The 1,153,433-nt window shown below is 44.1% G+C and overlaps 9 protein-coding genes and 4 non-coding genes across 25 annotated transcripts; 3 read left to right on the forward strand and 10 right to left on the reverse strand.

Moving 5' to 3' along the window:
• Positions 1 to 57,420: 57,420 nt before the first annotated feature.
• Alk (ALK receptor tyrosine kinase) lies at positions 57,421 to 779,646 on the forward strand. The gene is made up of 29 exons (XM_057785256.1): positions 57,421 to 59,026; positions 270,571 to 270,687; positions 291,546 to 291,710; positions 452,130 to 452,331; positions 595,315 to 595,442; positions 651,037 to 651,168; positions 657,929 to 658,060; positions 660,199 to 660,299; positions 679,116 to 679,285; positions 699,374 to 699,468; positions 699,636 to 699,764; positions 722,359 to 722,521; positions 733,049 to 733,199; positions 739,501 to 739,632; positions 740,324 to 740,468; positions 742,132 to 742,314; positions 743,534 to 743,632; positions 744,150 to 744,302; positions 745,743 to 745,847; positions 746,266 to 746,452; positions 748,053 to 748,143; positions 748,244 to 748,308; positions 750,083 to 750,212; positions 752,402 to 752,499; positions 757,346 to 757,438; positions 760,361 to 760,462; positions 771,783 to 771,917; positions 772,592 to 772,682; positions 776,883 to 779,646. Exons 1-29 carry the CDS (start codon positions 58,348 to 58,350, stop codon positions 777,576 to 777,578), a joined length of 4,869 nt encoding a protein of 1,622 aa, XP_057641239.1. The 5' UTR covers positions 57,421 to 58,347; the 3' UTR covers positions 777,579 to 779,646.
• Positions 779,647 to 786,120: 6,474 nt separating this feature from the next.
• Clip4 (CAP-Gly domain containing linker protein family member 4) lies at positions 786,121 to 850,680 on the reverse strand. Of its 10 annotated transcripts, none has more exons than XM_057770929.1 (16): positions 850,661 to 850,680; positions 842,746 to 842,893; positions 834,268 to 834,407; positions 831,875 to 831,968; positions 830,831 to 830,992; positions 828,325 to 828,443; positions 826,820 to 827,056; positions 822,126 to 822,261; positions 816,639 to 816,779; positions 813,358 to 813,447; positions 812,541 to 812,690; positions 809,796 to 809,930; positions 807,080 to 807,203; positions 803,595 to 803,659; positions 797,184 to 797,256; positions 786,121 to 788,205 (listed from the first exon to the last, which is right to left on the reverse strand). In XM_057770929.1, exons 2-16 carry the CDS (start codon positions 842,876 to 842,878, stop codon positions 787,884 to 787,886), a joined length of 2,121 nt encoding a protein of 706 aa, XP_057626912.1. In that variant the 5' UTR covers positions 842,879 to 842,893; positions 850,661 to 850,680; the 3' UTR covers positions 786,121 to 787,883. The 10 variants fall into 10 exon arrangements, with proteins under 10 accessions (XP_057626912.1, XP_057626895.1, XP_057626852.1 ...); XM_057770912.1 differs by lacking the exon at positions 850,661 to 850,680 and adding an exon at positions 850,542 to 850,631; XM_057770869.1 differs by lacking the exon at positions 850,661 to 850,680 and adding an exon at positions 850,232 to 850,466.
• A 32,693-nt stretch (positions 850,681 to 883,373) lies between these two features.
• Pcare (photoreceptor cilium actin regulator) lies at positions 883,374 to 891,621 on the forward strand. 3 transcript variants are annotated; one of them, XM_057789940.1, is made up of 3 exons: positions 883,374 to 885,324; positions 886,810 to 887,017; positions 891,429 to 891,621. In XM_057789940.1, the coding sequence occupies exons 1-3, from the start codon at positions 883,374 to 883,376 to the stop codon at positions 891,619 to 891,621; spliced, it is 2,352 nt and encodes a 783-aa protein (XP_057645923.1). The 3 variants fall into 3 exon arrangements, with proteins under 3 accessions (XP_057645923.1, XP_057645905.1, XP_057645914.1); XM_057789922.1 differs by having other exon boundaries at positions 883,374 to 887,017; XM_057789931.1 differs by having other exon boundaries at positions 883,374 to 887,017; positions 891,432 to 891,621.
• Positions 891,622 to 905,493: 13,872 nt separating this feature from the next.
• Positions 905,494 to 959,786, reverse strand: Togaram2 (TOG array regulator of axonemal microtubules 2). The gene is made up of 20 exons (XM_057780699.1): positions 959,723 to 959,786; positions 950,875 to 951,013; positions 949,400 to 949,513; positions 947,263 to 947,550; positions 945,976 to 946,187; positions 945,113 to 945,303; positions 940,591 to 940,637; positions 939,105 to 939,271; positions 936,750 to 936,900; positions 936,285 to 936,449; positions 932,907 to 933,060; positions 931,892 to 931,997; positions 930,462 to 930,697; positions 928,439 to 928,597; positions 924,360 to 924,477; positions 923,937 to 924,031; positions 922,201 to 922,342; positions 921,247 to 921,463; positions 912,977 to 913,063; positions 905,494 to 905,916 (listed from the first exon to the last, which is right to left on the reverse strand). The coding sequence occupies exons 2-20, from the start codon at positions 950,900 to 950,902 to the stop codon at positions 905,612 to 905,614; spliced, it is 2,982 nt and encodes a 993-aa protein (XP_057636682.1). The 5' UTR covers positions 950,903 to 951,013; positions 959,723 to 959,786; the 3' UTR covers positions 905,494 to 905,611.
• Positions 959,787 to 972,473: 12,687 nt separating this feature from the next.
• On the reverse strand, positions 972,474 to 973,182 carry LOC130881081 (60S ribosomal protein L13-like). Its single transcript, XM_057780313.1, has one exon. It carries the CDS (start codon positions 973,139 to 973,141, stop codon positions 972,506 to 972,508), a length of 636 nt encoding a protein of 211 aa, XP_057636296.1. The 5' UTR covers positions 973,142 to 973,182; the 3' UTR covers positions 972,474 to 972,505.
• A 5,922-nt stretch (positions 973,183 to 979,104) lies between these two features.
• Positions 979,105 to 1,020,352, reverse strand: Wdr43 (WD repeat domain 43). The gene is made up of 18 exons (XM_057778482.1): positions 1,020,105 to 1,020,352; positions 1,014,435 to 1,014,572; positions 1,011,340 to 1,011,461; positions 1,007,104 to 1,007,224; positions 1,004,880 to 1,005,016; positions 1,003,743 to 1,003,845; positions 1,001,205 to 1,001,269; positions 999,509 to 999,680; positions 998,087 to 998,173; positions 997,045 to 997,176; positions 995,841 to 995,972; positions 990,722 to 990,808; positions 989,483 to 989,514; positions 985,947 to 986,010; positions 984,150 to 984,263; positions 983,486 to 983,555; positions 980,704 to 980,753; positions 979,105 to 980,618 (listed from the first exon to the last, which is right to left on the reverse strand). The coding sequence occupies exons 1-18, from the start codon at positions 1,020,327 to 1,020,329 to the stop codon at positions 980,433 to 980,435; spliced, it is 2,037 nt and encodes a 678-aa protein (XP_057634465.1). The 5' UTR covers positions 1,020,330 to 1,020,352; the 3' UTR covers positions 979,105 to 980,432.
• LOC130889739 (small nucleolar RNA SNORD53/SNORD92) lies at positions 996,784 to 996,861 on the reverse strand. The gene has a single exon (XR_009058632.1). It is a non-coding gene; the product is annotated as a small nucleolar RNA SNORD53/SNORD92 (small nucleolar RNA).
• On the reverse strand, positions 997,485 to 997,562 carry LOC130889734 (small nucleolar RNA SNORD53/SNORD92). Its single transcript, XR_009058631.1, has one exon. It is a non-coding gene; the product is annotated as a small nucleolar RNA SNORD53/SNORD92 (small nucleolar RNA).
• LOC130889744 (small nucleolar RNA SNORD53/SNORD92) lies at positions 1,006,060 to 1,006,144 on the reverse strand. The gene has a single exon (XR_009058633.1). It is a non-coding gene; the product is annotated as a small nucleolar RNA SNORD53/SNORD92 (small nucleolar RNA).
• A 9,406-nt stretch (positions 1,020,353 to 1,029,758) lies between the features above and the next one.
• On the forward strand, positions 1,029,759 to 1,054,755 carry Trmt61b (tRNA methyltransferase 61B). The gene is given in 7 exon segments (XM_057785075.1): positions 1,029,759 to 1,029,869; positions 1,051,749 to 1,051,846; positions 1,051,848 to 1,052,200; positions 1,053,831 to 1,053,888; positions 1,053,890 to 1,054,073; positions 1,054,557 to 1,054,627; positions 1,054,710 to 1,054,755. Coding segments are annotated over 7 exon segments (921 nt in total).
• On the reverse strand, positions 1,051,041 to 1,051,112 carry Trnac-gca (transfer RNA cysteine (anticodon GCA)). The gene has a single exon. It is a non-coding gene; the product is annotated as a tRNA-Cys (tRNA).
• A 246-nt stretch (positions 1,054,756 to 1,055,001) lies between the features above and the next one.
• On the reverse strand, positions 1,055,002 to 1,081,633 carry Spdya (speedy/RINGO cell cycle regulator family member A). Of its 2 annotated transcripts, none has more exons than XM_057787041.1 (6): positions 1,081,402 to 1,081,633; positions 1,079,681 to 1,079,739; positions 1,076,176 to 1,076,261; positions 1,070,532 to 1,070,703; positions 1,063,965 to 1,064,262; positions 1,055,002 to 1,055,090 (listed from the first exon to the last, which is right to left on the reverse strand). In XM_057787041.1, the coding sequence occupies exons 1-6, from the start codon at positions 1,081,631 to 1,081,633 to the stop codon at positions 1,055,002 to 1,055,004; spliced, it is 936 nt and encodes a 311-aa protein (XP_057643024.1). The 2 variants fall into 2 exon arrangements, with proteins under 2 accessions (XP_057643024.1, XP_057643014.1); XM_057787031.1 differs by having other exon boundaries at positions 1,055,002 to 1,055,093.
• An 8,120-nt stretch (positions 1,081,634 to 1,089,753) lies between these two features.
• On the reverse strand, positions 1,089,754 to 1,123,617 carry Ppp1cb (protein phosphatase 1 catalytic subunit beta). The gene is made up of 9 exons (XM_057781518.1): positions 1,123,548 to 1,123,617; positions 1,123,262 to 1,123,395; positions 1,103,522 to 1,103,653; positions 1,100,656 to 1,100,886; positions 1,098,704 to 1,098,808; positions 1,096,616 to 1,096,687; positions 1,095,688 to 1,095,839; positions 1,093,925 to 1,094,059; positions 1,089,754 to 1,091,563 (listed from the first exon to the last, which is right to left on the reverse strand). The coding sequence occupies exons 2-9, from the start codon at positions 1,123,311 to 1,123,313 to the stop codon at positions 1,091,459 to 1,091,461; spliced, it is 984 nt and encodes a 327-aa protein (XP_057637501.1). The 5' UTR covers positions 1,123,314 to 1,123,395; positions 1,123,548 to 1,123,617; the 3' UTR covers positions 1,089,754 to 1,091,458.
• Between the last annotated feature and the right edge of the window lie 29,816 nt (positions 1,123,618 to 1,153,433).

Genomic DNA, 1,153,433 nt, shown 5'->3' on the forward strand with positions numbered 1-1,153,433 from the left:
TATATTTAAATGAATAACAATAACAAAGATATGTTAGGATAAATAGTAAGAAACATGGGAACCCCGTCTGAATGAAGCCATGAAACACACCTGGGAGATACAGGCTTGAGCAAAGAAAAGGGCATCCCTTGGCCTTCGAAGATTTCAATGTCATCAGTTTGCTGGTTCTGCTTAAGTTCATCTAGAAATTGAATGCAATCCCAGTGGAACCGATGCTATGCCTTTCATTCTGAAGCAAAACAAAATGATGCTAAAAGTTCATGTGGAAAATAGTCATGGAATGATAGAAAAGTAGCTCTCTGCGAGTAGGGCCAGGAGATGTTAAAGCACACTGAAAACTCCTGGCAATTAAAATAGTGCCGCACTCAGTCACAAACAGACAAAGTGCAAATAGAAGTTCAGAAAGCAAATCCACATGTGTAGCGTATGTCAAAGGAAACGTCTTTCATCATCAAGGAAAAGATAGATATTTGAATGATGTGAGAACAATCAGACAGCTGCATAAAGTGATAGAATTTGGTCTGTGTCAGTGATTCTTAAGCTGAGGTCTCCACGCCTGGCAGGCAGGGGAAGGGTCAAATGACTCTTTCAGAGAGGTCACCTAAGACCATCGAAAAACACAGAGATTTATGTTAGGATTCATAGCAGTAGCAAATTGCAGCTATGAAGTAGCAATGGAAATAATTTTATGCTGGGGGGGGGGGTCACACCACAACATGAGGAACTGTATTAAAGGGTCGCAGCATTAGGAAGGTTGAGAACCACTGCTCTCTGTGATCTGCAGAATAAACTCCAAGTACATCAGAGAGGGTAAATTTCTGGCTACAAGTTTTAAGAAGTTAAGATTTCCTCTTCCCCCAGCGTAAGTCTAAATCTGCACAACAGTCCTTTCAGGGCTCTGGAGATCAACCAGACACTGATGAAAAGGGAGGTCCTGGAAGGTAAAGTTGGGCATCTTTGAGTGCTCATACACAGACAAGTCAGGAGAGGAGGGGTGGGAGCCCAGGGAGTGTGGTGCTGGAGTCTGAGCTCAGCACAAGTCATCGGTTGACCACACTAAGTGTTGCAATTCCTAGAAAGCTAGATTTTTTTTAAGTGAAGGTAAAGATAAAACAGCCAAGTATAAAAACCAGTAGCCACTCGCCACAGTGTATGTCAGCAGTGGCATCTGAAGTTTAAGGTTAGTTAACTTGCCCCCTGCCACTCCTGGGAAATGCCAAGGGGAGGGAAGGGGAATTTGAATCCATGTCATAGTGAGTTGCCTGTAGTGTCCATTTCTAACCCAAAGCACAAGTCATTGGAAGAAAAGAAAACTCAGTGAACAACAGCTGGAAAGGGCGAGCCCTGGGGTGAGGGTAGCAAAGAGGGCAAACAGCACCTAGTACAAACGTGTTCCAAGATGTGTAGGAATGCCTAGTGAGCCAAAGGACAATGTTGTGGACAAACAGGAACTTGCCACAAGAGAAAGGGAAGCAGAATGAGTGAACTGAGTTTCTAGTATTGAAAATCTAGTGTCATCTCAGATGATTAGCAGTTGGTTCAATAGATTGAAGACAGCAGAAAATGTCTGCAGGTTCAGAGAGCTCCATAAGGATATAGCAAAGCCACTCCCGACACTGCAGTCATGAGTAAACCTCAAACAAACCCAAATGGAAAGGGGGGACCATGGGGAGAGCAGGAGACAGGAGGGAGAGGAAACTGGAATTGGTATATAAAATAAGATTGTTTAAAAAAAGGAATCAAAACCCACTATTTCAATAAAAATCGTGTGAGATATATGCCCTGTGTTCTTCCAAAATATCAATTTCCTGAGTGACAAAGATTGAAAAATGCTTTCAATTAAATGAGACCAAAGGAAAAACAACGTAATGTTATGTTGTCTCAGACTGGATGGATCCCTTTGTAAAGAAAAAGCAATTCCTATAAAAGACATCAGGACTGGGAGATAACCTATCACCATCATCATTTATGCCCCGGCAATGATTAAGCATGATTGGGCTGCCCGTTTATGGCGGGTCTCCAGTTGTCTCTATCCTGGGCAGTCCTCGATGCTCGTGTTACTGCCATACCCAAGGTTCCAGAGTCTTCCTTTCTGCTGTCTGTCCAGTGTTTTTTGGGTCTTCCTTTTTGCCTTATCCCGTGTACTCCTCCAAGCAGTGCTGTCTTCAGGTATCTGCCATCATTCATTCTAAAAACATGGCCAGAGTATCTCAAGCGCCGTTCCTGTATCCTGTAGTTTGCTTCCTTCTGTAGATGGAGGTGTTTCTTAATGTCATTGTTGCAAAGGCTATCTCTTTGTGTGTTGCCTCGAATCTTCCTGAGACACGCCATCTCAAACACATTCAGCCGCTGTTCTGAGGAGCTTTTCATCGTCCGGGTTTTGGAGTTGTAAAGAAGGAAGCTCAAGACAAGGGCTTTTTTGTTTTTGTTTGTTTGGTTGGTTTTGTTTGGCTTTTCGAGACAGCTTTTCTCAGTAGCTTAGGCAGGGCAATAGTGCAAACACAAGCAAGCACATGCAAACACACAATGAGTAAGCAAAATTTGTCAGGTCAACCTGTCAGCAGAACAAACGCATGGTAGTTAATGATGCAGACTCGTTCGTCCTGGTACCTCCACATAAGGGCTGGGCACTCAGGAGGTAGAACCAATAAAGGACCCTCTCTGACAGGTCCTTTTCTCCCGGAGACACTGTGTGAGTTTATGGCCTAACAATACAAACCATACAAACCACACAAACTATGGAAGTCCCTTTCTATAAGCAGCACACTACCTTTCCTTTCCCTTCTGTACTTGTCCTGGCATGGACTACCTCAAGGCCTGAGAGCAACCAATGCCTTTTGCCTGGGGCCACTCCCCGGGATCATCTGAAGGCTCTCTTGCTTTATGGGGAGTCCTGACCGCTCTTCTGAGTATGGATTCTGGACTTCTCCTAGTCTTTCTTCTCAACTAATCTGACTACATGACCACCTATTATAGAGCCATCAGGGTAGTGGCTGGTCTCTTAATTCACGAAAGGCTTTGGCTGTTTGGCTGTTTGGTTGAATCCCCTTTCCTTTTCAGGATTGGAACATTCTCTTCAGATGGCAGCTACTTCCACTAGCTTGACCCTGGAGCTGAGCATGGGGACCGAGATGCAGTTGCTGCCACTCTCCCCACGTCTTTTGGTAGCATTCTTCTTTGCGTCCCCCCTCACAGGCTCCTCCTGGGGCCCATCATGAATGGTGCCTTTTTCTCAGAGGGGACACTTTGACCTGATTTACCCTTGCCCCGCTATAAGCATTTAACTAGAACTTGAACCACAAGTGCTTCATTGGCCCCATTGGGACCTCTGAATAAGGCAGGAGTAACCCCAGAGGATTGGTTCCCAGTGTACTTTGGCAGATGGATGGCACTCATTATGCTCCCTTTGGCAAGCTTAAATATATACATGTAATTATTGACACCCATTCTTCTTTTGTGTATGCTTTGGCCTGAAGACCACACAAGTTATCAAGGCACTAAAGACAGCTATGTTGGCTATGGGGGTACCCTGGGCAATAAAAGCTGACAATGGTCCAACTTACACTTCTCAAACCTTTAAGAGTTAGAAAATCAAACACTCAACAGGGATTACCTATAATCCACAAGGCCAGGCTATTATGGAAAGAATAAACTGTTCCCTAAAAGGTCTTCTCAGAAAATAAAAAGGATCCTCACCAAGCCTTGGCGGAAGTCCTCTTTAAAAAAATAATTTCTTGGCCTTTGATGAGGAAGGCCTTAGCCCTGCTTATAAACACTGGGCTTCCCTCTCTAGGGAAGCTCCACTCCCATTAGTAAGATAGAGGGACCCCCTAACTAAGGTCTGACAACCACCCACCCCCTGTTAACAAGAGAACCAACCACAGAACCAAACCAAACCAAACCAATATGGGTGCTGAGTCGAGATATTCAGTCAGCCACAGACCAGGAAAACATCCCAGACGACTCCTTACTATGCTAATGCTACTACCCTACAAAAATTGAACTACCCATATTCTGGGGTCACTGTATTTCCCATATAAGTGTCATTTGTTGTTAGGGGAAAAAGGAATTTATTCATTTGGATGAGAGCACCGTGGGCTAATGATTCAATAAACCCTAACAAATTTTCCTAGAAAATTCCACTCAGGTCAATAGGCCCGCGTTTGGCAATTGGCCCCTCTGTGAAATATCATGCTTGCATAGACTTTAGACCCCTCCTATTCTTACAAGGAGGCAATTTCGATAACGAAACCTTTAAGGGCAAAAAATCATTTGAGGATTCTGTCCAAGTAACACTGAAAACAAATTTTGTTTTCAAAGGCACGCCCGTCTGCGTCAAGCCCTCTTCTTCCTTTCACTAACCCATGCTAGTACAGCAGATATAAACTGCACAGCCTCTGCACGCTGGGTGCCTGATGGAATCCTAAGGAAGCCGCTCTTGCAGTCCTGGTGTGTATTTCCGCATCCTTATGGGTGCCTGTTGCCAATGCTACCCATTCTCATAAGGTAGAGCTCATGAGTCCCACTAGAATAAAGAGAGACTTTGGAATAGCACAGCAGTCACTACCGCCACCTTGGTTGTGATAGCAGGAGGAGTAGTTGCTACAGCCTGTCTTATTCAAACAGGAGCCATGGCCAATGTCTTAACCACAGCCATAGAACGAACAATCAGCTGCAGCCCTCAGTACACAAGAGTTAATTAATGCTCACTTTCATATGGCAATTATAAGTTTACAGCAACAAATTGATTTATTAGATGAAAAAATACAAACCTTTCACTATTTGGTAAGGACCAGTTGTGATCCTCAATTTCAGTTTTTTTGCTTAAATCCATATAGAGTTTCTAATATGTCTTTGGCCAGATGGCAACTAAGAGATAGCTTATTGGGACCATGGAAGCAAGTTTGTTAATCCTATACAATTTATACTACATTTTTGGGCCAGTATGGGAGCACATGAAATCCCTGCTAGACTCCTCTAATGTTGCATGGTGTCTTACGGAAGGAGTGGTGGTGGCTCTAATAGTTCGCTTAAGTGTCTCCTACAGCTGTAGGCCCATATTTCATACAAAATATTTACACCCGGTTTCTCTGGCCATGCTTAATTTCCAAGGCAGCTGCAAACCTGCCAGTCAAGCTAGGCACCTAACAAAGATTCAGGATGTGTGGCTCCTTCTCTCTTGTTAATACATAGATCGCCTGGGGAGAGGTGTTGATTCCAAGCTGGTGACTTAAGTTGCAGGTGTTTTGGTAGCCCCACATCCCCCAGAAAGAGAATATTAGTGAATTTCCACCTTGGTTTACCTGGGGGATAAAAGGTGTTTAAATAATAAACATGGGTAAATCTTCAGGAATAGATGAAGCCTAAGATGCCCTTCTGATATTGCTGTGTGAACTGTGTCATTATTTTCTGAACCTCTCTACCAGTCCAGTGAGGGAAAAATAGTTTTTATGTTGGGGCTACAGACCCTGACATACAGCTAAGATCCTAACAACAGTGGGTGAATAAGGTAACACTCCAGGTGTTAATGGCTATGGAGCATGCTGAACCAAAACCTCAAAGGGAGGCAGTCCATGCTTGGCTAATGCAAATACAGGAGGCCATTTAAAGCCCTAGTTTTCCTAAAAGTTTCCCCTTGCTTCTGACTTCTTGGGACCTTTTGGGGAACCGACCCTTCAAGGATTGGTAGTCAAAGATGGGTAGAGCCTGTCTGGCATGCCTATGACAGGCACAGCCCAAAATGTTGGGGGAGAGGTGTCTGAGAGGTGGGGATATGAAAATCCATAAGTCCCACTAGGTTGCTCAATAAAAAAAAAAAATAAAAATAAAAAGGGTGAGATGAGGCAGAGCAATAGCTCAAGCACAAGCAAGCACATGCAAACTCACAATGAATAAACAAAATTGGCCAAGACAACCTGTCAGCAGACCAAAAGCATGGTAGCTAAGGATGCAGGCTCCTAGCCAATCACAACACACCAGCAGTGAGTGCCAGTTTCAAAAGGACCAACCAGAAACATTTCTGCAGCAACTTAATTTCCCTAACCCCATAAAAAAAAACCCAACCTGTTTATAATAAAGAGCTTCTGTCTTGGAATCTCCCAGAGTCTGTGCCATTGCCCATGTCTTCTCACCCCTTCCCCGCGCCCCCCCCCCCCCCACCACCCGGGGAAATGGGGACTGAACAACAGGCAGCAGCAACAAGCCTACAAAAACTACAAGTAGCTATGGAATCAGTCCTGTAACTCTCTCTCTGTAGACCAGGCAGGCCTCAAACTCATAGAGATCTGCCTGCCTCTTCCTCCCGAATGCTGGGGTTAAAGGCATACACTACCACTGCCTGGCAAGATAAGGGTCTCATATACTTGTAACTTTGTTGTCATTATGTTTCTTGCTGACCAAACCTTTCCTAGTGCCTGGAATGCAGGCCTCACTATCCCTATTTGTTTTCTGACATCTTAAATAATTCTCTCCTTTGAACTGAGGTTTTCTCCCAGATGGACAAAGTTGACTGTTTGCTGGAGGTTCTGCTTCTTTATTACTGTGTTAAAATCTTTGTGCGCCCTCCCCATGTGTTGTATCTCAGTCTTCTCAATGTTTGCTTTCCTACCAAGGTTCTCACTTACTTCCACCACTCTGTTTACCATGGTGTCAGGAGCCATTTCAGGCTTCTCCTTTCTCACGTCTCACAGGGCCTTGAGGTGAAAATCTTGAGACAGAAAAACTTAAAGCTAACTGAGACATTGTCTACTGACCTTAGAGATTCAAGCTCCAGATGGCACCTCAGAGTGTCTTCTTTGTCTGCTGCTTATCACTAACAGCAGGTGCTCTAGCCACTGACCTTGCAACTGCCCACTTTGCTGCCTAGCTACCGAGTCCCTCCTTTCCTTCCCCCTTCCCCCTTCCTCAGTTCCCCCCTGCCCGAGCTCCTCACTGAGGAGTATATAAGACATCAAACTTGCTTCAATAAACGGGATGCCTTGACAAGGAATACTGCTTGGCGTCCGTTTCTCTCCCCCCCATGTCTTTCAGATAGTGCCTCTTCAAGACCCTGGAGTAACTTAGGACCCGCTGGGCGGGTCACCATGGCCTTCAGCTCATTTGACTTTCAGTAAGTAGTGTTGTATTGTTGGCAAAACGCAAGTTATTGATCGCATACCACCTATCTGCACACCTGTCTTATTCTCCAGGGATGTTGCTATTATTAATGCAAAGGTATCTTTATAGGCATTTGCTAGTCTTCTTATGATTTTCTCTGGGTACTTGTAGAAAACTTCATTGTTTCCCAAAGTCCTTTCTTCCAAATGCTATCAAATTCCTTCCTGAAGTCAATGTAACAGATATAAGTCTTTCCCAAATTCTTTGTATTTTTCTGCCAGTTGCCTCAAAGTGAAGATCTAATCAATTGTGCTTCTGTTAGCTGTGACTCCACACTGGACCTCTGCTAAGATTTTTTTTTGTTCTGCCCTTGATCCTTTGCAGGACAATGGAGGAGAAGATATTGCTGCTATGGTACAACAAACCTGAGCAGTCCAGCTTGTCCTTCTCGTGTATGGGAATTCCATTCCGTGGGAATCACTTCATGTTACCATATCTCTGAAGAAGCCCCTCAGCCCCTGAGTCTATTGTAGTCACCTACAATGCCTCCACCATGATGTCATCCACTCCTGGGGCCTTCCTGTGTTTCACTCTCTTGATAGCTTCCTCTATCTCACTCCTGTCAATATTTAATATTTCCTCATTGTCTCTGGTGTTTGAGTGGCTGCTGAAGTGTTTCTCATTGTAGTCTATGCTGACAGCATTAGGGGCATTGTATAGGTGTCAAAGTTGGTCTTCGTCTTTGCTTTACTTCTCCTGGTTCTGTTAATAAATGACCTTGCCCATCTTCAATCACCCAAATCTGAGGAAAATATCTGGCAGTTTTCCATCTGATAGCTTCAGAGACAAATGTGTTTTATTATGGAGTCTAGTCTCTTCAACTTCTTTACATATACCTTGTGTGTACAGCTCTTTATCCCTTTTCACTGTTCTTTTGACATTCCTGCACAGATAGTAGTGGTGTTTTGCTGCTTGCAGATTGCCTCTTCATTTGCTCTTTAGCTTCCTTCTTCCTTCCACTAAGTTGATCATCTCTGCAGTAAGCTGTTCTATTGGTGCTGCCCTTTTTGCATAACCAAGTGTCTCCTTTGAAGCCTCCTGTGTAGCTCTTTTGATTTTCTCCCATTCGCTCTCTGTATTTGTAAAGCATGGTTTAATGATTTCCCTCATCTTTTTTCATCTCAGTACAGCTGGGTTCATCAGTTGTTTACAATTAATCTTCCCATTCATCTTGCATGATGTGCTTCACTAGGTTTCAGTTAAATGTTGGCCATAACAAGTTGGTGATGTGTCCCTAAGTCAGTCCTAGGAAATGATCGGCTGTTTTGGATGCTACCAGAATGTAGTCAGTTTGTATGTATGTGCGTTTGTCAGGGGATTCCCATGTCCAGCATCTTGATGTTTGTCCTGCTTGAATTTTGTTTGGATATTTATAAATCATTTGCATAGCAGAGGTCAAGCAATTGTTCCCCTTTATTGTTCCTTTGTCCAAATCCATATGTTCCCATGACACTATTCCATTCTTTCTCCGGATCCCACACTTGCATTGAAATCACCCATAACAATCAGTATATCATTCTTATGTACCCTACTGACCTCGTTCTGTAGATCTGTGCAGAAACTGTTGATAACATTCTCTTCTGCCTCCACTGTTGGCGCATATACCTGTATGATAGTTACTGGATGTGTCATTGTCTGAAATCTGACTCATATAACTTGGTCATTTACAAAATAACTTATAGTTAGACAAAAACATATTACTGCTGAATTTCTTGAATTTTAATTCTACTAGTTTTTTTTTATGAAAGGTCATCTCTGTTTTTAGGAAGGATATGTTGACAGATTAGAGGTAAAAGGACATAGTGTGTGTGTGTGTGTGTGTGTGTATTTGTATGTGGATGTGTATGCATGTGTGTGCATTTGTGTCTATGTGTGTGCATGTTTGCATGTGGGTATGCATCTTGTGTGAGTATGTGTGCATATTTGTGTGTGCATGTGTGTATGTGTTTGTGTGTACCAGTGATTTGGGGCTAGAGAGTTGGCTCAGTGGTTAACACATGCTGCTCTTTCAGAAGACTCTCAACACCTACAAGGTGGTGCACAACCATCCATTAACTCCAGTCCCAGAAGCTTTGATGGCCTCTTCTGGCCTCTGCAGGCACTGCTTTCACATGCTACACAATCATGCACACACATAAATTTAAAAAAAATTTAAAATGCTGTTAAGGTCTCTGCTATATTGTCTATGAATTAGATTGTTTCTTAGTAAGAACTAAGACATATATTGTACTTTCATGGATTCTGTATTTTAAGATTTTTTAAATGTTTTTAAAAATAATATTTTAACATAATATAATATATATGCATACATGGTTTATAACGGACTCTAGCACCTCATTCCTACTGCCCCCAATCTCACTTGAAACCTGTTCCCCAGAAGCAATTGCTTCAGACTTTTTCTGCCCCTTGCTTGCTGCTAAGCACCTGCTAAGCGGTACACCCACCGTTACCATGTTACCATTCTTAGCCAGGACGCAATCATCTGACTTCCTCTGATCACAGCTCCCTTCCTGCCCTCTCTTCTTTCTTCTAAAGAATGACATCACCACTTCCGAGTTCCTGGAGCTTTGAGGTTTTACTTAGCACTTTGTGTCTCGGGACAGCATGAAACTGGCACTCAAACTTCTGTCTCAAAGCAGCAAACACAAACCTCTTGACTCTCAAGTTGAGAAATGAGAGCATCAAACCAGTCCCTCCTCTCCCTTCCCCTCCCCTCCACTCCCCTCCCCTCCTCTCCTTCCCTTTCCCCTCCCCTCCTCTCCTTTCCTCAACTTCTTAGTTTCCATAAGCTGAACGTTTGTCCTGCTGAGGCTGGGGGATTTTACCTTTTATTTTGGATGACAGTTAAGTTTTTTGTTTGTTTGTTTGTTTGCTTGTTTTGATTCTAAAGTTGTTCTAAGTGTGGAACCAGCACAAAGATTTCATGTGATTGAGAGGAGGTGCTGTTTATTTTGCAGTCAATTAATCACGATGCTCCAATTGTATCCCCCCATGGTTGCAAAGTCTTTGTGTGCGCGCGCGTGCAACTCTTAAGAAAAACACCCAGGCTGGAGCCATGGTTCAGAGGAAAGGAGTGTTTGCTGTTTAAGTGTGAGGACCTAAGTTTGAATCCCAACAGTAATGTCAAACCAAACCAAAACAAACAAACAAACAAACAAAAAAACCACCACCACAACAAAAACCTAGTTGGGAGTGGCTGATCATGTCCCTAACCCCAGCACTGTTGGGAGAGGAGGCAGGATGGTCACAGGCTGCCAGTCTAGCTCCAGGCTCAAGGGAATAGGGAAGAGCGATAGGATCGAACACCTGATGTCCCTCTTTGGTCTCTGCATGTGTGCATAGGTGAACACACCTGCACACACATGTGCATATATTCCACACAGACTATGTACACACATGATCATACCAACATGATCATACCCATATTCATACACAAAGAAAAATCTTTAAATAGACAATTCTTTCTTAAACTTCACCAATTGTTAAAAAATAAGTCTCTCTCTCGCTCTCTCTTTTTTTTTTTTTTTGCAAATTCCACATTTTGAGGTCACCTTTCTTGTACCTGCCTTCTCCCTCAGCACTGTCTATAATCCAATTATGAATAGCTTCACATTTTTCTTGTTAATTGAAGAACCTGTTATCTTTTCTCTTCATTCCTTTTACCACTCAATCTCTTTATTGTTCAGAATCCATTTCGTTTCTTCCTCAAGGACGATGATCTCTTGTTCTTTTGTTGAACCAGCTGTTTCATACTTGAGAGCTTTTCTTTCTCCCTTGGGGTGCCCAAGCGCCTTCCTTTATTCACCCCCACACTTACCAAGCTTTTACCATTCTTCAAGTGTTTCCAACCCTGAGCCTCTCACCCTGTCCCTTCTTCAGTCCTTTCTCCCACTCCTGGGCTCCGCTTAGAGCCCTCTGAGCCGCTCTCCACTGCTGGCGAGGTCTACTTTGTGCTAGCATTCAAGGACTTTTTGATATCATTTCCTGCATCTTATACTTCCCTCTGTTTCCAGCTCCCATTTTGCAGAAATATATCCTAAAATAAATTTCCAAGACAGATACACGGAACCCAATTGGCTTTATCTGTATGAGAATCTTTCATTCTTTCTCTTTTGGTCAATCAGTTGCTTGGTTTTAGTTTGCTAATAGGCTTTCCTCAGCTGATCATAGTCTAGCCAACAGTTGCGGTGATGAGAAGGGATGGGGTCAACCTAAATTATATTTCTTGTGTAGGTGGTTCACACGTACCCATACCTGCCCAGTAATTTTGTTAGTTTCTATTTAGGTGTTATGACTCTAGATATGGGGATGTTTCTTTGTGCTCTTCAGCACCGTGTTTCTCTCTTAGGAACTCTTGCCGTTGAATACATACTTTGTTTAGCATCAGGGATCAAATCAGGATGATCAAATCCCTGTGCATGCTAGGTAAGGGCTCTACCATTGAGTTGTATACCCAGCCTGAATCTAGACTTTCTGGGTCACCTATTCTGTCTTTCTCTCACAGTGTGTATCTCCTTCCTTCTAATTCTGAACACAGTCCTTGTATTATTTTTATTTATTCATTAATTTTTGCCTTAGAGAAATTGCATTTTTAATATTCAGAAATCTATACTGTTGTCTGGTATTTAAAAAGTGGTAGCCTGTGTAAGCTATCATATCATCAGCAAATAGTGAGAGTGACTTCTTTTCCAATCTGTATCCCCTTGATCTCCTTTTGTTGTCTTATTGCTCTGGCTAGGACCTCAAGAACTATATTGACTAGATATGGAGAGAGTGGACAACCTTGTCTTGCTTCTGATTTCAGTGGGATAGCTGGGGGTTTCTCTCCATTTAGTTTGATGTTGGCTGTTGGCTTGCTGTATATTGCTTTTATTATGTTTAGGTATGTTCCTTGTATCCTTGATCTCTCGAAGACCTTTATCATGAAGGGATGTTGTATTTTGTTGAAAGCTTTTCGGCATCTAATGAGATGATCATGTGGTTTTTATTTTTCAGTTTGTTTATATGGTGGATTACATTGACAGATTTTCATATGTTGAACCATCCCTGAATCTCTGGGATGAATCTGACTTGATCATGGTGGATGATGGTCTGATGTGTTTGACTGAAGAATGGATAAGAAAAATGTGGTACATTTACACAATGTAGTACTACACAGCAGAAAAAAAAATAACAACATCTTGAATTTTGCAGGCAAATGGATGGAGTTAGAAAACATCATTTTGGGTGAGGTAACCCAGACACAGAAAGACAATTATCACATGTACTCACTCATAGGTGGTTTTTAAACATAAAGCAAAGAAAAGCAGCCCACAAATCACAATCCCAGAGAACTTAGACAACAATGAGGACCCTAAGAGAGCATACATAGATCTAATCTACATGGGAAGTAGAAAAAGACAAGTTCTCTTGAGTAAATTGGGAGCATGGGGACTTTGGGGGAGGGCTGAAGGAAGGAGGGGAGAGACAGGGAGGGGATTAGAGAAAAATGTAGAGCTCAATAAAAATCAATTTTAAAAAAGTGGCAGTCTGAGCCAGAAGTGATGTATTTGCTTATAATCTCAGCACTGCAGAGACTGGGGCAGGAGGGTTATGAATTAGAACCCTCTATGAGCTATATATTGGAAACCCTATCTCAAAAGCCAAACCAGCCCCATTCATACCAAAACAATACAAAATGGGCATCTGATATTTTTTAACTGCTGTTTTCTCTTTCTTTCTTTCTTTCTTTCTTTCTTTCTTTCTTTCTTTCTTTCTTCCTTCCTCCCTCCCTCCCTCCCTCCCTCCCTCCCTCCCTCCCTCCCTCCCTCTCTCTCTCTCTCTCTCTCTTTCTTTCTTTCTTTCTTTCTTTCTTTCTAATTCTGCCAGAGGCATATTTGTTTTGCCTATTTTGTTTTAAACCCTGTGTTGTTGCTGTTTTTTTGTTTTGTTTTGTTTTGTTTTGCTATACTTAGCTTGTTCTTTTCCTTTGTTTGTTTGATTCACTTTGATTTGTTTTGGTTCAGGTTAGGGAAAGACTGGTTAGAAGCTCTACATTTGACTGAGATTCTTGACTGTCAACTTTTCTTCAGACTTGAAGACCAGGAGTCCTTGTCCCAAGGGCTCCTCTAATGCCCTCATATAGAAGATTTTACCTGGGGAAACAAGTCATCACAATAAGGGGAGTAAGGGGAACACTCATCCATTGTTGGTGGGAATGCAAACTTGTGCAACCACTTTGGAAATCAGTGTGGCAGTTTCTCAGGAAACTGGGAGTCAACCTACCTCAAGATCCAGCAATTCCACTCTTGGGAATATACCCAAGAGATGCCCAATCATACTACAAAAGCATTTGTTCAACTATGTTCATAGCAGCACTATTTGTAATAGCCAGAACCTGGAAACAACCTAGGTGCCCCTCAATAGAAGATTGGATAAAGAAGGTGTGGCACATATACACTTTAGAGTTCTACTCAGTGGTGAAAAATAATGACATCTTGAATTTTGCATGCAAATGGACAGAAATAGAAAAGACTATCCTGAGTGAGATAACCCAGACCCAAAAAGAGGAATATGGTATATACTCACTCATAAGCCGATTCTAGCCATAAACAAAGGACATTGAGCCTATAGTTCGTGATCATAGAGAAGCTAAATAAGAAGGTGAACCCAAAGAAAAACATATTTATCTTCCTGGATATTGGAAGTAGACAAGATCGCCAGGCAAAAGTTGGGAGCACAGGAGTGGGGAGGTTTGGGGGAGAGAAAAGGGAGAGGGGGAGGATTGGGGAGAGCTTGGGGGAATGGGATGGTTGAGATGGAGGAAGGGTAGATATGGGAGCAGGGAAGAAGATATCTTAACTAAGGGAGCCATTTTAGGGTTGGTAAGAGACTTGGCTCTAGAGGGGTTCCCAGGTGTCCAAGGGGATTTCCCCAGCTAGGTCCTTGAGCAGCTGAGAGGGAGCCTGAACTGGCCTTATCCCATAGCCACACTGATGAATATCTTGCATATCACCATGGAACTTTCATCTGGAAATGGATGGAGATAGAGACAGAGACCCACATTGGAGCACTGAACTGAGCTCCCAAGTCCCAGATGAAGAGCAGAAGGAGGGAGAACATGAGCAAGAAAGTCAGGACTGCAAGGGGTGTGCCCACCCACTGAGACAGTGGGACTGATCTAATGGGAGCTCACCAAGGCCAGCTGGACTGGGACTGAACTAACATGTGATCAAACTGAACTCTGAATGTGGCTGACAATGAGGGCTGACTGAGAAGCCAATGATAAAGACACGGGGTTTTGATTCTACTGCATGTACTGGCTTTGTGGGAGCCTAGTCTGTTTGGATGCTCACCTTCCAAGACCTGGATAGAGGGGGGAGGGCCTTGGACTTCCCACAGGGCAGGGTACCCTGACTTCTCTTAGGACTGGAGAGGGAGGGGCAAGGAGAGTGGGGGCAGTGAAATGGTAATGGGGGGTGGGAGGAGGCGGAAATTTTTAATAAAAAAATTAAAAAAAAAAGAATGCTCTCATATAGAAGACTTTACTTGGGGAAACAAATCATCACAATAAAGACCCACATTGCACCTAGATATTTTTTATGTGCACATGTGTGCATTAATGTGCATGTAGTACAGGTACACATGTGTGTTGCGGGCTCATATAAACGTGTGTGCATGTGTGTATGTGGAGGCCAGAGGCCAACCTTGGATGGAAGTCATTCCTCAGGAATCATATGACTTGTTTATTTGTGACAGGGTCTCTCTCAATGACTTGGGACTCAGAAAATATATTTCGAGGCTTCTCAGTGAGCCGCAGGGACCCACCCGGCTCCTGCTTGGCATCACCATATCTGATGACTCAGTTTACGTCTCAGTTTCTCCTGCTTGCAAAGCAGGCGCTGTACCAGCTATGCAGTCACACAGATTGGCAGTTTGTTTTAATTCATTAGAAAAAGACCCCTTTTTCTCTGCCCGGGGCAAATGGCTAGGAACTGGCTAGTACCTATGAAGGTGGAGGTGCCGTAGGCACATCTTTGTTCCTTTCTCTGACTCTAGCTTCTGTTGTACCTGCCCCAGTCCCCAGTTCTGCCCGAGGACATGACTCTGTCCAGCAACCCAGCTGTTTCACCAGTTGTGTCTCAGTTCTTCCTCAACAACTTCCTTTTCTCTTTGCTAAGCTCTCAGATCTGCTAATGGCTGCCTCCGATTCTGTTTGATGTTTAATGAGGCCTTTTGAGGAATAAGCCATGCGCCTGTCCACTGTCTTTGGGAGCTAATTACAACTGTCTTGATAACAGGTGTGTGAGGTTATGCTCTCTGCCTCCAGGCCTTGCTCTCCTGTGTGCTCCTGGATAGAGCTCACTCATTCTTGTTTCAAATATAGAGGTGGCAGCTCTGCAAAGGCCCTTCAACACTCCATTGATATATTCTGTTTTCCTGCTTTCCAAGGAATAAACATTCTTGTTCCTGAATGGGGATTCTCCTTTCACCAAAGTCAATATTCATCATTTGATAGTCTTGGTTCCCTTGATCCTTCTCAACCCTGCCAAACCAAGATTTCATCATGTAGAGCAGTGATTCTCAACCTGTGCTTTGTGACCCCTTTGACAAACCTCTATCTCCAAAAATATTTATATTACGATTTATATTTATATTATGGTTATATTATAATTCATAGCAGTAGCAGAATTATACTTATGAAGTAGCAATGAAAATAATTTTATGGTTGGGGGTCACCACCACATGATTAAAGGGTTGCAGCATTAGGAAGATTGAGAACCACTGATGTAAATAATTTTGTTCTGAGCATTGTTATCACCAAGATTTGGCCTATCCTGTCCCCCCCCCATTAGAATTCTTGCCTTCCCCTCTTTTTCTCCCATTCCTGTGTATTATCTCTTTCAATAAGAACCAACCAAAGCTCTAAAGTCCCACTTGGACAGGTCATTAAAGTTCATACCTTGTTAGTGTTCTCCTATAGGAGTGTCTCCCCAGAACCGTACCTAGGGAGGGGTCCTTGCTGTAAATAAATATACCATATGGTACCTTGTGACTCCCTCCCCTTTCCCATCATATCTGACTAGATGAGGCTTGAACACAAACCAATAACATGGCAGCAGCCTGTAAAGATCCTATGCCTTGTTTTACCTATTTATTGGATATATTACTTTCAGTTGGACAATGAGCTGGGAGCTGAGAGACTGGGCAAATCAGGAATATACAGAGGAGAGCAAACACAGGGTCAGGCTACATCACATGCTTGGAAATAGAGTGGGTAGGTTTTAGACTCAGGGTAGTGTAATCCTGTTCTAAGGTCATGTGCTCTGTGAGCATGCTTGAGGATGCTGCTGCAAGCCCATGGGCTTTCTCTTCCCTTTAAACCCATAGAGTCCTTTGAATTACAGGCGCACCTTACAGTATGCAGCCCATATTGCCTGCAGACCTATTCCAGTACTCATATGGGACTAGAGGGTGATGGAGACCTCCTGTATCACGTGTCCTCTACAGTGCCTGGAGGGGGATGACACTTGTGAACTATTCAACCAACATTTGCTGAATCAGTGAAGGAAAATGATGGAGGATCAGTGGAGAAAAAGATAAATTAATTAAATGCATGTTAAGATTTCTAGATTCCACCAATCACATAGATCTATGAGTTCATTTAACAGGTGTGTTTGCTGTGCCTTAGGTCTTAGATATACAAAGAAAAATGAGAAAGAAACTACCTTGCTGCCTAAGAGATTCTAAATCAAACAGACAAAAAGGGACTCATGATCTCAGTTTCTGTCCTATGTTCAGTGGTTCACTGCACCATGATCATAGTTACGTTGAAGGTTCACTGAACCATGATCATAGTTACTGTTGTGTTCAATGGTTCACTGAGCCATGATCGCAGTTGCTGTTATGATCTAAGATTCACTGAGCCATGATCGCATTTATTGAGACCTCAGCCAGTTGGAGATTTTCTTCACTACCACTAGGGGAAAAGAAGAGGAGAACTACCCTACAAGAACTCTCCCTTAGGGAATCCTCTTTTATTGTTTCCTTCCCATCCCCCAACATAATATTTTTATTAATTATTTGGAACAGGATAGCAAATGCCAGCAGTATTATTCCTTTCAACTCCTGTGTCTTTAAACTTTCTGGATCTCTCCAGTGTTGGACACTTGACCAAGGTAACTGTCTTCCAGAATTGTACCCTGCTCAGACCTAAGACCAAAAAGGAGAAAACACAGAAATTGACCTAAGAAGATTATCCTGACTGTAACTGACACCCTAGGGTCTTTAGGAGAAAATACATTGCTTAATGGCCTTACAGTACTTGGCCCCAGCAGCTGGCTTTCATGCCAAAGAGACCTGGTTTTCCCATCTTGCACCTGGCCCTCAGACTGACTCCTCTGGTCCCCAGCTGCTGGGCCCAAAGGGAGGTGCAGACACAGGCTTCAACTTGCAGCTCCCCTGCCTTGCATTGAACCTGGGCTTTGCATCAGTTCTGACTTTAGGACCAAATAGTTACCATCCCCTCCTCTCCCCTCCCAAAAAACTCTGATCTTTCTGTTTTCGTTTTATTTTATACTTTAAAGTTCTGAGTATTCAGGATCTTCAAAAAGCCTAGGTAACACAAAACATTTGTCCACCATTATCTAAGCAGCTAGCTGGGTCTGGACAGAGAAGAATGGAGACAGATACAGCTGTACTAGGATCTCTGACTGCAGAGGCCTCTGGTACTAGCAGCCATCGTGCATGTAAACACAGCAGCCAGCCTTACAAGGCAGGAAGTGGGAATCTTCCAAAGCAGGAAGAGACTTGCCTGTCCCACGTGCCAGCCTCGAGGGTCCCGGGGTAGGGGGATGGAGAAGGTAGCCTTTACAGGGCAGGGCAGGAAGGGCAGAGCATAAATAAGCTCCCACATGGATAAGAGTACCTGGAATGGCACGTGCCTTTTTAGTAGCACCCCTGGTCAGAGAGAGCGCCTTGCTGGGAGGCTACTCCTGGGAGACACAAGTTGTTCATGCTCTTTCAGCTCAGGGCTCATATGACCCTCTCTGTGGAGATTATATTTGTGATCAGCTCAAACTTTTATGAGTTCTTTGAGCTAAAGAAGGCTCGTAGTGTATGGGTAGGGACAGGCTCACACTGGCCGTGGCCTTATTCCTCTCATTCTAATAGCTTAGGAACAAGAGGATCCACAGTGTGTGTGTGGAGGGGGGGGGGAGGGAGTCTGAGGACCTATGTCTGGGCTATGTCCCTGCTCAGGGCCTGTATGTGTTCACCCCTTGGATCCTGCATCTGGGGCCTGGAAAGGTCAGCCTGAGAAGCAGTAGAGTAGGGATGTAGGTGTGGAAACCGGGACTAGTACTTCCAATCCCTCTATTACTTCTGTCTGCACGAAGTTGGACAAGGAACTCTTTCTCTAAGCATCTATGGTCTGTGCAGTGGGACTATGCTGCCTGTCTGCCAGTCTGTGGATACTGAGATAACAGTTCGAAAACCCAAGATGCTGAAGAAGCAAGAGCTCCCTGCACAGTGGGTGCTATATGAGTTGAGGACTCTTGGTCTTCCCCTAGAACTAGGTTTAAGTAATTTCTCTGTCCTCAGTGGGTATAGACTCCCTCCTTCCTCTGTTTAAATGGTTCTTACTGATCCTGAAATACTCAGCTCAAATATTTTTCTTTCTGGAACATTCCCTGACCTCACTAGGTTGACCAGTGCCCCAGTCCCAGGCTTCCTAGTGTGCTTTAGGTTTCACATTATATTTCAAATTATTTGTTAATACATTTTTCTTTCTACAAGGTCATAAACCCCAAGGAGGGCAGGAGCTGTATTTTTTCTTTGTGTTCCAGCATCATTCATACTGCGCTACAGAAAAAGTCCCAGTGTTAATAGAGCTGAATTCAGGGTCCAAGCTTGTTTCTTTCTACAAGTTGGGGCAAATGCCCATGGTAGGGGACAGGAATGGTGGCATCAACTGTACCTTCAACACAGTAGGAATCTGAAGGGGGCAAGCTATTCTTGTATGGCTAGCTTGAGCTGGCAAGACCTTCAGAGTATTTGTAGATCTATGCCATTCAAAGGAAAAGAACAAAAGAGCACAAAGGATACCAGAATAGTAACGAATCCATTATCAATCTTTGCTGATTGGGCAGAAAGCCATTGCTTGATTGAGCAAGAAAGCAGACATGTATCTGATAGAGAAAGAATGAGCTCCACAGTGCTGTAGACCAGTTGAGTGCAGCATCTATTAGTGAGAGGCCGAAGGGGCGTGAGGTAAGAGATCCCAGTTTTGGTTTGTCATCCCAGTTCTACCAAATGGACACTCGGGTGACTCTTTAAAACCCCGGTTCCTAATTTAGGGCAATGGAAATAGTTAATTGTCTCAGCTGTGCTGTAGTTGTGAGAGGTGAACTCACGATCAGTGTAGAAGCCGTTCTTAGCGTGGTTGGGATATAGCTAAGTGCTCAGTAAATTGTAGCAAGTGTGTCCACTCTACTGGTTATTTTTCTCGTTGCTTGTGACAAGGCACAAGACAAAAGCAGCTGGAGGGAGGAAGAATTGTTGGGCTCACGGTTTAAGGAGGATGTCAGTCCATCATATTGGGGAAGGTATGTCAAAGGTCATGGTGGAGCGGGGCTGTGGCCAAGGTTCTTCACTTGGCAGTAGACCAGGAAGTGGACCTAGTGACTTATGTCTGCTAGCTAGGTCCCACCTCTTAAAGGCTCTACAGATTTAGAAATAACAACAATCAGCTGAAAAACAAGCAGTCAAAGCATGTACTTTAGGAAAAAATATTTGCATTAAAACATAGATACACCTTAGACCCTCCCTTTTTGTCTGAGCATGTAGGGCCTAAGTCTGGGATCTCAGAGAATGAGGAAGGGAGCTTAAGGAAGGGGATTCCTAAAATACCAGATGGCTATGGGCTAGAAAATGTCCACTTTGTTACCTTACGATTTTAAGGCTTGTCATCTGTGGTTCTAAAGGAGTTAGTCACACGGAAAGAAAACAAGAGCGGAAAACAGGATCCCGAAGTCAGGACTCCTGAGTTCTGACTTAAATCCCACCAGTTCTGGTTTTTCTTTTTTCTTTCTCTGACCCTAGGCAAGTTCCACAAGCTCTCTGGGACTCTGCTCACTCATCTGTCAAATAAAGGAATTGCTCTGCAGCTCCTTTTTAGCTACAACAATCATCGATTCTAATACCGGCCAAATTGAGTTGAAACTCTTTCCCTTCTCGTCTGCATTTGCTTGCTGCCCGGCCCAGTTGGCTGGGGGCGATACATTGATTAATAGGGCCAAGCAAACCTCACTAGATAGGCTTTTCCTAAAGAAAACTGATGGTTGAATAAGTACAAGTTACATGGAAGTTTAAATAGGGTTTAAGAACCCAGGGATTCTGTAGTGACGACAAGCTGAGGGTGGCCGTAAGAAATCTATAGTTCCCCCCCACCCCCCCCCCCCACCCCGCCAGAAGGCAGAGAGCATCACTGAGCCTGTGTGGCTATGGTCCTCTTCTAAATGTAAAAATGTAAATAGAGGTGGAGTAAAGACCTGGTCTCCATCTTGGCCAATAGGGAACCCAAAGTAAATCACTACTGTTGGGTACAAACAACCAAGAGCTGTCTGCTGGAGGAAGGTGGGGCTGTCTGCTGGGGGAGGGTGGGGCTGTCTGCTGGAGGAGGGTGGGGCTGTCTGTTGGGGGAGGGTGGGAATTGTCTGTTGGAGGAGGGTGGGGGCTGTCTGCTGGAGGAGGGTGGAGGTTGTCTGTTGGAGGAGGGTGGGGCTGTCTGCTGGAGGAGGGTGGGGCTGTCTGCTGGAGGAGGGTGGGGCTGTCTGCTGGAGGAGGGTGGAGGTTGTCTGTTGGAGGAGGGTGGGGCTGTCTGCTGGAGGAGGGTGGGGCTGTCTCCTGGAGGAGGGTGGGGCTGTCTGCTGGAGGAGGGTGGGCTCTCTGCTGGAGAAGGGTGGGGCTGTCTCCTGGAGGAGGGTATACAAAGCTTTGTATGGCATTCAGAGGGGACTAGGACCACCATGGCAGATCAGATTCCTGTGCAATGGAAGGAGAGCTGTCAGTAGCAGAAGTTGACGCTCTCTCTGAAGGAAAGGCTGGAGAGTCTTCACTTTGCCCGCCATCTAGTCCTGTAAATGACCTCTGCCACTGTAGCATGACAGTGTTCATAGATAGTCTTATAATTTGCATAGCCATGCACAGTAGGACATTTCCAAATGCGGGTGGTAGGCGAGACTGGACCACCATTTGTAGATACAGGGACTCTGTAAATTGATGTCTGTACCTCTTTCTTTCATCACCATCACAGGAAAGGCAGTATCTGAATAGAGAATCAAAGTCTCTTTCTCTATATATATCTTTATCTACCTATCTATATCTACCTATAGATAGATAGAGATATATTTTCCCCCTTTGAGGAATATAATTTGATTATATTCACCCCTCCACCATCCATCCCCTATTCCATATCCATCCAACTTTGTGTCCTCATTAAAAAGTGAAAACTAAACAAAACAAAAAAACCAAAGCAAAACATCTGGGCAATGGTGGCTAATGCCTTTAATCCCAGGACCAGGGCCAGAGGCAGGCAAATCTCTGAGATTGAGGCCATCCAGGTCTATAGAATGAGTTCTGGTCAGTCTGAGAACCCTGTCTGTCTTGAAAAACAAAAACAAACAAACAAAACAAAAGCCCATGTTGAAAGATCTCCTAAGAAAATTGGGAAAGGGAGGGAAGATGGAAGGGAAAGAGGAGGGAACAAGGGGAGAGGGGAGGAGAACCAGAGGGAACAGGATGGTTGAGATAGGGGAGGACAGAGACAGAGAGCCTTGGTCCTGCCTCAAAGCAATGTGCTAGATTTTGTTGACTCCCCAAGGGAAGCCTTACCCTCTTTGAAGAGTGGATGGGAGGTGGGAGGGGTGAAGGTGGAAGGAGCAGGAGGAGGGGAGAGAGTGGGAAATGGGTTTGGCATGTAAAATAAGAAAATATAGGGTTTTTTAAATAAATAAATTTAAAAAAACATGTCGAATTACTCTTGGGTATGGAGCTATCCACCATTACATGTTCACCCCATGAGGAACCGCACCCCTGGTAAAACCAACTCTGTCTTTCCCAGCAGCTATCAATTACCAATGGCTTCTCAGCTAGGAGTAGGTTCTCTTAGTGGTGCAATGTTGACTGAGTTTTCTGTCCTGCCCAGTTCCCGCAATCATTAAGTCCCAAAGAAATCACACAGAGGTCTACATTAGTTATAGACTGATTGGTCCACTAGCTCAGGCTTCTTATTAACTCTTACAACATATTAGCCCATTATTCTTATCTATGTTAGCCACATGGCTCAGTACCTTTTTCAGCGAGGTAGTCACATCTTGCTTCTTTTGTGGATGGATCAGGTTTGTCGTCCAAGCTTTCCTCTTCCCTGAATTATCCTGTTTTCATTGACCCGCCTCTACTTCCTGTGTGATTGTTCTGCCTATACTTCCTGCCTGGCTACTGACCAGTCAGCATTTATTTAAAATATAATTGACAGAATACAGACAACTGTCCCCCTGCAGTGCAAGATTCTGTATCTCTCTTCTGAGTAGGATCTCTTGTTAGCTGGTCTGGTGGGGCCCTTCAAATAGTGAATGCCGTAATACTACTAAAAAGTAAATCTAGGGAGAGGCCTTGGGGCCCCTACATGTCTACAGAGAACAAAAGTCTCATTAGGAGAAGCTGGAGCTCACAAAGCTTCTCAGTTAGCCTGGGCATGCGGCTGCCTCTTCTAACACCTTTCTACTCTGTGTCCCTCCTTCTGTGAGGGACACAGTTTTGGAGGATTTCCTGTTCTTACAGTTTGAAATATCTGAAAAGGGATCTCATGGAGATAGTTTAGCAGTGTAAGTTAGGGAGAGGTTTTTTTCTTATTTCTTTCAATGCTTTGGTTCCTTCTTAACCCTATTTTTCAACATGTGTGCACTTACACATGTGCAAACATGTATGTGAACACACAGAGTGGGAAAGAGAGAGGAGAGAGAGAGAAAGAAAGGTTATACACATACAAATACACATGTAAGTGTGTATGCACAAACATAATACAGATACAGACATACATAATACACATTTTCATGTGTATGTGTTGAATGTTGAACAGACATCTAATAATCCGAAAGTATTATTCAGTAGAGTACAATGTGGTCCATCAGTTCGCCTGTCTGTCTGTTCCTCTATCCCTCCCTCCGTTGCTCCCTCCCAGTGCTTCCTATTTGGTTCTCCAGAATACCATTGCTTTTTATTTAGTTTCTCCATTAATCTGTTCAGTCTTTCTTTTTTTTTTATTCTTTTTTAATTAAAATTTCCAACTGCTCCCCGTTTCCCATTTCCCTCCCCCTCCTCCCACACATTGCCCCCTCCCCCCACTTCACTCCCCCATCCCCACTCCTCTTCTCCTCCCCCCAGTCCATTCCCCCTCAACACAGCAAGGCCTGGAAAGCCGAGGAGAGATGTGGGGCTGCTGGAAGGAATGTCAAACATGCACACACTCGGCTGCTTTCAAGCAGCTCTAGGCTTCCAGGCACTGCCGCCTCTGGAATTTTAAGATGCTGGACTCCTCCTGGGGCTGCCGCCATCTCAATTCAGATCCTGCTGTGGGCCCTGGATAAAGTTCTCATAAAGCCAAGTTCCAGAGGATCCGGGCAAGATCTGGGTTCTTATCTGGCCATTCATTCTCTGTGGTCAGGAGCCCAGAGAGGCATCCTCATTGACTTGTGCTGAGTTCTCTTTCACTCTGTGCCATAGCCGACTGTAGGTCTCAGAGGCCTGGCCTGAGGCCCATTAATAGTTTTGCTGTATTAGCATCTGCTGTGTTTCAGGGTAGAAATATGAGGGAGTGAGAGTCAGAACATTTGTGTTCAAGTGGCCCTGACACCTAGGAAGTGCGGAGCCGTGGGCAAGTCTCGGTCTTAGGAGAACCAGGCTCTGTCTTTGTGACGTGTTCATTTTAAAGTAAAATAAAATGATGCTGTTCCAAGTACAGTTAGTTCTCATTCCTCATGGTAGCCGTGTTCTGTGCAGTTGTGAGAGCTATGTTAATAAATACTGAGACGCTGCTCCCCAAGGGAGCACAGGGTTCGGTTCCTGCAAGCCTTAGACCTTAGCAGTTTCTCCATTCTGTCAGTACATGCTGTGTATGCGTGTTTGTTTAGATCTGGTGTTTAGGGCAGGTTGTTGATTTGTTAACATCAAACTCACAGCTAACGGCGTGTAAGTCATGCTTGTGGCACCTCTCTGGCCCACAGTTTCTCTGTAAGGCAGGCCACGCCTTCTTGACTCACATCTCAACCCAGTGCAGGAGCTATTTCGAACAGTGGAATCACCAGCAAAGGCACAGAAATGTGAGAACCATGGCCCTGAGTAGACTGCCAAGAGGCCCTGGTGTGGGAGCTGAAACAGGCAGAACACACACATGCACACAGACCCCATTTTTGCTGTGTCTGTGAAGGACCCCAAAGCATTCATTGCAAGTTTGGATTTGGAGCTTAAATTTCAGAAATAGGAGAATATGCCAATACCAAACCTGTGAACGACAGGACAAGCTGTACTTCAGAGACCTCTTGAGAAGCTATGGCAAACAAAGCTCCAGTTCCTCCATCTTTTGTGTGCCTCTAAACCTGCCCCTAGCTGAACATTATGGCACAGGCCTGTAATTGCTGCTACCTGGGAGACTGAGGCAGGAGCACAAGGCCTGCTTACGCTTACAAAATACATCCAAGGCAGGCCTGGGCGACTTAGTGACACCCTGTCTCAAAATAAAAAGTAATAGAAGTTCTGAGGATATAACTTCGTGGTAGATCGCTTGCCTAGCGAGAGTGAGACCTACATTTAGTCCCAAGCATGGGTGGAGTGTGCGTAGATGCTTGCTTCCCATCCGTTCTTGTTACAGTTCTTGACACATGCCATTCCCTAGCTGATTCTGCTGCCTTTGGATAACAGATGCTGCTCTTGCCTCCACTCAATGCAGATGCTGAGCCTGCTGCTGAACTGCCCTTGTCACCCTCGCAGAGACAACCTGTCATTTTTCTCAAGGGATGCTGAGAAGTAGGTGTTATAGTCCATGCGTGTTACAAGCTGGGACAGTGGAGGCTGGGAAGCTTCTCAGCAACAGGAATTTGCTTCTCACAAGTGTTAGAAGCTGGGGTGTCTGAAGTCATCACTGGGGGGAGGGGATGTGTGATGTTGCTGTATTATAGTCAGCTTTCTACTGTCATATCATCCAGTGAAAGGTAGAGGACCCCCCCCCCCCCACCAAGCTGGTGTCACAGAGATGCTATTTTACCAGTGGGGGTCTGCATTCCCGTTCGGTCACTCTTCCAGAGGCTCCTTTCAGAATACCTATTGTGGGTGTCATGGCATGGGTGCATGGGTTCATGTGGGTCTGTGAGGACTCAGAGACACTTTGAGAATGAACTTAGCCTTACCAGCTGCAGGGGTCCTCAGCCTCTGTGAACTCAAGCATTTTCCCTTTGCCCATGATTTTTTTTTTTTATTTTTCCCTATATTTACACTTTAGCCAGTAGATTTCCATATTTCAAAACAACGTGAATGAAGCTTCCAAAAATGTGATGCCAAGTGCAAATACCCAATTCATGAGATACCATGGTTTTCTGGGGTGCCCCAACCAAGTTTTGCATAGGCTTTGTATCCATGGGAAACTCTCAGACAAGATTCACATAGGGCAACAAAAGGTATCTGTAAGAGAAAGGATGGATTAAGACTGGATACTAATTCTAGGCCAGGTATGGCCCAGTGGGGGTTTATGGCTAGCTTCGCTGTGAGGTGGGGGTTGCTTGCTAATCCTCTGGTTCTAGGTTGGCAGGAAATTGCTGTGGGAAGATGGTCTTGTACCCTGTAAAGATTCGTCACTTGTATTGTTTTAATTAAACACTGATTGGCCAGTAGCCAAGCAGGAAGTATAGGCGGGGTGACCAACAGGAGAATTCTGGGAAGAGGAAAGGCTCAGTCTACAGTCATCACCCAGCCACAGAGGAAGCAAGATGAGAATGTCTCACTGATAAAAGGTACCAAGCCACATGGCTAACACAGACAAGCATTACGGAGTACTGTAAGAAGTAAGAATTAGTTAATAAGAAGGCCTGAGCTACAAGGCCAACCAGTTTATAATTAATGTAGGCCTGTGTGTGTTTCTTTGGGACTGAACAGCTGCCGTACTGGGCAGGACAGAAACCTCTGTCAACAGGAATTTCTGCCACAAATTCTATTATTTTAGGGGTCAGGATTTCAATATAGAAGCTTGGTGAGTTACAGAGATCAGATCAGCATCCACGGGAAATGTTTCTGACAGTGTGTTTTTGCCTCAGAAGCAAAGGATTTGCTTTATAAAAAAAAATCATTTGCAACAGTTTTGAGTATGTTCATGTATGTGTGTCTGTGGGGTCATGCCCATGCGTGCATGTGCATGTGGGGGCCAGAGACCAATGATAGTGCTTTTTCTCTATCACTCTCCACCTTGGGTATGTATGTGTGTATACATGAATGTATGTATATATGCATGTATGTATATATGTATGTATTTACTTGAGATGGAGTCTGCTACTGAACCTGGCTAGATTACTGATTGGCTAGATTAGTTGGCTAGTGAGTTTCGGGGATACATCTGTTTGCCTCCCCCATTACAGAGACAATATATGTGGGTGCTAGGAATCCAAACTCAAGTCTTCATGTTTTCACACCAAACACTCAAGAATCATTTTAAAAAGTGAACCTAAGTCACGGGACAAACTGAAGAAACAGTTATTTTTGTTTTTTCCTTTTTTTCTATTTAAGACCTGCTTCTTTTGTTTTTCTTAGTAACCCCCAGTCCCTGGGTGAATGCTGTCAGTTATTAGAGTTTGAGAGAAGTTTTACATTTTTTCCCAGTTTTAAAAAGATTCAACATTTTGGGAATATTTGTTCCTATGCTATGGTTTCTAGTCTGGACCCATACTTTGGTTGAATTCAACCATTTAGAATGTTGAGGTTGGGGCATCCACCATCAAAATGACACTTGAAATCTGAGCCAACCCTGCTATGTTTGAGAATGTAGGCCCAGCATTCAACCCTGGTCACCCCAGGTCCAGACTGAATAATTTGGACGCAGAGGAACCAGTAAGTCCCATGAAGTTGTCTTCTGAGTAATTGCTGGGTTATCTAGATGTCCTTGATGGGTGTCAGGACCCATCTTGATCATGCTTGCTCCCTTTCTGGCCCATGTCATCCCAGACGCTCTGTGGTTCTGAGGCTCTTTTCCATATTTGCTTCATCTTCACCCCAGCTCACCTCCAGTTGTTCCTGGCTTCTTTTACTACACACACTGCCTTTCTTCCACCCCCAGCTGTCCCCAGAGGTGCCATCTAACTCCAAGAGAGAGAAATGGGAAGGTCATGGTGCTGAGAGGTAAGCAGATAAGAGTCCTGTCCCTGCTACTCATTGCCATCTACGCCGCCACATTTTTCTGTGCTCCGATCTCCCCATCTTCAGGAGGAAAGCTCTAGCTTGATTGCTCCAGGCTTTCCCAGTGCTCCAGTTCTGTGGTGCTATGACTCTTTGGACTATGACTTGGTGCACCTCATTTCTTTTCAGATGAATAGACTGCCTCTGCCTGGCTCTAGGCTCATGGGAAATCTGCTCTATACCTGCTCTGTTGAGAAAAGTTTAAGATGCACACTTCCCAAGGCTTGGTGAGAAAATACCCAGGCGAAAGCTGTCAACAAAAATGAAAGACCAAAGCAAGGATTGCACACAAGAGCTAGGATCTGCTTAAGAGCAATCTTGGATTCATTTGTGACTCACTTTTTGGAGAAGAGCCTCTCAGAGTATCAAGAAAAACTTCGCTATGTTGTTGTTGATGTTGATTGTTTTATTTAAAGACTCAGAAAGGCAACAGAAACAGCCAAATGCCCATGGACCACAGAAGAGAACATTTTTTGATGTGGAGCCATTTATAATTTGAAACGAACTGGAAACTGCAGAGATGGCGCAGCATTTAAGAGTGCTTACTGCTCTTTCAAAGGACCAGAGTTCAATTCCCAACACCCATGTCAGGTAGCTCATAACTGCCTGTCACTCTAGTCCCAAGAAATATGATACCCTGATCTGGCCTTTGACACATCTACATGCATTTACAGAGACACATATACATGGTACATATAATAAATGATTCTCATTTGGTGATAATATTATGGTGCTGATGACAATGTTTATGAAAGTGATGCTAACTGTGATGGCCATGGTGATGGTGATGATTGTAATTATGATGGCAATGATAATTGTGATAGTGGTGATTATAATAGTGATAGTGGTGATGGTAAGGGTGATGATGATAACAGTAGTCATTATACACAGAGAATATATTGTGAACAAAGTTTATGAACAGTATATAATATATACTATATGTACTATATTATTTATACAAATCACTTTGTATTATCCAAAGTTATACCAATAAATAAAAGCCATGCTATATAAGCCAAAAATATCAAATATGCTAAGGGACAATGGTAATGCATTTAATAATCACAGTTTTACTTGCGTCTCCGGCTCACATACTGCTCCTCATTTCTGACAGTCTTTACTGTGACTTGGGCAACAACCCACAGGTATTGAAAAGGTAGATGTAGCTCATGTTATAATGAAATTGGGACTTGTAAGGGTGAAGGCACAGATCATCAAATAACCAAGAAATAAACAACAATATTAACTCTGGAGGGATTGCACCTGGGCTTCTGGAGCGACAATCTCATTATTGCAATGTGTAGAACACAAAGAAAACAGGTTGCTTTCTCTTACATAGAAATGCGTCTGTTTACTTTCATGACCTTTGGCTATGTTAAAACTTAATTTGGAAATATTTAAGACTGTAAAACTTACCCCAAATACTTTGAATCGAAAGCTTGCTCAATTTCTCCTCCATGCCCCTGGACTCACTGTTTCCCCATTTCAGTCAGACTCTGCCCTGCCTCTCTAAAGCTCAGTCCCTGGGTCAGCTGGGGCAGGGCTGCTGCTCTCTGGCCCTCAGTGATGACTGTGTTTGCTGTTGAGTTGCTCTTTGAAACCAGTGACCTTTGAAATTCTAGGCTCGCTTAGTCTCCAGGCTGTGTTGCTGTGGCTACAGCCACCCCTGTGCAGAGCAGAGACATGGGCAGACCAAGTCTTGAAGAGGAGTCCAAGTCTTGGGTCCTTCCTCTCCTCTCTCTACATTATTTTCACTCCTCCTCCACCCCCAAGGTCAGCCAAGGGCTTGGAGGAGAATAAAGGTGAATCTCAATGTTCTTTTTTCCCTTCAGGTTTCCACACTTAGGGACTTTATGAACTCTTTCTTTTAATCTTCCTTTCCATTTCTGCCTTGTCTCAGCTTGCTACCACATGCCCATCTGAGGAGCTCCCTGCCTGTTTCATCTTCTAGGTCATTCAGAAGGTTGTTAATCATTTAGAAGGATGGGAGTTTTCTCTACCTGGAGAATGCTTTTTCCCGAACTCATTGAAAGTCTCTTTGATTTTCCCAAGAACTAAAAAAGTGATATCTAGACTAAGTGGGAGAATACTCTGTGTGAGTAACATATTTATAAGCTCTGGGTGTTGTGTCAAAATCTCCACATTGTGGGGAGGCCCGCTGGCTGCTCTCTGTTGACAGAGTAGGAGTCTGCCTGCATAGTGTTTTCAGGTTTGCTGTGGTTGGGGGAAGCCTCCCATCTCTTAAGAGAATGCCTTGCAGTTTTTTGGCTACAGATATGCAGGTTAGTGTCAAGTAACTCCCTGTTAATGTGATGAGGTGAGAACCTCTCTTACAATGGGCTCTTCCCAGGGTGGAGTTCAGCTGGGATTGTATTTGACTAGGGTAACAGTCTGGGATGAGATTTCCCAGATGTTGCAGATGTTGTTGCTATTGCAACCCTGCTGTTTTGCCTACTTTTTCACGCTGGCGCAGGTCCTTCTAGTCTCAAGGTAAGGTTTTCTGTGGGTAGAGGAGGCAAGCCAAAATGCTGAATAATTAGCATGCCCCAGAGGCTGGGCGCCCCCAGGAGGGCTGGGATTTGGCGGCCACATCCCCATGCTGTAGCTGCCTCCCCCATCAGCATTCTGGTTCTGATGTACTGTCTGCTTCCCAGACTTGCTCAGAGAGTAAACCACAGTTTCCCACGGTGGTAATTGACTTGATGACATGCAGTCACTGCTTCCTTTCCTTTCCTGTGTCACTTCCCATCCTCCCACTGATGCTTCCTAGAGATATCTCCCAAGCAACCTATTTGCAGTTTAATTCTTGTCTTGGGGCTGTTTGTGGAGAAACTCAAATGGAAATACCAGACAACAGCAAAAAGAAAAGGTGCAGTCTGTGGGGCCGGGAGGACCCAGGTTCACCCCTCTAGCTCCAGGGGGTGGAGTCCTGTTTTTAGAACCATGGCAAGGACTTAGAGGCAGTCAGTGGTTTACTAGGTAGAAGCGGGACTCTTGGGGCCTCTATTCTTCCTGAGAGGGCAGTTAATTGTTGCTGGGGGAAAGGAGAGACATTTTTCAGTGGTCAGCTAAAAATATCCCCCCCATCCTATTCTTGTAAGCATTCCTAATTAAATTAATTGACTCCCCATAAAACAAATTAACAAACAAAAGACATGAAAATAGAATGGGGGCTCTTTGAGAAGAAGAAGGGGTGAGTGGGAATAATAAGGGGACCAAAGAGATGATGAGGTTGATTGTGATTATTCACATGTGTGAACATACAATGAGACCTATTATTTATTATATAATTAATATATGCTAATTGCCTTAGTTTGGTTTTCTTTGCTGTGACAAAAATCCCCTGATAAAAGCAGCCTCGAGCAGAAAGTGTTTATCTGGCTCACACTTCCCAGACTCCACCCCTCGACTGTAGGAAAGGAAAGGCCATCAGAACTGGAAGCAGCAAGCCACACCACATCCTTAGTCAAGAGAAGAAAGCAGAGAACTAAGGCATGCATGCTTCATGGTGCTCAGCTCACTTTCTCTAATCTTCAACCATCAGATGCTTTGCCCAGGGAATTGTAATACCCACAGGGGGTTCGTTTTCCTACTTCAATTAATGTCACCCAAATAATGTTCATAGGACAACCCAGTGAGATTCCTCATTGAGACTCTCTTTCCAGATGATTCTAGATGGTGTCAAGTTGAAAATTAGAGCTATCACAATTAAAATAAAACTAAAAAAAGTAAAGTACTTTAAAAGATCATTGCAAGGTTGCAGCCCCCCTAAGAGTTGGGGTCAGACTTCAGGCAGGAAAGAGGGGAAAACTTCAAAAGCCAAGACAAAGGCCAGACCTTCCACCACAGATATTTCTTTTGCTAGAATTAACGGTATGCCCACCCCTGTCCCAGCTCTAATGGGGATTAAATGGTTCTAGCTGAGAAAACTTCTTTGCCAAACAAACTAGCTCCTAATATCCAAATAAAAAGGAAGACATATTAGGTAGGCAAATCTCAGTATTAGTCGCTGCCTCCAAATGTGTTATTACACTTGGCTGTTCATGGGTTTATTTGGTACGTGATGCTCAACATCTATCTGGCTGCTGGCAGGCAGCCAAGCATCACCTGGGAACTCACTAGAAATGGAGAATGTCAAGCTAACCCCAGACCTACTGAATTAGACTCTACTTTCCAGCAAGATCCCCTTGCCAGGTGGTCTGGACAGACAATTCGATTTGAGGAGCACTGCCTTCCACCACTTTCCATAATGTCAACGTGAACAAGGGAAACACCCGATTCTCAGGATCCTTCCCATGGTCTTTGAGAGCTATGTCGGTGGTAAATTTCTGCAGAGTGACTAAGTAGGTCATATCAGCTCAGGGTTCCTCTCTAGTCCCTCAAGATCAAAGTGACACCCATCCTCTCAACTAATGTCATTCGCATCTCTCTTTTATGTACCCCAGCCAGCTTTGAATGCAATTGTTCTCCCAAAGCAAAGAGAACTCATTCTTATTCCATCCTGTCCCAGTGCTTGGTGTAGCTGAGCTAAGTTAAACTTCCCTGCTCATCTCTACCCACTTTCGACTTTCTTCTTCCTTGACTATGCAAAACAAAGTCAGTGCCACAGCCTACGGGATCGTATTTCTGGAGTTTTCTAGCATCACTTTACTTATTTATTTTATATTTTTCATTTTTTTCCTAGCATTGTTTGAAATGGTTGTCACGATTTGAAAAGGTAGGAAAGGGTAGTGCTGACATCTAAATGTTTGCAGACAGCAGGTTTCCTTTTGAAAACAGAGAAGTGCACCGAGTACCCAGAAAAAGGGATGCTGCAATGCCTAAGTGAAGTGCTGGGGGTCTGGACCCTTGGTCACTTGTCCTCCTCTCCAGTCCCCTCTCAGCTCTTACAGCCCTTAAATGTGTTTTTACCGCAGTCCACGTGATGAGAAAGAAGTTCCCTGACCTGCCACTGACTCCTGTCAGTAGCTGATAGGAGTCAGAGGAGATTAAAAAATAAACTGGAGAAGAACAAAGCCAGTACAAAGCAATAAACTTGTATTTTTTGATCTGTTAAAGAAGAAAGCAAGCTCATCTAAGAGTCTATATATGCAAAAACAGTGCTGAGAGATCTTAAAATAACCCAGTGATTTTATTATGCTCTCTTTGACAAGAAGGTTCAAAGTGTTCAAGTAGTACAAATTCAGAAGCAACACACAACAAATTAAATGGTCTTAGAAAGGCATAATAGCACAGGGATATGAGGAATTAATATTGAATTTCAATCAGAAAATTATAGGTTCAAAATTATAGGCCACTGGTAGTCACAACACGCTATAGGGTTAACCAAATAATTGATAATAATAAAACTAAGTGAACTGCAGTTTGCATTTTAGAAAGGCAAAAGCCACAACTCCTAAGATCCTCACCAACTCATAGTAACTGCAATAATCTTGTTCTAATCAGCAATCTTTTGAAAGGCTAGAAAGATGGCCCAGTGGTTAAGAACCCTGGGTGCTCTTACAGAGGACCCAGGTTCGATTCCCAGCACTCACATGTTGGTTCACAACTGCCTGTAACTCCGCTCTAGGGGATCTGACAACCTCTTCTGGCTTCCATGGATACCAGGCATGTATGTGGCACACAAACATACATGCAGGCAAAACACCCATACACATTTAATAATGGTGATGGTGATGTTGCTAGTGCGGATGGTGCTGATGAAAGAATCCCGTGGAGGTCTGTGTGCATTCAAGAGCATCGCTCATCATAACGCTGAAGACCCGGTGACAGGATGCTTCTTTGTCCACGTTGCCTAAGTACGGATGTGTCAAGTTGCGCATGCACAGAAGGACTGCAGCAGGCACAGAAGATAACCCAACGTTCCTGTGGCTAAATGAGGCTCCACTTCCGATGCTCACCGTGGGCTATTTTTAGTGTGAGAATACCACACTGTAAGGAGGTGAGCAGCTCGCATTTGAGTTGTTACCGGGGAAACTACAATTCCCTTTTGGAGTTCTTAGTCTCATTAATAAAAGAATTTAGAAAGGGACTCGGAAGGAAGTTGGACGAGAGTTTTATTAGAGTCTTTGAGAAAAATCTAGGCTAGGTAAAACTGGCAGCTGCCACGAGGAGTCATGTTTCTTTAGGGAAAGAGTCATGTTTTTTTTTAAAGCTAGGCATGAGACGGAAAGACAGCTTATTAAGAAAGGAAAAAGTACTCTCAAGTATGGAAATGGGCTAGTGAGCTAGGACGAAGCCCCAGAGCACAGAGCTGTGCTGTTCATGTGTGATATTTTTATAGCCCCCACCCTCCCTCCCGTTTGTGTTTCTCAGGCTTTGTGTCACCCAATGCTTTGTTAGATGATGCCAGGGGCTTCGTCATATGACCTGAGAGGGGCTTCCACATACGACCTTCCTGGCCACCCTGACATAGTAATCACTGTGTAGCCCGATTCAGGTACCACATTCCTATCAACTGGATCCTGAATTACACCTCTCTTCCAACATTAATCCTATGTTCTGAGTTTGCCATTAGTTAGTAGGGGGGCTAGCTCAGGTCTGAGGTGTTGCTAAGTAGCCAAAAAGCCCAACTTGATGAAGGAAATCTAGTGCCCCTGTAAGACAGGAAGGCAGACCTTTTGATTTTTGCCAGGCGTTGGAAATCATGACTGTAGGGGCCACGGAGGCAGGCTGGAAAAAGCGCTCAGCCTTCCTCAGAGGACCTTCCTTCATTATGTCAGGCTGCTGGAGCCAGACGCGGAACTCACCAGGTGGGATCCCTCCGTGTGCCCGTGATCCCTCCTTGTGCCTGTGCTGGTGCGTCTGCTTCTCTGCAAACTTGCCTTGAGGTGATGTGACTTTAAGGCAAGAAACTGCAGTGGTGCCTAAGGTTCATTAGCTGAGTCTCTGCAGGCCCCAGGGTGGTGGCGGGGGCGGGGCAGTGGGACAGGTTCCTAGAGAATGTTACTTAACGAGCTGGCTGCTTCACTCTTTGTCCTAAGGGCCACTTTAAAAGCAGTTTGGTGTTTCTGCCTCTTCACACCATTCTTGGCTCCACTACAGGAGGCTGCCTGCAGATCTCCTGTGTTCCCGGACCGCTGTTCTAAGTGCCTTGCTTTGAGCAGTGAACGATGAGCAGTTTGTGACCAGGGGCATTGATTTGCGACCTTACTATGGGCTCTTGGGGAAGGTCTGCTCACATGGTTAGGTGTGTGGGTCAGCAGAGAGGAACTGGAAGCAGGGCAACTCTCTCTCACCAGAATAGGAACTAGTGAGCCGTGTAACCAGGGACAGAGAGGCTACCCGTTGGCCATTGTGCTACGCAGCTCAAGTGTGGTCTTGGCTTCCCAGGGTCTGTGGGCCTGGAGGCAGACTTGCCTCCTGTAAGGGATTCCAGCGCTGTCCTAGCACCGGCCTTCGTAGGTAGAAAGATCTTGTCATTATGGTCTCATGTCTTTTCCTTAGCAGACTCATCAGGGTGTGGAAGTTTCCAAAGTTCTCCTTCTAATTCCAGGCTTAACATGTACATAGTATCTACTTCCTTCAGAATATCTTCTATAATCTACTCAGAGATAGTCAGTGCTAGCCCCACTGTCAAAAACATGCATAGGTACCTTGAAGATTCCAGATAGACACAGTTTAGTAGTGTCTGTTCTCCTAGGCTGTTTGTACACGCACATTTAAGTAATCATAGGGTCAGCGTGGTGACTGATCAGTTGTTCAAGCCAACCCTGACCACCGGATTCTAAGCAATAAACTTCTGTCTTCCATTGGAGATGTCTGCATGGCCCGGAAAGTGCCTGGTGTGTCTTGAGAACTGATTGGGAGACCTGACCCAGCGTGGAAATGTGAATCTTAGCAATGTAAGTGTTGTAGTTCAATTAAAAGGCGTATTCCTCAAGGGAAGTTCTAGCGTCAGGCTCTAGTGGCAATGATAAGTGTCTTGGTGATTTTCTTATTATCAAAATAAAATACTCTGAAAAAAAGCAACTTAAGGAAGACAGAATTTATTTTGATTCATAGTTTGAAGATAAAGTCCAGGATGGTGGATGAGCTGAGCCAGCAGGAGCCTGGAGCGATTGCTCATGATGTATTCATGGTGAAGAGGCAGAGAACAAGGAAAGCTTGCTAGTCCCCAGTGCATTTTCTCCATGTTACAAAGTCCAGGGTCTACTGCTCAGTGTGGTCCATACTTTGTATGGATCTTCCTGTATTGATTGATCACCATTATCAAGATAGTCTTCTCACTAGCCCCTCTCTCAGGAGACTATAGATTCTGTCAGGTTGGCAGCGCTGATTATCACAATGAGGTATGAGGACCAATCTCATAAAGTCAGAATCAACACAGGATTTTACAGTGTCCTTTCTACGATGCCACTGTTTTGGAGGTGCAAGCCAGTGAAGAGCTGAGGAAGAAGGGCATTCTTGGTCGACCAGCAGCCCCTTCAGCAGAGTGCTCTTCCCAGACACTGCCCTGCATAAGCATCTTTGGGTCTCTGGTGCCAGCTATTCTAAAGCTCTAAGCCAGCATCATTACTGTTCTTATGCTCTCTGGGAAACCCTACTGTGAACTCTGGTTTTTACAGCCTTTGAGGTCAGTGGAGATGCTGTGTGTCAGGATGGAAAGTGTCCAAAGGGATGCTGAGCTAGGGCTCAGCTGTGCTCTGTGAATCAGAGAGTCAGAGACAGGCATGGACTTAGGGGACTCAGGGGAGGAACTACTCAGACACAGAAGCAGTAAGCAAACACCTCGCATCTGAAGGCGTTGGTAGATATTCTCTCCTCTCCCAAAATGGTTTTTGAAAACTGTCAGACCCTGTAGCCTTCTGTTGAAATTTATGTCCTTAAAAATCAAAAGCCTCCTTTAAAGAAAAATGTTTTTAAAAACCTAATGTTGCTGTGCCACCCGGGGCCGACAACCCTATCCTGAGCAGCAAACTCACGCCTTCAATTTGAAGTGTCCATATATTGTTGCCTGACAAGGGCAGGGCAAGGCATAAATACTGGTTGGGAGATCTGACCTCTTGATGGAAGCATGGAGCTGAGAAATGCAAAGTGTAGTTCAATTAAAAGGTTTATTTCCCAAGGCAAATTCCACTGCTGGTTTCAATGATAGGGTTTTCGACCCCTCCCACAAAACTGGAATGACACAAGACTTTTGCCACCCTCATCCCCTCACTGTGATCGTTTTGGGAGAAGCTGGCAAATGCACGTAATAAGAGATGATAATGAGGCACAGAAATCAGAGAGAAGAATTTTTTTTTTTTTCTGGTGATATAGTTATGGACTCGGGACATCCAAGGCGAGCCATGGTAAAACAGTTACAGCAATGAGAGTTTCCAAAAGTGAAGGCTGGATACAAAATTAATACAGGAAAAATCAATAGCACTCTGATATATAATATGAATAGCCCCTTATAAAATAAAATGTATTTGACAGGAAAAAAAATCTCATTTACAGTAGCAAAAGAAATAATATAAGCTTTCTAAGAAGTACTCAAGGTCTATATGAATAAATTATTAAATGTTACTTGAGAACATTGTTTTAAAAAAAGGCTTTCTGTGTTCTTAGGTAGAAAGACTCAGTGCTGTGAAGCGAACCAAGCTCTGTGTTAATTTGTACATTCCAAGTGATCTCAGTAAATGATTTGGTTGAACTAGTTGAGTCAGTTCTGAGATTCATATGACACAGTTAAAGGAGTGGAAATACACGGGTAAACTCTGGAAAGGACCACTGAGGAGAGAGCAGCCCTGCGCCAGTCTAGAGGTGCATGATCATCGCACATGGTGTGAGGCTGGGGGCGGGGCAGTGCAGAGCTATGCCGCCCAGTGTGGGAATCCAGAGGGAACGAATATGGAAAAAACTATTTTAAAAGAAATGTGCTGTTTCTTATTGGTGGGGAAATAGTTTTTGAGTTTGTATGGTTAGGCTGTGTTTGTGTGCGTGTGAGTAGGTGTATGTGTGCACATATGTATTTATATGTATATGCATGTGTGCGTGCATGCATGTTTATGTATGTATGTATGTATATGTATGTGTATGTGCATGTGTGCATATAGAGAATAGAAACTACAATGGGCTTTTATTTATGTCAGCATCCACCTTCTTTTTTGAGACAGCGTTTCTCATTTCTCCTGAACTTTGCTCTTTAGGCTACACTGTACGCTGGCTGGCAAAGAACCCTGTGGTATCATCCTGTCCCTCATCCTTCACAGGAGTTACAGATGCATGCAGCTGTGCCTAACTTTTACTTGGGTTGTGGGAATTTGAATTCAGGCCCTCAATGCTTGCAAAGCAAACACTTTACTCACTGAGACTTCTCCTCATCTCCCTGGGAGATAAATACATAGATAATAAATATAATATAATATTGTACTGGGGTAATGAGTCCCATTTGTGAATACAGTTTTTAAAAAGTTGAGACCATCTGTGGCAAGGCACACATAGAGTCTCTGCTACTCAGGAAGCTGAAGTGGGAGAAATTCAAGTTCAAGGTCAGCTTGAATAACATAGCCAAAATAGCAAGATATAAACTCAAATTCAAAATTAAAGTTAGATTACAGTTTAATTGTTTACCAGAAAAAAATCAGTGAATTAAAATTACAAAAAAACCCATGAAAATGCTAGAAGACAATTAGAATAAAATTTAAGATATCTTGTATTCATATCTATCTATCTATCTATCTATCTATCTATCTATCTATCTATCCATCCATCCATCCATCCATCCATCCATCCATCCATCCATCTATCTATCTATCTATCCATCCATCCATATCTATCTATCTATCTATCTATCTATCTATCTACCTACCTATCTATCTATCTATCTATCTATCTATCTATCTATCTATCTATCATCTATCTCAAAAGAAAATACTATTTATTTGAGTTACAAAAACTTTTACACAGTAAGATAAAGTAACCAAAAGTTAAGAGAAAAATGTGCTAATTTTCTTCCTTCCTTCTTTTTTTGTTTTTGTTTATTTTTTATTTGTTTTTTAATTTTTTTGAGTATTCAAGAAAAATCTGTATTTATAGGTCTCTTGTTTTATTCTTTTTTTGTTTGTAATATCAACTTACTTTATTTTTTTTTAATTTATTTATTAAAGATTTCTGCCTCCTCCCCTCCATCGCCTCCCATTTCCCTCCCCCTCCCCCGGTCAAGTCCCTCTCCCTTGTCAGCCCAAAGAGCAATCAGGGTTCCCTGCCCTGTGCGAAGACCAAGGACCACCCACCTCCATCCAGGTCTAGTAAGGTGAGCATCCAAACTGCCTAGGCTCCCACAAAGCCAGTACGTGCAGTAGGATCAAAAACCCATTGCCATTGTTCTTGAGTTCTCAGTAGTCCTCATTGTCCGCTATGTTCAGCGAGTCCGATTTTATCCCACACTTTTTCAGACCCAGGCCAGCTGGCCTTGGTGAGTTCCCAATAGAACATCCCCATTGTCTCAGTGTGTGGGTGCACCCCTCGCGGTCCTGAGTTTCTTGCTCGTGCTCTCTCTCCTTCTGCTCCTGATTTGGACCTTGAGATTTCATTCCGGTGCTCCAGTGTGGATCTCTGTCTCTGTCTCCTTTCATCGCCTGATGAAGGTTATTATTCAGGAGGATGCCTATATGTTTTTCTTTGGGTTCACCTTCTTATTTAGCGTCTCTAGGATCACGAATTATAGGCTCAATGTCCTTTATTTATGGCTAGAAACCAAATATGAGTGAGTACATCCCATGTTCCTCTTTTTGGGTCTGGCTTACCTCACTCAGGATAGTGTTTTCTATTTCCGTCCATTTGCATGCAAAATTCAGGAAGTCATTATTTTTTACTGCTGAGAAGTACTCTAATATGTATATATTCCATACTTTCTTCATCTATTCTTCCATTGAAGGGCATCTAGGTTGTTTCCAGGTTCTGGCTATTACAAACAATGCTGCTATGAACATAGTTGAGCATATACTTTTGTTTTATGATAGGGCATTTCTTGGGTATATTCCCAAGAGTGGTATTGCTGGGTCCAGGGGTAGGTTGATTCTGACTTTCCTGAGAAACTGCCACACTGCTTTCCAAAGTGGTTGCACAAGTTTGCATTCCCACCAGCAATGGATGAGTGTACCCCTTTCTCCACAACCTCTCCAGCAGAGGCTATCATTGGTGTTTTGTATTTTAGCCATTCTGACAGGTGTAAGATGGTATCTTAAAGTTGTCTTGATTTGCATTTCCCTAATCGCTAAGGAAGTTGAGCATGACCTTAAATGTCTTTTGGCCATTTGAACTTCTTCTGTTGAGAAATCTCTGTTCAGCTCAGTGCCCCATTTTTTAATTGGGTTGATTAGCCTTTTATGGTCTAGTTTTTTGAGTTCTTTATATATTTTGGAGATCAGACCTTTGTCAGTAGTGGGGTTGGTGAAGATCTTCTCCCAGTCAGTGGGTTGCATTTTTGTCTTAGTGACAGTGTCCTTTGCTTTACAGAAGCTTCTCAGTCTCAGGAGGTCCCATTTATTCAATGATGCCCTTAATGTCTGTGCTGCTGGGGTTACACGTAGGAAGTGTTCTCCTGTGCCCATGTGTTGTAGAGTACTTCCCACTTTCTCTTCTATCAGGTTCAGTGTGTTCGGATTGATATTGAGGTCTTTAATCCATTTGGACTTGAGTTTTGTGCATGGTGATAGATATGGATCTATTTTCATTCTTCTACAGATTGACATCCAGTTTTGCCAGCACAATTTGTTGAAGATGCTCTCTTTTTTCCATTGTATACTTTAAGGTCCTTTATCAAAATGCAGGTGTTCATAGGTTTGTGGGTTAAAGTCAGGGTCTTCTATTCGATTCCATTGGTCGAATTCTCTGTTTTTATGCCAATACCAAGCTGTTTTCAATATTGTAGCTCTGTAATAGAGTTTGAAGTCAGGGATGGTAATGCCTCCAGACACTCCTTTATTGTATAAGATTGTTTTGGCTATCCTGGGTTTTTTGTTTTTCCATATAAAGTTGATTATTGTCTTTTCCAGATCTGTGAAGAATTTTGATGGGATTTTGATGGGGATTGCGTTGAATCTATAGATTGCTTTTGATAGAATTGCCATTTTTACTATGTTGATCCTCCCAATCCAAGAGCAAGGGAGATCCTTCCATTTTCTAGTGTCCTCTTCGATTTCTTTCTTCAAAGACTTAAAGTTCTTGTCAAATAGCTCTTTCATTTCCTTGTTCAGAGTTACCCCAAGATATTTTATGCTATTTGTGGCTATCGTGAAAGGTGATGCTTCTCTGATTTCCCTCTCTGCTTCCTTATCCTTAGTGTATAGGAAGGCAACTGATTTTTTGGAGTTGATCTTGTATCCTGCCACATTACTAAAGGTGTTTATCAGCTGTAGGAGTTCTTTGGTAGAGTTTTTGGGGTCGTTTATGTATACTATCATATCATCTACAAGTAACGCAAGTTTAACTTCTTCCTTTCCAATTCGAATCCCCTTGATCCCCTTATGTTGTCTTATTGCTATTGCTAGAACTTCAAGCACTATATTGAAGAGGTATGGAGAGAGTGGACATCCTTGTCATGTTCCTGATTTTAGTGGGATGACTTTGAGTTTTTCTCCGTTTAATTTATTTATTTTTTTTTCCTTTTTTTTTCTTGCTGGTTTTTTTATTAATTAATTAATTTAATTATTAAAGATTTCTGCCTCTTCCCCGCCACCACCTCCCATTCCCTCCCCCTCCCCCAATCAAGTCTTCCTTCCTCCTCAGCCCAAAGAGCAAGCAGGTTTCTCTGCCCTGTGGGAGGTCCAAGGACCACCCACCTCCATCCAGGTCTATTAAGGTGAGCATCCAAACTACCTGGGCTCCCACAAAGCCATTACATGCAATAGGATCAAGAACCCATTGCCATTGTTCTTCATTTCTCAGTAGTCCTCATTGTCCATTATGTTCAGCGAGACCGGTTTTGTCCCATGCTTTTTCAGTCCCCGGCCAGCTGGCCTTGGTGAGTTCCCGATAGATCATCCCCATTGCCTCAGTGTGTGGGTGCACCCCTCGCAGTCCTGAGTTCCTTGCTCGTGCTCACTCTCCTTCTGCTCCTCCTTTGGATCGTGAGACTTCAGTCCAGTGCTCCAATGTTGGTCTCTGTCTCTGTCTTCTTTCATCGCCTGATGAAGGTTAATATTCAGGGGGATGCTTATATGTTTTTCTTTGGGTTCACCTTCTTATTTAGCTTCTCTAGAGTCACGAATTATAGTCTCAATGTCCTTTATTTATGGCTAGAAACCAAATATGAGTGAGTACATCCCATGTTCCTCTTTTTGGGTCTGGCTTACCTCACTCAGGATAGTGTTTTCAATTTCCGTCCATTTGTATGCAAAATTCAAGAAGTCATTGTTTTTTACTGCTGAGTAGTACTCTAATATGTATATATTCCATACTTTCTTCATCCATTCTTCCATTGAAGGACATCTAGGTTGTTTCCAGGTTCTGGCAATTACAAACAATGCTGCTATGAACATAGTTGAGCATATACTTTTGTTGTATGTTTGGGCATCTCTTGGGTATATTCCCAATAGTGGTATTGCTGGGTCAAGAGGTAGGTTGAACCCGACTTTCCTGAGAAACCGCCACACTGCTTTCCAAAGTGGTTGCACAAGTTTGCATTCCCACCAGCAATGGATGAGAGTGCCCCTTTCTCCACAACCTCTCCAGCAGAGGCTATCATTGGTGTTTTTGATTTTAGCCATTCTGACCGGTGTAAGATGGTATCTTAATGTTGTCTTGATTTGCATTTCCCTGATTGCTAAGGAAGTTGAGCATGATCTTAAGTGACTTTTGGCCATTTGAACCTCTTCTGTTGAAAAGTCTCTGTTCAGCTCAGTGCCCCATTTTATAATTGGATTGATTAACCTTTTACGGTCTAATTTCTTGAGTTCTTTGTATATTTTGGATATCAGACCTTTGTCAGTTGCGGGGTTGGTGAAGATCTTCTCCCAGTCAGTGGGTTGCCTTTCTGTCTTAGTGACAGTGTCCTTTGCTTTACAGAAGCTTCTCAGTCTCAGGAGGTCCCATTTATTCAATGATGTCCTTAGTGTTTGTGCTGCTGGGGTTATACGTAGGAAGTGTTCTCCTGTGCCCATGTGTTGTAAAGTACTTCCCACTTTCTCTTCTATCAGGTTCAGTGTGTTTGGACTGATATTGAGGTCTTTAATCCATTTGGACTTGAGTTTTGTGCATGGTGATAGATATGGATCTATTTTCATTCTTCTACAGATTGACTTCCAGTTTTGCCAGCACAATTTGTTGAAGATGCTCTCTTTTTTCCATTGTATACTTTTAGCTCCTTTATCGAAAATCAGGTGTTCATAGGTTTGTGGGCTAAAGTCAGGGTCTTCTATTCTATTCCATTGGTCGACTTCTCTGTTTTTATGCCAGTACCAAGCCGTTTTCAGTACTGTAGCTCTGTAATAGAGTTTGAAGTCAGGGATGGTAATGCCTCCAGACAATCCTTTATTGTATAAGATTGTTTTGGCTATCCTGGGTTTTTTGTTTTTCCATATAAAGTTGATTATTGTCTTCTCCAGATCTGTGAAGAATTTTGATGGGATTTTGATGGGGATTGCGTTGAATCTATAGATTGCTTTTGGTAGAATTGCCATTTTTACTATGTTGATCCTCCCGATCCAAGAGCAAGGGAGGTCCTTCCATTTTCTGGTGTCCTCTTCAATTTCTTTCTTCAAAAACTTAAAGTTCTTGCCAAATAGATCTTTCACTTCCTTGGTCAGAGTTACCCCAAGGTATTTTATGCTATTTGTGGCTATCGTGAAAGGTGATGCTTCTCTGATTTCCCTCTCTGCTTCCTTATCCTTAGTGTATAGGAAGGCAACTGATTTTTTGGAGTTGATTTTGTATCCTGCCACATTACCAAAGGTGTTTATCAGCTGTAGGAGTTCTTTGGTAGAGTTTTTGGGGTCGGTTATGTATACTATCATATCATCTGCAAATAATGAAAGCTTAACTTCTTCCTTTCCAATACGGATCCCCTTGATCCCCTTATGTTGTCTTATTGCTATTGCTAGAACTTCAAGCACTATATTGAAGAGGTATGGAGAGAGTGGACATCCTTGTCGTGTTCCTGATTTTAGTGGGATGGCTTTGAGTTTTTCTCCATTTAATTTAATGTTAGCTGTCGGCTTGCTGTAAATAGCTTTTATTATATTTAGGTATGCCCCTTGTATCCCTAATCTCTCCAAGACCTTTATCATAAAGGAGTGTTGAATTTTGTCGAATGCTTTTTCAGCATCTAATGAAATGATCATATGGTTTTTTTCTTTCAGTTTATTTATATGGTTGATTACATTGATAGATTTGCGTATGTTGAACCAGCCCTGCATCTCTGGAATGAAGCCTACTTGATCATAATGGATAACTTTTCTAATGTGTTCTTGGATTCGGTTTGCCAGTATTTTATTGAGAATTTTTGCGTCGATGTTCATGAGTGAGATAGGCCTGTAATTCTCTTTCTTGGTTGGGTCTTTGTGTGGTTTTGGTATCAGGGTAATTGTAACTTCATAAAAGGAATTTGGCAATGACTCTTCTGTTTCTATATTGTGAAATACATTAAGAAGTATAGGTATTAGCTCTTCTTGGAAGTTCTGGTAGAATTCTGAATTGAAACCATCTGGTCCTGGGCTTTTTTTGGAAGGGAGATTATTGATAACCATTTCTAATTCTTTGCGACTAACAGGTCTATTTAGATCGTTCACCTGGTCTTGGTTTAGCTTTGGTATATGGTACTTATCTAAAAAAATGTCCATTTCTTTTGCATTTTCCAGTTTTGTGGCATACAGGCTTTTGTAGTAAGATCTAATGATTCTCTGAATTTCCTCTGTGTCTGTGGTTATGTCCCCCTTTTCATTTCTGATCTTATTTATTTGTGTGTTCTCTCTCTGTCGTTTAATTAGCTTGGATAGGGGTTTGTCGATCTTGTTGATTTTCTCCAAGAACCAACTTTTTGTTTCATTGATTCTTTGGACTGTTTTCTGTGTTTCTATTTTGTTGATTTCTGCCCTCAGTTTGATTATTTCCAGTCTTCTACTCCTCCTGGGTGCGTCTGCTTCTTTTTTTTCTAGAGCTTTCAGGTGTGCTGTTAAGTCCCCAATGTATGCTTTCTCCGTTTTCTTTAAGTTGGCACTTAGTGCTATGAACTTTCCTCTTAGCACTGCTTTCATAGTGTCCCATAGGTTTGAGTATGTTGTCTCTTTATTTTCATTAAATTCAAGGAAGACTTTAATTTCTTTCTTAATTTCTTCCTTGACCCAGGTGTGGTTCAGTAGTTGACTGTTCAGTTTCCATGAGTTTGTCAGCTTTCTGGGGGTAGCATTGTTGGTGCCTTCTAACTTTAATCCATGGTGATCTGATAAGACCCAAGTGGACACTGATATTTTTTTGTATCTGTGGAGGTTTCCTTTGTTTCCGAGTATGTGGTCAATTTTCGAGAAGGTTCCATGAGCTGCAGAGAAGAAGGTGTATTCTTTCCTATTTGGGTGGAGTGTTCTATAGATGTCTGTTAAGTCCATTTGCTTCATTACCTCCAATAATTCTCTTAATTCTCTATTAGGTTTCTGTCTGATTGACCTGTCCATTGGTGAGAGAGGTGTGTTGAAGTTTCCTACTACTAGTGTGTGTGGTTTGATGTCTGCCTTGAGTTTTAGTAATATTTCTTTTACATAAGTGGGTGCTTTTATATTAGGGGCATAGATATTCAGGATTGAGACTTCATCCTGATGAATTGTTCCTGTTATGAGTATAAAGAGTCCATCTCGATCTCTTCTGATTGATTTTAGTTTGAAGTCCGTTTTGTTAGAAATTAGTATGGCCACACCTGCTTTTTTCTTAGGACCATTTGCTTGAAAAACCTTTTCCCAACCCTTTACTCTGAGTAGATGCCTGTCTTTGTGGTTGAGATGTGTTTCTTGCAAACAGCAGAATGTTGGATCCTGTTTTCGTATCCAATCTCTTAGCCTGTGCCTTTTTATAGGTGAATTGAGACCATTAATATTAAGTGATATTAATGACCAGTGGTTGTTTACTCCGGTTATTCCTATTGTTTTTGGTAGTAGAGTTTGTGTCTCTCTCTTCTTTGAGTCATGCTGGTGAAGGGTCGCTAGATGCCTGAGTTATTGTAGGCAGTGTTGGCTATGTTGGATTCCTTGGGTTGTGATTTTCCTTCTATTACTTTCTGTAAGGCTGTAGTTTTGGCTACGTATTGTTTAAATTTGTTCTTATCCTGGAATGTCTTGTTTTCTCCATTGATAGTGAATGATAGCTTGGCTGGGTATAGTAGTTTGGGTTTGCATCCATGGTCTCTTAGTTTCTGCAGTACCTCTATCCAGGACCTTCTGGCTTTTATGGTTTCCATAGAGAAGTCAGGTGTAAGTCTGGTCGGTTTACCTTTATAAGTTACTTGGCCTTTTTCCTTTGTAGCTCTTAATATTCTTTCTTTAATCTGTATATTTTGTGTTTTGATTATAATATGGCGAGGGGATTTTTTTTTATCCAGTCTGTTTGGTGTTCTGTATGCTTCTTGAATATTCAAAGGAATATCTTTCTTGATGTTGGGAAAGTTTTCTTCCATAATTTTGTTAAAAATATTTTCTGGGCCTTTGAGCTATGACTCTTCTCCTTCTTCTATCCCTATTATTCTTAGGTTTGGTCTTTTTATTGTATCCCATATTTCCTGAATGTTTTGTGATGAGAATTTGTTGGTTTTGGTGTTTTCTTTGATCAGTCAGTTTATTTTCTCTATGGTGTCTTCAGAATCTGAGATTCTTTCTTCTATCTCTTGTATTCTATTGATTATGCTTGTTTCTGTAGTCTCTGCTCATTGACCTAGATTTTCCATATCCAGCTGGTCCTCAGTTTGTGTTTTCTTCCTTGCTTCGATTTCAGTTTTCAATTCTTGAACTGTTTCCATTACCTGTTTGATCGTTTTTTCTTGGTTTCCCAGGGTATCATTTACGTATTTACTTGTTTCTTCAAACTTTTTGTTATACTTCTCATCCATTTCTATAAGGGCGTTTTTTTACATGTTGTTTAAGGGACTCTATTGCTTTTATAAAGTCAATTTTTCCACTTCTTCTGTGTTAGGGTGTTCAAGTCCTTCTGTTGTAAGATCATTGGGTTCTGGTGTTTTCATGTTGTTTTTCAGATTGTTGGGTGAATTCTTGCCTTGGCGCCTGCCCATTTCCTCCTATCAATGCTATATAATGTGTCTTTTAAAACAGGAACAGGTTTCCCTGCTGGCCAAGGGCCCTGCTTACAAAGTGCCCTTGCTCTGTTTCCTGGCTCCCGCTGTGGGCCAAGATCTCTCTCACCACTCAGAAGGGTCTTCAGGACCAGGACCAGGCTCCCCGTTTGCCAGGGACCTCGCCAACAAAATTCCTACCCCTCTGCAGGCCAGCCACCAAAACAGAGAAACTCTCGCTGCCCTCTGCCCCAAGCTCCCGACCCAGTGCCCAAACAGGCTATACTGGGTGATCCTGCGGGCCCCGCGGAAGGGAGGGGGAGTGAAGGAGGGCCCTGGGCGCAAGCTGGGATGTGCCAGCCCTCGCAGGCTAACGGGGTGGGGGGGAGTGTCAAGGGGGTCGGAGAATGTCCCCATTCCGTTTCCTGTGTCCTGCCGCGGGCCTAGAACACTCTCCCCACTCAGGAGGGTCTTCAGGGACAGGACCAAGCACCCGGTTCCCCCGAGGACCTCGCCAATAAAAGGCCTCCCACTCTGCAGGCCAGGCCCCAAAAAACCTACTTGATTTAATTGTAGTGGTGCGATCTGCTCTCAGTGTGGGCTTTACTGTTTCACGCCTGGACTATCCCGCATCTGCCGCGTCTGCCTGTTTTTTAATTTTTTAATTAATTATGTATACAGTATTCTGTCTACATGTGTGCTGCAGGCCAGAAGAGGGCACCAGATCTCATAACAGATGGTTGTGAGCCACCATTACTAAAAACTGAACTCAGGACCTCTGGAAGAGCAATCAGTGTTCTTAATCTCTGAGCCATCTCTCCAGCCCATGTTTTGTTTTTCAAGACAGGGTTTCTCTGTGTAGCTTTGGAGCCTGTCCTGGAACTGACTCTGTAGACCAGGCTGGCCTCAGACTCCCAGAGATCTGCCTACCTCTGCCTCCCAAGTAACCAATTTTCTTAATATATAAAGATCTTCATATATAAAGATCTCCCAGTAATCCAACAAACACAGATAAACAACAAGTGCACAAACAGAGACTTTCCAGGAAAGATGGCACAACTTCCAGAGCAGGAAGTCATTCGGCTTTACCGCAACAGGAGAGGAACGGGAAGCGCAGTGGGGTGGGAACTCTCAGTCTTCAGTGATCACACACTGTAATGGTAAAGATGTGAGGAAGTTACCCCTTCCAGCTGCACAGTTCTCATGTAATAACAACGACAGTAAAGAATTCAAAACACCTACTTTGTCAACAGGTGCTGGTTGAATACATGTGGAACAACTAAAAACTGAGATGCAATGCAGTTGCTTCAAAACACTCAGGATGTGTTGTGAGTCCTGAGATTAAGCAGTCACAAAGATGTGATGTCATGTTTAGAAAAGTGACAGGCATGCATAGTATACCACTTATTTGTGTGCCTATGTGTATGTGTGTGGGAGGGTCCCAGGCAATAAATCTCCAACATCATACCGTCAAAAAGCTCTTCTACTCTTAAAAGTTACCAAGATGGGAAGATTATCTTAGAAGGTTCTAGAAGATGCAAGTATGCACAAACATGCATTCCACTAGCTGTCAGGTTGATGATCCCACCAAATGGCATGTGGGTTCTGAAAAACTCCCCTGCGTATGCGAGAGAGAATAGACATGAAGGAGGTGAATGATATTTTGGCATTATTATTGAAATAATTTCGGCCTTTGTGGATTCCTTAAAAGGGTCACGAAGACCCCAGACTTCAGAAGTCTGCGGTCCACACACTGAGGACGTCCAACCTACACCTCAGTGATTATCTGTGCAGAGCAGAGTTCTGCATGAGCATTTCTGAATGGATAAGAATGATTGCCTCTGGGAAATTAAACTTGGAGAACCAGAGAACCCTGCTGAGAGGAAGATGTACTTTCCACTGTGGAACCTTTGGTAGTGTTTCAATTCTATGCCCACAATTGCATTCTTAAAGAATAAACACAGGGTTTCTTAAAAAAAAAAAATGAGTTGGAATGCAAACAGAAATTTATGGTTGAGAGATTAACCTGAGTCATGGACAAAGACTGATGTACACAGATATTTGTTGGAGCATTATATATAATCGCTAAGATTTGCAAACAACCCACGTGTTCCATAATAGAACTTGCTTAAACAAATGACAGTGCATCTATATGTTGTAATTCTATGGAGTCATTAAAAATCATAAATCTGTGGAATGTTCTGTGATACAGAAAAATGTTCACAATATAATGTTAAGTTTAAAAAATAGCATGGGACATAACTTTGCATGAGCCAAATAATACCAATTTAAAACAATACTGGAAGGATATATAGCAAAATTTTAAACCATTAGTTTTGGGTGGTGAGTGTGGGGGTTATTTATATAGCTCTTTAAATATATTTATGAATTTTTCAAATTTCTTGCAGTTAATATGTTTTTTTTTTTTTTTTTTTTTGGTTTTTCAAGACAGGGTTTCTCTGTGGTTTTGGAGCCTGTCCTGGAACTAGCTCTTGTAGACCAGGCTGGTCTCGAACTCACAGAGATCCGCCTGACTCTGCCTCCCGAGTGCTGGGATTAAAGGCGTGCGCCACCACCGCCCGGCTTTTGTATCACTTTTCTTATAACCAGAGTACAAATTCTTTAAAATACAAAGTTGAAAAGACTTCTTCCCAGGGCTTTTCTTCCCCATGAGCTTGGCAGATTTGGGAATGCATGTGATACCCATTGCAGTGGACTGGCCTGCAATGACTGGCTTGGAATAAGGGAGGCAGAGGAATACAGAGATTGAGAGGTGGTATAGCTAGTTAGTACAGAACAAACCCATCCGAAGTGATGGCGTGTAATGTAACAATAAGCATTGCTTGCCATCTTCCTGTTGTGTGAGTCAAGCATTTGGCCTGACTAGGCAGTTCTATCTCAGGGTCTCTTGTGGAGTTACTGATATCTGAAGGCTTGGCCAGGGCAATAAGATGCACTTCCCAGGATGCTGAGCACATGTCTGGTACGTTAGGGGTGACTGATGGCGAAGTTCTGGGCCTTCTAGAGGGCGTCTTGGACCTCTTTACTGCAAAGCAGGTGGCTTCTTTGGAGTAGGTGATCCAAGACAGTCACTCACACCAATCTCAGAAATCCTATTTCTGCCTTTTGTTTGGGTGACACTGGTTAGCCTTAGTCAATATGGGAAGGTGAGGTACAGTGTTGCAGAGGCCAGTGATTTTAGAGCTGGTTAAATGGCGGACATTTGCTTTTCAAAATAATGGGCAAGGCTAGTGTCTCTAGGGTCGGACATTCTGGATTAGTGGAAGGTTTGAGATTCTGCTTTGCTGGGTAGGGACTAGTTGGCAGGGCCATTCTGAAACTGCTAAGCTACCAGGAGACATTGCATGGGCCTGGGGACTTGGAAAGAGAAGGATGTACAAAGACAGTTTTTTATCCCCTACACAGGATAGCTCCAATGGGCAGATGGCCTAAGTACTGGCCACAGGTATTACAGTATTATAGCCCTGTATCCTGGACACCTTGTGTCAGCCCTGCTCTGACTTCATTACCTACACAGCGTAGAAATAGCTACACAGCACAAACACTGCAGCATCCTAACTAATTCTCCCAAATGCCTTCCTGTGTACTTCTTTATACACCGAAATCCTACTTGTATGCCCTCATTGGTGGTTCTATAAAGATGTCACTGTGGACATAGGTTTCCCCAGGTCTATGGAAGTCCACGTGAACTTAGAGGAGGGGTCACTGAAGTTCTGCCATTGCTGGGTGAACAGGACCAGCCCCAGATGCCATTGTGGACGGGTGCAGGCACTCACAAAATAATGTCGGTGAAGCCTACATTGAGAGTGAGTCAGGAAGGAGCAGTGAGAGGGAAAGGGCAAGGGTTCACTTGTTTTGGTTTGATTTGCCGAGGGGAAGGCCCATCTCAAGTTTGCTCAGAAAGTGAGGTGTTGGTTAAGAGATCACAGTCTGGTAGAAAGTATCAATCCTCCACACACGGGCACTCTGCTCTCACAGTCTGTGCGCTTCACAACTCAAAGATGGGAAAGATAATCTCTTTGATTCCCTCTGGACTGGGATCGGGTCCTGTTGTGAGTCTGCTCCGATCCATCATGATGGTGACCTGGGACTCCCACAGTAACTAGTGATTACCACCACCAGCTATGAACACAGTCAGAAAGGGAAAGGGAGGAAAAGATGAACCCTGATTCCATATTCCTAAAAGTGAAGACTAGGATTCTGTGTGTTCAGAGCATGGGGGTCAAGAAAACTGGTCAATGCACAATAGGTCTCAAGGGAAGAGTTATGCCTGGGGTAGGAGTCTCATAAGAGCAAAGGTAGGATATTTCCTTTTGAGAAATTTAGGAGCGAGAACATAGACACATCTTCTACTCTACCCCTGACAAAGAAATTTAGAATGAAGTTATGTCACTGTCACAGAGGCAAGACCAAATAGGATCCATTCATCATATTAAAAGTAGGATTCAGAGTGAGAAGGGGTTAGTAAGACAGCTGAGCATCTGATTGCATTTTTTCAAAGATCGGATTCCAAACCTGCTTTGGGACTAGTCAAAGACTGTCAATCATCCTGGGTCTGGATAAGAGAGCAAGGTAGGCGCAGAACAGATGTGAAATGATGGATCAGATCAGACTAGCTAGCAGGAACTTTATTTGATCGCTAGGATGGCTAGAGCAGGTCAATTGGATTTAGTTCATTGCTCAGAGATTGACTTGCTTACTGTCTGTCTGATCCATCATGTAGACACAGAAAGCTCCAGGGCTCCAAAGCCTTCTTGATGCCACTGAAAGTCACAGGCTGGGGCGGGCCCTCACCTTTCTTGTCTGGAAATCAGAGAGAAGTAAATAGAAGGGATGCTGTGTGTTGATTTGGGGGCCCTTTGAAAGACTCTCAAGAAGGTTAAGCAAATTACCCCCAAAGGTTTCTCTTTCATCTTCCTCAACCAAAACAGACATTTTGAGAAGGTGAGAACACATTAGGATAGGAGAAAGTGATAAGACCAGCACTCAGGAGTTACAATAATAGCGCACTCCCTTCTTCCCTAATGTATTGGTCTTCTGAGAAGCAGGGATTATTGAGAGAGGCACAGTGAATGCTGTTTGCTTTTATCTCGTTGTTTCCCTTCTCTTCTGTAGATGTGAGGCTGTTTGTAGTTTCCAAAGGAGTGCTATTGCTCTGGTGTTTGGAAAAGGCTTTCTCTGCTGTGTCATCTCTGGGTGCTATCTTGGGAGAGATGACACCACGGTGACGTGTGTAAGATGGCAAGCATGCTTGAGAAGCTGTACTTTGCCGTGGTGGCTGGGCTCTTAGATTGGCCGTGGATTCATAGTGAATTAATTAAGGGCACTTTTCTTCTCTGGATGGTTTGCCTTATGGACCCTTCCTAGTGTATATTAGCCTCTTTCATACAACCATCATATTTTACCATTCTCAGGGGCCAGGAAAGTTATTTGCTAGCTATTTCTGACTCTTGACAACACTGACCACCTTATATAGGTTAGGATTGTGTGTGTGTGTCTGTGTCTGTGTGTCTGTGTTTCATCTAGAGTTTATGAGTGGACAGGACATTTGCTATTTATGGGCTGTATAGTATCTGCTTGTTGGTGCACAGCCCTTCACAGCTTTGCAGTCATAGCTGCTCCATCAGCCTAGATCCCTAAGTGACTGGTGATCGGAGCCCAGAAGTGGAGGGCAGGGACTATGAGATGAACATGTTCCATTGCCTTTTTAGCTACTGAAATTTGGGTGTTTTGTAGGGGATGGTCAAAGCCCATAAAATTATTAAAAGTCGTCTCTGATGAAAAGATGATTCTCATCCCCGTAAGTCTATCTTTGAGTATTTTCCTCCAGTGCTTTTGGATTATTTGTGATGTTTGCTTAGTTGCAGCATAGGCACAGGGAGTTGAAATTTAATATCTGAATGGTCCCACAGCAGCAGGAATCTAGACTTGTGTGTGCTCATGTGTGCATCTGTATACAGAGGCTAGAAGTCAACATGGTGTCTCCCTCAATTACGTCCACTTTGTTTTGGGAGATGCAGTTTCTTATTAAATCTGGAGCTCACCAATTTGGCTAGAGTGGCTGGCCAGGAAGTTCTAGGCATCTTTCTATGTCCACTTCTAGGCGCTGGGATTAAAGGGGCGTGGCAGCTCACCTGTCGTCTGAGGTCCCTTTTGCTTGCATGACAAGCACTTTCCCTCAGTCATGTCCTCAGTCCCACAATCTGAACTTTATTTGCCAAAGTATCTTTCCTCTGAACATCACACCAAGACAAGCACATAGTAGGTACTTAATAAATATTGACTAATTTGGTACTAAAGGACTTTCCTTACCTCTTACCATAATATAGTTTATATGGCTGGCCAGCATTAGCAAGCTATAGAATTAGGCCTGAGGATTGCCTGTGGGCTACAACATACTTTCAGATAAATCTTTGTCTCCCACTCGCCTCTATTCTGTTTGTATTGACCTTGTTTCTAGTTCCTCTGAAAATGTAGTCCCCTCGCATCTGTCAGTTCTTGTCCCTGGTATAAGATGAGACCATTGGGTCACTTGAAGGCCCCCTCACAGGCTTCTCAACTGCTGTATTAAAGACTATGCCATTTTCTTTTCCTAATTTGCCAGAAGCCCGGCTAAATCAAGGCTTCTCAAGGTCCTTCAGCCTCTAAGAAGCAAAACTGTGTTTCCAGTCTTGTTTCCTACATGCAGATTGTTGCTTTGTTTGGACATAGCCTCAGGGTCCCGAGTCCTCCTTTTGAAAGTTTATTCTTTGACAAAATATGTATATAATAAATTTTGATCATATCCACTGAAGTTGCCCTTGCTTATCTCATCCCGTTCTCTCTGGACTCCTTCTTCCCAAGTCTCCCTCCAACTTTCATATCTTTCTTTAACGACTCCCCAACTCAACCACCTAGTGTCCCCTTGCAGCAATCAGATGTCAGCGTTCTTTATTGCCATGTTCTCTGAAACCCTCAAGGAAGTGGACCCTGGTTCACCCTTTCAGCTTTTATGTCTTTTATTTATTATATCCCAACCCTACTGGTCTTGTACTGCCTTTTGAATGTGCAAACACGTTCTAATCTCATAGACTTGCAGTGATATTCCTGAGACCATTCTTCTTTAGCATATTTTCAAGATCATTTCTCCCAACAAATGAGGACTTCCGAGTCATTTAGCTTTCTCAAAGACCACTCTAGCTAGTTGTCTAGATTATTGCAGTGTCCAAACCCACACCCCATTGCAAGGTTTTATTATATTCTCTTTCTGTCTCTCATTATCTTTGCACCATGGGAATGTGAGCATCTGGAGATGAAGGACTCAGTGTATCTTCTTCAAGGCGACACCCCACAATACCGCCAGCATCCTGTATACATTAGGTACTCAAGAAATGTTTATTGACTACATGGATGTCCAAGGTCTGTAGATCCCAATCAGATTTTATGGTTGTGAGATGTGCTTACTTTAAGTATACCACCTGTATTTAAAATGCTGCTGTTATTACCTCCTTCCTTATAGAGAATTCAAAGCTCACCTTGACTGAATTGTCCATCTTTGTATAGAAAAATTCCATGAAAAGGATGCTTTTTCTCCTTTAGTCACCAAAGTTGTCTGCAAGGTGACCACAGCAGCACTCCTTCCTCGATTGTCTCTTCAGATCCTCTACATCTGTGTCCGCCCTCTCTGTCATCCTCACCTCCCTGTGTCACTCCTACTTTGCCTTTTGGCTTCTTTATTTCCTCTGTCCACGCTAGTCCATCAGCACGTTCATCCACTTTACCCTCTGTGGTAAATTAAGACCCCAAACTGCCTGTTTGATATCTAGCTCAACTCAGGGGATAAATCTTGACACCTAAAGAGACTCAAAGAGGAGTCACTCTAATTCAGCTGCCATTTGCCCTCTGTAAATAGGGACCTATAACCCCTGCTCCCCATAGAATAGAGTTACTGGGAGTATCTTTTGAGCTTTGAGAATAAAATGTGGGTCTTGTGAATGCTGAGTATGGTCTATACTACGGAGCTGCACTCCCTACCCCATTACCATAAACATTAAATGAGGATTATTTTGAAAAATACTGGGGCCACACTATGTGCACAAGATATGTTGGCTTTCAGTGCTCATGCATTCCGGCTTTTTTTGTCTCTTCTTCCCCCACTTGTTCTAAATCCCACTTCCCTGTAAGTTTACTTTTCAGTGGTAATGAACAGAATAACGATGTCAAAATTATAGTTGCAGTCTTGATGAGAAGGCCTAATTTGTCTCAGTGGGATGTGTGATTTTTTTTTTTTTGGAGGAAAAGAACCACTCACTTAAATTCTAACTCTGTTACTTGCTGTTTGACCTTGGACAATTTATTTTGCCTCTCTGGACCTTTAATGGAAATAATAGTAATAATATCTATCTCCCCCTAAAAGGCTACTTGTGTGATGTGAGACACACAGGCACATGCATACTCACCTGTAAATGCAGATGCTCGGTGCCTGGTAGATTATCAACAGCCTTTCCGGACTCATTTGCAAAATTACCTAGCAAATAGGGAACGTTTTTGAGTTAGTCTAATTTAACCTACAGGGAAAGGCACTTGTCTCTCCTTGGGATACATGAGCGAATGTAATAAGGTTAAGAGTTAATTGAGACCCTAGTGTTCATGGGATACAAAAGCAATGTTCGGAACCATTGTCAGGGAGTTCAGGAAACCTTGAGGGCGCAACCTGGTTGAGTTTCAAGTCTCTGCAGCCCCCTAGTGGCTACTGATATCACAGGCCTGTTCAGAGTCCTTGACAAAAGAGCGAGTCAATTCGCCTCTGAACAAGAGTTCTATAGACAGGAAGGAGACGGAGTGGGGTGTGAAGGGGCTGGTGTTTTGACCCTTTTCAGGTTTCATATAGAAAGATATTCTTCTGAGGGTGCACACACCAGGAAAATCGATCTGAATCCGAACATACTAGGGAAATATTTAACTTCATACTCCTTCCTTTTTCTCCCTTCCCTTCCTCCCTCCCCAAGATAGGAACATCCTTTCTCCTCCTTGTGTCAAATAATTTTTGTCACTCAAACAATTAAGTCAGTACAGTTAAGAATTTCAAATGTACATGGAAGCTGGAAGCCCCTGTGAAGTAGTGGTGTTTGTTTTGTTTTGTTTTGTTTCTTTTCTTAGGTTTTCATTGGCTAATATGATAGCATAGTGCTAGAAAAGACTCCAGCCCATGGAAGAGCAGAGACTCCAGTTGGCAATTGTTTTACATGGGGCTGTGAGCAAGACATTGTGTCTCTAAGAGCTGAGTGAGGGAGGGTCCATGAAACAATGTACTCAGATATTGGGAGAGCTCGCCCAAGGAATGCCAGTCAACCTTGGAGAGAAGGGACTGCAAAAATTTGTGTGAACTAAAGATTGGTCTTATAGGAGCATTTGATGGATCTTCTCTTGAAACACAGCCATTGTCTGAAAGGAGAGGAGACTGGAGGGAGAACCCAAGCATTTTAAGTGAGTAAATAAAAGGCTTGGAATCTGTGCACAGCTGTCCCACACTTGCGTCTTTCACTGGGTCACACCCACATCCTCTGGCCTGCTATTCATGAAAGCATAGGACAGAGTAGCAGGCAAGAGGGCATGAGTATTGGCTTGGGAGTCTCTTGTCATCTATGACCCAGAATTGAAATAAAAAATATTGTCTTAGATGTGGTGGCTTACACTTGCAACCTCAACACTTGGGAGACTGAGACAGGACGATTGCCAAGAGTTTTCCGTCAGTCTAGGCAACGTAGTGAGTTCAAATCCAGTCTGGGCTACAGAAAATCTCTTATTTCAAAAAGCTAAAATAATGAATAAACAAAGGGTCGCACACTAGCGTGTTTGACTCAACAGTAGAACGTTTGCCTGTCTTGCAGAAAGCTCTAGGTTCCATCTCTGGCACCGCAAATTTATCCTGAAAACCTGTTCAGACACCTTTCTGAGAAAATGAAGTGGCTGACAGGTCTGAATGGCATTTGGTATGGCTGAAGAACAGCTCGGAGATTTCGGAGTATCAGACTCTCAGGAATGCTTTTAAACAACGTAAGTGTTGAGGCAGAAGGTTCCCTTTCACGGCCCCAAGTAAAGCTGCTCTTGGATATTGCAGGGTGACGCTATCCCTGCCCCCTCCTTTGCCTCCAGTTTTATTGCGGAATATGCTCTTCTGAAGTCGAACACGTTTAATCTGTTAAATGCATAATTAGAGAGAGAGCTTGGTTGCAAAAATCACTTCCAGTCTTCCCATTTGTCCAAAATACTCTCTTGCTCACACAGCGGAGAAATAGGGCAGACAATCCAGAGGAAGGACTCAGAACCAACAGCGGGAGGCGGGGCGGGTTTGGTGCTTTTCTCAATGAATACTGAGGCCTCTGCAGATTTGCATAGGAGCGGATCTCGCAGCACCATTGGTTGGCAGACCAGGGAGGGGGTGGGGCCGGCCTCTGTGGGCTGGGCTGCTGAGCGGAGTTCACTCAGGAGTCCCGCCCTCGCCGAGGCCCCGCCCCCTGTCGGCGCGCGCTCGCGGCTCTGCCAGCTGCAAGTGGCGGGCGCCCAGGCAGATGCGATCCAGCGGCTCTGGGGGCGGCAGCGGCAGCGGCAGCTGGCACCTCCCGCTGCTTCTGTCCAGGGGGTCTCAGGGCAGCGAGACTCCTTCCGGCCGCCCCCTGGCCAGTTAACAAAACCGCGGGCGCTGCTGGTAGGTGAGGAGGGGGGCTAGATTGTGGGCTCCCCTGCGCGAAACGCTTTCACTCCTTGGCTGTTGCCGGGGCTGCTCTGGTGCTTGGGAAGTGAACTCCCAGGAGCCAAGACGTTGGCGACAGCAAGGACGCTGCAAACTTACGGGGAGGGAGCCGGAGCCTCCTCTCCTCAACGCAGAGCTTGCGTTCACGCCCAGAAGTTCAGCGTGCAGGGTGATCCAAAGACTTCCTGCAGCGGAGGTCACTTGAGGGGGCGCTAGAAAGCAGCCCCCTCCGATGGTCCTTCCCTAGACCTTCCTAGGGAAGGAGAGCGGAGGAGGTGACAGGAGCGGAGGACGTGGGCAAGACAGTGACCAGCCCGGAGCCAGGGTTCTCAGCCTGGAAAGTTGCGGAAGATTGGAGGCTGCGAGGAGAGCTCCGGTCGCCGAGGGCTCCTAGAACGGTAACTAATTGCCTCCTCCCTTCAATGGTAGTAGTTTCTCTGGTCCCTGAGTGAAGGCCACTACAAACAGGGGCGCAGCACTCCGAGCAGCTGCGAAGAGGCTCAGGGTCCAGCTGTTGAGCCCAGGGTGTCTCATGGTCTCCGGACTCGCCCCTGACTTCCAGATCGGTTTTGCTGAGAACCCTTCTTGCCTGCTTACAGCTTGGAAAAGCAGAAGAATCGAGCTTATTCACAATCCCTGAGATCAAGAGGAAGGAACCTTTCAGGACTAAGGACTGTTTGGAACCCTTTCCTGTCTTGGAGAGAGTGAAGGGCGAGTGAGGCTGGACTAGCAAGGAAAGGGAGACTAATATAAACTCTAGTCCTCCAGCGGGATGGGAGCCCTTGGGCTCCTGTGGCTGTTGCTGCTGCTGCTTTCGGCAGCAGCCTTGGACTCGGGAGCTGCATCAGATCAGCAGGCGGGTTCCCCGGCCTCAGGGCCGCCTCTGCAGCCCCGGGAGCCACTCAGCTACTCGCGTCTGCAGAGGAAGAGTCTAGCGGTGGACTTCGTGGTGCCCTCTCTCTTCCGTGTCTATGCCCGAGACCTACTGCTGCCGCAGCCGCCGTCCCCCTCGGAACCCGGGGCTGGTGGGCTGGAGGCGCGGGGATCACTAGCTCTGGACTGTGCCCCTCTACTCAGGCTGCTGGGGCCACCGTCTGGGGTCTCCTGGGCAGAAATCAGTTCGCCTAGTCCCGAGGTGGGATCGACGCTGTCCAGGGTGCTGAAGGGAGGCTCTGTGCGCAAGCTCAGGCGAGCCAAACAGCTGGTGCTGGAGCTGGGCGAAGAGGCGATCCTTGAAGGCTGCATCGGACCGCCAGAGGAGGCCACGGCTGTGGGGATACTCCGGTTCAACCTCAGCGAACTGTTCAGCTGGTGGATTCGCCATGGAGAGGGGCGGCTGAGGATCCGCCTGATGCCCGAAAAGAAGGCATCGGAAGTGGGCAGGGAGGGAAGGCTATCCACCGCGATCCGAGCCTCCCAGCCCCGCCTTCTCTTCCAGATCTTCGGGACCGGTGAGCAGCTCCCACTAGAGTGTGTTGGGATTTGCATTTTTAGTTACACCAACTTGTAGCCACTATTAAAGAACCCTTGTGCTTCTTAGGCTTTTTTCATCATTCTTGAAACTATACCCACAGTTTCTCACTGTTTGTTTGAACATAGTCAATTCCCAATAGAGCCGTCTTCCCTCTTTAGTAACTAAGTTGGGAGAAAAGTTTCTCAGTGTTGGCAGAACGCCTTCCCCCGACTTACACATGATTTAGTTGTATCATAATTGGATGCCCTCCGTCCTGGGCTCTGAGAATGGCTGAAATGCCCCCCTCTCCCATAACTCCTAAACTCCTAGTTAGTGTGGGGCTTCAAACTATCTCCCTTTCTTTCAGACTCTTGTTCCTTTCATAGGCCACCACCTATTTGGGGAATTGCTAGAGTTTCCCAGAGAATATAGAATTCCTCTTTATATTGAGTCTCAGCCAACCACCTGGCCCTGGCCCTCCTCCCCAGTACTGGCTAGCCCAGAGGTTCCCTCTTCCTTAGTTATTCATTCTGGACTCCTGTCCCCACTCTGTTCTGCCCTCTCAGAATCTCACTCTTCCCAGATGTCCTGGAAAAGTCCCAGGGGAACCTGGGAACAAGGGGCAGGAGAGTTGTGAAGAAAGGGATGAAAACCGATAAGGTTGCCTTGATCTGGGGGAGAAGCAATAACTGTCGTCACTGCTGTCCTCCCCACTCCCTCCGTCTTCTCTGGGAGTCTCAGCCTGCATGGATGTAGCAGCTGCTCCTGATGATAGTCTCTGGCGGGCCAGTTTCCCTGCAGATCAGTCTGCTGGAGGCTCCTGGAATGAGGTTTCTGTTTCATTTACTCCCCCATTTCTTCCCACATTTATCAAGTTAAGGCTGTGTGTGCAAGCACTTCTAACTCTTCCACTAGTATTTTTTGAATGGCAAACCAGAGGTTTTGAATGAATGTTTCTCTCTTGAGACCATGGGGGAAGGACTTGTGAATGAATCGAATATACAATGTAAATGAATGAGAAAATCACAGAAAGAGAAATCGTGGTTTTTTAAAAAGAAGCCCACACTGATTCTATTGAGCAAAACTAGCTTCCTTTCTATCATTCTCACTCTCAGAAATAAATGAAGTTCTTATGCTCCACTGGTTACTAATGTTTAGTATTAATTGGATGGAAAGCATTGAACGGGGTTCATTGTAGATGTACAACTTCTCCCATGCTAACACACACGCACACCACGCCCACTTACACTCAGTACTCTCCTGCAGCAGAGCGTCCAAGAAGCTGAGGGTCCCCTGTCACTGCACAGAAACTGTACTGGCATGTGGTCCTCAAGGAAAACAGAGGGCGGATCTGCATTTCGGCACTGGCATTAGTGGCTTCGGCACCCCTTAAAACAACCCCTTATGATCAGGGCTGGGATTTGTATTGTGCCTGGTGAAAGGCAGGTTCTGATGAGCTTGGCAGGGCCTTCAGTGAAATGAGAGGAGAGAATGAAACTGTTGTCCCACTAAGGACACTTTTGTGAAGAACAGCTGGGCTTTAATGGCTTTGTGGCTTCTGTGGTTTATGTATGCAGCATTCTCTTTTAGTGTCCAACGCTTCTGTAACGGATGTAGAAATGACTCTCTGGGAAGACAATTTTCTCCCCCTTTCCTGTCTGAGATTGCTGGAGCTTCCTCATCACCTCTTGTGACGTGACCATACGCCCAGCAGTCTATCAACTGTTGTCACACGTTGACGACAGGCAAAAGGGGGTCGCTTTCCAGCCCTGAACCTGCCAACTTCAGACAGGCTGCAAAGAAACTGTCCGTGGATGTCTTGAGTCACATAATGCATCCAAAGAGCATCCTATTGTAGTCGAGCCCTATGTGAAATCAAACCATGCTCGGGGGAAGCTTCATGCAGAAGGAGTGTCTCTCAAGAGCTGCTCTGCTACTGGCTGCAGGGAAGCAGTGAGCATTCCAAGCCCTCCCTCTGGAGTGCAGTCCATTTGGCAGCGGGGCCAACACTTATGCATCATTTGACACATATAGAAGTGCTGGCTTCAGAAAGAGCCAGGATTCTGCCATTAAAAGACTAGAACTTTTGGCCAAGCATTTTTCGGCAGGATTGAGATCGAATGGTTATTGATGGGATCAAATAAGACACTAAGTGTAACTGGATGAGCTCCCTGTGACCTCCAGAGAGACAGACAGCTTATTCAAAAGCACTTCAGGCCTTGTGCTCACACTTGAACAGGATGGCCTCTCTTGTCTCTGAGGACATATACTATCTGCAGTTAGGCAGCTAGCCACGCAGGACTAGCCTCTTGCCTCACCTCGCAGCCTCCCCACACCCCCAGACACAGACTCCACTGCAGACCTTCCCGTGAGGTGGGCATATCCTCATGCAAACACCACATTCTGTGTTGGGGGCAGCACTCACCACTGTGGCCCTATTCATCATTTTGTGTGGAAATTCTGGTTTACATTCCGCTACTGGGGTTGATCTTTCTACTTCTCTTGTTGGATGGAATAGATGAGTTTATTATTTTTATATGGGCTCTTATTTATAGAATGGGACATTTACTCTTTTGTGACATAGGATCTTTGATTAAAGAGGGGCCTGTGGTCCTGCCTAGAGAGGAGCAATGGTGCTGATGGGTCTATGTGTGGGGGGATGTTGTTCTGTCACCCCTTGTTGTTAGCGTTCTGCAGGAACCCGCTTGTCATAGACTGAAGATAGTTTCCTAAACTTAAGCAGGACCATGTCTAGGGAGGTGATAAAATGGAAAAGAACCCAGTAAGGACAAAGCTAAACCATTCATTGTATTGCTTGTGGTTTGGGCTGCCTGAGAGGACAAAAGGATGTTTGAGAGTCTTTGTAATGAATGACATGATTGTGGTTTTTCTTTGTGGATTACTGTGAATTCATAAACGGGATCAATGCCTGAAGCAGTTTCTGGGAGAACGCATTCACAGAGGCAGTTGCTGGGATTCTGTGAATGGTGATGTACTATCCAGAACAGTCCAAAGCTCCCAAAGAGGTCTGCTTGGATGCTAGCACATTACCCACACAGCTCTGGCTTCCATCCTGGCTTGCAGGTGCTTTGAGATCAGCTTCTGTGATCTCAAAACAGAGCTGTAGAGAGTGTTGCGGGATAGAAGGGTCTGTTTACTAGACATTTCCCATACCCACTTCAGGAAAGGAGAGACACAGCCTGGGACATTACATGTACCACAGAGGAATGTGGGCAGTTTAGAGTAGATGCATGCAGTGCAGTACACATGACCCTTGATCTGTCTATCCATTCTCATTTCACTTCTGAAAGGGGCAGAGAGAGTAAAGGAAGATCGAGAGGAAATTGGAGCTCCCAGGAGGGATATCAGTTATTTGAGGTGAATTGGGAGAATTGGAACCAGTCCAAAGAAGAGCAGAGCACTGATTTAAGAGCCAAAGGGATGATTTATGATGAAAGATGAAAAGAATTAAATATATATGGCTAGGTTAAATGGCAATGAAGGGAAAGCCATGGTAACAATCTACAAATCTCTGAAGAGAGCGACTGTCAGTGAGGATCGGGAGTTATTTAGTGTAGCCTTTAGAAGTAATAGGATGGGCCTTCCAGAAGACAACTCTAGGTTATACATCTAGAAATCTTATTTTCTGAAATAGAGAGTCCTCTGACTGTGGAATGGAATCCCAAGGGAGCAAGGGGAGTCAGGTGAGATGTGGGCCAGACAAGCCACAACGTTTGTAATTAATAAGTTCTGATGTTGAGAAGCCACAGTGGGAAGGAGGGCCGGGTCAGTTGCAGGAATCATGATCTTTCCAGCTCTCTTTCCTGGGAGCTTTTTGAGTACTGGTGTTTCCAGGGGGAAAAGAATCACAAGAGTATCTTTAAAATTGGGAAACTTTTACAAGATTTGAGTAAATAAATCTTTTTTTCCTCAGTTCCCACATTAAAGCTTTTCTCTGGGGGATAGTCTGGTGGTGCACTGGGGGAAGGCCCATTCACCAGAGGATTAGGTGTCCAAGGCATATCCATAGGTGTATGTCAGCATGGGCTGAGTCATTGGAAAAGGTAGAAGGTGACCAGGGTTTTAAAAAAATGAGATCAGCTCTAGGTTGAGTAAACCTCTACTGGCTACTTCAAAATTCTTTAAGATGTTTCCAATGGATTAAAAACTATTTAATTTTTTGTGTGTGGATGTTTTACCTGCCTGTGTTGTCTGTTTACCATGTACACACAAGAGGCAAGGAAAGGAAGTCAGATTTCGTGGGGCTGGAGTTACAGACTGTTGTGAACTTGGCGCTGGGATTTGAACCCTGGTCCTCTGGAAGAGCTGCTGGTCTTGCAACCACTGAGCCATGTCTTCAAAATCAAGTGAATTTTTGAACAGTCTTCAAATTACAATGAGAGAGGGGTGGAGAGAGGGAGAGAGAATACTTAGGAGAGGTTCATATGCAGGAATCAGAGGGAATGCTATCTTTGATAGTGAACATGTTTAGACGGATGCTGGTCAGTTGAAGGGCGAGAGCGACTGACCTGCACATATAGGGAGAGAGTAAGAAATGCATTGGCAGAAATTCTTAGTGCTCTCCCACCTTTAAAGGTTGCTGACTGGTGACCTCATTTTATGGGAATTTGCCCAGCCTGGTAAAGGACGGTTCTCCTTCCATTATAACTGCTGTTAATATTCTCGTCTAGTTGTTTGAGACTTTACGACTCATAAATCACTTCAACAGTTATTATTATTTTTATTAATTGCACAGTAGGCAGGAAAAGTAACTGCTCTATTTTGTTAACGGACTGACTGGAATCCAGACGCTTGGTGACACACTTTCAAGGTCATGTAAGTACAAAGCCGTAGGCCTGGAAACTTGAGTCTACATGGTGAGAGGCTATGGGATCTTAGATACTGTACTAGGTGCTGACTAGAGCCACACTTTCCCAGTCTTCAAATCAAGACATCATCTCATGTCTAGTGCATGTTATAAACTAGGAAGACATGTAGAACAGTGCATTGTGCTTGTCCAAAGCCAGGCAGTAAATATTTGGTGGTCAATAGCCATTACTTGGAGACGTACCTGAAAATCTGAAACTCGCTTTCCTCATTCTAAAAGTGTGACACTGGCGATCGTTTCTATGTGATTCTAAAGGTAGGAGGTGACAATTCAGGGTATTACTCTAGAGATTAAATTGGATGATGCATGTGAGACCTTAGCCTCATGGCAGATGAGTTATAGAGTATTCCATCAATATGAGTCACAGTTTTCCTCACAGCGGCATCCCTCCAGCATCTGGTGATCTACTCTGAGGATCCGCATGCTTTGGTGCTTGTCTGAATGGTGCTACTTGGAGCCATGTAACCCCCATGTGTGGCCATGTGTGATGATCCTGATGACACTGTAGGTTCTCCTGCGATGAACTTCTGACTTCCCAGAGAGGCAAGAGACCAGAAAAGAGTGGCCATCATGGTAGCTTCTGTTGCCCCACCCAAACTCTGCCCCTTTAGAAGAGAAGAAAGATCAGGTTGGGGGTGCCCCTCGTTTTCAGCAACGTGTGTTCTGTAAGAGCTCCTTGGACCTTGGATTCAGTCCAAGCACATTCACAGCCTGATTATTTGTTCTACAGAAACATCTTGGCCTTAACTTTAAGAAAGCATGAGAGCACTCCTAGAAATGAGCGAGACCCGCGATCTCACAGAACAGCAGTTTCCTAGTGCAGATGTCCCTTAACTGAGAGTCACCTGTCCAGTTGGTGCCCTGACATGTCCAGAGGGGCGAAGGACCCCTGGTCTCAGGCATATCTCTTGTTCTCATTAGCTGGAGCTGTGCTCTTCTCGTCCATTGTCTGCCTCAGCTTTCGCACCCATGAGTGGGGAGGATGGGAAGAGATGTAAAGAACCAATTGGTTACTAGACCTGAGCACATCAAGAGCAGCTAAACCTTTGGGATCCCATGGGTGCCTATAACCCAGGGTTTCAGGTAAGCTTTCTTAGGTAAACAGCACAGCCTTTAAAAGTCTATTCAGTAGCTAGGTGACATCTGGTAGGTGATGGTTTTCATGGACCATGACTGAGTCATCACCTTAGAAGATACCCATGCCTATGATCTTTATTCCTGGCTGTAGCTAGAATATAACCAGCTGCCCAAAGCTTCCGTTGTCATGACTTTTCTGAGGACCACACCCTCAGACCATGCACTACAAGCTGCACTGAACCCCTCCCTTCCCTAAGTTGTTTTTGTTATGATGAGGAGGGTCACTAATACAGAAGAGGAACTGAAGTGAACTGCTGGCCTGGTGCTGAGACAATGAGGGGTGGGAAGAATCCCTCAGGAACTTTTTCGGTGAGCTGTATTTCTCAAAATCATTTTTCCCCCCTTCAGAAAATTTTGATGACTTTCCAGCTGACTGTTCTGAGCCTGGGTCCTCACCCAGGAAAATTCTGTCAGATTCACTGGGTGATATCATGTACATATTTTAGAAAGCCTGAGATTTCAGGACGGGACAGGAGGGCTCCCTTAGGACAGATCCACCCAAACACTTGTCTAATTAAGTCTTTGCCTTTGCTCCCTGCCTTCCTGGCTAAGCAACAGCCGGTCTATGGAGGTCGGTGGGAGAACCCCTTAGAGCAAAGGAAAGGCTAAAGGGGACGAGTGAAAATAGCGTGAGCGCAGAGGATACAGAACGTACGGGCAAGCTTAGGGGATTCAGGCAGTTAGCCAGAAAAAACTAGAAGGTAATTTAAGCCAACAACTCTTCTTTTCTTTCTTTCTTTTTTTTTTTAAACTGAGTTTTTCTTGGAACATGGGTTCATGAAGGTAGGCATAGACAAGGCTCTTTTGTAAACTTTTCCACATTATCAGCCTACATAATTAAAGATAGTGTTCTGTGATGGAGAGAACTCTCCAATAGAAGCCAGAGGACCTAGAGCCTGTTATGGTATTCATGAGTAATTAAATTCGAAGTCCTGTGCAATTTATTTAAGATTGCTGGTCCTTTAGGTCTTTAGGGAAGGTATCATGAGGTCTCCACTACCTCATGGGGTCATTATAAACATCAAATGTGATGTGTGAAACACTCCAGATTGGATCAAGAGACAATGAAAAAATGGGACTATCAGATTTTTTTTTAGGATTTATTTATGTATACAGTACTCTGCCTGCATGTATGGCTGTGTGCCAGAAGAGGGCACCAGATCTCATTACAGATTGTTGTTAGCCACCATGTTGTTGCTGGGAATTGAACTTAGCACCTCTGGAAGAGCAGCCAGTGCTCTTAACCTCTGAGCCACCTCTCCAGCCCCAGATGTTTTTAAATGCTAAGTTCCTACTTCCTCAACCATGGTTTTAACCAAGCCCCGACATTAGGAGCAGCAGTACAGGGTCTAAGATTTTGAGTCAGGTTTGGGTTTGGTCATCAGCATGCCATCCTCACATCCTTGCAGAGGTTCTGTGTCCCCTGCCCAGGGTTTCTCAGAACAGTGGCCCTGTACTGAAGTCCTTCCAAGTTCCAGACTTTATTGTGTGATAAGAGATGTAAGAGTCTTCCTTTAAATAATAGAGATTTTTTTTAAAGCACAGGGATGTGAAAAATATCTCTTGAGAGTATAAGCCTTGTGTAGTGATTGATAATCGGCATATGAATGAATCACTCCTCCTGATAAAGACAGAAAATCCCTGGCATCAAGAAAGTTCTCTAGGATCCTGTTTCAACCATACCCACTCTCCACCCAAAGTAAAGTTTTTTTCCTGATCCATGTCTTCAAATGGCTGTGACGATTCTTGAACTTTACACAGATGGTCTCATGCCACATATGATGGTTAGTGTTTAATGAACACTTCCAGACTCTAGAATCACCTGGGGGAGATGGTCCTCTTGGCATCCATGTGGGAAATTTTCTAGATTATATTAGTTGAACTGAGAGTCCCATCTTAACTATGGGTGGAACCAATGCCTGGGCATGGGATCTTGGACTGCACAAAACAGAGACAGTGAACTGAGCATGCCTTTGTCCATCTCTGCCTCTGCATTGTGGATGTGATGTGAACAGCTGCTTCAAATGCCTACCAGCCTGACTTCCTCATGATGGATGCACCACCAGTGTGGGCAAAACCAAACCATTCCTCAGCTACATTGCTGTTGTCAGGGCATTTTATCATAAGAGGCAAAAAATCTGAGATGCCTTTTGTCCTTTCTGTATCTGCCTTCTTTTACTGAATACGATTTTTCTAAGATTCACCCATATTGTTAAAAATGTTCTCCTCTGCTTTTCTTGGTTTGCATTTTGAGATGGAGTCTCACTGTATGTCAAGCTGGCCATAACTCACTATGTAGTCCAGGCCGACTTTTAACTTGTGATTTTCCTGCTTCAGCCTCCTGAGTGCTGTTGTCATGGAGATATGTTTCCACATCTGCTCACAATGTTCTTTCTTTCTTTCTTTCTTTCTTTCTTTCTTTCTTTCTTTCTTCCATCTTTCTTTCTTTCTGTTGTATTTCTATGAATGAAAATATTATTTATTTTTTCCCTTCCATGGTGTTGTCTCTGCAGGAGTCTCAGGTATCAAGTAATCTCTCACAAATAAAATGTAGACTATACCACAGGTCTGGGGTGGGAGATCTTCTTTATCACGTATTGGACCAATTCTATTTATTTTCCTCTCTGTATACTTTAGTCTTTTCTCTGTAAAGTGATAAAAATAATAGCTACTTCCAGGATTATTGTGAGAATTTTATAATGCACAGCTTATAGAAACGGTCCCCATGAAGAGTTATATCTCACAAATGTTAGTCCTTTCTTTGGCTCTTAATTGTGTTTCTTCCCTTCATGGCCATGCTCATTTCAAAGATGCTACCTGAAGTAGGGAAGCGATATCTTTAATGGGGAGGCTGTTAGCTCATAGAGGTAACCATTTCTATAAATAATTCCACTTATAAATAAAATAGCTTTCAATAAGATTCATATGCCTTATTTCACAAATGGTGCTGGCATAACTGGATATCAACATGTAGAAGAATGAAAATAGATCCATATCTATTACCACGCACAACCTCAAGTCCAAATGGATCAAAGACCTAAACATAAAGCCAGCCACCCTGAACCTCATAGAAGAGAAAGTGGGAGGTACACTTAAACGCATTGGCACAGGAGACCACTTGCTAAGTATAACTCCTCTAGCACAGACACTGAGAGAAACAATTAATAAATGGGACCTCCTGAAACTGAAAAGCTTCTGTAAAGCAAAGGGCATGGTCAACAAGACAAAAAGGCAGCCTACAAAATAGAAAAAGATCCTCACCAACCCCACATTGGACTAAGGGCTGATCTCCAAAATATACAAAGAACTCAAGAAATTGGTCATCAAAAGAACAAATAATCCAATAAAAAATGGGGTACAGACCTAAATAGAGTTCTCTCAAAATATTAATTTAAAATGGCTGAAAGACACTTAAGGAAATGTTCAACATCCTTTGCCATCAGAGAAATTCAAATCAAAACAACTCTTAGATTCCATCTTATACCTGTAAGAATGGCCAAGATCAAAAACACAGATGACAACTTATGCTGGAGAGGATGTAAGGTGGGAGTGCAAGGTGGTACAGCTACTTTGGAAACCAGTGTGGTTAATTCTCAGAAAATTAAGAAATAATCTACCTCATGACTGAGCAATACCACTTTTGGGTATATACCCAAAAGATGCTATGACATGTGCTCAGCTATGGTCATAGTAACATTGTTTGTCATAGCCAGCACCTGGAAACAACCTAAATGCCTCTCAACAAAGAATGGATAAAGAAGATGTGGTACATTTATACAATGGAGTACTACAGAGCAGAAAAAAAATAATGACATCTTGAAATTTGCAGGTAAATAGATGGAGCTAGAAAACATCATATTGAGTGAGGTAACCTAGACTCCAAAAGATAAATATAATAAATACTCACTCATAAGTGACTTTTAGACACAAAACAAAGAAAAAACAGCCTACAGTCCACAATCCCAGAGAACCTAGATAGCAAAGAGGACTCTAAGAGAGACTTACATGGATCTAATCTACATGGGAAGCAGAAAAAGACAAGATCTGATTAAATTGGAGGAGTGGGGATCATGGGAGAGGGTAGAAGGGAAATGGGGAGAAAGGGAGGGGAGTGGAGAAAAATGTATAGCACAAAAGAAAACCAAAAAAGATTTTTATGCTTAATTGGAACATTAACAAATAAAACAAACCATTTAGTCAGTATGTGATTTTGCAAATTCTTTGGTTTTATAGTCGATGAGACAGAAAACATTGGGTATAAATATGATCATATTTACAAGAGAAGACAAAGACCAAAATGGCTGAGAATGAGAGAAACATGAGTGAGAAAACTGAGAGAGGGGTGTGCAAGAGGCAAATCAGGAAAACAGGGGTCAGGAATCACTTTCTGGACACAAGGATGCCTGGACACAGGAAACGATCAAAGCGATGGCTGATGTAGAGTGGTGAGCAGAGCGGGGAGAAGGAACTTAGAGCTGTTTCTGTCCTGGAAGGATTCTGACCAGGTGTCAAGATCTGCACTCCAAATCGAGGGTGTAGAACATACCATGATGATTGTCTCTAGCTTTACTGAGGTGTAAGTCACAAATACAAATGTGCCTTTTTAACTGTGCAGTTGAATTTGTTTGAGAAACACACACGCGGAATTACCATCCTAATTAGGATCTATAACATTTTAATCCTTAAAGGTCTTGGTAGACCAGTTTTCAAAATAAAAAAAAAATTAATTATTTGAGAGTTTTATGGCATGCTAATTGATCCTATTCACCCTCAACTCCTTCCCTTAATTCCTTCCAGATTTACCCCACCCCCACCTCTGCGTTTGCAAATGGCCTTGCATTCTTTCTGCTCCAAGAAACTTCTGAATTGATTTCTGTCCTCAGTAGTTTAAGTGTATCCTAGAGGTTCCCATTTACAGCCTATATCTGTGGAGTTCATCATCTTTTACTTCAAAGATTTAGCTTATTATATGCCTTTTTTATGTGTTAGTGGCTTGTTTCTTTTCATTACTGAATAGTATTCCATTGTAAGAGCATACAGTGGCGGGTTTATCCCAGGAATCACTTGACAGACATCTCCTGTCTGGAGCTCTCATGAATACAACTATCATGAATATTTTATGTACAAGTGATTTTGTGGCTGTATGCTGTCACTTCTTTCCCATCTATTGCTGAGTTGTTGGAGCACATGGTAAATTTATGTTCATATGTTCAACTTTATAAAAACACATCTGCCAACTTGTTTTCAAAGTGGTTATATCACCATAGTGTCTCACCAGTATTGAATGTATTCCTGAGATTCAGAATGTTCTGCTGTTTGTTCTGAGACAGGTGTGGAACCTCAGCCCTTCTCTAAGAGCCTTTACTTTGAGTTTATCTGTAGAGTTGCCACTCGGAGGGACTGGAAGCAGAGGCCAGTTCATTCAGAATGACCAAGTTTACCATCATTCTCAAGATTTCTCCTTAAAGCCAGAGCCTTGCTTGTGTTGTGCTATAATAAAGGTTGCCTTTGGCCTTTGAAGAGAGGCAACAGTGATTTTCTCTGTTCTGCTTGGTGTGGAGGGGGCCCGTGGCTTGTTTCTATTGGAGTCTTAGCTTTTGAGAGCTCTGTGAGGCTGATCCTGTTGTAGGCTCATTATCATGAAATTGGAAGAAAAAGAAGAGAAGAGTGAGACAGAGAGAGAGAGAGAGAGAGAGAGAGAGAGAGAGAGAGAGAGAGAGGAGGAGGGGAGGGGAGAGGAGAAAAGAAAAGAAAAGAAAAGAAAAAAAGAAGAGAAGAGGGAGGAAGAAAGAGAAGAAGGGAAGGAGGGAGAGAGAAGAGAAAAGAGGGAGGGTGAAAGAGAGAAGGGAAAGGAGAGAGAAGGGAGGAATGGAGGAGGAAGGAAGGAAGGAAGGAAGGAAGGAAGGAAGGAAGGAAGGAAGGAAGGAAGGAAGGAAGGAAGGAAGGACAGGGAGGTTCCTCTTCACATTCTTGGATGACAAGTCCCATTTCTCTGATCTCCTGGACAGGGAGAGAGGGTCTCTGAGTGTTTTAGCCCTCTGATGTCACCACCCCCCTCTTCAGGGACTTGTCTTTGGATCACAGAGACAAGAGAAGAGAGATGAAAAGAACTTACCTCCAAGTATGTTGCCTGTCCAGAGCTTAACTTTCTTCTTCAGAATTCCTTGTTTTACTTACTTTTCAGAGCCCGGAATGGTTGCTTTTTATATGCTGTCCTGCAGTTTTAGGTTGTAAAAACCAGGATAAATACAGTTTAGTGGGTTTGTGCTACCTTGGCTGTGTATTGTTTTGCTGAGAACGTCTATCTGTGATGTTTTTTAATATTTAATGTGTGTTAGTCCTTGTTTAAATCTTCATGCTTTTGTTTTCTGAAAGTGTCTTTGATGTCCTTTCATTTCGGATGACCATCTTCACTGAGTATGTTCGGGCTGCGCACACGTCAACGTTGCTCTTCTATAGTTATTCTTTGTACATAGCTTCTGAGGAAAAGTCAGACTCTAGCCCATGTTTCCTGTGATGTCTCCTCACCCTTTGGTTCCCTTAGGATTTGTTTTTCATGACAGTATGTCAGCCATTTGCTTAGTAAGGTGGCTTGGTGATTTTACTGTTTGAGATTTATTGGGAGACTGGATTTGGAGGTTTATATTTTTCATTACATTGGGAAATCTTTTTGTAAGTACTGTGGAACATTCCAGCACTGCAATGTATTCTCAATCCCCTATTTATTATTGATTTTTAGTTTGAGATAGGGTCTATAAGTTATTAAGTTACCTTGAACTTTCTCTGTGTTCCAAGCAGTCTTTGGATTTGTGATCCGCCTGTCTCGGCCTCCTGAGTAGCTGGGATTATAAATGTGAAACACAGTTCCAAGTTCATATTTGAAACTTTTTCTAATATTTTTCCTGCTTCTACCTTTTAGAAATCCAATGATAATCCTACACACAATATATGTTGCTACATTATATAAAGAATCTAAGTATTTTTGGTGTTTTTTTTGTTGTTGTTGTTTGTTTGTTTTGGTTTGGTTTCTCAAGACAGGGTTTCTCTGTGTAACAGTCCTGGCTGTCCTGGAACTTGCTTTGTAGACTAGGCTGGCCTCAAATTCACTGAGATCCGCCTGCTTCAGCCTTCCAAGTGCTGGGGTTAAAGGCATATGCTACCACCGCATGGTTTATTTCCCCAGTCTTATTCTTCCCATGTCTGGTTAGCTTTTTTTGCATGTCTTAGGATTTATCCTCTGATGTTTGGGAATATTTGATCAGCTGATGAAGTTAATCCACTCAGTGCTTGAGACACTTACTTATTCCCAGCTCTAGATCTTACTTTGATTTTCATTTCTTCCCCCTTTATGCTCATGTTTTGCTATATTCTTGAGCATAGTTATTATAGTTATTTTGGAGTTCCTTGTCTTAATTATATCAACTCTACATCTCTATGTCCATTCATATTGATTCTCTTTCCTTTGGTTGTACATTCCATTTCCTGTCTTTATATCAGATAATTTTGTACTGGGTCTTGTTCATTGTGAATATTACACTGTTGAGTGTGGAGATTTTTCTGTTTTCATTTAAAGACCATTGAAGTGTTTTTGACAGTTTATTTTTTTGCCCGTCAATCTGATTCTAGCAAAGATGATCATCAAGCTTGACTTAAGCCTTTGTTTTATGGTTAATTTAGACCTAAAATTGATGCTTTGGAAGTCTTTAACAAATGCTCCAGGTGTGGTGAGGTCTGTGTGTTGGATATTGGGAACTCGGGCCTTTCCCAAGTGTTTTAATTAGGGTTGCTGTGCTGTGTCGAGACACCATGATCTGGCAACTCTTATCAAGGTAAAGATTTAATTGGGTCTGGCTTACAGGTTCAGCATGGCAGGTAGCGTGATAGCGAGCAGGCAGACATGGTGCTGGAGAAGGAGCTAAGAGTCCTACATCCGGATTAGCAGGCAACAGGGACAGAGAGCCACTGCGCCTGGCTTGAACTTCTGAAACCTCAAAACCCATTCGTAGGGTCACACTTCCTCCAAGAAGGCCACCCCTCCTAATCCTGTCAGATAGTGCCACTCCCTATGAGCTTATGTGAGCTATTTTGATTTAAACTACCACAGCAACTTTGTGTGAGCTGTGGTAGAAAGTGTCCTGCCTACAGTTCCCTGGAAGTAGGTTTACACCCTCCGTCCTTCCCTCCTTCCCCCCCCCTTCTTCCCTCCCTCTCTCCTTTCCTTCCTTCCTCCCACCTTTCCCTCCTCTCACCCTCCTTCCTTTCTCCTCCCCCACCCCATTCTCAATCAGTTGTTTTTTTGCTCACATTGTGGTAGCTCACCCGTAAATACATGCCTTCCTATTCAGCCAAAGACTCATGGGAACTCTTCTTATACAGTTTTATGGAAGAATCTCTTTCTCCTTTGTCCTTCTCCAGATTTTATGAATGTCTATAGCTTTTGGAATATTTCCTGAGAAAATACTTATTCATTAGTTATTCTGTTTAACTGAGCAATTACCAAGTTGCATGAAGAAAAATCTCTTCCTCCCTGGGGGATTTCACAAATGAACTGAGGAGAAAAGCAGACAAAGCATGCTCCTAAATACCCCTAACTAAAGGCATCTGCCTCTGGAAGGCCGAAGGAATGGTGAAGCTGCCTAGCATGCTTCAGTGGAGACCTGAAGGTTGGTTATTACTGGGGTGAAGGTCAGGGCTGTTCTGTACCTTCAGATACCAAAAAGCCCACTCTGCTAAAGGCAGATACACTCTACTTCCTCAGTGTGTGTTGAGAGGAGCTCTGTTCCTCTGAGACAGGAAATTATAGCCCTGTAATTTAATAAACAGTAAGCTGGTTGCCTTGGGGCAGGGAATCAGGTCAAAGGGTATCTGTCGAAAATGATGGATTTCTTTGGGGACTGAGACCGAAGTTGAATTTAAAAAAATACCCCTAAGAGTAGGTGATCTGAGAACAGTGTTGGAAGGAATGCAACATTTTACTTAAGAAAAGCTAAGCACTGGGCCTTGCAATATAGGGGCAATAGCAGAATATGATGTCTAGAAGAGGAATGGTTGACTGGACAGAGAAGAGAGAAGGGAGAAAGAGACATCCAGACAGCAGAGTCAGACAAACTGTGTGTGTGTGTGTGTGTCTAAGCAAATAGAACTATTCAGGGGCTGAGAAGTCTAAGGAATGTTGGGGGGTTCTGAGAACCTACTGTACCATTTTTATGAATTATATGTGGGGATGGCTTGTTTAGTCTATAATTTAGATTTGTTGTGGAAGAAATAAAAAAGTACTTAGGTCTGGAGTTGGGAAAGTTCATATCGATTGCAAGCTGAAGATCCCTCAGGAAACATATTTTCAGAGTGAGTCTCCTAATCACGGGGAGGGCTGGTGCTAGATTGGAACCCTGTGAAGCTGTTGTACTATCTCAGAAGTAAAAAAAAAAAAAAAAAAAAAATCACAGATGGGTTCGGCTATACTAACTACAGGAGAAACAGGAGGAAGGAATTCAAGCCTAAGATTTTCATATGGTTTCCCTGAAGTCTGCGACACTGGTGATGAAGACAATTAAAAAGAGGATGTGTCTCAGGGGTGCAGTGCTTGGCATGATTACAGTTTAGTGGGGCATCTGTCAAAGACGAGGTTTTCTGGAATGCACATGACTGTATGGGCCCGAGTTGAGACAGGGGGGAATGCAAGGTTTATATCGCTATAGTAGCGATTTACCTGAACTTGGTTGTTGAATTCTTGAAAGCAGATGGGTTTTCCAGAAGGAGGAAGAGGAGGAGGAGGAAAAGGGGAGGCAACAATTTGAGTTTTAGCAAAGTTCATAATTACGAAGTGGATCAGAATTAGTGCTGCCTCCTGCAAGAATATTCTTAAGACGGGAAAAGAGGCTCCCTTGGTCGGGTACAATGGAAAGGCCATTTTCTTGTACTGGTAGAGCTGTCTCTGCACACTAGGGTAGAGAGACATTTAGTCTCTGACATCTAGTCCTGAAGGCCGAGAAGAGAAAGATGCTGAAACAAATAGCTCATGGAGCCTAACTGTGAAAGGAAGAGGAAAGGGAAGAGAATGAAGGACCAGGTTGAAGTCTGTCGGAGTGAAGCAAAGATGTATTGCAGGCAGACAAAACTCATGCTGAAATCAGGGGGACAATGACTAAAAGGAAGGACTTCGGGTGTGAAAAAGTAAAAGGAAACTGAAGTAGCACAATCATTTAGCACGGCTATTGTAGAATTTTGTTGTTTGTTTTTGTTCAGTTAATATATAAAGTAATAGGCTTCATCATGGCACTCCATAATGCTACACACATGTGTCATTATACTTTGTTCTTCTTTTCTGTTCTTTTTTTGGGGGATGCATTGTCTTGCCAGGCAGCTCAAGTTAGCTTCAAGCTTGAGTTCGTTCTGCCTCATCCTCCTGAGTACTGGCTTTTCAGATATGTGCCACCATGCTTGGCTTGTTGAAAAATCTCACTGAGATCTTGGGTACCATTCCACCTAGATCCCTGTCTGTTTCTGGAGTCTTCCATCAAGATGAAATTCGTGCATCCCATTTATGAACTCTCCGGGGATGCAGGGCTCTCTGTTCCATGAGGTCCTGTGACTGCTGCACGGAGTAGCTGGGATGAAGTTTAGCGGCAGAATCCTACTCCTTTGTTGTTTTCCTTTTAAGCACAGCAGCCGACAGATTTCTTAGTTTAATCCTTACTGTCACACAGTAAGGTTGGCTTTAGTTTCTTGTCACTTCTGTTTCCTTACTTAAAGAAACTAAGGCTCACAGAAGTTCAGCAGCATGCCCCAGGTTACAGTGAGTGTAGAATGGAGTGTTTGACCTCAGCCTGTATAACACGTGTGATAAATACACATATTGCATACAATATAATAGCTACATATATGAACTCAACGTCATTGTTCTCACTTGTGGCTATAGGTCTACCCACAAATACTATCTTCTCTCCAATATAGGGCCCTTAGAATGTCTCAGATTAGTTATTCTTTATAATCCTGTTTTGACCTTGAGGGTAGGGATGTGTCTAACCATGGGCAGGAAAACTGCAGAGAAAAACACAGCAGTCTTCTCTGAGACGAGAAGCTGAGTGTGCAAAGAGCCATGTAGAAAGGAAGGGTGGGGGCCAGATGATTTGAGTCTGTTCCATGAGGTATGACCATAGGTCATGCTAAGTAGATCATGAAGCCATGCATATTCTTCCTTTCCATGGCTTCTGCCTTCCCTTCATGCTCCAACCTTCTGGTGCCCACACATCTGCTAGACAAACGCAGCCATTGGGAACAGCTCAGAAGTTTACTAAATATGCCTGCGTCATGGCGGGCAGAAGAGGTGAGAAATGTGTTGAAGAAAGATTTCCATCCCCATTCTCCCCTTCCTCCTTCCCTCTCCTCTTCCTTCTCCCCTACCCCTCTCATAGTATTATCCCCAGTGCTATAATTTGGAAAAGTATGGAAAGAAAAAAATGCCATGAAGCAGAAATGCAGATTTGCTACATCTGACCTTTCTTTTCCTCAGAACAATAAATGTCAAATAGCTAAAAATGACAGCTAGTGTGCTTGGACATTATTTATGTTCTTAAATATTTAGGCAAGAAACATAATTTTGACTTAAGGTTCATTTGCATGAGGATTCCGACCTCTGAGAATCATGAGCCTTTTTAAGGATCCATCACAAGCACTGATGTTTACATTGCAGAGAAACAGAAAATGGGAAATAGAAAACATGAAAAATCAGGACAGAATAGGAGTGGTAAATGATTCCTGGTAGGTAATGAGAACATTTGATAACATCAAGCAAGCATTTTGCAGCCCAAAATTGTGTTTGCATTTTTCATATCTGAGTAATGTGGTATGGTGGCATCCAGAGACAGGCTCACAATCAATATGTCTTCTCTTATGATTAAATATAAAAAATTTTAAGGTGTGTGTTTACTGTGTTTACTTATATTATCTATCCTCATTTCACTAAAGATGTCTTTTTGTTAAAAGAGAGGGAGAATTATTTTTTCTCCGGCTGCCTAAATCCTGATAGAAGTCTAATCCTTGAGCCCCGAGTGTAACGCTCTATTCAACCTCATATTTAATTACCATCAAAAGCAGCAGCATCCTCTGCAGTCCGTGAGGTGAAGTTTTGTGGGTTTTGAGGATTGTGAGCATGAGTTAACCCACATACTTCTGAAAGGAGACAGTATTGCTTTGTGTTTTAAAAGAACCTAGAGTTCTGGGCTGTGTACCTAGCTGCAGTCTACTGTGGGAAGCTCTTACTCTAGAAAGACAAGAACCTAGATAAGAATGAGATAAACTTAATAGTTTTGTTCCACACTTGGTGCGTGGTCAAAACACTGAACATACCACTCCGGGCTTTGTAGCCCCTAGTTGTTATTAGACACATTTCCTTGCTTTGTAGATTCCTTTCCATAAAATCTCCTAGGATCTCACTATCTTTACAATTAGAGTTTATCTCATAGAAAAGAAATAACAGACCCCTCCGGGACATATTTTTTCCATCAATAGCTTTTTGTTTTGCCAAAGAGCTAAAAGTTGTTTAAAAATCAGCTCTGTCCCATTGTCCATCACCTCAGGATTCCACAGGGAAGCAGCAGGTCCAGCTTTATTCACGTCAAACGAGCTGAAATTGTGAAGACAGTTTTCACCTCTGAAGGTAGTCCCCCTTTGTAGAAGAAAATGCTGCTTATTTCAATAATTAATTGTGAAGTCCTAGGCTCTGTAATTTGATTGACAGCAGTAAAAGGAAAGGGGCGTTTTGTGCTGGGAATGTCGGGATCTGGTTTCCCTCTGAAGATGTGTACGCTGTCCTGTTTGCGCCTCAGCAAATCACCTAAATGTCCCGAGTCTCGGCTTGTGTCTTATCAAGTAACTGAGTTCTAATATCTTCTCATTTTATATCAGTATTGTGCATCAGTATTCTGTGATTCTAACCTATTTCCTGGACAGATGCAATTGCATCCCCTGGAAGATACTGTCCCCTAAAATCAGGTGTAGAATCAATTAGAATTTCACAGATCAGTGGTGAGAGATGAGATCCTCCCCTGATTGTCATGTAATTGGTAAATAATAAGTAATGATAAGCACTCCTTACTTCTAATCCACATCACAGACTACGGCAAGAGGAAAGGTATTTAACACCGTACCTACCCCACAGGAGGTGTTTTTCCGGTTATATAGTAAACTAGTTCATGCTTCTGTGTTCTGATTTTCTATTCTAATATTTACAGCTTGTCAGATACTAGGTATGTGAACAGTGGTGACTGATCGACGAGTTATTGGTTAGTCAATAAGTAGCTATATGCTTATGTATATACGTGCAATTGTAAGTCTTCTTTATGGGGCTGAGGTTTCTTTCTACCTGTGTCAGGACCGAGGTTGGAAGTGTCTGCTTCATCCATCTCTGTGATGGATTCTAGAGGCACTCATGATTTGTTGACTCAATGAGAGAAAGGATAACAAATGAAAGAGGGGTGCAAACATGGTGTGTGCATGAGGCTGCTTGAACAACCCATGCCCCGGCGAACCCAGCATGTGTCTGACAAACTTCCTCGCTAACATCTTAATGGCTCATTGACTCCTTCCTTAGCTCCGCTTCTCCATTCGGCAAATAGCCTTCAAGACTTTCGGATATTCAGAACAGTGTCATCTTTCATAAAAATTGCATTTATTTTTATTTTATATATGTGTTTTGCCTGCCTATAGGTTTGTGCCTCACATGAGTGCAGTGCCCATGGAGGCCCAAAGAGGGAGTGGGAAGCTTGGGAACTGGAGTCACAGAGAGTCATAAGCTACCATGTGGGTGCTGGGAACAGAACACGAGTCTTCTGCAAGGGAACTTAACTCCACAAGTGCTCCTAACTGCTGAGATAGCCCTCCAGCCTGATGTTGAGAACTTTGTAAAGTTCTGTGTTAGCCAGTTTCATTGTAACAAGAACAGACACCAGAAGATCAACCTAAAGGAGGGAAGGTTTAAATTCATGTTTTCAGAAGTTTCCATCCCAGCCCTTGGCTCTGTTCATTCTGAGTGGATGGTGAGACAGGTCGTTATGGTGATGGAAGTGGCTCACATTGTGATTGTTGGGAAGCAGAAAGAGAGAGAGAGAAATGACAGAGAGAGAGAGAGAGAGACAGAGATGGAGAGAAATAGAGGGATAGAGACAGAGAGACAAAAGAGGGAGATGGAGAGAGAAACACATACACAGAGATAAAAAGAAAGGGGGAGGCCAGAGCAAGAAGAGGAGGAAGAGGAGCAGAAGACAGACCAGAAGCTAGTGTGAGGGTTAATCTTGATTGGCAACTTGATTGCACCTGGAATCAGCTAAGAGCCACGCCTGCAGGCAGGCCTATGAGTGAGGGCATTTCCAGGTAAGATGAGCTGAGGGCGTTGGGTAACCTAGTTCCCAGGAAACAGTTGTGCTTGCCTGCCTGCTTTTGCTTCTTGTTCAAACATGTGTCTGTCCCATTGTCACTGCCACTGCCATCCGTTGCTCATCATAAGAACTCAACTCCAGCTTTCCAGCAAGGACTTAAGAGTGGCATCTCTCTAGGAATTGCCCAGGCTTTCAGGGTATCCAGATCTGAAGGCCGAACAGCTAGAGAGTGAGTGCTCAGTCTGTCTGCATGCGGATAGGCACTATGGGATTACCTAGCCCCCATTATGCCAGCCACGCTCATAAATTCCCCTTTGTAATATATGTTCATTCTCCCGCTTATGCTTTCTGAAGAACCCTGACCAATACAACCAATATTATATCACGCCACCTTCAACAGTATGGGTTCAGTGGCTTATTTCCTACAGCCAGACCCCATCCCGTAAAGTGTTCGCCCCTCCCACAAACAGCACCAGAAACTGGAGGACAAGTGTTCAATACACAAGCCCGTGAGAGAGATTTTGCACTCATATCCTAAGAAGTCTGAAAGAGTAATAAACAACACACTGTGCTCCCTGACTTTAAAGAGCTCAGGGTCTAATAAAAACCACGGGAGTTGGAGTCAGAAGTTGGAGGCTCAATACTTGACACTACTCTTGGTTTCGCAATCTTCATTTCAGTTCTCCGAGTCCTCAGGAAGTGTAGGGATGTGGAAAGGTCTATTGGGAAGATCAGATAAGACTACGCTGAGAAATCAAAAGGTCACGAGCATTGCATAACTGTTTAATTAAAACTCATTCAACGTAGTGTAGACTTGGGGCTAAGTGTCTTGGGGCAAAGACTAGTATCTGGGGCAGAAGAGATTCCTGGAGGGAGCTGAGTCTGGTTCCGGGAAGATGGGTAGGATTTGAATGGTTGGGGTGCAAGAATAGGGTTCCTTCTTGGGGGCTATGGAGTGTGGAACAATGTGTATAGATAGGGAGCAGGCAGAGGATGTCAATTCAGGATGAGTGAATCACAGTCTTGTTAGAGTAACCGCAATGAGCTCCTGAACCCTCTGAGTGGGTGGAGATACTTCAGATGGACAGGGTGAGGTCAGGACCTTGGCTAGTAAGCAGGGGGCATTTAATCTCCTCAGAACAGGAAATAGGCAGCCTTTAGTGACCCAATGTGAGCAGCGTGTTAGGAAGATGGGACTGTAATGGTGTGTGGCTTGGATTAGTGTGGACCTACTAGGGTTGGGATGCTGTGTTTGAAGTGGGAAGACTTTTAAGGCAGTAGATTCGAATGGGTTGGGAGAGAAAGGGGGACTTCTAGGAACCCTTCATAGACCATGGTATCAGAGGCAGAAGAGGAAAAATTTAAGCGTTTCTAGAATTTTCTGCCATCAAGATTAGAAAGACAATGGGAAGGAGAATCTCAGGAGGAGAAAGGATTCGGGAGATGAGTTGAGCTGCCTTCCCAGCAGAGCAGTGAGATGGTAGCCCAGCTCCGGGCACCAGGTCTTGCTTAGAGACTGACTCTGGGAAGCGGAAGAAGTTGGTGAGGCCTGGAGACTTGGGAGTCAACACAAACTTCTCACAAATCACGCTCTTTACTTAGAACTTGATTTCGTACTTGTTAGAAGATGAGAGAAAATGAAAAGCTTGCTGAATTATGGATTACGCAACTGCTTTAAAGTAATTCTCTCTTCCCCTCCTCCACGTCTCCCTGGCGAGTGCTCCGTTCTTCCTTCTGATCTACTTCTTCCCCTCTTTGTAAATGGAGGGACACAATAACCTCTCTTTCTGTCAGATCAGAAGATTGGCAGCAAAGGGATCAGCAATGTTCACCAGAAGACGTGACAATCCCCTCTGCGTCCTCACCAGTGCAGTGTAGATCAGAGGCTGGGGCTTTCTCTGGAGAAAAGCAACCATTTATATTTATAGGAGGAAATGTTTAAAGAGCTAAATCCTCAGTTCCCTGGACAGCCCTGTTGTTTGATTTGCAGCTTTTCTTAAGCAAAGAACCGATTCCCAACAAGAGACGAGCTGCTTGGAAGATAATGTGATTAGATGAAGTAGGGCTTCCAAGCCTGGTAGACAGTGGGCTGGAGGCCAGGTCTCCTTCCCCTACCATGGTTCCAACCTTAGTCCAACCTTAGCCTGTGGCTTGATGAAAGTACTCAAAAATGGTGAATGAAGGGCTCAGAAGTTGAGTTTTCTTTGCTTCCCTCCTCTTTTCCCTCCCCTTCCAAAAGAAGGATTTTGTTTTTGCCTGTATTTACCTGGATTTCCTTAAACATTCATCAGTACTGGGAGCATCGGACTTGCCTTTAGATAAGACAATGTTGGGAGAAGAGGAAGAGCACAAGACGCTGATATTACCTCACACCTGTCTGTCCCACCGGGTCCTCAAACAGGCATTCTTGTGTAGCTTTCATAGCTGCAGGAGGCGGGCATTTCCATCTCTGTCACGCATACGAGGCTCTGAAGGGTGGAGAGACTTGCCGAGGTTGTGGGACCAGCAATTGGCTAAACCAGGATTGGTCCCAGGTTTCTGGTCCGAGGATGCCTTTCTTGTTCCAAACTTGTGTCGCCTTCTCGTTCTCATTAGAAGGGATTTTTTTCTTTTCTAAAAAGACACCCCTTCAGCACCACCTCCAAGGTGGGGTTGGGTGAGGGTCTAGTCATTTTCTATCTGTCTCCTTTCCCTCTGTCTCCCGTTCCCTTTGCCCCTCTGCTCTTTGCGGTGATCTCTCTTGCTTCTTGCCACCCTCTCCACACAAAATGATTCCTCTTCTCTAACGTCTCTCTGTCCTAAGGTGGGCAGAAGAGCATGAAGCAGTGAGCATTAAGTCTTTTCTCCATGTTCTGTGACCTTTCCACTGACTATCTGTGAGTCCCTGTTGAGGGCAGGAGGGCATACACTCCATTTTCACTGCACTCACTTCCAGTTTTCATTTTGGTTGTAGAAAGACAGTGGATGAAATTATTACCGCATGCAAATCTTAACAGTTGGTGTTAGCGTCAGGCATCCGCACTGGTCTGCCCTGGGGGGGGGGGGTTCTAACAGGATACATCCCCAGCTGTAGTCACTAGGAGTGCCTCCTGTGTACATTTTACTATGTTCCCCGCCCACCTCCCATCTCTCTCTCTTTTCTCTGTCTGTCTCTCTGTCTCTCTCTCTCTGCCTCTCGCTTCTCTTCTGCTGTCCTTGTCCCCAGAGGCAGGTCTCCTCCCTTCCCTTCTCTCTTTTTACGTACCCTTTCTCTGAATAAAACCCCCTCCACATGAACTCTGTTGCATGGAACTTTTCTCTAACATGCTGCTTTTTCTAAGTTACAGTAGGTGCTAGAAAAAAAAAATTATTTTTGGTGGCTACCTTGAAAGTTACTTCAAGTGAGAATAAAAGTGTTTCAGTTTTGCCTATTTAGACGCCATGGGCAAAAAGAAAAAAATCAGTAAGAAAAAGAACAGGGAGAGACCTTGCTCAGAGGTTAGCAGGTTCTTGGTATAAAAGGCAGGTGTGTCTTGCCGTGTGGACCTTGGTCCACTATGTGTTTATTGCTTCCCCTGTAGCTTTTATATGTCCAGGACTCCCTGATATGTGGCCATTTTCACTGACTTCCCTCAGGTGGCTCCTCATGAAGACTTTGCTCTCTTGACATTCGTCCCTTTATCTCCTCTAGAATATGAATGGAAAGCTGAGTCGGCTTCCCACAGGAAAGATGTGTCTATACTTTTCAAGGCTTGCTACTCTGGACAAGTCAGGGAATCTGCATGGCCGCGGGTCCTTCAACATCCTTCGGTTGGTTCAGCCTTCCAGAGGGATGTCGCTAATAGTGGTGATTTAGGCTAAAGAGAAAGCCAGCTGTGAAGATGAACTGAACTGATACACACGGAGCAGCCACTAACACTTGGCACATGGCTAAGCGCATCATTGATGTTATTGGATTTATGGTCGCTGTACCCAGCTCACTGCCTATCACAGAGCATTGGGCTGCATGAAACAGACCCAGTTGAAAGTAGGGATTCAGTAAGCAGTGTGCTGTTTCACCTCTGTGGTTGGAGGTCATGTGATCTTGTTCAGTAGCACATGACAAGTCTAAATACCTAGAGCCATGTGTTTCCCCACTCCCTCGGGGTGCTGGCTCCCCCAGGGCGACAGATAACTAACTGCAGAAACTTCAGTCACCTTTACCTTCTGCCACTAACAGAGTCTGAAAGGGAACAATTGTTTTTCCTGTGCCCCCTTTTTAAGAAAAAGGAAAACACCCCCCTCCCAGTGTATTTCCACTCATGGCCCCTTTGTTCAGTCTGCCTCACAGAAGGGTGACAAAATCGGTTCCTAGGAGAAATAATAGATTTTGCTCAGATTCAAAAGTGAGCATGCACCAGAATTGCCAAGAGGACTTGTTAAAACAAGACATGGCTGGGCTCCATCCCAGAGATCCCGATTCAGTAGGCCTGGGGTGGGGACTAGGGATTTGCAATTCTAACAAATTCCCTTCTGGGTTCGGGACCACACTTGAAAATATATTGGCTTAAACCTGTTAGTCCTAGGGCAGCTCAGGGATGCTCCAAGGCAGAACAGAGCAGACGGTGTACTGGCAAAAAGGGGGGATGAAGACGAAAGGTTCTATGCAGGGACTCTGGTCCCCCCTGGCTTGTACCTTCTTGCAGCTACCTCTTCATTGAATATGGTCCTAGTAAGAGTCTGGATTACAAATTTGTCAGAACTGGAAATAGAAGGAATTTCTTTATCCTTCTGGTACACACATTATGGACATTAAACATTTTGAGTAACTGACCATGAGGCGGTGGAGGTGGCTTCTTCCTGCCTTTATATCTCATTCTTCTCTCTTCCTCACCAGAAATGTCAGTGCCATCTGTAACATCTCGTCGTGTGTGTGTGTGTGTGTGTGTGTGTGTGTGTGTGTAGGTCAGAGGGCAACTTTGTGGAGTTGGTGTTTTCCTTTCTTCTTGGATTCTGAGGATTGAACTCAGGTCATCGGTCTTATATCACTGGGTAGCAAGCACCTTTACCTGCTGAGCCATTTCACCAGCCCCATGCAATGGGAATGCCCGGAGCTTCCCATCTGGAAGACATTCAGTATCTTGGGCAGAAGGTCCCCATGGCCTTTCTTCTGGAAGCTGAGCAGCCACAGCCTCAGCCATCAGAGAGCTTGGGGCTGTGGTTACTTCTAAATGAGCGCTCATTATTGATGCTAATTGAACTTGAAGTTAATGAAAAAGGATTATTTTACAGGGCTTAAGTCGAGGCCAAAATTGTTATTACAGGTTAATTATTCTCCTTAAAAGGGACCATTACAGCCATGATTGTTTTTTATCAGCATTTTCTCTGGTGCAGAAAGAGATTTCTTCGAAAGCAGATTCTTGATATAATTAGTCACCTCATCTAATTCTTAATCACCAATCATTTCTCTTCAGATTAAGGTTAATCAAAGGTGTATGGGTTGGATACTCTGCCTTAATTGCATTTGATCAGTTTCAAAGAAACTCTTCTCCTTTGGTCAGATGTGTGGTCTATCCCTGTTTCTAAATCTAAGATCTGGCAGAGACAGCATAATAGAGAAACCCAGTCCTCCTGGCAGCGGGAAATGAGGACCTCTGGGGAGTCCCTGAGACCGTGTGGTGGAAACCCCACAATGCAGAAAATGGGTCCTCTGTTCTCCTCAACATCCTTCCTTCTCAGCCCATTCTCTTTTCCCTTCTCTTCCTCTCCCTTTTCTCCTTTCCTAGCCTGTCTCCTTTTTCCCCATTCTTCAGTCTTATTATCTCTTAAGTTCTTAATTCTGCCTTCAGGTCAATCTTGGTTCATCATCTTCTTCCCCTTTCTCCCTCCATTTCTCTTGAGTACAAATTTGCATTCTTGACTGGATGGAAGTGTGTATGTGGGGGGTTGGCTTCCAGATGCTGCTCTGGGAAGTCAGCACAGACTGAGAGATAAGCACTCACTGCACGGGGGAAGGGAAGCAGGAGGGAAGAAGAGCCCTTGATTCCTGAGGAGAGCCTACAGAAGGACTGGCTCTTTCTCACAGAGAGAAAGAGATGGCTGTGGGAGTAGAACTGGGCTACCATACATATAGAATGAGGAGGTATTTAATCAGCAAATCCCAGGATGACCCGAAGGGGAAGTCTCTAAGCTTGAGTAATACACGCCTAACACAGTGGTGCTCCTGACTGGTACAGGAATCACCAAAGCAACATGCTAGAAACCCTCAGGAGGAAGCATGTTTTTAGAGGCCCTCAACCTTTCTTGCTACCTGTGCTGCCCACAATGATGGCCCCCATAGTTAGGAAGGACAGAACGAATGCACAGCTTACTTCCTTTTTCCAAACACTTCAAAAGTAAGCTTCATTGGTATGTGAATGTCTATCCTTTCTTTGTTTTGCATGCAGTGTGTATGTGTGTGTGTGTGTGTGTGTGTGTGTGTGAGAGAGAGAGAGAGAGAGAGAGAGAGAGAGAGAGAGAGAGAGAGAGAGAGGACAACCTTGAGTATTCTTCCTTAGGCATTGTCTACCTTCCTATACCTTATTTTATATTACTTTATTTTAAATAAAGTTTCAGTGGGCTAGAACTTAGCCAGTAGTCTAGGCTGACTGATGTTGAAACCCAAACATTCACCTGTCCCTGGCTTCCCAGTGCTGAGACAGCAACTCATACCATCATATATAGCTTCCCAGGGATTCTGGGTGCTGGGCTCGTGTCTACATGCCCAGAGAGCTCTTTTCCCAGTCCTCCTAACTCTGTAAAGGTCGCTAGTTCTCTGCCTGTGCTTATTTATGCTTGTTTCCCTTTGTCCAGAACATCCTCCAGGCTCCTCCTCCTTCTCCAGAGGTAGTTGCTATTGTTTATGGGTGTTCTCCCAAATATTTTCCGTGCTTTGGTGTAGGACTTGTAGAAAACTATTTATATGATACAACAATGACCACACATTGAATACCCACAGCTGGTTTTTATTCTTCACAGGATATCTTGGGGGTAAGCAAGTATGTTCCCAAGAGAGCATGCATATTAGCTTGGCAGGGCTAGCGTAATCAAATGTGACAGAATGTGTGGTGTAAGCACCAGATTCTTATTTTCTTATAACTCTCGATGCTAAGAAGCCAAGATCAACATGCTAGCAAGGTTTATTTCTTCTTAGACCTCTCTCCTTGCCTCACAGATGCCCACCTTACCATAACGTCCTCACATGGCCTTTGCTCCTCCCACGAGTATCGCCGGCATGTCTTATGAAGGCATGAATGCTACTGGGTTACTCATTTCACCTTAGTTATGACTCTAACAGTCTTATCTCCACATATGCTTCCGTGGAGGATTAGGGCTTACACTGATGTATTGGGGCAACACGATTCAGTCCATAATAACACCCAGTCTGTTCCCCTTCTGTGGTGTATGAAGAAGGCATTTCCTCTTTTCTATTTGGGGGTAAAGTTTCCTTTTGTTCCTTCTCTAACTTGAGGAGAGCTCTCTATACCTCATATTTATGTGACGTTCTAAACTCTCCTATGCTGCGTTTCCTATACCATGCCGAAACTCCTTTACAGACACCCATTTCCTCTTTCATGTTTCCAAAGACTGTAAGCCCCTGCCTGGGAGGAGCTTGTGACCTCATGCTTCATAAAAGCGTATAAAGACAGGTCTGGTGGCCCAAAAATGTAATCCCAGCTACTCAGATTGCAAGTTCAAGGGCTACAGAGTTTGAGGCCAGCCTGGACATTTTAGTACAACCCTGTCTCAAAATACAACATAAAAAGACAGCTGGAGTATAGATCCATAGCAGAAAGCTTGCCTGAGCCCAACATGCCTTGTCTGAACTCTCTGTGTCTACCAGTGTTTCCACTGCCACTCCCACTTTTCAGCTGCACAGAACCGTTTATGAACCCTGTAGGAATATTTAGTCCAGTATCTCTTACTTCAGGATACAGATACCCATGCTAGAACATTCTGGCACCAAAACAGATTATTCCAGATATTTATATAAGGCCAGAAAAAGATACAAAGCCCTAACCAGTACCAGCATCATTTTTCTGGTCCCCGAGAACCTGGGTCACCATGGCATCACTCCGGTGGTCTTCCCTTTCCAGAGCCCTGTTGGCCAAAAGAAAGCTGGCTTAGGAGAACTGATGGCTAGCTGATAAGCTGGTAATTGACCAGACTGAGGTTCACAATTAATTGGTGAATTCAGATGGTTAGGGCTGCCCTGAATTAAGCTACTAAAAAGACTATTAAAATGCAAATATTATGGAGAAAGAATAAAATAAGAAACTATAGTTAGTGAAGCAGTGTTCATTTACAAAGCCCATGGATTCTTTTCTACATTATTTAATCAGTTGTGCACTCTGTCTCTGAAGACATCAGTTTAGAGTACAGCCAGGCTGTGGTGTAGCTAGCTCACAGCCATACAAATATCCTAGAAGCTCCCTGCTCCTGCTTCCATTTTCCATTCTTGTCTCCGTGCCAAGCCATTCGGTCTTAATAACTTTCAATTCACAGCCCATTCCCTTTTAAAGGAACGCGTTGTCTTTTAACCCTTGTTCACTTCTGGAACCTTTCACCATGAAAAAAGATTTTCTAATGGAATCCCCATTCCCTCCAGAGTGGGCTGCCTTCTGATGTCACCCATCCTCAGTGCAAAATGCCAACGAGGGGGCCATCCCAAGAAATAATGTCTAGAGCCAATTAAGGCTTTAAATCATGTAGGAGAAATAGAATCAACCAGTGGCCCTGGCGTGTACTGCAGTAACTTCCATGCTGAAGTCTTGCCCATCCCAGGCATAAGTGCTACATTAAGTTTTAAGACCTGATCAAAAATGCTTTGTGCGTAGTGATGGCACCTGCTATTGAGACTAAACACAGGACAGGACATATCAAGATGTCACCATAGATGCAAATGATAGGGCATGTGTAGTTCCCATAGCTAAATAAATATATATTCTCTGTAGAGAGACATTAACACCCCCACAGTGCATTTGATAAAGATTGAAGAACTATAAGTAAATGGATCGTGTGTGTGTGTGTGTGTGTGTGTGAGAGAGAGAGAGAGAGAGAGAGAGAGAAAGAGAGAGAGAAAGAGAGAGAGAAAGAGAGAAAGAGAGACATCACTATTCCTCACAGATACTGACATTTTATCCCTAACGTAAAAGCAACATGTTTGAGAATTGAAAGGAAGTCTGGAGTTAAATAAAATACTACATTTCAAAAAGTGCTTGGAAGTAAGAATGCAACATTAATACCATCCTTTCACCACGATTTGTAAGTCTTATTTTTTCTGGAATAGAAGGAAAAAGCCCTGGCTCAGAAGTCATGCCCCTTGGCTTCTTACTCTTAGCTCTGTTATTGATATTTTAAAGAGAGAAACACTATCAGCAAGCTGAACTTTTGTTTAGCATATGTATATATATTCCCACCAACGACCCTTCGACGGGAGTAGTGTCGCTAGTTTATCATGTCACAGAGATTTGAGAAGTTATCACATGCCTAGGATCTTACTGCTCCAGATGGAGTTGGAACCTGTGCTCCAGACACAGAGACTCCGGGCCTCTGCTGATGGCCAGCATGCTGGTCAACAACAGCCATGAGCACAGCCACAGACACTCTGCCGTGAGCACCAGAGTGTGCACACCAGGACATCCGCATTGCTTTCCTAGATGCCCTGATCTTCTGTACTGTAAGAAAGGCATTCGGATCCTTGACATCACTTCCAGTTTGAAAATTTGTAATAATCTGAAATGTTTGCATCACCTTTTCCCCTCCTTTTTTTTTTTTTAAAATATTATTAGTCACATCCTTTTATTAGAGAACCGCAATGAGCCAGGTACTCTGCTTAGGGTTTTTATGGGATATTTGAATTTAGAATCCAGTTCAAGAGAGACTAAAAGATGGAAAGGAGGGGCAGAAGTTACTTTGGCTGAGGTTTTTCATCTTGTAACTGCTGAGCTGGGATTTGAATCCAGCTCTGCCAGCCTTGTGCTGTTTCTCATGTAGACAGCTCCTTCAGGTTCTGCTTGTGACATTTCAAAACTTCTGGTCATTTAAATCAGCTAAATTCTTATCATTACAGATGTCATGGAAAGAAACCTATGTTACTGGCTATGCTGAAGCCCATACGATCCTCTCTTTATAATAATCATGACTGCATGCGAGAGTATTCAGACCTGTAGAGATCATAATCCCTGGTGCTTGGTGTCTTTGAAGCAGAGGATGCATGTTGGAACCTTCCTAGCATTGAGAGTTAACATTTGCCACGGTGAAGTCATAGTAAATCTAACTCAGGAAGATGTTAGTGACAACAATAGCAGGCTCAAAAAGAGCTAATATTGAACTTTTTATAGTTTCCCAGGACTGTCTGCATCCCTATCTTCATTTGATAAGAAGGGAAGCATAACAGAGTGAGTTGGAAGCCTGCAAATATACAAAACGATACTGAGCCTGCGAGGAGATACTTGGAGCTGCAGGAACAAGGAGCAGGGTCACTGGTCGGGAGCAGACAGGCTTATCTTTAAAGACGTGATCAGGAAGGCAGCTGGGTGGTAGATAAATGTAAAAAGGCCCATGAAGCTGGGGATAAATGAAGCAGTATTTCTCTGAATGGAAAGTAGCTGAAATTCCAGGGCTGGGGGAGGAGGGTAAGGGTGGAAATATTCAGATGTTATGGCCTGAGAAAGATCTCCAAGGCTGTCAGTAGCAGGGACAACAGTGGCACATTAGGAGTGTTCCAGAATAGATGAGGCAGTAAATCAAGGATTGGGGGTTATGGTCGCTGGAAGGCACTGCTGTGCCCTAGAGGAAAATGGGCCAGAGGGGGTTGTAAAGCTTGGTCAGCTAGGCTCTGGGCACAATGAATTTGACTGTGTTACCTGTAGAATGGCTCAAAACTTTAACATACTCTTCAAAATGGGCTTGTGGGCCCTTACATCATTCACAAGTCATTCTTCCCACCCCTAAAAGCTCATTCCCAGCAAAAATAAAGCAAAATAAGAACCTATTTTTTGAGAGGTAAGAATGCATGCGAAGGAAGGCAGAGGCTACCTCTGATTTCGTCAATGTACACAGAGGCCACCTGGACTCAAGCGAGCCTGGATGCTGGCTGGCGGAAGTGGGCCAGTTCTAACTCTCACTTCCATCACCTGTCAATCATGTCATGAACCTGTAGTTCTTAGCTTCCAGGTTGGCTCAGCCTCAGTTCTGTCATCTGTAAGGCAGAGACAACAGTAGCCCAATAATTGCTTGTTGTCTAGATCAAGTCATCGGCAATAGTGAAACTTTTAGCACAGTCCGTGTAGGGCAAATTGTCAGGGCTGGTCATCCAGGAGCCACTGTTTGATAGCGAATGAGCGTGGCCCACAGTTTTCATATGGTGTTGTTGCTCAGACAGTCAAGCTCTTGGTGTTTATCAACAGTTTCATGTGTTAGCATTTATTTATGTTGCTGGTCGATGCTGTGGGAAGTTGCTATCTCATTCTGTGAATCAGAAGAATAACACTTATCTTTTTATTTTAATTGATGGATTGATTGATTTATACTGAGTTTTGTGTGTGCACAGATATGCCTGAGTGCTAGCACACCTGTCCCTGCATGCATGTGGAATTCAGAAGGCAACCTCTGCTGTTGGCCCTCACCTCCTACCTTATTTTGAGACAGGTCTCCATTGTTTTTCTATTGCATGTGCTATGCTAGCTGGATTGTGGAGTTCTGGAGATTCCACTGTCTCCATCTCGCATTTATCATAGACATGTTGGGCTTGCAAATGTGTGTACACTATTTGTCCAACTTTATGTGTGTTTTGGAGATGTGAATTTAGGTGCTCAGGCTTACATGGCAAGTACTTTTCTCCACTGAGCATCTCCATAGTCTTCCTAAGATTCAACATTGTCATGGCAAAAGAAAGCAGTGCACAGAAACCCAGAGGGTACATTGTCTCCTGTGCACACATTCCAGTGGAAAAAGTTGAGAGGCCAAGGCCACCATCAGAAAGACAGTGAATAGCATCCTCCTATGGGAGGTGTTTGGGGAAGAGACTGATTGTTTGCAGAGCAGTGAGAAAACCTACATTAAGAGATCCGTGTATGAACATGACTGTATGTAGATGATCAGGTAACAGGAACAGGTTAACTCTGATCAAACTGCTGTTTGCTGAAGTAATGAATGGGATCAGAGAACAAGCTGTTGATAAATCTTCTTGACCTTACCATGAAGAGAAGAGCAGGCTGTGCCTAGATGTTCCTACCCCTATGCTCTCAGGTTTAGTTCCACTTGAGCCTTTACCTATTGCTCGGTACCAGCCTCGGGTAACTTGGAGTCTGAACTGATGACAAGCCGGTGTCTCCCAATGCAGTTGGATGCAAGTGTTAACACTTGTTTCTCCAGTAGCGCCAGCATTCAGTACTTTCTTACAGTCCTTGCGGTTCTCCACAGAACCATAAGATGTTCTTTATGGGCCTTAGATTTGTCCATTTAAAAGTGAGATATGGTAGGGGCTCTCTAAGGCTATTTCTAGTTCCTGTGCTCTATAGCTGTAATGATGGGACTAGTGGATAGGAGGTGTGCCTGAAATACTCAGTCTGAAACTCACTAATGTACTTAAGTGTTAATCCCAACATTATATTCACTTAGGACTTATTACTCCTATTATTACAAATGGACAATTGCCATTCAACATCTTCTCCTGGTATTCTATTATCCCAGGGTACTCATTTCTCCTACCCTAATCCTTTTAAAATGTCTAATGTGAGGACGACAAGGCATGCTTAGAGTTTGCCTGGCTGGTTCTTCTTCACTTTCTTGAAGTAGATGAATCTTTACCCACCAAGGACAGACAAACGGCACGATATGACAGGTGCATGGAAGAAGATGTTGAAGGGTAAGAAGTCCTGTCTTCTAGTGCGCCGTGGTCTGGGAAGGCAGCTCGGTCTGTAAAGTGCTTGCTACTTAAGCTAGAGGACCCGAGTTCAGGTCCTGAGAGGCTGGTGTTGCAGTTCATGCTCCCATGCCAGCACTGGGGAGGCAGGAAGATCTATGGCACTCGCTGGCCTACTGGGTGAGCTCTAGGCCAGTGAGAGAGCCTCTCAAAAATGAAGGTAGAGGGTGTCTGAGGAATGACACTTGAGGTTGAGATCCAGCTCCTACACATACATGCATACATGTGTACCTACGTAAGCACACATTTATACATACATATGTATACATACATATGTACAAGGAAAGAAAGAAGGAAGAAAAGAAGGTAGGAAGGAAGAAAAGGAAGGAAAGAAGAAGAGAAAAGGAAGAAAAGAAGGAAGGAAGGACGGACAGATGGATGAACCTAGCTAGCTTGTAGAAATGCAGGTTTCTACCAGAGCATTTAGGAATCTAAGTGTTCAAGCTTGTTTGCCTAGGTTAAACCCGATTGCAAGACACAGTCCTCTTCTAACAACATAACAGCCTGACTACTTGGGACAGAAATACTTTCATAAACAGCTAGACCAGAATGCAATGGGGCAGAGGGCATAGCTCATGGGGTCTTAAGACGGGGAGCAGCTTGTCTCTTCTAATCGGTGCTCGGCTGTGAGTATGAATGGCCTGGAATTCCTTGTTTAGGAGAGCAGAAGCTTCTGGACGTACATTTCCCCCCAGCCTTTCTCTGTAACATATTGTAAGGATTCCCGCTGTCTTGTTTTATCAGCTTGTTTTCACAACACAGGCCGCAGGAGCCATTTGTTCTTTTCTTTTAACAAGCTGGGGCATGAAGCAGGCGAAAGGAAAGGACTCCTTGGTCTTCCAGGACTAGGCATGCTAAAGTCTTTTCTCTGCAGGGACCCCTCCCTACCTCCCCCACTGTCTTGGCCTTGCTTTTATTCTTTCTCTCTATTATCTCCTTCCAGTTTTTCTCTCTTCCCTCTGCAAAGAAGCCATTGTAAGGATCTGGAAACATTTTGTTCCTTTCAGGGCTTTAAAATGTTAATGAAGCAAAAAAGACAGAACTTTCAGAAAGGAGGCCACTAGACTCATTTTCTATGCAAAGTTATCTTTCGGTTCGAATTAGCCCCTGCCCATGGGTCTTCAGACTCTGCAGAGATGTGGATGTCCCCACCTTTGATTCCACTGCAACTGCTCACTTTTATTGGCTTGATGTATTGAGACTCCCCTTAGGGATTCCCTTGGCAGAGCATGTCAATCAAAACAGCTAGCATGACAATCTACTTTCATAGCAACAATGAGTTCGCCGAAGTCAGAAGTCCTGAATAACGCAGCAATGGCTGCCTCCTTCCTTTCTTCCCCACCCTTCCCTCCCTCTTTCACCCTTCCCCTTTCTTCTCTTTGGTTTGTTTTAAGGTAGGGTCTCATGCCATTCAGGTTGACCTCCTGATGCTCCAGCCTCCACTTCCTGAGTTCTGGCGTTCCAGGTGTGTGCTGTCATGCTTAGCGGAACGATTTTCTGATCATGAAGAAGCCTTCTTAGGAACTTGCTTTTAACACAGTATTTTTTTTAAGTGGTTTTTGAATGGAGGGTAAAAGACTTTAAAATTGTGGGGAAGAGGGAGCTCTTTTGGGGAAATTAATAGGAATTCACAGACACCTTAGGTTTGACTTCCGTGAAATTAGAGTGCATGCGAGCTAATTAGGCACACTGAAAGGAAGGCTTGATGATTTCACTCAGGCAAATTGCCATATAGATTTCAAGACCACTGCTACTCATGAGCCTCTGTGTTGGGAGGGTGGTTCAGAAGCTGAGTGGCAGTCTTTGAAGTTGGACACAGGGGGAAGCCTGCCCTCATTTTGTGTCTTGTGTCTTATGAGGATAGCCGTCTATGACACGTGATCAGAATTCTGGAACTGTCATGTTGCACCTAGGGACTTGTATCTCCTCAGCCCCTGCTCTGGATTGCATAGTTCCTCAAATCAGCAAATAAGTGTTCATAAGTAAAGTTGCATTAACACTGGTGCTTAGTTAAAACAAAAGACACCTTTTCTTTGTTTTTTTTTTTTGTTTTGTTTTTGTTACTAAATTGGACCATGTGCTCCATGTCCCCATGGAGCTTCATATGTAGGAACAACAATGATAGCTACCTTGTTTCACCAGAAACCAGGCATCAATATTCACTGGCTAGTCACTAGCTGAGTCACAGATCCTGCCTATATCCTTCTCACAACTGTTTTGGACTCAGTGTCTACCTGAAGCAGATATTGTGGGGGAACATACCCGGAAGACTTTCCGATTACCTGACCTGATGTCCTCATTTGCCAAAGGTTTCCCCCTGTAGCCATTTTAGACTCCCTTGTGAAAGCTAAACACAGAGAGTTGGTTTTCTTGAAATGAAGGTCTTTGAACACAGCAGCCCCTCCTGTAAGGACGAGAAAAGATGGGCTGACTCAACTTTAAATTAAACGGCTTCTAGAGAATAAGATAACCAACAGAAACACAGAGAGACAGGTTATTTATTTATTTATTATTTTGATACAATGGAAGATACAGTATGATAGCTCAGCAAAAACAAACCCTTCCTTATTCAAATGTAATTGATAAAATGGTGATGTTAACATTAGCATTATTTGGGAGCTGGCTGAGATGTAGAAACCCAGGCCCAACCTTGGATTTTTGGAACCAGGTCCTGTAGAGGGTCCCATGGTTGCTGTTTAGTAATACAGTCTCTACTTGATTTTGCTAGTCCTCTCATTGAGAGGCAATGAGCTCTCCATCATTTCTCCCCTGGAATCTACCTGAGTAGACTTGTGGCTATCTGACCCGTGGTGTGTGTGACACAGGTGAGCCCGAGTGACCTTGGACTCAGGCCAGGAAAGGCCGTGCGGCTTTCTCTCGGCTGCTTAAGATAATTGCTTCAGCGGAATTCAGCAGTCACGTGAGACATTTGAGTAGTCCCACTTGGGAAGACAGTTTCAGTTTGTAATCCCAGATAAGTCCTGACTTCTAGACTTCTTGGTAAGATGAGCAATCCGATGAGTGAAGCTGCCTCGTGACCCTGATGGATGCCACACGGAACAGAAGAACAGCATCACCAAGCCCTGCCTGGATTTTAGAACCACAAAAATGCATGAGAGAGAATTAAGCAGAGAAACATTGATCAGGAAGCAATATACCGGGTGAAGCTAAATGCCCAGGGAAGCCCTGGATGGAATAACAGTAGTGATCCGTGGAGGGGCGGGGGGCTGAGATGAGCACACTGGTTACCCCACCACAGTCCTCCTCCTGTCGTCATGACTGTGTCATCACAGGATGACTTCCGATGAGAATTTTGAAACTCCATTAAGCCCCGCCACACTCTGAACTCAGTGCCTTGTTGCGCTCCATCTTCTTGTGTTGTAAATGTGACACTGAGATCAAGGGCTGGTCTAAGATGGACCAGGTGGGAGCGAACTTGAGTCTTCTTTCGGTGGTAGGAGGCTGAGGTGTATGTGTCCTTAGACCTGACAAAGGTTGTTAATTAAAGACACCCTTTTCCTCCCTCCCCTCTGAGAGGACATGGGCATGGCTAGTGCTACCAGCCCGAATTTTCCCCCATGTCTACTTTTTGATCAAAGGGATGATAAAGACTAATTTACAGATGACTAAAGATGCTCAAGACATATGCTCTAGGTTGTCAAGCAATGGACTCAAGTATAGTTTTGGCCTAAACTAGAAATTCCATGTTGTTCTGAAAGGAGTGGGTGGTTCTGAGTCTGGACTTTACCCCTTTGAGCTCAGCTTCTCTGTTTTTGGGTTTTGGAAGAGAGATGGACTTCAGCTAAGCACCCCGTGAATCTGGCATCATGCTGGACATTCCTGTGTGGGGAATGCAGGGACAGACAAGTTGTGGTACCCTCCCTTAGGAGCTTGCTTTGATGTGTTTGTGAACATCACAAGGCAAGGGGCCAGGACTGGTCATTTGAGATGTCCAGGGAACTTCTCAGGAGGTGACTTAATGTGGTCATTGAACTGTCCAATAGGATTGAAGGCTCAGTAGTTAAGACCACTTGGTCTTGTAGCAGAAGAAATGGGTTTGTGTCCCTGTACCCTCATGCTGGCTCACAACTGTTTGCAACTCCTGTTCCAGAGGCTCCAAACACCTTTTTCTGATGTCAGTGGGTACCAGGTATGTGCATGGAGCACATACAGACACGCAGGCAAACACTCCTGCAAGTGAAATAAAAATAAATGAATATTAAGAAGAAAGTGAAAGAAGAGAAAGAAGACATTCGACAGACAGGTGAGGTGAAGACATTAAAAGGGAAAGCCTAGAGAGAGACCAGGCTGTGGGAGATTTCTAACTGGATGCTTGATTTCTTTGTTTGACCCGCTTCTACCTCTTTCCCTCCGTCCATTTCTTCCCCTTCTTCCTCTTTATCCCTAGATTCCTTCCTTTTCCTTTTTCTTACCTGTCTCCTCTCCTTTTGCAGCACCAGGAATCAGGGCTTCTACCTGTTGTTCAAGTTCTGTACCACTGAGCTATATCTCCTTGTCTTTTGAGATAGACTCTTACTGGACAACTCAGGCTGCTGTGGGATCTTCTTGCCTTATGCCCTGTATTACTAAGATCCAATGGTTTTGCCTATGCCCAGTGCTAGTCTTCTTGTTGCCATACTTTTGTATCTGACTCCCGCAGTTCCGGAAGGTGTTTTCCCGCAAGCCAAGGTTTGTCTCAAACTTATAATCTTTCACAGCCTCTTCCGCTTCATGAAAACTAAGACATGATTATGTCGTAGTTTCATGAAGAATCCCATTTTATGCCTCCACTAAGCTGCAAAAGGACTGGGGATCAGGATGTGTGGGTGTAGCAAAACATGGTGATCCTGTCTCCTAGGACTCCTGTGACGTCTGGGTTGAGGAAGAGAATCTCCATTGTTTCTCCAAATTGGTGGGAATAAAAATGACAGGAATTAGAGTTAAGACGAGGGGAAGTGAAACGCTGAGAGGGTGATAACTCATCACCTGGAGAAGGTGAAGGAGCTAGGGCTAAGGAATGGGGAAAGTTTCACAGAGACTTAAACAAAAGGTAGGACTTTCCCTCCCTCCCGCCCCCAACCTTGCCTTTGTGATCTCATCTGCTCTCCCAGTCCCAGCCTACTCTTTTGTAAACCACAGATCAGCCTGTGGAGAAGGAAGAAGGTGGTGAGAGCCTATTGTGTCTGGATGAGCAGAGAGAGAACTTCCTGTGGACCGCAAAGTGTGATGAGTCCCACAGTGTGCACCACGCCTATCGCTCCAAAGTCAGAAGAGTTCAGCCTCTCTGTCTTCCCTATTTCCTGTACGACATAGGACTCCTGCTCTTTGAAACCTGGTGAAAGCACCAACCCACCAATGCAAAAAAAGGAAGAGCGTAATTGATGATAATAGCCCGGTTTTAATTATAACGATTTAGCAAGTTAGCAGAACAATTCCAGTAACACAGTGTGGCACTGAATGGGGTGGGAGCAGCCTGCTGTTTCCTGGAGAATTTGCAGTGTGTCCCTGGAACTTTGCAAGACTCAGCTCCCTGAACTGGAAGCTTTGCAAGCAAGTGAGGGCTAAGAAGACTACATCCCCCTCTTCCAACAAGGGCTTTCTTCTTTGCTTTGCTCTGTATCATTTGTAGGTACCTCTCTCAGGAACCAGTAGATCCTGAGGCTACACTGTTAACTGTGGCCATTTATTCTCATGGGATGCCGGCAAGATCCAAGGCATGCTTGTTATCGCTTTAATATGAAATGACCACCTAGAGATGTATGTGTTCAATACTTGGTTTCTAGCTGGTGGCTCTGGTTTGGAAGGCTGTGGGACCTTTAGCAGGCAGAGTCTCATTGGAAGAAGTGGATCATTGACAGTAGGTTTCATAGCACAGCCCTGCTTCCTCTCTGTTCCCTGACTTCACAATGACCCAATGTAACAGAACAACCTAAAGATCTTCTCTGCTTTCCTTGCTATGATAGACTATAGCACCTTGAACTGTAAACCCAAATAATCCCTGTTTTTAAAACTTGTTTCGTGACATGTACAGCAACAAGAAAAAGAAACTAACATAGCTTGTGACAGGCCCCTTCGTGGAGCAATCTACCTGTCTTTGGCTCATCTCTCTGTTCAGGCCCTATCTGGAGTACTGCTAAATTAGCGGTGGAAGAGACTTTGTGAACTGAAAATTCAGACAATTTTCCAAACATTTTGAAGCCAGAAGAACTGTTCTCGCTGCAAGGGAAGAGTGAAAATAGTCACAAAGCCTTGTTTCCTCGTTTGCCCCAAATCATTGTTCCAGAGAACCTTTAGGGCCCCTTTAAAAGGCCGTTCATTACTCATTTTTGCTTTATGAGACAAGGGTCTCTCTGGCCTAAGCTGTCCTCAGAGTCATTGTGTAGCCAGGGTGACCTTGATTTGTTGAAAGTCCTGTCTCTCCTTCCCAAGTGCTAGGGTTATAAGCATGTACCACCATGACTGGTTTGTGTGGCTTCAGGGAATCAAACTCAGAACCTTGTGCGTGCTAGGAGAACATCCTATCAACCGAGCTCTCACCCCAATCATCTGAAGTTTTAATTGGGTGGAACACAGAGAAAATGCAGCCAATTAGATGTTATGGGAATTGAACTACTGTTCTTCCTTCCCATGCATGGGAACTCATAAGCCCACTTAGGCCATTCTTTCAACACTGAAACTCGAAATCTATCTGTAGACGTCTGGAGATCCACAAAGTAGGTGCTAGGCATGTCTTGGGATTGGGAAGAGCCAAGAAATTACAGGCTTTAGGCTCTGGTCTACAAGTAGAATCTTGCTGCCTGGGGGACCAGCCTCCAGGAGCACAGGGCTGGAAGGGAACCCACAGAGTATGCATCTGATGACCTTTTCATCTGAGGGGGTAAGGAAAAAACACCCCCACACTCTCTTGATGGTTTCCTTTCTCTGTATTTCTGGATAGAGATAAGAAAAGAGAATGTAGAACACAGAATAAAGATCTTTTCCTCCCATCTCTATCTTTATTTTTTCTTATTCTTTCTCTTTATTTTTCCTCTACAGTTCATATGCTCCAACAAAATCTTTTCGGCAATATAGAAATTACAATGTGGTTACATTCTATTTTTCAAGTAAATGATTACAGTGAATACAAGTAAAAAAAAACAGGTTTTTCATTTCCCTTCCATGATTTAACATTTTACATATTACAGGTGAAAAACAAATTATCCCCAAGAACCCACATATATTCATACCCAAGCAACTTGTTATGGATTAACAGAGTGTAAACAGGCAAGTTATTCTTCTCGGACATTTCTTTTACTGTCAGGCTGCATGGTGCGCTAACAAAGAAAGGACCAATCACTTTATTACTTATCTTGGAAGATAATCTTATAAGATATCTTAAAGGAATCACGGACCTGAATCACTCAGCTCCACTTTAAGTCTTTCGGGCACATATCACTCATCAGTAAATATATAAGGAAATTGAGGGCAGAAATGGGTTCAAGGAATAGATCATCTTTGACCACTAACCAGTCTTCACATGGAAAGTATTAGCTAGTAATAACTGGGCTGCTTTGTTTTCTGATCCCTAACCTCCTAACCTCAAAGTAATTATCAAAATATCTTAATCTAACCTGAGGTCACTCTAAGGCTTTGCTTGAACTATTATGCACTCCAATACCTGTGAATACATCTCCCAACATTAAGATGAAAAGAATTCGAGCCCACCTGGCTCCTGGAGCTCAATTTTTTTCTTAGTTATTAACCTAAACCTATATGACTTAGTCTATACGACTCCTCAATACAAACTTACGTGTTCTAGCTGTGTGACACTTCCTTGTTTTATTTTTTATCTTCTGCAGCCTCTGCTTTATCAGGGGCAGGGGCAACATTTTATCCTACCTTTACCTATGTTAATTTTTCCCACTAAACTAACCTCTATCATAATTCCTTAGTATATTTACTGAAAACCCTCAATCAACAAAATTCTACTTAAACTAACACTATTATTGTATAAAACATTGCTTCAGTTAAACAGTCCAGCATAGCAGGAAATCGTCTTCATAAGAATTCATAGGTTAAAAATGCCTACTAGGACGGGATATTTCCATGAGATGAACACACTACATTACAGGCAGTGGGGAATCTCCCCACACCCATCCACGCCATGCCAGATACCAGAGAAAGATGGCAGCAGCAGACATGAAGGCACAGAAGATACAAAAGACACTTTGGGGTCTGTGGTCTCAGGGCCTTGTCTACCCAACATTCACCCACCAGGGTTTTGTTTCCTAGTAGGGCCGATCCCCTAAAGTTGATTGCCATCTGCTGCTTCTCTGACATGGCCACCGGCAGTAGAGGGTTTATAGCTTTTGTCTACTTCTTAGCAGGGTCTGTGACCCATAATATTTAGGAATCACTGCCGGGATTACTCATGGCAATTACTCAGCAAGTCAGTGAGGGACTCTGGCTCCTCCCACCCTGGGCCAGCAGACTGACATTATCCTCTTGACTTCCCCTAAGCTTTTCCAGTGATTTCTACTTCACAGCTCATTCTGAAATGGGCACAGGCAGGTTCAAGATAGAAGCTGGCAGGAAGCAAGAGCACAGAGCAGGCAGGAGAGGAGTAGGTGGGTCCTTTTGCTATAGCCAGGAAATTTTCTCTGAGCGATGACTAAGTGGCCTTGTCATTAATGAGGCAGACTTCTCCCTAAAGATGGGCTGGCAGAGAAGATGGCATTTCCCTATTCTCTCTCTGACAAGACAGCAGCCCTGCGTAGATGTAGAAGAAATTTGCAAGATGGAGCTCTCAGATGTGCCTTAAACCTGCCCTGGGACACTGGCTGTCAGAGAAAACCATTTTGGGTGATAGAGTTGGATTAGCATCCAATGACAATGAAGTGATAACTCATCCCTTTGAACTACTTCAGATGGCCTTTCTTCTCTGTGACAGATCAGTCTACATGGCTTCAGTCTGACGTCCTAATGGGTTTTACAGGGAACTGGTTGCTTCTTGACACAGTAGAGAAAGTTTTCCCTAAAAGAATAACTCAGGTGTGGCAACCATCCTTCTTCTGACTCATAAGTAGGCTTGTTGTCTTTGTTTCAAAGAATGGTAACTCTGTGCTTTGTAGACAGTGGGGGGAAACAAGTACCCCATCCTTTGAGACAAGTCGGATGGACCATTCTCTGGAAGATGTCTCTTTGAGGGTTGCCAGGATGCAGGTGGAAGTGTGGGATTGGTTTGGGAGGGAGGAGGCATTAGAATAAGGACTTGAAACATTAGTTTAGAGCAGACTGCCAACTCATAGAGTGTCTTGCAGTCAAGGGTGAGATGAGGATTCCTCACAGAACTAAAGTCCTAGCCCAGCCAGGTTTGCAGGTGACACTCTGAGGCCAGCCCCACCTCAGTGGAGGAGCTGTGTGTTAGTACATGCTTGTTGTAAACGCCATAACTTGTTAGTGACAGGAATATTCCCTTAAACCATCTTGTCTAAAAAGGGGAACTTTTCCCTGTCAGATTATATCCAACCCAGGCTTGTGGATCAGAGGAGGGATTCTGTTCTCTGGATCAGGTCTGCATTTTTTGGCAACCTCAGATTGTTTGTGGTTCAGTCACCTATATGCTCCCAGCAAGAGAGAGCTCAATGTCCTGGTTCTAAGTTCATAGTGCCTGTGATTCTAGAGTTCATGGATGCTGGGTGGAGTAGTACCTGTGATTCTAGAGTTCAGGGATGCTGGGTGGAGTAGTACCTGTGATTCTAGAGTTCAAGCATGCTGGGTGGAGCAGTACCTGTGATTCTAGAGTTCAGGGATGCTGGGTGGAGTTGCCTTTCCTGAGGGCCTGCTTCCTGCCCAGTGGTGCTTCCTGCCATTGGCCTTGCTTCCTTTCTACTAGGTTCTGCCTGGCTTCTCCCCAGCCAGTCTGCTGTTCCTATGTGGCCTTTTGCTCTGGCCCATCTTCCTGCCCTGCTCTTCAGCCTCCTCACTACATCCTTGACCACTGGCCAGGGGTATTGCCTGATGTCACCTTCCACTTAAACCTGGTAGTCTTTTTTTTTTTTTTTTTTTTTTTTTTGGTTTTTCGAGACAGGGTTTCTCTGTGGTTTTGGAGCCTGTCCTGGAACTAGCTCTTGTAGACCAGGCTGGTCTCGAACTCACAGAGATCCGCCTGCCTCTGCCTCCCGAGTGCTGGGATTAAAGGCGTGCGCCACCATCGCCCGGCAACCTGGTAGTCTTGTACCTCACATGAACCTGCCATAGGGCTCCATAGTCACCTAGCTATGTATTCTGCTCTGCCTATGGCTGCTAAGCCAGCCAACCAAGCTCTCATCCTTTGAGGGTTTTTCTCTTTAATACCATGAAAATTGTGCTCCTTCATCACCGTGACTGGAAGCTCATTCAATTCATTGGAACTTTCCAGGCCTTGATAATGATCTGATCCCAATGTATTTTATCCGGTTTGTCTCCTACAGCTGGGGCATGGTTAGGAGAATGGTAGGCAACCACCGGGTCCACCATTTTCTGATATGGTGCCTGTATCTCTCTTCCGAGTCTGGGAAGGAACCCAGAACCCCACTGATACTATCAAAAGCAAAGCCAACTGCGGTTGTATTAGAAAAATGCCTAGAAGGACAGTTCAACATGTTTGCCTAGGATCAATGGTTAGCAAACAAAGCTAGGCTTGATGTTTATAGTTCGTAGAGTATTGAAGCTCAGACGAGCCATATGACCTCAGAGCCTCTGTGCCTTAATATATAAAGCAGAGAAATTTCAGTTTTCTAAGGTTAACCCATACAATGAACACTGTGCTTCCTGCAAGGCCTGGCTTGTCAGAGTTTCCACTGTTCTCACGAGTCTCCTGGGGACCTAATTCCCAAAGCCCCTGACTTCCTCCTTTGTCTTTTCTCCGATTTCTGTGCCTCGCCCTTCTCCACAGTGTATAGAATGCTGCAGCTCGGCACGGATATTTCTCAGAGGCAATCAAGTCCCTTTACAAATGGTAAACAGGTGGTCTCTTGGTAAACACAAAGCTGTGGGCTTGATTTATCCTGCAATCTAACAAAATCAAAGAGACAGCTTTTGATTCCGTACAATAGCAGCCGAACCTTTCTTGCTGAACAATGTTCTTCTCAGCGTGTGTCCCAAGTTGGGATGGATGGGATAATGGGCCTACAGATTCTAGTAAACAGGTGGGCCCCTAGCATTCTGTTCTAGTGGTCAGGTCTCTTTTGGATCAGGAAGGATCTAGAAGCCCAGGGGCTAGGCAGAAGGAAGAGGACCTTCCTTTCCAGTGCTCCTCTGGGGGTCTCATGTCAGCTAGTCATTCTATCGGGGAGACTACCCCCTGGATTCTCGTCTGAAAGTCACAGGCAGCCATATGGAACACCTCTCTTGCCTCGAGGCCTTGTTTATAAGCCAACGACAGAATAAAGTCAATATATACCTGAGAGTGGGAATCTACCTAATTTGCTCTTCATTCTGTGAAGTTGTCTACCTTGTGAGGCCTTGTGAATTCATCCCATAAACAGTGGACTGGCTTCCCCGGCTGAACGATCAAATGAACGGTTATGTATTCAATAGCTACGGTGTGCCAGGCATCGTTTGAAATGAAAGGGATAGAGCAGTGAACAAAACAGAAAAAAAATTTCGTGCTGTCGTGGCATTAACGTTCCTTAGGGAGTGCTAACAATAAGCCAAGAGGTTCATAGCAGGTGGTGATAAGCGTGGAGGGGCACGAAGCCTGGTGGAGGACAGCGGGTGAGAAGGGGGTACTTGTTTACAGAGGATGAGTAGGACAGGCTGTTGTGAAAAGCTGACTTCAGTGTAGGTAACAGGCATGGTGTAAGTGACAGAGCCATGCACATATGTAGAGGAAGAGAGCTTTAGATTAAGGCGTAGCAAGTACAAAGGGATTGATGCAGGAATCTATTTGGCCCACATCAACATTTGGCTTTACCTTATGGGCAGGATAAAAACACTGAGTATTTACTTCTGATCCTTAAATGTGAAGCCAGAGGAGCCAAAGGAGGCAGTGATCCTAAATAAAAGGTTTCTGTGAGCTTCATCTTACTTAAGATATAAAGGTGCCGGGTTAGATTAGTGCTAAGCTTTCTAACCTCAAGACCCCGAGTTTTACTAGGAGTGCCTGGAAAGTAGGTGGTACAGGAGAAGGTGGAATCAAGGGTCTGGGGAAGCTGGAAGCACAGACGAGAAAATCTTATACAAGAGGCGCAGCCTGAGAGCCAGTTGAAAGCAGAGGTGAGGTGTACTTCCGTTGAGTGCTCTGAAGGAAGACCTGGCCGCCTTTGTCACCATCACTATCATGTGTGTCGTCATTAGGTTAGTTCCTTGTCTTGTTGCTGTAACCAAGTCCTGGACAAGCAACCACTTAAGGGAAAATGATTTATTTTGGTTCACAGTTTGAAGGTATATAGTCCATCATGGTTTGAAGGTATATAGTCCATCATGGTTTGAAGGTATATTGTCCATCATGGTGGAGAAGGCTTAGCAGTATGGTTCCATAGTGGCAAGAGCCTGAAGTGACTTTTATATCTTCAAAGACAAGGAATCCAAGAGACTCAGGCTGGGCTATAACATATAAACCCTGCCTCTATGCCCTTGCTTCCTACCCTATTCCTGTCAGTTAGATCCCATTTAGAAATTTCTCTAACCTTTCAAAAGAGTGGTACCAGTTAGGAATCATGTGTTAGACATGAGACTGAGGGGTACATTTTACATTCAAACTGTAGCAGTCATCATCTCTGTCATCACCATGGTTACCATCATCCTCTTCATGTCCATCATGGGCACCACGACAGTCAGCACCATCGTTATCATTATCTTCATATCCATCACCACCACCATCATCATCAAATCATCACCACCACTTTTATGACCACCATCATCATCACCATGACATTTATCCCCACCACTGTTAGCACCAACATCATCACCTTTACTATCGTCACCATCTTTCCTGTCACCGTGGCCTTCATTACCATTGCTAGCATGTTGTACAAGTTGATCATGCTCTAGATGTTATTCTAAGCAGCATCTGTATTTATCTTCTTTAATACTGACTACAATATCAGAGTTCGGAACATTTTCAAGATTAGAAAATGAAGAATTAGAAAGGTAAAGTAACCCAAAGGCCATCTAGTGTATAAAGTCAAGGGAAAGATGTTGGAAAATATTATTTTCGGGCATGTTACTATTGTTTATGCTGCATTTGATTAACTGTGAAGCTGTGATTCTTTGCCTGTCTAAAACACCTGATGGTCCTAATAAAGAGATGAATGGCCAATAGCAAGGCAGGAACAAGGATAGGCAGGGCTGACAGGCAGAGAATAAAAAGAGAGGATGAAAAGCAACAAGGGAGCAAGGAGAGGAGGACGTCAGGGACCAACCACCCAGCTACACAGCAGCAAAGAAACATGTACAGAAATAGAGAAAGATAAAACCCAGAGGCAAAAAGTAGTTGAGTTAATTTAGGTTAAGAAAAGCTGGCAAAAGACAAATCAAGCTAAGGCCGAGCATTCATAACTAAGACTAGACTTCTGTCTATGATTTATTTGGGAGCAGAGTGGAGGGCCCTTCAAAAAGAGCCAAAAGAGTAAAAAGTTCACACAATAGAAGGGAAGGAAGAAAATAGCCTCAATAAGAAAACATTGTAGAGTGATGCAGAAGTCTGGAACGAGATCATCATGAGTGTGTGGAGCAAGCAGAGCCCCGAAGAGAACAATCAGGATGATATCAAGCACAAAACTGCCTTGCTCTTGAGCTGGGGTCAGCTATGCAGAGGGAAGCAAGCTGGTATGAAGTATGAAAAATAATGAGTTCTTGGTCCTCAGCCACCCCTGACAGGGCTGAGTGGAGACACCCTGTGGTTCCTATATCGGATGTAGCACCATACTGTGATAGGTCAGGAGCTGAGCCTGCAAGATGCTGGTAACCACCTTGGCAGCTGCCCAGGAGAGAGGATCGACAAGATTATCTTCAGTGTGTGCTACTTCCAACATGTCATTAACCTGTAGATTGGAAAGCCCACCCAGAAGGAGCTGGGGAGGGCAGGTGAACTATAAATAGGCAGTCAGGCATCATTCAAGATGTGTGATCCGTCCCACTTTGTAGCTTGCTTTCATACCACACGCTAGTTTGCTCTTCCAAGTCAGGAACCCAGGAATTGTCTAACCTCTTCTACCTTACCCTAAATATTCTATAATTCTTTTCTTCACTCCATCTCCTTCTTTCTGTGAAGCTTGCCTCTTTCTTCTTGTGTGCCTGGACCAAGACCAGGGAATAGTAGAATCTTATTTGTTCTTCTGTGGCATGCTCATTTCGTGTGTGTGTGCATGCATGTGCACATAGGTGCATATGGCATGAAGTGTGTGTAGAAGTCAGAGGACAGCATGGGTGTCAGTTCTCATCTCTTACCTCGTGTTTTGAGGAAGTGTCACGTTTGCTGAAATATATACCAGCCTAGCTGAGCAACAAGCTTTGGCGTGTGTCAAGAGCTGGGGAGCTCTTGTCTCTACTTCTCATCTTGCAGTAGGAGCATCAGGATTGTAGATCCATCAAGGTTTATGTATGTCTTGGGGACCTGAACTTAGGTCCTCACAGTATAGCCAAAGCATTTAACCCACATCTCTCCAGCACACTGAACATGCTTTAAAGTTTACCAGTGCTGTAGATGCACCGATATTTCATTCTTGTACATCCATGATCCTTGCTCTATGTCTATATCTCATTGTGTTTGTTCATTCATTAGTTGATGGATATCTAGGCTGTTTCCATCTTTTGTTTACTGAGAATAATTCTGCTTTGAACATTTGCACACATGTCCCTGAGTCATTTTTTCCAATTCTATCTCTACACTTATTATTTTAATTTCATTTTGTATCTGTGATAAATATCCTGACATAAAGCAATTTGAGGAGAAAGAATTTATTCTGCTTCTAACTCTGACTGACAACAGGCAAGGGCTTCTAAGGAGGTCCACCTCCCGGAGAGGAAGGTTGCGTTGAGTCCACAGGTGTTTGCTTCTACCAATGCTCCTCTAATGTCATTCACAGAGACACTTCTGACGTGGGAATTGTCTACACTTGAATGCAGAGCCTACTCTTTGTTTCTCTTAGGCTTTTTTTAAAAATATGATCTCATCTGCATCTCTCAGTTCACTCGTGGGAGAACATGTATCATGCATGCCTCTCTTTCTTCTCAGCAGGTTGAGGAATAATATTGGCTGTGCACAAAGTACTGGGAGAGTGTTTGCACAATATCAATAGCACGTCCTCTGAAGGCAGGCTGGTGGTGAGCCTCTTCTGCCCATGGCCTGGCAACTGCCTTAGGCAAGGGCTCTAGCAACATCCCAGACTTAAAACATCTGACTTTTTCTGTTGATTTTGGAATTGCTCTCAAGGGGAAGGGAAATGTCTGATCTGATGTGTCTGATATTTCACTTAGTCCCTTTGGGCTCAGCTTGTCATTGGTGAGGTTTATTTCAAGCGTGTCAGCCTTTGTCAAAGGAGCAGAGGATTTTCCGTACTGAGCTTAAGTTGACAGTTGTCAAGTGTTGCTTGGTTCTAGGTGATGGGGGAAGAGTGGGGACCAGTGAAGGAAACCACAGAGAAAGAAATAATTTTACGAGTGTCCAAAGTCAAAATGAAAATCATGTGAGGTATTTTTGTGTACTCAGATCCCTGTGCAGTGGAGATTCATGTCTGCTCACACCCCCTTTGGCTGGGATCAGTAGATGCAAGGTTTGGTGCTGGGTAAAGTGTTAGAGACATTATTAATATTACAGTAGAAATGATTGGTATTAGAGGGCTTGTTGCAAGACTGACCCTTTATGGAACTGGTACTTTTCCTTCTGCTCAGTGTGGGTCAGACCCAAAGGATGTATTCCACTGCAAACCAGACTCCCAAGATGCACAGGGAACCTCCTTTGCTACCCAGTGGCTGTTATTTCTGGGAGACACTGCATGACCCAAAGATACATTGAGGCCTAGAGGGGAGGTGATTGTTAGGGAGAGTCACTACTCTTTGCGTATTGAGAAAGCAATGGGTGCTTTTGCTGTGTGGGTGATGGGTCTCTATCATGGAGCACAGGAAGAGATGTCGGCTCCTTGCACCCCTCCTTAGTTCATCTGGAGTTCCCTGGGGATCACCTGATTCATCCATCTGGCTTCCTTTGAGACTCTGCGTTGAAACCGAGTCCTCGCCCTAGACCTTTATTTTAGGCTCCTTCTGGATTCTTTTTCTGGACTGATCTCTGCACCTTGATCTGCCTCACCGACTTTGGCTTCCCCTGTACCTTTTGCCTCTGACTTGCAATAAACATCCAAGCCCAGTGCTCATTTGGTGTCTTCCTTACCACCGAGGGTTTAATGTTTTGTACATCTACAGCTGCCAAGCACTGGGGGTTGGTTCCGCCTCAGCGTCTGCTGCTCCCAAGGCATGGGCTGACCTAGTGTGAGACACTGTCAGGATCCCAGCACCCATCTTCCCTCCTGTCACTCCCTCTACCCGCTCCACCTGTCATGCTGGCTCCAGGTACAATTTTTGAAGTGCGGCAGGGAAGAGGCAGCTGAAATCATGTCATCAGATTCTGGGCTTCTTATCATTAATCATGACAAATGATCCTTGGATCTCTTGCCTGTTTGAAATGGGAGCTCATAGCGCCAAACTGTCACTTTGATGAACCGTCAGTATCAGTGGCCAGAGCCGCAGTGCTGAGTGGCCAGCATGAGGGCCTTGATTCTTGAAGAGCATGTGGATTCAACAAGCGAAGGAGTCCATGTAATCTAAGCCACCAACAAAGAGGTCCTTGGGAATTCCCTGGGGCCCTTCCAAGGAGAGATGCTCTGTACCTCTTAAACTGCTTACTGAAGTGAGAACAAACCTATGTCAGAAAGGAAGAAGAACCATAAAGCAATGCGTGGCCATCAAAGGTCTTAGTAACTGGCTGGTCTGCCCACCTTTTCATCTGCAATTGAGGTCTGGAAAGGTTACAGGGTGGATTAGATGTCACTTTTCTCCACTGTGTCCTCTGCCCAGACCTACACTTGACAAATAAAAACGAAAAAGGCATCCACTCTTCTGAATTGAGGTGCGCTACAACCACGTTAGTTAGTCCTTGTCATTGCTCTGAGGTCTCTTTTCTGAAAACAATCAGAGCTTTGTCAAGAAGTGAGTAGGTGGGGAGAGTGAGATGGTGGTGTGTAGGTGGGCGAGCACATACAGCAAATCACACACAGCTTAATTAATGATGTTCAGTGTAGGAAGGAGGACAGGCTCAGGGCTTCTTTGACAGGAGGGCGAATCAGAAGCTACACCTCTCTACTGGGTGTGTTTGCTGCTCTTCAGCTCATTAAAACTAGTACTCGACTGCATGTTGATCCCTTTAAAATTTTTTTAAGTTTATTTTATTCATTCATCTGTGTGTGTATGTGTGTTGTATATATTGTATGTGTGTTGTGTATACAGCTACCATAGTATGTCTGTATATGTATAGATATCAGAAGACAACCTTCAGGAGTTGCTTGTCTTCTACCACATAGGTTCTGGGGGAGCGAATCTTGGTCATTTGGCTTGGCAACAAATGTCTTTACCCACTGAGCTCTGGTTTCTTCTTTTGTTTTCACAAGAGCCAAACAATAACAATAACAACAACAACACCCTAAGAAATGTATAAAGTAGAAATTCACTAGTAATTCCTGGAGATGTTTATGGTGCATTGTCTTGGATGTTTTTCTTTAAAGAAACATAAATATATTTGCATACATTTATTTACTTAAAATTTGACTACATTTTCCACATCATTAAGAACTCTTTGTAAACAAGACTTAAATAGATACATAATGTGTCGAAAATGAAGATAACATGATTTGTTCAAGTATTCCTCTAATGGTATGAATTTACTGTAAATGGTTTTCAAATACTTTTGTTTTTCATATTGCCAACTTACTTCATCAAAGGTGTGCAAAAGTAAATACTGCCAGCAGTGCGCGTGACTGTTTTGGCTAGCGCACGCCTTCGTTATCATTTGGCTATTATTACAGATGGAGATCATTATTACCTCATTAGTAATTGTAATTTGAAGCTCTCTGATAACTCACCGGCTGGATATTTACCATTCGGAAATTTCTCATTTAGAATTTTTCTGCTTGTGTCCGTTGCCCATTAGTCAATTGGGATCCTATTGTTTTTGGGTTGTGTGTTTGCTTTTTGCTATTTGCTCTTTGGTTATAATCTCTGTGGCAGATATTACTCCTCATTCATTGTCTTTTAATATTACTTATGATTGTCACACAACCCAATCTATTAATATTTCCTTTTGTAATCTTTTGCTTCTGAATATGCAAAATCTTTCCCTGCAAGAAACAAAATCTACTTTGAGCCCTGGTTCCCTCACTGTTTCGCTTCTCACATGCAGCTCTTTGAATCATACTGAACTTATTTAAGTGCTGAATCGAAATTCTCTTCGGAATAGTTAGCAGTTGTTACGATATCCACTTTAGGTAACCATGCCCTTCCTTACCACTATGTGAGACTTAAATATTACCTGAGTTTGTTTCTGTCTGTTCCATTTTGATGAGCTCCTTTGAGACTATTGGAGAGATAATAGTTAGGAACCCTATAGGTACCTATGGAAGATGGCTCATGAGACACATGGAAATCACAATAGCCCTTGATTATTAGCTGGGGCAATGACTACTGGTAGTCATTGCTCACGAAGTGGTTGTATAATAAACCACTTGAACTTAGAAGCACCAGGAAACATTCTGTTATACCTATGGACTATGTATATCAGAAGTTTGTTAAGTGCACAGTGAGCATGCTTTGTTTCTATTCTCCCACATTTCGGACTTCAGTTGGGAAGACTCAGTAGCTGAGGCGATTGATGGCTGAGAGTTGAACCACCTGCAGGTTCCTTGACTCTTGTTGGTTGATGAGAGTTGTCTGCCAGGACCTCAGCTGGAGCCAAAGAACAGAGTTCTTCTCTGTATTCCTTTGCCTGGGGGTTTCTTCACAATGAAATGTCCAGATGTCAAGAATAAATGTCTAAGGATCACCAGGGAGATGTTTTCCGTCCCGGCCTCAGGAGTTATGTAGGATCACTTTAGTCATAGGGACAAGTCTGACTACAGTTCAGCGTGAGGAAATACTGAACTCGCTGTTTGGTAGAAGGAACATCAAGGTTGCATTGGAGGGAGAAGGCATGGGATAGGAGATACTGTCATGGCTGTCTTTAGATCAAAGGTCCTCAGCCTGTGGATCACAACCCCTTTCACAGGGGTCAGATACCAGACATCCCACAGATCATATATTTACCTTACAGTTCATAACAGTAGCAAAATTACAGTTATGAAATGGCAACAGAAATTATTTTATGGTTTATTATTTTATCAGCACAACATGAGGAGCTTTATTAAAGGGTTGCATTGTTAGGAAGGTTGAGAACCTCTTCTTTAGGTGGAGGTATAATTTGTCTGAGTGGAGAACTCTGACAAGCAAGAGTAGGCTTAGACTATGTCCGCTTAGTGTTTTCTTCTTGCAGAGAGCCACGTGGCCCACTGTCTCAGTAACTTCAAATCTTTGCTTAACGTTACTTTCTCAGTGAGCTCTCATCCTTCTCCACTGTTCAAATTTGATGTTGTTCACATTCTGAAGCTCTATAAGCCTTCTTTGTTTCACCTTTTTTTAATAACTTTTATGTGGCATGCAGTATATCTGACATATCATATAGCTCACTATGTACGCATTGTATATTATTAATAACATGTATCTGTTTCTCCTCTGTAGAGTACAATCTCTACAAGGGAAGAATCTTGGGAGACTAGATCATTAGAACATCTTCAGGGACATGAAGATCAGGTTTAGGCCCTCTTGTTTTACATATGAGATGCTGGAGCGGTCCATAATAAAACATATCATCCAAAGTCATATAGCACCATGACTGCATCCAAGATACCCTAACTTGGAATCCAGGAAGCTGCATTTACAGACCTCCATTCCCTTCCCATGCAGCATTATGTTATTTTGTGGCTCTGGGCCACTTCTCAGACTCTTTTGTCTTTCCCTTTTCCCCAGATAAATAAATAAAAATCCCAAGTTGTGAGACACCCAAGAGCCCTCAAGCTGTCAAGGACAAAGCGACCTTATTGCAATTCATGAATCAGTTAAATAGCACGAATGCGACGACAAAATGGTCGAAGAACTCTCTGGGACAAGTGAACCTTGTAATTTGATCAAATTCTCGCCCAGAAACACCATTTCGACTATTTCCAATGCAGAAGTTACACAGTGAGCAAAAGGCTGTTTGATATGGTTCTTCCACTCCACCTCCCTCCGCTCCTGAGGAGGACATTTTGAGAGTCTCAAACTCTTCCTTTAAGGACCAAGCTTCCTTGAAGGGACATGCAGGCAGAGAAAAGAACTTTATTTTACCTTGTTTGAGATGCTCATTTGCACTCTGAGCCTTGACAAAATGGGGATTAGCTTTCTAGAAGATTCCCCTCAAACAGTGGTATGCTGTTGTGGAATGGGGAGTCTCGCAGAAGGTGGAGTGGGCTGGAGGCTTTCTTTATGGAAACCTATTAATCCTTCCACCACCCTGGAAGCTACTATCCAGTGCCAACCAGATCATAAATTTTATCCTTCAAATATTAAATATATTCTATGCATTTTAGCCAAAAGGTAGAGAGATAGGCTTGCCTATAGGTTCCTGAAAGGAGGAGCTGTGCATAGTTTGAATAGGCACCTTTGGGTTCTATGCACACTGCTGTCTGTCAGCCACTGATTAGTTTAGCACGGAGCCCTGAGGAGTCTTCAGAAGATACTTGCCTTGTCCCCTTGGCTCAAATAAGACTTTTGGAGTTTCCAGTGGTTGAATTGGACTCCACCTGGCTCATTTTCAACAGGCCTTTAAGGCTTTTCCCTTCAATCCTGTTCCTGTTTCAGTATTTTTCAAGGCCTTTAATCACCGAGTTCTTTTTATCTCCTAACTGTAATTCCTCCTCATGTAGCCTCTCTTCAGTCACAGCCAGGCCCCGGGAAATCTGCATATCATAGCAATCAGCCTGGGGCAGAGGGATAGAGCGCAGAAGTTTAGCCTGTAAATAGAAATGGAGTTTAAGCTCCTTATTACCATAGAAATTAAAAATTCTTCCACTCACAGGCAGGTTCGGTCCTTAGACAGGGTCCACTAAACCCGCTGGCTCCTAGTAGGCTGCGAGAGCTTTGTGCCTGCCGCACACTGAGTTGGCACCGTGCTCCGAGCAACCGTGGATGCTGCCAGCTCCTCCTGCTCCAGCCCCCAGTGTGTTGTGTATTGTGTTCTCCAGTGTTGCTGTGCAAACGCTCACAAGGCTCGCTGCCCATCCTTTCCCTCCGGTTTCCAGAGCCAATGGGAGTGAGTTTGGTGTCTGAAGCTATACTAGAGATGAGAAATGAGGAGGAGGAGGAAGAGGAGGAGGAGGAGGAGGAGGAGGAGGAGGAGGAGGAGGAGGAGGAGGAGGAGGAGGAGGAAGATCTTCTCTAGGGTTGGGGGAAGGATAAAAAGCCTCATCTTTCCTGAGAGGAAAGAGGAATCTTTTTCTGAACCAGACAGTCTGTCTGTCTGTCTGTCTTTCTCTGTGTGTATATGTGTGCTTGCACACACATGTGGAGTCCAGAGGTCAACAGCCTTGGCTGTCATCCCATCTTGGATTTTGAGACAGGGTTTCTCATTGCCCTGAGTCTTGCTGACTGGCTGGCTAGTCAGTGCCTGGGATTCACCTGTTTCTGCACTGGGACTGTAAGCGCCTCCTCCACGCTGGGCTCATTTACTTGGGTCCTGGGGATTGCATTCAGGTCCTCATTCTTGCATGGCAAACAGTGTATCCACAGAGCCATCTTCCCAGTCCATGTTTTTGTCTTTGTCCTGAAAGCAAAGATACTAACGTTGTGTTATTCCAGACATTAGAGACAGCCACTAGCTTAAACCATCTAAATGTCAAGTCCCTGCCATGTGTAAGGATGAATGCCGGAGACAAAGCTGAATAGGCAGAGACCCTAGGGCCCTACGAGAAACACTTTGAGCATCTGGGAAATGGGTTTCAGGTTCTGACTCTTGCCTGCAAAATAGTCTCAGGAATAGCAACAACATCAACAATACTACTAAGCCTATGAAGTAGTATATATAGAATCTTAGATGAAGTCCCACATCATCCAAATAAATTTATCCTTACAGTTTTCAAATTCTCAGACTAGACAGACTTTTTGTCAGCTTACCTATTCCTATACCACAAACCCAAGCTCTATACCTAGGTAGCAGGTAGAGAGAATCTAAGAGCAGATATCTGAGTAAATATGAGCCAATGGTTCTCTGCGATCTTGGGACAGAAGAAAATAGTGGGGGGTAGGAGAGGGTGAATATAAAAAGAGAGGGTGAATCCGTGAGTGTCTGGACATGCAGGTTTATATGGCTCTTAGGTACAGCTGAGTGTCAGAGGAAGCCAATCAAATAATGAGAAATTGACAAGGCAGCCTGCGAACACAGGAAGGCGATAGAGTCCTCGGGCTGCCAAGGCCCGAATCCTGTGTGCTGTGGATGTCTGGCTCATTGCCTGTTCTTATATTCTGTTAGGCAATGTGTATCTGAGAAAATCTTCCCTTTGGGCTGGAACTGGTGTGAATTGGATTCTAAACCAGTGTGACCAAACTCTCAGTAATACATTTCTTTTGTTCAGAGTGGGGCAGTAGACATCAGAATTAAATGATCCTGGTCTTCAAAGGTGCTTAGTAAGCTGTTAAAGTTTTATTTAAAACCTAGGACGATGATAATGGTGACAATGACCATGGTGATTTTAATTAATATAATTACACACCAGTAAGAAAGCTATATCATCTGGACGATATACGATGAGAATTTCCCAGTAGAGGCCAAATGATACTGAGCTTAGCTGGTGTCAGACGGAGGAGTCCAGGGTTTAGTGTTGATTTCCATCGCTTTAAGATGACCTAGCGCTAGCCTAGAAACTTGAGCTCAGGGAAGATTGAACCTGAGCAAAAAGATGTGCTGAGTTCCCTGTTTCCTCTTAACAGAACCCCATGAAGTATTTCCCTAGGTTTTACAAAACGGCTCTCTCCTTGGTCTTTGTCTCCTTCCTGCTCCTGCCAACCTCACCCTAATGCTGACACGGCTCCCTGAACCAGCTTTGGCCGCCTGCTCAGAGACAACAGGGGGCTAAAATAGAAAGTATATATGCCTGGAGCAGGTTGCCTTAGAGTGGCAAGGAGGTCCCGGCAATGTTGGAAAGATTTCATTGAACATGACCTCCCCACCTCCCCAGCTACCAGTTCTGTGGACTTAATTGTTGGCTGTAGAGTTCTGCCTTGGGCTGACAGGGACAAAGCCATTGAACTCTAGCTTTCGGTCAGAGTAAGGCTGAGACAACTTGGCTGACATCTCTGACACCTTTGATGGATGTCAGCCCTGCCTGATCTCTAGTGTCCTTCAGGGGAGATCCTGAAGGTGTTTGTCATCACTGTGTGACTGGCATGGTGAACTGCTATTTCTACACACATCTTCTATAGAAAAAACACTGCTCTTTCTTTAAGAGGACACAGCCACACAGGCTTACACCCTCTTGTCAATAGACACCCATCAATGGGGCCCTTTCAGTAATGGGCTGAGTGATCACTTTTTCCCTTCTTGTAGATGTAACCTTTCTTCCCTTTTCTTTGTGTTCTTTGCCTTCATCATTAAATGAGATAATAGAGTGGAGAAACACAAGGTGAATGCATGCACTTACCTGTTTATTCAATAAATGTGTACTGACTCTATGATAGGAACTGTAGCAGGATTTATCAACAAGATGGTAGAGGAGTAGCACCTGTGCTATGTGTACAACGGTGCTACACCTGTAGGTACAGCCTGCAATATGAGGACCTTTGCAAGGGCCTGGAGACTGACACACACACAAACACACAGAGTCAGAGACATGGGTCGTCCTTGATTTCCCCAAGAATGCCTCCTTTATTGCATTCCAGGGCAGCTTATATAGCGATCCTTAACTGATTCCAGCCAAACCCACCAGAAACCATGCCCCTGCCATCAGGAACTCCTGAGGGTCTCCTGCTCAGAGTATCTACAAACACAGGAAAACAAGCTGTTTTGCTCAGAGCAGCTGCAAGCAAAACAAGTTGTTTACAGGAAATCCAGGGTCTGGGAGTCCACAGTCCCCAGTGAAAGAAAAAGCTATGATGTCAAGTATAATGATGGTATGTATCACAGGGGTAGGAAGAGACAGACACACCGCTGCAGAAAAAGGACTTAACTATGTACTGAAGTGAATGCTGTAGAGGAAACAGACCAAGAACAGAGGAAGGGAATAAACAGGAAGTTCTCACTCAGAGAAAGCAAGGGGTTCTCTCTCACCAAGGCCCACACAGGGGGATCTGGGCCTTTCAGAGGCAGTCTAGGGCAAGGATATGGGAGCAGGTTAGACACTCCCTGTCAGTTACCATGATTGTAGTGCAGTAGACATGGGGATAGATATGGTGCATGTGTGGGTAGCCAGGGACAGAACAGACAAGTTGGACAGGCATGGGTTCGAATCCCAGCTCTTCTGTATGATCGTGTGAAAGCACTTCATTTCCTTTGTCTGTAAGTCTGGAAGTGGAATTGCTGGGTCATCCATGCACAGAGCTTTAGTATTTTGAGGAACGTCTCCATCTACTTGGTATAGCTGCTGAGCTAGCCTCTCTTCTCCTCCTCACTGACATCCTGTCTTTTCTCATTTCTGGAATAGCATTATGCTTCATTAAGTTTGCTGCTTCAGTATATGCTGAAGTTTGACCTAGCTGTTTCTCCATACATAATGAACTGTACTTAACTTGCTATGTCGGCTGCCGCCTAGTTTTGTAATAGGTAGTCCTGCTTCAGCCATCCACAGATGGCCATCTATTCAAACCCTGTTCAAATAAGGCAAACCCAAGTTGTAACCCATTAGCTACCTTTGTAGCTCACTTCCTGTTTCTGTCCATAAACATGATTCACCCATGTGGATGCCTCTGAATTGCTCTGTGTCTCTTCTTGGCTTGTAGACTCTCCAACTCTCAAAACTGTTCCTTGTCCAGTTCGATTATATTCAGTGCAATAGGTCTGAAGTTTTTCCCTTAACAGCAGCTAATCCTAAAAGGCAGGAGGTGATATTTCATTGTGACTTCATGAGCATTCCTTGGCGGTTAGTGATGTTGAGTGCTTTTTCTTATCCCCATGGCCATTTGCATGCTGCCTTTTGAGAAATGTCTCTTCAGGTCCTTTGCCCATTTTTAAATTGGGCCATTTATTTTCTTGCTATTAAGTTGGTCGACAGCCTTAGATATTTGCATATTAACTCATTATGGGACACATGGTTTATAACTATTTTCACAACTCTTCATTGTGTTTATGGTTTCCTTTGGCTGTCTGTCAACTTTGATTTTGGTACAATCTAATCTACTTTTTTATTTTTTGCTTTTGTTGCCTGTACTTTTGGGATCACATCCTAATACTCTTTCCTTAGACAAATGTCACAAACCTTTTTCCTTGGTGTTTTCTTCCACGAGTTTTATAGTTTCAGGTCTTAGGTTTAAGTCTTCAGTTCTATTTGAGTTGCTTTTGAGATGAAAGACGTAGGCGCAATTTTATTTTTCCCTAACCCCGTGGTTGTGATTGTACTTTTTCCCACTGTAGGTTCTCAGCTACAAATGTAGTTTTATTTCTGAGCTTTGTCTCTGCAGAGTTGGTCTGTGTGGTTTTGTGCCGTATCATGCTCTTCAGCCACTTGGAAGCACACGAGAGTGTGGAACAACTCGAAATGATCTTTTCTTTGGTTCTGACTCCCGCCTCAATCCATGCCCCCTCCTTTCATCCATGCATACATTCTTTCTAATGTCTTCTTTGCTCTTCATGTGGAACCGTAAGCCCTTAGCCTTTTCCCCTCAGAAACCCGCTCAGACACCAACTAGGAGTGAGTCTGCCAAATCGCTGCCTAGTGCTTACCTTTCCCAGGCTGCACACTGCATCTCTCAACTCTATGTTCACGTCATGGTTTGAATATGAAATATCTCCCAGAATTCCTCTGCTAAATGCCTGGTCTCTGGCAAGTGGCACTATTTTGGCAGGTGGAAATTTCCGGCCATGTGTCCTGTATGGAAGAAGCCCCTTGTGACCTTGAATGGCATAACCGGTCCTTCTACAGTCCCCGCCTTTGCCCCGCCCTCTTTTACTGCCACATTTCTGTTGCTCTAACACCGAGTGATAGGTCGGCCATGCAGTGGTCTAGAATCTCTCAAGCGGCGAGCCGAAAGGAACCTTCCCTTCATTAAGCTGCTCTCGCGCTATTTTGGTCACAGTTGTGGCCAATCAACTGTCTGTTCCTATTTGAGAAAGTACTCTGGGAACTCCCGCCCCGTCCACGTGACAAACCATCTTCTCCTGGCTCTAGGCTTCCTTTTCACTCAGGCTAGAAATCTGGGGTGCAGGATGACTTCTCTCACTTTCTTTCCCACATGCAGAAACTCCTGCTTTGGATTTGAAAAGGAATCATTTGTGTGCATGTGTATGTTGTGGTATGTGTGTGTATGTGGTGCATGCATCTGCATGACAGTGCACCTGTGTTCCCACTGAAGCACGCGTGTGGGGATCAGAGGGCAAGCTCTGAGTCCTCATCTTCCACCCTGTGGAGTAGGGTCTTTTGTTTGTCACTGTCTGTGTTGGGCTAACTGGCCCGCAAAGGTCTATGGATTCTCTGGTCTCTACCTCTCGTCTCCCGGTAGGAACACTGGGTTTGCAGAAGCCTGCTCCTGTGGCCAGTTTTACATGGGGTTTGAACTCCACTGCTCCTCACAGTTGTATGTCCAGTGGTTTTTCCCCTGAGCCAACTTCCCAGGTTCTACTTCTGTTTTGTAAATCCCTTTCTCTGAAATGAACCTGTCTCAGGTCCTTTCCTCCAGCCTGTGGTTTTGAGGGGATCTCATCATTGGACTTTCATGTCTGCCCTGATATGAAAGCATGTGAACTACCCTCAGAAGGTGACATTAAGGTATTTTAGTGTTACCTGAGAATGATCTGTTTTCCATTTCAGCCTCTAGTGAAGTCTTCATAGACATCGCTTAAGTCTGGTTCTCAACTGCAAGCTCGGGTTCATCTCCTGAGTCTTTTATTCTTTTTTTTTTTTTGTAAATTTCAATATATTTTTTTAAAAATTAATTAATTTTACATCTTGGTTGCAGTTTCCCCTTCCTCCTCTCCTCTCAGTCCCTCCCTCCCACCCCTTCTATTCCTATCCCCAATCCAATTCTCTGTTTAGGAAAGGGTGGGTCTACCATGAGTATCAACAAAACATGACGTGTAAGTTGCAGTAAGATTAAGCACCTCTCCATGTATTGAGGCTGGGCAAGGTGACCCTCTATGAGGGGAAGGGTACCAAAATCCAGTAGAAGAGTCAGAGAAAGCCCCTGCTCCCACGGTTAGGAGTTCCCACATGAGGGCCAAGCTACACAACTGTAACATATATGCAGAGTGTCTAGGTCAGTTGCATATGTATTTATTCTTCCATCTGTTCTAGTTTGGGTGGTTGTTGCTTCGTTTTGAGACAGTCCTCCACAGACACTGACTAAGTCCATGCTGGTCTTGAACTGTTTGTATAAATGAAGATGACTGTGAGCTTCTGCTTTCTTGTATCTACGTCCTGTGTGCAGAGACCACAGGTGAGCACTACCACACTGGTTCCCTAGGTTCCTTCAGGCCCACGCCAGATCTGATCACTTGCTGAACAAACAGTGTCTGAGCCTGACTTTCCACACGGTGTCATCCTGCCTATCTGCCATCTACATGGGGTGCTGTCCCCAGTACATTCCCCTTCCAGTGGAACAAATCTAATTTCTAACTGACTCCCCTCCTCGCATCCTTCCTCATCATCCATACTCAGATTTTAAATGAGATGAAGTAGCCATTTTCTGAGACTGTCAGAAAGTTCAACTGCATGGGGCCCATCCTCGCTTCAGCCTCCTGTTAGAGCATGAGATGTGCTTTGGGGTCTCAATTATCACCTCAAGGGATGCTCCTCATCCATAATTGCGTGCTGTTATCCATGAAACGCTACAGCACCTATGATTCCATTTATATAACATGAAAGATGACAAAATTATAGAGCTGAGAATAGATTAGTGGTTAGCGGGTGTTACAGATGGGGGTGGGAAGGAGGCAAGTGTCTTTGTTAAAGGGCAGCGTGTAGGTTCTTCGGGTGGCGGAAATGTGTGTCTTGGCTGCTGTGGAGGGTACAGAAAGGGATTCACAGGATAACACTGTACGCACTAAACACAAACACGCATGGACATAGAAGTACAACTAAAAGTAGGGGATTCTCAATAAGGTGGTTGGATTGTGTGCGTGCCAGTGTCCTGGCTGTGCTGTTTTAGTATAGTTATCTACGATGTTTCTGTGGGAAGGAAATGGGTAAGGGGGGGCATCATAGGATCTCTGGATTATTTCTTACAACCGCATAGGAAGCTACATTTGCTCAAGACAAAAGTTTAATTAGGAAAACGTTAACGCTGTCGTTCTAACATTTAGTGGTGGTTGTTGAGCTGAACCATTTCATCTTTCAGCCAATTAGTAGCAAGTATCATCAGTTAGTAGCAGTTATTAGACACTTATTATCCACACGGTAGATTTCATGGGAGTCCTGTTCACTTAATGACAGCATGTTCCCACTTAATTTCCAGAATGTACCCACGGCCTCAGCTTCTCCCATATTCCTTTCATGCTGTGGGCATGGTTCTGTGGGCATCAATTATGTACCCAGGGTACTCGAGTCTCTGGATTGAAGAATCTCAATCATTTTGATGGAGTTTTGGGATCCTGTGCTGTGTAAAGGGCTGGGTTCTTCCTGGTCCTTTGCCATGAACTTTTGCTTTCTAAAGCTCATGGGATAGAAACACACTCAACCATAGCCATCATACTTCAGCAAAACCAGAATGGGATCATTTGTTTGGTTTGTATCCCCATATTCCTTCCACTGAAAATTTCTCCCTTAAGTTTTTAATGTGCAAACACATGATATAGGAGTCCTCCAGGTCTGGTCTGAGAAAAAGTCCCAGGTGAGTTCTTTGGCTCTTGAGTGATAGCTCATCCCTGGATTCTGTAAGTGAGGAGCTTAACGGTCATCTCCTCACGGTATCAGCCACCTCCCCCTTTCAAGACCAGACACCGGATAGCCATTGCTCAGGGCCACATAGCTGGCAAGTCATGGAGCCAGAATTCAACCCCCAGATATTTCTGAGCTTGGAGGCATAAGTCTTAAGCGTGACTCAGTTCCCCATTTTTCTCCTTCCTCATTTGGAGAACTTCAACACATTAATCATGTAGTCACCTCACACCTCGGTTAAGAAGAGACGTTGTGTCAGTAAAGAGAATATGCATATTTCAGTTGGAAGGATCCACAGTACTGCTTACTCAATGTTTATGTAATTATCATGAATTTAAAATTAATGTCATCTGAATAAATGGGGTCATATATTAAAGAAACAAAACATGATCATTAGGGTACTTTGGAGCTTAAAAATTTGATGATTCTATATACATAGCCAACCACAGGGAAATAAACAGCTGAATAATTGAAGAAGACTAGATTCGATCAGGAATGTCCTCAGCACCCAAAAGCCAGACCTTCCTTAAGACAATAGAACCGTATCTCTATCTGTCCCATCTTCTCTGATCTTGTGGCTCTAACGCAAGAACCACATTCCTCCGTGTACACACGTCATGAAGGGAGATGTGGAGACAGCTGTCAGTATGTTGACTCTTACTCATTAATTTTTAGGAGCTCTTCTGTTAATTTTTCCTAAAGTTCAAGGGTGTAATCCTTGGATGCTGACCAATTAATTAAAGGTTATATATAGACCTGCTAATCAAAGTTCTCATCGTTACATTTCCATATCCCCAGGGTGGTGAGGCAGCCATCTTTTGATAGGAGGAAGAGAAGGACCCTCTGCCCCTGTCGTCCTCCACAAATGACCGCAGTGCTGCATAGACAGGGACACCCGTGCATTGGGGTGGCGGTGCTGAAAAACAGAACCAGCCTAGCCCAGGGTTCTTGCAGGCTCGGAGCCCACTCTCGTGACATGTTCTTTACCTATGGGTCTCTGTGTGTTCAGTTAAAGAAAGAAGAGAGTGTTTTCTTAGGGGGGGGGTTGGGAGATTAAATGAGACCATGGAAGCAAGAGACCAAGGTGCTTGCCCATTCCCTGATTAATTACCGAGTTCCTTTAAATGCCAGACTCAAACCCACACACCGGGAACACAATGGACTGTGCCGTTTACAGAGGAAACACGAAATACATCATTCCCGCTTACACAGAGTTCATGTTTAGTGGAGGAGGTAGATACTACATTATACATTTGTCAAGAGGATGAACCTTAAGGGGGGAAGAGGAGGATCGTTCTCACATTGAGTGCTTTTACCATAATAAAATGGACACACAGTACATTTAACCACAAGACATGTATTCGATCTTGATGTAGATATTAGAGAAGCATTTAGAATACCTTGTGGCATAGAGGTACTATGTAAATAATACATATATGAATAAAAAAGAATTCAAATGTTATTGGTTTATTTTAAGGAAATATCTGCAAGGTTTTGGAAGATTCAGTTGAGACATTTAACTTTAGGATTACCTTACTAAAGTTGGAAACTGCCAAAGATGTCTCACAGTATGTGAGCAGGAAAACAAATTATATTAATCCCCAAATGACGATGCACACAGAAATATTGTACAAGTAGCGTGCACAGTGGAGGCCTCTCTGGAGTGGCAATTAAATTGACCAGTGAGGAGTAAGAGAGACCCGTCCTGCACTGGGTAGAGAAGAGCAGGGTGTGGGCAGAAGAGGGTAAGGGCCGTGCAGAGGGGCTCAGCAATCTGAACAGTGAGCTCTAAGTGAGGAGAGACTGAGGGAGAATCGAGGAGTAGGAGCCAGGTATCTTACTTTGTGTCCCTAGGGCCGTGGGAAGGGGCACGATTGTATTCAAAGTTCAAGGGAAGCCTTCCGGGAGGATGAAGTGGGTGGGTGACATACGGAGACAGCGAAGGACCTGTAGAGGAATAGAGTGCAGGTGGGGCAGAGGGCAGAGGCGGGAAGAAGGGTTCTGGCGAGGGATGATGGGGCTATATGGCTGGCAGAAGTGAAGGGGGCCATGTTGAGTAGGTGAGACAGGCTGGCATGTATCCTTACAACCAGTATCACTTGCTTCCAGATGAGTAGCCGGGGAGAGAAGAGAAAAGCATTAAGGATGAAGCCTGTTTTTTTTTTTGGTTTGAGTAACAGGAAGGATCAACGTGTCATTTGCTAGGCTAGTTGGTGGAGCCAGGGTGCTTGGTGTGGGCGGAGGGAGCCAGGGAGAATGAATGGATGTGTGAGAGAGGAGGGGCCCAGGAAGCCAGTGTCACTGCAAGTGCTGTGGCCTTTTTCCTTTTGTGGAGGCATGTCCCTGCTGACGAGGACCCCACCCTCGTGACCTACCTCTCAAGACCTCACCTTGGGGTTTTAGCAGATAACTTTTTCAGGGGCACTGTCCATCCCCAGCAGCAGTCAGCTACACCCATTGGGTCAGGCACCCCCTGGAGCCATAAGCAGGTGATTGACTGAAGGGAATGTTTGTCAGGGAGGGTCTCAGAGATATTAGACTCCCTGCTGCCTGGGCTGCTCATCCAAGGCCAATCCCTGCCCCTGGGGTTGACAGTTCTGTGTAGGGACTTTCTCCACACCCCTGAACAGAGCAAGGGCAGCTGCCGTTGTCTGATAGCTGCCTGGTAAGGCACATCTTGGGTGATGATGATGTACAAACCTTCCTTCTGTCTTTGGAGCCTGGTGATGCTAAGAGGTCCTGGCATATTCCAGCTGAGAGAGAAGCTCTGGTCATGCTTCTATATAGCCCCCTCACACCTGCCAGATTAGGATCACCTGGGGAAGGCTGAGAACTGCAGACAGTTAAGCTTTTATGTGCTTTTATCAATCCTTGATAAACTAGCTACCTTAGCATACCACCTCCAGGGAACCTGGAGTTCGGCCTGATGCCATAGGCCATGGGGTAAATGCTGCAGACAGGCTACATTTCTCAGTCCTGGATGGCCTCCTAGGGGAACAGGAATGAAAAAAAATCAATGAGAGTTTCATTCTGTTCTCTCTCTTCCCCTGCAGGCAGATATGGCCAGGACACAGTAATAATAAAGTTCTCTTGTGTTGAAACACGCGAAGATGCGGGTCTCCCTTTCATAACCCTGCTTACTGCCCATCTGAGCTTACTCTACACGTTCCTGACCCAGTCGAATCCCAGAAGGACTGATAGCAGAACAGAAGCCTCTGTGCCTGCTCTGCCCCACACCTAGAGCTGTCTTAAAGCTCAAACAAGACAGCTGCAAAAGTACTTTGGTGACACTAAGTGGCATGGCATGAATAGAAGACATTTTCCTTCATGCATTTGGCCACATCCTTGCTCTCAGGAAGTTAGTCTGGTGAGGTTGATAGTAGGGGCCCCATGGTCTAGGTCATGGTTTTCAGCATGTTCCCTATGCCAGGAGCAACCAGTCAGAAACAAGATGGGAACAAAGCCTTTGACTTTCTGTCCTAGACCGGCTGAAGCCGAGAGCCTTAATGTTTTTGACACACACCCAAGTTTGAGGACCACTGGACTAGGCATTTAGGAAGATGCTTCTTAAAGAGATGGGTTGAATGGCCCCTGAGAAGTTGCCAGAATCAAGGTAGACAAAGCATGGAGGAGTGTGGGATTTGGAGTGCTATTCCAAAGGAAGATTCTGCCACCTGTGTGGGCTTCTGAGAAACTATACTGCCGCAGTGGCAGAGTGCTCGCTCGGCATGCACAGGGCTCAGTCTCCAGTGCCCACGGAAACAGTGGCTCAGCTGTGGTCAGAGCAAAGGGAGAGCAGGTGTAGGAACAGCCAGGTGTTGCGCCCTGTAAACCTGGGAAAGACTTGGGAGTTTATATTCAAGTCAATTGGAAGCCATTAGAGGGTTTTGATCATGGAAGGCCCTTTTCTGGTCCATAACATGCCACTGTAATTTTAAAACGTTCCCTTACAACCCAATAAAGGCAGTTAATTGTCTTAATTAGAGCTTACACTCTAATAAGGGGAGGAAAAGTCAGGATATAAGTGCCAGGCTAATCCAGGAATGCACGTTAAACACTCATGATGTGTTTGCTTCTCTGCTAGGCACAGAAGGATGGGAGGAGGGAGTCTCCTTCTTCTGAGGGGCTGAGCAATAAGACAAGCAGAAGGCACATGCAGGACCACCTGGGAGGGGCGGCAGATGTTTTCAAGGTGCGCGTCCAGTTGGAGGAGGACATGGTGAGGAAGAAAGCAGAAGCAGGGAATAGCCTGGACCTTTTCTGTATCCTAGGGGGATTAGGAAAGCAACCTTGCTGGGAACTGCAGTTCATTCTGGAAAGAACTGGAGTTACACTGGGCAGGCGGGTCAAGAGGAATTTGTCCAGCAAGGCCTCAGAAGAGGAGACCCCTGACCTGGATCCATAGGCTGCAGTTTATTTTGACTTAAATGAAGTCATCCTGGAGGTTCTGGGCAATGGCATTGCTAGAAGGGCACTAGCAGAGTACCAGTTCTGTAGTTACTACCGATGATTGTCCACTCTCCTGCTTAGACTCAGGGTTATCGCAAGAGGCAACTTTGCTCTTGGTTTTCCAGGCTTCTTGAATCATAATAATCATAGAAAAGAGTTCTCTCAGCTTGAACGTACAGTGCAAACTTTCCCCAAAACGAGTGTTACTGTGTGATGATGGTGAAGAAGCAGGATTTATCTGGCACCCAGTTCTCCCCCGGTCTCAGTCCTTCTGCCAAGAGAATCACCATGTGGCTTCTGATTCCATCCTTTTTGCGGTTTCTGGCTTGCCAACACTGTGTGTGTGAGGTCGATCGTGTCCGTGCCCACGGTTGGCACTTCTCCATTCTCACTGGTGTTAGTATCCCCTCCGTGAATGCACTGCGGTTCTTTATCTGTCCGATAGTCACTGGACAGCTTTGTGCAGCTTCTAGTCTGGGGCTATAATTTCATTCTGTTTTGACCTTTAACTCAGGACTTCCTTTTCAGTTTGCTCATACTCTCCTTACTATTGCTAAATTCACCCCTAAAATTAATTGTTCTATTGTGTGTACATTTGGCAAGAGAAACAAGTAGATAGTAATACTGAATTAAAGCAGTTAGAGGAAGCGGAGATGAATCAGTGAGAAAAGCACCTTGTGTGCATGAAGAGAGCCTGAGTTTGAATCTCCAGTATCTCCGTTAAAAAGTAGTTTATGGCAGTGCATGCCTGCAACCCCAGGATTGGGAGGCAGAGCAGGTGGATCTGGAGAGGGCTCTGGACAGCCCTCCTACCAGAAACAATGAACTTCAGATTGAGTGAAACTGTCTCAAGTCAATAATGGGGAGAGAAACAGGAAGACAATGAACATTTCCTCTGACCTCTTCATATGTACATTGACATGGATACACACACACACACACACACACACACACACACACACTCCTTCTCTTACACTGGAAATCCGAACAGATAAGATGGGAGGGCAATGCATATAGCAGAAAGGCCCCTTTCTCCTCCTCCTCCTGCCTTTTCTCCCTGTCGTTAATCCTGTCCCACCTCCCTTCTGAGAACCCAGACTAAGGGAGTCTACTGCAACCAGCTTCAGTTGCTGACAGCTAGGTACCAGCAAAACTCAGCAAAGTGGATTGCTCTCAACAGCCTACGGAGGGTGGAAATGAATCTTGCTCATTTTAATAAATGACTTGGTGTAGGCACTTGGTAAATGTTTCTTGAATGAACGAGTTTCAAATAAAATAAAGTTTACATGTTGCCTCTGAGTCTATGACACGTCAGGCAGGCCCTGAAAGCAGCGTGTTCTGAAGTCTGTCTGTGGAGGAGCTTTTGGAAAATGTTTGGTGGAGCGCTTCAGCATGAGCCTGGCATCTCGGTGATTTTCATATAACCTTGTTAGGTAACATCTCACTCATATGCAAATGGAGAAGGGATTGCCCAGCTGGACTGAGCAAGCATCCCAGGAAATCATGAGTTCTAGGATGATAGGGGACATCCAAATTGAGAAGTCAAGCTCTATTCCATGCTTGTAACAACCACAGGACTGGTGGCAAATGGGTGTGGTCACTAGGAAGTACGGTAGAGAAGCAGGCAGCTGTCTTCCTTCCTGATGAGGCCTGGTGAGAGAGGAGAGATGTCAGAGCTGAGGAAGGTGGGGCTTAGACAGGTGGAGAATGTAGGGTAGTCCTGCTAGGTGAGGCACAGCTGGAATCCCCTCCTCTCACCATCCTGGTGATGAGAATGCAATAGGGAGGCCTGAAGGCTCTCTGAGGAGAGGAAGGGGGGAGCCCTGGGAATGCAAGCTTTAAGGATCCTCCTGTGGCAGAGAAATCCACCCAGGGCTTCCGGAAAGCCATGCTACACACTCCAAGATCTCGGCCAGCTGAGCTGCCGCTGAACTTTCCAGCAGACTTAACCTGGACATTCATGTGAACTCAGCATCTCTCCCGAGACAGGGTCTTAATTTGGGCTACCGACGATGGTCCCTCAGGATAGGGCCCTGCGAGGACTTTCACCTAGACCCTTAGGGCAAGGCTGGCCCTTCTTCATTCTCTCAGCACCTCTTGCCGAGTGGAGCCCTAAGCAGCACATTCTTGAAAATGTCCTTTCGAAGACTGGAGAGCTTAAGCCGTGCTCCCCAACCCGGGTATCCCCGACAACATGTCCATTAACATTTATTGCGATTTTTAGCAGCTAGATATGAAAACGCCGCACAGAAATCACTGCAGGCTGGCAACCAGGCTTTGGCATTCTGCCGCAGCCTGGTGATTATCTTGAAGACATTACGGTTTGAAAGCCCACATCTGCACATATGTGTTTTATGTCTCCTGTTAAGCTTAGAACAGTGCCTTCAAGCTTGTTGTGAAAAGCCTTTCTGAGGAAGATGTTGACAGGAAGCAAGCGGGCTGCACTAGGCAGTCAGGTTCAGGGGTTGGGGTGTGGGGTGGGGATTAGAGATGGTTTAGAATCTCTGTAGTTTCTGCACTCACACCTCTCTGATAATCAAAAGGATGCCCCTGATTCCTGTTTCTCATCCCTGCCACCCTGGGGACCCAGTAACACTGCACATTGTGTAGCCTCCGCAGAAGCCTAGAGGGCGGGCTAGCTTGGTGCTTTTCAACCTCTCAGCTGATGAGCTGATCCTCTCTGTGGGAGCCGGGAGTCTGCCTCCCCAATAGGCAAGACAGCCCCCTTCCTTGGTCCTCTTATTTTCCTCATCCCCCTCCTTCATCCCTCTTCCTTCATTCTTTTTCATCTCCATCTGCCTCATTGTCCCCTTTTCCCACACCCCAGTCTCTGTAATTCATCTTTTCTCAACCTCATCCAACCCCTGCCTTACTTGTTCCCCACCCCATGTCTGTCAGTCTATCCATTGCGGTTTGAACTTTTGGTTCCCCCAGCTGGTAGTGCTGTTTGGGAGGGTGGTGACATATTTTGGAGAGGACCTTTGGTGGAGGAAGTACATCGCTCCAGGGGGTCTCGATGTATTTATAGGCTGGCCCATTTCCTGTCCCTTGTCTGCTCCATGACTGCAGACACAGTGTGAGCAGCTACCTCCAACTCCTTCTGGCTTTCTTCCCTGACAGGATGAACTATAGACCTTTTAAAATTAAGCCCCCATAAACCCTTTCTCCCTCAAGTTGCTTATTGTCAGGTGTTTGGTCATAACAATGAGACACAACAGTGGTCACCACATAACAAACGTGGCATGTTTGAGCCCAATTCCTGGCACAGGACACTAGGTAGAAGGTTGATTATAATGGATGGATACTATTCTTTGGCTGCACAGAAACATTTGCCTGCTTTTCTTTTTCCTTTTTTTTTTTTCAATCGGAGGCACTTGGAAATAGATTGTCATGTTCACCTTTCTGTCTTTTTCATTATTCCCTGAAAGTACAAACTCAATTTAGGCTTTCGTGAAAAATGAAGAGCATTAGCCCAACCTTTGAAAATTGCTTGGTCAGTACTTCCTGCTCGCCAGTACTTCACGGTGCTGTCATCACTGGGTAATTATAACATTAAGTATGTACCTGATCAGCAAGTTGCTTTTAATTAAAATCCTCTGTTGGTTTCCTAGCACCTCATGACTTCTGGAACACTTGTTCATCTCTTTGGGCTGCTGGAAAACATTCCAGAGTCACTGGGGAGCAGCCACCCAGAGGCCTGGTGTCAGGGTATCCCTGCCCATCATCTCCCCTAACCTCCTCAGTCGCATCTTGCCAACAGCGTCGTGAGCCCTTGTCACATCACCTCTAAAGGACGGGGCTGCCTGACACACAGATGACAAGGCATCCCATGCCCAAGTCTGAGACTAGAGAGCTTAGAGTCATGGGCTGAGTGTGTGTGGTCCAGGCCGTAAACACTAAATATAAAGCCCTGGAGAAGTCTTCTTTCATGAGGCAGATTTCACATGAGCCTGGAATGAGAAACTAGGTTTTGTCTTGTGCTAAGGGAGCTCTGGCATGAACCAGGTCGCACATGCTCTATCAGCGCTCTTAGGAGAGTCACGTGCCTCCAAATCTGCTCTGACGCTTTGTTACTGGGAAGTTCCCCTTGGCCAAAGACTTCTGAAAACCTTTGAAAAGTCTGAAAGAAGTTTCAACTATGATTAATTCTCCAAGGTTAAAAAAAAATGCCACGAAGGACTGGCGAACTCTAACAACAGTAGCAATTTCAATGATGTTCCAAGTTCATTTAGCATTGAAACTTTGTCTTCAGAACTCTGGTCAGCATGTTCCGGAAGCAACGTGATAAGGAACGCTCTTTGGGAGTACCCCGAGAAGAGCAAGCAGGTGCTTGGACACATGAAGGGCTCAGTTGCTTTAGGCTTGGATTTCCACTGGGGTGATATACCACTCGTGTCCTCTGTATTCATGCTGATGATCCCCTCCATGACCTAGGCCACACTGAGTGTCAACTAGCTGTACCTTTGTTGACTCTGATCCACTTTGCTTTGTCTTCCCTTTTCCTAGCAGGGCAAGTGAGCACCTGGAGAGAGGAGGCCCATAGACACGATTCATAACCCCACATGTGGCTAGAATGAGCTGCTTACAGGGCAGCACTGTGTGAACCCCCAGTGTGGATCTTTCTAAAGGATCAACAGCCCACATGGTGCCTTCCTAGGAGGTATAGTGTGTATGCTTAAAGGCAAGGGCAGGCTTTCCTTGGGAGAGCAGTGTGTGCTTGCACATGCGTGTGTGTGTGTGTGGTGTGTGTGTGTAAGGGAGAATGAGAGAGTATCAGGACAAGAGTGATGGGATTCTCAGCTCTAGTCTGCTGCTAGCAACATAAAGACATATTTTCTAACTTTGGGTTCTAATTTCTATGCTGGTGACAGTGAACTTAGTTGTCAATCACTTCAATAGTTCTAAATTTGTCTTAGACTCATGGTTTGGAGAGACAAAGGACCTTGGTGAGAAATCATCTTTCCCAGTAAGGACCAGGACAATGTTTTTTCTACTGGAAGATCTTGATTCCTTTGGGAATCTAGTGACCACTAAGGACCTACCCCAGGGGGAAAAGCAGAGATAGGTATTCAAGTAACATCCCATTCATGACATCAGTGGTTTCCAGGCCTTTCGGTCCCTGGTCTCTTCTAGACATAATATATTCAGTAACATTTCTTTGGATCTTACTTAACCCCCCTTTGTTCTCCCACCTCAAAATGACATGCCCAGCCTGGAATGACCAGCTCCCAGGCTCCTCCCTCTAGCCTGCCTGTCATTCCTCAGTCTTTCTGTCCCTGATTGCTGCCAATCAAGCTGGGCTGGGTTTCCCTAGAACATTCTTATATCTTTACCACACTCTTGCTTCCCTTGGGGCCTTTTTTAAATGCCATTCCCTCTGGCTTCCTCCCCTACATAGTATGCTTCATGAGGCCATGGAGTCCATCACTGGTACCAACAGATGTGCTTGGCACTCTCTAGGTGACCAGTGGTAACCATATGTGGTTTGAGTGATGATGTTTGGTCACAAGTACTCTATGTTTCTCACAACTGTCCCTTCTGGTCCCATGGCTTCTGTTGGATTTTGGTTTTGATTGGTGACAATTTATTGCTCATGTCTATTATACTGGTAAATTATGTCTGTGATACTGGCTTTATTCTTCCCTGAGTAAATCAGTGGCAACTTCAGTCTTCATGAAGCTGTTGACCAGGCCTCTCTGATGTAAATTCCTGTACTGAACCCATCCACTGTAGACTGGGACTGCATTTGGCCACCCTCGGCCTGTAGGGCTACATGATAGCTCTATCCATCAGCAACCATATTCATAATCTCATTTTCATTTCCTTCTGCCAATTTTTAGGCCCCACACAAGTTTAAGATGTTCAAGATATGGATACACTTAGACACATACCACTTTTATTTAAGCTTATGATTAAAATTTCATTGCAATGAAAGGATGCAAATTAGATACAGCTAAAGAAAAAGATAATGTGTCAACTGGGAGTGGTCCAAGCATGCAGCTTTGGAGTATTATAATATTAATGTGTATTAATTGTACATACTAGGATGTTAAAATGTGGCATATATGTACATAACATGCCTTTGCCATATCTACATGCCATTCACCCAATTTTACTTCCCAGTGGTACCCTAGTCCTGTTGTCTTTTGCTAGTAGTCTGTCTTCTAGGCAAGGCTCTCTTCCCTGTCCTTTCAATTTTAGTATTCAATAATTATTGTTCTGAGTCTGGTTTGTTTTGCTCAAAATGGTGACTTCTAGCTCCATCTATTTTCCCGCAGCTGCCATGATCTCATTCTTTTTCATGGCTGGAGAATATTCCGTTGGCACAGATCCATTTTCAGGTGAATGCAGATATTATTTTATTTCGTGTATGTGTGGATGCCTCCGTGAGTTTGCGTTCCACATATATACAGGTACTGGCGTAGGCCTGAAGAGGAGATCAGATTTCCTGAAGCTCGAGTTAAAGGTGGTTGTGAGCCACCATGCGAGCAGCAGGAGATTAACCCAGGGCCTTTGAAAGAGCAGTAAACTCTTAATCGCTAGCCCTCTTTATAGGCCCCCCCACTTTTGAAATGAAGTGTGTATGCGTGTGTGTGTATGTGTGTGTGTATGTGTTTAGTACATTGAGTATAAGCAGAATAAATTGATACTAATTTCATTTTACTCTATCTGGTAAAGAGAGGCACAAGGACCCCAACTGTGAGCTCCTTTTCCACCCCGCTCCACTCCCATTTGCCTCCTATTGAAGAACACCACCTCACAATATCACCATTATTTGAGTGTTAAGTCCAGACATCTTTCTCACACAGTTTCTCCATACCTGCTCACCCCGTTCTTGCCATGTGAGCACACAGCAGTGAGAAGCTAGGAGCCCTCCCTTCGTTGCTGCACCTTTAGTGCTGGAGCATTAGTCCGTTCTTCCGAGTCCCCCCCAGCATCCTGCGACTCAAACACCATTGAGCTCCTAATTCCCAAGAAGCAACTCACTTTGCACCTGCAACAGAAATATCTGGGTAGAAGCTGGCCTGAGGAGGGAAGTTCCTACAACCCCAGGATACCACCCAGTAGTTGAGATCAGCATGAACTCTGGGCAAGACTGCTTTGGCAAAGATGAACTCTGGTTGTTCATGGCTTCCTTGCGTTCTTCCTTTGTGATGTGGTAAGCTCCGGTGTGTGTTCCTTATTGTGGGGAGCACTATAGAGGATGATGGAATCAGCTGTTGCTTTGTTGCCATGGGCAGTGTTCAGACTTTCCCTCCTCCCTGTAATCACAACTAGTGCAGGAGACTCCTCCCATCAGCCTGTCTGTTACTATTCATTCTCTCTGTCCCTACTGGCTGCCAGTCTAGTGGGCTGTGCTTCCCTAAAACATCCCTATGCTCACCATGCTCGTGCACTTCTCGGGACCTCTTTCTACTGTTTCCTTTATTTGGAGAATGGAAACGTGTGTGGTGGGGGAGAAAGTCCATCATCATGTGAGAAAAGGAACAAAGAAAATGGATGTGATTGGGTGGTTTGGAGCCCCAGAATCCAGAGGATCTATAGATCATAACCGCACTTAGATGCACTGCCCAGCTTCTGACTTCCTGAGTTGTAATGCGACTTCCTGAGGAATCCTTCCAATAAGCCTCTCCTACTCAACACAAGTGAATCTCTGTATATCATACCCATAGTAACTTAGCTATGTTGCCTGTGGCATTTCAGATGCCTAACATCAGATACAAGTTGGATTTGTCTTGCTAACATCTGATGAAAATCACTGGAACAAAGAGAGGAGGAAAGAGGGAAAGGGAGAAGGAGGAGGGATTAAAAAAAAGAGGGATGGGTTGGGGAAGACACGACCTCTATGATTATGATTGACATCCTCTGTTCACCGTGCCTAGGGTTAGAGTAAGGGACAAGGTGAGTCAGTACCTGCATAGAAACAGTTACTGGCTGAGTTTTTCATGAAGAAAAACCAGACAAGCCTTTGATTCCGAGCAGAGTTTTGTTTGGGGATTAGCGTTGATGTGTATTTTTGGAAGCTAAGAAAATGGAAGTATATTTCCCCGCCAGCTCTGCCTGTTTGAATTTGGCAAACACAGACTTCCTCCCTCCCCTTTTGTGCTTCAGATGGCACTTGAAATGAGCAGCCTGTGTTGTTCAGTACAGCTCCCCAGAACTCCCTGAGCACAGACCCCAGCAGAGGCAAGCAGCCTGTTATTACCCAGAAGGCCAAGAGAGGGCTCCCAAGAACACTGAGCCAAATTAGGTGGAAGTCACCCCCAGGAGGTTCCGATGTACTGGTAGCCTCTTATATGGTTATTTCATATGCTGAAGGGTGGGGCTGGACTCAGAAGGAAAAGCACACAGAGGAGACCTGCCTTCTCCATGGGAGGAGACTTGGATTAGAATGACTTTAAAATTCCCGCTGCACCCAAGCCAGTATATGGGTCATTCTTCTGGAGTTAGCTGACAGGGCTTTCTAAAACACTTGCGTGGTGGATACGCTAGAGTCCTGACTGTGTTCACTATGGCGTCTTAGAAAAACAGTTATCTAATGTTTCCAGGAATCATTTTGCCTAGTTTCAAAAGTTCTAGAGTGAAGCTGGGTGGTGGTGGTGCATGTCTTTAACCCCAGCACTTGGGAGGCAGGTGGATCTCAATGAGTTTGAGGCCAGCCTGGTCTACAAAGCAAGGTCCGGGACAGCTAGGGCTGTTATACAAAGAAACCCTGTCTTGAAAAAACAAACAAACAAACAAACAAACAAACCAACAAAAATCTAGAGTGAGACTGGAGTCTTGAGTCTGGCTTTCTGCTTTGCTTTGTGAAAAGGTCGTCTGATTATTTGTGTGTGTGTGTGTGTGTGTAAAGGTCAAAGGACATCTTTGTAGAGTTAACGTCTATCCTTTTGCATTAGTGTGGGTTTCTCAAATAAATTTAGGTCATTGAGCTTGCATAGCAAGTGCCTTGATCTGTTGTGCCTTCTTGCCAGCCCCTCTAAGAGCTTCTAAGTTATAACCTTTTGTTACTACAATTTATTGTGATTAGATTCAGGCAAATGCATCTCGATTATCACTAAAGGAGTTAATCCCTATCCTGTGATACCAGCCTAACAAAATGATTCTGTTATTCTAGCAGTGGTGGGAAGGAGCATGCACTTGGATGACCAGTGAGTTAAGACAGAATGGAGGAGGTGAAAGGCAATGGTAGTCTGGATGGCAGGCAGATTATAAAAGCTTACTCTCACCCTCTGCATACCTACACTGCCCCGAGTCTCTGTTTCTATATAATGCCAGGATAACTCACATGACATTGCCTGCTCGGCTTTGTTCAGGTCAGCTAAGAGAATGCACTAGAAATGCTTTGCATACTCTGTGGTGTCCACCAATGTCCAGCTGTTAGTAGATGCAGTAACATAGTGGCCCACGCTCATTGGCATGATGCGTGTGGATGTCTTAATTTCCTTCTTTCCTGTACTTAAGATTCCACATAAACCACGTTGTTGGCCACCATTTCTCTTGAAATTCTTCAACAGCAAACAAGTTAGCAAAGAGATATAGACATGTTCCTGAGGCTTGGGTTTAGAATAGAGGACTGTCCAGGAGTCTGAGCGGGGTCAGGTGATGTGTCAGCAACCCTGCGATGATGTTTGCAGGAAGAACAAAGACTTCACATGATTCGTTCTGTCTGTGACTTGTTGCTGGAAGGTTTAGGAATACAAATTTCAGAACTGAGAGCAGAACCGGAGTCATACAATCAGGTTCAGTATTCAGGTCTTCAGGCACACGCTGACATGTACCTATTTGCCAAATGTGGTGTCAACTGCGAGGAGGCAATAAAAGATGTCTAAGACATTATTCCTCTCTTCAAGGAACACTAATATCTTGCCTGTTGTTTAGAAAACAGTTTAAAAGACAGGGACAGATAGATGCTGATTCTTTTGTTACATGTGATGTGTGTTGAGGAGACTGTGTAACACAGTGGTTAATAATAAAAGCCGTGCAGTCAGACAGCCCACCAGTCTAGCCCCAGATTGGCATTATCTTGAGCAAGGTTTTTTTTCTTTTCTTTTTTTTTTTTGCTTGTTTGCTTTTGTTTACCGAACCTTGGTTTCTTCTATCAATTTTGCCTACCTTGAAGAGTTGAAGAGCACTGTAAGGTTTAAATGAGCTCCTGGTGCCAGGTGTGTGTGTTCTGAACAGCATAAAGGAAAACTCAGAATTGTCTTTGCCATCATCATGGCTGAAGCACAGCACCAAGCCATGTTGTGTTTCACAGGGGAGGTGCCAGGAAGCTGGCAGTTCAGAAGGAGCATCCCCAAAAGGCTTTGTGGGCAAGGGTCCTTCAATCTCTTAAAGGCTAAGAGGATTTGCCATTGGCAGAGAAAATGAAAAAGGTCATTCAAGAGGGACACAGTGTGGAGGGGCACAGCAGAGGGAAGGGGCAAAGAATGTGGTGTGTTGGGAATGGCAAGACAGCCATTTTTGCTGTGAACAAAACGCTCACATTATGATCTACTTAATGTATTCATCTTGACTTGGAAATTTCCATAAAGATATCTTGCCATGTCTCTCTGTGTAGGAAAGTGACTCAATTATCCTAATGCATTTGCTGGGCTGAATTGGAAGGCAGTTATGTGGAATCTTGACAGTGGTAAAATTTGTTTTCTAGAGTTCTCAGCCACTTCTAACTGGTTTTCCATCTCACTGAGGTCTCCTACCCAACTCATACCCCGGGCACCCAGGATCTCTATACATGCAAAAAGACTTGTTCATTTTTTAAAAACTTTATAGCTAATGTTTTGATTAAAGAGAATTTAGGACACATGAGAAAATCTAGCTTCCATGAACTGCCGACCCCCCACCATGATATTTGCACCAGCCATCTCTCAAAAAACATAGTCTTAGAAAATGAATTTATGCTGCGGGAGGGGGGGAGTTTCCAATGTGATGTCATTTAAAACCCTCTATAGTTTTTCAGGTACAGGACTTCAAGATAACTAAATGGAGAGCTATAAGGAGAATTTTAGGCGTCAGCTGGCATAGACAGAAGTCATTTTGGGAGACAAGAGTGATGCCAGAGTGTCCTTAAAACACAGAAGTCTATCACACACAAGGTGCTGGGGTCTGGGTTTTTAAAATATTACTTTAAAAATATTTTTACTGAAAAATGGTTTTTAGTCCATGAAAAGCACTTTTTTGGGCGACTTAAACCTTGCAGTACCTGTATGACTCTCCTAGAGACAATATTTCTGATAGCACAGGAAAGTTCCTTGTGCCTTTTGTCTATCATGGGCTCTATGCAGACAACTGCGTTGTTACTTCTGCCATAGATTCCACATGCCTGTTCTAGAACTTTATTTAGTAGGGTACATAGCAGGGGCGATCCCTGTGTGGCTTCCTTCACTCACTGTGACATCTGGAAGGTTTATGTGTTATTCTATCCGTAGGTTCCTCCTGACTGCCGAGTAGTATGTCACTGCATGACTGACCAGTCCACATGTTGACACACTTATGCTACTTCTGCCGTGTGTCTATTAGGAACAGCACAGTTCTGAGTGTTCATGTATGTTTTTCTGTCTCGGTCGTCCCTAGTGACTGTATTCTGATGTGTCCTGGCAGAATTGTTGTTGTATTTCTCATGCTTAGTTCACGTTGAGCACCTTAGATCGGCACATTTGTATTTCTCATCAAATCTGGAGAAAGACCTCAATATTTCATCTTTACATATTCTTTGACTCAACTTTGCCTTTCTGTGGTTTGTGTGTGGTGCAGGAGAGTGAGCTCAGTGCCGTCCTTGGGCTAGGCAAACATGCTCCTAGTGAGCACATCCCTGGCCCAGTTGACTTTTTTTCTCTCTTTCTGTTAGTGTTCATGTGCATGATCCACTATTGAGTAGTCCTTTGCTATGGACCACCATAGCTCTGCACATGTTTAAGTCCCACACCTTCCAGCTCTAGCCTAGGTACTTCCAATCACCATTTCCGTGCTCACAGAACAATTTCCTCTACATGCTGCCCATTGTTAAATCCATTCAGGACGCTTTTATTCTAGACACTGGTTTCTTCTCCTCTGGAATTGCAGTTTTCTTCTTCCTTTTTCTATGCTCAGTCTTTATCTATCATGATTCCTCTTTTCTTTCTCATTAACTTCATATTTTCTTCAATATTTGAATATATTGTAATACTACCTAAAGTTGTTGGCTATTGGCTCTTTCTTTTTCATCATTTCTAGCTTGGTTCTGTTAGCTGACGTCCTCTGGTGATGGACCACATTTTCTTACTTCTTTGCCTATCTGACAATCTTAAAATTATGTGCTGGACACCACTGATGCTGCATTATTGCTTGTCTGTTTTGTTATCTTTCTTGGTAGATAGATGGATTTTGTTCTGAGAAGCAGTTCATATATTTGTGAATCAGTCTGACCCTTTGAGACTTATCTTTGAACTTCATTAGATATGGCCTAAGAAAGGGTAATTTGGGCTTTCTCCTGCTATAGACTTCCTGGGATTTGTACTACATCTATTAAGGACTCTCCACTGTAGTGGGGCAACACTGTTTCCCATGTAGTCAGCTGTATCATGAGATACAAGCTATAACATGTAGGTGAAGTTTTCTATCCCACCAACCAATTCCCAAATAACCAAACTGAGACTTATTATTAATCATAAATGCTTGGCTGATCGCTTAGGTTTATTATTAACTAGCTCTTACATCTTTGATTAACCCATATTTCTTACATATGCTCTACCATGTAGCAGTAACTTTTTCGAGTCAGTATGTTCATCTCCTGCTTCCTCTGCATTTGACAGGTGACTCCCCATGATTCTGTCTCTTAGTTTGGCTCTCCTACCTCATCTCCTCATGCCTAGCTATTGTCCAGCCATCTCTTTATTAACAATGAGAGTAACACATCTTCACAGCATGTAAAAGGATTATTCCACAGCAATAATAGACATAGAAACTGTTACCTTTCGTGTATATTTTCCCCACTACAAATGTTCATATTAAGGCAGAAATCTCCACATGTTGCAGCTGTTTTTGTATCTTGACCAAATAAAGTAAGCTGTAGATTCCTTTGGTGAATAGAGAAACCAAAGCATTGACTACAGGTTGCTCAGACTCTATTACAAACCCATGGTAAAACTGGTGTAACAGCTATGACCATCAGTTCCTGGCTCTCCAGACAACAGCATAGTCTCTAACAGGAAGCACCTGTGATCAGATTAGAGAAATAGGTTGAGGGACTGGAGAGATTGCTCAGTGGTTAAGAGCATTGGTTGATCTTGCAGAGGAGCTGGGTTTGGTTCCCAGAATCCACATGGCAGCTAACAATGGTCTGTAACTCCAGTTCTAGGGGACCTAATGCCCTCTTTTGACTTCCTTTACTGGACATATGTGCTGTTCTTATAGGCAAAACATTCATATAATAAACATGAATCTCAAAATCAAATAACTTGATGGTCAAGGAAAGCAGAGACGAGAGAGGATCCCAGGGATTTAGGCTTTGATTTGTCTTAGTTGTCACTAGTGGATTCTGTGCCCACCCAGGGATTAAGACAGGATCACAGTGCTTTCCGTGGCTGGATGGGCCCCCTACTAGTTGACAGCAGATGGAAGCCATTTCTAACTGTTGAGTTATGAACAGGAGAGCTGTGTGCCAATTCTGGAAACATATCCATTACTGGCAGGAATATTCCAGAGGCTTTATTTCACCTTGGCAACCATCAGTGTTGAAGATGGTGACTCTCAACCTGAGACTCTGGGTGTCTTAGATGAGCAGAGACCTCTTTTCTTTTTTCTTTTCTTTTCTTTTCTTTTCTTTTCTTTCTTTCTTTCTTTCTTTCTTTCTTTCTTTCTTTCTTTCTTCTTTCTTTCTTTCTTCTTTTCTTCTCTTTGTTTAAAAAAGAAAACAAACTATCTTTTTTTTTATTTTACCAATCCCAGTTCCTACTCCCTCCCCTCCTCTCATCTCTTCCACCTCCTCCCTCCTCCCGTCCACTCCTCACAGAAGGTAAGGCACATTGCTTTGAGGAAGAACCAAGGTCTTCCCTACTATATCTGGGTTGAGCAAAGTATCCACCCAAAGAGAGTGGGTTGCCAAAAAGCTAGTACAAGCAGTAGGGATAAATCCTGGTGCCACTGGCAGTGGCCCTGCAGTCTGCCCCAGCCATGCAAATTGTCAGCCACATTCAGAGGGTCTAGTTTGGTACTATGCCAATTCCTTCCCTATCTGGCTAGAGTTGGTGAGCTCCCATTAGCCCATGTATACTGTTTCAATGGGTATCCCCATCATAGTCTTGACCTCTTTGCTCATATTCTCACTCCTCTCACTCTTCAACTGGACTTTGGGAGCTCAGTCCAGTGTTCCACTGTGGGTCTCTGCCTCTGTTTCCATCAGTTGCTGGATGAAGGCTCCATGGTGACATGTAAGATATTCATCAATCTGACCCAGGGCAAGGCCAGTTCTGGCACCCTCTCCTCTATTGCTTAGTGTCTTAGCTGGAATCATCCTTGTGGATTCCTGAGAATTTCTCTAGTGCCAGGTTTCTTGCTAGCTCCATAATGGTTCTCTCAATCAAAATGTCTCTTTCCTTGCTCTCATCTCTGCCTTTCCTCCATCTCGACACTATCCCATTCCTTCAAGTTCTCCTCCCTTCTCTCCTTCTCCCTTCCTCTTTCCCTTCTGCCCTCACTTCTTCCCCCTGCCCCCATGCTCCCAATTTTCTCAGGAGATCTTGACTATTTCCCATTTGCAGGTGGATCTATATATGTTTTTCTTCAGGTTCACCTTGTCACTTAGCTTCTTTGGGGTCATGGACTATCGGTTAATTATCCTTTGCTTTATAGCTAGTATCCATTTATGAGTGAGTACATACCATGTTCACCTTTCTGGGTCTGGGTTACCTCACTTAGGATGTTTTTTTTTTCTAGTTCCATTCATTTGCATGCAAATTTCAAGATGTCATTATTTTTTTTTCTTCTGCTGAATAGTCCTCCATTGTGTAAATGTACCACATTTTCTTTATTTGTTCTTTGGTTGAGGAGCATCCAGGTTGTTTCAGGGTTCCGTTTATTACAAATAATGCTGCTATGAACATAGTCGAACAAATGCCCTTGTAGTATGATTGAGCATCCTTTGGGTATATGCCCAAGAATGGTATTGCTGGGTCCTGAGGTAGGTTGATTCCCAGTTTTCTGAGAAACCGCTATACTGATTTCCAGAGTGGTTGTACAAGTTTGCATTCTCACAAGCAATGGAGGAGTGTTCCCCTTACCCCACATCCTCTCCAGCATAAGCTATCATTGGTGCTTTTGACCTTAGTTATTCTGACTGGTGTAAGGTGGTATCTCAGAGTCGTTTTGATTTGCATTTCCCTGATGGCTAAGCATGTTGAACATTTCCTTACATGTCTTTGGACCACTTGGGATTCTTCTGTTGAGAATTCTCTGTTTAGTTCTGTACCCCATTTTTTAAATTGGATTATTTGGAATTTTCATGAAGAGACCTCTTTTCAAGCAATGGACGGGTAATAAGGAATAGCAACAAATCACCACTGTCTTTCAGTCCCACTGAGATTTGGAAGGAAGTTGTGTATATTCACAGCTTTGACTTAGTCTATCCCAAATGTGATACAGGCAATTATGATGAACGTTTTCTGTCTTCAGTTGGTTCCTCAGAAGCTGAGCCCGAGATGAGAATCAACGGACGTGTGAATTTGTTACAGAAATGTTCCCAGGGGAAATAGCTAACAGAGTGAAGAAGCAGAAGAAGAAAGGAAAGAAGTTGAATGAACACAGAATCTTAAGAAGACAGGATCTTGAGGAAGTCAGGCTGCAGCTTGCATTCCTTACACAGCAAGGGAACCCTTGGAGATGAGTTGTCCTTGGTGTGAACTCGATGCTGCAAATAGCTCACGGCAAGATCAGTGCAGCGGGGTGGTGCTGGGGAGAGGGCTCAGTATGTAAAGCACCAGCTGCACAAACAAGGACTGGAGGTCAGATCCCCAGCACCTGTGTAAGGGTGGCAGCATGCACATAATCTCAGGCTTGGGAGGAAGAGACGTGGGACCCACAGATAGCAAAATTTATAGATTGAGCAAGCTAACCAACTGGACTTGCCAAATCGGCAGCTTCTAGCTCAAGAGAGAAACCCTGTGTGTATAGGGTGCGGATTGATCAAAGAAGACACCAGCATAAATCTTTGGCTTCCCCACACAAACACACATGTGCATGTACATACACCTGTGTGCCCTCACACAGGCAAGTATGCATACACCCACACAATACACCACACATACACACACACACACACACACACACACACACACACACACACGAAAGGTGTAGTTATTGTCTTCACCAGCCAAGGTTAAGGAGGGAGGGTGTTGCACACAGAATGGAAAGGGTTAACCCTCCTCAGGGAAGCACTTGCATGGTCTACACTAGCAGAGAAGAAACAAAGGCTGCACTTTCTATGTAATGGGGAGACACACAGCTTCTCATCTTGTGTAAAGATACCACAGAGTGGAAGCATGGCAGTGTTGAGGATTCAAATACTAGTGGCTGCATGAGTCTACGCCAGCGTCGTGTCTCCCTGTACCGTTCTATCTTAACTGTCCATACAAGCTCTACAGACTGAATTTTACCCCCAAACATTTCCATTTTCTCCCACATGATTGGCCTCTGAATCAACTCAGAGCCAAAGAAAGCTTTAAAATTTACCTTTGGCTCTTGCTATTTATGATTTTGCTGGCAGCCAGCAACGTACTTAGACCTGTTTGCTATACTTTTGTATAGACACGGGTCAAAATTGCTGGTTTCCTTGTCACTGCTTGATTTACCCACTCACCAGCCAGCCTGAGTGATGGCTGCCTCTTGATTTGGTGAGATTGCCAGGCTTTGGGGAGCCCGTCTAATGGGGCTGAATGGTAACTGAATAACTTACGCTGCCTTTGTGTTCTTTTGAAAAGTGAGGCAAATGGAATTCCGCTTGCCACGGTGTGGAGGGAACTGGTGGCTCTCTTTGCTGCAGCCGATGGTCACGTTTGTGCTGAGGGAAGATGGGAAAGCTCTGAGCTTTGTGTGTCTTGCTTGAATATTGCTACAGGCCTTCAAAATGAGCGGCACTAAAGTGGTGTGGAAGGAGTTGCCAACGAGAAGCAGAGAGAGTCTCTTTCTCAGCTCCTCCTGTGCCCCGTTTCCTCAGGCTTACACACACCTTTGTTTTGTTGACTTCTCTGGATGAAGTATGTCCCATGGCTGTCTTATTCCTTCCTTGAGACTTTTAACTGATAGGATGTCTATTATATCGGCATTGTAGCTGATGCCTAAACAGACTTCCCCACTAGCTTTGGAAAATCTTTACTGTGCCCGCCCACCCTGTCTAGTTACCACATGTTAGCAGGGCCCTCATTCTGCACAACCACTTTCTCTAGAATGTTCTGCCTCCATCTCTGTTAACTCATTTCCGAAGATAACTTGTTCAGTCTGGTGAAAGAAATGGACAAGATTAGATACTCTGGCATTGTGTCAAGCTCACAAAACATGGCGAATTACTTGCCTCTCTTTTCTTTTCTGAGAGAGTAAGCCCCATGCAGGCAACAGAGCTGATGTGTGTTTGACTCTTCCAGGCAGGAAGCACCATTTTCAGATTGGTTCCCAGCAACACTGAATCATAAACCATGGCTTTTGTCCACATAGAGATGAACTGGCGGGGTATAGGACCTAATGGCCCTGGCTTCTGGAGTGGAGCAGTCCAGGTTTATATCTTAGGATGACTTTAATAATGCCTCCAACTTCTGTTTGACTTTGTACAGTTTGCAAAGTGTTTTGACATCCCTGTCCCAATTTTCTCTTCCCACCTACGTGTCCTAGTGACTTTTCAAGATTAAAGTGGGCTCACTAACTTTTGAGAGTGAGGGCTGGGTTGGGCTGAGAAGTATAGTAAGGACATCTATGGGGTCTCCGGGGACAAAGGCCTCAAACTACCTCCAGCTGGAACTGTGAAATAGGTTTCTAATTTTTCTGGAAAGCCAAGGTGTTGCAAGGAACCACTTGTTTTTCCCAGCCACCCAGAACCAGAATAATCACACAGAAACTTTGTTATTTAAATCACTGCTTGGCCCATTAGTTCTAGCTTCTTATTGGCTAACTCTTACATCTTAATTTAACCCATTTCTATTAATCTGTATATCACCATGAGGTCGTGTGTACCAGCAGAGTTTCAGCACATCTATCTCCAGTGGTGGTGGCTCCATGGCGTCCCCCTGACTCGGCCCTTCTTTCTCCCGGCATTCAGTCCAGTCCTCCCTGCGTATCTAAATTCTGCCCTATCAATAGGCCAAGGCAGTTTCTTTATTCATTAATGGTAGTCATGGCACACAGAGGGGACTCCCACATCACCAAGGCCATGTACTTTCTTTGCTGCTCGGAGGATGCATTGGAAACCTGGACTGTGAACCCAAGACTCTGGTTTACTAACCCTCTCATCTTGGCTTCATTCTGCGTCATTGTCAGGTTCTTCATTTATAAAATGAGGTTTAAACATCTAGAACAGCAGGCTGGGAGGAGAAAATGCACAGTCAGCTCAGTCTGACCTGAGTTCAGGTACCCAGCATGCACATAAAAAGCTAGGCATGGTGATGTGGACAGTAATCTTCCCACGGAGGAGGCAGAGACAGGAGGATATCTGTGGTTTGCTGCCACTGAGTCCCACAAATTGGCAAACTTTAGGCTTAGTGGGAGCCCCTGTCTCAAAAAGTTAAGGTGGAGAGCAATGGAAGATTATCCCAGACATTGCCCTTTGCCCTCCATGTGCACCTATGCACATAGGAATACACACACATAAAATCACCCCGAAACATGCAAGATGGCTGTAGCGATTAGATGAAGCAGTCACGTGAAGTACGTGCACAATTCCTGGCCCACAGTAAGTGCTTGATAGAAAGCAGCTGTTATTCTGTGGATGGCAGGATCGTTGAGAGTAGGGTTCCTTTATCATGTCCAATGTCGGGATCCTTTAGACAGTTCCGAATGCAGAAGATCAGTGACACTGACTTCTTCACCCCAACCAGTGCCAAGCCACATTGGGAAGCTTGGAAGCCCATTCTGTCTGGGGACTGAGCGTGTGGAGGCAGCCAGACTTCCTCTTTCCTCTTCTAGATCCAGGGCCAAGTGTCCATCCAATCTGCTACCTTATTCAGGTAGAGCCTTTTCTTACACAGTGTAGTGGAGGGTGATGGAAGGAGACATGGGCATCAGGATACAGGGTAGCACTGTCTTTCCATCCTTCTTGTAGTCAGATACCTGGGGATTCCGTGTCCCCCAGTCAACCTCCACCCTCACATACACCCACACTAATTTTCTCCTGGCCCTCTTTCTTCCTCTGTTCCCTGCCTCTGTTGAGCATGTTTTTCTGAGTGTCTCATGGCCAAATCAATTCTGGAACATCTTCTAGACCTGAGCTCAACTGCTCCTATCTCAGAAGAGAAAGCCGGCTGGGCGGTAGTGGCACACGCCTTTAATCCCAGCACTCGGGAGGCAGAGGCAGGCGGATCTCTGGGAGTTCGACGGGCCAGCCTGGTCTACAAGAGCTAGTTCCGAGACGGGCACTAAAACCACAGAGAAACCCTGTCTAAAAAAAAAAAAAAAAGAAGAGAAAGCCTCCCTAGTGCCCCAGATTCTCACACTTGCTCTCAGAGTAAAGCCACAGCTGTGCATTTATTTCTGTGCCGACTTGATTCAGTTTCTAGGCTTTGAGGTCCATGGGAGTGGGCACTGCCTCACTCAGAGCCAAACGTTTGTCAGATGCTCTTCAGGTGTTGCCAGACTGAATGGATAGACAAGGGCATGCGTGAATACTGTGAAGCAGGCGTAGTGGTCTGGGGGATGACAATGTGAAATGAGAAAGAAGAATTAGCTTCGTCCTGGCTCCAGGTAGCTGGACACAGAAACTCTTGATCTCTAGGAAAAACACCCCCAGAGTGTGAAGATGCAAACTGGAAAAAGTAGGTAGAGTAAGTGTGTGTGTCCTTGTTTGCACACATGAAAGTGACATATCCCACGCCGCTCCCAAATACAACCCAGCTCACGCTTCTCAGCTGCTGTTGCTTGCTTTGCCCTTGTGAGAGACTTAATTCTCTCTTCTCAGTTTACTTTGGTTCCATGGTTCTGACACACCAGACTGTTGTACAGCTGTGTAAGAGACTTCCTGTCCGGGGCCAATGTTACAGGACTCCTGCTCCCAGCTTTCTGAAGATATCACCTGCTTGCTCTATATTTTGCTTTCTGGACCGCCCACCCATTCCTTTTCTGCCTCTAGTCCTATGGAACTGGTGTCTAAGCATCCTGGATTCCAGTCCAGGCTCCTTACCACATTGAACAAGATGAGCTACAGAACCGTCTCTTGTTTGTGTGCCATCACTGAAAGGCAATGCAGAGAAGAAGGCCTCCCTCGCAGTGTGACAGTGAGTGCTGACTGCTCTCCTCTATGCAGGACGTCTTCCCTGTTGTTGGGGGTACATGGTACACTTGCTAAGCTCACTGTGATCTTGGAATGATGAGGTACCCAGATAGAGTATGTAAACTCCAACTTTGCTAACATTGCTAGAATTAAGCATGTAATGAAAATGGTTAGCCTACTCAGGAGATATTGGCCATTAACCCAGACAGATGTTCACAAATAATGCCTTTGCACTCACTGTATAATAATGAGTGCTATCAAATATAAATGACCTCATTTGTCCTCCTGGCATGTATGTCCCATAGAGAGTGACACATATGTATATCACCATTTAGCATCTGGGGAAACTATAACCCAGACAGGTGAGTGATTTTTATCCACTCCCAAGGTTAACTATTAAATATTGAACCTTGAGAAGGCCTTGTCTTCAGAGAACTTGTGCTATAAAAGCTCTAAGTTAGTTTGAGGGTAGGACTAAAAGCCAAAATTCCAGGACTGACCCGAGTCAGCAGTGGGTCAGAATGGCCCACAGCAACACACTGAAAGGGAGAGGAGCTGAGGAGCAACTAGATGCTTGACCCGTGGTCATTCCTGAGCAGGGAAGAAAACAGCTCTCAGTTTAATGTATGAATCTCCTGGGGGTCTGGTCCATATGCAGATTCAGTTTCAGAAGGCTGGTTTGAGGCCTGCGACTCTGAATCTCTATGGTGATGCTAATGCCACTGAGCACTAAGTCACTCAAGGCTTCAGGTGCTCTGGGATAAGACTGGAGAAGACCTTGAACCAACGTGGCTTTTCTGCCTGAAGTCTCCGTTGAAAGCCCCAGATCTTCTTCAGTGAGTTCTTCCTCCACAGAGTGCTAGCAAGAAATTCTCTTCTATGCCCAGGTTCTGGAAACTGACTAATCATTTTCTTTCTTTTTTCTTTTTGTTTTTTTTTTCTTTTGGTCTTAGTCCATGTTAGGTACTTTTTTGAAGATTGGGAAATTTTCTTTCCTCCAATGAGTAATTCCATCGAAAGGGAAGAGAACCCTTTGCTGCTGGTGTCTTTGTGAAGGATAAAGCATGTGTTTGTTCACAGTGTTGAAAGAAATGATTGAAAATAAGCTTCCCTGGAGATGTTTACAGCCAAGAGCTTCGCTAAAACATCCACTTCACAGTGAATAGAGGGGGTGATAGGCCACACAAACACTCTGTCTTCAGCGTGCCAGGGCCAGATCTACACTGAGCTTCTCGGCAGCTAGTGGCTCCATGCCACTTCAGTTTGCCAAGGGAGTGATGAAGGATGCCCAGCCTGGAGAGCAGAACCTTGGGAGAGACAGAAAATTATGGCATTGACTTAATGGAAATCTCATCTCTTCACCCAGAGCCTGAGAGCTCCGCTACTCCCATCATCCCAGAGCACTGGCTGAGATAATAGCTCCCGAAAGGAAACCAGAAGTCAAGCAGAAAGAGGCAGCCTCAGAGACGAGGACCACACCATCCATGTACTGTCCTTGGGACACTAGGCTTTAGTGAAGCTGCCACAGTACTGAGATTTTTGTAACACTATAACTGAGTATTGTTAAGATGGCTCCACTGTTCGCTGAGAATTATGTATTAGCTGTCATAGGTAAGAATTATCCTGGCTCTAGGGCTAATGCACTGATAGAAATGCGTGCCTATATTCTGGCCCTCTAGAAACCTGGGACAACTCTGAAGTCTATAAACTCGCTTGTTAATAGTCTCAGACTCCATGGAGTAAGACGCAGAGTAAGGCATGTTCTTATTCTCTTTACAACCACCTGGAATGCTTCCCACAGAGCTTCCTGTTTTTGGAAGAGACATTAGCATATATAAACTCAGGTTCAAGTCCCTGTGAACACAGCTACATCAGTCCAACCTCTTCCATCTTTCATCATACAAAGTGGTGGGAAGTTGTCTTGGGTTATGAAACCAGCTTCTTAGAAGAAATATTAAATTATCTCATGTAGGGCTTGAGTCTACCAATTAAATCCCTGACTTTGCCTTGAGCCCACAGGGCTCACTAAACAGATTGGATTGTGGAGGGGAAATAATAATCTGAAAATATCTTGTATACGTAGGCTTGACAAAGAACTCATCACTCTAGAACAGCATCTAAAATGAACATTTAGAGAGCAACGTGGCACCACCGTGAACTACAGAAAGCAAATGTGTTTCTTGTTGGCAGTGTTGGTTTGACCTTTGAAGGTCAGTGAAATTCAGACAAGGGACCACCAACTAAGAATCGTGAATAATTCCGTAGCCCCTCTGCAGCTTAATTGCTGGCATATAAAACAACCTTACAGGCCTTCTCATCCAGTCCTGATAGTTTAATTTTTCTAGGCTTGGCAAGCCATGCATGCAGTGCTGTCCCTGAGCTGTGTGCTGTTCTGAGACCATTACTTGATGTCTCTAAGCTGCTCTCGTTTCCCTCTAGCAATATTTACTCCGTAGAACATGTTAACATCATTACTGGATTGAGTCTGATTGCTTCCTTAGTCCCCTACGCTTGGATTTAGATTCATGCATTTAGAAACAATCTTTTGAAAGCAAATCTCTCCAAACGTTGCACCATTAACATGTTGGTTAAAGAGCTTCGCAGTTTGACATCTGACTAATACTAACATGGCAGGTATGTTGTGGAATCGTAGCCGTATACTTAGGTAAAAGCATTCCAAGTGCCAGTCCACTGTTCTGTTCCTCAAGGCAAAGAAAACACGTGCCACTCACTGCTTAGTCCTCGTAGACATTGCATGGGGTTCTCAAAGAGAGGTGGGAGACGCTGAGGCGAGTGAGGTCTGAGTGATTGCTCTAATTAGTCATGGAGGACAAGACAGACATTGCTCTGGCATTGGACTTTCTCTGGGGGAAGTGTAAGAATATTATTCCCTTCATTGCTTGCGCACCAGGAGCATTGACTGCTGCTTCAAGCACAGGAAGAGTTGCGTAAACATTTTAATATTGCATGAAGCTTGTATAAGACTGACTGAGTGTGTGAATGCTAAGCCTTGACGTATAAGGAGACAAAGTGAGAGAGCCGCGTGAAGGCCCAGGATCGTCTTTCTTGTTTATCAATTGGAGAGGTTGTCTGGAGAAAATCAGAGTATCTTGGTGACTCTCATTGTAGAATTTGTGTGTGTGTGTCATGGTGATATATCAAAGCTCATCATGTATCAAGCCTAAACACCAAAAAACTGCAGGCATATTTCTTGTTTTTAACTTGATCCCCTACACACACACACACACACACACACACGCTCAAGTCCTAAAACCATAGCTACTTCATTTTTATTTGCCTCTAAAAGTCTGAGATTTCTCTGTTGGATTTCTCTTACACCACAGGAAAGACCGACTTTGTTGCAGTTTCATAGTTACGGTCCCCATGTTCTTCCTACAGAGCTCTCAGTCTCCCTGGAGCCTCTGGGCAGATGACAGTAGGACAGGTAGCCACAGGTGAGCACTTCTCACCCAGAAGAGCCTCCTGGGCACAGTTATACAGAGGAAACATACCTTGTTTAGCATGCAGTGAGCCTCCAGACCTGGCCAGCAGTCCCTGGCCAGCCTCAGTGGTAATTCTACACACAGCCTCTGGAGCATCTTTTGCTCAACTTCTCTCTTCTAAATCCCATTTTCCAGGAAAAAAAACAATGCTCTGTTGTTCTAATTCTGACCTCTCAATATTTCCCAGATGCTTCTCATTTCTTCTTCTTTATCCTGATGAAGTTCATATCATGTCCTGTCTGGCCCACCACACAGACCTTCTATCTAGTTACTTCTATCTTCATCAGTCTGATACTTGGTATATAACAGTGATTCAAACAAATAAAAATATAATTATATCACAGCCATGCTTAAAGTTATTAGGTAAGTTCTTTAAGAACTTCTTTATATAGAAAACACTGTCTTTAGCCTGGAGTGCCAAGTCCTCCTGATCGGCTTTCTGTCTTCTCTCTGACTTCAGCTGCTATGTTCTCTGCCCAGTGAGCAATGGTTCAATGTTACCGACTCTTTTAACATTCTTTGAGTGTAGCAAGACCTCTTATTCCTCTGGATCTTCACGTACCCTTTATGATATTAATTACTTTTTTGTTTCTCTTCCTTGAGTGGGATTTCATTAGGGCAGGGTCTGAACCAAGTCCCTCTTGCTTTTTGTTCTGGCCCAGCTCCTAACAGAAAACCTGGGTAAATAAGAGATGATTCATATGTGATGACTGAATGATTGGACAGATGAAGACGTCAAAAGCCTTTTTCTATTATACATCAATCCATGTGGAATTAGTGAATCTAAGGATAGAGACCACAGTTAGGAGAGACCTCAGAATCTTTTGGAGGCGAAGAAACCCAATGTCTAATACTTCTCTTAAAGTCATCCAGCATCATAGGCATTCTCGAGACCAGAGCTAGAAGCCATCTCTCAAGTATGTATTCTAATAATTTCATTTCACTCGATTCTAATCTGTAAAGATGAGAGAAACCCTTTTGACATTTTCTAAGCGATTAACACATCAGAGACAAAAGGGTTTGCTTCAGGTTGGATTTTACAAACAGAGCAGACTGTAGAGAGCAGGAATGAACACTGCCTGGCTAGTGACACTACGGCCAAGCTATGATGGGTAACCCTTTGTCTTTTGATTGCACAGGAGGCAAGATGACCCTCCCAGCAGGGCAGACCGCAGCAGGCCATGCCGCGTTCATGCTTTGTCACTTTCCCCAGCTGAATGCTGCTCTCCTCTCTCTGCCCTTTGTCTAATTACCCCCACCGTTTTAGTGCTCTAGACTAGTTCTGAAAACTGCCAGGAGACAATAGGTAGCTGTTAATGATGAACCAAGTTGGGATCCATGACCTCTGGATTCCGGACTTCCTTTGGTAGGGGAGACTTTGAATAATCCTCCATTCTGTGCTCTTGCTTCTCCCTCTGCTGAAACAGGAGACCTCCTGAGCCTGAGAGCTGACTTGACTGGATTACTAGGGGAATGTGCATAAAATCCTTTGGGCTCCATCAGGAAAGGACCATGAAAATTCCAGCTATCACCGTTTTCTTTTCCTCGGCAGAAGGCCTGATTTCCGCTTTAGAAGCTGAGAAATGGGGCCCAGCAAAGCTTCCCGAGATCTTCTTAACTTCCAACAGACCCCATGGGCTATCAGGATGGCATGTGAGATGGCCACTTTGGAGTACTCACTGCTCCCCAAGCCCCCTCTCTTTTCTCGTCATCTGGGGGCATGACTGTGGGAAGGGCAGCTCAGACAAGACAGATTTCCCACGTAATTGTGGCTGACAGGAAGGAGATCAAGTTTCTCCTCCCTCCTCCCCAGGCCTGAGGACTGGGGACAGCAAAGGAAGGCTGGGACAATTCAATTTATGAAATGCGTTCCAGAGGTCTTCCAGTGAGTGCCAGGAAGATGTCAGGAGCCAAGCGGTCTGGAGTGACTGAGTATACCCCTGAACCCTACAGATGCACTTCTTCAGGACAGATGGGTAAGGGCTGGGGTAGGTAAGGCCACCTCCATTCTCACATTCATTTGCAGGGTTGATGAGCCCTCCCTGGACAGGAGAATTGAGCCTCAGGGATCTGAACTCACAGGGGAGCTGAGAACCTCCTGGTCTTAGGTTCAGACTCTCTTCTGTAAGTTTGACCTCCTACCTTAGAGAAATTTGCTAAGTTTATTGTCTCCAGAGTCAAACTACGAGGTCGATCCTCAGGAGAGAGGACGAGCAGGGCAAACCAAGCTAGAACCTGGATTAGGAAAGGTCTGTTCCTTGAGGCTCAGAGGGCAATCTCCATACCAACCTTTCCTTCGAGAATAGGGGGGTGGTGAGATGCGAACCCCATTCACCGTTTTCTTCCTCCACCAACGAGTGCAAGAACAGAATCTATGTTTCTGCCTTTCCCAAGTGTTCCCACTGTTGCTCGGTTTGATATCACTCTCTACCCACTTCTCTGCTGAGGCATTAAGCCAGGCACACAATCCCCCTGCCCCAGCACACCCCATAAAGCACTGGTATGCCACCTCTTTCTCCTCCACCACACATCCTCACTCCCTCAGCGCTCTTGTTCTCTGAGACAATGTCTGCCTTGCAGGTGAGTGTGCTGCAGTTAAAGGCTGTGTGGTGGTCCAAAAGAGTAGAACAGAGAGAAGGGGAAGGAGGAGAGCATTGTAGGAACAGCCCTAACTTTTGATTCCTCTTAGAAGTGCTGGTCAAGTCTTTCACATCATACCAATCTCTGTTATTCTAAAAGGAAGGTCTATTAAAGGACCCATCCATCCAAGGTCACAGAACCAGTTAGTGACAAAGCTAGGATCAAACTCAGCATTTTCAGGCTTTAAAGTCTGTGAAGATTTCACAGGTCCTTGTCATCTCTCATGGTCCAGGACTTGCTTCTTTCTCAGTTCAGTCCCCACAGTTGGGCTTCTCAGAAGAGAGGAAGTAAGAATTTCAAGGCTAATATGTGAGCTCTCTGCCGTTGCCAAACAAAATGCCTCGAATTTATATGGTTTAAAACTTAGAACTTTTCCCACCTCCCAGAGTGTTGGTGGGTAAGGTACCTGGGGGCAGCTTAGCGGGACAGCTTTTGTAAGGTCGTAGGCTTGCCCTTGGTCGGAATTATAGTCATTAAGATCCTGTTAGAGAGGGAGAAAATGCTTCCACTGTGACTCCTGCCCATGGCGTCAGTTCTGCAGTGTGAGCTGAGTTCAGGGCAGAGCAACTGTTCCTATCCTCAAGCCTTCTATTACCCAGTCCTGCAAGTGACACCCTGTCACAACCACTATATTCTAGTCATTAGGGGCCAGTCACAAAAATATTGATGACTTTCACAGAGAGAGGAATGAGTGCCTCCTTTTGGAGAGAGAGCTATGAAATTATTTGTAGACATTTAAAGAACCCCGTGTGTCCCAATATCCGAGATAGTCTACTCTTAAGGACAGAGGTTCTCCACTCCCATGCCTGGCCAGTGTGGGCTTTAGAATTGTCTATTGTCCACCTGTGTCAGGGACTAAGCCCAAGGAAGACTCTTTTATCTGGGCACCTTATTGGCTGTGAATGAAAGCAGGCAAAGAGTCGCTTCTGCAAATTTCTTCAGTGGATGACTGAGTGTGAGGAGTCTAGTTGCGGGAGCTAACACTCTTAGAAGTAAGCCCTTTTATCCATCAAAACACCACTGACAAAAAAAAATACTCAAATGTTCTGAGTGTTTTGTTTTAACCATTTTAGCTGTCTTGGCATACATTATTTCCAGTCCATTGGTAAGGTGCATTTGGTAGGTAGCTTTTCATAGCCATGGCCTTTCCCCTCTGGTCGACTTGGAGATGAGGTTAGGACTAAAATCCCCAGATAAAGAATCATTTCATCGGGCCCTGTGTCAGGCAGTAGGGATGATTTTTATTCACAGAAAGTCCAATGGAGGAAGTGGTGGTTCCTGGTCCAGATGAGGAGACTGAGTCAGGAAGAAGTTAGAGATGGATTCAACTTCAAACACGCAGCCAGATGCCAATGACTGTCTTGCTCATGCATAAGTCTTAATGACTTCATGCATTGCTCTGAATGGAAATAAGCAACATTTCTTGATTTGGGGGCGTGAATAAGAATCTTCTGGAATCTCAAGAACTTGTTAAGATGCCGGTTCTGAGTCAGAGGTACTGGGGTCTGAGAGTCTCTCCATCTTTCACACAGCTCCTAGATGCTGCTAACGGAGGATGCTACACTCAGACGGAGAAAATGCCCTTCACTCCCCGCACATTTCTCTTCCTGAGGGGGAGAACTTTCCACTCTGGCAGAACTTTAGAATCGTGCAGGGCTGACCACACCTCACACTCAGAGCTTTGGCTTCAATTGGGCCCCATTGCCTTTGCAGGGATTCAATGGTTTGCCAAACATCCCAGGTCTAATTCTCTGCAGGTAGGATATAAGAATAATAAAGCCCAAGGGCATGACTCTGCATAGCAGTAAGGCCTTCCCTGTAGTTCACCCTCTCTAGAATACCACAAGCTCCAGTGCCCACTCTAGATGCCAGGACACCCCTCTGCCCAGACTTACCAAACCCCGAATCTGCAGCTGGGCTGCTGACGGCATGGGGGACAGTAGCATTGCTTAAGCGACAGCATATTCTTCGAGCGCTAATGGACTGCCTTGCTTTGGGGGAACAGCAGGTGCTGAGGATTCAGGCTCCCAAGTGGGGCCCCTGTGGGAAACGTGCACTGATCTTGGCCAGTGTACATTGAACATGCAGTGCACGCGCAGCCCGGGCTTCCTCTAACGTCTCGTTTCGCATAACACTTTTTGTTTTCATTATGCCTAAATTTGGTCTGCCCAGAGAGTGTGATTAAAATGAAAACCTTGTTCTGATAGAGCTGGGTGCATGGAAGAGGAAATCTAAAAATAGGCTAAGGAAAGGAGAAAAAAAAAAACCTCTCAAGTAATATAATGACCAAGTTGGTTCAAACACATTCTTGCAGTCGTTTCTCTCCGAGAGACAAAACAGCAGAAGCATCCATGCAGGTGTTTGTATAATCCAGGTCACATCACAACTCCTCGTCTATTTTACAAATTCAAAAACCCTGAGGAAAAAAATGGAAGCAAACAGTAATAGGAGATAATAAAGGGAATAATAAGGCTGCCTCCCTGCCTCGCACAGAGGTGTCTGGTGAGCCAAGAAGGCACGTGCGATGTGCTTTGTTCTCTGTAGAGAAATGCTGAAGGACAAGAGATGAAATACCACCGCTGTATTACAAAAGCCCAACAAGGGCGGGCCGTCCACAATGTGGAATTTACTCTTTGCTTTCTCTGTAATCAGATAACCCCACCTGAAGGGCTCATCTCAAACTTAGAGGGTGTCCCTCCTCTAATCCCTCAACCTAACTGAAGTTCTCCAGATGAAAATTCGAGAATTCCCTCCAGTACCCATCAAGAGACTCTCTTCTCTGTATTATTTTAAGTTTTATTGGTTTTGTTTAGTGTGATATCTCCCCTGGCCTTGGGCAATGCCTAGGAGATGCAATGAATGAATGAATGAATGAATGAATGAATGAGAGTACCTCCGGAAGTCACAAATTCCTTGGGCTTCTGTTTCCAAACCAGTGAATCGTAGGGAAGAATTTGGGCAGATGGTCTCCATTTATTTATTTATTTATTTATTTATTTATTTATTTATTTATTGCGACAGAATAGCCAATAGAAATCTGGTTGGAGAAGACTTAGTTCATCATAGTAGCTAGGGGCAGCATGGCAGAAGAGATGGCTGGCAAGAATGTGTATCTGGGACAGCAGATTGGGAGGCAGAGAGCTTAGCCAGTAGGGGAGTCAGCCTGCATCCTACATCAGTCAGCTAGGCACCATGTAAAAAAGGTTGCACAACTGTGCAAGACAATGCCACCAGCTGAGCACTGTATGTAAAGATTCTAGTCCCTGGGAGACATTTCACAAGCAAATTCTAATGGTCTCTGACTGCCCTTTCTGTTTGTCCTCTCCGCCAGGGCAGTGTGTCTGTCTAGGCAGACAGTGGTAAAAGACATGGCCTTGCTTTGATACCCAGAGTTCCAGAGAGGAAGAAGCCCCCGGAAAATACATCCTCCTGGAGTTTTTTGTTGTTTGTTCTTCTGGCCTTGTCCCCTAATCACGCCCACGCAATGGGATTTAGAATTTGTCCTAGTTAAAAGTGAGACCCGGAAAAGCTGAGCTGTCCAGTTGAAGCAGAGAAATTACTGAAGTTATTAAGATTAGAATGTGGGTCATCCCCCCCCCCACAAGGGTGATATACCTCCTCTTTTAGAGGAGTCTTGGACTCCCACCGGAATGGAGTAGAGCAATGAGTGGCAGTGTCCTAACGTGTTTGGATGGGCATGTGTTAGGCCAACAACCTTCACCAAACTCTATGCCCTTGGGCAAGCTACGAAGTAAACTTCCATTGCTCCCGTCTTGTCCCCTGTAAAAGAGGGCTGATCATTTCTCTGCTTCCTAAGACGTGAGAGTGTAATGAGCTAATACACATAAAGTCCTTAAAACAGGGCCCAAAGCATGCGCTCAATAAATGTCAGCTCCTTATTACTCCCTCGCCTTCCTTCTCTTGCGTATTCCTGCCTCTAAGTCTGTACCTTTATTCATGAGCTTCCCCTTCTCTATTGAAATCGGATTCAGCTTTCAAGGTTCAGCCCCTCATAGACCATAGATCACAGCCTGTCAGGCGGGGAGGAGCCATATGGATAATTGAATCCGAGCCCCTAATTTTACAGATGAAAAGTCGGAGGCACAGAGAAGCACATTCAGTTGCTCAAGGTCACAGCGCTAGCTTGAGGCAGACCTGACCACAAACCCAAGATGCTCCACCCTGCCACCTGGACTCTCCTTCCGGCGCTGGGCAACCTCCATGTGAGGAGCCCCAACTGTCAGCTGCGCTGTCATCACCCTGGTACTTGTTCTCTAGGCAAAGCTTTTTATTAGGGTGTAGCTACTGATTCTTTTAGTATATTTTCTCACCAATAAACTAAATATAAAATAAAAATAAAGGCTTTCCATTCCCTTTGCTGGCTACGTTGTGTCATACAAAGTAGGCATTCACTGATGGCAATAATATGAATAATTGTGGTGGTAATTATATGAATAAAATCATTTCATTGAATCGTGAAGCAGGGGTTGCTTCATCACTTAGACAAGAGACCACGGTTTTAAGGAAGAGTTGCCCAGAGTTACTCAGCCAAGAGAGGAGGCATCTCTGCAAAGGCTCCAGCTAGTCCCCCTTGCTTGAATGAATGCACCTGTTAGGGACTGGTTCCCGAGGCTTTGTCTTATTTGCAGAACCAGAAGCCTTGGGCCATATGTTATGAGTTATTTTTGTTGTTGTTGGAATTTGGTTTCTGTAGTCCAGGCAAGCCCGAACTTTGTGATCCTCCTGCCTCAGCCTCCCGAGTGCTGGGATTGTAAGCATGTGCTGGCACACAACGCTGGAGTCTCAGGGTCTACAGCAATGACAGCAGATTCACAATATTTATTTGTCGGAGAAGTTATTCCCAGTTTTCCATGACGGCCTCCACCCACCCCTGAAGTGTTGATTCTGTCCCCACACACAGATGCCATTGGCCGTGTGCCCTCACACACTTGCTTTTCAGGCTGCTTTTCTTTCTTCCTTGTAAAATGCAGCTAGAGCTATATTTGCCTCCTTTGAAATGCCTGATGATGCTTTGAGAACAGCCTGGGAAAGTCTGCACTGTGGATGCTTTAAACTGGGCTGTCACCGTCGAGAGAAGTGTGGATGGGAGCTGCCTTGGGGCAGATGTTTCAGGATTACATCAGGAAGCAGAGGTTGGAGGGGATGTGGACAGGAAGTGGAAGGAGGCAACAGACTAACCTATTCCTGTTCCCTGTTTTCTTGATCTTTAATTACATCCTATTTCATGAATTAATGATGTCATTGCCGCCTTAATAAAATTCATTAAAGAAGTCAATTTCAGGCAGTCCTACGTGGCCTCTTTGGTGAAACTCACAAGAGGGATCTTTGTAACAGCAGAAGGCTTCCAAGGAGCGACCTTTTCCCTTTTGAGAGCTGGGGAGACTCAGAGCCCCGCCCTCACCTAGGCAGCCATCAACCAGACTTTCAACAGAACCATTCCAATTATGCATATTTGCCTTTATATAAACCAGGAAGCTTAGTGACTGTAAAGAAATGCCAGCTACAGGTTAAATCTTATCCAGACCTTAACTCCTATCCTCACAACCCTGCCATTTGGCTACTATCGTTCCAGTTGCACTGGGAAGATAATTCAGGCTAGGAAAGCCTACCCTAATGAATATCTCCGTTATTTAACTGCGGACGCAGCATTGAACTTAAAGCTGTGGTATGAATGTCTGAGGTCCTAGTCTCAGCTTATGGACCATTCTAGATTTTTGTGATTCTCTGCTAACAGCTCTCAACTGGACAAGAACTGGACCAGGTCCGTTCATTCATTTTGGATTAGAACAGGATGTCCCTCAACTTCGGACATTCTGAAAGTCTGCGGCTTAGCTCCCACTCTCCCGTCACTAATGTCTCCAGACTGGTGGGCTAACCAGTTCCTAGATACCTTTAAGGGGCGTTTCATGACCTGTGATTTTTACAGTCTTCCTACAGCATAAAAATCAGCTTCTTTCCAGATGGGGAAACTGAGGCTTGGAGAACTTCAGTAACTTGCTAAAGTTTGCAAAGCTAATAGACTAGACCCAGGATTTGGGCGCAGACATGTCTGACTCTTCCTCCTAAGGTGTGTGTGGGGTACCATCCTCAAGGGTGCTACTGGACCAGCCTGAAATCATAGCTCTACCATCTACAGTGCATTGTGACCTGGGAAAGCCACTTAACCTCACTGAGCCTCAGAGCCTCATCTATGAAATGGGCATCAGTAGTGGTCACTCTTGGTCATTTTATGTAGCTGTCTTACTGTGGCCCTGGAGTTAGCATACATAGATGGCTTAGAGCATTGCCTAGCACTCACTGATGTGTTAGCTGCTGTCATTTTCTTTTCTCAGAGCCCTTAGCCCAGTGACTCATAACCTGTGGGTCATGACCCCTTGTCTTGGTCAAATAGCCCTTTCATAGGGGTTGTATATCAGATATTCTGCATAACAGATATTTACAATACAATTCATAACAGTAGTAAAATTACAGTTATAAAAAACAGTTTCGTAAAAAACAGTTACGAAAACTATTTTATGGTTGTGGGATCACCACAACACAAGGAACTACATTAAAGAGTAACAGCGGTAGGAAATTTGAGAACCACTGCTTTAGCCCATATTCTTCTTCCCGGGGAGCTCGGTTACACATCTCTGTGTTCTTTGTAGCATTGGGGGGAATGTGCCCTGCTCTCTGGACAGAAATGGAGAAGGAGCATTTCTGCTGTTACTAAGCGATCATCAGCCTTCTCAAGGGTTCTTTCAGCCATGGGCTTAGTAGACTTTAACTCACTCCATTTCTATTAGTTGTGGCTGTGAACAGAAGCGTCCCTGGGAAGCTGCCTGCAGGATCGGCAGTGTGGAGGGATATTAGCTATGCAATTATAGAATAAAGGGCTCCACAAGGAGGAAATAGTAGTTTGCATGAGAGACTGGGAGCAGGCAGGTGTGTCAGCATTGGGTCTCGGCTGCGAACCACAATTGCTACAGAGGGACACAGAGAAAGGAGCCCCCTCATTATTTAGGGAACATATATGCATAATCCTGTAGGTTCTAGGAGATTTATTTTCTGCTTTTTCCCCATCTTGATAATTAATGCAGTAGACTCTCTTAAGGGGGAGGCATTGTCTCCTTGTTGTGGGTATGATAAGAATATGTATTCAGCCTTACGTCTGACAGGGTGATTTCCTTAGCCCTCTCTTCTGCCACCTCCACCCACTTCCTAATCCCCTTTAAGATTCTGTCTTTAGAGCACAGGGATTAGAGTCTGTCACTTCTGCTGCACCATTTGTGAGAACTCCGTGGTCATATGGAAACGGGTGAATGGTGTCTTCACCTAAATATAAGAAAGAACACATTGACGAGAGGAGACAGGGAGGTTAGAAGAGATACTGGGGTATCTCTTTTGATTTCTGGCATAGGACAGCCCTTAGCCCATTAAACACTGTCTGGTTTCTTGCCTGGCAGTGGAGATTCCATGACGGAGAAGGTAGTTTTCCAAGGGCAAGGCTCATGCATTGCACTCTGGGTGTGAAGACCCCTTTCAATTTTTCTCCACTAGGAGTTCCCTGCAAAATAGAAGCAATTAAAAACGCTTTAAACCCTGAATGAAGGTATAGATGTGCAGTGCCTGATCGAAATCACCTGTGTTTAGCAGGTTACCTCTTCTGTGGAGTTTCCATGATACCAGCTTTATTGATCAGTGTTACCCGTGGTTTCAGTGCAGACCATCCTCGTAGAGAAAATGCTCCACTACACTGCACACAAGTGTCTCGCCGAAGGGTTTCATTCATTAAAGAAGAAAGACCAGGCCAACCAGCTCTTTGCTTAAGGACATTTGCAGTCCTGTCAAGGAACGTGAAAGGTGACACCCTGCACTGTAACTCGAACTCTGTCTTTCCTGACTGATTGTGGCCTCCCTCGGGCCACAGATGTGCCTCACTCATCTTTGCCTCCCTTGCCAACAGGAGGACAGCATCCTCTTTAAATAACCCTTGTGTTCAGTCTTCAGTCCCATCCCATATAAAGGCGCTCATCAGGCTTTTGCTGGGATAGCTCACCTTGTCAGCAAGTCCTACTGACCATTCAAGCCAGGATTTGTTGACCTGCTGCCCTAGAAGTCAGTCCTGATCCCGAAAGAGTTCTTTTCTCCTGCCTTCATGCCATCACTTTTTGCGGCAAAGGCTTTGGCTTACAGCGGAAGTGGAACAAGGTGATTGTTGAATAAACAGGACTGGAGTTTTATCAGCATTTACTAGATAACAGGTCCCAGGAAGAAGGCATGGATCTGTTGCTCATTTTTTTACTATAAGATTTTAGGTCATCACCTCTCTTAAAGTGCATGTGTGTGCACATAAGATTGTGATTACAGATACAACGTGCAGCTCAGTCTTCCACGTGCTGTGTTATATGTATGGGATCAAGGCAGGAGATGCTGTGACAGGAAGACAACTTAAGATGGAGGTGTCCATGAAATAGCCAAGGGGTAGAGGTCTCCCAACTGATGACATTTTCCTACTCATGTGGCACCATCAGCCAGCCTATGACAGAGACAAATCAGGGGCTCTTCATCGTTCCCAGGGCTGCTGGTTTCTGGAGCCAAGCACTGCTGTGGCGTTGCTAATGCATTCATGTGTGCTTGGAAAGGCAGATGGAGTATAATCCGAAGATCCATCATTTAATTACAGGAATATATATAGAAGGAATATGTAAAACACCTAGGGTAAGTGGTGCATCCGAGCTATTCAGCGGCTGTTGGTAGCCTCATGCTTTGCCCCCAGATTGGTGTGCAGGCTTCGGCTCGAGAACCAGCTGTGCGCGCACCTCTTGGCAACTCGACTCAAAAGTTCAGTGGCTTTTTTATTAGCTGCTAGAAATTGTGATGGGACTGTTTGCACCACAGAAATGGACAGTGTGACAGATTGGAGCCGGCACACCCTGGCTTTTGCCCCGCTCTCCACACTTGGTTCTTGAGGGTTTGTCATCACACATCTGTCCTCGCTTCCTGCCCCTGTGGGCTGACGCTGTATGTACTTCTCTTTGTTACGTGTCGTGGCGACAGGCCCAGCATAGCCTAGGTACCTGCTTGAAGGAGATCTGGGGGAGGGTGGCCTGGGTTGAAGGACTGCATGTGGGCTCCAACAGCCTTCCAAGTCTCATGCCCTCTCTGTGCAGCACTTGCTTCTCTCCCCGTAAGTACCAAGAAGCATGAAGGAATTGATTTACCGCCTTCTAGAAACAGGGATTTACTGTGTCATCTTTCATATTTGCCTGTGTATTTTAGCCCTCCAGCATTCCTTAGCCTCGTATTTTCTTCATTTTCCCTTGGCTTTTACTCCATTTATAGTATAAGATTACCCCATTAGCATCACAGATCTGGGGATATTTGAATATGGAAGGACTTAGACATCATCTAGTACCCTGGAAGGGATATTGACTTTTTTTCTCTCTTGTGCCAGAGTGAGCCCACTGAAAGAGGCTGTCCTATGTTATGAATCTGCATCTCCATTTGAGCTTTGTGGGAAGAGAGAGGGGTTTTGTTTTTTATTACATCTGCCAAGGGCATAGACTTCAGGAGTGAGGACTGACTTTGTATATTCTGTGTATTTTCCATGACCTGGAATTCAGTCTACCTTATGGTGTAGGTAAGAATACTGAGTGTTGTGGAGATTACTTTACCTATGTAAAGATACGTTACTTTTGTTTATGTTGCAGAACGTTACTTTATGTGGAGGTGTGTTGTATTTGTTTCTGAGCCTTTATTAACAATGCACAGATAGGTTGCATGCGTTTATGCTGCATTTGTTTAATTGTGCACAGATGTGCTGCATTTGTTTCACATTGCCTGCTTAAAGCAACTGATTGGTCTAATAAAAATCTGAACTGCCAAGAGCTAGGCAGGAGAGGAATAGGTGGGGTTGGTGGGCAGAGATAGATAATAAGTAGGAGGAGAAATCGAGGCCCAAGAGGAAAGAGAAGGAAGAAAATGAGGGAGAAAGACGAGAACACACCTGAGTCCAGAAGCCAGGCAGCCACCAGCCAGACATGGAATAGATATACAGAAAGAAAGAAAGGTAAGCAGTACCAAAGCAAAATTTAATTAATTAATTAATTAATTTATTAAAGATTTCTGCCTCCTCCCCTCCACCACCTCCCATTTCCCTCCCCCTCCTCCAATCAAGTCCCTCTCCCTCATCAGCCCTAAGAGCAATCAGGGTTCCCTGCCCTGTGGGAAGTCCAAGGACCACCCACCTCCATCCACGTCTAGTGAGGTGAGCATCCAAACTGCCTAGACTCCCACAAAGCCAGTACGTGCAGTAGGATCAAAAGCCCATTGCCATTGTTTTTGAGTTCTCAGTAGTCCTCATTGTCCACTATGTTCGCGAGTCCGGTTTTATCCCATGCTCTTTCAGACCCAGGCCAGCTGGCCTTGGTGAGTTCCCGATAGAACATCCCCATTGTCTCAGTGTGTGGGTGCACCCCTCGCGGTCCTGAGTTCCTTGCTCGTGCTCTTTCTTCTTCTGCTCCTGATTTGGACCTTGAGATTTCAGTCCGGTGCTCCAATGTGGGTCTTTGTCTCTGTCTCCTTTCATCGCCTGATGAAGGTTAATATTCAGGAGGATGCCTATATGTTTTTCTTTGGGTTCACCTTCTTACTTAGCTTCTCTAGGATCACGAATTATAGGTTCAATGCCCTTTATTTTTGGCTAGAAACCAAATATGAGTGAGTACATCCCATGTTCCTCTTTTTGGGTCTGGCTTACCTCACTCAGGATAGTGTTTTCTATTTCCGTCCATTTGCCTGCAAAATTCAGGAAGTCATTGTTTTTTACTGCTGAGTAGTACTCTAATATGTATATATTCCACACTTTCTTCATCCATTCTTCCATTGAAGGGCATCTAGGTTGTTTCCAGGTTCTGGCTATTACAAACAATGCTGCTATGAACATAGTTGAGCATATACTTTTGTTGTATGATAGGGCATCTCTTGGGTATATTCCCAAGAGTGGTATTGCTGGGTCCAGGGGTAGGTTGATCCCGAATTTCCTGAGAAACCGCCACACTGTTTTCCAAAGTGGTTGCACAAGTTTGCATTCCCACCAGCCATGGATGAGTGTACCCCTTTCTCCACAACCTCTCTAGCAAAGGCTATCATTGGTGTTTTTTATTTTAGCCGTTCTGACAGGTGTAAGACGGTATCTCAAAGTTGTCTTGATTTGCATTTCCCTGATTGCTAAGGAGGTTGAGCATGACCTTAAGTGTCTTTTGGCCATTTGAACTTCTTCTGTTAAGAATTCTCTGTTCAGCTCAGTGCCCCATTTTATAATTAGGTTGGTTAGCCTTTTACGGTCTAGTTTCTTGAGTTCTTTATATATTTTGGAGATCAGACCTTTGTCAGTTGCGGGGTTGGTGAAGATCTTCTCCCAGTCAGTGGGTTGCCTTTTTGTCTTAGTGACAGTGTCCTTTGCTTTACAGAAGCTTCTCAGTCTCAGGATGTCCCATTTATTCAATGATGCCCTTAATGTCTGTGCTGCTGGGGTTGTACGTAGGAAGTGTTCTCCTGTGCCCATGTGTTGTAGAGTACTTCCCACTTTCTCTTCTATCAGGTTCAGTGTGTTCGGACTGATATTGAGGTCTTTAATCCATTTGGACTTGAGTTTTGTGCATGGTGATAGATATGGATCTATTTTCATTCTTCTACAGATTGACATCCAATTTTGCCAGCACAATTTGTTGAGGACGCTCTCTTTTTTCCATTGTATACTTTTAGCTCCTTTATCAAAAATCAGGTGTTCATAGGTTTGTGGGTTAAAGTCAGGGTCTTCTATTCGATTCCATTGGTCGACTTCTCTGTTTTTATGCCAATACCAAGCTGTTTTCAATACTGTAGCTCTGTAATAGAGTTTGAAGTCAGGGATGGTAATGCCTCCAGACGATCATTTATTGTATAAGATTGTTTTGGCTATCCTGGGTTTTTTGTTTTTCCATATAAAGTTGATTATTGTCTTCTCCAGATCTGTGAAGAATTTTGATGGGGATTGCATTGAATCTATAGATTCCAAAGCAAAATTTAAATAAAAAATAGATTAAAATAAGAGCCAAGCTAGGCCGAGCATTCATAACTAATAATAAGTCTCTGTGTCCCGATTTGGAAGCTGGTTGGGGTCAAAAAGAAAAAGCCCAGGACAACTGAGAATCTAAAGGACTCTACATCTTCTCAAGAGTTATACAATTTGTAAGTCACTAAATTGGAATCTGAACCCAATCTGACCACAATGCCTTACCCTAGACCTCATCTCTATGATGTGTTGTGCTTCCCCGAAGGAAAAAGAGGCACCAACACCATGGACCTTCACGTAAGTCAAAGATGGGAACAGAGAAGCAGAGAAAATAGAGTCGCTTTGGCTCAAGCTACTCTTGGCTTGGTCAGATGTGCTCGGTGCATGATATTTCTGTACCTTGGATTCCCCTCCTTGGTATGGACTCAGTGTGTGCTAGGTGAACAGGGCACTTCTGATATAAAGCAAACAGTTCTCGCATCACATCCTTTCAGAGACTCACATGCCCCCAAATCCTGAAAGCTCTGTCTGTGCCTGACTACCAGGACCAGGGAGCACCCTGGGGGAGGAACTATTAAATTGGGACTAATCCTTTTCTTTCAAGTAACAGATCAACCTCGTGTAACCCAATGTCTATGCCATTTTAAACTATGTCCGCAGTTGGTAATTTTGCTGTTTGTAGGAGGGATTTACCCCTTCCCAGTAAGCTCCAAAGGAGGAATCCAAGTGTGCCTTTTCCCTTTCCCCTGACCTCCCAAACAGCCATGCCTTCCCATTAACTCAGGCATGAGTGTCCCCCTTGGAATGTGCCAGGTAGGCACAGGAGATAGGAAGGATCTGGATTGTTGTGTGCATGGGGTAAGTCTTCTCATGCTTCTTCACTCTAGACCATGTGGTAGTCACCTTGAACAGGAAATACTACAGATAGAGAGTCTTAAATGAGCAATTTTCTTGTGATTGTGGAAACTCAGGATTCATGGCCCATAAACCATCAGAGTGGTTTCTGGTGTGTTCTTCCTGTTTGTAGATGGCCATTTTCATGGTGTCCTCATGTGCCATTCCTCTGGGAGATATTACATGGGTAAGGGAGAATGAGGGAGAGGAAAAGGAAGAGAGAGAGAGAGAGAGAGAGAGAGAGAGAGAGAGAGAGAGAGAGAGTTGGTTGTTTTTACTTTTTGCTCTTTTGGGGGAGCCCACCACCCAGCAAATAAGTACACAGAAACTGTCCTTTCTTATGAATGCTGGGTCTTCTTAGCATGGCTTATTTCTTGGCAGCTTTTCTTAAATTATCCCATCTATCTTTTGCTGCTGGGCTCTTACCTTTCTCTACACCTTCTTTTATGTCTTACTCTGTGGCTTGCTGTGTATCTGGGTGGCTGGCCCATGAAGTCCTCCTCTCCTTCTCCTTTCACTCCCTGATCTCTCTTTCCCGATTTCTCCTCCTGTTCTCTCTGCTTGCCAGCCCCACCCATCCTCTCCTGCCTAGCTATTGGCCGTTCAACTCTATTAGACCAATCAGGCCTGTTAGGCAGGCAAAGTAACACAGCTTCACAGAGTTAAACAAATGCAACATTAAAGAATGCAACATCCAGAGCATAAACAAATGGAACATGTCTTCAAGTAATATTCAACAACAGAAATATCTTTCTCCTCTTACAGTGTTCAAAGTCATAACTTCACTTTATCCTTCCATCCCCAAATATAGATGAGGAGATGAGGAGTAGGGCTTGCACCTACAGTTTGGTGGAGAACCATAATCCGTAATGTAAGCCTCAGAAGGTAGTCAGGGTGGGCATTGTGATTGCAGTAGTATTAACATAGGATCTGGGCCTCAGATAGCTCAGGAATTTACCCACTGTTACCATGCCAGTGAGTGTTGAAGATGGAAGAAAACAGAGTTTTTAGCTTCTGCCTCTTCTCATTGCTCTCCATGGTTCCAAGCTCAAATCTAACCAAGACAAAACAAAACAATGCCTCACCCCGAGTCTTTTCTCTACCTTATATCCTTGATAGCATTGGCAAAATGACTTCATGCCCAATGTTTTTTTAAAACATTGTACTTCAAAAGTGGAAAAACAACACAATGCAAGTTGCTTCTGTACTCAATGGTACAGGTTTGGTCACCAAGAAGTATTTGGAGGCACCTTTCTACCAATGTATGATCAATTCTTCAATAGATAGCAGCCATGTGCCCTTAAATTCAGTTCAGTTCTGATACTATCTGCTCAGAGACAGTAGGTAGTGTGCTTAAACCCACAGGGTTGCCCCAAGGCATACAGCAATACAAATAGTAGGTTGACAAACAGCAGTGTCATTTATAGCCACTTCTGACCAATTGGCTGTCAGTCAGGGTTTGACTCCTACACTTGCATGTCTCACAGGATTCAGAGAAGCACATTACTTTTATCGGCTGCTTATGATAAGGATATTACAAAAGACACTGGTGAAGAAATGGGAGGATGGGGTGTAGAATTTCACGCTCGACTGGGCTACTTTCTAGAAACCTCCCAGGAGCTCTCAGAGCCTTTTAGAGATTTTTATAGTGGCTTTATCACACCAACGTGACTGATTAAATCATTGGCCATTGATGTCTGATTCAACACCAGTCCCTGAAGAGCTTAACAAGGCTATGGATTTTCTACTCCTGACTTACTCATTACCGCTGAATGCAATGAGCTGAAGGTCCCAGCCCTCTAATCATGCCTTGGTCTTTCCTGTGACGAGACTCATCCCAAAGCTATCTAGGAGTTGCCGGCTCAAAGAACTCATTAATATCCAAAATATACTTACCACCTTAAAGATTCCAAAGATTTAGGAGTTTATTCCAAGAAACAGAATAAAGAACAAGCATGTATTTCACATTATCAAAGCCATCTCAAATATCCTCCTACAAAGAATAGTTTTGCTATCAATAACATTATGATTCTTCTTGTTAAATGTTATAATGTTCTTGGTATGTGTCTTGAACAGACATCAATAGATAACGTAGGGTGTCATTTATATTTTTGACACACCGGCTATAAATTGGGGTTCCTGCTACTCTCCTTGGATTTAACTCATATACTTGAATGCCTCATAGAATCAACTTTTTCACTTGGCATATAAAATAATAGATTTCATTATGGGATTTTCAAGCATAGATATTATTGTTCTTTGCTCATATTTATCCCCCAGCCTGCTCCCCATCCTTCTCCTTCTGGTCCGGCTAGCTTTCTTCTTCTGTGTTCCCAAGTAGATCTCTTCTGCCCATATGTATGAATAGATCTACATATATATATAAATTAAGTTTTTTTTAAAAATACTGTGTATGGATGTGTATCTCTTTGGGTATGTGTGCGTATGAGTAAGAGTACCTATAGAGGCCAAAAGAAGACACCAGATCTTCTGGTGGTTGTGCACTGCCTGGAATGGGTGCTGGGAGCTGGATTTGAAGCATCTTCACTAATGTATGTGCTCTTAACCACTGAACCATCTCTCCAGTCTCATGTATTTGGATGCATTTATAAAGTTAGAGCTGTAGGAGAAAAAAATATGATGTTTTTCATTTCTTATCCCTTTGTTTTTCTGATGTATCCTTTTAAACCCTTACCCTTAGTTCCCTACAGAAAAATTTACCCAAAAGTTCCACCATATTGCTAATACTGCTCTTAGTGTATTTTAAAATCTGTATGTATTCAGTAGGTTCCTTTGTGATAAATAATTTGGGTTGGGATGTGTTGAGTTCTTTATTTCTATGACCTATGAGGAGTCCAAAACCATGGATAAGTACAAGACCATGAAACCTAAATTGGTTATACACTGGATTGATCCTTTTCTTATGAGTGGGGCCTGTCTAGCAGGTGCATTGGTATTCTCTTCCCAAACCAGCTGGTCAAGGTTATTTGCCGTGTGCAATCTTCTGGCTTTACATATGTCTGTGGGAATTCACCATTGTTTGAATTCTGGGCAGAGCAGAAGGCATTACAAGGTCCTTACCAAGCCCCTCTCTCTCTCTCTCTCTCTCTCTCTCTCTATATATATATATATATATATATATATATATATATATATATATATATATGAAGATAGGAAGAGGGCCTCACTGGGGGCTTCTGATACTCTCCCAAAAGTGGAAGAGGCTGTTAGAAACCAACCCAACAGTCAAGTACATCAAGAAGAAGCCACACCCTCTGTTAAACCAAGTCCTCACCGAGAGAAGCGGACTATAAACAGAGTCAGGCAAAATTCAAGTTCACATCTAGCCCTGCTGGCTAGTCCTTCATTCTTTCCCATTCTCCTTTGTCCTAAAGAATTTTTAAATGACTTGCAGCATTGCCACTTGGTATTTGGGTGACATTCCAGAAACCTCTTACCTGATTTCTAACTCTGTATAATGTTCTCTTAATAGTCCTTGTCAAAAACCACAGCTCTCTCCTTAAAGGGAATAAAATAGTTTATTCTGGAACCAAATATGAGTGACCTTGGTCTGAAAACAGATTCAGATAACCTGAACTACTCTATTCTAACGTGGTGATATTTTAATAAAGCTATAAATCAAGACATTAAACTAGAGCTATTGGTAGGAACACCAGGCAGCTAGGTTGGAGAAACACAGGGAATAGCTAGCTTAGGCCTCTGATGTCATCTGATGACATTCTCAGCTTTTGGGTGAGAGGAAGCGTGAAGTCCGTGTGTATCCCAAGATGACTTAGCTAACGTCACAAGAATGTTAGGTCACACATAGAGGTAGGTGACAAATGGCTATTTATAGAGCCATAAATTTGGCTTCCAACCTGTAACATTTCAGATCCCTTCAATTAGTCAGCCTGCCTGCCTTGCAGAATATTTGACACAGGTGTGCCTGCTTTTATTTTTTAATTTCTCTGGACAATGCATTTCCCAACAGCCAATACGCAAGTCTGTTTGAAAAAAAATCTAACAAAATAATACATGGAAAATCTAAAGCCAGCATTTGCCACCTAGTAACTTCCCAATACTCAATATGCATAATTTTAAGATGGAAATGTAGCTGTAATCACAGACCTGTGTGAAAGAAATGGCTCTCACTCACATTCCTGCTCAAAATGGATGTGCTCTTGGCTAAAGTTGAGCTTCTGCATCAAGTTTACCGTTCCCTGGTGTCATCAAGAAAGGATTCATTATTTCATTGGTTTGGCGAAGCAATCCCTGGAAAGGCATTAGGATCTGGGAACAGCAGGTGATTATGGATGGGGCTAAATTGTTTACTTCATCAAAGTGTCTCTGGGCTTTATCATGCAGACCTGTCACAGGAAGCTGTACATAAAGATGAGTAATGGTCCCTTTAACTCAGGGATCTGAAAGGTCACTGGGGCCTTGGCAGACACATGAAGTTGTGTTTGCTACATCCATCAAGAAGCAATTGGGTGTGGACGTGATGCATGGCGGACAACTGAGGGTGGATGTTCACTGTGTGGTTTGTATTCTGGTCAGGCTGGGTGTTCAGTGGTGGGGCTGTGACCAACCTCCTGGAGCCAGGATCCTGTACTTACTTTGTAACTACTTACTCCTCCAAAGGGGCATTCAGACAGCGGGGCTGTGGAGAATGGAGTAGGGAGGGTGCTCAGTGGATGCACAGGTTCCTGATTCTTGGGTTAAGAAAGAGAGACCTGGGGCTGGGGAGATGAGTCAGTAGATAATGTGTTTGCCACACAAGTGTGCAGAAGTAACTGGCAGGTGGACATGGTTCCTAAGTGCACTGGGGGGCAGAGATAGGGAATCCCCAGAGCAACTTGAGGAACTGACGTGCCCAAATCAGGGAACTCTGTGTTCCAATGAGAGCCCCCTGCCTCAGAAAATAAGGTGGACAGTGACAAATTGGCTTATCAACCTGGTGTCTCCACACAAACACCCACAACTGTTCATCTGCACACACACACATATACATACATACACACACACATACACACACACACACACACACACACACACACATACTAAATGAGGAGAGACAAACTTTTCCTGAAACCCCTAGCAGTCAAAGCTTTATAAAAGCATGCGGTTAAGCCCATCTTCAGAGCACAGGCCTGTAATCCCAGCTTTTTGGGGGGACAGACAGGAGGACCCCTGCCTGGACTGCAGATTGAGGCAAGACCAGACTGTGAGAGACCCTGGGTCAAAATAAAGCTATATTTTATAAGGGCTGTGTGTGCAGCTCACTGGAAGAGTGCTTGCCTAGAAAGCATGAGTTCCTGGTGAGGTTCTGAGTTCAGTCCCAATACCATGGGTAAATGGGTGGATAAATGGATGGACTGGTGGGTGGTTAGTTGGATGGGTAAATGGGGGAGGGGTGGATGGATGAATGAGTGAATGAGTGGGTGGATGGGTGAGTGAATGGATGGGTGGATGGATGGGTGGATGGATGGGTGGATGGATAGGTAGATGGGTGAATGGATGGATGGGTGGGTGGGTGGATAGATGGGTGGAAGGGTGGGTGGGTGGAAGGGTGGGTGGGTGGATGGATGCACGATAAATAGAAAAAAAGAAAAAAGGAAATCATGTAGCTTCAAGTGCCAGTATTTTTTTTTGCCTAGATTATCATCCTCCAAAGGAAGATAATGGGCCGCTGCTGGCAGCCGATTTTCCGCTCTGGGCTGAACACCTGTTTTTCAAACTCCAGTCATATTTGTAGACACCTGCACCTGTGTGCTAGCCATGTCGGATACACTAAATGTTTTCTCTTTTCAAATGGTCCAATTTTTAATTTCTGTAAATGTGTAGACAAGAAGCCTTATACTATTATTGCTAATGAATATAGAACATTCCTGCAAGAACTGGTAACATGAACACCAGGCAATGCAATTAGGTTCTTGTCAGAGACTTTGGTATGAATTTTGGCAAGTTCCAAGAGGCACCGAAGATGTGCTGGCACTTAGTCGCAACTTTATGCTTACTAAGAATACAAAAGAGCTAAAAGATGTTTGAGAGAGGGTGGCTTCCTAATGCTGTGGTTTAATAGGATCCAAGAATTCATTCTCGTGTGGCACAGAGGGTGTTCTGGGCCATCTAAAATGAGATGTCCCACCATCATACAGGGTCTATATTTGAGGAGAAACGTCACTAGGGACTCTTTAGTTCCTGTTCAACTTCAATGTTTTATTCCCTCCATTCATTAACCCTAATGATCACCCAATTGATGACTTCTGTCCCCTCCCGCAATGCTGGGCGTGGAACTCAGAGCCCCAGGCATGCTAGGAAAACTCTCCCACTGAGCTGAACTCTCCGTCTTCCACTTCCACCTTTTGCGTTCTGGCCTGAGAGAAACGGGCGGCCATTGGACCTGCCTGTTCAGTACTTTACACTTCACAGAGCCTTCAGGTGCTACGTCAAAGCCGTTGACATTTTCTCTCAGAAAATGATTGGAGCCTGGGAGTCAGCGAAGGAAGTAACCCTCCGAGACTCCCTCTGCTCAGCCCGACTGGCTGGCATGGCTGGAGCCCTGGAGCTCATAGTCCTCCCCAGCGTAAGGCAATATCTCCCTCCCTTTCTTCCTGAGGCCGACTCCATTCCGATGAGAAATGCTTTTGAGACAGATGGAGAATCGATGGCACGAGGCTCACGCCGCTCTGGTTATCTTCCATTCTTTATCAGTGGAGCTCCCCTGGCTTCCCCAGATGAGAGTCTGGGGAGAGATTCATCTTCTCCCTTGTTTCTTATTAGAACACTGTTGTAGCCACAGGGACAAGAATGACAGATATTTCTAGACTGTCATGGGGGAGATAGAAAAAAAAAAAACATGAGCTCGTTTGAAGTATCTGACAACTTTCTGGAAAGACCCAAAGCACTGTTTGTGGGTTGAAAAAAAATAAAGTTTTAATTGTTATCTTCAATCTGCCTAGATTGTAATCCTTGCTGAAGATTGTTCCCAAGTGTGGTTTAAACGTACTTTTAATGCTCGATGCCGGAGATCTCTAATGAAAGAGGAAGTGTGTGCACGCATGTGCATTTGTTGTCCCCGGCAACCCTCTAACACAGACCAATGGTCTCTTCTCTAGCATTCCTGTTTATTCCTCTCCCCAGGACCTAATTTCAGACCATCTTCTGACACTCCAGGTTTTCCAGGATGCCCTAGAACTTGTGCCTCAGCCCCCTGCATGCTGAGATTATTGATGTGTCCCATAGTGCCCATGTATCTCCTTTCATGCTTCCTGTATCTTGGTGACTCGGAGACAGACCTATCAACGTTCAGATGTTCTTTACGCAGTGAGGACAGCCGCCGTGAATCAGCCACGTCCCCATCTGACATTCTTTGGAAAAATGTGTTACCTTCGGGGTGGTATATGCATGCATGCTTGTTAATGTATGTGCAGCTTTGTAAGAGATGCTTCTCCATGTGTGCAGTGTACATGCTTGTGGAGACAGAGGTGCATGCTGGGTATTTCCCTCTGTGTCCCCCACCCGGTGACATAAAGCCTTTGTATTAAATCTGGGGCTCACCCATTTGACTAACCTGGCTAGCTGACCAGCAAAGCCTAGGGTCTCACCTATCTCCCAAGACTGGAATTGGAAGTGTGAGCCATTCTCACTTGGTTTTATGGAGCTGCTGGTATCAAATTCCTAGCCTCCGACTTGCCTGGGAAGCACTTTCTTGGCTGAGCCTTGCCTTCTATACCTTTACTGTGTCACGAGTTCTTCAGCGCCCTCCTGGGTGGCTTCAAGTCCCTATTTCCTGTTTTGTTGCCTGGCAAATCTGGCACTCAGGAGGCACCTGGAAATACCCCAGTGTGCAGGTAGGGAATCTGGCCAGGAGAGGCCCTGGAAAGGAGAGTTTCAGCTGGACCTCAGCAAATGAATGCTCCAAATTGCCATCCACCACTTCATCTATGGTAAAATTGTATTTGCCTCCATAGTCTTACAGCTCCCCACCCCGTATATTCCAATAGCAGGTTTTATTACTAGTGCCCATTTTGTTGGAGGTTTCCCCAACTTTCCACTGCATCTCTTTTCAAAGCTAGTCTTTGTCCTTTGTTCTGTCATATAAAATACTGTTAGTTTTTTTCCCCCAAATGCTGTTAATAAGATGATCCCACATGAGGACCTGACTTTAAATCCCAGCAACTATTTTATAGAGTGTGTGTGGGGGGGGGGCGGTTATAGGGGGTGCGGTAGCAGGCGCTGTAACCCTAGCACTGAGGTGTGGAGACAGATGGATTTCTGGAGCTTGCTGGTCAGTGTAGCCAAACTGGCAAACTCCAGGCTCAGCTCTCTCCAGCCCTTTCTGTACTCTGAAACTCTTCCCAGAGCATCCAGGCTTCCCATATGGTATCACAGCTAGAAGATTAAAAAACAAAGATCACTAACGTGGTGGAAGTTTTATTTAAATGTCTGGACACAATAGGGCCCTTTGCTCATGCTTTCACTTCCTGCGGCCTTAGTTACCCACAGTCAGGACTGGAAACTGTGGTCCAGTGTATAAGATGGCCAGAGAAGGTAGCAGAGTAAGCGAGCATACTCATGCAATTTTAATTCTAGTGTATTGTTGTGTTGTTCTATTCAATTATTAGTGCCTCTTATTTGTGCCTAACTTATAAACTAAATTTTATCCTGGGTTTCTATGCATGATGGAAATGTGGTCCATTCATACTGCTGGTGACTCGGGTTATTCATTTCCTGGGTGTCTTGGACCAACCATATCCCTTTTGGATAAGTGGAGGCATGCGTTTGAACACTGTGGTAGTCACTCACCTATTGAAGCCTTGGTCCTCATCTTTACTTTTCAGGTACTGTTAGTGTGTGTTATGAGGGTGGTTGTACTCACACAGGCACATACGGACACCCGTCTGCTTCACATTCTCCCTGACTGACATTTTGTCCCACGTGCTGAGTTCCTTGCAGGTGTGGCCCTGCTATCTCCAGCTGGTATGTCTGTCTATGAAACCCAGGAATGGATACTCAGATCAGGGCATGACATAGATGAATAAGTGGACAAACATGGGAGACACTGGCATTCTGATATATACAAACACTGGGGACAGCAATACTGGTAAACAATGAACCCAGGGCCTTTGCCTTTTTATATAGTGCTCCTGTCTGTAGCCCTGGATGAAGGGGAAGGCTTTCTCACCTATTATTTCAGTGCCCCCACAATGTCTCTGTGTTTCTGGGGTGGTGGACACTGCTCTCATTCTGATTTTGTAGGTGATAGATCTAAAAACAGACAAGGTAAGCAGGTACTCCTGCTTAGAAGGTCAGAGGCTGGACTGCTGGGCCAGCACTGTACCCCTGATAGCAGCTTAAGCCTAACACCAATATTCCTTGGGAAAACAGGAGGCAGGAGAGACGCAGGCCTCTAGGTAAGAAAGCTACTTTTAGTAATAGGTACACTGGCTCTCTGAAATCCACTGCCATTCCCACTGAGTGTGGCCCAGCTTTCTAGCTTTGCTTACTCTTCATGGTCATGGCCATAGCTACACACAAAGGCAGGGTGTAAAAGTTCTTTATGACTGAACCAGTGCAAGGCTACATAAGGTTTCCAAGCTAATTCAAGCCCCTCATCCAGGCCCATCCATTTCTTGGGGATCCTTAGTCACAAGGACAATCAGGATGAGGACCATGAGAATGGCCCCGATTTCTAGCCGCCTTGACTAGCGCTTGTGTGTGGCCGGCTACAGCAGGCAGCCACTTCCCACTTTCTCGTGGAAATGGATCTTTAAATTGAGTAGTTAGTGCCCAGAGGATGAGGTTACTGTTAGGAAAAAATGTTCTCACTGCTGCCTCACAGATAGACGGGCATTTATATTCAGCAATGCAATAATGAGGAGGAAAATAGAGATTTCACTCTTCCTGGCTTGCCTCTTAGTATTGCCTAATTGTCTTGCAAAACACTTGACTTGGTGATTCTCCCTCAACTCCCCATCTAAGCATGCACATTATGATGGCTCGCAGCATACTATTTACCACAGATGTTTGGGGAAGGTGATTTGCTTTCTCAGTCTAAGTTGCTTTCTTCCTCCAAAACACCTCCTCCAAGGGATGCTCAAGTTTGGGGAACTGGAGAACTGTGAGGTTTGCTGGGCACAGACTTATCTTCTCCTCTTCCTCTCCCCTCCCCGACCCCCAAGCTTGGGATCCCATCATCTATCTGCATGGCTCTCTTTAATCTGCATTTCGCCTGTAGACAACCGAGACGGTGTTTATTCTACATGGATGAACCCACCCAGTGCAGTCAATTTATTTCCCTAGTAGAATAAGAAGACAGTTTCCGCATTATGGATCTGATCAAACATCAACAACCTGAATGGATGGTGCAGAAGGTGAGGGCCAGTGCCTTGACAGCATGATGTTAGTCTTCTCCCTTGACAGAGGTAGACACAGTAAAGAGTCTATATTCACTTCTCCACGCATTGACTGGGAAGAATAGCCCAAAATCAAGTACGGAATTGTGCAAACAGACAGTTGCTTTTTTAATGTTGGTCATTTAATTATTATAACCACCAGTTGAATCCTGGCAAACAAAGGCTGGCTTGACTATATTCGGCTTTTCAATAATGGCTCGTGGGAACTCATTTCTGGCTCATTCTCTGCCCAAAATCTGATGCCTAATGAGCGAAGTTGTTCAGAATCTCTTGTTAATGGAGTCCTGGCGATGACAGGTTTCTTTGGTCTGAATTACGTGGACAATTGCCCAAATTGCCACTTTGTTTTGCTGGCATGGTCGCAGCTTACTGAGACTGTGTCTCTCTGAGGTTGCTTTAAAAAAAGATTTGGCATTTAATAAAAGCTCTTAGTTTCTGGTGTAGCAGTTCAAGCCATTTGGATAATTAAGACAGAGTTCTTTTGAATGTATTTTAAGTATGTTTTAAAAGTTCTTTACAGTTCTAAAACCCATTTAGGTTATTCACACATGTACAGGAAAGAAAGAGATTGGATTTAAGTTGAGATGCATTGGGTTTAACAAGGAAGGATGGCTGTAACTATCTAAAGTGTGTTGGACATGTGTTCTTTGCTTTTTTGTCTTGGCGATTTCAACTTTTCAACATCCGCCCCCTTCTCAGCGTGGTAATTGCAAACCAACCACATTAGGCCCAGTTTATTTGACTTCTGGTTCCCAGTATAGACACTGGGGAATTGAGTAGCGATCCGAAAATACTGCCAAAGGGTGATGGACAAATGAAAATTCTCAGTTAGCTGTCCGTTTGATCATTAGCTTCTGACGTCAGCTCCTCTGTGTCTGTTCCCCACCACAACATACATCCTGCAGGGACCCCCTGGCATACATCATGCAGGGATTTACTGTCTATAATCAGCTCCCATGATTTCTACTCCTCTCATTTCAACTTGTACTTCATTGATCTTAAGTGGGTTACTATTTTTGGAGAGATGTGTGAGATTTTCGTGTGACTGAGCACAACATATTTAATCTTAATTAAGTTTGGTAGATTTTATTTTGTTTTGACATTTAAAGCAAGTCAACATTTGAACAGAACTATTTTCTTTGACAGGACAGTTTATCACCCCAAACTAAAGGTTGGCTTCATTTAGAGTCCATTTTCTTCCTCCTCTTCCCCCTCCTCCTCCTCCTTCTCCTCCTCCGCATCATCATCATCTGTACCCTTCCAAAAACTCAATGGATTAAGAAAGTGTTGGCGCCATCATTTATTTCCCGAATGAGTTTCTCCTGCATTTGCTCTGCCATGCTTTAGCTGAAAGAATCCTGACAGAGGAGACGAGTGACCTGGGATCCCATGGCTGACGCTTCAATAAATAATTGTGGTTTCTCAGCCTCAATTTCCTCAATATGCTATGATGGGTCACAGACGGATTTCTAGGGACTGTTTTTACCTTCCTTGGCTCGTGTGATTTTACCAAATGGAGAGATGTATTTCTTTCCTCTTTAAAAGAGGGAGGAAAGGGGAAGGTATATCAGGCAGGGAGGCAAGAAGGGAGGAGAAGAAAGCAAACACGGAGAGCAGAAGCCAGTTTCTGTTGAAGTGCTTGTAGTCTTCTTGGATTCTTGGAGGCTGAGGGTCACATGACAGCAGCACCAACACATACAGTGCCTAGCACTTGCAACATCTTTCGTCTTCGAGCTGGATTTATAATCATTAAAACTCAAGGGGAAAATTGAAGTATTGCTCAGTGTAGGTATCTGCTAGAATTCTCTCTCTCTCTCTCTCTCTCTCTCTCTCTCTCTCTCGTGTGTGTGTGTGTGTGTGTATCAACAAAACAGTCTCTGGGACTGAGCAATAGATAGCTGGTCATTGGGCTTCAAAAATTCTATGCATTTTTTCAAATTAGGTGCGGTGAAGGGGAGCCGCACACTAGGAAAGCAAATGGGTTATTGTTTTTCATGTTTTTTGACTTCTTTGCTTACTCTCAGGGGAAGGCATTTCTCACACCACCTGCTCTAGTTATTAAATACAGCTGGGGGTGTCCCCCTCCCTCTGTCAGTCAAGTCGGAGAGGAGTGTCCTTGATCTCCTCTGGGTTGAAGGTTGTACTACCTATATTTGATAGGCATGTTTGAGGAATACTTCAATTCCCATTCCTTCCCATGGAGGCAAAAGGTATGTGTGCCTTGAGGGTGACTTTTCCCACCCCCGCCATTGGTAGGCCCCGCATCCTGTACTTGGAGTGAACAGTGCACATAGAATCTGCCCTGCATCATGTACGTGGAGTGAACAGTGCACATAGATGCTGCCCCGCATCCTGTACGTGGAGTGAACAGTGCACATAGATGCTGCCCCGCATCCTGTACGTGGAGTGAACAGTGCACATAGATGCTGCCCCACATCCTGTACGTGGAGTGAACAGTGCACATAGATGCTGCCCCACATCCTGTACGTGGAGTGAACAGTGCGCATAGATGCTGCCCCGCTTCCTGTACATGGAGTGAACAGTGTACATAGATGCTGCCCCGCATCCTGTATGTGCAGTGAACAGTGCACATAGATGCTGCCCCGCATCCTGTACGTGGAGTGAACAGTGCACATAGATGCTGCCCCACATCCTGTACGTGGAGTGAACAGTGCACATAGATGCTGCCTCGCATCCTGTACGTGGAGTGAACAGTGCACATAGATGCTGCCCCACATCCTGTACGTGGAGTGAACAGTGCGCATAGATGCTGCCCCGCTTCCTGTACGTGGAGTGAACAGTGCACATAGATGCTGCCCCGCATCCTGTATGTGCAGTGAACAGTGCACATAGATGCTGCCCCGCATCCTGTATGTGCGGTGAACAGTGCACATAGATGCTGCCCCGCATCATGTATGTGGAGTGAACAGTGCACATAGATGCTATTCAGGAGATGAAACAGGACATGGCCTGCCTGGTGGCAAGGTTCTGTTTGTCACCACACCCTGGAGATGTAAATTGAGTAAGCCCAGACTTTTTCTAGCTCCCAAAATAAATTATCTTGCTTAGGACCTGGGGTTTGGTGCCCAGGAACTTGTGGATACACCCTTCTGCTCATGGTTCCTTTGAGGGTACACATCTGGGCAAAATATTTCTTTGGCCTCAAGCAAATGAGCCTGCTCTTACGTCAGGTGTGGGAAACTCTGAAAACCTTTGGGAGACCCGATTATTCTGGAGAAACTCCTTGTTGCCATCACCTCCACTGGAAGCTCACATGTGAGCCTTTATCCCAGTGATTTGGGAGAAGAGGGTGGTTGAGAGCAAGGAGTCTGTGGCTGCTGGCCAGTTGGTCCTAGCCAGACACTTGTTCCATAGCAACCTACTCTGTAGACAGCCAAACTCCTCTTCTGAGCTCACTTTAATGTAACCACTCTAGATTGTTTTTAAATATACAAAACTGGTGGGTGTTTTAGGTCCCTTTTTCTGTCTTCAGGGTGTTCAGACAATGACGAAGAAGATGCAGGCAAAAGGCTACTAAATGAGGGGTCTTTCCTTGATCCAGGGTGTTGGCAGCTCAGCCTATCTAAGTTCCTCCCAGCCCTGAGTATCCTGCCCTTTCTGCCACTCCCTTGGCTAAGTGGCTAAGTTCAGATCTCTGCAGTTGGACCTACCGTCATTCTGAGACGAGGGACGTACACAGTGGATCATGCACATCGCTTTGCCTGTTTGCCTCTCCTATTTGGAGGCAGGGGAGTCACCTGTTCTTTAATGCTACCACAGGGCATGGCACAGAGAAAATTCTGAGTTTTGTGATAAGGTAGGTGTGTGACATACTGGCCCCAGCCAAGATTGATGGCACCGTGCCGCTTATGGGTCTATTTTTGCATTTTTGATCAACCAAGTATGATTCATTGATGGAAGGATAATAGTGTTTCTCTTTTTCATTTTGAAGTCTTTCTGTGTTAGTACATTTAAATCAATTTCTCTATTACTTTTGATTTTCTAGTCAATTATTCCTTTTCTTAAATGAGAAACAGTAAGACTTTTAAAGGAGTGCAAGGATATTCTTCTCAACCCGTCTCTGCTCCGGTCCTTTTCTGAATCATCTCTATGACAAAGTTGCTTTCTGACAGAATCAGTTTTGGGCTTTTAAAAGTTCAACTAGACATTAATAAAGATATTTCCCATAGTCAAAAACGTAGAAATATTTTGAACCTACTTTGGGAAATTTTTGTTTGTTTTTTATGGACATGGTTTCAGACCTTCGGCATCATTGGATCGTCTCATATTGATGTCTTACAACATTTCTATACAGTAGGTGGACTTTCTGTTGGTTTTTCATCTTGCCATTCCCATTGCGAGCATGTTAAATGGGAATGCAGGAAGGGCCAATGAGTTCGTCAAGTTCTCATGGTGGTGAACATAGAGGAAGGTTATGGCACAGCCTGCTTAGTTCCTGCATTCAGCCGGCACAAGGGGTGGCCTCCTCATTCTCCACCTTTTAAAAATTCCAGAAAAATTCCCTAAAAAGGGGAGAATTCTTCCTGCTCCCGCTTTCTGTACACACACCTGCCTCCATAACAGGGACAGAGGCTTTCCTGCTTGAGTCTGGTCTGTAGGACAGAAGGAATTAATATTAGTTACTTTTCCTATTGCTGTGATAGCGTGCCCTGGCAAAAGCAACTTAAAGGAGAATGTACGTATGTATCTTGACTCATGGTTTGAGGTCATAGTTCATGGTGGTGTGATGGAGATGGGTCTTGTATTAATCTGTTGCTTTCATTGGTTAATTAATAAAGAAACTGCCTAGGTCCATTTATAAGCCAGCCCTTAGGTGGGTGGAGTAAACAGAGAATGCTGGGAGAAAGAAGCCAAGTCAAGGAGTCGCCATGATTCTCCCACTCCAGACAGACGCAGGTTAAGATCTTCCCTGGTAAGCCAGCTCATGGTGCTACATAGAATATTAGAAATGGGTTAGATCAATATGTAAGAGCTAGCCAATAAGAGGCTGGAAATAATGGGCCAGGCAGTGATTAAAAGAATACAGTTTCCATACAATTATTTCGGGGCATAAGCTAGCCATGCGGGCGGCCGGGTGCCGGGGACGCAGCCCTGCCGCTCGTATTACAACAGAGTGGCGCCCAGCGTGATAATGAACTCCACGTAAAACCTGAGAGGGCTTAAAAATGAGAGAGAGAGAATTTAAGACAGCTTTTTGCTGTTTCTGGGTTGCGTGCCGCAAAGAAATCGTCCTGACTCAGCAGCAGGAAAAAACTGGCTGTTTTAAAATGCCGGCTTTCTGGGCTGTGCCGCCATTGCGATCTCTGTCTGGCTCCTGCGGGAGACAGAGCTTTTAAACGGAGCATTTGGAGTAAAGTGCTACGATTTATTTGATGGCAACTAGACTCACTGTGTGCCTAAAAGGAAGTCATTTTGTGCTGCGGCTCAGAGGCACAAGCAGCTCCACCATGCTACTGGTGCAATGTGCAAGAATCAGAGGCACGAGCGGCTCCGCCATGTTGGATTGGGCGGGGCAAGCAAGCAGTACCTGTTTTTGACCTAGGAATGTCACAGCTTAGATTCTTAAGCGCTTAGCGATTTAAAAGCACAAAACAAAGTGCTCCTGGATAGTAAAAAAATTACAGATTCACAATAGAACTGATTCAGACACTGTTGGATGAATGTATGTAGGCTTGAGAGAGAGAAAAAAATATATATAAAGAATAAAGTTAATGTCTTAAAAAAAGGGTAAAGTCTTTAAAGAGACAGAGTACAGATAGTTATAGAGTAAAAGAAATAAAGAAAAATAAGCCACGTAAAAATGGAAAATTCACAGAGAGTCTGGATTCTTTGTATTATTGTGTTTTCTTTAAAATTTTTGACTGTGAAGGAGCTAAGTACAGAGAGACATTTCATTATATGGGCTGCCAGGCTAAACCAGAATGGATATAAGGGTATTATGATTTCAGAATATGGGTCTAAGGATATGATGCTTTGGAGAGGGTCTTCTTTTGTTTTCACAGAGGATGAGACTCTGTGGATTGCGTCTATCCCAACATGGTATGATAGACCACGCCCTCCTGAAAGGTTGCTGTGAACACCTTCAGAAAATTACTTCACTCAACTGCCGACTGAGATGACCCTGACACACAGGTTACACCATGAAAGATCTGAATACACCGCCCCCATTCAGCAAGAAGCAGTTTGGAGAGAAAAAACTGCGCCCATATTCCCAAATATGGTTTATAAATGTTCTTTTACATTTAAAGGGGGATATGATATAGATATGAATAATTTGCATTGGTGTGGATTTTAAGGTCAATTTTGTTATATGTATATGCATATTTCTAATCTTGATTAAGGTATTGTGATTGTATAGTTCATTTAAAAATGTAATGTATATAGGTTGTTAATGGATAATCATCAATAATTGTCAAGCTTTTAGTCATGTTTGTTAGATTTTCTAGATGTGCATAAATATATTTCAGCTAGATAGGCATTCTTCATATCTTTCAAAGACTGCAGAATATGGCATTTAATGTTTTAATAACTTAGGGCTTTTTATGAAAATGAGACACATCTGCTCCTGACAGCACCAATCTACTTCAAGAGGATAATGGGCATCGAAGAGGCTCCTTATGGAGTTTGGTAGACATTTGGGCAAGAAACTGCTCTTGCCTGGACTGTTGCATAAACTGGACACAAAGAACCCGCAGAGAGAGGACTGCTGAACTTGCCTAAAGGTGAGACGGTCTTTCGGGGTTCCTGACTCATAAAAGAGTCTGCGAGACATTCTGCAGGACACAGCAGATAGTGACTGAACTGTCTTTGGAATTTCCTGCTTCATGAAAATGTCTGCTGGATACTATGGGCCTGAAGGTTGAAGATGGATGCCCCAACAGTACAAAAGAACTTTGGGTGACTGTCCAGGCAGTGAGATGTCTCTGTCATTTCTAGAGTTTTGGATCTCTTGTTTACTTAGGTAATATTATATCCTTCTGGAGTCTTTGATGGAGTTGAAGAATGGATAGATAGTTATAGTTTTCCTTAGTTGTGATAAAATAGATATAAATATTATAACTGTAATTCTTGCTTGATAACTGTTTTGCTATATGTAATCCTACTATGTTAAAGTGAAAGTCTTTCTTTTTTGTTTAAACAGAAAAAGGGGAAATGATGGAGATGGGTCTTGTATTAATCTGTTGCTTTCATTGGTTAATTAATAAAGAAACTGCCTAGGTCCATTTATAAGCCAGCCCTTAGGTGGGTGGAGTAAACAGAGAATGCTGGGAGAAAGAAGCCAAGTCAAGGAGTCGCCATGATTCTCCCACTCCAGACAGACGCAGGTTAAGATCTTCCCTGGTAAGCCAGCTCATGGTGCTACATAGAATATTAGAAATGGGTTAGATCAATATGTAAGAGCTAGCCAATAAGAGGCTGGAAATAATGGGCCAGGCAGTGATTAAAAGAATACAGTTTCCATACAATTATTTCGGGGCATAAGCTAGCCATGCGGGCGGCCGGGTGCCGGGGACGCAGCCCTGCCGCTCGTATTACAACAGTGGTGGAGACATCACAGGCAGGCTAATGCAGCTGATCACACTACATTTGAAGCCAAGAAGCAGAAGGTGATGAATATTTTTGCTCATCTGTCTTTTCCTGTTTGGTTGCATCTGGTACCCAAACTCAGCAATTGGTATTTAGGGTGGGTCTTTCCTCCTTAGTGTTCCTAATCAAGATGACCCCTCACAGACTTGGTCGGAGGCTGACCTGATCAACACTATCACACCGCCATTTAATGCCACAAAGCACAGTGAATTCTAGATATGTAGCTATGGTCGCAGCTTATCAAACAGTCATCAAGCATCTTGCTTCTGGAGAGTGTCACCGTTCTTTATTTGGATATGGATTTATTACATTTATTTATTACACTTATGAGGGACAGCTGGACACCAGGAATAAGTGCTTTTGTAGATTTTATGGGGAAATCATAGTCTGTATATAGTCATGCCCCACTTAATGGTAGAGGCATAATTATAATTATGTCCATCATTTTACCAATACCTTCTGAGAAGGTTGACTATCATAGCATATACTTACACAAACTAAGATGGAAGCAATGCCACTAGTAAATACAGTCTTGAAACATCATTCTCATAACACATGTGGTTTGTTACTGACCAGTAGGATGGCTGTATTTTCTGTCTAGCACACGATCTTTCCTTGTCATGCATGGTCTTGAAATCCTAGCCAAAGACTGACATTCCAGCCCTCATTGAAACCACATATTTCCTACTCTAATAGAAAAGAAATCTCTCCCTTCAGTTTCCTTTTAATGGAATTTTGTGAATCATCTTGTCCCGTTGAGTGACTCTGTGGCCAGTGTACTTAGCTATGCCCCAAAACAAAAGGAGTTGGTGATGGTACCCATCTGACAGTGGAGCACCCTAACGCTTCCACACAAAAGGGAGGCTGCTGCCATGTAACTACCACATGATGGCAGTTGTATCACTTTTGAACTTTTGGGCTTCTGAGCCTATTTCCTGATTGGCTAATATGATATAGTCATGTGTGAGGAACCTGGCATGGACCTTATGATGCCACCAATGACCTGCTCCCCTGAAGATACTTGGCTGTAGTGCAATGCCTGCACTACGTGGTACATACTATGGTAAGATTCGCAAGTCGGGCAAGGGGCTGGAGTTGAAACACACACACAGGAGACATGGGTGCCAAGAATGCTCCAAGAATGCTCTCTTTATTGTAGTTCATGGCGGCTTATATAGGCTCTCCTTGACCAATAGCCACACCCTAACTCCCATCAGGAACTTCTGAGGGTCTCGTGCTCAGAGCAGCTGTGAGACAAGTTGTTTGCTCAGAGCAGCTGCAAGCACAGGAAAACAAGTTGCTTACTCCGGCAGGCAGGGGGTCATAGGAAATTCAGGGTCTGGGGGTCCACAGTCACCAATGCTTGGCCATCAGCCCTTCTGCAACTGTGCTGAGCTTTAAGTCAAACTTGCTCAATGACTGGGAAGGCCTGAAGCCCACAACAAGGGCTTTCTTTTCTGACCACTCCAGTTTCCCCCTGGTCCTTTCATGGTCAGGACAAAACTTCACTTGGCTTGGATTCTTGAGCCCATAATGAATAATATAGTGAATTAAAAAAAATTGGTTGTGGCGATTTGAAAGAGAATGGTTCCTATAAGCTTACATATTTGAATGTTTGGACTGCACTTAATAGCACTGTTTGGGAAGGATAAGGAAATGTGGCCTTGTCGGAGGAGATGTGTCATGTGGTGGGGGTGGCAGGCTCTGAGGTTTCAAAAGCTCATGCCAGGGCTCAGTGGCTCCCTTCTTGCTCCTGCCTGTAGATCAGGATGTATGTCCTCAGCTACTGTTCCAACACCATGCCTGCCTGCCTACTGCCACACTCCCCACCATGTCGACCATAAACTAACTCTCTGAAACTGTAAATGAGCCTCCAATTAAATGCTTTCTTATAACTTGCCCTTGTCATGACTCTTCACAGTCACTCAAACGTTGACGAAAGGGAAAAGATAGTCTTAGTTTTCTGTACTTAAAAAAAAATTTCAATTAACAAATATTTGTTGAGGGCCTACCTTGTGCAGGGATACAGAAGTGAGTACCATGGAGCCTCTGACTTAGGAGGACAGGAAGTCTAGTAGCATCGTTTTACAAATATTTGGAGAACACAGGCACACTAGGCACTGTTTGTGGCCTTTGAACTTTCTCGGCAAGTAAGAGTGGCATCTTTTCCTCACTTTGGGGAATTTAAAAACTCTAAGAGAGAGATGACTGAACAAGTAATAATACCGAAGATGTGATCTGATGGGGAATTTCACAGCCAGAGTGATGGTTCTTCTAAACAAGGGCGTAAGAGAAATCAAAGGCAAGAACTCAGGGGTAAAGATTAGAGGAGCGTTGAGAGTCTGAGACAACTTTAGGAGGAAAAACTTGGAAATATCTATGATCAGGAGCTTGGAGAAATATTTTTAATGGAGAAAATAGCAGGGACAAGGACAAAGAAGTGGGGGACAAAGAGTCCCCAAGAGCTACAACTACCTGATCTGGTTAAAAATGCCTGGGAGTGAGGTTATTCCAGGTAACAACAAACAAGCAGCTTGCGGATGTATTTTTCAAAGTCTTTTCCACAGTGATTCATTCTGAGGTTGTTAAGTTAGCATCACAGACTTCTATATGCATATTCTTTTGTGAGATTCTTTTTACTTTTAAAAATTATATGTGCGTGTGTTCCTGGGTGTGGGAACGTGCATGTAAGTTCAGCTGCCCTTAGGAGCCTGATGAGGGCCCCTGATGCCGCAGAGCTGGAATTACAGGCGGTCATGGGCTACTGGAAGTCAGTTCTGGAAGCAAACTCTTCAAGAACAGTATTCTTTGTGACTGAGCCATCTCTCCAGCCCTTCTGTTTGACTTTATAATTTTCTTCCTCCTCTTTCTTCTTCCTCTTCCTCCTCCCCTTCTTTCTCTTCCTCCTCCTCTCTCTCTCACCTCTCATAGATTTATGTACATCTTTTTATGTGTATACATATTTTGTTATTATTGTCAACAAGTCATTTGATCTAAGGTGTGGAGTGTATATCCTAAAACAAAGTAGGATTTTATTCATGTTTGATTCCCTACATTAAAATAACATGCCGAGGTGGCTCATCCACCACTCTGTTATGAAGCATTCTGCCCCACCCACAGAGTTTCCTTTAAGGAATGTCCTCCCCTACTGTCTCGTCTCCCATCTCCCCCTGAATCTTCCTGAGCCTTCAAGGGAGCAGCTGCTGAATAGTCAGGCTGCTTGGAGAAAAGAAACAAGTTTAAACAACTCCAAAGTCATTCGCAGTCTCTGCCGGGTTGAGGCAGAAATGGGGCCATGTGTGCTTTCTGCTCATACATAGCTCTGGACCTGAAAGAAAATATTCTCCCAGGCTCCGGAGAAAATGACATAAAATGAATCCATTCTCCTGTCAGAGATCGTAATGAAACTAGCGAGGAGGTACAAAATCAATTCATTCTTATTATAATTTTCAGATTGCCATCTTCCCGTTTGTTCGGATGCAGGTCTGATGGCTTAAATTGGTCTTTGGAATTTTTAAGGAGGTTTTTTAGCCCCTTAATATTGGCTTATCAGTTCCAGTAACTTCACCTCCCAGAGTGAAATTGGCCGCTAGCGCTCGGAGGAAATCCGTGCTGTATTTTCTGGTAAGTTCTGCAGCTCGTCACCCACTAGACTATAGTAAATGTGCTTCTGTCATTAGGGAGGCAGCTGCCAGACTAGATGTTTCCCACAGAAGCATTGGCCTTCCCCGGGCTCTTCCCCAGCAGAGTCTTTGTAAAGCATTTCCCTATTTTCATCCTGCATAATATACCTTAGATCTCCTGTTTTGAGAATGTCTTTCCAGTTGGCGGTTAGGGTAAAAGAGAAAATGCAGGCTTACAAATGGTTCTTTCATTTCCCCTACAAGGCCCTGTAAAGATTAAGAAAGAACAGGAAGAAAGGAGAGCGGAGTTTGACGACCATTGTCAACTTCCTTGCGTTTTTCTCGGGTTAACAAAGCAGCCTTTGGAATGTACATCTCTACACTTTGTATAAAGGGTAGCTGTGTTAGGGGCTAGGAAGATGGACCACTAGCGTAACAGCATGGGTCCGGGCAGGCCTGATAACTGGAGTTCAGATCTGGACCACATGTACAGAAAAAGACAAATCTAATCCTGTCTCTCTTATAGAGAAACAAGACGACTGTCTCCTACCTAGATCTCCCATGCCCTGACAGTCCTTCTAGGCCAGTTAGCCTGGAGCATGCAGCACAGAGGAAAGCAGCAAGAGAAATCCTGCCTCACGGAGGGGAAACGCAACCCCTGAACATTGTCCTTTGATGTCCACACGTGAGCACATCCATACTCTCTTGTCTCGCATGTCCACTCATGCACACACATGAAACACAGACACAGGTCTTGCATGTCCACATCATGTACACCCATGAAACACAGACACAGGCCAACAACAGTTTGCTCTTCTAGCTGTTAAGATGAGTCCAATTTTTAAAAAACCACTTAAAGAAAAATTATCCACAATTTTACCAACCAAAGGTAAGAGCTAATGATTTAGTGGTTTTGAAAAACCACTCTTTCCTTTGTGACTTGAAAACATAGTGTTAAGAATATATTCCACTCTGAAAATTTTTAAATGACCTTTTGATTTAATGCTGCATAAGCTTGAATAACCATCTTTGAAGGTTGTCAAACAGCCCCTAGATATGCCATGGCTTAGCATTTCTCACCCAGGAAGTCAGTATTTTGTTTGTTTGTTTGTTTGTTTGTTCTCCCTTTAAGGATTGTCAGAGAGAAAAAAAAAACCTTACACATATATAGCAGATCATTTTCCTAGTATGGAATTCAGTAAGTTAAATTACTAGGTCAAAAGGTAGGGACATTTTAAAGGCTACCTGTATTTTCCTTCAGAGATTTGAAAAACGAAAGACTCTCTCAGAACAATTTATATTCCCACTAGCTGTGTAGCAAAATGTTTATCTCACTGAACACTTGCCAGAACTAAATGTGTGTGTGTGTGTGTGTGTTTGATAGGTAAAGAGAAATATATTAGCTTACTTTAAATGGTTATTCTTTGCATGGTAGTGAGGCTGAATAATTTTCCATGTTTGGTAGTGTGTGTTGTGTGTATGAGTGTGTGTGTGTGTGCATATGTAAAATTTCAATTTATGTCCCCAGACATTTTTAACTGCTATTCTTAGTCTTTCCCTAAATTATTTGGGTTATATCAGAAGTAACAATTATCCTATTTATACTCTTCATTATGTTTGCAATCTGAAAAAAATTATACTTTCTGCTTTTTTTTACATTTTACATGGGCAAATTTTCTTCCCATTTCCCATTCTTATTGACTACTCTTCTAAAACTTTGCCTTTCCTAGAAACATATCTTACATTCCTACTGACGTTGATTGTGAATTTTTTTCTCTTTTAATTTTATTCCACTTGGTTTCCTTGTGGACTATAAGGATCCAGATGAATTTTTCCCCAAATAGTTAACCATTTATTCCAGCAATGACACTGACTAGTTCTATCTTCCCAATGAAACTGAGAGACTCCTTGTGTTGAATCCTAAATCCTTGCGTAGATTTACATAGACTTGTGTATGAGTTTCAAGAGTTCATATTCAATACCCACTGATATGTTTTGTGGTGACACCGCTTCTGGGAACTTAGACTTCATTGAACACATAGTGTATGATAAAGAAAGTGACCCTCTTTCATTTGCTTTGGGCTCAAATTATTTTTAACTCTCTGCTGTGGGTGAAAGAATGTGGGGAACGGTTATGGTTTATTTGGGCAGATTTGTTTATATCTACACACAAATGCAACATCCTTCAAGGACTCAACTTTTAAGCCTGTGTCATGGGCAGAATTCTATTCCTAAATACTAGCCTTTAGATCACTTGGTGGTTTTCAGTCATCCTTGGGTATTTGGTGACAACCTTGAAATAGAATGAGTCATATTTTTTAGAATTTCAGTTAAATACTGATCATTAATGACAAGGGCTTTTGGGAGACTATGTTTGTCCAACAAAATGTTAAAACAGCCATTGAATTTAAGTCAATGATGAATGGGCAGGTGGATGGACTGATGGATGAATGGATGAATGGATGGATGGATGGATGGATAAATGGATGGATGATTATTGCAGATTAAATACCATTGGAGCAAGAAAGCTGACCTCCCCAAACACAGTGGTGACTGTAGTTTGGAAATATCTTATATCAAGTCTGATAATATCCAAACACTGTACGGAGTAAAGAAACTGAATCCTCACTGGGCAATACAAGGTGGTTTATAAGAACTTCATACATATTATATAATACAGGAAAATGTATAAGGAAGATAGAGACTTGCCCAGAGGTCACAAAGGTAAGGGGCAGATTCAGATACAAGTTCATGTCTCTGGAGCTCTGGCCTTGGCTATCACTTCAGTTCTTGCGCGGGGGCAGCTCTGACGTGCAGGGTTTTAAAGGAAAGATCATTTCTACTGTTCCAGTGTCAGAAAGCACAGGCAAAAAGCCCTTCGGAGTGGAGTTCCATTAATGATTACCCTCGCAAAAGAAGTGTAAGGTCCACTTTCTCTTCTCTATTGCATGGAACGGGGAGGAGGACCCCGAAGTCTCCTGCCATAAAGACTGCTGGTGTGTGTTTCAGGATGACAGGGTTCCACCAGGATTAATGTTGTGGTTTTTTTCCTTTCCCAGTCCATGTCCATGATGATTGCACAGACATTCCTCTCCAAGACTTAACCTGGCGTCTAGTCTTAACAAGAGCGACCCTGCTTTAATCTACTCTCCACGATGCCACTCTCCGTCTAATTATGGCAGACACGGGGCTGTGAACTACGGTTTACTTTTCTTTACAAAAAAAAAATGACATTAACGTTGCTGTAATCATTCTTAGCTGCGTGGATTAGAGATTCCTTCCCCAGAGCCCCCAAACACTTTGCAAATATGATCTCATTAACCCACACACCAACCCTCTGTGGTAGGTCAGCAGTCTGGGCAGCATTTGGGAATTGAATTATGCAAAGAGGAAGTGGTCTTTTCAGAACAGCCTGCAAGCTGGGATGGGGTCAGGATTCACACGGAATCTTAGGGCTACACAGGGCTCTCTATATCACCTGGCCTGATGTTCTTATTAAACAAACAGGAAATTGAGGGGAGAGGCACACTAAACTCTGAAGTTCTCAGCCATGGATATGGATATATGTTTTTATTACCGGTGAAGTCTTAAAAAATACTATCATCTAGGTTTTGCCTCAGACCAATTTAATCAGAGTCCCTGGGTCCTATTATATCAATAGTTTTAAAGGCTTCTTAGGTGATTCTAATAAATAGCCAAGGTCAAATTTTGACTAGATCACAGCTGACCCAGGACAAGCAGCCTATGTATCTGCCTCAGTATAGGAGGATCTCTGTGGCTTCACATAGCTGTTCTCTACCTCGTAGAGTGGTTTGTGCCTCACGCTCTCTATGTCCTGTCCAGGTTGGCATTTTTCATACAGATATTGATTTGAGGTTATTTCTTCTCTTTGTATTTGATTTCACCAGCACAGGTATCATTAAAAAAAAAAAAAAAAAAAAAGGTCATTTGGCGAGTCACAAGCCAGTTGGAGTCAGTCTAATCAGTTGCTGGGCTGACTTAACCACTCCCAATGGAGTGGCCTCCCTGGTTGTTGAAGTGTGATCATTGCTTTTGTATAGGTTGCCTTCTTTATGTAGATTTGAGATAATATTTATGTTGTATCTTAAACCTGTGCTTAGAAGTATTAGCCATGTCAAAAAATAAGTGAAGTCATTTCCGCTATCATAAACTCGTGCCTAAGTATTAGCCATATCAAAGAATAAGTGAGATCATTTCCTCTGGCATTATAAGGATTACAGAATCAGGAGTTCGCCTTGGCATCCACGGCAGGTACTCCGTAAACGGCTGTACTCATGAAGCTCCGATCACCTTGGGAGGGTGCGACATCGCGGACAGTGTCAGTGGCCATGAATATGCATAGCCATAGATGAACAAAGCCACTGAGCTTTCTGTAGACTCTGGAAATCTTGACCTTAATGAAGGTGGGAGGAAGAAACAATCGCCTTGCTAACCCTCTCATTGTTAGATACAAAGAGGCACTAGAGGAAGTAAGATTGGCTGAGGGGAAACCTAACACAAGGAACATGTCTAAACTTGGCTGTTTTCCCCTCTGAGAAAGGAAACACATTTCAAGCTTTCTATCAGGTAGATCTATAATGGATTTAGCGGACCCTGTTTCTTAGCCCTCGAGGTCTTAAGCTCTAGACCTCTGGCTCTGTAATCTGCGCCGTTCCCATCTCCCAGCGCGAAGGGTCTGCTTCTTTTGCTTATTTTTGTTAGTCAGTCAGCATTACTGAGGTCCTCTAAGTAACTTGGGTTGACTTTGGATACCCATCCCCATATCTTTTGTTTGGGAGTTAGGCTTCTGTCTAGTTTCCTCTTTCCCTGTCTCCTGAGTCCCTGGGTTCCTGTACAACCATGGCATTCTTCTAGTGTTAGGAGTCCTGTTTCTGTTTCACATAAACCAGAAAGAAGTGAGAGGAAATGAAGAGACTGTCACTCCCAATCCCCAGAGTTAGCTGTTGGGAGTCTGTCCAGGCTGCACTAGGTAGACAGTAAGCCAGATTCCATCCATTGACGCGTATTGATTTGTGTGATGGACAAATCAACCCCTACTTCCTGCCTCCAATGGTATGTATCTTTTCTTTCTTTCTTTCTTTCTTTCTTTCTTTCTTTCTTTCTTTCTTTCTTTCTTTCTTTAAAGATTACTGCCTCCTCCCTGCCACCGCCTCCCATTTCCCTTCCCCTCCCCCGATCAAGTTCCCCTCCCTTGTCAGCCTGAAGAGCAATCAGGGTTCCCTGCCCTGTGGGAAGTCCAAGGACCACCCACCTCCATCCAGGTCTAGTAAGGTGAGTATCCAAACTGCCTAGGCTCCTACAAAGCCAGTATGTGCAGTAGGATCAAAAACCCATTGCCATTGTTCTTGAGTTCTCAGTAGTCCTCATTGTCCATTATGTTCAGCAAGTCCGGTTTTATCCCATGCTTTTTCAGACCCAGGCCAGCTGGCCTTGGTGAGTTCCTGATAGAACATCCCCATTGTCTCAGAGTGTGGGTGCACCCCTCACGGTCCTGAGTTCTTTGCTCGTGCTCTCTCTTCTTCTGCTCCTGATTTGGACCTTGAGATTTCAGTCTGGTGCTCCAATGTGGGTCTCTGTCTCTGTCTCCTTTCATCGCCTGATGAAGGTTAATATCCAGGAGGATAACTATATGTTTTTCTTTGGGTTCACCTTCTGATTTAGCTTCTCTAGGATCACGAATTATAGTCTCAATGTCCTTTATTTATGGCTAGAAACCAAATATGAGTGAGTACATCCCATGTTCCTCTTTTTGGGTCTGGCTTACCTCACTCAGGATAGTGTTTTCTATTTCCGTCCATTTGCCTGCAAAATTCAGGAAGTCATTGTTTTTTACTGCTGAGTAGTACTCTAATATGTATATATTCCATACTTTCTTCATCCATTCTTCCATTGAAGGGCATCTAGGTTGTTTCCAGGTTCTGGCTATTACAAACAATGCTGCTATGAACATAGTTGAGCATATACTTTTGTTGTATGATAGGGCATCTCTTGGGTATATTCCCAAGACCAGTGGAATTGAATAGAAGACCCTGACTTTAACCCACAAACCTATGAACACCTGACTTTTGATAAAGGAGCTAAAAGTATACAATGGAAAAAAGAAAGCATCTTCAACAAATTGTGCTGGCAAAACTGGCTGTCAATCTGTAGAAGAATGAAAATAGATCCATATCTATCACCATGCACAAAACTCAAGTCCAAATGGATTAAAGACCTCAATATCAGTCCGAACACACTGAACCTGATAGAAGAGAAAGTGGGAAGTATTCTACAACACATGGTCACAGGAGACCACTTCCTACGTGTAACCCCAGCAGCACAGACATTAAGGGCATCATTGAATAAATGGGACCTCCTGAGACTGAGAAGCTTCTGTAAAGCAAAGGACACTGTCACTAAGACAAAAAGGCAACCCACTGACTGGGAGAAGATCTTCACCAACCCCGCAACTGACAAAGGTCTGATCTCCAAAATATATAAAGAACTCAAGAAACTAGACCGTAAAAGGCTAATCAATCCAATTAAAAAATGGGGCACTGAACTGAACAGAGAATTCTCAACAGAAGTTCAAATGGCCAAAAGACATTTAAGGTCATGCTCAACTTCCTTAGCAATCAGGGAAATGCAAATTAAAACAACTTTGAGATACCATCTTACACCTGTCAGAATGGCTAAAATCAAAAACACCAATGATAGCCTTTGCTGGAGAGGTTGTGGAGGAAGGGGCACACTTATCCATTGCTAGTGGGAATGCAAACTTGTGCAACCACTTTGGAAAGCAGTGTGGCGGTTTCTCAGGAAATTTGGGATCAACCTACCCCTGGACCCGGTATGTATCCCTTCTTGTGGAGAAACCTATTACAGTAGGTATTGCTTCTAGATAGCCAGACCAGGACCCACCTTGGATGCACTCAGCATCACTTGAATCACATCCATGTGGATGGATGAGTTAAGACATCTCTGTTATCTGTCCCTAAATATAGAACTCAGGTTCAAGACCAGACAGAGAATGCAATCAGGCAGATCCCTATCACTGGGAATCGCTCCTCACTTTCAAGGGACCTTGTTGTCTTGTTAGAAGTCTGTGATGTCTGCAGCGAATAATGCTGTGTTTCCATTCCCACAGCTATTCTTGTATGCCTCACCTAACCATTATTTTCATACTGTGCACTTTCCCATGTACGTTGTGAGTATATGCATGTTTTTCTATGCACGTAGGTACACGTATGTGTGGATGCTTATGCACCTGTGTGTGCATGCGCACATGGAGGCGCAAGGTCAATGTTGGGAATTCTTCCTGGATGGCTTTTCTGCCTTATTCGTTGAGGTGTGATCCCTCAGTCAAACTCAGAGCTCCCTTGTATGGTGAGTCTTGTTTGCTAGCTTGTTCTGGGGATCCGCTGTCTCTATCTTCCAAGGTTGGACTTATGGGCAGGCCAGCAGCCCATCTGGCATTCGGGTGGCTTTCTGGTGATTAGAATTCTGTCCTTATGCTTACACAGCAAGTGTTTAACTGTGAGTCATTTCCCCAGCCCCGTACACCACACTTTCGATAGAGGCAGGAATTGTATATAGCTTTAATGAGGTGTATGATACGGAGGAGTGCCAGAGCTTCATTCGCAACTACGTCTCCATCCTTAGGGCTGAGACATGGTGTGTTATCAGGTTCCATCCACTTATCATCATTTCTTGCTCCTTGCTCCAAACACTCTTTAAACATTCTCTGTAACACACAGAGAGAACAGGTCCTACTATCCCTGACCTGTAGAACGTCCCTTTCCCATTATCTTACTGGCCAGTTCTTACTCGTCTTTCAAAACCCAGACTACACGTTAGCTCTTGTCTTGCCCTTAGTACTCTCTGTGAGCGTTTCTCCCACAGACCACCAGGCCTGCTTTGAGGAAAAAGGAAAGGGTGCACAGGCTTTTACACGCTTATGTTTATGAGTACAGAAGGTCTGCAGAAGGTGTTTTGGCTCGAGTATGTAAAGTTCAGTGCAGACGGGGCCTCTGCCCTCTTGTCCCCCTGTATAAATAAGTAGTTTGAGAATGGAGTCCTGATTATCTTTGTATCTGACTTGTATTTCACACAATAACTAGAACATGCACATGGTGCAAGCCATGTATTTTAAATGAATGAACCATCATTGGATGCATTCTTATGATGCCAACTTATCTAAAAATCTTATTTGCCTGAGTTGGATTGAGCCAGATACAGAGCATGGAGAAGAATGGGAATTATGAGCCCTTTTTCCCTGTTGAATAGGCTACCTTCCCATTTTAAAAGCTCCTAGGGAATCCGCAGGCTATTTGTCTGTGTAGAGTCAAGATGCATTTAATTGTTACCTGGGTTATGGACTCCTAACATGGAGACTGACCCATCTCTTCTGGGACTGTGGGTTTCTGCACTGTATACTCCGCTTTCCCAGCTTAGTGTGCACACACCATGCTTTTCTAAGTGTTTATAAAATGTATGACCCCAACACAGTGTCTGCATCACTCAGGGAAGTCCTTTCACACCGTGTCTTTCAACATATTTTGGTCTAGGAGAGGTTATTTGTTCAAGTGTCACTGTCCTGCCCTCGGCCTGCCCTCTAGAAAAGAATCTGGTTTCTATGTGGACACTTTAGTTAAATGGAACAAGCTGGTTTCCATTGTTGGAAATGGCCATTTGTGTTGGCTGTGAGTATGTTTAGGGTTAGAGAGGAATGCTTGTCCTTTTGGGGCTCTGTATGTGGTACAGATAATGTCAGGGAAAGAAATGAAAGATTGAATGGGAGATGGGGGGCGGGGAACTAACCTACCTAAAGAAAACGAATATGAAAAAGGAGTTCTCCAAGGGAAATACAAATTGGTGGCATTTATCATTTGAAAAAGTAGCATCAATCTTACCCAATCTCATTTCATTTCCATTGTGTGTGAGGGAAGGCACAAGTGAGAGGGGCAATGGAGAACAACTTCTCAAAGCTGCTTCATACAGGAACAGTGGATAAGAAAGACCTTTAATTTCAGCCTCGTGGATGGGGGAAGAAAATCTCTCAATTCTGAACCATTTTCTCATGAATGGATGAAATTCTGCATCTTTCCCCTGCTTTATCATATCGAGGGACTAGGAGACAGTTTTCAGAACCCACAGAGAATGTGCTGAGAAGCAGGCAAGGTGGCGCCCGGGGTGGGAGGCTGTGCTGATGGCTTCAGCTCTTAGAGAACTCATCTTCCCATGGCAGAATTGATTTCCAGCCGGGTCTGCTTTCTCTCTGGGTCACAGCCTTGAAGCCTGTCCAAATCTGGATGTTTTACTTCTTGTTTTACACATTTTCCAAAGTCACATGGGCCCCTACCTGTGTAACACTCCTCTTCTAATGCAAGGCGGTGTGAAAGGTCGCACACAAATGGAACTTTGTAAATCTAATCATCTCTCACATGTACTCCGGAGCTTTCTAGTTAACAGAAGCCGGCCGAGGCAGGGACAAAATGAAACCGACTCTGACAATCTCTCTTACATTCTAGTTTGTCTCCTCTGAAAAAGAATTTTTCTTTTAATCACCAATTTCCTTAAAGCTGACTTTTCTAAACAAAGTCCAGGTCCCGCAATTTGCCAGACAGCAGTACCCTCTGTCAGAATGCTCCTCCTTCTTCCCCCTCAGATCAGGAAGCACCTGCCTGTTACCTAACTCCTTGAACCTATATCAGACACAACTAGTCTGCTTGCAGAGCTAGGAGGGAGGCAGAGCAGGCATCATTGAGCTATGGGATTAATTCCTCGCCAAAGTCCACACCCAGCTCTCCTGGAACCTAAAAGTCTCTCCATGTTACCCTGCCCCACCCCCGTAGGATCCATCCTATAGCATACTGCTTCCTGGCAGTGATTTAGAGCCCTTCAGCTTGTGTGCCTGTGTCAGGAGCATGCTCATTGCTGTGGATGGATGGAGATGCTGTGCTCTTCTGAATGAATGCGTTATACAAAGCCCTGGATCTGTCACCATTGGGAGAAGGACTTAGGAAACTGAGTAACGTAGTGGAAAGGCTGCCTCAAGGTCTAATTTAGCTGATGGACTGAGCTTCTCTTCCCTAGCTGTAAAACAGGCATATTAAGAATGACCTCAGAAAGCTGTGAGTATTAAGAGAAGACGTATACACAGCATGATAGATACTGAATAAACAGAAATTATAGGTGTTATTCATTATAGTAGCCATGCAATTGTTTTCATCTCCACTATTATCCCTGCCCAACTTTTTCTGTTTGTGTGTGTGTATCTAAAAATACTCTCCCTCTCTTTCTGTTTGTGTGTGTGTGTTTATCTAAACACACACTTTCTTGCTCTCTCCCTCTCTCTCTCTGTGAGTATGTGTGTATGTGTAGGTATGTGTGTATGTGTATCTGTCTGTCTATATCACTCTGTCTCTCTCTCGACCACCCCACCCCAATACACAATTTAGGGCTAAAGTAGTTCTTGAAGCATCCCATATATAGACTCTGTTGGAGACGACGCTATCCTGAGCCCGACGGTGTTGACATCTAACACAGGCAGAACTAGACTGAAGAATCCTGGGGGACTCTGGTAGATGCTCTGTCTACCTTCTAGAATATGACTCTCTGCCCCTGGTTGTGACCACATGAGAGACATCTATCCCCAGGGAGCCTACTTAGGACAGAGTGCTGCAGTTCTCAGCCTCCCTAAAGGATTTGACTTTTCTTAAACCTCAGCAGCACTTTACCCTTCAAAGCTCCTCTCCAGGGGCAGCACAACTAAGATTTCCAATGACATTCTCTTATTTTTCTGTAATAGTTTGATATTTTTTTCCACTTTAAAAAAATTCTGTAGTTTCTCAGCACAGCTAGGACGGCATGAATGGACACGAGCGAGGCTTTGATCTCATTTGTGTGTGTGTGTGATTTCTCTGTAACAAATGGGCTTTTGTTGGGAGACAGGTTGACATCAGGCTTGCTTTTGGATGCTCTGTGGTGAGTTGGGAGCCAGCTGCAGCTATGTTCTCTTTTCTTAGTCCTATAGTAAAACTGTGACTTGACACATAATTGAGCATTGTTATGTAGGCCCTTTCAATATTCCAGGCATTGAAGAGAGAGAGAAAATTGTGTTCCATCCAGAAGAATAGCATCCAAACGAATGTCAGGTGACAATTTAGCAGAGTCGTGACTGATGTAATCCATCACAAAGGAGAGAAGAACTATTGATTATGATGCCCATAAAAGACAAGCACATCCTCCCGAAGAATGGCAGGAAGAAATAGGGAGCCTGCAATGGAGCCAGCTGCCTTTCAGGCACTGCTCTTGAGCGACAGGCAATGCCCAGCTCTGGCTCTGATTTCTTTGAATCAGTCTGGAAATGGTGTCCAGTACCTTGACCATCAAAAGCAGAAGGGATGTTATTTTGAGACCACCATTTTGAGTAATGTTAATGAATGACAGAGTGGCTCACCCAACAGGAAATCACCCGAGCCTGTGGTTGGAAGGTGGAGGGTGGAATGAGGACCAGGGAAGAGGAGCTCTTGTGTCTGTGGCATTGAAAGGGGGGGGTGATAGACAAGGTGCACAGGGCCTGACTCTGGGGGTCATCACATCGGAGCTTTTCAAATCAGTGGGGTCACCAGTTCAGTTCTAAACCAAACAGCTACAGACTCCCCCTGCCTAATGACTGATGGGAAATTAGTTCCCGCCTATCATTCGGCTCTTTGACAGTAGTTGTGACAATGAGATGTGTCTCCCTTACTATAAGATGGGCAGATATTAGGAATGGAGACAGGTGTGAAGCATGATTAATAAAAACTCAGAGAGAGAAAATGGGGATTCAACCTGGAGATCTGAAAAACAAAGCAGCCAGCCCCTGCTGCCTCTTACCTCGACCTCATTCTGACATGGTGATCTTGTCTCCAGGAATCTCAGAATGAGATGGAGAGCTGTTTCCTTCCATTTTATAATCCTCTCTAGGGCTGAGATTAAAGGCTTTCACCACCTGGTTTCTAAGGCAAACTAGTGTGACTACTGGGATTAAAGGTGTGGGTTACTGTGGCCTGGTCAGTAAGGCTGGATAGAGTGGCTGTTTTACTCTCTGAACTTCAGGGAAGCTTTATTTATTCAAATAAAAATGAAATGCCTCTGCACAGGTACATATGTAAGAGAGGATTCTGCTGGAATTGGGCTGGGACAATATGTCCTAAATGGCACACAGAGAAAAGGTATGGGGGTCATGGGAACCATGAGGGTCAAAGGAAGGGAACAGAAAAGAAAATTCTCTATTCCTCCAGTGCCTGGGAATCCCTGCCAGGGCTCTGGGGATCCTGGTGTTATCCAGGAGACAGACAAGCTTTTGGGAACCTTGGAGATGAAGTTGAGCTGAGTTTCATGAAGAAACTTCTCCCTGGTTCTTGAGGGCACAGTGCCCCTTTCTCTGACCCTCTCACAGCTCTCTGACTTGAGTCCTTGTCTAGTCTTGGAACAAGACGAGCTAGCTTGTGAGCTGACTTCCAAATTGTGTTTGAAGCATACCCTAAAACTCCTGAAAGGCTGGCGTTGCTCTTAGAATCAATGACGTTGTTTTTTCTTCTACTGTGGCCACTCATCCTCTGAGGCAAAGAACTAGAGAAGGATGTTGTTTCTAGGGTAAGGGGAAAGGTACAGGAGACGCAGCACATCTACTAACATCTATCAATCCTAGCATACTTCTGACTTTCTTTGTTTTTGACATTCACTCTTAGTTGAGCCTTAGAAGCCTCTAACCAGGTCATCTGGTCAACCACCCGTAGACCTAAGACTTCTTGGTAAGAAGAAAACTCACTGAAGGCAACTTCAAGGAACCAAACTCCCTAGGGATATATAGTCTGTGTAGTAGCATGGGAATAAGGACCAGAAACAGGAAAGAGCTCATGAAAAATGTGGCTAGAGCAATTTTCTTCCTTTGGTCCCACCGGTTATATCATTTGAAGACCAGGAGACATGAGAGTGTTGGACTTAATGATGATCTCAGATTTTACAGATTCACAATCTTTGGGTTGTCGATTGGGGGAATGAGAGAGAAAAGGGGCTCAGTGTAGCTCATCATCCATCGCAGTAGATAGGCAGCAACTTTCTATGTAGGGGATAGAACTTAATTTGCTTTGCATAGTGTAACGATCAGATATTGCTCTTCAGTTTGTCTACTTTTAATCCAGTGTGTCTAGAGGGTCAGTAAATGAGTGCTGGTGTGACTCTCTCCCCAGGGGTGGGAGCCTTGTATCTGGCACAGAAAAGTCTGCAGACAAGCAGCCTGCCGAAGCTACGAAGAATACTGGGAAAAGTCCAGGGAGTGGCTTCTATTTGTCTCAGGAATATACCCTCTGTACAGAAGTTTAGAAACTGAGGTATAGTGCATGGGGGGAGGGTAATGCTGGTAAGAAAGAGGATGGGATGGAAAATGAACCAACATGTTCTGCTGCTCCTGCTGCCTTGCCAGATGCTACAAGTCGCTCAGACTCAGAGTGAGTGAGCATGTTTTAGTGTGTGTGAGATCTCTACACTCTCCTTCTGAAATCCTTGGGGTGAGTAACTGAACCATCATTGGTCCTTTATCTCTAGTGCCAAGGAAGGCTTGTAGACAAGAAAGGCTTGCTCTAAGGACGGGTTAGAGGCAAGAGTGAAGCTCAGGTTAGTCGCTTCTTCTTTGATTAAGATATTTTGTTCCCTGGGCATATTTTAGGTCAGTTCCTACATAGTGTCTTCTTCAAGCTATACTTAAGCAACCAGGAAGTTATCTAAGAATGTTTCGCTGAGTAAGGGAGAAGCAGATCATAAAGTTGAGAACTCACACGGCCATGTGGTGAAAAGATCAGAGCTCAGTCAACTAAGAGGATGCTGGATATATTTGGAGACACATTGCCCACATCACCTTTAACTAACATGGACACTTCACTGTTGCATCGACTACCTAGCACCCCCTGTACCATCTGTTCAGTGGAGGGCGCTGCTCAGATCGCCCTCCCTCAGGAGTTTAGAGATTGCCTTTCCTGACCTAGCTTCATTTTGCACATTCCTGAGTTCATCTGGCCCCTGTCAGGTTGCAGTTAGGTCCGATCAATAGTCTTTTTAAAGAAGTTTTGCCTTTTGAACATCAGCCCTAAGCATTTTGCATTGCTTGCCTGCTTGAAAAGTTCAGTTTTGTTCTATGTTCGGTTCTAAAAATACCTCAGTGAGTGGGAAGCCATTGTAGTCTAAAGCCGATCTTCTAGGTGAGGGTCCCCCGGCTTGACAGGAAGCTCTTCAGGGTGAATTCTTCACACTTTCAGGAAACGGACTAAGTTGAGGGTAGAGGGGGAAATGAGCATTCTGTCACCAGATGCTCTCAGCTCCACAGAAGGCAGGAAGCACTGGCACTTGAGGCAGCAACCAAGATCCTGAGTGTTGTTGAATGTTCAAGTTGAAATGGCCTTGACGTGTTTAAAATTTTTTTTTTTTGTCTTTTCGAGACAAGTATGTGTAGACAGTATTGACTGCGAATCAATTGATAATCTTTGGTCTGTGTTTTTGAGGGTGCACAAAGTCGATATCCATTGTCTTCAGGGCCGTGGTACTTGATCCACAATGGATGCTGCTTATTTGGTTGTCAGCATTCTTAAGATCAAAACCCCCATAAATTCAGGATGTCCCAAAGTCCCATAAACTCAATATGACTTCTAGACATGAGTGAAATAATACACTTGTTCCCTTACTTAGAATTGTCCCAAAGTGCCTAGCAATGGTCTATACTGTTTCACAATGTCCTTGGAGAGCGAGCACACAAAGAGATACAGGCTGTTCAGGTACAAAGCTTTTTACACTCTGTTTATCTGATTCTTCTCTCTAATTAAAGCTACCTTCTACACTTGATTGGTTTTTAAAGCCTAATATTTGGCCATTAAACCTTCTTTATTCTAACAATCAGGTAGCACTTCCCTGAATGTTTTAGTACATGGTATGTTACCCACCCACAGAACCAAAAACAAGCTTCCTTAGGGAGCTGCTTCTCTGTGACCGGGATCTCTCAAAATCACCACCCAGCCTAGAAGTGGACACCTGTCATGTCAAAACAAGGGAAATTTTTGTCCTCAGGACTATTCTCCATACTCTCTCTTACCAACTGCTTAATCTTTTTTTTTTTTTTTTTTTTGCATTCTTCAGCTGACAGTGACAAAGATGGTTTATTGTACACGAGTTACAATTGGCCACAAGTGAGGACAGACCTAGTCCAGAATGCCATAGGTCCATGGCAAAGGGCCAGCGGGGCTGTTGTCCTGATGGCAGGCTGTTGAAATAAGAGCGGCAGTGCTGCGTCCCCAGCACCCGGCCGCCCACATGGCTAGCTTATGCCCCGAAATAATTACACGGAATCTGTATTCTTTTAAACACTGCCTGGCCCATTAGTTCCAGCCTCTTATTGGCTAGCTCTTACATATTGATCTAACCCATTTCTAATATTCTGTGTAGTACCACGAGCTGGCTTACCAGGAAAGATCTTAACCTGAGTCTGTCTGGAGTGGGAGAATCATGGCGACTCCCTTACTCGGCTTCTTTCTCCCAGCATTCTGTTCTGTTTACTCCACCCACCTAAGGGCTGGCCTATAAATGGGCCTAGGCAGTTTCTTTATTATTTAACCAATGACCTTCCTCCATCAGCAGGCCGTCTCTCGGTGGTCTCTGTGAGCAGGTGGCAAGGTCGCGGGTCCAGAGACTTCTGACTGCAGCTCAGGGCAACTTATACCAGCGTCCCGGCCTCCAGTGTCCCTTACTTCTGCTCCCTCAGCCTTCGTGGGTGGACAGGCTAGTTTACTTGGACCTCTGCCTCATCTTTTTTCTCTTGCACTTCAGTCTGCGCATTCTCTTCTTCCTCCACTTTGCTCTTATGGTGCAGGGGTGTCAAGGAAGATAGCGCTAAGGCTGAGAGAACCCAACTGTTTATTCTTTGACCAATTGCTAGGTACCTTGGTCCTTCTGTTCCTACTGTAGAGTCAACAGCAGCCCAGATAACCAATTCCTAATGGCCATCTTTTTTTTTTCACTTTCCCAAAAATAAAGGTGGTTAAGTCTTTCAAATGCCCTAAAAAAGGAGGAGGCCGAGCACATGGTGGCCACTTTTTCTAAGAGGATCGGCATGCTTGCCTCTTCCTTATCATCTGTTCCTACTTCAGCACACCTGTGCACACACATGCTCACGAGCGCGCAGGCATGTGAGTCTTAGCATCTCAGGAAACACACGGTGCCACCCCACTCTGCTGTCCTGTCCAATCTGCAGTGAGAAAGCCTCCATTGCTAGCATCTGGGCTGAAGTTTATTCCATGCCAACTGGCCCTTCCCAGCAGCCCAGTCTACCACACAGGCTATTCTTCCTTGCTTTGTGGGTGTTTTCAGTCTGTTATCCTCACGCATGAGGATAACACGTGAGGATAACCAACCACATCTGATTCACCCTGAGGTGACTAGCCCTGCCACCTGCCACCAAGAACTGCAGCACACATCCTAATGTGTTTGTTTGTTCTTTTATTTCCTGTGCCAAGAATGCAAATGATTTAAGAGGTTTCTTCTAGACTTTAACTCCTTTGCTGAAGACATCCTCTGGGAGATGACCGGAACTGTTGAAGATCTGCTATAATGATACCTCTTCCTGGGGCCAAGGGTCCTCCTGACACTTGAGTGTTTTCACACCAGTGTTTCACCAGGTGGAAGACTGAGTTGGTGGGTGGTGATGGTATAGAAGGCAAGGAGCCTCTAGGAATGATCTCGGAGGTGACTGTTCTGGAAACTTCTGGCCAAGCTGTTTCTAAGATGGGTGAGCTCATAGGGGTGGGATGCTGGATGAATGGATGTCTGCTCTCTCCTTAGTCACAGTATGGTTCAAGGGTCAGAGATCTGCATCATGTAGGAACTCATCTCAGACCTTAGCCTCCTCAAATGCTGAGTCAGAATCTACATTTTAACTATATCCTATTTGATTTATGGATGTGTTAAAGAAAAGACAGGCCATAAGTCTGTTATTTTGGCAATTATTCCTTGTGTTTCTGTTGTTGTGGCAAGATACCATGACCTAGACAATTTACAAAACAAAGTGTTTAATGGGGCTTATGGTTTAAGAGGGTTATAGTCCATTATGGTCGAGCAAAGCCATGATGTAGGAACAGCTGAGTGCTCACATCTTGATCCATAATCAGGAGGCTGAAAGAGCTAACTGTAAATGAAGCAGACCTTTTGAAACCTCAAATCCCACCCCAAATGACACACCTCCTCTAACAAGGCCACACCCCCTAATCCTTCTCAAAGAGCTCCACCACTGGGGACTAACTGTTGAAACATATGAACCTTTGGGGGCCATTCTCATTCAAATCACTACATGTAGGGAACTGAGAGAATGACCACTTAGCTAAGGTAAAGGAATCCAGTTGGCAGGAATTGGCACATGGGTTCCTGGCTGGAGTCTTTGGATAGCAGAAAGACCGAAATACCCAATAAGTGGAAAAACAATAGCCAGTTAGCAAGAGAGGGTACAGAGAGGAGGTCTCAAATAGACAAAGATTCCACCTACCTTGACATGCACTAATTTACTACACCCCTGCACTCTTGTGAGCTACCCACTACTAAGCTGGATGATGTTTCTGGTCACTAAGAAGTTAATTCTGTGGTCATTTCTATATGCTTGGTGTAATTAAACATTTAAAGAGTAAACTATAAAACAAGTACAAAAGTCTACTGACATTTGAATTCTCCCCCTGATGAATATTCTGATCTTGTTATGCTACAGCAAATACAAGTGTTGAATGAGGGATTTCCTGTGCTGGGGCTTTCCTTGGACATCAAGGAGACACATTTTTGAGAGTAGATCAAGGTAACCAAGGTTCCCTCCCTCTTGCAGGTACCATGGCCATCTCCCAGTTACAAACAAGTTATGGGCAGATTGGGACCAGAACCCTCTCTTTTTGGACCCTATTCAAGAAATGCTACTCATATCAATGCAGGGTCTTCCTCTGCGTAGCTGCTGCTCATGAAGATAGCCCTTGCTTTCAGATCTTGACCTAAGCAAAGGTCCATTTTTAAAAAATAATATTTTAAGTTAGGTTTTGAAATTTTTATTCATGTATGCACTTATCATGTTTGCCCCCACAAATTCTCTCCAAGATCTCCCAACACATCCCTTTAAAAATTTATGTTGTCTTGTTTAAATTTAAATTATTACCATTGTTTTAAACCCACTGAGTCTAACTAGTGCTGCACATATGCTTCTGGGTGTGGGGACCTTAAGTGGGGTATAGGTAACCTACAAAGGAGAACCCCACCTAAGAAAAGTGACTCTCCCTCATCAACTTCCAAAATTTCCAGGGCCGGAATCTTGATAGCCCCTCATTATTTTTTGTTTGCCTGTTTTGTTCTATGACAGGCTCTTACTATGTAACTCTGGCTTCCCTCAAACTCCTGTGTAGACCAGGCTGGCCTTGAACTCACAGACATCCACCTGCCTCTGCCTCCCAAGTGCTGCACCACTACGCCCGGCTTCATAATGGAACTTTTAATGGCTTGGCCTTGGAAATTCATGAGTGCAATAGTCATGCCATGTCCAGCAGATAGCATCACACAGCACACCTTCTTCTAGCTCAGTGGTTCTCAGCCTGTGGATTGTAAGCAAGGTTGAATGACCCTTTCACAGGGACACATACCAAATATCCTGCATATCAGCTCATAACAGTAGCAAATTACAGTTATGAAGAGCAAGGAAATAATTTTGTGGTTGGGGTCACCACAACATGAGGATCTGTACTAAAGGGTCACAGCACTGGGAAGGTTGAGAATCACTGCTCTAGGTCTTGCATCCTTTCTTTCCCAATGTCTCCTGAGCCTTGGGGGAGAAGGTTGATGAAGATGTCGTGTTTAGGTTGATCCCTCTCAGTTCTGATCACTTGGGACAGTTATGAGTCTGTGTGATCAATACCTAGTGCAGTAGGAAGTATCCCTGACCACGGTAGGAGGCAGCACAAATCTATGCTATAGATATTTAGAAGGCAGTTTGACAACATGACTATTTAGCAAATGAAAACAGTAGGTTCCCCCAGGACCTTCTTTGAGTCTGACTACAGTTTGGTCTCTAGGAACTGGTGACAAATAGACCTGACTCCAGTTTGATGAAGTCAGCCTACCAACTTTCTTGTTAAAGAATCAGAGAGGCCAACTGGTCCCCTGGCAGCATCCAGAAGGTCAGAGTGACTAAGACAGGAAAGGAGAAATAATCTCCCCATAGGCCATTCTCAACCTGCCACCTCCTGCTGTGTCCTGTGTAGCAGTAGGTCAGGATTGGGAATGTAAGAAATGAGCAAAGGGCTTAAGAAGCGTAGCTGGTTTTGACTTTCAAATCAATTTTTAATGAACATCTTTCTCATCCATGTTTAAAGAACTGGCTTAGTCATAACCAAGTGTTGCTGGCAGTGAGCCCTCTTTCCAGAAGCAGTCTCTCTTAAAATTCTATTGCCTTTTAAAAGCTTAGGTCCAGCTTTATGCTAGAGTTACAGCTGTCGTGTTCTCTGAGGAGGGTCTTAACGGCACAGGTGATCAACACATATCAGATTCAATGAAGGACTTCCAATGCCATCAATACTGCAATGGCTGCTGTGAAAGTGGAAAATAGAGAATGTCCCTTCAGCACTACCTTGTCAGTCTAGGAGATCCGAGAGTCCCCTGAGTGTCACAGATGAGTTTCAAGATGACCGAGAATTTGTAACATCCTATGATTCCAAGGCCCCTCCCCCTTTTGGCTGCAATTTTTTGTGGTTCTCTTAAAAGCAACATTTCTTTTGTTTGTGTATTTTTCTTTTCTTTTCTTTGTGTCTGTGCATGCATGTTTGTGCCAGTATATCGTGTGTGCATGCAGGTGTATACGAATGTGTATGTGTGCACGTGGGTAAATCAGACAGAAATCAACCTTGAATGTCTTTCTTCAGGCTCTATCTGCCTCGGTATTTTTGTTTTTGTTTGTTTTTCTTCTCGGTATTTTTGATACACAGTATTTATATCAACGGTTCTCAATCTTCCTAATGCTGTGGCCCTTTAATACAGTTCCTCATGTGGTGACCCCAACCATAAAGTTATTTCATTGCTGCGCTATAACTCTAATTTGCCACTGTTATGAGTTTTACTGTAAATATCTAATATGCAGGATATCTGATATGTGACCTCCAAAGGAGTCATGACCCACAGGGTGAGAACTGCAGATTTGTATTTTTATATGAGTTTTTAGCCTGCTTGTATGTATATGAACCATGTAGTGTACTTCATACCCACAGAGGCCAGAAGAGGGTACCAGATAATCTGAACCTAGAGTTGATAAAGACAATTGTTAGTTACCATGTGGGTTCTGGGAAAAGAGCCCAGCCCAGTTCTTCTGTGTGAGTGGCCTTAATTGCAGAACCATCCCCATACTTCTTTCTCACACTTTGTTCTTTTAGACAAGCTTTCATATTGCATAGGACTTGCCCAAGAGGCTAGGCTAGTTGGGTCCCTGTGTCTGTTTCCCCAGCACTGAGAGGAGCTCACTGCTGGGCTTGACTTTTATACACGGGTTCCAAGAGTTGAACTCAGGTCCTCATGCTTGCGTAGCAAGCACTTTGCCAACAGAACTCTCTCTACAGCTCAAGGCAAACTACAACATTTGCTCCTTTGACTATGCGTTAAGTGGTTCCTGCCCACCCTCAGTCTCCCTAAAGCAAGCACTTTACTCAACTTGCAGTATGCTTGCTGTGGGCTCTGAAGAGCTGCTATTACTGTCAGGTCTTGCAGATTAAGGAACCTTACCCAGCTGGTTAGTGGAGAATCAGAAAACCAAACCAGCAATTAAGCATAGTTTTGAAGGTGAACAGTTTTCTGTCTCTGAGGAGAAAGACTGAGATGTGACATCTCAGTTTTCCATGACATGGAGTCATTTAGCATGTGGTTCTCCTCCTGGTGGTACGGCTCTCTCCAATGCTTTTGCTCAGCAAACTTGTTTTCCTTCAGGCTAAGTGTTTAGGTCAGGGGTTCGGTTAATGATTACAAAGTCTTACAAGTTAGTGGTTTACCGCATGGTTTACTAAGAGTTAGTAAAGCCTTGTAACTACAAAGACTATTCAGTTCTTATAGAGTACCCAAATACAGTTTCTAGCACCTACATTGGGTACCTCACAGCTGCCTGTCATTCCAGCTCCAGGGCATCCAAGAGTTTCCCCAGGACCCTTCACTGAAGTGGAGGTAGGGCACCTTCACTCACGTGCCTACCCTCACACATTCTCATAATTTAAAAATAATAAGAACTAACAAAGGAGAAGATTCCTAAGTCTACAAAGTCCCGAGAGTTGGGAGTTTAAAAGCCTTCTTATCCAATTTCCCGTCTAACTAGGTTTTCCTTTTATAACTGTCCACAGAATTCCATTTCTTTTGGTTTTTCCTCTCATCAGCCACGCTTGTCTTGCCTACTTCGAATGATGAAATCAGAAAGGTTGAAAACAACATCAGGGAAACAAAAGGGGGTCGTCAGAGCAAGGGAAGAGGATCGGGGAAGGGGGAGGGAAGGACAATATGGGCAGAATGTGTTGTGTTCATGTGTGAGATGGTCACAGTGAAGCGCATTACACTGTATCACTAACGTTTCCTTAAATCTTATTTCATTTCTGCTTTCTTCCAAATCTGGTTTTCTTGTCTCCATCTTTTCTCTTTTTAGAATCTATTTGTCTGGTAGACAGGAGTTCTCAGGTTAATTACATCTAGAAATCTTTATTTCCCGGCTATAAAATGATTAGCTATATCATTTTAAATCAAATCATCCCCAAACTAGAATTTCACCCTCACCTTTTCAGCACATCTTTTGGTGAAGTTTGTTTCGGTTACCAGTTTTTCTAGGGAGTACAGTTATGCCATCCATTTTCCAAAAGAGACCATATGTACGTAACAGACCTCATTTCATTATGGGCTTCAGGTTCCATTCTTGTCCGGTTCATGGAGCAGCATCTTCTGCATTCTCTTAGAAGGAATTTTTCAGAGTCATGGCATATTCTATTTTTACGTCTTAGACCCACTTCTGAGTCCAAATGTCAGCACTTTGCGGGAAGAGTTCTAGGCTAGAAGCCGAAACAACGGAGGGCTTCCTGGTTTTGGTTCTTTCCTGGGACCTTGGTCAGATATTAACCTTTGGGAATCCTGGTTCAGCCCCAGGAAATTGAGCATCCTTCCTCTCTGCCCTTGACTCAAACAGGCACCATGTAGCAGAACATTTAGTGCACAGTGAGATAGTATAAGGATATACATATTACTAGAATGGTTATTAAACCTCAGACGTCCAAAACCTCAACCACACGGTTGATTTTTGTTTATCTCCCTATACAGATGGTCTGGGAGGAGTTGAAATAAAGTTGCCTCAGAGCCGAGCATTCCTGTCAGTCAGAAATGTGTCAGTCAGAGAGTTTCAAAGCAACAGGGGGTGGAGAGTGAGCTGACAATCATTTATACATGTTTAATGAACATTAATGAAGCATCCTGTTTGTAAATAGCACCAAAGATAGTACAATGTAAATCTTCCTGCTATTTCTGGATGCAGTTGACAGCATCCAGAGGTGAACTGTTCAACTACCACTGTTCCTGCCTCCAGTGGCTCTGAGCACTGACAGATGTCTTATTTGGATCTTTCAAACATGATATTCTCATTTGAAATAGCTCTTTATTGTATATTATCCAATTGAGTTACTTTTCTCAAGGTGTGTGTGTGTGTGTGTGTGTGTTTGTGTGTGTGATGGATGTGTGTTCACATGTGCAGACATGCTTGCTAGTAAGTGCACATGTGGAGGCCAGAGATTGATGTTGGATGTCGATAACTCTTTACCTTAATTCTTGAGTCAGAGCCTCTCACTGAGCTTGGGACTCACTGATTTGGTTAAACTTACTGACTAGCCAGATTGCCTCTGAGGTATGTGCTTTGGGATAATGATCTTGTACAATATAAATATTGGTCACTTTTATTGGTTTAATAAAAGGCTGATTGGCCAGTAGCCAGGCAGAAAGTAAAGGTGGGGTGGCCAGACTAGGAGAATTCTGGGAGGAGAAAAGGCAGAGACACAGTTTCCAGCCAGATACAGAGGAAACAAAATGAGAATGCCTTACTGAGAAAAGGTACCAAGCCATGTAGCTAAACATAGATAAGGATTATGGGTTGATTTAAGTTGTAAGAGCTAGTTAGTAATAAGCCTGAGCAGTAGGCCAAACAGTTTATAATTTATATAAGCCTCTGTGTGTTTATTTGAGACTGAATGACTGTGGGACCAGGTAGGACAGAAACTTATGTCCACAAGTATGTCTCTTTTTACCCCCAAGTGCAAGGGTTATGATTGCAGGCACATCAGTGCACCTGGCTGTCCTGTGGGTACTGGGGATCTGAACTCAGTCCTCATGCTTTATCCAGCAAGTACTTTACTCACTGAGCCTTCTCCCCAGTTCCACCCTCAAGTTTCTGTAAAGCTGGTGCCAGCTCAGTTCTAAGATGTCCTCAAGTAGTCCTCATGTGAAAGATGGTGCCAGAGGTCCACCCCTTCTCCATGCTCCCTTCATGATTCCAAATCAATCTCCTCTTTCATTTCCATGATGTTTTTTTTGAAATGAACAGAATTTCATGAGAAAATTCATCTAAAATGCTGATTGTGCTTACTGCAATAAAAAAAAAAAAATCCTGGCTGTCATTTCTATCATCCATCTCAGAGGATGGATGCATCCCCTGTATTTCTCTGAAAAACAGTCCGTTTCTCAGTTAATAATTCCTAATTTTATACTAAAGAAGGCTGTCATGATGGGAGTTCATGTGTTGTCCTCTGTGCTCAGCAGTCTGCTTGTGTCTAAGGGAAACTTACCAAAGATGCTAAATGTGATCTAAGAACTGAGCTTATCCTGAATGGGACAGACTTTCTAGCAGAAAATAAAGAGGGGTACATAGGAGTCACACCCCAGAACATGGGCCCATGGGATAAGATAATAAAGAAGGGTGCTTAGGAGTTACACCCTAGAACATGGGCCCCTAGGATAAGATAATAAAGAGGGGTGCTTAGGAGTCACAGCCCAGAACATGGGCCCCTGATATGTTGTTTTGGCCAATTTTGCTTGTAGTTGATACTTTTTCATTCCTCACTTTGAGCAATAGCTGTAGGTACCTTGCTGTGGTGATAAATGTCTAGCCTTGGTCTCTGAAAAGAAAAATGTAGCTATGTATTTACCACACATTATAAAAGACATACGCTATGCCATTCATAAGACTGCAAAATACTCCTGCCTTGAAATTTCGAATTGGTTCTTACGGAATGTTCTTGTTGGTTCTCACCAACTTTTATTTTCATTCATTGCTAACATATGGTTATAATTAGCAAACAAGTCTAGAACTAGCATCAGGGTTGGCTGATGTTTTTGTTTATATTCACAAGCAAGACAAAAGAGAAACAGCACGGATACATGCAGGGACTCCAGTGCACCACGAGCCCCGTTTCCCTGGAGGTCTGAGAAAGCAATGTTTCCCTTGAATTTACAAGCCCTCACCTTGTATGTTCCCAGCCCTCTGCCTTAGCATGAGAAGGGTGGAAGAGCATTAGTTCCCCCTGTGAGAGGAAAAGACAGAAAACTGAGACTCACTCCTTTTTTACCTGGACTATTCCATCTCAGTAGATAGCTGCCCATAGGTGGGCTTTTTGTTTTGTTTGTTTGTTTTTAGAGACAGAGTTTCTTTGCCTAACTGCCCTGGCTATTCTGGAACTCACTTTGAGACCAAGCTGGCCTTGAACTCACAGAAATCCACCTGCCTCTGCCTCCCAAGTGCTGGGATTCAAAGATACATGCCTCCACGCCCGGCCTATAGTTTTAAAAGGACCATAGATGCAAGAATTGTCACAAAAAGTAGTACTTCGCTGCCTTTGTTCTCCACTGCCTCTTACGTTGAATACAGAGTCCACTTCTAATTCTTCTAGTTAACTTTGGAGGCGCAGGTCTCCAGTTCTGTTGCTGTCTCTTGATGTAGGGCTTTAAACACCATCTGTGACTTCTATGGGAGTTTAAAGAGTAATTTCTCTCATGCTCCACCGCCGGCAACCTCACACACTTGCTAAGCCACACATATCTCTGCCCTCCTCTTTTTTAATAGAATTACAGTCTAATTTTGTTTAAATCAATATTCAGGGTTTATATTATACGGCAATGCAAATGAGATTCCTGGCTAAGCCTTCACAGTTTTCCCTCCATGCAAAATCTTTTATTTTCCCCAGAGATTTGGTTTGGTTTTGGTTTTGTTGTTGTTGTTTTATATTTACCTTGAGATTACATTACATCCTTTTGTTTTAGCTTAGTTTCCTCTGAACTTATCATTTCTGCCCCCAGCTCCCTGCCAGTGTTGGGGAGCTTCTCCCTGCCTATCAGAGGTCTCTGCTCTTTCCCTCTCGTCTCCTGTTCAAACTCTCTCCGGGGCCAGCTGCTTACTCTAGACTGACCAGTTACACTCTGGCGTGACCACGCCTTCAGCATCCGTCCAGGAAACCCATGGCTTACTTCTAGAAAGACTTCTCTTCTTGGTGCCCTTTAGACAGTGGAAAGCATATTCTCGGCTTTCCTAGAAAGGAGACAGGAGAGAAAACATCAGATGCCTTGCGTAGCAGCTCACATCATTATTTGGTCTTCCTGATAACACCATCAGCATCTTTGAATCTAGAACTCTAGGCTGGAGGTCATTTCAGGTTTTTGAGGGGTTTCCTCTGTGGTGTTCTGGCTTCTGGCATTGCTATTGAGAAGGTCAGTCCAGTTTCGCAGTCCTTGGAATTGGGTCTGTTTGTTTATTTGCTTGTTTATCTTTTGCACTGAGGCTTGAACCCAGAGGCTTGTACTTGCTAAAGACACTCTCTACCCAAGAATCACACCCCAAGCCCGGGAAGCTTGTCTGTGCCTTTGTTCCCTGTGTTTTAAAATTTCATCACACTGTACCTTCATTTCATTTCATTTATGTTGCTGTGTTGGATCTGCCTCTTCTGGAGAGGGATATGGGATTCACTATATAGCTTTGGCTGGCCTACATCTTATTATGTAGACTAGGCCAACCTTAAACTCTCAGCAACCCTTCTTCTCGTCTCTCCCTCCAAAGTACTAGGATTACAAGCCTGAGATGCTAAGCCTGGATGTATGGACTCTTGAATCTTGGGATTCCGGTCTTGTAGTTTAGAGATGTTTCCTGGAGTTATTTTGCTTCTTTCTCTCTCTGTGTGTGAGGGGGGAGCGATGGAGGGAGGGAGGGACAGAGGGAGGCTGAGTGAGGAAGGGGAGGAGGGAAAATTGAAGGGAGGGAGGAGAGAAGTAAGAAGGGAGGGGAGAAGGGAAAAAGGGAGGGAGGGAGAGAGATGTTCAATTTCTGAAACTCCTAGTTTTTTGTGCCATGCATCCTGAATCAGCTGTATGTTTTTCTTATCTTTTCTGGCCTGCTTTCTGTCTCTTTATCTTATACCCTCTGTTGACTTTCCCCAATTCCTATAATATTCTTAATTTCACCAGCCCTGTTTTGCTAACTTAATGTTCTTCTTCCTATTATCCAGGTCTTGTTTTCGTAAATGCAATGCATCTTCTTTTATGTCTCTCAGGATATTAAATATATTCTGAATATAAAATATTTCCCTCACATAATTCCTGTTAGGTTGCTTCTATCCTGTTGGTATGATTTGATTTTCATCTTTTCTGTTAGAGGTTTTCCTTGAATATCAGTGAACTATAGTGGTTTCTGTTAGTTAGATCATAAAGCTATTTGCAAGTTCTGAGTTTACCAATGGGGACAACCATATGTGGGCTTCACTGTAGGGTACGGTTGGGCTATTTTAGTGGAAAGCCTTAATAGTAGCATATTTTCCCTCCTCTGGAATGACCCAACTGCCCTAAACAGTTTTCCCAGCTTCCTACTCTTGGGGTGCAGGAATGGTGGCTGCATTTCAGAAATGCTATAGGGAAGGATGCCAGGTATGCTGGCATCGGGGATATAAATGTTCCCTCCTTCTCCCCACATGTGGTACATGCCCTCATCTTCTGACTGTGCCTGGCATCCAGACCAAGGCATCTCTACTTCTCCTGTTCCAGCAAGAAGACAAACCTCTTCTCTCCTGATAGAGGAGAAGAGGAGGTGCTTGGAGCCAGTACGTGTTGTATGAACTTGCTTAAGCCTTCTTGTCCTGGTTCGGTGCAGTCAATTCCTGGTCCATGCCAAAGGATCTTGGAAAATGGGGCTGCTTCTATTGATGGGGTGTGTAGCATTCTGAGATCAGTTAAATCAGTGGTTATTAATCTAGTCATTCATGACTGCCCAGTTTCCCAAGTGTGGCTGCTGCTGTCTGCTTCCTCATTCTCTTTGTCCTTGGGTGTTATCACCTCAACTCCTCCCATAGCATCTCAGTACACGCTTGTTTCATGGCAGCCCTTTTATGTGTTACAGTTCGTTGTAAATCTGTCTGATCTCTCTCCGGAGAGCGAGCTTCTCAGAAGAAATGCTTGCATCCCACAGAGTCAAGTGCCCCCAGTGTATCTCTGGGAGAGATTGCTCAAGTCTGTACTCTGAAGTTAGTCTGGTGGCCTGAAGGCCCACAGCTTGGCAGGAACTTGCCTGGAGGTTTCTAGTTTGTGCTGTCTCATGGGTCCATGCCCTCCGCATGCCAGGGAAAAGACTGCCAAAGGCCAGTTCAGTGGCCTGGGAAGGGATGGATTTGTGCCAAGGAACATTGGCTTACTGATAGGTTTCAGATATGCCATCAACAAGCTCATAGTTGGAACTGTAGGGCATCTAGTGCTGCTTATTTTGTTGTTGACTGCCTTGGGTAGGGTCCCCATTTTTTTTTGTGATAAAACATCATGACCAAAAGTAACTTGGGGTGGAAAGGATTTATTTTGCTTACATTTCCACATCACTGTTTATCATAATAGGAAGTCCAGGCAGGAACTCAATAGGGCTAGAACCCAGAGGCAGGAGCTAATGCAGAGGCCATGGAGGAGTGCTGCTTACTGGCTTGCTCCATATGGCTTGCTCAGACTGCTTTCTTATAGAACCCAGGATCATCAACCTAGGGATGGCACCACCCACAATGGGTTGGACCCTCAAACACCAAATCATTAGTTATGAAAAGTCCCGTAGGGTTGCTTACAGCCCAATCTCATGGAAGCATTTTTTCAATTGAGGTTTCCTTCTCTCAGATGACAGATGACTCTAGCTTGTGTCAAGTTGACATAAAACTAGCCAGCACATTGGCCTTTTTCTTTCTTTTTCTTTTTGAGACAGGATCGTGTGATCTTGACCTCTTAATTGTCAAGCCTGCACTTCCCAAGCGGGGGCTATGGTTGTGCACCACCATGCCCAGTTAGTTAGAACTTTTGATGCCTCAGTGGTTAAAAAAAGAAGTGATAGCTTTTATGACAAGCTTCCTTTACTCTTCCATTATTAGCAGAATGACGTGGAAGGAGAGGCAAGAAGGCCTAGAAGCACACATCCCTCCTTTCTGGAGCCTGGCTGGAAGAGGGAGGACCCGGGTGAGGACAAAGGGCAGGAAACTCCAGCTTTCTTCTGTACTGCTTTGTACTTCTTCATGTAAAATGCCATTTTCTGATTATAGAAGTCATACTGTTCTTGGGAAACTGAGAAATAAACAGATATATAAAGAAAGACAAAGTTGCTGATAGTCCCACCTTTAACTTGTTTGTTATTATGTATTTGTACATATCCACCCAGAACTAATTAATGACATTTGGATATGGTTAATCTATCCCTTCATATTCCTTAGATACTGGGTGACTTTACTGCTATTTTGTTAGTTCTTGCATATTTAAAATTTGAATTGATATTGAAAAACATCTTTATGTATCCATTTGATTGACCTTTTATTGTATCTTTCCCAATTGTGTTCCTTTGTTACTTTCGTTTGGAAATTTCTGGCACCCAGAGGTTAGTAAGTGTCTGTGTAGTCAAGGCCTCCATCTTCCTCTATAGCATTTTCTTGCTTCATTATAAGGAAATCTGAGTGGAGACAGAACATGAGCACAGCTATTTCTGGAAAGGCCTCAGCTCTTCTTGAAGTTGGCCCATGTCTAATTCTACAGCCCATATGCCATAGAACATAGGAAAGCTAGGACATCGAGTAAAGATAATGTTCTTTACAGCTCCCTGTTCCCCGACTCCCTTAGCTAAATGGGTACATTCTTCTCTTTGCAAACTCTCGGGAAGGATAGCTGACTTCATAGAAAGGAATGCCCATGGTTCTGCCAAAATCTGTGGTTATCAGATTTTTAACTATGAGAATTCTCTTCCAGCCTCTTGGAATACTCCAGCTTCATCCACTTTATTTAAAGTCCTACGACCGTTCCAAAACACTTGGCAAGACAAGAAATGGCAAAAAGCGCTCCAGACACCAGCTGACAACCGGGCAGTAACAAGTCGTTTCTCTCCCCTTGTAGCTACTTAATGAGTGATCATCATGGCTTCCCTCAGACTGGGGCAAGGAGACGAGCCGTGTTTCTCGGAGTTATGTCCTTTCATCTTGCCTGTTTGACATCCCTGTTGACAGGACATAAGATGTGGGGCCAGATGGCACTGAACGCACTCTACAGATGAATGGCAGGAGTCCAGGTGTGCTGATGGGGTGGGGAGGAGGTGGGGGGGAGCCTGTCCATTCCATCACTGGAGTATACCAGAAAGAACAGTTCCAGCTGGGGTCTGTCTCTTCCTGAGAGCCGGAGTGATTGATGCTCTGAACCGCTTCGGCAATGCCTGCTGCACGAAGGGCCCAGGAAAAATGAACGTGTGCATCCTTAATGACACCATTTTTAATTTGTTTATTAAGAGCCTGCGAAGAGAGCAAAGGTATGGTTTGTGTTGGAGAGAACACTGTGCTACAAGTCAGAGGACCTATATTCTTTTTTATATTTAATGTTTAGATAGTTTTAAAATTTGCATGCAAAGCAATGGGTTTCATTATGATATTTTCATATAGGCTTTGATCTTCCTGACTCACTTCTACTTCCCTCTTCTGACCTTCAGTCCCAATCCCGCAGTCTCTCCCCTACCCCGCCATAGCTCCCCTGCCACTTCCATGTCACAGATATTCTTTTATCGTGTTATAAATTCTCCTCCCTTAAGATCCCTCTCCCTCCACTGTCCTCTGTCTCGTTTCATGACTCATACTCCCTCCGCACACGTGTGCACATTACAATCTAGGTTCTGCACATGAGAAAAAAAAAACATGAGTTATTTGCTATTTATGGGTCTGGCTTATTTCACTTAATATAATAATTTCCAGTTCAGGCAATTTCCTGCAAATGTCATGATTTCAATTTTCCTTATGACTGAACAAAATTCCATTGTGTATATGTACCACATTTTCATTCTCCATTCATCTGCTGATGGCAAATAGTACAAAAATAAACATAGGTGTGCAAGCGTCTCTTAAGAGACTTATCTCTTAAGACTTAAGATGCTGTGGGTATATCCTGGAGTGTAGTATAGTTAGATCACACGCTATTGCTATTTTTAGCCCTTTGAAAAGCATTTGTACTGATTTCCATCATGGCTGCACCAGTTTACCATGTTCCCCCTTCCCTTCATGATCTTCAGCATTTCGTCGTGTTGATGGCAGTCATTCTAGCTAGGGTGAGACAGAATCTCAAAGTTGTTTTAATTTGCATCTGTCAAAGATTGCGAACACTTATTACAATATATTGGGAGCCCAGGGTTTGACTTGTCCATAGGTGACCAATCTTTTCAGTTTGTCTATGACTGATGAGTTTCCCCTTATGTTGGTGATGTCACTTGAAATCACCCCAGTTCTGAGCAAACTGAATGGTTTCCTTGTCTAGCTTTGTGACCTTAACTTTGCTGTTTATCACATTGGACACTCCTCACATGACATGTGTCCCACCCCAACCTCTCAAGAGTTGAAGTCAGAATCACCAATGAATTGGGAGGCAGGGCAAATTATAAGGTACATACATTATCAGACTGATCAAATTACTTGATCATCACCTTTAAGCCTGATCTTACTTCCTGATTCCTATAACAGGAATATCAGTGAATTCTGCATCAGACTCATGTGAGATTAATGTCAACTCCCGTACCGTGCCTAGGATGTCATGAGCTTTATTAAATGCCAGTTGTAATTCTCATGGTCATACTTGTAGAGAGAATGCTGTCTGAACCAGACACCGCTGATGTCGACACTGCCAGAAGTGTCACTGAATTTGGGGAGGTTAATTTTTCCCTCTTTGTGTTGAATTGCCTTTATGGAGAGGGCCAAGTGTTGTGTCCAAAAGCCAAGGTTTTCCACAGAGCTTCTACAAGAGCCCCCAGAAGGCTTCTAAAACCTCTTCCAAGGTAGGAACCACACATAGATGCAGCAAAATCTCTCCTTTCTTATAGAAATGGTTTCTGTTAGGAAAAGTTCTGTGAGCCATATTATAATAGAGTGTAGTTATTTCAGGGGAGGACAGATAGGGAAGAATATAACATATTCTATTCCATAGTTCTTCATGAAATACCAGCCTTGCTCCAGAATGCGTACTAGTGTCTCTGGACAGAAAAGGGAGGCAGATTCAACTCCTGACTGAAGAGTCAATATTCTGTTGATAGCTTTAGGTTACATATATTTGAGGTTGTGTGTGTGTGTGTATGTGTGTGTGTGCAATGTTGTAAGGCGCCAGCAATCGCTAAATCACTATTCACCCTATGTCTTGAGGAATAAGAAGGGGACAAGGGAGAGATCAGGAGATCAGAGACAACATTCAGAGGCATGACGAACAATCTGTATGGAGTCTATGAAATGATTCATAGTAGCTGAGGGAGAAGATGGATTTGTGTTGTGAAATCTTAAAAGCTATCTTTCAGGTTTGAAAGATTCTCAGCAGCCTGTGAGGTGCTGAGAATTCTGGGAAAGAGGTTGGGCTTTGTGGGTGGTCCAAGGGGATTCACTCTAGGTGCTTCAGTTTGAATCACTAATTTTTCTCAAAAGATTTGTCTGCAATTATGTACATCATAGAATTGTTTATGCTAGCAAAAATTAGAGGTAGCTGATAGGTTTGTATTGAGTCAATTATGCATTGATAGAATGGAATGCTATCTAGCTATTTAATGTTATATTTTTTGACATATATTCAGTGGCATGAAAAGATTTTGAAAAATGGGTTATAAAGCAAGATGTAACATTTTCACATTTCACTTAAAATTATATGTTTATTTCACGGTGGCGTGCTGAGCCAGCTCGCATGCTCTCACAAGAGTTAATTCATTAGTTTCTTTCCTAGTCCATGCTTAGTGTTAGCTTGTTGGTAGCTTGAAATCAGCCAAGTGGAAGTGTTTATCATGAAAATTGGCAAAACTATGAATCAAGACTTTAAAAAAAACATAGAACCTCTTATTAAATATCTACCAGAATACCACTGAGTATAAACAAATATATAGAGAGAAGCTTGGGCATCGTTGAGTGGTGAGATTAGAGTGGATTTCTCTGCGGTTTCATACTTTTGAGCCTTTGCAATTGGCTTGCATTGCTAAAGTAATTTTCACTTTAACCTAAAAAAAGAATATCACACTCTGTTGATAAGCGCACACCAAGGTTCCCAAGCAGCAAGATCTTGTGGGAACTTAGTCAGCAGCCCTGGGTGCAGCATAGAAGAGCATGAGATAGGGCACTGCTGAGGCGAGGGAGGGCTGGCAATTGCCGTAGATTTCTATAAGGGGCTTCCTTATGCACTTCAGAGACATGGCCAGCCGCACCCAGCTGAGAATTCCACAGAGGACGAACACTTTTACATATAGCCCAAAGACAAGCAGACATGGTTCATAAAACACGAGTGTCTATGGGTTTGAACGCCACCTCTGTTCTAGCCTGACATTTCAAACCCTATAGCAACTTCACTCGTGAAACAGATAACCCAAAGCAGAATAAGTCAACTTGAATTCATTTTCTTTGGAGGAATCTCTGCCCAACCTCCTGGGATAGATTAAGCCAATGACTGTACAAAATATATGAGGGGCACAGGCTTATTATTTTAATATCTGCAGTACCTTGTCCAGAACCTTGCCTAGAGCAAAAACTCCCCAGATGTTTTGTGAGTGGATAAATCAAGACTCTGAATGATTGGTAAATGTTTAAAAAATATTCCTGACTTGAGATGGTTCTTGATGTTTGGGGTGAACTGCACTCACTATGTCCACTCCAAAGTTGCAAGTGTGGTCTCTGAACTTGGGCTTGGAAAGGAATGAACCCAAGGGGTTCTTAGGAGACATGAGTTAAGGTGTCAGAGATCTCAGGGAGCTGAGACAAGCCAAGAGTAATGGAGCATTACATTCAAAGAAACAGCAGCCCAGGGGGCTGGAGGGATGGCTCAGCGGTTAAGAACTCTGCCTACTCTTCCAAAGGTTTTGAGTTCAATTCCCAGCAATCACATGGTGGCTCACAACCATCTGTAATGAGATCTGGTGCCCTCTTCTGGCCTGCAGGCATATATGTAGACAGAATACTGTACACATAATAAGTTAATAAATATTTTTTAAAAAGAAAGAAAGAAGAAAGAGAGAGAGAGAGAGAGAGAGAGAGAAAGAAAGAAAGAAAGAAAGAAAGAAAGAAAGAAAGAAAGAAAGAAAGAAAGAAAGAAAGAGCAGGCCAGCATTCTTAGACTGGCCGCCCAGCTTGCCACCTGTCAGGCTGGGCCAACTAGCCTCTGTGACACACGGATGTTCCTCAGCTCTCTAGACGTGGCCGAGCTTCCAACAGCCTATAAACATGGAGGCTGGTTTAATGGGGGGAATATTTAATTTCCTGATTCATGAAGCACTTGGTATTTTATTAACTGTTCTATTTTATTAGGTTCTTATTCAAAGCCTGAGTAAGGCCCTACCTTTGTGGCTCTCAACGCTTGGCTCTCCGTCCAATCAAAAAGATGCCCAGGGGCCACACAGTTGATGGAAAAGCTAATTCTCAAAGTGGGTAGGAGGAGAATGTTGGTATTAATGACTGTAAAATTACTATGTGGGTAACGTCTATGGGGTTCACTCTTTACCCAGACCCTGTGTATTATCCAATCCTCAAAGCGGTCCTGTACAAGAAATACCTTCAGAATGATGCAGGTGAAGAGGTCAAGGTTTAGTAAAGACGTGCAATACTGTCACACAGCTCAGAGTAGGGACACTGGACCCACAGCCAGGTCATTTCCTTCAGAGGAATTTCATTCATTCACCACTACAAGTTCTCACAGCTAGAGAGAGACTGGGAAGCCTTCAGCCTCCCCCAGCCCCCCTCCACTTCCTCTTCTGTTTTGCGGTTCAGAGGCACAGTGGGATATGTTTACGCTTCTGAGAGCTGATATATTTTAAGGGCTGACATCATCTCAGACCTAACTGAGTTTCAGTCAGTCCTTTATGATGGTTTCTTTTTTCTCTCCTGAAACAAAGGCCTGGCACAATGCTCTTCTCTCGTCAGATAGACTGAGGGTTACACATTGTCCCACAGTCTCTGTTCACACGGGTGACGGCAGCAAGCAAGACACTGCTCAGCTATTAAAATAACCTTCCCTCCATAATGGATTGGTTATTTCAGCAATGAGGCCCATTTGAAGGGAGATCATGAGATAATTGACTGTCAAACAGTTGAGCAATGTTAAGGTCAATTGTAGTGGAGGTCAATTCATTTGAACAATGGGCTTGCGTCTGACAGGCCTCATAATGTTGATAATAATAACTTGGGTTTAATGGAAGTGTTCAATGGTATTCGAGAAGAATGAACTATTAGACATTCAGATTAAGTATTGTCTAAACTCTGAAGGTTTTGGAGACAGTTTGGTCAAATACAAAATTCTCAGCTAGGGAAAACTGGCTCCAAAGAACAGCTGGATCTAATGTCAAAGGCAAATGATTTTCTTTCCCCTTTACCGATTGGCTTGGATTTACACTGTGCAAACCATGATTATTCCCCTACTCTGTATTTATAGCTTCTCATTTGCATTTTCCAGAATAATTAAGAATTTAACCTAGAATGGGCCATTTTTGAGTAGAGGTGAATGCTTTCTGATTTTTAAATGAACCATCTAAATTAGCTACTAAATATACTTTGTATTCTCCTTGCCTCCTGGGTAAAGTCCTTTGAAACTTCTGGACTCGTTACTGCAACCCAAAGGGAAAGATTCGCTCACCCCATCCTGAAATCTGCCTTTGTCTAGGAAGGTGACTCTCATCTCCAGGGGACCGCTCAGTTCATAGGATGACTGTGATCATCTACCTAAAGCTGAGTGGAGCCACAGGATGGTTTCTTTAAGGGGTGGGCACCAAAAGACTCCCCAGTGCTTTCCCAGCAAAGAGCAGGAGGCGGCAAAAAGCTCTCTAATTTTCCTTTAAACACCACTGAGAAACTTTCCCAATCTACTTAGCTTTGCTTGTAGGCCTGGCTCTCCCTGTGTGTCTTTTTCAAGAATTTTGCTCTAGGAAGGGGACAGCTCTGTGTACCCGGAGGTACTGATGCCCCTGAGTCCTGCTGAGAAGGGGAACAGTGAATCTTCAAGAATGCCTGCTTCCCCCAGACACAGCCGCTAAATTTCCAGTTGCCTCCATTTATTATATGATAAATAATATAATAAATGAGGCTTCCAAAGGCCAAGGACGATGGTTCTTCATCACCAAGTGGCTTCAGAAGCCAAACCCTTGACTTGCATCTCTCAGTCTGGCCTGTACCATCTATTTTCCTCTGCACATTGCTTCCTCCTGAATTTATAAGTGGAATTCCTCTTAAGACTTCAGTGAGAAAACCCCGTGCCTTCTCCTTTCTATTAGTGAGTAGGGGCTCCCCAAGGTCATGCTGGCCTCGGATTTACTCATTGGATCCTGCCTGCAACGTTACTACAACAAGGCTCTTATGGGAGGGGCCCATTGCAGCCCACATGGGCAGAACTGCAGAGGCAGAGGATTCATCAGAGCTTTCTGGAAATCATGCAGTTACAGGCAGTTGTTTATTTCCTTGAGGACATCACGAGGCTCTGGATAATGTGTGGAGGCAAACTGCCAGAAGTTCCTGCAGAATTCTGGTATGGAGGCCCCAGCGAGATGGCTCAGTTGGTGAAGTACTTGCTGTGCAAGCATGAGGACCTGAGTTTGACCCCTGCCCCCAGAGCCTGGGTAAAGAAGCTGGTCACAGCCACATTTGCCTGTTAATCCCAGGACCAGGGAGGAAGGAGCAGGAGGATCCCTGGACTTGTTGACTTGCCATTCTAGCCAAGTAGTTAAGCACTAGGTTCAGTAAGAGACACACTGATAAAAAATATTATGATCAACCATTGAAGAGGACATCTGATGTCACTCACTGGCCTCTACACACTTCATGCATGCGTACCCATGCCCGAGCTCGCTCTCTCTCCCCCTCCCTCTCTCTCTCTTTCCCTCCCTCCCTCCCTCCCTCCCTCCCTCCCTCCCTCCCTCCCTCCCTCCATTCATCCCTCCCTCCCTCCTCCCTCTCTCTCAACAAGAAAGTTCTAGGATACAGGCAGAGCACCCGGAAGTGTGTTGTGCTGAGGACAGCTCACCCAGCCTTCTGTAAGTTAGTGATCTCAACTGTCCAGAGAAAAATCATTAATGACCCCAATAGTAATGGCTGTTGTAGGAATGCCAACTGCCAGTCAAACAAGGCAGGCTATGCATCCATCAACACTGAGCTGGTTAGGTTTTGCCAAGTGGACACAAACCAAGACGTGTCTGGGAAGAAGGAATTTCAAATAAGCAATTTCCTCCATGAGATTGTCCTGCGTGCATGATTACAGGGTTATTTTCTTGATTGATGATTAGTGTGGGAGGGCCCAGCCCACTGTGGGTGGGGCCACCCCAGGACAGGTGTGGTAGCTATCAGAAAGCAAACTTTATTAAGCCATACAGAGCAAGCCAGGAACCGGCTTCTCTTCTTGGTTCCTGCCTCTCCTCCTACTTGACTTTTGCCCCTAGCTTCCCTCCATGGTAGACTGTGATGGAGACATGTCAGCCAATGAGTCCTTTGCTCCTCAAGCTGCTTGCTTTTGGGTCTCGATTTATCACAGTGACAGAGAACCAAAGTGGAGCGGTCACTCATTTGCATCAGCTCCTCAGTCAGTCCTAGAGAACAGAGGTTGGGGTTTTGTGGAATACAATGGGTCTGTTGTAATGTACCAGCGATCCCCAGGAAAGAGTGGGGCTTGGTGGGACTCTACTGGAAGAGCCTAGGTAAACAACAATGCATTTATTAAGCACTTGCTGAGTGCATCTTCTCACTTCATCCTTACCCAATAAGAATGTAAGTGCAGTGATAGTCCTCAGAAGAAAGCTGAAGCTCAGAGGACTAAACGTCTTGTCTGAGGCATCCCACATGATCAATGTTGGTACCAGGAGTGCTACTCAGGTCAGTGACTCTAGAGACAGGCTGGACATAGGAGAAGGGGCCTGGTGAGTGTGTGTGTGTGTGTGGTATGCTGAGGATGCTGAAAAGCAAAGGGGTTTGTCTAGTTCATCCTTTTACTTCAACTGTGCAATGTATATACTCTTGTGGCTATCTAGCACTCCACTTGGGGGAAATCCCCACATATGCTGTGTTTGCCATCACTTTCGCCTCTGTGATCAGGGGCGTTAGACAAGTTCTCAGTACAAATGGTAGCCGATCATTCCTATGTGGCCTTCTGAGTACCTAGAAGCTGATGGGAGTGAACATCATAGCCAGAGTAAAACGAGATCAAAGCGAGCTCCCCGGTGTCAGAAGAGGAAAGAAACCCCCACACGCTTAGTGAACATTGTCAGCAGACACATCCTGAAGACTCCGAAGTGGTTCTCCTTTAGAACTCCCGCTCTGAGGCTAGACAGAATGAGGCCAGCACCTCACCTGGCCTGGAAGCCAGAGCAACATGGGAGCGAAGGAAAATGCTTGTTCTTGGTCGCATGTGTTGAGACAGAAGCAAGCAAGCAAACAAACAAAAATATAACTTCACCTCCATGAGAATGATAGGCAGGGAGGATTAAAAAAAAATGCCTTTGTTTTGGCTTCAAACATGCTGTTGATAGCAGCTGTTACCAGTGTACAGTGTGTTTATTGTTGAGTAATTATGTTTTGCTTTCATATTGGCAAAGCTATTATTTGCACCCTTAGGAGCAGCGGACATCTTGTGTGCACAAGTGAATTAATGTGACAATGGCTTTCGACTCTGGAAGCAGTGACTTATTAATCTGCGGTGTTGTTAAATAAATATTCAGATGTGTGTTCCTCGTGGTGCCAATCACTAATGGGGTTTCTCCAGCTACAAACTCTATAGCACTGTGTAACCCAAAGGCAGGGGTAGGAGAAGGAGGGAGGGAGGAAAGGAAGGAGAGAGGGAGAAAGAGAGGACATCTCTCTTACGATTTTGAAACCTGTCCAAAAGCAGAAGAGTGTTTCTGATTTAAAACAGCCAGACACTGGAAAGGCCCCAGAGAGCTTGTCAAGGGGAAGATACCTGCACTGCATCCTGTCCCTAGAAGACTACAGAAAAATGACATTCCTGTCTCTGGACCCCAGGGTGCACGCGTGTGTGCGTGCATGCACACACCCCCACATGTGCACACCCGTGCATACCCCGGGGACCTTTTATTTTTCTAGAATTTCCTAAGCCCCGAGTGATGTCGCAGCTAATAGTACAGCTTGCCTGTTTGATTATTACTCACCATTTCCTTCACGCCAGGCACCGAACCGTTAGCTAAATCACCACCAAATTGGCTAAATGGAAAGGCAGACAGAAAACCCAAGTTAGGTGAAGGATGATGAATATTCTACAGGAACAGGAAGGCACAATAATGAAGAAAGAAGATCTAAGAGACTTGCACTCAAATGGGATAACTTCAGAAAAGAAGCGAGGCTGCTACTAAGTGGGAGGAGCCAGCTTAGACAGAGAAAAAGGGGATGGGAAATGAAAGAATTCCACTTTCTTGGCAGAGATTTTTTTAAAGCAAATTATTCTTGTGCCTTCATTACTTCTGTCTGTGCAAGGTAAAGTTCAGGGGGAGAAGGAAGGAAAAGAAGGGTGAGAGGGTTGTGGGCGAGAGAGAAGGGGAAGGAAGCAAGAAGAGAGAGAGATTCGGTTTTAATCCCTGAAGAAGTCAAAGTGTGGAACCAAGCATGTTAAATTGGTAGTGAGAGGCTTGCCCGTGAGAATCCTGATGGGCAACGTGAGAACAAGTGGAGAAAGGATTTTGCCTTTGATACTCGGGAAGACATGTCTGCAATGCCCAGAGAACAGGAAAGTTGAAGGCCTGACCAAGGTGGGAATTTAATTTGGCCAAAGCCTTTAATTAAGAAGAGAAGATGTAGAAAGAAGCAGTAAGGGGCTAGAAAGAATGTCATTCACTCAGGGAGGTAGGCGATGAAGAAGGCCAGAAGTTGGGCTGAGGGGTGGCCAAGGGAAGGAGCCTGGGAGAGCACTTTGGGTTTTGATTCAAACACTCGGAAGAGGAGGGAGCAGAAAGAAACACAGGGGGACTTGGTCTAGAAGGTTTAAATCCTGTTCATCTCTGGTACATTCTGTGAACATGGAAACCGGGTGATGGATTCACTATCCCAGCTGCAAGTCCAGCTCAGATCTGCAGAAAAGACTTGAATAGTGTCAGTCAGGAACCACAGTGGGAGAATTATGTAAAAGTGAAGAGATTCTGAAGCTAATGCGTGACTGTTCCTCTAGTCACTGTAGAGCTTAACATCATAGGCAACCCGTGCAGGCTTCTATATGACAGCATCCTGGTTCATAAGAATTTCCCTGGCTACACACACACATACAACTACAGCACAATCTGAACATGTATACTGTCCAGACACACAATACACACACTGCACAATACACACCATACACATATACACAGATACCACTCATGCACAACACATACACACACACACAGGATGCCCACATAACATTTTGTATATACCCTGTATCTCTGGTAACCTCTGTATAGGAAGGATGTAAAGGGCCAGGTCAGCGAGGGTGTGAGCTCTGGAATCTGACCCCAGGCCTTCACTCACATAGCTGAGTAGACAGCTAACTTTTCCATGCCTCAGCTTTGTCCCCTGCAGGACCAGCCTGTTGGTGTCTCCTGCAGCACCAAGAACAGTGTCCAGCATCTAGTAAGTGAGGAGTGGATGCTATATTTGCATGTTGGCATTTTCTGTCTCTAAGCTACGCCTTGGACTTTACCTCGTGTTGTGTTGCTACTGTCCACCTCTCCTGTTTCACTCCAGCCACAGAACCCTGCCTTACGAGTTTACCAACAGTTTACCCTTGTACCGTATCTTCTGCCTAGAAGCACTCTTTTTCCCAGGGTCCTGTGGTGTTTACTTCCCTTATGCAGACAAGGCTTGGCTCCATTGCTGTCTTTTGCAGAACCTCCTGGCCTGTTTTTTGTTGTTGCTTGTTTGTTTGTTTGTTTTTAAATCTTCTTCTTATGTTTCCCTTTGTCATAGAGCTTTCCCCTCTCAGTAATGTATGCTATGTGTTTAGCTCATGGTTTCCTTTCAAACCATGGAATGTCACTTTTCTAGGTGCCAATTATGTTCTTAGTCATAAAAGTAATGGCTAACATTGATGTAATAAAAAATGGATGGATGGATGGATGGATGGATGGATGGATGGATGGATGGATGATTGGAGTACTTGCCGAAGGCACATACTTCACAGTCAAGGAGGCTGTTGCAGAAACATCATATGTGATTGGAAGAGTTGCAGAGACAGTGGCTCACACCAGATAGGATCCTTGCTGCCTTTTGAGTGTCCCAGCTGAGCTGGAAGGACAGGTAGAACACAGACACTTAGGAATGGATTTTAAGTACAGAACCTGAAAAGGACAGTTAGGATAAGATCCCAGGAGCCTTGAAAGTATTTAGCAGGAAGGTCAAGGAAGACCGAGGACAGTCAAGCCATGAAGCAAGACCAACATTTAGTCAAATGAAAATGGAGCAGAAGAGCAGCGGAGTTGGGGTGAATGGCGTGCACCAAGCATGGAAGCAGGGTCAGTCCAGAGTGCTCTAGAAGCAGAGAGGAAGGAGTCCAGGAATCCTAAGAGGCTCATCTTAGGACCAGGGAAAGTTTTGTTTGATAGCTTGACATGCCTGCTAGCACAACTAATGCAGATTGGAATAACAGTCTTCTTGCATGAGCTTGTATGTATTGTTCTCAAGTACTGTAAGTATTGGTGGGGAGGGTGAGCTGAAAGGTTCATGGGTTAATCAGGATCAATGATGATATGGGGGGGGCACCACCTCCCTTCATTGCCCCCCTGTTCCTAATGGTCATAGCCCAGTTGGAGAACATAGAAGGAATAGCTATGGAAACACCTTTATTTACGTGTATTAGAACTCTGACAAATTGGCTACTACCTCTGCCCTTCTGTTTCCCTTCACACAGATTGGGGAAGGGGCTTTAAGAAGAACCTCATATAAATAAGACTAGATGAGAGAGAACACAGACTCTTATTTTTCCCTTGGCACATCGGAGATATCAGAAACCATCTTCTTCTTTCTCCTTTCTCTAACCCAGCCTTCTTTTACTTGACAGGATCTGTCCCGAGAAGGAGGGTTCAGTGCTGGTATTTCTCATTATGTCATTATGTGCTCATTTGAAATCCCACTTTTACTGAGAGTCTACAGCAATAGGTACTATGCTAGAATAGGTTCCTTCTCAAAGTACGTCTCAGGATGTTATTTTATTTTATTTACCACAAGGCTAAGGCCATATGGTGTGGGATCCGCCTCTGTATGCCCTGACTACCATTAATGAATAAAGAACCTGCTTTGGACCTGTTATTAGGGCAGAATTTGGGTAGGCAGGGAAAACTAAACAAAATTCTGGGAGAAAGAAGGGCAGAGTCAGGGAGAAGCCATGTAACCCCACCAAAGCCAGATGGAACCTTAGCTGGTATGCCACAGCTATGTGGTATTACACAGTTACTAGAAATGGGTTAAATTAACATGTAAGAGTTAGTCAATAAGAAGCTAGAGCTAATGGGCCAAGCATTGATTTAAATAATACAGTTTCTGTGTGGTTATTTTGGGGTTAAGTGGCTGGGACAAACTGGTGGCCTCTATACTATAGCCATATGCATGTACATATATGAGCTTGACAATGGAGCTTTTTGGCAAAGTCATTTTATGGTGTTATTTAGTTCTTGATATGGACAACTCACCTGCAGGTACTCAACTCTCGTGAGTGCAGAATAGAGGGCACACGGCATGAAGAGGGCTGGGTCCCTGAGGGAGCCAGGTACAGGTAACAAGCAGCATACAGCTTGTGGTGTTCGCCATAGGCTTCTAGGTAAAAGTCACCTCATTGTGGGAAGCTTCTAGACGCTGGATCTTCACTGCTCTGCATCATAAAATTGCCCTTTCCCGTATGCCTCTGGGGCTGAGTTCTTACAAAGGGGCTTCCTGTCCATACATGCATGCCAAAACCCCAGCATCTCCAGGGAGTATGCATTTCTATGCTACCTTTTAAATTGTGTATTTAAAAGTAATTATGTTTGAAGTTTGCAACCTCACTGAAAAAATTTCTTGGTGAGAAATATTAATACTAATAAGACAGAGCTGCCAACATGCTTGGGTTGGCAAAAATGTTTAGCCTAAAAGATCTTCCTGCCCGGACATATTTGGAGCACTGCTTTAGAAAATTTGGTATTTACTCCTCACTAAGGAAGAAACTGGGCCACAGAATTAGATGATATTGCGCCTAAAGTCAGTGCAAATGGAGAGAGGTGGCAACACAGGAGTTTCTGGATTCATTTATATGCAGCGGAGCCACCGTGGGATCTACCCTTGCCCTTCCCTCACGCACCTGAGTGAAGATGCAGTCAGAGAAGAAGGGATGCTGCTTCCCACGTGTTGCTCAACGTGTTCGTGCTCACCCTTGCACGGCGTGGATTTGAGGACCTGGTTGTCTTATCTGATAAGTCCATGTCTATGGGCTGACTGGCGACAGTCCATTCTAGTTCAAGGTACAAGAAAAGCACATTAGGAATCAACCCAGACATTTATTATCCCATGTGGTCTTTGGCATTGTTTATTATTGTCAATTATTGAAACAACTGCTGTGATAGATAATCACCCAAAGAGCTCTGTAGACCACCTTCGCTATGATGTGATTTACAGGTACAAGGCCGGCAGATCTTCGAAATCAGTTCTTTGGTGCTAAGCATCCCCTTTGACTGTCGTAGTCACTTATTATTTTTGAGTATCGTTTTTGTTTGTTTTGGTTCCAACACCAAGTGCTGTATGATGGATTGTAAGCGGTCTTGCCTTCCTTACGGATATGATATGGAAAGACATGCTGTAAAGCACTTTGAGAACACAGAAGCGATTTGGCCAAGTTCGGACTGTTTTCATGTTCGTGCCAAAGGGGACATTTCTACCTCTCTCTGCATGGGTAGCATCAGCGATATGACAAGAATTGTCAGAAACCAACCAGAAGAACTTCCCTGGAGTCCGTCAAGGGCACCCAGTTATGGTTCTGTCAAGCTTAAACCTTGGGAAGTTACAGGAAGAAATTGGAAATCGCCCTGGGTAATGGAGAGCCAAATTGGGCCTTAGAGTACGTAGCTGGGTGACTTATTTTTTAATGTTTCCAACATGAAAGAACACAATTGATTTTTTTTCCTCCTTAATCCCTCCAACTCCCTGGCTTTTATTGTTTCTAAAATAAGATAAACCAAGCAGATGTTATTTCAGCTCTGTAAACAATCTTTATTTTTCTGGCCGATAGGAATAGAAGTGGAGACGGAGACCAGGCTTAGGAGAGGGAAAAGCCAGGCAATCAAGGAAATCATTGATCTTAACTTAGCTGGCTCATTCCACCTCTGCAAATACTCACAGTGGTCGCAGGCCCCCTCCCCCATAACTCACCCGCGGGTCTCTGTCAATTCCTCATGAAAATAGAGAGCCTAGGGCCGAGAAATCTTCTAGTGCTCTGCTTCCTCTCCGGGATCAAAGCACACTTGTTATTTTGTAAGATTAGCGGCATCTCTGAAACGAATTCACTTTCTCAATTAAGGCAAATAATTGTTAAACGACTTTATTTTAATGCCTCGGTGCTGGGAACATTGGAGGGGTTTTAGTTTTACCGGACATGCTGACATTCTCAACCTGTTTTCTCTCTCCTCTGTGCGTGTCTGCCGTGGGCATAATAACCGTGTCAGTGGGCATCAAAGGCCTTTTCTGAGCTGGCAGACAATCAGCAGGATGTGGACAAGAGAAATGGCCTTCCCACCCCCAGCCCACCCTCTTTATCCGCATACTTTTACATGCAGGCATTTATGGAAAAGAATCATCAGTCTGGTTCAAGGGTCCCTGGTCTCGGGTAGACTATGGACATGGGGCCCTCACTGGGACTCTTCCTGAGCATCCTGTTGTGTCCTGTGTCAAGGAGATCCTGCAGCCCTGGGTCCACAGGAATGATCACCCCACCCCCTGCCATGCTCCAGCAGATCACAGATGGGGTGGATGTTGGGGTGAGCCAACCTATAAGCCTGGTTCTGGGCCTGGGTAGTTGCGGGGTTGGTCAGCCCACCAGCTCTCCCCTGTCTGCACCATCAGGGTGAGCTCTCCAGCAGAGCCCTGGCTAGTTCACTCCTTGCTGTGATGAGCAAAGGGCGGGGTCAGTTCTCTGGCTTTCAAGTCCTCAGGGGCAGTTCTCAGGCAACTACACCTTCAGAGCCATCTCTGCTATGCTGCCCAGGCGAGGGGCAGGGTCCACTCTCCTGAGTGCTGAAGCTGATGAGGGGCAGGGACAGCTCTTCTGCTCTTATGACCTCAGGTCCAGCTCTTCTGCCTGCCTCAGGCATTGATGGTGGTGGTGGGGCAACCCCACTCCTGCCCATGCCACCCTGTGACAGATGAGTAATCAGGACAGCTCCTACTGTGCTGTCCAGGCAAGGTCTGGTCTCCCAAATGTTGCAGTTGGTGGGGGGCAGGGACAGCTCTCATGGGTAGGAGAAATGGTCTTAACAAGACCTGAACAAGGGCTGAAGAAGACCAAGAGAGGAGAGATATATAGTCTTATTCCATTTGGCCTCAAGGGTTGGTGGCAGGGGTAGGTGTGTGACCTATACAGTAGCCATCTGACTCCTCTGTCAGGCCCTGGCAGACACTCAGCTAGTTGCGGCTGGCTGGAAGGTAGTCACCAAGCCAGCAAAGCTCCTGTCCCTTCTGCTTGTCCTGGGTTAAGGATCTCAACCTTGGGTGTGTCTCACAGCTCTCTGGGAGGTTGGCTCTAGAAGTCTTTTCTCTCCATTCTGCTCTCAGGGATATCCCTCAGTATTGGTGCAGTGGTAAAGGCTGAAGCCACTGAGCACAGAGAATTAAGGTCCTCAGGGACACCTTCCCAGATTAACAGTGGTTGCCCTTAGGTTCAAAGGATACTTCATTTCTCCAAATTCCAAGAAGCAGAAGGGACAATTGGCCACCTGTGGTGCCTATCAGCATATCAAAGCCCATGCTGACTTCCAGGCTCCCTCAGTTTCACAAGTACCTGTTACACAGAGTTCCTGCTAGCATCTTGGCTCTTCTTACCTCCCCTACTCTCCTCCCCTACCCTGAACTCCTTTCTGTTCACAGCCTCCTCCACCCCCCACCCCTCACCCCCATCCCTGCTCCTCCAGCTTCTCACTCTCCTTATAACCCTACTATATTGGCTGTTATCTTTTGGTCTCTCTCTCCCATCCCAGCCCTCTCTGCCTCCCCTCCCCTACTGCTAACTGACCATGGTCAGACTACTTCTTCTCCCTGCTCTGGACTTTTCCAGATGCCCCTGGCTATTCTCTTTCTTGTAGCTGTAGTAAAAAAAACTTTCCCTCAATTGTACCTGGAGTACTCATATCACCAGTTTATTCTGTGGCTTATGTTGTTACCATAGCTTTCAGAGCCCCTTAAAGCGGAGCTAACTATCTATACCACTCTAATCTAAAAAAAAGTAATGAGTATCCCATGGTTATTAAAATAAAATGACTGATGAAAATTAGCAAACTAGGGCTTATGTCCATTTTGGTCATCAAAGATTAGACCTGATAGTTGAGCGATAGAACTTCATATTTGAGCAGCAAAGTGTTTCAAATAAGCAAAACAGGAAGACACGGGTCACCCTCTCTGCCCCTGCCTTGCCCCCAAAAGCAATTATAGTTTCGGAATTGACCATAACAATTGGTGGAAAAACTTTAAATAGGTAGGAGCCTGGAGATTCTAAACTGTCCAGGGACTGATCACCTGGTGTGATCCAGTGACTCAGATGCCAGAAGGTTAAAGGAACAAAATGTACAGTCCTTATTAGGAATAGAGACACACCTGAGATGCACACACCTAGCTCTTCTCACCTCCTTCCCTCAATGCCCTCATGACCGCTGAGACCAAGGGAAGGATGAACCTAGGTGAAGCTACTCCTGGACCTCAGTGTCACAGCCTTCAGTATAGTATTAGCATTCTGCCGAGGCCTCCGTAGGTTCGCTGCTGTCTCTTTCCCCAGAAGCCCCTGAAGGTTATTCCTTACTTCCTTGCACTGGCTAAGGGCCGATTGAGCTCAGCTGGTTGGGATGCTGCCGGACCACGGAAGAGGTCAGGACCTTCTTTTCTTTGGGACTGAGAATGCAGGTGAAATCCTACCAAGTGTGCGAGTCGGTTTTTGTCAGCTTGACACAAACTAGTCCCCTGGAAAAGCAACCTCAACTGAGGAATTGCTTCCATCAGATTGACCTCTGGGATCTCTGTGAGGCATTTTATTAACACCAAACTGATGTAGGAGGGCCCAGCCCACTGTGAGCAGTGCTATTCCTGGGTTATGTAAAAAAGGTAGCTGAGCAAGCCAGGAGAAACAAGCCAGTAAGTAGCACTCCTTCACGATCTCTGCTTCAGTTCCTGCCTCCAGGTTCCTGTCTTGACTTCCCATTGTGGATGGTCTGGAACCTGTAAGCCCTGTAAGCCAAACAAACCTTTTCCTCTCAGGAAAGCTTTTGATCAGCGTTTTATCACAACAGAAAGCAAACTATCGCTCAGAGCTTCCCACCCAGCTCAGCTCTCCAGCAAAGTCTTTTATTGAATTAGAGGCTGAGGATTCCTGCAAGAAGGCACAGCCTGTTGCCTCCCCTCCCCCAAGGCCTGTTCTGTTAGCAATCTCAGGAGACTTTCAGGATCCGGGGGCTGTATTTACTTAACTCTATTATTTATTCTGCATCAAGGGGTCATTTTCATTGGTATGTTTGTTCTCCAAGGGGAATGCTTAGCACTAGGAGCTGATTTAAAAGAGCTGCCAGCTCTGGACCCCTAAGGCACATGATAATGGAGGTGGGCAGAATAGCTCCTCCGGCAACTCAACAATTCAAAATGATTACCTATCCATTCTCCAGAGGGTGTGGTAAAGTGTGTCCTTAAGATCAAGGTCAGCATCACTTGGAAACTTGATAGCAGAACAGAAACATTGGTCCTACCCCACCCACTGAATCCAACCCCACCCACTTGATCCCACCCTATCTGCTGGATTCCATCCCTCCCACTGGATCCTATCCCAATCACTGCATCTCACCCTTCCCACTGGATCCCACCCCTCCTACTGAATCGAACATCCTGGACATAGTGCTACCACTTTGTGCCTTAACATTTTGATGTGCCTCAAAGTCTGAGTCAGGGTCCTGGGTAGTCTGGAGGAAGGGATGCCAGGTGAGTTATTTCTGCCATATAGTGTTATGGGAAGTCCATCAGAGATGACCACTAAGGTACAGTTTATAGTCTAGTGGAAGTCTTTATTTCAGCCACTGGGACCACACACAGGTATTCAGCCAGATATCTGAGGACCTGGGTGTGGCTCCAAGTATCCAGAACACAGGGGTTTGGGGGAGGCAAAAGACACATCCTGGCAACTTGGTCAGCAGCTGCAGGAGGCTTCACACAACTAGTTTAACAGAAGCTAAGCTATCTAGGACATCCTGACCTTGGGTTCCTAGAATAGAGTTGGTTCATTTTCCATGGGATTCTCTACCAAGGAGATCAAATTCTAGTTAAACCTGATATGACTTCGGCAAGAACACAAGATGGAGGACCCTCTGCACTGTCTTACCCTGCCACATATCCCGCTGGTTCTCTGGGTGTGAGTCAAGTCATTGGCTCATTCTGTTCTCTGGGACATAGTTAATCCTAGAGACCAGTGGCTTAACTGAGCTTATTCTCCATTTGATGCAGATGACCATGAGGTTGAAGATGCAGGGTCCTTCATTAGCCCAGCTAGGGTAAGAATCAAGGGTCAGGTTAGTGCTTACAGGCGTTCAGCTATAGGAACCAGGTGAACGGAGCAGGATACCAATTCCCGATCTGCATCTTCTTTCCTTTTTTCTTTCTTTGAGGTTTCCTTTTCCCCTTTCCTGCTTTCTCTTCTCTCTTTCTCCCCACCTCCCTTCACTCATCATTTCTCACTACTTCCTCCTTTCCTTCCTCAAAGTAGTTGTCCAGGCATGCACTGCAGGGCAGTGGCAACCAGCTCTCCACCAGCTCCCCTCCTACCTTAGAGCAACAGGGCAGGACCCCCATCAGGGCAGGACCGAACTCCAGGAAGCCCACTGAAAGCCAGACTTGGCTCAGGCACTGGCCTACCACCTCTAAGCAGCCTCATTTCCTGTACATAGGAAATAGGAGGCCCCTGTGGGATGATGCAGAGCCCTGCACAGCCACCCAGAAGGCCCCTGCTTCTTGTAGCAGCTCTCTTGTTGATAAAACTGAACAGAGTCACACCAAAACAATAAACGGGTGTGTAACGGCTTTTTGCTCCTTCAACTCAGGTCATAAGCCTGGGACCATCCCAACAATCAAGGCTGAGATTGCCTATGGTGCTTGCTCCAACTCTTCCCGCCACTCTTACTTTGACCATATCCCCTTTGATGGATTTTTGTTGAGTCAAGGCCAATACATGTTCTCCTCTCTTCTCTATTATAGGCATATATGTGGAGGATAGATAACATGTGCACTGTATGTTATCATGTATGTTATCATATAGAATGGACGTGTCACTTTTCAGCGAGTTGGAGGAGGCACATTTAGTCAAACTGTTAGTTCAAGCAAGCCAGGTCATTTGAGGATGCGATGCAGGCACCTCATCCTTGGCAGGGCATGCATAAAATTGTAATCCCTGAAGCCCTTTTTCTAACCAGTCTTTTCCACAGCTCACTTTACTGACCTCCCTCCCTCCCCCCCCAGTCTATCCCCTAACCATATTGTCCTATCCCTAGAAGGTACCCAAGAGAGCAAAGGTCTACCCAACAGAGACGGTTTCCCGTTCCTCATTTTCCTGAATTCCCACGTCCAGGTTTGCATCTGATGGGAATGGTGTATCTTGGCTTAGTGGACTCTGCTCAGTCTCATTTTTAAGGGGTCTGAGGTCCAAGTGATAGTCCACCTGTCGTCATCCTCTGAGGTTAAGTGGCCCACGGTTGTGCCTGTTCATCATGCTTCCAAGCAGGTCCTTACACTGAATGCATTTGGAGATGTAGTTCATTCGCCCTACTCCTCCGTCACCCAGATGCTTGTTATAAAGGCAGACTACTAGCTACCAGCCCCTCCCCTAGACTTGATAAGAGTCTGCATTTCCGGCATAGTCCCAGGTGATTCATATCCACAGTCACACTGGGGAAGCAAGGCTTTGGACCATATGCCTGGAGCATCTGCTATGTGGGAGCAGTTGATTCACTGTTTAGACAACACAGTCTTAAGTGGAAAATGTCATTTTAGGATAGACCAAGGGCCCTGCAAAAGGTATTGATGTCTCCTGGGTCCTGACTCAGACACCCTGAAGCTCTCATGGGACATAATTCGCGTGTAATGAATGTCACTGCAAAACATTAGAGAGCTTGGTCCCCCATGCGTGTGTTAATTGAAGGGTACCATGCGGATCTTCATTGTGGGCCTTATGGACCTTTAAAAGGAGAAGTCCAGGGACAGAAGAAATGTCTCAGTCAGTAAAATGTTTGCTGTGCAAGCATGGAGACTGCCGTTAGATTCTTACTGGCCATGCACGGAACTGTGTTCAATTGTGCACACCTGTAATTCCAGTCCTTGGAGGTCCACATGTACATGTGCATACGTGAACACATGCCTCTCTCTCTCTCTCTCTCTCTCTCTCTCTCTCTCACACACACACACACACACACACACACACACACACAAATGGAAGGATGTCCTTGGACATTCTCATCTGTATTTCCTTTTATTTTCCCAAAGGAGACAGGCAGGCAGTCTAAGCAGTGTACAGATCTCGCTTACCACAGGAAACATACAGTTAAGATTCCCATTATCCATTCCTGTGTTGTTGGTTCAGCGTGGCTTTCCGGAGGGTCTGCTGAGAGTCCTTCACACGTTATCATGCGCGGATGGCAGCTAACCTTTTCATTGGGTCTTGCCCCTTTAGGATGAAAAGTTTACTGTTATGTCCTATGACACTCTGGTCTTACTTCAAAGGAACTCTCGGCAAAACTCAATGAAAAGAAACAGTGATGGGTCTGGGTTTTACGTAAAGAACTTCTGAATACCCTGCTTTGCTTCTGGTTTGTCTTCTGAGGAGAAAGCAATTGAGCTGAGGGGTCTCTGGGGTGCTTCCCATTGGTGGAAATTCTTTGCATTATTTGTTGAATGTCTGCTTTGTGCTGGGTTCCATGTAGGACATCGAGGAGGTAAGGAGTATCAAACAATACATCTTCTGATCTCCCAGGCTGAGGTAGGAGAGAGAAGCAGGGACTTCAGCTCTCTCCCTAGTTCCTTAAGATGGTCTTCTTTCCTGAAGTGTATAGCACCCTGATTTATCTGAGAGCATCAGCAATATACTGAACACTTCCATTTTGATTGGAGTGTGTATAAACTCATTCATTCAAGCATTTTTGGTTTGCCTTTTGAGACCGGATCTCTTGAAAACCAGGCTGGTCCCCATCTCCCTATGTAGTCTAGGGCTTTGAACGGCTGATCCTCCTGCCTCCGGCTCCCTCATGCTAGGACCACACTAACACATGCAGTTGCATTCATTCACACTTTGCCTGATTTATTCAACAAGTGATTTTAACGGCTAGTACCTATAGATAACTGTTCATTTGATTTTTTTGGTTCAAATATGGTAGCACTCTTTCTTAAGAGCACCTGTTTCAAAGATAAGTTCTAAAAAATTCCAACTAGTCAGAATATGTTGTGAATAGAGCACTGATTACAGGGAGGGAGGAGCTCTTTTCCTTCCAGGTTCCCACGGGAAGGTAGACAGAGGTCAGATTCATCCTAAACCAGGACGACTTTCCTATCAGCCATCACTGGGCACTCATGGACTAGAGCTACTTCTCTAGCAGCCACGGTGTTGTGGGAATTCATTCTTGCAATAGCTTTGGGGTACCAGCCTTAGGGCGTGGCCTTGTGTGCTACATCAGGACTGAGAAGCTGGAGAAGAAAGTGTGCTCAGTGTCTTGCTTGGGTGGTTGGAGACCAAGGGGCAGAGAAGCCATGAGGGATCAGCAGCGGCTTCAGCCACACTCTGCATCTGTGAGTTTGTCATTTCATTGCACCCTCTTAATAAATTATATATGTAGGTATATATAAGAGGGTCCAATGAAAAGATACACACACACACACACACATATTTGTATATATACACCTTTGTGAGTTCATGCATCACCACAGTATGTGAGAGTGTATAGGAAAGATCAACAGAGTATTGTTTAAAGGCTTTGCGAAGAGCTGTGGACTTGTTGCCTTCCCCTCTTTTCTTCCAACCTTGGGATACTGTAAGCAGGATAGGGCCATGAGAGATTCACCACAGGACCGGCAGTTTCTTCTGGGGTAAGGTCCACTTGGTTTATTCCCTCGTGCTTCTGCATAGACATTGGGGATAGAGATGCAAGTTAGAGTCTCGTTTTCTCTCCAGGAAAGAAGAAACCTGGGATGTAATTCTAACACAAGTGACTGATAAAAAACATGACGGCCCCAGACCATACTAAATATCTCAGAGCTAGCAATTGAAAAACTTGCAAGAACTTTCCCTCCTAAGTTGGCTTAAAGAGCCTACAGTGTGCAGGAGACAAATCCATATGTGCTTCCCAGGACCCTCTCCCTAGGTTGCGTGCATATATTACAACAGGTAGCAGTGGTTGATGCTGGGAGACACAAGAGCCAAGTACTACGTTAAATGTATTCTTGGAAGCTGGTAGCCCAGAAAAAATCAGATCAAATAATTTTATTTTAAGAAGGTCAAACGATGCTGGATCTCGATGCGCCACCCCTCTTCATAGTCTGATGATTTAAGATTCAAGGGGCTCATAAATGCTGCATCTCCAGCTGGGGTATCTGTCACCAGCAGACAGAGACCTGGTCTCTAACTTTATGCCAGGAAATTGTTGTCCGAGACTTGAGTATGCACTCCTTATTTTCAATAAGAATTCTTTAAACTTGATTTCTGTCTGACTTTTCAAATGAAAATGTCAAAGAAGCCTGTATTTGGAAGTGTTGTCTGTTAGCGAGGAGCGTGTGCTGGTGAGTCAAAGGGATCTCAGAAAGAGTCTTAACTCTGCATGCTGCTCTAGTTTCACTGTGTTGCTAGGATAAATGCCGTGACCAAAACCACTTAGTGAAGGGAAGGATTGATTTTGTCTTACTTACATGGTCCAGTCCATCACTGAACAAAGCTGGGGCAGACCCTTGAAGCAGAAACCACAGAGGAACGGTGCTTGCTGGCTTACTTGGTGGCCATCCATAGCTAAGTTTCTTATTCGGCCCAGGGCCACCTGCCTAGGGAATGGTACCAGAACCTAGTGGGCTGGGCCCTCCTACATCAATTAATAATAATAACACTCTCTCACAGACATGCTCCTACGTCACTCTGATCTGGGCAGTTCCTCAGTAGCGTCACCTCTTCAGGCAACTCTCTGCTGTGTCAGGTTGACAGAGCTAACTAGGGCACATACCTTTTGACATGTTCTTAAGTTAGCCAGAGTATGTGTCTAATCAGAATTTCAGTTTCCATGTTTATAACTGGCTGGGAAGCCACCAAGCCCACAGTCAGAACTTCATGGTGCTCACTGAAGTTCGTCTATGTGTGTGCCTGCGCCTTGGTTGGGACTTTTTATTGCTGTGATGCGGCACCATGACCACAGCAACTCTTATAAAGGAAACATTTAATTGAGGGTGGCTCGCTTATAGCTTCAGAGCTTCAGTCAGTTATATTCATAGCAGGTGGCATGGTAGGGTGCCGGCAGAGGTGGTGGTGGCGCTGAGAGCGTGACAGCTTGCAGGTGACATGAAAGCAACTGACTGTCACGCTGAGTGAAGCTTGAGAAAAAGACCTCACAGCTCATCCCCACAGTGACACACTTCCACAGAAGGTGTGGCCCAGATTAAAGGGGTGCCCTCCAGCCTCAAGGTCTGGGATTAAAGGCACGGGTCTCCAGCCTCCTCCAACAAGGCCACACTTCCAAATAGTGCTATTCCTTGTGATCTTATAGGGACTGGGTCCGTTCAAATTACCACAGCCTGCGAGTGTGAGCCCATGGTTCTAGAACCCTGAGGTCAAAAGCAAAAACTCTAAATAACCCTCAGTCCTGGACCATTTTCACTTTTATGTGCTGTGGGCTTTAATTCAAACCATGAATACTTATATACCACCTATTTTCTGTCAGACATTACAGCAGGGGTCAGACATTTGAGCATAAGCCTAAATACACAATTACAGGCTGAGGGAAACAACTTGAAGGGGGCAAACCCCAGGCAGGAACGGGAAGCCTACTGCGATAGGACATATAAGAACCTTTTCAGGGGTGAAGCTCAGCCTTGCCTAGACCATGAAAAAGACCTTGCCGGTTCTTCCTTTCACAGAAGGAGGCACAGTTTCAGAATGAATGGTCTTCTTCGGATGAGAGGCTCACATTTCTTCTCATCTACGAAGCAGAACTTAGCAGCTGACTAGGGAATGTTCCAAAGGTAGAGTGTCCAGGCATCTCCAACTACTAAAGAGATCAGCACTTTTGGGATGACGTGGTTCTTGCCCATCACGGAGGAAGCAGAACTTGTCACCAGAGAATAGTCTGAGAGCCACACCTGGGGCGGAGGGTGTTATTTTGTTACTTCCGAGTTGAGTGTGGTTAGTGGCATACTAGCTATTTTCCTGGGCTTTGGTTTCTTGGTAAAATGTGAACGTGGCTTGTGTAGTCAAGATTGAACTCAAAATGAGACAGTGCATAGAAGCATCAAGCGTATGCCTGTCAGGCACGAAGGGACAAGAAATGATGGAAACCTAGCCCCTGTTTTCTACCTCATGCCGAGTAAAAGAAATTCATGCCATAAGTGATGGGTTTTTTTTGTTTGTTTGTTTGTTTGTTTGTTTGTTTTTTATCATGCCTGAAAGCTGTTTAGTATGTCCTCCAACATAAAATCCAGCTTTTCTCTGCTGGATTGCAGGCTTGCCCGTGTGACTCCCTTCCAAGCACCCGGTCACAATGGACATGACGTGGAGTGGCTTCTGAGGCTATGTTGGAAATGGGGAAGCCTCTCTTGTCTCCCTTTCTGTATGCCCATTCTGGGAACCCAACCACCACGCTGTGACAGAGCCACCAGCAGGGTGAAAACACCACATACAGGCATTCCAACCACAGCCTCACCAGCCGTAAGCTGGCATCAACCGCCAAGCACAGACTGCAAGTACATTCAGTTGCCCACCAACCCCAGCCTGTGCAGCAGACCCCACATGGAGCAGGATGCGTTGTTCTTACCATGCTTTGCCAAGGCTGTTGAGTTGTGAGCCCAAAAGATGTGGTTATTGTCTTAAGCCCTAAATATCAGGGTGATTGGCTGCTTAGCAACAGATAACCAGAATGTGTCCTGCCTTGGTTTTACCCCCCCACCACCACCATAGTGTGTCTTCTGCCACCCTGGGCCCAGAGTGGCAGAGGTGTGAGGAAGGGCCCTGTAATGTGGTGGCATTTTCTTCTTCCAGCCTCATCTCGCAATGTGTTGGGCCTCAGATACTACATGTCCAGGTACCTGCTTGTCCCAAGACCATACAGGAGATGGATGTGCACATAGGAAGAATATTTCAGAAGTTTAGATTGTAAGTCTAATTTTTGCATACAACAGTATAGAAATCCAGTGTTCTCTGAAAGCCATCTTTGTGAATTTTTGATTAAAAAAGATTTGGCAGACAAGCTTTTGATTGGAGAGGGAGATTTTTTTTTTATTGCCTCGAGCCCTCCCTGTGAAGTATGAAATAGGCTTGGTTGGAGCCTCATGAGCCCGCCGTGATCTGTTTGTCTGGTAATTTTCATGGAGTCACCATTAGAACCTGTTCCCTTTGGAGGCCTAAAGTCCTGGGGTCCGTTTAACACCTGCAGTTTTCTCTGTGTTTAAACAAAGGCCGTCGTGCCGCAGGCTAGCTGAGCTGTAAGCCCCCATCTGTTGGGCAGTTTCTGGCGCAGTCTCTAAAGGGTTATATGTGTTTTATCATTTAAGTTTCTTCTGAAGAGGGATTTAAAATCAATTTAGAGGTCATGTTCAGGGACTTTGTCAAAACTGCAGGTTCCAAGTCAAACAGGAATTGGTCCTCAGGGGCTTGCTAATAACAAGTGGAAAGAGAAGCAGGCTGTCCCACAAATCCATGGTCTCAGCCCCTCCCCCTCCACCGAGGCATCGGCTTTTCTTTTGAAGTCTATGGCCTCCTTCATTTGTTCTTTAATTTCATATCACCAAGACGAGTCTCACTCTGTCTTATGTGCGTCATAGGCTTTCCTGGGGTGCACTTCTCTGATGAACAAAAGCCAGCCCCAGAGAGACTGTCCTGAAAAAAAACCTCATTTCCAAGTTCAACATCACACATTTAAATGAGACAGGACATTCTTCTCATTAAAGGAAACTTCTAGGCAAGCTACGGACTTTAGAAATCTCAGCTGGCTTATGGAATATCAATATGGAAAACTAGATTGTTTATTTCTCCACCCCTAGCCCTACCCATGGATAGGCAAATTATGAAATCTTGTGTCAGGAAAAGTTAATGCCAAGAGCCCAGCAAGAACACAGCCTGTTTTTCTTGGTCTGTTTAAGGCACCGAGATTGGATTAGATCGCTAGGATATTGTGTTTTCTCTCTTTTGACTGCCTGGAGCTCGGGCATTATTGTAACATTTGGCTGAGACGGTGCCAAAGTGCAAGGGACATTCGTGGTGATGAGTCATTAGCTGAAGGGCAGCCGGCTCATCCAGGACCCTTTTCGTCCGTGGTCTTTGCAGCTGTTCCCTTCGTGAGCTCTGCAATGGCGTGGGGAGACCTCGCTAAAGACTAATGTAGGTGTCTTAGAACAAAGGGAAAGGATGGGCTAAGGTCTCTGGGGAGGGATTCTCCATTAAGATTGCAAAACAAACCATCCCTGATCACCCTTTGAAATGGGGGAATGGTGAGGTTTGACGTGTCTGAAGCCTCCTTCTTGGAAGACCCCGGTCCCAGACTGTGGTAACTGACCTCTGTTGGCTGGAGAACCAGACTACTAGATCAGTATCTAGTACTGGGTCCTTAGGACCTAACATTTGGAACTAGGATGTGGGTAAAACCAAGAAGGGCTTTGATGATCAGGTTGTTTCTATGATAAATGTGGAGACGTGAGCCAGCAGCCGTAAGTGTTGCATTTACATAGCGTGTCATAGAGCTGGGGATGTCTGCCTCTTCTAATTCTATCTAGTTCAGGGTTCAGCCGAAATCAAAGAGCCTGGAAACTCAGGCTCCTGATCACAGTGGTGGCCAGAGGAGAGATTCTCACCCCTGGCTCCTGTCTTCTACAGGGAAAGCAAACAAAATGCTTGTCCTGTGGATATTTGTCAGTAATGCCACCTTCAGATTAAAGATGGCACCTGTCATAATGAACCTGGGCCCTGCGTTCTCACTTCAGCCATGGGCCAAACAAACCACCCTCTTTAGTTCATCCATAGCCATTCAGGCCCTGCCTTAGTTGAGGTGCAATGAAACCGAAGACCCTAGTATACACTGGAGGTTGTTGCTGAGTCCCAGGGGAGAGCCCTGTTCACCATTGCTGGTGTGAGTAGCTGATGTGCTCAGTGATATGGGAGGCAGACTTGAGGTTGTGTTGCTGAAGAGATTCCATGACAGAACCTCTAGCTACTCCAGAACTCAGGGTGAGTAATTCTCCCTCCCCACTGTCCCCCACACTCGTCCTACTCCAAACCTCATTGAGACCCCAGTCCTGTGGCTGCAGGCTTTGCCCGCTGTTCCTGCAGCTTGACTCCTATGTCATAGACTATCAGGACGATACCTCCCACTTGTCCCAGAAATGAAGAGACCTGTCTTGGCAGAGTCACCATAACTGATTCTCCTGAGAGAGGGCTGAGTTGCTCACTCTCGGCTTTCTGTTGCCAGCTGCACATCATAAGAAGCCATCGAGATGGGGCTGGCGAGATGACTCAGTGGTTAAGAGCACTGACTGCTCTTCCAAAGGTCCTGAGTTCAATTCCCAGCAACCACATGGTGGCTCACAACCATCTGTAATGAGATCTGGTGCCCTCTTCTGGCCTGCAGGCATACATGCAGGCAGAGTACTGAGAATACTGTATGCATAATAAATAAATAAATCTTTAAAAAAAGAAGCCTCGAGATTAGCTTTAACAAATAGTTCCACTTAAAAACAACATAGCCCAGACCCAGAAAGACAAATATTATATGTGCTCACTCTTAAGTGGTTTTTAAAAATAAAGCAAAGAAAACCAACCTACATTTCACAATCCCAGAGAACCTAGACAACAATGAGGACCCTAAGAGAGACATATATTGATCTAATCTACATGGGAAGTAGAAAAAGACAAGATCTGAGTAAATTGAGAGCACAGAGACCATGAGAGAGGATTGAAGGGGAGGGGAGAGGAAGAGGAGCATAGAAAAATGTATAGCTCAATAAAATCAATAAATGAAAAATTCTAACTAAAATAAAAAACTTCTAACAAAAGGTTGATAGTTTTTAAAAAAATCTGTACATAGTAATCTTAATTTGCTACAACATGTTTGTATGTAATTTTAAATCAACTCTTGTTTTAAAAAATATACCTCCTACTACTGAGAACTCATGAACAATGGCAATGGGTTTTTGATCCTATTGCACGTACTGGCTTTGTGGGAGCCCAGGTAGTTTGGATGCTCACCTTACTAGACCTGGATGGAGGTGGGTGGTCCTTGGACCTCCCACAGGGCAGGGAACCCTGATTGCTCTTTGGGGTGACAAGGGAGGAAGACTTGATTGGGAGAGGGGGAGGGAAATGGGAGGCGGTGGTGGGGAAGAGGCAGAAATCTTTAAGAAATAAATAAATAAATAAATAAATAAATAAATAAAATACCTCCTACAGCATAAAGAAACAAAAACAAAGTGGATCTAACCTTTCAGAGACATTTCGGTGAACACTGATTAGTTTCAGTGTACAGTTTATAGGAATTTATATTTTTAATTATTAAACTTGAATTTTTAAGAGCAGTTTTTGTCCTTAGCAAAATTGAGCAGTAGGTTTGAGGGTTTCCCATATATCCCCTTCCCTCAGACAAGCCCAGCCCCTCCTGATGCAGCAACTCACACCGAGTGGTGTGTTTGCTATAATTGATGAAGCATGTGGACAAATCATTGTCACCCAAAGTCACTGGTTTTTATGTTACTTCCCCTTTAGTGTACATTCTGTAGATTTGGGGAAATTTATGATGACATCTACACACTATTAGATTAGCAAACAGATTGTCTCTTTGCTAGAACTTCCCTGTCCTCCCCATCCATCCATCCCCACTCCCACTCCAGATCTTGGCAACTAGTGGTCTTTGCGGGAGCTTCAGAGCATTTTCTGTCCTGGAGTCCTGTGGCTGGAATCATGCAGACTGCGGTCTTTTTAGCATAGCGTGTCTCACTTAGCATCGTGCTCTGAAATTTTCTCCATGTCTTTTCCATGACTTGATGTTGCATATCAATGCTTAACAATATTTCATTCTCAAACTGAACCCCGATTCTAGAAATTTTTAATAAGCAAATGGACTTCTGATAATAGAACTTGTCTGCTTTACTTAGCACTTAATATTGGCACCATTCGTTATCATTTAGATCTAATATTTCCTCTCATTTTTAATTTGCTCACTTCAGTAGCCCCATGAAGCAGGTAAGAATTTCACGACTAAAAGATGAGAGAACACGAAGATAAAAACGACGTTGTCTTTCTGTCTATTTGCCTCTGTGTCTCTAACCATATGTCCCCTTGTGGACCTGGTGGTGCTTTGTCTGCCTTTCTGACTCATTCTCTCTTCCTCTTTCAGGCCTCCCGTCTTCTATCTTTTTCTTTCTTTTGTTTTTTTCTCATTGAATGATTATTTGCTCTCTGAACTAGTTGAAAAGAATTACCTTTTGTTAATTCATGAAGCCAGTAGCAGTCCTTTGTACCAGCGTGGCAGCACATGCTCAGGCAAACTGACCGTGCATAGTTGGAGAAATACAACTTCTTAATGTTAACACCAGAGACCCGAAGTGAGAGGCCAGCCTCTGACCTCCCATCAAAATGCAATAGCGCTTTGAAATTCTACTGAAATGGAGATGAATATGTATGGCATAGGCATTCAATAAATGTTTGTTGAGTTGAATGCAGTAAAAATGATAAAGGTGACATTACCGAATACATTTTTTAAAAAAAAAAAAATTCATTGCATGTGCTGGAAGGTGTTTTTGACATTTTGCCTACATCTTTAGCTGCAGCCCAGTGCCTGGCACCTCTGATAGAGTTCCTTATGCTACCGTGTTATGAATCACTAGCTGCAGCATTAGGACCCAAGCTTGCCTTCTATTATTTGATTCTAATGGGGAAGGGGGCTGTGAACTCACTTTTAGAACAGCCATTGGAATGCCTCTATTAGTTGCGATACACAGCTCGTGAAATTTTGAACAATCATATAAGGTGAAATCTTTCTCGTTACATTTTGTAACAGCTGAGAAAAGTGAGGCTCAAATATATAACCTACCCTGATTTTATACCTAGTAAGAAGTAGGATACTCATTGAAATCCAAGTTTATCAAAACTTATAAACCATGTAGGCACAACTTTCTACTCTTTTCTGCACACATGTGAAATTGTATTTTACAAGAATTGGTGGTTTGCCGTGTGTGTGTGTGTGTGAGTTCCTGTGTGTACAAATGCATACTCATATGTGTGCATGTGCATGTGGAAGCGAGGTGACAACCGTGGGTGCCACCCACTTTTATTGGGTAAGTGTGAGATGGGGTATGTCATTGGTCGAGAGCTTATGGAGTAGCCAGGCTGCCTGACCAGCGAGCACTGGGGAGTTGCTTGTCTCTGTCTCCTCCATGGGGGGGGAGGCGGTTACCAATGTAGTCACTACAACCATCTCTTCTGCATCATTTTGGTGATTGAACACAGGTCCTCCTGTTTGGAAGGTGAACACCTTTTTTACCAACTAAGCCATATTCCCAGTCCTGATTTGTTATTTGGTTATCAGTACTAAATATCCTTGAATGTTTTGCTTTAGGCTCCATTTTGAATCTTAAAACATTAGCTAGATTTCAGCATCTTGAGTAGCCCTGAGAATAAGTGACAGTTTAGGAGTCAGTTCCAAATAAGATGTTTGCACCACCTCCTCGAAGGCTTGGGAAACACTGCACAACTGGGGGTATGTAAGACTAAGACAATTAGATGAAGTGTTGTAAAATGCCATCCTGTCGACTCAGCATAACCTTCACAATCAGCAACTCACAGCAACCGTAGTTCCCTATCCTGGGCCTTCACAAGACTGGCCTTGTCAACAGTCAGATTCAGAAGGGACTCATAGAGCCCAGACCTTACCACTGAGCTATTGGCTCAGCTATTGGTGGATTCTTGCAGAGGAGAGTCATAGTCTTCAGTTCTGTACCCACTGCTGAGCTCAATGGATAGCTCGAAACCTACGGTCACACAGATGGTCACACACAGTTGGACAGACAGGAAGCCTGAGAAAGAGATTTGTATGGCCGAGGGGAGGGGTAGACAAGAAATAGCAGGGGGATGAGAAGGAGTTGGGGGTAGGAGCAGTTAGTATAGATTCCATACATGTGTGAAACTGTCGACAAGCAAATTTAATTAATAAAAGCCCAACACATTAAGCATGAAACTTTAAGTTGCCCGATGAGACAAATGGCTCATGGCGCCTCTATCAAGTTTTGGTTTTAAGTTGAAGTCACTCAGATAGATGTGGTCTCTATGGAAGGTCCCTGAGTCTCCCTTCCATTCTCCCTATTTGCAGTTTCAGTTCTTCACTGGACAGGGTTTCCCCACATCAGAAACCCCCGAGGTCTATGTAATCATAAAGTGCCCAGTGGCTCTCTGGATCTTCAAAGCCTGGCAGCCTCATGTAAATATGAGCAGATATTTCTGCCAGGTTGTGCCGTCAACACCCCGTAGTTCGGAAGTAACAACAGCGTGAGAAAGAGATGGCTGTGCACATTCCAGCATCCGCCCAGTGGGCTCACAAGCTAAATTATGCCATCAAGACCTCAGTGTGGAAGACGATTGCAGGATGAAAAGTAATGATACATACAGTATGAGTGTGTTTCTTCTGAGGGGAAAAAAAACCACGCAGATTTGTGATGTTTCATTTGCTTCTCAACAGAAACCATTTGACTGTTCTATCCTCTGACAACAGTGAGCTCTTGGTGGCTGGGCCACTTTGGTGTGACACTAAGCTTGGTGCACACACATCAGGTTTACACTTTTGCTCTTTGTGCCCGAGTGAGCCCATCTTTCTCCCTTATATTACTTAGTTCAGGTACTTTTGTTATGACCTTTCTCCTTAGGGTGTAACTCTGACTCAAGCCTCCAGTCTTGAGTCCCAGTCTTTCTGCAGCGGGGACTGCATTATTCTGGGGAACCATCCCAGATTTCCTAGCGGGAGATACTTGTAGAGAATGGTGGAACAGAAAGCAGACACCAGGATGGGAGAGATGGTGGAGGTAATGGCTCCCAGTGGACTCTCCTTTTCTTGACAAACTGTGTTCAAGGCAAATGCCTCTTCCACCTGACAGCGATTCTCCTGAGTTCCGGGCTTGTCGATTCTTTTCCTGAACCAATATAAGAACAAAGAACAATATTATCAATGTGCTTTGCTGAGTGTGGCCCTCCTGGGGGTTCCTGCTGTCTACTGTCTGGAGCTGTTGCTTCTAGCTCTGTCGTGAAAGCTTGCCATTATCGCCTGCTTAGGTCCCTTGCTGCATCCCTAGCTATACAGAGCTTGGGGGCAACCAAAAATTCAGACCCTGGTTGTTTGTCTTAGACAGAAAATGTAAGGCCAGACCCACCTGAAGTAGTATCCTGCCCCCCATACAGTCTATGGCTGCTTCATAGAAACCATTTGTTTTTCAAGAGTAGTTTTTATTTATCAGTGCATCAGGGAAATTACAAATACACTCAGCCACCCCTAATTACTCCATGAGAAGATACGTAGCTCTCGCCTTTTGATATATAGGCTTCTGGTGTGTATGCCATACATTTATCTCTAGCTAACAACCAACATATTCCGACTACCTTGGGTGGCACTTTATGTTGTTTTATTTCCTGCCTTTTTTCTCTCTTTTTACTTAACATATTAAAAAATATTTCTGCACCAGTAAAATTTTATAAGATTGTCTTAAAGGACAATATTTATATTTGAAGGATACTCACATTCCATTCAATCTACTGAGTACTTTCACACACACACACACCTAGCTCTTTTAATCATTGGTATTACTGAGGTAGACATCAAGGCGGAATCTTTATGTTCATTCATGCATATTCCCTGAGATGTTTCTAGACTCTAAATCAGTAACTCAATTGATTAAAAAGATTTGAGACTTTTAAAATATAACATATTGACATTTTAGGAAAGTTAGTAAGAATGAAATTTCATATTCTATATTGCTTGGATAATAACAAACTTTGACTCTTCTCTTTGGAGTATTATTCCCATGATTTCTGCATTTCTTCCATGTCTTGTCAGTTTGAAAAAGAAGTTATCAAGCAAGATAAGCTTAATCATTGTACAGTGTTTGCCAAAAATTAACATGATGTAAGGCACTGTACTAGTTGCTGGGTGACAGGAGGAGAAATTCAGGAGTGTACAAGCCAACAACTGTCTTCGGGTCATGACTTCGTCTTCTTCTACTTATCCAACACAGGAAGCACTATCCCATTAACAAACAATCCAAGAGTTTTTGCTAAACTTCTTCCTTTGTTTTTACTTCTTTGGCTCTAAGTGGTAGTGACATTGTCAAATTTTAAAATACACTGTCAAGATGAAAATAAAGCTAATTTAGCATGGACATGACTTACATTCCCCTCCCTAGATCTTATTTTTTCAAAAAATGACACATGTTTATTTTAGTAAATTAGAAAAATCAGAAAAGTATAAAGAAGAAAATAAATGACTCATAACCAGACCACTCAAAGACAATTATTGTTAATTGGTGTGTTTCCTTCCAGGCATTTTCCTTGTATATTTTTCACAAAACTGAGATCAGAGTACATATGCAGTTTCCCAAGCATATAATGTAAACATTTCTCTATGTTATCAAAATGTCTTTGGAAACATTATCTCTAATGGCTCTATAATATGCCATTATGGAAATGAATTAAATATATAAAATATGATGATTAATAGTGAAAGCTCCACAGGAAAGCCTTATGGACTCTAATTCTGATGCTGCTGTTGGCTGGCGTCTGTCTCGGACAAGGTACTCAACTTTTCCGTGACTCAGTTTTCTTATATGCAAATAGGGATAAATATAGTTTTAGCCCATATAGGATCTACAAGCATTGCATGAGATAATCCAAGTAAAGCTTCACTGTAAACATAGTTTATAATGGGTGCTTAATAACTACTCCTACCATTGTTTCTTAAACACTCTACTTACAGTTAGGTTTTGTTTCCAACCAAGAAGCATTATTTAAAACCACTGAAAACCATAATTGTTCACAAACACATGTCCATCTTTAGAATGTTTTCTTAAGAGAGAATCAGAGTCATAGATGTGAGAACCCTCAAGGCTCTACCTATTGCCAGAAAATGCATTTGTCTGAATCTCCAGAACACTGCAATGCTGTTATTCTAAACAGACAGCTCAGGATCACCTCTGAGGCTTTCTCGCCTCTTGCTACCTTCTCTTTGGCCATGCCCATTTGTCTATCCTAAAAGACACATGAACATCATAATTTTTGGGTCATTTATACCTCTTTAACCATCTTAATTTTTTTCAGATGAAAAATAAAGTTCTCAAAAGATTATTGTGACAATTAAGTAAAATGATCTACAGATATGCAAATTTGTATATGGCAAGCCTTTGCTGTTAACTATTAATAGTAAAATAATAATTATGTTCCTCTGGAAATGTGGGAAATGATCAGGCTCCCTGCTTCTCATTATTGTCAAGCATAATTATTAAAAAATATGTTTCAAATTTACATTTATTTAAAGTAAATTTCTTTTTATAATCTCATAAATGGGAAGTAGTATCTTGGTGTTTTCATTTATGGTCTGGGGACTGTTTTTAGAGTCAAATTTTTACACAACATTTCTATTTGTTTGTAGGTCTGTGTGTGTAAGAGAGACATGGGGGCAGTGCAGGGGGAGAAAATAAGAAATAAGAGAGATGAGGAGTTGTTATTGGTCTTGTTCTATTGAATTTGTTTTTATCTCCCTGTGGCCTCTGTATGTTTCTCAAGCTTCCATGCTATATGGTTAATTATCCATTTGAGAATTTTGCTGGGAAGCATTGTTAAACCACGAGTCTGTCATTCTTGAAACTCTTTTCAAATTCTGAAATTCTAAAACCATTGGCCATTCTTCTACCTCTGGTGCAGCAAGGCATCTCCAGATTTCCATGAGTGATGGAGTCTTCTGCAGAATCTCCTATCTAGGCTGAGGCACTGAGTCAGTGAATCTTGGGCTTGTGTAGAAAGAGGCTGACATGGGCCTGCTTGGTTCTATTTCCTTGTTCCCTTGCTTGCTCTCTAGTCCCCTAACAGGGTCCTTGACTTGTTTTTCCTTGCCCCAGTTTTCCCTTTGCAATCTACTCATGCCTTGTGGGCTCTTGGATGTCATGACAGTCTACTTGCCATTTTCCTTCCTTTGTGGACATCACAACTCCAGTTGAGAATGTCTGCTGTTGGCCCCTCTCATACCAGCTGATGGTGTGCCATGACCTGAAGGCCACAGACTAATAGGCCCAAGCTTCCATTGCATCCTTTTCTGGAATAGTCTGCCAACCTTTCCAGTGATTGCTTAACATAGCCCAAGGGACCGGTGCATCTCCATGTGTATCTGGATACCAGATTTCCATATACTACCTGTAGGATAAACGTTTCCCTCCTAGAAATCACATCATTCTTGGAATTTGAGAACTCAGACTACTTAACAACCAAGCCTTGATCATGTTCAAAGCTTCCTTCACTTGCCCTAGTAATAATGATAAATTGTAAAAATGTGGACTACACTACTGAATATCTACTCTATAGAAGGCAATGCGCTAAGTCATTCTTAATTACTTTCTAATGACATCATCAAGATGAGCAGAGCAGATTGGCTGTATTACTGTTTCTACATTAGCAAGACTAGCAAAGGTCAGGGAGGTTGGGTAGATGACCTGGGGTCACAGAGATAACTGGTAGGGCTCTGGGTTGAGTTGAGATCAGCCTGGTTTCTGAGGTAATGAAGACAGGGATTAATCTGGGGACCCCCCCATGTGGTTGCCCCTAATAGATGTCCTCCCTGTAATTCCTGTGTGGCTTATCAGGAAAGTGGTGTCCTCTTCTTCAGGGCTGTCTTGCAGAGTGAGATCTCACTAGACCATTGTGTGACTTTCTCTAGTGTCTGCCCTGCCTGCCTGTTCTGTAAGCACATTCCCTTTTCCTCACCTCTGAGCTTCCTCCTGTCCTTCCTGGAAGGCACTGCATGTAGGAGGAAGGGCCACTTGTTTGTCCTGGCCACCCGGAACCGAAATAACCACACAGAAACTGTCTTAATTAAAATACTGCTTGGCCCATTAGCTCTAACTTCTTATTGGCTAACTCTTACATCTTAATTTAACCCATTTCTAATAAACTGTGTGTTACCACATGACAGTGGCTTATCAGCTAAAGTTTCAGCATGTCTGTCTCCAGCAGCTCCATGATGTCTATAGCACCCTGCCCTTCTTTCTCCCAGCATTCAGCCCATCTTCTCTGCCTTCCTAAGTTCTGCCCTATCAACAGGCCAAGGTAGTTTCTTTATTCATTAACCAGAAAAAGCAACACACACAGGCAGAAGGACCTCCTACAACTGCACATTCTAGTAGTTTTTCTGCTCTGTATCCACTGTGCTTGTATCCATTCTTGAAGGTCAAGAATTCAATGTCTTCATCTTTAGGGTTCCCATAGATTAGTCTGTATTGGCTGTTATAAAATACCAGAGGCCAGATATTTTAGGAACAACTCAAATTTCTTTCTAATAATTCTGGATGGTGAGAAGTCTAGGATTTAGGCGTTGGTAGATTTTATGCCTGGTGAGAGCCCATTTCCTAGTTCGCTGATAGGACCTTCTCGTTATGCCCTCATCTGATAGAGCATATGAGATATCTCTACTTGTACATGACATCTGCACATGTATTATTTAATAGGTCTACTTGTACATATTGCTTGTACACAAATTATTTAATAGATCTCCACTAAGTGTCCCATCTCCTAAAGTCCTCCTTTCTTAATAGAACCATATTGGTAGGAATCAATTTCAACCTATGAATTTAGATGGGGAAACACAAATATTAAGTCCTTAGCATGCCAGCAATGAGCAATTCATGAGTATGCCTTTCTCAATTTTTTTCACTTCAAAGGAGTTGAAGTTAATATAGATGTGATTGTCACTGACCTCCAGCCATAATAGTGCACAGAGCTCCCTGTGTGGACAGTAAGGGAGCCAGGGACAAAAGTCTGAAGTGCACAGCAGTTCTTGCTTTCCACTGCCTGTTTCAGAGTGTGTGTCCTCAATAGAGGTGGAAAAGCAGATTCTGTATCTGGCTTTAGTCCCTTTGCATAGTCTAGCTACAGCAGGTTCTCAGTAGTGACAGCCTTAACAGTTGCAGTTTGACTATTTGGGATCAAACTAAATTACATGAAATGTAGTAAATTGTCATTTTGTGTTGACATAGGACTTGGAAAACGCCACACTATTAGGTGGGGTGTGGCTGTGAGCCACGTAGATGGTTCCGTGATTTGTTGTTTTCTGCCTATTGTGATAATGTATTTTATGCAGGTGAGGATAATGTATTTTATGCTATGTCAGGATTCAGGAAGGTGGGGATTCCAGAAGTCTCTGAATGCATCCTACGCAGATACCCAGGGTTACCCCATGTGTATGGCCACCAGCCAAGGGAGGCCCCTCCTCTGATCCTGCTGCAGAGTATAAGCAATGAGTAGGGAAGTGGTTTAACTTTCCTGTAACAGCTCTGTAGGTCAGTGGCAGCAACGCCCCAGGAATCCGAAAGGCATCTTGTGCACAGAAAAAAAAAAAAACCAGCAAAACCAGTATTGTCCAATTAGCCCATGTTTCAGTCACCTGCTCCAAATACTTTTACTGCGTGGTCCTTGCTGCTTCTCTTGGATTAGACTGCTATTATCCTGCAAAAAACAAAACAAAACACAAAAAACCCAAAACCCCAAAAGCCAAAACCAAAACAAAAACATGGGAATTTTGGGTTTGCATCTAGAGTTATTAAGGGGATTTCAGGAAATATTTTCATTTTCCATTCCGACTTTTAATATCACATATCCCTTCTGTGACTGTGACCTATCTAGATCTAATCATTTATTCAGCAGTCTCAAGGGTTAGCTTCTTTTATACCTGGTCTCAGCAGCCATGGTGCCTGCTGCTGCCAAGACTCTTCAGTGCCAGCAAGACCTGAGAAGTCTCAGAGAGATAGAGTGCCACTTGCAGACAAAGAGTCCATTATCTTGGAAGCGACTCCCGGAGTCACTACCGAAAGCAATTTCTCAAAGTTTATTGTCTTAGGGTTTCTAGTGCTGTGAAGAGACACCATGACCACAGCAACTCTTATAAAGGAAATCATTTAATTGGAGGGGCTTACAGATCAGCGGTTTAGTTCATTATCCTCATGGTAGGAAGCATGGTGGCACGCAGGCAAGCATGGTGCTGGAGAAGGAGCCAAGAGTTCTAAACCAGATCTGCAGGCAGCAGAAAGAGAGGAGGACCCTGGGCCTGGCTTGAGCTTGCTTCTAGTGACATTCTTCCTTCAACAAGGCCATACCTCCTACTAGTGTCACTCCCTCCCTGTGAGTCTGTGGAGGCCATTTTCATTCAAACCACCAAATTTATGCTCTAATCTTAGAAGGCTCACCCTGCTACCATGATGGGAGGGCGTAGGGAGGGAGCCCAGGCATCTCGGTCAACACAGGTCATTAGTCATAAAGAGGTCCTCATCCTAATGGGACCTCAGATAAGACAATCATGGGATGACAGAAGAGGCTATGTACGGAAGTGCACACGGTCATTTGTAATCATTACATCGGTCCATTTAGCAAGCGTCCCATGGAATTCTTTTCTGAATTTCTCAGCATAGACAAGGAGCCTCCTTTTAGCCACTTTCTTTGAAGAAGCTTCTCAGAAATTATAAATACATGACTGGAAACTTCTAAGTTCCCATCAGATCCCACTTCAAAAACCCTACCCACTGTGTCACCAATTTGGTGTCCAACGAGCAACGTGGGACACCTCCACTCTTCCCGTTTATGACGGTCCACGGGATAAGCCCTACGAGTGCTCTGTGGATCAGCATCGTCATTACTGTTTGCAGACGTTCTTGGAAAGGATGAAGAGGGGTGGGATACTATTGGCTCTCTCTGTTTACTGGTGGCTATGTCACTTGGTCTACAGTGCCTCGTCCCTCACAGTGTTCCATACCTGAGCTTCAGCTGACATCGGGTGTACAAGAACTCTGACGTTTTAAGTCCCTGGTACTCAAGGAGACTGGGCTGGCCAGACCAAGAGTGCTGAAAGTCCTTGGGTCGGTTGCTTTCCTTATGGGCACCCTCTTCTGTCTACCTCAGTGAGCCACATTATTGTTTTTGTGAGTGAATCTAAAAAGGGCTGGAAAGAACTGACCTGACTTCTGTGATATTTTTCTTCTACTTCTTTGGTTTGGAATGCATTGTCTTGTCTTGTAAACTTCCTATGAAGAACGGAGGCTTGAGTGAAGGGTTTTTGAGAACTCTGTCCGTTTGTGGAGTTTGAAACTGGCCATTGACATAAGACTCCACCTCCAGTTTTCCCTCACTGATTGTTCTTTGGGGAGAGAGAGATGGAGTTCTCTCTTTTGTTTTTGCATCTCTTCCAAGTCATGAAATCAATGTGCTGTGCCTACCATTTAGGCTCAAAAATCAGCACAGCACATTTCCTAGCCTTTTTCTTAAGAAACCTGTACCCATCAGAGCAGAGGTGCTGACCCCCTGCCCACTCGTCCTGGAGCAGCACACCATACTACCAGGCATCTGCTTCCTCCTGCATACACATCCGAAGGCCCTTCCTACTGAGGGCTAGCCCTGCTGTCTCCAAACCTTTAAAGTCAGGCTCTTGCCTGAGGCTGAGGAGACTTTAGATTTTCATGGCTTCAGCATTTGAACCGGGGTGTCAGCTGGCTGCTGCTGGCCCCTAGGTGGTCATAGAGGGTGACTTCTCTCAGCCTTGTCGACAGGCCTAACAGTTGGAGAGGAACTTCTCTCCACACTCCTCAGCCAGACGCTGCATTGTTAGCAAGTGAAAAACCAAGTTGAGAAAAATACATTGTAAAATATTAACGCCAAGCTCCCCGGATGCCGGAGATGGGATGATATTTATTTTCTTCTTTGGACCTTCCTGTTTTTTTTTTTTTTTTTTAACTTTCTATAGCAAATCTGAAAGTGTATTTTAAATTACATTTCTAAAAGATGCTCTCAAGAAGTACTGCATGAAGGCAAATAACTGTTCCGACATTCCTTCACACTTGCTGGCTTCAAATTACTGCCTCTACTTTCAGAGCCAGGCAGTTTGGACTGGGGTGGGAGCCAGGAGGGAAAAGGGAGGAGGCCGCAATGTGGGCCATTGAATTTCCTCTCTTCAGACATTGCTCTGGCAGCTAATTCCAGGGTGCTCATCTGTACGGTGGCAGTGTGACTTTCATGTTTTCCCCAAGGTATTTTATGGCTTTTTTTTTTTAACAGTAGGGCTGTGAATAACTTTCTCTCTATAAGTTCCAAACAGTGAAAAATCTCGTATCGTTTCTCTTGCCTCTTCATGTGGCTTTCTTTCTCTGTGTGAGCCCCATTCCCTAATGCTAGTCGGCTCACTCACCTTTGCACCCTTCACCTTCTCCACTCCCCTTCTCATCGTCTTGTGACTCCCTCCTTGCCTAGCTTCCCACTGCTCAAAGGGAAATAGACTAGCCAGGCTCTGACACCCTCAGCCCACACTGTGTTGAGGACAGACTGCAGATCCACGCTCATGGTTTGTTTGCTGCTATGTGGCTGCAGGTTCCAGAGATCCTTTAAACCCTTTGCTTTTCTAAAGGGAAATTCAGGTTTCAAAGCCAAGTGCAAGACAGCAGTCTGGTCCATGAGTTCCAGGTGTCCTCCCTGTAAGAAACTTGGTGATAGTTCCAAACAGAACACTCAGAAAGGTGGCTGAAAAGACACATGAGTCTGGCCAAGTGCTGCCTTTCCTGACTGGCCTGTCATTCTCAAGAGGATGGTACAGGCATTCATGTCCTGGTCAATATCTTTCTGCTATGTTTAATTCAGGGCAGTTAACATGATCCCCAAAGAGTTCTGGGCTGGGCAGTGTTATGACACCATAAGGAATAGAATAAATGTTATGGACCGAGGAAGATGTGGGTTTGAAAAGACCCCAGCCTTCTGCAGCCTCCAACAGGAACTTTCTCTGTTGAACTAGTTCCCTCTGGTCATCCACATTAGGCCTCATCTCAGGCATCAGCTTCTCAAGTGTCTTCTCTTAGCCTTCTTAATCTATTCCCTGACTGTGGGCACAGTGCCATCCCCCCGCCTCCCAGACTCCTGTTTCTCTCTATGACTTCCACAGCATGACCAACTGACTGTCCCCTGGAACTACTAGGCAAACTAAACCCATTCTCCTTTATGCTGCCTTTGTCAGGCCGTTTTCTCACAGCAGTAGAAGATCAACTGAGACGAGGGTGGCTTAAAGTAAACTTCTGCTCGCCGAGGTAGCTTAGCTTCCAAGAACAGAGCTAGATACCTGGAATATGTTCAGGATTGGTAATTGAATGAATAAATCTTAGCTTGTGTGTGTTTGGTTTCCAAGCCTTAGGCATGTTAGTCTCTTTGAGTCTCAGTTCCCTCTTTGGAAGATGGGAAAAATAAGATTTCATTCATTGCAAGATTCTTCATAGGGGCCTGGTATGGGCACAGCATATGCCAACTACACACACACACACACACACACACACACACACACACACACACACAGAGTATTGATTTTTTTTAAGTTTTGGTGTTTTGTTTGTTTGTTTTTTAATTTTTCACTCCAGAGCATTGTGGAACACGTTGAATCTATGGTTTTAAAGCTTCAAACCACATGGGTTCCTTTCCCTGCCTGTTTCCTTCACTACTTCCATGGTTAGGGAGGCACAACATGGAGAAGCAGAGGAGAGAGCGCGGCTTTCTGATGCTTCACTGGTGAGGTGACCTTGGGTAAAGCTTGTCCCTCTCCGTGTCCCAGCTTCCTTGTCCACGTGATGGGAAGACATAGACAAATTGCCGTCAAGATCCCTCCCAGCTCTCACTCAGAAGCTCTGCAATGGGGGTCAAGGGTACCAGTGGCCAGGACAAGATGAATGGAAACAGAAGGGTGATGTAGTATCAGGGAAGGGCAAAGCAAATTAGGCTGTTGGCTATCTGTTTGAATCCAAGCCAAATTTATTTTAGTGATAACAGGTGAAGACTGTTTTAAAATGTATCATCCTGACAATGCCCCTTAGTACCAGCACAAGGATTTCTGGTGTACTTTTGTTCAAAAGAGCCCGAGGGCTTTGTGTGTACTGTCTCATTAATTCTCAGAGCATCTATAAAGTTTGCATGGGAAATCACAGTGAGTTCTGTATAAATGCAGAGAAACAAAGCTTCAGAAAAGTTAAGCAGCTTTTACAAGGTCGTGCAGGAGCAGCCTTGCTCCCAGAAATCAGGGTTCTACCTAGCACACTCATCTGTGAGAGCTCTGCCTCCGATCTCTAGATCGTGGCCTCTCGAGCAGTCTTTTTCCTGAACTGAGATAAGTGCTAAGTACCTGAAGAGGTACAGGAAGGACTTGAAGTTCTTAGACATTTTTCTGGGCTCGTTCCTCACCTAGACCAGTCAACACTCCATCTAAAGGGCCCAGGGGCATAAACCTTATGGTAGTTGTCATGGAAACAGTGTTGCGTGAGCCTAAGGCTATGGAGAGCCAGCTGTCATGACTGAAGGTGTGTATTTCTGGGTCACCTTCCTGGCTGCCCCAAAGGACTCTGTCTTCATTTACGAGAATGCTGGAAGCCTCTGTGATCTGATCCATCTCCTTAGTGGTATTGAATTCAGTGTCCCAGTTCTCCAAGGACATCACCGTCTCAAGGGGTTTGTGTTGCTGAGTGGTATTCCTGGCTGGCCTACAAATCCAAGGATGGCAGTTAGGTGCTATAGACTGTGATGATGAGTCTTCACCATTAACTGGACTGGATTTGGATACTGTGACCAGTCCCCTCATGGGCCTGCCACTGTGCCTTTCTACCAGAATGAACCCTTAGGAGCCAAACCAAACCCTTTTCCCTAAAGTCACAGCAGTCAGAGCAGTCATACACTGACCTTGTGTAGGATCCTTGTGTTCTCTGAGCCTTAATCCCTACAGCTCTACAAAAGAGGTTAACCAACAGGGTCGTTGTGAGGATCATAAAATGGCTGGCTCTGGAGGGCATGTCACAGCAAATGCGCAAGTGGTTACTCTCCACTTTTCCATGCTGGAGATCCCTTACCAAGTGTGGCCGATGCCTTCCCCCCAGAGTTTGCTACATGATCTCAGTGGTCGCCCTGGTTACTGTCATTTCCGAGCTCAAAACAGGTCAAGAGAAGAGTCGATTGTTCTTGAGTGGTTAATAGCCTCTTGTCCAACATCCCTGGAGACGGCTGGACTCGCAGTGGGTGATTATCCCCATAACTACTCCCTTGCTCCAAACGAGAAAGGCCTTTTGTTGATGGACTTGATTTTGCAGGCTGCCCCATCTTTGTGTCACTTTCGGCACATTAATTATTTAGTGCCTGGTAAAACTCTCTGAGATCACAAGATGAAAGGCCTCGTGGCAGTTCAAAGTCTTTCTTTTGATTATTATTCTAGCCAACATATTTTGGGGAGGAAATAGGTTTGAGATCGCAGTGGAGCGAATTTCATAGAGAGCTGTGCATAAGCAAGCCGTGGAAGCAGACCCAGAATGGGCAGTCGTGGTGCCCTGCTAATGGAGGCTCTTGGGATGTGTGTGTAAGTAGGAGCAGGAGGCATGCGTTATGAATCAGGTCACCTAGAAAGTGACACATTCTCCATCGCTCTCTTGGATTAGCGAACTGCTAGTGAGTCTTCAACAGCTACTGAAATCGAGATTATGGAGCATTGGTATGGTGACCAAGCATATCAAGAACAAGAGAAGGCAGCCCACAGGCAGGTCAGGAGCAGCTTCCTTGGAACAATGAGGTTATCTCTAGGAAGACAAAATGACGTGGATTAGGATTGTTCGAAGAGAGAGAGAAATTTTGAAAGAGAGGGCATCTAGTGTAATAGTCTTCATTATTTGACTTTGACCATGAATTGTGAATCACCAGAAGCCTGCCTAGATGTGGTATTTTAGCTGAAAAAATAGGGCTGTGCCCCCATCTGGCTTTGCCTCTGACATGGAGCAGCCTATTTTACATGAGACAAGACAGCATTTTTCCTAATCTTTTCCTCTAGCTTTGTAAGAGAGAAATAAAAAGGAAGGAAGGAAGGAAGGGAGGGAGGGAGGGAGGGAGGGAGGGAGGGAGAGAGAGAAAAGAAAAGAAGGAAGGAAGAAAGAAAATGAAAAATGAAATTCAGCATGAACAGCAGCTCTGAAACTTAGGATTTGAGAATGAAGTAAGCACATTGTTGTAATGTCTGCTCATAGGCATCCAAGGTAGCTGACACAGCACCGTTGGAGAGTAGCCTAAATGTCTGTCTTCGGGGGCCTTGATGGTCAGGCATGGATTAGGTTCAAGATTTGCTTGGCAAAAGACAAATCCTAGAACTACTGATTTGATGGGGGTCCAGCTGAGGGACAATGGGGACTTTTGGGGACATGGATTTCGTTGGACATTTAGAAGAGGATTTCCCAGGTTGTGAGACATACAGATAGTCCCCGAAAAATGTAACAAGATTCTGTCTCAGAAAAGAAAAAGAAAAGGGAAAAAGACAACAGATTTTATTTTTAAAGACTATAGGGAGTCAGAGTTGGGTAAAGCTATTTTATGCATGTATTAGATTGGGGAAAAGCTTAAAGACTAATAACAGTGTCACAGAACGTGAACAATGAAAACGTTGTCTATTGCTATAACAAGACACCAGGACCAAGGCAATTTATAAAGGAATACCTTTATTGGGGGGTGTCATCATTGAAGAGGGTGACAGTCCACGACCATCATGCCAAGGAGCCTGGTAACAGGCAAGCAGACAGGTCTCTGGAGCAGAATCTGAGAGCTTACATCCGATCCACAAGTAGGAGGCAGTGCTGCACCTGCTCCAGCGTCACACCTCCTAATCCTTCCCAAACAGTTCCACCAATTGGGAAGGGACCAAACATTCAAATACACGAGCTGAGGAGCTGTCATTCTCATCCAAGCCACCATGAAGGTCAAACATGGTGTCAGGCTTCAGATTTATATGCTTTGTCCATGTGTGTATAAAGTCTTTGCCATGCCTTTATAGACTAATATGCTATGTACAGGATTTCTTTCCTGGTGTATCACTAGTTATCTTTTGGCAGTAGTTAACTTTGACAATTAACTCTCTGAGAGTAGGAGCTTCAGTAGTGATTTTCTTTGTGTTTGTGGTGTTCTTTAATGCTAAGTCTTTTCAAGGAGTGTCTATTTTCCCGGGGCAGACGGATATGTTTCACCACTGAGTGAACTCCACAGTTATAAACAGGATCTCTGGGGACAGGGGGAAAAGCAAGAAACATGTGTTGGAGCTGACTTTCAATGGTCCGAGAGAAAATTATGAGACTCATTTCTGCTTCAGGACTTGAGCTCCAAAGAAAGAGCATCCATGTTTCTGGCAGGATGGGAGTGGAACTTAGAGAAAGGTGAACCGGAGTGGGGGCTGCTTCCTTCCATTCAGATTCCACCCCTGACTTTAATCGCTCCTCTCTAATGAGCCAGCTGAAAGAAAAACGTGAGCGCAGAGTATAGAAAGCCAGATACGCATGCACCAGAGGGCTCTTTAGCAAGCAGCGAGTCCAACCCCCTCATTTCCAGCCCAGAAAAGGTGTAGGGAAGTCTGAGTCTTCAGGATAAAGAGTACATCTGCTAACTCCTTCTTTTCCTTTCTCTGAAAATCACATCTTTGCATTTTAGACTGAATTCACTGCCTGTTGCAAAACCCCATCATCACTGGTGACACTTAACAGTCAGGTGACTTCACCAAGAATGTTCCTCCGGGTGAACAGGTGTGGGCCGAGCTCCATGAATACCTGAACCATTTCCCCTAGCTTCCAGTGCCCACACGAGGCCTGTCCTCTGCTTTCTTTCCCTGCAGAACTCTGCCTGCTTACTACTGTTTGAAATCTGGATGGCTATTTATTTGGCCACATTAGGCTTTGCCCTGTGTGACACAAAATCATTGTAAAATAATGCATTATTAAGTGTGTTTTCAAATGAGGGGGAATAACCAGCAAGCTGTCAGTGATTGTTTTGTTGTTGGAAGGAAAATAAATAAGTAAAACGTGTGCAAGGATGGCAGGAGAACTCCAAGGAGGGTTTCAAATACAGGCGCTTGTTACAGTTTATTGATGGAAATTTGTAAAACATGGCTCATAGTGAACCTAGGGCAATCACATAAATAACTGGCACACATGCATAGCTTGTTATTTCTTCTATTGACACAAAGATGATAAATCCACTAGATTATGTGCATTGGCTTAGATTAGTGGACACACCACACGAAACTGAAGATCTGAAATACAGACATCACCTACTGGCTGAAATTTGGGTATTCAAGGCAGCTGACAGTTGGGCCAAGTCCACAGTTAGCTACTGAATAACAGAAGAATGCCCCGGGCAAGCACTTTGATGTTTAGACATCATGTTTATCAATACAAGATCTTCTTGGAATTGGAAAGGGACCAGGACTCACATTCATCTTGATTTCTCCAATGGAGATAGAAGCATAAGACATGAAGATGGAGAGAACTGGGGAGATGGTTTGTAGACGGAGGCTGCGTGTTTGTTCCCAGCTGCCCAGACCTGAAATAATCACACAGAAACTGTATTAATTAAAGCACTGTTTGGCCAATCACGTAGGGGTATTGCTAGCTAGCTCTTATATCTTAAATTAGCCCATTCCCATTATTTTATATTTTACCACGAGGCTCATGGTTTACGGGAAAGCTTCCCAGGCATCTGTCCCCTCCAGGGGCTCCATGGCATCTCTCTGACTCTGCCTACTCTCTATATATATCTTTTCCAGCCTGACTATATTCTGTTAAGCCATTGGCCAAAAGCAGCTTCTTTATTAACCAATGGCAATAAAACATATTAACAGCATACAGAGGGGAATCCCACATCAATGGCTCAGTTGAAACAAGGGCTACCTGAGCTCAGACACTTGCTTTAACTCATGAGAAAGCCAGGTATGGTGGCATATCCCTGTAACGCCAGCTTTGTGGGCACAAAGATCTTCAGTTCCTGTGGTCTTGCTAGCCAAATAGCCCAACAAATTAGTGAATTTACGGTTCATTGAAGAGACTCTGTCTCACATAATAATGTGGAGAACAACAAAAGATGCCTGAAGTATCGCTGGCCTCCAGACACACAAGTACATGTGATGGAGCACATGTGGGCATGCACATGTACTCTCATAATGGCATGGCTGGCATTTAAACAGTACAGCACACTCACGTGTTTGCTCATTTTGCCCTTACAAAACCTCGGGAGATCTTAGAGCATGATTTATTCATATTCTTATCATCATTTTCAGAAAGTTGATACTCCTCCAAGTATGTCCCAGCCTGAAATTAAATAGCTAATAAGTTCCAAAATTACCAATACTCTCCAGGGCCTTTCTTTCATTCATTTGACAAGTATTTGTTGAGTGTCTATTATGTTCCATGTCTGGTAATAATAGTGTGTAGTTCCAGAAGTATGCAATAAGCAAATCAATATACATGACGTATGTGTGGAAGAAATAATAGAAGACATGGGGAGAATAGAGAGGGTGCTGTATAGTGAGTGCTGTCTAAGGAGATACATGGGTAGATGCCTGGCTAGAGGGAAAGGGAAGGAGGGGCCACAGATCTCTGAGGTGAGGTGAGATATGACCCCTGCGGAGCTCTGGGATAAGAGTGCCCTTGGTGAGTTTGAGGAACAGCGAGGAATCCTCTAAGACTGAGCTCGTGGGAAAGGGAAAATGGTGAGAAATGTAATCAGAGCATGAAGGAGGGGTCAGATCAGATGGAGTCCTTTGAAGCAAGGCTATAGAAGGAAACTTCCAGGGGTGAATTGTCAGTCTAACTGATGTGTGAAGGACGGGTTGCAGGGAGACCAGCTGGGTTTCCACAGACAGCTGTAGTCAGGCTGAGAGGTGATGGGGAGGAAGACAAGAGGGCCTACAGTTCCAGGAGAGCCATCACAGTTTGGGTGTGAACTGACAGGAGGTATGAGGCTGCTTCTCACCTTTTGTCCTAAGCAGCCGAGCGAGCATGAGTATTAACTTCTGAAATCAGTTTTAGGTAAAAGGTGTAAAACTTTTGGGTTAACCCATGTTATGTCCAAAACGCTTATCAGGTAAGAAAGTGCAGAACTGGCGTGGATGAGTGAATATATTCTATTTTTAGATGAGTGTTTGGGCCTGGAGATATGAATCTCAAAGGGGAACACAAATATCCCACAGATTTTTTTTCTTTACAGTTGAGCATGTTTACACACCAGGCAAAGAGAAATTCTCTAAGTGGTTCTCTGAGGAAAAAATATCCGAGTGTTTAATTAATATAAACATGAATGAATGTGGGTTCCTTTAAAATTAGTCTGTCTATTGGTCAGCGAAGACTCCTCAGTAGGTCATGGATGTCTTGACCTTCTTTGTCGTTGGTCCTTGTCTGTTGGCCAGGGCCACTCACTGTGACACAGTACAACGTTTAGCTACAGAATTTCCCAGGCAAGGGCTGTCAGGACCTGGAGACTTTTCTTCCTGTTCAGTCTGGGACATCTGGCAAACAGAATGAGTGGTACCTACCACCCGTGTAGGAGGCACCCAAGGGCTCTGTGGCAACCGTGATGTGAATAGTCCAAGCAGCAGGGAGGCGTCAGTTGGGTCAAACATTGCACAGAGGCTCTGTAAGACCAAGACTGGGGTTGACAGTGACCTTGACTTGGAGAAGCAACACAATTGTGCTTTTTACAACATTTTAGGGAAGGTGGGAGGAAGACAGTGGAGACCAACCTCTCAAGAGACTAAGCTGCAGAGTCTTGATGTTAGTGACTGAAGCGGAGTGTGGGGGTCAAGGGAGTTGTTTTCTTTCCTAAAGACGGTTTGTGCTCTCTGTGGCTGAGATCAGCTTGGTATTTTGTAAAGGGGGTAAATCACAGATGTCGGTGCCAGGGGTTTCTGTTGCAACAGCAGACTCCTCAGGGATAAGGTGAGCACCTCCAAGCAGGGGCCGATACTACTGAAGAGGATAAACCGCGTGCATCCTTCAAATAGGAGTGATGGAAGTACACCCAGGTTCTGGTTCCTGGTTATGAGTACCTAGACTTCTGCTTCCTCAGTGAGCTACTACAGAACAAGGTTGTTAGCTGAAGACAGGAAGAAAAGGGGGGCTCTGAAATGCTAACATGAAAATAACTGTGCTAGAGTGGTTTGGGTTGGTCAGGGAATATAGTGGGGTTTCTGAGCGGTCCTGGGCATTCCTGGTGGTGCACTTAAGTGAGATTTATCAGCTTCCTCAGTACCACACGCAGCTACTTCAGAATAGTTGTGAAGAAGCAAGAGGCAAACTCATTTAGACAGTGGGCACAGGAAGGCTACAAAGAGATGGACCGTGAATCTGAGCTGAGGACGGAAGGGGGTGATACAACAGCAAAAGGGAGCAGTGTGGAGAGCTTGGGGTCTTCACTCCATCTCAGTTCCATATAGAGCGGAAAGAGGGCTTGGGAAACCATTAGAGAGGGAAAACCCTTCCAGTATTCAGTCTATAACCCCAGTACAGGGGTGTTTCTTTCCCTTCGTCTCCTTAGGCCAGCAGAAACTCACTTGGACACCTGAAAGCTTGTCTCCTGCCCACCCTTCTCTCTTTTTCCTTTTCTGCTCTTCATCCCCCAGAGTCCAAGACTCTTCCTGTTTTAGCCAGTAGCTTAAATCACATCTTCACAACTAGACAAACCAGGTTCATTCCTGTTTATGATTAAACCTCTGTTTCTCAAGGATTGGGCCATGCCCACCTGTAACCTTAACTACAAATGGTTCCGTACTGCCTGTTCCAGGGAACAGCAACCTTGCCCGGGTTTCAAAAGTTAATGACTATCTTGAAACTCTGCCTTTGTTTCAAAAGGTTTTGACTACCTTGTTCTGCTGCTCCTGTAGCTACCCCCAATTTGCCTGCCAAATCCCCTATTTGAAACTCCCCTACACCTGAGCTATAAAAACTCGTATCTTGTACATGTCGAATGCTGACCTCTTGAACCCTGTCTTGGGGGGAGGCAGCCTGTGTACACAAACTTTGAAACGCTTGCATTCATTAATTGCTTGCTTTAACTCATTTGGGTCGGTGGTCTTTCTCCTTGTATTTTTGGGATTAACATCGCCTCCCTTCTCTTAATTACATAGCTCACTTCTCACGGCCCAGTTTTTCTTTATGCCCAAGAGCTCTCTTCCCACAAGGAGTGAAGACAGGAAGGGGTAGGAACTCTGAAGGAAGCCTTCAGGCCCTTAACCCTGCACTGTTCAGTGAGGATTCTTTAGTCTATGTATTCTAAAGTGATGCATATTCCAACTAGGATTAACATTGCTCCCCTGTGAGCCCGCAGTTCTAGAAGTTCCTGTAAAGTTGGTATAAAACATCCTGCTTTCTTTCCAGTCCCCAACTCGGAGGATGTCAATTTGTTGGCATTCTTGGTGGACTCTAACAATGAGTAAAGTGCTATCTGAGGAGACAAGCCACAGCGATCTCCTTGTCTCCTTGTTGGGTCATGACGCAGTCCTCAGAGACTTTCCTTTTCAAAGCTTTCAGATACAGTTTTTTTTTTTTTTTTTAAAAAAAAACCTTGAATATATTAACTGGACCTCTTCCAGGTTAAAAAAAATTGCCTTTCTGTGCCCTCTCAGAGTCCTAAGTGCTTCCTAAACTCTATCCCACCCCTTTGCGTTTTCTCATCCAGGAAGAAGTAAATACCATTCCCAAACAGAAAAGTTATGAAAAATGACATCATTGGCAAACATTGCTGAGGCTCAGTCTTGGTGTTGCTTTGGGATTGCTTCAAGTTTGAGCGAAACTGATGACTCAGTACGGAGTTGGCAATTTTGTCTGCGGCAGAGACTTGGTTGTCATCATCTTCCCGGGCCCATCAACTGTGGCCATGCTTGGTAGTAACCCCCGACCTTGAACAGTATTTATGGGGCCCTGGCAGGCATTGTAGAGAGCATGTATGTGTGTGTGCATGCATGCATGTGTGTGCGTGTGTGTACTCCTATGTGTGTATGGGTAGACATGTAAGAGTTGTAGATTCCTGTAGAGGCCAGAGACAAGCTCGGTATTCCTCAGTAGCTGTCCCTCTTGTTTTCTAAAACGGGATCTCTCTTACTAGTCTGTGACTTGCTGAGTAGGTGAAGCCCCTGGGAGTTATCTGTCTCTCTGGGGACAGGTCTATAAGCATGTGCCACTGTCTGGGTGTGGCAGTTTATGCCTTAAATCCCAGCAGAGAGGAGGCAGAGGCAGATAGATTTCTCTAAGTATGAAGTTAGCCTGATCTATATGGCAAGTTTCAGTCTAGCCAGGGCTGCATAGTGAAACCCTGTCTCAAAACAAAACAAAACCCAACCAAACCAAAAGAAAACCACACATATGCCACCATATTTACCTGCTTTTTGGGGGATGGTGGGATCTGAACTCAGGCCCTTATGCTGGCCTACCAAGTACTTTATTGAATGAGCTATGTTAGCTTGATTTATTAATGTTAATATTGGAGACAGTCTTTCTATATACCTGTTCTGGATCCAAGTTCATAATCCTCCTGCCTCGGCATCCCAAGTGCTGGCGTTACAGAGTATGATATCACTTATAGTCTTATTACTGATTTTTTAAGCTGTCTAACCCTAAGAGAACTCATGTAGTTTTGAGTTCCCTTGGATGAGATAGCTTCTCCCTATAGTTCACTTGCATAACTCCGGTGCCCTTACCATGCACTTCCTCTGAGTCATTCCACAGAAATGCTGGAGGACGAGGTAGCTCCCAATTCACTTCTAATTTCTGTCGACCAGATGTGAGAGGAGAGGAAAGATCTCTTCCCTGGGCGCTCAGGAGTTGGTGCTTCCATGTCAGCTCTGTGGGACTGGGATAGAGATCATTTTTTCTTAGAAGGTACCAGTTAGAGTTTGAGGAGTATGTGGCCCCGTGGTCAGCTTTTCCGAAGCGCCCAGAGAAAGAATGGAGGATGTAACAACAGAAGACAGCTATGGGCATGCGGGCCAGAGATTTTCAAAGTGTGTGACGTGCCTCGATTCTGAAAGGAAAGGAGAGGAAGGACTCTGCTTTCAAAACGTTACATGTGGCCGTTTTGCTATTGACTGAGCAATCTTCCCAGCCTGAGTTTTTGTTCCTGCTGCCTTGTTTTGGAGACAGTCTGCAGTCCTGAATTGCCACTGCCCCAGAAGGTGCCTAAGAGGCGGCAAGGCAGAAACTGGGGAAGGGCTTTGGTTACACCTCCCATTGCTGACTCCTCCCCTTTATCAGGCCCTGTGGGTGGCTTACATTACCAGCTGGCTGGAGCAGCTGCAGGTCAGCTAACTCAGGGCAGAGCCTGGTCTGTGCTCTGGTCTGGATTCCCTCACTTACCTCTTCGTTCTCAGTTGTTGTGCCTAAAAAAAATGCAGAGGGTGATATCCAGCTCGAAACGTCACTGTGCGGTGACTGTCATGTAACAGGACTGAAGGACAGAGCAGGATTTGCACCATGGAAACCCCAGAAGCCCCAGCTCCCACCTTCCCCTCTCCTCTCCCCCAGCCTCACCACACATCTATCCACCGAACAACTAATTCTCCAACCCTTCCTCCTTTAACACAAAAAGCTTTGCCCACCATAAAACATTAGGAAATAGTGATGGATTTGAGGATTTTCAGGGAAGAACGGTGTGTGAGCACGCAGTCTGCTCATTTGCTTTGTAGATAGATTATAATGACTTTTCGCCACAAAACCCACTTGAGGTTCTGTTAAATAAAGAACTAATGCCACTTTGCTCTTTTCTCTCAACCCCTTTTTTTCACTCATGCAAATCAGAAACATTCATCCTCTGTGGCTCCCTGGCCTCTTGGATATGGAAAACCCATCACGCAGCATTTCTTCTCCCCTCCCTGAAAATAGCATAATTGTCAAATACTCGTAACTTCTGAGTGCAATTTCAACCCTCTCATTGATAAGGCAATAACCCAAGCAAACAACATCAGATGAAGTTGCAAGCCTTAGTGTGGGGATGGAGGCAGTATTTGAAAGAGATGAATCGAAGTTCCCTATAAAGTTGCACAAATTCTTACCAGCAGAACAGACTTCGGATAGAGCTATTAGAGTGAGCCATTAAGCTGCCTGGCTTCTAGTTCATCTTCCAGAGAGGCTTAGCATGGACTTCCCACAGTAGTCAGGCTCCTCAGATATGGCTCCGCTTAAAAAAAATGCACATCACAGTGTCATAGTCAGCTCAGTCTGTTTGTGCCCTGCTTGGTCCTCTTTCACTCATCTTTCTGCTGAGTGTCATGAAAGCCTATGATGGACTTATGTTTGAACCGATATCGAACGACAACTCGAAGACCCGTCCTAAGCACAAGGGTCAGTGTTCTCTCCTTTGTTTTTGTGTCCAGGTCACAGTTCCGTGGAGTCACCCCAAGGAATGCCTTCTCCTCCTGATAACTTTGTGTGGAATCTGACCTGGACAATGAAGGACTCCTTTCCTTTTCTGTCCCATCGCAGCCGATACGGTAAGTGTATGTTTGACGGTTGTCTGTGATACACTATCACTATCGTTTGGTTACAGAAACTCTGAGATTCCATTTGTGATTGTTAGTGATTCAGGAGTCCCTCAGTCTTCTATAGCAGATCACATCCACTGTACCCTCTGTCCCGCAAGGATGCTCAAGAATACCACCAGACCATTCAACTAAGATGTTTATATTGCTTGTGAGTCCTGGAGGAAGCCAAGGGCTTTGTGGTTCCCATATTCCATCCTCCAAGCCTTCCTGGTACATGGAGTTCTGATATTCCTTCAGCATTCCTTCAATGGAGCACTTATTTATATCTGATTGTAGCTTTTTGATTTAAAGTTCTGACTTTAGCATCTCTATAGACCTTGTTCTCCTAAGAGGGGATTGTGATTAGGAAGGGCACAGGTCTTCCAGGGTCCCTTCAGTGACTCCATCATATTTGGCTAACTTTTGTTCTCAGACAGGTTATTTGGCATTATCTCTGCTCATTTGATTATGCAACAGCCTCAGAAGTCAAGAGAACTGGTCCAGTTCCAGTGTTTACAGATGCAGGAACTAATCTTCATAGTGGGCGCTCTAGCCACAAAGCTGGAATTCCTTGCTTATAGTCTTCTTCCCCCAAGAGGCCACCAACTCCACCTGTGAGCTGCTGTACTTACTGTGAGCCCTCAGGAAGTTGACTTATTCTCAGAACTCCAGCCTTAAAGCCTGCCGTAGCGGGGGCTCTGTCATTGGAACATCAGGGTTAGAGGAGAATTGTGACTTTTCCGGGGAGCACCTTCATTTCTTCAGCTCTCTTGGTATAAGTCCCTCAAGGTCGGTAATATGTTTATGCTCCCATTTTATTCTTTCTCTGGAAGATACTGCTAAAGGCTTATTTATATATGATGAATGGATGCAGAAGGCTTTCCTGATACAGAATTCTCTCATCAGACCTAATTCAATTAAGTATTTATGAACCCAGTACAGCGCTGAGTTCTAGATGCCCTTCTGGGCATATTTACCTATTCCTGCTTCTTAGTCTCTGCCCTTGGGCCTAACCTATTTAAAACACACCTAACAGAAATGTTCCACCCACTGTAGAAACCCTTCAGTCAGAAGCCTGCCATCCCTCCCCTCCCCTATTACACAGTTAGGCTTGGCTTTTATTAATGGCACCTTTCATTTCAAATTGAAAGAAAGAAATGTATAAAACCCCTGTGGGCAGTTTGGGTTTCTACTCTGAGCTGAGATGCAGCTTGCCACTCCTAAGTATCCCTAGGGGGAGGGAAGACTTGGTGGTTCTTTGGGAGATTCCACAGATGGGTTGCTTCTTGATTTTATTTAAATCAGACGCACACACGAATGCCATCCTATGATAAGACCAAGTATCTGTGAGTAATTGAAAGCTGGTCCTTTGTGCGGTTGGTGTTGTCACCAAGGTCACCAGATATATAGTATAACTGGTCTTCAGATAGCACTCAGAGTTCCCGCTCAGATTCACTCACTGTCTCTATAGGAAAACTTTAATGAAAGTCTAGCTCATGTGTGTCATAGAAAGCAACTATTGGTTCCCTATGGAGGCCATTGAAAGAGGGAGAAAACCATGGGGGCTTATGAGTACCCAATTACCTACCACTTGCACTTGGTAAACCCACTTCCAATCTCAGAGCCCCGCCTTCCTTGTCAATACATTGAAAGACTGAGATAACTGTGGCAAAATATAGATCAAGATGTTTCTTAAGATCTCTTTCAAACTGTCCTCGTGGCCCAGAACCTTATGATTTCCCTTCTTTGTTGAGTAGATTCAAACCATAGGTCAGTTAGTGTCCAAATGCTAGACCAAGGTACCACCATCAGCGCCATTATTAGTGTTGATTCATGGGAGAAGGATTGGTGGCTCCTTGATGAACTATAGTGATGCTTTCCGATCCTTTCTGTCTTTTGGCCGTATTTAATTCTGTGGGACTCAGGGAGACTGCAAGGCCTCCATCAAGACTTATACTTCCATCTCCATAGCTGTGTGGCTAGCCCCATGCTGTGTGCTGAAGCTGATGCAGACTCGAAAGTCCAGAAGACTGGTCCCTGACCTCTCAGAGTTAATAGGTCAGATAAATAATTCTGTGGGCAGCTAATCCCTTTGCCAGCGAGTGACATTGAAGATTCACCCTGAGACCTGTCACAGAGAAAGCTAATGGCAGACCTAGGGCCAGACTCCTAGCTCCCAACAGTGTTTTGTGGGGGTTCAGCCTACATGTCTATGAATCAAAAAGGCCAGCAGGCTCGTGGGTGATAAATCCATACCTTTCATCTGCCAGGAAAGACATTTTAAGAAATGTTAACAACTTCATTAATTTTAAGTCCTCAAACATGGGCAGAGAAATTTGACTGGAAAATTGCTGCCTGAAGGGGTAGCCCTTCAGATTGAGAGATATCATGGAGTCTTGGTCAGCGTACTGAGGAACTTCACATTCCGTTGTCTGGCTTAAGCTGCGTCCTGGTGGACAGGTGGGGGCAGCGATAGCAGCATCAACAAACCATCCACGGGTGACGTGATTGACAGCGACAAGCCAGTCCCCTCTCAGGCAAGCTGTCCACCCTGAGTGGAGAGTAGCTTTTTTCTTGCTGGTGTTTTATGGGAAGAGACGAGGTAGAAAGAAGATAATAAGATTTACTCACCCCCAGCCTGTAATTATCTGCTTGAGGAAAAAGTTTGACCTACCTTTTTGAAGGCCTCCAATATTTCTTCTAATTTACATCGGGGCCTTTTATGTTGTATAAAATATATTCTCTTCAGTGGCATTCAGTATCAGATTCCAGCTCTCTCTGGCCTTTGTCTTGAATGACGATAGCCCGCTAATTTTATCATGGGGAGCTGAGAGCTGCACATTCCTCTCCAAAGGCTTGGAAACGGAGGACATATGAAGACAGATTTTTCCTCCCCGTCTTTCCTTTTATCATTGGCTCTTATGTCTGTGCACTTAGTTATGGGCTGGGCTGAGGGATTAGCCTCTGAGTTGGAGCTCAGCTACAAATGTCCTTCATCAGGGCCCACAGGATGCTCTAAGAATACGGTCGGGCTTGCAAAAGGAAGCCTGATCACCTTGGGTTCTAGAGTCACAGAGACAGATGGCGCTCTTCCTAACTTTAACTCTCATGTTTGCCCACTCTGGAGATAAGGAATCAACTAGGTATTTTGTTTTATTATCATCCGTATGCATGATTGTATGCACCAGTGTGTTCATGTGTGTGCAAGTGCACGTGTGTGAATGTCAGAGGTCAACCGTGGTTGTCATACTTAGGAACACTGTCTACATCTTTTAAGATAGGCTCTCTCATTGGTCTGGAGCTCCCTAGTTAGACTAGACTGGCTAATCACTGGGTCCCAGTAATCCTCCTGTCACCGCCTCCCCAGCGCTGGGATTATATGCATGGGCTATCATGCTGGCATTTTGCTCTGGTTCTCATACTTGCGGAGCAAAGCACCCTACTGACTGAGCTATACCCCAGCCCCCGGATCAATATTTCAAACAGAATGCCTGAAGATTCTTCCCCAGGTGACCAAGACAAAGGGTATTTTCATTTGTTGTTTTTCAAAACTATGGTACTTTACAAAATCTTCTCTCATGCATTTTTCTCATTTAAATGTCATTATGAAATTACAGCGGTAGGAAATTATTCTATTTTCCAGGTTTACAGAAATGTCAATGGAAAGCGGAAGGAGTTTATTCGTAGGGCTCTTAAGCTACAGAGGGGCGAACTAAAAAAACCTCAGATTCTCTCATCCCATGCTGTGTGTTCTGACACATCACAAAGCTGTTTCAAATTGGGCCACAGAGAGCTCTTCCTGAATGACCCAGTGTTGGAGCTGAATGATCAGGATGATGTCTAAAACCTTGGCTATCTGTAGAACAAACATTTGATGTCTCGGAATTGAAACCATTCCTGGCAGGCTAGGCAATTCACCTCCCAGGAAGCATGTGGGTTGTGTCACTTGGTGCTATAAACAATCTTATATACTTACGTACTTTTCCATTTCAGACCATGGTCCTTATTATGGGTCACATTGTGTTACCCCAAAAGTTGTTCAAGTCCTAAGGCCCCAGTACCTGTGAATGAGACTTTATTTAGCACAGTATCTTCGCAGCTGTAATCAAGTTAAAACAATGACACGGGGATTCGCTGTGCCCAGATGTCATGTGGCTTCTGGACTTTTAAGAAGAGAAACCGCAGACACAGATATCCACCAGGCAGACATCCTGTGACTAAGAATTCAGAGACTGCAGTCATGCTTTGGATGCCAATGAAGACCAAGGATGCTAGCAGGAATACAAGCTAAAAGAAAGGTATGGATTGGTACCTCCTCCAGACCTTTAAAGGCAACATGGGCCTGACGGGTGCTTGATTTCAAAGATCTGGCCCCAGAACCAAGGGAGAATAACATTTTCTTATATTAAGGAGTCCAGTTGGTCTTTGTTAAGTTATCCCTAAGAATAAAGTTCAAACCATCATACGTCCTCCACCCCCACCAAACTCACAACAATCTCATTAAATGAAATGTTCCTCCTGACACCTAGCATAAGAAGACGTTGTTGGCCTTTGAATAAATTTCTATTGAAACTTTGTCTTCTTTTGGGACCAGAGGGACCAATCTAATTTAGGGACTGGTGCTTTTGGAGAGAAAAATTAGACTTTTTAATTACTTTCCCTGCTACCACCACCATCTGACTTGTTAATGTATCAATTTCTTCGATTGAAAAGACTGGGTCAATTAAATCTATCTCTCAAAAAAAAATTAACCTAACACAGAATCAGAAGTGGGAAACAGAAGGACTCTCCAGTTCCCCTGTGGGAATGACTTCAGCACTTGAGCAGGAAGTCAGTTTGATCACATTTCTGGAATTACATATTTAATATGACTCCCACAATCAACCATTCCGGCCTTCAGGAGCCTGGCGTCACTGAAAGGCAGCCCCCAGCTTCCCCCGTGAGCCATTGTCATGGCTGAAAGTTTCCTTAGTGACTCTTCTGCCCTGTCCAGGAGATCCTTTTGTGTTCCTCTCCCAGCCCTGTTCCACTGAGCTGAGAAATCAAGTTATTTCCTAGCTCATACATCTGTATTCTTATCTGCAAGATGGCAAGAAAAAGACCTCTGGATGCATTCACCAAAAACTCCGAATCCCAGAGGGAACAGTAATGCCAGCAGTCATACAAGACCCAAGAACACGGACCATCTGTCACCTCGAGGCCATGACCTGCTGGAAGCCAATGAAATCAACCCACAAAAATTCAATAGAAAGCAGCTGGCTTAGAAGAAGTATGTTTAAAATGCTCCGCTTAGTCATATGCCTTTAAAATGAAGATGCATGGAGCCAGTGAATAAATATGAATGAACATTTTATGTAAAGGCGCTTTGAGCAAAGGAGAGGCAAGAAGGGAAAACTGTCTGAATAAAAGAGCAGAGAATGATTGACCAACTAGCATACATATGAGAAAAGCAGGCTCTGAGAAACCCACAGAAAGTACTTGTCACAGACAGAGAAGAGAAAAGAGACGGGGGGGAATGGGGATGAATCTCCATGGCTAACTGATCGCTTATTGTCACATATTCCGTGTCCTGTAGCATGGTTTCCAGCTGTCACCCTTGGACCCTACTACTCATTCCAACCTTGCACTTTCCCTTGGTTATTGTTGCATCTTTATATGGCCTATGTCATTCCCCACCGCTTATTGTGTTTACAGCAACACAGGGAATAAGGGCGAGCATTCGTCATTGAACACCCACTGCGCACCAGGTTATGTTCTAAATGTCACTGATAAGGTCAAATGGGATCCTTTCCCTTCCTTCAAGGGACTCTGGAAGAAGAGGTAGCCTGCTGTTCTATGATAAGTGCAGCTGTGGAGGCATGTCTCAAGCCACCCTGGGACACAGAGGTAGAAGAACCAGTTCTTAGAGGACTCAGGGAGGAGACGTTGTAGAAATAGGGACAACTAAGCACTAGGCCTTGGACTTCATGAACACCGAAGGGACCACTGGTGAGGGCATTCTGGGTAAGGAGAACAGGGATGCAAGGCAAGACCGGTTCAGCTTTGTGACGCAGAGTGGAGGGGCCAGCAAGGTCAGAAGAACGTGGTTGCTTCTGAGTGCGCTCGGGGCTTAGACCTGAGCCTCCCTGTGAAAGCAAGACTTTGGAGGGTGTGGTGGTTTGAATAAGAATGGTTCCCAGAGACTCATATATTTGAATACTTAGTCACTATTTGATAGGATTAGGAAGATTAAGAGATGCGGCCTTCTTGGAGAAAGCATGCCACTGAGGGTGGGCTTTGAAGTTTCAAAAGCCCATGCCAAGCCCAGCATCACTCTGCCTCCAGATCATGATATGGCTCTCAGTTACTATTCCAGCACCTATTGGCACGCTGCCATGCTTCCCACCATGATGATAATGAACTAAACCTCTGAAACTATAATCAAGTCCCAATTAAATGCTTTGGTCATGGTGTCTCTTCACAGCAGTAGAGCAGAGACTAAGACAGAGGGACACTGGGGCCATAACAAAGATCCCTTTTCTGGAGCATCCACTTGAATGACTGAGCCGATGGAGATACCACTAACTAAAGAGAGAAGAGAAACATTTAGCAATAAGAGGGGACAACCAAGGCATCTAGAGAGGGGGCAGGTGTCTAGGTCAATGTCAGAGAAGTTACATTTGGAATAATTTCAGGATATCTAGGAGGAATTGGTCAGTGGAGAGTTGAGAATTCTTCTCCCCTCTTCTCAACCTGCAAGAATTACATTCAGCAGTCATGAGCGAGGTGCAGAGTTTTGTTTTGACAGCTTTGAGATACCTGAGCTATTGTATAGAGAAAATTTCTAATCAACCTAGAAAGGGAAGTGTCCAAGGCATATGCAGAAAAGTGGCTGATGGACGTGAGAGGCAGCCCTCTTAAAATGAAATATTTTGTCAGGAACGACATCAGATGCAAACGCACACATCAGAAGAGACCTCTCCTGTGTAGGACTTTAGCCAGCCCATTTAGAAAGATGACTAGAATAATTTCATCGGTGAGATATTCATGGGAATTGCGAGCTATTAGGGCCCACAGCTGTCTTGTCAAATAGCTTCATCTTTTGGATGAGGAGGGGAAGACCCAGTGGTGCCTGGATTATCTGCAGGGCAGTGGCAAAGTGCAGAGTGGAACCTAGGTGGCTTCTTGGCCACCCTGTACCTTACCTCTCTATGGTCGAGGCATGGTCATGGCTCATTCTGTGCCTGCATTCACATGGAATTCCTCATACATCAGCCTGAACTATTGTTTACCTATCTCATTATTGGACATCATAAGTCTCTGTCAGTCTAGCAGGGTTGTGCTGCCCCAAGAATTGCTTCAGTGTGCAGCAGTGACCTCCTTGTAGAGATGAACTTCTTGCCAAGCTTAGTGGAGGTGCCTCATAATTACCTAGGGAACATCAAAATCTAGATTCCTGGGGTCACTGCAATGGTAATAAGCTTGAGAGTCATGGGCTTTTGCTTTACCTCCTCATTGCCAACTTTAACACTTTAACCTCTCCCATAATCACTGCACTGATGGTATCCCAGAATCTGCCCAAAGACGAAATACAGAGCAGCGAGGGAAAGGGATCCCGACTGGATCCTGACTCCCATTCTCAGGAGTTTTCTTGCTTTCAATTACAGCCCCACTTTCTTTGGTTCTGTTCCCCCACCCCCTGATAAAGAGTTACAGATGACCAACATCTTTGAGAGAGAAAGAATCAGATGACATCCTGCATAGGTCCCAATCCTAAGAAGTCAGCCGTGGGCTGATGCACATTTGAGGAAAGCCAAATGTACTCAATAGGTTATAATACATATTTGCACACACACACACACACACATATGCACATGTATATACTTGTAACAATAATGACTAAATAAGAGAGCATTAATTTGGGGGGCATAGGAGGAGAGGAAAGAGGAGCAAGGGGTGACGTAGATGCAGTGTTCGTGTATAAAGTGCTCAAAAATATAAAGTTATGAGGAAAGATAAGAATGTGTTCAGAACACAGGTGTTTCATTAGTGCTTTCTGAACTCCATCCAGTGGGAGCAGTATCCTGTGTTTTGGTGTCATTCATATACATATGTATGTATGTATGTATGTATGTATGTATGCATGTATGTATATGTGTGTGTATGCCTAAAGTTTTGTGCTTAAAACTTATGAATATCTAGTTTTCCCTCTCACAGCCTGAAAATATTTTTTTATCTTTAATCATGATGCCATAAACTATAGTATGGTTTCAAAACTCACAAAATCGTACTGTTGGGCAATGTTAGTTCCATGTCCAGCTCAAATCTTTTTCTATCCTTTGTTCTCAGCAAACTTCCTGGTAATTCCTTTACTATCTGTTGAAATCTTATCAGTCTTCAAGATGCTATGCACATATTGCCTGGCTTCTTTGTGTGTCCTCCTGGCTGTTCTGAGTCTGCATACTTTAAGAGTTAGATACAGGCTAGCCCATCTCACCAGCTGGGCTGCAAGTATATGACAGGTAGGGTACATGCCAGGGCAGCCTGGTGTTCATCTATTTCACTGTTGTCATCAACTGAGAACCCTCAGGCTTTCTTGTAACAGTCAGCAGATTCTGCTCTCCAGAGACATGGTAGTAAGTGAGAGAAGCACTTGCATCTTCTCAGGTCTCCCTTGTCCACCAGCTTCCTCCTGTTGCCATGGATGCCACATGGCTCAGAGCTTTTCTCCTGGGTTCTCATCTCAAGAATCTCAGTCACAAAGATCCATTTAGAGAGGTGTCATATTGACTGGTGGTACAAACTGCTAAAGTTTAGCCATGTCCTCTGAGCTCTTGTTTATTTTGTCTGAGACCCCCCACTTCAACACATCCACACTCAGAGAGTAAGAGCATGCATAAGTGTTTCCTACAAACTAAGATCATGAACTGGAGGACCAATATGAACTCAAGCCTCAGCCCTCTTACTTTTCTAGACTGAAGTCCATACCACCTTGGCCAAGTCACCTGACTGTTTTATGCCTCAGTTTTCCCTTCCTAAAATAAGGATGGGCTTGTTAATCTCAGTATACCTTTCATTTTTAATTACTCCCAACATTTTTTTTTCCTGAGATAAAGAACAGAGTCTCATTCTTTACTGTCTACAGATTGTGTAGATGGAAACATGGTGATGACCATGGATGAGAAAAATGATAATTAAGCTTTCTGTGCCATCTACCACCCCTCTGTGAACTCATACTCACGCGCCTCCCCCTCCAAAGCAGTGTTTATGTGATTGATGGATTAAAGGAGACTTGGCCCATCTTCTCTGCAGCTTGGTTGTGAGCAAAACAGATGTCTTGAGTTGAGTGATTGGTTCCCAGATGCATCCCAGGACACAGGACGATGGGAAGGGAGTGAATGATTTCAAGTCCCAGGCCCCATGACAAATGAATAGTAGGTGTGAGCGAGGGGCGGAGAGGGGCCAGGTTGGGTGTTTAGTGTTATGAAGTGAGTGGCCAGATGTTGATGGCAGCTGGTGGATTAATACCAAAGGTGACTGGTGGGCCAAGTGTCCCTTTAGGAAATTATCCAGGAAGAGGAAGTAGCCATCCTTAATCATCTAAGCTTGGGATGGAAGGAAGAACTCCCAGCTTCCTGCTGCCTAGCTGGTGAGAGCCGTGTTAGAGAACTTGCTTTGGCTACCTTCCCAAAGGAGGTGATTAGTCTTGCATGATAGTTATAGAAGAAAATTGAAATTGCTTTATCTCACCACTTCATTTCCTGATTAGGAAACAGAGCTTTATGCAGATTAAATGCCATGCATGAAGTTGCATGATCTCAGTTGATGTCTTCTGGAGGAAGCGTTGAGTGATGAACACTCATTCATCTCTTTGCCTTCACACCTTTAAATGAAATAACATTTGACACAGTCTTGCCTTCAGCACTATGCATCCAATGCTACCATTGACCACTTTACCCACCTAAAGCTAGCCATGACAGAAATCTCTTGGTTTGATTGAGAGACCATTTCTTAATGTGTAAAAGGAGACTGCTTGTACATTTCCAACCACACAGAAACTATATTAATTACAACACTGTTTGGGTAATAGTTCAAGTATATTCCTAGCTAGCTCTTATATCTTAAATTAACCCATTTGTATTAATCTGTGTATCACCATGAGGCTATAGCCTACTGGTAAGTTTCTGGCATATAGTTCCTTTGGCAGCTACATAGCATAAATATGACTCTGTCTACTCTCTCTGTATATCTCTGTTAGGAATTCTGTCCTGGTTTTATTCTGCCCTGACACAGGCCAAAGAAACTTCTTTATTAACCACTTCTAATAAAACATATTAACAGCATACAGAGGGGAATCCCACATCATCACCCCTTTTGTGTCTAAACAAAAAGGAAGGTTTTTAACTTTAACATAGTAAAATTACATATAACAAAACAGGTATCAAGCAAGAATTATAGTTATAATATTTATATATAATTTATATTTTATCATAACTAAGGAAAACTATAACTGTCTGTCTTCAGCTCCATCAAAGACCCAAGAAGTATATAACATTACTTAACTAAACAGGAAGTGCATTGCAGCAACTTCCAAAACTCTAGAATTAACAGAGACATATTTCTGCCTAGATAGTCATCCAAAGTTCTTCTGTAATGTTGGAGCATCCATCTTCAGCCTATAGGCCCATAGTATCTGGCAGAATCTTCCATGGAACAAGAAATTTGAAAGACTGTTTCACCTGTATTGGCAGTTTGTCAGCCATTTTCTTCTGTGTCCTGCAGAATTTCTGGCAGACTCTTCTGTGAAGCAGAAACCCTGAAGAACTATTTCATCTTTTGGAAAGTTTAGCAGTTACTTTTCTGGGTCCTGCATGTTCAGTTCATATAGCATACCATCAAGCAATCCAGACAAGAACAACAGCAGATTCTTGTCTAAATGATTAGCCTGTTACATTGAAGACAAATTCCATAATTTCTTCAATGCCCATCAACCTCTCTGAAGTATTGGTGCTGCCAGAAGCAGACATGTTGAGAAAAGTCTAAGTTCTTAAAACATTTTAAATGTCATATTCTGTAGGTCTTTGAAAGGTTTGGAGAATACCTGCCCGTCTGAAATATATCTCTGTACATCTGGAGAACATAACATGACTAAAGGTTTGATTATTATAGATGACTATCTATTAATCTGTATTTCTTAATTGTAAACAAAATAGAAATATACATACAACAAAATTGACCTTCCTAATGTATTTATCTGTATATAATATTCCCCTTATTTGTGACCATTAACCATTTATTACTACCCTTTTAAAATGAAAATAAACTTTTATAAACAATCATTTTGGGAATTTGAGCATAGTTTTCTCCAAATTGTTTCCTGCTGTTTGCTGGGTGAAATATTTTTAAGGTTTACAGAGTCCTTTCAGTGGGCTCTTGTTTCAACAAACCACATTAGACTGGAAGGAATCCACACGTTTCCATCCTCTGTGGAAACAAAAGCAGAACCTCTTTTCCAAAGTAACATATCCTTAGACTCAAGTTTCGAAGATACCTTTAAAATATATATGTTGATTTAGCATAGAAGCCCATACAATGAAATGTCTCTCTGTACTTAGCTCATTCACAATCAAACAATTCAAAGAAAATACAATATACATAGTCCAGACTCTTTGTTTATTTTCCATCTTTATGTTGCTTTTTTACTCTATTATTTTAATACTTATTTTATTATTTTTATTCTTTCTACTCTCTCTTAAGCCCATGTACATCTATCCAACACTGTGACCTATTCAGAGGTCTTTTAAAAATGAATCTGCATATCTGTAATCATCTTCTGACCAGGTGCATTTCTTAAAATGCTAAGCAGTGGTATGGCTAGGACTTAGGCTTGTGGTTTTGCCTTTTGGTTCTGCCCAGTCTAACATGGTAAATGTGTGTTGACTGCCCGCTTTGTTAGCCATACTTGCCTCTCGAGCTCCAGGGAGACAGTGAGTCTCTTTTGCACTGTTAAGCAACTTGCTACATGCTGTTCACAAACCCCTTAAGTACTCTGTAACAGGACCTCCTGAAAGAGTCAAAGCCATTCATGCCAGCAGCACAAACCAGGAAGCCAGCTCTAAAAGGGTTTGTGCTTCTGCTCACCACCAGCAAACAGCCTATCTGAAAAAAAAAAAATGCAACTTCCAATAAGTTCCATTTGACTCCCATTTTTGTGGGTCTAGAAGACTAATTTTTTTGTTTTTTTAAATCTTTTTTAGGCTTTATGTGAATGTATGTTGCCTCATGTTGGGTGCCGTTTTGTAAAGGAGACTGCTTGTATGTTTCCGGCCACCCAGACCTGAATGATCACACAGAAACTATATTAATTTCATCACTGTTTGACCAATATCTCAAGCATATTCCTAGCTAGCTCTTATATCTCAAATTAACCCATTTCTATTAATCTGTTTATTGCCCTGAGGCTGTGACCTTCCAGTAAGTTTCCAGTGTCTATCTCCTTCAGCAGCTACATGGCGTCCCCATGACTTTGCCTACTCTCTCTATATATCTCTGTTAAGATTTCCTGCCTGGCTTTATTCTGCCTTGCTATAGGCCAAAGAAACTTCTTTATTAACCAATGGTAATAAAACATACTCACAGCATACAGAGGAGAATCCCACAACATTAATGAGCAGGTGCAAGAGTGAGGGAAGATGATTCCCAACACTATCCTTGGGCTTCCACATGCAAGTGTATACACATGTGGTAACCACACATGTATCCACTGTACCCACAGCCAAAATGACGCCCATTATTACATAGTCAACCTGTATGTACTCACCATACCAGATATCCAGTGTATTCTTATTGCATTTATGCTTCCTTGTGAGAATCCCATGATCTAATCTCTGTTTTACTCCCTATGTTGTGGCTGAAAAGAGTGAAGAACAAAGATGGTAAATGGTTTTCCCTGAGACACATGTTGGCAATTGGCAAAGATAGGTTTTTAACATATCTTTTCAAAATATCCTGATGTCAGGCAGAATATATCCCTCTAAGGACCTTTCTACTATCTCCCCTGACTCCTCAGTGCCTCTTACTCATGGGTGTTGATAGAAAAGAGGGGAGAGGAAGGGGTGAGGAGATAGCAGCTCAGTTCATCCCCAAGGAGCAAAGTAATGTCTGTATAACAGAAGCTGGGGTAGTACGTGAGCATCTACCCTTATAGCAATGAAAGACTGAACTGTCCAGAGGTGAGGAGATAGCTTAGTGATTGAATGTTTGTCACACAATTGTGAGGACCTGAGTTAGGACCCCAGAACCAACATAAATGTCAGATGACTGTAACAACCTGCCTGGAATTCTAGTCACAGAAGGTAGAGAGAAAGCTGTTTAGTTAGATTAGCCTTATCTATGAGTTCTGGGTTTAAGAGATCTTGCCTCATCAATAAGGTATAAAATCAACTGAGGAAGATTTCCAGCATGAAATCTTGGGCCTTCATATGCACACACACCTATAAACATGTGTGTGTGTGTGTGTGTGTGTGTGTGTGTGCGCGCGCACACACACACACACACAAATGGAGGAGAAACTATATATTATGGCCACTACCTTGTGTGAGTTCATGGAGTTCATAGGAGATATGCTATTTTAATCATTGTAATTCGTGCTAACATGCTTCCCTTTGTACATATAAGGAAACTAAACCTCAAGTGGTTAAATGAATTGCCCCCATAACACAAGACTAATTTGACACGGTGCTGGGAGACATTCCAGGAACTTTCTGGTGATCTTTCTCTTTCTCTCCTCGCCTAGTGTGTTCTCTCACTCCATTCTCACTGTAGCTTCTGGCCTGTGAACAGACCTTCTCACCAGCAGGGAGCTTCCAGCAACCATCAAAGAGCAGTTTATTGGCAGAAGAGAAGATTTAGTTTGAGAGAACCCAAACGCCTTCCTGGAGATGAATTGAGCCATCCACTCACGGGGAGATATTTGAAACCTAGCCATGTGTGGCTTTGCCAGCTTGTTCCAGAAAAACAACAACAACAACAACAACAAACACCAGTGGATTTTTGAGAATTTTCCTAATTATATAAGTTATTGCTTTGTTTGTTTGTTACCCAAAGCATTAAGTAATTAGAATAAAAATCACAGGGTTTTAGTACCAGTTCTACAACTCACCCACTGTGCATTTTCTGGCAAGCCCCATGATGCCTCTGGCTTCAGTTTCTGTATTTCAGATGGACTCCAAAGTCCCTCCTGATTCTTATGGTCTGCAGTTGAGAGGTTCTGATGGATCAGTTAAGGAAAGGAGACACGGGCTTGTACTCCAGGATTGGCAGCTGCTGGGGTGGGGCATTACCTTGAGCTGGTATAGTCCTGAAGGGCTAACTGGTTTAGGAATGCTGATTCTCCTATTCTGCTTAATGAACGGTAGCTTAAATACAGATGCCTCTAAAGGCCAGTGGTAAGAGCATCACCACATATCCTGACACCTCATGTAATACACAAAGCAGCCTTCTCAGGAACACATGGGGATGTCTGTTCCATCCCCATGTAGCCCAGTAAATGAGCCCAGCTACATGTGCCAATGAATGGAACCCTAAAAAGTAAGAGCTGGTGGTCACTGACCACAACATTCAGGTAGCTCAGATTTGGCCCTCTCTGGAGAGGTGGCATTCAAGAGGCCCTCACCAAACAAGGGAAATGTACTTTGTATTATGTGAAGGACCCTGACAAATGACACACATAACTCAGGGTTAGGTTCTTCCTTGCATGGATCTAAGGGTTTGTCCAATGGAAGAAAAGGTTTTGACCTCAAATGCCATTACTCTAAGTTCTAATAGCCTCTGGTTCTGGGATTGTTGTCTAAAGGTGATACCACCTGCCATACGGTGCAAAAGAATTCTGAAAAGGGCCATCTGCTGTCATGAAGACCCATTTCTCATGGTCAACTGAAATCCATATTAGGGTGTGTGTATGTTGTAGGGAGGCTGCTTGTTTCTTCCTGGCTACTCAACCCTGAAATAATCACACAGAAACCATATTATTTGCAATACTGTTTGTCCAATAGCTTAAACTGTATTTCTGGCTAACTCATATCTTAAATTAACCCATCTCCATCTCCATTAATCTGTGTATCTCCACAAGGCTGTAACTTACCTGGTAAAGTTCCAGCATCTGTCTCTGGCGAGGATACATGGCTTCTCTCTAACTCTGCCTTCTTTCTCCCAGCATTCAGTTTAGTTTTCCCCACCTAGCTCTGTACTGCCCTGCTATAGGCCTAAATCAGTTTCTTCATTCATTAACCAATAAAAGCAACACATATACAGAAGGACTTCCCACACCAGGTGTGGCCATGGAAATTATGAATCTGCCAAAGTCTGTTGTCAATTTGTCCAGAGTCAGCTGTTGGCCTGGGTTCTGAAGCACTCTTGACAGAGAGGATGAGTCCACGTCATGGGGCCCACAAGCATGGCATCATCTCTTCTGCTGAATTCTACAATATTTGCATTCTAACTTTCTGGGGCAGCTGTTCTTTAAAGCCCCTGCTGTGGCTGAGGTCACTTAGATGATGACTGGTTTTGAGGGAATGTCCTAAAAACTAAAGGTGGTTGCTGGTTCCTTGCTTCTGCTTTGAAATTGAGCCATGGTGATTTAGAAAGCCAGTGGGCAGTCTCTACATTAACAGGTTGAAGATTTAGGAGACACAGATGGCCATTTGGAGGGCCTCAAGGTCATCTGGATACAAAGGCAGATGGATGGATTTTCTAAGCCCAACCAAGAGGAAATTCAGGGCCTGAAGATACCAGGTCTCCCTGTTACCATTCTGTGGTGTACAGCACCGGGAACCCCATCCCTTGAGTGTCTTTTCCTGGTATGCGGCCTGGGTCAAGAAGCTCCCACCTCTATCTTAGCTGCTTTAGACTTTCGGCATGGCTGCTTTGTTGTTGGCAGTCTCACCCTTTGCTAGAGACCAGATTTCCACCATTTCCACTTGCAGACTCAGACTGTTAAAGCAGGCAGCCATTGCCAACCCCTCTAGGCATCTGCCCTACAGAGTGGCTCTGATCAGTTCTGGGACATTTTCCTCAATGACAACATTTCACAGTGAAGCAATGTTTTGAACTTGCTAACTTACTTTTAATATTTTTGAGCTTTGAAATGTGGCCCCTATCCTGGCAAGTTTCAGGGTACAGATATACAACATGTAAGTATGTGTACACACACACACACAGACACACACACCAGGTGTGGAAGGAAGAGAGAGAGAGAGAGAGAGAGAGAGAGAGAGAGAGAGAGAGAGGGAGGAGAGGAGCTCATTCTTGTAACAAACTGCTTGAGGTTCCTTTAACGAGTCTTTGACAATCTAGAGTAAGAAGTGTCCCCTTTAAGTATCACATTCCTAGAGTCTCCTTCCAGTGCTAGTGGCGAATGTCTGCTGGTCCGTAGGTTTGGCTGTGAGATCAGGAGGAGCTGCGGCTATGGCGCAGAGTCAGTGAGCCCCAGCAAAGACCAGTTCTTTTGGGGAAGGGTACTCTTTTTCTTCTATTTTAAACGCAGAAATGCAGGTTTAGATAACAGTCCTCCCAGGGTCCTTCAGCTGCTTTGTGCAGGACCAAGAACCATCATAACTGTGCCCTGCCAAAGATTTGTTTTACAGCACTTCATGTTCCTCCCAGCAGGCTGATCATTTCTAGAAGGTTCCACTATCTTTCTTCCATGAGGGAATTGATAAGAAAGACCAGTATCAGGCATCAGTGATTGATTATAACTGCACACTCAGCAGTTAGGAATAGTATCTCCCTTTCTTTCTTTTATAGTTTTAATTGATACATGATAATTACTTCCCCCCTCCCACCCCCATTGTTATTTTCAATGGTCAGCTTCTCATAGACCAAATGGATATATGCAGTCAAGGCTGAGATCTCTGCATTCTTGTGAAGGTCATAATGGCTGTAAAGGGTCTAACATTGAGGATCAATAGATTTGTCTGTAGTAAGGAGGACTGCTTGTTCATCCCAGCTGCCCAGAACCAAAATAACTACACAAACTATATTCATTAAAACACTGCTTGGCCCCTTCTTATTGGCTAACTCTTACATATTAATTTAACCCATTTCTATTAATCTGTGCATCTCCACGTGGCAGTGGCTTACCAGCAAAGTTTCAGCATGTCTGACTCTGGTGGAGGCTCCATTGCTTCTCCCTGACTCTGCCTTCCTCCTCCCATGCTATAGGCCAAGGCAGTTCTTTATTCATTAACCAATAAAAGCAACACACAGACAGAAGGACCTCCCATACCATCTGTCCCCTGAGGGCCATACAGAAATCTGAAGACGTGAGCAGTGGGTAGAGTTGAAGTCCAAGAAGAGCCATCTTCACAGTGTCCTGGGGTAATAAGTGCTTTCCTCTCTGCTGTCATGAAACTCTTGAAGAGGGGTGAAGGGAGGAGGAAAGGTTTGCTTTCATGGTTTGAGGGAGATACAATTCATCATGGAGGCAAAAACATGACTGCCACTGAAGCTCCAGGTGACATTGTGCTCTCCTCAGGGAGAAGAGAGAAATGAACGCTGATGCTCTACCAACTTTCTCCTTTCTCTTCAGCAGAGGACCCCAGTGCATGGTGCTGCCCTCATTTGGGGTATCTTCCCTCTCAGCATTCCCCTCTGGGATCCCCCCATAGACACACCCAAAGACATGCCTCATTAATACCCCAGGTGTTGCTTATTGTAATAAGTCAGCAATTGAAATGAGCCGCCACACTCAGACATTACTTAATTTGATCTTTGTCCTGGGTTTAGATTCTGGAGCTGTGGTGGAGTGAGCAGAAAACCCTGGATTGACAGTGTGCTCCAGCCTTGGGTCTCTTTCTGTCTCTTCCTGGAAGTGGGTGGGGGCTATCGTCTTCATAAAAGTAATCTTTCGAGTTCTGGTTTCATCTACAGAAGAGAAAACACCACCCACCTCTTAGTGTTGCTCTGTAAACTAAATATGCTGATGGGAATATGTACTTAGAATGGTCCCCAGTAGATAAGATGAGAGGTGCCCTGGATAAAGTTTACAATCTCTTCCCTTGGGTGTGGACTTACCTGGGCTCGTGGAAGGCTGAGCACTTTGATGAATCCCTTGATCCCTCTGAGTACTTTCTGAGAAAGAGAGCTTAGAGCTTCTGCCTCCACAGGCCCCGAGTCAGAAGAGAGCAAAAGAGGGGTCTTTAAGAAGTACCCTATAACTAGAACCTTTGACAAGGCCTAAAGAAGAGGAGTCTTTCCTGATGTTGTTAGAGAAAATGATCCCCAGATATTATTGCCTAAAGATATTAAAGGTGGTTTAGAAGGGAGGAAAAAAAAAAAAAAAAAACAACCTGTCTCTCAATGCTTTATAAGAAATTAAATCAGAATGTAGAAAAATCCAATTCAGTTCCATCCAAAACGAGCAGCAATATTAACTCCATTCCTATTTAAAGCCAGGAAGTACAGCTGGGAGAGCGAAAGGAGGCCTGCCTCCAAGCACAGATTTCAAAACAAACTCATTTGGTGGTGGGGCATTTGCATAGCCTGCTTTTCGAGGCTGGGTTTGACCCCAACACAGTTGATTATTACACTCCCAGAGGCCAGGCATCCCAGAAGGATGGTTCTCAGTCAGAGGTCTGTTTGCCTAATATGAACACACGTTTGCCAGGCGACGTCTTTTTCGGCACAGCATCCCTCTGTCTCAGATGGAAGTGGGACATCTTTATTTGGAGAAGAATAGATGTGATAGATGATAGCTGTGGAAGCTGAAGCTTTGGGACGACATCAATAATTGTCACTGTTGGGTGGGTGGCTGCTCTCTTTTTCTCGTATCTTTTCACATTTGCTAATATGAATGGAGATTGGGGGCCTCCCTAGCGAAGCCACGTGTAATGGCCGTGCTATTCATTTTGAGGCCAGTTTAATATTGCAAGGCACCAAACATAGTACCAGTTTTACCCTGGCATTCTGATACCAAAGCAAGGTGTCTGGCAAGCCAGCGCTGATGGTTAGAGGGCTGAGGAGGAGGCTCAGTTAGCTTAGAATGCACACGGTCCTGAATTTTCTCAACAGCAGCGCAGAGACAAGGATTATATACCCAGGATTCTACCACTCAGGAAGTGGAAACAGGAGGGTCAGGGTGATCGTCCTCAGTTACACAGACAATTTGAAAGTCCAATGGGATAGATGAGTCTCTGGTCGGGGGTGGGGCAGGGAGAGGTGATTAACAAAACGGGCAGTTCCTCCACAGACACTCTCAACAGCAGCACTGCTGCCCTCAGAGGCAGACAGACCATCTTCAGTGCTGAGAAGATACAAAGGCGGCAAGTGACAGGGCAACATAAACGAGGTGCCATCTCCCCATTATAAAGGGGAATTGTCTGCAGCATGAAAGGGCAAGTGGTATTAACCTTAAGACCACAGCGTATAGCTCCTGGAGAGCCGCTGGGAAACATAAAACCAATCTCTATTGCCCAGAAACAGAAAGACACTTAATGGAAGTATAATTGAGAGTCCCCCCCTCTTCTAACTTAGATAGTTCGGCTTTGTTGATGGCAATCACTTCACTTTCGCTCCCAGGAAGGGCCAGCTGTCCCTGGATATGATTACAGGACCATCCAGCGAATGGCTGCTGCCACAATCAGCCAGGTTTCTTCACTGCCTTCTGAGACCCCCAGTCCTGTACCAGGCTTCTTTTGGAGATGGAAATAGTGGCCCAAAAAGCAGCTGTTTAAAAGCCCCAGTGTTAATTAGGAGTTAGCACCCATTAGCAGGACCACAGATTGATTCATCAAATTAGCAATAACCCCTCCAAGAGCAAGGACTTTGGAATCTTACAAAAGTTAAATTGAGAAAGAACTTTGAAAAACATCTGGCCTTGGTCTTCTTCTTGAAGACTTATGAGGTCCAGACAGGGTAAAGGACTTACAGAAGGTCACCAGCAAATCAGTAGCCAAGCTGGGCCAGTTTCACTCGATGCCTATTTCCAGAATATCTAGTCTGTAAACCCTTTGTTTGGCTGATAAAGGAAACAAGGTCCACACGTGAGACGACATCCTTCGTGATTCCATCAGTGTGCTCGGAGAGCCCAGCCCTTGCAAAGCACTTCCACCATGTTAGATACTAGACAGTGAATGGATAAGCAGAGCAAAGATGCCAAGAGGCTCAGGTGCCCCGAATGTGAGGCAAGCATACAGTGCCTGTCAGAATGATGTCTCCCACACACAAGCCGACATGGAGCACAACTTTTCCAGGGCAAGGCTTCTTCCTGCTTCCTTTCCTCCCTAGGTCTCCATACTCAGTGGCTGTCCCTTGTGCTCCTTCAGGAGAGAGTAAGCTAGGACCCACTCATAGTATTGTTGACCCACTAGTGGTCACAGAGGTAGAGGTGGAGATGCCAAGATAGCAAAACAAGGCTGTGGGTACCATGTGTCTGCTTTGATCTGGGACTTCTCAGTCAGGCACAGCAGGCCCTGCCTAGGTCTTCTGCACACACTTCTTAAGGCTGAAGGCATCACTTTCAGTGAACAGAGGGGAGGGGATCGAAAGCCAGAGAGTTGGTAAGTATTAGAGACAGACTCAAATTCAGATGTTACTTGCTTAGATGAGCTGTGCTCACCCACAGTGAAGCCCTCTCCCTCTTCATGGCAAGCACAGCCCCTCAGTGTCCCGGGAGTTTGGGGAACGACATCTGTTCTTTCCTTTTGGCAGTTTGGCACATGGCCACTAATGGAATTTCACCCTACCTGTCCTGGATGGGTGGAGGCTGTGGAAGAGGCAAAGGCCGGATGGCTAGAGGCCCGGGCCCACGTTTGGGGAACAGCTTGTTCCAATGACCTCCTTTGTCATTGCAGGTCTGGAGTGCAGCTTTGACTTCCCCTGTGAGTTGGAGTATTCTCCTCCTCTCCACAACCACAGGAACCAGAGCTGGTCCTGGCGACGTGTGCCTGCTGAGGAGGCCTCGCAGATGGACTTGTTGGATGGGCCAGAGGCAGAACGATCTAAGGAGACGCCCAGAGGTAAGGGGAGAGGGTCCTGTGTGGGCCCGGATGAGGCTCAGCTGCCTATTTCCTTGAAATGAAAAGGTTTTCCCAACCCTGCTCTGCCTTTGTCTCCTTGGAAATAGACTTTGATATCTGTACTTCTCCATGGCTCTTTGACCCATGTATCAGGGAACACGTGAGTCTAATTTTAAGATGAATCTAGCCCTTTACTCTTCCCGAGTAATAGAGTAGGATTCTAGAACTCTTCAACATAGATTTCCCAAGGTAAGACACTGATAACTTGTTGATCTGTTTGTCCACCTAGAATGGGCTTGCCAAGGAAAACCCGAGTCACTCAGTTGATTTGAATTCCTAAAAAAGAAATAAGCACTCTTTTAGTATGTCTCAGGTGATGCTTGAAACATACTTAGACCAAAGCCTATTCCAACCGTATGGAAAACTTCAAGCGTGTTCTGCATTTTTATTTGCTGAATCTGCCAATCTCAATGGGGAAGGTGCCGTACAACTGGGTTCAATGTGCATTCCAGAGTCATTCATGAATATTCAGGCTGCATGCTTGTTTTTCGCGGTGCTTTCAGCGGTCCCGAGCTGTTTATGAATATCGCCTGCCAAATTTTCGGGACCTGAAGATTAGACACTGAATAGTGGTTCTGGTTGCACATTTGGAAGTTTTTACAGGGAGATGTGAAAACATTAAGCCCACTTCAGCCTTCTGGTCTCTTTAGCCAAGCGGAACCACAAGACTTCCGATTCCTCAGATACAGAAAACTCTGTTGGCCCTCAAATTGACAGCATGGGTTTCTGGTCTTTAGGAAGAGGTGAAAACTGGGAATGGATTTACTGGGCATACATAGGACTTGCCATTCTTAACTGTCCTCTGGGATTCAATATCAGTGAGGGGAAAATCGAGACTCTGAGGAGGGGAATGACTGGACCAAGATCACACACTTTATGGGCAGGTCTACGAGTCTACCACAACGAGTGCCAAGTAAGGCTCTTTCCACCGTGTCACGTGTCTGTGTCTGTAGCGAAAGCTATGACTGCAGCCTGTACCGCACCCAAGTTCTTGACGATGACAAACATGGGCTCATACATCTGCGGAGTCTATCGGGGGCGGATCTTGTTTGATCTGAGAAATGTGACACAACCATCATCAGTGCCCTTGGATTTGTCCTATCTGCCATCTTCAATCCCTGGCATCCCAACAGACCTACTAGGCACGATCCCTTTCCATGCTCTCTTCCAAACTTCCTTTTCTGCTTTCCTGACCCTCTTGAGTTAGTTTGAGATTGATTTGTGCTTTAAGCTGCTGTCTCCTGGATGAAGATGTCTGGTCTGTGTGAGAGCATGCATAGGAAAATCGCTCTTAACCAGGCAGTGCATGGGGGTTTATATTAAAAAAAAAAATGCAGAAAGCCTTGCTTGAAGATGCCAGTCTGGAGATCTGAACTGAGGCCTAGCAATTTGAATATTTTATATTATGAAATCTGGCAGGTACAAAAGATAGCTCTAATGTGTGTACACAAATTATAGATGATAGTCTAAGTAACACTCAAGCTTTTCCCACCAAGCTAAAGCATCTTAATGTAGTCTGCCCTTGCTTAGCCACAAACATCACTCTGTGCTTGGAGGTAACTGGTTATTTTTTTTTTGTATTATATGTTAATCATTCATTTGTCTGTCTTTCTGGCCTTACCACCTAAGCGTGTGGCCCCCACACCAAGAATTTAGTAGGTCTTCCACCTTTTAATATAAATAGAATCATTCTATTATCTTGTAAGCTGTTCATTCTGATACATGTAGCTTTGGTCTATTATCTTTGCAGTCCCTTGAATTCACAGCACGAAGGTAACAGTTTCTTTTCTCTTTTCTGTCATTGAATGTTTGGGTTATCTCCAGGTTTTTGCAATTACTGATAACACTACTGTGAGCATTTTTGCAGCTCTCTTGGTGCACTTGTTACAGGCGCCTTGAGTCACACAACAAAGATGAAGTTGCTAGCGTGTACATTAAATGCATCTTCTGTTTGATTCTCATTAACTTGGAGTCAGCAAGCCCCAGGGAGCCTCCTGTTTGCTTCACCAGTGCTAGGATTAGAGGTATCTTACTCTACCTGGCTTTTATGTGGGTTCTAGGGAATCAAACTGAGGTTCTCATGATTGTGTAGCCACTGCTTTGCCAACTGAGCTGTCCCTCTCCCTCAGTGGACTTCCTAAACTATTCTAAATGTATTTTCTTAGGTGGTTCTAAGTCATAACTTCACTTGTGCACTGTTGACATAGGCCATCTTTTCAGATTGACTCTGATGATTCATAGCCACTACTGTGGTTATCTCTGAATTCTAATAGCCAACCTGGCTGCCTAGTTTTATGTCAAACTGACACAGACAAAAGTCTCCTGGGAAGAAGGAACCCAACGGAGAAGATGCCCCCCAGCAGATTGGCCTGTGCAAGCCTGTGGAGCATTTTCTTGATTGGTGGTTGAAGTAGGAGTGCTTAGCTCTCTGTGTGCTCTGCCGCCCCTAGGCTGGCGATCCTGACATTGGAAGAAAGCAAACTGAGCAAACCATGAGGAGCAAGCCAGTAGGCAGCATAGCCTTTGCTTCAGCTCCTGCCTTCGGATCTTGCCTTGACTTCCTTTAATGATGAACTGTGAAGTGAACAAAACCCCTTTCCCGTCCAAATTACTCTTGGTTATTAATTCTTAGCACAGCAATAAAAATCGTAACAAAGACTTCGTTCGCAAAACCTCTATTTCTTAATCACTCGTGTGTGTGTGTGTGTGTGTGTGTGTATGTGTGTGTATGTGTCTGTTGGTTTTTTGAGGCAGAGCTTCTCTGTGAAATCCTAGTTGTCCTGGAACTTGCTCTGTAGACCAGTCTGGCCTAGAATTCACAGAGATTCACCTTCCTCTGCCTCCTGAGTGCTAGGATTAAAGGCGTGCACTACCACTGCCTGGCTTGCTTTATATATTGTTTAAATGGCTAGTTTAAGGATTGAGTGGGCCAACACGATGTAGTGAATTGGAGCACCCAACATCTAGACTCTGCATGAGTCCCACATCCTCTGTAATGTCAATTGGTGTGTATCTGGAAGTTGGGATTTTTTGCATGCTTTAAACAGTGGAAATAAATTGTGCACTGCTGACCTCTAACCTGCTTCTCCTTCTCTGTCTTCCTCCTTGTGATCTCTGACCTGTGTGAGTCACATGGAAATCTATGAGAAACCAAGCTGTGGGAGAAGAGGAGGAAGAGAAATCTCTGTAGCGTAACACATAGCGAGTACCTTTATGGTTTTAGGAAGCTTGATTCCCAATGCAGCCAATGCAAAACTTCTCACATTAGGCGACTCAGCCAGGCTGGGAGTACCCATCTTTAAGTACACATTTGTCAACTTCAGTCTCTCTGAAAAACTGTCATTTGAATGATGTGGTGGTATGCAACCCACATAAAGATTGTGATATAACAGACCACAACAAAAGCCATTGTGTGTGTACCTCTCTGCTTTAGCAAACCCTTTGGTGGTACAGATGTTCCTATTGTAAGAAATGTGCATTCCTCTTCCAGATGAAGGAGTCTGTATTAATCAAGGGTCTCTAAAGGAACAGAAATGATGGAGAGAGAGAGAGAGAGAGAGAGAGAGAGAGAGAGAGAATAAAAAGGGAATTATTAGAGTCGTTTGCAGGTCATGGTGTGGGTAGTCTAGCAATGGCTGACACACAAAAGAAAGGCTAGAAATTGGCATTTGTTCAACCCATGATCCTGAATGTCTCAGCGTCCCCAATCTGGTGTTGGAGTCCAGGAGGATTCCCAGAGAGCTACTAGTTTCCAGTCTATCTTGGAATCCTAAAGAAATAAGTTCTAATGCCAGCTACGGAAGGCCTCAGCAACTGGATAGATGAATTTACCAATAAAAGTGAAGGCAAACAGACAAAAAAAAAAAAAAAAGATTTTTTTCTTCTATGTTCTTTTATTTGAACTGCAACCAGAAGGTGTGGTCAGGATTTGGGGTGGGTCTTCCCACCTCAAATGTCAAGAAAATTCCTTCCAGGAGTGCCTTGGCCCTTGTGTTTTAGTTCATTACAGATCTAGTCAAGTTGACTGCCAGGATCAGCACAGTCTACTAAACAGAGCATTGACCCATCATGGAAAACGGGAGAATCAGTCCCCATACCTGATGTGGGATTTCTGTTCAGCTTTTTCAAACCATGGATGCCTGTTTACTTTTCAAGGCAATTCACTATATCCTTCCTTACCCCTTGAAGTAAGAGGCTGTTCCTAACGAAGTGGGCTGGTAAAATGCCACCCACACTCATGCTCGTCAAGGTACAGGGAATGAAAATAGCTCTACCAGTCTGGACCCACAGTGCAGCCCTAATGCTCTGCTCCCCAGATTCTCTGTTTTCCAGATGTTGGAGAAGCATGCTTGCAGTGTTGGCGAGGAAAAATAATGGAGTATTCTTTAGGGTTTCATGTTTGATCTTTTTTTTTAAGTGAACATTTATTAGTTGGATGGTATTTAGATTATGTTGCAATATTTCTTGCCAGGGATAAAGATGGGCCAGCAAAAGGCAGAAAAGTAATAACAATCATAGGTAATGAACTCTAAGATTATAAATTTTGAATGATTTTAATTTATGGTCCCTATAACTGAGAATGATATAGGTAAGACATTACAATTTAGAGCAGCAAGATAATAAAAGGGATCATTTTGATAGGACACAATATTTATAAATTAATAAACTCTTGAGGCATCATCAGGTTGGGGCATTCTGTGACTTTTTAAATGCCTGGGGCATGTTTTAGTGCATACATTCCAGTGTTGCAGAACACATTCAAGGGGTAGATTTTCCTCCCTCAGCAAGACTCCATTTCTGTCTCTTATGAATTCCAGCTTAAAAAACAAAGACCCCCTTATCACAAGTGTTCCCTCCCTCACTCCATGCTTTCTCGTGTATAAATGAAGAGTGAACTTCAGCACAATTCTCTTCTGGAGTTCTGCATCTCGAGTTTTCCCTTTGGTGGACACTCAGTTGGGAAGCTGTTACTGAAATTCTCCTATTCCTCATAAAGGTGACATAGTTTTCAAATGGTTGAAACACATTGTCTTGAGGCCTGGAGCAGCTCCAGATGCTTCTGAACATGACCGGAGTTCCGAAACACTTCAGTGGGAGCTGCTCAGTCTTTTACTCCACAGTGTTTAGCTTTTGACTTCCAATGACTGCTCTAACAGATTCGTAGAAACTGGGTGGTTTACAGAACCAGCGCAGACATGGATCCTCTCCTGAATATGGAAGCCAAGAGTTGGACATTAAGGCACCGACAGGGTTGCTTCCTTCTGGAGTCTCTGAAAGAGATTCCATCTCACGGCTCTGCCCTGGTTCCTGGTGCTGACTGGGAGCCGTGAATTTTCTTTAGTTTATAGATGGACCGTGGCAGTCTCTGCCCACGCCCTTCTCTCTTTGTCTCAGCAGGGAGAAGAAGTGTCCTAGACTTAGGACCTGCCTTACATCCAACATGGTTTCATCTCAGGGTCCTTATTAAATCTGCAAAAAACAAAACAAACAAAAAAGTTTCTAAATGCCTTCTCTGACATAGGTATTGGAGCTTTGGGTTCTCATCTCCTGTTGAAGTGGGTACTTAATGGTTTTTCTCCCCTATCTCAATTGGGACATAGACCCCATTTCTTTCTCTCTGCACCCAAGGGTTGAACTCTCAAACCTTCAGGAGGTCCAGTGAAGTAGATTCAGGAGACAGCAATTAGTGCCAGAATTGCTAATCTTTCCTCTTGTTTCAAAGGGCTTAAATGTCCTCAAAGAAACCCCAGGAGGCTATGGTGGTAAATAGCTGTGCTCTAAGATACTTGGGATCCTGAGACAGGAGAACTCCTGGCTGGCCTGAGATGCCTAGGGAAACCCTGTCCCTGATACAGCCCCCATACCCACTCCTCCTTCTCCAGTCACTGTTGCGGGCTAGGTGGCTGACTGCCCTGCTGCGCATGCCCTGACTCTTGACGCTTTGGTTGTGGGTAAATGCCAAGAGTGATGAAATCTGCCAGGTCCCCTTTTACACAGTGAAGTTCATCATTTCTGTCTTCAGCCTCCATTTGCGGATTGCCTGACAGCTCCTCAATTAACCCCTCAGCCGCTGAGTCGTGCATGGGTTCATGTTCGCTCTTTCTGGAAGGCAAGTTCCACGTCTGAGCTAGCCAAAGGAGGGTGTGTCTTCAGTGGACTAGAGCAGGCTGCCAGTGAGCTCAGAGTTGACAAATCACTGTGCTGTGTCCCAAGAGCGCTGCCCTCCTTCCTGCCCTGATGGTGGCATGTCGAGTAGTTACAACCCACAGGGCCCAGTGGTTGCCCCTGAGGTCACTTGGTTAATGAGAGTCAATAATTGCATGTTTCACTTTCTCAATATGAGCAATCTTTACCAAAGACCTCTGGTTTTAGAAGGATGTTGAAGCAGTTGGAGCAGGCAAGAGTAATGAGCCACCTGGAATAAAAGAAACATACAATCGAGATAATGGGTGATTGGCAGAGCAGGAATCTGAACAGAAAAAGAAATGTTCTTTCTTTTCACTTATTTCAGACTGGTACTGGGGCATCTGTGCAAGGATTGGCAAGTTCCAGTTCCCTCAAGCTGCCATCCCGAGATGCTGTCTCAGTCTCCCGTTTGTTTGACCTTTACGGCAGCGTCTCCAGGCTTTGCTGTATTTCATGGTCCTTCATGATATAACATAGTTTTGAGCATGCGCCTGTGTATCATTTATCATTTGTATACACATAGCTGGATACTACTACTGGCACAGTTTAATTTGTTTCTTTCTAAGATGAAAAGAAATACAATGTTGGCCATACTGAGCCCACACACCTGTATTAGTGGGAAAAGACTTCCTGGTTCCCCAAGTTGTTTCAGCCTGGTGCCATGGTTACTCATGACTCTGCCTTCCTTGGTTCTAAGGGAGCCTTTTAGTGCACGTTTCCCTCTATTCCCCTACTTCCCATAACCTACTGCCACTGACCAGGGGCTTCTTCCCCAAGAATGTCTCCAGACAGGTCTAAATTTACAAGAGTTGTTTAAGTTTCAAGGACCTTTAATCTGTTTTCTTAACATCTGCGTCTTTTTTTCCATCTTCAAGGAGATGGGGTAAGGTAGGGTAGGAATAACTTTTAGGCTGAGAGTGTTAACATAATGATTCTCCCAAGCCATGAGACATTCCTCTATGTAGTTCCGAGACCTATTGGCTCACCTAGATACTACTTATGAGGGCAAAAAGGAGAAACATTTTAAGGACCCAACAATAAGCACTTAATCAAATAAGATGTAGCATGCCCAAACTATTATGTTGTTACATTTCTGCTATAGAAATATATTTAGTGGGAGTTGAGATATGGCCCAGCAGTTAAGAACATATACTGAGAGCCCAAGTCTAGTTCCCAGCACCTACATTAAGACAAAACCACTTGAGACTCAGATCTAGGGGCACGCACCTAATGCCTCTGGCCTTTGAGGGCACCTGCGCACACACACACACACACACACACACCACCACCACCACCATCACCACTGCCACCACCACTGCAACCACCACCACCACCAACAGCAGCAACAACAAAGAAATATATATAATAATATATGGAAGTATTTAAGGCACATTATTTTTTATTTTTTATTGTTTTTATTGAGCTATATTTTTTCCCACTCTCCTCTTTTGCTCTCCCCTCCCCTTCTACCCTCTCCCATGATCTCCACGCTTCCAATTTACTCAGGAGATCTTGTCTTTTTCTACTTCCCATTTAGATTAGATCCATGTATGTCTCTCTTGGGGTCCTCTTTATTGTTTAGGTTCTCTGGGATTGTGAATTATAGGCTGATTTTTCTTTGCCTTATGTCTAAAAGCCACTTGTGAGTGAGTACATGTTATATTTGCCTTTCTGTGTCTGGGTTACCTCACTCAATATAATGTTTTTAGATCCATCCATTTGCCCGTAAATTTCAAAATGTCATTTTTTTCCCTGTGTGTATTTCCATTGTGTAAATGTACCACATCTTTTCTATCCATTCTTTTGTTGAGGAACCTTTAGGTCATTTCCAGGTTCTGGTTATGACAAACAATGCTGCTATGAACATAGTTGAGCACTTGTCCTTGTGATACGATTGAGCATCCTTTGGGTATGTACCCGAAAGTGGTATTGCTGGGTCTTGAGGTAGGTTGTTTCCTAATTTTCTGAGAAATCGCCATACTGATATCTAAAGTGGTTGTACCAGTTTGCACTCCTACCAGCAATGCGGAAGTGTTCCCACAGTCTCTCCAGTATAAGCTGTGATCAGTGTTTTTGATCTTGGCCATTCTTACAGGTGTAAGATGGAATCTCAGAGTTGTTTTGATTTGCATTTCTCTGATGGCTAAGGATGTTGAACATTTCCTTAAGTATCTTTCAGCCATTTTTAGATTCATCTATTGAGTTCTCTGTTTAGGTCTGCACCCCATTTTTTATTGGATTATTTGGTATTTTTTGATGACCAATTTCTTGAGTTCTTTATATATTTTGGAGATCAGTCCTCTGTCTGATGTGGGGTTAGTGAACATTTTTTCCCATTCTGTAGGCTGTCCTTTTGTCTTGTTGACCATGTCCTTTGCTTTACAGAAGCTTTTCAGTTTCAGGAGGTCTCATTTATTAATTGTTTCTCTCAGTGCCTGTGATACTGGGGTTATATTTAGGAAGTGGTCTCCTGTGCCAAAGAGTTCAAGTGTACTTCCCACTTTGTTTTCTATGAGGTTCAGTGTGACTTGCTTTATGTTGAGGTCTTTGATCCATTTGGAATTGAGTTTTGTGCATGGTGATAGATATGGATCTATTTTCATTATTTTACATGTTGATATCCAGTTATGCCAGCACTACTAGTTAAATATGCTTTCTTTTTTCCACTTGATATTTTTGCTTCCTTGTCAAAAATCAGGTGTTCGAAGCTGTGTGGATTAATATCTAGGCCTTCGATTCAGTTCCATTGACCCTCCTGTCTGTTTTTATGCCAGTACCAGGCTGTTTTCAGTACTCTAACTTTGTAGTAGAGTTTCAAGTCAGGGATTGTGATGCCTCCAGAAGTTCCTTTTATTGAACAAGATTATTTTGGATATCCTGGGTTTTTGTTTTTCCATATGAAGTTGAGTATTGTTCCTTTGAGGTCTGTGAAGAATTTTGCTTTGATGGGCATTTCATTGAATCTGTAGATTGCTTTTGGTAAAATTGCCATTTTTACTATGTTAATTCTACCTACCCATGAACGTGGGAGAGCTTTCCATTTTCTGGTGTCTTCTTCAATTTCTTTCTTCAAAGATTTAAAGTGCTTATCATATGAGTCTTCCACTTGTTTAATTAGAGTTACTTCAAGATATTTTGTATTATTTGTGGCTATTGTGAAGGGTGATGTTTCTCTGATTTCTTTCTAAGTCAAGGCCCATTATTAAGTAAAAACATTAAAACAGAAATTGTTCAACATTACACATAAGAGATGTTTTTTTGTAAAAGCAAAAGAAACCAGACTTGTTCACAAAGGGAATAGACCAGCCTAGTAGTAGACATTACTTTTAGATGACTCAGTTGCCAGTGGCTTTCCTTTCCTCTGTGTGGTTAGATAGTATTCGGATTTGAGCCCAGATACTACGTCCCTTTCATAATAAGATTCACACATTGTTCCTTTCTAATCCAAGTCAATGGGTATTTGTGGTGGTTTGAATAAAAATGGCTCCTATAGGCCTGCAGGGAACAGCACTATTAGGAGGTGTGGCCTTGTTGGAATAGGTGTGGTCTTGTTAGAGGAAGTGTGTCACAGGGCTTTGAGGTTTCAAAAGCTCAACCTAGGCCATGGCTCAGTCTTCCTCCCTGCTGCCTGAGGATCCAGATGTAGAACTCTCAGCCCCTGTCCAACACTAGTCTGTCTGTACTCCACTCTGCTTCCCAACGTGATGATGATGGACTGAATTTCTAACTGTAAGCCAGCCACCCTAATCAAATGTTTTCCTTTATAAAGAGCTGTCATGGCTCTTCACAGCAATAGAAAACCTAACTAAGACAGTGTTCTATTGAGTTGGCTTTGGCTTTTGATGAGGTGGTGTTAATTGTTTTATTTCACATCAGCCCTAATTGACAGTGATACTAGCTGGGGAAGGTAGATGAGCAGATGGATAAACACATCGTTTCCCCCCCACCCCACCCATGGAGGACACGGTGTAATGCCAGTTGGCATCAGCTAGATGGCATCATTGCCAGACGGCATCAACTAGAACATTCCGGCATCTACCAGATATCTGCTCGGTCCATCTTTGATGGGGACATAAATAATTGTAAAAACAAATGAGTAGTGGGACCAAGAACACACCCAGAGGCCAAGGGCAGCATCTAAGCAGTAGAGGCACAGACATCCCCACTTCATTTCCATCCCTGTCCTTGCGGACTTACCAGAAGGGTTCTCAGTGACCAGCTGTCCATTTCGTAAGACTGCCCATCAAGCTAAGGTTGCTGAGTAGACATGCAAGCTTATATTCTTGGCTCTGTTCTAGAACTCACCATGAAAGGCCACATTTTTATTTTTCCAGCAATGTGGAACCCTCATCTCTTGAACCATGATGACCTTGAGCCTTAGGCAATCATATAATGGGCTGTGATTGGTGATTCATTGTAGTATGAGTCTAGTACCAATCTAGCAGCCGACGCTGGACGGGGAGCTTCAGAGACCGCCATGCCTGAGTGAGCCAGCATGCTTACCTCAGAAGTAGTGGTTCCTGGTGCAGAATGCTTGTCCTTGTCAGAACAGGCCCCTCCTGAACTGTTGCCATCTTTGCCGTCTGAAAGGCTCTTCATGGGAAGGCATGGGCTATAAACATCTGTTGAATCTTATACCTTTCCTAATGGTGCGATATAGTTCTGTCCAGAGGGACAGAGAGTGTGTCCGTTACTTTTCATTGTAACAGAATGTCTGAGAAGAAGCAAGAATTCATTTGACTTAGTTTCCTGGTGAAGAAGGCAAGCCAGAAGGCCCAGATCTCTATCCGTGGCTGTTGGAGTTTGTCATGAGTTTTACATCTTGGTGGACTGGGGAGAGGGGAAGAGGGAGGAAGATGGAGGGAAAGAGAAAGGGAATGGGAACAGGAGTGAGAGCATCGGGGAGTAAGAGTGGGGAGACAATTGGAGGGAGAACACCAGAAATGGTGCCAGCCTGTATAATACTTTTACTATTTGAATGAGATATGCCCCCAACAGTTATGTACTTTTAAGATGCCGAGAAGCCTGGCTAGAGGAAGTATATCACCAGGGCATGGCCTTTGAGAGTTTCTAGCCTCGTCCCTCTTCCAGCTCTGCTTCCTGTGTGTGGCTGAGATGTGATCAGCCAGTCAACCAGCTTCCTGTTTGGGTCACTTGCCGCCAGCACTTCCTTGCCACTCTAGACTCTTGCTCTGAAATTATAAACCCAAATAAACTTTTTCTTCTGCAACTTGCCTTTTGACTATGGCATTTTAACACAGCAACAGAAAAGAAACTGATCTAAACCTTCAAGAACCTCCCCCTAGAGACCTACTTTCTCCAGCTCGGCCCCCACATCCAGCTTGAAGGTTACATAGTTTCTCAAAGTAGCATAACCAGCTGGGTACCAGGTGTTCAAACACATAATCCTGTAGGATGCACTTAGTATTCAAGCCTCAGCAGGGAGGTAGCCATAAGAAGTAAGGAAAGAAGACCAGGGTCCCAGGTCTGCCATTAAGGTTATTGCTTTCCTCTGTGAGTCTTGATGGGATGTGTGTGTGTGTGTGTGTGTGTGTGTGTGTGTGTCAGAGGACAACCACAGGTATTGTTCCTAGGTACCATGGTCTACCTTTTTTTGTTGTTGTTGTTACAAAGTATCTCACAGCCCTCGGCTCACCTATTAGGCTGGCCTAGCTGGTCTGCAAGCCCCAGGAATCTTCCTGTCTCTGCTGTCGTGGTGGGACTCTAAGTGTACCCTATCATGCCTAGATTTTTTTTTCATATGGTTTCCGGCTGTGGAACTCAGGTCCTCATGATTGCAAGGCAAGTACTTTCCTGACAGCCATCTCCCCAGACCCAGGATCTTCATCTACAAGGTAAAGGTATGAGATTTGATGATCGAAGCTACCTTTCCCCTTTCAGACGGGGACTATGCATTTCTAATACAGTGACAACTAAATACCCGGTCCCAAACCCTCTGAGGCACAGAGATGCCACCATCTGGGGACAGACACCTTAGCCTATATGTTGGCCACAGTATCTAGACTCTGAACTGCCCTGTGCTGCTGGCTGCTCTTTGGACTGCAGCCAGAATGTATTTCTTTGAAAAATCAATGCATCGCCCTAGAGGGGAATAAAGAGAAAGTCTTCCAAAGCAGCTGAGCTTGCCAGGTGAGCTCCTTGCGGCTGGGGAACCTAGGAAGGTATGGCAACATAGTTTTAATACTGGACTGGTGGGGAAATACAGACACACACACACACACACACACACACACACACTGCTAACTGGCCGCTGGAGCTCGTTCCGTGCCCCATATGTCAAATGAAAGCAGTAAGAGCTATAGGCTGCAGCATGCTCTGCCCTCTACCATCAACTTGGATTCTCACAGCAATACGCATGACCCTAACCTACAGGTTGGTAAACCAAGGTAGATGGCAAGCTTCCAAGAGAGGAAACAGTTTTCTCTTGTTCATTATATCTCAAGAGGCTTAACCCGAGGCCCAGTATGACACAGACATTCGATGTCTTTTGGTCTGTGGTTGGAAACAGAGAGGTCGTTAATAATGGAAACTTCTGAGGCTGATGGATGGTGATCAGATCTTAAACTCCAATGCGATGGAGGGTTTGTCTGTTTCCTTGCTTGTTTTTGGTCGTTGCATGCACATGCACACAGGCATCCACGCGTGACCATCTGGCCACCAGGCAGTGCAATCCCTTTGGGAAACATAAAGGTCTCTCTGACTAGTTAGGCTGTGCACAGCCCTCCTGCCCTTATGGAAGAAACACTATCAACAACCAGGAGTGGTTGACGGGCTCAGCTCCGTCGTTGCTAAATTTTGTGGGTGGGCCCAGATAATCTATAAAGGTCTATGGCGCTGTCGCCTTTATTTCCCCGTTTACCTTACAACAAACCTTTTATTAATGTTATCTGGATTTTTTTAGCCTCACTGGCTTCTATATATCAAGTGGTTCAGGTAAGACACATCTTAAAGAAATACGAGCTCTGTTTAAGAAAAGCCATGAACCACTCCAGATTTATGCCTGAAGAGATGTGAAGGAAAGCCAAGATCTTGCAAAAAAGAGTGAAATAAAATCCTCTTGAACGGGCCGACTACAATATAATTCTACTTCGAGCAGCGCGATAATCTTTACTCATTCAAGACAGAGAAAGACTGGTCTCACGCTAGTCGAAGAGAGATCTGGGGGTCATTTTATCTCTTTGGCTCTCTTTTGTGACTTGTTAGAAAAATCGATCAAAATAATGTGCAAGAGAACATTCTGTAAACAGGGAAATGGCTCAGGAGAGGAGCATGTGGCCTGACCTGATAAGAGTTATCCTTACCCTGGCAGCTGGACTCTCCGGTACTGTCCTACCCTAGGTTAAGAATCATAACTCTATAACAGGAGGCCGGACTAGTCCACGCGTCCATATGTCACATAGTCTAGGGGTGTCTTTACACAGGGCTTTAGGGACGTGGCAAAGCATTTGCTAAGAATGAACCTGCACTTGGGATCATAGCCGTTCATGAGTCCTGGCGCTGGGTGGCATTCATCCACAAGAGTTGGCATTTCCTAATTTCTCCAACTAGAACAAGCCAAGTTCTTTTTAGAAGTGGAGCTGCGACAGGTTCTAAAGACTGCACAGGCGTCAGAAGGTGGTTTGGTCAGCAAAGTGAGGGTCTCATGCAAGCGTGAGGACCTGGGTTTGATCCCCAGCACCCATTGAAAAAATGCTATGAGGGGTGATCCATTCCTTTAATCCTACCACCATGGAGGTGGAGGCAGGAGGATTCCTGGAGTTCACTGGCCAGGCAACCAACTGAGCTTTAGAGAGACCGTGTCTCAAAAAAAAAAGTATATAGCTATGTAGAAAGATACTTAAAAAAATATTTGATGTGGATTTCTGGTCTCTACACACAAATTTTTATGTGTGTGTGCATTCATATGTGCACATACATACAAACACAGGCTCACAAACAGACAGATCACGGTATCCAGCACTGCTACAAAGACTCAAAGGAACTGATCTAATTGTGGCCTAGATTGGTCCTATCCAGATGATGCCATTTTAATCCTCTCTGCTTCCTTCTCTAAGATTCCTAATGCTGGCTTGGATTCGTGCTTTATCAAAATGCATTTTTTGGGTGGCATTCCTTTGTTTGATAATTAAACTGTTGGTGTATGTAGTGGGGCAACATTCTGTGTCTCAATTCTCAAGGACCTTGACCTGTCCTTGTGTCTTCCTCTCTGTTGTGGTCAGCATTCTCTCTCTCTCTCTCTCTCTCTCTCTCTCTCTCTGTCTCCCTTCTGTCTCTGTCTCTCTGTCTCTCTCTATATATATGTGTGTGTGTGTGTGTGTGTGCGTGCGTGCGTGTGTGTGTGTGTGTGCGTGCGTGCGTGTGTGTGTGTGTGTGTACCTTGAGGCAGCAGGAGAGGTAATAGAAATGTTATTTTGGGAATAAGGAACTATTACAAGGTACTCATAGTGATAATGGTCCTTTAGGTGTATGTTGTCATGACAATACAGTAGACAAACTTTAAATTCCCTTCTATAACAATTTTGTGTGCCCCCGTTGGATCCCCTGATTTCTAGTATTGCTACATTAATATAAAGTGTTATTAGCATACAATTTCTTGGATTAGATATGCCTTTCCTATATTTTTCTTTGTGTTTTTTCATTTGTTAACATCAGTTGTTTCTGTCCTAAGACTTTCATTCTTTAACAGTGTGTACTTGGGGAGTAGGGCAGTGACCACCACTGTCTCTCCCACATCTAAGTGCATATCACCGATTGTGCCCTACTGGGAACATTTAAGTACAAATTAGATAAAGAATTCCAAGGATAGTAAAAAAAAAAAATTGAGCCATAAGAGTAATTAATACTTGCAAAATGAGGATCTTGGGGAGGCTGCTGTTTCAATAGATAGAGGTCAAGAAAGTCATTTGGCCTTCACATGAGCGTGAGCTTCGTTTTTTTCTCTTTGCTACCTGTTGATATTCTCCGTGCCCCACCCGCAGGAGCTTGAGACTTTGTGGGGCTGTGTCGGAATGTTCAGGTAAGCTGCCTGCACTGTGGCAGGAATCCCGAGAGAGCTTTGAAGAGAGTGGAGGGAATAAGAACCCAGGCTCAGGCACACAGCTTGGCTATGTGACACCTTTGTATGAACTGGGAAAACAAACAAAAATGTGCTTTCTTTAATTCGGAGAAATTGGACAAAGATATCTCCCCTGGGTGAATGCCACCTAGTGTCAGGACCCTTAAGGTGTGTCCACTTTTTCTTCACCTTCTTCCTTGTCAGAAACCTAAAGCATTCTTCCCATGTACAAATCCGGGGGTAGACTAGACAAGGCAAGCAGGATTGGCTGGCACACAGTCTAATGGCACACAGTCATGGCTGGCATGTGAGCTTACCTAGATACTAATAGCAAATTTAGACACCTGTTTGCCATTTGTATAGCACACAGATAAAGGTATAGTAAAGAAACATTGCTCATAAAAAACCAGGCAGGCTTAGTTGACTAAATTGATAAGAGGGTATAGCTAATTCTGGAAGCCCACAAAAAAGGAAAAAAAAATAAAATAAATGATTCAAATAAAACTCCATGCATTTATTTAAAGGATAAACCTGGATAAAATTTACAGCTATGCCCAAATGATGAGACTGGAAAATTCTTTCTCCCAAAATCAACTATAAGTCTGAACAAAAATCAATAGAAACGGCTCTTTCGGTGCTCAGATGTAAAGTACATTGAGCTGCATGCATGCTTAGAAATTGTTGACCTTCAGGTAAGAGCACGAGGAGCCTTTGAGATCCTCACCTGGTGCTGCTCTTGTCCACTCATCTCTTTCAGCATAGAAGGTCACCAGAGAAGATGAGGAGGAGGAGCAATCTCTCTGACACCATCCAAGGGCATTCATTTGATTTGAGTGGGTGGAGAGCTCTGGGAGTGTCCATGCTCCGCAATGGCAGAGGTGAAAAAACCTCACAGCCTGCTGATAGAGTGTACAGAGGAGGGAAAGACATTTACCAGACTCAAATGCTGGTCATGGAGCTGGCAGAGAAGTTGTATATATTCTCAGTGGGGATGGGACAAACGCCACATCAAACATAGCTTCCAAGCTGCCACCAAGGCTTCCAGTATGGGCAGAAGACATGGGAGTTCTTGTCAGCTTCCGCGCTGAATGCCCTCACTTCTTACACACAGTGGGACTGATGCTTCTAAAATCTTGTTGGCTCAAGGTGTTTAAGATCGTCTCTGGCTCAGTGTTTATAGACCACTAACTGCACAAGGAGATGCTGCAACAAGCCAGCCCTAGAAAGAAGACAAGCACATGGCAAAGAATCCATGAAGATGCAATTCAAGAAGGGAACTCATAGATAGTGCTCATCTGAGTTGCTAAGCAACACCAATAAAGAAAATGATAACACAAGACAACCCTCAACAATCTTTAAGGAGAAAAGCAACCTTTGAAGTTCCTGCACTATAGTGTCTAAAATACCAGATTTCTACCCAATGTAGAATGCATTAAAGAAAACAGGAAGGAGTTATTAAAGAAACCAATAGAGATAACTCTGAGTATTCTTGTTTACTGAGTTAAAAATACAAAGGCTTAAAGTCAAGTATTTATTGTAAATACGTTTAAAAGAACAGCTAAAATGTTTAGAGATTAAAGTAAATTATATGACAGTTATCTACAATGACCAAGAACTAAGAAATTGCCTGAATACATGTTTTGACAAGAAGAGGGATGAATAAGAAGTCAATCAGATGCATAGGTTCATAAAACACACGTGTGAGCAAAACACCCATACATGTAAATTAAAATGATTTTTAAAAATTAAAAACTGGAAAAATCAATAGTTTCAATGTCTCTTCTCTCTAAACCGATTCATAAATTCAGTGTGATCCCTATCAAAACTCCAACAGTCCTTTTTATTCTTTTTGTGGCTTAAATATAGATAGAAATGCATAGTATATATAATAGATATGACATCGAAAAAGAAAAAACTTAGAGGAATTAATAGTAAAACAATACACACATATAGTTGTGTATGTATGGTAAAACTAATGTTTGTGTGGTATCATCCACATACATACATGTATGTGCACATACCTATGAACGTATGTTTGTATGCATACACACACAAAAAAAAAAACACCCCACAAAATACAATGAAGACAACAGGTGGGCAATAGTAGCGGTATCCATCAATGGAATGGAATTAAGAATGAGAAAAAAAATCCTTAACTTGTGTCCAGTAGATTTGTAGCCGAATTACCATGATAATTCAGTGGGGGAAAGATATTCTTTGTAGAAATGTAGGTATTGGAAATCTACATACCAACACAAAGCCCTAAGCATTATCTCACATCATACACATAAATTAACGTGGATCACAGAATTTAAACCATAAGCTTTCTAGGTTAATAACATAAAATCTTTGTGACTTTGAGTTAGTGAAAGTTATGAGATACAGAGCTAAAGCTAGCATCATTAAAGGAATTAATAAATTATATTTGATCAAAGTCAAATTTTCCATGCTTCAAAGAACACTATTAAGAACATGAAAACAACTGGGAGAAAATATTTGCAAATCATGTATCACAATAAAAGAACTGTATGCAGATCGTAAATAACCCTTACAATTCAATAAGAAGACTAAAACCCCAATTTAAAAATGAGATTTATACCACTTACTTCAAAAGGATTTAATCAGAATTAAGATAATGTTCCAGAGCTTGCTTTGGCCCCACGTCTGCTGTGCAGTAAATACTTGATAAACGACAGCGAGATTTGTGCTCAGATGTGTTGCCTGCATTGTGCGGATAAACAACCGGAGCTGCGCAGCAGGTGGAGAAGTGGCTAAGGACATTCGGGGCATAAGCAGCCTTGTCAACAGCCTTATCGTGAAGTGACCAAGAAGGATTAGAAAATTTGCCAGGTGGGCTTCACATGGATTAAATGAGAGAGGCTTCCACATCTTCAAAGTGAGGAGAGGTGGGGCCGCCCTCAGCATCCCTCTCCCATGGGGCTCTGCTGGTAAGGGGTGTTAGTTTGGAGGAAGCATGGGAGCATCTCACCTCAGCAGGGGACCCTCTCAGTCTCCAAATTCCCACTCTCCCTTACTGGATTTTCCCTAACCACTTAAACACTATTACATTAATAGCTCATTATCAGTGTTATTTGAAATTCAGACAAACATGAAACTTCTTTAAATATGTATCAACAGGGAACTAGCCAAATTAACTAGGATTTATCTATGACACATTTGATTATAAAAATAATATATTGCACCAAAGTAGATAATTAACAAAATGAGAGCTGGGGATGGTTCAGTAGTATAGTGTTTGCTGTTCAAACCTGAGGACCTGAGTTCATGTCCCCAGAGCCCACATGAAGCCAGGAGATGCACATCTGTAATTCAAGATGTGCAATGGAAACAGGAGAGACCGGAAACTCACTGACCAGCTAGTTGGCTTTACACGGATGCAAACAAGAGCCTGTGTCTCCAAACATAAAAGGCGAAGACAAGGCAGACACCCAAGGCTGTTCTCTGATTTCCAAATGTAGATTGTGTCATGTAATTCGCATGTGGATTTTGTTGTTACATTTCCGTACACGTATACCATATATTTGACCATATTCACGTTTGCCCCACCCCCACTGCCCTCCCCTATCCTCCTTCCTCTCTTCCTCTGGCTCTCACCTTCTGCACAGACACCAATGTAAACATATATGTGCTTTTCTAAGTGAAAAATATAAATTGTGACCCAGCATGTGGATTATAGCCCATTTTGGTTTATGTATGTTATATATGTTTATAAAATACCCTGGGAACATACATCAAACTGTTTGCCTCTCACTTCTGAGAGTAGAATTTGGGTTGAAGAACCTAGAGGGAAGTATATATTTTTGCACAGTTAGAGGTTTTTTTTTTTCACATTTTTCTTTTGTGATTAAGGAAGAAATAAATACACCATTTAAAATACTTTTATTTAAAATCTCTTATTTATTCTCCATTAAAACAAAACAACATACTTAGAGTCACAGAAGTAGCAAATGCCCAGTATTTGAACTCAGCTCTGTGCCTTCCCCAGTATATTATTTTCCGCCCAGAATGACCTGAGCATAAGGTCACAATTCACTGATACAGTTAGCCCAGAAGATCTTAGAGCCTTCCACGTGGGAAACACTGACTATTGGGCAGTGATCCAGAGCCGTTCAGAAAGGTCACCTGTGCCTTGGGAAGAAACACGAATTGACCGAGAGAGACCTGGAAGCCCCTGTCTTAGTCTTCTGCAATTCAGCAGAGTAAGGAAATATCATTTTGTTGATAATTTCCAATTAGGTAGCAAATTTGCAAAGCAGTGAGGGGCAAAAAAAGAAAAAAAGGAAAAAGAAAAAGAAAAAAAGAAATCCTAGAAGTCATCTAGTAATTCAATCCCCGCTAATATAGTGGAACAAATATTAAGAGGAAAAAAATACTATCTAGGATAATGGAATTATGAGCAATAAGCATTATGGGTTTTAAAAGAACAAATCATGCCAGACAAAGTTGATTGCTTTTTTGATTAGTAGACTGAGGGAATAGAGTAGATGTAATATATCTTGATTTTAGCAAAAGGTTTGATAGTGTCTCGTGAAATTTTACTCAGGAAATTAATTGAAAATGGTCCAGCGATGAGCGCTGTTGCGTGAACTTCACATGATGGCAGAGCTGCAGAAGAGGAGGAGCCACGGCGAGACAGCAGGGTCGGGGAGATGCGGACTGCGAGTCTCGGGTCAGGGGTCATTTCTATTTAATTATTTCATTACTTTTCAGGAAGAGAAAGAGGCTGCTCTTACGTGAGTGAAATTCATGGTGTATCTTATCTGTGTGCTTTATTGAAAAGAAAAGGCCACTGAAAGCCAGTAGCCCACGTGGTTTTCAGACCCAGGTGGAGCGGCATTCTGGCCCCAGGAGGAGCCCTGTTGTGCAGGCCGCACCAAACGGCTCTGCATTAACTTCAGCTCGAATTCTCAGTGATGGAAGAGCGATAATTTTTTGAGCCCCAAAGCTTCTTATCACCACACTCTTACCCTGTACAGGTCCCCTTGCATGCCCAATATTCAGAGACCAATTTTTAAAGCTGCCTGCGTTCAACTATTGATTGTGCACCATGTCCCCGGCCCATGGCATATGTGATGGATGTCATAAGTAGGTAAACCATAAAAGGTAGCTTGTGGTTTAGGGTAGCAAGTATGTTAAGTTGGCAGTGGTCATTGCTGTGGTCACATTTGGATGAATGTTCTGTGGAAAAGCAAGGATGATTCGGAGGAACAGGTGAAGGAAAGGACAGTTTGGGAGAGTCAGGGCTTCCTGAGGCTGCAAAGAGGAAACGCTATTTGAACAGGGACGTAAAAGATAGGCGGAACATTTTTATAGAATGGATAAGAGGAGGGGCACTCAAACAGAGGACAGAAACTAGTAGACATCCATGAATGAGGAAACTAAGTGGACATCCGTGAATGAGTTCTAATCTGTGTTAATGATCTGGAAGATGTAACTGGTTAAATTAGTTCCGGATGATAGGAGGACATAGTGGAGGTTGTCTCTAGAACACAGGTCTGTGTTGAGCACAGAGAAGGGTTCCTGTACACATGGCCACCGTTATTCTGTCTTTGCTGATGGCAGAGGACCAGCAGCCATGAGAGAAAGGCGGGGTTGGGAAGGACCCTAAAGGTCCATATAAGGAATTCAACTTAATTGGCCAGATGATAGGAAGACATCTTAGGTGGATCTTGTGTTTCACTGGGGTCACTCTTATTGTGATGGAAGAAGAGAACACTAGAAAGGGACCAAAAGAATGCTGGGTAAGAGGCTACTCAACTGAAATATGGGGACAAAATCCCAGTCTCAAAGAGAAGCGGGAACAGACAGAAGCTGGTTTGTTTTACAGCTGATGAAAATCAATATGAGCCAAACTGTACAATATGGGCAAGTGGGGATTCAGTAACATCATCATCTAAAGAGGGGACCCCAACAACAGCAAGCAGCAGATTAAGAAGCTGGACCAATTCTATAACCCCCTAACCAACATAGACGAGCAAATTGAACCACTGAAGAATGGCTAGAATGTCACCGTTGCTACCCATACTTCCAGATGTGAGATATCAACAGGCTACAAACCAAGCTACTTCTCTTGACTAGCAACAAGAACAGGGGACTGTGGGGGAAGCTTCTTGAGGGTTTGGCCTGGGGAAGGATTGGGAAAGAAGATCCATCAGGAGGCAATGAATCAGAGCCAAGAAATGAGTGTAGGGGTTCCCCACAAACAGCGCCATCTTGCCTTCCCCTTCCTCCTTTTTCACTTCTCTATGTTTCAACAGAATGAAGAAGGCTTTCCACACTCCCTCTGAGAATGGTTTCAGCATGAAGCCAAATGTATCTTCATTTTTCTCCATGACATAAGCAGACACTAGCGAGAGGCATTCTGTACTCTCCTGACCTTAACCTACCAACTGTTTGCTGTGTTGTAGGGCAGAGCAAAGGTGAATCTTTCACGATATCCAATTCCCAAAGTTAGATCTTCTTCCCGTGTTTTCTTTTAAACACTGAACAAAGGAGAGTGAAAAACCAGTTGGAGCCTCTGCCTGATTCATTGCCTGTTGTGAGAGATAGTCATTGTGTCTTAGATACATAACAAACTGTGAGTCACCCAAAATGCAATCTGGTCCTCTTGAAATAATGCCGAGGAGGTTAAGTACAACTGAAGGAAATTGCATGTGTCTCATGCATGTGTCATTGTTGTTATCCTTTCTTGGGTAAAGGTTGGTGAGAAAATGGGGGGTACGAGGGAGGATACTGGAGGGAGAACAATCGTCTTTGAACCAAGGATTTCCTTCCCAACTCTTCCTTCAGAGTTTTGATTGCCTGTGTTTGCTTTGACTCACCTGAAGTGATGAATAAGAGTGCAGACTCATGAAAGAGTTTGTGTCGGCATAATCAAGATATTTTTACTTAAAACTTTTTTTCCAAGGGCCCTCAAAACATAATCACTAGGTCATTTTGGAGTCATGTTTTATAGCTGTTCAGGAAGATGAATATGTGGGGTTTCAATCGGGAAATTAAGGCCACAGTTTAGTCTGTTCTGATTTATGAATTGCCCTTTCAGGAAGTACAGTGGCAGGTGACTGTAGGTTGACGAGGAGCTGGTGCTGTGTGGAGTGCGCTCAGTGGGTGTGACTAGTTCGGTAGTCAGACTTGGTGCCACTGCATCTCTGACTTCTTGTCAATCAGCAAAGAGCTTTGGATCATCTGCTGGTTCCTGGATACCTCTTGGCCTGGAGTGATGTACACAACATTGAAAGCCATGGTACTTCTTCCAGATAGCTTATGTGTTCGTCGTTCAAAGCACATACATGTCGTTTGAGTGTCAAGTGTGCCTCAGAGCTCATGTGTTTGAACAATCGCTCCTCACCTCATGGTGCTATTTTGGAAAGTTAGGGAGTCTTTTGTATATGAGGGAAGCCTAGTTGACAGACCTGAGGCATGGGGTGGAGACTATGGTTATAGCTTCACCCAGTTTCCAGTCTCAGCTCTCTGATTCCCCACCATTGTTGTGATGTAATCTATTGTCTTATGCTCTTGCTGCCCCAATCAAATGCACCTGATTTCTCTACCACGATGGACTGTACTCCCTCAAACTGGGAGCCAGAGTATATCCTCCTTAAGCTGCATTCCTCAGGTGCTCTGTGACAGCAACAAGAAGTGTAGCTAATGCATATAGCAAAGGATAAAATCAATCAGAAAGGTGGGCACACAACTTCCTCTCTGAAGGGTATTATCTTTATTTGGAAAGATAACCTTATATGAGTTGTTTGGAGTGCACGGCAGAGCTGAAATTGTAAGTGTTCACATGAATACACATGGACATGAAGAGCGGTAGAGGGGAGAGGACCAGTGCGGCCATCTTTGATATTGCTACCTGGAGAGACAGTTGTAAGTGCAGGAAAAGACACACTGAATGCTCATGTTGAGGTTGTTTGTATTCCTCTTATCTAAATTCCTCTATTCTTTCCCCCACTTCCCACAAATTTTGTATCCAACACACAGATTGCCTTGCATCAGTAGGCTTGTTGGTGGACTTCAAAGAGATGGTCAAGTTCCACTTCTGTTACATCGCATGAAACATACAGGAAATTGGCACAAATGAGACAGTCTAGGGTCTGAGGAACACATAGAAGCTGTAGAGATCTAAATGGGGATTTTAGATTTCCTTAAGATACAGAACTAGAAGTTTGGACAAACCTTTTAGAAGTTGAAAGGGCACTGAGGCAGCCATGGGTTGACTCTGGAGTTACATTTGTATTGAAAAGCTATCAAAGGGTGATATGGCACGATACTACCAAGTTTGAATAAAAATGCCCCCCACGGGCCCATAGTGCATGGCGCTATTAGGAGGTATGGCCTTTTTGAAGTAGGTGTGGCTTTGTTGGAAGAAGTGTGTCATTAGGGAGTCCTTAGAAGCTCAAGCCCAGGCTCAGTGACTCTCTGTCATCTCCTGGTGCCTGCCAATCACATATAGAACTCTCAGCTTCTTCTCCAGCACCATTTCTGCCTGCATGCCACCATGTCAACAACGGACTAAACCCCAGAACTCTAAGCCAGCCCCAATTAAAAGTTTCCTTTACAAAAGTTGCGGTGCTCATGGTGTCTCTTCACAGCAACAGAACTCTAACTCAGCACAGTGCCTCCTACTTATGGAAGAGCCCAGCAGATAGGGGCATTCCTTGTGCTGACCTCTGCTGAATCTCATGCTTTCTGCTATATAGATTCCAAATGCCCAGGCCACACAAATCAATAAGGGCATGAGTGGAATACACAGGTTATGAAGGTTCGTGGTCAGACTGCTTGAGTTCATGTCTTGTCTCTGTATTTACTCATTGTGAAATGGGACTTTTGGAAAATACTCTTTTATCTGTGTGATACAAATACAGAGCCCTCCCTTATAAAATTGTGAAGATTAAATAATTAATCCTGTGAGGATTAAGTGATTAATATCTGGCAACCGAAAGACAAGCACCTACAAGACCCAAACAATCATTGTTCATCTTCTTGTTAGAATCCAAAGTAATTTCACACTCATGTGTCCTTACCACACTGCCATAAACTATTCTTATCCCAATCATAGTGGTGGAAACATTTATTTATTCATTCATTGAAAAGGTAATGAACCAAACGTGGTGGATGCTGGGGATATGCCAATCATAGAATCAGCACAAAATTGCATTGCCTCTCTTATCTTATCCTCTGCTTATTAACCAGCCTCTAGCTGGGTGGAAAGAATAAGCAGGAGGGTTAGCTTGATGTGTTGAGGAATAAAGTCAGATCCTTCTCACAATGCTCCCAGAAGATGAATGATTTTGTCAAGGTATTTCTCAGGATCTTAGATCTCTTCTCTGTGAAACAGAAATAATAATAATAGCTTACGAGAGAGAGAGAAAAAGAGAGAGAGAAAGAAATTGTGTGACTCATGTGTGTGTATGTGTGTTTGTACCTGCGCACATATGAAGATCAGAGACCAATGTTGGATATTTTCTCAGTCTTTCTCTACCTTGGTCTTTGAGGCAGGGTTTCTCATTGAATCTACAGCTCACCAACCAGTTCAGGTGGAGTATCTAGCCAGCAAACCCTAGAGACCCTCCTGACTCCACCTTCCCGGGGTTGGACACTTGCTCAGCAAGCATTTTATTGGCTGAACTAACTACCTAGCCTTCCTATAGGATGTTGATGGGATTTAAAGGAGTCAATGTATATAAAATTCCTAGAAAAAATATTTAACACCAAATAAACATCAGTTTTTAATCGTATTACATAACTATGTTGCAAGGAGCCAGAGAAGGCTAGAGAGCAGTAAGTGGTTCTGAGTACCCAGGAAGTCATAAATATTTCATGGGAGAAATCAACAAAAGGAGAAATGGGGTGAGCACCAGTTTCCATGAGACCAGTATATGGTCCATTTATCTACCTCAAAGGTGAAAGAACTATAGGGTAAGCCTCGGCGAAGGGCTGCGCACGGCCATTCAGAATAGACAGACGTGGGGCTGCGCACAGCCATTCAGAATAGACAGACGTGGGGCTGCGCACGGCCATTCAGAATAGACGTGGGGCTGTGCACAGCCATTCAGAATAGACAGACGTGGGGCTGTGCACAGCCATTCAGAATAGACGTGAGCTATGGAAAGCAATGGAATCCCAGAAGACTCCAAAGGGGAAGCAGAAGAGTTCTTCAGTACACCCCTGAGCATCCTTTCCAAGAAGGAAGGTTCCAGTATTCTCTGGCCTCCTGTCTTCCCATCTTTGTCTACTCCTCCTGCTGTTCTCTTCTCACCTTCTCCTGCATCTTTGTCTTTCTCACCTCACCTCCACAGCACCTCTTCTTTGGGAAGAACAGGGGGGAACTGAGTTAAGTTCCCATCTGAGAGCTGATGGCTGGGTGACTGACATCAAAGTTGGTCCAGATCGCCAAGGATCTCTCAAGATGAGAGCAGCTTCCAGAAGAGAAGTTCAGCCTTCTCAAGAGTTGTCTGCTTATCTTAATCCCTCTTCTTGGAATACTTGTTTCCAGCTCTTCAGAAGAAACTGAGTACAGATTGCACTGGCTTCAGAGTCTTTCTTTCTGTTCTAGGTTAACCTACAAAGTCATCTAATTCAGTTGGCACTCTGTCTTCTATACAGGATCCATGTATAATCACTCAGCCTATAACTATGCTTGGGAATCTGTGGGAGGAGCCATGGTTGGGTCCCAGGTTCCAATGGGGAGCATTTTGGGCAAATTCTCCATATCGTCACTTTTCAAAGGCATGTGAAGTGTTCACTTGATAAATAGGCTGAAGGCTTTTCCAATATTTTAAAATACAGAGTCTTCCTACAATAACAACAATAGAAGGAAGATATGTTAGAAAAAGGTCCCACTCGGGGGAAAAGTGGAACAGAGGTTACAGTAAGAAAAGACCAAAAGGAAAGGTAGAAAAGACCACACATACAAAAAGAATGAGGGAAGAGAAATTGGGAGCAGGAAGTGTCTGTGAGGCACTGGTTATGCTGTTATGTTAGCATTTTACTTCATGGAACCAAAGCTCCCAAATAAATTTACATACGTCTATCTCTATATTCATGCTTTGAAACTAGTACATTTGCCAAGCAAGCGTTCTGGGGTTGATCCTCAGAAATCCCTCCAGGTACTACATACTGCAAGTGTAAAACCAGGATCTTCAGTTCCGTATATGTTTCTGTCTGACAACACCTGACAGATACAACTTGGGGGGGATGTTAATTGGGTGCAAAGTTTCAGGGGGATTTCAGCTCATCATTGTGGGGCAGGTATACCAACAAAGATGGTCAGTGCACGGTAGCAGGTGTGTGCAGTACTGAGTCTTCCCCAAATGGAAAGAGCTAGACGGTATGAGGGGTACCACTTTCAAACTTGCTCCCCTCGTGACCTGCTCCATCCAACCAGACCCCACCTTCAAAAGGCTCAGCAGCCATAGCACTGGAAGCTGGAAACCGAGCATTCAAAACAGACACTGATGAAGGATTCATATTCAAGGCCTAACAGATGGACCGGTTTACAGGAGTGACAGTTAGAATCCTTTATTGATTTGTTTAATATCTTGGGTCTGGTTTCATTCATAAGAAACTAGCTGTTTCCCTTCCTCTCTATGAATGTCAGCTCTTGATCTGTAACATGGCGTCTCACGTTTCTCTCTACTCCATTCACCCCTTGAGGAGTTACTCATAAACAGTGTGTCCAGGTCGGAGGCAGCGCTGAGCCACAGTGGAAGGTTCATCACAGAAGGTCACCATGGAGACCCCTACCCATCTTTTCATCTGCTTTCTGTAGGCAGAACAGCCCACTCTGCCTGGGATCAGTGATATTAGTTGTTGATTCTTGCTTGCTGGGCACCTCGCCTCCTGATTTGCCACAAGATCTGAAACGCCGTGTATAAATGCCACAATTGTTTCATTAAGCAGCATTGTTCCCATCAGCAAGACTCCCATCAGCTGCTAATTCTTTTGTGTGAGAGCATTTTGAGCGTCCCAATCACTCTTGTTAACTACTAGCACAGTGGACATGAACACCGGGGGAAGAGGAATAGAGGAAACACACAGTCATGAACTGTGGCTAGGCATTCAAACTCAGATTTCAACTTCACTGTTTCTTGTTCAAGTACAGAAAAGGGAGGAAGGCTATTCTAAAGAACCAGATAAATCTGTATGTGTAGAGAAGAGGCAAGCAGGCCTGCTTTTCATCCCACCCAGCTTCCGCATGGCTAGCTTTACCCAAAATAATTATACGGAAACTGTACTCTTTTAAACACTGCCTGGCCCATTAGTTTCAGCCTCTTATTGGCTAATTCTCACATCTTGCTTTAATCCATATTTATTAATCTGTGCAGCACCACGAGGTGGTGGCTTACCGGGAAGGATCTTAACCTGTGTCCATCTTGGAGAGGAGAGCTATAGCATCTGCCTCACTTCCCTTCTTCCCAGCATTCTATTCGGTCTACTCCACCTATCTAAATTCTGCCCTATCAGGCCAAGCAGTTTTTTTAAACTAACCAATGAAAGCAACAGAGAGATAGAAGACACTCCCACATCAAGTATGTGACCTCAGATAATGAACTTTTCCTTATTGTATTTTTTTCTAAAACCTTTATCATTCTGAATAAAATACCAAAAAAAAATTAATTAACTATAACTGGCAAACATCACCATACAACTGGGCCAAGAATGGAATTAAACTTATACTTCATGCTTCAGTGTAGTTTGTGAGCTTCTTTATCCCTGGTCTATTCCAGGGATAACTATGCAATGAATATTGCATATGTATATTATGTACCCCAGGTAATTAGGAAAATTTGTTTCTCTTAATCTGTCCTAAAAAGTAAATCTGCCATTATTAATGTGTATGCTAATAAATGGGCTTCATTGAACTTGTATATAACAGTTGTCTTTTCTTTTCTTTTCTTTTTTTTTTTTTTTTAAAGCGGGTTATTATTCTTTAAGACTGGTCAACTTTATGCGTGTTTCATCAACCACCTTTTTAGACTTAGCTCTCTCATCTTTCAACAAGGACTATACCAGCCCACTGTAGTCTTTCTGAGAGAATTATTCAGCAATATCGGGCAAATGTTTGTGTTTCTCCTGGAAAGCTATTTGTTAGCTTCTTGTCACAATTTTAACTTCTTGAGACACATCAGTTTATAGAGACAAGAAAGTTTACTAATGCTCACACTTTTGGGAGTTTCAGTCCTTGATTGCTTGACCCCTCCCCATGGCTTTGAGCCTGGGGTGGGGTAGGATATCTTGCTGACAAGGAGTAGTGGAACAAAACTATTCTCTTTATGGTTTTGTGTGTGTGTGTGTGTTGAGGAACTTCCTATAATTCCCTTGAGGTGACCTAACCATTTCCCATTAGCCCTGCTTGTTAAAGTTCCTACACTATTCAATGGTGCTGAGCTAGGACTCTTATAGGCATTGGCCTTTGAGAACATTCCAGATCCAGACTGGAATACAGCAGGACATAATGGGTAACTGAAATTTCCCAATAATGCAAAGAATCCCAAATGGGCACATTTTCTTTGCAGCGACAGACAAGTGAAGTGATCCCAGAGAGGTCAAGCAAACCATTCAAGAGCTCCAAGCTGGTCAATGAAGTTGATAGCTCTAAGAGCCTAGACTAGGGACCTGACTTGTGCTGAAGCACGGTGCTCATGATGCGCACCCGTTCTGCTCCTCAGGCACAGAGGCATGCGCCTTTGAAACAATTGCATCTTTTTGTTGTTGTCTTCATGAAATTTCTGTATTTTATTCTGGTTTGCACAGTAGGCAAGAAAAGAGCAGAAAGCTCTGGAAACTCATTATGGTTTCTTTATTTTTCCTCTTCAACTTCGGAGTTGGCCTCCCTAGCTATTCCCAGAATAGGACATGCACATGGCCTACAGAGATGCTGGTCATCCCTCCAGCTGTTCCGTTCGTTGGCTGAGACAGATGCTCGGCCCAGCCACTGACCTGAAGTGACTGGCAAAAATTAATTAACTTGCTGTGGAACTAATAATGAGCTGCTGGCTTGTGTTTTCTTTCCCTAACACCAGTTGCCAAAGCGTTTTTCATTAGCGGGCTGAATGCTTCCTTTGTAACCAGAGCAGCCTCGTTAGTTACAGCCCTATCGTGGCCAGGGAGTCAGACAACAAATCACTGTCTCCTTTTCAGCCACCGTGACCTAACTTGTCATCTTTCATTGTCTCCCAGGGAAGAGTTTCTCTCTTCCGCTGACATCCCTCATCTTTCCTGTAATGTCTCTTTCAGAAATGCTTTTCAAACAGAGTTCCTCACACACCCACCATTTTGTCTTATTTTGGTTGGAACAATTTTGTGTCCGTGGCCCGGGCATTTGCTGGAAAGAAAACCATCATATCCACCCCAGGTCTCTACTCCCAATGTCCCTGGCTTGCTCATCTCTGTGCCTATGGATCGTGTTCTTCTTTTTTAGTTCTAGCCCGAGCTTCCTTCACGTGTGCACGTCTGTTCCAGAGCGTGGCTCTGGGCTTCTCAATGGCCCTACTGTGTTCTTCCTGTTTCCCAGATAAGGTCTAAGAAGTTGGTGGAAGTAAGATACCTAGAGTCATGCATTTATTCAAGGTTACAACTGAGACCAAGGAGAGGGCACGCTACTCAAGCATGGAGAACCCGTGTGAAAAGCTGCGCATGGTCACACATGTCAGTACACCCAGCACTCGAGAGGCCGCACGGCAGAAGAGATTGCTGGTTAGCCAATCTACACAAATCACTGAATTCAGGTTTAGAGATAGATCCCATCTCAGAAAATAATGTGGGGAGCGATTAAGGAAAATGTCTTCCACACACGCTAACACATGTGTATGTGAGCACATGACATGTGCACATGCGCAGATCCACCTTTGCATGGAGTGTGATCTGGGCTCTCAGCACTCTCTAGAGCAGTGCTTCTCAACCTTCCAAATGCTGTGATATTTAACACAGTTCCTCATGTTGTGGTGACCCCAACCATAAAATTATTTTTGTTACCACTTCATAACTGCGATTTTGCTACTGTAATGAACCGTAATGTAAGCATCTGATATGCAGGATATCTGATATGCACCCCCTGTGAAAGGGTCCTTTGGCTCACAAAGGGGTTGTGACCCACAGGTGGGCAACCACTGCCCTAAAGGCCGAGGTTCCCCATAGTATGCAGGCACTTGCAGTGCGTCTGTCTGGCTTTATACACGGCATGTGTATCCTGCAGACCATGGGTCACGTGTGTTCCTAAATAGCTATGAATATTGCCCAACATATTTGTCTATTTCAGCATCATATCACAGCATCAGAGGTTGGAGAATTTAAATCCCCACTTCTCTCCGTACCCGCAACCTAACTATGAACAAGTCCCTTCACCTCTCTATTTCAGAGTCTTCATCAATAAGAGACAATATGAGCTTCAAGTTTATAGAACCACTTCAATAAACAAATTAATGTATGTATGTTGAATATCCTGGTACATTGTAATTATTTAATAAATATCATCTAGCATTATATTAAGTATTTTCTTATGAATGATATCTTCCTCTGTATATGGGCATACGTTAGGCAGGTTTAAATCCAGGCTCATGCCATTACTGTTTTTCAAGATCGATATTTAAAGTGCTTCAGCTGGGTTGGTTTGGAAGTATTCATGTACTTTTAGCCATGGAATGGATGTCACATGCCAGTCAGTCATGTCCTTCATCATAAGCTTTATGAAATCAAGCACTAGAGAAATTCCCAGGAATCCACAAGGATGGCCGCATCTAAGATTCTAAGCAATAGTGGAGAGGGTACCTAAAATGTCCTTCACCTATAATCACATTGATGATTACCTCAACTGTCATGATAAAACCTTCATCCAGTAAGTGATGGAAGCAGATGCAGAGATCCATAGCTAAGCACTGGGCCAAATTCCTGGAGTTCATCCATAGAGAGGGAGGGGCAATATTACCAACAAAGGGGCCAAGACTATGATGGGAAAACTCCCAGAAACAGCTGACCTGAGCTAGTGGGAGCTCACTGACTCCAGACTGACAGCTGGGGAAACTGTGTAAGACCAAACAAGGTTCTCTGAATGTAGGTGACAGTTGTGTGGCTTGGGCAGTTTGTAGGGTCACTAGCAGTGGAACCAATTTTATCCCCAGTGCATGAACTTGCTCTTTGGAGTCCATTTCTTATAAAGGGATACCTTGTTCAGTCTAGAAACAGCAGGGAGGGCCTTGGTCCTGCCTCAAGTGATGTGACAGACTTTGTTGATTCCCCAAGGGAGGCCTCACCCTCTCTGAGGAGTGGATGAAGGGTGAGATGAAGAGAAGATGGGGAAGCAGGGTGGGGGGATAGGAGGGAGAGGGAACTGCGATTGGTATGTAAAATACGATTATTTTAAAAATAAAATAAATTATAAAAAAGAATTTAGCTTGGGTGTAATGAAGTATTTTATGTACATTTGCAGAATCCACTCTTTGGAGCAAACAACTATGAGTCTTGACAAAGAAGACAGCCACATAGCCACCACCAAAGTGGAAGAGGAACTTTCTGTGAAAACTTTCCGCTGAGCTTCCTCTGTGTGCTTGAACTTGTGTATATACACATGCTTATAACCTTCAGACACATTCACACATTCTTTCTTAAGTGAATTTATTTTTTACGTATAGCTAGATGTATGAGTGTGGGCACATGTGTGCCATGTATGCTTGTGAAGGTCAAAGGACAGTTTTCAAGAGTCTGTTCCTTTCACCTCATTTTGAGGCAGGGCCTTGATATTTTTGTCACTGTTGTATATGGGAGCTTCATTTGATTTCTTTGTCTTTTGCCTCCCATCTTCACTATCGGAGTGCTGGGGCTGGAATTAAAGATGGATGCTACTGCATCTAGCTGTTTGACACGAGTTCCAGGGACCAAACTCATGTCCTGGTTGTGCCACAAACACTTTTGCCCACTGGATCATTTCTCCAACCCAGAGTCACATAATAAGGGGAAAAGTTTATGGATAGAGACAAAGAGATATATGTAGGGAGGGAAGGAGGAGAGAAGAGAGAAGGAGAGGGAGGAAGGAAGAGAGAGAGAGAGAGAGAGAGAGAGAGAGAGAGAGAATCATTTTCTGACATAGCAAAGGTCTTTGCTAGCATGTTAGCTTATGTCAGGATGTGGGTAAATGCAGGAAATACTGAGATATCTGATATTTAACTTAGCTTTTCCCCCAGATTGCTTAAGCACAATCCTTTAGCCCAGGGAACTGAATCTCTACACTTTATCACTTTTTCTCTTGCAAAGAACATTTAAAACTTTTGTACTGTTCAAAAGCAGTATACTTGAAAGTTACTTTTAAATATTAATTAAAATATAATGACATCCCTTCCCCTTCGCTTTTCTCCCTCCAGCCCCTCCCATGCTCCCCCCTCGAACCCCTCCATGTTCTCCCCTCGAACCCCTCCATGTTCCCTCCCTCGAACCCCTCCCATGCTCCCCCCTCACTCCTTTTCAAATTGTTAACCTCTTTTTCTCTGATTATTATTGTTACATATATTATATACATACACATACATAATGTAGAAATATAACCTGTTGAGTTGGTTTAGTGCTGTTGCGTGTATACAGGATTTCCCTCTTCATGGTGGATAGCCAATTAGGAGGCTCACCCCTGGGAGAGATTAGTTCTCCCTCTCTCGGCAGCCACAGCTGTCAGTAGTTTTCTGGGAATTTCCCCCTTCCAGGTAAGCATGCCTATTGACATTGACATTGTCAAGATCTTGTTCAGGTAGCCATATAGCATTTCCCCTGTCATTTCTAGGATACTATCTCACAGTAGACTTCTTGGTCCTCTGGCTCCTGCAATTTTTCCGTCCTCCGCTCTGCAATGTTCCCTGAGTCTTGAGTGAAGGAGTTGTGTTGTAGATGCATTCCTTAGGGCTGGGTTCCCCAGGAACAGCTGATCTCTGCATTATGACTAGTTGTCTTCTTTTCCTTCGAAGAGAAGACTCTTTGACAGGGGTGAAAGCTATGTGAGTATAAGGATAAGTTTTAAAATGCAATTAGGAATTATGCTGGTGCCATAAGGTAATGGTAGGGTCTCCTCTGAGATCCATGACCTCACTAGTTCCAGGTAGTTAGCAATGTTGCTGATGCCAGATATTATTTCCCTCTTGTTGAATAGGCCTTGTATCCAATTAGATTCTGTTGGTTACCGCCAAATTAGGAATGCCACTATTGTACCCTCAGGAATATCTTGCCAAGGGGGGCATAACTGTGGTTCATAGGTATCACAGCTGGGTAGGGAACTGGCATAGAACCTTCTGGTACTGTGAAACTAGACCCAAAGAAGGAGGCTTTCAGGTTAGATCCAAGTTGACTCCTCCATGTTCTCTGTCTGAAGTGTATGGTGTCTTCAATGACAGGGACTCACCTTTAACCTCTCTGACAGGCAACCAAGGGAAATTGCAGGTGACTATGTTGTTTTGTAGTTTTGTAGGTCACTAGGAAAGCCATGACCAACAGTTTTCATAGAGGTTTCTCATGCCTGTTACTTGGATTTTTGTTAGTCTGTGCCTCTTGTGGGGAGTATTGTCAGCCCTAGTAGCATAACATCATTTAAAACATGTATATTGTGTATGTATGTTTTAAAACATATGTAGTACATGTAAGTATTGTGCAACTATATGAATATATATATATATATATATGCTTATGTATCACATAAAATTTTGGGTAAATATAAAATAATGTGATTCCTTGATGTTTTATGAAACATCCTTAGAGTTATTTGTCCCTCCTCCATCATCACTGAAATGAGTTGTGACATTGTAGCTCCTCCAAGAGAGTGACAGGGTGCATAAAGTATGAGCTTGAGGACCAGAACATGGCTCCTCTTGCCTTGTGTGGTCACCAAGGAGTCTTCCTAGCATTCTCTGGACTCAGCTTGGGATAATCAGAGGCCTCAAGCACATGAGTCCCTGTGGAATCTTCTTAGGATGGTTCACCGATAATGTGTGAGCTCCTAAGAATCTACCATCAATATCTTTTTCAGTGCCCACATAAATGGCCTGGAGAAGCTGCCATGGGAAGCAGGCCTAGCGTCACTCTAGTGCACTGCCTATTTTGATCGTGCTGGGATCGTAAGGCTTATGCCTTGAGATCAAGTCTTCAAAATGTGGAGATACAAGTTTCTCCAAAGCCCTAGTTTTTTGTTGCTGTTGTTGTTTTTGTTGTTTGGTGCAGCCCTTTATGATCCATGGGCATTTCTATTACAGCTCAACACCACAGAGTTTCCAGCAACAGGGGACTGTGGGATCCTGGGATCATCATTCTCTGTATCTAGCACAGAGAATCATGTAGACCTTGAAGGTCTATAAACCATGCTCTCTGTCAGTGGCATTGGTACTTGCCTCATAGTATTTTTGTGAATTTCTGTGATTTCTCTTCCTGGAAGCCAATAGCTGGTCTTCAGCAGCTCAGATCCATTCAGCTTGTTGAAAAGCTCTGTTGTACTTGGAACAAAAGGACTTATTTTCTTGGCCTACAGAGAGCTGGTGATGACAGAGCAGCCAGTTCATCATCTTTTCTTTATTAACAGATGTCAGAGTAATTGATGAAGCCTTTTGGTTTTTTTTCAACCTTCAGTATATTTTTTTAAATGGATTGATTCTGGGGCATTTCAGATCATTTACTGACAATGTCTTAGGGATAGAATGTGACTGTAATCAATTTTCATTATCATTGTCTAGCTAATAGGGCTAAAAATAAGAACTCTTAATCTGCTATGGTATGATTGATTACTCAAGAAGGATATGGAAATAATGTCTTTTAATATGCTTGGGGTGTTACATCAGACCTTTGAAATTTTCATCTTCAAAACATATCACTTCCAATACTGTTCTATTCAATATTAAACAACATGGGACTCAAATATTACCTTTTTCCAGTTCCTAACTAAACTAACTAATGTCTAGTTTTAGTACTTGTGTTTATTTTCCCAGCAAGCTCATGTCCCAGGCTTTCTTTTCATGGTTTCCTCCCATTCTTGTCTCACTTTGAAATGATATTCTGCAGGCCTTGCTAGCTGTGGAGATCCAAAGCATCTTTCCAGAGCTCTGATGACTCATCTCATTCCTCTGCGTATCAAAAGATGGCTTATGAAATGTAGGATCTTGTTCATAAGATGGTCAAGACAGAGCCAAGGATTCTGTGTCTCACTCACACAGCGCTCGATGAGAAGACAGACATCTTGTGTCTAGGCCTGATTCTGCCCTGTCATCTAAGCCAAGTCCTAATTTGTAAGCCTCAGTTTCCCCCTCTTGAAAATGAGTACTGCCACCCAGTGTATTTCTCAAAGTTTGGGGGAAGAGACTAGTGACGCCCTAAGTACAGATTCATGTCAACTGTAAAGTCTTTTCCACTGTAGTCATTGTCTTTCCTGTACATATTCTTTTTGTACTCATTTTGTGACATCTCTTTCTCAACCTTATATTGTTCCCATGTATTTTATGTCCTGATAAAACTTTAGATGCTCTTTGTATTTGCTAACCATTTATCAAGAACTCATCCTTGTCTTGCCCTTGGAGAGAACCTGGGACGTTGAATCCTTATAATAATTCTGTGGGTCGCTTATGACCAGAGCCCCTTTATAGACAAAGACCAACTACCTCTCCACCTGATGTTTAAATTAGGTAAGGTAGAGGTGCCCTCACGATTTAAGTTAAAAGCTGATTCAGGATCATAGCTCTTCAAAGAAGTCTCAAAGTTTACTACTAGGTCAAATTAAAAGACAAGATGTGATGGACCCAGGTGACACCCAAAGGAGTAAGAACTGAAAAAAAAAAAAGTCCAAATTAGTTGAAGGTGATGGCCTTATTTAATTTCTTGTGGCTTTCAAGCTGTCCCAAGAACTTTCCTTAGGGGAAAGTGTGGCTCTCAGGGGACACTTTAATCATCCTCCCCCCTTTCGTCTTTAAATTGTCGTATAAAGGGAACTGCTTACCACTTTCTTAGCAAACCTTGGTTGTCGTTTTATTTTATTATAGGCCTAAAATCCTAAGCCAAGAATTTCCAACCTGGCCATGTATGATGTATGGGGGGAACTATAATAAGGAAATTCAAAATGAATCTGTGGATGAAAAAGATCTGTGATTCCTCTAGGTGATAATATTTTTTAGGCATACATACAATAGTGAATTAAAAAAACAAATTCATTTAAGAGCATCACTAAATTTATAGGACACTGGATGCTCTCTTAATTAACCTTTGCTTTACCAAGTCACTGTATGAGCTGTTCCTCTGTAAAGCATCTTGATTGATGCCTACTGCAACCTGTACTCTCGAGGTCAACAGACACACTCTAGCACACTGTACACGGCTCCTGCCATCTCTTAAGATGCTAGCTTCCCCAGCGTCCGTGGTATTTATTCTAAGAGTTATTTATGGTAACTGCAGAATTCAATTGCAAAGCAAGATGAGAGCTATGATTTCTCTGAGAATCCAGTCGACTGCTTCGGGAAGATTCGAGAAAGGTAAACCATTAAAAGAGAAGTTGCTCAATGAGGCAAGGTCACTGAGAACAGTTCTGTGGGCTGTCACTGTAAAATGCCCGGGAGCCTCGTGAATGGCATGTCCTCAAGTTATACAGATGTGACTGCAAAGCAGCGTGTGTGCAGGCAAGCCCTTGAGCAGGACAGGAGATGGCTGAGAAGGTCAAAGCCAGGGAAGAAAGCACCAGTCCCTCCGAGAAGACTTCACTGAAAACGATACGAAAATTATTATCTCAAGGGTTTGAGTTCCCTTTACATAAGCTCAAACTGGAGATCATAAGCAATTCATTAATAGCCTGGTAAATATAAGTGACACACGCACAGGGAACGTAAGCCTTGACTAGGCCCTAAATCAGAACATTGTTGTGTAATACCCATGTTGGAGTATTTCTAGTTTTAAAAAATTAGTTACAGTCTACTGTTTTGTGATTCTTTTGGTCTCCAAATAGTCTTAGGGACTTTGTTTTATGCATGTGTTCAATGCTATCATGGTGTTGAGCAGGCAATATTATAGGAAGACTGATTTAGGCGTGTAAGTTTTGAAGTTATAAGGGAATTTTATCACTGTTGTTGTCTTAGATGACATTGTTATCTTTTAACTGAGTACAGGGGTAGGTTATGTCGCATTTGGTGGTACAGGGTTAGGTTATGTCATCTGTGGTGGTTTGAATGTGAAATGTCCCCCAAGGGCTCAAGTATTTGAACACTTTATCTCTAGTTGGTGGAGCTCTTTGGGGTTTGTGGGTGTTATGAGGGGGTGCAGCATTGTTGGAGGAAACCCATCATGGCGGAGGGGGAAGGCTTTGAGGGTCTATTGACTCTCCTTCCTTCCAGTTCACTCTTTCCGCTAGATGCTTGGGGTTATAGATGTGATCTCTCAGCTTCCTGCACTGGCTGCTTGCCACTATGCCTCCCCAGACAGGATGGACTCTTATCCTTCTGGAACTGTACCAGGAAAATAAACTCTTTCTTCCACAAGTTGTTTTTGATCATGGTGTTTCATCACAGCTACACAAAGTAACAAATATGTCACCATTGTCAGAAAAGGGGACAGAGATTCCTGCGAACACCCAAATCAGTTCTGGAGTTTGTCCCAAACTCTCAGAGAAGCCCACACAAGTGTTGTTTGAGAACTCCAAGTCACCATGAGGCGGCTAGCAGATTCTGCATTCTCCATAATTGCACCCAATTTTCCAATTGAATTATCACATGATTTAATTCGTTTGCTGCATCTGGAGAGCATCAGCATTGTGCAGCTGTTGCGGCTTCAAGAGCTAATTGTTGCTAAGCACATTAAAAGTAGCCCCATTGCAATGCACTGGAGTCGGGGAGGGGGGGTTACAAAATTTCACTTCCCATTTTCGCTTTGGTTGAGTCATCACCCTAAGAGCCTGAGGGGCCAGCAAACATTTGAGCCCTGTTAGCTCGGAGACCTCATCGTGTATGGTTACTGTCTCTAGATGAAAGCCTTTAAGTGAGCCAGACATGTCCAGATACCAGATATATAGAAATCTGAAAGCCCTATTTGGGGGTGAGTAAGAGAATGATGTCCAATAAGATTAAGTCTGGTTGGAAAGGAGGCAACAGGTCATCAAAAAGTTCGAGGAAGTCCATTGTTGATGAAACACCCATATACCCATAAAGCCCCTGCCCTCATCTTGTACTTATAAGTAGCCATATACTTGCTACCCTACCAAATGGTCAGTTCTCCTTGTGTTTCAGTGAAGTGTCTCCCATGGCTCTGATCACTTCAAGGCCTGCCTCAACCTAAACTAGTCCAATACTCATCTTATATTTTTGATTGTGAGTCTAGCCTTTAACGGCTGAGCCATCTCTCCAGCCCCCAATACTCATATTGTCGTATTATTTGGTATCTTCAAGTCAGGGTTCTCAAAGCCTAGAAAGCACGGGTTGAGCATTAGCCTTCTTCGCTCTTAGGGTTTGAATCATAAATGTCTCCTCAGGTTCACGCGTTGAAAATCTGCTCCCCGGGCTCCAGCACTATTGGGAAGTCATAGCCATTCTCCGAGGGCGTGTCTAGCTGGAAGAAGTTGGAAGTTGTAGAGGGGGGAGCGTGTGCCTTTTCGGAAATACAATCTTGGTCCCTCACCTCTTCTCCCCCCTCCCTTCCTCCTCTTTTCTCTCTCTCCTGTTCACACAAGCTAAGCCTCTTTGCTCTACTTCATTCTCCCTTCGTGACCAGGTGTCCATAAGCAACAGAAGCAAGTGACCAAAGACTGAAACATCAGGACCATAAACCAAGGAGAATCCTTTCCTCTTTACATAGCTTCTCATGGGTGTTTTACCACCACGATAAAAGCTAACTAACGCGTCTCCCTTCCTCGTGGTTGTGAGAAAGCATTGTTTGATTTCTAAAATGTCTTAGTCCTCTGCACAGATGAGAGATAAGAATGATAAGTTCATAAACAAAACAAAACAACAAAAAAACCCAGGATGCTTTATATACAATGAGGGCTTACAAGGAAGAACTGCAAGCCATGAGCATGGAGCCATGGGTAGAAGTGGATCTAATGAGAAGAAGAGTGGAGGGACTCAGAATAAATATGAGGACTCAGTCCAGGGGAAAGGCGGGGGAGAGGGCATCAGCGTAAAGAGCACTGAGTACCAGGAAGTCAAGAAGGACCAAAGGGATTCCCAAACTTCCTTCCTGCCCCAGCCACAGAAAAGTGAGAGTTAGGTTTAGGTCTCCAACCTATGACAGAAATAAGATTATTCTGTAAAGAAACCAGAAAGCTTAGAGAATGATCTATTAATATTGACGTGAGAAAACTTTCTTATAATAGCTATGTCCTTCCCTAAACACCATCCGAAGCAGTTTACAAGACAACGATCTCCATCCACAAACAGGTTTCAACCAGCATTTAATCTATTTCCATTTTATATAATTTAGGATAATCCAAAACATCACTAGACATTTAGCAATAGTTATTGTTGTCTACAGAGAAATAGACTTTGCACACACATACATATACAGGGTGAACTCAGAAACTGTCAAGCAAAATTTAATTATAAAATGTGGAAGGTCTAAGTGAAAACACATAACTGCAAAATCGTGGAACACTGGAGAATAAGAAAGGATTTTACACCTTACAGAGAAAAATATATAGCTTACAAGCAAGTATTGGGAAGGATCACCTGAATTAACAGGCCTAGAAGTTGGCTGATGAATGCATTCTTGATTTACTACCTAAGATTCTATACCCAGTCAAACTACCATTAAATATGAAGCAAAATGCCTTCCATACATGCATAGCCTCAACATTGTGTCTTTATTTATTTAATTTTTTCATGCAGTAAATTTTCAGCATATTCTTTTTCCTCTCCCAACTTCTTCAAAACCCACCGAAATCATGTTTTTTCGTTCTCAAACAAAACAAAAAGCGAAAGTAAAAACAAGCAAACAAAAAATAATAAAACAAACAAAATACAAAAAGAATGCATTTAAAAGCAAAGCAAAACAAAATATGGAGTCCATTTTGTGTTGGTCAACTTCTCCTGGGTGCAGGCTCTCTTGGGAAGTGTCATTGATATATTCAATACATCCTATAAAAAAACTGATTTTCTCTTTCCCAAAAGGTATCAATTACAAATAATTTCTTAGTTAGGAGTGGGACTTTGTATCCACTTCCCCCTTTCTGTGCTGGAGTTGTCTGGAATGAACTTGCGCCTGTCTTGTGTGTGCTGTCACAGGATCTGTGAGTTCGTATTTCTATCAGCTGTGTCGTGTCTGGAAAATATTGCTTCCTTGGACTTATCTACCACCTCTCTTCCGCTTCCTCTCCCTCATAAATTCCTGATCCTTGAAGGAAGAGGTTTAACAAAGGCATCCCATTTAGTACTGAATCTCTCACTCCAAAGTCTGGCACTCTCTGCACATTGTCCAGCTCTGGGTCTCTGTGTTAATCACCATCTACTGCAAGAAGAAGCTTCTCTGATGAGGGTTGAGTGATGCACTGATTAACGAGGAATGTTTTATTCCTTCAAAAGATATTGAAGAAGCTAGGAAAGCGGCATGGTAGATAATGTGCTTTCCACACAAATATGCGGACCAGAGTTTAGATCCCCAAACCCACGTAGAAGGAAAAGCCAGATGGCTGTGGTAGTCCTTCTGCAAGCCCAGCATCCAGAGAAGGAGGCGGGGAATCCCTGGAGCAGGCTAGTTGGCCAGACTAGTCAAATAAGGAGCACTGGGTTCAGTGAAGAGACCTTGCCTCAATATATAAGCTGAAGAATATCCAAGAAAGACTCACCCTCAGCCCTGCACAAGGCACACGTGTGCAAATCTGCACACATGACAGATACACACAAAGATTCTAGAAAGCATGCTACATATCACATCCAGATAAGGAAATAGAATAGAATAGGAAAGATAGGACCCAGAATCAAAGGGTCTGTCTCAGAAGAAAGTAGAAGTTGGCATTCAGCACGATGGTGAGTGGACGTCCTGGATGGGGTTGGAAGAATGGCACACTACAACACAGCTGAAATGTGAAATCCCAAATGAGATAGCTAATTAGTAAAGTACAAGACTATGATTTACATGCGGTGCCGACCATCATCAAAGCCTTAGAGGCAGAAATAGAAGAGTGGTACCAGGGTTGAGAGAGTGGATACTTAGTGTGCTTAGTTTCCGGATGGGCAGTAGAAATGGATGGGAGTGATGGCTCCTCAGTAGTGTGGGTACCCTTAGTGCCATAGAGCTGTGGACTTAACTGTGGTTAAAATGGTAAGAATTGGTGCATATCACCATTGACAAAATGAAAGTTTGCTCAGGATGTGGGGATCAGAAGGGACGGGTGGCCGTTTGCTGTTATAACCTGGCAAGCCTACTGACTCTTAAACATTACTGGCGAGGACACTAAACCCTAAACGGGATTTCTGTGTCGAACTCCTTCTCTGAGGACTCAGGATCCTTACAGAAGAGAGGGTGGGAAGGTTGTGAGAGCCAGAGGTAGTCCATGACTTAAACGTTTTCTAGACCCAGTAAGGCAGGTGGGCTTATGAATTCACAGAGATTGAGACAATGTTCTCTGGACCCATGCAAGCCAGACAAAATCCCAGCATGGAGGAGGGGAGCTGGGCATGAGTTTCCACCCCTAATCAAGGACCCATTTGTATTTGATCATTTCGGAGCAAAGAAAAATCAGATTCCTTCAGTGGAACGACACTTGGTATAAGGATCACACTCGGAGGCAGTCCCTACATGCAGGAGGTCATCAGCCAACACCAACTAGACTCTGTTTGATCAATTTTTGGGGGAGAGTGGGGGGTGAAGTTGGTGTGGATTGGTAAATGGGGAATATGTGGGAACAGTTTGAAGCAGATGAATATGACCAAAATATATTATATAAACCATTAAGTAATTAAATATTGTTTCAAAATTATATATAAGGAATAGTTGAATAATAATTAAGAATAAAAAAGTATAATTAATTGTGTTGGGTATTTCAGGCAAAGGGAACTGTATCACACAGCTCTCTTCTGGGAGGGGTGAGACAGAATGGTGAGAACCGTAAGAAGTTCCATATTCCTGGAGGGTTTTGAACAGTCTGCCATGAGGGGCTGGACCTTACTCTCTGAGTCAGTGTCTCCCACAGAGGGGTGAAAACTTACAGATGAACTTGAGGACAGTCATGACTTAGAGTCCCTAAACTCAATTATAGGTCACACATACAAGCTAATTTTTGAGAAAAAAATTAAATGTTCAATAACAGAGTAATATAACTATGGCAAAAAATATTGCGGAATTAAAACACCAAACCTGGTTTTGGCTTTGAGTATACACCGGAGGAACCTAAGCCAATATATCATAGAGACGCTTGCACATGCAAGTGTATGGCAGTGCTAGTCACAATAGCCGAGTTATTGAGTCACTAGATACTCATCCTCAGATGGATGGGTGAAAAAAAAATGTGGGACATGTACAAACTGAATTTTATGTAGTCACAAAGAAAAAAGGAGATTATGTCATTTGCAGGAAAGTGGATGGAACCAGAGATCATTGTGTCTAGCAAAATAAGTTAGACTCAAGAAGATTATATGTATTCTCTCGTATGTAAGATGTTTATTTAAAGAAAAATACAAGCTAGGAAAGTAGAAAGGGATTATTTAGGAAGAAGGAGACCCGTGAGAGCAGGACGAGAGAGGGCAACATGAGGCAACTGTGATCCGAGCACGTTTATAAGCGTGCAAATATGTCATGGAATCCATTGTCTTATGCAGTGATCATACAATAGCTAAAAAACATTCCTTTACGGAGAAAAATACATGTTTTTTGGGGTTTTATTTGTTTGTTTTTAATTCATGAAAGAGGTTCATGGATGGCCAAGGTAGAGGAAGCCCTTCTTCAGACAAATAGTGCCCTTGGAAGTGTGCTGGGGGAGGAAGCAACAAGTTAGAGTACTTGCCTTATCAGGAGGCCATGAGCTGTATTCTGTAGCTCTTTGAGTTCTAGAAGCTATGGAAGGAAATAAGAGGAAAACATGATAGAAGGAGGAGAGAGAGGCAGAGAGAGAGAGAGAGAGAGAGAGAGAGAGAGAGAGAGAGAGAGAGAGCAGACTATACAAGCAGAGATGCCATGTTCTATATGAGCCTGCCCATGTTTAAAACATAGCCACTGAAAATAAAAGATTGCAGGCCACTGAGGGAGATCATTCTGGCTGGAAGAGAAGAAGGAGCAGGAAGACTGAAGGGGAGCAAGCCTCTGAGATGATGCCACAAGTTGTCGAAGAGGTGAGGTGGACCAGGCCTGGCAGTGAATAGGGAGTGAAGGGCCATTGGAACCAGAGCCTCTAAGTGAGGCCCGAAGTTTTACTTGAAGCATCTCCTTGGGCTGCAAGTATAGCTTTTATGAAGAAACAGTAGGCTCTGTGAGACCAGGTTCCACACTCCGCTATAGAAGCGATGGTAGAGGTTTGTTGCCAGGTTGAATTGCTAACATTTGGTGTGTGTGTGTGTGTGGTGATTATAGAGACTGTTTTCCCCAAGTGTGATACAGGAGAGAAAATAGGACTTAAGACCATCCATCTATCCATCAATCCATTCATCCAACAGCTACCAGCTCAACACGTATCTGTCCAGCACAGCTGCTTGAGGACTGCCTTTTACGCAAGAGACACATCAGTGAACAGAACAAGCATCAATCCCTGTGTTCCTAGGATTTCTACAAACACATGTTTGTAGAAAAATAAAGAAAAATAAATATATAAAGTATACACTCTTTTAGGAAAAAGGAAATGTTAGGAAGAACCAGAAAGCAAGCCAGGAGTGATGGGTGTGTTTTTTGTTTTGTTTTGTTTTTTTGTTATTGTTGTTTGTTTGTTTGTTTTTGTTTTTCGAGAAAGGATTTCTCTGTAGCTTTGGAACCTGTCCTGGAACTATCTCTGTAGACCAGGCTGACCTCAAACTCACAGAGATCCACCTGCCTCTGTCTCCTGAGTGCTGGGATTAAAGGTGTGCGTCACCACTGCCCAGCAGGGATGTGGTTTTTACAGGCTGGTCAGTTAAAGCCTGTGTGAGAGTGATATTTGAGCAGATGTTCTTGGGAAAGAATGTCCAGGAAGAGAGAATGGTAAGCACAAAGACAGAAAGTCTAGAATACTCCAGAAACTGCGAGAAGGGTAATGGGAGCAGCTAGAGCAGACTAATAGTCTAGGAAATGACATGATATAAAGCCAGGAGACTTTGGGGTGGGCCCAAAGGCCTTGTCACTCACCGTGAGGACTTTTACTTGTGCTGTTAGAGAAGTGGAAGCAAAGGGCTGATGTGTTCTGATTCAAACTTTTCAAAAGATCCTTTTAGCTGTTAGATGACAGAGTGATGCAGCCCGAGACACTTAGATATTTAGGAGGCATTTTCAAGATTGTAAGTGAGCGAGAAAGGCAATGAGTCAGGTGCTAGATGAGAAGAAGTGGTTAGATTTGAGACCGAGCTGGTGATTTGGATGTGCAATGAAAGAGAGAGGAAGGCAGAGAGACAGAGCGGCAAAGGAGAGGGGGAGAGTACACAGCCATTCCACAGCTCAGACCTGGAAGAATGAGTTTGCAACTGATTGAAGATCGGAGTAACTGCATGGAGATGAGACTTCATTGAGTAGAACACAATTTAGATTTTTTTTTTTCTGACTTAGAAAATTTGAGGCACACAATCCTTAACAGCATCCAAGCAAATGTCTTCAGGAAGCTCCAGGAGTCAGAAGTGAGTGGTCCAGGCTGAAGGCTCGGCAGTGAGCTGCCGCCGCTGGACAGATATTGCTTCAATCAAAACAACTGGATGTGATTTCCAAGGAAATGAACACAGTTGGCAGAAGAGTGGGGTTCAAAAGACTGAACCCCACAAATAGACCAGTCCTCCGGTGCATGGACTGGCTTTTTGGAGCCCATTCCCTCTGGTGGAATACCTTGCTCAGCCTTGATACAGGGGGGAGTAGCTTGGTCCTGCCTCAACTTGAGGTGCCAGGCTTTGTTGACTCCCAGTGGGAGGCCTCACTTTCTCTGAGGAGTGAATGGAGACATGGGGGGGGGCATGGAGGGGGAAACAAGAGAAGAAGAGGGAGAACTGTGATTGGTAATAAAATTAGTAGGGAAAAAAAGGAGCTCTGCATTATTAAAATTGATGTTATTTAAATACCCCCCCAAAATGGCTGAGCCCCAATAAACTTCAACATTAAACTGGGAGGATTAACAGAAGAGAGCAAAGAGAGAGGATAGTAAGGTTGGAGAAAAAACAAAATAAACAGGAGTTCTGTGCTCTGAAAATTGTGACAGGGGAGTGACGGGTTGTAGATAAATGCTAAAGATGGTCACACACACACACAAACAATAACAACAACAACAACAAAAACCAACCAGGATAGAGGGATGCCCTGGGTGGAAGGTAAGTGAAATAAGTAAGCCTGAATTGCTGGGTTCTGACCCATTCACTGGCCCACTGGGGGGCCCTGGCCAAACCACACAGCTCCTCTCACACCAGTGTCCTTTTCAAAGTGGAAGGACTTGAACTCAAACCTGCCTTCTAATGCTACCATGTAGCTCTGAAATTCTGCGGTTTCATTATGATTCTAGTGGGGCAGATTTTATTCTTTTTATGGAACGGATACCACATAGGTATTTGGAATCTGAAATTTGCTGGAAGATCTTCTCTTTTGAGAAAGGTGAGTAAATGAGTATGCGGGCTATTCAGCAAGCAGACCCTTCTAAAGCCACACTAGCCTGTAGATCGCACACACACATACATACATGCACACACAACGCACACATGCATGTACACACACGTGCACACATGCACACACATGCACGCACGCAGGCACATACATGCACACACACGTGCACACACATACATGCGCACACGCACACACATACCCTCTTTTCCCCACAGGAAAAGCATTCAATTTCTATCTATATTTTTGTTTTTGTTCCATGTGTAATATTGATCCTATTTAATTAAAGTTCCCAGAGTCTCATTAAATAGAGTTTGCTTTGGTGATTTCCCCAATCTGAGCCTTCTTCATACTCCGATGAGTTCGTCTTCCCCATGACTGCACCTGCTTTCCTACTACCCCCTGGTGGAAGGAAAAATATTACACAAGTTCCCTCTTGCAGTTCTTCGTGCCCAAAGGTTGGGTGTGGGTCTTCCTTGTCAGTCTTGGCACTGAGATAGCCCTAAAGCCTCCTAGACTGTGGGACTCAAAGAGCCCCATAGAAAAACAACACCAAGACTTGGTTTGAGCTCTGAATTCTGAAACTGATGGAATCTAAATCAAGACTCACCACGTACTAACCAAATATTCTTGAGGGAATGAACCATGTAGGCCTATGTGGTCATAATGAATGCTTTTTCTGAACATGCTTTTACTCTTTACTTTAAAAACAATCTTTGCAAGAATTATTAAAATTTTACCTTTTGAGTAAGTACTTTCAGAAAATAGATTCTGAGCTATTTGTTAGTCTTTCCTCCCTGTCAAACTGTGAGCGAACTGGTTGCTATGGGTGTGAACTTGAATTACCCGCAAGCATAATGGCTAGCAATTGGATTCCTATACTAATAGCAAAGGCCCTGCTTTTCCTGGAGAGTAAGGAAAAATACCTTTAATTTGAAAGAAATATATAGGATTTATTCTGTTCTTACAAAGACACACAGTTGTAAACCATGTTTCCATGTTTCTGAAACCACAGGAGAAGCTGGAAGTAGCTCTAAGAAATAACCAGAAACCTAGATTTCTGTCCCTGTAGCATCTCCACCTCCTGCCCTCCTGCCCTGAGTCTTCTGAGCCACAAATGGCATTGGGTAAAAAGGGCATTTCCCTCTAGACGTCTTTACTGTCCTGAATGAACCTAAGATCTCAACAGTAAATCAAATCAGGAGGCTAAAAAGTGTGTGCTTTTTCTCAACAAAAAGAATTGATCAAATATGACACGAATTCAAGATAACACAGAAGGATAAGTTCTCTGGATATTTATTTTTCAAATCATTCTATATAAATGTTTAAAATTGTAGTACTTAATATTGAAAGTGGCAATTTGCTAACCATGGCAGAAAATGAAAGGTAATGACTGGAACGCACTGATGGTGGAAAGCTATGCTTACTACTATTCAAGTTTATAATTTGATGTGAAAAGAACTAAGAAGGCACTGGGAGCCTGAAATTATCTTCGTCAAAGCAGTGAACAGAATAGGTGCACTTAGTGGCGCAGTTGTGAAATGGCCAGCGTCCATCTGGCCTTGAGACCTTCCGGCATATTTGATGTGGAGAGTTCAAACCCCTGTCTTGATAATCTCTCTTTCATGTGAGAATAGGCAGACCCACGGAGTCAGACAGCAGGTCTTATGATCACTTCCTCTCCACCTTGGATATAGAGTCAGAGAAGTGGCTTTAGCTATCCAGTCTCAGGAGAATTACCATCCAGCCCGGAGAAGAGTCTTGCCATCAGGTTGAGCTTTTGCCAGTGTCTCAACGGCATCTGTAAGCCCATTCTGAAGTGTCAAGACTTCAAGAATATGCCAGAATGAGGTAGAAGGAACCGCTGTGAAGGATGGATGGGTTAGGATAGAGAAGATAAGAAATCTTCCCCTCGGCTGTATTGATGCTGTAGCACCCGACTGTATACCTTGAATGTCGTCTTCCTCCTCTTCTCCCTCTTTCCCCTTTCTACGCGATCCTGTGCTTTGTTTCATTTATCCTTGTCTATAGATTGATCATTCTCCAAATCAATGCCTCAGCCAGTTTCTATGTGTGTAGTTCCAGTGTCTTACTGGGAATTTCCTCCTTAATCCCTACTGACCCCTCATTCTGAAGATGCCCAAACTAGCTACTGTACCTCTACTGCAAAATGCCTTCCCTGCTCCCCTGACTATTCTTGTCCTCCCAGGCATCCCAACCCAACCAAGCGCTGACTATTACTTTGACTTACTTCTCCTCCATAACAGGCATCTACGGCTTGCAATCTCCTTTGTCGCCATGGCCTCTTTCCCTCCACAGCAGTGTTTCTCAAGTTCCCTAATGCTGTGACCCTTTAATATAGTTCCTCATGTTGTGGTGACCCCCCATCCACCCATAACATTATTTTCATTACAACTTCGTAACTGCAATTCTGCTGCTGTTATGAGCCAGAATGTAAATATCTGATGTGCAGGATGTATTTTCATTGTTATAAATTAACCCAAAAGGGTGGTGACCCACAGCTGGAGAACAACTGATCTATACCATTTTTGGCCCATGCCCTCACTGCCTTCTTCAAAGCTGTCTGAGATGACCCCTGTAGTGATTAATTTTTTTTTTTTTTTTTTTTTTTGGATTTTCGAGACAGGGTTTCTCCGTAGCTTTTGGTTCCTGTCCTGGAACTAGCTCTTGTAGACCAGGCTGGACTCGAACTCCCAGAGATCTGCCTGCCTCTGCCTCCCGAGTGCTGGGATTAAAGGCATGTGCCACCACCGCCCGGCCGTGATTAATTTTCATAGTCAGTTTTTCTGGGCCCAGAATCACGTAGAAGACACTTGCAGGCATGTCCAGAGAAGAATTAGCAGAGAAGGGCACAGAGGTTGAGTCATGCTAGAGGCTAGGGTCCTGGATTAAATACAAAAAAGAGCAAACAAGGGAAAGATCAGCTGGGCACCAGTATTCCTCTTCCTTGTCTTCCAGACCTGTTCGGATATGAGCAAGCAGCCTCACATTTCTGCCACCACGGATGAGAGCCTCACTACTGTCTGGCCTTCTCCACCATGATGGACTATTATGTATTCATTCTATGAACCCAAACCGACCCTTCCTCCATTACCTTGCTCTTGCCAGGTGTGGTCACAGCAACGAGAAGAGCCATGAATGCACTCCCTGGTTCCTCTGAGTCTCAGTGTCAGCACTCTTTGGTCAGCAATTTCATTGACAAACTCAGGCTCGGCTTTGTCACTTCCTCATTGAGGACCTTTTTGGTCGTTCCTACTTATTACTGAATACAGTTCGGATTCCTTGGCCTATAATTTAGGATCCCCCAGAATCTTCCAATCATATACATACCTTCATGCAAGGGACACTGAAGTACCTTTTGCTCTGTGCAGATGTGAAAGCACTCTGTCACAGTGACCGCTTTGTCTTCGCACACACTGTTTTCTTTGCTACGACATATCAGCCTTGGAAATTTTAACGCATAACCATACTGTTATTATTATTATTATTAATTTTGCTTTCCAGTGTCATTCAACTAGTATGACCAAACAGAAACCTTCATTAACTTCCCATCATAAAGATGATATTGAGGCCGGGTTTAGAGCTCGGACTGTATAGCGTTTGCCACCCAAGCATGATGACCCGATGACCACAACGCATGTGGACATGGTGCACACACTCGTAATAGCTGCTGCAAAGTAAAACGGGGGCATGGCCTGGGTAGTAGAAACCCTGTCTAGCAAGCCCGAAGCCTTGGGCTCAACCCCCGGCACCACACAGGAATTCTCTTCATGACTTTCTTGCTATGTACCTCTATTTGTGAATCTTCACACCTTCCTTTCAGTTAGTGTTCTTATTCTGGGGGCTTCCATCCAAACTAAGCTAGGCGCTCCAAGAGTAAAGACAAAGGTTCTGTTTTACCACTCAGTGAGCGACGCTTACTCTGTCATGCTACCTAATACTCATTCAATGTTAGTTGAGTGAACGGCTAAATGAATGTTACTGGGGGAAAATACAGCAGGGAAAGCGAACTGAACTAGGTAGTGGGCAAAGACTGATTCGGGAGTTACCCATTACAATACGTATTTTTGTTGTTGTAACGTTTCCCCCCTTAGTTTTGTTTTGTTTTTTTAGAAAGGGGCAGTAAAGACAAGACACAGGGGTCGGATGGGAGGAAACTGCAGAAGGTGTTCCCGGATGAGAAGGACGTGGGAAGTTAAGGGGGAAGTGTGGGAGCCTTGGCTATAGCTTGCCTTGCATTCGTGACACCTTGGGCTCCATCCCTTGTAGAATTTTTTTAAAAAAAGAAAGAAAGAAAAGAGAAGAAAGCAGGAAGGATATATAATACTCCTAAAATTTTATGCGGATCCAGATGTGGAGTCATCCTATGATTACCTACTGCTTATATATTTTAAAGAAATATGAAGAGAGCTCGATGCTTGCTGTTTTGTTTGCCTCCCAATGTATGCAGGAGCCAGTGCAATTCTGGCCTTGATTCACCTTTGCTGAGTCAGCTTCTTCCCGCTGAGCTTGTTTATGGGAGAAGCATTGTGTCACTGCCGATAAAGGACAGCAGGCTTGCTTCTTAAACTCAGCCAGCAAGTTCCTGTGAGACTTTAAGAAAGTTGGTAACTTCCCCAGATGCTATTATCTCCCGAACCCAGGGGAACCAGAGCCATGTGTAAAAGATAGAGTTTCATACTGGAGTATCTCAGATAGTTGATGGGCATGCAGACCTTCCTGGGAGTCTGGCTGAAAGGGAGACACTGTTTCCGCAGGTCTGGAGTGGGGCCTGAGACTCTGTGTGTCAAACCAGCTCTACAGGGCCCACCTTTCTTGGTGCAGCCCTAGACATTTGGGGAGAGAAAGAAAACGAACATTCATCCAAGCCTGTGGTTCACAGCTCTGGATGGTCTTTCGAGTCCTTTGGGAACACGCCTCAATCGCAGAGTCATGCAGGGCCCCATTAAATAAACTTTTAAAGATTTCTTTTTATGTGTGTATGAGTATGTGTGTGAGAGAGTGTTTGCAGGTGCACATGCATGTGGGAACCCGTGAAGACAAGAGAACACATTGGATTCTCTAGACCTAGAGTTACAGTCAATGGTGAGGTACCCTATATGGAGTCTTGGAAAACGCGAGTCCTCTGCAAGAGTGCCATGAGTTTCTAATATGTTCCCTAACTGAATCTGATCTGCATCTGGGCTCGGTGACCACATCTTTGCTGAATCCCCAAAAAGATGATCCCCAAAGAAAGTCCCAGAGGCTGCTTGAATGCCTCAAAGGAGATCCTATTACTTGCCAGTGGTTCTCCTGAAATGATAACTTTTGTGCATTTTGCTAACCGACTTGAAGTTCCCCTTTAAAGTCTCAGAAATACCCAGTCCTGTATATAATTTATTTTTAAAAGCCACTGGCACAGAAAACCAATTGTTTCTGCCTCTTTTACAATGATAAATGCTTTGTGGATTATTATCGTTCCTCCTATGGTAGGGGGGGGTGGTGGTGGTGGTAAGAAATGGCTATTAAGCAATTACGTTACTCAAACACATCATTATTATTATTACCAACATGAACGGACTCATTATAATTGAACAATAAAAGCATGAGTGACTTTGCATTGTTATTAGTGTCTGTCTCAGGGCCCCTGCCTTTCCCAAGGGCTAGTGCGCTCTGCAGATATGATTCATAATGTACCAAACTCGCCGTTCTCAACTCACAGGCTTTTGGGGTGCTTGAAGAATCCAGTGGTTTTTTTTTTTCTTTTCTGGTACTGACCTGGGAGTCATTTGAGTTTGTTCGAATCCCTTGCACCCAAATGGCCTTGTCTCCCTTATTCCACTCTTGTCCTTCCCTCATTTTGATTCCTCACGATCCCTGAAACATTGTCGTTGTTTTGCTTATAGCCTGTTAATCACTGCCTTTTTCTCTGAGAACAAAAGTGCAATTTTTAGCAAGGATTACCTGGCCATTGGGGAACTAGGCCAGGGCTTCCTTCATTCTCAACCACTTTTCTTTTATTTACTATACCGTTTTTACTTTCTAGAATGTTTTAACGTCTCCAGTTTCTGGGAAGTTATAACATCCCTCTTACCTAGAAGATCTGAATATACTTTTCTTCCTGTTTATATGATTCTTTCTCTGACTGTTTCCTCCTCCTTTAGACATCAGCTTCAATCTCAATTTCTCAGGGAGCCTTCCTTGACCTCAAGACAAATTTGGAACTTCCTGGCAATCCTTTTGGTAATACCTGGCATTTCCTCATGGGTCACAATGGCTACATCAGTAGCAAGTAGTGCTTGCTGAATAGTTCCCTCCCTCCGCTAATAATGACCCCCCCCCTCCGAAAATAAGACTGCTTGCGAAGCTAATTGCCCATTGTCTAACACATATGTGGCCCATAGAAGACGCTTAGTAGCTGGACATTGGGGAAATGAATTTCAGATTGCTCTAGGCAACTGGATTTACAGAAAAATGGGGGCTATGGGGGACAACTAAAAGGACTGGGTCTCCCCCTCACTAGTTCCCAGAGCTAAGGGCTAAATGTTCTCTTCCACACACACAACCTCCTCGCCCTCCCAAAGTGTTTGAAGTAGCTACAAGGGCTAACATACCTTCTGTTACCTGCTCCAGCCCTATCATGTTTCATCTTCTTTTCCTGGAACAGCTGTGGACTGTTGGTCTCTAAGGAGACATGAGTAAACCAGCAAGACCCAGCCCTTTACTTTTGTGGAGATTTTGTTAATGATGCTATATACTACATCATGGCCCTTATATACAGACACCCAAGTCAATGTGCTCTTTAGATGTAGATCCCAGAAGGGCTTTGCCTCTGTAGGGCCCTAGTGTTCTCTTATGCCCATGCAATTCATGTGCAACTTTTTTTCTCCCACTTTTGGCTGCCACACAGTGCAGTGACGCAGTCTCAGCTCCATCTCTGTCACTATGGAAGCCCGTGGCTCATATTCCTGGCAATACATACTTTTTCCCGGTCTTGATTTTCTATTCTAAATATATTATTTTCTCTAGTCTTGATTTATTAAATTATTTTCAGCTTTCTATTTGAGAATACCGAGTCTTGTAATGCTTCCTCAGGTCCTTAGTGGAAAATGGTAGGAAGATAAATGGAAAGGTTAAATTTATGAAGCTCCAAGACACATGCTCTTTAGAGTGTGGAGGTTCCTTCCTGTGGGTAGTACTGGTACAAGCGAGGAAAAGAGGGTGTGGCTGATGAGGGTGTTCCTCCACACACAAAGGACAGGGCAGACAGTATGCAGAACGGGGACCCTTCTGGCAGAGCCTGCGGAAGTGAATCTATTCCTGATCTCTTGCTCAAACTATCCCCAAGTGCGTCAGGAGCCCGAGTGGCCATGAGTGGCCATTCTCTATTTACAGTCTGACTCTTTCTGGCAGATGGCTCAATAGAGGAGCTCGGTAATTGGTACTGGATTCTGTATGAAAGCCACCTATCCCCTGAGATGCGGTTGTCTGTTATGAGGTCAAAATTAGAGCGTTTCTCTAGGCAAAACTATACTTTCAGACATTTTCCAACTCACCTTGGGTGTCCATGGAAACCCTATCTGATTTAAGGAGCTGACATTCATCCCTCAAAGGGATGCAGGAGAAAGCGTGGGCTCCACATGTGCGTATGCCAGATGCTACGTCTATGCCTCACAGAGGCCAGATTCATTTCCATAGCTACCCCATGAAGCGGGATTTACATCTTATATATAGGAAATGCAAGGCTCAGGGCAAGACTTGCCTGGGGTCATTCTCTAATGAGAGATAATGTCAGAGGTCGATCCAGATCGCCTGATAGCACACAGGGCTGATGCTGTCTGAGTTCTGTAGCCCACTAGAGACTGGAAGGACATAGGATGTAGGATGCTCCACTGGCAAGACAGAGAAATCAGAGGCAGGCAGAGGACAAAGGACCTCCATTAGCCTGCAACCATCTCCCTCCTCCTGGTTGACATCTGGTTACAGGCACAAAGACATCCTCTGGCACTGAGGCTCTCCTGGATATACTTACCCTGTCTCCATAAACAAAATGGAGATTACTGACCAAGCATCCTTCTGAGTGGGAGGGGAATTCAGTTTTAATGTGGATATTGTATTAGTAACTTTTCTGTCACCGTGACCCAGGCAACTTAGAGGAGACTTCATTTGAGCTTAGGGTTCCAGAGAGGTAGAAGAGTCAAGCCATCATGACAGCAAGTGGCAAATATGGCAGGAAAGGAGCAAGCACAATGTGGAAGGGGCAAACTGGGAGCAAGCCAGGTTTTCACATCTCAAAGCTTATCCCCAATGAAGGACTTCCTCCAACATGGCAGTACCACCCGAACCTCCCAAAACAGTGCCACCAACTGGGAACCAAGACCATGGGGGACATTCTCATTCAAACCATTGTAGACACTAATCCCTAAATGCTGGTATGTGTTGGGAGCATGGGTTCATTTAACTTCCTTACAGCTAGCACAGGGAGCATTGTGCTCTCCCCATTGTAGATGAGAAAACTGGGACTTAGATGTCCCCCACTGTCAGGTTGTCCTCCACGCTGGTTCCCCAGCTCCCTACTTTCGCTCTCCATCATTGCTGAGGTGACAGCAGAGCCCTGTGATGGTGAAGTTCCAGGATCCCCTTTAGGAAGAGTGGAGTCGATACAGAATGAATCCCGCAGACCTCCACAGAGCTCAGATCATGTGCAAAGCTCCCTTTCCCTCCTCACTGGCACGCACATCCATTTTCCAAGTTTCTTTCACTATCCCATGTGAGATTTAATTCCCACTTTATGCTTTAATGGCAACAATCAACATATAAGTGTAATTATTTTAATCTTCAGATTATAGATTAACATGCCAAATAACATTGCAGGTATCATTTTTCTTTCCCTCAGTTTCCACCAATGTTAGTATCCTGAAAATCTTAAGAGTAACATTATAGTGGCAGGGTTAGGATGTACAACATTTGGGGGGGGGCAGATTTCTGTACTGTATTCACACCTACTTCTCTCCACTTCATCCCTTCCTGACCCCTCCACCTGAAACTACGGTTTCCTAATCTGTTCCCTAACTCTCTATGTTTTGTATTTGTTTAAAAATAATTTCAAGAGTGGACTCTACATAAGTAACTTTTGAGGCTTGCTTATTTCCATTCTCCGCAAGATCCCTGGAGATTCTCCCGATTTTTCTTCTGTACCCATGGTTTACTGCTTTTATTGCTGACTAATCCTTCGTGGTGTGAAGATGCCATAGTCTGTTTAACTATCCACTCGCAGAAGAACATCTGGATTCCCAGATTGAGTTTGTTATGAATAGAACTGCTCTGAACACCGATGTACAAGTTTTTGTATGAACTTGTCTTAATTTCTCTGGGACAAATTCCCAGAAGGGCCATTGCCAAGTCTTCTGGCAAACCACACGTTTAGGTTTATAAGAATGCCAAACTGTTTACTAGACTGGCTGTGCTATTTCTGCACTCCTGCCAGAGGTGTGGGAGTGAATTCCTTTCTCCACATCCTTTCCCTTTGTCTTCCTTAATGACTTCCTAAAAGCCATGTTCCCAACTATGCCCACACTGAGGTTTAAGAGCTTCAGCAGATGAATCTGAGGAATGGAAAGCATAGAACTAGAACAGCCACTCCCCTTAGGAAACCTGGCTCTCTGTCAACTCTCAGATATTCAATACAGTATCACTTCCTTTTGTTGGTTTCATCCCCTGTGCGAAGCTCTGTATGCAGATAGCTTGGCAGGAGAGAGGAGAGAGAGAGAGAGAGAGAGAGAGAGAGAGAGAGAGAGAGAGAGAGAGAGAGAGAGAGATTCCCACAACTGGCAAGAGACCTGCCAAAGCCTTCTACATGAGACAGCATCAACAGAAATTTACGGACCTGCATCCTGGCTTCACCAGTTCCGTGTGGAGCCTGTGCAGGTCACTTGTTTACCATCTCTCAATTAGATGAGGAGGTTCTTCTGACTCTAGCCTCCCAGGGTTGCCATAATCAAATGATGTATTTCCAAGATATGAACCAGAGCTCAGCAATGTGCAATGTTGGGTTCTCGTGGAGTGGAGGATGGGGAGTCAGTGGGTGGTACTGGAGTGGAAAGGATGCAGATGAGAAGAGAGGGAACTAAGGCAGAGTGTGGGGTGGGACTAGAGGACACAGGACGTGGAGAGCTACAGTCTAAGATTTAATCTCAGTTCTCAGGATTGGAAGATAGTTTCCCAATGAAGCTCAGTGCATAACTGCTTTACAAACTTTAGAGAGCTTCGATATTCATTTCGCTTGCTCTCTGGTTCTCTGTTGTAAGGAGCAGCTGCTGTTTAATGAGTTAAATTTGAAAACAAATACTCTGTTTAGTGTGGACTCACCTTGCTTTGTCGGCAGATCTGTGGATTGACCTTCTTATTTGAATATCTTGCATATGTGCACCTTGAGCTGGTTTTTCTTTTGTAAAGAAGCTAAAAAAGCAAAAAAAAAAGGTTAGTTAATCTGCCAAGGTTTCATGTTTAATCAGATTTGATTAACAGATCTGGGGGTCCTAGAACTAATTCTCTATTCCCAGGCTCTCCTAGCAGCTGCAGGAGAGCACAGTCCAGGCAAATGGACCTAGGATGTGTCTCCTTTCTTACTCATGGATCCTTATAACCCAGCTCTGGGGCACCTCAGAGTTGTCAACATTGCCCTTCTTGGTCTGGACTGTCTAGAATTTGGGCAACGCTCCTGCCTACTGTGATGATAAAGACCAGGTTTCTTTTAATTTGTCCAATTTTTACTTGAACAACATTTCTCTCATCATAGATAGAGCCAAAAGCCCTAGGTTATCCCTTGCTGAATAGCATATGCCAATGAATTTTCTCCAAGGAATCTCAAGGAATAAAACCTGTGACATCCTGAATGTACAAATTCTTGCTGGATCTCACAGCTCTGTGTTGAGCTGTAAGACTAGTATTTGTTTACATTTTTACTACAGGTGTGCAAATCTGTTTAGTGTGGGCTCACCTTGCTTTGTTGTCAGTAGATCTGTGAATTGACCTTATTTGAATATTTTGCATATGTGCAACTCTGGTTGTTTTCCCTTTTGTAAAGAAGCTAAAAATAAGTCATGTGTTCTACAGATCACACCTAAACACACTATGAAAGGATTGCTAGGGGTCTTTGATTTGTGGTGGCCGGAATCACACTAGTATGTGTACTGCTGGCCTTTGGGGAAAGCTGTGTGATAGTAGATGATTGAGCCAAGGGTCGTTTGGCTAAATGCAAAATCTCCTCCAAGACTCAGATAAGCATAATTTAAAATATAACCTACCGTCGATAATGCCCACACGTGTTTCCTGTGAAAATATAACTCTTCGTTAGAGTAACAGCATTAATCTGGGGAGCCTTGTTAATACCTGACGATCCGTGTCGAATTGTCTCGAAGGTGTAAATGCCTGGTAGACTCAGCTACTTAACTGACCTTTACTTCATCTTGATTTCCTTCTCTATTTTCAGGGTGTTTGTGATGCAAGAACCTGCAGGCAGGCAGGCAGGCAGGCACACACATGTGCACTCACTCACTCACACACACACTCAAATCTCTGTTACCACCAGAGAACCCTGAAAGTTCACCTCTTAGTCATTTCCTTACCCTCTTCTACGGTGGCTCCTGAAGAAGCAGAGAGAGGATAAAAGTTCACAATGCATTTAACAAGTTCCTTGGGCATCTAACAAGTGTCCTGTCTCACCCAGCCACACGTCAGCTCCCAACGCTCTCATGTTGGGACTGGTGTGCAACCAAGTTCCTGTCAAGACTCTGTATTTGGGGTGTCTTCAGAAGGCAGCAGACAGGAGGTAACATGAAATGGTGTCTTCCTGTTCTCTGCTGAAACCCTAAGTGGTAAATGGCAGGGACCAGACTTGTAACTGTTCAGTACATACTCGACTGCTTCTCGGACATGCCTGTCATTTCCTGGGTCTTGGTCTGTAAAGCCAGCTCCTACAGGGTCAGCATCTCACCCAGGGGCTTAATGCTTACACTGTGGATGTGGAGTCCAACCAACATGCATTGAGGTCTTGCTGTGCTGTGATTGACTGCCTGTGTCTGTAATGGGGGTAGGAATAATATCCACCATGGAGAGTTGTCAGGGTTAACCAGGATGGTGTATGTAGAAGGCTGAGCAGCGGGCCTTGCAACTCAGTAATGCTAGATATTATTATTACTGCCATTGTCACTGTTGAAGGACAGATAGCAGTTGCTAAGTGCACCAAAAATGCCTGGGATGATGGCTTCTCAGAAGCTGTACTTAATGTAAGAGAAAAAAATTACGCAAGCAATTTGAAGAGTATTCAGTGTGAGATGGTCCCATGATCCTCAGCTTCAGACATCCTCCAGGAAAGTCCAAATACTTCGTGAAGAAATGGTGCACCTGTTTCAAAGGAAAAGAAAAAGATTCAAGCCATGGCAGGCCATTGCCTGTCTATTCGCTCTCGCGTGAGTTGCCTGAAGGAACACCTGTGCTTAGAAGCAAGTTTCCATTTGTGTCATTTTCCCCACGTAGTGTCTGAAGTTATCTAGCATCTATATAGAGAAATGCCTTGTAAGATGCAAAATTCGGATATTAGTATGATAACTGATTTTAATTGCCCTGAGTATGTATGAGATTGTCTTTGCACACAGAGCTTCTTAAGCATGCAGAGACGTGCATGCAGGAGGACACCCTCCCGAGAGCCCATGTCTGACTCTGGTATCATTGCTTTGGCAGACACATAACCAGATGGGGCAATAGACGTCTTCTCCAAATGACACCTTGCAGCCGATTGCACGAAGTGCGTGTCTCTCCATCGAAACACGTGTGTGGCAACCTTGGCTTACCTTTTCACTTTGGTTCCCTCACAGTTTGAACTTGAACGTGACTCCCCGCATACTCATGTGTTGAATGCTTAGTCCCCAATTGGTTCCTCTACTTGGGGAGGTCGTAGAGGGCCTAAATGGAGAACTGGGTCACCTAGGGAATATACCGTTGGAGGTTACTCTTGGTCCCCAGTCCTGTCTCCTTTCCTTTCTTTGTGTCCTCCGTGAGCTGAAGCCTCTCCTACAACATGCTTCCAGCACCAGGATGTTCCACCAGCACACAGCCAAAAAATTCTGTTATCTGAATTCCCTGAAACTATGAACAAAATGAATTCTTCCTGCGCCAGAAGGATGGTTCAGTGGATAAAGGCACTTGTCACCAGGCCTGACGCCCAAGTTCCATCCTCCAGATCCGCATGGTGGAAGGAGAGAACTAACTCCAGGAAATGTCCCTCTGACTTCCAAAGAGTGCCATGATGCGCACACGCGCGCGCGCGCACACACACACACACAGAGAGAGAGAGAACAGCAAATGAATTCTTCTTTTAAATTGTCCTTACAGGCATTTTGATCACACTGAGAAGGCTCACACAGGTTTTTATGTCTTCTCTACCTTAGAAAGAATGACTTGTCCCTGTGCTTAGGTCAAAAGTCATGGTCTTGAATGTAGAAAACCTGTACTGTGTTACTCCTTATAATGTACTATGCTTGGCAGGTTTTTATTTGGCTTGGTTTTTTTGGTAGCTTCTCCTTTAAGAAGATTTACATGGTTTGAGATTCATTTGAATTGAAATGTTTGCGTTCTATCTGGGCTATTGCAAACAGTTTGTGCAACCCGGTCTCTGCCAAAGATTGAGTTTTAATTATTAAGGTACCAAGACGTATTTTCTGACTCAAGCATTTTAAGCAGAATGGCACCATATTTTAAAATGGAACTAAGCGGTGCCAATGTCTTTAGACTGCGGCACGGTAGAAGTCACGCGATACTAAATAGACTTCAGTGTATCTGTGAGATGATGGCACAAGTGAAGTTTGCTCCCCCCACCAAACCTACCTCTCCTCCATATGGTTCCTCCAACTCCTAAGTTCAGCCGAAACGCTAAAGCAGTCTCCTGGTAATTGTGACTGTTTATACACTTAGTCCCACAGTCCCAAAGACTCAAGAAGAATCACACTAAAATGAAAATTAGCGATATGCCATGCTTTAATGGAAGGTTCGTGCGATTCATTCTGAGTGAGAGAAGATGATGCGAAGAATCTGTAAATTTTACTTGTGGTTGTGTGGGAGGATTTAATGATCATGGATCGCATGTTGACAAAGGCAAAATGCTTGCCGAGAATCATAAGAGGCCTAAATGGTGCTCTTATTGTATTTCGGGGTCTCAGAGAAACATATCTGTGAGATCATAATGAAAGTCAAAGGGAAAGGAATGTAGATTAATATACGCATTCAACGTTATACATAGCTGTTTGGGGACTGCAAGATATACAAGAAACAAGATCAAGCTTTATTGAATTTACCAGTTCTTCATCTGAAGACTTCTTAAAATGAATATGGTTGATTCCTCTGTTGGATTGCAAAAGAGAATTAATGACATTTCCCAAGCCAAATCAAGGTCCAATGCTCCCAAACTCACTTGTCTCCTTCCTTCTTTCCAGCACTTTCTTTCAAGATGGGCCCTTTGCAGTACCATCCAGTGTGGGCCATGCTAAACTTTTCTCTCTTTAGACACACAAGCTCTCTTCTTGCTTAAATGGTAATGGATAAGCTACTTTCTGCTGCCTGATGGGAAGATGAATCGTTTAACACTGTATTATGCCGCCCCAAACTTAGAGCCCAGATGACAGTTCAATTCATATTTGAGACAAAGGACTCACAGTTTTCATCATCCCACCTCCTTCTGCCCTAGCATGGTCCTGGGACACCTTGTAGGGGGGAGGAGTGGGACTTCCACTTCCCTTCTGTTCCCTGCTGTGGGGGTCTCAGCAGTAAAGCAGGCAGAGACGTGTGTGCGCGCGAAATGAGACTTAAGTGGCTAGATGAGAGTGTCTCAATTCCCTGGCCTGTTGCTGTTCACACAACATAAATACAATAATCATCTTCATCTGCTAAATGAGGGGATGGAAATGGGCTAGCAGCTACCTAATGCAGCAATCTGCAGCATCTACGGCAAGTGGTTTTGGGGAAACAGCAGCAGGCAGGCAAAATCTTCCTTGAGAACAGCCGTGCGTTTTGAATGCATGAAACGATTTTGTTGCCCTCACTGGGGACAGTGCAGGGGCGGCCAGGGCTAGAGAACAGAGGAGAAAATTCTGTTATAATTGGGCAAGAGAGAAATCTTACACAAAAGAGAAACCGTGGTGGTCTGGACAAGGCTGCCGCTTTCCAGGCGGAGAGCCATCTTACCCGTGTGACACCCTCCTCAGCTGCAGAGCTGGTGGCACCTGGCAGCAAGCATCATTAGGGAATGCAGAGGTGTCTGGCGTTCCAGGAAGAAGGGAGCGGGGCTTTAATTTTGCTGTAACTCTCCCCTTTGGGAGCTGCTCATTGCCTCTCCGGAGATGGAGAAGGCCACATGAAGAGAGAAGAGATCACCGTCTGCTTGGGCTTCTATGATTAAAAAAACATAGACAAATAGCTTAAACAACAGCCTTCTTAGGCTTCTGGGGGATGGGAAGCCCAAGTCACAGTTGCTTTGGGTTTTTGTTGAAGGTTCTTCCTGGCTTGCAGATAGATAACCGAGTTCTTGGTCCTTTGTGGGTCAGCTTCTTTCTTTACGAGGATGCTGCTTCATCCCGCAGGATCCACCCCCCTCCTGACCTCATCGTAAATCCAGCAGCTTCCCAAGGGGCTCATCTCCAGACATCATTACACCGGGGGTCAGGGCTTTAACCTGTGAATGTGGCCTTACCCTGAAGTTCCCAGAGCCCCATGCAGCCTTCTCCTGGCAGGAGATGCCTCCTCCTGTCTTGATGCAGCTAAAGGGTTCCTTAAAAATCCTCTTCCACCTGGCCCTAGCTCTCTAGTTCTCCCACACCAGAACCCCCCTGCATAGCACACAAAAACAACCATGCATCTTCTCCATGGGGCAGGAGAGGAATCTCAAACCCTTGTAGGTCTCCAAGAGTCTGGCCCTGGTCTTGCCTGGCAGTAGCAATCAAGAGAGGTGGCTGGTGTCCTAGGAGGGCAGCCAGCATGGGCTGAACCCTCAGAAAAAAGAGCATTTGTGGGTTTTTTTTTTTTGCCACTTACCAACTTATTTGTCTCTCATAGTCCATGGTTATCAGTTTTCTGATGTGTGAAATTGAAGTAATTATAATTGCTACTTTGCAGGGCTATTGAGAGACTCCTGTGGAATGTGGAGGCAAAGATCTTGGTACATGGTCAAATATTGTTTCAAATTGTTGGAAAGCTTTTCTCCCTTCTTGTACTTTGGAAGACAAGAGGAATTAATTTGGAAGTTCAACTATAGCCCTTCTTTAGTTAGATAATCTTTAATTTTCTTGCTTATAAAATTAAGAAAACAGAGGAGAGTAGTGGGAACTGTTGAATGCAGTACAATCTGTGGCTGCTGCTTTTGTTGGTCTTGAGACAGGGTCTTCAGGGTCTTCTATAGCTCAGGCTGGCCTCTTTGTCCTGCTGCCTCCACACCCCAAGTGCTAGGCATATAGGCATACGCCACCATACCGGGTTGTCGTGGTGCTGAGAGTCAAAGCCAAAGCTTCCTGTATGCCAGGTAAAACCTCTGATGAGCTATACCTCCAGCCCAGATGCTCATCCGGTGTCTACTGTATCTCCCACAACCACCATGTAGACCCAGAACCTTCCATGTGTCTCTCATTCTACATAGCCTTCCTTGTATCTTCACCTTTCATGCTGGCCAACAGAATAATCTATCCAGGGATTATCGGTTACCTTTTCCCTGGGTATGAATTATGTGACCCCAACTAGTGTGGAGGCTTCTAAGACAGGGCCGCATCCTACAGCTTATTCAGGGCCCACCAGGCCTGGCCACATAAATGTTTTCCCAGTAGACAGCATTTGGATGACTGTCCTCATTCATGCTGCTTTGGGGAAGGGACTGAAAGCAAACAGCAAGAAAGTCTAAATTTTGAGCCAAAGTGCTTTCGTCACTCACTGTCCTCTCTGCCTTGGCCCCTCCAGCCATATGCTACCTTTCTCTTTCAGGGACTGAAGAAGGCTGCAGAGGTGGCCTCTCTGCATCCCTCTTCCATGCAGTCATAAGATTTCTCTCATGGCTCTCACATGATAAACCTTCTCTGTGGGCATCAAAACATCTTAGATGAGAGCTCAGGGGATCTAGAACTGGGTTCCGTTTACAGAGACGTCTAATCAAATTAACTAAGCACAAGATTAAGGCTACCTCTCCTTGTCCCTGGTAAAGACACCACCAGTCTCTACCTCAGCAGCCGCCCAGACATCCCCCTGTTGTATGACATTTCCCCTGAACAAACATCTACTAACCCCAGACAGGGCCCTGATGATAGAGCAGAGGGATGACTCCGCCCACATCTAGTTTAACTTATTGGGGTTACTTACAGGATCGAGAGAGGGATTACTTACAGGAGCTGGGTGACTCAAAGGCTTTTGACCATGCAGAGCTCATCCCGTCCTCCCCAGATTGCAGTTAGCTCCTCTGAAAAGTCTTCCCTCCCCCATAATTGTTTATTTACTACCTACATATCCTCGGGGGGGGGGGGCATCTAGTCTTGTAACGTTCTGATCTTTCTGAGCCTTAAAAGTTTGCTTAGCTTAACTTCTTGGGTCTTTATAATCCACCCTCCCCACTACACACAAACATGCACATACGCACCCACATGCACGCACGGACACACTAGTGTGTATACACACACACACACATACACACACACTTTTCTTTCAGTAGGGAATGTCTCAGTTGCAAGGGTACAGCTACAGAACACCCCTCCCAGCTATGGATGGAGTCCTTCCTACTAGCCATAGTAGTGGGGTGCTCTGAGCAAAGGCAGAGTCTGCACCACGTCCACCCTGTCTCTTTACAATATCGCTCCCAACTCCCCACCCTGCAGCAATTATATTTCATACTGAAAGGTAGCACACGTGGCTCAACAAAGGAGTATTTTTCTGACTGGTGGACTGATGTCTCTCTATGAAGAGCCTTATAGAGAATCAACATCAAATCCCATATGCTGCATGTTGCCGTAAAGACACGTTGTTGAAAAGGAGAAAGTGCATGAACAGAAATGCAATTTTAGTTCTATGTGTCTACGAGTGCATCAGGTAACTTAGCATTTAAACTCTGCTTTTGAAGACAGTTCCAGAATATATAAGTCAACAGCTGCGGCAAAAATGCTTCACATAAAAGCAGTTGAAGATGTCTACATTATTAAAGTTTTTCAATTTTTTATTAAAATGTTTTGTTAGAAAGCTAAAAGGCCTTTTAGAGAAAAATCAAAATATATGAGAAAAACTCACCTATACTTTTATAGCCTTAAAAGCAGTAGCATTTGCTTCTGTTTTCTTCCAATTTCTTGAATTTTGTTAACACAGTGACAAGAACTAGTTTGTCTTGGGTTTGGGTTCCACCCTTGTCACTTACCAGTTGTGTGATTTAGGGCCCCCACTGACTCTCTCTGGGCCTCTGCCCCATCATCTGCACAATAGAAATACCAGAGTACTTGCTACCAAGGACTGGTGTTTAGGTTTAAACGACTCAATCCAGCATACAATTGCAATCCTGGGTACCTTTGAGGCTGAGGCAGGAGGATAATTTCAATCCTTGAGCTTGAAATCATCCTGAAAAATATAATCAGAGTATATTGAAGATACTTTAAGAACTTAGAGGGGAGTCTGGAGAGATGGCCTAGTGATTCAGAGAGCTTGCTGTTTGTCCCCAGGAGTTGAGTTCACTTCCTAGAATCAGGTGCTTTCCAACCAAACTCAAACTCCAGAGGAATCAGGAGCCCTTTTCTAGACTCTGTGGGCAGCTGCACTCACACATGCCAGTCCCACACAGATAGACAGACAGACAGACAGGTACACATGTGTATAATTAAAAATAGAAAACTTAGAACAATTATATAAATATATAATGCCTGTTTGTTTTTTATTTTATGCAATTGTGATTATCCTATATGCATATTTTAAATCATTTTAATTCAATTATGTTACACATAATTCTTTTTCACATTTGCAGGTTTTCATAACTATGATTTTAGTGATTATAAAATGTTGCATCAGATTATAAATTAACTATTCTTCTGTTATTTGGCATGTAAATTAGTTTCGGGAATTTTTATTTTAAACAACACTCAGTTTATACCATCATGAAGATCAGTTGATCTTGTTTCCTTAAGATAGATTTCTAGAAGACGAGTACTGGGGTCAAAGGTTATAAAGTTACTTCTCTTGATGCTCCTAATACATCTTGTCAAATGACTTCTTAAGTACTTTGAATGAGTTTATGTTTCCACCACAGAGCAGAAAGGATGTGCCTCAGTTTCCTCTCAAAAGAACTGAGTTCTGCTGGGGATTCTTTGTAATGATGAGCCTTCAGCAGGTAAAGGGATGGTTCCTTAGCAGTAAACTTCGTTCACCACTTCCAGTGTGCTGGGAACTAAGTCTCACACTGTGCGTGCTGAGTCAGAACCCCTGGGTCTGCCCATGCTATAGAGCAAGAGGCCAGAAATTAATCATTATAAGCAGTTGTTTAAGTATTGCTAGGCCTAGGAGAGAAACCTAGCATGGGGATCTGGGGATGCTTCCTGGAAGAGGCAAGCTTGACTGTCGTGTTGGATGAAGAAGTGCAGGTAGATCAGAAGTAGCAGGAGTTAGAGGTTGAGGTTTGTACCCCAGTAAGAGAACGGCATATTTGGAGGACCAGGGGAGAGGGTGTCTCTTGGTCGGGGGGGGGGGGCGAAGGGGGCATTAGTAGAAACTTGTACTGGCAAGTTTCAGATCAACTGGATGCAAACTGAAGTCATTTTGGAAGAGGCACCCCAGTTGAGAAAATTCCTCCAACAGATTGGCTGTGGGCAAGCCTGTGGGGCAAACCTGTGGGGCATTTTCTTGATTGATAATAAATGTGGGAGGGCCCAGCTCACTGTTGGGTAGTGTCACCCTACACTGGTGATCCTAGATGCTGTAAGCAAGCAGGCTGAGCAGCAAGCCAGTAAGCAGTGCACAAATTTTGCCTCCAGCTTCTTGCCCTGCTTACATTTCTGCCCAGCATCCCTTGATGATGGACTGTTACCTGGGAACAGAAGTGAAATAAACTCTTTCTTCCCCAAGTTGCTATTGGCGTTTTATCACAATGGTAAAAGCCTAACTAAGACAGACTATGTTTAGAGAGATTTGAAGCAACCCTGAGCAAAGAGGCCAGCACAGGTCACATGGTGGAGTTCTTTAAAAATGAGGATCAATTTTTAAAAATTATGTTTCATGTGTGTGTACACATATGTGTGTGCAGAGTGTGTGTATGTGTGTGCATGCCTGTGTACGTGCGGGCACACACACGTGCAGGCACGCACACATGCACGCGGGGATTCCTGCACATATGTGTAAGTTATATGGAGACCAGAGGATAACCATCAACCTTCAGGCTTCAGGTGTTGTTCCTTGGGTGCTATGCATGCTGCTTTATGTGATAGTGTCTCTGACTGCTGTGGGGCTCCCCTTTAGGGGCTAGACTTGCTGACCATCAAGGTTCGGGGATCCAGCCTTCCCTTTCATGGCTCTTGGATTGCCATCACACCTAGTTTTAAATGGGTGCTGGGAATCAAACTGAGGTCCTCACACTTGGATGACAAGCATTTCCCTGAAGCTTCCATCTTCCGAGTCTGAAAGGCAGCATCTATAAAGGTTGCTATATATTGGTTGTTTGATTGCTTAATTGGTTGGTTGGTGGTTGATTTATTAAAACAAGCCTCAGTAGAGTCTTATGAAGGACTGCATGTGGGCACGTTTACCAATTGGGGTGCAGTTTTACATAGCCTGTTAGCTCTAGCGTGTGTCTAAATGGGGTGAACGTGCTTGTCCAACAGCATGATGAGGCAGATGTACAGTCTTAATGTCTTCCTGCTACTCAACCCTCCTCTTTTTGCTCCTCAACTTTCTCCTCTCACACCAAAGTTTTGAAGCTCTACCCAGCCAAATTTCTTTCTAAGTCACCCCAAGATGCCCAGGAGAAGGATAGTGAAGGACATACATCCACAGTAATGGGGCTGGAGGTTAAGGGGTCTGACTGGCCCTGACTTTGCCAGAGCATGTGTGTTTTAAATGTCACTCCGGGATTCATGCCACCCAGATGATCCAGAGGTGGAATTTCAGGCACATGGCTAGCAGAGTAAGGCTGGGTAGAAAATGCCCCATTGGCCTCTCATAGTCTGCTATGGGAAGGAACCTTCATTCAAGGTCACACTTGAGTGTTGGCTTCCAACCGGAGATTGGCTCTTGTATTCATCTTGTCTTGTCAATGGCATATAACATGATTAGTGTCCCATGATAGCTCTACATCATCCTCAGCTGTCCATGGATGCTGGCTGGACCTGGCCACTGGCCAGTGATAGGAGGGTGAGGGACCATGTGAAGTGGCCACTTTCATCAAGTCTTATCTACCTCTCTTTGTTGCTGATAAGCAAGAAATTGTATCATTTCAGCAGCCTAGGTAGAAAAAATTCATCTAGGACAGTGGTTTTTTTTTTCTCCCTCCCTCACCTCCGGAAAACATTATAATTCTTTCCCAGCAGATTTCCTCGATCTTAAATATCAACTCAAACATTTATGCATGAAAAATTAGAAGGCATGAATGATGCATGTGTTTCCAGCCAGCCTGCTTGTAAATCTCCCGCCTTCCTTTGAGAAGCCCCGGATGGCAGCCAGAGCCTCATTCTCAACCCTTATTTCAAAGACACCTGAGATAAAAATTTCTATTTGTTTCCCACTCTCTCGCCTCTGCTTGTCAGCCTTCCCTTGTGGCTGATGTGTCTGCTATTATCTCGTCTGAGAGATTGTTCTTTTACTTGACCAGATTCTAGCACAACTGTCAGTTTGCTCTATGACAATGCTTCTTCTCTGGGGATTTTCAAGGATTAATGAGATAATGTTTGAAGACCACTTTAAATTTATATAAACTGTATCAAGGCTTGGGGATTGTTATCTTATGGTTGCAACACTGTAGCTCCATGAGAGACGTAAAGGCTTTGCAAACATTTAGATCTGGCTCCATTTGATGATGAAGCAATTGACTCTTAGAGTTTAGGAGACGCCTTCAGCACCGAATTGAGTCCTCCCCTCAGAGCGAGAGGCAGAGAGAAGTCTGAGGCCAGAGAACGGAAGTGTGTGCACCAGTGTTCACCCACTACTCAGTGAGAGGGTGCGTCTAGAATTTAGGTGCTCTGTTGCCCCGTTCAGCTCTCAAGATGCTGCAAATCGGCTGTGTCTCTCCATGCTCACGGTGAACTGCTAATCCCCAGGAACTCAGAATGGTCTCTTAGTTGGAAATAGGGAGATTACATGTATAATGAGTTAAGAGACAGAAGGGCGGGCCCTAACTGGTTGTACTGTAAGCTTCTGAAAGGGAGAGCTTTGTACAAGTGTACAAAGATGTCAGGTGGGCATGGAAGCAGCCATCCATCATCCCAGGAGGAAGTTGGAGAGGATCCCTCCCTTGCCAGCCCTGAAGCAGCCAGCCCTGCTAACACCCGGATGTTGCCTGTGTAGCCTCCAGAGTTGGCAATTGTTCTTGTTAATTCCACCCAGTAAAGGATACTTCTGGATGGGAAGGCCAGTGACAAATTCAAAGCCTAACCAACTCTTAGTGCTAACTGCCATCAACCCACATGGAAAGAATGCAGAGGGAAGTAGGGGAGTTGGGATTCCAAGGCCACACAGTGGACAAGATGCAGAAGAAGGGCCCCAGGCTAAGCCCAGTGCATACATCACACGAACTTCAGCCCACTGTGTCCCAAGCCACCATTATATGTCAGTTCATTTTTAAAAACGTAAATACTTGCCTCTTCTAAGCAATAATATCTACAAAATTTTAGCATTGATTTCTTAATACAGATCAAACAAATGCTTACCTATTTTTATAGTGTTTTATCACTTCTAATCCCCTTGCTCCTCCCCGGGTAGAAACCACCCATTCCACACGGTGGGGAACTCACTCAGACAGAGGCAGCTGGCGGGGAAAATGGGATCACAGAGAGTGTCTACAGACTCTGAGAGCTTAGGACCACAAGTGTAGTGATGCCAACTGCATCATGGGGAGCAGGCTCAAGGAGAAAGTAACACTGAAAGAAGATTAAGGAGGCTGGGGACACGGCTCAGTCAATCCAGGACTCGGCATGAAAGCATGAGGACCTGAGTTCCTTCCCTAGAACATATTAAAAGGCCAGGGATGGTGCCATGTGCTTATAATTCCTAATCTGAGGAGGCAGAGACAGGCAGATGCCCAGGGCTAACGGCCAGTCAGTTTCCCTAATTGATGAACCTCAGGTCCCAGGGAGAGACCCTACCTCAACAAACAAGGTGGATGGCGCTTGAGACACAAGAACCAAGGTGGACCTGTGACCTCCGTTTGTGTGGTGTGTGTGTGTGTGTGTGTGTGTGTGTGTGTGAGAGAGAGAGAGAGAGAGAGAGAGAGAGAGAGAAAGTGTGTGTGTGTGTGAGAGAGAGATAGAGAGTGTGTGTGTGAGTGTGTGTGGTGTGTGTGAGAGTATGTGTGTGAGTGTGTCTGTGACTGTGTGGTGTGTGTGTGGTGTGTGAGAGAGTGTGTGTGTGAGTGTGTGTGTGAGTGTGAGTGTGTGTGGTGTGTGGTGTGTGTGTGAGAGAGAGAGAGAAAGTGTGTATGTGTGTGTGTGAGTGTGTGTGGTGTGTGGTGTGTGTGTGTGAGAGAGAGAAAGTGTGTGAGTGTGTGTGTGAGTGTGTGTGTGAGTGTGTGTGGTGTGTGTGTGTGTGTGTGTGTGACAGCAGATGTCAGAGCTCATGACTTTTCAGCAGAGCCACTGCTGGATGACAGACTGATGACAACTTGAAAGGATCACTGAGTTTTGAGTCTGAAACTCAAAGTGAATTACGTTCCTCTGAAACTAACCTTGTTTGTCAAATGGTGGAGACCAGTTGTTCCAGGGGAGAAAACAAGAAAAGGGAAACGCTGTACTTTGAACCTGAACTGTGCTTCTTAAAACACTACTGTAATTGCTTCCACATTTGATTTCGAGGTTGACTTTTAACCGGAAGCTTTGGTTTCCCAGAATGAGGGCTTTCCCTCAAGAAAGGCTGATTTGATTGCTCAGAACTAGGTGGAATGTTGATTAGAAAGTGCGCAATTTCTAAAATTCTGCCTCAGTCCCACCTTCAGCTCACCCATATTGACCCCGAGGTAAGGTGTTAAGATAAGTGTGGAGGCAGATGCTGTACCGTTCTGTCCCCGTTGGACCCCAGAACACCTGCTTGGGTTAGATGATGACAGGTCTCTCTGGCCCAACTGTGGACCCAGTAACGGAGAACTGTCACATGGCAGTGAACACGAATATGTCTCAGCCATGAACAGGTAGGCACACGCCACCATCTTTTAGACTCTGGAAGAGAGAAAAGACCCAGGTAATGATTACATTGCAGACAGTTGCAGTCAGATTATTGTCGCAGACATAAAAATTCTGCTCCGCTTAAAAAAGTGCAAAGCGAGGATCTAGAACGGCTGGCTGGGTAAAGAATAAGGGGATTCTTCCTAACCTGGGCCAGCTGGGCTGGACAAGCTAAACATGGGCATGGAGGACAAAATCAAGAAGAGAACTCAAAGGAGCCTGACTTATATTTGGTCAAGGAGATCCCCTGCAAACACTCAGGGTGCCATGGTGCTAGGTGCTGAAGTGTGTGCACTGAAAGATAGTCATCATTCCGTCTTATGTGATTAAAAATAGTCGATTTCAGTGTGGTAAGGTGGGAAATCTGGGGAAGATTTTCGCTTTCCCAGGGTCTAGAAATATAACAGGCAGATGCTAGATTCTGGTGTGATCGCCAGGTCTTCTCATTCCCAAGCCAGTGTCTCCCATCATGTAATACTTCCAGGTCCCTCATGAGGACTTGCTCTTCTCACCAAGATGTTTGTGCAAAGAGAAGGCATGTGACTGGAATGGCCCAGGCAGGTGGGAAGAAAGAGATCATACCATGTTCTCACCTCATCTTTACACCCGTGCCGCTTGAATTATGCATCTTCTTTCATGATAGTTTGAGCACCATGGAAGTTTAAAAGCTGTTTAATTCCGGATAGACAAATAAGCAAAAAGAATATCAGTCCTTACCTTCTTTCCTCCTTATCCATTGATACCTGCCCCATGCTGGGCTCCCCCAGCGTCCCCACAGCAGAGGCTGTCAATCTTTAGACTCCAACTCAAGCATCAACACTTGTACTAACGCTCCTAAAAATTCCAAGAAGGAACTCAAGCTCCTGCCTCAGAAGCCACATGCTCCTTCATTTTGACCACACTCTGTCTGGTGACATAGCATAGTAGCCCGTGACTCCATGAGGTTCACGGCAGTACAGAAGTCTCTTCGTCTCTTTCTTACTAAGAATCATCAACTAGAAGTCATTTAATAGGTCCTCTTCTGCATAGGGGATGCTGTCTACACTACATGAGTCCTTGAGGTAAAAATGCCCAGGAGTTCAAAAATGTTCACCTTATTCGTCTCAATATTAATTACCTTAACTTCCTAAAGTGTGATGCCAAAGGTATGGTTAACAGTCCACGTGCTGCTTGGTGACCTCTGAGAAAATAAGTTGCCTTGTGAAGCACATCAAACCTTGGACACCCGCCCGCACCTACTGTGAGTCCTCGATCAGACTCACAGTCATTAGCACAGAAGCTGAGAACCTACTGTGTGCTCTGAAGGAAAAGTGTGTAAGTAAGTAAGAGCTAACCCTCGATGTTAAATAGCTTCCTGAGCTGTACTGAGGTAGAGTGGGGGTTAGGTACAGAGACAGGACACAGAGAGTTAGTGACAATAGTAACAAGGTAGAAGAAGAGCTCCAATAAAATATTCTCAGCCGTAATATCAATGAATTGGAGAGGGGGAGACTCTCTGTGGATGGGAAATTGCTAGGGATGTCATTAGGGGAAAGAGGGGGTAGTCTGGATGAATTGACCTCCTAGGAGTCTTGCTAAAGGAAGGGTGGATATGGATGATGAGGTGTTTGATCAGATATTAGAAGTAGAATGTTCTAGGTGAATCAACTTGATAGATTTTCCTTGTTATTTGTTTGTTTGTTTGCTAAAACTGAGCTTCTGGGGGACAAACTGGAGGATGGGCTCAGAGGAACTTGGCAAATGACTGGCCACAGGAAGAGGATCTTGGTCAAGCCATGAAGAGGAGAACGCAAAAGGAAAGAGATGAACTAGGCAAGGCTATAAGGAAATGGGCCGGAGAACCAAGAGTGAAAAGAATAACTGGCCACTAAGCCTTGGCTGATTGCTGCCACTGCACTGGGCGCTTGGAATAGGCTAGTAGCTTCGTGTTTAGTTTCAAGGTGGAGTTTCTCCTCTCTGTTGAGCAAGCAGAACTGCTGAGGGGTAAGGTGAGGCAGAGCTGAGAGGGGGCAGAACTAGGATTATCAATCAAGCCTCGGTGATGCTGGTTCCCACTGCAACTTGCTGTGTGGGTCATGTCTAGGAGAGGCTGAAGGGAGCCAGCCACAGTCAGTAGGACCTAGTGGCCCAAGGAAAGCAGAAGCTGGGCATAGGGGACAAGGCAAAGGAAGGGAAGGACAATGGCTCTGCACCTACCCCCTCATGATCAGAGCCTGTTAGTCAGTTGTCATGCTGGCCTTCCTGGACAGGATCAACTGTAGTCAGAAGAGAATGATGAAGTAGGGAGGGAAACACTGGCTCCTACTGGATTGCCCATTAGTCTTCAAAATGTAGTCCTTGCCGTTTCCCTGACTTGCGGGAAGTAGATCTGTCTCTTCTTAGCCAGAAGGAAAAGCAAGTCCAGCCGATCTGCAAAGCTAAGTAACCAGGTTACGGCAGGGCAGGAGTAAATCAATCAAGATAATCACATTTGGCAGTATGCGAAAGCCATTGTGCTCAGACACTACAAATGTATTTTGTGGTTTAAAAAAAGTGCTGCTTATTTATGGTGGAAAATCACTGAGCTCATGGGCACTCTTACTTAGTGTTCAACATCTCCACTCGTGGAAAAAGATATTTTCTTGGTGATAGCGTTATCAGAGTGTCAGGTACATGGGCGCCAGTGAGACACACGCCGAACTAAAGATCATGGGTCAACTGACACCCACAAAGAAGAGTGCCCAAGCCATCTACACTGGTGTTTTTCAAAGCCCCCCTTTTTTTATGTCAAAGGCAGGGCTTATGCCTTGAAAGGAAGTGTCAGCAACTAAACATGTTAGCTAATTTGGTTTCTTGAGGAGAAATGCGAAAGGGATTGAGGTGGTTTATTATGTTAAATCTCAAATAAACCTGGACAATTAAAAATGGAAAGGCAGCCAGAACTAATTAAAAGGAGAAGAGAATGAGAAATGCCAGGCATCTGGGATAAATTTATTATTGCATTTGAGCACTGTGTTTAGCTCCAGGCCTCTTTGTGGCTCAGGCATTCAAAACATAATTTGGGTTAATAAAGATTTTTAGGTTCATTTACAGAGAACTACTGATGACCACAGTCGTGAAAGAACACTTTTGACAAAACAGTTAGTGGAGGGGTGGAAACATAAATAGGATGAGAATTCAGTCCTTCGCTCCCAGTCCTGTCCCTGTCTGATACCCCTGTTGACAGAGCATCCTGACTGGTGTTCAGGCCACCCACTGTGTGCACCATCATGGAAGGAGGTCTTGTTCTCTAAGTTTTATGTGTATTCTGAGTCCAGATAACATAAAACTCTCAACATCCATAAAGTGGGAGGGAAGACTTCAAAAATGCCAGTTAGGAAGTCATTTGCTTTTCTGCTACTCATTTTTCCTTGTTGACAGTCCAGCCCCTGGTTAACTCTCATGCGGTTCTCATTCCCACTTTCATCACCCCAACCATATCCTGAACCACTGGGAGGCATTGCTATCACAGGCTCCCCACAGCAGAGCAAGCTTTCAGACAGGGGTACAGGGAGAGGTTCCGTCGGGGTTTAGGAACTTTGGAGGTAGTGTTGACAGGAGGACCATCACAGAGGAAGTTCACCATCTGCTGGCTCCATGATCTCATTATGACTTTGGGAACCAGAGAGAAATCGCCCATGTATTAAGTTGGGGCTCTACATCTGTCTTTAGCATGGGACCTTGAAATGTGAATACAGCAACCAGGCTAGGCACGATCAGGAAATTAGAGAGTAATGAACCTTAACCAAAGATTGTACTAATCACCCAAATATGTATGAAACCAACCACACATAGACCCACAATGATAAATGAAGGGGGAAGGTGTAGGCTATGTTAATAAAAGCTTAACTCTGAAGCTGCCTTCATTTTTAAAGGCAGAGCCATGGTCAGATGTTGTACGTCATAGTGTTGCCCTAGTGAGGGAAATGATGAGAACAAAGGCATTGAAATATGAGGGAAGAGGAAGTGAGAAGGAGACCAAGGCAAGAGTCGACTTCAGCTTGTCGTTCTAGAGGTCCAGGTGCCCGTAATGTCAAGAAATGTACGGAAGGAGCAGAAAGCTGAGCGGTCACATCTTCACCTCACACAGGAAACAGAGACCATGAACTGGAAGCCAATCGAGGCTAGATACTCTCAAAGCTCCAGGGATAGTCTTCTTCCAGCCAGGCTCCACAAAGAATACCACCAACTGAGGACCATGTGTTGACTGTATAAGCCTATGGAGATATTTCCCTTCCAAACTACAGCAAGGAGGAAGCATCCTTCCTGGTTTCCACCTTGGTGTCAAGTCCCACTCTGCTGGGTCTTGTGGTTTTAAGCAAGTCTTTGTGTGGAGGCCTGCATTGATACTAGAGCTAAAGATTCATTACACATTTATCCAAGCTCTGCCTTCTTCAAGATGAGTCTTACAGAGACACACACAACCATCCATTCAAAGTGCTAACAGCAGACAAGTGAACAAACAAGGAAGCAGTAGACTAAACATTCATCTCATGGGGTTATGAGGCAGGGTCTCGCTATGTAGCCAGGCTGGCCTTACACTTACTATCCTCCTGCCTCTGCCTCTTCAGTGCTGAGATTAGAGGTGTGTGTCTCTACACCTCTGAAAATGTGTGCCTTCTGACAGGCACATAAAGGATAAGTAGTAAATATTTGCTTACTATGAATGTGAGCTTCCACCTGCCCATGGTGAAAAATGGTAAGTTCTGCCCATTGGAGAGCAAGGGGACATAGGTGACCTCCTTCTCTGTTACAGTGCCTTTAACCTTCCCTTCCCCCCATTCTTGCCACTCTGACCTTGGGGCTCTTTGTGGCCATCTCTCTGCACCCCGCCCCCCCAAAAAAAACTTCACCTGAATTGCAGTGGGTCTGATGGGAAGCCTCCCTGAGTCCCAGCCCCTCCCTCTCCTTCGGTGTCATGTTAAGGAAAGTTGCATTCTACCTTAGGAGCTACAGCCTGAGAGAATGGGAGAATCAATTAATGATTCCAGACACCTCAGATAAATTTTTCAGCGGAGTCCTGGAGAAAGTACAGCGTCAGCAACTCCAGACTGATTTCAAATACTTGAAATATATTCAAGTAACAAAATTCACAAGCAGAACTACACTATGATTTTATCCGGAGTCATTTTTTTAATTATTATTGAGAGTCAGAATCTAGTTACAGAGACTTGATTTGATGTTGATGCCCAGACTCTGCCTGTACAATGAGATACAGGGCAACATTTGCCCAGTGACCTTTTCCTTCTACAGGACAATTAATAGATCTTATTTTTGTAGAGCTACACTCTTGTCAGTTTCAGTACAGCTTGCTGATCAAATGGGAGAGCAAGCTTTCTCTCCAACTGGTCAAGCACTCCCATCCCCCACTGCCTGGAAGCCACTTGGCTGGCTGGTGTGAGTGAAGTTTTAGCTTTATCAGGCCAGCAGTGGAGTGGAAATAATAAACACAGGGTTCAAATGAAAAGAAAGCAGAAAGTAGAATTCATCTAAGACGAATGAAACCCTTTAAACGAAAATACATCTTTCTCAATAATGGGAATTCTAATGTTGTTGGCGTCGTTAGTGTAATAGCTTTTTTCCAGAGTGTGCAACACGTTATTAGAGAAGCCAAGTCAGAGCAAAGGACAAGCAGCCTTCAATCATTTGTCCACTGAGCCATCAGTGAGTCATATGCTACCTATAGGCCTTGGTTTCCCCATCCATACCCTGGCAACGGCAGTTCTTCAGATTCCTCTTGCAGCCCGTGAATAAATAGCAATGGTTTGCTACCCTGTGTTTGCTGTAATAGGCACTAAAGTTATGCTGGTTTCTCAGGCAACATGAATACACAGAATCAATTCTGCTTCCTACAGGCCCAGGCATATCTGAAAACCCGACAAGTAAGGACAAGATGGGAATCACTCAGGAAATGAGTCCAGGCAAAACCAGGGCTGCTGTGTAGAGTATTGAGAGAGGCTAGTTTTGGTATGATAGTTCTGGTGAGAAAGGGTCACTGAAGGTGACTTCTAAGTCACAGGTATTTTAGGAGCTGATACATTGGTACAAAATGGTGGGATGAAATGGTATTTGAGATGCCATTCAAGTTCAGGATTCTGGATTATAAATTTACTTTGATAATAGATGAGGGAGGGGAAAAGCCTCTAAAGAATCATTGTTATTAATTTGCATTATCCGTGGCCACCATGGTGGGGGAAATGCCCCATAGAGCCTTTGCATGCTCTGCTTGCTGCTGTGTAATAAAATCAGTTCAACATGGAATGTTTATAGTACTTTGGACTGGGTACCACTAAGCATGGACAGAAATAGAATTGCTCACCCAGATAAAGCACAGGCATTAAAAACCAGGAGCACCACTGACAGCCAGAAGATACTGGGACACTTCCCAAACTCCCCCAAATACCCAACTTTTAGCAATTGTAGTTTAGAGAGCTGAAGAAGATGCTTTCCATGTAAGATATAAGACCAGTTCCTGAAAGAAAAAGAAAAAAAAAAGTCCTCTCTAAGCTCAGGCCTCAGGAGAAACTGAGCTTAGAGTTCAAATGTCTAAGGGCAAACATGGTGATGCAAATTTGTAATCACAGCCCTTGGGAGCCTGAGGTGAGAGGATCAGAAGTTCAAGACAAGCTGAGGGCATCGTGAGATTTCACTTCAAAACTAATTTATGCATTTTTTTCCCCACTTGTAATGGGGTCCTTGTGATGTCAATTGAAAGAGGTATTGGGAAGAGCCTGGCCTGAGGCCAAGAAACCAGTGACCATTCTCCATTGAAAGTTAATTGTTAACCACAAAAACTCCATGGGAGCAAAATTTACAGAACCACTGCTCTGTGACACATAAGTTTCTCAACAAGCAATGGACCCTCCCAAGCCTTCATGAAGCATATGCTCCACAGAGGGGAAGACAGACATCTGAGCATAGCCAAGCAAATAGCGAGGCTGTTTGATGGTGCTAACTGCCAAGAAGAACCGAGATCAAGGCAGAGAGCCCGGGGTGGCAGGGACTAGGGGTGGGTGTGATTTCTATACACAGGTATAGAGAGCTATGTAGACGGCAGCAGGTACTTGGAGTCCAACCTGTTATATCCTTGACTATTGGGTTTAGCACCCAGAGGTCATGATGATATTGCTAGGAGGGGTCTTCAGGAGGATGGTGGAAGAGAAAGCATGGTCAGAGAACTCTCAATGGAGGGTAGGAAATGAAGATAGCTAGACAACACTTCAGAGGAATTATAAATGTCTTCAGAAAAATGGGCAGAAACCTGACGGAATGGCATTTCCAAAGGAATTGTGTCCTGTTGTTTTTTCAAGGTGGACACCCTTTCTATGTACATAGAGATGGTCCAATAAAAAGGCGACAGTCAGATAATGCTAAAGGTGACTTCTCTGCCTACTGAGAATGCTCCCTAATTCCTGCTGTAACTGCTTCCTTAGAGAGGGGGCTGTGTTCCTCTCTACCACTCAGGCCTAAGAGAAAAACCACAACCCTTTCCTCAGATGTCATGAGCAAAGCTGCCACTGGGCTGGAAAATCTAAGCAAGGCCTGTCTACAGGCTTAGGAAAAAAAAAAAAAAAACAGAAAGAAAATCAATTCAAAGGGCAGTAATAAGCAACGAGATTGGTGTTTCGCCTAGTGTGTTCCTCATGCTTCGCAGAATGCTGATAGGGTCAAGCGAGTTGGCGGAATGCTGAGCTAAATGAAGCTGAGCAGATGTAGCGCTGTGGACCTTGCTGGAAACAGTGGTGCTCAGTGGGTTTCTAACAGGGGAGTCTGACGTGGGGAAATGCTCCCAACATCCTTGAGGGAGTGTCCCAGCCACACACACACAGGAAACAATGAACTAGATGAGGGGTTGGTAGGTGTTTCTGTAAAAGGCCAGATTGCAAATAGGTCCAGCTTGGTGGGTCTCTGTCACAACTACTGAACTGTCTCAAGAGATGAGCTCATTCTCCTTCAATACCCACAAGAAATGCTCACCCCAATTCCCAGGCAAGTCTGTGGCAGAACCTGGTGCTTTCTTTACTTTTTGATTAGGGGCACACGCATGCACACTTAGAAACTTTCAGATTTATCAAGGATGCCCAAGACCCAGAGTGATTCATCTAGATTCCCACTTCATTCCATGGTTTCTGCCTTCTTCCTTACTTTTTACAGCTTACTCCTTAGGCTCCATCCTCTATGTCATCTGAGAGACAACTCTTTGGGACCAAACTGATAAGAACTCTTACATATCCTCATTGTAGCTTATCTGGGATATGTTTACTTCCATCTCTCCGGTTTCTCAGTCTTTTCTTTTTTGTAAGACAGAGGAGGGAGGGGAAATGAGATGTGTCTACCACTTATTCTCTGTCAAAAGTTTTATTGAAAAAGTTATGTCACAATTAGAATGGTTGGAAAGTCTGAGCTTATTTGGGTCTGGACAAGAAATCCTGGTGAGGATATCGGGGAGTGCCAAGCGGGGACATGCACTGGTTAAGTCATTTAGTGAAAAAGAAGATAAACTTCCAATTTAGGCCCCGAAGAATGAAACCCAAATTATCAAGGCAGACTCACTGGGGGCAAGTTTCATGTGATGATCAGAAGTCTCTTAATTTTGCCAGCGGGGCAGGGAAGTAGTGTGTTGGAAACATTCAGACAGTGGCTGTGGAAGTGACTCGCAATTCTGCCGTGTGCGTGGGTTTCAGTTATGGCAAAGTACCACAGCCTAGATAGCTCCAACAGTAGGCACTGACCTCGCATTCTGAAAGCCAGGATGTCTGCAGGCAGCTATCTGTGTGTGTCCTGGTCTCTCTCCTTAGCTTTATAAAGGTCCTAATCACCACATCACAAGACCTCATGACCTCATCTAAACCTAGCTGTGTCCTCACATCCCAGCCCCACATTCCAGCACATTGTGGTGTCACTGTGTGGGTTTTGAATGTCAGTAAGATTAAAACCATCAATTCAAGCATACCTTTGGTTTGTTTGTTTGTATTCATATCGGAGATTATTTTCTTATAGCTTCCTACTACAACCCCCCTGCCCTTCTTATTGTTCTTGCACATCACATGTACTTATAGGTCAAAGGGAAATCCATCAGAACATCCCAGCAGCAGTGATGGAAGGGAGGGTTTGCTGACTTTCAAGAGAGTTGGATGAGCAAGAACACACATATTAGTGCAGCTCTGATTAGAGCAGATTGAGCCAGGCAAATTGTCCCTCGAACCAGGGACAATTGTCACCATAGGTCCCTGGCTTTGTTCCCATGCCAGAGATGTGAACATAAACAAAAGTGAGGTCTCAAAACAGAGCCGGACGACACCAGAATTCACAACTCTTGAGATTGTTGCATTTCGTAACAGAATGGAAACCAAATTCAACTCGGGAATAGAAAGGGCATAGTGGACTCTTTTCAACCAAAATGCTTTCATCCCTCGAAGTGTCTTTTCTCAGAGAGAGCCACAAAGTGGCTTTATACAAAGTACCTTTTATCTTGGGTCCTCAGGATATTTACCTAGCATGGATATCCAGAAAAAACTACTGTGGGGCGGGGCATCAGGTTAGATTCTGGGTCATGGTTTTTACAGTCAAATATATATTTGCCATTTTGGAGAAATTCAACAAGTAAAAAACCCTGCAGGAGTTTAAAAGATCCAAATTTAATCCTTGATTTGTCTATGAACCTTCAAATGACCCTTCGCTGCCCTTTGCTCAGTCCTAACTGCTCATCTTTGCCATGGCAACGGGAAAGCACCATAGGCAGATGATATATAAATAAACAGCTATGAGCCAATAAAACTTTATTTGTGAAGACTGAAATCTGAATTTCATACAATTTTCACATGTCATGAAGCAGTCTTTTGATTTATTTTCTCCAGCAGTTCGGAAGTATTGAGAAAGCCTGCTCAGGGCTATAGAGAAGCAAACAGGAGACCAGAGCTCGCCAATAGGCTACAGTTTCCAAACTCTGTGCCTTCCGGATACACAGCGGGCCATGACAGACATGTCCTAGCCAGGTGACACTTCAGAAAGAAATGGACATAAATCATGCGCACAGTTTCCCTGTAACCAGGAATTGCATAGGAAGTAGAGTAATGCGAACTGTGGCATAAAATACTGTTCGAATTGGGCAAGTTGTGAGCCAAGGGGAGGGCCTAAAGGGTTAATCCAGGGGAGTGCTGGCAAACACTGGGAGAGTCCCAGGAAGAGTGGCAATCATAAGCACAGATTGCTCCACCCACAGTGTGTCCCCCTTGCCCACAGTCCCCTGGGCAGGTGCTCTGGGGTGTTTCCTGGGTCACCGTGGTACCCAGCCTGATGGAGGAAGAGAGAGAGAATGGCTCCAGCCACTATGTGGCAGGAATGCTGTTCGACTCACGAGTTGACTTTTTTTCTTCTTCTCCTAGTATCCTCTGGCATTTTCACAGACTGATGGCACAGCTCTCTAGAGTTGTTGCTCTTTCCCCTAGGAGGAAAGGGACTTTGTGGCAGACTAGGACTTAGTGGGACTTGGCAAGGTGTAGCCTGGGCCCCAAATGTGTGTGCTGTCACCTTATCTTCTAATTCTGATTGCACCTCTTACCCTTTCTTCAACTGAAGTGGTTTTACACATCAGGTATTTCCAGATAGGTAGTCTGTAGTGTCTCATTATATAGCCTAGGCTAGCCTGAAACCATCAATGTATCCCAGGCTAGCCCCAACACGTCTGTCCTCTTGTCTCAGCTCCAGAATGCTAGAATCACAGGTTCATACCCCCTGGCTCTACTTCATGTATCTGTTTTAAATATGAGGGGTTTATTTGTTTCTTTATTTACTTATAGGCAAAGTCTCCCTGTTTCTCTATGTAGCCCAGGATAGCCCTAAACTTGTAATGCTTCTGCCTCAGCATCTTTGAGTGCTGGGATTAGAAGGGCACAAAGGCTCTTTGGACTAGATGATGTCTGGAATTTCTCCAGGCTGGGTCCCTGGGACTCTGTGAACACAGTTTCTTCTTCAAGTCTGTCTGTTTGGATCCTTAGTCAGGCCTTTGGTCTTGCAGAGGGAAATACACCATGGCTATGACCATGACCACCCCAACTCCCTGAGCAGTGATAGCCAGGGAAACTCAAGCCATTTTCTTAACAACAACAACAATAGCATGCTATCCTGATGGCAAAATAACTGGGGAAAAACTTGTACAGCTCCTGTTAAGGTTGTTGAGTTTCCTGTTGCCTCAGTGGAGCCATGGGAAATTAGTGACATGAAGGAGGTGGCAGCCCTTCGCCTTGCCAGCAAATCAGCATTTTACCCCGAGGCATTCATGTCTTCAGGATGCTGAGCCAAGCTCTTTCCATCCCTCCCCACCTTCATGCATCCCCTGGGGCAGCCCCGCAGTACTCCACTCCCATCCAGCTACATAAACTTGCCTCCACCTGCACAGCCAGTTCAATCCGGATGGACAGAAAGTGAGGTGAGCTTCTGGACCTTCCTCGAGGCTCTGCCCGGGGTTTCTGAATCACCCCAAACCAACATTCAGTCCGCTAGATGTGTTCCGTGACCAATCCTGTGATTTCTGCCAGCTCTCTGCTACTTAAGGACTCTCTTCTTACAGCGCACAGCTCTCTGATGGACACTCAGAACCTGAGTAGTACCGTCAGTCCCTGCCCTATGCCCTCCTGCTGGCTGTCACATTGAGAAAGCCCTACTGGGCCTCTTGACACTTAACCAGCAGAAATGGGGTTGTGAGACCCCAGACTGCACAGCGTACCTGCTTCCACTGGCTGTGACTTTTGTCTCCTGTTACCATACCACAGTCCAGAGTCTGTCCTTCCTACCCTTGCATTTGGTAGCCATCATCATCCTCATGGGGGCAGAGGGGGCACTCATGCTTCACGAGAAGCTGAGATGCTGACACCAAGCTATTAAACAAAGAATGGAGCTGCAACTGGTACCCTATTTCTGAAGAATTCGATCCACATTTATCAAGTGAAGCCCCAGGCTCCAAGTCTGATTCTCCAGGTGTTTGTACTGCTCACAGAAGCCGTCTGCCCAAGCTCTGGTTTGAAACCACTTTTAGATGGGGGATCCAGAGAGCCAATTCTCTGCATACAGGCAGAGCTTTGTGCAAATACAATTCTGGTTATTTTGGGCTGTTTGGTGGTGAATTTGAGCTCCAGAAAGGAGTTACAGAATAAGTCACAAACCCAATTCTGAAACTTTTAACCCAATGTAGTTGATGACCTCAGCAGTTGTCTCCTCTCCACCGGGCAGATGCCCCGCTGGGCCCAGCTCTTACGGAATTGTCCATTAAAGCCTCAGGAGAGACACTGAGCCCTTAGTCCTGCAGTGTAAGTGGTCCACATCACTTCTGCTCTATTTATTCCAATTTGTGGTGTGTTTGCTACCCCAGCTCTTGAAGAGCTCTGGTCTCGGCAGTGACATCATCTCACTCTCTCAAGCTCCCACAGAGTTCAGCACAGCCAAATCCTCTGAGCCCTTGGGACCATCCCCACTATGCGACCAGCACTGTACACTAGCAGTCCTTCAGACATGGCCAGCTGCCAGATTCAGAGTGCTGGACTTTCACGTCTGTCTCCCACAATGCTCCCACAATGCTTTAGTCTTTCTTTTGTTTGTTTCTCTTGCTATGACTTTAGCATCAGGCATTTTTTTTTTTTAAGTCAGTGACTAATTTTTTTCTGTCTACAACCTTTGTATTCAAACTTTCTGGATGTTTACTTTTTGGTAACTACCAATGCTCCATCCATAATTATCTATTATTTTCCCTGGGTCAGATTACCTCCTGTATCTCTTCATGTGTACATGTGTATGTACACATTGTGTGTGTGTGTGGGGGGGGGGGTCAGAAGTCAACCTTAGGGATCTTCTCAGTTATTCTCCACTTGTTTTTTTTTTGAGACAGGCTCTCTCACTTTTTACTTTATTGACTCAACCAGACTTGTTGACCAGCAAGTTTGGATCCCTCCACTTGTCTCTACCAGCTCAGCACTGAAATTACGAGTGTATGCTACAATGCCCAGTGGGTTCTAGCATCAAGATCTTTATGCTTATGTGGCAAGAACTTTACTGGTTGGGCTATCTACCCAACCTCCTTGAGTCATTTTTAAGTTCTTAGATAAGAGCTGGCAAGAAGGCTTAGTAAGGAAAGATGAAGACCAGAGTTCAAAACCCCAGTACCCATCTAAAGTCTATCAGGCATGTAGCTGTCAGCAATTCTAGCACTAGGGAGACAGAAAATCTGGAGCTAGCTGGGGAACTAGAGAGACAGAACTGGGGAGCTCCAGCTTAGCCAAGAGGCCCTGAAGCCATACATAAAGTAGGGTGCAATTGAGGAAGATGCCCCATGTCACAAACCTACAGGTTTATACACACACCTATACACGTACAAGTCAACATGCATGCGCATGCATGTATAACACATATATACACACACACAGAGAGAAACTACTTTTAATAAACAGTACTTAGGCTAGCCTACTTTTGCTTCTGTTACCTCTGTGTCCCTGGAGTTCTGTATGCTCTGCCCCATCCTGTCTCTCCCGTACAAGCTTTAAGAATTTGAAGGCTCATCTCATCCCCCACCCCAAGGTTTCTTTTTTTTAAACTGAAAATAGATAGTTTTTTCATATAATACATTCAGATTATGGTTTCCCCTCCCATACACCTCCCAGTTCCTCCCCCACTTCCTCTTTCTGTTTCTCCTTCATCTAAGGAATAATAATAAAAGGGAGATAAGATAAACAGAAAGCAAAAGAAACTGGAATAAGACAAAATAACCAAACAGGAAAAAAGTGTCCAAGACAAAAAGCACAAGAAACACATATGGATGAAGGGACATGCACATTTGGATGCAGGGACTTGCACATTTGTATGCAGGGATATGCACATATGGATGCAGGGACATGCACATTTGGATGCAGGGACATGCACATTTGGATGCAGGGACATGCACATTTGGATGCAGGGACATGCACATGGATGCAGGGACATGCACATTTGGATGCAGGGACATGCACATTTGCATACTCAGAAAGTCCATACAAACACAAAACTGGAAGCCGTAGTATATACACAAAGGATCTGTAAGACTAAACAAACAAACAAACAGAAACACCCTGAGGAAGCTGAAACAAAGACCCTCCAAAGATGCCTGCGAGTCTGTTGGCCATCCACTGCTTGGCATGGGGCCTACTCTGAACACTGGTTTGTTTCCCCAGTGAGACTGCTTGGGAGAAAATTAAGTTTTCATTTGCAAATGTCTATAAATTGGAGACAGCTTCTGGCTTAGGGTTATGGGCATATGTCCATGTCTCCTTCCAGTGCTAGGACCTTCTCTGGTGCAGACCCCTGCCAGCCATGTGCACGATGCCACAGTCTCTGTGAGCTTATATGTGCTTCAGATGTGCTGTTTAAAGGCTTTGTTTCCTTGGTGTCCTCCATCCCCTCTGGCTCCTAAAGTGATTCTGGTCCCGCTTCCACAGAGTTCCCTAAGCCCCAAGGGAAGGATTTTAATAGAGATATCCTGTTTAGGGCTAAGTGTTCCAAGGTCTCTCACTTTCTGCTTCTCTTCCAGTTTGCTTCCAGCCTCTTCTCTGATGATGGCTGAGCGAGGCACTTATCTAGGAGTGGAGCAGGATGTCTTTAGGACTCATTTGATTGCTGCATTCCTTTAAGAGAACAGTAATATTTGGTTATTTGGTTTTTTTTTCTAGGTCCCTGGCTTATCAAGTCAGGTTCTTTCTTGACCAACCAAGCAGTGTTAGGTATGGGCTCCATCTCATGGAGTGGTCCTTAATCAGACATTGGTTGGTTACTCCCATAAACTTCATACCACTATTGCACCATTGTGGTCACCATTGTGGATCTAAGAGTTTGTTACTGGGTTGGTTTTTATCTTTCCCTTTTGGTAGTATGCAGAGTGCCTTCTGGGTCGTAGCCAGGCCTATTCTGATTCGGCCTGGCCCTTGATGGATGGTTTGGTTCCAAGCTTTGTCCTCTAAATGGAATGAACTCTGGGGCTTGGCATGTGTCCTTGGTTAGACATATGAGCCCAATGTCACCTACAGAAGTAGACAGCATGGTGTGATGGCTAGTTTTATGTCAGCTTGACACAAGCTAAAGTCATCTGAGAGGAGAAAACCTCAAGTAAGAAAATGCCTTCATGAGACTGGACTGTAGGCAAGCCTGTAAGGCATTTTCTCAATTAGTAGCTAATGGGGGAGGGTCTACTGTGGGTGGTGCCATTCTGGGCTGGTGGTCCTGGGTTCTATAAGAAAGCAGGCTGAACAAGCCGTAGGGAGCAAGCCAGGAAGCAGTTCCCCTCCATGGCCGCTGCATCAGCTCCTGCCTGCAGGCTCCTGCTGTTTGAGTTGCTGTCGTGATTTCCGGCCATGACGAACTGTGATACTGGAAGTGTAAGCCAATAAATCCTTTCCTCCCAAGTTACGATGTTTTGGTTATGGTGTTTCATCACAGCAATGAAAGCCCTCACTAAGACGCACTGTCTCTCAGCTCCCAGTTTGGTGAGGTCGGCCTAGCCCACCCAGTGTTTCCAAACAGAAAACATTGCTTCTATTGCCCACTTGGGGGCTCCCTTTTGGGTCATGGTGTTTGGAAATTAAAAAAATTCCCAGTTCGTTCCTGAGATGCATCTTTCTTACCTTTGAACAAGGGTGCGTGTTTGTTCGCCTGTGCTGCACTTAAATCTTTTTGTATCCTTTTCAGTGTTAGGTAGGAAAGAATTGAAGGGTCAGTTTGCGCTCAACTTCTTACATCTTGAACAGAACGTTGGAATTCAAGTTCACTTTTGATTCTCCCCATCCCTGCAGGTGTTAGAACCCTCGCAGCCTGTGGGTAAAGCCCTGGTCCCTGGTCACGGCCTTCCATTCAGACTTTCAGCAGCTTTATTCTAAACCTCCCCGAAGGCCCCCCACCCTGTCCAGTTGCTAGCTTCCCTAATTACAACTCCACTTCTCCTGCAAAAGTTTTTTTTTTTTTTCTTTTTCTTTCAACCTAAAAATGTGTTAACAAGTCAGAGTCACTATCCCACTCCTGGCAGCCACTGACTTTGTAACATTAAAATGTACTTAAGTGTTCCCTGTCTCATTTTATCACTGTGGGGACTGTCCCTCACGCTGAAGATGTGCTTGTTACGCCAGGGGCTTTTCAATTACATAGTGCTCCTCCAGGACAGGGAAGAATATTTTTTTTTTTGCAGAGTCAGATATTTAAGGGAATTTTATTGTCAGGCTTTCTTTGTAGTCAGTGTAGAGACAGGCTGACTCTTTGGCTACCTCTGAGGGTAACTTGTCTATTGATGACACAGCTGTATCTCTCTACAGTGTTCCACACCATACAGTTTAAGTGCCGGGACATCGTTACATTAAAGTAGGGACATTTCTTTTTTTCTTGGTCTATGATTTCCTACAGTTATTTTCTGTGTAGTTTGAGGCATTCGTATTATATTGTAATAAAGAATGAAAGAGTTAGCTGAAGGTGCTTTGTGAACTCTTTAGTTTTATAATATAAAGTCTATATTTGTAATGCTTTTATTCTCACGTATAGGAGCAATTCATGCCCCTATACAGAATGTTTATCAGATATACAATCTTATAAACTAGGAAAATAGAATGTCTTCATAACCCCATCCAAAGGCTTACAGTTGCAGTTGATAGTTTGGAATATTTTCTTCTGCTCTTTTCTCTGTGTTTATCAGTGTATAGACATGTAGTACACTACTTATTTGGAATCTGATTGCATATAGTTTTATAGTCTGCTGTCTTTACTGAGGGACATGCAATTTTAATATAAAAAGATTTATGTGGGCTGGAGAGATGGCTCAGAGGTTAAGAACATTGCCTGCTCTACCAAAGGTCCTGAGTTCAATTCCCAGCAACCACATGGTGGCTCACAACCATCTGTAATGGGGTCTGGTGCCCTCTTCTGGCCTGCAGGTATACACACAGGCAGAATATCGTATACATAATAAATAAACATTTAAAAAAAAGATTTATGTGTGTGGGTTTTTAATCTGCATGTTAGTCTATGCACCATGTGCATGCAGTGCATATGGTGGCCAGAAGAGGGCATTGGATCCTCTGGAACTGGAGTTATGATCTACCTTTAGCTGCCACATGGATGCTGGGAATTGCACTGGGGCCCTCTGGTCAAGCAGGGTCTTAGCTTTCCTATGGCTGTGCTAAAACACCACAACCAAAAGCAACTTGGAAGGAAAGGAATTATTTCATATTACAGCTTACAGTCCATCATCCAAGGGAAGAAGGGCAGGAACTCAAAGCAGGAACCTGGAGGCAGGAGCTGATGCAGAGGCCATGGGGGCACTGTTTACCTGCTTGACCTTCAAGACTTGCTCAGCCTACTTTCTCAAACAACCCAGGCCCACCAGCCCGGTGGTGGCACCACCCACAGTAGATGAGGTCTTCTCATTTCAATCACTAATTATGAAAAATCAGTGCAGGCTTACCAACAGAGCAATCTGGTCGGGGCATTTTCTTAGTTGAGGTTCCATCTTTCCAGGTGATTTTAGTTTGTTTCAGGTTGACTGGAACTAGCCAGCATCAGCTGCCAGAGTTCTTAACCACTGCACCATTGCTCTGATCTCATTGTGTCATGCACTTTTAGAACCAGAACCACTGCCATTTGCTCTCTGGATTTATTTGCTGTCCCCTTCCCTTTATAAGATGAGCAAGCCGTGCGTTCTATTAGAAGAATGATGTAAGACAACCATGCTTTCAGTTTCAGATGAATGGATGTATTAAGTATGTAGCAAGCAAAAGTCAGAGCATACTAAGTAGCAGATAGACTGTAATATGTCATCAAGTCAAGTGTTTATTTACACCATCAAACAGAGATGGGGGAGTGACATGATTGAGAGAAGACAAAAGTAACATCAAATTGTATGTTTACAACACCCAGCAGGAAAGATTGGGTGGGAGGGGGCCAGTTTCTGGTGGTTCCAGGCAGAGCAGAATATTTTCTCTCTGTCTAAGCTTCAGCTTCTGGTTTCTGCTGTGGGCATTTTTCTATCATGGAGTAAACAATAGTAACCCTGGGAGGAAGCTGTTTTTTTTTTTTTTTTTTTTTTCCTCTCACTGTTCTCAAGGGCACCATGTTTTTAATACCTGAAGCTCTTTACTCTTCTTTCTTACTGCTGCAGGGCCAGGGGCGTGCCTGCCCCAGGACAGGGTGTCCTGGAAAATGTTTGAAATAAACGTGCTGGAGTCTGGGGTAGGAGAGCCCTCCTTGCTCCAAGAGTTCACTTCTCAGTGAACTTTGACAGCACATGGCAATGCCAGCTTTCCTGGTGTCACTAATAAAAGGTGTTAGGATGAAAACAATTTGCTGTGAGATCATGCCGGGGCCCGGTCTTACCTCTTGTTTTCTAGATTAGATTCTGTTATATTCATCCCCAGCTTCTCAAACTGGCTTGCACACTCCATAGAAAATATACTAGTTATCAAAACATTGGAGACAGTAAAATGTTTCTGAATACACAATGATCAAAATTCGCATGAAGCAAAGTGCTTCCAGCGGTTCTCTTCCGAGTTAAATCATGACTTCACCGCTGACCTTGGTCCTGAACACACAACAGGCACACTTTGCCCTGGGCATGCCATTACACCACACAGTGCCAACAAATGCTGCCAAGACACCCTGGTTTAGACTCACTGTGTGCATAAATTGCAAAGTTTTTATTGTACAAAGCTTGCTGTCCTCAGAGAAACATACTCGTTTAATTACAGAAAACAAAGACTTCCAATATGTTCCTGCCATCCTCTCCCAGTATGTAAATATCAAATTAGTGTATCATTCGATTGCATTGTGTTAGAATGTTTGAGTTTTAAAATTGCTGTTTGAGTTGCTGACTTTCATATCATAAAAGCAAAATCCTTCATTGAGTTTTGACTTAGGATTAGGATAAAGTTTCTAACAATTGCTGAAATGGCTCTAAGCAAACTTCTCTCATTTTGTATAACATATTTATGGGAAGCATAATGAAATCAAAATATCAGTCAACGCTGAAAAACATTGAATATTCCCCCTACCCACACTATTAAATATTCAGCCAACATTTAATTCTTTACATAAAAATAAATAATCATATCCATCTTATTAGTATGCAAATTTGATTTAATCTTTAATAAATAGTAAACTATATGCATAGCAAATAATTTCTTGCGAAACTTTTCTAGGAGGCAGGGAAGGGGAGGGGAAATGATGTAATTATAATCCCAGAAAAGAAAAGAGACTATTTAAAATCTTCCTCCTGACTTGTCATTAGTAAGTGTTTGACTTGTAAACCTGTTTTATATACCTGGCATCACGTAAATAACTTCTCAGCCGTAAAATCGCCACAGGTGGAAAATATCTAAGAAGCTTGCCCTTGTCCACATGCAGAAAGCATCCTTCATGTTCACCTCTTAAAATTACACAGCGGGCCTGTCTTCTCCATAGGCTGGCAAGCCAGAGTAGGAGGCAGGACTGCAGCAGAGCCAGGCTCTGTCCCTTGAGAGACATCAGTACCACAAGCTTCTTTATTACCCTCATGATCCTCTTTCCATCTATGTGACCTTGGCCTTTTGTCTCCACCACAGCCTTCCCATTCCTCCAAAGCTAGCGCAGAACAAAGGGCCCTCCACAGGCTTTCTGAGTTTTATTAATACGGCACCATGCCGTGAGCAGCAGTAAGTATTCAAACTCGTGTTTAAACAACTAGAAGGATCCGTATTCATCAGGAGGCCGTATCTTCCTGCTATGGATAGAATTCCTCATCAGCTTTTTAGGATCAGTTGATACATCTTGGCTGCCAGATTTCTTTTTTTTCTTAAACCCTAAAGCAAAATCTGTATGAGTCACCCTCCTTGTTGGGAATTAAGGAATTTATTATTCAGTTGGTTATGTACACAAGAAAAATGACACTGACTTAGTTAGGGTACTTTCTGAGGACTCGATTGCAAGACTCCACACCAGATCGGAGTCGTCAGCTCCTGTTCTTCCGTGAGTTGTCGTCTTCTGCATGCTTTCAAACACAACGGATGTGATGTCTGAAGGAGTGAGCCCTGAATCTCCTCTCTCTCACTGTCCTGTTGACAGTGGCTGCTTATGTGGAACCCCGTTTGTGACGTTGGCCAGGCTGGCTGTTCACTGCCTCTGTCACTGCCACCAGGGGACTGGAATATTCCACCTCCCTTCCTTTTAGACTGGTCTAAAATAAGTTCTCTGATTTTGTCTTGTTCCTAGCCTTGGGATGAGTAATATTTTCTGTCCTTTTTCTCTTAATAGTTCCAGATGCTTAAATTTTATTAATAATAATGAACCATTCTAATCCTATTAACAAACTGCATACTTTTTCTATGGGATATTTTAACAAAAATTATCTTTATGTCAAGCTGAGTTTTACTTCTCAACTTTCATTCTTGACTCTACAACAAGAACATTCATAGTAAATTCACTGGTGAGTGATCTATTTTTTAATTATCTCTAATTTTAGTATATTTAAATTTACAGTTCTAAGCAGAAGAGACAAGCTTAAAAGGAAATGGGAGACTTGAAGACCTCATTCTCAGCTCGGCACAAATCAAATGAACCAAATTTTTTCAAAGAAGTAGATATAAATACATAAAATTATATATTTCCCTTTGATTATTGCTTTAATTATAGCCACTGGTGTCTGATAGATTGCGCTTGTTGTTTTTTGGAAACTTTACGGTTTTGCTTTCTATTTCCTTTTTCTATGTAGCAATTGGGGCTTTTTAGTCACAGAGGAAAGATGCTTTTGTTTTTATCATTTTGTATTTAGTGTGAAATCGTTATTTTTAAAAAAAATCATCGCACCCCTATAAGGAAATGTCATCTGCTGTATTTTCACTTTATAGAAATCTGGGGAGTTTCAGTGAACCAATGTATATTAGATTTTTCTGGCTCTTTTTGGCACCCTGGAGACGAGGGCACTTCTGCATCATCTATCTGGCTTTATTTAAGTCTTCTTAAAGCTTTCCCTGGGCTACTTCATCTCCACTGCACTTGAATCCTGTGCTCAAGTCTTTTACTTTGAGGGTCTTTCTGTGTCTTTGGTGTAACATGGGGTTTCTATCATGCGAAGCAGATGTTTCGTGAGTCAGTGTGCAGATGTTCGTAATAACCGCCCCACACATTTCGGCTTCAGCATCATGGTGCACCTCTTTCTGAGCCTTCTGGGCTATTCTATGTTGTCTCTCTCGGTAAATCATTTCTTACTTGTTTTAATCAGCCTTGCTCACACAATTGGCTCAAATAATGGTTCCAATCCTTTTGCCAGTAGGATGACTGAAAATAGTTTTTAAAATATTTTACATAGATTGTATACATTTGACAACTTTTGTTTAGAGTATATTGATTGTACAAATAACGAGTTTTATTATGACACAGTCATATATTTATATCATATATGTTGATCATATCCATCCTCCCATGATGTCCTCTTCTCCTGCTCCTTCCTTTCTGAGTCTATTTTGAAGTTGGAGGTGTTAGGAAATATGGGTGATGACCGGTCAATACTTATACAAACTGAAGATACAAAACTCTAGACTGGAATGTCCTCTTTGGAGAGGAATCTAGTGCCAGTCAAGGCTCCTTTGCCTTAGCCCCCTGCACAGAGAGTGATGATGAAGACCGTTCATGGAGCACTTTATGATCTGTGACCTTATACAGCACATGGCAGCAAACATGGAATTCACTGTGAAGGTTCCCATGCATTCTTGATGCTTCTCAGTAGGAGTCAGGGGCTGCCTTCAGTGGTCGAGGAATTCGCACAGGCAGTATCCGTCCACCAACTACCACTTTGCTAGTCTGTTTTCCAGAGTGTCCCATAGACAACCAGTCCCAGTGAGTTTCAGAATGGAGCCACATGTCTCTGACCTGACTCTAATCTGACCTGCTCACCTCCACAGTCTTTCCTTCTTCACTCCTCCAGCCCATCTGGATGTCACTTCTTTGTGTATCCTTGTTCCCTTCTTGTCCCCAAGTCTTCAGGTTCTTTCCACTGCCTGGGACAGTTTCATTGAAAGAAAGATTGCTTGGGGGACAGAAATGCTGATCTGCTTTGGTATGTTGAGTAATATTTAAAATGCGTATAGGCTGCTGAAAATATAAGATGTGAAAATTATCACATTAGCACCTAGTCTGTGGACCCCATTCTCATTTTCGGAATCTAGCTGAAAATATTGATGGGAATTTAGGAGGAAGTACACAGCACTCAAAACAGAACTGCTGAGGATTAGGTAAGAATAATGTTGCAGAACGTTCCAACAGGAGAGCAGCCAAGGGGAACGCCACAGCAGTATGTGATGGGAACTGGAGTAGGAAATGGCGTTTGTCGAGTATCTAGTAAGTGCCAGCACTGCGTTATGTGATTTAGACCCATGTAGCTGGAATCCCAGCTGAAGCTCAAGTTCTCTCCAGAGCATCCCCCAAGATGCGGCCAGTGGTAGATGCTGCAGACAGATCAGCAGGACGAAGACTGAGAGGAGTAGTTGGATCCAGCTGAGGAAAATCAATGATGATTAGCGACAGATGCGGCACTATTACAACGCTCTAGCACTGTTTTCCTTTTTCTTTTAAAAATGTTTGTTTTGTTTTAAATATGTTTTAATTAGAATATAATGAGATTATATCATTTCCCCCCTTTCTCCCCTCAGTCCCTCTCATCTGCCCTCCCTTCAACCCTTCCCACACCCCTACTCACTCTCAAACTGACAACCTCTTTTTCTTTGATTATTATTGCTACACACACACACACACACACACACACTCGCCAATGTATAAACACAACCTGCTGAATTCATTTTTGGTTTTAGTGTGTATAGGTCTGGTGCCTTCCTAAAGGTATCTATTGTCTTTAGGGGATGTAAAAGAGCTGTGCTAGATATACAGGGATATTTTGTTCTTTATCCTCATCTTTGCGTTTGTGTGTATGTGTGTGTGTATGCGTGTGCTTGCACGCTCGCGTGTGTGTATGTGTGTGTGTGTGCATGCACGCGAATGTGTCGCAGTGCAGGTATGGAAGTAGAGGACAGCCTTTGGTGTCAGTCCTAGCCTTTTGCCTGGTTGACACAGGATCACTTTGTTCTCTACTGCTGCATAAGGCGGACTAGCAGCCCCTGGGCCTCCAAGTCTTCTCCCGTCTCTGGCGGGCTGGGATGACAGCACTGACAAGGGTTCTGGGGTCTCAGACTCGGGTTCTCGCGCTTGCATGGCAAGCACTTTACCCACTGAGCAATTTTCCCAGCCCTAGAAGTTCTAGACCAATCCTGTAACCAACCAAGTCACTACTGTATTTGCCTTCAGTGCCATAAGAATGAGAACAAGCACATGATTGGAGGTTTTGATCATCTAACTCCAGGAGATGTTATTCTAGTGCTGAGACATTTTCTAGAAATGCATGTACCCGGCATAGTGCTGTTTGTGTAGAATGTTGCCTTTTAAAATGTTTTCTTTATGTTGTATCTACAAAATAGTGTCAGGGATAGTAGACATTAAATATATATCTAATTATATTTAATTTATAAATAAATTAAATCATTTGTTCCATTGAGTAAAAAATATAAGCATTGACATTTTGGGAACATGGATAGAATTAGACAGCCAATACTAATATGGAATTTCAAAAGTAACAGAAGTAAAAATAGCATTCTGAAATTCCCAATCCAAAGTGAACAGCCAAACGTAGTTTCATTTTGGGTCTAAGCTGTGTCAAGCTGCTGGTGGAGCCGAGAGCTAAGGCAAAGCATACTGAGAATCGTGGCTCTAAATTGCTCTTCTCTGAGGTGGTCCAGTCAAAGAGATGCGAGACTGATTCGTTGCTAAATATCTCAAACATCAATAGGCTGACAGAGTGTCAATGCAGCTGGGAAACAACCGCAACAAACAAGCAGAGGCCGATAAGCAGCCCAGACTGCAATAGTGATGGTTCTGAGTTATGTTCCAGATTGGGCGTTTCAGATCATGCTCCAAGGCAAGATACTGTGTGTGTGTGCGCGCGCGAGAGAGAGAGAGAGCATGTGTATATGTATGTCTAGATGTGCTATACTTACTATCATTTGTTTCCTCTTTTTATTTTTTATTTCTGTTTTCACTTTTGGGATAGTGTCTCAGTCTGCAGCCCAAGCTGACATCATACTACCCGTTCCTCTGTCTCAGCTTAAGTATTTTGATTACGGCCCTGTGCTCCTACTACCACCTCTGACTATCATTTATTTTTTAATAAATCACCTGGGGTGGAGGCTGGGGAGATGGCTCAGCAGCTGTTAGCACTTACTGCTCCTGCAGCGGATCTGAGTTTGGTTCCAGCAGCCACATCGGGTGGCACAACTGCCTGTAACTCCAGTTCCTGGGGATCCGAAAATTTCTGGCCCCCGTGGATGCATGTATTCGCATGGTGCACAGAAATGCATGCAGGCTACATGCAAAGGAAACTGCCCTTTCGTTTTTCTGAATTGTAAGTTAGCTCCTGTGTGTAGATGGCTTATAAACAGAGGGCAATGCTAAGAGGAAGATGGAGACTCCACCTACTGATAATGGCACCTTGTGCTGTTTCGATTGTCATTTCTGGTTTTATTTTGTTGTGTTTTGTTTCCTAAGATACCAGGGTTGAATGCAGCTTTCCAAGTTGAGGCTAATTTGATTATTCAGGATTGACCAGAGACAAAAAAGCTCAGGACTAACTCTCCAGTCTCCCTTCTCCCTTATGGGGAGGAAGCCGGGCTCCTTTGTCTGCCCTCTTGCCGTCGGAGTAGAAGCTCTCCCTTACCGATGCATCCGTAGACTGGGTCCTAACCCTGTTTCCTCTGGCAAGCCAGTTTGTACCTCCTACCATACAAGATGCTATCTCTCCGTTCACCCGCGTGCTTTTGCCTTTCGCTGTCTTGAGTTTTCCGTCTTGACCTTCCATCCTCGACTTCAGTGCACCTCAGAAGTCGCCTTTCCTGAGTTTGACCTTCTCAGCTGCCATTTTGTCCCATCAGATTTGTCCCACCCACGTAGCTGAAGATTTGATAACATTTTTCTTTCAGTTAAGAGTGCTTTATTTCCCCCTCTCGGCTTTCCTCTCTCCCTTCATCCCACGTGGTGTACCCTTTCCTGAGTCCCAGAGTGATTTCAAACTCTATATGTGACAAGTAAGCAAATCCACAAATCCATATGGTGACCCGGCGTCCCGCTTAGATCGCTCTAAAACCAAGCGCTACTTTAGCAAAAGTGGAATTGTTTTCAAATATCTGAGCCCGAAGTGAAAACTGAAAAATCACTTGATGGTTCCTGATATTGAGCTATTATGCTTTACATAACCTAAATATTCAAATATCCATCTACTTGGCATCACAAAGAACAGACATCTGGGTAAAGGCATGATTATTTTTTTCCTTTCCATCCAGATGTTTGAATAGTCTAAAAGGATAGATTTAGATGCATAGCTTCCTTTCCATTTAAAATTGCTTCTTGTAAATACCCTATTCCTTCTCTGCGCTCCCTCTCTCTCTCTCTCTCTCTCTCTCTCTCTCTCTCTCTCTCTCTCTCTCTCTCTCGGTGTGTGTGTGTGTGTGTGTGTGTGTGTGTGTATTAGGCATTTTCATTTTTCCAGCATTTTTTTTTTTTGGCTTTATCCCCTGTTTCTATTAAGGAAGACACAAGGTGTTTTCTTTACTGTATTTTTCAGAGAGAAGTAAAAGAAAAGTACACACTCTTGGAGACTCTCTGTCCCAGATCTCCAAAGGGAAAGTTGAACAATTAAATTTGTAACCCATGAAGGGAACCTTATAGTGTGTGCCCTTTCTCGAGATGTAACTATTCCTCCTCCAGTGACCACCTTTAAGCTATTGACATGACTTTGCTGATTGTGGAGTGGGGAAGGCATGTATAACTCACACTATTATATAACATTACCCCAAGACAGATGCAATGCATGTGTAGCTCTAAGACCAAGTAGAAAACCTCCAAATACACTAGTAAATAATTCACCTGTAATCAATGAGTTTGAATCATCTTTAGTGCCTTTGTGTTTGTTTGTTTGTTTGTTTGTTTGTTTGTTTGTTTTTCGAGAAATGGTTTCTCTGCAGCTTTGGTGCCTGTCCTGGAACTAGCTCTTGTAGACCAGGCTGGCTTCAAACTCACAGAGATCCTCCTGCCTCTGCCTCCCAAGTGCTGGGATTAAAGGTGTGTGCCATCACCGCCCAGCTTAGTGCCTTTGTTTTAATGGATATACCAGATTTAATTCAGCATTCTTTAGCTTTGGAACTGTTGGCACTTTAAGCTGGATCATTCTGTGTTGTAGAAGTATGCTCAGGGATTATGCCACTGACTCTGCCCAGTACGAATTAATAGCACCCAGCACAACAACAACAAAGCTGTCCACTGTCTCCAGACATTGCTCCATGTCCCTTGGGATCCAGTCGCTCCCAGTAAGAAACAATGATTTTACTTAAGTATGTCTATTTTTAATTTTGATGGAGCCTATACTTAACAACTCTCTCAAGATTCCAAGTCTGCTTTGAAGGCTGGTTCTGCCTGCCCCACCATGCCTTTCACACCACACCCCAGAATCTTGTTCTGAGAGTTAAATATCTTGCCAAAGTCACATAATGCTTGAGATGAAATGAAAAGAGGCGAATGCCAATACCCTCTTTGAACTTTCTGGTTCTTGCATCTAGGACTTGTTTCTAGTCCGTAACCCAGTGCCATCTTTTTTCTTCAAGCGGGTTCTGTTGTTATTCTCTTTCCATTTAAGAGGATGCTGAATAGTTTCCCATGGTTCTCCCAGAATGCAATCCCTGAGTTCCCTCTCAGACAGATATGATTTTCCAGTCCGTCCAGATGAGGAAGCTCTTGTAGGTCCTCATGTCGTTTCTGCAAAGCTTTGGAACACTGTGACTGGAGGAACAAGGGTGACCAGCCTTCAAGGAAGTGTCAAGAATAGTGTGTGTGGAGAAGAAGCATGTCCACCCTTCTTAGAGAAACTGTCCCAGGGCGAGGAGCTGTAGTGTGCTCCGTTGTCTGTTTCTCACCTCCGCTATCACCAGTGACTTAGTCTCAGAAGATGTCTGAAATCACCTTCCACCATCTTCCGTTCTGGGTCTACAGCGATGTCCTGGCACCTTCGGCATTTATTTTCCCCAAAACCCCTTTACCCTTCACAGACCAGAGTTCCCTTTGCTTCATCCAAAGCCTCCACTCCACATGCCAAGTCAGATGTAGACGGAAAGTAACCTATAAAAAAAAAAAAGTCCAAGCCTCCGAGGAACAAATCATAGTCCTCTCTCCTAGATGTGCTACAGAAAACAAGCTTATGTTGGTCTTTTTTCTAAGGCATTTCTAGTTTCTGAGGGCTGCCACCACTAATTACCACAAACTGACTGCCTTAGAGTCATAGAAAGGATCATCTCGTGGTTCTGGAGGTCGTGACCCCAAAGTCAAGCTGAACGACAGCACACTCCGTCTGGAAGGTCTAGTGGAGTCCATTCTTTTTGTGGGGGAGAGCTTGTGTATTTATTTGGGGTGTTTTGATCTTTAAAGCATTAATAATAAACAGGTACATGAGCACAGATCCATAGCCTGTTTTCTCTATTTCCAAAAATCCTCTCCCGTTTTCCAGTTATTGTTTCCCAGTGTCAGATCCATCAAAGTAAATGCCCGCCATTCACTCACTCGCTCGCTTGATAAGTACTCCTGCTATTCCAGAGTCTCTTCTTGCCTCGTCTACTTCCAGTGGTCCTTGGAGCCCTTGGTTTGGAGCCACATGACTCCAACTTCTGCCTTTAACATGTACCTTATTTCCTGTGTTGCTGTGGCTCCAATCTATTCCTCCATTCTTTTTAAATAGAGATTCTGGTCTTTATTTATGTCTAGCTAACCCTTATCACATCAGGAAAGACTGTGTTGTCAGAACAGATCCCTCTAGTGGTAGCAGAGTTGAAGACTAACGTACATCGTTTTAAAAGATTTTATTTTTTTTATTTATTTTGTGTGTGTATATGTGTGCATTTGTGTGTGTGCACCTGAATGTATGTATGTGCACCGTGTGCATATAAAAGACCACAGAATAAAGGTGTCGGAGCCTCTGGAACTGAGGTTATAGGCAGTTGTGACCACACAGATTCTGGGAACTGACTGAACTTGGGTTGTCTGCAAGATCAGTTCAGTGCTGTAGGTCATCTCCCCAGACCCATCTTTTTGAGGCACATTGTCCAGCTCAGTTCCACCACAGCGAGACCAAAAGAAGTTCATTATTCCATTTTCATTCCATATTCAGCTTGACTGACACCCGAACACTAACACTAGCCAATGGAGCAGAGACTCTGTGGCCTCAGCCACACTCTCTCCAGCTGTGGGAGAAGACAACCAGTGACATATCTGTCCCTTCACACTGAGCAGACAGCCCCAGGCCTCAGTCGAGAGAGATTCTCTTCCACTTTCACAATTAAGGCTCATAGACAGGCTTAAGTTTGTCTATTGGATGCAAGATCCCAGGTCACATGGGACTTCATAACCAAAGGTCTGAGCAGCTGAGAGATGGGGATGCAGTCAGAGTTGGGGAGAACTGGGGTGCTATACAGAAAGGAGAAATCAAGAAGAACATGGGGATGAAGAGGAAATCTGGAAGGATGGAAAAGGTCTCCTGGGCTCCCGGAGTCTGTCACACCATTCATTCCTCTGCCTTCCGAGTGTGGGGAAAGCAGGCTCCTCAGTGACAGGATTCCCAGCTTCAGTAGCAGTGGCCTTGAGGAGTAGAGGGACTGAAGGAAAACTGACCCAAAGGGAGCTGAGCCCAAAAGGAGAAAAGATGGAGCTGTGAGAAAAAAGAAAAGGCAAAATCCCAAATGAACTTGGGTGCTGGAAAACAAAACAAAACAAACAAACAAAAAAACAACTAGCAGCAGCCAAAGGATTGGTTTCTGATAACAGAAAGAATGTGAAGTAGGCACTACTCAGGGGTGGAGTGTGTGCGCACGTACGTGCATATGTGTGCATGCGTGTATCTGTGTATTGGTTGGATGCGGGAAAACATTATTTTCCCCTTCTCTCACCAGGCTTGTTCTCTATTCCCCCCTCTCTCTCCTTCCCTCCCTCCCTCCCTCCCTCCCTCCCTCCCTCCCTCCCTCCCTTCTTCCCTCTCTCTCATTCTCCCTCTCTCCCCTCCTCTCTCTCTTCTCTTTCTCTGGTCCCTAATTCCCTCTTCTCTCTGACCTTAGGAAGAAATATTTGAGGCGCGGCCCAATACAGTCTTTGTGGTGTTGCCTTGGAGTGTTGGGTTTTTTCTTTTCATCTTTAGCATTCCAGCAGAGCCCAGCCTTCCCAAGGTGCCTCTGGCGGTTTATATTCTTCTATCTTTCCAGACATCAACAGTAGATAATTTAAATACACGAACTTGCTAGTGCTATAAGAAGAGAAAAGAATTCTGGAAGTCAGCGTGAGGAATTCCAAGAGGCTTGATCAGTGATCTTAGCTTAGATTGCTTTGGAATTGTGTTTATATTTGGGGATTACCATTGGGTAAATTATCTAATGATATCTGCATAGTAGGGCAGATTTTATTAATGGCAGGAACAAAGACTGTAACCATGGTATTTGTCACCATGGTATTTTGCAGTGAGGGAGAGAAGTTGGGCTAACTCAAAATAGAGTATGGCTAAGTGTAATTTAGCTGTCCATGAAGCAGGTCCATGGGCACAGTATGATGAATCTCTTCCTAATATTGTTAAACATTAGAGAGTGTGCATAGACTGTTTTTTGCCAAAACCAGGACAAGGCCATTGGATATCAAGTGGGGGACAATGGATGAGGAGGGGTATGACCAGATCCCAAGGTGACAATATTTGGGGGGAAAGGATTTTTGACAAGTTAGATGATTAGGGTTCTTACTAGAACTGGATTTTCAAAAAAAAAAGTTACACAAATGAGTTAATAGAAACTTTAGGAGTTTACCTAGTTTGGTCAAAGAAAGAATCCTTGGTAATTCAACATGAAAATGAGTTTGGGTATTACAAAAAAACTTTGAAAATGTCCAAGTGCAAATAAACCCTGGAACTATCCACAAGGCAAATTAAATGTTTTAGGTTAATTAGTACAGTTTAATTTAGCGATTGGTTTTTGAGGGATTAGCACATAATAAAAATACAGGTAGCATCATGTTCAAGATAATTCAGTTGTTTCCTGTTCAAGAATGCATTTGTGCTTAGAGTGCCTCCAGGTCAGAATTCTGTGTACCGAATACTATTGTCCTGTAGATTATGAAATTATTGGGGGATTTGAAAAACAACTCTTTTGATGATAAGTCAAACAAACTAGCTGTCACTCCAGGCGGGTGGCATTCCAGGGGTGACTTTCCTGCAATGTGTTCAATTATGTCTTATTCCCGGTACATAGAACGTTCACCATGCTGACCCCCAAAGCCCTTTCAGACTGGCAGGTTGACAAGCTTACTGAAGGGCACTTTGCTATTTGTTCTCTGTTCTCCCTAAGTGGTTCTACCAGGCAGGAAACCTCCTGCTCCATGGTGGTCAGTTCTGATACACGGACACACTTTATGCAGGTTATATGAATGTTGAGAAGACCTCTTTGATCTAAGGATAGTAATGTATCTTAAACGTACATTCTATCACCCATGAGATGAGAGATGCCACTGTCTGGGTCGTGAATAGAGCCCCAGCACAGTATGGCACAGTTAGCCAGTCCTCTGGACTTGCTTAAGAGGACAGAGGGCCCTGGGTTTTTGAGACGTCTCTGAGGCCTGTTATGGTAAAGCTGTGTCTTAATTAAACCTACAGATCTGATTATTGCAACCTGATTGCTCATGAGATGTATGACTTTGGCGAAACTGCTCTGCCTATCTGCTCTGGGAAGTCTCATCATACCAATGTAGTGGCACACCCACCTTTTTTAGGTCTTTCCTTGGAGGTCCACAATGCAGGTGTTTCCCCATTTAGGTTTTAAAAAAAAGCGGCTCACCTTCTCCCATCTGGCAGCCCTGGGACATCATGGTGGTCCTGCTGGGAACCTCCACTTGTCAATCATCTTGCAACAGACCCCTTCTCTGATATGGAGAAAGTGGATCACAATGCTGGTGAAGAAGAGCATTGTTACAGTGGGAGCAGCCAGTCTTCTGGAGCTCAGAAATGGTGATAAATCCCCCATCACAATACAGGCAAAGATTCACTGGGCCACTTCTCAGCACCTCGTGTAATCATGAGGGAGCTGGATCCCTGCAGGGACAGCTATAGCCGGCCGTCTAAGCAGGCCTGGGGGTTAAGGGTGGTTTTGACACTCTGAATGACTGAAGCAAAATCAAAAGAAGAAAACTGCTCTGGGACAAGTGAAAATTGCATGGACTCCGATCTCCGTGCCTATGAAAATTCAGCTGGCGTGCAGCCAAGCTCATTGGTTTAATATTGTCTGTGGCCACTCCCTGTGACAGCTGAGTTGAGTAGTCACAACAGAGGCCATCTGGTCTGCAAGGCCTGAAAGATTTACTCTCTGGTCCTCCCCGGGAGAGGAGTGCCAGTGTCGGTCACTCCTACTTCCATCCTCCTTCGTCTTCAATGTGAATAACTAGGCGACCGTGTCATGTATAGTCCTGGTTGACACGTGACTGAAACCAATGGAGACACAGTGTATACACGGCCACTGTCTCCCTATTTAACACCTTCAGGATGAGCAGTCCCAAGGTCAACTGGTCCATCATGGGGTTAGAAGGGTGCAGTGGTTCAAATGCTGCTGGATTCATTCATTATATCTTTTGGGCTAAAGATGGAGAAGGGACTGGATGGAGAATAAGCCTTTTTATATACTGTAGAGCTTGTCTCTGCCTGCCTAGTCTTTTCTATATCTCACACCCTTTATCTTATCAATATTTTGATGTTGCTATAAATTCTTGCTTTGGGAGGAATAAACTCTCTAAACCCTTTTATTTTTAGCACATAAAAGAGTATTGACTGCAATATAAACAGAATCTTTCAAGTTGATTAAAACTATGCCCATCATTCACAGTTTGGTTATTTGTGTGGAAGATCAGGAATGAGAGATGTCAAAGGAAGAAGTGAAGCCTCTGACAGTTCTCTGTTTTCAGAAAACCAAATTGGAGATGCTGTTTGTTTGCCCCAGGCCAGAGAATTCATGTCTGAGCACGTGGCTCAACTGGGACCAGAGCCTCAGACCTTTGAGCTCTCTAACTCCTTTGTCTTAGGAGGACGGAAAGGAGGAGAAACAACTTGCTAGACACCTGATTCCCTCTTGCAGAAGTGATTGTTCAGGAAAGCAGGCCCCATATCATCCCGGCTTTATCCTTCATTGTGAAATCAATGCCTTTAGTTGTGCAGAAAACTAAGCACCGCGCTGAAATCAGTTATGGAAGACAGATATACTATACACCAGGCAAAAGCCAGAACACATTCATCTGCTACCCTGGGAGACCAGGGACTTGGTGCCTGTGTCTGGGGCTGAGCCATAAAACAATTCCAGCCCACCTCCCTATAGGAGTGTACGTACTGCGGCTTCTGTTGTCCTGAGGTGTCATTTAGCCAAGCATCTCTAGAGAAGGACGTCAGGTAAGATGAGGCTGCCGGGTGGGAAGAATAGCATCCAAGATGGATGTTAGACAGGAGCAATCCGGGTTTCACCATCCTGGCTGGCCAGGCAAGAGTGCGCCTACCTCACTCATTGCTCCAATGTTCTTCCGACTCTGTTGAGTCTGGGGCTCACCAAAAGTCTTACAGAACTGTTGTTCTAAACTCTGGGAACCACGTAAGGATTTTACTTCCCAAGCTCGGCCTTTCTGTTTACTTGTTTGAGCCATACACATACAATGATATTTGGACACTGGCTTTAGATGTTAAACGGCTGTATGTCTTTTGGGAGGCGACACAGGGAAGACAAGTCTTCCAGGTTCACTCAGGTTGTTGCCTACCCTCCAGAGAAACCTGTGTAAGAAATGCTGAAAATGGTTCTGTTTCCAGTGCTAGAGCACATCACACTGACCCAGAGGATGTCGGGGAAACGAGTGTGTTATTGTGAGCCCGTGCCTTGAGCGTTTGACCAAAGCCTAGACTTACCAATATTAATTATGGATGTTAGCTGAATTTACATAGTTAAATCTAAAAGACCAAAGTTGTTTTGAAATGTGTATGTGGATAGTTATCCTCAGATGTAGATAAGAATTAAACTGAGTAAATCTATTGAGGTGATTATATAAGGATTAAAATCCTGTGATCCAGAAATTATAACGTAATGGAAACGCAAATGTATTTCTCAAAACTAATAGAAAAATAATTGATGTCATTGAATCCACATAAAATGTCTCCCATAAATAAGAAAGAAGCGTTAAGACCTCTCCAAGAAAAATGGACTCGGATAGAAGAGCAGCAATTCAAAGAAGAAAACATCAAAGAGATCGACAAGGAGAGGAAGAATGATTGAGATAGCTGATCATCAAAACTGCTAATCACAAAACAACCCATTTTCAGCATAAAATGATCAGCCTTTAGTGATAACACAATAAATCCACCAAGGATGCAAATCAAACAAGCAAGCTGCTTGTGCTGCTAGCAGGAACATAGACGGTGTGACACCCACAGAGAGCCCCGTTGCTGATGCCAGTTAAACGACCAATTCTCTTAGGACAATGATGAAAAACTGAGAGTAACTTCTATAAATACTTTAATAACAATATTAATAATACCAAATAAAACAGGAAAAAGAAAACCTGAAAACATACTAAAAACCCAAAAACTAAAATGCAAATAATATCAGGAAAATGCTCATGGATCTATGAGTATGTGGGGTGGGGGTAGGGACATGAAACAGGGGACTGGGGAGATAGCTCTAAGATTAAGAGTGAAGGTTATTCTTGCAGAAAACCCAAGTTCAGTTCTCAGGACCCACACTGGGCAGCTCACAACTGCCTGTAGCTCCAGTTCCGGAGGATCCGTTCATATGCCATCTTCTGACACCCTCATTCATGTGCACCCACGCACAGACACTTACACGCAATTTAAAATTTACAAAACTTTTACAGAAATATGAAGCACACTTTCACATGCTGTTTTATTGCAACTTTATAAAAATTATTGCCATAAAATATATTGCAATAGTAACAACAATGCATTCTTCCCCAGATGTTGAGATCACAAGTGAGTCTTTACACCATCATTTACAAAGGACATTCAGAAACTGGAGGTATAGCTGGACTGGTACAGTGCTTGCCTAGCCTACACCAAATCCTAGGTTCCATCCCCAGCTCCAAATACAATGGGTGTAGTGATACAGCCTGTAGTCTTAGGACTTAGGAAGTATGTAAATGGAGACTTTCTCTATCTTGCTGGTCTTCCTGGATGGATTTCTCTTCACCCACTGGGTCCTGTTGGCTAGTTCCACAGCTGCTTATGAAATAAGTATGCTGAGGCTTAATATCAGTTACAATTGTTTGGTCAATGTCTTCGGCTTCTTTTTTTTCCACTGTGAATGATCTGGGTTTATTTGGATATTTTAAAATTTTTGAAATTTACAGATGTAGGATTTTCCATTTGTGTTCCAACTGTTGATGCCTTTTTCTAGAAGTCCTAATCTTTTTTTTTTCATTCAAAAATTTACACCTCCTCCCCTGTTCCCATTCCCCTCCCGCTCCCTTAGGCTTCTTATTGACTATTAAGTTAACCCATTTTTGTTTATCTGTGTATTGCCATGAGGCTATGGCTTACCAGTGTGGCATGTTACTCCTTCGACAGCTACATGGCGTCTCCTTGACTCCACCTACTCTCTCTACCTCTGTTTGGATTTCCCACCTGGCTTTACTCTGCTAAGCCATTGGCAGAAACAGTTTTATTCATCAACCAATAAAATCAATACATATGCAAAAGTACATCCCACATCAGAAGTGGGAGTAAGAGGATCAGAAGGTCAATGTTATCCTCAGCTACATAGCAAATATGATAGTGAACTACAAGAGGCCTTGTTTCATAAATAAATAAAAACATTTAAACGTTAAAAATATTATATTTATTCACTTATGTGTGAGTGTGTACATATACATTCACATACACATGCACCACTGTGGTGATATTGTGTTTGTGAGCTAACAAATAAAGCTTGCCTGAAGATCAGAGTGCAGAGCTAAGCTACTAGTTAGCCATAGAGGCCAGGCAGTGGTAGCACACACCTTTAATCCCAGCACTTGGGAGACAGAGGCAGAGTGATCTCTCTGAGTTCAAAGTCATCTTGGGCTATACAAGACTGAATTTGCCTAAAAGAGAAACAGAGCTCACTCAAAGGTGATCCCAGCACTTGGGACCACATGCCATTAATCCCAGCACTAGGGAGGTGGAGACAGTAGTGATATAGCTGGGTGTAGAATGGAATATTGAGCAAAAGGAGACAGGAGCTCAGATGCAGTCTGAGGAATCAGTCTGAGATACAGTCTGAGGTTTCGTAGAGACAATAGCAATCTGAGGATGCATAGACAGGATTGCCGCTTTGGTCTGAACACTGGTAAAGGTAAGAACTCTCTAGTGGCTGGTTACTCTGCTTCTCTGATCTTTCAGCATTAACCCCAATATCTGACTTTTGAGTTTCTATTGCTAAGAACAATTAGAAATCATGGAACACACCATGCATGTAGAGGTCAAAGGACAGCTTTCCTGAGTCCATTCTTGGCTTCTACCATTTGGGTCTCAGTGTTCAAACTCACGTTGCCAGACTTGGCAGCAAGCACCTTTAGCTGCTGAACCAGCTCTCCCACCCTGCTTTTAAACATTTTAAATTACGTGTTCTTGAATATTCAAAAAGAATTTAATGGTTAAAATATGAATAATTGAGTAAAATAAAGATACTTAAGAATTATGGAAGCAAAAATAGATAAAATAGTGGCCATATAGCTTGGAAGCTCCTAAGTACCCCCAAACCATGCGACACATTTTGATGTAGATAAGAGACAATGTCACACACTTGACTCTAGGCTCCCTGGTTGCAGACAGAAAACATGGAACACTTTCAGTTGCAAAATTCACAATGTATCTAAAGCAAACTTCTAAGCAGTTGCTTAGGAGTACATGTTGTCAGAAACTGTGACAAGCAAGTAGCGTTTTGTATCAATGTTTGAAGAGACCTAGGGCTTTGGTGTATGGTGCTACAAGATGGGGTGTAACTTACAGGGGTCCTTAATTGTGGGCTGCTTTCCCCATACTAAGGGACCATCAGAAAAGTGATCAGGTCAGCCAGCTACATCTAGGATGGGCTGTAGGGCAGGGAAACCAGCCATTTTAGCCAAGCCCTCCACCCAGAAGCTGAACCCCCTGCCCTGAAATCCACTATTCGAGAATAAGTTCTGTGAACCCCTAGTCATCCATCCACTGTTTTCTGTGTCACTCTGGGAGAACATGCACCATTCCTCTCCAGAAGCCAAAGTCGATGTTACCGATTCTAATGGTCTTTAACCCAGGTTTGTCCAGATTTAAAACATTGACCAATTTCCTTGCAAGATTCTGTTGTGACCAGAGAGCTACCTCCTCGTCTCAGATTTTAACTTCAGTAAAAATTCACAAGGAGATCCATAGTCTTTCAAACCAGTAGGGCTGAGGATGTAGTTCAGGGGTAAGAACGTTTGCCTAGCCGCGCAACCTTAGGCTTAATCCTGACTGCTGGAAAGCAAGCAGAAATAGATAGATAAATGGACTATCACTTAACAAGTGATACAGAGAAAGCTGTCTCGTGGAAGGTCTAACTTGGACTTCTATGTTTTTTGCTTGCTTGTTCTCTCTGTCTCTGTCTCTCTGTATGTCTTTCTCTCTCTCTGTCTTTCCTTGTCTCTCTGTTTCTCATCACCATCATTCTTTCCTCCCTCCCCACTTCTCTCTCCCCTTTATCTCATTCTCCTCTCCCTTTTATTTTGATAGAGTCTTTCTATATAACCCTAACTGGCCTGGAACTCACTATGTAGGTCATGATTTCTCCAACTTCCAACAATCCTCGTTGTTTTTTTTTGTTTGTTTGTTTGTTTTGTCTCATGTGTACTGGAGTTACGAACATTCCCATCGCTGTTGTCCTTGTATTTAATTCTGCTAGATTTTACTCAGGGGTGGTTCACAAACACTTATTTTCATGCGGCCCAAGCTTTGACATGGTGGATTTTTTTTTTCAGAGTTTGGAGAGTTTTGTCTTTTTCTAGAGTTCTCCTTTGAACTTCCACTCCTCTTATCATGGTCCATTTGGTTTTTGCCTTCAGCATTCTGCCCATTGATGATCTGAGATCCGGAAAGACAGGAGCTAATTTCTTATTGTGTCATGCTGTAGTTAGAGAGGCCAGCTTGCATACTGAGTTGGAGAAGGTGGTGAGTGTTGATAGACACATAAATAAATCAATGTCTAATTAAATCTCCATAATAAATAAATAGGTTGTCTCATTTATTTAGTAAACAAATTTAGGCAGATAATGAGATTTCGGCTGGAGGCTGCACAGCACCCCAGAGGCATGGCCAGCCCTTTAGCCTGATAGCAGCCCACATTTGCTATAGAAAGTTTATCTTGTTTAACAAGTTCAGTGTTTACAAAAGACATTCTGCAAAAAACCAGAGGGCTGTTCTTCCATTCATGACCATGGAAGCCACCAGAGAGCAGCACCCAAGAGAGGGTTTTTGCAGAGAAAGGAGGCAAATTCCTTGTGGTGATTGGGCCATGAAAGAACAGAACAGAGAGCTTCGGGTGTAAAGAAGAAAATTCTAATGGGTTCAAAAAATATTGATGATGAATACAAGACTTCTCTGACCTGTGTTCCTTGTAGGGAGGGCTCTATTTTAACTAGGGTCTATCAGGGAGGAAGAGAGTTCTCTGAAATTTTTCCTGAATTAAAGGAGAGGGTCAAGAGCTCCCACTGACCAGAAGTAGCCTTAGTTAACTTACCCCATGCCTGTATAGCTTGCTTTCTTTGTTTCTAAACAAGTCAGTGGTGGGGAAAGGAATTCTTTATAAGCCATGAAACAGAGCACAAGGCATGACCACAGAGATAACTTTGTAAAGTGTTTGCCATACAAAGCATGAGGTCCTTAGTCAGACCTACAGAACCCATGTCAAAAAAAAAAAAAGACACAGTATGTGCACTTGCCATTCTAGTGCTGAGCAAGCAGAGACAGGCACGTCCCTGGGACTCCTTGGCTAATCAGTCTCGCCTGATGCAGTCTCTGGGCCAGTGGGAGATTCTCTCAAAAGCCAAGATGGATGACACATGACATCCAAATGTGTGTGAACACAGGCAGGAGACTCATCTCTTTCTCTCTTTCTCTCTCTCTCTCTCTCTCTCTCTCTCTCTCTCTCACACACACACACACACACACACACACACACACACACACACGTGTATACATATATACAAAATAGACACCAAACATCATAATTCCAGTGTTTCTTTCTATGTTAATATACAGATTACAGTCATAAACTGATAGTTAACACCGATTGCCCACATGACAGGATCTCAATGACCTGAGAGTCAAGCCAGTGGCCATGCTGGTGAGGAATTATCTTCATTAGGTTGAGTGGAGCGGGGAGATCCATCGTAACTCTGAGTGGCACCCTTCTATGCCGGGTTCCTGAACTGTGTAACATGAGAGATTGAGCAGAGCTGTCTCCATTAGCTGCCTTTGACTGTAGACTCATGTGTGATCAGCCACCTCGACTTCCTGGCCCCCTCTGAACTAGGAACTAAAATATGCCCTGTCTCCCCAAAGGTTGCCTGCCATGTTTCATCACAACAACAGGTTAGGAAGACAAAAGCAAAGGAAAGTGCAAAATGCTTTCTCTGGGATTGTACCTAGCCTGATTTCTTCATGCAACGACACTGGAAAGAAGTACAAGTCTCCGAGGATTCGGTGTCTGTATCCCTCTATTCGGTGTCTATGTCCTCTTCTCTCCATCTCTGTCTGGGAAACAAGTGAGGCCATGTCTTGGAAGGAATCCTGATGTCAGGTTTGGGAGAATCTTGTTCAGAAGAATTAACTGTTCAGGAAAAAGTTGACCTAGACACTAACAAGATGAGATGGCACCGCAGTGGTCCCTTAATTTGCAAATGCCCTTCAGCCACCTGGCAGGTGCAGGAGAGGTGAGAACAGCCAGGATGGAGGGTCTGAACAGTCTATCACCACCAGGGAGTCAGTTTAAGCTTCTGGTTACCAGACTCTTGCGCTCCTGCCTCATGATCTCTCTCCAGGCTCTGCCAGTGGACTACAGGACAGCAACCATTTTGCATTTAGGAAAAGAACAGAAGTAAAAATAACAACAACAATAAAACAAACCTGGAAACTGAGACTTTTGTTCTTCCAGGATCTGGGCTAGAGGTCCCAGGGTATACCCATGCATTTTTTGCTCTATGCTTGCTCCAACAAGAAGGTCGGTTCCCTCAGCTGTACTGTCATGGTGTTTTGTTTCTAAAGCCATTGTGCCCCCATCGCCTTCTATCCTCCAGATGCATTTCTGTGTAGTTATTCCTTTCAAGGAAAGGGGGAAACTCTGTAAAATCAGGGACTGATGGAGCAAGACTTCCATGTCTCTGCAGAACTCATGCCTTACCCAGGGAGGACCAAGAATGCTCTGAATGAGTGATGTGAATGCCCAGCTTTACTCTGTGTGTGTGAGCAGGGAAGAGTGGAACCCAGCAGTAAGCACCACCCTCACATCCACCCTTGGGGGCCACCAGACACTCACCGATAGTAACCCCTCCTTGAGTCTTGGCCTACCCCCTTGACTCTGCCTAAAGTATGAGGAAAGGTAGGATGGGCATTTATTCGATTTCTAAGAAAACAAAATAGATCAAAATAAAAAAAATAAACTCAACCGAGCCAAACATCTAGTCATTTTTTTCAGAAATTGTCTTGACTTGGAGAGAAAGAGGAGACAAGAGGCTCTGGACTCAGAAGCTGGAGTCTTTCTTGTCCCCCTCACAGCCCTGGCTATGTGATGACTGTCACTACTTTGAGACTTGGGTCTTGGCACAGTGGTGATTCCCATTTCTCTAACCATGACCCACAACCAAGGCCTCAGGGCACACCAGGCCATCCTACCCCTTCCTGGATCTGCCTTCTCCAGGCACTGCCAGCGGAGAATGGCAAGCAGAGCCTAGCAGGGAAGTGAGCACAGCAGAAGGTTCTCTGGGCAGCAGAGTTACATGGTAGACTTTTCTGTTGAAGTATGTCACGGGCGGGGCAGGCTCTGGTTCACGACGTTATTAGTGACAACTTAAGAGACAAATAAAAACCCTTGACCTTGGCAAAAAAACAAAAAAACAAAACAAAAAAAAAAAAACCATGTGTTTACCAATACTGATCCATCCTTATGTCCTTGATATTTCTTTCTTCCTGTGGAAGACACGGAATACCATGCTAGGAATGGCCCATAAATCACGAATCAGCAAAATGCACCAGAACTGGCCACTACTAAGCCTCCCTGCTCAGCGCCTTTGACTCCTTATGACTGAGCAGCACCAATAGCCCCAGATTTCATCAGGGTCTATCTTTGTTCAAGCTGAACTAAACTGTCATATGGATGGCCACCTTCCCCTGCACATCTGTTTAGTGTCATTTGAAAATCACAGCCCTTTCACCTACCCGATTGGGACCACATGTTCTTCATCTTCCATATTATCCTAAATTAAAACGTGGGCTGGTGTCTGGATCTGCTGTGCTCCCTGCAATGACGGAACTCGAATATGACTCCTGACCAAACTTTGGGAGAAGGCGCGGGGTTGGTGTGTCTCTGCAGATTTGATGTTTTTATGCAGCCACAGCGTGGAAGGAAGCCTTTACTGTGACTGAGACAGGTGGCCCCAGGCTTTGGTAATGATGACATTCAGATGCCAGCACTGGCCTTGGGGCTTGGCTCCTGTGCGTGACGAAGCAGGAGCGAGAGACTGCGTGAGAGAGGACACCGAGGAGGCTGCATCTGGGCTTCATTAGCTGCAATGTAATTTACAAAAGGCAGCTTCTCAGATGTTGGGTAATCAGCAGGCTGCTATGGAGGTAGCGTGCGCTAATCACGGCTTGACATGAGCAATCCACCCTCAGTGAGATAAATGGGTTTGACTAGCAGGGCAGCAGTTGGACTTTAATAAAAAAACAAATTGAATTTTTTTCCCATGGCTCTCTGGACATATGCGTAAAACCAACATGGTAGCAAAAGGGGGTGAGGAGAAAGTGCCACCATTCTTGGTCTCAGACCCAATTTCTCTGGTATAAATACTTGTGGTGTTTGGGCCCTGGCTGAGGCTGGGGTGGGTGGGATGAGGAGGAGAAAGCAAGGCAGGGACCTCTCAACCCAATCCTAGCATAAATCACCTAGTAATGGACAAGTAATTTAATACCATTCTGGAGCTTCGGAGTGAATCATGGCTTTCCCCTACAACGAGTCTGGGCTGTTGTGGGTGAAGAACTTGAAGCTGTTGATTCCTAGAATTATGCCCTCCCTGGGAGCAATATATCCACATGCCTACTTGGTCACAACCAAAGTCTTTGCTGACAGGGTCTGTAAACCTTCCCTTTACATAGTCAGCCTCCCAAGCACCAGGAGCTCCCTTCATCAACAAAAAACTGGCTTCTCACTCCCCATAGCTCCAGGCTGGCCCTCCTGGACCTCAACAAAACCAGCTCCATACTCCCCGTAACTCCAGGCTAGCCCTCCAGGACCACAGAGCACTGTTTCTTAGGCTCGCGAATGCCTTTACGAAGTTTTTTCTAGCCTGATGCATGATGGGTACTCTTGGAGAAGAAGCCTGAGGCTAGCTCAAAGACCTTGAGTTCATCTGTAGGGCCGAGAGGGAAGAGGGAACGCTACCAAGAGTGCCTGAGAGGGCAGCAGGGACGGTATGGTAGCAGGCTGGGGGGGGGGGGGGGTTCTTCTCATTTGACAGGACACACGATCATTCATGTCTGGCTGCATGTTTCCTGTTTTCTGTCACTTCCATGTGAACAAGCATTTTGCCTTGTTGAAGATCAAAATAAATAAGTCACGGGGACTTTGAAGGCGCCAAAGAGTGCTGGAGAGAAAGGGAAGGCAGATTTTCTGATGAAAGCAGTTGGCCTCATTGTTGATGATTATACAATCAAAATAGTGATTGACGCTAAAAAGTTTTGATCAGTTATGTCCTGCAGTACTAAAATGTTCTGCCAAGATGGAATCCTTATGCAAAGCAAGCAAGCATGCTCACTCCATTAGGAGGCAAATTTGCTTTCGTGTTAATAAGTGGTGAAATTATATGTGCATCAAAGAACTGCTTTAAAGTCAGGCTTGGTGGCATGCGCCTTTAATCCCAGCACTAGGGGGGCAGAGGTAGGTGCATCTCTGTGAGTTCAAGGCCAGCCTGGTCTACAGAGTGAGTTCCAGGTCAGGCAGCACTGTTGCACAGAGAAACGCTGTCTCAGAAAAACAAACAAAGCAACATAAAGAAAGAACTGTTTTAAAATAAGAAAGAGAAGGCAGAGACTGATTTTCCATGGCAGGCTGGCATAAAATATAGTCCGTGGTACAGGATGAAGTATTTTTAAAGGTAGGGAGTTCCGAAACAGGTAGAGATCATTAACAGTAATCTATCCACAGATTGTGCAATTTAAAGGCAAAAGTGCTTGCAAAGATCACGGGGCAAATTGTCCACAATGCTGGGTATAGAATCTTGCACTTTGGACTCTTACAGTTTACTTGGTACCATGTGGATTCCTAGATCTATTCAGCAGGCTGTATAATGATTCCTGAAAATGAAGCAGGGAACCAAGACCTTCTCAAAGTATCTCAGCAGTCTGTGACTACAGTTCCTTCACCAGTCAGGAAGGCATGGAGACACTCTGAGACCATGGGAAGGACAGGCAGGTTAGAAAGATTCAGACAGACGAGGAAGAGCAAGCCTAGTAATATCCTGGACTCTGGTGTCTGGAGACATCATGTAGCACTCTCTACATGACAGTTCAGGATAAAGAATCTTCCTGATCCTCTTCACCCAGGGCACAGAGCCCAGTGCAGGCAGAGGTGATGCCCTGGTGTGCCGTGTGCCACTCTCTCCCAACTGACCCCTGATTCAAGGATGGAAGACCCTGTCCCACCAAAACAGAAGTTTGGGTTGCCTTGAGATTTGGGGATAGACTGTTTAGGCTGCTCGGAAAGACACATCACCTGACAATTCATTCTGCATGAGAAGTTCGTTCAGAGACTCACCAAGCATGTGATCTGCTCCCAGGTGAGTTCCAGGCCCCTGGGAAGCAGAGCAGCTGAGGAGCTGTTTCTGCACTTCCAGAGCCATGGGGATTTCACGCTAGACGGAGGGCCCTGTGGTGCGCTGTGAAGCGTGGAACAGCAGTAGCAGCAGCCCTGAGGGCCAGGCCTTGTTTCCTTTTTTTCTCTCCCCTCACTGTCATGGCCCCAGATATCCACGTGGGCTGACCGGTTCCATATGCCTCTGTGCATCTACCACTATTGTTTGGACTTGGCCCTAATGTTGGACTAGGGCCACATTTTGACGGTTGTCACACTTGAGGAAGGGAAGTGTCGTTTGTAAAGTGGCTGCTGTGTGCCACAACATTCCAGACACCTTCTGAAGTAGGCGGCTTTACTAATTTACAGCTAAACTGATGGAGGATCTATAGGGTAGAATGACCCAATGAGATCTCACACCAGTCCAATGTCCAGACACAAGCATCACTGGTACTAAGCACAGACACCTAGGTCTTCCTTCTGGAACACAAATAAAACCTTGGGATCTGGGAAGGAGGTAACTCATAGGCAGCTAAAACGTGTCCTCTGCCACCTGTTAGGGGGAGCTGTCTGGAGTATTGGCAACCAACAGGTGGCTCACCAAGGGCACTTGGCAGGCAGAGATGCAATCTGAACAGGGAGGGACAAATGCCAGCACAACTTCAGCTGAGAGCATAAACTCTTGGCCTCGCTAAACTGCCAACGGCAACTGATGTGGGGAGCAGCCAGGCTTTCCTGTACTTGGGGGTGGGGGTGTCACCTGTGTGTTTTCAGAAGGGAGCAAAGAAAGGGAAATGATGGTTCTGCACCATCAAGGGTGGCTGGCCACATCTAGAGCGGGCAGGAAGAGGGGGCCTGAGACTTGGCTCCTGGTCTTTTGAGAGTCCCATGGGGCTACCGAGTTTTGGGCACACATATGACTTGGGAATGTGTTATGATTATTTGAGAACGTGATTTTCGGCACACTGTATTTCTCTGTGTCACTCATCCATCAGTCTCTAAACCTCTATTTCAGTTCATGCAACTCTGAAGAGAAATAAGTCAGCCCCAGTCCCGGACTCTACATCCACCACCATTCCACCCTCTAAGGGTGAGATGGAATCACTTCAGTCTCTCACCTGAAGCTCTAATTCATTCTGCTTAGGCATGTCAGACTGGCCAGGTGCATGAAAATGTTCTCAAATACAAACCCTTCCTCCATGCATCACTCTGATCTATTGTGTCTTTCTACAAGACCTCCGATTAGGGGTCTGGTGTGAGGAGTCCTGGACTCTGTTGTGTTGTGTATTTGGTGACCCTGGCAGGCTTGGCCAACAGAAGCACCACTCCTGAGCCACGGTACTACAGAAGCGCAATCATCAGTCCAGAAACTTTCCAGAGGGCTGGGAAGTCACTTATCTCCTGGCAAAAATTGCCGACCTGGGGATTCAACGCAGTTTCTCTGCAAAAACAGGCGCTGAATTACCCTGCACTTAACAAATGGTTGCCCTGCTCTCCTAAAGCTGCCAAGACAAATTGAATTGTGTTTTCTCATTGGTGTGTACAGTGGGTGTGCTCTCGGGCCAGCACTAATTTCCCCCAAGCAAGATAAATGCAGAGACCTGGGCCTGCCTGCTTACATCCCGTCTCATTCTACCAGATGAAAATGTCACAGAGCTACAGCCATCCTTCAGGAGATGCGGTCAGGTGGAGGGACGGGGGTGCCATGGGAGGTGGGGACCTAGCAAGTGCTCTCATCATACCCTTCAGTCCTACTTAGACGGCTCTGAAAAAAAACAGGTTATACTGTTCACAGCTTGCCATAAGAAAAAAGACTGGAGGCAAGAAGTGTTGACTAGACTGTGCAAGATAGAGAGCTTTATTGTGACAGTTTCAAAAAAAAACCCTTTCTTAATTTTAATACATACTTTCTATATATATGTATATATGTGTTCTTGCGTGGAGGATATTCATTTGCAGAGGTCAAAGGTCACTTTCGAGTGCCATTCTTCACCACGCCATGCTTTCCACCCACTGTTAGAGACAAAGTCTCTCATTGGCCTGGAATTTCACCAGGTAGGAGCACGAGAGCCAGCCCACGAGTTTCCAGGGATCCACCTAGAAGCCCCTGCTTTTAACCTCCCCATCTCTGGGAGTACACATTGTGCAGCTACACCCAGCTTTGACTTGGTGTGCCGGCTAGTCTTATGTCAATTTAACACACAAAGTAGAGTTATCTAAAAGGAGGGAACCTCACTTGGGATGATGCCTCCTTATAAGGCCCTTTCTTAATTAGAGATTGATGGGGGAGGACTCAGCTTATGGTGGGTGGTGCCATCCCTGGGCTGGTGGTCCTGAATTCTGTAAGAAAGCAGGCTGAACAAGCCACGAGGAAGAAGTCAGTAAACAGCACCTTCCATGGCTGCTGCATCAGCTCCTGCCTCCAAGTTCCTGCCCTGTTTGCATTCCTGTCCCGACTTCCTTCAGTGATGAACAGTGATACGGAAGTGTAAACCACTCTAACTTGCTTTTTGGCCATGGCGTTTTGTCACAGCAGCAATAGAAACTGTGACTAAAACAATCAAGACCTTAGACTTGTGAGGGTCTCGCTCTCCTGACTGACCCCACTTCCCTGCCCTTAAGAATTATCTTTCGAAGACTGGTGTCTTTTCATGGATACCCATTTCCCTCCCCGTCACTCTTAAACCCAACCACAATCATTTGGCCTCGGTGTCTATGGAAATTTTCCCCAGAGTATAATTTCATGAATCAGAGTTCATTGGCAAACCAAGTTCAGCGCATCAGAAATGGTTGGACAGGGAGACCCTCAAGGGCATCTGCAGGAGGACGCAGATGCCCGTGGAAGGCTGCAGAGCCACTGGTTGTGCCCGCCTGCACTCTCTGAAGTTGCAGCAGAATGGGCATTAATAATGAAACACCTGGCTCTCACATGTCACTCTCTGGCAGACGCCTCTCAGGCATCAAAGCTTCAGAAATCTCACCTACGTCTTAAAGGGAACGTGTGAGCGCATGGCCAACTCGTCTCCAGAATAGCAAAGGCAGGTCTACCACTCCGCTACACAGGACCTGGGCAGCAGTCCCCGGCCTCCTGCCCAGACCACGAAGAAACCTCTAGAAAATACTGTCCCACGGGAAGCCCCACATGTGAGAAGTTCAAACTTTTTACCCATTTCAGTTCACGTGGCCAGAGGTCAGGCTCGCCTCACCAAATCTTCATGAACAAGTTCCTGACAAGAATGTCTCAGGGAGATGGAGTTGAGAAGCAGGAATATGAGACTTCCTGGGAACTTTCAGTGGTTTATCGGGCCAGCAGAACCAAACACATAAAATCAAAGCTGTCCCAGACAATTCAAGATAAATGGTGGTCTGCCCAAGGGGAATTGAAATCAAAAGCAGAGAACAGCAGCACAGGTGGAAAAGGACGTGTCCATGGTAATGATATTCAACCCCTTTATGCATGGATTGGATTCAAAAGAGCCTCCCCACTGGAGATCTTGTTCACACCCGAAGGCAGTATGGGAAAAGGGCGGTAACCCCAATTTACATGTGAGGTGGCCTTGGTAGGTTCAGGAGGCTACAGCAGGAGAGCGGGGCTTCTAGAATAGCTGTCATGCAAACACAGGTCTTGAGGTATCAAAGCCCTACTCTGTCTGCAACACAGTAAGAACCCCCACCCAGTGTACCTTGCAGACAGAGGAGCTGGCAGCCCATGCTCCAACAGCGATGCCCACTGTAAGAAAAAAATTCAAATGGGAGGTTCCAACCAAGCCTCGGACTCTCCTTCCTGTGGGTCTCTGTACTTGGTGAAGTACACCTTAAATTCTCCTCTCCATATAGCCACGGCTTCCTCCTATGAGGTTTCCCGGTCCTGCTCCAATGTCGGCAGCATCTTTTCTCACTGCCCGTTAAGGCGCGTCAAATCCATCTTTTTCATTCCTTTTCCCCATTGTTTGTTTAGTTTCGATCTGTGTGTCTGTCTCCTGTCACTAAGTCCAGTCATGAAAGCCATGATTCTGTTTGCTGTTTTATTCCTCCACGTCTAGCTCGGAAGTCAGTATTTCCTTAAGGGCTGGATAGTAAGTGTGTGAGGTGTTTTCGGACACGTTCCTTATCATAACTCCTTGTCTTTGCTGTGGAAATGTAAAAGCACCCCTCAGTGATACACTCCTTAATGAGCTTGACTGTGTTTTAATAGAATTTAATTGGCAGGTAGTGGCAATTAGATCCATAGTTTTACATGACTTGAAATGTTTTTTTTTGGGGGGGGGGGTTCTTTCTGAGCACTTAAAAAGGAGACAGAGAGAGAGAGAGAGAGTCCTGTACGTTGTAAAATAGGACAGGATGATCCCCCAGGACATGGGCTCAGTCTGGTAAGGACAACTCCGCCTTTGGTGAGACTTGCCTGTAGGGGCAGGCGCTCTTGTCTATAAGGCACCTCGGGATGTGGCTGAGCTTCTCTGTGTGGTTCTCCGGGGACTCTGAGTCTTTGTTTCTCCCTCCTTTGTTCCTCCTGAGGAGCTGCACGTTTAAATCTTTAACAGAAAAGGGGAGCATTTTTGGGGGGTGCTGTCACCCCAGTGTTCCCTCCTCCCTCTGAGCCCATGGGCTCTCTCTGTGTTCCCTTATTTCCCCTTGCCCTTCCCCCCCCCCCCCCCCGCGGCCTCTTTCCCTTCCTTTTTCTTCTCCTCTTCCCGTGTCTCTGCTCTGTCATTATCCATATCTTAAACAGAAAAGTTTTATTATTTTGTTATAATTATTAGAAAAGATTTTATGCTTCCTGTCTCTGCCTCAAAAGGCTTCTGAGAGAAAAGTATTATATTCCTCTTATTCAGAATCAGATAAATAAAAAGTTGATGTTTGTTTTTGTGGATGAGATGGCTCTGAATAGCATCCAGCAGAACAGACCCTTGGATTACTCAGTATCTGCTCTCTGCAGAGAAAACCCATCACTAAGAACTCTGTTCCATCAATGTCAGCCCTGCACAGCCAGCCTTACTGTTGAATGGGCAGAGTCAGAAGGAGCTTACAAACTCTACGTGACAGAGGCTATCGTGACCCTTTCCCTAGAGCACACTCGGGCTGAGACTCTCGCGTCTCATTGAGTGACACTGTGCTCTACATTACGTGATGCTTAGGGTCCCTGACACCCCTCGCTGCTACATTTTGGAGAGGCTACAAGTGTCACTGCCCAAGAGACAGTGGCTGGGGAAAGGAGAGGGGAAGAGAAAAATCAAACTGAGACCTGAGTGAGGAATTCCTTGCGGGTTGTGTGCTTTTGGGGAGGCTTACTCTGAGTGTCAGCTGTCAGAGGCATTGTTCGGTAGTCTCTGGACATGCCACAGATGCTCTGGGAGGAACGAGCCAGGGCGCACCCTGTCCTGAAGTAGTGGATTCCTTTATGCCAAACACAATGTCTGCAGGGAGGGTGAACTCCTGTGAGTGGGCGGGACTGCAGGTTAGGAGAGATGGTGACAGGAGGAGAAAGCCTCCACTCTGAGGGGCGTACCCCTTCCTACTCTCATTGAAAAGTTGGCTTGTTGGTTATTTTTCTCAGTGTGGGCTGAGTGGAAAAGCCACCATTGACAGGGTGTGGCCATGGGCGGGTCTTCAAGATGACCCTCGTGTGCCATCTGCATCTCTCATGCTCACAGGCAAAACTCTCAGAATTTCCACATTCTTCAAAACCTGAGCTAACTTCTCTGGAGGAGAGCTTCTAAACGTGAAACCAACTTCCTATACCATGGCGATGCCGTATGTGTGCATCAACTCTTTGTCTTAACACGTCGTCTTCCGGGCTTAGTGTCTGTGTATTATCTTGAGTATCGATCACTCCTGGTTGTCTGCCTCCTCTTTCTCTGCAGAGTCCTAGCTTTTAATAGTTTTTCCTTTGATATCAGGAGTTTAATTGTGCAGTTCTTAGCATGCCCTTGAGAGTGTAATGAGAAATAAATAATTCTAAGCAGCCTCCTGGAGTAATGAAGGATAAACCCTATCCAGAGACTCCAGCTTTAAGGAGATTTGCTAATGGGTGCAATAGTGTTTGCCGGGTTTCTCCCAATCAGATGGGGAAGCTTCCTTCGGACTCAGGGTCATTACTTCCATGTGTGGCAGTGTTAGGGATCAAACCCAGTGCTTCATATATGAGACTCTACCAACTGCTCCTCTTGGGGTTGCAATTTACTCTTTTAGAGCATTTCAGAAGTCCCCAGCAAAGACTGGATGTGGAAAGGCTCCATCTCCATGTGAAGAGTTAATGTTTGGTCCCCTGGAGTCCTTCTGTTCCCTTTGACTAATTGATTGAATGATGGTGAAGGGACTCAACCAGCATTCTTGGGTCTACATCCTTATGTATAGCGTTCTCTCTGTCTCTGTCTCTGTCTCTCTCTCTCTCTCTGTCTCTCTGCCTCCCTCTGGTTCCCTCTTCTTCCCTCCCTCTCCTCTTCTCCCTCTTCCTCTCCCCTTCCCTTGTCCCCAGATTTCTCTCTCTCATTTAGGGAAAATAGAAAGTTTATAAGCATATTTATGGACATGCATACGATGAGTGGCATCCTAGGTGTGTGTATTATTGTCTGTACCACCAAGGTATTTTGGTATTGGTTCCATTTTATAGATAGGAAACTAGACTGAGTAGGTGAGGCCAGGTGTACCCAGGTAGTACAACTGCTCAGCAAGAATGATGGCGCTTCACGACCTCATCACAATGTAAGGAACGAGAATAACCCTAAAGGGGCTCCGTAGGGGGCTCTCAGCGCTGCCACTGAGCCTATAAAAGAAAAGGTTGTTTGATTCTCAAGCTTCTACTCTAAGGTTGAATCAAAACAAACTGTCAAGCATTTAAGCCACATAAAGGTTCAATTTAACAGGCAGTGGCCACAGGACTTGCTGGGATTGACTCTGGTGGCAGCCCTGGGTACTCAGTTTTCCTCAGATGGAAAGGGGGCCTGCAAAGAGCCTGAAAAATGCAAAACTCTTTTTCTCCCCAAGAGACAAACTAGAAGGTTCCAATGTAATTTTGGAAAGTGGGCTGCAGATCCTTGAAGCAGAGGCACACACGGGTCATCTTGAAGACCCACCCATGGCCACACCCCTGCCAATGGCCACTTTCCCACCTAGGACCCACTGAGAAAAATAACCAACAAGCCAACTTTTCAGCTAGAGTGGGAAGGGGTACGGCCCTCAGAGTGGAGGCTTTCTCCTCCTGTCACCATCACTCCTAACCCTCAGTCCCACCCACCACAGGATGCTTCCTCCATGCAGACACTGTGTAATGAGTCAGGGCATAAAGGAATCCACTACTGCAGGACAGGGTGCGCCCTGGCTCGTTCCTCCCAGAGCATCTGTGGCACATCCAGAGACCACCGAACAATGCCTCTGACAGCTGATACTCGGAGTAAGCCCCCGAAAAGCGCACTACCCACAAGGAATTCCTCACTCAGCGCGGATCTCAGTGTGATTTTTCTCTTCCCCTCTCCTTTCCCCAGCCACTGTCTCTTGGGCAGTGACACTTGTAGCCTCTCCAAAATGTAGCAGCGAGGAGAAAAATGTCTCTATGCTGTTGACAAAGGAGAAAAAGCACTCTGTTCAATCAACTGTGAGGGAGACTGAATTATTTATACTGCCTTTGTCAGTCACCGCGCAAGGTAATTTCATTGCTGAATTTTAAGTTTTCCATTAATTAACCACTTTTTCAGTTCACTGCTCTGCAGCTAGGCATCAACCCGCTGCAGAGTCATTTCCGAGGAGGGCTGAGGGGTAGGTGGGGGGAGGGGGGAGCTTGGCTTTGGCCCTGCTGTTGCAGTGACATATGGATGTTTCTGTGGTTTTGTTTTCTCACAGTTACTTTGGCTGTGTGCTGGAGCTGATATTGGATGTTTCATTTAAGGCTCCGTCTTACCCAAACTGTCTGCAATTTAATATGTCACAATATATATGTTGCTAAATCATCTCGGTGTCATCTTTCTCAACGCTCTGTTATTAAAGGCCATTTGTCATGGTAAAATATTCCTCCAAGAAATGGCGGAAGGTGCGTACACCCCCAAGTCCACTGCCTAACTCTAATCAACTGAACCTCTCTGAAAGCGAACGAGGAATTGAGAAAATGTAGCAGAATCAGGGAAATGCTTTTCTTAGAAACAGAATGGGATTTAGACCGGAAAGGAGATTTCGCGAGAAAGGTGACATTTTACCTGAACTCTCTAGATAATTGCCTCATCTTTCCCTCTCCTCTCAGAAGGCACAGAGCTGGCCAGACTTGCCCCAGGAATGGTTTATGACGTGGCACGACTGTGAAATGTCTTTCTGAAGGCGCCTTTGGGTATGAGAGTCTTTCAAAGATTATCCTAATAGAAACAGAGCCGACAAAACTCTGTGAACCCAAGGGGTATACGTGAATATCACCTGCGTGCCGGGCTCAGGCACACGCAGAAGAGCCCAAATTCAGTCCTTGGCTGGTTGTGAGGAATCTGAATGAGATACAGTCAGTGGGTTCTGGTTGTTGGGTCTTGGGGGCTCAGGTTTTCTGGGGCTTGGTCCTTTGAACTCATTATCAATCAGCCATGGGTGACCTGTCTGCAAGGGTGAATGGACAGTCGGGGTCTTAGTTTACAGAAGGCAAGTCCCTGTAAGGAAGCTGGTGGGAGGTGTGATCTGATTTCTGCTGCCTTTGGTCCTCCAGGATTTTCTTTGGAACTTAGACATGTATAAGTCACTTAAGTGGACATATAAGCACTTACAGAAGTCAGTCTGATTAAAACAGTTACTGGGGAAAATCAATAATAAGAAAAGTTGCTCCCAGCCTCTGATGAAGAGCATCCACACTTCACTTTGGGGGACACATTCTCTCACTCTTGCGTTCTTGGCATCTGTTCACATACACCACCTGCATCCCTCTGCAGCAAGGCTTTGTGATTCTCCTTTAAGTCGAAATGCGCCATAATGACCTCCTGAGTCATTTCTTGCTGTCCTCATCACTTATTCTCATTGTATACATGAATTCTTTCATTTAACTAAATTCCTCTGTTTCCATTATTTTTGCCATTAGAATCAATATTTTTATGTTAGAATATTCTGGAGCCTACATTTTAACTCACTCCCAAATCGTTTCCATTAGGCAAATTTTGAAATGTTGGCCTAAGATTGGTGCCCAATGTAAAGACTTTTGGCAAAATTTCCCCTAGAAGTTTACTATTAATTTACATTTCTACCAACAATGTATGAGGTAACTTGTTTCTCTTGATTTCCTGGGCTCTCAAGAGATCACTTCTTTGTTTAATCTAGTTTGTTTTTTGTCCTGAGTTTTGAACCTAGAGCCTTGTATACTTTTACACTGAACAATCTCCCTATTTCATTTGTTTTTATATGTTCTATTTTGACGTATGCTCTTGTTAAGTTGCCCAGGCTAGCTTTCAATTCCTAATCTTCTTGCCTTCACCTCACAAGTAGCTGGGATTCTATACCTGAGTCACCAGGCCCAACAAGGGTTCACTGCTTAACATGTTAAATTTATCTGTGACACTTTACCTGAAATATCAAATACTATCAAAATACTATCAATACTATACTATCCCCAAATACTATCAAAGTTCCACAAAAGATAAGAGTGAGTTCAGAACATCTTTTTTCTTTTATGGCGATACCAGGAATCGATTCTATTACTCCTGCTGATATCTTGAACACAGTGAAGTGTACTGGTAACTCCTATTTGAAGCTCTAGAAAGCTCTGTGTAAACATAAGGTGTGCAGTCATGCAGGATGGAGCCAGTCAAGTCAATCGATGACAGATTAGAATTTATTCCCGGTGAGTGGCCACCATCAGAAATTGGACGAGCTAGCGACATGACCCAGGCAAAGCAGCCATCCAGGATGGGTTTACACAGTGTGACTTTCATCTGGTTTCCAAGCTTGGTTCTTCTCACTGCAACTTTGTAGCTCATCTAGGTGTGAGTGCCACCAGGAGTAATGCCAGTGGATATTCTAAAAAACCACCTGGAAGGACCTCCCAAGGTGGCGAGGATGGATTTGGTTCTGCCACACAAGGTGCTGGGTGTTAATTGGAGGTCCTTCCCACCTCTTCACTGAGTTTTCTTTTTCTCCTTCTTCAGTTCCTCCTCCTTTTTTATAACTGCTCTAATTTAATCTTGCCAATATCGAACTCATTCGCAAGAGGTAATAAACTCCTCTAAGGAATAAAACAGAGTTTATGTTGAGAATAACAATCTATCAATTTTTGCAAAGCCCTATTAAATTGCTGCTATACAGTAGAAGCTGGGTGAAGCAAGGCTTCTATAGTGATATCACCTACTCCCTTTGGAATAAGCCCAAACCAGGAGACAGACTATGGCTGCTGGACAGTAGGAGGGCTGGCAATTGAAGGCCTCAGCTGGGTTCTCTGAGAGCTGGATGCTATGAGTTCTGGAAACTAGATGAACACTGGCGTTTCTCCCCTTTTCTCTCATTTCTTGGGTGGTACCATGGGCCAAGCCCTTATGCCTTCTCCCCCACAATCAACTGCATCCCTCTAAACTGTGAGTCAATATAAATTCATCTTCCCATAGCTACTTTTTGGTCACTCACAGCAGCAAGTAGAGTAGCTAATGCAAGTGGTAAGATCTGGGTTCAAACCTTTGTTCAGTCCCACTCAGAAAGTTTGTGTTCTGATTTGGGTCTTCCTTCCTTCCTTCCTTCCTTCCTTCCTTCCTTCCTTCCTTCCTTCCTTCCTTCCTTCCTTCCTTCCTTCCTTATTTAAGACAGAATTTCTCTGTGTAACAGCCCTGGCTGTCCTGGAACTAGCTTTGTAGACCAAGCTAGCCTTAAACTCACAGATCTCCATCTGCCTCTGCCTCCCAAGTGCTGGGATTAAAGGCGTGCGCCCCCACTGCCCAGCTCTCTCCTAGAACTTCTGCAAGGATTCAAGGAGAGCAAATCAGACCACCTGCCATGGTCAGAGCTGACCGAAAGAACATGTTTACATTGTCATATAGAGCTGTGTTGTGCAGCAGCCACACAGAGGTGATCAATAGTGGAAGCTATGGTGATTGTTGCTGCTGTTAGGATAAATTCCAACTTCTTTCTGAAAAGAGTCCCCGGTTAGTTGCCCTATTAGCCCTCAAGGGGTTTCCGGAAAATGTTCCTACCTGTAGCTGCTTTCAAGGCTGAGGCCCAGCAAAAGGTTGACTTCCACCCATGCAGACAGATCCATAAAGGGAAGATCTGAAGACCAAGTCTCTTCCTTTAAGGAGAGCACACATTGCCCTAAGGGCCCTTCATGTGGTCATTGTTCAGACAGAAAGGTCATCTAGGTAGAAACACCACCCCTTGAAGCTTAAAAACTCAGGGATAGAAATTGGGATTCAACCTGAAGATCCGAAAAGCAAAACAGCCAGCCACTGACTCTTACCTCGACCTCAGTCTGAAATGGCGATCCTGCCTCCAGGAAATTTGGAATGAGACGGAGACTGAGAGCTGTCTCCTCCCATTTTATAATCCTCTCTAGGGCTGGGATTAAAGGTGTGCACCACTAGGATTAAAGGCATGCTTTAATCTGGTCTCTATGGCGACTAGTGTGGCTACTGGGATTAAAGGTGTGTGTTACCGCTGCCTGGTCTGTAAGGCTGACCAGTGTGGCTGTTTCAGTCTCTGATCTTCATGCAAGCTTTATTTATTAAAATAAATGCCACTACAACCCCTGAAATAATGAATGTGTTCCCTTGCTTACAATCGCTGAAGCAGGTAATTTAGCTTCACGCAGAGCCTTTGGTGTGCAGACATTGTTAGAGTCTGGAATGGATCCAACCATAAACCTGTGTGGTTTCTGGATCTCTTCTAAAAAAGTGTCCCAGAGAGTTCACCTCACCCCGCACTCACCCTTATACTACCATTTCCTAGAGATTTTCTTTCTTTCTTTCTTTCTTTCTTTCTTTCTTTCTTTCTTTCTTTCTTTCTTCCTTTCTTTCTTTCTTCCTTTCTTTTTTTCTTTCTTTCTTCCTTTTTTTTTTTTTTTTTTTAAATTTCCAAGCTCAAGCCCTCTTGCCTATTGCATCATAATATTCTCAAGGGCAAGACACCAGCATTTCACTGTAAACTCTAAGTGGTTCTCATGGCAGACCAGTTTGGAAAGCATTCTTTCAGTCTAAGCTGGAAAGAGCCAAGGATGTACAGCTTCACCTATGAGTCTAAGTGGGGCGTGTGATGCCCACTGCCAAGTACACCGTGGCTCTTCCTTTCATGCCCGGGTGTCGGGAAATTCACCTCTAGGTATGTTTTATTTGCTTCATCAGGAGGTAGTTACATCTTTTGGGGGAGTCAGCCTGACCACTACCCTACACTCCCTACCTAAGCTGTCGTTGCCCTGAGAACTCGGAAGCTATGTTACTGATACCATAGCCAGGGTCTTGAGAGAAAGTAAACAGAGCCAGCCACCTCCCTTCATCTGGCTCTGGTCACTCTATAGTCACACAAGAGAACATAGAGGTCCTCTAGCTTAAACTCTAGAGAAAGACCCAAGTTGTTACATCCACATAAACAAATTAAGATAAGCAACCCCCAAATGACTCAACGACAGCTTAGCTAATCTCTGCGCCAAACTGGAGCCTTAGGCATTGCCTCTGTTCTCTGGTTCTCTGAGTCCTTACTCATCATAGCTGCAGTGTTCCCTTGAGTTCTGCCTTTCCAAGACTTGTAAAATGTGTGTGAGTTTTATTACATTCTTTATTGTCTTAAGAGGAATAGAGAAAGAAAAAAGGTAGGACAGGGAACAGGCTGACCTACCCAGTGTGAGGCATCTCCTCAAAAGGACCACATTGCAAAAGGTGGTGGGCACTTTACCACAGTCTTGGTAGATCTAGGAAGATTGTTGGAAGTTTTTCTGGGTGGTAGCTGCTTTTTCATTGTTTTGTGTTTAGATTTTGATAGTTAATATAGATCAAAGAAGTTAAGAAAGTTGTCTGTTGTCCATCAGAATGGTTGTTTTGAGGGTTTATCTACCTATAACGTGCAGAAGGGAACTGGGTTGAGGGGAGGTCTGTGGGAGTCAACTCCTCACATCAGAAAAAGGCTATTGGTTTGTGTGGAACAAAAGTCAGAGGTTGACCCCTTCCTCTAAATAGTCCTGTTAGCCTCTGCCTTTCCCACCTATAGGGTTATGTTTATATCCAATATAGGCATGACTTACATGATCAATCCTGCCTTGAAAAGGGATGAAATCTTGAAAATGGTTCTTTTCAACGACTGTCCCCAGAACCAAGCAGAAGGAATTCTGATTTTTTCTTAGTCCCCCCCCCCCATGCTACATCAACCCTCTATCCCTCTGGAGTCACAAGACCCTTTCTGAATAGCAATCAGGTTTCTTTTCCATTCTGCAGCCCAAGTTACCCTATTACCACAATACCCTGAACATATTTATGTAATAAACCATATGTAAAGTCACTCCACCTGGGTACCCGGTTCAGATAATGAGTATTTAATATATGTAAGTTGAATTTGAAATGAATTCTTTTGAGAGAGATGTAGGTAATTGGGCTGACTAAGAAACAAATGTATGCTCTCACAGTCTGGGCCCTGTGCCAGCAGAGAGAAGTCCAACATGGCCACTGTGCTCTGGGAGCCCATGTTTTTGTGAACAAAGTCATGTAAGGCCCAGCTTCAATCCACAGCGTGGAATTCAAATGAATTCATCAGATGGCAGCAGGGTCTGGTTTGCCTTTGATCTTAGTTTATCTTTGGGAAGCAAAATCATTTCCCAAATAAAAGATAGCTACTCTAGTTTCATCCCTGTTGCTGCGATAAAATGCTCTAAAAACAATCTAGGAGAGGAGAGAAAGGGGTTTATTTCAGCTTACAGGTTACAGTCTATCACTGAGGGAGGCAGGAACCTGATGCAGAAACCATGGAGGAGTGCTGCTTCCTGGCTTGCTTGGCTCATGTTTAGTTAGCTTTCTTAACCAACCCCATGGTGCTACCCTCTCATACCAATCGATAATCAAGATAATGTCTGGCAGACATGTTCACGGGCCGATTTAATATGGGCAATCTCTCAACGGAGAATTCCTTTCCAAGTGACCCTAGGTCCTAGGGTCTAGGGTGCGTCCAGTTGATAGTTAAAGTGAACTAGGATTATACCCCACCCATGTAAGCTCCAACTCCCACTGCGAAACCCTCTGCTGTGTAGTGGCTTTTTGTCATTGTTTCCAATCTTCAGCCACTGGAACACTTGATGGAAAATTAATAGTTCATAAATAAGTTGGAGCCACGAGAATTCCATTCTGCTGACAGTGTCTCCATTCTAGCAAATTGGATCCACGTTCACTTGGATGGGTGGCTTGTGAAGTGCTATCCTCAAATGCTTGGAGTTTATAGATGAGAGATTTTAGGAATCTAGCTTTTGGGTTTTTTTTATCCCCGTTCTTCCCTCTTCTCTTTCGAATTGTTCTGCTATTGAGCCAATGCAGTGTGGTGGCTACATTACAGGGACCATAATGGCCTTATCAAGGAATGTAATTGCCCTGCTGTACTGGCCCTGGGCAGACACCATCTGGAGGATGAACATTCAGAGGCTACACAATTCGAAGGGGAAACTGTCAAACCAGTACTGAGAGCAGGCTACAGGCCTAGAAAAAGAGAGCGTTCTATGAACAGATCAAGGAAGTGGTCATGAGGAGAGAGTTGAGGGGTCCTGTTAACTGTTTTCCAATCAAGACTAATCTCTTGTGTGGAGACATGGTAGGCTTCTTCATTCTTGTCCAGAGAGCAAAATCAAAACTTGTGGGTAGACAACACAAGAGGCAGGGCTGAGCATGAACTGGGAAAAATAAGCCAGCAGTTACAGCAACCTCTAACAGAAGGAAATGGATGGTGCCACCCAGGCAGCATCCACCTTTAGAATCCCACAAAAGGCAGATGACTACACAGGCATGGGAAGGGATTCTGGCCCTGGCTGGGAGGAGCTTCATACTGTTGACTTGGCCAGTGCGAGCCTGTGGCTTCTCCTTGTTCATTAACTAATTAATTTATTTATTAAAAATTTCCACCTCCTCCCCTCCTCCCATTTCCCTCCCATCCCCTACTTCCTCCCCCCCTCCCCCCCCCCGCTCTCTCTAGCCCTAAGAGCAGTCAGGGTTTCCTGCCCTGTGGGAAGTCCAAGGTCCTCCCCCTATCCATCTAGGTCTAGGAAGGGGAGCATCCAAACAAACTAGTCTCCCACAAAGCCAGTCCATGCAATAGAATCAAAACTCAGTGCCATTGTTCTTGGCTTCTCAGTCATCCCTCATTGTCAGCCACATTCAGAGAGTCCAGTTTGATCACATGCTCTATCAGTCCCAGTCCAGCTGGCCTTGGTGAGCTCCCATTAGATCAGTCCCATTGTCTCAGTGGGTGGACGCACCCCTCGCGGTCCTGACTTTCTTGCTCATGTTCTCCATCCTTCTGCTCCTCATTTGGACCTTGGGAGCTCAGTCCAGTGCTCCAGTGTTGGTCTCTGTCTCTATCTTCATCCATCGCCAGATGAAGGTTCTATGGTGATATGCAAGATATTCATCAGTGTGGCTATAGGATAAGGCCAGTTCAGGCTCCCTCTCCTCTGCTGCCCGCAGAACTAGTTGGGGAAATCCCCTTGGCCACCTGGGAACCCCTCTAGAGCCAAGACTCTAGCCAACCCTAAAATGGCTCCCTTGGTTAGGATAACTTCTTCCCTACTCCCTTCCTCCATCTCAATATCCCATTCCTCCAAGCTCTCCCCAATCCTCCCCTTCTCCCTTCTCTTTCCCCATCTCCCCTTCCACCCAATCCACCCCCACACTCCTGCTCCCAACGTTTTCCCAGCGATCTTGTCAACTTCCAATATCCAAAAAAAATCTTTTTTCTTTGGGTTCACCTTCTTATTTAGCTTCTCTAGGATCACAAACTATAGGCTCAATGTCTTTTGTTTATGGCTAGAATCCACTTATGAGTGAGTACATACCATATTCCTCTTTTGGCAGCGGGGTTACCTCACTCTCACTCAGGATAGTGTTTTCTATTTCCATCCATTTGCATGCAAAGTTCAAGATATCCTTGTTTTTTACTGCTGAGTAGAACTCTAAAGTATATATGTGCCACACCTTCTTTATCCATTCTTCTATTGAGGGACACCTAGGTTGTTTCCAGGTTCTGGCTATTACAAATAGTGCTGCTATGAACATAGTTGAACAAATGCTTTTGTAGTATGATTGGGCATCTCTTAGGTATATTCCCAAGGGTGGAATTGCTGGATCTTGAGGTAGGTTGACTCCCAGTTTCCTGAGAAACCTCCACACTGATTTCCAAAGTGGTTGCACAAGTTTGCATTCCCACCAACAATGGATGAGTGTTCCCCTTACTCTAAAACCTCTCCATCAAAGGCTATCATTGGTGTTTTTGATTTTAGCCATTCTGACTGATGTAAGATGGTATCTCAGAGTTGTTTTGATTTGCATTTCCCTGATCGCTAAGGAGGTTGAGCATGACCTTAAGTGTCTTTTGGCCATTTGAACTACTTCTGTTGAGAATTCTCTGTTCAGTTCAGTACCCCATTTTTTAGTTGGGTTAATTAGCATTTTAAAGTCTAGTTTCTTGAGTTCTTTATATATTTTGGAGATCAGATCTTTGTCTAATGCAGGGTTGGTGAAGATCTTCTTCCATTCAGTAGGTTACCTTTTTGTCTTAATGACAGTGTCCTTTGCATTACAGAAGCTTCTCAGTTTCTCCTTGTTCATTTTTTAAGTTTGCTATTACATGCTTTAAATCCATCATGAAGGATTGGATGAGCAAGGCCCAGAGTTAGTGATTCCCACTGACATCTGCTCGAAGTCCTCTCTACAGATCACTGCCCAGACCCCACCCCAGACCAGATCAACCACAGTATGGGAGGGCAGAACCCAGGTATCCATGCACTTTAAAAGCTTTCCACACCCCTCCCCCCGGTGTAATTTCCATGGGGATTCAGGAGTCATAACCTCTGATGCAGTTGACAAGCTGAGATAACTACCTTCTTTTCCAGGAGCTAAGGTTTACTCGCTGAACCTACTGAAGGGGATGACTTTTGAAAATCAAGTTTATTTGCCTCAATAAGTCAGCAGCACCTGAAGTTAGATTCTTCTGCACATATTTAAGCTTGTGTTAACAGATGACACTGGAACTCACAGATATAAAGACTGGATTTTTGGTTATCTAATGTGCACAAGGTGGCCCTTGGTCTACACCGAGCCCTGCCCTCCACATCCAGTCACCAGGATACCTCTGTGCAGTCACATCCTAGAGCAGCGGTGGTCTGGGTGACTGTTCAGAATCTTTTGGAGGATACATTCTCCTGTCCCCATAACAGGCTGGTTGTAATCCAAGAGGAGGGGAAATACGGTCACAAAAATTGAGTAGAAGAATGGGGATATGCCATGCAGTGGTGATGCACACCTTTAATCCAAACATTTGAGAGGCAGAGGCAGGAAGCTCTCTGTGAGTTTGAGGACAGCCTGGTCTACAAAGTGAGTTCCAGGACAGGCTCCAAAGCTATGCAGAGAAACCCTGTCTCGAAAAACAAAAAGCAAAACAAAACAAACAACAACGACAACAAAATGAAAATAGTTAAGTTGATATCATGTGGCCTTGTAAGGCTATGTCATCCATTATAAACTAGACGTAAGTTTAAATGCATAATTTGAAGAGCTTTGGTAGCTTCGTTATAACAATGAAATTAAAGAGGAAATGTTAATCATAATACATTTTATTTAACTCAGCATGTCTACAGTGGTATCATTTCAACATGTAAAATATTAAAATCAATTCACTAAAATTATTTAAGAATTATTATCTATTAATGAGAATAAGTACTTAAAATGACATTTAAATTTATTACATCCTAATGATTGTATTATAAACAATTAAGTGATTTTTTTAGTTAATAAAAAATAGCTCCATTATCCCCAAAGGAAACATCTAGTTCCCTTGCAGTCATTTCTAGTTTCCATTCCCAGACTCAGGCAAACATTAGTCTGTTTTTGCCTATGAAGTTACAAAGTTAACCATAAAATAAGTAGTCTTCTATGCTCGGCTTCTTTCATTCGACATACTCCTTTTATATTTATTCATGTTGTAGCAAATATCAGTCCTGTAGTCTTTTTTTAAATGTTGAATAATATTCTGTTGTGTGGATATACCACCATTTGTTTGATCCATTCACCAGTTAAAAGACATTTGACTTTGTTTCCACTCTTTGACTGTTATATACATAAAACCACTCTCCCTCCATGTACAAATGTTTGTACCTGCTTATGCTATCATTCCTCTGGCATAGCTGCCTAAGAACAAGATTGATAGACACATGCTAACTTTATGCTTAGGATTTTAATGAATTCCAAAGCTGATTTCTAAGCAAGGAACTGTTATATTTAAATAAAAACTAAGTCTTCTGCACTGGTGTGCATGTGATATTCCTGGCACAACTGAATTTTGACTAGCCACACTACAAAAGTTTAATAGCTTCATTGCACTTGCATCTTAGGATGTTTGTGTTAGACAAGGACCATCAATATCTCTCTCCTGTAGCTTATATGGAATAAAAGACACGTGAGAAGAATGTGTTTTGAGGCCCAACACACACACACACACAAACAGACACACACACATATGCATACACTAATTCCCACCTCTTCCCCCACATCATAAAAATGTGCATGACTATTTCACCCCATTATTCATTTATGATTTATTCATTCACTTTTACTGAATGATGCGATAATTAGATTGTGCTAAATAAATGTACTTTACAATAATTTATCCACGTCTTGCTGAAACACATTCCTCCTGGGATTGAAGGTGATAAATTAACTGAAATAGACCCCACAAAATGAAGATATAGAACCTCATTAAGGGTTGATCGCAAATATTAAGAATATGGAGAGACAACCAAGATTACAAAGTGGAACATTTTCACACTGTGTCCTAATTCTGGATCTCTATTACACGCCCGTGATGCGCCTTCCAGGGTGTGAGTCTCTGCTGGGCAGGGGTCGGGGATCTGTTCTCCCATCCACTTAACTACTTATCTAAAGCCTAAAGACCTTTGGCTCTTGGTTCTCTCACATTACCTACAGACCGAGGTTTCAGATGTCAGAAGGTACCCTGCAGTACCCAGATTGCTGGAGAAGTTGTTGACATTCCGTTGGGGACTTCAACACCTTTCAAGCAGCTGAGCTGGTCTGACCAAGCTTTCGGGAACTTTCTTTGTCTCCAGATCTGGGTCACTTTCTCTGAACTCATCAAGACGTGTTATGTACTGGATACATATGGACTATAAATATACCCTGCCCACATTGTACACAGAAATGTGACTGCTCACAGACAAAATTATATACCATGCTTTTAAATATTCAAATTTAAACTATTATATAAATTTATGACTTCTTTCACATCCCCAAACCTATGTTGCCCTTCAGTTCAACTGAGAAGTTTTTTGGGGGTCATCTGCTATGTGCTAGGACTGAAATGAGTGATGGGGTGAGTTGATATAGAAGGAATTCATTATAGTTCATGACTGGAAATAACAGTAGACGGTGATAACAATTTCATTAATCCTGAGGGAATGTTACACATGAAGTTGTAACTGACAGAAAGTGGAACAAGACCAGCTTAGCTTGAGGGAGTTGGAAGAGTCAGTATATTTCTGGGTGGATCAAGAGGGAAACATCAGAGGGGGAAGTGTTTGTAAATATCTGGTGACCTGGAAGAGAAGGGCACGTTTGATGGGCCATGGCTGGTCCTTTGGACTGGAGAAGGCTCACAGTGTGAACAAGGTCTAAGGGAAAGGAGGTGTAAAGGCAATATTGGACAAGGCTGACAAACTTCTTGGCTTGATCCTGTAGACACGACTAAGAGTCACAGAAACTCACAGAGGAGGAAATGGAATCACTGTGCCAAGGACTAATCAGGGGATGAGCAGATTCATGCCAACATGGAATTAGAAACGGCCAGTGCTAAAAATCTGTTTGAATCTATAAACGATTTCAGGTTCCTTTGACAAACCAATATGCTCGAAGTGATTAAAAGAAGCCTGTAGATAAAGAAAATCATGCAAGAAAGAAGGGCGAACTCTCCAGACGGGTTTGTCATCTGCCTTTTGCTACACTCAGAAGACTATTTGAAATAATAGGAGTCCATTGCAACATAAGCATCCCTGGCCAGCAGGGAAGGGAAGAGCCTTGCAGCTCTTGAAAAGAGGCCGAAGACTCTTGACTTGGAAGAATCCTGTGACGGGGATTCAAAACTGAGTTGGTGGAAGGTGTCACCTAAGGTCCAGGTGGATGGCAGTGGGCAGGAGACCGGACATTTGCAAATGCCCCTCCTAAAATCATGGTCTCAATTACACTCAAGGTACCTGCATCTGTGCCTTTTGTACCATATTATTCTTACTTGGTTTTCCCTGAGGACAAGGAGGGTATTGCAGTCTTTTTCTTGAGTCATTGGTATATGTCCCAAATAAAAGGAGAGTATGCTTCCCTTGAGAGTCTTTGATTCCAAGTTTGGTCTTGTGCTGTCAAAGGGTGTTCACTGACCTCTGGAAGCACTCATGTATCTTTGGCTGAAAGCTCGGGGATGTATCAGCAGGCTCTGACCCCTGGGACCAGAATATCTAACAAGAAGGATTTCAAGGGAGTTCTCTAAGAGAATGTGACTATCTAGACCTGGGAGAAAACACTGTATCCTGGTGGTCATTTGGGTCCTGAGAACCCAGGACCCTCAATATGCCTTCATGCCTCCAAATGTATTATTTCATGACCTGTTCTAGGCAACTTATGAGTGAGATTTAAAAGATGTGTCTCAATTTCAGGGCAATGTTTAGTTCCTTTATTTTATCTTTTTCTATTAAAAAAAAAAAAACCTTGCATTTGCTTTGTTCAGTCATCAATCAGTCAGTGAACATCTACCTGGTTAGGACCCACACAAAACTGAGGGAAGAAAATAAATGATTTTATTACACATTTGTTTGACAAATGTTCCTATCTGTGGAATAGACTCCATGCTTATGAAACACTGTAGAGTGGAAAGGCAGATCATAAAACTGAAGCATTTGTAGAGATAGTTTTGATTTAACTAGTTAGAATGGAGAGAAGAGAGAAATCAAAATATGGAAATGTAATTTACTATGAATTGTCTGGAGGAGGGATATTTACAGCTCATAAGCAGAGACTAAACAGCAAGAGCTTATAAACTCCAAATGGAGGCTACCGCCTGTCCCTTGAGGCCCAGTTTAACAAGCCTTGCGAAACCCGGGAAATGTCATCAGTATGCCAGTGTAGGTGGAATGTTGATCAGGGAACCCTAAGCCAAATGGAGCTTCCAGGTTTCAATGAAACCTCGGTAGTTCTCAAAGCCCCCCCCCACACACACACACAAAATCACTAGCAATACCTAAGACTTCTTAATAAAAACCCCTGCGATTAAACAAGAGCTAATCCATGAAATCACACGGCTGCCTTTCTCTTCCCTGCCTGATACAGTTCAAGCCTCTATCCAGGGGCTGTGACCTTGAGATCTGGTTCCTGATACATTTCCTGTATTCTTCATCATTGCAGTTTGTCCTGACATCAGCCAATTACTGAGGACAGCCTGTTTGCAACGGTAATGGTGGAGATAATGACGCGGAGGAGAGTGAACAGTTATTGAGATCTTGCTGAATATTAGATTCTGTGCTGAACATTGAAAAGTGGGTTTCCACTATGAACCTTCTCCAAAAATTTGCTAGGGGGGGTCCTGTGGTGGTTTGAAAAAAAAAAAAGGTCCCCATAGGCCCACAGGGAGTAGCACTATTAGGAGGTGTGGCCCTGTTGGAATAGGTGTAGCATTGTTAGAGGAAGTATGTCGCTAGGGGCCATCTTTGAGGTCTCAGATGCTGTAGCCAGGCCCAGTGTGGCTTTTTCTTCCTGCTACCTGGCAATCCAGATGTAGGACTCTCAGCCCTTCTCCAGCACCGTGTCTGTCTGCCCTCCACCATGCTCCCCACCATGATGATAGTGGATGATAATGTACTAAGCCTCTGAAGTAGAAGCCAGCCCCAATTAATTGCTTTCTTCTATAAGAGTTGCCATGATCATGGTGCTCTTCACAGCAATGGAAACCCTAACTAAGACAGGCCCCATCAATCTCTATTTTATAGAGGCTGCAGAAACTCTGTGTCTCTTCTTGTAGTGAATCCACACAGCCAATAAAAGCAGGACTAAATCCTGGCTCAGCTGGCAATTACCACTGTAGGAACTTAGAGAATGTTAGGTTTGTCCCCTAAAGATTTAGAACTCAGTCTGCCACACGGGCACCAGGCAGGACAGCCGGGAGAAGAACACACAATAGTGCCACATGCATGAAACCATCACTGGAAAATTGAGTCCAAAAATCCACTGAAATTGCCGAGAGCAAAGTGGGCACTGTAGGAAATTTAGAGGGAGAGCAAATGATTTTGAGGGAAGATAAATGGGCCCAAAGAATGGAAACAGCTTGTCATTAAGTTTACATGGATTCCAGGTATGACATCAACTCGTGTGTGTGTGTGTGTGTGTGTGTGTGAGAGAGAGAGAGAGAGAGAGAGAGAGAGAGAGAGAGAGAGAGAGAGCGCGCTTGTTCAGGTTTAGTCCTCAGGTGCCATACACCCACTTTTATTTTTTCTTTTTTTAAAGACAGTCTCTTCTTGGCCTGGAAGCCTCCAAGTAGCCTAGGCTGGCTGGCCTTCCTCATTCCCTCAGAACTGGATTGAAAGCCCATTACCAGGCCTGTAATTTTCTCCTGGCCAACTATGGGTTCTAAGGAACCCCGGTCCTCTTATCTCCAAGGCATGCACTTTACCAAGTGAATGCATTCCTCATCCTTCAGCTGGCATTTCAAGTGGTTTCTCTCTACACAACACTGCACCTCCAACAGCCCCCAAAGCCATTTCCTTTTCTCTGACAACCATTTTGATTTTGAAAGTATATCTGGAAGTATTTGAGTAACCATTTTCTTCAGTCCTAAACTTAAACTGGTATCTTCATCCTTTATCTTTCTTTCCTTTCTGGTTTCTGAACCTCAAAGAATTCCTCCCATCCACAGAAATAAAGGCCCTATTCCTATTCAATGTCTTCATAACTTAGGGCTATTAGGATGTAATGGAATGATTACAATGCTAACGGCATCTTTCGCTTTTCACTGGGGTTAGTTCCCTATCCATTTCTGTATCTGTTAGTTACGGATTTTCACTGTAAATTTTATTCATTAGATCAGGTCCAAGGGAGGAGAGACAGGCAATGAGCAGGCGTGGGAAGCAGACTTCAGTGCCTACCTATAGATAAGTTCTTATCAAATACTTACAGTTGACCAATCCTGGTTCATGGCTCTATGACTGAGCTGTCACCATGTTGCAAATAGCCTGGCACAATAACCTACACCAACTCCAGTTCCCACAGAAACCTGTTAGATAAAGAAAATCAGTGAAGCCTTCAAATTATCACTGCCCAGCAGCCTTGGGGATTGGGCCACTAGGTCTGGCCAGGACTGGGAAACTGTAGAGACATGGCCATTAGAGAAGGGAAATAGATACTCAGAGTTGGTCAACTGTTGCACCAAATCCTGGCCCAGCATGACCAGGAATTCCTCTGGTTCTTCCCAGTGGAGAGCATCAGTTACCTGGGTGTTGATATAATGACCATTTCTAGACAGTTAAACATTGACAATCAATCTATGAAAAGCCAGCTCACCTGTGAACCATATATGCCCAAGGCTGTTTTCTTAACATCCCTTCTTCTAGCCCTATTATTTTGCAATTTAGATCTCACTTGGAATTTAAGGCTTAATTCTCTCTTTAATAATAATTGTAGAAGTTTTAAATAAATCTGTTAACAATTTCTCTGATTTCACCTAGCTCCAGTGTCTTTCTTCCCCTCCCACTTACTTAATAGTTTCTATGAATATAATTGTGCTTAAAGTTTCTAGCCAAAGACTCATAAATTGATAGTCCCTTAATGTGATTATTCTTAGCCAATATTATTGAAAGTAGCTCTATGCAGAGTCATTATGGAATACTCAAGTTCATAAATCTAAGAAGGCAAATTGGGAAACCTAATATATATGTAAGATGTGAGAGCCTAAAACTCTTCAAATACATTACAATAAAAACAAAAGTAAATGGCAAGGAACACATAGGCAAATTCATCGGAGCAAATAGAATAAAGGGTTAATGGTGGCTTAGTTTTAAGCTCTTACAAATCAATGGGGAAAACGCCATGTTTCCAACAGATAACTGAACAAAATAAATCTCAACAGACAACATTCACAAAAGAAGAGAAACAGACAATTCAAGAGCACATGGGGAAATGAGTCAACATTACTCGTAATTAAAGGCATACAACTCGAGACCACAAATGCTAACACTCGCAGTTCAGACAAGGGTTCAATGAAACCTGTACATTGCTGATAGATAAAAATCCAAAGCATCTCTGTTAAGCAGTTTAACAGTTAGCAAAAATCAGGAATTTGTTTCTGGTAAGCAATATTGAGCCCTTTTCGTGTGGTAGACATTGACTGGGTGCAAAAGGACCAAGGTCTACCCTACTCTCAAGTATGCACATCCCCTGTGGGAAAGAGACAGAAGTAATCTTATTATTTATACAGAGAAATGACAGAGGCGTCCACAGAATACAGTAAATGCGTGACCAAGACCAGGGAGACGTCTGCAGGGGTTACAAGGTGTCTTAATCTATTTGTGCTGCTGGAACTCAACACCTAGGGCTGAGTAATTATAAAGCAATAAAAATTTATTCTTATGGTTATAGAGGCCGGGAAGTTTGAAATCAAAGTGTCAGTTGAGTCAGTGTCCCATGAGGGTTGTTCTCTGCTTCAAGATGGAACCTCGTTACTGTGTCTCACATGGAAGAAGAGAAAGAAGGACAAAAGGAGGTTTAGCGAGTTCCCCCAGTCATATAATAATGCCCAATCCATGCATGGGGCAGAGGCTGGATGACTGCATCTCCTTGTTAAAGGACTTATTTTATTTTATGTTATTATACTACTGCAGTGAGATTAAGTTCCAGCATAAACTCTGGTTGAAATAGGTGCATTCAAATCACAGGGAGTCTGCCTGAAGAATGGTCCCAGTCTGAAAATAGAAGGGGATTAGAGTTTGTGTGACTGAAGAAGGGGGGGAGGGCTTTTCAGTGTGAGGCAGAGCGCGAACAAAGGCGCAATGCCTTCAGAAGGAAGGAAACATCAAATATGGAAGCATCAATAAGAATTGTGAAAGCATCCGGCTTGGGGCAAGAGCAGGAGGAGGAGTGTCAGGGGGTCTAGTCTGTGCTCTGCCAGAGGGAACTTCATCCCTGTGGCAGGCTGGGGTAAGGAAGTAGGGAACATATTCCATCAGGTGTACACTGTTCACAAAAAAATCATATACCACTAAAGTCTTCTATTTACAAAAGTAGAGTATATGAAAGCAACCAATCCAGTTTTTAAATGGCTTCATAGCTACTTTGTACCGATACCCACCAGAACAAGAGAGGAGAGGTTTATTTGGATTCGCTGTTTCCATCCATCTTAGTGGGGAGGATATGGCAAAGTGACTTCATCCAGGGTGGCAGGAAGCGTGTGGTGTAGACGCCTCTTACTGTCACAGACCAGGGAGTCAGGACATGCTAGATGCGACTGGGCTGGGTACGGCATTCCAAAGCCTCGCCTCCTGAAGGCTCCATAGTCTTCAGAATAGCATCAGAATTCGGGGACCAAGCACTCAAACCACAGAGACATCCCAGATTCCCACTGTAACAGTGGGAAAAGGTTTCCGTGGACATTTCTCCAGTGGGACCATGAAGAGGCAATAAGCGTAGGGAGCCACCCTTGGATTCACTTGTCTTAATCTGAGAACTCACTAAGACCCAGAGTTAGGGAAATGCAATACAAAGCCACCATGAGATACCATAAATTATCACACGACACTCCTGTTCCATTCCTAAGTAATTACCATAAATAAGGAAAGCAAACACCAGATCCACATGACCAGAGGTCATGGCCGCAGTAATCACCGTAGTCAAACGTAGATGCAACCTCGTTGTCATCAATAGATAAGCAAGAGGTGGCATATAAATGCAATAGAATAGTACCTGACCTTAGATGAAGTTCTGATACATGCTGCCAAGTGAGTGAGCCTGGAAAACATTGTGCTAAAGGAATAAGGCAGATATAAAACAATGATTCCGTGACTCCATGTACCCAAGATAGGCTAGGCAGAGTCATGGAGACAGAGTAGAATAGCAGCTACCAGGGCTGTGCTGAGCTACTAGGAGACAATTGCTGTATAAGGGTTTAATGAAGTGTTCTTATGTTATATATCTTACTACGAAGTTTTTCAAGTAACAGATGTTGTAGAAAATCATATATATGCACATACACATATCTGCATACATTTATACATGTTTAAATATTATATATGTCAATATTCTACCAGGCAGAGTTGCTCATTTGGTGTTTTGGCGAATGTTTTCAAGTGTTTTATTTTGCCATAGGTGTATTCATCCACATATGGTATTTTACAAAATTGGGGTTGTAGCATCCATGGTGTTTTGAAACTGACTTTTCTGCCTAGTGACAGACTGTTGCCTTCGTTTCTTTTCTGCCTAGTGACAGACTGTTGCCTTCGTTTCTTTTCTGTTGCTATGATAAAATACCCTGAGAAAAGCAGTGTAAGGGGCAAAGGGTTTATTTAGACCTATGGTTTCAGAGGCGTGCAATCCACCATGGCAGGGGAAGGCATAGCAACAGGCAGGAAAGATGTGCTACTTTGCTTCTCTGCTCTGTAATCAAAATCAGGAACAAAAGCAACGTGGGGAGAAAAGGGGTTATTTCCTCTTACACTTTCAGGCCACCGTCCATCCTTGAAAGAAGTCAGGGCAAGAGCTTGAGGCAGGAACCATGGAGGGAGGCTGCTTACTGGCTCACTCTCTGGTTCCTGTTTAGCTTGTTTTCTCATACAAAGGCCCACCTGCCTAGGGATGACATCACCCACAATGAGTTTGGCCCTTCACACATCAATCAGCAGTCAAAACAATTCCTCATAAACCTGGCCATAAGGCCAGTCTGATCTGGGAGGTCGACCAGTTCAGACCCCTTCAGCTGTCCCTGGGCTGTGTCGGGTTGGCAGCTGACTAGGACAGAAGGCAGAAAGGCTCCTCACAACACATCAGTCTCAGACAGCAGAAAGAGACCAGGAAGTGGGGATGGACCATGATGCCTCAAGTGTCTCCCTCCCCACCTAGTGATTCACTTTCTCCCATGAGACTCTACTTCCAAAAGGTTCCTGGACCTCCCGCAAAAGGCACCACCAACTGGCAACCAAAATATCTGAGTCTATGACAGACATTTCAAATTCAAAGCACAGTGGTGAACATCTTAGTGTTACAGCACCGTCACCAAGAGTGTCTGTCATGGAGACGGGCACCAGAGTTTGAACCTAGATCCCCTTCACTTATTTAACTACCAGCTGTTTGGCCCAGAGGAGTCACCTAACCTTAGGCTGGTTTCCTAATCTTTACAAAGAGGATGAGAATAATATCAAGCACATACATTATTAAGACTTAAATTATATGCTAAATAACATGGTGCTCAGTACTCAATAAAAGAAAAGCTATTGATATTAATATTTAATAAGCCTGACCTATGCTTAAAGACAATATTTTAATGGCCTCGTGAGTCCTTAATTGCATAGATACACCATACACTTTGTTTAATGACTGTTCTATTTCTAAGCATTGGTTTACATAACTAATATTGGAAAATCTCTATAAACAACTCTACACAAAGATAACCTTTGAACTTACTCTCTTATTACCTTCACTTGCCAAGGTCTGAGGTGCACCCGTACCCCCAGCTTATCTGGAGCGGGGTATCAAATTCAGAGATTCATGATACACCCTCGCCAACTGAGCAGTTCTCTCAGCTCCCAAAAACGGTTTTTGTGAACAACTTATTTATGAACAACTTGTAATAAACAAATTATGCTTATTTCAAGAAAATCCCTGGAAAGGGAATTGCTGGGCCAAACAAGAGGCATAGTTAAAGGCTGTAGATGTGTATTGGTAGACATACCCTCCAGAGTGTGATATTCATAGGCACATGGCATAACTTTAGGCATAATAGTGAAATAATGGGAAATAATCTAATGATTTAAACTACACATTCCATATGATGCCTATGCATTGGCATCTATTAGTATTTATAAATATGCTTGCAAAGTCTACATGAAAACCTAGAAAATGCTCATGACATGATGCTAATTTTTTTATTTTATTTATTTATTTATTAAAGATTTCTGCCTCCTCCCCGCCACCGCCTCCCATTTCCCTCCCCCTCCGCCAATCAAGTCCCCCTCCCTCATCAGCCCTGAGAGCAGTCAGGGTTCCCTGCCCTGTGGGAAGTCCAAGGATCTCCCACCTCCATCCAGGTCTAGTAAGGTGAGCATCCAAACAGCCTAGGCTCCCACAAAGCCAGTACGTGCAGTAGGATCAAAACCCAGTGCCATTGTTCTTGACTTCTCAGCAGTCCTCATTGTCCGCTATGTTCAGCGAGTCCGGTTTTATCCCATGCTTTTTCAGACCCAGTCCAGCTGGCCTTGGTGAATTCCCGATAGATTGTCTCTATTGTCTCAGTATGTGGGCACACCCCTCGCGGTCCTGAGTTCCTTGCTCGTGCTCTCTCTCCTTTTGCTCCTGATTTGGACCTTGGGATTTCAGTCCGTTGCTCCAATGTGGGTCACTGTCTCTGTCGACAAGATGCTAATTTGAAAGATCATTAGTAGCTAATGTTAATTTTTTAAGTCCAAAGCACATGAAAGAACAATGCCCAAATGCCCAAAAGAAGTTTAAGTAGCAGAATGATAGGTAATTTTATTCCCTTATCATTTTCTTCTAGACTGTATTTAATGAGTAGAAACAATCTCTTAAACAAAGTAAGAGTAATTTTCTTGGTAAAGTGTGATTTCTTCCTGTATGTAAAGCTGTCACTGATTTTAGTCTCACCAATTGTACACAATCACTAAGTACCCATAAGAACAAAACCTGAACTTCAGTCTTCAGGAGAAATGTTTTTCGGATACAGAGTCACCTTCATGAGGCTTATCTGTACATTCAGAGGCTGTGGAGCTGGGAGATTTTTGCTTTGCTGGCATCGGCAGCAAGATCGGGCAGCCATAATTTCCCAAAGGAAATGAATCTCGGAGGGGTCCAGGGATATGGCTGCATGCTGCCTCCCCATCACAATGCTGCTACCGAGGCAGGGCTGCGACCCGGGGACAGCCCCTAATCGTCACTTACCTGCAAGGATCTCCTAGGTCCTGGCCTTTCATCTGTATTCCCTTGAGCCGACAGAAATTTAATTGATCTCTGAACCTCATTTTTCTTTCATTTAAAGAGCAGGCATAGCAATCATAGGACTCAAACTTCCGCAGTGATTTTGGTAAAATGTTAATGTAGTTGTGATGGCGTGGAAGGCAGTGGATAAACGTTAGCGATCGCTAATTCTATTAGCATCCCTGCGGCCTTCTGTCTTTTCAGATAAGGTGAGTGGAGGCCTGGGGAAGTGGGAACTGCTTTATGCTTTAGCTCAGCCGGAGGAACCTCTGATTTGGAGTCAAGTGGTCTGGGCTGTAAGGGTGACTGAAGCACTCTCTAAGCCAATGCCATAAGGCAAGCAAGACTCTTCATCCCCAGAGCAGGGATATTCAATAGTAAAATCATTTGAAGCAAAAAATAAAATGCTATTTTGTATTTTGTAAAAACACCATTACCCAAAGAAAGGCGAAACAAGTGAACTTAATTTTAACATTTTTACTTAGCCCAATATATATATATAAAATAATATCATTTATATAATATATAATATTATCATTTCAACGAGTTCATAAGTCTTAAATTATTAACAAAGTATTTGTATTATTTTTTCAGTGTGCATTTCATACTGGCATCACATTTTAATTTGAAGTGAAATTTGTGACTGAAATATTTCATCTGTATTTCATAAAATATGTATTTCAAAAACTAGTGTGACATGCCAGGATTGTTTCATAGTTTTATAGTAGCATAATCAAGATGTCCATTTTTTAAAGTTTAAATTAATTAAAATCAAATAGAGAGCCCAGTTCCTCAGTTTGTTGTGTGTACGTGTACCTGCTCTGGTACACACATACGTGCGTACACGCGTGTGAGCATGTGTACAGAGACTGGTGTCCGTGTCTTCCTCCATTGCCTCCTGCCTTATCTTTTTGATTCAGTATCTCCCGGAACCTAGAGCTCCCCAGTTTTGTTAGACTGTGAGTGAATTCCATCGTTCTGCTGTCTCTCTTGCTAGGATTGGAGGTGCCTGTCACCACCCTAACTTCTGCAAGAACCCGCATGACAACCGAGTCATTGACCTTGTGTAAAAAACAGTCTCCCACCTGACCCCCCTCCCCAGCCTTGGTCATCACCTTCTTCAGCCACACTTTAGCTACCCAGTTGCCCATTCGGCTAACATCCAAAGAGAACATTTACTTCTCTTTGCTGTGTTAAGTTTGCTTGTAGGAGGGAGTTTGCTAAACCTCAAATGCTACCCAAATTGATGACCTCTCACAGAGAATGAGAGGCGGCCCAGGGCCCAAGGCTGGACCAATGTCATTTCCATAAATGAACAATACTCATCCTGAGACTGGCTTTTATTATTTCAAAAGTATAATCCATTTATAAAACAACATGAGACACGTGTGTATGTATGTGTATGTGTGTATATGTATGTGTATTTGTGTATGTATGTATGTATATGTTTGTGTATTTGTGTATGTGTATAGGTATGTGATGTGTGTATATATAGTATATTTGTGTATATGTGTATATATGTATATTTGTGTATGTGTGTATATGTATGTGTATTGTGTGTATATATATGTGTATTTGTGGATGTGTGTATAGGTATGTGTATTGTGTATATATATATGTGTATTTGTATATGTGTGTATAGGTATGTGTATATGTGTATGTGTGTATATATATAGTATATTTGTGTATGTTTGTATATGTGTATATGTATGTGTATTGTGTGTTATATATGTGTGTATTTGTGTATGTGTGTATAGGTATGTGTATATATGTATGTGTGTATGTGTGTATATATATAGTATATTTGTGTATGTATATATGTGTGTATATGTATGTGTATTTTGTGTGTGTATATATATGTGTATTTGTGTATGTGTGTATATGTATGTGTGTGTAGCTATATAGTATATTTGTGTATGTGTGTATGTGTATTTTCATGTGTATGTGTGCATCTACATGCAGATGAATGAGAAGCATGATTTCCCAAAGGAGATTCACAGTAAAAATATTTCTAAATTTCATCTTTCCTTCTCCGGCTAGTCTCCTCCTTCCACTTCATATTTAATAATGGCCATGACCCATTAAATTGATTTAATGGCTCACTAATGGGTTACAAACTACAATTTGAAAAACATTAAACTTAAGAGCCCAAACTTCCAGGCATTTCAAAAATTGATTTGTTTTGTGGATAAATAATATTTCTGTAGCCATCATTCAGTTCAAAGAGGGAAAACATCCTCTCCAACATGAAAAACGAAGTCTGACTCTATTTTAGATAAGATATGGGAAAATAAATGAATTACCATCTTTTTTGCCTCAGTATCATTTCCTTATCTACCCAGTGAACGTCTGTGGAAGGAGCCCAATCCTGGCCTTGTACTGAGTGCTAGTGGCCAGCTTGTGATGGGGATCCCTACACTGAGCGTCAGCTGTAACACAAAGAGAATACTTTCATTGGGATCAGTTGGGTCTTTGAGATTCTGTCTCACCCTAGTCGGAGAAGCCATAATCAAGGAAGCAAACAACAAATTCTGGTAAGGATATAGAAAAATTAAAGTCTTTAAACACTGCTGATGGCAATGTAAACTGGTAAAGCCACCATGGAAATCAGATGTCAAAAAAAAACTAAAGACAAATCTAGCATGCACTCCAGCTGTAGCTTTTCTGGGCCTCTGCCTGAGGAACCTAAATCAGCACACCATAGAAATGCTTGCTTTATTCTTACTATTCAAGGGACAGAGCTAGCTTAGATATTCATTAACAGAAGAACTGATAAGAATGTGATTACATAAATATATATGTGTGTATATTAAATTTATTCAACCATAAAGAAGAATGGAATTGTGTTATTTGCAGGAATCTGGATTGAACTGGAGATCATCTTGTTAAGTAAAATAAGCATGAGACAGAAAGACAAATATCACATTCTTTCTCATATGTAGAATCATATATATATACATACAGAAAGTAAAGGGAGAAAGGAGAGACTCAGAGAGTAGTGGAAGGCGAGAATAAAAGCAAGGTACAATCATACATATATATGGAAATGTCAAATTGAAACCCATTGTTTTGTGTGCTAACTTATAAGAAGAAATAAAATGTTAGAAAGGGAAAAGATAATTGAATGCCTGGCATAGGCAGTTGAGACCCAGTGTGAATAACCAACATCGCCGTTGGTGGCATGGCCCTTGTTGCTTTCCTATTATATGTGCTTTCTATTCCCTGTCACTGCATGCTCGTAGACAGGTGGCCCACCTCCAGGAATTATGTCCGTATTCCAGGCATGAATAAGAAGGAAAATGAGAGAGGGGAGGAGGAGGAGAAGGAATAAGAAAAGGAAAGTTTTCTCCCCACATCTCCATCCAGTATCAGACAAAGCATAAGACACCCAGTTAAATGTGAGTTTCAGATAAACAGCCAGTGGTCTTTGTAGCATCAGCGTGCCTCCTACAGTGCTTGCCTTAAAAATGTTGTTTGTGATTCATCGGGCATCACATCTGTGGTGGCTTGCTTGGTGTCATCTTGACACAAGCTAGGGTCATTGGAGAGGAGGGAACCTCAGTAAAGAGCCTCAGCAAGGTCAGGCTGTAGACAGGCATGTAGGGCAACTTTTCAATCAATGATTGATGGGGGAGGGCTCCGCCCATTGTGGGTGGGGCCATCCCTGAGCTGGTGGTCCTGGGTTAAGAAAGCAGGCTGAGCAAGCCACAAGCAGCAAACAGTAAGCAGCACAGTAAGCAGCACCCTTCCATGGCCTCTGCATCAGCTAGCAGGCTGAGCAAGCCACAAGCAGCAAACAGTAAGCAGCACAGTAAGCAGCACCCTTCCATGGCCTCTGCATCAGCTCCTGCCTCCAGGTTTCTGCCCTGCTTGAGTTCCTACTCTCACTGCTTTTTATGATAAACTGTTCTATGAAACTGGATAAAATAAACCCTTTCCTCCCCGAGTTGCTTTTGATTATGGTGCTTCATTCACTGCAGCAATAGAAATGCTAACAAAGATAGTGTCGAATAGGAATCTTGTATTTTTATCTGCTGAAACCAGCACAGTGTCAGTTCAGGGCTGCTTGTATTTCTCTGATCACAACTGTCCCTTGGCCACTCCCACCTGCAAGGAAAGATGACTAAACCGAGTTACTTTTTCAACTATGAATCTCAGCAAATGAGAAAGACAAGAAAGAAGAAAGTTGGAGTGGGTGTTAGGGGATTAAACTGTATAATTTGCTATTGATTAATTTTGTAGACCATAAATTTCAAGATATTCTGTTTTTTGAAACTGCTTTGTAATTCTTTGTTTCCTTTTTTTTTTTTTTTTTTCGAGACAGGGTTTCTCTGTGGCTGTGGAGCCTGTCCTGGAACTAGCTCTGTAGACCAGGCTGGTCTCGAACTCACAGAGATCCGCCTGCCTCTGCCTCCCAAGTGCTGGGATTAAAGGCGTGCGCCACCACCGCCCGGCCTCTTTGTTTCCTTTTGTATGTGTGCTTGCATGCATGTGAGTGTGGTGTATGAGTGTGTGTATGGTACATGTGTATGAAATGTATGTGTGCACATGTGTGTGTGGGGGTGCGCATGCCTGTGTTCAGGCTCAGAAGCCAGACGAAGGTGTCAGGCATCGTCCCTTTTCACTCTTCTTTTGAATAATAGCCACTTATTCTTTTGAGGCAGTATCTCTCCCTGAAGCTTCTTCCCCCCTCCCCCCCAAACCCTACCAGTCTCTACCCGACATAGTAATGAGGTTACAGCCATGAGCAAGACAAAGTTGGCTTGTTACCTGGGTGCTAACCTGAATTCAGGTCCTCATGGTTGTACAGAAAGTTCCGTTAGCTGCCAAACCACCTCTCCAGCCCCACGAAATTCTAATTTCAGACCATGGTCAGGTGGAAGGCACTACAGAGTTTAGAACAACGAGAGTGGCCTATGGTTTCTATTTAATATGATGAACACAGCTATCATTTGCAAACTAGAAGAGGGTGGGTAAGCTTTAAGTGGAAAGATTGGCTAAGTGAACCCTGGGTAATTCCAGAACCTTCTACCCACCGTATCACGAAGATCTCCCTCCTTGCATGCATATTCTTAATTCTGAACAATGAAGAAGAATAGACAGATGGTGTCTAGGCCCCTACTGAGGGATCCAAGAAGGTATACAGATAGCAGAGCACACACATCTTCAATCTTCCCTTATACCGGCACTCCACAGTTTGGTCTGATTATGGCCCAGGTTCCTCCTTTAGCAGCAGAGCTGTGGAGAGCCAAAGTGTCTGGAATAGTCAGACACTAGGACGTACTCATCCTGACAATCAGTATCGTCAAGAGGATCTAGATTCACTTAGGAGGCAAACCTCTGGACATTGCCTATCTGTGGGTGAGTTTTGAGATTCTGTTACTAGGGTATGAAGTCATGCCTAAATGTGAGTGGCTAGTATTCAAGACTGAAGAAAACAGAGAAAGGGACCTAAGACAGGCACAGACCGCTCTCCACCTCTGACTACACATGCAGTGTGAAGTCTGTATGCAAGCCCCTTGCTGCGAGGACTTCCCTGCCGTGATGAACTGGAATCTCAAACAGCCAGCCAAAAGAAACCCTCCGTGTCTTCAGTTGTTTTCTCAAGTGTGCTGCCATAGCAACTAGAGAGACAACTAACACATCAACGTAGATCTGGGATCTTGCAAGGCTCCTGCAAGGAAAAAGATAGAAACAGTGATTTAAAAAATTTAATTATGGTCTGAAAAAGAAATCTCAGTGGTTAAAAAGAAGTACTGATTTTGCAGAGGTCCTGAGTTCAGTTCCCAGCATCCATCAGGCAGCTCACAACTACCTGTAACTTCAGTTTGTGTCGATCAGAGGCCCTCTCCTGGCCTCTGTAAGCAACAGTACTCACATTCATATACTCCCACATAGGCATGCACTCACAATTTAAAAAGAAAATAAACTCTTTTAAAATTTCTACTAAAAATAATCAATGGAATGCACAGGAAAATGCAGCAAAATCTACTACCTCTTTGCTAACATTTAACAAGGCACATGGAAGATTTTCTACTTTTGACATCTTGGGAGGTAAAGCACAGATTGAACAACCTGGTTCCAGAGCTGTGAATATAGGTGAAAAGAAAACCCCTGTGCTTTTCTCTCCAAAGCAGTGAGCCCCTTTGCCCTCCAACTCCATCCCCTCCTTTGCATCCAGCAGCAGATGCTCTTACCTCCCCTTCCTCTTGCTTTCTCAAGGAATTAAATCAATTGTTTCATTTTCTTTCCGTTCCCTTTTTCCCTCTTGTCAGATCAAGTGCTGTTCTCTTTCCTTGAGGATTACCAAAATGAGCTCTCCGGGAGAAAATGGTTTCTCAGCACTTTAACTTCTGTTTCCTTCTATTTATTTGTTTGGCTTTTATTATCTTTTCTTGTTGACTTCCCAGGTCATGTATTCAGTATGCAGAAGTTACTGGCTTTCCCTCCCTTTCCTAAGTGAAAACCTGTGTATTAAAACAAAAACAGCCATGTACTTCTCTGAAAAAAAATAGTTTATTCTTTTTAACAGGGTCTGAGATCTGAAGCGAGATTTATAAAAACATACTCATATACACACAGATGTACGTTTATAGAGGTGTGTGAGAATATAGATACATGTACTGATCTGTCTATATTTGTCTACATATACCAAATACAAATAGCATTCTGCACATGGGCATAAATATGCCTTATGGTTTCTAGGGAAACTTTGCCTCAGTTAGCTTGGACCTCAGAGGTTGTTTTTCATTTTTAGTTTGTAGAGGTTTATTAAATGTGCAAATGTGTCAATACTTCTGTGCTACAACCTGACTCACTGTGTTATGACTAATAAGAAAAGTCTCCCCTTTACACCTTCCTTACTTCCCTTGATGAGTCCACTTGGTGTTTTCTAATTGTTTTATTTCAAAGGCTAGTAAATATCATTTCTCTTCAAAGTACTTCTAGCCCAAGTGAAGGTCAAGAACAACAATCCGTTTAAGTCCTATTGTAGAAAAGAAACAGAAATAATTCCAAATATTTCACATGGAAATGGTGTGAGCCAGCCAAAGTGCACTGGAGTAGGAACCTAAAGCTGCCCAGTTGTCTTCCAGAGCATATAGCTATGGCCATGAGCTGCACTGAGCTCCTTCCCTGGCTGTAAGGAAATGATTGGACCAAATGTTCTCCAGAAGCTTCTAGATCTTTGATGCTTTGTACGGTCGCCCACGCCAGTGGAAGATGACATTACCTACTCTTCTAAACTTCAAAATTCCATTCTATATATGGAAGCAGAAGCAGACGGATCCCTGTGAGTTCCAGGCCAGCCTGGTATACAAAAGCTAGTTTCAGGACAGGGAGGGAGGGAGGGAAGGAGATAGAGAGAGAAAGAGAAAAGCCTGAACTAATGGCCTGACAGTGTCTCATGCCCTTAATCCCAGTACTTGGGAGATAGAAGCAGGAGGATCTCTGTGAGTCCAAGGCCAGCCTGGTCTACAAGAACTAGTTTCAGGACAGCTAGGGCTACACAGAGAAACCCTGTCTCAAAAAACCAAAAACACAAGTCAAGGCTACATACAATAGGAGAATTTGGATTGGAAAAATAAACCATAAGGAAATTCTCCCAGGAACTCTATATGCTTTGACCAATGCAAAGAGTCATATAAACAGACTCTCAGATTCTATGTAGCCAGTGTGGAGACATCTTAACCTTCCAAGAATTATCTCAAATTTAGACCCATATGTCTGGGCCCTACCTGCCTTTGTAACACCTGGGAAAGACAAATGAAGAGTTTGAGATTGATTGCTGGTCCTGATCCTCAGTACTGTGGGAGTTGAGTGCTGAGAAAAATGATGGTGTGGATTCTGCGGACCAAACCATGGGCTATTTGGCAGAAAACATTCTCATAGGCTCCTATCATTGACAGAATGATTCTGAGTGCTATGGTTTTGTTTGGGCTAGCAATGTGAAAACGTTGTTCCAAGTTCCAGATCCACCACTCATGTGCAGTTGTCCTTGGGGAAGTCCTGGACTTGTGTTCTTTGGAGTGTTTCCCCAATACAACAAGCAATTAACCTATTGACTGCCTTAGCTTAAAGGGCATACCCAAAGTGAGATATGACATTAAATTAAGAGTCTTCTCAGATAAAACTCAGTACAAAGAAGGCCTCCCACAGGCATGCTTCTGCCATAAGGAGTATGGGTCCTATTTGCCAGATGGTCTGGGATTCAGACAAACATGGAAGGCATAAGAGGTGATATATTTAAATACAGACTATACTGAAGTAGAGAGAAATGGAAACATTCACCTCTCTGCCTTGCCTTCTTGCATGTTGTGATTTCTTTCCTTCTTCCTTTCTGCAAGTGATTTCTGGAGTGAAACTACACCCAAGAAGCACTTCTATAGCACACACCATGGGAGGGTTTGGGTGATGCTCTGCTTTGTGATCCACTCCAGGAGAGTCAGACTATTACTGACATCTTAGTTCTGATACATCCTTCAGCAGATGGGCTTGTTGTTTTTGCTGACTCCAAGAATCCTGAAGCTCTTTGGCTCACAGAACTTTCTCACAATGCCTATTAAGACCTCACAGGACTGTTTTCTTTGAGGACACACTGGGAGCTGGTGTAATATTATCCCCCAGTGCTGTCCTGGGGCCATGTGTCAATGTGAGATCTGCATGCACCATATAGCACTTCTGTCTATATCCCAGCCCTTAAAACCTTCACTGCTCCTTAATACCCTCATAACAACATTGTCATCATGATCAGTGAATGAATTATAGCTTACAATGATGAACTGATAGTTTGTTTCACTATGAAGAATTAGCCAATGATCCAGAGTCATGTTTGATTGAATGTGATGGAAACCCATCTACCCATGCATTTGTTTACTCATGTTTTCACTCAAAGAAAATGATTAAGAGGCTTCATTCTCAGCAAGGTAGACCGAGCACATATTTCTCGCCTTCCCTCCTGAGGTCTTCCTAATATTGTGTATTAAGAGTTCAACAGAGGAGTAAATACTGAATCACCACAGAACAAGAGAGGAGGCTCCTTAAGCACAAATAGAAAGGGCGGGTGGAGGAAGTAGAATAGCATGGCTCCGAGTATGTGAAGGGGGACTCCCTACACACCTGAGAGAACAGTAGGAAGGGAGGATCCCTGGGAGGAAGGCAAGGGCAAGAAGGATGAATGAGAAGGTCTGTGTGTTTACCATACGGTACCCACTTCTCATCCATAGGATGCTTAATTACAAGGGATAGGAAAGTAGAGTTCCTCTTTAAAGATTCCAAGGAGAGTGAGATTGTTGATGCCCAGAGTGGCATATCCTTCATGGTGGCACTAAGGAGAGAGATGCCTGTAAAATGGCTTGCCCCTGATACCACCATCAGGGAACTCCTAACCTGAGGAACAAGACCCACCTATGAACATGCCTTTCTAGTCTCTGTCTAAACATGAGGAGCTGATCAAGGATCGCCCCACATAGCAATAACAAAGCAGTATGAAAAAGAGGCGCTCACAGGAAAGACAGACAAGCCAGGTGACACAATTACCTTAAAAGATTCAAGACTAAGACTGTGGGACAAATAAATATTACAGAAACAATAAAACATTTCCCTGAAATGAAGGAAACACATTATTTATTATTGTTGTTGTTGTTATGAAAGCCCAGAGAAGTCAAGATCTGCAGGGAGCAAAGCAGAAGTGTGAGTGACGTGGTGAAGCCGAGTCAGGTGTGAACCAAATTAAAGGGGAAAAAAGCAATTAAATTCCTGGGGCCTGGGAACATCACAGAGAAGTCATAATGTCAATGTGACACAATTTTGACAAGTAACTCTGTGTGTGTATGTGTGTGTGTGCGTATGTGTGTGTATATGTGTGTATGTGTGTGCATATGTATGTATGTGTGTGTATGTGTGTGTGTGTGTGAGAGAGAGAGACAGACAGACAGACAGACAGAGACAGGGAGACAGACAGAGATTCCAGATGATCCCGCTTACGCCCGAAGCAATTCCCTTGCCATACAGTATCTTCTTGAATCTATAGAGAAGATTAGAAATATAACCCTTATTCACTGCAGCAGATAAATAAATAAATATTTATCAAGATAAAAGTTCTGTTTATTGGTTTTCAATGTTTGGCATCAGTGTGTAAACAGAACACAAAAGCCTTAATCATTCTTACACAACCTTGACAAGGTGAAGAAAAAATATAGCTGACTCGGAAGTGGGGGTCGGATGAGTCAGGAAGACTTAAGAGCAAGGTGACTAATAGCTCGGCTGGCAGTAAGCAGTAACTCCCGCCGCAGCTGTCCGAAGCTTGCAGAACAAGCAAGAAAAGCCTCTTGTAAAGTTCAAAAGCTAAGCAGTTGCAAACAAGTAGAAGATATTTTAAAAATCAAGACAAGGGCTGGGAGGGTAGCTCCAGGGTAGGATGCTCTTCTAACATACTCAAGGCCTAGGCTTGATCCCCAGCACAGCCTAAGACCCAAAATTAAATTAAAAAGCAAGGAAATTTAAAAGCCAATAATGACACATTGCTATACCTCTAAAGTAATACGTCTGTCAACCTCATCGGAGAAACTTCTGTTTGCAGTGGATGGTGACTAGCACAGAGACCTGAGACTGTACAATGCTCACAGGATAAGAGATGGGAGGGGTTGCGTCCACTCTTTCCAAGGCTCAGGGGTCATGAGGAAGAAGAGGTGGAAAGACTGGAAGAGTCAGAGCCCTGAGTGAGGACCACAAGGAAACAATGTCCCCCGGGCACAGCAGGGAAGCTGCACAGGTGAACTCCGTGGTTCTGACAGCGTGCACAAGTCTTGTGCAAACTCAGGTCAAGCCAAATCCTCTCGTGGAGAGGGGAGGCGGGCACAAAGTCCCACCCCTCACTAAGGAGATGTTGCAGCTTCTGGGAAAGGAAGATTCGGTGTTGTTGTTGTGGTGGTGGTGGTGGTTGCTTCTTAAGAGTGTGGCTCCTGGTAAGTGAACCAAGCCCCAGTGGAAGGCCACCAGCTGAAGAATATATGTGCAGCACAAATTGGACTTTATTGGAAAGAAAGGGAAAAAAAAATGGGAAAACACAGAGGACACAAAGTTTAATGGAGAGAGAAGGGGAGTAGAGAGAGAAGTGAATATAACCCAAACAGACAGTGAAATTCTCAAGGAACTAATAAAATAAAAGATGAAAAAAATAAAAATCTAAAAGATTAATATAAAAATAAAAAATATAAAAGATTATAAAATGTTATAACATCATTTATGTGGAAATATTATAACATCATTAATGTGGAAAAACTGAAGTTGTGCCCATAAATAACACTAGGATCATATTTTGATTAATGTGGGAAGCCATCTAAAGAAATTAGACATCCTTATACCTATACCTTCCAGGGGCTGGGATCTGCTGGAGAAGCAGAATTTGGTGACCATTCCCCACAAACATTCTAAGTTGTCCTTCCTTGTTTGTTGTATGTATCACTTTGATACTCTACAATCACTGAGTACCCATTGTGGTACTGTGCTAGGTACCAGACAGGTGATTTCAGCCTCAGAGCAGATGCATGGAACACGGGATGCTAGCTAAGTCAGGAGCCATTCCTAAGGATGCCTTTGTGTAATATGGGAGAGAGGAAGGCAGGGCAAGAGTCACAGTTTACTCTCAGCAGTGCGTTCAGCGTGTGCTTAGAAAATTGATTGAAACGGTAGGTGTAGAATCCTCGGAGAGATGAGTTAGGAAGAGTGTTTAGGACTGGGGGCCTAGAGACTTGACTTGGCTCCTTTAGATTACTAATATTCTAGCCAGGCAGATAGAATTACTGACAGTTTCTAGCTGAAGGGATCCTTAGAGACACGACTCTTTCATTGTATAAACAAAGAAAGCATGGCCCTGACAGAAATAAGGCTCAAACTTAGTCCCTCTGATTGATTCAATTCCAGTTCAGTGCTAGATCAAAAAGCCTCTGAGGATGGAGAGATGGCTCGGTGGTTAAGAGCTCAGCTGCTCTTCCAAAGGACCCAGATTCAGTTCTTAGTACCCACATGGTGGCTCAGAACTTTCTATAACTCCAGCCCCGGGGGATCTTGATGCTCTTTCTGGCCTCTGTGGGCACTAGGCATATTCTGGTACAGAGAAATAACATGCAGACAGAACACCCATGCACATAAAAATAAATAATACTTTAATTAACACACAAATAGGGAACAATAAAACGCTTCCAAACACAACACAGTAGACACTGTACTCCACCAAGGCCCCGGCATTCTCACACACACTACTGTGGGTCAGGCGTGGCCCTGGTTTCTTGTGCCTGCCATTTGACTTCATTCTCACAGTAGGCATGTTTAAGATAGATTGTATCGCAATGAGGACCCTAAGAGAGACATACATGGATCTAATCTACATGGGAAGTAGAAAAAGACAAGATCTCCTGAGTAAATTGGGAACATGGGGACCATAGGAGAGGGTTGAAGGGGAGGGGAAGAGTCAGGGAGGAAAGCAGAGAAAAATGCAGATCTCAGTAAAAAAAAATCAATAAAACTGTAACATACACACACACACACACATATATATATCCTTATAGGCTTTCAAAAAGTGATTTAAAGTCTCTAGGTCTTTAGTGTGCTCAAGTTTAATGTAGATAAGACCTAGAGACTTTAAATCACTTTTTGAAAGCCTATAAGGATACAGAAGTAGAGCCTGGATTGACAACAGCCAGGCTGACCGCTAACATCATGACCATAAACCTTTTTGGTTCATGACCTTCGGTTTCTAGCTCGTGTTTTACGTCTTGTTGGTTGAAGGGAGAGGAACAAGGAGAAAACCAAACCATCAACTGTCTACACTAAAGGAAGCGAGGAGGCAGCCACTGTGTGGTCAGGCCCTTTCATCTCCTTCTCCACTCCCCTGGGGCCATCCTGGGTGAAGGCCTGTGTGTGGCCAGGCTTTCCTTCTTAATTAGGCAGGACCCTAGGAGACTTCTCTTAGCTCCAAGCTATTCTGAGCAAAATAAACAGGAACTATACAGAGAGAGAGAGAGAGAGAGAGAGAGAGAGAGAGAGAGATCCTTACTGACTTTAAAAGATTTATACAGATCGCATCCCAAGGAGCTTAGGAAATGTATTTTTCCTTTTTGGATGGAGCAAACTGCGGAGGAAAAGACAACACTCAGCTACAGAGTTTCATTGAGAATGAAAATACTTTGAACCTGCTCTCTTATTGATAGTCCAGTTGCGCAAAATAAATTTCATATAAACATCATCTCTCATATTAGAACTGGAAAAAGAATCCATTCCCCCACTCAGCTTTGAAAAGGCCCAGTTACTGAGGCACTGTGTTACTAATCATAGGGACAGAATTCCCACACCCAGAAAAAGCTGCAGCATGGCAGGAGAATTCCCAGATCCAAACCCCAGCAACTCTGCCAGATTCTTCCCATTCCTTTTTGCCCACATGCATGCAGTCTTCCAGGAGAAAGGGGCACTGCCTTCATTTCACCCGCACTCTTTCTTTTGTAGCTGGATTTTAGCTCAATTCTCTACCAATGTGAAATCAGAGAAGGGTCTTAGGCCAGCACACAACTATTGCTCCTTTTTTCTGGGAGTTAACACATGAGACATTCATTGTAACCTCAGACAGTATCCCCAAGAGTCCTGAGCAAAACTCCATCAAGAGAGGTTCTCTCCAAGACTCTCACACAGTCTGGATGGCGACACAGGACCCTAACATGGGAAACCTTAGTCTTCCCAGAGACCATCAACCTGCATTCTTCCTTACCACAGCAACAGAGTGAAGGTCTTGACTTCAGTCGTGACCCCGTCCTAATGTGGATTGGTGTCCTAATGTGTGTGTGTGGGGGGGGATGACATTGGCGGTTGATGCTGGTCTCCTGCACCGTCAGATGAGACCTTAGACACACTGCTCTCGCTGTCACTCTCGTGCTTAAAATAGATGGCTCTTTTTGAGCCTGAAAATAACATCGGGAATCTTCACCCAGGAATTCGGTGCTCTCTGTGGTACCAGCAGCCATCTTCCATGCCCATCTTTGTTCTTCATCTTCTCGCCGTGTTTCCCACACTCAGCCAAACATTTTTCTACATTTGTTTTTACGTGCGCACGCGTGTGCGCACACACACATATATTGATTCTACCAGTTTTTTCTTCCCTTTTTAAGACACAGGGTCAAGGGCTGGAGAGATGGCTCAGCAGTTGAGAACACTGACTGCTTTTGCAAAGGATCAGAACTCAGTTCTGAACATCTATTGCACCTATCAGGGCAGCTCACATCTGCTTGTAACTCCAGGTCCAAGTGCCCTGGCACCTTCTGGATTCGATGGGCATTGCACTCACCTGCACAAAAGTGCAAAAGTGTGTGCTCTCAATTCAGCTTTCTCACTTTTGTGGTCTCTCTCTGTCTCCCTCCATCCTCCCCTACCATCTCTTCCTCCTCCTCCTTCTCTCCCTCTCACACACACAGTTTAAAAATATTGTAAAATAAATTTTTTAAAAAAGATACAGGATCAAGATATTTTCTTAATGTTTTTTTTAAACCTGTTGACTCATTCTCTGTGTATGGTGTTTTACCTGATTGTGTATATATATACAAGTGCATGCCTGGTGCCATCAGAGTTCAGAAGAGGGTGTCGGATGCCCTGGTACTGGAGTTACTGACTGTTGTGGAATATTATTTTAAGATGTGTTAATTTGCTTACACTGTGAAATATTTGGTTAATGATGCAAAGATGTGCTGCATTCTTTGATATTGCATTTGTTTAACTCCGTGAAGCTTTGTTACTTTGTCTGCCTAACACACCTGATTGGTCCAATGTAGAGCTGAATGGCCAATAACTAGACAGGAGAAAGGATAGGCGGGGTCGGCAGGCACAGGGAATAAATGGGAGGAGAACTCTAGGAAATAGAGCTAGGAGTGAGGAAAGGAGGAGAGGACACCAGGGACCAGCCACACAGTCACCATGAAGTGGCATGGAAAGGAAGATATATAGAATAAAGAAAGGTTAAAAAGCCCAGAGGCCAAATGTAGTTAAAGAGAAACAGGATAATTTAAGTTAGGAAAACTGGTTAGAAACAAGCCAAGGTATGGCCATGCATTCATAAGTAAGAACAAGTCTTTGTGTATTTATTTGGGAGCTGGGTGGTGAGTCCTTAAAGAGTCAAAAATCAACAATTGACAATTGTGAGTAGTTGTGTGGATGCTGGGAATAGAATCCAGGTCCTATGGGAAAGCAGCAAATGTCCCTAACTGCTAAGCACCTCTCCAGCCTCTCAGGTCAAGATCGTTTTGTTTATGGGTCTTCCTACCTGGACCTACAGGCTCCTTCATGGACTCCCAGAGTGCTTGGTCCATTGTAGTCTGTGTGTTATAGCTTGTAACCTCGGCTCCTGAGGACACTTCTTGCACAGAGCTCTTTATCTGTGCCAGGATTGGCCTTCCTCAAGATGCTGTCCTGTTCCTGCCAGTGTCCCCAGGGGAGAGCCTGTGATTAGATGGTGACTCAAAGTAATTAGCCAGTGAGAGGAATCTGGAGGCAGAACAAAGTGAGTCAGGAATGCATCTGGCCCAGTGCTCACCTGCTCCTCCTTTCCCTAAGTGCCCCTTTGGGTGCCTGACCTATACACCCAGACAAAGATTCCCTGGCCACATTTTAGGCAAAGGACTCTGTAATGATACAGGAAGATGTCAGAGAGAGAGCACTGCTTGGGATTCTGGAGGCCTGGTGGCTGATCCTGACTTTCAAACACTTTGGACCCTTTAGTACCCCATCTGGGTCAATAGTCTACCTCTCTTTAGAAGCTAAGGGTTGTACTAGATGGCATGCCCAGCTCAGGGTCAGGAGTTCTAACCTCTTCTCTTGTGCTCTATGCTCATGGTGAGAACACACCCCCTCCCCTGTAAATCGATGGTTAGTTATAGAGTATGTAGTGAGAGTTATGGAGCAGTTTTCCAGATGCCCACAGGCCATGTTAAAATGTTTTAACACGTGTAGAGTGCAGATTCTAGCTCTGACCCCACGTCCTCCAAATGGCTCAGAAGCCTCCTTGCTCTCACTTCATCCTCACTTGAACCTTAAGTTACCGCTACCTACTTTTACCATGTTGCAAATTTCCGATTCTTGGAGCAACGCCATCTTTCTCTGGATGTTGCTCCTGGTGAGGATTCTACACTCTCTTCTTCACCATTCTTCACCGCATTTGCCTAGTTGGGAAAATGAATTGAAGCCTTGGCGAGTACCAGAGGCGCTTTGAGAAGGCTGAGTCCTCATTAGCTTGTTCCCACAAGGGAAGTCAGGGGTCGAGGCACTAAGTCTCTCTGCTGCGAAAGGAGCAGCATCTGCTGGTGGAAAAGCTCAGTGCAGGAGTGCTGCGAGTGAAAACTAATGCATGACAGGGAGTGCCTGGAACAATAAAATGCTGCCACGCTTTTTATGCGAGCAGCCATCTCTGGGAATGTCTGATTCTTATAGGTCATCTGGCCTGTACTACTAGGATCCAGCTCGTCCAAGAAGGAGGCTCTGCCACATGTGTGCCACCAATGGGGATTTCTGTGTCTTGCTTTGTGAGAACCAGTTGCCAAGTCACATGACTGAGAGACTTGGGATCTGAAATGGAGCTGCAGAGATTACTGAGTTCAAAATAAACCTTCTCAAACCTTCTAAAGCCAAAAGCTAAGAGAGCTGTTGTTTAGCCTCAAATCACTTAGCTACTAAGCAAAAAGAGTATTCCTTTGAAATAGAGGCTTTTTTCCTGTTTTGTTAAAAAAAAAAAAAGCAAACTGACAAAATCACTTCAAGGCTTAAGGGCATAGGAGCATAGAACAAGTTAAATAGGGGATGCTAAGCTATGTCTTAGTGTTATATTGCTGTGAATAGACACCATGACCATTGCAATTCTTTAAAAAGAAAGCATTTCACTGGGCTTCTTTATAGTTTCCGAAATTTAGTCTATTGTCATTGTGGGGGGATCATGGCAACATGCAGGCAGACATGGTGCTGGTTAGAAATCTACATCCAGATCTATAGGCAGCAGGAAGAGAGAATCACTGGACCTGTCCTGGCCTTTCAAAAACAGTAAAGCCCATCTCCAGTGACTACATCCTCCAAGACCACGCCTCCTAATCCTTTTCAAACAGTTCCACTCCCTGGTGACCAAGCATTCAAATCTATGAGCCTATGGGGGCCGTTCTCATCCAAACCACCAAAGGTTAGAACTTTGTCCTGAATGATGGTCAAGGTCATGTCCTCGGTTGCCATCCACCTTTTCCAGGGCCATCTGAACTGAGTATGGATGTACAAATAAAGCGGTACCCTTCCACGAAACTGCTTCTTGCCCTCCTGTTTGGACATATCTTCAGATTTGCTCTCCTTCCTCTTCCCAGGCTCCTTCCTTCTGCTGAACACCTCTGCAGACTCCAAGCACACCATTCTGAGCCCCTGGATGAGGAGCAGCAGCGAGCACTGCACACTGGCTGTCTCAGTGCACAGACATCTCCAACCCTCCGGGAGATACGTTGCCCAGCTACTGCCCCACAATGAAGCTGGAAGAGAGATTCTCCTGGTGCCTACTCCAGGGAAGCATGGGTAAGTCTTTCCCAAGGTTCCAATTGATTTTTTGAGAAGGTTATTTGGCTTTGGAATGCACATTTCCAGACTCTAACATCTACTTAAGACTCACAATTGTCCTTTAATGGGTAGGTCCAGATTGAACCATTACTGCTAATATCCCCAGGTGGTGCCTCGGGCCTTGATCTGTGGGTCCCCCAGATTGCCCTGGCTAGTGGTCCTTCCAAAGGCCAGAGGACCAGCTGTCAGACTGGGCACTTAATGTGTGAAAGTTAAAGATATTCATGTCCTGAGGTCCAGATGGAGCCAAGGAGCAAACAGCTAAAGAGAATGTTAAACAGCTGCCATGAAATCAATTTCATATGCCAGAAAAATGGGTTTATCAGCAGAACGCAAGCAAGGGAGGGGAAAAGACAAAATAGTGTAGCCACCCAAGCAGATCCTATGAGATTATGCAGCCTGATAATAGGATTAGCCAAGGACACACCCTAGTGTTAACCCAACAGATTAGAAGAGAGCTTTGTTCTAGAACCTTCCAGATGTGGCCCACCCTAAAGTCCAGCCAACAACATGGAAGGCTACTAAACTTCCTGGAAGTGTGACTTGCTGGCTCAGTGGTCCATTGTGCTTGTACAAGGAATGACATGGGAAAGCAACTTGAACCAAGCTGTCTGTATCTCCATTCCTTTCATAATTTTATAAATATCATGTCAAGGTCTCAGCTCTGAGTGATGGCAACGTGTTTGATGACTTTTCAATGAGCAAGGGTGATGATCCTTCTTTGTAATGATTATAGTTTTTAAAAATTCTGATTTAATAACTATGCAAGGATTTGGTTTCCTCCCAAGAAAACCTCTTTTGAGGAGAGTCTCTCTTGACCAATACCTGTCACCCATCCCCTGTCCTTGTGGTGTGCACAAGTGGAATCTTGACTACTGCTTTCCCAATTGGGCGACAAGATTTCCTCAGGGCTTTCTGTGAAGGCTCTTCTTCATCCCATGCTAAGGATCTGTCTGTATTCAGTTGTATATAGAAGAACTCCATACCACAGCAACCCCGACAGGAATGAAATTTTTTATTATTTTGTTTGTATTCCTGAGTTTTATTTGTTCTTTCTCTGGACATGACAAGAATGTTGCAGACTTGAACTCACAGGAGCTGTGGTCCCCAGCACAAGATCATACCAGTTAAAATTCTAGCATGCATAGGAGACAGGTCCTGAGCCCTGAGCCCTGAGCCCTGAGCCCTGAGCCCTGATCCCTGAGCCCTGACCCCTGTGTGAGGAGTTATTGGCAGCTGATGATTATTAGGGGAAGAATTCACTTTTCGCTGGTGGTATGGCCGCTGTTGGGTTCCCCATGTTGCAGTGGATGGCCCCACACATATATGCAAATAGGCAGTACCAACTGGACTGGACTCACTGGAGAGAAGGGGAGAGTGCTGGGGTAGGGGTCTATGAAGACTTAGATAGAAGGTCTGGAGGGGATATATGTTCATGACACATAGTATTCATTGAGGAATAACATCCAGTACCAGTAAGAATATTAACCGCATAGCAAGACTCACATCCATCCTTTTGGACTAAAATGCCTCTTTGGGTCTCTTGCTTTACTCTGATCACTAAACATCAGGAGTGTCCAGTGCCTGAGCTGCCTATTGTTTTAGACAAACAGTTCTCAGGAACTAGAGCTTTTTTATGGCCTGATTTTTTTACAATGGAAAGCCCAAAGGATAGGACTTCCCATCCATTGGTAGGCAGGGCCAGTAGTAGCCTCAGAACAAGCCTGCTTCGTGGGTGGATTATTTTGACTTACCATTTCCAGCATTCCCTCATCAGGCAGCCTGGTAGAGACTAGAGAGTGCTGCTTGGAGCTGCTGAGCCTTCAAGCAGTGAATCCCTAGGGTTCTGTGGATTGAGGCAGAGAATCACTGATGTCTGGGTGGCTGGAGTTAGAGATCACTCTGAGAGACAAGCCTATAATACCAATGAGTGTGAGGGGATGTTGGCACCGCCCATGTGGCTGTGCCATAATCCTTGTGGCTTAGAGTCAGGAAGGCAATGTGCCTCTCTAATGACTACCCCCAAAAATCTTCGCTTCAGCATCCTTCTGTGCTTGCCGCAGCCGTGTGAATCCCCATTGAACAGCTGGAAGCATGTATCTGTATCTAAGCATGTGTCTGTATGTGTAGATATACAGATACACACATAGAAGAAATAGAAAGTGGCATTATCTGATACCACATTATCTGATACCACACCCACCCCTCGTTTGTGTTCTTTATAGTAAAACTGAGACTATGTTGGAGTGGAGAGTCAGGGATGAGGAGGGCTGAGAAAGCAAAATGAGGGAGCAGAACCTTTCAAAGTGCATGTGTTTTTAAGCCTCTGGCTTAGTGCTTCTCATCCTTGCTAACGCTGCAACCCTTTTATACATTTCCCCATATTGTGGTGACACCAACCATAAACTTATTCCATTGCTACTTTATGACCATAATTTTGCTACTGCTATGAATCATTTTGTAAACATCTGATATGCGGGATATCTGATGTCATGATTCACAGGTTGAGAATCACTGTTCTAGTTCCTCAAGACAAACAAACCTAGAGTCATGTGATGTTAGTACCTTCAGGGGCATCCTTTCCTTCAGCTGATGAGACCTAGGAAACCATTACCCCACTGTGTACATAGGCCATGAACTTACTTAAGGCTGCCATAGCCACCAAGCTCAAGATCCACTCCACTGTCCAGTTTGCCCTCTTCCTGATCCCCAGAGGGGCTGAGCTGCCTCAGCAGGGTGTGAACTGAGACAGGACAGGAAACTAAGGAATATGCTGAGACAGATCTGGTGATGTGGACACCCACATCTGCAGAGACTTTGTCTCTGTCCTAGGCTCAAGAGTCTTAGGTAGAGGAATGTCCTCCCCACCCTTGGCAGAGCCAATGTGGGCTTCTATGATGTACAGGAATAATTGCAACTTTAAATTAAAGATGCCTTGGGCCAACTTCTTGCTTCCAACTTGATCAATATGATGAGAGTTGAGAGCATGAGGTGTCAGCACAAGAGACAATCAATAGCCCATTCTACTGCATCGAGGAATTCTGTTCTCCTGGGCATCTTGGCAACTTGGCAAACACAAGGCCATTGTCCAGCAAATCAGAGAGTTCTGGGTATTTGTAAGTTAGATCAAGGTCTCTCAGCTTCCTTTTACTGACATTTGGGGCTGAATGATTCTATTTGTTAGGTGAGGCTGTCCTATGCATTTTCTCTCTGGCCTCTACTAAACTAAGTGTTGACATGGGTTTCTGTCCCACTTGGTCCAGCAGCCGTTCAGTCCCAAAGAAACACACAGAGGTCTATATTAATTATAAACTGGTTGGCCTATTATCTCAGGCTTCTTATTAACGTTTACATCCTGCATTAACCCATAATTGTTGTCTGTGTTAGCCACATGGCTTGGTACCTTTTCTCAGTGAGGCATTCTCATCTTGTTTCCTCTGTGTCTGGATTACGACAGCAGACTGACCTTTCCTCTTCCCAGAATTCTCCTCTTCTCCTTGCCCTGCCTCTACTTCCTGCCTGGTCACCCCACCTATACTTTCTGCCTAGCTATTGGCCAATCAGCATTTTATTAAAGCAATACAACTGATAAATCTTTATGGGGTACAAGATCATTGTCCCACAGCAACTAGGTGACATCAAGACATTAGCAGCCCCTCCCCAATGTGCCAATCCAAAACATCCTCGGGTATTTTTCTAGGTGTTTTCTCTAAGCAAAAACATTCACACTGTTAACCAGTCAGTTCTATGGAGCACTGTAGAGCAGGGAGAATTGAGATCGGCCTCGTTCAAACTTTTCAATTTATAGATGTAGTTACTAAGGCCCAGAAAGGAGGAAACTTGCTTCCTGCCACATCACAAGATTTATTTTGTCAAGTTGAGTGTCTCCAATCCTGCACACATGTCAGTGTGTCAGTCACTGTGATTGGTCATGGCTTTCAATGACACATAAAGCCTAGTTTGTACCCTTGAGTAGTAACACAGCTATGGCTAGAATTTAATACTTCCCAGATGTACTGGCCAGTCACTGTTGTACCCCTTACATGTGTTTTTTTGCTTAGTACTAATAAAAAGCACAATGAAATACATTATTGCTCTCATATCCCATATTGCAGATGAAGATATCCAGCGAAGCCAATTAACCTGTCTGAAGTCAAAGGCTGGGCAGTTTGGAGGTGTTCTGAACCCACTCAGCAGCCAAACTTGTGAGCGTTTTCATCCATTGCTCTAAGAGCTCAATCAGGTCATGGTAGTTCAGCAGGAAAATCCCAGTTCAGAAGCTGTGTTGAATGAGAAGTCCTGAATTAAAAATCCCATCTTGCTATTCACCAAGCAGCTTCAATAAGATCAGAGAGCTCTGGATATTTGTAAGTTAGATCAGGGCTCTCTCAGCTTCATGTGACTGACATTTGTTAAGACCACAGAGGTACAAAGAATAGACACAATCAACCCCATTATCGACAGTGTTCTGTGAGAGAGCTTTCTGGCTTCAGGCAAATCCCAAGTCCTCTCAAGCCTTTGTTTCCTCATCTATGGGGAAGTCTGCTGCTGACCATGTGCTGTTCTGGGGCCTCTTCAAGGATGGGGACATTCTGTATATGGCATGTAATACAAGTCTGGGGGTGGGCTGGGTATGCTTAATATCCTAATATGGTCTGTTCTGATAGAGATTAATCTGGTCTCTGCTTATGGGGTCCTGCCGGAAGAAGCCAATGGCTTCTATCACTGAAAGTTCACTTCCACAGTAGCATAGCACCCAGAAGAGAAAGATGGACAAGTGACAACTATGTGATGCTCACTGTGATGATGACAAGTGGAGCTGGCTCCCTCTCATAATAGGCAATAGTAATTTGTAGACCAGTCATTGGAAAGCAATATTCAATATTTGCAGCTACAAGGGAGGGAGTCAACTGGGGGAGAGCCTGACTCAGAAGAACAGGCTAAGGAATGTCAAGTCCCCACCAGACCCTGAGTCCTGCTTCCACAGTGGCGGCTCAGGGAACAGTAGCCTGCCTAGAAGCCCTTGGAGGCAAAGAAGGGCAGCTGGGGCCTCACAGCAACAGCTCACTTCCTGGTCACCTGCACAGTAGAGTGTGTTAGGGCGTGAGCAGCAGAGTCTGCCAAGACTGCCTGGCTTTAGAAGGGTCTCCTGAGTGACAGAGAGATGTAGGCCCAGTCTGCTCACCACCCAGCCAGAATGACTACAGAAGCAAGGAACCAGAGAACCAGGGCTGTCCAAACAGCCCCAGGTCTGGCTGGTCACCGATATACAGAGTGCATCAAAGCTTGAAATGAATCATCAGCAAGTCTATGTGAATTGAATGAACATGGTAAGGCCTAGTTAATGTGGCGAGTTCTGAGATGACATGAGGCAAACAGCTCACATTATGCCCAATTGTAGGAGATGCTTAATAATGCTAGATCCTTCTCTGCACAAGCAGTCATTTTCCAACAGTGGAAGGAGGGCCCTGCCTGTAAGACGTGCCAAAGATGACAGAGCCAAAGAACACATGGCCTTGACTTTCAAGGACCATCCAGCCCATTAATGAGAACAAGTCAAATCATAGCAGTTATGTTATAGAGACAGGAAGACGTTTAGCCAGATTCTGCCTCTGCACAGTGAGCTGCCTGCTGTACCATGCTGCCCTAGTGATGTGTTTTAAGAGGATCAATCCTGCAGCAATTGGCTCTGTGTAGCTAGTGCCCTCCTGGGTTCTGGAACATAGACTTAAGGGCTTGTGGTGCTTGAGGCTATAGGAGAGAATTTCCTGGGCTTTCCCAGGCATCCATTTCAAGTCTCCCTGCCTCTCTAAGCACATAGATTTCTCCTGCAGCCATGACTATCCAGGGATTTTATTATGTGTGACCAGAACTCCACAGTGTGTGAAGGGAACAATTGGTCCCCAAGGGCATAAGAGTTGCCAATTGCTTGAATTGCTAATACTTGAAAGACTTACATCCAAAGGGCATGTTGATAGTGAGGTCTGAGCCCAGCAGAGCTGTTAGGAGCCTGTCAGTGGCAACATGCCTATTGCAGAGGGTGGGAGGACACTGAGATGCTCCTCTCTATAAACCTTCACCTTTCTAGAGACATCAGCCCTAGTCCCAGATGGGACTGAAGCCCAGAGCCTCCATCAGTTTCTGTGTGGGGAAGTTGAAGCCTACAAGCATGGTACAATATCAGAGGTCAAACTGCACATTTAGGGCAGAGTCAGGACTCACCATGCAGTCCCTCAAGAACTCTCCCATGCCCTTTCCCGTCATCCTCCTGTCTGAATAGCTGTGGTCAGAAATGCCCAAATCCATCTCCCTCAAATGAAAATCTGCAGAGACCTGCTCAAGCGTATGTCCAGGCTGGGCATACATTTGCACTTTTACATAGGCAAATCAGTTCTGACCCACAATCCCAGTTTTAAAGAGCATTCACAATACTACCAGGGAGATGAGCCAGAGTACTGTGACCCAGAAAGAGATTGGCATCGGAGACATGGTCTTGGTCCTGATCTTTTCTGGGGTTTTCGATTGAATAACCACAGCTCTTCCATCTTGGGTGTCTTACCTCCTCTAGAGGACTCAGCTACCAGGCAACAACCATTCTATACCATTGACCCCTTTTTGCAGATGCTGCCCAGCTCTGGGTCCACAGTTCTCTCCACCTCTCTGCCATTGATCCATCCTAGTGACTGTCCTACCTTTCTATAGGGACCCTGCCTCCCCTGCGCACAGAACCTTGGCTTTTCTCGGAAGTTGATAGGACAGGATGGTCTCACAGGACTAAGTGAGGGATAATGGTCCCAGGGAAGCACTCAAGCGTAAAAATGCCACAGGGCTTTCACTTCCGAAATGAATTGATTGTTTTTGCAGAGTTGTGCTGTGTCTGACTTCAGGTGTCCCAGGGCACTGTGGCAGGCCTGGCCATGGCAGAGAAATCAGAGCCTGTAGCAGTCAGCATCCTGCCAGAGTTCTCCTCAAATCCTGCCTGCATGATAAATGGGATCAGGAATAATAATAAAAAAAAGGTGATCATTTATTGAAATTGATGCCCTGGAGTGGCAGTGTCACAATGATTTAATTTGAGGCCCAGATTTTTCTTACTTTCAAAGTCATTCTCGGTGTCAGCTTCCCTCTCTTTCCCCTTGGTCTGAATAACACACTAATAAATATACAATAAGGGCTTTAATGTCTGGGTGATTTACACTAAAAAGGGAGCTCCATTCAAAGGCTTTAAAGATAATTTTTAAAAGTCTTAAAACTCACACTCTGGTTCATCAGCGGCATATTTCCTGGATGTTTTAGCTTAGAAACAATCATGACATCTGAGTTCTCTGAGAGGAGATGGTTATGGGACACAAAAGCGAAGGGCTCTTGGACCTTGCTGTCACCCACAACAGAGAGCTTGAGGAAACCTGAGTTTCTTAATAAGATGACAATAATGACTCTACCTCCTGGCTCATTGTAAAGCTCAAACTACCCATGGTGTGGGAACTACGTTAAACCGTTCTCTCACCTCCTCTAACTGGTCCAGGGCTGCTCCTCCTCTAGGTCACGATGGTTATGGGATATAAACACAATCAGAGTCAAGATAGGAATTAATTTTCCTGAGTGTGACTAACTGGGCTCTTTGTGCTGGAGTCCAGCTCACTGGGCCGGGATTGACCATATTTCTCCCAATTTTGGGTAACAATATTGAGGCAACTTTTAAAATGTTGAACTTCTCTTTAGGAACTGGTCTATCCTCCAACATGGTAGATCTGAAAAACTGATGACGGAAATCAGAGCCACGCCTTTTCCAAACCTCGTAGAACATAACTGAGTCCTGTCCTCAACCACTGACATGATTATATTCACCTTCGAGGGGGGCATGAACATGTGGATTTTTAGAAAACTCCCTGGGGACTCCAGGGCACATCAAAATTTAAGAAGCATAGCTATCATCCTGTCTTAATTGCCTGTTCACATAAGCTGGTAGCTTTACAACACCACTTGACTAAGCATTAAGGAGAAAAGAAACGGATGGGAAATGAGTGAGGGACTGACGTAAGGTGGGTAGTCCTTGCTCTTCCACCCATAGGTAGACCCTCGAAAGATGATGCTCTCCAACTGTAGCCCAAGCTAGACCATGCAGTCCTCAAGCTGGGACAGCAGGAATGTACTTGAGTCATGTATGTGACTTATCTTTACTGGCAGCTATACTCACAAATACTTCCAAAAGACTTCTCAAGGACGCTAAGAAACTGAGAATACAGTGGAGATCAGAGAGTCTGGAGCTGTTGGAGTCAGAGACCATCTCTTCTCCACCCATGTCTTTATCCAGCCATCTATGTTAGACATCATGATGAATGCATCTCTACTGAATATCTATACATCTATTATCTAAGCATATGTGTGCATTATTTTTCTTTCTCTCCATATATCCATGGGATGTTTTTCTGTTGGCTTAGTGTCTGCACATGAATCTACTCATATTCCAGTTATCATCTGCCACCCCACAGCTCCTCAGTCAGCACCCAGGTGGCCACTGAGGCCTCAGCCTGGCCAGCCTTTGGTTCTGCAGCCCCGACTTTGCTGCGGCCACCACACAGAGGTTTTAATTAAGTCTCTATCAGTCTATTTATCAATAAGAATCAGAAGTCAAAGGCTGAAATGAAAACCCGATAGCTCAAGGAGGCTGAGTAGCAATTACCTGACCTTGCTTTTTGGCCAAAGACACCACAAGAGACACATCTCTTCCCTCATTGCAGAAACCAGAGGAAGCTCAAACTCTAGTCCATGCCCTTTCTTTCCTATGCATCTTTTTTTATCCAAGCTGCTGACTTCTCTATGGTCAATTCTGGGTGACTAGTCACTGGCTCTGTCCCCTTGATTCAAGGTATAACTTTATTGGGCAGCATGGGTATCAAAATATCTCATAATATCCATCTATATGCTTATCCATCCATGCATCCTTTTCATACATCAGAATTTCATGTGCTGACTCTCACCTGGACCCTGGCTACACAGCTCCCTGTTTTCTTCTTTGGAGGCAGCGACTCACCACTTAATAGCTCTGGTGAGACTCGCCTCTACTGTGCCTATTTAGTTTACCAGGTCCATCCACATCCCCTCGCCCATTTCATCTTCACTTGAATCTTCATCATCACATATTCTCATTTTATCGATGAGTAAGCTGAACTCAGAGAACTCCGTGATCTGTCTGTAGTCACGGACAGCGCCGGGGAACACAGTTTGCTGGGTTCATTTCCTTTTGTCTTGTCATCTCCCCAGAGGACCTTGCAGTTCCGTCCTGGCCTCATGCCTAGCCCTGAGGAAAGGGAGAACTGTTCTCATCCATTAGCAAAAGCTCTTTTCTCAGAAACTCATCTAGTGCTGAGCCACAGCCATGAGAGTGGAAACCTTGGCTTTTCTGTCTTTAACTCCTCAAGGCATTTGGCCTAATGTGTCGTGCACAGTAGCCATTCGGACTTGTGTATAACACATAGTAGGTATTCATACTTGTGTGTAGCACATAGTAGTCATTCGGACTAGTGTATAGCACATAATGGGCATTCAGACTAGTGTGTAGCACATAGTAGCCATCCGGACTCACGTATAGCACATAGTGGGCATTCAGACTTGTGTGTAGCACATAGTAGGCATTCCATGATAGCTGAGTAGATCAATTTAAACATAGCACCACAAGGCATCACTTTTCAAATCTGTACTCTGGATCTAAAGTTAATGTGGAGGCTCAGCCAGAGATGACAGAAGACTGTTCAGTCAACGGGAAGATGGAAATTCCTGTCTCCCCGCCCCTCTACCACCTTAGGATAGATATGTATTCCTCCCCAGGACTCAGGAAGCAGCTGTCAGAGTGCACCTCAACTGTGAAGGTTGCCACTAAGTACAAAGGACAATTCCTTTCCTGGCAGGTAGAACTTTTACTCACGATTGCTTTCATTGACAGGCATCAAAAAATATATATATAATATAATAAATGAAAAGACCATCAGCTTCTGCCAGCTTTGACCTTCGTGGTTTGACAGCCAGAGGCTTGTAGTGGGGCCTTTTGAGCTAGCTGCTGTTGTCTTCCTACTCTGCCCTGGATATTTGATGGATTGAACCCCAGAAGGATAAGAGAATCGTGAATACCTGTAACCCTTGGCCAGTCAGAATGGCATCTTGGCAAATCCCATGATGATAAATAGACGTTGTATACGAAGAGAAGCCAAAATGGATTGAAAGAATCACATTTCACCTCAGAAGTGTTTACTGAAGCTCACCATATCCCAGCAGGGACAGAGATATTAGAATAAATAGAGGAATTTAAGTGATAGCCCATTGGGGGAAAAATTCTCTTTCATTCATCTTCTCTGACATCAATGGTTCATGATTTTCCTCAGCCCCTAGCATCACTGGGACACTGGTGGTTCTTGCAGTTTCTAGGAGTTGGACAATGTTACCTCAGTTCTGTGTGGAGACGATTAAGATGATTGCTTCCCATAGATCCTGGGGGAGTTCTGGTAGTCACTAGGCAACATAGCCCAAAGAGCTGTCTCTAAAGGGGAAGGGAGCTGGTCAGATGTCAAAGAGATGAAGGTATCTAGCATAGAGTACAGCTGTGCAAGAGGCCGGACCCCCTGGGGAAGTAGGTGATGAGCTGGGATTGTGACATCCTCCTACCTAGTCTCTGCTCAGTCTCTTGGTGTTCTTATTCTGTCATGGGCTTGTATGATAACACAGCCATTTGCTGCCCACAAAGGCTACATCAAGACGCAAAGTCTATTCTCTGGACTCACATCACCCAGCCTACACTTAGAGCAAATGGCCTGGGACAGAAGCCGAGAGGACTACCCTTGGAGCTGTCCTCACCACCTCTCTGCTGCTGTCGCCTTTTCCTGTGAGGACTCCAGGATGCACAGGTGCAAGAATGTTTCACCATAATGCAGATGGATCTCATGGTAGATGCTGCTCTCTTTGTTGAGGTCAGCTCAGATTCCAGACTTTCTCTATTTTCCTTCCCTTCCCCTTTTAGCAGGAATAATAAAAGTGAATTATTTTTTGTAGCTTGATGACCCTCTATCCCATCTCACCAGAGAATATTATTCATCTTTCAATGCTTAGGAAAATATCTTATTGCTGAAAAGGCCTTGTAGTATTCCCCAAATGGCACCATGAAGCCTTGGGATCCTCACATTTAGTTACTGACCTGACCTCAATATGATAACCTCTTGGCATCTAAACTTTTTTACACATAAAGGATCTGGCAAGGACAAAGTTACCAACTGGAGGGAGCCAAGACCTGTAGCTGAGGGGACAGCCCTCTTCCATCCTGTTTTCTCCTTAGTTTGCATACCGAAAACCAATGAGAAAGGGAAGGTACTGGAACTTTCTAACCCTAATTCATTGTCCATTCTCCAGCATCAGACCCTAAGCCTCTTCCAGGAAGGATGCTGAGAGATCTTTCCAGCATCACACAGCAGGTATGAAGATTGCATTGAGCTCACACCACCTAATGCCACAGTTTATGCTCCTAGTCACAACCCTATGTGTGCATAATACTAGCCAATAACTAAGAATAAGCCATTATCAATCAATTATTTATGCTTAAGAAATCCCAGCTGCATATTACCTATGGCAAACATGCAATCCTTCCTCTTGAAAACAAAGGGCGAAAGTCAAGAGAATTGTCTCACAAAAGACTGATTTTGGAGAGCCAGCAGATAGAGGAACACGAACTGACAGGCATGATCCCTACTGCATGGTCCATCTAAGGAACCAGGTCCCTGCTCTCTTGTCTCCTGAAGGTCCCACTTGGGTAGTTCCCCTCGCCGTTCAGATGCCAAATCTACCTGTGGTGAGGACTCAGGCTGGGATGGCAGATTTTTTAAAATCTCAAACAATCTGTCTAGACACCTGGAAGTGATGGCTTCAGGGTTAAAACAAAATCTCTGTAGCCCACATGGTAGCCCAGCTGGGCTTACCATTCATTCCTAGCCTCAAAGCAAATCTCTTTGTTTCTTACTGCCTGGCCTGCTCCCGGGCACTCCTCTTCCCCTTCTGTTTTGTTTATAGCACTGTGCATACACGCCTCACTAAACTCTGGGCTTTGGCAGAAATGCGTTCTCTTATGGTTCAGAGCCTTAGTTAAAAGCTGTAGCCACCGTGGGATTTCAAATTTAAAAGGCTCCACGAAGTCTGCAAACAGATTTGGTGCAGTGTTTACTCCTGAGAGAATTTTACATCCCTAAGCTCGGTGAATGAGCATCCCTACAGCTTTCAAATTATGGATCGTCTCCGTATGTCAGTGGGTAAGGCTTGTTTTTTGTTGTTGGTTGGTTGGTTGGTTGGTTGGTTGGTTGGTTGGTTGGTTGGTAAGAGAGAGGAAGGCACTTAGGGAAGGTCACAGCTTCCTGAGATTAGGTTGGGGTCCAGGCATGAGAGTCACTACAGTCCTGCCAGAGTTAGGAGCTGCCAAAGAAGTGGGTCTTCCTGCCCCACAGGCCTGGGGGAAGTGGAATGCATTCTCCCCACCTCCTCTCCCTGCTCCATCCCCACATTTGTGTGTGCAGGTAGGTATATATGTGTGCATGCATCTGGAGGCCAGAAGTCAACTCAAATATTTCTCTTCAGGAACCATCCACCTTGACTTTTGTTGTTGTTGTTGATGATGATGGTGATGATGATGTTGTTGTTATTGCTGTTTTTAAAACAGCATCTTCTCACATTATGACATGTAGCTAATCCATTGGGCCAGGCTTTCCAGCCAATGAACCCTAGGAATCAGACTGTTCCTATGTCCACTGTGCTGGGATGACAAGCACAGACTCCCATGCCCAGCTAGTTGCATGGGCACTGGAAATCCAAATCAGATCCTCATGCTTCTGGGATAAATTCTTTGCCTAAAAGATACCCAAGGAAGAATTCACAGCAGCTCGAATTTTCTCCTGCTGTTAATTCTAAAGAACAATCAATAATTGAAGTCCCCAGAGACCCTTCCCGCAGGAAGTCTCCAAATAGACCAGGTGGAGAAGGTGGTAGCAGAGCAGAGGCCTGTTGCAGCCTGTTCATCTGTGACCAACCCCTCAGAGAACGCCTGCCCAGCACAGAATCATATCTGAACTTCCCTTCAGCACAGCTCCCAAAGCCTTGGTCTGGCTTCCCAGCTCCCTAGCCTGGCTCAGCCTGTTTCTCTGGACTCTGTTCATTCCGTTCAAACCATTCTATATTGTCCTCATAAAGCAAAAGCTTCAGCCCTCCTTGATTAGAGCAATCCTCCTGCTTCAAGAAGCCACATTTCAGCCCCTCTAGAGACCTCAGATCCATGTTTGTGGAGCTGATTTTATTTTCCTTTATGGGAATGTTTCCCAGCTACTCCACATCTCCGTTAGGGTTCTCACAGCGCTGGGCCATGTTTATTCTTATCAATTAGGCTCCTTCAGAAGAGGATGGTCATTAGTTCTCTTCATACCTCTAGAGCACTGCTCAGCACAGTGTGTGTTCAAAAAATGCTTATTAAATCAACAAATTCCTAAGTTAATTGGACCAGAAACTCTTGGAGAATAGAAACATGGTTTTAAGGAAACTAAAATGTACCAAAATCTAGTCTCCATAACAGCTCCCTTCCTTCTGTCTCAGAAACAAGATACTGTGGTCACTGGCATGGATACAGTGACTGCCCTCAGGCATTACCTCTGCCCCTAGCCCTGGCCCTCCCACACTGGCTGGCCAGTGCTGGCCTGTGCGAGCTGTGGAAATGGGCCCTTAACATCCCTAGGATGTACTCTGATAGCCTATACTGTGCTGGCTTCTACCTCCTTTTTCTCTGGGTTATTTCCTGTATATTTCTAACTCTCCCATTCGGACATCTACTTGGTATTCCCCTCCCCCTCCTTCACCCTGTTTCCCATTCCTGACTTGACTAGTCTTTATACAACCACTTAACCACACCAACTCCTGTTGAGTGTTTTATTTTTTTTTCAGACAAGCTAAACTGAATTCCAATTACCTTCGCTCCAACTGTTCCTTAAATATTCCCTTCATTATTTTGCTTTTCTCTCCCAGGACTAAAATTCCTCCCTGACTGCATGAAATTGCAATCAGTATTCTATTAAATGTTTACCTACGTACCTCATAGTGAGTCCCCTGTATTGAACTGACTTACTCACCTCCCCTGGGGATTCTCTTATCTACCTCATCATCCTCTTCAGAGACTTGGATTATTTCCATGTCAAAAAGAAAGAAAGAGAAGAAAAGAAAAAAAATCCTTATTTCTCTGTCTTCTTCCTTGTTCCACTGTCTTTCACCTTGTCCGGCTTACGGATGCTCTCTGGGGGTTTGGACAGATTACAGCAACTATCTACAGCACATGAGGCAGGAAACTCAGTGTTTGGCAAAGCCAGAGTTCGGATGGAAATAAAGCCTCCGTACTGCATATCCATGACCCCTGGTTCCCAGTCCTGTGGTGGCTTCTCCAATCTCGCAGTCCCTTGTGTCTCCATCTGAGCTCATGGCACTGTAGAACTTGTGAAGTCGTTCATTTGTGGCATCTTGAGGCATGAAGGAAATTAATTGAATTCTTCCTCTTTCCACAACCCCGAGTCCGTGGAAAAGCCTTCTCTGGAGCTCAGCTCTGACTTGCCTGGCTTCAGAGTAGTGTGTTCGTCAGATCAGCTTTACCTTGCCCTAGTCAGCAGGCTGCCAGTTGTGTTGCAAAACAGATTGCCCTTCTGCAGATCAGCTGTGGTTCCTTGGAGAAGCTCGATAGTGGTCCCTTGACTATGATACTTCAGAAAGTCATTCAAGACCCCTAACGCTTTCAGCCTCCAGCGTGTCTCCATAAAGCAGTGGTAATACCTTGCAAGATCATCATGAACAATGGCAGCCAGCACATACTGGCCATTACCATATTCACAGTACTAAGGCATATGGTTGCATTTAATAGTTCAATTTTTTCTATAAATGAGTACTCTAACAATGTATATACAGCTCCCAGGATAACGTCAGTATCTAATTCATTCCCTCTGTTCTTCTACTATTTTATTGTTCTTTTGTTTGCTCCACTGGAGTCACATAGAGCAAGCCCACTTCTACTAAGATGGGCTTTCTCATCCCTTTGAGGATTGCTTCCATATCTTGCCTCCTCCCTCCCCCGCAAAGATCTGAGTTTTTCTATAGCTCATTTTCCAGAACTCTGTTCTTCGTTCAGAGGGCATCTTAACCATGACCCTCACCCAACTGAGGTAGTCCAAGCTCAGCTCGCTGTGCTGTTAGCTGCACCCTTGCCCCAGAGCTGTAGCCAACAGTACAGTTGACACCATGAGGAGCCATAGAAGCTGCTGAGCATCTCTCAAGGACCATTTCTTAGACAACTGGCATCTTTTCTTTCCAAGGGAGAATCCTCAAGTTTCTCTCTTGGTGTAAGACGAACTTTCTTGTTTGCCATCACCATTCCTCAGAAACATCTGAGTCAAAACGAAATTTAATTCCAGCCCCAATGTCCATGTCATCTCGCTTCTTTTGTCATCCCTGTAGTCTGCCAGCTTTGCCCCTTTGTTCCCCTAATTGCCAAAGACATTTTTATACTGAGTCAATTGCATCAGGCTCAATGCAAAATGAATCAATTTGAGAGGAATATAAGCTGCACTCTTGTCTCAAGTGTGCGTTAACATTCAGATGAGCTATTTAAAATGGGTCCAGGTTAGTGCCAGAGAGACAACCTCATCATTATTCTGACTCATTCTCTGCTGCTGGACTCCAGGGAAGGGAGCTGGGGGACTCTCTCTTAGTCTCTAACTCTCTGGGGAGGAATTAAACTAGGTGATATCTTTGAAGAGCCCGGATTTAGGGGTTTGATGGACAAAACTGGATTTGACATTGTAAGCCCACAGTGAAAGAAAGGTGGATAGAAGAGACAAAAGTGAGAAGAGATCCTACACCCCCTTCACTTGCTCATTCATCATACCTCATAAACACACACACACAAATACACACACACACAAGAAAATCCAGGTTTAAGGACAGATCCCATAGCCAGAAGTCTTTGGATGCAAAACGAAGCAAAGACAAGAAGTAAAACAGCACCTGTCAACACTCTGATTGCAAAATTAAACTATGTTCTAGAACTGGTGAGACACCAAAGCTACACTGAGGTGATTCGATGAGCTAATTCTTCTATCAACAGGAGAGTCAGATAATATCTCCATTAGTAGCAAGAGGTTTAAAGATGGGAGCGAGGGGCAGCACAAGAACAATGGCCTGATTTATGCTTTTTCAATCACCTGGGCTCATGGCCTAAACTGGTAATGGACTCTATCCATCAAAAAATTATTCTATCTGGCATGCGGGCTCCTGAAGAAATCTGGATGTCCTCACCGAGAATTGGTTAAATGATTTAATGTGTGTGAAAGCTCTTAGCCACAGTGCCTCAGTAAAAGGTGGAGGAATCTGTCTGGTCTGCTTTAATTATATGCTCCAGATATCATGATGCACGATACACACACAAGAGAAATAAAAGAACAGTTGTACGATAGAGATCCCACAGCCCTGAAATGTACGGCCCTCCGCGAGGTAAAAATAGCAGTGGTGACTTTTCAGGAAGATGCCCCAGTCTCTTCTTTCTGGTCTCTGAAGCACCTGTATAAACTCACCAGTTATGCACATTTCTGTTTTTCCTACTAGTAATTTAGCTTCACCAAGACATACATACCTTATGTTTTCATTTCAGCATCTCCAAGTCCCAAATAGTGTCTACAACAGACAGCTATTCAAGAAATGTTGCAAAGTTAAAATGTCAATTGTGGTCATGCTTCAGGCTGGAGAAATAGCTCAGTTGGTAAAGCACTTGATAGGCAAGCATGAGGGCCTGAGTTTGAACCCCGGAGCATACATAAAGACCCAGGTGTGAAGACAGATGTTTGTAATCCCAGTGCCGGGGAGGAAGAGATGGGAAGATCTGTGTAGATTTCTGGCCAGGACATCGGTGAACCTGCAGTCCCAATGACAGATCCTGTATCAAAATAAGATAGATAGATAGATGGATAGATAGATAGATAGATAGATAGATAGATAGATAGATAGATAGATAGATAGATGAAGATAGATAGATAGACAGAGAGAGAGAGAGAGAGAGAGAGAGAGAGAGAGAGTCATCCCATGCTTGTTTGTGAGCTGACACGGCTGAAGAGAATGACATTTTACTTCCCCTTTCCAGGCAAGCCTAAAGCAATGAGGTCCCTGACTAGCAGCAGGAAACTAGGTTGATTCCCACTGTACGATGCTTACTCTGCAGCAGCCGGCATAGATCTCAGCCCCTTTACCTATGTTCATCCATTTCATCTTCACAATAGTCCTGTGATGTCATACCATATTAGTCCCAGTCATTAGATGATGAATTGAACTTCCTTGATCACACAGTGAGGAATGATCAAAGGTACAGTTTGAGCCCATATGGGTCTCACTCCAGAGTTAGGGGTCCGTGCATTTTGTACGACCTCTCTAGAAAAGAAACCATAGTCTGGGCATGTAGTTCTATTAGTAGAGGGCTTGTCTAGTCTAACAAAAACTCTGGGTTCTGTCCCCAGGGAAAGTGTTCCCTGGCTCCAAGAAAATGATTAGCATTGATCTAATCAGAATCAGGTGACATGTCTAGTGGCAGAGGCACATTCCACTGAGAAGATCTCTATGTCCCACATCAAATGCCATCTCTACTCCCTAGCCAGTGGGCCTCCTTCATTTAGCCACCATTAGACCCAGGGTAGACAGTGACACATTATCCATCTGGGGGGGAAAAGAGCAGAGCTATGGGAGGCTTTCAGTGTGGTCAGGAGAGGTGCATTCTTGCCCAGCCTTACAGTCCCAGGTCATGGTTGGATGAGGATCAAGAGTCAGAATCTGGTCTACTCACCAACCATCCCCAGCTGAGCACTTAGTAAAGAGCTTGCTTTATTTTATTCATAGGCAAAATTAAATAACAAGCCACTAAGAGGGGAGCAGCATACATAATGTATTATCAGATAAACCAAGACGAGGCAGAAATGACCACATCCATATGTATCCCTCTGCTACCTAGCACCAGACCCCAGCGCTCTTTCTGTCCAAACCCTCACTAAAATCCATCCAATCTGAGGACACCTGGTCTCTTCCCACCCTAGTAAACCAAGCCAGAGGTAGCCTTCCACAGCTGCATGCTGGGCTTTCCAAGCCCTCCGGAGCAAAAGCAAAAACAGCTCTTTTCCAATTGGCTCACGAAAATGTTTCCCTCTGATCGAACTTTCTCCACTTGCCTGTGCCTTTTGATGCCTGGACTTAATTGCTTTTAAACAGGGAGCAACTACGGTCAGAGAATTCAGAGTTACATCTGCATCCTCTGGGCTGAAACTGTTTTACCATGTGCTACTGAAGCTGCTTACGAGCAGGTTGGTTTTGACGAGACTAATGTAAGTCCCACCAGGCTCGCTATAATTAATAGTCTGCTTACATGATGGGAGGGAGAGAAAATTGTGTATTGATTCTCAATTCAGAAAGAAAATCAACAATTGTTTCCCACAACCCCATGATTTCATTTTGACTTCCCTCTCTTCGCAGATCTTACCCTAAGGTCTGCCCCCACCTCTTTCCCAGGGATGTTCCTCTTTGTCTTTATCCGTTCCTTCGCGTATGGATATACTATTTCAATAAATTCAATGCCTGTTTCAATAAATATTCCTCCATATATGCAGGGAAATGTGCCAGACAGTGAAAGCAGGGGTGGTCCTCAAGAAGCCTGCCTTGTGGAGAGGGAAATGAACATTGCGGTGTAATTCTATGCCCCATCCTGGAGTTACTGTATGCATGACACAGACCAGAGGATCGTGGTAGTCTCCCCCAAGGAGGAGACATTTGAACTGGAGGCTATCTGGAGGGAGAAGTATAAGACTCTTCTGAGGGGAGAAAGGGAACACATAAAGTCACAGAAAGGAAAGGTGTGGGGACATCTTCAAGAAAATCAAGGGAAGCCCACATCTGGGCTCAAATGCACAGAGAGTATTGTTTGGAAGGGAGCCTGGGGACAAAGAGGACAGGTCACATCTATGTAAGACCACAGTCATAGCCATAGTCATGGACTTTAGAGTCAAGCAAAACCAATGTAGTTTGGGGTAAGATTGTAAGTTGAATGTAGGACAGCAGTGGGGTGTGAGGACCTCAGATCTTTGAAGAACCTTAGTAGAAGGGGGGTTGATCCTGAGTAGAGAGTGGGTGATAGAAATAAGTACAATGGCCAGGGTTGTGGAGGAGGCTTTTTTCATTTTCTCAGCTTGGGAAATGGAGCCATTCACTAAAGCAACTCAGATAAAGGAGACTTGGGTACGGAATGAAAGTTCAAAGTCTACTTTGGAGAGTCTAAGGTTTTTCAAAACTAGGAGCATTCAAGCAGACGTGAATCTGGACTTCAGAGGCAAGATCTGGATTGGAAGAAGAAACTTAAAAGTTGTTGGTGTATGGATTGACTTTGAAGTCATGGGTACATACAAGGATGTCTATGAAGCAAGCTGACCGTGTCAGATATGAGCATAAACTCCAAAGCTCAAAATTCCAAGAATTTCTTTAGTTTTGAACATTATCTATCATCTATCTATCTATCTATCTATCTATCTATCTATCTATCTATCTATCTATCTATCTATCCATCCATCCATCCATCCACCCACCCACCCATCCATCTTCCTGTGTGTTTTTCTATCTCTGTCTGTCTCTCTCTGTCTCTGTCTCTCTCTGTGTGTATGTGTCTGTGTGTGCTTGTGTGTAAAGGTTAGAAGAGGATACTGAATACGCTGGAGTTGGGGTAACTACTGGCTATGAGGCACCTGATGTGGGTGCCGAGAACTGACCTGCTGTCTTCTGCAAGAGCAGTAAGCTCCCTTAACAATTGTGCTATGTCTTCAACCCTGAAAATTTCTAAAATAAAATCCTTGAAAATTTGTGTAGGCAAAAGTTTCTCAGTGCTATAAAGATATGAACAATAATGCAAATTATTATAGAGCAGCAAGCATTCATCAAAACTTTAAAAATTATTGCCCACAGCATTCCATTTAAAAATAACATCATCAGCTGGGGATAAAGCTCAGTTTGTCAAGCCCCAACTAAGCTCTGGGTTCAGTCCCAAGTCATACATCAGACTGAGTGAGCACTCAGGAGGTGAAGACAAGAGGCTCAGAAGTTCAAGGCCATCCTCGGCTAGACAGCAAATTCGGAATAGCCTGGGCTACAACAGTCCCTGCCTCAAAAAACAAACAAACAAACAAATAAATAATAAAATAAAGTTAAAAATTTTAAGGCATGGAAAACCAGACCTCAAAAGGGAAGAAAGCATTTGCTACAGATGACAGTTTTCTTGTCCCCACTGAATTAAGAAATAGAAAGAAATTTCTTATAAATTCTGTATAAAAGAAGATATTCAGGTGGCCATGGCGCCCAAAAAGATGCTCAAGAAATCGCTTAAATTAAGAAGATGGACCATACTGAAGACTGTACCCTGTGCTGGTATGAATATGAAGAGCTGAATCTCTCATTACCACCCTAAGATGGGGTCACCATTTTGGAAAACCCTTTGCATGTTTCTTTTAAAACTACCACGGGGACCAGGAAGCTGACCCACTGTTATGTACTTCTGTGAGAAAATAAAAATGAATGCCCACACAAACTCATACCTTAAAATGTAGCACAGCTTTACTCCCAAGAATGCGGAACTGGAAACAGCCCAGTTGCCCCTCTGTAGGCAGGTGGATACAGGAGCTTTAGTTGGTCCGATTGCAGAGCACTGACCAATAATAAAAAGGCCTGATTTAATGAGCATCCCTCCAAGGTTGACAACCTGAGTTTCATCCTTAGGAGTCACGTGGTGGAGAGGACCATTTACCCTAAGTCTTATGACGTTCACACACAGGCTGTAGCATGCATGCCCCTCCCCCCCCATACCAGCACACATTCACATAAAAGAAATAAAAATACGCTGTTTGCTAAATATACAAAATGGATAAATCCCCAGGTCATTAAGGCAAGAGAAAGAAGTCAAAGACAATGTGCTTCCATTTGTAGAGAATCCCAGAAAATGCAGATGGGTCTGCTGAACTGGTAGAAAGCTGGGCAGTGGTTGTCCAGGAAGTAGGGAAGGAAAGTTGACTGATGAGACAATGGAGCCTTTGTATTACGTAGCAGGAGGCTGCAGACAATGAAAGTGGTGTATATTTTGAATGCATTTTGTTGTTTCCTAGTGTAAAAGACTGCTATAAATCATCAAATTATGCACTTTTTCTTTAGACAAAAAATTATTAGCATGTATTAATTGTACAGAATAATTGGGTTTGTTCTGATATTATAATATGTGTGTATAATGAGCTTTGATTATAATTATCCTCGCATGGCCTTGTCTTATGCCCTCTCCTGTCTCCTGCTGATCCTCTTCTTCCCATCAAATTCTGCACTTTAAAGGGATGGCACTAGTTGCAGATAAATTATGCACTTTACTAGGGCGATTTAGAAAGTACCCCAAATGCAGCGGGAAGACCTAAGAGCCAAGAGCGAAATCAGAAGATGATAAGGAAGTAGAGTATACATGCCCAGACACAGGCGTTTTAAGAGTTTGAGTATGAAGGTCTAGCACAGAATAAGGTGATACTGGACTAGAAGAGCTCAGAGCCCACCAGTCCTTCGGTCTGACTCGTATCACTCAGGTACAGCTAAACAAAATGGAGCCGAGAGTTTTAGGACCCCGCTTCACGAGTAACTTCCCTCGGGAAGATTTCCCGGAACACGCCCACTTACTCTTTAGAACTAAAGGGGCTGGAGAGATGGCCATATTAAGAGCTCCTGCTGTGCTTCCAGAGAACCTGAGTTCGGGTCCCAGGACCCAGTCTTGGGCGCTTCACAACTGACTAACTCCAGCTCCGGGATATTGCAGTGCTCTTCTATGTCCAGAGCGAGATCCCATCCCAAACAAACAATCACAGCACAACAAAACAAAACTGCCTAGACTACAAAATAACCCTTCAGTGCCTAGAAGGTGCAAGCCTAGACTCTCGGTTTCTTTGTCAACTTCCAGAACTATCTTTGTTTACAAATTGAGTAAGGAGTTCTGATTTCCCTAGCGCACGTGTTCTTTGCTGCTAACTATTGAGTTTTTACCATGAGTTAAACATGTTACAAACACTGTACATATTGAAAACCCCATGAATCCAGGGAATGAAGCTAAGGCTTTGGGGAAATAAAGAAATTCTCCAGAGTAGCAGAGTAGGGATTTGAACTCAGATCCTTTGATCCCTAAAGCCTGTCCATGAGTATTACAGAAACAGCCTCTTCCTGGCTGCAGCCCATGTGTTATAATTACTGCACGCTGTTGCAAACTGGTATAGAGTGAAGTGCATCGCAGATGCTAAACAAATATTGATTCGCTCATTGATTGATTCCCTTAACTAAAATTTTATGCTTTAAAATAGCAACTACCTGCCACCAGGGACTCTTAAGCGGCTTTAAAAATATCAGTTACTTAGGACGTTTCATCCTTGCCAGATCAGAAGGAATTAGCAGGAGCCTTAAGCTTTTGCCAGTGCCTGTATGGGAAAAGAAAGAGGCCTTGGCTTCTTGACTTCTGACTCTCCACTCACCTACCTGCCCTTCCTTATCTTCTGGGACCACGTCCCCTCTCCTGTAGGAGGAGCCATGAGAATGTTAGGACATTGGTCACCTTGCTCCAGACTCAGTATGTGACCTTGCATCCAGTCATGACCCAAAAGGGACCCTTGGCGTGGGGAATAGAGCCTGCAGCCACTGTTTGGTCTTTCTTCTCATTGTGACATGGCAGGTCCCAAATCTGACCCATACATTGATGGCAATTGCTACCCAGAAATACCACCACCACGCCACCATCTTGCTAGTAAGGTTCCCTGTCTAATGCTGTCTCTAAAATATGTCTGCGTGACTCAACCTTTGTTCTAATGGCTCTTTGAGGTCTCAAAGTCTCAGTTCTAAGTGTTTGCCTAAAAGCCTTTTTGAGTTGTTATAAAATAACATTCTGCCAGGCATAAATGGGAACAAAAGAAGAGAAACAGGCACTAAGAAATCTAACTTCCAGTTCACATGTTCTTGGTCTTTTTTTTTTTTTTTTCCGCAATTGGGATTAATCACTGCCTCGCGACAAACAGAAGGAGAGAGGAATTAGGATTCATTCATGAATCAAGGCCTTCAAGGGTTTCCAAGAAACCGAGACTGAAATACTTATGTGGAGGGGAGAAAAGCTCCTTCCTCCTGGATTTTAGACTTATTCATTGAAAAGCATGGGAGAAGGAGAGGCGGAACGCAATTGTACCAGGGAGTGAAAGAGCTTTGACGGATCTAATTTAGTCTTAAAACAGCCTCTTCTATGCTTGAGGGAACCTTGTTCTCCTTAAGCCTTTCTACCTTTACTGGATTAGTTTTTTTTTCCTTTTAAATAAGCTGCTTTTAATGTAAAAAAAAAAAAAAAGAAAAGAAAAGAAAAAAGAAAGCAGGACTGTGTTAGACATGCTCCCAGAGGAGATGAAGGAGTCAATGATGCTCAAAGGTCAAAGCTAAACTCAAATACTGAGTATGCCCACGAAATACTACAACTTACCTGTAAACATTCAAAACAATCAGTGCTCATCATGTCCAGTAGTTTCCATTCTAGGGAGGTCTTTCATATGTGACCATGGGCACTGTGGTCATGCTCGTGTGTGTGTGCATGTATGTGTCTTTGCGCATGCCCAGGTACCCTCATGTGTGCACACATATGTGTGCATGCATGCATGCATGTGTGTGCATTTATGTATGTGCATGTGTGTATATGTGCATGCATGTGTGTGTATCCGTGTATCTCAGAAACTTGAGGCTCTCTCTTCTCTGCCTGTCCACAGGTGGGGGGTCTATGCAGACTCATGTCTTATTTCTGATTGTTTCTCCTTTCACTATTGTCGAAAAGGTTCTCTCAAATCAGACTCACACAGGAAGCAGTTGGACCACTGGCTCTGGCAATGCACCGCACATGATGCCCAGGGACAGTCACGCTCAGGTAGCGCTGAGCAGGGTTGCTCCATGTCTGCTGTATTTATGAATCACATGGGAAGTCAGTCAGAATGCAGATTCTGACTGAGGAGGTCAGAGATGGGGCTGGCAATTTAGATTTCTTTTTTATTGTTGTTTTTTTTTTTTGAGCTATACATTTTTATCTGCTCCCCTCCCTTCCTTTCTCTTCCCTTCTACCCTCTCCCATAACTCCCATGCTCCCAATTTAATCAGGAGATCTTGTCTTTTCTGCCTTCCTATGTAGATCCATGTATGTCTCCCTTAGGGTCCTCTTTGTTGTCTAGGTTCTCTGGGAATGTAGATTGTAGGCTGGTTTTTCTTTGCTTTATTTCTAGAAGCCCCAATCATACCACAAGGGCATGTGCTCAACTATGTTCATAGCGATTTAGATTTCTAACCAGTTCCCAGTTCAAGCTGATGCTGTTCTGGCCAGGCCATCATGGAGTAAATAGTAGTATACAGTGAAGTTCCATCTCAGTGCTCATACATAGGTGTTAGCTGAGGCTAGACACCAGAACAACTAAAGAGTTGAGTGTGATTTCCTTGCCATTGACTGGGTGATGGTAAGAAATTCTCTCAAAAAAAAAATGCAGAAAGACCCAGCAACCGTGGTCATTTCTCAGAGCGCTCATTTTGCTGATTGCTAGCTTGGACTCTGTTTCCTCGGGCCCAGACAGGTTCAGGACCCATGCTAAGCACACTCACAAAAGACAGAGGAGCTTCTGAGTGTCATTTCAACTGCCCAATAGAACACAAAACAATTGCTGGAAACTCTCTCCATGGTTGCATAGCAGAGCAACCAAAATGGGCCACAATCAGCAGTAGCCAGCAGGGTCCCAGAAGCCTGGCCAGAGTGACCTTCGGTGAAGTGAGGACTTGTAAAGTAGGTCATTCCTGCTGTAATCCTAAGAAGTTTTGCTTCTCTAGATGTTTGGGGTCAAGTCATTACCAGGTCTTTTAAACCCTGAACCCTCTAACACCCTGGCTGCTCTTCACAGAAAGGACCGTAAAAGGCTGGCCTGCTCCTTAGTGGGTGTGAAAAGCAATCTTTCTCCTCCTCTTTTATTATCTTTGGTGTCTTTTCATCTTTTGTTGTTGCTCTGAGGTTCAAAGCTCCCCATGTAGCTGATCCCGATCCCCCGGCCTCTCCTTCCTGAGTTGAAATTATAGACATGCACTGCCATGCCCAGTTTACACAGTGCTGGGGATTGAACCCAGGGCTTGTGCAAGCGAGGCCACCATCAGTCTACCAACTCAGGCACCTCTCCGGCTTATTAAATGATACAATATACCTAATCGAATTACTATCAACCATTTTTAAATATACAGTTCAGAGGTGTTGAGGACATCCAGGTTGCTATGTAACCATCAGCAATATATCCAGAACTTTCCCAACATCCCAAACTGATACCTATTGCACAGTAGTTCCCACGCCCCCTTCCCCTAGCCCTTGGCAGCCACTCTACTTTCTGTCCATACCAATGAGACTAGTCTAGGTCCTTCATATCAGTGGGGTCATGTGCTATGTGCAACTCCGCGTTGTAGCATAAACCCTTATGTTCAATAATGTTGCAGGGTGTGTCGCAATTGCCTTCCCTTTTATGACCGAGTAATATTCCATTTAATGATATACTGCATTTGCTTTATCCGCTTGTATATTGTCTGTTTGGTAGCTCTGCCCTTTCCCTGGCTTGAATAATATGTGACTATGAACATGGCTATACTGTTGTCTCTTTAAGAGCATATTTTCTACTCTCTTGAATTTATACCCAGAAGAGAACATTTTAGGTCAAAGGATGATTCTATTTTGAACATTTTTAGGAGTCATCATATTGTTTCCATGGCTGTTACGTCATCTACACTTCCTCTGGTAATAATATACATGGGTTTCAGTTGCTCCACATCCTCACTTATAGTCTGCTTTTAACTATAAGCAGCTTTCTCATCTGTAACCACGGTCATTGTCCCAATGTCTCCCTAGAAATGCTATTCTGACCTTCTTTGTTCCCTCCAAATCTCAACTTGTAAATCAAAGAACCACCATTTCTAAAAAAAAAAAAAAAAAAAAAAAAAAAAAAAAAAAAAAAAAAAGCTAGATGTATCAGATGTATCAGCCACTGACAAGCTCACTGTATCTCTGGCCCTGGGAACCACTGGTCCAACTCCAGCAGTAAAAGCCATTGGCATTTGCTGTGACTTGTTTGATAGAATCAAATAAAGAATAGCAGGAAGCATGCAGAATCATGCATAAATGGATTCAATCACCAAAGCCTGGTCCCGGATTTGAAAACAGAGTGTGTGGAGAAAAGATGGAATCCTGTTGTCCCTGAAACATTACCTCTGCCCTCTTAGACATCCTCATGGCTGCAGTCACTTTGGAAAGCCCTGACCCTGAAGATTATCTGGAGAGGAAAAAGCCCCCCGAAGGAGGGCATGCTCTGGGAGAGTGGGCCACAGCCTGCATCCAGCCAGAATTCATTAGTTCGAGGGATCTGGGTTACCTCACTCAGGATAGTGTTTTTTAACTCCATCCATTTGCATACAAAATTCAAGATGTCATTGTTTTTTACCACTGAGTAGTACTCTAGTGTGTAAATGTGCCACACTTTCTTTATCCATTCTTCAGTTGAGGGGCATCTAGGTTGTTTCCAGGTTCTGGCTGTTAAAAATAATGCTGCTATGAACATAGTTGAACAGATGCTTTTGTAGTATGATTGATCACGCCCACAGGATTGTCAGCATCCTATGTAGTTGGTGGCACTAGACTGAACTCCTCTAATGACACAACTTAGTTTATGACTATGTCTTGGAACTTTGTTTTTGATACAGGGTCTCTCTACATAGTCATAGCTATCCTGAAACTCACTATGTAGACCAGGCAAGCCTCAGTCTCATAGACAACCTGCCTCTGCCTCCCAAGTTCTGGGATTAAAGATGTGTGCCGCTATAACCATCTTGGAACATTTTTTTAAGCTACTGTTCTTGGCTAGAAAAAAAATCCCCTAATGGAAATGTCACCTCTTTCTACTCTTTCCAAAGATTTCTCTAAGTAACATTAGTCTGAAGGCCACCATGTGCCGTTGTTCAATAGCCAGGCCGTTATTCCCCTCTTGGGAAGTTGTTTGCAAAGATTGTTACCATACTTATATTATCTGTGAACTATGAGATAAAAAGGCTATGCCTCCCCTTTCTTCCCAAGCCACGGATCACAATCAAATGCACAGCCTGGAACACAGCAGCCCCACAGACTCCATGCCTGAGGCAGGTGGAAGGACTGGAAAAAATTAGGGAGTGTTCAGGGAGTTCCAAGCCCTCCCGTGCTATAGAATAGATCCCTGTCCCCGCCAAACAAAAAGAAGGAAGAAGAAGAGGAGTTGGCAAGTAGTAAATAATCCTTAGACTATTATACAAGCCCCTAACTCATGTCATTTGTGGCTCAGTTTCTTTGTCTTCAAAATGGGAATAATAGTCACTGTATATCTATTCCATAAGGTTAGCTTGATAATAAAATGGTACGTGCAAAACGCAGTCTGAAAAATGTGAATGTAGCCACTTGAAAGATGCCTTGGGTCATTATTAAGTAACAAGGCAGGCAGGTTACACATTTGAAGACAGAATTTTCTGGGAGTTCTGCTTCCATTCCTCCTTATTGCTAATTAGTTGCCCACCATGTGCACACATCTGCCTCTCACTGCTCTGCCCTTGATGGACAGCATCTATGCAGTTCCGAATAAATCCATTCCTTTGGATCCACTTCCTACCATGGCATTCTGGTTTTGCTGGAGCGCTCTGTTTGTTTCCCAGCTGGAACCATGGCTGAGTGGTTCCCTCAGTAGTTCTGCCTCTACTTGAAGAAAACTGTCAGCAGTATACACGACACCCAGCCATCCATCTGTGTAAGAGATAATGTAATTCTAAGACAATATTTAACATTGTAGGACGAGGCATAAACTCAATATGTTTTCAGGCAGAGTTGGAAAAAATGCGCTCCATCTCATTAATCACAATAAGAATGAGGGATGGGGCAGATACCCAGGCTGGTGTCGTTCCCTCTGAGTTAATCTGTCTTAATACCAGGCCTTTGATAAAAAGAATGCCTATGTCATTGTTCTGCTTGCTCAATGGCAATTTACACTGGAGGAGCTCACGATTTATGGAGTAACAGGAACCTCTCAGTAACAAAAACTTGAGTGATCCACCCTGTGTCTGGGGGCAGCTTCTACACAAACACTCTCTGGGGACAAAACTCCAAGAGTGGTATTTCCGGTTATGTCTTTATAAAACTAATCTCTCTGCGAGTGTTTACTGAGTTCACTCGCTCAGTCATGGATTTTTACTGCGCACTGGTTGTGTTTCAAAAGTTTGACTTGGGTTTTGGAAGCAACCAAAAGATCTAAGAATGGTCTGGACCATCAAAGGACTCATAATAGGGAAGTTGTGACAAGTGTCTTAAGTACCGAAAGGTCATTGCAAGTTATATCATATTGCATTGAGTGTTATATTATAATGCACCTTTGCCAATCACAAGTCCTAGCAAAGAAGCCATTAAAAAATTATTCAGTTATAGGTGTCTATTGACAAATGAATGAATAGACAGAAATCTGATACAAGTGAATAAATATTATTGAACCTTTAGAAGGGAAAAACGTGATGAGAGCTGTAACACAGATTAACATTGAAGACATAAAGAAATGGGGCACACATGCAAACACACACATAGTTTATTATTTCACTTCTGAGAAGTACTTGTTCTCAGAGTCCTGGACACAAATAGAATGGTGGCTGCCTAGACTTGGAAGAGGAAGAAGGGAGAGACATTTTTTTAAGTGGATGATGGTGATGGTTGCACAGCAATGTGGAGGTACTTACTGACCCTGAATTGCAGACTCAACTGTATTCTATGTGATGTGTAGAATTTACAATAACAAGTCACTGTAAGAAAAGAAGCTAGCAATAAATTCAGAGAGCACTTGAGGTAAGAGATGCATGTTAGCTTTCAAGAGATGGAAGAATTTGCCCCTGCCTTGGAAAAGAGGAAGAGTACATGGAGAGAAAGCTACGGACACACTCTGGGGTGTCCTCCAAGCAAAGGAGGAAGAAGGAAACATGGTTAAGTCTCTTAGAAGCAGCAGAACAGTTGCGGGGCATGGAAGTGAAGAGTCAGAACATGCTGGGAAGGCCTTTGGAGGATGGCGGCAGTGTACCAAAGATCTTTGTCAACCAAGAAGCAACAGGCAACCCTTGACAGAACATTTTTCAGAAAATTGTGGACATGAAGGTAATCTGTAGAAGGCAAATGTCCAGTGGATGAAGAATAAGGCTTTGAACTCTGGTAGCAAAGAAAGGAAAATGAGTGCGGGAACTTGAATGACTCAGAGCAATCCATTGAGGAACAGAAGGAAGACTTCAAAGGACTGGGGACTTACAGAAAGGGGGGTGCTCCAGAAGATCAAGAATGACTAAGAAATGGGAGGTAGGGAAGTTCTTATCCCTTTGAATCAGGAGGAGAATGTTCTAAGGAAAGTCAAGTGGGAAAGAGAACTTAAAAGACTCCGGATGGGTAGACAATGGGAGATGAGAATCAGGGTTAATCCTGGTGCTAAGGAGAACAGTCTAAAGGGAAGCTGGAGACCCTGGAGGTAGAGATGAACGGAATGCAGTGGACAGGAATTGAAGTTGAATGGAATCCTGTCTCCTTTGAGGTTAGAGCCCCTATGTGTGTATAAGGAGACCAGTAGGCTCTGAGACAAGCGATACTTGGCTTCTGGTGCCCAGGAGGATGAGAAGAGATGGATTATCTACCAAATAATATCTTCCTCAGGGTGAGGAAGGTAAGCAGCAGGCCAGAGACATAAGCTTCTATATGCAAACATGAACACAGACAACACCAATATCCATGAGGTCCCGGATGGATGACAGGAAGTCAGGATTCAAGGAAGTTTTCAGTATACGAAGCAACTGGACTCAAGTCATGATGAGGGTGGAGGGCTGGATCCAGAAGAAAGTGAGCTAGAAGGAAATGACCACTAGTCATGGAGAAACTTTGGGTTCTGAAAGCTTGAAAAACAGTCAAAGGGGAGGAGAAGGTCCAGGAGACATGATGGAAGGTGGGAGCACCATTCAAGTTTAAGTCGAGGAACTATTAGGACCCCAATATTTGAGGGAGGCTGAGATGCTTCTGGCGATGGCAGGAGCTGATGAGGTAGAAATAGATATTAGGTGAATAAGAACAGCCACTGTGGAGGACTTAAGGGGAATGTTTACCTGGCCGGAGAGAAAGAGGAAAAAGCTTACAGTGAGCTAGAGTGTAGGTAGGTATGGTTGAGAAGACAGGAGGAGACACCAGGACAAAGAAGAAGGGTGAGAGGGAGGGAGGAAAGGAGGGAAGGAGGGAGGGAGGGAGGAAAGAGGGAGGGAGGGAGGCAGGCAGGCAGGCAGCCTGGGGTGAGAATTAACTTCTCCAGAAGAGTGTTCACTTTGGATAAGAGCAAGGACACCCATTGAGGAATGTGCGATGGAAAGGGAACACTGAAGTTGGGATTTCGTATCCGAGGAACAGTGAGGATCAGCTGGGTGGCAGAGTTGCTGGGAGACATGGGCCAGGATCTAGAGTGGGGACAAAATGATGTGAACTCAGGGTTTGTGAAGCAAGTTGGCCTTCTTGGCCTGAACTCAGAAGACCCTCAAGGATGCTAGGGAGGCATTTGGGTGTTAAATACTTGGATACCACAGGACCGGGATCACTAGCTCATGTCTCAGAGGGAGAACTCCTGCTTCTCATGTGCAGATCTGCCAATCAGAATCCTGGGTCCTCCTTTGACAGCCAGCCTGGTGGAGCTGGTTAATAGCAGTAAGCCTTTTGTTTACTCAGAGGAGGAAAACCGTGCCCTGCAGCAGGGACTCATTTGCTACAACATAGGAGTGGTTGGAACAAGGAATGGCCCCAGCTCTGTGCACTCCCATGAATCTGTGTCCGCAGCCTTGTCCTGCCACTGCTTTCTGCCTGGGCTCAATTAGAATGATGATCCAACTCTGCATTCTCTCTGTTGGTGGGAGGAAAGACACTCATTAGGAAAAAGCAAAAGCCCTTAGCTGAATAATAATGTCTCTATGTACTTATCTCAATCAGGGTGGCTGGGAGCACAAAAAGCTCCTTCTTGCAAATTAGAAAAAAAAAATCCTCTAGCTCTTAGCAGTCAAGAGCAAAGACAAATGATCGAGAGTCCCTGACTTGGCGAGTTTAGCTGGCTTGATTGGGGCCCTTCTCCTTCCTCCTGCAGTGGGACCTTTGTGCAGGAACCAAGCTGCACAAGGGGGCCCATGCCTCTGATTTCATCTTTCATGACAGAGAGGTGACTGGCAGACAGCAGCACACTGTGCCCATTTTCCAGATGTGAAAACCAGAAGCACTAAAGCTGTAGTAAGCTCCCTGTGTTCACAGACTCTCCCCCCACATACCCAACATGCTCCGATTCCTGGAAAAGGCCACATTTCAAAAACTATTCTCTTTTCATTTCTGCCTATTTACATCACTAAATGTGCTTCCTTGCCCAAAAAGCATAACACTTAATGAAGAATGTCTTTCCCCCACCTCAGCCCCGTCACACTGCCTCTTCTTGCTTCTCAAACCATATTTGGACATTAATCTTATCATCCACAGCCAAAATCCCATCTCATGTGGAAAGAATATAGCTGTAACATTAGGAAGGCAAGGAATAAATAGAGAAACCCATAATTCTTTATCATCTTCTCCACTCCTATCTGCACTTACTGAAATGCATTTGGCCAAAGGAGGAGGTGGGTGGGTAGGAAATGAATCCTAAAGAAGTTAATAGTAATAGCATAAGAAATTGCGTTTTGACTCATAATATTACTTATTATAAGTGATAGTATTATAAAGATTTAAGAAGCTCTCAATTAGTTTTGTGTTTTTGGACTTAGGAAGAAAGGGGGAAATAAATTTACTTTCTGGACCAAGAGAGCAATAATCACTTTATGACTATATTCATTTTCTTAGCCTCTGATGAAAACGGTGACCAGGGACTAGTTATAGCAGATGATCATGCCTTAGTTTTCAAGGCCCCTACATGACCAAAACAATATGGTTTGGGGATTTCCCTCATGAACAGAATATTGAACCTAAAATGAAGAGAAAGATTTTGTTTTCAAGGGATTTTCTCTCTTGATAGGAGTTCGGGGCCTTGACGCACAAAAGAATTAAAATGAGTTTTACAGATTTACAAATTGCTGTCCAGCACCAATTTGTGGAAAGTGTCAGAGCTTGGGTCTGCAGAGCTGATAGGGGAGAGAAGCAAGAGCAGTGAGCCGGGGGCTGTGGAGCTGTGAGCTGAGTTGCTGTAACAGCAAGCGCTGTGCTGGGCACAGACCAGGGCTCTGCTCATGCTTGGTCAATGAATCAAAACAGTTGATGGAGAGGAGGAATCTAGGCATGGCCGAGGAGGTGGATGGGACGTGGCGACCTGGAATGTGTTCCGGGAGCTCTCGTGCAAGTTTCAGATCCTCACAGTCTGACCCTCACCATCCTTTGCCCTGCCCTGTAGATCCATCTTATAATAAAATTCTAAAGTCCTGTGACGGCCCTCCTTGGCAGAGGCAGTGGATGGGGGCTGCCGTATCTTGTCCATTCCCTCGTTCTCTCCGCAATGGTTTTCTGAAAGTGGACTTGGTGGGAAAGAAAGGCATGCTGGTTATTGAAGTCTTCCATGATCGGAAAGTGTTGCTGGACCTCATTTACCATCTCTACTTTAAAGGATGCTTATAGATGGAACCAGAAAGCTAGAGTTGATTAAAGAATTTCCATAAACCACACACTTGCTTTTGATAAACCAGATACTTGTTTTTAATACGTGAGGTTGAGAGAAGGCCTACAATATTAGGAAAGGTATTCCTTCTCTAAGACATGAAACGTTGTAAGCTTATTCTTAGCATATTTTAATAGGCACGCCACCCTCCTAACACCTCCTGGAAAACAGCCACGAAATCTCAAAGCCTGCAGCAACTAAGATGAAAATCCTTTAAATGTGGCGTCGTTGCACAGGCTCTAGCTGTACGGTAGACTCGAGTTGGTCTTGAATTCATGTTGTATGTTGTATGTGTTTGTCATGTGCAGTAGATTGTTAATGGAAAAAGCAAGTTGCAGAGAAAAGTAAACAAGTTTCCACAGAATCTTAAATTTTTGCTAAAAGCACTTAGAATGTATATAGTAAGAAATGGTCAGAAAGGCTGTTAATGAACACATGCCGTCCTTAAATCAGAGGTGCGCTCTGCGCTGAGCCGCTATGAGGCTTTCTGTTGTATAAAGTACGTTACACTCTTTAAACACTTCACATAAATTATTCATTTAACTCCAACATGCAGAGCGACGGCAGACTCCTAAGCAACGAATTGACACGAGGAAGAAGAGCTGGGCAAGGAGAAGCCCCAGTGTGGGAATTAAACGATGCTCCCATATTTAAAAAAAAAAAAAAAAGAATATGAGACGTTTACCCAATGAGGCTTAGAATAACTGAACCTGAAATGTGCATTTCATTATTTAATTTATCAGCCTCTCCAGCAGACATCCTAAATCATAGCTCCATTCATTGGATGTGCCCGCATAATTAATTATATCACAAAACCCCCTAACAGCATTTTCTAGGGACTACACGGGGTGTGGAGGGGGAAGACTAAACACAAGAAAACAGAAAAATCTGGGTCAATTTCCCATACAGTCATCATAGGCTCCTTTGATTAGAGCCCTGATTTCTCTCTGGCTGAGTCACTTCTTAAAATTCTCTACTGTCAAAATGAGGTTAGACTAGATGACCTTTGTCATTTAAGGACCCAAGAGAAGAGCAATAACACATTCAAATGGGATAATTTGAAGAGTCTTTATAAAGGTGTGGGCCAGGTAAGCAAACTACCAGCAGAAAGCAGTTGTCCAGGACTGGTAGCCTCAGATCGGCCATCACTAGGTCAGGCCTGAAGGGATGAGCATGTTTATTAGAACCCAGAGGAAAATGTGTTTAGAAGAGGCTAGCTGAAGAGGGGCGGGGATCTCTGGTCAGGGACACACCGTGCAATGCCACAGTAAAGAGCCTGGGGAAAATAATGCCCCAGCTCCACGCTTTAGTCTTCTGCTATTAGCAGCTAGGAACCAGAAACTAGGAAAGCCATGGTGCATTCTTTCTAGGCAATTCGGCCTCCTGCATGGAGGGGAAGACCAGTGGGGAGCAGCAGGAAGTACAGCGCATCCCCATTCCATCCCAGGACTATAAATTTAATGAAGGTGCGCTAAACTTCTCATGGGGCCAATGCAGTGTTAAATGCAATAGAGGACTTTCTGTTTAGTTTTTTGTTTGTTGCTGCTGTTTGTTTTGGTTTGGTTTTGCATACTGATAACTTGGAAGAATACAGCATATAGAACAGTCCTCCATAGCAAGAGGGCAAATTATACTTATGGGATAAATAAATGCATGAATTAAAGTGTTCCAGCTGACACCTAATAGTGTGGAGTTCTAAGAATATAAACATGTGCACGCATTGGTTTTTTTCTCATGACATTTGGGGGTCAACCCTAGTACTTCAGCCATAGATAAAAGCCATTGAGCCTCCCACAGTGTCCCATTCTAATGCCATCTTGAAGGCCAAACAGGCCTGGAATCCAGAATTTTGAGGTTTGGTTGGCCTGAAAGGAGAAGCTAATTCAGTCCACTTTTGATGGTCTAGACTGGCTTGCATGAAACTGCAGAGGGGCCTGACGGACCATGATGACAGAGCAGAGCCTCTGTTGGAGCATGCCTAGGCTGGCCTTCCCTCAAGACCCCTGCCTCCCCTTCAGCACTGTCTTGCCCCTTGGATCACCTCATGGTGTTAAAACCCTCAGCAAGCGTAGTACTATTCGAGACTCTCTGAATTTGTCATTATGCATGTCACCTGGAGTTTCTGTCAAAGAGCTTTTGGTAATCTCCCCACCCTCGACTTCCAATCCCTAGCAACAGAGACCCTGGCGTAGTCTCATTCTGGCTCCGGAGACCTTGGGGCTGTACCTTTGATACTGTCCTGGCTACAGATAATGACCAAGGTGAATGTTCTCTTAAAGCAACACCTTCTGGGTACAAGCTCTGACCTCCGAAACCTTGAATAGCACATTCCGTCCAATTTCCCCCCGTTCACCAAGACGGGAAGCCTGCTTGTGGTCCATGTAAGAACACTCCCTGAGGCGGTTCTCTCAGGCACTGGGTAACTTGCCTAAGTGTCCAGGGCAACCGGAAGCCCAGTATGTCCTGCCTCTCCTCTGCTCTGTAAGAACAAAGGCAGTCAAAGGCACACACACACACCCTTTACTGTGTTTGATGCTATTTTATCCTGGCAGCGATGGCTTTGCCAAGAGATCCTCAGTGGACAGCATCTAACCACATCCCAGAGTCTCTACATGGTACCTCCCAAAGAGCCTCCTGCCTGTTTGCAAAGCACCCCTCCGGATCTAGGTGCCAGAGTCCAGAGGGGAATGAACATCACTTGTTCTTCCCACTACATTGAGAAGTAGGAATTATTCCTGTTATAAAGATAAGAAAACTGAGGCTTATCCGGGGAGTAAGAATGAAGTCAGTTCTATTTTGGAAGCTTCTGTTTCTTCATTACATGTCTCTCTGAAAGTCAGAGAATGCAGGGGAACATTGAAGATCACCACTCTCAAGCTCCCCCTGAAGCAGAGACTGAGAAGCATCCGGACAAGGACCTGGACTTGGGCTACAATCTCAAGACAACTCATTCTGTTATGAGACAGTCCCCTGTGGTCTGATGTATATGCCTTTGCTGGGGCAGTACTGGGAAAAAGCCAGAGGATGAAGGGAGACCAAGGCTTGGAACAAAAGAGTTGTCAAGGCAACTGGAGATGCCAGAATCTCCGAGTTAAACTCTAAGAGGGAGCCATATGAAAATTTGATGGGTCAGGCTGCCTGTCCTTGTCTCTGTGTTAGATAAGTGTGTATGACAAGACAGGGACAGGGGACACGAAGACATTAATCCACACTCCTCACTGTTAATGATTAGTAACTACAAATCCACTCAATAATGTTATCAACTAATCCACATCTATCTTATTACTCAGAAGGAGAGCGGGAGAGATTTCATCGAAAGCTGAAATGAGATGCACGCTCTCGACGGCATCCCCCCACCTGCCATGGACCAGGCCTATCAGAATAGAGAACGAGATAGGATCACAGGCACGCAAGGTTCTGCATTTACTGACATTGGCTTTCCAGGGATTCCTGCATGCTTTGCAAAAACATTCTCCAACCATCTGGCTAGAAATCTGTATTTAAATTTGGTCAACGATCTGTGCCAGTGTTCCCACTGTGAAGTTGATGCGTTAAACCAGGAACCTGCCTACTCTGAGTCCACAGCCAACACATACACAGCAAGGTTACCTCCCTGGCTTAGACAAGCACACCTTGGTGGGACACCGGGTCTCAGATGCCATCTTTCAAGAACATTACTGACAGTATTTTCCTACCTGTGTTCTTGGGTTCATTCCTAGGCAGAATATTCAACCAAATGAAGTCATTAAAATTGGGTTAAGTGCCTACCATGTGGTAGGCCCTGAAAATGTCCAGGACTGAATAAATTCCCATGTAGGTCAATGCAGAGTCTTACCTTCAGGCACTGTTTCTTTCTTTTCACTCATAATGCCTTCGTCTCTTCCTTTTTAAGCAGTCCTGGCCCAAATATGCCATCTCTTCTCTCCTCAAAGGCAAAGACTGTGCATGTTTGTTTCTCGGAGTGTTCCTATTTGTCGGCCCCAAGTCTTCCATAGAAAACACTCTCAAACACATATTTTTACAATGATAACAATGTTGATCATAGGTTGCTGCCAAAAGAAACAGCCCAGAGCTAAACAATTTCAGATTCAGAAAGAAGAAATTATGGAAACGCATTAAATATAGGACTGCTGATTAATATGATTAAGTATTTAAGCAGGCCCTGCAAGACTGTAATTTGAAATGGCGACAATAGCATATTCTTCTGCTTAGACCAAGGGTGATATTTCACATGATTAGCTTTTGATTAATCCTACTGGTTATATATTTCATTTACAGCCTATACATTTCTTCTTAAGGGTTTAATTGATGGGACATTTTATAAGCATTAGCATTGCTGTTATGTAAATGGATTTTCAGCATTCAATTCACCTTTAAGATAATTAAATTAAGGGTGGTTAGTGAAGGACATTAGGCACCTCTGGAAAACTCCAGAGACATTTGGATGGTTCGGAAGTGGAGGAGGTTTCTCTGCCTCTCCTCCTAGGTTATCTGCGGCTGCCCTGTTTGTCACTGTCTTCGTTCCTCCCCTGCTGGCACTAACTAATTTGTCAGTTAAAGAAGGACTCATGTTGAGTGAAGTAGCAACCTGTTTCATCAACAAGCCCAGCTGCTTCCAAGGGAAGCCAGAGGGACCTGCGCTCCTTGCTGAGATGTTCCTCTCTTCAATTTGTTGAATTGTGTTCTGATTCAGGCGGAATAATGTTGCGCGTGATATGTATATTCAACATAAATTTAAAATCAAAACTCAGCTGTCAGGCCTGGCAGACCAAGGTGATGAAGTTTCCTTTCCCTGTCTGCAGAATGAATAAACAAAATGTCTACTTTTCATAGCAGTATGTGGCTGGGAAAATGGCACAGCACGTAACAGCACTTGCTGTACAAGCAAAAGGACCCGAGTTCAAATCCCGAGAACCAGGCAGTCCGACACTATAAGCATGGGTCTCTGTAACCCCGGTGCTTTGACAGCATCGTAGGAGGCAGAGATAGGAGATTCATCCAAAGCTCGAGGGCCAGGGAACCTGGAGAATTAAGTGAAAAAACAACAAAGAGGTCGCCTCAAGCATGGCAGTGAGTGTAGACGGGTACCTCATGTTGTTCTCTCAATACATACTGTGGCTTCTGTCCACACACACGCATACCAGCACACACACAGCACACAGACAAATGCACACCAACCATCACAACAGCACAGAGAGATGATGGGCATGGCTTTTGTGGTGGTTTGGATGTGAAATGATCCCTTGGGCTCATGTCCACACTGGCTCTCCAGTTAGTTTGTGCTGTTCCAGATTGTGGCATTTTGGAGAAGCAGTCTCCCCTGAAGGAAGAAGGCCACTGGAGGTTTTATGGCCAGGTACAACTTCGCATTCACTCTCTGATGCCTTACCTACCACAAGCTACCTCATGCCATGTTATCATGTCTTCCCTGCCATGAAAGACTAAACACTTCTTACACTGGGGTGCAAACAAACCCTTCTCCTAAGTGACTTCTTGGATATTTGATCACAGCAATAAGGAACTCATACAGCTTCCCTCCAATTTGATCCATCCATCCATTTATTCATTTATTCAACAAATACTCGAACAAATATTATGGCCCACACTGTGTTCTAGGCACTAAGGTAACATCAATGGATCAGACTAAAAAAAAATCCTGATTCCACATATGATCTGCACCTTCATCCTAGCTGCGTAAGATGCTGGATATGTCTTTGCAATTCAGAGTCTTAACTTCCTCACCCACACAGTGGACATTTGAAAAATAACATTATTAAAGAACAAAGTAAGATAATGTTTGTCAAATGCTTATACCAAAAAAAAAAAAAAATCTTAATCCCACATCTGTGGGTCCTCAAAGAAACGTGAGTAGAATTGAGGGATCCTTTAACTGAATTGACAAAAATGCATCATTGTTTTGTCACTCATTCAAAGGTAGCATCACTCCAGTTGCAAATGTAGACAGCAAACCCGCTACTCAGCAACAGTGGCTGTGGTTTTTGTCACTGATGGAAATTACACGGCAGGTGTGACAGGCATCTTGAAATACTGCTAACTTCATTGCTACCTCAAAATTACAAATGTTATTAGATCTGCCACGAGATGGTATTACTTAATGCATTAATAAAGAGTCATATATATTACTGTATCATAACTTTTATAGCTGTATTTCAGTATCATTTCAGATAAGTGTATTTCAGTGTGATTGGTTTTCTTTGTGGCTCTCTATATTTGAAAAATATTCCTCTAAGAAAGAGCCTACAGGTCTCATTAGACTACCCAACAGGTTTATGGCTTCTACAAAAAGGATGAACGGACTGACTCAGTGTCTCCTTCAGCGGTCTCCACACTTGAGCATGTTTGGGGATCCCTTGAAGGGTTTGTGGGAACAAATTGCTGGCTCCCTGGCCCCTCCCCAATCTCCCAAGTTTCTGATTCAGCAGGTCTGTGTCAAGGCCTGATAACTTGCCCCTCTGCCAAATTCCTAAATGAGCCTAATGCTACTGATTCAGAACTCTCAGAGCCACTGACCCACAAACTTAATAGTAAGTCTTTAAAGGCCCTCCCCTCTGTGGGCTAGACATATGAGCACTGCATGCCATGAGGGTGCTACCAGTGACCTGGAATGACGCTAACATGCTATTTGTGCCTGCTACTGTGTATGCTGAGTTTTAGCTCCTTTTCTATGCTGACCAAGATCATGTGACCCTATTGCTTGCAGACTGAGTCTCCACTCCCCATACATAGCTCCAGTGACTGGCAGTGGCAACTCTGTGATTTAACATCAAGGCACACTTGTGGCCTACCGATTCTAACCCCTCTCCTGGGTTCCCAGAGATCAGTGGTTCTCAGTTTTCCTATTGCTGTGACCCTTTAATACAGTTCTTTGTGTTGTGGTGACCCCAACCACAGAACTATTTTTGTTGTTACCTCATAACTGTAATTTTACTGCTGTTATTAATCATAATGTAATATCTTTGTTTTTCAATGGCCTTAGGTGACCCATGTGAAAGAGTCATTTGGCTCTCAAAGAAGTCATGACCTTCAAAGAAGTCAGGTCAAGAGTCATTGCCATAGAGAATACCTGTTTTTGTATGGTAGACAAGCCTTTAACCACCCAAGTCTCTACTAGACATCAGTCTGCCCCCTGAGGGTGTAGGATGATAACCATATCCCTACTAGACATCAGTCTATCCCCTGAGGGTGTAGGATGATAACCATATCCTAATACTTCCAGAATTGCCTCCTTTATATGCTTATGAGAATGACTTGCTATTGTCTTCTTGTTGGAACTACTTCTCCTTCTTAGGGACCACTTTCCATTCAGAATAACTTGATATCCAGCTACATATTGCATGTCCCTGAGATACCATATCTTCGTCATTTCCCATATTTCGGTACCAGAGACAGCCTATCTATTAGAGGAAGTACCTGGCTCCAGTTTCAGCTCATCTTGGTTAGCCTGCCTGTTCGAGTTCACTGTGGCATGGCCTATTACATTCAAGACAGAATATTTGTCATGCTGGCTCTTTGGGGTAAGAGCAAGCATCAGATTAATAAACCATCCTTGGAAAAACCTTATAACTTGAAGACTATTGAACTCAATTAATCATTCATTGCATGTCTACTAAGAGTAAGGCATCACGCCAAGCTTTAAGAATAGAACAAAGGCCTACTAAAGTACAGACCTTGTTTGAAAAATGCTTAGACTAATATGAGATATAAACATATAATAAATAATCTCAGTCTCCATTCCTCTCCTTTGCATATCCATTCACATAGTTCTGCTCCGGTTAATAGAGCATCTTGAATTGTTTCCAACGGAGCTATCACAAAGCCCTGTGCTCAGTGTGGGGTTCTCCTTTAGTATCCTTAGCCCTTTTGTTGTTTTCTGTTGTGGCCCTGTTTTCTGTCCTAGAGTTCACCAGTGCTGGGTCAGCGAAAGGGACACACTCTACTCTGCACTGTGAAATCAAACTATTGAGTTTGCATAGACAACAGTCTTCTGCTAATGAGCTCACATAGACAACAGCCTTCTCACATGGAGGGAGGTGAGGCTGTGATCAAAGTGTGCCGCCAACTCCATCTTCTGCAGGATCTGTCTCATCTTTCTACTTCCAACATCTCCATCCGCCTTTGAAGCTTATAAAGTTCTGCTGTGACAGGGCACTTTAACATACGCCCTATAGACCACTGTTATGAAGGGAAGGTGGAGATCATGAGGAAGTTGTGGATGGTTAGATTACTAGACAGCATTATTCTTCCACTCTTGACTTTTCAACCAACCTCGGCAAAATGTGTGAAATATAATCGTGAAGGCTATCTGGAATCTTCCCAATACGATCTTGCCCAGGCCAACCCCATTGCCTCAAAGTCATCAGTCATATCAGGGAAACTGCTTGACTTTCCCTGAGCTAAGGCTGTTCTGCTCGGGTGCTGTTGTGATTAATTAGACTTTTAGGGGAGCTGGTGAGTCATCTGTGTTCTGGCCTCAGTTTGGGGGGTTAGGGATTGACCCCAGCATCCTGCTGAATGCAGGAGTGTGATGAAATGTTGCTTTTATAATAGGAAGCAGGCACCTAGTGGAGCAAGTGACAGACTATTAAAGAGCGAGTAGCAGGAACTTTGCAGTTGCCTAGAAGCAGCCTAAGAGACTGCAGAACTGTTCATACGGCACACATTCCGGTCACCTTCTTTGTCCCCAGAACCTGTCCTGGAGTTATCTGGAACTGGATGTGGGGCTATGGCTGCCATTATGAAGATGATACCCATAAGGCAGACAGAATGTTGTTGAAGGAGCTGCGGGCTGCATTCCTGCCACCCAGCTCCCGGCCGCCTGGCTAGCTTATGCCCTGAAATAACAACACACAAACTATATTCTTTTAAACACTGCCTGGCCCATTATATCTAGCCTCTTCTAGGCTAATTCTCACATATGAAGGGATATTTGTTGTAGTTTTTCTTTTGGGTACCAACCAGCTCCCAAATCATGATATGGAGACTTATTATTAGTTATGAATGCTTGGCCTTAGCTTAGGCTCCTTTCATGTTAGCTCTTATGACTTAAATTAGTCTGTCTCTCTTCATCTATGTTTTGCCTCAAGACTTTTTACCATTCTTTTATTCATTATGTTCTACTCTGTTTCTGGCTGCCTGGTGGCTACCTGATTGCCTGGCCCTGAGTGCTTTCCTTTCTTTCTCCCTCATTCTGTCTTCTCATCCTCTCCTGCCTACATTCCTCCTCCACCTCATTTTTTTCGGCCTGCCAGCACTGCCTATCACTCTACTGCCTACCTATTGGCTGTTCAGCTTTTTGTTAGGTGGCTTAGGCAGGCAAGGCAACATATCTTTTCATAGTTAAACAAATGCAACATAAACAAATACTACACAACTTTGCATAATTAAAGTAAAATTCCACAGCAGAAGTTAATGTGTGTCTCTGCATGTGCAGGTGATGCATGACTTTTATAGGGACCAATAAGAAAAAAAGCAAATGAGCTGAGCAATGAAGATGAAATAATTTCAACCACACAGAGCCCCACTTTTGCCTAAGGGATGAGCTAATGTGACCAAAACACAGGTGGCAGAGGGTGGGGTGACACACAGACTGTGAGCTCTGGGTCTGGCCCTGCATTTCGGGCCCTGATTATGTCCCATATATTCTGTCAGGTTGTGGATTTATCAGTTTATAGCCCTCTCACCTGCCAAAGTATGAGGTCCCAAGTGTAGTGGCATTTCATTTGTATTTTAATAAAGACTGCCTGAAAATCTGAGAGTAAAACCATCCCTCTAGTCAGCCTTACAGACCAGGTTATGGTAACACATCTTTAATCCCAGTAGCCACACCAACATGCATCTTTAATCTTAGTAGCCATAATGACACACGCCTTTGATTCCAGTAGCCACATGTAGCTGCCATAGAAACTGGGAAGTGCATGCCTTTAATAATGGTGGTGGACACCTTTAATTCCAGTCCTAGAGCGAAATATAAAACGAGGGAAGACAGCTCTCAGACAGAGCCTCCTTCTGAGATTTTAGGAGGCAGGATCGCCATTTCAGACTGAGGTAGGGGTAAGAGCCCGTGGCTGGCTGCTTTGCTTTTTGGACCTTCAGGTTGAACCTATTTCTGACCTTGAGTTTTTATTAATTGTGCTTCCCCCAAGTAGTTCAGTCCTTTTAAAAATTAATTTATTTATTCATGTCTCATATATTACATCTTGATTAAAGTTTCTACTTCCTCCTCTCCTCACCTTCCTCTCCCATGATCTATCCCTCCTCTGGAAAGAGCAGGCCTTTCAGGGATATCAACCATATATGGCATAACACGATACAATAGGACTAGACACATAGCCTCATATCAAGGCTGGATGAGGCAACCATAGGAGAAAGGGGGTCCCAAAAGCATGCGAGACAGAGACAGTCCCTACTCCTACTGTTAGGAGTTCCACAAGAACACTAACATATACAACCATTGTATATGTGCAGAAGACCTAGGGCAGACCTATATAGGCTCCTTGGCTGTTGCTTCCATCTCTGTGAGCTCCTATAAGTCCTGGTTATTTGATTCTGTGGGCCATGTTTTCCTGGTATCCTTAACTCCTCTGACTCCTACAATCTTACAATCCTTCTTACCCTTTCTTCCAAGAGATTCCCTGAGTTCTGTCTAATGTTTGAATGTGGTCTGCATCTGCTCCTATCAGTTGCTGGATGAAGCCTCTCTGATGACAATTACGCTAGGCTCTGGTCTAAAAGTATAGCAGGGCCAGGAAACAAATATTTCAATCTTAACAAATACACAGTATTCTATTCTCCCAGAACTAGGCCTTGGAGTCAGTGTGGGAGATAGCTCAATTAGTAAAGGGCTTGCCACACTAGCCTGATTTGATTCTCAGAACCCACATAAAAATCCAGACATGGTAGTACATGCTCAAAATCCCAGCCTGGGGTAGGAGAAATGACCCTGGGGCTAACTGGCCAGGCAACCTAGCCTCATCACCAAGCCTCAAACTGCAGTTAGAGATCCTGTCTCAAAGGGCAAGGTGAAAGGCTCCTAAGGAATGACATCTGTGGCTGACCTCTGTCCTCCACGTGCAAGATGTGAACACTCATGCCTGCATGTCCACACGCATGCACACATACAGTAGCAACAAAACCATAAATAAAAATTAAGTTTTAAGAGTGAATCATTGGAAAAATAGCCTCATATCCCTGTCTAAACCAAAACCTATGCAAAGCCACGCAGCCAAGAGTCAATTACCTGGGGTGTCCTGGAGGCCCCTCCCATACCATGTCCCCATCTGGAGTTCAACTGCTGCACTCCCAGAAGTCAGGATCTGGAAAGTAGCCACCCAAACTCCCAATGTGAATACCCGTTTTTGTTTTTTTTTTTTTTTTTTTTTTTTATGTTCTTTTTGAGCCATGACCCTAGAGTAACAATTCTTAGAAATTCAATCTTTTTCATTTTCTTATTTTTTTTTTTGGACGACTCTAAAGTTCATGAAGTTTGAGTATTGCTTTTTAATTAATTCAGCCTTCCAAAAGCTGTGAGCGCCGTCCTGCTTCCTATGGGGAGTTCTTCCCTCTACTGCACTGGAAAGTGAATATACATCCATGGGGTAGACATTGTTTTTGTCATTGTTATTCTTTTCGGACTCCACTTTGGAAAAACTTATATTTTTAAAATTGCTGTCATTTAATTCCATAGGCAGTTGATTAAAGCTTTACTTTTTCCATTAAGTGAAAATTAAATTAAGCTCGTTATTGTATTAGACAGTCATTGATTGGGCCCACTTTGGTTTTAATTAAATGCTACTATTCATTATTTCCTCCTCTGTAGAGCTTTTTAATTTTCTTTGGTATATAATTTGGGGAGGGATAACAACAATATCAGTAAATTAGCCCTCATAAATAATAGGAAAAGAGGAAGATGTACAATTTGAAGGTACTTGCTTATTGTCTGTAGTGGTTGGCGTGTTTATCAGTGAATGGTTTTTCCATGTTGCTTCTTTGTTATGAAGCAAGACGGGCTCATATCTCACCTCAGCAGTTCAGACTTATGCTGACTTCGAGCCATCACTGATCCTAAAAATGTGCTGACTGTATTGCAACACTGATGTTATGATCCAGGAGTAGGGGGTTGAATTGGAGTCTAAGAACATAATCAGAAACGTTTTGAAAAGCTAAGGCATTCATTTCATGTTCTCTGTACCGATCTCATGCCAAACAGTCTTCTGGGTTTTGCAAAGGCACGGAGTGATAGAGAGCCACGGTCTGTCCTTCTGATGTGGGTGTTCTAGAAAGGTAAGAGGTGACATAATATGCACCATCCTCTTCTGAGGAAATAGCATTCTCCGTTATCCCCTGGCACCTGGCTTGGGCCATTCTCTGAGACTCTACACTACTCTCCAGCTCTGCACACATCACAGCGATAGCACATGCAGAATGACACCATCTGAGTTCAGCCATACAGACACATCCTGCCTGCACCTCTCAAACCAGACCGGAAGTGGAAGGGGCAGAGTGGATTAGGCTGAGCTGTAGACACACTGGAGGCCACACATGTGGTAAAGTGTTCTAAGGAGGACCCGTGAAGATGAAAGGCTGAAGCTAACTTAGTGCTTATAGCCAATTCATGAGATGTAATCACTGTAAATGGGGCTTAAAAAGTGTCAGTGAGGCTGCCATTTTATAAGAAGTCCTAGAGACAATGGGTTGTGACCTGGAACTGAACCCAAATGCTCAAGGATTGGATAGGGTTACGGACTCAAGAGAGGAACAAGTGGAAAAAAACTACATGCAACTGGACAGGACCCCCAATGGGAACGGAAAGGAAGCATAAACAGCTACCTGTCACTCAGAGAGAGCCTAGCCTTCATGCACAAAATTTGAAAGTATAAAAACAAGCCAAGAAAGAAAACTGAAGAACCAAATCATCAATATATCAAGCCTCTTCAGACTAAAAAGAGATTTTTCTAGCAGTCTGATAGACCTTTTTATAGGTACGTTGGGTTGGGCAGGGTGAGTCACACATGTAACATCAGCACTTGACACTTAATAGGTGAATGGGGGAGACACAAGAGTTCAAGGTCATATTTGGATACATATTGACTTTTTAGGCCCGCCTTAGACGCATTCCCTGTCTGTTAATAAAGTGCACTGAGATGCTGATAATATATCTAGTGTCAGAGTGGCTGCTCAGCACTCATAGGCTACAATTCCATCCCCAGCAATGCCACCACCAGCAAATCAGAAACAAAAAGGCACTCTCCCCAACAAGATAGAGTTGTAGAATTTAGCATGAAAAGATCCTAATGAAGAAAGAGATATAACAAAATAACAAGAAATAAAGGAGAAAGTCTAGCAAAAAGTCTAGCAACAACAAACTTTCATTGACTTAATGATATGAACTAATGATTTATAACATAAAAGCTTATGGAAAACACAGTTACTGTTAAAGCAATCCTATCAAAAATTTAAAGATTAAATAGAAAATTGGTTATTAAGGCTATAGAAGATATAAACAAAGTCAGCATGCAGCATTTTACTATGAACCCAGTAAATTCATAATCACAGGAAACAATTATGAAGTGTGGTCACATTCTATACTCCAAGGAAGTCCTACTTCACAGGGCCAATGCCTAGAAATAGTTTTCTCTGACCACAGTGCACTTAAATCAAAAGTACTAATAGCTTTTTAAATGACTAAAAATAATGAAAGCATATGTTTGAAAACTTAAAAATGCTCTTTTAAGTTACTAATGCATCAAAGAGACAGTTGCAATGGAAATTGTGAGATATTTAGAACTGAAAGACACAATAAAAGTACTAATCAAAATTTGTGAGATGTAACTAAATCTACTTAGAGGTCAAATGTATTGTCTTATTTTAACTTTGAACAACTTTTTTAGTTGTAAGATTAAACATAAGCTACAAAAAAATTAAAGAAAATGTTAGAGAAAAATGACTGTGCATACCTATAATCTGGGTACTGAGGAGTCTGAGGTAGAAAGAGCATGAGGTCCAGGATAAACTCAACCTACATAATGAGATCTTTTCAAAAGAAGATGAAGAGAGAAGAGGAGAAAGAAGACAAGATGAGAGGAGAAGAGATGAGACAGGATGAAACAGAATGAAATGAGACTAGAAATGAAATTATTTATAATTCAAATTCTTTGAGGGGGAAAGATGATAATGAGACAGAAGAGAAAAGTAGAAGACAGGTAGTAAGTACAGATACATTTGTAAATGAATGAATTAAATGATTTTCTATCAATACGTTTGTCACTAATGGATATTGGTTCATCCAGTCTTTCTTTCTCCTTGGGTCAATACTGGAAACTTATTTGTTTCTAGGAAAGTATGTGTTCAATCTAGTTTCCAAACATCAAAAATACAGACCCTCAACTACAGTCAGGAAGCAGTTGGTGACCCTCATAACATTCGTGCCACTATTGCACTAGACGAACCATCTTTTGAAAGAATGTTTTGGTTTGTTTAAGACAGGGTTTCTCTGTGTAGCTCTGGCTGTCCTGGAACTCACTCTGTAGACCAAAATGGCCTTGAACTCACAGAGACTCCTGCCTCTGACTCTGAAGAACTGGGATTAAAAGCATGTGCCAACACACCCGGCTCTCAGAATCATTCTTTACAGCTAAAATCCAGGAGGAGCAGATACTTTTCCAGGTCACTCAACTTCAGGCTGAGGATCTACTCTTATAATTCCTAATAGTTCCTACCCCCAACAATGCAACCCCCTACCTGATCCATACACAAATTCTTACTACCATCTTTCCCAAGTCTCCATTGGGGTGGTTTAAAGAAGAATGGCCCCCATAGCCTCATACATTTGAATGTTTGTTCATTGCTGAGTGGCACTACTTGAGAGGGATCAGGAGATGTGGCCTTGTTGGAGTAGAGGTGACCTTGTTAGAGGAAGTGTCTGACTGTGGTTTCAAAAGCTCAAGCCAGGCTCCCTGTCTTTCTCTTCCTACTTCTTGTAGATCCAGAGGTAGAATTCTCAGCTACTTCTCCAGTTCCATGTCTCCCTGCATGCCACCATGCTCTCCACCATGATGACAATGAACTAAACCTCTGAACCTGTAAGCCAGCCCCAACTAAAGGCTTTCCTTTATAAGAGTCACTGTGATCATAGTGTCTCTTCACAACAATAGGACAGTGCTAAGCAGCCTACCTCTGGGTTTCCTATCCCAAAGCAGAAGTTGCTCATTCATGCATCTTAACAACTGTATAGATGTAATCTGTAGAAAGAGACTAGACAGATCCTCAGCAGAACTGTAAAAGGAAGTAGGCTGATCTGTGAGTATTGCCATTCCTTCCATTGCACCAATACTATGCTGTACAAAGACCCCATGAGCTACATAGCATTGTTGGCTGAGAAAATTCTTAAGACCACATTCTCAGATCCCACCATTAGCCTAATATCAATAGAAAGCATTATATAATCTGCCTGACTGTTACTAATGCACACTTCTCTTCTAGCCTTGAACTCTGCCTTCCGTGAGTTTAACACCCTCTCCCTCAGATGCAGGGGTAGATAGGTCAGGTTCTCTTTGAAGAGTAGGATGTATATGTGTGTGTTACAACTTTACTTTCCCAAGCAGAATCCTAGAACTTGAGATGATGAGAGTTCATGAAACTACAAAATCTTATAGATAAATACATCTGCTTTATGAAACCATGACCCTGAGAGGCAGAAGCAATTTCATTAGCTCAGGACATATCACCCAGTGGCATATCCCACTCTACCTACCCCTAGCCAATATCCTTATTAGCCAAGACAGTCTTTGTGAGCCAAGAGCTACCAGGGTTCTATTCCTGGTACTGGTCTCAAACCAGGCCTATCTCCAGGGAAGGAGGAAGTTCCCAGGCAGAAACGACCCTTCAGGGTAAAATTAGAGAACTCTGCTTTGTCTATTTTAAGTCTGTGATCATGGGCAGAAAGGGGAAAAAAAATAAAACCGCGATTGACTTGATTCAGTTTTCTGATGGACCCCTCCACTTGACCATGTTCTTTCTTTTTAAGGCCGGCAAGACACGGGACAATTAATTACTTTCTTTCTTTGTGCATAGAATTGAGGCTTCAGAGTCTTGGAAAGTCAAACTGAAAGCCATTCTGTTGCTGGGTTTTAAATAGTACCTTGACCCTCTTTGCTGAATATAAAGTGACTACTATATCAATAGCCCTTCTGTTCGCTTATCACTTTCCTGGGCAGGAAAGCTGTGAACCATGTAAAGAGAAAATGACAGCTGAAGAGAAGAGCCCCAGAAAATCATATTTAAGGTCTACAAAGACGAAAACTTTGGACTTGAAAACTATTAAAACTGAAAGGACCTTACAGACAGTGGGACCAACACCATTTTTAGGTGGCAAAAATTGAAGCCTAGAGAAGAGACTCTGTCAAAGTCAGACATTACAGGAAGCTTGATAAAGAGAATGGGAGTCTGGCAGGCACATAGTAATCAGGCAAGGTGAATCTTTATTTGGGCAACATGTGCTAATGGAATATGCAAGTAAAAATCAAATTATACATAAAGCCTGATGGAGGAGCTTCAAGTTTACAGCAACTCTAAGATTTAACAATGAAAAAAGTATTTTCTTCACTTCACCGTTGCTTTCCTGACTTAAATCTGCATTCATCTGTAGCAAGTTGCCTTAAGTTACATTGGCTGGCTATTTAATAAATCCTTTCTATTGCATTTATTTTCATTTAAACTGTTGAACTATATGTAGACCAAGAATCCAAATGCTGGTCTGGATCTGTCACAGATCAGCCTCATGGTTTGTGAGAGTAGCTGGAACCCTGGGAAAATCTACTGGACTTGCTGCTCACCAAGACCTCCCCTTCTTTATATTGAGTTGGTCCTCAGACAGGAGAATGGGCCCCTGTGAGAGAAATATACCATGAGATATACACTGTGATGCAAACAGGCAGAAGCCATCTCTGTCCCTTCAAATAGGACCTTGATGCAACAGTGACAGCACCCTACAGCTCAGTAGAAACGTAAAATCTAGGCCTCACCCTTCTTGGCCAGAATCTGTACAATGTCTCTGTCAGTCTTCTATTGCTGTGAAGAGACAGCATGAGCACAAAAACTCTTAAAAAAGAAAGCATTTAATTGGGACTTGCTTACAGTTTCAGAGATTTAGTCCATTATCACCATGGAAGAGAACATGGTGGCATGTGAGTAGATATGGTACTGAAAAAAATTGAGAGTTCTAAATCTGGATCTTCAAGACAGCAGGAAGAGAAAAGACACTGGACTTGGCTTGGCCTGTGAAACCTCAAAGCCCACCCCAAGTGACATACTTCCTCCAACAAGGCCACACCTACTCCAACAAGGCCACACCTCCAATCCTTTCAAATAGTGCCACTCCTTGATGACCAAGCATTCAAATCTATGGGCTCAGGGGGATCATTCTTATTCAAACCACCACACAAAGTATCCAGAGACCTCACATTAAAGTTCTAGATGGCTGTCTTGAGACACCCCGTCCAGTTTCCCTAATGCTAAACAGCTAAATGCTAAACAGTTTTCCCAATTTCCACTTATGCATCTGCGCACGTACTGCTAGAAATGCCTACTAGACTATGGTGTGAGTCAGCCAGCCTCAGACCTTCCTTCCTGTGTCTGACCAGCTCTTCTTCTTAGACTGCTGTGCAGAGTGACAAAGTTGAGTGGTACAGGAAGAAAACGTCAACTTGTCTTTAGGTCAAGGGGACATAATACACATAATCAGACAATCACCTCAGACTGTCTAGCCTGGAGTAAACATCCCAGCTCATACAAACCTGAGAGAAGCCCTTCAACACCTTTCCAAGGGAGTGGGTATAATGTTAATTCTTTAAAGTTAACTTCATTTTTATTTATGAAATATTATATTACATGTAAATTAATGTGCTATGACAAGCACCCATATACCCACAGTTAGAATTAGTAAACAGTATTTTACACTAAGTATCCTGGGCTTTCTCTTCTTTTAATAGTCTGAGATAAGTGCTCACCCATCTTTTGTCTTCCATCGCCCTCCTCTGGAGTTTCTGGCTTTTGTTCCACGTTGGATATCATATCTTTCCTGTCTGTGTATGTGTCACTGGACAATGCACACACTTGTTTTTGTGTTACACATAGTTTTGAGAACTTGTGTTCTCACTCTTTGTTTTGTTTTCCTATGTAGGCATCTAAGAGTTCATCCATTCACTTTTTAAAAACTGCTCTTTAATATTTAAATGAATGAATAAAACACTGAAAGACAGATTTAAAAGAACAAAAAAGACTGGTAGGAAAAATACAAACCAATTGTTGTGGTCTGGGGAGGTGTCTCGGTTGATGAGATGCGCAGTGGACAAGCTTGAGGGCCTGAGTTCAGACCCTCAGCACCCAAGTCAAGGGCCTGGCATGATACTCACACCTATAATTCCAGGCATTTGGGGGGAAGGCAGAAATGGGAGGATCCTTGGTGCTTGCTGGCCAGCCAATCTAGCCAAATTGGTGAGCTCCAGGTTCAGTGTGAGACCCTATCTTATACACTAGCGTGAAGAATGAATCTCTACCTCCATATGTACACACACACATAATATATAAGTAAATAAAAATATATAAAAATATATGTTGTATGTATGTGTATATATGTATATATAGTGTGTGTATACACATGTATACACACTCATCTATGCACACAAGTAAAGTTTAGCTATAGATTTTAAAAAATAGTTTAGATCAAAGGTCCTTATCAGGTTCTTAGAACATGGTACCTCTTTCCTGTTTAAATCTATCTCTTCCTCCTGATAAAAACTGCCCCTCCAGATTTTCCAAACTTTTCCCAAGGTCACTGCCAGAGCTGAGCATTTGTATTTTTGGAATGGTGCAAGAGGGCAGAGGACTGGGCACCCTCAGGGCCCACAGGCTAGCTGCCCCGTGTTCCCCTGTGCAGCCTCATGATCTTCAATCAAAGTGCCCGTGGCTCGGGAAGGCTCAACTCCCTGTGCCCAGCAACTACAAGGAGAAAATGCAAACATTTTATTGCTACCGTTTATCCTACGGGAGATCTGCAAAGGCCTGCGCCCGAGATTTATGGTGTGACACACAGAGATTTCATGCGCTATATTTCTCATTTATGGGCCTCAATTTAGTTAAGAGAAAAGATGCTTTCTAGAGCAAAAATACCCTGAAGCTTGGGTAAAATGGGATATTTAATTAATTCCAAAAATCACTGAGTGGGTACGGAATGAATTTGGGCCCTACATGTTTAAGCATCCCTGAGCCAGCTTGTTAGCCTCTTTCCTACTAGGTCTTGGCCGTGGAGCTGGGTTCCAAGGATTAAGCTAGGTTCAAGAGCTCAAAACCTGTGAATCCCTCCCACCACAAACCTAGGAATCACAGGGTGGGACCTTTCTCCAGAGCAGTATAGACATGACTGCAATAAAATGAATCTCCATTCAGAGTACACTGCAGGAGACAGGGGGAGACCCCAGGGTGACCCTACATCTTAGCACCCTCTCTAACATGTCCCCTTCTTCTTCAGCATGATGGCATTTGCTGCAGAAAATCCTACAGCCAATAGCCTTTAAGTTAATCGCCCTCTGGGTCGTGGCCTCTTATACTATTTATGCCGATGTGAAGCCTCTTTTCTGGCTGTGGAATTCGTTTTCTGTTCTTTATTCCAGCAGAGGATTCTGATTTGTGAGTCTATCTCTAAATAAATAACCGTTTATTAGACTCAATTCTGAGCTAGTATGGGATTTCTTTTAAGCGTCCTTCTTCAGTCATTAATGTAATGTGGCTAGGTAAACTCAGAGCTGAGCATCCTTTCTTATAGACCAGCCTATGACGTTAACACTCAGTTAAAGAAGCAGGATGTCATGGGCAGAACTTCACTAGATGGCATTCACCTATGCAAATACTTTGGTCTCAGGTCCTATGTGTTGCAGGTCCAGAAACTGAAGTTCTCTTGAGTGTTGTGATAGCAACCTGTCTCTGAGCAATAATCAAGTAAATGAACCATGTACACTTGCTCATGTCTTTCCAGTAAGCCGGGTCTCCCTCCTTTGCCTTTCCAGAACCTACCATGCCTTCCACAGCCGTCTTAAATCCTTAGATCTTCCTTGAAGCCTCTTCCCGTACCACCTCACCTTGAATGGCCCCTTTCTTTGAGCATGTCCAATACTCCTCATAAATACACATTGAACATCTGTCCTAGAAAACATCACCTGCTGGTGTACAGGACTTGTGTATGCAAATGACCCATTCCTAATCAGTCTGCAAGAGCCCCAGAACAAGGGTAATCCTTTACTTCAACGTTCTCCTAAAGGTCAGTTCAGAGAGGGGCCGGGGGAGAAGGCAGCAGCCACCAAGAGGAGCAGCTCTGTCACACACACACTGATGGCAGCAGATACCCTGCCTTTCCGGTGGCTTGTGGCAGGCGATGGCTGAGAAAGCTGTTTTGGGCCACACTCAAGACGATGTGTTGATTGTCTCCAAATGGAACCTGCAATGAATTGACATCTCCCTGAGACTGGAGGAGGGAGACCCGGACTGTATTCATATGTATATTTATAATCACACACATAACTTTGTATTCATATTCTATTTGTGATTCAATTAATATTCATATTCCTTTCTTTTGGGGCTGGAGCCCAAAGAGCAAACCTGGGGAGCTCTAAGAAGCTGAAAGAGTGAGTTTCTTCTTCATCTTTGTGAATACAGAAACATTCATCAAGAGGGGCAGTACTTTGCACAGCTTATCAATATGGAACTAAGACTTGGAAGAAGCCTTTTTTCTTTTTCTTTCTTTTTTTTTGGGGGGGAGGGGGTTGTTCATTGGGTTTTGTTGTTGCTGCTGCTAGTTTAAAGTCAGAATTCTGTCTGCTAGTCAAACATCTTGCCTTGCCTTTTCAGTGCGTTTCCACACAACAGCTCCAGCTAGGACCCAGGTTTTGAGGTTAAGTCTTAATCAAAGCCAGCCCACGTTTTCTGACTGCTAGCCATAATACTTGCCAGGTTATCACTCTGACCAAGGTCACCTAGCCAGGGCTAGAATGTGTACATGTCCTATTGCCTCTGACTCCATTGAGGCCCTGTGCCTGCCATCACCACCCCTCTGAAATTGGAAGCAAGTTAAGGCGGCTCTCTGTCACACTCAGCACAGCCATATTCCAGAGAAGCAGAGCTGGGACTTGGGGAAGCCATCATCACTTTAGTCTATGACCTTCAAAACCCCGGAGCTCTCTAACGTACAAAGAATCATATGCTACAGGCAAGCGTTTGCTCAAGGGCTGAAGCCTGCAGGTGGGGACTTACTGGCTTGCTTTGCTGGCTTCAGAGGACGTGGGAGAAGGGACTCTTATCCTGTTAACACTGGGATATCCTCTCCAGACTGACTGCTCATTCCAGCATCCATGACCCTCTCACACCTTCTACACCAGGAATCATCTCCCTGTATCTCACACCCAAGCCTAGGGCAGTCTGCACTGCTCAGCTCAATCCCCCTTCTCCAGTCCATGTGTCATCTCTTCCCATGACCGCCACAGCCTTGGCAGTCTTTGTAGTTCTTTGTAGTGACCAGTCTCTAATAGTCAACCTAGGCTCCCTTATAGTCTGTCCCACTGATGCAGAACCCATCTCCCTAGCATACAGCTAAGTACCTTTAGACAGCAGGAACTTTACTCATGGAATTCGATTATAGCCCTGGGCCATCCTATTGACCGACGCTTCATCATTCCATTTATTTGGCCTAACTATTTCTCTCTGCTAGTAGAGGAGCTAGCAATGACACCGTGCTTCGTCAGATGTTACATTGCTCTTTGATTTCACTCTATGAAAACAACTTTGATTTAAAAAGAAGAATCAGTGTGAGGCTCTTGGGAGTTGTTCAGAAACAATTAAAAGACCAGCCATTGGAGGTGAAGAGAAGGTGCTGTTGATGGGTGTTTGTTGCTTAACGTGAAGAGGTGAGTTCAATCCCTAGAACCCACCTAGGAAGAATAACTGGCATATTGCCACGTGCTGTTCATCATGTTTCTAATCCTGGTACTGGGAAAGCAGAGACAGGCCATCTCTGGGGCTCATTGGCCAAACCAGCCTAGCCTCTGTAGTGAGCTCCAGGCCAGGGAGAGATCCTGTCTCAAAAACAAAGTAGCAATACCTGTGGTATAATAGCTGAGGTTGTTCTCCATATGCACAAAGTGGTCCAATAGTGACTGTCTGCTTTTGTCTAAGGACCAGGTAGTTGCTTGGACAAGAATTCTACGTGGGCTAATTGGAGAGTTCTCATGAATCTCTTAGACCTCTTCCTGGGAACTAAAGACAGGACCTCAAAAGACTCCAAGTGGCAGCCACTATAATTCTCAGAACACAAATATGTTCATGACACTCTTATCTCTAAAGTCATCACTGTTGGCCACACTAGCCAGGCTTCTATCCCAGCAAGTGGCAGCCTCACCTAGGACACATGTCCAAGGGTGTGTAAGCACAGTGTGACTTCCAGTCAGAGAAGATCTGGTGTCTGATGCACTCCAGCTCCTCCAGGGAAAGGAAGGGAACTTGATCCTTAGGGATTTCTTCCCAGCTTGAGGTCTCATTAGTCATCCTCACAGCAGGACCTCTGCACTATTCTCGCCTTGCTTGTCCCCATTTGTCACGAAGCATTTGTTGGTGTGTCTTATTTTTCAAAAGCTATCCCTCTCGCCTTGAGTGCTATAGCGGTACTGTGAGGATAGGAAAGTGTGTTCACCACAATCTAAGACATATGCATTCTATAAGTACTGGTTCTATGAGCGCACAAACCATGTGTGTTAATCGCTTGAGATATGGCAGACATCAAGACCTGGATGGACTTCTTCGTGGCGCTTGTTATTAATCAGGCCAAGAAAGGGGAAGGCAGCGGACACAGGCATGGTGGGCATTCTCCTCGGCGTGGGATTCTTTCCGATCTTGCTCACATTGCTTTGCCCCTTCCCCCTCCCTATGACGCCCGTAACTGAGACTAAAGTACAGAGCAGCAGTCACAGAATCTGCTCTGATGTGGTGCACAGTAAAAACAATTCAGTCATACTTGAAAAGTCATTAGTAACACATATTGCTGGCACACCTCAGTTCGTTTCTGTTGGGAGAAATGCTGCTCGGTAGAATCCGAGCTCTCGGCCGGCTGGGAGCTCTGTGACAATCTTCTCCTTTCCTGCTCTTTCCCTTCTCCCAGGGTGATTTTCTGTACCCTGAGCCTCTGCCTTTACCCTAGGCCAGTGATTCTCAACCTTCCTAAGGCTGCAACCCTTCAATACAGTTCCTCCTGTTGTGTTAATCCCAACCATAAAATTATTTCATTACTGCTTCATAGCTGTAATCTTGCTTCTGTTATGAATCACAATGTAAATGTCTGATATGTGACCCCAAAGAGGCCCACAGGTTGAGAACCACTGCTCCAGGCTTTCCTGCTCCTTCCTGCTCCCTCTCCTAGGGAGTCCCGCCTTATCCTCCATGGAGAGCTTCTTCATCTCAGGACAAACTGATTCATCGTCCATGTTCCTGGTATTTCCAGACTGTTCCAGCACTGGGAATGCAGTCACACAGAACTCTACCCGTGGTGTTCTGTGTATGCACAGTGGCTGTCTCTGGGAAGTGAGTTCTTATGCGGTTTTTAAATCTCCTTCTTGATTCTTTCATGTTTTCTATAGTATAACTTTTCTAAAATGACTTTTACAAATGAGAAAAAATCAACCCTGGTGTTTAAAATGACAGTAGATCTTTTAGGACCAAGCCAGAAAGTAGGTCTGGTTCCGTGTCGTGTTCAGAATCTAATACCGAACGGAAAACCTCGAATGCATTCACTGTACATCAAATGAATGATTGAGTGAAGGAACAAAGCCGTGTGCCTGGTACTCCCTCTGCACATCTGTAGGACAGGTGGCAAACTGTTGTTGTGTTAAGTGGCTTGTGACCACGCCCATCCAGTGTAACAAGCCCTGCTGGGGCGAGCATGCTGCTCCCTTCCACAGGTCTCTCATAGCCGTCCACCCAACTGTCTGAGCCTCATTTCATAGTGGCTGTGGGACTTGATGTCACTGGTCGCGTTGCCGCCTGACTGGGGTTTTATAGGCACGCTTATCCTGTTTATTGTGATGCCAGTTTGCACAACTTCTCCTCAGGCGCTCAGCGCCTTTCAAGCGTGAAGCTCCTTGAGATGAATGAGCCTTATCGGGGGCTCCGTGCTCCTTACTCTGTGGAAGCCAGCTGTGCCCTCGGCGTTCTTAAATTTCCGGCCACAACTTTTTTTTCAGACTTTGTACTGAAAGCCCAGGCCAGACAAACACTGGCTTTGCGGGGGGGGGGGGGGGGGGGAGGGCTCTTGATACCTGCAAGGAGAGAGCAAGATTTAACCAGTCTACAGGAGAAGAAAAGCAACAGTGGAAGCTGCTGCCTCCCTATAGCAGGCGTGTCCCCACTTGTGACAACTGGATGTGACATTGTCATCTCCAAAGTTCCCAATGGTAACAAAAGACAGAAAGGGGAGAGAGGGAGGAGATTCTCTCTCTCTCTCTCTCTCTCTCTCTCTCTCTCTCTCTCTCACACACACACACACACACACACACACACACACCTCATAATGGGAGTTAAGGAAATGTACTTGCCACAAAAGCATTAGAATGTTCATTCAGTTCCTCAGCACCCATATAAAAAGGAAAGAAGGGGGCAGACACTACTCTGTGCTAGTAATCCCAATACTAGTTAGGAACAGAGACGGGTAAATCCCTGGAGCTTTGGTCACTGCATTGGCTAGTTTTTGTGTCCACTTGACACAGGCTAGAATCATTTGGGAAGAGGGAACCTCAACTGAGAAAATGTTCTGCCATACTGGGCTGCGGGCAAACCTGCAGTGAATGTTTTTGACTGACAATTGATGTATGAATGTCCACTTCACAGAGGTGGTGCCACTCCTTGGTGGATGGTCCTTATGAAATAATAAAATGAGCCTGTTAGTAAGCAGCATCTCTTCATGGCCTGTGCATCAGTTCCTGCCTCCAGGTTCCTGCCTTGACTTCCTGCCCTAACTTCCCTGGATGATAGACTACAAGCTGTAAAATGAAGTAAAATCTTTCATCCCCAAGTTACTTTTGACTGTGGTGCTTTATCACAGCAATAGAAACCTAACTAAGCCTGTCAGTCAAAAAGCTATGCGCTCTATGTTAATTGACAGAGAAAGAGAGCAATCATGGAAGATACTTAATGTTGACCTTTGGCCTACATACACATGAACACACATATTTATACACTTACATGACTATTTACACACATATATACACACAATCTCATACTATTTTAAGTAACTTTGGGATTTCATATTGGGCTATATTTACAGCTATCTTAGAATGCATGCGGTCTGCAGGTCACACATTGGCCATGCCTTCTTCTAGCACCATTTGGGAGAGACTGGAGACACACCTAGCTTCGCTCTGCTAATGGCAGGGCCAGGCATGTCTCTATGTATACCCAAATACTCCCTGGAGTACCCTTTGAAAACGGTTATGAGGTAGAAGAAGGGGAAGCTCTGCCCTCAACAATCTCTCTCTAGGCTCACTGCTTGTCTCTCATACGAGAATAGCTCCATCAAGGGAAGGTATCTCCATGCCTGTCTCCTTTGTGTTCCAGAGGCCCAGGGCATCACAGACACATGACCTTGGTTCTGCATGGAAACTTGCTGTTGATCTTTGACCATCCTGCCCTTTGGCATTCTGGTTCTTGTCCACCCCTTCTTTCTCACGTCTACTCTGGGTGGCACCAAGTCAGCTTGCCCAGGAAGCAAGTTAGAGGATCAGATACTCAGGAAGAGCTGGTTGCCAGTGTGGGGGATGAGAAGAAGCAGCAGAGGAGCAGACTCCAGACTAGGCATCTGTGAGAACTTCAAGGGGTCCCCCACAGTGTCTCTTCAAAGGGACGTGAGGGTTGGTCCTGACAAGGGCAGGCATGGTAGACAGACCAAGTGACAAAGCACTTTGAGTAGATAATCAGCTCAGGCTCTTGTGCCTTCAGTCTTTGCCTTGATCAGATGAATCATACTCCCGACATTTCCTGCCCACTCTACTCCTCTAGAGACCCACCTAGAACTAAACTCTCCCAGCTCCAACAGAATCAGAAATGAACTCCAAAGTGAGTTTCTGCATTGCAGCTCTCTCTTGTGAAGAGGGAGTTGTTTCTTAAATCCGGAGGTTTCTTTTAAGAGGCAAAAATGTTATGTATAGAGTTGGTCACAGTGAGGAAGCTAAAAGTCTCTCCTTGATTCTTTTCTTTCTCTTTTTTTTTTTTTTTTTGCTGTCCTCCAGGTGCAGCATGGCAGACATGCTCATCCACATCTGGCTTATGTTTGGTTCTTGCAAAGAACCTGCCATTTAAGCGTTTGATAAACTTCAGAGGCACGAGGCAGCCTTGAACCAGAATCATTGCTGTCCCCAGAAGTTCCCAAACCTCCCTGATGTTTCCATTTTTCATAAATTTTATGAATAAAAACACATATTATAATAATCACATGTCAGTGGGTAAATTATTCCAAAATCACTCATCTAACTGCTACCAAGACCAAAATATGGAACATTATCCTGTGACCCTCTCCATCATTACAGACCTTAAAGAGAATCATTATTTGACGATTCCCACTATTAAGTTGTCCTAGTTTTAAATTTTCATATAAATCTATATGAATAAGCCTATGATTATTGTATTTTGGGTGTGTATGTGTGTGTGTGTGCTTGGGTATGCCACATGTGCGCAAATGCCCACAAAGGCCAGAAGAGGAGGAACTGGATCCCCTGAAGTTGAAGTTGCAGGTGGTTGTGACCCACCCTATGTGGGTGCTGGGAACTGAACTTGGGTCCTCTGGGAGAGCAGAAAGTTCTATAAGCCACCACGCCATCTCTTACCTACCCCTTAACATTTTTTTGTGAGATATTTTCCCTTCAAGTGTATGTAATGTTTGTATTTTTATTGTTGCATAATATCCAAATTGTGTAAGACACCACAGTTTATCCAGCAAATCGGGTTGTTTTGTGCAAGTTTGGTGTATTTATTTGGAATGTTTGCATTTCAGAAGAAACAGGTAAATATATGCCTCGTCACTTTCGGAAACTATTTCTAAGAAGTCTGCCAAAGCGATTGTGTCAGCTGGTACACCCTGTGGCATCATCCTAAGAATGTGTCTCTTCTGGCGGTAAAGTTCAGTGGAAGAGCATTTGCAGAGCCCTGGGATCAATCCTTAACATGACAAGAAAGAGAAAGAGAGGGAGAGGAGGAGGAGAGAGAGGGGGGAGGAGAAAGACATACACACATACAGAGACAGATAGAGAGACACACACATACACACACACACACACACACACACGGCAGGGGGAGGGGTGAAAATTAAACTGTATAGGCATAGATGTGGAGAAGCCTTTCCTTGCAGTTTTGATCTGCATTTCACAAATGGATAATGGTACTGGGCATATTTTCATATGCACCACAATTCTTTTGTGAGGCTTGTATAAACCTTTTGCCATTTATTAAAGAGATTTTTATATCTATTCTATTGATTTTAGGGATTCTTTATACATTCGGACAAAAGTCCAATTTCAGATGCATACACTGTAAATATCGCAAATATTTTCTCTGTAGTTGTAGCTTGCCATTCTATTTCTTTACCTCCTAATGGAAAATTTTTTTCCAACTTTCCAATGTGTAATTGATGGTGAGTGGCCACTCTATGAACCTCTCATTGCCATATGTGGATTCTCCCGTGTTGGCTTCTGGGAGGATTATGGCTGTTCCTTTCACACTTAGGTCTTCAATTTGTTTGGTCTGGGTCATTGTATGTGACATGGAATAGATGCCCCAGTGACACAGCACTGTGTTGAAAAGATTAGCCTGCCAACATTTCTTTACATTGGTGTAAAGGAGTTATGAATGCAAGTTTCTTTATGGTTCCATTCAGTTGGTAACTCTTGTCTATATTTATACCAAACCCTCTCTTTTAATCTGGTTCTATCATCTCACCAAATTCATTCATCTCCAAGATTGCCTTTGCCATGCATATCCTTTGCATTTATGTATATATTTTGTAATTACCATATAAGTTATGTAAGAGGTATGCTGGGCTTTTCTTTGAACTGTATTATATGCACATTAATTCAGGAGAAGTGACATTCTTCAGCATTGAGTCTCCAGGTTCTCAGCACACTATATACAGCTTTCCATATATTTAGATCTTCTAACTTCTCTCCCTGATATTTTATAGTTTTCCTTAGGTTCTTGCTCATATTTTCTGTAGACTTATTTATGTATGTTATTAGTTATTTTCTAAAAGTTATTTATTTTTTCACAGTATACTGCTTTTTATTTCAGAAGTTAAAGGGGCATAAGAATGCATACTTTTCAACTCTTCCATCGATTCAATAGATGTATTATATTGAAGTTTTCAAGAGCAAATGCAAATATTTTTTGAAAGGTAATCCCACTTGATCATCTAAATCATCATGGGTTTCCTATGATGTTCCACATGAGAAAGTTGTAAAAATTAGTTGTGAGATGTGCTTTTAATTCGTGACTTATACTGAAAAGCACATTTTTGGTATGTATTTACTGTATCTCAAAGATCATACTAAAATGTTAATGACTGATTTCATTAATTCCAAAAATTAATAGATTCCTTTGGAGTTTCTATTCTATCAGTTAGATGTTTCTTTTCCAATCATTCTTCCTTTACTTTCTTTCCTTGGGTTACTACTGGCTGAGGAGTGAGTCAGGTGTGCTTAAGTGCTAAATCATGAGCACTCCTTTCTTGCTTCTTAAACTATTTCCTCATGAATGGGATGCTGCCTGTAGGATACATGAAGACAGCGTTTATCAGACTGAGGAAGTCTCCTTCCAGTTAATAGCGAACTGAGCGACAATTCAACATATACATGTATGTGTGTGCTCATAGATTCTGTGGGTTGAGAATCCAGACAGAGCGTAGTAGGGAAAGCTTGTTCAGACTCACAATGCCTTGGCCTCCACCGTACAACCTGAAGTAGAAGAGAGGGATCATTTGGAAATATGGTTTCACACAGCAGATGCTTGATCGCAGCTATCTGCTAGAGGTCCTTCACCTTGCACCTTTCTGTAGTCCGTCTAGCCTGGTTAATTCAGGCATTTTCATCCGTGATCTTTATTTTATAGATTTTTGGGGGTCTATTCTCTTCAACATATCCTTCCTATAATTATTTTATTCTGCATATGATATATCTAATATTTACAGTTTTCCTTCTTGCCTGCCTTGTTAACTCTTGTTATCAAGGTCATGCTATACAAATCAGCATGGGACATCTGCCTTATTTATTGTTTTCTCTTAAGACTGTGTGGATCAGTTTTCACTGAATTTTTAAACACATGGACTTCAAGGTCTAGATTATTTTCCTGTTATTTTTTTAATCTTAGTTTTTAGCCACATGGGTCTGTTTCCAGGCAGGATTACATTATATTCTATAAGCTATGGATGCAGTGTTCTTCAGAGAAATTATCTTTTGTTCTGACAAACAGAGAACATCAGTCCAGTTGCAACTAAGTGGGTCATGACTGTGGAGTCTCAATGAAGATTTGTGAAAAACAAAAACTTATGGACAACATGTGGAGTCTAGAAAATTCCTGTGGTAGTTTACAAGACAGAAGCCAAATACTTGAAGCCCAAGGGCACTCAGCAATGCCTATAACAGAGCTACAAAGAGGACCAGCATGGGCAAAGAGTAAGGAGGAGTTTGGTTACCATAGAGATGGAGCCTGTCTGTAAAGGGATGCTAGAACTGAGTGAGCACAAGCAGTTTTCTGTTTCTGAGAGACAGCATATGGAATACAGGTCTAAATGTTAAAGTAAGAAAACCCCATCAGAAGAATAGGCTAATATGAATTGTAATCTCTGAAAAAAACACCTGCTGCTTCATTATTGAATCCCAGGAGCTGTCAAATCTGGAGCTCGGGGTGCTGAGAAATCTATCTGGTGTTGCACGGAAAGGAGCGCTTGGCTGCTTGTTCATTTCCTGGCTGCCCAGACCCCCAAAATAATCACATAGGAGCTGTATTAATTAAATCACTGCTTGGCCCATTAGCTCTAGCTTCTTATTGGCTAACTCCTACATCTTAATTTAACCCATCTCCATTAATCTGTGCATCACCGCAAGGCCATGGTCTACCAGCAAAGTTTCAGCATGTCTATCTCTGGTGTTAGATCCATGGCATCCCCTGACTCTGCCCTTCCTTCTCCCAACATTCAGTTCAGTCCTCCCATCATGCCTAAGTTCTACCCTATCAACAGGCCAAGGCAGTTTCTTTATTCATTAATGGTAATCACAGCACAGAGAAGAGACTCCCACATTACCTCCCCTTTTTTGTTTAAATAAAAAGGAAGGTTTTAACTTTAACATAGTAAAATTACATATAAAAAAACAGGTATCAAACAAGAATTACAGTTACAATATTTATATCTACTTTATCTTTTATTATAACTAAGGAAAACTATAACTATTTCTCAACTCCATCAAAGACTCCAGAAGAATACAATATTACCTAAGTTAACAGGAAGTGCATTGTAAGCAACATCCAAAACTCTAGAAATGACAGCGGACTCTCACTGCCTGGACAGTCACCCAAAGTTTTTCTGTACCGTCGGGGCATCCAACTTCAGCCCATAGTATCCAGCAGACTTTTCATGAAGCAGGAAATCTCAAAGACAGTTCCACCTATATTGGCAGTTTTCAGTCATTTTTTTTCTGTGTCCTGAAGAATGTCTGGCAGACTCTTTCATGAAGCAGGAGCCCTGAAGGATCATCTTACCTTTAGGCAAGTTCAGCACTCATTTCTCTGCAGGTCTTGCAGGTCCAGTTAAGCAATGTAGGCAAGAGCAGTTTCTTGCCCAAATGGCTAGCAAACTCTATGAGGAACCTCTTTGATGCCCATCTTTCTCATAAAATAGCTTGTGCTGCCAGGAACAGATGTGTCTCATTATCATGAAAAGTCCTAAGTTATTAAAACATTTTAAATGCCATATTCTGAAGGTCTCTGAAAGATTTGAAGAATACCTATCTAACTGAAATATATCTCCATACATCTAGAAAATCTAACTAACATGACTACAAGCTTAACTATTATAGATGAGTATCTATTAATTTATATTTCTTAATTATACATTTTTAATAAACTATACAATCACAGTACTTTAATCAAGAGCAGAAATATATATAACAAAATTGACCTTAAATTTGTATCAATAAACCAATATCCATACCAATACAAATTATTTATATTAATATCATATCCCCCTTTAAATGTGAACAATGGTTTATAGACAATATTTGGGAACATAGGCATAGTTTTATCCAAACTGCTTCCTGCTGTTTGGGAGTACTGTTAATCAGGCCTTTCATTTTGGGGGAGTGTTCATGCTGACATTTCAGGGGGTCTTATTCCATCAAACCACACCAGTCTGGAACCTCTCTTTCAAAGCAACATATCCTTAGATTCAAATTTTGAGTTCAAGAAATATATATATATATATATATATATATATATATATATATATGTTGGCTTAGCTTAGCAGCCCATATAATGAAATTTCTCTCTGTACTTAGCTTCTTCACAGTCAAAAAGTTCAAAGAAGACACAATAATATACCTAATTCAGACTCTCTGTGTATATTCCATATTTACATGGATTATTTATTTTTTATTCTTTTTAATCTATGACTATCTATACTCTGTCTCTTTAAAGACTTTTATTTTATCTCTTTTTCAATTCTCTATACTCTTTTTCTTCTCTCTCCCAAACCTATGTACATTTATCCAACACTATGACTCATCTGGATTTGTCTTTATTGCATATCTGTAATTATCTTTTGTCACTCCACACAGTCCAGCAGGGTGGAGCCATGTGTGCCTCTGAGCTACACACATCACCCCAACTTCAGGCACACAGCCAGTCCATGTTGCCATTAAGCAAGCTGCAGCAGTCTGCTCACAAACCCCATCTAAATGCTCTGTAGCCAGACCTCCTGCCTGAAAGAGTCAGAGTTTGTGCTGGCAGAGCCCAGAAAGCCAGCATTTAAAAATGGCCACTTTTTTTCTGCTACCTACCACTGAATCAGGAAAAACCTCTCAAGGGAGCTGCAGCAAGCCACCAGTAGACAGCAAAAAGCTGTGTTAAACTCTGTAGCTTTGTATCTAGAATTAAGCTCTCTCGGGTTTTTAAGTGGATTTTAGTTTACTACATTGGTGCCAATATGTTGCAAGGAACTGCTTGTTCATCCCAGCTGCTCAGAACCAAAATAATCACACAAAACTGTATTAATTAAATCACTGCTTGGCCCATTAATCTGGTACATGATAACAGTCAGTGATCACTGAGTTGGCCTGATGTGTATACAGATGTGGAGTGAGTGTGACCATCCATATTTTCATTACCATGTTGATCAATCATCTGCCCCTTTACTCAGATTGGCAGCATGAGTGGCTTCCTTAGGAGAACTCCACAGGCTCGTTTCGACCCTCTCTGGCCTCATTAGGACAGGCAACCTCTAAGACAGAGGGTGTGTGGCAGCAGCCAAACAGGATTACTGCTTCATTTTCTACCAATACTATTAGAAGCAGGGACTTCTTGATTAGAAGAATAGAATATGGACATTTCTGTTCCTGAATTTTTATTGTGTGTGTTTCTTCTATAAGACAGTGTCCTACTCTGTATCTCTGTGACCCCTGCTGACCCCCATGTGCTTAGTGCTGGTCTAGAGTAGCCATTCTCACAAATTTTCGTCTCCTTTCCACTCCTAAGAAGAAATATTGAGAAACCCAGAGAGTTTTGCCCATGTGAGTTATAGCTATTGATTTTGTTATATTAGATATTAAATTGAGAAAGTTTGAAGTGTACCTATTTATTTACAAATAATAACAAATCCCTTATATAATGTGTTTTAATGAAAATCAGTCACGTGTACCAAAACTGAAACAAATTTAGTACAAAGAGGGTCAATGTTGTATTTTTTTTTAGAAATTCCCTAATATCTGGCTTAATAGAAGTTATAGAGCCTCTGAAATTTCTACTGTATGTTTTTGCAAAACTGGGTATAAAAGCACAGTTGATGTCTGAGTGATATAATGAAAAATAGTTTTTACCTTGAGGAAGCCCTGACAGGCTCCCTGGTTTCCCACCATGTCTCTGAGCCATACTTTGGGAAGTGTTGGTTTAGCTGGACTTGTAAGCTTTATTCCAGCAGGAACCAATAGATAGTGAGGCTCGCCTTTTTCAATTGTTCTTCTATCTTTGCATCCAGAATCATCAGTCTCTATACAATGACATCAATCTAAAATAAACTAGGTTAAGTTAAAGAAGGAAGGGTAGCTGGGTTAGGTAACTGAAAACCCTGTGTGTTTTATATCCCATGGTCAAAACATCTCATAGAAACTGCTTAAGGGAGAACAATTTGTTCTAACTTTTGATTTCAGGGGCATTTCAATCCATCATGGTGGGAGGGGCATGTATCAGAGTTCATGACACAGGCTCCTCCATGATGGAGGATAGAAAGTAGGGAGTATGGGGTTGGGTGTGAGATTCGAGCTAATGCTGCCAGCTATTCCTTGCCTCTTAGGGGTTCCACAGTTTCCTAACATAGTGCTACCAGCCAGGGGACAAACACTGCTGTATGTGAGATGCTTCAGAGTCAAAGCATATAATCTAAATTTGTGGAATGAAGGTTTGTGGTCTTCTGTATCACAGGGTTCAAGAATTCCCTAAATTATAAGCTAAAGAATGTGTTCACTGCCCTAGGCCCAAGGCTTCAACAGTACTAAATACATAGTAAGCTTGTGATACATTTGAAATTAACTAAATGATGTTAATTACTATTAACAGACCTTTGTCACCATTCTTCTCCTCCATTGGCCTCTTTCTTTAGGTAAGAACCTTTTTTTATAGAAGGGTGGCTCCTAGAATCTCATTAAGTGTGATTCTTGATGTATACAACCCTAGAGAGGAAAAAATCAGCCAGCATCCATGTTAACCTCTAGAAGAAAGTTGACAGTCCCATTTTGGTTACAGGTCCAAGTGAATCAACTATTGTATGGGAGGACAGAGAGTACCACCAGGCTTAGAAGGGAGAGGGTGAGGGTGAATCTGTCCACAGCTCTACAAGGGTCTGGTTAAATGGAGATGGGAAAAATCCCCCCCAAAATAAGGAGTCCTGATCACACAAAATTACAAATGTTCACTAAAGCGGTCACAATAACCTACCAACAAATGACTAGCCAATCAAATGTAAACTCACATTATATTATAAAATATATGGTCTAGTGGCTTCAGTAATCTAAATCGGCAGAGAGCTGTCTGCAAGCCAGGTTGGTAATTGAGGGATTGACTTATGATTAATTGATAGTCTTGGCCAGTGAGCCTCAGAACAAATATGTTGGAACATGTTTCATAATATAGAACAAATAAATGGCCTGAAGCAACGTTGTATTAAAAAAAGAGAATGGCACCCTAAGGGTAACTAGAATCTATAGTACAAATAAAGAAGAATAATTGAGGATCCCTTTAATGATTTTCCACATAGGAGAAGGCAGGTGTCTATCACAAACACTAGCTGGATTTTTTAAATGAGTCTTTAAAATAGATTTATATCATGATGGTATTGACACTTCTTTGAAAATTACACAAATTGTGTAAGATGCAGTAGGAACTCATCATCCATATAATTTGTGTGTGTGTCTGAGTGTTTACATGTGTGAATGTATGTGTGTGTGTTTGTGAGTCTGTGTATGAGGGTGTGTGACTGTATACATGTGACTATGTGTGAGTGTGTATTGTGTGTGTGTCATTGTATGTGTGTGTTTGCCGTAAACTTTGAGAGACAACAAAACTATGTTGTTAACATATGATACACTATAATGTCAACACACACTTTGAGGAGATAATTTTCCCCGAGTCTGTCATAGTGTTTGCTTTGATTCCTAAAGAAGAAAGGACAATGACCACTTGATGTCCAGGAGGATAAGGACCATGGAATTTCTCATGACTAGAACATTGTTTTGTAACTTCATTCTAAATCCACCTGTAATTCGTCAGCTCTCTCTTTCACTTCTTACTGGCTGTTCTAAGGTGTCAGTATTCATATTCCATGTCTTACAATCTACATTTAACTAATATTACTCCATGCATGAGCAGATTCTTGCATTAGTATATTTCCAATCTCTTCCCAGCCTTACTTCTACTGCTATCATATACTTTAATTTTACATGAGACCCATAATATACTACGCTGCCATCATTATTTTTGCTTTAAGCAGTCAAGACCTTTAAATGGATTTTTAAATGAGACAAAATTATATTTTTAATATTTACTTAGGTATTTTCCATTTGTAGCATATTCCGTTTCTTTGTGTAGACCCCATTACCCATCTGCTATATTTTCCTTCTGCCTGGGGAACTTCCTTCTTTATTTCTTAGCACAAAAGTTTCTGTGAGTTTTTGTTTCTCAAAAAAAAAACCCTCTTTTTTTCATTTTAAAAAGACATATCGATGCATATAGAATTCTAACTCGCTATTTTCCCTTAGTGCTCCATCTCTATCGTCTTCCTGCCTATATGGTTTCTGACAGCTTCCTGCTGTGCCTACGTTTGTTCTTATTTATCTTGTTGCTCTGAATGCCTTAAATATCCTTTCCGCTATTTTAAATCAATTTTATAGTATTCAATCTTCTTTTTTTCAAGTTGTTTTCAGATTTATAGTTTTCTGCAAATCTGTACATTTCTCTGTTATTTCTGCAAACAGTTATCCATTTCTGGGATGGCACATGTGTACAATAGCTGTCCATATTGTAGATCACACTGTTCAGTGTGAATAGTGAGTTGCTATTGGGTTTTTGGTCCTTTCCCCCTCCAGCTTCATGTTGAGTGGTTTTCATAATCTGTCTTCAGGTCTGATCATTTCCCCTGCAGCACAATTTCTCGACAACAATGACATGAGCATTCAGGGTTAGATGACGTTTTGCCAGGGGAACGATTCTGTCGATGTGCAGATATTTAGACTCTTCCCTTGTCCCCGCCTGCTGGAGGCTAATAGTAACTTCTTCCCACTTCTGACAACAATCATGAACAGTACCAAGTGTCTATTGGATCTTTTTCAGTCTTTCATGTCTTCCTTGATGTGTTTGTATCTTCCTGTCTACACAGATCAACAAAGTACAATACGCAGGCTCTTAGTCGAAGACTTCTTCATATGAATAAAGTTTTATTTGAACTATGTCATTAGCCAGTGTGTTATTGTGTCTCTTCCATACTATATAACAGAAGAATTAAGTTGCTAATAATACAAAATCCCTAAAGGATGTATACCATTTACTCAATCTCTTTGTCTGTAACTTTGCTGACTGTATTTAGAGGGTTTCTAGCAGCCATTTTAAGATAGCTTCCTGGTAATTCTCATAGATGTGCCACTGTGCTTCTGTTTCCAGACGAATTTTTTTCCTCTGATCTGATGTCACATCTCCGAATGCCTGGTAACTTTTGGTTAGATGTAGACACCATGATTTGATATTGTGGGAACTGGATTTTGCTACATTCTCATAAAGAATATTGGACTTTGTTCTGACCTGCTGAGCAACTTGCTGCCCGTCGGGAGCCTTTCACGGGTGGCGTTTCAGTGTGCTGTGTCTCCTCCACAGTAGCCTCGAATCCAGACTAATTTACCCTACTACCACTCAAGTGTCGCTCTCATGATGGCTGTACTGCATGGCTCACCAACAGGTCTGTCTACTCGCTGACTAGCTGGGATACAGATTACTTAGAACCTTGACCACAATGACTTGTACTCAGGGAAGCACTCCAGGCAAATGCTCTGCAGCTCTGCCTTTCTCTCCGACACCCTCTAAGATAGGCCTGCCCACTATGCTCGTCCTTTTGTTTTCTCTATAGTCTAGCCTAGAAATTGCTCCCAGACACTAACCCAGGAAAATCTTAAGGCTCACTTCTTTTACTTTCTTTCTCTTTTTTTTCCATTTTTATTAATTAATTTATTTAATTATTAAAGATTTCTGCCTCTTCCCTGCCACCACCTCCCATTCCCTCCCCCTCCCCCAATCAAGTCTTCCTCCCTCCTCAGCCCAAAGAGCAAGCAGGTTTCTCTGCCCTGTGGGAGGTCCAAGGACCACCCACCTCCATCCAGGTCTATTAAGGTGAGCATCCAAACTACCTGGGCTCCCACAAAGCCATTACGTGCAATAGGATCGAGAACCCATTGCCATTGTTCTTCAGTTCTCAGTAGTCCTCACTGTCCGTTATGTTCAGTGAGACCGGTTTTGTCCCATGCTTTTTCAGACCCCGGCCAGCTGGCCTTGGTGAGTTCCCGATAGAACATCCCCATTGCCTCGGTGTGTGGGTGCACCCCTCGCGGTCCTGAGTTCCTTGCTCGTGCTCACTCTCCTTCTGCTCCTCCTTTGGATCGTGAGACTTCAGTCCAGTGCTCCAATGTTGGTCTCTGTCTCTGTCTTCTTTCATCGCCTGATGAAGGTTAATATTCAGGAGGATGCTTACAAATGGACGGAAATAGAAAACACTATCCTGAGTGAGGTAAGCCAGACCCAAAAAGAGGAACATGGGATGTACTCACTCATATTTGGTTTCTAGCTATAAATAAAGGACATTGAGACTATAATTCGTGATTCTAGAGAAGCTAAATAAGAAGGTGAACCCAAAGAAAAACATATAAGCATCCTCCTGAATACTTTCTTTCTCTTAAGGGCTAAGGCCCAACCTATATGTCACCCAATGGCCCAAACTTTATGATTTATATAAATGTCCACTTCTCTAGTTTTTTAATCACCATGGGGCAATCTAGAAGCCTCCATGAGGATCTTCTAGCAAATTAAGTAGCAGTTGGCTTTCACATGTACTAAGAACTGAAAGAAAAAAGAAATCATGAATTTGAAGGAGAACAGGGAATGGTATATTGGGTGGGGGAGTTGGAGGGGGGAAAGGGAAGGGGGAAACTGTTGTGATTAAATTATAATCCCCAAAATTAACAAAAATACCATGCCTTCTACTGCGGCTCGTTGAACAATAGCCATCCCTTTGACTAGTATTTTGAGTAATGGGGCATTTGGAATACTTCTGCCTGCTGCAGAAATCACTCCACAATCATGGAATAAATAAATGTTAGTTCCTTGGATATTTCATGTGGATAAGAGAAGTGGGTATCTAAATTATCCTGGGAAAAATCAGCCTAAAGTCTGGAGCAAATAGAATTATCATTCATTACATGTTTTGGGTTTCTTATTGCTAGCATGTTAGTTTTAGGTCAGATTTATGGTGGAGGATTTTATGCTTATAATGTTATATGACTACTGTGATTCTATGCTAAGCCCAAATGTGCTATAATATGTTCAGTATATTTATTCCCATTTTATAGGGCTTGGTTCATAATTTTACTATTTCAAATGATGTTATATTTTGCTTTTGTGCCTTGTTACTAGCTATATTTATAATTAATTGGATCCTAAGTTTTGGGCTTAGAGCACAACCCTTTTATGAAATAATCCCACAGGGAAATAGGAACCATTTAGTAATGATTTGCTTCTATTGCACTGTTTTCAGGGACATGTTGGAGCATACAGTAGCCATTACTTTTAAAAGGCTCTAGTTCACCCTGCTATTTCCTCTCAATATGCTTTGTGATAGATCTTGTCTCCTGAAGTAGGAGATCTGCTGAGACCAGTGGTCAAGAATTGCATCCTTGGCATTGGCTCTGCCTTACACATAGGAAGAAAGCAATATGGCATGATGCTGTTTACTTCTTTCTCCATTAAAAGTGCATCTTTAAATTGGTCTTATAAGAAAGCCCAGTTTGAAAAGTAGGTTCACACGAGTTCTTCTAGTTAAAACCAGAAAAGGTCAGACTCCTCCTCCTAGGCTCCACCCAACTCTAACGCCTGGCAGCCACTACAGCCCTTATCTGTAGATGGGGCTCAGTTTGTGAAGTCACCCAATCTTAGTTCAAATCCAGGGCCCTTCATTTACTTGCTGAAAAATTTTTGAGCATGTCACTTAACTTTTTGAGTCTATCTTCTACAAAACGAAGAGGGATTTTAAGAGCTAGTCTTCTATATCAGTTATGAGTGCTGTTAGCTAAAAGTAATAGAGAAAAATCTAAATAACAGTAATTGAGACAAACACTTAATTTTTTTTCTGGATTAAAAACAAGGGACTGGAGATGGCTCCATGATTAAGAGTACTGGGTGCACTTCTAGAGAACTCGGGGTTCATCCTACCACATAGTGGGTCACAATCATCTGTAACTCCAGTTCTAGGGATTAGGACACCCTCTTCTGGACAAAACACCCATACACATAAAAATAAAGGTTACGTTTCTTTTAAAGTTCAAATATGTGGATGTAACCCAGTAGCAGAACATATACAGCACTCTTGGTTCAATCTCTAGCAAAGCAAAGAAAATAAAATAATTTTTAAAGTTCAAATGGATACAGTTGTTGATTATTTTTCCCAAAGTTTATTATTTGGGAAAGCATCGGCTCTTTTCATCTACTTTGATTGTACATTGTCCTGGTTAGGTTTCTACTGATGGGTTAGGTTTCTACCGTGACCAAAACCAAGTTGAGAAGGAAACAGGTTATTTTACTTTTCAGCTTACAGTCCTTTCTGATGGAAGTCAGAGCAAGAACTCAAACAGGGTAGGAACCTGGAGGCAGGAACTCAAGCAGAGACCACGGAGGAAGACTTCTTACAGGCTTGCTCCTCATGGCTTGTTCAGCTTGCTTTCTTATACAGCTCAGGACCAGCTGCCCAGGGATGACCACCCACAGAGGGCTGGACCCATTCACTTCAATGATTAGTAAAGAGTTGCCTACAGGCAATCTGACGGAGGCAATCTCTCAGATGCAGCTCCTCTTCCTAGGCTGGTGTCAATTTTAAAAAACACAAAGCAAAACATGAAGAAATACAGCCTACACTAGTTCAAACATGCTATAACGTCTCCACTGTATTTATTCTTTCTTCCTTCCATATTTACCACTTAAGATTTTTCTCTCTTTTGTGTGCTGCTGCAAAGTTACAAGATGTCAATTCCAGAAAAAAAAGAATGAATAAAGGTTCTTGTCTCCAAATTACTTTGAAACTTCTGAAAATTTAAAAGGAGATTTGAATCTCTGTCAACACAATTTGTTTTGAATCATATTAGTTAGAACATGGCAAGTGTTAGCCAACCAGTTGTTAAAGAAATCATCTTGGACCAGTCAATGTTTTTTTCTGCTCTGGCTGAGGCATGGACTCATGATTTTAAGAGTCACAGAATCTCTAGTACAACCCCCAAACGTATCAGAATCATATGGTCGGAAGATGGGCAGCAGGAGAGGAGCGTCAGCTGGTTCTGCTACATCTGCTCACATACCTACTGATGGATGACTGTTCTCTGCTTCAGATATGAGTGTTTGTGAAAGGGGTCGGAGTCTTCATTGTGAAAGCTTGTTGGGAAATAGGAGTGAGCAAAAAGGAAAATGCTAATGGAGAATTACAATGGCCTTCATGGGACTGGAGAGATGGCTCGGTGGTTAAGGGCAAATTCCAGAGAATGAGAATTTAACACCCCACCCCCCCCCCCGCATTCTCTCTCATCAGGTATCTCATGACCACCTATAACTCCAGCTCCCGGGGCTTTGACATCTCTGGCCTCTGAGAGCACCTGCACTTCTGTGTACGTATCTCTCCTATATAGACACATACACATAATTAAAAATAATAAAATCATTTTTAAAAAATAAAGGCATTCAATATTCTATATCCACGGTGATTAAACTAACCTCACAATGCATCCTTTAGGAGGCTTCAGAAATGCTCATGATTTTAGACATGAGTTCACCCATACCAAAAGTAAAATTATGGTGAGTTCTGGAAACTTAGGTTTTGAGACATTTTCCAAGTGGCTCTTTTAACCATCACAATGGAAAACCATAGTCTTGCATGAGTGGGGATAATTCAGCGAGGTAGAGCCAGGTATTCTGGGGTGATGGGCTTCTACAGTAGATATTTTCTTTCTTGAGAGAGGGGATAGTAATAAAGAGAGATGACTAAGTAGAAACTGTACCCTCAGTTTAGCACAATGGAAGCAGTCAGTACTGTTGGCAACTTTTATTATTATTGACAATTTTCTCCAGCACCAGGAGACCCAGACCTTAATGGATGCTTCAGCTATGGTTCAGTTGTTTGGTCACCGTCTGTGAAATGAAGTCACTATCACCCATGTCTGCTTGCAATAGACACCACTGAAGTCTCCCAGTTCAATCCACGGGGAACAGTAGGCTATTTCCAATGCATTCTGTAGGTCAAGGAAAATTTCATGCCTCAAGATTGTTTCAAAGGCATTTGCAAGATTGATGCAGTATCTATAAAGGATATGGAGTTCCTCAGAAGAAAAACAGCAAATTCAAGGAGTCATGATTAGTGGTTCTCCTCATCCCAGCATGTTGGGAAGGACAGATGATAAATGACTCTAGCCCTTAACAGAATACTTAAAATTTCTGTGTACCATAACAGCGGAGCATGTGTGAAGCTAAGTACTGGGAGTGATTGAGCAGATGTTTTCCTGCTCTATCTTAAACCAAATTAATCAAGTTATTGATGATCGTATCAGGCTGCTTCCTAAGTTATATGACTGGACCTCAAGTGATTATAAAATGTAAATATATACATAAACACTCAGACATAATCCACACTGGGTGTGCATGTGCATGCGTATTGCATATGTGCATGTGTGTGTGTGTTTGTGTGTGTGTGTGTGTGTCTGTGTAAATATTATGGGAACCAATGGTCAATGTGAGTTAAAATAAATTTCCTATAAGCTAAGCATACTGCTGTGTTTGTACACAGGCTTTTGGTGACAGCAGTATATGAAAAGTCATTTCTAAAGTTATCAACATGTTTGTTACAAATATCTTAGAGGTGTTGGGAGGTTCTGGGAGAAAGTATAAGAAATTTTTTTAAAAAGTCTTGGTCAAGCCCTCATTAATTTTAGATTCTGTGTCCTCTCTGTGAGATTGGAATTCTCAAACCAACTTCAAAGAATTACCATGGTGGAGGAATGAAATAGTGTGTCCGAGGCTCTCCGTGCCTGACACCCAGCAGGCCTTCAATAACTCACTTACTTTTACTCTTATTTCCTTCTATACTCAGACATAATAGGTTCAAGGCAGGTAAGGTTAAGGTTAAGGAAGGTAAGCTTATCTTAACCTTCCTATTCTAATGTTTTTAAAAGATTTTGCATCAGTAAAAGAACGTGAGAAAGTGATGTGGCCCCAGCCTGACTAGACAGGGGTGAGTAGGGATGTGATCCTAGCCTGACTACACAGGGGTGAGTAGGGATGTAATGTGATCCAGCCTGACTAGACAGGGGTGAGTAGGGCTGTGATGTGGTCCCAGCCTGACTGTACAGGGGTGAGTAGGGATGTGATCCCAGCCTGACTAGACAGGGGTGAGTAGGGCTGTGATGTGGTCCCAGCCTGACTGTACAGGGGTGAGTAGGGATGTGATCCCAGCCTGACTAGACAGGGGTGAATAGGGCTATGATGTGGTCTGACTAGACAGGGGTGAGTAGGGATGTGATGTGGCCGCAGCCTGACTAGACAGGGGTGAGTAGGGATGAGGGTTTGACCTTGCCTTCTATTCCTGTGGCCAACACCATGACCAAAAGCAATTTGGGGAGGACAGGGTTTCTTTGATCTTATATGTCTTCCACAGCCCATCATTGAGAGAAGAAAGAGTAGGGACCCAAGGTAAGATTCTAAAGGCAGAAACTGAAGCAGAGACTATGGAGGAATGCTGCTTACTGGCTCACTCTCAAGGGCTTCCTTAGCCTGCCTTATTCAACCATGGATGGCTTGCCCATCCCCATGGGTGGCAATACCCGTGTTGGCCTAGGCTTTCTCACACCAGTCATTAATTGATAAAATGAAATGACTCATGGATTTGCCTACAGATCAATGTGATGGAGGCATTTTCTTGACCTAGGTTCCCTCTTCCCAGATGACCCTAGCTTATGTCAAGTTGACAAAAGTAGAACCAGCAAAATGGGCTCTTTGGAAGAGTTCACACTGAATTTGTAGGCTGTCCCTGTACAGAGGCCACTAACATATGAAAAATGGGATTTGAAAAAGCATTCTGGTGCTCTCCTGTGGAAGCCTATTTCCTGTCATCAACAGAACTCCTCCCTGGTCCTCTGGCATACCCTTCTGTCTTGCTTCCAAAGGTAAACTGGGCATAGGTAGCCAGATGTGGCAGAAACAGCATTCAGCCAGAGGACTAAGCCTGTAGCCCAACACTCCAATCAGGCTTCATGTCCACATGTCTGTTGGCCTAAAGACCATGTGGGTATGTGGTACTCATGTTGTGAAATAATGCCTAGAGAAACAGCAGATGAAAGACTTATTTTGCCTCACAGTTTTGAAGGATTCATTCAAACTCATATCCTCACAGGTCAGAAAACAGAGAAAGAATACGTGAAGGAGACAAAGTATAATATAACCCCAAAGAGCCAACCTTAGTGACCTACTTATTCTATGTAGCCTATATTTCACCGCCATCTGCCCAGTGCCTAGTCCTGGTGGCCTCATTGTTCATCTCTGCACCCTCATGGATGGAGCCTCAACCATCCATGTTTCTCTCCTCGTTCTTATCTTCCAAGCTCCCACTAAAACAGCCCATTAGCTCCACTTCCTACGTTCAGTGGCTTTTCCAAACCAGCCTTCCAAAGGATTCCAGAAAACAGCCTGAAGGCATAAAAGCCACACTGTGAAGTTTATCACAGCAAGAACCCTACTTCCTCCACACCAGTTTCTGGTCTAGTTTCATGTGTGCCACTGTGATAAAATATCCTGTAATCCAGCAACCAAGAGCTTACCGTTCCAGGTTCTGGTCCATCATAGTAAGGAAGTCAAGATAGGAATTTCAAACAGCTAGTTACATCCCAGCCACAGTCAAGATCAGAAAGACATTAAAGCATAAGGGTTCACTTCCTTGCTTATCTTCTCCACTCTTACACAGGCCGGAAACACCACCTAGGGAATTGTGTTGCCAGCAGAGGGTTAAGTCTTTCCATGTCAAGTGATTTAAGACAGCCTTCCACAAATATGCCCGCAGGCCAACAGGATATGGGCAGTTCCTCACCAAGGTGCTCTCTCCAGGTAATGCTGGGTCATGTCAAGTTGACAAAGCTAAGCACCACCCCATTCCACTATGAATCCACCAAGAGATGAATCTGCTAAGTCAAATCCCCCATGAGCTAATTGTCTCTAAATATGTCCGGGGTGAACTCACCACAAAGGCTATGATGCATGCAGTATTCCTTAATGTAATCAAGTTGACCCCCAAAACTAGCCATGACAGTTACTTAAGTTTTCAAACTAGAAACTCGTGTTTTCAGCGGAAGAGAAATGTATGGCGATTCTTTATTGGACCCCTCTGTTTTTAGTTTGCTTCAAAAGGTTGACTGTTCTTAAGGAACATGACAGAGGAAAGAAGGGTCTCTGGGATTACCTGAAATTAGCATCTCCCATTCGTCAATGAAGTCATCTTTTTGGAGAACTGTTATTCTTTATGGTTCCATGTGTGTGGCCTCTGTTGAGTCCTAATCTCTTAAGATGGCAAAAGAAAAGATGGTGAGTTATCTGTTTTGAAGAGTAGGAAGGCAATCTGTATAAGAGCAAGTACTATCTGATGGGCATTCTTCCAAATACCTTCAATGTGACATCTAACTTAATCTCAAAATAACCCCATTTGTATTGTGGTTAAGATTTCACAGTTTAGTCATTGGAAATGCACAATTTGGTGGAATGAAGTGCATTTGGTTAATTGTGCAATTGTAGCTATCATCTCTTCCTAGACTCTTCATCTCGTGAAAGCTGAATTCTGCTCTGGGCAAACACCAGCTCCTTATCCTCCTCCAGCCCTCACTATTCCCGCTCCCCTTTCTGTCTCTGTCATTTTTCATCACTCAGGTGTCACATGTAAGAAGAACTTACATTTCAATCGCGTCAGTCTTTCTGTGACTGGCTTATTTCATTTCGTGGCATCTCTTCATTGTTCATCAGTGTTGGGTCACGAGTCGGGATTTCTGTTTCAAAGTCAAATGGCATAATATTTGAAGATGTATCACATTTCATTTGTCTGTTCAACTGTCAGTAGGCATGAGTTGCTTTGGTGACTTGTGGTAACACCGATATGAACAGAAATGTGCAAATATCTGTTTGGATCCTTAGTCTCAGTTCTTTTGAATATATTCCTAGTCATGAAATTGTTGGGTTATATGGCAATTATGACTTCACAACTTTGTAAAATTTCCAGAATTATCTACAGCTACTATACCACTTGTATTCATTTCAGCATTTGCATGAAGGTTCCACGTTTTCTACAACCTACCAACATTTACCATGTTCTTGATGCTGCTGCTGGAGAATATCTTTCTTAATAGGTGTATATTGGTATTACCCTCATAAGGGAGGAAGCTTGGGTTTGAAAATATGATGAGTTCTAGTTTGCTTCTCTAGATACATAACAGAGCACTGGCCAAACAACATGGGGAAAAAGTATCCATTTAGTCTCACACTTCTCTGCCACAGTCTATCACTGGAGAGACAACCCAGGGGCTCAAGGCAGAAACTGAAGCACAGAACGTGGATGAATTTTGTTTAGGGGCTTGATTTCTGGGTTTTGTTCAGCACGTTTTACATAAAGCCCAGGCCCACACGCCTACAGGGGGTACTACTCACAGGCCTGAGCTCTCTAGACCAATTAGCAGTTGTGCAGACATGCGCACAGGCCAGACCCATAAAAGTCATTCCTCAATTGAGATCTCTTCTTCCAAGGTGGATTACGTTGACCACCGATGGTAATTAGGACATTCTACCCTTTGTCAACTTTGACATACGAGCACAATACTTTAAAACATAACATTTCCTTTCTTGTTTTTCCTCAAGATCTTGTATTTATAGCATAATATAAAATAATATAATATAAATGTAATTTAACTTTAAAAGCCCCGAAGTTTTTAAAGTTTTTTAAAATGCCAATGGCTTAAATTTTCAATCTCTCTTTTTAAAAAATTAAAGTCTTTTAACTGTAAGCTCCTATAAAAACATTTTTTTAAAAGGTGATTTCTTTATTACTCCAAGAGGGAAGAACCAGGGCATAAAAACAACAACAGTTAAGCAAAATCAAAGTCTAGCATTGTAACTAAAATCTTGTAGTTCAATATCTGACTTCAGGGACTCAGTCACAATTGTTTGGCCCTCAAACATCTTGGGTAGCTCCAATTCTTCAGCTCTGCTCTCTACAGCACACACTGTGTGTCTCGAAGGCTCCGACTGCCTCTGTTTCATAGATCCCTTTGTCCTTGGCAGTCATCCTACAATGCCGGCATCTCCAATGTGCTGGGGTCTCCACTGCAAGCGGGATCGCACCTTAACCAATGGCTGATCCTGACATCTCATTGTGCTCAACTGCTATTCATGAGCCTTTTATGCATTCAGAAATACTACCACATGAGACATCCTTATACATTACCGAGTCTTGCTATCATCATGATGTTCAGCTTTCACCCCCTCTAGACCACGTGCTCTGTGTGCTGACCTTTGAGGAAATACTTCATGTAAGAGTTCACTTCAATGATACTGAGCTCCTGTTAGCCAAAGCTGATTTTTCCCCACCCACATAACCAGCACTGGTTGTCCCAGTAAAGAAAGCACTAGAGTGGTGCTGGTCTCTTGTTAATCATGGCTGTTTTTTCAGCCTCAGTTAACCAGAAATCACAGATTCTTGATTCACAATACACAGTCATGATTGTGTCTTTGAGGGACTCTCAAACGCAGTCTGAAATTTCATAAGCCAGGCCTCCACTGTCTACATTCTCTCAGCATTATCTTCTAAGTTCCCACAACATTTTACTAAGGGCTGAGCATCAAAGTTCCAAATCCTTCCACAGTCTTCCCTAAAACATGATCAAGCTTATCAGAACAATATCTCACTCCTGGTACCAACTCCTGTTCTTGTTTGTTTCTATATTGCTTGATAGGACACTGAACAAAAGAGACACAAAGAAAGAAAGGGTTTGTCTTACACTTCCATGTCACAGGTCATTACTGAAGGGAAGCAGGGCAGAAGCTCAAGGCAGGAACCTGGAGGCAGGAAGTAAAGCAGAGGAATCCTGCCTACTGGCTTGGTTTCCTATATCAATCAAGAAACTGCCCCACAGACATGACCACAGGCCAATCCCATGAAGGCAAAGTCTTGGTTGTCACTCTTTCTGTCAAGTAACTATGACAACAGGTAACAGTCAACACCAGTCTGTGGACAATCAGGAGAGGTTCAGTTCTAATCAAGAGCTCTCAGTACTACACAATTGGGACAAGATCCCACAACCAAAATCCTATGTGAGACAAGATAAGGTTCCGGTCTGATGACAATACCCCTTGAGCATTTTGAACTGCTCTAGCCAGTCACCTGCTTTAGCCCCTTTCAGGCAAAATCATGGCCGTGACCAGCAGCAAGTCTAGCCAATGTCACTTGCAGATGTCTTTTTGTAACATGCAAGGTGTGTCGAAGAAGTGTAGAGTTAGATCAGTTACTATGAAGGCACCCACTTTGGATGATTGACAGCACAGTTTGAGTTTCTTATTTCATGTGCTGTATAAACGAGGACCAATGTTTTGACTTCCCTGAGCCTTAGTTTCCTCATCTATAAAGTGTGTGTTAACCTAACTTTACATAGTTTTTATTATAAGTAACTAAAGAAGTATATAATCAGAAAATGGGCACAGACTGAGCATTTGATATATGACATTAAAATAAAGTTTACACATGATATCTCCTGTTCCACATTGGAGACCTTTCTAAAGTTTGAGCCTTTCTGGAATCCTAGTATTTGGAGGACAAAACAGCATATAATTTTATAGATTTTGCCGTTGAAAACAATTCACTTCCGTAGGTCACTCAGGGTGACCTATGCTGCTGTGAACTAAACTTACTCCAGTTTCTCCAGTCTTGAGACCCACTTCAGCAAGACCTTACATTGTCGCCAGTTCTGGTCAGCAGCCAGTGTTGGTAACCTGCCTACCAAGCGTTGGATAATCCTCTTTGGAGGGGCACATGTGTTAACACAGCCATTGGGTTTAATTCAAGTTAGAAGCTACTTTAATTATATTAACCTCGATCAAAGATTTAGAATACATCATGAGTGCTAGATTTTGGAAATAGAAAGATAAATAATGTCAGTCCTTGCTGGGGTCAGAGCTGCCATGTCTTTGTGGTCTAATTTGAGTTTATCTAAAATGTTCTGCTTATTAGACTGAGGTCCGATGCCACTGGGACAAGACCACACAAGTGATATTATCCCAGTGTGGCAGATCAAGATGATGCCTGCTGTGTGAATTCTGAAGATGTTACCAACCCAAGCCTGTGTTTGCTGAAGCTAACATCTGACAAAGCCGTGATTTGATAGATTTCCCTTCTGTGGCAAAGTTACTGTGTTCCTTTTGATAATTAGCCTGTTTTATGGGGGGGGGGGTATTTGAAGACTCCACAGTTCTCTGGTTCTTGTGCTTATCTCCTTGTTTAATTACAAGATGGTTTTTGCATATCTCCTCACTTGTGAAGTTTACCTTTAATTAGAAAGAGTCAGACAATAAAGCGATAAGATAAAAACAGATGATTTTAGTTAATGAGCATGTTGCACAAATGGTGTAAGAAGTTCGGTGGGAGAAGAGAGAGGTGTCCCTCAGAAGGCACCTCAGGAAAGCTTCTTCCAAGAGGTGACATTTGAGATGAGACCTGAAAGACAAAAGAAAAAAAAGCAGAGTGATAGCTGAGAGAAAAGTACTCCAGGTGAAGCATACTGCAAGAGCAAAAGCCGCGAAGCCCGGATGAGCAAGGCCCACTTGAGGAAGGAAATCAGTCAGGCATGGCTGACATGAAGTGAATAAGGGCAAACTGGTAGCAGATAAAGGTGCAAACAAGTGGGGAGGGTAGGCAGGCGAACTCCTCAGGGAGGGTAGGCGCTGCAGTCTTCCCTGCAACTTCTCTCTCTAGCCGTGTCCTTTCTCTGCCCTGCCCACCAGGCTCGTCACAGCTGGGTCTGCTACTTTAGGATGAATTTGGATTAATATCAAGTTATCTTTTAAAATTCAGTTCCCTAAGCCACAATTTTAAGTGCCTGGAAGTCACTCTGTGGCTAATGGCTACCCAATGGACCCTCACGACTACAAAACGTGTCCATCGTGGCAGTGGGTCTCTTAGTCATCGTTGCTGGATTTGTCTTCTGTGGGTCACATAAGCCCTTCTTTATGTTAGTTTCTATGAAAGACACAGCTAAGTGAGTAACTTCAAGGCTAGCAAGCCAATGTGTGAGTAAATGTAACTCTAGGCAGCAAATATTAAGAGTTATGGACACAATGAGTAGAATAGAAAAGAAAAGAATGACATAGAAATAACCCCCACAGCTACAATGAACTAGATTTTACAAGGGTGTCAGAAACATTGAGGAGATGATAGTCTCTTTCACAAATGGTGCAGGGGAGTGGGCAGGGGAAGAAGGTTTCCACAAGTAAAAGAATGAAAATGGATCCGTGTCACTCAGTGCAAAAATAATCAATCAAAGTAAATCAAAGGCCGAATATAAGACTTGAAACTTTGAAACCACTGGGAAAAAAAAAAAACATGAGAAAAAAATACTTCAAGACACAGGCATGGGTAAAGAGCTCTGAAAGGGACATGGGGTATATCCCAAGAATCGACTAGATGGGATATTGTGGAAATAGGCAACCTTGCATAGCAAAGGTGACAGTCACCAAAGAAAGGTGACAGAAGGGTGTTGTGAGATAATGCTCTTGTACACTGTAAGAAAATGTCACTCATATTAGTTTAATAAAATGCCAATTGGCCAGTAGCCAGGCAGGAAGTATAGGTGGGGCAACCAGACTAAGAGAATTCTGGGAGGAGGAAAGACAGAGACACAGTTGTCATTCAGAAGCAGAGGAAGCAAGATGAGAATGCGTTACTGAGAAAAGGTACCAAGTCACATAGTTAACCATAGACAAGAATTATGGGTTAATTTAAATTGTAAGAGCTAGTTAATAATAAGCCTGAGCTAATAGGCCAAACAGTTTATAATTAATATAAGCCTCTGTGTGTTTCTTTGGAACAGAATGACTGTGGGACCAGGTGGGACAGAAATTTCCATCTACAAAAGGGGGAAAAAAATCTTTGCCAACTACACATCAGTGAGGGGTATAATATCCAGCAGATATAAAGAACTGTAAAGGTAAAACCTAAATACTAAGTCATTTAATCAATAAATCGGGTGGATGAACTAAATAGACAATTCTCAAGAAAGAAAGAAAAAGAAAAGGAAATCCAAATGACCAATAAATACTTTAGAAAATGCTCAATATTCTTAGCCATTGAGGAAATGCAAAGTAAAACCACTTTGAGATTTAATCTCATCTAAGCTAGAGTGACTACTGACATCACCTAGAAAACAAATAACAACAAATGCTGGCAAAGATTCGGGAAAATAGGAACCCTTATTTGCTTGTGGGAATGCAACCTGGCCCAGCACTATGGAAATCAGTAAGGAGGGTCCTCAAAAGTCTAAAACCACAAACCCATAAGACCCAGCAATATAAACCTGGGATATATATTCTAAGGATTCTGTGTCAGCATTTTGAAGAAATATTTGCACATCCAATTTTATAGCTTATTTTATGGCCTGGAAATAGAACCAACCTAGATGTCCACCAACAGATGAATGGATAAAGAAAATACCCAGTGGAATTTTGTGCAGCCTTGAAGAGAAATGAAATATAATATAGCACTTGCTGGGAAATGAGTGGTACTAGAAATGATTATGTTAAACAGCATAAGCCAAACGCAGAAAGACAAAAGTTACCTTTTTTTTCCTCACTGCAGAGCTTCATTTAAAATCATTATGCATGTAGAGGTTGCAAAACTAGAAAGAGCATCATGGAAGGTAGGTGCTAGAGAAGGGTAACAGAGGATGCCCTGGGAGCAGGAGCTACCAGGAAGAGCATTGGGGATGGAACAAATGAGAAGTACAATGACACACATATGAAGACGCAATGGTGAAACCCATTTCTCTGTACGTCAACCCAAAAGTTTCACTTTTTAAAATTATAAATGAAGAAAAGGAAAACGAACCCTAGTCAGGCCCCAGAAAGAAACAAAATAAGTGTTGTAGGCATCGTATGACTCAGCTGACAATTAGATCAAAAGAAAAGGCGCCATGGGAAAGTCTGCTTCGCTGCCGAGAGCAGGCCGGAACAATTTTCCAAATTGAGAAGTTAAGCCTGATAAAAGATTAGTCTGCACTAAGGCTTTGGAGGCAGCAAGTACAAGATGAAACCAGCAAACAGTCTAGATTGCCTGGAATCTGGCCGTGTGTGTGCCGGGGAACGTGAGAGCGATGCTAGCGGATGCAGGCGAAGGGCCTTGGAGCCAAGCTAAAGACGCTTTATGTTTATCCTGGACGTGGATGTCATAGGTGCTTACCAAAGGCAGCACATTCTCAGAGCTGTGTTGCAGAAAGGTTGATGAGTCTGTAGTGTGGGAGGAGGGCAGTATGGGGGAATGGGGCGGGCAGGGCGAAGGGGAGCACAGACACTGTGGCCTGGGTGAGAGGCTGCACGTAGAGAAAGGGTAGAAAACACAAGTACCCTGGGAAGGGAGACTGAAGGTCTATTTGCAATGGAGCAGGTGTTTTGAGGTCATTCTTGTTCCTGTATATGTTTGTTTCTCAAATCCAAAACCATTTTCAGACACTTGAAATCAAGCTGCTTGGGATATAGCATTCCAAGATAAGCCCGGAGAGGCTGCAGTGTGGTTCCGTGGGTAGAGTCCTTACCTGGTGTGCATGAGCGTCTGTTTCAATCGCCAGGCGGTGGCCAGGACTTGTAATTCCAGCTCTTGGGAGGCCAAGTTCATCCTTGGCTACACAGTGAGTACAAAACCAGATTGGGCTAAAGACCATCTTTTTAAAAAGGGGAGAAATCTTGAGGTTTAAAAATACACCGTTTACTCCTTATAGTGAGTATACATTAGTCCCACAGGATTGAATTAAGCTATTTGATTTTTTAAAATGTTCTTTAGGGATGTTAATTCTCCCTCGTGGCAGGTTTCTAAACCCTCTTGGACAGCTTGTTCCAATGATGGGTCCCAGCCCCAAACCTTTCAATTGAATCCATCAGGTGTGAGGACTAAGATTTATTCTAACCAGAAAGTGCTGTAACAAGGGTGGTCTATAAAAGGCGATGCCTGGGAACCCCTCCTGGTCACAGACTCTTCTTCCCGTTATCTGTCAGCTATAGCCCTACAAAGAGAGAAAGAAAGATTCCTCTCCATTCTGTCTCCTCCTGCTGCCTGGCAGAGCCAGTAGACTCAGGGGACCGTCACACATTCTTTTCCATCCTCTAACTTCTTTCTCTCTTATCAACTTAAGATAGGCTTAGTGAATTATTCCTTTATTCTCGTTTCTACTGATTTGCTGAACTGAATATGCCTACCCTTTGCCCTTATCCCTCATCTTGACCTATCTGGGAGTGACTTCCGCATACCATGAGGGTCTTAGCCAAGCATTCTGGAATTACCACAGTTAACTGGTCTGACCTTCCTACTGCTTAGGTCCCATGGGGAACACAAATGTTCTTATAACCCTCTGAATTGAAGTCATTACCAAAGTCATTTCACAGATGAAGTTATGAAGTCTCAGAGGGTGCGAATAGTATTCTCAAGGACACGGGGAAATACCTAAGGACTTTAAACCAAGGCCCTGAATCCAGCATCCCATAGATGCTTAACTTATCCCTTAACCAATGTGGCCTCAAAGACGAGCAGATGACGGGCTAAAGCGTATTCCTCCTGTGAGGTCACAGGGCAGGCAGGCAGGCAGGCGACAGTGCTCTCCTATTTGTCCTTGGGTTTTGTTTGCTGTCATCTGCTTCCGATTCCAGCGTCTTCTGTTTCTGTTTCTCCAATAATAGGCCCAGGCAGGATCAGCATCCATAGGCAGACCTTCCATTAGCCCCTCTGAAAGACCAGCATTCCCAATTCACAGGTACACGGGGAGTCCAGAGTGTGATAATTATGGACTTTTCTTCCAAGTCCACACAAATGAGGAGCTTTCATAATTTAACACAGTCCCTTTCTTCCAAATATGTCACACTGCAGACAAAATGCCTTTAAAAATTAAGTCCTAAGGATTTCCGTTGGCTACGTGTGCCTCTGTATAGCAGCTGGGGGTTTTGAGACTGAAATCTCCTTTGAACACAGTTCCTATAAGGTGAGCGGAGAAGGACCTGAGCCATCTGCAGCTAGGCTTTGGGGGTCTAACTCCCACGTGGAGCAAGATGGGTCTGGACTGGAAGTCAAAATGGACTGAACAGTTGTATCCATCAAAACCGACATTTAAAGAGACACAGTGGCTAGACCGACACCACCACGCCAATGTCCCAAAAACATTATATAATGAGTCAGCTTGAAGGTGAGGTCCAAGACCATACACATGGCCTTGGAAGAACCTCTCTGCTCTACCCACACTCCCACTGGGCAGTTAATATGCTGTCAGGTAAGGCCTCAATGGCCCTGCTTTAAGCCTTCACTCAGCCCAGAAAATCCAAAGAGGTTGCTTAGGAGTCTGGTTCTTTACTAATTCTGAGGGTGGATGCCATGTCTTATCTATCTCATATCCCTAGCCCCTGACTTTGGATAGTAGGTGTTTCATGTGTGTTTTCATAATGTACAGACAGTAATTATACGGCCTGACATTGGCACGGCCTGGTACAACAGCTTCGTGGAGTTGCTGGGCTGGTTGCGAACCTTTGTGTGATAGCGGATAGGATAGGCAGGCATACACTTCCTGTGTGTCTGTCTAATGAACAGACACATGCATTGATCATACAACGTGACATGGTACGATGGCTTTCTGCAACAACTGGGGAGTTGGTCATGCAAAGAAACAATGGTTTTGTCCTTATAAACAGTGAATAGAACTGAGCCCAAGCACTGGGTGCTATGGTTTTGGCAATGAAAAGTAGACATTTGATTAAATTTGGTTTTAAGTTTTTTATTTATTATAGTATTTGTGTACCTGTGTATGGCGTGTGTGCGTGTGTGTGTGTGTGCATGAGTGCATGTGTGTGTGTGCAGATGTACATGGCATGCCATGCATGTGGATAGCAAATGAAAACTTTCAGGAATTAGCTCTGTCGTAATGGAGGCTCTGGGAAGGAAACTCAGGTTTTCAAGCTTTTGTGGCAAAAGCATTTACACTGAACCATGTCACAGGTCCTGGTTTTGTCCTAACAGCCTGGACACTGAGAAGCTGGGACAGATGAAGTGCTTTGCGGAAGCTCACAAAGTATGCAAGGATGCCCCGACACATGGAAGCCCAGAGATGTGGCTGCTCTCCGCACCTCTGGGTTTCTTCCAACCTTGAGACTCTGATTTCAGAATTTGCTTTTATTCACCTGCACGGCTCCTTTATTGGTCTGAATATATATGGGGATATTTTTCATCTTCCAAAGTGATCCAAAGGCAGCCTCCCCACTTACCTATGGAGCTTTCCGTGGGCACCGTGGATTGACTTATAGAGCGGCTGACTCGCAGACTGCGTGATTCACTATGCTCTATAGATGCCCCCAAACACGTATATCATTGTGTCTGTCGTTCCAAGATGACACTGTTATTTCCCCACCTGTGCAAATACAGCTTTAAAAAATGATGCATGGCCGGCCCGTCTTCTCCCAGAGTGGAGACAAGAGAGAACACACCCTCTGGCTTAGTATACCTCCACACACCCTTCACAGAATTTCAACACCCGATTTCAAGCATCTTAAAAGGAGAAGAAAATTGCAAATGAGCTCACATTACCAACAAAACCAAATCAGCTTGTCTGGGAAATCGCCACCTGTGCCTGGGGTCTTCAGATGCTATAGCACCCTCTGTGGCTCCCCAAAATCAAAAGGGTTTCCAGCAGTTTCTGCAAATAAGCAGGCTCCAAGTCTCCTCTCTTTGTTAGGGATTTGATTCAAACTGTGTCTGCTAGCTGAAAGATACAAAAGGGAAAGAAAATCAGTATGGTACAGCTTTGAATTTTTTCTCTTTCTTCCTTCCTTTTATTTTTTTTTATTAAACCAACACCACAGGAAAGAATAAGACATGATAAATTGCTACATCTGTCCTTAAATTTATGAAGAAAACAATAATGTAAGATTCCAAATTTGTTTCTCTCCTTTGTCATTTAAGAGAGTTTGGACTCCTCTTTATTTTTTGTTTGTTTGCCCTTTTAGCTAATCAATTACAAAACTGTATCAAAAAAAGTATCATCCTGCTCCTGACAGCACCCTTCTCACAATAACATCCTTGTGCCCAGAGCATTTCTCTCCCCTACACCATCCCCATCCCCTACAGCATCTTTGTACCCATAGCATCCCTTTCCCCACAACATCCTTATACCCACCACATCCCTTTCCCCACAGCATCCTTGTATCCACAGCATTGCTCTCCCTACAGCGTCTTTGTACCTACAGTATCCCTTTCCCCACGACATCCCTCTCCCCATAGCATCCCTCTTCCCTCAGCATGCTTCTGCCAATGTCCTTCTCCCAACAGCATCTTTGTACCTACAGTATTCTCCTCCACACAGCACTCCTCTCCCCACAGCATCCTCCTCCACACAGCACCCCTCTCCCCACAGCATCCTCCTCTACACAGCACCCCTCTCCCTCAGCATCCTCCTCCACACAGCACCCCTCTCCCCACAGCATGCTTCTCCCAATGTCCTTCTCCCAACAATATCCTTGTATCCACAACATCCTCCTCCACACAGCATCCCTCTCCCCACAGCATCCTCCTCTAGATAGCATCCTCTTCCACACAGCATCCCTCTCTCCACAGCATCCTCCTCCACATAGCATCCTCCTCTACACAGCATCCCTCTCCCCACAGCATCCTCCTCCACATAGCATCCTCCTCCACACATCATCTCTCTCTCCACAGCATCCTCTTCACAACTTTTCCATAAAGTAATGTACTCTTGTCCACAAATTCACACACATTTAAACAAATAAGAAGAATGGGGGGGAGTAGTAAGAATGCTACTCTGAAGATAGGTGTGTGAGTGGGTTTATTTATGGGCAGAAAGCAGAGCCAAGAGCTTACCCAAGACCCTGCCACTGAACCTGAGATTTGAAGTGGACATCTGGGGTCAAGGTGAGGTCCTTTCGTATCTTCCCCAGTCAATTTCTTCATCCCCAGAGTACTACCAAATCATGTCCTATCCTAATAAAAATGGACTCCGGAGAGAAGGGGCCTGGGTTCCATATCTTTCCCTTATTTGTGTTCAGCAAGCCAAGACCGATTCTATTATAGTTCCTTTATCTGGGTATTCTTCTTTGACTGCATTGTAATAAACACATAGAGGATTTATTTTTCTCTCCTCCTACAGTCACTGCTATGCTGCTCAAAATAATTCCCCATCCTGACAAAGGCTCCACATGTCAGTAGATGTGTTCTGTGTGGATGCTCTGTTCTCATCCTACATGGGTACCATGGCGACTCAGTTTGGATGATACCCACCTAGGTGTTGAATCTGTCAAAGAATTCAAGAAATCACTATGTCCCCTACTAATGGTTTGGGGTTTCTTTGAGGCATGGGTCTTCCTGTGTAATCCAAGGCTCCTCTGGAACTTTCTTTGTGACTTTGAATGACCTCAAACTCTATAGCCTCCAGCCTCCGTTTGCCAAGGGCTAGGATTATAGGCTAGAGATGAACATCACCACACCCGGTATATGCCCAGTACAAATGAGTAACAGCAAGCATTCTGGTGCATAGCAGAGATAAGAGAAGATCTGAGTCTCTTTTGCTTGCTCAGCTCTGGAAGTGGTGATTCCAGGTCTCAGCTGTGCTAGTACCCCTGGACTGAACCAAAGGGAGTGTGTTTTGGTGTTTTGGTGACTGAGTCAGAGGACACAGAAGAGGTCTGCATACAGAGAAGGCCTTGCCTTACCAGCCTTAGCCCTCTGCAGCCTGACTTTACCTGATTCATTCAAAATATTGCAGCCCCCGCTGAGCTTCTCCAAGCTGGGAAAGTGATCAGAATGGAGTCTGAATTTGAATATGGTTCAAGTCTCCCCGAAAGTTTTAGGGTGCAGGATTAAGAACTACTCCCTCGGGCTCTGGATGAATGTAAGAGGGGTTATTCAGGGCCCTACCCAGGGTCAGGTTATCTGTGCATCATTGTTGTTCATCCAAAGATGCCTACGCATGCTAGTAATCCGTTCTTTGTAATTTTCATTTCCCTGAAGGGAAGAGTCTTGTCCTGGAAATTGGTACCCCTCTACAGTGTCTACCTAAGGCAGTGCTTATAAAACCCCACCTGAAAGGAAATGGATCACCCATGGTTATGACCCGTGTCTGTGATCTGCTGTCCTAGAGTCCCAGAATTGAATTAGAATGCTTAGGCTTTTGTTCCCACTCTACCACTTCGATCAAATTCCCATCCTTTCCCTAAGCCTCAGTTTATCCTGCTAGAATGTGGGTTTGGATATGTCATGGATCACTGAGGGTCTCCCTGCTTTAAGTTTCAATGCCTTTTAGAGACTAAGTCAACAAAACATTCTTTGCCTTTGGGAAACTTGGACTGAGAGCTATGATATGATGTTCTTTGGAATTTGAAAGATAAGCAGCAAAGGTTCAAAGAAGAGTGAGGGGTGATATTGCCGGGTGTGTTTAGAATGCTAAATGCTGCAGAACACACCCATGAGAAGACAGAGGTAGCATGAGGAAGGCAAGAGGTGGGATGTGATGGGCAGCTGTAGGTGCCTCACTCAGACCAGGTATTGTGACTTAGTTCAAACGGCATCAGGCTCCGCCCATACATGTTGGTAAGGATACTGATGTCATAGCTGCCAGGGAGGTCTGTAAAGAAGTCTCGGACCTTCCTCCTCTTGCATGAAGAAGTGCCGGTGCCATGATTGTTGAGTGAATAAGGGGTGATAGATTTTGCTTAACTGATCTTAGATATCCTGGTGAAGAGAAAAAATGTATAATAATATACAGTTGATAAACTCTGGGAGTAAGCCCTCAGTCCCTCAACATCTGTGCTTTTTCAAACTGGAAGAGTAACTGAAGTTTAAAATATTTTTTTTTCGACCTGATTCTTAAGACGATATAAACAATCTTTGGCCACCAGATTTTTCTAAGCTAACACAGGCACACTATGAGCACATTATTTTGCATGAAATGGAATCATTTACATACATTTGCATAGTGCTTTCAAAAAGCCTTAATTCTAACTACATCAAATAAAAACAAATTAGTGTAATCTACTGCCATTGTAAGGCAGCCCAGCTTGGGGATTTTGCTGGTGACAGGCCAGTGGCTAGAAGGGCCAAAAGCAAGATTTTGAGAAGACCCTTCTTCCTTGTATCCAGAGATACACAAACACAATGGGTTTGTGGGAAATGTAAGGCCTCCAGCATCTAAAGGGTGTTCCCTTGCCAATTCATAAACTCAGTCTATTTGCATCCCTAGGCCATTCAGTTAAACTAGGAAACCCTGTGTGTTTACAATGACTAGGGACTTAAGAGGGGAATTATGGAGGTTAAGTGACATGCTGGCTTTCACACAGTAAATAGCCAAGGCGAGCTGCAAACCCAAGAGTATTCCAGGACCTTGGAGACTTGAGGTTCTGTGAATGGATCCAGAGTTGCCTGGAAAAGAGGCAACATGTCCCCACCGACTGTTAATCCAGCCTCTGCTGGCGGCACCACACTGACTTGGGGAAGTGGTGTGAAGGAACCCCCTGATGGCACCAGGACAGCGTCACCCAGCCTGCAATGCGTCTGGCCTTAAGTAATTGCCTTTTTATCACTTGAGGCAGTTATTTGAAAATTATGATAATGGGCCGAGAATATAAGCAGCTTACAGTTCCCTAGAACATTAATCCTCTGAGGATGAGTTTTGTAAATTTTTTTTTTTTTTTTTTGTATTTTTTCCTTGCCTCTCTTCATCTCTGTGGGACCTTTTCCACTGCAGGAAGTAAATGTTATTTTTAGGCTCCTGTCCCTGTGATCTGCCATCACACAGCCACCCTTGCCTAATTATGAATGTCCACATTTGCTAAGATCCACATAAAGGTTGCGAGTGCAGATTGCCTCTGGCCGGGGGACCGCTGCTTAGCAAGTGTAAGAGAAACACCCACTGGGAAGCAGGCGGCAAGCATGGGCTGCGGAGCAGAGCTGAGCCACACTCGCTTTCTGCTTCTTCCGTCTTTGAGGCCTTACCCTGAGTCACTCCAATGTTCTGTTTCTTCATGAAGTAGTTATCAGACACCTCTGTGCTGTCTAGACGTCCAAACCAATGTATTGAGGATAACCGTAACTTTGGAGTGAGTCTGGCCTGGAAACTTGGGGCTAAAGGGGGCGCTGCTGCCGCCAGCAACATTCAAATAACAGAATGTGTTTTCGGAACCCATTTTATCCATAAGGAAGAAGGCCCAGTGCCTTGTGCCCACTGTTACCCTTTCAGAACTCCCAGTAAACTGTAATTTCTTACAAGATCACACACACACACACACACACACACACACACACACAGTGTAAAGTCTTAGGCTGAATAAAAATGTCTACTATATATTTCTAGTGTATTTATCTTTCTACAAATGCAGTGGTCAATATAATTTTTAATGGTTCAGGATGAAGGGCTTCATAAAAACTAAAGTACTTGGTTACTCACCTGGAATTTACAGGATTAGCCTAAAATCACTGGTTTGGTCATTGTGATGGCTATTCTTGGTTGTCAACTTGACTATATCTGGAATGAACTACAATTCAGAGATGGAGGGCACACCTGTGAGAGATTTTCTACTTGGTCTGAAGTGAGTGAATCCACTTCTAGTCCAGAACTTTGAGGTAAGAAGATACACCTTTAATCCAGACTTTGAGGCAAGAAGACACAGCTTCAATCTCAACCACACCATCTACTGAAAGCCTATATAAGGACATGGAGGAAGGAAGGTTTGGTCCTCCGCCTGTTTCTCCTGGCCTTGATAGCACATCCATTGCTTTACTGGCACTGAGGCCTACTTCCTCGGGATTCCAGCACATACAGAAGACCACCTGAGACACCAGCCTCAAGGGACGGAGCAGCTACTAGATCCTTGGACTTTCCAGTCACAGCTAGCCGTTGTTGGATTAGCTGGACTGCAGTCTGTAAGGCATTCCAATAAATTCCCTTCATATATACATAGAGAGAGATTCCTTCTGTAAGTTTTGTGATTCTAGAGAGCCCTGACTGATACAGTCACCTAGACGAAAGCCATGATGTAGACCTGGATCGTCTCACCAAATCCTTTGCCATCTCCTGGACATAAAGTCTCCATCTGCTCATTGACAAACACCCAAGTCAGACAACCACAAGCGGACGCAGCCACAGCATCTGAGATTCCCGGGCAAATACACACTTTCTTGAGGAAGTCAAGAGTACCAATGTAGTGTTAGCTGCGGGCAGCGTTCCCAGCACCAGGCCACCCGCATGGTTAGCTTTACACCCGAAATAATTACACAGAAACTGTATTCTTTTAAACATTGCTTGGCCCATTAGCTCTAGTCTCTTACTGGCTAACTCTCACATCTCGATTAACCCATTTCTATTAATGTGTGTAGCACTATGAGGTGGTAGCTTACCGGAAAGATTCTAACCTGCGTCCATCTCGGAGAGAAGAGCTATGGCAACTCACTGACTCGGCTTTCTTTCTCCCAGAATTCTGTTCTGTCTACTCCACCCACCTAAGGGCTGGCCTATCAAAGGCCAAGCAGTTTCTTTATTAATTAACCAATGAAAGCAACAGATAGATAGATGACACTCCCACATCATACCAAGATGGCCTTTGGGTTGTCCAGTTGCACTCATTTGCCTATCTTGCAACTTCTCTCCAGGATCCTCCCACATTCCTCAAGTTCCTGCAGGAGCCTGCCCTCAACCCCTCAACTATCTGAAGCCACACAATAGGAGAAAGACGGGGACTGGGTCAGACTTGCTCATCTGTCACAGCTGCTCTGCCCATCCAGTCCTTCACCCTAGAGCTGCTCTAGAGAGTGGAAAGGGACAGCAATGGCAAGCTCACTGGTCTTTACTGCAGTGTGTTTGTCATAAGCTGTTGAGGAAGTGATAGTCACTCCGGCTCATTATGTGACTTTCTGTGCCTCAGTTTCTCCATCTGCAAATTAGGCCTGAATGAGCAGCCTCTTTTGAGAGAGGAGAAGAAAAATGGAATCACATCCAGGAGAGCGCATAGTGCCCTTTGGAAGAACAGCGTGACTGTGCACGGAGATATCATCAGCTTGATTATCCCTGAGCTCAAGCATCTCAGGATGCCCAGAGCGCAAGGGCTTCCCGTGCTTATAGAGCTGAGCATCCACCTCCACTTCCTGAGTCACCATCAATTAACTTCATCACCACTAAGAGGGCCCTGATTTTCCCTTGTTCTCCTTTCCCACTGAGGTCGTGAACGACCAAGTGAGTCAGTGGAGTGCTTACCTTGGGACACTGGCCTGTTTCTGCAGGCCTGCAGGCACAGAAGCAAACATCTAAGTCAGCGGGCAAAGCAAGGCAGAGGTGAGAGAGGAAGGAGGGAAATATAAGAAGAGAAAAGATGATGGAAACGCCACAGGCAAGAGGAAGCACAGCCGTGGCTATCTAGTGTCACTCAAGACTATGTCTTCACTGTCTTCATTTCCCAGCTGTTCTTTCGGCAAACATCTGCCTCACCCACACCCTTGCCATTCTGTGGTTTCCATGCGATAAATAACCAATCCAGCAGTAGGGTCCTACTTCATCCATTCATTTTTGAACTAGACTCAGATAAGTTTTGGACTTCGAAGAAACACTCCAAATCACTTGGCCAGCATTGCCCTTTTATAAACAAACAAATTGAAACCCAGCAGCGTAAGGCCTTTGTGATTGCAAGTTCAGACAAGCAACCGAGTCAGGACTGAAACCCAGGTCTTCTGGGGTCAAGTCCAGCGTTGATTTCATCGGAGAGGTACATATGATATGCACACTGTTTGCATATGCTCGGGATCTGGGTTTGGTTTTAATTTTAACATTTCGTTCATCTTTATACCAACTTGACCTAGAAAACAAATACTGTGGCCATTTTTGCATAGATTAAAATAGTTAGCAGGTATAAAACCTAGACCTGTGACTCCCAGGATACACTACACCACCTCAGAATCAATGGTCCGGACAGTTAATTATTATGGAAAATCTAGAATTCCCATCAATATTTTCAGGAAAACTTCTCATCCAACTGTATGCATGCTTAGAAATCTCAACATATTTTTAAAATTTATCAGAGGAATGAAAGTAACAATGGCGTTGATGGGTAATTTGAGTAATTAACACCCCAAAGCTCTTAGTGTGTAAGGTTTTTGGATTCAGTGCATTCTTCCGACAGATGCTCTATTTACTGGTCAAGTAGCATTATCATGAGGATTATAATGGAGGAGGGAAAAGATGCCTGCCAAAGAAGAGGGAAGGCAGGCAGTTAGGGTTTGCCGTTAGTAATCTTAGGTATGCTTCAGTGTACCTAGGAGATTTCTGGCTGCAAAGATTTGAATGACGAGCCAGTGAGCTCCAGAGAAGGAGTTGGACATCTGCTTCTCAATTCGTGTGAATTTAGCTTGTTTGCCTATGATTTGTGCCTCTGCAAGACAGCATAGCTGAAAGTCAGTTTCTTTCCTATGACCGTAAGTTTGTACTGGCCTCACACTGGGCCAGATAGATGCAGCCGAGGGGCGTGACTGATCTGGGAGAGAACGAGGGATAGTCCTGTTTCTGCCAATGTTTGGAAAGATGCTGTGGCCCCTGAAGCCCAGTGCACCAATAATACTCGTATCAAGGTCTTCAAAAGCACCTCGCCAGCACACATCTTGGAAAAATGGGCCTTTGTATGGTGGCTGCTTTGGAGCTACTGTTCAGGTGTTTTACACAACTGTGGTTTTCCCGGTTATTAAAACACTGACATATTTTCAGTCAGCTGGAAAACAGCCCAATCTCCAAGCCCTAGAAGCCCATTATCACTTTCCTGGCTGCACCAGGCAGAGAAGGCCCTGATTAAAATTGATATGAAGTGAAGTTGACCTGGCAACCATGTCCTCCCCCTCCCTCCCTCTCTCCTTTCCTCCCTCTCTCCTTCCCTCCCTACCTGTGAAGAGCTGCTACCTGCCTACCTGGTTCCTGGAGGTTTCTTGTCCTAATGAGGAAGCAGAATCCCTTCTAGTTATGTTGGCTCCTACAGGAAGACTACTCTGTTGTTCCTCCAGAGAAACCACAGAGAGGTTGGTTACCAAGCAGTTTTAAAGGACAAGGTGGGTCAAACCTGGCAGAAAGAAAGAAGCAGGGCATAGCTGACTAATAGAGTCATAGGCTGTTGACCCATTAGTTACCACCAAAGAGCTAGAAAGAAGAAGAAGCCAGGGAATCAGGAAAGGCAAAAGAGAGTAATTAACATCCCAAATCTCCTAGCACATAAGGTTTTGGGGTTCAGTGCAGTCTTCCAACAAGGAGTGCAATCTGGATTGCTTTGGCCACCAATCATAACCCATGGATCTAGAAGCCTAGAGTTCTCCATGATAAATGATAAATGATAAATGACATTTTGAATTCAAGGCTAATCAGAAGGAAAGCATCTTCACCTTCACCCCTGAGACTTGTTTCCTATTGCTTAGATATGAAAGATGATTCTTTACTTGTCATAAACATGAAAAATAAACGAAGCAACAAGTAAGATTGACTTGGCAAGGGTTGTGACACTCAAAGGCCAATTGATTGCAGGAGACCTGGTAAATAAGAGTTTGCAGTGGTTAGTCTATCAGAAATCCTCTGGAAATTGTAATTTATCACATAACCCAGTGGCATGGGCATTTCAGCAGGTAAAGACCCACATTCGCTTGCCAGAGCTGCTGTGACAATGGGTCACAAATATGATGGTTCGTTCTCTTGTAGTCCTGAAGGGTACAGCCTCAAAACCAAGGCCTTGCCTCTGCTGAGACCTTAGATCAAATCCTTCTTCACCACTTCCTGGCTTCTTGTAGTAGCCATTACTCTAAGGCATTCCTTGTCTTGCAAAGCGCACCCTTCCCCTCTTCCCATCACATAGCCTCTGTTTATGTCCCTCCCAACTTTTCTGTACGAGAAGAGATGTCATGCCGGGTTGGCCCCCACCTAGATCACCTCATTTAACTTGATTACATCTGCAAAGACTCCATATATGGTCCTATTCATAGGCAAAAGGGCATAGTGTTTCAGGACATCTGTTTGGAAGACAATTTAGCCCATAAACAAAACCTGGGTAAGATGGGTTTATGAGCTGTTTTCCCTGCGAGCAGCAACATTGTTCCAGTACACAGCGCTTGCCATGGCATTGAATTGATCTGCTAATTTGAACTGTATGGTTTGGTACTATTCTATTGACTTTATATTAAGTAGTTATTGAATTGTTGTTTGGTTTTAATAGCAAGCAAGAGCTATATGCATAAAGAGTTTATACCCATGCTGCACATATTAAAATAACATGAGAATACATAATTTGTCAACTCAGGTAATCCTTGAACCTTTCCCCCTGATTGATTTGCAGTAGTTGCATGTAGCATCACTATGAGAGCCTCTGGGGTCTATATGGATGCCAGATGTGAGAGGAGGCAGTGCCTTTCCGAAGCCCAAATGTGTGAGCAGATCTGTTAACAGGCGGTCGTGTACACTAAGGGTCAGCTTTCAAGGCTGCATAGCCCTTATGACCAGCAGATGTGCCAAAGCGAAGGTTGGGTTTCTGAATGCCCTGGAGTAAACCTCTGATTCTGAGACTGGCCGAGCCCCCTACTCTGTGTCTCTCAGTGGTATTTTCTGGGTCAGAGGGGATTCTGAGTCTGGCTGAGACTCCAGGTAGAACTCATCTGGACAGAACCAAGCTCCAAGAAGGTGGGTGACCCCTGGAATCACAGGAAAAAACTGGTATCTTGGAGTAGTCCAGAATGATGTTCTACTAGGGTCAGTGGGAGCCCTAAGGAATATTGCAACCTATCTCCTTGACCCTCACAACCCCAAGGGCAAGTTTATGTCACCAAAATATGGCTGGCGTGATAACCCAAAGTATTTACCTTTGATTTTTTTGTTCAAAATGGATGGCCATTAGCAGGGCTTTTTAGATCCTCTTCAGCCCGTCCAAATTCAGACTTCTGGATGGAAAGGCTGAATACTCTTAAGGGACTCTCAGACTTCTGGAAGGAATGGCTGAAAGTCTACCCTTCATACACAGTCAGACTTCTGGAGGGAAAGGCTGGAAGTCTACCCTTAAGGCACACTCAGCAAAGGGCTGCAAATTCCTTTTCTTTCCATTTGAAATTCAATGTTCATTTGAATTCTCTTTCAAGAATGAAATGTGTAAGCTTTATTCTTTTAGAAAAATATCAGGTTTGTTTCTTCAACTATTTGTAAGCTAGTCCAGATTTTTCCTGCATGATGGCATCTGCCCATCTCGTCTTATCCCCTGTTAACCAGCAATCCCTTAATTGGTGACATCTAAACAACTAGGTAAGGGACTTCTTTATTCTCTGGCCAAACAATAAGGAATGGACACTGAACATGTAATAAGTATACCCAGCTTGAAACCTGACTCTAAGGTGTAGTAGATGTTTGAAGTTGCACAACCCATACCTCCTTACTTAGTCTCAGTTACTGTGGTAGTCAGTGTTCTGATTTTATGAGAAAATATCCGAACAGAGTAACTGAAGGGAAGAAAAATATTTCTTGGCTTCTGCTTGTAGCCCACCAAGATAGGGAGGGAGTGGTAGAGCAGGGTAGCTCTTCTCTTGGCAGCCAAGAAGCAGAGAGAAGCAGATGCCTTTGTGGTCAGTAATCCTCTTCCTTCCTGTCTTAGTCTTCCTGGACCACTATCCTACTGGGTGGTGTTGCTGACAGTCAGAACAGGTACACCTCCCCTTGGTTAATGCTCTCTGGACAGTCCTTCCCAGGTACACCCTAAGGTGGGCTTTACTAACTTCTTTGTATTTTTCAAGATCAATCTTCCTATTACCTAACTTAAAAATAAAATAGGTACAATATTGAATGTTCATCTTCTTCATTCATGTCATCATTATGATCAAACAAGATAATGGCTGGGAAAGCTGTTCAACATGTAAATTGCTGCTTTAATTATGATATTTTTCCCACTTGCCAAGTATCTTCAGCCAAATACCACAGAAATCCACCCGCAGTTAAACGAGTTTGATGAGCTATTAGTTACAGCATTGGAGAATAAAGATGGCCAGTGCTTCGTAAGAAACCATTAAGAAAAACTTTTTTAAAAAGATCTTACAACCTTTTGGCTTGGGTTGGATATTTGAGAGAGGGCCCAGAGAACTGGGCCTTGTTCTAAATGCATGCTGTCATAAAAGGGGAAATGCTCAGGAATGGGCATTTTGAGCATCATTGGACATCATCTCTACTGGGAGGAAAGACCAGAATGAGAATAAAACTATAATTTATAAAGAAGCAGGAAAACTTCTGTGGACAAGAGAAAATAGTGTTATGGTGGTTTTATTCTTTATTGAGACACTGTCTAACTATGTAGCCTTGTTAGCCTAAAACTTCTTATGTAGACCACAACAGACTCAGACTCACAGAGATCTACCTGCCTCTGCATCCTGAGTGCTTGAATTAAAGGTGTACACCGCCTCGTACAATGTATTTTGTGTTTCATATATAGCATATGATCTTATTTACATCCAGAAGTGCTCTTGATCTGCCTCATTTTGTCATGAGCTTGTGTGGTGGTATGGGACAAATGCTTAATCTGGACCACTGACTTGACTGAACTGAGAATGGCCTGCAAGGTTAGGAATATACCTTCTGGAAATGTCTGTGAAGGATTCCTAAAGAGGAGTCATGAAGGGAAGGACCCACCACGACTGTGGTCAGCCCCTTCCAGTGGGCTGGAAACTCAGATGGAATGCAAGGCGAAAAGAAAGTCATTGGATACAGGCATTTTCTCTCTTTGGTTTGTTTGCCATGAGATGAGCTGCACAGTCTATACCCCCTCCTGGCTATGACACACTGAAACCTCTGAAAGTCTGAGCCAAAATCTCTTCATTACTTTCTTTTTCCCCTCGGAGACCATCACAGAGAAGTCTAACGTCCGAGCTTCACGTCCTGTGTTCACATCTAAGGAAGGAATCAGATGTCCTAGCTGTGAGTGTCAGAACAGTCTCCAAAAGCCAGAGGTTTCTTTCTCTTCCACACCAACACATCCTCCAAGAAACTATAGCCTGCCAATGGTTTCAAAATTAGATATAATCATAGTAGGTGAAACAGAAAAGGGAAGAAGAGAGAGAGGGGAAAGAAACATGAAGAATTAAGGAGAAACCAGACCCTCATTATTGTGCCTGTCACCCATTGAGATTTGTCACAAGGAGGAACAAATACACACTGAATTGTTTTACTTGACAGCAGATCCCCCCCCACACACACACACACTAGGAATACTAGAATTAGCAAGCCACGAAATCCCAACTCCATTTGATTTCCTCAAAAGACACCACTTTATTCAAATCCTGGGAGTGATTATGGTTTTGATCTTTTTTGCATGCCTAACTACATCCCCCACTCCTACAGAATTCCATGTCACCCGGATATTAAAGTTTGTGCTGAATGGTTTGAGGAAGATTCCAGAGCCATTTTCTCCTCGGGCTGGTCTGTGATCAAAGTGCACAGATGTTTCATAAAACTTAAAATGACGGAGCCATTTGCCTCAGGTGGCTAATCAAGCAGGTTTAAAGAATTCCAAGGTACCAAGGAACCACAAGTGCGGAGTGGAAATTGGATTGCGGTCACAGATACGGTTAGGCCATTAAAAGCCAGACTTGATGGGCTAATAGAGGGCTATCGGCTGATGAACGCACATCAGTGTGATAGCAACAAAATTGGCCTCTGTTGAAAGGGGTTTTTCTCAAAGACCTCATGATACCCAGTAGATGAACTCTTGATGCCTGCCGTATCTCAGTTAATAGCTTTAGTTGAATCAGATTAATTTAGAGGGGCTAATGAAAATGATGTAGAAGAGTTTGGAGATAATAGTTTGATACTGGCATATCACCTGAAAAATGATGACATTAGAAAACCAGTCCCCTGAGCAGTGGACAAAGAGGACTGGGAAGTGACATCACAGCAGAAGGTCCCTGTCTTCCTTGTCAGTCTGCTTCACCTCACATAGACAGGGAGGTGCAGCAGAACTGGCTGGTGTTATTAACGCAGTCCATATTTTCTTACTATAGCAAACTACCTGAACCTACGTAACTTTATAAATGAAAGAGATTGATTTGGCTCCATTTGGGAGGCTAAAAATCCATGCCTACTTGGTTTGGTGCCATGGACGGCATGGTGAAGGAGTAAGAGATCATGTCACCAGGCTCAGAGGTCAGACTCTCGTGGGAGCTCCCTCAGGGATCCTGTGAGATTTGCCTTAAAGTTCCCGTCATGATTCACACTGCCAGATAAGACCAGTTCTCCAGCAAGTGAACCTCTAGGGAATAAGCTACATCCAAATCATAGCAATGTGTGAGGAAACCGTAAGTGCCTGTCACATGGCCAAGGTGGTCAAGCCTTCCTGAGAGTTCTATGACACCCTGATCCTGAGCTGTCATCGTCACTTTACTGATAGTTCTGTGATACATTGATCCTGAACGACATGTCGTCACTTTACTGATAGTTCTGTGATACATTGATCCTGAACGGCATGTCGTCATATTACGACAGAAAAGCCACCTGGCTCTCTGCCTTCTGTGTTTCTACTAGTTGCTTATTCCTGTCAGTTTTGGTACCCAAGTTATACTCAAGACAAAACTTAGCATTACCAGGGCTGTACTGTATAGAAAACTAAAATTAACAGAGACAGAAGTAGAAAAGTGACATGGGTAGTCAATAAAAAGAAAGGCCCTTGGAGGCCCAGTGAAACCCCACCTCTGTGACACTGTGGGTCAAACTGCCCAGATCTGTATCGCTGGTAGCTTATAGCACCATTTCTTGGTTGTCAGAGACAGCAATGCTTATGTTGCCTTTGCAATCAAATTTACCCATTTTCAAATCTGAGCGCCTCTCATTGGACAGACATCATGAAACATTTTCACCTTTTTGTATCATATCTTCAAAAGAACAGTTAAAAGAGGAAGAAGTGCCCCAATGTCACTCAAACTGCCCGGCACTGAACTTGGTGGTTAAGCCCGTGTATTTCCCAGAATGCACTTGGCCTTCAGAAACGGATGCTGCACTGTCTGTTACTTTCTTGCTGAGGACATCTTCCCGGACTATCCCTCATAGATGCATAGAAACATCCTTATTGGATGAGGAAAGTGGTCCTTCTTGGTGGTGCTGAAAGCGTCTCTGAATTGTTGATAAGTGGACAGAAGGGTAAATGGTTCCTCAAGGATTTAATCATTGGAATCCTTGTATAGGGTAAGCTAAATATGTTTTGTTGTTGTTGTTGTTGTGTGTGTATGTGTTATGAATAATTGTTCAGTGATAGAGACCCGTTTTTTTCCTTTTAACTAACTAGTTATTTTCATTTTGTTTTAACCTAGAGATATAAATAAAATCTATTGGTAGAAACGGTTAAAAAATGTTCTAAATTGGGAGCTCCCAGTGGCTCTGTTCAATGCAGCTCAGATGCTTCTTTGGAATGCACTGGCCTAACCACCTAGGAAGACTGAATGCTTTAGCTAATGGTGTTATCTTGTGTAAATCAGTTCAATTCACTAGATCTGTGTCCATGTCTAAGAAATGATAGTTTGGGGCTAGAGGATTTCTCTGACTCCTTCCAGTTCTAATGATCTGTGATTGAAAATTGACTATTCCCTCGTAAACGGGTTCCCCACTGACCTAATGGGAAGAGACACAATTGCTTCATCACCCAGCCACAAGCCCAACAATGCCCATCAGAACTGGAAGGCAAGTCTCTGTGACAAAGTGGTTATTATATGAGTTTGGGACCTATCAGTGTCCTTGGTTTGTCAGGTAAGTGTTACCGTGACAAATGCCTGGCTTATGAATTTTAATCATGTGGATCATCGGCACTCCCATATGTTCAGGACCAAGCCATTGTTATCACTTATTGACTGATTTAGAGCCGTGTCAAAGAAACAAGTCCTGAACATTGAGATATTTACGATGCAACTAGCCTTGCTTCCAAGGAATGCACAGCACAGTCAGGAAGAAACGCGTTATGACAAGCCGGAGCTTAAATTGATAAACATGTTTCCATTTGAGCCATGCAAATCACCCACAACAGAGCAATCAATATGAACCTGATATTCTTAGGAGACGTAACAGGGGTGGGGTAGGCCTCAAGACTAATTCTACTTTCTCAACTTTCAGAAAAGGAACAGACCGTTCCCAGTGGCCTTGCTTAAATCTCATGATAATTGGGCCTCTAGGCTCCTTTGTCTTCTTTTTAAAGGACAATATACTTCCTTGAAGTATGTTGTATGGGTGCATAAGACGGCAATTAGTCCTCTATTGTTCATGCAAGAGCACTATGCCTTTCTGTCTAACCCGATAGGATAAAAGTAGTCTCATCCAGGTGTAAGTGATGGAAAGATAGGAAAAGCATTCTTTCTCAAACTCCCAGCCAAATGATGTGTCCTCATCCCCACCCTCTATCACACTTTGTTCTCTTAGAACATGCAGCCTGACTCCAGATATTGGAAGGCCAGGCTCAGAGAAGTTCTCAATTTTGAAGTATCTTGTAGGCATGTCATTAAAATTGGTCTATAAAGAAGTCTAGCATGGGCAAAACGGGATGCCGTACTACGGATGGGGAAGCCATTTGGCCTGTATTCCCACTGGTGACTAAAATCAAAACCAAAGACATCTCTTAACCTTCATCATAAAGAAGAAAGTGCACCGATCAGTGGTTGCGCACTTCTAGGCTCCTGGTTTGAGCTCACACTCGGCGGAAACCCAAATCGGCTGACGCTGTATTGTCTCAGATGTGACACGTAGCCTCCACCTACAGGTCTCCTGTTTCCTCACCAAAACCCCTCTGGATTCTCGCTACTCAGTATGTGGTCAGTATCCATGTTATCAAGGACCTTGTTAGTAATATCGAATATCCCGCCTAACCTCTGAATCTACTGAATCAGAACCAGTTTTAACAAAATCTTCCTGTCCCACTCACACATGTGAAAGATGAGAAACACTGCTGAGAAGCATGGGAGTCTGAGAAGGAATCACTTAACCAAGTCAGAGCGCTAATGGGGGGGGGGTCCCAAAGTCCCTTCTATGAATCCAACAGTGTCGTTACAGTCACTGGTCCTGGACATTGTCTGGTCACTTTGGAATCAACTATAGGTTCTCCCTATGGGTCCTATCAGAGAAGGCATCTTGTTGATTATGTGAAATTATAGGTAACACAGTGCGGAAAGATCTTATTAACTCCCTACTTGCCCTGGATGTAGAGATGGAAGCTCAGAGCAGGAAAATGATGGGTAGCTCATACACAGCTGGTGTGAGCAGGGGAGCTGGGACTAGGACTGAGCTTTCTACGCTGTCTGGAGCATAATCAGATCCACCTCACTGAGAAATGAAGACAGAGGCCGAAGGGTTGTCTGGATGAATCTCTCGCAAATCAGTTGGCGAACAAAGCATCGAGCCACTCACTAAAAATGACAGCGCCTACTTCGACTCTGGAGCAACCCATTCTGTTCTGTCAGATTTTCAAGGGGAGAAAACACAGTTATAGAAATGTAGCCAGCATGGCAGCTGATCACATTTAATATTACATAAATGAGCTAGTTATGCAAATCCAAGGTCATCTGTCCCTTGGTGACCCTGAGAAATAGGTATCAGAGAGAGGTCTGCCTATAAGGCCTCAGGGGTTGAGGGGCTCCACTCAGGGCTCTCTTTGTGCTGGAATCGGCCCACCCACATTAGGAGTGTATGCAAATGTGGACAGTAGATTAAAATAGAATGAAAAATGCTCTTCCCTACTGACCCGCAAGTACCTGAAGCTAGAAGCAGATTCACAAGTGGGTCCACAAAGGGCCTTGTATCTAGGAGAATTCAGTCCTGTGTTTGGTAGGGCGCTTGCCAATTAGCAATCCTCAAATTGACTCAGCTTCTATCTAAAGAGCAATAGCAAAGGATTTCAGGGAACCCCAAACCCACTGGCAGCCATCACCAGGGGTACAGTCCTACTAAATGCACCCTATGTCCCCATTGTTGTTTTTGCCTACAAACTACACTACCACAGACACCTTGCCCTGGCCACACTGAGTTTTAAAAAAGCAGTCAGTTTGAACAGCATCCTGAGCAGGAAGTTTAAACAAATTGATTTGTCATCCTTATGTGCCTAGAATAAGCCACTAAAAGTGGAAAAATAAATCACTTCAGTGGTTTTTATTTGTAATCTAGTTTTGGCTAAAATTCAGAAGCAGTCAGCTATTGGGGTCAAGTGGATTGACTTCCATCTCCTTCTGAGTCCATTAGCCCTGCTCGCTATGGTCTTGTGTCTCATAGACATCATCTTACATACCCATTACTGACTCTGAGGGAATACAACCTGAAAGCCTGGTGTCTCCCCATATCTGTCATTTGGTTTGCTTCTGCGGCATCCCCCACCCCCCATGTCATGTATCAGAAATCATTTGATTGAATCACCTAAATCAATTTTCCTTTACTTTCAACTAGCTTACCATCGTCATTTCTGGCTTCCAGCCTGCACCAATTCTCATGTGTCCAACATCTCCAGATCTCTCTCCCCATTTCTGTCTCTCTCTCTTTCTCTCTCTGCAGAAATAGTTATTATGAGAATCCTTCTTGAAAAGCCTTCGCAGTACAAACAACCATCTCATCTTCTTCACCGTGCACTTAGGCCATCTGTGCTCCTTCTGCAAGGCTGAGAAACTACACCAGAAATACTTCTGAAGTTCTCAGTCAAGATGCCCTGAAATAGGACATCGGGAGACTTGGGTATGAGGAGAGAGAGAGACAGAGACAGAGAGACAGAGAGAGAGAGAGTTCCAGAGAAACATAAACAACTGGCAACCTCTGGCTTCTCCCATCTCCCATTTGTTTCCTTGTTTGTCTGTTAAGCAGTTTTCATTAATTGATCTCTTTGTGCCCATCCGTAAGCACCAATCACAGTCTAAGTAGATCCTCATAGACCATTTTATTTCTGGAGTTGACAAATGACCTGTAGCTTGCTTTATTTTCTAAGAGTTGCTCTAGGGCAAAGGGGTGACAGACTGTGACTCCCATAAACCAGCCACCTGTTTTATAAATACAGTTTTATTGGGACACAGTCATGCTTCTCTGTTACATATTTCCTATGGTTATTTTCATTTCCTATGTATCAACCACAGAGTGATTGTGCTGGAGACAAGCCTAAAATATTGACCACGTGACCGCTTACAAACTTTCCCTGCTGTTGGTTTGTAGACTACCTTGCAGATTTTAAAACTCGAACATTTGTCTTTTTGGTATTGAGTGTGATTCTTTATGTGTTATAGATACAAGTCCCTTATTATCTGTATGACTCCTGATTATTTCTCCTAGTCTGTGTGATGCTTTTCACTTTCTTGATGGAACCGTTTGAAGAACTCAGGTTCTCAATCTTCGTGAATTCACTGCTTTTTTTTTTTTTTTTTTATTCTTGATTTCCATGTCACCTTTAAGACTTGCCATTGCCAGATCAAAGAATGTAAGAATTTACCCTTACATTTCTGTGCAGGAGTTTATGGGTCTGCCTTCACATTCAAGTCTCTAACCCTGATACAAAGCAAGAGTCCAACTTCATTGTGTTTTGTTATCTATCCAGTTGACGTAGGAAGCATTTTTAAAAGATTATTTTTTTCTCCCATTGCACTGTTTAAATAACTTCTCAATACAGAAAGCTGTAGAGGCTAGAAGGGACTCGCAGGGTCCTACCACATTCTGCTGATCTATTGACAGCCAGAAGATTCTAGAAAAAGAGGAGGCATAGTATCTACTTGTGCATCCACAGGTGAGCCCATCAGTCTGTGGTTTAGTTCCAAACTCAGGCTCACATAGATGGTCCTGATTGAGCTCTATGATACATGCACAAAATTTTGAGAGAACATTTACTAGTAAAAATTAAATTAAAAAAATCTCAACACACACCAAACTCAACAGGCCATAAATTGGGGATTTTGTTTCAGTTCTATTCCACTAATTTGTCATATATACCTATTAAGACACTGACTTTAATATGGTCACATAATAGTAAGCTTTGAAAATAAGAGCACAAATCCTCTAACTTTATTCTTCTTATTAAAGGCTATTTTGACTTTAGGGATCCCTTGAAATTCCATATGAATTTTAGAATCAGCTTTTCAGTTTTTATTCTGTCTAAGATTCTGACAGACATTTCAGTAATCAATAGGTTACTTGAGGGTTGTTGCTTTTCTAACAGTATTGCATCTTCTGAGCCATGGATATGGGATGTCTTTTTTGTTCATTTACTTGGGCCTTTGATTCTTTGGGTCAGCAGTATTTATAGTTTTTTTCAGAAAATGTATTAATAATATTTCTGTTAAAAATATCTGGTATAAATCAGCTTACAGAGTCGAGGTAAATTTTACTTTGGCTCAGAGTTTTGGTGGTTTCCTTCCATGGTCACTCAGCCCCACTGTTTTTGAGACTGTATCAAGGTATACCGTAACAGAGACTATATCATGAAAATATGATGTGTCTAATGTCTAGAATGTGAAAAGGAGGAAGAGAAAGGATCCGAGGTCCCACTGTCGACTGTGTGGGCAGATCACCAGAGAAACCCAGTAAGGCCCACCTGTCAGATAACACTAACCTGAAGATAACCTCTAAGCAGTGGCTCTTCAGGGGACACATCAAAGGTCCAAACTGCAGCAATAAGTTTTGTATATATTCTATAAAGCATATTTCTGGTAAGAATTGTTTTCTGAATTTTCTTTTTAACTTCAATGCTTTTTTATTCTTTTTCTCACCTAATTTTCCTGGCAGAAACCTCTAAGACAGTCCTAAAGAGAAATGGCATGAGTTAATATTCTTGTCTTTCTTCTGAACTTTCAGGAATGTGTTCAGTCTTTCGTAATTAGCTGTAATGTCAATTGTGGGGTTTTGTATGGATTTTCTTTTGAGCTTAAGAAAGCCTCCTTCTACTATTTCCTTTTGAGACAGGCTGGCACAAAAGAACAATAGATTTTATCAGGTGCACAATTTATCCCAATTGTGATATTATTTTCTTCTTACTCTACTGACATTATGTATTGCATTAATTGGCTTTCGGATGTTTAGCCAAATCCTGCAACAAACACCAGCTTTTCCTGCTGTGTCATCCTCCCCATATGTAGATGGATTAGGCTTACTACTCTTGAGTGTATTAATATCTATATCCATGACCAATATTGGTCTGCAACTTCCTTGTGATGTTTTACATGGTTCTATCAGAATAATACCGACATTGTCGTTGAACATAGAAGTGTTTCTTTTTCTAATTTTGGAAGAGTTTGTAAGAAAAAGGATATTATTTCCTTAGATTTAGGTTTAACAGCCAACACTCTGAACCTAGGTTGTTCTCCCGCAGGAATTTTTTAAATTATAAATTTCACCTCATTTCTTCTCCTTTACCTTTCACCTTTTCTATTTCTTGCTTGAGTTAGTTTCAGTAGCTTGTGTTTAGGAATTTTTTCATATAAAGTATCTCATTTATTGACAAGACTTCTCAATTGTATTCTGCTATCATCTTTTGCATTTCTATAAGATCAGTAGTAATTCCCTCTCTGCTATTCCTGATTTCATGAATTGCGTTTCGGTTTTGTTTGTTTGTTTGTTTTGAATTCTTGGCTAATTAGCTTTGCCTTTATGGATTTTGTTGGTATTTACAAAGAGCCAACTTTGGTTTCATTGATCTTTCTCTTTCTCTACTACTAATTTCTGCTTGCTGAGTTTTAGCTTAACTTCATATTGGGGCATATTAAGGTGGGTGGTGAGACCACTGATTTCATATCTTCCTTAATTATGGGAAATTTTACCAACATAACTTCCTTTGCATAGTCTTTCATATCCATTCCCATATTTTGGTATATTTCTTTCTTCATTTTCATTTATCTAAATTTTTCCTGACATCACTCATATTTTTCTTTACAAGTTGCTCATTTATAATTATCCACAAGTCTGTGTAGCCCCTGTAATTAACATAAACTTTTGTTGTCAGTGGAGAAAATAATTGGTATGATTTCAACAGTTTTAAATATATTGGGGCTTTTCTAGAGTAGCCTGTACTAGAGAATATTTCATGTGCACTTGGCAGAAACTTGTATCCATGACTGCTGTAGAGCCCCCTGTGAACCTTGGTCTCTTTCTCCCAGGAGACACACAGTCAGAGACTCTCACATTTTAACCATTTATAATAATGGTATTATTAACATATTGAATTTATAGCTTCCATCTTATATTGTTCCTATAAGCCTGGAATCCCTTTTGTTCTTTTGATTCAATATTGTCTTTTCTTATCAAGTTAACATTTTTTAGAGTAACTTTTTAATATTTTGATGATTTTTCTTCATATTCTTTGGGATTCTTAGTAAGTTTTTGAAATTAATGGGATCTATTTTAGATTTATAGTAACTTAGTTTCAGAGAGATATAGAAACATTACTCTCATATAGCTCTGCTTCTCTGTGCTTTTTAATTCTATAATTGTTGTATATATTACAACTATATATATTACAATCCCTACAATGAATACATTGTTATAATTATTACTTTATATAATTTTATGTTCTTTAAATAAGCTGGGAGGGGAAAAGTAAGAATAAGTATATATTTATAGTGTTAGTTACATTAACTTTTTTATTTACCATTTCTCTTCATTTGTTCCTGTGGATTAAAATTCATTTCCTTAGTCCAGTATAACTTTATTGCATAGTCTTCGTGCTATTATTACCAAATATATTTTATATATTCTGCATGTTCTTTTATACAATAGTTTCTAAAAGCCACTGAGAGATGGATAAAATGTACATTTAAAGGGTCTCCTATAAATATGCAATTACAGGCTATAGAGGTAGCTCAGTGGTTAAGATCAAGAATGACTCTTACAGAAGACCTGAGCTTGATATTCAACATCCACACAGGGCAGCCGCTCACTGCCTTGTAACTCCAGAGCCAGGGGATCCAGTGCCTTCTCATGCCCTCTATGGGCTCTTACACACAGACACACACACATACTTTAAAAATAAATCTTTAAACAGAATAAATATAGTTACTGTCAATAGTGATGTATGTGTGTATGTGAATGTATATGTGTGTGTTTGCATATAACTGTGCAATTAATCTGTGGTTACATGCTTTAAAAAAAAATCCTTTAATATCTCTTGTAAAGCAGGTTTGCAAGCCACAGATCTGCAGTTGTGTTAATCTGGGAATGCCGTTATTTAATCTTCATTCTCTCCAAAGATAGTTTCACTAGATAGCAGATTCTTAGTTGAGGGAGATGCTCTCATCACTCTGGCATCATCTGTTGCCCTTTACCCTCTGGCAGTTCTGTTGAGAAGGTCTCTGCTAACCTTACTGCAATTACTTTGTAACTAACAAGCCAGTTTGCTCTCTCTGCTTTCCAGGTTTTCTCATTGTCTTTGGTGTTTCTTTGGGATGCGCTTGTAAGCACATATGAATTGCGTCTAACAAAGACAGACATGTTGGTGTCCTGATCCCCTGCCCCTGCAGTTGGGACCTCTTTTGGCTCCAGTGCAGCCCTGTTCCCTGCAATGTGGCTCTCCTCACAGTGCACTTCAGCGGACTGAGCCTTGAGTAAACTGAGTCACCCTCTGAAGTCAGTAATTTGAACAGATACTCCTTATTTATTTTGATGATTGGTGAAACTAACACCTTTGTTGGGACCAGAGTCACTAATTGTCAGCTGATTGTCCCTTTGTTTTTGGCAGCACTCTGAAATATGTAGTTTACCACAGTTGGTCCAGTTAAATGAGAGTTCCTTTGCAGTTTAGACACGGCGAAGATTTAGACAGGTTTTTTTTTTCCCCTCACCTCAAACATCCTCTTCTTGGCTGTCCCTTTCTATGATTGTCTTTGTTTTTGTTGTTGTTTGTTTAATTCTGGGTTTTTTTTAAGTGACTGTTCTAACATTTAGCTTGTTGCTCCCACAAACTGCCTGTTCTCAACTGTTTACTACCAAGGTCACCCTTGCCTTTGAGAGCATAGTGAGACTTGAACACCCTCCCCCAAACCACAGACACACACACTCACACCCGACACACAGACACACAGTGTTTCCAGTGAGTTCAGTTCTTTTGCGGGGAAGCTTTGAAGACCTCCTTCTGTTTCTGTGCTGGATATCTGAGTTACAATCCTGGGACTGAAGGCAAAGTTTATATCCCACTCCTGTTGGGATGACGCTGACGCTCTGCTTGTGAGCAAGGTGCTAAGCAGAGCTCCTCAGTTCTCTTCTCGGCTTGTTACCTTTGTCCTACATTGAGCTATGTTGAGAGCAGTGAAGACTCCAGCATGCCAGGCCTCTGGCAGCACTCTCCTGGGATTTAGCCTGTATCATGTGGAGCTAGGCAAGATGCTGTGATATGTCTCTCCTGGGAGCTACCAGACCCTATGGAAGGATACTAGAAAACATCAAACTGAAAGGAAAATGAGAGAGCAGATTGTAGTTCAAATGTGAAAGATTCTACCACTCTTAAATAATTTTAGCAGATCTTCTTAAATTATTTTCTACTTGTATATATTTCTTAGGGCAGCTAACAAAGACCTTAAGTGATGATGTTTTTGAATTGACAGCCAACAGTCATTCTTTTTTTGCTAGGAAGTACACTTTGAGAGGCCCTTCTAAAAGGGGAGCTGTCTGCCATTCTTGCCTCTCTTTCCCTGTGATGGTTTGAATAAGAAGCCCCACAGGCTCATATATTCTTACACTTAGTGAAGAATGAGTGGCTCTATTTGAAAGGATTAGAAGGATTAGGAGGTATGGCCTTGTTGGAGGAAGTGTGTCACTGGGGGTGGGCTTTGCGATCATGCCAAGTGTGGTGTCTCTCTCTCAGCCTGTAGATCAGGATGTATCTCTCAGCTAACGCTCCAGCACTATGCATGCCACCACACTTTCTACCGCAGTAATAATGGACTAAACCTCTGAGACTGTAAGCAATCTCCCAATTAAATGTTTTCTTTTTTAAGAGTTTCCTTGGCCATGGTGTCTCTTCACAGCAACAGAACAGTGACTGGGAAATTCACGTACCATTTGGTAAGCTTCCTTAGGGTCGGTGCTCTGTCTAAACAATTTGAAACTGTGTCTGCTCTGTGCCAGGAATTATGGTGGGTCTTTGGTGAACTTTTACTTCTAAGCCTCTTGACTAGCAAGCTCGTCATTACCATGATTCTACAGTGGAATGAGGTCAGTAATGTAGACGACTGACCAGTCTTGCTGTTAATAAATGTTGTAATCAAAAGGCCGGGCAACTCTCCCCACCTCCCTCCCTCCCTCAGCCATGGGCTTCCTGTTACACGTTGCCACTGTATCTCACCACTTATCTGCTTGGGGTACAGATGCCAGGTGAGTGAATGAAAGGAAAAAATGTATAAGTAACAGAGACACAAGAAGTTAACAAATATCAGCACATAGCTGTTCTTACTCTTTCTTACCAATGAGTTCTCTTGCCTTGATGATAATCATGACATGTGAGGGTATCCCTAGTGCTAAGTTTGTTCAACTGAGTCAGCGGGTATTGTATGTCCGCGAAGTTCAGAAAGCAGAGTGGGGGCTATTTTCTGAAACTCATGAAAACACTTCCCTTGGGGTTTGTTTCAGTGCCAGATCGCAGCAGTGGCTTTTGTGTGCGCTACTTTATTTCTGCATACTTTGCCCGTTCCACTGTTTTTAGGTCAGCCATTTTTAATGTTATATTATCAAGAAGCTCGGGTCAGATATACATTAAACAGTGTGACTCTACCTAGGGCTACCTCTAGTAAATATAATCAATCTATTCTGTAGTCTAGAAGTTGAATCAGTACTTTCTTTCCGAAAGTAAACTTTAGTTTTTTAAGTTCCCCTTTATCTGTCTTACTCTTCTTTGGAATTAAATTTTCATTACCCCAGTAACGTGCATTTATTCTACTTGTAAAAAGTTTCAGGAATACATATGTATGTGTCTGTGCCACATGAAGAAAAAGAGGCCTGAAAAATTATATTCTGAACTCAATATTGTGGTTACCTCTAGAGATGGAAGTGGGAAGAGAGAGCCTGCTGGTCAAAGAGAATGTTAGTCTTTCCTGTAATGTTTACATATTTTACTGTGAGAACCACCCTCCTTCCCTTTGTGGTCTCTCTGTTCACTGTCATTCTTAATGCCAACACATGGAAAGGTACAGATACCTATATGTATATAAAGCAACTTCAGCCCAAACCTCCTTGAAGATTACCACTGCCCTCCCCTCTCCCACTCCCCTCCCCTCCCCCGCTCCCCTGAGAAGTCCCTTGCCACTTCTTAATTTTTCCAAGTTGGGTAAGAGAGATGGGGGATTATTATTCTTGCATGTGTGTTTTCTCTCCCCTCTCTGCAACGTACAGTTTACTTCAGCTTGGTCTGTTGCAGTTTATGGCATTTTTATTGCTTAGATTGTCAGCCCAGTTAATAACGGCTTGATCACAAAGACGCCAAGAAAACTGAAGGGGAGCTTCCAAAGCCACGTTCTGTCACCCATAGTGGGCCGGTTCCAAAGCCACATTCTGTCACCTGTAGTGGGCTGGTTCCTTGCTTGGAGATTGGAGTACAGAGCCTGGGGACAACAGGTCCGGTGTGGCTCTATCCGGTCAGTAGCCATCCATGCTGATCGCAGCAGTGTGCGCAGATACAAAGCTCTCACTGTTGTCCTGGTCATTCCATGTGGTGAGAAGAGCAAGGCCTTGGTGGCTTCCATGCTGCTATGCTTCTTAGTGTCATTATTTGTAGTTCAAGGGCTGACAGGCAAATGATGGTTTCCTTCAAGTAAATCTCAGTTTCTGCCTCCTTCCTCCACCCCTTCTTTCCCCCGCTTTTCTTTTAGAAGTCAATGAAAATGACACATGAAATACATGGAAGCATCAAGTTCCGTGATTGCTAGGGCACGTGAATGGTATTTCATGATTGACTAGAACTTTCCTTCTACTATGAAAAAAAATCCTTCCTTTTTTATGACATTAATATACTCTCCTATCTACAAACTCCAGGGGACATCTCTCCCATCCCCACTGCCTTTGGCATTACTGGTGAAGCTCAGAGGTAAAACCCCTCCAGCTAAACAGAAATTTGACACAGGAACAAAGTACTGACTGATGCCCCAGTTATTGTGTGGAGTTGTCATAGGCCCAGGCAGTACTTCCTGAGAAGGCTTTTAAGATTAAAGCATCCCAACAAGTGCAGGACGAGTAAGACTTGGGTCCATGGAGGACCAGAAACCCTAGGCCATGCCCACTGTGTCCTTCCTTTAGAGAGGGGCTGCCAGGAAGAAACGGCAGCTGGCAGGAGATGTCTTAGCACTTCTCTGTGACAAGCTTGATGTAAAAAGCATCAGGAAGTTCCAGGAAGTTAAAGAGGAACTCTAAACAAAACACTTTTTTGAGTATCTGATGCTATCCTCAAGACTTTCCCAGAAAGGAAGTCCTGGAGAAGCAGAAAGGAGACAGGGATGTAAGAGCCTGGGCTGGACCTAACTTAACAATGCTAGGAGCATCTTCAACATTTAGGGTAAGAAATCTGAGATATAGAGTACCCCTCTCCCACAGAACCAGGAATGAGCCTTTTCCTAAGTGAATAAATCCCACAACTTTCTGACTGTGGTCCATCAGCATGGAGGCTGTGCCTCCAGCAAGGACTGTTCTCTGTTGGAGAGTTAGAATCACATAGTTAGGCTAGATCTTGAGCAATTTGTCAGGTTCCTTTGGGTTCCTCTGTAAAGGACTTGATTATAACTAATGTTCTTTCCAACTTTAGAAAACTCTAATTTTGGCTTCAAGGGGGCTAACCCACATCCCCCTTCCCTATGGGTTCGCAAAGAGCATCATTGGTTTCTGGACTGTCCTTGCCCCTCTCCTAAAGCATAATGCCTGAGGAATCTCAATATGGAGGCCTTAAACAATGATGTTGCTTGGTAAATTCTAGTATGTTCCTTAAAGCTAATCCTAAGCACCCAAAGTCATCAGAGCTTAATAAAAGAGAAGCTGAGAGCAAAATGTATTGCTGTTTTCAAATTTCTAGAATACAAAGGCTCTCTCTCAAGACATCTCCCCATCTATAGCACAGGGACGCAGAGAGAACTTCAGCCACAAAAGCTCGCTGTGACCCCATTGTATCTCAGCTCTATGCAGAGACACTCAGAATGTTTGACCCAGACCAGTCACATGAGGCTCTTAGCCCTGGCTCGAATGCTCTGGTCCCTCTGAGATGTAGAAAACAGCCAGGCTGAACATGAGCCAGTGAACCAAGAATCCACATCCTTAATCTGCTATTCATCTCTGGTAGGGGTGAGGTCAGACAGAGTCAGACTGTTAGAGTAGGAAGGTGCCTTCGAATTCATGCCCAGGCCTGAACTTTTAAAGGAGACAGTGCCTGGGAAACAGTATGGCTTTCCAGATCCCTTCTCTGCAAGTGTATCCCTCCAGGGCTCCATTCCTCTTAATGTTCCCAGCTACCAGTATGCTTCGTGACACATGACGTGTTCTCAACAACCTGTGGAACAAATGAATACACATGGAGATGGAGGCCCCGTGATAGGAGCGAAATTGGTGTATGAGGCTCGCGTTTCAGTCCCATCGCTCAGCACAGTGTTCAGCACAGCTTTGCACGTTCAAGTACACGCACTTGAAGGTGAGCACAGGCTTACAAAACTGGCTTCCTGCCTACTCTCATTCTGGACATCTTGGCTTCTTCTGGTGGCCATGCTGACCTTCAGGTTGAAGGGGTTGCAAAGACTCTCCTTTGTCCAGTGGACTGGAGCCAGTTTTTTCACTTTGGGAAGCCAGGACAGATGGAGCCAACAGTGTGGCCTGGCCAGAGCTCTCTTGGATGAACAGAGACTAGCAGCGTGCAGCCAACAGGGGTCATGGGCCACAGTCGGCCCCTTTGCTTTTCTGGCCAAGTCGTGTAACAGGGGAGAGGTATATGGCCTCCATGGCTGGTTCTGGAGTATGTGCGGCTGGCTGGTCTGCCATTGCCCAGCAGAGTGCACAAAGTGCAGGCTGCCTGGCATTCCACTTCACCATGCTTTTGTAAGTAACAGGCTGCAGGGCTGGCATTTCTCCTCTCTCTGGTTATTATCTGTTTCTTTTTGCAAAGCAAGACATTCCTGTGAAGGGCACTGGGACCGTAAGGCAGGTCATAAAGGGTGACAAAGCAGAAAGAGTCGCCTGCAGTCTCCTCTGCCGGCAATTCACTCAGCCTGGTTATTCATCCGCACAGAGGCGTCGCGGGCCTCACTCTTAAATGGCTTCATTCATGATGATTGACTTCGGAGATCTGCCCGAGCTTTTTGCGGAATGTTAAGCAGGAGAGAATTTTTCCCTCCTCTGAACCAGCTCTGCTAGAAGGCCCCAGCTTTGCAGGGTTGAAGTGAAGGAGGCTGAAGGAAAATGCAGCCCTTGACTGGAATGGCTTCCTCAAATGAGAATAACCACAGAATAAAGACGGTAATGACTGGGAGACACTCCATCAGGGTGAAATTGATGCCCTTGGAAATGCAGTCATATTTCTGACCAATTCTAGGCAGTATGTAAATCTTTCAAGTACGAGAATAAGTTTGTCTGTGAAGGATAGCTTTCACTTTCGTCTGTGGATCCCGAGATTACAGAAGTTGGGGGAAATTTGATATTAGCTGGTGTTTGTTAGAAATTCAATATCAGGTGTGTTTCTATGATTCTGTGGAGACTATTGCGTGTGGTCCTGACTTCCTAGTAAAATTTCTCAAAACCTTGGTTCAACCCTTCTCCCTTTAAAGTGGATCCCTATGGGGACCCACTGCTTTGTGTCACAAGGTTCTCCTCACATAGCTTTTCTTACTATTGATACCAAAACCTTTTTTGTCCTGGGGACTTTTTGTATGTACATTTCTTAAGCTTCCCATTAGTTCTCCAACAAGAACCAAATTCTAGACCTGGGAGAAAGCTCAGAGAGGGAGAGTTCCTGATGCACAATCATGAGGGACCTGAGTTTGAATCCCCAGTCCCCATGTGAAAAGCCAGGTGGCTACATGTGCCCATAACATCAGTGCGGTGGGGCAGACACACAGGAGTAGCATTGAGGCTTGCTGGTCGCCAAGCTAGCTCATTTCACTCAGAGACCCAGTCCCAAGGAAAGATAGAGCGTGATTGAACAGGACACCCATGTCCTTTCTGATCTCTGCATGTCTTCCCAGGAAGACCCTACACACATGTGTATGCACCATATGCATAGATACCATGCATATATACCCATTTATAAGAGAGAATGGGAGAACCAAATTTCTCCATATGCAGTTCTTATCCTTGACACCAACCAGCCATTCTGTTCTTGCCATGTTAATCTTCTCCACGATCTCCCACTCTGGTTAAACAGGTTCATTCCACCTTTGTAACTAGTGCTCACCCTTTCCCAGCTCAGGAGCCCTTCCTAGGTCATGTCCTTATTCTTAAGATGCCTTCCCTTCCATCGCTGCTTGTGACATCACAACTCTCGCTGCAAGCAGCATTGATAACTGCTGCTTGCGAATTCCTTGTATTATATGAATAAATATCTCAGTTCCTCCCACCACAATACACAGCTTGAAGAGAAGGGAATGTGTATGTATTTCTGCTATTCCCCTCATCTCTAAAGCCTACTGCTTTGCATATTCATTCGTTTTTTAAATAGCTTTTAGATGATGAATAAATATGTAAGAGATCAACAAGTCAGGTTATTGATTCTGGCCATACTTCCCCTCAGCCAGCAACCCTTATTTTCCTAAGCTATTCAAGACAAAGAAAGTCACCTCTTAGTCGTATAATGAAAAGGAAAGATTATACACTGTATTACTAAGGTTTCCCATGTGGAAGTATTTTAAGAGAGTGGGGCACTAAAAACTTCTACCAAAGGTCTGAGTTTTCTGAGCCCAGGAATTCCCAAGGAGTACTGGGGTGAGGTGATTGGAAAATCAGAAACTAGAGCAGCCAAAACATACAAGAGGTTAGTGGCAGTTAGCGGATGTTTGATTCAGGTGGACATTTTTTAATTGCATAGCCAATTCAATGCTTTAAGGTCATAGGCTGTGAAACTTAGCTCTATGCTTCACACCAATCAGGATATGAAAGGACTAATAAAATTCAGCTAGCTTGTAAATACAGTATATTCTTTCAGTCTTAGTCACCAAAGCGTACTTTTTGTGTTTCTCGATGCCATTCCTAAAGACTGGTGGTCTTTGCCTCCGTGACTACTTTTGGGAAAATGCCTTCTGTTCATCATAGTAGGCGCTTGGAAAAATGCTTCTGGAAAACTCAAAGCTAGATCCTGAAGCAGGGGCTTTGTGCCCATCCCATGTCCCAGGCTCTCTTCCTTTGCCACTCTTAGTCCTCTGTCCTTCTATCAATAGGTTCTACATGAGAACTGGACCAGGAAGATGGATTGTGAACAGGTATAGGTATATAGACATATGAGATATGGGTGGGTGGATAGATAGATAGATAGATAGATAGATAGATAGATAGATAGATAATAGATAGATGATAGATAGATAGATAGATAGATAGATAGATAGATAGATAGATGATAGATAGATAGATAGATAGATAGATAGATGATAGATAGATAGATAGATAGATAGATAGATAGATAGATAGATGATAGAAAAATATTATGTGTTCACATTACTATGGAGTCCAACAAGTCCTACAATATATTGTCAGCAATCTAGAGAGTGAGGTAAAATCAGTGGTGTAATACTATTGGGGAACAATGATCTGAAAAACAAGAACCCCTAAAGTCAGAAAAAGAGTAGGTATCTCAAGGAAAGAGAGACCTTCTACCTTCTTGTTCTTCTTGGGCCTTCAGACCCAAATAGACCCAAAGGTGGTAAATGCCCACATCAGGGTGGACAGAACTTTCCTGAGTCTGCTGAATAAATTAGGCACCAGTGCTGCTTTCAGCCAGAGACATCCTCACAGATCTCAGATGACAGAGACATCCTCACAGATCTCAGATGACAGAGACATCCTCACAGATCTCAGACGGAGACATCCTCACAGTCACAGCAGCAATAATATTTTACCAGCTCTCTAGGCATCCCTAGCACCAGTCAAACTGACACATAAAACCAGCGATACATTCCTTGAGAGAACAGTTCTGATGGAAAACCTGCCCATTTTAAAGTGACCCTTTGCCCACTCCTGTAGGGTAATGATCTATCAATCAAGTCAGACAGGTTGGAGAGGAGGGGAAGGCCAGCCACTATTGACAAGAACATCTTAAAAAAGAAAAAGAAAAAGAAAAGACTAGGTGATTTTAACTAGCTAGTAAGGCTTTAACTAAAGAAATTGGAATTATAGAAATATTTTGCATTTGGGCCATAATGGGTTTGAGTGGCAAGTGAGTTGACTAACCATGTATTTTGCTTGCTCAGCTTCTGCTTCCCTCTCTTAAGAGGGAACAGAAATACTGCCCAGATCGGTTACTTTTCTTACTATTGTGACCAAACTCCTGACAAGAAACAGTTTAAGGGAGGAACAGTTTGGTCAGGCTTACAGTCTGAGAGAATGCAGTCTGTCATGCGTGGAAGACACGGAACAGGGATGTGAGCCAGTTAGTCATGTTACATCTGCAGCCACAAAGCAGGGCTACAAGCAGGAAATGGGGCTTGGATATAAAATCTCAAGACACGCCCCCAGTGGCCCCCTCCTCTCAGTGAGGCTCTACCTTGTAAGGGTTCCACAACAACCTTCAAAAATGGCGCACCACTTAGACATCAGGTGTTCAAACACGAGAGCCTAAGAAATATGTTTCATGTTCAAACCAAAGCATCTCTCTTGGATGGCTCTGTGAGATAAGTGCTAGCCTACTGTAAAAGACTGGGCTATGATATGGATGTCTGGTATTATTTTTGTTTTATCTGTACTATCACTCATAAATCCATTGGATTTGGGGCCGTGGCATTCAGGGTGGTCATCTGTTAGAAATAGGAAATCTTAACTGGGAACAGAAGAATATGATAGCATTTGACGTGTGTTTGTGTGAGTGTATGGGAGAGAAACGTGGGTTTTATGTATGTGTGTGTATATGTATATATAGGTATATGTATGTGTCTGGTGTTTATATATATGTACATCTGGGAGATATGTGTATGCTTGCATATGTGCGTATATACCCTGTCTATCTATACATGCATGCATATGTTTTGGAGCCTGGAGCCCCACCTCCATGTAGCACTCTCTGAAATGACTAGAAGTTTTATGGCCCCCTTCTTATACAGATTTTCTGGAATATGGCAGTTTGAGGATCCCAATTACAGACTCTTGTCTCCAAACAGACTGGAAAACATAAAGACAAGTCTCACAAACACTGTCTCATTAGTTCAGGAAAACCTTGCTAATTTACCCTAATTGTGGGGAAGGATCATTTGCATGCGGGAAGCGTCTGGAAGGGCCCCGCTTTAATAAATAGACAGGACTTACTCGTAATTAGTGGTGTCACCAGCACACAATCAATGTGCTTGTGTCCTTAACAACAGTTTGTTCTCATAAGTGGCTTGCACGTTCCCAATGTCATTTTGAAGGTACTAATGTAAAGAATGACCTGGGAACAAGGGTCTTTTATTTTCTTGTTTTCAAATAAACAACAATATAAAAATACCATCAGAGAATTGCGCTTAGATCTATTTACGGAGGGAGAGAGAAGATGAAAGCAAGACGGTGGGTTTGAACAAACAGAGGATTCAAAGAACCTAAATTCTAATCCTGGCCCAGTCTCCAGCCTAGAAAGCCACTCACCCTGTCATCCCAAGTCTTTTCCTCATCTTTTCAAAGAAGGCCAGCTAAATGATCTCGCTGTATTTATAAGTTCTAACAGCTCAGAGCCCTTGAGAGCTAATCCAATTCAATCTCCTCTTCAGATGCGCAGCCAACAGCAAACATGGAGGGAAGGCCATGAGGGAGGCAGATGCATTAGCGGCTTCAGTGATGGAAGCCTGTGAGAAGCCCTGAAGGGACAGAAGATTTATTTTAGCTCGTGGTTTGAGGAGGGACAGTCTCTCATGGCAGAGAAGGCAAGGTGAAATTCAGGATGGCAGGCTTGTGTAGTCTGGACGCTTCCATCTCAGTGAACCAGAAAGCAGAAACGCTAAGAATGGAATCAGGGCTACACTAGAGCCCTCAAGGCCTGACCCCTAGTCGCCTTGTCACCAGTCCCTTCATCTCTTGAAGGTTCCGTAGCCTCCCCAAAAAGCATCACCAGCTAGGGACCAATGGCTCAAACATATCTGTAGGGGACATTGTATACACAAACCAGACCCCAGACTTACGTGATAGCGTAGGGAGCAGGAATGGAGAAACCCAGGTTCGAGGTCAAAACAAGTCAGTGGTCACCCATGACAGGAAGAAACACACTTAGAATCAAGAACATAGATAAGCCGTTTTGGCAAAGAAAATCAAGCCACAAACAAAATAGGCTTCATCACCAAAGAAGCCGAAGGTTGGTGGGAGCCACTGGTGCAGCTCCTGGTGGTGAAATTAGCAGGTTGGGGTCTAAAAGCATCTGCTCTGGTTAGGGGGAGATCGAGGAGACCCCAAATCTGTGAAGATTTCTTGGCCTCTAGAATGAGAAAGGCAGAGTGATAGAGACTAGCCGACCTAGTGGAGTGCCGCATGACAGGGGTATCCAGGCAGGAATGAGTCCATGTGGCAGGCGCTTGCTCTGTTGTAGTTTGTAGTTCAGAGACAGCTCTGAGGCCACAGCAGTGAACAAAAACGTAAGGAGACACACGGATGGACTTGATTATACACCACCCCAGAACCCAGAAAAGAACTGTATTGATTCATTTTTAAAACCTTTTTCTGGGTTTATTTATTTATTTATTGCTTTTTAGTTTTTGAGACAGGTTTGTATCTGTGTAACAACCTTGGCTGTCCTGTCCTGGAATTTACTCTGTAGCCCATGGTGGCCTTGAACTCACGGAGATCTGCCTGCCTCTACCTCCCAAGTGCTGGAATTAAAGGCGTGCGCCACCACCACCCAGCCCAATATTCATTCTCACCTCCTCCTCTGCTCCTTCCTGTCCTTAATGTCTTATCTAGAGTGGCAAGGGGGTGGCTCGCTTTTGACCCTGGTTTCCAGCCCTAATGGATGCTCCCTCAGACCATTGTTTACTCTTGCTTGTCCTCCTCTAGCATCTTGGTAGAGAACTTGTGCCCTCTCACAGACTCAGTGCTGGTTTCTTTGGGGATGGCTCTCAAAACTTGAGTTCTTCATAAGAGCCATCAGTCATGGCAGCAATCTCAGAGAGGACTGTCTGCCTCCACAGTGCCTCTCTCTTCTTAGTACACAATTCACAGAGGGAGATTTTCTCATCAGCCTACACTTCCCCCTTAAGAACAGCATGAAGAACCAGAAAGATGAAACGTGATGGCCAAAGTCACTAACGCATGTAATGATTCAACAGTTTCCCAAATCAGAATACCAGTATTGCTGCTTCCCGAAGGGTATTTGATGAGAGCCTGTATTTTGCTTATTCCTTCAGAGTTCTCGAACCCCAAACTTTGGGGAAGAAAATGCCTCTTAGCTGAAGGAGGATGGTAAGGAAAAAAAGTTGTCTCCTTAAAATTAGAGAGAGAGAGAGAGAGAGAGAGAGAGAGAGAGAGAAATACATAAAGATACAGAGACAGACAGGATAGACAGGCAGACAGAGACAGAGGAGGTGTTATATACTCCTAATTCATTGGCACATCTTGACTGGCAAATGGCTCATTGCTCTTCCTGACTCACTTCCATCCTAATCTGTCAAGTTCGGGGAAGGGGAGACTTTTCTGATTACTATTTGTCTTTGGGGAGCTTCCCAAGATCCATCCTAGATTCCACTATCTCTTCTCCTCTGACCTTGATTATGAATCATTTTATGCCTGAGGGCTCTAGAATTCCTTGATATTTTAGTTTTAAACCATCGCCCTTGGGAATGACTCCTGTTTGGTTCCAGATGGTGAACTGAAAGCACATAGTTTGCCAGGTGAAATGCTGGAGATGAAACTCAAAGGCAACACTGTGATCCAGCAGGAAGAGGGCTGAGCCCTGGGCCTGTGGAACAGAAGATGCTACTGGATTAGATAAAAAGTGATCTGGGTTGCTGACCCACAGCATACGAGAACTGAGCCTCAAAGGAAGCCCCAGACCCCCTCCCTCATTTCATACATAAGGACAGTACCAGAGACTCCAGGGGCTTGTCTGGTTCTGTGTGGGAGATAATCAAAGCTGTGGTTTGAAGTCAGGCATGTCTGAGTCCTCAGTTCAGACTGTCACTAGCAATGTGGCATTGAGTCAGACCCCGAACTTTCTTGTCTCTGTTTTCTCATCATGGTCAATCTACCCAATATGGTTCTGGTAGAAGTCACATGAAGTGGCTATAAAGTACTTAACACCATGTCTGCCACTTAATATGACCTCAATTAAAGTCTCTGCAAAGAGCAACAATTTGGGGATTACAAATCCAGGTGTCAGGCTTTCTGAAGGAGATGAATTCCATGCATAGATTGGTTAATGGTTAAACTGGCTTGGTGCTGGTTAAACTGGCAGGAAACGTGCTCTGTTAAGAAGATGCAGGGCTGCCTCACGTCAGAAAGTTGCAGCTTCTAGGCCGTTCAGCATATTTGCCAGCAAGATGAGGGACATTTATAGCCACCCAGGAATCCACCCACTCCAAGTAACGTGCATAGCTGTCACACAAAACAAGGTGTGCTGCTGTGGGTACAGCCAATAAATAAAGAAATCCAGTCACGAGCCATGGAATGATAGCAGGAAGCGCTGCCTCCAAATCGCCACTCCGGCCAACTCTTTCTGCACGGTTCTGACTGTTTTAACTTCCTAGTAGAGGAGTTCGGTGAACCGGAGTCCTCTCTGTTCCATGAGGGTTTCTGCAACGAGACAAGTACAGACACTGATTTCCATGCTTCTATTAAGAGTCACGAAGCCTCCGAGCCCAAGAAGGCAGGCTCGTGATAGTTAGCTCAGAGCCTCACAGGTTCCCATCCCCTCTCCAGTTCTATGGAGCCCCTCTGCAGAGAGGTTCCCTAGAAGAAGTGTAAATGGAAAGCTAACCACAGGGGTTCTAAGAGGTCGGGCTTGGGAAAACAAGGCAGCAGGCATGGTGGAATGATGTGTTTCTCTGGCCTTTGCTGTGGGAGGCTGCCCAGACTTCCCAGTCTCGAATCTTGTGGCCGACTTGTCCCAAGGTCATGCTCATCAGTGACAGGAATGGAGAAGTGTCACTCTGGGCTTTGTTGGTTCTGTAATTATTCAAATGCTTTGCTTACCATACAATCATAGCTCCTAGCTCTGATTATTGGCATCATCAGCATCAACTATTAATGGGCTCTGAGCTCCTCTGAGTACACGGTATTGTACAAGATGCTAAAAGGTACCAAATGCGGGCTCAAAAAGAGGGGAGGGGGGCAGAAAGTGGACCAAACCAGACATCATTCTGAGAAGCAAGATATAAATCAGCCTGAATCTATTGGTGTGAACTAATCTTAAAGGGCCAGTGCCTCCTAAATTCCAGAAGGACATTAATTATTCCAGGTCTCTTTTATCCCTCTTGTCTACATTACTCCAACTCTGCTATTTTTAACCCAAAGCATTTGAACCTCCATTAGTTTTCCTTTTATCTCCTTTGTTAAATAAACTTTCTCCCCAGTGTGGCTGTCTGCAGGGTGGGAAAAATTTAACAGTTAGAGCAAGATAAATTGGCAAGAAAGGGCCTGCCTCCAAATTGGCCAGACCTTGCTGTGTTTGCACACCCGCACCTGCATACCTGATGTTCCTCCGTAACGCAAAGTGGGGAGACACGCTCCGCTGAAACTGTCCATCACCGCAGCATGAAATGTGCTCAGCCTGATGCAGGGCTCCCAACAGCTGTTCTTGCTTCTCTCACGCATGTGCAATTGAGCTGAAGGTGGGAGACAGCACGCCAGAAACATCTTGGTTTCCACCAAAGACATATTGTAGGTGAGAAGGCAGACGGTTGTTGTTCTCCTGAAAAGCTGCTCATCAGTCTCGAAGAGGAAAAGCTATGAAAGGTTCACATGACCCCTTCAGGGTTCTTCCATCGAACGAGACCTGAAGCTCTGCTTCTCATTAATCTTTAATGAACAACAAAGAAAATGTGTCGCTGGCTAATTAATGTGTACAGCGGCAGATGCTTTTCAAGGAAGAGTCCTGGAGTCGCATCCTTTAACAGGGTGCTGTCAGAAAGGAAAGTCTTACTTTGAAACTTAGTCCCAGATTTGTAACATTGTCTCTTTCTTTTTAAACATGAACTAACTCCTCTTCCAACGTATCTGCCATTTTCTCTGTCTGCAACATTTAAACTTTAGAAGTTGCAAATAGCCTAGACTCAATTGCTTTTTACTTCATACTCCTTGCAGTGGGCAATGTCAGTGGTCAGCTTGACTGCCATAACAAGAGGCCAAGGGAATTAGTAAGGCACACCTTTTGGTAGGTTTGTGAAAGTATTTCCAATCAGTTTTACCTGAAGAGAAAAGACTGCCTTGAATGTGGGCCGTATTCTCCACACAGATGTCAGTTAGCATGCCTTCTCTCCCATAATGGACAGGATAACCGTAAGCAGTCAGTCCAGAAGTGTCTTTTCTCCTTCCGGTTTCTTTCTGTGAGGTATTTGGTCAAAGCCATCACAAAGGTAATCATAAGCTGCTCACTTATCCTCACACCAGCTCCCCCTCGAGGGTAGAACCCTTGGCGTATTCTCTTTTTGTCCTGCTCCTAGGCACCTTGCTGTAGGAGGGTTGTCCCTTCTTCTTTCCACATTGGACAACCATGTCCATTATTCTTTAAAGTCACCATTATAGCCTTGCTGTAAGTTATTCTATGTTGAGAAGTATTTAAAAGCTCTCTGTTTAAGGGAGATTGGGAAATAGGATTGGAAGACCCCCTCTTAGAAGCAAATGCACTGTGTGTTTGATACAAAGATCTCCACATTCAAAGGGTTTTGTTGACTTTGGGATTCAATCAATTGATTTTAAAGTAGAAGTATAATTCCAATAAAACCCCATGCAAACTGCTGAAGAAGAGTGTGAACCATAGCTGGCCTAGAACAAGTCATTCTAGGCATCTTGAGAAGCTGGACTTGGGCTAATGGCACAGTTCCGTAGGTAGAGGCCCTTGCTACCAACACATGACCTGAGTCCTGTTCCTGGAATCCACATGGTAGAAGAAGAAGCTGTCCTCTGACCTCTATATATGTATTGTGGGTGCACACGTGTGCATGTGTGAACACACACACACACACACAAATAGATAAACCAACAAATAACTAATTGTACAAAATTTTAAAAGTTAAAGAAAAAAGAAGTTGGATTTGGTGACTCACAGCTAATTCCAGCACTAGAAATCTGGAGCAGGAGAATTGCTATGAATTTTGAAGGCACAAAATGAATTCCTGACCAGTCTAGACAATGAGTGATACCCTGTTTCAGAAAAAAAGCCAAAGCCACGAGCTGATCAGGATAGGGGAAGGAGATAGAGCAGAATATTGATTGAGGAATTATTGGACAGTCTTCCCCTCAATATTCTGATGGACGTGCCCTTGACAAATTGAACACTTTTGTGCAAAGAGACAGAGTGGCTGCACCTATCCATTTGGAAGGGATCTCTATCAGAAACCCGAGAGAACGCTTGACGTTAAGCTCTTCGTGACTCGGGGGGCTCGCTGAGATGGGAGCAGAAGCAGCTTCTAACGGCTGGTCAGTAGCTTCTGCATCGCAGGCTCAGGGTCGGAAGCTGTCTGCACAGCATCGCATTTCGCTGGAGGCACAGTCGGCTGGGATCTCATAGCTGTCAGGAGAGCTATCCTACAATGACAAGATTATATTGTAGAAACCACAGCAGTTAAATGTTTCTACAGGAAGTGTCATAGTCCTGTACTCGGGGTCAAAATCCAGCTGCTGTGAGCGATACGCCACAGGGACTCTCGCATCCAGTTTGTTAGCTGTTGATGTGAAAACGACCGCGGGTGGGGTGGGGGGCGACCTAGAGAGGGGCCGAGAGGAGAGAGATTCTAAATGCTCCCATGTGAAGTAAAGCAATGGTGGGTTGAAGCTGCTGAGCCAGATAATGCTTTAAGAGCCTGTAGGCACGGAATCCAAATCCCAGCGAGAAAATGGCCTGAGCATTTTCTGCCCTGGTCAGACCATCATCCTAGTACCCAGGGACTGCAAGAATTCATCTAGCTAGATTTTGCCATGAAATTTTGAGGGAAAAGAGGTAAAAATATACCCAGGGGAGAATGGCCATACCTAAATAAGCACTAAAAAGGAGATGCTAAAACAATAGAAATATGTTATTCATGCTTTCAATGCATTCTTCTGGTCAGTCTCCCCTAGGTATGTGTCGTGGTTACAGTAGTGGTACCAGCAGTGAAGAGGTGGAGGTGACTTGTTCCAAGCCACCTACCCAACGAAGGAGCTGGCTTTGGAGCTCAGATTTTCCCCCAGGCCGCACTGCTTCTTCACACGTAAGTGTCAGTTCACAGCAAGACATGTACTCAGAGGGCTCAAGTCTCTAACAAGGCTGGCCTCCAGAAGTGCAGAAGATGCCAAGGGCCAAAAGAATCCATAGCAACAGACTGTGAGTCCCTCACCCGGGACCCTGCTCCTTATAGACTGTGCACATACCAGGCACAGACTCTGCCTCCGGATTTTGCTAGACCTTGAGCTAGAGTTCACTGGGAAATAATTTAGCCAGCTCGTCATTCTGTTCCCACCTGCCACATCTGTCTTTCCTTCAGTCACCGGTCTCTTGTGAAGCGAAGGATATGACAACACAACCTGATGCTGCCCCGCGCTGCCCCGTCACCCTGTCCCTCACAGCTACTCCTGCACTCAGAAACAATACTCTGATTATCATTCATTATTTCTACTTCTTAGCATTAAACCCCTTTTAATACGGCATTGAAGACCATTGGGGAGTTTTAAATTTCACGTCGAACCAGGATTTATGGGCCAGTTCTGAAATTTTACCTCTGGGCTCAATAATTGCAATTCCCTTTTAATCGCTCTCTTAGACACCTCAGTTAAAAGACTTCAGTTATTTCCACACAGAGGCCTCCCGGGACATGGCCGATCTGAATACTCAACTTGTGTCAGCTCTGCTTGGAGACCAGCATGGAAGCTGTAGTCCTGTAGGTAAAGGACACCAGGTCTACCCCCCAGTCGTACCAAGAAGTGCTGGTTTCTCAGAAAAAGTCTTCCTTCTCCAACAGGTATATTTGGAAAACAGGCTCCCATCCACTTCCACTTCCCAGTCCCTTGTAGAAAGCAAGAAGCAGATGGGTTAGGTTGTGCATGCTCACCCATGTTTATTTTTTAAAACTGCACCGTGCTGTGCGCATGCAAATGCATACTGGAAATCCTTCCATGGAGAACAATAGAGGAGTGTGATGCCAGGGGCTGGGATGAGAGGAAATGGGGTACATTCTGACGGAGCCATGGCATGTTGGAAAGGGATTCACGCCAACACAAGTACCAAGGGCAGAGAGAGGCCACAGACATAGCCACAGCCCGCTAATGGCCAACTTGCCATGGAAGAGCCAAAGCAAGCTGTTGCCTTGCTCCCCAAAGAGCAGCTGATGCTATTGCATCAAAAGTGGCTCAGGCAGGATGCTGGGGGTGGGAGTAGCTAACAGTACCACCACGGAGATGCGCTGAGCGCTTTGTATCTGGTGGCAGCAGTTTGTACAACAGAAGTATGTAGCTCTGCATCCCAGTCACTAGTTAGGGGAAGGTTTCGTCGTAGGCCCCAAACATCTGCTTCTGTTGGGAGACAGTGGACTGGGTGAGGGACGAAGATCAGGATGAAGAAAAGAGGACTTCGCTAAAGAGACTAAGGGGTGAAAGGGAAAAAATGAGTCTCAGAGGGTGCATCTGCCAATGATCCAGAGCCACCATCGGGTAGAGATAGCCAAGAGAAATGACAGCCTGGGTGGGTAAGTGCCCTCGGTCATCAGTCAGAGACCCCCACAGTGACATGAGAGACCTCCTGCTTTGCAGACACTGCCTACTGAAAACCCGGACTTCTTAGTGGACTGAACCAAAACAAAGAATGTGGATCTTCTGGCAATGGGCTAGGCTAGGGCATCTTCACAGTTGCCCCAGCGCATGCAAGATGAGTTACTGGGGCACTGCTAACATGGCTCCTTTATTTCTTGTTATATTAGATTTTGCCCTGCACCACCATACTGACAGACTCATGGGCACACTTATTCAAGCTCCGCCCTGCTCCTCACACCTCATCTACAACTCTCTACTTTCCTTAGTAAGGGTCAGCTCTGGACACAGGAAACACCTAGGCTGTACTTTGGCATTTTGGGTTGTGAGCCAAGCCTTTAACAGCCGAGCAATCTCTCCAGCCCCCACCCCATGCTGTACTTTTACAAACACCACAGACATCATGGTACCCTCGTCCTCAGGGACCAATTATTATTGATTCTTAGGTGGTTTCTGCTTAGATTGCTATCCACAGCGCTGCACTGCAGGCCCAGTGGGGTCAGGGTGACATTTATAAACAGCGAGTGTGCAAGCAGCTCATCCTCAGAGAGTTTACAAGCATCTCGTGGGAAGCAAGTAGAGGGATATGGGGTGCTCCATTTCACAGTGGTTCCATTTCCCAAGCTGAAGGGCTGACCCAGTCAAAACCCAGAAGCCAGAACCTTCTGGAAAATGGCTTCTGGCTTCCAAGGCCAGGTCCAGTGTCAAAGGATTCTGAATGTTCAGGGGTTTCTTCCTGTAAATACTCAAAGTCCTCTTGAACTTGGAAGAGAGAAGGCAGAGCTGGCCCTGCGCCTGGGCATTCCCGCTCAACCTGATCTTCCCCCATGTGCCTCTGCTTCTAGTACATGTCCTCCCATGGAGCCTATACCAGTTCCAGGTCATGTTTTGAGTTGGTCTAACTTCAGGTGGAAACTGGTAGAGTAAGTTCCAGCCCGGAATTTAACTCCCGGGTAAGATGCAGTCTCGGGGCTTTTCAAGCTGTTTTCTGTGCTATAGAAAGCCCCCGCTCAGCTAACACACTAGCTGCCTGTAGGCCGAGCAGAGCTTAAAAGTGTGAGTTCCTATGCAAGTCAAAGGGGCCAGTGATGCCAAGTGTGGCGGCTAAGTTTGATTGTCACCTTGACAGATCTAAAATCAGTAGGTGACAAGGCTCTGGGCGTGGTTGTGAGAGATGATTGGGATGAGGTTAACTGAGGTGGGGAAACCCATCCGACATGCAGACAGGGCCATTCTACGGGCTGGGGTCTTGGACTGAGAGCAAAAGAAAAAGCCGGTAGCTAAGCACTCCCATTCTGTAGGATCTGCTTCCTGCCTGTGGCCACTGTGTGACCAGGTGACTCATTCATTTCCCTTGATCAACCCTGATGGACTGTAGCCTGGATCTGAGAGCCAAAATAATCCTTTCTTTTCTTCAGTTGTTTCCATCACAACAAAGGGAGGAGTAACTAATCCCCTGCGTCACCAGCAAGGACCTCCTGGTGTCACTGCACAGAGGAGGCTCCCAGCAGGTGCTGGTGGTACATTCTATTCCTCTGAGAGGCAGCCGCAGATACTTGGGGAAGCACAAAGTGCTTAGACTGTGTCAGTGGCTTTTCTGTTTCTGCCATGCAACACCATCACCAAAAGCAACTTCTAGAAGGCTTTGCTTTTGGCTTGTGGTTCCAGACAGGGTGTCCACAGCAACACGGTAGAGTGGCAACAGGTGACTTTGTGGCTTCAATCTGTATTGGAGGCACAGGAGCACAATCCAACCAATGGCAGCACCTTTCCTGCCCTCTCTAATGCGAGCAAGAGAAGTCTAGCAGTTATTACAAAAGTCACCACCTTCAAGAAGCGTTTCCAAGATTTCTGGGCAGAACTGGGCACCTCTTGCCACTGCTCCTTCTAACAGTTGCCTGGTCCAACCCAGCAACTTTGTTCCTACTGTGACATCAAGGCAAGCCTTGGCAAGTGAAGATCAGTTCAGTAGGCTAAGAGGTAGAAAGGGGGCTTTGGATACAGAGAACAACTCTGGCAACAAGGACAGAGACGTAACGTATCTTGTCATGTACAAAATGCAGTGGGCAGGACTGAGGGCTGGAGAGCCATGGTTACACCTGAGCTTCAAGATCATTTCAAACCTTAGTTGTAAAATGGCTACAGAGTGGAACTTCATGCAGCCCTGGGACTCGGTCTTAGAGAAGCAGCTCATTGTCATAGTAGCTGCGCTATTAAGAGAATTAGATATGGTGATAGCCAAAACTCAGGCCAGAATTTTCACCTCTCCTCCCTGCTATGGCATCATTGTCCATGGTGCTTAACATCTGTCCTGGGCAGTAGAGCTTGTGAGATCCTCTGTACCAAGAACTCCAGTCCCCTCCGCTCATCACAAAGTGCAGAATGGATGCAGCCTGCAAAAGCAACATTAATTCAGGTAGCATGTAGTCCTTAGGCTCTTCTTACCCTATGGCTCCCAAGTCCCTCTGGCCTTCCGTGGCTGTCCACTGATTCCAGCCCCAGATTTTGTCTGTAGGAACCACAGTTTACAGCCAGACCCACCTGCCATGTAAAGTTTCAGTACACTGGTTTGACTCTGCCAGAGATTTATGACTGGCAGGGAGCCTCTAAGCAAAGCCTTCGGCATTTTGTTTGGCTCAGAGGCTCGAATTCTTCTTCAGACCAATCAATCTGTTAGCACGTCAGATGACATTTAGGTGCCTCTCCAGGGAGCAGGCTGGGCTTCGGAGCATTTAGAGAGCGTGCAGCAATACAAGGCTGAGGCTGGTGACCCTGGGGAAAGAGTTGGGAGGTGGTGGCCCAGGATGGCCGCTTCTGCCCTGACCGCACTTAGGACTCAGGGTTCGAGCTGGAGGCAGAGGGGACTGATGGAGGGAAACTCTGGAAATGGCACTTCGTATTTCAACGCTGTCTTCATCCTTCTTTGTGAGTGGATGTATATGAAAGCAAACTGTAATAACCAGAACTGGTCAGGCTTGAAACAAAAGGTTGAATTCGAAAAGAACAAAGAATGTTAAACAGCAATTGGCAGAAAGAGAGAGAATGAGGAACCAAATTAATGTCCCTACTGGCCACAGCTGGGTGACATGTCCACACCTCCTTGGAGAAGGAATTCGAAAAGGAAGCAGAAGGTCAAACCTGACTCTATTCAGAGAAAATCTACCATCCACCCTGACAGAAAGTCTGCCTTTTACGTCTGTAGAGTGGGAAACCTTGGTGAGTCCCTCTTACAGTGCTCACCTAGAATTCTCTGTCCTTTCTGAGATGCCAGGGCAGAACAAACCCATTCTCCTCTCATGCCCACTGCCTCAAATCCAGCTGGGTCCCACCCAGCCCTGCAACTCCCATGGGGGCATCAACAGATGTTGAAGGACATTAGAGGATATAGGCTTGCTTGAGCCCTAAATCAAAATGCAGAGGGAGAAGGGCTTCAGGGATCTCAGGCTCACTACTCTCGGTTTGAAATTTTCTGTCACGTTTGCTTTGTCTGAGTGGTCATCATCCTTTCAATGAAGGGAAAGCATTTTTTTGAATCTTCTGTGTAGTCCTTTTTACAAATTAAGGTACAGGAAAACCCCTCCTAGACCGTGAGGTTGGGATCCATAGCTGTTGATCCATATTGGGAAAATATGATCCTGAAAAGTCTTACTTTAGCTTACGGGGAACAAATGTGGACTCATCTGCCCACTGCTGCATAGAGGCTACCACCTTTGTTTCCAGGGTCGTCTGTGACCAGAGCTCCACATTGTCTCTCCCATCAGCCACACTCGGGCCACCTTCCTTCATCTGGGATGCTCAGTCTCAGTTTATCAAAAGGAGAAAAAAATAAAATATGGTTTTGAAGATCTCTGGATTTTAAGCATTTTCCCCTGGTCTTTTCTGTTGCCCTATTTAGACCTAATTTGGCGGCAGTGCTGGTAGTAACTTAGCCGGTCTTTCCAAAGTTTTCTACTGTCTGTTACATCAGTTTAATGAGTTGACCTGCATGAAGAAGTTCTAACAGGTCTGAACGGATATAACCGATGCTCAGAGGGTGTATAACTCAAGTGATGGGGCTAGAGGGGAGAGCTAGGTACCGAGAACAGCATGAACATTAGTGACTGCGTACAGCATTCCAAGGGCATACAGTGTTTTACTGAATACAGAAGTGGTGTATGCTAACCCGCAGGCAAATTGGTCACATGGAGACCAGTTAAGAACACTTCTATTACAAGTTTCCCTTACAATATCAAGTAGGAAATTCAGCACAGAGAGGTTGGGTAGCTGGCCTGAGGTCACATGGCCAGTAAGAGGCAGAAATGAGATTACAAATCAGAAAATCTGGCTTCAAAGTTTCTGTTCTAAAGCCATACATTTTTCTTAAATGGAGGTAGGAAATGGGAAGAGTGGGAAGGAAGAAAAATGGGAGATAAGGAAGTAGGAGAGAAGAAAAGGGGAGGAAAGGGAAGAGGGAAGAAGAAGAGAAGGAGGGAGAAGGAGGGGGAAGAAGGGGAGAAGGAAGAGGGCATGGAGGGGAGGGGAGAGAAAGATAACCAAAAGTAGCTAAAAAAATAAGCCAAACTAAGAATCTCAAAGGGGCTGGGCATGTAGCTTGGTGGTAGAACCTGGGTTCATTCCATCACGTATTCAGCAGCTCTGATAATATTAAGCTTCTTGCCAGTGCTAAGTCACAGCCAAGACAACCTGGAGCCAGAGCAAACCCATCCTGCCTTGGCACCCTTTCTGTTGATGGCCCTCTTCTGTAGAGCCTGGCGCCACTGTTAGCAGTAGGCAGGCCTTCCTTACCTGGACTCAGATCCTGACTGAACCAGAAATCTCATTCTCAGTCCCTATCCAGTACCAAGTCCCAGTCCTCTCCAGAGCAAACTTATGTCTGCATGTGAGTATGTGTGCAGTGTGCTATGAATGTGTGCATGTGTGCACATATTTCAGGTGCACGTATACGTGTGCTTACATGTATGGAGGCCAGAGGTCAATTTCATGTGTCTTCCTCAGTTGCTCTCCGCTTTTTGAGACAGGGTCTTCGATTGCTAATTTGGTTAGGCCACGTAGCAGTGAGCTTCAGAGATCCATCGTCTCGGACGCCCCTCGCCCTGGCACTGGGGTTAGAGACGTACACCACTGCACCTTGATTCTACAGGGGTGCTGGGGATCAAACTCGGGTCCTTAGAAAAGTACTTTGTGAGCTGAGCCATTGTCTTGACTTCCTCCTCCAACTTCTAGGACATTGCAAAGGGCAAGCAAATAGCAAAGCCAAGGCTGCTGGAATGAAAGCCCGCAGGCCATACACAGAAAGTGAATAAGCAATAAAGGAATTTCCTCTGATTGGGCATGTTCCTCCTCACATCTCCCACACAAGTTCTTTAAATGCAGGTCGACTTAAGGGGGAAAATATTAAGTCGTGCTTAATAGTTTTTACTGGCTACAGAGTATATTTGAAGGGAAATTTGAGACATGTGTGTGTGTGTGTGTGTGTGTGTGTGTGTGTGTGTGTGTGTGTGTGTATTTTCTGCTGCGTGAGATGAAGAACTTCAGCTGGTGTCCATTCCTCTCATATTGATCTAGGCAAGCTGCCACTGGCTGGGCTCCTCGTTTCTAACACGTCTTCACGCCTTCACAGCTGAGTTGAACCCTCGTCAGAGAGAGGGTCTGAGCAAAGACACAGTAGAAGAATGTCTGGTGCGTAGCCCAAACTGTGACAAGGTCACACTTCCTAATCCTAACCACCAGCAGCACACCAGGGAGTTCTGTATGATTCGGATAACTTCTGCCACCCCCAACTCATCTCCTGACTTTGTCTGTCCCAGCTAGAGGGCTCATTGCCAGCTAACAGCGTGGCTGTCAGGGCCAATACAGAGCACGAAGATGGCCGTATCGCCAAGCTTCACAACTTCCCCAGCCATGTTTTCTGAGGCTAGAAACGGAAATGAAGATCTGGTTAGACTGCTCCAACGTCAAGGAGTTGAGAAGGGCAGAATAAGATGATGGTCTTAAAGACTTCCTATGTGTCAAACACCAGCCCCAAGCAGAGCCTGGATCGACTTTCAGTGAATGTTAATGGCGTTGTTTGTCTTCGGATCAGAGCTGCTATTGTGGCAAGTGCTGCTGTGGCAGGTAATGCTGATATTGACTTGACCTGTGAGGTGGAGAGTATTAGTGTATCGGATGGGGTTCTATTTTCCCTCTTTGAGAACTCAAACGCCCCCAGGTCTTGACTGTATAATTTCACTGATTGCTTCTTATTGGCTCTCGGCAAATGCAGCCACCATGAGTTACTTGATGAACCATGTGGTTTTATGTACCACCCCCTCCCTGCATTACCCTACTCCCCCAGCCTCCATCTTTTGGTGCCTCCTCATAGGAAGGGCATCATTATCACTCGGGTAGAGAAGATGGTTATCATTAGTGAGTGATCATGAATTTTTAGATTCACTCAGCTCCACTACCGCATAAATTTTTGCCCAAAAAATGTCATAATATTGTCAGATTTAATAGAAATACGTCCCCTTGTTTCTCCTCTCCTTCAGCAAATATTGGCTGAGCGTCTGCATTGCATAAGACAGGATGGTGAAGGATCCATCATCTTGCCATTAGTAAAGTAGGGAAGTGAGACACATGGATCATCCTCCCTGTGGAGTTCAATAAAAAAATAAATATTCCCTCTCACCAGACTGGACCACTATGTATACAGAGCATAAATCTCTGCTCAGCTTCTGCCCAGGTCCTCATGCCACTCTGTGTTGACCTTTTCCCCAATTCCTGTGCACTCTCACATCCAAACCTCAGGGGGTACCTGTTCTAATCAGGAAGTCTGAGCTATCCCTTTACCTGCCATGTAACATCTAGTGCTTGTATACCACTCACTTAGCTCTGATGTCCTGCCACTCATTATAAACTTTGGGATATATATTTTTTTCTCACTAGTCTATAAGTTACTCATCTGCAATTTAAATCCTAAACTCTCAGTGGTCCCACAATATCAAAACACTTTAGTAATAATGCACCAGTAACACCTGAAGAATGGATGCCACCCCGACAAATTTTAACCATGAAGTAGACGGCAAGCATCCTTTTCCAGGCTGCAGAAAGCTGCAAAGATGAAACAGAGGTTTATCTGAAATGTGGGGGCCTTTTTCCAGCTCTGAAAAAATGATTGGTCAACTACTGTACTCTAAAGCTAATAGATCTTCTTGTAGGGATGTTCCAACATAATTTCTTAGAGTGTGTTTATGTTATGAAGACCCATTTAAGGTTTTCTTGTTTTAAATAAATACATGGTCATGTGTGATGGTGCACAGCTTTGATCCCAGCACTCAGGAGCAGAGGCAGGCAGATCTCTGTGAGTTCAAGGCCATCCTGGTCTACAGAGTGAATTTCAGGACAGCCACAGCTGTTGCACAGAGAAATACTGTCTTGAAAAACAAAAGGAAAAAAAAAACAGAAAAGAAAAACAAATACAGTGGTTGTTAATTCAGAAATCCCAAGTGCTCTTCTCTCTCTCTTTTATCCACCATCCTTTCAACCTTGTGTCTCATAAAGAAATTGAGCTGCAGATGTTTACCTGGAACAATGTGACTCACTAAAGGAAGCTGTGCTCTTCTCTAAGAATAAATCCCTTGGGGGTTGGAGAGATGACTCAAGGGTTAAGAGCACTGGCTGCTCTTTCAGCAGTCCTGAGTTCAAATCCCAACAACCATATTGTGGTTCACAACCATCTGTAGTGGGATCTGATGCCCTCTTTAGCAAAAAGTCAATAGAGCACTTATATATACAAAAAAATTAATTAATTAATTAAAAAAATAAGTCCCTTGTTGAGGATTTACTGTGTGGCAAGAACTCATCTTGTTACTTTGCCTGAGTCTTTCAGATGCTCAACATAACCTCACAGGCCAGGCATTATGGCCTATATCTTATGCTGGGCATTTCAGGTGGATGGGTTGGTTAGTTGGTTGTTTGGCTGGCTACCTGGCTAGATGGTTGATTGGTTGGTTGGTTGGTTGAGATGAAGTCTTGCTGTATATCTCAGGATGACCCTAAATTTGTTGTATGACCTCTATCTTAAAATTAGGGAAGCAAAACCCACAGAAGTTAAATCACTAAGATGACATAGCTAATAGACTGTGGAGCTGAGACCTGAGTCTGGGCCCCGTCTGCCACATTGCATCAGTGAAAACCTTCTCAGAAAAGCATTCCCTATGAACAGTTTGCTTGAGGACTTGAGAGCTCCCTCTTATGAGGAAGCCTGATGTTGGTATCATGCATGCCAGGACACTGCATGAACACAAAGAAAGATACATTCTTGTCTTGTCAATGCCGTCCATGGTCCTCATGTGCTGCCATAAAACATCCCTCCATTCGGGGTTTAAAGTAAATTGGTGTCTCCATGCTCTTGAATGAGGGCAGCCAACCCTTCATTCTCATCAGCAACTTGCACAACAGCCGATGTTGCCAAGCAGCTTCCTTTAAGTATACAGGGACTACCCTGGTTGAGAAATTCCTTTCATTTCTCTATCAGATTTTCTTAGTATTTTTCTATGGATTTCTCACCCCACTCCCAGTGGCTAATCTTAAAAAGTCATGCCAGTGGCCCCTCGAGCAATACCAGTATCTATACCCTTCTCTGTCTCTGTGATTTTAGTGATGGAAATGCAATTGACTGGGCATACCCATTCATAGGCCATGTTGTCTCTGAGCCTCAGGACCCAAGAGCAGTACTGGATCTTATTTATTATTGGTTAACTCAGTGTATGACCTTGAACAGGTCTCCATTTCTCTACAAGAGCAAGACAGAGCCTCTTTGCATAAATAGATCTGTAACTGAAGACCGATCGCTCATCTCCAAAGTAACTCTGTGAGATATTATTTGTTAATTGCAGCTTCCAAGGTTTTCATAAAATGCTGTGTCACCAGGCTTCCTGTGAAATGTTAGAGATGGGCAAACAGCAGTCAATTACGGCCCATAGGGAACTTTCATCTCAATGGCTACATTTTGCTAATGAAGAAACTCACACCCGAGGAGGTGTGGAAAGTTGTCCAAGGCCAAACAAGCCCAAACCAGAATCAAAGACTTCTTTATTCCAGGTTAGAAATAGACCTTGGTATTCATAAGCCAACCCTCTTGGCTTTCGTGTTTATTTGTTTGGTTGATTTCGATATTTGATAGCCTCTAATTTATTCATCATGTTGCAATCACTAAGCAAAAGTGAGTGGTCAGGGTTTTCTTTTAAAAAAAAGAGTCATGCAAATTGGAAACATTTTCTCTGCTTGAGAATAAAATTGGTTGAAAAACATGCAAAATTTTAGACATTTTCAGCAAAGTGTCTCATTCAAAGTCATCAGGCAAATGAGAGGCAGAGGCAGAACAGGGGAACTGGAGAGTTCCAGAGAGACATGTGGAAGAAAATGGGTTGTGACAGGCTGTCCATGCAATCCTTCTGGCTTCCTAAAGTCCAGGTGGACGCCCACACTGTCAGAATGATTGATTGTAGCTCCCGTCCTAGAGTGTCGCCAATCCCCAGCAAGTGGATACGGTTGCACATCTGCTTCCAGAAGATTCTAGGTCAGAATAAAACCTTTCCCCTTTCAGCATCAATCGAGTTGCCAACAGTCAAGCCATGGGAAGCAGGGTCCTAATGAGCCAGTTTTGTGACCACTGGGAGGTAAGCCAAGAAGACGGAAGCAGAGAGAGAAGAGAGCCCAGATCCGGTTCTCGCTGGGCTTTGGGGCCATCTCTTGAACAAATCTGACCCTGGGTACGAGCTTTGCTCTTTCCTAGTCCCAGCTTCCCTGGATATAAAAATACATGTTTGGCAACTGCTCTGAAAGTTATTGGAGTCGTGGTAGTAAACTATGAAAGGCCAGAGAATTTCAAGCAAAAGTTATTGCATCAGTAACTCAGAAACTAATCCCTAAAACTCCTGACACATTTATCCCGAGGGCGAGCGCCAATCCACAAATGGAAACCATGATCAAGGGCCACTGTGTACCTGGAATTAGAATCCATCATTCGCGGAGCGCAGAGCTGAGATTTGGGCAGAAGAGGAGAGGACTCACGCCTTTCAAGACCGTCTTTCCTCTAACCCAGAGGCCTTTATGCTTCAGAAGAACACAGCAGATTCTGCATTCTCTGCTTATTTGTTTTTCTTCTCCTTAAGAACCCCTCGTTACATTTTTTCCTTTCAAATATTTCTTTCTGTGACAGTTCCACATTTAAACGGAAAAGCTTCCTTTTCCTTATTCAATTGCACCGGTTTTATTTGGGATGGAAACCCTGCTGGGTACCGTAACAGAGAAGAAGCTTTACAGCGGCAATAATCCCTTCTACAGCGTCTATTGTGGGGAAACTTAATCCACTTTTATTAAATGGCTGAAGACTTGACTCTAGCGATCTGAATTAACTACAGGAAAGCACAGAGACAGAACAAAAGTCCCCACTTCCTTCAACAGACATCCACTTCACGCCTCACAACCCTGCCTTGCAGAGACCCAAGACAGAAAACAGCCTCTTGGGAAACACCTTTTTTTTTACTCTTAGTATTTTTTGCTTTTTGAGACAGGTTCTCTGTACACTCTCAGAGATCCACCTGTCTCTGCCTCCCAGGCATTGGGATTAAAGGCATGCGCCACCACACCTTGTTGGGAAACACCTTTAAGAAGGATCAATGTTCTCAATGTCCTTTATTTATGGCTAGAAACCAAATATGAGTGAGTACATCCCATGTTCCTCTTTTTGGGTCTGGCTTACCTCACTCAGGATAGTGTTTTCAATTTCCATCCATTTGTATGCAAAATTCAAGAAGTCATTGTTTTTTACTGCTGAGTAGTACTCTAATATATATATATTCCACACTTTCTTCATCCATTCTTCCATTGAAGGACATCTAGGTTGTTTCCAGGTTCTGGCTATTACAAACAATGCTGCTATGAACATAGTTGAGCATATACTTTTGTTGTATGTTTGGGCATCTCTTGGGTATATTCCCAATAGTGGTATTGCTGGGTCGAGAGGTAGGTTGAACCCGACTTTCCTGAGAAACCGCCACACATTCGTGATTCTAGAGAAGCTAAATAAGAAGGTGAACCCAAAGAAAAACATATAAGCATCCCCCTGAATATTAACCTTCATCAGGCGATGAAAGAAGACAGAGACAGAGACCAACATTGGAGCACTGGACTGAAGTCTCACGATCCAAAGGAGGAACAGAAGGAGAGTGAGCACGAGCAAGGAACTCAGGACTGCGAGGGGTGCACCCACACACTGAGGCAATGGGGATGTTCTATCGGGAACTCACCAAGGCCAGCTGGCCGGGGACTGAAAAAGCATGGGACAAAACCGGTCTCGCTGAACATAATGGACAATGAGGACTACTGAGAACTGAAGAACAATGGCAATGGGTTCTTGATCCTATTGCACGTAATGGCTTTGTGGGAGCCCAGGTAGTTTGGATGCTCACCTTAATAGACCTGGATGGAGGTGGGTGGTCCTTGGACCTCCCACAGGGCAGAGAAACCTGCTTGCTCTTTGGGCTGAGGAGGAAGGAAGACTTGATTGGGGGAGGGGGAGGGAATGGGAGGTGGTGGCGGGGAAGAGGCAGAAATCTTTAATAATTAAATAAATTATTAATAATAAAAAAAAAAGAAGGATCAATGTTGCCTTAAGCAATACTGTTATCACCAACAGTGAACCAAGACAGGCTGGGGAAGTGGCTCAGTTGGAAAAATGCCTTCCAAGCAACCACAAGGGCCAAACTTTGGATAAGAGCTGAGAGTAGCATCTGTGTGTGGTTGCAACAGAGCAGGGCATGGATGTTCCGCCAGTCTAGTCAAAATGCCCAACTCTAGGTTCAGCGATAGGCCCCGTCTTAAAAACTGAGGCAGAACATGATTAAGGAAGATGTCTAGTGTCAAACTCGGCCCTACATACACACCGACATGCCCTTACATGCACCTAAATACATCCACACAGACACTCATGTATAAGAAAGGAAAGAAGGAATAGGAAGGACATTAGTAAGAAAATGCAGAAATGGACCCTCAGCCTCATTGGAGCCAATGAGAGCACACTTCAGAGTTTAACTGGACACACACTTGGGCCTTGATTGTAGTGACTTAGGTAACTACACAAGTAGCTTCAACACAACCGTATGCCCAAGTTATTAAAAACACAACCGGTGAGTGACAACCTCATCCCTGTCCATCGCCTCCAGACACGCCCTGGGTGGCAATGTGCAGTCACAGACAGGCACATGGAGGGTGGGGCCGCTTGGGTAACCCACAGCTGAGGCTGTCCACTGAGGTGGTGCCTATGGCTGGCTCCAGACCCTGGGTGCCTTGAGTTATCTGAATTTTCGGGATTACTGGAGACTTAGTTTGATTTCATTTTGCTATTTTTGCGGTGACCATCCCTTTATAGTTTGGTTTGAGGGATTAAAGATTTGCAAATAAAAATTTAGTCTCTCTCCCCCAACAAAACCCTTAATCTTGCCATAATTCAGCCCAACCTGGTAATGAGAAATACAGAATATTGTCATGATCTTTTGGTATATACCCAAGTCAAAAACCTCTAATTTATATGCTTTAGTTTGTCAAATTATGTATCAGTGCAAGAAATTTATAATGTGCAATTATACCCCAATAAAATTGTCTTTAAAGAAAGAAAAATAATAATTCAGGTAATTTCTATTCCTCACAGAAATTTGTTTAAATATGCAATTATAATGAATACAAGCTCTCTCTTTTCCTCATTCTCTCTCTCTTCTAGTCATATATATAGTATATATAGATATATATAGTGATATATATTGTGATATATAGTAGTATATATTGTGATATATAGTAGTATATATTGTGATATATAGCGTGGTATATATATACATATATATATCGATATATATATATCGATATATATATATATATGAGTCATTATTGAAAAGGAAACCGGATGTTCCCATAAGTGACAGGAGACTGTCCCAAGAGGTCAATAGCCTGAGAACTCTCCTTCGGCTAATCCTCTGCTCTCTGGAGGTGTCAGCGTCTGCGATCACAGAAGGATACAGAGCTCACCATCGAGCCTGCTTCCGTCTTCTTCTGTTTGCACTGTTTCTCTAAGTCCATGTCAATCTTTGGTGCCTTTTACCCTAAAGTACATGCTTCGGTGCACTTTAATTTTGCAGCCGTAAATAAGTAATTCTCACTAGCTTCCCATAAGTAACTACACAGCAAAACTGGGGATGATGAGACTTTGGGCATGCCAAAACCAAGTGTTGCTTCAAAGAGATAATTATGAATAGGCTGATAAACTTTGGGAAACTGTTCTTTGACTCTGCTGCTGGGTTATCTCATGGGTGGATGTCCTTCCTCTATGAGATTAGCTACAGAATGACGTCAAAGATTTGCAACTGTCTGGAAATGCCACTGTCTACAGTGACTTTGAGAATGGGATTTCTGAGTTCACCGGACAGACATGAGACAGATGTTTCTCTCAGGGTCACTGTCCTCAATACTGTTTGGGGTTCCATCTCATGGTGCCCATGAAGAATGGGATACCTGACCTCACTGCAGAGGAGTGACTGTCTCTGCAGGCTGGGCTGGCTTCTCATCACTATTTTCCTATGCTTCCCTCCTCTGCCTTCCAATGCATCCAGCTGGACCGTGCTGCATGGGAGAATCGGGCGCCCAGAGAACCCGTTCCGAGTGGCCCTGGAATACATCTCCAGTGGTAATCGAAGCTTGTCTGCAGTGGACTTCTTTGCCCTAAAGAACTGCAGTGAAGGTACGTGGATCTGTCTTTGTCTCTCCTCTCCTCTCCTCTCCGGCCTGTCTTGAATACATCAATGACTGTATTTAGCTTGAATACAAAGTCTGCAGTGATTAGGAACTGGTTCTGAACATTGGCAAGTGCCCCACAGCCCAGGAAAGCAATTTTCAAAAAATTCCAGAATAAGGTTTTATCTACTTATCTTAAAATTTTATTAAGTGGAATACAGCCTTTCTTAGATAATATGCTAACTTGACTTCTGTGGCGACAAATGCTTCCCGACACTTAATAATATTTTATCACCAAAAATGTAAATGAACACCAAGTAAATAGAATAGTATGTGAATCCCCACCTCCCAGCCGCAGCCCAGCTTAGCAGTTATCAACATTCTGTCATTTTGTCCTACCTACATCTCCATCCACCTCTCGCCCTCCCCAGAACTTAATGGTAATCTCTATTAGGCTTTTTCTGGAGGCGAAACTCAGGAGTAATTTTATTGGTTTTATTTGGGCTCTTTAACAGACAACACTGAAAATGGTTAGATGTGGAAATTTAGCTTACTTTAGTGCAAGCCTAATGGGCGTGGCCCCCTGTGTCATTGAACCTCTTTTGCACAGACGCCACATTGTGACTTTACCTCAAGGTAAGCATTTATTCTTTCTTTCCTTTTTAACCTTTGCTTCCAGACAACCCAGCCAAATGCAATACTCATCACGGTATTCAGGCCTTCGTAGGCCTCTGGTGAGCTTGTCTTCTTCCCTCTGTAGGTTTGAGTTTCCTATCCTGGTTTTCAGCATCCTATTTTGTATGCATGTTTCATTAAACATTGCTTCAAGTCTGAATGGAAAAGAGACTAAGACAAACCAGCAGTAGCTATGTGAGGCTGAGCCCCCCTTGCACATCAGAAGGCTCCCTGTCTACCAGAAGCATCCTTTATTCCTTCCCAAATGTACGAATAAAGAAAGGTTTCAGGAAGGCATCACTTTCATTGCTGCTTCTGTCTTTGCTTCTGCTCAAAGCACCACCGAAGGGCACTCGTGTAAGGAGCCTGTGACCTGAGCATCCTAAGAATAAAATATGGAAATAAGCCAGTGGTACTTATAGACCTTAAATTCTCCGTTCTTTTAATTCTCCGTTAGGATATTTTTTCTTTTTTGGTTTTTCAAGATAGAGTTTCTCTGTAGCTTTGGAACATGTCCTGGAACTAGCTCTTGTAGACCAGGCTGGCCCCAAACTCACAGAAATCCATCTGCCTCCCGAGTGCTAGGATTAAAGGCTTGCACCACCACCACCACCACAGGGCTTCCATTTAGAATATTTGTGAGCAAGCATGAAGGCCCGTTCACAGAGAGTCATCTGTTGCGTATAGAGGCCTGGATTTGAAGCTTAGTTGTGAGGTGAGCAATGACTCTGCTCCTTCTGCCGCTGTGACCGTCCATTCACTGATGGCCTTCCAAGAATTTTCACAAGTGATTTTTTTTTTAATGTTCTTGTTTCCGTCATTACTGATTTCTATGTGGGGGCAAAGAAAACTCATCATCATGTGACAGAATGGACTGGTTATAGCGGAAACGGTAGTGAACTTGTGCTATGAGGCCACGCTTGAGAGAATGTGGTTTGGGATTGAGCCAAGAGTGTGCGTGAATGTTTTCACATTTGTGAACGTGAGGCTCTGTGAAGGTCTCCGGAGGCCGTCAAACTTCACAGATGTTAAGGATCTGTTTCATCCAAAAGGCACCCTCAGTTGAAATGTAACCAATTAATAGACTGTCTTTCACATGGAAAAAAACGTCAGTTTACACAAATGGCATTATCCCATTTAAAAAAAAATCAGGAAAAAAAAACAATTGAGTACAAAGGCCCAGATATCAGGTCCAGCTCAAAATACCGCCAGCACGCCTGGCTCTGCAAAAACTCTTCGCATTCTCAAATTAAGAATGTCAGCCAGGTACACAGATGTTTCATCCCTTGTTTTGCAAGCCCCCCTCACCTAGAGAATTCTTCCTCTGGGGTTTGTGTTGTACGGCAGTGAATATGTTACAGAATTTAAGCTTGTAATTTAGCTGTTTCTCCATTCTTGCAAAACAAGGACTTCATCTCCTTCATTGATCTTCCATGAGTCAGAAAATTACCTCTGCAGGACACCTCTTCTTCCTCTTTCTGAACAAGAAACCTGGGGAAGTCCTTAGGGTCCAGCCACCTACGTGTCTCTAGGTCTGGAGGCCCCAAGTCCAAGGACAAGATGGTCTTCCTGGAGAAACAGTAGGATCTCTGCACCCCTCCATCTCTCTTTTTACCCAGAATACGTTAACTACCAATGCACAAGGAGGACCTGTTGTGGGCCTATGAAAAAAATAAAGCAGAGATCAGTGATGTCAGAATGTCCTGAGCACTTGGCATCCCTCTTCCCACAGTGGAACAAATTCAGAGGATGTAGATGAGATCAGAACATAGAAATCACCCTAAAACTGCACTCACGTGTTTACAACTCAAGGGGATTTAGGGTGATGCTTTGGTACATGCTTGAAGTCCATGTGTTATAGACAAGAGCCTGAGGTTTAGCCGGGCGGTGGTGGCACACGCCTTTAATCCCAGCACTCGGGAGGCAGAGGCAGGAGGATCTCTGTGAGTTCGAGACCAGCCTGGTCTACAAGAGCTAGTTCCAGGACAGGCTCCAAAACCACAGAGAAACCCTGTCTCGAAAAACCAAAAAAAAAAAAAAAAAAAAAAAAAATAGAGCCTGAGGTTTCTGGGGTCATGGCTTTGGTTAGGTCATGAAGGAAAGAAGAAAAGAAATAGCATCTTTGAGGTGTAGATCGAGCTGATGACATGCTAGCCAGGAGTGTGGATGGGCCTGCTAGGTATCTAGTCTACTACCCAATTATAACTTGATTCCCCCTCAAAATGAGGAACAGATAAAGTCTGAAGGGGAACACAGCTAATAATTCTACTCCTCTTTCTTGATCCCAGTGAGAAAGAGCACTGTTTTAGCTCATCTAGAGAGGGCTGACAGGAGATGTTGGGCACAGTTCACCCTACGAGGGACACAACATCTATCTGTGGTGTCTTCAGGATGACCGAAGATGTACCTATTTCCTCTTTCAATACTGACATCTGCCACAGTGAGCACACTTAATCTAATTGGTGCTCAGTTAATGTACACCAATGTTAATGGGACATTTGCAGATGCTGAGGCTGAGTCCACCCCCCCTCCTGTGTACTGTTTGCCCCAGCTTTGCAATAATGGTAGAGATCAGGGGCATTTCTCATCCCACAAGCAGGAAAACTGAAAGTCACGGGTGTTTCAAAACTTGCCAAGATCTCTAAAACATGGAGCAGAGCCGGATCCAAAGTTGATCTGATCACAAAGCCACCGAATCATCCTTAACACTCTCTTGCCTTTGCAGAAGGTGCAGATGCTGAAGTTTGATATGTTACTGGATGCCGTAGAATCCTCTCAACTCCTTCCTGCTCCTCTGATCCCTACACTAAACGAACCAGAACACTGAGCTTACGGCCGCCTTGTATTCTATCTGTGCTTGTATTCTATCTGTGCTTGTATTCTATCTGTGCTTGTATTCTATCTGTGCTTGTATTCTATCTGTGCTTGTATTCTATCTGTGCTTGTATTCTATCTGTGCTTGTATTCTATCTGTGCTTGTATTCTATCTGTGCTTGTATTCTATCTGTGCTTGTATTCTATCTGTGCTTGTATTCTATCTGTGCTTGTATTCTATCTGTGCTTGTATCCTGTCACAAGTGCCATATTGCCGACTCTTCACTGTTGTTGGTTGTTGGTTTGCTTGTTTGCTTCGAGACAGTGTTTCTCTGCATTGCTTTGGCTATCCCGGAAGACCAGGCTGGCCTCGAACTCAGAGGTCCACCTGTCTCTGTCTCCCTAGTGCTGGGATTAAAGACATGTGCCAGTCCCACCTAGCTGGCTACTTTGCTGACTCTTGAATTTGTCCTTCAAACTTCATTTTCTTAGCCACATGCCTTATTCTTCTTATATCCTTTTTGTATACGAATATGGACTTTGGCATCAGTTAGGTGGTCTCCCTAAGACTATTGTTCATCTTTCTCACACTGCAAATTGCAGTGTTCCCTTTCCTTGCAGTCCTTTCAATGGGGCACAGTAATCCCTTATCCCCTCCCATGTCAGAAAATATTATGGGGACTGTGTTGTACCGCCTTACTCGGGATGTGTCACTGGGAGCCACTGAAATCCTGCTTGGATGACTTTGACAACGTCTGCAGTCGTTTGCCAGCTAGTCATTGGGGGACCCTAACTTGAGGCTCAATACATTGTCCTTTATTTCTTTGCTTGCTCAAGGGAGCAGTTATCACCGTGCCAAGCACGTGGAAAACAACACACAAATGCTTGTTGACAGATTGGTTAGTCAATGGATTAATAAATACTGATCCTGTTTCATAGCTCCAGACTAGTGCAATGAACCTACTTCCAAGAGACAGTAGCTGTGAGTAGAAATTGCCTGAAATCAGATGTTCTCCCAGAAAAGCTAGTGAAAGACCAGTTTATACCCTGAGTATGGCTGAGCGGGACACCAACCTCCAGAGACACATGGATATGAGCTCCCTTATCCCGTTCACAAAAAGCCTTTCCTCACGCCAGGCCCTGCCCTGTGTGTGTTTCCGTTAGTTTCCTGCATCCTCGCGCCAGTGCTGAAAGCTGTGTACAGTTGTTATTACATCTGTTAGTTGGATGGGGACATTGAGGCCCAGCGAATGAAGTCATCACCCCCGAGTCACAGCTGATAATTGGATTGGAAGCCACCTGACTCTCAGCTGCTTCCTAAGGAAGGTCACCACCAGAAGAGTGACTGCATCGAAATGTAGTGACCAAAAACCTAAAGCTTTCGCTTGGAATGCGATACATTACATTGCTGACCAGCCTACTGTGCTTCATCCTTCTCCTTCGACCTCGTGTTTCCAAGAAATCAATTTAGTATTCCCCTCACCCTTCCACGACTGTGGAATTCACCACTGCCTGCTGGTCCAAAGGAAAGTAAAGAACTTCAAAGAACCAACATGTGTAAAACGAGGAGGGAGCTGCGACCGACTCCAGTGGGAACCTACATACACTTTCTTCTCAGCCCCCAGAATTCCTCTTCTCTCTCACGAACTTGCAAGAAACACATCTGAGCTTTCCCAGACTGGAGTCATGTTCAACTTGCTCACAGATTTCTCAACCAAAAGCTGTCTAGGTCCCTTGCATCCCTGTACTCCTAGGGAGGGTGTCATGAGGGCATTCACTCTCTTCACTGGCTCAGAAGGGAGAAGGGATCCGAGAGAACAAACTCAGGGTTGCGGCTACAGTTACCCTGTCCTCAAGGTTGGGAATGCACTAATATCTTACCTTCTCTAGGACTGCCTTGAAGGTCCTTAAACCACACTCTTCCTTTAAAAGCTGAACCGTGCTTAAAAGTTTTACGTTGAAGTCTAGTGTATAAAGTTACCCTTGCAGAACTGGTGAAAAAAATAGGGGCCAGAACCACTTCTTCTATAGGCTGGCATGCCCCATGGTGAGACTTCTAAAATATAATTTGAGAATCACTAGACAGCTTGGTTTTCAGCTCTTCTGTGGTCTAGATTTTCTGATCCTATAATTCTCTTCTCATAAAATATGAAAGCCAAAACCACTTATACTCCATGCCGTGTTTGAAAGATCAGGATTAAGTATGAAATTAGAATACTTTCAATATTAGACAATATTTTATGAGTTCTTCCCCATGTGGGGCCTTGCTTCGGTGTGCTGGCCATGAAGTTAGTGTGAACGTTCTCAGGCAAAGGTTGATGGTTTATGCCAGCCGGTCCAGCAAAGAAGATGATGGACAGTGGAGGACATCTTCCTTAGCCCAAGACAGGATACGAAGAAATGAGAGAGGCCAAACAGACCAGCTCAATTCTTTGATCAGGCATCTGAAGCCAACCAGAGTCTGGGGTAGGCTCCAAAATCCTGCTGGGCAAAATGAGGGATGAGTCCATGGGCTCCTGGCAGACTGGTCCAAAGTGGGCATTATGTGTTCCAGCAGCAAACCGTGCCCCAGCAGGGTCCTCGAACTGTGCTTTTAGATGGAGATTGCGGTAGTGTTCTGTCTTAAGGTTTCCAGAAAAAAAAAAAAAAAAAAAAAACTCCCCTTTTCTACAGCACACTCATCTCTGCATCTACCAGGACATCTGCCCGTTCATCCACGGTAGTTTCTGCCTGCTCATTAAACAGACATTTACCCAGAAGATAGAAATCTCAGAACCTACTGACCCTAATAGACAGTTGTTTTTCCTGTATAGGGTTGAGTGTGGAATTGTGGCTTTAAGATCTTCATTCTCTCTGATACAGAAACTGCTCCCCAAAGGGCATCCCAGATTACACTTAATTCTCATGAGTGATATCAGGCAGCTGCTCCATTTGCAGGGATGTCTCCCTACAAACTAGCTCCGCTGTTGCTCTCTCCAAAGACCATGGAATAATACTGAACCAGCAATCAGAAAACCTGAACTGCAGTTCCCTCTCTCACCTCTTCATTTCCAGAGACAAGTCTACCCTTCAGATCTGAAAGGACATTAAAGGTCTCCTCCAGAATTGGCACATTGATTGTTTTTTAATTGAAAGTGGGAATAGCAATATGTCAATAGTTTTCCCTGCATTGACCTCATCCTGAGGGTCAATAAGAAACAGACTTAGAGATGCAGCATAAAGGATGATGGGGGCTGCCGAACTTCTCTGGGCCCTCCTTGCCTGGAGCCAGTTAAAATGAGCCGCTCTCTCCTTGCTTCTCAGTTCCCCATGGAGAAGCCACCATTTTCAGGAAGAAATTGCCCCCCTGCACAGCTTGGTGATGGGGACTAATGGCCAAACGCACAGTAGGTGAGGAAAACCACATAAGATTGGTCTGAGAGGTTGCCACTCAGCCAGGCTTGTCACTTCAAGGGACTGAGTCAACTCTGGAAAGATGGGGTCTGTTCCTGGAATTGCACAGCAGAAGGAAACCACAGCCACAGCCTCCAGAGAAACCAGATTTGTACTGGATAAACCCTATTTTCAAAACACCCCTTCTTAACTCTCTTTCCCCCCAAATCTCTTACCTCAACTTATTAAGTAGACTAAGTCACTTAAAAGTAAGCATTAAAATTATGTCAAGCTAGGGAGACAGCTTGGTCAGTAACGCATTGGGACCTAAGTTCAATCCTCAGAACCGATGTTAAAAATAAATAAGTAACTATGAAAAGAAATAAAGAGCATGGTGGTACATGCTTATCATCTCACCATTGAGAAGCAGAAACAGGAAGGTCCTTGGGGCTCATTGGCAAGCCAGGCTAGCCAACCCAATGAGTTATCGGGTCAATGAGAAACTCTGTCTACAAAACAGAAGAAAGTTAGAGAAATAGAGAAAGATTAAGGACAAGACTCATTGCTGACCTCTGGTCTCTGTGCACAAACTTCTCACATGTGTGCATGCGTGTGTGCACACACACATGCAAATATACACCACCCACACAGGAATGTTTGCACCTATGCAAACACAACACAAGTCATGGTTCATCCAGCTATTGAAATTGACTCAAGTTTCCCAACACCTCCTTGGCTCAAGGCTCCTTCCAGGCCTGCTCTGCAGCACGGCTGTCTTCCGCAGCCCCACGCTTCTTTCAGATCTCAGCTGAGATACTATTTTCTGTCTCACTTCAGAATCATGTTTCCATGCTTTTCTATTTTAGAACAATCCACTTCTCTGCAGAGTTATTTCTGTGTCTCACTCAATAGATGCTAACTTCCTAGAATCAAAGTCTTGTTTTTTCATTCTTGTGTCTCAATTAGCAACTAAGAGCGCTGTTTTCATGGTGAGTGCTCAATAAAGGTTTGCTTATCCTAATGTAGGAGGGAGATTATGGGCTTTTAAATCAGACCAAATGAGTGTGGAGGCTCAGCTCTGTCGTTTGCCACCTTTGTGAGCTTGGAAGAGTTTCTTAAATCTGTGGGCTTTGTTTTTTTTTTTTCATCATTAAATGAGCTAATAATACATAATTATAGCTTTGTTGGGAGATTAAAACAGATATTGTGTGCAGAGCTCCTAGTCAGTGCCTGGCATGATAAATACCCATGCCTCCTCTCTCTAGCGTCCCTTGGCTAAGCTGAGTCTCCTCATTCTGCAACCAGAGCAGAATGATTCTGCACAGCTATCCCAGGCGGCGTTCGCAGAGTCCCACACACCTTCTGCCTTCCATCTGCGCCTTGTCCAAGCCATGGGGTGGAGGGGAAGCTCTCTTGCTTTCAGCAGACTCTAATAGCCTAGATGTGCTTTGTGGTTTTAAAGGCAGCTTCTGCTCTTTCCCCTACAACTAGTGCCTTTACCTCCAATAATGTCATTTCCTTTATCACTTTGTGACCTCGTCCCTAGAAGTCTTCGTGCCTTGCAAAGAACTAATATTGTTTAATCCTGTGGGGAAGACAGAAATTAGACATGCTGCCCACACTGCCCCTTTCCAGCAGACTGGAATCCAAAGCAGTGAGACAAGGCCTGGACCAACGTCTTTTGCTGCCTTCCCCTTCCCTACCAGTGAACAGCTACTGTTGGCAATGGCTTCCTTACTTTGAACGACTTACTCATGCTCACTAATGAAGCCAATTACAAGTGCCTATAGAGTGCTTAGGAACAATAACGATTGCTTGGGTTATTGTTTTAAATATCGAACCATTGAAACTCACCCAAAAATGGAGGCTAGATCCAAAAAACAGTTTTAAATATAAATAAAGAAAGAATGGATGTGCTGAGGTCATGGTACTCCCAGAAGAAAATTACTTTGAAATTACAACTACATAAAAGAAATAATTGAAAAGATTAATCACACTAAAATAATTGGTCTATTTTACAAGCAATTTGGAGCACTATTCTGTCATTGACATCGATGTCTCGTAGTAAAACAGTAATGAATTCCATTCTCTGACTAATGTATTTATTTTATTAATGGTACTAAATGGTGTTGCTACTGCTTATAAATATTTCATAACTTTTAATTCATTAAAATGTTCAAAGAATTTTCAAAAGTATTTATTACTTTTAAATTGACCTCAGTATTCAATATGCAATTGCCACCCCATCTTGGTAATTAAAAAAATTATTGTTTGGGCTAATGAAAGCCTCTTTGAAGGTGGAGGATTAAGCCCTAGTTATTAATGAGACTAATGCACCAGCTGGTGATGAATAAGGGGTTTGGAGATCTGTTTTCTATTTAAGTCACTAAGGACCCTGTGCAGTCATTTCTTAAAATCTGTTGCCGTGATGTGAACAGGGACCAGAAAGGATGAGAAAATGTCAGTTCAACATTGCTTCCAACCAACGCTTCTCCCGCAGTCTCTATCTCTCTCAAAGAGCAGATAATAGCAGAATCAAGCATTTCAATCCCACCTGGTTTCTTTTATTGTCTAAAAGAAATCATAACTACAAAGTGAGACCCTGTCTCAAAAGAGAAAGGAAGGAAGGAAGGAAGGAAGGAAGGAAGGAAGGAAGGAAGGAAGGAAGGAAGGGAAAAAGAGAGAGAGAGAAAGAAAGGAAAGAAAGAAAGAAAGAAAGAAAGAAAGAAAGAAAGAAAGAAAGAAAGAAAAGAGGAATGAATGAAGGAATGAATTAAATTTGGAAGGAAGGAAGGAAGGAAGGAAGGAAGGAAGGAAGGAAGGAAGGAAGGAAGGAAGGAAGGAAGGAAGGAAGGAAGCATGGCTAGCAAGCAGAAAGAAAGGCAAGAGATATACTAACATGGACAGAGCAAAGGGGATAGCATCTGGGTATGAAAAACTTGGATCTGTTTCCTAAGTCACATGGGTGTTACCTAAGCCATCAAAATGTCGTGTATCTGTTTTCCTATTGGCACTGTGTGTGAGAAATGAAGTTGGCAATACACACTTGAGTGTCCGTGTGAAGAGCAACCGTGATCACCTGTGTCCCACCTGACATGGTTTCTAGAATTAGTGGGCTAGGTCTATTCCTTCCAGCCTCCAAATAACATGTCAGAATATGGAAGTCTCAGTGGCTTTGGCAATTCTTAGCTCGTAGATAAGAGACATCGAGAAAAAAATGAGCCAACGAGACATGAATAAAGCCCAACAGAAACCCCATGAAGAAAGACTGGATGAATCAACACTTACAGGCCTGAGAACAAACCCTCCATAGATAGTGCCTCTAGAGGTTCAGCATGCAAAAATGACTAGAGGAGGCAGGCCATGGCAAACTGAGGACCCGTAGGAAGGTTACGCTTCCCACATTGGATATTGTACCTGTTCGAGCATGCTTCTCTGACCTTGGACTTTACATAAGCAGTCACAGTGGAAAGATGTTTTAATATTAAGATCACTTCAGCTCTATAGATAATTCCATTGCCAGCTACAGACAACATTTGAGGTAAAGGGTGAGCTTCTGACCCTTCCTGTATATAGCTGACTTTCCCCATTCTCTGGCCTGTGAAGTCCACTAGATGAGATATTTGTGAGGAAGGGGATGCAGGAAGATGAAAAAGCAAAGGAGAAACATTGGGCTTCCACTCCTGTGTGGAGAGCTGGGACTAGAAGGGAAGATGTTCTCTCAGTGCAAGCTGGAGTCAGACAGACAGTGGTTAGTGCTTCAAGGTGAGCCTAGAGACAAGGTATGCAGCGCACAGCGCCTGTCTGTGTTCTGTTTGCTACCATAAAGTTCGTGAGCTTCCGAGCTAGGGGCTGGAGGTTGAAACATACAAAGACACACACAGACAGAGAGACAGACCTGTAGTCATTGGTAAGAAGCCATTTATTCAATTGCACCATGGAGGCTTATATACCCAAGAGTCAAGTGGGTCAACAGGTGAAAACCTCAAGGCCAAGTCAACACGTACTCATGAAACAGAGCTGGTAAACAACTTTGACACAGCTTTCAATAACTCAAATCAGAAGAAAAGTAAAGATCTCTAGCAGGGAAGAGCATTTGGAGGCTATGACTCTAAATGGTCCCAACAGAGGTAGAGGAGAGCTCAATTCCTAAACTTGGCGTAAAGTTCAGAGCCATACTCACCGAATACTAGATTTTTGAAACCCGGTATGTGTTAGACTGCGGCATTTGGTGTGTATGCTTGGGTATGTTCATGACACATGCACAGCCTGAGGTGTCATCCTTCAGGAGCTGTCCACCTTGCTATCTTAAACAGTGTCTCCTGCTGGCTTGGCAGCTGGCCCAGCAGGCTAGGCTGGTTGACCAGTAAGTCCCAGGGATCCACCTAGCCACCAGTGCTGGGATTACAAGCATGTGCCACCACACCGGGCTATTTTCACGTGGTTTCTTGGGTTCACATTCTCATCCTCAAGCTGGAAAGGCAAAGCCTTAGCAATAGAGCTATCTCCCAGCACTCCTAAGGTATTCTAAATCTTCTGGAGGATGGATTGGTTTGACTGTTCATGCTGCTGGCTTGTGAGTCTGTGGGTTTGATGAAGGTGAGAAAAATGGATATTGCACCTTTGTCTGACCATCCTAGAGATACTTACTCCAGGCCCAGGGCCCAACAGTACTCTCCACAGCCTTGGAGCTAAGGAACCAAATGTCAAAAGGCCCCTTGGGCATAAGCGAGGAAGCCTTCTGCTAGCTGACTGCCATAGTCAGAAGAACAGGATGCTAGGATCCGATGGTTTTTTCTTTGTGTTCATGGACATTTTAAAGGTTGGGCACTCTCTGTTGTCAAACCAAGCATGAGTTTGGAAAAATTGCCATTGTTTTCTCCTTGCGATTTGTTTGTTTGTGTGTGTGCGAGGGGGGTGTTCCTGGGAGGTGGTTGCTGGATGACTACCCAGATATTCCCTCGAAGTACAGTGTACAAGCCACCAAGGAAACAGTCTCTAAGATCCCTCCCTCGCACCAGCCTTCTGGTTTCCACGATCAGCATTTGGGGGGATATGAAGTCTTTGGGCTTTTGCCGCTCCTACGCCTTCATTTAGCTCTTAGCCAGCATTTTGTGTCTATAAAACAATTAACAAACAGTGACTAATTACCCCCACATTAATCATTCATGCATCTGGTGAAGTAGGCTCATATCTTTTCCTCCAAGAACACTGTAATATCCTGTTTGCACCCCATATACCCCACGCAGGGCTGTGATGGGGTTCATGGCAGCATGGGGAACTGCCTGGGTCCACAAAGGAGAGTAGGCCTGAGCTCCGTGAGGATCCATCTCAGCAGGATACTCCATCTCACCAGGATACTCCATCTCACCAAGATACTCCATCTCACCAGGATTCTCCATTTCACCAGGATACTCCATCTCACCAGGATACTCCATCTCACCAGGATACTCCATCTCACCAGGATACTCTTTCTGCTCTAATTAACAGGAAGGACAAGACACATGGCTGGCCAGTGGCACCTGAGAGGCAATAAGCTTTCATTACAGGCTTCTTCCTAGAATTTCTCATGAACGTATTAAATCTATTGTCTTGAGAAGCCCATAGAGGTTGAATACATAGCTTTCTTTGATAAGCTGGTCCTTCCCATCATTTGTGGAATTGAAATATAATGAAAATGCTACCTCTGGGCGAGGGTTCTGATCAGTTGCTGTGCTACAGGGCCAACTGAACCAAGATGTGGGGTAGGAAGGCGCCCATCTGTTCCCATAGCCAAATGAATGGCAGAGAAGACGCCCAGAATTGCACAGGCCTGTCTGTGAGAGGGCTGAGCAACAAACACCACACTCCCCAGAAGCCAAAGAGAACCTAGGAGTGTCCCAAGACTTCTGTCTTGCAGACTTGAACTTGTGAGTACGTAAAGCCGGGGTGAGAAATTTCCAGAATTACATTTGTATGGATTCGAACAGAAGCAAGAAATGTCTCATGAGAGCTAGTCTCTGCCTCCCTTCCTGTCTAGGCATCTCGGGATCAGTTTCTTCCTTGTTGTGCACAGACGCAGGTATCTCCCTCTGCCACCTTGTATGTGGGTACTGATGCGTGAGGGTACAGGCTTCCCCTGGTAGGGTCCTTCTCTCTGTTCCTTCGTCTCTGTTCCTAATTGTAGATGTATGGAATGCCAAACCAGCCACACCCTTCTGCCTAGTTTCTCTTTTTACACTGGTAAACAAATGCAGGCCTATCTTCTGTCTCCGCCAATTATTTTGTCATCTCTCTTGGGGACAGCCTTTTCCTGCATCTCCTTGTCCTCAACCTTAGCCTGTCTTCCACATGTCTCTCCAGACCCTGAATGTTGTAGGGTTTTGTTTTGTTGTTGTTTTGTTTTGTTTTTTATGTATCCTATCATTCATCCTTCAACTTTCTCCCCTATCTTCTGTGAGGGGAAGAAAGCTGGGTTGTAGACTTGACCTGCTGATATCCATAGCCCCTACAATTACCAGCGAAGCCTGACTCTCTCCCTTGCTTCAGGTTTAGGCTGAAAATTCTGCACTTGTGGACAAGCTGACTGAAATGGTCAGGCGAGACACACTGGAGCCTGGCTCTGGCATGTACTCAGATGGAGCCTCCTCTTTCGGGCCTAGAACCTTTGCCTCTCCTCTCTCCCTCTTTTTTCTTCTCCTTCCCTTCAGGTGCCTGCCATTCCTTCATTAAAAAAGCAGCATGCATGCACACATGCATAGATGGTATATGCACACATGCATAGATGGTATGTGCACACATGCATAGATAGTATCCACACACATATTCAAAGGAATTTGTAGCTCATTTGGACACAATAATCTCTCAGAAGTTCACAGTCTTTTATTTGGAGAGTAAGACCTTTGCAGATAATTGTTTTATTATCTTTTAATTGTCACATAGTAATTACACAATGGAATACAGTATGACTTTATGAAGTACAGTGCATATTATGAGGTATACTATGGTGTTTTAATATATGTATTCAATACGTGATGAGCCACCAGTTACCACAATAACTGATGCATCTAAAACCTCACAGGTTTCTCATTTTCTTTGTGTTAGGAACATGCAAAGGCTTCTTTTGTGCACATGATTGCTTGTGTGTGTGTGTGTGTGTGTGTGTGAGAGAGAGAGAGAGAGAGAGAGAGAGAGATGTGCATGCATATAGAGGTCAGAAGACTACCTTGGGTGTCAGTCCTTGCTTTCCACTCCATTTGAGACAGGTCTCCCTCACTATTGTCATTCGCCACTGCATGGACCAACACAGCGGTGTGCAAGCTTCTGGAGATGCTCCTGTCTCTGCTTTCCATCTCACTGTAGGATCACTGAGATCACCAATGTACGCTAGCATGCCAGGCTTTTCACGGGTTCTGGGGATTTGAACTCAGGTCTTTAAACTTGTTCAGCATAGGCTTTATTCACACAGTTATCTTCCTAGCCTCCTGTTCAGCTACTTGAATATATTCAATTAATTGTTGCCAACTATCGTTTTTCAACTATACAATAGAATGTTGTTCCTTCTGTCCAGCTGCACCCCTGTAGCTATTATCCATTTCTCTCCATCTTTCCCTCCCCCAACCCTTCCCAGGGTCTACTAATGGCTATTCTAATCGCTGATTCACTGAGGTCAACTTTTAAGTGTAAGTGAGAATTGCTATATTGTTCTGTGCCTGGCTTGTTTCAAATGAAATCTTAACCAAGGCTGAGGTCTTTTCTATTCTGGGTCACTCAATAAAGGCAAGGATTGTGGTAAATAGTATGGTGCTCATTTTCCTCTAAGGGTCATGAAGTTAAATTAAAGCAGCAGTTGTCACCTATGGGTCATGACCCCACAAGAGGCATATATCCAATATCCTGAAATCAGATATTTACATTACAATTCATTACAGTAGCAAAATTACAGTTATGAAATAGCAAGGGAAGGAACTTTTTAAAATAGTTACAGCATTAGGGAGTTTGAGAACCACTAAATTAGAGGTCCCTCCTGAGTCATGGGAGCTGAGATTGTGTTAGTACATGAGAGAAGGCACTAGGACCTAGGAAGCAAGGTTTTGAGGACACTGTTTCCTTTTCCAGGGTCAACAGGACAGAATTGAAACTTAGAGCTACTGCTGGGGACTTTTTCCTGTCTTTTCCCCCCTGTTTTTAGTAAAGTTGTGTTGAATATCCCATCTGATATTGATGTTTTGTCTGGGATTTTGCCAAGGCTTTAAAGGGTTTAAATATCACCCTTGGGACCAGATTTATGATGGCAGTAGTGGTACACAGGACTTTCCAAGGAAGCAGCAAATCTCAGAAAGAAAAAATAAAAAGAGGGAGAAAGGGGGAAAGGAAAGGAGGACAGACAAAAAAGGCTGTGAGGTCAAACCACTTCTTTATAAAAAGGTTCACCTTAGTGCCAGACTTGGAGGCTTGAAGCTTGCAGTGATGAAGTATGGTGTAATCACTCGACTTGGCACACACTTGGATACATACACTAGGTTCTCCCTACCAATTAGTACTCTTCAACTTTTAAAGCAAGAAGTCCTTCATGCATGCCCATATTATCATAACATCTGTTGTGTGAGGTCCTACATACAGCCTCTCACTACGGTCTGATCCTAGAGCTAAGAGGTAAAATGGTAGCCGCCCAAGTCCCCGTTTGGTGGACTTCTTTGCTGGATGTTGATTTTCTTCTACAGTATCTCTGTTAATGTCTCACAGACAACCCTGTTTGATGTGTTCTGCGGCCAGCCCAATCTTCCACCTACAGCATCCTCCCAAGCTGAGGCTCCCTGTTCCCCTGGGGTGCCATCTGAGTGTATGCCCTCTTTAACTGTTTTAAGTGATGAGTCCTTCACTTTCGCTCCAAATCCCTGACATTCACCACAATACCTGGCTCATAATAACAATTAGATTGCGATGTATCTGTTTGGTTCAAAGTGAGCAGGCCCACAAATGACCCCAAACGACATGGCACGGGGAACTATGAGTACAAAGCTCAACAGGAAATTGAGACAATCAACTAAAAAATGGTAAACCAGGCAAAATAGTCTTTTAGATAATTTTCGAGAGCCACATAATCATAGGAACTTAAAACTATAGCTGTGGACAAAGACAGAAATGCTTAGTAACATAAGCTTAAGTTCTGGATTCTCCTTTGTAATATAGTAACTTAATTCCAAGCATGGGTCTTTTAGTACGCCCCACCTAGAAACTCTACCCCTAAGGAGCACTAGGTACCACCAGAATGCCATAGGAAATGATCAGGAGCACACACCACCACATGGTTGTCTCATGCTAGGACTTTCCCAAAGCTCTAAGAGTGCTCCAAAAGAACTGAACACAAATGTGCTTAATTTGCTGTCTTCTGCCTACTCTTTTACTGTCTGGGGCTTATGCTGACTATATGATTCTTCACTACTGAAAACCACAACGTTAAGGGCTGGGATGTAGCTCAGTCAGTAGACGGCTTGCTGGGAGAGTGCTTGAAGCCTGGGCTTGGATCGCCAGCACCACTTAACCATGGTGCCTGAATGTAACTGTGATCCTAGTGCTATGGAGGTAGAACCAGAGTATCAGAAGTTCAAGGCTATCCTAGATTATATAGAAACTCTGAGGCCAACCTGAGACCCATGAGATTGCCTCAGGAAAAAACTGTAAGAGTCACATAGTTTAGAACCTGAAAGGACATTAAGGTTTTAGTGGGGAGGGGAGGCAGAATGAAGCCAAGGATGTTGGTGTTTTATAGATACAGAATGGCAAAGTTAGATTTTGCCTCTAATTCCACTGTTTTTGATTTCTCCTAAATATTACTCATCCTGGGATGAAAAAGAAGATGGATTTAAAATCTTTGAAAGTCTCCTGCTTTCTGCTACCCTACCTAGGAGCTTGGCTCCAGAGCCTAACAATCTAATTCCAAGCCAGGTACCAGTAGATGCTCAGTCGAAGTCTCCAACTGCAAAGAGAAAATGGAGTGCTGACGTCCTGATAAAGTGTGTGCTGAGTGATGAGCATATTGGAACCTTGGATCTCAGCTGATACTTTCAAAACGAGCCAAGCCTCTCAGTCAGACAGGGCAAGCTTATGATGAAAGGAGTTCTGTTGCCCAAAACAATTAGCGTTTCCTTTGAGAGCTTGCAGTGTGTCGTGTTAGCTATGCGATGCACTACTGTTAACTCTAGCAAGGAGTATCCTGCAACACATATGCTAAGGATCCTGAGTGGTTCCTGTACACACGCATCCACACATCGTATCGTCCTCCACAAAGATGTCCGGGTAGTATATTATCAATGAAGTTTTATCATTTACGACTTATTTTTTTCCTTTTCATACTTTAACAATTAAAATACAGTTACACTGATTTCTCCCTTCCCTTTCCATCCTACAGTGTCTCCCATGACCCCTTCCTCCAGTTCTGCTGTGCCCAGATTCATTTTCTGAAAACAACTTACACCTGCCGTCTATCAAAGACCTGGAAGCCAGGCTGCTTTCCCTGGCTCAGGCTAACCTACTCAACTTTCTCCATCCTGGCCTCTTACTCAATCCATACTTGGGCCTGACCACGTCAATGAGCAGTCATCTGAATGAGCCAAGCACGGTCATCCCCACTGTCCCCATCCCACGTATCCGTCAAGGATCATCCCACATCTCATTTACCGCCACCACCCTCAGCAGCGTCCTTGGACATCTCTACCGCATTGCCATTTAAACTGCTCATTTGGCTCTAACTAGCCCTAAATTATCTCCTTCTCATCGACAGCGATTTTGTTTTTTAGCATAATTCTATGCTCTGGGCACAGTCTTTTGGTTTACTCGGCATCCAAGAGAATGTGTTTCTGCCCAATCTTTGAGGACATGCTACAGTAGAAAGAATCTGAAGCCCCAAACAGCCCTCATCTGGTAAAATCTTCCTAGGCGTTGGCCTTACCCATCATAAAATTGTCACGGCAAACGTGTGGGGATGGGATTAGACTCAGCAAGATAACCTGTGTTAGAACCGCTGATAGGGAATTTTTCGGCAAAACTATGGTCCTGCAGCTCTCCTAATGGTGCAATGCCTAAAGCATAAATGCCCCATAAAGATGAGCTTGGTGGGTGGGAGATGACGCATGAAGAAGCTGATGCGGGTAAGCAGAAGGTTAAGGCTCCCAGCCTCCTATGCGGCCTCCCAGAGTGGCTCCAGTCACTCTTAAGAGGCCTCCTGACTGGTGTCCTCTGCCCCAGCAATTCTGTGGCCATCTTGCTAAGGAAAAGCTTGACAAGGATCCCTGAATGGGGCCTCAGCATCCTTGAGAGCGAAATTGGAAGCCTGTGTGAGGCTTTTCCTCAAAAATGCTGTACCCCTATGATGTAACTGGCAGGAGGTCTGATGCCCCATACCCTCCTGATACCCATGGGCAGGGATATTCAGTTCTTCTAGGGTGGCATGAACACCACGGTGAGACAACCTAGTTATCCAGCCCTCTGACAGCTCTACCTCTGACCTGGGCCTCCGAGAAGTCACCATGGCAACTCACAGTGCTCTGTTTCTTTCTTTACGAAGGAAATGAGGGGAAACAGCAGAGATCACAGTCTCTTACCCACACCAGGATTGATCATTACCAAAAATGAACTCTTGTTCCCTGTCTTTTTAAACACAGGTGTCTGATATTAAGCTCGGGTATCTATTTTAGAGACATGTTTCTGAATATCCCCCCTTTAATTAATCCCTAGTCATGAAGGACTCTTATTCAGTTTAGAACATTGGTTCAGTAATATTTAGATGATTCTCATTTTGAATCTGTGTTTATAGCCCATAATAATGAGGGACTATGAGGTTGGGTGACACCTTTAAGGGCTTAGATTTATGTCAGTGAGACCACTGGAGGGTTTTGTAATCTCACTGCCAACGTTTGAGGATGGAGTGGGTCAGGCAGCGGTGGGGGTGCCACTCTTACCAGCAGTACCCCAGCATCCAGCTAAGGTATTATATTTTCCAGGGCTTTTCAAGAGCAGATTGCAATCCAGGTTCCTCAATGCACTTCTTAATAACCTTTTGAAGAGACGAGAGCCTCTGAATTGTTGACTCGAATTGTACCAGCTTCCCAAGAATCCTGCTTTCAGAGGTGGGGATGATGAATTGAAGAGTTATTTATTTGGATTTTTAAAATGTGTCTATTATTGAGGCTCCTGGGCTTGTGTACAAAAGACTCAAGACACAATTCCCTGAGAAAATAGACTAAGTAACCTGTATGCAGGGCAAACCAGCTATGGCCTAGGCAGCCATTTAATTCGGCATTTAGGCCTGGGGAAGGGCCTGGTGATCCAGCAGGCTTATAAGGGGTGTGTGTGTGTGTGTGTGCGTGCGTGCGTGCGTGTGTATATTGGTAGAACTTAATTTGCTAAGATGTGAAAGGTGAGGGCAGGTCATTTCCACTCACACTTTCAAGTCAAAAGGCAGCCCTTGGACTGAGATGCATGTAGCTCAGTGGAAGAGCATTTTCCTAGCATATACAAGGCCATGGGTTCAATTCCCCCGCCTCTACTCTCCTCAAAAGGCAGATGTTTTTATACTAAGTGATCACCAGTCCATAGAAATTCCATAGAAAAGGTTATGCCTCTAGCTCCCTAGATAAGCTAAAATCCCAAACAAAGCCCAGTGGTTTGGATATAGGCCTGAAGTGTCCCCAAGAGCCCTGAACATGTGGCATCAGTACACACCCAGGATCTAGCCTGAAAAGCAACTGTGAGAGAGAAACTAAAGGGAACTCATTTTTATTTGTGAGTCATGGAGAAGGAAAGGGCAGAAAAAAAAAAAAGAAAGAAGAGAGGGAACAACAAAGGGAAAGGAGGCCAAGCCAGACAAGCTGTGAATGAAAACATCCAGAGAAATAGCTTTTCTTCCCCCTCCCCTGCCCTACAGAAGAGTGACAGTGTGATGGGAATGCTGGGTGAGGAGTTATTTGGTGTGCGAACCCATATATTTATGTCTCACTCTGCACTTGATAGACTTGGGGTTCGTATTGGAAAGGAAAGGATTCCTACTCGCTCTTGGCTGGCACCATACTGAGTGTCCTGGGCAATGTAAGTGGCAAGGTCATTCAACCATGTTTCCTGGCCTTAAAGAGGTGCAGTCCCTGGGAAAGCCAGACATGTGAGGAAGTGATCCCTGTACAGCGAGGTGACTGTATAAAGCCTGTCACAGAGCCAAGGCGATGTGGGAAATGTTAGGATTGCATGGAGCAAGAGGCAACAGCAAAGCCGCAGAAAGTGAGGTGGAGCAGCGCAGAGCAGCCTGGGAATGCTGCTCCCCTCCTCAGAGCATCTGGTTCTGCAAAACTTGCCCCTCCTGTCATCATCTCCCCCACCCTCCACCCCCAACACATCCCCAGCAGGACTGATCCCTTCCCGGTTGTACACACCCCTCTTAGAATATAGTCTTTCACACCTTGCCACACATTCAACACTCGGCCTCCCTCTAATAAACTGTCAACCCCTGGCATTCAAGAAGCATCTTTTATTCATGTTTGCCTCTTGAGAAACTGTGGTACTGTGTCAGATTGTGAGGTGATAATATGTCTTTGTTGAGAGGAAGGAGAGAGAGAAAGAAGTAGAGAGAGGAAGGAGAGGAGGTTCTTGGGCTTCCAGCACCCTTGATGTAGCTGCCTGGGTTTGTTTGTATTTGTCTCCATGTGATCCTCCCAAAGACTTCCTCTGTAAGCCTAACCCCCACCTTCCACCCCCTCCCACTGTTCTCATCCACTCTTGTTTTCCCATCCATGCCTGAGCATCCTGGTTCCTTCTCCCCTCGGTCTCCTTTCTGTTTCTCCTCTATTTCCTACTCTTTCGCCACTAGCTTTGTGCTCTATCTGCAAGCCTCCTTCCATACTGTTGTGACCATGACTGTTGATGGGAGCGGAGACCTGATGTGTCTCATGAAGAGCAGAGAAACGTTCGGATGAGTGGACATCATGTGTTTCAAAGGAGGCCAAGCTTAGGCCTTAGCTCAGTGATGAACAAAGAGCAACCAAGATGTTAAGCACTGCATGGTGGCAAGGGATGGTTCATGACACACAAGAATCATGTCGTGAAGGAGCTCGAGGGTTTCCAGCCCAGAGATGAAGTCACAGAGAGCCCAGTTTGGCCAAAAAACAGAACCTAATGATGTCTCCAAAGTGTCAATACCCAAGGTTTTCCTTTCCCAGCCTCCTCATTTCACGACTTAAGAACCAAAGAACCAACGGTGACCCAATGAGTCATGGTCACTCAGCTCTCAGCCCAGTGTCTCCATACTCGAATGCACGGATGGCTTCCAGGTCAGTGAGCTGTTGCCTACACCCGAGCTCAGTGAAGCTGACACATAGCCATTCTTCCTGCTGAGAAACACACGCAGAAGGGGAGAGGAAGGCAACAGCTGTTTAATGGCAGCTCTATGGGATGGTGCTGGACTCGGGATGAGGGATATTATCTCCTGCTAATGCGTTTGAAGAAACGAGGGGAAAGAGAAGGTAATTATCCAAACGGCTGTTTTTCCCGGATACCAAAACAAATTCTCCTACCCTGGTGAGTAACGCCAAGGGGTCTTTAACAATTGGTTTCTGCCCCCATCTGAAAGCTGCCATCGCTCTGAATAGCATGGGACCTGCTTTGCTGGCCAAGGGTACCGATCTGAGACAGCTTCTGTGATCCGCCTTTAGAGTCAATAGTTTCCGGAGGGTTCCAGGCTCCCCAACAAGAAGGATCAAGACTGTCTCTGCCTCTCTGCTCCCAACAGTGTGGTTTCAGGAACCTCCCTGGCATGGGGTCTTTCTTCTCTGCATCAGTCATGGGCCATTAGTGGCCTATTTGTCTCGAGGCACCAGTGACTGAGGGTGGGGAAGAGATACTAAAATGGAAAAGGGAGGAGTTGGAGAAACAGCCCGTTCTTACAGGGCCACTATTTTATAAACAAACCTCATACAAACACCACTATAAAACATATAAATTAAACATAATTAATTCATCTTGTCAGCCCAGAGAGAGCTTCCTCTCCTGTAAACGTCTGGAGGCTTTTATTTTTACCACTGTGATAGTATTTATGTTTACCACTGTGATAGTATTTATGTTTACCACTGTGATAGTATTTATGTTTACCACTGTGATAGTATTTATGTTTACCACTGTGATAGTATTTATGTTTACCACTGTGATAGTATTTATGTTTACCACTGTGATAGTATTTATGTTTACCACTGTGATAGTATTTATGTTTACCACTGTGATAGTATTTATGTTTACCACTGTGATAGTATTTATGTTTACCACTGTGATAGTATTTATGTTTACCACTGTGATAGTATTTATGTTTACCACTGTGATAGTATTTATGTTTACCACTGTGATAGTATTTATGTTTACCACTGTGATAGTATTTATGTTTACCACTGTGATAGTATTTATGTTTACCACTGTGATAGTATTTATGTTTACCACTGTGATAGTATTTATGTTTACCACTGTGATAGTATTTATGTTTTATCACAAGTTCTGATTGTTTGCGTTCCTGTCACATCCACCCTGAGATTGCAACTCCGAGCTTATGAGTTACCGAATCACACTGTATTCCGCCATACCCAGCACCCACCGCAGACAGAGCCACACCCATGGCTCTGTCCAGTGAATAAATCCTTAATATGAAACAACAGGAAAACTGTGTCCAATGCCTAGCATTAGGGGAAGTTGCCCCTTGTGTCGGAGGTAGATCCTTGAGTAGAAGATATTGGGTCTTTAACCTCCATGGCCTCCTTGTTCTCCTGGTGTCAGGTGGCAAGCTAATATGTTGGGCCAGAGCTGTGGGCAGAGAAAGAATTTGTTCAAGTTGGATTAGGGTAGAAAAAGACATTTTTGCTGAATACACTGCAAGGGAAGAGGTGAGCAGGGGAGAAAGAACTGCTTATGACAATGGTGGACCATGTGTCATGGAACTGAGCGCAAGCTGTGTGTGTGTGTGTGTGTGTGTGGTGCCTATACCTGTGCATTTGTGTGTGAGTTTATGAAGGCCCAAAATCGCCATCATGTTTTTTCCCTCGATTGCTCAAAATCACTTTCTACTTTATTTTCTAAGGTGGGGTATCCCATTGAATCCAGAGCGCTTCTATTCTGGCCAAGCTAGCCGGCCGCTTAAGCCCAGAAATTCCCCAACTCTGCCTCCCATGTTCTGGGACAGCAAGCAGCCACCACATTTGCCTGGATTTTCTATGGGTTCTGGGGATCCCACCTCTATCATCACACTTGCCTGGCAGCTGCCTTGATTCACCAAGCCAGCTCTCCAGCCAATGAGAGCAGTTCTGATTGGTTGACCTCTGAAACTGAGTGGGGGTTGGGGTTGGCTTTACAGGATGGCAGCCCTGTGGCATGGACTGTGGTCAGTTTTGATTGGTCATTCTGAGTCATACCATTCCTAAAGTAGCCCTCAGGTGTGTTACTGCCCCGCCCCCAGGCTTGTGTGTGGAGAAGCTGATTGGCCGTGATGGCAATAGCACACAAACACACCCCACTGCGTTATGAACAAGGAAACCGAAGTCCCCCATGCTCAGTTGTGCTCAGGACCCAGAGCCACGGTCTTAGCAGTGAGGACTCTATGGGGGCAGAAAAGCCAAGGCTGTTGACGACAACCACAGAAAAGCTACAGACTGTGGCTTGTACATCTAATGAGGGCGTTCAGACATTGGCTTCTCACTGCCTGGATGTAAGAAAGGTGGGGAAAAAAAGCCCACATGACTCAATTTAAAAATGGGCAGACGATATGATAAACTCACACTTCTCAAAGAAGAAATGCAAATGACCCACAAATGTATGGAAAAAAAAACGCTCAGTGGTGCTGGTCACCAGAGAAATGCAAATCCAAGGTACAATGAAATAACATTTCATCCCTGTTGGAATGGCTGTTATCAGTAAAACAAAAAGTGAATGCTGGTAAAGAAGGAGGAGAGAATGGGACTTTTAAACACCGATATTTGCCATCTAGATTGATGTAGCCACTATGGAGGTATCTCAAAAAAAAAAAAAATACTGAAAATAGATCTAACCACAGAACGTAGCTATTCACATCTGGTATATACACAGAGAAGATGAAATCAGCATACCAAAGAGATACCTGCCCGCCCGTGATTACCGCAGCACTGCTCACAATAGCCAAGGTATGGAATGGGCCTAGTTGCCCATCAACAGATGAATGGACGGAGAAAATGTACTATATATGCATGTAGAATTTTATTCAGCCGTAAATAAAAATGAAATCCTGTCATTTGCACGAAAATAAATTGAACCAAAGGACATTGTGTTAACAAAACAAGCCCAGATGCAGAAAGCCAAATGCCGCAATCCCCTCTTAGATGTGCTGGGTAAAGTCTGTGTGAGAAGAGAATGGTGATTGCTAGGGGCTGAGGAGGAAGTGAAAAGAGGGGAAGGGTGTGAAAGGGGAAAATGGAGAAGTGGAGGTTGGATCAGACCAGTGTGCTTCATGCTCATGTGGAAGGACCTCCCTGAACTCCCCTGACAGGTCCAATTAATGTGTGCTGACGAAAAACACGTAAACCTTTAGAAGAAGAGGCGTGTTAAAGATAAGCCCCCCTCCTTGCAGTAATGAAGAGGCATTTGGAGGAAAACTGTGTGATCTCAGGCATACCCCAGGGCTGTGCTGCTGGCTCTGGGAGAGGTAGAATTGTCCTCAAGTCACAGAGTGAAGGATCAGAGCAGAAAACACATATTTTGTCAAATGTACTGCTAGAGATGAGGTGGGTGGGGCAAGAGAGCCGCCCGTGACAAAGGCGGACTGTGTGCCACATGGGCGTGTGTGTGTTGTGCCTCCATGTGTGTGTGTGTATATGTGTTTGCTTGTGTGTGAGTGCACATGAAGGCCTAGTGAGACTCCCAAACCAGACTCTGTACTCTTGGGACGTTACCTCTATAGAGGAGACAGGGAGGGTTGGGGGAGCTAGTCACCTTTGGAAGGTGGGTTGTTGAAACAACCTGCTATTACCATAGCAAAAGCCTGCAGGAATCAACTGTCTGGAAGTCTTACCGGAGCATGTATTGATCCTAAAGTCACCCTTAGATGGAGTAGCCATAAATTACCAGTCAGATTTCATTATGAGAGAGATTTTCAAATTCTAGGAGTCTGCCTTTCTCCCTTTTATTACCCTAATGAAATCTCATGACTTGGCCTCATCTCAAGAAAGCATCCCCAGGAGAAGAAGCTCGCTTTCTCAGACCATTAGTTAAGCTCCCTACTAAGAAAGCTTGATGCCAACCTTGCTAGGAATCCTCCTCTGCATGGGAACAATGTGAAAGCCGGATCCTATCACCTCAGAGGAGGCCGGAGGAGACAGGGCCAGCCTGCATGACCCAAGCTTCAGGAAGTAGAGACTCGACTACAACACTGACTTTGCAGGGAAGACATACAGGTGCCACTGTGCCTACTGAAACCTTCGGGTCACCTTCCGGAGGCTCTCAGATTTTTCTTTTAGATTTTCTTTTCTACTAGTATTGCTGTAGGAAGGCCATACAACATGAGATTCAGCCTCTTAAGGAATGTCTTTAGACTCCCAATACAGTACTGCTAAATACAGTCACAACACCGCACAACACCTCTTTCTATAGATCTAAAAACATTCTAATGTTATTAATTTGTAATTGACATGTAATAATTATAAATCTGTCTAGGGTATACTGCTATGTTTCCAAATACATACACCCTGTGTGACGATCAGTTGGGGCAATTAGCATATTCATCAACTCACAAGAGGATGAGCTCTTTGTAGTGAGAGCATTAAAAATCTACTCTTGCAGCAGTATTGAAATATGCATGACATCATTGTTAACTAGAGTTGCTTTCAAGTAAAATAGAATGCTGACCTACTTCCTAGCCCACTGGAGCTCTGTACGCATTGATTGTCCACCCCGCCCCCTGAGCATCCTTGCTCTGTTCTCTTCTCTACTTCTAAAGAATCAGCCTTTTAGATTCTATGTGATCATGTGTAGATTATCCTCAACTGTGCATCCCTTAGTTAAAAAGAGCTCTATGCTGTCACCGTTCATTTATTAAGCCCCCATACATTTATTATTCATCTACAAATGGGCAGAGTGGGGAAATGTTGGTCTTCACAGAGTTTGGGAGGTAGTGAAAGCAAAGCATATGTAACAACTCATTAGAAGGAAATGAGCACCGATGTGGGCAGGAGGCTGTGAAACAGACACGGGACCAGGCGACACCGAGTGAAAGGAAATGTGCTGCATTGGCCTGTCTATGGGCCCACAGTTTATTTTGTAGAAATTCTACGAGAAGCTATAAAGAAAGGCACCCATGGGCAGTCAACCCAGCCTGTAGTTCAACTAATGAGCAGACAAACTTAAGATGAAAAAGTTTCCTGTAGTGCTCTTGGGAGAATCTGCTGTCGACCAGAAGGCTTCTGGGATCCGGGTGCCAGGAGATTTCAGCTCTTATTTGGAGACAAACAAGCTGGAGAGCCCTAAATAGAAGTAGGCTGCCTCCCTAACGTGAGGTTCAAATATTGACCTGGTATTTTCTGCACTTCTGCCTTTCTCTGACATTTTCTCTATGTTCACTTTCGACTTAGGACCGGAACATTTGTTAAAAATGATAGAATTTTATTAATCCTACAAACCACCATTGAGAAATTAAGATTTCCAAATTAGCGAGTAACTTAGGAAGACATCATTGCTGATTTCAAGGAACATGCCTACTGCCCATGCAGTCATTGAGATTTTTAAAAATATTTTCTAGTTCTCCTTATAGGAATAATTTATGACACACAAAGCTTCAGAGATGCCCCCAACAGACATGGTATTATATTGGTGAAGAACCCCCAGCTCTTGCCTGCTGTCCACAACTTTAGTCTTCTCTCTGCTGTTCACTGGCTCTAGAATTTGATCTATGTTCAACTTCTTATTAGTCTCAGTCTAAATAGCATACTGTGTCCCTGTCATATGCTAGGAAGATTTTACCTGTGGCTTGTGCAAGGCGCAAGCCAACGATACACCACCGAGCACCTCAGAAACCAGGAGGATTATTTCTGAAAACCATGCTTGATCATCACTGGCAAGAGAACTCTACCCTCCCATCCTCCAAGAAGTCCAGGGCTTACATCAGACTTCCTGGCTCCTGCTAAGTCACCTTCAGATCTAGGAGGGAACTGACATAGGAGACCATGCCAGGTCTCCTGAAACCCCGGTACTTGGACTGATGAACCATGAGTACTCCCACGGGAGGATAGACAAGGAGAGGCCACTCTTCAGAAGGTATATGGCATTGTGGTTTGCCCCAGTGCTCATCTCTATGGAGAAGGACAAAATAGGAACTGACCCTGGTCATATGTGACCCTCACCAGGATAGGTGTCTGCTGTGCCAAGGCTGCTGAGGCTTCAGAAGTGACACAGCGGGTTGACTCGTGAATGAGGAAAGAGCCATGTTCTCCCTGAGAGAATCATGGAAGCTGAATGTCGTGGTTTGAATGTATTCGGGTGTTGCCAGTGTGGTAGTATTGGGGCAGGGGTAATGCCTGTCAGAGTCACAAGGCCATGAACACTCCGTCCTGATGAATGGGCCTAGGCACCCTTAGGAAGGCGGTTTGCATCTCTGCTTTCTGCCACTCAGGACACGGCATCAAGACCCTGACATCTTACTCTTGGATGGTGATCTTGGACAAAGAAAGGATAAAGGTAATTGGCCTTGCTGGGGGTAAAATCAGGGAAGAAAGCTGTGGGGGACATTCCCAAAGCAAGGGGTAGTGAAAAAAGTGTCAAGAGAGCGTGAAGACTAAGAGCAAACTAACATCGCATCGTCGCCATTTCTCATTGCTGATGAGGACTGCATCCTGGTCAGCTACCCGACCCCGTGCTCAGCACAGGCAGTATCTCAGAATGTCCCCTTGCCACGACCCATGTGGCGGTTAGATGGCCTGGTGTTAGAGATCAGAACAGCTCGTGTTCAGAAGCTTCACTTGTAACTCGTGCGTGAAGGCAGAAGTGCAAGGTCTTCCTTCTCAGAAGTTTGGTGGAACCAGAGTTCCAGGGAGTAAGATGGGAGCCTTTGGAGAGGATTCGTGTGTAAACAGTCCTGGAATAACTCCTCTGCTGTCTGGTTCTAGTTCATACTCAGGAACATGGAGCCCTCATTTACCTCGGCTGAACTCAGGTCTCTCTCTGTCCGAAACAGCCCAGAAGAAGCAGCAGTCAGCAGCTGTGCAGGACCCATGCTGTGCACAGGGCCCAGATGGCACACTTAACTTTCTTTATTTATTTAAACATCATTTTCAATGTGATTGAGTGATTTCATAACCCTAGTGGGTCTGCTTAGTCTCCTACTCCAGAGTCAAGTAGGAGAGAGGTAAGTTTGTAGCGTCTAAAGGGTACTTGTCACTTACCAACTGAGTTACCTCCAAGTGGGTCCAAGTGTCAGAGGCAGGGGCAACGAGGGCAGGAACCCTCTGGTCCCTCCATTTAGAAGTGTTTGTGTGTGTGTGTGTGTGTGTGTGTGTACACGTGTGCACACACACAGATGTAAGAGGAGACTAGAGGTCAACACTACATGTCTCCTCAATTGCTCTCTATCATCCCTTCTGTGACAGAGCTTTTCACTGACCCCAGAGCTCAGCAGCTCAGCTAGGCCTGCTGCCCTTGCCTGGAAACACAGACCTATGCCACAACAGCTAAATTTTTTCATGAGTGCCAAAGATCCAATCTCAAGACCACATGCTTGCCTGGAAGCACGTTGCTAAGCCTGCTCCAGAGATGCGGGAATTTCCTCTTATTTTGTGAAGTAAACCCGATGCGAAGAAGCTGGGCAGTGTGGAGATCAGGAGTGCGGGTTAAGCGTCAGACTACTTGAGTTCAGATCCTGATAGCACCCTCACCAACTGTGGGATGTGGGATGAGTTATGTGACCTCTATGAGTTTCGTTTCCCTTCTCTGTGAAGAGGCAGTCAGTGGAACTCTCTGTTCCTGTGGCTCTAAGAACCTGAAAGGAATTCATACTCAAAGCCCCAGCACGGGACCAGTCTGGGTTTCATGCTCAATAAGCTACTGTAGTTCTGTGGGACAAGCGCAGGCTGCCCAGGTCTCCCCAGGATGGGGAGGGAGGTAGACTGTGGTCCTTGCCCTTCAGCCTCCACCAGCAAGCCTCATGGAGGCCTTTGTGGCTCCTGCAGAGGCCTTGGCCATGGTGTGCTGGCAAATGGTTAACAAGTGGCTCTTCGGGATGGCAGGAGGGTGAAGACCTTGATTTTACCATTTGCCAATTTGCATTATATAAACGCTCTCATGGTGACCAATTATGAGATGGCACCGTGAGGTCACTGAGCATGCAATTGGGAAGAGACGAACACAGTTGGTTCCAGGACTTCATTGACCTTAAGACCCTGAAGAGCCTGGTATGGATGCCAAAGGATCTTGGAGACCTTCCCAGGTCTGGATGTGTTGATCTTTCTCAGGACACACCAGATCTGAGAGTTATGCAATGTCAGGTGCACATAAGGGAATGAACAGAATGGAGCAAACAGGAGAAGACTTTGGGAAGCTCAGAGTCATAGGTTTTAATGGCTAATCCAAATGGCCTTGCATCTAACAGTTCAGTGACTCTTAATTAGCTGAGATTGAATCAGCAGAAAGGGCCTCCTGGCACCAGCAGGCCCTCCCTTCCAAGGCAACTGCTCAATTGCTGCTAGGGCCCATTGGGCAGCATGCTTCTGCTGAGCGATGGGATAGTGGCATAAGGCTGTGCATAGCAGAAACTTATCAAGGATAAGTGGTGTGCCTGTATGTTGGGGTGGAGGTGTTGTGGGGGAGCCTGAGCCAGGATGAGCTAAGTGCCTTGTACTTCAAGAACTCAGCAGTTACTGCAGGAGAAAGTACCCAGAGATCCCAGGAGACTGAATAGGAACAGTGTTGATACAGGAATCCAGGGGCCAGCTCTGGGTCAGTACTGTATGACTTGCTTTCTCCTTCTAAACAGGTTGTCCTTATTCTCCGGGGTGCCCTGGGATCAGGTAGACTGCTCTCTGTGACTGAGTTCTAGTCCTCTGAGAAATGGCACAATGCCCAAAAGCTGGCCAGAGGCCTAAGAAACCAGTCCATTGATAGGGCAGGTGCTAAGCATCTCCTCTAATCATCATGAAGAAAAAAATGGATGTATCGTGATGTATTCAGAGCCTGAAATGGGAACCAGAAAATGGATTCACACTTCTGGTGGGGGATATGACTGATGGGTGAGGTGTGATCAAATCTTCTAGGTTCAGCTTCTGTCTCCAAACTGAGACACAGAGGAGCAAGGCTGGAGAAAAAAACCCGTTTCCCATGCACTTCGTCCCAGCTTCGGTTTGGGTGTTGCTCACATCCCCCGCCCCACTCCAGTGAACTTCTAGACTCAGCTGGATTCTGACCCGAAAGAGACCCAAAATTTACCCAACCTTCCATTTCAGCCCTCACACTGGGCCAGCCCTGTCTCGGTTTCAAATACTAAGGAAAAGACCCAGACTGGACCAAATCAGGACTTAAGTCACAGAAATCACAGGTCATTGTTGACCACCTACAAAAGAGCTACCCTGTGACCCCAGTCCAAAGGGGGCACGAACTACAAAAGGGCTAATGGGACAGGCTCTTTAGGATCCAGAATGGGGAGCACACTAGTGCAGGCTGCTCTGCACCATCTCCCTTCCCTAGGACATCATTCCAAGCCAACACATTGCAGCAAAATCGTCTAAAGGAATACTATGCTCAACTCTGACCACAGATGCCTGTTGAATACAATCAGTACATGTCCAGGCTGTGGAAAGATGCTGTTGCCTACCTGTCATGTCCAAGCCCTGTCAGCTAGAGGCTCAAGTTCATTATGTTTATTAGAGCTTCAAACTTCATGTCTCCTGATAACTCCCAGAGGTCAAATTGAAAACACCCAAGTTGCCAGCATAGGAGACCATTGTGAGGGTCACATGTGGCACACAGGGGCAGGAAAAAGAAAAGGCTCAGTGTTAGAGCTCAGGTTCTCCTCTATGCAGGGGTCAAATGTCTTTCCTTTATTGGGAACATCAGCCTCCATCCATGTGGGTTTCAATATCCTAAGCAGGCAAGAAGTACCACCAAGGTTTCCCTTCGGAATGCCTGTGAAGAATTCAGTGCAGACTGGGAATGCGCTGGGCTGACTCACATGAAATTGCTTTTTTATGGGCCCAAAATGGTCCAGTGTCGACAATTTCATCTGGCTTCCCCTAATAGGAAGCCCTCAATGCGTACGTTTTCCTTTACACCCTCACTCTGCCATGACCTTCTCCACCAGAAAATATTGAAACCCCAACACACTGCCTCCGGGTCATTTACAGCTCAACACAAACACGTAATAGACAAAACACCTCTCCCAGTGGACAGGTGAGCAGCAGCAGGCCAGAGCTCTGCCATCGCCTGGTAAATGCCCTGCTCTTTGCTCTCAAGACATAAGAGGCTTGTTGTACATGCATGGACCAGGCTCAAACCTAGCAAAACAGACAGACCTCTGTGTCCTTTGAACTGAAAAATTCCAGAGAGGGATTTTCTATGCAATCCTGTTATTTTCTCTCTCTCCCTTCAAAATTGGAGTCGATGCACATGTAAGTAACACACACACACACACACACAGAAGTCAATGGTTGACCAATGAGAGAGAACAGCCATTATCTATTCCCCTGGAATGGCGCTCAGCTGGCCCTGCAGTTCCTCTTAGCATAGGCAAGCCAGGCTTGGTGAAAGAGTTAGGGACAGAGGGGTGGGGGAACCCTGACAACATTGACCTAGGCCCGAGTCAACTGCGAGCATCTCTTGTTGTCTCTGGACCTTAGATGTCTTGTCAGCAAAACGAAGACGTGGTCAGATAAACTCTTTCTTGCCTTTGGTACTGATGACAACAGAGGCGGTGTATACACAGTACAGATTACCTCCGGTGAGATGGAGCCAGGGATAACCCTGAGTCAACTGCCCTGGTCCCTGCTGTCTTTGCCCCAGACACCTCCTTTCTTCCATGTGCTATCGGATTCTCACTACTTCTTCCACACCCTCCTACTCCTAACGATCTGCAAGGCTTGCCTCCCTCTCCCATCATAGCTGAGGAGTCCCAGGTTCATCACTTTATGTAGAGGGATCTGATTTTCTGGCTATCAACGAATCGACATTCCATCATTCCTCTGAACCTTATTTTTCCTATCTACAGAGTGAGGAAATTGGGTGCTGGATCTCTAAAAGTCTCTGGGACTATGAGATTCTGTCCTCTGTGCTTTGTTTTGGGGGTATTGGGCATTACCACAGGCAAGCGGTACTGTGGGTGGTGATGTAGGGCTGTCAGGCTGGAGATAGACGGGATCAGAGGCCCATAGCACATGTTCTTCGTGGCTACATGGTCCTCATCAGCTGGACACCGACTCATTTAGTGTTCCCAAGCATACCTGACCCCCTCTCCCAGCTTTTAAGGACATCTCCGTCTCCCCTCTTTGCTACAATTTTATGACTAGTAACAGTAGGCTTTCAATCCTGCTGTCTTGCTTGACCTTTCCTGTAGTCATTACTTCTCCAGTTGTGTGGTGAGGATGAGGGTGCAGAACCCACAGGAAGGGGCACCCAGAGCCAGAACCTAGATGTCTGACTCTAACAGACCCTATAGCTTGTCTGTGATACCACACTTCATGCATTCAGGACAGCCAGACAAAGAGGGCAGGATCCTGACAGGGAAGCAGCCTTCCTCTGGGTTAATTCTTGAATTCGAAGACAAGAGAAAATCTTGCCTCCTCAAGCCCACATTCTGCTCTTCTTTTAGCTCATCCCCAATGAAGGGGTGCTCTTTTCTTTGGCCCTTTATCCAGCTAGGATCTTCTGCTTTCAGCATAAGTAGCTGCCTCCCTATCCCAAGCCAAACCCCACTGAACTGTCCAAAATACATCTGCCCCCTGAACTTCCCCAGCCTGAGTGACTTCTCAGTGCAACTGTCACCGTAAATCACATCTCTCCATGGATTTGATCAGATTTCTCCTCTTGAGAATCTGATTGTTTTCGTTAGCCCCTCTGGCTGGGCCACCCCAGGCTCAGGTTGTGGCCAGCCTAGGATTGGGCTGTCTGTGACTCTGTTAGTGGTAGGAGAAGCCAGGAAGGCCTGCTGCACAGGTGACCCTGGAGAGGCAGCGATACCTAGAGCCACTGCAGGTGCAGTGACAGGGTGCTGGCATTGTCTCTGCCATTCGAAAGTGATCCCGGCTGACTCATTCACTGACAGTGAGAGCGGGTCTCTCCTCTAAGTTCCCATGCAGCTCTCCTTGGGTGCCGTAGCTCTTAGCTCCCCCAAAAATATAAGAGCCCCAAGGAGAAACTGTGATTTTTTTTATCTGCCTGTAACCATTCCGTGTTAAAGTGAGTATGATATAACTCAGTATTTCCCAACACAGTTGGGATAAAAAAAAAAAACACATCTTGTATAAATATGTATAGAAACTACTGGGGTGTTTGGGGGGGTCTGTTTGTTTGTTTGTTGACCAAATATCTCTAGGGCAGGCCTTCTTAGAAGCTTTAGTTTTTCATAGGAGTGAGTTGAACTTTCAAGAAAAAGACAGGCTCCATAGACCTCCTGTACTTCCTGCTGCGAAATCACATCTTCCGGGAGCCCCAGAAACAGTGCCAGAGGCAATGCTTTGCTACAGGATAGACCAACACAGCAATTTCACCTTTCTCAGAGACAGGAGGACAGTGTCCAAGTGACCTGCACCAGGGCTGGCACTGGGCAGGTGGCCTATGAACAGCCACTCCTGGATTCTTGGTACTTTATTCGGAACAGTGACCAGGGATGGTGTCCAGAAGAAGCTGGAAGAGTTCCTGATCAGTAAGCAAAGGCCATCAAGACTCAGACATTAAGTTCTGTGGATGAAGCTACTTCCCAGGGTCTCCACATCTGCCCATCTCCTATCCAGAAGCAATGGTCCCTTCAAACCACCAAGGGCCCACTAGACTCTCTCTGGCTACAGCATCCTGCTGCCCCAAGGCCATTCTCCTCTGCTGTGCAGCACTAGGCAGTGTAGCCACGCACATTTGCACAATCCCTTCATGCTCATCAGGAGTTTCCCTGTATGACTTCTATGTCATCAGCATCACCCAGGTCTTGTAGACCGCACATGGAATTCCCTGGTGTTACATAGCAGGATAGGCCTGATCTCAGCAACACTACAGGGCTGTCAGAATGAGGATCACTTATGCCCAGTTCTCAGAGAGGAACAAGTTAGACACGGAAACACCAAGCCAGTTGCCCAAACCTTTGCCTGAAGATCAGATGATCAGCCATGCCAACTAGGAGTATTCTTATGGATTGCTCTCCAGGGTTCTACACAGCCCCCTCAACTATAAGCGGGCAATGTTCCTAGCTCATCTCACCAAACATCCCAGCCAGGGACACCCTTGCTTCTTTGTAGCCACATTGGCAGGGAGCCTACTGATGTTCGTTGTCCTTAGGCAGCTTGGAGCCTTCCTGTATGTCCCAAAGGGTACTCCCCACAGCGTTCTCTTGGTATAGCTCATCCTCTGTGCTGAGCCTGGAAACCAGTGTCTTAGACATCTCCATGATGGCATGCGTCCTCTCAGGCAACTGTCCCCTGTCTTCTACATACCAGATGCTTCCCAAGAGCTGAAATGATAATGAAAGAGGTCACCCACCAAGGACAAAGCTGTTCTTCTTTTTTTATTTTTATTTATTATTTTTTTTTGTACTGAGAATTTGAAACAACCAAGGTGTAGAATAGTTCTGCTTCCTGGATGTGAAATTGATTTGTGTCTAAACAAACTCCTCCCCTCCGCCACTGCCCCCCCCACCCTGAAAGACACTGTGCCAATTGCCTTAGTATAATACACTCTGATGTCCCCACTGTGATTTGTAATGGACTATTAAGCCCATGTGGCCCCATGAAGCTCAACCTAGACAACATCAATCCCAAACAAGAAGTTTGAAATGACATTCTCTGGATGAGGCCAAACAGAGGCCAAACCCAGGCTGAGGCCCATTGTCAAGAACTTAAGCCAGAGCGGGGTCAAGAACAAAGAGGAAAGCGGTGGTGGGCCAAGAACACCACTGCTTCTAAGTAATTAGAGCCCAGCAAGGCCCCTAGAAGAAAGACTGGCTCTGCCATCCGTCCATGCTGTGGAGATGGCAGCCCCGTGGCCCGTTTCACCAGTGGCTATAAAACAGTCAGTGTGCAGAAAACCTCTCCCTGTCAAAAAGCTTCACAGACGCAGGCCCATTGGCTCTTTTGAAGGACCGCAGAAATACGGGTCTCTTATTAGTCCATCATACATGTGAGTCACTGAAACCGAGGGAAATAAATAAATAAATAAATAAATAAATAAATAAATAAATACAAACCCCCTGCCAGAACCTACGCTGGTACTGCTATGGAGCCCAGAGCTGGGTTCAGGAAGGCCTGTACTGAGTGCCACTGAGAAGTCCTGGTTGCATTCTTGTCCCATTCATGGGGAATCCTCAGGAAACTTTGCTTACATGAAAGCATTGAGTTAAGGTCTGCCCTGACAGAGGGGGCCTCCAGTTCTGCCTCCTTCCGTCTACATGCTAGGGAAAAGGATTCACGTTCTCACTGGATTGCTAGTTACAGTTTTACAGAACCCTTGCAAATGTGGGATTTCCTGTGTGTCAGAGTACTTCAGAAGCGACGACAAGTGCCACGGAAGCCTTCAGTGCTGCCACTCTCCAACAAAGTGCCACTGTCCTGTCATGGCAATGTGACTCGTCGGGTAACTGAGATGGCCCAGACGACTTTGTAAACTGTTGTCCCCAAGCTTCCGCTTTTAAAATAGAAACTGTATTATTGACATATGGCCACCTCGTAACCTTGCTTTCAACTGACCTGCTTGTCCAATTTGGGGCAGAGCCACCATGAGCTAAGGTCCATGGGTGCCAAGAGGACGCAGAGCACAGCATATGAACAGAGTGCATTTATTATTACAGTAATTGTGGGAAGATGCCCTCTCTAGAGACGCCAGCATTTTACAGACACAGTTCATTCATTTTCATAAGCAGACCCAGATGGACCACCCTGGGGGACCATCTGGCTGGGTAGAGTGTGCCAAGTCAGCTTCTGAGAAATGGAAACACTTGGACTCACTGGCATGGGAGCAGAATCATGAAACTCTTACTCCAACACCCACCCAGCCTGGCACACAGACCGTGTCTCCTCTGAAAGGGGAAGCAGCTCCATCACCCCCACACTTTCGTTTATCCATGAATCAGTTCATAAATCCACTTCGGGTTCAAGGCAAAGGCCTCGGGGAGACACGACATCCCTCAGAGGCCATCCGTTAGAGCAAAGTCCATGCAGTGAAGTCCTCAAGGGGCAAGGCCTGCAGAGCCAGCACGTGTGTAGTTAGATCAAACTCGGCCCCAAATCTACTGGGTAAGCCATTGTGGGTGTTTAAGAAGCGTGACTTCGATGTATGTTGAAGTGTGGAAATCCAAATGCAAGAGCAAAGGGTAACCGGGGCTCACGGAAGGCAGAAGGGGAAGATTAGCCCTATGGCAGCGCACTGACTGAACAGCCATTACTCCAGGCTGGAATCTGAGAGGCTGCACAGATTAAAGTCCTTTGCCTGTCACCTCCCCATCCGCCCACCTCTCTGGTCAAGTAGCCCATGCATCTTGGGAGTAGATGGGACCACATACCGAGTTCTCAAAATCAATAACCAGTAAAAGAATGCGTTTCCCAAATGCTTTGTTTGAAGGCCTCAGGTTTGGACCTCAATCTCCACCCTTCCCTCTAAGTATAGTATGCAGGTTTCAGCTTCAGGCTGAGCTCCCAGCAGCTCAGAACACCAACCCCAGCCCTGCCTCCCCACTCACATCCTACCCTAGGCAAACCAAGTGGTTGCCTTAGGTGGTCTCCCAAAATGTTTCTAGAAATGCCCCTCCTCCTCACTGCTGAGCAAGGAGATCCGCTCTTGGTGGCTAGCTCCAGGCTAGTTGACAATTCTAAAATGATTAGAGGCAAGCAGCTGAGCTGAATCTAGTCTGGCACCCCTTGGCATCATGATATACTTGATTTGAGAACCTCGGAATCAGAGACCAAGCCAGGTCTCATTTTTCTCATTTTTCTCTGTAGTCGTAACACAGCATGGAGTACCCTGTTGTTTTGAATTGGGTCTTCCTCAGAGTGACATCAGTAGAGCCTGGATGAAGGAGTACAGTTGTTACCAAGTTGCAGCCCTGTGGGTGGCAAAGATATGGAGTGATTCACAGTTCTGGTCAAAGTGACCAGGCATCAATCAAATCCAGATAGGAGCTTGAACATGGTGGGGGGATAAACAGGAATTACCATGGAGGTAACAGGACTGGGGGGACAGGTTCAGAGGGAGGTGAAAGGAATGGGGCTAGTCAGAACCCTGAAGTCTGGTGCTCCGTGGGGTCTGGATCTTACTATTACCCGTGCTCTGGAAAATAGCAAGGATTTGTCTCATCTCGCTAATTTTTACTGTACTTGAGAGTTCAGGGACCTCCACCCAAAGAATTCTGGACATTCTGGTGGGATTCTTCAAAACTCAGTGAGCTGTGGGGGATGCCCTCCATGTCCCTGATGACAAGTCTAATAAAAACTACTTTAAAGCGGAGTACGGAGAGTGTGTGTGTGCCTGCATGAGTGTATACTTGCAGTGTATACGTGTATGCAGTGTGTGTACCCACACTGTGTACGTGTGTATGAGCCTGTAACTTCGCTGCGAGCATCACCAGCCCCACCATCCTTCTCCTTCCCAGAGGTATTTACCCGTCAGAGGCAGAAGACTTGTGAGTATCCGTCTCACTAAGGAAATAAGCAGATCAAGGAGAAAACTTATGCGGAGCTGTAGAACTTTAAGGATTCAAAGGGTAAGGGGTGGGCACAGCTGGCTGGGAATTCCATGGCTGGTCTGAATCTCTCCCGCCTAGGGATAAATTCTAAGCACAGAGAGACTACAAGAAATTAAGGATGTGGGCGTGGTCCCTCACCTTAAAAAGGGTCAAAGATTCACCGTTAGAAAGTTCTAGAAAGAGCATTGGACTGGCGGTGCGGACACAGATCCTAGTTCACACTGCCCTTCATCATGAATCTGACCTTGAGTCGGCTTTCCCTCTATGAAATGACCTTGGCCGTCCCATCCTTCTGGCTTGTCAGGATTAAATGAAACCATTTACGTTGTTGAACCTCAGATTCTGGAGTGCACTGCACAAATAAAGACCTTCATTATCCTGAGGCTCTGCTCCTTAAGGAAGACAAGTGAGGTCAGGGAAGCAGATGAAGACCAGCAGGGCAAGAAATTAGGCGTGAAATGGTCCCGCTGATTGGAACAAAGAGCCAGGAGTCATATTGCTGAGTTAGTGGCCAGCTCTTGGCAACTGCCGGTGGAGGTCAGTCGTCCTATGGTCTCTTCCCTGTTCAGAGCTCTGACAGACGGGCACTGGAATTGTTTTCTGATTCACCCAGGGAAAGGAATGCTGTGGATAGTTTACAGTTTACCCCCGAGCCCGTAAATCGAAACTCACCAGCACTGCATTGTGTCTGGAACACATTAAATCTGACATAAATCAGGGCATAAAACGTCCTGGTGTTTGGTTGATTTGTTAATTCAGCTGTCAATGGGAATCAGATGTTGAGATCCACTGTGGTATAAAGTAGCGATTTGTGGCTGTCAGACATACCCATCTCCACTGTGGTTTAGAGGACTCGCCCCTGCACTGGGCTTGTTCGGGGGTGTGTGCTGGCTCAGATAAGTGCCAACAGCACAGTGAACCATCTCCAGGTGAGATCCACCCTTTGGGTGACCTCGCTTACACCAACCTTGATTCTGCAGGATGCTCTCAGGAGTGGGTCAGAGGTATAAATAAGATGTCAGTTCCCAGAAAACTCCACTCAAATGATGGCTTTCTTTATCACTTTTCAAAAGATGAATCCAGTCCTCATCCTGTTGGCAGACTGGGTAAATAGTGAGGAACTAGACACAAAAGTTCTATGAAGACTTTTGTAAATAGCAACACAGGGTGAACCTGATATCTTTAGAATATAAACTTCTATCTAAGAAAAGAGGCAGAAGACAAATCAGGTTTCTCCTGCCTTTTGAGTAGCCTACTTTACTCTTTCAGTAAATTTCAGTAAACAGAAGTTGTAATCTTCATTACAGAACATATAAATCCTGAAAGGATAAGAAGGAAAATTCGACACATTCATCAGCCCCTAGCTTAGCAGTCACTAGGTTTAACAATTTAATACAATCTCTCTGATATTTTCAGTGTATATACAAAGGGGTTTTGGTGTGCTTTTCTTACAGTCTTGCATGTGAGAATGTTGGTTTTTCATTTAGGGTGGCTTTTGCTGTGGATTTTGTTTCATTTTTCCATGAAGGGTGGTGGATTTTTCCCATGTGTTTGACACAGATGTGCCAGCTCCTATGACCATCTCACTGCCACTGGGCTTCTGGAGACATTGTTTTTATTGCCATGGTACTCTGACCCATGATGGGTAATTCTGGGTCGAGACATCTGTCTACTTCTGTTTGCTCAAAGGTCACTTCCTAGCTGCTGAACTCTGGCCCCTAAGAGTCTGAATAAGTTTGTAAAGTCCTTCAAATGTGTCGGCAGCCTCTGCTAGAAACGCTATGAGGTTTCACGTTCTCAGCAGCAGCACAGCTGGTCCCCAGCTGATGACACTCCAACTTCATGATTTCCCAGCCTTACATATGTGCAGAAATGAGATGGCATTCCATAGGAACCATCCTTTGAATTTGGGGTTTTGTCCTTCCTGTGGGCTACTGGTACATGGTGCTTGACAGTAAGTCATGGCTCTCACTCGGCCACACCAACCATGGCGAATCCCCAGTACCCAGAGTGCACAGCGCTAGAAGCTGTAGTGTTCTGGGGGTTAGGTACATTGGATGCAATGTTAACTTATGACATTGTCATAGTCACTGTTCCATTGCTGTGAAGAGATGCTGTGACCAAGGCCGTTCTTACAAAAGAGACCATTTAATTATGGATTTGCTTACAATTTCAGAAGTTTAGTCCATTATCATCATGGCAGGAAGCATGGCAGTGGGCAGTCGTAGGGTTGGAGCAGGAATGGAAAACTACATTTTGATCCACAAGCAGAGAGCAACACTGGGCCTAGTGTGAGCTTTGAAACCTCAAAGCCCCCATCCCCAAGTCACATAATTCCTCCAACAAAGCCATACCTCCTAATCTTTCTCATGTAGTGTCATTCCCTGATGCCTAAGTATTCAAATATATGGGCCTATGGGTTCCATTCTTATTCAAACCACCACAAACATGTTCAATGGTGGCTTTATCAGGACATACCTCCATCATATCTGCAGATCTATACATACATGCATACAGGCATACTAAACACATGCATCCGTGTATGCATGCCTGCATACACACATGCACTCACTCATTCATGCATACATGCAGTCATACATACATGGCTAGACAAGTTATTATGTTGATTTTACAGAGGTAGGAGAACTGTTGCCAATTGTCTATGTGTGAACACTCAAAATGCTTTCTGTCAGTGTTCAGTGTCAGAAATAGCATCTATTAGGAGCACTTTGAACATTTTAATTGGTATTTTTTCTTTTTTTGTTCTGGAAACTAGAAAGCATGAAACATACAACAGTCAAATTTTAGTTATTATATAGAAATTTTAGGACTGGAAATATTCTAATTTCACCCTAATTTACTTATTCCTAGAATTATACTATAAGTAGTGATTGTAAGTCACTGCAAGATCTTAAGGGATTTCTTCCCTTTGTGGTTGCCTCTTTGTGGTTTTGGTTTTTGGTTTTAGAAAGAGTTTCACTATGTAACTCAGGCTGGCCTTGAACTTACTGTGTAGTTCAGATTGACCTCAAATTCACAACGATCCGACCTCTTCAGCCTTCCAAGTGATTGGACGATAGGTATATGCCACTGCACTCAACTCCTCAAATCTTTTATGAAATGCAGAAATAATTAAGTTTATTACCTCTGAAAGCTCGAGCTTTCATATCTTATCATTGAAGAGAAGTAGCCTTGTCAGCATGACCAAAGAAATTTACAACATCTGAAGGAACTATCCTCACTGTAAGGGTACAGCGATGCCCACGTCCCCTGACCTTTCTGGTTATTCCGACAGGTGACTTGCATATCCAATTCCTTTCCATATGACAGTTCACAGAGGTCTCCAATCCCAGACTTTGCCCTGAACTAGTTCACTACCCAACCAGTCAGCCCTCACATCCCTACCCTCTTCAGGTGGCAGGAGGCTTTTGGGCTTCAACATGACCAAGGCAAAGAATAGGATGCTTGGCTCTAAGATGTCCTGAGTCCAGCCCTGTGCTCAAGCATCTGCTCAGTTTTAAAATAAGTGGTTTGATTTAGCCCAGGGTAGCCTCAAACTCACTATGTATCTGGCCACAACGTTTAAATCCTGGTCCTCCTGCCTGTGGCTCCTGCAAGCTAAGACTATAGGCATGAGCTACCATGCCTAGCTGATCCAGTACTGGAGATCTAATCTCAGACTCTGCGCATGCCGGGCAAGCACTGTACCTGCTGCACTACATCCCCAGCCCAGAACAATCTACTTTTGGCCTAAGACTTTCCAGGATAGTAGATGATGCCTTGGAAATATCTTGGATACTTCCCTGGTAGAACTAACTGGCCATCAACCCGAGTAGAACTGATCCTTGACCTAAGATCCTACCAAAGGCAAGGAGGCTGCTTCAGACGGCACTCGGCAATGGCTGGGGGAGGCTTTGCCGATTTCTGTTCATGATCGGAATACAAAATTGCATAACACCTGTGATCTGAGCCAGTCCTCTCTGTCACCTGCTGGCTCCCCTCTGGTGTCCCAAGTGAAATGACAGAGAGCCGCAAGCGGCAAAGCAGCGTAGATGCAGCCTTCTCGGAAGCTCGGGCCCACTGTCACCAACAAGATGCAGGTGTGGCTGCAGGGCATCCAGGGAGGTGTCTGTCTGCTGCAGGTTAGGTCAGGAAGTAATTCTGGCTTTGAGTTTTGTTAGAGGACTCTCTGTACTGTTTTCCACGGCACTTGGATTTTACAATCCTATCAATAATTCATGTAGGTTCCATTCATTCACTAACATGAGCCATTTTCCATCTCTTCCTACATCGGTGATCTTCTCATATGTTTCTTCTGTGTCCCTCAAGGAATCAAGAGAAAGGCGGTATAAGAATAAGTGACCAGTGCAGAGTAGGCACTCATGAATTATTTCTTCATCACCACCATCATCATTATCCCAAATCCCTGTCCATCATCCCTTTTCCCCACTCCCTGTCCATCATCCCTCTTCTTTTTCATAATGTTTCTCCTTGTTTTGTACTTCTAGGGTTCAACTCTAACCTGTGATTCTCATAAAACAACTAAAAACTGAAACATACCGGGAAATTCTGGACTTCTTACCGATGCAGACAACCTTGTCTTTTCGTAGGAGGCTCAACCCCTTCCCCACACTCTGGGCTGCACACTAAATAATCCTGGAGTTCGTCTCCTGCCTGTCCTCTAGGAAGCCCTTGTGGCACTGGTTGGAGGGAGGGATGACCTATCCATTCCCACTGCTAGACTGGGGCCACCAGCTTGTTTCACGTCTAGAAGGAGCTCTTCCTGGCTGTCTCCCAGACTCTTGGTGCTTTACCATAAATTAGTCATCTGCTCCGCTCTCTGTGTGTGACACAGCACACAACAGCTTGCCTGCTGCAGCTTTATCAGTCCCCCAGATCTACCAAGGTGTAAGAGTGCAGCTGTCTTCCTGCGGGAAATTAATAGTTCCAAGTACGGTCTTTTCAAAGGTTGTTAGCATCGCAAGGCCTCTCTGCTTGGTTTACTTTCTGTATAGACAAACCCCAGCTTCCCCACACGTAGGCATGGATATTGGGGTTCCATTGATGTCTTCATGAGCAAAACACCTTTCCCCTGAACTATTTGCTCTAAATTGTGAACGAAGCACAAATCCCTTCTGAGCGTATTGCACAAAGTATTTCTTATTTCTTAAACAGCGGTGTCCACTTACACTTTCAACAAACACTGGTCACACTCCCACAGTGTATCAGACAGTATTCTAGGCTCTGAGTATTCCATACTGAAAATCCAGTAAGGACTCTCCTCATCCCTTGAATGCTAACAGAAGAGAGAGACCCAACCAAACCGATAAAGAAAATGAATATTGCCTGAAGCCAGCAGCAAGGGGAACAGCATAGAGAGGAGGGAGAAGTTAGTCTAATTTGGGATAGGGTGAGGGTTTGAGTTAAAAATCTCAGGGAAAGCTTTTCTGGAAGGTAGCAGGTCAGTAAGATGAAGAGATGAAGGAGCAAAGATCTCTGGCCTCGGTAGATATGTTGTCTGGCTATCGGGTGGCTTGTGCTAAAATAAAATATAGCCTTTCGCAACCATGAGGTGGTTCACAAAGCACTTGTTCTTATCTCATTTGACCCTCTTACTGCTTGTTCTGGAATGTTCCCCACAGACGCAGGCTTTGTGTGTGTGTGTTTGTGTGTGTGTGTTGTTGGTTTGTTATTGTTGTTTTGTTGTGACTGGTTGTTTTGAGACTATCTTGTTAGGTAGCTCAAGCTGCCTCAAACTCATGGTCCCCCTCCCTCTGACTCCCAAGCCCTGGGGTTACAATGACCGCCATGTTGAGGGTTTTCATTTCTAACCTGTCATGTATATGCTCTGTGACCATCTACTGCTTGAAGTCCACAGCCCACTCTGTTTTCCCTGTGCCTTCCACAGTGACCTCTCCTACTCTGGTTCATGTAAAAAGTTGGTTAAAAATGGCCTTCCCAGTGAGGCAGACCTAAAATTCTAGTGCTGCCCATTTGCCGTGACTCTGAAAATGACCTCACGAATCCTTCTTTGTATCCCAATTGTCACCTCAGGAAAAGTAGAGAATAACCAGGCACAGTAGAGTACATCTGTAATCCTAGACCTCTAGAGTTGGAGACAGTGGGATTGTGGGCTTTATAATAAGACCTTGTCAAAATGTTAATAAAATTAAAAAGATAGGAGATAAATATTTCATATATTTTCTATAAGGACTAAATAAAATTAGATAGGTATAGACATGGAAGATACAGATAGCCAGAAATAGAGAGGGCACTTTCTATATGGATCTAGAACATTATGTACACTTGGTGAGGGCGTGGCTGTTAGCATGCCTGGAGTCTGTATCTACATCCTACGGCTTTCCTGTCCTTTCAGCCAGCAGCCATCCCTTCTACCGTGGCTGACATAGATGGAGCCAGTGGAGGCATGATGACCTTCCTTCTAGCTTCAAGAGGGCTAAGTCCATCCATTTCCTAACTGGGGGTGTCCAAGGGCCGCCATGCACAGCCAGGTGGTACTGTCTTTAGTCCTCCAGTCTGAATGATCCCTCTCCCATCTCAAGCAGGCTTCTCCACCACATTGTCTGAAGCCCGATCCCTCCGGTCATCTCACTTGTAGCTATAATTTATTTGTGATTAGTATTACTTCTCCAAAGTACAACTGGAATTGTTCATTGTTTACTGAACAAACGAGAGAAGAAAATGACATGTTTTTACGGGGAGCTATGGTGTAGAATACTTAAATATCACCACGTTTCAGGGAGATTAATGGTAAAGTGTTCGCAGAGGTCATTTATAATATTAAAAATAAAATTATTGGTGTGTCTTTTCAGAAAAAGCAATGAAGATAAATGTCAAATAGGGAAACCTTAGGGAAAAAAAAGACCATGTAACAAAATGAAGGGACTATCTGAGGCTGCAAAGGAATAAGACATTTTTAATTTCTTCAGAGAGCTCGACCGTGAAAATGAAGCAGACTCTGTCTTCTTCTGATGGCCTTCAGGAAGCTGTTTGGTTCTTAGGAAAGTCACGGGGAGGAGGAATTTGAAACAAGGCCATATTACCCAGCGTCACTGTTTTCATCCTAACACCATCTCTCTCATCCTCACCTCCATGCCACCCATGCTGACAGGGGCACCTCCAGCGTGTCACTCACATCTACTTATGTCTCTTCAGTCTCTGGTCCTCAGCGTCTCCTGAGCCATCTTCATGACTTTTGTGGTCAGTCACAGAGGCAGCTAGCCAGCTGGCTCTGCACACTTCCGTTCCCACAGCTCAGTCTCTCCACATTACTGGGGTGAACTTCATTAAAACTCACCAGCTGGTCTGCAGAGATGGCTCAGCAGCTAAGAACACTTGCTTCACTTGCAGAGGACACAGGTCTGCTTCCCAAACCTGACATCTCTGGTTCCAGGGGATCCAACGCCCCCTTCTGGCTTCTACAAGCCTGCATGCACATGGTGCACATACAGACAAGCAGACACGCACGACTAAACATTAATTACATTTTTTAAATAAAAAGACTTCCCAGGGTTCTTGATTTTGAAGTCTGCTGCTTAAATTTCCTATATAAACTCACACCCCCTAACCCCAGTTTTCAGGTTCCTGAGTGACTATATCTCTCCCTTCTCCTACAGACAGCTCTGGTGACCTTTGTGGCTATTCTGGGCCATAATGGCATTTGCTCTGTTTCTAGATCATGACATCTTTCCCACCCTTGCTCCTCTACAGTCTTTTTCCTTGGCTGGTCCTCTCTCATGGTTCAATACTGGCTCCAATGTCCCTGTGTTCACTATATCAAACTAGGCCTCTAAACTACTTTCTCTTCACTGCTCTCAACCAGTTCCAGGCTTAAGGAAAAAAAATATAAAAACATCCCTCTAGTAAACCAAGCATTGAAATGGATGGCAAGGAGGGAGAAGAATGAGGGCAGAACTTTTCCTTTGGTATAACTCAAAAAAATGAGAAATTCCCAACAGGATTCAAGGAAATCCCTCCTGATAGCATTCTTCTGCTTGTACTTAGTAAACTCGCTTGCCCTTCCTTTGTATCAAGTCATTAGCACTTATGACATGCCAGGTGCTCTCCAGGAGGTGGCATGAGTAAGCCAAACCTTCCTGCCTAGGAGGAGACACATGCCTTCCTTCAGAGAAAAGAACAAGCAAGGGCATGGATGAAGTGGCATCTGCGGTGAAAAGGATTGTTCAAGCTGAGCAATTCTAGACCACCAAAACAGGGTGCACAATCACTGTAAGAAGCTGCTAATCTTGATACCTAATCAGATTCAAAGAGCCATGGGAAAGTGGAATGTGGAGTTCAGGGTGCATGCAGCAGAGATTGTAGTGGGATTAGGCCTTGAAGAAGCTGGGTGCAGAAAGCTAAATCTGACTCCAGAGGCAAACAGAGCTGAGAATTCATCATTACAAGTGTGATTTGTTTCTTAACTATTATTTGTACTGGAAATTACCTTGGTTTGTTCCCATCATTATTTTTTGCTCTAAGGACCCAGTTCTATGGAGCCTCAACTCTACCACATGGTGTGAAGGATATTCAAAGCTTCTTTGGGTCCCTAAGAACTGGTCCTGCCCAACCAACCTCTAGCTGAGTCTCCCTGTGCATACTTCATGACAAATTCTCTAACCTCCATGCCTCTATAGTTAGCTCAGAATAAGAACCTTCATTGTTTTATTTATTGTTCTATAGACATATGACCTTCACAGAAACCTGTCCATTAGACTGCATTCCTGAGCAAAACCCATGAGTTGAGTCAGTGTTCACTCCATTAACTACAAGAAGAGGACTGGAACATGGAATTGTTCTCTCTGTACCTTAAGGGATCTTACCAACACAAACTGATTAGGTCTTGGGCCTGATAGAGTCATTAGAAAAATGTAGTCTGAGTTCTAAAGGAACTCCTGGACATGGAGAAACTCAACACAGTGAGAGCATAGGTCAGGAAGTAGTTCTCAGGGCTTTGGATTGCCCCAAGGAGAGGAGAATCTAGAGGACCATTACTCCAATGTGAAAGAGTTTCTGATTTGGGTGCACCTAGTTATTGTCCCAAAAACTTATGAAATATGCTAGTCTCTAGCCTCTCCTAGACATCCTTCTTCTGGCTGCCTTCAGTGAGCCCCCAAAGCCACTCCATCACTGTGTGAGTCTGAGGTCTGTGGGAACAATAGCACTAGCCCAGGGGGATGCCTGGCTTTAGAGAATGCTAAATCTAGGAAGCTACAGCCAAGATCAAAATGACTTATCTGTGGTCTCAGAAACCTAGAGGCGAGGTGAGGCTTCTATCCAGCTCTTCTACTTTGTAGGACAGTGCTTCCCAGTCCACAGGCAGCCACCTGGGCCTGGGCCTCTCCTTTAGTGTAGGAACCAAGATGCCAGGTCTTTAATGAGGTTTCCACACTACAATTTATGAGACCCAAAGCCTTCAGAAGAACTAGTTTCTGCCATCCTTAATTTACACAGTTCACAAGCTTTCCAACAGCCCCATTAACGTGAACAAGGAAGCTGTGGCTGTTGGCCTGAACACACTATTTGACACCCTCCCCATCATGTCACCATCCATTTTCATGTCTCCTGGCTTGTTTAGCCTTAAGCACCTGGCTCTCCTATCCCTGGGAAATATTTAGTTCCTAGCAGGCAGGTGGGAGCCAAGTCCAGCCCTCGACTCCAGCTCTGGCCCAGGTCTGCCCACAAATCCTCTATATTAAAAGTTCTTCCGCACATCATCTCCAATTTGATTTAAGAACAAGAACCCCTTCTCACCCAAGTGGCTCTCAGTCCCCACCCTTGTAATGAAGGCCATCAGTTAAGGAAGAGCGGGCAGGTAGGAGATGGCCAGAAAACTGAGACAAATGTGCCTTTTTGAAATGCCACATAAATCCCCTTAATTAAAAATTAATTAAGTGCCCTAAAATTTGACATTCATTTAAGAAAGAAAGCGCAGTTCGAGTTGTGTAGGTTTCATAGCATCTAGTCTCTAAGACACAAATGAAGGAGGGGGAGTATGTGTGCGTTTCTGTTTCCAATGCAGTCGGGAGGGGTTCATTGCCAGCGAGTGAGCTCAATAAGTCACCCACAGTGTAGAACAGCGATTCACGGAACTTGACCTGGACCACACGTGTTGCTGATGCAGATCTAAACTAATTTCTGCAGCATTCGCTGAGAAGATAAATAGACAAACAAATGTGCCATGCTGTTTCAGAAGAGATGTTCCAAGACACAAATGACGGATGGCTGGGACAGGAAATGCCAATGTGAGGCCAGCTTGCTGGGTGAGCGGCTTAGCAGAAGGCTTCACGGGAGAGCCATCCACAACGGTGGGCATTAATCAAGTTGGCACTAATGATAGCAAATCCATCTCATCAACATGTAGCCATCAGCACCATTGCTTAGAGCGCAATCGGGAGATCACAGACAGAAAGAGACTTTGAGATAAGATTTGAGGTCAACACTCCAGTGTGCCAGAGGACAGTGGAGGAGCAGAGACAAAGGTCCCATCCAAGAGCCACAGAAACTGCTTTCAGATTCCTCCAGTCTTCCAAGGTCATACCACTCAACTGTGTGCCCCCCGGAAACACCCAGGGGTCTAGTGACACCGCCAGTGCCAAGGACATCTCCTCCAGAGATGATGATGGCAATGGCCCTGGTGACGCACGAACACCAACGCTCTTTCTCATTTGCCTGCCAAGTGACTCTTGTGAACCTCAGGGCATTGCTTCTAGCAGATGATCTGTCATGAGTCATGGGACAAGATGTTACTGGAGGACCATCTGGCCAAGTTCTGGGCCCTTGTCTTTGGTTTACTAGCTGCGAATCTCAGACAAAACACCCCAATAAGCAACTGGTCACACGTTTTACTGTTTAAAAAGGAACAAGCATCACTGGGGCTCTTAAATCCCCAGGTCTTCTGATTAATCAAGTGGGAATAATAACTGTTTGACTAGGGTTTTATGAGCTTCAGACAAAGAAGGCTCAAGGAAGCACATTGCAGGCTATTAAAATGCTACACAAACCCAAGAGTGACAGGGATTTAATACATTCAGTGACTCACATTGTTGGTCTGGGAGGAAGTGCAGTTTCAAGGGCTAATAAGGAAATTTCCATAGTGATGACCATTATTAATGAATAATCCCTGAGTGCCAGCCATCCCACAAGTGATCTGGGAAACCTGGGCTGTTGCAATGATACTTGGAAATTACTAGCCCCCATGATATACCTGCAGAGAATAAACCACTTTCTCATGCCCAAACCCTTTCCCATCTCTCTAGAGACCGGCTACAACCACCCAGCATCTCAGGCAGCCTGCTCCTCAGGGGAGAACAATGCTTGTACAACCACAGAGAAGATGCTGTTTAGGGTTCGTGGGCTCTTGTTTAAAACCATTCACCAAGGGTCTTTTCCTCCTAGGGATTTATGGGCCGTATAAAAAAAAAAAGAACTTGAGGGGACAGAGCATTTGCTTTTGGTTGCACCTCATTAGTTCTGAGTTTGAGCTTGTAGTAGAGATCAGAGTACCAGGAGTCAATCTAATTGAGTCTCCGGTAAACATAAAACTTGTTCCATCCAGAGAAGACTCAACAAGGAGCCTGGGCATCTCCAGGAGAGGAAGAGAGGTACCAGAGAAAATGAAGATTTAAAAAAAGAACCAGTTCTTTAAGTTACTGCTGAGCCTGAACCCCAAAAAAGGTTCCAGGAATAAAAAGCCATAAATCCCAGGCATCCAGAGAGTGAAAACAGCGCTCTCCTCCACTCTTGCACCCCTCTTTGTCAAGGTTTGTGGGTGAAGGGCAAGCGTGCTGACTTCCTGTGCTTCTATACCCACTATCAGCATTGAGCACATCCATCACTTGGATGACCTCTTAGACAAACACAGCACAAGAGACAGAACGCAATGTAGAAAGGCAAAGGTTTCTGCTAATCCCTCAGCAAACTGGTGACCAATGCTGGGACTTTGTATTTACAACGGTAAAACAATAATAGCACCTTCCTCCACTGATGCACAGGACCAGTTCTTAGTCATGTTGGGGATGCAGAGGCCTGTATTACCAGGCACTGTTGCAGATGCCTTAGACTCCATACCTCCCTTCGAGTCAGTAGTGCTTTGCTGGAAAAGACAAAGAGCTAAGAATACTATAAGACAGAATCTGCACTATGCTCCATGCAACTTGAAGCAATGCATGCAGAAGCCCAAGCAAAAGGAATATTCGTTGGAAGGAAAGGGGGAATTCATAAAAATGGGTGAAGCAAAAAGTCAAGTACCCAGCTGTTGAGAGGTAAGGGCTGGTGAAAGATATTCCCAAAGTCAGGTCAACCCCAAAACAACAAAGGGTGATCCACACGTGCCTATCAGTCCCACAGGAAACAAGTTCTCTAAGCATCAGAAAAACAGGGTAGAAGGGAGGGAGAGGAAGAAGAAAAAGAGGAGGGATGAGGAAGGGAGGATTTGCTGCAAGGGAAGGAGCCGCTTCTGTGTCCCAACCATCCGGCTAGCTTACACCCAAAATAACCACACAGAAAATATATTAATTAAAACACTGCTTGGACCATTAGCTCTAACTTCTTATTGCTAACCCTTATATTAATTTAACCCATTTCTATTAATCTGTATATCGCCACATGACAGTGGCTTACCGGGAAAGATTCGGTATGTCTTTCTCTGGCAGCTCCATGGTGTTCCTTTCCTACTCTGCCTCTCTTCCTCCCAGCATTCAGTTCTGTCTTCTCCACCTACCTAAGTTCTGCCTTATCAACCAGGCCATGGCAGTTTCTTTATTCATAAACCAATGAAAGCAACACAAAAACAAACGGACCTCCTACACCACTACACCAGGGAATTATGAGGGAGGTATAGACACATTCTCATTACATGGCAGCTCTAGATACCTGTATATCAAAACACACTATGAAAATACACACTGCATGTGTAAAAAAAGAGGCATTCAGGCCCAAATCTTTGATGAGCAAATAAGGTGGGTTGAGTCCTTGCCTAACATGTCTGACCCCATGAGTTTGATACCCAGCCCTGAAAAGAATAAAAAGAGTTTAAAAGCTGAGAACACATGAAAACCTTTTTCTCAGAAAAACTCCAAATAAACAAGCTTTTGGTTTAAAATAAAACTTCTGGTAATACTCGGGGAGGACCAGGATGTGGAATGAAGGACTTGCATGTTTGAACGCAGCTGTTGAAGAGTGTAAATTGGATTCACGTCTAGAAAGCAATTTGGCAATGTGTATCAAGAGCTTTTAAAATGTTTATACCTTTTGATTCAGTAATTCCACTTCTGGGAATCTATCCTATGAAAATAATCGGAAATGCAGGCAAAGGTTTACGCACAAAGATATTCTTCAAATTGTTATTATAAACAGTCTAGCAGCCCAATCGTTGAATAATGTTTAAATAAGTGATGGCTAGTATCACACTGGATTGTAGCTATTAAAAAGAATTCATAGGGGAAATGTTTGAAGCCCTTGGAAAAGTTTGGGATGGCATCATCATTATTTTAAGACCTGTACATGTGTGACAGGGCTATGAGCAGTTTCTAAATCACAGACAGAAAGAAGTCAAGATAAATTAGCCAAGATGTTTTACAAACAGGAGAGAGAACGCCTCTGGGTGGGGGCAATCCGTGGGTGCTCTTCTCATTTGCTTTTACCTTGCTTTCAACATTAGACAACAGTCTTGTATTTTAAATAAACAAAATGTGAGAGAAGCAATAAAATGTCTGATGTGAGAAATGCTCGTGCTCCCTTAAAGATGCAAAATATGCATAAAATACCAAGTAGCTTTAGATGCCCTGCAAGTGGACAGAGGCTTTAAAATGTCCTTCAGTATTCAGTGCTGGCTGTGGCAGGCTAGAGTGAGAGCCATCTGTCCTCTGATTAAGCATCTACCATGATTTAAAAAAAAAAAATGGAAAATGCTTTGGAAATGAAGTCCCAAGCACATGAAGAGCCTTCCTCCTCATTCTAAACACCCATCTTCTATGCAGCTCACAGCCAGAAATCCAAACAGCAGCGTGCTGGCTCCAGCCCCTCTTCAACTGTACCGTATCATGGCCAGAGTATAAATGTATTTCTCTCTGGTCTCTTTACCTTTTTAAAATAAATAAATAAAGTCAGTAGGATCCAATCACAGAAGGCTCCATCTTAATGTCATGATCTAGGCCCTTTTCAAATGCCTCATATCTAAATGTCTAAACATAGTGGGGTGAAATTTTCAGCCTCCTAGCACCGTTAACACATGGTTTTGAGGGCTAAGCACTTGCCAGAGTTTGGTAACAGGATAGAAACCATATTTAGAGCTCTGTCTGAAAGAGGGTAGGGAGGTCAGGCAGTGTCACCAGGCTCCCATTCTCTTCTCACAATATCAACAATGAAGCAGTCACATCTGTTCATCACAGGGTCAGAGAGCAGATAAGTATTGCCCCCCATGCACCCTGGATTCCTGGGCCACAGTTCTCAGCACCCCTGCGTATCCTCCACGGTCAGAGCCTCAGGAAAGTCCTCTCTGCTTCGTGGCATTGGGAAGAGAGACTGGAAGTTCCCTGAGAACAGCATTGAGAAAACATTTCTTTCCTAGCTTCTCGTAAGACACTGCCAACATGCAAAAAATACATGATCCTCACATCAAAACAATAAGAGAGTTTATTCTGGAATCAAATAGGATGACCATGACCTGGGAACACAGATATAGTTACCACAGATTCCATGTGCTAACTCAGGAGTGGTTTCTTTTTTATATATAATGATAAAACAAAGAAAATCATAAATCAAGAGATTTCAAGTCCATTAGTAGAAACATCAGGCAGGTGGTTTACAACAAAAAGAGAAAATCTCTCTGCTATTGACCTTGAATGTTATCTGATGGCATTCTTAGCGTGTGGATTGATGGAGATAGGGGTTGGTTTGTTTATTCCAAAAGGTTTTGGCACATGCCTTTAAGCCTTTAATCCCAGCACTTGGGAGGCAGAGGCAGGTGGATCTCTGTGAGTTCGAGGCCAGCCTGGTCTACAAGAGCTAGTTCCAGGACAGGAACCAAAAGCTACAGAGAAACCCTGTCTCGAAAATCCAAAAAAAAAAAAAAAAAAAAAAAAAAGGTGGGCCTTGTCCACCTCCTATCCCGCTGGGCGGTGGTGGCGCACACCTTTAATCCCAGCACTCGGGAGGCAGAGGCAGGCGGATCTCTGTGAGTTCGAGACCAGCCTGGTCTACAAGAGCTAGTTCCAGGACAGGCTCCAAAACCACAGAGAAACCCTGTCTCAAAAAACAAAAAAATCTTAAAAAACAAAATCTCAAAAGGTTTTACTTAATAGTCACATAGACGTTAGGTCACACACAAGGGTAGGCAATAAACAGGGCTGCAGTAGGCCAAGAAAATTTGGTTCTGGACCAAATATTCCACCTCTCTGAATCATTGAGCTGCTTGTCAAAATGAATGCTCACACAGGTGTGACTTTTTAAATTTTTTTTAAAACCTGGAATTTAAGTTAAAAGCACAATTGATACATGGAAAATTGGTGTATGGGGTTAAACCCATGAGATAAACTCAACGCCTTACCTTTTCACAAGAGCATTGACTCTCTGGTGTGCTTTTGATGTTTTTGATCCTGTGGGTTTTTTTTTTTTTTTTTTTTTTTAATCTGAGCGTGTTTGGAACTAGCAGGATGTGGGAAGAAGGACAAGAAAGCCTTATGGCTTGTTAAAATGCATGCTGTATGCTGTGCTTACAACCCAAGAGCCACTAGAAGAAACGTTAGCCTATGCTCTCCCAGGGCACAGGGAAAGGTGGATGGCATCCTTCTCTCTGAGTGAGGAAGAGAGGGGGAAAGATGGCCTGACCTGTGAACTACTGGGCACTCGTCCCAGAAGCAATTAAAGAGCTCTGTCGTCCACCCAAAGCTGCGCTGGGCTTCAGCTCTGATCCCTGCTAGAGCTGGTTTTCGCTGTGTATTAATTTCTCTTCCCTGCTGTAATGAACTACCAGAAGCTTAATGGCTTCAAACAACACAAATTTATTTTCTCATTGATCCAGAGGGCCGAGGTCTGAAATTGCTTTCACTGGGCTTGTGCAAAGCAGTCTGAAACGGAGACTTCCCTGGAAAGTTTCTAGAACCATGCTGTTGGGTAGAGCTGTTTCCTCTCGAGAACCTGTTTCCTTACCTCTTCAAGCACTGTGAGGCCTTTGTGGTCGTTGAATCATAATCTGCCCTCCCATCCCTCCCATTCTGAAACCCATGCTTCTCTTGTTATGTTTGGGGGAGGCACGACCAAGGAAAATGGAGGAAGGAGGGGGAGAAGTTAGTTTCCAAGCCATGGGGAGTACTCCAGTCCATTAAAAAAAAAAGCATAGAATTTTTGATATTAAAGATTATCTGTCTGGGGGGGGACCCCACATCACAGTCAACTAAATCTAGCTTCTTAGACAAAACTGGAGAAACCTAGCTGCATGTGAGGCTCAACGAAGAGGGAACTAGGGCATCCAGAAGCACAGAGATGGCAGGATCGGGTGGGAAGCCTGTTAAGGCACAGCTGCCATGGCAAGGAGTAGAAGCTAATGTAACCACATGTGAGTTGTGGGAAAAGGGCTCAGGTTTTACGTGGATATAGTCGACCACGTTGGAGCGCCAATTGTTGCAAGGAGACCGCTTGTTCATCCAGGGCACCCAGCTAGTTTAGTCCTGAAATAATCACACAGAAACTGTATTAATTAAATCACTGCTTGGCCCATTAGCTCTAGCTTCCTCTAGGCTAACTCTTATATTAATTTAATGCATTTCTATTAATACACATATCACCTCATGGCAGTGGCTTACTGGGAAAGATTCGGCATGTCTGTCTCTGGCGGCTCCATGGCATCTCTCTGACTCTGCTTTCTTCCTCCCAGAATTCAGTTCTGTCTTCTCCACCTACCTAAGTTCTCCCCTATCAGGCCAAGGCAGTTTCTTTGTTCATTAACCAATATAATCGACACACAGAGGGGACTCCCTCATCAGTGAGGGTCACCCCAAGTGGGCCCTGCAGCTCATCTCCCTTGGGACCAGAGCCACTCACCCTACACTGAGAGCTAAGCATTGAGAAGCACAGGTCAGACTTTTCCTTCCCTCTGTTCAGAAGGGAGATGATGCCAAGTCAGCCTGCTCCATCTCCTCACTTGATCTCTCAGGCTTGCAACAGGCTGGTTAGTTATCACGGTGTATGGCCATTAATTCAGAAACCTACAAATGCTAACATGTTCATTATAAGACACAGTCCTCCCTTTCCTTCCCTGAAAATGTGGTTCGTCTAAGGGTTTGGGAACTGAAGTGTATCTTAGTAACATAGGTAAAATTCATCCTTTACTAGAAGAGGCAGTGGAAAGATAGAGAAGGGACATTGCCAACAAAGCCAATCCCAGAGGTATCCAGTCCATCTCCCATAATGATATAGCAGAAAGTGCATATGCTCTCTAAATCTGCTCTGTAAGTGACTCTGATGCTAGGTTCTCCTATCAGAGCCTAACGAGATTATACTGGATCAGGTATACCTGTTGGAAACACAAATTCTACTTTGAGGATAAAGCTGTGTAGAGCAGGGCCTCTACCAGGAGGTTCTGCTGTGTGAAAATCATGGATTCTAGGATCTCAGATGCTCAGAGAATATGGATCAACCCTCAACCCATCCATAGAGTGTGAGATCCTAAGTAGATTATGAATGTGTGTGATTGGCCTTGATTGTGACCAGATGGAGGTGCAGTCATCTCTGTCAGTCCGTGGGATGTAATTAGTAGAGCGACCTTCCCACAAAACCAGTCAATGTCTGAAGCCACCCAGACTAACAAGGAGCATGTTTCTGTCCCTGTGCTCTCTAGGAACATCCCCAGGCTCCAAGATGGCCTTGCAGAGTTCCTTCACTTGTTGGAATGGGACAGTCCTCCAGCTCGGACAAGCCTGTGACTTCCACCAGGACTGTGCCCAAGGAGAAGATGAGGGCCAGCTATGCAGTAAGTTGAGGGGGTGTAGTTTTGATCCTGCTCAATCCTAGCCATTTATGCTTGTAACCCCTTCACATCCCCATTACACCCTGTTTGCAAGCCTAGGTGACCTTCCCGACACTCGGCGACCTTTGTGACTACTCTCTTAGTAGAATGTGGAGCTAAGATATGAGGTCTAGTCCTCCATGGTCAGTTGTCACACCTGTTCAAAACCAAATAAGAGGCCACAGAGATAACTCGGTGGTTAAGAGCACTTGCTGCACATGCAGAAGACTAGGGTTCAGTTACCACCACCCATACTGAATAACTTACTTCCTGTAACTCCAGCTCTGCGGAATCTGATGCCCTCTTCAGGCCTCTGCGGGCACCTATAATACATGCCATACACATATAAACAAGCACACACACATATACATGTTAAATATAAATAAAAGATCGCATCTTCTAAGTTTTGCTCTGGTATCATCAAGCCCAGAGGAGATGGGCAAGATGAAGTCTAGCCCTGTGGTGTGACATTAGACATCTTTATGCCTAGACTGCCCTCCTCATTCTTTCTCCCCATCTCCTGGCCACCCCAGCTGCAGCCTTATCAAACCACTGTGAGGCTCCCTGGTGCCCGCCTGGCTTTGCTCAAGTGGTTTCCCCTGCTTAGAGCACACTTCCTTTCTTGAGTCACACCTACAAGACTCTCCTCAACAGTCCATGCTCCCGGGAACCCTCTCCTTGCCCTCTCCAAAGACTGCAATTGGTTTTCCTTATCTTCCATACCCTTTCCACTCAACTGGGTGTATCCAGTATTAATCATTTCCGAAACTTGTTGTTAGTGTCTCTTTGTGACATAGACCGTACACCATGTAACTAATTCATTTAAGCACCTGCCTCAGGTCTGGAGAATAGTTACAGGGTTGTACAACCAATACCATGGTTGAGTTTTATAACATTTATAAAATTTTACCACCCGAAAAAGAAACGCTTTGTAGTCTCTGCATTTTCCTCCAGCTCTTTTGCCGCTATCTCTAACCACTAATCTTTCTGTTTCTGCAGCTCTACCTCCATGAACCTTGCATATGAGCCAAATCACATAATACATGTTTTTTAAAATTAATTTCTTCAGTTAGCTTAGTATTTTTGAGGTTCATCCATACTATGACACATACCAACCCTGCATTCTTTTATCACAGAATATTGTTTCATTGTAGGCTATACCCCAATTTTCCTATCTACTCATTGATTCATATCCATTTGTATCATTTCCAATTTAGCCCTATTGTAAATTATGCTGCTATGAATATTTCCATATCAGTTTGTGCACAGATAAGTGTTCAGTTCTCTCTGTATTCACCTAGAATAAAATTCCTGTTGACCACAAGTAATATATAAAGGTTCTGTTTTCTCTTCCCTTTGCTAACACTTGCTATTATCTGTCCTTTTTTTCCCAGTCATCCTAGTAAGCATGAATCAATTATTCATTATAGGGATATTTTTTCCAGGTCTCACTTCCCGTCTGTGGCAGACGGGTCTGGGTCTGGCTATCTTTTCAGTGCCGGTATCTCTCCTGATTCCTAGCACGGGGTAAGGTGCTCACTGAGTAGTGACCGAAATGAATGGGAACGTTGAGCACCATAAAGAAAAGCCAACTGTTGCGGCCATGCTGATATCTGGGAGCAGTGTAGACTCCACCAATGATTGGCCCACTTGAATAGTGTCCTCCCAACAGCTGAGCTCTCAGTCTTTGCCAGGGAAACCACACACTTGAGAACCACCTGAACTGAGCTAGAGAACATGCTAACGCCTAGGACACGGGCACATACAAGGATCTATTCTGCAAAGCTGGGAAGGTCCAAAGCAGGTGGAGAGAATGAAGCAGTGGAAAGCCCCTGGATTAGGTTGGGAAGTCGGGAGGCAGTCATGCCTGGGATGTGGAGGGCCCGGACCAGAGACTCTGATCTACCGCGTAGATATCACTGACCTCCGAGGCATTTTGTCAGATCGCTTTAAAAGCTCAGCAGTGTTCCCCAAGTCTTCTGGACTCTAGGGAAATTTTTGAAAGGGGCTATATGCATTCATTGAAGTAAAGCAATAGACATTCGTTTCTCAATTTCAAAAAAAAAATCTTGTTCTTTTTTATGGAAAGACTTCAAGTGAAGTGTCCCAATGATAATGTCATTGTGGTAAGTTTTTAATGTTTGAAACAGAGCCGTGTATATCTGAGACTGGTCTCCAACTTGCTATGCACTCGAGGCCTGAACCACTATGCCTGGTTTTGTGGATCCTGGGACTTCATGCACGTTAAACAAGCATTCTGCCAAGAGAACTGCATCCCCAGCCCCTGTTGTCTGTTTTCATATCAAACTCCATGAAGAGCTGTAGGGTGGCATTTTGCTTGTCTCCACATTCTCTGTTCCCAGTCGTTCTCCAAATTCTCATAGCAAAATGCAGCCAGGCTTGCCCACAGTGCCCCGGGCAGCAGTCTATATGCGTACATCTAGTTATTTGTGCCCAGGGCATTTCCAGCAGTGTTTCTGAGCTCTGTAATTTTGCAAATGCCTTTTAAAAGTTTTTGATACACATTTGCCAGCTGGGACATAGGTTAGGCAGGCCGTGCCCTGGTTTACAATTGGGAAAATGAAGGCAGGGAGAAGGTAATTGATTTGTTCAGGGTCACACAGCACGTCGGGAACAATGCTGTGATTAGAGCTTGGAGACCCGAGGATCCAGCCCAGCCCTGCAGCGTGGGGCATCTCCCACTACTCTATAGCTTGTCATCGTGGATTTCTGGAAGCAGCTCTCAGCTTCAGAACAGCCAGGCCTGGGTACCAAGGTCAGGAGCATGGGGCCCAGTGGCCTTTTCAGCCATGTTTGAAAAGCTGCTCTGACAAGCTGTCAGAAGGACAGCTCCACCCTGGAGAATGCCCACGTGTGCTGCAGAAGCCAGCAGCCAGTTGCTAGGAAGGAAGGCTTAACTCAAAAAGAGAGTTAGTCCTGTATTTTCATCGGCTCCTGGCATAGGTCTGAACAGATACCCTTTTTCTTGCTCATGGCCCTATAATTTCTGGCATTTGTGCTGTTTTCTCCTTAACACTGCTGATGCTGGAAGCCAGCACCAGGATGGGAACAGCAGCCAACAGGAGCATCTGCTCCATGCCAGGTACTCCCTCCCAGGACGCACCTATTTCATGGTCCCCAAGAGCAGGAAGCTAAAGTAATCATCAGCTTGAACAGTGCTCCAGGCTCAGTCTGACTTCAGAGCCCACCTTGTGTTCCGGAACACTGCAGGCCACACGCACCTGTTGCACGAGTTTCAGCTTTGGCTGCACACTAAACCTTGTCATAAACTCTCCTTGAACACAGGGACTAGGAAAAACCAAAGACATTCAGGATGCTGCCACCACCTTACCGTGATGCAAGAGGGTTCTCCGCTTTCTTATTTGTGTCGTAGTTCCCATCTGCATCTGTGCTTTTCAGATTAAAAACATACCCAAGTCGAGGGAGGCATCCCAGGTGTGTAGCCAGTGGAGAACATCTGCTGAGGCCCCTGTGTGTCCTGACCAAGGGCCTCCATGACGCGTGGCTCCCTGAGAGGAGCCAGGGAGTGCCTCCATCCTTCCTTCCCCAGTTCACTGGCTGTGCAGGTAGACTAGATTGCTACCCCTGCCCTCTGGGCACCCTACACAATGATCTCATCTGTTTTATGGGTACGTGCTTCCTTCCAGGCAAAAACCAGGTTTTTTTTAAAGTATATTTCTTTATTGCAAAATAAAACATTTTTTGGTTGTAAAAATACTTGGAAGATCCAGAAAAATGCACAGGAGAAAATACTATTGCCCATAATCCTCCCTCGCAGACATTCCAAGATAACCATAATATTTTGATGCATTTCTTCTAGCATTTTCGCCATGACTCCATATTTTCAAGGAAATGTATAACACATATTTATCAAGAATGTTAACAGAGCTGTCACAAGGGGAAGAGAAAGAAGTGGTGTCATTTGGCCTGCCGTTTACACTTGGCAGCCTCCGCAGCTGTGGCTGGGGTCACGTCCCTGTGACTCTACCCATTTGTCTCCCTTAGAGTGGAATCAGGTGTCATAATTGCCAAATGTGGTGGAATTGATTGACCCTCCCCCCAACTCCATTTGCCATCCAGCCGGTGAGAAGCCTGGCCGCAGCCCAAGGCAGGGGTCCCTGTACGAGCAACATTTCTCCAATGTGATATAGCCAGGTATGCCCTGGAGAGCTTGCTAAAAGACAGGTTCTAACCAGCAGACTGGGTGGAGCCCTGAGCATCCTTGCTTCTAAATTCGCAGGCCACCAAGGGGTACCTGGTCCCTGGAGCCCATTTTCAGTGACAAGAAGTTAAGGATAAAACCTGTTTCCTTTCCTTCCACAAATGGATATTAAAGTCCTGCAGGGGGCCATGGACTCAGTAGGTGCTGGGGTTGAGTAAGAAGAGGTGATGATCCAAGGTTGAGACCAGGCTAGTAGCCTTGGCCTTATGGGCCAGCCTCACGCTCAGCAACTGGTCTCAGCGATGATATCCTGGCTTGAGCCTAACCCATCAGGGGTTTCTACCTTGACCCACACCTACCCCAGCTCCCCACAGAGCGCCTTTCTTACAGAGCACATTGCCCCATGTGCTTAAAATGAACATCCTCTCAGCTCCCCTCTTCCCTTCAAGGCCATCGGCCTGCCTTGTCTTGCCTGCATCCTCTGCATTTATTTAGACAAAAAGAAATAGGACCCCACCCCTAGCAGCTCTAGTAGGCCCTTCCTTACAGATAGGGAGGACCTGTCCCAGTCCCGGATCCCAAGGGTAGTGCTAGCTGCTTGTTCCCCTCCCCCAATGACTTCCTCTGGTGTGGGTGTAAATGGCAATGAGTAAAACCTCGGCCGCATTGTTTATCTGCACAATTTTGCTTATAGGTGTTTCCACCCCTTCCTTTATCTTACCCTAAAAACAACCCTATCAAATGGAAACTAATGCACCCCCACACACACACACACACACTTTGCAGAAAGGAAACCTGTGTGTGGGGGGGGAGGGTGTCTAAGAAAGGAATGACTGTCCTAGAGGAACCCAGCAGAAAGGAAAGGCTGGGTCTAGAGCCCCTAGGTTTGTGCACTACTGTGATGCCAGTACCTGATCCGGCTAAGGGCGGGGCATTCCAAGCCCTTGCTCTCCCCTGACTCCTCCCACAAGCCTACCCCCTTCCATGGTGATCCTAGGCTCTCAAAAAGCACGGCCTGGGAAGGTCTCTCCTAGGTCACTGCCCTGCGCCAGTCGGTTTCTGTGCAAGAAGTGAATATGGGATCCCTTGAGGGTGGGACTAAAAAATAAAACAGAAAGATCTCCTTAGCTTTTGGATTTTTAATCAGAAGAACACGCAGGGCTTAGGGGGAAATGATTTCTTCAGGGGGGTATAAATGGGAAGAGAGTCTTAGAGTCAGTGACAGCCTGTTTTAATTTATAATTCTGCCTCTGTGTGAAACGCACAGAGAATCGAGGGGAAATGAGTAATAATTCACTAAGGGCTGTCACAGCCAGGAAGCAGGAGGCCCTCATCCACCGCGTTGCCAAGAAGGCCGAGTTAGAGGAAGGACATGGAGAGCAGCAAGACTCTCAGAGAGCTCCCCTCCCACACGGAGACAGAAACCCGCTGCCTCCTCAGAGCGTGGCCTGGAGCTGCGGGGTTATGTCAGAATTGCCTAGCCTAGAACAGCCCCCCTGCTCTCCTGGCCGAGCACATACCCGGAGCCATTCTCTAGGGAAGCTGGAGAAAGCGAGGTCTCTTTCCTCCCGTTTCTGGGGCACCCTGGGAAATGCATGGTATAGAAAGCTGATGCAATGGGAAGGACCATGGGCCTGCTGCTGCTGGCGATATAGAGGCCACTTTAACTGGATTATTTAAGCAGGCTTTCCTAGGTGATATCACTGGAATGAGGCTTCCCCAAACATCAGCTGCTTAAGCCAACATTAACAGAGCCTGTCCCATGAGCACTGAGGTGGGCGGGACCTCAGGGACTCAGGCTAACTGAGGCTCGCTCAGGAATAAAAGCCACTGAGAGCAAAGGAAGGGAGATGGAGGCTGACGTTAACTTTGGGGCTTTTCCCAGATTAGAGCCATATGAGACACCCCAACTTCCACCCATCTAATCAATGGCACAGAACTTGGCCCATGGCTTCACTTCACAGCCAGCAAAATGGGGCCAGTGGAAAATTTTGAACACTACGTGTCTGTGCAGACAGGGGTAATTTAAGAGATTCAAGCCAACCAGTCCTCCCCCAGTTAGTTCTCCCTCGGCCACCACCACACTCTTGTCATTGTGTCGACCATTACAGACGTATGTCATCTGTCTATACATTGTCCTCTCTTGGGCCATGTTCTTAGTGGGTCAGCATTAAGAGTACAGAATTGAGAAGCAGACAACATGGGTTCTAGTTAGTCCCAGTGGTATGACTCTTGACTGTTTGAATTTGTTTAGCATTTCTGATGCTCTGCCTTGTCATGTACAAGACCAAGCTGTGGAGTTATTATCACCATTTCACTTTCAATGAGGGATCAGAGAATCATACATACATACACACACACACACACACACACACACACACAAACACACACGAGGAGGGGGAGGGAAGTGGAAGTCGCTCTTCTCATTGAGTGGCCACCATTGATGAGGATAACTTGGCCATCCCTGGCTAATTTGCTTTGTGTTAGCATGGTTTGCCATTAATGTACTAGTAATGATGGTGTTCCACAATCTCTCCACAGGTAAACTTCCTGCTGGTTTTTACTGTAACTTTGAGGATGGCTTCTGTGGCTGGACCCAAGGTCTACTTTCACCCCATATACCCCGGTGGCAAGTGAGGACCCTAAAGGATGCCCATTCCCAGGACCACCAAGGTACCACCCTCTCTTTCCTTCTCCCTGGTGTCCACCCCAGTGTCAAAGTAGATAGATAAGAGACATAGGATCCTGACCTAGCACTCCGAGGCATCTCCTCATGTGCAGTATTCTACTCAATGCTGACCTGGGATGCTCACTCTTAGCTGATCTGGGATGCTCACCCCCGATCTCCTTCTTCATCCTTTCCTGAGCTCTAGAATTATTGAACATGTCCAAACTCAATGTCCCCTTTTATTACTTAGATGTAGAGCTTTGATGAGGGATTAGCTGAAAACCAGCAGTAATAATCCCAATAAAACCAATCTTTTATTTAATGCTGAGGTCCTACCAAGGGTCAGACACATAATGCATTGGGAAATAGAGAAAGCCATAGCCCCCTTTATGCCTGGAAAGACTGGGAGACCTTGTATCACTTGCCTGGGCTGTGCCCTGGGAACCTCACTCCATAGCTGGGTTATTTCTTGTGGCCCAGACTCCTCAGCCATCTCCCAACTTCAGCTGGTAATGACTGCCTTCCCCTCCTTGGAGTCTCTCTCACCGTTATCCTTGCTCAGTGCCAGAAAGACATGGCCACCTTCATCAGAGATGGCTGACACCAACCCAGAGATACCAGCTGGAGGGCTTGGAAACAGAGGATCAGCAAGACTAGTCAGGCTGAAGAGAACCTGGCTCTACCACTCTACCACAGTTCAGTCTTGATCCATTCCCAGGGACTAGGCAGAGACAGACTCAGGTGCCCCCTCTAGGAAGGATGCGGCTGGGGAAGAGGCTCTGTCTATGTCCTTCCTACTTTGTATGTGCCCTCTCTAGGTGGAGATGCCCTCTCCAGGACCCCTCCCCTCCCAAGCAAACATTGCACACCTTGAGAGTTATTTAAGAAACGCTACCAGGAATGTGTGAAAGGATGGTGTTCAGGTCCACCGTGATGGACCCCAGAGACTGAGTGTCTCTGTTTGCCCTCTTCGGACCTAGCTACAGCAGACGGAGTTGGCTTTGGGCTAGGATGCTTGAACAGTGACCCTGTTACACAGAAGGCTGATACTGCAGCCAGAGTGGAGTTCCACAGAGGCCACTTACTTGATGAGAAGGGCCCAGGAGCTCCTTATTCTTCTACCCTCCTTACTTCATGTTACTGGCACCTTAGTTCCTTATCTGCAGAAGTGGCTGAGAACCTCATATCTGCTCCCACTTTGATTTCTCCACCTGCGAAGACTACAGAGTCATGGTGGATATGTCCAATGACAGGGCTCTCGCCACCTCTCTGGTAGTAAACCTCATTGTCTCAACAGTTCTAAATCTCAGGCCATTTGTCCTCAGCCCCAGGACATAGCTATGTTTCCATAAATCCTATCCATGGTCATGATGTTGTGTACACTTGTAGGTTCCCTGCAATTGTAGTACATATGACTGATTGACCTTTGTCCATCTGTCCAACCTCAACTCTTTTGTCATGAGCTTTTTGGTATCTTTGGTCTGTACAGACAGCTCTGCTCTGGACCCACCCACACTCATTACCTGGCAGCAATTCTATATCAAACTTTACTAAGAGATGAAAGAAGGTAGAAACGAAAGACTAGAGACATGTTTGGGTCTTTGTGGACCACTGAAAAGATGGGAGCTCCCATCTCCATAGCACTGACCATCTTCAAAATGCTCTGTGGTTCCTAGAGAGCTAAGGAGTTTTCTTCCTCCCACCAAGATGATTGGCAGTTCGTCATCTCCCATATTTTCAGGCCAAGTGATACCAAGGAAAAGCAAGAAATTAGCTTCCCTGGGAAGGGCATGGGCCACAGGATGACCTGGGCCCTGGAGCAGGGTGAGGAAAACGAAGGTCATGAGCCTACTGGAAGGCAAGGGCTGCGGAAACCACACACGAGGGGGTCCGGGGAGTCCAGCCTGTGTCCAGCTGCTCCTGGCTGATGACCTTGAGAATGTAGAGATGTGGCAGCCAAGTGCATGGTGTGGGGACCTCCTGGGCCATTTGGAATAAAGGACTTAGCTGGGGTGCTTATCTTTTGTAGGCAAGAAACCAGCATCCTCAAAGATAGGCTAACTCAGAACCCTGTACGGTCAACTAACCACACCCCTCAGTGCAGAGTGTTAAAACGTGTCTAACTCTTTTCCTCCCTCCCCAGGCCAAGTCTTATTGCTCAGCACCACTGATGCCCTCACTTCTGAAAGTGCAACTGTGACCAGTGCTACGTTCCCTGCACCGATGAAGAACTCTCCTTGTGAGGCAAGTGTCTGGAGTCCTCTAGGTTCCTTGACTTCTATTCCTGTCCCTTGGTCAATTCCAGGTGATTCAAAGCAGATTAAGAAAGTAGCCTGAGTATCTGGACTTACCATGCTCCTGTGGGAAGACAGGAGAACTGTTTCTGCCATGTTATATGCACATTGCATCCGCACACATGGTGAAGACCTGTCACCACAGAGTCTTAATGTCCATCTACACCCAGTTGCACCACGCTTTTTGCAGTAGGACCTTGATTTAAGCAAACCTAGAAAAATATTTCTTATAATAGGCACAGTAGAAAAGAGTAATAGGATTCACAAAACTTTCTTTAAATTCTGTTTTCAAAATATCAAGTTCTTATAATGCATTTTGAACACAGCACATTATTTTCCTAAGACGTCAATGACATTTTGTCAGGTACAACAAATGATTCCTGAAGCTGTTGTCTCTTGAGTGTGAGGCCTTGAGGTCTGGTGACATGTTCTTTAACATAGGAGTCATAGTGTTCAGGGGCCAAGAAATGCATGTAAGACTCCCCCATATAGCTCAATGTGCTCTCCATCAAGAACCTGAATCTGAGACAGCTTCTACTCTGACTTCCTGTACCATTTGTCTGGGCAGCTAACTGACCTGTGGGACATCAGTTTCCTTACCTGGAAAGTGGAGATGCTATTATCTGTATCTAGGCTAGCCCACATAGATGAGGACTGACCAGGTTAAGACATGTAAGGGGCTTAGGAGGCCAGAGAAACAAAGACAGTACTATAGCCATACTGCTACCACAGTGCCTGGCAACCTGTGTAAACACAAGGAGCCTGGTTTCTGCCAGACGTAAGACACAGAAGACAGACCATACCTGGGGACGTTTGCACACCCCATGGCTTCTACACCTTCATCTTGCACACCACAGAAAACCTTATTCAGCCAATCATCTTCTTATGGAAATCCGCAGAAGAAACTCCATCCGACTTAGTCTTAGCTATGCACCCTCTAGGTGCCATGTTTCCTCTCAGGCTGTAGCTATTCTAAAGCAGGCTTGCATCCTCTTCCGGCTGGTAAAAATCCCAGGCAGGAAGGCTTTAGCTAGCAGAAGTACGCAAGACTCCCCTTGCTAAGGGCCCAGATTCAAACCCTCTAGGATTCTTGTCAAACAAAAACTCAACCATAAAACAAAGAACAGAAGCATAAGAATGATTTTTTAATCAAACGAATAGTTAAAGCAGAGACTTAGCAAGCAAACACATGTGTTCATAGCTGCCTAACCTTACAGCTATGCAAGCGACCCTCTTCTGTTCATGTCCTCTTGCAGGCTGTGTATCTCTGAGCCACCTTAACTTCTTTTTTGGAAGGAGTCTGGGCAGAAATAAATAGATTCGTTAAAACAAGTTGTATTGGAGAAACCCTGGTATCTGGGGCAGATGGTGGGATTACACGGCCACTGGTGATATGTCTCAGAGCAGGCGGGTAGAGGGGAAGGCTGCTTGGGAGGAAACCTGAGTGAAGACAGATGGCCGGCCCACCTGAGAGGACAGGAGGCTCCTTAGGAACATTTGGTCTTTAAATTTATTCTTTGCTGGGTTTAATATGCGCCTGATTTCAGAGGAAGAAATGTCAAAGCGAAGCAATATTTTCCTAATATTCTGTCACTTCTATGATAACCTTTGAGTTGATCAATAGCGGCAACAGGTTTCCTTGACTTTCTTTTTCCTTCAGTTGGATTTGCTCTAGGCTGTTTCTGTTGTTTCCTGCCCTATTCCACAACTTAGCTGGGCAGGCACAAAGGAAGGAAAGGAGTTGGTCCCCATGCCCACGTTCACATCATTCATGTCTGTGTATGTTTATGCTACTATGACTTCACAGCCAGCTTTTCAGACCATCGATCTTCTGGGGTTGCTGGGCTCTCAGCATTAAGAGCAATGTGTTGTTGGGGGGAGGGGACAGGGCAAAGAACCCAAACAGAAATGTGTGTGTCCAGGTTTATAACCTCTGTCATTCACTACACCCAAATCCTTAGCGCAGAAGGTAGGGAGTGGATTTCTTTCTCCCGGGGTAACTGTGCTCAAATAGCAAAGACACCAATGAATGTCACACTGCTGTGCAAGGCCATGAGGTTGACTTGGGTCTGTAACCTCATAACTCCTGAAAAGGCTTCCCTAGATTAAGAGGGCTACTAAATGTAGGCTGGAGAGATGGATCAGTGGTTAAGAGCACTGACTGCTCTTCCAGAGAACCCAGGGGGTTCAATTCCCAGATCCCACATGGCAGCTCACAACTGTCTTTAACTCCAGTTCCAGGGGATCTGACACCCTCACACAGACTTACATGCAGGAAAGACACCAAAGCACACAAAATAAAAATAAAGAAAAGGGTTAAATGCTAGATAGAGATATGGGAGATGTTCCCAATGAGGGGCAGATCCATAGGGACTGATAACCTGGTTGATCTGGACTTCAGGACTGATGCCTAGTGTAGCGTACCTTCTCTCCAGACACCCCACACCCATCAGTGGATTCCCACAGAGAACTGACATCCTCTGACAAATTCCCCTCAAAACCTAGGAATAGCCGACTATTAAGTCTGTGTTTCTCCACTTGTATTCGCTTAGGAAATTGACAAATAGGGTTTCTTGGGATCCACTTTTGACTTCCTAAAAAATGTCACTGAGGCTGCGTCTCTGTACCTTCAATCTCCATCTTTGATGATGTAGTTGTTGGTACTGGATCTTGAGATTTGGGGGGCGGGGGATGGGGGTGTTGGAGGACTGTTGATGTACCTGCCAATGGTGAGCAAAATCCATCCGGAATGCACGCAGAGCGTCCCCCAACACCTTTCACCGCAAACAGGGTATCTTACCAGATAGAAATATGAGTCAGGAAAGAAGACAGAAACGATGGAGCAGAAACAGAGATGGGGGAAACAGAGGGGCTGGAAAAGCGTATAGAACCAGGTGAGATGCCCCACCAACAATGAAGACATGGCCAACAAAACCAGCATGGGCCTTGTGCCAACCCAGCTTCTAGAGCTTTCCAGACACCTCCCATACCCTCCCTCTGGCTACCTACAGCCGCTACTGCTACCTCTCTTGCCCAGCCACTACCGTAGGCACCACTCCTCCTGCTCTTTGCACTGCTGTACATAAGGCATGAATATTTAAAGACCCCCTGCCTAGCCCAGCCACAAACAGAGAGAGCATTGTGGCCCTTTTCGGTTCCTCTTCCCTGCCACAAGCAACTCTCTGCAGGAAACTGGGGAGCCACTTACAATATATTCTGATTTTTATTTTATTTTTATTTTTATTCCACTGAGCTCCGGTTCAAATAATTAAACTTGCCAAGGGGGAGGGAAGCCTTGCCGTGGCTTCCATGTGCCTGCGTGCCGTCAGGCCTGTTCCAGCCTGACTTGGCTTTGAGACATTCTGATGTGTCTAGCGTTGCAGCTGCTGCTAATTCAGAGCAGGACAAGAGAGGGGCAGGGTCTGCCCCACCCCTTCCCCAGCCTTTCACACATCCTGGAAGGCTGGCTCTCTCAACAAGCCCTGTGCGGTTTGAAATTCTGTTTTATTTGAATAGCCTGCCTGTGACTAGAATATTTTAAGCCATGTTCTCTGGCCAGAAGAAGGCCTGGGGCGGGAGAAAGTAGGTTTCTCTCATTCCTTTCTGCCCTCAAACATGGGAGCAGTTTTTCCTTTATGGGCTACAGGAGTATGAAGGACCCAGGAAGATGAATGTGATGCACCAGCTCTTGTGAGGGTCAGTTCCCAACTGCTGGTTTGCGACCTCTCCAGAACTGCAGCTCTGTCTTTATATCCAAGTGCATGTGAACGCATGCACATACACATATGCACTCGTGTTCATGCGCACGTGTGCACGTGCACGCATACACACACTTATGCATGCATACCCGTGCATGCATGCATATAACCAAAGGTGTCCTGGAACACATCCTTTCCATCCTGAGGTCAGCCCAAGGGATGAAAATAATAATGATGATGAGAACTTTAATTTGCTGCTTGTCAGCTAAGCCCAAACAGAAGGTCTTCTGTGGGGTTCTGCCATGTCTATGTGGGCTGTCTGCCCTAAAGGGAAGGAGACCCACACTCTGTGTCTTTAAGACTGGCAAATGTGACCTGGACAGATGTGGGAAAGAAGACTGGCATGGCAAATTCCCTTCTGCCATCCTTCAAGCCCTGCCCACACCCTGCTAAGAAAAGATATCCTATAGTGATTGTCCCATAGAAACGGTGGACATTGCTGTTCCCTCATGTGGTTCATATGCTATTTGCTCCCTGTCTGTGCCCTGGTCTTAGCCTTACGTGCCTAGCCAGCATCAGCTGATGGGAAAGAGAAGAGCGGCTGCAAGAGACCATCAATTGTTTAGATTTTTAAAGTCTTTTCTGGTGACCATACATGGAGCCCTTCCTTCAACAGTGTCTCGGCATGAGACTCAGCAGTGTTGATCAGATTCAAGCAAAGCTGCCCCCATGTCCTTCTGAGCAGACAGGAAAGGAAATACAGGGGGGACTCTCCTAATGCCTGGGTTTTCAGTTTCTCAAACTTTATGGCGAAACCTCCTATGGAAAGGCAACAAAAGAAAAAAGGATACCAAGAATAAAGAGGCTTGAAGGTTTGATGCAGAGGGAGAAACCAAAACAGTGGGGGTTCTACTTCCACAGCCTCTGCCCAAACAGGGTACAGCCAAGGCAACGTACAGGAGGAGCCGAGAGCTGATACAGCCCATTTCAGAGAGCAGATTCTATGCACGTCCATGTCAGAGTGTTCTCCACCCATGATCAAGTTTAGGGTACACACCAGGTTGCCCCAGAGAGGGAAAAACCCATTTTAGCAAGACAGAAAAGAAATATACCACCCAAAGCAACATGATAAGTCAAGATCAAAGCCAGGCCTCCTGACCCTGGGCATCATGCTGCCCTGTGGAATAGATGTTGCCTTCTTAGCTTAGAGGGGCTGATATGAGCCACCATATGCCTGGCATCACACTTGCCTATCCAGAGCTCCACCACCCACCAGAGAGGGGTTCTCACTCGTAGAGGCAGAAGGAACAGCACTCCATTTGTAACAGGGGCATTGCTGTTCCCTCATGGGGTTCCTATGCTATGTGCTCCCTGTCTGTGCCCTGGTCTTAGCCTTATGTGTCTAGCCGGTGTCAGCTGATGGGAAGGAAAACAGCAGCTGCAAGGCCTCCTGGACTTGGTCCTAAATTTCCATTTCCAGAACCCACACAGGTCCCACAAAGAGGAAAGTTCCACCTTTCTTCCGCCTCTGCTCACCCATTGTCCCTACTTAAGAGCTGATCCCTAGCAGGGTCTACCCGAGCCCCACCTCTGTTCTTGTGTGGCCAAGCAGTGCCACACAAACACTTTATGGTTGAGGGAGAACTCCTCTTGTAAGCCGTTAGGGACTAGCACTATCTAGAAGGGACTGGAGGGTAATAGCATCATCTCCTTCCCTCCCACCAAGCGCGGATCCTTCCAGTCTTGTATCAGAGGACCGAGATACCCATTAGGCAGAGCTCCTGTGGGTATCCAGCCACATCTTATCTGATGCTCAGAGGCCTCTACAGATGCAGTTCCTCATCTCAGGAAGAAGTCATCCCAGTGCCAGGCTTCAATCTTTGCCTCAGGAGCAAACACACTGGTCCAGGCAGGGGCTGTTCACACACTCAGGTTGATGCTTTCTGCATATACAGTATCTTTGGAGAAAGCCGTTTGGAAAACACCTTCCTCCTGCCCTGGGACTAGGGTCAGGAGCATAAGCTGGATATGTGGCATCCATCTGGACTGTGCATTCTCTGTCCAGGAGAGCATAAGTTGGAGCTCAGCAGGAAGTATGAGGCCTCTCTGGCCACTCCTACAGGATGGTACAGTCATCTGAAGTAAGTCAGAGCAGCATAGGAGGAGCCTCAGGTAGCTGCCTCCCCTTTCCCCGTAGCCCACAGCCATACTGTCTCCTGTGCCCGGAGGGATCCAGCTGGCTCTGTATGGAGCAGCACCCCATACAGAAAAGCCTTCAACAGGCAAATGCTTCTTTACTTTGGGGAGGTGGGAGAGGAGACTAGAGTGGTGCTGGAGGCACTTTCCAAATGGCTCTTCTGAAGGCCCGTGGTATGTGCCTAGGATATGGAGCCCTCCTTTAGGTTCCCAGGAGCAACTGTCTGGTAAAGGCATCACTACAGTAAAAACTCACTGTACATCAGGGATAGAAGAGCTATTCCTTCTGCCTTACACTGGCTCTGGGAGTGAACGGATCTTCTCTGTTCTACAAATGAGGGAAAAGGCTGGGTCTGTGGGCTTGACTGCTTAGACTACTTAGCTCACAGACATCTAGTGGGAGTGTGGAGCCAGTGGCTAGCAGAACAGGGATGCTGTGGTTTGGAGAGTCAACAGAGTTGAGCCAGCAAGCACTGATCTTAACCGTGCTTGAGGTGTGGGGACAACCTCGCAGAAGATCCTGCAACTCTCTCTGGAGTGCTTACTTCATAGGAAAGAGAAGAGAAGTTTGCTTTCAGTAAGCAGGGTTCCAGTCTTTGTGTTTCTGTGTGTCACTCATCTGTGTTACCCTAAAAGCAAGTCAAACATCTTAGAGCCTTCAGAGACACTCATCCTTTGCACCTATGAGACAGAAACCCTCCCTCAGCCAGGCTAGGGGAAGGGACTCTTAGTGTATGTAAAGTTAGCTCAGGATGTGCTTCTAAACCCTGGTCCCCTAGTACCCAGTTGGCTCCTGTGCTCAGCATTTTACTTCCATCGCCTCATTATCAGGACAGACTGGTAAGAGGTGTGACCATTTCCTGATGTAGAAACTGGGGCTCAGAGAGTTGAATGCCTTGCCCAAGGTCAGTCTGCTGTTGAGTGCCCTAAACCAGGTTGGTTCAATGTCAGATCTCTAAACACTCCAAGGTTGCTGAATTCAGTGTTGGTCATGTGGGCTTAAATCCCATCGCTGCATCACCAAGGACCCATCTGACCTCCATCTGACCTCTGGCAAGTCATGCCTCCAAATTGGGGGGAAAATACCTGTTTACTGGCTGTGTGAGACTGTTGCTCCCATCAGAGGAGAGCAAATGCTGTAGCACTCACGATGCTTAATGAATGGAGGCGATTGTGGCCCTTACCCCTCTTCCTGCCATGTTTGGATGCAAGAAAGAGCCCTGCTAAAGCGCACTGTGCTCTTCTCCCTCGGGCCATCAGCAATGTGTGGGCAGGTTGCGAGAATTGTTCTACTAACAATAGTGCCAGAACATTCTGAGAAAACCCACTTTATCAATAATTAATTAAGTAAGTAAGTACACAACCCCTCAAGGAGAGGGGCTACAAAAAGCCTCTTCCTTGTGTCTCAGAGACCTAACAAATAAAGGCCTACGGAGACTTGTGAGGTGAAGTAATTCTTACCTCAGCACATGGAGCTAAGAAACTGGAGACTAGCATTCTGTCAGCCCCTCGCCGTGATGTGCTGAGTTCTGCCAGGATACATGTTAATTGACTGAAGCAATCAACAGCCATTACAAGTACATTCGGACATAATTAATCTAATACCTTTAAGCCATCCGAACTCTGGGTCTATAGACACACACACACTTCCTTGAGGTCACAGTCTTCCCAACGGCTGTCCATGAAGGTTGGAGAAATGTTACCTACACTCAAGCCTGCTCCCGGGAGGAGGATTACAGGTCTGTCTCCCAGCATTGTCTCTAAAATTTATAGAGAAACTGTGGCTCAGAGGAAGCTGTTTGTCAGAAATCATACCGGTATATTCTTGAAGAAAAGATCATCCTCTTTCTATAAAATAGAGAAGAATGGAAAGAGAATTCTCTAAAGAATCTAGGAGGGAAAAAAAAAACTAAAACCCTCAACACAAACTCTTTCTTTCCACCCTGTTCTGTGCCTTTGCTTGCTATACCTCTAGCTTGGGTTTCCCACCTGCCCTTTCTAACACAGGAGAATGAACCCAACATTTACCAAATATCTTTGCTAAGCTGAGCAAGGGACTTACAGAATCTGATTAAATCCCTGCAAGAACAGTACCACTGACTGACCCCACTCTCAAAGACCCTGGGGCTCTGAGATATTCTAATAGAATAAGTAAAACGAAGCATGATTAACAAAAACTCAGAGGCAGAAATTGAGGTTCAACCTGAAGACCAGAAAAGCAAAGCAGCCAGCCATTGGCTCTTACCTCAGTCCGAAATGGCGATCCTGCCTCCAGGAATCTCAGAATGAGACTGAGACTGAGAGCTGTCTCCTCCCATTTTACAATCCTCTCTAGTTCTGGGATTAAGGGCATACACCACTCACTACCGCCTGGTTCCTATGGCAAGCTAGTGTGGCTACTGAGATTAAAGGTGTGTGTCATTGTGGCTACTGGGATTAAAGGTGTGTGTCATTGTTGCCTGGTCTGTTAGGCTGGCCAGTGGGGCTGTTTTACTTTTCTGATCTTCAGGCAAGCTTTATTTATTAAAATACAGATGAAATGCCATGACAGAAAAAGACATGCCACTGTCTCTGAACCAGTGCCCCTGCTCTGCCACCTCCTCCCTCACAGCTCCCTGCTCTCAGGGGGGCCCTCACAAAACCCACAGCTCAGCTGGGAGCACTGACCCTTTTCTGAGGTGGGTAAAGAGACCATTTTGTTCCTATTTTGCCAGCAGAGTCCTCCCTATGCCTTTCTAAATATAGCGTTTATTTTTCTGATTATAAAGGTATGTGATGCTCATTTTAGAGCATTAGGAAAATACAATGAAGCCTGAATAAGGCGGATGAAATTGCCCACAACTGATACACTTCCAAATGGGGAAACAAAGACCTGGAGAGAGACAATTAAAGAGCTATATAAATGTGGGGTCTTTTCTCTTTGCTTGTTCTTGTTGCTCATACATCAGTATTCCTCCTCATAAGCTTGATTTTAATAATTATATATCCTAAGTTAATTTTAAAGTTTTTGTCCCAGTTATCAAACTTTGTAGATGTTCACTCTAAAAAAGGGGGGAATAAAAAAGCAATAATTTTTATTGGTGGTGGCACACGCCTTTAATCCCAACACTAGGGAGGCAGAGGCAGATTGATCTCAGGGAGTTCAAGACAAGCGTGGTCTACAAGAACTAATTTCAGGACAGGCTCCAAAGCTATAGAGAAACCCTATTAAAAAAATACAGTAAGAAAAGCAAATATCTGTGACTGCATAGCCTTACCATCCAGGGATCCCAGGTTGTTTTTTTTTTTTTTTTTTTTTTTTTTTATGAGCAATCTACATGAAAAACAATATGAAAAGTCCCTGTCTGGGGTGGTCCCTAACAATGTTTTCAAGAAAAATTCTGATATTTAAACCTCCTAAGTAGCCAGGAATCCAGCATTTCTTAAATGTCTATAATTGCAAGTACTTGCCAACATCATATTTTGTCTGCTATCAGAAAAAATCTGCATCTCGCCAGCCTCTTGCTGTCTTGGGCTGATTTTTCCATTAGGCTATTTCTAGAGCATTGGTGTTTACTTTCTCCAGGTGAATTAGAAGATGGAGAACAGAAAACAATGGATTTTTGCCGGGAGTCAATATTCTCAGTTCAAATTAATGAGATGCCACACTGAAATCAAGGAATTCTTAAAATTATAAGTTCATACCTGGAATTTCTTTGGCTATCTTAGGTTGGAGAAGAGCCCTGAGCACTGTGTTAGTTGTTTTTCTCACTGTTGTGACAGGATATGTGACAGGAAAATGTTAAGGGAGAGAGACTTCTGGTAGCCTGCAGCGTCAGGGTGAGAAAGGTACCGGGACATTCATGATGGTAGGAGGGGCTTTCATCACCGGCAGTGGCCGCGGGAGCGTGAGGCGGCTTGCTCATATGTCTGTGGATCAGGAAGAGCTCAAGCCAGAAGCAGAGCCAGTCTGGAACCCTCGAGGCCAGCCTCTACTGTCCTACCTCTGCTAGATACACCCTATGTCTGGAAGGTTCTCTTAGCTTCCCAAACAGCACACCATCTGGAGACCCAGAGCTCAAATACACGAGTCTAGGGGAGACAATTCACATTCAGATCTGACAGCCTGCACCCAGTGTCCCTGATAGCAACTCCAGTCTTGGTCATCTATTCTCAGTCACATGACCCCTGATGCAGGGAACATCTGGAATACCTGATCACACTCCAGTCAAGTTCATCTTTGCACATCTTTGTCTAGTAGAGTGTGTCTCCCTCTGTTTCGTGAAATGCACAGTGGAGCATCCTTCCTTGACTCGGGGCTCTAATAGTGGGAACTCCCACAGCCCTTTGGTAATTTGAAAAGCTATAAAAATCCCCCCCCCCCGACACGCATTTTCTCTATTTGCGGGGGAGGGGTGTGGACGCTGCAGACAGCATGAACAATATTTGCTGCCATTGAATCAGCCTAAATTCTACTATGATTTCTTTTCCTTATGAGTTCAAAGGATTGTTCTGAAACAGACATGGGGTATGCATAGCAAACGCGGGGCACATTCTAGACATAAAATTGCGGTAATTACCACTGGAGGAGGAAAGGGCCATAGAGAAATAATAGCATTAGGCCTAGCCACAATGCTGGGCCTGCTTTACATACAGAACTTTAATTAATAAAATGACAAACACTGGTACCACATAATTGGAAAGCCTATCAGGCCCCACCGAGAAGCAGGAAAAAAACGGTCCTGGTGAAAGGGCCAGCTGGAGCCAGGAGATATAATTGCGGGTGGCATGCTCCTGGTGGCGTCTCTGTTCACTTGTCTCACTCGCTGTCTGCATGCAAAAGAGTTTATTAGTTAGAAGCTGCCGTTTATGACATGTATCTATTAGAAAACATCCAGAAGGATTAAAAAGAATATATTGTTACAAGCTTAAACAGGTTTTTTTATAAATTTATATTTATGCAAGATTCTGCATACTTGTGTAAATACGCATATACCACTAATTGGCCGACAGGGACAATGGTGAGTCATGGCTTAAAATTCACTGTCTCCCTAATGCCTCCTATCTCAGAGTCTTCAGATAAGATCTTGTTAAAATATGGATTCCAATTCAGCTAAGCCGGGTTGGGATGGGAGACCCCATACTTGTAGGAAGTTCCCAGGGGATGCCAACATTGTTGATCCAAGGACCATGATTCATGAAACAAGAGTCTAAGTTCCTAAAGCTTTAAGGATTGCCCCAATATACTACATATATGTATAGCATTGTGTGGTAGAAAGAATGCACACAGGCAGGGTGGAATGTTCCGAGCTGCGGCATTTGTGTTTAGTGTCCGTGAGTGACTGACTTCACCTCTCTCGACCCCAGATTCTTTTTGTGAAAAGTGGGTACCTAGTAGCCAAACTTCTGCGGCTGTGGAAAATAACCTGCAAAAAATAATGTAAAGGACAGAGGATTCTTTTTGGCTCAGGATGTCAATGGTCTTAGTTTATGAGCTGACACTATTTCATGGTGACCCGTGGCCAGATGAATACAGTATAGAGGAAGGGCATGGCAAGGGATAGCTGTCCTCTCTATGGCAGCCAAGAAGCAAAGAGGAGATGTAGAGAGGGTCCCGGACATGATGCACCCTTCAAGGCACACCCCCAGTGACATACTTTCTCTAACCAAGCCCCACCTCCTACTTTCTGTCCTCTCCCAATGATGCCATCACACACAAACAATTCATTCATGAAGTCAATGTTCCTGCTACATTTCCCTCAGTGGTTATGTCTACTGACTGAGCATCAAGCCTTCAATACGTGAATTTTTGTGCTGGGGGGAGGCATTTTATATTCAAACCACAACAGGCTGGGATAATACCTCCTTGAGTTGGGGGATATAGGTATAAAAATAAGACAGCCTACGGGAAAATGCAGAATGCAGCTTTCAGGCATTCAAAGTCAACTAGGAAATGACTCCATTCTTCACTCCTCACATCCACTTATGAGTGAGTACATACCATGTTTGCCCTTCTGGGTATGGGTTACCTCACTCAAAATGATTTTTTTCCTGTTCCATCCATTTGTCTGCAAATTTCATGAGGTCATTGTTTTTTATAGCCGAATAATACTCCATTGTGTAACTGTACCACATTTTCTTTATCCATTCTCCAGTTGAGGGGCATCTAGGTTCTAGCTAGTATGAATAATGCTGATTTGAAGATAGTTGTCAAGTGCCCTTGTGATAGGATTGAGTACCCTTTGGGTATATGCCCAGGATTGGTATAGTTGGGTCTTGAGGTAGATTGATTCCCAATTTTCTGAAAACTCACCATATTGATTTCCAAAGTGGTTGTACAAGTTTTCTCTCCCACCAGCAGTAGAGAAGTGTTCCCCTTACTTCAAATCCTTTCCAACCTAAGTTGTCATCAGTGTTTTGGATCTTAGTCATTCTGACAGGTGCAAAATGATATATCAGAGTTGTCTTGATTTGTATTTCCCTGATGACTAAGAATGTTGAGCAATTTCTTAAATGTCTTTCAACCATTTGAAATTCTTCTCTTGTGAATTCTCTATTTAGGTCTGTACCCCATTTTTAATTATATTATTTGGTATTTTGATGTTTAGTAAGTTCTTTATGTATTTTGGAGATCAGCCCTCTGTCAGATGTAGTATTGGTGAAGATCTCTTCCCGTTCTGTAGGCTGCCATTTTGTCTTATTAACTGTGTCCTTTGCCTTATAGAAGCTTCTCGGTTTTAGAAGGTCCCATTTATTAACTGTTGATTGCAGTTTCTGTGCTACTGGTATTATTCTAGGAAGTAGTCTCCTATGCCAGTGCGTTCAAGACTACTTTCCACTTACTCTTCTATCAAGATTAATGTAACTGGATTTATGTTGAGGTCTTTGATTCACTTGGGCTTGAGTTTTTTGCAGAGCAATAGATATGGCTATAATTGCATTCTTCTATGTGCTGACATTCAGTATGTCAGCACCATTTGTTGAAGATGCTTTCTATTTTCCATTGTATAATTTTGGCTTCATTTTTGTCAAAAATTAGGTGTGTGCTTACTTATCCATTGGTGTGTAGATTTATGTCGGGGTCTTCTATTCAACTCCATTGATCTACAAGTCTTTTTTATGCTGATACCAAGCTGTTTTTATTGCTACAGCTCTGTAGTAGAGCTAGTATAGGATAAGCAACCTACAAGTCACAACCTCAGAGAAGCTACATAACAAGGAGGACCCAAAGTGGTATGCATGAATTTCCCTGGGAAGGGAAAATAAAAGAGATCTCCCAGGTAAAATGGGGTTAAGGGGAGGGGAATGGAGGAATGGGAACTTGAGGGAGCAGGTTGGGCTGGCTGGATGTGGGAGGTAAGTTGGAGGCAGGATGGAGAGGGAGAGTAACCAAAGAGACATCTTGATGGGGAGATTTGGGGGTTAGGTAGAAACCAGGGAAGCCCCCAGGTACTCACAAAGATAACCCTAAGATTCCTAGCAATAGTGGAGAAGGTGCCTGAACTGGCCATCTACTATAATCAAATTGGTGACTATCCTAATTGTCATCAGAGATATTCTATCCAGTAACCGACGCAGTAGATGCAGAGATCCACAGCCAAGCACTGGATTGAGCTCTGGGAGTCTTGTTGAAGAAAGGGAGGAGGGATTATATGAGCCAGGGGGATCAAGGTCATGATGGGAAACCCACAGAGACAGCGGGCCTGAGCTCATGGGAGCTCATGAACTCTGAGCAAACAGTTAAGGAGCCTCCGTGGGACCAACTTATGCCCTCTGCATGTGCGTGACAATTGTGTAGCTTGGTCTGTTTGTAAGGCTCCTAGCAGAGAGATCAGGACATGTTCCTGACATTTGGTTGGCTTTGGGGTACTTGTTCCCCATGCTGAATTACCTTGCTCAGCCTTGATACAAGGGGAGGAGTTGGGTCCTCCCTCAACTTGATGTGTCATGCTTTGTTCCAATGGGAGGCCTATCCCTCTTTGAATGGAGTAGAAGGGGAGGTGGGGTAGATGGAAAATGAGAGGAGAGGAGGGAGGGGAAACTGAGGTTGGTGTATAAGTTATTCAAATTAAATTAAATTAAATTAAAAAAATAAAGAAAATGACTCCGTACCCTATAAGCCACCCAGACAGAAAGAGTATTAAGATTAAATTCCAAGAATGTTTTGTGCCTGCCATGGGCACTGGGAACTTGCTGTCAAGTTGCACTGCGTACAGTTGGCTTGAAGAATCTACATCAAGTGACATGCAAGGGCTCTTTATAGCTGTATAAGAGAAATGTAGATCATTAGGAAGAACTACAGCCTACAGTCTGCTTTGAAACTTTATCTAAAACCACCATCTTAGTGCTTTTAGATACAGCAACTAAATGGGATGCTCGGTAGTCTTGATATAAGTCCTTCAGTTCTTGGCACTGAGAAGTTGGTGAGCCAAGGAAATGACTCAGCTGGTGAAATATTTGTCTTACATACCTGAGGACCTAAATTTGGTCCTCAGCATCCCTGCGTTGAGGCTTGCCCTTGTAATCCCCTGCATGAGATGTGGAGACAGGCAGAGATTCCTGTGGGTCCACTGGCTGGCCAGTCAAGCCTACTTTGTGAGTTCCAGAACAAGGAGATACTCTGTCTCAAAACAAAACAAAGACCAAAGCTAGCAAACAACACTCCAGCTGTCCTCTAGGCCTTGCATGTACCCTGCCAGTGCATACATGTGCACCTGTACATGCACAAACACACACACACACACACACACACACACACACACACATATATATATATATATACACAAAAATGAAGGCGATAAGGACCTTGGTATGCAGGTCGAAAAGGAGACAATTCTGACCCAGGCTAGTCCTGCTCAGCCTCAGCCCTGGGACCTCACTGCCTGAATTATCCTCAGTCTCACCTGGAAAGGCCATGTGACATCCCATGAAGGCCTCTGCTGAGAGCTGTGACCTCCCCCTATTGGAGTGTCACCTCGTTCTGCTTTGGTAACTGTGGACACATATAAAGCCATTTCTTGGTGATGGAGAATGGTTTCTAACTCCAAGTCTAAGATGAAAATGGACGCCCTCACTGGGAGAGCCAAGCTATTTGCTTTATTAAGTAGTCCCTTCTCCACGGTGGTCTCACTTCAGAATCACCTGGAGGGGCTTTAAAACCTACCACTAAACCAGAACCTTCCAAGACTTCTTAACGGAAAGTCTCTGCAGTGGAGCCCAGACACTGGCAGTTTGGAAAACTCCATAGGTGTTTCTAGTTTACAGCCCGGGTTGAAAAACCACTGATTGCACATTCGGTTCATGGTATCACATTTATTATCTCACTCAGTCTCCATAAGAACCTTTGAAACAAGGCAAGGGAGGTACAGCTCCGATCACAAGGGAGTGGGGGCTCGGAGGAGGTGAGGCAAGAAGCTTAAGGTGGCACAGTTAACATGCCTCCATCTCGGAGCACAGGCTCTCAGTTCACCCTTAGTCCTCAAGCCAGGAAACTAGAGCAGTTTGAAGAGCCCTGAGAGAGCCAGTACTGACGCAAAGGGCAGTTGCTTCCAGTGCATTCTGGAAAGGTGGTAAAGGAGTCATAGAAACGCCAGGGAAAAGCCCCAGAGGCTGCCCTCTCGCTCAGCGCCTCTCTGCAGACTCTGATTCAGTAAGTTTGCAGACAGCCCAGAGAGTCTGCCTTTCTAACAAGTTCCCAGGTTAACACTGCAGGTCCTAGGGTAAGGATCAGGCTCAGGAAAGAAAAACAGCAAAGACTGGCTCAGAGGCAGAAGTTAGAGGTCACAGGGGGGTAGCTGCGGATTAGCAGACCTAGGGAGAGAAGGTCGGTTCTGGAACGCTGCAACTTGAGAAAACACACGTGTGTAGATGTGTAGACGCATCTCCCTGCAGACTCAAGGATCAAGGAATACTGAATGGTGCCGAGCACGTTTACTAATGGTTTACTGACTGCCAGTTCTCAGTCTTAGTTTAAGCTTTCTTTATCTGTTTCTGAAAACCAGCCACTACTGCAGCATGTCTTAGATTTCATGTTGACTCTAGGTGTGTTTTCTGTTATAAATATAAGCGGTCCCATATTAAGATGAAGGGAAGGTTTACTTGGCTGTTTTAATTCTATTTACACATCACTCTTTATAGTTTGGAGGTGTGGCTTTGGTGACTGAAGTCTCGAAAATGCCAAGGGTCTTACATTGTCTTGTGTCTCTTGTGTGGACAACCGAATGGCTCTACAGCATACTCGGACAACACTGTTTTCAGTCTAACTTACAAGTTATATCCCAATAGGAGAGTAGGGAAGTACTGCGTGGAATGAACCACAATAAATATTTTAAATATTTGTGAATATGGAGATGATCATCTCAGAGGCTGATGACATGAAGGAGCCTTATGCACTTCCTTAGAGATCTAAGAATGCTTCAAGCCAGTCCCCCCACATCTCTATCTCTCTCTTAGCCACACACACACACACACACACACACACACACGCATGTGTCTCCTCCTGTCTCCTCTCTCTCGGTTCCTTTCTCACTCCTCTATCCACTCTAGTGTCTCTCTCTTCTGCCCTGATTGAACTAAAGCATATGGCTGGAAGATGGAGAAAGCTCCGTGCATCCGTCTCTGTCGCATACATGTGACGCAGCCTGGGGGCTCCATTAGTATTCACTGAAGAGCTAGCACGTTGATTTCCTTAGATCATAAAGGACCATGACTGCCTTGATTTTTTTTTTCCAGTGGAGAATAAGAAACCATTGAAAGCTGTCGAGCTGAGTCACAGATGACAGGCAGCAAAAAATACGACAAAGGTCCACGTGAGGTTTCAGAGGGGAGAGGGCAAGGAAGGGGTCCTTTAGGAGCCATGGCTGGATTCAGAGGGTAGGTTCTAAAGGCAAGAGCGAGTCTTCTGTTGTTGGGATAATGAAGAACTGAAGCGAGAAGCCAGTCGGGGAAAGATTGAAGAATGAATGGAAATGAAACTCGGTGGTACTGTGCTTGCCTGTTATGCACAAGGCTTAGGTTCCCTTCCTAGCATAAAAGAGAATAAAAAGGAAAGATCATTTACTCCCTGACTAGATATGTGAACATCTAAGCAGAGGTACAGGAATGGGTTGCAAGCCAGAAGAGCCGCAAGAATCAAATAGAAAGTAGAAAGTAGAAGGTATTTTTTTTTTTTTTTTTGGAATGGGTGAGATCTGATCCTTTGTGGACAGAGGAGATGGAAGCAGCAAGATTGGAGGTGGTGGATAAAGAAGGAGATCAATTGAAAGGGCAAGGCCTAGAGGAAGGTGGACCAGGAAACCACACAATGGAGAAAATGAAGAATCCCTCTCCCTCTAGGACAGAAGCAAACGGATAAGTAAGCAGACACTTAGGCTGGGAAGGGGAGGCGAGAGTGAACTTTCTCATGGAAGTGGAAATCACATCAGTGCATCAGGAGCTGGGGCCCAGGACTGCACGAGGGAGAGTTTGAGCTACCCAACGTGTTAGGTGTGCCCAAAAGTCAAATGTGGAGATGTACAGAGAACAAGTAAGTAGCATCAGCCACCAAGGGCACCGAGGCACAGCAGTCTGACTTTACAAGGCCAGATCCATTGTGTTCTGGGGCCAGATGAGAGACATGTGACTGACATGTCCCAACCAGGACACTGCGTGCCATAGACGATAGGAGAGAGAGTTTCATATTACCAAAGGTAGACGTAAATTCTCCAATCAATGGCATCCAGACATACAAGAAAACTGGGTAGGGATAGAAAATAAATGGACAGATTCATTCAGTTACCTTGGGAGGTTTCATTGGAAGCAAGTGTTTGTCCTCTTGGAAAGGTACCTGTGAGAAGTCTATGACTGATTATAAATCAGACTCACCAGACTGGGACCCCAAGTCCAAGAGACAGGTTTTGTAGGTAGGACACTGAATTGTCAGACTGCGGTAGCCAGTGGCACAGTCCTCTTCAGTCACACGGCCAGGCAGCCGCCAGGGAGGGGTTAGGAGACGAAGGCTGGGAGTTACAGAGAAGTGTCTCTTCATACCAGGAGAAACCAAGAGCCATAGCTAATGAGAACTCAGCGTGCTTTGCCTTTCTCTCCAGACACCGTTTTCATTCAGAACCTGAGCAGGGGGAGAGTTCTTTTACAGTTCGGCTGTTGTTTGTAGATTATCGCGATCAGGCACAACCTCTATTATCTCAAACCTCAGTCTGTGGCGTGCACTGCCTCTGAACATGACTACATTTAAAGTTTCTTAGAAAGATGATTAGTGACAATTCCCTTCTAAACGTCTAGGTAAGGGTGCCAGAGAAACCTTTCATAATAACACAACAAAAACATACGCTTGCAGCTTCCTCTTGGCAAAGCAGCATCCTCATTTGGGAAGATAACTATATTAAGAGATCATGATATATAGGTAGGTGTGTGTGTGTGTGTGTGATTTTTGCCTACCAACATGTGATCTGACACTGTTCAAATAAGACTTGCAATTATTAGAAGGGATACAAAAAAAAACCCTATTATACCTAAATTGAAAGAAATTGAATGAAAAAAAGTTCCCCACATTAAGTCACATTGTGAGTTGAGTCCATGGGCAGAATCTTTGGTTGTGCTGAAGGAAACTCACTGAAGAGCCCCACTGCTCCATGGCGGAGGTAGAACCTTGTGAAATTTGGGGTGATAGCATCAACCTCAGTAAGGCCTCAGAATTGCTCACTGGTGGTCCCAGCTCAGATCCTTGAACCTCAGCAGTGAACAAGAACAGGCAGTGGGCACTCTGCTGCGTTCGCTGGATCAAGTCTGGTGAGCCTCCAACAACGTTCTTCAAGCCTCAGTGGAGAGCTCCAGGAAGGGTACTTGAGGGTTCCATTCAACACTAACATTTTAACTGATGCTTCTCTTCCCCACAGCTCCACATGTCCTGGCTTATCCGTGGGGCTTTAAGAGGAAATGTATCCCTGGTGCTGGTGGAGAACAAAACCGGGAAGGAACAAAGCCGAACGGTCTGGCATGTTGCCGCCGATGAGGGATTGAGCCTGTGGCAGTGGACAGTATTGTCGCTCCTGGATGTGACTGATAGGTGAGTTCCTATCTGTCCCGCCTACTCCGCTTTACTCTACAGGTTCCGAAGTAGGATGGTCTCACCCTTCCCATACCCTTTATCTAAGACATTTTCTTAGATATTTTACTCACGGCTATGACAAAGTACCTGACGAAGGCAACCTGAAGAAGGAAGGGGTTATTTGGGCTCAGAGTTTGGGGGTTTAATCCACCATAGTGGCCATAACTTGATGATAAGAGTGCGAGGCAGCTGCTTACCTTGTATCCACAGTGAGGAAGCAGACAGCCACAAATGCTGGTCGGTGCTCAGCTGACTTTCTCCTTCTACTTCAATCGGAGTAAATGGACAGGTTGAACAGTACTATCCGCATTTAGATTAGATCTTCCAACCTCAGTTAACCCCATCTAAAGTCTTTTCCACCAACATGCCCAGAGGTCTGTCTCCTAGGCGATGCTAGGTCCTGTCAAGTCGGCAATCAATATTAACCATCACAAGCGTGTGCACACAGGCTTGCACGATCCCCTGCCCATTACTGGGAGTGCAAGAGTCTTCAAGAGATGATGTGCTAATGAACACTCGTCACCTGTGGCTCTCACCTGGCCTGATTGGCTTCCTCCAGGATCTGCCTGCGGAAAGAGCAGAAAATGAGGCACTCGAGCTCCTACCGAATAACACTCGGGTTTCAGGTCTCCATGGCATTTTCTCTCGCTTGGTGCCTTCCTTTCCCATTTGCCAGTTTCTTTTCCCTGATTAACAACAAAACCTTGGTAGGTGAGAAAGGGTTATCACTGTCCCCTACTACTCTCTGAAAGAGAAGAAGCTGGAAAATCAAAGGAGCAAAATACCCACAAGTTGACTTCAGAACCAAGACCCAACCCAAAAGCTCTATTGCTTCCACTCCGGAGGAGGGTTGACTAAGGTAGATGCCAGTGTCTTCACTAAACAAAGATGAGCTTCTGCCAGGGACCCTGGTACTGATCGGATTCTATTACTAACGACCTCTGTGACCTTGGACAAGATCCTGTGGTCCTTCGCACCCCAGTTTTCCCCCCTTCTGAATGGATAGGGTCAGGTGACAAGATCTTCACCTCCACATGTCACTGGATTGGAGCAGATGCCCATGGAGTTCAGCTGCCCCTTGTCTTCCTAAGATGGCACTACCCTGCCACCTGCAGTCAGCCTGAAGCAAGCCGTGCTGGAGTAAAAATGACTTGGCACCGCAGCATTTCTGTGATGCTCTACTGTGCTATGCTGAATGTTCCATGGGTTGCACAGACATGGTCTACAGCAAAAGGCAGGGTGGGGTCATTTCTGCAGAGAGGACTGGAAGGGAAAATCGTTTGATTTTGGCTAAACATCCTACTCTACCGTTAGGCGAAGCCTTCAGAACATTCTTACCGAAGATACTCAAATTGCTGTTCTGGTGACCCCACCTCTGAGATATGAGAACCAAAGACTCGAGGCAGGGTAGGGGGTGATGTATGTTGTCATGAGACTTCCTAAGTGTGGGTCTGGGCTTTAAGTTCTTCTCCCAAATCTCAAAATGTGCTGCTCCCTGCAGTTTCTAATGGGAGCTCTCCTGTCGTAGGGAGAAGCCTCCTCCCAACCCTGAGGAGCAACCACCCACTCCTTCAGATGCGCATGGCATGATGATCAAAACCCGTGGATGTCCCCGGGCTCAATGACCCTGGGGCAAACATATTTAATTAAAGTGGAGGAAGGAAAACATGTGGGTGCTGCCTCCGTAGGCTGGTCTTTTATTCTTTGGGACTGTGGAGGGCGGGGAGGGGTCACACATGGGGATTGGAAACTCTCTGGAGATGCTGGAGCCCTCTCTCCTGGAAGATGTAGAATTAACTCCAATGAGTCAAAGTGTTGTTTCTCCCCTCTCTCCTCAACCCAGCAAGCTCTCTCTTTCATAGCCGTCCCAGGAATTTAAAGCAAGTAAAATGTTGACTCTGCTCACTCCTTTCTTCTGAAGGTTCGTTTGAAAGAGACTTTGTTCCCAGCCTTCTTCTGTTCCCATGCCACTCCCAGCTGAAGGCTGTTTAGCACGCTGATATTTCCATGCTATTTCCAATATTCATACCAAGACCAAAGTGTCCAGTGGAGGGTCAGACAAAAGCCAGCTTGATTCTAAATGCATTGTGACCTAATTCCTGCATAATTACGGGGGAGGGGGTGTCTCCATTCACAAAGAACCTGCCAGCCATCAAGATGTTCGCAAAGTCAGGGGCAGTAGAGAGGCATGCAGCCTGGAGGCTTACAATGAGAAACTGTGGGTGAACCGACTGACTGTCACTTTCTAAAGCCTAACCAGACTGAGCAGTGACTGAAGGATAAAGCTGGAGGGGAGCTCCGACGAAAGCATGCATGGGCTTTCGAAGCAGGCAGTCACTAGTTTAGCTGGTTGCATGACCACGTCCTGTTGACTGCACCTCCCAGAGCCTTGCCATCCCCTTCTGTAATCAGTCCATCTTCGCCAGATTGTTATGGGAATAAGCGATATAATTATCTAAAGAATCTATGCGTAATAGTGTGTCAGAGCTTTCATCTCAGCATCATTCATTCTAGCCTTTCAGTGGCCGTGTACGGAATTTATTGAACAAACAGTGCAAACCCAGCCCCTGATCTTCCGGCATAAGGCGTGTTGTGTAAAATAGAGACTTACAGTTGCCTCTCAGGTGTGGGGAAGAAAAGTGTTTGATGAGCTTCTTGGTCCACACTAAAATGCTTAATCAGTAAAAACTGCTAATAAGGAATATAATTAAAAACGACAACAGCTCCCTCTCACCCACACGATGCCTCAGAAGAGGCTGGCATAGATCAGAAGTGATATCCAGTCGTATGAACCATAAAGGTGAGGTTCTTGCGACTATGTAAACCGACAGTGTTTTATTGGGTGCCAGCCTCTAATGGAGGGGCAGAAAGCACTGTCTTCTGCCTTCCACGCAGGAGAGAGATCTGTGGCTGCCTGGGTTGCCACAGAGTGAAAAGGCAGAGGGGGGAAGGATGGGAAGAATACAATTAGGGAAAGGAGAAACAGAGAGTGAGCGAAGGACAGTGGCAAACCAGCTCTCTTCCCTAACCTGGGAGGCAGACCTTAATACTGTACATATCCATATGTATCCACAGCCTTCATCCCACGAGGCTCCCTTAGGCAGACACTCACTCCCGCAGTTCAGCACCTTCCTCTTCAACAGCACCCCAATCCCAGACATTGAAATCATTAGGAACTTTATCCCTATGCTTCCTCAGATCACCTCCAATCTCAGCTTCTCCACCCTCCATGCGTTAGGAAATATTCTATCAGCCATTTGAGAGATAAGAGCCATAGTCCCTGGACGGCCGTTGAGCAATCTTTCTTTTTTTTTTTTTCACTTTATTTATTTATTTATTAAAGATTTCTGCGTCCTCCCCGCCACCGCCTCCCATTTCCCTCCCCCTCCCCCAATCAAGTCACCCTCCCTTATCAGCCCTAAGAGCAATCAGGGTTCCCTGCCCTGAGGGAAGTCCAAGGACCACCCACCTCCATCCAGGTCTAGTAAAGTGAGCGTCCAAACTGCCTAGGCTCCCACAGAGCCAGTAGGTGCAGTAGGATCAAAAACCCATTGCCATTGTTCTTGAGTTCTCAGTAGTCCTCATTGTCCGCTATGTTCAGCGAGTCTGGTTTTATCCCATGTTCTTTCAGACCCAGTCCAGCTGGCCTTGGTGAGTTCCTGATAGAACATCCCCATTGTCTCAGTGTGTGGGTGCACCCCTTGCGGTCCTGAGTTCTTTGCTTGTGCTCTCTCTCTCCTTCTGCTCCTGATTTGGACCTTGAGATTTCAGTCCGGTGCTCCAATGTGGGTCTCTGCCTCTGTCTCCTTTCATCGCCTGATGAAGGTTAATATTCAGGAGGATGCTTATATGTTTTTCTTTGGGTTCACCTTCTTATTTAGCTTCTGTAGGATCATGAATTATAGGCTCAATGTCCTTTATTTATGGCTAGAAACCAAATATGAGTGAGTACATCCCATGTTCCTCTTTTGGGGTCTGGCTTACCTCACTCAGGATAGTGTTTTCTATTTCCGTCCATTTGCATGCAAAATTCAAGAAGTCATTGTTTTTTACTGCTGAGTAGTACTCTAATATGTATATATTCCATACTTTCTTCATCCATTCTTCCATTGAAGGGCATCTAGGTTGTTTCCAGGTTCTGGCTATTACAAACAATGCTGCTATGAACATAGTTGAGCATATACTTTTGTTGTATGATAGGGCATCTCTTGGGTATATTCCCAAGAGTGGTATTGCTGGGTCCAGGGGTAGGTTGATCCCGAATTTCCTGAGAAACCGCCACACTGTTTTCCAAAGTGGTTGCACAAGTTTGCATTCCCACCAGCAATGGATGAGAGTACCCCTTTCTCCACAACCTCTCCAGCAAAGGCTATCACTGGTGTTTTTGATTTTAGCCATTCTGACAGGTGTAAGATGGTACCTCAAAGTTGTTTTGATTTGCATTTCCCTGATCGCTAAGTAGGTTGAGCATGACCTTAAGTGTCTTTTGGCCATTGAACTTTTGTTGAGAATTCTCTGTTCAGATCAGTGCCCCATTTTATAATTGGGTTGATTAGCCTTTTACGGTCTAGTTTCTTGAGTTCTTTATATATTTTGGATATCAGACCTTTCAGTTGTGGGGTTGGTGAAGATCTTTTCCCAGTCAGTGGGTTGCCTTTTTGTCTTAGTGACAGTGTCCTTTGCTTTACAGAAGCTTCTCAGTCTCAGGAAGTCCCATTTATTCAATGATGTCCTCAGTGTTCGTGCTGCTGGGGTTGTACGTAGGAAGTGTTCTCCTGTGCCCATGTGTTGTAGAGTACTTCCCACTTTCTCTTCTATCAGGTTCAGTGTGTTCGGACTGATATTGAGGTCTTTAATCCATTTCGACTTGAGTTTTGTGCATGGTCATAGATATGGATCTATTTTCATTCTTCTACAGATTAACATCCAGTTTTGCCAGCACAATTTGTTGAAGATGCTCTCTTTTTTCCATTGTATACTTTTAGCTCCTTTATCGAAAATCAGGTGTTCATAGGTTTGTGGGTTAAAGTCTGGGTCTTCTATTCGATTCCATTGGTTGACTTCTCTGTTTTTATGCCAATACCAAGCTGTTTTCAATACGGTAGCTCTGTAATAGAGTTTGAAGTCAGGGATGGTAATGCCTCCAGACGATCCTTTATTGTATAAGATTGTTTGGCTATCCTGGGTTTTTTGTTTTTCCATATAAAGTTGATTTTTGTCTTCTCCAGATCTGTGAAGAATTTTGATGGGATTTTGATGGAGATTGCATTGAATCTATAGATTGCTTTTGGTAGAATTGCCATTTTTACTATGTTGATCCTCCCAATCCAAGAGCAAGGGAGATCCTTCCATTTTCTGGTGTCCTCTTCAATTTCTTTCTTCAAAGACTTAAAGTTCTTGTCAAATCTAAATACAAATCCATTCTTTTCCCTGGCTTCCTTCTACCTTCTTTAACAAGGCCTTTATTTAAGTGTGTGTGCATGTTCCAGCCTCAATTTCAGCATCTCCTACTGTGCATTCCCTCTCACTGCCCAAAACTGCTCTCCACTCAGTGGTACCATGCTATAAAACCCCTTACATCCAGGCTTCATATCCTCCATTCCCCCCACATTAACATTCTTCCCTTGCCATCCAGGCCTTAACAAACCACCCACATTCACTTTTTAAAGACGCCTTCCCTAACTCCTGGGCTAGCTGTGGCCTACGTGTGTCCTTGTGGCTCGCGAGACATCCCTGTGCTTTCTTGTTGCTTTATGATTTTTTTAAAAAATATTTGACTCGGCTCACAAGACAGAGATCAAGCCCTTATCTTATATGTCACTGATTTCAGAACCTAATACTGCACCTAGCATCTAGGACACTCCATAAACCCACGTTGGCAGAATATGTATTGAGAAGAATCGAATATAGTGCCCAAGACCAGCTGAATGAACTATGAATTCACAACTCGCCCCTGGACTCTGTCCAGCACACTTCCTCTGTTCAACCCGTGTCTAGCAAAACAGACAAAACCACTTTATAATAAATACGACCACAAAGTGTCCCATATATCAGAGCAGCAGCTGCATCCTGTCAGAAGAACCAAAACAGCATTTGTTACTCTTGTGACAGGGTACCCTCTTTAGAGACTCACCTGGTGCCTGCGCTCTCTTTGTCTGTGGTCACTGTCCTGTCAGAATCCTTTTATAAGAAAGACTTTGATCTTAATTGTGTGCCCTGGTGCCTGTGAGTGGGGAGTGAAAGCTGAGCACAGAGACCAAAGACTTGTGGTCAGATGGCTCCCATGCCACAGCAGACTGTAATATCTCGGTGTGGTCAGATGGCTCCCACGCCACAGCAGCCTGTAATATTTTGGTGACTGGGCCATAGGTATAAAAGGCTGGCAAGTGGGAGCTACGCATTCTTGAGCGGTGTTTCTTCTGCCCATTCACAACTATGCAAAATGATAGAAGTGACATAATCACCTGTTATCATTATGAAATTACCATAATTCTGCAACCAGACTGCAAAGAGCAACAAGGGCAGCTCCAAGGATGTTTAGAACAGTAGCAACATCCCTAGTCTAGAGATATGTCTTCTCAAGGTGATTTTGAAGGACAGCACCAATTCAAATATGAGTTTGGTGAGTGTCGAAGGGCCGTGTCATGGTTGGGCATCTACCTTGAGTAACTAGGGTTCCTCCTTCATTCTCTCCCTGACTCTTCCCCCTCCTCAAATGTGGATGCCATTATTTCTGCCGAAATTAATTTTACCTTTCTTCAAAATAGAAGAAAAGCAAGTTCTCTCCCCTTGTTGTAACCTCCAGTCTCTTCCAGGGTTTTCCTCTCCGCAATCACCTATCTTCTTAAACCCGGTGCTCCCCAGCGCCCTATGCTTTGACGCGCTTCCAGAGCAGAGGCTGCTGCGCAGAGCTCATTACAAGATGGATCTGGAGACACCATGGATCAAATCATGTCCCACAAATCACTGCAATCGTACAGTCAAATAGAAAGTGTGTAACTTATCACACCTGTGCACGCTCCTTTTCCCCAACTCTGTCATTAGGAAGGCTTTTAGCTGTATGCTGTATACATAGTCTAACAAGAAAAAACGTTCCCGCTGGAGATATTTTGGTTTCCTGTTCCCTTTTGCATCCTTTGTCCTAAACGACAAGCGGGATGTTTCGCAAATGCATCTTGTAAACGAGCTCAGTTAAACTGAGAGTTATGTCCCTGCGCCTTCATTCCAGATATGCCATAAAGACTCTCTCTCTCCCTAACCAACTTTTGGCTTTAGTCCACAACATCCCTATTTTACCCAGAAGTACCATGGATACCAATGGTCTCCCTCCGTGTACCATCTTTCTGCCCTCAGAAAAGCATTAGTGAGGTACTTTCTTATTCTTGTCTATGTAGAGAAGTAGAGATGCCGGACACTGCAGATGATCCTGGGTTCCCAGGTCTAGACATGACCTTGGATTTTGTGTTTAGCTCGTATTTTTTCAGAAATTGCATCAAGGCTTCCTGGTACAGCCATGGATAAATTTCAAACGCTGGTTGGAGCTAGCTTAGGTTGCTGAGTGCTTCCTGCTGGCCAATCACTGAAACAAGTACTTAGCAAGCATTGTCTCCTTTCATCCTTCAAAGAGCCCCTTGGGGTCGAAACTATAATTAACTCCCTTTATGTATGAGAAATCTGAGTGCGAAAGAGGTTAAATGATTTTCCATTAACTCTTAGGCCAGTCTGCTCCCTAGACCCGGCCTGAGGAGATACAGCACAGAATTTGGAGAGAGGTGAGAAACTGGGCACACATGGGCCTTGTGGCTGCCAAAATATCTGGGTCATTTTTAGACTGTATCTCTTAACGTTTTAAGCTTGTCGTTCGTTTTTCCTTTGCTTCACCACCCCTTGAAGCTCCCACTACATTTTATTCTTAAAATCTTTACACAAGTTGGCTCCTTGTGTAAAGTACTCATGTGCATGCATAAGTTTGATTTCCTAGAAGCTATGTTTAAAAACAAAAACAAAAACAAACTAGGCTTGGTTGCACCTACTTTTGATCCCAGCACTCAGGAGGCAGAGGCAGGTGGATCTCTATGAGTTCAAGGCCAGCCTGGTCTACGCAGTGAGTTTCAGACCAGCCAGGGTTACACAATGATACCCTATCTTTAAACACAGCAAAATAAACAAACAAGCATCAACAACAGTAATAACAACAATTGCTGTGATCACAGCACTGGAGGCAAAAATAGGGAGACTCCTGGTCCATGCTGGCTCGCTACTATAGCCGAATCAGAAGGATGCAGGTTTGGTCCAAGATCTTATCTTATAATGTGGAAAATGATTGAGAAGGACATCAACTTCTAGTTTCCACTCGTGCACACACATGTGCATCGGCACTCATAGCTACATGTGCACACATGTGCACAAGTACACACACGAACCTTAGATGAGATATGTTATAGATTGTCATAACCATTAGTGCAACAGAAACCAAAGCCAACTCTTCTTCTCCATGTTGTTCCTTGTCTGCCATATTAATCCCCATCACTAACTCCTGATGAAGGCATTTCCCACCCAGAATACTCTGTTTTCTTTTCCTCACACTTCCAACAGGGACAGCATCACCCAAAGAGGATGGTTCCCCCTTCCTTTCTTGGCCATTGTGCCTCCCTCCGTGCCTTTGTCTATCCCCATACCATCTGCTCCCACTCCAAAACCAAGCATAAATTTTGACAGGGATTTCTAATTGCAAATGTTTTAATGTACCATATCTATCAGAGGCATAAAAGTTAAGGACATTTAGCTATACATTTCATGAATTTCCCCTCCCTGTGGTTAGGAATAAGCTTCAATGCCAGGAAGACACTGAGGAAACCCAGCCTTAAACTGTACACCAGGTGGGACAGAAACCTCTTTAGTCACCAGGGGACACAGCAGAGGGGACTGGCTCTATGTCCCTCCTCTCCTGCCTGCCCCCTCCTTCAAATTCCTGATAATTACTGTTTTGCCTCCAATCTAGTCCCTCCCCAGAAGAGAGGCATGCAGAATAGGGGGAAAGCATGTCTCCAAGCAAAGCCCCACAAGCCAGCACTGGCTTTCCTCTGCTGGGAAGGCTGCTGTGACCAAGGCTCTTGTATCCCCTTATCGTTTAGCCACAACCACCCTGCACCTCCATCCAGGGGGCTATACCCTCTCCCAACACAGGATGCTCACTCAGGTCCACAACACTGGACGGCTAGGACACACTTTCAGATGAGAAGATTGGATTCCAAGGTCCCACAGGTCCCCAAACACAGCAGCTTCTCAGTAGAGGTCCCACTTCCATCTCCTACTTAGCCAGACATGATCCTGTGAATCTTCTCAGGATGAAATGGTACCAACCTTCATCTTTACCCAAGCTTTGTGTATTTATTATTCAACCCGTATTTGCTGCCTATCTAATGTTGGCTGATGGTCCCCATAGATGTTCCGGAACAGTTTCGCTTTCAAGGAAGGCTATCTCACAGGGTCTGGCCAGGAAAGCAGTTGCTTCCTGGCAGAGCCTGGGTGCCTAGAGGAGGGAGATTGTGAATCCAGAGCAGCATGGATGCTAATAAAACCGCGAGAGGACCTTTCTTCCCAACAGGAACCTCTCTAGGTGCTAGGCAGGGCCCTCTCTCTGCCAGCTATGCACAGTGAGGATTTCTCAGAAACTGTGGTCCAGTGAAATTAAATAATGATTCAGAGTCACACATTAAGGAAGAACACAAACCAGGGGTTCTCTTCCAGTCAGCAGTCACATGTGGGGACAGTCTAGAGAATCCCAGACTCCAGAGAAGAATGAGGAAGGGCTACTCACAAGTTCATCCTGAGGTGAGCCCACATATGCAAGAAAGATTAGAGAAAACTCAGTTCTCCCGATAGGTGGGTCAGGGCTGCAACAGCTGGAGCTTCAAACACACTGTTGACAACATCAGCCTGAGTCAGGATCCTAAGCCTGGAGAAAACCATGGATAAATTATGTCGCTAAACCTAACAAGTCTTCACCCAAAGGGGCTCAAATCCTTCACGCACGCACGCACACACACACACACACACACACACACACATCTTCATTCCTAAAGCCCACAAGGGATGAGGGATAAACCCTTTGGCATCATTGACTGTCTTCAAAGCGAAGGTTCTTGGCAAAGAAGAGTCCCGTTCCTTCTGTCTTTGTCTTGTGCTTCTTGGAGGGCTGAAGAGAACCTCGCTAGGCCGTGTGCATATGGGCCTGCAAGCTCTTGTTTTCTCCAAGAGAAGCCGCGGAACAGTTCGTACAGAGACACACAGGAAGCGAAGGAGTTTGTGCTTCAGAATCCAGCTTCTCTCAAACGTCTACTACAAAGTCAGGAACTGAATTCTGGGATCTTGAGGATCACAGGCAGCAGTGTTGTCTTACAGAAAAAGCTGCGATTACAGAACCAGGTTATGGAGTCCATACTGAGCCACCTGGAGGCCCTGTAGAGAGCTTGTCAGCCATGAGGAGGTCAGCCAGCACCTACACGACCCAGTCATTCAGGAGAATTCAAGAAAATGACTGGCCTGGTGGAGCAAGCTGAATATGGCCTGGGTGGAAGCAGGCAGCCACTCAGGTCATCCAGACAAGGGTTTAGGCCTATGATCAACACACAGGTAAAAAGTTAAGGACAAGAGGAGGGCCCAAGCTTCCATTATGACTCCAGGGCCTCATGTACAACACACAGCCATAGAAACTGGACTAGAATATTTTCCCTCAATGCACCCTGCCTGGCTCACCAGGGTGCCCCTGGTCCTACGATGGAGCCAGAGTGTGTTGTGAGGGAAAGGCTTCAGCTAAAAGAGAAAGGTCATGTGGTCTCCTGCTGCCAGCAGAGGACACTGTCTACCCATCACCACAAGGAGCAGGCTAGGCACCCAGCCACCTGTGCCAGGCGTACAGAACAAATCCTGAGTGCCTAAGCAGTAATCCAGTTGCCTGGATTGTAATAACAGTACATCTTCCGTAAGTAGAGTGCTATGTAAATGAAATGCATTTCTTTAAAACTCATGTAAAATCAAACTTGGGTGTGCTTGGTGAGTTCGGGAACCCACACCCCTTCTACTTTGTGGTCCTGACCTTTTCTCCAGCCTTGGAATCCTTCACATTCAACTAACTCGTAGAGAAGAGAGCATGGAAAGAGACACTTGAAGGGTTTTTATGTGTTATTACTTCTCCTTTCTGTTGACTAGAATTCAGACTTCAAGAATGCTGGGAAATGCAGTCTATCTGTGTGCCCACATAAAAGAGAAGTTCAAGCAGGAGGAGGTGGTGGCGGAAGAGGAGGAGAGGAAGAAGAAGGAGAAGGAAGAGAAAGAGGAGGAGAAATACAGCTCCCATCTGGGAGCATCTATCAGAGTGTCACTTGAGAGTACAGCTCCCTCATTAGCTGCACTGGGTGCTGCTCAGCCAACATCTTCACAAGCTTCATAATTCAAAGCTGAAATCAATTCCATGATCTATTCTGAGGTGTGGATGTCTTGTTCCCAAAATTTTATGATGCAGCAAATTCTTAATTTCTGGCAGAAATCATCCTGGAATTTCTCTCACCAAACTTCTTCTTTTCTAAAAATAAATAAATAAAACATAAAAAAGAAAAAGAAGAAAGAAAAAAGAGAATAGGCAGGAAGAGCATACTTTGAAATGGCTCGAGGCTTCCAGGAAAGCTTCAGACCCACACGTCTAATTGAGTGTTACTATATGCCAGAAAACTCTCTTCCCAGCTGCCACCAAGAAAATCCCTGTGCCCCACACATAGAGAGATTGATTAGAAGACCACCTCCTAGGCTTGGAATCCCTACCTTCAAGAGGTTCCCCAAATGACTCTGCTGTGTAACTGTATTTGGAAGACAGACTGACAATAAAATGTCAGCTCCAAATCTCTTGTGGGCCAGATGGAGAACCTGGAAGTATCTGGAGACGTATCACTGACTGTCAAAGTGTCAACAATCATATACTAAGTTCCCACCATGCATATGGCCAGCCTTTTGCTAAGTCAGAATCTAAACGGCAGAGGCAGCCTAGTCCACTAGCATTGTGCAGGCTCCCGAGAACTCCCAGAATTCCAGTAGTCAGAGCCACTTGAATGGGAGAGATGTACTAACTGGCCAGTCCCCAAGAAAAAAACATTTCTCTTAGAGAAATGAGAGTCAAGGTCACTCATTCCAGAGGCAGCATCAGGGCAAGCAGAGGTCTAAAGACAGGGATGTTTCCCTGTTGTTTCTGGGATGTGTTGGAATTGTGGGTAGCCAGCTTGAGGGAGAGGGGATGGATGGTTTGAGGCCGTGTGCTTTGAACTGTGAGTGTAGATAACAGCACCACAAAGCCCAGGGGGCTCACTGCAGCCTTGAGTCTGGTGGGGACTCCTGAGGAAAACCTACTGTGGAAAGAAATGATCAGAGCTTCAAAGTGGAGCTCAGAGAGGAGGAGTCGGGGAGCCATTAAAGCAGGGGCCCTAGCTTCTGCTGCCTTCCGAAGGCTGCTCAGGAACAGGTTTGGTGCTCCTCTCTGAGAAGAAGGGAACTGTGGCTGATGGCTTAGCGTGCCTCCTGCACCAAACCAAACACTCGTAACTCTAGAAGATCTGGCCCCGTTTTCCGTCTCAGAAAATATCTCAGATCACTGGAGCAAGGAGTAGATTAGTAATTCTGAGCTCTCAATCCCATTCCTAATGGTGATTTACTGTGACATTTGGGAAAAGCTGTTGCTTTTGATTGCTCAGTTTCCACAACCAGGAGTGCAGAGCGCTGAGGCAGATCAGGCCCGTGAGCCTAGCTCACGAGGCGGTTGTTCGGAATGGCACGACGTGACCCCCTTTACAATAACGGGTGCTCAAATTTGCTCAACATTTTCCTGGAAGCATTCACAGCTCAGTTTATAAGGCAACAGATGTGTGTGTGTGTGTGTGTGTGTGTGTGTGTGTGTGTGTGTGTGTTTCGTGACCCTTAATGCTTGCAAAAATGTTCTCAGCCCTTCTCCCCCTAGGCATAAAGTCTGGAATCTAGGGAATAATTGAGCTTCTAATACTTGGAGCAAAGCAGAATCCAACTAAACATGTTTTGTCCCCAGGAGAAGTCCCACTTTCAAGCAAATGATTTACACATCTTCATTGCCACAGGAGTCCTGGACCCACATTGCCAGCTGCCTGTTTGGCATCTTGTGACATCACAGTATGACTCCCCCATGCACCTCTGTCCGTGGCTCTGTCACTCTCGTAGACATTCGTTCCTCCGAAGTCTCCTTATTTTCTCTCACACCAGTCACAACGGGCATGCTCCCTGGCTTGAGTGGACGTTAGTTCTGGAGGGGTCAAAGCTAAAAGGAAGTTCAGAAGTCCTATGGTCATTGAATAATATAAATTACACAATGTTCAAACTCTTTATGACAAGGTCGATGCTCTATGCTCCTGGCTGCAGACACGGGCATCTGACTCACAACATGGGCTCAGCTGATCTTTGCTCCAAGGCAAAAGATGATGTGTAGAATTTGTCATGCTGTCCAAGGAAGCACAGATTTATCATTGAAACAGAAACAGTGAAGCACCATCTCTCATCCTGGAGAAAGGCAGGGTGAAAATGCTACTATAAAGTATACTTATTAAGTCCTCATGATTTGCCTGGGGTCCCACCAAGTTGGTAGCCCTGTCCTACCAACTTTACAGTGTTTTAGAATTCACTTCCCCCCAAGCAAAGAAGGCTACCAATCCACCTCCATAAAGATGTTCTCAGGGATGAAGAAAATTAAAGTCATCCTTTTCCTAGGTCCTTTCATCGTTGGAAGGCTGCCATATTTGGTTATCATCTCAGCCCTCAAAGTCACAAGCCAACAGACAGAAATAGAGCAGTCTGCATGTCCTGAGACATAGGTGTGGACAGTCCAGGCTCTGAGAAGAGTGGACTGGGTACCTTCTAACCTAGATAGTCTTTCACAGCCTTGGTTTTCCCTAAGGGCTCATTGGACAGTGGAAGGTGCATGATCCTAGATGAGATTCAATGAGCTAGATGGTTCTGCAAGAGATGACAGAACATGTGACCTGTAAATGAGAGGCTTGCTCTTTCCTAGTGCATAACTAACTGTCCAAGGCAAATGATGCCCTCAAGAGATCCCCAACCTTCTTCATAGCCTTTGGTCAATTCTTACACACATCTCTACGTGTGAGTGAGTGTACAAGTTGGGGTGGGGTGAATGGGTGGGGTGGGTGCCCTCACGTTCTCTATGTCTGTTTCCTCCTCCTCCCTCTTCCCCTTCTCCTCTTTCGCCTCTTCTTCTCTACCTCACTCTCTCTCCCCTTTACTTCTTTTCTCATTCTGCTCCTGCCCAGGATTTAGCACAGTAAAGCCTGTGGATCAGGCATTTTTGTCTGTAGCCACCTCCCCTGCTGGGCCAAAGTTCCATAAATCAAGACCCCCTATCCTTTGCTTTCTCTGTTCCCACACACTAGAATGCCAGAGCTATGACACAGTTTGAGGGAATGAGATAGCAAAGAAGGAACTTATAGGAGATTATCTTCTACCTGGTTTCTCCCTTTCAAGAATCCTTCAGTGCCAGTCCCTAAAAAGTGAGCACAGAAAGCTTATGCTCAAGCGTGGGGAGAAGGCTCACTGGGTAAGAACCCTTGCTGTACACTTGCTGAGGACCCAATCCTGAGTCTCTTGTGCCCATCTAAAGCATTGAACACGGCAACACCCTCCTATAACCCCGGCACTAGGGAGGGCAGATGAGACCAGAGAATGTCTGGAGCTTGCTGGTCACCAGCCTAACTCCGGGTTCAGCAAGAGACCCTTTCTCAAGGGAGAATGGTAGAACATGGTGTCTAATGTCTTTCCCTGGCCTCCACAAGCGCACACATACATGCATACACCATCCAAATGAAAATAAAAATAAGCAAGGGAAAGTCAATGATCAGAAGCCTTGACCTACTGGCATGGAAGGGTTCTTATGATTCTCCATGTAGTTTATATGAAGATTTATATTCTCTCCTCTTTCCCCAAGGTTCCTCCACTAGCCTCATTGTTAAAGAAAGAGCTCACCGGCGCTTGGCAGCCCTGGAAACTCTATATTGACTTTTCTCCTGTTCTTGGTGTTATGCCCAGAGGAGAAACCAAGTCTCTATGTGGTAAATTACCCTGGAGAATCAGGTCACACGGGATGGGAAAATTCCCCCCCCACTTAGCCTGACCTTCAACGTGGCCTCTTCCCAGGCACAAACCTCACAGCACCTGTACACGCGTCCAGCCCCTGACTGCTCCGATCCAGCCAGGGCTAATCCTGAGAACCCCGCCCTTCCAGCCCAGCCCCTCCTCTGCAGCCGGTAAGCGAAGACAATTATGCAGATAATAGGATGGATGTGGCAGGGTTTTCCATCACAGACGTTATTCTAATAGACATGCACACCACAGCCCCAGCCTTGCGACAGTCCATTTCAGAAGACTTTTACTGCACAAATCAACTGAGCAATAAGAAATGAGAGAAAGTGGTTTTCTCTCCGCAGCATCTGCCAGTCCTGTCCTAAGCAGCCAGATCCCAGACAAGCCCCAGCTGTGAAAATGGACCCCCCTTTTTTTTCAGATCCGACTAAATGGCCAAGGAAGGAGTCTGAGCTATGGTGCCCATCCATCACACACCTCTTACACCATCCGGTTTTCTTTGCCTCTCTCACCAAAGCCTTGTTATTCCCTTGGTCTACATTCAGGCACACACCTTTTTGTCAGCTACTTAAAATCATTAAGTGAACTTAATTAGGTTTGTCAATCCCTGAGGCTGGGAGGATGGCGAGTAAGGCCTCATTCACTGCCCATTAACAGTCTGTTGCCTGAAAGAGACGGTGCATTTTCTGGGCTGTGCGTGAGCAGCATCCACACAACCTTGGCAAGGATCTGCCGGGTGAGTTCAGAAAGCACCCATTTCCAGAGCTGCCTCCTGGAAACCTGGCCAGGGGCCCAAACTATCACCTCCCAGAATCCCCCTAGGCTAATTTTCAACAGGCTGTCTGTAAAGCTTACACAAGAAGGAAAGGTGGGTGCATTCTTATGCAAAAACAGGCTTGAGCCAAGATCTCTAGCTAAAGCTGGTTTAGACAGGTGAAAGAAAGAAGAGAGAGAGAGAGAGAGAGAGAGAGAGAGAGAGAGAGAGAGAGAGAGAGAGAGAAAACCAGCATCAACTCCAGCATTCACAAATCTATTTTGAGAAACAGAAAGAACAAAGCAGATCAATAGTTACAGTTACGGGGATGGCAGCCAACTCTATACAGCCAAAGAAAAGGGAGTCCCACCTGCCAGGCTCCCAGATAGCAGGAGGAGCCCCAAATGTTTACTCTACCTTTTCCTTAACCAGATGCCCTACTTGAGAGGGGGAAGTGTCTTCTAGCTGTGGAGATAACACTTCCCTCACTATCAAGAGCAAAAGTGTTGGGGCAGGGGAAACCGGTGTGTTTGTTAGTCTGTTGTGGTCTTAGCAATAATACGGCATGGACCTTGCTTCCCATGGGTCCTAGAATGTTCTACCTGTGCACAAGAGTAAATGCTAGAACCTAAGGCCAGAGGCCACGGCTCACTCTGAGGAATGACCTGGCGTCTGTATCTTTGGGGAGCTGGCCATAAAAGAGTAATTAGACTGAATAAACTCAGAACCCCCAAGGAAATCTTGCCCATATCCAACCGGGAGAGGCTATGAGAGCCTCTTCTTTTGTGGTTCTGCTGAAGTCACTCAACCAGAGAGCATCCAAAGTAGAGAACCCTAAATCACAGCTGGCCTAATGCCCACCTCATCTCATGGCCAGCTTCCTCACAGACGATGAACTCCGAGTGTCGCCTCTGTTCCACATTCTTTGCTCACCACCTGCTACTCCAGACCCATTCCCACGTTGGGTCCGCTTCCCCTCCGTCCTGCCATAACTGTTTACCTCCGTCTGACCTTCATTTATTCTGGTCCCACCTGTCCCTTGCTGAGTCTCTAGAGTGGACAGAAGCAGCGTCACACATGCTCATGGTGTCCCTGCCTGTCCTGAGTGCCCCTGACACAAAATATGGGCAATTCCCACCATCAACTGAATGTTTTAATACAGCAACTTCTACTGCCAACATCTTGTGGAATGCTTTAGAGACCCCTGCAGCCCCAGCTTGCATCTCCCATCCATGCGAAGAGGCCTGGTGGCCACGAGGGAACTTTGCAGCAGCTCCAATCTCTCAGTCATCGAGAATGAAAGCGAGAAAAACTGAGCAAGCAAGGAAACTAGCGGTTTCCACTAGGGTCTGTGGGGAGAGCAGTGGAGATCTTGTCTCTCCCCCTGCTCTGCAGTCACATGACTCATTTATTTCTTTGCAAAGTCCTTTTAGGCAATGTTCTGATGATACAGCTTAGCACTGAAATCAACATGTGACCTGGCCCCTCAGCCTACTAGTAATGGATAAAGAGAGGAGGACCCAGAGAGGAGAATGAGAATGTAGGTTGTTATGGGATCAACGCCCACTACAGTGCAGGGTATCTTACATTCCCAACCAAAGAACATGATTCTTTATAGTCACATTTCATTAATTTATAATAATGATAATAATTTTTGTTTCATTCACAATGTTTTGTTTTGTTTCGGACAGGAACTCACATAGCCTAAGCTGGCCTAAGATTTGCTGTGTAGTTAGTGTGAAGGGCCTTGAACAACAGACATTTCTTTTTTAAAAAACAAAGCACTTGGGCTTTCTAATTGTGACCTTTAGACCGAAAAGGCTGTATCTGACAGGATTCCACAAGATAGATGAAGGCACAGGCGGATGTGGGGATAGAGCAGTTGAGAATAATTGGCCACAAACACATTGTTTAGATAAAAGTTCACATCTGATTTGGAGAGTGAAGCAATAACTGTCCTCTGGCCAGAAAGATGTAAGCCACAGTCTACCCCTTCTAAGCGCTGACCAGGGTTACAAGCTCAGTTATGATGGGAGCCTCCGCCTGGATGCAATTCACCATCCAGGCATGTCCAGGCCTGTGACATCAGAACAGGACACTGCCATCTACAGCATTCATACTCAAGGAAAGCTCCATCAAGTTACAAAAAAAACCAAAAAGGATAATTGCATCAAAAGAGCCTCATAATGTTGTCGGTAAGCTTTTATGATTTTATGTTGGGTCATGACTGCATGTGACCCAGGTTGAACATGCAGGGACACTTCTCTCCCTTCTTGAGCTGAGATCTAGAAAAAGAAAAGACCTTCCACTGACACTTCGTCTTGTATGCCTCTTCCACCTCCCCAAAGAGTAGCTTTTCCTTGTTCACTTCCTACCCTGGCCCACATTATCAGAGAGCCTGCACTCTCTCTCTGTAAGATAGATAGATGATAGATAGATAGATAGATAGATAGATAGATAGATAGATAGATAGATGATAGATAGATAGATGATAGATAGATAGGTAGATAGATAGATAGATAGATAGATAGATAGATGATAGATAGATAGGTAGATAGATAGATAGATAGATAGATAGATGATAGATAGGTAGATAGATAGATAGATAGATAGATAGATGATAGATAGGTAAATAGATAGATAGATAGATAGATAGATAGATAGATAGATAGATGATAGATAGATAGATGATAGATCTTTCTTTCTCCTTTCTGTCTGCCTCTCATCCCCCCTCTCTTTCTCCCATTTTCCCTCCTTGTTCCCCAACAGTTTTGGCCAGCGATAATTTACATGCCATAACATTTACCCATTTTTAAGTATGCAAGTCAATGACTCTCAGCAAGTTTCTAGAATTCTACAAAAAAAATACTACAACCCAGTTTTAGAACACTTTCATCACCCCAAAATGAGGCTCTGTGCTAGTTAGCAGTCACTATTGCTCCCCCGCTAGCCCCCAGGCAACCACTAATCTGCTCTCTGTCTCTACAGATTTGCCTCTTCTAGACGATTCCTATCCAGAGAATTGCTCAATATGAGGTCTTTAGCTTACTGTCTGCCTTCTTTAACTTTGCATAATGCTTTTGAGAGGCATCTATTTTACAGCGTGTCTCCTGGTCCATTCTTTTTTATTGTAGATTAGCATCCCAATGTGTGGCTGTATAACCACATGCGCTGTATCCCGTCAATGATTGACAGACATGGCTTTCCTCTCTTACCATTTAAAACACCCACGGCAGACACTGCGCTCTATTCATCGGGTTATTCTGGAATCTGGGGAAAGAGTGCTTAGGGTTCTCAGGACACCGTCACTTTATCGCAGAAGGGGGAGTTTGACTGATGGCAGTAGCCTTCCAGGAAGGAGATTTCCCAAGAAAACAAACCAGGAAACAAATGAGTCCGTGACATCTTTCCGTTTATCTCAGCCTCATGCTTTCCCTGACTGTAGTCAGAGGACCTGCACTCTAAGCCATGAAATGGCTGGGAAGAAACATAGTCTCAGTGAGTTACTGTCCAGACGTCATGACCCACTGTGGCTTGATTACAAATGCTCCCAGGGGAAACAGTCGATCATCTGATATTTAACCACCAGTCAGAAAGCAGTAGCCGACACTGCACAAGAACCAGGATGTCTCTATTTTGCAAGAAATTAACCTTTTAGTTGGTGGTTGATGGGGTCAAACCGGGGGGAAAGCCCCGCTGCTTGAAGCAACAGAGACACTAAGGAGTTCTCCTTCAGTTACTATCACACAAAAGCACTTTAATGTTTAAATAGTGACTCAGCCTGCCCATGGGTGAGCATGAGCACAATACCCAGCCACCATGCATTTCTAGCCAACACGCATGCCCAGAAAGCAAACGTCTCCTAAGCTCAGAACTCCAAACTGGCTCTAAAGGTCTCATACCGGTCGTACTCGGGATGGAGCACCCCTTCAGAAAGGGATATGCTCTGTGATGGAGAAGTGGAAGTGGGAAAGGTTGAGTCCTGTCCTCTTACTGCTGCTTTGGGATGAGAGGTAAGGCTAATCAAGCTAAATTTCTGCCCAGCAGAACACGCGTACTGCCAATGACGCCTAGGACTTTACCTAGGCTAGTGGTTCCTAACACTCATTCTTCTTAACACCATACAGGTTCTGGCTGCAGATAGTCACATGGTGGGGTCCAGGATCCGGGGCAACAGTGGCATTTGACAACATTTCCATCAGCCTCGACTGCTACCTCACTAGTGAGTTTACTCTGATGCTTTGTTCCCTTAACCCAGTGACCCATGGTCTCTTCTCTAGACCCCCAATCTTAGCCATCTTGCCTCTTCTGCTTTCCCTAGTTCAACCTATTCTCTCTCCCTACAACTGATTCTGCCTGACTCATCCCACTGGCTCTTCTCTATTCCAGTCAGTGGGGAGGAGAAAATGCCCTCGCATACAGTACCCAAATCCAGAAATCTGTTTGAGAAAAATCCAAACAAGGAGCCAAAATCCTGGGCAAACATATCAGGAGCGACTCCCGTCTTCGACCCTACAGGTAAGGGTTATTCTGGCACAGCCAGAAAATTTGAGCAGCATTATTTCTTACTGCTGAAGGCAGAAGAATGGCCTGTGTTATGACTGGGGTGAGTACTGTGGTTAAAAGAAAATGGTTGGTCTCTAGGAGAGGCATGACCGCTTTCGTTATGGGACCCCCAAGAAGAAGCTGTGTGGCTCTCTCATCTCCTGAGCAATGGCAATGAGACCTAACTACTGGAAATATACAAAAGAGGAACTTTTCACCTGGGAACCCCAACACACAATGGCAGGGAGGGTCAAGCTATGGCCAGTTGTTATGACCAACACCAGTAGGCAAATGCTATAGACGTGGAAACAGGAAGATTGTGAACTTGAGGCCAATTTGGGCTTCACCTTTAGGGACCTAGGGAGGTGTAAAGTACTTGACATACAAGTTCCAGTACCCAGGGCTCAGTTCAGATCCCTAGTACCCATGCAAAGAGCCAATCATAATGACAGAATCCCAGCACTGGGGAGATGGAGACAGGAGGGTCCCCTTAGCTTCATGGGCAACCAGTCTTGCTAAATGGTGAGCTCTAGATTAAGGAAGAGACCTTGTATCAACAAGATTATCTGAAATCAATCTCTGAACTCTGCATGCATGTGCATACACACACACACAATACACACACACCATGGGTCTTGGTTTCTAAGCCCCACCCAAGTGTGTCCAAGAGCCCCTGAGGGCTTTGGTGCCCTGGTACTGACACTCCTCACATGAGAAGCAGGTACAGTACACAGTCCGCCACATCCTGTTGTATACATCTTCTTTAGAATAGCGGCATATAGATGATAAATCTCTAATTTCTACTTACAAGATAGAATCCTGGTTCTGTTCAAATAATTAGAAGCTTGTATCTTTGACACCAAATTGGTTAGCTCTCTGCTCATTAGCTAAGTTTTGGTTTTGCTTCATTTTTTAAATAAAAGACAAAAGCCCCTCGAAACTATCTTTAACTCCTTGATGGTTCCTGCCTGATCTGGTCAGCTACCAAGCTGAAAAAAAGGGGGTTGTATCTCTTTTTACCCTTAAACCTCCCCCCCCCAAAAAAAAACTTTCCAACCCTCCCACAGTCTGCCTGGGAACCTAACCTAGAGAACACTGTACCCTGCTGAGTGAGGGCCCTTCCCAAAAATCTGTTCAGTGTCCCTTCCTGTCACCCAAACCTGGGGGACTCAACTCTGTATTCTGCCTTGTTATAAGCTTGTGCACCTTGCAATTCCGTCAGTTCAGGAAGGGGAGCACCGTTCCCTTTCCATTCCCTGCGCTAAGTACACATGGTGGCTACCCCCACCCTGGCCTCGTCACCAACCAGGGCTCCAGAAACATCTACTGATTGGCTGGTGGGAATCTGGAAGTTTGAGCCAGGTGTCTGATGTCAACAGCCATAACACTACAACCAGCACTTAGGGAGCACTGGTCCACCTGGCCCTGAGTCTGGGCTCCTTAGCATGTAACTCCTACTGTCCCCAAAAGAATAATCAATAAGGCCCTTTGTCCCCTCAGACAAACGAAATCACGTGGGAGCTGGGAAAGGGCTATGAGTCCCCACCCTCTCCAAACAGAATTAGAAGCAGACAGCTCCCAGAGGGCTACCCTAGTGAGTAGCATTATCTCAGAACAACTGGCTCCAGGTCAGAGGGAAGAAGAGGGTATTGAACCAAAGTTGTCTGGGGGTGGCCTTGAGGTTTGCTGAAAATGCTCTAGGACCCTGGATATGGGGCCATTATTTTCCCAAGAACCCAGTGTCACATCGGGAGCTGCTTAAGGCAAGAGAAAGGGGGCTCAGCTCACACAACCCTTCCCTCATGTGCTCTATTGCAGGATGTATTTGTCTCCATTACGATTCAGGTTCCCTAGTCCCATCTCAGTGGATCCCTTCAGATCTGTATTAGGTTGCAAAAGGAGTCTGTTTGGGGGCGACAAGTTTTCTGGAAAGAAGGCCACTTCCCACTAGACTTAGCCTTGTGGCCAGGGAGAGAGCCCTACCTAGCCCAGGACTCGCCTGACTGTCATCCAGACCCAACTGCTGTTCTTACGCATTTCTTCTGCAACCCATTCTGTGCTCAGAGTGACTGAACAGCACAACTCCAGGATCCAGCACAAAGAACTCATAGTCTGGAAGAAGGAAAGGCAGGTAGACAATGTAACCAGAGCAGGAGGGTAGGGAGGGGCTCCTGGAAAGGCAGGGATGGGGCACATCCACTCGGTGATAACCACTCAGCGTGCACACAGTCCTGGTACTTCCCTGTAGCCATCACTGCATGTACCATAGCAGGGAGGGGGTCAGCAGTACTGGGCGCTCTGAAGCTTCCATCCAGGGTAGGAGAGTAGCTGGCGGGCCAGCAAGATATGTCTGCAGTGTCTGGTTTGATCAAAGCTCAGAGCATTGCCCTGGGAGGAGAAAGATAGAAGAGGGCAAGGGAAAGGAGGGAGAGGGGGGATGGGAAGAAAAGAGAAGCAATAATAAAGGGAGGAGAGGGGGAAGTGGGGAGGAAATCAGACAATGCCTGCCCCTGAGCTAGGCTTTTCCACCAAGCAGTTTGATGTCACACTGGCCTGAGGGTAGTCACTTCTACTCTGATTGAAGGGAGAAAAAAGGTGAATTAAAAGACGGTGAGTACATATCTGCTAGGAAGGGGACCCAGGATGTGAACCCAAAGTCTATAATCTTTGCACCAGCTCTGCTGCTGCTGGTAGAGAGATCTCCATTCAGAGAGAAGGGCTGTGTGGGAAGGAGGTGGGGGCACGGTCCCAGGGAAGAGCCCCTGCGTGAGCTGTAAACAGCTCCCGACCCTCTGACAAAGAATCGAGGCAACAAGATAATAAGATTTTCTCTCCAAAGTTCAGCGCTGTCAGTTCGCGCTGAGTTGGAACAGGGGTGGTGGGTGGCATTTCTGCTGTCCTCCAGGCAGTCACAAAACCAAATGAAACCCGGTCTTGAGAAAGCTGTTACTCCCAATGCTCCCCCAAACTCCGTGTGTACCACCTTCCCAAGACATCCAGGCCCACTCCAGGGGAGTGGGTGGCCAGGGGAGTCTCTAGCCCAGGGGCAGGGGGAAAGCCTGACCAGGTGACCAGTTGGTTGGCACACATGGCCTTCTCGGAAGCCTCTGAGTCACTTTAGTTAATCAGATGAAGAAGCTGGAGGAGAAAATGGGGCGAGTATTAAGTCCCGGGAAATTACGTTTCTCAGCTTTGCACATGCAATTACACTAACCAAATGGTCGGGCTAATACAATTAAGGCTACAGAGTCGGGTTCTTCTCTCTCCCTCTCCCTCCAGCCCTGACTCTCTCCACCTCCCTGCCCCTGTCCCCACCTCAGTCTCTGTCTCTGTCCTGGGTGGTAACAGATGATGCTGCCACTGAGCAGGTACAGTCAAGCTCTGCTACCCTCCTTCCCTGAAATGTTCAGCTGAGGATTTGAAAGCTTCAGGGCCCTGTACCCTTCTCCCTTCTACTATGGGCTCAGGTGCAGTATAGGTAGGACCAAGGGAAACGTAATGGCACAATTTTGGAATTTTGGCAAAATAAAAAAAATCACAACCTTGCCTCTTTCAAATCTAGCCCTGGGTTTGTTTGCCATTTCCAAGTATGTAACATGAAGAAAGAAGGAGAAAAACAAACCCATGTAGAATCCTGGGTCAGTGAGGTGATTCAGCTGGTAAGAGGCACTTCCTGTGCAAGCCTGTGACCTAGGCTTGATCCCTGGAACCTGGCATGAAAGAAGAGAACCAACACCTGAAAGTTAACCTCTGACCTGCACACAAGCACCATGTGACCTGGGCATACACACACACACACACACACACACACACACACACACACATGTGTGCTAGTGGTGGTGGTGGTGGTGATTTTATATCTACATAACTACATTGTTTGGGATATAGGATATACATTTATATAGTCCTGAAAGGAAAAGAACCCTGGCCTAGGAGTCAGAACCTCCATGCTATGGCCTGGCACGTTCACATCAGCCATGATTCGAGAGTGGTTCAGCCTCATATACATGCCAGCAAACACGCAGGGATGGCTCATATGGGAGAGGCTCGTGTGAACACAGTGCCCACTCTTTCTACGCATTCCAAGTTTCAGACTGAGGCGATGACTTGGTAAAGTGCTTACCACAGAAGCAATAGGGTCTGAACTCAATCTCCAGAACCCATATTTTAACCATATTGTAACCCCAGAACTAGCGAGGTACTGGAGCTAGCTAACCAGCCAGCCAAACAAATCAGTGAGCTCCAGACAAATCAGAGACCGTCTCAAGAAACAAGATGAAAGGCACCTGAGAAACAGGTTGACCTCTGACTTCCACATTCATGCACACACAGTTGCACATGCGTATATACACACATGCTCACATGTGCACACAGGTGCACATGTATCTGCATACACACATGCACACGTGTGCACATGCACAGGCACATATACATGCAAACACACATGAACACATGCGCACACTCATCAGTACACATACATATACATGTACATAGAGAGAGAGAGTTAAGGTTTAAAGCATTCCAGTCCTTTCTCATTCCCAGCTCCATGATTCCAGGGTCTAAGGCAATCTGAAGTAGAGGAACCATAGCTTTCCTTGGTCCTTCTCTCCAATTAACCCATGGCTCAGCTAATGTGCCCAGAAGTCATGGTGACAGACTGCCCATTTCCACACGTGCTCCTATGATTCAAGAACAGATGCCAATTCCAATGAGAAAGTTCTATGTGTTTCATATAAATTGATTGGGTCTATTTCTGCTAAATGCATTACCCATTCACGCAGAACAACTATCAGAGTTAATAGAATTTGTAGCTAGAGCCATTATGCTCCAAGCACGCCCTTCTGGGGATGACGACATTGTTGGAAGGAAGTCTTCCTAGGTCCTAGCCCCTCTTTCAGAACCCATCTTTTCATTTGTCGTCTTTGTGTGCTTTGGAGCCTTCTGTACTCAGACCCTATAGGCTCGACCAAGTTCACTAGTGGTGCACACGGTGGGGTGAAGTAGCTTGGCCTTCTGATTAGCCCCATCCCTAAATTGAGACCACTTCGTGGAGCTCCAGTACATTCTGTCCCCTTCTCCCTTCATGGTATTGTAGACAACCCTGTGGCAGGCTAAGGATGGGGAGGAAGCCAAGTTCCCATCTTTAGCCATAGCTCTTCACTGGGTACTAGTCTGGGAGGCAGGGAGTTCCAGGGTATGAGAATGGTGTGAGACAAAGGCAGGAGATCAAGAGGGCCCACTCACACCCAGGGGTTACACATATTAGTCTTAGGTAACCTGTCAGTAGCAGCTTCCCCATAAAAGCCTGATCATGGACATTCTCAGGGGCTCCCCTACTCCAGGGGCATCCTCACCCAGTCTTGATAGGCTGCCCTGTCTGGAGGCGTTACCCCTATGTGCTGCCCATTGAACACACAGGTGCCTGGGCTCCTGCATGCCAGTGGGATATGTGACATGGGACATTAACAATCCACTTTTCACCAGGCGGTGGTGGCGCACGCCTTTAGTCCCAGCACTTGGGAAACAGAGACAGGTGGATTTCTTTGAGTTCAAGACCAGCCTGGTCAATGTCTGAAAAATAAATGAATGAATAAATAAATAAATAAATAAATAATATCCACACTTCTCACAAACCCTTCAGGAATGTCTTCTTAACAACAAAGGTAAGAAGAAACCCAGGGCTGCAGATGAAGAGCCCTAACCTGGAGAAGGTGATGAGGTGGCATAGGGCATCTTTCACCCACAAAGGCCCTGGCATCATGCAATAATAATAACCATTGTTCTTCAGAGGTGCCAGGAGCCAGGCTGAGCTGCGTGGCTGGTTATCTCGCTTGCTGCTGTGACACTAACCCTTTACAGACTCGGGTCCCCAGAGACTAGCTCCAAATTACAGTTTAAATGGCTTAAAGATCTATTTCTTAAGACTCACATAAAAAGTAACATTTTCTAAACCATGTAACACCTAGAAGAACAAAGTTATGACAAAGTAACCTTAGAAGGACCCCATTGTTGGAAAGGTCTTCTAGAGAGATCTTATTTCTGAGAAAACCCCCAGTTCGTTATGTTACTTTGCTGTGTTAGTCTGTGTGTTCAAACAGGCTATACCTGCCTCTTCGCTAACACATAAGGCAGCATGCTAGGCAAACAGTGCTCACGCGCATGCGCGCACACACACACACACACACACACACACACGAAAGCTGATCGTTGAAGCTCACTATTCTATCCCATGCACCCCAGCCTTCACTGGTACACCCCCACTCAATTGGGAGAATAACTCTTTAAGGAGTGAAAGCCAAGGTGTCATAGATACAGCCCTTGTGCCTCGTTCAAAGACTGGCCATTCCCTGCTGATGAACCCTGGGCTGTGTGCACTGTCTTTCTCTGGCTTTAGATTATCACCTATTTAGAATAATTAGAGTAGTGGTTATGCATGGAGCACCTGCTTTAATAAGGCTCAGGGGTTGCCAGTCATTGCACAGGCTTAGCGCCCTCTGAATTAACATGTCACTCTTCATTAGGGTATGTCTCCCTTCCCCAGGAGCTAGTATGGCTGGGCTCCAGGAAGAGAGGTGATGTGGAAATAATGTGTGACTCATAATTCTCATCACTAAAATCAACACACTTCTTATAGTGAAAGTGGTTTTGCATGCCCGGGAGTCAGTCAACAACCCCTGCTGGTGGCCAACTCTAATGACCTCGATCTTCTTGGTAACCAAGAAAGGGAACCTGTGGACAGTAATTGCGTGAAACTGGAGATTGGGTTGAAGGCATTCTGCTTACCAGAAAGAGCTTCTTGGTGTATTCTGGGGATATGAACTGTGGCCCTCATGTTGGTACAGCAAGTGCCCACCGCTGTAGACCTCCATGAACACATTTCCTTTAGACACAAGAGTAGACACATTATTAGCCAGTGAGTTTGAGGTCAGCCTGCACTACAGGAGGCCTTGTGTTTAAAAGGAAGAGAAGGAAAAAGAGAAAAAGGAGGAAGAGTAAGAGGAAGCAAATGAGCGGAACTTCCACGCTATCACTTTAGAACCCCCACACCACCCTGACATCAAGGCGGAATTATGATCTCCTAGCAAATACCTAAGGTTTACCTGGGCTGCCGCTGCCACCCCAAGCAGCAGGCAGGAGCCACCACAGTCCTCTCTCCCTGCTGGCCCTGAGAAAATGCGTTGTTTCTTCCCCCCATTTGTTTTGATGACAGGTTACCTAAGTGGGAGACAATAAATAATCCAGGAGCTTTGGGCTCAGCACGCCTTGATTAAGATCATTTAGCTCGCGGCTGGCAGAACACAAAGGCCCTCCATCAGTGCACACAGTAAGCACTTGTTTAGGAAGTCCGCTTTAATCATCATTTTCCTCCAAGACTCCTTGCCTCAGCCCGCAGCCCAGCCCTGTGTTTCCCACCGCTGTCTACCTCTCTAGTCACACTTAAGCTTTGTTACACTAAACCTTTACCGGAAGTCTTCTATTTGTAATTCATAGGAGCCAAGACGTAGGACTAGGCTCTAGGAGAAGCACCAAGATGTCTCCTCTGCTTGCCCCTCCCCGGCCAAGAGAAAAAGAGACTCCAGGTAGAACTGCCTGGTGAGAAAACTGGGGAGAAGGCAGAACTCCACCAAGTCTGGGTCTCCCCAAAGGGAACAAACAGAAACAAAATCTTCGCTATGGGCAGGGACTGTGTAGGGAGGAGCGAGTCCTTTGAAGGAAGCGGCTGTAAGTCTGTGAACCTCAAACAACACATATTTGTCTCTCAATGCCTGTAAGTAGGAAGCCAGGTCCAGCTCAGATCCTCTACCTTGAGATCTCAGATGAAACTTGACTGGGGAAGGAGTCACACCCAAGCCCAGCAGATTATTGATAGTTTCTGGAGGGTGTGGGGTTGAGCACACCAGTTCCTAACTAGCGAGAGGCCACCATCATCAGTTTCGGCTGGCCTTGGCAGCCTACTTCCTTCCAGATGTGTTATGGGCAGGGAAGGACAGATGGAGAGAGAAAGAATCTCCTAGCAAGGCAGAAGTTGTGATCTTGAAAACGGCATCCCATCAGCTTGGCGTGTTCTGTTGGTAGAAGCAGCTCACAGGTCTCACACTCAGGAACCTCAGATGGAGACCCGCTCAAGACCACATACAATGGCTTCATGCGTATGAGCAGCCATACCGGGAGACCCCCAGAGACCACTGAACTCTCAGGCCCAGTTCGAAAAGTGTGTATTAGCATTCCATGGGCATTCATCTTTTCACAAAGCACCTACTGAGTGCTGCATAACACCAAGACAGTAGACACAAGGCACCTATTGAGTGCTATGTAACACCAAGACGGTGGACACAAAGCACCTACTGAGTGCTGCATAACACCAAGACAGTGGGCACAAAGCACCTACTGAATGCTACATAACACAAAACAGTGGACACAAAGCACCTACTGAGTGCTGCATAACATCAAGACAGTGGGATGGCAAAGAGGCCTAGAGACCAAGGTTCTTTCTTAGAGCTGACTGTTATAGTAAGAAACTGAGATCATTTCTAACAGGTGATAAAGGATACAAAACCAAACATTCATATGAAACGTTGTGTTACTGTCAATTCTGTTATCAAAATATATAACCAAAGAATTGGGCAAATTCACTTCCATGAGCTGTATTGTGTGTGTGTGTGTGTATGTGTGTGTGTGTGTATTATGTGCATGTATTTTCCCTTTTTTTTTTAACTAAATTCGAAGAAAATTCTAGTCTCTCGCCTTTAAAATCTAACCAATTTTTAAGTGGAGAGAGAGGACAGCAGTGCATTTAGAGTCCACAAAATCAGTTCTCCAACCCAACCAATAGTCTATTTGCAAGTGAAAGCGGTACACTTCCTCGTGTGGGGGAGGGGCAGATGCCTTGTGAGGGGTTCTGAAGGACTGCCCCCTATGAATCTTCTCATCCATATTGATGAACAGGGTAAGGTCTGTCGTCTTCCGAAACGTGTCTGGGTCTTAGAAATCATGGAAACTCCCAGACCTTCTGTTTTCTGAATAAATCCCAGGCGACTGCTCCAGAAAGGTATGGTTTGTTTTTAAGAGTGAATATTGACTGTGAGTTCACAAGAAGGTGAAAGCAAATCTGTTCTTCTGATTATTATTGTTTTAGTAGGTGACTGGCAGTTTTAATGATCGCACCCCAGGATTAATGTCAGCGTGGAACGAAAACAAGGCAGCACTCTGGGCTGTCTACCAACCTGCCTGAGGATCGATAGCAAGCCCTCCACGTTATTCAGCATCCTGGGAAAGAGGACTGTTTCTCCTCAGACAGCCGTGTGACTCTAACCTTTCTAACTAGTCTGCTCAGTCTATTAGCTGATCTGTTCCACCAGCTCTTGGGTGAGGAGAGTGTCGCCCCTGCTTAAGAAGTAGTACTTCGGGGTTCTCTCAAAGATGACCGTTTAGTTATGTCTGTGCTTGGGTCCATCTGAGTGTACGTACCCTTGGCATGAGTGTGTACTGCGTGGTCCTAGGGAGACCTACCCTACCCCCTTCCAGTCAAGGCAATAAACAAAGTAGCTTCTAGCAAGCATATAGCTAATCTACCAGAAATTGTCCAGTTTAACCGCTTTTACCGTTCTTACACAGACTCTCACCCGGCAAAGTCTTGGACCCCTCAGTGTTGATGACATCTCCCTTGTAGGTGTGCACGTGGGCTTGGTAGCATATACGTGAGCTAGTTATCTTTTTTCTGTTGTGTTTTGTTTGGGTTTTAGTTTCCATCTAACAGATTTCATCTTTTCCTGAGCTGACACCATAAGGAGAAAAGGAAGCTAGCCAGGGGACAGAAGCAAGAGTGGCAGGGGACTTTGGCAACACATGGGTTGTGACAATGAAACATTGAGTAAGAAAACTTCGGGGCATGTTAAATATAGCAGGTAAACACTGTGTTTACTAGTATTGGGATCCTAGGCTTTACAGCTGGGCTAGGTTAGCTTCTGCTTTAACTTAGAACAGTAGAGGCAGATTAACTGACCAAGTTCTGATAGTGTAGCTATATGCTTCTTAGAAACTACTTTATTTCTATGACTAAAAGAGGGCTTGGTCTTCCTAGGACCCCACCTCCACCCCAGTACATACACATGCCAAGTATACATACACTCATAAATACCCAGCTCAGTATATACTTGGGCCAAGTGTACTTCCAGACATACATAACCACCCCAGTATACACACATGCCAAGTATACATACACTGTTACAAACCCAAACATATCAAGGTTCTCCATGGCCAAGCCACAACCCTCATAAGGTCTAAAGAGCAGTGTCTAAGGAAGACTTAGGAGTCCCCTCTCCTTTATTGATGTAACTGTTTAAAGTCTTGTAGCCAGAATCTGGAGTCAGTGGTGTTTCCATTGCAAGTGAGTAGAAGGCCTTGATCTAGGATGCTCTGTTCAGGTTAAACCAGGACCCAGGACCCATTAAAAATTTAAAATAAAGCTGGGAGGTAGTGGCACATGCCTTTAATCCCAGCACTCAAAGCAAGTTCCAGAACAGAGCTACACAGAGGGACCCTGTCTTGAAAAAATTAAAGTAAAAAGAAAATACAATAAAAATATCATAGACAACTGTTGATGTCTATTCAGTGGCCCTATTAGTGACTGCTGTTGTTACCTCAGTACCTGGTACTATAAAGACTCACATCTCTGTCCCTCTTGGCCTTTTCCTCATGATCCTAAAATGGCCATTGCAGCTCCGGCCATCACACCTGCACTACAGGCAGGAATGAGAGAAAAGCCATCTCTCCTTTCTTGCCTCTTGCCTCCTAGTCTTGCAGGTATCTTTCTTTGGGTTGACCATTTGGTTCTAATGTTTTGCCACTATTTTCATCTCTGCCCTTGGCTTTGGGATGCCTCACCCTCTCATGGGTCTTCAGTTGTCTTTGAAGCTCTGACACAAGACCCGGCAATTAAAACTGTCTGTTCTTTGGATTTTTTTTTCTGCCTTAAAATCTCCTGACTAGTTGGGCAGCACATCTTCCAGTGGCATCATAATCCCACCAGCCTGGAAGGGCTGTAGCGAACTGAGTCAGGGGCACACAACCAGCAAAGCGAAGGAGCACTAAGTAGTTAAGATGTGGCTACCAACACTGTGTTGTCTCTCTCCGGAGACAGCAAATCCCAAAGACATAACCCTGGTGGTAGCACACCAATCGAGTCTTGTCCAACAAGGACTTAGCAGGGCAGAAGTCTCTGGTTCTTTTGGCCTGTTAGGGGCAGAGCCAGTATTTGAGCTACCATCACTTCCCACTTAAGCCTTGCCACCGAATCCATTATGTCTAACCTGCAGATGGCTGCGTCCACAGTACCCATGTCAACATCAAATACTTTATTAGCCCAGCTCTGGTTTGAAGCCAATTTGGGAATAACTGAATTAGCCCCCAAAGCCTCCCTTAACTTAATTTTTACAGCTCTGCTTTCAAGAGAGTGAGTTGGTTTTTTGTTGTTTTTTTTTTTCCCAGTGACCTTTTTCTTCTCCTGTGTGTGACTGAGTTTCCCTCAGGGAACAGGGGGTAGCTGAGAACACAAAACAGCAGCCATCACAGGCGCCATTAAAAGCTCCTGCAGATTGCTGGGTGTCAGAGCTGTTTAAGGGTAATTCAGTCCTGAAAGCAGCTTTTATTTCAACAGCCCTGACTTGGGGCCCCGCTGGTGGGGCGGTCCCTCTCAAAGGGGAGTTGTTGGCCTCCCAGCAGCAGGGCAATCGGCCTCTGGTCTCTGTCCCAGGATGCTTCACTGCTTATGAGGTATCCCACCTGGCTAGAGGAACTTCCTGTGGAGCAAAGGAGGCCAGAGGGCAAAGTCCAGTGAGATCTTCTGGGACAGCACATAGCTAACCAGGGCTGGTGTCGTCACCGGTGGGGAGGTGTCAGGGGCAGCTGCACACAGGTACATGCGTAGCATAGGTGAACTTACGAGCACTGTGTATGTACAGGCAAATAATTCCCATTGAAACAAACTGGAAAGACAGCAGTTGAAAACGCATGCAGAGACTGGGAGTGTGTTGTGGGACGGCAGCGCCATGCTTCCTCATCCAGCCTCGGCTCCCTCTCGCACCCCAGGCTTATGGTTTAACTTTTCACAGAGTCACTATCTTAGGGGATGGAAGCACCAACCTTTTCCTTCCTTTTCTATTGACCTAACACAGTTGTAAAACTGAAGCTCACTGAAGGATGGAGATGCTACTCACATGCACTCTGATTAAATATGCTGCCCTCCTGAAGGCCTAAGGGCAACCCAAGCGGGGTAGGTCAGCCCCGTGGTGACACCCTCTGATCTGGAGTGACACCACCAGTGCTTCCTGACAGGCACCAGAGAGGAAATGTAAACACATCCCAGAAACCCTGAGATAAAAAGTTAGGGGCCTACAGTCTGAACCATGGAAAGTGGAGATTCCCTCTCACGCCCTTGATATCAGATGCAAAATATAACAAAGCACAGTAGAATGGGGTGACCCTCTGAGAGAGAGAAGGAAAACAACTTCATAGAAAGACCATTTAGTGCAAGTTCAGATGGCCCTGAACGACTCGTTAAACCTAGGAGGCACTGCCAAGCCAAGGCTCAGCTGTACTCAGCGGGGAGTATCCCACGAAAGAGAAGTGTGACCCACATAGCAGAAGGTTCGAGACCCTGAAGCAAATTAGGACAGCAGCTGCCAGAGGGCAGAGATGGAAGCAAGGGGTCTGACCTGAAGGGGCACTGAAGGGTGAGCCTAGCAAACGAACTAAATGTTGCCCAAAGATTTTGGGTTTGGTTTATGTTCTGTGTTTATGTAAGATTTAGAGAGGTTGAAAACAAAGCAAAACACCAGACAAATTATGCTGTTGCCACCATGGCTGCCTTTCTCCCAGAATCTTTGGAAAAAAACAAAACACCTCTCTAAATCTTACATAAACACAGAACTCAAATCAAACCCAAAAGCCTTTGGGCAACATTTATAACCAAATGATGATAAACTAATTACCTTTCACGATCCTCAAACTAGTAGTGAGTGAAGACAAGGTGTGACCTCGTATTCTCACCCCCAGATCTGAGTGGTGGTGGGTGTGTCTGGTGTGCTCACTTACATGTGAGTTTATCCCCCAAGAATGGCATGGCTAAGTCTTACGGCAGATCTCTTTTGAGTTCTCAGAGGAGCCTCCGTGCTGATTTCCACAGTGGCCGACCCTATCTGCAGTCCCACCAGGAGGGTGTGAGGCTTCCCTTGTCCTCGCATCCTCACCACCATTTGCTTTGATTTCTTTGTTTTCTGACTAGAGTGAGGTGGAATGTCAGAGGTGTCTTAATTTGTATCCCCCTGAGGGCTTAGGATGTTAAATATTTTCATGTTGCTTGGTCATTTACATCTAATCTTTTAAGAAATATCTGTACATTCCATTTGCTCTTGAATTGGTGGTGATTTAGGTTGTTGTTGGGTATTTTTGTGTTTAGGTTTTTTAGTTCTTTATATACTTTAGATAGGAATCCTCTGTCAAATATATAGGTCGCACACATGTTTCTCTCGCGGTATAGGTTCTTTGCTGAGCAGACAGCTTTTCATTTCCCACAGTCCTATTTTGTCCGTCCTTGGCATTATTTCCTGAGACGTTAGAGTCCGGAGAAAGTCCTTGCCTATGCCTGTGTCTAGATGAGTTGCCCATGCTTATGTCTAAGCCAAGGAAGCTTGAGGTGTCTTATAGAGTCATAAAGACGTCAGTCGCTCCCACTGACTAAAGATATGGCAGTTTAGGCCGGGCGGTGGTGGCGCACGCCTTTAATCCCAGCACTTGGGAGGCAGAGTCAGGTGGATCTCTGTGAGTTCGAGACCAGCCTGGTCTATAAGAGCTAGTTCCAGGACAGGCTCCAAAACCACAGAGAAACCCTGTCTCGAAAAAACAAAAAAAAAAAAAAAAAAAGATATGGCAGTTTGAGCTTCCAAAGTACACTGATTATAATTAATTAAAACTCAAAATATACATTTAAATTCATAGATTTATAATGATATGCAAATATTTAATTGGGCAACCTCAGATAATGTGAAACGAATTCCATATCTTGAAAGTCAGAAACAGGAGATGGGATTGAATATAGTGCCTTTATTACTCCTGTCCTGCCTCTGAATGACCACATTGCACAAGAAGGACAACACCTTGTCACAGATATACTCCAAACAGTCAATGAGAAAAAGGTATAATTAAAACATTGGTTTGTAGTTTCTAGTAAATGCTTCTATACCGTGAACTTCAAGAAGAGCCAATATTAAAAGAGACAGAGCAATGATCAGTCATTTGGTACCTGATGAAAAAGCACCGCCCACCATCAAACAAAGAGATGTAGCTGGCACAGTTCCAGGATAGAGCAGCGTGCCAACCTGAACTGTGGGAATGCAAAACACAAAATCCAAACTCTGCAAAAAGTCACAAATCAAATGGTCCCTATTCCTCAAAAGATAAAATCAATCAAAAGAAAATATAAAGGGGGCTGGAGAGATGGCTCAGAGGTTAAGAGCACTGACTGCTCTTCCGGAGGTCCTAAGTTCAATTCCCAGCAACCACATGGTGGCTCACAACCATCTGCAATGAGATCTGGTGCCCTCTTCTGGCCTGCAGGCATGGAGGCTGAACACTGTGTACATAATAAATAAATCTTTTTTTTTGTATTACAATTTAAGTGATTTAATCCCATTCTAACTACAACCTTGATATTCTTTTTATTTTATTTATTTATTTATTTATTTATTAAAGATTTCTGCCTCCTCCCCGCCACCTCTTCCCATTTCCCTCCCCCTCCCCCCAATCAACTCCCCCTTCCTCAGCAGCCCAAAGAGCAGTCAGGGTTCCCTGCCCTGTGGGAAGTCCAAGGACCTCCCATGTCTAGTAAGGTGAGCATCTAGACAGCCTAGGCTCCCACAAAGCCAGTACGTGCAGTAGGATCAAAACCCAGTGCCTTTGTTCTTGACTTCTCAGCTTTAAAAAAAAGATTTAAATAAAAAAAATATAAAGGAGAATTCTGTTGATTTAAAGAAACAAAAATTATGTATAATATATATATAAATGTATATATCTTTATTGTATTATATTATATACATACGTGTGTGTGTGTGTGTATAAAATCTCCTGAGAAACATAGTCAGGAGTAACCGCAGATCCAGGGTAAACCTGGGCAAAGCCTTGCCCCAAATAAAAAGGGGAACAGGTAGGGAGCTAGGGCTGTAACTCACTGGTGAGTGCTTGCCTAACATTTGCCAGTCTTGGTCTCCAGCACCACAAAATCATAATTAATGGACAAGGCTAGAGAATGCTACTTAGGGATAATGCACACTTGGGGGAGTAAAACTATTGAGAAATTCAAAGTGATCATAATGTAATCCAGGATATGGTCCCTTTGAAGAGCAAGGAAGTAGAGATTGGAGAGACCATGAAGCCACTCGCCAAGTTCTATTTCTTGACCTGGGTAGTAGTATTGCTTTAAATAATAACTCATTGATTATATAATATACACTTGATTTGTGTTTTCCTCCATGATTTACTTTAAAATTAAAAGGCTTAAGTATTTTTTAGCATTGTCAAAGGAACTCCTGTTGCACCACTAAACAGAGAGAATGATTTAATTCCCAAGTGGCTACTTAACAGGCCAGAGTCTTCTTTTTTGCTCTTGCAGCTGAACACAGGAACAAGTCAGGACTTTAAAATAAAAAAATAAAAATAAAAAACAAAGCTATCTGTTGTAATACTACACAGTAAAATACCAGTGATCTAGTTACCATGGTCACACTGTCTGACTGATCAGAGTTGATGGTGGTAGAGTTGCTTTAACCCCAGAATGATTAAAAGTATATACATTATTTTCATTTTTGTCCTAGCTAGGGAACAGGCAACTTCGTGAATACCAAAGGTCATTCTCCCTGCTTTCAATAAGGAATGGTTGCCATATACATTCATAGACGGATGACTAGCCAGATTTGGGCCTGATATTTATTTAATGGGATGTAGGGGGCCATGAAAATAGACCACAATGCACAGCTTCAGTGAAGTTGAGCTCAGTCAGTAGTTATGGCTTAAATTGAATTCCGATGGAGCCCAATCAAAATAGCACAAACAGTCCACGTGACCTGCTGAGCGCTGTTCCTCGGTAGGACACACAAGGCCTTGAACCTGAGGCAGAGCCTCATTGCGGTGATTAATAGAGACAGCTGAGAACTGATTTTCCTTTGTATTGCACTTTATTTCTTTGGACTGAGTCGAGCAGATGAGATGCCTTAGCCACAGCAATAAACCGGTGCAATCACTGTCTGGCCTATTTTTTAAACATTGCACTGCATATTACTAATTGATTTGTTTCTTCTTGAAGGGCTCTGCAATAGACTTAAAATGAAATCCAGTGCGTAATGGATTTTTCTTTACTCGGCTGTCTATAACCAATCAGTATCTTCATGTGTGTGGGTTCTTTGTACAATTTAAAAGTGAATGAGTATTCAACTATGCTTCCAGTGTGTGTTGTGTGTAACAAGATAAATATGGGCTCTCTTCTCCCATAAAAGACTTTTAATAAAATAGGAATTTTTTATTATTATTTTTTTAAGAGAAGGGAGAAGTGAGCTTTCTACCTTCCTTGACCTCATCATGTGTCTTCCCTGGGGACATTCCATCCGCTTAAGGCTTCACAGGGCTTTGGGAACCAATAAAGAAACTCAGGGGAGGCTCAGATTGGCCTCTCAGCTTTAGTCTGCCTCTCTCGTGACCTTGCTGTGACCTTAATTATCTCTCCTGACACTGATGTGACTGGTTGTCAGTGGTACTAGCCTTCCCCTTGGCACTTCTGATCTATAACTTACAACCCAACGACTGGACTTCCTCTTGGAACCATCTGAATCCCTGGGGCACCCCGGGACTAGACCCCCTAGTCTTGGCTCCTGCTTTCCTTGCCTGGTTCTGGTGTGCTCACTGTGGGACTTTCTGGGACTGAGAATCCAATCACAGTGGTACCCTGACTAGATTCTCACCTGCCCCTTCGTGGGTCTGAGCAACTGTGATGTAGCCATTCCGGCCTGAACTGCAGCCCAGCCTGAGGGGCTGAAAAAGCAACATTCTATGACCTGGAAATGTTCCAGCTGCAGGGGTTGTGAGAGGGAGGCATTCCTGGTGATCCTAATATCTTTTAATGTGTGTGTGTGTGTGTGTGTATGTGTGTGTGTCCACGCACGCATGTGTATGCACATTTGTGTTGTTTCTTCAGGGGCCATCTACGTTTTTATGAAGCAAAGTCTCTCACTAGGTCATGTGGCTCAACAATTTTAAGCTCTTTGTAGCCCTGGCTATCCTGGAACTCACTCGAGAGACCAGGCTAGCCTCAAACTCAGAGATCCACCTGCCTGTGCCTCCTGAGTGCTGGGTTAAAGGTGTGCACCGCCACCATCCGGCAAGGCAAACTTCCTGATTCTTAATGGGGGATAATAGAGCTCTACCTTCAGCTCGCGGAGTTTTCACAAGTTCAAAGGCATTGAGTCTGTGTATGGAAGCGCAGTGCCTGGCCCACTGAGAGAGTGTGCACTGCATTCCATGCACAGTAGACACTGAGGGTTTTTGTTCCCTATGTGGATGGACCTACCTATCAGGTAGCTAAGGTTCTGATCTCCCATACACACATTCTCCAAAGAAAACAAGTAGCTTCTATCCAAGTTTCAAAGCTCGCCTTGATTTCTGCTCCCTGGAACCACTACAGCTAATTACCTCCCCCTGGATCTTAGACCAGTCTCTTTCAGTCATAAGACCATGCCATGACCAACGCCTTCTACTCCAGGGACACTGCTGCATTGGTCCTGCTATCTGCCTGCCCTATTGTGGTTCTAACCTATCTTGGCCTAGAAGTCATGCCTGCCTTGCTTCCACAAACATCCCTTGTTAAACATCCCTTGTTCCAGAAGACTACCTCAACTCACAGCGGTCAGTATCACCAGGGTTGTGCAATAGTACACACCTTGGGCAAGGCTCTGGAAATAGAGCCTGTTCCAAGTGAGCAACTTCTCAGGAACTCTTGAAATAAGGAATAACGATTGTCCGCTTAGATGAATCACAGGACACACAGTTCCATTCAGGGGACCCATCTCAATGAGCAAATTATTCTCTTTAGAAAGACAGATGGCAGCAGAGACTCACGTGTAAACAATCTTGAAAGGCTGAAGTCTCCAAGGCAGAAAGTTAATCGCCTTAGGGGGCCCTAGACAGAGATGGAGTAATTCTCAACTTGGATCCCTTCTCCAGTGCTGACAAGATCACAAAAGTCACTAACATTCTTCATCAAGATGATGAGATAGATGGGACTAGTGTACAGATCTAGTTGGGTATCAGAGTCCATTAGAAGAGTTTTTATATAAAGATTCCCTCCTGACCCCAAACAAGATCTACTGAATCTAAATCCCCAAAGCCTTGGTCACCAGGTAGTTTGGGAATGACTGTATGTCCCGTGTTAATGAGACATCTGGGCATGTCTATAAGATGTCCAGAAAGAATGAAGAGAATCAATGGCATGAAGCTGGAACAAGACAAACCCAGTAGAGAAGCAAGATAGGCCTTGCACAAGAGGCAATAAGCTCAGAAAGACCATATCCCCAAGAGGTGGTGGAAGTAGGAAACATAAATTGATTCCAAGCTAAGTTAGGCAGATTTACAGTGGCCAGAACTATTCATAAGAACAGGAACCACCATCGTGCTCCAAAGGCTGCTGGGAGCAGCAAAATTCTGCCTGGATGAATCATGGGTCTGACCTGGGATGGCAAATCCTCTATTCCCAGGGAATCCACTTTCGAAAAAGTTTCCTCTCTGGACCTTTCCATCAGAAATTGCTGAAAATAAAAAACAAAATTTGTGTGTATGGAAACCACCTGAGACTAATATATGTCCGTTGAGTTTGGGAAAATACTGGCGCCTCCATTGAGAAATGACCCTAGAGTCTCTCCTTCGTGGAATGGGACCATAAATCTTGAGGGTGGGTGTCTGATCCCCACAGTGAGGAACTGAGCACGAAAGGACCGCGTAGTTAACTGTCTCGACTGCCTCTCTCTGGTGTTACGTGCTATGCAAAGCACTTGGTTTAGGTTCCTCTTTTAATTTTCATCCGAAGTGTAAGCAGTAAGCAGTAGAACCCCATTTGCTCAGGTTAGAAAAAGCAAGGCTCAGACAGGTCATGTAATCTGACCCAGATCTTCTTAAACCTTGCCTATTTGCAACCCTCTTTAGCCTGAGAAATTGTAACATGACCTTGGGGACATAGATAGAAAATGGGTATAAAATATCAAGCATTTGTTGATAATAAGTCACAAAGAAGGTTGTTTCAAAACAATTCTTTGGTATACATATAATTTTACCAATTAAAAGAGAGGGAAGCAAATTTGCATACTAATGAGAGATATGCTTGTTTATCTAATACAATACAATCCTAAGATATATCAGTTTCAAGCCTACATGCTGAAGAAGTCAGCAGGGAAGCTGTTCAAGGTCCATTTATGATTATTAAACTACTCTGTTGGATGAGAGGGAATTTTGTATGTGTAGTAAGGCTGCTGCAACTCACAGCATGCGATAGTTCTCACGTGTGAGCTTTGGCATTTCAAGGCAGCATTTACTGGCATTGTGCGATGTGATGGCACACAAAGTGTGTGTGTGTGTGTGTGTGTGTGTGTGTGTGTGTGTGTGTGTGTGTAATTAAGACAACGGTAAAGTCACAGGATACAACATTGGTGATCACTGCCAGAAACATCTCAGATTCAATGTGTTTGAATTTGAATGAATTTTTGGTCATCGTACATTCGTAAACCTTCTACTGTTGCCAAATTTCTCACTACCCACATGTTCTGTTATATGACCTCATATGGTCATGGTCCCCAACTAAGGAGCTTTTATCTAATTCAGGTCTCTCAGTTAGCCAGGGGCAAAGTTCAGAATGAGAAACTTTGGTTCATTTGAATCTGAAGCCCATAATCCTCTCCCTACCTCATCAAACATGGCATCTGGCCAAGAAGTAGATGACCAGCTTTCCTTGGAATATCCCAGAACCTCCAAATCCGATAATGAACAGAGGCTGAAGTTAAAGAGGGTTCTGCTCACGGTGAGGTGCTCAGGCAAGGTGCAGATGTTATGTCCTGAACAGAATTAACTAAAGGAAACACCATTCATCCGAAGCCAGGTTGAGAAGGCTTCTCCACATCCAGGCTGTTTGCTGTAGATATGGGTGTCTGCAGGATGGGCTTCCAGATAGATGGGACTTGCGACTCCATTTCTTAGTTTTGCATTTATTCTCTGCCCCAGATTCACGCTCAACTCACTGTGGTCATGAGATTTATAGTGATAAAAACTCCCCTGGATTCATTCGTTGCCCGTTGCCAGTGACAGGATCAACCTTAGACTCGGGCAGTATCTGTCAATAGAGCTCCTATTTGTAGAGTTGGGGACTCTATGATGACCTGCCCTACCCCCTCTTAATTTTATCATGCCAGCCAGCCCCTTTCACAGGTGATGGAACTAGACCAAAATCTCATGATACATCATTAGTGAAGGAACATTCTCCCCAAACCTGGGTTCTTGAAGATGTCAGAGTCCATGGTCTTTTCACCTCCCTCCTCCACATATGTCATTTTGGCTTTGGAACAGGTAAAGGGACAACTGGGTAAGCGAATTCTGCCAAAATACCTTTTGTAAGCAGGACGTGGTGAAACAAGCTCATTCTCTTAGCACTGAGGCAGAACAATTGTTCTGAATGTGAGCCAGTCTGAGTTATTCAATGAGACCCTGCCAGGAGAGCAGGCAAACAAAAATCCAGAACCTTCCATAAATAGTTAATAGATTTGACCAGAAAGCTGACCATCAGCCAATATGCTCCTTAATTCCTAAACCTTGAAGTGACCTTCAGAAACCATCAGAAATCATGTGGAAGTCAACCTTTCCATCTAGATTTACGCATCAGAATGCCACTGGGACTTCAGCCCCCAAGGCCAGGGTCCTATCACAAAAGTAAACCAAGGCTAGTTGAGGCTTCAGTTGCTCAGCCCTGCCAAGGTGACCTCCCTCTGACTGTCAAATCAGCCTCTTACACGTTCATCATCAAATTAGTTCAAAGCCTTCAAGAAATTTTCTTTTGAATGCTTTAGTGATGGTGTTACATACACTCAAATTAATTTTCCATCATTTTCTGTGCACAGAATTTGACTCAATCTCTCTTTAAAAGGGGAAATAATTTGGGCCATCTGAAAATGAGATTTATTTTAAGTAGAAGCTTATTTATCAAGAATACAGTTCTGAAAGCTTTTATGACTTGTAAAATGTGTTAGATTTGAGGCCAAGAGATCTGACAAATCCCCAGGGTCCAGCCGGGCTGAAAGAGAGGACATTTGAAAGGAAATATCCCAGTGGTAGAAGATGAGGTGGCAGGTAGGGCTTGAGTTGTGTTCCTGTGATGTCCCTAGAAAGCTAGGTAAGGACACTGGGCAAGGACAGACCACACTAGGGAGTCTCTGGGGGCCTGGGGAAAGGAAGAAAGTTTGACCAGTCTGTGACTAGGGAGATGGTTCAGTCAGAAAACTGCTTGTCGTGTAAGCATAGGGACTGGAATTCAATCTCCAGGACCTACATGAAGAAGCCAGGGATGCCCTCGTAATTCCAGCATGGGATAGGCAGAGATGACGTCTTAGGGCCTGTTGGCAAGCCAGTCTAGCCTCAATGGTAAGCTCCAGGCGAGTGAGACCTGTGTAAAAGGCGATGCAGAATGCTCCTGAGGATGTCACGCAAGGTTTCCACTGGTCCGCTACATATATGCTCTCACACATATGCACACACAGAGGCATTCAAAGGTTGAAAAGTTCAGCTTTTCTCCATTTTTGACACTGTCTGTTGTAGAACATAAAAGCCACTCATTGCATTTCCAAACCGGGTTTAGCTGATCTAAACAGGTTTTGGGTTGCCCCATTGAGGGCCTGTTGCCAAGAAAGCATTTCTGGACATAAAGCCATATCTGGAGAGCTTGAGGCTTTCTCTTCCTACCCTCAGGGTCCCAGAGCCGAGTGTGGGATCATAGAGCCGAGACTGTGTCCAGTTGGCTCTTTCTAGCCACTCAAGGCCTCAGCGTTCTTTTATGTGCACGCAAGCCTCTGTGAACAGGTTCGACGCTGCCGTAGTGTCAAACTTAAGTATCTGGGGCTTGCTCAGCACCACGCTGGACACAGCCATTGCCTGCATGGGGACGTCACTCCTTCTCAGTGACAGAATGTTCTATGGTGCTAGACGCATCTTCCTGTTCCCAGCCCCCTACTGTCCTGCGTTGTGGTTGGCTGCATCCCTCGTGATCTAAGTCTTTTCCATCTTCATGTCTTCCGGGGCACATGACCCAGGTTCTGGCCCATAGTAGCCTCTTTACAAAACTATCCAGTTTGAATGACTGCTGGTCTTTTCTTCCCACAATCTCGGGACCTTCTCTGAATTTATGCCTCAAGCCATGGATCACACACCTTGGAGACAGCCCAGGGAGGTCTGTGGAGGAGGTAAGCAACTGACTCCCTCTCCTTTTATGTCACAGTTCACTGGCTGTTCACCACATGTGGGGCCAGCGGGCCCCACGGCCCCACACAGGCCCAGTGCAACAACGCCTACCAGAACTCCAACTTGAGCGTGGTGGTGGGGAGCGAAGGGCCCTTGAGGGGCATCCAGATTTGGAAAGTGCCAGCTACTGACACCTACAGGTATGTATGGTGATAGACCAGCTCCCCTGGAGAAGACTGAAGTCCTACGGGGGGGGGGGAGGGGGGGTGTGCATGTCTCTGGGTGCCCAAGCATGCCAAGGGCCACAGAGTCTGGTCTGTTAGTGGAATACAATGGCTGAAGGTGGATTATGGCAGCAAAGATGTCTTTTGCCTTCGAAGAAGCTCACAGACTGTTAGTGGAGCTGATAAACATACAAGCTATCTTCAGAATTATTACTAATTATAATTAGGGTGGACACAGAAAGCTAAGTGTTCAGTATGACTGGTTTGTGTTTCACATGTATGTGTTGGGGGTGGGTGGTGGTGGTTACATGTTCACGTACGTCTGGAGTTTTCTGGCCCTGTGATCCCGAGAATGAGCTCTACTTTACATTTGAGGCAGGGTTTCTCACAGAGCCTCACGCTCACTGACTGCCTAGGTTGGCTGGCTGGTTAGTGAGTTTGGGGTCTCCTCCTGCAATTTCAGGGCTCCAGAGGTCTGCCTGTTTCTTCTCCCACAAGCTCCAGGGTTACAAGAACGCCTAATTTTTCATGTGGGTGATGGGAATTTAAATTAGTCTCTGGACTGGATTGAGCCATTTCCCCAGCCTAAACGCTAATGTTTCTTTTCCTTTCGTGGCCCTTCCATTTTTGTGGGAATCACGACACTCTTAAATTTTGTCTTCGGCCTGTCCCAGCCTCACAATTTTCACCAGACCAGGCAAGAGTAGACCAATCCCACTGTGCCACCTTGAGTCCATGGTACCAAGCAAAGCTAATGATTAGATAGTAGGGCTGGTTAAGAGCCAGGCTTCAAGGGTCTATCTCTGTAGGTGGGCTCTTGGCTTGGTATGAATTCTATAAAGTTCCCAGCTGAGCTGATACATCCTATGAGAATCACTAAGTTGCACCAAATCCTGGACATGTCTGTGTGTCCTCAAGAGGGCTCCAGGATGGAGGCAAGACCAGTTGCTGGAGGCCTCATTTTAGAGATGAGAAAACAGGCTCAGAGAAATCCAGAAATGGCCCCCAACCTCAGACACCTGAGAGTGAGCATGGCCTGGCTGCAGCTCCTACCCAGCACTGTCAGCTGTGCTAAGAACATCACCGTTAATGCGGTGCCGATGTTGATGTTCCCCATGGTTCTCGGGACATCCCTCTCCCACCCAAATCTCTTCTCAGGTTACCCTCTTGTTTTCCCTTAATGAATCTTGTGGTAGGACTACCTGGGGGCGGGGTCTTCCAGAGAAAGTTCTGGGTGCCTTGTAAGTGTTATTCTGGACAAGGATATGAAAAAGTTCCATCCCTCCCCACCACCCTTAAACATCCCAGAGATTCCAGCCATCCTTCTGTGCCACACCAAGCAAGCCAGACCTCCCCACAGAACCTCCATGCACGACAGGGCAAGGAGAAAAGAAGTCCTGGGGAGAAAGGGGCGGAGCAGGCTGAGGACCTACCAGGTGTGTCTGTGCCTTGGCATTGCTGTGGTTATTACCAAGACTCTACATAGGGTGAAGTGAATTAGAGTGGTCCATGCCCAGAGCAAGTCCAAAGCCACACTGAGAATCACTTGTCTCTCCCGCAAAGGTCACCTTCAGGGCACCTTGAGGCAAGACATTGTGAATCATGCCCATTTCCAGATGTACCCAGGGTGTGGGCTCTCTTCCCCCGTATTCCATTTTCTCTCCATCTGAGACACAACATGCTGGCACATACAGGTTCCTATTACAGGGTGTGTGTGTGTGTGTGTGTGTGTGTGTGTGTGTGTGTGTGTGTGTGTGTGTGTGTGTGTATTAGGGGTTTTCTGGCCTTTGGGTAGAGAAATCACCAGGAGAAACAGGAGGAGCTAAGGGCAGAATTTCTAAGAATAAATTGTTCTCACACTCATCTGGATCTCACACTCATCTGGATCTCACACTCATCTACACTCATCTGGTTCTCCTCTCATCTGGGTCTCCACTCATCTGGTTCTCACACTCATCTGGGTCTCCACTCATCTGGGTCTCACACTCATCTGGATCTCACACTCATCTGAGTCTCACACTCATCTGGTTCTCACACTCATCTGGATCTCACACACATCTGGTTCTCACACTCGTCTGGGTCTCACACTCACCTGGGTCTCACACTCATCTGGATCTCACACTCATCTGGATCTCACACTCATCTGGTTCTCACACTCATCTGGGTCTCACACTCACCTGGGTCTCACACTCCTCTGGTCCCCTCTCTTCAGTCTGAGAACTTTGCTCTGACTTTTTCAGACCTGCCCTACATTTTGGAAGATTTGGCCAGCCAGACCAACTATACTTACTAAATAATAATAATAAATTCATTTCCTATTTATTATTAATCACAGCCTATCTAATTCTAGTGGGGTTCTGGTCTGTATGAAGCACACAGTCTTAGCACACTGTTGACAGAACAGCTGCCAAGATCAGATAGCTGTTAACATTTGCCTTGGGAGAGGATTCCCTAGCCCCAGCCTTGTCTGGCCATTGCCTTCCTGGACACATATGCACTACACTTTGAAGTGGTCAAGTTAGTAAAGAGAGAGTTATGATCTGGCCACATTAAATGCGAAAATGAAAACAGAAAGGGAGGTTGAGTTTTTGCCTTTGTTGCTGTTGGATACCAGAGCTCAGCTCTAAGACATGTCCCTGCCCTCACCTCATTCCTGACCCTTTGATGACAATGCCTACCATGGTCATTCTAACTTAGTCCTCTAAATAGATAGTTTAGTGCTTTGCTTTTTAGGTCATATAAAAGTGTCCTCAAGTCTAGCATGTGTGAGGCCCTGGGCTCAATCCCCAGGATGAGAAGACAGGAAGGGAGGGAGAGAAGAGTGTGAGAGGGGAGAAAAAGGAAGGAAAGGCAGGCAGAGGGGAGCGTAGCAGAGGAGAAGGATGGCAAGTGGGCCTTTAAACTTGATATGGAAGGCCCGGTGATGGAAACTCACACACACATATATACACACACACACATCCATACAAACATATACATACAAATACACACATACATACATACATATATACATAACAAACACATATACACATACACTTGATATATAGCAGTGTTCCACATAGGGAACTTTCGGTCCTCACGTGGAGGACTTTTTCTCTTGAGTAATTATTATTTAGTAAATACAGTTCCTCTGAGAGGAAAACATAGGCTATTCCAGAGGACTTGAGTTGGAAAGACAAAGGGTGAAATTCTTTGCCTTGCAAAATCCATCTCTCCTGGAGTGTGGCGCTCACTTAGTACTGTCTGGCTGCTACCCGATGCCTGACGCCATGATGGCTTCACTGGTCAGGGAGTTGGAAATGGGGGCTGACACTGGCCACTGCTGTGCACCAAGGTGAGGCCTCCGTTCCTGGGACCTCCTCGAAGAGGTACACAGTTGAAAGGACCTCAACTCTCTTTTTGCTTTGTTCTGTTCTGTTTTGTGCCTGAGAGTGAACCTAGAGCCTTGTGTATGCTAACTAAGCTAAATTTTTCACTATTTTGAGTCCGAGTTCCCTCAGTTTCCCAGGCTGGTCTTGAACTTGCCAACCTCTTCAGTCTGATCTTCCCAAGAAGCTGGAGTTGCAGGCATCCACTGCCATGCCTGGCTTTCGCTGACTCTAAATTGTATCCTGGGCCTATCTGTGTTGTGGAAAATAGCCGCAAAGAGGGAAAGAAAGGGAAACGGGGAAGAGGTGAGGGCCAGGCTCCTATAACAGGATCCTGGCTTCTTCATCGCACTGGAGCAAGACAAAACTAGCTGCAGGTCCCAGAGCTGGGATCTCTCCTGCCACACGCCTGTGTGCCCTGGTGAGAGCAGAGGGGAAAGTGAGAGGCAGGACGAAAGTGGGGACTGTCATCCAGAGAGTATCAAAGGCTACAAACTAGGGCAGGAGAAGCAGGCTTGGCAATGAGGGACTAGGCCAGGAAGGGCTTGGAAGGTGGGGTGGGAAGAAGTTGGCCATGAAGCCGGATGGGGACAAGGACCTTGAGTGGCCTCCACTCTCCAAGCTTAACTGAGAAAGAGAGGCGAGGGCTGGGGACAGTGGGAAGTCCCTGCTTTGTGGATGTGATCGCACAACAATGCCTTCCAGAATGTCCCCAGTGGGGGGCTGCAGTGGCTGAAAGTGGGGGGGGGTGCACAAAAGGAACATGAATTTGTGCTAGGCGGAGGACAAGAGCTTAGCCTAATCATACAGGGAGACAGAGTGCAGTTCTGAGACCTGGGCGAGTGAGGCAGGATGGGGAGAATGTGGAGGCAGGGAAGGATTGGAGTCAGGTGGGGAGGGGTTAGGGAATCCAGCCACAGCACTCCACAGTAGCCAGGCAGGGAGGGCACTGCTCACTCCCTCTGACTCCCTGCTCAATCTCTCTCCCTACTCCAGCCTCCTTCCTTCCAACCTTCCTCCCTCTCTGGGGGCCCAGCATCCTTCCCCACACTCAGTCCCCTCACATATACTCAAAGATCATGTATAAAAACATTTGTCAAACACAGACCTTGGCTCCCGTTATCAGTCTCCCTACCCCCAGACTCAGTTTACATGTTCTTCAGGACATACCGGATCTCAGGTGAAGCTGGCTGGCCTGGCCACATCTGTTTCTGGTGTTCTCCATCAATGAACCTCATTTTCTCACCTGGCTCCAGGGACCAGCATGCACAACATGATAGCATAATTCAACCAAATCACAGATGGCCAGGAGAGCTTTCCAGGGGGAGGGGGAGCCTCGTTGAGCTATGGGACCACTCCTACATACCCAGCACTAAGCTATTGGGGCCATACTGTGAGTACAACACTGAGCTGTAGTCCCTACTGTGTGTCGAACACTGAACCATGTGCTCAGTAGTGACCTATGAGGCCCTTACTATGTGTCCAGCACAGAGTATGTATTTCAGGACTCAGTGAAGACTGAGACTGGAGAGCCTCACAACCTCTGGGAAGAGCAGATACAGGGCAGGAATTCAATAACCGTCTACGATGCCAATCAAGTTCTAGACAACAGTAGGAGAGATGTCACAGGCATGATGAATTGCCAGAGTAATTGTGCAGATAGTCATCGCACAGAGCCGGCAAAGTCGGAGGTGGGGGACCAGGCGAAGATCAATGAGCTGCAAGAAGAATGGAGCTTGAGTCCAACTTCCACCACCCACCAGCCAATGTGACCTTGAAAGTTGTCTTCCTTCCCCTCAAAGGACAAATCCATCTGCAGCATTAAGGGTTTCAGAGAAAGTCTTTTTTGTTGGTGTGTAGAGTTGTGCAGGCCAGGTGGTGAAGGGAGAAATGGACAGCTCCCCACCCAAGGTGCCTACATTACAAGGTGTAATTTGCTCCTTCATCACTGCCCCCGGGGAGACCTGATGCTTCCATTGAATTGACTGGTGCCAATAACAAGCATCATCAGAAAGTTCCTGCTGGCCACGCCCTCATATGGTCTTCCAGTAATCCTGTAGACTGTGTGGGCTGGATCTGACCATCCCCATTTCATAGGGGAGGAAGCCAGTGGGGGAGGGGCATGCCAAAGGTCCCACCCCAAGCCAGAGGTAGAGCCCAGAATGAAGTGTGGGTCTGTTGCAACTGGAGAGGGCTACATATGAGGAGTGTGTTTCTCTGAGTGTGTACGGTGGGGGAGGGGTAGAGTCCTTGCCTCCTCTTCCCCATCACCCCTCCTAGGTGGGCGCCATCCCTGCCAACATGCTAAAACCCAACTGTGCTGTTGTTTCAGAATCCAGCAGGCAGCCACTTTGATCCACTACTAATTCTTTATTTAAGAAAGATTCACAACTCAATTACACCAGGTAACAATAGCTCACAGTCAATAACACAAAACACAAGCCCTGCCAACATCCCATCTGACCAGGGGACACGGATTGAGATGAGGAAAAACAAAGAAATTACAGCATCAACGCGTTCGGAGCGCTAGCTTGCAATTTCCAGTAAATTGGAATCACTGTGAGTCATTTTCCCCACTTGACTGGCAGGTATATTAATTTCTCGTCATTTGTCAACCGTCGAAAGTAAATTGTTTACTGAGTTTGGGGAGAGCATGTCAGAGGCGGGGCTGTGGTGGTTATTCTGGCGTGGTTTTGCATGGGACGATTCCCTGAATCCAGGCTCAGCAGCACTGAGCCAAGGGGTGCTTTATCAGAGGACAATTCCAGGTGAAACTGGACAGGATTGGACCCAGGACCTCTGGCTGTTCCCTGATCTACCCAGCTCCCCACTCTCATTTGCTCATCCCTTCTGCCTCCCAGGAGTGACCCCCAAGAAGAGCACAGGCTGGCAGGGGTGCTCTCTAAGAACCTCTACAGGGGCCCCTCACTGACTGTCCACCAGCTGTCAGTTAGGTCCCATATAGAATTCTCACCATCACCAATATTATTATTCTCATCCCCCCTTTTAAACTACCAAAGGGCCCAGAGAAGGAAGGTAATCTGTCCAAGGTCACACAGCTATTGAGGAAGACTAATAAAGCCAGGACAAAAAAGTCAAAAGCAAGATGCCTCCGCCATGAACTTGAAGGAGGCAGTGGTTTGGTCTCATCCAGTGCAGGGTCAGCACCTAGAAGGAGGAGCTGCACCGTCTAGGTGCTCCCTGTCCTGAGTGTTAGGGGAAAAAAAATCCCAAGACAAGCTACTTCTCTGGCGCAAAGAAATAAGATTAAACCAAACTAAAATGCCCATGTTTTATCAAGTGCAGCGCTCTCCGGTGGCGGAGAGCATGGCAGGGGAGACAGAAAAGCGGGGAGCGCATGCAAACCCGGGACCATGTGTTCCTTCTCTGGGTGCCCACTTAAATACCCTGTGGGAATTCAAATCCTGGCATGCTGGGATTTGGAGTCCAGACCAATGCATCTCCCAGGCCAGGGGGCTGGGATGGATGCCAGGGGCTAGGGTGACACTTGAAACTTACCACTGAGGAGCAAGGCTGGGATTGGCTCCAGGTTTAAGTGAAGGCAAGCCCTGGTTTTTCTCGCTGTCACGCGTCACTCTGAGGCAGAACCAAACTTAGAGTATTAAGAAAGTTACGCTCTGAGGTTTCAGGCCTTGGGAAGAGGAGGAAGCACCCACATCTTCCCAAAACCTCCACAATCCCCTAAACACTGAGTTCCTAACTCAGAAATGTGTGTCTGAGGCCACCACCGGGAGTGAGTGCCACTCACTGACACCTGGTGGTCAAGCTTTGCTACTGACTCTGGAGACCCTGCCTTGGCCTTGCCTAGACTCATAGCTTTTCCTTCAGTAGTGGGAGGAGAGGTTCCTACTGGTCAGCTGGGTTTGCTCAGACCACACAGCCAGGACGTCCAGGACTAGAGCCAGGGAATGGTTCCTAGCTCAGGGCTCTCGCCAGCCCACCTCACTGCCAAGAACCGAGCTGAGATCTGGAGGGAGGTGGTGGAGTTTGGATCACTGGAAGAACAGGAGAAATACGAAGGCAGGCCCGGGTAGGGGGGAATGAAGTCAGGAACAAACAACTTCCGAAATATAATAATTTGGCTAAATTTAAACCTGTGAAAGAGTTCAGAATGATTCATAATGCATGCAGATTGATGCAAATGAGTATGCAAATGATGCAGACAGGAATGAGCTGCCTACCTCTCTGCAGTGAGCAGGATGGAGCAGGACAAGGACTTAGGTAGAAGTTTTCCAGGCAAACCTCATCTCGGAGTGGAAATGAGACCTTTTCATGCAACCTGACCAAGCCCTAAAAATCATCTTTCAAAGCCAATATTATCATTATCTCCCTTTTATATTGCTAAGAAACTGGGACTCAGAGAGGGAAAGTGATCTATCTGCCCAAGGTCACACAGCTACTGGGCAAGCAGGACAGAGCTGAGGCCTCCTGCACATTTCCATCCTGAGACTGTCCTTCTCTGGAAGCCACACTGCCCGTTCCACAGTCCTCTGCTCACGTTCCTCTTAGCTGAATAATTCTGCCCCTTCTCCTTTTCCACCAATGAGCCCCACCCCCTGCCTCTGCTTTTTGTCATGCTCATGCCTTTGTCTGTCTGTCTGTCTCTCTCTCTCTCTCTCTCTCTCTCTCTCTCTCTTTCTCTCTCTCAGAGACAGGAGCTCATGTAGTCTAGGCCGGTCTGAAACTATGTAGCTGAGGATGGTCTTGAACTTCCCATCCTCCTATCTCCACCTCTCAGGTGCTGGAATTACGGACACATGCCCCTACGTCTGGCTTTAGGCAGTGCTGGGGATCACACCCAGGGCACATGTGTGCTAGACAAGCCTAACTACATCCCCAGCCCACTCCTCTTGCCCATCTCCCCAATACAGGCGTGTGTGTGCATGCACATGTGCGTCCCCATGTGTGCGTGAACGAGACTCACGCAGAGATCACAGGAGAACACTTATTCTCTTAACACAGGCTCCCTTACTGAGCCTAGAACTATGGGGGCAGCCCCCAAAGCCCCAGCGATCTCCCTCTTTCCACCCCCAACCCCACAGAGCTGGAGTTACAGGTGTGAATTCGAACTCATATCCCTAGGTATGCATGGTGAGCTCTCTCTTGTTCATTTGCAATGTATCAAGAGTGTTTGGTTGAAAGTCGGAAGGAATTGGTGTCTTCTTGGGCCCCTCTTCGTTAACATTCATTTGTCTCCCAGCTGCACACATGGGAGAGGAAGAAGTGGACCTCAGTCCACCACTGGGCAGCTGTGAGGCCTCAACTGGCTTCATCTCCCTGAGCCTCAATGTCCTCATCTTTCAAATGAGATTATCCACCTTTACCATGTGCCAACATACATCACAACAGGCACATCAGAACATGCGCCCTTCCTTCTCCAAACCTACAACCTTGCCTTCCCCAACACTAGCCACCAGCTGCTGCTGGACATCAGAGGGACACCCTGCCTCTTCACATCGGATCACACAAGCCCTGACTCATATTGTCTACCCTTTGGTCTTGTCTGAGAGTCCTCCCATCTGTTACCCCCCAGCACAAAGTCACCTTCAGACCTCCAGTTGAGCCCGGTGCCTCCACCTCTGGCACCTGTCAGTCCTCTGGCCTCCTGGCTCTGAGAATCTGATGGTCCCTATTCTCTGTGGACATTTGCTGCACCCTCATCGCCATTACGTCATCTCTCTTTGTTTTGAACTACCATATGGGTTTGAAAAGGAGTATGACGCTATTCCTCTATTGGAGAAGAGGCTGGGTCCCCAAAGGGGGCACCAAAGCTCTAGTCTTGGAGCCCCACAGCTGCCTCCACAAGAGAGAGCCACGCACCCATATGGTGAGGTCTCCTTGCATTCCCAGTTTCTTCAGAAGCTCTCGCAGAACCTGGACCCCATCTCAGGTCTTAGCCTGATGCCCATCCCAGCATTTAAGAAATGCAAACAGGTGCCTGAGCGGCCAACTCAGTCATGAATGCCAGATTCCACTTGCATTGCATGGAGAACCCAGGTTCTTATCTGTTGTTTGAGAAAGCAGCCGTCTCTGTTGCATTAGAAAACAGCTGTCCCCAGGACTGTCCCTGCAGAAAGGACCTGGACTGCACCTCGAGAGAGGCTTGAAGGCATGTCTCTACATGTTCGGAACACGGGGTGTTTACAGAGCCATTGGAATGTGGACAAAGCTGTCTTCCATCTCTTGCTGGCTTCTCATTAACAAACCTTGCAACTGAACACACAGGGACGCAAGAACCCTCCCTGGGCCCTGGCAACCGTCTTCAGGGAGGCATTTGTTAGTGTTTGTCAGTCGATACGCTGACTGTCTTCAAGACATTCCATTCCTCTGCCACGGTTCACAAATTGAGTTTTCCCCCATCCTTGCTTGGCTTCATCTCAGCCATCTCAGAGGCGGCGGCGGATCTAATCCCACGTCCCCACGCTCTGTTTTTATTTTCGTTGTGATCAGTTGTTCGTTGTCTGCACAGATTGCTCCAGGAGGAGGTACTACTGCTGGGATGGGACAAACAGTCTGGGCTGATAAGTACGCTCGCTCGCTCTCCTCGGGTGATGCTCCCTGATTCTGGGCCCCAAGGAGAGACTTTCAAACTTCTTCGTACCAAGCCGGTTTCTGCTAGCTGCTAAAGCCATTCACACCCACTAACAACAAACACTTACTGAGCGACTATTGTGAAACAGCCCTGGGGACTTCAAGGCTGAATTCCTTTATCATCCACAACACTTGTGGGACAAAAGAGCGGGTCTTTTCTTTTTCCAGTTATTTATTAGAAACAGGAAGGCTGTTTGTCTAGGATCTCATGGTCTTTTGATTCTGGGCTATGAAATCCCATTCCGAATAGGGTCTAGGTGCTCACCCCCTTCCCAAACCTGCTCCCTCCCTATCTCACTCCCTTGAACATCTGGCTAACCCCTCACCTTCCTACCTTCCTAACTCTGTGACGAAGTAACTCCACCACCCCCACCCCAGACTGCGACTGCTTTCTCCCAACAATGGGGAGTGATCTCCCTCCTGGAGAGGTGCTTGGGCCCCCCCCCCAAACCCATGGGTTGACAGGTGGCCGGGGATCGGTCTCCAACCACAGTGGGAGCCATCATGTTTTGATCTGTTGCAGCATCTCAGGCTACGGAGCAGCTGGTGGGAAAGGCGGGAAGAACACCATGATGCGGTCTCATGGCGTGTCTGTTCTGGGCATCTTCAACCTGGAGAAGGATGACACGCTGTACATCCTTGTTGGCCAGCAAGGGGAGGATGCCTGTCCCAGGGTAAGCACCCAGAGCAGGGGCTTGTCCCAGCACCAGGGGAGGTGTGGGTGACCTCTTTGAGGACAGTAACCTCCCATGATCCTTCTGGGGGACTCACATTCAAAGTCTTGCACCAGATCCACCTGCGAGTGCCCCTCCTTTCCTAGGGCCATTTGATGCAGGAAGACACAGGGAATGTAGGCCCATGGGAGTTTTATAGCCCTATAGGAGCCACGGCTGAAGCTTGGGTCTCATAATTGACTTAAAGCCAAAGGTTTGAATCCTCAGTTGATCAAGGGAAGATGTTCTCCACAGAAGTAGGAGAGGGAGCCCCCTTCTGAATGCCTTGGTTGACACTCTGTTCTGCTGTATTTAGCCATATTATTATGAATAGTGAGAAAAATTAAAAGCCTTTTTTTTTTTTTTTTTTTTGGTTTTTCGAGACAGGGTTTCTCTGTGGTTTTGGAGCCTGTCCTGGAACTAGCTCTTGTAGACCAGGCTGGTCTCGAACTCACAGAGATCCGCCTGCCTCTGCCTCCCACGCCGCCCGACAAAATTAAAAGACTTTATGTTCACTCAAAAATTAGACATATGATCACATCTCGGTGTACATACAAGGAGAAAAAAGTGTCCTGAAAGACACAGCTTCAGTAGCTGCGCTTCTTGGGATGACACTGGATTGGGGTGGCCACAAATAGTGTCCGAAATGATCACAAAAATAATGTTTTTGGGCCTTGGATGCAGGTCAGTTGGTAGAGTGTTTGCCTAGCTTGCACGAGTTTGTGGGGGAGGGGGGAGGTTGTTTGTTTCCCTGAGCATGGTGGAGCACATCTGTAACCCCAACATTTGCAAGATGGAAGAAGGAGAATTAGAAGTTCAAGGTCAGCTTTGGAGTTTGAAGTCAGCCTGAGATTCATGGACACAGAAACCCCTAACTCAAATATATATATCTATATATATAGATATAGATATATATATAGATATAGATATAGATATAGATATAGATATAGATATAGATATAGATATAGATAGATATATATAGATAGATATAGATATAGATAGATAGATATAGATATATAGATAGATATAGATAGATAGATAGATGATAGATAGATAGATAGATAGATAGATAGATAGATAGATAGATAGAGATAGATAGATAGATATGACTGTCATCACATATTCTTTATCTGTGTGATTAAAACTAAAGAATTTAAAGTAGCCTGTTTCCCATTAGTTAATTTTCTATTCTGACAAAGCACCTGCCAGAAACAATGTCTGGATTGGAAGACTCATTTCGGCTTATGGTTTCAAAGGGTCTAAGTCCATCATTGTAGAGAAGGCTTGGAGGACTTCATAACAGCAGATCTGGAAACAGAGAGATAGAGGCAGGGACCAGGGGCAAGTAAAACCTTCAAGGCCCATCCCTAATGTCCTGCTTCCCCCAGATAGGCCCCACCCCCTAAGCACCCCACCACCTCCAAAACAGCATCTTTAACAAGGAAACAAACATTCAGACTGTAAGCCCATCGGGAATGTTTCAGAATTAAACTTTATATTCCCATTTAATAAAGGGGGGGGGGGGGCATGAGGGTGAAGGAACTTGCCCGTTGTCATTCACAAAGTGGTCCAGAACTCTAGAGCATTTGTTTTGACTGCACCCTACACTTGTCTGAGCCTTCGTTTCTGTGACCTTCTTCCCATTTCCACTTATACAGCCCATTGCTGGACAAGCCTCTGTGATGGCAAAGACAGCCTGGCATTGTGTTTCTAACCCTGCTGGGGTGTCTACCAGTCAAAGACAAGTCCAACAGCAGAATCTGAGAATGCCCAGAGCAGTTGAAAGGCAGTGAGGACTCACTAGAGAGCAGCTAGGGAAGCCCCAGACACCCCCAGCTGTCTGACTCTTGCCTCGCCAGTGTTAGCAAGGTGGCAAGACCCTGGCAGTGCTGGCTATGCTGGCAGGAACTCAGGCCCCAGGATGGCAGATTATCCTGCTTGGGTCAGGCTGATGCCCCCCCCCCCCAAGCATAGCTATTCTCCGAGAGTTGTCCCAGCAGCCTGGGAGGGCAGACAGGGAGCAGGGACTACAGAGAAGGCAGTTCAGTTCCACAAAGAAACTCGGCTCCAAAGAGTCAAGTGATGGGCTGTGAGTTCAGGGGGCAGCAAGTTCTCACTTCCTGGTACCCCACTCCTCCCGGCGTTAGCACAACACTGGAGGATCTAGCATGGTGTGTACGACCTCCTGTCTGAGAAATGCCTCCACTCCAACTTTTATTTAGGAACTATAATCAGGATTTTGCAGGCTGTTATAATATATTAAGTCATTAAATTACAGACTGCTGTAATTTTCACAGGAATTTATTGAGTGCTAATGTAATTCTTTCATCCAAGTAGAAAGATTGCATTGACTTCTGCAAGGGACTTTTACTTGATTGGATTGTAATCAGTTATGTCTTTTCACAGGACTGTGTCCTTTTTTTTTTTAAATTCAATTGTAATCTACTTGCTCCTCTAGGTTGCTGCACTTTATCATTCTTATTAATCAACCTACTTGTTCTCAAACTTTGTGGACGCAAAGGGAGCGTTCCCGAGGGGGCTCCAGTCTTGAACAGAGGGAAGCGCCCAATGCTGGTCAGCCAGGCATGCCATGCACATTTGGCATGGGAAGGGTCTTGCTGGTTCCTCTACACCCTCCCTGTGGGTCCTTAGGCAAGAAGGACACGCTGTCTTCAGGAATTGTCCCCACCTCCAATTTCTACTAGGAAAAAAAACAAATGAGAATGAAGTAAACTCTAAGAACTGAGCTACTACAGTTTAGCTGGCCTAACTGCCCTCTACCTGGTGCCTGGCCATCCCAAGCTCCTGGAATAGGAAGTTGGCTCCAGTAGCTGCTGGAAAACACCTCTGCACAGAGAGAGAGAGACAGAGACAGAGACAGAGAGAAGCAGAGACAGACAAGGGAGACATCGAGATAGGGACAGAGAGAGGCACACAGGAAGCCAGGAGGAAACAGAGAGATCCTATTTCCTACAAGGTCTTGTCTCCTAGTGTGGGGTTCTAAACCAGGCTTCTTCCACAAAAGCACTACTGGCATCTTAGAGTAGTTTCTATATGGCAGAGAGGGGCCTGCCCCTTGTTGCCTGTGGTGTTTAACAGCAACCTCCTCCTCCTCCTCCTCCTCCAGCAACAACAAACAAAATGCGCCTCCTGGAAATCCCCGCTGGCCCCTGGATGGCAGTCACTAACCTAACTGCCAGGCCCGATACACTCACCCATCAACTACCAGGAAGCCCAGTGCCTGAGCCAGACAGTCCTCTATTCATTCAAAGTGATTCCACAGACATATACTGAGTCACTGTGTGCTATCCATCATTCTAGGAAAGTGAACAAGGGAGATCCTTACACATAACTTACACACAAAACACTTTCCTTCCAGCAAAGAAAGGAGCTGGCCAAGGCCCAGTCCCTGAGGTGAGGGTGTGCCTGTGCGCCTAAGGGAGGAGAGGAGCAAGCAGGTAGATAAGAGAGGAGGGCCAAGAAAATAGACTGGGCCAGGCCACTGTAATGGCACATTCCACATCCTCACAGCCAAATGATGACGTAATAGAATGCGCCTGCAAGGTCTCGCTGTGGCTGCACTGTGAAGCTTGGATCTCACAAGGACAAGGAGTCAAGCACCAGAGTCAAAGGCTACTTCATTCATTCAGCAAGAGATGCTGGTGGCTTAGCCCAGAGTGGCCAAAGTGGAGGTGGTAGAAAGTGATTGGATTCTGAGCATGTTTGGAATGTGAAATTCATAGGGGCTTCCTGCCTGATTACATGAAGAACTGAGAGAAAGAAAGGTCAAGGGGGACTCCAAGGACTAGGACTGAGTAGCTTCTGTCACATGCCGGAGAATGCTGCAGAAGGGACAGCTTGGGCTGGACTCAAGCCTAAAATCCCAACAAGTTTGAGATCAGCAGCCTGAGCTACATCATGAGTTCTAGGGTAGCCTCAATTACAAGTGAGACTGTCAACAAACAAACAAACAAAAAACCCAAAAAACAAAACTCAACAGATTTAGTGGCAAGGTCACGAGGTCAAGGTCAAATGCACTGACTATGGTGATCTAGTAGACAATGGGAGATGGCAGGTGGACAACACCAATAGACCTCTGGGGTTTAGAAGAGAGGTCCAGGGAGGAAGATATCAGCCAGCGTCGAGTTCAAACGAGGGCTGGGATTGCCTATGGCGTGATACAGAGGTGAGGAGGAACTGAGGATGAGCCCTGGACCTCCAGATTTAGAGATTAGAAGGAAAAAGAAGAGAACAAGGAGCCAGGGAGGGAAGAGGGACGTGGGGCAGGGGACATCTAGGAATCAGGGAAAGTGCGGTGTCTCCACCAGAGCGGTTGCTAAGTCAGAGGGATGCTAGCCGAGAATGGATCATTTCTTGGGCACCATCTGCCCTGGTTTCAAGGGCTACATGGAGCAGGCACATGAAAGACTGGCCATCTCGAGCCCCACTGTTCTTGCCCGACACTGTATCCAAAGTCCCCAAAATCAGTTCTCTCAGGAAAAGCATCCCCAGGATGTGGAGGTCACACTTCTGGCTGCCAGAGCAGAGACAGGCGTGGAAGTCAGTCTTCCGAGCTCTGTTGTCACGCCAGACAACCCTTTGGTTTTTAGGTGGAGGAGAGTCCAGGTACCTGATAGCCTTACAAAAGTACTGCTCACCAGGCAGCCCCCATGCTCTCCCCCTCCCCCTGCACCCAGCCTTGGGGCAGGCATGCTGCCACTCATTCCTGTCCCAGGATTCTCCCTACAGCTCTGGGCATTGCCACATACACAAGAGAAAAGTGTTTAGCTCTACCCCAGCAGTCCAGGACTTTCCATGCACACTAAATTCACTCTAAGAAATGTCAAATTATTTCCATCATTAAATCCAAAATGCCATAAAACAAATTGCATCTCGGCTGTTTATCTGGAAATTTCTCAAGTACTCACTGCCGGCACTCCTGAATTCTTTAGCATAAGGAATGGCTCAAGATGGATTGCCGTGTCCACTGGCTGGTTATGCAGCAGCGTTTGATGAAAATTTGATGTTTTATTGGCTTTTATTCCATTAAGTGAAAGGAAAGTAATTTTCTTCTGAGGTCAGTCTGGTGTTTAGAGAATTCATCTGAGCTGCAGCAGCCAAACCAGGTGTGACTGTTCTTCAGCGGGTAGGCTCTTCCTTCCAGGATCCCAGGGTTTTGTGTTCCAGACATCCCAGCACGGTCACTCCCATATCCCACCAGGAGCCTGTGGAGCCCAGAGGTGAATCTAATGAAATGCTAACTCAACCACCTCCCCATCCTTAACAAGTGTGACACTTAATGGTAGTGGCTCACCTCCAAATCACCATACTGTTGTTGCTGTGATGTCACTGTTTCCACCCCACACCTAAAGACCACTGGGTCACCCAAAGTGGTGCTGAGCATAGGATCCCAAGGTCCACTCCCTCTTCCTCATGACAGACAAGAGACTCTACCCTCTTCCTGGCCTTCCACGTTGGAGATTTCTAGAAACAAGAAATGGGACATTAGGTAGGAGGGCTGAGATGTCTCAGATGGAGACATGACTTTCCCAAAGGTGAGCTGAGAATGAAAATTCCTCTATTGGGTTTTGTTTATTTGTTCTGCATTTATTTTTAATTCTCTGCATAGTACTGCAGAACTGAAACGAGAGAGAGAGAGAGAGAGAGAGAGAGAGAGAGAGAGAGAGAGAGAGTTCTTGACTCTCCACTCCCAAATCTAATTCTGATCATCCACGAGGCCCCTTGCCATGACCAGGCTGCTCGTCTAATCCCTGAAGTTACCCCAATTCATATGCTCTCCACCCTGTCTCACAGCCCAGGGTCTTCTTCAGCAGCCACAGGATCCTCACTGGTCCGTCTGGACTGAGTTAGACTTGGCTTAGCAAGAGAGCCTTAAGCCTTTCCCACACACCCCACTTACCTCCTTTCCTGTGGGTCATGCTACTCTTTCCTCTTGGGATGACCCGAATTCCCTTCTCTGTCCTGAATCCTTTCCTGCACTCCAGAGCCCACCTAGAAGCCGCCTCCTGCAGGCAGTCCTCAAGCTGCATTGCATCCCCCTAGCTTCTCATAACATTTGTATGCACGCTGGCCTTGTGGCCTTTCTTAACACTGCACAAAACGATTGTCATTTGTGTGGATTTGTTTTCGTCTTCTCAATTCAACTATAAGCTGTTTGACACGTGATCAGAACCCACCTACAGCATACAAGGTCCCGGTCTTGGGCACAAACCCAATGAGGTGGTTTGTTTTGTTGGCACAGGCAAACCAACTAATCCAGAAAGTCTGTGTTGGCGAGAACAATGTGATAGAAGAAGAGATCCGAGTCAACAGAAGCGTGCACGAGTGGGCAGGAGGAGGTGGAGGTGGGGGTGGAGCCACCTACGTGTTTAAGGTGAGGTCTCCTGTGAAAGAGGAAGCAGTGACTTCTGCCCACCATGATGTTATAGTCCCAGAACAAACCAAAATAGAAACCCCTGGGATGTTCTACATCAAGTTAACGACAAGAAACCACGCCCAGAGGGAGTGCAGGTCTACCCAAAAAAGACTATCCAGGCGTGCTACACCTAGTCTTTGCCTTCAGGGCTCCTTGTCTGCCCAGGCCAGGCAGACTTTTCTAACACTTCCTAAGCCAGGCTATAGGCTGAAAGCAGAGTTTCTTGCTGGGTGCTCCCCTTGGAGACAGCGATGCTAAGGGCTTATTCTTCAGCTTTTGGGGGTCCAAGAGATCACTGAAAGTATAGAAAAGGGCAAAGCAAGACCTGCTTCTTTCTAATCACCAGCAATAAGACCTTCAAGGACTTCAGAGAAGGGGTTGGGGAAACGATTCTCCAAGATCCATCCATTTGTAACATAAGAGGTGGGTTCCCTAGTGGGCTTGCATCATGGATTGGACTCGAACTGATACAGAAACTGATTAGAGAAGGTTACTATAACATCAATTTTGGGCTCTCAAACCCCACAAATGGAGAAGTCACCACACTGGTCTGCACATTGATAAATTTAAACATTGAAACTGGGGCATAGCATCTCCCTAACGGATGCCTAGCTCAGTCTCTCCATCTCTGAATGTCTCCCCTGGGCAGATGAAAGATGGAGTGCCTGTACCCCTGATCATTGCAGCCGGCGGTGGTGGCAGGGCCTATGGGGCCAAGACAGACACGTTCCACCCAGAGAGACTGGAGAATAACTCCTCAGTTCTAGGGCTGAACGGCAATTCCGGAGCCGCAGGTAAAGCCCCACCCTCTCCCAGAAATCTCTCAGGGACCCTGAAGGCATGGTTGTCACTGTTCCCGTTGATGCCAATATCAAGGGAAGGGGGCAGGCATCACCCTGCTGCCTCTGAAGCTATCTCGCTAGCTTGAGGCTTGCTGACTAACCCTAGGAAAATCCAGCACCCCAACCCTTCAGTTTCTAGAGCTGACAACCGCCCCCCCCCCCCACACACACACCTTGCCAGAGGGCCTCAACCCAGATTTGCTTGCTTTGTCATGAATTAGAGGGTGTTACCCATCTCGGCTCCGTTTTGGAAGCCTGGCTCCCTAGCACTAGCATCCGGGCACCTCTACCAGAAACCCTGACTCCTTAAGCCCTTCTACTGCGCTGCTCTCTCTGGGCCAGAGGGACCTCATCCAGGTCTGGTAGGTTAACCCCTACAGTCCCAGGGTGTCTACTCATGAAGTGACTCTATTCCTTCTGTCTGGGTTTCCAGATCCCACTGAGATCATCTACTGGAGTCATTGGGTTAGGTGTCAATGGAATGTCATATGGAACAATAAGGGGGAGAGAGCACTGGACTCTCTAGGACCAACAGGAGACAGTCCTTGTGGTCAAGTGCTAGGGGCCATATACAGCCTCAATTCTGTCATTAGTTCCCTTTCCAAGAGCTCAAAGCAGCCCCTGAGATTCTCAGACACATTTCAAGCGATTACCACTATCACGGGGCATCACCCACCCCGCTGAGCTTCTCTATAGCACTGAAGCAGGCTGAGCCAGGCATGGGGCAGCCAGCAAGCAAGAGTTCTTCTGTCACACCTAACTGGCTCCACACTTGGCACTTGGAGGGATGTTTCAAGCACTCACTCTGGAGGCTCTAACATCAATGCTCAATGTGATTTGAGTCTCATTATCTCTAAGTTACAGGTGGGGCAACTGGGGCTCAGAATGGGGAGGTCCACGACCTGGGTTTTACATCCAGCAAACAGTGAAACCCATGGGACTAGTTAGACCCTGAGCCTGCAAGAAACTAGTGCGATGACCCAGTAGAGCAGGGTCCCAAAAATCTCTCGGGAACCCTGAAGGCATCATCATCACTGGGCACTGAATGATGGGAGCTGTTCCCATTGATTGCCAATATCAAGGGAAAGGGGCGGGCAGGCATCACCCTCCTGCCTCTGGAGCTATCTTGCTGACTTGAGGCTTGCTGACTAACCCTATGAAGGCCCAGGACCCCAAACCTGCAGGTACTTACCAGTTGGCCACCCAGACAGTGGACCACAGGTCTCGTTAAGACGGAAACAGTTACGTGAAATTACACCTTCAAGTGGTGGCAGCCATGCAGTAAGGAGTTCCACCACCATTCTGCCTGTCCCCAGTGTCCCCCAAATACCTGCTGGAGTACACTGCCTACTCCTGAGCTAGAGAGGCCTGCCAGGAAGCAGGGCACCAAGCCCCACAGTTGTACAGGCACAGGGTATGTCCTAAGCAGTGTCCCTAGTGCCAACGGCATGCGGCATGCTACTCCTAGCTTCCATCGTGAACTAGGCCCCAGAACAGAGCCAATGGGAGTACCCACACCAACCAGCGCCCACCACACCCCCTTTCCACCTTCCCCAGCTCTGTTCCCCCTCCAATCCCGCCAGCTCCTCAGCAAGACCTCTCATCTCTCCTGCAGGAGGTGGAGGCGGCTGGAATGATAACACTTCCTTGCTCTGGGCCGGAAAGTCTTTGCTGGAGGGTGCTGCTGGAGGACATTCCTGCCCCCAGGCCATGAAGAAGTGGGGGTGGGAGACAAGAGGGGGTTTCGGAGGGGGTGGAGGGGGGTGCTCCTCAGGTGGAGGAGGCGGAGGATATATAGGTAAAGATGATTCGTGTTCTAGGTGTCACTCTTTCCCCCCTCTTAGTCCTAGGCTCCTCCCTCCCTATCACCTCCCTGCCACCCCCCCCCCGTCCCCCCAGTGTGGACTGTGATGTGACTGCACGCTCCCCCCCCCCCCCCGCCCCTCTGCCTGGCTTGGGCCCGCCAGAGGTAGGATGTTGGCTTCTGAGCCAGCATTCTGCCTCCAGGCTTGTGTAGAAACAGCATCAAGATCCTATGTGATCCTTGGTCCCTCACCCCTTCAAAGCTGAACATGAAAATTGTTTGGCTTTTCAGATGGCTGCATAAGCCACCACAAGGACCAGGCAGCCCTGAAGAGCAGACTCTTCTAGCCCCTACAACTCCTTTTGGGGTTCCTGGTCAAGCCAGCATTGAAGGGAACTGGTCTGCGGTTTCATGGGCTTCCCTACTTTCTGTTTTCTGCCCAGCCCGTTAGCTGCTACAGAGCGGGGCTATTCACTAGCGGGTGGGAACCACGCCCAGAAGCCACCTCCGCGCATCTTCATCCCAAACCTGCAGCAAACAGCCTGCCATTGATCTCCCCCACTGCCTTGGGAAGAGCTAGCAGCTAAAAACCTGGCAGATGATCCCCCCCACCTTCCCCCAGACTAGGATACACTGCATGCCCACACTGTGACGTTCGTGTCTGTGTTTCGCTTTGTTGCTGTGTGAAAAATGCTTGTGCTAACCACACAAGCTTCCTTTCCAAGCTTTGGGGTGGGTGGGAGGACCCCAGGGGGGAGCCCCGAGATCACCCAGTCCCAGATGAAAGGAGGGACAGGAGCCTGAAGGCACAGCAGCTCATCTCCCCCTTCCCCGGGCCCATCTTGACCTCCAAGTGTCTGAAGAGCAACTTCTCCAAGCCATAAGGATGCATCCCAACTTCAAGAGACTAGAACCTTCTAGGCTCTTGTTCACTTGCTCCATTAGTACTGGGGCCTCAGCAGTGTGGTAGAGACTCCCCTGAATGATCTGGCCCCAATCTGGAGGGGAAACTGACCCACACACCCAACATCTGCAGAGCTAAACCAAAGTGCAATCTCTGTGCCTGGAACCTCCCTTCCCTCTCCACTTCCTCACCCCACAGGCCCCCAGTGACCCACAGCTTTGGCAAGAAATGCATGCTTGTTGATGTGCATGTGTGTTGAGACTTGGGCACCCACCTTTTGGGGTTCAACTCTTCTCTGGTTTGCCACAGGTGGCAACGCAGCATCAAACAATGACCCCGAAATGGATGGGGAAGATGGGGTTTCCTTCATCAGTCCATTGGGTATTCTGTACACCCCAGCCTTAAAAGGTACCCCCTCTACCAGGTGACAGTACAAACTTAAGCCACTTCTTCCACCAAGCCAACACCTGGACTTTATTGGCATGGGTCAGGACACCAAGGCATGGGCTATAGGCCGCTTTATAATACAAGTCTTCATATAGCGCATCTTATCGTATTTTCTGGAAGTTGGGGTGTGTGGTTGAATGTAGGGAGAGGGAGAATGTGGACCACCAGGCAGGCGAGTCCTAGAAAATGACCCAAGAGTAGCTAGAACACCTGTACCAATGTCAGGGTCCTGAATTGGAGTCTCTCACTTACACAGAGACAAAAGTATATCCTCACTCTCAGCTCTGCTCACCAGGGGCCTCAAGATGCTTCACCAAATAGAGATGTGCTTAGAGTGGCAGAGGGACCTGGGACAGGGAGAACAAGAACCCTCAGCAAGTAGCCAGAGATAAAGTTCAAAGTCGGGGAGCTGAGGGTACAGGGCGACCGATCTTCCTGTTAATCCTGAGACTGCTCCTCCCCTCCCCCTTGTCACCAGTGATGGAGGGCCATGGGGAAGTGAATATCAAGCATTATCTAAACTGCAGTCACTGTGAGGTAGACGAATGCCACATGGACCCCGAGAGCCACAAAGTCATCTGTTTCTGTGACCATGGGACCGTGCTGGCTGACGATGGTGTCTCCTGCATTGGTAAGGAACAGCAATGGGAGATGGGAAGAGGGCCAAGGCTTGGCCAACTGAACAAGCCCAGATGGTTTCTAAGTGTCTTGCCCCTCTCTTGCTCATGTTCTAGTAACTGAAAAAAAGAGACCTTGTACAAAAGTTGGGTCATCACACCTGAAGGGGTCTCAGAATCGCCTATGCCCTTCCCTCAGCCAGGAAACAAAACCTCCAGCATCTTCACCAAGGGGCTAGGCATTCCTTCTCCACTCAAGTACCCAGCAACAGGGATCCCGTAGCTCTCCTAAAATACCCTTGGTTTAAGGAGTTTCAGAGCCAGGTCCGTGCCTTTGAGCTTCCGGTATAAGGTTCCTGACTGGACCCAGCCTTAGCACACACATTCCATAAGGATGGTTCTATCTTTGAGTCTTCTCCAGATTCAAGAGCCAGTTGTTTTGATCACACAGATAGAGCCCTAAGCCTGTTTGTCATGCTGGAATCCCTCTTTGACACATGCTCCAAGTCTCCCCTGAGACATGTTCAAGTCGGGCCAGGGCTTACAGCCCTGCAATCCCAGTAGAAACAGAAGAATGGAAAGTTCAAGGCCTGTCTGCCACAGAGGGAGTTCAAAGCTAGCCTGAGTAACTTAATCGAAGCCCATCTCGAAATAAAAAATACACAAAGATCTGGAGATATAATTCAGTGGTAGAGTACCTGCCAGGTGTACACTAGACCCTGTGAGAGATTGTGGGTAGAAGAAGGAAAAAAAGAAAAGAGAAAAATAAATACGAAAAGAATGGAGAGGAGTCTGGAAAGGATAAGGAAGAGGAGGAGAGGAAGAAGGAGAAAGGAAGGAGGAAGAAGAAAAAGAAAAGGAAAGGAGAGGAGAGGAGGGGTAGGGAGAGGAGAGGAGAAGGGAGGAGCAAAGGAGTAGAGGTAGGGGCAAGGAAGGGAAGGGAGGGGAGAAGATGGTAGGGAAGGGGAGGGAAGAAGAGGGGTAGCTTTTTGAACCAGATTATAGCCTGGCTAGGAGGGAGCTTCCAGGACCTTCCCCTGTTCTGGGACCATAAGAAGTAATTCCAAGTCTGGGGATGTCACCAAGGGACTCTACTGCTGGGTCCTACTGAGTGTGGAGTCCCCTAAGGTCCCCAAGTCTCTTCCATATCCACTTCTGTTTCTCCTTCTGTCCCCATCCCATCCTTGTGCAACTGACGTTTGGGACCAACACCCAAGATTGATATTCATCCCTGTTGAATTTTCCCTCTACCCCAAAGCTACTTCTGGGAGCCTGTGAAACCAGGATGAGCCTGCTTAGGGCCCATGGTCCCCTGAAAAGGGAGGTGTGACGAGATCTCCAGAGACGGGAAACAGCAGGTGGCTTTTCCAGCTGGGGAGGGTATTTCTGACTTGGGACCTGCTCAGAGGAGAATCAGCATGGTGGTCAGTGCCCCATCGGGACCTGTCTTCCAGTGTCTCCCACCCCGGAACCCCACCTGCCGCTCTCACTGATCCTCTCCGTCGTGACCTCTGCCCTGGTGGCCGCCCTCGTCCTGGCGTTCTCCGGCATCATGATCGGTGAGTGTGCCGGAGCCCTAGGATTTCCAAACCAGTACCCATAAGAATAAGGTCTCGGGATGTACAAGGGACACCCAGGCATCACCCTGCCCCTCTGGGTCCCTGCTGGGTGAACTGCTAGGCCAAGTTCCCTCCTGCCGCCGTGGCTCCCCACAAAGATGGGCTGTATCCTGGGACTGGGAGCTAAAATAAACCCTTTCCCCCCAACATTGCTTCTGTGGGGCTATTTTATCACAACAGAAACAAAACACCATCCCCATGTGGCACGGTCAAATCTCCTCCAGTGAGGCGTTTGTAAGCTTCAGGCTTCCTTTCCACGATGAAGGGATACCCTGGTGTACATCATCATTTGATTAGCATCGCTAACAGTGACAGGAAAGTTTAAGCCCCACTCAGGACAGACCCCATCTGTCTACAGTGTACCGCCGAAAGCACCAGGAGCTGCAAGCTATGCAGATGGAGCTGCAGAGCCCCGAGTATAAGCTGAGCAAGCTCCGGACCTCGACCATCATGACCGACTACAACCCCAACTACTGCTTTGCTGGCAAGACCTCATCCATCAGTGACCTGAAGGAGGTGCCACGGAAAAACATCACCCTCATCCGGTGAGCTTCCTCTTGCTGCCCCAGGGCTGGACAGTTTCTCTATACCTTTGACTCCTCTAACCACAAAAAGCGTTAACAGCCTACCTGGGGTATACCTGCAACCTCTCAGGGAGACAAGGCTCATGGGGACATTGGCTTATTTCTACCCCCTGCGTGTTCATACAGTTTATGCAGTGACAAGGATAAACTGATGAGAAGAACAAAGCTTCTCAAAACCCATCATGCACCCTGTCCTGAAAATTCCCCTCTGTTCTCTGAGTGCCCAAAATACCTATCATTTTCTCTATCATTCACTACAATGCTTCACAGCAGGGAACTGTCAATCATCCATCCCTATCCCTAGGAGGTGTCATCCTCTTCCAGTCCAGAGTCATCTCTTGCCTTTGTCCCGTGCAGTACCAGAGACTCACTAAATAGTTACTGGATGGGTAAACATTTGACCACCTTCATGAATCCTTGGTTAGATAGAACCTTTCTGATCTGTTTTCTGTTTGCAGGGTAGGTGCATTATAAAGGAAAGGGGTTTGTTTGGGCTCAGAGTTAGGATCCAAGGTCTCCAACTCTATCCAGTGATGACCTTGCTGCCAAAGACTGAGCTGGGCTTGTGAACCTGTGGATCCGCCCATGGGAGGCTCCACCCTAACGACCTTGACTCCTCTAAATCACAACACTACTTTTCCACATTCTTGCTTGTTTGTTTGTTTGTTTGTTCAAGACAGGGTAGCTTTGGAGCCTGTCCTGGCACTCACTCTGTAGATCAGGCTGGCCTCAAATTCACAGAGATCCACCTGCCTCTGCCTCCGAGTGCTGAGATTAAAGGTGTGCACCACATTCTTGACACCTCACAGTCAGGATCCCTTCTTGGCCTGTGAATATCAAACCACCTCCAAATCTTAGCAGACCTGTTCTCACCAGAGTTCAGGAGGCCTCACTAGCAGAGAAAAAATGAGTTTTCTCTAACAGAGTCTCAGTGGTTGTACAAACCGCACGCCAGGGCAGGTCCATGGCCAGAAGTCGATGGCCAACACAAAACGAACTCTGTGATATTTGGGGAGGGTTTTCTTTTTAAACCTTACAGGTCTTTTGCTTATGTATTATGGTTTCCGGTTTTGTGTTTATAGGGAATTTCTCCCAGCCTATTTGTATTTCTTATACTTTTTTTTGGCTCTTTTTTTTCTGTTTGCTTTTTTGTTTTGCAGTATTCTAGTTTGTTGCTTTGTTTGTTTTCTTTCTTTCTTTCTTTTTTAGATGCCTGCTTATTTTTTGAATGACAGTAAGAAATAAAGGAAGTGGATTTGGGTGGATGGAGAGGTGGCAAGGATCTGGGAAGAGTTGGGGAAGGGAAACCAATAATCAGAATATATTGTATGAAAAACTATCCATTTTCAATTCAAATAAAAACAAAATAAGATAATTTTAAAAGAAGAAAGTAAATGAATGGAGGCCCAGGGAGACAGCAAAGCCAAACTGAAGGTGTAACTCCTGAGCATACCAGCCTTGCCTCTTGTCTGTGACAGCTTGTCTGTGACACTTATCTCAAGGACCCCAGCTCCTGTGGCTCTCTTAACTATCTATGCCTTATCTTGTCTTCTCGGTACAGGGGCCTAGGCCATGGCGCATTTGGGGAGGTGTATGAAGGCCAGGTATCTGGAATGCCCAATGACCCAAGCCCTCTACAAGTGGCTGTAAAGGTGAGGGGTGGTTCCACCTTTCGCCTAGCCTTAGCCTGAGGTCCCTGTAGGCTACAACCCACAGCTCACAGCCGCCGTCTCCTCCCGCCCTTCCTTTCAGACATTGCCAGAAGTGTGCTCGGAACAAGATGAGCTGGATTTCCTCATGGAAGCTCTGATCATCAGGTAAAGTCACAGAGACCCCAGCCTCTCTCCCCACCCCTTTCCTCATGGAAGCTCTGATCATCAGGTAAAGTCACAGAGACCCCAACCTTTCTCCCCACCCCTTGAGGCCTATGAAGATCTTCCTAATTGATAAGTATCTCCAGGAGAAATAGGGTATGTTGGTCCCAGCATGACCGCCCCCACCATCCAACAAGCAGAAGGATCCCTGAAGTGGAACGATCTCCAGTGATTATCTCAGAAATTATCTAAGTGGCCTGACCACTGATAGCCCTCTACCTACAACCAGCATCCCAGCGTCAAGCACTGATTCTTGTTCCTCTCTTAAGAAAGTGATTTACTGCCGGGCGATGGTGGTGCACGCCTTTAATCCCAGCACTCGGGAGGCAGAGGCAGGCGGATCTCTGTGAGTTCGAGACCAGCTTGGTCTACAAGAGCTAGTTCCAGGACAGGAACCAAAAGCTACAGAGAAACCCTGTCTCAAAAAACAAAACAAAGCAAAACAAAACAAAACAAAAAAAAAAAAAAACAAAAAAAGAAAGAAAGTGATTTATGTTCTGACATTAGATGGTATAACCCACCCCTCCCCAGCCCCTCCCCACCCAAATTGACTCTTCCATACCTGAGGTCCCTCGCCCATCCCAGCTCATAGGTTCCATATAAAGGAAGGGACGCCATAACGTGATGAAAGATAGCAGACTATCTTACCCCATATCTACAAGGACAGGACTGGCTTCACCCTGAAACTGGTGAACCAGGCCTACATCAAAACCGAGAGCAGCTACTCTTGACATCAGGGCTCCTGAGGGTGGAGGCAGACCATTGCCCTTGATACCTGAAGGAAGCTCACAGCTTCTGCTGTCATTATGCCACCTCCAGACATCCTGACCTGGGGAGGTGACCTGCGGTGGTCCAGGTTGAAGTAGCAAGAGAATACAGCCAAGGCTGTATGAGTGATATGTTCACGGGCTCTGAGACACCAGAAACATACACACTCAGGATAACACTTGCTTTAAAAATAATATTTATTTATTTTCTGGATATATATACATATATATATATAGAGAGAGAGAGTATTAAATAAAACCTAAAAAGTATAAAATTACATAAGAGAGCTTAATTATGTAATATTCCTACTAGGTAATAATAAATAATAATTATATTTCAGCATATAATCACTAGTCTCTCAGCTCACTGTGTGTGGAGGGGATTTCCCAGTCCCACTGTTCTACGTATCCTAAAATGACAAGGTAACCCAAATCTCGGGACCTCGTGTTGCAATCAGTCCCTACCTATGTGGAATCCACAGGCGACTGCAGAAACCAGTGGGGCCATCTTCCTGACTCTTTCACAGACTGTCTGCCCCGCTGCAAGTCACATGCTCTCCCTGTCAGAAACCAGTCCTTCAACTTCTACCTGAGACCTTCCTTAGAAAACTCAAGTATATATTCATACAGCAATGCCCACACAAACACATGTGCACACACACACACACACACACACACACATATACTTTGTCACTTTAAGGTCCCCCTCACTCCAGTAGAATTCTTTCCTGCTAATTCACCACCCACCAGGCCTGCCCCATCTGCCCAGCTCCCCAGGGAGGTTGCCCTCAGGCTCAGCCAGGGACCCCACAGCCCATACATGTAGAATGCAGCTTTACAACATAGTTGCTGAAACTGTGACTCTTAATGTGTCACATGAATGTGTCCGGCTTCTCTTAATGGTCCCAGACCCAGCTCAGTTAAATTTGGCTGTACCCTCTGCCCTGCAGCAAATTCAACCACCAGAACATTGTTCGCTGCATCGGGGTGAGTCTGCAAGCCCTGCCCCGCTTCATCCTGCTGGAGCTCATGGCTGGTGGGGACCTCAAGTCCTTCCTCAGGGAGACGCGCCCTCGCCCAGTGAGTGAGACCTGCTCTTCCCTTCAGTGTTCATGTCAATAAAAGAGCAAGGGTGGGGGGGGGGGCGGGAGTGGGTTGTGGGGGAAATTGCAGGGTTGATGGGATCCTGGGAGTCATCAGAGGGACTTGTGTGCCAGCCATGTCACTAACTCGCTTCCCATCCACTCATTCGGAACCCACTGACCTCTTCTCTCAAATAAATATAATACACAGCATCCTGACTTTGTAGTTTTCTGTAAAATAATGATGATAGTAATAATAATAACAACGTGCTGGAATATGTATAAGGGTAGCATATGTGTTTGTGGCATCATGGATGAGGGACAAACTCGAAGGTGGGCCCATGAAGCCCAGCCTCCCGCCCCTGCACTGCCATCAGGCGCCATATACTCAGGGCAACCTACCTTCATTTACCTTAACATTTGTGCAGGTGGAGCCTGAGGGTTAGAGTGAAGCTTCCTAGGAATGACTTGGATGACAAAGCACTGCATCTCCAGCCACCAAGAGTTTAGTAAAACCTTTCCCGAAGGGGCTTCAGGAGGCCCCAGTCACGAGGAACAGGAGCAGAGCAGACTGGGGTCAGGACCTTGGCTTTCTCAAGGGATTGCCACAAAGAAGACTAGGTCAAGAAGAGCAGTGGCCGCCAGCCCTGCCAGAGAAAAGCAAAGTGAGCCTGACACCCTAGTGACGGAAGGTGGAGAGCTGACCACACTGTTCACGGGGACTAGAAGAGGAGGCAGGGACCCTGGGATATCTGCTCTAATCTCCATCTCCAATCAGGCTGTTTAGAACACCGCCCCAGGACGTAGCTCAGCTGTCTAAGATCTTACCTAGCATCCACGATGCTCTGGGTTCAATCCCCATGTTGCACAAATCAGGGCTAGTGGGAACATAGCTGAGAAACGGACAAAGGAGAATCACGGGTTCATGTTCACTCTCAGTTTGGAACTAGCCTGGGATAACTGAGCCACTATTTCAAAAGGAAATAAGTAAATAAAAGCAAAATAGTCCCATTTTAGGATCCTCCACGGTGTTTCCACGAACAGCTGGATGACACATCTGGACACCTAAAATGTCCCATCTTACCCCCTTGAAAAAGAACAGCAGCATGCTGGGAGACAGGAGGGAAAGACTAAGCCCACTGGTAAACTGTTGTCGTCAACATCGTTGTCAACATTGTTGTCCTCTGAGCGTCCACACATAACATTTCCCTGTGAAGCAAACAGTGCAGAGCTCATGCCATTTTACAGATTTGAAAACTGTGACCCTTAAAGGTTATCGGCATGCCAGGGCCACAGGAAATAGAAAACCAGGATAAAACCCGGATCTCCCGGTTTAACTGTCATGTGGGTGCCGAGAATTGAACCCAGGTCCTCTAAAAGAGGAGCCAGTGCTCTAACCACTGAGCCATCTCTCCAGCCCCATGTTTAAAACATTTTAAGCACTAGAGAGATGGTTCAGTAGTTAAGACACTGGTGGCTAACGTGCTTGCCCTACAAGGACTGGAGCTTGCATCCCCACATCATCTCATGGAAATGTCTTGTGGGCATGGTAACCTGCCTGCAGTCCAGTCCCAGAAGGTTGAGCTAGGGCATCTCTAGAGCAAGTGGCTAACAAGACCAGCCATGTTGCTGAGTGGAGGTGCTCTGGGTGTGACTGAGAAACCCCTCCTTAATGACTAAGATGAAAGCGAGTGATTCCTGACATCAGCCTGGAACCTATAAACATGCATAACCACCTACACACAACACACACACACACACATACACACACATGGAAAAATACAATAAATACACAGACCATTTAAAGACATTGCAATAGAAGATTTTAAAAACATTATTCTCCATTGGCTTTCTCCAAGGCTTGTTTATCATGCCCAGGAAGTCTGGAGTAGAAGAACTGCAGAATACATGAGAGTAAGATTATCTGTTCTGTTGGATTCCTGTGGCCTAGGCAACCCTAGCCCTGGCTGTACATAAGACTCACCTGGGGTGTTTTTAAATATACAAAGCCATGCCTATCCCAAAAGATGGATTTCTTGACATTTGGGGTAAACCAACTTGTTTTTAAAGGGGTGAGAGCCCTCGGAGAGCGGCGTGGGCTCAGCTTCCTCACAAAGAGAAGCCAATGTTCCAGCTTTCTCTCTTCCGCAAAAGCCTCATCAGCACACGCCTCTTCTCTGCCCACAGAACCAGCCCTCCTCCCTGGCCATGCTGGATCTACTGCATGTGGCTCGGGACATTGCCTGTGGCTGTCAGTACCTGGAGGAAAACCACTTCATCCACCGGTGAGCCAGTGACCTTCATATCCTTGTAACCCAAATGAGTCTCCGTTGGTCCCAAGAGCACCTCTTTGTTGTCTAGGTTCTCTAGGATTGTGAATTGTAGGCTGATTTTTCTTTGCTTTATGTCTAAAAGCCATGTATGAGTGAGTACATATTATATTTGTCTTTCTGGATTTGGGTTACCTCACTCAATATGATGTTTTCCAGATCCATCCATTTGCCTGCAAATTTCAAGATGTTCTTATTTTTTTCTGCTGTGTAGTACTCCATTGTGTAATGTACCACATTTTCCTTATCCATTCTTCAGTCGAGGGGCATCTAGGTTGTTTCCATGAACCTTGTGTTGAAATGCTGTGTGGACTGCGGTATCCTCATGCTCAGTGCTCATGAGCGTCATAGATCACGTGTTTCCTCCCTCATGGATGTTGATGATAGCTGGATCTGAGATCTGAAAAGTCATATATATTACTCTTCTTAATGATCTGCTTCCAACTCGGTAAATGGTAGTCCAGCGAACTCACAATGATTTATTAGCCCATGCCTTCAAACCATTAGTGGTGCTCATCACCGTTAGCGCACACACATAGCCACAGAGCTGACAACGAGAGTTCTGTGTGCATTTAGAAGAGACGTGTGGAGGTGTATACCAGCCAGGCTTTCTCCTGCTAGAGTGAGGAAGCTGGGAGTCAGGAAGTGGACTTCACCCAGGTTCTGAAAGTCACTCTGAGACAGTAGCCTCCTTAACCACTTTCTCCCTTCCCTGCCCATCCATTGCTTTGGTCCTCGGTCCTGCTCCTTGTTTTTAACCTTTTCCAACTTGCAAATCTTTCTGATTGATAGAAATAACAGGAGCAAGAGGGCAGCCGGGATCACTCCTTTTTGTCTTCATCTAAAGCCACACAGTCTGCTGCCTTTTTTTTTTCCCCAAAACTTTCCATAAACCCAGGCTCTTCTGTTTCTCAGTTGAGGCAAGTTTGAGCTCCTTTGGGAATGAGCCTCCATTAAAGCCACTTCTCCATCTTTTGACCATGATCTTTAAGACTGGACTTATCTACCAGCAATCTGTGTATCGCCTGGGTGACTTCAGTGTCTGCCTTTGCTTCCTATGGAGATGGCTTCAGTGCTGGCACTCCACAGTTGAGCACCATAGCGACAGAGTATCCGACTGCAGGAATAGTTTCCTTTACTGACATGCTGAAATCACTTCCTTATGATGCTCTCCCACACTCTATAAGAGATACCAGGATCATATTCTTCTAAGACTCCTACCACCTCCAGGTCTAGAAATGATTCATGAAGATCAGAATTCTCTCTCTCTCTCTCTCTCTCTCTCTCTCTCTCTCTCTCTCTCTCTCTCTCTCTCTCGGCGGGGGAGCACATATGTGTGTGTGGATGTATACACATATGACTACAGGTCCAAGTGTGCACACATGCATGTGGATGCCAGAGCTTGGTACCAAGTGTCTTCCTCAGTCAACCTCCATCTTACAGCTAAGACAGAGTCCTTCTCTTAGCCTGGAGCTCATCACCTCAGCTAGGCTGGTCAGTCAAGGAACTTCAGGGATCTATCTGCCTGTGTCCGCCTCCCCTGTGCTAGGTTACAAACACAGGCCACCACCCCGGCTCCTTATGTGAGTGGTGGGAGACCCAAACTCGGTTTCTCATGCTTCCACATCTAGCTCTTTCCCAACTGGGTCATCTCCCCAGCCTCTCATTTTTTCTTCTTCAAGAAATTGAATTGTCACAGGTCAAGTGAAGATTGTATTGGATGACCTGTTGGAAGCAAAAGAGACCATCTGGAAATTGCTCACCTCCATCAGACCCTTTCTCCTGGGCTCCTGTGGTGCTCTGTATCAGGGAAGGGCCTTTTGCAGCTTCCCACTGGCTGAGAGGCGCGTGGGATGCTTCACACAGTTGGCTCTCCCTCCCACTGTTCAGAGTCCCCGGCTGCCGCTCAGCAGACTTGTTCAACTAGAGATACGCCCCCACCTTCTCTCGTCACCAAAATTTGTTGCTTTTGGACGTGGTTTGCTGAGATTTCAAGATGTATGTGCTCCTCAAAAATTCAACTTCAACCTTATGAACTGGGTTGGTGGCATTAACAAGCATTTACGTCTCAATCCAGACCATTTTTCTGAATTTTAAGTCTTTATCCCTAGGTCATACTTTTAAAAATACTTAAATTTAACCTTTTATCTTCTTAGTTTTTTGTGAGTACAAGTGTTTTGCCTGCAGGTAGGTATTGCACAATGTATGTCTGATATCTGTGGGAGTCAGAAGAGGAAGTCAGATCCACTGGAACTGGAGTTACGAATGCCTATGAGTCACCACAGGGGTGCTGGTTCTCTGCAAGAACACCAAGTGTTCTTAACTGCTGAGCCAACTCTCCAGCTCCCTCTTATTTTACATTTTAAGATAAGGTTTCACTAGGTAGCCCAGGCTAGCCTAGAACTTGCTAGATAGCCCAGAATAGCCTGAAATTCAGGTCCTCCAATCTCGGCCTTCCAAATGCTAAGAATGGAGACATAGACTACCTTCCCAAGCTTTCTACTTTCTTTTTCAGTGTGTGTGTGTGTGTGTGTGTGTGTGTTTGTGTGTGTGATGTTGGTGTGTATATACATGCATGTTTTCCATAACCAAGAGCACATTTGTGTAAGTGCATGCGCACCATGTGTGTGCTCATGTAGCCCAAAGAGTGACGTCAGGAAGTATTCTCTTTCACTTTTCCACCTTATTCACTGAAGCAGGGTCTCTCAATCAAAACCAGAGCTCATCAATACAGTTAGTCTTGCTAGCCAGCCTGCCCTGAAGATCTCCTGTATCCACCTTCCAAAGCTAAAACTGCAGGCATGTCACCAACCATCCCTGGCATTTATATGGGTTCCGGAGATCTAAACCCAGTCCTCCTATCACAGACTAGCACAGCAGGTTCCATAACCATTGAGAAATCTACCCCCACCACCCTCCTCATTTTTAAAAGCCATCCTAGCCAGTTGTTTATCCTCCAACTTCTCCCTCAACCAAGGATAAGAACCTCCACAAAGCCATTTAAAAGTATAAAACACCATCTGTGCTCGTAAGGTGCTTGTTTTGTTTGCTGCGTTTGGTTTTTATTTTTCTGCATTGGGTTTAACAGGATTAGCACTGCTTTCCAGACTGCAGGCTGGGGTCTGGTTCCCACATGGATGTCAAGGCAGAAGCAGTCTGGGGTCAAGGGGGACAAGTCTGGGAAGTTCCGCAATGGGGCCTCAGAGGTGTGCTGCAGGAAAGTGTGCCGCCTGGAGCCTGGGAACAGAATGCCAGCTTCTCCACTCAGAAGTGTCTCTTCAGCTGCCTAGCTGCATAGCTTAGCAAAGGCAGTAGATACAGTCACCGGTGGAGGAACCACACCGGCTGTTACAAAAACAAAACAAAACAACAGCCTGACAATGGTGGCGACACACGCCTTTAATCCCAGCACTTGGGAGGCAGAGGCAAGTGAATCTCTGTGAGTATGAGGCCAGCCTGGTCTACAAAGCGAGTTCCAGGACAGCTAGGACTGCACAGAGAAACCCTGTCTTGAAAAAACAAAAACAAAACCAAAACACAACTAGAAATACTTGGAAATATGATAACCTATTTGAATTTGAAGTCCTACTGTTCTGGAACATTTCTTCAAACTACTGGCAAAACACTAGCTCTATGTATAACACTATACACTATACTCTATGTATAAAAATATCCCAAAGCCAGGTAGTATTTCTTATGCCCCTGTGTTGTCTGCCTTTAGCTTAGATTTTTCATAAAATGAGGATGATTATAATACGCTGTGTACTGTAATGAGAATTAGCCTTTAACAGTGTCTTGTTAAAGACCAGCAAGTTCTACTTTACATTATAGTTGACTCCATGACTAATAACTCACTAAGCATTGTTATATGTATAAGGGGCCTCGGAGTCAGCACAGAACACACTCAGACACCAAATTCTCGCCACAAAGAAGATTTATAGGCTGCAGGGGCAAGTGAGGGGGGTGCCTCTGGATCTTCAGAGGCAGAAAGTAGGTGTTTCTGCAGGAGTGGTTTTAAGGAGAAAGGGGGACGTCTGATAGGGTGAATTAGTAAGTCCTGGTTGGACAGGTTGGTCAGTGTAGTCCAACAACAAATTTTAATTGCTGGACCATGGTGTTTTGATAGTTGGAGCTTGGAGTTCAGTCTCAGGCATGAGTCAGTAGTCAAATAAGGGAATGGACCCTGGGGGCTAGCTTTAGGAATGTAACCTAACGGTTGAGCAAGGAAGGGGAAAGGGGCAAACCTGTTGGCACCATGAATACCATGTTTGGTCCTGTTAGAGAGTCCTTCAATATTAGTTGCTTTTTTGTTGCTGAGATAAAGCACCATGATCAAAGGAGAGTTTATTTGGGCTCACAGTTCCAGAGGGAGCGTCCACAATGGTGAAAGAAACACAGTAAGCTAAGAGATCACATCTTCACCCACAAACACAGAGAGTGAACTGGAAGTGGGGTGAGGCTGTAAGAACTTAAAGGTCACCCCTAGTGATGTACTTCCTCCAGCCTCCACCTCCCAACGATTCTACAACCTCCCCCCAAACATCACCAGCCAGAAAACAGGAAGTGTTCAAATCCGTGAACCTAGGAGGGGCATTTCTCATTAAAGCCATCACAGTTTGCAACAGATCCCCTAATCTTGGTCTGGATTGGCGTTGCTATTTCCTCCACAGTGTGGTATAATACAACAGCATAAACACAAGGAGAAGAAAAGAGCACTTTGAACTTCACTGGAGGTGAAGGTGCTAGGACGTTTTATGAATAAAATTAAGAAACCTATTTTCTGATTCAATCCTCTTCCCAGGGATATTGCTGCTAGAAACTGTCTTCTAACCTGTCCAGGAGCTGGAAGAATAGCAAAGATTGGAGACTTTGGGATGGCCCGAGACATCTACAGGTGAGAGAATTGCTTTGGTGAATCAAGGGCTTCCCCCACCACCCAGTCTCCTCAAATAGATGCCTATGCTGGTCTGCACCTTACATCATCTGGTACCTTGTCAACTCCCGATATGGACTTCCAATTAGTGCCTTCCAAGATAGAAGAACCTCTGATTAGTGCCTCATCTGTTCTCAGCAGCTATTGATAGGATGTTTCATTTGGCTTATCTCTCTGGCTCCAACTCTCTCATCCTGCTGTGTTATAACAGAGTAACACGGACACTTGATGTGTGACAAGATTTGAAGTGGTCTTTACATCTTACTCAACCCATGCCCTCAACACTCAAAAATTCTAAATAATTGCAGTGGCGTTCATCATCAGAGACACAAGCTCCCTGGGATACACAGGGTCCTGGGCTTTGCCAAAATTCAGAAACATAGAAATATAGTTCAAAACGCAAAAGTCCCTCTGAAATTCAACTTCATTGTTTTTTTTCCCTCTATTATGGTCTCAAGACTACATAAAAATTACCAGTGAAGGAACGATGATGTACCATAGTGGTAGAGTACTTGTCATGCACATATGAGGGCCAGTTTTGGTCCTCAACACTATAAATAATCATAATGATAGTATTAACTAAAGGGTTTTGTTATAAAATGTAGTGGTTTTGTTGCATTTTATTTCCCAACATGTAGTTTCTTATTTTTCTAATTATTTGCAACTCTGCCTTGCTAGACAAGATGAGCAAACTGTTGCTTTACATGGTCACTCATTGGTCCCTTCCCTAATGCTCAGAAGTGGGAACATGGTTACATAGCACTTTCATTATCGGAGGAATGAGGACAAACATCTGGAAACTCCATAGGACTTGGGTGAGAATCAAGAGGCATCTCCAGGGGCCAGGACCGTCAGTTCTGCACTGAGACCTTAAGGCCACAGAGTGTGGAGGCCGGAATCAGTGAAGGATTCTTTGGAGTCATCTACTGCTGCCGTCTGCGCATGGCTTTCCCAGCTTAGCTATTCTCTCATCTCTGTGATCAAATACCCTGACAGAAGCAACTTAGGGATGAAAGGGTTTAGTCAGTTCTCAGCTCAAGGGTGCAGTCCATCATGGTGGGGAAATCAAGGCAGAAGGGGCTTGGAGCAGCTGGCCACACCACGCCCACAATCAGGAAGCAGAGAGAGAGATAAATGCATGCTCAGCTTGTTTTGTTCTTTTTTTTTTTTTTTTTTTCAGTGCAGAACCCAAGTCCAGGGAATGATGTCATCCTCCTCTAGGGTTGGTCTTCCCACCTCACTTAACCTACTCAAGATAATCCCTCACAGGCTTACCCAGAGAGGCTCATCATCCGGGTCATTCTGGAGTCTAGGAAGCTGGAAATCAGCATTAATGGTCACAGCCTCCCCCGAGTCTCTGCACACCTCTCTGTACCTTCTCAGAACATTAAGGACTGCCTCCAGTTTCAAACAGAGCAGTGTAGCATGTTGTCCAGCTTGTCATCCCTTATTGGGGCTTCCTTTCTGACAGCTTCCTGTGACAAATGTGTGAGCTAAATGAATTTATAGGGATGAAAATATTGACTTTGGACCACAGTTAGAGTGCCCTCAGTCCATGGCCATATGTTTGACTCAGTTGCTTCCGGATTACGGTGCATGGGGACAGGAGCACGTGCCATCATGTCACCTCATGGTGGACAGAAAACAAAGCCAGAAAAGGGGAAGAGTGGACTGTGGTCCACACATCTTCAAGTGCCTGCTCCTAATGACCTCACTGCCTTCTGGTAAGCCCCACCTTTTAAAGGTTCCACCGCATCCCAGAAGTGCACCAGGTTGGTGACCAAGGCTCTAGCACGTGGCTTCTAGGGACCCTTAAGATCCAAACCGAAACAATTCCTATCTCCAGACTTCAGGCATCCTTGCTGACCACGATGTTCTGAAACCAGGAATGGTCTTTGGAGAGAACTCCTTGGCCAGCTCTCTGTAATGCCACCCCTGTATGTGCCCTTACTTTATATACAGAAAGTCAACCTTTCATCCGTATCCCTCAACTCCATAACCACCACACCATTATCATATGCGGTGTCAATACTGCGATTTCAGGGGTGTGGTGTATCTTCCAGTGAACTGAATCCTTGGGAGGAAGAGAAATTATGATTTATTTATGTCCTCAGTACAAGGCAGAGCACTTGATACATCCTAATACTCAGAACATGTTTACTGAAGTCATTAATTAGTGCAGACAGCTGGTGGAAAGCCGCCTCCCATAACACGCACAGGCACAGAACATCAGGCTAGGTGTGGAGTTGGCTTAACGGGTAAATGAGTTAATTTATTAGTTCTTATTAGCTAGTTGCATCAATGGCATTACTGATGAAACTAATAAGTTAATTCATCTACGTGCTAAGCCAGCTCCATGCTCAGACAGCCCTGTCTGGATGTGTTGTGGGAAGTGGCCTCTGGCCAGCTGTCTGGATTATTTGTTGAGTGCCAACAGTGAATGAAATGCCACTGTCTCAATGTCACGGAGGATCAGAAATGAATAGGGCGCGAGCCCTGTTCTCAGCCCTCCCGTTCTGGAAGTCAAATTACTGTAGGTCATCACAAACATGCTGTACTTATAAGGCTGGAGTAATGTTATTCATTGTGAGTTATAATAAAACCCAACAGGGAAATCTGAACAGCCACTAGCAGGGATCTTAGTCACTGCATAGATCTTTTCCTCTGCGCCTCCAGTGGGCCATTAAATGACACCAAGATTTTTAACTAAATGATCTGTGCTCCCCTACTCTCCTCCCCAGACACCCAGGACTGGTCTTTAATTTCAGTGTTTTTTTTCCCACTGACAGGCAGTGTTGCAGTGTCTTTCTCAGGTTTCCAGGCAGAGCTTCTGTTCATTGACCCCTTCCAATCCAAGCTTGGTCTCCTCTTCTTCCCCCACAGGGCCAGCTACTATAGAAAGGGTGGGTGCGCCATGCTACCAGTGAAGTGGATGCCTCCAGAGGCCTTCATGGAAGGAATATTTACTTCTAAAACAGATACGTGGTGAGTCTTTCCTCTGCCCTCCTTCATGTATCACTGTGACTTAGTGAGGATCCTGGACCAACTGGACCAAGCTCCTCTGAGAGCTCTTTTTGCCAGAGAGAAGGTGTAAGATACAGAGCAGGAGAGACCTTGGTGGGTCCCATGGCAAGTGAGGAATGTGGGCGGGAAACAGAATACACCAGGCAAAGAGAGCTTGGGTATAGAGTTTATTTAGAGGGTATTGGGAGTAGGGGGGGGGAGAGAAAGAGAGAGAGAGACAGAGACAGAGACAGAGAGACAGAGACAGAGAGACAGACAGAGAGACAGAGAGAGAGAAAAAGAGGAAAGAAGAGAGGAGAGGAGGGTAGGGGAGGGAGAGAGGGAGGGAGGGAGGGAGGGAGGGAGGGAGGGAGGGAGGGAGGGAGGGAGGGGAGGGGAGGGGCGGGAAGGGGAGGGGCGGGGAGGGGAAGGGAGGGGAGGGGAGAGAGGGGAGAGAGGACTGAGATGAGCTTGCCTTGGTAGGAAGAGAGAGATTAAGAATGGGAACTTGTCTCTTAAAGGGACAAGATACTACCTGGGTTCATCCTGCCTGGTGACAGGCCAGGCCAGCAGAATCCTAACATTCCCATGTATCTTTCATCGTAAAAATGTGGGGGAAATTAGAGAGGATAGCAAGTGGGACAGGCATGGGGCACCGGGTTCTCAAGACTGCTTCCTGCTGATTTGTAGCCATTGAATTCTTGGGGGCTCTGAGAAAGCTGGGATGCTGGCCATGTCTTGGGGTATCTGGTGTTTCACTGCTGTCCAGGCTCTGTGGAACTGTCCAGTGTCTCTTGGGCCTGGCAAGGTGCTGGCAGAACAGGCCAAGTTTAGGGGAAAAAAAAATATATTTCTTTCAGTCCTGGTGATTGACGGGGAGGGTGTCAGGACCAGGGAAAGGTGGGAAGCTTAGGCTCTGAGGGCCTGGTAAATGAGGGAGGGGTGCATATGACCTGTTTAAGGTGAATCCTCCAAGTCAGCTAGCTCCCTGGAATGTATAAGAGTTCTTTGAGTTTGTGAAAACGTAAGTTTTAGACACGTACATTGTATAAACGGCAGTATAATTATGCCAGAAATAACTGTGATGCATGTTTTTGCACAATGAAAAGTATCTTTGAGGTTTAGAGCTAGAAAATGACCAAAGAGAACTTAAAATCTTTATCTTGCAGAATAGTAGTGATAGTACTCTGCCAGAGCGAGATTAATAATTTATCAGAATTTTATTGATTAATGTTAAATCCATGAACGGCAGCGAAATGAGAGAGAAATCTGATTACTTGCATCTGTACACCTTAAACACTTTTTAGACCCTAAAACTTTCTTTGACCCTCACATCTAAAGCTTTGCATCATAAAACACCTTTAATTGAAACATGCATGGTAAGACGTTATGCTGAAATCTGTTTTGTGAGGTTGTCCCTTTTAAACTGGTAAATCTCCCAGCCATCAAACAGCATCAGAGTTCTTGAGAAGGATAACATTTTACCTGAGTTATTGATTAAAAACTTGGCCCAAAACTTACTTGATTGGCTACCTGGACAGTCACTCCCCAGGGTCCTCCATGGTTGTTGAGGGCAGGGGCATTGGGGCAGCATTTGCCTTCTGCTGTTAGCACAGGACCTGACAGGCTTCAGAAGATCCTGTGTGTTAGGAGTCTGTAGGAAGACCAGCCTATCTTGCCCTGGGCAGTTGATTCCAGTGCCCTGTTGTCCACTGTCTGGAGATCTTCAGCAGTTTAGATGAAAGACAGTTGTCCAGTGGCTAGCGCTTTCACTTGATGACGTGGGTTGCAGATAGACGTTCTTCTGTGCCCATTTATCTTCTTTGGAGGAAATGGGGTGGCTACCAGGAGTCAGCCTGGCTCTCTGTTACAAAAAGCTTTTTAACAATTAAACATTTAAATGCCATATTCTCCAGCTTTCTGAGCATTTGAGGGAGGGCTGTCTATTGGGTATAGATGAGTAGGTAAACTTTGCCTTTAGTTACTTGTCTTAAGCACACAGATGGCTAGTTAAGGCTTTACCCCTCTAATTGATTGCATCAGTACCCAGCATGGCCACAATTAAAAAGCTTAGTCATTTATAAGATGACTCTTGACTTGCATTCCTCAACAGTCTACAACAGGTTGGCAGAGTGCATAAGATTAGAACTTTTCTTTATATTCCTGCCAGGTTTAGCTTGAAAAGCAATGATTTTGAATTGAAGCTCCTTTATTGTCAAAATAAAACCTTTTAATGAGCCCAGAAAAGAAGTCAAGATAGCCATTTTGTGGGTATCAAACACATGTGCTACTTATTTAAATTCTCTAGAAGCTTGGTGTTGAACCCTTGGCAAAGACATAAGTACTTAGCTTTTGTTAATCTGAAATATATCTTTATAACCTTAAATTTTTATCACTATGCAGAATACATTTTAAAACAGAGTTGAATCATATATACTGTATGTTGTAATAGATCTAACCATATTTTTATCATCATTTAAGAAGTACATACCAATTTAAAATGCTTGAGACTTACTGCTTTCTTAGTCTAGAAGGAGATGCAATAAACAGAGTTCATTAGGACTGCTTAAAAACATTTTTTAACAGTAAGTACATGTACAAATATACATGGTTGAATTCAAATTGCATACACATACACACATACAGAGTTAAGCCTAGCTTCTATTTGCACATAAAGTTAAGAAAGGGAGAGAGAAAGGAAATGGAGAATCAAAGTCGAAGAGTCCTAGCTAACAGATATGCCTCAGGTGGGTGGGGTCCCTGAAATCTAGGAGAGCTTACAAGGCAGCAGGCAGTGGTCACGTGATTGCCCATAGCAAAGATGTGGGTGAGGTGCCTCCTTGCCCTTAGACAAGATGGCAATGAGGTCCTCTGACCTGTCCTCCTTGCCCTTAGTCAAGATGGTAGCAGTCACAAGGCACAAGGCATGGAGAAACCACATGTTTTTTAGAGCAACCACAGGAATTTCGTGCAAATTTTAAATGGATCCAAATAACAAGAGAGACATATGGGACGTGTAAAACATACATTTAAAACAGAATCACATCCATGTGGTCACATAGCATTCACACATTATTTCATACATGAAGTAGATAGGAAACTTCCCCAGCATAAGTTGCCAGTCCACAGGCAGGCAAGAAAGAGGAACCTGCAGTGGCAGTGGTGGCAGAGACAGGGCTCCATGAAGAGTGGGCATAGGACAGGTAGAAGAGAGACATTTTTTTTTTGCTTTTTTTTTATTGAAAAAAAAAATTCCGCTTCCTCCCCACTTCCCACTTCCCTCCCCCTCCTTCCTCCCCTCTCCCCCTCCCCCCCTACTCCTCTTCTCCTCCCTCTCCAGTCCCAAGAGCAGTCAGGGTTCCCTGCCCTGTGGAAAGTCCAAGGTCCTCCCCCTTCCATCCAGGTCTTGGAAGGTGAACATCCAAACTGTCCAGGCTCCCACAAAGCCAGAACATGAAGTAGGATCAAAACCCCGTGCCATTCTCCTTGGCCTCTCGTCAGCTCTCATTGTCTGCCATGTTCAGAGAGTCCGGTTTTATCCCATGCTTTTTCAGTCACAGTCCAGCTGGCCTTGGTGAGCTCCCAATAGATCGGCCCCACTGTCTCAGTGGGTGGGTGCACCCCTCGTGGTCCTGACTTCCTTGTTCATGTTCTCCAAAGAGAGACATTTTTAACAGGAGAACAAAATAGAACGTTCCCAGGTAGAGAGAGGATCGCACTAAGAAAGGCTTAGCCCTGGTGGGAGGCGGCAGGAGGCTGTCTGAGGGACAGAGTTTAGCATGACTGGGTTACATGCTGGGAAGGAAAGGCAGACAGACAAGGAGAGAGAAGGGACAAAGAGCAGAGGCCACATTTCCAACTACCGACCACTGCAGAATGTTATAAGGGATGGGCAGTGGCACGATTCCCCTGAGCAAGATAGGAAGAGGAAGTCCAAGAGACTGAACTCCAGCATCCCATAAATTCAGCATGAACCATGGCTCAAGCTGGCCCTGGGTCACCACCTACAGGATCCAGGGGTCATGGGACTGGGTGGGACTGGGTGTGAGGACAAATCCGCACTTCTGGAAGCATAGCCAGAGGTGGGGGGAGGGACCTACTGTTAGTGCCGAAGTTGTGTGAAATTCCAGGCGATGGGCAGGGAGGGAGTTGGAAAGTGAGCTGTCAGTCCACATCCAGACCTCCAAGTGCCTCAGCAGTCTGCCCGCAGGCGGAGAGAGCCTGGCCAAGTCAAGGCCAACATCAGCATCACGTCACCGTGGTAACACATACTCCTAAGATGAAGGGGTACAAATGTAGTCCTCCCCACACTCCTTAGCCCCAGCTGAGAGGTATCCCACTGAACCCCTGTCTAGGACTGCTCAAACCTGCACAGTGAGAAAGAATAAGGACATCCAGAGAAACCTAAGGGAACGTGACAGCTCAGTGTAATATGATGTCCTAATGGGATCTAGGAAGAGAAGAGGGAAATTCAATGAAAATTGAGGCAATCTGAATAAACTATGGGTTTTAGTTAATAATGCCTTAATGCTAATCCATTAATTGTAATTAATGTACCATGTGAATATGTTGTTAAAAATAGTGAGAATTGGGTATAGAGTGCATGAAAACACAATATTGATAATACAATCTTTTCACAATGTGAAGCATTCTATTTAAAAAATGTTTCTTTTATTCATCTGATAACTGAGATGTAAAAGTTGTGGCTGGATTGGAATACAGAATTTAGTTAAACTTCAGGGAAGTGAAGCAATTCTAAAGAGATGGGAGGTGTAGGAAAAAAAAGAGAAGAACATTGAGAGGATTAAGTCAATTGATCTGATAAGCTAGCAAAATAAGAGTCCCGGGAAGAAGGACACAGAAAATACAAAAGATAAAAATGCCAAAGCCATAAAGGAACATTGTTCAGAACAGGACGTACGTGGGGTAAAGGTAACCACTAAGTGTCAGGCCGCACAGCTCGGGAACCACGCAAGCGTGTCGCCTGAAGTTCCAGGCCAGAGCTGATAATACCTCTGCATTATTCAACCAGAAAAATAAATAGAGAAACTAACTGGCCAGAGGTTAAAAAGTCAGGGAATCAAAGTGGCGTGGAAATGGTTCCTAGCACAGAAAACACAAGACAATGGAAATGTCCTTGAGTTCTGAAAGCCCCATATTGAGATAATGTCCAAAGATGGAGGACTCCCCTTCTGACCCATGTTGGCTCTTTTGAGCAAGTGCCTTGTGTTAAGAAAAAAATAGTAAGAAGGGCAGCTCCACCGGTGCAAAGAAATCCAATTAGGTCAGATCAAACCAAATCAAAATGCCCATCGTTTTATTACATACAGTACTCGACCCGCATGGCAGAGAGACAGGACAGTGGGGAGCCGCTGCAAACCTGGAACCACGTGCTTCTCCTCTGAGAGCCCACTTAAATACCCTGTGGGAGTGGTTCTGACCCTCCTCCAGGAAGGGGTCAGGACCTGGCATGCTGGGATTTGGAGTCCAGACCAATACAACTCCTATGCCAAGGGAGCCGGGATGGATGCCAGGGGTTGGGGCTACACTCCCAACTTAACATCATGGTTATTTCTAGGCCCGTGAGATTTGCCTTGGCCTAACTAATCCACTGAGTCTCAAAGTGGGTAGACAGGCCAGAGATAGTGGATAACCTGGAACCCATCATTAGCAGCTCTGAAATCAGTTCCCCTCCCACCCACCTCAAGCCTCAGCAGCAGGAACTGCAGGGGTGACGCCTACCCATCCATCTTAACAAGCCCTCCAGAGGAATCATGGGCACCAAAGAGAGTGACAGCCATCTAACCTACCCAGAGGCAGAATATCATCAGCAAGTTAGTAATTGTTCAGAATACATGAGTGGCCTTCGCCCAGTCAGTTCTGCCCTTGAGAGTGTCACGTCAGAGAAGCATTGACACAGGTACACTTGGGCAAGGATCCCCACTGGATTACAAAACAGAAAAGGCAACAGCAGCCTAACTTCCCCTCAATCGGGGATGGAAAGCTAAGGGGACAGAAACTGCTGAGCAATATAAATAAGAACACACTAAGCCTACAGCATCAACACGGGAAAATGTTCAGCCATACTACAAGATCCAGTGAGGGGGGAAAAATCAAGCCACAAAAAGGATCGTGGGAATATTTAAAAACAATGTTACAATGGAAAAAACAAACCAAAGTTAACTTTGTAATACAGAGTCTTAGTTGCAGGTGTCTTCCCACGGTAAAGAATATGAAAAATAACGAGGGAAACACACTCTGAACTTCTGTGGAGGGAGCAGAGGAAGAACGGACAGAGAGGGCGTATGTCTATATCTGTTTATTCAAGAAGAAAAGCAAACACTGACATCAGGAAGGCAAAATAACACCTGGGTTCTCTCAAACGATGTGGTGGCCCACACCGGTAACCTTGACACTCAGAAGTCCTAAGTAGGAAGATTGGGAGTTTGAGGCCCACCTGGATTAAACAGTTTTGGTCCAGCCTGAGCTACATCCAGACTTTGTCTTTAAAATAACAAAAAGCTGACTGCAATCACCAGCTAGTACCTATCTGTATGTACCTGTCTATAGACAAGCAGAGAATGTGTAGCTGGGGCTCTTCAGACAGCTTCCTTGTTGGCTTTTGGGTTTTGCTTGTTGTGTCGTTTTTGTTGTATTGGGGGGAGGGTCTCCTTTCCCTAAGAGGTCAGAAGGACCACATGAGAAGGGATAATTCATGTCCCCAGCAGTTTGCAGACAGCTAATTTCACCAGCACAGTAACAGTAAAAGAAACCATTCCCGCTCCACAGAAGTGTGCTTTCTCCACCACGTTAGGGCAATGTTTACCAAGGGCAGAAAATGCGTGGAGATACTAGAGCAAACACAGATTTTCTTTCTCCAAAATCTGATCATTAAACTAAGAGTTGGAAATAAAAATGTCATCAAAGTAGAAAATATTATTTCTGGAATCATCTCCAAAGTCTTAAAACAAGTAACAGGAAATCAAATACCTTTTTAAAAAGAGGAAAATGTCTTATTTGTTGTCAAAACACAGATTTTAAAAAAAGCAAAACAGGATATTGTCTATGTAGAAAGCAAATAGATGAAAGAGATAGGTAGGTGTGCCTACTAAAAACAGCCCTTTCTGTAATCAAAAGCCAATAGGGAAGGGGGAATCATTTTATAAAGTGTTGGAAGAATTGTTCAGAGAAACAAAGCAATTTTGACCCTTCCCTCCCACCATACATAAATTTTAACTAGATTTAGGTAAGAGAAAACAAACATACCAAGAAAACAGTTAACATTTATTTAATCCTTGGTGAAGAAAAGATTGCATAACTATAAAACAAATAAAAGAAATTACAAAAAAACTCAATGAATATATTTAACTATCTAAAAACTCAAGCCTTTGATAGACTATACAGTTACATCATAAAGCAAGTAATAGATGAGTTTTGGCTAAGCCTGGTGGGTTATTCTTGTAATTATAATTCCTTAAGGAGCTGAGGCAGGAGGATTGCAATATCAAAGCCTGCCTGGTCACAGAGTGAGTTCAGGGCCAAAATGACACTACCCAGAATTACATTTTAAAACAGGAAGTAGGGAGACTCAACTCAGTGGTAGAACACTTGCCTAGAATATACAAGACCCTGGATTCAGTCCCTAGCCCTACCTCCAACTCCAAAAAACTAAGCATTATTATTTTTGATAAAGGACTAACATCTTTAACTTGTTACTGATTCTTTGTGGATTTCACACCATGCACCCCATCCCATTTATCTCTCTGACCCCCTCCCCCCCAAAAAAAGAAAAAAAAGTCTCATCATGGTTCTGGACCTGGTTCTTGATTGGTCAACCCACCAGCTCTCCCTCATCCTCCCCTCCAGGCAAGCTCCTCATCACTGCCCCAGCTAGCTAACCCAATGCAACAGGCAGCAAGGGGTGGCAGGTGAGGCATTCTCCTGCTCTCACACCCTCAGGGCCAGCTCACCAGCACCCCCACCACCAGGGTCATCTCTGCTGTGCTGAAGGACTAACGATTTAATACATACAAAAGATGTCTACAACTCAAAGGCCAAATACTAAAATATTCTGCCCTGACAGATAAAACCGTGCAAAAGATGTGAACAGACAATGTATAGGAGAAAACCAGGGAATAGCTTAGCAAATTTTAGTAAAACACTCCACCATGTGAAGTCAAGAGTTACCATATTCCAACAGACCTGGAGAGATTGCTCGGTAGGAAAATGTACTCCCCACCATACCCGAGTTCAGTCCTCAGAACACACACTCCTGGAAATTGTTTGATTTCTACATTTGCACTGTGCCTTGCCCTCCCGTGACACTAACTTAATTAACTAATTAATTAATTTAAAATGAACACAAAATATTAGGTTGAAAGCACTTCTGCCCTGAGGTCTTTGCATGGGTTTTGTTTTGTTTTGTTTTGTTTTGTTTTGTTTTTCTTGCTTTGTTTTGTTTGAGCAGGGAGGGGAAAGGACTCTGCTGTTGGGGAGATGCTCAGTGGTTAAGAGCACTGACTGTTCTTCCAGAGGACCTGGGTTCAGTATCCAGCATCCACTGGCATCCAAAGGGGCTGTACCAGCTTGCATTCCCACTAGCAATGCAGAAGTGTTCCCTTTACCCCACAATCTCTCCAGCATAAGTTGTCATCAGTGTTTTTGATCTTGGTCATTCTTACAGGTGTAAGATGGAATCTCAGAGTTGTTTTGATTTGCATTTCTCTGATGACTAAGGATGTTGAACATTTCCTTAAGTGTCTTTCAGCCATTTTAGATTCCTCTGTTGAGAGTTCTCTGTTTAGGTCTGTACTCCATTTTTTGTTGGATTATTTGTTCTTTTGATGACCAATTTCTTGAGTTCTTTGTATATTTTGGAGATCAGACCTCTGTCTGATGTGGGGTTAGTGAAGATCTTTTCCCATTCTGTAGGCTGTCGTTTTGTCTTGTTAACCATGTTCTTTGCTTTACAGAAGCTTTTCAGTTTCAGGAGGTCCCATTTATTAATTGTTTCTCTCAGTGTCTGTGTGCTAGGATTATATTTAGGAAGTGGTTCCCTGTGCCAATGTGTTCAAGTATACTTCCCACTTAATCTTCTATAAGGTTCAGTGTGACTGGCTGTATGTTGAGGTCTTTGATCCATTTGGACTTGAGTTTTGTACATGGTGATAGATATGGGTCTATTTTCATTCTTCTACATGTTGATATCCAGTTATGCCAGCACCACTTGTTAAATATGCTTTCTTTTTTCCATTTGATATTTTTTACTTCTTTGTCAAAATTCAGGTGTTCGAAGATGTGTGGGTTGATATCCGGGTCTTCTATTCGGTTCCATTGGTCCTCCTGTCTGTTCTTATGCCAATACCAGGCTGTTTTCAGTACTGTAGCTCTGTAGTAGAGTTTGAAGTCAGGGATTGTGATGCCTCCAGAAGTTCTTTTATTGTACAGCCAACTAGCTCCTATAATTTAAATATATATATATATATATATATATATATATATATATATATATCTACGTTCTACCATGTGACTTTTAGCTCTATCCCATTTTATGTGTCCAATTTGTCTTGCATCTAACTGGCTTCTTTTCCCTTCTTTTTCCCAGACTCCTCTGTACATGAAAATTCTGCCTAGTTATTGGCTGTTCAGTTTTTTATTAAACTAGTCACAGTGACATATCTTCACACACTGTAAAGGAATAGTTTACAACATGTAACTCCAGTTCCAGGGGGTCTGACACCCTCTTTGAGCCTTTATGGGCACTGGAGGCATGTAGTGTACAGACATACATGCAGATAAGATACCCATACACTTTAAATGGGTCAACATTATTATTAATGTATACGTCGAGAGTTCGTGAGAGTAACACCACCGAGTAGACAGAACTGAGTGTCCAAAATCAACAATATGTATGAAGAAGGTTTCAGGGTTAGTGTCTTTAAATCTAGTTATTATCCTAGAAGTATTGAGTTTTACTATTCTTTTAGTTTCAGATGGTTTATTCTAAAGAAATCTTTAAAAATGGACAAAAGCCAGGTGTAGTAGCCCATCCTGTGGTCCCAGTACTCAAGATTTTGAGTTTGAAGTTAGCTGGATTATATAGCAAATTTAAAGTCAGGTTAAAATACAAAATGAGACTTGCTCACAAAATTAAATAAAATCAAAGTGCAAAAAGTGTTCATGCAATGTTTAAAATACTTTGAAAACTGAAAGCAATGTGCTAAGGCCAATCATGTTACATCTCAATGGAATATTTCCCAGGCATTTCAGACTCTATTTATAAAATGTTTAGTATGGAACTGGTGCTACAATGAAATGAGCAAAATCATCAAGGTTCTATAGCTATGACTATGCAGAAGAAATTTAGTCTCAGGGCTTGACCGGGATGAAAAGCATGCTAACAGGTTATCCTTTAATAGAGATTCCTATGGGTGCTTGGCCATTCTTTTTTGTTTTTTGTTTGTTTGTTTGTTTGTTTTCGAGACAGGGTTTCTCTGTAGCTTTGGAGCCTGTCCTGAAACTAGCTCTTGTAGAGCAGGCTGGCCTTGAACTCACAGAGATCCGCCCACCTCTGCCTCCAGAGTGCTGGGGTTAAAGGCGTGCACCACCACTGCCCGGCCCATTCTTTCCAGGTTTCTGGATCTAGGAAGTCCTCTGAACTGGAGAGATAGTTCAGTCCGTGAAGTGCTTGTAGGTTACAAGCCAAGGACCTGGTTCAATCACCAGAACTCATGAGAAGGAAAAAAAGTTGAGAGATAGTGTAGCTTACAATGTACAAGATTGGGGGACAGAAGCGGAGGGACCCTGGGGTTCATTGACTAGCCAGTCTAGCCTTCTTGTGAACCCTGAGTCACCGAGAGACCATATCTAAGGATATATTTTTTAATCTTTAATTTAAAAAAACAAGTTAGGGACAAGAGAAAAGACTTCATGGTTAAGAGAGCTTGCTGGTCTTCCAGAGGACCTCCCACACTGAATGGCTCACGGCCACCTGTAACTCCAGCTCCAGGGGATCTGGTGTCCTCTTCTGGCCTCTATGAACACCTTCATACACATGAGCAGACACACCCACACACACTCAAATACAAAGTAAATAATTATTTAAAACAAAAAAACAAGGTAGACGGTCGTTGTCATTTGAGCTCATGTGTGTGTGCACAAGTGTGTGTACATGCAAGTGCATGCAAACACACAGCGCCCTTTGTTACAGAAAATGGCACAATGGAAAACATACTAAAAACTTAAGTGTCTGAGTATGTGCATGCATGCACATCCATATCTGTGTCTTCTGTTCCATGCCCAGGTCTTTCGGAGTGCTGCTGTGGGAAATATTTTCTCTTGGGTATATGCCATACCCCAGCAAGAGCAACCAGGAGGTTCTGGAGTTTGTCACCAGTGGAGGACGGATGGACCCACCCAAGAACTGCCCCGGGCCTGTGTATGACCTTTGGGAACTTCCTACTAGAAACTGAGCACGGTCTTGGTTTTAAGTATTTAAATCTTTTAATATTAAAGGGGAAGTGGTAGCCTTCTTTTAAGATGTCCCCAAACACAGGGTGCCACAGACTTCAGTAAGATGGGTTGGTCTTCCAGCCCTTCAGACACAATAATGTCACCCCAGAAAGGTGTCCATTGCCAGGCTGGAGGCTGTGGACTCGCTAGTCTTCCATTTCAGAATCGCCCCTGGAAATGTGCATCCCAGACACACTCGGTCAGCCCAGCACTCTAAAGGCCCTTAAATAGTTCTCCCCCTTGTGTGTGTGTGTGTGTGTGTGTATGATTTGTTTTTGTTGTTGATGTTTTCCTTCTTTTTTTCCTGCTCCCCTATGGTATCCCCTCACCTCTTTTCCAAAAACAAGATGGGGAATAAAAATACCCCATCTAAACATGGCCTCAGGAAAGTGGGATTTGATGTAAACAACTGGGTAACTTTCACAAGACTTACGTTTAGGCGTGATTCCCTCTCTCACCAGCAGGGGGCAGAATAGGTCAACCACGTGGACTTTGATGGCTTCCCATCATTAAAGCTTTGGCTTGATTGAGAAAAGAGCTAGGGGCGACAAAGTCTACCCCGGGTGCTTCTTCTGAACAATTAAGTGTCTGTTCTTTCAGCTACCGGATAATGACTCAGTGCTGGCAGCATCAACCTGAAGACAGACCCAACTTTGCCATCATTTTAGAGAGGATCGAGTACTGCACCCAGGTAAAATGTTTCCTCCCCTTGTCCAGACTTTAATCTCCATTGCAACGTTTTCTATGATTCGATATTTATATTTATAATCTTCTAGGATTGGTGATCGTGAGGTTCGATACTCGTAATCTCTGAAATGGTATGATTGGCATCTCGCTTTGCCCATGCCCTACAATAGACACTGCAAATGGCCACGATCTTCACTACCACCTGTTAGTTACAGTGCCCAACAGACTCTGTTCACTTCCAAAGCATTAGCTAATACTCTAGATAGTGAATGGCTTTCGCTGTCATCTTCTAACAATTAAAATGTAATTACAGGGGGGGGGAATAAAATAAAATGTAATTACATCATTTTCCCTTCCTCAACCTCTCCAACCACCCCCACCCAGCTTCTTTACTGCCTCTCAAATTCATGACCTCTTTTTCTTTGACTGTTATTGTTACATATATGTACATATAAATACAATCTCTTGAGTCCATTTTGTGTTAGTTGTATATATGTAATTTCAGGGTCAATCACTTGATATTGAATAACCAATTAGAGGACTCCACCCTGGGGAGCCATCATCATTGACCACAGTTCTTTGTCTAGGCTTGGGGCCCCCGAGATTTCCCCTTTCCACGTTAGGTGTCTATTGATGTCCGGGTCTTGTTTAGGCAGCCATCTTGTTGTAGCGTCATGGATAGCTAGATAGCTAATGATCTGTAGCTGAAGCTGGGTTTTCAAGGGAGAATGAAAGCTCTCAAGACTGCCGACCTGGCTAGACACATTAAGTAGATGGATAGTAACTGGATAATTGCTGAAGCAATCAGGAGAAACCTTTAAACCATCCGTCAGTAGCACTCGCAAGGGATTATACCACACGAGTCGCTTTCCCGGGTCTTTCTATGTTGTTCTCATAGAGGGTTAATTTTACCCCATTTTACAGAGGAGCGAACTGGGCTTGGAGAAGCTCTCCAAGCCACAAGAACTCCTAGCAATCCTGGGTTCTCTGTAGATCCCTCTCCCACTTCCCCCCCATCTTGACTGAAGTGTGAGTGTTCACCTTCATCTTCAGCAGGTACCCCCCCCCCCACTCATCATCATGTGGGGATAGCGGTGGTGGTGGGGAGATGCTCTACTCCCTCTCTCCGGCACAGACTTGCCAGCAGTGACCCCGTTCCCCAGTCCATCTCCCTGTCAGGACATCACCAGCTACCCCTCAGGACTTCACATCAGTTTCTGCTTTTCTCTCTATTATGTCCAATCTTCCCCTCCCTCCAGACTCTGATCTTTATCAGGGTTCAAAATTAAATCAGCATATTCTTCCTATACCTCAACACCCTCGCCCTTCGACTTACGTTCTCCCTCCTCCCCACGCCCCACAACGTGCACTGTACCCCCTCCATCTCCTTGGCATCTCCCAAACATGGCCCCTTCCCAACTTCGAGTCTTCTTTTTGTTGTTCATCTTTGTTGCGTGCCCATTGGATAACCCATTAAGTTCAGTTAGTGCTACCCATATGCGTCAGTTCGGGTACCATTGCTGTGATGAAACACTGACCAGAAGCAATCTGAGGAGGAAAGGACTTATTTGCCCTACACTTCCATACCATAGCCCATTAATGGGCAGGAACCTGGAGGCAAAACCTGATGCAGAGGCCATGGAGGGGTGCTGCTTACTGGCTTACTTCCAATGGCTTGCTCAGCCTGCTTTCTTATAGAACCCAGGACCACCAGCCCAGGGATGGCACCACCCACAACGGGCTGGGCTCTCCACCACCAATCACTAATTAAGAAAAAGCCCTACTGGCTTGCCTATGGCCCAATCTTATGGAAACTTTTCTCAGTTGAGTTTCCCTGCTCTCAGATGACTCTAACTTGTGTTGACTGACATAAAACCAGTCCACACACCGTATTTACATGGGGATGGGCTCATCTGCTGGAGCGTGGAAAACCTACGGGTGGCCACGTCACGGAGATGTTTTAGAAAAGTCAATCAGGGGCTGGAGAGATGGCTCAGAGGTTAAGAGCATTGCCTGCTCTTCCAAAGGTCTTGAGTTCAATTCCCAGCAACCACATGGTGGCTCACAACCATCTGTAGAGGGGTCTGGTGCCCTCTTCTGGCCTGCAGGCATACACACAGACAGAATATTGTATACATAATAAATAAATAAATATTTTAAAAAAAAAAAAGAAAAGTCAATCAATGAGCCACCATGTCTCTAAATTCTCTCAACTGGGACCAGGGACTGACAGCTTCCCCAGACTTCAGCAGCTGACTATCTAGCCCTACTGTCTCAACCCTCTCATCAAGATGGGAGTCAGTGACCATGTTATCTCGGGGCTGTTTCAGGGAACCTTGCTTAATAACATTTAATTTATTATGTTGTAACAGGAATAGGGTGCACTTGTAAACACATATACACATTCATGCTTTTCTTTGGGATGTTTTCTCCAGGATACATTTGCAAAAGCAGGTGATTCTACAGCTGCATATTTTAATGACTGTGAGAGTCAGAAACAGGCAAGAAATGAGATGGCTTTGTTCTTGTTTGTTGTTTTGGTTTTTCGAAATAGAGTTTCTCTGTATAACAACCCTAGCTGTCCTGGAACTAGCTCTTATAGACCAGGCTGGTCTCAAACTCAGAGATCCACCTGCCTCTGCCTCTCGAGTGTTGGGATTAAAGGAGTGCACCACCACCGTCCAGCTATGAAATGGCTTTTTTAAAAGATATCTGATGCTGTTTTCTTAAACCCTTTGCTGACAGATACTGGACCTGTGTGCTCTTCTGTAAAACTTAAGTAATGGAGGTTCTCCCTCCATTTTCATACACTATTACTGAACTAAATGTCCCCCGAGTTTTCGCCCACAAATTTTCCTTAAACCCTTGGCAACTGTGTCTGCTCTCCTGTTACAGTCTATGATGACAGCGATAGTCTAGCACCAAGCTGCTTTTGTGAATGGCTTTTCCTCATCATGGTTGAGACTTTGCTCGACTCCACAAAAGCCCCATCATGTCTGAATGAGCAAATGTGTCTCTACAGGGGGACAGCAGCACATGCGATGACATACAACACGAAGTCACCATCAGGGGCTGGAGAGCAGCACATGCAATGACATACAACACGAAGTCACCACCACAGCAGCACATGCAATGACATACAACACGAAGTCACCACCAGGGGCCGATCACCCAAATATGAGGGAAACTACAAGTGCTTAGGGAGAGAGCAAAGGACACCCTTTGGAAGCCAAGCATGGCATCCTTCTCCTCTGCCACCCTCCCTACAGCAGAACAGAAGTCACACTACCTTTTGTCTTTCAAGTTGCGAGACTATTATTGGAAATAGACCATAATATTGCTAAATTAATGTTAAAAAACAAAACCAACAAACAAAACTCAGGGGCCTCAACTAGTTAAGGATTTTGTTTGCCAGAACCAAATAACTTAAGTTTAATCCCCAGGACCCACATAGTGGAAGACAGAGAACCCACTCCATAGGGCTGTCCTCGACTTCCACACACAGGCACATGAATGTCCAAAGGCATCTACATGCACATAATAAATTAAAACCTAATAAAGTTTTTAAAATCTGTAAAAAAAAAAAAATTACCCAGTGCTTCTGCTGCATGGCTCCCATTCCACTGTCCCAGGGGTGGGTGCTTACCAGCACCCATAAGCACCTGGTACCCTCTTCTCCTACAATGGTTTCTTCCAAGGCTTTCAAGAACAGTGGTGCTCAGCCATTGCTTAGGCCTACCCGTTAATGTATTAACATTACACCACAAGCAAATGCATCTTGGGAAGGAGAGGTTCACTTCATCTTAACAGTTGACAATCCGTAGTCATGGGCAGCCAGGGCAGGAGATCAAGGCAGGAACCTGCAGGCAGGAACTAAAGCCGAGACCACGGTGGAAGGCTGCTCATTGGCTCACTTATTTTTAAGACGACCCGGAACAAGGGGTGACACTGCCCACAGTGGACTGGGCCCTCCCACATCAGTCATTAAGAAAATAACCCACAGACATGGCACAGGCCCATCTGATGGAGGCAATAACTCAGTTCAGGATACTACCTCCCAGGCGACCCTAGTTTGTGTCAAGTTGACAAAAAAAAAATGGCTCATCTGTAAACAGATGTTACTCTCTCTGAGATCTCTTTGCCATCTGACATCTCTGTGATTCCATTTTCATCCGTCCTCTCTCGCTCTCCTTTCTTCCCACAGGATCCGGATGTCATCAACACAGCTCTGCCCATAGAATATGGCCCAGTGGTGGAGGAGGAGGAGAAAGTGCCCATGAGGCCCAAAGACCCCGAGGGGATACCTCCTCTGCTGGTGTCCCCCCAGCCCGCGAAGCTCGAAGAGGCGCCCGCCGCCACCCAGCCCTCAGCCCTGGTTGCGCCAGGTCCCTTGGTGAAGAAGCCCCCGGGGGCGGCAATGGGAGCGTTAGCGGGTGCAGGTGCGGCGGCGGGTCGGGTGCCCCGAGGGGCGGCCGATCGGGGCCACGTGAACATGGCGTTCTCTCAGCCCAACCCTCCCCCGGAGCTGCACAAGAGCACGGGCTCCAGAAACAAGCCCACCAGCCTGTGGAACCCCACCTACGGCTCGTGGTTCACGGAGAAGCCAGCCAAAAAGACACATCCCCCACCGAGCGCCGAGCCGCAGGCGCGGGCAGGAGCGGCAGAGGGTGGCTGGACCGGGCCGGGCGCGGAGCCCCGCAGACCGGGGGCTGCGCTGCTGCTTGAGCCATCGGCTCTGAGCGCCACCATGAAGGAGGTGCCCCTGTTCAGGCTGCGCCACTTTCCCTGCGGGAACGTCAACTATGGCTATCAGCAGCAGGGTCTCCCCTTGGAAGCCACCGCTGCCCCCGGGGACACCATGCTGAAAGGCAAGAATAAGGTCACCCAGCCAGGGCCCTGAGCCCTGCGACCACACTAGTTTCTCCCCCCTGGAGGAGCCGGAGCCCTCCCGGAGAGAGACAGACTGAATGGCTCCACCACAAACCAGAGACCAAATATCACTTTCATTTTGTGCCAACTTTGTTTTGAAGTGCCACATTTAAAAATAATAATAATAATAAGGAAAACTTGCATTTTCAAGATGCGTTAGAAAGGTTTTTGAGCATGGGTTCATCTATCCTTTCAAAAGAAGAAAATGCCATTTTTAAAAAAGCGATCAGTACAAGGCCCGGATTGGTTGCGTCAAGTTTCCGTGCATGGTCCGCTGTACAGTCCCCTAAGGCTTCTTTCCGAATTTGTGTGCTCTCTGCTTCCGTGTAGTCAGGACTAGCTGCTTCCGTGTCTCATAGAGGGAGTCGTAGATGTTTCCTTGCCTGGTGGACATGAGCCATTCGAGGGGCGAGGGGACAGAAATGAAAGAGTTAATTGCAATGACTTAGCATGGGGAGAGACGTTATTTACATGGAAAAGAAAACTCATAAGCTGACATCGCTGTGGGTTGTGGTTAGAGGCTTTTAATTGTTCTAACTCATTGACTATTGTAAAAAAAAAAAAAACAGTCGTGAATAGTTCGTAGTATAGTGAAAACGTGTATATATATTCATCTAAGCGAAATGCATACATCTCAAGTGCTTTGCATAGAATGAAACACCAGTAGCGATCCAGCGATTCAAACGCCCTGTTAACATACCTCATGCCTTAAGAAAATCTTCCTACTAAAAGTTAAATACCGAGTGTGAGGTTTCCTACTGGATTTGAAACTCAAGATTGAAATTCTTATATTTCAGACTTTCCATTAATTCAGATCTGATCACCTTTAAAAAATAAGTAGCAGTGATACATAGAAGCATAGAAAGATACCCAATCGTGGACATGGATGTCAATACATGGGAGGCCCCAACCTTCCCATCCCAGAGTTCCTCCCCTTGGTGACTCACTGGGCCATTCCAGGGGCTTAGACCCTGGCCCATCATTCCCCAGTTCCCCCGAGCTTTCTCTCCCTTAGCCATGAGGTCCTGGTGTGCTGGGAACACAGATGTGATCAAAGATTCATAGCATAATTTATACAGATCTCAGATGCAGATTACAGCAAAGCATTTTCCTCCAGGTGGCAGTGAGGACGGGAATTACGTGTTGCTTGGACAGTTGAGGTCGCTGAGGTTGATGCTGTGTTTCGTGGGCGTTCTGAACCTGGTTTTCACAGATGAAATTTATTTCTATGAAATGGAATCGGGAACCCATTAAATTTTATACACATGCTTATGCAATACCGAGTTTATCTGTATGTTTTCATTCCCCCTTTCCTCAGCTTCTGTTTTCTCACGTCCAGTTAGTTCGCTGTGAAGCATCTCTTTGGGGGAAAATGTTTTTGTTACTTGCTAGGTACAAAGCATTCCCAAGCATAGGGACTGGGAGTGTGTATGCGTGTGTGTGCGCGTGCACGCGTGTGTGTCTGTGTGTCTGTACACACACGCACAACTTTCTTCCCACCTCCATTTCATCTACTTCAAAAGTGCCACTTCTGAGTGCAGGAGATCCACTGTGTTCTATGCCAATTCCAGACAACTTTTCTGTCCCCTTAAGGCAGTTGTCTGGCCCTCAAATTGGTTCTGAACATCTAAGGAGTCACTGGTAATTCCAGAAACTACTTTTCCATAACTGCCCCAAGCATTTCCCATCTGATGTCCCTGAAGCTGGAAGACTTGGGCGACCGTATGGGTAACAGTTCTGAAAACGCTATCGGCAAAGTTTCCGTCTGTACCAGCCTTGCCTCAAGTTTTGATGCAAAGCCACACAATCAAAAAGCCTTGTTTCAGCTCACAAACCACTCCAAGAGGTTCCAGAATCTCACATTGAGAAACACTGTCTTGAGGTTGATGCCAGAGGAGCTGTCAGTCGCTGACTGTAAAGTCACTAAACAACTGAGCAGGCGGTGTGCCCTGTGGCTAAAGAGCTAACTCTGTTATTAATGGGGGGCGGGGACTCTCACCCCTTTCCTCTCTACAAACCCTCAGATTCAGGTTGTGCCTTACTACCAATGATACGGATTTGTTGCTTCTCTCTAATCGTCTTTATTAGTATCAATGTTCATGTAAATGCCGGTCAAATCTTCAAGCCTGTGTACATGGATAAGTCAATAAACAACTCCACCCTGAGCTGCTGCGATGACATTAAGATGTTTCATTGAAGTTGGGTAAACCCTAGGTGCCATGAATCTGGATTAGTGTCCACTAAATATTCTACCAGCCATATAGTTATGGCAATATATACAGATACTGGACATTAATACATTCATTAACCGTGACAGCAAGTTCCACGTAGAATGTGAACAGGCCCAATTAAGGTTTGCAGGAGCCATGCTAATTAAACCATAAGCTAGTATAATTATTTGTATCTCATGTCTGTAAAGAAGGAATCAAAAGGGTCATGGCTGTTCCACTGTGGAACAGGCGATTTCTAAGGAATATCCATTTTGCTAATATGTGACACCTCTAAATTATAGCCAATCAGAAGAGCTGGGACAACCTTTCTCTAAAGTATATTCTGTTTCGCAGACAGGACCAGACTCTCTTGCCCACAGTGGTGTCTGAGTCCTGGCCATCTGGAGATAAATCGACCTGTGTCACCTCCATGCACAAAGAGATAACACCGCCCCTGCCCTGCTACCCCTGGGGGAGAACATAAACTATGAACTCACAAGCAACCCTCCTGCCTGCAGAGGCTCTGGGGTTGGTGGCACTACCCATACTCAGGGGTCTTGGCTTTCCCACTGGTAGCATGGATTCCCTTTATCTGTCCCTTGTTTAACGACAGTCACGAGAACACATCCTGACCAGTTCCTTTTTTGCTCAAAAGAAGACCATAGAGACTCTAAAGTCCCAAATATTAAAGATAAGCACCACAGAGAAGAAGCCATTTCATCAATTTAAGGCAATCTTTGGAAACAGTCATTTCCATATAATATTTCATGAACCCTAAGACAGTAAAGCACCATATAATTGTAGAACAATTTTATTATTTTAAAATGTGAAGCTTTTCCATCCAGATCCACAGGGTGCACCTGTAAGCAATTCTAACAGCTGGGCTATTCTGATAGATTTTCTCCAGTAATATAGCAGGATTAAAATCCTTCCTGAGCTCCGCAGTCCGAAAACAACATGAATGTAAATCCAGGCTGCTCCACAGCCGCGCTTTCCAAGACAAGATTCCCGAAGCTGTGTGAAGCGCTGTCAATCTGTCTTTAGCTACTGACTTTTTATAATGAGTCCCTAGAGAACCCACAATTTGACTTAAGTACATCACAGCAGCAGATGGTTGCCAAGTTGTGCACACACAGACACACGCCAGTGTTCCCGAATCCCTTGACATGATGCCCTGAAATCAAACAGGATGCCTGAGAAACGACAGGAAGGTTGTTATTAAGATTCTATTTTCACTTGGTACCCTGAAGCAGGTAAATTTAATTTCTACTGCATCCTTGAACACACACTCAAGCTAAGCCGGAAACACTCGGAAAGTCAGACAGGAACAGAGTGAGACAGGACAGAAAACTAAAGCCACCCTGCTCTCTCACACACGTGAAACACGTGCACCATCCCACCGGCCGACAGCGGTGCTGCCACACTAGGCTCAGAAAACCATAACCAAAGTCTGTTCTCAGCTCCTTCCCAAATCCACTTCTTGCAGTCCTTATCGGACACTCCTGTATGCTCTCCCTCACTCCATCAATCTTCAGAGACCTAAGGCCCCCTGCAAACACTCACCCACAGGGGCCTCTTGTGCCACGCTCCTCTGTCAGCTGGGGCCAGACAAAAGGCAGATTCTTATTAAACTCACTTCATTCTGAGCAGCTACACTGTCAGGTCCCCCTAGAATATTTACACCATAAGGAAGCCATTTGCCAACAGAGCCAAACGTCAAGCCGATGGAACTCAGATGGTTATGGCGCATGGGATGGTTTAGTACGCATCCATTGCTTTGCCAACAGTGAGCAATCTGGGCAGGAGTTTGGGGACTGTGTTAGATGGCAAGCACCCACCGGCGAGACTCAGGCAGGGGACTGGAGTTTTCTTTTAAAAGTTAAGGAGTCCAGACATGGTGACACAAACCTGTAATCCCAGCTCTCAGGAGCCTGAGACGGAGGACTGTGAGTTCAAGGCTAGCCTGAACTACACAGAAAGACCATCTCAAAGGAGGAGGAGGGGGAGCCCATGCCAAAATAAATAAATAAATAAATGAATGAATGAATGAATGAATGAATGAATGAATAAAGAGTTCGGTCTCGAGGAATCCTTTCAACACTGAATTGTGTGATCTATGAGACTTCAGCTTGGTCAGGTAAACCCTAACGGTCAGCCCATAATCTGCACAGCACAGCCGTGTAGCCCTTCCTCTAATAACTCACTTAGTGCCAAAGATAATGAATTCAGGGCTCAATCCCAGTGAGACAAATTAGTTAAATGTAACCTTCACAGAGAAGCAGACCAGAAGGGTCAGCATCCATTCACATTTCCCCTTCCTGGTCAAAATCATACAACCATTAGCAAAACGAAGTGGGTCCGATGGCCTCCTGCAAGCCACAGCCAAAGGACTCTCAGCCGTGTCTGATGGCCACCATGCCCTCAGCATCACGTCACTCGAAGCTGGACATGTGTGCAGCCACAGCCTCATGTCTGAAAGGAAACTCCTGAAACATCTGTCTCGAAGCTGGAATGGTGATGAGCTGCCCGGTGCACGGGCGGCGGTCAGTCTGCTTCCTTAGGGCCCATTCCCGGAGGTGTCAAAGCCCAGAATGGACAGACGTTTCGATGGGGGAGGGGTCTGCATTCCGGCACACCTCAAGTGCTGTTCCAGTGCCCTGATGACAGGGAATTCCTTGAGGAGTCGCTCTCCCTAACTACCGTAGGACAGGAGAGCCCCTCCTCTCAGATTTATAGTTCGCCTTTGGGTAGCAAATGCTAAAAGCCTGTTTATAGTGACGTTCCTTTGTGGCATAACTGGAAATAGAAACTCCAAAGGACAGTCAACTCAACATCACACAAAAGTAGAAAGATAAAGACTAGAGGGAATTTTCCTACAGTTTAGTATACCTGCTACTTTGTTCTTATAAAAAAAAAAGAAGTATTTTCGAAGTATTATTTATGTAGTATTCCAAAGACCTCAAAAGAAGTCATTTGACACGCGGAAATTCTTTTCCCTCGTACATGCCGATAAGCAGCTGGTGATGGCGATAAAAGAAATGAAGCCGAACACGACAAGGGATTTTCCCTGTCACAACATGGGACACAAAGTGAGATCACAAGACTCTCAGGCAAGCTCTTAATTCCCTAACCTCCATTCCCTTCGAGAAAGAGAGAAGGGTGGGGGTGGACTCCAGCATTTTTACCACCCTCAATCTGAGACTGGCAATGACTATGAAAGCTCTCTCTCAAATCCCAAGGGTGTTTTCCCCGTAGGACAGCAACACTTGTCCATCACTATCTTCACCTGTACCATCAGAAACAGCCAAGGTCACCAACCATGTTGACCAGGTTTTAAGATGGACCTCTGCGGTGACATTGGCAAGTGGATAAGAACGACTTGAAGCCGTGCGTGTAATTTTAACATGATTCAGTTTCATGTAAGTCTGATTTGATTTGTTATGTGAAAAATAATAATTAGCGCAGTCCTCAGTGAGGCAGTGCATCTGGGCGAAGCTTCGAAGAATCCTGTGAGGCTAGACAGACAGGGCTTGACTTCTGTCAGACTGACACAGAAGGGGACAAACCCCTAGGGCTGAGCAATAGCTAAAGTTCAAATTCAGAGAGTCTCTATTTGATCTCATTGATCTGGTTGAGACAACTGATAACTCACCCAACCTTGAGATCAAACTTGTCCTGACAAGTCCATCAGGATACATGTATGTGTGTAATTGTCTATACTGTGAGATATTAACACATGGGACTGTTCTACAGCTGTCCTTAAGTCAGATTTGTGAGCATGTCTTCAATACTGGAGATGGCTAAGAACAGATTATAAATAACAGCCCCAAACACTCAGAATATCAAACACACTTCCAGACCCTCCACGGTGCACCGTGACCACACACTTTCTTATTGGAAAGGTGCGGTGAGGTAGGCGATAGGACTCACGGCTGATTTATCATTAGAAAAATTCAACTTATGGAAGATAGTGGAAAAGGTGAAAGGGGGAAATCTCCCCCTTGGTGCTTCCCCCGAGGGAGAGCTATAAAATAGGAAGTTTCATTACCGTCAAACATAATGAGACCGCATTAATAGCAGAAACGCACGCTCACCTTCTTTAATCTCCCCAGATGCACGTCTCCCTCTGGTATAAAGCATGCACAAAAATTTGAATAGAAAAAAAAAAACTTTTTTTTTTTTGCCTAGGTAAAGGCATCATGTCAAACCATAATGGAATCTTAACACACCCTATAAGCATAGTGTGGCTGACCCAATCATGAGCCTCATTAGATAAGAGCTTCTTACACTGTAAATGAGGACTGGCATACCAAAGGGCCTTAATTAAAAGCAGGTGACAGGAGGAGCCTTTAGTGACAGTGCACTTGTACTACACATGCATTAAAGGGCATAGTTTTTTAAAAAACTTTCCTACTGGCTTGTAATGTTACATTGTGTGTCTCTGTGTCAATGATTTAGGTAACAAATATCTATCCAACAGTTAAAATTACTCGATAACATTCCTCACTTAAAATGATTCTGTTACGTTTCTAGCCATTGATCAATGACATTTAAGCACTATTAGCATGAATTCTAAACAGCCTCAAGCTGAAACTCTAAGAGGAAACTGTTTAACACAAGACACCAACGCTGTGCACACTTCCATGCGGTACAGTTAGCTCTCTCTCCATTAGAACCAGAGTACCAAGGTCCAAAGCATGGTCATGCCAGAGAGGGAGCTATCTCAGCATCCCTATCTGTCTTCTTCCCTCCCTTCTCTCTGCCATTCAGCATCTTTCCATCTCTCCCTTCTCACTCCTCCATGGTGTGGTGGTTTGAATGAGAATGCCACCCTTAGAGTCACACATTTGAACACTCGGCCCCCAGCTGGCGGCATGGTCTGGGGAGGTTGAGGAAGTCCCACCTGGTTAGAAGCATCACTGGAGGTGGGCTTTGGGAGCCTAAGGTCTCACCTACTGCCAATTTGCTCTCTGCTTCAAGCTTACTTCTGAAATGGGGCTTCTGTTCCTGACTGCATGCCTCCCACCACCATGATGGTGACTGACTCCCATCCTTCTGTCAGCTGCCTTGGTCGTGATGTGTTACCATAGTAACAGAAGAGTAACTCAGACCTGGGGCAGAGCTGGGATGCTGCAAACAAACCTTCCTTGTCCTCTTCCCTCGTGTATCCAGTAAAATGAACCTGTCCATGACCTAATCACCCAGTGTCACCTCTCTGACGTAGGTATCTAAGCCATGGGTGCCTTCAGTGCCTCTGTCTCTTCACTGGGCATTGCTGAGTGGCGGGCAGGTGCCGAGGAATGGCCTAGGTGTGAGGATAAAGTGATGAGCAGAGCGACCAAACTCCAGCCCTACACCTAGTGCAGGAGATGAGACACAGAAGATTGTTGGTCATGGCTTTTGGAGAGAAGTGAACCAACATGAGGCCTGAGACGTGTGGGTGTGAGAAGTGGGGGAACATGAGAAATGAGGGGCAAGGGGACATGGCGGCACGAGGCACTCTGGGGAGAGGGATAGAGAATTCCCACCAGATTCTACCGTCTCAATCCAGTTTCACTTTTAAAGGAATAACTTGAATTAGAAAATCTGAACGCTTAAAATCATGCCTCCCCAAATTACTCTGAAATATAACACAGCGTTCTGGGGAAAGGGTTAGTCCTTTTTAACCGGAACTCAACCAGACTGTAGAATCACACTCTTAGGAGCTCCTCGCATACGCCAAAGAAGAGTGACTAAAATCTCACTTTGTCTTGGTGAGTAAAAAGTATGAAACCTCTGGACATGGCAGAACGAAAGCACCTGGAACCCACACCAGCTGCCACCGCCTGTACAAGATCAAGCCAGCATAAGCGAGCGAGGGGCTCAAGACGCCTCCCCCCAGCTGAGGAAGGAAGGGTCAGTTTTCTTCAAGAGGGTGGCTCTTAGGAGGTTGACTATGTTCTAGTAAGTGGCCCTATACCCACACACACATGGGCAGAGCTAATTAGAATTAGTGAGTTTTTCAAAATAAAAAATAGATTAATAAATCAATAAATAGATCACATGGTGTGGTCAGGGGGACACAGTGAGGGTCATCCAAGAGGAGCTCCAAATAGAGGGTGGATACATATGATCAAAATGCATCACATACATGCATGGAAACCTCTAAGAAAAAACGAAGTACTAGATTAAAGACCTTTCAGATTCTTCATTATGAGGATAGGGCAAACCTTAGCCATTACGACGGGGTGGAGCTCAGTGCACATGGACCTCAAGACACTGAGGAGAGTTGCAGACAGGATAAATGACACAACACCGTTCCAGCATCTTCCCTTTTTATTAGCATTCAAGAAGTGAATCTGAATGACATTTAATAAGTAAAACACACACAGACAAAAACACCTAACCTGTGCATGTAGCATACATAAGCATATACACTATATGGATTTCGTAATCCCCATCTAAACATGAAGAGAACAACTGGTTTTTGACCTCAAAAATAAGTTCAGTGTTGGCATTGTTGTCTTTAACATACAGTGGTTAGTATTTAACAGGAAAAACTACAGATCCCAGGCTCGCTACAGTCGTGGATTTTTTTTATTATGGTATAAATAGATTCTAGGAAATCATCTATATAATAAAATAAGTTCACTTTTGAATTGCAGCAGTCATTTTCTTCAATCAATAAAAATATTTCTTGATTATAAAGCAGCTTGAGTTTGCAAATATATTTCAGGAAAATAACTCTATTTGAAATACCACACTTAAAAAAAAGGCAACCAAGTGACCGGATTTAGATTTTTAAGATAGCATATTGCAAAACAGTTCAGCAGAGTATATTTCTAAGCACAAAGCCAAGTTCCGTCCTGAAGGATACTTTTAATTTCATAAAGCAAACTGTTCCAATATTTGTGTGGTAGTTTCAAGTCTAAACATTTACAATAGAGGATGAGTTTTTACACGGAACAGGACAGAAACGTCAGAACATATCCACAAGACGAATGTGTAACATTATTGCATCGCTATCATAAAGCTTAACTGAACATGTGCCCAAGACAGTGAATGCATCAGAGCAGTCCTGCAGCATAGCAGCAGGCACAACTCCGCAGCTACAGCTAACCCCGCCCCACCCGAGCCCAGACGCCACGAACATCCGAAGGACAGCACACCCCGCCTAACACATTTTCATTTGCTTTCTTCTGTGAAATACTTTTTTAAAAAAGTCTTTCATATCCCAGGAGGAAATGATGGCAAAGTCTCAAAAACAATAAAATAAAAAGAAGAAAAGTGCATCATGTTTCAAAAGTGCTGTGCGTGTCAGGAACAATGTTAAATAACTGTGCAAAACTCTGCCTTGAGTTCATAAACTTAACTGCAGCTTCTTGCGGTGCGCACCGATGGGGCGGCCCAGCAGCAGAGGTGACCTGGAAGCACGCTGGGTGCAGAGGCGAGCGCCGAGTCAGGAGACCCGTTCACTCTCAGCTCTGGTTCTGGTAGAAGGAATTCCAGCGCTGTGGTTGGCAATGGGTGCAAGGTGGAACCAGACGCCACCAGAGCCACCCTCCTCCCACATCAACTACTCAGAGGAACCTTTCTCCAGAAAGGGCAAGCGAACACGTAAGACACACCCGTTATCTAGCGTCTGCTCTCTAGGTACCTTTTAGTAACAAACCACAGACAGATAGGAAGGTTCCAGAACACTTGGACAGGAAACAGATCACGTGAGCATCATGAAGCTTGTGAATCCACCTCTGTGAAGAATGTTAACACCGTGTGCAAAAATGAAGCCAAATGGCAAAGTTGCCACCACACACTGCTTAATAGCGCATTCCATTTTTTTTTTTTTTAGTTCCAGAATTTTCTAGGGACCTAGCTTTTAAAAGTACTTATTTTGAAATTTTCAAAAGTACCATGACCCTCAAAGTTCATATGTGTGTTCCTTTGGAGATTTTTTTTTAATGAAGATTACTGTATTTTCAGCTTCTGCATGACATTTAAATAAAGTAAACCCTTTGTTATAGACTCTATTTTACATCTAGCACATACGCATATTCAGAGGAGTCCACTGAATGCCTTAGACATTTAACTTAGCAACTCTCATCGACGAGCTTTGACCCACTGATTCCTCGGTAGGTCACTCTGCTTGGTCTAACCAGCACGCCATAGTTTGGCTTGCAGGTAAAATAACGCTTGTCACCCACGGCGCCGTCATTTTTTCCCTTGGCACTGCGGAGCTCCAGTCCAAGCCAGATGCCTGAGGCAAAGTCCGTGGGACCCACATACCTAACGGTAGCCATTTCGTTGGAGCTTGTGAGCAGGACCTGAGACCCCTCATGCAGCTTCACTGTCCCCTCTAGGCCACCTGCCGTGGTGGTGCTGCTCCAGCTGCGGCGCAGAGTGGACTTGGACCTGCCCAGAAGGGAAAGGAAGAACTGGCCTTAGACATCAGAGTCACTGGATACAATTTCCACATCCACAGTGGGAACACCCACTGCTACCTCCACGTTCATTTAATTTACAAAAGAGAAAAGTTTATGATGTTCCCTATCCTCAGCTGCCCAAGGAACTAACTGGGGACATGCCCCTGGGCACCTGGGAGCCCCTCTAGGTTCAAGTCTCTTGCCAACTCTAAGATGGCTCCCTTAATTAAGATATATGCTTCCGCCCGGCGGTGGTGGCGCACGCCTTTAATCCCAGCACTCAGGAGGCAGAGGCAGGCGGATCTCTGGGAGTTCGAGGCCAGCCTGGTCTACAAGAGCTAGTTCCGGGACAGGCACCAAAGCTACAGAGAAACCCTGTCTCGAAAAACAAAACAAAAAACAACAACAACAAAAACAGATATATGCTTCTCTGCTCCCATATCCATCCTTCCTTTATCCCAACCATCCCAATTCCCCAAGTTCCCCCCATCTTTCCCTTCTCACTTTTCTCTCCCCATCTCCCCTTACCCCATCCCACCCCACCACCAAGATCCCAATTTTTTGCTTGGCAATCTTGTCTACTTCCCATATCCAGGAGGATAACTATATGTTTTTCTTTGGGTTCACTGAAATGGCCCTATCCTATAGCCACACTTATGAATATCTTGCATATCACCATAGAACCTTCATCTGGTGATGGATGGAGATAGAGACAGAGACCCACATTGGAGCACCGGAATGAGCTCCCAAGGTCCCAATGAGGAGCAGAAGGAGGGAGAACATGAGCAAGGAAGTCAGGACCGTGAGGGGTGCACCCACCCACTGAGACAGTGGGGCTGATCTATTGGGAGCTCACCAAGGCCAGCTGGACTGGAACTGAAAAAGCATGGGATAAAACCGGACTCTCAGAACACGGCAGACAATGAGGGCTGATGAGAAGCCAAGGACAATGGCACTGGGTTTTGATCCCACTTCATGTTCTGGCTTTGTGGGAGCCTAGCCAGTTTGGATGCTCACCTTCCTAGACCTAGATGGAGGGGGGAGGACCTTGGACTTTCCACAGTGCAGGGAACCCTGACTGCTCTTCGGACTGGAGAGGGAGGGGGAAAGGAGTGGGGAGAGGGGGAGAGGAGTGGGAGGAGGGGGAGGAAAATGGGAGGCGGGGAGGAGGCGGAAATTTTTTTTTAAATAAAAAAAAAAGTTTATGATGACAATGTTATTTTTATTTTTGAGCAAAACAGCATTAGATATTTTTATTTAGGTTGACTTTTCTATTCCTCTGAAGAATCTAAATTATAGGTGAAAATCTTGTTCTTTTTTTTTCTATTGTCACAAGGACATTTTTAAATATCACCATTTCTCTTTAATTAAATGTAAAAGGCAATTTCCATTCATACAGCTAAAAGACATTTGGATCTTTTTCCTTTGTTTTTATTTTTGAAATTACAATTTTTAAGATTTATTTATTTATTATATACACAGTGTTTTACTAAAGTGGGCACCAGATCTCATTACAGATGATTGTGAGTCACCATGCAGTTGCTGGGGGTTGAACTCAGGACCTTTGGAAGAGCAGTCAGTGCTCTTGACCTTTGAGCCATCTCTCCAGTCCCAAAATTATAATTTTTAAAATTTGAAATAGCAGTATTAGGAACATACTTCTAATTTCTAAATTATTTTCTTTTGGCTCTTTTAATACTGCAATTTAAAATATATATATATATTCACACCAGGCGGTGGTGGCGCACGCCTTTAATCCCAGCACTCGGGAGGCAGAGGCAGGCCGATCTCTGTGAGTTTGAGACCAGCCTGGTCTACAAGAGCTAGTTCCAGGACAGGCTCCAAAGCTACAGAGAAACCCTGTCTCGAAAAAACTGATATATATATTTTTTTTTTCACACACATACACAGTGAAAGAGAATTTCAATAATTAGGAAAGATACACATAACTTTAAATATCAATATTTTAAAGAAAAGGAAACTGGCATTCTGAATGTGGTAAATTAAAATTTTCTCTTGTACTCTTTAAACTTTAAAATATTTCTTTATATGAAATTGTAACCTGAAGATACTTTTTAGAGCCTAGCGTGGTAATACACATGTGTAATTCCAACACTCAGGAGGCTGAGGCAAAATGATCATGAGTTCAAGGACAACCTCAGCTACCCAGTGAGATCTGGGCTACCAGGGTTATACTGTGAAAATAAGGAGCCAGGAATGGTGGCTTATGTCTGTAATACAACAAATCAGAAGGCTAGGGCAGAAGGTCACAAGTTCAAGGTCAGCCTGAGCAATATGAAAAACTTCAAAAAGGAAAGAGGGGTCAAAGAAAGGGGGATGTGACTAACACAAAATGAAAATACAATTATCTATCACATCAAATACATCATGTAGTAACACAGAAATTAATTTTTACTGAATACAAAAAAGAAAAAATTGAGTTCTTTTCCTATACAAAAGCACCTGTTCATTCATTCTTCAAATTCATGCCAAATAGAAGCTTTTTGCAACCTGGTGATGAGTTTATCTGAATTTTTCTATTATTAATAAAAACTCTGGGTCAAATATCAGGGTAAACACCTGATTGATCAGAGAAGTGGCAGAAAAGCTACCAGTTACCTGCCCTCTCTCTCCTTCCCCAAGGCCCTGGAGATTCTTTCTAAGGCCCTTTTCTACTACTGTAGAAGGAGCGGTGGGCCGCTTCCCGCCTCCCAGCTCCCGGCCACTGGCTAGCTTTACCCAAAATAATTACACGGAAACTGTATTCTTTTAAACACTGCCTGGCCCATTAGTTCCAGCCTCTTATTGGCTAACTCTCACATCTTGATTAACCCATTTCTATTAATGTGTGTAGCATCACGAGGTGGTAGCTTACCGGGAAGATTCTAACCACCATCTGTCTTGGGTAGGAGAATCATGGCGACTGCCTGAATCTGCTTCGTTCTCCCAGTATTCTGTTCTGTCTACTTCACCTACCTAAGGGCTGGCCTATCAAAGGTCAAGGCAGTTTATTTATTAACCAATAAAATTAACACATTGACAGAAGACCCTCCTCCATCATACTACTTCCTGTATCTCTTTATATGTATCCTGGGTCATCCAAAAACTCTATGGCTAATTCTGGTCAGCTAGTTGCTAACTCCACCCCCTGATTCAAGGTTAAACTTTATTAACAGTCTCTGAGTGTCAATGTGAACAAATATCCCCCAACATGACAAGCTGGTGCAATTTTTTAGAAAAACAATGGCAGCAAACTGTATTTCGTGAACACTCACCATGTGCCACTGCATACAGTCTCAGCCTCACGTGAGCTAGGAATTTCACACTCTATTTTCCACATTCGCTCTGAAGGGACTATTTATTTCCAGACAAATAAAAACACATAGCATCACATTGATCAGTCATCAACAACTTAGTTTTGGACACAGATTCCTCCAGCACCATAGCAGGCTCTCCTGAGCACTGCCCAGTCCTGCCGGACTTCCTGCTCACAGCCAGCGGCCAAGTCTCACACTCCCAAAATCAGTAATCAGGAAACACTAGGGTCACATGTTCTATGTAACAAAAGCATATTTCTAGCCAGGCCTTGAAGCTCTACACTGAGCAGGAGAGGGGCAGTGGGCACCCTTGTCTTCTCGTGTTAGTGGGAATACTTTGCATTTTTCTCCACTTAACAGGATGGAGGTCGTCTGTTTGCCATACATAGTTTTTATTATCAGAGATATGTTCCTTCCAGCCTAGTTTCTCCAGAGTTTCTTATCACAAATGGTACTGGATTTTTAACTGAAGTGATCAAGTGTCCCTTTCTGCAGATGAGATGACTCCATCATGACCCCAGAGACTCCATCAGGAAACCCCTAGAATTGACCAACATGTGAAGCCAAGTGACAGGTTACAACATTAGCATGCCACGACCAATATCCTTCCTCTACACCAAAGACAGCCTGAGAAAGAAACCATGAAAGTCACATTCACAACAGTCAACAAACAAACCTGGAATAAACCTAACAGAGAAAGCCACAGGCACACACAATGAAAACTTGAAAACGCTAAAGAAATATATTGGAGATGGAGAGACCACTCATGCGCATTAATACTGTGAGAACAGCTGTCCTGCTGAAAGTAAACTACAGCTTCACTGCAATCCACACCAGAACTCCAACGCAATTCTTCCCAGAAATTGGAAAAAAACAACAATCTTAAAGTTCATATGGAAATACAAAAGACCCCAGATACCCAAAACAACCATGAACAATAAAAACTCTGCTGGAGGTATCACCATTCCTGACTTCAAATTACCCTAGAAAGCCATAGTAAAAACACACATCACTAGCACAAAGCCAGACACACCCAGCAGGTGCAGTAGAACCAGGAACCGAAATATAACCAAGGCCCCGTGCATACAGCCACTTGATTGTTTACAAAGATGCCAAAACACACATTGTCAAAAAGACTGCATCTTCCACAAATAGCGCTGAGAAAACTGGATGTTCACACAAAGATTGAAACTTGATCCTTCTCTCATCCCCTGCACACAGATCAATTCCAAATGGATCAAAGATCTTAGCGTTAAATCCGAAACACTGAGACTGCTAGAGGAAAGAGTACAGAAGACACTTCAGGACACAGGCTGAGGGGAGGACTTGCTGAGCAGGACCACAACTGTCCAGGAAACAGAACCAACAATCAACAAGGGTGACTTCACAGGATGAGTTTCTGTATCACAAAATAAACAGTTAATTCAGTGAAGAGGCAGCCCATAGAAAGGCAAAGATAGATGAGAGACAGACTAGATAGATAGATAGATAGATAGATAGATAGATAGATAGATAGATAGATAGATAGATGATAGATAGATAGATGATAGATAGATAGATAGATAGATAGATAGATAGATAGATAGATGAAGATGATAGATAAGACAGACAGACAGTTGATAGAGAGACAGGATGGATGGATGGGTGCATACATGCAGGGATGGGTGGATGGGTGAGTAGATGGGGGTGGATAGATGATAGATAAAAGATAGATAGATTAGATAGATAGATAGATAGATAGATAGATAGATAGATGATAGATAGATAGATGATAGATAGATAGAGATGGATAGATAGATAGATAGATAGATAGATAGATAGATAGATAGATAGATAGATAGATGAATTAGTAGGTAGGTGGATGATAGCTAGATAGGCATCTTAAGTATGAAGGTAGGTAGATAAGTGATGATATAGGGACATATATGTGTGTATATATATATGTGTGTGTGTGTTTGTATATACATATATATCCTAAAATAGCTTTTCCAATTAATTGTACATCTGACAGAAGACTGACCAGTGTCTAGAATATACAAAACCTCAGAAACTAAACATCAAGAAAAAAAACAGCTCTATTAAAAAGTGGGCAATGCAAATGAACCAAGATTTCTCAAAAGAAACACAAATGCCTACGAAATATTTTTTAAAGTACTCATCATCCATTTTTTGTCATTAGGGAAATGCAAATCAAGGCTGCTTTGAGGGCTGGAGAGATGTGTCAGCAGTTAGGAGCACTGGCTGCTCTTCCAGAGGAACCAAGTTCAACTCTAGCGCACACATGGTGGCTCACAGCAGTCTGTAACTCCAGTTCCAGGTGATCCAATGCCTTTTCTACCTCCACTGGCACTAAGTGTGCAAACTATGCAGATATGCATGCAAGCAAAACACTCATAAAATAAATGCTTAAAATAACTACTTTGTGTCTAATCATTTATATATGTATGAATGTTTTAGTTTTTCAAGAGAAAGTTTCTTGGTGTAGCTTTGGAGCCTGTCCTGGAACTTGCTCTGTATACCAGGCGGCCTCAAACTCACAGAGATGCACCTGCTTCTGCCTCCCAAGTGCTGGGATTAAAGGTGTGAGCCTACTGCCAGGCAATATTTTTACTTTTTAATATTTGTTTTACCTTACAAGAATGGGCATCTTGCCTAAAGGTCTGTCTATGTGCACACGTGTACATGTGTACAGCGCCTACAGAGGCCAGAAGAAAACATCAGATCCCCTAGGACTGCAGCCACAGGCAGTTTTAAGTGGATGTATAGGTGCTGGGAATTGAACCCCAGTTCGATGAGAACCAGCACTCTTAGCCACTGGCGCTACCTCTTCAGCCCTGATTTCATCTTTCTTAAGTGATAAGATTTGGGGGAAAGGAAACATTCGTTATGACTGCTACAGTCACTAAGGAAATTGTCACTGAGTGACAATTCCTCAAAAAACTACATCTATCATGTGACCCAGCTCTAACTCCTTGGTATATATGCAAAGAACTCATTTCCTACTACAAAGATAGATGCTCATCCATATTTATTGTTGATGTATTCACAATGGGGAGGATATGAACAGTCAAGATTTCAATCAACTAATGAATAGATACGAGAATGTGGTGCCACACACAATGGAATCTTATTTATCTATAAAGAAAATTGAAATTATGAAATGTGCAGGTAAATTGATGGAAATGAAAAGCATTACACTGCAGTAACCCAGAGCCACAGGTGCGGTGAGAGAGAATTTTCAGAGGCAGGTAGTAGAACACAGGTGATAAGAGGGGTAAAGGGGAATAATGGGAATGGATGTTTAAGTGGGGAGAAGGATGGGGGCGTAGGTCACTGGAGGAGGCGGGACAAAGGATAGGTAACTGTAGGGACGCTTGGAAGAGCCATACAGAAATCTACCTTTTCTTAAGTGTCATATACATGAGGCTGGAGAGATAGCTTGCTCAATGTTCTATCAGGAGGACTAGAGTTTGGATCCTAACACCCATGTCTGGCAGCTCACAAATGCCTGCAATTCCAGCTCCCAGGGATCTGACATCTTCTGGCCTCCACTGGTGTGTGTGCACCTGCACATACATATATGTGCACACACATAATAATAATAAAAACAAATCTTAAAAATTAAGGCAGTGTATTTGGAGTTGCCCTATACATGGGATTATTCTCCCACAAGAAGTATAGCTTGACAAATAAAAGGTCCCGTTCCAGGTATAAAATACTTCCCCTCAAGTTGTTAGCAAGGGTGTCTTAGAACCCCCCCAAACAATAGCAGCTATTGCCACTGCTCTTAGCTGACATCCGGAACTGATGGTAAGACCCTGCTGCTGAAGACATCACACAATTTAGTCACAAGACATGGAGAAATGAAAGTTGGTTCTGAATGGAAACTTTCTTCCCATGCAGAAAGGTGACTATGTAGGTTGCTTGTAAGAAAAGTCCAGACAGTCTTTGCTATCTGTGTACCCCATGGGTCACAGTAAAGACCAGTGTTAAACTACCCCAAGGGAACAATAGTGGCATGAATGTTACGAGGGTAACCAATTGCTTTCTGATTGAATTAAGGGCCCATTCCATGTCTGGTACTGTAAATCTGGCCAAGAACCCATGCTTGGGAAACCCACAGATCACAGGGGTGGACCAACTACTATTATTTTCCTAAATGGATATAGTACTTAAATATGCCCCCTAAGTTCACATTTCTATATCCATAGATTAGTGCAGCTCTCAATGAAGTTTCCTTGTGTGGCAGACACATTTGGCACAGATACAACTGGTCCAGGTGCAGAGAAAAGGTGTCTGTGAGAAGCTCAGCCATAGGTGCAACGCCTACATCACACCCCTTACCCCAAGGCTCAGGGACCACTGTGGAAAAGGGGCCAGAGGTTAGGGAGGATTAGAGTGAGACAGTGACTACTGGGCATGACAGGACAGATGCTGCATGACCTCATGGCAGCTATGGCTGCCTGCACTGGACTCACACAAGATCAAGTCATCCAACATGTCTAGTATAGAGGGGTAAGGGACTCACCAGCCACCATCTTCACCACGAGCTGAGAAACTACTGGCAGCTAATGGCTTCTTGAGGGAGAGTGAGTTTTCTCTAAGAGTGTGGCCCCTGGGAGGTCCACCATATTCCAGAGAATGTCCCCACACTTTATGAGAATATAAACTGGACTCAGTGGACATAAAGAAAAGACATGGAGTTGGAGGGAGTGTGGGATGAATCTGGAAGGAGTAAAAGGTGAATATGACCAAAAGAAATTGTGTGCATGTGGCGTTCTCAAAGGATTAATAAAAATACTGTATTTTTTAAAAAAGAGTTTCTCTAAACAGGTACCAGCGTCAATCTGTTTACATATCCGTGAAGTTCAATTTCTTGCTATTTCCACAGGAAGGAGGTGAGCACCAGTCCCTGCTCCATGTATCCACACTGTGTATATGGGACCTGCTGCTGTGCCCACAGGGTTCATGCCTCCCCCCATTCTCTGTACCATCCTCCTGCTCAACACCTCAACAACTTCCACACCTGCTCTGCTGACTCTTCAGACTCCTTTCTGCCCAGGGTGTCTCTTCCTAGCACTTCCCCCACTCTGCCTAAGAATGCTGGACTGTCTTTGGTGAATGGGAGCATAAAGTCGCTGTCCTTAATCTCTCAACTATTTGATCGGGGAGGCCAACTTCAAACTCCAAATCAGTAATGGATTTGAGCAGGATACACTACTAGGGGAAGCAAGAGCATTTAAAAAAAAAAAAAATCTAAGTGATTACCTTAAGCAGACAGGCCTTACATTTCTCTCACACATGGCTGAGCATAGTAAATCAGATCTGATTAATTCAGTAAACAGGATTCAAAATCAGCTCACCTTAGTCAGTGAAAACACAATGTAAATATGCCCAGCTCCTATGAGCGACCATACTAACCTCTTAGAAGAGAAAACACACGCGGTGCACTGCTTTTAGCCACTTGTGGCCTTTTTAATTGAGCTTTTAAAGGTGGGAGGGTGGACTCAACACACCAGTCACACTTTCTCTCTTGCGTTCTAACATTCTATCAAGCAGGTGTAAGATACAAAACTCCATTTTTCTTCCTGCACGGAATCCTGGCATGCTTATCTTGAAAGGCAGTTTTCTAAGTCTTCTCAATACTCACTTGGCAAAAGCATTTCTCCTATTAATCTCCTTTTGGGAAGAAGCAGAGGTTGTGCTGAAACTTCTCCTAAAACCTAAAAGGGAGAGTGAAGGTCAGAAGAGAAAAATACATCACTCGTATTCAGCCTCTATGAAGAGGTATTTTTAATTACTTCTACAGATCTTCTATGACACCAAGAGGTTTTGTTTTCTTTTCTTTTTCTGGAGAAACCTGTTATGCAGCAGTTCCTCCAGGATAAAACCCTCCATCATGCAGGGAAGTGCCTTAAACTCAGGAAGTAAACAATTCAAAAGCCTCAGGAAGTCCCTAAAACTAACCAGATACAACAGGTCTCTCCCTCCTGAGCATGCATAGGCAGAAGACACAAGAGACCAGACCCATTGCCTGAAAGCAAATCTGCCTGAAAGATACTCAGAATATCTGAACTGCCTAAAAGAGACAACCTCCAGCCCCGTGAGCTGTTGGTGGGCTGTGCACTGTATGCCAGGTTTCTAGCTTTCATAAGCTGGTCGCCACCTGTGCTGGGGTGGGCTTTTGGTAACGCAGCTGTCTTTGAGTCACATCTGCTTCTGTCAATAAACTCTCCCTCATATTCCTCAGTAAAACTCACTGGTAGACTAAGTTGGACTTTGGTGACATCCTTACTTTGGCCTGTTGTTGGCTGGTTCCTACATGGGGTGAGCAAACACTTGTTCACATTTCCACAGGAACAATATCACACAACAAAAATAAAACAGGTGCCTACTCAGAACATAACTAGTTTAGATTTCTAGATAATTTCTCATCTTTTCTCTTCACCAAGCTCTGCTCACACAAGGATAAGTGATAAGCACATGACTTCCAGTGCTTTCTCCTGTAAGATTTCTCGAAAACTAAATAACACCAAGTCACACACATAAAATGGACTCAGTATATGATGAAATATTACAATCTTAATAATCATATGGAAAGGATGTTTTAAAAAACTATCATTAAAAATATTCCAGTAACAGAACACTGGACAACAAACTTAAGAGCTCCTCAGTGTCCACTGCTACAAAAGAGTTCAAAGAGTAAAAGACTTTACAAAAGTTAGAGTTAAAAACAGAAAATGCATTTCCAATTCAGGCAAACCAGATGTGCTAAAGAAATCTCTTGACCAAAATAACTCCCACTTGGGCTGGAGAGATAGCCTAGCAGTTAAGAGTATTGACTGCATTTCCCAAGGACCAGGGTTCAATTCCCAGCAACCACATAGTGGCCCACAACCACCTGTAATGAGATCTAGTGCCCTCTTCTGACCTGTAAGGTCACACTGCAGGCAGAACACTCTATACATAATAAATAATAAATCGTAAAAAAAATCTCATTTTAGAACTATAATTTTAGAGAATGTACTGTTGAGCATATAATGTTGAGAGAATATTTTCTCTCTTTCTCCCTGTCTCTGTCTGAAGTGGGCTGCCCCTCTATATGCTGTAGATATGTTTTATTACCATTGGTTAATAAAGAAGTTGATTTGGCAAATAGCCAGGCAGAATAGAGCCAGGAGGGAAATCCAAACAGATATACAGGAGAAAAGGGGAAGAATCAGGGAGACACCAGCAGCCACTAGAGAGGAAAGATGTGAGATAACAAGCCATAAGCCTCATGGTAAAATATAGAATAACAGAAATGGGTTCATTTAAGTTATAAGAGCTAGGTAATAATAAGCCTGAGCTAACAGTCCAAAAAGTTTGTAATTAAGCCTCAGAATGGTTATGTGGGGATTGGTGGGTGGGAGAGAAACCTCCAGTTACATTTGTCTCTGTCTCTCTCTGTCTCTGTCTCCCTCTGCATGTGTGTGTAAGTGTAAGTGTAGATGTTGGTGGCACACCCAGGTCCCCAGAGTACAATTTCAGAGAGGACAAACCATAAAAAAGAAAGAAACCAGAAGAGGCAGCTAGGTGTCCAGTGTACAATCTTGTATCACAGGGTTGCCACTCAACCCCTGGTTACTGCACAGGACATAAAGAAGGAAGGAACAAAGACTTCATAGCAGATCCCACCCAAGACTCCTGGTAAAGGAGTTCATGCTCAATGTAACTTAGGGTAAGAAACTTAAGCTTTCTTTTGATTTTTTGAGACAGGGTTTCTCTGTGGTTTTGGAGCCTGTCCTGGAACTAGCTCTTGTAGACCAGGCTGGTCTTGAACTCACAGAGATCCGCCTGCCTCTGCCTCCCAAGTGCTGGGATTAAAGGCGTGCGCCACCACCGCCCGAAGCTTTCTTTTGAAATAATGGCTTTCTTATCAGTGCGAGACTAGAATTACTGCTCTGAGGTTTGGTAGACATGAACAAATTCATGTTCTCTATGTCACTAAAAAGAGAAAGAAAGAAAAAAGAAAACAGAAAGGCATGCAGAGAATGTATGTTAAAGCAGATCTAGGGTAGCAATGCTTCCAGGCAAACAACAGAAGTCAATACACATGAAGGCATCAAAGAACTCCCATCTATTGCCATCTGTAACCTTCCAGTTAGACAAACACTTCCCAGTAATAAATTAGTCATAAATAAGTCAGGTTCAACAGACACAAGCTGCAGAAACAGACTCAGCAAAACTTTAGGTACTGAACAAGCTAACATAAAGTAATCAATAATACATAAGATTTTAAGGACATGAAAGAAAAGCTTGGGAATACAGGGGGAAAGCAACAGTAAGATGTGCGAAAATAAAGGCAGACATTTTGATTATTACTGATGTGTGGGCTGGATTAAGCAGCAGAATAGACACAGTTGAATAGAAAAATAGGAAACGGATAACACTAAAGGTTCCCAGAATGTGGTCAGAAAGACAGGTTGTGACAGATACAAAGGCAGCATGGGAAGTATAGCAGAGAAGAACTTTAGAAGCTTGTAGATGCCAGCCTTCAGATCTAGGGAGACCCAGAATGCCAAACAGGATAAACTAAAAGAAATTTCCACCTGCACACATCTTCATAAAACTGTGCAACAAGAAATGAAAGAGACCCTTCAAAGAGTCCAAAACAAACAAGACAAGATAAATCACCCGCGACAACAAGGATTGGTCGATGCCCGACTCGCATCAATGACAGAAGCCGAGCAACCATGCGCAGGGGGAAAATCTAAAATCCTACACCTCGTCAAAATGTCACTGGAAAAGACAAAGACAGTGCACACTAGAGGAAGTTGTGAAGATTGGTGAGCAAATATGGAAGTGAAATAAACTATTACAGAAAATCGTTATGACAATGCCTAATTTATAAAATAAAAACAATACAGCGCAGCTTCTATTGATGTAGGAAGGGGGTAAGAATGACTGACGAAGTTTGTGAAGTGCATACATTAGATGATGTATTCACAGTTTAGCGTGTGCACAGTAGGAGAGCAAACAGAATGCAGAGAGGGGGAGGGCAGGAATACAGCCAGAACAAAGTGAAGGAGGAAGCAACAACTAGACATGGTGGCACGTAACTTTAATCCCAGTGCAAGGAGGCAGAGGCAGGGGGATTCCTGTGATTTCAAGGTCAGCCTGGCCTACACAAGAATTCTAATTCAGTCAGGGCTACATAAAGACCCTGCATCAAAATACAAAACAAAACAGAAGAGAAGCGCCATTTATGACTTAATTTAAAACTCACCATTTACAATATACTAAAGCCAAAATGGACTGGGGGCTGTAGGGATAGCTCAGGGGTTAAGAGTGCTTGCTGGGGCTTGCTGTACAATTGGGAGGACTGGAGTTCAGATCCCAGCCTCCATATAGCAAAGACCTGGAACTGCACTCTGAGGAATCCAACATCATCTTCTGACCCCCATGGCACACAGACCCTCCCCCCAACACACACACACGCTCAGCCACTCTCAAAGACACAAACATACAAATAAATATTTTAAATGGAATAGGAAGCAAATAAAACAGCACAAAAACATTGCTAATATATCAGTAATTAAAATAAATTAAAAGTGAGTAGAATTCTCTTAGAGTAGAAAAAGATGATCAGATTTTTTTTTCTCTAAGTAAAACCCTGGTATATTCTATTTAGAAAGGTACTGTATTATAGCAGAAGGTAAATGGACAGAAAAAGGTCACTGGAGAAATATTTAACCAAAAGAAGTCTTGTATAAAGATACAAAAATGATTATAATAGCAGTAGCAAGAAGACCCTGATGTTGCCTCTCTGCAAGCCCAGAACTCAGGCGGCTGACAGAAAGAATTGAGTTGAGGCTAGCCTGTGCTACACGGTGATACTCTGTAGGGAAAGGAGAGTAAGATCAGGAAGGGAGAGAGAAGACAGAATGGGAAAGGGAAAAGAGAAAGAAAAGTTACTACACTAGATACACCAAAAATATTAAATAAAAATCTAACAAAACACGTACAAAAGCTGTAGGAGGAGGCTGCAATATCCCGATGCGGCTAGAGACGGCCCGCAGTCCGCAGCAGTCTTCTCAGCCACAAAGAGCACATTCACGGGATCCATGGACCCTGAGATGTCCTGTCCTAGACCCAGTGCGATTTTCCCTCCCTCCTCTGGTGGTAAACCTCCCTCTTCTCACTTAAGAGGACACACTGGCGGTTCCTTTCTGTGATGCTCAAATTGCCATTAACACTACTTGTAGCATCCATTCCTAATAAAGCGAAGGACTGCTGGCTGACCAGCAGGAGGGCAGATGGATAAGCTGAACAAAGGACAAGGTGTGTCCTGTGGCATTTTATCATGCCATTCAGGTTTCTGGGATTTTCCATTAATATTCTTAGATGGTGACTGAATGCAGACAGCCAGTTCCACAGAAACTAAGGGGAGGTTACATAAGGGAGTGGAGAGAGTCCATGTTCACAGACAAATCAGTACTAAGATCAGCTCTTGCCAACTTCATCAAAATCCCAGTATGTTACGACATAGATTTCAACAAAATGGTCATAAGGTTTATGTGAGAAGGCAAAGAACCCAGAAGAGCCATCACTATGAGAGAATATAGTCGGAGGACTGGCACCATTTACTGTGAAGAACTACTGCAAAACTACAGGAATCAGAACAGTGTGTGATTGGTGAAGATGATTGATAAGGAACACACAAGGTTGACCTCTGGTTCACGCACACACACACTCACACTCACACACATGCACACACACAGCAGAGGAGGAGGACACAGACACAACACAGAGAACCACTGCAAAGATGGGAGGGGGCCAGAGAAACACATCATTCACCTACAAGTCAGAGCAACCCAGCAAACTCACACAGCACCACACACCATCAAAACATGTTCACTAGAACGGTGACAATCCCTGGTCATGGGGTTGACCACAACAAATATCCAAGGATCGTCACTATATGAATAGCTCTTTCATAAACAGTTATCCACAAATAGAAAAGAAAATCAAACTCACTCCTTATCACATACAAAATCAATTCTGGGTAAACTGAAAAATGTGAAACACAAAACCAAAACCTTAAAAAAAAATGTTCAGAAAAGAGCGTTATGGTTTCTGTCTCATGGGAAAAAAATCTTAATACAAAAAATGCAGAGCATGAAATTTCTTTTTTAGTCTTTGACTACATAAAAGTTAAAGACTTCTTAACCAGAAAATGTCAGAAGAGTGAATACATGTCATCAGCTTGTACATATTCGTAACCCACAAAACCAACAAGAGATTCATTCCCAAAATATACAAAGAAACCTTCAGATGAGAGGCAAATTGCCCCAAAGAAGAAGAGCGAGAGGCTTAAACAGAAGAAAGGAACTATGTGTGTCCCACGTGAAAACTAAAAGGACCAACTGTGTCCATGTCAACTAATTAAAATCTGGAAAACGCAAATTAAAGCCACAACAAAATACTGTTTAAATCTAGCAGCGCAGCAACTATTTCCACGCCGAACAAGATGGCATTTGCTGAGGTTAGGCAGAACAAGGCCTTGCCAGTGGCTGAGGGGAATGCAGACACCTGGCATCCCCGGGGAGGGCATGGGCATGGTAGCCATGCTTACCACCAACCGGGGCAACTTCTACACATGTGCAGAGCAGCACAGCGTGTAGGAATAAAGAAGAGGGGGCAGCAAAGTGACCAGAAGCTAAGCAGTCACGCATTGCCCTGAAATGCTAAAAACAAAACATGGTTTACTGACACAGCTGCATACGGTAGGAAAGAACAAGAAAAATCAAAGGAATTATGAATACAAAATTCAAGGCTCATAACCTTAGTATGGGACATACAAAAGGGGGGCAGTGGAGAGGGAGGTGGGATCTTGGGGTTTACACAACACAGCTGGGAGGCAGGAAACATATGCTCCGGGTTGCATGCACTATGCAGATGCATTTCAGACAGTCATTCATAGAAAGATACTGATTACAGATACTGAACAATAAAAACACATTTCAATGAGTGAAAGTTAAGAAATACTTTAAGCTGAATTTAAAAACCACCATCTTACCAGGATAAGAATGGTTCTGTTTATTTGAAGATATTTCTGAAAGCGTATCCAGGGAATCTGAAAGTCTGTGAAGAAAACAAGCAGAGAGTGCCTCGTTAGATGTAGCTGGTCTTCTGGTTAGGGTGGACGCGCAAATGATGCTTTCACGCCAACTGGCATTTGTTATCCCATTCATTCAACAACTGGGCAGTCACGTGAGTCAGGAGAGTGTTTTGCCCTAGCATGGAAGACAGGCAATCCGCAGATGGGGGATCTTCACTACCAAGGACAGGCAGCGTGGAATTCAGTCATCTGAAACAGGACCCTAACTTCTGACATTTATTTGCCTGGTGACTTTTATGGGTCTGGGAGCTGAACCCCGGCCTTGGACGTGACAGTCCTACCACTGTGCTGTACCAGTGCCCCTGTTATTATTCTCTTATTGTTGTTGCCGCTGCTTTCCAGGCCTAGGAACTGGGCCCGCCATGATTTCTGATTTCTTTTGAAATTTTATCTTCAAAGGCAAAACTAAAAAATATGGAGATAAGTTTGTTTTATACCAAGTTTAACAGATAAGGTTAAAATTATAAAAATATCACCAATTCTGATACTGGAAAAAAGAAACTGCCTGAATCTGATAAACCTGGGCGGCAATATAATCCAAGGCCTCTGTGCTTGACTCTGCCCTCCACTGCAAGGGTTGCCTCCCAATGAGTTTCTCTCTGTGTCTCTGTCTTCATCTCTGTCTCTGTCTCTCTCCCTCTCTATCTCTATGTCTACTTCTCTCTTCGTCTCTCTCCCTCTCTCTCTCTCTTCAGTCAAATCAATATTTTTAAAAAGCCAGGTCCTGAAAGCCTCATTTTCTTCCACCCATTTACTGACCTAAATCTGCAAGGCCTTCATCTGTCAATCACTTTCCCCAACACACTTTACTTCCATCAAGAAGTCCTGCAACCCCTGCAGTGTATTCAGCTGCATCCCACAATTCCTATGCATCATTTTACAGGACACACAATGCAGCACAATCGAGCAGGGGCTGATGGACACAGAGCCTACCACCAGGTAAGCAGCAGGTTCTGGAAGGAAGTGGTGATGGGCAGCAGAGAGGAGACTACTTCTGGAAGTGAAATAAGTCCCAACAGCCATGACAGAACAACATGAATGCCGTGTTCAAGGGGACCCTTTAGGCCATCAGGGGAGGGGTCAAATTTGATCTAGTGAGTGAGTTTCTTTAAGTTGTCTTTAAAGAACATTCACTGATGTTAATAACCAAGACAATTTACTAAATGAAAATTGTGTAGTGATGGATGGATGGAGAAAGCTATTCAAACAGAGGAAGTCATGTGAAGGATCCCGGGACAAGCACCCATTTTAAAACTGCAGAGAGGAGAAATAAGAAGCCGGCTTTGATCCTGAGCTGAGCACTGGAGGTCAGAGTGTGACTAGTCACCCAGTCTCAGCAGCCCCTACTTTAAACTTGTCCCATCGCAAAGACCAGTGGGGTCTTTAAAGAGCTCACACTGGCTTGCATTAGAAATGCCTTAAAATCAGAGACCACGTCTGTTGTTTGCTCATAGAATGCCTAGCACAGCACAAAGTGCTAAAAGACACTTAATAGTATTTGATGATGATGAATGAGACAATCAGAAGATGACAGGAAGACAGCTGGATAGAGACAGCGGTTCATTTCAACAGAAACCATTTCTTTCAAGAAGTGGGGGTTGCTTTCAAATGCACTACCTTGGAAAAAACTACACAGAAGGCAAGTGAAACAGAGTGAAGCCAACGCGTGCTCCATAAACAAAACAATGAAAACTACAGGGCAAGGTGTGGCTTTATAAATGAAGGCGGAGCAAAGGCTGCTTTAGGCACAGGAAGCACAGGACTAGGAATCAACTGACCGGTACCTACTGTGCCCGAAATCCATAAAATTCTGCACTCTGCGTAACTGAATGTGTAACAAACCCCAGTCCTCATGACTGAGAGACAGATCAAACTAGTGTGAAGTAATGTGTCAATTATCTGCCAGACATGGGTCCAGGGGGGAGTCCCAGAAGCCCAGGTAACAACAGGGTGATGGGGAAGAGCTCACTTCTGACTCCAGACATCTGGGAGTTCAAGTTGCCACTGCAGAGCACAGCTGGCATTAGCTCTGTGGGCCGGATGTTCTTCCTCTGTGAAACAGGGACAATTGCAGGGCAAGGCCCGTGGGTTGCTTTAAGACACTGATACGGGGATAGCCCTGCGGAAGGTGCCCCGTGCTGGCAAGTTAGGAGCATAGGCTTGGGGAAAGCAGTAAAATAACAAGCTGGGCTAAGCAGCTCTTCCATTATCCAGCGATGTGACTTCGGCTCTGCTGCTTTTTCTCTGGGAAACTTTTCCCACCTGTAAGATCGGAATAAGCGTAGCAGTTCATGGCTCCCTGAGTCTGCAGAGGACAATGGCATATGCCACTTGGGTGTTCAGTATGGAGCCTACCATTAATGTTCAATAAAAGCTGATAATACTTAGGGTTGTGTTCCAACTCACCTGATCAGGTGTTTACTAGGATTAAATGAAACAACACTTAAGGGAAGACACCTTAAGAGACACAAAGCACTGTCTGCTGAAGGCTTTGCTGCTCTTAAGAATAATGTATCGAGTACACTGAAAATGAAGAAACTTAACATCAAAAGTATATGATGTTATTCAGTAAGAAAATGATACTGAGGAAGAAATACGATTTTTTTTAAAAATTGAGTTTTCCCAGACACCATCAGCATCCACGTAAAAGGAAACCAACAGAGACTCCAGACAGCCAATATGGTTCTAGTCTCGTGAGTCTGGTTACATCTGTCTGTAACCATCTTGCTCAGAAATTACAATCCCTTTTCCCAGTCTGAAAAACAGAGCCAGCTTCTCCCAGCTCCATGGCGCAATGGAATTTCACGGGGGCCTGTGTTTTGGATCAGGCTGTTTTATAAAACCCGAGCGAGGTGGTGCACGATATACTGTCTTACTGAGGAACAGACTCTGGAGGTTTGTTACATATAAATCCCCGAGACTCTGCTTCCCCAGAGAGCTACTGCCTATCTATTTTTGAAAACTAAGGAAATCAGAGGAAAAAGCCATTTTGGCTCCATTAGGTTTGTAGGAGAATGAATGGGTGCCTGCTGGCAGGAAATTTAATGTAGTTAGGATGTGACTGAAGCAATCAGAGAGCATTTTTACTTTTGTTTGCATGACAGATTAAGCTTGCTCCTCGCACTGTTCTTAGCAGCACACGCCACTTCTAATAGCCTACACACACTCATAGGGTTTGCAAATGAAGGAGAAAGGAGGTTTTTAAAATTGCAAATCCTCAGCAAGGCAAATTTAGCTCCCCTTGAGCCTTCCCTCCAAAGAAGATGGCCCGTTAACCCATTGAAGGAATGCATGTGCTTGTCTCACAGATGGAACGAGGGTCCCCGTGCACCACGAGGAATGGCTGAGCTTGTGTCAATACACACACCCCAGTTTCTACTCACCTCTGTACCCTGGATGGGGGGGCAAATATTCCATATCGCGGAGAACAACTAAAATACTGCACACCTCCAACCGAACCATCATTCTTCCCATGCGGCTTCTCCAGCTCTATGCCATACCAATACCCTAGAACATGAATATTGCATCTTAAAAGCCTCGGCACTTCATTCACAATCGTTATGCGGTAATATGAACTCAAAGTCTAGATGGCTTAGTGTTTGCACAAATGACCGAGATGATGGAAGATCATCATGATCACTGAGCTTTCAAATGATAAAATTATAAAATAAAACTTGGAAATTTGAAAAGTGGGAGAAACGTTTCAGCGGCATAATTGCACAGCAGAACATTAAGGGAGAAAAATAAAACACACAAACTCAGATTTGCAGGGAATTAGCCATTGCGCAAGGGGAGCCCCACTAAGATACATCTTGAGACTACAATGCAAAAGAAGCCGTCCTTGACTCGAATATAGCAAGCTTCAGTGAGAGCGGCACAGATGATATTGAGACGCATAAATCCTAGCATGGACCGCCGTCTTTGCTTCACCCACCACAAACAGCCATTAAATAATTAAACAAGGGCAGAGATAACACGGAAAACACAGGGCAGCACAGTGACGTCGCAGGTTCGGTAATAGGAAAACCTGTCTAAGAGACGATCTACGGGCCTCGCTCTGAGGCAGGCGAGTCTCTGGAGAGACAAAAGCCCAAAAGCCAAAGCAGCATCACTGCACCCCCGGCAGCAGAGCTAAACGGGCATGTTCCCACAGCTGGGGTTCCTGGGGTGCCCAGAGTGAGCACACAGCTCACAGTTTACACACCTGTGGTCTGAGAAGACAGCACAGAGGTGACCATAAGTGGTCTTTTACAACCAGTAGCAAATAAAGAATAAGCAAGTAAATACCAACCAACTTCCTACATGGAAATTAGGAAATATAAAATATCCCTTCTTTCAGATTACTAGCCCGGAGTCAGTTTCAATTATGGGAACCTTAAAAGAATAAGTTCTCATTTTGCTTTTTTGTTGTTTTTGTTTGTTTGACAGTGGCCCTACTATGACACACAAGCAGTGTCCACAAGCCTCTTGTCCAACCACACTAATTCTTTGAAAGCAGGCCATCAGTTTTCTGGCTCACCTAACCAGGCTAGTCTAGTTAGAATTATTTCTGAGTGCCACGGCTGTGACCTTCCTGTCTCCCGTCCTTCTGCCTTTAAGGTGCCATTCCATGTAATGGTTTTCTTTAATTCAAAGTCCCATTCTCATTGGCTACATTTCTGCTACACAGTTACTCCAGAGTTCTGACAGCGTGTGACATACAGCGGAAACATAAATTCTGGCACAGTGGCCGTGAAAACAGCCTGGCGGAGAACTAGGCGAAGTACGCACCACCTACTGTGAGACCAAAGGGAGGCCTGGGCTCTAAAATCGCTCAAATAAGGCACTGACTTAAACTGAAAGTGGTATTAATCCCAAAGGGTGTGCTGGGCGAGGGCTGTTCTTATGAGTCTCTCTCCTACACAGCAGGGGACGTTCCTGGTGAACAGGTGGGGTTTGGGCAGCCACGCTGAACAGCAAACTCAGCGCAGAGGACCCTGCTCATCTTCTAGAACATAGGCTTCTTGGTGTGCGGGTGTCGCTTGGCCCTCCCTGCCCCAGCAGGTGGGAACTGGGGCTTGAGGATCAGGGCAGGGAGATGCTGCTATTCTGCTCCTGCTATCACTGTGAGTACTATGGTCCTGCCTCCAGACTAGGACTGTACGATTTTAGCCAGTATCTATGACACTGTGGCAGGCTAATTTGCTAGTCTGCAAATAGAGTACGATCTCAGCTCCTTCGTGGGTCTTGACAGACGCTACATCACAAGCTTTTCTTTTTCAATAGACATTGTCGGTAACCTTTTCCCAAAATGCTACAATGCCACCATGTGTTAATATGGCATATTGCTACTTAAAACATAGACGTGGCTCCATGCAACTGGCTTCTAGTTAAAATTATCATCTTTGAAAATACAAAGGAAGATCGTCTTTACCTTTAAAAAATATTTCTGTTCATCTGTGTGTGCATGAAACTGTGAGTCTTTATGCACCATGTGTGCAGGAGCCCAGAGAGGCCAGAGGGCAACAGGTCCCCTGGAACTGCAGTTACAGGTGGTTCTGAGTCACCTGATGTGGGTGCTGGGAGCCTGTTAGAGCAGTGAGTGCTCATAAGCACGAGTCATCTCTCCAGCACCAATCTTTACTTTAGGAAACACAGTATTAGGTAGACTGGGCTGAACATTTAAGTTCACAGACATGCATTTTTAGGACTCAGGGTACACAACAACTTTTCTATTTTCTTTGCTTTTCTTTTCAGGGCATTCTGATAAAAGCTCAGTGGTCCATCTACCTACTGGACTCCAGGATTATCCTGGAGGGGTGGGGGGAGGCTGACCCGGAGTGCCTGCCAGTCACTTAGCACACTCGGCAGTCAGTGGGAATAAAACAGGGAAGTCAAAACAAATTTTAACATTAGGCAAATGTTAAACACAATTGTCAACGGACGCCAGTCAGTTCCAGTACAAACAGCCGGATCTGTATCACTGCCCATGCCCTCCGCCTGGCTGTCATCCACAAGAAGCGGGAAGTGACAACTCCCGGTGACTAACCACATCTGCCGCTGGAATTTTAAATCTTTGCTACAGAACTCGTGTTGAGCCAAGGCCGTTCAGGTCATTACCTGGAGCAAAGTTTGTTGTCCCAAAGAACTTAATGGTGCCCACTCTCTGGCCCACCACCAGCACTCTTTCTCCAAGGCGGAGTTCTCCATCACGGCGGGCGTTACTTGCCGAAGATGGTGCTGAAGAATTCAAACCTGTTCAAGTGGTGGGTTGGAGATTTGGGCAGGAAGGGAAAGAGGAAAGAAAACAAAGGGGAAAAAACTCAAAAAGCACATTAGTTTAAAAATATCACTCATCTGGCTAGTTGGGTATTTCATTATGCATTCGACACAGCAGTGACCCTCGCTTGGGAGGTCAAGGCACTCAGAGCAAGTACAGGTCCCTGAGGAAACCACCAGGAAAGACTCAATTCCACGACCACAGCCAGGTGTGCTCTGTGCTCCAACAGAGCATTGCACGTGAAGAACCAGAGCTGTGCAAGCCGTTCCTCCATCACGGTGACCTGCCTTCGATGCTATGGCATGGAAGTGGATACAGACAACACAGGAAGAACACGTGAAACCAAGTGGTAGGACAGGTGTGACCAGCGGGCCAATACCGAGTCGTATGAAGCAGAGTTGCTGTATTTACCCAGACCCAGTGTAAGAGATACACAGGAATGTAGCTGCAGTTGAAACTACCGCAGGCTGAGCAGACCAAACTGGACAACCCAGGCTGTCGTGTCCCAAAGTCTGAACGTCCTCAAGTTCACGTTCAGATCAGAGAGCCACCTCTCAGAGCTTCGGATTTTGAAGTATTTAAGATTTCAGAGCTTCTGGTTAGAGATGGTCAAACAGCAGGTTGTGCAAATATTCCAATTCCCCAAACAGGGGTAAGGAATTCCCAATGTATGACTGGTCCTGATTGCCCTAGCTTACTTCCTTCAGCTCAATCCAAAACTACCCCTAACATGCTCACTGTCTAGTATCTTTGAGAAATACTGTCTCAAAGCTGTTGAAATCCAGAAGGTAGAATCCTGGGCCCTGTCCTACTGGTAACAAGCACAGTGTAACAGCCCCCACGCGAGAAGGCCTTAAGAACACTAGGTGAGGCCTGGGAGGGTCAACCACGGAGTGGGACTGAAAGCACAGGAAAAAACGTGAGCCTGTGAAGATGGCGCCAAGGACGCCTGGGCCCCCGTGAAGCCCAGACCTCGTCACCAAACTCTGCAGTTCACTCTACAGTTTACACAATGCTCCTCTAAAAGGTATGAGGAGGAGAAAAGCTTAACCTTAGGAGTCAACCAAGACAGGTGCACAGCTCACAGGTGACACAGTCAGACTGACACCCAGACCCAGGACCAGGACACCTCAGGCCTGCCCACTGTCTCTGCAGCTCAGTCAAGGTCCCTCCGGCCTAATCTGAGCTCTGCCATCTACCCTCCTCTCAGTGCAAAAATCCACAGGAAAAAAAAGTAGATTCACTGTAGAAAAGTTTATGGAACTGTCTCTGGGGTTCCCACATCACCCCCACAGCCACAGACACCTCCTGTTCTCTGTTCTTTCCCCGTGAAAGGTGACTTTTTTCATTCTGATCATTACCTTCGTCCTCACTATTATTAGGACAACATAACCCTCAGATTATGAAAAGGAAAAATAGTAAGTACATAGTCACACTAGAACCGCTTGTTGTAGGCGGGGCATAAATCTTCACTCATATAAATTCTAAAATCCAGTAAAGGTCAAAAGTCTAAATTCCAAATACAAGAGTATTTTAAATGCAAATAAAATAAGACCAGGAGGGTCCTCAGGACTCAGAAGAGAAAGTGGCTAAAGTGGCCAGGGAGTTGGAGAGGGAAGGCAATTGTACCCCAAAACAACTCCAAGCCCAACTTCCAGGCTCCCCATGTTTCAGACCCGGCTTCTAGGGTTGCTGTATTAGGGTCACTGCTGAGGCTTTGGGGACTCCCCACCACCCATAGGTGGCTTGGGGTTTTGCTTTTCTGGGGTGAGGATTGAACCCACACCCTCACTGTGTTAGGCAAGCACCTAAAAACTCCAGCCTCCCCAAAATGTATTTTTAAACAGAAAGCAAAGAAAAGCCAAAACCAAAACCACCGTCCTGAACCCTTTCTACGATAAAACACTAGTTCTGTGCAGGTATTAAGTGGTGGCCATCGTGAGACTCGTTTACTACAACCTATACCAAAAAATGGCTCCGCTCTCCTACAGGGCAAGGTACACAGGGTTTGACTATGTAAGTGGACTTCAGCTGGAAGCCTGCCATGACGCTTTCCTCATCCTCACACATCCTGAGGAAGAGTGGTCCCCTCCACAACACCTGGAGCCACCCTGAGCCTCTCAACACATCAGAAACGACCTTGGCAAAAGCAGAGGGAAGACACCTTTCTAAAGAGGAAGCTGATACAAAGGCACATGAGAGAGCTGGTTTAGATGACAGAATGCAGCTTCTGTAACCCAACTGCAGAGCCAGGAGTCCTGACTGGAGGCTGGGGGCGGGGACACAGCAAGAAACTCTGGTGTGACTGAAGCCAAGGGGTACAGTGGTAGAGGGGTCCTGCATGGTGTCACCCAAAAAGCACAGCTCAGTCTACCTGGGGGAAGGGAGAAGTGGGAGAGGGGAGACGGACTGAAGCAGGGCAGGGGAAAGGGGAAGGGGATTGGGGGAAGGGAACTGGGGGAAAGGTGAAGGGTAAAAGGTGGAGGGTGAAGGGCTCCTTCTACACATTAAAAAGAGCAAATCCACTTACAAACAAACCAAGATAAAAAACACCAAGAAAGCCTGGTTGAAAAAGCCATAGATACCAGCACTGGCTCTGGATGGGAGAGAGGGGCTTTTGCTGAGGGTCTTCTTGCCATTGCTGCTGCTTGTAGTCAGCTGCTTCTTGGGGTGGCTCTGCTTGTGGTCCAGGGAGGATGTGGAGGAGGAGCTGCTGATGGACCCAGGCTGGGGAGCTGACAGGGGAACAGGAAAGAATCATACTTTAAAGGTGGTTTTAAAAATCAAAAACAAGCAAGCAAATAAGAGAAAAGAAAGGGACTTCTAAGACGTTTTCTGGGCAAACTCTTCTAAGAAGACGTTTCACTCAGGCTCCTCGACTGTGGATTAGCCAGTGTCAAATCAAATGCCTGATTTCATCCAAACCACAGCTGTTTACACACCAAGCAGATCACTGTTTATACAAGCAGAAAAGTTTAAGGATTCACAGTGAACTATCTTATGTAGAGGGTGTCACTCTATCAACTAATGTAAACTAATCTAACCCCCAAACACTCTCTACTCTCCTTAGGGAAAACAGTGACAGACTCCCTTCAGAGACACAAGCACACACACACACACACACACACACACACACACATGCACACCACCAACATGTCTTAAGGTGACAACATTTTTAACCTTGAAGCATCTGTATTCAACCCGAATGTGAGTAAGACTGCAGAGGGTCTTCCCTGCAGACCCTGGATGGCTGCCACGTCTCCTGCTAAACTGGTAGTTCTTACACATGGTAAGAAACGGGTTACGGTAGTTTGTAGTTTTAAAGGGGTTTTTCCTTCCCAGCTTTAACACGAGTCTGTAAGCTGTTCTGCAGTGATGGCACAGGAGTGAGGGTTACAGTACCATCATTTTCTGCTGCGGTCTTCAGCTCTTCACTGGGAGGCAAGGAGAGTGTGGACTCTGAAGCATTCTCCTTTTTTGATGGCATCAATCCTGGTGAATAAGCACAGAAATGATTTCAGAAAAAGACAATTTTGCTAACATTAAGCAAGAAAAATGTATTTCCTGTAAAGTATATGCATCTCTCAATATCTAAATCTTTCCCACTTCTTTTGTCAAATGTTTTGTTTTGAGACAGGGTTTGTCTATGAAGCTCTGGTATCCAGGAACTCACTCTGTAGACCAGGCGACCTAGTCTCCCAGAACTCACAGAGATCTGTCTACCTCTGCCTCCCAAGTGCTGGGATTGAAGGCGTGCACCTTCAAGTGACCTCTTATTCACTTCTAAAAACACGGTGAATACACTTTCACAGACAGAAGGAACCAGCACCTCAATGTTTAAGGTAGTAAAAAGGAGCTGGACACACTGCTCAGTGCACAGCACCTACCGAGTTCTAGACTCCAGCACTGCAAAACTAAGAAAAAAGAAGAGGCTGTATTTGCAGTACATCTAAGAACTTTCCCAAGCTTTACCCCGCTAATCATCTCTAAAATATCTGAAGCATTATATCTGATGGTTAATAGGATTGCTCAGAACTTCTCTGTCACACCAGAGGGCATGGCAAACCTGTCACTGCTGAGATATGGCTGAGTAGGACTTGAAAACAGATTATATAACATTGTTTCCTACTACATCCAGTTCCCACAACAATTCCATCTGGGCAGGAGGGGCAGGGATAGAAAAGCTCTTAATAATAGATAATGGTTGTTGGATAAGACTTTCTTATCAATTGTATCAACTTATTTAAAGAAACTAAATGGATCTCCACACTTGCATTTCCAGTCAATATCTGGAGTGAAGAACTCTCCAGGGATTGTCTACAGACTGAAACCATACACAGTCCTCTTACTGAAAAGTTCTCTGTTTAACACGGCCAAAGACCTGAACCAGTGACTGTGTGTGAGGACACTGTTCATCCCGAGGTCTAGCGAGGGAGGAAGCGGTGGAAGCTCTGCAAAGAGAAGCCAGGGGCTCATCAAGATCTCACCAAACTGGGGCTGCAGTGGGTCGAACTTCTTCCCCCAGAGTAGAGGTCTGGTAGGAAGAAGTGAGAATGGGAATTCTTGGAAAGTCAGAGAAAAAAAATCTCACAGAATGACACGGCATATGGGAAGCTTGTCTGGAAAGGAGTCTTCTGGGGACTGAGATGAGGGAAACTGAACCAGCAGATAACAGTAAACCTCAGAGGGGGCAGTGCCTGGCTAAGGGTACTGCCCAACTGGACAGTGCTTGCCTAGCATTGCAAGTTCAATCCCTAGGTCTGCAAAAGAAGGGGGAGAAGGGCAGAGGATTGGAGGGGGAAGGGGTGAAGATTGGAGAGGGGAGGAGAGAGGATTGAAGTGGGGAAGGATTAGAGGGAGGGTTGGTGCTGGAACTCTCCTGTAGAGAGCACAGATGGGAATGGCCTGTCCAGAAGGAGTCTTGTCCTGGACTTGAAAGGAAGGACTGGTCTGGACAGATGGTCCAGTTATGTGACATTTCTTCAGTAGCCACAGCAAGAAGGAAGGGGAAGGAAGGTTAGAAGCAGGGGCCAAGGGCAATTGCTCCAGTGGCCCAAGGAGGGCATGAGGTGCCACAGCAGCTACAAAGAGGGAAAACAACCTGTGAAGTGCAATTCCCAATGATTTCATTTTCCAGCCCTAGAGTTCCATTTGGTCCTTTCATCTGAACTGTCATCAAGATGACTGAACATGAAGTTTTAAAAATGGTATAAAGATCTTTTTGTGTATCTGCCCAGCTTCCCCATAAAACAGCATTTCACAAACTATAGAACAATGTCCCAACCAGGACACGTGCATTGTTCTCAGCCACTGATGTATACTTGCCACGCATGTTCATACACACATGCACAGCATTTCAATCTTCTTTTTGTTTCTCCTGAAGCTTGTTTTAAGAGAGCGCACCTTAATTTTCTTGCTTTTTTTTTTGTACCCTAAGCTCATTTATCGCACCTTAATTTTCATCCCGAGCGCATGACTGTGATATACTCTCTAAAGTATTTTGGTTTGGACTTTTTGAGGGTAAGATCTCATTATGTAATCCCAGATATGAAGTATCAAGAATATCTATAAATAAAACTTTACAGGCATATTAAGATATTTTAAATTATCCTACTAAACAGAAAAATACTCCAAGCATATAATTAAAGATGGCTGTAACAATGTCAGCTCTTTTAAATTGGTATAAAGATTAAATGTGATATCAGCTTAAACTTTAGTATATCTATTTTTAAAAGAAACTTAAGAACATATTCTAAACTATGTAACAAGTGGGACTTACAGGGGTCCCAAAGAAGGGGGACAACAATCTTTAAAATAGGAAGGAGGCTTTTCTCTCTGCTAAGAGCAAGATTCTTTCTTCACATCACAATAATTATGAAGAACAACCAAGGACCCTTGAGCAAACAAGTGGAACAGAAGAGAAAGACAAACTGCACATCTGGACAACATCCTTTCAGATGGTGGAAAGCCTTCCTGCTCCAGCTACCAATGGGTTAACAGATATTTACTGAATACCTATTTTGTGTTATGTGCTCCTATGAATACTAAATCACAAATTATTCTCATGGTCTACTTGAATTTAGAACTTGACTGAGAGCACAAAAGATTTACACAAATAAAGCAATCAGTGGGCAAGATAACAACCGGACTGTACAGATTAAAAGAACACACATACACGGTCGGAGAACAAAGAGGTTAAACAAGCTGGATTCCTCAGCCAGGAGCAGGGTCTGTATGGAGTGAAGAACAGCAAGGACCTCTGAGGGACACCCACAGGTGAGGAGAGGCAGAGGGAGAGTGAGCACGTGCGTGCATGGAGCAGGGCAGAGGGTCAGCAAAGCACAGCCAACCAGAGGAGCAGAAAAGAGGCCCCATCGAGCAACAAAGGGACATCCAGAAGAGGCAAGGAGCAGGAACTCGCTGGAGGCATAAAACCCAGCACTGAGGCTAACCATGGAGTGTTAGAAGCACACAGAAAGTAGGAAAGGATGAAGCTGAACACCACTGCCGGGACTTAACGTCCTTATTCACAACTGAGACCAAAAACACAGAACCTTGGTTTTGTGGGGTTCAGCTTGTGCGGTGGACTAACAAAAAGAGCAGAGCAGTTTGAACACCATAAATCCCACAAATACAATCTGAAATACAATCTGGGCGGTCATGATCGTCCCAGCTTGACCTACCAGAATTCACTTTGGATGTGATGTGAGCTACATCAGCCTTCTGGGATCGGACGTGAGGTGCCGCTCTCGTGGAAGGAGTGTGTGTGGTATTTTTCTTCCCCTCTTTTACTTTACTTATCTTTGAAAGGGGCGCAAAAATACCTGAGGGCAAAAACAGAATTGTAGTTAGTGTGGAATGACTGAATAATTTCAAACACAGGGCAAATGCTAACTGCTCTAACTCAGGCTCTGTTTAGTACCTACCACACATCTTGTAAGGAGACACGGCACTCGCTTCAGAGACTGTACAATCATCTAGTGCAAAGACTAAATACATAAGAACTTAGGAACCACACAAGAGATACATAATCTACTGTGGAGTGAGACTCAGGGGAACAAGAAATGTGTAGAAGTTACCATCTTCTCTAAGTGACTGAGAATAAACAATCACACAGTGTAAGCCATGCCACTTCATGTCATCCTCACACACTGTAGCTCTTCATACCCTGTCTCCTCTTCACACCTTTGAAAGACAAATTCAAATTCAAATGCTAGTCTTGCCTGTATTCTCCCACTCTAATTACAGTCTCTTACACACAGTACAGACACAATAAATCTGTTTGACTGTATAACATAATCTTCCCCAAAGGCCTAGCCCTCAGTTCCTGCCAATCAGAAGCAACACAGTGTGTACTGAGGAAGGGAGGTGAACAGAGACAGGGGACTGACGACCTATAGCAGTTGGGAGTATAAAATCCCACTAAAGAGTTTATGGAGGCAATAAAATATCCAGTTTGAGTAAGTACACATAGACATTGAGGAGAGTGAATACGAACTCTATATGCCAAGATTGTCTCCCTAACACACTTAAAAAGAAAACAAAGTCATAATGTGTACATTACACTCTGAGTGTTTACAATCTAACAAACACACATCATATAGAATGTGATCTGTTAAAGCAGGGTGTGAGCACTCTGCCCACAGCTGAGAAGTGCCAGCTGCCTTGCTTCCCTGAAAACCTCTGGCGTTCCTTTCTCCTTTGGACTCTGCATGACCTTCTCTTGATTTTCCTGACCTTTAGAACTTATTTGTAATTATCTTTCCTCATTTGCATTGGTCTTGTTCGTCTTCCTTTATCATTATTATTATTAATCAAGTCACTTGGGCAAACCATGACTACATTTGCAGCTGTGGCTGGGAGCACAGTGAGCAGCCCCCTCCCTGCCTGGTAACCCAGCATGCTCACTGGCTTTCCCCAGAAGCTGGCACAACTGTAAGGTTGACCAAAAAGAAGCACATGGCCATTTCTTTTAAAAGAAGAGCAGTGAGTTCTCAGATACACACAGCTCATCTAATGTGTTCGACCCCATTAAAAATGTCAGCAATGAATAAAAATGGTATAAACTCTAAGAGAAATTTACTTTTTAATGGAGAAAATGGAAGCTTCTAGGTGGAGGAAAGAGGACAGCCTGAAACTCCTAAGCGGCAGCCGGAGAAGCTCGGGAAAGCAGCTGGCAAACTGTGGTGGGTGAGAGACGCATCCTGGCCACCGCTAGGCTCTGGCATTGTCCTGGTACAGAGCCATGTCAATCTGCTCACACTGTCTGTGCTGCTCGCTCACAGTAACAGCGGAGCTGGGCATCACAACAGAGACCATGAGGCCCACTAAGGAGTCACTGTCTGGCCTCTCCAGCTTGCCAAGTTCTACACTAGATAATACTGTCTTAAATACTAAGGGGACACCTTTTACAATAGTCTGCAGCTCCTCCTCCCGAACTACCTCAGCAAACAGTAGAAATAAATGTTGTCAGAATGGAGAGTTCTCATTTTACGCCTGAGACTTCTTTCAGGAAGCTACTGAAGGATGTGCTCCACCAAAACCAGGGCCTAAACTAAGAAAGAAACTGGCTGGACAAAGCAATAGCACCAAGTCTTTCCCTTTACAGAACAAAGTGGAGAGGTGTCTAAAAGAACACGCCATTTCTACGGACTATTTACAAACACAAACATTGATCTGATATCAGAAGATACAGCTTGGGGACTTCCACAGAGGTTCTTGCCTCCGAAGAGCAAGTGTCAGGGGGAAGGAAGGCTTGTTTCTTTCCAATAAGCCTGACAGTCTATCAAGTTAGAGTGTTTACTCTGGTAGTTACTGGAAAGCACAACAATAATAGTATCCACAATTACTAAGCAGCTACAACTTAACAAACTAGTATCGCTAGCGCAAACAAACTGAACACAATGATCCTGGGATGAACCACAGCACTGACCCTAACTCAGTGTATAAACACAGCACAAAACCAGAGGCAGGAATGAAAGGAGAGAATCCCCAACTGCGCTGCCCTCCACCTCAGGCAGCTTAGCAATGACCTCACTCAGTACACCAAGATTACTCAGCAGGAGGGCGACCTTAATTTTTAAATTAAGGCCCCCACATCCCAACCTGCCTCTGATTATTTAAGGGTCCAGAAGCAGAAGCCCAAGGTTCCCAGCTCTGCTTTACCAAGCTTGCCTGTCCTTCCAGTGAGCCCATGAGCCCATGTCAAGAACCTCGGCACTCACCACAAATCTGACACCGTCCCAATGTGTAACTAAAAGTCTGTGATCCTGTTCTGAGCTCGGCTGCCAAAGTAGTCATCAGAGGAAAATTCACACTAAACCCCTGACCCTGTTCCAGCAAAGCTCCTAATGGGATCCATAATTATGTACAGAAAAATATAAACATTTCCACATGAATAAAATATGTAATTTATAACTAGCTCTTGAATTATATATCATCAAAAACAATTATATATTACATTTATTAAGGAATGAAAATAAAATATAATCATCATAAAGGAAAAATATTTTAGCTGTATATTAAATGTCATAAAAGATTGTGAGTAAAGTTCAAACCCAAACACCAAATTGGAAAAATGAATTTTTTTAAACTCTTAGCAGTTCCTAAACACTAATATTTCAGTTTAAATGGACAACCATGAATATACAGGAGCCAAATAATTCTGTCTCTCTCACTCTCTCTCTCCTGTCTCTGTCTCCGTCTATGTATGTATGTCTCTCCTGCCTGTCTCTGTCACTGTCTCTGTCTATGTGTATCTCTCTCTCTCCTGCCTATGTCTCTGTCACTGTCTCTGTCTGTGTGTGTGTGTGTGTGTGTTATGTGTCTCTCTCTTACACAAGGCACAACAAAGTATTTAGGATCTTCTTGCACAAGGCTGGGAAGATAGCTTAGTTGGTAAAATGCTTGCTATACAAACATGTCTGAAAGCGCATTCCTGCAACCCCAGCAGACAGGCAGATCTCTGGGGACTGATGGCCAGCCAGCCTCAACAAACCAGTGAGCTCCAGCCAGAGCTTCAAAAAAACAAGATGGTTCCTGAGGAACAATACCCAAGGTTAACCTCTGTCCTACACACACACACACACACACATGCACGCACGCACACACGGCAAATATATATACAAAACTAAAATAAAAATTTTTCTGTCTCACCATGACCTGAGAAATAGGAATGAAAAACAAGTGATTAAATATGCAAAATTTTCAAAGAAAAATATTTTAAAAGTTTAAAACATATCAAAAATATGCAAGTGATTTCTATTTTCTTCCTTCTCCTATTTTATGACTTTTATGTCTTATACACTGAGCATTTTTATAAGCAAAAAGTATAAATAGACAAAGACAAGGGTCTACCCTAAGTGTGTGACAGAGAGAAACCAGTACTAATTATGGTAAAATTATGGTAACCTGACAGGCGCCGTCTGACTGGCTGGCAGCTCTGTGCTGACAGTCCCCACCCAGGTAGCTTATATCACCCAGTATACTCCATCCTCACCTAAGCCTCAGGCCCTCTCCCATTTTATAGGAGCCAGATGAAACAAGAACAGACCAAGGATCACACAGCCCCAATCTGAGGAAGAGTCAGTAGCCAAAGCCCCCAGTTCTCATCAGGGTGCTGTCCCCTTCCAGCTAAGCTGGGCAACCATGGAGATAAGGTCAGAGAGGAGGTAAAACAACAACATAGTGAGAACAGCAGACCAACCTCAGCATGTCCGAGGATGTGAAGGAAAGAGGAAGCAGAAAGGAGGGATGTGAGGAGGGAAGAAGGCAGAGGGAAGGCATTCAGACAAACGTCTGTCGGGAAGAGAAAGGGCTGTCCCAGCTCAGGGACAGAGTCAAAACCATTCTCATTGCTTTTCCATCTTCTCACGACCCTCACGGCTCGCTGGCTCCAGAGGGCCAAGTCCCTCTCTGTGGCCTGATACCACCACATACAGATCTACAGAACCCAGCTGCTAACCGGGCTACAGAACCTGCTGCCTAACTGTGCTCACAGACACACTAAGCAGCAGGCCTGCCTACTTCAACCACTTCCTTTCACAGCCCCCCACCTACTCAACTGTCTGCCCCTCAAAACCACCCCAGAGAAGGTGAAAAGACAGCTCAATTGGGAACTGTAAGCATTAGGATGTGAGTTTAACACAAAGCACCAATACAACGTGTGAGCATGTGACTGTAATCCCAGTGCCTTGGAGCAGAAAACAGGAGGCTCCCCAGGGCTCAGGGCTGTCCAGCCAGAGTAGCTAAGTCCCAAGATTCAGCGGAACACCACCTCTGGCCTCCACAAGCACACTGTGTACGCACAATCAGCCCCAGTGAGTCCCAGGGCAGAGAGGCAGAAATTCCCTCCCTGAAAGGACAAGCCAATCCCAGCATACTCTCCATTCACCAGTCAGTACCAGATGCCTAGGACTCCTGTGAACTGGTTCTCTAAACCACCACAGCATGGCTCCGTGCTCCAACCTGGAATCAGGTCCCTGGATCGGGAACCACAGATCCCAGAATGGTCTCCTGGACTCTTCTCCCTGACCACCTTGGATTCTACAATCCATCCCTCTACTCAGTCTGCTTGTCTGTCCTCAGCTCTCTTGCAGACTTCTAGTAGAACATTCTAAAAGAACAACCGGGTAAACCAGACTCTGTTCTTCATCAGTACCCATTCCCAAACAGGTTGACAAGCCTTGACGAGAAGAGGACCTAGCCTTGCAGCCTCTAACTACTCTACATCTGTGTCCTCAAGTCTACAGTCGGTCCCTGGCATCCCGTGGCTGCCCCCTGCACTGCCCTGACCTGGTCGAGTTCCTCTCCTCACTGCCCACCTCCATCCTCCTCTCTCCCACCTCCATCCACCCCCAGGTCCTCTCCTTACATCAGCAAATGACCTCACTTCTCATTTTCTGAGAAAACAGAAACATCTTCCCAGAATCTCTCTCCTTAGGGAGAGTGAGCCATGCCTGGACTGTCTCCAAGCTAACCCTGGCACAACCCTTTCAACTTCTCAAGGACCTTCCTCCTCCAACCGTCCCCTCCTTTAAATCATTCCCATCAGTGGAAACAAGATATACCAGCTCCTGCATAGAAAATAGCCTCAGTCCACACCCTCCTATATAAACTACAAGAAAGGGTGAAGCAGAACTGATCAGGGGCAGAACGTGGTTCAACCTTACCGTATTTGGGAGCACACTTGAAGTACTGGACTCTCCCAACACTTCCATTGTTTTTTCCTTCTGGCTCATCCAGCTCAACACCAGCCCACTGCCCACTTGCAAACTCAGTTGTTCCACAAAATCTTAATGTCCCGACCTAGAGAGAACAAGAAACAGGTTTTCAGTCTTATTAGTACTTTTAACTGCCCGGTTCTTAGCAATAGTACTTTGTAAGTCTTTCAAAGTAGACTTTTGAATAAAAAAAAACAAATTTGCCAAGACTTTTTTAATGGCAAAGGAGTTTACCAGGAGACATGGAATCCTTTCTAGGTGATGTTCTTTCCCAGTAGAACTGGAAAGAAAAGTCCATGTTGCAGTGGAATCCAGCTCACCTCTCTCAGTTACCAAGAGATTGAGCAGGCCAGAAATCAGTGACGACACATAGAGAAAAAGGAAGCCAGCTATAAACCAACTCAACTAAGCTGCTATCTATAGAGTGCCCCACCCAAAACAGATCATATAAGTGCCAAAGAACAGAGCTGGAGAGATGGTTCAACAGTTAAGAGCACTGACTGCTCTTCCAGAGAACCAGGACTCAACTTCCAACACCCACAAGACAGCTCACAATTGTCTGTTACTTCAGTTCCAGGAAATCCGTTGGACGTGTCTGGCCTCCGTGGGTACCAGGTACACAAGTGGTGTGCATACATTCATGCAGGCAAAATACCCAGACACATGCAATAAAAAAGAAATTTTAAATTTTATTTTTTGTTTGTTTTGTTTTTTGTTTTGTTTTGTTTTGTTTTGAGACAAGGTTTCTCTGTGTAGTCCTGGTTGTAGTGGAACTCGTTTTGTTGACCAGTCTGGCCTCGAACTTAGAGAGATCTGCCTGCCTCTACCTTCCAAGTGCTGGGATTAAAGATGTGTGCTACCACTGCCTGGTTAAATTTTAAGAAAGAATAGAAATCACATATAATATGCTTTTGAACCATAATAGAGTTAAACTAGAAACCATTAGCAGGGAGATACATGATACTCTCCGGATACATGGAATTGTACCAAGTACCTATAAATAACCCATGGTGAAGAAAAGGAAAATCAGAAGGAAAATTTTAAAAAAATATTTGAATGAAAATTAGTCTATCAGAATATGAGCGTGCACCTTAGAAATAGCCAAAAACAAGTGTTTAAATTCCCACCTCAGCAAACTAAGATTAAGACCCAAAGTCAGAGGGAGAAACTAATAAATATTCAAATAAACTGAGAACATAAAAATAATACAGAAAATCAATAAAACCAATAACACATTTTTTGAAAATTAAAATTAATAAACCTCTATACAGAAGCCATTTTTTAAAAAAGAGAGAGAGAGAGCTAAAAGACACAAATTGCCAACATCACCAACGAAAGGGGGACACAGTGGCCAATATTTAAGAAAATGAGCCGATATTACGAACAGCGCTGCCTGCCATTCATCTATTAAACATTTCAATTCCTTGGAAGACACAGGCTCTCAAAATGCAATTAATGCCTGAATTTGTGATTTAAAACTGAAAAAAGAAAAAAGCTCCCAAGAACAGATAGCTCCAATGACGAATTTTACCAAAAAATGTCTTAACAAAAACAAATTTTGTACAAGCTCTTCCAGAATTTAAATGAAGGGACTGATTCCCAAGGCATTTTAGGAAACCAACATAACCATGACATTAAAAATGGCCAAAGACACAAGCAACTACATCTATATCCCTCTAGAGCACAAACACAGGCATCTCCAACAAACTTAGAGTCAGACAGCAATAAGTAGACTACTACGTGGTGACAAAGGGATGCAAAGATGTCATGGGGGGGATTACCCAACACAATCCTCCTGTCCACACATTGAAGGGAAAGACAGAAAAGATACCTGCAACCAACTGCAACACCCTTCCATGACGACAGCTTAAAGAGAAGGCACAACTTGGCAACTGAGGACCTCTTCAACTTAAAAAAAGACATCTACACTAAAACCACAGCTAGCAATATAATGTGACCTCACTTAGAGAAAGGGGGAGAGAGGAGGGGAAAGACAAGAAGAAGGATGAGGAGAGAAGGTGATTCTGTACAGAGAATCCACAGAGTAAAAAAGTTAAGGACAGGTGGTCAATATTCAAAAATCAACTATTTCCATATACTAGAAATGAACAACCAGAAAAGGAAATTTCAACAATAGCACACAAAAAAATCGGAAAAATTAAGTCTAAATCTAGCAAATTTAATACTTAAATGGTTAAAATCATGAAAGTTGATTAAATAATTCAAAACTCATGAATACAGGAAGATATTGTGCTTAAGATGCAAAATATACTTGACCAAATCTAGACTCAACAACACTCAATTCAAAATCTCATAAGGGTTTTTTTTTTTTTAATAGAAATGAACGAACTAATTCTAAAACTTAAATGCTAAAAAGAAAGGAACTAGATCAAAACAGTTTGGCAGGGAAATCGAAGTCCTAACACCTGCTGGATGTTTGCAATGCAAGCAATGATGGCATTGAAGACGGGAGTCATCAGAACAGGGCAGGACCAACACAAAAACAACCCCCAACACACATGGTTACGGCTGTTTGGAGAGCCCAAGGCATGGAATAGCAGCAAAGAAGCAACCACATGGTTAAAAACAGAGGAAACAAACCCAAGCTATAGTTCATCCTCTCAAAAATTAACTCAAGGGGGTCGAGGAGATCTTATGATCTCTTACCATAAAGACTTCAGTTCACCACCCAAACTGAAAAGTCAAGCACTGTGGTACATGCCTGTAACTTCAGCTCTGGAAAGATGCAGGAGGGATCCCTGGGGCTGCTGGACAGTCAGTTTAGCAGAATCAGCAAGCTACAGGCTCAGCAGAGACTGGGTCTCAAGAAGTACAGTAGAGCGCAACTGAGGGAGACACCTAAAGTCATCCTCCAGGATTCCACGTTTATGCACATACACATATACACAGACATATTCTCTCTCTCTCTCTCTCTCTCTCTCTCTCTCTCTCTCTCTCACTCACTCACACACACACACACACACACACACACACACACATGCAGTAAACACAAAACTAGCTGAATGCAGTGGAAACACTACAATCTCAGCTTTAGGGAAGATGGACGATCTGGAATTCAAAATCATTCTCAGCTACATAACAAACGCCTCTACTTGGATGTAAAATTATCCAACCAAAAAGAAAATAAAATAACTTTTTTCTTTTATTTTTGAGATAATAAAGTTACATCATTTTCCATCCCTTTCCTCCCTCCAAACTCTCCCATATACTTCTCCTGGCTCTTTTTCAAGTTCATGACCTCTTCTTCCATTAACTGTTACACAGCAATTAAAAGTCTATACATATATATTTCAAAATATAAACCGATCTATCTGTTCAATGTTACTTATATGTAAACCAGCATAACTGGAATAACAATCCAACAATTGTTCTTTTGCCCACAAGTAAGTATAGTCCTCAGTCCTCGTCAAAGAAAACCCATCTCTGAAACACTGCAGCTCTCCAAAGCCCCTCTAAGACACAATTACAGGAACGCTACAAAGACTTGATGCTCAGTAACCATTTCTTAAAAGCTATATATTCTATGTGTTTTATATATTCAATTTCCTGGCATTTTAATTGAACCTGTGAAAAGCTAACTAATGTCCTATTGCTTTGTAAACCGGTAAATTTCATTTATCCAAATCGGTGGTTGTTTCTTTGCAGCCCAGTTTCCCATACTAGATCAAGCTTCAGCTTCACGGTTCTCTGAGAAGCCCTCATCATGCATCCAAACACTGAGAAGTAAGCAGTTTTTGGAAGGTTAACATCCAGGCACATGTTCCCTGTTCCACTCCACGCCTGGGCTTCTTATTACCTCAGAACTGAAAATAAACACTGCTGAGTGGCATGTGGCTCAGTGCTCCAGCACTTCCCACACTTCACAAGACTGTGCTCAAGTCCCTGGAGGGAGGAGGAAGCCCGCAAAAGAGGTATCAAAGAAGAGAGCGCAAAGGTCACAGTGAAGGCCACACAGGAACCGCAGCTACACCTATCTATCAAGCCTTTAGGTAAAGGGGCTCTGGCTGACCTCCATCTGCAAGTTTTGTGGTATCTGAACGTTCCCTGTTTGTGAGATTTCAAACCCAAACACAGAACAGTAATGAAGGTCTCCTGGCTCAGTTGGCAGGAGAAGCGCCACTGGCAGGGACGATCCAGAGCGGACAGAGCGAGGCCATTTCTCAGCTCCCACCTCTAAATTCAGTCAACCCTTCTCCTCACGCCACTTCCCATGCAAATAAAGAGAACTTTACTATCAGTTCAAACACCTCATATTCTTAAACTGCTTCCTACAAGCAAACTTACATTTAAATTTCATATTTTTACTGGGCGATGATGGTGCATAGCTTTAAATCCAGCACTTGGGAGCCAAAGACAGGTGAATCCCTTTGAGTTTGAGGCCAGCCTGGTCTACACAGGGAGTTCCACGACACCCAGGGCTACACAGAGAAACTGTCTCGAAAGAAAAAAAAAAAAAAGACTACACACTTTCAGGCAAGTATTTTTTTGTCCACGTGTGTTGAAGTTTTTTCAAAAAAAAAAAAAAAACTCAAAATTGTGACCGTGTGGCACACAGCCCCTAAACACAGACCAGAGGTGAGAACAGTAAGAACACCTTCGGGGACTGCAATGACTTATTATACCTTCTGTCCTGCAATGACAACACGGTCTCCCAACTTCAGGCCAAGAGATGCCAGCATGGCCTTGCTGGTAGCATGATCGCTGCTTGGAAGCACGGCCTTAGAGATGGAACAGGACAGAGGCGCCGCATCAAAGAGCATCTGCTTGATTTCCTTAGCAGTGGCTGCAGCATCGGCCATCTCCAGAGGCATGTCCACTGGGTCCGGAACAACATCCACTGGGGTCTGTCCTTTATCATTCTACCACAGAGACAAGGAAAAACTCTTTAGCTCTCACGTGCTCGGAGCACTAGAGAACCACCTACGACTCTTAATGCAGGGTTTTAAAATCAGACACAGCCATTTATTTACTCAAATCTTCTCGATAAACTCTTCTGCAGTACCAGGAACCATTCTAGGTGCTAAAGATACCAGTGAAGGAATAAAAACACTCTGCCTGCCCTCAAAGAGTGCACACCCTTGTGAGACAGTCAGAGCATCAACAGATTATGTGGTGTGCTAACCAGGAGCTGAGTGGTTAGGAAGACACCAGGGCACAGAGAAAATGGGCACCGAGGTGGCTGTAGGGGAGCTGGTGACATAAAGATGGTGTGGGAACCCTCGCTGACAAGATGCATTTACCCAGAGGCACAATGGAGATGAGAGGAGGGGTCTGGTAGGGAAATCATTCTGTACACTGAGAAGGGCCAGGACCAGGGCAGAGAGAGATGCCTGGCCACACATGAACATGGTGAAGTAGCAGGATGCCTAGCTGCCCAATCCAAGACGCAGTTACATCCAAGAACACTCCTTACAGACATCTCATCAACCAGGGACCGTATACACAGTGACCCCACTTCACAGCTACCTTAGTTTTTGTAAGTTTCCTCAATCAAGTTGCACAGAGGGAAAGAACCTCCCCCATGATGTCTCTCAGGACCTGTCCTGTCATTAAGGGCCACATGACGACATTCTGCTGTCCCACAGTTGCCAAACTGGCTCTATGACCTCAGCCATCTGCCTGGTCATGTGGCAACTCAGACTTCAGAAATAGAGACAACGGTCTATCTAATACTGATTGCATCCTAAGCTGCAATCAAGAAACTTGCCCCATTCTCCCTAAGGAGAGACTGTATCCAGAAGGAGTTTATCTGTGACAAGATAAAATAGCCCGCTATAAACCCAGTTTGTTACATGGTATTTATATAATTCAAAACCTGTCATCTAAAAAATAATCTCACTTAGGTCTCTCAAGGAAGAGCTTGCAAACAGGACCTCCAGAAGATTTTAATCATCTGCTTGAGGAGAGTTAATATTATATAATAATATTATATCATATATATATATATGATTAATGAGGAGTTCATATTATATTAAAGCAGGAGAGGCAGTAACCAAATGAAAACATTCTGCGATGTCCAGTAGGCCAGTGAGAAAACAGGATGTGGGAAGATAAATAACAACATCCAAATTCAGCTCTTGGTTGGAGATACCATGAGATGTTTCATTCTCTTGCTTCAACCTCTTACCCTAAATGCGGGGTTTGCTCCATGCTCCAGTAAGGTTTTCACAGCTCCTGCACACAAGTTATACGCTGCAATATGCAGGGCTGTCCCAAAATTAAAGTCGCTGCAAGTGGCGTCCACATCTACAATTAAACATAAAAGATATATTAACTCAAACTTTAAATTCAGCAGTCACAATTTACAAGATGATGGTGGGGGGTTGAGGAGGGGATTTTAACGTTTTGGAGACTTAGCCCCCCAGATGCAGTATTTCACAGTGGGACAAATCTCCATAATTATAACTTGTCTAAAATAGCCAAATGAATATCCTCCTACTTCAGTGTAATTCCTTGTAAATGGAGTGATGTGCCACGAGTTTTCCAGCTATCCTAAATGACCTGCAGCAGAGGCAGTGAACGGCAGTAATTCGTGTCTGTGAAATAACCAGCTTTCCATGACCGCTCACTACACTCTTATGCATTCCTTGTAATGCAATGCACCTTGGAAGACACAGTAAGGAAGTCAGCTTTAGGACAGGAGTCAGCAAACGAACCCTAGCCCCTGTTTCTCAAACTTTAATGGGCATGCAGGCACACTTATTCACAGATGCGTTCTCTGAGCCTGCACCCATGCTCCACCTGCAGAAATGAGTGGCTGTGACAGACACCAGATTTCTGGAAAGCTAAAACAGATATTTACTAGTCAGCCTGCTGTAGAGAAAGACATATCTGTGCGGAATCCTCAAAACAATAATGAGTCCCTGCAGATAGGAGTGCTTACATACTGATTCATGACACTACTCGACAGATGAATTTGGACCCCACAGTAAGAAAAGGAACCTTGCAATTTAAATGTATTCTAATCACAGTAAATCACATTGCATTATACTTGAGCAGGAAATCATCTGGAATGGAGAATCCTATTTTGTTATGTTTCCTACAAGGGTTTAACAGTCTCTCCACAGTTGTGCATTATCTGCAGGGGACCACACTGGCATGACTATCCCTGTGACATCACAGGCCTGCACTACTGAACACAGGATCATGGGTGTACTCTCTCCCCAACATCACTCGCAAGATGGAAACAAAGAATTTTAAAAAGAGACCAGATGATTGTGCAAAGCAGATGCTAGAAACTAGCCTCCTGAGAGGACTGGCTCTTGAGTCTCTAAGACATCTTTGAAACGGGATGGCACTGGGCACTCTATCTAAGCTAGAAGACTCCTCTCTGTTGCTCTTATTCCTCTTAATAGAGGAGAACCAGAGAAAATATCTACTTTAGGATATCACCATCAGCATATAGGGGCACCCAAAAATTTATCAAAAAAATTCTGGGAGGAATGACATATAAAAGAGTCCCCCCCACACACACACAAAAAAAAAAACAAAAACAAAAAAACAGAGAACTCCTAACAGAGGAACCTAAAATGACTGAAAGACACTTCAGGAAATGCTCAACATCCTTAGTCGCCAGAGAAATGCAAATCAAAACAACTCAGATTCCATCTTACACCTCTAAGAATGGCCAAGGTCATAAACACTGATGACAGCTTATGCTGGAGAGGTTGCAGGGTAAAGGGAACGCTTCTGCATTGCTGGTGGGAATGCAAACTGGTACAGCCCCTTTGGATGTCAGTGTGGCGATCTCTCAGAAAATTAGGAAACAACCTTCCTCAAGACCCAGCAATACCACATTTGAGTATATATCCAAAGGATGCTCAATTGTACCACAAGGACATGTGCTCAACTATGTTCATAGCAGCATTGTTTGTCATAGACAGAATGTGGAAACAACCTAAATGCCCCCTGACTGAAGAATGGATAAGGAAAATATGATGCAATTACACAATGGAGTACTACACAGCAGAGAAAAATAAAGACATCTTGAAATTTGCAGGCAAATGGATGGAGCTAGAAAACATTATTTTGAGTGAGGTAACCCAGACCCAGAAAGACAGTTATCATAGGTACTCATAAGTGGTTTTTAAACACAAAACAAGGAAAATCAGTCCACAAATCACAATCCCAGAGAATCTAGACAACAATGAGGACCTTAAGAGAGACAAACATGGATCTAATCTACATGGGAAGTAGAAAAAGACAAGATCTCCTGAGCAAATTGAGAGCATGGGAACCTTAGGAGAGGGTTTAAGGGGAGGGGAGAGACAGGGATGGGAACAGAGAAAAATGTATAGCTCAATAAAATCAACAAAATAAGAGTCCCCACCACCCCGCCAATACTTCAATCACTCTATTGCTCTATCCCTGGCTTCCCAAGCAAGACAAAAGAATGATAAAGCACACCACAGGGCTCCACAATAAATCCCCGCTACACTGGGGATCTGTAGAGACAGGAAGGCCCAGAAAACACTTGTTTTTTCCTTTGGACCAAGCCTTTGTGAAAAGAAAGTAAAGAAATTCTTAACTACTTCAGAAGTAAAACAAAGAGCATTAGGAGAAAGCCCTCCTCAACAGTGACTCAGATGCCATTATGGAACACCCGTTGGTAACGGGCATCCGCCAGCACTTGCCTTTTGGTTTCGATGTCTTCAAAATCACTCTTATAAGCTCTGGGACATCAAAGTATGCAGCGTAATGCAAGGCGTTCATGTTTGTCCAGCGACTCCTCAAGCTCGCGTCTGCTCCCAGATCAATAAGTTGAGCTGCAAATTTTACAGCTGTCTCGACATCACCTGAGGAAAAAAAAACAAATTATTTTTCTTCTGTACATATTTAATTCCCAGCACATATCTCTCTAATGTCTTTCTTTAAAAGCCATAGCAAACATCACACTGGACATACATTTATACTGCAAAAATCTTTTAAGAGTTAATCCCAAGCAAACGCTCCCATTCAGGAGTGTGAATTAACACAGTGAAGATGCTCACAGTGCCATTACTGATTATGAGTAAAATTCTGACAGCCTAAGAGCATGGTAAGAAATTATTTAAATGAACTAAGACCTCCATACTATGGACTACAATGAAGACATTAAAAGGACAATGTCAGTTCAGTGCAAAAATATTTGGGCTACCATTTTGTCTTGTTTTCATTTTCAGACTATAAATTCATTTAGATTTGATGGAAGTATAGCCATATTGTAGATTACAAGAAGAAAAGGCACTAACCATCCTAGTTCTGTATCAGATTACTGAAAGAAGGACAGACAACCACCACATAGTCTAGTAAGAGAGACATGTAAAGCACCAAAGAAGAGCAATTTGGGACATATGCCGCACACGTTTCATAAGTAGGGACAGAACTCAGAGATAAGCCTATACCCTAAAGTCTTGAAGGGCTGCTATGCTAGAGAACTGACCTTGACCCAGCCTTCGTGAAAGCATCTGGAAGATTCTTGGGTGGGATCTCAACTACTGGGCAGTTAGGCACAAAGCCTACTGCAGAAAATGTTGTGACATAATCACAGGTATCAAGACTTCCCCAGGGAGGTGGGGGAGAGGAATCAACATATACTCAACAGATGGTCAGCTGGATGCCCCGCCCAGCTCACTGGCTGGCAGCAGACATCACACAGGCACAGATGCAGAGTGAGGAGGGGCCAGCCACATACTCACCGATGCCGTGAGCCCCAGACTTGCAAGTGTAATGTAACAGCGTCATGTCCGTCAGTCCATCTCTGTCATTCACATTGCAACCTCTCTTGAGAATCTGAGGAAAGAGGTGAAATAAGAGCAGGTATGTTTGAATCATTATATCTATTTACCTAATTTACATATAATACATTTTAAAACCATATACATCTATAATTCAAATAAAATTTTCCCATCTGGGCTGACAACATTCCTCTACCCCAAAAGTCAAAGACGAACAAAAACCTCAACACCAGTAACAAAAACTCCCCTTTCGACTTGTTGGTCAGGTGTAGGTGTCCAAGAGACTCTCAAAACATCATAGGCTATGGCTGCTGCCCTTGGTGACCTTCTAGAAGTGGAAGTTAAGTCTCTATTGCTGAAGCCACCAGGCTTAAGACACAAGACCCAGAGAACCTGAGCTGGAACGGACTTGGCATCTCCTCCCCAAGAACTAGCTTCCATCGCACTAGAAGGCACCACACAAGACTCAAAGGAAGAAAGTAACCAACAGTCCTACCCAGGTAAGATAGTATGAGCCAAAGTGGCCCCCGTGGCATGATATCCCTAAGGGTGAAGCAGTGGCAGTCATACCTTGGCAGTAACCAGTAGTTCAGCAAGAGGAAGAGTGTGCCTGATACAGGAAACCCAGCCAACTACCAGGCATAGTGACAACATGGACCGTGGAGAACCTACCATCACCACTTTGCTGAACAAGAATAACTCTTATTTATATTCTAAATAGTTATCCATATGCCTACATTTAAGTGTGTCTCACTCCTCGTCAAAATACAGAGAAAAGGTGTGTGGGACCTAGCCCCAGTTGAGCTACAACTCAGCTCCCAAGCCCAAGCTCAGAGATCGCAGCATAAGAGAGGACAGACAGACCATAAAAGCCAGAGAAACACAAAATTTGCTGTGAACTGTGTCTCCTAGAAACAGCAGAGAAACTATACCCATGAAGTCACATCAATATGACTGCTTGAGCAAGACCTGAACAAGGACACCCACAAACATGCTAGCATGGAAAGGGGCTATCTCATGGGGCCCCAACCTGACAAAGAATTCCAGGCAACTAAGAAATGCTGAGATCAGGAGAAATGGTCTTCCCCAGTGAGGAGGTCCCTATTGGCTATCCAATAACAAGTGGTCAGCTCTGAAATCATACATTACACAGACTGAGCAGGTTGTAGTTATTCTCCGTAATAGATATATACACATATACGTGTACTTACAAAGAAAAAGAGGTTATAAATTTGGGGGAACAATGGGGGTACCTGGGTGGGGTTAAAGAAAAAGAGGAAAATTATGTAATTATGTTTTAATTACAAAAAATAAAAAGAAATCAAAGTTGAAAATGTAATCTGAGAAAGCCCACGATTACAGTGTGACGACTACGGTATCTAAGCCTTCGGACTAACTTGGCCCGGCCAATCACACTGCACTCAACCCTGCACTCTGCAATAATGAAATCTGAGCCTGTCTGTGGGCAGGAGGCCATCCTGTTTTAACTTTCTTTATTATTTATTCTTTGTGCCGTTCACATCATGCATCCTGATCCCACTTATCTCCCATTCCCTTGCATCTGCCCTCTGTCCCTGCAACCTCCACCACCGGCCTAAAATAAAACAAAATTAAATTTAAGATTTCCAAAAAAAAAGGAAGAAAAGGAAAAAAATCTCATCATAGAAGCTGCAGTGTGACACACAGAGTCACACAGTAAACCCCTTTGTCCACATATTTTTACATGCAGGCGTTCATTGCAGAGAATCATTGGTCTGGTTCGAGGCCCCTGGTCTCTGCTACACTGCCAACACTGGGGCCTCACCGGGACTCTTCCTGGACCTCCCACTGCTGAGGAGGCCATTCTTAAAGATGACTCCAACATGATGTTACTCCAAATACATTCTTTCAAAAATGAGCAAAACTTTTTTCCAATGGCTACAATAATACTTGAAAAAAATGTGTTTCTCCTACGGCATTACAACATGTGTCAAACTTTCCCTCAAAAAGCTGAACATTTAAAATGATATTCAAGCCTAGGTCACTACCAGACCATCCCAAAGTGTAGAAGGAATGCGATGGGATTCAAAACCTTCACGAAACGGATGCAAGTCTGCAGAACTACTTTGTGCAAAGAAGGGGTGTGCAAAGTGCCTCTCCCTGCTCCCACAGAAGTCTGCGATGACAGAGGGCAGGCGCCAGAGGACAGGCTGGGACGTACAGGCAGCACACCTACTGCTCCATGAGAACTGGAGCGCAGGCAGACAGGAGACTGTGCCGGGCTTCTCCCCACAGGGATCTCTCCTCTCAGAAGGAGAAAATAATCTAATCACCAGCTGCAGGAATGCAAAGCTTACCATGCCAGCTATGCTTACCTCATTTCCAATAATGTCAATGTTTTGCTGGACCTGAGGAACCCATTGTCTTAAAATAGCAAATAATTCTGAGACTGAAGTTTTGGGATCAAAGAGAATTTCCTGACATGATGCATCGTTGGGATCAAAGAAAGAAAACTCTGAAATACAAAATAGTGCAAGTTGAGTTCATTATTGGTTTCAAGCATTTTGGCTTTTTATCCCCCGAGACAGGTTTTTCTGTGTAGTCCTGGCTGTCCTGGAACTCGCTTTGTAGACCAGGCTGGCCTCGAACTCACTGAGATCCACCTGTCTCTGCCTCCCAAGTGCTGGGATTAAAAGGCATACGCCACCACCGCCCAGCTTGGTTTCAAGCATTTTGGAGGTAAGTAATGGGGCAAACACTCAACTGATAAAACCATTTTCAGAGGTGAGAAAAAAGCCTGGTAACATCAAGCAAGTCTCAAAACCAAGAATGAGTCATGCTTAACGCGTCCTGAGAGTGAGACGCCCAAGTACCATGCATTTAAAATCACACGTGTGAGCCCAGGTCTCAAAGCCTGGGTTGTGCAAATGTGATTTTTGAGGCCCAGAGACATTATCAAATTTCATCAATATTTCTCTATCAAAACACAAATGGCAGATGGTAGATTTGTATCGATGGTATAACAAAGGTAAAAATAAACACACCAAATGGGAGGTCTCCATGTCCTCTTTACTCTTCTGCGTTTCCTGATGTCCTTTAGTAAACAAGCACCTCTCTCTTCCCCAAGCTGCCTTGGTCATGGTGTTTCATCACAGCAGTTAATAACCCTAACTAAGATGACTAGGAAGCCTTTTATTGCTGTTGTACTGGCACACTGCTAAAGTATTTCTGTTCAGATCTGTTTATGTGTATTATGTGTTGTTAAATAGATGTAAATAAAAGATATTCCTAAAACATCTAAAAAATTAAGAATTAACTCAAATGCTTCTCAGGACATGATTTGAGTAAGTGAAAATCTTATTCATTTACTTTTTTAAAAAAAGAAATGGCTCCAGAGTTGTCAGCAAGAAATATATGCAGCATTTAGCCCAAATTCTACTTGGCTTCCTACTCAAAAAAGCTTATTATAGAGTTACTAGTTAGCTTATGCTATCTTTACATTAAAAAAAAAAATCCTGAGTAAGAAAACTAAGATCATTAGCTACGTAAAGTCTCGTAACATTTTTGAGAGTCATCTAATACAACTTTAAGTCCATTAAACTGATATAAGTCAACATGACAAAATAAAAATCAATTGCTAAACCTAAGACTATCCACCTTCAGTCAGAGGAGTAAACCATTATCTGGGTTTAATAAATATGTCTTGCGCTTCCCTGAAAAACTGTATGTTAAGGAAATGAGTGTCTAGAAATTGTGAAATGATACATCCAACAACCTAAAAACAGCAAGCACAACAGCCAAGAAAAGGTATTAGGTATGAATATAGAAGCTTTCTATGGAAGAGGACAGAGCCAAATGGCCATAGGGGTTTGGACACGGAAAAGGGCTCGGATATGAGCACAGTGGCCAAATCTTAAGTTGATCTGTTGCCATTGGTTTCATAGCAATAAGGTTTTCCTTCAGTTCTGGTCTGTTCTTGATGGTAGAGTATGAAGGGTTTTTTTTTTTTTTCGAGACAGGGTTTCTCTGTAGCTTTGGTGCCCGCCCCGCCCCGGAACTAGCTCTTTTAGACCAGGCTGGCCTCGAACTCCCAGAGATCCGCCTGCCTTTGCTTCCTGAGTGCTGGGATTAAAGGCGTGCACCACCACCGCCCGGCATGAAGGGTTTTTAATTTCGCAGAAATCCTCCTAGGAATGACGATTCTGCATCTGTAATTTCTGTGCCCTGTGCAGTCTTTGAATGGTCCAGCTTTTTAATTAAAACAACCAAGAGGTTTTGCTCATCTTCAGTGAAACTATATGGCCTTTTCTATTTGTGTTTGAAATTCCTGTCACTTCGGCTGAATGGAAAACTGGACTGTGACCCTTTTTTGTTGTTGTTGTTTTGTTTACAAACTTCCCAAAACTCAAATTCTAAAGTCATTCTGATTTCATGTTACCTTTCAGGCTTCTCAGAGGAACCCAAAATTTTCTAATGAAAATGATTTTTGTTCCCTTTCCTTATATAATGGGGTGAGGTGGAGAGAGAGAGAGAGAGAGAGAGAGAGAGAGAGACTCTACTTATTTGCTTGGGAAGAATTATCAAGTAAAAGTGAAACTGAGTGGAGGTCAACGTGTTATGTTAAACTGAGTGGCTTAAACTGCTGACAAAAGGCAGGAGTTGCTTGACTCTCTTTATGATGTGACACTTCTGTTACAGAGAGATGACTGACAGATAAGTATCTGTGAGTTGTCCAGAGCCATAGGAAATTCTTAGAAATCTGGTAGGCCCTGGTCCAATTTATCAGTTACGATTTAAACAGTCTGCAACGTCACGAGAATAACCCCTTTTCTACAGCAATCCCATCATAATGAACTCCTGAACAACCTGCAGCTTTTTCTTTAATTTACTCCAATGCCTTTCTGAAAGGGTTATAATCTATTCTAAGAAACTGCCAGAGGGTTTATGAGGGAGCCTGTAAACTACGGGTTTAAAGATCATACTACCGACTGGGTGAGAGCCTCCAGCGCCCTGTGTAAGGGACCAGGAGGCAGCAGGGCAAGGCTCACAGAACTGGCAGGGTAACTATGACCTTGTTTGAAATATTTCTGGCATGTCAGCGTTTTGTTGTTGCCCAGATTTAAAGTGCCCTTTTTCTCTTAAGGCCTGCAACTTAGCAGCAGTTTAGAAAAGTGAGCCTTTACAAGTGAAAGGAGGCGGCATTTTTTCTCTCAGAATTCACCCCGTGTGAATCCAGAATTCACGAGCTCCGGCTGTGCAATCTTCATTTCAGGACGCTAAGCTCGGGAGAACCTGTTTCCCTTCTAACTGGTCATGGTGGGTGAGGCTTTGTCTTGATGCCTTGGCCTGGAATGAATTTTAAGTCTGCTCTGAGGCCCCACATTACCCGATGTCCTGAAGAAACCTGGCGGACTCTGCAGCGCCAGTGAAGCCTGCTGGACATCGGCAGAGCTCTGGCTGGAATGTCCTATTTGAGAGTGAGCACAGAATTGGTTTTTCTGGCGTGCTTCTGTGAATACGCAGGCCGAGTTTAAATAGACTAAACTTACAAGCAAAGTTAGCTTCACTGTGATTGTCTCTGGTAAGAAATGTGGATGGTAGGAAGAAATAAATTATACTTCCATAGAGAACTATGCTGCACCCGTGGTCAGCAGCCTCTCACCCTGCCCATTCTCTCCGAGGTTCCAGCCATCTGTAAGCCTGATTGGATCCTATGTTTCTCTAGTTTTTCCCCAATACCTGGCCAGCACTTTCCAAAATGACATTTCCAACTTTCTGAATGTGCCTTTCCCCTGATTTCTCTAAGCTGAAGCCAAAATCTCCATGTGAACCTCAGGGAGACAGACACCAGTCACACGTGAACAAATCACATGCCTGCTGCAACACAGGTTACTCAAAAGTCTGCCGGAACATCAGGTGGTATCGCCAAACCTCCAGACTGGAAACCCGGGCAGCCCATCCACTGAGAGCACCTGTCCTCACCTCATCTAGACATTCAAGCATGAATCCAGGAACCCAACTGACTGGAAGTAGTTTATAGCATGTCTTTCAAACACCTTGAACTGTCCCTTAAACACCTTGACAGCTAATGTCACAAACTGGGCACACCAGTGGTTCTCAACCTGTGGGTCAGGGCCTCTTTAGGGTCGAACAACCCTTCAATGGTGGTCACCTAAGGCTGTCGGAAAACACAGCTATTTCTATTAAGATTCACAATGGTAGCAAAGTTACAGTTATGAATTAATAATGAAAATAACTATGGTTTGGGGTCACCACAACATGAGGAACTCAGCATCAGGATGGGTGAGAAGCTCTGGGGTAGAGGCTTAAGAGTCTTGATACGTCCTAAAAGGAGATGTACTCATGTTCATCGTGTGCTAAGTGACCATACCAGGTCCCGGTGTGAAAAGCACTACTACAAGATATCACGGTGAGTTTCCACCAGGTCTCAGAACCGCCCCTGAGCTGCTGCCAAAGACAAAAGCCCAGACATTCGAACCTGGCTTCCTAGAAAAGACGACAAGCACTGCACTTGAACTTCACTGCAAGCAGCCTTATGTATTACAAGAACCTCTAGACTCCTCAGTCAGAACTGCATGAGGCACCACAAGGCCATGGACAACTCACCAGTTTACTTAGGAAGAGGCGTCTTCACTCGAGCATCGTGCTACACACCTATCTCAACTACCCGGGAAAACTGAAGCCCTACTGCACAGTGTCTGGAAAAACATAAACTGGACAGGAAAGGGGAAGCCTGGACCTGACTGTAGCCCACTTGACCTTTTCGGCTGGTTCAAGCTGAATAAGCTAATGCCTGACTTCACTGCACTCTTGGATGCCACTTAATTCCTCCTGACAGGGACACTCACAATCTCTCCTGCATTTCACCCTCCTAAGTCTCGAAGTCTTTTAAATATCCACTAACTTGGCAAACAGTCTCCATGGGAGTCAAACAACAAAACCTGCATGAACAAGAGTCATCAGGAGAGCCTGCGGAGGTACCACTGCGCATCCTGCAGACGCAGAGAAATGGAAGAAGGCAGGCCTGGGAGAATGCCTCAGAGCTGTCACCGTCAACAGAGAAGAATCTGGAAGAACAAGTTAGCAAACAACCTGGAGAAATGCCTCGCGTGGTTTCTCAATCATAAACTTAGGTGTGTTTCTTGCAATAGCAGTTAAGGGATTTGTTTCTCTGGTTCAATTCACTTGCTCATCCCCTAGCCACTTTCATAGGTATTGGCCATTTCTAATGGAGAGACACTCCTAAATATGTATGAGGACACAACTGAGGAGTCTCTTCTACACGCCCTGTAAGAATTCTCATTCTTTGTTGAGAAAATTAGACATCCCCAGGGATGAGCTCCCTAGTTGGTTATCCAATACCAAGTCATCAGTCCTGAAATCATATGCATGCAAGCAGGACTCAGCAGGTGTGTGTTCGTGTGTGTGTGTGTGTTTGTGTGTAAACATTTAATTGGTGTGCTTACATAGTCAGAGGTTTCGTTCATTATCATCATGGTGTGATATGGTAGTGTGCAGGCAGACATGGTGCTGGAGAAGTAGCCAAGTGTCCTACAAGTTGACTTGCAGACAGCAGGAAATTAACTGAGACACTGGGCATGGCTTGAGCATCTATGAGACCTCACAGCCCACCCTCACAGTGACACACTTCCTACTCCAACAAGGCCACATGTGCTAACAGTATCCCTCCCTTTAGGGTCCATTTTCTTTCAAGCCATCACAAATAACTATATCATAAGTTCATCATGCCAACTGTGGCTTTGTATTGATATAAATGTGTGTAAGCCAAATGGATTATTTTCTCCAGAAAAATTATTCCTACATAAAAGGGGAAATATAATGAGAAAAACACCCCATATCAAAAACACATAAAAATAACAGGCAGACCAATAAATATGAGTCTTATTTAGAGAAAAATTTAAAAGTGTAGGGACTTGAGCAGAAAAGAAACATCATACTCCTGGATTGTAAGAGAAACAATTTAAAGCTGTCAATTCTCTACAGAGCAGTTAAGTAATTTCAGTTCTAATCAAACCTTCGCTAGGATTTACTGGAGAGGGACAGAGATACTCATGTTCTTGTTCTGTGTCAGAGCTGCTCCAAAACTGATGGAGACAAGCCCTCGGGATCTTGTTACAATGTAGACTCTAACCTAGTAATTCTCTGCTGTGCCCGAGACTGCCTTTCTAATGAGCTCCAAGATACCATGCTAACAGCCTAAGAGACAGACAGTAGCAAAGATCTGGAAAGCAAATGCAGGAGAAATAAGCAAGAAGTGTTGAGTGAAGAACACCGGCCCTAGGGGGAGGAAAGCCTGCAACAACGCTTCAGTAACTAAAAACAACCAAATGGGGATGGAGAGATGACTCAGTGAGAAAGAATACTGGTTGCTCTTCCAGAGGACCTGGGTTCAATTCCCAGCACCCACATGGCAGCTCACAAGTGTCTGTACCTCCAAGGGGATCCAATGCCCTCTTCTGGCTTCCGAGGGCACTAGGCACAAACATGGCGCATAGATATACAAGCAGACAAAACATACACACATATAAATATGCTTTAATTTTTTTTTTTTTTTTTGGTTTTTCGAGACAGGGTTTCTCTGTGGTTTTGGATCCTGTCCTGGAACTAGCTCTTGTAGACCAGGCTGGTCTCGAATTCACAGAGATCCGCCGCCTCTGCCTCCCAAGTGCTGGGATTAAAGGAGTGCACCACCATGCCCAGCATTCTGCACATGACTTTTTAAGGCAACACTGCTAAAGCTTAGTAAGGAAACACCTGGGATGGGAGTCTAGAAATTCTGAGCAGCAGACACTGATAAGGAGACAAGAAACGTGCAATCAAAGGAAGCAGAGACTAAGACAGTGTTCTCGCTATCCTCAGATACCTGAAGGCTCTATCATATTAAGCATTGTGAGTTCCACATATCAAACAAGTGCCAGAGTCCAGAGCAACACAGTTTGAGTCCACAGGCAAAAAAAAAAACCTATAACTGAAGCTTCTTAACAATGAAATATTATCCCATTAGCTTCTCGGTGTGGTGTTCTGAATGAGCTGTCTCCCGTGAGTCTCGGGCATTTGAATACTTGTTCTCTAGCCGGTAGCTGTTTAGGACAGATTAGAGGTGGCCTTACTAGGGGAAATGTGTCACTGTGGATGGGCTTTGCGGTTTGAAAAGACTCCCACCATTTCACGTTAGCGCTCTCTGCTTCCTGTTTGTGGGTTGAAGTATGAGCTCTCAGCTGTTCCTGCTGGCATGTCTGGTGCCTTGCTGCCCTGCTCCCCATGGTGGTGGTGGACTCTTACTCCTCTGAAACCGTGAGCCCAAAATAAACCCTTCCTTCCCTAAGTTGTCTTAGTCATGGTTTTCTATCACAGCAATAGCAGAATAACTAATACACCCACAAGTGAGGCTCTGCAAGAGACTGGCTGGCTATGTTAGAGGTCTCACCCGTGAAATGTCTCTATGGGAATGCCTACACAAATGCCAAGTGTCTGTCATACTAATAGAAGCAATGTTTACTTCCAGTTAGGCAGAGGGGCCATTACTCATTATCATCTCCCTATGGATATATTCAGCCAACATTGAGCAGCTAACATCAAATGACTTCCTTACCCTTTATTAGGTAAGCCAAATAAATAAATAATATGCCTGTTATTCCATGCTAAGCCTGACAGTCTAGTTAAGGAAATATGGTAACTAATTCAAGATGGAGTAAGTATGGTGAGCAAGCACAATGTGCTTTTTGCTCAAGGCTTCCCCCCATAACTAATTTGCTAGAAGTGAAATAAATGCAGCCAACATGAGTAAATGCTGCACACGAATCCAGGTATGTTTCCGGTAAGTCCTTGGAGGGCTATGACCAGAATCTAGACACAGAAAGAACACACTTGGAAATGAGGAAGTACTAGAATAGATATCAGGGTTTCTTAAGGCAAATTCCTAGTGTAGTAACTTTAATCTACTAATATTTTAATATCCCAAAGTTAAATTATCCCTCTAGAAACAAACTGAAATGCTGAAAACTCAATCGCAGTGGAGATGTATCAGTTCTATATTGTTACAATTCCATATTCTATATTGTTATTTCTATAAAATTACTTTATCCATTTATCAACTATCTTATAAAATATATTCTTGGAGGGAATAAATCAAAAGTACAAAAATTAGACCCCTTCCAAATTTACATGTTACAGAGAAGACTTAAATGGATCAGCTTCAATAGAAGCTGATTTCATTCCGGCCTCCATGAAGATCTCACACTAGCCCTGCATAAGCACATGATGCTTTTGCAAGTCAGTCTGTTTAACCAAAACTAATACACCAGTAGCAGAATGGTACATGTTTGAGCACCATTACATTCTAAAAATAAAATCCTCCAAATCCATAAAAGTGTTTAAAATCAACGTTTCTACATAATAAAAATGCTGACAGCAGAAATAAAGCATTGAGCTTAAGAGGCAGAAACTGTGATAAGCAATTGTGGTTTTGAAAAAGGAAAAGCTTGAAATCTTATAAAAATCACAGCAAATGGTTTCAAAATAATATGAGTGCAGAAAGAACCTGAGACAAGAGTCTGGCTATCAGTTCATTGACAATAGACAGACCTGTGATATACCACAGTCTGAAGGCACTGGTACAGTAGACAGACCGTGACATACCACAGTCCGAAGGCATTGGTACAATAGATAGACCGTGACATACTACAGTCTGAAGGAATTGGTACAATAGACAGACCGTGACATACCACAGTCCAAAAACATTGATACAACAGAGAGACCGTGACATACCATAGTCCAAAGGCATTGGTACAATAGACAGACCCAGGACATACCACAGTCCGAAGGCATTGGTGCTGCGGAAATGGAAAAGATAACCGGCGTGTCCGAGCCTGCGAATAAAAACGGGTATCTTCCGATCAGCGAACTTCCTTCCAAAGGAAAATCCGGGAGGTCCTCTATGGTCATCTTCTAGAAAACCACCTATAATGGGAAAGGGAAACTCAGAATGCATTTCACTAACACACAACTTAGGATGACTGCCTTCGGTCACCAAAAACCCCCGAGAGTTTCATATAGTTAACCTGACATCGTCAATGGCTGAGCAAACAGTTATTTAAGAACTATGCACCGCTTCCCACAGCCTCACACCATCAGCAGCCCGTGTACTGTTGTAATACAAAGCCCATGACAGAGAAACTCTAATAGACTTATTTTTTAAAAATTAACTTACCACTGAGAGAGAACCTGTTTACAAGCCTGAGCTAACTCAAATGGGCAGCATTAAGCCAGGTCCCCAGTAAAGCGACCTTGGATCTCATAATACGACATGGTCTGCCACTGGAGCCATGTCCCATGCTCTTCCTCTGGGAAGGCTTCAGTTCAGCAGATGGCCATTACTTTCTAATACCTCAGAAAAATCACTGAAAATTATTTCATTTTTACCAATGGAAGCGGTGGCTGAGACTATCCCACTTAGCAATGTGGGGTCTGTCTGCAGGAGGAGGGCTGTGACTCCTCATAGCCCTTCTCCCAGAAAACATCAGTATGAAGAAGGAATTAGCTCTAAACTGGACCTGTGTTATTTATACACAGCCTACATCTCGGGAATACCACAGAAAGCAGGGAAATGCTACGTGAAGTTTAACTGTACAACTAAAACTTAGGGTTTTTTCTTTCTGTTCTGAAATATTTTGAATTCCTTGTGTTAATTTTTAGATATAAACAAGACCAAATGACTTTAGATTATATTAAACACAAAGAACATAACTAAGCAAAAAAGTTAACTAAAAACTTATTCTAGTAGGAGATATACCACATATATGATTCTGTGTATGCTTTTAACATTGGGGTAGCATACATCTGCTAGGTAGATTTATGTCACCTTAAAAGGCCAGAGTCATTTGGGAGGGACTCTCAGTTGAGAAAATGTCCCCACCAGACTGGCCTGTGGGCAAACCTATGGTGCATTTTCTTGATTGATGAATAGTCGGGGAGGGCCCAGCTCACTGTGGGCAGTGCTATTCTTGGGCTAGTGGTCCTGGGTACCAAAAGAAAGCAGGCTGAGCAAGCCATGAGGAGCAAGACAGTAAAGAACATTCCTCCTTGTGTCAGCTCCTGCCTCTAGCCAGGTTCCTGCCCTGACTTCCCTGGACAATGGACTTACAAACTGTAAGGTGAAATAAACTTTTTCTCCCCAGGTTGTTTTTGATCATGATGTTTCATCACTGCTATAGAAGCCCTAAGACAGCATCTTAAACTAACTGAATCAGCTTCCCAGCCCCCTCAGCTCCAAGGAAACAGTCGCTTGGAACTAACAGGTTTCCTCCCCACTTAGTTCAGACCTTTTCTCTCTCTGAGCAGAACTAGTACGAACAGTGTGCTCTCTTCTGGCTTAGAGAGTATACACTTATGTGCACAGGAATGTTACATAGTAAACAAACTAGACTCGTTCTTATTACATTAAAGGAATCTAGAACTTTTGTAGGGGGAACTGGTGCAGAAGTTACTTGTCACCCGATTCTTGGACTCTTTCAACATTAGCCTTGCTGCATACACAGGAACAACACAGAAGCAAGGGATCAGTGTTAAACAGCAGCGGTGATCTCCATCAGTCATTCCAAACAGTAAGGAATGCCATTAACACAGCCCTTCCTTCTCATCACACACACCCCATCTACAAGTTTCTACTTGCAGGCCCCTGCTTGCTTGGCTAACAAGTCTGGGTAAATATTCCCCACAGTAGGTAGGAAGCGTCCTTTGGAACCAAAAAAAAAAAAAAAAAAAAGAAACTTAGTAAACATCCATGGCGGTCACCACACACAAGGCCCCATTTTAGATGTTTCAGAGATTACACAAAAGGGTGGCTGGTGAACCATGCGTGGCAGATAGCTTACAATCCATTCTAAAATGAAGTTCATCTAAAATGATGAACACAGCTGATGACACGTGCTCCCACCAGTGAGTACCAGGAAACTGCTCTGGGAATGTCAAAGGATCAGAGCATACCCTGAGCTGAGCCTGGGAAGAAACTGAAAAGGACCATATGTTGTAGGGTACACACAGCTGGGAGAGCCGGCGGATGTAAAGCTAACTCCATTTTGGGTTTGGACTGGGGTTTTCTTTAGTGGGGAAGTAGCTACAATAGTTCTTAACTGGTTAAAAGAACAAACCACTCAACTCCATAAGCACTGGGGAAGTGGCATACCAAGAGAGACTGACACACTTAAAGCCGTGTTTTAGGAAGAATAATCCGACTGTAATCACACTTTGAGGATTCAGACATGTTTCCTATACTCTTAATTTGTCAGCAAAGTGATAAAAAAATGTCTTGCTGTGATCCCAGGAGTACCTTTCATTTCTTGCAGATTGTCAAGACCCTTAAAGAGTAATCTACATCTGGGGAGACAGCTCCGAGGGTAAAGCGTCTGCTGCCCAGGTGTAAGGTCTGGAGTCCAGATCCTCAAGATTCTCATTAGAGCTGGGTGGGAAAAGTGACCCACCTGCAATAACAGCACCCAAGGGATGGAGATGGGGACCCCAGGGCAGGCTTGTTTCCTAGACCAGACAAACCAAAATCTCAGGGTTAAGCTACAGGGAAGGCAGGTGCATCAACCTCTGGTCAGAAGCATGCACACATATGTGCACACACATAACCAAAAAAAAAAAAAAACCCTACATTTTACACAACTGTCGGCTACCACAAGAACAAAACTAGCATTTTGTACACACATAATAAACTTAAAATTCCAGATCCAAGGTGGAAAAGTAATTTACACAAGACATGGAATCCATTTAATTGTTTTATTGACACTTCAGTGATGTGGGATTCCCCTCTGTATGCTGTGAATATGTTTTACTACCACTGGTTAATAAAAAAGTTGCTTCAGCTACAGAAGTACAAGTACAGAATATAGTCAGGCTAGAAGACATATATATATATATATATATATATATATATATATATATATAGAGAGAGAGAGAGAGAGAGAGAGAGAGAGTAGGCGGAGTCAGAGAGAAGCCACGTAGCTGCCACAGAATGCCAGACAGAACCTTATCACGTAAACTTACCAGTAGGCCACAACCACGTGGTGATACAAAGATTAATAAAAAAAAAATGGGTTAACTTAAGATGTAAGAGCTAGCTAGAAATACACTTAAGGTATTGGCCAAACAGTATTGCAATTAATACAGTTTCTGTGTGGCTATTTCAGGTCTGGGCGGGGAACTAATGAGTAGCTTCCATCTACACTTCAAGACCAGGGAAGACACAGTGTTACCTAACCCGCATGAGGAACATTCTTTGTACACCTTAATGACAAAAAAAAAATTCTTTGCCTTCTTGGAAAAAAAAAAAAACCCACCCTATCTTTCATTTCACCACAAACTACACAGCACACAAGTTTCACATATTCCTGAATCCTCCCCTAGAAACAATTTCTAGATCTGAAAGGCCATGGTACCTGGAACCGTGATCAAGTATAGAGGCCTACTGATCTGAGTTGAGTAGGTATTGTTTGCAAAATCTCCTTCGGTCAACTGGTAAGGGCTGGTTTGAGAACATGCTCCCTGATTAACTGGACACACTCATGTCTTAGAGTTTTAATAACTGGAACTACGCTCTCCAAACTTTCAGGCCCATGGAAATATCATCTTATTCCACTAACTCAAACCACTTCTGAGTAAAAGCATATTGTCACAGGGCTCCAACAGTTCATGGTTTTCCAAGCAGCCTGATCTTGTCTTTGCACATCAGTAATGAGAAGTGTCAAGCAACGTCTTCAGAGAGGTCGGGCCGTCGGGCCTCCAAAAAGAACCAACCACGCCATGAAATTCGTTAAGAATTGTTTATGTCTGCGATGCTGGGGATGGAACTTGTGGCCTCACATACGCCAGGCAAATGCTTTACCACTGAGCTACACCTCAGCCTTTTCCCCAGTGCTTGAGATACGGCTGAAGGGCAGCATACTGGAGCTTCTCACCTAACGAGGAGACCCAAGCTGTGTCCACGTTAGACTCACAGCCAGTTTTCCATCACAGTCAGTCGTGGTTGTTCATTTTCAAGAAATCCCAAAACAAGACTAACCATGTACATTTTATTAGAACAACCCCAAGGGTCCTTTTATTTGCAACAAAACATCTGCTCACCCACCACACACATACGTGAGCCTTTATTCTCACGAGATATGGAAATAAACCATGTAAAAGCATGGCTCCACTGACCCTTTCATTTGCTACAGACAAACACTGGAAAAGCAGCCCCAAGCCCTAGACAGCACATCAGACACCTGCCCTGAAGTTCCGTCATCACAAGTATGAATGTCACATGTCCAATAACATTGCTTCTCATGAAGTCCTAAGCTGTGCATTCCAAAGATAAGGAAGGGAGTTCTGTCCTGTAGATTCCAGCCCAGGGCTTGGTAGCTACAAGGAAGCACAATTATTGTTGAGTAAGGACTGTAACTGAGGAGAGCTGCGCAGCTAGCATAGGATTTCTGGGACCTAATAATTAAAGGCTCAGATGGCCAACGCAGTAGCTACAACCTACATGGGGTTTTTAAAATTAAAATTCCCATTGGTCTAGCTCAGATTTTCTTAAACTGCAGGCTTGGGTTTGGGGATGGGTTCAGGCAACTAAGTTTAGCTGTCAACAGACACACACACACACACACACAAATGGCGATCTAAAATAGTTCAGGTTTCTAAATGTAAAATCACCTAAAACAAATACAAAATCAAATACATAATGTATCCGAGGTGTTTGAGACAGTGCTTATAGTATTACCATGTGACCTCACTCCAGCCTTGGTTCTGAAGACACCATGTGTGCACTTAGCACTGCACATATGGACATGCCATGCAAGGACACCTGACACTGCCTGAAACAGCTCCACCCAGATGCAAGACCAGGTGTCCGTCATGGGCTGCAGTGCTTTTCACAGAGTTCTGCTCTTACCGAAATACAGTGGCTTAATTACAGAAAACAAAGGCTTTTAATAAGTGCCCATTGCATCAAATTAGCATATTTTAGAATTAGATTTTGTTAGAATGTTGATTTTGTTAATTGATGCTTGTATTCTAAATTTAAAAAAAAATCACTAGCTGGGCATGGTAGCACATGTGTTTAGACTTGGATCTCTATGAGTTCCAAGATAGCCTGATCTACATAGAGAATTCCAGGACAACAAGAGCTACATAGTGAGACCCTGTCTCAAAGTATTAAGATTTTTTTAAAACACTGATACTGAAGAGATGACATGGCAGTTATGAGCCCTGGCTACTCTGGTACCCAGGCTGGGTCCCACCACCCACATGACAGCACCAGTTCCTGTAACTCCAGTTCCAGGGGGCCCAACACCCTCTTCCGGCCTCTACAGACATACATGAAAGCAGAATACTCATGAATGTAAAATAAAAATAAAAAATAAAAAAAACATAAATTAATTCTGGTTTTGGATTAGGGAATAATTTCCAGCCACTTCTGAAAGGGTCTTAAACATATGTATATTTATTATGTACACTTATGATATTTATATTTATATTCAGACAAAACAGCTTTGTCAGCACTATAGATCAATTCTGCAAAATGTTGAGGATGTTCTGTATCCTGTAGGATCAAATGTTCATCCAACTTAAATGTAAAAATAAACAATTATCTCTTTATCATGCAAATTTGTTTCCATCTTTAATAAATAGTAAAATCATATATATGCCAAAGAGTTGTTCTAAAATAAATATATTCTTTATTGTCAACAACTGTTTGATTTGTATGCCTGTTTTACATACCTGGGGTTTTTTAATATGCCCTGTTTTAAAGAATCAGTTTGCATGTGGCTGATGCAACCACAACCAGAAGAACATTTCAGCTATGGGCACCCTCCTACCCAGCACCGAAGGACATTTCAGCCATGGGCACCCTCCTACCCAGCACGGAAGGACATTTCAGCCATGGGCACCCTCCTACCCAGCACGGAAGGACATTTCAGCCATGGGCACCCTCCTACCCAGCACGGAAGGAAAAGAGTTCAGCTCGCTCTTCAGAACACACAGCTTACCGATGCCTGGAATGAGAAATGAAGGCTGAAGTGCCAAGCAAGGCTGCAGCACTATAACTATAAATAATTAAGAGAACAGTAAGGCTAAAAGCAACCAGAGGCTCTAAAGTGTTTTAACAGGGTGAAAGAAAGAGTGAAGCTGATTGTCAACACAAGCTCACAAGTATATATTCCAAACTGGGATTGTTATAAGCAAAATGGCAACAATATAATCATCGCTTTTTAAAAAGGGGCCTTGTTATTGGGGTTGTATCTGGGAAGCTGGATCTGGAAATAAATCTAACAAACACTGCACCGTGTACTAAATCTACAAAAGAGATACAAACACCTCCGTTGTGTCAGGATCTTTGAGTGCAAGCGGTCCCTAGTCCCTAACAAATGAAAGCATTGCCAAAAGCCGCATCTTATGTATGTTAAATTTAAACCTGGATGGTTTTGCATCGTCAGAATGTAGAAAGCTGGAATCCTGCCGTTTCCAAGTCTCCGCTTTCCTTCCAGACACTGTGTGCTACACCACCTGCTCTCCTGCCACGTAGTCAACTTAAACTAGGCAGGAGACTCATGACTGACAAACGTCAAAGCAAGACTCAACTGCAGCTCAAGTATTTGATGGCTCAGGAACACACTTTAGAAGAAAGGGCACACTTAACGCTATGCTGGTGCTACAATATACCAAACAGTGTAGCCCGGAACCGCTCGCCAAGTTACAAACCCTCCAAAATAGCATTTTGATACATGAGTAAACATTGTCACAGAACAGGCTCGGAATCCCAAGGGCCTACCCAGCGTCTGGATGAGTGAACCATGTCCTGTCTATTAGGTGTGAACCGGTTCGTTTAATTCCTGCGATTCTGCAGGGGACAGGTCTCTGCTCACACCCTTCTGCAACTTCCCAAATGCAAATCAGAATGAAGGAATCTCCCAGCAGCGATGTGAGGTAGAGGCAATTTAGTTTGGAACACGCGTGCCCAAGGGTTTCTTAAAGATCTAAGTCAGAAGGGAAGGCAAGGGGAAACCTGAAGAGACCCGCGCGCGTGGAGAAACCCACCAAGGTGCGCAGCCCCGCGCGTGGGAAATACTCCAGGCGTCCACGGAGTGCGAGCCCCAGCAGAGGAGGCATCTCAGCCGGAGAGGAACCAACTCGAGCACCCACCTCCCCGCCCTGGGAACGAGGAGGCCTCTGGACGCCCCAATGCGGCCCTCACCGCCATCAGCCCCGCGGCCCGGCCTCCCGGGCCCCGCCACCCCCCAGTGTCCCGCCACCTGCCAGCTCCGGATCCCCGCGGAGCGCCGGCTGCGGACGCGGGACACAGAGGCGAGGCGCAGGGGCGCGCTCCCGCCCTGCCGCGGGGGTCCCGTGGCCTCTGCGAAGCCTCCAGCCGGGCCGCTGCAACCCGTCGTCTTCCACGCCGCGCGCGCCGGAACCGGGCCCCACGCGTGGCTCGGCGCGCGCGCAGTGCAGCCGCCCGGGCTGCGCGCAGGCCTCGGCCCTCGGCCCCGCGCACGCGCCTGCTGTCGCTCGGCTCCTGCCTGCACCCCTGAGCCCCTCAACAGGCAGAAGGTCTGCGGCGCTGCACCTGCTGTCTCCACGCTCACGGGTATCTGGAGGGCTTTCCCGGGAGTCCTTGGCGTGCCCTACACACGTGGGGATCTGTCCAGCGCGGCAGAATCGGGTTCTAAAGAAACCTTGACTGACCTAGGCGGTGATCTGGGGCTGCAGCAGGCGTCCCCTCATCTGGAAAACTTTGTCAGTTGGCCCAGTTTGGCCTCCCTTGTTCCCTAGCATCCTGGGCTGGAAGACACCACCCCCTCATCCCACCCCATCTGGTAACCAGAGACCATATCCTCCCCTTTTTAGATAATGTGGCCAGGCACGGCCTAGGGTAGACCCCCTCAGTCAACTGTTTCCAGGTCCTGCTGTGAAAACTCTTCTCAGTAGTGCCCCCGCCCCACATACACACGCCTGTTCAGAAATTACAAGGAAGTGTGTCAGCCGAGGGAAGAAGTGAATGGTCACAGCGAGCACTTATATTTCCACTTTCTCCTCCCTCCTCACCTCCTTTCTATTCCCATCTCATCTATCTTCCCATAATGAAAAAGAAGTGAAACTGACCCCTGACCGATGTGGGCACTGACATTCTATGTCCTTGCCATGCTATAGGACGGCTGGCCTCTAATAAGGAGCTCTAACGTGATCCCAACATTTGTAACCTTGAGCTAAGAGGGTCAAACCACAGCCATGTGCTTGTGATGTAGCTCGCACAGGCTATGAAACTGTTAACGCTTTTTCTCTATCATGCCATAATATGTTGAGAGAATGTGCCACTGCAAGATCAGAGCTGAGTGCACAGCAGACATCTGAGCGCCTTCTTCAGTTCCAACTCTTGGCTCAAGGGATGAGAAAAACAAACACAAAACAAATACTTTCTAGTTGCTTGAATCCTTATAACATTCTCCCACCAAGTGGCTCTGGTTGGGCACTTCTAGCAAGAAGGGACTCACTCTCTCTTAAGTAACTAGCCTTTTGAAAAACATTCTCCCATGAGAGCTAAAACTCCAAGGTTGTTTCTGCCCTGGAACTCATAGATCATACAACTCCAACTCAAGATATAACGAGCATTCTCTGTCTCTCAGACTGTGCGCCTATGGCATAGTTGCAAGCCCACTCACCGGCATGTTGAAGGACTCTTTAGGGTGCATCCTGGTTTGTCTTGAGTCCTCTTTAATGCGATGCTCGGGAATGAGCCGGTGTAATGAGTGCTGGGAGAAGAGAGCCTGCCACCTCCTTCTACCCCTCGAGCTTCTACTACTAACACAGCCCAAGATATCAAAACAGTTGTGTGAGGCAGTTACACCACAATGGAGAACTGGGTGGGGCACGGGGCCAACTAAAACTCAGGGTGCTTATGCAGTATTCAATTCCACCACCATCCCACGCCCCTGGGCGCCTGCCAGTTTCTCTTTCCCTGCAGACTCTGAGCCTTCATGCACTCTCTGAGGGTAATGTAAGACAGATGCTTCCTCCACACCAGGACTCCAACTCCCTTTCCCTGTTTTTATCACACCCAATTCTTGCCTAACCCACCCACCTTCTCAGCTAGTGAGAAGAGAAAGCAATTTGCCTGAAGTTGGCTCTAAGTGCCTTTCAATGAGTCCTGTTGCCACAGAAACACATGAAGATCTGTTGTAACAGGAGTGACTGGTGACATTTCCAAGCTACACAGTTTGCTTTTATGGCCTTTTTGTTTTTTACAATTATCCACCAAGATGGCCACTATCAGTAGGTGGTAGGTGTGGCTGGGTGAGTGGTTCTAAAGTGTAACAAAGATCTGTTAGAACCAGACAGACTAGTGTCTTTTTCAGCTACACCCAACATACACACTACACAGACTGATTCCCAGGACACCAAGTCACCAGGTAGAATCTTCCACTCCTTAGTTTCCTTGGTCCCCAAAACTGAAACTGCTCGCTACCCCGCCCTGAGGAACACAAGCCCGTATTGGAGTCCTGTGCCCTGGAACATACACACACGCACATTGCACAAACTTTGCGGCTAGGTCTTGCCAATGAAATGGGACAATAAGAGGCCAGAATTGGGAGCTGGAACTAGCCATTGGAACAGCCAGGCACTGGGATATGATCCATTACAGGTGCTGAGATTGAATTACATCTGAAGGCGAGGTTTCTGAATAATGTCACAATGAATCAGAGTGCCAGGAGTGGAAGGCATCCATCAGCGGTCAGTACCACAGAGAGAAATTAAAAAGATGTAGCCAACTGTCCGCTCTGCAGAACTCTGCCTGTAAGATCTTGTCTTTGTCTCACCAACGAAGTGGGACAGAAGGTTCACACCAACTCTGATCTGAAAGTCTCTCAAGTCACCATTTGGCGTCACCTACCTAGAATGTCCTGGTAGGCAGAAGGGCTCAGAGATGTCTGAAGAGATGAGCACTCAGAAATTCAGATACTGGGAAGCTCTGTCATCTGCTGCTGAACCCTACACCATAAGGAAAGAATTAGAGGAAGTAAGCAGAAGAAGGCAGAGTCACTGTTCTTCCTCTGTGCACTGGTCTGGATAAAATTCATAGAAAAGGGAGTGAACACATCCCCTAGGACCACACGAGACAGTCTTCTGGCAGAGCAGGTAGACAGGAAGTCCACCAACAGCAATGGTTACAGCACTGAGCCAAACTCATAAATTATGTCTTCCTCTCTACTGCATGTACAGGTGCCTTGACTCTCCACTTGCAACGCCCAGAAGAAATCAGCAAATTGTTAGAAGCAATTAGTTCAGCAATGCTGCCAAATCCAAGATCAATTTATAAAATCCAGTTCTCAAAATAGAAACAAAGAAAACAATACAAAGAATCAATGAGGCAAAAAGTTGGTTCTTCAAGAAAATCAACAAAATAGACAAACCTTTGGCCAAACTAACCAAAAGGTAGAGAGAGAATATTCAAATTAACAAAATCAGAAATAAAAGGGGGGACATAACAGATGTGGAGGAAATACAGAGAATCATCAGGTCATATTTTGAAAACATGTATTCCAAAATTTGGAAAAGTTAAAGGAAATGGACAACTTTCTGGATAAATATCACTTACCAAGATAAAATCAAGGCCAGATAAGCAAATTAAACAGACCTATAACTGCTGAAGAAATAAAAACAGTCATCAAAAGTCTCCCAACCAAAAAAAAGTCCAGGACCAGATGGTTTCAGCTCAGAATTCTACAAAATTTTCAAAGAAGAACTATTACCAATACTCCTCAAATTGCTCCACACAATAGAAACAGAAATAACATTGCCAAACTCTTTTTATGAGGCTACAATTACCATGATACCCAAACCACATAAAGACATTATTTTTTTTAATTATTTTTTTAAATATTTATTTATTATGCATACAATATTTTGTCTATGTGTATATCTCTTCTGGTGCCAGAAGGGGGCACCAGACCTCATTACAGATGGTTGTGAGCCACCATGTGGTTGCCGGGAATTGAACTCAAGACCTTTGGAAGAGCAGGCAATGCTCTTAACCACTGAGCCATCTCTCCAGCCCCATAAAGACATTATTAAGAAAGAGAATTACAGAACAATCTCACTCATGAACATTGATGCAAAAATACTAAATAAAATACTGGCAAATCAAATCCAAGAACACATCAGAACCATCATCCACCATGATCAAGTTGGCTTCATCCCAGAGATGCAGGGATGGTTCAACATATGAAAATCTGTCAACATAATCCATCATATAAACAAACTGAAAAATAAAAACCACATGATCATCTCATTAGATGCCGAAAAGCTTTCGACAAAACACAACATCCCTTCATGATAAAGGACTTGGAGAGAGCAGGGACACAAGGAACATACCTAAACATAATTAAGGCAATATACAGCAAGCCAAGAGCCAACATCAAACTAAATGGAAACAAATGCCCAGTGATCCCACTGAAATCAGGAAGGAGACAAGGTTGTCCACTCTCTCCATATCTAGTCAATATAGTTCTTGAGGTCCTAGCTAGAGCAATAAGACAACAAAAGGAGATCAAGGGGATATAAATCGGAAAAGAAGAAGTCAAACTCTCACTATTTGCTGATATGATAGTTTACATAAACAACCCCAAAAATTCTACCAAGGAACTTCCGCAACTCATAAACACTTTCAATAAAGTAGCAGGATACAAGATTAACTAAAAAAAAAAAAAAAAATCAGTAGCCCTCCTGTACACTGATGGGCTTTAAATGGGCTAAGAAAGAAATCAGAGAAACATCACCCTTCACAAAATACTTTAGCAAAGGCTATTAAGAGAAAAAGGAGTTATTTTAGTTCATATTTCAAAAATACAGCCCATCACCAAAGGAAGTCAAGGCAGCAGGGCCTTGAAACAGCTGATCACGTGACATCCACAGTCAGGAAGCAGAGAGAGACAAACGCTGGTGCTCAGCTCCCTTTCTCTCTTTAAGGATTCACTGCCTGGAGAATGGCTCTGCCCACAGTTAGCTGGGTCCTCCCACATCAATCATCATAATCAAGATAATCTCCTGTAGGCATGCCCAATCTCCTGTGGGCCTAGCCAAGCAGTTCTAGGTGCTGTCAGGTTGACCATTGACATGGTATGCTGCTAGTTTGATGTCAACTTGGCACAAGCTCATGTCACCAAAGAGGAGGGAACCTCCATTGAGAAAATGCCTCCATAAGATTGGCTGGGAGCAAGACTATAGGGCATTTTCTTAACTAGTGATCGATGGGGGAGGGCCCAGTCCATGGTGGGTGGGGCATCCCTGGGCTGGTGGTCCTGGGTTCTATAAGAAAGCAGGCTGAGCAAACCACAGGAAGCAAGACAGTAAGCAGAACCCCTCCGTGGCCTCTGCCTCAGCTCCTGCTCCTGCCCTCACTGCTTTTGGTGATGAACTGTTCTATGGAAGTGGGAGTGAAATCTGCCCTTTCCTCCCCAAGCTGCTCTTGGTCATGGTGTTTCATCACAGCAATAATCACCCTAACTAAGACGCGCAGACTGTCCAGACTGTCAGTCAGAAAGGAAAGCCCAGAATGATGGACAAGCAGAGAAGAGATGGGCAAGAAATAAAAACAATTACCAAATTTCCAGGGAAATGGATGGATTTAGAGTGTGCAATATTAAGTACCCAGTCTCAGGGGAAAAAACCTGCATGTTCTCTATGATGTATTATTAGGCTAGAATCCATGAGGCCGTGGCCTACCAGCAAAGTTTGGCGGGCTCTGGCAGGGGCGTCCTTCTCCTTCGACGGCTACATGGCTTCTCCCTGACTCCACCTTCTTTCCTCTTCTATCCACTTGGAATTCTTACCTTACTCTATTCTGCTAAGCCACTGTCCGAAACAGATTTATTCATTAACCAATAAAAACAACACATATACAGAAGGACATCCTACACCAAGGGAAAACAGATGAACAATAATGATAAAATAGCAACAATTACTGTTGAGTGACGAGTGAGTCATCTTCTCTTCTTTTGTATGAACTCTTCTAACCTAAACTGTTTTGTTTTCATTTTGTTTCAAAGGAGCTCTAGGAGGGCAAGAATTCAATTGGACCACCGTCACTGCCATATCATAAGTCCCCCAAAGAGTCTCTGGCATAGAACAAATTCAGGAACTATGGGCTGATGGGAGGAAGCAGTCTTCAGTCCCAGCCAAGACAGACTGTTCCATCCGAGAGCTCCAGAAATCACAGTGCTTGCCTCCCTTCCTTGATAGTGCAAGGCTTTGTGTGTCACCAAAGTGTCTTTTTATTGGCTGTTTACAAAGCAGTGCGGCTTCACCCTGGGGCATGATAAACCATCAGTGGCTTCAATAACATTGTGATTAGGAGCTGAGAGACGATCAGACCCTCCTGGAGCTGCACTGAGTTTGCACCCGTCAACAGCCACCCAGTGAGTCACCTAACCAAAGAACACCATTGACAGACCAATTAGCTGGTTCTGAGTCACAAGAAAAGTCTCCTTTGTGACAAAAACAGCACCGATAATGAGAGTGACTCTGGCATATCTGAGGCTGCAAGGAACAGTAGGGAAGAAAGCAATGGGAACTGCTTTTTTCCATTCACGTGGAGTTCCACACAAGAGTGCGGAGTTCTCGTGTTCTGTTTTTAAAAGGTCACCAAAGTACAGCACGCACTCTCTTTCATAAAGACAATCAGGGCCTTGAGGCCCTGCATAGCACATAGAAAAGCAGCCAAACTGCACCTGGTCCAGTAAATTAACAGAAATACATGGCGTGCCTTCTCCAAGCGTGGAAGCTGTGACCAGGTATAACTTAGTTTACTTTAGTTTTCCATTTAAGAAGGGAGCCCGCAATGATCACAGAGCGCCATGGGCAGCCTGAACGGGAGCCCCGGGATCATCTCTCCCTAGCTCTGCAATCCTTGTCAGGCCTCTTCATGTACCTGACCCTCAGTCTGTCCTTTGTAAAATCAGATAAAGGATCCTTGCATCTCCTGATGGGGTTCACTATACACAGGCTCATCCCGGGGTGATACTCAGTAACGCGTGATCGTCCAATGACACAGTGCCTGCCAAAGAAGCCAGACACCTGTTGAAGAAATGGGCTAGCCTCAGGATTTTCCTAAAAGAGACTTTCCACACTGTAGACTGATGTGCTCAGGAAAGGTTTCATACAGAAGCATCCTGAACTCATGGGAACCATAAAGAGACCAGATGCAGTCAGGCAACTGGGAGCTAGCTGTCCCGGAGGCTTTGTATATGCTCCTCTAGACCATTATAAATTAAATACCATTCAGGTTTCGTTCCTGAAGTTGGAGAAATCAAGGCATAGAACGGCACTGCCTATATTTTCCCACTCAACCATCTCTTTAACCCCCTGCATTCTGTCAGACAATCCATGGGGAGTCATAGACCCCATTTAAGAACAGGGCGGGGAGAACAGCTGGCAACTTAGCCAAGAGCATGCACTAGGAAGCAGAACCAGGATTTGAAACCTGGACCACCTTGATCCAGAGGCTAAACTTTTCTTTAAGGTGTATTTATTTTTGTTTTATGCATATGAGTGTTTTGCCTGCATGTATGTATATGAACTCTGTGTGTGCCTAGTGCCAGCAAAGGTCAGGAGAGGCATCAACCCCCCTGGGACCAACCTTGCAGATGATTGTGAACCACTGTGTGAGGACTAGGAACCAAACTCTGGCCCTCTGAAAGGACTGAGTGCTCTTAACCTCTGAGGTGTCTCTCAAGGCCCAGGAGATTAAACTCAAAACCATGATTCTTGACCAGAGAGAAAGCTTGAAGACAGAAGAAAATCCAAAATGAATTTAGGAGCTTCCGGAAGAGTTCTTATCCAGCTGATGGAGACAGGTGCAGACTGTGGGCTTCTGCACTAGAGACTTGTCTCAGGCCTGGAGGCTGGCCAGCCTGAGGTAGGGCACCAACAGATTCTGAGTGTGGAGAGGATCTTCATCTTAGTTTATAGATGATGAATACAGTTTGAAAGTAAATGGCCCCCGTAATCTCAAAGGGAGTGGCACTGTTAGAGGGTGTGGCTTTGTTGGAGAGGGTCAGGGCTTGTTGGGGGAAGTGTGTCACTGTGGGGGTGGGTTTTGATGTTTCCTATGCACAGGATACCGCTGAGTGTGCCAGGCGATTTCCTGTTGCCTGCAAGTCAAGATGTAGCCAGCACCACATCTGACTGCACACCACCAAACTCCCTGCCATGATGATAATGGACAGAATCTCTAAAACTGAAAAAAAAATAAAAAAACCACCATCAATTAAAAATTTTCTTTATAAGAGTTGTCACGGTCATGGTATCTCTTCCTAGCAATAGAAAACCCTAACTAGGACAACCATCTTCCTCACCATACCCTCACCTGGGGGAAAGCAAAATGAGCTTTCCTACAAATGTTCCAAATGCTAAAGGTATCACCCCCAAGAACTCTCACCAGGGGATCAGAGGGGGATACCAACATTCAATCCAGAACAGTCTGGCTGAAGCAGAGCTCACAGTAAGAAATGAGATGAACTGTAAGATAGGTAGGGCTAGAATGGCCTTTAATGTCACGTTAACAGCCAGAAACACTTGCCCCACAGAGTCAAGGAAAACCACCAGGAGTTTCAAATGAGGGAACCGGTGGGCACTTTGTCAACTCTGTCCCTTTTCTGTGCCCCAGTACCTGTTACACAGTGTAAGGGGAAGACGACCATCGTTCCAAACACAAAAGAACACAAACATTTGGAAGTAAAATTTAGCAACTGAAAATAAAATTGTCTCAAGATGCCAGGACTTTAGTGGCTCAGATTTCTCAGAATAACAAATGGATTTTACCAATGTATTCTCCCCAGTTAGCTGAGTTTTCATATTTAATTTATCCTCAGGGATAACCTGCATTCAAAATGAAGTCGAGATAAGGAGCCCCGATGTTTTCAGGGGCTGGTGCTCTGTTGCTCTACCTTTCCCACGTGACCATCCTAACCACGGGCCGCTGTATAGTGATATACTAGTCCGTAATCTATGAGATAGGCATCCACTGGCTGAAAGTGTAGTCCTACTAAAGAGCGAGCAGCTGGGACCACTTGCCAGAGTGGTGCTCCATCCATCAATATGCTCAGGCGTTTGCTGCCCACCCTAGGTACCCTGCTCCATGTGGTACCCACACTTACGTTTCTCCAGCTTCAACCATGCCCCAACCTGGACATTCCAGCAGGGAACCTCTCAAGTTCAGCTGAACAAGGACAGGCCACTTAACTATTTGGAAGCTATATTTTCACCAGTTCAGAGACAGGATGGTGGAGCATCTTTGCAGGCCATATTCAGTGAGCTTACACAATTGTGTGACTCTGCTCTCAGGTCACCAGGCAGGTTCAGGTCTTAGGTGCAGAGGCAAATGGCCACCACTGAGCACACTGATGAACCGAGCCTTCGACCCAGAAACCCCAAGGCACCCAAAATAAAGGACAGAAGACCCAGGAAAGCCAACACACTCTTTAGGGAAAAAATAAACTGGGAGAATTGACACAGCCCAGCTAAAAGTTTTCTATAAATTTACGGTAATTAAGATAATATGAAAAAACTGAGAAGTCAGGAACTATCTCAGAAGCCCACCCACACCAGGATTGTCCCTGAGTCTTTGACAAAGGAGGAAAGGCAACTTAGTGCAGAGAAAACAATAGTTTTACCTTTCACTGCTCACAAAACTTAACTAAAATTTGAGCATAGAAATAAATTAGAATTCAAAACTATGCACCTTCCAGGGACAACAAAGGAAAAAAAATCTGGGTAACCTTGCATTCAGTGATAATTTCTTAGATGAAATATCAAAGGCACAATCCACGGAAGCCAGAGCTGGGCTGGACTTCACTGGAATTAATAATTTCTGCTCTATAAAAGTCCATCTTCAGGGCTTTGGAGAGATGGCTCAGTGGTTAGAAGCACTTGCCCTTGCTGTGGACTAGGGTTTAGTTCCCAGCATCCACATGGTCACTCACCACCACCTGTACCTCCATCTACAAGGGAGCCAACCCCCTCTGCTGACCTCTAGAGGTATCAGGCATGCATGTGGTATTCAGACATACATGCAGGCAAAGTACTCATACACATCAAATTAAATAACTCTAAAAATATTCTTTAAGTGCCCATACCGAGAGGAGCTACAAACATGACTCGCCAGACAAGAGCGACTTACTGGAGTCTGGTTCTCAGGAGCTGTGTCAGGAGACTCACAACCTCCTGGAACTTGAGCTCCAGGTTACCCAATACCCTCTTCTGGCCTTCACCAACACACACATGCAAGCACACAAAGAATAAAATAATTTTTATAGCCATGTTAAGACAATGAAAACACAAGCCAAAAACTTTAAACTTTGCAAAGCTAAAAATTTTACAAAAGTTTCTATCTGGTGTTATCCCAAAGAACTCTTTAAACTCGATAATAAGAAAATTCAAATTCTTTTTTTTAATCTAAATTCTTTAAATGAGCAAAAGATCTAAACAGACACTTCACAGAAAAATGTGTGTGGCCAGTCAGTCTATGAAATCAACATATCATAAGTCATTAGGGGACTTCAAACTGGAATGAGATACCACTGTGCGCCTATCAGAAGAGCTAACATTCTAAACACTATCAAAGGCTGATGGGTGTGGAGCATGGAGAGCTCCCATTCATTACTTCAGGAGGCTGGAAACTGGTCTGACACGTTAGAATACAGTCTGAGCCTTTGAGCCAGCAGCCAGACTCCTAGGCATTTGCGGGCACACACACACATACACACACACACATACACACAAACCCAAATATTGAAGCAACTCAGGCACCCTCTGCCTTTAATAGATGAGTGGATAAACTGTGGGAAAACACAATATTTAGCAACAGTAAGTAACGGTCTATTGAGCTACCAAGAGACAAGGGCGAGCTTTAGTGAATATTGTTCAAAGAGAAAAGTCAACCTGACTGTATATTGCATGTCTTCAGCTAACTGGCATTTCAGCTGGCATGAGCAGTAGTGAATGGAACTCTCTTTTGACTGGCATCCTGGAGAAGATGAAACTATGGCAAAAGTAAATGCTCTGTGGGCTTGGCATGGTGGTGCATGCCTTTAATCCCAGCACTTGAGAGGCAGAGGCAGGCGGATCTCTGTGAGTTCGAGGCCAACCTGGTCTATAAAGAAAGTTCCAGGACAGCCAAAGCTGCTACATAAAGAAACCCTGTCTTGGAAAACCAAAATATAAATAAATAAATGCTCAGTGGTTACCAGGATTAGAGACGAGTAGCGAGGGTGGGAGCACAAGGGATTCGGGAGACATGAATACTATTTTGGTGCTGCAGTGGTGGAGACATTATACATAACTTACAACTGTGGGCCCTCTTTATTATCAAGAGAAAGAATGTACTGTGGAGGAATTTCAATACTCTGTTCATGTTTGGAGCACTGTTCTGACTTTCTATATATATATAATTTCTTTGACATATGCTACATGTACATGGCAGGGCAGTGTATGCATCCGATTACTAACGCCCACATTCAATTGTCTGAGGCTGTTCTGTGTGCGTTGTTCAGGTTATCCACTTATGACTTAGCAGAAATGAGTTTCACTGGAGGTCTGAGTAGACAGATTCATTTTATAAAATGACTTACCCAAATCATGTGACTGTTTCCTCAATGTCACCCAGAAAAAACCAAATCAGTCCCTCATGGACCTTCCTCAGCAGAGTCCAGTGCTTAGTGTGGTAGTTGGGAGCGCACAGAAATGGGTGTTTCCATAATGGGCTCCCTCCGGCTCTAGGAAGATTCCAGTTACAGAAAGCCACGGTGGTAATGGCAGGCTTTGACTTGCCTCCCTTTGGTGGAGTCCCGTTTGAGAGTCCCAGCTAGCCAGCATCTCCACGGGCAACAAACGCATAACAGTGACATAGTTATGATGCTGTAGATAATGAGATTTAAAGGGCCAGGCACTACTAATTATGACCCTTAACCTACTGTTAGGCAGGAAGGATTAAGAGGGGACAACCCTAGTTACCCCTACAAGCCCTTTGTTTCACAGAGGGGAAAACCCAGGTGCTTAGAGAGAGAATCTTACAGTGACTGACAAGTTACTAAAGAGAGCCATCACCCTGACTTCCCACTCAGGCCTCCCTCCACATTAGCTTTTCTGAAGCTGGATCCAATTTCTTCAGGTATATGCATGAGAGGAAGCTTCATTGACGTCATGGGATTGGCCATGGTAAGGAAAATGAGGTTTCAGGAATTTAACTGAAGTAACCGAAGACCTTTGGCTATGTGCGGTTGCTACCAGGACCCACCTTGGGAGAACAAAACAATCTTCTTTGCCTAAATTCTCACATCACCCAAGACAAGGCTGGAGGACTTCCTTTGATTAAGAGACAAAGGGCACCCCAACCTTTTGAAGCTTCCCCCTTCTGGTGTGCTCTTGGGAACAGGGCCGGGAAATGGACATTGCTGAGTCTTTGTTGGGCATCTTTCCAGCAAACAGATCAGCTTCAGAATGACATCTCTTCCGCCCCAGCCAGGCCCAGGGTTCGCAAGTTATGGCAAGTCTCTGGAGAGATAAAGTCTGCCTTTCAGATGAAAATCGCCTGCATGGCTTTCCCAGGATGGGTACTGTGGAGGTAAACCCAACACACAGCACAGGCACACGCTCGGCACACTTAACCATCAGCCTTTTCCACCCGGTTGTTGCTGTGTGGTATCTAGAAGGATGCTACCTAGGAAGTGCCCCCCACCAAAGCCTCTTCCAGTTATCAGGATGGTATGTTTGTGATTTTCAGACAAAAGTGTTCAGCTAATGAAAAGTAGAGTGTCAAAAATTAAGGCAATGTCCCTCTATCTTGTATATCAAGGTCTTGGTGGCCTTCAAGTTTCTGGAATTTTCTGCAAATGGGAAACTATTGCCTAGGAACTGGAGGAATCACAGTTTCTATTGAAATAATACCACTGGCTATAACAGAACAGAGGCTTGACATGGCAAGCAGCCCCCACCTTCCCTCTTCCTATCCAAAGGCGAATTCTCATCTCTTGTCAACTCAACATAAGTGCTCAGCTTAGGAGTCATTGCTGATCACTGTGGACTTTTTATTGAATGTCGTTTTCCACATCTGTAGGAATTACTGTTTATAATGAAGGATCTGAGCGTTGATAGACTTGGAACCACAACCAGAACTTTTGCTAGAGCAGGCTCGTCAAGACTTGACAGCCCTTCTCACGTAGGGCTTCAGATTTGTTTGCCTAAGAGAATCTTTCATTTCATCAGTATTGTACACCACCCCTCATCCATGCAGACAGCATGGGATGTCCTATAACCGTCCCCAGAACATCAGCCAGGACACCACAGTAGACGACAGTGAATTGAGGAGAATTTACAAAAGGCAGGGTTTTCCGTGTGGTGGACAAAGCCTTTGGAGCCTCCCCAAGAGGAAGGGGAGTTAAATAGTGAGTTTCCTTTTTGCTGTTGTTTTTGATTTTTGATTTTTGTTTGTTTTGTTTTTTGAAACAGGGTTTCTCTCTGTAACCACCCTAGCTGTCCTGGAACTCTCTCTGTAGACCAGGCTGGCCTCTAACTCAAAGATCTGCCTGCCTCTGCCTCCCAAGTGCTGGGATTAAAGGCGTGTGCCATGACTGCCTGACTAATAGTGCTTTTTTACCCCAAACTAAAAGCATACAGAGCAAGAGTCCAGGAGCAAGACAAAATGACACGTGAATGTGTGGAGAAGGAAGGCCACCTTGCAGGAGCTATGATTTCCGAAGGGGGTCTGCAGCAAAACCACAGAGACCAGGACTGGAAGATGAGAGAATTTATATCCAAGCTCTCTCTCCTGTAAGGTGTGGAGCTTACAGGATTCCAACACCACCCACAGCTTCCTGTTTTCTTCTTGCTAGTCATAGGCTATAATCTAGACAAGGGTCTGAAAACTCTGAAAGAATAAGCTTTCTCTGCCTCCTGAGACCTGACTGCTCTCTGAGGTATAGGGAAGATTTGCAACCTGAGTTCAAATTCACTTCACAGTGACGTCTAGTGATGACAGCGCACTGACCTCCTCAGTTACAGCGCAGATCAGGCAATAACTTGAAAAAACTGCCCACAATGACCTTTCGGTCTGTTCTTGAGATTTTACTGACACCTGGCTGCCTGTAATTATTGGAGCCAACACAAATTTCACAGCTACTGACTTGAGTGTGCAAAAATGTAATTTTCTCTATTTTCCTGTAATTGACTGTAATTTCTTCCCTGAGCCTCTGTTCTGCCTCAAAGCAGAGAAAATTTAATCTAGCTACTTTCAGATAAACTCATTCAAATACAGTCATGTCTTAATCAATTCAAGTTTATAATTCACTCACAATTAGGTTGGAAATTCTCTCTCTTTTTTTTCCCTTCTTTGGAATTCAATCTAAGTTTCAGGGGTCTTGTATAATGGGTCCCCTTCTTTGTGTGAATTTGTGCTGTCTGCATCTGGGGATATCACAGGTGTCAGGTGTTTTGCTTAAGAGGAAGAGGCAGGAGGATCACTGCTAGTTTCAGGTCAGCCTGAGCATTAATAAACTTGAAATCCAAATGCATCATCTTCATGAGACCCAGCACATGTATAATGAATGCATACAGACAATGAAAAGACACAAGGGTGATAAGAGGTTTTTGAAGTCAATACACGTGCTGAGGGTTTATATTATACATCAGGACTTGATAGGAATGGTATCTGCTACTAAACCTGCTGAATTTGTGGAGGATCAAAACTAAAGTCTTAAGAGATAATAGAAAGAGTCAGCTATAAGTATACTTTTTGTAAAAAAAAAAAAAAAGTATACTTATAGTATGGTACATGAGTCACCTGAACCTAGGTGACTCATGTACCATGACTTCTCTGTCCTGAGTGCCCTTATGTCCTCCTGGCTCCCATATCTCATTCTAGACTGACTTATTCATGCTATTTATTGCTCTAAAGAAATTTTTTTTGCATGGAAGTCTTTAGAAAAGTGGTTCCCAACCATCCTAATTTTTTGACCCTTTAGTATAGTTTCTCATGTTGTGGTGACCTCCAACCATAAAATTATTTCATTGCTACTTCATAGCTGTAACTTTGCCACTGTTATGAATGTAGATATCTGATAATTAATCCCCAAAGGGGTGTGACCTACAGGCTGAGGACCACTGCTTTGGAACATCACAGTGCCCTTCTATGCTGCTTGGACCTGTGGGAGACAGAGGCAATAGAGGCTGGAGATCTTTCCATTATTTCACACACAGGCACCATTCCTACCCTCCCTTGGCCACACAACAAAGGATGGTTCTGTCCAAAGCTTGATAGACTGTTTCCTCCTAAGCATCACACTCTCTACTTTCAGGTGAGATCAGACATGGGACATAAAGAAGCCCTGCTCACATAGGGCCCTGTGGCTTCCCTCCAACACTTCCCCAGGCTCTGATGTTCTGTATAATACTAGTTCCTTTCAGACATCCCCGCCTTACTCCAGAGTGCAGTCTGTCTCCAGTGGGGCTGCATGACTTCTCTCTGACTTGCCTCTTTTCTCCTAGCATTCAGTTTATTTTCCCCACCTACCTACTCTATCAGGCCAAATTAGTTTCTTTACTAACCAATGGTAGTCACAGCATACAGAGGGGAATCCCACATCATTTCCCCTTTTCTGTTTAAATAAAAAGGAAGGTTTTAACTTTAACATAGTAAAATCACATACAAACAACAAAGCATCCCTCTCCCACAAAAAATTGGCACCAACTGACCAACTAATATCCACTTAAAACCTGAGAGAGCTTGAAAAGGAATTCTATATACACAAAAGAACAGTTAAGCATGGTTTGGTAGCAGCACTTTCTTGGGTGGGCTCTGTTTGCTAGAAGCAAGCAGAAGCATGGCTCCTTTAAGAGAGGTTTTCCTGACTCAGTGGTAGCAGAAAAAAAGCCACGCAGCTTTGAAATGCCAGCTTTCTGGGCCGTGCTGCCAGCATGACCTCTGGCTCTCTCAGGAGGCTGAGCATTTATAAAGTGAGATTTGTAAACAGCATGTTACAAGCTGTTTAGTGGCAACATAGACCTGCTGTGTGCCTAAAAATCGGGCTGTGAGCATGGCTTTCAGAGACAGCAAACAGCTCTGCCATGCTGGGCTGGGCAGAGCAAGCAGGTAGGGCCATATATACCATAGTAATGCTGCAGCTTAGGCTTTTAAAAAGCGCTTAGCATTTTAATAAGCATTCCTTGTCAGAAAATAATTGCAACTACACAATAAAGACAAATTCAGATGGAAAAGACCTCAAAATGGGTAACAGTGTTGGATAAATGTACATAGGCTTGGGAGAGAGAAGAAAAAGACTATAGACAGTTATAAAAAGAAGTAAATGGTATTTTTTAAAAAGTATAGTCTTTAAAGAGATGGTACAGACAGTCATAGATTAAATGAGTAAAAAAATAATAAGCTACATGAAAATGAAATATACACAGAGAGTCTGGATTATGTATATTATTGTGTTTATAATACTGAATTTTTTTACTGTGAAGGAGCTAAGTACAGAGAGACATTTCATTGCATGGGCTGTTAAGCTAAACCAACATAGATATTTTAAAGATTACTTGACTTCAAAATTTGAGTCTAAGAATAAGTTGCTTTTTAAAAAAGGTTCTTCTTTTGTTTCCACAGAGGATGAGAACCTGTAGATTATTTCCAGACTAATATGGCTTAATGCACCAAGACCCCCCAGAAAGGTCACCATGAACATCCCCAAAAATTTCTTCGCCCAACAAAAAACAGGAAGCAGTTTGGAAAGAACTACACCCATATTACCAAATATTGTTTATAAATGTTTGTTTATATTTAAAGAGGGATATGCTATACAGATTTGCATTGGTATGGATCTTAGTTTATTGATACAAATTTAAGGTCAGTTTTGTTATATGTGTATTTCTGCTCTTGATTAAGATATTGTGATTGTGCAACTCATTTAAAAATGTAATGTATAATCAAGGAATATAGGTTAATAGAGTCATCTATAACAGTCAAGCTTGTAGTCATGTTAGTTAGATTTTCTAGATGGACAGATAAGTATTTCAGATGGATGGGCATTCTTCAAACCTTTCAAAGGCTACAGAATATGGCATTTAAAATGTTTAAGAACTTAGGACTTTTCATGACAATGAGACACGGCTACTCCTGGCAGCACCAATCTATTTTAAGAGGAAAATGGGCATCAAAGAGGTTTCTTATGGAGTTTGTTAGCCATTTGTGCCAGAAGCTGCTCTTGCCTGGACTGCTTGATGAACTGGACATGTAGACCCACAGAGAAATGACTGCTGAACTTGCCTAAAGATGAGATAGTCCTTTAGGGTTCCTGTTTCATGAAGGAGTCTGCAAGACATTCTGGAGAGCACAGAAGAAAGTGACTGACAAACTGCCAATATAGGCAGAACTGTCTTTGAAATTTCCTGCTTCATGGAAAAGTCTGCTGGGTACTATGGGCCTGTAGGCTGAAGATGGATGCCCCAACATTACAGAAGAACTTTGGGTGACTGTCCAGGCAGTGAGATGTCTGTCAATTCTAGAGTTTTGGAAGTTTCTTACAATGCACTTCCTGTTTACTTAGGTAATATATCCTTCTGGAGTCTTTGATGGAGTTGAAAAATTTATAGTTATAGTTTTCCTTAGTTACGATAAAATATAAAGTAGATATAAATATTGTAACTATAATTATTATTTGATACCTGTTTTGCTATATGTAATTTTATTATGTTAAAGTTAAAAACTTTACTTTTTATTTAAACAGAAAGGGGGTGATGTGGGATTCCCCTCTGTATGCTGTGAATACCATTGGTTAATAAAGAAACTGTCTTGGCCTGTGCGGGCAATAGAGGTAGGCGGAGAAAACTAAACTGAATGCTGGAAGAAAGGAGGCAGAGTCAGAGAGAAGCCATGGAGCCCTGCCGGACACAGATGCCAGAACTTTACCTGGTAAGCCACAGCCTCGTGGAGATACACAGATTACTAGAAATTAGTTAAATTAAGATATATGAGTTAGTCAACAAGAAGCTACGGCTAATGGGCCAAGCAGTGTTTTAATTAATACAGTTTCTGTGTGATTATTTTGGAGCTGAGCAGCTGGGAACAAACAAGTGACCCTTTGCAACATCAAAAGATGACTATGTTATAGACAGAGCCTTCAAAGGGGTAGTTAAGCGAGAGTATTAGGGTGGCTTCTAGCAAAATGTGGCTGCTGTCCTTGGATGAGGTATTTCATCTTATTTTGTATTCTGGAATACATGAACACACACAGAAGAGAGACCAAGAGACTGTAAAGAGGACAGCATTTATGAGCCAAAAGGAGGGGCCTTGGAAGAAATCAAGCTTGAACCTGAACCTTGGATTTCCAGAACTTTGGAAGTAAATTCTGATTGTTTAAACTACTCAGACTACAGTACTTGGCTTGTTTTATTATTTTAGAAAGACAACATCACTCAAATGGATTCTGTTGTAAAAGGAGCGGTGGGCCACTTCTCACCACCCGGCTCCTGGCCACCTGGCTACTTTATACCCCAAAATAACAACACACAAACTGTATTCATTTAAACACTGCCTGGCCCATTAGTTCTAGCCTCTTATTGGCTAACTCTCACATCTTGATTCAACCCATTTCTAATAATCTGTATGTCACCACAAGCTCGTGGCTTACTGGGAAAGATTCAGCATGTCTGACCTGGCAGCTTCATGGCGGGCGGCTCTCTGTCGCTGCCTCCTTTCTCCCAGCATTCTGTTCTGTCTATCCATCTTTCTAAGTTTTGCCCTATCAAAAGGCCAAGGCAGTTTTCTTTATTCAACCAATGAAAGCAACACATAGAAAGAAGACTCTAATGCACCAAGAATCCTTAACATAATTATTTCATCTGAATCCATTTATACAGAAATAAACAAACCTATACGACAAAATAATCTATAAAAATATAATTTAGACCTCTAAACAATTTCAGTGCTCTTAAGGACCAAAAAGAAAATGTCATTTAGCCAGATGATGTAGCATACACTTATAATCCTAGTCTGAAATTTCAAGATCAGTCTTGGCTATGCACTGAACCCCTGTATCAAAAAATGAAATAAGTGACTGAGCATGGTGGCTCACCCGTTTAAGATTAACACTGGAAGCCAGGCGGTGGTGGCGCACGCCTTTAATCCCAGCACTTGGGAGGCAGAGGCAGGCGGATCTCTGTGAGTTCGAGGCCAGCCTGGTCTACAAGAGTTAGTTACAGGACAGGCTCCAAAGCCACAGAGAAACCCTGTCTCGAAAAAACCAAAAAAAAAAAAAAAAAAAAAAAAAAAAAAAGATTAGCACTGGAGGGTAAATTCCAAGCCATAGTCTACATAGCCTACATAGTCACATAGGAAGTTCCAGGCAACATAGGGTTACATATGAAACTCTGTCTCTCACATACACACATACACACATGCACATACATACACACACAAATACAGAAAACAAAACAAAATGTGTGCTAAAGAATACCAAAAGGACAGCCATTGTAGTGCACACCTTTAATCCCAGCACTCAGGAGGCAGAGGCAGGTGGATCCCTATGAGTTACAGGTCAGACTGAGCTACATAGCCAGTTCTAGGTCAACAGGGCTATGAAGTGAGGTCCTCTTTTTGTTTGTTTGTTGTTTTAAAAATAACCCTAAAAAGACATATTACTAAATTCAATGTTTGTACTGAAGTTGATTTTTTTTCCTGCAAAATTCAGGGATTTTCAAATATTAAAGCAAAATTATTTAAGATAAAAACAAAAACTAACACATTGCAAATAGACACAGAAAGAGAGAGAAGTAAAAGAGCCCAAGAGAGGACAGAAGAAAACAGAGATCCACTTGTTTACACACTCAGAAATCCCATAAAAACACTAAGCTGGAAGCCTTGACATATACGCAAAGGACCTGGTGCAGACCAGGGCAGGCCATGTGCACGCTGTCCCAGTCTCTGTGAGCTCATAAGTGTTCTTGGTGCTCTCCATCCTTCTGGCTCTTATATTCTTTCTGTCTACTCTTCTGCAGGGTTCTCTGAGCTCTGAAGGGAGGAATTTGATGGAGACATCACATTTAAGGCTGAGTGTTCCAAGGTCTCTCACTCTCTGCTTACTCCCTGACTGTGGGTCTCTGTATTTGTTCCCATCTACTGCAGGAGGAAGCTTTTCTGATAATGACTGAGCAAGGTGCTGGTCTATGAGTATAGCAGAATGTCATTAGGAGTCATTTTATTGCTACTTATTTTTTCCAGAACAGTAGCATTTGGTTTTATCCTAAGTCCCTGCACTATCTAGACTCTAGTTCTTGATCACTCAAGCAGTGCATGGGCTCCATTTCATGGAGTGGGCCTTAAGTCAAACTAGATGATGGTTGGTTGCTCCCACAAGCTTTGTGCCACCGTTGCCCCAGCATGTCTTGCAGGCAGGACACACCATTGTAGATCAAAGGGATTGTGGCTGGGTTAGAGGTTACGTTTTTCTTTTGGTGGCATGTGGAGTGCCTCCCTAGAAGTGCTAGAACGTAGGAGTGAAAGTTCTATGCAAGCACTAACTCAACTTCTCCGTGTTCAATGTGTTGTGTAAGTACTGTTTCCAGCAATGGAACCTTGGCATGAGTTTGTAGAGAGTCTTGTCAATAGCCTGGGTTGTTTAGGAATTCCCATGATACCCCTTGTCCAACAATTCAATTAGATATAAGCCAATCCCAGTATTAGAACTTTCATTTGGTGACAAGAGATAGCCTGTTGGGACTCTGTTTAGAAATTTCATTTAGATAATCTTCATATCTGCACATTTTTAGGAAGCTTCTGCTATATTAGGTTTTCATACTCCCCTCAAACGGCTCTTAATTTTAGCTGTCTCTCCCCATATCCCCTCCCTTGTTCCCCTCCTCCCTGCCCATCTGCACTTGATCCTCCCATCCCACACCACACCCCAACCATCTACAACTACCCCTTTAATGTGGGATGTCCTTCTGTATGTGTGTTGCTCTTGTTGGTTGATAATAAAACTGTTTCAGACAATGACTTAGCAAAGTAAAACCAGCTGGGAAATCCAAACAGAGATATAGAGAAAGAGTAGGCAGAGTCAGGGAGACACCATGTAGCTGCCAAAAGAGACAGACCCCAGTAGGCCATAGTCTCATGGTAATACACAGATTAATAGAAATGGGTTAATTTAAGATGTAAGCGTTAGTTAATAAGAAACCTGAGCTAGCTAGGAATATGCCTAAGCTATTGGCCAAGCAGTGTTGTAATTAATAAAGTTTCTGTGTGACTATTTGGGTCCAAGAAGTCAGAAAACCAACACACAGCCTCTGTTCACACCTCTTCTACTTCTCTATCCTAGCCCCTTACTCTATATCTTACTCTGGGATTCTCGGATTAGAACTTATTAATCATTGGTTTAACAGCTAATATCTACATACAAACAAATATACACCATATATTGCCTTTCTGGGTCTAGTACACCTCACTCAGAATCATTCTTTTTCTAGTCCATCCATTTACCTGTGAATCTCATGATTTCATTTCTTTTAATAGTAGAAACTATATAAACTCCATTGTGAATGTACCACACTTTCTTTAAACATTCTTCTGTTGAGGGGCATTTAGATTGTTTCTGGTTTCTGGTGATTGTAATCTGAGCAGCAATGAACATGGTTGAGCAACTGTCTCTGGGGTAGGATAAAGCATCCTTTGGGTCTATAACCAGGAATGGTATAGCTGAATCTTAAGGTAGATGGATTCCCATCTTCCTGAGGAACCCAGCTTTCCATAGTGACTGTGCACAAATTAGCACACACACTAGCAATGGATGAGTGTTCCCCTTACTTTCACACCCTTGTCAGCAAGACCTGTCACTTGTTTATTGATCTGGTCATTTTGATAGGTATAAGACAAAATCTAAAGAAGTTTTGATTTGCATTTCCCTGAGGGCTAAGGATGTTGAGCATTCGTAAGTGTTTCTCTGTCAGCTGAGTCTCCTCTATTGGGAATTCTCTGTTTAGATCTGTATCCGATTTTTTTTTAAATAAATTGTTTGTTTTCCTGATATCTAGGGTTTTTCTTCTTTTTAGTTCTTTATACATTTTGGATATCAGCCCTCTATCAGATGTGTGGTTGATAAAACTCTTTTCCCATTCTGTAGGCTGCCACGTTGTGTGAATGACAGTGCCCTTTGTCTTACAGAAACTCAGTTTTATGAGGTTCCATTTATTAATTATTGATCTTAGTACCTGTGCTGTTGTATCCTGGTAAGAAAGTCTTCACCTGTGTTAATTAGTTCAAGGCTATTCTCCACTTCCTCTCCTATCAGGTTCATTATTCTTGGTTTTATGTTGAGGTCTTTGATCCATTTGGAGTTGAGTTTTCTCAGGGCGATAAGTATGAATCCATTCACATTCTTCTACATGCCAACATACAGTTAGACCAACACCATTTGTTGAAGCTGCTGTTTTTATTCCTTCTGGCTTCTTTATCAGGTGCCCAAAGGTGTGTGGATTTATGTCTTGGTCTCCAGTTCAATTCCATTGATCAACGAATCTGTTTTTGTGCCAATATCAGGCTGGTTTTATTACTATAGCACTGTAGTACAACCTGAAAGTGGTTGGTGTTGCCCCAATGTCTTAGTTAGGGTTTCTATTGCTGAAAAGAGGCACCATTAGTACGGCAGCTCTTCTAAAGGAACGCATTTCATTGGGACTGGCTTACAAGCTCAGAGATCTAGTCCGTTATCATCGTGGCAGGAAGCTTGACAGCACACAGGCAGACATGGTGCTGGAGAAGGAGCCAATCAGCAGGCAGCAGGAAGAGAATGACCCTGGGCCTGCCTTGAGCTTCCTCCAACAAGGCCACATCTAATAGTGCCACTCCCAATAGACCTGTGGGAGTCATTGTAATTCAACCCACCACACACAACTATGGTGCTTTATAACATATCATAAACTAATTCAAAGAAAAGCCAATCTCTTGAGTTCACAAGCTCAGCTCTCCCCTCCCTACCATCTATCCTTACATTTCCAGTGCTGACACACGGTCAACTCTACTATTAGTTCATCATTTTATTATTTTTAGCCCAAGAACTTATCATATGTCATCCAATACATTTCCATTTTGAGATTCCTTAAAATATTAGAGAATCCCCTAAGTACCTAAGGGACCATAATGTAGAGTTATCCATCCTGAAATATATCCATTGTTTCCTATTTGTTCAACAAGGTTAAAATCCATCAAACCAGGGCCACTTATGCCATGGTTCAACTTTTTAAAAGAATGGTTGTTTCAATATAAGCAAATTTGAATAGTTCACAAAGTAAAAATTTAATCTGGGAAAGTGGCTCAGTCAGAAGAGTGTTTGCTATATAAACCAGAAAATCTGAGTTTGATCCCCAGTGCCTACATAAAAGTTGAGCACGGCAGCACACACCTGTACCACCAAACTGGAAAGGCAAAACAAGAGGACCCCAGGGCTCATGGCAAGCTAGTCAAATCAGTGAGCTCCACATTCAGTGAGAAATCCTTTCTCAAAAGTATGAGGTGGAAGCCGGGCGGTGGTGGCACACACCTTTAATCCCAGCACTCGGGAGGCAGAGGCAGGCAGATCTCTGTGAGTTCGAGGCCAGCCTGGTCTACAAGAGCTAGTTCCAGGACAGGAACCAAAAGCTACGGAGAAACCCTGTCTCGAAAATCCAAAAAGAAAAAAAAAGTATGAGGTGGAGAGTGATTGAGAAAGACAGGTACCATTGACCTCTGACCTTTGCAGACATGGGTAGACATGTACCTAGAGCTGCACATGCATGCACACCTGTACATACATATACATACATGTATAGACACATATATGCTGTAAAATAGCAATGAAGAAAGAAATTACAAAGAGAAAAGACAGATCAATTACATAAAATGCTAACTGCACTATATAATAATGTTTAAAGGCAAGACAAAACTTTGAAACTAATAATACTAGTTAATAAATAATGATAAACTGACTAGGAATACGAGTAATATTTTTTAAACTTTATTATACTTAATTTGTATGTGTGTTTATGTGTGGCCACAGCACTATATGTGGGGGTCGAATGACAACGTACAGGAGTCTAGTCTCTCCTTCCACCACGTGAGTCCTGGGATTAAACTCAAGTCATCAGGCTTGGCAGTAGTGAGGCCCTTTACCTGCTGAGCCACCTTTACCTACCTCTGCAGCACAATATCGTGAAGATTCATGAACATGAACACGTCATTCTCTTAGTGAACGAAGGAAATGTACAGGTGATTTCTGAAAGCAAGTAAGTAAATGGTGCACAAAACACATTTTTAAATATAAGCTAGAACGAAATGCAATTCCTCTCTCGAATCCACAGAGACTTTATGTGAAGACGAATAGCAAAAGCCAGAAAGCTTGCAGAAATGCAGATATTTTCACACTGGGGCCAAGATTCAAAACTGGTGTCATCTTTCTGGAAAGTCGGGTCACAAACTACAGCAATCTCTTTAGAAGTGTTTACCCCGGGGGAGTGTAACTCCCCACTCCCTCTGGGTGGCTGTACCTAGTGACTTATCCCCAAACAGTGCAGATGGGGGTGGGGAATAATTCTAGGGAAGCATCCTCTAGAAACTGCCTCACTGCAACCAGGTGAACAAGTTCGTCGTCCAGGGTCACAAATCATATTGACAGACTGTGTGGTGGAATGAACCTGGCACATTATCTCTGTAGGCATCCTCTCCAAACCCGTGACCCCATCTAGTCATGGGAGAACACATCAGACAAATGACAACATCACCTGCAATATGTCTGACTGGTACCGCTCGAAATTGTCAAGGTCGCCAAAACCTCGGAGAAACTTTACCTCCAAGAGGAATCTAAAGAGACATGACTATCAAACGTAATGTGCCCTGAGATGGGAACTCAGGACAAAAGGAGACCATGGTAAACTCTAAGTCTGAGCAATAAGGTACGGGGCTTGGCAGTGACTTGCTTTAACAAGTATGTATTGTTAGTGATTCCTTAATTGTGACAAAAGTATCATAGTAAAGTGAGACATTCATAACAAGAGAAATGGAGCTCGGAAGTGGGGGTTTACAGGAATTCTGCTCTTTTGTTCTATAAATCTAAAACTGTCTTTTAAAAAGTCTGTGAGTTTCTTCAAATGTTTATTTGGTATTTACATGAACTTTAGCACATTCATGACCTAATTTTTTTCCGAGAGAATGGTTACAGGTGCGGGCAAAGATTTACACTCAAGGATCTGTCAGCATTATTCACCATAGATCTAATTTGAGTGTTCAATACTAGTCTGGCCAGAGAAATTAGCTTTCAATTCAATGAATATTTTAGCAGTTAAAAATGCTGTAGCCAGCATATGACAGACACCTGTAAGCCCAGCTACCTGGGTGACCGAGGCAGAAATAAAATACAAGCCTGACTCATGTAGCAAAACCCTGCCTCAAAAAGAAAAAAAATGCCAGGGATGTGGTGTGGTGGCAGAATGTCTGCCAATGCCAGGGATGTGGTGTACAGTGTTTGCTGATGCCAGGGATGTGGTATGGTGTGGTGTACAATGTTTGCTGATGCCAGGGATGTGGTGTGGTGTGGTGTACAGTGTTTGCTGATGCCAAGGATGTGGTGTGGTGTGGTGTACAGTGTTTGCTGATGCCAGGGATGTGGTGTGGTGTGGTGTACAGTGTTTGCTGATGCCAGGGATGTGGTGAGGTGTTTGCCTAATGCCTGTGAGGAGAACTTAAGGCCCTGGTGCTGGAAAAAAGGTCAAGTATATTGAACAATATGAATATAAACCAATGACATAGTAGAAGAAAAACTAGGTTGTGAAATATATGCAGAGAAAATTCTGTACACATTGAGTCAGAAATAGGATGGCTAGACAGACAGACAAACATAGGTGGTAGAGTTTGATTTCCCTTTCTTAAGCTTATCTGTTTTCTAAAACTTATGTGGCATACATTCCTTTTTTACAGAAAAGAACATATAACACAAAATTAACCATTTTAACTAATTTGTTTTCTTTTCAGCGGCATTTAGTGTATTAGCAGTGTTTTACAACTCCCACTGTCTAGTTCCAGAATTTTTCATCGCCACGAAAGGAAATCCTACACCCAACACACATTCACTCCCCTCCCCTATGCTCCCAAGCAGTTGACGACACCCATCGTTTTCCCGTCTCTACAGATTTGACAGTTCTGTGTGTTTCCTATGAACGGAACCACACAGTACACAAACCCTTACGTATAGCTTTTTCCACTTAACACAACACCTTCAAGGTTGATGCAAGGTATAGAATGCAAACTATTTTATCCTCTTTTACGGCTGAGCAGTATGTCACTATATGTCACACCAAATCTTACTTATCCATTGGTCTGTTGACGAACATCCTGCTTGTTTTCATCTTCATCTTGAATAGTGTTACAATGTATACCATATGCGAGTTTTTATTGGAAAATATTGTCTACAGTTTTCAAATGTTTTTATTAAACTATATCCAGCTAAGTTTTGCTAAGTCCTCCAGTGCATACCAACACTGTTCTGGCAGAAACTCCCTAAATTTGTTTTCTTGTGTTGGGTGACACAGTCTTCCATTCATTGCCTATGTGAAACCTCGAGCTCAAGTTACACTTTCAATTGAACAGTTTTTTATTAAGAGAAACAATGCGGATGATCGTGCTTCTTCATCTCACAACACAAAGCGCATCAGAGGGGGCTTTCCCAAGAATTGATAGAGGAGGTTCTGAGACCAGATCATTTCCCATGCCCCTTTGGAGAGTTTGAAAGGGTGAGCTTTATGAGTCTATCCATCATCACTGAAGTTCCTCACATGAGCCTGCACCAGATGGACAATAAGAAAGAAAACAAAGACTTTCCCACTTTTCTTGGGAGAGGGGACAGTGTGTGGGCGGGTGAAAGTGGACACCAAAAGAGAATCAGATCACCTGGAACTGGAGTTACAGGCGGTTGGGGAGTAACCAACGGTGAGTGCTAGGAATCGAACTCAGGTCCTCTTCGAGAGCAGCAAACACTCTTAACCAGTTAGATAAACCGGTTAATCTTCCAGCCCCAGCCTTTAACCCCCGTGTCAACAAGGCAGAATTTCAAAGTTGGAAGTCAGTAATATGTGTAGTTCGCCATCTATTTAAATTACCTGAAAGTTGGGTAAATTCTGTTAGGAGAACAACCTAAGGTTTGATCTCTCCTGTTCCCAGCAAGAAGGCTGCAGTTAAGAGGATGGTTTCACAGTCTTGTTTCTCATAAGATGGGAGTAGATGCGGTGGGGTGGGAGTGGGGCTTTTACAGTGAAGAGTGTGTGCGCTAATAACATGGCCTATACTTTGTATTTGCTGCTTAGGAAGGCGGCCAAAGAGGGCTTCAATTTGCAGAAGTATTATTTCATACTTTCTAAATTGTTAAAGCACATGAAATTGGAAGAAGGAAGTATTTGCTCAGAATCTAGTAAACTAACATTGTTGCTATATTAATCACTGCCTCTTTAATTCTGCGGGAAACATTTTCTCCATATTTTTGTTGTTGTTCTGTTTTATCTTTCTATTTGATATTGAACTTAGATATTAACTAGCCAAAAAATTGAAACTTTATTTCTTTTTTTTTTTTTTTTTTTTTTTTTTTTTTTTTTTTTTTTTGGTTTTTTGAGACAGGGTTTCTCTGTGGCTTTGGAGCCTGTCCTGGAACTAGCTCTGTAGACCAGGCTGGTCTCGAACTCACAGACACCTGCCTCTGCCTCCCAAGTGCTGAGATTAAAGGCGTGCGCCACTACCACCCGGCTAAATTGAAACTTTTATGTCTGAGAAAAAATAAGTTAAAATGTACTCAACATATCTAATACTGAAATGGAGAAAAGATTTGTTTAAAAAATAACTTTACATTGAGTAGCATCTTCTTTGTGAGAAGTACTGTATTGAATACATATCCATTATGCCATAAGTTTAAAAAAAGATATTTATCAAAACCTTCTTGTGTGGGAATATTACTTAAATGCTATAGATATAGATTATAGATGTCTGATGTATGGGCAATAACAGTGATATGCAGTGGTGACTTCATTGAGGGAAAGGAGCTAAGAAAAAACTCAATTCAACCACCCTGTCTGTATAAAATTCTAGATTATGCTTAAATTACACTCAATTTCAGATCAAAACCCATTCCACATTGAAACTATCTCTTGCTAGCTCTCTTAGTTGAGGTTTCTATTGCTACAATGAAACACCATAACCAAAAGCAAATTGGGGAGGAAAGGATTTATTTGGTTCATGCCTTCCCATCACTGTTCATCACTGAAGGAAGCCAGGACAGGAACTCAAACGCCAGGAACCTAGAGGCAGAAGCTGCTGCAGAAGCCATGGAGAGGAGCTGCTTACTGGCTTCATCATGGCTTGCTCAGCCTACTTTTTTATAGAACCCAGGACCAGAGTGGCCTCACCTGCAATGGAATGCCCTCCCCCCCATTGATCACTAATTAAGAAAATGAAATGCTCTACAGCCAGATCTTATGGAGGAAGGAACTAGCTTGTGTCAACTTGTCATATGAACCAAAATGGGGGAGGGGGGTAACTTATTTACACCTTTTTTTTTTTTTTTTTTTTTTTTTTGGTTTTTCTAGACAGGGTTTCTCTGTAGCTTTGGGGCCTGTCCTGGAACTAGCTCTTGTAGACCAGGCTGGCCTCGAACTCACAGAGATCTTCCTGCCTCTGCCTCCCGAGTGCTGGAATTAAAGGCGTGTGCCACCACTGTCCAGCAATATTTACATTTATATGAGTCTGTTTTGGATTTCATAGTTTGACCTATGACCTCATTTTTAGCGACCCCTTGAAGGTAGAGCTTACCTTTCCTCTTGAGTGTGATTGTGCCTAATGTCTTGTTAAGAGTACAATATGAAGAAAGTAAAATGACCTCATGAAGGTTGGCATGGTGGTCTCTTCTTTGCTCTTTGGGAAAGCCGACTGCCATATTTTAAGAACATTCAAGCAGCTCTATGGAGAGTCCTACACAATAAGAACAGAACATGAGATAGTATTTGTTGTTTTAGAATGCTCATATAACAACAGCCAATGAAAACAGGGACCCTTACCCAAATCAGCAGTGCCGTAGTGAGAACTCTCTCTGACACAAAGCAAAGTATACAAGGCTGTGCTGTAACTAGGAATGTATGTGTAGTATTGGTGAAGTGGACAACAGCGCTGTGTAACTCGAGGATACATATCCCTAGAAAACCACTACGCAGATCAAGACATAAACTGTTTCCACTATCCTAGGAAATTCTCCATGTCCACAGTCAGCCTATAGTTTGGACTAGAGAAACTGTTCTTCTGATCAGTAATCATAGGTTAGTTTTTCCTGCTCTTGACCATATACACGAACTCTTTCCATGTGTACCCTTCCATGCCTGGCATCTTTCACTCATTCTTTTTTATGTTTTGTTTTGCTCTGTTTTGAGACAAGATGTCAGTATGTATTCCAGGCTGGTCTTGAACTCACTCTGCAGCCCAACTCACCATGAAATCAGTAATTCTCCTGACTCAGCAGCCCAAGTCATGGGATTAGAGACCTGCAACACCATACCTGGCTAAGGATCTAGAGGGGAGTTGGTTTTTGTTTTGTTTTTGGAGACAGGGTCTCACTATGTAGCCTTGACTAACCTGGAACTTACTCTGTAGACCAGGCTGGTCTTGAACTCGCAGAGATCCAATTACCTCTGCCTCCCTAGTGCTGGGATCAAAACTGTATGCCACCACAATTGGCATGTTTTTCCTTTTGAGGCAGGTGAGAATTAAATAAAACTTTCTGTATTAGCCTCCTGAGTATCCAGGACTAATGTGATCCACCATGCCCACCACATCATCACGATCATTTTTAAATTTATCCATGTCACGTATATTTTGTTTATTTTCTCCTTTTATTGATGAGTGGTGTTCCATTTTGCACAAATATCAAACTTATCCTTCCCTGTTGGCAGACAATTATATGGTCTCCAATTTCAGAATATTATGGATATGATTACTATGAATATTCTCATACTGATTTATCTGTGGACACATGCATTCAATACTCTTGAAATTTTTTTCTTAGAACTGATGAGCCAAAGGGTATGTGTTAGAATGTGAATTTTATCCAAAGTAGCAGTATTTCCCCTTTCTCACTCCTAAGAGGTTTGTGTTGTTTTGTTTTAAGCATGTGAAACAACCCCTTTAAGAAGGAAGAAAAGTAAAAGTTGATCTTAATGCAAAATAAATGGCAACATATGCGCAGCTTTCTGAACTATTTGTATGTGGCGAGAAACCCAGTCTGGGAGGTCTGCAGTGCTGACAACTGAACTTCAGGCAAATACTGTGATTCCAGTCATTGGTTTAGAAACACTTTCCGTCACTTAGATCAAAGGCTTGTACACAGCTAATTCATGTGGGACACTCCAATCCCAAAAGGAGCACAATTTGCATGAAGCATTCTCCGGATGAGCTTTCTGCTCTATTCGTTGCGAGACCCAGCGTGTAAAGGATGCCTCCACATAGAGTCCATGTTTACCCACCAGCCCAGGAAGATGACAAATAAAACATCTCACCGCCTAACATAGCTCACCCCCAGGCGCCACTTCAGCCGGGCTTCCCTTGAGCTCTGCTTCAAATCAACAGACCTGGGAACTTGGCTAATGATGCGCTCTGGGGCTCCAGCTGTGCTGGGCACAAGGCTCTGCACAGAGCCCCAGCAGCCAGGCTCTCGCTTGTTCCGAGCAAGGGAGGTGGCTTCGCCATCCATTCTGTTCCATAGGTTTCCTGGCTGCCCAGAGCTCAGTTAAGCAAAAATGATGGAGGTAGGAATGCCAACGCCAGTCTCAGCGCCCTCAGGGGATGCCAACGTGAACGTTCTTGCTCTATTATAAAAATTAAAAACTGACAACCAACTAGTCATCCAAAAATGAGAAATGGGGCCGGGCGGTGGTGGTGCACGCCTTTAATCCCAGCATTCGGGAGGCAGAGGCAGGCGGATCTCTGTGAGTTCGAGGCCAGCCTGGTCTAAAAGAGCTAGTTCCAGGACAGGAACCAAAAGCTACGGAGAAACCCTGTCTCGAAAAAACCAAAGAGAGAGAGAGAGAGAGAGAGAGAGAGAGAGAGAGAGAGAGAGAGAGAAATGGTTAAATAGTAGCCCTCTGCAGAAAGATGGAACCATAATGTGTAAGAGGAGAGAAACATCAGTGTGAAGCCGCAGAGAACCAGCCAGGTACCCAGCATAGGACCTTTCCATGTTGATGGGGATGGGGGAAGGACAAAACAAGCCGAATGTGGATTCAGAGGGCTCAAAACACACTGTTGGCAGCTATTCCAGAAACTTTCAGAAAAGATTAGGCCTTGATTAACCATTAGTTTCCAGGTGACTTTTCCTATTATAAGTGGTCTAGCATGGGCTTTGAGGGAGTAATAAAGTAAGTTGAGTGATTATTAGACCGTTGATTGATTACACCCCATAAGAACCCAGCGGATCAAGTACCATTGTCTCCACTTTAAAGATGGCCTCTGCCAAGCATGGTGGTACACACCTATAATCCCAGCACTCAGGAGGCTGAGGCAGGTGGGTTGTGTGTTTCAAGCTAGCCCTAGCCACATAGAATGGCCCTATCTTTATTAAAACAAAACAAAACAAAAATCCTCTTCCTCAGTAGAGTTAAATAGTTTTCTGACGTTCCCCCAACTCAACCTGCAAAGTTGTATACTGTAATTCTCATCTATCCAGAAGACTAAGACAGGACTATGGAAAGCCCAAAGCCAGCCTGAGCTACACAGTAAGGCCTGTCTCCAAAAATAAAACATTAATAATAATAGTAATTTCCCCCAAGTCAATCCATATCTCCCTTTGCCAAGCCTTATTTTCTAGAACATTTTGACATTACAACATGATGGTGTCATCCACAAAGTTCACACCTGTGAACTATGCAATCAAGCTAATAATAAAATAATACTTTAAGTAAATTTCCTATTTCATGTTAGATGGCAGATTAGACATATCTGCTCTAGACTTCCCCAACAGCAAGGAATTAGAGCCGGATGTAGTGAAACAAACGTTTAATCCCAGTACTCAAGAGGCAGAAGCAGGGAATCTCTGTGAGTTCATAGCCAGCCTGATCTACATAGCAAGATCCAAGCCAGACAGGGCTACATAGTGGGAAGGGGTGGGAAAGACTATGTTATGTGTTAGGATTATGTTCTTAGGAACAAATAACTCCACTGCCTAGGATTTGCTTGTTTTTCTATAAGGCAACTCAACAGAAAGTCTCTTCTCAGAGGAGCATGGCCCTGAGCCACTGCAGGTTCTAATGGCAAGGCATGAGCTTGTGTGATATTGACTTTCCCCGCCTTCCTCCTCCAGGCCAGGAAGCACAGGCTTCCTCCTACCTGACTCCGTTTTCTATTTATTTATTTATTTATTTTTCTGTTTTTATTTTGTTTTGTTTTCAAGACTTGGTTTCTCTGTGTAGCCCTGGCTGTCCTGGAACTCACTCTGTAGACCAGGCTGGCCTTAAACTCAGATTTCCGCCTGCCTCTGCCTCCCAGATCCTGGGATTAAAGTTGTGCACCACCACTGCCCAGGTTCTGACTCCATTTTCTATTGCCGCTTTTCTTGCTTATCCTGGTATTTTTGTTTTTTTCTTGCTTTGCTTTTTTTAAAAGACAGCATTTACTCTGTAGCCCAGGAACTCACTGTGTAACCAGACTAGCAATCCTCCTGCCTCAGCCTCCTGAATGGCAGAATTTCAGGCATGCACCACTGTGCCCAGCATTTGGGTCTTCCTGATAAAAGTGGATGGAACCCTGAGCTGCTTTGCCCTTATTAAACTGTGAAGGGCACGACTTTTCCAGGGTTTATAATCAGCAAGCCCTCATTTCCCTCCCACAACATCTTGCCGAGCCTTTCGCAATTATGGCTCATTTCTCTAGGTTTCCTATGGCAGGCATCGGAACAGAATTAAAGTATGAGCACGTGCAAAAATAATCTGCTTCCCAAGATAGTAAATGCTGAGAAGTTCTATATTAGAACACTCCCAGTGCTGACTGGCTGGGGCATGATTACCCTAATAAGCTTAGAGCTCCACTCACCATCCACATCTGTCAGGGCAGGAGCAAAGCACAGGTCCATAATCCGTGATCCTGGGGCCCATCAGAACTGTCCCGCTGCTCACTAACAGCAGAAGCTGCAAAACTTAGGACTACGGCATGTCTTCCTCTTCATCGTGGCACAGACTCCATGTCTAGGAGTGTGTAGCATGGACTCAGTTTGGACTGGCGTTGCCCGAATAGACTAGCCAGAGAGACTTCTGTCCCCAGTCCCGAGGATTCTCCAAAGACTGTGAAGGGAGAAGATGGTGAGAAGCTGAAACCATGGGGTGCACGCCATCACACAGTGTCCTTGTCAATAGCGTGGCCAAGAGTGGCATTCAGTTTTTTAAGAAGCCCAAAGCAATTTTGCCAGAAGGTCAGAGGGGCAGGCAAAAATGTCCCATCCCTTTGCTAGTTCAAAGTTCCACCTCCTGTGACCCTGGTTGGGAACCGCACCTGGGACAGAGGCCAGCAGAGGAGTCGGCAAGTTCCAAGAAGCCCCAAACCATGGCTGAAGGTCTTTGTCAGCACACAGAAGATATAAAAGGCCTGATTCCAGAAAGTCAAAGATTCCAGCTGAACATTCCACAAAGTCGCACAGCTACGGACATGTCATTCAGGGCAGATGGCTCCCTCGGCACACAAGGAGCAGATTCTGCTCAGCGAGAGAGTGAGGAAAACATGCCCCAGGGGACCTCAAAATGGGACAGCAAACCAAGGTGCCATCAGTCAGACAACCAGAGCCATTGCTGGCAAACTACTCCTGAGTCAAAAGGCCAAGTGGACTTCCCTGAGCCCCTGGTAAAGGCCCACCAGCACACGTATGCCTATCTGCACGCTAGCCTCTCCAGATACGAGGCAATTCTGCGTCTTGTCCAGCAGGCCAGCCACACCCGGGAGCTGTTACAACCCATGCTCAGCTTCCTGCTGCTGTGTTTCCAGGAGGTCAGCCAGCTCCTAGGAGAAATCTCCAAAGATGGAGAAGTGCTCCTCCAGGAAGTCAGAGGGGATCTGGCCTGGCCATCCAGGACAGGTGAGCCCTGGGAACAGCCAGACCTCCTGCAACAGTTGCTGCAGTACACGGTCAACAAGCTGCAGGTGGTCCATGGTACAGTGGCCGACCTCACCGGGACCTTGCTGGAGAGCTCCAGCAGCTGTCTCGGCACCGCAGCTAGCCACCTGAAGGGTAAGCTGAGCACCCAGAGAGGTATAGACGAAGGCCTCCTGAGGGTCATGGGACAACTAGAGAGCCTGACCACTGGCCACGGTGACCCTGGGCTGCAGGGTCCACCCTTGTGCTCTGAGGACAGTGGCATCGGTGCCGACAGTGAGTCTGTGCAATCCATGGAGAAGCTGGGCAAGCAAACCAGCTGGGACTTGGCAGCAGAGCCTGGCGAATGGAAGCCAGGGACTGCACCCCAAGCGGAAGTCAGGGTGGCAGGGCATGCCCGGCAGAAAGGTCCATGTTGGACAGGTTCAGACAGACACCAAGACTGTCCCCTGTCGAAGCCTAGGACAGCGAAGGTTCAGCCTGCGGCACAGGATAAAGCCAGGCACTCTAGTGCCTCCAGCACGGGCTCAGAAGCAGTCACCTCCAGGCCTCCAGAGGCTGCCAAAAACATTCTGCAGAATTCCCTCGGGTTTGAGACCCCTGTGCAAATGCATTTTTCCCAGAGTTCTGGGTTGGTGGATGCTCCATCCCTGAGCGAAGATGAGGACAGCAGCCCGGAGGAGGAAGATGACGTTAGCAGCACGGATCTGCATGCTGAGCAACAGAAAGCATCACCTCCAAGACCACGGTCCTCACCTCCCACCAGGGAAAGCCTGTTTCAGCCATACTCTAAGAAGCTGAGGAGCCCCCAGGCTCAGGAAATGATTCTGAAGATGAAAGAAGCCATCAGTGAAAGGATCAAGTTTGTCCCTGTGCCTTCCAGACCCCAGGACTGGGCTGAGGAGGAGGAGGGGATAACAATAGTCCCTCCAAGACCTAACACAGCCTGTGGCAGCAGGAGGGCCCCTGAGAGACAAAGGAGGTCACAATCAGAGGGATGTCTTAAGAGCCACGTGGAAGACCCCACCCTCCAGGAGCTGAAGAGGGTTCAGACAGACCTCAGTCGGAGGCTGGAGGTATTCTATGCCCTGGGTGGCACACGGCAGGGGCAGAACAGGGAACAACTTCTGCGATCCAGGACATCAGTGCTGTGGCCCCCTTCCAATCGCAGGGTAAGTCCCGGTAGTACCATCAGCAAGTTCAAGGCCTCCCTCACCAAAAACTTCAGCATTCTGCCCAATCAAGACAAGAGCATCTTGCAAAGAGGTGGTCACCTCTCCGACCGTGAGCAGCCCTGCCAGAAGAAGGCTGGGAAGCTGCCAAATGCCATCTTTTGTGGTGAGAACAGTGGGGTCTCCAGGGACACTGAAAGGGACATCAGGGACTGTCCCACCAGAACGTCAGTGAAGAAGCTCATTGAGGCCTTCAGTCCCAATGAAAGTCTGAGGATGCCAAGGGACTCCAGGAACTTGGGGTCAAGCCCCTGCCTCAGAAAGTGGGGGGTCCCTGCCATCCCTCCCAGATTTCCTATATACAGGGGGCTAGCCCCTCTGTATGCTAAGCCCCAAATTTCTCCAGCATCAGGCAGAGAACTGCTCAGGGTGGGCATGGACTGGAGACCTTCTGCACCCTTTCCCTCCCTTCCTACAGCAGAGGCATCCAATAGTGAGGACATCAGCTGGGAAGTGGAGGAAGACCTAGAGAACCTCCCCCCACCTCCTCTGGAAATCCTGATGGACAAGTCATTCACTGCTCTGGAACACCCCGAGAGCAGTCAGCCAGCACGGAGCCCAGTAGACGAGACTCTGGTACCAGGGCTGCAAGAAGCTGGCCCACCAAGGAAAACATGGGCTTCCCTCAAGCTGAGAGCCTCCATGAGCCCCATGGACTTGCTCCCTAGCAAAAGCACTGGCAGTTCCCTGAGACTGCACAGCACAGGGCCAGGGATCATCAGGAATGTGGGCAATTCCAGAAAGCTGACGTTGGGCCTGAACTCCCAGCAAGCAGTTAGCCCAAGCCCAGAGGCAGAGGGTGGAGCTCAGATTCAGGCACCAGAGGAGGATGCTGCAAGGTTCTCTGAGCATGGCCAGAAGACAAACTCTTGGCGTCACCCTAACCCCACATCTGGGCAAAGTGGGACCTGGGAACCAAGCCTGGCCCACTCTTCACAAGGTCCACACTCTCCAGAAGCATCCGGGAAGGGTCCAGAGAGAAGCCCTCCAGGGATCAGGAAAACCTCTCCCATGAGAGCACAGTGGGCATCCCCAGGGGACAGGAGGCTGCAGAGCCTCCCCTCCTCTCGTGAATTGACCCAGCCAGGCTTCCCTGCGGTTCTCAGCTCCCCTAGCCCACCTCTGAGCCCCAGGACACTGAGCCCACCAGGCACAAAGAAGTCAACTTCCCCACCATGTGGGTACCTGCAGCTTAACCAAGTCCAGGAGAGCCGACCTGTCCATCAGACAGAAACAAACACTTCTTCCTCTGCCTCCTCATCATCCCCCTCAGCGTCTCCCTCTCAGGGCTTCAAGGAGACGAGTCACTTTGAGGATGGTGAAGCCACTATGACTAAAACACCCAGGAACAAGTGTTCCGTATTCTGCCCAGCTGCCTCCTCTCAGTTTGAAGCTAAATCGCCATTCTCACTACCCCTTCCAAGGACGCTACCAGAACCTGGAGGCCCCAACAGGGCCCCAACAGGAGGCTGGAGGGGCAGCTCAGGGTCACGACTGAGGCCAGATCCACAGAGGAGAACAACCCTGAGCACCCTCAACCCCCTGCCTTTCGTTAGAAGGAAAGCTTCAGAACGCCAGCGCCAGCAGGCTCACCCTCTTCAGGTGCCCGGCTGCTCTTGGGAGTCCCATCCTTGCCAAAGCAGGTAAGAGATGCCTGGCCACCACCCAAGCAGCTGGGGTGGCCTCTTTGTACTGTCTAGGGTAGTATTTTTCAAACTGTTCCAAAGGCAGACGCAGTGGGAAAAAAAGAGATGGGATGCATTGGCCAGGTCTCCCCTTGTCCATGAACGATTATGTTTCCAGTCCTCCCCAGTGGCTAGCTCACTGCCTGTCTGAGCCCAGAAGCCAGAGTCTGTTCTCTCTTCCCACAGAAGGTCTCTGACCATCAGGTACCAGGCCCCTTTAAACTCTCAAAAATTTTGGAACCCAGTAGTTTTTACATATGTGAATTACAGCTACTATTTTTTATTGTAAGTTTAAACTGAGAAATATTTAAATATTTACAAAGAATAAGCCTGTTCTATATTCACACACACACACAAAAGTATGTTGTTGTTTTGAGATGGGACTGGCATTAAATGCACAATACTTCTGCCTCAGCCATCTGAGTTTTGGGATTACAGGAGTGAGAGAGGGAGGCAGAGAGAGAGAGATTTGATGAGAGTATTGCCATCTTGCATTTTGCAGACTTGTTGGTATCAACTGGTTTATTCTGACAGCTGGATTCTCAACTCTGCTTCTATAGGCCATACTGTGCATCCATGGATTCAAAACTCTCCCCACATTCCTAAGAGGGTGGAGCAGTAACACCTTCGAATTATGATGACAACTGGTTGAACCTTGAGCTCTCCACCCCCAGAAATGTCACTGAGATACCTAGGGGTCCATATACCACATCTTAAAAACAGGTGGTCCTGAAAACAGGCAGAGAAATAGTGGAGTGGACTTCCCAGAGTCCTGAGGCCTTGGCTCCACTTTTCCACCAGTTTCCAACATCTGTAGGATGAGGCTGTTCATGAGCACGAGCATCCAGACATGAGCTGCCCTTCCTGCCCACAGGAAGACTGAATGCCTAGCACGCCTGTCTCAGCAGAAACAAGTTGATCCATGCTAAGGGCCCAGCATGCAGGCAGTTTGAGCACACTGCCACGGGGCCCGGGAACCAGCAGAACCGTCCCATGGGCACAGAAAGGGCTCCTCTTCTTGATTGGTTGTTTAACAGAATACCAAGAGGTGGGTGTGGGGGACGTGTCAACCCAAGGTCTATTAGAGAAACACTCTACAGGACGACTGATGTAAGATAAGACAATGCTCTGACAGCAGCGCTGGCTCTGTCTGCGTACTCACAGTCCTGTCAACCCACAGTTAATTTCTGCCACGGTGATATGCATCACGGGCCTCACGATGTGTCCAGGCATAAATGGTAATTTTTTTACAAAGTATTCAGCAGTCAATTTTAAGTAAAGATAGTATCTAGGGAAAGTTGTGCATTGTAATAGTTCTGTAACCTTCCCCAGCCACTTGAAAGAAATGAAATATTGATTACTTTTTCGAGAATCTTAACGTCACACTGCCCTTTTCTTAAATCTAAAATGCACTTTCTACATGGCAAGCACACTGGCTTTCAGCTAAGAACCTCGATAAACACTACCTACTCTGTTATTAGATTTCTAAAACTGTGCCCTTCAGGAGAAGAGCTTGAGAGAACAGGGACAATAAAGAGGCATTAATTAAAAACACTAACATTTTAAAGCAGCCGGGGCATAAAACTGCTCAAGAAGAAAATAATGCCCAGGCTTCTCCTCCAAATAGGGCAGCCTAGAAGACTGTTTTATGTTCTGAATCTCAAGTGTGTGTGTGTGTGTGTGTGTGTGTGTGTGTGTGTGTGTGTGTGTGTGTGAGAGAGAGAGAGAGAGAGAGAGAGAGAGAGAGAGAGAGAGAGAGAGAGAGATTTGTGTATGGCAAGGCGGCATACTTGTGACTTGAAAGCAGAGTCTGCTCAAGGTCAAGTTGAAGTCACTTACCACTTGCCCCCATTCCCCTCCCTTTGGGTGTCATTCCAAAGTCTGAAAACACGGAGGGGAAATGCCTGTCTCCCACCAACCGCCCTACACCAAGGTGTGCCTTTAGCATGTGGAAGCTAAAGCCCATCCGCAGTAAGAGCTCTGAGTCTTTGCCTCTGTACATACAGGGCACAAGTATAACTTTCTGCCATTCTGCATATCAAAGACCCATACCAGGGCGTTAAGCATGGTTCTACCAAGACCACACAACAAGCGCCAGAGAATCAGACCGTGCTTCCAAAGCTGGGGCATGCGGGAATGCGCTGTCACACCCATGCGTCTTATAGCAGGCAGACTGAAGTGCCCTGGAGTTGTCTCTGACTTCATTTCCATTGCTCCACGCTAGGCACAAGCTGTTTTGTGGGAAAGGATGATGTCTGTATCCTCCTGTTTTGGGGTACCTGGGGATCGGGAACAGGCCTTGGCAGCATCCCCAGGAAACTCGGTCACTGACCTTTGATCCTTTGTATGTATGCAGAATCCCCAGGTGAAAACACTCAGATATTGGAGTCCTTTAAACACCCCTGAAGCCTCTACCCCAGCGCTTCTCAACCTCCCTGATGCTGCAACTCTAATACGGTTCATGCTGTGGTGACCCTCAATCATAAAATTATTTTCACTGCTACTTCATAACTGTATCTTTGCTACTGTTATGAACCATATGTAAATATTTTTGGAGATAGAAGCTTGCCCAAAGGGGTCGTGGCCCACAGTTTGAGAACCACTGGTCTAGACTTTCTCCCCTCCATGCAATTCTTCTCATCACTGCCTGGTCCCAATTGGTAAGAGAGGAGCATTGTGCAAGTCCCATGCGGTGCTTGGCTCAGGCTGCCCAGAGGCCAGCAGGGCAGCAGGTGGCCAGTCTGTCTCCCTAACAGTTCCAGGAAGGGAGAGAACCTCAACCGCAGAGCGACAGCCTGTAAAATTAGCAGGCACCTGGCCTCAGCTTTTCACAAATAATGGAACTCGGGTGGGGCTGAGAAAGAATTTAGATCCAATTTTCATGCCACCGATCAACCTTCACAGAGCAGCACGTCTCCTTTCCCTCCTACCAGCCAGGAACAAAGACTAGGGCATGGATAAAACACAACCTGTGTGTGCTTCCTAATCCCTCAGGGTCTCCGGGGAAACTAAGAGAGGAGACAGCTATGAGCTGTGGACCCTGAGCACACTAAGGTAGAGCCCTGTAGCAGCCTAAGGCCATCACTGGCTCTAAGGCACAGTGGGCTCCTTAATCCACAAACATATGCATGTGTGCCGTTCTGTGCATCCTCTTCTCTTCCCTCCTTGGCCTTGCTTGTGTCCAAACACACGCTTGCTCACAGGTTTGACATCCCATGTGCAGAGCAAGCATACTTCATTATAAAGGGCAAGAGCGTGCTGTCATGGGAAGAATGAAGGGCCATGTGGGCTATGCAGGTGGGAGGCAGGGCTCTTGTCCTGCTTTTGAAGTGACCAAGAGCTCTAACCAAGGCCCAGTTCTCTGAGCCCCAGGTACCCAACTACTGTACAATAGTTGATCCCTAGAGTCCTTTCTGGGTACAACTTCCTATAACACAGCACCACAGAGACAGATTCCCATCATCCTCTGAGCATCTACACGGGAATTGTGCACACAGTTTTCCGTTTCACCCAGTACTGGTACCTGCGAGTCCTGGCCGTCTAGGTATTATTCTGATTTCCAGTTTACAAAGGAAAAAAAATCAGACTCAGTGGGATTGCTTGACATGCAGCAAGGCACACAGATGGTGAGAGCGAGAGCCAAGATTTCAGCTCTGGCAGCCAGACACCAGCCTTCTCTAAGCAATCCTGCGGCCAGCCTGCCAACAGCCGGCCCTGGGTGGCTTTCAGAGTTCGTCCTGTCTACCTAGGCTTGTTCCACCCTTTGTCACAGCCACATCCCATTCTCTCAATGCATAGCCAGTTCGAGTTGGTGATCTGTGAGGGCTCCTCCTCCTTTCATGGCCCTTAGGCATGGCACTCAGCACTGGGAAGCTCTAGTCTAACCAAACACTGGGCAAGACTGGGCCAAGCGGTTTCCCTTTGATTCTATTCAGGAAAAGAATGACAATTGTACAAAGATGGGATGATATTTTTCCCCTTGCTGTTATTGTTGTTTTAATTCAAGCAACTAAGCCTAGCTCTTTATTAAACAAGAAATGCATTAGAAAAAAATTAAACTAAATAAGGACCCAGTTCCCCCAGGCCCATTCAGAGAGCTGCAGGATTCTAGGCGTAAAGAGCATGAATGAACCTGCTGGGAAGTCCTGGGAGCTGGTTCCCACCACATCTAGCTAGACCAGAAACACAGAAAGGATAATCTAGCCTGGCAAGTGTGAAATGGAAAGGCAGGAGGAAGGGCGAGGAGGGGAGGGAAGGGGAGGGGAGGGGAGATGAGGGGAGGGGAGACAGAGGAGAGTGGGAAACAGGAAAGGAAGGAGAAGGAACAGCAGAGGAGTGTCTGATCTGTCACTGTACTTTCTCCTGGCAGCAGCAGCAGCAGCAGTGAGGAAAGCCCCAAGCAAGAGCCCCCACTTTGCAATAACTCCTGTGCCCCAGAATTGCAGGGCAGCGGCACCAAGTGGGCATCTCCTTTGGAGCTCTGTGTGCTGGGCCATGGGCTGCAGCCAGAAGCTCGCATCAGCCGCAACCAGGACAGAGCCCAGCCAGAGTCACAACACTAGCAGAAAGAAGTGGCCTGGCACGTGACACACCGATGCCAGTGACGCTAGGACACGTGAAACAGTCGTGAGGTGTTTGCACTGCTCCATGGATGGTGGGCAAACCGACTCGAACCGCAGTGTCTTGGAAAGACCTTGAAGATGCTCTGCCTAGTGGGCTGCAAAGTCTTCAGCAACAATCGGATTCACTTCGCAGCAAAGATCTTGCTTTGCCTGAGGTTTTGATGTTAATGAAAACCTTAGAGCCTACAGTAATACCCTTTATCTTTTCAAGAGCTGGCCTTAATTAGAGGGAAAATATATTCGTTCTTAGAGGACCACGTGATAACCAGTGGTGACGACACCATTTAAACCACAACCATGAGTGAAATAGTATCCCCTGGATAAGAAAACCAAAGTTGTGGGGAAGCGACCCCAGGAGGGCACTGCCCCCGAACCAAGGCTCTTGCAGGAGTTCAGACACATTAGAAGAACAAAGCACAAACAGGTACAACATGGGTGACCTTGGACTCTGCATTCTTCATTAAATTCCATTGCCTTTGGTTAATCTGTCACTGTTCCTGCCTACAGCATAAGAAGTCATACAAACAGGAGGACAAGCTAAATTTTTTTATTTGTCTTAAGGTTAAATGGCATGATGGTTAACGTTGTCAACTTGACAGAATCCAGAACCACTGAAGAGACAAGCCTTTGCTCACGTCTGTGAGGGATTTTCTAGGTTGAGTTGGATGAGGTAGGAAGCCCCACCCTACTATGGTTGGCACCTTTCCATGGGGGTTGGGGAATTCAGATCCTGAACCTCAGAAAAGAGGAAGAAAACTAACGACTAACATTCATTTCTTCCTGCTTCCTGACTGTGGATGCAATGTAACCAGCGACCTCCAGTTCCTACCACCCCATGATAGACTGCACCCCTCAACCTGTGACGCCAGGATCAACTCTCCTCCATGAAGACGCTTTTGTCAGGCTATTGTGTCCCATATGTTAGCAGGGAAACCAATTACACGTGGTTTGTTTCAACAACACAGCATTGAAGTCTCCACTAAAAGCTTTGGTTAGAAGCAAATTGCTCCTGACACTGGAAAACGAGGCAGATTAGAACATCCATCCCCTCCCACCCACACCTTGCTTCTCCTGTTCATGCCCACTTGTGGCCATGCCACCCTTGGCCTCAGTGTGTATCAAATTCTCTGACTGAGCTAAACACCCACACACTCTGGGTCTGAGCAAACACAACTGAGCCTCCAAAACAAGAGGCCTGTTCTGTGCACCGGGTAGGGGCCCGAGCCCAGAGATGGGGAGGGTACGGTGCACTCTCACAGACCTCCCCACCCCCAAGCTTCTTGCCAAGTTTATTCCTAGGTCATCTGCAGAGAAGTTCTGTTGGTGCTGGAAGTAAAGCCAAGGAGCACCACTCCTGCCAAAAGCCCTACTTCTTCCAATGAGCCAGATACTTGCTGCAAACCCTGGAATTTTTCCATCCGGAGCTGTGGAGTACTTTCTATTTAGAAAAGAATTTGCAGTGATTGGGTGATTCAATGCCTGCTCAGTGGGTTGTCAAAAGACAAGAATTCTCACCCACGGGTACAGCTAAGCAGGCTCAACTTCCCAGATCTGCCTCCAAGCTGAGGTTTTTCAGTTTGAGAAAATTACAGACCTCAAATCCTTTTTTGTTAAAATAGATCGTGGGCTCAAGCACGTGTTATACTGGGTCCTGGAGCCTCCGCCTCCCTCCTACTTCTCCCTCCCCAGGGTCAAGCTTGTGAGTCTGACTACGTGAATCTCACCTGACCTGTCATGTTTTTTAGAATGAGAGTGGCAGGGCTTCAGGGACACCCCTGAAGCACCGTTGATGAAACGATGGGGAGGCACCGTGCTCACCCCTGTTATGCAGGGCTACTGACTTGTGTTTGCTCATGGGGCTGTATTGACATCAGGGCTGTACCTGAGCCACAGGTGTAGTTCTGGGATGAGCCTAGAAAGTGCTGTCTTCCATTGGGGTACCATCCTAAGTGGTTGGGCGGGCAGCTTGGGAAACACAGAGGCAGGACTGAGCTAGCGAAACACCTCTGAGCAAGCAGAAGCAAACAATGTTGGTAGCTCCGAAAGTTTACCCATATGTGAGTCGCTTTAGGTACCATGGTTCTAGGACCTAAAACAGTGTTTCTCAACCTGGGGGTTGCCACCCCTTTAGAGGTCATATATCAGATATCCTGCATAACCGATATCTACACTATGATTACTAACAGTAACAGAATTATACTTACGAGATAGCAATGAAATAATTTTATGGTTGGGGTTCACCACATCATGGGATATGAGAGGGTAGCAGCCTTAGGCAGGTCGAGAAACACTGGTTTAGAGGGAAATTCCTGGGGATCTTATGAAACAAGTCAGAGCTCCGACTACTGGGATTGCATAGACACATTCTGAATGAAACTGGGGTGTGGTGGTCCCTGTAAGCATCACGGCTGGCAAGAAAATGATCCGGGTGGTGTAAGAAAGAAATCTGGTTCCGCTCATCCAGCTGCTTAGTCAACCAAAGCTTGGTCAAACTTCTCAAGTCTGATGCCAAGTGAATTATTTTTTATGGTAAAACTTTGAACAAACTTTTCCTCACGACAATTATCACAACAAAGCTTTAGGTGTGGCTACATCAAAACTCCTTTGCAAAGTTTCTTTAGCAAAGCCCCGTGTGAACTTCTCTACTAGAATGGGTTCTGTTGAGTGAGAAACATTGCTCACGAGTCTGGGCCTAGAGAGGAAGGGTTCGCAATAAGCATCAGAATGGGTCCTGTTGACTGGGAAATGGTGCTCAGGATTTGGGGGGATTTGGGAGAAGGCTGGCTCCATACACTAGCCCAAGATCACCAGGTCAGCAAACAACACTGACTCCAACCTCCCAGCATTTTTTAATGGATTTCTTCCATTGAAGAAAAAGGCCTGGGTGTTTAACAATTCTAGTTTCTCTAGTGCTGATCCGTGAGCAGGTGGACCTCTTGCCCTTGTACACTGGGGTACATGTGGGTATAACACAAAAGGATTTTTAAAAGTTGTAGCTTCAGAAACCCAGATGTAAAGATGAACCTGATAATCCTGGGGAAGGCAGATCACCAACCCAAGCCTCCCTCATCGAACAGCCCAACTGTAGAAGTTCATTAGTCTAGGTTGAATCCATTAGTTGCTGAACATCCCACAGCAGTGATGAGAGCTAGAAGTGACCAGCCTGAAACCAGGCGACATGCTGTATCATAGAGGGTCAGCACCCCAGACAACGTTCTGGAAGAGCCAGGTAGGAACTCCTGCTGTGCCCATGAAAGTGCATGCCAGGGGCCTTCCAGAGAGTAAAGCTACCTCCCCCAATCACACACACACACCATGCTATGCTGCAGGTAGCAAAGCCAGGGTACAGCAGCTTTGTTCCTGCCATCAGTCATGAATGGCACTTTCTTACCCCTCTAGAGGACATCCTTGTGCCCTGAAAGCCTTGATGACTTGCCATATGTCCCTACATGAGAGGCTCCAACTGCCACTAGGACCAGGAAGCAATGACAATATGTTGATGTGGTTCAGTGACCCACAGGCTATGGGACTTCTAAGCCACCTTCTACCAGAGCATGTCAGGAGAGTGTAACATGAGGGCCTTGCTTTTCAGAGTTTCTGTCCTACCTAGTTCCCACAGCTGGTAAGCCCCCAAAGAAAAATCACACAGAGAGTCTATATTAGTGATAAACTGATTGGCCCATTAGCTCAGGCTTTGTATTAGCTCCTATAACGTATATTAACCCATTATCCTGATCTATGTTAGCCACATGGTACCTTTTTCAGCAAGGTAGATCACATCTTGCTTCTTGTGAGGTCTGGGCAGGACTGAGAAGAGAGCTTCCTTCTTCCCAGAATACTCCTGTTCTCATCGCCCTGCCTCTACTTCCTGTCTGGTTGACTTGCCTATACTTCCTGCCTGGCCAATCAGCATTTATTTAAAACATGATCGACAGAATACAGACAATTCTCCACCACCACTTCCCCCTCTTTTTTTTTTTTTTTTTTTTTTTTTTTTTTTTTTTTTTTTTAGCAAGCCCTCCATGTTACAGGAGAGAGTTGCCAACGCTAAGGAGCTTGGAGCAGGAGAGGCAATGAAGTTCAAAGGTCAGGCAGTTTTGAGCTGACACCAGAGCAGATGGGTTGCAAGAAGTAAGGACTTGGTCATCATACAAACATCACCTAAGTAACCCATGAGTTAAACTCCGTACAAAAAAAATTAAACCCATTTCAAGCTGCCAGACTTACAGTATCAACTCAGCAATCCCTCGTGGAGACCAGGTCCTCCCCAAAACCCGTGCCTACGATTCTACCATACAAAGTAAATTCCTGGTAGCCATGAAGGGCAAGGTCAATTCCACAGGTTCTCAGATCCTTTTACCTATGCTTATCCACTCTGTCAAAGAGTCGTGCCCTTGCTGGGACAAATCCACTTCTTTCGCTCAATAGGGAAGACACAGTTTTTGTTTACCTTTTTAGTAATTACACCAATGGGCCCAACCCACCAAGCAAGCACTCAGAAGTGTACTTTTCCATAGAAGAATTAGAAACCAACAAGGAACATTGTTTTTATCTGTCATTCTTACACCAGACAAGGGGTGTCTCCATGGGGTACATCACACCCTATTCTTCTTTGGACCAACTCTCCTCTGCGGGTGCACATACAGCATTCACCCTCCATCCCTCAGAGCTGTAAGGAGGGAGGTATCAGCATGACTTTCACCCAACACATTTAGTAGCATAGCAAACAGATCTCCCAGGGGGAAAACACAATCTTTTATTTCCATCAAAGCATTCACGAAGGTGGGAAAAATGGTGCAAATATATTCTAGCAGAGCAGTAATAGCTTTTTTGCAAGCATAAATACAATCCTCACAATGAAATATAACATCTCTATGAGCTGTGCTGTTGTTTACTTGGAGCTGCATCTATTTTCCTTCCACATGTCACGTGCCCAATCCAGATCCTCAACTATTCCAAGCTGATAGAAATGCATGGCAGACAGACCAAAGAGATTTGCCCCTTTGTTGCAAAGAGCTTATGCTCGGCAAGGCTCAATTCATAAATCCTACAGTGTGAATGAAGGGAGTTTTAAGAAATGTATTCTTTGTCTAAAATAAACCAGTGTTTTGCATGTACCAGGGGAGCTGGTCCAGTGAATTATTCATGTTGACATGCTTGTCAATTGATCATCTGGTCGACCGCTTACAGGCTGCCAAGCACCCACTCCGTCTTCCAAAAGAAATCTTTTCAAAGGTAATATATTTTTAAGTAGCCCCACATCAAAGATTTTGTTGAACCACCATAAAGTAAATGAGTTCTGAACCTGTAGTAACAGAACATGGTATATTGTGCTATCGTTTCTTTCCCGTGCCTGCCTAAAGTTTAAATAAAGTCCCATCAATCCATCCAGACATTTTTATGAAATGTAATTAAAGATGCCTTGCACAAGAGGAGGCGCAAACAGTTAACTCACTCCGCTCTCTAATTCAATTTTATGGAGGAGCTAGGATTCTACAGGCTTGGTTACACCCGTGGACTTCAGAAAGTCAGTTCGAGGATCATGGGTGGGCCGGGCATCAGGGGACAGTGACATTCTACTGATCCAACAGCCAGGGTTCTGAACACTGATGTCCCAGACACCTCAGCAGTCTTGGTATTTCAACCAGGATCGGACCTCGGTTGTAATGGCGCCGGCAGGACTTCATTCATAGCCAACTGGGGTAAAAAGAACCAAGAAGAGAGGAGAATTGGAGACTTGGGGAACAGGAGGTAGATGTGACTCACTCTGAAAACCAAGATTGGGGGGGGGGGCACAGCTGTCTAATCCATCTTATTGAGACATCTTAGAGAACTCAGAATGCCATTGATTCTCCCCCCCTCTCGTGTGTGTGTGTGTGTGTGTGTGTGTGTATGTGTGTGTCACAGATGACTGTCTTTACTTCACAATTCTGGTTAAGAATTCATTCTCATGTTCCCCTCTTTCCAGAGCTGCACCCTGACCCATAAAAAAAAGAAGAATGACTTTCAGAAAGCTGGCCCAGTAGCCCAGTCGGTCCCAGCAGCAGAGAGGTGAAAAGAGAAAAATGTGAATATCAGACCAGACTGGGCAACATTGGCAGGTTCAAGTCACCCTAGGCTATATAACAAAACTTTGTCTAAAAAAAGAGGGAGGGAGAGACAAAGGGAAGGAAGAGGGGAGGAGAAAATGGGAATGGGGGTGTGGAAGAAAATCAGTTGTCAAACTCACTAAGAATTGACTGGATTCTTTGAAAGTGTCCTTGGCGTTCTGTGTGAAAATAATAAAAGATTAAAACATTTTGCTTAGAGATACAAGTCTTCATGTCAAATATGCCAAACGGGGAAATTAAGTTCCTAAATCCCATTTATCTGAGGCAGAATCTTGGGGTGATCTATCCATCACAGAGATGGTCAGCAATTACTTTGACCCCTAAATGTCCTCCCAAAGGGAGGATGAAAGACCTGACAAGATTTACACCTTTTCTTTGTATGCAAGGCTCTCCCTTTCCAAAATACAATCACCTAAACTTAGGTCCTACCAGAGTATGAACAAAGTATTTCTCCAGCACCTCTTTTACAAAAATAAACAAACAGTAAGGTTAAAAGCTCACCAAGGTGTTGCTCCAAAGATGTGTCGCCAGCTAGTGGCGGAAGACACACACATATGCCCAGTTTCAAAACAGCTTCCTTCCCAATACACCTGCAACAAACAGCTTCTGGATTGTTCCAGGGTGGGGTGAGGCAGCTCTGAGAGACAGCACAGCCTTCTTAGGGAATTCCATTTACAAATAGGAAACTAATTTTCATACCCAACCACAGCCCCACCATAATTTCATCCATGCCTCCTAAACTGGCTTAGATAGCATTTTAAACAATAATCCTTTGACCCAATTAGTCCTCCTCATCTCTCCCCAAACACACATATCAAACTGCCCCTGGCTTTAAGGGAGTAGGAGTCGTTTTCCAAAAGCTCTTAGCTCCTCACTGCCATGAACCCAGGAAATGGCTACCAGGTGACAATATGGCATTCCCCAGCAGTTGCGGCTGCACCTCCCTGCTAGGAGCAGCCCTGGCTTTACTTCAGTGCCCTAAAATGGTTCAAGATGGCAGATTCAACAGAAAAAAAAAAGTAAGCCTGTCATGAAAATTATTTACCTAGCGGTCCCTTCCTTTGAATGGGAAAGGATCGACTGTGTTTACAAAACCTGGGGCCTTTTTTTAAGTTATTGTTTAGTTAATGTTTCTGACACCGGCCCTGGAGGTGCTGGTTCACTTTCTGCGTGCAAAACTTCTCAAGGAGAGCCCAAGGTGACGCTAATAACAGCTGTCAACCCGCAGAGAGGTAATTATAAAGCCATGATTAAAACAAAACAAAGCCTCAAATGTCACAGCCTTCTTCAACAGAACACGGGTTTGACAGGGAACCGGACACCAAACCGCCCCCTGAATACGCCCCAGGAATAATGACCCAGCACATCCTCCGAAGGGCCCTGACTCAGAAACACCCACACACACAGGGGGCAGCGAGTATCCTGTGCCCTGATGCTGCAGCCTGGAGCCCAGCTAGTGGCAACAAGCCCTCTAACCTGCCACCTCTTGGGACTCACCAGCCTGGTGCCTGATCCTCTGTAGATTCCTGGGCCCTTTCCCCCAGAGCCAGATCTACAGTGAGGCCAACCCAGCAACCACCCCTGCCTCCTCTTCCCTCCCCCTCCCCAGAGCAGTTTTCATCAACCATGTTTGGGAAATCCTAGTTTAGAAGTTTCTGACCACTTGGCTGTGGGGTTTGCTTGGAAACTTAACCATCAGAGGATTAAGGCCACGGCAGAGGTCCCGAACCCTAGGCTTGTGTGGCCTGGTTCTGAACTGGGAGTATAATTCAGTTGGAAAAGTGTTTGCTTATGCAATGTGCCCACATAATGAAGTTGGGCACAGTAATTTGTACCTGCAATCCCAGAACCAGGGAGGTCGAGATGGCTAGGTCCCAAGAGTTCCCTGGCCACCTAGCTTCATGACCAGCAAGTCTGGGTCAGGGAGATACCCTGCCTCAAATACCTAAGGCTCTCTCTGTCCTGAGGTTTTGACAGAAAGTCTCTGAGTGGAGAGTAGCTGCAGGAACCCATGGTATTTCAATGGGTTGTGACTGACCTGGGGGCAAGAACTGTCTTAAAGGTGTAGGAGACCCTGATAGGTCAAGATCCATAGAGAATGACAGACCTGGGCACATACCCAAGCTCCAGCTACATTCTAGGGCCCGACCCTAAAGCAGACCCCCAGCCAGACCCATAGTACCCATGTCTTATCGGAAATGCCAAAACTCAAGCCCTGGTCAGGTCTGTCAATGTGTCTGTCTGCACTTGACCAGACTCCCTGAGAACTCTACACTGGCTGAGGACACTTGCTCTGTACCACTGGGTCCCAGCTTCCTCCAGCAAAAGAGAGAGGTGACCTCCTTCTTTAAGGACATCAAGAAGAGTGACAGAACCCGGGACATTGCAGGCCTTTGATTAGCAGGCTGCCTTGTTCTCCTGCATCCCTTGTCCCACTCCACAAGGAGAGTGGAAAGAGTGTCACCCTTCCTGGGGATGTAGCTGAATTACAATGTAAGGAAAACACTTTCATCTAGAAAGCTCAGGCCCTCCTGCTTCCAGCTGTGAGCCTCCAAGGAGATAGGAGGGGCCACCAGGGAGGGAGGGGCGTCCAGATCTCCTTATCCATCCTCCGGTGAAAGGCCTGAGAGTGAAAAAGGGCCAAGGGTGGCTGCAAGAGTCTGTCAAGCAAGGACAAAGGAACAGAAGTGGCAGACCCCAAAAGTGAGAAGGTCCCTGCCTCCTAGTAGAGACCACAGAACAGTTTGTTTGCCCTAAGCTCGCATAGACTCGGTGGGTCTCAGGCTCCACCAAGCCCCAGCACTGCAAGGAAAACAGAGATCCACATCACTAGTCTCTCCAAAACACTGACCCCCCCCCCAGAATGTCACAGCCATTGTCAAGGGCTCCCCATGTTTTATGCTAAACAAATTATAAGAATTACCTCAATAATCTTCACAGCAGCTGGGTTAAGGTGGATATAATTGTCATATACACCTCACCACCACTACTACCACACACACACACACACGCACACATATACACAACTTACATACACACACACAGGAGAGAGAGAGAGAGACAAAAAGTCACACATCAGCAAGTCAAATGCCTAGACTTCTTAAGCTCAGACCCTGGGCCTCTGTACCTGACCTCAGTCTCTATCTCCAATGGCTGGACACCCAGAGGTGACAGGAGAGCAGAACTGACAGCCTGGAGCACCGTAGAGCCAAGGATATTGTGCAGTTTCTGAATTTGACCACAGATTAGAATCTCTTGAAGAAGGAAGGTAAGAGGAGGAAGAGGAGAAGAGGAGGAGGAAAGAAGGGAGAAATGGAGAAATGTGGGGGGAAAGGAGGGGAAGAAGGGAAGGAGAGAAGGAGAGAGGGAACCTGAGCCTCCCCTCAGACCAACTGAGTCTGAAGCATAAGGTGGACTGTGAAGCTGTGTCTTCTTCACACCTCCCTTTCTAGGCTCCACTTTCTCTCCTCCACCAAGAATAACAGAAGACCCAATCTTTAACTGGAAGGTAGGAGATGACTAAAGAAAAAGAAAACAAAATAAAAAGCCAGGTTTGGGGATGAAACTTCCTAAAATCTCAATCATCCCACTTGATCTAAAAGGAAGTTGTAATGATCATTCTTCATTGCCATCTTGACTGGCTTTGAAATCACCTAGGAGACACATCTCTGAGCATGTCTCTGAGAGTGTGGTCAGAGAAGTTTAACTGAAGAGGAAAGACCCACCCTGAGTGTGGATGGTCTCCATCTTAGCTACTTTTCTATTGTGATAAGACACCATGACCAAGGCAACTCACAGAAGAGTTTGTTTGGGGTTTATAGTTTCTGAGGGTTCAAGTCCATGACTACCATGGCAGGGAGCATGGCAGTAAGACATAGAGGAAGCAAAATGAGAATGCCACGTGACTAATACAAACAAGAATTATGGGTTAAGATGTAAGATATAAGAGTTAATAAGAAGCCTGAGTGACCAGGCAGGAAGTAAGAGGTGGAGCAATGAGAACAGGAGAATTCTGGGAAGAGGAAAGATTCAGTCTGCAGTCATCACCCAGATGCAGAAGATGCAAGATGAGAATGCCTCACTGAAAAAGGTGCCAAGCTACGTGGCTAACGCAGACAAGAATTATGGGTTAATATAAGATGTATGAATTAGTTAATAAGAAACCTGAGCTACTAGGCCAACCAGTTTATAATCAATGTAGACCTCTGTGTGTTTCTTTGGGATTGAATGGCTGCGGGACCGGGAGGGACAGAAACCTCTGTCAACAGCAGTAGAAAGGCAGGCAGGCAGGCATGGTGTTGGAGCGATGGCTAAGAGCGTCTGCCTTGAGATAGAACCACAATGCAGAGGGGGAAATGCTGGGAATGGCATGACCTCATAGCCCACGTCAGTGGCACACCTCTTCCAACAGGACCACACCTCCCAATCCTTCCCAAAGAGTTCCATCAACTGGAGACCAAGTATTCAAATTACATGAGCCTATGGGGTCCATTCTCTTTCAAACCACCACAGTACTATCCCATGAGCTGGGTCTCCAAAAAGAATTAAAAAGGAAAGAACAAACTGAGCACCAGAGTTTCCCTACCAGGATAAAATGTGACCAGATGCCTCATTCTCCTGCTCCCCCATGCCTTCCTCACCACAATGGATCAAACTCTCAAACTGTGATCCAAATGAATCCTTCCTTTGGTCATTTCTGTCAAATATTCTGTCACAGAAATGGGAGAAAGGATATGGAATTCCTGTTGTAATTCAAAAAAAAAAAAATGTGGCGTGTGAGAGAAAGACACCAAGCAACAGAGCTCAGGTGGAGAAGGTTTTTTATTGAGGGAAAGTGAATGGGAAAAGAGGAGGGGAGATTGGCTCTGGGGACAGGAGTGGCAGAAGAGAGAGAGAAAGACAGACAGACAGAGATGGAGAGAAAGAAAAAGACATGGGAGGTCAGCAGGGTCCTTTTAAGAGGAACGTAGTGAATGTGCACAGGAGGTGCTCTTAGTGGCTGCAGGTGAGGACACATACCCAAGGTCAGTCAGTACAGACGCCTGAAGACTCACAAGTCCTGGTGGTTACATCTACAGACGTCTCAATAGCGTGTTATTCTCATACTGGGGGTAGAGGGGGAGAAGAGGACTTGCCATAACCAAAACCTACATGCACACCCCCAGAAGCATCTCCTGTGTCCTAGTTAGGGTTATTATTGCTGTGATGAAATACCATAGCCAAAAGCAAGTTGGGCAGAAAGGGTTTATTTCAGCTTACACTTCCAGGAACAGTCCATCACTGAAGGAAGTCAGGATGGGAATTCAAGCAGGGAAGGGATCTGGAGGTAGGAACTGATGCAGAGGCCGTAGAAGGGTGCTGCTCACTGGCTTGCTCCTCATGGCTTTGCTCAACCTGCTTTCTTACAGAACCCAGGACCGCCAGCCCAGGGATGACACCAACCACCATTGGCTGAGCACTCCCCCATCAATCATTAATTAAGAAAATAATTACAGGCTTGCCCACAGTCCAATCTTATAGAGGCATTTTTCTTAATTGAGGTTCCTTCCTCTCAGATGACTCTAACTTGTGTCAAGTTGTTACAGCAAGCCAGCAAATCCTAGAAGTAGAGTTTCTGGCTCACGCACAATAAATCCAAGAAGGGGTGAGCCCAGCCCTCAGCCACCATCTCTGAGGTCTAGCGGGACAATGTTTATGGCCCATAAATGGCCTTCATATGAGGCTCTTGGAAGATGTCCCAGCAGGCTGGGGCCTGGTTGTTATTGTGCTGTCCTCTCTGTGGTTTACAAACAACAACCTGCAGCCCAGGTTCACCTGAAACTTCAATCCACCACATTTGATTTGGGCTTCTCAAAGTCTGCCAGAACCGCAGACTTTCTCGGTAACAATGTACCAGGGGCGTGGGCTGCAGTCCTTGACTGCCCAGCAAATCATGAAGATCATGAAGGAAAACAGAACAGGGCAAAGATTTGCCCTTCCCTTCTCTACAGTTGGTGGTTATTTTCAACACATCCACCCACGAGAACCCTAGGAACAGGAAGCTTGGGCTTGAGGTGGGTACAGAATTATTTCTCTCTCTCTCTCTCTCTCTCTCTCTCTCTCTCTCTCTCTCTCTCTCTCTCTCTCTCTCTCTCTCTCCCTCTCTCTCTCTCTCTCTCTCCTTCTCTCTCTCCCCCCCCGTGTGTGTGAAAGTATATGGGGGCGTAAGAGAAAGACCCTCCATCTTACTCAACGAGGCAAGGTTTTTCAGTCAAACCCAGAGCTTGCCAGCTTGACTAGTCTGCTAGCTGGCTTGCTCTGGGGATCCTGCCCTTGCCTTCTGATCCTGGAATGACATAGGAGCTCCTGTGCCCACTTAATGTTGACTTAGCCTCTGGAGCCCTGAATGCCAGCTCTCATGCATGCATAGCAAGTTCTTCAACCACTGAGTCATCATCATCCAAACTCAGTTCCATTTCTGTCTTCAAACGTCTCTACCAGCCTCCACGTCCCTCAGCCCTTACAACTCCAAAGAATCTTTAAATACTCTCGTCTCTCCTTGGATCTTGACAAGCAGAAAATACGGGTCTTCCCCACACATACACCCCCCCCAAAAAAAAAAGCTTGCTCAGACAATAAGCAAACATGGTTAATTAAATAGCATAAAGCCTTAGGAAGATTTACAAACCAGTCTCTTTGAGTGCTTCTGCACAGCTTCCTTTGTAAGCATTTCTCCTGGCCCAGACTGAGTCGGCTTCCGGAAAGCCCTGCTGGGGTCACCATGAGGTGAACAGCAGCTCACAGTGGCTCTGGAATGACCCGCAGTCACACTTAAGCTGCCTATTAAAAGCCAAGCCCTAACCTGATTTGCAATCTCCTACTCAGCATGGGGAGGGGCAGGCCAAGCTCTGGTTTGACCCAGAGCTTCCCTGGCTTAAAGCCAGGCTCCCCTGGAGAGGCTCAGAACAACATAGAACTCATATCAAACCTGGAGATCAGATGATGGATGATGCAGGACCCTCAGTGGTTTATCCCTAGGGACTAATACTATTCTCGGTTTTCTCACAACCTGGCCCACACTGAGCCAAACATTCCCAGGATTCAGCCCATCTATAGCAGCTGATGCCATTTTGTCTAGTCCATGAGACTAGTAACGTACAGCATGCAGACTCCACCCCACAGCCCCATCCATGCTGCTTTAAATATGAAGCACCATCTAGTCCTTGTCAGAGTGAGCCAGATGGCCAACTTCTAGCAAAGGTGTCTAGTAGTGCATTTGCTAGATTCTTCTTGCTCTGTGACAAGCTGGGCAGATCCCCACAGAAAGTCCCACAGGATACACAGAGACTTAACGCAAGGTTCTGCAGGGCTGAAGCAGGATGGGCCGGAAGATGCATGGCATGCAATGACTTCCAATCAAGTCAATGATAAGCAGAGAGTATCTGAGTGGGCAGCGAAGGGCTCTTCGATGCAGGAGTCTTCCAGTTGCGCACAGATGTGGGGGCTGGGCTGTATTCCCCACTAGGTTGGCCTATGTGTCCCTTTCTTTCCCAGCTACTTGTCACTATCTTATCTAAAACTAGGGTTGCTGTTGTCTTGTTTCGTAAACCTGTCTGCTGGGAAATTCTCTATGGTTAAAAAAAAAATGTAAGATTAAAAAACCTTAGAAAAATAAGCAATTCTTTTATTTCTACTTCAAAATATATTGTATACAATGGGGACCCTAATGAGGAGAGTAGGCCATGAGGTGACTCGATCATAAAAATAAAATAAGGTAAAAAAATGATAATTTCCCACTTCAGACCCATCTCTAACCCGGCTGCTGTGGGCAGTGGTTCTAGTCATCTGCTGTCAGGGGGCGTTCCTCCACTGGCAACCTTGTCATTGCCACCCAGAGAGTCAGAGTCTACAAGTCCCTGGAGCATCTTGAGGACATGTTGGGGCTGATTGGCAGCGAAGTCCTGCAGGCGGGACCCCATTTGCTCCTGGAGGCTTCCAGCCAGCCTGCACACCACCGTGCGGACGTTCCCACCACGTCCCGGCAGCACACCGTTGCCACTCATCTTGTTCAGGAAGTACCAGAGAACAGGAAGGATGTGCCGCTCCACGGCCTGAGGCTTTCGGGGGTACACTGAGGCCACCAGCACTGTCACAAAGGAAAGAGGGAGGGTCATTTGAGCTGTGCACTCTCTCTTCCCACTTCTCTCCAGCACCAACAGTTCTGTGCTCAGAGCAGAGGGCAGACGCCCCACCCGGGCTGACTTCCCACCTAGGCCCCATGCTCAAGCCTCACCACATTCAGGGACCCATTAAAATGTTTCAATTTATTTTACCATCAGAAGAGAAATATTGGTTTGTATTCACAACAGTCATAAAATGTAATTTTATTCTCAATGAAAGAAAGGACCACAAAGCCAATGCAAATGAGGTAGGTCCACGGTGATCAGTGATCGTAGTGCATTCCCTCAGCCCCAGTGAGGGAGATGAGGCAGGTTGCAATCCCACCTCTGTAGGCAGAGACTGTTCTTACATTTCCCAGCGCCCAGACCTGAAAAATCACACAAAACTATATGAATTGCAACGCTGTTTGGCCAATCGCTCTAGTGTATTCCTAGCTAGCCCTTACATCTTAAATTAACCCATTTCTATTAATTTATGTATCACCACGAGGCTGTGGCCTACTGAGAAGGTTCTGGAATCTTTCTCCTTCAGCAGCTACATGGCATCTCTTTGACTATACCTACCCTTTCCCTATATCTCTTTGATCCTGGCTATATTCTGCCCTGCCATAGGCCAAAGCAGCTTCTTTATTAACCAGTGGCAATAAAATATACTCACAGCATACAGAGGGGAATCCCACGTCACTCCTATACTGTCTACCAGCTTTGTGAACTCAAGAAAACCACCTCTCTGAGCCTTTTTACATTTGTAAAGTAAAAGTTGCCAGCCTAAGCCAGGCTCTCAAGATTGTTAGAGATTCCATTATAAATAAATGTCAAGTAAGCAGGTGACAAATAGTAGCCAATACTAGCATTGCAGAAACCCTTATTGCCACCCAGGAAAGTCATACCAACACAAAGAAATGCCACACTAGCGGTGTAGCCTAGAATGAAGTCATTCTAGAGACATACTTGCACCCCTCTCTTTGACTATCCATGTATGGAGACCACGGTCCCTAGGAAATAAGAATCTCCCCAGGAACCTTGTGCTGACAGAAGGAAAAGACCTTGTCAGACCACCTTGCAGTGAGACTGGAGACAATGAGAATGGGCATGCCTATGCCTGGTCCAGGACAGTGTGACTACATCTGCCTCTATTCCAACCTAAACCTCAGATCGGGACCCCAAAGATGAGCTGAAGGAGGCCACTGGACCTCTTTGCTGCTCTTCCCAGTGTGGCCATATTGAATAAGTCTCCTTTCTCTATTTTCACCTATTACTTGTTCTTTAGTTGGCTTGCTAAGGATGGTTTGCTGAAACTAGCTTGTTAGGGCTGCCAGGATCCAGACTCCTACTTAGCGACTCCAGCAACAGGGAGAAAAGTAAAGAGTCTCTGAAGAAGAAGTCCGGCCCAGCTACAAGGATCAAACCCCACAGCACCTGGGGGCATTTAATGTTACAATCAAGCCGCTGTCCGTGAGGATGAATGTGTGTGCAGGCTCTCAGGCTCCAAATAGACCCTCCGCCCCAGTGAAGAAGCCCCTGAACCTGGTTTTCTCAGGACCCAACCCTCTAAATTCAAGAATACTCATCACCCACATGAACCTGCAGAAGGTCTCTATCACCAAAGGAAGTACCAGGGCTACAGCCAATGTCAAAAGCCTCCCCAGGCCTTCATGGAGAGGTTGCCCTGGCCTGAGGTTATGACTATTATCCTAAGTACAATAGTGCTAACCAACACTGCCAGATATAGACATAGATATAGATAGATAGATAGATAGATAGATAGATAGATAGATAGATAGATAGATGATAGAAGATAGAGAGATGGATAGATAGATATATAGATATATAGATAGATGACAGATGATAGATTAGATAGATAGATAGATAGATAGATAGATAGACAGACAGACAGACAGACAGACAGACAGACAGACATAGAGAAATATGCAGCCTAGTCTGCCTGGCATCATAGCCAAGTACTGGTATGGGACAAGAAACAAGAAGGTTCTAGAAGACTATGAGGGTCTAGCCATATATGAAAAACTACTCCAATCTAAGACTTGGAACTTCAGGCTTCATTTCAGGCCAAAAAGAAGAATATGAGTCCATTGTTCAGAGGAGGGAAGCAAGACTCAGGCTAAGGACTTCTCTTCATGAAGACCTTGCTAAAGACAGATGCCTCAACTCCAAAGCTTACACCCACACTGTCCTCCAAACTTCAAGGAGTCCCATGTCTCAGAGGCCAGTCTAGAGTTTTAAATGCCCAATTTGTCCTTCTCTCACCAGCTTAACATCTTCCAAACCCACAGGTGTTCCTTTGACTTCTGAGACAGTGGAGAAACAGATAACCTGGATGTTCCCCTCAGGGGAACCAGATGACCTGAATGTATCCCCAGGTCAGACTGATAGTCTCCACAGCATTTCCAGGGAGTGTAAATGTCAGCTATGACTACCACAAGGTTCCTGCGTCCCCTGGGAAGGTCCCCTGGGAACACCAACAGTCACAGTTCTCTTAGATGTCAATGTGGTGACTGGGATAGCAGGTTTGCACCCTGAAGCCATGTAAGCATCACTGGGAAAGGCTCCAATACAGAGAGCCTTAGAGGGGTTCCCTGAAGAGGGGCACTGGCTGGAACAAACTAAATGCTGTGCTCTCAGGGCTTGGAGAAGGCTATGTTGAGGAAGCAGTCACCCGAAGGCAGAAGAGTGGCCAGGTAGGCCTGAGGAAGGGAGGCAGGGGAGGCAGCCAAAATGTTTCTGTCTCTGTGGGATCTCACCCACACAACCAAAGTGAGGTCATGAAAAATTTACTTGCGCACTCTGTCTTTGTGGTGACATTACTCTCAAAGGGCCCAAAGGTAGGTGGAGGGTGAACACAGTCTGGGATGTGCATATAACAGTCTGTCTTTAAAGTAGGTGGAGGGTGAACACAGTCTGGGGTGTGTATATTACAGTCTGTCTTTAAGAAGGGAGTAGACTGATATCCATCACCAAGTGTGGGGTGAACACAGTCTGGGGTGCGTATATCATCTTTCTTCCTTCAAAAAAAAATACTGGAGCTAAGAACATGGTACTCAGTAAAGTGTTTGCTGAAAGCATAGGGGCCTGGGTTCAGTCCCTCAAAATTTACGTATGTTTTTTTTTGTTTTGTTTTGTTTTGTTTTGTTTTTGTTTTTCGAGACAGGGTTTCTCGGTAGCTTTGGAGCCTGTCCTGGAACTCCCTTTGTAGATCAGGCTGGCCTCAAACTCACAGAGATCTGCCTGCCTCTGCCTCCCGAGTGCTGGGATTAAAGGCGTGCGCCACCACCGCCCAGCTACGTATGTTTTTTTTGTTTGTTTGTTTGTTTTAAAAAAAAAAAAAAGCAAGATGATGACATTTTTCTAAGCCAGGCAGCAATGGGGAAATAAAGACAAGATCATCTCTGAGCTGTCTGGTCTGCTAGTTTAGACAAATTAATGAGCTCCAAGTTCACTGAGAGTTTCTGCTCAAAAAAAAAAAAAAAAAAAAAAAGGTAAAGGAGACTGGAAAGCTTGCTCAGCTGTTTAGAGCACTTGGTGCTCTTACAGAGGACACAGGTTCGGTTCCCTAACCCCCACACGGCAACTTACAACCTCATGTAACTCAGGTTCCAGGGGATCCAGTGCCTCCACTGATCTCCCAGTCCTGCTTACATATGGTGCACAGGCATACACTCAAGAACACACACACACATGGAATAAGTAAATATTTTAAAAACTGAGGAAGATACCATAGGTCAACCTCTGGCCTCCACATATACACATGTGCACACCCACCCGTGCAACACACACACACATGCAAATTCTAATGCCTGCTACAACATGGGTGAACCATGAAGACATTATGTTAAGTGAAACAAGCCAGTCTCCAGAAGATAAACTATGTCGCAGTCCACTGACATCAAGTGCCCACAGAGCACAGTGCTCACAGAGACAGGAAGCAGAACGACGGTTGCAGGGGCCGAGGGGAGCAGGGGGTTACTGTTTGACAGGGTGAGAGTTTTTAGTTTCACAAGATGAAAAGAGGTGACTGGCAGAGATGGTTGGCCAACACTACGAATGCATCCAATACCAAAGAACCTCTTATGGAGATGGTGGTAAAGTTAAAATAATAAAAAGAGCCGGGCAGTGGTGGCACACACCTTTAATCCCAGAACTTGGAGGCAGAAGCAGGCAGATCTCTGTGAGAGGCCAGCCTGGTCTACTAGAGCTGTTACACAGAGAAACTCTGTCTCTAAAAACCAAATAATAATAATAATAATAGTAATAATAATAGATTTAGGGGAACAGAAAGGAAAATTAAAGAAATCCCAAGAACCATCCCTTACCTTGACCTTAACTCTAACCAAGCCCAGAAACAAGACACTGGACTCCGCCACGGCATCACTGGCCCTTCTATCAGATCCCTTTTCTGTCCTGCCATGTCTTGCCTCCAGACTCTCCTGGAGCCTGGCTCTCTAGGCAATGATGGGCACTCACTCTCTTGACCTCCAAAGACTAAGAACAACAACCTGCCCACCTCAGCTACCCAGCCCACACTCTCTTTCCTGCCAACATCTCAGCCCCTGCAGACTCACTGTCCCCAGGGGCAGGGACGTGGTAGTCACTCAACTGGCCAGGTCAGTCTCTCAGGATGGCAGAGGGACAGAAACCCTCTGGGAGTAATTGGGAGGGAGTAACCCCGTTAAACATGAGCTTAAAAGACAACAAAAGTTATTACAAAAGATTTACTACTGGTGTGCTGTCTTGTTCCAGTCCATGCCTGTGTCAGAGACATTTCTCAAAAACATCGAGTTAGCAGAAGAGCTTGGGAGACACTTGCTTCTGAGGTCTCTTGAAAAGAAAGGGAATATTAATTAATGGTAAGTGGATAATCTACGGTGAGACTCCTCGCCCACCTCAACCCTCTACGTTACCTGCAGGTGTTATCCCAGATGGGTCTCAAACTCCCTGTGTAACCAAGGATGCCCTTGAATTTTTGCCTCCTGCTTCCACCTCTCAAGCTTGGGGGTTATAGGTTATGTCATCTTGTCCCGTTTACTCAGAACTGCCAATCAAACCCAGAGTTTCACGCATGCTCAGTAGGTACTCTAACACTGCGCTATATCCCCGGCACTTCTTTTTTCTGGTGCAGTGGATGGAATCTGGGACCTTGGACATCTTAGTCAAGCCCTCTACTACTGAGCTGGATCTCTAGTCTGCAGCATATGATCGTGAACAACAGAAAAGGGTTGCCTCTGGTCTCCTGGGTGATTGTTGTTCCATGTCCCTCATCCTCACCCCCAAGGCATCCAAACCCCATACTGAGGCCACCAATGATGTTCTTAATGATGCTGGCTGTGACAACCAAGCACCTCTTGAGCATCCAAGACTAGGGGACATTGTGGAAGATAGCACACTGGTGACTTACCATGGGGCACACTCTCAAAAGCGTGGGAGAGAACAACAGAGGAGGTGATGGGAAGTGCCAAGATGGTATGGGCATCACCCAGGTGGAGGAAGAGGACAGCACCAGTCAGTGTCTGTCCGGCCAAAGGCGCAGGCAGCACCGTTTATAATTTTCATGACAATGTTGTCAGCTACTGAGTCAGGTGAGGCAGTGCCTACCTGAAAGGATCAGGCCTTCCTGACTTATCAATGGAAGCCAGATGTGGGGAAACACATCTGTAATTTAAACAGTAAGGAGGCTAAAGCAGGAGAACTTCATGTCGAGGCCAGCCTGGGCTACATAGGGAGAGCCTGTTTCCAAAATGAACAAACAAAGGGCATTTGTGTCTGGTGATAGTTCAGCCAGTCAAGTACTTGCCTTAGAACCTGAACCACATCCCCCAGAACCGCATGTGGTGGTTTCCACGAGAAAGCCCTCTCCTAGGCTCAGACACTGAACTCTCGATCCCCAGTTGGTAATGCTGTTTGGAGACATGGTGCAACCTGCCTAGAGGAAGCACATCACTGGATCCAGGCTTTGAAAGTTCCTAGCCTCACCTCAGTTCACTCTCTCTGCCTCATGTTTGCGTCTGAATGTACAATCCCTCAGCTCCCTGTTTGGGCCGTCTTCCCTGTCGTGATAGACTCTTTGTCCTATGGCACTGTAAACCAAAATAAACTCTGTCTTCCTTGCACTGCTTTTGATCACGGTGCTTTACCACACAAACAGAAAAGTAGCAGAAGAAGGAGAAGGAGAGACAGTTTGAATGTAATTGGCCCCCATAATCTCACTGGGAGCGGCACTTCTAGGAAGTATGGCTTTGTTGGAGTGGATATGGCCTTATTAAAGAAAGTGTGTCAGTCACTGTTGGGGCAGGTTTTGAGGTTTCCAAGGCTCAGGATACTGCAGAGTGTGTCAGTCAACTCCCTGTTGCCTACAAACCAAGATGTAGCCAATACCATGTTTGCCTGCACGCCACCATGACTGAACGTCTGAAACTGTAAGAGAGCCACTCCAATTAAATGTTTTCTTTATAAGGGTGACTGTGATCATGGTGTCGCTTCATGGCAATAGAGAACCCTAACAAAGACAGATGGACACACAGACAGACAGGCAGATGGATAAATAAACAAACAGGTGTGGTTGATGTGGTGACTCGTGCTTTGAAACCCCATCACTGAAGAGTAAACTCCTACCACCCTAACCTACTTAACAAGTTCCAGGCCAATGAGGGGCCCTGTCCAAAAAAAAAAAAAAACTAAGTGGATCCAAGAAGTCCTTTTGCTCCTATATGTATGTACACCTCCACCTCCACACAGACACACACACACACAATTTTCTAAAAAGGTATTCAGTGGGATACAGAAATCTTGGTCTGTAAAAAGAAAGAAATACATTCTTAGGAACTATTTGGTTGTATACATATTTGCCTCACTTTCACCAAAAACAAAGATTGCCTTCTGGTAATGTGGAGAGTGTCATAGAAAAAGCAGACGATGAAAATTCTTAAATGATCTCTGAGATGAAAACCTACATTCCAGGAGAGAATAGTGATGAACGGGCTGTCTGGGCTGGGTGGGATCATGAGAGCTCACCCGAGAGGCGTTCTGTGACCTCCAGCACTGCAGGCCCGCTCAGGAAACGCACACGACCGGCGAAGGCTTGCAGGAGGCAAAGGTGATCTGAAAGAGATGGAGATGCCAGTGACCGAGACGTTGCCAGTCATACTGACACATCAGGCACTCATGGTGCTAGGTGTCCACACGCCCTCATGAGGAAAGAGCCCTGTGTGCTGAATTAATCCTTCTAGATCACAATGGGCTCTCTCTCTCTCTCTCTCTCTCTCTCTCTCTCTCTCTCTCGTGTGTGTGTGTGTGTGTGTGTGTGTGTGTGGCGCATGTGATTGGAGACTAAGCTCAGGAGCCGGCCCTCACTTTTCACCTTATTTGAAGCAAGGTCTCTCACACACTGCTGCAGCACATGAAGCTAGCAAGCTCGCCAGCTTCCAGGAACCTGTGATAAGTCTGGCTGGGATAACAGACTTGTGCATCCAGCTTGATCTGGGGACTAAGTCAGGTGCATGACAAGTATTTACCCACTGAGCTGTCATCTCAACCTAGGGCCAGTTTGTAAAAAAGCGAATGAACAGGGTATTATGGGAAGAGCGAGAGGTCCAAAGCAGTGAGATTTGCTCCAAACAGGCTACCACTTCTCCCATAGGTCTGATACATATTATCTGTCATTTTCCATTGTCCTGCAGTGAGGTTTTGGATAAAATAAGGCAGATGAATGACTGGTAGGCAGAAGACAGACTCACAACTAGTGATGCTAGCCAGAGATGAAGGGGGTAGGCACAAGGATATTTGAGTGTTTCTAGAGCTTCAGAGTAAACTGAGGCACTAGACGCTGGTCACTTGAAGGTCATTAAAGGGCTGGGGACAGCATTCAGAACACACAATCTGGTCATTAGGATATTCCATGCCAGGTCATCACTTATTCCCATAGTGAGCACTTCCTGGTGCCCTTTATGTAATGGATATGGAGCCCGGAACCAATAAAAATGAGTCCCCCTACCCTCCAGGAAGTTTCTTAGATTTGAACATGAACCTCACCCAGGGAGAGAAAGTGTGTCCATGTAACAAAAGCCTGAGTAAGGGTTGATCAACACCCCTTGGTCTGGCCAAGGAAAGCATGAGAGCAGAACCTTCTCCTGCTGTCCCCAACTGCCCCTGCCGTGAGCCTGGAAGCACTGGCAAGCCCGGTTTCCAGCATTCTCAGCTCCCAGGATTTCGCAACCACAGCAGTCATGGAATAACTTAATGGAAGGCAGGGCAGGTAGTGAAATCGCCCTTCTCAGGGCGGTGGCTAGGGGCTTGCCCACACCTGTCAGCAGGGCAGGGCAGGCACAGCCACTCAGCGAGTGCGTCCTGGTGTCTTCACTGATTTTCTGCTTCCATAATTTTAAAAAAACAGAATAAGCAATGGAGCTTTATCTGGCTTGGGGTTTGGAGGGTGGAAAGTCTAAGAGCATGTACTAGATCCCGGTGAAGACATGAGTTATACATTAGTCCCTGGCAGAGGGCAGAAGTATACACCTGGGCGTGATGAAGACAGAAAGGAGTCCAGAACCACCCTTTACATCAGGATCCCAACCTGTGATAGCCGAGCCTGCAACAATGCGCCCATCTGCCCATGACGGCAGAACCCCTGACCTAAGATGCTCTCAAAAGTCCTGCCACTCCTCACTACCGCAGAGGGATTTCACTTTTAGTACGGTTGGCAGGGGACCTCAGAGCCAGCACCTGAGGTCAGGAGCTGAGATTTAATAAGTGCTTGATCCAATATGGCACAGCGAGAGCAAAGCATTTCTCCTGCGGGGCTCAGTTCAGCTCCTGGCCCTTGGCACAGACCTCCAGAGCCCGAAAACAGGACACCCGGGGAGTCCTTGAAAATGAACCGCCAGCCGATCAACCAGGCAATGTTCCTATGGCAGCCAGAAAGCAGCAGGGGCTTCATAAGTGCTTGCAGAGTACAGGTGCTTGGCAAATGCTGGCTGAGCTCTGCTTGGTAAATGTGTGTGGAGTCATAGCACACAACAGGGAACAGGTTTTCCAGGTTGGTTTATGAATGTCAGAGCACTTGGCCTTGTCTTGCTCTGGTCACCTCTGTAAGACTGGCCTTCTTCGGTCACACTCAGATTTAGTGAGATAGGAATACAGATTCTGGGTGCAAGTTGCCTGCGTTTGAATCCCATCTCCTTCATATCTTTCTGTGTAACACTATATGAGCCACTCGCTCGCCCCATGCCTCAGTTTACCCATCTGTGAAAAAAGAAAAATCCTAGTTCCTTTCTGAGTTGCTGTGAGGATCGATGAGTTCATTTAATATTTAGGATTAGGCCCATATCATATACTTAGTAATGTATATGCTGTTGTAATGAGTTTTATTATTGCCCTAAAATTCTCACAATGGAAAAAAATCAAAACAAGAGGCCAGAATCTTGAGCTGGCTTAGGTTACTCAGCAATAGAATGCTTGCCTAGCATGTGCAAAGACCCTGAGTTCACTTCCAAGCACCATTAAAAAAAAAAAGAAGATGATGATGATGAAATCTAACATTGAAAGGCTAACGTCAATACTCTGTGTGCTTGGCCCACATTTCCAGAGGGTTCTTTCTGCCTCACAGGAAGGTCAAGACTCGCTAAGCAGCAGAAAGAACCTGAGATGTCGTGCAATGAGAAGAAAACAGGACAGTCAGTCTGTCCTCCTGAGTCTCCCTTCTCTACAAAGGGACAGAGGAATCCCCATGCACTAACAGAGTTGTTCCCCTTATAGAAGCTGAGGCTACCAGGCCTTGTCACCCTCAGACACTTAAAAGCCACAGAACTCTATGTGTCATTTAAAAAAAAAAAAACTGTTATTAACATTTATCATCCTTTAGTTTTTTTCTTTTTGAGTCTTACTGCGTAGCTCTCATAGATCAGCCTGATTCTGCCTCCCTCTTTCTGTCACAGATATAATATATTATTGTACTATTATACATTTGAAGTTGCATCCTGTTTAACCAAATCAGAGCATTTGCGTATGATGACCTGAGCCATGGGCTTTCCTGAAGTGCATATACTTCTGCAGGTAAGTCAATCAGTTCCCCCTCCTCCGAGTTTTTCCTGGGCGGCCACACCCAGTTTGGGCCACCTGCAGGACATAGAGTGTCTTAAGTGACTGAACTGTGATGAGTGTCCCCAGATGATCATCAAGCCACTCGCGCTTTGCCATGTTTTCCTTTAAAAGTTCTCTATAGTGTGCGGTAGCTGGTTCAGTCAGGAAACTACTTCCACACGAGCGTGTAAACCTGACTTTTGTGTCCAGAACAGACACGTACACACACACATGTGCACCTGGGATGGCAGGGTCCTTGGGGGCTCGCTATGCAGCTATTTCAGGTCACAGTGAGAGCTCCTACGTCAAAACGTGAGGTAGACGGCTCCCAAAGAAATACCTCTGGGGGTTGTCCTTGACACACACACACACACACACACACACACGCACATGCGAACGCACTTTTATGAGTTGAGTTGGTACTTGTCAAAAATGGGTTATATCTCTTTCAAATGCTTTAGGTCTTTCCATTTCCCAACAATTAACAAGCATTATTTTTTTATTTTTGTTTTTTTTTTTTCCTTTGAGGCAGGGTTTCTTGTGTAGTCCTGGCTGTCCTGGAACTCACTCTATAGACCAGGCTGACCCTCAAAATCAGAGATCTGCTTGCCTCTGCCTTCCAAGTGCTAGGATTAAAGGCGTGGGCCACCGCCTGGCCAACAAGCATGATTTTTATAGAAAAGAATGAGATTTTTATGCTTAAGCAACGAGCAAGACTATAAAGTAGCATTGGAAACTGGATGTTATTCACTTGTTTTCTCTTTGAACATTTAGACAGGGCTCACGTGTAGCTCAGATTGGCCCCAACTTACATTAATCTTCCTGTCTCGACCTCCCAAATTACAGGTATGTGCCATTAATATCTGTATTAAATGAAAGAGCCCATATGAGAATTGTATTCCCTTGTGGTTTCCCACTGGGTAAATTTGAACAAACATGGGCTTTTTTTTTTTTTTTGAGCGTTTGGTGTGTTGGAGAGGTATCTTGACTCAGAGTCTAATCCTGTTGACAATATAATGTCAGTCATATGATTTACAGACATTTAAAGTCAGAGTGCAAACAGCAAAGCTAGATCCACAGCCACCCCAACCCAAGCTTATCTGGCCTCTCCAGCCCTGGCCAGAGGCTGAGCTAAATTGAGAGCTCATCTGACTGTGAGAGACGGGAACACCAAGGTCGTCTGGGGAAAGCAAAGCTGTCTGCAGTCTGAGGTTTTCATCAGGCGGATATCTTCTCCAACACAAGAGTAACAGAGCCCACACGGCCAAGCAGTCTGCTCCTGCACGTCCTTACTACTCAGAAAATCTCCCCAGAATCCAGGTCTCAGTGTCGAGTAGGAAAAACAGCACTGAGCCTCAAATTCAGAGAAACCCCAAAGCAGGAAGTGGGTGATGAATGGCAGAGGCCAGGGAGCAAGCTGCCCAGTCTCCTTCCTGTCCCCGCAGAGGTAACGCTGCAGAATGCAGCACCTGTTATGTCAACGGAGGGACATCCAAGTCACCAGCCCTCAGGAGAACCAAGCCAGAAGACATGATTGGGGCTGACGAGACCATGCTCTCAATGGATTTCACAATCAAGCAGCGTCTTGAGACTCATCCTAGGAAAGCCAGCCTCCCCAATTAGCCGTGCCATCTGGACTTCATGCCAGGGGACAGAGCCGGACTTGGCATTGTCGTTCTCGATCCTCCTGCCCTGCAATTAGCAGGGAACAGACTGTGCTGTCACTCTGGTCCTTCCACATGTGAGTACTGCCCAGCATTTGACAGCCCACCTCCAGCCTGGAGCTCAGCATCCCACACCCCAGAGTGGGCAACTGAAGAAGCAGACTGTGGAGAAAGCACCTCTGTAAGAGAAACCTAAAGGCCCGCCAGAAATACCAGGTTTAGCGAAGTAGTTTGGAAGACTATATTCATTTTCTATCCCACTGCCTGGGCTCTGCAGCCACCACCGAAAGCTCTGGGCAGTGGGAAGCTTGGTCATTCGTGTCTCTTCTGAGTTCCGCTCAGCTCATTCCGGGCAAATGAAAGCCCCTCTGGGGACGACATGAATTCCATCCTTGGTACTCCACGTCACTAACCTAAGTCCTTGAGCTTGCACTCCATCGTCATAAACACCTTCAGAATCAGGGTTGCTGCCGGGACGTAGAAGGTGTGTGGCACAGCAAACCCGGCTGGCCCAGACAACTCCTTCCCACACCCTACTCCCACAGCACCACACGCAGGGCCAAGAGAGCATGCGGCTCCATCTCAAACCCCCCTCACATCGGCCATCACTCTCTGTGCACCACAGTCTCAGTCTGCCTGGTGGGCCAAAAGGACTGTTTTCAGCTGTACCCAAAAGGACTTTGTCCCAACAGGGAGAACCATGTGGCTGAAACCTTGCTTGCCACATGCTGGTCCCCAGAGGTTTCTGTGTTGGGAGCATGGTCCCCAGCGTGGAAATGTTGAAAGGTGATGAGGTTTTCAGGAAGCAGACGTTGACAGAACGTAATGAGGTCATTAGGAGCCTTGCCCTTGGAGGGGCTTAATAAAGGCCTTGAGAATGAGTTTCCACATACACTCTCCCTCCCTCCCCGTGTGTGTGTGTGTGTGTGTGTGTGTGTGTGTGTGTGTGTGTGTGTGTGTGTGTAGGGCAGAGGCAACCCCAGCTGTCGGTCCTTGCCCTCCACTTTGTTTGAGACATTGGTTGAACCGCTGTGTTCACCAGGCTAACTGAGCTTCCCGAGATTCTCCCATCTCTGCCTCCCATTTCTCCACAGGGCACTAGGATTACAGAGGTGCTTAGGTTTCCATGACCCACTTGAAGTGGGTTCTGGGATCTGAAATTGTGGACTCACACAGAAAATTCTCCACTTACTAAGCACAACCACCTTCTCCTGGTGTCTGTCTTCCTGTCTCACCATGTAATCTCTTTCACAGGAACTCCCGCCATTGTGAGGCCATCAACCATCGTGACATCACCCACCATTGTGATGCCATCCACCACTGTTATGTCATCCACCACTGTAACATCATCCACCATTGTGATACCATCCACCACTGTGACGTCATCCACCACTGTGACATCATCCACCATTGTGATACCATCCACCGCTGTGATGTCATCCACCATTGTGACATCATCCACCCAACATTATGACACCATTCACCATTGTGATGCTTCCACCACTGTGACGCCATCCACCACTGTGACATCATCCACCATTGTGATGCCATCCACCACTGTTATGTCATCCACCACTGTAACATCATCCACCATTGTGATGCCATCCACCGCTGTGATGTCATCCACCACTGTAACATCATCCACCATTGTGACGCCATCCACCACTGTGATGCCATTCTCTGTGAGTCTATCAAAGCTGATCAGAAACTAGCACCATGCTCTGGGACTTCCAGAACCATGAATTAAATTTCTTTTTTTAATATATATATAAACTTCCCAGGCTTAGTGTTTTTGCTATAGGAACAGAAAGCAGACTAGTGCACAGGCCACTCCCAGGCCTATTGCTTTCCAGTGTAGTCATCCTGAGTGGCTACAGCAGACCCTCAGGTAGAGCGTACCTGACTCGTATAGCTGTGGGAAACACCAAATTCTGTTGCCCACAGTGCTAGGTGCTTCTATGCTAGGGAAGGTTGGCCCAGTGGCAAAGAGCAGGCTGAAGTCCTTGGTGCAGGAAGAGTTAAGAGTCCACTCCTAGACATGAGCGCTCATCCTCCTCCGATACCTAATGCCCATTCTGCTTTGTGTAGGCTTCCCCCAATAAATCCAGAGCCTGGGGTGATTTACCAAGAGCCTTGATTATTGGCAACAGCAATCTCACGCACCCAGAGCAGCTCAGGGAACAAGCTGTAATTTAGGGCTCGATTTGTATTGTTTGTGCCACAGCCACAAACTCAGCAAATCATAAATTCCCTCTGAGATGAAATGTGGAAATTGACAATATTTATGAACTCGGGAGACAGAGAAGGGCTTGACCAAGCCTTTGATTTGTAACTGAAACTCCTCCTGGTGGTTCTAGCCAAGGACACAGCTTGCTGTCCCAGGCCCAGGAACTGGGCTCTGGCCAAGGCATGGGGAGGGAGGAGAGGTGAGTCTGCCAGGGATGTCTCACCCAAAACGTTCTGTGAGTGCCAGAGCCAGGTGTCACCCTGGGCCCATCAGATCTCCAGCAATCTTCAGATACCAGTTCCTTCACACTAGCCCAGACATAAGCCTGCTTGGGTACTTCTTTCTCACTGCACCTTAAGTTTTAAACTTGCCCTTCCCTATAGGGAGCTACTAAATATCACCCTCTAGCCAGGACAGGAAAGGCAGATGCATCGAAAAGGCCACCTGGCAGTGTGGACCTGAGCTGTTAGGCTGCAGGGTGCATGGGATCCGACACTCTTGCTTCTCATGATGACCGCCCACTGTGCCTTCCTTTCCTTCTCCATGCTCTGTTCCCCTCTGACAGGTCATCACCAATGGCTGCTTCTGCTAGACCTTGCCGGCTCCCCTCACTCACCCCTGTGCTCCCCTGTGTGGCCCTGAAAAGCCACTTTCCTCATGTGACTGACTATAGGGAGGCTACACCAAATCCTCTCTCGTTCCTGATCATGCCAGGCCTAGTAGACTACAGTGGTTTGAAGAAGAACGGCTCCATGGGCTCATATATTTGAAGGCCTGGTCTTTAGGGAGTGGTGCTACTTGAGATTAGGAGGTGTGGCCTTGTTGGAGTAGGTGTGGCCTTGTTGGAGGAAGTGTGTGGCTGGGGGTGGGCTTTGGCATTTCAAAAGTTCCTATCAGTCCCAGTGTCTCTCTTCTGCTGCCCAAGGACCCAGCTGTAGAGCCCTCAACTACCTCTCCAGCACCATGTTTGCTGTGTGCCCCCATGCTTCCCACCACGGTAATAATGGATTAAACCTCTGAAGCTATAAGCCAGCCCCAAATAAATGCTTTGCTTTATGAGCTGCTGTGGTCTTGGCGTCTCTTCACAGCAATAGACCAGTGACTAAGGCATAGACAAGATGTGGGAAAGCCTCCAGCCAGGACCTCGGGAGCCCTACAGTGTTAACACCTGTTCTACACAGCGTCAGACAAGCCAACCAGAGCTATTTAGCACACAGTTGATCCCCAACACAAGAAGATGGGTGTAGTGGCTCCCGTTGGTGGCTCAGGTGCCGGTGCCTCCCGCAGCCCCACAGAGACCGCAGTGGGATGCTCACCCAGGCTGTCAATCATGGCATCCAGCACAGTGGAGGCAGCCGTGGAAATCCCGGAGTTCTTAGTGTTGAGGTTGTCTGTGACCGCAGTGATGACTGAGAGCAGCATGGGATGTATGCTGTCTTTCAAGAGCGGAACCATCTGCGCAAGGGACTCCAGGGCCCACTGGCCCACTTTCTTGTTGGGATCCTGAAGCCTTGGAGTAAAAGCATCAAAGACCTATTGAGGGGGAAAAAAATCAAGAGTTCGTGGGAACTCAGGCTTGGCAGGAGTTGGCTGGGACCCCTTCTGCATCCCTGGAAGGGGTCCCCAGACCTGTACTAGCACATTCGCAAGAAAGAAGAGCTCAGCTCCTCAAAGGGGGAACAGGCAAGAAGGAACAGACGTGTGCTTAGAGTTCTCACATGTCAATCATCCAGAGCATTGGGGTAGGCCCTCTTCGCTGTCTCACACTGAAGACCTTAGCCACCCGTTTTGCTGCTGTAATGCCCCTTTCCCATTAACTGTGAAGGCTCATGGAGGTTAATGAGTCTCTTCAGATCACGTAGCAAGGAGGGAACCTGACTCAGCCTGGATTTCCACCTGCCTGTCAGCATCACTCCAAGTGCATTCAGCCTGTTACCTGGCCTGTCCATCATTTCTGATCCAGCCGCTCTCCAGCCACAGACTCTGATACCAGATATTATGCAGATAACTAACTGAATGTAACCCAAAATCTTGACCACAGTGCCCTCTCTGGCAGAGGGACTGAAGTCAAGCAGGAAATCTCCAAGCATTCTAAAGATGTGCTCAACATCCAGCCACAGCCAACTTGTCATTGGACATTACAAAGACCACAGAGTGATCTGTGGTGAGTGCTTAGTAGGCTCACACATCCCCTCCAAACCAGTTCAGAGCTCTCCAAATTGAACCGGCACGCACAGGGAGAAATCAGGGAGGATGGGGTGGGTGCTCACCTGGACGAGGTTGGCAGCAATGAGCTCTGGCTTGGCCTTGCAGTATTCAAGGAGCTTCCCGATGCCTTCCATCCGAGCCAGGAACTCCTTGGCCTCCAGCAGCCTGGTCAGCTCCCGTAGCTGCTCTGCCATCTCCACACCACTACGCATGGAGGAGCGTAGCCCCATCAGCCGTGGGCCATTGGGGCCAAGCCTAGGTGGAAGCAGGACCTGAGCCCTGGGGAAGAGCCCAGGGGATGAACATAGCTCTCATCTCAAGCCACATCCCACCGCCAGGTAAGACAGAAACAGTGGTGTCTCTGAAGCTTCGTCCAAACCCTGCCTCTCCTCTGAATGCTGCTTGGGGACATTGTACTTGGGAACTGTGGGCATCTCTTTTCCTCAAAGGGCAACAAACAAAGCTCTCTCTTCCTGATTTTCCCCTCTCCTTTCTGAGGACATGTAAAGAATTGGAGGTGGGGAAGATAAGTGAGCGTGTGCTGTGGAAGGAGAGAGTATTGGGAGAGAAGGGATCCTGAGGATGAAACCCTGGGTCTCGTGCACACCAGACAACTATTGTACCACAGAGAAGCACAGCCTGGCTACCAGCCCCGCTACTATATATTTAACCTAAGACTAAGGAAAGATTCAAGATTCTGGAGGCCGTCACATTCTACCCCTGCTAGGTTTGCATTTCATGCCTCTGGTTAGCTAGGCTCTCATACTCCTCTAGGAACAGAGAGCATTTGGATCACATGTCCATCAGAACCTAGACTATTCATCCATCGTGAGAGAAGCTCCACATACGATTCCTACCTCCCACACTTAGTTCAAAACCAAGGTCTCTGAGCTCCTGCCCCAAACCAGGTCCCACCCATCATTTGTCCTATCATCTGCTCCTGCATCTCGCATTCTTGCCTACTGAAAACCAAGAGCTGTGTTTGGGTCCTGAGAACAAAGAGATGAGAAACACAGCCTTTGCCTTAAGTATCTCACAATGGATGGGATACAGAGGTATGAAGAACAAGGACAGCTGCCTACTCTGGAGAGATGGGGGCACAGTGCCAGAGAATGTCGGGGGGGAAGGTAACAGGCAAGCTGCGTCTTGTGGAATCAACACGCAAGTTCTAGGTGCTTGGGATAAGCAAAAACAGACTGCAGCAGAGAAAGAAAATATGAGGGTGGGAAGGCTGGGAGCTGATTCAGTCTATGAAGGGAGAGGAGGAGAGTGCAGGACATCACTGAAGAGCTGGGCAGAACCTTCCCGGACATCCCGCTATGGTCAGCTGGGATGAAGGGTTCACCTGGCAGAAGGGTTCACACTTCAAGTAGAAAATTTCTGTCTCATTTTTAAATGTTCCCAGTACACATCCTCCAGCCCTCAAGTCAGGTCTTCTTGTCTGCCTGTGTACAGCTCTGCCTAAGGACTAGTCCTGGGCCAACCAATCTGGGTGCTAAAGGACATGTTGATCTAAGTGAACAAAGAGATGCTGAGCCTATACAGAGAGCCTGGCCAATACAGAAGAGCATTCCCTCAGTCGAGACTACCCGACTCAACATCTCTGGCAGATGCTGACAAGCTAGGATTTGGTCTTTCTAAGATGTGGGAAAGGGAATGTATCCTACAAATCCATCATTATACATGCAAACCCAGCTAGGTTTCATACATGTCCCAGACCACAATCAATCCCAAGGGTCATAAAAACACCCTTGGCAGCTTTGGCCATGGGGCCCCAAAGACACAGGAACAACCATACCCCTCCTGAGTAGGCAATCCGTTCTCACACACCACCAAACTCTTCAACACCTTGCGGCCTTTGGCAGATGGAAGTTCATGATTGTCTTGTATTCCCTTGAGAAACAGACACAGAATGTAAGCCAAAGGGGGTAGCTTGACATTCCAGTATAAAGCATAACAAGATGGAAAATCCTTCCACCTGGGAGCACCCCTAAGTCTGGAGCCCTGGAAGTAACTGGGCAGAGACCAAGACCTCCACTCAAGACAAGAGGGAATAGGGACCCAAGGAGTTTGAGATGCATAGGGGCAGACCTGGGTATAGACACTGAAGAGAAAGCACAAGCTTAACCCTGAGTGAGGATTAAATGGAAGATTCTGGAACCCTGACTCATTCCCCCAACCTACATGAGGGCTGTCAGCCACTTGAGTTCCACCAGCTCACCCGCTGTCTGATGGCCGCCATGACTTTCCGGAGGTCATGAGACGGGAGAGACTGCTTCAGAAATGCATCAAACTTTGCATTTGCCATCAAGATATTCACCATCTTCCGACCATAAAACCTGCCACCGGGGAAAGAACAAATGAAGAAACAGCCATGGAGAGGCCCAATAAATTCTCTCTATAGCTTTACACAACTTTCCCAATTATATATAACAGGAGAGGTTTGCTTATTCTAATTAGGAAAGCAATCCCTACCCAGTTAAAAATTAGATTCATAAAAGAATAAACATCATCCATAATGCCATTACCAAGAGGAAATCACTATTAAATTTTTGTATATTTTCTTAGTCTTTTTTCTAGGCATTTACATTTTAATAGATAGTATAATACATGGGCAACTCACTTACAAGCCTTTTTGCTTTCTTATTAATCATCTTCCCAGGCTATGTAATATTCTTCATACACACCTTGTTTTCAAGATTTTCTAGAATTTACGAGTATATGTATATGTCTAGGTGTACTATACAGGTACCCACAGGGTCCAGAACAGGGTGTCAGAGCTCCTGGAATTACGGATGGTAATAAACTGTGCAATGTAGGTACAGGGAATCAAATCTGGGTTCTCTGGAATACCTCACGGACATACCTAGCCACAACCTACCCGAGTCACAAACCAGACAATATTGGCGACTCTGGCCATGGACATTAAGAGAAGCCATACCCTTCCTCACTGGAAAAGTGGCCTTAACCACTAGGCCACCTCTCGAGCCCCATTATCTTTAACAGCTATCCATTATAGCTGTTTATCCAATATAGTCAATATTCATATAGTTATCTATCCAATAGCAGAATACTTAATATCCTTCTGCATGGCTATCAGAAGTGTTGATAAGTTTGGTGGCATTTCATCTGTATTTTAATAAATAAAGCTTGCCTGAAGATCAGAAAAGTAAAACAGCCCCAGCCTAACAGACCAGGCATCAATGACACACACCTTTAATACCAGTAGCCACACTGACACACACCTTTAATGCCACTTGCCACACTAGCTTGCCATAGAAACCAGGTGGTAGTGGTGAATACCCTTAATCCCAACCCTAGAGAGGATTATAAGATGAGAGGAGACAGCTCTCAGACACAGTCTTATTCTGAGATTCCTGGGGGCAGGGTCACCATTTTTGGACTGAGGTCGAGGTAAAAACCAGTGGCTGGCTGCTTTGCTTTTCTGGTCTTCAGGATGAACCCCAGTATCTATCACTGAGTTTTTATTAACTGTTCTTCAGGTAAGTTTTTTCACCTGGTTTGGGACACTTAAAAATCTGGGGAAGGGGATAGGAGGGAGCAGTCATCTCTACGGGGTGAATTAGCGCTGGCTGGGTAGGAAAATCATGGCTTGAGTTTGGGATTCAACAGAGGAGTGTGAGTTCACTCACAGGATAGGACTAGGGAAAGGGGGGGAGGGGCATTCTAAAGTCTACAACACGGTCTGACACACAGCAAGATATGGTTGAAGACTGTGCGGCTGAAAGAGTGCAAAGAATGGGGTAAGCTGTGTTTAGGGCGATGTGAAGGGACTGGGCTTTGGCCAAGAGGCCACAGGAAGCTGAGGAATGGCCATATGGTCATGTTAGTCAAAGCATCTCCAGGCAATAAAGATATTTATTGCCTATAACTCCAGCTTCAAGGGATTCAACATTCTTTTTTATCTCCATCACACACACACACACACACACACACACACAATAAATCTTTTAACTCTAAGCAGGAAATGAGTGGCAACAGGGCAAGATTAGGAGCTTGAGGACCTGTTAAGAGGCCACTGTCAGAGACCAGGAAAGAAATGAAGTCCAAATGAGCGACAAAATGAGGATAAGATGGGGGCTGACTGTTAAAGACATGATAAAGGGGTTGAAACTGCAGGATTACAGAGCTGGCTGGAGATGGAGCAGAAAGCACCTAGAATGATCATATCCACCCAACCTGAGACTCTGCTCATAAAACACACACTCCTTGATTTTCCACTAAGGAAAACAGGGGTGAGAAAATGCTAGCAGCTTCCCTGTGTTCGCTGCCACTGCCCCATGTGTGAAGGCTACCAGAGGAACAAGGGTCACATCATTGAGGTCTTCTCCCTCCTCTGGGTGACACTCTTGCTTTACAGGAAAATGTGGCCTCATTCTTTCAACATGAAGTCTTTCTTCCCTGATGTCTCATGGCTGTCCTGTTGCTCTGTGTGACTTTGGTTTCAGTGCCAAGTAACAGTATGGCCCCGCTAAGGGAAACAGGAACTAACTCAACATTCTCCGAACAGTACCCAAAGGGACTTATGGAAATGAATCCCACAGTCCACAAGCAAGGGGAAGTTCCTAGCATCATTCCCACAGGACAAACTCTAATCCCCAGTTTATGCAATGAAACTCTAAGAGGCAAGGAGAAGCGGGAAGTCCAGTGACTCCAAAAACCCGGGTACTTTAAGGGAAAAAGAAATGCAGTTGGCGCCATCTGATGAGGGATTAGGAAGATATTAGGTCTTGATTTCCAACCCTCTCAACAATCACAAACAATCCCAAGCCTTTTTGGTTCCTGTCCTGGAACTAGCTCTTGTAGACCAGGCTGGCCTCGAACTCATAGAGATCCGCCTGCCTCTGCCTCCCGAGTGCTGGGATTAAAGGCATGCACCACCACCGCCCGGCCTTTCAATAAATGGTGCCCCATTGACCCTGACGCTCAGTGTAAAAACTAAAAGTCACCCTTGGCGTGTCTTTGAAACCCTCCCTGCCCGTATCCTGATGGTTCTGCCTTCAAAACAGACCTAATGCCCAACCCACCTCCTGGGCCCAGCCTCCAGTACCTCCTCTGCCAGGATTCTGGACTAGCCATCTGTCTGCGGCCATATGGAAAAGAAAGCCATTAGGAAGAAAGACGCTTGGAAACAATGGTGAGGTGACACCTTCTCCCATTAGAGCCATTAAAGGGGAAGGAGGGAGGGAGGAAAAAGTGGATACTACCAGTCATTGGCCAGACCAAGGGGGAAGTAGCACCTCAGGCATCGGGGAGCCTTGGGGGAGGCACTCTGGGTTACCCAGCATGACCCCTGGAGAGTGGGTTGCAGTGCTGTGCTGGGTTTATTCCAGAAGATTCTCACTCAGCAAAGAGGCCACAGGCAACAACCTGCACAGTGTGGGTACGGGAGAGGGTGGATACTTCAGCTTTCCAGGGAACAGGGAGGTGTGGACAGTTTATGTGACCAACCCACCATCTCAGTTCCACTGCCTCGGGGGAATGGGACATCTAGAGCCTGGTAAGCCAAGTTCTCTGATCATCCTCCCCATTCTCCTAGATGAAGGCATTAGGTTTCACATCCAAACAGACATAGTGTCAACATCCAAGAAAGCCAGAGGGTGGGATCAACTGCAGTCAATGGCTCCCCAACTCTGCCTTTGGGAGACAATCAGCCCCAACACACTTTAAAACTCTCTAGAACTCTCCCATTGCACAGCCTAAACCCCAGCTTTTGACCTTGGCCTCCAAGGTCCTTCACGATCTGGGTTTGTCTACCATGAGCTAGCGTCTCTCTCAGACTGGCCATTGTTTTCCTTGTCCAAGATGTTTCCCCGGGGTCTCTATTCTGCTTCCTTTGCCTGGATTGAATGCTCAGAGCCCCAGAGAGTGGACTCCATCAACTTATCCCTGCGCAGCTATCCCCAGCCTCAGCCTCAAGTCTCTCCCCTGCTTCTCCACTTCATGTTCTTGGCTTTTTACTTTTATGTCTTTTACCTATAATCTAATATATATATATATTTTACATATATATATATATGTAAGCTTCAGTGCCTGAGGTTGGCATTGAGGCACAAAGAACAGAGGAACTAGAAGGTAAGAAAGAGCAGTCACTGACCACTGCCTAGAGAAGCTGGCCGTTATTCCAGAGGGAAGAGAGAACACAACTAGAGACAGAGGAGGCAGCCTCCATCCACCTGATCATCCGTCTGCTAAACCCTGAGGACACTGAGCTATGGGGCCGGGACCCGACCAGTGGCTTGTTACTTTGGCCACAGCCGGTCCTGAGTCCTGTCCTACCTGGTGTCTTGGTTAGAGTCCTGTGCCAGCCTCACCAGGTTGTGCACCAGCATGTCTGTGTTGTCTCTGGAGCCTGAGAGCAGCTTCTCCGCACCGATCTGCTCCAGGACAGCAGAGAGATGCTTGGCGGTACATTTCCGGACTAAGGGGTTCCGATGGCTGAAAAGAAACACAACCGTGGCCAAGAGGTTGGTCACAGCCCCAGACTAACACACATGCAGGTCTGTAACTGCAGACTGTAAACCTGTGTTCATGGCAGAAATGACTATAAACCTGTCTTGTGGCCACAGGGGTGGTCTTTGAGTGGGCAGCTCCCAGCGACAGGGCTAAAGTTGACCACAGCATCAATGGAAGTGAGAAGAGCAGCTGCACGGAGTCACATGACAGCAACACCATTTTCAGGGCATCCACAAACCCAAGCATTTCTGCCCCACACACACGTGTTACCATCTTTCTTCCACCTAGGAAAGTCCTTCCCAATCAATGTCTCCTCTTCCTTCCCTAGTCCCACAGGCAGAATTAGATGCTCACCCTGAGTTGGCACCTGCTTGGTCCCTGGTAAGTACAGCTGTGTTCTTGTATTCCCCCACCCCAGCCAACTCAGGCTGCCAGCTCCCTGGAATTGGGTACCATGCCACCATCTTGGTTGTATCTCCCAGACTCCTGCTGATGCTAAGCACTTGCATGATGCTTAGTGACAGTGGGATACACTTGGTCATTTAACAGGTGCAACCCGACCTCTGGTGAGAGAAAGCCATCAGTGTTGCCTCTTTCAAGTAAGGCTCGTGTGTCCACAGACTACCCGGCTGTACCGCCATGCTCCGCATAGAAGCACACAGTGCCCCACTGCTGTGGACATAAAGGGGAACATCCGGGTTCTCCCTACTCAGTGTGACCCATGAGTCTATACCTTGGCATCACATAAGCAAGGTCCCCAGGAGACTTAAACATATAAGGCCTGTTCTGGGCATCTTGAGGACAGTCTATCCTGGTACAGTGGTCAATGGTCACACCCCCTATGTCAGGCACCAGACTGGGCTTATCTTATCCACCATCTCCCAACAACCCCAAATTACCAATGTCATCATACTGCAGCAAGGGACGTTGAGGCAAAGAGGAAAATCTAGAAAAGGCACCATTCCCCCAAGTTCATTCAGCCACAGCCAGTATTCGGTAATGCTGGGGAAAGCAGGCGCTATCCTACATGCTTATCATGAAGCTGGTCATTGATTCCTCACAACCACTTCTTCCTCAGCTGAGGAAGCAAAGGCCCGGAGAGGTGATGTGGCAATGTAAGGAGCGAATCTAAGCAGTTTGGCCCAGGAGCAGGCCATGCTTTGCAGCAGTTGTTGACTGGTACAACAGCCAGGATGTGCTGGCAGGTGCTCCACGTGATGATTGACTTACAGGAGCAGGGAGGTGTTTTGCCCTCTGGGAGGAAGGGCTTGGGAAATGCCTTTGGTTTTACTTTTGATTTGGTTTAGACTTGGCGGGGGGGTGGTAAATCTGGCTCTAACAGTAGCCCATTCCCTCCCTCCTGAGAGAGGCCAGTTTTGGCCCTGGCTCTTCTTGCTTGTCCATGCTTCAGCAGAAAGAAACACTGCTCCCCTGAGAGGGACAGGAGCCCCCAGGGAACCGTTGAGGCTGCTTCTACAGCCCTGTCTCCCAAGCGTTGCCATGACCACCAAGCAGAACATCACCCTTCTCCTTCCACCCACACTTATCCGTTTTCCCCAGCCTAGCCTATGAAAGGTAGCAGGAGTCCACAGGATACAGGGTTTTGCTCCCTCTGCTAAATGTGTGAGGTGCTTTCTTTGAAGCCTTAACGTGGATGACTTAGCATGCTGACCCCGGCAACCCAAGAGAATCTCTACAAACACAGCTTCTGCTTCCTCTTTCCCCATCCCTTCCTCCCATTCTTCTTTGCTCACTCCATATGCTTAGGCCTCTACCCTGACACACACACACACAGAGAGAGAGAGAGAGAGAGAGAGAGAGACAGAGACAGAGACAGAGCACATACTAGACGCCCGCAGATGTGAGAGCCACCAGTGCACGGGCAGGGGTCACATTTTCCACCATGGCACCCAAAGCTCGGTTGGCTGCCCGCTGGATGAACTCGCTGGTGTTTCCCATCTTCTGCAGAAGGCACCGGGCAATCTCCTCGGCTTCCTGGTCCATGCTCTTCTTCAAAGACCGGAAGAGGTCTCCCAGGGTGCTGATGGCCAGGCGAGATACCTTGGAGCGGAGGTTGGTGACCTTGGAGAGAGAGGAGAAGGGGCCTCCAGGACAACTGTACCTTCCCAAGGGCTCTGAGCACAGTATATGGCCTTTCTGCTGCCTCCTCACTTATGCCAAGGCCCTGTCATCCTTTGTCACAGTGGAAAAGGAAATCTTTCAGTACCTTTGGGCAGAATGGTCTCTTTTGTTATGATAATAACACCCCCATTTTATCATCATCCCAACCAGTATTTCCATTTTCAACATTATCTGAAATTTGTACATTTGCTTTCAGTTTGAAATTTTCCCTCTAGGTCCATATTGTGAACACTTGCTCCCCAGTTGTTAGGGCTATCTTAGGACGATGGGAACTTTCAGGAGGTGGAGCCTAGGGTCACTAGGGGCAGTCCTTTGACTGTTCTAGCCCGCCCCTATTACCGCTGGGCTTTCTGTTAGCTGTCCCTTCCATAGTGTGAACAAGCTGTGCCATCCACTCCCAACCCCATGCCTAGAAACATTCCCACTTGCCATCCCTTCCCTGCCATGATGGGCTGAAATCCCCCAGGAGCCAAAATCTTTCCTCCCTTAGGTGGCTTCTCTCAAGTGGATGTCACAGTTCCAAGAGAAGAAGGCAAGCAGCACATTTACAGAAATGACCTTTGCCCTTCACACTCACTCTGCAGAGGATAAAAACCAACCCTCAATTACATGACACAGTCCAGCCAAGTGTCAACACAGCGTTTTCTGTATTCATAACTGTCCCACCCTTGCTAGAGCAGTTGGTTCCCAAGGGTATAGACTGGCCTCTACAGGGATCGAGCTCATGTTACTGGCTCTCAGAGCAGGACCTCGGCTGAGATCCAGGCCTTGGGAAATGCTACAGCAGCCCTGAGGGTGAGGATCAACCCAGAGTAAACACTTCATCCCTCTTTAGACATTGCAAGTACAGATGACGATGGACAGAGACAAATGGGAATGCAGGACTCTAAGGCTTCGACCTCCAAAGATTACACGATTGCAGATAAAGAAAACCTGGGTCTCAGGGCTGGTATCTGAGGGCTGGGTAGGGACCTCCTACCTCTGTGGCTGGAGGCTGATGGATAAGCAGAGATGACCATACTCCAGAGAGCCATTGTCTCTCATGGCTGGGCTTTGACTCACCTGAACCATTGTGCCGGGAAGGGGTATGACTAGGGGACATGACAAAGTACAGAAACTGTGGGGAGGCCTCACCTCTGCCGTCACTGCCAAGGACACGTCGTGCAGCCGGGTACCGAGGACCTCCGAGTGACAAGCTGCCAGGCGCTGGATGCTCGCCAGGCCCTTCTCCTTCATTTGCCTGAGAAGCAAGGCCAGGCCTGTCACAGGAGGGGAGGAGGGAGGAGTCCTGTTTCTCTGCAGACAACCCCCAGCAGGGTGTGATTTCAGGGCCTTAGAAGCAGGGTTTCTAAGGGTGACAACACCCAGGTTTGGGATCCCAGCAGGTCAATACAAGCTGGCTTATGGGCTCTAGGCTGGCCCTCCACTCTGGCCACCCAGGACCTGCTAGGGTCTTTGATATAAGACAGACAATGCCAGGAAGTTGCTTAAAGTGAGGCCTGCAGATCGGAAGGCTCCTGCAAGTGTCCTGGGACACTGCTTCCCTAGTGACTAAGAGCACAGTCTCATTTGCATAGTGGGAGGACACTCATACTAAACTTGACTCAGATGTGGACATATCTTTATTAGGAGGATGCTGTCCTAGCATGTGCAAGGCCCAACACCACATAGACTGCACACGGTGGCACATGCCTGTCACCCCTGCACTCAGAAGGCAGAGGCAGAAGGATCAGAAGTTCAAGGTTATTCTCAGAGAGTTCAAGGACCGTCTGGGATACATGAGACCCTGTTTTAAAATATAAATTAATAAACTTGATGTAGAGGAATAAAGTTGTGACTTTTCTTAGTCCCTTTGTTCTGTAGTCAAAGTCCTACTGGTCATGTGTGGCTCTCACATGTCACAGAACAATACACGGGCTCATTTGGAAGGGCCCAGGGCATGTACAAGAAGTTAGCGACATCACACATATGAACCTACATGTGAGCATACACACACCTGCACACACACACACACACACACACTTCTTCCATAGCAGCAGATCCTAGGGGTAAAGAAAGAGCAAAATTGGGGGCCAGGAGCTCTTCTGTAGCCCTCCTAAATAACCCCCCAGTCCAAGTCACAGGTCATACAATGTGGGTGCCTCCTCACCAGTCATTGCTGTTGAGGCTCTGGAGGGCATCTGTCAGCTCCAGCTCTGGGTTCGAGAAGGGCCTCAACTCCCTGAAGGCTCGAAGGTCCACTTCCTCCTCCTCTTGCTCCCATTCAGGAGAGCCCAGGGTAAGCACGGCGGGTAGCGAGTTAGCTGCATTGGAGGAAGAGAGACAGCAAGCTTCACCCGGGAGGATGGAGAAGATGGAGAAGAGAGAGAGACTCCTAATTCTCAGACACTGAGCCTGACATTCAGTGCAGCCCCATACACAGAGGGGGAAGAGGCTGGAGGTGGCAAAGTCATCATCTGTGCCTTACTTGCCCTAAACTTTCCACCTACTGCTCACGTGAATGCCAACTGCATTACCTTAGGGACACACTGGCTGCTGGGCATCGTGTGAAGGCCTCTGAGCCTGTGCCTCTCCTCCAGCTCCTCCCGACCTTGGCTGGGATATGGCACAATGAGCTGTTGAAAGGCTCCCTGCCCACTTGATAGCATTTTAAGCTCACGCTCATCCCTGAACCGCTATTCCGTTCCTCCAAGCGTCCCTCCTCTTGTGAGAGCACCTGAGCCCGGAAGTACTCCCGCAGACTGCTGAAGGAAGGCAGGGCAGTGAAAAGATGAGGAGAGATTGTCACCTTCAGGGGCAGGATGTGGTCACACTTTCAAAGGCTGAGAGAAAATGGGGACAAAAATGACTGGCTGACATGTAGGATGCTTGTCTAGTATTTGTGGGGCTCTTAGCCCAGTCAACACACGCATACACAGAGAGAGAGAGACAGACAGACAGACAGACAGACAGACAGACAGACAGAGAACAGAACATGTCTTCTTTCTTGTGAACAGATGCTAGAATCACACATAATTCTAGAAGAACAGAGAGGAATTTCAGAGACACAACACAGCCCTCAGCTCCTCCATCACCCAGCTGACACTGAGTGTTCTCCACCATGTCTCCCATCTTGGATAGTCTGCTGCTAGGGTTACCTGGTTCCCCTCCTGTGGAATGACTTTCTCTACAGTACACTCAGGAGATCCTGGATCTGGGTTCATCTGGGTTCATTGGTGAGTGTCTGTGTGTGTGCACATGAGCATGTATGTATGTAAGAGTGTATATGTGAGTAAGCGTGTGTGTGTGTGTGTGTGTGTGTGTGTGTGTGTGTGTGTGTGTGTGTTTTACTGGAGATTGAACTTACAACCTTCCAACACGCCGGTCAAGAACTATAACACTGAGCTATATCACCAGTCCCCTCTTTACTTTTTATCTCTAGACAAGGTCTCATTAAATCACCCAGGCTGGCCTTGAACTCATTCTGCAGCCCAGCCTTGCACATTCAATCTTCTTACCTCAGCCTTTTGGGTATCTGTTGATATAGTCCTGCGCCACCGATAGTACTGATAGCCAGCCTTTTACTACCCGCCCATCCTCCACACCATCCTCCAACATCATTAACACCCACCCAGATTTTAAGCACATACTTGCACATAGAAACACATTCAGACCCTCAAGGTCCTGCAGGGGGTCACTTCAGCTTCTAGCCTATAGGGTTTGTCTTGATTTTGTCTTAGGCTGCCCCTCTCCTACCAGCTTCTCTACAATACTCTTGAGTATGCCTTCCCACCAGTGCCCAGGAATTTCCATTCTCTGCGTTCATGCACACACACATGTACACACACGCACGCATCAGAGAGAGAGAGAGAGAGAGAATTGAAGAAATGCAGGCGAGCTGATCTCCAGGCACCTGGTCTCCTGAGAAAGGCTGGAATCTCATGAAGTTTATCATGAAGTTGGTAAAGACAACCAAGTTTTCAGTCCTGAGATTCCATCATTTTCAGACCAGCCAAAAACAAGACACATCTGTAACTGATAAAGCAGCTGAAGTGACACCCCCATGGCTGTCAGGGAGGGAAGAGTAAGAAGATTCAGACTCAGCTTCCAGGGAGGGCAAAGACGTTGCCGTTTCCTAATCATCTGCTCACATGCCTGAGTAGCTTCAATAACGAGACAGTAGCAGACCCTACTGGATCAAGACTCAGCAGCCCAAGGCTCAGGCTGGTGGCCTGCCATCGCTGTGGGTGGCTTTGAGGCTTAGGCTCTCCAGTATGCCTATCTACAAAGTGAGTGGGATGGGTGAGACAGATCACGTTTGCGATTCATTCTCTCACACACAACCCAGGCCACGGGGCGCACAGGATGGTGACTCCTCACTAGTCGGCTGTTGAGGAGAACATCTGCTAACTCCTCTCCCTCGTGAGAGACAGACAGACAGACAGACATCACAAAGACAGACAGACAAAGACAGCACAGACTGACAGACAGTACAGAGATAGAGACAGAAAGATGAAGCTGGGTCTTACACATCAAGTCAAGTGTGCCACTGAGCTAAAGCCTGATTAGCCAAGCGCATCTCCTAATTACCTAAAATTTTAGTCTCTTTTGTACTCTCCTTCAAATCAAACCTCTTTCTCGATCCTAAATGAATTTATTTTAAAGGGAATTTTAGGTCATAATCATAGTAGGTAAACTAGTACTGCTTATGACCGACCATGATGTTTTATAATAAAACTGGAATCATCTTTAAAGGCCCAACTATGAAATTTCAGCTTCTGGAGCCTCCGAACCTCAGTGTGGATCTCTTTGTTAAAACAAAAGCCAAAAACAAAAACAAAGGCCAGCACACACAGTATACACACCTGTGGCCTTAGCACCTGAGAGAGCAGGGTACAAAGATCAAAGGCCAAATAGCAAGACCCATCACACAGTGATAACAATAAGATGATAGAAACTAAAAAGGAAACCCAACTAAGGCTTTCTATTTGACACAATTGAAAAGATACAGAGAAGGAGAAGAGAAGTAAGTCAAAAACATTTATAATACCAAAGCTCTGCTTTACCCGCCCATCATTACATGACTGAAAACAGAAATCTGAATCAGAATTATTAATTTCAACCTTTACTTTAAAAAAAAAAAGCAAGGCTCCTTTGAAAGTGGGACACAGCTCCCCCTGGTTCCTTGGCACCTTCCCTGAGGAGTCCTTGCAACATCTACAGATTCCTTGGTCCTAGCCAGTCCCATAAAGTCCCAACCATAAGAAGTCACAGGCAGGCCTCCAAGATCTTCCCTGGGAAGTCGGCCCTTGCCAACATCTTTGGTTCTCATACAGTGATGACTTCTCTAAGACTGGCGCTAGGCTGGCAGAACCGCCTAGTCATCTTCTTGCTAGATGAGCCATCATGGGCCCTAGCCTGGCCCATGGATAATTATGGGCCCCAGACACTGTCGCTCTTAGTAAGATGAACATGACAAAGGTAGCCAAGGTCTCCCTGGCCACACCTCAGAGAGCCCCGAGACTGCCCAGATAGAGGTTAGTCCCACCTGATGCATGGCGGGCAAAGCTAGGCTCCTGCTTGCTGACAGGGATGCTGGGCAGGGAAGCTCGGTTGGCCCGCTTCCTCAAGAGGACTCCGACATTATTTCTGCGTGGGCTGCTCAGTCCAGTGGGCACAGACATGGTTCCACTGCCCCGCAAAGGAAGGAGGCCTGCGGGGGAAAAATCCTACACTTAGGAGGTCCTCCATCTCCCTGACATCGAGTTTCTGTGATCAGCAGGTGACAAGGGAGGAGACATGATTCCCTATCCTGTCTCAGGGTGGAGACGGGGAGGAGATAAAGGTAGCCCCTCTTTTGAAAGGCTGAAAACCCAGGAGTTGTCCAGGAGACTTTCCCAGTGGAGACATCCACCTGGTGCACCAGTATACTCACACCCAGGGCACCGGTACTCCACCCAGGGCATGGGTACTCCACCCAGGCCACTGGTACTCATACCCAGGGCATTAGTACCTTCCTTTGCTGAAGTTCTCCATGTGCCCAAGCCCTGGGAAGCCAGTTCCTGCTCCCGTTCTGGCTCCTTTGTCCTCCGAAGTAGCTCCATCTCCTTCATGTGCTTCAGCCGCATCTTTTCCTGGGCCGACTTAGAAATGGTGAATTGGACCTGGAACAAGGTCAAGGAAATGTCTCTTAACCTTGGGAACACAACCAGTCTTTCTACACCTTCATCCATCCAGGGAACGGAACACAGTTAGGTCCTAGTCCCCTGGGAGTTTCACGGCAGGGGTGGGGCGCAGACAATAAACAGTCGACCTGTCTGTAAAGTCCAATGAGATTGGCTAGGAGAAAGTACAGCAACAGAGATGGGGGCTTTGACTTCAACGAAGAAACCCAAAGTCGTAGCTATGAGACCCCTGCAGGATGAAATTTAAGGGGAAACAAAAAGGAAGAGAGACAGCAGAGCACGGAGTTTGGAGGGGAAAAGTGTTTTAGCAGAGTAATAGAAAGTCCCAGAGACTGGGGTGTGCCTGGCACAAGCAGGAGCTCAAGACTTTAAGTGATCTCTTATGCCCTTCCGAGGAAAAGCACAGCCTTTGTCATGAGCCCTAAAATCCAGTGTGAGATGTACACTTGAGCAGAAGTATGGCAGGATCCAACTTTGAGGAAAGGAGTTTCTCCAAAAGCTGGATTGTCAGAACATTTTATCTTTAAATAGCTTGATATTCTTAAGAAGTTGTAAAAATGGAGCCAGGTGTGGTGGCACACACCTTTAATCCCAGCAGCACTCGGGAGGCAGAGGCAGGTGCATCTCTGAGTTCAAGGCCGGCCTGGTCTACAAAGACAGTTCCAGAACATACCCCAAAGCTACAGAGAAACCCTATCTCAAAAAAATAAATAAAATAAATTAAAAATAGGGAGAAAGAGAGAGGAAGAGAAGTCAAAAGTGGACCTGGAATTTGGGGCTTGAGCAGCTAGGAAATGTCATTGGCTGGGTGGGCACCCTATGGGGTAAGGATTCAGAAGTAGGCACGGTAGGCTCTGAACCCAATTAGATATTCAAGTAGCGATGCTGGAGGTAAGCAGAGAGTGGTAAAGACTTGAGAGTCTTTAGCCTGCTGTGCTTTTGACACAACTTTTGATTCCATGGACTGCAGCGCACACTCTGGGATAATTAAGTAGGCCAGAGCCCGAAAGACTGAGCCCTGGTCCTCAGTGTCTATGGGTCAGGAAGATGAAGGGGGGTTACAAAGGAGGAGCTGAGCTGTCCATCATGTTCCTACACCTTCTTTCTCAGGTGGGAATTTTCTAGATGGAAAATTGAAGAGGAACATGTCTCAACGGAGTCACAAAAGCTGGCCTAAGGCAGAAAAGGATTGAGATAGGGCATTTGGGACCTCAGTGGGGCGATGGGGAGTGAGGCTGCCAGACTGGAGTGTGCTCAGGAGAAACAGGTGTTTGGCGGGGGGGGGGGGGGGGCAGTGGGGGGAGGTTGTGGTGTTAAGAGGAAAAGGCTAAAGGAGAGCCATTGGGATGCCGGGAGTGATCTGGACTCAGGAAGAATGCTACTGATACAAGGAAGTGGCCAAAGGCTAATGCTTGGGTGTTGGTGGAGGGAGCCGGAACAGGAGATGGTGGTGAGCAAGTGGGACCTTGGAGCTGGGAAAACACGACGGGACAGATCAACTCGCCGTGCCCAGGCCTGTGGAATGACTATGGAGAGAGAAGCTGCAGCAGGCTGGAGAATAAGTCATGTCACATAGACTTTTCATAGCCACCCCCGTTAGAGCAGAGCCTGGCCCTCGTGTTGCCAGCGCGGTATCTTTGGCTGTAATATGGCACTTGCTCAGGGCAGGCCTTTCATGTCCGGTTCAGAACTGAGCTGCCGGAGGCTGTTTCAAAGGACAAACAGGAGGATCCCACAACAATGACTCTGTAAGTTCGACTAAATTCATCTCAGTCAGGGAAGAGAAGCCACCTCCTCCTGAAGGTCACCTTCCAAGTGTGAGGTATTTGTCAGCCTGTCAACTGCAGCTTGGGCCCTTGAGCCTCTGAGTCAGCTGCCTCTGGGCTGCTATCTTGGGGGTCAGTTCAAATTACTCAGCCTGGTTCACCTAAGCTTTCTGTGCTCGTCCCTGCATCCCGCTCCCTCCCAGCCCACACACGACCTTCTTCTGTCCTTCCTGCTCTCCTTCCATCTGCATCCTCCCCTGTTCCCAACCCCAGCCTCATCCTCAGCTCCCCCTCCCCCTACACCCCGCCCCACTTCTACATTGCCCATCAGCTTAGCCCCACACAGCAGATTTTAGAAGGATGCTTGCATCCAGCCATTTGGACCTCGGCTTCATTCTCCTGTCATTTCCCTGGTACCTTGGCGCTGGACTCCTTCTGGTCTTCTCCGCTCACCAGGAAGTGGGCTTCTTTGGCATCACTAGAGGAGAACATTGTCGGAGTGGAGGCAGACTGTGACGAAGCCAGGGACTTAGAGGGGTCTTCAACAGACTTGGCTTTGACCCCTGGGACCAAAGGCTTTGGCTCTGAGAAGCAAGAGCAGGGATAGAGCTGAGGACCGTAGTGTGGGCTGTCAATGGGTCCCTGACCCTTGACTGTGCAAGGCCTCATTCCTCGGTTCTTCTGGCCCACACTTCCATAATGGGGAAGTCAGGTTTATTCTCCAAAGTAGCATTGCCAGGGATGTCAAGGGTCACATCATTTCCCATTTACTCATTCCCTCCCTCCTTCATTCATTCAGAAAACCAGCCATGAATATTTTATTCTAAGAAGCGGAGAGGGGGGCTGGAGAGATGGCTCAGAGGGTAAGAGCATTGACTGCTCTCCCAAAGGTCCTGAGTTCAATTCCCAGCAACCACATGGTGGCTCACAACCATCTGTAATGAGGTCTGGTTCCCTCTTCTGGCCTGCAGGCATACACACAGACAGAATATTGTATACATAATAAATAAATATTTAAGAAAAAAAAAGAAGAAGAAGCGGAGAGGGCAGGAAAACAAAGTCAAATAAAACATGCCCGTCTAACATTTATGCCACTCCAGCAGACCCAGAAGGGGTCAGAGAATTTTTGAAAACTAGACCAACCCTCTCACTTCACAGATGGGAAAACTGAGGCCAGGCAAAGTTTATTTCCAAATGCCAGTTCTATAGAGTCTCACTGTCACTCTGTATTTTCCCAACCAATGGATTTAAAGGTACATTTTTTTTTTCTTAAATAGAGACAGGATAGGGATGGGTTCCTTAATTTTCTCCTGCCTTCTAAATGTGGTCATTCGTCACCTTGAGAGCACCAGCTAACCAGGGTTCATTGGTGCTGAGACCGCCATCTGGGGGTGCTCAGGACCAGAAAGGGCATTTTGTGTCTGTGTTTCTCCACAGCTCTTTGCTCACCAGTTCCTCCCTCTGCCCCGTGAGGGCATCACTATATGCATGATACAATATCTGATCCACTCTGCCCCTGTGCAATCCCCAATGCAGTTCTGCTTTGCAGGCTGCATTTCAGGCTCTGGGAGCAGTTCTGTGAGTTCAGTGAGCCTCCAAGTGGCCTGGACCAAACTACTCAGCCCAGTTCACCTGATTCATCAAGAAGCAACAGCACATCTCCCTTGTCTGGACTGTCATTAGCTATATGAACTCGTGTGTGTCTGGTGCTCGGTAGACCAGACGCCTTCCTAGTCCCTGATACAGGCTTGCTACCACTTGTCACCCTGTCACCAGTGTGGTGGCATCTTCCCCATCTGTCTGTGAAATGAGGGGTCCTCAGATCTCTGCTGGTCTAATTCCACAACCCAGGCCATGGATGCAAAGAAGTGGAAACAAGATGAGAGTTGATGGGAACACGTACCCAGAGAGGAAGGAGTCTTCTCCAGAGACCCATTCTCGCAAGTCAACCTTAAAGTGAGAGAGGAAAGAACTATATGAGATCCAGAGACACTGGGGTGAGAAGGTGGGGAGACGGGGAGATGGACAGAGATGGGGCAGGAGCGGTGGGAGAGTCTCATTTTATGATGTATGACTTTGGTTTCTGCTGCCTTCATTTAACTCTGTGACGCTGTGATACTGTGCCTGTCTAAAACACCTGATCATCTAGTAAAGAGCTGAATGGTCAATAGTGAGGCAGGAGCAAGGATGGGTGGGACAGACAAGGAGTATAAATAGGAGAAACCAGAAAGGAGAGAGGAGCAGGAGAAGGAAAGGACATCAGGGCCAGCCACCCAGCTACACAGCAAGCCACAAAGAAAGAAGTAAAGTAAGGTATACAGAAATAGAGAGAGATAAAAGCCCAGAGGGGAAAGGTAGATGGAATAATTTAAGATAAGACAAGCTGGCCAGAAACAAGCCAAGCTAAAACTGGGCTTTCATAACTAAGAATAAGCCTCCGTGTGTGATTAATTTGTGAGCTCGGTGGCAGACCCCCCAAAAAGCCAAAAGAGTAAAACACCGCACAACAAGGAGATAGAGCTCCTTACACAAAGACTGGATTGGCTGATTATCCACCGGGCCAGGCTGGGAGTCCAGGCACAGTGCTAGGCCGTTCCCTGGCTGTGCAATCATCTGTTTCCTAGGTAACAGCGTCCACACGAAAACTGCTGTCTTAAACTAGACCCACGTCTTTGACTCTACCTGGACAGAGGCTTCATGGCAAGTGTTGTAGCTGCTGAGCCATCTCTCCTCCCCTCCACTGCTCACCACACTTTTCAAAAATGTATATGCCTGTTTGTATCAGTGTTTCGCTGTGGGGGTGCATACACGGAAGGCGCACGTGCAAGTGTGTGTGCATGTGTGTGCATGTGCCTGGAGGCTCAAGGCTGATGCTGAGTGTCTCCCTCCATCACTCCCTACCTTACATTTTGAGGCAGGGTCTCTCACTGAACCCAGGACTCACTGCTTCAGCTAGTGTGGCTACCCAGCTTGCTCTGAGGGTTCCCTCTCCACCTCTCACACCCTGGGGTCATAGCATGGGCCATGATGGCTGCCAGATTTCATGTGGTTCTAAGAACCCAGCTCTCAGGACTACACCACAAACGCTTATCTGCCAAGCCATCTCCCCAACCTCACAGTGGCCTCCTAAAGTCAGAGCTTATCTAATCCCCACACCTAAGAGCTTTTTATGACACCTACTTGCTTCAAGACAGGGGTTGCACCCCTGGGGGCACTCCCAGGCCCCTCAGACGGCTGAGCCTATCTCATGCGCAGTGTCTTTGTAGCTTCCCAAACACCACAGTCATTCCTGCCTGTGTATCTTTCTCTCCATCTCGCGCTGTCCTCAAAATTCCTCCAAGAAATGGCCCCAGGTTGACTGAGATGCTTTTCTATTGAGCTTCCCAACACAGCGGGCAGCTTTCTACTCCACCTCCAGTCTCAATGGGCTTGGACTCAATGATGTGCACACAAATCTCTCTCATCCCCAAAGACTTAGTCACCCTGGTTCCCAAAGCACCTAGCAGAGAGTAGGCACTTAATAGTTTTTAAGTAGATAAATGATCAGGTGGGTAAATGGGTGAAAGAATTAATGAAGTTGCAATAAAATGATTTTCCCATCCATTTTCTAGACAGCCTTACAGAATGGAAAGCATAAGGCAGGTGTTTTATTTCATTCATTCATTCATTCATTTGGGTTTTAGAGACAGGGTTTCTCTGTGTAGCTTTGGAGCCTGTCCTGGAACTCACTCTGTAGTCCAGGTTGGCCTTGAACTCACTGAGATCCACCTAAGACAGGTGTTTTCTATGTGACTAATTCATGCCAGGCACCAAGCTTAGCATCACAGGTTTTTGAGCTACGGCCCTTGTCCTATAAAGCGCCAAGTTAAAGAATAGGATGAAGTTTAAACAAGACAAAATAAATAAAACGAACAACATAAAAAGAAACAAAAATCAATTTAAATAGCCAAGATGTGTTAGTTAAACCAATGAAACAATGGAAGGGAGGTGGGGGTGGATACACACTCTGTGTCATGTGGACAAAGCAGAGGTGCCCACTTCCTGCCCTGGCCAGCCGTGAAAGCCAGCTGAGGCCGGCTAGAAGGACAGTGCTGTCATGAAGAATAAAAAAGTGCCACATAGGAAGTGAGTCTCCGGGCCGGGAATCAGCACACCCACAACAGCGTGAGATGGACCCTCTATCTAGCACAGGAGGACGGTGAGGGGCTCCCCGAGGTCAAACCAAGCAGCCTCCTCTCAGAGCTAGCAAGGGGTGCAGGAAGGAGAAGGTCGTAGAAAGTTTGGATGCATGAGGGGTGAAAACAGGCCAGGCTGAACAGCAAGGGGCGGGAGATGGCAGGTCAGGACCTTTGGGGTGACATTAAAGGCAGCGGTAAGTGCAACATGGGAGAGAATGACAGGGACAAGAACCAGGTGGGAGCTTCTGCACATCCTGTTGTTGTAAGAGAAGTATGGAGAGGGCACTCAGTGAGGGACCAGGGGCACAGGAAGCCACAGTCAGACTGTTGAAGGTGCCAGCAAAGGACAGCTTTTCCATGAAAGGGCAATCTGGGGAAGCACAAGGTGCCTCGTGTTGCCATGGTAATATGCATTCTCCCTTTCCCCCTACTTCCTCTAATGATGACCAGAATCTGCCAAAGAAACCAAAGGTTCCCAGGGAGAGTGTGGGTCTCCAGGGCGAGGCCATAACCCAGGGCCCTTGGTCCTGGAGGTCATGGGCTCCAGAAGAAAATCAGGAATTCCGAGGGTGTGTAAACTTCAGTGACAGAAGAAAATCAGGAATTCCGAGGGTGTGTAAACTTAAGTGACAGGTGAAAATCAGGAATTCCGAGGGTGTGTAAACTTAAGTGACAGATGGAAGGGAACATGTAAGAGAAGACATGGATGTAAAACCAGAGGGGAGAGGAAGGAGAAAAAGTCGACGGCTGGCCACAGTCCAAAAGATATGAGAGAGCTAAATCATGACACGGGGGGAAGGATCTTGGGCAGAGCAAGGACTCCACCATTATCACTGCAGAGAGGAGGGGAGTCTGACGAAGGGGAATGTCCCACAGTAAGGAAAGCTAGTCCGGAGGAGCAGGTAAGCTGCCGGTGAAAGTGGAAATGGAAGGGAGCTCCCATTCAGGAGCGGGTGCACAGACACGTTCTCACATCCCAGCAAGTCTGGAGAGAGATGGGGCCATGGGTGTTCAGGGGAGAAGGTAGCACAGGAGACAGGAGATCAAGGAAGCCAGAGAGAAGTGGGAGATCCCAGACCAACAGGCCAAAGACGTGGAAGGAAGATATGACAACTCTACGGAGTGGTTTAAGTGAGAAACCTCCCCCGTAGTCTCAGCATTTGAATACTTGGTCCAGAGTGGGTGGCAATATTTGGATAGGTTTAGAAGGTGTGGCCTTGCTGGAGGAACAATGTCATTTGGGGGCAGGCTTTGGGGTTTCAAAAGCTTCACGCTGTTCCCAGGGCTCATGCTCTGCTTCCTGCCCAAGGATCAAGGTATGAGCTCTCAGCATCCTGTGCCACCATGTCCCATGCTTCCCTACCATAGCAGACTTTTCCCCACTGGAACTATATAATTCCAAATAAACTCTTCCTTCTAGAACTTGCCCTGGTCCTGTGGTGTTTTATCATAGCAGTAGAAAAGTAAACTAATACACCATACTAGAAGAGGCAGACTCATGGTTTGTGAGCATACACTCACATATGTTCAGACACATACACCCACATGTGTGTGTACCTACTCACACAATACACAAACATGATCACAGACATATGCTCACAGTCATGTGGTATATGAATTCCTGCCCACTCGCTCTGATTGTCTGGGATGGCCACTGCATGCTGAGAGACATTTAAAAGGCTCTGCCTGGTTTTGGTTTTGTTTTGTTTTGTTTTTTACAAAAAGATTCATAGTCACTCAGAGCCTCTGCCCCAACTGTTTCTGGGTACGAAGAGCCCCTCTTTAAGTCCAAAAGTTTCATGGAAAACCCATATGCTCACACATATGCACACACAAACATGCACACCCTCATATACATGATAATGGTGTTGGTTTTAGTATCCACCAGTTAAGAAAATACATAATAATAAAGATCCTCCATGAACTTGATCATGCCCTGAAACAATTTGTATTTTATTCATCACTATGGCAACTGTAGACACTAAGAAACTAGAAAACAAGCTGCTGCCCACATCGCTTGTCATGTATGCCTTCATGAGTCAGAGAAGTCCCAACATCAATGCTATGGCTTCCATGGGTCTGGAGTAAATGGTGGGGCATTTTACCTGTTCCAAGCCTGACACCTCAAAGCTGTGCCTATCATGGTGATTTAGCAATGAGGAGCTCAAGGAAATTTGGGGGTTGGGGTGCACAAATTACAGGAGAGATGACTATAAACAGGACTGAGATTTGAGATTGACCCCTTACCGAGTATGTGCGGCCCTTGGTCCCGGAAGCACATCTTGGCCTGGACCCAGGGGGCTGGGCAGGGAGCTGGGCATGCAGGAAGAGGTCCCTGTGGGCGGCCGGGCCTTTGGAATGGGCGGGATCACGATGCCTCCTAGAGACCTGTGCATCTTCTCATCGTGGCAATGCAGGTATTGCCTGGAAATCTGTACCTGGAGGGGAAGGGAGCCTGGTCCTTGGAAGCATGACTCACTGTAAGTTTAGCTCCTAGTAACCTCGCAGAATGCCTCCCGCCAGAAGCCTGCTGGGGAAAGGATGCCAGTCCAGGCTCTTAGCCCCACCCCAGCCCCTCAGGAGAGGTCATTCCTTCCCGGCCACTCCAGTGGGAAGGCTGGCAAGTTCTTCTGTTGTTTTTATTTCCTTTTGCATTCTTCTCATCTCAGAAGAATCTTTGACTATAAGAGCTAGAAGGGGCCCTCTAAAACACCCAATCCAAAACTCTGATTTTACAGATTACAAAATAGGGCCTGGGGGCGGGGTTGGTTCCCCATGCCAACTCATTGGCATTAAACAAGAGGTGTCCAGAAAACCAGGCAAATCCCGAGACATGAATACCAGGGAAATCCCTGGGGCTACCAAGTGTAGGAGAGGCAGTCTTGTAGTCCCTGTATCTCTCAGGTAGCACCCCCACCCGAACTCCCAGGTCAGCTGTGGGGGTCTGGAATTTTTCAGGGAGAAGTGTAATGGCAGCCTTGAGTCTCTCCCGATACCATCTTGATCTCAATCTCACAGAGAGGCACAGAGCCCGGGACAAGGGTTGGTAACGGAAAGAAAAGCAGATAGAATAACTTCAGTAAAGATCCAGAGCTGTGGAACCTCCTTACCCCCCGGCCATTGGCTCCTGAGTCCTGGAGATGCTGTCTGCTCCCAGGAGGGTCCAGGTCCTTCTCCTTGGTACCGTTGGCCTCAGGGGTGGTGGGGATGCTCTGGATGGGAGGCATTGGCCTGGCCACCCTCAGAAGCCTCTGTGAGGTGGTACGGGGGATGGTACTCCTCAGAGGAACTCCTTTGGGGCCTCCCCCAGGATCCAGAGAGACTGAGCGAGGGTAAGATGGGGAATGAGTTAGGACCTGGAGCATGGAAAGCAGAAGGGTTTTCCATACTAACCTACACCTTGAGTCCTGGGAGAAACAGGGATGCTGAGGGGAGACAGCAGGGCTCCCTCTAGCCCGACACCCTACACCCTGCATAACAGCAGACAAGCAGAGGGTTTTGAGGGTCCCTTTTCATTTCCATAGAAGTCAGTCAAAGGTGGCATGCGGGGAAAGACAAGAGCAGTGTTGGGCTTAGAGAGGGGACAGCTAATCCTGGCTAGAAGCTCTGTGACCCTCCATGTTCCTCACTTCAGATCTGAAATGTCCCTTCTCAGGCTGGTGTTTGGGGCACTCTGCCCAGCTGGCTGTGCTATTTGGAGCAACTGTGGAGGCTTTAGGAGATGAAGCCCAGCTGGAGGAGGGCGGAAGTAGGTCACTCGGGAGAGGCCTTTGAAGGTTACGGCTTGGGCCCTGGGTCCAGCCTTGTGCTCGGGCATCCTGGTTTGTGAACTGCCTCAGACACATGCACCCATTGCCGTGAACCGAGCTGCCCCACCCTGCCTTCCCCACCATGGCTTGAAACTTTGAGCCAAAGTGAATCTTTCCTCCCTTTAGTTGTTTGTGTTCTGTGTCCTGGTCAGAGCTGTGGACATAATAAGACATCCACTAAGACCCGAGGAATAGACTCCATAGGCTGTCCTGGTCAGAGCTGTGGACATAATAAGACATCCACTAAGACCCGAGGAATAGACTCCATAGGCTGTCAACCAGGTGCCTGGTGAATCCCAGTCATATTCTGTACACTTCCACAAAATGCCAGTCTGGTGCCAAGTGGACACGGGCTGAGTGCACAGCCACTGACCCAGGGCAGAGCCGCCTTGACTCTAAAGTGACCTGAAAGACGCACTGCTCTCTCCCAGCATCTGTTACTCTTTATCCTCACCGTCCCCCACATATCCCACAAAGCAGCACCCCATCAGTAGAAGCCCACTGACCAGCCCCGGTGGACCCCTAAGAGACTGAACACCAGCTGGTCCCCATAGCCTGGGTTCTGGAGTCCCAGACCTCACGCCTCACCTTGAGAAGATGCTGTCATGCCTTCTGAAAGCCGCCTCTTCTTGAGCTTGTCCTTAATCTGGATAGTGTCCCGGGCCACACTGCTGGCCTCTGATTCCAAGGAGGGGATAGCTACCACAGGGTGGGGCCCCAAGGGCAGAGCGCCAAGGTTCCTGGAGTAGCCATTCCTGGCCTGCCAGCCTTTCAAAGGAGCATCCAACGTGCGGCTTCCCTGGTCTTTGTGTCCACTCAAGAGCTGTGATGGCTTCTCACCACTTAGCGGGACACTTGACACTGGCTGCAGAGAGGCTGGGAGAAACAGAGATGCAGTGGCTTCTCAGCCAAGACCCAAGGTGGCAGCAGGCATGAGCTTGTTTGTGTTGTCTCCACAGAAAGGTGGGCCATATGCCTGGTGAATCCCAGTCATTCTGTGAGTTTCAGACCTCCCTAGGGACTATTTATTGATTAGTGAAGCCACAGACACATAACCCTGAATGAGACCCATATCATGAAGTCTTCAGTTGATAAAAGGGGATCTATAGGCAGCCTTGGTGCAGAATGAGCAAGGAATGCTAAATACATAGGGAAAAGGCTGTCTGCCCCGGGAATGCATCCACCAGGCTCCAGGAGCCAACCTCTGAGCACCGACAGTATGAAACGTGGATCCAGAGAACAAGCCGGGCAACCTCTGAACACCGACAGTATCAAACGTGGATCCAGAGAACAAGCTGGGCAACCTCTGAGCACCGACAGTATCAAACGTGGATCCAGAGAACAAGCCGGGCAAACTCTGAGCACCGACAGTATCAAACGTGGATCCAGAGAACAAGCCGGGCCTTCAGAACAAGCCGTGCTCACCTGCAGACTTCAAGCCCTGCGCTCAGTAGGCACTGCCCATGTGCTGAGCACGGTCCAAATGGCAGGGGGACAGGGATGAGTGGAGCACAGGCTTTGTGACTAATGGACTTTCAATCAGAGGAATGTGATTTGCTGTTAATAGGTTCAAGGGAAATATGAGATGAGCCCTAAGTCACAGAAGAAATGTTCAGTGCGCTCGCTGCTGTGAGTAGTGATATAGAAGGAAAGCAACAGCAAACTACAAGACCCAGAGGAGTCCTAAAACCTGGAAGAGCACCGGGAAGAGTGGGTGGGGTGCTTGCAGAGGCGCTTCCATGTTGTTTCACTTCGTGGAATCCCTGGACCTAAGTCCTAAGACCTGATGCTCAGTCTGCAGAGGTTGAGCTGGAGCTGGCATACAACCCAAGGATGGCCAAACTCCCTGACCAGCCACAACCTGAGAGAACATAAGCACCCAGAGCCATGGAAGCCTCCACTCAGAGCAGAGTGGAGCCCTGCCCTAGCAGTCCATAGCTGGACACCGGAGTGGAGAGTCCAGGAGCAGAAGGTAACAGAGGGGCTGAGTGGAGTCAAGGCAAGCATCAGAGCAGGCAGTCATGTTTGTGGGTCTACTCAAGCCCGGCACATTCCTAAGCCCAAGATGCAGGCCCCTGGAGAGACCAGCCCGGTCTTGCTGGAGTTTGAGGAATCCCAGGTTCCCAGAAGAGCTAATTCATACCAATAGCACCACGTTCCCATCCCTGGAGACCCTCGTCCCCTAAGGAGACATTTTTTGTTCGCTTCTACTTTTTGTTTAAGTTTTTTGGGGGGTGGTTCTCTGTTTTTGTTTTGTTTTTCTTTTCTACTCCCTAAAATGATTTTTAAAACTAGGCATCACTCCACACACATAAAAGTTGGTATATAAATGTTTTGTCAGATTTAAATGGTCACAAGTTTGAATAATTGTAAGTTTTTAACTTCTTTTTCTTTTAGACAAGAGTCTATGTACCCAGGTTAGCTTCAAACTCATTGTGGCTGGGGATGATTTTTGAACTCTGATCCTCTACTTCCTCTACTGTGCTAAAATTAGTCTCTAGGAGCATTTTAAACAAGGGCCACAATACAAAAACACCTGCTATAGTTGGAGGATGTCCAAACATCCAGATGTCATCCCATCCTCCTCCTGGCTCTGTGGTTCCAGCTCCCGTCAGTGGTCTTGACTGGGTAGTTTCTAGAGGATCATCTCCAATCCCATGCCAAAGACCCCAGAGGGGCCACCAGGGCCATTTGGTGTGACCCAGTCACCAGAGCAGGCTCTCACCTTCACCATAAGCGAGAAGACTAGAGTCGATGCTTCCAGGTGGGGGCACTCGGAGCCCAGCACTAGTCCGAGGAACACTCCCACAGTTCACAGTCACTGGAGCCAGAACTTTGGCTGGGGACAAAATCACAGGATAATGGTACATTAGAGTCCTCTGGGACCAGAACTAAGGTATAAAGGAAAAATAGGAGTACCCATGCTCACTACCATTCTCCCCCTTGGGGTCTCTGCTAGAAGAACCAAGGGCAGGTCTTAGACCTCACACCAGAGCCTAACCCACTGATGGGGGTACCAGACAGGCAGTGATTTCAAAGAAATCCCACAAACCCTGCCAGCCCCGGCCTCAGTAGGTTCCCTTTCCCATCAAATTCTTCCTGCTTCATATCTGCTTTCTCCCTCATGGCTGCTTCCTCCCTCATGGCTGCTTTCTCCGTCTCTGTGTTTTCCATCTCCCTCCAGCTTTGGGTCCAAACCCTTTAGCTATGTTTTCTTCAGTCTCCTCAGTCCCCATCCTCCAGCAGCCAGTGAAATGATCCCTGCTGACCACAGCCCCGGCTTCTGTCACCATGCATCTTGGTGCTCTCCCTGGACCATCCTCTGGTACCCATGACAGATAACTCCCTTGGCAGAAAAGCCTTGACCTTGGCAAAGCCCGTGTCTCAGAGCATTCATCACCTGCCTCGCCCTTGAAAGGCCTCAAGCACTGATCTCAGTCTCCCCTCCTCAGCCTCCCTTGTTTAGCCAATGATGTCCTTCATTTCCTAGTGCCTGTACCGTGCAGGGATTCTGGCCTCTAACACTAGGTGCATCAACCATGCTCGTGACAGTTCCGTGCTCAAAAGTAGTTGACCAACACAAAACAAACTCCCCGGTTTATAGTTGTTATTGCTGTGGTCATTGATTTGTTTGGATTTCTTATCTTCTTTGATTATGTTTGCTTATTTGTTTGTTTTTTCTTTGCTTTTGTTTTGAGAGAGGAAGAAAGATCACGACGTTGGGTGGGTAGAGAGGTGGGGAAGATCTCCCAGCTGCTACCTTCTTTCCTAAGGTCACCCATATATATATATATACACATGTGTGTATGTGTGTGTGCTTGTGTGTGTGTGTGTGTGTATACATCCAAGGTTAGTAATAACTTCACATTTGAGAGTCATCTAGTTCATCTGGGGCAGAGGGAAATCCCTCAATTTCCACCAGAAATCAGAGTGTCTGGGCTGTCTCCTGACCTGGCCACCCACAGGCTCACAACCACAAGATGGAATTAACCCTTCAAGGAACCAAACCACCGAATCAAAGCAGATACAAAGCCAGTCGAAGACCCCAGGGCACTCCAAACCCCTGCAGGCCTTGGAGCTTTGCAGACAGACAAGGCAATTGAAGTCAGGACAGCCAGTACCACCATGTGGCCAGCCACCACCTGGATGTATCTCCCTAAACTATCCAAGGAATGTACCCAGCTCATCAAGGTTCCCTACCTGGAGGGACATCATCATGGGTGTCCATGCCCTAGGTGGGGAAGGTGCCCACCAGGCTGTCTGGAGGTGGCAGTTGTCCCTGGACCCTGAGTGCAGACCTCGGGGGTCCAAAGAGTGCTGGTCTGTGACATCCAGGGCCCTGTGAGCAAGGAAAGGAAGGAAGGAAGGAAGGAAGGAAGGAAGGAAGGAAGGAAGGAAGGAAGGAAGGAAGGAAGGAAAGAAGGAAAGAAGGAAAGAAGGAAAGAAAGAAAAACAAGAAACAAAATACTTTAATTTAAACCTTCTGCAGCAATCTACCAGAACTAAAGCTAAAGCCTGGCAGAGGTGAAAAGATCAATGCCAGACCCATGATGCCCTTTGTCCTCTCTCAGAAATGCCACAGTTCCCAGAGCCCTGGAGCCATGTGACCCTGGAGAGGAATCCCCCGATGGAGCCCAATCAACCTGTCACTCCTTGTCACTTTCATAGGATGCCTTCAAGCCTCAGGGAAGGTGTCATTCTGTCCTTCTTTCCTAGTACTTTCTGTTTTCTTCCAAAGTCCTTGCCTCAGGAGCTGCCTAGGAGCCTGTGACAGATGCTTATCCTCAGCTCAAGGTTGGGGCATTGGCAGGGTCTCCCCAACATTGGCCCTCCAGTTTTTTGGGTTTTGTTTGTTTTTCAGGTTTACACTGGTAAGAAGAGCATGGCACTGGTTCTCACTTCACTGAACAAGTTACACCTCTAACGCTCTCAGACTCTGAGCCACCTTGGCCACTCTGAGCCTCTTCACCTCCCTCAAGCCTTCAGGGTCAGCCATCAGCTCTCGCCCCTGACTGACTGGGCTTCACTGCAGGCTCTGAAACTCCACACAGCTTTATCCAGTCCTTGAAACAGGTGGAGGTGGGACACAGTCAGACCTGAGTCGTGGTAAAATTGGGCCTCCCAGTGTCAACCCCTGAGAGTGTTTCCCTCCAGATGCCGTCTGGGGTCAGGCAAGAACACCATGCCAGCTTCCTTTTGTTGAACAACAGACTCCCAGCTCAGGAGCTGAGAAAGCCAGCCTGGAAGCCAGCCTCCCACAAGCCCTGACCCAGCCTCAGAAGGTAAGGGAATTCCTGGCAATGTCTGGTTCAACAGGTTGAATGAGGCTCAGACCTGACCCAACCCTGTCCCCCTACCTGGCAGTTGGGTCCTCTCTCCCAGAATTTTCCTCAGTAACTACCAGGATAAGAAAGATTTAGCCACATTTTGTAACCACAACCAGGAAGACCCGCAAAACAGCGCTTCTTCCAAGCTAATGAGAAAATTCTAGCCCACAGAGACAGTCCTCACCCTTCAGTCAGAGGGGTGAGAAAGAGGTTCAATGTGCTGGCCAGGCCAGCAGCTTCCTGGAAGACCTAGAGTACCACTCTGGGTCTAAAAGAAAGCCCACAGGCTAGAGTCTGAGGCTTTGGAGGCCAGAGGTGTTGACTCTCGTCAGAGAATCACAGTATCTGTAGACAATCTAGGTAAATTAGCCACATTTATCTACATTCCTCCTCGAAAGCCTGGCGGAAGATCTCTGTCACCTAGAGTCTTGTTAAAATTACAAAGAGACACCACCACCTGGACCCGCCCATCCATCCCCCTCCCACTGAACTATTCTAGTAAGCAGGCTACAAGGGTGTGTCTGTCATTTTAACTCCAAAGTGACTTTTGATGTCCAGACAGGACTGAGCCACTGGCCTACAGTTCAGGTTCATCCCACAGTAAAAATTTAGCTACCCCCTCCCCTCTCCCCTTAGGTTGTCAAGGTAGTCATTGGGGCCTCAGTTTACTCAAAGTGCGCCTTTCTAAACAGACCATTAGGAGTTGCTCAAGAGCACAGAACGAGTCCGTTTTTATAATCCTGCTACTGCAATGCCTTGTGAATAGGACTGTCCTCACAGGCTGCCCCTGGAAGTCAGAATGTCCACAGACTGAGTCATCCCCATTCCTCCATGCCTGGGAACTCACAGGAAGGAACCACTGGGCCATCACCTAGCTTCCCACAGTACAACCATCGAGCAACCCCGCAAGTTTGCATCTTCAACCCCTTAGTCCCCAGAGATCCACAAAGCAGGGTCTCCCACGCACCTGCCCAAGAGGAGGTTGGCCACGCTGGTTAATGGACAAGCAGTCATGTCCCAAGTGACAGCCAGGAGTGGCATCCCATCCCTAACCCCGGAAGATCACCAAGGCCCAGGGTGTGGTGGGCCTACATAGATCCCTGTCCTTCAGACAAAAGTCAGAGTGAGGAACTCCAGTGCACACGGAGCTCAGGATTTAGCTCAGGGGACATTCAGTTACTGTGCCCTAGGCAGAATTCATTGAGGTTCCATTTGTACAAGACACTATTCTGGCTATGAAGGCCTATGTTCTCTACTTATTGAATAATCTAAACTCAACCTAAAGGACTCAGTGAGGCAGCATATTCTAATAACCAGAATTTTATTCTCACCCCTCCATGTTCCACATTGTCCTAGGTGTCTGATTCCTTCTCTCTCAGCCTCAGTTTCCCTCAAATAAACATTTTCTGCTCCTTTCCAGAAAGCTGTGGTGACAGGGCTCCGTGATGGCCCTGACCGCAAGAATGAAGGTACAGGGCGGAAGGGACTCAGATTTCAAGTAGAAAGAAAACTAAGCTAGCATTGGCTCCAGAGTGCCAGCCTCAAGAACAAACTTCAGCCGCCCCTGGGCCTCTCACAGACTATACAGCCAGGGCCCGTCGTCCATGCTCACCTTGTTTCCCAGGGAACTACTGTCCCAAAGAGAACAGCAAACAGCTCGGGCAGCAAGGCAGGGCAAAACAAAACACAAAGGCTCCCTCATGCCATCTTGAAAGTTCCAGTGGAAATGACCTTCCCACCCTTCACATAGACTGTCCACATGCAGGAGATAGAGATGCAGAAGTTCAAACTAGATTCTACACACACACACACACACACACACACACCCTTTTGTTTTCCTTTTCTGAAATAGGATCTCAATATGTAGCCCAGGCATGCCTAGAACTCAGATCTTCCCATCTCAGCCTCTGGAGTGTTGACAGTGTCACTGTGTCACTGTACCTAGCTCAGAGGTCCCTTTGGCCTCCTCCAGGTCTCACTGTGAGTCCTTGTTTCTACATGAGTCCTTATTGTCACCTAGGCAGGAAGAACAAAGTGGGTGCTCACGGCCACGCGTGTGGGGCAAGTACTTACACACTGACACACCAGTCAGGCCAGGGAAACAAAGGGACACTCGCAGTATCTGGGCAGGTAGGCACCCAGGGGGACCACACCATTGTCTGAGATGTCAACAGTAGGAAAACAGCCTTGCTGGGCCTGAATCAGGATGTCAACGATCAAAACAGAGAAAGGCATTCCAAATCCAGATGTGGAAGGACAAACACATCTGTGGGTCTGGAGACCCAGAGGCCCAGCCTGGGAAGGCTATGGTGGCCATGGTGCAGACTCTGGAGTGGGGTTAGCCCCTGAAAGGGCATGCTTGGGAAGCAACGGTTTTGACAGAATCAAGAAACAGAAGTTTACAGACTCTGGCTCCAGTGCAGAAAATAAATGGAAGGAAAGAAGGAAGGAAGGAAGGAGGGAGGGAGGGAGGGAGGGAGGGAGGGAGGGAGGGAAAGAGAAAGAAAGAAAGAAAGAAAGAAAGAAAGAAAGAAAGAAAGAAAGAAAGAAAGAAAGAGTCGAAACTTGCCTGCTAGTATAGACAAGATACAGGTTGAATTGAAGATTTCCTTACATGGTGCCTTCTCTCTGGGGGTGAGGGGCAGCCACCCTCTGATGATACACACCTCAAGTCTTCCACCAACTCTGCTTCCCAGAGGTAGCCCAGCCACAGCCTTCCAGAGGAAAACCCTACTGTCCTTAAGAAGTCTGCTGACTCTAATCTCCTAGCTGTTGCTAGAGGCCTGAGGGTCCACTCCAGCTCACCATGACCCAAAGACCACAATACAAAGGGGAGCAAGGTCACACCCCACCCCTGAGCACAGCGTGACTGAAGCACTTTGCTGAAAGCCTCTGAACCCCTGACAAGTCTCAGCAATGATTCAACACACAGAGATGGGCCCTTCATTAACGTGGGGTCTGGGCCCTACTTAGTGATCAGTGTGGCTGGGCATGAGCGCAGCCGCAATTAACAAAGGCACAGCAGTGGGGTGGGGAGACGGCTCGGTTGGCACAAAGCTTGCTACGGAAGCCTGAGGACCTGAGTTCCAATCCCCCAGAACCTGGACAGGGCAGCACACACCTGCCATCCCAGAACTGGGGGGAAGCGGGGGGGGAGGGGGAGAAGGAGGCCTGAGGCTTTCTGGCCAACTCTCTAGACAAATACAAAGTCACAGTCAGTGAGAGACCCTGTCAGAAGATGATGTGGTGACTGACTGAGGAAGACGTCCAATGTCAACTGTGCCTGTGGGGACAGGGAGTGACCAGCAAGTGGAAGAAGGAAGCTGATGCAGCGAGCAGACGGTTTCTTGATGTTGGCATGAAAAGATCAGGGGATGGGGGAGCTGGAGACAAGGGGAGGGTGGCCACTGGGAGGGAGAGGATCCTTTAAGGAGTCAGCCATAGGCAGTAAGAGATCATTGAGAGCGTGACCTTGAAAAGGACATTGGGACCTCAGCTCCTTTCTCACTGTGTCTTCTTGTCCCCGTCTGCCATGAGACAAGCGGCTTTGTCTACTCCATACACCCTGTCATGAAGTTCCCCTCACCACAGGCCCAGAAACAACAAAGCCAGAGAACATAGACCTCAGAAACCATGAGGTAAAACCAAACCGGCCTTCAAGTCAGTTTCCTCAAGCATTTTGTCAGTCACAGAGATGAATGCTGACTAACACAAGTCCCAAGTCACCTCCACTCTCACCAGGGAGACTAATGCGCACACCCACCACACCCTGGGTGGAGGCATCCCTAGCTCACCCATCCACTCAGGGCCCTGGGATCCCGCTGAGACTGGCTCGTAGACCATCAAGAAGATGGTTCAGAGAAAGCCCCCCCCAGCCACACAACTGGGGCCCCCTCCACCATCTCTGTAGCCACCCTACTGCCTGCTAGGACCATCATCCCTCAGTCATGAGGTAAGATGGGACTGATACTCCTGTAAGCCCTCTGTCGTTCAGATAACATGAGACTCAGGTCAGCTAAATTTCCCCAAGATGAGACACAACAAAGGAGCAGTACTGTAGGGGCTGGAGGATGGGGAGGAGCACTGTAGGAGATGGAGGATGGGGAGGAGCACTGTAGGAGATGGAGGATGGGGATCAGTGCTGTAGGAGATGGAGGATGGGGAGGAGCAGTTTTGTAGGGGCTGGAGGATGGGGAGGATCAGCGCTGTAGGGGCTGGAGGATGGGTAGGATCAGCGCTGTAGGGGCTGGAGGATGAGGAGGAGCAGTGCTGTAGGAGATGGAGGATGGAGAGGAGCACTGTGACACACTCTTCTACAGCTGCTGCACTCACAAACTCACTACAGCTATGGCTACCTGAACAAGATCAAGTTGGTGACATCTCATCTCATCACAAAGCCGACTCAGCGGGTCATTAGAAAGGATAGAAGGACAGGTGGTGGTGCACGCCTGTAATCCCAACACTCAGGAAACAGAGTCCAGCGGATCTCTGAGTTCAAGGCCAGCCTGGTCTACAAAGTGAGTTCCAGGGCAGCCAGGGCTACACCAAGAAACACTGTCTCAAAAAAAGAAAGAAAATAAAAGGACATGAAGCAGGGAAGGAGATGTGTTGGAGAATCTAGGGGAAGAAGGGGATGGTTGGGATGGATAGACTCACTATATATTGTATACATGCATGAAACTGTCAAAGAATAAAAGTAAATAAATTTTACATATATATGTAAATTATATAAATGTATATATTATACAGCGTATACGCATATATTATATATGTTACATTACTATATTAAAATATATTATCTGATACATGATATTGCATTGTATTATATAATATATAAATTTTATATATTTTTAAATTTTTAAAGATGGCCCAATGGCAAACTAAGACAGGAAAAGAGGGAAATTTCAAGGCCAGCCTGGGCAACGTAGGGAGCCACTGTCTCAAAATAAAAAGTAGAAAACAAAAACTCACTGTATGGTAAGCATTTTGCCTAGCATGTTTGAGGCCCTAGGTATAATGCCGAGAGCTGAAAACCAAAGGCAATCAATGAATGCTGTGTCTAACCCTCTCAGTCAACAGTGGGCACTGTCGACTTCAGGTCCTGAATGGAAACTCTAGGCCCATTGAAAGTTTCTGGGGCAGGGCACTGCTGAGGCCTGGCTGTGGTCAGAGACAAAGTGAAGATGCTCCCTCCAGAGGACAATAGGCACATTTCCTGGATTTTCTGGGATGAGCAGGGGATGGCTGGCAGGCTGGGTAGGGCACTTGGAATAGCAAATCTGGGGCCACTTTGAGAAAAGCTCCGGCTGAGTGGTGGTGGCACACATCTTTAATCCCAGGACTCAGGAGGCAGAGGCAGGTGGATCTCTGTGAGTTCGAGGCCAGCCTGGTCTATAGAGTGAGTTCCAGGACAGACTCCAAAGCAACACAGAGAAACTCTGTCTCCAAAAACCAAATAAATAAATATAAAATAAAATAAAAAAAGAGAAAAGCTCCAAGAGACTCATTCAAAGAAAACAGTTTGTAGAGATCGTGACCTTGCAGTGACCTCCGCAGACAGGATAGAGCATGCCACCAAGAATCCACACACCCCACACCCTACACACAGCACCTTACCTACCTCTTATGCCCTACAGAGCCAAGGAATGTGACCTCCAGTGCATGTTGGGGTGTGTGTGTGTGTGTGCTCGGGAAAACGGAGACCTCTGCACACGTGCCGGGCACATTGGTACTCACACATATATATCATATACATGCACATGTAATAACAGTCATCAATGAAAACTTTAAAGGAGAATGCCAACTGTCCCAGCAGCGGCTCACTTGTCAGAGGCTGGAGTTCACCTAGGATGCTGAGAGCGCTCATGGAATGCCATTGCTTTCTAACCTTGGGTTGAAGAGAAATCCCAGGGCGATGAGGAGGGTAAGTGGAGCCAAGAAGCAAAGGGTTAAAACCAGACCAAGTGGAAATCACAGTTTCCAAACAGTTACCCTGAAGTTCGAGTCTGTGACGGCAGAGGAATAACAACCCTGGCCGGCAGCCGGCCCTCCAGGAACGGAAGAGCAGCTGGGGAGGAAAACAGCAGCCCGCAGCTGCTCACAGGACCTTTAGGCAAAGGAAAATGGGAAAGACTCAAGCTAGGTGCACATCCCTGGTGATCCGGGAAACACTAGAAATGTGGTGTGGCCACTGCTCTACCAAGGTTGGCATGCAATGAGATGGGAAGTGGTACCCAGCTGGCATGAGTGGAGAGTGACAGAAACCCGTGCGGCCACAAGCAGGTTGCACACTGGAGCTTCACCTGGACTCAGGCTGGCTTTCTCTAGCAAAGCGCACGATGTCTGCACCCGTGCCAACAACTCCGGTCCTGGCTATCTACCCGCAGGCAATCTTGTGCTTATGACCCAGGGGAGGAGATGGGGGAACGTTCCCAGCAGCCGTGAGGTGGCTCGCTACCAAATCCGGAAGCATTCCAAATGTTCGCTGTTTACACGACACAGCAGGGAAAACAATGATTGCCGTGGTCAGTACCAAGGATGACCACAGCAGTGAGTTTGGTGGAGGAAGCCAGGCTCCGAAAGACGACGGGCCATGCTACTGGAAGGAAGGCAAGTGTGACCCGGGGCCTTGGCAGTGCATACGTGGGTGGTAGGGCTCTGCAATAAAACAGGGAGAGACTAGGAGAGTGATGAGCCCCGGCAGGGAAGTGGCCATGATAAGGACAAGGGACAATGGGATCTGCCGTGTCTGTGCGGAGAGTGGCCCCAACAGCATCGCTTTGCCACCTTGTTACTGCTCATAGACAGTAGATCTTTGTGTCTGCAAGGATGGTAGCCCTGGGGAATGATGGGAGGCTATCGCTGCTTTCAGAGGCAGGTGTCTTTAGAGCCCAGGTCGATGTATCCTGCCCTTTATCCTCTACCACATTCTCCCTGCTTCAAACATGCTGCTCCCTGGACAGAACTTAAGCCAGTTGTACTAAACTCGGGAAGTCCCAACTACAGGCCTGCCGCTTCTGGGGCCAGGTGCCAGGATGGCCTGTGGCTACCTCACTGATGCTGGGACAGAAGGAAGCCCCGTTAAGCCTCACACTTCTGGAAAAGATCCCGCCTTCTGAGAGTCAGAGCGGCACGCTCCTGTGTCCACAGCACTCTGGAGAGAGACACAGAGATACCAGGAGTTCAAGGTCTTCCTCAGTTACATACCAAGTTTGAGGCCAGCTTGAACTACATGAGACCCTGACTCAAAAAAAAAAAAAGACAAAGAAAAATAAACAAAATCACCCTTGCAGATCCCCTACCAATGTGAGCCTCACTCTGGAGGGTGGCCAGCAGAACCATAGTGTTGAGAGACCAAGATCAGAGTAGCTTGAAACGAGTTGAGCGCCACTCTTACGACGAAATCAAGATCGGAAGTTCCATTCTGTCTTTGGGCTAGCCACATGCCCTCCTGTCTCCACTCCCAAAAGCAGGGTCAGGAGAGGCTTAACATACAAAGAAATTGAGGCTCAGACGGGCCAAGCCAAAGCCCCATATGTCCCGCACGTGTGTGTGGTGTTAGAATTCAAACCCAGAACAGAATTGTTCCAAAACCCTCACGGTAACCTGGTGCCCTGGTCCCCGAGCTCAGCGTCGTCCCCATCCCTGCTGGCAGCATCGGTCTCAGCACCCCCAGGGAATCTAGCCCAGAGGAGAACCACCCACCGCCTAAGGTCACGAACCTGCGGAGCAGACAGGAACAAGCCCAGGGCAGCCCTGTTTCCTTGCCGGTATCAGTCAGGCGGCGGCAAGTCTGGCCTCTCAGAGAAACCCAGAGATGGGCAGGGACCTCCTCCAGTCTCGCGGCTCCCTTTTCTCCTCACAGCACGCTTTGTGCTTGCTCCAAGTTACCGTTTGTCCCTCCTTCCAAAGACTTTGGAAGCTCAGCACCCCGGTCCAAACCGCTCAGTGAACACCATTATCTCTCACCTCTCTGTTCAGAGGCCAAACCCCTGCCAGTGGAGGAATCCAAGGTCCTTAGTCTCCCTGGAGACGATGCTGTACCTGCATCTAGGGAGGCAGCAGGGTCAGGGTAGCACCCACCTGGCCTGCCTTGGCCCCGGGCCCAGCTTAGGAACCCTAGGCCACGGCCTCCCGTCCAAGCAGGCTCAAGGTTGCCACAGCCGCGACCGACACACTCCTGCTTTGTGCCAGACTCCTCTTGAATAAACACCGCTGCGTGGCAACCGCTCTCTGAAGGAGTACAAGTCCCTGTGTGGGGGAGAAGACGAAGCTGAGACTTTTCCCCTCGGTCTCCTTTCTCCCGTGACTCCCCCAGGTGCTGGGCATGCCCCAGCGGCCAACCTATCTTCTAGGCCCATGGGGAATGGGGGAGGGGTAGCGCACAAGCGAGCTAGAGACAGCTAGGCTCCTCTGTGAGGTGGCTGCCTCAGGAGGGGTACAGCAGCCCGAGGCAGGAGTCATAGGCCGGTGAGCCTGCGCACATGGCCTCTGGGCCCCAGGTGCCTCTGCTCCCTAGCCTGCCTCCACAGGCAGAGAGGCCAAGAAGAGTGGGCAGCAAGCAGACCCCAGGTCTGACCCTGATTCTGCTGTTGCTTTCTTGTGCCCTCTGACCAGGACTTAACCTTGACCCGCCTCAGTTTCCCTGTCTATAAAATGGGTATAAAATAGTACACACTCAGTAGAGCTGATGTCAGGATTAAAAAGCTGCCAGAAGGGAGCGTGGGGTTTGTCTAAAACAAAGTAGGCCCTCTGCTCCTCCCACCAGAAATATTGACTTAGCAGAAAGCCATGGTCTCCTCCCCAGCCACATTCCCTTGCCCAGCGTTTAGGAAACATGGAGTCGGTCATCCTGTGTGTGTTTCCTCACTGAGCCCCTGCGGTAGTGTTGTCAGCCCAGGCAAGGTGCGCCTAACTGCTCCCGCCCGCCCCGTGTCTCGCCCACTTCTGACCCTCAGCAGCCCACCCTCCAAGGCACACGGGGGAGGAGCAGAGGTCTCTCGCAGCCTTTCGAAGAACTGCTCACCCAAAAACTCGGCCCCTCCGAGTTCTCAGAGAGAAGTCAGCTTGGCAGATACAAGAATACCGGGAAGTCTGGAGTAGGCTGCCTCGCTCCAGGAAGCGTAGCTGCTGAATAGCTTCACCCACTGCACCGCTCTGCTCCCCAGGCCCAGGGGCGCCACCCTGGTGCCTCTCTTAGGAGCAGCTTCCTGAAGCAAAGGGAGGCCCAGAGTGCCAGGCAGAAGGGAGAACTGGGTCCACCTGCAGAGAGCGCTGGTCCCTCCAGAGGCCGTCTGCTGGCCTCCTCCAAGGGAGCTGCGAACTGCAGCCCACTCCCAAGTTTCACCTGTAGATCCCCCACAAATGAGAGGCCTCCCCTAGACCCGGCCTGGAGCTGGGTTCTCTGCAGGATGTAAATATGAAGAAACCCAATGTTACAGATGGGGAAACGGAGGCCTGGTAAGTTATGCTTTGTGAGTGGAAGAGCCATGAGCATCAGAGAAAGGATGGGCACCGAACAGACAGGACTCTGTGTCCCATAGGTGGGAAGCCAGATATGCACCTCCCCAAATTCACCCCACACGCCAGCCTGCACGGGAGTTTCTAGGTGTGATCCGACAGTCGTTCCCCCGCCCCCAAGTCCCAGTACCCCCTGGCTCTACTCTCCTTCCTCTCGGTCCCTCCTCCGCTCCCTTTGCTCTCTGAGGGCACTCACCTCTGAGGACTGGAGCATCAAGAGTTTCCCTAGAGCGACCCTGGAGCTGAGCAACCCAGAAAGACCCCGGAAGGTTTACTACCCATGCAGACCAGCGTCACCTCCCCAGTACCTGCCCGCAGCACCTCCACAGTAGTTCCTTCCTTGCTTTCCCTGCCCCCCGAGCCCCCCCACACACACACAGGATCTTTCCATGTAGCCCTAGCTGGCCTGGAGCTCTCTATGTGGATCATGCTGTCCTAGGACCCTCTAGGTAGATCATTCTATCCTGGGACTCTGTGTCGCCCTGGCTGTCCTGGAACTTGGTTACCAGACTGTCCTGGAACTCTCTACACAGCCCTGGCTGCCCTGGAACTCTATATAGCCCTGTCTAGCCTTGAACCCACAGACAGACACACATAGTCCTTCCTCCCAAATGTTTGGATTAAAGGTGTGTGCTGGGCTCACAGTAGCTTCTGTATGACTATTTGAAACGAATTAATAAGACAGTTTAAAGATAAGGATTTACAAGCTCGCTGCCACATTCAGGAAGAACTCCATCCTCCTTGGAAGCCCCTCAGGACAGTCGCGGTAATCAGTACATTGTCACTTCTCAGGCTGGCCACTTTAGTCGGCAGCAGACAATTCGGTTCTGACTCTAATCCAGTGTCTCTCACCTTCCTAATGCCACAACCCTTTAATACAGTTCCTCATGTTGAGCTGACCCCAAGCATAACGTTGTTTCATCGCTACTTCTTGACTGTAATGTTGCTACCGTTATGAATCGTAATGTAAATACCTCATCTGCAGAAACACCCAAGGGGTCCTGACCCACAGGTTGAGAACCAGTGACAGAGCCTAGTCCTTCGACAAACATGTCACCATGGATCCTCTTAGCATTCGCCTATCTGTAAAGTGGGCCAGCATCCATGTCTAGCAACAGGAAGATGTAGGTGTCCTGAACACGTGCCCTACTGCATGGCAAGCACACACACCATGGTGTAAGGCAACCTTTGAACCACACAGCCAGGCTGGGCCAGGTTGGCTCTGGGTACTACTGCCCAGCCTCCTCTTATTGACCTTCCTACCCCCTTCACATAAAGAACCTGCTCTCATCATCTGGCTCAGGCACAGCCCGCAGCCACACACGCTACCCTGTGAAACATGGGTAAGTCCCGTGTCACGTCTCTCGAAGCCATCACTCACTATCCAGGTTCTCATAACGTTAGAGAGGAACACAGATGTGACTTCAGTGGGGGCAGGGACAGTGAGACCCTGAGAAGTCTTCTTCTCTGAGACTGACTGCTGCCCTAAGACCAGACTGTGCCTCCAATCTGCAGGCCCTGGGTTCTGATCATTACGGATTGTGAAGTTTGATGCTCTTGACTTTCCCACTATAAACCAGGATGGTCTCGGCCACATGGAGATGACATGAAGCATATGGGGCGGGGGGATAGAAAGTGTGGGCTACATCTCCCCGTGCCTTTGTCTCATGAGCAGTCACTGAGTACACTGAGTAGAGGTGGCAGGGCCACAAGTGCCCGACACGGGGACAGGAGGGATTCTGCTCCTAACTCTGCCACTGATTTTACTCTGTGACTTCTGATGAAGCCCTGGGCCTTCCCTAATTAGGCTTCCAAACTGTCACACATAACTAAGAGCCTCAGATACTAGGTGACTTCCATGGTCAGAGAGGATGGCTGACCTTCCTCACTTCCATAGGCAGAGACAGACAGAGGCAAGTGGTATGACCTCCAAACTGACCTTACTGCTCATGGTCCCCAAAATCTCACTCTTGCCCCCTAACCACAACCCCTACCCTCAGAGCCTGGTCGATGAAGCTAATTGCTTGCTTCTATGGAGTATGTGGGATACACCTGTTCTCCTTTCTCTCCACCCTCCAAATGGGGTGTCAGAGAGGAACAACTTCTGTCTCACAGTCACAGGAAAGGGTTTGAAGGAGGATGCTTTCCACAGGGACTCACTGAGTGGGGGCGGGGATAACAGGGGGTGGGATGAGCGGATGGGATGGGGTCAGTGGAACAGACTTGGAGAGGATGGGATGGACAGATGGACAGGATGGTGTGGGCAGATATGACAAAATCAATAGATGGTGTGAGATAGGAAGGGGAAAGACGGGAGGATCCAGAAAATTACAGGTGGGAAGCAAAAATGAGAAGGAGAAGGGATGCTACTGTGAATATATAATTAATGAATACATAAATGAAAATTAAGCAAAAGTAAAGAATGAGGTGGCAGGCGAGAGAGGAGGTCATTCTGAGCCGCTGGATCAAGCATGACCGGTGAAGGCCTTCGTTACCGTGGTGAGGGAGGTGGGCTTGAGTTGAAACCGACAGACTTTGGAGTGGAGCAATGGACGACATCAGCGCAACTTCGACAGCCTCCAGTGCTGAGAGGGACATGTGATGACTGGCAGGGAGCCTGGCACATCCTGCTCACTGACTGATAACCCAGTCTGACCCACGTGAACCCAGATTACATGTCTGGTGTGGACTCTAGTGAGCCTTTCCCAATGCAGAAAAGAGTCACTCCCTGGGTAAGAAGGCTAGCAAGTGAGTCAGACGTGACCCACAGGGACAAGAGCCTAGAGCCACGTGCAAAAAAATGCCACACCTACTTAAGATACACTTCTCCTCAGCACACTAGAGAAGGATGTCAGCCAGCCAGCACCATCCAAAGGGCATGCAATAATCAGGCTCAGAAAGGTAAAGACAAAAGAAAGAATCCTGAGAGCAATTGAAGAGAGAAGGTCGTTGTCTATAAAAGACCATGGTATAGCCGGGCGATGGTGGCGCACGCCTTTAATCCCAGCACTCGGGAGGCAGAGGCAGGCGGATCTCTGTGAGTTCGAGACCAGCCTGGTCTACAAGAGCTAGTTCCAGGACAGGCTCCAAAGCCACAGAGAAACCCTGTTTCGAAAAACAAAAAAAAAAAAAAAAAAAAAGACCATGGTATGAAGGATAATGGGTTTCCCATCAGAAATGATGCAGGCCCAAAGAGGGGTCTCCAGGACACAGTGCATAAGCCATGATGAAAAGAGAGAATGAGGACGAGAGGATGTTAGAGCCCCACTCGGCCATCAGCAGAGTAGCAAGCCACAACGGCCAAAGGCTCTGGGAGCTTGGAGTAGAAGAGGGTCAACTCCCTAACACACAGACCTAAGTCAACATTCAAAGACAGATCCAGTCCCCCACACTCACCCTTAGAGATGCTCAAGAAGCCAGATAACCTTCTAGAACATTCACTGTAGATCTGGACTCTTCCCACATTAGCCCTCACCTACCTACCAACCCTACCAAGAAGCTTTACATCTCAGAGATTCTGGAATGCGAAGGAAATGGAAGACACAGTCCCCTTAACTCCGGGTGAGTCATATGCTCTCTTCCAACTTGAAGCATGCCCTTGGCCAGGCCCGCCCAGGGCCAGTGCTCCCTCCCGCCCAGCAGTTCCCCAACTGAGTTTTGTAGGACAAATGTGAAAGCAAGAATAGAAGTTTTATGGAGAAGGAAGAATAGACACAACGGGCATAAATGCCACCTCTTAGCGCCTTTAGCATGCTCTAGGAGCTGGGGCAGCTGAGCTCCATTAGAGTTGAAGCATGAAGCAACTCCCAAATCCATGCAATTATGGAGACCAGCTTATGTGTGAAAGGTTTCTGGATACCAGAGTTTTGAAGAATCCTTGTGAATCTCATCTCTCATACATTTCAAAGTTTTCAAGGCAATGGACCAGATCTTGATGTCCATAGCCAAATAACAAATTTATTCTTCAGTTCAGATACAAATATTGTACTTCTTAAGGTCATAGAAAAAAAATATAGAAAAAATCAGATCCCCAGGAATATGTCCTCCTTTGGCAAGGTCTCTCTCTGTGTCTCTGTCTCTCTGTGTGTGTGTGTGTCTCCAACAGAAACATCTTCATTGGCTCCCCTTAAGTCACCACCACAAGAAAAAGAAGTTCTCACCACAAGGAAGTTTGCTGAAGACGTCCCCACCGCTACCAATGCAGTTTTAAAACCATAAACAGCCACCAGCGCAAATCTACCGGAGTGCCTCCCCCAGTGACTGACAAACACTCCCAGGCTACCTGAGCTGCTACCTTCAGGCTTCTTTCCAAGTCGCTGGTCCCCAGGGGCTCAAGCCCTCAGCACAAATTCCCTAGGAAAGAGTCAGTGAGTGGGGATGACGATCGCAGACATCTTGCAGGAGAGGACAAGCCGGGGCTGGCCAGAGGGACAGCAGCCCAATGGCTCTGATGTGAAAGGGAAGAGAAGACGCTTGTTCCTCACTATTCGCCAGGGTGACAGTAACCATGGCTATAAATCAATTTTTGAAGCTTGTCCGTCGCCAGCTGAATACAAAGAGCATTCTCTGTTGGAGCCACGGGCAGGCAGAGAAGCAGAGCAGCGCAGGTGAAAGGACAATCAGGCATGGAGGCAAAGCAGACCTGGTGTCTTCACAACTTCTCCATCCTGAGGGACTGTGCTACCGGTACACAGATGACAGCAGCGACCCAGTCTAAAATTTGTTACGGAAAAAAAAATTATAGAGAGAGAGGAGGGAGAGGAAGAATCCCAGATAATGGGGAAAATAAATATTTGATAGAATTAGAAAGGCATGACGTCTGTAGGACAAGGACCTGAGAGGCTGAGGCAGAAGAATAGCTTGGGTGCAGAGCAGCCTGAGCAACAGAGAGAGACCCTGTCTCAAAAAAAAAATAATAATAATCAATAATATTAATAATAGCCGAGTGGTGATGGCACATGCCTTTACTCTCAGCACAAGGGAGCCAGAGGCAGGCTCTATGAGTTGGTGGCCAGCCTGATCTACAGAGCAGGAGAGCCAATGTTACACAGAGAAATTCTGTCTCAGAAAATAATAATAATCTACATACAAAAGCAAGTAAACAAACCTTTTAAACATGCAATGTTCAGGTAGGGCTGAGAAGATGGCTCAGCAGTTGAGAACACACACTGCTCTTGCAGAGGACCTCAGTTTGGTCCCCAGCACCCACAGTGAGTGACTCACACCGACTCCAATTCCAGGGGATCCTACAGATCTGGCCTCGTTGGGCGCATGTCCTCATATGCCGACAGCCACACCAGGTAAACACACATGTCCTCATATGCCGACAGCCACACACAGGTAAACACACATGTCCTCATATGCCGACAGCCACACACAGGTAAACACACATGTCCTCATATGCCGACAGCCACACACAGGTAAACACACATGTCCTCATATGCCGACAGCCACACACAGGTAAACACACATGTCCTCATATGCCGACAGCCACACACAGGTAAACACACATGTCCTCATATGCCGACAGCCACACCAGGTACACGCACACGTCCTCATGTGCTGACAGCCACACACAGGTACACAATTTTTAAAAATGTAAAAATAAATCTTCTCTAAATAGATTAAATTAAATGTCCTTGGGAGAAGAAGAAGAAAAGTTGTGGACCTGGTGCCTAATTGGCTCAGTGGCCTTGGTCTAGCCTCGACCCTGTGTAGTGCTGGTTCCTGGTGCCTACTTGGCTCAGTGGCCTTGGTCTAGCCTCAGCCCTGTGCAGTGCTGGTTCCTGGACACCTCGTAAACTGCTCTAGCTCCGTCTGAGGTTCCCCATTCAGTCTCCATTTTGTAGAAGATAAGTTGGCATTCATAGAAGGTAAGAGGCTTGCCAAAGGCCACCAAGGGGGGGTCATGGGCTGGACTAGCACATCCCAGAGCTTTCAAAGTGCTCAGTTTCTTCATGGGAAAAGGCATGTCAGGTCAGTCCAGGGCCAGCTGTGCCGGGGCCAGTAGAGGACAATTCCAGGTAAGAGTCAGCAAGCTTTAATATCTTCTTTCTTTCTTTCTTTCTTTCTTTCTTTCTTTCTTTCTTTCTTTCTTTCTTTCTTTCTTCTTAGCAGAGTGGTGTGTTTGTGTTGTTTAAAAAAATTAAAGCTCTACATTAATAAATAAAGCACAAAATCTTTTGAAATCTGATAATCTCTTTAAAAAGAAGTTATCTGGTTTTGACCATTCACTTAAGCAATGCTTTTTTTAAAAAACAAGCCCTCAGGATGCAGAGGCAGGTAGATCTCTGTGTTTGAAGCCAGCCTGGTTCACATAGCACATTCCAGGCTAGACAAGGTTACACAGTGAGACCTTGTCTGATGCTAATTAATTAATTTGTAAATGGAGGTTAATCTGTCTTGTCCTGCCCATAGTTGCTTCCAAATAATAACTTGGAGACTTATATTAATTATTAATGCTCGACCAATAGCTCAGGCTTATTACTTGCTAACTCTTACACTTAAATTAACCCATATTTCTGTTTATGTTTTGTCACATGGATCAAGCCTTGTTACCTCATTTTCTACATGTCCTGTTTGTTCAGTGGCTGGCTGGTATCTCTCTCAACTCCGCCCCTCCTCATCTGAGTTCTCAGTTTGATTGTCCCATCTAAACTTATCCTGCCCAGCTACTGGTCAAACAGCTTATACTATTAACCAATGAGAGGAATACATATTTACAACATACAGAAAGATCATCCCACAGCACTAATTAACTAATTAAAAAATATACAAATAAGACAGCCCTGGAGTTAGAGAGACAGCTCAACAATTAAGAGCACTTCCTGCTCTTCCACGGGACTGGAACAATGTTCCCAGCACCCATTTTGAGCAGCCCACAATTGCCTGTAAGTCCAGCTCCAGAGGAGCCAACTCCCTCTTCTGGCCATTGAGGGTACTGCATACACATGGCATATACACTTTCTGAGATGCACGTGCACGTGCACACACAGACACATAAATAAAAATGAGTCTAAAAAAGAAACAAAGCAAGTATACTCAATCCCAGCTCTGAAAGGCAGAGACAGGAGGATCAAGAGCGAGGTTATCAGAGTTTGAGACCAGATTGGGCTATGTGACACCTTTACTCAAAAGGAAAAGAAAAGGGGAGGGGAAAGAAGAGGAGGGAAAGAAAGGAAAAGAAAAAAAAAGAAGAAAAAATTAAGGCCCTTGTGAACCTGAAAATGTATTGTGAGTTTCTAAAAATAAATGCTTTTTTTTTAAAGTAAACTTGTACATTTGCAGATCTGGAGACAGGATTTCTCTGTAGCTTTGGAGCCTGTCCTGGAACTAACTCTTGTAGACCAGGCTAGCCTTGAACTCATAGAGATCAGCCTGCCTCTGCCTCCCGAGTGCAGGGATTAAAGGCATGAGCCACCACCGCTCGGCATATCTGGAGACAAAGCAAATGCAGTTTTCTGTGGTACAAGAAATTTCTCAGCCCACTTTGACAAACCCTTCTGAACTGCAGTGCTGTCCTGTGAACACATGGGGTGCCATGCACAGCTAAAATGGGTGCAGTCAATGCAGGAAACCGCTCCCGTGGCAGGAGAGTCCAGCCTCTCTGCATGTGTGCACATACAATCACAGGACAAAGTGCAGAAGAACATACACCGTAACATTGATTTCGCTTACTGAAGCAAACGGGGGCGGGAATTATTGGTGATCGTATTTCCACTGGTATTTTAAACCTTTTTACTGTCATTTATTTGTTTGTTGTTTTGAGGCAAGGTCTCACTGTGTGGCTCTGACTTGAACTCTCCTTGTAAACCAAAGAGGCCTCAAACTCACAGAGATCCGGCTCCCTCTGCCTCCTGAGTGCTGGGATAAAAGGCGTGTACCACCATTGCCTAATTTAAGACTTTTTAACCTAATTTGTCATCACTAGGGACTAGATCCAGGGCCTTGAACTAGCTAGGTCCTCTACCAGTGATGTATCTTTCATAGCCTCTTATTTTTACTTTGGGATGAGGTTTTGCTAAAGTACCGAGCCTGGCCTTGAACTTACTATGTAGCTCATCATGCCTCAAACTCTGATCTCAGCTTCCACTAGCTGGAGTTACAGGCCTTAGCTAAGGTTTCCTACTTAACAACCAGATCCAGTAAGGAAACCTTGGCCCATCCTAGTTAGAGAAACAAAAGCAGATAACAAGGGCATCACAGCAGTGATTAAGGAGCATTAAATACAACCTGGAGTGGGTACACACACCTTCAATCCCAGCACTCAGGAGGCAGAGACAGGCGGATCTCTGTGAGTTGAGGCCCATCTGGTCTACACAGTGAGTACCAGGATATCCAGGCCTATAGAGAGAGACTTTGTGTCAAAACAACTAAATAAACTGGGCGGTGGTGGCGCATGCCCTTAATCCCAGCACTTGGGAGGCAGAGGCAGGCGATCTCTGTGAGTTTGAGGTCAGCCTGGTCTACAAAGCAAGTTCCAGGACAACCATGACTGTTATACAGAGAAACCCTGTCTCAAAAACAAAACAAAGCAAACAATAAAAACAAAAACGAAACAACAAACAAACAATAAAACTAAATAAAGCTGCCAGTTGTGGTGGATCTACAGATGGAGCTCTATAGTTTCCAAGCCAGCCTGGTCTATATAGAGAATTCCAGGACAACCAAGAAATATAGTGAGACCCCGTCTCAAAAAGCAAGGGGCGGGGAGGGGAATGAAAGAGACATTAAATATGAACTGGATGTTTTATAAAACTAAGAAATGTTGAGGCTGGAGAGGTGGTTCAGAGGCTAATAGCACTGGCTGCTCTTGCAGAAGACCTGGGTTTACTGGGCCCAGAGCACATAGCACCTCACCACCATGGGTGAATCTGGTCCCAGGTGGTCTAATGCCCTCTTCTGGTCTCCGCAGGTACTGCATGCACATGGGGCACAGACACACATGCAGGCAAAACACCCAAACAAAAAATAAAATAAAAAAGAAATATACCTTCTGACTTTGGGGGGGGGAGGTGGTTATGTAAGGAGTCATAATGTTTAGGAATTGCATGTATTTGCTACAGTATCATGACATCTCTAACATGCCTTCTAATACAGCAGCAAAAATAAACATAGGCAAACAGACAAAACATTGACAATGTTAACTGTATGTATGCAGATGACTAAAATGATTAATTCAGATCGTTTTGTTTGTTTGCTTGTTTGCTTGGGTTTTTTTCCCCATACAGGGTTTCTCTGTGTAACAGCCCTGGCTGTCCTGGGACTCACTTTGTAGACCAGGCTGGCCTAGAACTCACAGAGAACCCTGCTTCCCAAGTGCTGGGATTAAAGGCATGCAACCACCACACCGCCTATTTGTTTGGTTTGGTTTGTTTGTTGCTGTTTTCTTTTTTAAGATGGTCTCTTTCTATAACCTTGACTGTCCTGGAGCTTGCTGTGTAGATTAAGATGGCCTCCAACTCTGCTTTCTGTCTTCTGAGTGCTGGGATTAAAAGCAGGCACCATCACACCTAGATAATTCTCGCTTCTCTGTATAATTGAGTTTTTCAAAAGTTTGGAAAAGAAAGGAAGTGAAAAACAAAACTTAGCCCTCACGCTACCATTGAGCAAATGTGAAATTCTAGATCTCCCGAACAAAGTCCACGCGGGAAAACATGTCCGTCGTCGCATAGCGCAGATGGTTCCTTTTAAGGAAACGGGAAACGAGAAGGCTCTGCGGCTTGACTGTTAGACACTAAGAGCTGCCCATGCGGCCGCTGTCAGCGGGGTATTGCTCAGGTTAGTCCCGTGGAGAGTGCCCAGGTCCAGGAGGAGAGAATATCTGCTTCCGCGGGGCCACTGTCCACCTCAGAGGATCTGCAGATGCAGTCACCACCGTAAGACCTGGTATCCTGAAGGGGATGGAATTTCATTCCTGAAAGGAAAAAAAAAAAAAAACTGGAAGCCCCCCGGGGGGTTTCTCTGGCCGAATCCAAAAGGCTGGTGGTACCCAGAACGAGGACTTTCTTGGATGGCAAAGTTGCCCGAAGCAAGGCTGACACCTAGTGGTTTGTTTTGATTTTGACGATTTACACTTGGACCTCCCCCAAAAGCAACACAGGAATACCCTGTAAAATCCACAGCCAAGACGTCTAATGGAAGAAGGAACCCTGAGTACTGAATCCTCCTACATACACACTCATTTGGTTTCTTGCAAGCAGGAATCTCAGAAAACTGAATGAAAGACCACGATTCTAAGGAGTTCTTGTTGCAGGGTTCTAGAACGCATCGATCAAGCAACTATTTGACCTTGGCTTTCCTTTGAACACCCCTACTTTCCAAAAGGCTCTCCCTCGAATTCTAGAGCAGCATTGGCCGCTGATTGAGATCAGTCCTCTTCTGTGCCTCCTGGGCCCTCTACTGGGAAGGTTGGTTGCGTTTCCTTCACCGTCTCCTGTAGCATGCCTAAGTTACAAGCACCTTAGTCCCACTCCCAGGGACTGGAACCCACCTGTGCACAGAGCTATGCGAGAAGAGATGCCCCGAGAGCCCTTCCCAAAGGGTATTCCCCTGAGGTACATCCCTGTCCTCAGGTATCCCGCCACTCAAAGTTTGAAATAAGCAGTCGTTCGTTCATGAGGTAGAGCTGACAAGTATCACAGGCTCTGTCATCACTTTCATGGTAATTAACCCAGGCTCCAGGGTGAAAGCAAGAAACATGATTTTTCAAAGATTAAAAAAAAATGGTCTGGAGATATGGCTCAGCGGTTAAGAGTGAGTGGTTAATGGTTGCTCTTCTTAGAGGACCCAGGTTCAATTCCCAGCACTCACAGGGCAGCTCACAACTGTCTGTAACTCCAGTTCCCAGGGGATTCGACACCCTCATTCGGACATACGTGCAGGTAAAACACTAATGTATATAAAGTAAAGAAATAAATCATTTTTTAAAGATTTATTTATTTATTTGCTTTATGGAAAATTTATTGCAATATTCCAAAAGCACATCACTTTTTCTTCTCAACATCCTGCTCTGCAGCTTCCTTTGCCCTCTTTGCTCGGATGCCAAAGAGCCGGGCATTGGCCCGGGCCATGCGAAGACTGGCAAAAGCCTTGAAGTTCTTCTCTTCTTCTGTGATGACTCTGGCTTTCTCCTTCTTATAAACATTCCGGATGGGCATCACAGGTCCTGTTAGCTGAGTGGCCAATTTAAGTTCTTCAGCCGAACTATCTCCCTTCTTTGGAGCGGAAGGCTTCCTGGGGAAGAGGATGAGCTTGGAGCGGTACTCCTTCAGGCGCTGCACGTTGGCCTGCAGGGACTCAGTGGACTTGTTTCGCCTCCTTGGGTCCACGGAGATGCCAATGGTGCGAGCCACCTTCTTATGGATACCAGCCACCCTGAGTTCCTCCAGGCTGAAGCCCCGGCCAGCTCGGAGCTTGGTGTGGTAGCGCACTGTGGGGCACCTCACGATGGGCCTGATGGGTCCGGACGCGGGGCGCGGGGCAATGCGGCGGGCTTTCGCCTGCCGGGCCTTGCGTCTGCGGATCTTGCGTGCCGGCTGGTTGAACCAAGTGTCCACTCGCTGCTGCCAGTCCTTGTGGAAGTGGGGCTTCAAGATCATGCCATTCCGGCTGGGCGCCATGGCTGCCTCCCGTGCAGGGGAACGGCCGAGCGGAAAGGACCGAGCGCTGCAAAGCACCCTGATTTATTTATTTATTATGTATACAACATTCCTTCTATGTCTGCCTGCGGGCCAGAAGAAGGCACCAGATCTCATTATAAATGGCTGTGCGCCACCATGTGGTTGCTGGGAATGAACTCGGGATCTCTGGAAGAGCAGTCAGTGCTCTTAACCTCTGAGCCATCTCTCCAGCCCCAAGAAATAGATCATTAACAAAATAAATAAATCATTAAAAAACTATAATCTCTTCCAAACAAAAAGAAACATAAATCAATTCTAACAAACTTATTGGCTGGTCAAAAAGCAAATCAAAATTCCCATAGGATTTATGTTTAACTTGGTCAAAGGAGAGTTTCCCACATCAAATTCCACCTGAAATCTGTTCAAGCCAAACTAGGAGGCAACCCGACAGGTCTATAGAAATCTTAAGTACCAGAACCTGTACCCAGAATACTATCCATTGGCTATAGTTATCTTCATTGTCAAATCGGATGCATTTAGAGCCATCCAGGAGACACTCTGGGCATGCCTGTGAGGATGTTCCCTAAGAGGTTTTACTTGAGGAAGCAAACGCCTCCTTGGGTGTGGGTAGCACCATCCTGTGAGCTGGGACCCCAGAACTAATGTAAAGAGGAAAAGATACAGAAAGCAAATAAACACTTGCTTCCTGGCTGTGGGCAGTGTGACCAGCTGCCTCGGCTCTGCTGCCTTGATGGACCCTCAAACCACAAGTCAAAACAGAACATCTTTCTTTCACTCAAGTATCCAGCTCAGCATCCTAGAGAATCCAATCCAGCATCCTAGAAGGCACAGCACCTACACAAGGAGCGTGAGCAGCCTCTGGAACCTTCCTTAGGACACTAAAAACAACCTATTTTCATTGATCAGGAAATAGCCCAACAATCTGAAGCTGGCGGGCGGGACAAAATAATCTGTATTGGAGTATTCCACCGCCAAGCTGATCTTCACACAATTTAACACAGTGAAGCAGTTTTGTTGCTGTATACAGTATTACCATCCACGCCAGTGTCCTCAGCCTAACTCTGCGACCCTTTAATACAGTTCCTCATGTTGTGGTGACCCCCACATGATAATCATTAAATTATCTTGCTGTTACTTCATAACTGTTGATCTATGTGGAAAAAGAGAAACCATCCATTTCTCACCAGCACATCTGTCTACACACAGATCCACAGAAGAACTATGGAGGGACCAACTACAAAAGAACCAGTTACCTCTGCATACAGCTAGCTGTTCCCAGGTGGGATTCTGGAAAAGGATCAGAGGCTGTGGGCCTTCATCTTCTCTAGAGCAGTGGTTCTCAACCTTCTAATGCTGTGACACTTTAATACAACCCCTCATGTTGTGCTGATCCCCAACTATAAAATTGTTTTTGTTACTGCTTCATAACTGTAATTTTGCTACTGCTATGGATCATAATGTAAATATTTGTGTTTTCCAGTGGTTTTAAGCACCCCTGTGAAAAGGCTGTTCAACACAGGGTCGTGCCCCACAGGTTTAGAAAACTGCTTTAGAGGCATGCCCTCTACATCACTTGCCTACTTTATGTCGATTTTAACGATAGGCTGGTAAAGCTCAGCAGGTAAAGGGTCTTGACCCCAAGCCTGACAGCTGAGTTTGATCCCTGGGATCTGCCCACAAGTTGTTTGTCCTTTGACCTCCACACACGTGCTGTGAGATGCTAGTGTGCGTGAGCCCCGCCCCAACACCTAACCATAACCTGTCCAGTCCATAAGTTACTTGTGTTTTCAGGGCTGTTAGGTGCTGGACAACAAACTGGTGTGCTCTTCCCTGGGGAAGGCCACCTCTCTTGCTCCCAGCTTTCCTCAGCTATGTGTAGTGTTTTGGGTAGAGTTAAGGCCTTGTGGGCTTTTTTCCTGCCTACTTGGGTATGTCCCTTGTTTTCAAGCTTGTTCAGCTCCTGTTTGGGTGGCCATGGCAGTGAGATTTTGTGAAGATTTTACTAGAAGACAGTCTCACAGCAAACTCCCTGGTCCTCCAGCTCTCAAAATTTTCCAGCCCGATGCGCAGGAGTGTTTTGTGTCCATTGCGATCAGGTTTCACCGTTCTGTTTATTGATTGGTTATGGTTTTCTGCATTGATCTCCATCCGTTGCAAAGAGAAATGTTCTTGATGAGGGGTGAAGATTAGACTTATCTGTCTATAAGGGTATTTATAATTGTTGTTAAGGACTATATTGGTTTAATAGCTTAAACGAGATGGAGTCTCCTCCTCCAACAGCCATGGCTTCGTTAGCACTGAGCTAGGTTCCCAGTACCAGGCATGGTTTCCCTCTTTTTGAGTGGGACTGAAGACCAATTAGAGAACTGTTGGTTACCATCAAGGTGAGCCTGCCACTACAGTACCTTTAGGGTCAAGTCATCCTGGTTACTGGAGTCAACCGTGGCTGGGTAGGATGATGGAGTAAGATCTTTGCAACCCCACCAACTGTGACACCCCTCCGGCACTTGTTGGTCAGAACAGTGTGCTTTTCAAAAGAAAGTTCACTTTTGGAAAAGAGGGATTTTTGTCTACTCAAGGGGTTAAATTTCTTTAAAGTGTCAGATTTAAACAGAAATTTTCTCTAGAACTTACCTCTTACCCTTTCCTTCCCATACTGGAAAAATGTCTAACAATAAACCTAAAAACAATTGCTTAAACAAGTCCACACTTGATCCAAGGTTCCCTCAGTTACTATCCCGTTGGGTTCTTGCAGCATCCTTGAGGCAGATGGCACAATGGTTACTCTCCTGTCTCACAACAAAATAGCACTGAAGTTATCACACTGGTGTGAACCCAGAATTTGCTCTCTTGGTTATCACACTGTGGTGTGACCCCAGAATTTGTGCTCCAGCTTCTGTCCGTTGGTTTAATCTTTCATGATGAACTTAATTGTATTCTGATCTGCCTTTCTCATACCCAGATCTATCACAAGGCACCAATTAAACAGGCTGCCGGGTGTACAAATGACTTCCTGGTACACAGAATTTTACCCCTGAAGTGAGAATGTTCATCTTTGTCATGTGTTTCTAACTACAATCAAAGAAAGGGTTCTGCCTAACAGAGAATAATTAAAAAGATCAAAATCTAGCTGAATCTATTGTCTGTTCCTTGGGGGCAGCTACGTGTACTGTTGAGGTACCGACAGTCACAAGCTTAATCAACAGCTCTAAATGGTACCAAAGGAGACCCAGCACACACAAATCTCAGTAACACTGTCCTGTGAGAAGAAAAATTGGGGTGGAAGGACAGGAACTAGCACAGTCCTCAATGAAGCCAGGACATCAAAGCCTGCCACTGGGGAAGGATTGCAGCTATCCCTGACACCAGCTGCGAAAACACCAACCACCCATTTCTCTACTACAATGCCACACTTGGCTAAAAATCAATCAACTGACGATAAAACTGGGTTACTGTGTGACTTTCCTGTGTAGAAAGAGGACATGCCATCACTTAGCATGCAATCTTCTGAGAGGTCTTTTTCCTCAGTGAACTTGAAGCTTGTTAATCCATTAATACCCCTTGTGGCTCTGTGAACTGGTGTCGTTATCAGCGTAAGCAATACTGCTGAAGTACCACAAAGATTCAGAGAGGAAAAGAAAACTGAATTATATGCCCCAGATGCCTTCAAAGAGGGGAACAAGTGGTCACTCAAAAGGCAACACGAGCCGGGTGGTGGTGGCACACGCCTTTAATCCCAGCACTTGGGAGGCAGAGGCAGGCAGAGCTCTGTGAGTTCGAGACCAGCCTGGTCTACAGAGCTAGTTCCAGGACAGGCTCCAAAGCCACAGAGAAATCCTGTCTCGAAAAGCCCAAAAAAAAAAAAAAAAAAAAAAAAAAAAAAAAAAAAAAGGCAACACGAAAATCCTTGCTGCCTGGGAGGGAACAGTAGACCTGTCATTCACAGCTCGGAGAACCTAGAGCTAAGACATTGTCAATTCCAATCTGCACAATTCTAGCACTGCTGAGTTCTGTGCACTTGTCCTCTTGATGTCCCGTTTCTCTCTTCCCGAAATGCTGAGCACACTATGTCTTGTGTTTCTTCCGTTCCTATTACTACTCTCCAGGGAAACTTGGGAGCAATGCCATGACAACCATGTGAGGCCAAATTGCTACCTCCATCCAAATCTCTCTCAAGATAACTAGTTGGTAGCATCACCTTTGAAGTTCTGCGAGTTATCAGAAAATGTCAAATAACCAGCAGTGTTAGGGATGCCTGGGGGAGTATTAAATAGTCAAGTCCTACCAAAAGAACAGCGTGAGCAGTGGTGGTGGGCCAGCCACCCGATGCCTGCCACACCTTGCAGCAAAGGCTAACTCTAACTTCAAAACAACCTGACAGCAACCAGTCCTCTCCAATTGTTACTACTGGTCCACGTCACCATCATGGATTACTTAAAACACAAGGGCTTCTTCTATTGCAGTCCTCAAAAACTGAATTCTTAACTGCAAATGCTGAGTATTCTGCTCCAATATAACAAGTCTCTCCCTCTCAGAGAGAGAATAACTTCTGCAATGGTCTCCAGGCCTGTCCTCAGCACCTTTCTGACCTTTCTCATGCTGACTTCCAACATCAACTGCCCTTGGGCCTTTGCTCACAGTCTCCATCCACTTACTTGACTCACCTCCTCTAATGTCCAGATCTCAATAACCAGATTACACCTTGTGTAACCTACGCCTTCACCCCTCCAACGCCCTTCCTTACTCTGCTTTCATCCCACATTTATGTATGCCCCCCCCCTCTCTCTCACACACACACACACTACCTCCCTGGTCAACTCTGAGCTCTGCATTATTGTAACAAGGACCTGAAGTGACTACTTTGGCTTGGCTTAGAAACTGGGGTTGCCAGTCCATCCCTGAGGACATTTTGTCAGGGTATGCACAAAAAAACCAGAGCCTGGGGCAGAGCAAAACCTTTACCACTTCAAGCAGGAAACAAAGCTAAAGAGGAAGAGTTGACAGTACCTCTTGAGAGCATAGTAGAAACCTTCAACTAATTATTAAGAAAAAGGGGTGAAGGGTGGGGCTGGAGGAGAAAACACCTGGCCTTTAAGGCTTCAACCATTAGGGATATTTATCCAAACCATGGCAACCAGACGCTCCGGGCAGCGGTTGCCTTTATCCAACAGTATATACATTAGGCGCCTAAATAGCCCCCAGCATAGTGGACGAGTACATGTATCATGTTGGGAACTGTCCTTCACAGGGATTATGTTCATTTCACACGTCAATCGATTGTCCAAACCTCAGACCTCTTTTGAATTAAGGATTCAAAAACCCAAATCAACATACTCAAAAGTTGTCTATACCTAAGGCAACAAACACACAAACCTAGAACTTACAGTACTGTACAGCACAAATGAAGTGAACTTACCGAATATCAAAATAACACAGGACAAGGGAGAATACTCTAGATTTAGAGTAAACACGACAACCAAGTAGGACATGTGATCATTGATGTGACAATGGTAGCAGGCTTCAAAGTCCTCAATAAAAAAGCAGGAAGACCCAAGAAGTAACACATGCACAAATTCCATTGTCTCAATTGATAGAACACCACAGTGAAATTCTCTATCACTAGAAAAAAAAGTTACAAAGGTCTTAATAAACAGTAAAAACTTCCCTCGTTGCTGCTGTTTCCTGATACCTAACTAAACCACCTATTGTTTATGTCTAGAACCTTGGAATATGCAGTTGCAGGAGGCCCCAGAAATAATCAACCATCACTGGCAGATTTAAAACAAGACGCATGTTCCTTTTACTGCTGCAAACTTCAATATACAACAGGCCTTGAGAGTATTTACCTATGACTGCTAGGAGGGAAGCCACATCACGCCATAAGCCCAAACACCCGGCTACAGTCTCTATACATACCACGAGACACGCACTGGGTAAAGATGAGTATTTATTCACTTTACAAAGAGAATGGTATTAAATTGCCATAAACAACTCCATTTATAGACAAATAACAACTGTACATCGCACCAGCAGCTTGCCCAAGATGCTCTTCCTGCTCCGGCTGTGCAGCCTGCTCTGCCTCTGATGGAGTCCTCCCAGATAGCGGTGATTTTACACATCCTTCTGCAGAAGTGAGCTCTCCATCTGCCCCTCAGTGAGCACTAAGTCAGTACTAGCTCACTCTTTTAAAAACAAGACAAATTACTGGTAATTTGAAAAAGCTGTGTAGCGCACCAAAATACTTATTTATACATACATAAAAAAATCTTGAATAAGATTTATCATTTTTAAAGATAAACAGATACCCTAGCCCTGCCAAGAGTGGGTAATGAAAAGGAAAGAAAACGTTAAATTACTGAATTATAAAAATAGTTTCTTTGGAAAAAAACTCCAGCAAGGTTATCATTAATATCTAAAACCAAAGAGAAAAAAATAAACAATTGTTCTCTGATCCATTAGTAATTTAAATAAAAATGGAAACATCTTCAAAAGCAGCAGTGACTGAAGTTTTAAAAAGTCGCAGGTTAGAGCATAACTCATCTATACACAGATGATTCTCTACAGTCTGCAGACAAGAACACCCTTAATATGGCTAAATCTTTGCTTCTTTAATTACCATTATTTTGTTTTGTTTAAAAAAATATCTCAGACGACACTTTAAAAAATAAGTGTTATTTTGGGGAAGCACTCCCAATATCCAATCTGACCCAAGCCAGACGACCAGTTAGTAGACAAAGCTAGGGACACGGGGATTCTATTTCTGCAAATCACAACCGTTTTAAGTTTTAGTTATTCCTTCATGTTTTAAGAAAATGTATCAAATTAGGTAAGCCAGATTAAAAACAATTCATTAGTGCTGCTTTGGCATCTGGACTTGATGAAGATACCAACCTGAGATGAGCCGACTCCTTCCCAAGCGTCCAGTTCCTGACCCCTATGGCATGTCTGTCTTCACCTAAGTCAGACTGTGATAGAACCAATCATACTAGAGTATTATATTATAAAAATATACCATATATTGGACACTCATGTCAGTACATGGCAGAAAGTGTGTCTATTTACTGTGTAAAGTTTATTAACATTTGAATGAAACACTCTTATTTACACAGTTAAAGTCTGGGGCACTCAGGACAGGAAGGTGGTGTGGCCTCTGTGAACTTGGAAGCATATGGCGGCATCTTGTCTCCCGGCTCGGGGCAAGCCTCCCTGGGAGGATGCGGCAGCGTTGGGCAAGATGAACCAGGGTTCACAGTGTGAACGGCTGCTGTCTTCACTCTTCTTCACTTTCATTTTCAGGATCTAGATCAGAATCTCCATTTAATTCTTTATCACTTGACACATCTCTGTCCTCGCCACTCTCTTCGACATCTTCAGCATCCTCATCTTCCTCTCCATTGTCTTCATCAACACCTTCACCTTTTTCACTGTCTTTCTCTTCGTCTTCATCCCAATTATCCTAGTGGAAACAGCAAAGGAAAGCATTGGTGAAGAGCTTCCTTAGGGTGAAGATAAAAAGCAGCTGATGAGAAAACACCACTCACATCAGAATCCTTTTCTGCAATTTCATCATCGGACTCCTCTTCTGAAGACTCTGTAAGAGAGCAGCAGGTACAGTGCTGAAACACAGTATAGCTAGCACCTGTGACTAAGCCGCCACCACCACCGAAAAGTTGATGAATATTTTTCTTTGTTGTTTGCATGGTTTGGGTTGGGATTTTGTGTGTCTCACAGGCACATTTTACAGCGTCAAATGGCCTGTCTTCAGGAAGCCTCCACCATCAGGAGCTCTCAAAGACTTTCACAAACCAGATTTGATGTTGGGGTGAATCTGGAGACTATTCTGAGTAAGCAGAGGCATTTTACAGAGTTGGCTTTAAAAAAAAAAAAAAAAAAAGGTAAGATGATACAGGATAAGACTACAGAATCAGGCTGGACAGTAGGTTCAGTGACTAAGAATGGTGTCTGTTCTTGCAGAGGACCCAGGTTCCATTCCCAGCACCTATGTGGCAGTTTACACATACAGACATTCAGGCAAAATACTCATACATGTAAAATAGTCTAAAAAACAATTAAGGCATTAGCCACGCAAGGTGGCACACATCTTTAATCCCAACACACAGGGAGGCAGAGGCAGGTGGATCTCTGTGAGGGCAGCCTGGGCTACACAGATAAACCCTGTCTTGGGGAAAAGGGAGAAAGAAAAGCGTCACTGCATGGTGTCACCTCGCTGGTGTTTCACTTTGCACTTCTTTAAGGTCACCACACTTAGTAATTATTTTCCTCCAGGAAGGTAGCCCACACATGCTTTGTGCATTTCAAAGAGCAAGTGGCACAGTGTTCACTCTGTGCAGTCTTTTTATAGCATTTCCTGAAAAGGCAGTCAGCCCTGGACACTAGACTCTAAGTCTGTCATGTATAGTACTGACAGAACACCACAGAGTTCTATAGATCTTCCAGGGTTGACCTGGCATGCAAGGTAAGCCTTTGGATATTGTCCATCTAAATCAGTTACTCTAATTTTCTTGTTTCACTTAAATAAGCAAAATATTAAATAATTGTAATATTTTTAAAATTTATTTTATAATAAAAAATTTATAATTTAAACCCGTTAAATGTGCAAAATATTAAATAATTTGGACGTTACTAGCAACTTTAAAATACAGGATTTTCTCTTTGAAAATTACTTAATTAGTTATTGCTAAGGTGTAATGCTGCTAGCTCCTTTCTGCTGCTTTTGGTGTCCAGGACTTGCTGATCTGCATACCACCTATTAATAACAGCTGACTGCAGATTCTACTGCATTTACTGTGTGCCAAAGGATAAGATGTGTAAAGTCGAAAGTCTTAGACTTCTTTAGGAAGAACATCTGGAAGTAGTAAGACGTATATTACTATCTCATTCTTAGCTTCACTAGTGTTTATCTATTGTTTTATGGGTTTACGATGAGGAAATTACTTTCAATTCCTCGGCTGCTCCAATTGTTAGAGATGTGTAGATGGTAAAACTTCCAAATTCATTTCTATGTCAGTGTTCTCCAGCGACATCTGTTATACCAATCACTGCGTTAGAAGATTTTCTGATGCTATGTTACCTTGTAATATGTTTTTTAAAAGACTAATTTATTTATTATGTATTCAGTGTTCTGCATATATGTCTGCAGGCCAGAAGAGGGCACCAGATGGTTGTGAGCCACCATATGATTGCTGGGAATTGAGCTCAGGGCCTTCTGGAAGAGCAGCCATGTCTTCAGCTCACCTTGCAATATTTAAGTAAAATACTTAGCAAAAAGCTCTATAATCGATAAACTTCTCGGGATATCTAAGCACTAAGTCTCAGGCTTATTTTAATTATAATTACTAATACATATTAACGATACAAATTCACCTAAAATATTCTGGACTCTGGCTGAAACTGTTAACAAGGTTTTACCAGATTCATAGTACATCTAAACTGTATAAGGAGGAGGGAATATCTATTATTAATAAGGCTTAATAAAAAATCAGCTACCAAACTTCAACTTGGTATCTGTCAGGGGTTGACTAAGCCTATTTTATTACAGTTATCTTGTGTCTGTGTGCCTGCAACAAAACACACGTGCAAGTCAGGACACATCTTTTGGGAGTCAATTCTCTCCTACCACCATGTGGATCCTAAGGATTGAACTCAAGTCCTCCCTCAGCCTTAGTGGCAAGTACCATTATCTGCTGAGCCATCTCTCTGGTCTCTAATAAGTACATTTTAGAGCAAATGGCTTTGAAGTCAGTTTTGGTCACTAACATTCCTAATCACTAACAATGTCATGGTCTCCCAGTTTCAGGCTCTTCTAAAACTACAGCACTTGTCAGCAGATCACAGGTTTGCCTCACTTCCCTCAGGTTGAACAGGTTGATAGAGGACAGTGAAGAAACAAGACTTCCATGCTCTCATTTATATGTAGAAACTAGGTTTAAAAGCATGTGTACATATGCAAACTTAAATGCATTATGTAAGTCACCAAAACAGGAAGAGGATCACACAGCACAGCGGGGGGGGGGGGGGGGGGGGGACGACGACTAGAAACTAGGGATCGGGCAGTGACAAAGCAGAAAAGAGGACCAACCGGCTTGAGGGAGGGGACATGGAGTAAGGCAGAAGGGATGTGCACAAGAGAAAACTATGAAGACACACATATTTGAAGATTCCTTGAGAAAACCCACCACTCTGTATGCTAACCTAAAATATTAACTTAAAAGCTTATGTAGGCATTTCCACAAAGGTAACAGAACCGAATTACTGTGAAAAAAAACTAGACTATCTAAATATAGCCTCTACCCCAACTGTTACCTTCTTCATACACCAATTTTGCCTTCTGTTGAGGGGAAGGCATCTTTTTCATTTTTTCTGATGCTGTAACCTGAAAGGCAGAATTATGAAGCTATTATAAGCTTATCTCAAGTATAACCAACATCACACCTAGTTCCCCAACATTCAGCTAGTTCACCCTCCCCGCTAGACTTCCCCCAAAGGATGAACAGCCCAAATACAACTTGGAACAAACACAGGAAAAATAAAAAGGGGGAAATTGTTGTGATTAGAAAACCACATGCAGTTATTAGAGCAATACTGCACCAAAATGTTAACTCTACACCCTGTAACTACCTCACTGCTCACGGTCACAGGCTGAGCTAGAGTGCAGTATAGACGCCCTGTAACTCACTGAGCTAAAAATGCAATGGTGAGGAGGCTGGAGACCTGTAACTTCAGCACTCTTGAAGGCAGAGACAACATCACCCTTAGCTACGGCTAGCCTTGGGGAGGAGTAAGAGAATAAATACAAATGGGGAGGGACACAGTTAAGATTTTCCCACTGTCACTCAAGAAACACTTCCGGGTTAAAGTCTGCATTCTAATTTGTCAATTTCTTACTCAACTTGAGCCTGTTACTACACGAATAAGTCCTCATTCTTATCAGCCAAGTCTGAGCTGGAAATTATTTTGATTTGCTTACTTGTGTAATGAGAAGAATGAGTTTTCCATGCAGGTGTGAGAGTTTCTGGAAAGATTTGACTCTGCTTTCCATTAGCTGGTAGAGGGTCCCCAGCTGGTGCACCAGGTCAGGCAACTAGAAAAAGCAGACAAAGAAATGGCACCAATTCACAGCATCACCACACAGTCATGCTCAGCCCAGCAAAGGAGCTGGCCCTGCACTTCTAGGGATAGTGGAGCTTTAGGACACAGCCTAGCAACATCACAAATTTTCAAAAAAGACCCTTGATATCCTGGCAGGAAAAAATAACTTCACACAAATCACCACTGCTGGCCAGTGGTGGCACACACCTTTAATTAATCTCAGCCTGGGAGGCAGAGGCAGGCAGATCTCCATGATTTCAATGCCAGACTGGTCTACAGAGCAAGTTCCAGGACAGCAGGAGCTACACAAAGAAACCATCTCTGGGAGGAAAAAAAGGACAACTCAGCTAGGGCAAAGGCAGGATGAACTCCTGTATACTGATAAACTATTGCAGATAAGAACAACACAGGGCAGATAATGAAAATTCTTCACCACACATCTCTGAGTTGAAGAAATTACCTCTGAATCTTAGCAAGGACTTTCCTTTGAATCAATCTGGCACATTACCCACACTTGTCTCTGGAACACCAGAAGCTTCTCCACACATGTGTGATTCCACACATGAATGCATACTATTTATTTTTACCACTAAGAGGAGGGGACCTATAACTTAAATGTGGGTGTTTCTTTTAAGTCATTTGCTAAAACCTTCTGGGAAAATATACCATACATGCCAATTAAATAAAAGAACAAATAAAATTTTATTTTTAGTTTAAAATGTAACTGATAGCCAGGCATGAAGACTAGTGCTTGTAATGCAGCACTTAGGTAACTGAGGCAGGACTGGCAGGAGTACAAAGCCAGATTGAGCGTCAAAGTGGTTCCAGACTAGTCCAAGCTACAAAGCACTGCCTAAAAATAAATAAATGAATGAATGAATGAATGAATGAATGAATAAATAAAAACCTCATAATTGGGGCTGCACAGATGAGTTAGCAATTAGAGAACTCAGGTTTGGCTTCCAGTACCCACATGGTGGCTCACAAACATCGGTAACTCCAGTTCCAGGAGATCCAATGCCTTCTTCTGACCTTCATGAGCATCTGGTACATATACATATATGCATATATGTATATGTATGTATGTGTGTACAGACAAAATACTCATACACATAAAAGAAAAAAACATCAGAACATCAGCACAGGTCAATGAAATGCTGCTAAGCCTGATAACCTGAGTTTGATCCCCAAAACCCACATTAAGGCAGAGTCAAGTTGTCCTCCAGTCTCCACACATCATGGTATAGGCAACCCAACACATGCATACAAATTAACATGATTTTCTTAAAAAACTCGAACTGAGTGCTAGTGAGGTACAACCTTTAATCCCAGTTCAAGGCCATCCTGGTCTACAGAGCTAATTCCAAGACAACCAGGAATACAAAGAGAAACCCTATCTTGAGGGAAAATAAAAAAAGGGGAGTAAAAATTATGTTCCTTATTAGGCATGGTAGTACAACAACTTTAATCCCAGCAGTCAAGAAGCAGAAGCAAGCAGATCTCTTTGAGTTCAAGGTCAGTGTGGTCTATCCACAGAGCTTGCTTTATGCTATATGGTGAGACCCTGGCTCAAAAACATATAATGATGATAAAATAAACTCTCTAAAGGAAGAGAAGGGTCATTTTAGTTTCTACCCCTTACCAAAGCCCAACCAATCACCCTCATAAGACTCACCGTGGACAGGTATGATGCATGAATCGTCAGCACACACTTCAGCCACTGAACCATTAACACAGCACTAGCAAAGAAGAGAAATCCACATGAAGAACAGTTCACTAACTCAAAAGTACACACAGCTACACAGGAAGTCTGTGAAGGTAACACCATCAGGTACATTTTCCAGGCCTTTCATTGTGCTATAGAACCTACAGTGATTTCTGTAAAATAGTTAACTTTTGAAAGCTGGACTAGTAAGTACGACAACACCCCCCCACACACATACACACACACCAAAACAAGACTAAAGGCCAGGTTTTACTTCGTATAATTAATTTATACCAGGACAGTAAGAATGATCCAAACAGGATGATTTTCTACGTTATAATTACATTTGAGCCCAATCATCTTGCTCACTATTGGGAAGCCTTCCACATTAACATTAACAGGCAAATAGGACCAAACCCTGTAATGTGACCCTAACGACCTTTTTAGATTTCTTCTTTTGTGAGCTCATAAGGCTAAAGGAGTCTATATAAAAAAAAAGCAAGAAAAAACCTGGACGGGACTAGAGTAAAGTACAACAGTACCTTGTATTTATAACCTCAGCCCAACAGGGTGGAGGCAGGGGTATTCCTGGGGCTTGCTAGCGAGCCAGGCTAGCCAGATCTGCAAGTACTACATCACAAAACAATAAAGACACCCTGTGCCAGGTTCTGGCTTCTACAAACACGTAGTGGTGCACTAATACGTGCATGTACACACACAGCTAATTTTAGGAATTAGAAATGAGGACTGGAGAGACGGCTCAGTGGTTAAGAGCACTGACTGCTTGTTCTTCTAGAGGTAATGGCACACTTGGCTGGGGTGTCCACCTTCACCTCTGAGCGCTGCAATTATGTCTGGCTTGAACCCATGCAGGTTAGAATACTTGGAAGAAGGATTTGTTAGAATTTAGGCAACCTCTACATCTGTTACTGAAATCCTGGTACTAGCATACTGTCAATCAAAGCAATTCTTTAGTCCTATATTCTAAAATGAAATCATGCTGGAATAGTAGCTACCAATGTGCTTATAACAGAAATATATATTTGCATAATATTTGTGGTGATTTCAATGACCCCAGAGGCTCACTCACAGGTTTGAATACTTGGTAGAATGATTTGGGAAGGATAAGGAGGTGTGTCCTTGGAGGAGGAGGTGTGTCCCTGGGGTGGGCTTTCAGGCTTCAAAACCCAATGTCATTCCCAGTTAGTCCTCTCTGACCCATGCTACTGGACTAAGGTGTGAGCTCTGAGCTCCTACACATTTCCTGTTTGTTGCCATGATGTATCAACTCTGTCCCTCTGGCACTGCCAGTCTCAAAATAAACAACTTCTAAGTTGTCTTGGTCATGGTATTTTACCAAAATGATAGAAAAGGAACTCAGAAGTATTCTAACTCAATATGCATTGTTTTATCCTCACAAATGCACCTTTGAGGATGAAGGTATTTATCCTTTATGACTGATGAAAAGGAGGACCCAAGGACGTTGGGATTTACTTAAGCACATACACTAGGCAGCAGACCCGCAACTTGATTAGCTGCATGTGTAATGACGCCCCACTCTTCTGTTCTCTCTGTAGCATCTAGCAGCCATATAAACACAATGGTAATTTAGAAAATTCATCTGTATCTTATTATCTTGGGAACTAAGAAGTATAACTATTCTTTTTCACTTCTCAGATTAAAAAGTGTGATTAAATTATGACCTACCCGTCTTTCTGTTACTACTGCTAAAAAACATGCTTTGTTAAAGAACATGTGCTTCCCTTTTAGGTTATACGAAGTTATCTAATTTGTCTTGTTGCACAATTAATAAAATCCCAGAAACAGATATTGGGGTTCAACCTGATCAAATACCTGAAGGTCAGAAAAGCAAAACAATCAGTCACTGGCTCTTACCTAGACCTCAGTCCAAAAATGGTGACCCTGCCTGCAGGAATCCCAAAATGAGAATGTGTCTGAAAGCTGTCTCCTTCTATTTTTATCATCCTCTCTAGTTCTGGGATTAAGGGTGTGCACCACTACCACCTGGTTTCCATGGCAAGCTAGTATGGCTACTGGGATCAAAAGTGTGTCATTGCTGCAAGTTCTGTAAGGCTGGCCAGTGTGACTATTTTAGTTTTCTGATCCTCAGACAAGTTTTATTTATTAAAATACAAATAAAATGCCACTACAGTCTGTTTCTCTACTCTCTTTAAAAGCACATTTGCAAAGTTATTATTTATAACCATATAAAGTACATTGCATTTTATTGCTCTGTGTCTGCTTTTTACACTTTAGCTCAATTTTTCCTTTGGGTTTGTTTTAGTTAATTCCTTTTTGTTTTTTTATTTTTATATTTTAGACTCATTTGGGTGTATCTGCATGTATCTATGTGCACATGTTTGCCAGCTGTGCACTGTCAGGAGAAAGTATTGGATCCTCTGTAACCAGAGATACAGATGGCTGTGAGCAACCACATTTATGCTAGGAACCCATCCCAGGTCCTCTGCAAAAGCAATAAGTGCTCTTAACAGCTGAGCCATCTCGCCAGCTCCACCACCCCGTTTTATGTTTTCAGTTCCCTCAAATACCTGTTTGAAGAAAGAGGGACACAATTATGCACAGATTAAAAAACAAAACAAAACAACAACAACAACAAAAAAAAAAAAACCTCAAGACTTTCTCAAGCACCCGCCTTTAATCCTAGCACTTGGAAGGCAGAGTCAGGCACATCTGTGTGAGTTCGAAGCCAGCCTGCTTTACAAAGCGAGTTCCAGGACAGCCAGGGCTGTTAAACAGAGAAACCCAGTCTAATGCATATACAGACATACACACATACACACACACACACACACACACATATATAGATATAGAAATGAAAACTCCACATAATTTGGTCTTTAGGCTACAAAAAGGAAGAAGAAAACTACCTAAAGGCAATGAGCTGTTAAAAGCTAAGACAGATGGTGAAAATTTTTGTTTATTGTTTGTTTTTAAAGAAATGGATGAAATTTATGCCTTGGCAATGCTGAAGCATGCATAGGCAGTCCGTATATGTGTTGAACTTGTCCATATTGGGTTTCCTGGTCTAAGTTGACGAAGATAACTGTCCAGGTCAGGAGGGTACCAGATCACATTATAGATGGTTGTGAGCCACCATGTGGTTGCTGGGAATTGAACTCAGGACCTTTGGAAAAGCATCTGTTCAGCCACAATAAAATCATTTAGGAATAAAAATTAGTCAAATTAAACGTTGGAGGGAGGTAATACTTGACACAATTCTTTTGAAATTTGAGGCTAAGGATAGAATCCAGGGCTTTGACACTGTCAGACAAGTACTCAACCACTAAGCAACATCTCCATTCTGGACACTGCTATTTTTAATTTATCTATAAAACAGCAATTCACCTTGCAGTGATAGTTCACATCTATATTGAGGCAGGAAAATGCTGAGTTCTAGGCCATCTAACGTTACATAGTAAGGCTGTCTCAAATAAGAAGACACTTAAGTCACAGAAACAGCTTACCTATTGGGATGTCCTTGCAATCTCTTCGTAAGCTAAGGGAAAGAAAATACTGTTAACATCAGCCAAGGCAACCTTTCTCCATCAATTCCCCCGATGCAGCAATGGTTGTACAAGCTATTCCACCTAGCAATGTAGTTTTACTCAACACTACATGTTTTAAATCATTCTCATAAAAGCAATTAAAAGACAGAAGTAAAGGCTAGCACCCTATAGGCGAGTACATGGAAACCAAATATAGACTAGTGATTTCCTATAAACGGGAAGGTATAGGAAGAGGCACACAGAATCACTGCCAATGATGACAAGACTCTCTTTGGAACGACAACTGGACAATCTATGAATGTATGAGAAACAACTGCACGGTACACTAGAAAAGAGTTAACTTCATAATGCGTAAACAAAATTTCCACTTAAAAAACACACAAAATGTATGGAGAAAATGCAGGGAAGGAAGCTTTCAATTTTGAGTGGAGAATAACCCAATGAGTTTTCTACTATTTTCTAAAATTTTCCTACCAATGATATAAAAACAGCATACACTGCTACCAAAACCCCTCTCATAAAACATTTCATCATGTTAAACAAATATAACTCAAGTACAACTTCTATATATCAAATATTCATTCTGTCTTTAGGAGTAATATTTGATAACTGGTACCTACTCTTTTAATGTTTCAGTGCAATTATACTTTTGTATAGTAAAAGTACACAGCAAAATGTACTTTTGAAGGAAAAAGATTTTTCCCTACTGTAACTAATGACTTAAAAAAAAAAACTGTACAGTCTCAGGAATCTACTTTACCTGATACACAGAATAAATGCAGATCCCGAGTCTTACCTGAGTTGTATTCATTTCAACATCTGGTACCACTTAATGTTTGGGTCCCACCATTCCACAACCCTTGCTTATAATAGCCTTGCTGCTTGCCCTTTCTGAATAAAGCTAAACAGTTATGCAAGCAAAGGCAAAACTAGCTCTTGCAGGAACTATGCAAGTTCAGGGGTCAGAGGCTAGACCACTAGGTAATCTTAATTTTCCCTCCAATGCCGCATTTCAATCAAGAGAAAATAAAACATGCAATACTTTCAATATTATGATAAGAATACCTTACAAGAAATAAAGGTGGAAAACAACAACAGAAAGTCTCAGGGTTCTCTGTTGAGGTATTCCACTACAACCCCCAAACAACAGCATCTATACCCAGTATTCTGTGGTTCACATCAAACCACAGCAGTTACCTCTTGTAACAATGGGATAACAGCATGCAAGGGCATCCTTAGCACAGTCTTCTTTATAAGATTTATATTTCTAGTTTGAAGCACTTTCTGTGAGAAAATAAAATGGCAATTAGGACAAGCATATTTCCAATAAGAATACTACTGAAAAATCTTTTCTAACTGAAAATAGCCCAGGCAATAAAGTACTGATTGAACTGGGGAAATCAGGCTGGAAGTTAAGCTACCTTCAGATAGCAATCCAAAGAACATCTCCAGGCATCTAAATACAAGTATGTGCCATTTTAGGGATGTTTTCCAACTTCCATCTTAAAATGGCGCTGTCTTCATACAGAGTGAGTTCAATCAGTTTCTGTTTCAAAGAAGACTCTTTTAAATTGTCACCAACTGATAAAAATTTAAACCAATCAAATGATCACATAATAGATGCTTCAACCAAACCACTTTAAGACTTGATCTCTGGGAAAAAGCCAGATTCCACCCTGGATTGTAGAAAAAGCAACTGGGCAGATCAGTGCTGAACCTACATCCTCTGGGCAGCTTCCATGCCAGAGTCGGGCATGTTTCACGGTAGCAGGAAAGAGGGGGATGGAAGAAGAGACCATTCAGGTCTCTGATACATCCTTTCTCTTAAACACTTTAAATCTAAGCAGCAGAAAGAGATCAAAGAAACACAGGAACATAGTTGCCAGCCACTTTTCTCCAGAATCCTTTCAGAATTCTCATCAGATTTTACTTTTCTTGTAAAAAATTACCTTTACACCAACCTGATTATAAACAATTTTAAACTGTCATAGAATTACAAGATTTCAAAGGCTATAATATATTTAATATTCTTATTTTATACACAATCACTGGAAAATGAAGATACAGAATGCCCTGAGCTAATATAGTTCTTGATTAAGCTATATTTTTATCTTCAAATAAACAATATGTAAGATTCAAAGAAAACGATGAAGTTAAGCACAGTGGCATGCACCTGCAATCCCAGCTACTGGGGACTGGGGTAGGAAGATCAAATTCCAGGTCAGCCTGACCAACATAACAAGATTCTGTCTCAGAATTTTTGAAGTTCTAGGTATGTCAGTAGACCACCTGCCTAGCACATATAAGACAGTTATTTTGCATATAACTCCCAGCCCTTAGAAGGCTGAGGCGGGAATATCATGATTTTAGGGCCAGCCTGGACTGCACTGTTATATCTTGACTCAAACAACAACAAAAACCACCAAAGATCTAACTCAGTCAGTGTGCCTAGCACACACAAGCCATGAGTTTGATCCCTATCAGTACAAAACCAAACAAGAAAAACCTATTCTATTAAAAGTATAATGTGCTGATTATAATACTGGAGGTACTTGCTGAATTGAAGTATTCCTAAAATAATCGCCTTCTATAAATCTGTGATCATAAAGTTCTAATCATCTAGAAGGCACCAGAAACATCTATATTTGGGAATAGTCACATTTTTGGTCCAATCACACCAGCATCTACTGTCTTACCATGCAAGGAGCATGGTGGAGCTTCAGGAAATATAAAATAATCTGGCCTACTTGAGTGGGGGTGATGCACCCGGAGACAGAGGTAGGAGGATCTCTGTGAGTCTGAGGCCAGCCTGGTCTACAAGAGCTAGTTCCAGGACAGCCAGGACACATAGAAACCCATCTCAAAAACCCCAAAATAATAATAATCCGGCCCGTCACACCATGACTTACACCAAGTCTCATCACATTCTGCCACTGTTATATCTTCTGTTTTCTTTGAGGTTTGCAAAATAAGCCTATTTTTCTACTGGGGAGATGGGAAGTGGCAGGAAATCCGAGCCAGACAGACAAACAGACACAGACACACAAACGAGCCAGACATGGTGACACTTGCCTAAAATCCCAACACCAAGAGACAGAAACCGTATTTCTGTATTTAGGAATACATATATATATATATATATATATACCAATTAAAGAAACTGAAGTCTCATATCTGAGACAGAGAGGGTAGGGAAGATGAAGCATGGAAAAGGCTAGTTAGTGGAAAGAAAGGGAAAGGGGGAAACGCTTACAAAAAGAAAGGCAGAGACCAACTGTAGGTTAAGGGCCAACCTGGTCTATAAAATGAGACCTATCTAAATGAAAACAAAAGGTAAAAGAAAAGAAGGCTGGGAATGTGGTTCAGTGGTTGAATGCTTAGCATGAAGTAGGTCACAGGTTCAGCCCCTAGAACCACAGAAAAACAAGTAGTGGCCCAGCCCAGATTGGGAAGCTCAAGGTCATTGCCTGCTACGCAGGTCCAGTCTGATATTTAAAACAAAAAACAAAAAAAGGGAGGGAGGGAGGGAGGGGATAGGAAACTAAGCTGTATGAAAAGCAATCAGCGGTAGCAAACGCCTTTAATTCCAGCACTCTGGCCTACAGAGAAACTCTGCCTTTTCGTTTTTGTTTTTGGAGGCGGTAAGCACGGACACCAGACACGAAACAAGGAACTATAGAAAGTTTTCTCAAGATCATATTTAAAGAAACAGCCCTATTAACCACCTTTAACTACCAAGAAGATGACTCCTCTCTCTCTATGTTGTTCGAGACAGGATTTTTTTTCTCTCTCTGTCTCTCTCTCGTTCGAGACAGGGTTTCTCTGCAGCTTTGGAGCCTGTCCTGGAATTAGCTTTTGTAGACCAGGCTGGCTTTGAACTCACCACGGTCCACCTGCCTCTGCCTCCTCAGTGCTGGGATTGAAAGCGTGCGCCACCACTGCCCAGGCATGATTTGTTAGTCCCTTGATAAATAGGAGGGAGCAGAACAGTGGGACTGCATAGTAGGTGTGTTCTTCATTTGTAACAAACCCAAACTGTTTTTCCAAAGTAGCTGTTTCATTACACACTACCAGCAGCAAGGCATGGTTTTCAGCTGCTAAATACCCTAACAACACGACGTCACCTTTTCCATCTTAAACAGCCTGTAACAGACACGCAGTATCATCTGGGGTCTTACTCTGCTTCTCTGTGGTGACTGCCACACTGAAAAAAAATTTTTTTTATATGTGGGCTGGTGAGGTGGCTCAGAGGGCAAAGGAGCTTTCTCCCGCCAGGTCTGACAACCTAAATTCAATCCCTAGGGTTCACATGGTGGAGAGAACCAACTCCCAAAAGTTGTCCTCAACCTCCACATGTCCCCTGTGGCACACCCTGGCATATAAGATAAACAAACAAACGTAAAAAAACAATAAACATTTTCTATACGTTCTTATTGTCCATCTGACTTCTATGTGCTATCTGTTCATTTCTCTACTGGATTTTTGAATGGCATCTTGTTAAGAGCTCTTTATATATACTAAGTAAAAACTGTGGTATAAAAGTGAACATTTTTCAGCCTACAGCATGGTGTTTCATCATGCTGTTTTGTTTCACTGCCCTAACACTGTCATTTAGTTCATTTGTTGAGAGAGGCTCTTGCTACGTCACAAACAGGATAGCTTGAATGAAGCATACAATCCCCCTGCCTCATCCTCATGTGTGCACTACTACACCCGACTACCACTGTCCTTTTTTGAGACAGAGTCTCTCTAGGTAGTACTGGCTGTCCTGAGCTGTGCAGACCAGGCTGACCTTGACCTATGCCTCGGTCACCTGAACTGCTGAGATTAACAGAGTGCCCCAACAACCCTGGAATCCAGCATGTCTTCTCAAGTGGAGGAGTTTCTGGTTTTAAAGGCCCACTAAATGACCATGTATTCCTTTACCCTCGTGATTTCTATACACCTATCTGTACTCACACATAATAATAATTTTTAAAAGTACTATTAACTTTTGTTAGGTATGGCAATAGATGGTGGTCCATTTTCTTAAAGGCGGTTTTAAGTTAGGTAGGTTTGTCTATGGATGAAACATTATCTCATCATTTCTAAACTTACTCCACCCATGTTAGCATGTGAACATATAAATGAACAGATGATGGCCTGGCAGGCATTTGTGGGGAGCTTATGAAACAGAGGGAGGCTCCTGATAATCTACAATACAGTTCTAGAACCATATTCACATAAACAATGATGTTTCAAAAATAATGTCAAGCAAGTATTTTGTACAAACTATTTTTCATCAAATTCTTCTAGGATCCAAGTCACCTAAAACAAATTACGTCAAACTACTTGGAAAGTAAATTTATGCTTCTTTTGTTTTTTTTTTTCCGAGACAGGGTTTCTCTGTAGCTTTGGTGCCCGTCCCGGAACTAGCTCTTGTAGACCAGGCTGGCCTTGAACTCCCAGAGATCCGCCTGCCTCTGCCACCCGAGTGCTGGGATTAAAGGCATGCGCCACCACTGCCCGGCTAAATTTATGTTTTTATACTTATTTGCCCCCTTTCTTTATACAAGACTACTTTAGACATAAACATTAAATAATCACATTGAAATCAAGTGAAAAATCTTAAGTTCAAGGTCGTCTATACTGATTGAACTAATACTGCTAAGGTATAAAAAAGCACTTAACAAATGAAAACTGCAATAATAGATCAGGCAGTTTAAGTACTCAGGCCCTACTGTTTGCCAATTTTTCTGTGTAGACACTGTCAAACTGTGGGTGTAAGAGAGCCAAACTGAGTAGATTCCTACAAGCAGTCACCAACTTACAGACATTTCTAATGCTTCCTTAAATTTCTAGAACTACATAATAACATAGCCCCCAACCCTCTTGAATCTTCCCCCAAACTCCTACCCATTGCCAAGGTTCCACCTCATTGCCCCCTCTCACGGCCAGGGGTAATAAGTTTCTGGAATCCAGAGTAAAAACTCAGGAACGCATTTTCCTACAGAAAAAGATATAAATTGTGATCTAGAATGCTAAGTGTTAATTAAAAGTTAAGCTGCACTTTATATGGGCTTTTGTAAACTAAAGCCTAAGGAATCCAACAATTCAAAATACCATTTCTATGAGAAAATGCATTCCAGGTTCAAGAGAATAACACACTCCCATGGTAAGTTGATGAATGTCTGTATATTGGTACCAAGCATAACATTTGACTAAATTCACACACACAAACTAAGTTGCATTTTTCCATATGCTATGACTACTCCTTCTGTGAGTTGAGTCCACAGTCTCCACTTCTCAGCCCACTGAAATCTGCTGCAGTACTTACATTTAGCATCTCTAAATCATTGCTTTCCAAGCCCTGGGTGAGAAGGACTGGAAAGCTGGTTGTCTGCAGAAGGTCATCCTTCCTTCCTTTTCTATCTAGATCCATGGCTCCAAGGCGCTCCTCGATGCTAGCCTACAGAGCAGAAACATCTAAGTTAACCAAACAGGGATTTAGAGGCTGCCAACAACTCAAGAGTCACACTTCAGTCACAGAAACACAAAGAATCTCACCACCACAGTAGTGCTGTGGAAGAAACGTGAACAGAGCTGCAATCCAAATTCCCCCAGTCTAGCAAAAACAAAAGCCTAAAGAGGCACATTGGGGACTTGAAGAAATGGCTCGGAAGTTAAGAACACTGGCTGCTCTCCCAGAGGACCCCAGTTTGGCTCCCTGCACCTACATGGCTGCCCACAAGTAACACTGGAATACCAGTTCCAAGGGATTCAATGTCCTCCTCCGGCCTCTACAGGCATTGGATGCACACAATAGAGACATACATGTAAGGAAAATAGCCATAAACCCAATTTTTCTTTTTTACTTAAAAAAAAAAAAAAGGCACAATCCCTCTTTGGGTAGATTAAAAAATGAAAAGGCCTGCCATCTCACCATCAATGCACCAAGAAAACAGCTATCACCATGTTTCCCTAATACTTGTCAAGAATACAAAGTTAGGGTGGCAAGATGGCTCAAGCAGGTAAAGAAGCCTACCATCAAGCCACCAGCCTGACTTTAATCCCTGGAACCCAAAAGGTGGAAGAAGAGAACTAATTATGCCAAGTTGTCCTCAACCTCCACACAAGTGACAGGCAGGGCACAAATGTGATCTTCATGCCCAATCCTCCCACACAGATGCACTCATGCACACATATAAACTAATAGACAAATAAATGTAAAAAACTGTAAAATATCAAAGCTTTATTTTAAGACACATAACCAGCCAGGATTGCTCAGACAGCCAAGAGAAAGGAGGCATCATGGGAACTCAGCAATATGCGAAACCCAGTTAAAGTCATCACAGCAACTCCTGACATAACCTAACTCAACTTCTATCTCTCCAGCTACTGAGAAATGATGAAAATCTCTTCAGTTAAGACTGGAAAGCAGCAATAACTGCTGCAAGATTCTGAAAAACTGCTCCAACTCTACCCAATATGCTCCCTACAATTAATTCCTCACACTTCAAACCCAAGTAAGCAGTTATTACCTCATTCCTGCCTAATTTCCTCTTGTTCTCCCCCTCCTTAGGCTGTGAGAGTGGAGGCTTGATCGGTGCGTGATGTCCAGGAATCCCAGGCACCAGAACTTTTGCTTCAGAATTCATCACTGGTGTTCTCACCTGTCACACACAGATTCAACGTGTGGGAAAGATGTGACTTAGTTCTTGTGCTTCCTACTAGAGAAAGCAAGCAGCTCTCCAAAACTTTCTATTCAACAATGCAATGCAATGTACTCACCATGACAGGAATTCCAGACAAAATGTGAATTAAATGTTGGCAAATAAACTTAAAATACTGGTTAAAAGCTCATGGTTTTAAAGTTCACAATATCTCATTAAGAAAAATAAAACCTGCCAAAAAGCTGTGTGATGCAAAAACTGCTCAAGTTACACATCTAACAACCTCCAAAACCAAATCTTTGCCAGCCATGCTCAGACAGCCAAGAGAAAGGTGTCATCTCTGAAACTCAGTCGGATGCGAAACCATGTGGGTATCATCACAGCATGGCTTGGCTTTCCTTCCTAGTTCATCACCAAACAAGGCATTATATAGCAACAGCAAGTTATACTGAAAACAGAATGCAGCAATGATGGATGGGCGGCAATGAACTCCAGATCTACTGTGGTCTGATTTTACCCTGAAATATAACATACATTTAAACAACGATGTGCTCTTTCAAGTGCGGAGACTAATGAGCAACACTGAACTCTTATGAGCACACACTCTTCCAGAGTTCCCTGTCCACTCATCCGCACATCATCAGCAAAGAGATGTCTTACACCCTTTACGTCTGAAAGCACAGTCTCACGCTATGCTACAAGAAAAGAGCATAAAGTGCAGTAGTGTAAACACCTGCTACCCCAGCAATGAGGCTGAAGAATCATGAGTTTCAATTTAGGCTAAATAGCAAAACTGTACCTCAGTAGACAGGATTTAAAAAAATAAATGAAGTCAGTCTAATATGGCACTGTATTCAACTCAATCTAGCCAAATCTATTATTCTTAATATCAAGCCCGTAATGTGCTTACCTTGGTTATTGCTGTTTCTACTGTTGGAGCCCAGCAATTGGAAATGTCTCTTTCCAAACATATATGAGTATCTTTGGCGTTCAAAGCCTGGAAATGGTTTTTCAAAGGGAGGAAGGGAGAAAAGAAATGTCAAGCAAAGCAATCACCAATGATGCGACAAACAACCTCACCTCCATAAAGAATAAAAGGAAGACCTCCAGGCCACCTGTTAGCTACAATCTCCACTCAGACCAATGGCAGCTGAGTAGAAAAAGAAATTGAAGGCACTGGTGCAGTGTGTACTTCCCTTGTTTATGGACCATCAGAATTTTTCACTTATCAAAGGACAACAGATAGTTCTTATTTACAGGAAAGGGTATATAGTCCAACAGTCTTATAAATAAAAGTCCCCCCCCCCAAAAAAATAATGGGTCCTACCCTAAATTTCCCTAAGCAAGTTCTTCCTATAAACAGGTTGAGGACAGCTCTGCTTACTAACAGACTGCTCTCAGAGGGACCTGTATGTCCAAGAACAATGTCCAGCGAGGGCACAGAAGTCACATGCAACAAGTTACTTATGTCCCCAGGAAAGCTTCTATGTAGCTTTTATGCCTAACACCTGCAAAACCTAAAGAGATAATAAAGGCTATTATCCAGAAAAGGGCATCCCATACAGCCAGCAACTGCATCTTTTTCTCCTTGTTTAATCAAACTCTATGCACGCAGCCAATTTTTCAGAGTACTTCTTGGAATTGAGGACACCTAAAGTCCCAGCACCAGGCGGCAGAAGCAGTAGAACACCTTACAAGTTCAGTCAGTTACGGCTACCAGGCAAGGCCTGTATCAGTGGTACAGTGTCTGTCTAGCATGAATGAGGCTGAGTTTAATCCCTAGCAGTGCAAGGAAGAAAAAAAAGAATATTCTTTAATAAACTCATGAAAGCAAGCTTATTTGGTCTAATTAAGTAAAAGCATTACAAACCAAGCTTAACCACACTAGACATGACTAAGAACTCGCACGTCTTTAGAAAAAGCTCTGTAGTAAAAAAAATGTCAGGACACTATCCCTTACATTTCCATTTAGAAAATACAACAGGTACCACCACTAAAGGCTATTAGTAAGTAGTGTATTTTATGTAATAGGACAAAATTCAAAACTCAAATCATACTCATGCTGACCAGAAACATGTACCCAGTAGGAACATGATACCAGGACTAGTTCAAAGTTAGATACACACACAGGAAACATCAGATTCCTAAGACAAGACATCAAGAGGAAAGAAGAGGTGACATTCTACAAACTGTTGGGTTTAGAAAAAGAATTCTCACAAACCATCCACTGAAGGTTTTTTTAAAATTAAAGAATGTTGTTTATTTTTTTTAAGTATTCCAAAATGCCCCTTTTAAAATCTGAATTATTATCTCCAAAGTGGCATGTACTTACCAATCGCTCAATGGTAGGCTGAAACCAATTGCCATACACAAGCAATAAGGACGTTTTATCTAAGCAAAATCCAGCTGCTAGAATAGGGATGGGTTTTGGTGTTGATTTCTTGCCTTTCCCAGGTGTTGCTATTTGAATTGTGCAATTTGAAGTCAAAGGCTTTTTGCAGTGTCTAGGAATAAAGAGAAAGTAAGATTAGAGAATCTCAAATTGCTATCAAGTTAGAAACTATGACCCTGCCCTTTATCGCTCTTTAATCTATTTTCAACAGTTTTGCCAAAACAACTATTATGAGCCTTAGGTCATGAATCAAATTTGTTTAAAACTCTTCCACAGGGGCTGGAGAGATGGCTTAGTGCAGTGGTTCTCAACCTTCCTAATGCCATGACTCTTTAATACAGTTAGTTTCTCATGCTGAGGTGACCCAACCATAAAATTTTTTTCATTGTTACTTTATTAACGGTAATTTTGCTGCTGCTGTGAGTTGTAATGTAAATATCTGATAAGCAGCATATCTGATATGATCTGATCCCTGTGAAAGGGTCATTCCACCCCCAAAGGAGTGGTGGAAAACTGTTGACACAGCACAGGTTAAGTACACTGGTTTCTCTTCCAGGACCCAGATTTGATTCCCAGCAACCACATGGCAACTCACAACCATTTGCACTCCAGTTCCAGGGAACCCAACACCTCCTTCTGGCCTCTGTGTGCACCAGGCATGAAATTGATACACATATAGGCATGGAGGCAATACCCACACAAATAAAATAAGTAAAACAAAACAAACCAAACAAAAACTCTCAATGGCCTACCTGTGCTAAGGAGACTCAAAATTTCTGGAATTTTTCCTTCTTGGTATGCTAGAGATAAAGCCTTAGCACCAGACAATCTAGCCCAGCACATGACATAGCTACATCCCCCACCCTCTAGAATGTTCTATAGTATGTGCACTACTCTCCTAACTCTACCCACCCCATGGTATAAGGAAACAGCACAGGGACACTTCACTGAGTTAAACACACACAGGCAAAGGCAAATAAACCACGATGGAAGACAAACCAAGGCACCACCCAAATCCATAAGCAAGTCTCCCCAACTGAGCAACTTTTGTTACCATTATCAATAGTCACGATAAACACTTCATAAAAAGCCATTCTCCTAACCAGAGAAATAACATGGCATATGACTTCAAAAACTTGAGCTCATGACATACTCATGTAGACAAGCAATCAAGAGTACTTTCAGATGGCTCAGTGGTTAAGAGCACTGACTGCTCTTCCAGAGGTCCTCAATTCAATCCCCAGCAACCACATGGTGGTTGAGATCTTGTGTCCTCTTCTGTCGTGCAGGCACACATGCAGACAGAACACGGTATGTGTAATAAATAAACAGAGTGTGTGTGTGTGTGTGAAATACTTTTTTTAAAAAAAATCATACAAACTGACAGGCCACCGGTGGTGGCACACGCCTTTAATCCCAGCACTTGGGAGGCAGAGGCTGGCAGATCTCTGTGAGTTCGAGGCCAGCCTGGTCTACAAGAGCTAGTTCCAGGACAGACTCCAAAGCTATAGCGAAATCCTGTCTCGAAAAACCAAAGAGTACTTTCACAATAACCTATCAGAATGAGCAGGAATATAAACCAAAGAATGAGGTAGAACAGAGAAACAAGCATTTCTTGCTTAAACTTCTTACTTACCCATTTAGTATGTGTTCAAAAAGATGGACTTGACCATCTCTGCAAACAACAGCTAACTTGACAGGCTAAAAGAAAGATGTAGCAGATTAATTATGTCAATTATATATCCTGCCTTGAATTAAACTCATGAAAACTGAGCTCTTGTCCCACCTCCTTAGTAACTAGCACTTTTAAAAAAAGAAGCAGCAAACAGCAGCACATTTAAAAATCATTATCTAGGGGACAGCTAGATGGCTCAATCAACAGGTGAAGACACTTATCAATGCAAAACTATCAACTTCAAGCTAACTCCCAAAATCTATATAAAGATGGAGAACTGACATTACAAAATCGTACTCTGTCCAGACTCATGCAAATACACTTATTTTAGGGATCAGGGGGTTAAGGCAGGATTTCAGCTGGGCAGTGGTGGCACATGCCTCTAATCGCAGCACTTGAGAGGCGGAGACATGAGGCCAGCCAGGTCTACAGAACATGTTCCAGGTCTACACAGAAAAAACTCATATATGTTTGGGGAGGGATAAGGGTTTCTCTACATAGCCCTGGCCTGGTCAACCTAGAATTATGTAGACCACACTACCCTTGATCTCACTGAGATTCACCTGTCTCTGCCACTTGAGTGCTGGGATTAAAAGTGTGCACCACCAAGCCCAGCTTGACACACAATTATTTAAATCAGTATCTCTGACAAAATGTTGTTATTGTCAAGATTGTAAATAAAGCAGCACAAGGCAGCCTCCAAGGTCAGTGTGCTCTTTTTGAAAAGAGCATGGATGCGTGGTCCTGGGATGCCTCAGCACAGCAACCAGAACTTATGTGAAGGAAGAGAAGGGGCCATGTCTCCTCAAGTCTGTCAGCTCCCAGGGCCTCATAGTCTAGGGGCTCCCACCCATCATATTCCTGCTATCATCTTCCTGTGCTGAGGACTAAACTTAAGTTCTGAAGCTTCTTGAGCATTTAGTACTTCATAAATCTTACCATTTATATTTTAAGTTATGTCTAGTTCAAGAATTCAAAGGCCGCTAGCACGCTAGGAAACACACTGAAATACAGCTACTGTGGCATCGAGAGCATGGAGAGCATTCAGATCAGACCTCGGGAAGGAAGCAGTCAGAGTCATCAGTTCCCAGAGGAGGAGCCATCCACACAGCACCACTTTTCCATGAGCCCTAATGGATACTCTCATCTTATACAAACTATTGGTGACAGAAAACAGAATCAGAGTGTTGTCTAAGATCAGAATCAAGGGGCTAGAGAGATGGCTCAGTGGTTAAGAGCACTGGCTGTTCTTCCAGGGAACTCAAATTCCATTCCCAGCACCCACACAGCAGGTCACAACTGTCTTTAACTCCATTTTTAGGAGATCTGACATCATCACACAGACAATACACTAATGCATATAGAATAAAGATAAACTAATTTTTAAAAAAGATCAGAATCAAAGCTATGTTTGGGGTTGTATAATTAATAATTACTACCTAAAATTTTATAATAAGACTTTGGCTTCTTGACCCATTACTGACTTTAATATGTAAATGCATTTAATGAGTCAGTTAGGGAGCTGGGGAGAAGACTCAGTTAAATGCCTACCATAATCCTCCCATAAACCAGATATATGGCATACACCTGCAATCCTGGCACTAAGTAGAGGCAGTAGGACGGAATGTTCAAGATCATCACTGTTGGCTACACAATGAGTTGAAAGACAACCTGGGATATAAGACCCTACCTCAAGAAAAACAATATACCAAAAGTGATGATGGTGATGATGATGGTGACGACAATGACAATTGGCCATGCTGGCACATGCCTATAATCATAGAGCTTGGGAGACAGAGTCAAAAAATTGTCATGAGTTAAAGGCCAGTTTGAGATACCCAGCAACTATGAGGCTAAAACAGCAAGACTGTGTCTCGAGGCTAGAGCAATGGCTCAGAGGATAAGAACAGAAAGACTTGAGATCAAATTCCCAAAATCTACATAAAAAGTCAGGCATGACCACATGCACACATGCAACCCCAACACTGGGAGTGGGAAGGAAGAGGACACTAGGATCCCAGTAGCTTGCTCACCACCACTCTAGCTCTAAGCTTAGTGAGACCGCCTCAAAAGATTAAGGAAGAGTGACAAAGCAGGGTACCCAAGGTCCTCATACGGTTTCCACAGGTACATGGGCATGTATATTCTCATAGACACACAAGCACATATCCACATGCAGACATACATACACAAACATACTGTCTCAAAAAAAGTTCAGTAGCATACATAGAAACACTATGTGTGCTATGCATGCATGTATATGCATGTAGGGGCCAAAGCTGTTATCTTCTTCAATCACTCTCAGATTCATTTATTAGAGCATAATCTCTTGTTGAATCTCTACCTCCTAAATGATTACAGGCAGCTACCACACTGTACAGCTTTGGCATGGGTTCTGGGGTCTGTACAAAGCCAACACTTTTATCCACTGAGCCATCTCTTCAGTCTCCCATAACTTTTGTTGACCCTAAAATCACTTTCACACATCAAGCCACTTACCTCTTCCTTGTTCTCTGACAAAGTCAAATCAATATAGACAGGTTCATCTGTGACTGTGAAAGACATAACCGCACTTCTCTCTTTGTTTTCTGAGCGGACCTGCCTAGATAACAAACCAGCCATCAGGTAAGACTTGCCAAGAACTATGCAACTAGTCCGTGCCTGATGCCCACGCCAACCAGAAGAAAGAGGGTGCCAGGTTCTCTGGAACTGAAGCTACAAACCTGGTAGCTCTGCAAGAGGAGCAAGCAGTAGTAATTGTCGGACTGTATCTCCAGCCCCCAAAGATTTTTTTATTATTCTATGTATCAAAATGCCTTCATATGAGCGTGCTTGAATCACACTCAACGTTTTTCAGGTGTTAGTTCATCTATGTATTTTTTTTAAGACAGAGTTTCTTTGAGTAGCCCTGACTGTTCTTCAACTCGCTCTGAGACCATACCTGCCTCTGCCTCCAGAGTGCTGGGATTAAAGACTTGCACCACTGCTGCTCAGCCATACTCAACTCTTTATAAAGTAGTTTCTGGAGACCAAACTCGGGTCCAGAAGCCCAAGACTCAAACTGTATACTTTAAGTTCTGCATCAACAAAGCTAGGTACAAGTTAAATGATAAAGAATTAACGTGTGATTTTAAAGTATTCTTTGGGACTGAAGAGATGGCTCAGTGGTTAACAGTACTTGTTGCTCTTCCAGAGAACTTCGGCTTGATCTGAAGCATCCAAAAACAGTGGCTCATGGTTAACCGTCTACAATGCAAGATCTGACACCCTTTCCTGGCTTCTGAGGGCACTAGGTATACAGGTGGTGCACAGACCTACGTGCAGACAAACTACCCATACACATAAAATACGAAACTTAAAAAGAAAAATGTTTTAAATTTAGTTACAATTATTGACAATTTATTTCCTATTAAACAAGTTTATATATATTTTTTGAGTCTAGAAGATAATTAAGCTAACTTAATATACAGTAAATGCAAACACTTCTTAAAAATGTACTCTTTGGAGCAAAGAAAGGGTGAAAAATATATAATTATTTTCAAATAATGTTGAAATTATAAACATCCATACTGATCCCATAAACTCTGAGATTCTTACAAAGCAAAGCTGTCTTCCCAATCCCAAACAGCTACGTACCAGACATTAAGTAACCGGTCATGTACTGCTCCAGATAAGAAATAGAGACCTGTAATCCCATCAAAAGGCTGGCTTTCATTAGGTCTGATGGTAGTGAACCTAAGTGATGAAACAGGTGTCGAGTGGCCTGTGAAGTGCTAGAGAAAGTTAAATCTCATTTAGGCAAGGGTGGACTCAAAACAGTGCAAAAATAAAAGTCTTTATGCATCCTGAGTAAGCTATATCATACCCATCCTACAGCACACCAACAGTTAAAATTCATTCTAAGCAAAATTATTTGTGCTATATATAATCCTTTCCATAAAGAAATACCAGTTTGGGGGGTAGAGTGGCTGCAGGGTGGCACACACCTTTAATCCCAGCATTCACAAAACAGAGGGAGGTGGATCTATGAGTTCAATACCAGCCTGGTGAGTTCCAGAACAGCCAGGGCTACACAGTGAAACCCTGTCTCAAAACAAACAAACCCACCTTAAGATGCCTCTTCTATTACTGATGTAGGTGGGCCTTCTACTTTCATTGATTAATAAAGAGACTGCCTTGGCCTTTGATAGGACAGAAAATTAGGTAGGTGGAGTAAACAGAAGAACAGAATGCTGGGAAGAAGGGAAGTGAGCCAGACGCCATGCCTCTTCTCTCCAGGTCAGATGCCATGGAGCCAACTGCCAGGTCAGACATGCTGAATCTTTCCCGGTAAGCCACCACTTTGTGGTGCTACACACATTATTAGAAATGAGTTAATCAAGATGTGAGTTAGCCAAGAAGAGGCTGGAACTAATGGGCCAGGCAGTGTTTAAATGAATACAATTTGTGTGTTGTTATTTTGGGGCATAAGCTAGCCAGGCGGCCGGGAGCTGGGCGGCAGGAATGCAGCCCGCAGCTCCTTTCTACATATTACCCTATCGCAAAACTAGTTTCTTTCACTTCTGTATTTTCCTTTTTCCTCTCGCTGGCTCATCTTCCCACTACCTACCCACCCCAGCAAGCTGCTGCCCTTTTGTTTTTTTTTGTTTGTTTGTTTGTTTTTTAAAGAGACGGTATCTAGCTCTTTAAGCCATGTTGTTCTAGAGAGAACTGTGCTGCCAAAGGTGACCTCAACCTTGAAATCCTCCTGCCTGAGATGTATGGAATCACAAGCATGCACAACCACTTGGACTTAACTCTTTATCATTTTTAAAGGGTGCTCAGACACAGCCAAGGAATTGCAGGTCCTCATGGTACTCTCAGAGAGTCGAAACCACAATTTTAAGGCATCATCACAGCACCATAAGTTCAATACCCCGGAGTGAAACTTATTTAAAAGTCCTGATAGCAAACCCTCACCTTATATACTGTAAAGAGATAAAATGCTAGTTGCACACTAAAAAACACAACTGTAATCACTGCATAATGAAGTTTTAATTCAAATTCCACTTATTTTACTCGTTTTCAAATGTATGTGAGCATGACTGAACTATTTAATATCAAAAACCTTAGCCTTGAAAAATGTTTTTAATATTATTTCTTTAAGAATCATTTTGTGTGCTTTGCTTGCAAGTATGTCTGTGCACTAGGTGCACATAGAGGCCAGAAGAGGATGCTGATTCTCCGGACCACCACATGGGTTCCAAGAATTGAACCTAGGTCCTCTGGAAGAGCAGCAATGCTCTCAATCTCTAAGCCAACAACTCTCCAGTCCTAATTCTATTATTTAAACAAATTACTTGACAACTGGTACCTTTTTTTTTTTCTCAGAAAAGATCTCTTGTAGCCCAAGCTGGCCTTGCTATACAGCCAAGGAAGACCTGAGACTTCTGATCCTCATGTCTTTGCTATCATTGTGTGCATTCATTACCATGTACAGTTTACTCAGGTCTAGGGACTGAACCCAGGGCTTCATGAATGACAGGCAAGAACTCTACCAACTAAGCTGACACCCTGCCCTATCAATTCTGTTTAAAATATCTACAAATAAAAGAACTTGGATTTTTTTGTTGCTGTTGTTAGTTTGTTCAGACTGAACCTTATTTTGTCATCTAAGCCACTAGAGCCTAAATGTATGCACTCCTCTACTACCACAATACTATGATTGTGGGGGAGGTACTGCCTGAGCCCAAGCTTTATATGAGGCAATCCTTCTACTAATTGAGCTAGGATCCATACTCTTAAAACAATATTCTATGACTCCAACTTGTACATACTGGCTCTAGAACTGCCATTCTTAGAAACAATGTGATTAACTCACTCTGTAAACTTCTTTGGTCTCCAAAGCCCACAGTTTGATTGTTCGACCAGCCGAAAGTAACATCTTTCCATCTGGACTGATACATAGGGAATTGACGCTGCTGTTGTCTCCTTTCCATTTGCTGAATAGTGAAGAAAACCAAAACATAATGAACAAGAGAAACTTTTCAGAGCAGGAAATGACCAATAGGTCAGACATTAAAAAATACTAAGTAAGGTCCTTTGCCAAATGCCTTCCCTAAAATCTCACACCAGTTACTAGGCACAGAAACAGCACTTAAAGCATCCTGAAAGATAGACCTCCCTTTCGTAAACACAGGTTAAAAAAAACCCTGACATGTCAGGAAATGAGTGGATAAATGATGCAAGAACATTCTATAGGGAGCCATGTATCCCTATAATCTACCATGAGGTAGATTGTCAATGCCCAGGACACTACTCTGCTAGCTGGACTTCCACAAGTTGATCCTATCCCCACAAAAACTCCTGTTGTCTCTGACAAGCTAGTCTTTAATTTCCTTGGCAACACATGGTTTCTCTGCAGCCCCCAAAAATTACTTCTATCCTAGATTTTAAAGGATGAAGTTCTAGAAGAATGAGTCTAATTTCTGTATATAATGTGATAAGCAATAGGGAGCCTAGCTGTTCACATATCAAAATTATATATTATGAACAAGGGATAATACTTAGAATGTAGTAATAGCTCCTTTGTATTGGTAAGAACTCAAAATTAAAACAAAGGCTATAAACTGGTAATTTGTAAGACAAATATTGTTGATAAACAGAAAATATTTGAATTTACTAGTAACCAAGAAAAAGTACAAAAACCCTTCTTCCTTACTGGCTTCTAAATGCTTTCCAATTTCTTATCAGTGTCCAGCATTTTAAAGCTTTTCACAAACATTATTCATTATGTATGCACCAAGTTGATACATATTAAAAAGGCATGTTGCTAAGAATGAAGAAATGGCTAGGTAAAATGCTTGCCCCTTGAGCATCAAGCCCTGATTTCAATCCTCAGTACCCACATTAAAAATTATCATAATAAAAACTAATTAAAATAACACTGTATAGGGTGAGGCAAGAGGTCCCTTGGGGCTTGCTGATCAGCCAGTCTAGCCAAACTTACAGGTTCCAGGTTCAATTAGAGACCCTGTCTCAAAGAAAAGCAAAACAAAAAAGAAAAAGAAAAAAAGAAAGAAAAAATAGAGTACCTGAAGAAGACATTCTGAAATCGTCCTCTAGCCTCTTTGCGCATGCACATGCGTACACGCAAGGACACATACATACATACATACATACATGCACGCACACTCCTCACACTGCCCTGCAAAACCTAAGGTGCTTCCTGAATCTACCCTCACCTGTGAAGGGTAATACCAATGCCCCCCACCCTCCTGCTCTCAGTCACACCCAAAAGAATCCTAACTCTAATTCTGAGAACTTTTCAGTATTACAGATTGCCAAGGCTCAACCTACTAGACATACTACAGGAGATCTGTCTACACAAATTAGCTTTAAAAAGTGGTGGCACAAACCTTTAATCCCAGCACTTGAAGTCAGAGGCAGGAAGAGCTCTGAGTTCAAGGACAGTCTAGTTTATAGATAAGAGTTCCAAGACAGACAGGGCAATCACAAAGAGAAACCCTAAAGGGGGGGGGGGGGGGCTAAAGAGATGACTCAGTGATCAAGAGCACTGGCTGTTCTTCAGGAGAACCCAGGTTCAAATCCTAGCACCCACCTGACAGATCACACAACCGGGGAACTAATGCCCTCTTCTGGCCTTTAAAGGCACTTCATACATGCGGTTCACAGAGATATACATGCAGGTAAAACTCCCTTGCACATAAAATTAACAAAGAATATTTTTCTTAAAAAGGAATGTACTAAACTAGAGCTTTCTCTGAGGAGTATGGCAGGTTGCAGAATAACAATCCATAAAAACAGAAACCTTCCAAGGCCTTCAGACTTCTACAGAATCCCAACAGCTGAAGAACCAAGCACGAACACACCCCCTAGGAGTTCCAGTTTGCTTTTAAACAATTTCATGGGGGCTGGAGAGATGGCTCAGAGGTTAAGAACATTGCCTGTTCTTCCAAAGGTCCTGAGTTCAATTCCCAGCAACCACATGGTGGCTCACAACCATCTGTAATGAGGTCTGGTGCCCTCTTCTGACCTGCAGTCATATACACATACAGAATATTGTACACATAATAAATAAATATTTTTAAAATTTTTCATTTCAAATACCAACAAGCCAAGAATCTTCAGCAATTTGAAGAATGTCTTCAACATGTAAATAGGGACTGTATCCAACAATTCAAAACACCCACAAAGAGATAAAAAAATGAAACAAAAGGAAATGTTGAGATTCCACAATATCATCTTCACAATAAAAAGAAAATATAAAGAACAAAAACATAAAACAGAAAATAAGGGAAAAGGCCAGAATATAAGACCAGGATGTTCCAAGTACCAATTTATTTCCTTATACAGGCAAGTGGGCATGTGGGGCACGCCTGTAGTTACACCAGCAGGTAACCGCAAGACCTTTATGAGTTCAGGTTCTGAAAACTTGAAGTCAGCATTGGCTGCAGAAGACCATGTCCCCAGCTGTCCCTATTCTCTCCAACTTGGTCTACAGAGCAAGCTCCAGGATAAGCTCCAAAGCCACACAGAGAAGCCAAAAAAACAAAAACAAAAAACAAAAAAAGACAACAATCTTGGGATTTGAACAGAAGGCTCTGCTCTGAGTTAAAAATGTGTACTATGCTTGCAGAAGCCTGATTTCAAGTGTTGGTTGGTACTCAGCTCTTGAGCCTGCAAAAGCTCAGAACTATAGCTCCACACACACACATTTTTCCTCAGGAAGCTACACATTAACATGTCCACCAAAAAGGAGAGAGAAATGGGATTAGGGAAGCAGGCTTATCCATCTAAGGAGAGAAAACTTTCTGCAGGCTGATGAACAGAACCCAGGTTTAGCTGCTCAGCAAACTAAAGAGGCTGGAAGTCCTCCGAGACATACATAAAACTGATTAAAGGGCACATCTAAATGTAACTGAGCCAAATTACACTACTGTAAAAAATAGGTACACACAAGACCAAGCAAAACTTTCAGCAAAGAAATATAAATCTAAAACTCTGCAAGCCTCATAGTTACAGGTAAGTCATGCTGCTAAAATAAATAAATGAATGAATAAAAAGCTGAAGTAAGCTGACAAACTAATGGAGAAAATGGGACAGGGAAAAATAAACCCAGTATTCTGGAGCACTAAGTTAGTTTAGTACATAGTATTTATAATGGGAGGAAGATACCAATTAACAGTGGTGTAAGAACACTGTGGATAAAGCTGGAAATTCAATTATCTTATGAAACAGCACAATTTAGCAGGAAAGAGGCCAAACTTTAACCTATTTCTTATGTACAGCAGGGACACATCCAGGGTCATGAAACGATAATTAAATATAATACATTGTCTAACATGCTAAGCAGTTTCTCTTTGAATGACCATGAACATTCAGAACATCCAGAGTACATGTACACTGCAAGCCCCACCCCAGAACAGTGTCAAGACTCTCCCCAGGTGTTTCTGGTCCGCATAAGTGTGACCTCCAATAAGTTCAGTGCAAACACTGGTCCTCAGACCTGGACCTCCAGCCCCACACCTTCCTCAGATTTTAAGCCATCCTCGTGACCATGTAAGCTGGGTCTTTCACTCCCTACTCATTTTTCTCTTCACACCACAATTCTCTAACTAAAGGATTTGTTATCCTCTACCATCTATTATCCCCTAGTACACCCACCTCTAAATTATTTTACTCATCCCCAAGTTAATGGTTCACTTTCCTGTGCTCTGCTCTGGCCATATCTCTACCTTTCTTGGCCTATTCCTAAAAGGGCTGTCCTACCTTCCCTAGCCAAACCTACCTATCTACTCTAGAAGGTCCAGCCTTAACCACCAAAGTTCCACCAGCCCTCCCATCTCTACCTTGCTGATGTGGTAAGTAATCTCACGCCACTTACAACATTTCTTTATTCTAAATCATTCAGTTGTTTTCCCTCCACCCCTCTTCAAACTCCTCTATTTCACTCTTACGTAATAAAACTTTGCATGCCCGATTTGCCTGAAAGTTCCTCAAGAACCATCTACATAGTCTTATGAATGTGTATATTCCCTACTGGATCCCAAAAGATGCTGGGTCACCTCCACCTCCAGGCATTGGTGGTACTCACCACTTTACTTTGCATGTCTGTATACTCCACTCCACAATATACTTATCATCTGAACAACTATATATGCAGTCATTTTCTGGATGCCACTGTATGCAATTGACTCTGTTTTCATGCCCACCACTCTACAGATTAAAAAAAAAAAAAGAAACAAAGTCTTACATAATAGTATGAATCCTGGAATTACCAAATAATTACCTCAAAACCTTAGTGTTTATGCTAACTAAAGTCTTAACTTATATCTTATCCATTTTAGTATTCTAACATCAGAAAAGAGGTAAACCAGCTAGAGCTTAATTCTCTGTAGGCAAAACGTACTTCTACATCCTCAAAGGGCACTACAACATATGTCATTGTTTTGGACAAAAACATCAGTACAAGGTATGAGCAGTACTGGAAAGAACAAATGAACTCAAATTATGCAGTCCAAAAATTAACTTCTCTTTAAGACAGGGACTTGTTACAAGGACAAGGATAACCTTGAACTTGCAGTGAACCTCTTGCCTCTGCCTCCCAAATACTTGAATCAAAGACATGCACCAATGTCTAGCTAAAATCAACTTAAGGTATTTAGTTTTGAAAATATTACACAAACACACACAAAAAAAAAATCTGCCAACCAGGGTCGTATTGACCTCTACCCATAGCACTGGAAGCTGAGGGAGTTTGAGGCTAAACAACAATGTGGTATCGGGGGATGGGGAGAGTCTTCAGGTAAATCCTGTTGTGTGACATAGATGACACCTTATTGTGTGAACAAGTGCTTTTACCTTTGTTGTTGTCCAGCAACAGAAGTGGAACCCAAAGCCACCTTCCACTTGGAGAGGAATAAATACATTCTTGGTATATGTCAATATTTTATATCTTTAAAATCTTTAATGTAGGCAATTTTGAGGATATATATGTATGTTCATGCAGGGGACATTGTAGGTGCATGTGCATCTAAATCCTAGCAAAGAGCAACTTCAGGTCATTTTCCATAACCATTCCTTTTTTAAAAAATTTTTTATAAAGATTTATTTATTTATTTATTTATTATGTATACAACATTCTTTCCAAGTATGCTTGCCAGAAGAGGGCACCAGATCTCATTATAGATGGCTGTGAGCCACCATATGGTTGTTGGGAACTGAACTCAGGACCTCTGGAAGAGCAGTCAGTACTCTTAACCTCTGAGCCATCTCTCCAGCCCCACTTTTTTAAAATTTGAAACAAAGTCTTTCCCTAGCCTGGAGCTTGCCAAGTCAGCTAAGCTGACTGGCCATTCAGCCCCACCCAGAGCACTGTCTGCCTCTTCCCAGTATTGGGATAAAAAGCCTGCCCCACTAAACCCAGCTAGACTTTTTAAATTTAATGTGGGTTCTGAAGGCTGAATACAGGTCCTAGTGTGGCAAGGCAAGCATCTTAACCAGCTAAGCTATTTCCCAGCCCAATGTTGACAATTCTAAAGGCAAATTTAAAGCACATCAATTTTTAGGCTGCACTTTTTGTTTGTTTTTGAGAAAGGTTTTCTCTGTGTAACAGCCCTGGCTGTCCTGGACTTTCTTTTTAGAGCAGGCTGGCCTTGAACTCACAAAGACCTGCCTGCCTCTCATTCTCCCAAATGCTGCAATTAAAGGTATGCACTGCTGTTACTGGCTTGATTGTACTTTTTTTTTTTAAATCATGTGTATGCATGTCTGCCTATCTGCCTACATGTGCATGGAGAGGCCCAGTGAGGCTACAAGAAAACCAGACATTTCTCATTCACCAAACACTAGGGATTTTCTTGTTGCTATTTGAATGGGCTACTCAAGGTGGCAACAATGCTGCTGAAACATAGATTTTTTTTCCTTCCACTAGTGAAGACAACAAATGAGGAAGAGTCCAGAAACCATTCTTGATTCTAAAACTGACTCCTTAACTACATTTATAAATTTAAAGATTATAGGAAGGGAGGGGTGTCATCCTTTTGTAATAGAAAAACTGGAAACCTCCAAATGGTTAACAACAATTATGTACTAAAGGGACTATCCAATTTAATGTAGGCTTAAGACCATCATTAGAAAGAAAGATTAAAGTTAGTTTTAGACAAGATAAAAACTGCTTATATTATAACTTAAAAGAAAACAAAACAAAAAATCAGGATACAATAAAAATTAAAATGACGAAATTTTTTAATAAAAAAATAAAAATGTTTTTCAATAAAAAAATAATAAAAAATTAAATGATGAGATAGAAGCCATCTATTTTTTAAGTTTATGATCTAAACATAGAAATACACAATAGAGATCTTTCTTGGTGACAGATTTATATGTAAACTTTTTCCATTTTCAACTTCATGTCATTCCAAATTTTCTATGGCAGACGCTGTTTAAAATGGAAAACCTACTGCCTTGTTCTTCCACAGTAAGCATTTCTCTATACAGAAACCCACTCACTGAACTTCAAAGCATAGGCACAGCCTGAAGCCAATTACGCCAGCGAAGTGACTGTCTTCCAGAGCCTAACCCACACTTTTATAGCTTGAGGTACTGGGCTGGGATTCTACAACACACAATTCTGCTTTGCCAGCTGGATTCACTACCGATGTATTTTGTGAGAAGACATGGCTGAAGAGAGAGACCTATCTCTTTTGTCCTCATTTGCAAGACTTGACTTGTCTTCACCCTTGGTGGTACAAACTAAAGCCAACAGGCCGTCTGAAGGAGTCAGCATCACCCTTTTCCCTTCAGACATCAAGGAGCAGGAGCAATCTCCTCTAAAATATGCACCCCAAGCCACAGTGCTAGCAAAGTCACCTCTTAAGGTCTCAACTTTAGCAATAACTCCAAATGCTTCCTTTGTTCCCTCTAAGGGTAGAAGCGTCTTCCAGAAGCTGCTACGTATACTGACTTGAAAATCCCTCTGATCCCTTCTTTACCTTTAGTCATAGCTCTCTGTACTAACTCATACAAGTAAACATTATCTACTACAGCTCTTAAATGTTCTGTAGTTGTTTTAATGCAATGGGATGGGAAACTTTCTACAGACAGAAAGCTCATCAAGATCTTGAAGTATATTTAATAATCTCTAATAATTAGTCACATCCTTTACATAAAACAGGCAAATATACTTACTATTAATTTACTGTGCAGTTCTCCTTTTACCGTACTATACAATAAAATGCTACCAACTGCTGTACCAAGAGCCAATAAGTCAACCTGGTCACTCGTTCCTATAACTTCCGATTTCCTTTTTTTCCTTTGATGACTTTCCTGAAAAAAAAAAAAAAGGTAAAAGATTTTTAACTTAATATTTCACACACGTACACAAAATTATCACTAATACATAAACACCAGTGCCCATTAGCCCTCAAAGACACGTCTTAAAAGTTTTCCGGCCCACCCCTACACCTCTAGAAAGGTCAGACGGCAAACTACCTCTTCCGTGCTCTTAGCATTCTCCCAGCACACCCAACAGCCTTATCACTCCTACTTCTCAAACACCAACAAATCTTCCTAGCAGGTCCCAGAAAAGCCTCCCTTCCCCAAACTGAGATCTACAAGGGCTTATGAATTTACAAATCCAGGTCCAAATCTCTCACTGGAATAGCCAACTCTTCCATTTGTCTCCCAAATGTCCTTTAAGTTCTAGCTTTATCTTTTTTTTTTTTTTTTTTTTGGTTTTTCGAGACAGGGTTTCTCTGTCGTTTTGGAGCCTGTCCTAGCTCTTGTAGACCAGGCTGGTCTTGATCCGCCTGCCTCTACCCCAGGAGTGCTGGGATTAAAGGCGTGCACCACCGCCGCCCAGCCTAGCTTTATTTTCAAGAAGAAACAGACACCTTTATATTGATATACATTCACTTCAATCTGAGACAACATATAGTTTTGACTAGTACTGGGATCCAATGGCTGATTGAGGGTTGATCTGGTGTTTTCAGGCTGCTTTGCTGCTTCTGCTGACTTTGAAGGCACGTGCATCCATCTAGGGGAAGGAACTGACAGGTCATTTCAGATTGGGAATGCTCAGTAAGTGAATTCTCCAACACCTTACAATCTCTACTGCCTAGAAAACTCTAGAGGCCTCTATGTGGACACACCTCTAGTCTCCATTATGAAGGAGCGTGGAGAAGGGAGCAGGCAGGTAGTGGTGGCACACGCCTTTAATCCCAAAACTTGGGAGGCAGAGGCAGGCAGATCTCTGTGAGTTCAAGGCCAGCCTGGTCTACAAGACCTAGCTAGTTCAGGACAGACTTTAAAGCTACAGAGAAACCCTGTCTCAAAAACCATACACACATACACAAGCTTAAAAAATATTAGTGTGTGTCTAAATGTGTATGAATGCCCACAGAAGCAGGGTATTAGATCCCTTAAAGCTCTAGTTTTACAGGTATTTGTAAGCCACCCTATGCGGGCAATAAATTCCAAACTCAGGTCCTCTGACTGGGACATAAGTGTTTATTCACCACCCCAAAACCTAGTGCTGTAAGTACAACTCCACACAAACAGTCCTGAATTCAAGAACTCATGTTACTGACTCTAGTTCCACACTTACACCATATTCTCTAAACTTTACACACACCTTTCCTCTAGAAATCACTCGCTTCTCTTAAGAATTCATACTCTATGTCACAGACCAGTAAATCCTGAGTTGTCCTTTTCTGTGAGTCATCGCTCTTTCCTCTACAGAGCTAAGAATAATGCCACAAGAAAACTGACTGCACATATAAAGCCTAAAGAAGGAGAAAATTTGGTCAAGTACATGTAACTAGAAAACCTGCCATTAGGCATTAGGAGAGAAAAACTAATAAAAAGACTGACTTCTTAAAGTAAAGAGATTTCCAACATGAGCTGCAAACCAGAAGCCTGCCTGATGGAAGCTTATAACACATCTGATCAAGGGCATCAGAATGCTGAGGTAGTCGCACATGTGTGACTACTTCTAAAAGAAGCAAGTTATAGATGAGATGAAGACAGGGGTTTAAAAAGCATAACCAGTCAGCAATGAAGCAATGGCTTTTCAGACTGAGATTGCGGAATCAGAGTTGGCATACACACAGAGATTGAGCCTCACGGCTTCCTTACCTTGCAGTTCATCTCGCTTAACGCTGTTATAACCTACTAAATCTACTTCAAATTCACAATCAAATATGTCTTAAAAACTGACCTCTAGACACTGAAAATTATGCTTAGTTTTTAGTAAGTAGCTTAAATCCATTTCTCAGCCTGTTTTAATGGCACTTACTCTGGCATATGTGTTTCACAGGAAAAAAATATTGTATTTCATGAAATCACAAATACATCAAAACAATGTTCTTCTGTTCCTGCCACTAGGATCTAATCTGTAACCTTTATCTTCTTTTGAAATTAAAAAGCTTGAGACCTCTTGACAGAACACAGATGAACTGTGTTGTATCTCCAAGAGATGGTAGTGAAGAGAGATGAGATTCTTCCTAGAGACATGTCAGTGTTTCAGTCCCATTCCCATCTAAAGCCTGAAATGCCATGTCCTTCAGTCAGGTTCTGAGCTGTATGTGTTCATGTTTTCACAAAGCAGCATTTACTGTGGTAGCCAACATCAGACATGACCTGCCTGACTTCCAGGGTTCTAAAACCAGAGGATGAAGAAAGAAACATCTGAGAAGGGTGGAGGTGGAATCAGATCAGTTCCTAGGTAGTAATGATTAATTGTGCAGCTCTAGCCTGCCATTAGCATGACAGCGTCACAAATATAAACCAGAGGAATGCTAAAACTATCATTTCATAAACTTAAAGACTTGATGACCATTCTGGAAACAGGGAAAAGCAATCTAGCTTGTTTAAACATTTATGAACCGTTACTAGCATGAATCTATCTTTCTCTACTGCTATCTCTACTGAGGATCACCATACATTGGCCTTGTGGCAAACTGCCAATTACTAAACCAAGGGCAGGACTCTTATGAACTTGTTTACATTGGAGAATACAATACTAAATGAGTCCTGACAGAACTTCCACTGGTTCATATGAGCACTTACTATGGGCCAGGGCTTACTACATATACTACAACCATATATATAATATAATAGCACTAGTGCCTCACTTAATGCTTAGGGCTCTGGAAGTAGGATAATGTTATCTGTATTTCCACATTGGAGAGTCAAAGTCCCATGCCAGACCTTACCAACATGATGAGAACATGGGGGCTTCATAATAACATATTTTTTACATCTCTTACTTTAAAGGCTCAAGAATGTAAAATGAAATGGGTTTGGTACAATGAGATTATCATAGTACTTAAAACAGAAGGGCACACAGTCAAGGGAGCCCAAAGCAAGAGGTTGAGCAGTTGTCACAAACTTTGATCCATATCCTGCCATAAACCCCCACCCCATTACAAAGTCAGACCCCTTTGAAATAGGTACAAACTCAATACAAAAATTTGCCTCTAATTTTTCAAGCCAAACTGATGATGCTTTACCAAGTAAATCAGTAGGTAGCATACCCAGGATGGGAACTGTTATCTATGTGGTCACCTTGGCTCTCGATTCCATGACTAAAGTGCAAGGGAATAGTGTAAGGGCATTGGGCTGGGAGTCAGAGGCATGAGCCTAGTGTACTACTTGCTAGTGCTCGAGTTTTTATTAAAGCCGTTTAGCTTCCCAGGCCCTGATTCTCATCAAGTGCTATCAGCTTTTCGGCTTAATTTTTATTTTTTGGTGCCTGAGATTAACCCCAGGGCTTTTTATGTGCTTGGCAAGTTTCTTTGAGCTACATCTCAACCCTAATCAAGTTTTTTTTTAATGCAGTAATTTTGAACATTTCATAGTTACATAGCAAAAAAGACAACACAGGGATAAAAGGAAAGTGAAACTTAAAAACATTTAGGGGCAGGACTCTGGTATGCTAATCACATGTTCCTCTGCACTACATACACACCCAGCACATCACTTTGTGTGTGATGTTCTGTAATATAAAGTTGCTTTAATTTGAGGAGCTTCCTTGAAAAGTTAAAGTTGGGCTCCTTTAAAAACCACTTTTTTCCCTACCATAACACAGTGGATGAATATATAAAAAACCAACCCATGATTTTTGAAACTTGGGTTTCGTTCTGGGGCATCAAAGATTAGAAGTCATCAGTAAAGCAGAGTGAACTAAGTTTCACCCAATCTAACATTAACCATCTGTCGCAGACAACCAAGAACTGGGTTTTTGAAGACCTGAGTTCAGGGGCTAGTTCCTTTTGGGCTTTATTGAAGTTGCTTGTTTTTACGCATCTTGGAGGACTAACTATACAAACATAAGATACGAATACTGGCCGGGTGGTGGTGGCACTCACCTTTAATGCCAGCACTGGGAGGCAGAGGCAGGCGGATCTCTGTGAGTTCAAGGCCAGCCTTGTCTAGTTTTAGGACAGGCTTCAAAGCTACAGAGAAACCCTGTCTAAAGACACTAATACTGATAATAATTAGCACCGCACTAGAAACAACGTCCACTAAGTGATTCTGCACTTTAAATACACTGCCTTTCACAACTACTCTATGAAGTGGGTCTGACTGATGGAGGGAACAAACAGCACAATTAGAACAGAGGCTGGGCTCAGGCTTCACAGCCTGGGTCTAAGCGCTTTGCTAACCACTGCTCTGTGTTTCTCTGAGTGTTAGTACTCAACCGTTTACAGCACTGTTAAAATTACAAAGAAAACCTTATAAAGAAAGAGTACTGCAATTCTGATAATGACAGTCATATAGCTTTTTCACAAGTCTGATTATGTTTGACTTATAGGGCCTGATAAGTGCTCTTTGTCACCAAGACAAACTGGAAATGTAGCTTAAAACCTGACAAATAGCTATATCTACTCAACCAAATTACCACAAGTGAGATACAAGCCCAACAAACGTTCAAGCCGAAGATCGAAAGGTACGTTCTCTCTGGTGAGCTATCCCAAACACTAACTTTGTAACTTTTACACCGGTGACAGCAAAGTGCCACAGGATACTTTCCAGTTCGGAGCACACCGAAGTCTACCTCCTGCCTAACTGCAGGAACACGTGCGCGTTCGTCTGACAGTGAACAGCATTTACCTGACAGCGAAAAGGACTCCCTACTCGGCAGATTCCCGACTACAGGGAAAATCACTGGGACGAGCATCACACACATTAAAAACCAAGCGGTTCTATTTCATTACTTCACTTTGCCTCTGCATCCTATGAAGGCCTCCGGATGGGAGGGGAGTGTTAGAAAGGGGGAACCGAGCACAAGTTTGAAGCAGCTGAGAGTGGAAGGAAGCTAAGAAAGTGACGAGTATGCGGGAGAAGCCCACAACCTAGAGGCAGAACACGTGTTGAACACGCATCCGAGTAAAGGGGCTCCCGGAAGGGAAACGCGACTTGTACATTCCAACTGCCCAAAGCGAGAACCAATACCCCAGGTCTGGGATGCGGAAGAACGAGACTGCCCCGAGATACTTAGAGAGTGGATCTGATGAGGACACGCCGGGGAGCCCAGGCCTGGGAGTGAGAAGCCGCCCCTGGGAGAGTGGGGGGGTGGGGGGGAGGCAAGGGCTTCGCTGAATATGGCGGCCCGGCAAAAGCCGGGCGCAGACCTCATGTCGAACGCGGGATCGGGCCGCACCCTCTGACCGCCCCCTCGGGACAGGCCGCACTCACGGCCGCGGAGCGGAGCTAAGGGGCGCCGCCGTCCGCTCCGCGCTTCCTCGCCCCGGGCGGCCCGGGCCACGCGCGACGTGCTGCCACGCGCCGCCCAGCCCGGGACGCCGCAGCCCGGCCGGGAGGGAGCCCTCCCCGCCGCCGTCCCGCTCGCTCTACCTTGGCCTGCAGCCGCGCTGGCGCCCAGGCCAGGCAGGTGCAGGTACCGCTGAGGTGCGCGGAAGGCACGTACTCCTGGTGCAGCCGGTTGTTGGCTGTCTCCCACACCCGCAAGTGGCCGTCGCTAGAGGCTAAAGCGAAGTAGGCCTGCCCGTTCGGCGAGAAGGCGCAGGGGACCCCCGCCGGGGCCAAGGGGTCGCAGCTACCACCGCCACCGGCCGCCATTGCTGCTCTGGCTCCGCGGCAGCCACGTGTTCGCCCATGCGCAGGCGCACCGGAGCGGGGCGGGGCCTGAAGGGAGGAAGTAGGGCGGAGGGAACGCTGGGAGCCTGGGGAGTGGCTGTTCGTGACGCATTAGAGCTTTGAGCGGGGCCCACCCTGTATACGGTGGCTCGGAGGGGCCCATCTTAAATTACTGTGAGAAGGACGCGAGACTGGAGAATTACGTACTGCAGAACAAGGCCCTTCTTTTAAAGATATGTTATGTAAATGACTAGACGAAATGTTTAAAGGAAGTATTAACTTACATCTCCAAGATTGTAACAACTTTTTTCATCTTCCTTTAATCTCTTTAAGGATATAGTCATGTGCTCACAGTAATTATCCAAGCATAGTACTATCAAAGTAAAAGAGGGGGCTTGGAGAAGAAAGATGCCTGTTTTGGCTATATTAATATACAGATGCTATAGGAAACGAAGGGAAGTCGAGTTGAATGTGAATAAAGAAGCAGTGCGTGGCGGCACACGCCTTTAATCCTAGAGTTTGGGATGCAGAGGAGTCAGGTCTCTGAGTTTGAAACTACCCTGGTCTACAAGTCAAGCTCCAGAACAGCCAGAGCTACACAGAGAAAGCCTGTTTTAAAACCAGACCCCAAAAAGAATGTTACTAAAGAAGAGATTTTATGGGCTGGAGAGATGACTCCGTGGTTAAGAGCACCTCCTACTTGTCTACAGGTCCTGAGTTCAATTCCCAGCAACCACATGGTGGCTCACAACCATCTGCAATGAGATCTGGTGTCCTCTTCTGGCCTGTGGGCATGCATGTAGGCAGACTACGGTGTACACAATAAATAAATGTTTAAAAAAGGAGAGAATTTAATGCCAAGCTAAGATCAATAAGAGAATATGGATCCTACAAAGTTGATTGAGAAAAGGTATCAGTGAAACACGGTAAAAGCCAAAGAGTGAGATCCCCTGAAAACCTGGGCGTTTCAGAAGCAAAGCATGATAAAGCCATGTCAGAGACTGAAAGATAATACCTGAGAACCGTTATGCCCAGATCAAGGAGTACCCACAAAAACAACCAGTAGACCAAGTCCTGTATGTAAAAGCAAAGAGCTTTTACTCTTGCACAAGTTTGCAAACTTGGGCTCTCCATGTGTCCAACATATTGGAGTGATCAGAGAGCCCCGAGCTCAGTTAGTGTTGGGTTTTTATAGTAGCAAAGGTGGGGGTGAGGGATTTCTAAGGTTTAGGACCCCTGATTGACTGAGATTTGTCTAGGGGTGTCCTGGTGAAAAGCGATGGGTGTGTGCTGGCAGGTGATCCTATCTACAATTGTTGGAACATTAAGAATTTCCTTTGGATGGTCGGTTCCTGGATAGTGCCAGGGTAGTCTCAGTTTGGGGTCTTTATAGGAATCAGGTATTGCCTCAGGGTAAACTACTGAGACCTCAGGCCTCTATTGTTCTTGTCATGGCTGAGTCCTACAAGAACTAATGGACTTTGCTGTGTAATAATCATCTTGTGCACTGTAAAGATTGGTCACTCGAATTAATTTAATAAAACGCTGATTGGCCAGTAGCCAGGCAGGAAGTATAGGTGCAGTGACCAGACTAAGGATGATGTGAAAGAGAAGGGTGGGGTCAGGAGTCACTGCCAGATGCAGAAGGAGCAAGAGATGAATGTGCCATGCTAATAATGGTACCGCTTTGTGGCTAAACATAGATAAAAATTATGTGTTAATTTAAGTGTAAAAGTTAGCTACTAGTAAACCTGAGCTACTACTGGCTGAACATTTGTAAACAATGTAAGCCTCTGTGTTAAAGTTACCTGGAACTGACAGGCGGGAGAGAAGCATCCATTTACAGGACTTTGCAAGACCCGAGGTTGTCAGTTATAAAAGATCAGAGAGGAGTCTGCATTGAAAGACCTAAGACAGCTACCGGTAAACACTATTGTATGTGGTAAAGTAGAAACTATCAGTATTATCAATTTCTTAAATAGGAAAACTGGAGTATTGTAGCTCAGATGGAAAGAGATTCTTTCAGTTAGGAGCCAAGGAATACCTTCAAATCACTGTAAGCACAGCAGTTTACAGCCCTGCTCCAGAGAAAGGTTTCTCCAATGAAACAACAGGGGAGGGTTTCCCCAGCAAAGTTGTTACAGTTCTGCTCAGGTGCCCTGGAATGTAACAACTCTACTCTGCTATGTTAAGGTTTCACTGCTAAAGTGTTACAGTTCCATTCTAGAGAAATGCTCCACTCCATTCTAGAGAAAGAAGACCTCACCCAAACCTCATTCACAAGGTTTATTGGGAGGGAAGAATCCAGTGGGTAAGATTTTCCACCACCTCAGAAAGCTAAGGAAGGGGCTGGATCCAGCAGTCAAAGTCACGATTTTAATCCTAGCCATATTGTTTAGCAAATCAAAGACTGGTGTGGTGAGAAAAAGAGAGATACAGTAACAATAGTTTCAGACGAAAAAGCCTCTAAATAGTTTGCAGTGTGTTTAAAAATATATGTAGGGGGCTGGAGAGATGGCTCAGTGGTTAAGAGCACTGACTGCTCTTCCAGAGGTCCTGAGTTCAATTCCCAGCAACCACGTGGTGGCTCACAACCACCTATAATGAGATCTAGTGCCCCCTTTTGTAGGCTTGAGAGAAGAAAAAGAAGTCCTTAAAAGAAAAAAGAAAAAAAGAGTAGTAGTTGGGTATAGTGGCACACACTTTTAATCCCAACACTTGAGAGGCAGGCAGATCTCTGTGAGTTCAAGAACAGCCTGGTCTACAGAAGGAGTTCCAGGACAGCCAAAGATACACAGAAAAAACCTCTCTCAAAAAGCCAAAAATAAAAATAAAAGAAATAGAGTTTAAAATAAAGCCACATAAAGATGAAAAACACACAGAGAGTCTGGATACTGTATATTATTGTGTTGTCTTTGAATTACATGGCTTCTGAGGAAGGAGCAACAGCTACTAAAAGACATTGGATTATAAATGCTGCTGAATTAATTCAACATATATATTTTGAAAATGCCTTGACTTTAAAATATAAGTCAAAAGGTATGTTAGTTTGAAGAAGAGGTTTTGCTTTTATTTCCACAAGAAATGAGAGGCTGTGGATTCATTCTGGGTTAAAAAAAATCAGGTTTGATCAAGGAAGACGCCCCAATAGGAGTGGATGACCCAGATGTCTGAGTTATACATCTAGAACAGATTCAAGACTGCTGCCTGAGATGATCAAGCCTCCAAGGATACTCCAGTCAGGACTTGCTCATAATTCTAAATTTTCTTTAGGTCCCCATAAGATTAACTGCACCTTCATCAGGAAGTAGCCTGGAAAAATATGCCCACATTCCCAAAAAAAATGAACTATGGATATTTTCCTTTGTTTAGAATGCTGGTTACAATTTACTATGAATAATGGTCAGACAAAAAGCTAAAAAAATGATATCAGATTCAGAGTTCTTGTTTAAAAAGGGGGGGTGCTGTGGAACAGTGGTCTTTTATTCTGTCACTTGTATTATTTTAATAAAAGGCTGATTGGCCAGTAGCCAGGCAAGAAGTATAGATGGGGCAACCAGGCAGGAAGTAGAGGCGGGGAAATGAGAACAGGAGAATTATGGGAAGAGAAAAGCTCATTCTGCAATCATGACCCAGACACAGAGGAAGCAAGATGTGACTGTGTTGCCAAATAAGGTATCGAGCCACGTGGCTAAAATAAACAAAAATTGTGTGCTGTGGGACCACATTCTGTCCCTTCAGCCAATAGCTTTTAAGATACCAGCCCACTTGGGCGTGGTCTCTTATACTGTAAAGGCAGTGGGAACCATGTGCCTGTTCTCTTGCTTATGCTCCCGCTTCTGGCTGCTAGACTCTTTTCCTGTTTGCACAGAGGACTGTTGTCTAGGACAGTGATCTGTAAGTTTTCTCCTTAAATAAATAACCCTTTTATTATTCATAATTCTGAACTGGTGTGGGATTGTTTTGTGACTTATGTCATCAATTATGGGCTAATATAAGTTATAAGAGTTAATAAGAAGCCTAAGTTAATAGGTCAATCGGTTTATAATTTAAAAAAAAAGATTTTCCACCATCTATGCCATGCTGGAAAAGGGCAAGGAGCAAACTGAACAGGCACAGGTCTTCTCTAGGGCTTCTTAGGGGAGTGTTTTTTCCAGCTGGAGATTTACAGGGAGGGAATTGGGAGGATTTCAATTCCTGAGCTTGAACAAGCTCAGAGATTGGTTGGATTTCATCCTCAGGGATTGGCTTGTTTTGTATGGAGTTGGTCAGGGGCAGAATGTGTTTCTTTGGTTCAAATTTCAGGGCCTGGGTGTGTTTCTTTGATGGGCCTTTTTACCCTACAGTATGTGGCAAGGAAAGAGCAGACAGCTGTATTTCTCACCTTACCTAATGAGAGAGCGTGGAGACATCCAGACGGCCCTTCTGTCCCCACGCATATTAACTCTTAGATCCATTTCCCTTCCTCCGCTGTTTGTCATTCATTCTTTCTTTCTTTCTTGTTTGTTTGGTTTTTTGTTTTTTTCGAGACAGGGTTTCTCCGTAGCTTTGGAGCCTGCCCTGAAACTCGCTCTGTAGACCACACTGGCCTTGTACTCACAGAGATCCGCCTGCCTCTGCCTCCTGAGTGCTGGGATTAAAGGTATGCACCGCCACCTCCCAGCTTTTTTTTAAAATTTGTTTATTTTTATTTGCATTGGTGTTTTGCCTGCATGTGTGTCTGTGTGAGGGTGTCAGATCTTGGAGTTAGGGACAGTAGTGAGCTGCCATGTGGGTGCTGGGAGTTGAACCTGGAAGAGCAGTCAGCGCACTGACCCACTGAGCCATCTCTCCAGCCCCTCTTCATTTGTCATTTAACTCTATCTTTGTAATCCTTACTCCTTCTCGCTTTCTCATACACCTCTGGCAGAGCTGCAACTGAGGTGGCTCACGCCTTTAATCCCAGCACTTGGGAGGCAGAGGCAGGCGGATCTCTGTGAGTTCAAGACCAGCCTGGTCTACAAGAGCTAATTCCAGGACAGGCTCCAAAACCACAGAGAAACCCTGTCTCGAAAAACCAAAAAAAAAAAAAAAAAAGAACTGCAACTGAGCAAAGTCTAGCTCTCCACCCATAAACACCTGAAAGGAGCTAGAGAGAAGCCAGACACTACTGGGACTTCTGCTCGCTTTCAGTTCACAGTTCCTAACTTTACTTGAGAGGTCAATATTTCCAAGTTAGGAAATAGTTGTTCCCTTGGCCTGGCCGTGGTGGTGCATGCCTTTAATCCTAGCACTTGGGAGGCAGAGACAGATGGATCTCTGTGAGTTTGAGGCCAGCATTGTTCCCTAGTACAACTGTAGCCATAATTGTGAGATATTAACTCACAACTCCCCTTACCTCGCACCTCTTTCTATACCCTTGTTCTCGCCATCCATATTTTCTGCAGGTGACCCTGTTTCCTATTTCCCAAGGAAACAGAAGCAGTCAACAAAGAATTGTCACAGGCTCCCAGAAACACCAAACTGCCCCAGTTCCAAAGGCCAGCCTCCCTTTCAGTTCTAGGTTATATCTCCCCCTGCCTGTTTAACTCCGGGATGTCACTTAATTGAGAAAGTCTTCCCTTTCCTTGCTAGCATCAATTTTCACCTCTTAACTTCCTCACTATCAACATAAACATTCTATTATTTCTCCCTTAAAAAAAATTCCTTCCTAGATGTGGTGCACGCCTTTAATCCCAGCACTTGGGAGGCAGAGACAGGTGGATCTACAGACTGAGTTCCAGAACAGTGAGGGTTACACGGAGAAACCCTGTCTTGAAAAGAAAATAGGTAGATGGATGATGGATGTATAGATCGATCGATCGATCGATAGATAGATAGATAGATAGATAGATAGATAGATAGATATTAGACAAATAGTTTTTAATTTTCTTTAAAAACAAAAGTATTTTTTAGAAAGTAGCCATTGTTACTTTCTTTCCAGGCAAAGGAGCTTTCACACACACCCCTCTCGAACTAGAGAGGATACCAGATCCTCCATACAATGTAAATGTGCATCATCATTACCATCCTCCATAACCTCACATGCCCCCGCCTTCTAATTTTGTGTCTTTTGTCTTTAATCTTCCTCATTTGCCCCCACTCTCTGACATGGTTCCTTGGGGCTCTTCTTTCTCTATAAAGCTCAGCCACCATCCGTGCGCTGATGGCCACAATTGTGTGCCTCCAACCTTCGTCCTTCCCTTGAACGTAAAACTTGTACATTCAATTCCCTATCCATCATCTTCCCGTGGATATGGTGGTGAATTGGGTGTCACCAAAAAGGCTGTGTCTGAGTTCCAATTCTGTTCACTGTAGATGTTGCCTTATTTGGAAATAAGACTTTGCCTATGTAACCTGGTTAAGGATCTCAAGATGACATTATCCTGAAGTAGACTCTAAATCCAGTGACTGGCACCCTTCTAAGCAAAACCTGGAAGATGAGAGAGATACACATAACAAAAATGGCCACACAAAGACAGGCAAAACCACGGATGAAGGCATATATCTTTAATTCCAGCAGAGATGGGTGGATCTCTGTGAACTTGAGGACTGCCTGGTCCACATAGAGAATTCCAGGACAGCTACACAGAGAGACCCTGTCAAAAAGAAGAAGAAGGAGAAGGAGAAGGAGAAGGAGAAGGAGAAGGAGAAGGAGAAGGAGAAGGAGAAGGAGAAGAAGAAGAAGAAGAAGAAGAAGAAGAAGAAGAAGAAGAAGAAGAAGAAGAAGAAGAAGAAGAAGAAGAAGAAGAAAGAAGGGGGGATGGGGGAATGCCTGGCAGTGTGTGGAAGCCCAAAAATGTGAGTCTATTTTTTTTAACCTTCTCTGAAGGTCAGAGCTTCTTTAATGTTGTTGACAACAGTGTGGCCTAGGGTGTGGTTGTTTGGTCTTTTGACATTAAGATGACCCATACAGGTAGATCCACTCCACCCTGACCAACGGTCAGGATATTTAAGTATATTTTTGCTTGTTTTTTTTTTTTTTTTTGAAATAAGAGGTTTGACCTTGGGAGTAGCTTAGATAAGACACCCTTAACTTTACTTTTATGTATTATTTTTAATGTGTCTGAGTATTATACTTGCATGTATGTGTGTACACCATGTATGCACAATGCCAATGGAGGTCTGAAAAGGGTGTCAGACCCCCTGGAACTGGAGTTACAGATGGTTGTCAGCCATCATGTGGGTGACAGGAACTGAACTTGGGTTCTCTGGAAGAGCAATCAAGGCTCTTAACTACTGAGTCATCTCTCCAGACCCCTTTCCTTCCTTCATTTCTTTTTTTCTTTCTTTTTCCCCTTTGGGCTGGATCTAAAGCTTTGATAGACAAGCACAGGGCTATAACCTCAGTTCTTTTTCTCTATAGCTCACTCTGTAGACCAGGCTGGCCTCAAATTCACAAAGATTCACGTGTCTCTGCATCCCAACTGCTGGGATTAAAGGCATACCACCACTGCTCAGCACCTCAATTATTTTTAAACTTATGTGCGTGTATTACTTTTTGTTTTTGAAACAGACTCTGTGGGTAAAGGCACTTGCCAAAAAGCCTGAAAACAGGAGTTTGGACCCCAGGACCCACGTGGTAGAAAATGAGATTAAACTTCTCTGAGTTGTCCTCTGACCTCAACATGCAAGTCTCTCCTCCATCTCCTTCTCCCTTGCCCCACTTCTCCCCCATCTCTCACTGTAATTTAAGCAATTTTTAAGAAAAGATTTTTCCAGAAGCAGAGAACATGAAGTTCTACACAGAAAGCACTTGGGAAACAAAGCCTATCTCATTTTAAAATGGTCCAAAATCTTGAATCAACATTTTTCCAAAACACGTGGTCATTAAGCACATGAAAAGATGTGCATCACTATCGTGGAAATGTAAATTAAAACCACAGTGTCACAGAACGTGCGGAATAGGAAAGCAGTGCACACCGCTGGTAGGAATGTGAATTTGCACACCCTCTGTGGAAAACAGTATGGAAAGAAGAAGAAAAAACAGCATAGAGGTTCCTCAAAAAAAAAAAAAAAGTTAAAAATAGAACTATCATATGATCCATCAATCCCATCTGGGCAGATAGGAGAAGGAACTGAATTCAGGATGTCAAAGAGATTGTCTGCAGTCCTGTGTTCCAAGAAAATTATCCACAATAGGCAAACTACAAATAATCTAAATTCTCACTGGTGAATGAGTGATTACAGGAAATGTGCGTATACATTGAGAATGATATTTAACCTTTAACAAGAAAAAGTGTGTGCTGTCTGCCACAACATGGATGAACCTGTAGGGCATTAAACCAAGTGTGATGTCAATCACAGGACAAGCACTGCTTTAGTTTTATGACATCTAAAATAGTCCGTTGTGTAGAAACTGAGTCAAATGGTGGTTAGAGAGGCAAGGAGAGGGAAACTGAATAAAAGAAAATCAGGACAGGCCAGAAGACTCAACAACTTCAAAAACTGGAAGGACAATGGCTGCTCTTCCAGAGTACCCAGGTGCAATTTCTAACATCTACATGGTGGCTCACAACTGTCTGTAACTCCATCTCCAGGGATCAGATCCCCTTTTCCAGCCTCCATGGGTACCAGGCACACAAGGGGTGCATAGACACACATGCAGTCAAAATCACCTAGGCATGTAGAAAAAATAAAATTAGAAAAAAGCCCCACAAATGATGACAGTGGATGAAATCACACTTAAAATTACATCACTGTGAACAAGTCATGAGGAGATTCAAAGAGTGAGAGAACATAACAATTATCAGGAATCAGATGGAATCGTCTTATCAGAAAGTAAAAGCAAGAAGATATTAAAGTGTGTCAAAACTCTAAGGAAAAATAAAATTTGAACCCAGAAAACATAGCTATCAAGAGTGAGAGTAGCCGGGCGGTGGTGGCGCACGCCTTTAATCCCAGGAGATTAATCTGGGGAGACTTGGGAGGCAGAGGCAGGCGGATCTCTGTGAGTTCGAGACCAGCCTCGTCTACAAGAGCTAGTTCCAGGACAGGCTCCAAAGCTACAGAGAAACCCTGTCTCAAAAAACCAAAACAAAAAAAAAACCAAAAAAAACCAAAACCAAAACAAAAACAAACAAAAAAAAAAACCAAGAGTGAGAGTAGAAGCTAGGAGGTGGTGGCACATGCCTTAATCCCAGCACCGGGAGGCAGAAGCAGGAAAATCTCTGTGAGTTTGAGGCTAGCCTGGTCTACAGAGTGAGTTCCAGGACAGCCAGGACTGTTACAAAGAGAAACCCTGTCTCCAAACAAAACAAGAAGAGTCAAATCAAGATGTTTTCCAACATATAAGATGTATAGGGCTTTACCTCCTGAGTTCTTTTTGAGAGTGAATGAAGGATGATTTCTCTACAAAAACAGTGAGTAGATCAGGAAAAAAGAAGATGGGATATGGAAGCACAGAAGAGTGGGCAGAGAGGCCGAGGCAACCTTCAGTTGATGGTGACTCTGGAGGACAACGGGCCAGCTGATGGAAACGAGATGATCCAAAGTCTGAGAAACGTAAGCAAATGAAAATGACAAAATAACCAGTATGAATGCAGATATGGCATGGAGTTTTATATAGCTGGAAGAGGGTAAGTTGAGTCAATCACCTTACTAGACCTGGAAGGAGGTGGGAGATCCGTGGACTTCCCACAGGGCAGGGAACCCTGACTGCTCTTCGAGCTGCTGAGGGAGGGGGAGTTAATTGGGGGATGGGGAGGGAAATGGGAGGCAGTGGCGGGGAGGAGGCAGAAATCTTTAATAAATAATTTAAAAAAATTATTCAGGGCTGGAGAGATGGCTCAGTGGTTAAGAGCACTGGCTGCTCTTCCACAGGTCATGAGTTCAATTCCCAACAACCACATGGTGGCTCACAACCATCTGTAATGGGGTCTGGTGCCCTCTTCTGGCATGTGGGCATACATAGAGACAGAATATTGTATACATAATAAATAAATAAATCTTAAAAAAAAAAAAGGCCGGGCGGTGGTGACGCACGTCTTTAATCCCAGCACTTGGGAGACTTGGGAGGCAGAGGCAGGCGGATCTCTGTGAGTTCGAGACTAGCCTGGTCTACAAGAGCTAGTTCCAGGACAGGCTCCAAAACCACAGAGAAACCCTGTCTCGAAAAACCAAAAAAAAAAAAAAAATTATTCATTAATTATAAAAACTAAAACAAAATTTGTGCAGAAAAGGAACAAACAACTATAGTGTATATGATTGGGTTGACTCTTATGACATTGCCAGTGATTAAATCATTGGTTCTAACCTTCCTAGTGCTTCAACCCTTAATACAGTTCCTCATGTGGTGAGCCCCAACCATAAAATTATTTTTATTGCTACTTCATAAATGTAATTTTGCTACCCTTATGAAATGTTATATAAATATCATTGAAAATCAAAAGTTACCTAAAAAATTTAATACTATTGAAAAGGGTAACTTTAATTTGACAACACAAAATTGAATCCATGTCAAACGGTACTGAGAAATTATCTGAAAGAATTTATACTGTTAAATTTGACAATCAAAATTTGTTAAAAAGTTATGATGGGTTAGCAGAGAGAGTATCTCCAGGAAGGCAATCTGCATGCTATCCAAATAATGTCCAAGGATGAGATGCTTTCTTTAAAGAAAAAAAAATCAGACCTTGGAATCACATGTGCAGAATGAGGACCAGAGGCTAGGTGCCTCAATGAAATCACTAGAAATATATACAGGCCAGGAGATTAAGGCTTTACAAAAGACCGTAGTAAAAAAAAAAAAAAAAAAAATTGAAACAATTGAGGAAATTATTGGAGCTGATGAGCAGGGAAAGAAGGTACAAGGACAGGATTTAACATTGCTAGTAGTTGTCAGAGATTACTTACCCAGGGTTTTAGCTTCCTACCCTGTAATCTACTCTGACAAAGTATCAGGTTCTAAAGGCTCAAAGGGATCCAAAGAAGGTAGATGGATACCTGCAGGAATGAATGATCTAAAAGAAATTAAACATGCAGTAGTTAACTTATGGCTTGCATTCCGCATTTGTTAGGGAGATGGTAAAGACATGGACTTCTAGCATTAAAGTGATGCCACATGACTGGCTTCAGTTAGTTTCAGCAGTCCCGGATGACAGGCCTCATCTGATGTGGAAATGCTATTTCAGGGAAGAGAGAAAAGTTTTATAACAACAGGGAAAAGTAAAAGGGCTTGAGACCTCCCAAGAACAAATTCTTGCTGGGGGCACTTATGCTGACCCACAGGCTCAAGCTCTTTGTGATGAACAAATCTTGTCCCTATGCCACAAAACAGCCTTAAATGCTTGGGACAGGATTCAAGAACGAGAAAGACAAATTGAATCTTAAACAGGGCCAGAGAGAACTTTAGTGACTAGATTAACTAAGGCTGTACAAATAGGAGTAACAGCCCCAGATGCTAGATGAGTACTTATTGAATCTCTGGCTTTTGAAAATATCAACTTAGAATGCAAAAAGATACTTGGACCTTTAAAAGTTAGAGCAGCACCAATAGATGAATGGATCCTGCATACAATGAACATTGAGACATTTGAATATAATACTAAGTCTTGGATAGGAGAAGCAATTTCCAAGAGTATGAGGAGACATCAAAATGCCAAATGTTTTAATTGTGGTAGAATAGGACATCTGAGAAGGTATAATGAAGGCGCAAGTCATAAACAATCCCACACCAGTTTGGAATTGTGATTAATAGGGTGGTATTTATTTGAAGGGGAATAAACTTACAGATCACGGTCCCAGACAACAGCCCTCTGCGCACGCAATTGGGAAGAAGTCTAGTCGCCGGAACCGGAGCAGGAAGTAAAGAGAGAGAGGAGGGAAGTGGCCGCTTTTTTTAAAGGGAAAGATACCACGCCCCAATGGGCTGGTATCTTGGCGGCTATTGGCTGGAGGAGCGGAAGGACCTCCCGCAACACCTCCCCCTTTTATTTAAGTAAGAGAGTTCTAAACCTACTATGAAATTATATACAATAAGTACAAATATCCTATTCTAACTATCTTAGGTCTTATATAATAAATAGCTTGGCTAAGTCATGAGTCGAAAGTAACTACATTTATATAGTCTTCAACCCCATCGAAGATCTGAGAAGGGAAATAATGTTACCTGAGTAATTAGGAAGTGCAATCAAACAACTTCTAAACATGCAACAAATCACAGAGACAACTAGCTACCTGGGCAATCACCCAAGGTCACGTTTGCAGCGTTGAAGCAACCAACTTTGGCTAAGGCCTAACATAACTGACACACCATTTTCAAAGGCAAGAAACTTGTCAAAACTATCTTACCCTGTCTTGGCAGGATATGACAGTCCTGTTTTTTCCATTCACAGATACTCTGTATTTCTGTCAGTGGTTGAGGTATGGGCATTTCTTTACCCAAAGGCCAGTTCAGCCAAGAAGAAAGGCTCCAGGTGGAGTGTCTTTGGTGCTCAACATTCTCTCGGGAATAGAGCGGTGTTGCCAGGAGCAATTGTGTCTCACTACCACAAAACTCTGAGTTAGATTAAAGGCCATTTTCTACAGCTCTTTGAAGAGGTTGAAGATTATCTATCTATACTGAGTATAATCTCTATGTGTCTAAAGAACCTGATTAGTCTAATTATAAATGACAAACTTAGAATACTATTGATCTATATAATTCTCAATACCTATCTAACTTAAAGACTAAGACAATAAACAACTGTGAAACAAATGAGGACAATGACCTCCAAATATAAACAATGTACAAATATACATTGCAGTATGGTAAATGTATATCAATACACAAGCAATATGTAAATATCTTAATCAGAGGTAGAAATGTACACTGCAATATGGTAAATATATACAATATATATCAATACAATATATGTCAATACATAAAAAATGTTTTTAAACAGAGGTAGAAACATGCATGCATACAATAGTCAATATAATTTCACTTTGTATCAATATTTAAGAATCGATACCAATACATTTGTCTCAAAACAATAACTCACAAGTACCAACAAGTACCAATCTATTATCCCTCTTTTTTTTTTTTTTTTCAAATGTTCCCTGAGCTTATTATAAAATTCCTTCCCCAACCCTCAACCATATACCAATTTATAATCAACCCCTAAATGATGTCCCTAAACCCAAGGGCAAACTTTACTGGGAGAGGGGACGTCGTCCTCTAGAGTTACTTCCAGCTGTCATGGGGGCGACGTTCTTTCTGGGGGATCCTGTGAGAGTAAAATGATGGTTAAATTTCAAGATCGATGTCTTTTAAAATTGCAAAGAGTCTCTGAGTATTTTGTGCAGGTCTGGCCAGAATGTTGTATAAGAGGTGCACCATTTCAGCTAACCAAGTTGGGATCGTCTTGTGCAGCTGGTACCCAAAACAGGTCTTGTAGTAGCGCTATCAGTATCATGACGTCATATCTACCAGGTGGAGTCGTTGTTATGGGGCCCCATCTTCTTCCTGGAAACTTTAAATGTCACTTCAGGAAAAACTCATTGTTCATTGTGAAAAACTTAAACATTAATCATATAGACATACACACACACACACACACACACATATATATATATATTCAATGAAAGGAATGATAGATATATTCAATGAAAAGTATGATAGATATGAAGAAAAGCAAAGATGTTTTCTAAACTCATATTTCTTTCTGTCCCCTATCATGGCTCTTGACATGAGACAGAAACTCCAGAAACTCTGGGTTTTTCTCTTACCAACAGGCTTGGAATTGGAGAGGGACTGAGCCAGAGTCCAACTTCAAAACCAGCTCTATAAATTTAGAAATATGGTTTAGTATATTTTACTTACACAACTTATTCAGTTTTCTTGATAGTTCCTATTGGGCAGGTATTTTTCCATCTGTCAGTATCCAAACATCCAGGATCCCTTGAATTTTTCAAAGATGAGTGTTTTCCTGTGGAGATAAGAACAGAACCCTGCCCCCATTCTATATGTTTTTCTTACCCCCTGTAGGAATATCATCATTGTGGATGAGTTGTCATTTCTCCTTTCCAAGAGGTTTCTCCTCTTCAAATCGAACCTTTATTAATTTTGATGGTATCCACAATTTTTCTTCTCCTGTGGAAACAAGAGCAAAACCCCTTCCCCAACGTAGCACATCTCCTGGCTTCCATTGAGAGGTCAGCACATCTTTGAAATAAATTGGTTGATTTAGTTCAGCAGACTTTTCCATTATCCAATGTCTTTCTGCTGCTGTCGTTCCTTTCTCATTAGCGTTAAGAAAATTCAAGGTCAATAAAGCATTATGTAATCTATTTCTGGGAGTATTTTCGGTCCCTTTCTGTTTGTTCAGCATATCCTTTATAGTACGATTTGATCTTTCTATAACTGCCTGACCTGTGGGATTATGTGGTATACCTGTAATGTGTTTTATATTATAATAAGCAAAAAAGCGTTTCATTTTCTTAGATACATATGCTGGACCATTGTCTGTCTTTATTTGTGCAGGTATTCCCATGATGGCCATAACTTCCAATAGATGTGTGATTACTGAATCAGCCTTTTCTGAGCTCAGGGCAGTAGCCCATTGAAAACCTGAATATGTGTCTATGGTGTGGTGTACATATTTTAATTTACCAAATTCCATAAAGTGGAACACATCCATCTGCCAGATTTCATTTCTCTTAGTACCCTTTGGGTTACTCCCTGCAGGCAACGGTGTTTGATTATAGAAGGAACAAGTAGGACATCTCTTTATAATGTCCTTAGCTTGTTGCCATGTAATGGAGAATTCTTTCTTTAGGCCTTTACTATTGACATGATGCTTCTTATGAAATTCTGAGGCCTGTAACACGCTTCCAATCAATAATTGATCAATCTCATCGTTGCCTTGTGCTAGAGGACCAGGCAGACCTGTATGGGACCGGATGTGTGTTATGTACATCGGACAAAGCCTGTTCCTGATTATGTCTTGTACCTGGATAAACAATGAAGTCAACTCTGTGTCATCTGGTATAAATTCAGCAGTTTCAATATGCAAGATAACTCTTTCTGCATATTGTGAATCTGTAACTATATTAAGAGGTTCTTTAAAATCCCTTAGCACCATAAGAATGGCATATAATTCTGCCTTCTGGACAGAATTATAAGGGCTTTGTTCCACCTTACTCAATTCATCTGACTTATAACCTGCTTTCCCTGATTTATTTGCATCAGTATAGAATGTACGGGCTCCAGTTATTGGAGCATCACGTACAATTCTAGGAAGAATCCAAGAAGTTCTCTTTATGAGGTTAAGTCTACCACTTTTGGGATAGTTGCTATTAATTTCTCCCAAAAAATTAGCACAAGCTCTTTGCCATGGTTCATTGTCTTCCCATAACTTTTTTATTTCTTCAGTAGTAAAAGGGACTATAATTTCTGCTGGGTCTATACCTGCTAGTTGACGAAGTCTCAGTTTACCCTTTATAATTAATTCAGAGACTTTTTCCACATAAGTTTTTAATTTTTTACTTGGTTTATTAGGTATAAATATCCACTCTAAAATAATATCTTCCCTCTGCATTAGAATCCCTGTAGGAGAAATTCTGGAAGGCAATATGACTAGGATGCAGCTAAGATTTGGGTTCACCCTATCCACATGTGCCTCCTGTAATTTTTCCTCAATCATTGTCAGTTCCTTTTCTGCTTCAGCTGTCAGTTTTCTTGGACTATTCAAATCTTTATCACCATCTAAGGTTTTGTTTAAATGAACTATTAGATCAGGTGTTATCCCAACAGCTGGTCGTAGACTGGAAATGTCTCCTAACAATCTTTGGAAATCATTAAGAGTCTTTAACCTGTCTCGCCTAATTTGTGCCTTTTGCGTTTTAATTTTCTCTAACCCTATTCTGTAACCTAGGTAATTAATAGAATTTCCTCTTTGAATCTTTTCAGGGGCGATTTGTAATCCCCACCTAGGCAAGACTTTCTTTACTTCTTCAAACATCCTTTCTAAAGTATCTTTATTTGAATCAGATAACAAGATGTCATCCATGTAATGGTAAATTATGGACTTGGGGAATTGTTTACGAATTATTTCCAATGGCTTACTTACAAAATATTGGCACAATGTAGGACTATTGAGCATACCCTGTGGGAGGACAGTCCATTGATATCTCCTATTAGGCTGAGAATTATTATAAGTAGGCACTGTGAAGGCAAATTTTTCTCTATCCTTTTCTTGTAACGGTATGGTGAAAAAACAATCTTTCAAATCAATAACTATAAGAGGCCATCCTTTTGGTAATAGAGAAGGCAAAGGAATTCCAGATTGTAGTGGGCCCATAGGTTGAATTACCTTGTTGACAGCTCTTAAATCTGTCACCATTCTCCATTTACCGGATTTCTTTTTTACAACAAACACAGGAGAATTCCAAGGGCTGGTTGATTCTTCAATATGGTGAGCATCTAGTTGCTCTTGCACCAGCTGTTCCAATGCCTGTAATTTATCTTCAGCTAGAGGCCACTGTTTGATCCATATTGGCTTCTCAGTTAGCCATTTTAAAGGTAGGGCTGTTGGTACCTCTAAAGGTTTGGTATTTGCTGTATGTTCTTGTACAGCCTGAATGGCTGGTGACCTTTTCCCATAATATCTCATCATGTCCTTCCCAGAATTATGAGTTCCTGGAACTACAGGAATGTTAATCTGGGTATTCCATTGCTGTAGCAGGTCGCGGCCCCATAAATTTATTGCGATATTCGCAATATATGGCCTTAGTCTTCCTATTTGCCCTTCAGGCCCTATGCATTCAACCCATCTTGTGCTTTGTTTTACACGAGATAGGGTTCCAATTCCCAGGAACTGAACATCTACCTCTTGAAGAGGCCAATTCGGATGCCAAGATTCTGGGGTAATGATACTTACATCCGCACCTGTGTCTAATAAGCCTTCAATAAAAGTGCCATTTATACAGACTCTTAGCTTTGGTCTTTGATCATTAATAGAAGTCTGCCAAAATATACGTTTACTCTGTCCTACTGGGTTTTTTGACTCATCCTCCATGTGTAATTCATCATTTAGACCAGTAATATTTTTTACAGCAGAAATTGGAGCTTTTAATTTTCTTGGTGAGGCACGTTCTCTACTGTGACTGGGAATGACTGGGCCACTGTTGGCTTGGGGGCCTGCGAGAGGCCCCTCAAGGAGTTTCCCGACTGTATCGGGTTGCCTTGTCTGTCTGTTGTTGACCTGCATTCGTTGGACCAGTGTCGGCCTTTACCGCATCTCCTACATATACCTGAAGGCCGAGGTCTCCTATTTTTGTCATTCCCAGACGGGATATTATTCCTAGAAATCCTTTGCCTGCAATCCCTTTTCAGATGTCCTAATTTACCACAATTAAAACACCTGGCAGTTTGATGTCTCCTCATTGCTTTGGAAATCGCTTCTCCTACCCAAGATTCATCATTATAGCTAAACGTCTCGACATTCATTGTATGCTGAATCCATTCATCCATAGGTGCTGATCTAAACTTTAAAGGCCCAATTATCTTTTTGCATTCTATGTTTGCATTCTCAAAAGCTAGAGATTCAAGAAGTAGTCGTCTAGCTTCTGGGTCTGTTACCCCTATGTCCAGAGCCTTAATTAATCTTTGCAAAAAGTCAATAAAGGGTTCTCTCTGTCCCTGCCTAATTCTGGTATATGATTCAACCCTTTTTGCTGGATCTTGTAGCCTATTCCAAGCATTTAAAGCTGCTTGGTGACATAAACACAGTACTTCATCATCATAAAGAGCTTGGACCTGTGGGTCAGCATATTCTCCTACACCAAGAATTTGATCTTGGGAAACCTCCACACCTTTTGCTCTTCCTTGCTGTTCCATATGTTTGGATTCTTCTCTGAAATAGATTCCAAACATCAAGGAAGGTCCATTATCTAAGACTGCAGACACTAACTGATGGAAATCGTGGGGGGTAGCTCTAGCATTAGAAGCCCAAGTCCTTATCATTTCCTTAACATATGCAGAGTGCAAGCCAAAGGTAACAATTGCCTGCTTAATTTCTTTTAGATCATTCATTGCTATTGGCATCCATCTAGCTTCTCTGACTCCCTTTGAGCCTTTAGAAGTTGACGCTTTGTCAGAATGAATTACAGGGTATGTCGCTAAAACCCTGGGTAAGCCAGATCTAATAGCTGGTGGTGGCATTGTATCCTGTCCTTGTGCCTTCTTACTCTGTTCACCAGCTCCAATAATTTCTTCAATCATTTCAAGTCTTTTTATCATTGTCTCTCTTAAATCCTGAATCTCCTGAGCTACATGTGTTTCTAGTGATTTCACTGAGGTATCAATTTTTTGGTCCCCATTCTGCACCTGTGATTTCAAAGCTTTTGAATCCTGAATCTCCTGACCTGTATTAGTTTCTGGTAAAGATTGTATAGTTCTTAGGACCATATTTTTCCTAAATAATAGAATATTCAAAAGAATACTGAAACCTAGTAACCAGTAAATTAAGTTATCTCCATAGTCGTATAAACCTTGCATGAAAAAACCCATTGTTTTGGTAGTCAAAATAGTAAAATTCATGTTGGAAACGAAAACTGCCATATTACCTATTATCCAGCAGGTGGCGCTGTTCCCAAGTCGCGACGAAAACGGGGTCCTGTTTCAGTGTCCGCCTAGTATTTGTTAAAAACTGGGAAATGCAAGTTGCTCAACAAAGTAAATGTAATTAAATCAATTCCGTACACGGAACCATAAACCCAGAATCCAGGGGTAGAGAAGAGTAACCCGGAAGCTGTGTATGCCTCCACGTGACAGAGTCGTCCCAAGGGGTTGCAGCTTTCCGCAACCGGTAACCGCGTGCTCTGGTTCGCTCCGCTTAAGAGCTGTGCTTGCAAGGGAGATTTGAAAACGATTCAGAAAAGAGCAAACCACGTGGGCAGAGACTACACGGTCCTGTGGAATTTAAATCCACGTAGCGAGGCAAACGATAGGCTGCGTGGGGACTTGAAGTCAATCTGAAGTGTCTAAAGGGAAAATATAAAGAACTGCAGCAAGAAAAGCCACTGCGTGATGATTTATGTTAAACTGCTGGCTCCACGCACAAGGCACAGGCCGCAAGGCACAGGCCGCAAGGCACAGGCCGCAAGGCACAGGCCGCGGCCGAACTGGCGGCCAGCAGCCGAGCGGGGGAAGGAGGGGTCCTAAAACCAAACGTTGGGCGCCAGATGAAGGCGCAAGTCATAAACAATCCCACACCAGTTTGGAATTGTGATTAATAGGGTGGTATTTATTTGAAGGGGAATAAACTTACAGATCACGGTCCCAGACAACAGCCCTCTGCGCACGCAATTGGGAAGAAGTCTAGTCGCCGGAACCGGAGCAGGAAGTAAAGAGAGAGAGGAGGGAAGTGGCCGCTTTTTTTAAAGGGAAAGATACCACGCCCCAATGGGCTGGTATCTTGGCGGCTATTGGCTGGAGGAGCGGAAGGACCTCCCGCAACAGTATAATAGATAAGGAACTCCTAGAAATAATGTCTCCTCTGGAAATGGCAAAAATAAAAGGTATAAACCTTCTGGATTATGTAGAAGGTGTGCCAAAGACCAACATTAGATCAATGAATGCAGATCATCAAAAAACAGACAACGCAACCAGATACCATCAGAAAACTTTCGCAGGCCCCCAAGTCAAATGTGCTCCATTCATTCCCAGTCACTGTGGAGGACATATCTCACCAGAAAAATTAAAATATCCAGAGCCTTCTGAAAAAAAAAGCCATTCTGTTCTTGATGATGGAGTTAACATGGAGAATGAATCAAAAATTCCAATAGAACTTAAGAAACATATATTCTAGCATACTTCTATAAATGATCAAGGACCAAAGCTAAGAGTGCGTATAAATGACATTGTAATTATCTGTTTGATAGACACAGATGTGGATGTGAGTATCACTACTCCAGAATCTTGGCATCCAAATTGGCCTCTTCAAGAAGCAGATGTTCAATTTCTAGGAATTGGAACTCTATCTCAAGTGAAACAAAGCATGAAATGGGTTGAATGCATAGGTCTAGAAGGACAGAGAGGAAGGCCGTTATGTGGCCAATATTGCAGTGAATTTATGGGGTCATGGCCTGATGCAGCAATGGAATACCCAGATTAACATTCCTGAAGTCCCAAAACTCATAATTCTGGGAAGGATATTTTAAGGTACTATACACAAAGCTCACCAGTCATTCAGGTTGTACAGGAACACAAAGCAACTAACAAACCTTTAGAGGTACCAATGCCCTACCTTTAAAATGGTTAACTGAAAAACCAATATGGGTTAAACAGTGGATGTTAACAGAAGACAAACTGCAGGCTTTAGAACAGCTGGTACAGGAGCAACTAGATGCTCACCATATTGAAGAATCAACGAGTCCTTGGAATTCTCCTGTATTTGTTGTTAAAAAGAAATCTGGTAAATAGAGAATGGTGACAGATCTAAGAGATGTCAATAAGGTAATTCAACCTATGGGCCCCCTACAATCTGGAATTCCTCTGCCTTCTCTATTACCAAAAGAATGGCCTCTTATAGTTATTGATTTAAAAGATTGTTTCTTCACTATACATTTACAAGAAAAGGACAGAGAAAAATTTGCCTTCACAGTGCCAGCTTATAATTCTCAGCCTCCAAGGAGATACCAGTGTACTATCCTTCCACAGGGATGCTCAATAGCCCTACCCTATGCCAATACTTTGTAAGTCAGCCATTGGAAATAATATGTAAAAAAAAAATTCCTAAATCCATAATTGACCATTATATGGATGACATTTTGCTATCTAATAAACGTAGATACTTTATAAAGAATGTTTAAAGAAGTAAAATAAGTTTTACTAAAATGGGGATTACAAATTGCTCCTGATAAAATACAGAGAAGAGATTCTGTCACTTACCTAGGTTATAAAATAGGTTTACAAAAATTAGAACACAAAAGGAACAAATTAGGAGAGACCAATTGTGGACTCTTGGGACTTTCAAAGATTGTTAGGAGACATTTCCAGTCTACGACCAGCTGTTGGGATAACACCAGATCTAATAGTTCATTTAAGCAAAATCTTAGTTGGTGACAAAGACTTAAATAGTCCCAGAGAATTAACAGCTGTAACACCCGATTTTGTGTTACACCCTCGGTACAGTTCGTGCCCCACTGTACCGTACGTGAGTTGGGCAAGGGCCTGGAGATTGGAGATTGAAAGAACACACAAAGAGACCTGGGTCATTCGAAAGGAGATCAGCTGAATGCCGTTTATTCAGACTTGGGGAAGTCCTTAAGTATCTAGCTGCTGCACAAGGACCCCTGCCCAGGCAGGTGGGAAATTACCATATTAACAATGGAGTCAATGCCCTACAGCTAACCACCAGGCAGGGCAGGGAGAGCACAGAAACAAACAGGATGCTTAGTTAGCTGACCATAAACTGTCCCCACAAATGCACCCCAGGAACAAGGGCAAACCCAGGCCCTACAACAGCTGAAGCAGAAAAGCAATTGATTGTCGGTGAAGAAAAATTATAGGAGGCACATGTGGATAGGGTGAATCTGAATCTTAATTGCATTCTAGTCATATTGCCTTCCAGAATTTCCCCTACAGGAATTTTAGTGTAAGGTAAGATATTATATTAGAATAAATCTTTTTACCACATAAACCAAGTAAAAAATTAAAACTTATGTGGAAAAAGTCTCTGAATTAATTATAAAAGGAAAATTAAGACCTTGTCAACTAGCAGGTATAGTCCCAGCAGAGATTATAGTGCCTTTTACTATTAAAGAAATTAAAAATTTATGGGAAGACAATGAACCTTGGCAAAGGGCTTGTGCTAATTTTTAAGGAGAGATTAATAGCAATTATCCCAAAAGTGATATAATTAATCTTATAAAGAGAACTACTTGGATCTTTCCCCACATTGTTGAGGACACACCAATAACTGGAGCCCGTACATTCTATACTGATACAAATAAACTAGGAAAGGCAGGTTACAAATCAGAAGATTTAAATAAGGTAGAACAAAGCCCTTATAATTCTGTCCAAAAGGCAGAATTACATGCTATTTTTATGGTACTAAGAGATTTTAAAGAATCTCTTAATATAGTTACTTATTCACAATATGTAAAAAGAGTTGTCTAAAACCACTGAATATATGCTAGATGATACAGAATTGATTTCATTATTCATTCAGGTACAAGATATAATCAGGAATAGGCTTTGTCCCATATACATAACACACATCTGATCCTATACAGGTCTTTCAGGTCCTTTAGCACAAGGTAATGCAGAAATTTATTGATTATTGATTAGAAGTGTGCTGAAGGCCTCAGAATTTTATAAGAAACATCATGTCAATAGAAAAGGTTTAAAGAAAGAGTTTTCTATTACATGGCAACAAGATAAGGAGATTATAAAGAGATGTCCTACTTGTTCTTTCTATGACCAAACACCACTACCTGCAGGGAGTAACCCAATGGGTACTCAAAGGAATGAAATCTGGCAAGTCAATGTGTTCCAATTTTCAAATTTTGGAAAATTAAAATGTGCACACCACACCATTGACACTTATTCAGGTTTTCAATGGGCAACTGCTTTGAACACAGAAAAGGTTGATTCAGTAATCACATATTTATTAGAAGTTAGGGCCATCATGGGCATACCTATACAAATAAAGACAGATAATGGTCCAGCATATGTTTCTAAGAAAACAGTTTTTTTGCTTATTATAATATAAAGCATATTACAGGTATAGCAAACAATCCTACAGGTCAGGCAGTTATAGAAAGATCAAATCAAACTATAAAGGATATGTTAAACAAACAGAAAGGGATGGAAAATACCCCCAGAAATAGATGACATAATGCTTTATTAACCCTGAATTTTCTTAACACTAATGAGAAAAAGACAACAGTAGCAGAGAGACATTGGATAATAGAAAAGTTTTCTGAATTAAACCAGCTGGTATATTTCAATGATGTGTTGACCCCACAATGGAAGCCAGGAGATGTGCTATGTTGGAGAAGGAGTTCTGCTCTTGTTTCAACAGGCGAAGAAAAGTTATGGATACCATCAAAATTAATAAAGATTTAGCTTGAAAAAGAGAAATCTCTTGAGAAAGAGAAATGATGGTTCATCCATAGAGGTGACAACTAATCAGGTAGTAAGGAAACCTCCTTAGGGTTGGGGCAGGGTTCTATTCTTGTCTTTGCAGGAAAATATACATCTTCAAAAAATTGAGAGACCTTGGACATCTAGATGCCTAAAAAGGATAGGTCATCTGAGGTTAAGAATCTCTAAACATGAATTCAAATAATAGTCATGACTCACTTAAAAATCAAAGCTGGCTTTGAATTGGACAATAACTCTGTCCTTCTCTAAATCCAATCATGTTGTTAAAATAAAAATTCAGAGTTTTTGTCTCATGTCAGGAGCCATGGTATGGGACAGAAAGAAGAAAGAATTTAGAAAAAATTTTACTTTTCTTCATACCTATGTTTGTCTCTATTGTACCTTTCATTGTATATATATATATATATATATATATAATGTTTAAGTTTTCCACAATGAACAGTGAATTTTCCTGCAGTAATCTTTGAAGTTTCCAGGAAGAAGATGGAGCCCCCGCAACTCCACCTGGTTGATATGATGTCATGATGCTGATAGCGCTACTATGAGACCTATTTTGGGTACTAGCTGCTCAAGATGGTTCCAACTTGGTTAGCTGAAATGGTGTACTTTTTACAATGTTCTGGCCAGAACTCCAAATAGGAACCTCAGAAAAACCCTACTGAATACTCAGAGACTATTTGCAATTATACCAGGCAGTAATCTTGAAACTTAACCATCATTTTACTTTCACAAGATGTCATAGAAAGAACATTGCCCCATGACAGCTGGAAGTAATTCTAGAAGATGGTGTCCCCTTTCCCAATAAAGTTTGTTCTCAGGGTTAGGGACATCATTTAGGGGTTGATTATAATTGGTACAAGGTTGGGGGTTAGGGGAGGAAATTATGTAAGCTCAGGGATCTCTTTGAAAAAAAATGAAGGAAATTGAATAGAATAATAGATTAGTGTGAGCTTATTCACACTAATAATAATGAGTAATAGAGTGAAACCTTGTGAGCTATTATTTGTAGGCAATTTACATTGGTATAGATTCTTGTATATTGATATAAACTTAAATTATATTGAATATGTTCCTATTTTCATCTACAATATTTGTATACCTAGGCAAAGTTATTTTGTCATATTGTAGGCATGCTTCTACCTTTGCTTAAGACATTTTGTATATTGATATATTAGGATATATTTATCATATTGCAATATACATTCTACCTCTGATCAAGATACTTATACATTGTTTACATTTTGAGGTTATTGTCCTCATTTGTTGCACAGTTGTTTAAAGATTGTTTAATATTCTATTATGAAGTCTTGGTATTTAAGTTATAGCCGGGCGGTGGTGGCGCACGCCTTTAATCCCAGCACTTGGGAGGCAGAGGCAGGCGGATCTCTGTGAGTTCGAGACCAGTCTGGTCTACAAGAGCTAGTTCCAGGACAGGCTCCAAAACCACAGAGAAACCCTGTCTCGAAAAAAAAAAAAGTTATATAGGTATTAAGAATTATAGGTCAATAGTTATTTATGTTTGTCATACTTATAGTTAGACTAATCAGGTTCTTTAGATATATAGAGATTATGGTCTGCATAGATAGATAATCCTCAACCACTTCAAAGAGCTGTAGAATATGGCCTTTAAATACCTTAGGGTTCTGTTGACTTGAGACACAATTGCTCCTATAAGTACCAATCTATTCCTGAGACAATGTTGAGTACCGAAGACACTCCACTTGGTGCTTGTTTTTTTTCTTGGCAAAACTGTCCTTTGGGCAAGGAACTGCCCATGTATTGATCACTGACAAAATGCCTGATGTCTGGACAGGACAAGCAGGATACAAGAAAAAAGACTGTCAAATCTTGCCAAGATAGGGTAAGATGATTTTGAAAAATCTCCCGCCTCTGAAAGTAGTCTGTCAGTTACTCTAAACATTAGCCAAAATTGGTTGCTCCAATGATGATAATGAGACTTTGGATGATTGCCCTGGTAGCCAGTTGTCTCTGTCATTTGTTGCACATTTTTGAAGTTGCTTGATTGCACTTCTTGCTTACTCAAGTAATAGTATTTTCCTTCTCAGATCTTCAATGGGGTTGAAAACTAGATAGTTGTAGGATACGATAATCATTGAAACATTTATCACATGTTTCTTGCTTGATATTGTTTGTGCTGGTTATGATTCTAATTTTTATACCTGATATTTGTTCTTATTGTATATAATTCTGTATTATAGAACTTTCTTATTTAAACAAAAGGGGGAGGTGATGTAGGAATTCCTATCGCCAGCTGCCTTTAAGTTACCTGTTCACTTGGGCATGGCCTCTTATATTATAAATGCCAATATAAAGTGTGCAGCATTCGCTCTCTCTTCTGGCTGTGGGATTCTGTTGCTGTTTCCCATTTGAGCAGAGGACTGTGATCTGTGAGTCTACCCCCCCTCAATAAATAGCCCTTTATTATACTCAATTCTGAGCTAGTGCGGGGTTTCCTTTTAGCGTCTGTCTTCAACCAGGCCTTGTTTCATTTCAAATACTAAAAGAGGTATAGTAGAGCTGGGGAGAATGCTTACCTTGCAGTCATGAGCAATTTAGTTCACTCCCTAGCATCCATATTAAAAGGTTAGGCATGGTGGCATGATGTAGGAGGATCTTCTATCTATCTGTTGCTTTCATTGGTTAATTAATAAAGAAAACTGCTTGGCATTATAGGTCAGAACATAGGTAGGTGGGGAAGACAGAACAGAATTGTTAGAGGAAGAAAGCAGAGACAGGAAGATGCCATGGCTCTTCGATCCGAGATGGACATAGGTTAGAATCTTCCTGGTAAGCCACGACATCATGGTAAACACAGATTAATAGAAATGGGTTAATCAAGATGTGAGAGTTAGCCAGCAAGAGGCTATAACTAATGGGCCAGGCAGAGTTTAAATGAATACAGTTTCTGCGTTATTATTTCCGGGGCTAAGCTCTCTGTGCACGAGCCGGGCGGGATGAAAAGCAGGCATGCTCACCTCATCACTACAGTGGCAGGCTTATAACTCCAGTCCTGAGAGGGCAGAGATACAAGAGTTCTTGAGGCTCACTAAACCATCCTAATTAGCAAGCTCCAGGCCAATGAGAAGCCTGACCTCAAATGAGGTTTATGGTATTCCTGAGTGACAGTACCCAAGGCTGTTCTCTGACTTCCACGTGGACGCAAACATGTGCATGCATACATACATAAAAAAAAAAACCATCTTTTTAAAATAGCCTTTGGAAGTGTGTGTGTGTGTGTGTGTGTGTGTGTGTGTGTGTGTGTGAACATGAGTGCTAGTGCCCTGGGAGGCCAGAAGCATTGGATCCACTGGAGCTGGAGGTTTAGGAGGTTGTAAGCTGTCTGGTGTGAGCACTGGGAGCTGATTGCAGAGCAGTATGAACTATTTTTTCCCCTTTGGGGATAGAGTCTCTCTATATGTAGCCCTACATGTCCTGGAGCAGCATTAGTGTATTATTCGAGAAAACCTCCCAGAATTCCATTTTTTAAAAGTATGTTTTGGAGAAAATTAAAACTAAGGATTGAGATAAGGATTTCTGCAGCCCTAAGTCTAGCCGTGCAGACCCTACACTCTGAGACCGGGTCTGAAGCATGGCATCATGCAGAGTAATGTCTCCAGCACATGGACCGCGTGCTCTCCACAGATGATATTGGATCAGAATCTTTCTGAAGCTCACTGCTCTCTGCGTTCTCCTTACAGCACAGGCAAAGTGAAAGCGACTTTTCTTCCTTGTTGGGATAATAATGGATTATTATAGAAGATTGAAAAAAAAAAGAAAATAGAAAACATTTTCTATAAAGGTAATGCAATTTACAGATGTGTCCATTTATGAAATATGAGGGCATAAATCTTGGGATCCTCTCGCTGGTCTCTGAGCAGAGGAACTGTTATGCCCAGTGGGCAAGTGACTTTGGAGAGCTCTTGGGCTCCCTGTCTCTGAGCGTTGGGTTGTTTCCTATTTCATGGCATGACACAAGTAAATGTATTTTGCAAGCAGATCACCCGAAGGAAGGAAATACGATGGCTTTGTTTTGCAACTTTCTCTCATTCATTCCTTGAGGACTCATGCTAGGACCTCAGCAATACAATGTGGAATAAGGGAGATCTGTTTTCAAACTCAAAAGCAGATTGAGGGGGGCTGGAGAGAAGGACTGGTGATTAAGAGCACTGGCTGTTCTTCCAGAAGACCCGGATTCAATTCCCATCACCCATATGGGAGCTCACAACTGTCTATAATCCCAATTCCAGGAGATCCGACATCCTCACATAGATAAATGTGCACATAAAATAAAAATAAATAAATAAGGGCTGGAGAGCGGGCTCAGAGGTTAAGAGCACTGACTGCTCTTCCAGAGGTCCTGAGTTCAATTCCCAGCAACCACATGGTGGCTCATAGCCATCTGTAATGAGATCTGGCGCCATATTCTGGCCAGCAAGCATATAGACAGACAGAACACTGTACATAATAAATAAATAAATCTTTAAAATAAATAAATAAATAAATAAATAAAATGTTGAGTGAGGTAACCCAGACCCAAAAAGATGAATATGGTATGTACTCACTCATAAGTGGATTCTAGCCATAAGTAAAGAACATTGAGCCTATAATCCGTGATCCTAGAGAAGCTAAATAAGAAGGTGAACCCAAAGAAAAACATATAGTTATCCTCCTGGATATCGGAAGTAGACAAGATTGCCAGGCAAAAATTGAGAACTTGGAGGTGGGGATGAGGTGGGGGTAAAGGGAGATGGGGAGAGAAAAGTGAGAAGAGGAGAATGGGGAGAGCTTGGTGGAATGGGACTGTTGGGATGGAGGAAGGGTGGATATTGGAGCAGGGAAGTATATATCTTAATTAAGGGAACCATCTTAGAGTTGGCAAGAGACTTTACTCTAGAGGGGTTACCAGGTGTCCATGGAGATGTCCCCAGCTAGTTCCTTGGGCAGCTGAGGAGAGGGAGCCTGAAATGGCCCTATCCTATAGCCATACTGATAAATATCTTGCATATTACCATAGAAACTTCATCTGGCGACGGATGGAGGTAGAGACAGAGACCCACATTGGAGCACTGGAATGAGCTCCTAAGGTCCAAATGAGGAGCAGAAGGAGGGAGAACATGAGCAAGGAAGTCAGGACTGTGAGGGGTGCACCCACCCACTGAGACAGTGGGACTGATCTATTGGGAGCTCACCAAGGCCAGCTGGACTGGGACTGATGGAGCATGTTATCAAACCGGACTCTCTGAACATGGCTGACATGGAGGGCTGACTGAGAAGCCATGGACAATGGCACGGGGTTTTGATCCTACAGCATGTACTGGCTTTGTGGGAGCCTAGCCTGTTTGGATGCTCACCTTCCTAGACCTGGATGGAGGGGGGCGGACCTTGGACTTCCCACAGGGCAGGGAACCCTGACTGCTCTTAGGACTGGAGAGGGAGGGGAATGAGGAAGGAAATGGGAGGAGGGGAGGAGGTGGAAATTTTTAATAAAAAAATAAAATGTTTTTTTAAAAAAGATTGAAGTCTAGGAGATGGACACTGTTGCCAAACAATCTCACCTGTTAGTAAGAGAAATGAGGAAAAGCCCAAGATGAGCAGAAAGGAGACTGGACTGGAGGGACATCAAGGAAGTGCTCTCTGAGGAAATGTGGGAGGGGACATTTTGAAGGACACCATTTCTGCTCACCGAGCATCTCGTGTGATTTGTTGTCATCTTCTTTTTTTTTTAATTTACTTGCAAGGACAAATAACAAAACGAGAAGTGGAGCAGCCCACTGGTGTTTACTGGATGATTTCGTGCTCAGAGCAGAATATGACAAACACAAAAGAAATAGAAGCAGGGGCAGAGAGGTGGCTCAGAGGTTACGGGCACTTGCTGATCTTGTAGAGAACCCCAGTCCAGTTCCAGCGTCTCTACGGTGGCTTATAACTGCCTGTAACTTCACTTTCAGGGGGTCTGATGCTCTCTTCTGGCCTCTGAATGCACCAGACACACATGTGGTAGACATGCATGCATACACGGCAAAACATTCATATATATAAGTCTCAGTATCTCTCTCCTGATTTTTGCTTTTTTCGAGATAGGGTTTCTCTGTGTACCCCTGGCTGTCTTGAAACTCACTCTGTAGATCTAGACCAGGCTGTCCTGGAACTCAGATTCACCTGCCTCTGCCTTCCCAGTGCTGGGATCAAAGGTATGGGCTGCCACCACCTGGCTAATCTTTTTTTTTTTTTTTTAAACAGTAACATAAGAAGATTATTACATGAATTTAAAGAACAATTTGTCAAATTCGGTTTTGAGACAAAATGAGGTAAATTTAAAAAATATGAATAGAGTTTCCCCCATGGTGATCAGGCTTGAACTCAAGGCCTGATGCAAGCTAGGCATGCAATTAACTACTGGGCAGTTATACTCCCAGACTATGAATGGGGATTAATTTTCATGTTTAAAAGACTTTTTATTTACTTTTATTTTTGTGTGCATGGGTGAGTGTCTGCATGTATGTCTGTGTACCACGTGCATGCCTGATGCCTGAGACAGGGTCTCATGACCACTGGCCTGGAACTTGTCTGGTGAGCTAGAGCACTTGGTCACTGAGAGCTGGGGCATCTGCCTTTCTGTTTTCCTAGGATCAGAATTACATACCAATTTTGCTTTAAAAGAAGGGGGAGGGGAACACTTGCTTCAAAATATGTGTGGGTGTCAGAGGAGAATCCAGAAAAGCATGTTCATCATGTGGGTTCCTGGGATGGAAATCTAATCATGTTGGGTGGGCACCTTTACCTCCTGAACCATCCTGCTGCTCACCTCATTTAAATGTGGGTTCTGGAAATCAAACGCGGACCCTAGTTCTTGCAAAGCAAGCATTTACATACTGAGCTATTGCCCCAGTTCTCGGTTAGTCTTTAGAAAAGGTTTATGATACAATTAACAGGGGCTGTTGAATTTGGTCGATGTGGTTAGAAATCTCACATTCCGCTTTCAGCTCTCTTGTCGGGGACCTTGCGGTAGTTATTTAATCTTCCTCTTGTGAATTTTCAATATATATTCATGGTATTGCCTGATGCTCTGAGATCAAGCAGACAGGCTAATGATATTTAACTTTAGGTGCAAAAGGTAACTTCAGTTTTAAGAAGTTGTGTGTGGGGGGGGTACTAAAACAATTGTGGGTTTTTTTGTTTTGTTTTTTTTCTTTCTGATTTTTTCGAGACAGTGTTTCTCTGTGTAACGGTTCTAGTTGTCCTGGAACTAGCTCTTGTAGACCAGGCTGGCCTCATGCTTACAGAGATCCGCCTACTTTTGCCTCCTGAATGCTGGGATTAAAGGCGTGCGCCACACCACCGCCCGACTTGTTTGATTTTTGTAAAGAATTCTTTTGGATAAGAATTTAAGCGAAGAGTGTTAATTTTTAGTTTGTTCTTTCTATTATGTAGTTCTGGTCTTTGGCAGTCCTGGACCTTCTTACGTAGACCAGGCTGATCTCTAATTCACCTGTCTCTGCCTTTTTAAAGCACGTGCCACCATAGCTTCCGTTGGTTTAAAAAAAAAAAAAACAAAGGTAAGGGGGCACCTGGATTTGAACCAGGGACCTCTTGATCTGCAGTCAAATGCTCTACCACTGAGCTATACCCCCATTGGCTGCTCTAGTCTTCCTCCGCCTCTGTGGACACTCTGGACTTCGGACTGAGGACGGGCAGGCGATCCCTACCCATTCGAAAAGGACTTGTCAGTCATGAACAAAGTATGCGGGTCACCAAACAGTGCAATCTACGATGTCTGACCAACGAATCTCAGGGCTAATTTACTTTTGCTTCTTGTGGGTGATAGGTGGCGTTCCCGTTCACCATCACTAGCGACTTAAACCTAGCAGAAGACTTTCCAGGTTCCACAATCTACATTTCGTCTTTCCTGGTACTCCTGGTCCCCGGGCGGCTGGCGGAGGTTGCTGAGTGGTAAACTCTGTACTCTCGCCACCCGAAGAAGCAGCAAGAATTTTAGGTGCAGAGGCAATCCCCTTAGCCGCGAGGTCAACGAGCCCCAGGCTCCGCCCACCGTATCTGCCAGACGCAAAGGCAGTGACGCTACTCCGCCTGCGACACCAGTGAGTCCGCCGCCTACACTGCCCAGAAACGGGCTGGAGCTGTGATTGCGTCACATGTGTACCTTAGCACCTGCTCTGTTTTCCATTGCTGAGTCTGCTGAGCTCCAGAGTCGGTCGAAACTCGGAGCCGATTCATTCATAAGATAACTTGGGTTAGTGTCTTGAGAGGGAGCTCAGTTCCGGTGTTGCGAGTCCCCGCCAGGAGACGCGCGAGATGGAGAGCGCGTGCTCGGGTTGCCTTCTCGTGTTCCCGGTGTCCGGGGGTGTAGGGACTAGATGTCTCTAGACTGCGGAGAACCTCAGGTTGTGGACTTCGCGGGAAGAGTCACCCCCTTGAGATCGGGAGGACTGGAGTGGAGAGTAGAGCCACTGTCCGCGATGGCTCAGTTGGCGACCGAGCCCGGAAGAGCTTAACACTTCCTCTTCGTGCTCCCCTTACAGAGAGGGACCCTTTCGGGCCAGGGAGCTTATTTTAGTTCAGACGGGGAAAAGACAGCTGTGCAACTGTCGGGCACTTTAATAGTAGCTGGGGACAATCCCGTTCAGCGAGATGGTGGGCAAGTTCTCTGGCCAGATCCTGAGGAGTTCCTCTAGTAAAAGTTTTCTGCTGCAGAGGTCAAGTTTGGGGACTATGGTTTTTTGTTTGTTTGTTTGTTTGTTTGTTTTGTTTGTTTGTTTTTTTGATTTTTCGAGACAGGGTTTCTCTGTAGCTTTTGTTCCTGTCCTGGAACTAGCTCTTGTAGACCAGGCTGGCCTCGAACTCACAGAGATCCGCCTGCCTCTGCCTCCCGAGTGCTGGGATTAAAGGCGTGTGCTACCACCGACCGGCCTGGGGACTATGTATTAATGATGAAACGAAGACTTACCGTTGGGCATTGCGATGGGGATTAGGTGGGTGTGGGTTCCAGGAAGGGCAAAGATGGGCGCAGTACCACAGTCTGATGAATGTTCTCATCATATCACCAAGTGTTGGAGTTTTTCAACAACATGTTCAGATACTGATAATTTTAGAAACTGAGTTTAAATTTGATAGACCCTACTCCCATATCTAAAATGAAGATTATGTCAGTTTTCTATTAAAGTGATGAGGACTTGCTAAACAGAGACATACTTGTTCCCCGCAGCTCTTAAGTGAGTTCAATACTTAAGAGAATGTTGAATGTTTGGGGGTAAATTTTGTAGTACCATTGTAACGGTTTTGTTTTTTTCTTTTTTTAATATTTGGTGTGTGTGTGTGTGTGTCTCCCAAAGTCAGTTCTCTTCTTCCACCTTGTGGGATCCTGGAATTAAATTAAGGTTATCAGGCTTGTCCACAGTGTATCTACTTGGCTGGGCCATCTGCAGGCCCCATGGCGGTATTTTAATAATAATACTTAATAAAGTATGTTACTGGAAGTATATTTTATCACATGTATTTATATTAGGGTTAGGGATTTAACTCAGTTGTAGAGAGCTTGCCTGGAATGCATAAAAGATCCTGTGTTCTCCTCTGTTCTTTTTCTCTTGAGATGCATGTAAGTGGTTCAGCCCAGATAAGACACCAACAGACCAATGAGATTACGGGGATTAAGTACTGATGCGTGGGTATGCCAGGGAGCTACTTCCTGGAAAAGTTCCATCCAGGCATGAGTGACTTCTAAAGCCACATCAGTGGAGTCCCAACCCCAGTAAACCTTCCTGTGTCACCCCTAATAACCACGGGAAACAGTAGTTGGGACGTGGGGAAGTTGGGTTTTGGTGAGTGAGCAGGAGTGGATGGATAAGCAGATGAAACTCACTCCTGACCCATTTCAAGGACCGAATGCTAATAGGCCCATCCTTGGGATATTTTGAGGTCTCATTGGGTAACAAGAGATATGCTGATTTCAAGACTACAAAGGTCTTATCTATCTAGTAGATGGAGTTCCACTAGCCAGGCACCTAGCAGGCAGGGGCAGGAAAATCACTGAGTTTGAGCCAGCCTGGTCTACATAGCAAGGTTTCAAAATCTCTAGTATTATAATTTTTAATTAAACGTTAATTATTTCTTTCTTTTCTTTTTTTGGGGTGGGAGTGGTTTTGAGACAGAGTTTCTCTGTGTAGTGCTGGCTGTCCTGGAACTCATTCTGTAGGCCAGGCTGGTCTCAGGCCCAGAGATCTGCCTGCCTCTGTCTCCTGAGTGCTGGGATTAAAGGCACGCATCACTACCACCCAAAATGACACATATAAAATGTTAAATAGTCACATGTAAAATGTTGAATAACTGTTGAACTTTGGATGGGATTCGCACCTGTGAACTTGCTCTCTTGTGTGAAGAGGTAAGCGAGGTCAGTCAGAGACTGGCTGGTTTGCCTTACAAAGCAGAGAAGTAGAATTCTGCCTCTAAAAGTCAGACCAAGAATCAACACAAATTTACAATTACATTCTCAAAAGAAAATTGGAGCTGGAAATGAAGTGTTTCAAGAGGAGAACCATGGTGAGCTCCAGTTTTATTTTATGCTTGCATATTCAATAGTAAGTATTGCAGATTCTTGAGTATATTGGCCAACACATTCACACAATAACATGCTCACATAACTGCTAGATACTCTTCATGGATTATCATTATTATTATAATTTTGGTACAGAAACTGAAGTGTAGTGTTTTTCTATTCTGTTAAATTAATTGCAGAAGTCCTAAAGTGCTGCTGGAGTTCTTCCAGGAAGCAAGTTTAGGTCCTTGTATACGCACATTAGGTCCTTGTATATGCACATTATCTAGGCTGTGAAAAGGGTTTCAGATATATTTATTTATGAAACAGGCTTATCCTTTTGGTCATAAGCTTATCTATAAGGTTACTACTGTGCGATCGCTGGCAAATGTTTCTGTATACTGACTAGCAGTATAGCTCCAATACAAATACAAAAAGAAGAAGAAATGAGCTTACAAGAACAGGACAGTGTGAACAAATTATAAACACATACAGTGTAGTAAGCATTTTGTTCTGTTACACAAAGTCTCATTCTGATTTTCTATACAGACCATATCTCTATATTGCTAGATCTGCTCACTGGCAAACTGTCCACACACGTCAATAATGTTTTCAGAACATACTAATGTTCCTTTAACTAATACAGTGGTATGACCTTAATTGTTTTCTCTTTTAAACTGGCTTTTCTTGTCAGGTTGAGAAAGGTCAAACCACAGCTGAACTGAGATACCGGAGATGAGAGCTATCAATTTGAAGGCAGAGAAGTGTCCAATTAGAATTTCATATTATCAATCACTGTCATAAATTGGTACTTTAAGTTATTACTATGACTTGTATAACTTTTACACATGTTTGAAGAATAACAGAAGCTAAAGAATATTGTACAACTGGGTATCTGTCCCATTTTGACATTGTCTTGCATTTATTTTGATATTCTGTAGTTAATTCCAGGTTGCTTTAGTTGAGCCACGTCATTCTTCACTTCCTGTAAACCACTCCATAACTCTGTCTTTCTTCATAAAATTAGTTTCCTTTTCTTTGTTTGATTGATGGTCATTGGCTACTGAAATAAAATATGCATTTTAAGGTAAATTGTATTTTAAGACAAAAATTTATATATTTTTAAATATTTTTTACTTTATTTTTGAAACAGAGTCTCAATTTGGGAGTGGTGATTATGCTTTTAATCTCAGATTTTGTTGAGGAAAAGGCAAGAGGATTAAGATACAAGAGGCCCTACCTCAAAAAAAAAAAAAAGACCAACTGCCTCTTCCTCCCAAGTGCTGGGACTAAAGGTCCTAGTACATATTTTAATTGTTTGTTGGAACTTTAAAGTAATAATGAGCCAAGCAGTGGTGGCATAAGCCTTTAATCCCAGCTCTTAGGAGGCAGAGGCAGGCAGATCTTTTTGAGCTTCAGGCCAGCTCAGTCTACAAAGTGAGTTCCAGGACAGCCAGGACTGTTACACAGAGAAACCCTGACTTGGGAGGTGGGATGGGGAGTAGAAAAAGCTGGATGCAGAAGTAGTGGACACCTGTAATACCAACACTCCTATAGCAATATGGGAGGTAGAAACAGGAGATTCACCTGGGAGCTTGCTGGTTGGTCAGCTAACCTAGAGTGCTTGGCGCAGCAGCAAAAACAATGAAAGAGCCTGCCTCAAGAGGTGGTAGGCAATCTCCAGAAAGCCACAAAACATAAACAAAAGGAGAACAGGACTGTAATAAATAGGAAGAACTGAGGAAGAACCCATGGGAATGATATAATCTTAAAAATTATAATAAAGATGTAACATTGTTGCTTTTGTTTCTAGGAATTGACACCAGGACCTTGAGCCTGGTACATCTTAAATTCACTATTAATGGAGTACACCCTCAAGACATAATTCTCTTTGTTTATTTGGTTTCTATTCCTCTGGGTCTTAAAGACAAGGTCTCAAGTATTCAGGGTGGCCTTGAACTCTGATCCTTCTGCCTTTCTCTCTAGAGTCTCATTCTACAACCTAGGCTGACCTTACTATAGCTCAGAGTGTTCTGGAACTAATGGCATCCCTCCTGCTCCAGTCTCCTGAACTCTGGAATGACAGATGTGAGCTACCATAGACAGAATTTTGCTTGTTTGTTTGTTTTTCAAGACAGTGTTTCAGACAGAATCCTTTTAACCAGGTTAAAATAACATCAGAATTCATATAACTGGTACCTACGAATAATCCCTATTCCTAGTTCACATTCCTACAGTATATTTCTGCCATCATTGATGTTTTTCATTAATTCTGATGCTGAAGTAGAACTGTCATGGGCTCCAGGCTGACTTGGGTTATATATATATAGTACATTCATGCCTGTAGCTGAGGAGGCCACTAGCTTTAGAGGGGAACCTACTTCCGTATTTTGCTAAGTGGACATGATGCCGTGCTGCTTTCTAAACATTTAACATTATACCCCTAGATTAGTGCTGCTCTCAACCTTGGTCATAGAGGCCTTTTGTGGTGGACAGTGGTTAATGAATAAATTCATAACTGGTCAAAGTGCTGAGAGTCAGTGACTGGTGCTTAGCCCTAAACGGGACATCTGTGTATTATACACACTTGCAATTCAGACAGAGAGGGAAAGGATGTAAGAGCCAAACGATAGAGAGAAGTGCTATAAAACACTTCGGGAAATGACATTGTGCTAAGAAACCCGCAACAGCCGTGTTTGCCTGCATAAGATCAACCCCATCAACATTCTAGCATAGATGGGAGAGGGGAGCCATTTTTCTTCAGTAGAGTAGCCACTGGTAAGGTGCCCTTGCTCTAGCAAACGAACATGTAAGCAACCCTAATTAAACTTGGCGGGTTACTTTAACAACAACAACAACAAACAAACAAACAAAGCTGAGTATGATGGAATATACCTTTAATCCTAGCACCCAGGTGGCAGGGACAATTGGATCTCTGTGAGTTCAAGGCCAGCGCTCTATATAGCAAGCTTTAGGACACCTAGAGTAACATAGTAAGATCCTATCTCAAAATAAAATATTTTTTTAAAGACATGGAATTAAGAGGTGGATATGTTCTAAAGAAGGGGTCCAGAGAGAGAAAGAGGGCTATGAAAGTGGGGAATGGGGAGGTAGAGGCAGGAGGATGAGAAAGAGCTTGGTATCGGGATCAGGCTATGTGGGATCTTAGAGGCCTTCTAAGGAGTTGGCCCAAGCTCAGTATGTAGCTGAGGTTGACGCCTTGAACTTCTGATTCTCCTGCCTCTGCCTCCTAAGTGCTGATAATACTGGTGTGAATTACTGTGCCTTTATTATGTAATTCTGGGGATCAAATCCTATGGTCAGTGAAGGCTAACCAAATACTCTGTCAACTGAGCTGCATCTCCAACCCAAATTTGGCTATCTTAAAAACAAAAAACTGAGGTGCCACTGAAGTAACTTTAGGGTAACAGGCTTAGATTTTTGTGTGGAAAAATCATTCTGGCTGCATTAAAGTACTGACTGAGGTCTGTCTCTAGAGTAACTAGAGTTTTGATGTCCTATAAGTGTCAGGACACCTACGTGACTACATGGAGAAGGAATCGGATTAAAGGCAAATGAACAGCCTGTTGCTTAACCTTTTTCATTTCAAACTAAGTGATCTTAGTTTCTGCTTAGCATATTAGCATATGTCCAATGGATATTTGAACAATATCTCTCTATCATTGTATCCATCTTAATTTTGAATTGAATGATAAACAAATTAGCATTTGTTTTCAAATAGTTCATCAAGCTCCAGTTTAAAACCTTTCTCCAACCCTTCTTTCATTATGTTTGCATTCTATTTATGGCCCAGATGCCATCCCCAGCTCTGTCAGGATCTCACTCCCTGTGTAGCTCAGACTAGCCTTGAACACATGATCTTCATGTCTCAGCATCTAGGTACTAGGATTATAAGCATGCTAGGACAAATGCTAACTAATGTTAACTTTCTTTCTCCTTCCTTTCCTTTTCATTTTTTTTGAGACAGGCTCTCACGTAACTCAGACTGACCTCAAACTGATGATGACCTTGAATTCCTGATCCACTCCACATCCAAAGTGATGAGGTTATAAGTGTGTGCCACCATGCCTAGCTTCATGATAGTTTTTTTTTTTTTTTTTTTTTTTTTGGTTTTTTCAAGACAGGGTTTCTCTGTGGCTTTGGAGCCTGTCCTGGAACTAGCTCTGTAGACCAGGCTGGTCTCGAACTCACAGAGATCCGCCTGCCTCTGCCTCCCGAGTGCTGGGATTAAAGGCGTGCGCCACCACCGCCCGGCTTCATGATAGTTTTTTGTGTCTATGTCTGACCCTCATGTATCATGCTCAAATCTTAAGAGATCTGGTTCAGAACTGTCTTCCAGTTGATTTCTAGAGGCCTTACCCTAACTTTCCTATCCAGTAAATGGTCAGTAAATTTGCTGGTGGCTTTAAGTTACACTGGATCATGCATCATTTCATCTAACTTAGTTATAGTAATGCATATGTGGTTAGGAATTAAAGGGGACAGGTATAAAAATACAGCAAAGAAAGAACCAGGTTAGCTACTGATTCAGTGCAAGACATTGTATTTTCAAATTCCTATCTGTCATTCCACTCTGTCCCTTATGTTTGCCGGTCCCTGGAAAAGCAGGACTAAAAATTCAATGTCCTGTTCATTCGTTACTTGTTCTGAAAATCTTTTACCAACGTTCTCATTCTACAGAGAGAATTCTGTAGCCTGTTTTTGAAGATACGATTCTCTAGAGCTTTGGCTAGCTTAGAACCTACAGTAATTCTCCTTCAACCTGCAGAGTTTTGGGTTTATAATTCTGTAATATTTTGTGCTCCTAAATGTTGGTTATATAGCATAGCCCTGATCACATTATTAATCCATGTGCCTTGCTCTGTTTATTTTTGGCCTGGGCCTTGAACCGAGTGTTCAGTGCTTGCCAAACATATGCTCATCCACTGAGCCATATCTTTATCCCTGATTATATCTTTGTTAAATGCAAAGATTTTTGTTTGTTTGTCAAGATAGGGTTTCTCTGTGTAACAGTCCTAGCTGTCCTGAAACTTGCTTTGTAGACCAGACTGACCTCCTCAAACTCACAGAGATCTGCCAGCCTCTACTTCCCAAGTGCTGGGATTACAGGTGTGTGCCACCACCGCCTGACACAGTGGAAAGATTTTAAACACAGGTGACTGTATCCAGAACACATATAACAATTTAAGAAAAAGTGAAGTTCTAAAGTTGATTTTTTTTATTTTATGTACATTGGTGTTTTGCTTGCAAGTATTCCTTTGCTTGTGTGTAGTCCAGATCTTGGAATTACAGACAGCTGTAAGCTGCCATCTGGACGCTGAGAATTGGGTCCTTTAGAAGAACAATCAGTGCTCTTAACCACTGAGCCATCTCTCCAGCCCCAAGTTGATTTATTTATTTTTTTAATATTGGCTTGTTTCGTTTTTTTTTTAGATTTATTTATTTATTATGTATACAACATTCTGCCTCGATGTATGCCCGCACACTAGAGGAGGGCGCCAGATCTCAGTATAGATGGTTGTGAGCCACTATGTGGTTGCTGGGAATTGAACTCAGGACCTCTGAGCCATCTCTCCAGCCCAAGTTGATTTATTTTTAAGAAAATTATTTGGTTATTTTTCCCCATTGTTTTTATTTTAAAACCTCAAGTTTGCAGACAGTTCATGTGCGTTTTGGACTAGCTTAGATGCCTTGGGGCTTCAAGCTGCGTAAACAGTAGCAGAGATAGTTTAATATAAAATGGGCTACAGGGTTTGGAGGCATAACCTAAATGTAAGAACATGAGTATAGCTTATATAAGGCCCTGGATTCAAACACCAACACCAAAAACAAAACCAGCAAAAACAGAAAAGTAGGGTCTGTAGAAATGACTCAGTGGTTACAAACCTTAGGCCATTCTTCCAGAGGACCTGGGTTCAATTCCCAGCACCTACATGGTGGCTCACAAACATATGTAACTTCAGTTCTGAGGGATCCTATGTCTTCTTCCAGCCTCCATGAGCATTGTACTCACATGGTAAGGAGATACACATGCAAGCAAAACACTCATACACATACGATATTTTTTTTCAAAAGTTGCATATTTAGAGTTGAACCCCTTATTTCTGTTGCTGTTTGTTGCTTTAGCTGGTAATAGTGTGACTTTTCTGAGATTTTCCAGCAGTAAAATGAATATTACAAAACCACTTCAAAACTTCTTGGGCGATTGGGCTTTTAAATGTGATTAGTATAAAGGACTAGTATATTATTGGTAGTTTTTTGTGTTAAAATTGCTTTCTGGTACATGTTATTTAAAAATCAAACAAATTTAGCCATGGTATTGCATACTTGTAATCCCAGAGGCAGGTGGATCTCTGTAAGTTTGAGGCCAGTCTGGATCTATGTATTGAGTTTGAGTCACCCAGTGTTACACAATGAAACTATGTCTTAAAAGAAGAAAAAGAGAAAGGAAGAAAGGGGGAAAAGCAAGTTAGGATAGATGGAAGAAAGTTGCTTTCTTTTGTTTGAAAGGTGTACTGATCACTATCTACAATAAACCATAGCTTAAAAACCTGGAGCCAACGTCAACTCCTATGTCTCTCTTGAAAGGTTTTGTTGGTTTCGAGACAGGGTTTCTCTGTGTATCCTTCGCTGTCCTGAAACTCACTCTGTAGACCAGGTTGGCCTTGAACTCAGATCCACCTGGCTCTGCCTCCCAAGTGCTGGGGTCAAAGGCATGTCCGCCACCACTGCCCGACTTGGAATGAATATTTTATGACTATATATAAACCATCAAGTGACTCCAGCATTATGTAGACTGTAGGGGAAATGTTTTGTTAGCAGAGGACACTATAAACGTGAGCAGCTGCTAAGGCAGGTGAGACCGACCCTACTCTTGGAAATGCTATGACTCCTACAATATTGTATACTTCATCCCTAGTTACTTCACATTCTGTGAAGCCCAGAAAAATGAATGCAGACTTTTTTACTGATTAAATATATATGTGATCAATATTTTATATCTTTCCATCTAATAGGGGTTTTTGTTGTTCCTGATGATTTGGTTTTTAAATTTTATTAACTTTGATGTATATAGGCGTTTTGCCTGCATGTACATGTGTCCTACATGTATGTCTGTGTATAACCATTGTGGTATCTGTAAAGGCCAGAAAAAGACATCAGGTACCCTGAGACTTGTGTTATAGTTATGAGCCACCATGTGGGTGCTGGAATCAAATTGGAGGCCTCTGGAAGAGTGGGAGGTGCTTTTCATCCCTGAGACATCGCTTGAGTGCTCACCACCTCCACCTCCCCCTTTTGATGGGAAACCACTGTGGCTTCCAACTTGCAGTCCTCCTACTTTAACCTCCTAAGTGCTGAGATCACAAGACATTGGCACCATACCCAGAAATATTTTTTCGTTGTATCACTTGCTCTCTGATATTATCAAAGGTTTTTAGAGTTAACCTTAAGATTCACAGCCAGACCATGGTGGCACACACCTTTAATCCCAGTACTCCGGAGGCAGAGGCAGGTGGAACTCTTGAGTTCAAGGCCAGCTTGGTCTACAGAGCTTGGTCTACAGAGGGAGTTTCAGGATATCCAGAGTTACACAGAGAACTCTGCCTCAAAAACAAAAACAAACCAACAAAGAAGACCTATAAATCCTAAACTGGGATTTCATCAGCAAACAAGCACAATCCTTCCACAACTCCCTGCCCTGTTTCGTCCATAATGTCTCAAAGACTTGTTTTAAAAATTTAAAAATTATGTTTACTCTCTCTCTCTCTAGCAGTCTTTACCCACTGCCATGTCCCCTGCCTCCAGCTTTTTGAGCGCAGTGACGGGCAGCGTGCCTTTCTTCCTGCCTCGCTCCAGTCTCACAGTGGGACTGTCAACGCCTTGAGTAGAGTATGCTCCAGTGAGATCTACAGCACTAGTCTGAAAACACAGCAGTTCCTCTTCTGCTTTCTGTAGATACCTGTTCAAATTATTAGAATTTGCTCCCAACTCACTCCACAAGCATTTCAGAAGGAACTTGGTTCTTGATATTTCCACCTCTGCTTTAGCAATCTTCTTAAAGGCTTCTGCCACCAGCTTATTTTCACTGCTAAAAGCAAGATTTCATCAAAGGCCCATAGAGCATACTAGGTAGGAATTCAGGTGACTGGGGTTTCAAATATTACTCTACCAATCTTGGGCAAATTAACAGAAGTCTCGGTTTTCCTTATTTGCCAAGTGGAGATAACAATACTTAACCTCCAATGGTAGTGCATTATGAATGTTAGGGGTTTTCTGTATTGCCTGGGACATTTAAGTATCCAATAAACCTTACCTATTCTGAGGATCAAAGAATGTAAAAGTAAAAGAGCCCTGGAAGATAGGAGAGGGATGATCAATTCTTACTTTATAACTGATCAGCCCTACTTAATGTAAAATATGGGTATGACAATAATGAGTGTACTTGGAGATGTTGAAAAGCAAGAAACTATACTGTCAATAAAATTTGTTAAGTAAATTCTGTGTCCAAAGAAAGAAACAGGAACTAAGGTTCAACCTCTACTGTCAAAGGACTAGAGTTTAGTTTCCTCTTTAGTAAAGAAAAGCTTCAGTAGTTATTGTCCTTCTCATAGAAATATGGTAAAAATAAACCAGTAAAATTCTGAGGTTGTGTGTGTGTGTGTGTTTTTTTTTTTTCAGGATAGAAGGGAAAACAAGAAATATTTCAAATGAGAGAAACAGGATCCTATTACAGAGTATTCTAGTACTGTTTCAAATCTAGAAAAGAAATGCCAGAGAAATGCTACATATAAAAATAATTTGAGGGGCTGGAGAGATGGCTCAGTGGTAAGAGCACTGCCTGCTCTTCTAAAGGTCCTGAGTCAATGCCCAGCAACCACATGGTGGCTCACAACCATCTATAATGAGATCTGGTGCCCTCTTCTGGCTTGAAGGCATGCTTGCAAGCAGAATACTGTATACACAATATATATATCTTTAAAAAAATAATTTGAAAGTTATGATACATTTCTGGCTAATATTTTCTAGTTGATATATCATTGTTCTAAGTAAGCATTAGATCTCAACAAAAATGAAATATGCAAATAAATTTGATGTGGGATTCCCATCTGTATGCTGTGAATAACATTGATTAATAAAGGAAGTGCTTTGGGCCTATAGCAGAGCTATAGGGGAACAGAGTTAGGCAGGGAAAACTAAACTGAATGCTGGGAGAAAGGAGGCAGAGTCAGAGAGAAGCCATGAAGCCCCTCTGGAGACAGACGATACTGGGAACTTTACCTGGTAAGCCACAGCCACGTGGCGACACACAGATTACTAGAAATGGGTTAAATTAAGATATAAGTGTTAGCCAATAAGAAGCTAGAGCTAATGGGCCAAGCAGTGTTCTAATAATATAGTTTCTCTGTGGTTATTTTGGGTCTGAGCTGCCAAGCAGCCAGGAACCAACAAGTGGCCTCCTCACAACAAATATTAAGGCATAACATATCACAATAAGACTAAATGACATGGGGAAATGATTTATACTAAATAATAAAAGGCTAGCCTTTATATAGTCTACTTTTGTTAGAAATAGAAAAGTATATAGAAGAAACCAATAATTGGGTGGGGATTACAAGTAAATTTATTTTCTTGAAATCATTTTTAAATAAAACATACATTTCATAGAAACCCTTCAAGTCCTAATACTTGGAGCGCTAATACCCTCACAAAATACTGAGTTTCATCTTAATATATGTCAAAACCCTTTTAGTGTCTATACACTACCACAAAACAGGTATAGACAGAGAATAAAAAGTGGTAACTCAAAGAGGGAAAACTTTCAATACTAATTTAACTCAGTTATGAAACGTTTGCATCCCTGACTAGATAAATAGCATGCATTGGTTTAATTTATTTTACCATTAAAGCATACCTTGAGAATAGCTATTGGCTTGAGAAGGTTCACCTATCATGTCCACTGATAATGAATTGTGTAATTCCTGAGAGTGTTTTTCCATTAGCTCTACTGTGTCACTGGATGAAGATGACGATGAAGACAGTCCCAATCTCATATATCTTCCTTTTTTACCACACAGTAAACAGTCTACTGGTGTGGCACTAGGACCCCGGGGCAGATGAACTTCATCTCTGTTGTAGTTCCTAATAGCTCCACTGTGATGCACAGAGCGCTCTCGTTGCCAGATGTAATGGGTTGGTGCAATGGCCATAACCTATAGTGAAATGGTTACTTTAGAATTTAATAAAAGTATAAAACTGAGTAAAGTACAGAAATTGTACTTCAAGAGCATCTTTTTCTAAAACAGATTAAAAAACAAAAGAAAGGAAAAAAAGACTGGAGCCAGGCGGTGGTGGCTCACACCTTGAATCCCAGCACTCTGGTGGCAGAGGCAGGCAGATCTCTGTGAGTTCGAGGCCAGCCTGGTCTACAGAGCAAAGGACAGCAAAGACTATGCAAAGAAACCCTGTATCAAAAAACAAACAATAAGAACACTTAGGTTACCAAGTTTAGAGTTTCTACAGCGGCATTTCTGAAGAGTGGCTTCTTGGATCTTTAATATTATAACTGGCAAGGATCTAAATTAGTTCAAGAAGATAATAAAAAGGAAGAAACCTTGGGCTGGAGAGATGGCTCAGTGGTTAAGAGAGAGCACTGGCTGCTCTTCCAGAGATCCTGAGTTCAATTCCCAGCAATCACATGGTGGCTTACAACCATCTGTAATGATATCTGGTGCCCTCTTCTGGCTTGCAGGCATACATGGAGGCAGAATGTATATATACATAATAAACAAACAAACAAATAAATAAATAAATCTTTTAAAAAAATGAAGAAATCTTTTAAGTGGATATTTATTTATTTAATCAGTTTTTTGAGACAGAATCTCTCTATATAGCCCTGGCTGTCCTCAAACTTAGAGATCTGCCAGTTTGTCCTGAGTGCCAGGAAAAGGTATATGTATCTGTCAACAATTAGATACCGGCTAGGACATTTATTTTTAAAATTCCAATTATTTCTAAGTATATGAGAGATAATGTAGTTTGTCTAAAACATTACATAATTCTTAACTTCTGAGTGTGTTAGGTTAAAAAGTTAGCCTCCTATGTTTGTTAGGTTAATTTTTAAATATTTGCAGTTATATCAAAGGTTGTGGTATAAAAACAAAAACATAAATTAATTTCTTTGTTCCTTAGTTTCCTTATTTGTTACACAGCGATAACAGCAAAAGTGTATTTTTAGAAGGTTGTGGTGAGGAAAGAATGCATTTTATAAAGCACTTAAGGCCTCACCATCAGAGCCTCAGTGGTTAAGAGCATTGGCCAGTCTTCCAGAGGACTTGAGTTCAATTCCCAGTACCCACATGGCAGCTCACAACTGTCTGTGACTGCAAGATTTGACACTGACATACATGCAGACACAACACCAATGTAAATAAAATAAAATAAATTATTTAAAAAGACCTATCAGGCATTGTCATAGGTTTATTAAATAAAGCATGAACTTTATTTAGTTGTAGACTTTCTTGTCCTGGCTCTACCAATTGCTGACTGTATGTAACAGAGCAAGTTATTTAACCTCTCTGAGGTTCACTTACTTCATTGATAAAAATGGGAGTGCTAACTACCCCAAAGATTGTTTTGAGATTCAATATTATATATGTAAAATCTTTACCACATAGTAAGCAGCTGGAAAGTGATAGCCATTTAAGACATTGAGATAAGGAAAAGATTACTATGCCAACTTCATGAAATTCAAAACATCAATGAGTTTTAATTCAAAACCTTTAGCTTCAGTTATCAATGACCCACAGTAAGTGAGAATTAGAATAATACTAAAATGAGAGCCAGACAGGCCACAGTAGTGGCTTAACCTAGTGATTTTTCTAAAATGTTCAAAAATTTTTAAAATTTCAGAGTTATATTGGGGGCCTAGGAAGGACAAGGGAAGGCAGCAGCGGAGGAGCTCAGTTCTAGGGGTGTATATATAAGGTGTATAATTTTGTTTGATAAGAACTCTTGCTAGGAAAATAAAATATTGCTAGATTAGTTTACTCAGCAAATGGTGGTGGTGTGTATAAAGTTCCATACATAAAAGAAAACTAGAAGCAAATGAGAATGTTAATTGTACAAAACTTCCTAAGGTGAGGAAATAGAATATTAGATAACTATTACGATTGTATTTTTGGGGATTGAACCCAGTGCTTCATGCAAATTAAACAGGCACAATACCACCAAACGGGACTCCCCCAAAATTCTTTCTTTCTTTCTTTCTTTCTTTCTTTCTTTCTTTCTTTCTTTCTTTCTTTCTTTCTTTCTTTCTTTCTTTTTTAGACAGGGTTTCTCTGTGTAGTGTTGGAGCTGTCCTGGAACTCACTCTGTAGACCAGGCTGGTCTCAAACTCACAGAGATCGTCCTCCTCTACCTCCCAATGCTGGGATTAAAAGTGTGCGCCACCACCACCCAGTTTATTTCTTTTGTTTTTAGTGAATGTCTTTTCCTCAGCACTTTTTCATGTCTAGAATATTCTCTTCTTTTGTCCTAGTATGACTTTTGATCTGTGTGTCCTCAGAGAAGCTAGGCACCCTCTCTGTGCTTCATTGGTCCCCTCATCTGCTACTTCCTAGCTGAGAGGTAATTCATGTGTGGTGATTACAGCCACGACTGATAGGCTCTCAAAGACTGTGAGGGTTGTTTTCACCTTGAATCTTTACCTCATTTAACATAATTTTTTTACACTGGGTGACATGATGCCATTTTCATGCGAGTATGTATGTACTTTAAAGCATATTCCCCACATCTTGTTGCCCTCACTCTTTTGTGCCTTACCCTCCCTTTTAGTTTCCTTTATACTTTTGCTGCTTTTACTTTCTTTTTAAAATCCATTTTACTTATTATTAGTTATTATTTGAGACAGTGTCTCTTTATGTAGACTGACGGCCTCAAAGTCACAGAGATCCACCTGCCTTTGCCTCCCATGTACTGGCACTAAAGTTGTGTACCACTATGCCCAGCCATCGTCATAGTGGTGTCATGTCATGTCAGCTGTACATATATGGTTTGATACATCTCTATAAAAATGTAAGATGCACAAAATAGAGAAAAATGTGGTATTGGTGTTTTTGAGGTCTACAGAATAGTAAGACAAGAAACGAAAGTAAAAAAGATAAAAGTATGAAAAGAAGTCAAAGTATCCTTATTTTTAGATGATTTAGTTTCATACATAAAGTCCACAATCCCAAGATTCCACCAGAAAACCCTTAGATCTGATAAACACTTTCAGCAATTTGGCAGTATATATTAATAAAACATAGAAAAATCAGTAGTCTTCCTATATACCAATAACAAACATGTTGAGCAAGCAACCAGAAAGACAGGGGGCTGGAGAGATGGCTCAGCGGTTAAGAGCATTGCCTGCTCTTCCAAAGGTCCTGAGTTCAATTCCCAGCAACCACATGGTGGCTCACAACCATCTGTAATGAGGTCTGGTGCCCTCTTCTGGCCTGTAGGCATACACACAGACAGAACATTGTATACATAATAAATAAATAAATATTTTTAAAAGAAAGGAAGAAAGAAAGAAAGAAAGAAAGAAAGAAAGAAAGAAAGAAAGAAAGAAAGAAAGAAACCAGAAAGACAATCTTATTCACAACTTCCTCAAAACAAACAAATCTTGGAGGGGCTGGAGAGATGGCTTAGTGGTTAAGAGTAGTGACCGCTCTTCTAGAGGACCTGGGTTCAATTCCCAGCAGCTCAGAACTGTCTATAACTCCAGTTCCAGAAGACTTGAAACCCTCACACAGGCAAAATACCAATGCACATGAAATAAATAATTTTAAAAAAACCTTGGAATAAACTTAACCAAGAAGATAAAAGACCTATGCAATTAAAATTTTTTCTAAGCTTTAAGCATCATTTCTATGTGGTGATTCTCCTTAGCTTCTTTTTATCCAGTTATTACCCTAAATTCCTATGTTTAAATACCAAATTCCTTAACTTTTCAATAAACCAGTTTGATTCTCTTTCCTTTCTTATTACATTAGAGAATCCAACATTCTTCCTGTTATACAGATCTGAAACCAATGATTTGCTTTCCCAAATATGCTCTAGCCAACTTATTACTAAGTCACAACAACTATAATTTTGTAACATTCTAACACTGGCTTCACTTCCAGTTCTAGTTCACTTCCACTTCTAGTTCCTAAACTATAGCAAGTTTGGCTCTTTCCAGAGAGAGAAGGAAAGAAAGGAAAGAAGGAAGGAAGCAAGCAAGCAAGCAAGGAAGGAAGGAAGGAAGGAAGGAAGGAAGGCAAAGAAAAGAAAAGAAAAGAAAAGAAAAGAAAAGAGAAACAAATTACAAATCTCAATATTACTTAAAAGGGGAATACATGTTTTTTTTTTAACAGAAGTAACAGAAAGACAGGTCATAATTTAACCACATTTTTAAACCTGAGAAATGGAAAGAATAGTTATACTTCTTAGTTCCCAAGATAATAAGATATAGATGAATCTTCTAAATCACCATTGTGTTTATATGGCAGCTAGATGCCATAGAGAGAACAGTGGGAAGTCATTACACATGACCTTTAGATCTTTATGTTAAAGTCTCCTAGAAAATATCTTAATTTGTATGTGTATCTGCACATGCACATGCCTGTGGCACCAGAAGAGTGTGTCAGATTCCTAGGAGTCAGAGCTGTAGGTGGTTGTGAGCTGCCAGATATGGGTGCCAGAACTGAACTCTGGTCTTCTGGATGATGAGGAAGTGGTTCTAACTGCTGAGCTATCTCTCCAGTTCTGAGCTAACGGCTTAAGAATAAACAAGATCATTTACTAAGTTAATTCCAATGGAGGCAAGAATGGTCCCAGGACTGAGCTCTGGGGCACCTTAATAAGGCTGATGAGAGAAAGGGAACTGACTCGGAAAACCACATGAACACAGTACATCAGAGAAGTAAGTATGCCACACTGCTGCTAGGTTGAGGACTAGAACCTAAAATCTGTCCTATGTTTTGTCAACACAAGGCTATCAGGAGGCCGTGACACAGCTCTGCTGGACAGAGGAAAGGTTTTATATAATAGTTTCAAAGAGAATGGAAAAGAACAGAATAGAAGCAGAGTAGTATATACGTGGAAAATTATAATGTTCAAATATGGCCTTCTGTCACTCTCAAGGCAAACAGCTATGCAGATTGCCATTTATTTCTTTCTTTTGAGTCAGGGTCTCACTGTACAGTCCAGGTTGACATTGAATTTGAGATCCTCCTGCTTGAGCCTCCTGAGTACTGAGATTATAGGAACGGACCACAACATTTACTGTTTATCCACTTGACCCAAGTAGAGACATAAAAAATACATGCAAGAAATAGAGACATAAAAATAAGTTACAGGATTCTTTCAATACCTTATAACTGGATTGAGTTCAGTTTGAATGACAATGAATTAATTTTAGAGGCCTCATATATGTAACTTTTCATCTTTCCCATTGAATTTAACCTTGTAGAGTCTTAGCCTGCTATATAATCTTTCTGTTATTTCCTGTCCTCTTTTATTTCTGAATCCTTGCATATGTACAGGGTTGGGCAGTGGTGGTACATGCCTGTGATCCCAGCCTGGTCTATAAATCAAATTCCAGGACAGTCAGGGCTGTTACACAGAGAAACCATTTGTCAAAAAAAAAAAATAGAAAACAAACCAGGAAGAAACCTTATTTATAAATAAAATCACTTATCTTACTAAAATACAACATTAAGAAAACAATATGCTAAGCATGGTGATGCATACCTTTAGTCCCATTTCTAGGACAAAGGTAGACTGATCTCTACATAGGATTTTCCAGGACAGCCAGAGCTATATAGAGAGAGACCCTGTCTCAAATTGTCTCAAATTAAATTTAAAAATTTTAAAATGAAAAATGTATTCTTTGTGAAAAGAGGTATAATTTTAAATAAATTTAAATTATACACCACACTCTTGGCCTCAATGTTGAAAACTTGATCATATACTTTAGTGGAAATTATTATTCAGCTCTAGTTTCCTAATTTTATAATAATCTTGAATAAGATTCTTTAATATGTCCACAAACCCCTTGCTGGCATAGTGATCTTTTAGACAGGAAGGGAACACTACAATAAGAACAGTATAGAAGTAGTTTGCTCTAAAAAAAAGGAAATGACAAATTTTAATAACTGATAAAATTCATACAGAAAAAGAATATACTCATACATTCATAATAGTGACTGAGGTTAATGATCTCTGTGCATGTACAAAGACAGAGAGAGAAAGAGCATTAAAAACCAAAGTGGGGTGGGCAGGACAGACTGCACTATATACTTGTATTCCAAAACTGAAGAGGACAAAATAGGACTATGAATTCCAAGCCAGGCTGGGTTACTTTCTGGACTCTATCCCAAATAAGAAAGCAAAATAAACCAAGGAAAATTAGGTAAACAAAGATTATAAATAAAAGGTGTTCTTAAATCCTTACCTCTTCACAGCACCGCCTGCTCACAATAGCCCTATAGTCAATCCTGTCCCAGAGCTGGTCCCTTAACTTTAAGAAATTAGGGAACAGTTTTCTCCAGTTTTTCCCTAAAGCCCATGGAAAAATTTCATACTTGGCTTCTTCTTCATCTTCTTCAACTGTATTAGCCAGGTACCTAACAAAGAGGATCAACAACCCAAGAAGGAAATGGATAAGGGCAATAACAACAGAAAACAAAACAAAACAAAAAAAGAAATACAAATGACTTATCAACACATGAAGGGTATTCATATCTAAAGTACATAATAAAAATAGTGATATAATTGTTGCATCTTCTAGGTCTTTCTGTATTCCTATAAATTTTGACCTTTGTTCTGAGATGCAGTAAGTTACCTTGAAACAGTCTGAAGTTTTTCTGACTTCTAAGGTGAATCTGTGGCATGTTCAGTCTGGAGCTAATCAGCTGACTCCAGACAAGACTTTCTAGAGCATCCCCTTACTACTCCAGGGACTGTAGTGTCTGCCTGCCTGAGAACAGCTATGTTTATCGTTCTAGATGAACGACTGTGAGCCACTCTTTGGGCTATCTTTGGGTTGTCTTTCTTTAGGGCAACTTCAGACAGGTCCTTCACACACATTTGGAAGTCGGTATTTTGCCATATACTTGAGGGGAAGCAGACATACAAAGAAGCAGAAAAACAAAAATCATGATAAAGAGAAAAACTGACTAATCAAAACCAATCCAAAAGTAAACTGATACATAAAAGGACATCAAAACAACTATATTCTTTTTTTTTCCTTTTTGGTTCCCACTTCCCCTCTGGAATCTAAGACCATATTTGCCTCCTCTTTGGCCCTGGTATGTGTGAGTGCAGGCCCACATCTAACTAGCAACAAATGGTCTCTCTATGGAGGCCAGGCTGGCCTCAAACTCACAGAGATCTGCTTGCCTCTGCCTCCCAAATGCTGGAATTAAAGGTGTGCGCCACCATGCCAGTTAGTTATACAAACTGTATCTGTACTGTAGGTATTTGGGGATTATGGGCCATATCATCTCTGTCTCGTTCTCAGCCCTGCCTTATTTGTCAAAGCTCTATCGAAGCATATAAGTGACCCAGTAGGGCATAGCTACAGGTGGAAGGAGAGCCAGCCCTGGTTGCAAACTATAGGAAGGCACACCTTCTCAAGTCAAGCCGGGGCACAAAACAACTATAACTATTCTATATGCTCAAAAAGGAGATGCATGAAACTGTACTTATAGAGATGAAAACCACAATGTGTAGGATGAAAAGCACTGAACTAGATTAATGGAAGATTGAGTACTGGAGAAGAGATTTGTCAATTAAAGGTACAGTAATAGAATCTACCCAAACTGGAATATAAAGATAAAAATTAAAAGTCAGAAATAGAACATGAGTTAAATGTGTGAAAACTTCAAGAAATGAATTAAAAGTGAACTTGGGATCTGAAAAATGGCAGGTAGACACAAACTATTGATGAAATAGATGAATTTTCCCAAAGTTTGAAGAAAATGGGGCTAGAAATGTAAGCTGTTACAATGTTCACACAGCATGCAGGAGCCTCTGGGCTTGGTCCCCAGCACTGCATAAATAGGTATATGGCACATACCTATAATTACAGCCCTTGAGAGGTAGATGCAGAAAGATCAGAAGTTCAAGGATATCCTTAGCTATAGAGAAAGTTTGAGTCCAACCTGGACTATAGGAGACCCTTTATAAAAATTTGACAAAAATTATAAACCTGCAGCCAGGCAATGATAGTACATGCCTTTAATTCCAACACTCAGAAGGCAGAGGCAGGTGGATCTCTGAATGCAAGGCTAGCCTGGTCTACAATGCACCAGGACAGTCAGAGCTACACACACACATACACAAAAACCCTGTCTTGAAAAAGCAAAAAAGGAAACAACAACCCCTCACAAACCAACAACAAAATATCTCTCCAATAAAAACGAAACAAAAAACACCCAAAACAAAACAGAAAACCTACAAATATATAAAGAAATGTAATGAATAAGAAACAAGAAATCACAAAAAAGTTATACCATGGTACATCCTAACCAAGCTGTTCAAAAGCGATGATAAAAACTTAAAAACAGACAAAAAGAGACACATTAAACTAGAATGTTGTCACACATCTGTAATCCTAGTACTTGAGAGGTTGAGACAGAAGAATCAGGAATCCAAAACTATCCTCAGCTATGTAGTAAGTATGAGTCCAGCCTGGACTACTTGAGACCCTGGTAAAAAAGAAAAAAAGAAAGGAAGGAAGGAAGGAAGGAAGGAAGGAGGGAGGGAGGGAGGGAGGGAGGGAGGGAGGGAGGGAGGGAGGGAGGAAGGAAGGAAGGAAGGAAGGAAGGAAGGAAGGAAGGAAGGAAGGAAGGAAGGAAGGAAGGAAGGAAAGAAGGAAGGAAGGAAGAGCATAAGAAATTAATACAGGAATAAAGTTAAGGATGGGGCAGATTTCCAATCAGAAGCAATGCAAGCTCCACAAGCTTTAACAACAAAAACATTACAAAACACACAAGGAAACAAAACACCATGAGAAGCAAATCCCAACGTCAAGATAGAATATAAAAACAACTGTCTTGGAGCTGGAGAGGCTCTTACAGAGGACCTGGCTTCAGTTCCCGGCACCTGCGATCTCAGCATTTGAAAGGCAAAGAAAGGAGAATCAGTTCAAGATTCTTGGCTACACAGGGAGTTTGGGGCCCACCTAGGCTACAAATACCTTATCTCAAAAGATTTTAAAAGATAAGAAAAGAGGGCTGGAGAGATGGCTTATTTTTACGAGCACTGGCTGTTCTTCCAGAGGTCCTGAGTTCAATTCCCAGCAACCACATGGTGGCTCACAACCACCTGTAATAAGATCTGGTGCCCTCTTCTGGCTTGGATGCATACATGCAGGGTGAACACTGTATTCATAATAAATAAATACATCTTTAAAAAAATAAGAAAAGAAAATGAAATTCAGGGTGTTACAAGACTATAATAAGGAAACATTACATGACTACATACAAAATACAAGCTTTAAAACTGACTAACAAAACATGCTTAATAAAAAAGAAATATTGAATTAGCTTAAAAACATGATCAGACACAAGATGGAAATTATAATTCATGCTACTTCAAATATAATACAATCTTCAGTGCAATCTTAAAAGATTACTACATAGTAAAAGTTAATTGCCCTTTAATGGTTATTACCACAAAACAAGAGAAACATTCAGTTTCAGACCTTTACCTAGATTTGCACTAAAGTCATTTTTGGTTTATCTTTAATTGTCAGGTGAAGAAAATTACAGAATATGTATGATATTATATGAAAATAAAATACTGAAACACATAAATTGCAATTTAACAGTGTCAAGGCTGACTCTGGCTCTTGGAAATATCATAATACATGAATTTGCACCTCAGCAACTCTGCTCCTTTTGTTTGTTTTTTTCTTGAGGTCAGGCTGCTCTCAAACTCATGATTCTCCAGCCTTAGCTTCCTAAATGTTGGGAATATAGGTGTGTACTACAACACCTGGCTTCCTTACTAACTTCTGTGATCTTGCAAAGTGCTTTATCTTCCTAAATTCTGTTTCCACATAAGGAATAAGAAATGCATTTCATTTAACTCAGAGGCAGAGGCCAGCCTGGTCTACAAAGTGAATTCTAGGACAGCCAGGGAAATCCTGTCTGGAAAAAAAAAACAAACAATAACAAAAAAAAAAGAATACATTTCGTAATAAAACTAAATGTATAAATATATAAGCTGTGGCAGCTGACAAATAATACTCAGTGTTAGCTATTACTATTAAATTCTTCCAGTTTAGCAACCATCACATTTTCCTACATCCAGGAAGTGTCTCTCTAATTAATGCATAGATAATGCTCCTCTGGTTTGATTTCTTTAAAAATTCTGATTCTAAACAGACTTTGAGCACAAACTTCTTCCTCGATGCTGAGAGCTATTGTGGCATGCCAATGTCTTTTTTTCAGATTTGTTTCTATGTGTTTCAGTGTTTTGCCTGCCTGTATGTGAGCTATGTGTGTGCTAATGCCCAGAGGCCAGAAGAGAGTGCCAGGCTCCCTGGAACTGGAGTTACAGGTGGTTGTGCTTAAACCACTGAGCCAATCTCTCCAGCCCCCAATACTGAAATGGCTCAGTATACAGTTCCTACTTTAACACTTAAAATTATGCATGTACATTCCAGCTGCATTGCTGTATCCATGGAGAGGGTAAAAGTCTTTGTCTTTTTATTTCTTTTTTCTTTTTCTTTTTGCTGTGGGGGAGGTTTACTAGTAATTGAAACCAGGGCATCCTGCATACCAGGGAAACCACGCTACTTCCTCGAACACCACAACTTTCAAAATATATTATGTATTTTTTTTATTTGTTTATTTTGAGTCAGAGTTTTTCTGTGTAACAGCCCTGACTGTCCTGAAACCAAAATGAATTCTTTTTTCTTCTTTTTTTTTTAAATGTTTTTTTGAGACAGGGTTTCTCTGTTTAAGTCCCGGCTATCCTAGAACTCCCTTCCTCAAACTCACAGAGATCCACCTGCCTCTGCCTCCCAAGTGCTGGGATTAAAGGCGTGCACCACCACCACCTGACCCAGGATGTATTCTTTTTTTTCCCCCGCCCCCCAAGATGTATTCTTAAATTTAACCTTTTCCCTTTATTCTAAAGCACTGCTGAGGCCTGACTCCAGGGTTTTGTACATACCAGACAAATATTCCACCATTAAGTTATATCCCCAGCCCTGAAATTGTACTTTTCCTTACTAAATTACAACCTATGAATTGGAAAACCACATCATTAAAACAACTTAACAGATAATAAGGCTATCATTAATTAATGTGCTATCACCAGAAAATCTGGAGAATAAACAACATTCAGTGTTTGATGAGACCATCAGTGAACACAAAAGTATTAAAAATGAATAATTTTTTTTTTTGGTTTTTCGAGACAGGGTTTCTCTGTGGTTTTGGAGCCTGTCCTGGAACTAGCTCTTGTAGACCAGGCTGGTCTCGAACTCACAGAGATCCGCCTGCCTCTGCCTCCCAAGTGCTGGGATTAAAGGTGTGCGCCACCACCGCCCGGCAGAACGAATAATTTCTATCTTTTAGATATAGACTTACAAGGAACATATCCACGCTGTACAGTGGTGGTGCATGCATGCCTTTACCAAACTTGGAAGAGAGAGGCAGGTGGATCTCTTGAGTTCCAGGCCAGCCTTATCTATGGAGTGAGCTCCAGGACAGTCAGAGCTGTTGCAAAAAGAAATCCTGTCTCAAAAATAAAAACCCCACAAAACCAAAACCCACAACCACAAAGCAACAACAACAACAAAAACTAGTGGGGGATGGGAGAGGAAGAGAGAGAATTGGCGAAATTTATATGAGAGCACTGTGAAAAATGTAGAAGACACAATACAACCTGAAGTGGGGTGGTGAACAATAAATCTCCGGTATGTAATAAGAGAGGGAAAAGAACATAAAACTATCCTACTAAAGTAAAATATATGCAGTTTTCATACACAAGAAGGCCTATTAACAATATCCACAAAAATTTAATGTTTCTGCTTTAAATTATAAATCACCAATAAAATTCATTTAAGTAGAAAGCATACTTACAGAGCAATAAAGAAATTTATCCTGGTATGCTCATTTATAGTAAATTTAGCTCTCTTGAAATAAACAAAGGTCATAGCCAAAAGATACTATAAGAAAAGTTAGAAATTAATATTAGTGGTTTGTTTTCTGTAATACAACTGCTATAAAATAGTAAACTAAACTTTAAGGCATTATTAATCTTTATGCAATCACCTGAGCACTTATTTTTTTCTCCTGTAATTAATCCACTTGAATATGTGAGAGTTACTGATAATTTATTATATTTAGCTAGGTGTATTTCCAAATCTTATTATAGCTTATGCATTCTAAAATTAAAATTCCATTTTTTTCTAACTTAAATTTCAAACTTATAGAGAAGTTGAAATAGTTCAATGAGTAACCAAACATCTTTCACCTAGATTCACCAATAGTTACTCTAAAATATAATATGTAAGGATAACTTCTAAATAACTTCAGAAATTAGAATAGCAAGACTTAGTTTCATTGAGAAAACACATTTTAAATGCAATATCACAAATACACACAATTATCCTATTAGAATGTATGCCAAGATCTAATGGTTTAAATTTGAAACAAGTTAAAATATGAATTTTTATCTTTCATACTTATTTATTATCTAGTGGGGGCATTGTACAAGAAGATAATTCCAAGGGTTCCCTTAATTTCTAAGTAAAGGATTCCTGAAATAATGTCAAGTGTTCTGGGTTAGTTACTTTTCAAACACTGCCCCCTGCTGTCCACCAGCATTAAAGCACCTAAACTGTACTGTTTATCACAACTATAGAAACTGAGGATTTGGGTATATTACTGTTTATTTGAAAACTGACATTGCGATTGTTTTAAAGATTACATTTTTGGAGACATAGTTTATTTTTACACACACACACACATATTTATTTATTTATTTATTTATTTATTTATTTATTTATTTATTTATTTTGCAGTGTGTGTCATGTGTCAGGCCACCATCCAGATGAAGCAATCAGAGAACAAATGATGGAAGCCCATTCCATTCTCTCTTCCACCATGTGAATCCTGGGATCAACTCAGGATTGGCATCAGGCACCTTTAGCAGTTGGTGTAGTATGTATGTATCCTGGCAACCTCACATCAAATGTTTGTGATAAAATGTTAGCATGTGCCAGGCAGTGGTGTTGGCACGTGTAATCCTAGTACTTGTGAGACAGAGGCAGGCAGATCTCAGTGACTTTGAGGACAGCCAGGGCTACACAGAGAAACACTGTTTCAAAAAACAACAACAACAAAAAGTTAGCATGCCTCAGATTTACCTCAAAATAATTTACATTCCTAGGAAGAAGGGTTAAAAGAAAGAATGGCCACGTTGATGATGGCTGTACTTTTAAGAGCCACACGGAAGGTCTTTAAGTTGTGTGTGCTTTAGTTTTTCTAAATTAGTTTCCAGAGGCTGCAGAGATGCCTCAGCCATTAACAGCGCTGTCTATTCTTCCAGAGGACCCGGAGTTTGATTCTTAGCACCCATATGGAGACTCACAACTGTCTGTGACTCCAGATCTTGGGGATCGGACACCATTTTCTGACCCTCAAAGCATGCAAATGGTGAACACACATACAAACAAACTGATCACCCAAACACATAAAGTTTCTAAAAACAACTTTCCAAAATAATTTTATTTTAAAAAATATTTTAGCTTTTAATTGTGTGTGTGTGTGCTTGTGTGCATATGAGTGCAGATGCCTGAAAAGACCAGAAGTCATCAGATCACCTGGAACTGGAGCTACGATCAGTTATGAGTCACTCAGTACCGGGCTGGAAACTGAACTCAGGTCCTCTGAAAGAACAGGAAGTCCTCTTAACCCACTCAACCATTTCTCCAGCCTCCCAAATTAAAAAAAAAAAAAAAAAAAAAAAACTTCGAAAACTTTTTTTATCTTTGGCAATTTAAGTATGAAACAAAGGCCTTCATTTCAATTCTTAGACTTAAATCATAAACTAATCTTCTATACTTTCCTTTATCTATTGATTTATATTTTAACTGTTACTGAACTTAATATATGACTGCTCAGTCTAAATTGGTATTTACAAAAGTAAAATGGCAACTCTTCAGCTTACTCAAAAGTATAGAAACAAATATTGAAATGTATCCATAAAAGAGCATAAACCATCGCTGTTCTAATAAACTAAACTGTTTATAGAATATGATATTTAACTGAAGAACATGTTAAACTAAGGGGTGGGGAATGAGAGATATGAATAAGAATAAAGTAGATGGGCATCTGGGTACATGCTTTTAATCTTTGAGTTCAAGTCTACAAAGGAAGTTTTAGGACAGCTAGTGTTACATAGTTAAGCCCATGTCTCAGGAAAAAAAAGTATAATGAATGATACACACATATGATAATATCACAATGAAACTGATTTCTTTGTATACTAACCCAAAAGAGAATGACCCATTATTTTAAATATACTTTTAATTGTGTCATGTTGGAATGTGTGTGTGTGTGTGTGTGTGTGTGCACTCATGCACCCGCCCAGAGCTGGAGTTACAGGAGTTGCAAGCAGCCAGATGTGGGTAGAAGAAACCTCTGGATCCTCTGGAAGAGCACCAAGTGCTCTACTAACTGCTAAGCCATTTTTTCACCCCTCAAGCCATTTGCTCTGTAGAAAAATTCTCAATTTTCACTTGTCTAGTGTTTTTCAAAATATGTCACAGTCGCTAATCTGTGGTTGTTACCCAGCAGTAAGGAAGCCATCATGGAATAAGAGGTTATTTATGCTATTAGAAATTATATGCCGCAATTTAATGCCTCTTGAATTATAGTAATAAAATTGATTAAAAAGATAATTGGAACTTTTGGTCTGAATTACTTATAAAATATTCAAACTTATAGAAGATTGCCTTAATGGAGTGAGTCTCAAGAACTTTTCTCCATACCAATTAAAGGTAGTAATTCTTCTTCTTGGTCTACTTTAAAAAAAAAAAAAAGTAGTAACTCTAACCAAATGAATTGAATCTAGCTGACCACAGTGATACATGTCTTAGGAGGCTGAGGTAAGGTGATTGTGAATTTACGAGTTTGAGGTCAGGCTGGGCTGGAATGAGAATGTATCCTTGCCCTCCACCCCCACTCCCTACCCCGAACCCTGCCACCAAAGCATTGCGTATTGTTTCCAAATAGATTTGGTAAAAATTAAGTTTAAAAAATCTGCTTTGGGAACCAGTAGAATGGACCAGTGGGTAAAGGCACATGCTGTCATGGTGGAAAAAGAGAAACAACTCTGTAAATTGTCTTCTGACCTCAACACAACGGCTACGGCATACATGTTGTCACTGTCAAACACACACACACACACACACACACACACACACACACACGCTAAATATGACCAAAGAATTCTGCTCTGAAGGAAAGACATAGGCTATTTTTCTAAACATAATGAAGGAGAAAATTCTTATTGGGTATCAAAAATTTTAATGATCTAGTAACACAACGATAGCTTATGATTATACTGTTTCCAGTTTACCTTGTCTGCAATTTTACAACAGCAATCCATCCACAAGAAATCTTGAATTAAGTCGTCATCTACAACAAAAGGTAACTATGACTTATTTTCTTTAAAATGTTTTCTTTTGAAGGGATAATTTCTGTATTGGGACATTATAAAGTGATGTTTGGAAATTAAGCAAAAATGGTTACTAAGGTTTAGTTGTCAGTTTTAAAAGTAAATTTATTATTGCAATGACTATCCATTTCCCATCTGATTTGCCTTACTATATATATATACTCAACTTTAAAAGTGAATAATGTTTCATTTTTGAGCATCCAACAGCATGTTGGGAAACTCCAGCTTTCTTCTTTTGCAGAGTACATTGTAAGAGGCAGAAATGGAATCTGAAGTAAGATAATTAATCTCCTAATAAATAAAAGCTTAATATTGTTCTAAGTGTATCACTTTTCCTAATTACTTTCACCTTTTTTCATTTTGGGTATTATTCATTTGGGTATTTTTCATTTTGGACCCTTTCCCCTATTTCCTCTCTAGTCTACTTATTACTCAAATAAAAATATAAATATGTCTATATAAATAACTTCAAGTTTTACTTGGATTTATAATTAACATTTAATTTTGAGAAAACCGATTTTTAGAATAAAAAGATCAACAAAATCTTGAAGAATAATATCTACCACAGAGTGGTGGTGCAAGCCTTTGATCCCAGCACTTGGGAAACAGAGGCAGGCAAGTCTCTGTGAATTCAAGTTCTACTCCAGGCCAGCCAGAGTTACTTGACGAGACTCTGTCTCAAAACAAAAACACAACAAAAAGCAACATCCAAAAAGTAAATTTAAAAAAAAAAACTTGTTTTGATTTGAAAGCATTAAAATAGATAATCTCAAAATATGTTGAAAACTATTAGAATTTAATCTAGGAAAATCCCCTTTGTTTTAGTAACAAAGCAAAAGGTTCTTTTTATTCATTTTGTATGTTATGAATTGCATTATTGTAATTGATATTTGGAAACTTCTAAGAATAACTTTATTTTCTGGAATTAATTTGTTTTTAAATTCTGTTTCTATTTCATAAGTTACCTGAAATGGTGGAATCAGGTGTTTTCTTATGTCCAATTAAGAGTACTCAAAAACCTTGTGGGGTAAGGACTGGAGATGACCAACAAAACGGATATTTTGCTTGCCTCTAATCTGAGCATTTGGTAGGTGAGGGCAGAAGGATTAAAAACACAAGGTTATCCTTAAGTACATAAAAAGTTTAAGGCTAGCCTGGGCGTACATGGGACCCTTTCTAACACAAAGGTGGCAAGGAGTAAGAGAGAGTAAAGAAAGGTTTGTGGGCAATCATTTTGCTGTCTTCTTACAAAGGAGCAATGGGATCGTGTTAACATTCTAGATTCTGATTGGAGAAATCTTTAACTTCTCTTTACATTCCTTATATATTTATCTCATCTTTTAGCTCTGATATTCTTTACATCTTACCAAGTTTGCAGGCAAGCATATAGACTTCCTCTATAGTCAAGGAGGGTCTGCTGGGCACCACTATTAGACTGTGCTGTGATCTGAGTCCTTATCAGGAAACACCTACACTATCTCTTATTCTATTGTCTACCTTGCAACTGCAAAACCAGGGCTCCTTTTCTTGGCTGGTATAAACACTACATTGTAAAAACCTGACAAAAGAGATTTACACTAGGATTCTTCAGTACTTACACTATTAAAATGTCTTACACCTACCAAATAGTTTAAAGAAAGCAGTCATTTCCTGGCGTTGTATAATTAGACAGGGTCCTTTGGGCCGCTTAGATTTGTTACTATGTGCATTTTTTTCAGATGCTTGCCAACTATCTTTGAAAATAGGACGCTTCAGATTGATAGGCTTTTTAGTTTGATGTGACCGATTAGAACCTGATTTTACATGAACAGTGACAGTAGGTGGTGTCTCACAACACATCTGATTGTGCCGCATTGTGGCTTCCCAAGATTCCTACAAAAATAAAAATACAAAATTATTGATCACATCCATTCATTTCTATATAAAAACTAGCTGGATACTACCATATGTAATCATACAAAATGTTGATCTTGCTATTAAAATGTTATTTGTAATATTAAGTCATATTAGAAATTGTTCTTACAGTGCTCAGAAATGCTATGCCTCCTTGGGTAATGACATACTCCCTCTTGTTCATTTTGCCTTGGTTAATCTGGAACTTAAAATCAAATCTGAAACTTGCTTATTTTCTTTTTATAGTGTTCATTTTTCCTGGTAGGTCTTCCTTGGCCACAAAGTTTCCATATTCAATAAGCAATTATTGGTATTTTCTGAACAGTTTTAGCAAATAAATGACACATGTGCTTTGTATGATTTTCACTAATATGTGTGTGTGTGTGTGTGGTTTTTGTTGAGACAGGGTCTCACTACGCACTTCTTAGCTGGCCTAGAAATCACTAAGCAGATCAAGCTGGAACAACTTTAGGATCCTAATGCAAACCTCTGAATCCCTGACTCATAGTGACCCAAGCAGCCACACTTCCCTTGGCATTCAACAAGTTATGTACAGATTCCTTCCTGCTCTCAGAAACTCTCCTGCTGAAGGTGAAGCTACCTACTACACCCAAACTAGCTGGATACTACCACTACTGCCCAATCTGAGAGTCACATACACAGTTTTATATTTTAAAGCTATATTTAAAAAGAAAACATGGCCAGGGTGGTGGTGGCACATGCCTTTAATCCCAGCACTCGAGAGGAAGAGGCAGGTGGATCTCTGTGAGTTCGAGGCCAGCCTGGTCTACAGAGCGGGTTCCAGGGCAGTCTCCAAAGTTACAGAGAAACCCTGTCTCGCAAAACAAAAACAAAGAGAGAGAGAGAAAGAGAGAGAGAGAATATGAGGGCTGGGCTATAGCTCAGTGGGAGGGGAGACTACTTGCCTAGCATGTGTGAGAGCAGAGCTCAAGCCTCAGTGCTAAAAACAAAGTTAATTTTAATAAAGTCAAATAGATCTAACATGTAATTTTAACATCTAATCAATATAAAATTAATAAAATATTTTACATCCAAAAATCTTTTAAGTCTGGTACATTTTATGGTTTTTCGAGACAGGGTTTCTCTGTAGCTTTGGTGCCTGTCCTGGAACTAGCTCTTATAGACCAGGCTGGCCTCGAACTCACAGAGATCCGCCTGCCTCTGCCTCCCGAGTGCTGGGATTAAAGGCGTGCGCCACCACCGCTCGGCAGTCTGGTACATTTTAAAGAAACAACATTTTTATTTCATGTGCACTCATGTTTTGCCTGTGTGTCTGTGTGAAGGTGTCAGATCCCCTGAAACTGGAGTTACAGGCAGTTTCAAGCTGCCACGTGGGTGCTAGGAATTGAACCCGAGACCTACTGGAAGAGCAGTGCTCTTAACCTCTGATCCATCTCTCCAGCCAAGTCTGATACATTTTTGATACTTTATACATATTTCAATTTTATGTTAATTACTAAGTAACTCAAAATGTAGTCCTATAAAAATAAAGTAGTGTATGAGAGAATATTTTACACTCCTTCCATTTTATAATTAAGTGAAGTAAAAAAAGTTTTCTGTTGCACCCAGCCAAATAAGTGTTTATGGTCACATGTGGCTAGTGGCTACAGTATTAAGCAGTGTAGGGTTAGATGATAAAGAAGTAGGCAGAGGGGGCTGGAGAGATGGCTCAGCTGTTAAGAGCACTCACTCTTTGGCACTCACAGGGGCCCACAAGCATCTAACTCCAGCTCCAGGGAATTCGGTGCCTTCTTCTGGTCTCTGAGGGCACCAGAAAAGCATGTGGTGTACAGACACACACGCAGGCAAAATAATCGTGTGTGTGTGTGTGTGTGTGTGTGTAAATAAAAAGGAGGGAGGGGAAAAGGAGAGAGAGCGAGGGAGGGAGGGAAAGAGAGAGGGAGGAGGGAGAGAGAGAAAAAACAGAGAGAGAAAGAGAGAGAGAGACAGAGAGACAGAGACAGAGAGACAGAGAGAACAGTAGGCAGAGGATAGGAACGGAGAAAAACACTTGTAGCTACAGCTATGTCTTTAGTCTGAGAGGAACCTGGACTCTATCTCAAAAGTAAACAACCAGAACCAATCAGCCAACAACAAAAATTAAACAGAAGAAATTATAATTAGTTCTACAATAATTTCTTGCCTTTTGTTTTGCTTCTTTCATCTGTCTTCTGGAAAAAAAACTAAGCAGTCATTAGGATTCGCCAATGGAGTGGGGGCAGGGCTAGGTTCAGTGGTAAAACATACCAGAATACAGAATATTGTCGCCCATTTTTTCACGAGTTAAGTTTGACTCAGTTGTAAATGACTTTTAAATAATTATTTTTATATTGAAACCAAATGGAAAATAAGAAAAAGCAACTTCGAGTATCAGACTATTTCATCTAAGACTTGAGAAAACAGGAAAAGGGAACGTCCGAAATTCCTAAATGGATATTCACTGAAGTTAAGAAAGGCTGAAGGAAAGTCGTGGAGCAAGAACGTAAGGACAGAAGCTGTCTATGCCACAGCGTGCGTAAAATTCCACTTTGCGGGATCTCTTTGGCTTAGCTCTTTGCTCAGAGGAAAAGAATCAAAGGCTAATTAAAATATGGGCATTTCTCTAGAGAAAGAGGGAGTGGGGGAGGGGAATATAAGAAACTATGGCCAATAGGTATTGTGTAGCCACGTCTCCAAACAGACACATTCCATCCTAGAGGGAAGCTGCCCGAGACTCGGGTTCCGAAGCAGGACTGCAGCGGGAGGAAACCGATCGCCTGAACAGCTTTCCCAGACATCAGCCCCCCGGGGTGGGCTCTTCAGGGATGCAGCTTGATTCATGCATGCTTCTCAACCTGGACTCGGGTGGAACCCCTACTTTTGTGCTATCAGCTCCCTATCTGGGGTTAGTAGACGCTGGTTTGCGTCACTCAAGGCAAAGTCTCACAACATAAGGTAAGAATCCTTCAATTCGCCTGCATGCATTCTAGCGACATTTGAAAAGTCATCCAGAATTCATAAAGGCCATGTCTGAGTTTGTGAGGTTTGGGGTTTTGTTTGTTTGGTTTTTGTAAATACACCTGAACTTTGTAGGCATCTGAAGAAAGTTCTCTCTGGACGTAGGATAAAGGGCATCTGGTGACAGAATCATAAAATAGAAATCGTTTTTCTGTATGAAAATCCAATCCCTGGCGACTGGGGATAGGCAGGCGGGGAAACTTTCCTACATCTGGGGTGTCGCGATGACAAAGGGCAGCTCAGAACTCAATACTGCGATGCGGCTCTGGGTGGGGGCGTGGGACACGGGATTAAGCGGCAGGACTCGCATTCCCTCAGCCCCACCGTGCAGCCCGACCTGCCGGGCGACCCGGTCCCTTCAGGGGTTCCCTCCGGTCTCCGCCTCCGGGAGGCTCACTCGTGTCCCGACCCTCAGAGCCGGGAGGGGGGAAGGTGCGGGGGGGGGGGCTCGAGGCCGCGAGACCGCCCGGATGCGCCGCTGAGGGCTGAGGGGCCTCCTCACGCCGGACTGCGGGAGAGAGCGGAGGACACCGGCGCTGCCGACACTCGGGACTCGTCACCAAGGCCGCCCGCCCAGCGAGGGCGAAGGTACCTGCGCAGACCGGCGAAGAGCGAGCGGCCTCCGCTTCAGCCCTCAGCCTCAGACGGTTGCTCGCTTGTCGCTCGCACAGAGCAGCACCCGCTTTCCAGCCGCCAGCTGCCCGCTGGGAGCGCGCGGACGCCGGAGCCAATCGGAGCGCGGGAACAGCTGGGGGCGGGGCCGGCTCTGTAGCCCCGCCCCGCCCCGCCCCCGCGCTGACGCCAAGCCATCTGCCGTTATTGGGCTCTTAGCTCTATGGACCTCTTCGCGGGAATCGCGCTTTCCCGCGAACGTGTCAGTGTGGAACCGTTGAGGTGCCCTCCTCGGACGGGACGAGAACACCGTGATGCCCTGCAGGCCCGGGGTCTCCCGCCGTACCCCTCCCCCCGCTTCCCTGCACGCACCTCGCACTTGTGAGCTTGAGAGAACGCTGCCGCCCCAGAACAGCGTGTGCACAAGTGTCTGAAAGGAGGAAGAGCCCGCCTAAGCTAGCTCAAAGGGTGTGAATAAAGTGATAGGACCGTGTTCTCCCTTTCACAGTTACGTCCTGTGTTTTCTTGAGAGGTCTGGGATGTAGCAAAGGTGTTTAATAAATGCTCGCCCGCCCCATCCCTCTAATGCAGAATCTGCTTTTTTTATGCATCTGTTTCTCCATGCTGTTAGTCTTTCATGTCTTACTGCCTCATATTCCAGAAAAGAACGAGATTTAAATCATTCGGATGGCTGGCGTTGCGTCTATGATTCTTTTCCGATTATAGCATTTAAGAGCATCTTAGCCTTGCTTGTTTGCAGTACTTCCCAGTTATTAGTTTCTTGCTCAGCAACTCTGAACACGGAAAGCAGCTTACTAACACACAAATCAACCTAAAGTAAGGGGCACTTTGAGTACTAAGCTTTCCTGAGGGAGGCCTTTGAGTTGGTCTTTTGTTGTTGTCTCTCCCGCCCCCCCCCCCCCCCGCAGGTTCTGGAACTCACTCTAGACCAGGTTGGCCTCGAACTCACAAGAGATCCTCCTGCCACTGCCTCCCAAGTGCTGGGATTAAAGGAGTGTGCCACCACTGCCTAGCTCTTCACTTTTCTTTTCTTAGATCCATGGCCCTCCGGTGAATAAATGTGTCAAGAAAATCTTTAGGGAGTGGCTGCTTCAGTCATTCCTGTGGTTTTTCATGAGGATCCTTCTCTGCTCTTTTTCTCAGGAGCAGGGATTCTTGTGATCACTAGTTTCCAGCCATTAGTATAAAGTGTTATTTACTGAGCCATGAATATTCAGCACATGAACAGCACTCTGCTGTGGCAGAACAGTCGTGGACAGCCTTTTCCATGAGAGGTACAGAAAGTACACACACAGCTGGGTGGCGGTGGCCTTTAACCCCAGCACTCGGGAGACAGAAGCAGGAAAATTTCCATGAGTTTGAGGCCAGTTTGATGTACAGAGTTCCAGGACAGGTTCCAAATAGAGAAACCCTGTCTTCTAAAACCATAAAAATGAAACACATACACTTTTTTTTTTTTTTTGTGAGACTGGGTTTTGTAGTGAAGGATGGCCTTCAGTTCATACACAGCAGAGGATAACCCTGAACTAACTTCACCTCTCGAGTGTACCACCATGTCTGACAGTGTTCCTCAAATAATCATACTTAAATTTACGTTTCATTATGTTTTTATATTAAGGTCAATTTATCGAAATAAAGGTATCGAAGAAGTAATTTAATGCCAATATTTTGGCTTAAAGGGTTACAACCAGTGAGGCCTTCATGAATGTTCTCACTACTTTTTAAACTATTTGAACACGCCAGGTAGTTTGAGTTCCTGTTTCAGTTGAGCTCTGTAGACAAATGTGAGATCCAAGAGTCAGATGAGGCTCCGTAAGCACTGGACCATGCTTGCCACTCAAAGGACACAACACCCATGACACCGCTGCAATTTCCTGCATGTAGCAAACACTCGCTGATGTAAGCAGGGCCTTGACACATGGGCATTAGCAGGACATCTTTACCAGCTGTATAAATACAGGCAGATGTGACCTCGGCATGTCAAAGTAAACCTGAATGTGAGCTGGTACTTACTGTGTCATCCTGGGACAACCTCATGTGCTGGACAGGTACATAGAAAGCATTCTTGGTTTCCTTCTTGTCTTGTATCCGAGACTTGGATTTGACTGAGTATTTAAAGCAAGTCCCGGAGAGCTGGAGAGATGACTGAAGGCAATGGCTGTTCTTTCAGAGAATCCAGGCCCCATTCCAGTTTTCAAATGGCAGTTCACAATTCTCTTACTAAACTTCATAAACTTTTTCTTGAACATGTCTGAAACATTTCTGCTTGTCTTTATTATTATTGGTTTTTTTGTTTGTTTGTTTGTTTGAGACAGGGTTTCTCTGTGTATCCCTGGCTGTCCTGGAACTTGCTCTGTAGACCAGACTGGCCTCAAACTCAAGAGATCTGCCTGCCTCTGCCTCCCAAGTACTGAGATCGAAGGTGTGTGCCACTACCACCCAGCTTGTTTTTTTTTTTTTTTATAAAAACCTAGCTTATAATGTGCTCTCTTCACCATTTAAATTTCCTACTAATTCTCATGTTTCAAGGAGTCTGAATTCTCATTATAGATCATTGTGAGCCATCATGTGGTTGCTGGGAAATTAACTCAGGACCTCGGGAAGAGCAAGCAGCCTGTGCTCTTAACCTCTGAGCCATCTCCCCTGCCCCCATAAACCTCATTTCTAAAAAGTAAGTATGCGTCAGCTTGCTTCCACAAACCCATTATTTTTTTCCTTATATTTAACTATTAGAACCACAGTTTTCACAATGAACCATTTATTTTGACAGTACAAATTCAAAACCTCCTGAGATAACTGCAGTGTTTTTGAGACATGAGAATAAAGGGCAATTGGAACTGTGTTGTAAATTTCTTTATAGGGTCAAAGTGCCAACAGCAATGTGAGCAGTCATTTTTAAAATCTGTGATTCATTAAATTTGTAGGTCTCTGACATGCCAAACATCACTTCAGGAAATGCATCAGTAATAAACAATAATCTCTGCCTCAGAGCTTGTTAGGCACCTAAAGATTAAGGTCAAATTCTTGAAGGAGCACCCAACACACGTGGCTCTCAGTAAAGAATAACTGACAATTCAAAGTATAGGGAATTCAAAAGCTAAAAGACTAGCTTCCTAACAAAACAGACATCTTAGTATCATGTCCAATTTTTTTTTGTTTTGACTCACTGACTTCAAGTCATGAACATGCATGTGGCCCTAATCACTGGAGCAGGGGCAATGGAGCATTGGCTACACCACTAAATAAAAGACCTCCTTGGGCTGGAGAGATGGCTCAGTGGTTAAGAGCACTGGCTGTTCTTCCACAATTCAATTCCCAGCAACCACATGGTGGCTCACAACCATCTGTTGTGATATCATTATATCTGGCGCCCTCTTCTGGCATGTGAGGATACATAATAAATATGTTGTATACATAATAAATAAATCTGAAGAAGAAGAAAGAAGAAGGAAGAAGAAGAAGAAGAAGAAGAAGAAGAAGAAGAAGAAGAAGAAGAAGAAGAAGAAGAAGAAGAAGAAGAAGAAGAAGAAGAAGAAAAGAAGAAGAAGAAGAAGAAGAAGAAGAAGAAGAAGAAGAAGAAGAAGAAGAAGAAGAAGAAGAAGAAGAAGAAGAAGAAGAAGAAGAAGAAGAAGAAGAAGAAGAAAGACCTTCTTTCCCCCAGGAGCCATTACATCAACCATCCAGGCTAAAATGCTAACAGGCTCAATTCGTGCAGGTAACCATAGACCATGAGTATAATGTCATCTCATGCCCAGAAGACAGTGTTTAATAGCACTGTTCTCCATCCTTCTGCCCCTTTCACTGTGTTCGAGACTTGGGGTGATAAATGGGTTTAGGGTGGAGCACTCAATAGCCCCCACTACACCCCCGGAACATGTATGGCTATTTTAAGACAGGTCTCACTTAGCTCAGGTTGGCCTCAATTTACTGTCTAGCTGAAGCTTGGCCTTGAACTCCAGATCCTCCTGCCAGAGATTCAGACCGCAGGTCTCACGATGTCTGGCTAAGATGAGAAGCTTATTTTGCTGTTAGTGATTTTTTTTTTTCTGTTAAGATAGTGTCTTGATCTATAACCCAGTTTAGGCTCAAATGCCTCAGACTTGTGTGTCACAATCCTTTAACAACCAATACTAATTTGCTCAGTTTTAATTTGAATAAGTTTTCATAAAAATCCGGTCTATAAGATACTGAATAATGTGGATTAATTAACACTAAGATTAAAGCTATCTTCTTGAGCTACCTTAAATACTGACTACTGAGAGATGACATCTAAAATCCTATTAGCAACCGTTTGACTTATATTTCAGTAAAGTTATGACATTACATTAGATAAAGGTGTGTGTGACCTAACAGAGCATGGTTATAGACATGTCAATGTGTGTTTACATGTCTCACTGTAAAACAAAACACAGAATAATCACTCAGACTTTTTATCAATTAGACAACTTTACTAAATGAGAAAACTACATTTAAAATGTGCTTCAAAACAAAATGGAATTAGAAAAAAAGATGTATGCATTTTAAAGAACTTTTGCACTGTGCTGAAAATCAAATGTTTCTTGCAGTAATACAATATGCGCCAATCCATAAAATGTTAACAGAGTTCTCAATTTAACATTCTCAAAGACAATATAAGGTTTCACATCTATGGTAACACATAAGAAGGGCATTATATAAATATTATGTCCATCCCTATGAAGCTTACAAATTTGACAATGTTCAATAAAATACTTTATAATCACATCCAATAGTGTCACTTCCAAAGAACCAGAACTGTGCCTGTTGTTAAGTCCTCCTAAAATCTGTGTTGACTTTGCTACTCCTTGACATTTGTTAATGCTAACCTTTAAAAGAAGAGAACAGGAAAAGAAATATTGCAATAAACTCTTGATCATGTACAGAAATTATTGCTACTATACTTCACTACAAAGCATGTCTATACATACTATATGACCTTTGATTATGAAAACACGGAGTAAAAATCTTTAGTGACAAAGCCTTACAGTCAAAAAACAACATTCACATGGCAATTATTAGACAGTGAAGCATCCCTATACTCAGAGCTGATAAATGTCCCACTGACCAGCATTCATTTAAATACATCCTTCACATAGAGAGGGAAAGAAGAGCGCCAGCTTTCCAAGGCTTGTCAAAAAGGATTCTCATGTTCTGTGGATCTAAAAACAAACAAACAAACGAAAACAAACAACAACAAAAACCCCAAAAAACAAAACCAATGCAGGTGAGGGTAATACCAGAAAGTTAAGCATGCCAAAAGGTGTTTCGTGCGAATTAAAACCTAAAGCCAAGGTACCACATAATCACATTACCAACTAGTTTTGGGTAATACTATATGAGCCTTATCTTAAATGAAATGCTACTGCACAATAGAGCATCAATAAATTAAAAATTAGAGTGCACAAATCCAAATCAGTGGCAATTTTGTAAAAAGCAAAATATTCATTCATTATCAGCTGCAATGTCTGCCCAGTCAAACTGTTTGATAAAAATCATTGGATCAGATAGTTTGTATATTTTTAAAATCTATCAACCTCTAAAATTCCTTTTTACTATTATGAGGCATAAGTTTTCTTAGTAAGATCAAACAGCTACATAAGTAGATAAGTGAAGGAAAATAATAGTTGGTGAATGTCTTTAAAGCTCTTCCCATATTCCATTTTTTAAAATGTTTAGGGAAAAACAGGAAAAGTAGTTGCCATTATTCTAGCAAAAACAAACAAAACAAAACAAGCCCAAAATAATTAAACAACCAAGCAACACTAAAACCATGTGACACAGGTGGAACACCATGCTTTCATCTGGGTAACTACCACAGCTAGTTAACTGGGATGCTTTTCAACTTTAAAAATTGTGATACCAGAAGATATAACTTTATGGATACTTTTGAATTTGGATTTAACTTTGTTGAATATTATAACAGAGTATACTTATTACAATACAGTGTAGCACATCTTTCTATTAGAAAAAAATTTAAGATCCTTTACCCGTCTCCTTAAGTTAAAGGTGTGACATCATAAAGGGTGTCAAATGGCTGGATGGTTTTACAGTGCACACTTATATATTATGAAGTATGTCCTTAACAAATCTGACGGTTTCTTTACAGAATTCCTTTCTTCACCTTTTCTTAGGTGGATTAGCTGTTCGAGGTGGAGTGACAGGACGTCCAGAATTCAATCCACCATACTGGTACTTAGCTTTCTTCTCAGATGGTTTCAGTATCTTGGAAAAAAAAAATTATTAACAATATTATTCTTTTAATAAATGACATCAATTGTTAAAGTTCAATGAAAATAAAGAAATAGTTTGGCAACATCCCACAAACATTTCTTAGAGTTAAGGACTGGGTAAGTTAGGCAGAGCAGCTCAGTAAGTGCTTAGCATGAAGAAGTACTTGGATTCAGCCTCCGGCACCGCCCTTAGGAACACTTACTAGTTATATTTTAGCAACAAAAGCTTGGTTACACAGCCTCAGCAACTGCTAAGCCCATAAATTTAGGCTAAAATTTTCACCATTAGTTCACCTCATTAGAGAGAGAGAAAAAAAAAAAAAAAAAAAAACCTAGGTTCTTACCTTAATTCTGACCCCACCCCATCCCGGGTTTATCCATTCTGCAGCTGGGCTCTGGAGTTGTTTCCACTTTTAGTTATTATGAACAATGCTACAAGATTTTGAGTGGACCTAATTTTGCTCAATCATCTGTTAACACTACCTCTAACTTCTAATGAATTGCCAAACTGTATTCCTAGGGCAGCTGTAGCAATCTGTATTTCCACCATTAATGTACTAAGTTTTAAAGTGTTCTGTGTCCTTGCAAACATTTTGTTTCTTAAAGACAGGTTCTTACTATGTTGCCCTGGCTGGCTTCAAACTCAAAGACAACTGCCTGGTTGTTTTCTGAGTGCTAGCATTAAAGGCATATACAACCATGCCCTGCATAAACACCTGTTACTTTCATTACACTCACTACAGGGCATAGCATAAATAGAGCATTACCTGTTAGAAATAGAAAATGCCATCATTTTACAAGACTAAATATGGAAAATATTTATGTAGTGTTTCTTAAAACCACTCTACATACTAGAGTATCACAATAAAAGAAATACATTAATCCAATTCCTCTATTAATCCAACAATCGCTGAAGGACAAGACTTGGTTAGAACTCTTAAAATATAATGGAGACACCAAACATTTAACATTCAGTTGTTGATAGTATGGTCTAATACAACAAAGGGAAAGAGCTAAGCAAACTGTGGTATTTGAATGTAACTGGCCCCCACAATCTGATACGGAGCAACACTATTACGAGATGTGGCTTTGTTAGAGGAAGTGTGTCACAGTGGGGATGGGCTTTGAGACACTCTCAGGATACCTCCCGGTGTGTCTGTCAATTTCCTGATACCTGCAAAATTTAGGACTCTCTCAGCTATTACTCCAACACCATGTCTGCCTGCATGCTGCCATGATGATAATGGACTGAACCTCTTGAAACTGTAAACAAGTCACCCAATTAAATGCTTTCTTTCTTTTTTTTTTTTCCGAGACAGGGTTTCTCTGTAGCTTTGAGCCTGTCCTGGAACTAGCTTTTGTAGACCAGGCTGTCCTTGAACTCACAAAGATCTGCCTGCATCTGCCTCCTGAAAGACATGCGCCATCTGGCAAATGTTTTCATTCATGGTCATGATGTCTCTTCACAGCAAGAGCCCTAGCTAACTTGCTATATTGTGTCAGTTCTACATACCAGGAACCCAGCTAATACTAAAGTCAGACTATTCACAAGAAAATATTTCTGGATTGAACATGTACAGAAAGTTCAGTTTCCTCATAGTGAAACTAAAGGCCCACACTGTTCTCCATGGAGTCCAAACTCAGGCACTCATGCTAAATGGCAAGTACTTTTCTCACTGAGCCATCTTCCCAGCTTGCCCTTCCTATTCTTTTAGTAGTTATGCACTATCCGTATGTCACAAAAGAATAAACTATTTCAACACGTGGAACAAGAAAGGTGCAGCCTAAACGTTTCTAAAAACGTACTTGGTTATACAGACCCAACATTAGGAAGTTTACGACCCAAACCAGAAAGTTTTAATCAGTGTGAATGGTAATCACTTTTTTTATTTTTTGGAGGGGAGAGGGGAAGGGAGATCCACTTCCACTGATGTATTTGGAGATTGAACCAAAGGCCTTGCATGTGGTAAGAAAGCATTTTATCACTCAACTGTATCTCCAGCCCTGAATGTTAACAAATTCTGAATTAAACTGATTTTCAACACATTCTGCTCAGACAGAGATTATTTAAAAAGAAAAATTATTCTGACAATAGTTTTAATGAATGTCTATAGTCATTAAAAATGTACCAAGCCAGGCAGGGCAGCAAATGGCTATTATCCTGATATTCAGGAGGGAGAGGCAGGAAGACTGTAAGGTCAGGGTCTGCCTGGGCTATATAGGAAGATCCTGTTAAGAAAGAAAGAACGAAAGGGAGGGAGGGAGGGAGGGAGGGAGGGAGGGAGGGAGGGAGGGAGGGAGGGAGGGAGGGAGGGAAAAAAAGGCAGACAGACATTTATATTTCATGTCTTACCTGAAACGAACACATCAAAGTCTCATCCACACTCATCATACCGCCAGCATTGTCAAACTCGCCACAGTAATTTGGGGCAGAAAATAAGGTTACCAATTGTCTTTTAGCAAAAAATTCATACCCGTCTTCCACCACCTGTCAAAAGAAATAAAAATCCTCGTTAGTAGGTAATTTTTAATCGTCTATGCTAATGCAGATTAATGAAGCAAAGGCCAAACAGCAGCAACTTTTTCAGGTGCCAGGGCCCTGGTTTTACGCCCAGAGATAGTAAGAAAAAAACAAAATGAATCTTCCCGTTTGCACATACTCCCACACAGATATATAATTTCCTTTTTTAAACCCACAAAACCAAACCAGCAATGTAAAAAGAGGTCAAAGGGACTGAGGCAATGGCTCATTGGTTAGGAGCACTTGTTGCTCTTACAGAGTACTTAAATTCAGTTCCCAAACAGCAACATGGCAGCTCACAAACATCCATATTGCTACTTCCAGGGGTTCTCATGTCCTTTTCTGATCTGTTAGGAACCAGGCATGTTTGTGGTACAAGCACATACATTCAAGCAAAACATTCACGCATAGAAAATGAAATATATACTTTAAAAACAAAATTAAGACAAAAATATTTCCAAAATGTATTACAAGCCAATTATGTTTTATAGATCATGAGCACTGTAAGTATGCATCACTGAGAACAGTGGATCAATAATGATTTGATCACAGAAAATAATTAACAATGTATAATTAATCAGTTTACAATCACATTCTACGGCTGTCTCAAAAAATTTCTTATAGTGCCGGGCAGTTGTGGCACACATCTTTAATCCCAGCACTTGGGAGGCAGAGGCAGGCAGATGGATAGTTCAAAGCCAGCCTGGTCTATAGACAGAGCTAGTTCCAGGACAGCTAGGGCTGTTACACAAAGAAACCCCATCTTGAAACAAAAACACAATCAAAAATTTCTCATAGCACAGTTTGTTTTGTCAAAAAACAATACCCACACATTTGGGTAACAGACTATGAGTTCTAGATGCTGGTCTCCTTATCTCTTTTTCCTACATAAACAACATTATCTTTTATTTTTAATGAATTATTCTATTTTTATGTGTATAGGTGTTTGCCTGCATGTATGTCTGTGCATCATTTGCATGCCTAGTGTCATCCACTGGAGGTCAGAAGGTGTCTGACTCCCTGGGACTGGAGTTTCAGACATTTTGAAACTGTCATGTAGGTACTGGGAATCGGATATGGGTGGGTTCTTTGGAAGAACAGCCAGTAATCTTAATTACTGAGCCACCTCGTCAACCCCCTACATTACCTTTCTTAGATATCAATTCCTATATTTGAATGCTTGGCCCTCAGAAGATGGAACAGTTGGGAACTATGAGGTGTGGCCTGGTTGAAGGACATGTATCATTGGGGGTTTTGAGGTTTCAAAAGTCCAAGCCATTCCCAGTCATCGCGCTCTCTGTCTCACTGGTTGTTGCCTCCAGATGGAAGCTCTTAGCTATTACGCTAGCATCCTGCCTGTCAGCCATCACACTCCATGCTGTGTAGTTCATGAACTCTAGTCCCCTAAAACTATGAGCCCAAAATTGAATGCTTTTTTTTTTATTTTTAATGTATTGCCTTGGTCATGGTGTCTCTTCACAGCAACAGAACAGTAACTAAGATACATGGGGAGACAGAAGCTGTATCTATTTATCTACCTGTGAACAAAAGCATGTGAAATTAACAAAATATCCAAGAGTCTTAATACTGCATACCTGATGAGCTCGACAAATCAAGTCTAAATCATGGCGATTCAGAAATTTACTGACTACATCAGCTCCAAAAGTAAAAGAAACACCACGATCATTTTCTCCCCAGCCTTGTACATCCTTATCTGGGTCAGACCACAGTAAATCACAAAGTAAACCTTTAAAAAACAGAAAAAAAAAAATAAGAAAGCACAGAATTAGGCATGCGCATATATATATATATATATATATATATATATTTTTTTTTTTTTTTCTCCTGCCTTCTTACACTTTAACCATTCTTTGTTGAAGCAATCAGACAAATATAACCTTTCCCGGCTTCCTAAGGCACACTTTCTGATGGTTTCTGCATACATGAAATTGTGTGTGAAACACTCAAGCATAGTAGCTGGAACCTCTGTTTAGTTTCTCGATAGTCAGCTTATCCATTCTTTACAATTATACTACCAGCCTCTTATGTCATTTTATTTATTATCATTAAGACACAAACACAGTAACACTTTTAAGTAAGACTTTTATCTTACAAGCAGGAAGAGCTAGTCTTTTCTTGTAATTTTTTTCGTCAGGATTGTCCTGATCACTTTAGATTCTGTTTTTCACTTTAAGTCTGCTTTTCTAATCTCTACAGTATCAAAAAAAAATATGAAGAACAAAATCAAATCAGATCCTAAATTCGAGAAATGTCTGAACCTAGGAAAAGATCTAAGGACTATAATATATTTCAGAAGGCTGAACAGAAAATCAAACACCAAAATAAACATTTTCAATATCTCAGAAACTTTCAATTAAAATACCCCCCAAACAGAAACTTACTATCAAATGTTAACTGGTTTCAGGGACGATACTAAGTTTCTGAATGACTTTCACTAAGTATAATTAGGTTCAAACATATCAGCATTTCACATAAAGCAATTAAACTTCTGTATATACTTACCTGTATCGGGGACATCAGTGGGTCTCATGATTCTCCGAATCTGTTCCATTGATTGTAGATCTGGTGACAGTCCTATAAACAAAGAGAGAAAGACTTGACATCCAGCAGAACACTTATAATGTTGTCTCTTCTATCCTTAAGTCTCCAAGGAGGAACTCCATTATTTTCTTCCCAAATGCCCTTATTCTTCATAAGAAGATATTGCAATTCTTCCTACTACCTTTGTAACTTCATGACCACTAAATCTTGAAACATTTTTACTTTCTTGGTCCCCTAAGAACTTTTCCCCATATCCTACCTCAACATGCTCATTATCTGCAAAAATATATAAACTATTAATCAGAAGGATAAATAAGAAAAAGCACAAGAACACACTGTAATCTTTAAAGTAGAGCATAAATATAAGCTACCATTTCTCTAGTAAATAATTCAATTATCATCACAAGGAATGAAGCTAAATACACACTTCAAACTTCTCGGTTTCTATCTCAGCTACACCAATGTCCAAGAACACAATTCCCTAAGTGTTCAGTCTACGAAAAACAACATTTCAACAAATACAGTGAATGATGCTGTCAGAATAAACCACCCCCTACCTTAGGCCTAACTACCTGTCTTACCAGCATTTCCCACTTTACAGCTTCCCTTAAGATACTACCCTGGATAATACTGAGCAACCAATTTTTTATATTATTTCATTATCTTCCCTATATGAAAATACAAATAGTTATTAAATTGATCTATACACGCCTGTACATGTGTGTATGATTATATTTTTATATGCAGAAGCCAGTGATAGATAACCTTGGATGTTGCCTCAGGAGCAATCTCCTTGTATGTTGCTATTGCTATGTTTGTTTCTAGACAGGTTGGCTGACGTGGAACTTGGTACACAGATCAGGATGGCCTTGAACTCACACAGACAAACCTGCCTTTGAGCACGTCTTGCATCTACCTTGTTTGAAAAGGAAGATATCTCATTAGCCTGGAGCTCATTGGTTAAACAAAGCTGGCTTTTCCACATGGGTTCTAGGATTGAATTTAGGCTATCAGGTTTTCACGGCAAGCATTTTACCAAATATACTATCTCCCTAACTTTTGAAAAACTGTGTGTACGTGATAGCATACAAAACTTTATTGTGTATTCTAAAGTGAGTTCTGATACATGTGAACTTAAAAAAACTTCATCTAATGTAGACAAAATCATTCATTATTACACATTGGGGCTCTTCAGAAAGTCCCCGGCATTAGTCATAGCTATTTACAATCTTCAGAGATGAATCAGAAACATAGCTCCTTTGTGTGAGATACCAAAGAGCACTGATGTAAAGTTGGGTGCTGAGGATGGAGGTCTGAAAACATTTGATATGAATTCTAATCTCTGTATTCTCGTGTCCTCATTTCCTAACATGTACTTATGCTGATATACTGCATAAAATTTAGAAGTTATATGAATATTAAATTATGTTACATTTAAAGTTTGATAAAAAGTATTTAATATAGACAGAAAGATAATTAGCCTCTCAGTTTTACTGATGGCAGAGTATCTTTTCATCAAAATTTGAGGCATGGGCTAGAGCCACAGCACCACACACACACAAAAAAAAAACCAGTCAACCAGACCTAAACTGAAGCAAAGTGAAAATACAGGTCAATACTATGTTAAATTTTCATTATCAATAATCACAAATTTCTAATTACTGAAGGAGGTCTTTTATTTGTTTTTGAAGACAGGGTTTCTCTGTGTAGCAGCTCTGTCCTAGAACTCACTTTGTAGACCAGGCTGGCCTTGAACTCACTGAAATCCACCTGCCTCTGTCTCCCAAGTGCTGGGATTAAAGGCGTGTGTGGGCCACCACTCTCCCCCTCTGAAGGAGGTCGTAAGCAGGCCTCGAGCAGTTTTTGTTCATTCTTAGCATGACTTTGCTTTTGTTTAAGACAGCATCTTCCTATGCGGCCCTGACCCTGCCTGGCCTGCAATCTGCTGTCAGAATGGCTTTTAGTTGCTGTGTACCTCCCGGCACAATCATATTTCCCACAGCATCTTAATTAGTAGGTCTCTTCTAAATAGCAAATTTATTACTCCACCTCCATGACAACAGAAGATTTTCTCATCCACAATGGCAGCTATAGGCAGACAGTTAAAACAATCAGTGAATGTCTTCCACAATTTAATATTAAATCTTCTTTTGCCTATAAAAAAGCGAGAATTAATGAATTAATAACCACTCTCATTAGTTATCTCAAAGAGAAAATATGATGGTTTTAATTTTCTTCTTTGTGCTACCTTAGCACAAACACAGCTCATCCACATAGCACTTTCTTCATGTGCTGGAGATGTAGCTCATGTTTCAGTACTTATCCAGCATGCAGGTTTATCATTATACTTAATTTTTTTACTTATGTTTTTAAAGGGGCAATAAAATAAACAATCAACACCACCTATAGGATTATAAAGACTTTAAAGACATCAAATGGCTTTATCTTATAAAATCACTGTAATACACTATTTTTAAAATTGGCCAATAGGGTATTAGCTAATTTCCCCCCATTCAATGTATTTACCTAGCCAAGTAAGTAGATAAAATGAGGAGCTGGTCCACGTTAACCTAGTGCACTGAGTAACGAGGTATAAACCTACTGCCATGAAAGGAACACTTCCAAGTGCCTACGTGGTATTAACTTCCAAGCAAATTACAACTCGGTACTACAGCAAGTGAAAAGATGCAAGGCTATAATTTCCCACAGCCCAGCTACAACAAAGACAACTTCAACTAAGAGTTACCAGATTTTCTTGATCGGGGATTAAGTTCAACTACCAAGCCAGAGAAGGGATGAAAGTCACAGCTATTAACTTCCCGTTTTTATGTTCAAGCCTATCTTTTAATGAGTAAGTGTAACTTATAGACCGTTTACAAGCTGTTTTCCCACACGTTCCATCTGAAGTCTTTTCTACCCTAAAGGATATTCAAGTCTCACTTTATTTTCTAAGCCTTAATTTCTGTTGTAGCTTAGAAAGACGGCTACAGTTTGATGTGCTTCAACTTACTTTCTCTGTACAAGTATGACTTAATTCAGATCACAAAAAATGTAAAAATCAAATACAGAATCATTACAACATAAATTCCATGTGTGTTTAAGAGTAACTTGCCCTGAGTATCAGCACATTCCAGCGTCAGAAGTGACTGGCATACATGACACATTCACAAACATTTGTTGTTACAGGAATCAGGAAGCTATGAGTTGTTTTTTTTTTTTTTTTTTTAAAAAAAGTAGATTCAAATGGGTAATTTAGCAGTAAAAATAATTTAATTAGAAAACTACTATAAATGTATGAGAACAAATTAAAATTTTAAAAATAAATTTTAACTTTTACTTAGCATTTTATTTATTTATTTTTATTTATGTTATACACGTGAGTCTGCTTGTTTATGAACCACATGTATGAAGTGACTGCCAAGGCCACAGAGAGAATCCGCTGAACCTGGAGTTAAAGGCAGAGTTTGTCAGTTCCCTGATGTGGTGCTGGGAACCAAACCCGAGTCCCCCAGAAGAGCAGCCAGGGCTCCCAACTGCTGAGAATGTTAGTTTGGTAAAAAAACCAATCGGAAGCCATCTTCTTCTGATCTCCAAATGTGTGTCACAATACCATGTATGTAGGGTGCCTGTGCACATGTTTGCGCGCACACACACACACACACACACACACACACACACAAATTAATGAACAAATAAACAGCAGAAAAGCAGAAGCCACCACCTGTAGTGTACTGAGCTTGTTTCTCTTGGGTATCCTACTGGGAAAACTAAGAGGACTACCTTCAGCCAACTAAGCTGCAGACAATCTGGAACATGACCAAGGAGATCCCAAGAAAAAAATTAACGTGTTTCCTAGCTTTAGGTTTTTTATGGGCTTTTGCCTGAGATTGTCTTAAAAAAATAAAAATGAAAACATCACCGAGCACCTGAAAAAGAAATTCATTTGAATTGTAAAAGCATGTGGAAACTAAACGCGCTTCTAAGCTTTAAATCCCACTTACATTCATCGTAGAATCCATAAATGCGATTGATGCTGGCACACTCATGGTTCCCTCTTAGGAGAAAGAAGTTTTCTGGGTATTTGATCTTATAAGCCAACAGCAAACAGATGGTTTCCAAAGACTGTTTTCCTCTGTCCACATAATCACCTAAGAAAAGATAGTTGGCTTCTGGTGGAAAACCTCCATATTCAAATAATCTCAGTAAATCTGTATATTGTCCATGAATATCTCCTAAAAACAAACCGGGTTAGAAAATTTGATTAGTTTTACGTAGCGTTTATGACAGTTAGAAACTCTGTATACTTCCTTACCATTACAGCATAGGTCACTATCCAGACTTACTGCTAATAAACAACACCACCCAAATGTGGCCAGTCACTTCTAAGACTCACTTACAAAAACTGTAACTTTTAGCTGGGCGGTGGTGGCGCATGCCTTTAATCCCAGCACTCGGGAGGCAGAGGCAGGCTGATCTTTGTGAGTTCGAGACCAGCCTAGTCTACAAGAGCTAGTTCCAGGACAGGCTCCAAAACCACAGAGAAACCCTGTCTCGAAAAACAAAAACAAAAACTGTAACTTTTATCATGCTCGCAAACTCACACCTTCTCCCCTGCTTGCTGATGGAGCCGCTTCTTACAAAGAATGGAGGAGACTCTGGCCAGCAGCTCATTCAGTTGGAATACGGGCCCGCAGTCCAGCAAACCTACACACACCCGAACCCATTCACAAGCTCAGCCTGCAGATGACCAAGGCCCAGAGCACACTTTGACTGGAGTGTCACGAGACTCTCAGAACCTGAAGAACTAGCAAAGCTGAGTCGAAATTCCTATCTTATAGAAACTGAGCTGAAAAACTAATATTGTTATATACTACAAAAATCTCAGGCAATTTCTTATAAAATAATTGGGACAGTTACTCTCATTAGCTGGTAGCTGAACTTAAGTCATACTGTTATACCAAATATCAGGAACTAAAATACATACAAATGGGCTGGAGAGATGGCTCAGCTGTTAAAGGCTAGGCTCACAACCAAAAATAAGAGTTCGGTTCCCAGAACCCACGGCTGACTCTCCAACCACAAAAAACCCACAAACAAACAAAAAAAAATCATACAAATAACTTTTATTACCTTCAAGTTATTACTATATTAAATAACATTTGCAGGGGTACGTGTATGAAATACATCACTGACTTAAAATGGTTTAACTTACAAGATTCTCACTTTATGGTGGTGCAATAGCACTGTGTGGTCAGTAGACTGCAGTCTCAATTCTGAATCTTTTTGTCAAGCTAGTGAAATGTGATACAACACTTGGGATATGCTAGGTGGCAGCAGCAAGCTATACGTATCCATCAGTCACACTGCTTGAGACTATACAACTGATGCTTGACGGTGTAATGTATTAAACCATAGTGTTCAGCATTAGTGTTTTAAATGTATTTTAGGCTTATGTTATTTTCAACTTAATGTTTACTGGGATATAACCACACCATAAATCCAGGAGGATCTGTACTTCAAATAATTTTTAGATCATCTACAAATAACTAAATTACCTTATTTATAAATCATAAGAGACTGAAGATTGCCAGGAGTTTCAACTACTGTTTTTGATGTAAGGGTAATAGTCTAAGCTCACTTATCAACACTTACTTTGCTACTATGTATCTGCTGGATACAGTACAAAGCGCCACAGGTGATTTAATAAAATCCCACAGAGGAGAGAATACAAAGCACTTAAGAAATACACTAAATCTGTGGGACCCTGAAACTAACCATAATGATTTTGCAATAGTCCCGAAAGCAAGGCCCCCCAAGTTGAGACAACTGGTCTACCTTGAGGACTGGATACCAGGGAACGCTTGCACAAATAGTTCCAGTCCAAGGAGAACATGGTCACCTATCCCTCCTGACTCAACATACATGACTACCTCTACCATTGCAGTCCCCTGGTGACTTTTCCCCAAACCCAGTCACCAATTAGGAGTCGCTGCCCAAAGCTGCTTCTCTGGCACTATTCCGAGAGTCTGATCCTTGAGGTCTTCAGGTTGCTAAGGCTGGAGATACCCCCCAGCCCCTACTTAACCCTGGAACCCCAGCTTGGGACATCATAGAACTCTGAGCACTGGTGGCTAATGTCTTCCCCTACCTGACCCCATCTTAACAAAAAAGACCAGAAGCAACCCGTAGAAAGGGATGAAGACCTCCTCCAAACTGGGTGCCTGAGGACCAGGACCTTTTCCTAACAGGACAATACTGAACTCAGAGGAACCCTGGAATGGGAGGGGCAACAGTCTGGGAAAGGGAAGGTATCATCCCATTAGTGAATATCTGAACATTTAAAAATATACACTAAACATCAAGTTACATGGCTTCAAGGTAGATTACTTAGAAACATGAAGAACAAAGGGTTTTCACAAACACATAACCATTACAAAAAACACAGGTTTTATAAATTCCAACCCTTAATAAAAACTATGAATTGTTTCAATTCAAATTTGGAAATTTTCTCTAAATCACCCTCAATATTAATACGAGAGAATATGTGCTTTAGAAAACGCTTTAATCCCAGCACTCAGGAGGCAGAGGCAGGCAGATCTCTGAGTTCAAGGCCATTCTGGTCTACAAAGCTACAGAGAAACCTTGTCTCAAAAAACAACAACAAAAAAAAAACCCAAACAACAACAACAACAACAACAACAAAAACCAAACAAACAAAAAAAAAAACAAAACCTCACTTCCTGCCAGGCATGGTGGCACAAACCTTTAATCCTAGTACTAGGGAGGGGCAGAGGCAGATAGATCTCTCTGTGAGTTCGAAGTCAGCCTAAAAAAAAAGCTCATTTCTAACTTTGACCATCTACATACCACAAATCTTCAGTGGTGCTTCCAATTCCAAGAGAATAGGTTGGCTGAGAAAGATTTCCCGAGACTTGATACATAGTCCTCGAACTTCTGCTTCAGTCATCTGCACAATCTTTCCTGGACGGCATCCTCGTACTGATAAAACAATGAGGAAACTGGTCACTTTTCCAGAATTATCCATAAAATAATAATGCTTTCTAAAGAACTACACCCATATTTTGAAGACCAGAAAAAGTCACACATGGACCGGGTCATATGGCTAACGGTGAATTTATTTTAAGAACGATGGCATTAATTTCCAATGTTGCTGGCTTCTGATGATACTCCTCAAATCTGGACAAGTTAAATGTAGTTCTCTGGGGCTGGAGAGATGGCTCAGTGGTTAAGAATACTGGATGCTCATCCAGAGAACCTAATTTTGATTCCCAGCACCCACATGGCTGCACAAAACTGTAACTCCACGATTCGACATCTTCACACAGACATACATGCAGGCAAAACAAATAATTTAAAATGCATTTCTCCGGTGGCCAGCATGAGCTAGTAGTCCAAGATACTCAAGCGATTTCAAGGCTAGCATCTTAAGGTCTGTCCTGCTCTCATTAAATAAAGTCTTGAGTACACAGGAAGCAAACACAGCATCACTAAGAACCAGCGGCAAAGAGAGATGAGGTGATTCTGCTTCCCACAGTTCCTTAAAGTCGCAGCAGTACCAAGGCTTATCAACCTGCACTTCTAGTTGCTCAATAGAATAAACACTGAAACATGCCATATTATATACCCCGCACTGCGAGTTCCCATTTGCAAACTAAACACACATTTCTCTCCCCTAACAACTGCTATAATTCCTTTGTCAGACTGAAACAGGCTTAAAAAAATAGATATTCAAAAGTTGGAACTATACATTCTATGACCATATTAACACCAAAATACCAAGGAAGAGGTAAGAGAATACAATGTACAAGTGTTTTGGCATATATACCACTTAATAAGACTACCTTAAAAGCATAAGGATCTATTTCAATTCCCAAAACCCACGTTAAATAAAAAGCAGGGTGAAGTAACCCCCACACTGGGGAAGCAGAAACAGGAGGTGGATTCTTGGTGTTCCTTGGCCAGCCAACTTAACCTGCGCAGAAAAACCCAGGGGTGTGGTTCACACCTGTGGTTGGAGTACTTATGTAAAGCTGTGTTAAGGAGCCGGGCGGTGGTGGCGCACGCCTTTAATCCCAGCACTTGGGAGACAGAGGCAGGAGGATCTCTGTGAGTTCGAGACCAGCCTGGTCTACAAGAGCTAGTTCCAGGACAGGCTCCAAAACCACAGAGAAACCCTGTCTCAAGAAAAAAAAAAAAACAAAAAAAAAAACTGTGTTAAGGTTTGTATAAGAAAGGTGGTTTAGGGGCTGCTGGAGAGATGGCTCAGTGGTTAAGAGCACTGGCAGCTCTTCCAGAGATCCTGAGTTTAAGTCCCAGCAACCACATGATGGTTCACAACCATTTGTAATGAGATCTGGTGCCCTCTTCTGACCTGCAGGCATACATGAAGACAGAATACTGCCTACATAATAAGTAAATAAATCTTAAAAAAAAAAAAAAAAGAAAGGCGGTTTAGCTGGTTGTTACTTTTGGATTTGGGCCAATGAGACACTGTATAAAAGAAAAAATAAAGTGGACAGTAACTAAGGAATGATATCCCCCTCCACATGCGCATATATGTGTATGTGTGCACTGCATGCGTGCGCGCGCACACACACACACACATAAAACTACCCTTGAAATTCAAAGAAAATTCTGGAAAACTAGCTTCAATACAGCAACAAATTTTAATTTGGCATTGGTTTGTTGTTTGCCTGTTTAAGATAGGATCTCAACATAGTCTGGGCTACTCTGAACTATGTAGCAGGTGATGGCCTTGAACTCCTGATCCTCCTGGCTCTACCTCCAAGAGCTGGAATTATAAGCAACCACCACTACACCTGGTTTTAGGATTAGGGTTTTATTTGCTAGCGTTTGTTTATTTTTGTCACTGTCTCACCGTGTAGCTCTGGCTGACCTTGAACTCACAGAAATTGACCTGCCTCCCAAGATTAAAGGCATGTGCCACTATGCTTGGTTTGGCATTAGTTATAAATTGGGAGACCTCTGGTTTAAGAGGAAAAGCATTCACCTTGAAAGATTAAAGGTCTCTGAATGAGTAAATGCAGAGTTAAAATGATTGTTCAGAACTCATCAATTCAGCAAATACTTGAAAGTCCATTGTGTATAAGTTGTTAAAGACAACAGCAATTGAAATCAATGGAAACATTTTTGGTTGTTACAAAAATTCAGAATCGGCACAATGGCATGTGTCTGAAGTAAAAAAAATCCTAAATTCACCTCAACCTGAACACTAGTGAGATTCCCAATAACAATGAGGTCTATAATTTATTACCTACAATTTATTAACAATAAAACACTAAGCTCCAAAGGCTAGTTGAAACTTAACAGCAACTATAATAAGTCAGAAGATGAGTGTGGGTCATCTTAATAGGTCAGTTTAAAGCGGCTATCTTCTTTCTCTGTTATCAGTAAATTACGTGTGTGTGTGTGGGTGTGTGTGTGTGCGCGTGCCCATCTGTGAGTCATGCAGAGGTCAGAAAAGGACACTATGCATTCTGCTCTGACACTGTCTCATTCCTAGGACTTCCCACTGACTTACCCAGTAAGCAGCACCCCCCCCCCCCCCCCGCAGTATGGAGTTTAGCACAGGTGGCTTTTTGACAATGGTGCTAGGGTCTAAACTCGGGTCTTCATGTTTGAGCATGCCATTTCCCCAGCTGTAGGTTTAATTTTGAGTTCCCAAGTAATTATGTGGCTTTGACTAACATATTTACAAAGTTTTAAAATGCTTTAACTTAGTCATGTTAACCTACAGAACTAAAATTTTATCAAACAGAGCCATGCTGCAAGAGATAATTGCTGGTTGCCTTCTGACCAACACCGTCTTAGGGCTAACAGGTTTTCTCCCCACCTAGTAGCACATAAAGGTGCATTTCAGACAAAATTCTATCTAAGGAGCGGATGAATGCTATTATAGAAACTAACGGTTCCAAAAGCCTTTATCAAGAGACTTCAAAATTTAACTGGTTAAATGTTAGAAAACTAGGGTAGTCCTCAGAGCAACCCAATCCTTTTCATTTCAAAACGACGCCCAGAGTACTCCAGTTCTAAGAGCACTTCACATTTCTCGGTCATCTTGGGTGGGGGGCAGTGACAGTATAATCAAGAAATCAGTTCTTCCTTTACACGGAGCAACTAGACTAGCCCACAATATTGCCAGTGTTTGAACGGGTCCAGGTATAAGGTCCACACCATGTTATGAAGGCACAGCTGAGTTTGCATACTTTATCAGGCTCAGAACACTATCATCATCTTTCAGTTAGTCCTTCTGGTAGCCCAGAAATTCCAAGTTATCTTCATTGTACAGTAAGAGGTGAATTAAACAACTTAGGACTAAAGCACTCATGTTTCACACAACCGTAGGAAGCAAACAGCAACAGAACGGTTCAAAAAGTAGTCACCAAACAACCAGTCTTCTTTCCACTTTGTACATAAAATTTCCTGGTGAAAACTTTCAGCATGAATACAGTCAAACTAAGTAAGACGCCAACATAGCAAACATCTGCTGTTACCACCAACAAAAACACTCTAAGGTATTCTGTACAGATAGATAACTAAGCTAGAATGACTAACTCAATGAAAGGTCAACTATCACACACCCAGTATGCCACTTCTCAGCTCAAGATACAATGCTTTCCATAACCAAACAGCCCTTTGTGCCCCTAACAGTGTCCAAGGTCAGCGTTCCTTCACTATGGAGAAACGTGACCTGTTTCTGAATTTTAGAAAACAGAAGTAAACTCCTTTGTTCGTAATTCTTTCTGTGAGACCTGCTACCCCTTTAACTGTGTCTAGTGATCTGAAGTGTTTCACTGAATGACTCCACCACAAAGTTCCGCTTTGGTGCCACTATCAATGTCACCAATACTTTCAAGTACATTTCTCTTGAGCATGTCTGGAACACCGAGTAAATCAAAGTCACAGAAAAAGCTGAGTTTTAAGAGTGAGACGCCAGCACAGTTTTACATAGTGATTGTATCATTTTATAATAAAACTATCACTATTGCTCTGTATCTTTGTCAACTTTGGCTATTATCTGTATTTTTAACTTTTAGTGACTTTGCTGGATATAATATAGTAGGATTCACTGAAATCTTAATATGCATTTCCCTGATGACTAAGCCTGTTGAGTGCCTTTTCCTATAATTAATGGGTTTTTTTGATATTTGTTTTGAGGCAACCACTTGCTTACCTTAAAACTTGATGCTGGGCCTTTTCCCATCTCTTAATGCTGTTTCAATGAAAAGTTCTTTAATGAATATATATTTTAAAACAATTTCAATTAAGTTAACCTTGCCTTTCACTTCTTAATACTTTGTGCATTTTATCAAGAAATCACTACCCTTTCTAAAGAATTTGTTGATTATTTTTTGATATTTGGTTACAGCTAATTTAATTGTATAATTCATCTTGAATTAGGTTGTTATACTGCTTGAAGTAAAAGTCAAGGTTAATTTAGGTGTTTTGTCTGCATGTGTATTTGTGTACATGTGCCAGAACCCCCGAAAATGAAGTCACAGTTGTGAGCTAGCACATAGGTGCTGGGAATCGAACTTAGAGCAGCAAGAGCTCTTGACTGTTGAGTCATCTCTCCAACCCAGCATTCATTTTCATCCAGGCACTAAGACAACTGATTTAGTAGCACTGATTAATAGCAACTAATTTAGTGGCAGCTTGGTAGAAAACCACTCTTACTGAGCTGGGGCAGCGGTAGCACACACCTTTAATTCCAGCACCCGGGAAGCAGAGGTAGGTGGATCTCAGTGAGTTCGAGGCCAGCCTGGTCTACAAATCGAGTTCCAGGACAGTTAAGACTGTTTTATAGAGAAACCCTGTCTTGGAAAACACCAAGAAGACACTCTTATTACTGTGTCTCTTTCTTACATCATCACCACACTATCACCATTTTTTGTAATATAAACATTTTGACTCTGATCTTTAAAATTCTTAAAGTAATCTGGGTACTTCTGTGTTTTCCAAAGCTTTAAAGTTGGCTTGTATCTATGGGTCATCAAGTTTGTAGGGCTTATGGGGTGTATGGAAAAATGAACTGAGGGGTTTGGTAGAATTGATGTCTTAATTTCAAGTCTCCAACCCATGCCCTTTCCTCTCCTTTTATCTGTCATTTACCCTTATTCCAGAGTGTGTGTGTGAGTGTGTGTGTGTTTTAGTTGCTGAGACATCTTGCTAGCTCTGGTCATCTTCCTCAGCAATGTCCATTTTTCCTTCATAGTCTTGTATATTTTTTCAAACTGATTTTGGGAGGACTACTGTAAATGTCTGTTTTATTTTTCCAGTATGTGATTACACACACAGAGAGGAATATATATTTTGTACACTGACTTTGTGTAGTATTAAAGTTTACAGTTTCTTTTGGATTTTTTAAAGTCAGTCATATCAGTTATAAAAACACAGCTTTATTTCTTTTCCAATACATGGTGGTTTGAACAAGAATGGTTCCCAAATGCTTACATATTTGCATGCTTAGTCCCCAGCTACTGGACTGTTTAAAAAGGACTAAGAGGTATGTCCTTGTTGGAGTAGGTGTGTTGCTGGGGATGTGCTCTGAGGGTCCAAAAGCCCAAGCTCTGTTGTTCATTCAGTCAACCCCCTCCCTCTTTGCTACCTGTGGATCAGGATGTGAAGATGTAAAGTTCTCAGCTATGCTTTAGTGCCATGCCTGTCTGCTTCCCACTAAGATAATGAATTAACCCTCTGAAACTGTAAACAAGCCACCAATTAAATGCTTTTATAAAAGTAGCCTTTAGTCAGTGTCTCTTTACAGCAATAGAAGAATAACTAAGACAGAAATTGGTACCAGGCGGTGCCAGCCTGTTCAAGATGCTTGTTGGTGAAAAGTGGACTTTGGGGACTTGTATTAAGAAAGCAAGTGAATGTTGTTGTAGGTGAGGCTGAGCAATCCACCCTTGTAGGAGCTTGGGAGATAGTAGTGCTGAAGGCCAATGTGAGCTACCACAGGCGTAGCTCAACTGTCTTCAGGAGAAAAATATCAGCTGATGGAAAAGCCATTCTTGTGATAATTTGGCGGAGAAATGTGGTTTCTTTTTGCCCTTTTCCATGTCACTGGCAAAAGAGACTTCAAAGACAGTCTACTATGAACTGTGTCACAGTTATTAGTAGTCACCCTTATGTAGATCTACAATGAAAAGGAAAGTGGACAAAGAGAACAAGAAATGTACAGTTTGAGTGGAAAAGGAATGCTAGAAAATGTAATATTAGAGCCAAGTCTTGTGCTCAAGATGAAAATGTTAAAGTCTGATGTTTAAATGGAATAAAGGGAATGGCGACTTCAGGCAAGGCCCCAATCAGCTAACCTTGCAACCTATGAAAATAATAAGCCTAAGATTTTCTTAGCCTAGAAACCACCAGGTCAGAATTTATGCAAATACAAGTAATGGAGGGGGCCCAAGTAGGCAGCAGAACCTGGCAGCTTCAGCCACATGGTTCTGATTTTAGTCAAGCATACTGGAAAAGAGTTATGGAACCTTCCTCAGTGGTTAAGGAAGGGCACTGATGTCATGCATTTAGCAAGGAAGTTCCTGCATGGAGGCTCAGAGAAGTCACTGCATGAAGCTGTGGAGGTGAGGTCTGGATTGTGAAGGATATCCCAAGATACTGGAGGGATCAGAGTGCTGGGCTACATGCCAAGGAGAGCTGCTAACAGGGAGTGGAACTAGCCCAAGAGAGACAAGTGTATTACAGCCAATAAAGTTGAAAGGAGCCAGAGACCTGAAGAGTGCTTTGACATCAGATGCAGGTGCATGCAGAGTTTGGAGCTTGCCCTGCTGGGCTGTGGACTTGCTATGGTCCAGTATTTCATCACTATGCCCTCTCCTTCCTTTTGGAATGGTAATGTATATTCTGTGCCATTGTATGTTGGAAGTATGCAATTTACCTTTTGATTTTACAGTGGGTTACAATTAAGAGATTGTCTTGAGTCTCAAAAGAGACTGTATTGACTGAGACTGTAAAAGACTATGGGGTCTTATGAAGTTGAGCTAAATGCAGTTTGCCTTTTGATACCACTACAAGTTTCTGGGAGCCAGGGAGTGGAATGTGATTCAAATGAGAACAGACCCCCACTAACCCAAACATATGCATATTTAAGTCTCCAGTTGATAAACTGTTTGGAAAAATTTAGGTGTGTCACTGGGAGTGGGATTTGAGGTTCCAAAAAGCTCAAACCAGGCCCATTCTCTCTCTGCCTGCTTCCTGTGGATTAGGATGTAAAGTTCTCAGCTACTGCTCCAGCAACATTCCTGTTTGCTTCTCACTATACGCCTTTAATCACAACATTCTAATCCCAGCATTCAGGGAGGCAGAGATTGGTGGATCTCTGTAAATTTGAGGCCAGCTTGGTCTACAGAGCAAGTTCCTGGAGAGCTAGGGGTCTTACACAGAGAAATCCTGTCTTAAAAGGAAAATAAAAGTTCCTTTGGTCATGATGTCTCTTCATAGCAATAGAACAATGACTAAGACATAATCTTTAATTTGTCTTCCTTCCTTGCTCAATTGGCTAGAGTTTTCAAAAGCAGAATTGATGCTTTCTTTCTCCCATCACGTTTTTTAACCTGTTTGGAGGAAATGGCACCCAGCAGCACCTCACCATCATATTTTTTGAGACATAAATATTTATTTCCGTTGAACTTATCATGAAAGCACTAATAATTGATAACTCTATGTACCTTATCTTGAAGAAAACGCCTGTTTTACTTTACTAAGAATTTCTGTCGGGGGAAGGGGATTTTTTTTGTTTTTACCAAATACTGTTTAATCGAGATAACCACCAACTTTCCCTTTTATATTAATGTGATTTATTTTAATGGAGGCTCTGAGTATTAGAGTAAACTGGTCTCCTAAAACAAGCCCATGATATCTTTATTAAACATGTTAAGATTCAACCTGCAAATAGTTTGCTGAGTTTTTAAGATCATAATTATTAACACACATTAATGGGTTTCACAATGACACATATTTTTCAAGATTTGGGGGATTATATTCATATATTGTTTGATTTCTTGTTATTGCCAGGTTTTGCTAAAGTGCTGTGCAAGCTTTTATGAAGTTGGGAAGTGTTATTATTTTTATTCATGTATGTGTGTATGACCCTGCATGAAGAATGTACCACATGTGTAAAAGTTCAACTGAGACTAAAAGAGTATAATTGGCAGTTTCTCTCCTGCCTGCGAGTTCCCTAATAACCACTCTGAGGCTTAACGTTAACTACTGTTTGGCTTATCAACTCAGGTTTACTATTAACTAGCTCTTATAACTTAAATTAACCCATTCCATTTAACTGCATACTGCCATGTGTCCTGTGATGCTCTGGCAACTTACTCATTTGGCAGCTGCTGGTGTCTCCCTGACTCTACACCTTCTTTCTCCCTGTATCTGTCTGAATTTCCCACCTACCTATATTCTGTCCTGCTACAGGCCAAAGTAGCTTCTTTATTAACCAATGGTAATAAAACATATTCACAACATAGAGAGGGGTGTCCTACATCAGAAGATGGTTAGGTTCCTTGGAACTGGAGTTACAAGTAGTTGTGAGCCACTGTGCTGGATGTTGGGAACAGAACATGGACCATATGCAAGAGCAGCAAGTGCTCATAATTGCTGAACAACCTTTCCAACTCCTGCCTTTTTATATGTATCTGTAAGGTTATAAATAGATGTTAATGTCTTTGTAGTTTAGATCACTACTAAAACAATCTAACTTAGAAATTTAAGGTGTTTTGATACAAATCCATTTTCTTGAATAATAATACTTTCTATTTTTCTGTCAGCTGAGCTAAACTTCATCTAAGCCTTTACATTTATTAGCATAAAGTTACTTATATCTTACTGTCCTTCAACAAGAGTCCTACTTCTCTCTGAAGTATGGCAGGCATCTGGTCTTTTCACCCCTTAACATAATAGTTTGGAATGCTACCCCTTTCAGGATCACAGCACAAGTCACTAGACTTGGATACAAACATTTAAAAGACAATACTCAACTATTCCAATCATCTTCTAAAGCATTTATTTTCCTCTAGCACAATCACAAATCACATGTGTTCATCTCTGTTCTATACTAGTACCCTTAGTACTATTGTTTCATCTTTACTGATATTAAGTCTTTCTAGACACATAAACTTTTAATCTTTTCATCAAGAGGATACTTATTTTCTGCTGTTTCTTTCTACTTTGATAAAATCCTTATTCCACTGTCTGAACCAACTTGCTTTTGTGTATGAAGGCCAGAGGATAACTCTGGGTGGCATTTTCCATGTGCTGTCCATTTCCTCTGGCCTGGAACTTGCCGAGTAGGTTAAATTAACTGACCAGTGATTCCCCAAGCCCTTCTCTGTATCCCTAGTGCTGGGATTACAGGCCCACACCACAATACGAAATTAGTTTATTATGCAAACTTTCTGTGTCTCCTACTCAGATCTTCTCAAAAGCTTACTGAGATATCTTCACAGGCCAATTTGTGTGATATCTTTCATCCTCAATTTCCAACTATTTGAGTGTTTCCTGTTTGTTTGTTCTACCAGCTACTAAAGCTATAGTAGTACACTATGGGGATAAGGTTTTCTCTGTATGTCTTTTTAGGTCTAGTGACTTTAGATTTTTGTGTTGGACTTATTTTTGACATAAATATTTATTTGTTTAATTTATCATGAAAGCACTAATATCCTTCATTATCTCTAGTGACACTGAAGTTTACAGCTTCACCTAGCATTGTCAACCCAGGCCTCATTTGATTAATGTGTACATGACATAGTTTTCCCATTTTTGTATTTTATCTGTTTTTCTTTTTTTTTTTTTGGTTTTTCAAGACAGGGTTTCTCTGTGGCTTTGGAGCCTGTCCTGGAACTAGCTCTTGTAGACCAGGCTAGCCTTGAACTCCCAGAGATCCACCTGCCTCTGCCTCCCAAGTGCTGGGATTAAAGGCGTGCGCCACCACTGCCCGGCTCTGTTTTTCTTTTTTATTTAACTAAAACTTTGTTTGCATTTGGGTGTTTTCCCTACATGCATACCTGCGTACCACTGTGTGCCTGCTTCCTACAGAGGCCAAAGAGGGTGTGGATCCCTGAGACTGGAGCTACAGATGATTATTATCCACCTCATGGATGCTGGGAATTAAACCCAGGTCCTCTGGAAGAGCAGTCAGCGCTTTTAAATGCTAAGTCATCTCTTTAGTCACACCCTCCACCCTGACTGTGTTCCTAAATTTAAAATGTCCTTATATTCAATATGTAAATTTCTGAGTTTTCTCTACCTGTCCCCACCCCCTTTAATTTATTGAGATAGGGCCTCAGTATGTATGTCTGACTACCCTGAACCTTACTAAGTAGACCAGAATGATCTTCAACTTTGGTTGATACTTCTGCTTGCCAACGGCTGGAATGATCTTAATTTCAATGTTTGTTTCTTTTACATTTACTATGGTTTCTGACAAAAATCAGGTGGTTGCAACCTGTCATGTGGGTGCTGGGAATCAAACCTCTGAAGAGCAGCCCTGCTCTTAACCACTGACCCATCTCAATTTTCTGAGCTCCGATGTGTCTTTACTTTTGCTTTTAGTGGTGAAAGATATCCTTAGTATAATTGGAATTCTAGGTAAGCATCCTCTTCTTTTGCCGCTCTAAAAAAACCATTCTGTTCGGGCTTTAGTAGTTTAGGTGACAGATTGCTGTTACTTGACTGACATTACTTCGAAGCTCTGGTAGCATTCTTTTTTTTTTGGGGGGGGGGTCTATTTCGTTGATTGGTTTGTTTTTTAAGTCAGGATCACATTATGCTGCCCTGGCTGGCCTCAAACTCAGAATTTAACAAGTGGAGAAATTTTCAAGTGGTTCAACTGTCAGCTAAGTGAGGTAAACCACTTTACCAATGGTAGGTCAATTATGTTTGACTGGAATAATCTGTAACAATATCTTAAGACAAAAATTTTAAAGACTATTAGCCTGACTGAGGACACTAGGGATGATATAAACAATTTAAAAAAAATGAGAGCGAGATGATTTTTAGTGGTTGAATTTTGGAGACAGGATTTCTGTGTAGCCCTTGGCTGTCCTAGAACTTACTTTGTAGACCAGGATGGCCTCGAACTCACAGAGACCCACCTGCCTCTGTCTCCCAAGTACTGGAACTAAAGGTGTGCGCTACCACCTAGATTTACAATTCCTTTGTAATTTGTCTTTTAACATGTTATTATGTTACATATTGATTATTTCCAAATATAGAGCTAGGTGGAAGCTGCTTAGTCGCACAGTAAATGGGTTTTGATATGGAAATTGCTTTTGCGCTTAAGGTCTGAAGGAACTATAGTGAATTGGAAAATAATCTGCTGAAGGTTTATGAGGATAAAGATCTTGCTTATTTTAACTTTTGATAGCATGGGAAACAAAAGTGCTATTATCAAAATGACTTACACTATGTTTACAAACTGTAGTGGGGCGTTCTTACAATTTTAAGTTGAACTTATTATGTACCATTAAGTGCTGGGTAGTGAGGTCTCATGTACACCTGTATTCAGACACTCTGCAGTCTGACACGGGGGCATCTTGAAGTTGAAGTGAGCATGGATTACATATCAAGACCCTAACACTATCCTGTACTCAATAATGATTAAGAAGAATAATTTTCATGGTTTGAAGAGCTTAGCAGTTATGGCCATGTGCTGCTTGGTCTTGCAGAAGGTCTTCTTGGTTCCTAGCACCCAGCACGCTGCAGCTGCAGTGCTAAGGGTCCCATACCTCTGGTTCCCATGGTACCTACATTCATGTGCTCATAGCTACACAGACATAAGTATATGCATAATTTTAAAAATTTAAATAATTTTAATTCAGAAAAATTTTATCATTAAACAAAATCAAAGTTACAATCTATTACTGATATAATCACAAAACTAAAACTGAATAAGATCATGAAAGCAAATGAAGTTGGTTATTGATATTCTTGGCTTGAAAACATGATAAGGTACCTTTTTTGTAGAACATCTGTATCAAAAGACTTTAAAGACAGCTAAGGTTTTTTTCCCCTCCCTGTTTTATGTGTATTTTCACTACCATCAGTTGTATCATTTAGCAGATTCTGCCCTGAATTGTTTTTTCTCAGCTTCTTTGAAAACATTTTTGCCTGTATTTCCACAATGGCTATCCTACAAGCTAACTTTGGAGTCACTTTGGTTTGAACACTTGATCCTCCAACCAATTATCATGTTAGTAACACGTGTCACCCAGTCAAGGGTAAGAAAAACCACTCAAAGGGGCTGGAGAGATGGCTCAGAGGTTAAGAGTACTAACTGCTCTCTTCTGGAGGTCCTGAGTTCAATTCTCAGCAACCACATAATGACTCACACCCATCTGTAATGAGATCTGGTGTCCTATTTTGCAGGCAGAACACTGCATACATAATAAATCTTTAAAAAAATAAAATTAAAAAGGGGTCCCAGGTTTCTTTGGGAACACCTTTTTTAAAAAAGAAAAACTACTCAAGGCTGGGAGTGGTGGCACACGCCTTTAATACCAACACTCGGGAGACAGAGGCAGGTGGACCATTGAGTTCAGGGCCAGTCTGGTCTACAAAGTGAGTTATGGGACAGCCAGAGCTATTACACAGAGAAATCCTGTCTCCAAAATGTATAAATGTGTTCTAAGAAATGAATACGCTCAATTAAAATCATATACTTAGCCAGATGGTGGTGGAGCACACCTTTAATCCCAGCACTTGAGAGGCAGTGGCAGGTGGGTCTCTGTGAGTTCAAGTACAGCCTGGTCTACAGAGCGAGTTCTAGGACAGTCAAGGGCTGTTACACAGAGAAACCCTGTCTCCAAAAATCAAAAAACCACTAAAAATCATCTCACTCTCATTGAGACCAGCCTGTTCTACAGAGCTTGTACCAGGACAGGCTCCAAAGCTACGTAAGAGAAACCCTGCCTCAAAAAGCAAAAACAAACAAACAAAAAGATCATATACTTATTAGACTACTGTTAGCATTTGGCAGCTCCTATCTGTGTGAAAGGGCATCTTTCAAGATTAAATTCACAAAATCTCATTACAGATCAGTATCAACAGATGAACACTTACAATCAAATTTTATGACCAACATTGAAACCGCTTACTTGAATCTTAAGTAAAATTTTGAATTCTATCCAAAAGAATTCCATCCCAGTAATTACAAAAAAACAAACAAAAAACAACCCGCCAAATTGTACTCACTACCATATTACAATTTTATTTGTTTGAAAAATTTCCAATACAGGTTTGTCTTTTTAACTAAAAAGGACCTGTGATGTGTCTCCGTGGAATCTTCCATGCACACTAACGTTTATCTTTTACTAACCATCACCTGTACTTTCTAAGTTACTCAAGACTCCCTTCTCTAAAACAGAGGACAGCAAGAAAACAAAAAGAACCAATTCGATCAGCTTTACATGTGTATCTCACGAAATCTCAGTAATCTTCACTAACTACTGATATTTTTATCTTCCATTTATGCCACTCCTCCCCTCTTCACCCCATCACTAACTAAGGTCAGTGTAGCGCGCCACGGCGCACTGCGCGCCAGGCGCTTTGCGCACCTGTCAGCTGTCATGTTCACAGGGTCTGGCACTAAGCCCGTTGCCGCCATTTGCTAGTGTCCCTAGTAGCAAACAACTTCTGCGCACGCTCGCTACCGGCCCAAGAGTGGTTTGAATCCACCTATCAATTGCTCACACGTCTTGCTCACGCAATTGCATCAGTGTGGGCCGAGCCAATCAAGCAATGACACATCATAGGCGGACCAGGCGCTGTATATATTCCCCGCGCGGTCGGGCTCGGGGTCTTTTCGCCTCCATCTTATCTTCAGTCTTCTGCGCTCCAATAAAGTACGTTCCAAGAAGAATCCTGTTGTGGTCGTCTTCTCTGCTGGCAGAGTTGCGCGCCGCAGGTCAGCTAATCTAGATTTCCTAAATTCTGTATAGGTGCTCCCTCTGAGCACAAAGGTCTATTAGCAACCAAAAGTAAAACTTTACAGTGTTTTTCATGAATCCTCAAAGAGATATGTGATACACTGTAAGTAAAAGCCATGCCCCTGTACATTGGCAAAACAGTGTAGTACAAAGAGTAAAGAATGTTGATAAACAGGTTGGGATGAAATAGTTCAGGAATAAATTAAGTACCCAGCTCAAAGCATGAACTCCTGTATTATTTTGACATCTGTTTGAGGGGACAAAAGCAATATGAAATAAGTGAAAACGGTTGGCACTTTGACACACACACCAGGTCAGAGCTATCAACTACTGAGAATCCTGTGTGTTCACTGCCATGCAATTCAGTAAAACATTGTGATAAAACCAGTAAGAATGATCAATTAAGCCCAGCTCTTGCAATTACGTCTTTAATCATCTATGAGAAAAGGCAAAATATCCAAACATGTCTGCGCAATACAACACAGTAATTGTCTCAAAGAAAAGCAGGAGACTGACAAACTACTGCTACCAGACTTACATAATTAACAGATACTCTCAAAAACAAACAACACCCTGCCATGTCAAAGAAAACAGTTCTTTTGTAGCCAAAGATAAAATTCAAGATTTCAGTGTAAAAATTTAAATACTGGAAACTTTGTATCTATTCTCATAGCGCATCCAGTCTTAAGGTCTCTTCTGATGAGACTTTCATGGTTAACAAATAGAATTCTTGGATCTGTTGACATTTAATCAACTACATAATTCAGCTGAACCATTTTCCAAATGACCAATGTCTATCACCAAATCACGCATAGGACTTCTCTATCTTTACGGATCCTACTTTGTCTAGAGAAAACAAGATCTGAAATGGTTATTTACTTATAGTTACAACAGAAGTGGTGTCCAGAGGCTAGTTATAATTTGTACCTGACCAAAACTAAATCCCAGGAGACTCAAGAGTCTAAACATACCCTGACTAAACCATTTCTTGCCTGCTGACACTGAAATTAATTCTGAAATTTCAGTTTCAGAAATACTCAATAGCAGTTTAGTCATATAAAAATACCTTGATGTTTCTATTTACTGGTATGAGTGTGCCATGTGGCCAATAAGAACTAGTCTGTTAAGTGATAAATGTAGGGTATGGTGACATACATTTGTAATTCTAGTTACTTGAGAAACTAAGTCAGAAGATTCAAAATTCAAGGCCTGTTTCGGATACAGGGCAAGCTCAAGGCCAGAATGGCTACTTTCTTAGCAACAATTTGTTAAAACAGAAATTAAAAGGGCTGGAGAAGTAAGGCATTTGCCTAGCATGCAAGCATAAGGTCCTTAGTTCAATCCCTAGAACTTAAAAGGTGTGTATGTGTGTATGTGCGTTAACAAAATTTTTTTTGCTAGATGCAATTTAAGGTTTTCTTCACGAATAGAAACTTAAATACATTTCTAGGTCCCAATCAATTCTTATCTTGAATTTGGAAACATCATAGAAAACTTCCTGAGCTAGGTTTAAGTAGCAAATTAAAAATATGTATAGATTCTTTTTCTCAAACTAGCTTCCTTTATTTGCTGGAACTAATTAACAAGGGGGTGGGGTGATCTACGACTTAGTTTAAAAAAATACACACTATCTGTGCATACTAGACTAAACTCTCATCTAGAATAGTCAAGAGAAGGAAGTCTACCTCCAATGAGCTACTTTCAAGCTTGCTTTGATTTTTAATGGGTCCTGCCTCACGCCCACATACAGTACGATGACTGATGCGGAGGTGGCTGAAGCAACTAGCCCTTCAACTTTTTTTAATTGTTGGGCCTGAATTTTAAGCAATTTTAACCAGTAAAAAAACTTTAAACAGTCTGCAAGTTTTTCAAAACGCTAAACAGAGTTATCATTTGACAAGGCAATTCCATTCCCAACAATACACCAAAGGGGACTGAAAGTCTAGGTCTCTGCAAAAACCTGAACCCAGAAGTTGAGAGCAGTATTGTCAAAAGAGAAAACAACTGAAACAGCTATCAACCAGTGACTACTTCTGAAAATTGGTACATAGACACAATGAAGTATTATCTAGTCATGAAAGGAATGAAGTACTAATACATTTTACAACATGGATGAAACTTAAGAAACATTAAAGAGGCCCAGGAGTCTTTGATCTCAGCAGCATCTCTGTGAGTTTGAGGCCAACTAAGGCTACATAGTGACAACTTGTCTCAAAAATTTTTCAAAGAAGGAAAGAAACTAGTTACAAAAGACCACATCATATACACTTTCATTTACATAAAATGTGCACAAAAGGCAAATCCATGGAGACAGATGAAGGGGAAAAAGAGAACAGGGCTTTTTTGGGATATGTGTGTGAAAATACTCTAAAACTGACTGTGGTGACAGCTGCAAAACATTGTGACCACACTAAAAATCACTAACACACCAGCAATAGGCAAGCCCTATGGTACGTGAATTGCATCTCAGAAAGCTGTCATTAAAAGCCAAGGTTTGGTGCTGGACACATGGCTCAGCAGTTAAGAGCCTCCGAGGGCACCATTTGATTCTCCTCCCCAATGCATAGTAGTTCTACTTATCCCTTCGGACTTCTTCCAAAATAAACAGTATTTATAATGGGATCTAAAGCCCCTAGGCGATTCCCGCTTCCTCTCAAATACCTAGAGAACACTAATTTTAGCAAAAATCCTTTACTGGGCTTTCTAGCTTACCTATACTAACTAGTCTTAATTTAAATAATCAACCATTTGGATAAACCACAAGAATATTGTGAGCTATGCTACAGGATCACTATAGGTGACAGAACAGTAGTTGTTTTTCATTTTACGAAAAACTTAAAGCAAAATAAAATAATGGAGAAACATGCACCTTCTAAATAATGCACCAGTACTTTTATATTGTATTAAATAGCATAATTTATTTAAATGTCCTTAAGGTTCTGTGAAATCATAACATCAAATAAACCCATAAAATGTACTTACTAAAAGTACATGTGCCTAACTGGCAATCAGATATAGTTTCTATATCTTTTTTTTTTTTTTTTTTTTTAAGGAATATACCATGACACAGAGCAAGCATTTTAAAACGTGACTAGATCCAGGTCATTTTTTTTCCCTTAATACAGAAAGTTTTACAAAGCCAAGTTTTTTTTTTCTTTTGTTGTGTTTTAGTGACCTAGAATTTGCTATGTAGACCAGGCTGCCCTCAAACTCAGAAAGATCTGCCTGCTTTTGCCTACTCAGGGCTGGGATTAATGACATAAACCAGCCACATCTTTTGCCCAGCCAAAAGCAAACTTAACTGACTGATAACACTGCATATTTTTAGGTACAACATAATGTTTTTAAGTGTTGAGCATATTGAATTCACAAATTTTATCTCACAAGGCTATCATATTTGTGCTTAGAGCTCAGACCATATGTTCTCTTCAATTTTTCAATACAACAACCACTAACCTTGCTATGATATAAATCTTAAATTTATTCTAACTATAATAATGTATCTTTTACTGGTCCAATTTTAATGGACACAAAAAAATTGAAGTTACTCTGCTAGACAACTTTGCGAAATAGCAACCCTTGGATGAGTTAAATTAGCACGAAACAAAAGTCGACAAAAAAAATTTAAGATTAAAAATACTCATTAGAAAATCCAAGTCTTTGACAATTATTTGAACAGGATTGGATTTGGGGAGGAAGGGAGGGACTGGTAATATTTCAGAGTAACAGGGAGATGTCAAGGAAAATAATATTTAATTGGATAAAAAATGTAAAAAAAAAACCTAATAAACTGTATCTTCAACATCAGAAGAGCAAGAAGGCTAGAAAATGCTGAACTCACTTGTTTATACTGAGCTCCTTGAGTGGAGATTTGTCTTATCTTTGAATTCTTGGTGCCTGGCGATCAATAAACACTTGCTATATTAGAAAAAAAGAACAATGTATCTTGACAAGAATTCTTACCCCAAAAGGGGGGGGGGTGACTGAAGCTAGAAGCAAGTATTAGGTTGCTTTCCCCCTTTTCTCTACAACTTTCACCCTACTAGCTAAAGCGTCTGTAATCCCATAAAGGTACATTTGATTTAAAGGGCTCTAGATCAGTTTAAAACACATGAATCGCCATCAGGTGTTTATGAAAAATTTTAAATGAAAAGAAACTGAGATACAATCAAATCTAAACTTAATGTAAAATTTAAAGTAGATGAAAACAGGGGTAGACTTGAATCCCCTTTCGCCTGAGACTAACAAGATATAACAATTTTAAATGACTCTATTTCCCTTACAGAGCTAGTCATGCACTATAAGCATAAATTTTTTTTCTAAACAAATTTCTCATAGACCCAGCAAGATATTCCTATCAGTTATAAAGACCACAAAGTCCCGAGTAGTGAACACAGCAAGCACCAGGGGGCCTCCCAGGAATAACTTGATACTAAAGGAAAAGGTAAATAAGAAAGAGTTCCTGGTTTAAAAAAAAAAAAAAGGCAACTTCTGCTGCTGGAAGGCTTTAATATCCGAAGCAAATATACAAAGGTCTTTACAGCGGATAGAAGCGTTGTACTTTAGTTGAAAAAGTCCCTACACAATCGTCTTTGGTAAACTTCCAAACATACGCAAACAGCTTCGCTATAGTAAACAAAAGCAGTACACAGGCATTCATTAGGTGTCCGACGAAGAGAACTCTTAATCATTCAAAGAGACAATTCTCTTTTTACACATTCCCCAAACAATTAGTGACGACGCGAATTTTAGAGTAAAAGGGTTCTTTTGACCAAGACCCGCCTTTAACTTTAAACAGTATCCCACAACAGATCAATCCGTTTAACTACTGGTCTCTCCATCAAGTCTTTTCTCATGTTCCCACCAATACAAAACTAATCAACAAAAAGCCTGAGAGCCCGAAACTTCAAATGCTGCAAAGACTTGTAAAAATACCTTTTAAGCCCAGGAGAGGCTGTTACAACAAACATTTACTAAGTTTGTGCAGAAATTAAACTCAGGTCAAACATGTTATAATTTTAAGCCCCCCCCCCCATTATAATCCCCTTTCGGCTCCACGTATTCTCGCGTTTCGTATTTCTAACGGACATCTCCAAACCGATACAAGACTTTTACTATTTTTTTTTTTGTACGCCAGACAATAAACGGTAAACTATTCATCCTCTCCTCTCCTTCCGCCGTTCTAGAGCATCCAGTTAAAAAAAATGCAAACGATCTGAGCCGGATCGTTTCTTTTTCTTTCTCTCTCTTTTCTTTCTTTTTTTTTTTTTTTATGGTAAAATTCACTACCGGAACGACAATCGGAGGCAGCCAAGGGCAACCAACGCACAAAGAGAACAGAGAAGAAATACACATTCCACGGACACACAATGCGCAGCGGCAGGCATCGTCGCCCCTTCTAGGGAAGGGTTTAGCGGAGGCCAGCACAGCGGCCCAACGGAGTCCCGCCGCCTCCTGGGAAGGCTGTCCCCGCCGAGGGAGCCCGGGCCTCGTCCCGGTCTCTCCGCCGGCCCGCCCGCCATCCCGCGCTCCGGGGCTTCCGGGGCCACCTAGCCCGCCCGCCCTCTTGCCCGGGCTCGGCTCGAGCGGGAAGGGCCCCGGGGTCCGGCGCCGCACTCACCCTCCAGCAGGCGAGTGATGAGGCTGTCCACGTTCAGCTCCCCGTCCGCCATCTTGTCGGCACCAGACTCTCCTCCCCGCAGCGGGAACAAGGGCTTCTCGGCGGTGGTGGCGGCAGCGGCTCCGCGTTCTCACCTACGAGTCACGCGGCGTTTCGACCCCGGCTCCAACTCCCCCTGGGCGCGGGCCCTCCCCCCACCCCCTCCCCGCCGAGCAGCGAGGGCGCGCTCACACGCCCGGCGAAACCCACTAGAAATAAATAAATAAACAAGCGGGGCCCCACGAACCGGGCCGCGTCAGACCCCAGCCGCCACCGCCTCCTCCACCTCCTCCTCCTCCTGCTGCTCGGCACCGCCCAGCTCCGCAATGCTCGCCGGCGCCGCGGGTAGCCCCGCCCCCAGCGTCACTCCCTCCCCCTCCGCCCTGCACCCGCCTCGCTGCCGCGCTGAGCCGTGCGCACGCGCGCCACGTCCCCCTCCCCGCGGCTCCGGCTCCCGGCCTTCGCCCCCGCCGCAGCTACCGCGCAGGTGCGGCTTCCTCCCGCGCCCGGTCCGCTGCGCCCGACTGTCGGGACTGCGCAGGCGCAGGGCGGAGTCAGCCTTGCTGCGCCGGAGTGAAAGCGGAGCCCGCGTAGGCACGAGTGACCTTCCTCTTCTCTCCTACCTAGGGCCTGGGGTTTTCGCAGTTAGCGATAGCGTTCCTCTGGCCTTGCTTTCTTTTCTTGGCTTCATTTACCGCTTTTGCAAACAATTCCTCATGTTTCCGGTAATCCGGAGACATGTGCTGCTGTTACCCGTGTTGGAAACCCAGGTGTGTTGTAAGCAAAAGGAGACTTTTCTGTTGAAACTATTGACATTGCAAATGAGGGGGTTCTTTATTTTTTACCAGAGTGGCTGACTCTCCAGGTGGCCCTGGGTGAAACAAGCATCAAAGTGGACCCCGGTCAGCAGTAATAAGATTTTATACGCTCCCTCCCGGTTTCTGCTTCTGTAGCCCTTTCATCATATCTAACATCTCCAATACGCGCTAGATACCACTTTTCTATAGTGTGTTTCTGTTCTTTGCTTTATTATATTGCTTAGTCTTCTTATCTTGTGATAGTTTAAACATTTTTCTCCTGCACTTGGTTTCTAGGGGATAAAATCACACGCTTGGCACCCGTCTAATCCCTGCACGCACTTGGGAGGTGGAGGCAGAAGATTCCAAAACTCAAGGTCATAGTCAACTACAAAACAGGCAGGGCAGCTTGTATTAGAGGCGTTCCTGTCTCAAGAAACCAACCAAAGACACCACATTGATCTTTGTGTCTGCACCATCCACTAAGTATCTGGTTCATACAAGACAGGGAGAAATAGAAACTCAGGAACTTGGAAAGGTTCATTGTTCACCGTTCCTTCCAAGATCTAAAATTGCCACCAAAGGACAGAAGAGTAGCCATGGGAAAGATTTAAGCAAAAATTTGAGGAGGTCAGGTCAAAGCTTTTTTGTGTTTGTTTTGTTTTTCGAGACAGGGTTTCTCTGTAGCCCTGGCTGTCTTGGAACTCGTTCTGCAGACCAGGCTGGCCTCGAACTCACAGAGATCTGCCTGCTTCTGCCTCCGGAGTGCTGGAATTAAAGGCATGTGCCACCACCGCCCGGCCAGGTCAAAACTTTTAACTATTCCCAAGTGTGTGCTTCTTTCACCTGCCCCAAATCAGACTTCATGATGTTGGGAGTGCAAGGCCATGTGTGCTTTCCTTTATCACATAGCGAAACACTTACTGAGATCATGTGTTCTGGTCCTAATGTATATGTCATACAGCATCATCTCATTTAATCGTTACGACAAGTCCTAGGTGGCAGGTGCCATTATTACCTCTACTTGTGGGTAAGACTGTCTGAGATGCTAAATGGGTTAGTTGCCTCAAGTAACAAACATCACAGCTGGGATTCAAACCCAGGAATCTAGTGCTATAATATGTACTAAATTGCAGTATTCTTTCTCAAACGTGCATATGCTTTGACACAAACTTGGAGAGTAGAACCTAAGGTGTGTGCATGTGTTGTTTTAGCAAAAACATTATCTAGTCAAGTTCTTTACATATCCAGATGAATGCTTGAATTTGCTTTTAAAAAAACCTTTAGTTGTTTCTCAATTTTAATTTAACCTTTGTAAGCCGGGCGGTGGTGGCGCACGCCTTTAATCCCAGCACTTGGGAGGCAGAGGCAGGCGGATCTCTGTGAGTTCGAGACCAGCCTGGTCTACAAGAGCTAGTTCCAGGACAGACTCCAAAACCACAGAGAAACCCTGTCTCGAAAAAACCAAAAAAAAAAAAAAAAAAATTTAACCTTTGTATTGATGCTAGTGTATATTACACAGGCTCTGAAATAATCTGTGAAAACAAGCAGTTTGCATTCCCCAAAATTTTAGAGGTAAAGACATGATGGCTCATTTTCATTATATTTTATTCATGTCTATTTATACCCAACTTTATTCCAGAAGAAAGGATATAAGTTAATTTAAATAAATGCTTCCAGTTGGGGTAAATTAAAAAAAAAACAGGGCCTGGAGAAATGTATAGTGATATTTTGTTTGTGTTTTAATAAAGCTTGCCTGAAGATCACAGTGCAGAGGCTAAGCCAGGCAGGGGGGGCTCACATCTTTAACCCCAGTATTTGGGAGTCCCATGTCCTTAATCCCGGCACTAGGGAGGTGGAGACAGGAAGGGATATGGCTGGGCAGAGAGGAAGGGAGACTGGAGCCCCGATGCAGTCAGGTTTGGTGGAGACAGTTGCAGTCTGAGGATGCAGTCTGAGGATGCAGTCTGAGGATGCAGTCTGAGGTGCAGTCTGAAGAAGTCCGAGGTTCAATCTGAAGCAGTCTGAGGGTGCAGTCTGAGGATACAGTCTGAGGATAAAGTCTGAGGATGCAGTCTGAGGTTACAGTCTGAGGTGCAGTCTAAGAACAGAATTCCCCTTTGGTCTGAGCATTGGTAGAGGTAAAAGGTCTCTCTGGTGGCTGGCTGCACTGCTTCTCTGATCTCTCAGTTTTCACTCCTAGTGTCTGGGTCCGGGTTTTATTTAAAGAACAATTAGAATTCATGCTACAGAAATGGTTCAGAGGTTAAGAGCACTAGCTACTTTTGCAGAGGGCTTGGGTTCGATTCTTAGCACCCACATGGTGACTCACAACTACCTATAACTTCAGTTCCAAATGAAAAAAAAGAAATGAAAAAGGAAAGGACACGACTGTTGCTGGGTATGGTGGAGGAGAAGGCTTATTGGAGATAAAGGAGAGAGTGTAGTCAGAGGCAGAGACATCTGGGAGGGTCCAGGGTAGACATGACACTGAACATAGTGAGGAGACGGGGTAGAGGGGAAAGAGGGGAACCAAGTGCAGCATCCAAGAGGGCGAAAGGGAACCAACCAAACACAGGAAAGAGGCTTAGGTTTCCACTCCCATCAGATTTTCCCAGTAAGAAAGAATGCATCATAGTTGGGTTTGTTTTCTTGTGGGGAGGTACATCTTTGTTTGTTTGTTTGTTTTGGTTCTTCCTGGCTTGGAACTTACTGTGTAGAGCAGGCTGTCCTCAAACTTAGAGATCTGTCTGTTTGCCTCTTCCACCCTAGTACTAGGATTAAATGTGCACATCATCACACAGGGCTGAGAGAACTTTTATTACTAGTGGTCCAAAAAACTTTTCTGTGGAATGTCCCTGCAAAAGAAATGTAAGGAGCCAGGTAATGTGGCCCACACCTTTAATCCTAGCACTTGAGAAACAGACAGTTTGAGGCCAACCTAGTCTACAGAGTGAGTTCCAGGCCGGGCGGTAGTGGCGCACGCCTTTAATCCCAGCACTTGGGAGGCAGAGGCAGGCAGATCTCTGTGAGTTTGAGACCAGCCTGGTCTACAAGAGCTAGTTCCAGGACAGGCTCCAAAAACCACAGAGAAACCCTGTCTCGAAAAAAACAACAACAAAAAACAAACAAACAAATAAAAAGAGTGAGTTCCAGGACAGCCAGGGCTACACAGAAAAACTTCTTTTAGGGGAAAAAATGTCAGGATTTAGCAGGGTGGTGGTAGTAAACACCTTTAAATTCCTACACTTGGAAGACAGAGGCAGGAAAATCTCTGAGTTTGAGGCCGGCCTTTGGTCTACAGAGTTCTAGGACAGTAGGATTACACAATGAAAGTCTATCTCATAAAGCAAACAAAAAGAATTCAATGTCTGAGCTGGGTGGTGGTGGTACACACCTTTAATCCCAGCATTTGGGAGGCAGAGGCAGGCGGATCTCTGAGTTCGAGTCCAGCCTGGTCTACAAGAACTAGTTCCAGGACAGGCTTCAAAGCTACAGAGAGGGCTGGAGAGATGGCCCAGTGGTTAAGAGCATTGCCTGCTCTTCCAAAAGTCCTGAGTTCAATTCTCAGCAACCACATGGTGGCTCACAACCATCTGTAATGAGGTCTGGCGCCCTCTTCTGGCCTGCAGGCATACAAGCAGACACAATAGTGTATAATAAATATTTTTTTAAAAGAAAAAGCTACAGAGAAACCCTGTCTCGAAAAACAAAACAAAAAAAGAAAGAAGAAGAAAAAAAGAAAAGAAAGAATTTAATGTAGTTCCAGGATAGGCTCCAAAGCTACACAGAAAAACCCTCTGTATTGAGACCAGAGCAATGTCCCTGTGGACTGTCCTCAAAGAAGACAATGGAACACAATAAACAGTAGCTTTATTTATACATATAAATACACACACAACACACACACACATATACACATACATATATATACTTATATTTATTTTATATACTTATATATATTACCATATATGTTATGTATATTATATATATTCCATATAGTAAGTATAACCAAGATGACATGTGTTGAGGATTATTTTCCATTGTCAACTTGACTGAATTTAGAATCATTTGGGACACACATCTCTAGGCATGTCTGTGAAGGCGTTTCCAGGGAGATTTATGTGAGGAGGGCTTACCCTGATTGTAGACAGCACCATCCTATCTATCACCTAGGGCCCCTGACATAGTAAAGAGGGAAGGGGGAAGCCAGCTGAGTACCGAAATTCAATTCATTCTGCTCCTTGACCAGCCTCCTTGTACCCTTACCTCCATCATGATGGGCTGTATCTCTTAAATTGTGACTCAGAACAAGTCATCCTCCTTTGTGTTGCTTTTATCACAGTAACGTATGCAGACACTCGTCTTACAGCTGACATATCATGAGAGTAAGCAGATACAGGTAGCAGAGCGTGAGAGTCATGATGTACAGAGCTTTGCTGCCCTGACTTAATCCATTGCTTAGTTATTTGCCTAGACAGGGATTCACACAGTCAGGACTGGCTTTGAACTGCTGATTGTCCTCCTGCTACCTCATGAGAACTAAGACAAGATTCTGTGTCACCACCCTGGCCCAGGATGGTTCCTGAGTGGATGACGCAATATTCTGGCTGCCTTTCCATCAGTGCTATTTCTCTCAGTCAGTAGGTCTTGGGTACCTGAGTTTAATTTTAAATGTACCTGGAGGACATACTTTTATATTTTTGGTTGTGAGCCTAGCCTTTAACGGCTGAGCCATCTCTCCAGCCCGGAGGACATACTTTTTAAAGAAACAAATGTCAAAAACTTTTGAAGCCAGCTCAATTTAAGAAAATTGAAATATCAGAGAAACAAGCTGCATCAGTGAGAAGTTACCCCTCTCAATATAGATCCCAATATAGGTGGCCCGGGCCAAGGTATTTTTCTTTCTTTCTTTTCTTTTTTTTTCTTTTCTTTTTTTTTTTTTTTGTTTTATTTATTTATTTATTTTTATTTTGTTTTTTGAGACAGGGTTTCTCCATGTAGTTTTTGGAGCCTGTCCTGCCACTAGCTCTTGTAGACCAGGCTGGCCTCGAACTCATGGAGATCCACCTGCCTCTGCCTCCTGAGTGCTGGGATTAAAGGCGTGCACCACCACCGCCCAGCTTCAAGGTATTTTTCTTTCTTTCTTTCTTTTTTTTTTTTTTGTTTTTTGGTTTTTCGAGACAGGGTTTCTCTGTGGTTTTGGAGCCTGTCCTGGAACTAGCTCTTGTAGACCAGGCTGGTCTCGAACTCACAGAGATCCACCTGCCTCTGCCTCCCAAGTGCTGGGATTAAAGGCGTGCGCCACCACCGCCCAGCTTCAAGGTATTTTTCTTTTTTTTTTTTTTTTTGTTTTGTTTTGTTTTTTGTTTTTCGAGACAGGGTTTCTCTGTGGTTTTGGAGCCTGTCCTGGAACTAGCTCTTGTAGACCAGGCTGGTCTCGAACTCACAGAGATCCGCCTGCCTCTGCCTCCCAAGTGCTGGGATTAAAGGCGTGCGCCACCACCGCCTGGCCAAGGTATTTTTCTTAAGATTTAGTTTAGATTTCATTTCAGTGCACAGATGAGAAAATAACCAGCTTGGCAAAGCTATTAGTTTCCCAAGTTATGGTGGTTTGAATGTCGATGGCTCCCATAGGCTCATGTGTTTGAATACTTGGTCCTCAGTTGGTGGAACTGTTTGGGAAGGATTAGGAGGCATGACCTCATTGGAGGAGGTGTGTCAGTGGGGTGAGCTTGAGATTTTAGAAGGCTCATGCTATTTGCCACTCTAAGTCTCTCTGCTCTGCATCCTGGTTGTCTTAAGAGCTCTAAGCTACTGCTTCAGTGCCATGCCTGCCTGCTGCCATGCTCTCTACCATGAGTATGGACTCTAACCCTTTGAAACAGTCAGCCCCAAATTAAAGACTTTCTTCTATAAATTTCCATGGTCATGGTGTCTTACCACAGCAATAGAAAATCAATTAAAGCTGGGCATACATTAGAGGCTCACACCTCTAATCCCAGCACTAAGAAGGCAGAGGCAGGCAGATCTACATAGTGAGTTTCAAGACAGCCAGAGCTATCTCAAAAAACAAGCAAATGAACAAAAACTAAAAGATAGAAAAGGAAACTAGGCATGAAGCATGTCTTCAGTCATTTTAGACACTTCCCATTTCTTACATTTATACATACATATGTACTTCTAGCATCCACACACTAGCCAAGCTTAGTCCTAAATAATTAAAGCAAATATAACCAAATGCCTTCTCCCTGACCTTAGTCAAAGACTTCTTCTTAGCCTGCCCCTCCCCCCCCCAAGGAAAGACACACACACACACGTACACGTACACGTGGGGGAGTTGGTTTTCAGTGGAGCATTTTATACTTAATCTTGATCCTTCAAAATAAACTGAAAACAAGTTCCTGGTGAAAGAAGGGGTTAACTAGCCACAGGGAACTGTCAACTACAGGGCAATTAAAGTTAGAAGAGCAGCCACCAGTAATGGTGAGTATTTAACGGTTGAAGAGTTGGGTCAGTGGTCATTCTTTTTTTCCCTTCTTTTTTTTCCCATTCCTTTTATCTTGGAAAGAGATTACAGAGGCAGCACTATTTAGGTCAGCCTTAGTTTGTTACAACAAACTCTGTTATCTACATATGTAAAAATGTTTCTCTTTCAGTGTTCTCACGGTTTACTTCTTCAAACAGGACACCAAGAGTTCATTTATAGCTACTTTTTGGTGAGAAAAAATATACTAAGTGAAAGTTTGTTTCAAATGAAACACTTGCAATCTTTGGTTACTAACACAAGTTGGTCTCTTACAACCAAAATTGTTCTCTAGCCTTTTAGCCTTTACAGTTGGAGGTTAACCTGAATGTTTTCCTAAATTTCTCTTTCAGTATTTCTTATCTGGGTCTTCTATTCCATTCCATTGGTCTTCCTGTCTGTTCTTATGCCAATACCAGGCTGTTTTCGCTACTGTAGCTCTGTAGTAGTGTTTGAAGTCAGGGACTGTGATGCCTCAAGAAGTTCTTTTATTGTTCAGGATTGATTTGGCTACTCTTGGTTTTTTGCTTTTCCTAATGAAGTTGAGTACCGTTCTTTAGAGGTCTTTGAAGAATTTGTTGGGATTTTGATGGGCATTGTGTTGAATCTGTAATGAACAGACTTCTAAAGTGAAATATATAATGGACCAAGTGAGTATTAACTGGATTTGATTTTGCACAAAAGGTGGTACTTTGGAAAAGTCATTGACCACATGGGAAAATGAACACAAATCAGCTGGGTTGCAGGAAAGGAATCAGGGAATCGGATTAAAGGTGGAAGACCAGAGTAGCTGAACAACCTTAGCCAGATCCATCTTCTGACTCTGGGTGTTATTAACTACAAAAGATTCCCACTACTAAAACACTCCCGTTAGTGTCTTCTACCCGACCAGTCTTTGAGTCTAAGACACAGATAGAACCCACACATATAATAACAGTGGAAAACTGACTCCAACTTAGGAACTGCCTCAACTCCAAAAGGTCTATTGTTTTGGAACGCAGACTGTACAAATGGTAAATTTCCAGATTGGTCTGCAAAACTTATCTGATCCTTAATATAACTATAGAAAAGTGACTATAGCAGTGTGGACTTCAACCATCAGTCTTTGAAACATCAATGTAGAGCTGGGCAGTGGTGGCACACGCCTTTAATCCCAGCACTTGGGAGGCAGAGACAGGCAGATCTCTGTCAAGGCCAGCCTGGTCTACAAGAGCTAGTTCCAGGACCTGTCTCAAAAAACAAAAACAAAAACAAAATCAATGTAAAACATTTCCTCAAGGATTCTAATTTGGCATGGCAGAGAACACATTTCAGGGATGCTGTGGGACAATCTTTTCTTATACTGTGAATATGTGTTGCTTTCATTGGCTTAATAAAGGGCTAAATGGCCAATCATTAGGCAGGTAGAGGTTAGGCAGGACTTTCAGACAAAAAGAGCTTGGGAATGAAAAAGGGCAGAGTATATAAACATACAAACAAAAAAGAAAAAAGAAAAAGGTCAGAGTCGCCAGCCAGATGTAGAGGAAGCAGATGAACATGCTGTGCTGAAGACAGGCACTGCCACACGGCACAGCATAGATTAGAAAATATGGGTTAATGGGTTCATGAGTTAGTAACAAGATGAAGATATTGGCTGAGCATTTACACTTAATAGTAAGTCTCTGTGTGGTTATTTGGGGGAGCTGGCAGTCCTGAATCCCTCCCCCCCCCCAAAAAAAATCTTCCTACACAAGGGTTTCTACTGCCTTGATAAGCATGAAGGACTTCCTCTTCCAAATTTCAGATGGTCCTGACCCAAAGCTTGGCCCCATAGACTGGAAAGGCAGGGATGCTCCAATAACTCTGAGCCTACTGCAGGGTGGGCTCAACATAGTCATGGTGTCTAGTTGTTTGGTTGCTAGGAAGAAGCTGGCTTCTGAATCAAAGGGTAGGGATGGAAGGGCAAAGGAAACAGGAAGTGAACAGACTGTGCTAGAAACTTTAAAAAGACACAATTACTTTTTCTCCTTTTTTTTTTTTCTGAAACAGGGTTTCTCTATAGCTTTGGAGTCTGTCCTGGAACTTACTCTGTAGGCTAGGCTGGCCTCAAACTCACAGAGATCCTCCTGCCTCTGCCTCCTGAGTGCTGGGATTAAAGGCATGAGCCAATTACTTTTAATTAGGAGCTGAGATCTATAAAGCTTAATTTGTTGACAGAATCCTGAAGCTGGGGGGCTGGAGAGATGGCTCAGAGGTTAAGAACACTGACTGTTCTTCCAAAGGTCCTGAGTTCAACTCCTAGCAACCACATTGTGGCTCACAACCATCTGTAATGGGGTCTGGTGCCCTCTTCTGGCCTGCAGGCATACACACAGACAGAATATTGTATACATAATAAATAAATAAATATTAAAAAAAAAAAAGAATCCTGAAGCTGGAACACATATCTGGACCTTGCCGTTTCTATTCTTCTCTGCCACTTCCAGATTTTTACTTGAGAGATACCATGCTATGCAAGAAATTCCTTTTTTCAGCCTCTCTCCTTCCTACTCTGAGATCTTAGAACCTGGCATCCCCTGCCCACCACATTCCTTATTTTATTTTCCAGGGCAACCAGAACAGCAATTACCACACTTTGCTGTTGTGTCCCCATGTGTCGAACAGCACCAGCAGCCCAGAGGATGACATCTCCCTGCTCACAAGCTGCTTTTCCACTGCAAGCTTACACAAACCACCTACAGAATGTGGTGAGCAACCCCAAACTCTAGCACCATGGTCAGCCCTCAGCGATGCTCTGTGTCCAAGTGCCTATACCATAGATACTGCTTTTTTGTTGGAAGGGCCTGCAACTGGAGATGGATGTCACATGTTGTTTTGTTTTAAAACAAGGCTTCCTGTAGTTCAAGCCGCCCCTAAACTTGCTATACAGCCAAAGATGACATTGAACCAGCCTCTTGCCCTGCCCTTACCTTTGGAGTACTAGGATTACAGGTGTGCACCACCACGCCCAGTTTTATGGAGTGCTGGAAACTGTGAGGGGGATGCATTCAGCCCACTCTGAGAGTGCTTGCAGTAAGTAGCTCTTCTTTCCCAGTGATGGAAAGGAAGGCTAGGAGGCTTTAACTTGCTTCTAGCTGCCTAAGACTAGTATAGGTAGCAGCTCAAGAGTCGGTAAGGAGAGGAAGGGGGAAGAAGTGTAGGGGTCTGGGGCAGTGGATGCAGCCAGTTGTGTTGATGGACACAACAGGAAGGAATGCAGGCAATTCAAGCCATGGAGGAAGTCTTCTAGAGAGTGAACTATGGGAAGTGATTCTCAGCCTCTACTAGGAGAAGGACAGGGTGTCTCCTGCTCTTTCCTATAGTTGCCTGGTCAGGTCAATATTATCAACATTTCCGTACAAGAAACCTTTATCTTGCAGGGCCTAGTGGCACATGCCTTTAATCCCAACACTTGGGAGGCAGAAGTAAGAGGATCTTTGTGGGTTTGAGACCAGCCTGGTCTACAGAGTGAGTTCCAGGACAGCCAGGGCTTTGTGGTAAGACCCGGTCTCAAAACAATCAAACAAACAAGAAAGAAACTAATAAGGAAAGAAAGAAATAAAGACGGAAGGATGGATGGATGGAAAAAAGGAAGAAAGGAAAAAATGAAGGAAAGAAAGAAAGAAAACCTCATCTAGCTTGGTGTAGTGGAACACACTTTTAATCCTAGAACTTGGGAGGCAGAGGCAGGAAGATTTCTGTGAGTTCGAAGCCAGCCTGGTCTACAAAGTGAGTTCCAGGACAGCCAGGGCTATTACAAAGAGGAACCATTGTCTTGGGGGGGAAAACCAAAGAAAAAAAAACACCCAAAAACCTTCATTTTATGCAAGTCCAGCACAACTTTCTGGAGATGTGGGCTGGTTCCTAAACTTTTTCAGAATTCCAGAGAGGTCATGCAAGCCTTTGGAACAGCAATGCTGAAAAGGGATTTGACCTAGGTTTTGAAGCATTGGGTGATTTACATCAGTGACTTGCAGTTAAAATGGCTGATGTGTTTGTTGTAGAATCACTTTGGGGAGCCAGCTATGGTGGTTCACATCTACAGTCCCAGCATTTGGGAGGCAGAACTGGGTGGATCTTGAGTTCAAGGCCAGCAGCCTATGAGGTGGGTTCAAAGCCAGACTGCAAACTGAGACCCTGTTTCAAAAACAAAAACAAAAAAAATTACTTAGGGAACTTTTCCCCAGAATAATCAAAGTTGTAGTTTGAAACATTGCCCCTTACAACACTCTCCTCTCCCTCCCCCACTTTTCACTGATATAGAGCTCGAAAACCAAACAGAAGGAAACACAGCAGAACTTAGTAAAGAGACGCATTCTGTGCTTCACCGCCCCGGGGGAAGTTTATACAAGGGTGGGGAGACTGTGTTGTGTGGTGGGATAATTAAGAAGGTAGTCCTGAAGGACCTGAACTGTGAGGCAAGAGAGTGGAAATCTGATGCTATTTGACACAGGAAACGATATGTGCTTTGTGCTCTTACTGTGTAGTTATTGTTTGTCTCCTCTGCTGCGGATAGAGCAGAGCCTTTTCCTCCTCAGGTTTCTGCGCTGGCAGGAGAGGGAGGCTATCAATTCATCTTCAGCACTAACACTACTCCAACCTGCTTTTCCTCCTTCATCCTCCAGCTCCCACTTGACCGGAATAGCACGATTGCACCACTTACCAGCTCACATCCTTCAGCTGGTGCCCTTTGTCCTCAGGATAACGTCTGAATACCTCGCTGGGTATACGAGACCTTGCCCAATCCAAGGTGTGTCTTTGCCTTTTCTGCATCTTTGTCCTCCCTGATCTGGCCCTGCCCTCTGTTCTCTATCCCTGCCAAACCCACAGTTTTATGCTTCGTGCTCCCGTGGTACTTTGTGCCCACTGTAACTTCTTTACCCTTGATTCCTATAAAAAGTGAGCAAGACAGTTGGTGTGGAAGTCCAGGGCGCAAGCTTTGGAGCCACGTGACCTCCAGAGCTGACCTTTAACAACTGGGCCAGATGATTAGGAGTTGAACAACCGATGGTGCTTCCCTGTGTTAGAATGCTCACTTTGAGCTGGCTATTTCATTTCCATGTTTCCTGGATAATAGTCATAATGCCCACCCCTCAGGGTTATGTATTAAGAGTGAATCCCTTCCACAACACGTCCATAATAACCTAGACATATTAAGTCCTAAAGGATTCATTGTCTATAAATTTCATATTATCTCCCTGATCTAAGGAAGAATGAGATTATATAACTCTAGTGCTCTCTCTCTCTCATTCTCTCTCTCTCTCTCTCTCTCTCTCTCTCTCTCTCTCTCTCATACTCGCTTTCTCTCTCTCTCATACTCACTCTCTCTCTCTCTCTCTCTCTCTCTCTCTCTTTCTCTCTCGTGTGTTTCTCTCTTTCGCTCCCTCTTCCTCTTTTCTTTCGTTCTTTTTTTTTTTTAATCTCTTTTCTTAGACAAGCAAGGTTGTATATGCTTGCAGTTCTAACACGAGAGGCTGAGGTAAGAGAATTGTGCCTTTGAGGCTAGCCTGGGCTACCTAGTGAGCCTCTGTCTTAAACAAACAAAATCCATTTTCTTTTGATAGAAGGCACTTGAATGTTTAGTGAATGACGACATAGATGAATTTTCTATGAATGACTTTATTTTTCTGTTTAGCTGTTATTTTATTCTTTTATTTCAATATCTGGGCAAACAAGAAACTACAAATTCTATAAAGTATTATTATTTCTTTCCCCCTTTTTTTTTTTTTTTTTTTTTGGTTTTTTGAGACAGGGTTTCTCTGTGGTTTTGGAGCCTGTCCTGGAACTAGCTCTGTAGGCCAGGCTGGTCTCGAACTCACAGAGATCCGCCTGCCTCTGCCTCCCGAGTGCTGTCTTTCCCCCTTTTTTGTTGTTGTTTGTTTTTCAAGACAGGATTTATCTGGGTAGCTTTGGGGCTGTCTTGGAATTAGCTCTTGTAGACCAGGTTGACCTTGAACTCACAGAGATTCAAGTGCTGGGATCAAAGGCATGCGCCACCGACGCCCAGTTCTACATTATTTCTTTAGAATAACCATTACTGTAGTATGTGTTTGCATTGCTAAAATGGGGTCTTATTAGGCTAGCCTGACCTGCAATTCTTGGTCCTTCAGCCTCCGTCTCTCAAATGTTGGGATTACAGTCATGAGCTAGCATATACCTGTCTAGGAATCATTATTTAACAATAGAAGTAATTTCATAGCTCCTTTGGACATATTCATAGCTTGTTCCCCAGGAAACTTCACCCAATGACAACTTCCATGCTCAACTCTAGGAAATTACTTTTAAAATGGTGTTTTGTGTAACTGAATGCTTCTCAACCATGAAATGGTGTATTTCTCCACCATCTAGCCATTATTGGTATTTTAATCTTTTCTATTTATTTTTGCTAGTTTAACAGGTATATAGTGACAGACTGATGGCATGTTTCTTTTCTATTTTAATGAGCTTTACTGTATTTATAATTTATGACCTTCTTGTTCACATCTAGTGATTACTTAAGGAAGATAACTGGGTATTGATATTCATGCTTAAATTTATATATTCGTGCCAGTTTCCATATTTTGGGTGGTGTGTTCCTTTTCTAATTGCTGCAACAGAATGCCTAATAGTGGCAATTAAAGAAGGAAGGTTGGTTTTTGCTCTCAGTTCAGGGTACAGTTCGCTATGATAGAGAAATCACGACGACAGGAACTTGAGGCCACTGTTTGCATTGTGTCTGCAATCAGGATGAAGAGGGAGATGAATGCTGGGGCTCAGTTTACTTTCTCCTTCTTATTCAGCTCAGCGCCCCCGTCCATAAAATAATAGATCATTTACATAGGTCTTACCTTAATTAACTTATCTAGTTAACTCCGTCTCAGAGGCCTGTCTCCTCGGTAACCATAGGTTCTGTCAAGTCGACAACCAATGTTCGCCATCACAGCTGGGCAGCTCTTATTGTTTATGTTTAGCATATGTAGCTTCCTTCATTCTATGTTTTCCTTATATATGCTTTGGTTGTTTTCATTCATCTATTTTGACCCCATGAACTTAGTGAGCTACAGTAAGTGAAATAATGAAGAGTTAGAAGTTGGAGGGATTTTACTGTCAGGCTCCTCATTTACTTGTTTACCTTTTGAGGTGCTGAGGATTGAACCCATGCTTTTTACCATGGAACTACATCTACAACCCTTGTTTTTTGTTTTATTTTGATATGAGGATTCAATATGCAGATCAGGTTGGCCTTAAACTCACAATACAACCTAGACTAACCTGCTACTGGCAAGTGTCCTGTCTTTGCCTCCAGAGTGATGGGATTATAGGTGTGCATCACTGTTCTGGTGGAGGCTCCACCCTGGCCCCAGCATCCATATACCCAGAGTCTGGGATGTTCTGGTGGAAGCTTCACCCTGGCCCCAGCATCCATATACCCAGAGTCTGGGATGTTCTGGTGGAGGCTCCACCCTGGCCCCACCATCCATATACCCAGAGTCTGGGATGTTCTGGTGGAAGCTTCACCCTGGCCCCAGCATCCATATACCCAGAGTCTGGGATGTTCTGGTGGAGGCTCCACCCCAGCCCCTGGCATCCATATACCCACAGTCTGGGATGTTCTGGTGGAAGCTTCACCCTGGCCCCAGCATCCATATACCCAGAGTCTGGGATGTTCTGGTGGAAGCCCTACCCCAAGCCCCTTCCCCCATCTCTCTCTAAACCCTGCCACATCTCAGAAAATCTGCCAAATGATGACCCCTCCCCAGAGATGCTCAAGACCACTCCCACAGTGTGTTTAAACTACCCACCAGAAAACAGACATGTGATTTTCCAGTCTCTCTTTTCTGTCTCCTCTCTGGGGGACTGGAAAATCATCAGGAGCATTTTGTTCATTAAACCTGGGCTTTTTCTAATTTAGTTTGATTTGGATTGCTGCATTGGCAGAGAGGCTTATCGGGGTGCAGAAGCTTTTCAACCATCACATCTGGTTCCTTATTTCATGTATAGATGAGAGAATCAAGAGTCTGAGAAAACACTGCAAAATCGTTTTATGTTTTGTTTTGTTTTTTTTCGAGACAGAGTTTCACTGTTTAGCTCTGGCTGTCCTGTCACTCACTTTGTAGATCAGGCTGGCCTCAAACTCACAGAGGTCCACCTAGCTCTGCCTCCCTAGTGCTTAGATTAAAGGCTAGTGCCACCACCACCCAGTCAAAACCATCATTTTTAATAATAGTTAAAAAGAAAGTTTCTCCCATACCTGGATTGAGTGGAATATTTAGCCTTTTGCTTTTAGGAATCTTGAATTTTTTACGTAGAATTTGTCTGATTCACAAAAATATATAATATGTTTAGTCAAAAAATGAGAAAAAAACCCCCACACGATTACTATAGCTTAACATTTTCTGTAGACTAAGAATTCTCTCTCTCTCTCTCTCTCTCTCTCTGGGTAGGTGGGTGGGTGGGTGGGAGGTTTTGTCTTTTCTTCTCAGAAGTCTCTTCTTGTAGGGGTTGGTGAGATGGCTCAGAAGCAAAGTGTCAGCTGAACAAGCATAAGTTCTTGAGTTTGGAGCTCCATCTCCCACATGAAAACTTCGGCACGGTGGTGTGTATCTGTAACTGCAGTGCTGGGTTAAGGGACCAGAGATGGGTGGAGCCCTTGGGGTTCATTGGCTGGCAGCCTAACTAGATGGATGAGCTTTAGTTCAGTAAGAGAGCCTGTCTCAAATATACAGAGAAGAAAAGATAATTTGTAATGTTGACTGTTTCCAAATTTCTCATAAGAACAACATATTAGAAACGAATGGCCAGTGCTTGGGATGAATTTGTGGTATTTCCAAAGAGTAGACACTATGAGTTCATTAAATGTCATATTCTAGTTATGCATACATTAACACTATAAAGCCAGAAAAGCAGACCGTGGTTAGAGAAGACATCATATTCAGTAGAGGAACTGGAAAATACAGTATCAAGAAGCCCATCTAGAGATGGGTGTGGTGGCGCACACTTTTAATTCCAGCACGCGGGAGGCAGAGGCAGGTGGATCTCTGTGAGTTTGAGGCCAGCCTGGTCTGTATAAGGAGTTCTAGCATAGCACTTGAGAAGTGAAGACAGAAGATCCATGAAGATCATTCTTTCTTACATATTAATTAAGTTGGGAGCCATCCTGGGCTATGCGAGATTTAAAAAAAAAAACAACTAAGGGAAATAAACAAGAAAAATCCACCCTCTCAAAATTTCTTTTTCTTTTTCTTTTTTTCTTTATTTATTTTCGAGGCACGGTTTCTCCGTAGCTTTTTTGGTTCCTGTCCACCCGGCTCAAAATTCTCTACAGACTTAATACATTTCTTTTAAATATACTTTAGAGTTTAATTATTTTCAAAGGGTTTATCATATTTTAATTATGTGGCTGTGTATATGCGTGAGTGGCAGGTTCTTTAGCAGTCCAGAAGAAATTGCCAGATGTCCTAGAGCTGGAGTGGCTAGTAGCTGTGAGCTGCCTAATGTGGATGCTGGGAACCGAACTTGGGTCCTTGACAAGAATGGTGTGTGCTCTTAGCCACTGAGCCATCTCTGCAGCCTCAATTCAATATATGTCTAGTGAAATTTCTACTACCTTCTTGTTGTTTGAGAGGCAGCCAAAACCGACAAGCTGACTCTGAAATGTGTGTGTAAATGAAAAAGATCTAAAATATCCAAGACAAAGATCAAAGCTGGCAGATCATATGCTCAGATTTAAAGAGTTAAAACAAGATGAAGACAGTGTGGTATTGGCATGGGAATAGACAAACTGATGGGAGAGAGCTTAGAGTCTATATACAGTATCACACATGCTCAATAGAGGAGAAGCTGGATGGTCCTTTGTGGTCCAGGATATCAAACCTGCTAACCAAGTGCTCTACTGTTGAGCTATATACCCAGTCCTGGAGAGTCTTTTACATCAATGATTCTGTCTTGGAGATTTTGCATTCCTTTCATATATATTTATATATTTTACTTATTTTTATTTCATGTGTATTGATTTGCCTACATGTATGTAGGGTGTCAGATCTTGGAGTTACAGACAGTTGTTGCGAGCTGCCATGTGGGTGCTGGGAATTGAACCCGGTCCTCTGGAGGAGAAACCAGTGCTCTTAACTGCTGAGCCATCTCTCCAGCCCCTTGTATTCCTTTCTTCCTCTCTCCCTCTTTTCCTCCCTTCCTCCCTCCTTTCATGCTCCCTCCCTCCTTTCCTCCCTCCTTTTATTTTTCCTCCCTCCCTTCTTCTCTTCTTCCTTCTGTTTTCTGAGAGAGTTTCTCACTCTGTAGCCCAGGCTGCCCTCAAACCCACAGTGATTCCCCTATTCAGCCTCCTAAGCGCTAGGGTTACAACAAGCATGAACCAGCACTCCTGGCTTCAGTCAATAATATTCTTACATTATCTTGGAGTGGATTAGAGTCCTAGATGACAAAGCATACAGCTTGTGGATAAGAAATCAGAATATATTCATAACTTCAAGGCCATCAAAGATTCTTAAACATTGAAAAAATACTAACCATGAAAGGAAAGACTGATAAATAGATTTCATAAAAAGCAAGAACTTTTTATTCTATTTATTTGTTTTGTTTTTTGAGACAGGGTCTCTCTATATAGCCCTGGCTGCCCTGGAACTCACTATGCAGACCAGGTTGGCCTCAAACACACCAGACATTCACCTACTTTAGCCTCCCAAGTGCTGGGATTAAAGGTGTGTGCCACCATGCCTAGCTTTTCTTTATTTTTTTAAATTAAAATATAATCACATCAGCCGGGCGGTGGTGGCGCACACCTTTCATCCCAGCACTCGGGAGTTCGAGGCCAGCCTGGTCTACAGGAGCTAGTTCCAGGACAGGAACCAAAAGCTACGGAGAAACCCTGTCTTGAAAATAAAAAAATATATATATATATATATATATATATATATACATATATATATATAATCACATCATTTTCCCCTCTCTTTTCCTCCCTTCAACCCCTCCCATTGTAAGACTTTAAGACAATCCTGAAGCCATTTTTGACAACTCTGAATCCTCTTAGCCTCTGTGCCATAGTGCTTCCCCTCCTCCCCTGGGAACCAAGGACCTAACAGCTACACTCACACGTACTCAGTTCCTGAACAATTACCCATATACGTATGTTTTGGTTCAGTCCCCTGGGAAACGGGGTGAAAATGACCTCTTACCTCACCTGATCTGGCAACAGCTCTCCAGTCAATTATTGGTAATAGCCCTTTCGAATAAGCCAATCAAAATAGTCAAAGAACAACCCCCCTTGCTTCTGTGGCCCCTTTAAAAGTAGCCTACCATCTATTCGGGGTCTCTCGGCTTCCCGAATGCTGGGGGACCCTGTCATGACAGAATTAATAAAATCCTCATGCTTTTGCATCGCTGTGGTGTGTGAGGTGGTCTCTGGGGGTGATTCCTCCTCTGTGTTTGGACGCTAGAGTCCAACACCATGTACCCTGCCTTGCTCTGTCTTAAACTTATGGCCTCTTTTTTCAATAATTTTATATATTATAGTATAAATTATATTATTATACAAATATACAGCCTGCTGAATCTGTATAATGTTACAGGTAAGTATATAATTTCAGATCTGGCCACTTGGTGTTAGATAACCATAAGCTCCTCCCTGAGGAAGACACACACACATATGTGTGTGTGTGTGTATGCATGTACACATGTATATATCTATTCAATTCCTAAAACCAATGTAAAAAGGTAAATAATCCAATTTAAAAGAAGGACAGAGATTTCACAAAAGATTCTAAATATTCATTAAGTATCTAAGAAGGAGCACAAACACATTAGACAATGTACTGAAAACCACAATGTGGCTAGTATTAAAAGACAGATACTGTCAGGTGTTTGTGAAGATACAAGCCCACTAGATCTCCGCACATTGACAGTGAGAATGTAAAATGATGCAGCTAATTCAGAATATTCATATGACTTTGAAAGCCAGATTTGAGCCTATCCTATGACTCAGTAGTTCTAGTCCTAGAACGTATTAAAAAGGAAATGCGTGCATATGACCACTAAAAGACCTGCCCTAAAATATTCACTTTTAAGTTTACTTGTAAAAACACCCACATTGGAAACAAGCTAAGTGTCACACAGCAAGAGGCGATGAACAAAACCACAGCAAGTTTGTATGGTAGACTTCGACAGGGTAGAAAACCACCTGTAACACAGAGGAATGTCACATAGATGTAAAAATGATAAGTTGTGTGCTTTCCTTTGTATGAAGTTTAAAAACAGCTCAAACTAAGCCAGGTAGGATGGTGCACACCTCCCATCTCAGCACTTGGGAGGCAGAGGTAGGAGGATTAAGAGTTCAAGGTTACCCTCGGTTACAAAGGGCTTTATGGTTAGAATGGCCACAGTCTCAAAGAACCAAAACAGACTAATGATCCTTAAATGAAACGGAAATCTTAAGACTAATGAGAAGGTGTTAAAAGTCAGACACGGATTTACCTCTGGGCACCTTGCGTAAGAAGGGGCAGCTACGAGCTTGGTATAATGCTGGGCTCTTTCTGTGGCTATGAGTGGTGATTAAGCAAGCGTATACTTATGTGTGTTATGAATAGGGTGCTACAGGCACAAAACCTCGATAGGCAGCAGTGCAGGGCATTCCAGTTCACTTCTTTTTGCTATATTTTCTATATGTGACCTTTCCCCTGAGCTATAATTTAAAAAAAAAAAACCTATCATTATCAATTGTAATAAAAGGGGTAAAACAATATAAAAGGCTCTCTGTGTGTGTGTGTTTAACTAGAGCTAAATCTCAGGTACCTATCTCCATTTATTGGCCTGATCTCTGAACCCAGCTAAAAATAGTTTGGAGTCCCGCCAGCTGAGCTGAGCTATGTTTAGCAGAAAATGAACTGGAGGAGAATGGGGCAGAGCTGAACACACGCTTTCTGTCTGCTGGGGATGATGCTCGGCTCTGCTCTTTAAGCCAAGTCAAGCCAGCCATCAGGAGCCCAGGCTGTCTTCTCCTGGCCAGCACCTGAGTGTAGGAGCTCAGTCAGTGGGAGGTGGGAAGGGGAGGGAGGGATCTAAAGGACCTCAGAGTAGCTGAACCCTGGCTAGTCCCCCTATAAACCCACCATCTTTCCTTTTCTCCTCCCCTGGTTAGACTAGCTGGTTTCTGTTTTTGTTAAAAAAAAAAAAAAAAAAAAAAAAAGAGAGAGAGAGAGATCAACTTTTCAACAAGTCAGTTTTTGTTTTTGTTTTTTGTAGCAGAGTTTCTCTGTGTAATAGTCCTAGCTGTCCTGAAACTAGCTCTTGTAGACAAGGCTGGCCTTGAATTCACAGAGATCCACCTGCCTCTGCCTCTCAGGTGCTACGATTAAAGGTATGCATCACCACTGCCCTGCTTGTTTTTTTTTTGTTTATGTATGTACAAGTATGTGTGTTTGAGTACACGTGTAAAGGCCAAAGGCCAGCCTCAGATCTCAGATATGGTCCTCAAACACTATCCTCCTCATTTTTTTACTATGTTATTTTGTGTGTGTGTGTGTGTGTGTGCATGCGTACATGCACACATACCATGGCACATGGTTTGGGGGTCAGAATATAACTTTGAGAGTTGGTTTTGTTTTTTTTTACTCCTTCTATCACGTGGGTCCCAGAGATTAACTTTGGGTTTGGGGACAAGTGCCTTTCTTTAGCCTCTGTGCCATCTTACCAGCCCCCATTTCTTTCTCCTTCCTTCCTTCCTTCCTTCCTTCCTTCCTTCCTTCCTTCCTTCCTTCCTCCCTCCCTCCCTCCCTCCCTCCCTCCCTCCCTCCCTCCCTCCCTCCTTCCTTCCTTCCTTCCTTCTTTCCTTTCTTCCCTCCCTCCCTCCATCCGTCCCTCCCGTCCCTCCCTCCCTCCCTTTCTTCCTTCCCTCCCTCCCTCCCTTCCTTCCTTCACAGGGTCTTTTACTGGCCTGTGGTTCTCCAGGTAAGTTACTCTGTCCAAGCATGGAGTTCCAGTGATCTACCTGTCTCCACGGATTCTAGGGATTGAGATCTGGGGGTTGATGGGATTGAATCCAAGCCCTTGTGCTTGCAAGACAGGCACCTTATTAACTGAGCCATCTCCCCAAGACCCCAACAATTCAATTTTTTTGGGGGGGGGTTTTCGAGACAGGGTTTCTCTGTGGTTTTGGAGCCTGTCCTGGAACTAGCGCTTGTAGACCAGGCTGGTCTCGAACTCACAGAGATCCGCCTGCCTCTGCCTCCCGAGTGCTGGGATTAAAGGCGTGCGCCACCACCGCCCGGCCCAACAATTCAATTTTAAATGTTATGCCGACATTTGGGGACAACAGGTGCTGAAATATTTTCACTGCAAGGACAAAGGCTTCCCTGGTGGCTCTGCTGACTCAGCCTAGCCTAGGAACTCGCTCCACTTATCTTCTTCCTTCTTTGGTCAAGGTAATTATCCACGTCACCACGATGCTCGGAGGCTTAATGACTGTTCATAAAGGGATTTGAAGTGTTCAGGTGAAGAGGCAGTAGACGGGCTCTGCTGTAAGTTCTCCCTTAAAAGCCTAGCAAGGTGACACGGTGATGTGCGACTCTCCCCTCGTGCTGTGCTGGTAGTATCTCCCTGGTTCCTTCTGACTTATAATTGCTCCCCCTCTGCCAAGGAGAGGAGTCTAATTTAAAATTCTGTTCACTTTTTAAAGGACAGTGTGAATATAAGGTGATGTGTCATTAAAACATTTCGAAGAGGGGTTGGAGATTTAGCTCAGTGGTAGAGGGCTTGCCTAGCAAGTCCAAGGCCCTGGGTTTGGTCCTCAGCTCCAGGGGAGGGGGAGACAAAATAACAAATATTTCGAGGATGATTTCAAACCAGTTGTTGAGGTCAATCAAGAACTTTTATCTTGGGCTTGGGGAGATAGTTCAATCAGCGAAGTACTTGAGTTCTATCCTCAGAACCCACAGAGAGAAGCCAGCATAGTTGCCTGTGTTTCTGTAATCCCACCTCTGGGAACAGAGAGACACAAGTATCCCTGGGCCTTGATGGCCAGGTGGCCTCACCCATCTGATGAGTTCCTAGCCAGTGAGAAACCCTGTTTCCAAAAACAAGGTAGGCCAGGCGTAGTGGTACATGCCTTTAGTCCAAGCACTTAGAAACAGAAGTAGACAGAACTCTGAGAGTTCAAGGTCAATGTGGTCTACATAGCAAGTTCCAGACCAAACAGAACTACATAGTAAGATACTATCGCAAAAAAACAGAAACAAAACTAACTAAAATAAAACAATAACAACACAACAGTAGCAGAAAACACCAAACAACAACAATAATAAGGTTGATGAAGCCTGAGGAACAACACTTGATGTTGACCTCTGACCTCCATAGGAAGACACACACATGCACACACACACACATACAAGAGCTTTCAGTTCAGTAGTAGGATGCAACTCATCTTCCAAAGCAGGGCAAAAATATGTCAAACATTGGGACCAAAGGTGACCCCAAAGCTTTCAGTCAAGCTCTGTGGATGCTGTTAGAAACCTGGCTGGGAAATGACTTAGGGTACCACACCATCTTTCCAGCCAAAAGAATTGGAGCGCTGACATAGTAATAAAAAGTACCCTGGGGGATGGTTCTAAGAGTCTGTCAAGGGTGTGCTCTCTTCATATTGACACCAAAAAACGTGGTTGTGCTTGATGTTGAAAAACTCCAAACTGTGAGTGACCAAAATTGTGGTCACATGAAAACTGTCAGCAGTGGCGACAGCAGTGACAGCGAGCAAGAGAGTGCTGTACTGATAGCTCACACATCATTTGATCCCACAGTGATTCCAGAGGACAGACCCTATTGTGTTTCTGTTTTATAGACAAACTGAGGCTTAGAGAGGTTTAGCAACTGCTTCAGGGCTATAAAGCTTGGCAGCTAACCGTGGTTTTCAGAACATAAATGTGTATTACAGTTCTCCAAAGAACAGGCAGAAATTTATATTTCCAGTCCAAAGGTAGAGAAAGGTTCTGGTTCAGAAATAGGATGGAGAAAAAAATGTGTGCACATTTACATGTGGCTTGTCTTTGGTGTAGGGTCTCGCAGTAAGGCTCAGGCTCGCTAGATAACCCAGGTTAACCTAGGACTCGTGGTTTTTAGTCCTACTGCACTGTGGGAAATAGTGGTGTAGACTTAGAGCAAAGCCTGAGAATGACACTTTGCCACTGTGTCTGCAGCATTGGCCCTCCATGTCCAGCTGAATAGAATGTCATTTGCCCAGGTGGAATCATTCTCCCCTGTCATGTGATTGGTTCCTCTCTGTTGGACATTGCCTTCTTGAGTCAGAGACTATCTGTGCTCACTGGCTTGAGACCCCCATGAGACCCAGCCCTGTGAGTCCCCATGAGTTCCTCATGAGGATCTTTCTCTCCCTAGCTTATATAACTAGAAGCTGACTGCAGGTTGGACCCTTCTGTAGTGTGGCTTCTCTTGTGTCACCAAGGAGGTCTCTTCAGTGGTGTAAGTTTATAAGTTTCCCGAGAAGCTTCCTAAAGTGTCATTACCTTGAAGAAACCTGTGTGCCTATTAAATAACTCCTATAAACTCTTTGGTTCATCAATCTGGATGAGAATGGAATCTTGTCTAAGGTCTGTTGGTGCCCTCTCTACTTGAAGGTGAATAAATATTTCTTTGCTTCTCCCCAGGAAATGTCTGACAACAGACCCTATGCTGAAAAAGGATACATCCGTCTTCTATTGCTAAGGAAAATAGTTCTGTAATGCCAGTTTTGATTTGTGTAGCTTGCTTATTTAAAATTTCAATTTCTTCATGTGAATTTAGTTCCTCTGCCCCCACCCACCATTATTTTGGGCGGGGAGAGATAGTTCTGGTTCTGTAACCCAGGATGGCTTTAAACTGGCTACCCTTCTTCATTAGCCTCGGAGGTATTAGGAATACAGGGATATGCCACCTTACTGGCCTTAAGTTGGTTTCCCAAATACATTGTCCCAGCTTCATGCAGGAGTGCCTGCCTGTAATCCCAGTTCTTCTGAGGGCAGATGCAAGAGTTTCAGGCCAGGACTGAGTAAAATTAAGGATTGAGGTGTAGCTCTGTGGTAGAGTGCTTATCTGCCATGTACTAAGTCCTGTATTCCCAGTACCTCCCTACAACCACCAATCCTACCAGGAAGAGCCTATGCTGACCAATAGGTATGAATAATTAATAAATGACAGTGGACTTATTAGTCCTTTATAATTCTAATTAATCACTTTTTTCAGAGCCAGCTCTATCTTTAAAAAGCTGGGACTAATGGAGTTATAAACCCTTGACCTCAGACTGACATACTTTTTTTATTGATATTTACTGAGCTCTACATCTTTCTTTGCTCCCCTCCCTGCCTCTCCCTTCCCTCTCTTCAACCCTCCCCCAAGGTCCCCATGCTCCCAGTTTACTCAGGAGATCTTATCTTTTTCTACTTTCTACTTCCCATGTAGATTAGATCTATGTAAGTCTCTCTTAGTGTCCTCATTGTTGTCTAAGTTCTCCGGGATTGTGGTTTGTCAGACTGACATACTTTAAGAGAAGAATGTGCAAGGGCATATGTGTGTGAGCGGGTGCATGTGCATTCTATGTGCCTGTATGTGCGGGAATCAGAGGTTAACCTTGGATGTTGTTCCTCTGGAGCCAGCCACCTTTTTTGCTCTTTTTTGAGATACTGTTTCATTGTGTGGCCTTGGCTATCCTGGAACTTGCTGGCCTTAAACTCAGAAATCCACCTGCCTCTGTCTCCTGAGTTCTGGTAAGATTAAAGGTGTGCACCATCACTGCCTGGCCCACCTTGTATTTTGAGCCAGGGTTTCTCACTGAGACTTGGAGCGCACTGATTTGGCTAGGCTGACTGGACAGTGAGTCCCAACAATTGTCTCTGACTCTTCAGGATGGAATTACAAGTGTGGACCACCATGCTTTGTTTCTTTTATGGATGCTATGAATTTCACTCACATCCTCATATTTGCATAGCAACGATTTTACAGCTAGAGCTATCTGCTTTACAGCTCCCCCTTTTCTTTCCTCCACCCCTTTCCATTTTCTTTGTTTCTTTCTCTCATTTTTTTCTAAAAGTCTTGTAGCCTTGGCCTTGAGCTCATCAGGACAATGCTCCTGCCTTAGCCTTTCAAGTGCTGAGCAACAATACCTGGATCTAACTCAGGTTTTAAGGCCTGGTTTAAAGAAACAAAGGAACTCAGAATCCCTACATTTCTGTCCTTACACAGGGGAAATTTTATTTATCTTAATAAAACTGTTCAAATGGAGTCACTCCCCTGGGTCCTTCCTTTTCAGCCTTTGCCATTCAATGCCTGTGACCTCTGAAACACTGAGGCACATGGCAATACAGTTTAAACATCCTTGTCCTTTTGCTTTTTCGAATGCCATTTGTCATGGTTGGCTTGAGTCATAGCCTAGTAAATTTGGAAAGGATACACAATGAACTTGGCCAGGGCCAATGTCATGAAGGTTGAACCAGCCCATTGGTACACCCCTCCTTCCTTATCACACATTTTAAAATCAGGGCAAATAAAACCAAGTGGCATAAAACAATCATAATGGTCACGGTCTCCAAATGAGGAAACCATGGGGTATTTGTCACTTGCTCAGGTCACAGTCTCACAATGGGAGGCTGTTCTTGTTGGTCTCCTTCCTTCTCCCTGCCCTTCCCTAGCCTGCCCTGACTGCCCGCCTTTGCCCTGTCCTATTCTCTAGCCCCCCTTTTTGGGGGGATTGGCTCCTGTCACTCAAGTTTCATTTAAATGCCACCCCCTTTCAGAGAGGCTCTCACTGAATACCTCATTTAATCACGCCCAAGCACATCATTTAACTGTAGACTCTGCATAACACTTATCAACTACTGATGTATTTATTGAGGGGTATTTGAAAATTTATTTGACACAGTGTTTGCCATAGTTCCAGGCTGCCTGGAACTACATATGTAGCTGCGAATGACCCACATTTACCTCTCAAATGCTGGGATCATAGCTGGGATTAAACCACCAAGCCTGGTTTAGGAGGGGCTGGGGACCAAACCTAGGGCCCTGTATATGTTGCATATGGCCTTTACCAACTGAACTATATCTCCAGACTATTTTAAATCAAAGTCTTTCTTTCCAAACTAGAATATAAACCCCAACAGAACAGACATCTACTTATTTATTTATTTATTTATTTATTTATTTATTTATTTATTTTTATTCATTCAAGACAGGGTTTCTCTGTATAACTCTGGCTGTCCTGGAACTCACTTTGTAGACCAGACTGGCCTCAGACTCAGATATCTGCCTGCCTCTACCTCCCAAGTGCTGGGCTGAAAGTCCCAGCTGACCAGAGATCTTTTCTTATATCATTTTATTCCCTGTTCAGACTCCTCCAAACTATGCCTAACACGGGGAAGATGCTCCATGCATGTATGGGGAGGCGAGAGGGAGGCAGAGAGGGAGAGAGAAAAAGGAAGACAACGGGGAAGCTATTTCTGACCTGAGACGTTAGAGGCAAAGCTATTTCTTTGCTTAGCAGTAGACTGTTTTGTTCTACCCCCTTTGGATTTGTATCAGAGATCTTAAAGACGCAGTGAGTGTAGAGCAGACGCATCAGACAAGGCCCTCACAGGGGATCTGTGATCGTTCTCCCAGTCTCCCAGTTCACTGCCCTGTGAAATCATACAAAAAGAACTTAAATTCTTAAATACTTGAATTCAAGTAGCCAAGTTTAAAAGCAGGAGTAAAAACACTTGCAATGAAGATTGTTTTCTTGTTCAAGCAATATCAAAAAATACCTTGTCGGCCGCAGATGGGGTAACAATAAAATTCCTTCTGAAAAGCCTGAAAATAGGAAATAAGATTACCTTCTGAGAGTTAAATCCATGAGGAGGGGGGCGGGGATTAGGATAAACCAACTAAGGGAATCAACTGACATGAATCACCAAGGAAGTCACTGAAGACTGAGCATGCCTGTCACCTCAGCCCCAGTGACCTGGGGGTAATGCAGGTCGTAAGCTCCACAGTGTTCTTATTAACTGGGGGAAAGTTGGCCAGCTGCTTGAAGAAGACTGGGAGATTGTAAGAGGTAGACAGGGAGGGGGGCAGTCAGCCCAGAGCCTGGGAAACCTCCTCCTGCAGGTAGAGGCACTGCCTGTCAGGGAGGCTGGGACTTTGGCCCAAAGGATGGACAATCAGATCTGTGTGTTAAGGCTATGCCTTGATAAATCAGATACCTGCCTTTTCTCAGACTTCATGCTCTACATACAACATAGGAACATGGGGACATATATACCTGAGGACTCCATCTGTCTATAAGAAGCCACTGTCCTTATACAGTGTCTTGAAAGCCTATTAGCTTGTTGTATTTTCTATTACAATGGAATGGGCTCAAGTTCCAGCTCTGTAATAGTCTCTTTGAACTTGGGTTTGTATGTGTCCACCCCTGGTTGTAAAGTTCTAGAGACTTGTGCCTTGCAAGAGGTCCATGCCATACGTCAAAGAGTATTCGAGAATTTACACAACAAGCAGACTCTGAAGAAATACCTCTGCTAGGGACTGATGAAGCTCGGTCCCTTCCTGAGAATAAATAAACCAGCAGAGAATCTGCATGACTTTGAGTTGGGGGGGAATGAGAGGCCAGGAGTGACTTTAGCTGGATCACCTTCAAGATCTCATGGTGTCCTGGCAGAGGAGACACAAGTCCTGCAGTCCTCAAGCCAGCTTTTTCTTACCATGAAGAGCCAGATAATAAACTGAGCAGGCGAGCCTGGCAGAGGCGGCACACGCCTTTAATCCCAGCACTCGGGAGGCAGAGGCGGTGAATCTCTGTGAGTAGGAGGTGAGCCAGAGAGAGTTCCAGGACAGGCTCCAAAGCTACAAAGGAAACCTTGTCTCGAAAAATAAAAAAAAAAAACCCGAAAAACCACAGTAGGCTTTGTAGGCTACATGTATGTAGTCTCTGTTGGATTTTGTTGTTGCCGTTTTCTTGTTCATTTATTCATTTATTGTGGTGCTGGGATCCAACACTAGACCTTGTAAGTATGGAAGTCATTCATTCCCTCAGGCCCTGTTTATTATTATTCTTATAGCTCCTTAAAATTATAAAAGTAACTGGGCAGTGAGGGTTAATGCCTTTAATCCCAGCACTCAAGAGGCAGAGGCAGGTGGATCTCTGTGAGTACAACACCAGCCTGACCTACGGGGTGCGTTCCAGGACAGCCAAGGTTGTTACACAGAGAAACCCTGTCTTGAAAAACAGACATATATATATATACAAACACACACACACACACACACACACACACATATATATATATAAAAGTAGGGACTGGAGAGATGGCTCAGTGGTTAAGAGCACTGGCTACTCTTCCAGAGGACCTGGGTTCAATTCCAAACACCCAAGTGGCAGCTCACAACTGCCTCTAATTCCAGTTCCAGGGGACCTGACACTCACAAAACACCAATGAACATAAAATGTGTGTGTGTGTGTGTGTGTGTGTGTGTGTATGTGTTTGCTCTTAGCACAAAACCAGATTTCGGTTTGGGGTTTGGATTGACCGCTCTTGTTTGACAAGCCTTGCTGTCCTGAGCTGACTATTCCATCCTGAGATGGAAAAGTGGGGAGACTTTTCCATCAAGCTTTGAATTGTTTACTCCTTAACAGATAGTGAATTTCTAAGCTGCCTACTCCCATCTAGGCTGAGCTGAGTACCTTTGCTCTTCTGTGAGGACAGCTGATCTTGCAGTGAGGAGCAAACTGGGTGGGACGTGTTAAAGAAGCTGGACTGTGAGTGTTTGTACACTGGCAGGATGGGTGGGGGCAGCCACGGAGACACGCAGGTTTCAGGTGCTGGATGGGCGCTTCTACTGTACAAGAACAAGGCTCCCAAGAAAATGGACTGGACTGACTGTAGCTCTGGCTATTGGTATCCCCATGACAGCTCCATTTAACAGCCTGGCTTTGCAAGGGCAGTGTTCTACATTCCTCCTTACAAAGGCAGATGCCCAGTGGGCAGTGGTGCACACCTTTAATCCCAGCACTTGGGAGGCAGAGGCTGGCGGATCTCTGTGAGTTCGAGGCCAGCCTGATCTACAAAGCTAGTTCTAGGACAGGCTCCAAAGCTATAAAGAAACCTTGTCTCGAAAAACAAAGCAAAAACAAACAAACAGAAAACAAAGGCAGAGGCTCAGCAGTTTGTATAATGACTTGAATGCACCCCAGTGTGTGCACACAGGGAAACCAGATCTTCTGGACAAATCAACAATTGGTTTGCATCATTTCTTCATGGGACTGGGGAATGGGAAACAAGGCTTTCTGAAAGAACCCAATCTCACCACCTTTGCAGTTTGCTTTGTGGGGAGTAAGCAGAGATGATTTAACTATTTCCTATAAATCACCCTCAGTTTCACTGACAGAAACTCAGAATGATGTGTAGGTAACAGACAGATGTCACTGACTGGAAGGTGAATTAGGCTGGTGGAGCAGAGCAGCTGGTGACAGAGCTGCCTGTTTTTGCTTGTTGCAGCGATTGTCATATGTACCGTGGATGGGGACGGCAGGGGGTGTGTGTGTGTGCTGTGAGGTTAGGAAAGCCTTTAGCTCTTCTGGTTTGAAGCTGCAAATCACGTCATGTGATTTGGGGTCTTTTTGAAACTTCTTCAAACAGATGGAACTTTGACAGGTGGGAGAGACTGGCTCTGGAGGGTGTTTCCCGAGTTTGGAAGTGGAAAACGAGAGAGCTATAGAAAAGTAAATGGTTCTTGAGTCAGTAACCCTGTGCTTGGCCCATTCACAGGCAGGGCTCGCTGTCTTTTG

This window comes from Chionomys nivalis, chromosome 1 (assembly GCF_950005125.1).
Source record: "Chionomys nivalis chromosome 1, mChiNiv1.1, whole genome shotgun sequence".
Lineage (NCBI taxonomy): Eukaryota > Metazoa > Chordata > Mammalia > Rodentia > Cricetidae > Chionomys > Chionomys nivalis.

Bases quoted from the DNA above. Each gene is read 5' to 3' on its own strand.
- Alk (XM_057785256.1), top strand. From the start codon at position 58,348: ATGGGAGCCCTTGGGCTCCTGTGGCTGTTGCTGCTGCTGCTTTCGGCA. The intron at 742,315-743,533 runs GTAAAGATGATT...GGTTTGCCACAG, and splicing joins AGGAGGCGGAGGATATATAG to GTGGCAACGCAGCATCAAAC. The intron at 760,463-771,782 runs GTGAGTCTTTCC...TTCCATGCCCAG, and splicing joins ACTTCTAAAACAGATACGTG to GTCTTTCGGAGTGCTGCTGT.
- Clip4 (XM_057770929.1), bottom strand. From the start codon at position 842,878: ATGACCATAGAGGACCTCCCGGATTTTCCTTTGGAAGGAAGTTCGCTG. The intron at 816,780-822,125 runs GTAAGGTTGAAC...TTTTGCCCTCAG, and splicing joins CAAGTGTGCTCCCAAATACG to GTATTTTTGCGCCCCTTTCA. The intron at 812,691-813,357 runs GTACTGTAACCC...TTCCCCTGTCAG, and splicing joins GACCGCAGCAGAAAATGATG to CTCCCCAGCCTGGGTCCATC.
- Pcare (XM_057789922.1), top strand. From the start codon at position 883,374: ATGGGGTGCACGCCATCACACAGTGTCCTTGTCAATAGCGTGGCCAAG. The intron at 887,018-891,428 runs GTAAGAGATGCC...TTCTCCTGGCAG, and splicing joins TCCCATCCTTGCCAAAGCAG to CAGCAGCAGCAGCAGTGAGG.
- Togaram2 (XM_057780699.1), bottom strand. From the start codon at position 950,902: ATGGACACCCATGATGATGTCCCTCCAG. The intron at 946,188-947,262 runs GTGAGGCGTGAG...ACCCTCGCTCAG, and splicing joins CATGACAGCATCTTCTCAAG to TCTCTCTGGATCCTGGGGGA. The intron at 924,032-924,359 runs GTGAGCTGGTGG...CTGTTTCTCAAG, and splicing joins TGGCGGCCATCAGACAGCGG to GGAATACAAGACAATCATGA.
- LOC130881081 (XM_057780313.1), bottom strand. From the start codon at position 973,141: ATGGCGCCCAGCCGGAATGGCATGATCTTGAAGCCCCACTTCCACAAG.
- Wdr43 (XM_057778482.1), bottom strand. From the start codon at position 1,020,329: ATGGCGGCCGGTGGCGGTGGTAGCTGCGACCCCTTGGCCCCGGCGGGG. The intron at 995,973-997,044 runs GTAATAACTGCT...TCTGCTCTGTAG, and splicing joins GGAAATTAGGCAGGAATGAG to GCTAGCATCGAGGAGCGCCT. The intron at 990,809-995,840 runs GTAAGTACTGCA...ATTTTCTCACAG, and splicing joins ATGATTTAGAGATGCTAAAT to AAAGTGCTTCAAACTAGAAA.
- Spdya (XM_057787031.1), bottom strand. From the start codon at position 1,081,633: ATGCGGCACAATCAGATGTGTTGTGAGACACCACCTACTGTCACTGTT. The intron at 1,076,262-1,079,680 runs GTAAACTGGAAA...CTTTTCTTATAG, and splicing joins GTTGTAAAATTGCAGACAAG to TATCTTTTGGCTATGACCTT. The intron at 1,070,704-1,076,175 runs GTAAGTATGCTT...CCTCTTTGTTAG, and splicing joins ATAAATTTCTTTATTGCTCT to GTACCTGGCTAATACAGTTG.
- Ppp1cb (XM_057781518.1), bottom strand. From the start codon at position 1,123,313: ATGGCGGACGGGGAGCTGAACGTGGACAGCCTCATCACTCGCCTGCTG. The intron at 1,103,654-1,123,261 runs GTGAGTGCGGCG...TTGTTTTATCAG, and splicing joins CATCACTCGCCTGCTGGAGG to TACGAGGATGCCGTCCAGGA. The intron at 1,094,060-1,095,687 runs GTATGCAGTATT...TTCTTTTGACAG, and splicing joins TGATTTGTCGAGCTCATCAG to GTGGTGGAAGACGGGTATGA.